This window comes from Pseudophryne corroboree, chromosome 4, assembly GCF_028390025.1.
Source record: "Pseudophryne corroboree isolate aPseCor3 chromosome 4, aPseCor3.hap2, whole genome shotgun sequence".
NCBI lineage: Eukaryota > Metazoa > Chordata > Amphibia > Anura > Myobatrachidae > Pseudophryne > Pseudophryne corroboree.
Window position 1 is genome coordinate 269,009,205 of NC_086447.1, and position 1,153,433 is coordinate 270,162,637.

The 1,153,433-nt window shown below is 46.0% G+C and overlaps 6 protein-coding genes, 2 long non-coding RNA genes and 3 pseudogenes across 9 annotated transcripts; 4 read left to right on the forward strand and 7 right to left on the reverse strand.

Moving 5' to 3' along the window:
- Positions 1-90,424: 90,424 nt before the first annotated feature.
- Positions 90,425-93,461, reverse strand: LOC134909338 (uncharacterized). The gene is made up of 2 exons (XR_010175891.1): positions 93,373-93,461; positions 90,425-90,804 (listed from the first exon to the last, which is right to left on the reverse strand). It is a non-coding gene; the product is annotated as an uncharacterized LOC134909338 (long non-coding RNA).
- Positions 90,585-789,161, forward strand: KCNAB1 (potassium voltage-gated channel subfamily A regulatory beta subunit 1). 2 transcript variants are annotated; one of them, XM_063916117.1, is made up of 14 exons: positions 90,585-90,826; positions 489,596-489,639; positions 576,698-576,735; positions 602,146-602,225; positions 618,089-618,133; positions 620,369-620,413; positions 623,497-623,540; positions 634,577-634,663; positions 750,379-750,464; positions 751,984-752,104; positions 767,378-767,472; positions 779,458-779,578; positions 782,166-782,254; positions 788,810-789,161. In XM_063916117.1, exons 1-14 carry the CDS (start codon positions 90,585-90,587, stop codon positions 788,897-788,899), a joined length of 1,227 nt encoding a protein of 408 aa, XP_063772187.1. In that variant the 3' UTR covers positions 788,900-789,161. The 2 variants fall into 2 exon arrangements, with proteins under 2 accessions (XP_063772187.1, XP_063772188.1); XM_063916118.1 differs by lacking the exon at positions 90,585-90,826 and adding an exon at positions 395,807-396,597.
- LOC134913177 (5S ribosomal RNA) lies at positions 757,536-757,654 on the forward strand (annotated as a pseudogene).
- Positions 789,162-842,952: 53,791 nt separating the features above from the next.
- Positions 842,953-871,569, reverse strand: SSR3 (signal sequence receptor subunit 3). The gene is made up of 5 exons (XM_063916120.1): positions 871,343-871,569; positions 869,577-869,703; positions 844,190-844,288; positions 843,600-843,731; positions 842,953-843,111 (listed from the first exon to the last, which is right to left on the reverse strand). Exons 1-5 carry the CDS (start codon positions 871,473-871,475, stop codon positions 843,045-843,047), a joined length of 558 nt encoding a protein of 185 aa, XP_063772190.1. The 5' UTR covers positions 871,476-871,569; the 3' UTR covers positions 842,953-843,044.
- A 57-nt stretch (positions 871,570-871,626) lies between these two features.
- Positions 871,627-881,781, forward strand: LOC134909339 (uncharacterized). Its single transcript, XM_063916119.1, has 3 exons — positions 871,627-871,760; positions 879,142-879,217; positions 880,917-881,781. The coding sequence occupies exons 2-3, from the start codon at positions 879,191-879,193 to the stop codon at positions 881,751-881,753; spliced, it is 864 nt and encodes a 287-aa protein (XP_063772189.1). The 5' UTR covers positions 871,627-871,760; positions 879,142-879,190; the 3' UTR covers positions 881,754-881,781.
- Positions 881,782-943,839: 62,058 nt separating this feature from the next.
- On the reverse strand, positions 943,840-943,958 carry LOC134911942 (5S ribosomal RNA; annotated as a pseudogene).
- Positions 943,959-948,217: 4,259 nt separating this feature from the next.
- On the forward strand, positions 948,218-948,336 carry LOC134911943 (5S ribosomal RNA; annotated as a pseudogene).
- Positions 948,337-985,068: 36,732 nt separating this feature from the next.
- On the reverse strand, positions 985,069-986,464 carry LOC134911331 (uncharacterized). The gene is made up of 2 exons (XR_010176487.1): positions 986,334-986,464; positions 985,069-985,607 (listed from the first exon to the last, which is right to left on the reverse strand). It is a non-coding gene; the product is annotated as an uncharacterized LOC134911331 (long non-coding RNA).
- An 89,117-nt stretch (positions 986,465-1,075,581) lies between these two features.
- Positions 1,075,582-1,076,388, reverse strand: LOC134910890 (transmembrane protein 81-like). Its single transcript, XM_063919278.1, has one exon. It carries the CDS (start codon positions 1,076,386-1,076,388, stop codon positions 1,075,582-1,075,584), a length of 807 nt encoding a protein of 268 aa, XP_063775348.1.
- Positions 1,076,389-1,081,093: 4,705 nt separating this feature from the next.
- Positions 1,081,094-1,081,900, reverse strand: LOC134910891 (transmembrane protein 81-like). The gene has a single exon (XM_063919279.1). It carries the CDS (start codon positions 1,081,898-1,081,900, stop codon positions 1,081,094-1,081,096), a length of 807 nt encoding a protein of 268 aa, XP_063775349.1.
- Positions 1,081,901-1,103,063: 21,163 nt separating this feature from the next.
- LOC134910892 (transmembrane protein 81-like) lies at positions 1,103,064-1,103,870 on the reverse strand. The gene has a single exon (XM_063919280.1). It carries the CDS (start codon positions 1,103,868-1,103,870, stop codon positions 1,103,064-1,103,066), a length of 807 nt encoding a protein of 268 aa, XP_063775350.1.
- Between the last annotated feature and the right edge of the window lie 49,563 nt (positions 1,103,871-1,153,433).

Sequence of the window (1,153,433 nt, forward strand, 5' to 3'; positions counted from 1 at the left end):
AAACTAGATAACACATTGCTGACCACACAGGAAGTTAGTTGCTGTTTTGGTACCAGAGGATGAAGGGGTTGCTGGCAGACTGGTTCCTGCATTTATGTACAGAAAGAGAGAGAGAGAGAGTGATATGGAAAGACGAATTTATATAACTTAAGGATAATGGTATTGTATGCTGGCCTGTAACTGTATGTAACTGTAACTGTATGTTTTAACTGCTTACTGTGTAAGTGTAACCATGTAACTATAGGTATACTGTACTTTGTAGTATATTGAATCCATATCCTTTTAATATCAAATATATACATCAATGAGCTTTGGAACTCAGATAATGTGTGGGTGTATTGTTTTCTCTTATGGGTGCAGTGTTTTGCGATGTACAGCGCACATACATGGCAAATGGTAATAAGATATGCAGGCGTTTACAATATATATTAGAGCGGGCATTTTAAATATTTGTGAGAAAGCAATTTGGCATTCACAGATGAGGGCTCTTACGGGATATCAGGGTCTTAATTATGCACTGTACATTACAAACGCAGCTGTAATTGACCGGCTCCGATGGACACATCGCGACGCTGATGAAAATAACATCCACGTGTATTGTTGTGATATCAGTAAGCCAATGATATGAAATTTCAAGGGACAATGCGTTTCTCATAAAATTTAAGATGCTAAAATGTATTTTTATTGTTGCAAAACAAAGTTCAAATAAGTCATATTGTGTTTGATTCAGATTGGATTGTTTATCTGTTAAGTAGGGTTAAAAATACATTTAAAAGTTGCTGCATAGCCTTGATATAGTTTTTTTTAACTCAGGCCTAAAATAACTTCTGGTGCTTGTATAATGTGTGATTTCTTTGTTGCAAAGGAAGCCGCGTGGTCTGTCCTCCATTTTGGACTAACCACATGGCCTGTCCACCATTTTGTGTAAACCTCATGCATGTGGAAGGGGGAGGAGCAGTGGCCATTTTAGGAAGGTCATTTTCTAAATAGCTGATTTTCAGTCTGCTCAGAATAATCAGTTTCCTTGGTCACATCAAACACCATTTATGAGTTACCAATGCATTTATTTAACCTATGCCATAGTCAATTACAAATAGTTTCAATTGGGCCTAGTGAGAGTAAATGGTAAGATAAATGCTTGGCTTGGGGTAAAAGAAATTGCACAGATAGAAAAAGGAAAGAAAGGGTTTTGTTTTTCCCCCCCTCTTTTTCCTTCCAAGACTTGTGGAATCTGCTTGCTATAAGATAGCCATTGAAATGCAAATTAACCTGTGTAACTGCTTTTTCTTAGCAGGGAAAAGCAAATAGCTTTGATATGCAAATAAGAGGTAAGGTGTCTCATAGGAGACCAGTGAATAGTACATATATATAATATTATTATAATTATTATGTGTATATTTATATCAGTGTATGTTCTGGAAGATAGCTATCCAATCTGAATCATATCATTTAAATTATTGATTATTGCTAGAGTAATTATAGATCTGTGTGAAATATGATACATTTGTTGCTATATAGGTAAATTTGAAATAACAGTATTTTAAGGAAGTAAGTATAAAGACACAAACGCAGGTCTGCATAAAAGTTTATACAGAACAAGTTGTGTCTAGTGGGCAATAGTAATTAGTATTGTTCACATTTATACTTAGAGCTGTGTGATTTGTTTTACTGCGGACGCAGGGTTTTGAACACATGTTTCGGACAAAGTAAAGGACTGTGCACGCAGCGTAAGAGACACGCACGGCCGCGTGTGTACGCAAAGTGCGTAAGAATGCGGGCGCTAAGTACAAATTACACAATAGTGTCGTTTAGTTCAAAGGTGGGATAGTAGACATTTAATACAATAGCACATAACTATCAGATTTCAAAAGCAGGTTACTCTAAATTTAGTTTAAAAACTGTATTGCCTCTTGGGTAAAGCTGATATCTGAATGAATTGAAATTTTCTGTACAGAAAAAAAACCCAAAGTGTATTTGAGTGAGCGAACGTAGGAGTGAGTGGATATTGAACCTAGGGAATTCGGGATCCCGTAGTGTGGTACATCAAGTAAGTACAGGCTTGGTAGCATGAGGCGGCTGACTCATGTTAATATAGATTGAAATATGCAAATCGTTAGGAGATTTGCAGAGGAGCATAATAGGGAATTGTACATTGTATAGTATTGAAGTATAAAGGTTTTTTGTTACGCTCCGAGCTGAAGGTCACAGTTTGTACATTGACCCGTGGTTGTACGGCAGATAGGTAACAAGTACCTATACGCTGTGCGATTGGACCGCGCGTTTGTGGGGGCGATACATAGCGCAACTTGATACCCCTTTTACGAGCTTTTGCATAAAATCGCGGTATCATTAGCGCTGTATAGAGCATACGCAAGCGTGATTTGTGTATAAAAAGTGTATAGGGAGTTTTCGCTGGTCTCTCTCAGGAAAATCTCCAGCGGCGGATATTTACTGGAAAAGGTAAGTCACTCCTAACACTTCCAGTAAATAGAAACTAGATAGGGCCTCACTGGGTACGCGGTGTTCACTATTGGAGTGAGTTGTGGTACTCAGCGGAGAAGGAGTGAGTGAAAGCGTTAGGTGTCTTTCACCGTCTATTTGCGGTGTGCATTGGGGATTGCGTTTATTGGCAAAAAGTCCGCGATGGGATCCAATTGCACAATCAGTGGGCGTTTGGTAGCTAGGGTTCAGGCTGAAGAAGAGTTGGGACCGAGAAGGTCAGTTTCTGGACCGAGAAGGTCATAATTGCGACCGCGAAGGTAAGCAAGGTTTATTATGTGTGAAAAGTATGGTTCAACACGGAGGCTTTTTGCAATGAATGGTTATGTATGACTGACAAAGATAGGGTACCATTCCCTAAGGTGAGCAGCTTTGAACCAGAGGTACTGCAGAACTTAAGGATAAGAATATGTCTGATAAAATCCCGAAAACAAAGGGTCAGACATACAAATTGTTTAAACCTGTGGCAGCAAGAGGGGTTGGTGAGTTTGATCCTAAGGTATTGCAGGTGGTATGTTTAACCAAAGTCATATAAGACAAGAATGGAAATATAAGAACTGTTTGAACTTGTAGCAACAATAAACAAGTAGGAAGAAAAAAAAAAAAGAGAATGCAAGTACACCGCCATATGTAGATGTGGAAGCAGTTACGGCCAGCATACAAACTATAGAAAATAATAAAAATATGAAAAATATGACTGTAACCTATATATGTACTAATGAATGTTGAAGTTTTATTTAGGAGGAGAAGGTGACCTGATTGTTTTCAGCCATTTCTCACTTACCCAGAGGAGTATCCAACCGGTAAAAGAAGAGCAGTAGCCTGTGGGGGAAGTGGCTGAGACCAGTGGAACAGGTAAGTATGGTATCATTTGTGTACATATATAGTAAAACCCAAAAATAAAACAAAAAAAAATCAAGAAAGTAACGTCAGAAATGGAGAAAAATCTGTCCGCACATTAGTATTTGCCAGTAGGAAAGCGGACAGAGACAAGGTAACCCCCGGGTATTTCTTTCAGTTACCATATAAGAAGTATTCATTCCTAGTAATGCCCCTAGTAAAGATGAGCTCGGAAATGTTTGTTGGACCATGTACAGACCCTTAATACGGGATGAGAAGGATTGAATTAAATACTTTGCATGACCTAGAAGCTTGTTAAACATTTTTTTTGTTTTTGTCTCTTGCAGTAATAGAAAACTCTCCATCTGGATAAGACCACTGGTAAACACTAATTTGGCAAATGGGAGGTGGCTGCAGTGGCGCACCCAGGGGGGGTTTCCGAGCACCCAGAAACCCTCCTCCACTAAAAAAAAAAAAAAAATTTTTTTTTTTTTTTTTAGATGCATGAGTATTGTTAATGGCTGTCTAGCGTCCTCAGCAGCCTGCTGTCTTCCTGGTGGCACTTGTAAGTTCAATAAAAGTTTACTTTATTTTAATTATAGTACATATATATCCATGTGCGTATATATATATATATATATATATATATACACATGTATATACATACATACATACATACATATAAACACACACACATGATATATATATACATGTGTATATATATATATATATATGTGTACTGTATGTGTGTGTACATATTATATATATATATATATATATTTATATGTATGCATGTTTAATTTGCTGTGTGTGTGTGTGTGTGTGTGTGTGTGTGTATATATGTGTAGATAGAGATTATATATATATATATATATATATATATATATACACACACACACACACACACACACACACTAGTTTTACGGACCCAACGTATACTGGGTCACCTCAGTCCCCACCCCCGTGATTGGCTCCGCCCAGTTCTGGAAACCCCCCCGTGCAAATCCTGCGTTTGCCACTGGGCTGTCTCTGTGCAAATGGACGGGCTCAATAAGGCATTGAGTGTCAGGGTGCAGACTTCTTTGCAAAATTGGAAAGGGGTCACAGTAGCTAATCTTAGATAGTGTGCTATTGAACATCACAAGAATAGTGCTAGGCGCAGAGAACAACAGGTGGAGAGGTTGAGGACGGTAAGTATACTAGCACATACAGCAAAGACCCATCAGTCCAAACCCCAGATCCCTAATGGTCAATAATATGTTACACTTGTAGGAAGGAAGGGCATTTTGCCAGAGATTGTAGGAGTAGTAGGACACATAGTCAATATAGATCCCCTAGACAGAAAAGACAAGCCACATTATTAAACACATAGACGGGACCAAGGGACATATAGTAAGGAATCATAAGCCATATAGAAAACACAGATTTGGCTAATGGGAAGAACAAAATAAATGCAACATTACCCTTTGACAAAACTTGCTGGGGTTAAGATGGGGCCTCTAAACTTTTGCTTCTTTTTCCTAGCAGAAATGGCCCCTGATTAACTTAATTTTGTTAGATATGATATACATAATCTATGCTCCCGCTCAGGAAGAACAAAGTATGTTAGACACCCACGAAGACTAATGTTGCATTCTACTGTTCTAGATGCATGTGCATCACAGGTAGAGGAAATTATCTCACAGATACCGGGTTCCCTATGAACTTAGGATGGACAGGACACTGGATTGATGGCTGGGATAGTCCCAATAGCGATATGATAAACACAGAATTTTTTTTAAGGGGAGTAGACCAAGTAGAGAATCACTTCCCCGTAGTGCCCAATCCAGTTGTCAAATTTTTATAAAATCTTCACCTCTACAAACTCATCTGTCACCAACCTCTGTTCTGTTTCTCTACAGTTTCCTCTTCGTCTTTTGCGTTCACACATGGTGGTACAATACATGGACCCAATTACAGTTCAAACTCCACATGCCTAGGTCCTTCAGAGTTCTGCCCGAACCCAGTATATCTCAACAGCACGATGACACCAGTATTACTGCAGTGTGCCTTGTCATGCACAAAGGGTGGAGAATGGGAATACTGGTGAAGGGAAATTTTGTATAGACACTGATATGCCTGTTGGTGAATGGCAAACCTGACATTTTCTTTTTCATTTTCTTTCTCTCCTCTAGAGATGTTTCTTTTTTTTTTTTTTTTTTGAGTTATGCTCATGGTACTCTACATTGCAAACACACGTTAGTAAATTAAAATGAAAAAAATTGTGTTCCCTACAGGAAAAGGCAGTCTGGAGGACAGAGGGGTATGGCCTGGAGTCCTCAGGACTGTGGGCAGGTGGACACGGTAAGCCAGTAGCCCCCAGAGCATACCTTCCAAGTCTAGCTGAGGTGGCACACGGTCTGACTCATCTAGGCAAAGAGGGAAGGTGCAGGCTGATGAGAGCCTACTGGTGTGCGCCAGGATTCTATTCTCATGCAGGTAAGAGAGCAATGACCTGTCTTGCTTGCTTGAGGAAGAATATTGGTAAAGCAAAACCAACAGAGCCATCCCATATCCCTCCTGCAGACGGATCTTTTCGCGAAATACAAATCGACTTTGTACAGTTAACACCCTTTAGGAATTATTATGTATTGGTGTGCACTGATGTTTTCTCAAACTGGGTAGAGGCATTTCCTGCCGCCACGGATGCTGCTGTGTTTACCGCAAAGGAAAATTGCGCAGAAATTTGTGTGTAGATAATGGTACCCCTAGAAGTAGGAGCAAAGCTTGAAATTGTACTATTGTGATCATAGATACTGCCACTAGTATTATGTAGCTTCGGAACCACTCCCAGATCTTCACTTAACGAATCACTCTCTTCGAAATTTGTTTTGGTTTTGGTATTTGTGGTTTTTTTTGGTTGTTTTTGGAAGACAACCTCATGTCATGATTGATCCGCACAATGATCAGAAATACACCAATGAGGTGACAGTACAGTACCTTATTGAGATGAGCCAGCATTTGAGAACTTGCCAAAAGAACTTGAAACTGTTGATTGCTGGTATGCCAAATACTAACTGTCTTGATTGTGAACCAAGAGACTGTGTGATTGTTCTTACGCTCAGGTTGCCTAATAGACAGGTGGGAAGGACCATACCAAGTTTTGTTGACAGCACTAAAGGTCGCCGAAAGAGAGACTTGGGTCCACTCGTCCCACTGCAAGAAGGTCGCTGACCCGGAGAGAACTCGTGACAAAGTAGTTTATTGCTCACATTCATCGAGTTTGTGTAGTTTGGTAACTGTGTGTTCGAAGTGAACTGTGTGTTCCAAGTGAACTGTGTGTTCAAAGAGCAAGGTGGAGAGCAAAGTGAACTGTGTGTTCCAAGTGAACTGTCTGTTCAAAGAGCAAGGCAAAAAGAACCTCGTATCACTAGAAACTCTGTTCTGTGAAGACTGAGAGGCGGCACTGTTGAACACTACCTGAGCGTACTAAAGGATTGCAGAAAGACCAGTCATTGTAATTGATTTGTTATGAACAAGAGTTGTTTTGTTCTATTTCTCTTTTCTCTCTTTCCCGCTGACAAACATTTTCTTTCAGGATATACTATTTTTGCGAAGTTTTTTTATGAGGAGTTGAGTGTGGGACTGGAACTGGTTCTGGAGGAAGGAGTGATTTCCTTATAGGATCCCAGGATTAGCCGATCAGTTTGTTAAAGTCAGAGAAAAATCAAAGTTCTAGTAGTTATGGAGTTCAGAGGTAATCAGGAACAATCAGACAATGGCTATTCACACATTGCAGATAAAGAGCTCATTAATATATGTGGAAGAAAGGTTTATGAGTGGCTCTCCCCGAACTCCGAAGGTGTATGTTATTTAGGAAGGACACTACTTATAACCCTTGTTCAATGATTAAACAGACCTAGCATACGTTCCAGAAATGGAAACAATGTTCAGAAAATGATAGGAATATGTAGATCATGAAAATTTTATATGTCACTGTCACGATTTGTTTGTGTCTTCTTCATCTACCCAGTAGAACCTCAATCGAATCCAAACATCAGTGTACAAAGACTTAGGTACATGTATGTGTGAAATGTTCGTCGCAAATTAGACATTATAGGCCAAAACACTGTCCCAGCATACTCTATAGGTTGAATGTTGTCCCACACCCAACCAGTGGTCCCGTGACCGCCGTGTGCATATAGAGGATGTCTCGTCCTCCTCCCTGTCTTCCCCAAATATAGTCAAGTGTCTGATTTGTGAAATGCATACATACTTGTGTCTAGGTCACAGATTATTGTCTGAAATATTTTTTCTTATGTTAATAATTGATGGCAGTTATTGTCTGCTGCCAAAGGGTGGACTGTTGAAGTAAAAAAAATATTACATAAAAAGAACATACAAACTACACACATATAAGTCGCTATACTTGCAAATACGCGCAGCGAGCACAGCAATACATGGTAACACACGCATTTACACGGACATGCCACAGAGATGGATTCGACACTTATTTCATACAGTACATAACTATAATAATATCAAGTGCCAGACATCATGATGATTTAAAATTATATATAATGAAGTAATGTCATGTATGTGTATTATTTGAACGAAACCAGAAAGACCGGTCATATTTACTATTAAAGCAACCAGATTAATGTGTAGATTTATTTGATACTTATAACAAGTTGTAGGACATTGCAACAAATAATTATGATTAAATGTATGTAAGCTAAAATCACTTTTATTAGAACAATAGATATTCCAAACAGGTAGTGGACAGGAAGCTCAGGCCAGCCCCTTTGGACGTCCCCAAGGCTGAACCTGTTCAGCATATACAAAGAGACTAGTGACTCATCATAAATGAGTGAGTCCCCTCCCCCAGAAACTAGATAACACATTGCTGACCAGACAGGAAGTTAGTTGCTGTTTTGGTACCAGAGGATGAAGGAGTTGCTGGCAGACCAGTTCCTGCATTTATATAACTTAAGGATAATGGTATTGTATGCTGATCTGTAACTGTATGTAACTGTATGTTTTAACTGCTTACTGTGTGAGTGTAACCATGTAACTATAGGTATACTGTTCTTTGTAATATATTGAATCCATATCCTTTTAATAACAAATATATACATCAATGAGCTTTGGAACTCAGATAATGTGTGGGTGTATTGTTTTATGGGATGCAGTGTTTTGCGATGTGCAGCGCACATTCATGGCAAATGGTAATAAGATGTGCAGGCGTTTACAATATATATTAGAGCGGGCATTTTCAATATTTGTGAGAAAGCAATTTGGCATTCACAATGGTCAGCCTGTCCCATATTAGACTGGTCCTGCAGGGCTAGAGATCACCAGTTCTTTTATTTCTGTTTTAGGGGATTATTTATGAAGCATCGGGTTCTAAAGTCCATTGCTTCCAATAGTGTTTATGCCCAAACTTTATAAGGATTATGCTGTTACTAGCAAACACGGCTAGTAAAAGCATTGCCCTGTTCAATTTTGGGTATAAACACTATCTGAAGTGCAGGGTTTTATAGCCTAATGCTTAGTAAATAATCCCTTTAGAGTCAATCGTGTGCACCTGCATGTTGGATTGTGCACTGTATTTTCAGTCACAGCCGTGATACATACAGTAGATCTCTTGTATTTCAGTGACACAGGGGTAAATTTACTGTTACGTTCATAGGGCCTGATTCAGGCTGGATTGCTAATTCTGCTAAGTAGTACAATTTGCAATCCATGAGATCGCATGCTGAGGGCCGCCTATCGCAGGGAAAGGCCGCCCTGCATGTTGACCGCCGCTAAACCCCCATGCCCCCCCCCCCCCCGCCGTTCACAAGCAGAAGTTGCTATCACATCGCAATTTCTGCTTGATAGGAGAAATTAGGGTTGCCTTCTGCCGGCGCTGCGCCCACAGGAGGCCCGCCACCATCTTTCCGATCACGGCGGCTGTGTGTGATGCAGCCACCATGATTACACTCACACCCCTGTTTTGATGTCACCGTCCCCATTTTACCGGCTCAGCCCCTGCAATGCTCCGTCTCCGCCTAGGAAACGGAGCCTTGCCGCCCCTCTGCCCTGCGAATGCCTTTGCCTGACTGACAGTTCGCATTTTCTGCGCCCCTCCCTGCAGAAAATGCGGGTGCATGCACAGGACGGACGCTGCGCATGCGCCCACATTCTTTTCGGAATATTTGCGGTTGGATAGCGTTTTGCGATCCAACCTGAATCACCCCCATAATACAAGAAAAGAGTAATCCCAAGAGTATAGTGTAGGTTTGCTGCTACAGGACTGAGGCCTGCTGGATGGACTTTAATCTGCCACCCGCTGCATTGGGAACATCGGTTCTGACCCACCGCCGCTGTGCAAAAGCGACGTCAGCAGACACAATATTGTGGACACGCCGCAACCCTGCTTATTCACGGAGGGGACACTGACCAGCTGCTTTGAGCCCATACGTCTGCACCATCGTTGACGGATCATTACTGCTTACCTTAGCAGCGGGTGAGGACCAATTCTATCTATCAGGGGTGAGCATAACGTTCCAGTTACACTGTTTCAAATCCGGGACCATATGGCTGCCGTTCATTCTGAGCATTACCAGCACTATATACTTTAAAAAAAACGGACCTCCACTCTGCTGAAACCAATCAATACTGTATGTGCAACATATCATTTTAAGATTGTCACATACTGTAGCTTATATTCTTACTGACAATTCCAGATTTTTTTTAATACTTGTATATTTGTATATGTATCAATTACTGATATTGTATATGTGTTTATAATAAATGGAAATGTATGTTATTTTATAAGCGCTACTTATTTGCTTAGTTTTTACTAACATTACCCTCTATCTTGGTACACATATGACTTACACTCTGGAAACAAACACTGTGGGGGTCAGACACCCATAGCACCCCTAGGGGTGGGACAGCAGCACAGAGTATGTCAGCAGACAGCATAACTGTGGAAGGCCTGGGGCACTTTACACCACACTTGATACACATCTGACTTACAATCTGGGAACACACTCTGTGGGGGTTAGACACCTCTAGCACCCCTAGGGGTGGGACAGCAGCACAGAGTCTTTCAGGAGACAGCATAACTCCAGAATGCCTGGACCTATTTAAAACAAACTTGGTACACATATAATTTACAAGCTGGGAACAAACACTGTGGGGGTAAGACACCCCTAGGGGTGAGGCAGCAGCACAGAGTTTTTCAACATAACTCTGTATTGCCTGGAGCAATTTACACCAAACTTGCTACACATATGACTTACACTCTGGGAACAAACACTGTGGGTGTAACACACCACTAGCACCCCTAGGGGTGGGCCAGCAGCACAGACTATATCAGGACATGCATGATATGTCAGTGATGACAGGGCTGCATGTGACAGGGCCAGTGACATAATGTGAGGAGGGGAATGCAGGTAGCACAAACCCACACAGTGAGAGTTATATAGTGAAAGTAGCACGGTTCCCCAGCAGCACAGAGAATATCAGGAGATACATAATGTGCTGTGCTATATAAGAAACAGTAAAAAAAAATCAATAATTTCACAGGGGCACTGGCATGATGTGAGGAGGGGAATGGAGGCAGCAGGAAGCCACAGACTGAGAGTTGTATGGTGGGAAGAGCAGGGTCCCTTGGGGGGCCAAAAGGGGTCTGGCCACTACACAAAGTGCGTCAGGGAAGCAAGATATGCCTATATACTAGAGATGAGCGGGTTCGGTTCCTCGGAATCCGAACCCCCCCGAACTTCAGCCATTTTACACGGGTCCGAGGCAGACTCGGATCTTCCCGCCTTGCTCGGTTAACCCGAGCGCGCCCGAACGTCATCATCCCGCTGTCGGATTCTCGCGAGGCTCGTATTCTATCGCGAGACTCGGATTCTATATAAGGAGCCGCGCGTCGCCGCCATTTTCACACGTGCATTGAGATTGATAGGGAGAGGACGTGGCTGGCGTCCTCTCCGTTAGAATAGATAGAGACACTTGAGTTGATTTACTACTAACTTAGTAATTTTGGGGAGCATTAGGAGTACTCAGAGTGCAGAGTTTTGCTGATAGTTACTAGTGACCACCACCAGTTTTATTTATTATTTAATATAATCCGTTCTCTGCCTGAAAAAAAAACGATACACAGTCACATACCATATCTGTGCTCAGCCTCAGTGTGCTGCATGATAATATCATCTATGTATATCTGACTGTGCTGAGTGCTCACTGCTCACACAGCTGAATTGTGGGGGAGACTGGGGTGCAGTTATAGCAGGAGTACAGTGCACACTTTTGCTGCCAGTGTGACTGACCAGTGACCACCAGTATATTGTCTGCCTGAAAAAGTTAAACACTCCTGTGGTGTTTTTTTTTTTAATTCTATAAACGCATTCTGCTGACAGTGTCCAGCAGGTCCGTCATTCATTATATTATATAAATATTTACCTGCAGTAGTGTTATATTTTTTTTTGTTCATCTCTATCATCTTTATCATCTCTATATTAGCAGACGCAGTACGGTAGTCCACGGCTGTGGCTACCTCTGTGTCGTCAGTGCTCGTCCATAATTGTATACCTACCTGTGGTGGGGTTTATTTTTCTATCTTCTTCATACTAGTAGTTTAGGAGTCTGCTGACAGTGTCCAGCAGGTCCGTCATTATATTATATATACCTGCAGTAGTGATATATATATATTTTTTATATCATTATCATCTCTATACTAGCAGACGCAGTACGGTAGTCCACGGCTGTAGCTACCTCTGTGTCGTCAGTGCTCGTCCATAATTGTATACCTACCTGTGGTGGGTTTTTTTTTTCTATCTTCTTCATACTAGTAGTTTAGGAGTCTGCTGACAGTGTCCAGCAGGTCCGTCATTATATTATATATACCTGCAGTAGTGATATATATATATTTTTTATATCATTATCATCTCTATACTAGCAGACGCAGTACGGTAGTCCACGGCTGTAGCTACCTCTGTGTCGTCAGTCACTCGTCATCCATAAGTATACTAGTATCCATCCATCTCCATTGTTTACCTGAGGTGCCTTTTAGTTGTGCCTATTAAAATATGGAGAACAAAAATGTTGAGGTTCCAAAAATAGGGAAAGATCAAGATCCACTTCCACCTCGTGCTGAAGCTGCTGCCACTAGTCATGGCCGAGACGATGAAATTCCATCAACTTCGTCTGCCAAGGCCGATGCCCAATGTCATAGTACAGAGCATGTAAAATCCAATACACAAAATATCAGTAAAAAAAGGACTCAAAAATCTAAAATAAAATCGTCGGAGGAGAAGCGTAAACTTGCCAATATGCCATTTACCACACGGAGTGGCAAGGAACGGCTGAGGCCCTGGCCTATGTTCATGGCTAGTGGTTCAGCTTCACATGAGGATGGAAGCACTCAGCCTCTCGCTAGAAAAATGAAAAGACTTAAGCTGGCAAAAGCACAGCAAAGAACTGTGCGTTCTTCAAAATCACAAATCCACAAGGAGAGTCCAATTGTGTCGGTTGCGATGCCTGACCTTCCCAACACTGGACGTGAAGAGCATGCGCCTTCCACCATTTGCACGCCCCCTGCAAGTGCTGGAAGGAGCACCCGCAGTCCAGTTCCTGATAGTCAGATTGAAGATGTCAGTGTTGAAGTACACCAGGATGAGGAGGATATGGGTGTTGCTGGCGCTGGGGAGGAAATTGACCAGGAGGATTCTGATGGTGAGGTGGTTTGTTTAAGTCAGGCACCCGGGGAGACACCTGTTGTCCGTGGGAGGAATATGGCCATTGACATGCCTGGTGAAAATACCAAAAAAAAATCAGCTCTTCGGTGTGGAAGTATTTCAACAGAAATGCGGACAACAGGTGTCAAGCCGTGTGTTGCCTTTGTCAAGCTGTAATAAGTAGGGGTAAGGACGTTAACCACCTCGGAACATCCTCCCTTATACGTCAACTGCAGCGCATTCATCATAAGTCAGTGACAAGTTCAAAAACTTTGGGCGACAGCGGAAGCAGTCCACTGACCAGTAAATCCCTTCCTCTTGTAACCAAGCTCACGCAAACCACCCCACCAACTCCCTCAGTGTCAATTTCCTCCTTCCCCAGGAATGCCAATAGTCCTGCAGGCCATGTCACTGGCAATTCTGACGAGTCCTCTCCTGCCTGGGATTCCTCCGATGCATCCTTGCGTGTAACGCCTACTGCTGCTGGCGCTGCTGTTGTTGCTGCTGGGAGTCGATGGTCATCCCAGAGGGGAAGTCGTAAGACGACTTTTACTACTTCCACCAAGCAATTGACTGTCCAACAGTCCTTTGCGAGGAAGATGAAATATCACAGCAGTCATCCTGCTGCAAAGCGGATAACTGAGGCCTTGGCATCCTGGGCGGTGAGAAACGTGGTTCCGGTATCCATCATTACTGCAGAGCCAACTATAGACTTGTTTGAGGTACTGTGTCCCCGGTACCAAATACCATCTAGGTTCCATTTCTCTAGGCAGGCGATACCGAAAATGTACACAGACCTCAGAAAAAGACTCACCAGTGTCCTAAAAAATGCAGTTGTACCCAATGTCCACTTAACCACGGACATGTGGACAAGTGGAGCAGGGCAGACTCAGGACTATATGACTGTGACAGCCCACTGGGTAGATGTATTGACTCCCGCCGCAAGAACAGCAGCGGCGGCACCAGTAGCAGCATCTCGCAAACGCCAACTCTTTCCTAGGCAGGCTACGCTTTGTATCACCGCTTTCCAGAATACGCACACAGCTGAAAACCTCTTACGGCAACTGAGGAAGATCATCGCAGAATGGCTTACCCCAATTGGACTCTCCTGTGGATTTGTGGCATCGGACAACGCCAGCAATATTGTGTGTGCATTAAATCTGGGCAAATTCCAGCACGTCCCATGTTTTGCACATACCTTGAATTTGGTGGTGCAGAATTATTTAAAAAACGACAGGGGCGTGCAAGAGATGCTGTCGGTGGCCAGAAGAATTGCGGGACACTTTCGGCGTACAGGCACCACGTACAGAAGACTGGAGCAACACCAAAAACGCCTGAACCTGCCCTGCCATCATCTGAAGCAAGAAGTGGTAACGAGGTGGAATTCAACCCTCTATATGCTTCAGAGGTTGGAGGAGCAGCAAAAGGCCATTCAAGCCTATACAACTGACCACGATATAGGAGGTGGAATGCACCTGTCTCAAGCGCAGTGGAGAATGATTTCAACGTTGTGCAAGGTTCTGCAACCTTTTGAACTTGCCACACGTGAAGTCAGTTCAGACACTGCCAGCCTGAGTCAGGTCATTCCCCTCATCAGGCTTTTGCAGAAGAAGCTGGAGACATTGAAGGAGGAGCTAACACTGAGCGATTCCGCTAGGCATGTGGGACTTGTGGATGGAGCCCTTAATTCGCTTAACAAGGATTCACGGGTGGTCAATCTGTTGAAATCAGAGCACTACATTTTGGCCACCGTGCTCGATCCTAGATTTAAAACCTACCTTGGATCTCTCTTTCCGGCAGACACAAGTCTGCAGGGGTTCAAAGAACTGCTGGTGAGAAAATTGTCAAGTCAAGCGGAACGCGACCTGTCAACATCTCCTCCTTCACATTCTCCCGCAACTGGGGGTGCAAGGAAAAGGCTCAGAATTCCGAGCCCACCCGCTGGCGGTGATGCAGGGCAGTCTGGAGCGACTGCTGATGCTGACATCTGGTCCGGACTGAAGGACCTCACAACGATTACGGACATGTCGTCTACTGTCACTGCATATGATTCTCTCACCATTGAAAGAATGGTGGAGGATTATATGAGTGACCGCATCCAAGTAGGCACGTCAGACAGTCCGTACGTATATTGGCAGGAAAAAGAGGCAATTTGGAGGCCCTTGCACAAACTGGCTTTATTCTACCTAAGTTGCCCTCCCACAAGTGTGTACTCCGAAAGAGTGTTTAGTGCCGCCGCTCACCTTGTCAGCAATCGGCGTACGAGGTTACTTCCAGAAAATGTGGAGAAGATGATGTTCATTAAAATGAATTATAATCAATTCCTCCATGGAGACATTCACCAGCAGCAATTGCCTCCACAAAGTACACAGGGAGCTGTGATGGTGGATTCCAGTGGGGACGAATTGATAATCTGTGAGGAGGGGGATGTACACGGTGATGAATCGGAGGATGATGATGAGGTGGACATCTTGCCTCTGTAGAGCCAGTTTGTGCAAGGAGAGATTAATTGCTTCTTTTTTGGTGGGGGTCCAAACCAACCCGTCATTTCAGTCACAGTCGTGTGGCAGACCCTGTCACTGAAATGATGGGTTGGTTAAAGTGTGCATGTCCTGTTTATACAACATAAGGGTGGGTGGGAGGGCCCAAGGACAATTCCATCTTGCACCTCTTTTTTCTTTCATTTTTCTTTGCGTCATGTGCTGTTTGGGGAGTGTTTTTTGGAAGGGCCATCCTGCGTGACACTGCAGTGCCACTCCTAGATGGGCCAGGTGTTTGTGTCGGCCACTTGGGTCGCTGAGCTTAGTCATCCAGCGACCTCGGTGCAAATTTTAGGACTAAAAATAATATTGTGAGGTGTGAGGTGTTCAGAATAGACTGAAAATGAGTGGAAATTATGGTTATTGAGGTTATTAATACTTTGGGATCAAAATGACGCCCAAATTCTATGATTTATGCTGTTTTTTAGGGTTTTTTGAAAAAAACACCCGAATCCAAAACACACCCGAATCCGACAAAAAAAATTCGGTGAGGTTTTTCCAAAACGCGTTCGAACCCAAAACACGGCCACGGAACCGAACCCAAAACCAAAACACAAAACCCGAAAAATTTCCGGTGCACATCTCCACTATATACTAGATCTCCAACCAACGTAAATTAACGAACAACTATCATTGTAATTTACCATCCTCATCCCATAGCACAGCACGGGTATTCAGCTATCTACAATGTTATTTATGCTGTGTGTTTAATATTTACATTTATTTTTGTAAACAGACATTCTTAAAATCTCGGACAACGCCAGGTACTCCAGCTAATGCTAAATAAAGCAACGCAGGGTACAGTACACAAATGTCTAAATGCCATTTATCTGTACCCTAAGAGTGTGCAAAATGTAATGTCACTTGCCAATGTCATTTACAAACATCAGTTTTCAATAGATGTATAGCGTAACTAACTTTTGGAATATAATAATGCTAAAATTAATATTTCATTATTTTGTTTACATTTACAATATAATATATTCTAAATGACATTGATCATACTTTAATTCTATTCTTCATATGCAGAGCATTAGCTCTATTGTGTTATTTTTAGTGATGTGCACCGGAAATTTTTCGGGGTTATGTGTTTGGTTTTGGATTCGGTTCCGCGGCCGTGTTTTGGATTCGGACGCATTTTGGCAAAACCTCCCTGAAAATTTTTTGTCGGATTCAGGTGTTTTTTTTACAAATAACCCTCAAAAACAGCTTAAATCATAGAATTTGGGGGTCATTTTGATCCCATAGTATTATTAACCTCAATAACCATAATTTCCACTCATTTCCAGTCTATTCTGAACACCTCACACCTCACACAATATTATTTTTAGTCCTAAAATTTGCACCGAGGTCGCTGGATGGCTAAGCTAAGCGACCCAAGTGGCCGACACAAACACCTGGCCCATCTAGGAGTGGCACTGCAGTGTCAGACAGGATGGCAGATTTAAAAAATAGTCCCCAAACAGCACATGATGCAAAGAAAAAAAGAGGTGCACCAAGGTCGCTGGATGGCTAAGCTAAGCGACCCAAGTGGCCGACACAAACACCTGGCCTATCTAGGAGTGGCACTGCAGTGTCAGACAGGATGGCAGATTTAAAAAAACAGTCCCCAAACAGCACATGATGCAAAGAAAAAAAGAGGTGCACCAAGGTCGCTGGATGGCTAAGCTAAGCGACCCAAGTGGCCGACACAAACACCTGGCCCATCTAGGAGTGGCACTGCAGTGTCAGATAGGATGGCAGATTTAAAAAATAGTCCCCAAACAGCACATGATGCAAAGAAAAAAAGAGGTGCAATGAGGTAGCTGTGTGACTAAGCTAAGCGACCCAAGTGGCCGACACAAACACCTGGCCCATCTAGGAGTGGCACTGCAGTTTTCTAGTGAGAGGATGAGTGCTTCCATCCTCATGTGAATCTGAACCACTAGCCATGAACATAGGCCAGGGCCTCAGCCGTTCCTTGCCACTCCGTGTCGTAAATGGCATATTGGCAAGTTTACGCTTCTCATCAGATGCTTTTAATTTTGATTTTTGGGTCATTTTACTTAACTTTTGAAGTATACTTGACGACACAGAGGTAGAGCAGTGGACTACTGTACCGTACTGCTATATATATACTGGTGGTCAGCAAAATTCTGTACTGTCCTCCTACTATATACTGCGCACAACTAAAATGCAGCACAGGTATGGATGCATAGTATACTTGATGACACAGAGGTAGAGCAGTGGACTACTGTACCGTACTGCTATATATATACTGGTGGTCAGCAAAATTCTGCACTGTCCTCCTACTATATACTACAATGCAGCACAGATATGGAGCGTTTTTCAGGCAGAGAACGTAGATATTTTCAGCACACTGAGCACAGATATTTGCAGCACACTGAGCACAGATATTTGCAGCACACTGAACACAGAAACTGAGAGAACGCAGCCACGTCCTCTCGCTATCATCTCCAAAGCACGAGTGAAAATGGCGGTGACGCTCAGCTCCTTATATAGAATACGAATCTTGCGAGAATCCGACAGCGGGATGATGACGTTCGGGCGCGCTCGGGTTAACCGAGCAAAGCAGGAAGATTCGAGTCTGCCTCGGAACCGTGTAAAATGGGTGAAATTCGGGGGGGGGGGGGGGGGGGGGGGGGGGGGGGGGGGGTTCGGATACCGAGGAACCGAACCCGCTCATCACTAGTTATTTTACATTTGCAATGTTACCTATTCAGTACACACACACTTCTTCCTTATGCCTCAACTAGCAGCTTTTACACTTAAATTTGAGGTTTCCCCTACACAGCCTGGTGCAAGCAGGCTGCAGCTTAATCCATGCACAGAACAGGAACGTAACAGAGATAGTAACTGCGGGATTAAACATCTGGGTTTTTATCCTTTCCATCAGGAAATCTTATTTTTATTTCTGTTGTAAAGATAAACCTTGCTGGGCTGCACGGAATTGCAGCCACAAACGTGACCACTAAGAGTACAAACAAAGATAATAATTAGAGATGAGCGGGTTCGGTTTCTCTGAATCCGAACCCGCCAGAACTTCATGTTTTTTTTCACGGGTCCGAGCGACTCGGATCTTCCGCCTTGCTCGGTTAACCCGAGCGCGCCCGAACGTCATCATGACGCTGTCGGATTCTCGCGAGGCTCGGATTCTATCGCGAGACTCGGATTCTATATAAGGAGCCGCGCGTCGCCGCCATTTTCACACGTGCATTGAGATTGATAGGGAGAGGACGTGGCTGGCGTCCTCTCCATTTAGATTATAAGAGACTGAGAGAGATTTACTGGAGCTGACTAGGAGGAGTACTGTTACTGTAGAAGTGTAGAGACTGAGTGGAGAGAGTTTACTAGTGAGGACAGTGCAGTTTACTTTATAATCCGTTCTCTGCCTGAAAAAAGCGATACACAGCACACAGTGACTCAGTCACATACCATATCTGTGTGCACTGCTCAGGCTCAGGCCAGTGTGCTGCATCATCTATTATCTATATATAATATTATATATATCTGTCTGACTGCTCAGCTCACACAGCTTATAATTGTGGGGGAGACTGGGGAGCACTACTGCAGTGCCAGTTATAGGTTATAGCAGGAGCCAGGAGTACATAATATATTATATAGTGAGTGACCACCAGACACACAGTGCAGTTTATTTAATATATCCGTTCTCTGCCTGAAAAAAGCGATACACACAGTGACTCAGTCAGTCACATACCATATCTGTGTGCACTGCTCAGGCTCAGGCCAGTGTGCTGCATCATCTATATATATTATATATCTGTCTGACTGCTCAGCTCACACAGCTTATAATTGTGGGGGAGACTGGGGAGCACTACTGCAGTGCCAGTTATAGGTTATAGCAGGAGCCAGGAGTACATAATATTATATTAAAATTAAACAGTGCACACTTTTGCTGCAGGAGTGCCACTGCCAGTGTGACTAGTGACCTGACCACCAGTATATATAATATTAGTAGTATACTATCTCTTTATCAACCAGTCTATATTAGCAGCAGACACAGTACAGTGCGGTAGTTCACGGCTGTGGCTACCTCTGTGTCGGCACTCGGCAGCCCGTCCATAATTGTATATACCACCTAACCGTGGTTTTTTTTTCTTTCTTTATAGTCATACTAGTTACGAGTATACTATCTCTTTATCAACCAGTCTATATTAGCAGCAGACACAGTACAGTGCGGTAGTTCACGGCTGTGGCTACCTCTGTGTCGGCACTCGGCAGCCCGTCCATAATTGTATATACCACCTAACCGTGGTTTTTTTTTCTTTCTTTATACATACATACTAGTTACGAGTATACTATCTCTTTATCAACCAGTCTATATTAGCAGCAGACACAGTACAGTGCGGTAGTTCACGGCTGTGGCTACCTCTGTGTCGGCACTCGGCAGCCCGTCCATAATTGTATATACCACCTAACCGTGGTTTTTTTTTCTTTCTTTATACATACATACTAGTTACGAGTATACTATCTCTTTATCAACCAGTCTATATATTAGCAGCAGACACAGTACAGTGCGGTAGTTCACGGCTGTGGCTACCTCTGTGTCGGCACTCGGCAGCCCGTCCATAATTGTATATACCACCTAACCGTGGTTTTTTTTTCTTTCTTTATACATACATACTAGTTACGAGTATACTATCTCTTTATCAACCAGTCTATATTAGCAGCAGACACAGTACAGTGCGGTAGTTCACGGCTGTGGCTACCTCTGTGTCGGCACTCGGCAGCCCGTCCATAATTGTATATACCACCTAACCGTGGTTTTTTTTTCTTTCTTTATACATACATACTAGTTACGAGTATACTATCTCTTTATCAACCAGTCTATATATTAGCAGCAGACACAGTACAGTGTGGTAGTTCACGGCTGTGGCTACCTCTGTGTCGGCACTCGGCAGCCCGTCCATAATTGTATATACCACCTAACCGTGGTTTTTTTTTCTTTCTTTATACATACATACTAGTTACGAGTATACTATCTCTTTATCAACCAGTCTATATATTAGCAGCAGACACAGTACAGTGCGGTAGTTCACGGCTGTGGCTACCTCTGTGTCGGCACTCGGCAGCCCGTCCATAATTGTATATACCACCTAACCGTGGTTTTTTTTTCTTTCTTTATACATACATACTAGTTACGAGTATACTATCTCTTTATCAACCAGTCTATATATTAGCAGCAGACACAGTACAGTGCGGTAGTTCACGGCTGTGGCTACCTCTGTGTCGGCACTCGGCAGCCCGTCCATAATTGTATATACCACCTAACCGTGGTTTTTTTTTCTTTCTTTATACATACATACTAGTTACGAGTATACTATCTCTTTATCAACCAGTCTATATATTAGCAGCAGACACAGTACAGTGCGGTAGTTCACGGCTGTGGCTACCTCTGTGTCGGCACTCGGCAGCCCGTCCATAATTGTATACTAGTATCCAATCCATCCATCTCCATTGTTTACCTGAGGTGCCTTTTAGTTGTGCCTATTAAAATATGGAGAACAAAAATGTTGAGGTTCCAAAATTAGGGAAAGATCAAGATCCACTTCCACCTCGTGCTGAAGCTGCTGCCACTAGTCATGGCCTAGACGATGAAATGCCAGCAACGTCGTCTGCCAAGGCCGATGCCCAATGTCATAGTACAGAGCATGTCAAATCCAAAACACCAAATATCAGTAAAAAAAGGACTCCAAAACCTAAAATAAAATTGTCGGAGGAGAAGCGTAAACTTGCCAATATGCCATTTACCACACGGAGTGGCAAGGAACGGCTGAGGCCCTGGCCTATGTTCATGGCTAGTGGTTCAGCTTCACATGAGGATGGAAGCACTCAGCCTCTCGCTAGAAAAATGAAAAGACTCAAGCTGGCAAAAGCAGCACAGCAAAGAACTGTGCATTCTTCGAAATCCCAAATCCACAAGGAGAGTCCAATTGTGTCGGTTGCGATGCCTGACCTTCCCAACACTGGACGTGAAGAGCATGCGCCTTCCACCATTTGCACGCCCCCTGCAAGTGCTGGAAGGAGCACCCGCAGTCCAGTTCCTGATAGTCAGATTGAAGATGTCAGTGTTGAAGTACACCAGGATGAGGAGGATATGGGTGTTGCTGGCGCTGGGGAGGAAATTGACCAGGAGGATTCTGATGGTGAGGTGGTTTGTTTAAGTCAGGCACCCGGGGAGACACCTGTTGTCCGTGGGAGGAATATGGCCGTTGACATGCCAGGTGAAAATACCAAAAAAAATCAGCTCTTCGGTGTGGAGGTATTTCACCAGAAATGCGGACAACAGGTGTCAAGCCGTGTGTTCCCTTTGTCAAGCTGTAATAAGTAGGGGTAAGGACGTTAACCACCTCGGAACATCCTCCCTTATACGTCACCTGCAGCGCATTCATAATAAGTCAGTGACAAGTTCAAAAACTTTGGGTGACAGCGGAAGCAGTCCACTGACCAGTAAATCCCTTCCTCTTGTAACCAAGCTCACGCAAACCACCCCACCAACTCCCTCAGTGTCAATTTCCTCCTTCCCCAGGAATGCCAATAGTCCTGCAGGCCATGTCACTGGCAATTCTGACGAGTCCTCTCCTGCCTGGGATTCCTCCGATGCATCCTTGCGTGTAACGCCTACTGCTGCTGGCGCTGCTGTTGTTGCCGCTGGGAGTCGATGGTCATCCCAGAGGGGAAGTCGTAAGCCCACTTGTACTACTTCCAGTAAGCAATTGACTGTTCAACAGTCCTTTGCGAGGAAGATGAAATATCACAGCAGTCATCCTACTGCAAAGCGGATAACTGAGGCCTTGGCATCCTGGGTGGTGAGAAACGTGGTTCCGGTATCCATCATTACTGCAGAGCCAACTAGAGACTTGTTGGAGGTACTGTGTCCCCGGTACCAAATACCATCTAGGTTCCATTTCTCTAGGCAGGCGATACCGAAAATGTACACAGACCTCAGAAAAAGAGTCACCAGTGTCCTAAAAAATGCAGCTGTACCCAATGTCCACTTAACCAGGGACATGTGGACAAGTGGAGCAGGGCAGGGTCAGGACTATATGACTGTGACAGCCCACTGGGTAGATGTATGGACTCCCGCCGCAAGAACAGCAGCGGCGGCACCAGTAGCAGCATCTCGCAAACGCCAACTCTTTCCTAGGCAGGCTACGCTTTGTATCACCGGTTTCCAGAATACGCACACAGCTGAAAACCTCTTACGGCAACTGAGGAAGATCATCGCGGAATGGCTTACCCCAATTGGACTCTCCTGTGGATTTGTGGCATCGGACAACGCCAGCAATATTGTGTGTGCATTAAATATGGGCAAATTCCAGCACGTCCCATGTTTTGCACATACCTTGAATTTGGTGGTGCAGAATTTTTTAAAAAACGACAGGGGCGTGCAAGAGATGCTGTCGGTGGCCAGAAAAATTGCGGGACACTTTCGGCGTACAGGCACCACGTACAGAAGACTGGAGCACCACCAAAAACTACTGAACCTGCCCTGCCATCATCTGAAGCAAGAAGTGGTAACGAGGTGGAATTCAACCCTCTATATGCTTCAGAGGTTGGAGGAGCAGCAAAAGGCCATTCAAGCCTATACAATTGAGCACGATATAGGAGGTGGAATGCACCTGTCTCAAGTGCAGTGGAGAATGATTTCAACGTTGTGCAAGGTTCTGATGCCCTTTGAACTTGCCACACGTGAAGTCAGTTCAGACACTGCCAGCCTGAGTCAGGTCATTCCCCTCATCAGGCTTTTGCAGAAGAAGCTGGAGGCATTGAAGAAGGAGCTAAAAGGGAGCGATTCCGCTAGGCATGTGGGACTTGTGGATGCAGCCCTTAATTCGCTTAACAAGGATTCACGGGTGGTCAATCTGTTGAAATCAGAGCACTACATTTTGGCCACCGTGCTCGATCCTAGATTTAAAGCCTACCTTGGATCTCTCTTTCCGGCAGACACAAGTCTGCTGGGGTGCAAAGACCTGCTGGTGACAAAATTGTCAAGTCAAGCGGAACGCGACCTGTCAACATCTCCTCCTTCACATTCTCCCGCAACTGGGGGTGCGAGGAAAAGGCTCAGAATTCCGAGCCCACCCGCTGGCGGTGATGCAGGGCAGTCTGGAGTGACTGCTGATGCTGACATCTGGTCCGGACTGAAGGACCTGACAACGATTACGGACATGTCGTCTACTGTCACTGCATATGATTCTCTCAACATTGATAGAATGGTGGAGGATTATATGAGTGACCGCATCCAAGTAGGCACGTCACACAGTCCGTACTTATACTGGCAGGAAAAAGAGGCAATTTGGAGGCCCTTGCACAAACTGGCTTTATTCTACCTAAGTTGCCCTCCCACAAGTGTGTACTCCGAAAGAGTGTTTAGTGCCGCCGCTCACCTTGTCAGCAATCGGCGTACGAGGTTACATCCAGAAAATGTGGAGAAGATGATGTTCATTAAAATGAATTATAATCAATTCCTCCGCGGAGACATTGACCAGCAGCAATTGCCTCCACAAAGTACACAGGGAGCTGAGATGGTGGATTCCAGTGGGGACGAATTGATAATCTGTGAGGAGGGGGATGTACACGGTGATATATCGGAGGGTGAAGATGAGGTGGACATCTTGCCTCTGTAGAGCCAGTTTGTGCAAGGAGAGATTAATTGCTTCTTTTTTGGGGGGGGTCCAAACCAACCCGTCATATCAGTCACAGTCGTGTGGCAGACCCTGTCACTGAAATGATGGGTTGGTTAAAGTGTGCATGTCCTGTTTTGTTTATACAACATAAGGGTGGGTGGGAGGGCCCAAGGACAATTCCATCTTGCACCTCTTTTTTCTTTTCTTTTTCTTTGCATCATGTGCTGATTGGGGAGGGTTTTTTGGAAGGGACATCCTGCGTGACACTGCAGTGCCACTCCTAGATGGGCCCGGTGTTTGTGTCGGCCACTAGGGTCGCTAATCTTACTCACACAGTCAGCTACCTCATTGCGCCTCTTTTTTTCTTTGCGTCATGTGCTGTTTGGGGAGGGTTTTTTGGAAGGGACATCCTGCGTGACACTGCAGTGCCACTCCTAGATGGGCCCGGTGTTTGTGTCGGCCACTAGGGTCGCTAATCTTACTCACACAGCTACCTCATTGCGCCTCTTTTTTTCTTTGCGTCATGTGCTGTTTGGGGAGGGTTTTTTGGAAGGGCCATCCTGCGTGACACTGCAGTGCCACTCCTAGATGGGCCCGGTGTTTGTGTCGGCCACTAGGGTCGCTAATCTTACTCACACAGCTACCTCATTGCGCCTCTTTTTTTCTTTGCGTCATGTGCTGTTTGGGGAGGGTTTTTTGGAAGGGACATCCTGCGTGACACTGCAGTGCCACTCCTAGATGGGCCCGGTGTTTGTGTCGGCCACTAGGGTCGCTTATCTTACTCACACAGCGACCTCGGTGCAAATTTTAGGACTAAAAATAATATTGTGAGGTGTGAGGTATTCAGAATAGACTGAAAATGAGTGTAAATTATGGTTTTTGAGGTTAATAATACTTTGGGATCAAAATGACCCCCAAATTCTATGATTTAAGCTGTTTTTTAGTGTTTTTTGAAAAAAACACCCGAATCCAAAACACACCCGAATCCGACAAAAAAAATTCGGTGAGGTTTTGCCAAAACGCGTTCGAACCCAAAACACGGCCGCGGAACCGAACCCAAAACCAAAACACAAAACCCGAAAAATTTCAGGCGCTCATCTCTAATAATAATACCCATGTTAGAATATAAAGCATGTTTCCTCTGTGTTGTCTTTCTATACAATGACCTCGCCTATACAAACAGCAGGTGCAGCTCTTGGTAAAGTAAACATGGGGGAGCTAGAACTAGGTTTTCCTAATGAGAGATAAGTACTTTAGGTTAAAAAAAACAAGGGTGTAGAGTCCACATTAATGTTTTAAGAGATCTTCTGGGAAGAAAACTATATCCTCTGTCCAGCTTGTACATTTTTCATAGCTTTGCTGATGTAACCTCATTAGGAAACTCAAAAAACAGCATTCATCGTGTTACTACAAGCTAAATGAAAATGTAAGACTTTAGTGGAACCCTGTATGTCAGACATCTCAGAAAGGGAAAAAACCTGTGGCTAGAGAACTAGGATCAGTCACATGACCACCCAATGCAAATGTATACAGCACAGCAATAGGGTTATTTGTGGAGGATGTGTCCTTTCTCTTACTACTAGGGAACAATGCTAAAACAAAATGCTGGATGAGTTCATTGCCCGTGCTATTAATATCCGGAAACAAAATTAGATTTGCAAGGCTATTTTTTAACTTATTTTCACATACTGATCTGTGAAATGATGATCATTTGTTTATTTCAGTCCAAGACACCCACAGTATTACTTCCGACATTAAAAAGCATGTGTGAAAGATAAGACTGCTCTCTTGCCATGTGTATTAAACTGGGGAAATGTTTAGTCCTATCAAAAACCTTTATTTACACTTTTACTTATAAATCATGTAATAACAGTTGTAATGTAAAACTTTGTTCATAATGATTTAGGACATAATATGTCTGATACCGCCAGATTACCATTGCAGTGTAGTGTGCATTACTTTTTTGTACTTACACATTAAACATTGTGCAAGGTCCCGAATGCCTGCTGTAGTGTACAGTGCAGAATCATGCTCCCATATGCCTCAAGAGTGTGCCTAGATTCCAGCCAAGTTACAGTATATAGGTTTATGTAGGAAGATGTCAGGGTTGTTTGCCCAACTTTGCAACAATCTTAGGAGGAGTTTGTTTTATTCTTCTAAGGCCGGGTACACACTACATGATGTGTGTACCCAGTGACTGCACGATCCATGTACCGATATACTGCGCCCAGGGCCGGTGCAAGGTTTATCGGCACCCTAGGCAAAATTTCTGCCTACTGCCCCTTCCCCCTATCCGCCCTTGAGGCATACTTACCTACTTTGCTGCCCCCTCCTCCAGGAGGAGGCAGCGTTGTAGGTGCATGGGGGTGTGGCCGGCAGCAGGATGGGCGGTCCAAGGGAATGGCCGACAGAAAGCATCGCTGCTGCTAGATTGGCCTGCATGCGGGCCAATCTAGCGGGTCGCTCACTTCACCCGCTGGGTGAAATGAGCGCCCCCCCCCCCTGTCTCCCCCCACACGCTCAGCAAAGATCGCGCTGTGCTGAGCGGCGGGAGAGATGTGTGCTGACTCTGCTGAGCGGTTCGCTCAGCACACATCTCTCCCCGCATCGGCCAGTCTATATGGGCCTTTAGTCTTTGAGTCTCACCCTGTACTTCTGCAGAGTAGAAAATATCTTGGAGAAATCCGAGTAATGTAATAACTTTACACACACACACAAACTTGCCATGTGCAATAGATAGCTGTTCACTAATACACATTTTAAATAAGGCTAAATGAGCAGTATTTTAGGAGAAAGGCTGACGTTTGTAGTGATTAAAGTTTTAAATAATAGGCTATATGCACTAATAATGTATGATTTATCTGCCCATCTGACTCTGAAGCACACCCACAGGGGATCCGGTCTGTAGATCGACAGTGTCTAGGTCGACGATGTTTAGGTCGACCACTATAGGTTGACAGTCACTAGGTCGACAGGGTCAGAAGGTCGAAATGTAGGTCGACAGGTCAAAAGGTCGACACGAGCTTTTAAAAAAAATCTTTTTTTTTACTTTTTCATACTTAACGATCCACGTGGACTACGATTGGAATGGTAATCTGTGCCGAGCGAAGCAAGGCACCTTGCCCGAAGCATGGAGAGCGAAGCGAGCCATGCGAGGGGACGCGGTGCACTAATTGGGGTTCCCGGTCACTCTACGAAGAAAACGACACCAAAAAAACACAAAAAACTCATGTCGACCTTTTGACCTGTCAACCTAGAACATGTCGACCTTCTGACCCTGTCGACCTAGTGACTGTCGACCTATAGTGGTCGACCTAAACATTGTCAACCTAGACACTGTCGATCTAATGATCCACACCCCAGTCACAGTGCGGTACTCTTCTAGTTTGTGTAATAATAACTATAAGCAATTGTCATAATGAAATATAACAACTCTAAAAGGAATAACATACCATTACTATAAATAGATGTAAGTAGGTGAAATCATTGAAAACTCTATCTATACTTCACTCCACATTTTATTGCAATAACATTAATTCAGTTGCGTTTCCATAATACAAAGCGGATGTAGGAACGGATCAGGCTTCTTTTTTTTTTATCACTGTTGATTTAAGTACATTTAATCCCACTCTAGCGCACACTCATGATTACAAACTAAAGACAGCTCTCCCTCTATCACAATAAAAAAGCAAAGGCATAACAGTTCATACACAGCAGTGGTGGAACAATCCCAGGATTAAAGAGTCTTACATGGAATTTTTATTTTATTTGTATTTTTTTAGCTTTGTTGCTACAGGGAGCAGTGAGACTCTATTGAAGGAAAGGGAACAAAAGGATTGCCTGCATGGCATGCTGAGCTGCGGCTTCACCAGATTTACAGGTTACCTGTCCTAGGTACAGTAGACGTCTCTTGCCAGCAGTATAGAGAAAAAGGAACTTACAGGCCTTCACGCTTTTTAACCCCTTCTCTGCTGAAGGGGCCTGCAACACATTTGCTTTGCAATGCGTTGCTGGCCCCTTCAGAACTGAAGGGGTTAAACTGAATCTAAAGGGATCTAGTTACCTTTCCATGACCAGTGTAAAGCTGTAAGGGAGGACCAAACCTTGGAAAAAACAAAAACAAAACACAACCACAGTTTCTCTGATGACTGTGACATAGTGTTACAATGCTGGCAGCACGTACCGGGACTGTTGGGGGCAAAATTGGGGATGAAAGCGCCAAGCTGAGGAAGTACTCTGTGGTTTCTCTGGGAAACAAGGCTCCAAAAAGTGTGGCAGAAAATGGAAAGGGCAAGCGGCACAGTGCAGCAGGACAGGTCCAGCCAAGGACTGGGAAGAGCACTCTTTTGTATGAGCTGGGAATGAATTGGTACCTCAGAGTCTGCGAATTATCCTATGAACACACTATTGCCTGCAGTACTGGGATGCCCTACAGGTAAGTAGAAATAACCCAGAAATGTTTTGTTTAGTCATTTGCTGTTGCCTCTCAATTACATTGTTTAATGCTGTTCACTTTTAATAGTTTTTTACAGAAATGACTTGTTAAATAAAACTTAATATCAGAGATGTACATCTAAATATATGAACAGTCATTTCCTATTTTACCGTTAGATGATAGCATTCAGTGCTGAGCACCTGTGTATTGTTTATGTACTGTTGAGTTGTTGTTCATTTTTATTCTTAATGTTGTATTTTGGTGAGTACAGGAGATTGCTCTAGTTCTTGGATGAGCACTGTAGAGCAGTGTTTCTCCAATTGGGATCTCAGGCACAACTAACAAGGCATGTCTTCCATATTTCCTATCTGGAGCACAGGTGTATTCATTTCTGACTGATACATCTTAAAAGAGCCGCAGTACTAATCATTTTTCTTGTGATTCTGTGAGGAGACCTGGAAAACATGTACTGTTAGAAGCTGGCGAAGTCAAGGTTTCACAAATACTGCTGTAGAGTGCTGTGCTAGTTTGGTGAGTGCTGTAGCATTGTGTGAGTACTGTAAAGCCTGTTAGGGGCTTGATGTGTACTCTAGAGCAGTGGTTTCCAAACTTTTTTGAATCACGGCGCTCTAGAATATCAGAATTTTTTTCACGGCACCCCTAGGCCAAAAATTTCTTATTGAGAAATTTAGAAAGAAATATTACATTAAGTAGATTGCGTTTATATGTCATCCTTAGGGTCAGTTGTGTGGTGAGGGACAAGATTTGCTTCTGTTTGTCCACATAATTTATGACTGGCAGCCACCAGCACTGGTTTTGCCTATTATATTGACCATGAATAATTTGAATTGGTCCTGGACCACCAACCCAGGGCACCCCTGCAAGTGTCCCGAGGCACCCCAGGGAGCCACGGCACACAGTTTGGGAACCTCTGCTCTAGAGTGCTGTTGTGTTGTAGGGATACTAGGACTAGTTATGGTTACTTCAATCACTATCACTAAACGTTTCCTTTATACTATAGGTGAATAATTAAAAATCTAAACCAATTATATAATTTCATATCATTGTCGGAATGAGAGAACAGTCTCAATATATTCTGTAGGTAATTAACAAAATATATGTTCTTACAATACTGATACTAATTCCTTATACATATGGTGTATACATTATTTAATTGTTTTTATCTATCTCTTTTTCTTAATTGAAATATGCTATGCGACTGCTGTACATAACAATGATTTTGAAATAAATAGAAATGTATATTTTATCCAGTATGAAGTTCACATACTTTAAACTATTCCTATAGATTATGTAAAAGTACTTCATTTATGTGCTATGCAGAGAGTCTTCTGAAAAGTTTTTGGGAATTTTTTTTTTTTGCAATACATATCTGAAAACTGTGACATAAGATATATACTGTTAAACACTTTATGACTGTTATTTAAACTCAGGTAAGCATTATTACATTCACTAAATTGTGTCAACACAATATGGCAACACATATGACATGTTTGTCGGGGAAAAAGTATAAATAAACCAAATATTTATCTATTAAGTAATGAGCTGGTAAGGAAATGTATTTATCTAACCTGCAGAGAAGAATGAAATGTACTGTTCCTTATGAAAGTCATCACTAGACCCAGGGTCACCGTAGTAGGGAGGGAGTCATAACAGAGCATGCAAGCTGTCACTCAGTACATGGCTCAGAGTGGGTGCTGCCAATACAGCATTCTGATTGCTGGATTAATCCCCATACAATGCCGCAGATCAGATTAACCTTTTTATTTCCAGAAGATATTTTAATTTCTACTTTAAAATTGTTTTGTAACAGGCATTTTAGCACTTTATTGTAAGGCAACTCTTTGTAAAGAGGCAAATAGCGAGTGTAAAGCGCTAAAATAATATTTAAAAAAAGTAATTTAAAGGTGATGCTTTTAATGGCTAAATAGATATTATTTAGAGACCCTGATGTATTGATATCTTGCAGCAGACACACACACACACACACACACACACACACACACACACACACACACACACACACACACACACACACACACACACACATCAACCAGAACATTAAGGGGTCTATTCATGAAGCAGTGAAAAGTGTGGAGAAGTGAGCCAGTGGAGAAGTTGCCCGTGGCGACCAATCAGCATTGAAGGAACATTTATAATTTGCATACTATACAATTGTATGGAGCAGCTGATTGGTTGCCATGGGCAACTTCTCCACAGGCTCCACTCTTTTCACTGCTTCATGCATAAACCCCATAATCCACCTGCGTAATATTGTGTAAGTCCCTTTCATGCATGGACTCCACAAGACCTCTGAAGGTGTCCTGTGGTATCCGACACAGAGACATTAGCAGCAAATTCTTTATGTCAGGAAAATTGCAAGGCAGGGCATCCATGGCTCAGATTTTTTTTATCCAGCACGTCCCACAGATGCTCGATTGGATTGAGATCTGGTGATTTTGGAGGCCAAGTCAACACCTTGAACTCCTTGTTATGTTCCCCAAACAGTTCCCGAGTTAATTTTGCAGTGTGGCAAGGTGTGATGCACTGTATGTTCTGACACCTTTCTATCATAGCCATTAACTTTTTCAATAATTTGCGCTACAGTAGTTTTTGTGGACCAGATGGGCTAGCCTTTGCACCCCACGTTGATCAATGAGCCTTGGGTGCCCATGACCCTGGTGCTACTTGTCTTTTCTTGGACCACATATGGTAGGTACTAACCACTGCAACCAGGGCCGTCTTTTCGTATGGGCTCAATGGGCTCTTACCCAAGGGCCCCAGGAGTATAAGGGCCCTAGGCTGATAGCTGAGGGTCCCCTCTTTCCAGGGGTACCAGATTTTTGAAAATCGGCCTTGGGGAACCGGAGATATCCAACGTGAAAGCAGTGGTCCCCATCCGAGCCTGTTATTTGCTCTTCCCAGCCAGATATCTCAGGTTCTGTCTTGCATAGAGTTTTTCTGAGGGTATAATCCAAAAGCTGAGACTCTCCCCTTTTGCTGGACACTGTCAGCTTGTCTTTACTGTGCCCAGAACCAGAGATATCAGCCTTCCAGCAGCTGGTCCCTGCTCCAGCTCCACACGCCTGGTATACAGTTTTATATATTCATTGGAGGATTGCTCTGGCTCCTGACCTCTGATCCCCAAGTCCCCAGAACCTTCTGAAAGGTGGGACTCTCTAGTTTTTTATCCCATTCAAAGCTAAGAAATATATTTTCAGGAACTTGAGATATCTGCAGTCAAGCAAGCTGCCCTCCCACCAGAAAATGATGAATATTAAGCCCACTCCATTAGCCACCCCTCCCCAGCGTATTAAACACCCCCTACCACCCCGGAAGTCATGTACCAGAGCGCCGTCATTCAGCCCAATGCCCCCTTCTACAGTTTAGTGTTCTCCCTCCCACCCCATCTGTGCAGTAAAGGAGCAATTAGCAGAAATTACTGCTCCAGGTCCTACATGCTGAGAGGAAGATAGAACACTCCCTACCGCCCGCGGGACATCAAAGCTGCCGCTGATAGCACACCCCACCCCTACCGCTGGAGGATGGGTAGGGGGCCCAATGCATTGCTGTGCCCAGGGGCCTACACTGCCGTTAAGACGGCCCTGACTGCAACTGGGGGAAATTTTGTAATTATGAACTATCTCTCGCCAAACGTTGATAAATCTCCCACAAAGTATGTAGTGGAAGAGGCAGCTTAATTTCAGAATGAAAACATCTAGAAATATTAGGACCAGCATTTAGTTGGCAATTGAGGATAATATTAACGATAAATTAGATAAATTATTGCTATTATTAACATGTCTCTTGACTTCTGGTAAAAATTTGCATAAATTAGTAATTTCCCACCTATCTAATTGTGAGCTAGTTGGGGGGGGGGGGGGGGGGGGGATATAAATGGGAGGATCACACCTCCATCATTACCATATCCTATAGACCCAGATTCCTGCCAAATGGTAAAATAAACAATTGAGCCCTGGAAAATGGGTGGTCTTCAGGTTGCTGGCTGTCGGGATCCCGGCGCACAGTATACCGGCTCCGGAATCCTGACAGACAGCATACCAACACTTTTTCTCTTTCCTGGGGGTCCACGACCCTCCTGGAGGGAGAATAAATAGCGTGGCGCGCGTAGCGTGCCACCGTGCCCGCAACGAGGCGAGCGTAGCAAGCCCACAAGGGGCTCATTTGCGTTCGCCACGCTGTCGGTATGCCGGCAGTCGGGCTTCCGGCGCCGGTATGCTGGTCACCGGGAGCCCGACCGCCGGCATACCATACTACACCCCTGGAAAACACAGCTGCGTAGAGCTCTGAGGAGAGGGAGTAGCTAAATAGCTAAAGGTATCAATTAAGAAACTATAGAATTCCCAATCTTTTTCCTCCTCCTTTCTTCATTTATTATTTTGAATTTGGAGGCAGCCATCACTAGTATGTTGATTTTTTATTTTTACATTGCTGGAACCATTGGCATATCTATAATGGGTGCAAGGTGTGCAGTGCACACAGGCCCCACACCTCTCACTCTGCACCCATATAAATATAGTTACCCCTCCAAAGTCATGTGAGAGCCGGAGCTACAGACTGAAATCACTGAGGTGTCCCCAGGAACAATGGGGGGTAATTCTGAGTTGATTGCAGCAGCAAGTTTGTTAGTAGTTGGGCAAAACCATGTGCACTGCAGGGGAGGCAGATATAACATTTGCAGAGAGAGTTAGATTTGGGTGGGTTATTTCGTTTCTGTGCAGGGTAAATACTGGCTGCTTTATTTTTACACTGCAATTTAGATTTCAGTTTGAACACACCCCACCCAAATCTAACTCTCTCTGCACATGTTATATCTGTCCCCCCTGCAGTGCACATGGGGGGTCATTCCGAGTTGTTCGCTCGCTAGCTGCTTTTAGCAGCATTCCAAACGCTAGGCCGCCGCCCTCTGGGAGTGTATCTTTGCTTAGCAGAAGTGCGAACGAAACATTAGCAAAATTGCTACTAAATAATTATTTGCAGTTTCTGAGTAGCTCCAGACCTACTCCTAGATTGCGATCAGCTCAGTCCGTTTAGTTCCTGGTTTGACGTCCCAAACACGCCCTGCGTTCGGCCAGCTACTCTCTCACGTTTCTCCAGACACTCCCGCGTTTTTCCCTGACACGCCTGCGTTTTTTAGCACACTCCTGGAAAACGCTCAGTTGCCACCCAGAAACGCCCCTTTCCTGTCAATCATTCACCGATCAGCAGAGCGACTGAAAAACGCAGCAGGATCCACAGCAAATCTGCTAAGTTTTTAGTTAAATAACTAAGCGCATGCGCCCTGCGTGCCATGCGCATGCGCAATTAGCAACAAATCGCAGCATAGCGAAAATCGTCAACGAGCGAACAACTCGGAATGACCGCCAATGTGCGGGGACCATGTTCCCAGGGATCTGTGAATGCATAGTAGACGTCTCCTGTGCTGCAATAAAGGAGAGGGCATGACCGGATCCTTCACACGGGCCCACTCCTCTCTTAGACCATCCCTGGCTGGAACAATGTTTCTGCAGTTGGCTGAACAGTTTCTTAGTACAGGTATAGAAAAGCTGACATTGCTGTTTTCAACTATATGGCAGAAGAAATATATTTCTATAAACTTTAGCATATTAATATAAACAAATGTTAGTGAGTTTTTCTATCGATTACTATGAAAAAATTGGTAAAATGAAGGAACTATTTTAGATTCTCCATGTCCTCAGTGTTGTACAGTTGTATACATACTATAGCAGGTGTGCATACAGGTTACATCTGTCCTTTGCATCTGTTTATACAAATATTATCCTGTCAGTTCTGACTAGCCAGAAAGCAAGGCCAGTCACCACCAGCAGCAGTGCTGGATATTATTGTTTACACTATGAGGACATTAGAGGCTCAGAAGAAAACACAACCCTTATACCACGGGTACAGTATAAACAAATGAGCATTATGCAAAACTGACAATCTGAATATCATGTCTAAGTACACACTGTGCTTTTGTTCTGGAAAATTTATGAATGTGATAAATGAATGTGAGTGTGTGTATGACGAGGAAAAGGTCTAAAACATACCAAATAATATAATATCGGAAAACACACAAGTTAAATGACAATTGAAACTTTAAATAATGTGGAACACCTAAATTTTTCATTTCTGCAATTGCACCTCTCTGTCCACCTTGTTCATATGTGTTTTTTTGCGCTCCTCCTCACTCTAGTCTCTATGGCTGCGCAGCGCCAGGAACAGCCGCTGAGCTGCGAGGCCAGTGCAGTACAAGGGAGCCTCCTCCTGACACCGGCCGGATCACATGAGCTCCCGAGCCCCACTGAGCAGTTTAAAGGTGCAGCTCCAGGGACACCAGCAGGGCAGAGAGTGAGGGTGGGGGTTGGGGGGTGCGCCCCTGTACAGTGTGGGGAGACAGTGTGCACCTGGACTCTTTACAATGTGTGTGTGTCAGTGTGCCCCTGGACCCTGTATAGTGTGTGTGTGTGTGTGTGTGTGTGTGTGTGTGTGTGTGTGTGTGTGTGTGTGTGTCAGCGTACTCCTGGACCCTGTACAGCGTGTGTGTATGTGTGTGTGTCAGTGTGCCCCTGGACCCTGTACAATGTGTGTGTGTCATTGTGCTCCTGGACCCTGTACAATGTGTTTGTGTGTGTGTCAGTGTGCCCCTGGACCCTGTACAATGTGTGTGTGTGTGTGTGTGTGTGTGTGTGTGTGTGTGTGTGTGTGTCAGTGTGCTCCTGGATCCTGTACAATGTGTGTGTGTGTGTGTGTGTGTGTGTGTGTCAGTGTGCTCCTGGATCCTGTACAATGAGTGTGTGTGTATCAGTGTGCCCCTGGACCCTGAATAATGTGTGTGCATGTACAATGTGTGTGTGTGTGTGTGTGTGTGTGTGTGTGTGTGTGTGTGTGCCTCTGGACCCTGTACAGTGTGTGTGTTTCAGTGAGTTCAGTGTGCTCCTGGACCTTGTACAGTGTGTGTGTGTGTGTGTGTGTATCAGTGTGCTCCTGGACCCTGTACAATGTGTGTGCGTGTACAATGTGTGTGGGTGTGTGTGTATCAGTGTGCCCCTGGACCCTGAACAATGTGTGTGCATGTATAATGTGTGTGTGTGCATCTGGACCCTGTACAGTGTGTGTGTGTGTGTGTGTGTGTGTGTGTGTGTGTGTGTGTGTGTGTTTCAGTGTGCTCCTGGACCTTCTACAGTGTGTGTGTGTGTGTGTGTGTGTGTGTGTTAGTGTGCTCCTGGACCCTGTACAGTGTGTGTGTGTGTGTGTGTGTGTGTGTGTGTGTGTGTGTGTGTCAGTGTGCTCCTGGACCCTGTACGATGTGTGTGTGTGTGTGCGTGTGTGTCAGTGTGCCCCTGGACCCTGAACAATGTGTGTATGTACAATGTGTGTGTGTGTGTGTGTGTGTTGTTGTGCTCCTGGACCCTGTACAATGTGTGTGTGTGTGTGCCTCTGGACCCCGAACAATGTGTGTGTGTGTGTGTGTGTGTGTGTGTGTGTGTGTGTGTGTTTCAGTGTGCTCCTGGACCCTGTACAGTGTGTGTGTGTGTCAGTGTGCTCCTGGACCCTGTACAGTGTGTGTGTGTGTGTGTGTGTGTGTGTGTGGCAGTGTGCTCCTGGACCCTGTATAATGTGTGTGCATGTACAATGTGTGTGTCAATGTGCTCCTGGATCCTGTACAATATGTATGTGTGTGTCAGTGTGCTCCTGGTACCTGTACAATGTGTGTGTGTGTGTGTGTGTGTGTGTGTGTGTGTGTGTATGTGTCAGTGTGCCACTGGACCCTGTACAATGTGTGTGTCAGTGTGCCCATGGACTCTGTACAATGTGTGTGTGTGTGTGTGTGTGTGTGTGTCAGCGTACTCCTGGACCCTGTACAGCGTGTGTGTGTGTGTGTGTGTGTATGTGTGTGTGTGTGTAAATGTGCCCCTGGACCCTGTACAATGTGTGTGTGTCACTGTGCTCCTGGACCCTGTACAATGTGTTTGTGTGTGTGTCAGTGTGCCCCTGGACCCTGTACAAGGTGTGTGTGTGTGTGTGTGTGTGTGTGTGAGAGTGTGTGTGTGTGTGTCAGTGTGCTCCTGGACCCTGTACAATGTGTGTGTGTGTGTGTGTGTGTGTGTGTGTGTGTCAGTGTGCTCCTGGGCCCTGTACAATGTGTGTGTGTGTCAGTATGCTCCTGGACCCTGTACAATGTGTGTGTGTGTCAGTGTGCCCCTGGACCCTGTACAATGTGTGTGTGTGTGTGTGTGTGTGCCAGTGTGTGTGTGCCAGTGTGTCACTATTCAAAGCTTTCTCAAGAGATTCAGTATGATTTACCGGTGGATGGGATGCCGGCTGTCAATATCCCAACAGCGGCATCCCGCCTGCCAGAATGCCGACAGCGCAGTGAGTGCAAAGAGTCCCCTTGCGGGTTTGCTGGGTATGTGTGTGTGTGTGTTAGTGTGCCCCTGGACCCTGTACAATGTGTGTGTGTGTGTGTGTGTGTGTATCAGTGTGCTCCTGGACCCTGTACAATGTGTGTGCGTGTACAATGTGTGTGGGTGTGTGTGTATCAGTGTGCTCCTGGACCCTGTACAATGTGTGTGCATGTACAATGTGTGCTGTGCTCACCACGCTGCGGGCTTCGTGGCTCGCTATGCTTGCGACAGTATCTATTGCCCAGTGCCGTAACTAGGCATTTTAGCGCTGTGTGCAAGAAACGGCATTGGCGCCCCCCCCCCCCCATGCAAGACAGGAGCAGTGCGTGCCGTAGGAGCGCAAAAAATACATAGGGGCGTGGTTTCATGGGGAAGGGGCTTGGCCACACAATAATACCAATTCATACTACGGTGCACAGTAGTCTCCATTCAAATTACGCTGCACGGTAGCGCCACTACACCAGATAGAGCCCCTTTTACACATTACAGCAGGCAGTACCCCTTTTTACACATTATGGCAGACAGCGTCCCATTTTTACACATTACAGCAGACAGCGTCCCCCTTTTTACTCATTCCGACAGACAGCGTCCCCTTTTTTACACATTACGGCAGACATCGTCCCCTTTTTACACATTACGGCAGACAGCGTCCCCTTTTTACACATTACGGCAGACAGCGTCCCCCTTTTTACACATTACGGCAGCCAGTCCCCCTTTTTACACATTGCGGCAGACAGCGTCCCACTTTTAACACATTACGGCAGCCAGTCCCCCTTTTTACACATTGTGGCAGACAGCGTCCCCCTTTTTACACATTGCGGCAGACAGGATAGAGAAATAGAGAGAAAAATAGAGAGAGAGAGAGAGAGAGAAAGAGAGATATACTTACCATCTCTCAGGCAGTCAGGCTCCTCGTGGCTCGTGCTGGCAGCTCCGGATGCAGGGGAGGAGGAGGGAGGGGGACTGGAGCCGCAGCAGCGCTATGTCATTGGTAGTAGCGCCGCTGCAGCTGTCCCCTCTCCTTCCATATTGGCTGCCCGGCGCTGCTGTGAATGCTGGGATGAAGGAACCGCATCCCAGCATTCATAGCAGCGCCGGGCAGCCAATGCGGAAGGAGAGGGGACTGCTGCAGCGGCGCTACTACCAATGACATAGCACTGCTGCGGCTCCAGTCCCACTCCCTCCTCCTCCTTCTCCGCTGCCTCCGGCGCTGTTCTCTCCTCAACAGCGTGGTGCATACAGCAGAGGCGGCATGTAATGAGTCAATTTGACTCATTACATGCCGCTGGCTGTTGCGCCCTCAGGGCAACTGCGCTGTGTGCCAGGCACACCTGGCACACACGTAGTTACGGCCCTGCTATTGCCACTCTCTCGGTATCGTCAGTGCCAGATTAAGGTCCACATGGGCCTGGAGCTGAAATTTATGAAGGGCCTATTGTGTGCCTCGGAAGTAGATGTGACGAGCGCTGCGGTGGTGTGACTAGCGATGTTACCAGTTTGGTATAAATAGAGGGTGTGGTCTGTGCCATGACAGAGAGCTGTATCAACATGCAAAGAAGATGGAAAGAGGAGCAAAGATGGGGCAATACAGAGCATATGTGGAAAGATTAGAAAAGATAGGGGCAATACAGAGTAGACCAGCAACTGAGGGCTCCTGGGACACACTTATTGACACAGACACCACTTACTGACAGACACACTGATACAGGCACACACACCACTTATTGACACATACCACTGTCAAAGACTTACTGACACATACACACTGGCACACCTTACTGACAAACACTTACTGATACACACATTTATAGATACAGACACCACTTACTGACAGATACCACTTATGGACACAGACATCACTTACTGGAACATACATACTTAACGACAAACACCCATTACTGACAAAGATACAATTTACTGACACAAACATACAGGCACAAACACCCCTTACTGTCAAATACCACTTACTGACACAGACACCCCTTACTAACACAGATTCCCCTTACTGAAACAAATGCACTGACGCAGGCAAACTTACTGACACAGACACACTTACTGATACAAACACACTGGCACAAACAGTCCTTATGGACACAGACACCCTTACTGACACAAACACCCTTACTGACACAGACACACTTACATAAACAGACACCCCTTACCGACAAAGACACCCCTTACTGACATAAAAACAATTACATAAACAGACACTCTTACTGACACAAACACCCCCTTATAGATGCCACTTACTAACACAGACACCCCTTCCTGACACAGATTCCACTTACTGACACACGCACTTACTGACAAAGGCAACACAGATAAACTTACTGATACAGACACTTACTGACAGACACACACACACACACACACACACACACACACACACACACACACACACACAGATAAACGTACTGACAGACACAACTTAAATATGGGAGAGGAGACCCCAGGGCCTGGTGTATGCTGCAACTCGCCGGGTTTTGCACCTGCTCTGCTCTGACATTCATGGAGGCAAGGGTGGATTGGATTGGGATGGAAAACCAGCCAAGGACATTTCTGAAGTAGCCCTAAATAGGGGGATGAGTCTATGAGCTCACACTCCAGCTCCCCCTCTCCTCCATCACTCATACTCCGGCACCTCCTCTTCTCCATCACCTGTTCCTTCTCTCACACTCCGGCTCCCCCTCTTCTCCATCACTTATACTCCGGCACCTTCTGTCCTTCATCCCTAATACTCCATCACCTGTTCCTTCTCTCACACTCCGGCTCCCCCTCTCCTCCATCACTTATACTCCGGCACCTCCTCTCCTTCATCCCTCATACTCCATCACCTCCTCTCCTCCATCACCCGTTCCTTCTTTCACACTCCGGCTCCCCCTCTCCTCCATCACTCATACTCCAGCACCTCCTCTCCTCCATCACCTATTCTTTCTCTCACACTCCGGCTCCCGCTCTCCTCCATCGCTTATACTCCAGCACCTCCTCTCCGCCATCCCTCATACTCCAGCACCTCCTCTTCTCCATCACCTGTTCCTTCTCTCACACTCCGGCTCCCCCTCTCCTCCATCACTCACACTCCGGCTCCTCCTCTCCTTCATCCCTCATACTCCGCCACTTCCTCTCCTCCATCATCTGTTCCTTCTCTCACACTCCGGCTCCCCCTCTCCTCCATCACTCTTACTCCGGCACCTCCTCACCTTCATCCCTCATGCTCCGGCACCTCCTCTTCTCCATCACCTGTTCCTTCTCTCACACTCCGGCTCCCCCTCTCCTCCATCACTCATACTCCGGCACCTCCTCTCCTTCATCCCTCATACTCCGCCACCTCCTCTCCTCCAACACCTGTTCCTTCTCTCACACTCCGGCTCCCCCTCTCCTCCATCACTTATACTCCGGCACCTCCTCTCCTTCATTCCTCATACTCCATCACCTCCTCTCCTCCATCACATGTTCCTTCTCTCACACTCCGGCTCCCCATCTCCTCCATCACTCATACTCTGGCACCTCCTCTCCTCCAGCACCTGTTCTTTCCCTCACACTCCGGCTCCCCCTCTCCTCCATCACTTATACTCCGGCACCTCCTCTCCTTCATTCCTCATACTCCATCACCTTCTCTCCTCCATCACCTGTTTCTTTTCTCACACTCCGGCTCCCCCTCTCCTCCATCACTCATACTCCGGCACCTCCTCTCCTCCATCACTCATACTCCGGCAACTCCTCTCTTCCATCACTCATACTCCGGCACCTCCTCTCCTCTATCACCTATTCGTTCCCTCACATTCTGGCTCTCCCTCTCCTCCATAACTCTGCTTCATCCCTCACATTCTGGCCCATCCTCTTCTCCATTACACTCCGTACTTTACATCCGCAGCGCTCAGTAAAAGCCAGACAGAGCTGTTCTACAGTATTGCAGCCACTCCTCCTCACGTTTCCATGCCTGACATTACATTAACATTGGTCTCTCTCTGGTAATTCACTTTTTCTATGCCCAGGCACCGTACAGGTGAGCAGTTTATGACTATTTGAGCTACAAGTGTGTGGGTAGGGGTGGGATAGCTATCAATCCCTATCCTGTGCTCCCCACCATCATACACGGCGCACACTCCTTGCATTGTGGTGTGTTTTCCTGCTCAATGCAGAGAAAGAGGAGACGAGAGAGTGGGTCTGGGGGAATCCCTGGCTGCCCCTGAGCTAGAAGATTCCAGCGCAGGCCGGAACAGATGTTCTGCCGACGGCTAAGGGCACAGGGCTGTGCCCTCCATACTATGGAGCTCTAGGCTTGGGATGGGGCAGGCCAATACCATAGGGTGAGAAGAAAATGTGACAAGCAGCAGTGTAAATTAAGGTGGGGCTATTGCTACCTATCACGCACTTCAACAATAACAATGGCTCTACATTGTATTATTAATATATGTCACATTCACCTTACTGTTATTACTTAGATCACAGAATAAAGTTATTTTAGTGTCTCACTGTATAAAATCACCACTGAACTGCATTTTCTGGGCAAGAAAAATTATCATTATTACTAGTTATTTATATAGCGCACACATATTCCGCTGCGCATTACAGAGAACATTTGGCCTTTCACATCAGTTCTGACCCCAGTGGAGCTTACAATCTATGGTGGTCATTCCAAGTTGATCGCTAGCTGCCGTTATTCGCAGCACAGCAATCAGGCTAAAAATCGGCATTTCTGCGCATGTGTATGCACCACAATGCGCATGCGTGACGTACGGGTACAAAGTCCTTTGTGGTTTTGCACAGGTTCCAGCGATGTTTTCATTCGCACTGGCAGCCGCAAGAAGATTGACAGGAAAGGGCCGTTTCTGGGTGTCAACTGGGTGTGCTTAGAAAAAACGCAGGCGTGCCAGGGAAAATGCAGGCGTGGCTGGGCGAACGCTGGGCGGGAGTGTGACGTCAAAAGCCAACCCTCCAACGTTAGAATCAACGCACACGAAGAGTAACTACAGGGCTGGTCTTGTTTTGCACAAAATGTTTTTGCAGGCGCTCTGCTGAACAGGCGTTCGCACACTTGCAAAGCGAAAATACACTCCCCGGTGGGCGGTGACAATGCGTTTGCACAGCTGCTAAAAACTGCTAGCGAGCGAACAACTCGGAATGACCACCTATGTTCCCTACCTCATGTACTGTACACACACACTTACACACTAAGGTTAATTTATGTCGGGAAACAACCTGTGGGAGGAAATCCACACAAGGGGAGAATATACAAACTCCACATATACCCAATGGTGGGAATCAAACCCACAACCTCATTGCTGTTAATAAATGTAGTCATCTAAAATTTTATGACACATAAATGACCTTTAATAGGAGAGAACTCCGCCCCCCTATAATACACTTTCAGATTATTGACACGAGATCCATTCTATGACATGAGAACCAGTGCCGTAACTAGACATTTTAGCGCTGTGTGCAAGAAACAGCATTGGCACACCCCCCCCCCCCCTTCCCACCACCTCCACCAAATACAAAACAGGGCTGATGCGTGTTGTAGGCATGTGCCAAAAATATAGGGGCATAGCTTCATGGGGCAGGGCGTGGCCACATAGCGCCCTTTTACACAGTACAGCACGTAGAGTCCCCTTTTACACATTAGGCACATAGAGTCCCCCTTTTACACAGTACGGCATGTAGAGTCCCCATTTTACACATTACGGCAGGCAGAGTCCCCTTTTATACATTAGGCAGGTAGAGTCCCCCTTTTACACATTACAGCAGCAGAGTCCGCCTTTTTTACACATTAGGCAGCAGAGTCCCCCTATGTTATATATTACAGCAACAGAGCCCCCTTTTTTCTACATATTAGGCAGGGAGAGTGTGTGTGTGTGTGTGTGTGTGTGTGTCACATTAGGCAGGGGGAGTGTGTGTGTCACATTAGGAAGGGAGAGTGTGTGTCACATTAAGCAGGGAGAGTGTGTGTGTGTCACATTAGGCAGGGAGAGTGTGTGTCACATTAGGCAGGGAGTGTGTGCGTGTGTGTGTTTTGTCACCTGTGGGGGCGATCCGGCATCCAGACCTGCTAGGCGCAGACACTGTTCTACAGACACTCCCACTCCTTCTCCATTCCTGATGCGGCGGTGGGTCTAACAGGTGGAATCAGCAGAGGCGGGTCATATACGGCAGCTGGCGGTTTCAGTACCGCTCCTTCTCCCTCTCCTTTGCAATGGCAGCAGGTCTCACTGGCAGAATTACCGCACGGGGGACTGTGCTGTGTAACACCAAATGATGCCTGCGCCACCGCTCCCCATCCCTTACCGAGGCAGCGGCGGGACACAGGCGCCGGCGGACAGCGTGACTTTCACTACGCCCTCACTCACTAAAATGCTCATACGTTGGGGTGTGCTGCCTGATGGTGTGCCTCCAGTGCAGTTGCGCTGTGGGCAAGGCACCATCGGCACACACCTGGTTACAGCCCTAATGAGAACAATACCAGGCACACCCTACATTAACCAACAACAAGCACCATAGAACTTGTGGAGGAAACACAGGGGGTGATTCAGAGCTGATTGTAGATGTGCTAAATTTAGCACATCTACGATCAGTTTCTCTGACATACAGGGGGATGCCCAGCACAGGACATGCCTGCGTTGTCCGTACCACGCCCCACCAACAGCGTTCTAACACTGTTTGCACGCCCCCTCCTGCCCCGCCTCAATCTGTCAATCAGGCAAAGGCAATCGCACCAGTGAGATGTATCTCACTGAGACTTACTGGGTGCGTGGGCGCACTCCTCAAAAGTCTTCAGAGTGCAGAGATCGCCCCTTAATCATCCCCACAGTCCATGAGGCTTACACATGCAGTAAGCCCCATAGACCCTCCCCCCCATAATATTGTCCTGCTACCTGCACCCCCATTTATATTTAAGTTGAGCATCCTGTCCCTCTTTATATATTAACTTGTGCCATCCCCCCTTATATATTAACTTAACTTGTACCTGCCCCCCTTATATATTTATTTACTATGTGCCCCTCCCTCCTTTATATATTAATTTAACTTGTATTCACCCCCCCTTATATATTACTTTACCTTGTGCTTGCCCCCCTTATGTATTTATTTAACTTACGCTGCTATCGCATGTTAAATAATATGTGCCACCAGATAGGGTAAAAGCAAAGGTGAATTGAGCTTACTGTTCACAGCCTGCCAGTCAGTTTCACATCAGATGAGGGGGCGGAGCTTCGGGCTGGTGGGGGCGGAGCCACGGACGGGTCCGGGGGCGTGGCCTCGGGAAGTTTCAGGCAGGGACAGTTTCGTGGTCGGAACTGTGATCTTCGCCCACCTGGTTCGGTGTGGAGGTAACTGAGTAGCCGGGAGATGAGGGGGCTGAGCTGCTAGTGATGACAGGAATATTTATTTTCCTGTCAACACTGGCTGCGTTTCATTGCAGCCTGTGGGCCTATTTTCAATGGGGGCCTGGAGCTGCAGCTCCATCCGACCCATTGTTAATCCGGCCCTGGGTATCGTGGACACCCACCAGTGGGAATAGCCCTATTGCGCTGGGATTCTGGCTGGTGGCATTGTTGGCTGTTGGGATTCCTGCATCGGTATCCGTGGCGTAAGTTCGTCACAGTCGCCTGGAGGCAAGATAAATATTGGTGCCCCCCTATTTCCTATATTAAGAAAAAAATATATATGTATGTGTACGTGTGTGTGTGTGTGTGTGTGTGTGTGTGTGTGTGTGTGTATGGAGTGTTCTGAAAAAAAATTATATACTGTATTTATACATTTAATTGTCTTTTATTTTAAATCACACATTTCTTAGCAGCCATACCCAGGATTAGAACCCATGACCTCTTACACTAACAGCAGACACTTTACTGATGGGGTTATTTGCTCCTGTAGAGGAAACATGAGAATTCTAACTATATGAAGATACTTCTCTGACAATTACACGTAACTTCATACAGGGGGTAATTCCAAGTTGATCGCAGCAGGAATTTTTTTAGCAGTTGGGCAAAACCATGGGGGAGGCAGATATAACATGTGCAGAGAGAGATAGATTTGGGTGTGGTATGTTCAATCTGCAATCTGATTTGCAGTGTAAAAATAAAGCAGCCAGTATTTACCCTGCACAGAAATAAAATAACCCACCCAAATCTAACTCTCTCTGCACATGTTATATCTGCCTCCCCTGCAGTGCACATGGTTTTGCCCAATTGCTATCAAAAATCCTGCTGCGATCAACTTGGAATTACCCCCATTGTGTTAAATCTACCTGCAGACGCAAGCTGCAAAGAGGGAGCAGCCAGGAGGGAACCCCTGGGGGCAGTAGTGTTGTTAGCTTCAAACTCCTTCTCAGCAGCAGCTACCATAAACTTGATACCCCATTTTTGGCCTTCACAGACTACAATCCCTTGGCCCATCAATCTACAGCTCTGTTAGGGGCACTGGAACAGCAGTGGTCCTTCTAGTTGGCTATCAGTGTTGGATACAAAATCGGAGTGGACATAGCAATGTGAACACTGATGCTCTGTCCAGCTTACCCAATGAAGGTAGAAGAGTCAGAGGGTACCCAAACAGAACACTGTGGGGTAAATTTACTAAAGCTTCTAAAACAGAGAATTGGTGATATTGCCCATAGCAATCAATCAGATGCTGTCTATCATTTCTCTTTTGCCTTTCAGAAAATTATAGACAACATCTGATTGGTTGTTATGGGCAACATTACCAATTCTCTGTTTTAGAAGCTTTAGTAAATTTACCCGTATGTCTTCCACAATGACAAAGACTCCTGATACACAAAGCAGAAGAACAAGTGGTTGCCCTGTTGAAGACTGACTTCAACCTTCAAGCTTACCATGGCAAGTGTGGTTGCTTTGGTTGCCAAAAGACAGAAGCCAGTCTATGAAGGAGGTTTTACTGGAGCAATATGTGTCAAGATGTGGAAACCTGGTGCAAGTCCTGTGGCGTCTGTACTATGCGTCTGCTGGTGCTGCCTCAGCAGAAGTGCCAGTACACCACATTGTAAGCAGGCAACCATTTGAAATCATGGCTATCAACAACATTGAGCTGTAATCAAGCATCATGGGATACCAGTATGCTGTGGCTATTATAGACCACTATACCAAATTTGCAGTCCGACCACTGTGGAAGTCTTCTGATGAGCATTCATCTGTCCTTACAGGTATCCAACCAGCATTCTAATGGACCAAGGTCCTGCTTTTCAATCTCAAATTTTCCAAGAACTGTGCATACTATGGGGTATATTCAATTAAAGTTGGATCCATTCCGACATGCATTAGTCGGAATGGATCCGACAAACCCTATTCAAATGAGTGGCGAAACCCGACTGTCAGGCAGCCGGGGGGACTCGTCAGCGGCAGCCAGGGGGAGGTATCTGTGGCAGCCGGGGGGACCTGTCCGCGGCAGCCGGAGTTATCAGCGGTGGCCAGGGGAGGTATCTGCGGTGGCTGGGGGCACCTGTCAGGTGGCTGGGGGGTACCCATCAGCTGCGGCCGAGGGAGGCATCTGTGGCAGCTGATGGGACCTGTCAGGTGCGGGGGGACCTGTCAGCTCTGAGGGGGGTAGCTATCTGCAGCAGCCAGGGGCGGTATCTACGGCAGCCAGGGGGACCTGTCAGGCGGTGGGGGAGCTGTCAGTGGCAGCCAGGGTGCGCTGCCGATAGTGAACTTGTCGGATTTGGCCCTGTTTCCGACAAAAGCACGCTATTCCGCTGATCCATGTGCTTTCTGACAACTCGAATTCCCCAACTTGTCGGAAAAAATCCAGGGTTTGAATAGGTCGGAACCCCTTCCGACCTAAAAAAGTTGAAAACTGCTGTCTTTCCGACAAGATGGCAGTTTCAACTTCAATTGAATATACCCCTATATGTGTAAAAAGTTGCACACTACTGCTTACCACCCACAGGGGAATGGACCCTGCGAAAGAATGAACCAGACCATGATAAATATTTTAAGGGCAAAACCACTTCCACAATGACTTGAATGACCTACCTTGATGGGAGAGTAAGTCTTTATGTATATCAACACAGTGCATAGCTTGACCGGTTACATGCCTTATTACCTACTCCTCAGATGACAAGGTAAACTACCAGCTAACATTCAACTGGGCCTGCCCTCAGATAGTTCAGTAGAGCCCTGCCTTCAAACAGAATGGGTGGTGGAGCATGTGTAGACTGAGGACCGCACAAGTCATGGTTGACCAACGTATGGATACCTTACAAGTATGACAAAAATAACACTAGGATTTGGATGCCCACACAATCCCATTGGCTGCACGGAACAAAGTATTGAAGAAAAACAACCAACAACACAGCAAACTAGATTCTCCACAGGCATCAGCTTCATATGTGGTGACTGGAGTACCCAAGACTGAGGTAGCTGTCTACCAGATTGAAAGTGAGGGTGGTAGTCACCAGAGACTGGTCCACAGAGATATACATAAGTTATACCCCATACCGTCCAACAAGTCTGACAGAACAAAGGACTGTTAGACAGGGAACCCAGACCAAGCCCCAGCAGGGATGCCCGATAACCCTCTGAGTCTTGTGATGAGTTTGTATTGGCCAGTTGTGTCCAGTTCTACCTTACAAGAGTAAAAGGGATCAATGGAAATGAGTGACATAGTTGAAGACGCCACTGCATATGGGGAATGGAGATGCTTACAACACAACAGTATCTCACAACACACCACCACATCCGATTGCACACGCAATATGGAGAACATCCTTGTAAGCACTATAAAATACAGAAACTTGCAACCACTATACAATACAGAAAGCATCACTGTGACCACTATACAATATGGAGTGAGCAGCCTTGTCACTGTCATAAACTGACAGTGCAGAAAGCATACTTGTGACCACCACACAATACAGATAGCATCCTTGTGACCACCACACAAAATAGAGAACATTCCTGTGACTGCCAAACATTATAGGAAGCATCCTTGTGATTACATAATATAGTTATCAAATACTTGCTGACCATGGCACAAACAATGGAAATTTCCTGCAGAGTAAGTAGGAAAACTTTAGTCCTTCAACATACTTGAACATACAGTGCCTTGCTAAAGTATTCACCCCCCTTGGCTTTTTACCTATTTTGTTACATTACAACCTGTAATTACATTTTTTTAATCTGAATTTTATGTGATGGATATGCACAAAATAGTCTAAGTGAAATAAGAAAAATGTAAATAATTTTTTTTTATTATAAATAAAAATTTTAAAATTGGCATGTGCGTATGTATTCACCCCCTTTGCTATGAAGCCCCTCAAAAGTTCTTGTGTAACCAATTACCTTCAGAAGTCACATAATTAGTGAAATGATGTCCCATTGTGTGCAATCTAAGTGTCACATGAGCTGTCATGTTAAACACACCTTTTCTGAAAGGCCCCAGAGGCTGCAACACCACTAAGAAAGAGGCATCACACCATGAAGACCAAGGAGCTCTCCAAACCAGTCAGGGACAAAGTTGTTGAGAAGTACAAGTCAGGGTTGGGTTATAAAAAAATATCCAAATCTTTGATGATCCCCTGTAGCACCATCAAATCCATCATCTTCAAATGGAGAGAACATGGTACCACAATAGAGGACTGGCAAGAGAGGACCGGCCACCAAAACTCACAGACCGGGAAAGGAGGGCATTAATCAGAGAGACAGCACAGGGACCAAAGGTAACCCTGAAGGAGCTGCAGAGTTCCACAGCAGAGACTGGTGTATCTGCGCATGTGACCACAATAAGCCATACCTCCATACAGCTGGGCTTTATGGAAGAGTGGCCAGAAAAAAACCATTACTTAGTATTGAAAATAAGAAGGCATGTTTTGAGTTGGCCAAAAGGCATGTGGACGACTCCCCAAATGTATGGGGGAAGGTGCTCTGGTCAGATGAGACTAAAACTTTTCGGCCACCAAGGAAAATGTCTCGCGCAAGCCCAACACATCCCATCACCCCAAGAACACCATCCCCCAGTGAAAACATTGTGGTGGCAGCATCATGCTGTGGGGATGTTTTTCAGCAGCAGGGACTGGGAAACTGTTTCGAGTCGAGGGAAAGATGGATGGTGCTAAATACAGGGATATTCTTGAGCAAAACCTGTTTCAGTCTGCCTGTGATTTGAGACTGGGATGGAGGTTCACCTTCCAGCAGGACAATGACCCGAAGCATACTGCTAAAGCAACACTTGAGTGTTTTAAGGGGAAACATTTAAATGTGTTGGAATGGCTTAGTCCAAGCCCAGATCTCAATCCAATTGAGAATCTGTGGTCAGACTTGAAGATTGCTGTTCACAAGCGGAAACCATCCAATATGAAGGAGCTGGAGCAGTTTTGCCTTGAGGAATGGGCAAAAATCCCAGTGGCAAGATGTGGCAAGCTCATACAGACTTATCCAAAGCGACTTGCAGCTGTAAATGCTGCAAAAGGTGCCTCTACAAAGTACTGACTTTAGGGGGGTGAATAGTTATTCACACTGAAGTTTTCTGTTATTTTGTCCTATTTGTTGTTTGCTTCACAATAAAAAAAAAAAATATTGAAAGTTGTAGCCATGTTCTGTGAATGAAATTATGCAAACCTTCAAACAATCCATTTTAATTCCAGGTTGTGAGGCAACAAAACATGAAAAATGCAAAGTGGGGTGAATACTTTAGCAATGCACTGTACACAGGGCTACCTCCCTCATGATTACGGGAGCTAAAATGCCAGAGAAACATCCCATTATGGGGGTCATTCCGACCCGATCGCGCGCTGCAGTTTGTAGCAGCGCAGCGATCGGGTCAGAACTGCACATGCGCCGGCGCCGCAATACACTGGCGCATGGCAGCCATCGTTACCTAGCGATCGCCTCTGAGACAGCGGCGGTCGCTAGGCAGGAGGGGCTGAACAGCGGTGTTAAGCCGCCGTTTAGGGGGAGCGGTCCGGCCAACGCAGGCGTAGCCGGAACATTCGGGGGGCGGGTCGCGGCGGCTGCGTGACGTCTCACGCAGCCGCTGCGTGACGTCTCACGCAGCCGCTGCGGCCAGCGGGAGCGACGAGTAACTCCCGGCCAGCCGCAGAAGCTGCGCTGGCTGGGAGTTACTCCTCAAATACAAAGGCATCGCCTCTGTGCGATGCTTTTGTATTTGTGCGGTGGGGCCGGCACTGACATGCGGGGCGGACTAGCCCTGTGCTGGGCATCCCCCTGCATGTCTGAGTTTATGATCCTAGCTGTGCTAAATTTAGCACAGCTACGATCAACTCGGAATGACCCCTTATACTACTTTCAATAAGCCTGCCAATTTTGTAAGGAAGGAAATACAGGGGCTTGTTTTCAAAATCGTACATTAGTTAATGGTTCTCTTTCCTGATCATACACACCAGCTGATTTTTATTTCATGTAGTTTTTTCTTGCATGATTTATGTTTACTAATGGGTTGTCAATGCAAAGCTCCATTAATGCTGAGGAGCACAATGATCATTCCTGACAGCAGTTGCAGCCCCCATAGGTTTCTATGGGGGATGCAATGCTGTCACATTTACCAAGCTAGAGACAATGACCCCTGCAGCTAATGCCATCTGAAGATGGTGTTAGCCTGTTGTTGCCTATGAGTGAAATCACGGGGAATGGGTTCCTCAATAACTTTCCCTGGCAATGGGTGTCCACACAGTGAAGTGAACAAATTGCACGGATAGGCTCCTTTTGAATCCCCTGTCCCTGTGACTAATCATTCAGACATCTGGGCATCCTGCAATGCGATTTTGGTCACTAATATCGCATCCAGATCACATTGCAAATGTGATTATTGATAAATGGGCATCTCAATCTTAGAAAGTGCATCAGCAATAGTGTTTTTCATAAATGAGACATGATGGATGTTCTCATACAAATTCAATTTTAAAGCAAAAACCTTAAAAAAAAATTGTAGCTGACATCACTTATGCTTTGTCCATTTAAAAAAAAACTAAATTACCATTTTCAAAGATGCTTACACCAAGGGGGAAATTTACTAAAGGTTGACTTTAGTTGATTTGCTGGGATTTTATTTGCAAATGCGAAAGCCACAAAATTGACACAAATCGCAAATGCCAAAAAGTAACAACATATACCATTAGAAGACAAAGACGCAAGTGAAAATGCTTGTTAGTACAGTAATTGTGCTATTTATGATATAACGATTATCGGCGATTAAGAGTGATTTCAGATCCCACCCAAAAATCAATTCTTAGTTAATTTGCCCCCAAGTGTCAATCACAAAGGCCAAGCAGTGAAGCCACATGGGACGTCATCATAACATGACGTCGTCGTAACATTGAGGGTTCATCCCAGCGATGCACTGAATCAATAGAACTCAGAGGCAGCCCAAGGCTCCCAGCAGTTCCACGCAGACATGAATATCAGCACCATCACAGATACTCACACAAAGTTTCAGTAGACATAGGCCGACCTTGCTCCACTCACACCAAAGCATATTCACATGGTTGAACTTTGGATTGTGGACAAGGGGGTTCATTCCGGGCCGATCGCACGCTGCACTTCTTCGCAGCCATGCGATCGGGTCGGAAATGCACCTGCGCGGCGGCCACATTGCGCAGGCGTGTCGTTGCCTGGTGACATCCATCGCCAGGCATCGACGCCGCAAATGAAGAAAGTGGTCGCAGCGGCGACCGCAAGAAGATTGACAGGAGGAAGGCATTCCGGGGCATCAACTGACCGTTTTCTGGAAGTGGTGCGGCGAACGCATGCATGTCCAGGCGTTTGGAGGGCTGATGTCTGACGTCAATTCTGGAACCTGCATCGCTGGATCGATCGCACAGGGTAAGTAACTCTTACCCTGGTCTACTTCTACACAAAACTTTTTTGCATAGCAGGGCTACACAAGTATTCGCAGCCTTGCTATGCAAAAAAGCCCTCCCCCATAGGCGGCGTCTAGTTGATCGCACAGACAGCAAAAAGTTGCTACGTGCGATCAACTCAGAATGACCCCCAAGATGCAGAAGCCTTCTCATTAAGGGGCTGCTTTATCAATTTCCATAGATTTTTCCAGTTAAATGTTTCTTTTAATTTAATTTATTAAAACGTACTAATTCTTGGACCCCGTTCTATAGGGCACTATTTATTAAAGTGCGCAAAGCACTAACTCTGGTAAAACCCCCGTTTTTGCAGGCAATAGTGCTTTGCTATATCTATTAAAATAGCAAGCAAGGGGAAGCATTTATACTGTAACAAGGTTTAAGTAAAGGGCAGTACATACGGGCAGAGATGTGTGCTGAGTGATCTAGCACAGACTGATCAGCACATGTCTCTCCCCCGCTCAGCACAGCCCCACAGCAGGTGAAATTAGCGATGTGCTAGATTATGCTTGCATGCGGGCCAAAATAGCATCGGCGATAGCGGCACGCGGGGCCGCGCATCGCTATCGCTGTGGAGCTTACGCACGGAGAGATTCGGCTTGAGTTCTAAACAAACTAGTCAGATTGCTTAGATTTTAAGCACGGATCTCTCCGCGTGTGTACCCCCCCTCACGGCAGCATGGAGATTAGCATTACTTGCTTTACAGTGCTGGGTGTGGGAGGTGAGGGGACATAGGTGAGATAAAGGAAGATGTAGGGGATAGAAAATAAGAATGTATTAGTGCAGTGCTGCAGCCAGTGTGCGGGGCCAAGCTTTGACAGGAGCAGCAACCCAAGGTCAGTGCTCTCTGCCCACTGTCCCCCACAATTACTGCCCCTCATCCCAGTGTCCCCCACCATTACTGCCCCCCATCCCAGTGTCTCCCACCCTGCCAAGTGTCCCCCACCATAACTTCCCCCCCATCCCAGTGTCTCCCATCCTGCACAGTGCCCCCCACCATTACTGCCCCCCCATCCCAGTGTCTCCCACCCTGTCCAGTGCCCCCCCACCATTACTGCCCCCCCATCCCAGTGTCTCCCACCCTGTCCAGTGTCCCCCACCATAACTGCCCCCCCATCCCAGTGACTCCCACCCTGCCAAGCCAGTGTCTCCTCCTTTCCCTCCCCAACCAGCCCACTGCACTCCTCTCACTGCTCCTGCACCTAGAAAGTCCACTGCCAGTATAGTCACAGTGTCCCCTTCTCATGCACATTAGTGTCCCCCCTCTCACCACCATCTCTCTCCCTCTCCTTCCCATAGAGCCTTATTTCCCCCCTACCCTTCCCAACCTGCCGACTGCCCGTCTTAACTGCTTACCTGCTAGAACCCCCAGCCTGTCCAATCACAGTGCCTCCCTCATTCAGCATAGTGTATTGCTGCCATCACCATTTCACTGCCCACCTTCCCATCCAGCCAAGTGTCTCCACATCGCACTGTCCACCCATCCAGCCCAGTGTCCCCACATCGCACTGTCCACCCATCCAGCCCAGTGTCCCCACATCGCACTGTCCACCCATCCAGCCCAGTGTCCCCACATCGCACAGCTCCCCCCATCAAGCCCAGTGTCTCCACATCGCACTGCTTCCCCCATCCAGCCCAGTGTCCCCACATCGCACTGTCCACCCATCCAGCCCAGTGTCCCCACATCGCACTGCTCCCCCCATCCAGCCCAGTGTCCCCACATTGCACTGCTCCCCCCATCCAGCCCAGTGTCCCCACATCGCACTGCTCCCCCCATCCAGCCCAGTGTCCCCACATCGCACTGTCCACCCATCCAGCCCATTGTCCACCTGTATTGTATTATACTCTCCCTGTCATATACAGTATATTAGTGTTTGTATTGGGATTGGGGCTGATATGCCGGTGGTCAGGATCCCAGAAGTCATCATATCAACCCTGAGATCCCGGACACCAGAATGCCAGCAGGGGAGGGGGGGCGCGAGTGCACTCGCCACACAGCGGGCTCGTTGACTCTCTGCACTCGCCGCAGGTTCATTTCACACTCAATGGGTGTCGTGGACACCCACAAGTGGGAATAGGCCCTGTTATCCGGCATTCCGGCGGTGGCATTGTCAGCGGTCGGGATTCCGGTGTCGGTATCCTGACTGCCGGGATCCCGACCACCGACATATCAACTGCATTCCTATGTATTCCTGTGTTGTGTGGGCCTTCTCCTCACTGCCGCCACCCTCCTCTGCACCGCAGATGCCCAGGGCCTTCTCCTCCTCACCACCACCGACTACAGCACCCTCCGCTGCTCATTAGGTACTGTTACCCTGCTTCCCTATGTCCCTCTTTCTGTCCCTCTGTCACTCTCTCTGTCACTGCTGTCACTCTTCCAGTCCCTATGCCCCTGCTGCCACTCCCTGTCATTCTCCCTATGTCCCTGCTGTCACTTTCTGTCACTCTCCCTGTCCCTGAATTTTGGCTCATACTGTGAGGCGTAATGTGAATTTCGGCTCATACTGTGTGGAGTAATGTGAATTTCGGCTCATACTGTGTGGCGTAATGTGAATTTTGGCTCATACGGTGTGGCGTAATGTGAATTTTGGCTCATACTGTGTGGCGTAATGTGAATTTTGGCTCATACTGTGTGGCATAATGTGAATCTTGGCACATTCCGTGTGGCATAATGTGAATTTCGGCTCATACTGTGTGGCATATTGTGAATTTTGGCTTATACTATGTGGCATATTGTGAATTTTGACTCATACTATGTGGCATAATGTGAATTGTGGATCATACTGTTTGTCATAATGTGCATTTTGGATCATACTGTGTAGCATAATGTGAATTGTGGATCATACTGTGTGGCATAACGTGAATATAGGATCATACTTTGTGGCATCGTGGGAATTTTGGCTCATTCAGTGGCATTATGTGTAAAGGGCACCAGTACTAGATAGTACAAGGGTAGAATAGGCTAGATAGTATAGACTAGATAGAATAGGCGGCACTCGGAGACTGAGAATTAATGAAAACCAAAACCCCGCAGGGGTTTATCCAAACAGTGACGTTTCGGGGAGAGTTTCCCCTTCTTTGGACTCTCCCCGAAACGTCACCAATTGAATAAACACACCTTGAGGGGTTTTTCATTAATTCTCAGTCTCCAAGTGCCGCCTATTCTATGGACTCTGCATATGTGGGATATCTTACCCACCAGGAGGGCACTGGAGCCAGTAACAAATAGGTCTGGAGTGCCGGGGATTATTGACGTTATATATATATATATATATATATATATATTAGTAAAACTAGTACAAAAAGGGTTCCTGTGTGGTGTGATACGGAAGGAGGTCCGTGGGGTGACACCATGAGTTACCATACCGAGTGACACCAACCCTAGTGACGCCTCTGCAGCAATGCAGTCTGAATTACCCCCATAGGGCCTTATTCAGATTTGTTAGCAAACCCAAAGAGATAGCAATCAAGCAAAATCAAAACCATGTTGCACTGCAGGTGGGGCAGATGTAACATGTGCAGAGAGAGTTAATTTGGGTGGGGTGTGTTCAAACTGAAATATAAGTTGCAGTGTATAAATTAAGCAGCGAGTATTTAGCATGCACAGGAACAATGGGGGTCATTCTGACTCGATCACACGCAGCAGTTTATCGCAGCAGCGCGATCGGGTCAGAACTGCACATGCGGCGGCAGGCAGAGGTGGTCGCTGGGCGGGGGGGGGGTCGCTGATTGACAGGCAGAGGCGGTCGCTGGGCAGGGTGGGCATTTCATGGGCGCGGTCTGGCCAACGCAGGCATGTGGGGGCGGGCCACAGCGGCTCTGTGACGTCACACGCAGCTGATGCAGGCCGGGGAGCGACGAGTAGCTCCTGGCCAGCACGCTAAAGTGATGCTTTTGCACTTTGTGGGGGGGGGGGGGGCGACACAGACATGCGGGGCAGGATAGCCTTGTGCTGGGTGTCCCCCCGCATGTCTATGGACATGTTCGTAGCCCTGCAAAATTTTGCAGGGCTACGATCAACTCGGAATGACCCCCAATATTACCCACCCAAATCTAAGTATCTCTGCACTTGTTACATCTGCCCCACCTGCAGTGCAACATGGTTTTGCCCAATTACTAACTTCTTGGGTTGCAAATAAACCTGAATAACCCCCATAAATTGTTAGCTCATCGGAGAAGGGATAGGTTTGATACAACTATGGAGGGGGGGGGGGGGGGGTTTATCCAGGTTTGTTAACAAACCAATAAAGCACACTAATGGGCAAAACCATGTTGCACTGCAGATGGGGCACATGTAACATGTGCAGAGAGATTTAGATTTGGGTGGGTTATATTGTTTCTGTGCAGGGTAAATACTGGCTGCTTTATTTTTACACTGCAATTTAGCTATTAGTTTGAACACACCCCACCAGAGCCGGCCATAGGCATAGGCAAACTAGGCAATTGCCTAGGGCATCTGGTATGACTAGGGGCACAAGCAGCTTCTGCTGATTAAAATGATATGCAACATGCCTATATTCTGTGTGTAGCATTTCGTATGCAGATATAGCTACAGTCGCACACAGTATATAGGCATGCCGCATATCCTTTTAGTCAGCATAAGCTGCTTATGCATCCTAGCCACATAGCAATGTAAATCAGATGCATTTTCATCAAAAATAGGCACCCGACGTTAGCAGAGCTGCCAGTTGACTCACGCCAGGAACTATATGTGTCATTATGTGTATAAGGGCATTAATAATGTGTAACATATGTGTAAGGGGCACTATGTGTGTCATTATGTTTATAAGGACATTAATAATGTGTGTCATGTGTAAGGGGCATTACTGTGTGGTATTATGTGTATAAATGCATTGCGAATGTGTGGCATTATGTGTATAAGGTGCTCTACTGTGTGGCGTAACGTATAGAAAGGGCACTACTGTGTGGCCTAATGTGAATAAAGAGCAATATGGTGTGGTGTAATGGGAATAAGGAGCAATATGGTGTGGTGTAATGAGAATAAAGAGCAATATGGTGTGGTGTAATGTGAATAAAGAGCAATTCAGTATGATGTTATGTGAATGAGGGGCACTACTGTGAGGAGTAACGTATATAAGGTAAAGTGGTACTACTGTGTGATATAATGTGAATAAGGGGCACTATCGCATGATAAATTGTGAATAAAGTTGCACTACTGTGAGGCATAATTTGAATTGGGGTACTATTGTGTGGCCATGCCCCTTGCCAGCAAAAATACATAAATTTTTGGGCTGTGCACAGAATGTGCACACTGTTCTTATTTAAATTACAGGGGGTAGGGAAAAAAAAAGGACTGCTATGGGTGGGGGGTGATGGTGCTGGGAAAGGGGTGCAGGGTCATAGGTGGAACTAACGGTGGTGCTAGGGGGCACCAGACAAAATCTTGCCTAGGGCATCATATTGGTTAGGGCCGGCTCTGCACCCCACCCAACTCTAACTCTCTGCACATGTTACATCTGCCTCACCTGCAGTGCAACATGGTTTTGCCCAGTTGCTAACAAACCTGAATAAGGTCCATGGTCTGTAATAATCAGTAATAGGCATGGTTTGTAAGGCATTTATTTTCAAAGAATCAGAAATCAATCTGAAATAAAGTTGTAACAATTACCTTAAACAGTATGAAATAAAACTAGAGTAATGGGAGACCTGCTTCCACGTGCTAATCTGTGATGTATGTTAATCATCTGCTTCCTGGGGATTTAGTAAAGCCTAGCATTTTGCTTTTAGCATAGTCTGAGAACAGCAATCCCCGCCAGTAAATGGGCAATGCAAAATATTCACCAACAGCTTTTCCCGAGTAATACTGATCTTTGGAATTGGAAATATAACTCGCAGGAACATGAATGTACAGATGACAGATTTTTGTAAGCAATCCTTTATCATTTTGCAGGTAACCTACATTTCAGTCAGATGCAGGAATCTGCACTGCACCCATCAGACAAACTACTTTTATTTCATAACTGGGTTTAGTATTTGTAGTGGTATGTGTTCCCTAAGACTATGACTTAATATTTGTAGTGGTATGTGTTCCCTAAGACTATGACAGTCATACTGATTTTGAAATCTAACTGAGAAGCACATTTGTTTAATTTCTATTTAAGATGCCTCTATAACAGTTTTTCCAGTTTAGAATAGGGATGCACATAGGGGGTAATTCAGATCTGATCGCAGCCGCAAATTTGTTAGCTAGTGTGCAAAACCATGGCCCTCATTCCGAGTTGATCACTAGCTGCCGTTGTGCGCAGCGATCAGGCTAAAAATCGGCATTTCTGCGCATGCGTACAGGCCGCAGTGCGCATGCGCTACGTAATTTCACACAAAACTATGCAGTTTCACACAAGGTCTAGCGACGCTTTTCAGTCGCTCTACTGATCGTAGAGTGATTGACAGGAAGTGGGTGTTTCTGGGTGGTAACTGGCCATTTTCCGTGAGTGTGCTAAAAAACGCAGGCGTGCCTGGGGAGACGGGGGAGTGGCTGGCCGAACGCAGGGCGTGTTTGTGACGTCAAACCAGGAACCAAACAGACTGAAGTGATCGCAAGGACGGAGTAGGTCTGCAGCTACTCAGAAACTGCTTGGAAACATTTCAGCACTGTTCTGCTAACCTTTCATTCGCACTTCTGCTAAGCTAAGATACACTCCCAGAGGGCGGCGGCTTAGCGTTTGCACTGCTGCTAAATCCGACAAAACACGTGGATCCGTGGCTAATCCACAGATCCACATGTTTTCCGTCAAGTCGGAATTGCCGAAAAGTCTGAAAAATGGCAGGACCATTAAAAGGACCATAAATAAGTTGGAAACTGCCGTCTTTCCGAATAGTCAGCAGTTCCGACTTCAATTGAATACTGCCCTAAATTGGTCTTGTTAATTACAATTGCCCTTTGAAATCCATCGGTTAAAGCCACCAATAATTGGAAGTTTGAAAATCTGATAAATAGTAAATCTGTTCCTAAGTGGCTTTTTGGAAGAAAAATGGAAATGTGAGAAGCAATGCTTGGTGTAAACTATAATGTACTGTACAGTGTCGGATTGGGGCATGAAGGGCCAACCAGGGAAATGCAATCACAGGGACCCACTAAGGGGCATTGCCGTATGCTGGAAGGGGCGTGGCCATGTGACCAGAGAGAAGTGGCAAGCCATTATAGGCGCCACCTTACATAGTATATAAAGAAAAAGAGCTCTACCTCGCTGCCCACTTCAAGCTGTTGTGTATGTGCCTGGGTTACACCGGGAGAGAACAGTAGTATATGCGCCTGGGTTACACCGGGAGAGAATAGTACTATATGCGCCTGGGTTATACCAGGAGAGAACAGAAGTATATGGGCCTTGGTTACACCAGGAGAGAGCAGTAGTATATGGCTTTAGTTAAACTGGGAGAGAACAGTAGTATATGTGCCTGGGTTACACCGGGAGAGAACAGTAGTATACGCATCTGGGTAACGCCGGGAGGGAACAGTAGTATACGCAACTGTGTTACAGCGGGAGAAAACAGTTGTATACGCGCCTGGATTACACCGGGAGACCACAATAGTATATGGGCCTGGGTTACACCGGGAGAGAACAGTTGTACACGTGCCTGGGTTACACCGGAAGAGAATAGTTGTATATGTGCCTGGGCAGTGGCGTAACTAGAAATTTTTCTCCCCCAAGCCAAAAAATTCTTCGGCGCCCCCCCCATCCCCCATAATTGGCACTAGTAAAGGGCTAAATATGCGTGCGCCAAAGCCGCGCGCGCTGCAAAAAAGGGGCATGGCTTCACATAAAGGGGCGTGGCATTGCAGGAAAAGACTACCTCATACCCCAGTCTTGCAACCTGCACACCCAGAAGTTAGCCACAAGAAAGAAACATAATCCTGATTCATGCCCCTTACATTATTTGTCATTTTTCCTCCTTATAGTAATGCCCAGTATACATTATGCCACATACTGCAATGGCCCTTAGACATTATGCCACACACAATAATGCACACACCGCAATGCCCCCGACACATTATGCCACACACCGTAATGCCTGTGACATATTATGACAGGAATCGCAATGCCCGTTATGCATTATGCTACACACTGCAATGCCCCTGATACATTATAGCCCATACAATGTCTGTGACACATTATGACACACACCGCAATGACCCCGAGACATTATACCATATACCACAATGCTCGTGATATAGTATACAACACATCGTAATGCCTGACACATTATGACACACACTGCAATGTCCGTGATACATTATGCCACACACTGCAATGACCCTGAGACATTATACCACGTATCACAATTCCCGTGATATAGTATACCATACACCGTAATGCCTGTGACACATACTGCAATGCCTGTTATACCCTATGCCACACACCGCAATGCCCGTTATACATTATGCCACACTGCAGTGCCCCTGAGACATTATACCACATACCACAATGCCCGTGATATAGTATGCCACACACCGTAATGCCTGTGACACATTATGACACACATTGCAATGTCCGTGATACATTATGCCACACACCGTAATGCCCATTACACATTAAGTCCTACAGTAAGGCTTCTAAATTACCTGCTCATTGCCAGGGGTTTCATGCTCTTGGTTCCATGCACGGTGCCAGGGGTTTTCATGCTCAGGGTGTCATGCTCGTTGCCAGGGGTTTCAAGCACTGGGTGTCATGCTCGTTGCCAGGGGTTTCATGCACTGAGTGTCATGCTCGTTGCCAGGGTGCTTGTTGCTAGGGCTGTGCTCTCCCAGTGACACATATGCCCCCAGTGCCAGATATTCCCCCACAGTGCCAGGTACTCACATGCCCCCAGTGCCAAATATAGCCCCCCGCTCCCATGTGTCAGGTACACATATACCCCCCCAATGCCACATATGCCCCCAGTGCCAGATATTCCCCCACAGTGCCAGGTACTCACATGCCCCCAGTGCCAAATACAGCCCCCTTCCCCCCCATTGTGCCAGGTACACATATACCCCCCAGTGCCACATATGCCCCCAGTGCCACATAATCCCCCCTCCCCCTGTGCCGCATATGCTCCCAGTGCCACATAATCCCCCCTCCCCCTGTGCCGCATATGCTCCCAGTGCCACATAATCCCCCCTCCCCCTGTGCCGCATATGCTCCCAGTGCCACATAATCCCCCCTCACCCTGTGCCGCATATGCTCCCCCAGTGCCCCCCATGCTCCCCCAGTGCCCCCCCCCCCCGCCCCCCCGCGTTGTGTTGGAGGGACACGGAGGGCACAGCGCGCGCCTCTCCTGTGTCCCTCCTGGGTCTCCGACGGGTCTGTTAAAGGAAGTGCTGGTTCGTGAGCCAATCAGAGCTCACGAACGGCACTTCCTTTATTAGACCCGCCGGAGACCCAGGAAGGACACAGGAGAGGCGTGTGCTGTGCCCTCCGTGTCCCTCCTTACAGCAGCGGAGGGAAGGAGGAGACCGCAGATTGACATGCGGACGCTCATCCGCATGTCAATCTGCGCTAAATCAGTGGCGCCCCCGCAGCGCCTCGCCCCCAAGCCACCGCGAGGGCTGCGGGGGCAGTAGTTACGCCACTGTGCCTGGGTTACACTGGAAGAGAACAGTAGTTTATGAGCATAGGTTACACCGGGAGAGTACAGTAGATACACATAAAGACCCCAGTAGAGTGCCAGATACATATAATGACCCAGTAGAGTGCAAGATATACATAATGACACTAGCAGAGTGCCAGATACACATATGCCCCCAGTAGTACAGTGCCAGATACACAGATGGCACCAGCAGTGCCAGATACACATATGCCCCTAATAGTGCCAGATACACATATACCCCAGCAGTGCAGTGCCAGATACACATATGCCCCTAGCAGTGCCAGATACCCATATGCACCCAGTAGTGCAGTGCCAGATACACATACTGCCCCCACAGTGCCATATATACATGCTGCCCCCACAGTGCCAGATACACAGATACTGCCCCCACAGTTCCAGATACACAGATATTGCCCCCACAGTATCATATACACAGATACTACCCCCATAGTGCCATATGCACAGATACTGCCCCCACAGTGCCAGAAACACAAACACTGCCCCACAGTGCCATATACACAGATACTGCCCCCACAGTGCCATATACACAGATACTGCCCCCACAGTGCCAGGTACACAGGTTCTGCCCCCACAGTGCCATATGCACAGATACTGCCCCCACAGTGCTGCTTACCACTGATGCCTGTGTACTGCTGCTGCTCCTGTGTCTGGAGCCTGGGGAGGAGGCACATATACACATATACCCCCCCAATGCCACATATGCCCCCAGTGCCAGATATTCCCCCACAGTGCCAGGTACTCACATGCCCCCAGTGCCAAATACAGCCCCCTTCCCCCCCATTGTGCCAGGTACACATATACCCCCCAGTGCCACATATGCCCCCAGTGCCACATAATCCCCCCTCCCCCTGTGCCGCATATGCTCCCAGTGCCACATAATCCCCCCTCCCCCTGTGCCGCATATGCTCCCAGTGCCACATAATCCCCCCTCCCCCTGTGCCGCATATGCTCCCAGTGCCACATAATCCCCCCTCCCCCTGTGCCGCATATGCTCCCCCAGTGCCCCCCATGCTCCCCCAGTGCCCCCCCCCCCCGCCCCCCCGCGTTGTGTTGGAGGGACACGGAGGGCACAGCGCGCGCCTCTCCTGTGTCCCTCCTGGGTCTCCGACGGGTCTGTTAAAGGAAGTGCTGGTTCGTGAGCCAATCAGAGCTCACGAACGGCACTTCCTTTATTAGACCCGCCGGAGACCCAGGAAGGACACAGGAGAGGCGTGTGCTGTGCCCTCCGTGTCCCTCCTTACAGCAGCGGAGGGAAGGAGGAGACCGCAGATTGACATGCGGACGCTCATCCGCATGTCAATCTGCGCTAAATCAGTGGCACCCCCGCAGCGCCTCGCCCCCAAGCCACCGCGAGGGCTGCGGGGGCAGTAGTTACGCCACTGTGCCTGGGTTACACTGGAAGAGAACAGTAGTTTATGAGCATAGGTTACACCGGGAGAGTACAGTAGATACACATAAAGACCCCAGTAGAGTGCCAGATACATATAATGACCCAGTAGAGTGCAAGATATACATAATGACACTAGCAGAGTGCCAGATACACATATGCCCCCAGTAGTACAGTGCCAGATACACAGATGGCACCAGCAGTGCCAGATACACATATGCCCCTAATAGTGCCAGATACACATATACCCCAGCAGTGCAGTGCCAGATACACATATGCCCCTAGCAGTGCCAGATACCCATATGCACCCAGTAGTGCAGTGCCAGATACACATACTGCCCCCACAGTGCCATATATACATGCTGCCCCCACAGTGCCAGATACACAGATACTGCCCCCACAGTTCCAGATACACAGATATTGCCCCCACAGTATCATATACACAGATACTACCCCCATAGTGCCATATGCACAGATACTGCCCCCACAGTGCCAGAAACACAAACACTGCCCCACAGTGCCATATACACAGATACTGCCCCCACAGTGCCATATACACAGATACTGCCCCCACAGTGCCAGGTACACAGGTTCTGCCCCCACAGTGCCATATGCACAGATACTGCCCCCACAGTGCTGCTTACCACTGATGCCTGTGTACTGCTGCTGCTCCTGTGTCTGGAGCCTGGGGAGGAGAGCGCAGTGCATGACTCTTCTCCCCTTAGTCCGACTCTGCGTCACCTACAGCTCCTGTGGCTGGGGAGAAGGGGAGGAGAGCGCAGCGCGCACCTCTCCTCCCCTCATTCTGATTCTTGTAGGCCCTGACCTCATACAAAAGAGGGCATGGCTAATACTCCGTAGGGCAGAATTCACCACCTACCTGGTGGCTCAGTCCGAGCCTGGTACTGTATAAGAACAGTATAACCAAACTATGGTTGCAGGAAGTAAAATGGGCCTACATTACTAAAATTCATATTGCTTGGACAAACTGAGTCTTTTCAGCCATATGCAGAGCAGGCCTGGAGTCAGTGGTGGATTTACTTATGGGCTGCAGGACCCCCCATCCCCTCCCCCCAGTAAAATCCACCACCTCAGCTCAGTGTCAGTAAGCCAGATGCAGTCTGTGACTGCACTAGCTGCACTGTGACTGGAAGCAACTTCCTATTGGAAGTTCTCAGACATTATAGGCAGCACCAGGAGGAGGTGTTTTTTTTTCCTTTGGGACTGTCAGACCAGGCTGCCCTTAGCAGGGGTGGTCTTCTGTATACCGGCGGTCGGGCTCCCGGCGCTCAGTATACCGGCGCCGGGAGCCCGACCGCCGGCATACCGACACTTATTTTCCCTCGTGGGGGTCCACGACCCCCATAGAGGGAGAATAAAATAGTGTGGCGCGCGTAGCGCGCCACCGTGCCCGTAGCGTGGCGAGCGCAGCGAGCCCGCAAGGGGCTCATTTGCGCTCGCCACACTGTCGGTCAGCCGGCGGTCGGGCTCCCGGCGCCGGTATGCTGGGCGCCGGGAGCCCGACGGCCGGCCAGCCGTAGTGAACCCCTTAGCAGAGAGCATGCTTCCAGTAGGAAGCCACCCCCTGTCTTTCATGCAGCCCAATCCAGTTTCTATGCAGACGATGCAGTCCATAGTCACCGGTGTTTTGCACATGCACAGTCCAGACACCGTTTGTGTGCATGCACTGGACTCAGCACCAGTCAGATCCATTGTGCAGGTTCCGGTACCTGGCTGACAGGGTGTGAATGTCTCCTCCTTTTCGGGCAGGCACGTGTAGCGGTAGAGTCGTTGGCTGTAATCATCACAAGATGCATATACCTACAGATGTGTCCATATACACCTTTCCCCATTGAAGCCATATGGCCAAATTAGCCATGCAAGGGAATCTGCGACATAGCCATGCCTTGTGATCTTTCTTAAGATATGCTACATTATACAAATTCTTTTGCGGCACAAAAATAGTTGGGAATTTAATTGCTACTCATTGTGGAGCGTTTTAGCCATCCTTAGCATTTTGTGCCAAATGATGCAAAAAGGGAAAGGTGTATGAGGATACATCTGTATATGTGTCAGCGTATATGCCTTCCTTACTACAAGTCATCACCATCAGTGTATATATGCAACAGCCCTATAGTAGGTGCAAAACACATGCTTAGAAGGTGTAAATATGCTTACATGCTGGTGTGCATGTGTATTTGCTCCAGTACTCCCTTACTGAACATGACTTGTGTGAGAACACCACCGTCACACCTCTGCTAAATTTATCACATCTACGATCAGTCACACAGACATGCGGGGTGACGCCCAGCACAAGGCTAGTCCACCCCACATGTCAGGCCCGACCCCCCCGCACAAGTACAAAAGCATTGCACAGTGGCGATGCTTTTGTACTTTAGGAGTAGCTCCCTGTCAGTGCAGCTCCTGCGTGCTGGCAGGAGCTACTTGTCGCTGTGAGGGTTGCAGCGGCTGCGTGTGTCGTCACGCAGCTTCCGTGATTCATCCCCCAATGGTCCAGATACGCCTGTGTTGCCTGGACCACGCCCCCTAAATTACTGCACTACATACCCTATATGGTACACTATATCACTACACTAATTCCAAGTGGCGTAACTACTGCCCCCGCAGCGCTCGCAGTGGCTTGGGGACGAGGGGCTGCGGGGGCGCCACTGATTTAGCGCTGATTGACATGCGGACGAGCGTCCGCATGTCAATCTGCGGTCTCCTCCTTCCCTCCGCTGCTGTAAGGAGGGACACAGAGGGCACAGCGCGCGCCTCTCCTGTGTCCCTCCTGGGTCTCCGGCGGGTCTAATAAAGGATGTGCCGTTCGTGAGCTCTGATTGGCTCACGAACCGGCACTTCCTTTAACAGACCCACCGGAGACCCAGGAGGGACACAGGAGAGGCGCGCGCTGTGCCCTCCGTGTCCCTCCAACACAAAACAGCGCGGGGGGCCACTGGGGGAGCATATGCGGCACAGGGGGAGCATATGCGGCACAGGGGGAGGGGGCCTTATGTGGCACTGGGGGCATATGTGGCACAGGGGGAGGGGGGCTTATGTGGCACTGGGGGCATATGTGGCACTGGGGGGGTATATGTGTACCTGACACATGGGAGCGGGGGGCTATATTTGGCACTGGGGGCATGTGAGTACCTGGCACTGTGGGGGAATATCTGGCACTTGGGGCATATGTGGCACTGGGGGGGTATATGTGTACCTGACACATGGGAGCGGGGGGCTATATTTGGCACTGGGGGCATGTGAGTACCTGGCACTGTGGGGGAATATTTGGCACTGGGGGCATATGTGGCACTGGGAGAGCACAGCCCTAGCAACAAGCACTACCCCCTGGCAACGAGCATGACACTCAGTGCATGAAACCCCTGGCAACGAGCATGACACCCAGTGCATGAAACCCCTGGCAACGAGCATGACACCCTGAGCATGAAAACCCCTGGCACCGTGCATGGAACCAAGAGCATGAAACCCCTGGCAACGAGCAGGTAATTTAAAAGTAATTAGAAGCCTTACTGTAGGACTTAATGTGTAATGGGCATTACGGTGTGTGGCATAATGCATCACGGACATTGCGGTGTGTGTCATAATGTGTCACAGGCATTACGGTGTGTGGCATACTATATCACGGGCATTGTGGTATGTGGTATAATGTCTCAAGGGCATTACAGTGTGGCATAATGTATAACGGGCATTGCGGCGTGTGGCATAAGGTATAACAGGCATTGCAGTATGTGTCACAGGCATTACGGTGTATGGTATACTATATCACGGGCATTGTGATATGTGGTATAATGTCTCAGGGTCATTGCAGTGTGTGGCATAATGTATCACGGACATTGTGGTGTGTGTCATAATGTGTCAGGCATTACGATGTGTTGTATACTATATCACGAGCATTGTGGAATATGGTATAATGTCTCAGGGTCATTGCAGTGTGTGTCATAATGTGTTACAGACATTGTATGTGCTATAATGTATCAGGGGCATTGCAGTGTGTAGCATAATGTATAACGGGCATTGCGATTCCTGTCATAATGTGTCACAGGCATTACTGTGTGTGGCATAATGTGGCGGGGGCATTACGGTGTGTGCATTATTGTGTGTGGCATAATGTATACTGGGCGAGTGGGGCATGTGCCCTGGGCACATTGGCAGGCCCAGGAGAGGGGGGCGCCGCCGGCGGCCAGGGCATCATGCCCCGCTCGCCCCCGTCAACCCTAAATGTGAGGGGAGGAGAGCGCAGCGTCTCTCCCTCCCCTCACCGCCGCAGCCAGCACTAGCAGCGCTGCCAGCAGCGCTGCTGTGTCCGGTCTCCGGTGTTAGCCAATCAGAGCGTGCGGACCGGCTCCTGATTGGCTGCCGGTCCGCGAGCTCTGATTGGCTAGCGAACCGGCGCCAGACACAGCCGCCGGAGACAGGACGGGAGACCTGGACGGAGTGGTGAGGGGAAGGAGAGGCGCTGCGCTGCGCTCTCCTCCCCTCACATAAGTGGCCGGTGAGTGAACGGGGGCACGGGCACAGTGGGCCATGTATCTGGCACCAAATGGGGCATGCTACTGGCATTGAGTGGGGCCTGGCACTGTGGGGCATGTATCTGGCACTGTGGGGCATGTAACTGGCACTGTGGGGCATGTAACTGGCACTGTGGGGCATGTAACTGGCACTGTGGGGCATGTATCTGACACAGTGGGGCAATGTAACTGGCACTGTGGGGCAATGTAACTGGCACTGTGGGGCATGTATCTGACACGGTGGGGCAATGTAACTGGCACTGTGGGGCATGTATCTGGCACAGTGGGGCAATGTAACTGGCACTGTGGGGCATGGAGCTGGCAGTGGGGCAATGTAACTGGCACTGTGGGGCATATATCTGGCACAGTGGGGCAATGTAACTGGCACTGTGGGGCAGAGCCGACCCTAGGCATAGGCAAACTAGGCAAATGCCTAGGGCATTTGGTATGCTTAGGGGCACCAGCAGCTTATGCTGATTAAAATGATATGCGGCATGCCTATATTCTGTGTGTAACTGAGGCTGTGGGGGTAATTCCAAGTTGATCGCAGCAGGAATTTTTTTTAGCAGTTGGGCAAAACCGTGTGCACTGCAGGGGAGGCAGATATAACATGTTCAGAGAGAGAGAGATTTGGGTGTGGTGAGTTCAATCTGCAATCTAAATTGCAGTGTAAAAATAAAGCAGCCAGTATTTACCCTGCACAGAAACAAAATAACCCAACCAAATCTAACTCTCTCTGCAAATGTTATATCTGCCCCCCCTGCAGTGCACATGGTTTTGGCCAACTGCTAAAAAATTTCCTGCTGCGATCAACTTGGAATTACCCCCTGTATCTGCATACAAAATGCTACGTTGCAGTGTATTCCTGGAAATCACTGTAATGTAGCATTTCATATGCAGATACAGCCGCAGTCGCACACAGAATATAGGCATGCTGCATATCATTTTAATCAGCAAAAGCTGTTTGTGCATCCTAGCCACATAGTAATGCAAATAAGACGCATGTTCATAAACAAAAGGCGCCCCAACGTTAGCAGAGCTGCCAGCTGACTCGTGCCAGGCATGTCCTGCAGAACTAGCGGTGGTGCTAGGGGGCACCAGCCAAAATCTTGCCTAGGGCATCATATTGGTTAGGGCCGGCTCTGCTGTGGGGCATGTATCTGGCACAGTGGGGCAATGTAACTGGCACTGTGGGGCATGTATCTGACACAGTGGGGCAATGTAACTGGCACTGTGGGGCATGTATCTGGCACAGTGGGTCAATGTAACTGGCACTGTGGGGCATGTATCTGGCACAGTGGGGCAATGTAACTGGCACTGTGCGGCATGTATCTGGCACAGTGGGGCAATGTAACTGGCACTGTGGGGCATGTATCCGGCACTGTGGGGCATTGTATCCGGCACTGTGGGGCAATGTAACTGGCACTGTGGGGCAATGTAACTGGCACTGTGGGGCATGTATCCGGCACTGTGGGGCATGTATCCGGCACTGTGGGGCATTGTATCTGGCACTGTGGGGCATTGTATCTGGCAATGTGGGGCAATGTCACTGGCACTGTGGGGCATACATGCCTACCTGTCCCTCTCCATGAGGGAGAAAATGCTCTGTTCCTGGACTTTCCTGGTAATGTAGGATTGCCATCACCTGTGGTGAAACACCTTTCTTATCAATTAACTAGCTCACCACAGGTGATGGCAATCATACATTACCAGGAAAGTCCAGGAACAGAGCATTTTCTCCCTCATGGAGAGGGTCAGGTAGGCAAGTATGCTGTGGGGCAATGTAACTGGCACTGTGGGGCATGTATCCGGCACTGTGGGGCATGTATCCGGCACTGTGGGGCATTGTATCTGGCACTGTGGGGCAATGTAACTGGCACTGTGGGGCAATGTAATTGGCACTGTGGGGCAATGTAACTGGCACTGTGGGGCATGTATTCGGCACTGTGGGGCAATGTAACTGGCACTGTGGGGCAATGTAACTGGCACTGTGGGGCAATGTAACAGGCACTGTGGGGCATGTATTCCTGGAAATCACTGTAATGTAGCATTTCATATGCAGATACAGCCGCAGGCGCACACAGAATATAGGTATGCTGCATATCATTTTAATCAGCAAAAGCTGTTTGTGCATCCTAGCCACATAGTAATGCAAATAAGACGCATGTTCATAAACAAAAGGCGCCCCAACGTTAGAAGAGCTGCCAGCTGACTCGTGCCAGGCATGTCCTGCAGAACTAGCGGTGGTGCTAGGGGGCACCAGCCAAAATCTTGCCTAGGGCATCATATTGGTTAGGGCCGGCTCTGCTGTGGAGCATGTATCTGGCACAGTGGGGCAATGTAACTGGCACTGTGGGGCATGTATCTGACACAGTGGGGCAATGTAACTGGCACTGTGGGGCATGTATCTGGCACAGTGGGGCAATGTAACTGGCACTGTGGGGCATGTACCGGCACAGTGGGACAATGTAACTGGCACTGTGCGGCATGTATCTGGCCCAGTGGGGCAATGTTACTTGCACTGTGGGGCATGTATCTGGCACAGTGGGGCAATGTACCTGGCACTGTGGGGCATGTATCTGACACCGTGGGGCAATGTAACTGGCACTGTGGGGCATGTATCTGACACAGTGGGGCAATGTAACTGGCACTGTGGGGCATGTATCCGGCACTGTGGGGCATTGTATCCGGCACTGTGGGGCAATGTAACTGGCACTGTGGGGCAATGTAACTGGCACTGTGGGGCATGTATCCGGCACTGTGGGGCATTGTATCTGGCACTGTGGGGCATTGTATCTGGCACTGTGGGGCAATGTCACTGGCACTGTGGGGCAATGTAACTGGCACTGTGGGGCATGTATCCGGCACTGTGGGGCATGTATCCGGCACTGTGGAGCATTGTATCTGGCACTGTGGGGCAATGTAACTGGCACTGTGGGGCAATGTAATTGGCACTGTGGGGCAATGTAACTGGCACTGTGGGGCATGTATTCGGCACTGTGGGGCAATGTAACTGGCACTGTGGGGCAATGTAACTGGCACTGTGGGGCAATGTAACAGGCACTGTGCGGCATGTATCCGGCACTGTGGGGCATGTATCCGGCACTGTGGGGCATTGTATCTGGCACTGTGGGGCAATGTAACTGGCACTGTGGGGCAATGTAATTGGCACTGTGGGGCAATGTAACTGGCACTGTGGTGCATGTATCCGGCACTGTGGGGCAATGTAACTGGCACTGTGGGGCAATGTAACTGGCACTGTGGGGCATGTATCCGGCACTGTGGGGCATGTATCCGGCACTGTGGGGCATTGTATCTGGCACTGTGGGGCAATGTAACTGGCACTGTGGGGCCATTTTCAGTGGCCACACCCCTTCTGGTGTGTGGCCACACCCATTGTTATGGGGCACATGCTTCTTTTTGTGTGGTTTTTTTTTGGGGGGGGGGGGCGCCATTTTACATCTTGCCCTGGGCTCCAAAAACCCTAGCTACGTCTCTGGCATTACTATAAGGAGGAAAAATGACAAATAATGTAAGGGGCATGAATCAGGATTATTTTTCTTTCTTGTGGTGGCTAACGTCTGGGCGTGCAGGTTGCAAAACTGGGGTATGAGGTAGTCTTTTCCTGCAATGCCACACCCCTGTATGCGAAGCCACGCCCCTTTTTGCAGCGCGCATATTTAGCCCTTTACTAGTGCCAATTATGGGGGGGGCGCCGAAGAATTTTTTGGCTTGGGGGAGAAAAATTTCTAGTTACGCCACTGCTAAATCCCCCCATCTGGGAGGCAAAGTGGAGGTTGACACTGCTAACTGGGAACATAGTGCCAATAATAAAGTCTGAAACCCACCACAAAGCTGCTCTAGTGTTACACGGTGAGATTTGGAGGTTGTCCAGACTCTTAGCTTCCACTGTCAAGTGGATAGCTAGCAAAGTGAGCCTTTGATTTCTGTAACATCGTTGACTGCACCTGTAAACAAGAAAAAGCCTGGGGCAGCATGTCCTCCCAATGGTGTGTAGCTGGCAGCTTGTTATCGACAGTAGCCGGCATAGGAGAGATCCCAGGTACTGGAGCTCACCCGCACAGCGTCGGACCCAACTGCGGACAGGTGGGTCAGAGACATTGACTCAGGAGCCATCTGTTGGCTCACTGTAGCAGCACAGCAGTGCCGGTAAAAAAAAAAAAACCTGCTCCTCTGTAACATGTGTTAAGGCCAGTACTCACGGCCCGATGTGGGGGGGAGATGTGTGCCGAGCGAACTGCTCAGCACACATCTCTCCCACCGCTCAGCACAGCGCGAAGTGTGCTGAGCGTGCAGGGGGAGACGGGGGGGGGGGGGCGCACTTATTTCACCCAGCGGGTGAAATGAGCGACCTGCTAGATTGGCCTGCATGGCAGGCCAATCTAGCACCAGCGATAGCGATGCACGGGGCTGCGCATCGCTATCGCTGTGAGGGTTACACACGGAGCGATCATGCTTAAAATCTAAGCAATCTAGTCAGATTGCTTAGATGTTAAGCAGTGATCGCTCCGTGAGTACCCCCCTTTACTGTATATACATTTTTCACCATTGGCTGGTAAATAGGGGCCCTTACAAACTTTTGCCTTGGGGTCTATAGTATATTTAGTTATGCATCTGCACCTGTTTATTGTAATGTGGTGTAAAATTACCTAGAGGGCATTATAATGTTACATAATATGAACTGGAGCACTGTAATGGGGCACAATATGAACTGGGAGCACTATCGTGTGGCATACTATGAACTGGGGCAGTAAAATGTGGCACAATATGAAGTGAAGGCACTATTGTGTAGCACACTATAAACTGGGGCACTGTAATGTGGCATAATATGAAGCGGAATGAACTGGGGGCACTGTAAAGTACTGTTTTCATAATATGTCCTAAATTGTGACATAACATGAACTAGGGCACTACTATGGTTCATAAAATAAACCAGGGCACTACTATGAGGCATAACATTAGGTAAGACACTATTATGATCCAGAAATGTAATAAGGAATTATTATGGGGCATAAAATTAACTACTGCTGTGGAGAGGTGTCTCTCTAGAAGTATTGACACAGGGGCCCCTTCAAAATGTTGATGTGGGGCCCGCAAAGTTCTGGCTATGCCTCTGCATAGTTACATATTTAAAATGCATTTAAAATGTTTGCAACTGGATCGCAATATTAATTTACTTAGATTTTACAACTGTGTAATAAATGCAGCAGTGACCTAATCCAGAATGTGTCAAGAAACATATGTCATGTAACCAGTATAATACCTAAAATCATTATAGATATATTATAATATGTGAAACCTACGGATGTAGCTGAATGTAAGGTAGTTCAGTTTAGGAAATGTGATATTTTTCTTTAAATGTTGACGTTTTTGGATGTGTTTCAATTTGTTTTATATATTTTATTAGACAATGTATATTTAATATTTTACTAGACAATGAAAAAGCTGGTCTGATGAATATGATTCAAAATCCAAAAATAGAAATACATATATTTCTCTGCTCAGACGCCCCATACGCTACAGTTTAAAATCAGAAAAATAATACTGCCTGTCACAAAAGTCTAAATAATTAAACTGATCAAAAGCATGCAGCTCGGATCAATGACATGTATCAGCGAATACTAGCGATGAGCTTTTCCGTACAGAGCTTGGCTTTATACAGGCTTTTCAGCATTGGATTTTAAGCCTGTTTCCATAAACCCTCCCTATGCTAATGTATCATGCTGATAAGAGTATTTAAATGGGAAAAAATATTACAGTGACGGCTGAATCAGCAAGTTATACACAGCCACTATGAACCAAACGGCTATTACGCTATCTACTAACAAATAAACATTGTGATGTTTAATCTGGTTCAAAAATAGTGTGATGGATTTCAAATGTAATAATTAATGCACTAGTTAGTGATGCGACAGTAAATTTATTCCTGACATGACTTTCAGTGTTTATATATATATATATATATATATATATATATATATATGATATTAACACAAAATAGTACAGGTTGAGTCAGTGGCGGAACTAGCGAGCGGTGGGCCCAGGTGCGACAAAATGCTTTGGGCCCCCCATCCCATCCAAGTCCACCCCCTCACGCCTGGAGAGGATCTGGTGAGGGGGACCTGCTCAGGGCCAGAGAAATGGATACCTAGCAACAGTGCCGTAACTAGACATTTTAGCACTGTGTGCAAGAAACGGCATCGGAGCCCCACCCCTGCATGTAAAACAGGGGCAGTGCGTGCCGTAGGCGCGCGCAAAAATACATAGTAGCGTGGCTTCGTGTGGCCACAAAATAATACCAATTCATAAAACGGTGCTCAGTAGTCTCCATTATTCAAATTACGTCGCACAGTAGCACCACTACACCAGGTAGAGACCCTTTTACACCTTACGGCGGACAGATTCCTCTTTTTACACATAACGGCAAACAGCGTGCCCTTGTTAAACATAGCGGCAGACAGCGTACACTTTTTGCACATAACGGCAGACAGCGTGCCCTTTTTACACATAACGGCAGACAGCGTGCCCTTGTTAAACATAGCGGCAGACAGCGTACCCTTTTACGCATAACAGCAGACAGCGTGCCCTTGTTAAACATAGCGGCAGACAGCGTACACTTTTTACACATAACGGCAGACAGCGTGTCCTTTTTACATATTACGGCAGACAGCGTCCCCTTTTTACACATTACGGCAGACAGCGTGCCCTTGTTACACATTACGGCAGACAGCGTGCCCTTGTTACACATTACGGCAGACAGCATGCCCTTGTTACACATTACGGCAGACAGCGTGCCCTTGTTACACATTACGGCAGACAGCGTGCCCTTGTTACACATTACGGCAGACAGCATCCCCCTTTTTACACATTGCGGCAAGCAGATTACCCCTTTTTACACATTGCGTCAGGCAGATTCCCCCTTTTTACACATTGCGTCAGGCAGATTCCCCCTTTTTACACATAGTGGCAGGCAGATTCCCCCTTTTTACACATTGCGTCAGGCAGATTCCCCCTTTTTACACATTGTGGCAGGCAGATTCCCCCTTTTTACACATTGCATCAGGCAGATTCCCCCTTTTTACACATTGCGGCAGGCAGATTACCCCTTTTTACACATTGTGGCAGACAGTCCCCCTTAAGAAAGAAAGAAAGAAAGAAAGAAAGAAAGAAAGAAAGAAAGAAAGAAAGAAAGAAAGAAAGAGAATGAATTATACTTACCCTCTCCGCTGGCTCAGGCTCCTCGGTGCAGCTTCTGGTCACGATTCTCGGGCAGGAGAGAAGGAGGAGGAGGGAGGTGGAGGAGGGAGCCGCAGCAGCGCTGTGTTATTGGTGGAGGCGCTGCTGCTGCTGTCCCTCTTCTTCACTATAGGCTGTTCTCGGAAGACAGCCTATAGTGAAGCAGAGGGACAGCAGCAGCAGCGCCTCAACCAGTAGTAAAGCGCTGCTGCGGCTCCCTCCTCCACCTCCCTCCTCCTCCTTCTCCCCCGTACCGCTGCTTCTCTTCTCTCCGGGCGGCTGTGTGCTGCGGGCAGCGGTTGCCCGCAGCACACAGCTGCATGTAATGAGTCAGTTTGACTCATTACATGCTTTGGGCCCCTGGACAGTGGCGGGCCCCAGTGCAACGCACTGGTTGCACTGGCGGTAGTTTCGCCTCTGGGTTGAGTATCCCTTATCCAAAATGCTTGGGACCAGAGGTATTTTGGATATCGGATTTTTCCGTATTTTGGAATAACTGCATACCATAATGAGATATCATGGTGATGGGACCTAAATTTAAGCACAGAATGCATTTATGTTACATATACACCTTATACACACAGCCTGAAGGTCATTTTAGACAGTATTTTTTATAACTTTGTGCATTAAACAAAGTGTGTCTACGTTCACACAATTCATTTATGTTTCATATACACCTTATACATACAGCCTAGAGGTCATTTAATACAATATTTTTAATAACTTTGTGTATTAAACAAAGTTTGTGTACATTGAGCCATCAAAAAACAAAGGTTTCACTTTCTCACTCTCACTCAAAAAAGTCTGTATTTTCGAATATTCCGTATATCGGAATATTTGGATATCGGATACTCAACCTGCAGTAGTAAAAAATTATATAGACGAGTCAGAGCAGTGACTAGACTTTTTGGTGCCCTGTGCTAAAAAGAGAATTGCCCCCCCCCCCCCTTCCTCCCCACACACACACACACACACACACACACACACACACACATTTTTCCAATAGGGAAATGTGCAAGAAAATGGATCTGGACACAAATCCTCTTTATACCACATTCATACACTCAACCCGAGAGCTTGACGCCATTCAGTCCCAATACCCCTCAATAAATAACACATTTCAATATACTGCCACCCAGAGCTCAAACCCATAAACTGCTACATCCCAGCCAAACACCCCACCCATCGAGCCACTTTGAGATTTCTAACTATATGAACTGAAGCTATCTGTGCGACTTAAAACAATAACCAGCACCATAATCGAGCAGATCCATGCAGTGTGCAGCCACACATCCAATCATTTGCAGCCACACACTACATAGATCTGTCCAGCTGCAACGCTGATCACACCTTCACAAAGTATGAGGTAAGCTTCAAATAGTTAAACCTCTCCAACTTGGAATTCTCTAGCTTTCTATGCAAGGGCAGATAGCTCAATTAATAGAGTGCGTGACTGCAGTGCCATAAGCAGTGTGTTCGAATCCCAGGCACATCAGCATCCTGAAATCTAATAAAGGACAATGCAACTGAACAACAAAATACTATCAAGTCAAGTCCATGAATGCTGTATAGGTATTAGCGACAGAAGGGATGGGGGTAGGAGACAGGGGCGGCCAGGAGATGCTGGGCTTCATGAAGGGGGGAAGCTGCAAGTGAAAATAGGATTTTAATTACCTACTGGTAAATCCTTTTCTCATAGTCTGTAGGGGATACAAGGAATCCATAAAGTACCGTGGGGTATAGATGGGTTCACTAGGAGCCATGGGCACTATAGAAGTTTGATTAGGTTTGCTGGCTCCTCCCTTTATGCCCCTCATACCAGACTCTGTCTAGGAAACTGTGCCTGAGGAGACGGACATACTTTGAGAGAAGGATATAGATAAGGAAAGTGGTGAGAATACGAACCAGCACACACAGAACAAGAGGATAGCCATGCTAACCAAACTTGAAAACAGGAACAGCAACAGCTGAACCAAACCAGAATACTTAACCAAGGAACAGTGCAGGAAGAACGAAGCACCGGGCAGGCGCCCAGTATTCCCTACGGTCTACGAGAAAAGGATTTACCGGTAGGTAATTCAAATCCTATTTTCTCTTACGTCCTAGGGGATACTGGGAATCCATTTAGTACTATGGGAAAGTACTAAAGCTCCCAAACCGGGTGGGAGAGTGCTGAGGTTCCTGCAGAACTGATTGACCAAACTGAAGGTCCTCAGAGGCCAAAGTGTCGAACTTATAGAACTTAGCAAATGTGTTCGAACCCGACCAAGTAGCTGCATGGCAGAGCTGTAAAGACGAGACACCCTACCCAGGCAGCCGCCCAGGAGGAACCCACCGACCTAGTATAGTGGGCTTGTACAGATTTTGGAATCGGCAAACCTGCCGTGGAATAAGCACAATGCTGGATAGTGAGCCTGATCCAGCGTGCAATTGACTACTTTGAAGCGGGACACCCAATCTTCTTGGGGTCATAAAGAATGAACAGCGAGTCCGATTTCCTGTGATGAGCTGTTCTCTTCACATACACCTTCAAAGCCCTTACAAAGTCCAAAGACTTTGAAGTAGCAGAGGTATCCATAACAACTGGAACCACAATAGGTCGGTTGAAGTGAAACGCGTACACCACCTTAGGAAGAAATTGCTGACGAGTCCTAAGTTAAGCTCTGTACTCATGAAAAATCAAGTAGGGGCTCTTGCAAGACAATGCCCCCAGCTCCGACACATGTTTTGCTGAAGCCAAGGCCAACAGTGTGACAGCCTTCCACGTAAGATACTTTACGTCAACCTCCTGTAATGGTTCAAGCCAGTATGATTGGAGAAACTGCAGCACCAAATTGAGATCCCAAGGTGCCATAGGAGGCACAAAGGGAGGTTGGATGTGCAAAACACGTTTCAAGAACATCTGAACCTTAGGGAGAGAAGCCAACTGTTTCTGAAAGAAAATAGACAAGGCCGAAATCTAAACTTTTAGTGAGCCTAGGCAAAGGCCCACATCCACTCCCGACTGCAGAAAAAGCAGGAAACATCCCAGATGAAATTCCACCATAGAATATTGTCTGCCCTCACACTAAGAGACAGATACGATGGTAATGTTTAGACATTACGCCCTTTCTGGCTTGGATCATAGTCGGGAAGACCTTGTCAGGAATCTCTCTTTTGGCTAGGATCAGCCGTTCAACTTCCATGCCATTAAACGTAGCCATGGTAAGACTTGATAGATGAACTGGCCCTGTTGCAGAAGATCCTCTTGCAGAGGCAGAGGCCACGGATCTTTGATCAGCATTTCGAGAAGATCCGCGTACCAGGCCCTTCGGGGCCAGTCCAGAGCAATGAGAATTGCTTGAACCTTTTCCCTTTTGGTTCTTTTCAGGATTCTTGGGATCAGAGGAATGGGAGGAAACAGGTACACCAGCTGGTAGACCCACTGAGCTGTCAGGGCACCCACCGCCACTTCCTGTGGGTCCCTCAACCTGGAACAATACCACTTGAGCTTCTTGTTGAGTCGAGATGCCATCATGTAAATTTGTGGGAAACGCCACCGATGCGTCAGCCACTGGAACACCTCCGGGTGGAGGCCCCATTCCCGGGAGTGCAGGTTGGGTCTGCTGAGGAAGTCTGCTTCCCAGTTGTCTACTCCCGGAATGAAGATTGCCGACAATGCCACAGCGTGTTTTTCTGCCCAGAGGAGAATTCTTGACACCTCTGAGATTGCGGCCCTGCTTTTCGTTCCGCTCTGTCGGTTGATGGAAGACACCGCTGTCACATTGTCTGACTGAACTTGAATGGCCTGATTCTGAAGAAGAGATGAGGCCGCAGAAGGGCATTGTAGATAGCCCTGAGTTCCAGGATGTTTATTGGAAGAACAATTTCCTGACTTGACCATCTTCCTTGAAATTGCACCCCCTGAGTGACTGCACCCCAACCTCTGAGGCTTGCGTCCGTGGTTAGCAGAATCCAATTCTGAATCCCGAACCTTCGACCCTCCACTAGGTGGGAAGTTTGTAGACACCACAGGAGGGAAATCCTTGTTTTCAGCGACAGACGAATCCGCTGATGCATGTGAAGATGTGATCTGGACCATTTGTCTAACAGATCCAGCTGTAAGGCCCTCGAATGTAACCTTCCGTACTGAATTGCTTCGTAAGAAGCCACCATTTTACCCAGAAGGCGGATGCACAGATGTACTGAGATTCGGGTGGACTTCAAGACAGCCCGAACCATCAACTGGATCACGATTGCTTTTTCCGAGGGAAGGAACACTCGCTGAGACTCTGGCCCTCATTCCGAGTTGTTCGCTCGTAAGCTGCTTTTAGCAGCTTTACACACGCTAAGCCGCCGCCTACTGGGAGTGAATCTTAGCTTCTTAAAATTGCGAACGAAAGATTCGCAATATTGCGAAAAGACATCTCTGTGCAGTTTCTGAGTAGCTCGAGACTTACTCTGCCAGTGCGATCAGTTCAGTGCTTGTCGTTCCTGGTTTGATGTCACAAACACACCCAGCGTTCGGCCAGACACTCCTCCGTTTCTCCAGCCACTCGCGCGTTTTTCCCAGAAACGGTAGCGGTTTTTCCCACACGCCCATAAAACGGCCTGTTTCCGCCCAGAAACACCCACTTCCTGTCAATCACATTACGATCACCAGAACGAAGAAAAAAACGTGAGTAAAATACCTAACTGCATAGCAAATTTACTTGGCGCAGTCGCACTGCGGACATTGCGCATGCGCACTAAGCGGAAAATCGCTGCGATGCGAAAAAATTTACTGAGCGAACAACTCGGAATGACCACCCCTGTGTCCGGTATCATACCCAGAAAATTAAGCTTCTGCGTTGGTTCCAGGTGAGATTTTGGGACGTTCAGAATCTACCCATGATCCAGGAGTACACTGGTCGTGAGACTGATGTTCTCCAACAACTGTTCCCTGGACGCAGCCTTTATCAGGAGATCGTCAAGGTAAGGAATTACGTTCACTCCCTGTCTACGGAGCAACATCATCATCTCTGCCATCACTTTGGTGAAAACCCTCGGTGCCGTGGAGAGACCAAATGGCAGGGCCTGAAACTGGTAATGACAGTCCTGCAGTGCAAATCGCAGATAAGCCTGAGGAGGCGGCCAGATGGGAATGTGCAGGTACACATCCTTGACATCCAGAGACGCTAGGAATTCCCCCTCCTCCAGACCTGAGATAACCACTGTCGAAGTTAGAAAATATTACAGTACACACATCACGTACAAACTCCACACAGATGGCCTGCGCATATTCGCAAGTTGCGTATGACCGCTCACGCGGTCCTGCGTATTAGCGTGTGGTATGAGTAATTACGGTAGCATTTGTATTCGCATGGAAAAACCATAAAGACATATCTCATATTTAATCCACATAGTGCACAATGTACACATAGGGGGTAATTCCAAGTTGATCGCAGCAGGATTTTTGATAGCAATTGGGCAAAACCATGTGCACTGCAGGGGAGGCAGATATAACATGTGCAGAAAGAGTTAGATTTTGGTGGGTTATTTTATTTCTGTGCAGGGTAAATACAGGCTGCTTTATTTTTACAGTGCACATGGTTTTGCCCAATTGCTAACAAAAATCCTGCTGCGATCAACTTGGAATTACCCCCCATGTGCACTGCAGGGGAGGCAGATTTAACATGTGCAGAGAGAGTTAGATTTGGGTGGGGTGTGTTCAATCTGGAATCGAATTTGCAGTGTAAAAATAAAGCAGCCAGTGTTTACCCTGCACAGAAACAAAATAACCCACCCAAATCTAACTCTCTCTGCACATGTTATATCTGCCTCCCCTGCAGTGCACATGGTTTTGCCCAACTGCTAACAAATATCCTGCTGCGATCAACTTGGAATTACCGCCATAGCCCACACGCACCACACCAGCAAGTTATACTTGTTTAAAAGGTACAACAACAAAGGGATTCACCTTTACAGGATATGAGAGGACAGCATTAGGTTATGAGGTGGTGTTTGGTATCCAACTGTAGGGTATTTTAAGGGCAACATTCCAGTAGCAGTTTGCAGAAGATAGCACGCTCCTGCGCATAATTATGCGCAGGAACCGGATATTAATATTATACTGTGTTTACTGTACTCTGATGTTCGGCGGGAACCCAGTGGAGGCCAACTGCAAGCACACCTGGACCAGACACCGCCCACCTATTCAAACCAACCTATGACCCCTCCTGTACTGTAAATGACCAGCCCTCTGACCTGTAGGTGAAGGGATTACAGTTTCTATTGTATTGTGTTTTGGCCAACTGTATAAAAGCCAAGCAGCCTAGCCGGTCATTCATCTCTCTCTGAAGGTCATCTTGCTTGATTGACTGAGCACCGGGACCGTGTGGCTCTGGCGAAACCAAACGTATGTACCATTGATTGTAGCCTCTTTTCTGTTATTGTGATTGTATATCTGTTGTAACCCGCTTTCAGCAATTATGTGTTGGTGGGTCAGATCCCAACATCTTAAATACAATTGGTGTCGTGTCTCCTTCCTGCTGAGGTTTAAAGTGTATTTCAGCCACACGTGCAGCTGCATTGTGCTCTCAGTGTGTCGGTGTGTGTGTGTATGCACTGCGTGTACTTTGTACATCCGTTGCGGCGTGTGTACGCAAAGTGTGTACACGGTACAGGCCTTTGTACGCTAACTGAGTAAAAGGTACGTAGGTTGGGGGCGTGGCCTGGCTGGAGAAGAGAGCAGACGTGTCTCTGCTTTTCTCCTCTCTCCAGTTTTATTAAAATCTCCCAACAAGTGTACTCACCGGCAGTATACCCTCTCTGGGGGCTCCCCCTGCCTCCCAGTAGACCCCCTGTTCCAAGCAGTGACTGACGCAGAGCCGGGGAGCAGCTTTTACTGTTCCCGCCGGCTGCGGCCTACGGACCTCCGGAAGCCGGGGACTCGCGTACTCCCGGTGCCCGCGTTTTGAGCTCCATAGCGGGGACGCGGCGCCGGGAAGCAGCGCGGACCTCAACAAGGCCACAGGAGTCATCAGCAGCCTTCCCCAGACCCCCCAGGGTGGACACCCCCTGGAGCAGCGGGTCGAGGAGACGCCTGGCAGCGGGGGACAGCAGGGAAACAGTCACCCAGGGAGACGCGGCGGCCATATTGGAGAGCACTGAAGTAGCTGCTCTGAAGTAGTGGTGAGCCTATGTGTGGTGGGGGACTCTAGATTAGGGCTACACCGAGACTGGTGGCCCTCTGGCATTTCTTTCTCTTTGTTCTTAGTCTGGGGCCTCTGTTGAAAGATTTGTGCTGTCTTCTCTATGTGGAGCAATGAACTGTCTCTCAGCAGTATTCTCTTCTACTACAATTACCCCATCTAGTGGCCACTGGGTGCAATTGCATCCAGTTCTCACACAGTGTGCTCGATATATAATACATATTGAACTGCAGTCTTCATAGGCCCGCAGATATCCCAGCTTCTCCCGAGACGTTCGGCTGCGATGTCCACATGGTTGAATGACCACGATACTATGATGTGACTGCCCTGAGTTAACTCTACCTCCACCTGAATACTCCTATGGCATGACATGACAACTTAAACTTTATGTGGATCCTTCCTTGAATGATAATACAGACGCCTCTTACCTCCAGTCCCTCTACTTCTGCCATTCAGCTTCATTATGCCTCCCAAGAATTATAAGGCCGCTAAAACTGTTTCACAGGTGTCATTCTTTAAACCTTCTCCTCAAACCGCTAAAACAAAAGATGCACGAAGTGGCGCCTCCAAGCCTGGTGTCCCTGTGTCCTCACCACATCGGGAAGCGTCCGCCGCTTCTTCCGCTACCTCCGTCACCATGCACACCAATTCTATCGAAGACAGTGACGCGCTCACGGTGGGCGCTATGAAGCATCTCCTAACGCAATTCAAGGATGAAGTTGCGGCAGAATTTAGAGCGACCATGAATGAATGCCAGAGATCTATTGACGAGATTGGTGGCCGCACTGATCACTTAGAAACAAAAATGGGTGAAGTGGTGTCTTCGCATAACGACCTGATCTCTTCTCATGAACTGCTTCAAAATGAGGTCACGGCGCTCAGGGACAAACTCTTTGATATAGAGGACAGATCGAGACGTAACAACATAAAGCTGCGAGGTGTCCCGGAAGCTGTCGCTAATAGTGCTTTAAACGATTTTGCAGTTGACCTCTTCAGCAAGCTCCTCCCTTCGTACCGCTCAATGGACTTTCTAATCGACCGCATTCATAGACTCCCTAAAGCCAAGAACGCTCCTGATGGTGTCCCTCGAGATGTCCTTATGAGGTTGCACTATTTCCACGTGAAGTAGGCAATCCTGAAAGCTGCTAGACCCTCGGATACTGCATTGGAGGCTCTGGGCTCACTCCAGATATTCGGAGACCTATCCCCTGCCACCCTAGCGAAAAGGCGCGCTCTTTTCCCCATCACGTCAGTGTTACGTCAAGAGAACATTCTTTACAGATGGGGATTTCCTACTAAACTGCTTATATCCCGAGAAGGATCTACTGTTGTCATAACTAACGTCGAGGAAGGTAAAAAAAATCCTAGCATCATGGATCTCTGCAAGCTCGTCTACACACACCTCCCCCGAACGGGGCCTTCAGCAGGACTGGGCCTCTTCGGCTGCAGACCTTTGAGTATCGTCCGCCTTACTACGTTTGCATTGATTTCATGTTTCTCTACTCTGTTTGTCATGTCATGGTTCCTATGTTGTAACAGTTCCTTGGCGGTTGTATAATATAGGTGTTAATGTGACACCTGAGTGCTATTAGATGGTTGTCTGCCTCTGCTGCCCCGACTGCCGCCCACACTTCTTTGTTAGCTGGGAATTTTACCTGAGTTTCTGTTAATTCCGACGGCTGGCGGTGCGGGAGATCAGAGATGGAGGACCGAGGAACTGTATCTGGTTTAATTTTAGTTTGGGTGCGGGTAGATTGACCACTACCCCACACAAGTTAACTCTGAGTCGCCATGGTTAGGCGTCCAAATGTGCCCCTGCGAGGGGTCAATGTTATGTTTTCTTCTCCTGTTACTCTCCTTTTTTCTATCCTTCTTCTCCCTTTTCCTCTCCTTCTGCCCGGAAAATTGCTACACACATTCTCTACATGCCAGTTGGTTGATGATAGGTATGCAACCCTCGTTACCTTTACAGTATGGTTAATATTGTCTCTATAAATGCAAAAGGTCTTAATTCCCCACAAAAGAGGAGGTTGGCACTAAATTATTTCCATAAACTTAAAGCTCAAATCATAGCCGTCCAAGAGACTCACTTTATTAAATCTGCCCCTCCACGGTTTACTAATGGGAGATTTCCCCATTGCTATTTGGCCAATGGACCAGCAAAGAAGGCAGGAGTGGCGATCTTGGTATCTCAGCATTGTGCGTTCTCTCTCACATCGCAATACTGCGAACCTGAGGGGAGATTCCTTGTTCTGGTTGGCACTCTCCAAGATAAAGAGGTGACATTAGTCTCTTGCTATGCTCCTAGCACCAAGCAATTAGCATTTTGCAGGAAACTCTGTGCCAAGGTGCAACAATTGGCCAAGGGTGCTCTACTCTTAATGGGTGACTTTAACTTGACCCTGGAGCCTGCAGTTGACAATTCTGGCAAGCGGCCCTCACTCTCCAGTCAGCTCCATAGAAATGCAAAGAACTTTAGTAAGTTATTGGCGGAATATGATCTATTAGACCTTTGGCGCGTTAAGCACCCAATGGACAGAGATTATACATTTTATTCCCCGGTACATGCCTCCTACTCTAGAATAGATCTAGCTCTAGCAGATAAGTGGACTCTACAGTCCATCCGTAAAATCTCCATTCTCCCCATGTCTTGGTAGGATCACTCCCCACTATTCATTGAATGGGATATCAATAGTAGAAAGATTACCCCGGCTCCATGGCGTTTGGGTAAACTAAGTCTTCTACAGCCGGAGACCACACAGGCTATCCAGACCACCATGGACTATTACCTTTCTGAGAACTCTCCTCGGGAGACATCAATTTTCACATTTTGGTGCGCCCTCAAAGCAGTAACACGAGGGACAGCGATTCAAATGGCGGCTAAACTTAAAAGGGCATATCGTAAAAAATTGGAACAAGCTGAGCTTGCAGTCGCTTCCCTGGAGAGTTCTCACAAAGCACATCCACACGATAAAGCCCTTCTCAATTCTTTGAAGGAAGCCAGAGAGGCGGTAAATGTTTTCTATCTAGCGGAAGTCCAACGCAATCTACATAGACTGAACCAAAAATTCTATGTTTATGGTAACCGGGCTGGTAGACTACTGGCAAGGAAGCTGAGGGGTAAGAAAGCTAAAGAAAAAATTCACATTGTCCACTCGGATAGAGGTAAGAGAGTCTACGACCCTGACGAGATTGCAAATGTTTTTGCATCTTACTACTCTAAACTAAATAATTTGAAGGGGGATTCCTCCATTTTTCAACCCACTGACATTGATGTCCAAAATTTCCTGAGCAAATTCACTCTCCCCTCGCTATCACCGGAGTCTTGTAACTCACTTAGCGAGCCTTGGACTTTAGCCAAAGTCGAAAAGGCTATTGACTCCCTTCCAGCAGATAAGGCCCCGGGACCTGATGGTTACCCTTCTGGTTTCTATAAAACCATTAGGAAGAGTTTGGCCCCGGCGCTCTTGTCAGTGTTTAATGAAGCTTCAGAAGTTGGACACTTTCCCAAAGAGATGCTGGAAGCTCAAATCATCACCATCCCCAAACCGGGAAAAAACCCCACCTCAGTCCAAAATTTTAGACCAATAGCTCTATTAAATACGGATCTAAAAATATATGCCAAATTAGTTGCCAACAGTATCAGTCCACTTCTCCCCTCGCTTATCAACCCTGACCAAGTGGGCTTCATATTAAACAGACAGGCCCCGGATAATAAGCGTAGGGTGATTAATGTTATTGAGCACTCTGCTTATAGAAAAGAACCCCTCCTAGTTTTGTCTCTGGATGCCGAAAAGGCATTCGATAGGTTGAATTGGGACTTTATGAGATTAACTCTGGACAAATTCGGCTTCTTTGGAAGAATCTTAGATTCTATCCTGGCTCTTTATTCCACACCCTGTGCGCGGGTCTTTGTTAACGGATGTCTTTTTTCTCCCTTCAATATCTCCAATGGCACCCGTCAGGGATGCCCGCTATCCCCTATTATATTCGCATTGGTGATAGAACCTTTGGCTGCTTACATTAGATCCCGGGATTCGATTAGTGGCCCTGTTATTGGGGGCATTTCTCATAAAATCAGCCTGTTTGCAGATGATATATTATTATGTCTTTCTGATCCTGAGTCTTCCTTGCCAGTTCTTCATGACGTCCTTCAAGACTATTCAGATGTTTCTTTTTATAAACTAAATACTAATAAAACTGAAGCCCTCCCACTTAATGTACCTCCGACTGTGGTCGCTAGGTTGAAAGATTCGTACAAATATGCCTGGAAGCCCTGCTCCTTGAGATATCTAGGGATTAACTTAACCAGAGAAGATAATTTAATTGAGAGTAATTATGCCCCGTTATTAAAAGCGTTCACGGAGCTGACTGGGGAGTGGATGTTACAGGAGGTGTCTTGGTTGGGTAGGATTGCTGCTGCCAAGATGGTCTTATTGCCGAAATTAATGTACCTATTTCGCGCCATACCAAGACCCCTTCCCAAACTCTTCTATAATAAATTTAACCAGGTCCTGATTAGATACGTATGGGGAGGCTCCAGACCAAAAATTGCTAAAAAAATTCTTATTATGCCCAAACATTCCGGTGGGGTAGCTTTTCCAGATTTAGAAAAGTACCATGCTGCTTGCCTGTTAAGTCAGTCTAGAGACTGGTTTGACACCTCGAGCCTGAAACCATGGGTTATTCTGGAAGCTTCTTATGTGAATCCGGTTACTCTCTCTGACTTGTTTCGGTTCCGACAGTCTGCTGCTCGAAGTAGGTCTGGATCCTGCAAATCTATCAAAACGACCCTAGATTCATGGCATACACTAGTATCCTCTTCGAAAGAGATTAAACTACCGTCCCCTCATTTGTCGATAATCGCTCTTATGTCATTGATTCCGAATATTTCCCTAGAGGATTGGATTCAGAAGGGGCTTTCCATTGTGGGCGATTTATTTATAGGAGAAGTCTTGATGTCCTTTTCCCAACTACAAGAGAAATTTGGGATTCGGACTCAAGACTTTTTCAAATACCTGCAGGTGAGAAGTTGGTTACACTCATTCACTCCTCCACATCTTCACAAACCTTCTCCTCCGGCCTATATTAAAAGCCATTTGGAGATGTCCTCGCATAAATATGGGATCACGTGGTGGTATCATTTTATAGTGACAAACAGCATACAGACTAAATTAAAAGCTCAGATTTTATGGGAAAGTGACTTGAATAGATCCTTTAGTGATGCAGAATGGGACAGTATATTTAGATCTTGCTTTAAAGTCTCCAAATGTGTTAACCACTCTGAAAAGTTCTACAAACTTATACAGAGGGCCTACTTCACCCCTGAAAGACAAAATAGAATCTGGCCTTCACAATCCAAATTATGTTGGAGGAAATGTGGTTTTATATTTTTTGGGCCTGCCCTCGTATACAAACACTGTGGAGAGAAGTCTTCAATATGGCTAGTATGGTTCTAGGATTCACCATCCCCCTGGACCCAGCTTTAGCGTTATTTCATTTTGTACGTAGACCACCTCTCTGTAGGTGACCGCTACGTCTTGGGGCATATCTTAATAGCCACTAAAGCTGCCATAGCACAAATGTGGAAATCTGAGAATATTCCTTCCTTAGCGGTTATTCAAAATAAGATTCATAAACATTTCATTTTTGAAACAGCGGAAGCTAAATACTCTTCCTCACCTAACTCTATCCACTTGAAATGGTTAAGTTGGTCCGACCACAGGAGTAGAGAAGGTAGGCTAACCGTCTACAGTTCTCCAATTGATTTATCTGTGCTTTGTCCCACCTAGACTGACCCTCTCAAGAATGTTGTGATATCAGATATTGTTTCTGCTTCTTTTTTTTTGCTTTTGTCTCTTCTCTGGGCTCTCTCACCTTACTGTTTCTGAACGACCAATGTAACCAATTGTTTATGCATCCGACTGTGTGTAATGTGTGCTTTGTTTAAGGCTACCATTCCGGACTACCCCTATGTTTCCCATACCTCTTTTTTCTGTTCCCCATTTATGTGTGAAAACTCTTCAATAAAAATTTAATGTTTAAAAAAAAAAAAAAAAGGTACGTAGGTTTAGAATTACATACAGCGGCCGCAGCTTGAATTTAAGTGTAATAAGGTATTGCTTTTAGTCCTGTAAGTAAATCAGCATTTAAACCACTCTCAGAGACTCCATCTTGAACTTGAACACTCGTAAGTATGGGTTCAAGGACTTGAGATTCAGAATCAGTCTTACCAAACCGTCTGGTTTCGGTACTACAAACAAGCTGGAATAGTATCCCTTGTTTTGTAGATGGGGAGGAACTGTAACAATTACTTGAGTCTGTAACATTTTTTGAATAGCTGCTTGTAAGGTTACTGTTGCTTCCTGTGAAACTGGTAAGCCTGATTTGAAGAATCTGTGAGGTGGTAGAACCTGGAACTCCAGCCTGTATCCCTGGGATATAAGGTCTATGATCCAGGGATCCTGGCAGGATCTTGTCCAGGTGTGACTAAAGAATTGTAGCCGACTTCCCACCTGCCTGTCTTCCAGGCCTCGCGATCCACCGTCATGCGGAAAGTTTTGAGGAGGCAGATCCTGAGATCTGTTCTTGTGAACCAGCAAGCGCTGGTTTAGTCTGTTTACCTCTAGCACCTCTGGTGGCGGTAGAAAAACCTCTGGCCTTGCCCCTAAATTTTGCAGTCCGATAGGACTGTAAGTTGGGTCCCGAGTAGGTCTTCCTGGCTGGTGGAGCTGCAGAAGGTAGATAAGTGGGCTTACCTGCAGTAGCTCATGAGATCCACTTGTCAAGTTCGTCACCAAAAAAGGCCTCACCTGTGAAATGTAGGCTTTGCACACCTGTTTTAGAATCCGCGTCAGCATTTCACTGACGTGGCCATAATCCTCTGCGTGCCGACATTGCCATAGCTGTAGTGCGTGCATCAAGCAAACCTATATCTTTAATGGCTTCCACCATAAAGTTTGCAGAGTCTTGGTTGTGCTGCAGGAGTAACACAATTTCTTCTTGAGGTAATATGTCTAACCCCTCTATTTAGCAATGGCTCGAGTAATCCACCCACATGCTATAGTTGGTCTCTGGGCCACCCCTGCAGCTGTATACAAAGATTTGAGTGTAGTCTCAATCATACGATCAGCTGTATCCTTTAGGAAGGCTGCACCAGGAACAGGTAGTACTATTTTACGTGAGATCCCGGAGACTGATGTATCCACAATTGGTTGATTTTCTCATTTTTTCCTATCCTCAGGAAGAAAAGGAAAAGATGATAATAACCGTCTAGGAATCTGACATTTCTTATCTGGATAAACCCACGGTTCCTCAAACAGGGTATTCAGTTCCTTAGATATAGGAAAAGTGGCTGAGGATTTTTTCTTTATATTAAAGTAAGATTCCTCACTTTCCTTTGTCACCTTATCAGGGGTATTTAGTACTTCTCTGATAGCATCTATAAGAGTCTCTACACCTTGCTACAGAGTACCCTCCCCTACCTCTGAGTCCACCTCACCCTCCTCCATTTCTGATCCTTCATTATCAGAGTCAGAATGCAGGATATGGGCTAAAGTACGTTTTTGCGGACAAATGTGATAGCACATTTCAAATATCCATGAAGATTAATGTAAAAGTGGGATCAGTATGGTATCTCAGCTCACTATACCAACAGCGGCCTCCTGTCTGCCAGAATGCCGGCAGCGGGGCAAGCGCATCGAGGTCCCTTGCGGGCTCGCTGCGGGCACGGTGGCTCGCTTTGCTTGACACAGGTTCTAATCTCCCTCTATGGGTGTTGTGGACACCCACAGAAGGAGAATCACCTACCTCGCCGGTATTCCGGTGGTGGCATTGTAACTCTGTTGGGATTCGGGCATCGGTATTGCGACTGCCGGGATCCCGATGGGCGATATGTTAAATGCATACCATAAAAGTTGTCCTATCAGGAGAGGACACACAGTATTTGACACTGTATTTATATAGGGATATTTGTACCATCAGGCATCTCTACTAGGTACAGTACACTTGCTTTTCCAATTGATCACTTCTTAACTGTTAGTTTGGAATGTAATTCTCTTCTAGGGACAAAGTCTCTTCGCTCTATGCTCTTGTATTTTATTACTGACACTCTTTCCGTTTGTAAAGACAGTCACGAGTGTAATCACAACCATCAAACCTTTTGTATTGCTGAAATGAAATACCACCAGCCAAGGACAGCAGTTTGTTTTCCACCTAACATGCAGACTGCCCTTCTAAGAGTTATCTGCCCTTTTAATGGCTTCTTTGAGTCAGTGCCTTAAATAGACACTCTGAGAACAAATATTTGGACTGTATCCCACAAAAATGTTTTTGCTTTACCTAAATATAAAGACGTGGGAAAACCAACATGCCCTGGGGGAATCAACTTTATCCCCATTGTCAAAACTAGACTAGGGATAATCTGAACACAGAAAATAAACTGTAGCTGGCTAGGGTCCATGACATGATTGCTTCAATAAAAATGTAACAGTGACATCCAACTCCATTGGGAAAGAAAGGTAGCAGTATAATCCCATGACATTTATTAAAAGCATTTTCATCCCTACATTTATGTCCCTTGTAGGAAATAACAGAACACTCTTATCTTCCTTGAAAGCTTAGACATACAGCGTTGAGCGAAGTACATAGTACACAGAGTTTCTTGAACAGAGTACGCAGAAGGAACATGCATCTTTACAAGGCAAGCTATGCTGACATCCCAAACCCTAAAATTGGGGGTCAGAAAGCTTCTGAAGTTGCAACAAAGGGCAAAAAGACAAATGCATCCCCTAAAGCCGGCCTTCCTCCTCGATGCTATGCAGTGACACTTAACGCAAGTGTGGAACAGAAGTACTTAGAGAGGTTCGTGAGTGTACATGGCCTGTCCATGAAGGAAACAGTCAAAGCTGAAACAGGAATGAGATACAGGTAGAGTTAATATTTTTTTATTTAAAGGTGTATTATCATAGCATGGCAGAAAGCGTCACAGAAAAGAAAACTGCAGAAATCTAATATAATGCATGTTCTGCTTAGTTCGTTTTCTTCTTCTTAATTCTCATTTCTATGGCTGTATGTATGAAAGCTATTAAATGGTTATGGGTTTTCCAGATACAGAATTGGAGCTCCATATTAATAAAAAAAATAACTGACTTATACAACAACAAAAATATAAAAAAAGAAAGAAAAGCAATATATTAATATTCAAAAAATAAACTATGGGGCAAAAAGTTGGTTTTTAGAACCAGGGTTGGTTTGATGGAGCCTCTGATATATTCTGTGCCCCGGGTCCTGCTTCTATGGTTTTATGGTTCATGCATAAAAAATAACTGTAATGCAGTAAAATTGTAAGCAAAGACATTGGGAAGCTTTCACTGGGCAAAGGTGTGGAAACTTGCCACAAGTGCGCAGGGCATAGGGGGTCATTCTGACCCGTTCGCATGCTGCTGTTTGTCGCAGCAGTGCTAATGGGTTGGTTCTGCGCATGTGCACCGGCCGCAATGCGCACGCGCGACAAGTATAACGAAGAAAGCGAATGCTACTGCGATCGCAAGAAGAGTGACAGGCGGAAGGCGTTCCAGGGCATCAACTGACCGTTTTCTGGGAGTGGAGCAGTGAGCGCAGGCGTGTCCAGGCATTTGGAGGGCGGATGTCTGATGTCAATTCCGGGACCTTCATCGCTGGATCCATCGCACAAGCGATCGCAGCCCTTCTATGCTAAAATACACTCCCTCATAGGCGGCATCTAGTTGATTGCACGAGCAGCAAAAAGTTGCTACGTGCAATCAACTCATAGTGTAGGAATCAGGAAGAAGTGAAAGCCATGAGTGAGTTGGAATGCATAGAATGACAATTAAAGAAGATGTTGTTGACGTGTTCATAATGTCGACAACCATAATTCAACATGAAAAGTGTCAATGTGGACAAGATGTCAACATGTTCACAATGTCGACAGGTACATACATACTGTTGACACCCTAATTTCAGCCTAACCCTATTATTCCCATTGTCGACATTTTGACTTTGTCGACAATTTGAAAGTGACAATATTTCGAGTGTCAACATTATGACACAACATGACAAAAGTAGGATAGATTTTTCAGTACTAGAAAAAAAATCTTCCAGCAGCAAACTATTTAGAAAATTGTTTCTCATACAATATACAGTGGTGACAAACCTTTTAGGGGGTATCAAATTACCCGCGGTCAATGACTGCAGGTAATTGTATCGCCAGGATCTATCCTATTAGCCCCGATGTGGCGGGCTCCTGCCCCTGATGCCGGCACTTATTGCGGATTATGCTTTGCATGCCTCAGACACCCGAGGCATAATCCGCGATAACTGGGCTTCCGGAGTTGCGATAACACATGGGATTCCCTATCCCGTGAGTTTTTGTGCGATCACGGGTCCGTTTTCGCCTGATGAAAATGGCCTGTAATAGCATGCTGCGATAATGACCATCGTTAATTAATCACGCTATCCAGCCATTTTCACCCAGTGAAAACGGATCTGCACTATTTGGATACCCCCTCCCCTCCTAAGTGGTTGAAGAGGAAATTCAAAAGTATAAAAAATATATGATAGTTGTACAATCAAAGCAGCCCGCTTGGACCAGCGTCGATGCTTGGATGGAAATGCAGGGTGACAAATAAGGAAAAAAGGTAAAAAAGAAGGAATTTTGATTAATGACACGGTGTCATTGTAAACAGATGTCAATATAAACAGCTGGCAGTCATGCAAATATGTCATTTTGCATATTTTCAAAATAGACGAATGAATCAGCAAACATTTTCTTATGAGTCTTTTGAAAAAGAGCATTTTAATTAGAAATTCCTATTAGAAAGAGAAACAAACACCCCAGCATGGGTAGGCAGGGAGCCTGCACTGGTGGAGGGGGAAGGGGAGGCTGTAGTAGTGTCCATATTAATTGTTCTAACTTTTAAAAAAGGAGAAAAATGCCTGTAGCATTAGTCTCAGAGGGCCTAAATCAGAAGACGCCACGCCCGCAAAACGGTTGTAACACTCCTGCATTTTAGTAGCCACCTCCCCCCTTTTACCACCCACAAGCGGCCACTGTCTGTCAGTCTGCGTCCTAATCGACACTACAATCGCTGTCACAAGATCATCGCCGCACACGCACAGCGCACTCAATAGTAAAAAACATTGGCCCACTGTACAAACATCTCCATTGCATCCACCTCCAAATCAGGCCTAGAGTCTGAAACTGATGAGTGAGTGGCGCAGAAGTCATTTTAGAGCTTTTTATTCCTCACTGTAGCTTTCTCACCCCTTGATAAATGCACTACGTAGTGTGGTTTTCTAATCTCTAGTAAACAACAAAGATGTACTGTGTTTAGTTACATCACTTTGTATTCAGCTTTCTGATGTAACAGAATTCTGGCTACAGCTATTGTTAGCTAGACACTAGTTTACTTGTATACCTGAATAAATCATTACAACAAACTGTAATCCCTTACCCATTGTAGAGCAGCAATGCATCGTGGGACTGCTGGCGGTATGCTAATCTCTAAGCCGAGTGTGTTTGCTGTTGAAGCTTTGTCACAGTATATTGTGGAATTTTTCCTGACTATAATTGGCTAATAAACAGCTGTAGCTAATATGAATCACACTTATCCCTCACTGACATTAGCCACTACAAATATACATATACATACCAGGTAATATACATTATACAAAGGCACTGCATTTTACAAAACCTAGGTAACTAATACTATACTGTACATCTAAAATATAATAGTTTTTCTTATTACATTAACTAAAAATACCCAGGATGTATGGGATACATAAAGACACTGGGGCATACTTGCCTACCTGACCCTCTCCATGAGGGAGAAAATGCTCTGTTCCAGGACTTTCCTGGTAATGTATGATTGCCATCACCTGTGGTGAAACACCTTTCTTATCAATTAACTAGCTCACCACAGGTGATGGCAATCATACATTACCAGGAAAGTCCTGGAACAGAGCATTTTCTCCCTCATGGAGAGGGTCAGGTAGGCAAGTATGCACTGGGGTATATTTATAAAGATTCGTGTTTTGGCCGTTTTGAAGGGTGTTTGAACTCGAATGGTATCGGGTGCATTTTACTGCAACTTTTTGAATCCTGATACGATCATTCACTAAGCTGCCGAGTTTTGCACAATCTTTTTTTCCGATGTCGATGTGATTCGTAATATCAGGCAGTGTTTTACGGGAGTGATGAGTAAAACACTGCCTGACAAAACACAAGGAATCCCGGCCGGATCTGTGAGATCCGTGCAGGGCTTCATTGTGTACCTTAAAAAGTTGATTAAAGTCTTAAAAAATCGGAAAAAAATTGCGTGGGGTCCCCCCTCCTAAGCACAACCAGCCTCGGGCTCTTTGAGCCGGTCCTGGTTGAAAAAATATGGGGGGAAAAATGACAGGGGTTCCCCCATATTTAATCAACCAGCATCGGGCTCTGCACCTGGTCCTGGTTCCAAAAATACGGGGGACAAAAAGCGTAGGGGTCCCCCGTATTTTTGAAACCAGCACCGGGCTCCACTAGTCAGGTACATAATGCCACAGCCGGGAGACACTTTTATACTGGTCCCTGCGGCCCTGGCATTACATACCCAACTAGTCACCCCTGGCCGGGGTACCCTGGAGGAGTGGGAACCCCTTAAATCAAGGGGTCCCCCCCCCTCCAGCCACCCAAGGGCCAGGGGTGAAGCCCGAGGCTGTCCCCCCCATCCAAGGGCGGCGGATGGGGGGCTGATAGCCTTTTGAAAAAATGTGAATATTGTTTTTAGTAGCAGTACTACAAGTCCCAGCAAGCCTCCCCCGCAAGCTGGTACTTGGAGAACCACAAGTACCAGCATGCGGTGGAAAACCGGGCCCACTGGTACCTGTAGTACTACTACTAAAAAAATACCCCCAAGAAAACAGGACACACACACCGTGAAAGTATAAGTTTATTACATACATGCACACCTCCATACACACATACTTACCTATGTTCCCACGAGGCTCGGTCCTCTTCTCCATGTAGAATCCTTGGGGTACCTGTGAAAAAAATTATACTCACATAATCCAGTGTAGAATCAGACCTTTGTATAATCCACGTACTTGGCAAAATAATAAAACGGAAACCCGACCACGCACTGAAAGGGGTCCCATGTTTACACATGGGACACCTTTCCCCGACTGCCAGGACCCCCCCTGACTCCTGTCAAAGAGGGTCCCTTCAGCCAATCGGGGAGCGCCACGTCGTGGCACTCTCCTAAATGGGCTGTGTGCTCCTGTAGTGTCTGTCAGGCAGCACACGGCACAGATACAATGTAGCGCCTAAGCGCTCCATTGTAGCCAATGGTGGGAACTTTGCGGTCAGCGGTTGACCGAAAGTAACCTCACCGCTGACCGCAAAGTTCCCACCATTGGCTACAATGGAGCGCATAGGCGCTACATTGTATCTGTGCCGTGTGCTGCCTGACAGACACTACAGGAGCACACAGCCAATCAGGAGAGTGCCACGACGTGGCGCTCCCTGATTGGCTGAAGGGACCCTCTTTGACAGGAGTCAACCTGGCAGTCGGGGAAAGGGGTCCCATGTGTAAACATGGGCCCCCTTTCAGTGCGTGGTCGGGTTTCCGTTTTATTATTTTGCCAAGTACGTGGATTATACAAAGGTCTGATTCTACGCTGGATTATGTGAGTATAATTTTTTTCACAGGTACCCCAAGGATTCTACATGGAGAAGAGGACCGAGCCTTGTGGGAACATAGGTAAGTATGTGTGTATGGAGGTGTGCATGTATGTAATAAACTTATACTTTCACGGTGTGTGTGTCCTGTTTTCTTGGGGGTATTTTTTTAGTAGTAGTACTACAGGTACCAGCGGACCCGGTTTTCCACCGCATGCTGGTACTTGTGGTTCTCCAAGTACCAGCTTGCGGGGGAGGCTTGCTGGGACTTGTAGTACTGCTACTAAAAACAATATTCACATTTTTTCAAAAGGCTATCAGCCCCCCATCCGCCGCCCTTGGATGGGGGGGGGACAGCCTCGGGCTTCACCCCTGGCCCTTGGGTGGCTGGAGGGGGGGACCCCTTGATTTAAGGGGTTCCCACTCCTCCAGGGTACCCCGGCAAGGGGTGACTAGTTGGGTATGTAATGCCAGGGCCGCAGGGACCAGTATAAAAGTGTCCCCCGGCTGTGGCATTATGTACCTGGCTAGTGGAGCCCGGTGCTGGTTTCAAAAATACGGGGGACCCCTACGCTTTTTGTCCCCCGTATTTTTGGAACCAGGACCAGGCGCAGAGCCCGGTGCTGGTTGATTAAATATGGGGGAACCCCTGTCATTTTCCCCCCATATTTTTTCAACCAGGACCGGCTCAAAGAGCCCAAGGCTGGTTATGCTTAGGAGGGGGAACCCCACGCAATTTTTTTTTCAGTTTTTACACTAAACAGACCCTTTCCCATAGATAACCATGCACAGATCTCACTGATCCGTGCATGGTTATCCAAACTCGACTGGAAAAAGCAGGTCTATTTTTTTGCTGCTTTTTTAACAAATCGAAAAAAAACAGACCCGCACTTGAGCACTCAGAAACTAACACCCAAATACGAATGAATAGTGAATGCCCATATTGTATGAAATAACAGCCGTGTTTGACCGATGGTCTATTCATTCGGATTTCGGAACTTTGCAAATCAAACCATTACGAATAGTCCAAACACTGCCGAGATTGGTGCTTAGTGAATTCCCGGATTGGGACTTAGAAAAAAAAAACACAAATCGGACAAACTCGAATTCTTAGTAAATATTGGCCACTGTGTGTTTTTTAACTAGGAAATGGAGAGGGGCTTATAAATTGGCAACCTGTGGAATATCAGTGAAAGCTGTTTTAGCAGCTAAGGTAACATTGATAAAAGTGTACTCACAACATCAGACAACAGTGTACTCACATTAAACCTAGAAGTAAGCCCTCATATTAACGGAGAAGTGCACACCATATATTGTAATGTTAAAAGAACTATGTCCCAAACCAGAGCCGGCCATAGGCATAGGCAAACTAGACAATTGCCTAGGGCATTTGATATGCCTAGGGGCATCAGCACCTTCTGCTGATTAAAATGATATGCAACATGCCTATATTCTGTGTGTAGCATTTCATATGCAGATACAGCCACAGTCTCACACAGTATATAGGCATGATGCATATCATTTTAATCAGCAGAAGCTGCTTGTGCATCCTAGCCACATAGCAATGCAAATAAGATGCATTTTCATCAAAAAAAGGTGCCAGATGTTAGCATTGAGGCAAGATTTATGAGGACACATCTGTATCTGTATCCAAGCAGAGGCAGAGGTCACAGTGTTAGAGGCAGTGTGAGTGCTGTGTGTGTGTGTGCGTGTGTGTGTGTGTGTGTGTGTGTGTGTGTGTGTTGGTTGTGCAGTATTGTTTGGAATATGTGTAAGGAGCATTATGTGTGTCATGTAAAAATGCATTAATAATGTGCAACATGTGTAAGGGGCACTATGTGTGTCATTATGTGTAAAAGGGCATTAATAATGTGCAGCATATGTGTAACAGGGTACTACTGTATGTGTGTCATTATGTGAATAGGGGCACTAATAATGTGCAGAAAATGTGTAGGGGGCACAATGTGTGTCATTATGTGTATAAGGGCATTAATAATGAGCGGCATATGTGTAGGGGACATTATGTGTAAAAGGGCATTAATAAAGGTTGTCATAATGTGTAAGGCGCATTATGTTTATAAGGACATTAATAATGTGTGTCATATGTGTAAGGGGCATTACGTGTGGAATCATGTGTATAAATGCATTACTAATGTGTGGCATTATGTGCATAAGGTGCTCTACTATGTGGCATTGCGTATAGAAAAGAAAGGGCACTACTGTGTCATCTAATGTGAATAAAGAGCAATAGGGTGTGGTGTAATTTGAATATGGAGCAATTCAGTGTGGTGTAATGTAAATAAGGGGCTCTACTGTGAGGAGTACTGTTTATAAGGTAAAGTGATACTACTGTGGGATGTAATGTGAGTTATGGACACAATCACATGATCAAATGTGAATAAAGTTCCAGTACTGTGTGGCGTAATTTGAAATGGGGGTACTATTGTATGGCCATGCCCCTTCCCAGCAAAAACACACCCCTTTTTGGGCTGTGTGTTAGGCGCCGAGGGTCCGCTCGTCAGTGCGGCCGGCGCCTAGCAACGGGGACGCCACTGTCGGATCGTGTTCCCCGTTGCTGGGTCTAAGTTTATATCATCACTGGTTTCTTGGCTGTGTAGCATGCAGCTGCACGGCATGTTGTAATTATCACTCATCTGTTTCCCTGGCCGTGCAGCTTGTCAGCTGCATGGCATTTAATCCAATCAGCCTCCAAACAGCTGATTGGAGGACTCTCTGTTAGAGGCACTCCCAGGACTCCTCACAGACGCCGGTGATAGCTTCCTGTTTGCCTGATTCTGCTGCAGAGAGAGTTCCCAGTCCCGGTCTGTTCGTTTGTTCCTGTTCTCAGTGATCCTGTACTCGGAAGTTACCATCTGTTCCTGGAGTCTGATCGAGCACCTTTAACATCTGGTGGCGTTCGTGAGTCGCGGCGCAGCCGTGTGTTGCGGCTTGTCCGCTACTATTTATTATTGTGTTTATTTTGAGTTCTGGAGCTTTGCGGAGGATTCCGCTTCCACAAGATCCACTCTGGTGTCCAGCGGTGCCGGATAGGAGTGTCGGATCCGTGGATCTTTGGTTGTCCTTTTCCCTGGCGGCTAGTCCGCACATACCTTTTGATTTAGTTTAGTTAGCTTGTAACCCCTGGCTTGGTTGCTTAGTCAGAGGGCCCCTTGTTATCACCCTGTCTCGGACTTCCCCTTGTCTCCCATTAAGACCTGCGGGGGCATCGGGGTTGGGCAGACATAATCCGCCCTTCGAACGCGGCTGCCATGGGCTCAAGCAACCATAGTCTCGCGGGGGATTTCTGATAACACGGGCGAGACAACGGAGTTAGGGCGCCAGGGGTTACTAGGATCTCCAGCTCCCACAACCTGTATTTCATTCCTGTACTCAGATCTCTGCCATAAGATCTTCTCCAGTCTGGAGTACAGGAATCGTAACATTATCACCGGCCAGACAAAAGAAAAATTTTTCAACAGGAGTTAATTTTTTCACTTATCCAGTTGGGAGAATTTTGTCGGCCTCATGAATCCCACCGGTGTTGGGCCAAATCCTGGCCAGTTTTTGGTTAGTCAGATTCAGGAACTTACCCAGATGGTTCAGGATCTGTCCCTCCGGGTAAGCTCACAGGAAGATCTGTTACGGACTTCCCCGAGGGTCATCCCTGAACCAAAAATGCATCTGCCTGACCGTTTTTCTGGGGATAGAAAACAGTTTTTTTTTATTTTAAAGAGTCTTGTAAACTGTATTTTCGTTTAAGACCAGTTTCCTCAGGTACGGAGGCTCAGCGGGTTGGAATTATAATTTCTCTGCTTCAGGGGGATCCTCAGACCTGGGCTTTTGGTTTAAAGACAGACGATCCGGCCTTATCGTCTGTAGACGCCTTTTTGAAATCTTTAGGGCTATTGTATGACGACCCTGATAGAGAGGCATCCGCAGAAAGTCAGTTGCGTGCTCTAAGACAGGGTAGGAATCCTGCAGAGAATTATTGTACAGAGTTTCGCCGTTGGTCGAACGACTGTGGCTGGAATGATCCTGCCCTGCGCAGTCAGTTTCGCCTCGGCTTATCTGAATCTATAAAAGACAGCCTCCTTCAGTATCCCGCTCCTGAGAACCTTGATAAACTCATGGAGCTCTCTATTAAAATAGATCGTAGGCTCAGAGAGCGGAGGACTGAGAAAGGGGCATCTGTAGTTTCTTTTCCCTGTGTTTCTTCCGTTCCGGTAGACATGGAGGAGCCTATGCAGATTGGTCTCTCCAAATTGTCTCCGGAAGAAAGAACCAGGAGGCAAAATTCTGGTCTGTGTTTGTACTGCGGAGGTAAGGGACATTTTGCCCGTAGTTGCCCAAACAAGTCGGGAAACTTCCTGACCAAGTGAATAGTGAGGGGGTTCACTTTGGTCTACAGCTCATCTCCTCAAATAATTCACTATTGGTTCCTGCTAAAGTTTCTTATGACAGCCTCTGTTCCTCGGTCTCTGCTTTTGTGGACAGTGGAGCTGCAGGAAACTTTATGGACTTAACATGGGCCAAGGCCTTAGGTATTCCTCAGTTAACCTTAAGTAGGTGTATCACCATGCATGGTTTAGATGGGAGTCCCTTATCCAATGGGGTTATTTCTCTATGTACACCTCCTGTTTTGCTCTCGGTGGGAGCTCTACATTCTGAAAAGATTGAGTTTTTTCTTACCCATTGTCCAGCAGTTCCTGTGGTTCTGGGTCACCCTTGGCTGGCCTTTCATAATCCCATCATAGATTGGCAGTCTGGGGAGATCCTACAATGGAGTACCATCTGTGATAAAGAATGTATTACACTTCCTATCCGAGTAGCTGCTGCCAGGTCCGCACATATTCCTGGAGAATACCAAGATTTTTTGGATGTGTTTTCCAAGGGCAATGCGGATATTTTGCCTCCCCATAGGCCTTATGATTGTACCATTGAGTTAATTCCTGGTGCCACGTTGCCTAAAGGAAGGTTATATGCATTGTCTGGTCCTGAAACTGTGGCCATGAATGAGTATGTGAAAGAAAGTCTTGAGAAAGGGTTTATCAGGCCATCTAAATCCCCTTTAAGTGCAGGTTTTTTCTTCGTAGAGAAGAAGGATGGTTCCCTCAGACCCTGCATTGACTTTCGAGCCCTGAATAAAATCTCAGTAAAGAATACTTACCCTCTGCCTCTGATCTCTGTCCTCTTTGATCAGCTACGTTCGGCTGTTATTTTTTCTAAGATTGACCTGAGAGGAGCATATAATCTCATTAGAATCAGATCAGGGGATGAGTGGAAAACGGCATTCAGTACTCAATCAGGTCACTATGAGTATCTGGTCATGCCATTCGGCCTATCTAACGCTCCGGCAGTCTTTCAGGATCTCATTAATGATGTGCTCCGTGAGTTTCTGGGAAGATTCGTTGTGGTCTATTTAGACGACATTTTGATTTATTCTGACTCTATAGAACAACATGTTACCCAGGTGCGTCAGGTACTTAAGAAATTACGTGAAAATCACTTGTATGCCAAACCGGAGAAGTGTGAATTTCACGTCACGGAGGTATCCTTTTTAGGGTACATTATTTCCCCTCGGGGATTCCGAATGGAACCTAAGAAGCTCCAAGCCATCCTGAGTTGGGCGCAACCCACCAACTTAAAAGCAATTCAGCGCTTTTTAGGGTTTGCAAACTACTATAGAAGGTTTATTCACTCTTTCTCTGACATAGTTGCTCCCATTGTGGCACTCACTAAGAAGGGAGCAGATCCTACCAATTGGTCATGTGAAGCTAAAGTATCTTTTCAGGCCTTGAAACAAGCCTTTGTCTCAGCCCCTGTCCTTAGACATCCCAACCCAGAATTGCCTTTCATCGTTGAGGTAGATGCCTCGGAGGTTGGTGTAGGGGCTATCCTTTCTCAGAAGGATCCAGATTCCCTTGAGTTACATCCTTGTGCCTTTATGTCCAGGAAATTCTCATCTGCTGAATCCAACTACGATGTTGGTAATCGGGAGTTGCTGGCTATTAAATGGGCTTTTGAGGAGTGGAGACATTGGCTTGAAGGAGCGACCCATACCATTTCTGTTTTGACGGATCACAAAAATCTTCAATACATTGAATCAGCTAAGCGACTGAATGCCCGACAGGCTCGTTGGGCTTTATTTTTCACTCGTTTCAAATTCATTATCACCTTCAGACCTGGTTCCAAGAATACCAAGGCAGATGCCCTCTCACGCAGTTTTCTTCCCGTTCAAGACAACAGTCCGGTTACTCTCATACTTCCGCCTTCAGTCATTCAGGCAGGTCTCACACAGGATGTTTTTTCTCAATTGAAGCTGCTTCAACATCAAGCTCCGGGAAATACTCCTGCTGGCCGTCTTTTTGTTCCTGAGTTTTTGAGAGCAACTGTTTTGGAGGAATTTCATGATAGCAAAGTTGCAGGGCATCTGGGAGTCGCTAAAACTTTTGAATTGGTATCCCGCTCAGTGTGGTGGCCTGGTCTTTCTAAAGACATTAAAGAGTTTGTTGTTTCGTGTCAGGTCTGTGCACAGCATAAAGTTCCCCGTTCTTTGCCTATTGGTCAACTTATGCCATTGAATGTTCCCCTTAGACCATGGTCGCATATCTCCATGGATTTTGTGGTGGATCTCCCTCTGTCAGCTGGATGCACAGTCATATGGGTGGTAGTGGACCGTTTTAGTAAGATGGCTCATTTTATTGGTCTTCCCCGATTGCCATCTGCCCAGGGATTGGCAGTCTTGTTCCTCCGTCATGTTTTCAGACTCCATGGGTTACCCACTGATATTGTTTCTGACAGGGGTCCACAATTCATTGCACAGTTTTGGAAGTCTTTTTGTGCTTCGTTAAAAATGAAATTATCATTAACCTCCGGTTATCATCCACAATCAAATGGACAGACTGAGCGAGTGAACCAATCCTTAAAACAATATTTGCGTTTGTACTCGGCCAAACTCCAAAATGACTGGTCTGAGTTTCTTCCATTGGCAGAGTTTGCTTATAATAATGCCTGTCATTCCTCCACCAATGTGTCTCCATTTTTTGCAGTTTTTGGTTTCCACCCCAGAGCTAATTCATTTTTCCAACATTCCTCTGTCTCCTCTCTGGCCCTGACCTCTCATCTTAAACTTATTTGGAAAAAAGTGCACATAGCTCTCAGAAAAGCAGCTTTCAGGGAAAAAGATTTTTCGGACAGGTTCCGGCGGCCGTGCACTTTTAGAGTAGGAGACAGGGTGTGGCTGTCGACTCGCAATATCAAACTTCGACAAACCGCAGCCAGATTGGGTCCTAGATTTATTGGACCATTTCTCATTATCAAAAAAGTCAATCCAGTTGCTTTCCGGTTACAGCTACCAAAAACGTTACGGATCGGAAATACCTTCCATTGCTCTTTGCTCAAACCATATGTTTCATCTAGCAGATTTCCTCGTAAAAAACCTCAGGGGAGATCACCAGTTAATGTACAGGGTCAGCAGGAGTTCGTGGTTGAGAAGGTTCTCGATTCCAAGTTGTCCCGGGGTCGGCCTTATTTTTTGGTGCATTGGAGAGGTTATGGTCCTGAGGAAAGGTCGTGGGTCCTAGATGAGGACCTTCATGCCCCAAGGCTCAAAAGGGCATTTTTTCAAGAATTTCCTCAGAAACCCGGATTTAGGGGTTCCTTGACCCCTCCTCAAGGGGGGGGTACTGTTAGGCGCCGAGGGTCCGCTCGTCAGTGCGGCCGGCGCCTAGCAACGGGGACGCCACTGTCGGATCGTGTTCCCCGTTGCTGGGTCTAAGTTTATATCATCACTGGTTTCTTGGCTGTGTAGCATGCAGCTGCACGGCATGTTGTAATTATCACTCATCTGTTTCCCTGGCCGTGCAGCTTGTCAGCTGCATGGCATTTAATCCAATCAGCCTCCAAACAGCTGATTGGAGGACTCTCTGTTAGAGGCACTCCCAGGACTCCTCACAGACGCCGGTGATAGCTTCCTGTTTGCCTGATTCTGCTGCAGAGAGAGTTCCCAGTCCCGGTCTGTTCGTTTGTTCCTGTTCTCAGTGATCCTGTACTCGGAAGTTACCATCTGTTCCTGGAGTCTGATCGAGCACCTTTAACATCTGGTGGCGTTCGTGAGTCGCGGCGCAGCCGTGTGTTGCGGCTTGTCCGCTACTATTTATTATTGTGTTTATTTTGAGTTCTGGAGCTTTGCGGAGGATTCCGCTTCCACAAGATCCACTCTGGTGTCCAGCGGTGCCGGATAGGAGTGTCGGATCCGTGGATCTTTGGTTGTCCTTTTCCCTGGCGGCTAGTCCGCACATACCTTTTGATTTAGTTTAGTTAGCTTGTAACCCCTGGCTTGGTTGCTTAGTCAGAGGGCCCCTTGTTATCACCCTGTCTCGGACTTCCCCTTGTCTCCCATTAAGACCTGCGGGGGCATCGGGGTTGGGCAGACATAATCCGCCCTTCGAACGCGGCTGCCATGGGCTCAAGCAACCATAGTCTCGCAGGGGATTTCTGATAACACGGGCGAGACAACGGAGTTAGGGCGCCAGGGGTTACTAGGCTCTCCAGCTCCCACAACCTGTATTTCATTCCTGTACTCAGATCTCTGCCATAAGATCTTCTCCAGTCTGGAGTACAGGAATCGTAACACTGTGCGCCTAATGTGTGAACTGTTCCTATTTAAAATATAGGGGATACAAATGCCAAAATAAGGACTGCTATGGGTGAGGGGTGATGGTGATGGGAAAGAGGTGCAAGGTCAGAGCCGGAACCAGCGGTGGTGCTGGGGGCACCAGCCAAAATCTTGCCTAGGGCATCATATTGGTTAGGACGGCTCTATCCCAAACAATACTCTAGAACCCTGTACACTGTCCCACACAACATGCCAGCACAGTGACCGTGATTGAAGCACATACCTCTGACAGGGATCTGGTCAGCATACCGGCATTCGGGATGCCAGCAGTCGGAATACTGACACTAGAATCCTGACACTGGTCAGAAGACCGATGCTGGGATCATAGGCGTGCACAGATGCTGACACGGGGAGCCACTCTGGACTTACCCTCTCAGCCGCATTATGGTTTACACAATGCAAGAGTCTACTGCACCGCTAGAGATAAAGGGGGCCCAATCAGAGCTGCCACACGGTCACCAGGAGAGGTTTTAGGTACGTGCTAGCAGGTCAGCAGGCTGGGTTGCTGCAACCGGAGGGCGCAGCTGCAGTCATCCCACAGGCATCCACCACACCCCACACACTAAAAACATCTGGTTGCTGCATGGGTACCCACTGCAGCCGACACCAAGGAGGGAGGGAGACAGACACTAGAGGTCCCACTTGACCTCTAGCATCTGATAGCTCCTGGAACGCTGGCAGCAGGAGAAGATGCAATTCTCCCATGTAAACCCCTGAAAATGAGCATGAACTCCCTGGCAATGAGCAGGAAACCCCTGGCAATGAGCATAAGACCCCTGGCGGTGATCAGGAAACCTCTGGAAACGAGCATGGAATCCAGAGCATGAAACCCCTGACAACGAGCATGAAACCCTTGGCATTGTTCATGAGAACCCTGGGAACGAGCAGGAAACCCCTGACAATGAGCGTGCAAACCAGAGCCGAAACCCTTGACAACAAGCATGAAACCCTTGGCAACGAGTATGAGACCACTGGAAATGAGCAGGAAACACCTGGCAACAAGCATGGGACCCAGAGCAGGAAACCCTTAGCAACAAGTATGAGACCCCTGGCAACGAGAATGAGACTCCTGACAATGAACAGGTAATTTAAAAGTAATTAGAAGCCTTACTGTGGGGCATCATTTGTAAGGGACATTATTGTGTGTGGAGCATAAAATGGTTTCAGGGGCAACAGTATGTGGTGTAATGTGTAATGGCCATTATAGTGTATGGCATAATGTGTAATGGGCATTATGCAGATGGAGCCACGCTAGTCGTGGCTCCATCGGTGACTAGGCACCATGTACACTGTGAGTGTCTCTGTTTGGATGGGCACACGAGCCCTGACAAAGACGCGCCCCATTCACTTGAATGGAGAGCGTCTCTGTCCGGCCGCGCGCGTGCGCCCAGACAGTGACGCTTACAATAGGAAGCAGCTCTGTGCACTCCTAGCGTGACTAGGCAGATGGATCGCCACCTTTCGGTTTAAGGGCCACAAGGTCTAGAACTGGCCCTGATGGCCTCCTTTTGGGTGCAGTATGATACAACGGCAGATGGGATGCTGGCTGTCAGTATACCGACAGTGGCATCCTGCCTACCGGTAAACCAGCAGCGAGTCACCTTGCGGGCTCGCTGTGGTCGCCACACTTCGGGCCCGCTTTTCACAGGTTCTATTCCCACTTGGTTGGTGATGGGGATTCCGGGGCGGGAGGGTGGAGAGAGCTGCCGGGATTCCGACCGCCTGTAATATGTCAGATGCCGGGATTCCAGCGTCAGCCTCCTGAAAGCTGGGATCTCGACTGTTGGCATTTTGAATACAACCGCTCCTCTCTTTTAGTGCCTCTGCATGGACATAACTATAGTGGGTGCAAGGGGTGCCATTGCTATGGGGTCCAGAGGCTTAGGGGGGCCTGGACCCGAGTTATAAAGTTGCCTATCAGTTTACCAGACTTGTAAAACAAGAGAAAAAAAGAAGACTCTTTTTTGGGTGCACTCTTTAGAACAAGATAGTATGACAGTGATAACAATAAAATGTAAGTTTTATTATAGCTAACATACTGATATATCTTAAAATACAAATGTGTCCATACGCAATGATTGTAGAAAAAAAGTGGGATCGATGTGAACAATTAAAGTTATATCAAAATATTATCAATTGCACTTGTTACCATATACAATGCACATAATTACAAAAATTGAAAGGTCTGTCACACAGACCTTGGGCCAGGTCCGTCTCCTAGTTGACCCCACTAAAGACTCCCATGTTGAATTATATGGTATCTAGGTAAAAAATAATAATGAATAGTGTGGATTCCAGCTAGGAAATAGTCACAGAGTGAAGGAAGTAAAAGGAGGTGGATCTGCTTTCAGTGTTAGGCACAGAGTAGATTAATGTCTCAATTCCTACAGCACTTGGTATTACCAGTAGGTCTCCCATCCAAGTACTACTTAAGGCCAACACTGCTTAACTTCCAAGATCTTAAGGTATTAGGCTTAGTAGTATAACCCGAGGAATAACTCTGGGATCACTAATGAGAGTTCACCTAGCACTTGAAGAAGTCTGTCCTGTGTGATAAACACTAAGTACACTAACTACATTGCTATTTTCTTATATTACCTCTTTATATTCTGAATATGACCTGCAAGGTGCCTGTAACGAAACCCTGCAACGAGTAGAGCTGCTGCAGTCTCTAACACTCCACACTGTGAGCCAGGCGGCTATACACTCTCTTTTGCCAGCACCCCACTTCTCATGTAATGTCATGTATTTGGGGGAGGGGCCAGCATTGAGCAGCAGTGAGCCCGGCTCGACGCTGCCTGGTGATAATGATGGTCCTGTTGGTAGTTTGACATACTATGGACTTGCTGTTTCAGATGATGGAGATATTATTATATTCTTGAAATGTGAAATATTCCTAGAATCCTTATAACAGCATGATTCTCATTTCTAGAAACAAGCATTGTTCCTTTCTGAGTCATGTTTTTATGCCATGTCTTTTATATGATAAGTACACAATTTCTTTCTTTCAAGCCAGAAACATTGTCAGTCGTTTCCTGCAAATTCTTTAGCTTTTAACTTTTTTTCTAGTCAGTTTTTCAAAGATGATTATCTCTATTTATGGCAGTAAAATTCATTTCCGACAGTGTGGAAGTGGGGACCTAATGATCTTTGAATAACTTTAGTCTGAGACATTACCTATGCCATAGACTGTGGCACTGGCCTACATTCACGAGACTTTACCATCTTAATCTATTTTCCTAAATTGCACATGGAACATCCAAAAAGCCAGTTAGCCTGTGGCCATGCTGGGGATATTTTGAGATGCTGAATTTTAATGTGCTTTATGAATTTGCTGAATTTTAATGTGCTTTATGAATTTGCTGAAATCACTTCTTTTAAATGTTAAATGCAGTATCAATTACTAACTTTCAAAACACAGAATGAATAACTATTATTTCTCTGAGAATGAAGGGGCCATAGTGTACAGTAAATTTGTTGTAATGTTATGAACTGATCCACAGTCACATTCCTCCTCTCTGAATTAGGAGTGAACTTGCTTCAAATCATTGGAATTAAGGCACTTTTTCGGTGCATATAAAGACTGCTGTTGACTGCAGATGTTGCTGCTCACCAGTAAGATAATCAAGAAATGAGTTATTGATTATGAGAGTCACTCATCATTGAGTATGCCTTACACTATAATCTGACAGTTTAGCAATACCAGGTCTATAGGTGTGTCATCATAGCATTGTCGTATATGTGCTGATTGTTTGGATTTTTTATTTCCAAAAAGAATCACATGGACTTGATGAGCAGTCTGAATTGGAATAAGCTCTCTTCCATATATGTCAAAAAAGTGACTGGCTTCTCTAGTATTTTTGGGTTTGTCCCAAAGTTTGAATTTTGTGCAGATCACTATCTGGAGAAAAAATGTGCCCCGGAAATTTATGTTTTCTTTGGAGAACTAGAGATTTTTCTTGATTTAATGTCAAATTTCTTTCCTTGAAGACACTGGGATACTGGTATGATGTTCACCTGTAACACAATTATCAGGCCTGCTTCTAAAATTGTTCATGTGTTTTACTTCAGCAGTATGTGTGTTATTGCAAACCTGAAACTTATAGATGTGTCGTCTTACATCCTTGCTGCAGTCACGCTAAAAAGGCCTTCAAGTCGCACCATGACGTAGCAGGACTCGTAGTACCAAGCGGCATTTTTTGCGTTTTTTATAGCGAAAATGTGTCTTAGTCACAATGCAAAAGGACACACGAGCAGATCCTGCTGATTAAAATGATATGCAGCATGCCTATATTCTGTGTGTAATTGCGGCTCTATCTGCATCCGAAATGCCGCATTACAATGTTTTCCAGGGAAACACTGTAACACAGCAGTTTGTATGCAAACACAGACGCAGTCACACTAAGAATATAGGCATGCTGCATATCATATTTAATCAGCAGAAGCTGCTTGTGCGTCCTATTGTATTGTACATTGCAACTAAGATGCATTTTCGTGGCAAAAACTGCAAAAAAAGATGCTCGGTGCTACCAAGCAACACAGCACTCACACGTTATGTGTAACGCAACTTGTAGTGCATGGAGCAAAGTTGTAAGGGCACACAACTCTACACATGTTTGTCTCCAGGTATTCAGCATACAGATGCAAGAAAAAGTGTGTGAACCCTTTGGAATTTCCTGGATTTGTGCATAAATTGGTCATAAAATGTGTTCTGATCTTCATCTAAGTCACAACAATAGACAAAGACAGTCTGCTGAAACTAATACCACACAAACAATTATATGTTCTCATGTTTTTATTGAACACACCATGTAAACATTCACAGTGCAGGGTGGACAAAGTATGTGAACCCTTGGATTTAATAACTGGTTGACCCTCCTTTGGCAGCAATAACCTCAACCAAACGTTTCCTATAGTTGCATATCAGACCTGCACAACGGTCAGGGGGAATTTTGGACCATTCCTCTTTACAGAACTGTTTCAGTTCAGCAATATTCTTGGGTTGTCTGGTGGAATAGGTCCAAGCCGACGATTAGTTTTTAATTGGATATGTCCCTTTTGGCATATCCAACTTAAGCACTATGGGGGTAATTCTGAGTTGATCGCTGCAGCAAGTTTGTTAGTAATTGGGCAAAACCATGTGCACTGCAGGGGATACAGATATAACATTTGCAGAGAGAGTTATAGGCCCTACACATTACGCGATGTGCCGCCGAGGTGCCGACGGCCGATACGGCCGACGGGCGACCGGGGGGCAGTGACGGGGGGAGTGAAGTTTCTTCACTCCCCCGTCACCCGGCTCCGTAGACGTGCAGGCAAATATGGACGATCAGATGGTGATCAAGCCCGTCGCAGGGTGAAACGTACGTCCTGTTCTTGAGCGTCACATGACGCTATTTCCGGAATCCCGAGATACGTCACTGGGCCCGGACCTTGGCACTGACGGAGACGCCAGCCGCAGCAGCTGCATATGGGGACACCTTATCCCCACTAGGTATTTCAGTGCACTCTCATCACCTGCTTGGCGGTTCCTGCTAACTCTGCGCTGACTACGGTTAACAGGGTTGCAGGGTGCCGCAGCGGGTGACAGACGAACCACTTCTTTCTTTCTTCAGCCCGTAACCGTCGGACCGGCTCTCTCACCTCTCATTCACTGTGTGCCTGCATACACATGGGAAGGCAGCAGAGGTTGGCCAGACATATGGTACGGGCTCCTTTACTATCTACAGCAGGAGACTGTTCAGAAATTTTACTATGTTAAAGAGAATGATTATTACTCTCCCCATCATGTACTTGGGAGCTTTATCTTGTTAGAAATTTATCCTTGTGAACCTATACCTGCATCTTACAATTAGTCACAGAAAGACTCAAATCATCGTTATTTCCCTTTGTTGAAACTAAACATTGTTACATCTCTTATCTAGAACAAACAGTCATAATTTGTGGAGTACCTAAACTCCTTATGTTGACTACATGACCATATTTCATGATCTTATTTACAGGGAGACCGTCATCATTCAGTTATTTTTTCTCTGTTTTCTGTAAAATCATTAACTGATATTTCCAATGAATTGGTCATTTATAGATAATAGCCTGTTGCTTTGATCCGCAAGGGCTGTTTACATGCCTCTTTTTTCCCATCAGTGATAATAATTAACTATATCTCTAGCGGATGCATGCTTTATTTATTTATTTACAGGTACTTGGGAATATTTCTTTGTCACAAACTATCTACAATGTTTGTGGTAATTTTTACTACAACAAGAGTGACATGTATAACTATTATGTGACTGTGCGAGATACTGTTTGATATTTTTCTTAATGAATTGTAAGCTGTTGGCTGGATGTCCCGCTATGAATTTTTGACGTGCCGTTGGGTCAGAATATGATTATTTCTCTGACCACTGTTTTTCAAAATTGAATTGTATCAAAAGAAATTGCTTCAATTATTTGATTGTTTTTCTCATAAGACATTATATTTTCACCTATGGGCGACCCACACTGTGTGGTCTGATTAGTTAGGACAAAGAACTCTCAACTTTGAGCATATTTAATGTGTTCTTGAACCTAATTATTTTACATATACTTAAAAATCATGTTTGGAAAAGGTTAAACACCATATCCATTTTTTATTTTTTGACTAAATAAAAGTTATGTTTTAAATTCAATTGTTGATTAAGAGTGCCCCCACAAAGAGGTTACTTCTTGGTTCCCTGATCCCTTTCAAGGAACAACTTTCTCTTGTACAAACTGTTATAGCTAGGTGCCATGGTGCCTGGAGCAAGGATTTGTTTCAGCACCCCCCCCCCCCCCCTCCTCTGTACTGAATTGAGGGCCTAGCCAAAATGTGGTGGCATGTTACATTTGAAAAGAAAAAATATTTAAAAATCCTACATTGGTGACATGGCCAGGGGTTACAGTGAGTCGGGATGGGGTGAAACTGCGTTCTGTCAGTTCCACTTGGAGACAGAACACAGTTCCACCTCCTCCGGCTCACCTAACCCGCTGATTGCCACTGCAGGGAGATGCTGGGCGCTCGCTGAGATTGTGTTACCAGTGGGCGCCCGGCTCTCTCTTCACAGCGGCAGCCGGAGGCAGGAGCTCACTACTGAGCTCTGGCTTCCGGCTCTGTCACTGCATGCTATGGGAGAGACATCATAACGTCTCTCTCATAGTGCTCAGCAGCGGACGCCGGAAAGGACCACAGCGGTCGGATGCGGGAGCGGGGCTTGGTGAGTATGGTGGGATATTTTTTTTTTACATGTTTGTGCATCTACTGGGGGCAAGCTACAGCTGGGCAAGCTACTGGGGGGCTAACTACTGGGGCAAACAAGGGGGAAGGCTACTGGGGCCAAGCTACTGAGGGAAAACTACCATGGGGCAAGCTACTGAGGGAGAACTACCATGGGGCAAGCTACTGGGGGCAAGCTACTGAGGGAGAACTACCATGGGGCAAGCTACTGGGGGCAAGCTACTGAGGGAAAACTACAAGGGGGCAAGCTACTGGGGGCAAACTACTGGGGGGCTAAATACAAGGGAGCAAGCTACTGGGGGCAAACTACAAGGGGCGAAGCTACTGGGGGCAAACTACAAGTGGGCAAACTACAAGGGGCAAGCTACTGGGGGCAAACTACAAGGGGGTAAGCTACTGGGGGCAAACTACAAGGGGCAAACTACTGGGGGGCTAAATACAAGGGGCAAGCTACTGGGGGCAAACTACAAGGGGGCAAGCTACAAGGGGGCAAACTACAAGGGGGCTAACTACTGGGGACAAACTACAAGGGGGCAAACTACTTGGGGGTAAATACAAGGGGACAAGCTACTGGGGGGGTAAATACAAGGGGGCTAACTACTGGGGAAAAACCACTGGGGGGGCTAAATACAAGGGGGCAAGCTACTAGGGGCAAACTACTGGGGGGCTAAATACATGGGGGCAAGCTACCGGTGGCAAACTAAAAAGGGGCAAGCTACTGGGGGGGCTAACTACTGGGGCAAACTAGAAGGGGGCAAACTACTGGGGGGTCTAAATACAAGGTTTCAAGCTACTGGGGCAAACTACAAGGGGGCAAGCTACAGGGGGGAATCTACAAGGGGGCTAACTACTGGGGGCAAACAACAAGGGGGTAAACTACTGGGGGGTAAATACAAGGGGGCAAGCTACTGGGGGCAAACTATAAAGGGACAAGCTACATAAATTACCAGTACTGAATAGATTGTAGGGTATTGCAGGGTTAAATACAGTTATTGTAACATAGTCTAAATTGTTATTGCAAGATTAGTAAAACACTATTAGCTAGAGAAATAGTAGCACCTAGTTTCAATGCAGATGGCACAGGAAAGCATGCAGAAGAGTTAAGGCAGCGTGCACAGGGAAGCAGTGGTCAGAGACAGTGAGAGGAGAGTTGGATTTGGTCTTATAAAATCCAAGGAAGTAGAAAGCAGAAATAGACAGAAATTACTCAAGTATAAACCAAAAAAATTATAAGAAAGCTTATTCAAGTAATGACGTTTATTTGTGACACAATTGGGAGTATCCAGCTAGCCGCGATAATGCTGCAGGGTTTTTCATGATTTTTATTTATTTTATCACTGATTTTTTTATCACCCCTTTCCAATGAAACCATGAGAAAATAGCTGTTTTTCTCACGAAAACACATAGGGTCCACGAAAAGCTGCGGACTTATGTATTTTCACAGCACTTATTGCAGAAATAGATGGAACAGTACAGGCACCAGGATTCCACCATTGTGGAACCTGTATAGGCTGCAATACAACCAGAGCAAATAACACAAGAATGGCCACACAGGACAGACACATACTGTAAGATCAAACTACAAATTACTGAAATTACATGCCACACAAAGGGGGTACTGTACCTAATTTCATGCCCATGCGGCCTTCACTATGGGGGCAGAACCATCAGACAACTGAAAGTTAGGGTTAATAAACAAGTCAGAAATATAAAAAGGCTATGACCAACACAGTTTATCATTACACTACAAAGAAGTACATCAGCAAGATCCATCATCCATGACTTTCACAACAATAACACATGTAGCACAAAACTTTTAGGAAGGCGTCTATCTAAAACAATCAATAAAGAGGAGCTGCGATGGATCAACACTCTAAAGGCTTTAGAGCCGAAGGGGTTAAACACTGATTTCAATATCAACTAATACCCATTTCAGACCGCAATTGGTGGGTCACACCCGGGAGCCATACATGGCTGCTTCCCATGTGTGACCCGCCTGAGGCCCCTTTTACAGTGGTGTCCCCAGCCCGGCATATTGCCTGGTTGGTGAAGTCAGCGGTGACGCGTGCGGAGGCGGCACTTGGAGATCCAATGATCTCCAAGCGCCGCCCGTCCATATAGTGAGAACGGGAAATGGGTCACATCGTGCCGGCATTCACACCGCACAGCGACCCGGGTTGAAGCCGCATTCAACCCCGGTCGCTACCAGGGTTGAAATACTGGGTCACTTGTCTCGGGATATTTCCCCTGAGCCCTTTCAGACGACACAGCAAACCGGGTTAGTGCGCGTCCTTGCGCAATAACCCGGGTTACAAGCTAGCGGTCTGAAAGGGGTATTAGTAACATAATGAAACAAGGCTAAATTCTTTAGCCTGATTTCAGACGACGCATCTTAACACATTATAATTATGTAGGGTTCTATTAACCAACACATTTAATATACACTTCATTCATGTAACAAATATCTTAGTATACATATATTTACATTCAGAGATATACTGCTCCATCATGGATCCAAAATAAAAGGGTGTAGTATGTTATGCCAGCGGTCGGGCTTCCGGCGTCCAGCATACCGGCACCGGAAACCCGACCGTTGGCATACCGACAGCTGGGTGAGCGCAAATGAGCCCCTGCACTCGCCACGCTGCGGGCACGGTGGCGCGCTACACGCGCCACGCTATCTATTCTCCCTCCAGGGGGGTCGTGGACCCCCAAGAGGGAGAAAAGCTGTCGGTATGCCGGCGGTCAAGATTCCGCGCCGGTATGCTGGTCGTCGGGAGCCCGGCCGCCGGCAAACTGAAGACCACCCAAATGGACAACTGGAGAATTTAGCTATACTGGAAAGGATCATCCTCCTTTCTGTCAGAAAGAGTATTTCAGTCATATTTACTGTACCATTTTAGCATATGAGGAGTTTTTTGTGCCTAGCTCAAACAGTAAAGTAAGTATGTATATAAAGCAGATATTTTCAAACAATTTAAGAGCTGGGCAAACTCCCAGAAAATAGTTTTGATGAAGTGAAAAGTGAAAGTTGTGCAAATTCTAAGTATTTTGAAGGTTTAATGTTATAATTGCACAATTTGCAACTAGCAAAGTGTAGGTGCAAGTGTGACTGATGATAATGATGACTAGTAACCGACTAAGTTTACACACTAGGGATGAACACATAGGGAACACATATTAAGACCAACATACGCCCAATTTACTTACAATTCTCCAGATTGGACTACTGTAATCTCCTGCTATCTGGCCTCCCTGACAAACGCCTCTCTCCACTCAAATCTATCCTCAGTGCTGCTGCCTGGCTCATCTTCCTCTCCAAACGTACTACGTCCACCTCTCCTCTCTTACAAGACCTACTTTGGCTCTCCTTCCAAATCCAGATCAAGCTTCTTACGCTCACATAAAAAGCCCTCACCCATTCCTCTCCCATTTATATATCTGACCTTATCTCCTTTTACACTTCCACCCGCCCTCTTTGCTTCACAAATATATACTGCCTCTCCTGCCAACAAATTATTTCCTCCTAATCCTTCCTCCAAGATTTTGACCTTGGTGCTCCCAACCTCTGGAATTCTCTACCTCACTCTATCAGACTCTCCACCTCTCTACAAAACTTCAAATGGGCTCTCAGGACCCACCTCATCAAACCCAGACATCTCCTCTTAACCCTCTGTTCCATGCACACTTCTACCCCATCTGTGTCACCCCATATGTCTGTCCCTCCCCATTAGAATGTGGAGCCATATAAATAAATGAGAATAAAAATAGTAACAACTCATCAAGAATTCTAGTTCCACCACTGACATGAAGATGACTATGGATACCATTGGAGCATTTGAGTAAGAAGTGGGAGTTTACACAGAACAATGGGAGAAGCAGGCCTTCTTGTTTTGAGAAAAAAAAAGTAAAAAAAATGTTGGTAATACACTATGTATTTTTCGGAACCAAAGAAAGTTTACCATATCTTTTTAAAGAGTAAGGGATAAATTAACTAAAGCATCTAACAATGAAAAGTGGTGATGTTGCTCATAGCAACAAATCAGATTCTGTCTTTAATTTCTGTCTATCATTTCAGAAACTATGGGGGCTGCCAAGAGCGGATTAAGAGAGTAGAGGCCCCGTCTGTAGGGTCCGTGCAGGCCCCCTCCTCTCTGGCAGCGGCTTTGTGCCAGTGTCTACTGTGCATGTGCAGGTCTCCGGGAACATGGCAGCTGCACCTTATTCCTGGGGACATCTCTACTGCACATTTGCAAATCACCGGGAAAATGGGCACCATTTTCCTGGTGATTTCTGTCTGCAACGTTGGTCACAGCAGGACTCCAGATGGGTAAGTATAATTATATGGGTGCAGGGTGTGCGGTGTGAGCCCAGGGGCCTGTGTGCACTCCCTGCACCCAATACAGATACGCCAAACAATCGAAAAAGCAGAGAATTCAGTGATTTCTCTGCACTTTTTTCTATACTAAATAAAGAGAAATTATTTGTTAGGCTTCCTCCAGCTATAATACTGCAGAACCCCCCCCCCCCCCCCAAATATTTTAGTTTACTAAAAAGACCATATACTTTCTTGGGCCCATTATGTTCACCAGGGCAGCCATCATGGGGGGACTGTGGGGACTGGTGTCCCGGGCCCTTACAGGGGGGTAAGGGCCCGGGCCCCCAGCTCCTACTACAAATACCTGTAGAGCTGTAGAGTGAAGACTCCTTAAAACAAGCCTTCAACTGCGCATCAGCTCTCTGTGAACCATTCCTGTAGGTCCACAACACTCCACCTATATGTAATACAGTATATGACATCACATAGGTGTGAAGTGGTGTTGCAGAATCTTGTTTTTTGTGGGGGAGGAGCCCTGTCTCTTTTGTTAGTCCCGGACCCCACAAGTTGTGATGGCAGCCCTGATGTTCACTATTTTCCAGTTTATATTCTAAACCTCTGTGACATGTTTTCGATGCTTGTAAAGAGACTTTGGGGCTGATTGAATTGTTCTGGGCATCTAAAAATACCATCTAAATTAGAGATGTGCACTTGAAATTTTTCGGGTTTTGTGTTTTGGTTTTGGGTTCGGTTCCGCGGCCGTGTTTTGGGTTCGACCGCGTTTTGGCAAAACCTCACCGAATTTTTTTTGTCGGATTCGGGTGTGTTTTGGATTCGGGTGTTTTTTTTTAAAAAACACTAAAAAACAGCTTAAATCATAGAATTTGGGGGTCATTTTGATCCCAAAGTATTATACCTCAAAAACCATAATTTCCACTCATTTTCAGTCTATTCTGAATACCTCACACCTCACAATATTATTTTTAGTCCTAAAATTTGCACCTAGGTCGCTGGATGACTAAGCTAAGCGACCCTAGTGGCCGACACAAACACCGTGCCCATCTAGGAGTGGCACTGCAGTGTCACGCAGGATGGCCCTTCCAAAAAACACTCCCCAAACAGCACATGACGCAAAGAAAAAAAGAGGCGCAATGAGGTAGCTGTGTGAGTAAGATAAGCGACCCTAGTGGCCGACACAAACACCGGGCCCATCTAGGAGTGGCACTGCAGTGTCACGCAGGATGGCCCTTCCAAAAAACCCTCCCCAAACAGCACATGACGCAAAGAAAAAAAGAGGCGCAATGAGGTAGCTGTGTGAGTAAGATAAGCGACCCTAGTGGCCGACACAAACACCGGGCCCATCTAGGAGTGGCACTGCAGTGTCACGCAGGATGGCCCTTCCAAAAAACCCTCCCCAAACAGCACATGACGCAAAGAAAAAAAGAGGCGCAATGAGGTAGCTGTGTGAGTAAGATAAGCGACCCTAGTGGCCGACACAAACACCGGGCCCATCTAGGAGTGGCACTGCAGTGTCACGCAGGATGGCCCTTCCAAAAAACCCTCCCCAAACACCACATGACGCAAAGAAAAAAAGAGGCGCAATGAGGTAGCTGTGTGAGTAAGATAAGCGACCCTAGTGGCCGACACAAACACCGGGCCCATCTAGGAGTGTCACTGCAGTGTCACGCAGGATGGCCCTTCCAAAAAACCCTCCCCAAACAGCACATGACGCAAAGAAAAAAAGAGGCGCAATGAGGTAGCTGTGTGAGTAAGAGAAGCGACCCTAGTGGCCGACACAAACACCGGGCCCATCTAGGAGTGGCACTGCAGTGTCACGCAGGATGGCCCTTCCAAAAAACCCTCCCCAAACAGCACATGACGCAAAGAAAAAAAGAGGCGCAATGAGGTAGCTGTGTGAGTAAGATAAGCGACCCTAGTGGCCGACACAAACACCGGGCCCATCTAGGAGTGGCACTGCAGTGTCACGCAGGATGGCCCTTCCAAAAAACCCTCCCCAAACAGCACATGACGCAAAGAAAAAAAGAGGCGCAATGAGGTAGCTGTGTGAGTAAGATAAGCGACCCGAGTGGCCGACACAAACACCGGGCCCATCTAGGAGTGGCACTGCAGTGTCACGCAGGATGGCCCTTCCAAAAAACCCTCCCCAAACAGCACATGACGCAAAGAAAAAAAGAGGCGCAATGAGGTAGCTGTGTGAGTAAGATAAGCGACCCTAGTGGCCGACACAAACACCGTGCCCATCTAGGAGTGGCACTGCAGTGTCACTCAGGATGGCCCTTCCAAAAAACCCTCCCCAAACAGCACATGACGCAAAGAAAAAAAGAGGCGCAATGAGGTAGCTGTGTGAGTAAGATAAGCGACCCTAGTGGCCGACACAAACACCGGGCCCATCTAGGAGTGGCACTGCAGTGTCACGCAGGATGGCCCTTCCAAAAAACCCTCCCCAAACAGCACATGACGCAAAGAAAAAAAGAGGCGCAATGAGGTAGCTGTGTGAGTAAGATAAGCGACCCTAGTGGCCGACACAAACACCGGGCCCATCTAGGAGTGGCACTGCAGTGTCACGCAGGATGGCCCTTCCAAAAAACATTCCACAAACAGCACATGACGCAAAGAAAAATTAAAGAAAAAAGAGGTGCAAGATGGAATTGTCCTTGGGCCCTCCCACCCACCCTTATGTTGTATAAACAGGACATGCACACTTTAACCAACCCATCATTTCAGTGACAGGGTCTGCCACACGACTGTGACTGAAATGACGGGTTGGTTTGGACCCCCACCAAAAAAGAAGCAATTAATCTCTCCTTGCACAAACTGGCTCTACAGAGGCAAGATGTCCACCTCATCATCATCCTCCGATATATCACCGTGTACATCCCCCTCCTCACAGATTATCAATTCGTCCCCACTGGAATCCACCATCTCAGCTCCCTGTGTACTTTGTGGAGGCAATTGCTGCTGGTCAATGTCTCCACGGAGGAATTGATTATAATTCATTTTAATGAACATCATCTTCTCCACATTTTCTGGATGTAACCTCGTACGCCGATTGCTGACAAGGTGAGCGGCGGCACTAAACACTCTTTCGGAGTACACACTTGTGGGAGGGCAACTTAGGTAGAATAAAGCCAGTTTGTGCAAGGGCCTCCAAATTGCCTCTTTTTCCTGCCAGTATAAGTACGGACTGTGTGACGTGCCTACTTGGATGCGGTCACTCATATAATCCTCCACCATTCTTTCAATGGTGAGAGAATCATATGCAGTGACAGTAGACGACATGTCCGTAATCGTTGTCAGGTCCTTCAGTCCGGACCAGATGTCAGCATCAGCAGTCGCTCCAGACTGCCCTGCATCACCGCCAGCGGGTGGGCTCGGAATTCTTAGCCTTTTCCTCGCACCCCCAGTTGCGGGAGAATGTGAAGGAGGAGATGTTGACAGGTCGCGTTCCGCTTGACTTGACAATTTTCTCACCAGCAGGTCTTTCAACCCCAGCAGACTTGTGTCTGCCGGAAAGAGAGATCCAAGGTAGGCTTTAAATCTAGGATCGAGCACGGTGGCCAAAATGTAGTGCTCTGATTTCAACAGATTGACCACCCGTGAATCCTGGTTAAGCGAATTAAGGGCTCCATCCACAAGTCCCACATGCCTAGCGGAATCGCTCCGTGTTAGCTCCTCCTTCAATGTCTCCAGCTTCTTCTGCAAAAGCCTGATGAGGGGAATGACCTGACTCAGGCTGGCAGTGTCTGAACTGACTTCACGTGTGGCAAGTTCAAAGGGCATCAGAACCTTGCACAACGTTGAAATCATTTTCCACTGCGCTTGAGACAGGTGCATTCCACCTCCTATATCGTGCTCAATTGTATAGGCTTGAATGGCCTTTTGCTGCTCCTCCAACCTCTGAAGCATATAGAGGGTTGAATTCCACCTCGTTACCACTTCTTGCTTCAGATGATGGCAGGGCAGGTTCAGTAGTTTTTGGTGGTGCTCCAGTCTTCTGTACGTGGTGCCTGTACGCCGAAAGTGTCCCGCAATTCTTCTGGCCACCGACAGCATCTCTTGCACGCCCCTGTCGTTTTTTTAAAAATTCTGCACCACCAAATTCAAGGTATGTGCAAAACATGGGACGTGCTGGAATTTGCCCATATTTAATGCACACACAATATTGCTGGCGTTGTCCGATGCCACAAATCCACAGGAGAGTCCAATTGGGGTAAGCCATTCCGCGATGATCTTCCTCAGTTGCCGTAAGAGGTTTTCAGCTGTGTGCGTATTCTGGAAAGCGGTGATACAAAGCGTAGCCTGCCTAGGAAAGAGTTGGCGTTTGCGAGATGCTGCTACTGGTGCCGCCGCTGCTGTTCTTGCGGCGGGAGTCCATACATCTACCCAGTGGGCTGTCACAGTCATATAGTCCTGACCCTGCCCTGCTCCACTTGTCCACATGTCCGTGGTTAAGTGGACATTGGGTACAGCTGCATTTTTTAGGACACTGGTGAGTCTTTTTCTGAGGTCTGTGTACATTTTCGGTATCGCCTGCCTAGAGAAGTGGAACCTAGATGGTATTTGGTAACGGGGGCACACTACCTCAAGAAATTGTGTAGTTCCCTGTGAACTAACGGCGGATACCGGACGCACGTCTAACACCAACATAGTTGTCAAGGCCTCAGTTATCCGCTTTGCAGCAGGATGACTGCTGTGATATTTCATCTTCCTCGCAAAGGACTGTTGGACAGTCAATTGCTTACTGGAAGTAGTACAAGTGGTCTTCCGACTTCCCCTCTGGGATGACCATCGACTCCCAGCAGCAACAACAGCAGCGCCAGCAGCAGTAGGCGTTACACGCAAGGATGCATCGGAGGAATCCCAGGCAGGAGAGGAATCGTCAGAATTGCCAGTGACATGGCCTGCAGGACTATTGGCATTCCTGGGGAAGGAGGAAATTGACACTGAGGGAGTTGGTGGGGTGGTTTGCGTGAGCTTGGTTACAAGAGGAAGGGATTTACTGGTCAGTGGACTGCTTCCGCTGTCACCCAAAGTTTTTGAACTTGTCACTGACTTATTATGAATGCGCTGCAGGTGACGTATAAGGGAGGATGTTCCGAGGTGGTTAACGTCCTTACCCCTACTTATTACAGCTTGACAAAGGCAACACACGGCTTGACACCTGTTGTCCGCTTTTCTGTTGAAATACCTCCACACTGAAGAGCTGATTTTTTTGGTATTTTCACCAGGCATGTCAACGGCCATATTCCTCCCACGGACAACAGGTGTCTCCCCGGGTGCCTGACTTAAACAAACCACCTCACCATCAGAATCCTCCTGGTCAATTTCCTCCCCAGCGCCAGCAACACCCATATCCTCCTCATCCTGGTGTACTTCAACACTGACATCTTCAATCTGACTATCAGGAACTGGACTGCGGGTGCTCCTTCCAGCACTTGCAGGGGGCGTGCAAATGGTGGAAGGCGCATGCTCTTCACGTCCAGTGTTGGGAAGGTCAGGCATCGCAACCGACACAATTGGACTCTCCTTGTGGATTTGGGATTTCGAAGAACGCACAGTTCTTTGCGGTGCTTTTGCCAGCTTGAGTCTTTTCAGTTTTCTAGCGAGAGGCTGAGTGCTTCCATCCTCATGTGAAGCTGAACCACTAGCCATGAACATAGGCCAGGGCCTCAGCCGTTCCTTGCCACTCCGTGTGGTAAATGGCATATTGGCAAGTTTACGCTTCTCCGACAATTTTATTTTAGGTTTTGGAGTCCTTTTTTTACTGATATTTGGTGTTTTGGATTTGACATGCTCTGTACTATGACATTGGGCATCGGCCTTGGCAGACGACGTTGCTGGCATTTCATCGTCTCGGCCATGACTAGTGGCAGCAGCTTCAGCACGAGGTGGAAGTGGATCTTGATCTTTCCCTAATTTTGGAACCTCAACATTTTTGTTCTCCATATTTTAATAGGCACAACTAAAAGGCACCTCAGGTAAACAATGGAGATGGATGGATACTAGTATACTTATGGATGGACTGCCGAGTGCCGACACAGAGGTAGCTACAGCCGTGGACTACCGTACTGTACTGTGTCTGCTGCTAATATAGACTGGATGATAATGAGATGAAATCAATATATATATATGTATGTATATATAATATCACTAGTACTGCAGCCAGACAGGTAGATAATATATTTATTAGGTAATGATGACTGATGACGGACCTGCTGGACACTGTCAGCTCAGCAGCACCGCAGACTGCTACAGTAAGCTACTATACTATAGTAGTATGTACAAAGAAGAAAGAAAAAAAAAAACCACGGGTAGGTGGTATACAATTATGGATGGACTGCCGAGTGCCGACACAGAGGTAGCTACAGCCATGGACTACCGTACTGTGTCTGCTGCTAATATAGACTGGATGATAATGAGATGAAATCAATATATATATATGTATGTATATATAATATCACTAGTACTGCAGCCGGACAGGTAGATAATATATTTATTAGGTAATGATGACTGATGACGGACCTGCTGGACACTGTCAGCTCAGCAGCACCGCAGACTGCTACAGTAAGCTACTATACTCTATAGTAGTATGTACAAAGAAGAAAGAAAAAAAAAACCACGGGTAGGTGGTATACAATTATGGATGGACTGCCGAGTGCCGACACAGAGGTAGCTACAGCCGTGGACTACCGTACTGTGTCTGCTGCTAATATAGACTGGATGATAATGAGATGAAATCAATATATATATGTGTATGTATATATAATATCACTAGTACTGCAGCCGGACAGGTAGATAATATATTTATTAGGTAATGATGACTGATGACGGACCTGCTGGACACTGTCAGCTCAGCAGCACCGCAGACTGCTACAGTAAGCTACTATACTATAGTAGTATGTACAAAGAAGAAAGAAAAAAAAAAAACACGGGTAGGTGGTATACAATTATGGATGGACTGCCGAGTGCCGACACAGAGGTAGCTACAGCCGTGGACTAACGTACTGTGTCTGCTGCTAATATAGACTGGATGATTGATAATGAGATGAAATCAATATATATATGTATGTATATATAATATCACTAGTACTGCAGCCGGACAGGTAGATAATATATTTATTAGGTAATGATGACTGATGACGGACCTGCTGGACACTGTCAGCTCAGCAGCACCGCAGACTGCTACAGTAAGCTACTATACTCTATAGTAGTATGTACAAAGAAGAAAGAAAAAAAAAAAACCACGGGTAGGTGGTATACAATTATGGATGGACTGCCGAGTGCCGACACAGAGGTAGCTACAGCCGTGGACTACCGTACTGTGTCTGCTGCTAATATAGACTGGATGATAATGAGATGAAATCAATATATATATATGTATGTATATATAATATCACTAGTACTGCAGCCGGACAGGTAGATAATATATTTATTAGGTAATGATGACTGATGATGGACCTGCTGGACACTGTCAGCTCAGCAGCACCGCAGACTGCTACAGTAAGCTACTATACTATAGTAGTATGTACAAAGAAGAAAGAAAAAAAAAAACCACGGGTAGGTGGTATACAATTATGGATGGACTGCCGAGTGCCGACACAGAGGTAGCTACAGCCGTGGACTAACGTACTGTGTCTGCTGCTAATATAGACTGGATGATAATGAGATGAAATCAATATATATATATGTATGTATATATAATATCACTAGTACTGCAGCCGGACAGGTAGATAATATATTTATTAGGTAATGATGACTGATGACGGACCTGCTGGACACTGTCAGCTCAGCAGCACCGCAGACTGCTACAGTAAGCTACTATACTATAGTAGTATGTACAAAGAAGAAAGAAAAAAAAAACCACGGGTAGGTGGTATACAATTATGGATGGACTGCCGAGTGCCGACACAGAGGTAGCTACAGCCGTGGACTAATGTACTGTGTCTGCTGCTAATATAGACTGGATGATTGATAATGAGATGAAATCAATATATATATGTATGTATATATAATATCACTGGTACTGCAGCCGGACAGGCAGATAATATATTTATTAGGTAATGATGACTGATGACGGACCTGCTGGACACTGTCAGCTCAGCAGCACCGCAGACTGCTACAGTAAGCTACTATACTATAGTAGTATGTACAAAGAAGAAAGAAAAAAAAAACCACGGGTAGGTGGTATACAATTATGGATGGACTGCCGAGTGCCGACACAGAGGTAGCTACAGCCGTGGACTAACGTACTGTGTCTGCTGCTAATATAGACTGGATGATTGATAATGAGATGAAATCAATATATATATGTATGTATATATAATATCACTAGTACTGCAGCCGGACAGGTAGATAATATATTTATTAGGTAATGATGACTGATGACGGACCTGCTGGACACTGTCAGCTCAGCAGCACCGCAGACTGCTACAGTAAGCTACTATACTATAGTAGTATGTACAAAGAAGAAAGAAAAAAAAAAAACCACGGGTAGGTGGTATACAATTATGGATGGACTGCCGAGTGCCGACACAGAGGTAGCTACAGCCGTGGACTAACGTACTGTGTCTGCTGCTAATATAGAGTCTAGACTGGATGATAAATTATTGATAATGAGATGAAATCAATATAATATCACTAGTACTGCAGCCGGACAGGTACTATATATATTTATTATGTAATGACTGATGACGGACCTGCTGGACACTGTCAGGTCAGCACAGCACCGCAGACTGCTACAGTAAGCTACTATAGTAGTATGTATAAAGAAGAATGAAAAAAAAAAAAAAACCACGGGTAGGTGGTATACAATATTATATATATATATTATATACAATTATATATATATATATATATATATATATTAAACTGGTGGTGATTGATTATTAAACTGGTGGTCACTTCAGGTCACGTTGCAACTTGCAACTAGTACTCCGAGGCCTAAGCAGACAATCACAAAATATATTATTATACTGGTGGTCAGTGTGGTCACAACAATGGCAGTGTGGCACTGACTCTGGCAGCAAAAGTGTGCACTGTACGTTATATGTACTCCTGAGTCCTGCTCTCAGACTCTAACTGCTCCCCACTGTCAGTGTCTCCCCCACAAGTCAGATAATACACTTACAGTCACACTATCTAATCTATAAATATCACTTCAGCAAGTAGTATAGTAGTATACAGTATAGTAGTACTCCTCCTAATAATGCTCCCCAAAATACTGTGTCTCTCTCTTCTCTAAACGGAGAGGACGCCAGCCACGTCCTCTCCCTATGACTCTCAATGCACGTGTGAAAATGGCGGCGACGCGCGGCTCCTTATATAGAATCCGAGTCTCGCGATAGAATCCGAGCCTCGCGAGAATCCGACAGCGTGATGATGACGTTCGGGCGCGCTCGGGTTTGCCGAGCAAGGCGGGAAGATCCGAGCCTGCTCGGACCCGTGTAAAAAAACCTGAAGTTCGGGCGGGTTCGGATTCAGAGGAACCGAACCCGCTCATCTCTAATCTAAATGGGACTTTTTAGACGCCCAAACAATTGAATAAATTCAAGTGGGTGTGGGCGACCATGCACATCGCGCATGTGGCGCCCAAACAGACCGGGTTTAGCCGTCTAAATGGCTAAACCCGTCTAAACTCCCTGCTTTGGTTTGAATGCCCAAAGTGCCCAATTTCAACACATTTTTCCTTGCACCTCAGGAAGCTTCTAGAAAAACCATATCCTATGCGGCCGATCAAACAGCAGAACAATTGAATTGATGTCATCGGGCGCCTTCTTGTGGCGGCTGTGATAATAATAATTGAATCAATCAATAATAATTTTAATAAAATTGACCTTTGAGTCCTGCTTAAGAAAAGCACTAAATACAAAATGTAGCAAACCTCAAGGACATTTTGGAAACACGGAGGAGGGAAAGGAGATGATCCAGGAAAGCTTATCTTCGGTATAAGAATTTCAGGTGTCTACATAGAGAGTAATCAAGAGCCTTAATTTATTGTATAGCACCTATGGTTACCAAATTTTCCTGAAGCACTTAGTAGAGGTTGTTGACAATGATTGTCATAAACGTGGTAGTTATGTCATAATTTATATTTGGTTGTATGAATCGTGGGGGACGGTGATGGTTCTAAGAGGCCACAATTTGACAGGTGGAGGTAGAGAGGATGTGACTCCTTAATCAGTTTTGGTGTCAAGTAGCGGTGGGAATAGTCAAAGTATTTGAGAAAAAGTGGGATATTCATTTTTAAAACTGCAAGCACCATGAATGTGATGTCCTGCCAAAGAGATAGGAAAGTTTAGGGCATGTTAACAGATTTGAAGAAAGGTTCCATCCACATGACAGCCTCTCCAACAATTGCTTGGGACATCTGGAGAGAATTTGTTTAGGTACACTGGAACATAATGCCAACAGTATAACACATTATAGCTTTTTTCTTTTATTTTAACAGAGATGGAGCTTGTGGCAGTATTCTCTCTTATTTCCTCCCAGTCTTCTCCATCTAGGATCTCACCCAGATCTCTCTCCCAGATGACTTCATGGAGATCTTTAATGGTGGATTCAGAGGAGGTAATCTTGTTACAACATGGGGATAAGGTCTTTTAGAAAAGATTGCTGGAGAGAGTGGGACTCAGTTGAGGGTAGAGGTCTGTTATTTACATGATCTATAGTACAAAAAATCCTGATTTGTAAAATGTATAAAACAATTTATTGGGCATATGAAATTTTGAATGAACGTTTGAGAAGGAAGAGAAGATTTGAGTATGGGTAAATATCATTTAAGTTATTTCATGTTGTCCATTAACCATAAAGAAAATTCTCAAGCCTTGCAGCCTGGAGTTAAGCTTTGATTATTGAAAATACGGATTGTGGGTCTCAGGAAAGGCAAAGCCCAAAATGTTTGATGGCATAGTCCCAGATACTGTAGTAAGGGAGTGCAATGTCACTGGGTGAGTACAGATTTGGGGCTTAGACAGTATGGGACCAAAGGAAGAAGGATGACGAGCCTAAACCCAGACCTTTAGCCTCCACAGGGGTACAGACATTGGTACCAATTGGGCTATTCTATATACAGTCAGTCAATTGTGCTATTCTATATACAGTCAGTCAATATAGTAAGCGTTGTTATTTGGTATGCACAAGATACCTCTATCATTTGTTCTTTGCAAAATGTTTACCCTTTATTCTTGTATGTGCTTTTGCGTATATGAACTGAGAGGAATTATGTTGCATAAAAAAAGACATTATGAATCTGAGTTAGTAATATCTGAAATTAATACATGGGTCTAGAGAGTTCATCTTAATAGCATCCAGGTGATAAATTTGTTGTGCTAATTATCAATGTACAGGATGGTCCTGTTAGGATTACTGACCTTCACAGTATGACCATGCAAAGAAGTGAATAGAGCTGAGGAATGGGACCTTAAGATCGCTCTTTAGACACAGGAGTCAGGAGCAAGCGCAGGATTTATGGGGGGGGGGGGGTGTTTCCATGTTGCACACATATACACATTGCAGACACATACATTGTACACGCATACATAGCACAACATATTTGCAGGCTTTCTAGCTGTCCCCACACTCACACATACATGGTATACCATACACACTGCTCACACACACACATATATATATATAGCACACTATACACACACGGTACATAGTACACCATACACACTGCACACACACACATATACATAGTACACTATACACACACAGTACATAGTACACCATACACACTGCTCACACACACATACATAACGCACTATACACGTACATAGTACACCATACACACTGCACACATATACATAGCACACTATACACATACATAGCACACCATACACACATACACATTGCACACACAGCACGCCACACACATAAATAGCACATCATACACACGCAAATATACATAGCACACTATACACATACATAGTATACTACACACACAGCACACCACACATACATAACACACACACACACACACACACACACACACACACACACACACACACACACACACACACACTACACCACACATTGTATACAGCATACAACACACACATACTGTACACATTGGGCACACTCATATACACAGCACACCACACACACATTACACACACAGCACATCACACATACATTGCATACAAATGCATTGCACACCACACAATCATTCACAATGCACACACATATAAATAGCACAGCATACACACATATGCTCATCATGCACATTGCACACACATATAGTACACCACACATACACATTGCACATCTAGTATGCATCATTTATTAAAGATCACAACCCCCCCCCCCCCCCCCCCCCTCCCGCCGCGAGACACACACCTGTCTCTCTTAAAGTGCCTCCGGGAAACACCAGCGACTCCAGTCCCGGCAGCAGGTCTCATGCAGTGCCCCATGGGAACTTCCTTAGAGGGGCTGCGCGCTGACGCTGCAGCTCCCTTAACAGTCACCCAGCCTCTCTGTCGGTGTGGAGAGCAGACAGCTGCCGCGTTACTAACACAGCTGCCTGCGCTCCGCACCATCACTCCCCACACCTGAAATGGAAGATAAAAATAAATAGGTGAGCTGAGTGATGGATCGGCGGGCAGGGGGGGTTTCCAGGTACTTGGAAACCCCCCCTTCGTGCGCGTATGGGAGTAGGAGGAGGAGACTGGGAAGTAGTGTTTGAGAGAGGCGGAAGATTGTTTTTCAGCAGCTGCTGTAGGGCGTATCTAACATGGTAGCATCAAATGCGGCTGTGTCAGGAAAAGTCCAGATTGGCACGGACACATCTGATGAGATCAATCCAGGCAAGTGGTTAAAGGGAAATTTCTCATGTCTTTAATTTAGAAATCTGGGGATTTTGGAGATTAATTTTGTGACCCGAATGAAGATCATATAGATTTATTGTTTCCAAAAGATATGGAAGAGATAAAGTAGGGTCAGCTAGTGCAGTGCAGTAGCGAGGGCAGTGCAGCCAATCTGATGTCCTGGGGTTGGCATGACCCATCCACTCACCTGCAGATATTGGCTGCAGATATCACCTGCCTATCCACTCACCTGCAGATATCGACTCACCCGCAGATATATCAGTGTTTGCACTTGGGTTCGCTCACATGGATGTCTGTTATTGATCAGCGAAACTAATTTTACAAAGACAGTAGTCGATCTAATATTGTGCTATATATTTTATATCTTACACATTGATCACAAAACCTTTGTAAACAATATTTGCAGTTATTCCTCAGGATTTAACACAAAAAGATGCTTGGGGCTACTAACTCATGAGCAAGCCCATGGGAGAAGCAGCTGGTCTTGGGATCTTTGCCTGCAGCCCTAAGCAGTTTGCCCTGTGACTTGTTGATTATCATAGCGAAGCAGAAGCTTATAGGAAACTGGTCAAGGGTCAAATGGTCAAGGGTCTGGTTTTTCCTTTATTGCTCCTCTCCCTGATGTCACATCGAGATCATACATAGGGACGTAACGAGGTGTGTGCGGAGGGGGCACCGCACATAGCGCTGCAGGATAAGGAGCGCTGTTGGCGGCACTTGTCAATGATCTGTTTTAATTACTTTTGCTTGCAGATTCCCTCCTTTTTCAAGACCAGCATCTCCTGACCGTTCCTTTCTCCTACCCTGACTGCATCTGCCGCTAATTCCTATACAGCATTCATGAACTCAACTTTGTTATTCAGTCATACTGTCCTTTATTACATTTCAAGATGGTGAAATACCCAAGATTGGAGCCCATTGCCTGTGGTATCGCAGTCAGACAACCTATTCATTGCCCTTGCATAGAAAGCTAGAGAATTCTAAGCTAAAGAATTCTAACTATTTGAAGCTTGTACTTTGTGGAAAAAATGATCAGCATTGCAGCTGAGCAGATCTGTGTAGTGTATGGCTGCAAGAGAGTGGATGTGTGGCTGCACACTACATAGATGTGCTCAGCCGCAATGCTGTTTTTTTTTTTTTTTTTTTTTTACAAAGTACCAGTAGCATCATATAGTGTTCATAGTTTTTATGCAGGATCAAATAGCTCAATGAGTAGGGTGTTTGATTAGAATTCAACAGGTTATGGGTGTGAATCCTGGGTATGGCAGTATATTGACATGTGTTATTTAATAAAGGGTATTGTAACTGAATAACAACAAGATCTCAAGTTAAGTGCATGAATGTGGCATAAAGAGGATTTGTGTCCAAATCCATTTTCTTGCAGTCGTCTATAAATGTGTGTGTATTATTCATATATTGTGTGTATTGAAGTCTCCACCAAGTATTATGTGGCCTTGTGCTACCTTCTTTTTGAAAATAAATTGTTTTGTAAAGCAGATACCCTGATTTGACTTGGTGCATAGAAAAAGAACAACCTGATATCTCTAAATGAAGGATGCTGAGAACTACAGTATAAGAAACTGACCTCAGGGTGTGAATGTGAACTTTCTTTTTTTTTTTCGTCAAAGACTGTTTATTAAAGAATCTTGACAACATACAATAGATATTGAACAGCCAGGGGGGGGGGGAGGAAAGACAGAAGGAAAAAAAGGGAGGAGTAAGAGAAGGGGGGGGGGGGGGGGAGTACAGCAATACACATAGGGAGTCATTCCGAGTTGATCGCATGCAAGCTGTTTTTAGCAGCCGTGCAAACGCATAGTCGCCGCCCACAGGGAAGTGTATTTTCGCTTTGCAAGTGTGCGATTGCATTTTGTGCAGTTTCAGAGTAGGTCTGAACTTACTCAGTCCTTGCAATCACTTCAGTCTTTTTGGTGCCAGAATTGACGTCACACACCCGCCCTCCAAACGCCCGGACACGCCTGCGTTTTCCCTACCACTCCCAGAAAACGGTCAGCTGCCACCCACAAACGCCCTCTTTCTGTCAATCTCCTTGCGATCGGCTGTGCGAATGGATTCTTCATTAAATCCATAGCTTAGCAACGATCTGCATTGTACCCGTACGACGCATGTGCGCATTGCGGTGCATACGCATGCGCAGTAGAGACCTGATCGCAGCACAGCGAAAATCGGCAGCGTGCGATCAACTCGGAATGACCCCCATAGGTTTAAATAAATACACATACAGGTTGGCACCCTGAGTATCAACATGAATAATATGAAATTAGTCATATCAAAAACCATAAGTCAAAGGTGCGGAGGGGGCTTTATAATAAGCTAACCAAGGTGACCATGTGTCAGTAAATAATAATGCATTGCTATCGACCACACTTGAGAGGAATTCCATATAGTAAGTATCCCATATGGCCACAGTAACAGCTGCGATAGGGGGAATTTTGTGAGATCGCCAATGACGAGAAATTTTACATTTCATTGTGGTCGTGATGTGCCAAATGAGCTTATGTATAGGCTTTGTTATCCCAGAAACAATCCGAGGAAAAAGAGGGGGAAAAGGGCATGTTTACCCTAGTAATTTGTAAAACCAACCTCCGAATAGTTTTACAAACCGAAAGTATTCAGGGACATTCCCAAAATATATGGAGCAAGGTACCCCGCAGCCCGCAGCCTTTCCAACAAATACCTGATGTGGAGGGGAATATTCTACTTAATTGTGTCGGAACTAAATACCATCAGATGTATATTTTAAATGAATTTTCCCTATGTTTAATAGAGGTTGCAGAGTTAACTAAGTCCTTTCTAACCGGTTCACAAGTTTCGGGACCCATGAGGTCTTGCAAATCATTTTCCCAGGTTGTCTCGTGTGGGGCCAATGTGGGTAAATTATAAGTAAGCATGAGACGATATATCATTGATAAAAGGCCCTTAGAGGGGGACCAGAGGAAGCACAATGATTCTATAGGGGACCTATTCAAAGTTCTATGAGATTGGAGAGTAGCTAGATGAAAACTTTGTAATTGAAGGTACTGGAAGAAGCACTGTGCTGGGAGTCCATACCTATTCTTCAAATCTGAAAAGGTTGGAAAAGAATGTAATAATGCTATATCATTGATAAAAAGGAGGCCATGAACTAACCAATGTTTAAAGGCGTGATTATCCAAACCTCTGGGAAAAAGCGGGTTATCCCATAAGGGAACAAGAGCCGGAGGGGAGGACAACAAAGAGATGGACTTACTAAGCCTCTCCCAGAGCGAGATGGTGAATGCTATGGATGGGAAAGTAGTACAAACTGGGTACCTGTGAGATTGAGGAATCCAAAGAAGAGTGGAGATTGAATGCATAAGAACCAATTCGGATTCCAAATGAACCCATCTATGAGTCGATACATCCGAATGTCAAAGGACAGCCTGGGAGAGATGGGCTGCATAAAAATATAATTCAATATTTGGAACTCCAAGTCCACCTTCCTTGGTCCCATCATAGAGAGTTTTAAGTCTTACACAAGGTCTTTTGCCCGACCATAAAAAGCGTGAAAATTTCTTCTGCAAATCTAAAAATATATGCAAGGAAATTTGTATTGGGAGGGCTTGAAAGAGATATAATAAACAAAGTAAGATGTCCATTTTCAGGGCATTAGCACGACCCGACCATGAAAAAAATTGTCCAGACCATTTAAGTAAATAATTAGTAATATTATGAATTAACTCAGGATAATTAGCCATATATAGCTAAGAATACTGTCAGGTTAGATATATGCCCAAGTATTTCAAGCGAAATTTCTTCTACTCCAATTTAAAGTTACATGCCAGGGAATCCTTCAACGGGGCTAAAAGATTGAAGTCTAAAACCTCCGTCTTAGTCTTGTTGATCTTAAAATTAGATATCACACCAAATTCCTGAATAATTTTAAAAAGATTAGGGAGAAATAAGGGAATTTGACAGGGAAAGTAAAAGATCCTCAGCATAGAGTGAAACTTTAAACTCAGAAGAGCCTATTTTGATCCCCGAGATATCCGGCAGCTTCGGATCCTAGAGGCCAGAGGTTCCACAATCAGAGCAAATATTAAGGGTGACAAAGGGCAATCCTGTCTTGTGCCGTTTTTAATTGACATAGAAGAGGTCATTAAGCCATTTACTAAGACACAGGCTGACGGGGAATCATAAAGTGAATTCACTCCAGTGAGGGAGCGATCTGTAAGGCCAAAGTGACGAAGGGTGCGATCCTTATAAAGCCAAGAAATGCAATCAACCGCTTTTTCAGCGTCAAACCCCATCACCAAAGAGGGGACTGTAGATGAATTAACAAAGTGTATAGAATCTATCGCCCATCTAATATTATCAAATGCCTGTCTGACAGGGATGAAGCCAACCTGGTCCAGGTGGACCAATGAGGGAATTAACCTAACAAGTCAGTTTGCCAATATTTTCGCAAATAATTTTAGATCAGAATTTAACTATGAAATTGGGCGACAGCTACCACACACCATAGGGTCACATCCAGATATAGGTATAACAACTATTTCTGCTCTAGTAGTGGAAAGGCGAGCCAGCTAATATTGCATCAAACAATACTTTCAGAACTGGGACCAGAATTCTACTAATTTTTTTATAATGTAGAGCTGGTAGGCCATCTGGACCAAGAGCTGATATATTCTTCAATTACTTGAATGTAAGTTCGATCTCAGCAGTGACTTGTGCATTAAGAGCACAGATTTTCTGGTCAGAGAGGACTGACCGGGAGAGGGAAGGTAGAGAGGAAGCTATCAATACAATCCTGCAGACTAACATTATTCTCTGAGGTGGGCAGATTATACAGAGATTGATAAAAATCTTTAAAACATTGGGCTATTTTCTAAGGGTCGTAAGTCAGCTTGTGTTGCAAGTCTTTTAGTGAAAGGATCCTATTCTCTTTCTGTGAGCACGTAGGCAAGAAGCTAAGAGAGAGTCGGCTTTGTCACTCTTAGAGTAGAATTTATGTTGCAACCGCCGCATAGTCTTAGCGGCTTTAGCAGATAAAATGTGATACAATTGGCCTTTGAGAGCCAAAAGTTTACTATATAATGAGCATTTAGGCATCTTTTGAGGTCGAATCGTTAACTCCTCAATCTGTCGCTCAAGATCCGTCACTGCCCAGCGATCCTGTAATGTTTGGGCTTTAGTTAGGGAAATAAAGTGACACTGAATGGAGGCCTTATGTGCTTCCCAAACTATAGTTGGTATTAAAAGCAAAAAATCCTCTAAGACTCTATCAGTCTGAGCAATATAATCTTTTTTCAGAAGGAGAGTGGAATTCAATCTCCAATGAAAAACTGTGGGGGGTTTAGGGGTAGAGGAGACAGAGAAACAGCTAAATGATTGGACCATACTACCGGGGAGACCCAAGCCTTGACCAGACTTTGCATTGAGGTAGAATCCACTAAAAAAAAGGTCAAGTCTAGAGTGGACATCATGGGGGATAGAGTAATGGGTGTACGTACGTTCACAAGGGTACAACAGCCTCCAAGCATCGTAGTAACCATAGGACGTTATAGAATCTGCTAATCACTTAGATTCCCTAACTGTTGAAGACCTAGGGGTACGAGACTGAGAACGCTTCATAAGCTTTTCAAGTTGAGAGTGAAAGTCGCAGTGAAAGGTACCCTGGTCCATATTAGGGGAATAAACTGAGGCACCAGTTAAGAAGGAATGACCCAACTTTAAAACAACAATATTAAAGCGGCTCTTGGGGTCCAAAAAAGGATTGTCAACAGTGTATGTAAGTGAAGTATGAAGTAAAATGGCAGTGCCCTTATCGTTTTTGGAGCTGTAGAGTAGAAAGCCGGAGGATAAGCCCTTTGAGCTAACAAAAGTTAAGTAGCCCTGAAATGTGTCTCTTGTAAAAGAATTATGTTGGCCTTCTGTTTTAAAAAAAAAATTGGATAGCCATGGTTCGTTTACAGGGGGAATTTAACCTGTTGACATTCAAAGTTAAAATGTGGAGTGTCATGGTGGATTCTAATAGAGGACCTGGCTTAGGGGAAACCTGATGATCCAGGGTATAGTGCAGAGCTGAACAGGGGGGAGATGAGGGGGGAATGGGAGATTAGGGATTAGAAACACAAAGAACAGAGGCTGAGAGGCCAACCGAGCAACTGAATAAAGGTTGCAGTCTCATGGACACGACAAACAACATCATTATGTAGGGGGAGTTCTAGATGTTGTTGGGATGAGGCTACCAGGAGAACAGAAACATGACAACTTTTTGTTAACCAAGCTAACAGTAAGATTGGGATCACTAACATGATCACGGGGAAGCCTGCAAGTCAGAGGGGAATACCCCAACTATAGGGAATTAGGGCACAAAATATTCTATCAGTGAAAAAGGGTCAATTCCAAGACTGGAAAAATCTGTGCAGGGGGACAAGATGTGCTCTATAATATTATGAAACATTATCACATTAAAGAGGGCAAAGACATAGGAACAAAGACATGTAATATACAGTATAATAGAGATAGGTCAATAAGAACAGTAATATCAATTATAACATCTCTGAACAGCTGCATGAGGACTCTGTAATAGTCACATAATTACATTACAATGTCAATAAACTAAACGCTTAGAGCAAACGACCTGTAATTCAGATAAGAGAGAGCCTAATGCCACTGTGCATAAAACACAAGCTGAAAAAGAAAAAGAGACATAAACATATAAGAAACAATAATACGTATGGTATCTCCATAACAGTTATCCTGGAAAAAAATAAAAATAAAGAGTATACAAGTCTTTGCAATGAACCTGAAAGTCCTGAGGACAAGTAGTGAAGCAATCAAGTGGTCAAACAGTCAGCATGCGGATGTGATTTTGACTTAGAACCCCCTAGAGAATCTGGAGATGATGCAATAGGAGAGGTCGTAAACAGCCCCAATCGTCTGAGAACTTCCAAGCTTTCACCGGGGTTCTTCACGGAATGATGCCGGCCATTGAAGGAGAATTGTAAAGCAAACGGGCAAGTTGGTCCTGCGTGAGTAATTCTCAAGATCCTCAACATGCTCACGTTTGAGGTCAACCTCCGAACGTAGTTCCGAAACCTCCTGAGTGATTACATCCTGCAGATATCATCAGTTTTTCATTCTAAAGTGTCAGTGCGAGATCCCAGAGAGAAAATTTCCATTTTAAGTTCCTGTATGGCCACACGTAATTAATCTCGAAACGTGGTCGCAATCCTTTGGATCAGCATCAGCAGGTAGAGTAGTATCGGATCTGGATGGGGAGGACCCCGAATCCTGTAAAACCCCTGGCGAAACTGGTTGTTGATTTGCATTTTTGCCCCGTTTAGGGCCAAAGAAGGAGGATGAGTCTCCAGGGGGAGCTTTACGATTCTTATTAGCCATGTCCAGAACAGTTCTAAAGAACAGTGTATTAATAAACAGAAATAACTGTGATGTAATTTAATGGGGATGAGTGATAATGTATTTGAGAGTGAGGGAAAGAAGGTGAGGTAGAACCAAGTGCCCCGCAGTAACACAGGTATATTTCACATGTATATCGCACATAGGTATCACAGGAAAAATCAAAGACCTGGCCAGCAGCGTCTCCAATTCCAAGAGGGCGAAAAACTTATCTGCATACAGGTGAAACTCAGAAAATTAGAATATCATGCAAAAGTTCATTTATTTCAGTAATTCAAATTAAAAGGTGAAACTAATATATTATTTAGACGCATTTCATGCAAAGTTAGATATTTCAAGCCTTTATTTGTTATAGTTTTGATGATTGTGGCTTATAGTTTAAGAAAACCCCAAATCCAAAATCTCAGAAAATTAGAATATTACATAAAATCAATAAAAAAAGGATTTTAAATACAGAAATGTTGGCCCTCTGAAAAGTATAATCATGCATATTGCCAAGAGAAAGATGAGAGACATGCTGCTCCGGACAGGGACCTCGTTCCGCGATGATTCCCAGAATCTGAACCCCCGGTAAACAGAGTCCAAGGCCGGTAGTTGTCACCCAGCACTCTCGACGGAAGTCACAGGACGGAGGGCAGAATTGTTTGCCTTGTAGACAGGTACAGTGGCCAGTCAGGAGAATTTCTTGGAGGGGCATGACCTTGAGGAAAGGAAACATGACATCAAGGCATGCCCCTATTTTTATCACTCCAAAGGCATGTCCAGCATTGCTCTTTTGTGCTCGCCCTGCTGCCGGCATTCTGGCGGTCAGGATCCCGGCGCCTGTATGATGGGCACCAGTATCACGAGCGCCGGTATATCGTAGTACACCCCCTTTATTTACCACTTTCTAAATCCAGTGGAAATCTTTTCTGCAGTAGTCCAAAGATAACTGACAAATAAGAAATCTGAATAAACCTGACATAATAAAGCTGCAATGTTAATTAATATCAGCTGGAGGGCTCAGTATGCAATCAGCCAATCAGAAGCCGTTAGTGTTACGATTCCTGTACTCCAGACTGGAGAAGATCTTATGGCAGAGATCTGAGTACAGGAATGAAATACAGGTTGTGGGAGCTGGAGAGCCTAGTAACCCCTGGCGCCCTAACTCCGTTGTCTCGCCCGTGTTATCAGAAATCCCCTGCGAGACTATGGTTGCTTGAGACCATGGCAGCCGCGTTCGAAGGGCGGATTATGTCTGCCCAACCCCGATGCCCCCGCAGGTCTTAATGGGAGACAAGGGGAAGTCCGAGACAGGGAGATAACAAGGGGCCCTCTGACTAAGCAACCAAGCCAGGGGTTACAAGCTAACTTAACTAAATCAAAAGGTATGTGCGGACTAGCCGCCAGGGAAAAGGACAACCAAGGATCCACGGATCCGACACTCCTATCCGGCTCCGCTGGACACCAGAGTGGATCTTGTGGAAGCGGAATCCTCCGCAAAGCTCCAGAACTCAAAATAAACACAATAATAAATAGTAGCGGACAAGCCGCAACACACGGCTGCGCCGCGACTCACGAACACCACCAGATGTTAAAGGTGCTCGGTCAGACTCCAGGAACAGATGGTAACTTCCGAGTACTGGATCACTGAGAACAGGAACAAACGAACAGACCGGGACTGGGAACTCTCTCTGCAGCAGAATCAGGCAAACAGGAAGCTATCACCGGCGTCTGTGAGGAGTCCTGGGAGTGCTTTTAACAGAGAGTCTTCCAATCAGCTGTTTGGAGGCTGATTGGATTAAATGCCATGCAGCTGACAAGCTGCATGGCCAGGGAAACAGATGAGTGATAATTACAACATGCCGTGCAGCTGCATGCTACACAGCCAGGAAACCAGTGATGATATAAACTTAGACCCAGCAACGGGGAACACGATCCAACAGTGGCGTCCCCGTTGCTAGGCGCCGGCCGCACTGACGAGCGGACCCTCGGCGCCTAACAGTACCCCCCCCTTGAGGAGGGGTCAAGGAACCCCTAAATCCGGGTTTCTGAGGAAATTCTTGAAAAAATGCCCTTTTGAGCCTTGGGGCATGAAGGTCCTCATCTAGGACCCACGACCTTTCCTCAGGACCATAACCTTTCCAATGCACCAAAAAATAAAGCCGACCCCGGGACAGCTTGGAATCGAGAACCTTCTCAACCACGAACTCCTGCTGACCCTGTACATTAACTGGTGATCTCCCCTGAGGTTTTTTACGAGGAAATCTGCTAGATGAAACATATGGTTTGAGCAAAGAGCAATGGAAGGTATTTCCGATTCGTAACGTTTTTGGTAGCTGTAACCGGAAAGCAACTGGATTGACTTTTTTGATAATGAGAAATGGTCCAATAAATCTAGGACCCAATCTGGCTGAGGTTTGTCGAAGTTTGATATTGCGAGTCGACAGCCACACCCTGTCTCCTACTCTAAAAGTGCACGGCCGCCGGAACCTGTCCGAAAAATCTTTTTCCTTGAAAGCTGCTTTTCTGAGAGCTATGTGCACTTTTTTCCAAATAAGTTTAAGATGAGAGGTCAGGGCCAGAGAGGAGACAGAGGAATGTTGGAAAAATGAATTAGCTCTGGGGTGGAAACCAAAAACTGCAAAAAATGGAGACACATTGGTGGAGGAATGACAGGCATTATTATAAGCAAACTCTGCCAATGGAAGAAACTCAGACCAGTCATTTTGGAGTTTGGCCGAGTACAAACGCAAATATTGTTTTAAGGATTGGTTCACTCGCTCAGTCTGTCCATTTGATTGTGGATGATAACCGGAGGTTAATGATAATTTCATTTTTAACGAAGCACAAAAAGACTTCCAAAACTGTGCAATGAATTGTGGACCCCTGTCAGAAACAATATCAGTGGGTAACCCATGGAGTCTGAAAACATGACGGAGGAACAAGACTGCCAATCCCTGGGCAGATGGCAATCGGGGAAGACCAATAAAATGAGCCATCTTACTAAAACGGTCCACTACCACCCATATGACTGTGCATCCAGCTGACAGAGGGAGATCCACCACAAAATCCATGGAGATATGCGACCATGGTCTAAGAGGAACATTCAATGGCATAAGTTGACCAATAGGCAAAGAACGGGGAACTTTATGCTGTGCACAGACCTGACACGAAAAAACAAACTCTTTAATGTCTTTAGAAAGACCAGGCCACCACACTGAGCGGGATACCAATTCAAAAGTTTTAGCGACTCCCAGATGCCCTGCAACTTTGCTATCATGAAATTCCTCCAAAACAGTTGCTCTCAAAAACTCAGGAACAAAAAGACGACCAGCAGGAGTATTTCCCGGAGCTTGATGTTGAAGCAGCTTCAATTGAGAAAAAACATCCTGTGTGAGACCTGCCTGAATGACTGAAGGCGGAAGTATGAGTGTAACAGGACTGTTGTCTTGAGCGGGAAGAAAACTGCGTGAGAGGGCATCTGCCTTGGTATTCTTGGAACCAGGTCTGAAGGTGATAATGAATTTGAAACGAGTGAAAAATAAAGCCCAACGAGCCTGTCGGGCATTCAGTCGCTTAGCTGATTCAATGTATTGAAGATTTTTGTGATCTGTCAAAACAGAAATGGTATGGGTCGCTCCTTCAAGCCAATGTCTCCACTCCTCAAAAGCCCATTTAATAGCCAGCAACTCCCGATTACCAACATCGTAGTTGGATTCAGCAGATGAGAATTTCCTGGACATAAAGGCACAAGGATGTAACTCAAGGGAATCTGGATCCTTCTGAGAAAGGATAGCCCCTACACCAACCTCCGAGGCATCTACCTCAACGATGAAAGGCAATTCTGGGTTGGGATGTCTAAGGACAGGGGCTGAGACAAAGGCTTGTTTCAAGGCCTGAAAAGATACTTTAGCTTCACATGACCAATTGGTAGGATCTGCTCCCTTCTTAGTGAGTGCCACAATGGGAGCAACTATGTCAGAGAAAGAGTGAATAAACCTTCTGTAGTAGTTCGCAAACCCTAAAAAGCGCTGAATTGCTTTTAAGTTGGTGGGTTGCGCCCAACTCAGGATGGCTTGGAGCTTCTTAGGTTCCATTCGGAATCCCCGAGGGGAAATAATGTACCCTAAAAAGGATACCTCCGTGACGTGAAATTCACACTTCTCCGGTTTGGCATACAAGTGATTTTCACGTAATTTCTTAAGTACCTGACGCACCTGGGTAACATGTTGTTCTATAGAGTCAGAATAAATCAAAATGTCGTCTAAATAGACCACAACGAATCTTCCCAGAAACTCACGGAGCACATCATTTATGAGATCCTGAAAGACTGCCGGAGCGTTAGATAGGCCGAAAGGCATGACCAGATACTCATAGTGACCTGATTGAGTACTGAATGCCGTTTTCCACTCATCCCCCGATCTGATTCTAATGAGATTATATGCTCCTCTCAGGTCAATCTTGGAAAAAATAACAGCCGAACGTAGCTGATCAAAGAGGACAGAGATCAGAGGCAGAGGGTAAGTATTCTTTACTGAGATTTTATTCAGGGCTCGAAAGTCAATGCAGGGTCTGAGGGAACCATCCTTCTTCTCTACGAAGAAAAAACCTGCACTTAAAGGGGATTTAGATGGCCTGATAAACCCTTTCTCAAGACTTTCTTTCACATACTCATTCATGGCCACAGTTTCAGGACCAGACAATGCATATAACCTTCCTTTAGGCAACGTGGCACCAGGAATTAACTCAATGGTACAATCATAAGGCCTATGGGGAGGCAAAATATCCGCATTGCCCTTGGAAAACACATCCAAAAAATCTTGGTACTCTCCAGGAATATGTGCGGACCTGGCAGCAGCTACTCGGATAGGAAGTGTAATACATTCTTTATCACAGATGGTACTCCATTGTAGAATCTCCCCAGACTGCCAATCTATGATGGGATTATGAAAGGCCAGCCAAGGGTGACCCAGAACCACAGGAACTGCTGGACAATGGGTAAGAAAAAACTCAATCTTTTCAGAATGTAGAGCTCCCACCGAGAGCAAAACAGGAGGTGTACATAGAGAAATAACCCCATTGGATAAGGGACTCCCATCTAAACCATGCATGGTGATACACCTACTTAAGGTTAACTGAGGAATACCTAAGGCCTTGGCCCATGTTAAGTCCATAAAGTTTCCTGCAGCTCCACTGTCCACAAAAGCAGAGACCGAGGAACAGAGGCTGTCATAAGAAACTTTAGCAGGAACCAATAGTGAATTATTTGAGGAGATGAGCTGTAGACCAAAGTGAACCCCCTCACTATTCACTTGGTCAGGAAGTTTCCCGACTTGTTTGGGCAACTACGGGCAAAATGTCCCTTACCTCCGCAGTACAAACACAGACCAGAATTTTGCCTCCTGGTTCTTTCTTCCGGAGACAATTTGGAGAGACCAATCTGCATAGGCTCCTCCATGTCTATCGGAACGGAAGAAACACAGGGAAAAGAAACTACAGATGCCCCTTTCTCAGTCCTCCGCTCTCTGAGCCGACGATCTATTTTAATAGAGAGCTCCATGAGTTTATCAAGGTTCTCAGGAGCGGGATACTGAAGGAGGCTGTCTTTTATAGATTCAGATAAGCCGAGGCGAAACTGACTGCGCAGGGCAGGATCATTCCAGCCACAGTCGTTCGACCAACGGCGAAACTCCGTACAATAATTCTCTGCAGGATTCCTACCCTGTCTTAGAGCACGCAACTGACTTTCTGCGGATGCCTCTCTATCAGGGTCATCATACAATAGCCCTAAAGATTTCAAAAAAGCGTCTACAGACGATAAGGCCGGATCGTCTGTCTTTAAACCAAAAGCCCAGGTCTGAGGATCCCCCTGAAGCAGAGAAATTATAATTCCAACCCGCTGAGCCTCCGTACCTGAGGAAACTGGTCTTAAACGAAAATACAGTTTACAAGACTCTTTAAAATTAAAAAACTGTTTTCTATCCCCAGAAAAACGGTCAGGCAGATGCATTTTTGGTTCAGGGATGACCCTCGGGGAAGTCCGTAACAGATCTTCCTGTGAGCTCACCCGGAGGGACAGATCCTGAACCATCTGGGTAAGTTCCTGAATCTGACTAACCAAAAACTGGCCAGGATTTGGCCCAACACCGGTGGGATTCATGAGGCCGACAAAATTCTCCCTACTGGATAAGTGAAAAAATTAACTCCTGTTGAAATTTTTTCTTTTGTCTGGCCGGTGATAATGTTACGATTCCTGTACTCCAGACTGGAGAAGATCTTATGGCAGAGATCTGAGTACAGGAATGAAATACAGGTTGTGGGAGCTGGAGAGCCTAGTAACCCCTGGCGCCCTAACTCCGTTGTCTCGCCCGTGTTATCAGAAATCCCCTGCGAGACTATGGTTGCTTGAGCCCATGGCAGCCGCGTTCGAAGGGCGGATTATGTCTGCCCAACCCCGATGCCCCCGCAGGTCTTAATGGGAGACAAGGGGAAGTCCGAGACAGGGAGATAACAAGGGGCCCTCTGACTAAGCAACCAAGCCAGGGGTTACAAGCTAACTTAACTAAATCAAAAGGTATGTGCGGACTAGCCGCCAGGGAAAAGGACAACCAAGGATCCACGGATCCGACACTCCTATCCGGCTCCGCTGGACACCAGAGTGGATCTTGTGGAAGCGGAATCCTCCGCAAAGCTCCAGAACTCAAAATAAACACAATAATAAATAGTAGCGGACAAGCCGCAACACACGGCTGCGCCGCGACTCACGAACACCACCAGATGTTAAAGGTGCTCGGTCAGACTCCAGGAACAGATGGTAACTTCCGAGTACTGGATCACTGAGAACAGGAACAAACGAACAGACCGGGACTGGGAACTCTCTCTGCAGCAGAATCAGGCAAACAGGAAGCTATCACCAGCGTCTGTGAGGAGTCCTGGGAGTGCTTTTAACAGAGAGTCTTCCAATCAGCTGTTTGGAGGCTGATTGGATTAAATGCCATGCAGCTGACAAGCTGCATGGCCAGGGAAACAGATGAGTGATAATTACAACATGCCGTGCAGCTGCATGCTACACAGCCAGGAAACCAGTGATGATATAAACTTAGACCCAGCAACGGGGAACACGATCCGACAGTGGCGTCCCCGTTGCTAGGCGCCGGCCGCACTGACGAGCGGACCCTCGGCGCCTAACAGTTAGTGCTTCTGGCATCATTGTGATCATCATCATCACCACCACCACCACGTATCTTTACAGCAGGTCTTCAGTACCTTAAAGAGATCTAGATATGGTTACATTTGGTATAGATAGAAATGTGACCATATGTGAAAAAGACATGTCCTTTCACATATTCCTCACCCCATGGACCAAAGCAGTGGCATATCTATGATGGGTGCAGGGTGTGCATTTCACAAGGGCCCATGTGTTAAGGGCTGCCGTGTGCCGCGCATCCTGCACCCAGAATAGATTCCACTGTATGCTGAGCAGAGGACACTCCCCCCTTATACCTGCAACTGGCGGCCTTCTGTGCCAGAAACCTTGTAATCTTCTGCACGTTTGGTAAATGGGGTTTTTATGAATTCTCCATTGAAATTTGTTGTTATTATTATTATTATTATTATTATTATTATTATTAATAATAATAATAATAATAATTATTATTAAAAAATCGTATAATAATAATAATAATAATAATAATAATAATAATACTACACTCATTAAGAACATATAAAGCTGATAACATTATTATTGTACATTCAGTATGCATAGACTTAAATTGACAAACATTGTATGATTATGATATAGTAAATTCAGATAACAATCAGTGTTATATATAATTTACTTTCTGTTTTCGTTTCCTAATAAAATATATTTACTGAATCCTTAAATAATTTTCTACACATAGTTACAATGAACTATGTAATCTCCTGAATTGAATATGGCATTTTAAATAATCATTGGCACAGGTATCTACAATAGTAGTATAAAATGACTTGGAAGTATGGCAGCAGATTTGTATCAGGTAGACTTACAGTACTGTAGTCATGTTGGATGGTGTGTAGCTGAAAGAGCAGTATCCGATGTAGGGAGAATCCCATTTTTATTATGTTGGGCTGTATATATGCTAATATACCTGTGTGGCAAAACACTAAGTTGAAGCCGTTCAGCTGTCTGAATGTTATGTATACCCAGTAGGGGGAGCTGTATATTTATATATTCTCAGAATGATTTTTTTCGCTCGCATGCCTGAGCTGTTGCAAACACTGATATAAATGCTTGTACTGACCATTTTATGCTGAAAAAAGCCATTGCATTGTGAAGCAATAGTGAAGTAGAAAAATGAGATAAATCTCTGGCCATGGACTATAAGTGGACCCCTGTTCATTTGTATCAGTGGTTCCTAATCTTCCTTAAATAATGGCACCCGACAGTGCCAGCATTGTTTTCACGGCACCCTTTGGCTGAAAGTTTCTGATTGGCAAATTCAGGAAATATTATTAAAATAAGAAAATGGTGTTTACTTATCATTCTTAGGGTCAGTTATGTGGTGGTGGACAGGGTTGCACGTCTGTTGGTCCACATATGTTAGCCACCAACCCTTGTTTTGCTTATCACACAGACCATAAATATTTTTACTTGCTCCTGCACCGCCAGCTGTGGCACCCCTGCAAGTGCCCTGCAACACACCAGGGTTCCACAGCACCCACTTTGGAAGCCACTGTGCTAGTAACTTGGGAAAGGTTTTAATCAAGGCAAGTGTTCCTCACCAAAATTTAGTTTAAAGACTTCAATGTTTCATATATCTAAAAAATAATAATGAGTGATTTACAAAAGTAGACCAGTATAAATTAGAGATGAGTGGGTTCGGATCCATGAGATCCGAACCTCCCTACCCGAGTCCGGATCAGAGTCAGACTCGGATTTTCCCGCCTTACTCGGAAACCAGAACAAGGCAAAACGTCATCATCCCGCTGTTGGATTCTCGCAGGGTTTGGAGTCCATATAAGGACCCGCGCGTCGCCACCATTTTCACTCCAGTCTCGAAGAGTGTATTGAGAGGACGTGTCTCTGTCCTTAGTGTCTGTGTGGGCGAGAAAGTGGGGTGGCGATTCCAGTGCTGTCTTGTGCTGCTCAGTCCAGTGTAGTGTCTTATGCTGCATCAGTCCAGCCAGTCACAGTGGTGGTGTCCTCTGCTGCTATATGTCCGGGGTAGCTGTATAAGTCCCTTGCAGTTTTGCTGTGTTGTCCTGCATCAGACCAGGGGTAGTGTCTTGTGCAGCATCAGTCCAGTGACCAGTCACAGTGGTGGTGTCCTCTGCTGCCATATATCCAGTGTTATTGCTGTATAATTCCCGTGATACTGGTGTATAATTCCAGTGATACTGGCGTATAATTCCTGTGATACTGGCGTATAATTCCAGTGACATTGCCGTATAATTCCCGTGATACTGGCGTATAATTCCAGTGATATTGCCGTATAATTCCTGTGATACTGGCGTATAATTCCTGTGATACTGGCGTATAATTCCTTGTGCAAGGTGGCTACGTGGTCCTCAGTGAACATGTTCATCAGGTTCTATGCCTTTGATACTTTCGCCTCCCAGGATGCTTCCTTTGGACGCTGGGTTCTTGTACCCGCTACAGTGCGTCACCTCCCATGAGGTACTGCTTTAGGATATCCCCGATGTTATTCCCTGTGGAATACCAGTGTACCCGGCTGAAGAAAAGGAGATTTATGGTAAGATTTACCATTGTTAAATCTTTTTCTGCGAGGTACACTGGTTTCCACAGGGCGCCCACGCTGACGCACTTAGCTTCTTTAGGTTTGTATGGCATTAGCCGCTAGTCCCTACTCCTGTCATGAGAATGTGGGTCTATGTGATTAACATATACCGTCTCTCTGACCTGCTACTGCATTGTACTGGTTAACAAAACTGAGCTCCAGTGCCTGGAGGCGGGGCTATAGAGGAGGCGGTGCAGTGCATCCTGGGAACAGTCAAAGCTTTAGCCTGTTGGTGCCTTGGATCAAGATCCAACTCTACACCCCGATATTATTCCCTGTGGAAACCAGTGTACCTCGCAGAAAGAGATTTAGCAATGGTAAGTCTTACCATAAATCTCCTTTTCTGGAGCGGGGTACACATCGGGGATATCCTAAAGCAGTTCCTCATGGGAGGGGATGCACTGTAGTGGGTACAAGAACCCGGCGTCCAAAGGAAGCATCCTGGGTGGCGGAAGTATCAAAGGCATAGAACCAGATGAACATGTTCACTGAGGACCATGTAGCCGCCTTGCACAATTGTTCAGCGGACGCGCCACGGCGGGCTGCCCAAGAAGGTCCAACAGGCCGAGTAGAATGCGCCTTGATAGCAGCAGGAGCTGGGAATCCAGCCTGCGCATAAGCTTGTGCAATCACCATTCTAATCCATCTGGCCAAGGTCTGCTTATTCGCAGGCCAGCAACGTTTGTGAAAACCAAAAAGTACAAAAAGAGAGTCTGATCTCCTGATAGAGGCAGTCCTTTCTACATACTGTATATACGGAGGGCCTGTACCACATCCAAAGACCGCTCTTTGGAGGACAAACCAGGAGAGATAAAGGCCGGAACCACAATTTCTTGGTTAAGGTGGAAAGATGACACCACCTTAGGTAGATAACCAGGGCGAGTTCTATGAACTGCTCGGTCACGGTGTAAACCCAGAATGGGTGGACGATAGGACAAAGCACTTAAGTCTGACACCCTCCTAACAGTGGCAATAGCTAACAGAAAAATTACTTTAAGCATAAGGCATTTAAGATCCATAGACTCAAGAGGTTCAAACAGAGACTCTTGAAGGGCAGTAAGAACAGACAGATCCCATGGAGGCACAGGAAGGACATAGGGAGGCTGAATCAATAGTACGCACTGAGTGAATGTATGAACATCAGGAATAGATACAATTTTTCGCTGAAACCACACCGACAAGGCAAAATGTGAACCTTGAGGGAGGCCAGGCGAAGTTCTAAATCCAGGGCTTGTTGCAATAAAGCCAGAAGTCTGGAAGTACTAAACTAGTATGCATCGTGATTCTTAGCAGCACACCAGGTGAAGTAAGAATTCCAGACCCTATAATAAATCCGAGCAGAAGCCGGTTTACGGGCCTTCAACATAGTTTGAATAACCGCCTCAGAAAATCCTTTAGCCCTCAGGAGTGAAGCTTCAAGAGCCACGCCGTCAAATCCAGCCTTGCCAGGTCCTGGTAAACACAAGGGCCCTGAACGAGGAGCTCTGGGCATTGAGGAAATAGAAGAGGATGCTCAATCGAGAGACCCTGCAGGTCTGTGAACCAATGCCGTCTGGGTCACACTGGAGCGACTAGAAGCAGTATTCCTCCTTCTTGCTTGAACTTCCGTAGTACACTGGGCAGGAGTGACACTGGAGGGAACACGTATAGCAGCCGAATGTTCCATGAAATTGCCAGTGCATCCACGAACGCTGCTTGAGGATCCCTTGTCCTTGCTCCGAAGACCAAAACCTTGTGATTGTGTCGAGACGCCATCAGGTCTACATCTGGTAGACCCCACTTGTCCACAAGGAGTTGGAAGACCTCCGGATGAAGACTCCACTCCCCGGCGTGTACGTCCTGATGACTGAGGAAGTCCGCTTTCTAGTTGAGGACCCCCAGAATGAACACTACCAATATTGCAGGCAGATGGTGTTCCGCCCATCAAAGAATTTTTGACACTTCCATCATTGCCATGCGGGTTCGAGTGCCGCCTTGATGATTTATGTACACCAACCTGTTCTGTACGAAAGGGAGGGCCAGTGTCAACGCATTGAACACTGCCCGCAATTCCAGAATGTTTATCGGGAGGAGAGATTCCTCCCTGGTCCACCGACCCTGGAGAGAGTGTTACGCCAACACCATGCCCCAACCCCGCAGACTGGCATCCGTCATTAGGAGGACCCAGTTGGAGATCCAGAAGGGATGACCCTTGCTCAATTGTTGGTCCTGTAGCCACTAACTCAGGGACAGACGAACCTCCGGAGTCAAGGAGATCATTTGAGACCTGATCCGGTGAGGCAGGCCATCCCACTTGGAAAGGATTAACCTCTGCAGAGGGCGGGAATAAAATTGAGCGTACTCTACCATGTCGAAAGCCTACACCATGAGGCCTAGTACTTGCATCGCTGAGTGTATCGACACTCTTTGGCGAGAGAGGAAGCATCTGATTCTGTCCTGAAGTTTCAGGACCTTCTCTGGAGCCAAGAACAAACATTGTTTTGTGTGTGTCCAGTAATGCTCCCAGGTGCACCATGCTCTGAGCAGGGACCAGTGAAGATTTCTTCCAGTTGATGAGCCACCTGTGGGCTTGTAGGAATTGGACCGTTAGTTCCAGATGACGTAAGAAAACCTCTTGGGAGTTCACCAGGATCAACAAGTCATCCAGATATGGCAGGATCCTGATACCCTGACGGTGGAGAAGGGCCGTCATGACCGCCATGACCTTGGTGAAGATCCAAGGAGCTGTGGTCAGTCCGAAAAGGCAAGGCTTGGAACTGATAATGAAGGTTGCCAATAGCAAACCATAGATATTGCTGATGTGACATGGCAATAGGTATGTGTAGGTAAGCATCCTGTATATCCAGGGATACCATATAGTCCTTGAGTTCCAAAGCCAGTACAATATAGCGCAGAGTTTCCATACGGAATTTGGACACCCTCACAAATTTGTTCTAGGATTTGAGGTTGAGAATAGGCCGGGAGGATCCATTTGGCTTCGGAACTAGAAACAGCGTCGAATAGTATCCCCTGCCTCTCTGAGACAGAGGCGTTGGCGCTATCACTCCTGTATCCAGGAGGGATTGGACAACCAAATGTAGAGTTTGTGCTTTTAACGGATCCAAAGGGATAACCGTTGAGCAAAACTGGCGAGGGGGACGTCTCTTGAATGAGATCGCGTACCCATGACAAACCACTTCCTGCACCCAGGCAACCGAAGTGGTCTTTAACCATACCTGGGTGAACTGCAGAAGTTGGCCTCTCACCCTGGGGTCCCCCAGGGGGGAGGCACGCCCCGTCATGCAGCAGGCTTGTCCGGTTTGGAAGCAGGCTGGCGGTCAGCCCAAGAACGTTTAGGTTTGGGCTTAGAGGACTTGGAAGTGCGAGCCTGTCTCGGGTACGCCTGACCCTTTGCTTTATATGGAGGTCGAAAGGAATGAAAAGTAGTACTCTTAGCCTTTGGAACCGAAGGATTAGTACTTGGGAGAAACGCAGTCTTGGCCGACGCCAAGTCGGTCACAATCGTGTTCAGATCATCTCCAAATAGTATATCTCTCTTAAAAGGGAGTACCTCCAAGGTCTTCTTAGAGTCCAGGTCCACCGACCAGGACCGTAACCACAGAATCCGGCGAGCCAGGATAGATGTAGTAGATGCCTTGGCCACCATAACGCCTGCATCAGAGGCCGCCTCCTGAATATAGTGGGAGGCTGTGGTAATATATGATAGATATTGTCTGGCAGTGTCAGAAAAATTCAGAGGTAGCTCTTCCTCAGTTTCTTCAACCCATGCTTCAATGCCTTTTGCAGCCCAAGAGGCTGCCATAGTGGGTCTATGTACAGCAGTTGTAAGAGTGTAAATAGACTTCAAGCATCCATCCACTCCCTGAAGTGCGGCCACGCGATGCAGGAGAGCAGCAGCGGTGATGTGTGCCTGATGACTGGAGTGCCTCCGCTGCAAGTACCCGGCAACCAGGGCGCGGGAGTATGCAGCGCCACTGGGGGAGGTGATGGAGCTGCAGCACAGAATGTCAGCATGCCATACACAGCATCTAGTGCCTGTGCTGCGGCCCTTGAAGTCTTCTTTCTTCTTAAAAAGCTCTTATTAGGGTTGCCTAGCGCATCCCCCCTGGTAGTGACCTGCACTGCAGGCACCAACTTACAAACTGAGCTCCAGTGCCTGGAGGCGGGGCTATAGAGGAGGCGGTGCAGTGCATCCTGGGAACAGTCAAAGCCTGTTGGTGCCAAGATCCAACTCTACACCCCAATGTTATTCCCTGTGGGATACCAGTGTACCCCGCTGCAGAAAAAATAGGATTTTGATACCTACCGGTAAATCCTTTTCTCCTGGTCCGTAGAGGATGCTGGGGACCACATCAAGACCATGGGGTATAGACGGGATCCGCAGGAGACATGGGCACTCTTAAGACTTTTCATTGGGTGCGAACTGGCTCCTCCCTCTATGCCCCTCCTCCAGACCTCAGTTATAGGAACTGTGCCCAGGGAGACGGACATTTCAAGGAAAGGACTTACTTTAATACTAGTGGTGAAATACATACCAACTCACACCCTCAACCATGCCGCACACATGGCATTCAACATAACACATGCCAACAGGCATGAAACAATTGCAGCAACATGCTGAACCTAAGATAACACAACTTGTGTAACCCGAATAACTAAACTGCAGGTAAAGTACGCACTGGGACGGGCACCCAGCATCCTCTACGGACTAGGAGAAAAGGATTTACCGGTAGGTATCAAAAGCCTATTTTCTCATACGTCCTAGAGGATGCTGGGGACCACATCAAGACCATGGGGTTTATACCAAAGCTCCAGTGCGGGCGGGAGAGTGCGGGCGACTCTGCAGCACCGATTGACCAAACTTTAGGTCTTCATCGGCCAAGGTGTCAAACTTGTAGAACTTAGCAAATGTGTTTGACCCCGACCAAGTAGCTGCTCGGCACAGTTGTAATGCCGAGACACCCCGGGCAGCCGCCCAGGATGAGCCCACCTTCCTAGTGGAATGGGCCTTCACCGACTTCGGTAACGGCAATCCAGCCGTAGTATGAGCTTGCTGAATCGTATTTCTGATCCACCGTGCAATAGTCTGCTTGGAAGCAGGACACCCAATCTAGTTGTGAGCATACAGGACAAACAGGGCCTCTGTTTTCCATATACGAGCCGTTCTAGCAACATAGATTTTCAAAGCTCTAACCACATCTAGAGATTTTGATTCAGTGAATGTGTCAGTAACTACTGGCACTACAATAGGTTGGTTTATGTGAAAAGATGAAACCACCTTAGGAAGAAAATGTTGTCGAGTTCTCAACTCTGCCCTATCTTCATGTAAGATCAGGTAAGGGCTCTTGTGAGACAAGGCCCCCAATTCAGACACCCGTCTTGCAGATGCCAAAGCCAAAAGCATCACCACTTTCCAAGTGAGAAACTTCAACTCTATCTTTTGTAGAGGCTCAAACCAATCCGATTGAAGGAACTGCAATACCACGTTAAGGTCCCATGGTGCCACTGGAGGCACGAATGGAGGCTGGATGTGCAGAACTCCTTTCACGAAGGTCTGAACCTCTGGATGAGAGGCCAATTGTTTTTGGAAGAACACTGACAAGGTCGAAATCTGAACCTCGATTGATCCCAATCGGAGGCCCGCCTCCACACCATCCTGCAAAAAATGGAGGAAACGCCCTAAGTGAAACTCTTCCATAGGAGCTTTCTTGGATTCACACCAAGACACATATTTTCTCCAGATACGGTGGTAATGTTTCGACGTTACTCCTTTTCTGGCCTGAATAAGGGTGGGGATGACTTCCTTGGGAATACCCTTCCTGGCTAGGATACGGCGCTCAACAGCCATGCCGTCAAACGTAGCCATGGTAAGTCCTGGTACACGCATGGCCCTGCTGCAGCAGGTCCTCTCGAGGAGGAAAAGGCAGAGGATCTTCTATGAGCAACTGCTGAAGATCTGGGTACCAAGCCCTCCTCGGCCAGTCTGGGGCAATGAAGATTGCTCGAACCCTTGTTTTTCTTATGATCCTGAGTACTTTTGGGATCAGCGGAAGTGGAGGGAAGACATACACTGACGGGAAAACCCACTGGGTCACCAGCGCATCCACCGATACTGCTTGAGGGTCTCTCAACCTGGAACAGTATCTCTGAAGCTTCTTGTTGAGGAGAGACGCCATCATGTCTACTTGAGGAACTCCCCAAAGACTTGTCACCTCTGCGAAAACTTCTTGGTGGAGGCCCCACTCTCCTGGATGGAGATCGTGTCTGCTGAGGAAGTCTGCTTCCCAGTTGTCCACTCCCGGAATGAATATTGCCGACAGAGCTTGTAGATGTTTTTCTGCCCAGCGGAGGATTTTTGTCGCCTCTGCCATTGCCGATCTGCTTTTCGTTTCGCCCTTTATGTACGCGACTGCTGTTACATTTTCCGCCTGGATCTGCACGGGACGGTCTTGAAGAAGATGTACCGCTTGTTGAAGGCCGTTGTAAATGGCTCTTAGCTCCAGCATGTTTATGTGAAGGCAGGCTTCCTGATGTGACCAACGTCCCTGGAAGTTTTCTCCCTGAGAGACTGCTCCCCAGCCTCGGAGACTTGCATCCGTGGTTACCAGGACCCAGTCCTGAATCCCGAACCTGCGTCCCTCTAGCAGGTGAGAGCTGTGTAACCACCACAGGAGCGAAATCCTGGTTTTTGACGACAGGATTATCTTTCGGTGCATGTGTAGGTGTGACCCTGAGCACTTGTCCAACAGGTCCCACTGGAATACTCCGATACTGCCATGGTAGCGGCTTGTGAACTCAAGAGTCCAATATCCTTCATTGCTTCCAGCATGTAGGCGGCAGCTTCCTTGATATTCCCTAACTTAAGGAGTATCTCATCTTTATCAATCGTGTCAATTTCTGATGACACGCATTCTGACCATTTTTCAATAGCGCGACTCACCCACGCGCAGGCAATAGTGGGCCTGAGCAGCGTACCATTGGTAACATAAATGGATTTCAATGTCGTTTCCATTTTGCGGTCTGCCAGCTCCTTAAGTGAAGCCGTGCCAGGTGCAGGGAGAATTACCTTTTTTGTCAACCTGGAAAGCGCACTGTCTAACACAGGGGGTGACTCCCATTTTTTCCTGTCCTCAGCCGGGAAAGGGTAAGCTATCTGAATCCTTTTGGGAATACGAAATTTCTTATCAGGATTCACGCACATTCCTTCAAAAAGAGCATTTAGTTTGTGTGAAGGAGGGAACGTGACTTTGGATTTCTTTTCCTTACATAAATAAGCCTTCTCCTGAGGTACAGGAGTGCTTTCTGTAACCTCCAACACGTCCCTTATAGCCACAATCATATATTGTATACTTTTTGCCAATGTATGATCTATCTCTCTGGAGTCACTATCGTCGACACAAGAATCAGAGTCCGTGTCGGTATCAGTGTTTACAACATTCGCAAATGGTCTCTTATGTGACCCAGAGGGGCCGCCTGCAAAAGGAATAACAGCATCCTGAAAAATCACATCTTCCACAGATTTTCTCCAGCATGCAGCCTTAGATTCAGACTTATCTAATCTTCGGTTAATCAGATGCATACTGTCACGTATCTCTTTCACCCATGCAGGCTCTTGGTGTGCCGGTAGCGCCACCACATTACAACTCTGTGTCCCTAAAATGGCTTCCTCCGGGGAGGAACTCCCTGCCTCAGACATGCCTCACACGTGTACAGCACACTCACAGACACACTGGGACTTATTTGGGGACAGACCCATAGTAAAATCTGTCAGAGGGACACAGTATAGGAGCAGCCAGTTCACAATCCCAGCGCCAGTATGCTATGCCTGTGAACACAGAATGCCCATAGCCAAACAGCGCTTTTAAACAGTAATTCACACTATTAATTGCACCACAATCGCTATTGTGCCCCCCCTTAATAGCACCCTGTACTTGTCAGAAGTGGAGGAGAGGACCAGCGTGTTCTCTGCAGCCTGAGGAGAGAGAGAAAATGGCACTGAGTAGTGTGCTGGCTGCCTGAGGAAGAAGCTCCGCTCCCGCAATGGCGCGTCCTTACACTCAGTATACATCATGATATTTATACTGGCAGGGGTAGGGCTGTGCCAGCGGCATCTTATGCCCCCTTTTAGCCAGTTTGAGGTAAATTTCTTGCTGCCCAGGGCGCCCCCCACGCCCCGCACCCTGCAATGCCTGTGTGTGTGGGCAACAGTGGCGCGCTGCGCTCCCACCAGCCGCGCCGTACCTCAGCCTTCACTTACTTGATAGAAGTTCATTCTTCTCATACCTGTCTTCTGACTTCTGGCTGTGCGAGGGGAGTGATGGCGTACTGTGGGAGTGAGCATCTAGGCACGGCTAGCGTTCAGTACCCTTCAGGAGCTAATGGTGTCCTGTCAGCCAGAAGCAGAGCCATGAAACTCTTTAGGAAGTTGGTTCTGGTTCTGCTTCAGTCTTAAGAGTGCCCATGTCTCCTGCGGATCCCGTCTATACCCCATGGTCTTGATGTGGTCCCCAGCATCCTCTAGGACATATGAGAAATTATTTGTGTTACTAAAGGGCCTATTCATCATCATGGGCTGTGTGGCTCCGATAATTAAGTATACAAATACCCGTGAGCTGCGGCAATGGATGCTTATGTACCAGAGCAATTCAATATTGCTCCGTTGTGGGGATAGTGGCTCCGGAAAGCAGCTGTCCCCACAGTCACTAACAGTGTTACTTATCCTTGCCAGGTCTTCTTAGTACGCATGCATGACCTGAGTTCATGCAGCAACACAGTCACTGGTCTGGCACTGTGGAGGCATGTGTAATAACAGCTGAGAAACAATTCTCTCTGTATATGGCAATTCATTGCTTTACTATATTGTGTACAAATACAGTATTTTTACTTTAACACTGTCAAGCTCCATCTCCATCTCTATGCTATCATATATTTAGGTGCAAGTATACACATTGGTATGCCTGTCATATACCTGGCATATATGTTACTGTTTTTAACTGGATGCATTATATGTGTACTGTATGTCACGTTGGGATGTAGGGGGTAATTCTGAGTTGATCGCAGCAGGAACTTTGTTAGCAGTTGGGCAAAACCATGTGCACTGCAGGGGAGGCAGATATAACATGTGCAGAGAGAGTTAGATTTGGGTGTGGTGAGTTCAATCTGCAATCTAAATTGCAGTGTAAAAATAAAGCAGCCAGTATTTACCCTGCACAGAAACAAAATAACCCACCCAAATCTAACTCTCTCTGCAAATGTTATATCTACCCCCCCTGCAGTGCACATGGTTTTGCCCAACTCCTAAAAAATTTCCTGCTGCGATCAACTTGGAATTACCCCCGTAGTCTCCAGGTTGACACCAAAAAGGTCGACACACCATAGGTCGACACCAATTGGTCAACACACCTTAGGTCGACATGGACAAAAGGTCAACATTGACAAAAGGTCAGCATGAACAATGTCGACATGGAAAAAGTTCGACATGAGTTTTTCACAATTTTTTCATTTTTTTAAACATTTTCATACTTTACGATCCACGCAGACTACGATTGGGAATGGTAATCTGTGGCGAGTGCTGCGGTACCGGTGCGAGGCACCTTGCTCGAAGCATGGCGAGTGAAACGAGCCATGCGAGGGGATGCGGTGCACTAATTGGGGTTCCCGGTCACTCATTTTTCCATGTCGACCTTGTTCATGTCGACCTTTTGTCCATATGGACCTTTTATCCACGTCGACATAAGGTGTGTCGACCAATAGGTGGCGACCTCAGGTGTGTCGACCTTTTTGTTGTCGACCTGGAGCCCCAGACCCACAATAACAATGTCAAATTCATAATGTTGACACCACAATGTTAACAGTTATGATATTTGCATTGTTAAAATGTCAACAGGCAATTTATCGACTGTTGAAATTCCGACAATGTCATTATGATGCCATGAGAGGTTAGGCTAAGGGCGGTGTTAGGAGTGGGCTGTGGGAGGTGAGGTCAGGGTTAGGCACTAGTGGGAGGGGTAAGGGTTAGGGATAGCAGAGAAATACCAGAACACCGGAGAATCGGAGATCTGACCTAGAAGCCCAGATACATGACCGCCGGGACCTGGAAGATTCCACTGGAGACACCACAGCTGCCAGGAGAAGGTAAGGCACCGATGGGCCACTAGAATCAATATGTTGACATTTTATCACTGTCTACATGATGAATGTCAACATTGACATTAAGGCCATAGCGGCATTCTCTGGTCGACATGATGAATGTTGACATTATGACTGTTGACATCATAACCAAACCCGATTATATATGCTCTATGTCAATTAACAAACACACATTAGTACTTTTTTTATTGCAACAATGCAAATGAAATAGTACTAAAAAGCATTCACTATACAGATTTATGTAGATGACCCTACCCAAAAGATGTATGGAAGCGACGTGTAAGCATGTGTCCGCGGACATACTAATCGCGGCATACGAGTCGCATTTACCATGACTTGTTTGCAAGCTGAGTGCACCATGGGGGTAATTCCAAGTTGATCTCAGCAGGACATTTTTTAGCAGTTGGGCAAAACCATGTGCACTGCAGGGGGGGCAAATGTAACATGTGCAGAGAGAGTTAGATTTGGGTGTGGTGTGTTCAATCTACAATCTAAATTGCAGTGTAAAAATAAAGCAGCCAGTATTTACCCTGCACAGAAACAAAATAATCCACCCAAATCTAACTCTCTCTGCACATGTTATATCTGCCTCCCCTGCAGTGCACATGGTTTTGCCCAACTGCTAAAAAAATTTCCTGCTGCGATCAACTTGGAATTACCCCCCATATCTGTATTAATTAACAATTATATTTTGGAAACTGTAAAACTATAAAACTTTAATGATTATGTAATTAGAAAAGTAATATTTCAGATGAAAAGTAACGTAAGATTATTCATACATATACATTTGTAAGAAGTGATTGGTTTGATGTGGGAATTGGTATAGTTAATATTCCCAGCATGTAAATCAACTGTGTCAGTCCTTTCATGTTGGTATGATTACACAGATCAAGAAAAATACATTTAAGAGACATATTTAATCAGAGATATTCTAATAAGGGTGAAAATATCAGTCACGCCAATACCTGAAACTACTGTACTGTTTTCATAATGAGATTGTCACAGGGAACAGGTTAGAATCTGCTCAGAGCAAAGAATTCCAAAGAAAATGGAAATTAAATCTACTTCCGAAACATTTCATGACACAGCGAGAATTAAATATGTGCCAATATCTTGATTGCCATCTATCTTTCTGACTATTGCATACATCTTAACATTTAAACATAGAAAGTCAGGACTAAGGGGGAGATGTACTAAGCAGTGAAAAGAGTAGAGAAGTGAGCCAGTGGAGAAGATGCCCATGGCATCCAATCAGCTGTTCTGTATAATTTTATAGTATGCAAATTATAAATGTTACTTCAGTGCTGATTGGTTGCCATGGACAACTTCTCCACTGGCTCACGTCTTCATTCTTTTCACTGCTTAGAACATCTCCCCCTTAAAAACCCAAACCCAGCCCAAATTCACCCAGAAAAGTACACTTATGAAGGAAAATCTGCCCATATTGAGGTCCGCAAAGCAGGATGTTGCAACAAATTCAGAACAGTTGGAAGGTATCTATGGCATTAATTGTACTAGTGTTTGTGATGTGTTGTGTTTCATTCACTGTGTGGTGGACACATTTGAAAATTCGAAATATGCATTGGCAATTTGCTCATAAACCCTTTTTGTCCTCTTTTATAACTCATGTTGGAAAAGTGCCCATGTAGTCTATTTTCCTATCTGCTTTACATCCAAATTCAAATGTTAGGTTCACTCCCACTGCTTTCATCACACTGCGATTATTTAGCAGTATATTTGCATACATAAAAAAGCTGTTAATATCTGCCACTATAGATATTCCAACTTCACAACCAAAATACACTGCTCAAAAAAATAAAGGGAACACTAAAATAACACATCCTAGATCTGAATGAATGAAATTTTCTTATTAAATACTTTGTTCTTTACATAGTTGAATGTGCTGACAAAAAAATCACACAAAAATGATCAATGGAAATCAAATTTATTAACCAATGGAGGTCTGGATTTGGAGTCACACTAAAAATTAAAGTGGAAAAACACACTACAGGCTGATCCAACTTTGATGTAATGTCCTTAAAACAAGTCAAAATGAGGCTCAGTAATGTGTGTGGCCTCCTCGTGTCTGTATGACCTCCCTACAACACCTGGGCATGCTCCTGATGAGGTGGCGGATGGTCTCCTGAGAGATCTCCTCCCAGACCTGGACTAAAGCATCCGCCAACTCCTGGACAGTCTGTGGTGGATGGAGCGAGACATGATGTCCCAGATGTGCTCAATTGGATTCAGGTCTGGGGAACGGGTGGGCCAGTCCATAGCATCAATGCCTTCGTCTTGCAGGAACTGCTGACACACTCCAGCCACATGAGGTCTAGCATTGTCTTGCATTAGGAGGAACCCAGGGCCAACCGCACCAGCATATGGTCTCACAAGGGGTCTGAGGATCTCATCTCGGTACCTAATGGCAGTCAGGCTACCTCTGGCGAGCACATGGAGGGCTGTGCGGCCCCCCAAAGAAATGCCACCCAACACCATTACTGACCCACTGCCAAACCGGTCATGGTGGAGGATGTTGCAGGCAGCAGATCGTTCTCCTTGGCGTCTCCAGACTCTGTCACGTCTGTCACATGTGCTCAGTGAGAACCTACTTTCATCTGTGAAGAGCACAGGGCGCCAGTGGCGAATTTGCCAATCTTGGTGTTCTCTGGCAAATGCCAAACGTCCTGCACGGTGTTGGGCTGTAAGCACAACCCCCACCTGTGGACGTCGAGCCCTCATACCACCCGCATGGAGTCTGTTTCTGATCGTTTGAGTAGACACATGCACATTTCTGGCTTGCTGGAGGTCATTTTGCAGGGCTCTGGCAGTGCTCCTCCTGTTCCTCCTTGCACAAAGGCGGAGGTAGCGGTCCTGCTGCTGGGTTGTTGCCCTCCTACGGCCTCCTCCACATCTCCTGATGTACTGGCCTGTCTCCTGGTAGCACCTCCATGCTCTGGACACTACGCTGACAGACACAGCAAACCTTCTTGCCGCAGCTCGCATTGATGTGCCATCCTGGATGAGCTGCACTACCTGAGCTACTTGTGTGGGTTGTAGACTCCGTCTCATGCTACCAGTAGAGTGAAAGCACCGCCAGCTTTCAAAAGTGACCAAAACATCAGCCAGAAAGCATAGGAGCTGAGAAGTGGTCTGTGGTCACCACCTGCAGAACAACTCCTTTATTGGGGGTGTCTTGCTTATTGCCTATAATTTCCACCTGTTGTCTATTCCATTTGCACAACAGCATGTGAAATTGATTGTCAATCAGTGTTGCTTCCTAAGTGGACAGTTTGATTTCACAGAAGTGTGATTGACTTGGAGTTACATTGTGTTGTTTAAGTGTTCCCTTTATTTTTTTGAGCAGTGTATATGTAGATATTTAGACATAATTACATGTAAAGGCATAACTAACATTTAAGGAGGTCTTGCCCTCCCTGTCAAAGGGGGTCATTCCGAGTTGATCGCACGCTGCAACTTTTTGCAGCCAGTGCGATCAACTAGACGCCGCCTATGGGGCAGCGTTTTTTTTGCATAGCAAGGCTGTGATCGCTTGTGCAGCCTTGCTATGCAAAAAAAGTTTTGTGTAGAACAAGGCAAGGGTAGGAGTTACTTACCCTGTGCGATCAATCCAGCGTTGCAGGTCTCGGAATTGACGTCAGACATCCGCCCTCCAAACGCCTGGACACGCCTGCGTTCGCCGCACCACTCCCATAAAACGGTCAGTTGATGCCCCGGAATACCTTCCTCCTGTCAATCTTCTTGCAATCCCTTTCTTCACTCTACTTGTCATTGCTGGGCAACGACGCACCTGCGCATTGCGGCAGCCGCACATGCGCAGAACCGACCCATTCGCAGCGCTGCGAAAAACAGCAGTGTGCGAATGGGTCGGAATGACCCCCAAAGTCCCATGTTTGTAGGTGTGTTTTCACTATTAGGCGTTACATGGGGGTCCTTCAAAATATTGCTATTGACCAAACATATACTGTATCTAGTTATACCCCTCAGACTGTTTTAGCACAACTGTCACCCAAAAGAAATGTGGTTGTTATTATTACAGCCTGAACAATCCCATTTCACGTGTCCCGGATTCTTGTGTGGGTATATAATACATTGTGAGCATTGTACATACAGCATGAAAAGATTTGGGGGTCTATTCATGAAGCAGTGAAAAGTGTGGAGAAGTGAGCCAGTGGGGAAGTTGCCCATGGCAACCAATCAGCATTGATGTAATATTTATAATTTTCATACTATACAATTGTAGGGAGCAGCTGATTGGTTGCCATAGGCAACTTCTCCACAGGCTCACTTCTCCACTCTTTACACTATTTCATGAATAGACCCCATTACCAGTATATGCTCTAAACAACGGATCAGTGTAAGAAAAGTGCATTTGTTTGCAGTGTGCGATATTTTTACTCTATGGGCAGACAAATAAGTAAAAACTATCTCTTTGCCAATGTCTTACCATTGGGGCATTAAAAGTAGAGATGAGCGCCTGAAATTTTTCGGGTTTTGTGTTTTGGTTTTGGGTTCGGTTCCGCGGCCGTGTTTTGGGTTCGACCGCGTTTTGGCAAAACCTCACCGAATTTTTTTTGTCGGATTCGGGTGTGTTTTGGATTCGGGTGTTTTTTTCAAAAAACACAAAAAAACAGCTTAAATCATTGAATTTGCGGTCATTTTGATCCCATAGTATTATTAACCTCAATAACCATAATTTATACTCATTTTCAGTCTATTCTGAACACCTCACACCTCACAATATTATTTTTAGTCCTAAAATTTGCACCGAGGTCGCTGTGTGACTAAGATAAGCGACCCAAGTGGCCGACACAAACACCTGGCCCATCTAGGAGTGGCACTGCAGTGTCACGCAGGATGGCCCTTCAAAAAAATACTCCCCAAACAGCACATGACGCAAAGAAAAAAAGAGGCGCAATGAGGTAGCTGACTGTGTGAGTAAGACTAGCGACCCTAGTGGCCGACACAAACACCGGGCCCATCTAGGAGTGGCACTGCAGTGTCACGCAGGATGTCCCTTCCAAAAAACCCTCCCCAAACAGCACATGACGCAAAGAAAAAAAGAGGCGCAATGAGGTAGCTGACTGTGTGAGTAAGACTAGCGACCCTAGTGGCCGACACAAACACCGGGCCCATCTAGGAGTGGCACTGCAGTGTCACGCAGGATGGCCCTTCCAAAAAACCCTCCCCAAACAGCACATGACGCAAAGAAAAAGAAAAGAAAAAAGAGGTGCAAGATGGAATTGTCCTTGGGCCCTCCCACCCTTATGTTGTATAAACAAAACAGGACATGCACACTTTAACCAACCCATCATTTCAGTGACAGGGTCTGCCACACGACTGTGACTGATATGACGGGTTGGTTTGGACCCCCCCCAAAAAAGAATCAATTAATCTCTCCTTGCACAAACTGGCTCTACAGAGGCAAGATGTCCACCTCATCATCACCCTCCGATATATCACCGTGTACATCCCCCTCCTCACAGATTATCAATTCGTCCCCACTGGAATCCACCATCTCAGCTCCCTGTGTACTTTGTGGAGGCAATTGCTGCTGGTCAATGTCTCCGCGGAGGAATTGATTATAATTCATTTTAATGAACATCATCTTCTCCACATTTTCTGGATGTAACCTCGTACGCCGATTGCCGACAAGGTGAGCGGCGGCACTAAACACTCTTTCGGAGTACACACTTGTGGGAGGGCAACTTAGGTAGAATAAAGCCAGTTTGTGCAAGGGCCTCCAAATTGCCTCTTTTTCCTGCCAGTATAAGTATGGACTGTGTGACGTGCCTACTTGGATGCGGTCACTCATATAATCCTCCACCATTCTATCAATGTTGAGAGAATCATATGCAGTGACAGTAGACGACATGTCCGTAATCGTTGTCAGGTCCTTCAGTCCGGACCAGATGTCAGCATCAGCAGTCGCTCCAGACTGCCCTGCATCACCGCCAGCGGGTGGGCTCGGAATTCTGAGCCTTTTCCTCGCACCCCCAGTTGCGGGAGAATGTGAAGGAGGAGATGTTGACAGGTCGCGTTCCGCTTGACTTGACAATTTTGTCACCAGCAGGTCTTTCAACCCCAGCAGACTTGTGTCTGCCGGAAAGAGAGATCCAAGGTAGGCTTTAAATCTAGGATCGAGCACGGTGGCCAAAATGTAGTGCTCTGATTTCAACAGATTGACTAGAGATGAGCGGGTTCGGTTTTACTCGGTTTTACTCGGTTCTCAAAACGGTTTTGAGAACCGAGTAAAACCGAGTAAAACCGAATCCGCTCATCTCTAAGATTGACCACCCGTGAATCCTTGTTAAGCGAATTAAGGGCTCCATCCACAAGTCCCACATGCCTAGCGGAATCGCTCCGTGTTAGCTCCTCCTTCAATGTCTCCAGCTTCTTCTGCAAAAGCCTGATGAGGGGAATGACCTGACTCAGGCTGGCAGTGTCTGAACTGACTTCACGTGTGGCAAGTTCAAAGGGTTGCAGAACCTTGCACAACGTTGAAATCATTCTCCACTGCGCTTGAGACAGGTGCATTCCACCTACTATATCGTGCTCAATTGTATAGGCTTGAATGGCCTTTTGCTGCTCCTCCAACCTCTGAAGCATATAGAGGGTTGAATTCCACCTCGTTACCACTTCTTGCTTCAGATGATGGCAGGGCAGGTTCAGTAGTTTTTGGTGGTGCTCCAGTCTTCTGTACGTGGTGCCTGTACGCCGAAAGTGTCCCGCAATTCTTCTGGCCACCGACAGCATCTCTTGCACGCCCCTGTCGTTTTTTAAAAAATTCTGCACCACCAAATTCAAGGTATGTGCAAAACATGGGACGTGCTGGAATTTGCCCATATTTAATGCACACACAATATTGCTGGCGTTGTCCGATGCCACAAATCCACAGGAGAGTCCAATTGGGGTAAGCCATTCCGCGATGATCTTCCTCAGTTGCCGTAAGAGGTTTTCAGCTGTGTGCGTATTCTGGAAAGCGGTGATACAAAGCGTAGCCTGCCTAGGAAAGAGTTGGCGTTTGCGAGATGCTGCTACTGGTGCCGCCGCTGCTGTTCTTGCGGCGGGAGTCCATACATCTACCCAGTGGGCTGTCACAGTCATATAGTCCTGACCCTGCCCTGCTCCACTTGTCCACATGTCCGTGGTTAAGTGGACATTGGGTACAACTGCATTTTTTAGGACACTGGTGAGTCTTTTTCTGACGTCCGTGTACATTCTCGGTATCGCCTGCCTAGAGAAGTGGAACCTAGATGGTATTTGGTAACGGGGGCACACTGCCTCAATAAATTGTCTAGTTCCCTGTGAACTAACGGCGGATACCGGACGCACGTCTAACACCAACATAGTTGTCAAGGCCTCAGTTATCCGCTTTGCAGCAGGATGACTGCTGTGATATTTCATCTTCCTCGCAAAGGACTGTTGAACAGTCAATTGCTTACTGGAAGTAGTACAAGTGGGCTTACGACTTCCCCTCTGGGATGACCATCGACTCCCAGCAGCAACAACAGCAGCGCCAGCAGCAGTAGGCGTTACACGCAAGGATGCATCGGAGGAATCCCAGGCAGGAGAGGACTCGTCAGAATTGCCAGTGACATTGCCTGCAGGACTATTGGCATTCCTGGGGAAGGAGGAAATTGACACTGAGGGAGTTGGTGGGGTGGTTTGCGTGAGCTTGGTTACAAGAGGAAGGGATTTACTGGTCAGTGGACTGCTTCCGCTGTCACCCAAAGTTTTTGAACTTGTCACTGACTTATTATGAATGCGCTGCAGGTGACGTATAAGGGAGGATGTTCCGAGGTGGTTAACGTCCTTACCCCTACTTATTACAGCTTGACAAAGGGAACACACGGCTTGACACCTGTTGTCCGCATTTCTGGTGAAATACTTCCACACCGAAGAGCTGATTTTTTTTGGTATTTTCACCAGGCATGTCAACGGCCATATTCCTACCACGGACAACAGGTGTCTCCCCGGGTGCCTGACTTAAACAAACCACCTCACCATCAGAATCCTCCTGGTCAATTTCCTCCCCAGCGCCAGCAACACCCATATCCTCCTCATCCTGGTGTACTTCAACACTGACATCTTCAATCTGACTATCAGGAACTGGACTGCGGGTGCTCCTTCCATCACTTGCAGGGGGCGTGCAAATGGTGGAAGGCGCATGCTCTTCACGTCCAGTGTTGGGAAGGTCAGGCATCGCAACCGACACAATTGGAGTCGGACTCTCCTTGTGGATTTGGGATTTCGAAGAACGCACAGTTCTTTGCGGTGCTACTGCTTTTGCCAGCTTTAGTCTTTTCATTTTTCTAGCGAGAGGCTGAGTGCTTCCATCCTCATGTGAAGCTGAACCACTAGTCATGAACATAGGCCAGGGCCTCAGCCGTTCCTTGCCACTCCGTGTGGTAAATGGCATATTGACAAGTTTACGCTTCTCCTCCGACAATTTTATTTTAGGTTTTGGAGTCCTTTTTTTACTGATATTTGGTGTTTTGGATTTGACATGCTCTGTACTATGACATTGGGCATCGGCCTTGGCAGACGACGTTGCTGGCATTTCATCGTCTCGGCCATGACTAGTGGCAGCAGCTTCAGCACGAGGTGGAAGTGGATCTTGATCTTTCCCTAATTTTGGAACCTCAACATTTTTGTTCTCCATATTTTAATAGGCACAACTAAAAGGCACCTCAGGTAAACAATGGAGATGGATGGATTGGATACTAGTATACAATTATGGACGGGCTGCCGAGTGCCGACACAGAGGTAGCCACAGCCGTGAACTACCGCACTGTACTGTGTCTGCTGCTAATATATAGACTGGTTGATAAAGAGATAGTATACTCGTAACTAGAGATGAGCGCCTGAAATTTTTCGGGTTTTGTGTTTTGGTTTTGGGTTCGGTTCCGCGGCCGTGTTTTGGGTTCGAACGCGTTTTGGCAAAACCTCACCGAATTTTTTTTGTCGGATTCGGGTGTGTTTTGGATTCGGGTGTTTTTTTCCAAAAACACTAAAAAACAGCTTAAATCATAGAATTTGGGGGTCATTTTGATCCCAAAGTATTATTAACCTCAAAAACCATAATTTACACTCATTTTCAGTCTATTCTGAATACCTCACAATATTATTTTTAGTCCTAAAATTTGCACCGAGGTCGCTGTGTGAGTAAGATAAGTGACCCTAGTGGCCGACACAAACACCGGGCCCATCTAGGAGTGGCACTGCAGTGTCACGCAGGATGTCCCTTCCAAAAAACCCTCCCCAAACAGCACATGACGCAAAGAAAAAAAGAGGCGCAATGAGGTAGCTGTGTGAGTAAGATTAGCGACCCTAGTGGCCGACACAAACACCGGGCCCATCTAGGAGTGGCACTGCAGTGTCACGCAGGATGGCCCTTCCAAAAAACCCTCCCCAAACAGCACATGACGCAAAGAAAAAAAGAGGCGCAATGAGGTAGCTGTGTGAGTAAGATTAGCGACCCTAGTGGCCGACACAAACACCGGGCCCATCTAGGAGTGGCACTGCAGTGTCACGCAGGATGGCCCTTCCAAAAAACCCTCCCCAAACAGCACATGACGCAAAGAAAAAAAGAGGCGCAATGAGGTAGCTGACTGTGTGAGTAAGATTAGCGACCCTAGTGGCCGACACAAACACCGGGCCCATCTAGGAGTGGCACTGCAGTGTCACGCAGGATGTCCCTTCCAAAAAACCCTCCCCAAACAGCACATGACGCAAAGAAAAAAAGAGGCGCAATGAGGTAGCTGTGTGAGTAAGATTAGCGACCCTAGTGGCCGACACAAACACCGGGCCCATCTAGGAGTGGCACTGCAGTGTCACGCAGGATGTCCCTTCCAAAAAACCCTCCCCAAACAGCACATGACGCAAAGAAAAAAAGAGGCGCAATGAGGTAGCTGACTGTGTGAGTAAGATTAGCGACCCTAGTGGCCGACACAAACACCGGGCCCATCTAGGAGTGGCACTGCAGTGTCACGCAGGATGTCCCTTCCAAAAAACCCTCCCCAAACAGCACATGACGCAAAGAAAAAAAGAGGCGCAATGAGGTAGCTGACTGTGTGAGTAAGATTAGCGACCCTAGTGGCCGACACAAACACCGGGCCCATCTAGGAGTAGCACTGCAGTGTCACGCAGGATGTCCCTTCCAAAAAACCCTCCCCAATCAGCACATGATGCAAAGAAAAAGAAAAGAAAAAAGAGGTGCAAGATGGAATTGTCCTTGGGCCCTCCCACCCACCCTTATGTTGTATAAACAAAACAGGACATGCACACTTTAACCAACCCATCATTTCAGTGACAGGGTCTGCCACACGACTGTGACTGATATGACGGGTTGGTTTGGACCCCCCCCAAAAAAGAAGCAATTAATCTCTCCTTGCACAAACTGGCTCTACAGAGGCAAGATGTCCACCTCATCTTCACCCTCCGATATATCACCGTGTACATCCCCCTCCTCACAGATTATCAATTCGTCCCCACTGGAATCCACCATCTCAGCTCCCTGTGTACTTTGTGGAGGCAATTGCTGCTGGTCAATGTCTCCGCGGAGGAATTGATTATAATTCATTTTAATGAACATCATCTTCTCCACATTTTCTGGATGTAACCTCGTACGCCGATTGCTGACAAGGTGAGCGGCGGCACTAAACACTCTTTCGGAGTACACAATTGTGGGAGGGCAACTTAGGTAGAATAAAGCCAGTTTGTGCAAGGGCCTCCAAATTGCCTCTATTTCCTGCCAGTATAAGTACGGACTGTGTGACGTGCCTACTTGGATGCGGTCACTCATATAATCCTCCACCATTCTATCAATGTTGAGAGAATCATATGCAGTGACAGTAGACGACATGTCCGTAATCGTTGTCAGGTCCTTCAGTCCGGACCAGATGTCAGCATCAGCAGTCGCTCCAGACTGCCCTGCATCACCGCCAGCGGGTGGGCTCGGAATTCTGAGCCTTTTCCTCGCACCCCCAGTTGCAGGAGAATGTGAAGGAGGAGATGTTGACAGGTCGCGTTCCGCTTGACTTGACAATTTTGTCACCAGCAGGTCTTTCAACCCCAGCAGACCTGTGTCTGCTGGAAAGAGAGATCCAAGGTAGGCTTTAAATCTAGGATCGAGCACGGTGGCCAAAATGTAGTGCTCTGATTTCAACAGATTGACCACCCGTGAATCCTTGTTAAGCGAATTAAGGGCTGCATCCACAAGTCCCACATGCCTAGCGGAATCGCTCCCTTTTAGCTCCTTCTTCAATGCCTCCAGCTTCTTCTGCAAAAGCCTGATGAGGGGAATGACCTGACTCAGGCTGGCAGTGTCTGAACTGACTTCACGTGTGGCAAGTTCAAAGGGCATCAGAACCTTGCACAACGTTGAAATCATTCTCCACTGCACTTGAGACAGGTGCATTCCACCTACTATATCGTGCTCAATTGTATAGGCTTGAATGGCCTTTTGCTGCTCCTCCAACCTCTGAAGCATATAGAGGGTTGAATTCCACCTCGTTACCACTTCTTGCTTCAGATGATGGCAGGGCAGGTTCAGTAGTTTTTGGTGGTGCTCCAGTCTTCTGTACGTGGTGCCTGTACGCCGAAAGTGTCCCGCAATTTTTCTGGCCACCGACAGCATCTCTTGCACGCCCCTGTCGTTTTTTAAAAAATTCTGCACCACCAAATTCAAGGTATGTGCAAAACATGGGACGTGCTGGAATTTGCCCATATTTAATGCACACACAATATTGCTGGCGTTGTCCGATGCCACAAATCCACAGGAGAGTCCAATTGGGGTAAGCCATTCCGCGATGATCTTCCTCAGTTGCCGTAAGAGGTTTTCAGCTGTGTGCGTATTCTGGAAAGCGGTGATACAAAGCGTAGCCTGCCTAGGAAAGAGTTGGCGTTTGCGAGATGCTGCTACTGGTGCCGCCGCTGCTGTTCTTGCGGCGGGAGTCCATACATCTACCCAGTGGGCTGTCACAGTCATATAGTCCTGACCCTGCCCTGCTCCACTTGTCCACATGTCCGTGGTTAAGTGGACATTGGGTACAACTGCATTTTTTAGGACACTGGTGAGTCTTTTTCTGACGTCCGTGTACATTCTCGGTATCGCCTGCCTAGAGAAGTGGAACCTAGATGGTATTTGGTAACGGGGGCACACTGCCTCAATAAATTGTCTAGTTCCCTGTGAACTAACGGCGGATACCGGACGCACGTCTAACACCAACATAGTTGTCAAGGACTCAGTTATCCGCTTTGCAGTAGGATGACTGCTGTGATATTTCATCTTCCTCGCAAAGTACTGTTGAACAGTCAATTGCTTACTGGAAGTAGTACAAGTGGGCTTACGACTTCCCCTCTGGGATGACCATCGACTCCCAGCGGCAACAACAGCAGCGCCAGCAGCAGTAGGCGTTACACGCAAGGATGCATCGGAGGAATCCCAGGCAGGAGAGGACTCGTCAGAATTGCCAGTGACATGGCCTGCAGGACTATTGGCATTCCTGGGGAAGGAGGAAATTGACACTGAGGGAGTTGGTGGGGTGGTTTGCGTGAGCTTGGTTACAAGAGGAAGGGATTTACTGGTCAGTGGACTGCTTCCGCTGTCACCCAAAGTTTTTGAACTTGTCACTGACTTATTATGAATGCGCTGCAGGTGAGGTATAAGGGAGGATGTTCCGAGGTGGTTAACGTCCTTACCCCTACTTATTACAGCTTGACAAAGGGAACACACGGCTTGACACCTGTTGTCCGCATTTCTGGTGAAATACCTCCACACCGAAGAGCTGATTTTTTTGGTATTTTCACCTGGCATGTCAACGGCCATATTCCTCGCACGGACAACAGGTGTCTCCCCGGGTGCCTGACTTAAACAAACCACCTCACCATCAGAATCCTCCTGGTCAATTTCCTCCCCAGCGCCAGCAACACCCATATCCTCCTCATCCTGGTGTACTTCAACACTGACATCTTCAATCTGACTATCAGGAACTGGACTGCGGGTGCTCCTTCCAGCACTTGCAGGGGGCGTGCAAATGGTGGAAGGCGCATGCTCTTCACGTCCAGTGTTGGGAAGGTCAGGCATCGCAACCGACACAATTGGACTCTCCTTGTGGATTTGGGATTTCAAAGAACGCACAGTTCTTTGCGGTGCTTTTGCCAGCTTGAGTCTTTTCAGTTTTCTAGCGAGAGGCTGAGTGCTTCCATCCTCATGTGAAGCTGAACCACTAGCCATGAACATAGGCCAGGGCCTCAGCCGTTCCTTGCCACTCCGTGTGGTAAATGGCATATTGGCAAGTTTACGCTTCTCCTCCGACAATTTTATTTTAGGTTTTGGAGTCCTTTTTTTACTGATATTTGGTGTTTTGGTTTTGACATGCTCTGTACTATGCCATTGGGCATCGGCCTTGGCAGACGACGTTGCTGGCATTTCATCGTCTCGGCCATGACTAGTGGCAGCAGCTTCAGCACGAGGTGGAAGTGGATCTTGATCTTTCCCTAATTTTGGAACCTCAACATTTTTGTTCTCCATATTTTAATAGGCACAACTAAAAGGCACCTCAGGTAAACAATGGAGATGGATGGATTGGATACTAGTATACAATTATGGACGGGCTGCCGAGTGCCGACACAGAGGTAGCCACAGCCGTGAACTACCGCACTGTACTGTGTCTGCTGCTAATATATAGACTGGTTGATAAAGAGATAGTATACTCGTAACTAGTATGTATGTATAAAGAAAGAAAAAAAAACCACGGTTAGGTGGTATATACAATTATGGACGGGCTGCCGAGTGCCGACACAGAGGTAGCCACAGCCGTGAACTACCGCACTGTACTGTGTCTGCTTTTAATATATAGACTGGTTGATAAAGAGATAGTATACTCGTAACTAGTATGTATGTATAAAGAAAGAAAAAAAAACCACGGTTAGGTGGTATATACAATTATGGACGGGCTGCCGAGTGCCGACACAGAGGTAGCCACAGCCGTGAACTACCGCACTGTACTGTGTCTGCTGCTAATATATAGACTGGTTGATAAAGAGATAGTATACTCTTAACTAGTATGTATGTATAAAGAAAGAAAAAAAAACCACGGTTAGGTGGTATATACAATTATGGACGGGCTGCCGAGTGCCGACACAGAGGTAGCCACAGCCGTGAACTACCGCACTGTACTGTGTCTGCTGCTAATATATAGACTGGTTGATAAAGAGATAGTATACTCGTAACTAGTATGTATGTATAAAGAAAGAAAAAAAAACCACGGTTAGGTGGTATATACAATTATGGACGGGCTGCCGAGTGCCGACACAGAGGTAGCCACAGCCGTGAACTACCGCACTGTACTGTGTCTGCTGCTAATATATAGACTGGTTGATAAAGAGATAGTATACTCGTAACTAGTATGTATGTATAAAGAAAGAAAAAAAAACCACGGTTAGGTGGTATATACAATTATGGACGGGCTGCCGAGTGCCGACACAGAGGTAGCCACAGCCGTGAACTACCGCACTGTACTGTGTCTGCTGCTAATATATAGACTGGTTGATAAAGAGATAGTATACTCGTAACTAGTATGTATGTATAAAGAAAGAAAAAAAAACCACGGTTAGGTGGTATATACAATTATGGACGGGCTGCCGAGTGCCGACACAGAGGTAACCACAGCCGTGAACTACCGCACTGTACTGTGTCTGCTGCTAATATATAGACTGGTTGATAAAGAGATAGTATACTCGTAACTAGTATGTATGTATAAAGAAAGAAAAAAAAACCACGGTTAGGTGGTATATACAATTATGGACGGGCTGCCGAGTGCCGACACAGAGGTAGCCACAGCCGTGAACTACCGCACTGTACTGTGTCTGCTGCTAATATATAGACTGGTTGATAAAGAGATAGTATACTCGTAACTAGTAAGTATGTATAAAGAAAGAAAAAAAAACCACGGTTAGGTGGTATATACAATTATGGACGGGCTGCCGAGTGCCGACACAGAGGTAGCCACAGCCATGAACTACCGCACTGTACTGTGTCTGCTGCTAATATATAGACTGGTTGATAAAGAGATAGTATACTCGTAACTAGTATGTATGTATAAAGAAAGAAAAAAAAACCACGGTTAGGTGGTATATACAATTATGGACGGGCTGCCGAGTGCCGACACAGAGGTAGCCACAGCCGTGAACTACCGCACTGTACTGTGTCTGCTGCTAATATATAGACTGGTTGATAAAGAGATAGTATACTCGTAACTAGTATGTATGTATAAAGAAAGAAAAAAAAACCACGGTTAGGTGGTATATACAATTATGGACGGGCTGCCGAGTGCCGACACAGAGGTAGCCACAGCCGTGAACTACCGCACTGTACTGTGTCTGCTGCTAATATAGACTGGTTGATAAAGAGATAGTATACTACTAATATTATATACTGGTGGTCAGGTCACTGGTCACTAGTCACACTGGCAGTGGCACTCCTGCAGCAAAAGTGTGCACTGTTTAATTTTAATATAATATTATGTACTCCTGGCTCCTGCTATAACCTATAACTGGCACTGCAGTAGTGCTCCCCAGTCTCCCCCACAATTATAAGCTGTGTGAGCTGAGCAGTCAGACAGATATATAATATATATAGATGATGCAGCACACTGGCCTGAGCCTGAGCAGTGCACACAGATATGGTATGTGACTGACTGTGACTGAGTCACTGTGTGTATCGCTTTTTTCAGGCAGAGAACGGATATATTAAATAAACTGCACTGTGTGTCTGGTGGTCACTCACTATATAATATATTATGTACTCCTGGCTCCTGCTATAACCTATAACTGGCACTGCAGTAGTGCTCCCCAGTCTCCCCCACAATTATAAGCTGTGTGAGCTGAGCAGTCAGACAGATATATATAATATTATATATAGATAATAGATGATGCAGCACACTGGCCTGAGCCTGAGCAGTGCACACAGATATGGTATGTGACTGAGTCACTGTGTGCTGTGTATCGCTTTTTTCAGGCAGAGAACGGATTATATTATGTACTCCTGGCTCCTGCTATAACCTATAACTGGCACTGCAGTAGTGCTCCCCAGTCTCCCCCACAATTATAAGCTGTGTGAGCTGAGCAGTCAGACAGATATATATAATATTATATATAGATAATAGATGATGCAGCACACTGGCCTGAGCCTGAGCAGTGCACACAGATATGGTATGTGACTGAGTCACTGTGTGCTGTGTATCGCTTTTTTCAGGCAGAGAACGGATTATAAATAAAAGTGGTGGTCACTGGTCACTATCAGCAAAACTCTGCACTGTACACTACTGAGTACTCCTAATGCTCCCCAAAATTAGTAAATCAAGTGTCTCTCTAATCTATTCTAATTCTAAACGGAGAGGACGCCAGCCACGTCCTCTCCCTATCAATCTCAATGCACGTGTGAAAATGGCGGCGACGCGCGGCTCCTTATATAGAATCCGAGTCTCGCGATAGAATCCGAGCCTCGCGAGAATCCGACAGCGTCATGATGACGTTCGGGCGCGCTCGGGTTAACCGAGCAAGGCGGGAAGATCCGAGTCGCTCGGACCCGTGAAAAAAAACATGAAGTTCTGGCGGGTTCGGATTCAGAGAAACCGAACCCGCTCATCTCTACTCGTAACTAGTATGTATGTATAAAGAAAGAAAAAAAAACCACGGTTAGGTGGTATATACAATTATGGACGGGCTGCCGAGTGCCGACACAGAGGTAGCCACAGCCGTGAACTACCGCACTGTACTGTGTCTGCTGCTAATATATAGACTGGTTGATAAAGAGATAGTATACTCGTAACTAGTATGTATGTATAAAGAAAGAAAAAAAACCCACGGTTAGGTGGTATATACAATTATGGACGGGCTGCCGAGTGCCGACACAGAGGTAGCCACAGCCGTGAACTACCGCACTGTACTGTGTCTGCTGCTAATATAGACTGGTTGATAAAGAGATAGTATACTCGTAACTAGTATGTATGTATAAAGAAAGAAAAAAAAACCACGGTTAGGTGGTATATACAATTATGGACGGGCTGCCGAGTGCCGACACAGAGGTAGCCACAGCCGTGAACTACCGCACTGTACTGTGTCTGCTGCTAATATAGACTTGTTGATAAAGAGATAGTATACTCGTAACTAGTATGACTATAAAGAAAGAAAAAAAAACCACGGTTAGGTGGTATATACAATTATGGACGGGCTGCCGAGTGCCGACACAGAGGTAGCCACAGCCGTGAACTACCGCACTGTACTGTGTCTGCTGCTAATATATAGACTGGTTGATAAAGAAATAGTATACTCGTAACTAGAGATGAGCGGGTTCGGTTTCTCTGAAACCGAACCCGCACGAACTTCATGTTTTTTTTACGGGTCCGAGCAGACTCGGATCCTCCCGCCTTGCTCGGTTAACCCGAGCGCGCCCGAACGTCATCATGACGCTGTCGGATTCTCGCGAGACTCGGATTCTATATAAGGAGCCGCGCGTCGCCGCCATTTTCACACGTGCATTGAGATTGATAGGGAGAGGACGTGGCTGGCGTCCTCTCCATTAGAAATTAGATTAGAAGAGAGAGAGAGATTGTGCAGAGTCAGACAGAGTTTACCACAGTGACCAGTGCAGTTGTTGTTAGTTAACTTTTATTTATTTTAATATAATATATCCGTTCTCTGCTATATCCGTTCTCTGCCTGAAAAAAAACGATACACAGCAGCAGCCAGTCACACAGTGTGACTCAGTCTGTGTGCACTCAGCTCAGCCCAGTGTGCTGCACATCAATGTATAAAAGGCAAAGCTTATAATAATTGTGGGGGAGACTGGGGAGCACTGCAGGTTGTTATAGCAGGAGCCCCCAGGAGTACATAATATTATATTAATTTAAAATTAAACAGTGCACACTTTTGCTGCAGGAGTGCCACTGCCAGTGTGACTAGTGGTGACCAGTGCCTGACCACCAGTATAGTAGTATATTGTTGTATGTATTGTATACTATCTCTTTATCAACCAGTCTATATTAGCAGCAGACACAGTACAGTGCGGTAGTTCACGGCTGTGGCTACCTCTGTGTCGGCAGTCGGAACTCGGCAGGCAGTCCGTCCATCCATAATTGTATTACAATATATACCACCTAACCGTGGTATTTTTTTTTCTTTCTTTATACCGTCGTCATAGTGTCATACTAGTTGTTACGAGTATACTACTATCTCTTTATCAACCAGTGTACAGTGCGGTAGTTCACGGCTGTGGCTACCTCTGTGTCGGCAGTCGGCAGGCAGTCCGTCCATCCATAATTGTATTATTATTATAATATATACCACCTAACCGTGGTTTTTTTTTCATTCTTTATACCGTCGTCATAGTGTCATACTAGTTGTTACGAGTATACTACTATCTCTTTATCAACCAGTGTACAGTGCGGTAGTTCACGGCTGTGGCTACCTCTGTGTCGGCAGTCGGCAGGCAGTCCGTCCATCCATAATTGTATTATTATTATAATATATACCACCTAACCGTGGTTTTTTTTTCATTCTTTATACCGTCGTCATAGTGTCATACTAGTTGTTACGAGTATACTACTATCTCTTTATCAACCAGTGTACAGTGCGGTAGTTCACGGCTGTGGCTACCTCTGTGTCGGCAGTCGGCAGGCAGTCCGTCCATCCATAATTGTATTATTATTATAATATATACCACCTAACTGTGGTATTTTTTTTTCTTTCTTTATACCGTCGTCATAGTGTCATACTAGTTGTTACGAGTATACTACTATCTCTTTATCAACCAGTGTACAGTGCGGTAGTTCACGGCTGTGGCTACCTCTGTGTCGGCAGTCGGCAGGCAGTCCGTCCATCCATAATTGTATTATTATTATAATATATACCACCTAACTGTGGTATTTTTTTTTCTTTCTTTATACCGTCGTCATAGTGTCATACTAGTTGTTACGAGTATACTACTATCTCTTTATCAACCAGTGTACAGTGCGGTAGTTCACGGCTGTGGCTACCTCTGTGTCGGCAGTCGGCAGGCAGTCCGTCCATCCATAATTGTATTATTATTATAATATATACCACCTAACCGTGGTTTTTTTTTCTTTCTTTATACCGTCGTCATAGTGTCATACTAGTTGTTACGAGTATACTACTATCTCTTTATCAACCAGTGTACAGTGCGGTAGTTCACGGCTGTGGCTACCTCTGTGTCGGCAGTCGGCAGGCAGTCCGTCCATCCATAATTGTATTATTATTATAATATATACCACCTAACCGTGGTTTTTTTTTCATTCTTTATACCGTCATAGTGTCATACTAGTTGTTACGAGTATACTACTATCTCTTTATCAACCAGTGTACAGTGCGGTAGTTCACGGCTGTGGCTACCTCTGTGTCGGCAGTCGGCAGGCAGTCCGTCCATCCATAATTGTATTATTATTATAATATATACCACCTAACTGTGGTATTTTTTTTTCTTTCTTTATACCGTCGTCATAGTGTCATACTAGTTGTTACGAGTATACTACTATCTCTTTATCAACCAGTGTACAGTGCGGTAGTTCACGGCTGTGGCTACCTCTGTGTCGGCAGTCGGCAGGCAGTCCGTCCATCCATAATTGTATTATTATTATAATATATACCACCTAACCGTGGTTTTTTTTTCATTCTTTATACCGTCATAGTGTCATACTAGTTGTTACGAGTATACTACTATCTCTTTATCAACCAGTGTACAGTGCGGTAGTTCACGGCTGTGGCTACCTCTGTGTCGGCACTCGGCAGGCAGTCCGTCCATCCATAATTGTATTATTATTATAATATATACCACCTAACCGTGGTTTTTTTTTCATTCTTTATACCGTCGTCATAGTGTCATACTAGTTGTTACGAGTATACTACTATCTCTTTATCAACCAGTGTACAGTGCGGTAGTTCACGGCTGTGGCTACCTCTGTGTCGGCAGTCGGCAGGCAGTCCGTCCATCCATAATTGTATTATTATTATAATATATACCACCTAACCGTGGTTTTTTTATACCACCTAACCGTGGCAGTCCGTCCATAATTGTATACTAGTATCCAATCCATCCATCTCCATTGTTTACCTGAGGTGCCTTTTAGTTCTGCCTATAAAATATGGAGAACAAAAAAGTTGAGGTTCCAAAATTAGGGAAAGATCAAGATCCACTTCCACCTCGTGCTGAAGCTGCTGCCACTAGTCATGGCCGAGACGATGAAATGCCAGCAACGTCGTCTGCCAAGGCCGATGCCCAATGTCATAGTACAGAGCATGTCAAATCCAAAACACCAAATATCAGAAAAAAAAGGACTCCAAAACCTAAAATAAAATTGTCGGAGGAGAAGCGTAAACTTGCCAATATGCCATTTACCACACGGAGTGGCAAGGAACGGCTGAGGCCCTGGCCTATGTTCATGGCTAGTGGTTCAGCTTCACATGAGGATGGAAGCACTCAGCCTCTCGCTAGAAAACTGAAAAGACTCAAGCTGGCAAAAGCACCGCAAAGAACTGTGCGTTCTTTGAAATCCCAAATCCACAAGGAGAGTCCAATTGTGTCGTTTGCGATGCCTGACCTTCCCAACACTGGACGTGAAGAGCATGCGCCTTCCACTATTTGCATGCCCCCTGCAAGTGCTGGAAGGAGCACCCGCAGTCCAGTTCCTGATAGTCAGATTGAAGATGTCAGTGTTGAAGTACACCAGGATGAGGAGGATATGGGTGTTGCTGGCGCTGGGGAGGAAATTGACCAGGAGGATTCTGATGGTGAGGTGGTTTGTTTAAGTCAGGCACCCGGGGAGACACCTGTTGTCCGTGGGAGGAATATGGCCGTTGACATGCCAGGTGAAAATACCAAAAAAATCAGCTCTTCGGTGTGGAGGTATTTCACCAGAAATGCGGACAACAGGTGTCAAGCCGTGTGTTCCCTTTGTCAAGCTGTAATAAGTAGGGGTAAGGACGTTAACCACCTCGGAACATCCTCCCTTATACGTCACCTGCAGCGCATTCATAATAAGTCAGTGACAAGTTCAAAAACTTTGGGTGACAGCGGAAGCAGTCCACTGACCAGTAAATCCCTTCCTCTTGTAACCAAGCTCACGCAAACCACCCCACCAACTCCCTCAGTGTCAATTTCCTCCTTCCCCAGGAATGCCAATAGTCCTGCAGGCCATGTCACTGGCAAGTCTGACGAGTCCTCTCCTGCCTGTGATTCCTCCGATGCATCCTTGCGTGTAACGCCTACTGCTGCTGGCGCTGCTGTTGTTGCCGCTGGGAGTCGATGGTCATCCCAGAGGGGAAGTCGTAAGCCCACTTGTACTACTTCCAGTAAGCAATTGACTGTTCAACAGTCCTTTGCGAGGAAGATGAAATATCACAGCAGTCATCCTACTGCAAAGCGGATAACTGAGTCCTTGACAACTATGTTGGTGTTAGACGTGCGTCCGGTATCCGCCGTTAGTTCACAGGGAACTAGACAATTTATTGAGGCAGTGTGCCCCCGTTACCAAATACCATCTAGGTTCCACTTCTCTAGGCAGGCGATACCGAGAATGTACACGGACGTCAGAAAAAGACTCACCAGTGTCCTAAAAAATGCAGTTGTACCCAATGTCCACTTAACCACGGACATGTGGACAAGTGGAGCAGGGCAGGGTCAGGACTATATGACTGTGACAGCCCACTGGGTAGATGTATGGACTCCCGCCGCAAGAACAGCAGCGGCGGCACCAGTAGCAGCATCTCGCAAACGCCAACTCTTTCCTAGGCAGGCTACGCTTTGTATCACCGCTTTCCAGAATACGCACACAGCTGAAAACCTCTTACGGCAACTGAGGAAGATCATCGCGGAATGGCTTACCCCAATTGGACTCTCCTGTGGATTTGTGGCATCGGACAACGCCAGCAATATTGTGTGTGCATTAAATATGGGCAAATTCCAGCACGTCCCATGTTTTGCACATACCTTGAATTTGGTGGTGCAGAATTTTTTAAAAAACGACAGGGGCGTGCAAGAGATGCTGTCGGTGGCTAGAAAAATTGCGGGACACTTTCGGCGTACAGGCACCACGTACAGAAGACTGGAGCACCACCAAAAACTACTGAACCTGCCCTGCCATCATCTGAAGCAAGAAGTGGTAACGAGGTGGAATTCAACCCTCTATATGCTTCAGAGGTTGGAGGAGCAGCAAAAGGCCATTCAAGCCTATACAATTGAGCACGATATAGGAGATGGAATGCACCTGTCTCAAGTGCAGTGGAGAATGATTTCAACGTTGTGCAAGGTTCTGATGCCCTTTGAACTTGCCACACGTGAAGTCAGTTCAGACACTGCCAGCCTGAGTCAGGTCATTCCCCTCATCAGGCTTTTGCAGAAGAAGCTGGAGGCATTGAAGAAGGAGCTAACACGGAGCGATTCCGCTAGGCATGTGGGACTTGTGGATGCAGCCCTTAATTCGCTTAACAAGGATTCACGGGTGGTCAATCTGTTGAAATCAGAGCACTACATTTTGGCCACCGTGCTCGATCCTAGATTTAAAGCCTACCTTGGATCTCTCTTTCCGGCAGACACAGGTCTGCTGGGGTTGAAAGACCTGCTGGTGACAAAATTGTCAAGTCAAGCGGAACGCGACCTGTCAACATCTCCTCCTTCACATTCTCCCGCAACTGGGGGTGCGAGGAAAAGGCTCAGAATTCCGAGCCCACCCGCTGGCGGTGATGCAGGGCAGTCTGGAGCGACTGCTGATGCTGACATCTGGTCCGGACTGAAGGACCTGACAACGATTACGGACATGTCGTCTACTGTCACTGCATATGATTCTCTCAACATTGATAGAATGGTGGAGGATTATATGAGTGACCGCATCCAAGTAGGCACGTCACACAGTCCGTACTTATACTGGCAGGAAAAAGAGGCAATTTGGAGGCCCTTGCACAAACTGGCTTTATTCTACCTAAGTTGCCCTCCCACAAGTGTGTACTCCGAAAGAGTGTTTAGTGCCGCCGCTCACCTTGTCAGCAATCGGCGTACGAGGTTACATCCAGAAAATGTGGAGAAGATGATGTTCATTAAAATGAATTATAATCAATTCCTCCGCGGAGACATTGACCAGCAGCAATTGCCTCCACAAAGTACACAGGGAGCTGAGATGGTGGATTCCAGTGGGGACGAATTGATAATCTGTGAGGAGGGGGATGTACACGGTGATATATCGGAGGGTGAAGATGAGGTGGACATCTTGCCTCTGTAGAGCCAGTTCGTGCAAGGAGAGATTAATTGCTTCTTTTTTGGGGGGGGTCCAAACCAACCCGTCATATCAGTCACAGTCGTGTGGCAGACCCTGTCACTGAAATGATGGGTTGGTTAAAGTGTGCATGTCCTGTTTTGTTTATACAACATAAGGGTGGGTGGGAGGGCCCAAGGATAATTCCATCTTGCACCTCTTTTTTCTTTTCTTTTTCTTTGCATCATGTGCTGATTGGGGAGGGTTTTTTGGAAGGGACATCCTGCGTGACACTGCAGTGCCACTCCTAGATGGGCCCGGTGTTTGTGTCGGCCACTAGGGTCGCTTATCTTTCTCACACAGTCAGCTACCTCATTGCGCCTCTTTTTTTCTTTGCGTCATGTGCTGTTTGGGGAGGGTTTTTTGGAAGGGACATCCTGCGTGACACTGCAGTGCCACTCCTAGATGGGCCCGGTGTTTGTGTCGGCCACTAGGGTCGCTTATCTTACTCACACAGCGACCTCGGTGCAAATTTTAGGACTAAAAATAATATTGTGAGGTGTGATGTGTTCAGAATAGGCTGAAAATGAGTGTAAATTATGTTTTTTGAGGTTAATAATACTTTGGGATCAAAATTACCCCCAAATTCTATGATTTAAGCTGTTTTTTAGGGTTTTTTGAAAAAAACACCCGAATCCAAAACACACCCGAATCCGACAAAAAAAATTCGGTGAGGTTTTGCCAAAACGCGGTCGAACCCAAAACACGGCCGCGGAACCGAACCCAAAACCAAAACACAAAACCCGAAAAATTTCAGGCGCTCATCTCTACTCGTAACTAGTATGTATGTATAAAGAAAGAAAAAAAAACCACGGTTAGGTGGTATATACAATTATGGACGGGCTGCCGAGTGCCGACACAGAGGTAGCCACAGCCGTGAACTACCGCACTGTACTGTGTCTGCTGCTAATATAGACTGGTTGATAAAGAGATAGTATACTCGTAACTAGTATGTATGTATAAAGAAAGAAAAAAAAACCACGGTTAGGTGGTATATACAATTATGGACGGGCTGCCGAGTGCCGACACAGAGGTAGCCACAGCCGTGAACTACCGCACTGTACTGTGTCTGCTGCTAATATATAGACTGGTTGATAAAGAGATAGTATACTCGTAACTAGTATGTATGTATAAAGAAAGAAAAAAAAACCACGGTTAGGTGGTATATACAATTATGGACGGGCTGCCGAGTGCCGACACAGAGGTAGCCACAGCCGTGAACTACCGCACTGTACTGTGTCTGCTGCTAATATAGACTGGTTGATAAAGAGATAGTATACTCGTAACTAGTATGTATGTATAAAGAAAGAAAAAAAAACCACGGTTAGGTGGTATATACAATTATGGACGGGCTGCCGAGTGCCGACACAGAGGTAGCCACAGCCGTGAACTACCGCACTGTACTGTGTCTGCTGCTAATATATAGACTGGTTGATAAAGAGATAGTATACTCGTAACTAGTATGTATGTATAAAGAAAGAAAAAAAAACCACGGTTAGGTGGTATATACAATTATGGACGGGCTGCCGAGTGCCGACACAGAGGTAGCCACAGCCGTGAACTACCGCACTGTACTGTGTCTGCTGCTAATATAGACTGGTTGATAAAGAGATAGTATACTCGTAACTAGTATGTATGTATAAAGAAAGAAAAAAAAACCACGGTTAGGTGGTATATACAATTATGGACGGGCTGCCGAGTGCCGACACAGAGGTAGCCACAGCCGTGAACTACCGCACTGTACTGTGTCTGCTGCTAATATAGACTGGTTGATAAAGAGATAGTATACTCGTAACTAGTATGACTATAAAGAAAGAAAAAAAAACCACGGTTAGGTGGTATATACAATTATGGACGGGCTGCCGAGTGCCGACACAGAGGTAGCCACAGCCGTGAACTACCGCACTGTACTGTGTCTGCTGCTAATATAGACTGGTTGATAAAGAGATAGTATACTACTAATATTATATATACTGGTGGTCAGGTCACTGGTCACTAGTCACACTGGCAGTGGCACTCCTGCAGCAAAAGTGTGCACTGTTTAATTTTAATATAATATTATGTACTCCTGGCTCCTGCTATAACCTATAACTGGCACTGCAGTGCTCCCCAGTCTCCCCCACAATTATAAGCTGTGTGAGCTGAGCACAGTCAGATATATATATACATTGATGCAGCACACTGGGCTGAGCAGTGCACACAGATATGGTATGTGACTGAGTCACTGTGTGTATCGGTTTTTTCAGGCAGAGAACGGATATATTAAATAAAACAAACAACTGCACTGTCTGGTGGTCACTGTGGTCGTCAGTCACTAAACTCTGCACTCTCTTCTACAGTATCACAGCCTCAGGTCAATCTCTCTCTCTCTCTCTCAACCCTAATCTAAATGGAGAGGACGCCAGCCACGTCCTCTCCCGATCAATCTCAATGCACGTGTGAAAATGGCGGCGACGCGCGGCTCCTTATATAGAATCCGAGTCTCGCGAGAATCCGACAGCGGGATGATGACGTTCGGGCGCGCTCGGGTTAACCGAGCAAGGCGGGAGGATCCGAGTCTGCTCGGATCCGTGAAAAAAACCATGAAGTTCTGGCGGGTTCGGATTCAGAGAAACCGAACCCGCTCATCTCTAATTAAAAGTACTTTCTAAAAATGATTCCAGATGATTTTTGGCAAAAACACGATCATTAGTGTGCAAACCACCTTCGGATATGAATGATTTAATTATAAAAACTGACAAATTATAGGAAGGTTAAATATAAATTATAGGGAGATTATATACAGTGTATCCGGAAAGTATTCACAGCGCTTCGCTTTTTCCACATTTTGTTACGTTACAGCCTTATTCCAAACTGGAATAAATTAATTTTTCCCCTCAAAATTCTACACACATTACCCCATAATGACAATGTGAAAAAAGTTTTTTTTAGATTTCTGCAAATTTATTAAAAATAAAAAAACTAAGAAATCAGTTGTACATAAGTATTCACAGCCTTTGCTCAATACTTTGTTGATGCACCTTTGGCAGCAATTACAGCCTTAAGTATTTTTGAATATGATGCCACAAGCTTGGCACACCTATCTTTGGGCAGTTTCGCCCATTCCTCTTTGCTGCACCTCTCAAGCTTCATCAGGTTGGATGGGATGCGTCGGTGCACAGCCATTTTCAGATCTCTCCAGAGATATTCAATCGAAGTCTGTTCTCTGGCTGGGCCACTCAAGGACAATCACAGCAGATGGCCGGCCAGCTCTAGAAAGAGTCCTGGTGGTTCCAAACTTCTTCCATTTACGGATGATGGAGGCCACTGTGCTCATTGGGACCTTCAAAGCAGCAGATATTTTTCTGTACCCTTTCCCAGATTTGTGCCTCGTGACAATCCTGTCTCGGAGGTCTACAGACAGTTGCTTTGACTTCATGCTCGGTTTGTGCCCAGACATGCACTGTCAAGTGTGGGACCTTATATAGACACTTGTGTGTGCCTTTCCAAATCATGTCCAATCAACTGAAATTACCACAGGTGGACTCCAATTAAGCTGTAGGAACATCTCAGGGATGATCAGTGGAAATAGGATGCACCTGAGCTCAATTTTGAGCTTCATGGCAAAGGCTGTGAATAGTTATGTACATGTGATTTCTTAGTTTTTTATTTTTAATAAATTTGCAAAAACCACAAAAAAACTGTTTTTTTACATTGTCATTATGGGGTATTGTGAGTAGAATTTTGAGGAAAAAATGAATTTATTCCATTTTGGAATAAGGCTGTAACATAACAAAATGTAGAAAAAGTGAAGCGCTGTGAATACTTTCCGGATGCACTGTGTGTGTATATATATATATATATATATATATATATATATATATGTGTGTGTGTGTGTGCGCGCGCATGCGTGTGTGTGCGCAAGTGAGCTTTTTTTGCTCTTTATTAGGTACTAGACAGTAAAGTTTATAAAGCTTAAATAAAGCTTAAATACAGATACCTGTATCTATGAAATCATCAGATAAGCTTTGAAAAACGTATTAATAATATATACAGCTTCATATTGCTGTTAATTTCAGTGTTGCATTAGCTCACTAGATAAATATAGCTGTTATGTGAAAAGCGTGACACTCAGGAGTGACAGAAGATTTCTTAGCTCTTCAGCTGAATTTATTCCCAGTGTCGGCAATTCACCTACAGGATAGAAAGCGACTGGATTTTATTTGTGTAATGGATAGTGCTGGCTGTGCAGTACAAAACTGTTGATCCATTACCTTCCTTACATATAATATTGGCACTGGAGTAATGCTAATTGTCTTAGCTTTTTGTTCTCTACATGTCTTAGATCAGAGGTTCTCAAACTCGGTCCTCGGGAGCCCACGCAGTGCATGTTTTGCAGGTAACCCAGCAGGTGCACAGGTGTATTAATTACTCACTGACACATTTTAAAAGATCCACAGGTGGAGCTAATTATTTCACTTGCGATTCTGTGAGGAGACCTGCAAAACATGCACTGTGTGGGCCCCCGAGGACCGAGTTTGAGAACCTCTGTCTTAGATGATGCCAACATACCTCCCAACATGACCCTCTCCAGGAGGGACAGAATGCTCTGCTCCTGCACTTCCCTCTTCATGTATGATTGCCATCACCTGTGCTGAAACACCTTTCTTATTCATTAACCTGTTCAACACAGGTGCTGGCAATCATAAATTAAGAGAAAAGTCCAGAAGCAGAGCATTGTGTCCCTCCTGGAGAGGGTCATGTTGGGAGGTATGCGCCAATGTTCCACTAACACATGAATCTGTCCTTGTATCTGGTAAACACTCCTCTAATGCTGAGAAATTAAGCCTTATGTATGGTAAAAACACCAAAAAGCTCAAATGACTTCTAAGTGTGGAAGATAGATTGAATTGGGTAGTTGTCATCTCATTGTTTCACAATAGTAATCACTCCGTCTGAGAACTATTCTGTATACTGGCCTTTAAATTAATATTGAGAAAAAGTCTTGTTCAGTTAAGAGTGAATTATTACACTTTGTGAAGGCATAATACCCTATACACCAATGAGTTTGCCTATTTCAAACTTCATACTTGCTGATGTTTTATTGACAGGTCATCAACTCACTTCTGATGCAATAACACACGGTTCTAGACCTTGTGGCACCCAAGGAGAACATTTCCTTTGGTGCCCCTCCCCCAGGGTTAGTGCGCGCCGAAGGCGTGTGCCAAAAAATAGGGGTGTGGCTTCATAGGAAAGGGGCGTGACCACATAATAGTACCGTGTGCCCCCAGTAGATTTGCCCCCAGTAGATTTGCCCCCAGCAGATTTGCCCCCAGCAGATGTGCCCCCAGTAGATATTCCCCCAGCAGTTGTGCCCCCAATAGATGTGCCCCCTGTAGATGTGCCCCCAGTAAATATGCCCCCAGCAGTTGTGCTCCAGTAGATTTGCCCCAAATAGATGTGCCCCCAGTAGTTATGCCCCCAGTAGATATTCCCCCAGCAGTTGTGCCCCCAATAGATGTGCCCCCTGTAGATGTGCCCCCAGTAAATATGCCCCCAGCAGTTGTGCTCCAGTAGATTTGCCCCAAATAGATGTGCCCCCAGTAGTTATGCCCCCAGTAGATATGCCTCCAGCAGTTGTGCCCCCAGTAGATTTGTCCCCAATAGATGTGCTCCCTGGTAGCGCCGCTTACACACACACACAAAAACAAACAAAAAAACACAATATTCACCAGCCCTGCTCCTGCTTGCCAACCGCTGCTGCTGCTGCTGCCCTCCGTCTCTAGCCGCCCTCTCCTCAGATCTATGGTATAGTAGAGACGTCATGACGTCTCTCCCATAGCGCCGCACAGACACTAGAGGTCAATTATGACCTCTAGCATCTAAGAATGGTGCCGGCTACAGCGGGCACCCACACAGCTCACAGCACCTGCTGCAGCCGGGGACTGAGATATGTGGGAGCGGGTGGGCGGCGGGCACCTGCAGGGTGACTGCGGCTACACCCGCAGGCCGCAGCGCCCCCGGCGCAGGCACTGCTTACCTGCACTAAGAACTGCTCCTGGTGTGTGTGTATTTGTGTGTACATGGGGTAACCCTGCTGCTTGGCCCAGCAATCATGTGTAAGATCCGTTTCAGTTTTGGCCACACATGTGGCTGGGCAAATCAGAGGCATCCAGGTGATCAACAGGTGATCTGCAGATTCTCGCATATTCAGTCATCGCACTGGCTGTTGGTCCCGGCTGTTGCTAAGCAGTCGGGATGCCTCTCTTTGCCACACCCCTGCTGCAGCTTTGTGGTCATGTGGTCGCGACCCCTAATCAGTATTCAGGGGCTTGGTACTCTGTGCAATGCGTAATTGGCTGCTGGGGAGGTAAAAGACAGGCAGGGCTGAGCTTTCTTGATGATTATAGCATCCCTGCCCATGGTAGTTACCATTTGTTTCGCCTGGATGTGGCAGAGTAATATAATAAAAATGTCTATAAATATGTTCCTTGTCTTTCCTCCCTTGCAAAAGTATTATCACTAGAGTTTAGAATACTACAGAATTCACTAACATTTTTTAATGGAAAGCTCTTGTTAATGAGGCTTAAAACTATGAATGTAATCTCTGTACTAGTGGAAATATTGGGGGTAATTCTGAGTTGATCGCAGCAGGAACTTTGTTAGCAGTTGGGCAAAACTATGTGCACTGCAGGGGAGGCAGATATAACATGTGCAGAGAGAGTTAGATTTGGGTGGGTTATTTTGTTACTGTGCAGGGTAAATACTGGCTGCATTATTTTTACACTGCAATTTACAGATTGCAGATTGAACACACCACACCCAAATCTAACTCTCTCTGCACATGTTATATCTGCCTCCCCTGCAGTGCACAGGGGCCCTCATTCCGAGTTGTTCGCTCGCTAGCTGCTTTTAGCAGCATTGCACACGCTATGCCGCCGCCCTCTGGGAGTGTATCTCAGCTTAGCAGAATAGCGAACGAAAGATTAGCAGAACTGCTACTAAATAATTCTTTGCAGTTTCTGAGTAGCTCCAGACCTACTCCTAGATTGCGATCACCTCGGTCCGTTTAGTTCCTGGTTTGACGTCACAAACACGCCCTGCGTTCGGCCAGCCACTCCCCCGTTTCTCCAGGCACTCCCGCGTTTTTCCCTGGCACGCCTGCGTTTTTTAGCACACTCCCGGAAAACGCTCAGTTACCACCCCGAAACGCCCCTTTCCTGTCAATCATTTACCGATCAGCAGTGCGACTGAAAAGCGCCGCACGAACAACAGCAAATCTGCTAAGTTTTGTGTTAAATAACTTAGCGCATGCACTCTGCGTACCATGCGCATTTACCAGCAAATCGCAGCATAGCGAAAATCGGCAATGAGCGAACAACTCGGAATGACCCCCATGGTTTTGCCCAACTGCTAACAAAGTTCCTGCTGCGATCAACTCAGAATTACCAACATTGGCCCTCATTCCGAGTTGTTCGCTCGGTATTTTTCATCGCATCGCAGTGAAAATCCGCTTAGTACGCATGCGCAATGTTCGCACTGCGACTGCGCCAAGTAACTTTACTATGAAGAAAGTATTTTTACTCACGGCTTTTTCTTCGCTCCGGCGATCGTAATGTGATTGACAGGAAATGGGTGTTACTGGGCGGAAACACGGCGTTTCAGGGGCGTGTGGCTGAAAACGCTACCGTTTCCGGAAAAAACGCAGGAGTGTCCGGAGAAACGGTGGGAGTGCCTGGGCGAACGCTGGGTGTGTTTGTGACGTCAACCAGGAACGACAAGCACTGAACTGATCGCACAGGCAGAGTAAGTCTGAAGCTACTCTGAAACTGCTAAGTAGTTAGTAATCGCAATATTGCGCATACATCGGTCGCAATTTTAAGAAGCTAAGATTCACTCCCAGTAGGCGGCGGCTTAGCGTGTGTAACTCTGCTAAATTCGCCTTGCGACCGATCAACTCGGAATGAGGGCCCTTGTTCCCAAACAAAACTTGCTCTGGGAGAGGTGTTGTCCTTTTTGGCTTGGTGTACACAGGGATAAGCAAGCCAATGGATAAATGATCCATCTAATCCTGGCCTAGCTCTATGCCTTGCCGCACACACCTCAGCACATTTATTTTGTGTATGTAATGATGCTAATGTGTTTAGGACACTTTGGTATAGGGAATCCACTTGTCTAGTGCCCCTACACTATTGATTGCAGATGTCTGTATTCTACTTTTGGTGTGCTCTGTATTGACAGCTCCTCCATGTTGTGCTTCTCTAACTTTCTTTTTTGTTTGATTATATTGTTATTTAAAAATCGATAAAAATGACCTGGTTCAAAAACTTTGGGTGGCAGGTAGTACAGCAACATTAACAATACTTGCTTACTCGCCTGGAATTACACGTAGTCTCACATTTATTAGGAAGTTTTCCAGACTCCTGGGAGAGCAATACCTTCTCCCCGATCCTGCCCACATCTCTACTGAAGTGGCCAGGATCTTGATGACATGTTTCTTGAATGGCCCTTCCCACAGTGCATAAATGTGCAGCAAGATGGGGCCATGAAAATTCAAATTGTGACACCACACCCCTTGCTATTGCCATCTGGATGATCCCTTCGGGTACTCCCAGAGGCAAGGATATAGCTATAGTAGGTGCAGGGGGTGCAGATACTATGGGGCCCGGGCCATCTCCAGGGCCACACTCTCCCCCTCTACCAAGTTATACTGCCTGTGGCTTCTCCTCTGCAAAATATTCTGCAGCTTAGCCTTCATGCCTGCACTGTCTGCCTGCTTAAACATATATGATCAGGGGCGTCTTAAGAGAGGAGGGGGCCCATTTGCAGACTCAGGATGGGCCCCCTCCTCTCCACAGCGCTGTAGGCTCCAGCATTGAGCTGGAGTCTACTGCGCATGCGCAGGTCTCCGGAAACATGGTGCCATGTTCTGGGGACAAAATTCATACTGTGCATGTGCCATTTTGGATAGTGATGTACACCGGCAGTTTTGGTGTTTTGGTTTTGGGTTCGGTTCCGCGGCCGTGTTTTGGGTTCGAACGCGTTTTGGCAAAACCTCACCGAAATTTTTTTGTCGGATTCGGGTGTGTTTTGGATTCGGGTGTTTTTTTCAAAAAACCCTAAAAAACAGCTTAAATCATAGAATTTGGGGGTCATTTTGATCCCATAGTATTATTAACCTCAATAACCATAATTTCCACTCATTTTCAGTCTATTCTGAACACCTCACAATATTATTTTTAGTCCTAAAATTTGCACAGAGGTCGCTGGATGACTAAGCTAAGCGACCCAAGTGGCCGACAAACACCTGGCCCATCTAGGAGTGGCACTGCAGTGTCACGCAGGATGGCCCTTCAAAAAAATACTCCCCAAACAGCACATGACGCAAAGAAAAAAAGAGGCGCAATGAGGTAGCTGTGTGACTAAGATAAGCGACCCAAGTGGCCGACACAAACACCTGGCCCATCTAGGAGTGTCACTGCAGTGTCACGCAGGATGGCCCTTCAAAAAAATACTCCCCAAACAGCACATGACGCAAAGAAAAAAAGAGGCGCAATGAGGTAGCTGTGTGACTAAGCTAAGCGACCCTAGTGGCCGACACAAACACCTGGCCCATCTAGGAGTGGCACTGCAGTGTCACGCAGGATGGCCCTTCAAAAAAATACCCCCCAAACAGCACATGACGCAAAAAAAAAAAAAAGAGGCGCAATGAGGTAGCTGTGTGACTAAGCTAAGCGACCCTAGTGGCCAACACAAACACCTGGCCCATCTAGGAGTGGCACTGCAGTGTCACGCAGGATGGCCCTTCAAAAAAATACTCCCCAAACAGCACATGACGCAAAGAAAAAAAGAGGCGCAATGAGGTAGCTGTGTGACTAAGCTAAGCGACCCTAGTGGCCGACACAAACACCTGGCCCATCTAGGAGTGTCACTGCAGTGTCACGCAGGATGGCCCTTCAAAAAAATACTCCCCAAACAGCACATGACGCAAAGAAAAAAAGAGGCGCAATGAGGTAGCTGTGTGACTAAGATAAGCGACCCAAGTGGACGACACAAACACCTGGCCCATCTAGGAGTGGCACTGCAGTGTCACGCAGGATGGCCCTTCAAAAAAACACTCCCCAAACAGCACATGACGCAAAGAAAAAAAGAGGCGCAATGAGGTAGCTGTGTGACTAAGCTAAGCGACCCTAGTGGCCGACACAAACACCTGGCCCATCTAGGAGTGTCACTGCAGTGTCACGCAAGATGGCCCTTCAAAAAAATACTCCCCAAACAGCACATGACGCAAAGAAAAATGAAAGAAAAAAGAGGTGCAAGATGGAATTGTCCTTGGGCCCTCCCACCCACCCTTATGTTGTATAAACAGGACATGCACACTTTAACGAACCCATCATTTCAGCGACAGGGTCTGCCACACGACTGTGACTGAAATGACTGGTTGGTTTGGGCCCCCACCAAAAAAGAAGCAATCAATCTCTCCTTGCACAAACTGGCTCTACGGAGGCAAGATGTCCACCTCATCATCATCGTCCGATTCATCACCCCTTTCACTGTGTACATCCCCCTAATCACAGATTATTAATTCGTCCCCACTGGAATCCACCATCTCAGGTCCCCGTGTACTTTCTGGAGGCAATTGCTGCTGGTGAATGTCTCCACGGAGGAATTGATTATAATTCATTATAATGAACATCATCTTCTCCACATTTTCTGGAAGTAACCTCGTACACCGATTGCTGACAAGGTGAGCGGCGGCACTAAACACTCTTTCGGAGTACACACTGTAGGGAGGGCAACTTAGGTAGAATAAAGCCAGTTTCTGCAAGGGCCTCCAAATTGCCTCTTTTTCCTGCCAGTATACGTACGGACTGTCTGACATGCCTACTTGGATGCGGTCACTCATATAATCCTCCACCATTCTTTCAATGGTGACAGAATCATATGCAGTGACAGTAGACGACATGTCAGTAATCGTTGGCAGGTCCTTCAGTCCGGACCAGATGTCAGCACTCGCTCCAGACTGCCCTGCATCACCGCCAGCGGGTGGGCTCGGAATTCTTAGCCTTTTCCTCGCACCCCCAGTTGCGGGAGAATGTGAAGGAGGAGATGGTGACGGGTCACGTTCCGCTTGACTTGACAATTTTCTCACCAGCAGGTCTTTAAACCTCTGCAGACTTGTGTCTGCCGGAAAGAGAGATACAACGTAGGTTTTAAATCTAGGATCGAGCACGGTGGCCAAAATGTAGTGCTCTGATTTCAACAGATTGACCACCCGTGAATCCTGGTTAAGCGAATGAAGGGCTCCATCCACAAGTCCCACATGCCTAGCGGAATCGCTCTGTTTTAGCTCCTCCTTCATTGCCTCCAGCTTCTTCTGCAAAAGCCTGATGAGGGGAATGACCTGACTCAGGCTGGCAGTGTCTGAACTGACTTCACGTGTGGCAAGTTCAAAAGGTTGCAGAACCTTGCACAACGTTGAAATCATTCTCCACTGCGCTTGAGACAGGTGCATTCCACCTCCTTTGCCTATATCGTGGGCAGATGTATAGGCTTGAATGGCCTTTTGCTGCTCCTCCATCCTCTGAAGCATATAGAGGGTTGAATTCCACCTCGTTACCACCTCTTGCTTCAGATGATGGCAGGGCAGGTTCAGGTGTTTTTGGTGGTGCTCCAGTCTTCTGTACGCGGTGCCTGTACGCCGAAAGTGGCCCGCAATTCTTCTGGCCACCGACAGCATCTCTTGCATGCCCCTGTCGTTTTTTAAATAATTCTGCACCACCAAATTCAAGGTATGTGCAAAACATGGGACGTGCTGGAATTTGCCCAGATGTAATGCACGCACAATATTGCTGGCGTTGTCCGATGCCACAAATCCCCAGGAGAGTCCAATTGGGGTAAGCCATTCTGCGATGATCTTCCTCAGTTGCCGTAAGAGGTTTTCAGCTGTGTGCATATTCTGGAAAGCGGTGATACAAAGCGTAGCCTGCCTAGGAACGAGTTGGCGTTTGCGAGATGCTGCTACTGGTGCCGCCGCTGCTGTTCTTGCTGCGGGAGGCAATACATCTACCCAGTGGGCTGTCACAGTCATGTAGTCCTGAGTCTGCCCTGCTCCACTTGTCCACATGTCCGTGGTTAAGTGGACATTGGGTACAACTGCATTTTTTAGGACACTGGTGAGTCTTTTTCTGACATCTGTGTACATTCTCGGTATCGCCTGCCTAGAGAAATGGAACCTAGATGGTATTTGGTACCGGGGACACAGTACCTCAATCAAGTCTATAGTTGGCTCTGAAGTAACGATGGATACCGGAACCACGTTTCTCAACGCCCAGGCTGCCAAGGCCTCAGTTATCCGCTTTGCAACAGGATGACTGCTGTGATTTTTCATCTTCCTTGCAAAGGACTGTTGGACAGTCAATTGCTTACTGGAAGTAGTACAAGTGGTCTTCCGACTTCCCCTCTGGGATGACCATCGACTCCCAGCAGCAACAACAGCAGCGCCAGCAGCAGTAGGCGTTACACTCAAGGATGCATCGGAGGAATCCCAGGCAGGAGAGGACTCATCAGACTTGCCAGTGACATGGCCTGCAGGACTATTGGCTTTCCTGGGTAAGGAGGAAATTGACACTGAGGGAGTTGGTGGTGTGGTTTGCGTGAGCTTGGTTACAAGAGGAAGGGATTTACTGGTCAGTGGACTGCTTCCGCTGTCGCCCAAAGTTTTTGAACTTGTCACTGACTTATGATGAATGTACTGCAGGTGACGTATAAGGGAGGATGTTCCGAGGTGGTTAACGTCCTTACCCCTACTTATTACAGCTTGACAAAGGCAACACACGGCTTGACACCTGTTGTCCGCATTTGTGTTGAAATAATTCCACACCGAAGAGCTGATTTTTTTTGTATTTTGACCAGGCATGTCAATGGCCATATTCCTCCCACGGACAACAGGTGTCTCCCCGGGTGCCTGACTTAAACAAACCACCTCACCATCAGAATCCTCCTTGTCAATTTCCTCCCCAGCGCCAGCAACACCCATATCCTCATCCTGGTGTACTTCAACACTGACATCTTCAATTTGACTATCAGGAACTGGACTGCGGGTGCTCCTTCCAGCACTTGCAGGGGGCGTGCAAATGGTGGAAGGCGCAAGCTCTTCCCGTCCAGTGTTGGGAAGGTCAGGCATCGCAACCGACACAATTGGACTCTCCTTGGGGATTTGTGATTTCGAAGAACGCACAGTTCTTTGCTGTGCTTTTGCCAGCTTAAGTCTTTTTATTTTTCTAGTGAGAGGCTGAGTGCTTCCATCCTCATGTGAAGCTGAACGACTAGCCATGAACATAGGCCAGGGCCTCAGCCGTTCCTTGCCACTCCGTGTCGTAAATGGCATATTGGCAAGTTTACGCTTCTCCTCAGACGCTTTTAATTTTGATTTTTGGGTCATTTTTTTACTGATCTTTTGTGTTTTGGATTTTACATGCTCTGTACTATGACATTGGGCATCGGCCTTGGCAGACGACGTTGATGGCATTTCATCGTCTCGGCCATGACTAGTGGCAGCAGCTTCAGCACGAGGTGGAAGTGGATCTTGATCTTTCCCTATTTTTTTAACCTCCACATTTTTGTTCTCCATATTTTAATGCGCACAACTAAAAGACACCACAGGTATACAATGTAGATGGATGGATATACTACTAGTATACTTTATGTATGACGACGAGTGACGACACAGAGGTAGGTACAGCAGTGGCCTACCGTACTGCTATATACAGTATAATGGACCTGGTGGACACTGTCAGCAGACTGCATTTATAGTATAAAGAAAAAAAGACACCACAGGTATACAATGTAGATGGATGGATATACTACTAGTATACTTTATGTATGACGACGAGTGACGACACAGAGGTAGGTACAGCAGTGGCCTACCGTACTGCTATATACAGTATTATGGACCTGGTGGACACTGTCAGCAGACTGCATTTATAGTATAAAGAAAAAAAGACACCACAGGTATACAATGTAGATGGATGGATATACTACTAGTATACTTTATGTATGACGACGAGTGACGATACAGAGGTAGGTACAGCAGTGGCCTACCGTACTGCTATATACAGTATAATGGACGTGGTGGACACTGTCAGCAGACTGCGTTTATAGTATAAAAAAAAAAAAGACACCACAGGTATACAATGTAGATGGATGGATATACTACTAGTATACTTTATGTATGACGACGAGTGACGACACAGAGGTAGGTACAGCAGTGGCCTACCGTACTGCTATATACAGTATAATGGACCTGGTGGACACTGTCAGCAGACTGCGTTTATAGTATAAAGAAAAAAAGACACCACAGGTATACAATGTAGATGGATGGATATACTACTAGTATACTTTATGTATGATGACGAGTGACGACACAGAGGTAGGTACAGCAGTGGCCTACCGTACTGCTATATACAGTATAATGGACCTGGTGGACACTGTCAGCAGACTGCGTTTATAGTATAAAGAAAAAAAGACACCACAGGAGTGTTTTTCAGGCAGACAAACGTATACTGGTGGTCACTGTCAGCAAAACTGTGCACTGTACTCCTGCTATAGCTGCTCCCCAGTCTCCCCCACAATTAAGCAGTGTGAGCACTCAGCACAGTCAGATATATCATGCAGCACACTAAGGCTGAGCACAGATATGGTATGGAGCGTTTTTTTCAGGCAGAGAACGGATAAAAAAAAACTAGCAAAACTCTGCATTGTACTCCTCCTGTCCTAACAGATGCTCCCCAATCCTCCCCACAATAAGTTAAGCAGTAGCAATCAATCAGATCAACTAACTCTAAGGCTCTATAACTAAACGGAGAGGACGCCAGCCACGTCCTCTCCCTATCAATCTCAATGCACGTGTGAAAATGGCGGCGACGCGCGGCTGCTTATATAGAATCCGAATCTCGCGAGAATCCGACAGCGGGATGATGACGTTCGGGCGCACTCGGGTTAGCCGAGCAAGGCGGGAGGATCCGAGTCTGCTCGGACCCGTGTAAAAAGAGTGAAGTTCGGGGGGGTTCGGTTTCCGAGAAACCGAACCCGCTCATCACTAATTTTGGAAGGGAGTTTCTTCCGTGATGGTTGCGGCCGCAGCGTCCGAAGCTCGACTCCGGAGAGGTGAGTATTAAAATATGGGTCCAATGTATGTGGTATGGGCTCCCTCTGGACCCAGGGGCCCATGTGCATCGCACACATTGCACCCATGACAGAAACGCCTATGTATATGATCAAGTGCATGGTGATTAACATATAGTATGTAGTATAAACTATTTCTTTTTTAATTATATAGTTTCCCTAATCCTTATAGTGTATGATATAAAGAAGTACCCAAGAAGGCAATGGGGGAAATTCAGTTGCCGACAAAAGGAGATTTATGGTAGACTTACCATAGTTAAATCTCTTTCTGCGAGGTACACTGGATTCCACGGGGAATAACATTGGGGTGTAGAGTTGGATCTTGATCCGAGGCACCAGCAGCCTAAAGCTTTGACTGTTCGCAGGATGCATTGCCCTGCCTCCTCTATAGCCCCGCCTCCAGGCACTGGAGCTCAGTTTCATTAACCAGTCCAATGCAGTAGCAGGTAAAAGAGACGGCAGATGTTAGTCACATAGACCCACATTCTCACGACACGAGAAGGGACTAGCGGCTAATGCCATACAAACCCAAAGAGGCTAAGTGCGTCAGGGTGGGCGCCCTGTGGAATCCAGTGTACCTCACAGAAAGAGATTTAACTATGGTAAGTCTACCATAAATCTCCTTTTCTGCAGCGGGGTACGCTGGTATTCCACAGGGAATAACATCGGGGATGTCCTAAAGCAGTTTCTCATGGGAGGGGACGCAGTATAGTTGGTACAAGAACCCGGCGTCTAAAGGAAGCATCCTGGGAAGCGGAAGTATCAAAGGCATAGAACCTGATGAACGTGTTCACAGAGGACCATGTAGCCGCCTTGCACAAGTGTTCAGCAGACGCGCCACGGCGGGCCGCCCAAGAAGGTCCAACAAACCGAGTAGAATGGGCTTTGATAGCAGCAGGAGCTGGGAAACCAGCCTACGCATAGGCTTGTGCAATCACCATTCTAATCCATCTGGCCAAGGTCTGCTTATTCGCAGGCCAGCCACGTTTGTGAAGACCAAAAAGTACAAAAAGGGTATCTGACCTCCTGAGGGAGGCAGTCCTCTCAACGTAAATACGGAGAGACTGTAGCACGTCCAAAGACCTTTGGAGGACAAACCAGAAGAGATAAAGGCCGGAAACCACAATGTCTTCGTTAAGATGAAAAGATGATACCACCTTAGGGAGATAACCAGGGCGAGTTCAAAGAACTGCTCGGTAACGGTGAAAAGTCAGAAAGGGTGGACGACAGGACAAGGTGCCTATGTCCAACACCCTCCTAGAAGAGGCAATAGCCAATAAAAACATGACCTTAAGTGTAAAACATTTAAGATCCACAGACTCAAGAGGTTTGAATGGAGACTCTTGCAGGGAATTTAAGACAACAGACAGATCCCATGGAGCCACAGGAGGGACATAGGGAGGCTGAATCCTTAAAACACCCTGAGTGAAAGTATGAACGTCAGGAATAAATGCAATTTTCCTCTGAAACCACACCGACAAGGCAGATATATGAACCTTGAGGGAGGCCAGACCAAGGCCTAAATCTAGGCCTTGTTGCAGAAAAGCCAAAAGCCTAGAAGTTCTGAACGAATAGGCATAATAATTCTTAGCAGCACACCACGTGAAATAAGAATTCCAGACCCTGTAATAAATCCGTGCAGAAACCAGTTTGCGGGCCTTCAACATAGTTTGAATAACCGCCTCAGAGAATCCTTTGGCCCTCAGGAGTGAAGCTTCAAGAGCCACGCCATCAAAGCCAGTCTGGCCAGGTCTGGATAGACACAAGGGCCCTGAACGAGGAGTTCTGGCTGTTGAGGAAGTAGAAGAGGATGCTCTATCGATAGACCCTGCAGGTCTGAGAACCAATGCCGTCTGGGCCACGCTGGAGCGACTAGAATTAGAATTCCTTTTTCTTGCTTGAACTTCCGAAGTACCCTGGGCAGGAGTGACACTGGAGGGAACATGTATGGCAGCCGAAAGTTCCATGGAATTACCAGTGTGTCCACAAACGCTGCTTAAGGATCCCTTGTCCTTGATCCGAAGACCGGAACCTTGTGATTGTGTCAGGTCTATGTATGGTAGGCCCCACTTGTCCCCTAGGAGTTGACAGACTTCCGGATGAAGACTCCACTCTCCGGTGTGAATGTCTTGACGACTGAGGAAATCCGCTTCCCAGTTGAGGGCTCCAAGGATGAACACTGACGATATTGCTGGCAGATGGCGTTCCGCCCAACGGAGGATTTTTGACACTTCCAGCATTGCCATGGGGTTTCGAGTGCCGCCTTGATTATTTATGTATGCCACCATGGTGGCGTTGTCTGATTGTACTTGAACAGGCCTGTTCTGTACTAGAGGCAGGGCCAGTGTCAATGCATTGAACACCGCCCGCAATTCCAGAATGTTTATTGGGAGGAGAGACTCCTCCCTGGTCCACCAACCCTGGAGAGAGTGTTGCTCCAACACCGCACCCCAACCTCGCAGACTGGCATCCGTTGTCAGGAGGACTCAGTTGGAGATCCAGAAGGGACGGCCCCTGCTCAAATGCTGGTCCTGTAGACACCAGCTCAATGACAGACGAACCTCTGGAGTCAAGGAGAACATTTGAGACCTAATCCGATTAGGCAGGCCGTCCCACTTGGAAAGGATTAACCTCTGTAGAGGGCGGGAATGAAATTACGCGTACTCTACCATGTCGAAAGCCGACACCATGAGGCCTAGTATTTACATCGCCGAGTGTATTGACCCTCCTGGGCGAGAGGAGAAATATCTGATCCAGTCCTGAAATTTCAGGACTTTCTCTGGAGACAAAAACATTCGTTGGTTGCGTGTGTCCAGTAGTGCCCCCAGGTGCACCATTATCCGAGCAGAGACCAGCGAGGACTTTTTTCCAGTTGATGAGCCACCTGTGGGCTTGTAGGAATTGGACTGTCAGTTCCAGATGACTGAGGAGAACCTCTTGGGAGTTCGCCAGGATCAGCAAGTCGGCCTGATACGGCAGGATCCTGATACTCTGACGGCGGAGAAGAGCCATCATCACGGCGATGACCTTGGTGAAGACCCGAGGGGCCGTGGCCAATCCAAAAGGCAGTGCTTGGAATTGATAATGTAGATTGCCAATAGCAAACTGCAGATATTGCTGATGCGACATGGCAATAGGTATGTGCAGGTAAGCATCCTGTATATCCAGGGATACCATATAGTCCTTGGGTTCCATGGCTAGCACTAAAGAGCTCAGAGTTTCCATACGGAATTTGGATACTCTCACAAACTTGTTCAATGATTTGAGGTCGAGTATAGGCCGGAAGGACCCATTTGGCCTCTCTGAGACAGGGGTACCGGCACTACCACTCCTGTATCCAGGAGGGATTGTACAACCAAGTGCAGAGCTTGCGCCTTAACAGATCCGCCGGGATAACCATTGTGCAAACCTGGCGAGGGGGACGTCTCTTGAAAGAGATTGCGTACCCGTGAGAGACAACTTCCTGCAGCCAGGCGTCCGAAGTGTTCCAGAACCAGGCCTGGGCGAACTGCAGAAGTCGGCCTCTTACCCTGGGATCCCCCAGGGGGAGGCCCACTCCATCATGCAGCAGTCTTGTCTTGTTTGGAAGCAGGCTGACGGGCGGCCCAGGATTGTTTCGATTTAGGCTTAGTGGTTTTGGAAGCATGAGCCTGTCGCGGATACGCCTGACCCTTTGCTTTTCCTGGAGGTCAAAAGGAATGAAAGGTAGTAGTCTTAGCCTTTGGAATAGAAGGATTAGTATTTGGGAGACATGCAGTCTTGGCAGTAGCCAAGTCAGTTACAGTCTTGTTTGGATCCTCCCCAAATAGGATGTCATCCTTAAAAGGGAGCACCTCCAAGGTCTTTTTGGAGTCCAGGTCCACCTTCCAGGACCTCAACCACATAATTCGACGAGCCAGGATAGACGTAGTAGATGCCTTGGCCGCCATTACACTTGCATCAGAGGCCGCCTCCTGAATATAGTGGGAGGCTGTGATAAGATAAGACAGATATTGTCTGGCAGTGTCAGAAAAATCCTGAGGCAGCTCATCCTCAATTGCTTGAACCCATGCTTCAATTTCTTTTGCAGCCCAGGAGGCTGCCATAGTGGGTCTATGTACAGCGCCAGTAAGGGAGTAAATAGACTTCAGGCATCCCTCCACACACTTATCTGTCGGTTCCTTCAGTGAGGTGGCAGTGGTGACAGGCAGAGTAGATGACACCACAAGACGGGCGAAATGAGAGTCCACCGGCGGTGGAGTTTCTCACTTGTTACTCAACTCCGCAGGGATAGGATAATGAGCTAGCATCTTTTTAGACAGGGAAAACTTCTTTCCTGGAGACGACCAGGATTCCTGACGTATGTCAATTAAATGGTCAGAATGTAGTAAGACTTTTTTTTAGCAACCTTCTGATGTTTGAAATTATCAGGTTTCTTAGACACAGTAGTAGGCTCATTGTCATCATCTATTTGAAAAATTAGCTTAATAGCCTCCAGTAGGTCAGGAACATCAACCTGTGTTGTAGATTCCTCTTCAGAAGCAACTGTATTAGTGTCTGACGGATCAGTATATTCCCATCCTCATCAGAAGAATTATCTGAAATATTAGTGGATTGTGAGGAAGAAATGGCAGGTTAAGATGACTCCTCGGTCCCAGAGGAGCGTGGGGTAGACTTTTGTCTAACCGAAGATTGATTTAATTGTTGTAATTGGGTAGACAGAGTATCCGCCCAGGGCGGATTAACTACAGGGACAATGTGTGGCTGCAATGGCAAAGGAGGTCCCACAGGCAGTGCCAGATTAAGGTCCACATGGGCCTGGAGCTGAAATTTAGGAAGGGCCTATTGTGTGCCTAGGCAGAAGGTGTGACAAGCGCTGTGGTGGTGTGATTAGTGATGTGGGGGGTAACCAGTGTGGTGTGGGTGTGGCCTTAATAGGGGGTGTAGCCTCTGCCATGTGTGTGGCTATCTCGATGGAGGACCTAGCTAGTGCCTACCTTAAACTTAATAGTGGCGCTATAACAAGAAAAAGTTTGTGAGCACCATATAATGCAGAGCATCAGTAACCACCATATGATACAGAAATCATTTCAGTGACCAGCATATAATACAGAGAGCATCACAGTGACCACCATATGATACAGAAGTCATCTCAGTGACCAGCATATAATCCAAAGAGCATCACAGTGACCATCATATGATACAGAAATCATCTCAGTGACCAGCATATAGGGGGTCATTCTGACCCGTTCGCACGCAGCAGTTGTTCGCTGCGGTGTGAACAGGTCAGAACTGAGCATGCGCGACGTGCGCATTGTGCACGTGTGCCGTTGCCCGGCGACAGACGTCGCCAGGCAATGGAGCGCCTAGCGTGAAGAAAAGATGCAGCGCTGGATGGAAAGAAGATTGACAGCGGAGAGGTGGTCCGGGGCGGATACTCACCGTTGGAGGCCGTTTTCGGGGAGTGGTAAGAAGAACGCGTGTCCAGGGGAACGGAGGGCGGATGTCTGATGTCAGGACCAGGACCTTCATCGCTGGATACGTCGCACTGGGTAAGTAGCTGTAGGGCTAGTCTTGTTTTGCAGGAAAATTTTTAAGCATAGCAGGGCTGCACAAGCGATCGCAGCCCTGCTATGCTAACATACACTAGGCGGGATTAGTTGATTGCAGCAGCAGCAGCAAAAAGTTGCTGGCTGCGATCAACTCGGAATGACCCCCATAATACAGAGAGCATCACAGTGACCACCATATGAAACAAAGGGGTATATTCAATTAGCAGCGATAACGAACTTTTCGCGTGAAAAGTCCGGTTTTTGCGCGAAAAAACTGACTTTTCCCGCGAAACGCAATTACAGCCTATTCAATTTTCCGGGAATATTTATCGGTGATCATTTTTTCACTAATTTCACTTCACCTACTCTGAAGCAGGTGAAAAGTTGGAAAAAGTCACTATTTTAAGGTAAAAATGTTTGGATATGGTACAGAACTCCTGGGACACCCCCCTTAATGACTAATTAGGCACGTTGAAGTTTTTAATTATTTTTAATTGGCCAATAATGACATGTCATTTTTGGGGTGAAAAAGTACAAAGTGATGGAAATTGGGATTCAGGGTATGGGACAGGTATATTGGGGTGCTTTATGAGTGGGGCAGATATTTTTAGGCTTGCAGATGGGAGTAATCGGTCTGTTTCCACTTTTTTTCAAAGTACCCTAAAATGACCCAAATATATACTTATACCCATTTTCATGTACCCCAAATTTTATGAGAGCATTTATTTTGCTCAAAAAAACTTGCTTTCTATCATTTTTTTGCATTTTTTAAAAAAATGCATATAACAGCCATTTCACACAATTTAAGTCCCCAAAAACTCTCTAATGTGATCTATAACACACTTCTCTTCTGTTTTCCTATGTTAGATTAGCATTTTTTGGGGTACAGGCTGATTTCCCCATTTTCACCTGCACTTTTCACTGCAAGAATTTTCACGTGAAACCCGTTTGGAATTAAATAGGTCGAAAAACGGAGCGTTTGCGGATAATTGAATACCCTAGACAAAGCTGTATCAACATGCAAATTAGGTGGGAAAGGGAGAAACAATGGGGCAAAACAGAGCAGGTGTGGAAAGATTAGAAATGATGGGGGCAATACAGAAACATTTCTGACACAGACACCACTTACTGACAGAAATCACTTATGGGCACAGGCACCCCTTAATTACATTTCTCATACGTCCTAGAGGATGCTGGGGTCCACTTCATGACCATGGGGTATAGACGGTTCCGCAGGAGCCATGGGCACTTTAAGAATTTTCAATGGGTGTGAACTGGCTCCTCCCTCTATGCCCCTCCTCCAGACCTCAGTTTTAGAAATGTGCCCAGGCAGACTGGATGCACTCTAGGGGAGCTCTACTGAGCTTCTCTGAAAAGACTTATGTTAGGTTTTTTGTTTTCAGGGAGAACTGCTGGCAACAGACTCCCTGCTTCGTGGGACTGAGGGGGCAGAAGTAGGAACCAACTTCCTGAAGAGTTTCATGGCTCTGCTTCTGGCTGACAGGACACCATTAGCTCCTGAAGGGTACTGAACGCTAGCCGTGTCGAGATGCTCACTCCCACAGCACGCTGTCACCCCCCTCACAGAGCCAGAAGTCAGAAGACAGGTGAGTAGAAGAAGACAGATCTTCTATCAAGAAAAGTGACGGCTGAGGTACAGCGCGGCTGGCGGGAGCGCAGCGCGCCATTGCTGCCCACACACACAGGCACTGCAGGGGGGGGGGGGGGGGCACCCTTGGCAGCAAAAACACTTCTATAAACTGGCAAAAAGGGGGCATAAGATGCCCAGGCACAGCCCTACCCCCGCCAGTATAAATATTATGAAAAGTTTCTGAGGTAAAAAGGGCGGAGCTTCTTCCTCAGGCAGCCAGCACACTACTCAGTGCCATTTTCTCTCTCTTCAGGCTGCAGAGACATCGCTGGTCCTCCTTCACTTCTGACTACAAGTATCAGGGTGCAAAACAGGAGGGGGCACAAGTGAATTTGGTGCTTTACAAGTGTGTTTTACTGTGTAAAAAGCGCTGCATGTCAGTAGGCATTCTGTGTTCACAGGCATTAGATACTGGCGCTGGGGTTGTGAACTGGCTGCTCCTAAACTGTGTCCCTCTGACAGATTATACTGTGGGTCTGTCCCCTATAAGTCCCAGTGTGTCTGTGTGTGTGTTGTACACATGTGTAAGACATGTCAGAGGTAGGGAGTTCCTCCCCGGAGGAAACCATTTTAGGGACACAGAAGTGTAATGTGGTGGCGCTGCCGGCACACCAAGAGCCTGCATGGGTGAAAGATATACGTGATAATATGCATCATATCAATAGGAGATTATATAAGTCTGAATCTCACGCTGAGTGCTGGAGAAAATCTGTGGAGGATGTGATTTTTCAGGGCTCTGTTCTTCCATCCGCAGGCGACCCCTCTGGGTCACATAAGAGACCATTTGCGAATATTATGAATACTGATACAGACACTGATTCTTGTGTCGACGGTAGTGACTCCAGAGAAATAGATCATAAATTGGCAAAAAATATACAATATATGATTGTGGCTATAAGGGAAGTTCTGGAAGTCACGAAGCCACTCCTGTACCTCAGGAGAAGGCTTATTTCTATAAAGAAAAGAAATCTAAGGTCACTTTCCCTCCTTCCCACGAGCTTAATACACTCTTTGAAGGGATGTGGGTGAATCCCAAAAATAAATTTCGTATTCCCAAGAGAATTCAGATCGCTTATCATTTCCCGGTCGAGGACAGGAAAAAATGGGAGTGACCCCCTGTGTTAGTGCACTGTCCAGGTTGACAAAGAAGGTAATTCTCCTTGCACCTGGCACGGCTTCACTAAAAGAGCCGGCAGACAGAAAGGGAAGCAGTAACAGCGGCAATACAAAAATTATGTCAGGATCAGGTCATAGTCCTGGTACCTTTGTCACAACAAGGGGAGGGGTTTTATTCAAGCCTTTTTGTAGTTCCGAAGCCGGATGGCTCGGTCGGACCGATCCTAAACCTGAAAAATCTGAATCTTTACTTGAAATGATTCAAGTTCAAAATGGAATCACTGAGGACAGTGATTTCCAGTCTGGAGGAGGGGGACTACATGGTGTCTGTAGACATAAAGGATGCTTACCTGCATGTTCCCATTTATCCTCACCAGGCTTATCTGAGATTCGCGGTTCAGGATTGCCATTAGCAATTCCAGACGTTACCTTTCGGTCTCTCCACGGCGCCGAGGGTATTCACCAAGGTGATGGCGGCGATGATGGTTCTCCTGCGTCAAAAATGAGTCAATATAATTCCTTATCTAGACGATCTCCTGATAAAGGCGAGATCCAGGGAGCAGTTTTTACAAAACATCACACTCTCCCTGTCAATACTCCAACAACACGGTTGGATCATAAATTATCCAAAGTCACAGTTGGAACCGACGACAAGATTGTCTTTTCTCTGGATGATTCTGGACACAGAAGTTCAGAGAGTATTTCTTCCGGTGGAAAAGGCTCTAGAAATCCAGAAAATGGTAAAACAGATATTGAAACCATTCAGTGTGTCGATCCATCAGTGCATTCGGTTGTTGGGGAAGATGGTGGCGGCCTACGAGGCCATACAGTTTGGCAGGTTCCATGCCAGGGTATTCCAGTGGGACCTGTTGGACAAGTGGTCGGGATCCCACCTACACATGCACCGGAAGATAATCCTGTCGTCAAAAGCCAGGATTTCGCTCCTGTGGTGGCTACACAGTTCTCACCTACTAGAGGGACACAGGTTCGGGATTCAGGACTGGGTCCTGGTAACCACGAATGCAAGTCTCTGAGGCTGGGGAGCTGTCACCCAGGGGGAAAGCTTCCAAGGAAAATGGTCAAGTCAGGAAGCCTGCCTTCACATAAACATGCTGGAATTGAGAGCCATTACAACGGCCTTCAACAAGCGATACATCTTCTTCAAGATCATTCCGTGCAGATCCAGTCGGACAATGTAACAGGAGTCACGTACATAAACAGGCAGGGCGGAACGAAAAGCAGAGCGGCAATGGCAGAGATGACGAAGATCCTCCTCTGGGCAGAAAGACATGTAAAGGCTCTGTCGGCAATTTTCATTCCGGGAGTAGACAACTGGGAAGCAGACTTCCTCAGCAGACACGATCTCCATCCAGGAGAGTGGGGCCTCCACCAAGAAGTCTTTGCAGAGCTGACAAGTCTTTGGGGAGTTCCTCAAGTAGACATGATGGCATCTCGTCTCAACAAGAAGCTTCAGAAATATTGTTCCAGGTCGAGAGACCCTCAAGCAATAGCAGTGGCCCAGTGGGTGTTCCGGTCGGTGTATGTCTTCCCTCCACTTCCGCTGATCCCAAAGGTGCTCAGGATCAAAAGGAGTACAAGAGTTCGAGCAATCTTCATTGCCCCAGACTGGCCAAGGAGGGCTTGGTGCCCAGATCTTCAGGAGTTGCTCATAGAAGATCCTCGTCCTCTTCCTCTTCGCGAGGACCTGCTGCAGCAGGGGCCGTGCGTGTATCAAGACTTACCGAGGCTACGTTTGACGGCATGGCTGTTGAGCCCAGGATCCTAGCCCGTAAGGGTATTACCAAGGAAGTCATCCCCACCCTTATTCAGGCCAGGAAAGGAGTAACGTCGAAACATTACCACCGTATTTGGAGAAAATATGTGTCTTGGTGTGAATCCAAGAAGGCTCCTACGGAAGAGTTTCAGTTGGGACGTTTTCTCCATTTTCTGCAGGCTGGTGTGGAGGCGGGCCTCCGATTGGGGTCAATCAAGGTCCAGATTTCGGCCTTGTCAGTGTTCTTCCAAAAACAATTGGCCTCTCTTCCAGAGGTTCAGACCTTCGTGAGAGGGGTTCTGCACATCCAGCCTCCATTTGTGCCTCCAGTGGCACCATGGGACCTTAATGTGGTGTTGCAGTTTCTTCAATCGGATTGGTTTGAGCCTCTACAGGAGATAGAGTTGAAGTTTCTCACTTGGAAAGTGGTGATGCTTTTGGCATTGGCATCCGCACGGCGGGTGTCTGAGTTGGGTGCCTTGTCTCACAAGAGCCCTTACCTGATCTTCCATGAAGATAGGGCAGAGTTGAAAACTCGTCAACATTTTCTTCCAAAGGTGGTTTCATCTTTCCACATAAACCAACCTATTGTGGTGCCAGTAGTTACTGACACATTCACTGAGTCAAAGTCTCTAGATGTGGTTAGAGCTTTGAAGATTTATGTAGCTAGAACAGCTCGAACACGGAGTCTTTGTTTGTCCTGTATGCTCCCAACAAGATTGGGTGTCCTGCTTTTAAGCAGACTATTGCATCTTGGATCAGAAGTACGATTCATACTATGGCTGGATTGCCGTTACCCGAAGTCGGTGAAGGCCCATTCCACTAGGAAGGTGGGCTCATCCTGGGCGGCTGCCCGGGGGGTCTCGGCATTGCAACTTTGCAGAGCAGCTACTTGGTCTGGGTCAAACACATTTGCAAAATTCTACAAGTTTGACACCTTGGCCGATGAAGACCTCAAGTTCGGTCAATCGGTGCTCTCTCCCGCCCGTACTGGAGCTTTGGTATAAACCCCATGGTCATGAAGTGGACCCCAGCATCCTCTAGGACATATGAGAAAACAGGATTTTGATACCTACCGGTAAACCCTTTTCTCCTAGTCCGTAGAGGATGCTGGGCGCCCGTCCCAGTGCGTACTTTACCTGCAGTTTTGTTTATTAGGGTTACACATGTTGTGTTTTATTAGTTTCAGCATGTTTGCTGTAATTGGTTCATGCCTGTTGGCATGTGTTATGTTGAATGCCATGTTGTGCGGCATGGTTGAGGTGTGAGCTGGTATGTATCTCACCATTAGTATTAAAGTAAATCCTTTCCTCGAAATGTCCATCTCCCTGGGCACAGTTCCTATAACTGAGGTCTGGAGGAGGGGCATAGAGGGAAGAGCCAGTTCACACCCATTGAAAAGTCTTAAGAGTGCCCATGGCTCCTGCGGTACCGTCTATACCCCATGGTCATGTGTGGACCCCAGCATCCTCTACTGACTAGGAGAAAAGGATTTACCGGTAGGTATCAAAATCCTGTTTTTCCACTTACTTAGTGTTCACGCTAGGCTGTTTTAGCAGGGCGCCACGCCCTGTCCGATTTTTTAAGGGCAAAATCCACCCTGCCCTTTCTATTGCGCCCTGCTAAAACAGCCGTCCCCTTCCTGCCCTCCCAGCATGTAAATAGGCCGTGCACATACATCCATTCACGCTACGGGAGACAGCTTGGGGAAAGCCCAGTACCTCCGTAGGTGTTGGACACACCCCCAACAGTGACGCCGCCGGCCACCCACGCCCCCTGTAGTAACGTCTGTGGGCCGCATCGCCCACTTAACTGACGTTTAATGACCACACCCCCTAATTTGCATGGTCATGCCCCCCTTTCCTGACGCGCGCGCACACATATGCCCCTGCAGTCCGGCGCCCTGCCCTCTACAATTTCTAGAGGGAGCACTATTACTGACACAGAAACACTGACGCACCTTACTGACACAAACATTTATTGACACAGACCACTTACTGACAGCTGGCACTTACGGACACAGACACCACTTATTGACACATACATACTTAATAACAGACACCCCTCACTGACATACCCCTCTGTTTCTCAGTGACCTCTGATAATGCTGATTTAGATTACCTTATAACCTTCACAATAATGGGTAAGAGACACAGTACGCAATTGGCGTATGGGGTACCGTAAGGGTACGTACTTAGCGTAGCATACGCTAGGCCGTGATCGAGACGCACATGCGGCACGCTCGCTCACAGCTTAATGCGTGGTGTCGAGCACGCTATAGGCGAGCGACTACCGTAATGCTACGCTACCAGCGTAGCGGACGCTCAAGACCACGAGGAGATCACGAGCGGCGCAGACGCTCACAAGATGACAATCAGTATACCTTGAATGTAACACACAGAAAGGATTCTCTTATACTGTAAACCTTGTACTGAGACACTGTAGCGATATAACGCTGCTTAACCTTGTTAACACTAAAGCTGTTAGAGCGATCGAGACGCTCCTATTACCCTCTGCAAGGTAATGAACACACGATACCGTGCTAAGGATCCAACACCTTTACTAACAAGCTTTTAGTTATATCGAATAGGGGTAAAACAGTTACAAGTCATACACTACATACTAACATATAATTCTAACAGAATATCTAGACAGAAATATACAATAACGTTACAATCTTATACTAAACAGAGAGAGAGAGAATGTGGCCAATACAAACAAAGAGCGAGATAATCACAGAGAATTACTTACACACACTGGGAACAATCGCAGCGCAGCCTGGTACCAGCTCCGAGTTAGTCAATACGAAAACCGTTTGTGGAGAGTGGGGGAACTGTTCAGGCTGGCTGATCTTATATACACTGAGTACAGTATACTACAAAGGGACCTACAATCTCATTGTTCATTGGACACAGGAATGTCTCCTCGCATCATATCAAAAGGTCATAGGTTAGTTTGAACAGGTGGGCTGTGACTATTTCAAACAGCTCAGGTGGGTGGGAATCTCCGGATTCCCGCCGCATGGATAATGAATTGCAAATATATGAAATGTCCAGAATCTACTAATGGCCATAACTATACGCAGGAGCGATTAATCTTTACCTAACCAGCACCGGATTGTTGCTATTAAAATACTCTTCAGTTAGGTACCAGACACAGCTGTTCAAACCCTGTCTGACCCTTCGTACCATACAAAGAGGGATTCCCAAGTCCGTGAACAAGTCACATTAAACAAACTTACAGTTATTACTAAGGGGAACATTATCTATAAAACATGCTATATGGATTTATTATCTAACAATTGAGTCGCCCGCTAGACGCACACAAACTCTACCGTAAATGCACATACCACGCGCTCGAGCGCATGGCCGAGGCGCCATCACGCGGCTGCGAGTATCCGCACGCACGGGAGAGAATGTGCACGTGCAGCTGGCACGCGCATGAGGTGAATATATGGCAACGTGCAGCGTGATATTTTTCTGACTTTGACAGTCCACCCTTTGGCAGTCATCAATAACTGCCACTTCCTAAAAACAGTTCAAAAAGAGAAACATATATGTCATATAAAAATACATTTCTATGATTGGGTAAGGGAGAAGAGAAGAAAGTGGGAAAAAGGTATGACCTAGTGAGATAGTAGAAGCATGTGTGTATGAGTCCATGTTTGAGGGGTCATGTATCATCGTGCCGTACGTGTTTTAAATCAAGCTTTGAGGTATTGCGAAGTATACATTTGAATTCCTTCTTATCCCGTATTACGGGTCTGTGGATGGGCTGTCAAACTTTACCGATCTCTTTTCGGCTTTTGGTTGCAACAAAATGGGGGAGCACATTTTAGTTGATGATACATGAATGGGGGGATATGTGAGTGCTGATATCTGTGCCTGTATTCCCTATCGACTATGTGTGTCATTACCTGAAGGTTGTAGAGGTGAAGATAAGAAGCAATTATGGTAAATGCAGTCATAAACTATGTGAGTTTAATGTACATTTGCCGATTGAGGTCTTGTCTGATGTCTTGTCTCGATGTACATGTTGCCTGTAGTCTCCCGATGCTTTTGCTATAATTGCTTGAGAAAAAAGCTTTCTCAATGTCCATAGACTTACAATCTTTGAAGTGTTGGGCTATCGTAAAATTTTAGAGTCACTAGGGAAAATGGGGGTCTATGGCATTGTCCATCAATGGTCTGTGTAAAAGGTTGTCAAATTCTTCTTCCAAGCGGATGTCTTTGTACCTTGGAGGAAAACAAAGGAGAAACGGGTGAAAGAAACGGACCGTGGAATCACATTTTCATCACAACATTGTCTCTATTGTTGGGTCATACATCAAATTAGTCGTTGTTAATACAGTGTCCTCGCTTCTTAAACTCATCACTCGGGCACTACGTTTACACTTCGTTAAAACCTGAACGCATCTAAATATCAGACCAACCAATATGGCGACTCCCAGAATACACAAAAGAAATTTCCCTACATCCATGATAATACCTTGGGCCCATTCTCCTAAACCAGAGAACCAATTTCGTGGGTTCAACCATGACACCCAACTGGTCAGCTCATTACCCACAGCCGCAAGGGTGAGATTGTGTTTCCTTCGGAACTCCCATTTTAAATGTAAAATGTCATCCATCTTTTGGTCTATGACCTCGGCTGGGTCCTCCGTGCTGTTTGTAATGTACGTGCAGCACTTGATTCCATATTGAGTTGCCAGGGTTACACAATACCCGCCTGTCACAGCTGTGAGGTAATTGAGATTCATCCTATGCTGAACCAGTTCCGTTTTGTAGGCTTGTAACTCTTTCCCAGTGTACCTGAATGTGTCGTCATACATTTCGGTGATATTGTCTAATAAATTTGCAAGCGCAGATATATATTTATAATTTATCACTCCTCTAGCGGTACGAGTGATATCTAACGCGAGTAGGAATTGAATCCCGGTGGATTCATGGATCAGGTCAGAGGCTGAATGCTCTGTTCTTTCTATCAGGTGCCGTTTAACGATGTGCTCGTAATGAGTGTGAGTATAAGGAGCTTGGGCACCATGGTGAATATCTTTCATTTTAGTGTGGGATACAGTCATTACCTCAGGCAGTACTTTTCCAATATAACATAACCCTTCTGAGTTTGGGGCAAGCCACTTATACGCCTTCCTCCCGCATATGAAGTATGCATCATCGGGGAGAACATATGGGACGGAGTGTGACATAACCATATTACAGATTTTCCATGTGAACTCTCCTAACCCTAATTCTTCCATCTGTTTAGTACACGTATCAGTTTGTACGATCTGTGCACAGTATCCTGGTGATACTTCTCCAACTCGCATAATCCTACTTCCTAAGGTGTACCTATACCGAAAGAATTTCCTATGGTCGGCTATCTGGCGTATAAGTTCTGTGTCTACGTGCAATCTGTCGGCTCTATGTGAGAATGTCAGGGTTTGATTACTCCATGACACTTCCCAATTTCCCGGCTTTCGGGGATTGGAAATGTTAAAGCACACTAAGGACCTATCCACATGATATTGGTGGAGCTTCAAACTAGGAGGACTAGAGATATTAAACCTCTTGTCCACCGGCCTCCCACCACTTAGCTCAAGTACCTCTCCTACCGTTAAAGGGAATGGTACTAGTCCTGATTTGCTATGGCCTTGAGGTACTTGAGAGCATACCCAACAGTCTGTCTGATTTAACACTTTACCCACTAGGGAGTGATAGTCACTCAATGGATGCCGGTCCATGTGGACATTAAAACTGGACTGACATTTCTTTATGCACCCATCCTCAACTATATTGTCACAATGCCTACAGATGCAGTTCTCTTCAGCTAACAATCCTTCACAATTCCTTCTATTGTCAATGCTACCAGATTGTTTTCTGATACTCGCCTTTACTCAGAGATTATGTTGTTCTTGGAAATCTACGCCTGCATCCTGGTCATCAGAACCCATTCCCGATCCTTTCTCGACCTCCATGGTACTCTCACCGAAACAGACTGCTCTGGTCAACATCATGGTCAACAGGAAAATCCGGATCACAGTCTCTTGGGGCAAGTCCATCTTTGAGGAGTAAAAGGGGAAAAATAAGAAGGGGGAAAGGAAATAGGAGGGAGGTGGGAACTGGAGAAAATAACAAATGGGAAAAAGAAATCTGGCTCGACAAGCTTCCGGTCTTGTTATTCTCAGCGCTCAGGTGTCGTCTCAATCCTCCCTGAACAGACACTCTAGTGATACAACCTCTACCGTCTGTTCTTTATCACGGGACCTCTCTGGGTCAGTGACCTTTTTACAATGAGACGAATGGACCCAAGTCTCTCTCTCGGCAACCTTCAATGCTGTTGTGCTGGTCAATAAGACTTGATATGGTCCTTCCCATCTGTCAATAAGGCAACCTGAGCGTAGAAAATTCCGTATCATTACATAATCCCCAGGTTCAATGTCATGACAATTACTGTCTGGCAAATCAGGAATCACCAACTTTAGATTATCATTCTGATTCCTCAATTGCTTACTCATCTTAACCAAGTACTTTACGGTTACTTCATTGTTACATTTCAAATCATCCTGGGGGTTAATCATAACATGGGGTTGTCGACCAAACAGAATTTCAAAAGGAGACAGATTAAGAGGGGACCTGGGAGTGGTTCTGATGCTGTATAGTACGATTGGCAAAGCTTCAGGCCATAACAGTCCTGTTTCAGTCATTACCTTGCTCAATTTATTTTTAATAGTGCTGTTTACTCTTTCCACCTTCGCGCTCGCCTGGGGGCGGTACGGAGTATGCAGCTTACTATTAATTCCCATCAACTTACACATTGTTTGAAAGACTTCACCTGTGAAATGGGTACCCCTATCACTTTCAATTATTCTAGGGATACCGTACCTACACACAAATTCCTGTACAATTTTCTTTGCAGTAAATACAGCGGTATTTGTGGCCGCAGGAAATGCTTCAACCCAATTTGAGAATACATCAATACAGACCAAAACATACTTTAAATTTCTACAAGGTGGCAATTGTATGAAATCAATTTGTATTACCTGGAAAGGGCCATCTGTCGGAGGGATATGGGATGGCTCTGTCGGTATTGCCTTTCCGATATTCTTCCTCAAGCAGGTGAGACATGTCATTGCTCTTTTACCCGTGTGGGAAGAAAATCCTGGGGCGCACCAATAAGCTCTTACTAGCTTGCACATCCCTTCTTTGCCTAGATGAGTCAGCCCATGTGCTGCTTCCGCTAGACTTGGAAGGTATGCTCTGGGTGCCACTGGTTTACCATGTCCATCTGTCCAGAGTCCTGAGGACTCCTGGTCATATCCTTTTGACTTCCAAACTGCCTTTTCCTGTGGGGAACACAAATTTTGCATTTCACACAATTTCTGTGTGTTTACAGTATTAAATACCATCAGTCGTGTACTATCTGTTTGTATGGGGTTACTAGCTGCTGATTTAGCAGCTTCGTCTGCTCGGCTGTTACCAAGTGATACCGGGTCTTGGCTATACGTGTGAGCTTTACACTTGATAACAGCCACTCTGTCGGGTTCCTGTATCGCTGTTAGAAGTCTTTTGATGTGGGCTGCATGCGCTACGGGTGTGCCAGCTGCCGTCATGAAATTTCTGAGGCGCCATAGGGCTCCGAAATCATGGACTACTCCGAATGCGTACCTAGAATCTGTGTAGATATTGGCTGACTTGCCCTTAGCCAATTCACATGCTCTGATTAGGGCAACCAGTTCAGCAACTTGTGCTGAGTGAGGTGGGCCTAGTGGTTCTGCTTCTATGGTACCTTGGTCATCTACGACTGCGTATCCAGTACACAAGTCTCCCAAGTCCGTCTGTCTGTGACAACTACCGTCAGTGTAGAAAGTAAAATCTACATCTTCCAGTGGGTTGTCACTGATGTCAGGCCTTGCCGTGAAATTTTAGGTCAAATATTCCATACAATCATGTGTGTCATCCCCTGTATTAAATCCTCCTTCACCATTATTCTCATCCTCCACCCTTTGTGCCTGTCCAGGCACACCTGGGAGATACGTTGCAGGATTTAATGCGCTGCATCTCCTTATGGTAATGTTTACGGGGCCATCAATGCCAATTCCCATCTTGTAAACCGCGCTGATGAGACGTGTCTGGTTTGGGCAGAATTTAGTAAGGCTGACACTGCATGTGGTGTATGAATTGTGAGGTTGTGTCCTAGCACTACATCTTCGCTTTTCGTGACTAGCAATGCTATTGCTGCAACGCTTCGCAAGCATGTGGGGAGGGATCGCGCTACCGTATCTAGCTGAGCGCTGTAGTAAGCTACCGGCCTGCTGGCATCACCATGCTTCTGGGTTAAAACACCTGCTGCGCAACCAGCACTCTCTGTTCCGTACAGCTCAAAGGGTTTCCCATAGTAAGGCATACCTAATGCCGGTGCCTGTGTTAGGCACTGTTTTAGTCTTTCAAATGCCATCTCAGATTCATCTGTGTGCGAGATCCGATCAGGTTTACTTGATGAGACCATCTCCTGCAAAGGTAGGGCTAGTATGGAAAAACCTGGGATCCAGTTACGGCAATACCCACACATTCCTAAAAACGTTCTAATCTGTTGCTGGGTTTGTGGCAGGGTCATGTCACGAATTGCTTGAATTCTATCAGCGGTAAGGTGTCTCAGTCCTTGTGTTAGACAGTGTCCCAAATACTTCACACGAGTCTGGCATAATTGTAACTTGTCTTTGGAAACGTTGTGTCCTGTGTCTGAAAGATGAAACAGGAGCTGTTTCGTATCTCTCAGGGACGCTTCCAATGAATCTGAACACAGTAGTAAATCGTCCACGTACTGTATCAATACTGATCCACTCACTGGTTGGAAAGACTGTAAACAATCATGCAGAGCTTGTGAGAAAATACTTGGACTGTCTATGAAACCTTGGGGTAACCGAGTCCATGTATATTGAACTCCTCTGTATGTAAATGCAAATAAGTATTGGCTGTCAGGGTGTAGAGGTACCGAGAAGAAAGCGGAGCAGAGGTCAATCACAGTGAAAAATTTGGCAGTGGGAGGGATTTGCATTAGGATGACAGCTGGATTTGGCACTACGGGGAATTGACTCTCAACTATTTTGTTGATCCCTCTTAGATCCTGCACTAATCTGTAACCCCTCCCCCCACTCTTTTTAACAGGGAAGATGGGACTATTTGCAGTGCTGGACGTCCTTACCAGAATGCCCTGTTGTAGCAAGCGCTCTATTACAGGGTAAACTCCTAACTCCACCTCTGGCTTCAGAGGATATTGTTGGATTTTTGGAGCTATCCTACCATCTTTTACTTGCACAACTACTGGCGCTACATTTGCCATCAATCCAGTGTCTTGTCCATCTTTGGTCCAAAGTGACTCCGGTATCTGGGAAATCATTTCTTCTACCTTGGACGGACTCCTATTTACAACAACAGTGTGTGACATTAATCTTGTTGGGGAGTCTAGCATATCTTGTGCTTCCTGAGCGTGGTTTTCGGGTATGTCCAAGAACACACCTTCAGGAGTACAGTATATGACGCATCCCATTTTGCACAGTAAATCTCTCCCTAAGAGATTAGTCGGAGCCGATGCAGCCAGCAGGAAAGAATGCTTGGTATGCAAAGGCCCTATCGTAATCTCTGCGGGTTTGGTTAAAGGGTAGTGCTGTACTACTCCTGTTACTCCCATGGCTGGAATTGTTTTACCAGTGGTTCTCATGCCCACGGTCGAATTTATCACTGACTTGGCCGCTACCGTATCTACAAGGAAATTTAGAGATTTACCAGCTACATCAATTGTGACCTCGGGTTCACTTCCAAGGTTCGCAATTAATTTCACTGGCTGCAGATTACAGGTGTGGCCTCACCCCTATGGTGCGTGGTGGCCTCCCTGTATTGCGCTGGCAGCTATTACCTGTGAAGGGGGTAAATGGGATCTATCAGTGACTTGCCAGTCTCTTTTTGGGGGATACCTTTTTGTTTCCCCTGCGTGTGGCTCATAACTCCGTGTCTGCGGTCCTTGATCCCAATTTCGTGTGTCATGTCGTTGTCTAGGGGGTTGGTATGATCTTTGTGCATTCTTTGATCTACAGTCTCGTGCAAAATATCCCTCTTTAGGACAGTAATAACAAGTTACCACATTTGACTTACCCACAGGGGTCGGAGATTTATACAGAGATGGCCTTGTGGTCAGGGCCTGTATACTTACGGCCATTAACTTATCACTTTGTGACTCCCTGTGTCTGGTGATATTCCGTTCATGATCAACAGCGGCCTCTCTCAAAGTAGCCACCGACAGACCTCGCCAACATGGTTGGGTGGTCTGTACCCTTGTCTTTAATACTTCTTTTAAACCTTCCATTAACACAGATACTGCTACTGCTCTATGATTTACATTTGTCGAAATGTCTTCTATGCCTGTATACTTAGCCATTTCCTGTAGTGCCCGATGAAAATAATCAGCAGCTGTTTCTCCCTCTTTTTGTTTGATGGAAAATTTTTTATTCCATTTGGCAACAGCTGGAAAATACTCTTTTAACTGTAAATTTATTCTTTTTACATTATCTTGGTTGTACACATCCGTAAGGGGTACATCTTCATCTAATTTACAGTCAGCTAAAAATCTTGCTGAGTCGACATTGGAGGGTAAACATGCCCTCAGCAATATCTGCCAGTCTTTGTTATTGGGCTCCACAGTATTTCCTAGATCTCTAATGTATTTCTGACTAGCAGCTAGATCTTACCTAGGATCATGGAATTCAGACACCATTGTTCTTAATTCCATTCGGGAAAAGGGGCAGTGCATGGCGATGTTTCTGACAGGAGTGATTCCTGAAGTGTCAGTTTTCCCATTTGGCACTGCTATTACCCTAACGGGATTAAGTCCAATAACATCCTTCTGAGTAGATTCTACAATATGTGGTGAAATGGTTTCAGCATAGTGTATGGTGCCGTACTTACCAGATGATACGACCTCACCTGTCCCTCCGCTAGGGGGCTTTGACGCTAATCTTACGGGTTGGGCCGTGCCCACTGTTGTTTCTGCTATGGTGGCTGCTAGAGAGAGTGCCGATATTGTTGTTGGCTCATCCTCTTGATCACACTCCTGGGGAAAGTTTAAAACAGGGTACAGCTTGCACGGGTTAGTATTTGCATCAATAATCTTAGTCACATTATTCTTAACATTTATACAGTTACTAAGTGCATGTTTATCATTCACCAGTGTGCCATTCTCTGTGACCACCTGCTCTCCCGTTATGTATGGTGGCGGTGGCGCCGTGGCTATCAGTTTCTTGATAGGGTTAGATCCAGCCGCCTGAGCCAATCCTCTCTGTATTTCACCCTCCTGCTGCCATAACTGTAAATAGTCATAATGTTTGATTCGGCTCTTTGCAGATTTAATGAGACATATCCTTCTCCTTAGATTTTGCAACACATCTGGGCTAAAACTGCCTACCCGTGGGAACTTTTCCCATCGTGCACAGTCATTCTTTCCCATTCATCGCACAAAACCTCTGTGTGTGATCCGTATTTCTCACACATTACATACCTTGCCGACCCGATTGGTCGGTTTACTAAGTCAACCCAAACCGAGGTTGATCGCCCCCTACCTGAACAACTGGCCCCCATCTTTGCAGGTGTTGCTTTCACTACCTCTGACCTTCAAATCAGGGTCTTCAGCGAACCCTTACAAAAACCAAGATGTCCTGGGCAGGCCGGCGGCGAAGTTTACCGAGTACTCCACTCACTCGCCCACGTCGACCAATACGCCCACACACTGCTTTAGCGCTGGCGTACTCAACCTAGGGCCCCTGCGACCTGAACCTCTATTTACTGGAACATGTGGGTGTGATCCGAAGAGCACTTAACCCTTTCCAGTAACTATTGGTTGTTGGATAGTTCTCAAGTGACTAGCGAACTTCCCTTAAAATAAAAAAATATTACACAAATCACGTTAGAATGTACAAATAGCGTTTATGACCCCTCTAGCGTACGCAAATGGTACTGGGTCAAGTTACTAACTAATGCACACAATTACGTGCGGTACAATCGTTCTGCACATAAGCAACTAATCTTATGTGCGGAGCGACCAGTGGAATCGAAAATTGTGGCTGCGAATTCCTTCAGCCTGAGCTTAATGGCCTATATGGGTATCGCACCAACCCTTTCTGGTGTTGTGCTACTCTTTATCTATAGCGGACTTCTTAGTCTGCTGTACCTGGACCTCCTGGTCTGTCTGGACCTCCTGGTCTGTGCTACAGTAGACCTCCTGGTCTGCTATACTCTAATGCTCTTTTTTAAATGTTTAACAAGGGATGCCTCCCAAGCCACCATGCAGTCACTTACACGTATGTATATACAATCTCCTAGCGCTTGTAAAGTCAATTGTTCTGCTCGTTTTTATATTATGATTATAGCTGCTCCCAAAAATGGTACTGCTGGAATACCAACACTTTTGTAAATATAAAGACAAGATATAATAAATATATCAGGAAGCGCTATAATCAAAGAAATATGTAATTTATTAAAAATCAATAATATACAATTTATATATTAAAAAAGTAGACATATAACTAAATAAATAACTCTCTCATCCGTGTCTCTAATAATGTATTCGTCCGTAGTGACAGTGTTCGTTTAATTCAGAATTATTATTACTTGCTGTGGGGTCTTGATGTAATTAGCCCGTACTGCACTTGTCTCCTTCTAATTTGTCAGTCTTGTGGTAACACGAGGATTATAGTGGCAAGCACGCCAACATGCAGTGTTTCCTCCGTGAGATGTTACTGTGAGCACACTTGTAGGAACAGCTGGAGGGAGGGCGCCGATATGATGATATCCCGGCGCTATGCTACACCCCCGTCCGTTCTCAGCTGACAATGTCCTGTACCGTGTTGTGCAGCAAAAAGAGGATCCCTCTTACCGGACTTGAATGTATCACTTATGCCGAGGAGTGTTTGGCAGCAGACTCCCGTATCAGCGGCGGCTTTGTGATGTCCGTGAACGGCTTTCTTTGAAGCACAGCCGTGGAGACACTTTGAATGAATGGGTTGTTTGGAAGGTCCTTACGCGTTTCTCCGCCCCTTTCTCACGGCGGTTTCGTCAGAGGATATGCTATCTGCCATTCTGGCTTTCTATTTAAACCCATATGAACCAATCATGATTGATTAATTAGTGCAAACACATGTGGTATGCATTTGAGAATAAAAAACAATATATGTCTACCTTCATAGCACAAGACATTTAAAAATATATTTTAAGAAAATATTTTAAGAAAAACGAGCAGAATAATGACTTATTATTAATTAATCTAATGACACAATACATTTTAATGATACAATTTATAAACATGTTTAAAAAAAAATTTCAATAATTAATTAGCAATAGAAGCACATGGAATCATCAATTGAATTCATAGCCTAATGGTTAGCAAACCCGGTTAGCACACATCAAGACCTTGGTTCGAATCCAAGCTCGATGCGCCACATAAAATATATCACTCATTGGACAATACAGATTGACATGATTAGAGGCCATATCATGCCTCAACAGTGAATTATATCTAAATTTATCAATCATAAGAGCTAATTCATTTTCTGTATTATACCAATAACTGTGTATCACTTTTTTCCTTTTTTATCTCCATATTATTAAAAACCAATTATCTGTAAGGTATAACAACTGTTTTTTTCTATATAGTTACAAAGACAAGTGCAGTACGGGCTAATTACATCAAGACCCCACAGCAAGTAATAATAATTCTGAATTAAACGAACACTGTCACTACGGACGAATACATTATTAGAGACACGGATGAGAGAGTTATTTATTTACTTACATGTATGTACCTTCACGAGAACTCGATGATTTCGATGATTTCCTTTGGTTCAAACCCCAAAAATTAGAAACTTATATATATGTATACACACTCTTTCACCTCATATACACTTTACTTTCGTTTCTGCGCAGAAATCCCTTTCATTCAGTAACACAATCTAGTCCAGATGGGTTGCAAATTAGAGAAGGATCTATTAGCTTAAAATTTTGGACACTGAAATTGACTTGCGCTATTATCGCGTTGCCTCCTTTTCGCCTATTTAAAATAATACTATCGTGTGATTTGTATTATCAATGTAAATGACCTTTAATTGTAATCATTTACTGAACACCACACAGAACTTCCTTGTATTTTAGGCAAGCCATGTGCGTGTTTTACAAATTACTTCCTTACGTATTAATATTACTTTTAACTACCAATAGCAACAAATCTTTCTCAGCACGTTATCAATTGTGAAATGGCAAACAGGAAGGTGATATGTGAAAATACACAAATGAAAAGAGATACAGTTGTGTGCGTGCGTGCGTGTGTACGCAAAACAGAAATAAACAGTTTTAAAAAAAACAATAGCGTATTGTTCTTACCTCCGGTTCCGGATCCCACCAGCACTCCTTCAATCTAGCGAAACAGACGCTTATCTAGTCAGCACTCCTGTATCCCGATACGAAGGGATACTGCCTTCCCGCCCTTGCTGACAGATAACGTTTGTTTTCGCTAGTGCGGATATGTGGAGGACGGACGAGCCGCCAATTGATAATGCTGATTTAGATTACCTTATAACCTTCACAATAATGGGTAAGAGACACAGTACGCAATTGGCGTATGGGGTACCGTAAGGGTACGTACTTAGCGTAGCATACGCTAGGCCGTGATCGAGACGCACATGCGGCACGCTCGCTCACAGCTTAATGCGTGGTGTCGAGCACGCTATAGGCGAGCGACTACCGTAATGCTACGCTACCAGCGTAGCGGACGCTCGAGACCACGAGGAGATCACGAGCGGCGCAGACGCTCACAAGATGACAATCAGTATACCTTGAATGTAACACACAGAAAGGATTCTCTTATACTGTAAACCTTGTACTGAGACATAACGCTGCTTAACCTTGTTAACACTAAAGCTGTTAGAGCGATCGAGACGCTCCTATTACCCTCTGCAAGGTAATGAACACACGATACCGTGCTAAGGATCCAACACCTTTACTAACAAGCTTTTAGTTATATCGAATAGGGGTAAAACAGTTACAAGTCATACACTACATACTAACATATAATTCTAACAGAATATCTAGACAGAAATATACAATAACGTTACAATCTTATACTAAACAGAGAGAGAGAGAATGTGGCCAATACAAACAAAGAGCGAGATAATCACAGAGAATTACTTACACACACTGGGAACGATCGCAGCGCAGCCTGGTACCAGCTCCGAGTTAGTCAATATGAAAACCGTTTGTGGAGAGTGGGGGAACTGTTCAGGCTGGCTGATCTTATATACACTGAGTACAGTATACTACAAAGGGACCTACAATCTCATTGTTCATTGGACACAGGAATGTCTCCTCGCATCATATCAAAAGGTCATAGGTTAGTTTGAACAGGTGGGCTGTGCCTATTTCAAACAGCTCAGGTGGGTGGGAATCTCCGGATTCCCGCCGCATGGATAATGAATCGCAAATATATGAAATGTCCAGAATCTACTAATGGCCATAACTATACGCAGGAGCGATTAATCTTTACCTAACCAGCACCGGATTGTTGCTATTAAAATACTCTTCAGTTAGGTACCAGACACAGCTGTTCAAACCCTGTCTGACCCTTCGTACCATACAAAGAGGGATTCCCAAGTCCGTGAACAAGTCACATTAAACAAACTTACAGTTATTACTAAGGGGAACATTATCTATAAAACATGCTATATGGATTTATTATCTAACGATTGAGTCGCCCGCTAGACGCACACAAACTCTACCGTAAATGCACATACCACGCGCTCGAGCGCATGGCCGAGGCGCCATCACGCGGCTGCGAGTATCCGCACGCACGGGAGAGAATGTGCACGTGCAGCTGCCATGCGCATGAGGTGAATATATGGCAACGTGCAGCGTGATATTTTTCTGACTTTGACACCTCCCGCCCACCACACACACACAAACACACACACACACACTCCCCTCTCAGCGGCAACATTAATACAAAGGTCCTCACCAGTGATATGATGCTGGCCACCAAGCACTCTACTGGCCCAGGGACATCTCAGGCATCCACAGACTGCAGATGGTGGTTACCGGGCCACATCCGAGCTGGAAGATGAGCCCTTTGCGGGCCAGCCAGAGCTTAAGTGCAGTGTCAGCCCCTACTATAGGAGCCAGAGGTGGCCCTCCTCTCTATCCAGGCCAGGTACTCCTGTCCCAGCAGCCCACTCCCCTGATGGCAGCCCTGGACGGGATCCGTTCTGAAGATCGACAGTGTCTAGGTCGACAATGTTTAGGTCGACCACTATAGGTTGACAGTCACTAGGTCGGCATGAACGGAAGGTCGACAGGGTTTCTAGGTCGACAGGTCTAAAGGTCGACATGAGTTTTTCACATTTTTTTCTTTATTTGAATTTTTTCATACTTAACGATCCACGTGGACTACGATTGGAACGGTAAAGTGTGCCGAGCGAAGCGGTAGCGGAGCGAAGGCACCATGCCCGAAGCATGGCAAGCGAAGCGAGCCATGCGAGGGGACGCGGTGCACTAATTTGGGATCCCGGTCACTCTACGAAGAAAACGACACAAAAAAAAAATCCTCATGTCGACCTTTAGACCTGTCGACCTAGCACATGTCGACCTAGAAACCCTGTCGACCTTCCATCCATGTCGACCTAGTGACTGTCGACCTATAGTGGTCGACCTAAACATTGTCGACCTAGACACTGTCGATTTGATGAACCACACCCCCCTGGACACGGACACCCCTTTCTGACAGACACCACTTACCCATACAGACACCTCTTATGGACACAGATAGCCCTTACGGACAAAGACCCCTCTTACTGACACTGACACACTTGCTGACACAGACACCTCTTAATGACAGACACACTTACTGACAGATACCACTTACTAACACAGATTCCACTTACTGACACAAACACACAGATATATACTTACTGACACACACACATTTACATACTGTACACAGACTCTCCTTACTGATACAAACACATTTACTGACAGATACCACTTACTAACACAGACAGCCCTTACTGACACAGGCACCACTTACTGACACAGATGCCCCTTATTGGGACATACAAACTTACTGACAGACACCCCTTACTGACACAGATACAACTTACTGACACAGACCACTTACTGAAACACTCCTTACTGACACAGACACACTTACTGACAAACCTTACTGACACAGACAATACTTACTGACAGATACCACTTATTGGCACATACATACTTACTAACACACACCCCTTACTGACACAGATACAACTTACTGATACAGATACTACTTACTGACACAGACACACAACACATATACCGCTTACTAACACAGATAAACTAACTGACACAGACACCAATTAATGACTGATACCCCTTACTGACACTGCCTCAGACACCACTTACTGACAGACACTACTGACACAAACACACACAAACTTACTGCCACAGTCACCACTTACTGACAGACATTACTTACTGGCAGATAAACTAACACAGAACCCACTTACTGACACACACACATACAACACAATATTACTGACACAGACAACACTTACTGAGAGAACACACTTACTGACACACAAACATACAATACAATACTTACTGACACAGACACTACTTACCGACACACACACATTGCAAAACTTACTAACACAGATATCACTTACTGACAGACTACTTACTGACACACACACAAAACTTACTGACACAGACACCACTTACTGACAGACACTACTTACTGACACACACACAATGCAAAACTTACTGACACAGACACCACTTACTGACAGACACTACTTACTGACACACAATGCAAAACTTACTGACACAGACACCACTTACTGACAGACACTACTTACTGACACACACACACACACACACACACACACACAATGCAAAACTTACTAACACAGACACTACTTACTGACACACAAACACACACACACAAAATGCCAAACTTACTGACACAGACACCACTTACTGACAGACACTACTTACTCTCACACACACACACACAATGCAAATCTTACTGACACAGACACTACTTACACACACACACACACACACACACACACACACACACACACAATGCAAAACTGAGGGTATGCACTTACATAGGAAGAGAGGAGACCTCAGGGCCTGGTGTGGGCTGCTACTCACATGGTTTTGCATGCCCCCTCAGCTCTGACATCCACGGACCCCGCTCTCCTGAAAGACAGCAGCCTCCTGCACAGACCCTTCTGGCGGGCCCTCGGGCTGCATGTGGGTGGAGCTTTGGATGGACCCGGGGGCAGAGCCTCAGATATGGAAAGGTAGTTTCAGGGTGATCAGGACAGCTAACCAGTTCCGGTGGGGGTGAATCAGAATGGGAAGTGTGAGCGGCTGTATATGGTGACAGGAAATATTTTTTTTCCTGTCAGCACTGTCTGCCTGCACTGTGGGGGACTCTGTGGGCCTATTTTCAATGGGGGGGCTTGGAGCTGCAGCTCCACCCGCCCCAATGTTAATCCGGCACAGGTGTTGAGAACGCTACCCAGGGTGGGTCCTGATTGGCCACAGGTGCTGTAGGTTGACTGGGTGTATGGCACTCAGCGCCTGAACCAGCAGCTAAAAACTTCCCCCTCAGGTAAATCCGTGGAGCCAGTACTGCAGAATGCAGAAGCGTCTGCGGATTTCCCGCCCTGTGTAGCAGACATTATAAGGAATGTAGCCTTAGGGCGTAACAGTACAATATAGCCAGACAAACACAATACCTGCAAATAACCCCCTATGTTATGTGACAGTAAACACAGTACACAAAATAGAGGATTTAAGCGGTATGAGGTAACTGAAACACACAGCAAAAATACCCAATCGTATGGTACAGAATATAGTGATAGCAATATGTGATATAGGAGAACGGAATCCCACACAACAGCTACAGGCACACTCAGTCACATGTACAATGCAGAAGTTATTACATATAAACAATAAAACTGCACTGGACTAGTAAAACTACATATAAATATGTATGAATATAGATATAACCATACTTGCCTACTCTCCTGGAATGACCGGGAGGCTCCCAAAAATCGGGTAATCCTCCCGGCTACCCGGAAGAGCAGGCAAGTCTCCCGATTTGAGGGGTCCCCGCTACCCGTCCGCCCACTTAGTGTGTAAAGTGGGCGATCCGGGCAGTCGATGACGCGATTCTTGCTGAATCGCGTCATTATAGCCACGCCTCCTGCAGTGTAATGCCGGTGATCGCGGCATTACAGAGCGGGGGCATGGCTTAAAGGAGGTGTCACTGTAACTCTGCCCCCGTCCTGCCCCTGCCCCACCCCCATCCCGCCTCCGGCCCACCCCTCCTCATGTCACAGCACTCCCCTGCCCCCCTGCTGAGCCGACCTGGCTGCTCTCTCCCGCAGAGAGCAGCCAGAATGTCGGTAAGTATGGATATAGCAATGCACAGTAGATACTGAATGTATATCACAGAATACTTGTACTAAATATTCAGATAGCAGTACACTTGTTTTTAACTAACACTGTCTAAAATGACATGTAGAATACTTAAGTGCCTGTAAATGCACAGCCCTGATGAGACAGGCAGCTTTACAGAGGAGACAGAGCCCTGCAGTCCCTGAGATCAGCCCAGCTAGTAGTAAAGATGGTGCCAAAATCTCTGTCAGGGAGTGAGGGAGAGAGAGAGAGAGAGAGATGCAGCTCCAGGGCGGGAACACCAACTGTAGATGGCGCCCAGAGCTGGGGGAGGGGCTACAGATCAGCGCCTTATCCCCTATGCTGGACTTCATCACCGGGTACTATGGAGCCTAACGTAAACGGATTTTAGTAAATTCGACCTGTGCTCCCTGCCCTGGTGGATATAGTGGGGTCCCTGTGCAGTACAGTGTCCACGCCAGTGGCGCGGTTCGTCTCCTGGGACTGCGACCGGACCGCGATTTACCAACGGGTCCCACCTGGAGGACCCTCTTACCTCCTCCCTGATGTGCAGCCATGTGATCCAGGAGAGTGTCAGCGGTGTGCCTGAAGTCCGGTGCGCCTCCGCTGCAAGTACCCGGGAACCAGGCCGCGGGAGTATGCAGCGCTGCTGGGGGAGGTGATGGAGCCGTAGCACAGCATGTCAGAATGACATCGAAAGTGCTGCGGCCCTTGAAGTCTTTTTAAAAAGCTCTTTTCAGGGCTGCCTAGCGCAGTTCCCCAGTTAGTGACCTGCTATGCAGGCACCAACTTACAAACTGAGCTCCAATGCCTGGAGGCAGGGCTATAGAGGAGGCTGTGCAGTGCATCCTGGGAACAGTGAAAGCTTTAGCCTGTTGGTGCCTCGGATCAAGATCCGATGTTATTCCCTGTGGAATACCAGTGTACCCCGCTGCAGAAAAGGGGTTAATTCCCGTGGCATTTAAATGGCGGCAATGGCAGTCCACTTGCTCAAAAGTGCTCACTAACCAGGGCCGGTTCTTGCCCTTGTGGCGCCCCGGGCAAAAATAGGGGCGCGGCTTCATATGGGGGCGTGGTCAGTTACGCCCCCATTTGTGCCCCTGTAGCGCAGCTGGAAGAAAAATAAAAATAAAATAAAAGTATACTTACAATCCCCGCTCCTGATTCCAGACCTCCTCCTCCGCCGGCGCCGCTCTTCTCCAGTCCTCGGATCTATGGGAGAGACGTCATTACGTCTCTCCCATAGCACAGCATAAACACTAGAGGTCAATTATGACCCCTAGTTTCTGTGCCACTATGGTGTGCGGTGCGCGATGACGTCATCGCGCATCGCACAGCAAAGGTCCTCTCCATGAAGAGAAACTAGACGCATAGCGCACCGCACAGCACAGGTCCTCTCCATGAAGGGAAACTAGACGCTATGCGTCTGGTTCCCTTCAAAGCGGGGGACCAGCGGGGGGCACAGTGGCGGATCTTGCCATGGTGCGGCGCCCTCTGGATGGTGCCGGCACCCTCCGGAAGGCGGCGCCCCGGGCAAAAGTACTGCTTGCCCGTGGCAAGATTCGCCACTGTCACTAACCTATGTGGTAGTAAACACTACTGAGCGAGATCCCGTCACCGTAAATGCGGCGGGTATTGTACGAATTCACCGGTCAAATCCCTTTGGCATTATTTGAATTTGCCCCTATGATTTTGAAGTAAATCAGCCTAATAATATGGCTGCTGGCTGACAGGTACTCACCCTGTAGCATAGCTGCAGGCCTCATTGCTGCCACTGGTGAACGCCTGCCTCACATTAGATCCAGGGCCCTGTTGAAAATTTGCTAAGGAGCCCTCATAGGGCTAGCTATGTGTCTTTTCATCTTCTATTACTTTCCCGGGTTTAACGCCCAAATTATTTAGTTCCTCGAAGAAAAAGGAAATTGGCGATTTACGTGTATTTATTAAATACTGTTGTTGAGGATATGACAAAAGATGTGAGCAAATTAGCTGCAGTAAAATGATCAGCACAATTTCCATGTAAGCTGCAAAATGACTTCTCTCACAATAGATGTCTGTAAATATACTTTGACACCGAATGCCGGAGTTTTGCAGTGCTTGCTTGTTTGATAATGTCCAAAGAGCTTGTGTTAGATTTTCAGCTCTGCAAATAGAAAAATACCCTCAAGCACATTTTTCATTTTATTAAACCTGCTGACGGTACTATAAGTTATGTCACTAAAATAGAATTTCTGTTCTAAGCATGTCTCATACGGCTTATTTTATAATTCTATTTATGCATTCAAGCCATAAAATGAAACTTTCACAATGACTGTCAACTCTATATAAACTATATCACTTATATTACTATGAATGTATTTATGTTCAACAGAAAAAAGAATATATACAGTACAGGGACGTGCAGTCAGGGGAGGCAGTTTTTCCCCTGTGATTAATTATTAAAATACAAAGAAAATACTTATGAGACATATTCTGTGTCATAAGTATCTTCTTTATTCTATTCTAATCATTTTAACTCCTCAAATTAGTTTGGAAGGCACCATTAGCAGTGCCTCCCGTAGACAATGGGAACGAGGATAGAGCGGGTGGCGGGGCCAAGCACTGGGCTGTAAAAGCCCATTAAAAAAAATGCTGAAAGCGGCACTTAAACTAGAGATGAGCGGGTTCGGTTTCTTTGAATCCGAACCCGCACGAACTTCACTTTTTTTTTCACGGGTCCGAGCGACTCGGATCTTCCCGCCTTGCTCGGTTAACCCGAGCGCGCCCGAACGTCATCATGACGCTGTCGGATTCTCGCGAGGCTCGGATTCTATCGCGAGACTCGGATTCTATATAAGGAGCCGCGCGTCGCCGCCATTTTCACACGTGCATTGAGATTGATAGGGAGAGGACGTGGCTGGCGTCCTCTCCATTTAGATTAGATTTAGAAGAGAGAGAGAGAGAGAGAGAGAGAGAGATTGCTGTGATACTGTAGATTAGAAGAGAGTGCAGACAGAGTTTAGTGACTGACGACCACAGTGACCAGTGACCACCAGAGACAGTGCAGTTGTTTGTTTTATTTAATATATCCGTTCTCTGCCTGAAAAAAACGATACACAGTCACACAGTGACTCAGTCTGTGTGCACTGCTCAGCCCAGTGTGCTGCACATCAATGTATTGTATATAAAGCTTATAATTGTGGGGGAGACTGGGGAGCACTGCAGGTTGTTATAGCAGGAGCCAGGAGTACATGATAAATAATATTATATTAAAATTAAACAGTGCACACTTTTGCTGCAGGAGTGCCACTGCCAGTGTGACTAGTGGTGACCAGTGCCTGACCACCAGTATATTAGTAGTATTGTATACTATCTCTTTATCAACCAGTCTATATTAGCAGCAGACACAGTACAGTGCGGTAGTTCACGGCTGTGGCTACCTCTGTGTCGGCACTCGGCAGGCAGTCCGTCCATCCATAATTGTATTATAATATATACCACCTAACCGTGTTTTTTTTTTCATTCTTTATACCGTCGTCATACTAGTTGTTACGAGTATACTACTATCTCTTTATCAACCAGTGTACAGTGCGGTAGTTCACGGCTGTGGCTACCTCTGTGTCGGCACTCGGCAGGCAGTCCGTCCATCCATAATTGTATTATAATATATACCACCTAACCGTGGTTTTTTTTTCATTCTTTATACCGTCGTCATACTAGTTGTTACGAGTATACTACTATCTCTTTATCAACCAGTGTACAGTGCGGTAGTTCACGGCTGTGGCTACCTCTGTGTCGGCACTCGGCAGGCAGTCCGTCCAACCATAATTGTATTATAATATATACCACCTAACCGTGGTTTTTTTTTCATTCTTTATACCGTCGTCATACTAGTTGTTACGAGTATACTACTATCTCTTTATCAACCAGTGTACAGTGCGGTAGTTCACGGCTGTGGCTACCTCTGTGTCGGCACTCGGCAGGCAGTCCGTCCAACCATAATTGTATTATATACCACCTAACCGTGGTTTTTTTTTCATTCTTTATACCGTCGTCATACTAGTTGTTACGAGTATACTACTATCTCTTTATCAACCAGTGTACAGTGCGGTAGTTCACGGCTGTGGCTACCTCTGTGTCGGCACTCGGCAGGCAGTCCGTCCAACCATAATTGTATTATAATATATACCACCTAACCGTGGTTTTTTTTTCATTCTTTATACCGTCGTCATACTAGTTGTTACGAGTATACTACTATCTCTTTATCAACCAGTGTACAGTGCGGTAGTTCACGGCTGTGGCTACCTCTGTGTCGGCACTCGGCAGGCAGTCCGTCCATCCATAATTGTATTATATACCACCTAACCGTGGTTTTTTTATACCACCTAACCGTGGCAGTCCGTCCATAATTGTATACTAGTATCCAATCCATCCATCTCCATTGTTTACCTGAGGTGCCTTTTAGTTCTGCCTATAAAATATGGAGAACAAAAAAAGTTGAGGTTCCAAAATTAGGGAAAGATCAAGATCCACTTCCACCTCGTGCTGAAGCTGCTGCCACTAGTCATGGCCGAGACGATGAAATGCCAGCAACGTCGTCTGCCAAGGCCGATGCCCAATGTCATAGTACAGAGCATGTCAAATCCAAAACACCAAATATCAGAAAAAAAAGGACTCCAAAACCTAAAATAAAATTGTCGGAGGAGAAGCGTAAACTTGCCAATATGCCATTTACCACACGGAGTGGCAAGGAACGGCTGAGGCCCTGGCCTATGTTCATGGCTAGTGGTTCAGCTTCACATGAGGATGGAAGCACTCAGCCTCTCGCTAGAAAACTGAAAAGACTCAAGCTGGCAAAAGCACCGCAAAGAACTGTGCGTTCTTTGAAATCCCAAATCCACAAGGAGAGTCCAATTGTGTCGGTTGCGATGCCTGACCTTCCCAACACTGGACGTGAAGAGCATGCGCCTTCCACCATTTGCACGCCCCCTGCAAGTGCTGGAAGGAGCACCCGCAGTCCAGTTCCTGATAGTCAGATTGAAGATGTCAGTGTTGAAGTACACCAGGATGAGGAGGATATGGGTGTTGCTGGCGCTGGGGAGGAAATTGACCAGGAGGATTCTGATGGTGAGGTGGTTTGTTTAAGTCAGGCACCCGGGGAGACACCTGTTGTCCGTGGGAGGAATATGGCCGTTGACATGCCAGGTGAAAATACCAAAAAAATCAGCTCTTCGGTGTGGAGGTATTTCACCAGAAATGCGGACAACAGGTGTCAAGCCGTGTGTTCCCTTTGTCAAGCTGTAATAAGAAGGGGTAAGGACGTTAACCACCTCGGAACATCCTCCCTTATACGTCACCTGCAGCGCATTCATAATAAGTCAGTGACAAGTTCAAAAACTTTGGGTGACAGCGGAAGCAGTCCACTGACCAGTAAATCCCTTCCTCTTGTAACCAAGCTCACGCAAACCACCCCACCAACTCCCTCAGTGTCAATTTCCTCCTTCCCCAGGAATGCCAATAGTCCTGCAGGCCATGTCACTGGCAAGTCTGACGAGTCCTCTCCTGCCTGGGATTCCTCCGATGCATCCTTGCGTGTAACGCCTACTGCTGCTGGCGCTGCTGTTGTTGCCGCTGGGAGTCGATGGTCATCCCAGAGGGGAAGTCGTAAGCCCACTTGTACTACTTCCAGTAAGCAATTGACTGTTCAACAGTCCTTTGCGAGGAAGATGAAATATCACAGCAGTCATCCTACTGCAAAGCGGATAACTGAGTCCTTGACAACTATGTTGGTGTTAGACGTGCGTCCGGTATCCGCCGTTAGTTCACAGGGAACTAGACAATTTATTGAGGCAGTGTGCCCCCGTTACCAAATACCATCTAGGTTCCACTTCTCTAGGCAGGCGATACCGAGAATGTACACGGACGTCAGAAAAAGACTCACCAGTGTCCTAAAAAATGCAGTTGTACCCAATGTCCACTTAACCACGGACATGTGGACAAGTGGAGCAGGGCAGGGTCAGGACTATATGACTGTGACAGCCCACTGGGTAGATGTATGGACTCCCGCCGCAAGAACAGCAGCGGCGGCACCAGTAGCAGCATCTCGCAAACGCCAACTCTTTCCTAGGCAGGCTACGCTTTGTATCACCGCTTTCCAGAATACGCACACAGCTGAAAACCTCTTACGGCAACTGAGGAAGATCATCGCGGAATGGCTTACCCCAATTGGACTCTCCTGTGGATTTGTGGCATCGGACAACGCCAGCAATATTGTGTGTGCATTAAATATGGGCAAATTCCAGCACGTCCCATGTTTTGCACATACCTTGAATTTGGTGGTGCAGAATTTTTTAAAAAACGACAGGGGCGTGCAAGAGATGCTGTCGGTGGCCAGAAAAATTGCGGGACACTTTCGGCGTACAGGCACCACGTACAGAAGACTGGAGCACCACCAAAAACTACTGAACCTGCCCTGCCATCATCTGAAGCAAGAAGTGGTAACGAGGTGGAATTCAACCCTCTATATGCTTCAGAGGTTGGAGGAGCAGCAAAAGGCCATTCAAGCCTATACAATTGAGCACGATATAGGAGATGGAATGCACCTGTCTCAAGTGCAGTGGAGAATGATTTCAACGTTGTGCAAGGTCCTGATGCCCTTTGAACTTGCCACACGTGAAGTCAGTTCAGACACTGCCAGCCTGAGTCAGGTCATTCCCCTCATCAGGCTTTTGCAGAAGAAGCTGGAGGCATTGAAGAAGGAGCTAACACGGAGCGATTCCGCTAGGCATGTGGGACTTGTGGATGCAGCCCTTAATTCGCTTAACAAGGATTCACGGGTGGTCAATCTGTTGAAATCAGAGCACTACATTTTGGCCACCGTGCTCGATCCTAGATTTAAAGCCTACCTTGGATCTCTCTTTCCGGCAGACACAGGTCTGCTGGGGTTGAAAGACCTGCTGGTGACAAAATTGTCAAGTCAAGCGGAACGCGACCTGTCAACATCTCCTCCTTCACATTCTCCCGCAACTGGGGGTGCGAGGAAAAGGCTCAGAATTCCGAGCCCACCCGCTGGCGGTGATGCAGGGCAGTCTGGAGCGACTGCTGATGCTGACATCTGGTCCGGACTGAAGGACCTGACAACGATTACGGACATGTCGTCTACTGTCACTGCATATGATTCTCTCAACATTGATAGAATGGTGGAGGATTATATGAGTGACCGCATCCAAGTAGGCACGTCACACAGTCCGTACTTATACTGGCAGGAAAAAGAGGCAATTTGGAGGCCCTTGCACAAACTGGCTTTATTCTACCTAAGTTGCCCTCCCACAAGTGTGTACTCCGAAAGAGTGTTTAGTGCCGCCGCTCACCTTGTCAGCAATCGGCGTACGAGGTTACATCCAGAAAATGTGGAGAAGATGATGTTCATTAAAATGAATTATAATCAATTCCTCCGCGGAGACATTGACCAGCAGCAATTGCCTCCACAAAGTACACAGGGAGCTGAGATGGTGGATTCCAGTGGGGACGAATTGATAATCTGTGAGGAGGGGGATGTACACGGTGATATATCGGAGGGTGAAGATGAGGTGGACATCTTGCCTCTGTAGAGCCAGTTTGTGCAAGGAGAGATTAATTGCTTCTTTTTTGGGGGGGGTCCAAACCAACCCGTCATATCAGTCACAGTCGTGTGGCAGACCCTGTCACTGAAATGATGGGTTGGTTAAAGTGTGCATGTCCTGTTTTGTTTATACAACATAAGGGTGGGTGGGAGGGCCCAAGGATAATTCCATCTTGCACCTCTTTTTTCTTTTCATCATGTGCTGATTGGGGAGGGTTTTTTGGAAGGGACATCCTGCGTGACACTGCAGTGCCACTCCTAGATGGGCCCGGTGTTTGTGTCGGCCACTAGGGTCGCTAATCTTACTCACACAGCTACCTCATTGCGCCTCTTTTTTTCTTTGCGTCATGTGCTGTTTGGGGAGGGTTTTTTGGAAGGGACATCCTGCGTGACACTGCAGTGCCACTCCTAGATGTGCCCGGTGTTTGTGTCGGCCACTAGGGTCGCTAATCTTACTCACACAGCTACCTCATTGCGCCTCTTTTTTTCTTTGCGTCATGTGCTGTTTGGGGAGGGTTTTTTGGAAGGGACATCCTGCGTGACACTGCAGTGCCACTCCTAGATGTGCCCGGTGTTTGTGTCGGCCACTAGGGTCGCTAATCTTACTCACACAGTCAGCTACCTCATTGCGCCTCTTTTTTTCTTTGCGTCATGTGCTGTTTGGGGAGGGTTTTTTGGAAGGGCCATCCTGCGTGACACTGCAGTGCCACTCCTAGATGGGCCCGGTGTTTGTGTCGGCCACTAGGGTCGCTAATCTTACTCACACAGCTACCTCATTGCGCCTCTTTTTTTCTTTGCGTCATGTGCTGTTTGGGGAGGGTTTTTTGGAAGGGACATCCTGCGTGACACTGCAGTGCCACTCCTAGATGGGCCCGGTGTTTGTGTCGGCCACTAGGGTCGCTTATCTTACTCACACAGCGACCTCGGTGCAAATTTTAGGACTAAAAATAATATTGTGAGGTGTGAGGTATTCAGAATAGACTGAAAATGAGTGTAAATTATGGTTTTTGAGGTTAATAATACTTTGGGATCAAAATGACCCCCAAATTCTATGATTTAAGCTGTTTTTTAGTGTTTTTGGAAAAAAACACCCGAATCCAAAACACACCCGAATCCGACAAAAATAATTCGGTGAGGTTTTGCCAAAACGCGTTCGAACCCAAAACACGGCCGCGGAACCGAACCCAAAACCAAAACACAAAACCCGAAAAATTTCAGGCGCTCATCTCTAACTTAAACAAGTGCCTCGCTGACAGGGACACCAATCCCATGTCAGCGAGGCAGCTGCGATTGGACAGCGGATCCAGTGTTGAATCCGCTGTCCAATCACCCATATGCGGCGCGGCGGGCAGAAGTGGCGCGGGTTCCTGGTGGGGAGCAGCGGTGGAGCGTGTCCTGGCGGTTAGTAGCGATGGAGTGGGTCCCGGCGGTGGAGCGGCGGCCCTGAAGGCGGTAGCGGTGGGAAGCCCAGTTTTGTGGTGCGTGCGGCGGTGGAGGCCAGCTCTCTTCCCTCTCCTTCCTCCGCCCTCCCAGCCAGTAGCAGTGCCTACACTGTCCCAGACACGCAGGTGAGAGGGGGGGGGAGGCTCTGGGCTGGGTATTGCATTGATTGAGATTTATATATATATATATATCCCCAGCCTATGACCTCACCGCTCGTCACTGATACAGTAATTTATTGAAACTTTTAATTACCTTTTTTTTTCCTAACAGCCTAGGGAAAAGCTGGGTGGACGTTACGTTAACTTTTTTGTCAATCGCTCCAGAGGTTCGCTGATAAAGCAACTGGGCCTAAAAGGTCAAGATCATGGAAAGGGTCAACAGTAGGAAAAAGGAGGGGGTAAATAGAACGGATCTTGGCGTCTCTTCCTTGTGGAAAGGCTGCATGTGTGCCCAACATCCTTGTATGAAGTAGGTAAGGTGATCATTTGTGATGGGAGATATGAGAGTAAATGGTACCCCAATTCATATATTGAACAAGGGACAACATAGCGTAGGTTCACCTCTGCCTTCATCCATGTCAGCGACTGGATAGACTGAAAATGTTCATCAAGGATTCATCAGATGACTGATGTCCTGGATAACCTGACATGTTGATAACTGAACTTTGTGACCGTGCCTGTACAAGAATGCAGTGAGAGACAAGTGATTTTCTTCAGCATCAGCAATGGCAGCCCATCTGCTTTAAACCATCAGACAGAAGTCACCAGGGCAGAGTTCCTTTAACACGAAACACAAGATGCAGTTCCCAGATGCAGAGATGATGACAAGAACAGGTGGTGCAGGAAGTGGGTCAGATAAGCTAATGTTTCTACCGCAATATCATTCAGTTACAGCATTTACTTAGGCTAGCGTCCCCATATATTTTAGGGAGAAAACAGCAGAGCTTATGCAGTTTAAGTTACTCAATACTGTCCTTGAACACCAAGTGCGAATGAGTTACACAGGATATTATTTCTCCTAATTATATTAATCTGTTGGATGAGGTGTCTGAATGCACACACAGGAGATCAGGAATAGAACATTGTAAAGAGTATCTGGTCTACAGGAAACGGGTGTCAAATACTCATGATTCTCCACAAAGTCAAAAGTGTCAGGCAATTATTTTTATCACTCTAATGTTCTGAAATAGCTTAATAAGCATCCTTGGTCAAGGGCAGAGAGCTTAGAATGCACTAAATAATCTAAGTAATAAACAGACATGCAAACATCAAGAACGCATAAAGGGGGTCCTTCCGAGTTGTTCGCTCGTTGACGATTTTCGTTATGCTGGGATTTGCTGCTAAATGCGCATGGTACGCAGGCAGCGCGCATGCGCTAAGTTATTTAACTAAAAACTTAGCAGTTTTGCTGGTGCTTGTACGACGTTTTTCAGTTGCACTGCTGATCGGTAAATGATTGACAGGAAAGGGGCGTTTCTGGGTGGTAACTGTACATTTTCCGGGAGTGTGCTAAAAAATGCAGGCGTGTCAGGGAAAAACGCGGTAGTGTCTGGAGAAACGGGGGAGTGGCTGGCCGAACGCAGGGCGTGTTTGTGACGTCAAACCAGGAACTAAACGGACTGAGCTGATCACAATCTGTGAGTAGGTCTGGAGCTACTCAGAAACTGCAAAGAATTATTTAGTAGCAGTTCTGCTAAGCTTTCGTTCGCAATTCTGCTAAGCCAAGATACACTCCCAGAGGGCGGCAGCTTAGCGTGTGCAATGCTGCTAAAAGCAGCTAGTGAGCGAACAACTCGGAATGAGGGCCAAAATACTTAACTCAGATTTAGGGGACTAATCAATGTGTGTCGGAGGGGCCAGCTCCAGGCCCACTAGCATCGTGAGCGAGAAATTTTGAAGCGCCCCCCCCCCCCCCACACACACACACAATCCCCCGCCGGAGGCACATGCGCTCTTGGGAAAGTGGGCGTGGCCTCAAATTTTAAAATACGATACGGAAATATAAATATATATACAGTGGTCGAAGTGGAAATTTTTAAGTGGGGGTATGGAAAAGGGGGCGTGCCCACTCAAGGGGGCATGTCCCTTATACACATTATTCACCACAATAGTAGGACACCCTTATACTATTTAGTATTGGTGCAACTTTCACATTATGCCACATGGAATGAGCCAAAATTCACATTACGCGACATAGTATGAGACAAAATTCACATATGTCACACGGTATGAGACAAAATTCACATCATATCACACAGTATGAGCCGAAATTCACATATGCCACATGATATGAGCCGAAAATTCACATTATATCACACAGTATGAGCCGAAATAAACATATGCCACACAGTATGAGCCAAAATTCACATTATATCACATGGTATTGTCACGATCCGGGTATCTGGACGCCATTACTTACCCTTCAGATGCCTCCTAAGGCTGGCTCAGCGTTCCAGGACCGGATCCCGCTGTTCCTGAGTTTCCACATGCAGAATGTCAGAGTGGTGATTTCATCAGCCGCGGCCTCCGCTGTGCCCGCGTGGTTAAATGTGCGCTTGTCAGTCTGGCGTCTCCTGTCTCCTGTGGCCGGCGTCGCCATTACTGTTTCAATTCTCACATGGATTACAAACCAAACTTCCCTCCAAGTGTCTGCATGGGCGCAGCCATCTTGGATTTTGTCATCTGATTATTTCCACCAATCTGCTGTCTGTATTGTTGATTTGCATAATTGCCTAGCCAACCCCTTCCTTGCTGCAGGTATAAGTATGCTGTGCCTGAGCAAGGAAGGCGTCAGTGCTTTGGTTGTCTAACCTAGTTCCAGTTTGTCTCTCTCCTGTGGTTGTCTTCCAGGTTCCAGCTCCTGTCTCCAGACTTCTGCTATAGAGACCCGCACCAGCATTCCATCTGCGGTGTAGCCTGACTCTCCGATCCATTCTGGACTCACCTGTTTCCAGTTACAACAATCACCTGCTTCCAGCCCAGCTTCCAGCAGTGTACAGCTTCTCTTAAAGGGCCGGTGTCCTTTCTGCAGTTTACCACTCTCCACCGGTATTATTATTTCACCGCTCTCAAACTCCAAACTTCATTATTATTTCATCGCTCTCAAGTTCGTTTATTATTTAACTGGTTCCAGCAAGTATCCACTCCGTACCAACAACAGTCTGGTTCCAGCCAGTATCCACAGCAGCCGTTTTATCTTCAGCAGCCCAGCCTTTCCTGGAACACCAGCTGGTACGATCCTGGGTTCTCTCCATTGCTACAGTCAGGCCTGGTAAGGACTTTCCAACTAGAAGATTATAAGAACTGTCTCACACTACCAGTGCCTGTGGCCCTTGCCACCCTGTAGTACCCAGGAATTGTATTTATCCTCTGTTGACTTTTATGTTTCCTTTACTGCTGCTGTGTTACGGAGTTTGTCATAATAAACATCATTGACTTTTATCCTGGTTGTCGTGGTCACGCCTTCGGGCAGTTATTCTACATGTTACTTACATGTCTAGGGGTCTGATACAACCTCCCAGGTTCCGTTACATCTCAGCCCCTACAACTGAGGCTGCCTCCCGTCAGCTCAGGCCCTCAGTTGTGACAGTAAGCACTGACCTAATGAATCCAGCCGGAGACCAGGATCAAGCGGCCAGGCCAATACAAGAACTGGCAGCCCGACTTGAACATCAGGAGGCTGCACAGGGCCACATCATCCGCTGTCTCCAGGATCTCTCTACACGGCTGGATGGGATTCAAACGACCCTCCGTGGACCTGGCACGTCCGGTGCGTCCACTACAGTGACACCAGCTGTAACCCCACCCACCTTACCCATTTCCAGTCCACATCTTCATCTTCCAACGCCAGCAAAATTTTGATGGATCTCCAAGGTTCTGCAGGGGATTTCTCAATCAATGTGAAATCCACTTTGAGCTTCTACCTGGCAATTTCTTCAGTGACCGTACCAAAATTGCCTATATCATCTCCCTTCTCAGTGGCTCAGCCCTTGACTGGGCATCACCTTTATGGGAGAAGTCTGATCCCCTGCTATCCTCCTATACTGACTTTGTAGCTACATTCAGGCGCATCTTCGACGAGCCAGGCCGGATAACATCTGCTTCATCTGAGATTCTCCGTTTACGCCAGGGAACACGTACTGTGGGACAGTATCTTATACAGTTTAAAATCCTGGCATCCGAACTGGCATGGAACGACGAGGCCCTGTATGCTGCATTCTGGCATGGCTTATCAGAACGCATCAAGGATGAGTTAGCTACCAGAGACTTGCCCTCTAAGTTGGATGAGCTAATTTCTCTTTGCACGAAGGTTGATCTACGTTTCAGAGAGAGAGAGCAACCGAGCGAGGAAGATCATCTACTCCTAAATCTTCTGCTCCTCCTCCTCCTCGTCAACCATCTCCATCCAAGGATGAGCCTATGCAAATTAGTCGTTCCCGTCTATCTCCCGCTGAGCGCCGAAGACGTCTCTCTGAGTCTCTCTGTCTCTACTGTGCAGCTCCGTCGCACACTATCAATGCCTGTCCCAAACGTCCGGGAAACTCCAGATCCTAGCTCGCCAAGGAGAGGGCCGGCTAGGAGTAATGATCTCCTCTCCATCTCCTCATGACTGTAACCTCCCAGTGTCGCTCCAAATTGCTCAACGTTACAGGAACGTCATTGCCCTCCTTGATTCCGGAGCAGCTGGGAATTTCATAACCGAAGCTTATGTTAAACGGTGGTCCCTACCCACCGAGAGACTGTCCTCGTCCATCTCTTTGACTGCCGTGGATGGCAGCAAGATTTTTGACGCAGTCATTTCCTTAAGGACTCTTCCAGTTCGTCTGAGAGTGGGAGTTCTTCATTCTGAGTATATTTCTTTTTTAGTGATTCCAAGAGCCACACATCCAGTGGTTTTAGGCCTTCCATGGCTCCGTCTCCACAACCCATCAATTGACTGGACGACTACGCAAATACTGGCATGGGGTCCCTCCTGTGCTGAGACTTGTTTAGCCAAAGTTCTTCCTGTTTGTTCTTCCTTCCCCAGGTCATCTGATGTTCCGCCTCCTCCATATCAAGACTTCACGGACGTGTTCAGTAAAGCCTCTGCTGATATCCTTCCTCCTCATAGAGAATGGGACTGCCCAATCGACCTTATTCCAGGGAAGGTTCCACCGCGAGGCCGAACTTATCCGTTGTCTCTGCCTGAGACACACTCCATGGAAGAGTACATCAAAGAGAACCTGGCGAAGGGTTTCATCCGACCATCTTCTTCTCCAGCCGGCGCAGGCTTCTTCTTCGTTAAGAAGAAAGACGGTGGTCTGCGTCCGTGCATCGACTACAGAGGTCTGAACGACATTACCGTCAAGAACCGATACCCTTTACCCCTGATTACCGAGCTCTTTGATAGAGTTAGTGGTGCAACTATTTTCACAAAGCTGGACTTGAGGGGTGCCTACAATCTCATCCGAATCCGTGAGGGTGACGAGTGGAAGACCGCCTTTAACACCCGTGACGGACATTATGAGTACCTCGTCATGCCCTTCAGATTGAGCAACGCTCCAGCAGTCTTCCAGCACTTCGTGAATGAGATTTTCAGGGACATCTTGTACCGCCATGTCGTGGTTTATCTAGACGACATCCTCATCTTTGCTAATAATCTCGAAGATCATCGTTTCTCGGTAAAAGAGGTTCTTTCCCGTATCCGTGTCAATCACCTCTATTGTAAATTGGAGAAGTGTGTGTTTGAAGTTAAAACCATTCCGTTTCTAGGTTACATTGTGTCCGGTTCCGGACTAGAGATGGATCCTGAGAAACTCCAAGCAATCCAGAATTGGCCTATACCCTTAAGCCTCAAAGGGGTCCAGAGGTTCTTAGGGTTCGCCAATTATTATAGAAAATTTATACGAGACTTTTCCACCATCGTGGCGCCTATCTCTGCATTAACCAAGAAAGGTGCTAATCCGTCCAAGTGGTCCGAGGAAGCTACACAGGCCTTTCACCTTCTGAAGCAACGGTTCATCTCTGCACCAGTTCTGAAACAGCCCGACACCGACTCTCCTTTTATCTTAGAGGTAGATGCCTCCTCCGTTGGAGTAGGAACAGTGTTATCCCAGAGGGCCAAAGATGGACATCTACATCCTTGCAGTTTCTTCTCCCGGAAGTTCTCCCCAGCTGAGCGCAACTATGCCATTGGCGATCAGGAGTTGCTAGCCATCAAGCTCGCTCTGGAGGAGTGGAGATACCTGTTGGAGGGAGCTTCCCACTCAATCACCATACTTACCGACCACAAAAATCTTTTATATCTCAAAGGCGCACAATGTCTGAATCCTCGTCAGGCCAGATGGGCACTTTTCTTCTCTAGGTTTGACTTTAAACTCCAGTTCTGTCCGGGTTCTCAGAATCGTAAGGCCGATGCCCTTTCCCGCTCATGGGAGCAAGAAAATGAGTCCGAGTCTGCAGACAAGCATCCTATTATTAATCCGTTGGCATTCTCCACGGTAGGGATGGACTCTACGCCTCCACCAGGGAAAAGTTTTGTTAAGCCAGTTCTAAGGAAGAAGCTCATGCATTGGGCCCATGCTTCCCGTTTTGCTGGACATATGGGCATTCAGAAAACCCTTGAATTTATTTCTAGGTCCTACTGGTGGCCAACTCTGAAGAAGGACGTTATGGAATTTATCGCCTCCTGCCCAAAGTGTGCCCAACACAAAGTCTCCCGCCAGTCGCCTGCGGGGCAACTGGTTCCATTATCTGTTCCCCGTCGACCTTGGACCCATTTGTCGATGGACTTTGTTTCCGATCTACCTATCTGCAACAAGTTTAATACCATCTGGGTGGTAGTTGACCGGTTCACCAAGATGGCACATTTCATCCCTCTCACCGGTCTTCCGTCAGCTTCCAAGTTGGCTCAAGTGTTTATACAAGAGATCTTCCGACTTCACGGTCTTCCTGAAGAGATCATCTCGGATCGTGGAGTACAATTTGTAGCCAAATTTTGGCGAAGTTTGTGTCAAGCCCTCCAAGTCAAGTTAAAGTTTTCCACGGCTTACCATCCTCAGACCAATGGTCAAACCGAGAGGGTGAATCAGGACTTGGAGGCCTTCCTCCGTATATATGTGTCTTCCTCTCAAGATGACTGGGTTCAACTCCTTCCTTGGGCCGAGTTCAGCCACAACAATCAATACCATTCCTCATCTTCTTCTACACCATTCTTCATTAATTATGGATTCCACCCTAAAGTCCCAGAATTCCAACCGCTTCCCGCAACTTCTGTTCCAGCAGTGGATGTCACCTTGCGTCAGTTTTCAAATAACTGGAGGAACGTCCGCGCAGCCCTGCTTAAAGCCTCATTCAGGTATAAGAAGTTTGCCGATAGGAAGCGTAGAGCGGTTCCTGCTCTCAAGGTGGGTGATCGTGTGTGGCTGTCCACGAAGAATTTGAGGTTGAGAGTTCCCAGCATGAAATTTGCACCTCGCTACATCGGACCCTTCAAGATTGAACAAGTCATCAATCCTGTTGCCTACAGGTTACAGTTACCATCCTTCTTGAAAATACCCAGGACATTTCATGTTTCTTTGTTGAAACCGCTGATCCTGAATCGGTTTCATTCCGCACTTCCTCCAGCTCCCAAAGTTCAGACTCAACGGGGAGTCGAGTACGAGGTGGCCAAGATTTTGGACTCACGTTTCCGTTACGGTCAGTTACAATACCTCATTGACTGGAAGGGCTATGGTCCTGAAGAACGCTCTTGGACCAATGCCTCAGATGTCCATGCTCCTGCCTTGGTCCGAAATTTCCACGCAAAGTTTCCTTTAAAGCCTAAGAAGTGTCCTGGGGCCACTCCTAAAGGGGGGGGTGCTGTCACGATCCGGGTATCTGGACGCCATTACTTACCCTTCAGATGCCTCCTAAGGCTGGCTCAGCGTTCCAGGACCGGATCCCGCTGTTCCTGAGTTTCCACATGCAGAATGTCAGAGTGGTGATTTCATCAGCCGCGGCCTCCGCTGTGCCCGTGTGGTTAAATGTGCGCTTGTCAGTCTGGCGTCTCCTGTCTCCTGTGGCCGGCGTCGCCATTACTGTTTCAATTCTCACATGGATTACAAACCAAACTTCCCTCCAAGTGTCTGCATGGGCGCAGCCATCTTGGATTTTGTCATCCGATTATTTCCACCAATCTGCTGTCTGTATTGTTGATTTGCATAATTGCCTAGCCAACCCCTTCCTTGCTGCAGGTATAAGTATGCTGTGCCTGAGCAAGGAAGGCGTCAGTGCTTTGGTTGTCTAACCTAGTTCCAGTTTGTCTCTCTCCTGTGGTTGTCTTCCAGGTTCCAGCTCCTGTCTCCAGACTTCTGCTATAGAGACCCGCACCAGCATTCCATCTGCGGTGTAGCCTGACTCTCCGATCCATTCTGGACTCACCTGTTTCCAGTTACAACAATCACCTGCTTCCAGCAGTGTACAGCTTCTCTTAAAGGGCCGGTGTCCTTTCTGCAGTTTACCACTCTCCACCGGTATTATTATTTCACCGCTCTCAAACTCCAAACTTCATTATCAATCACCTGCTTCCAGCCCAGCTTCCAGCAGTGTACAGCTTCTCTTAAAGGGCCGGTGTCCTTTCTGCAGTTTACCACTCTCCACCGGTATTATTATTTCACCGCTCTCAAACTCCAAACTTCATTATTATTTCATCGCTCTCAAGTTCGTTTATTATTTAACTGGTTCCAGCCAGTATCCACTCCGTACCAACAACAGTCTGGTTCCAGCCAGTATCCACAGCAGCCGTTTTATCTTCAGCAGCCCAGCCTTTCCTGGAACACCAGCTGGTACGATCCTGGGTTCTCTCCATTGCTACAGTCAGGCCTGGTAAGGACTTTCCAACTAGAAGATTATAAGAACTGTCTCACACTACCAGTGCCTGTGGCCCTTGCCACCCTGTAGTACCCAGGAATTGTATTTATCCTCTGTTGACTTTTATGTTTCCTTTACTGCTGCTGTGTTACGGAGTTTGTCATAATAAACATCATTGACTTTTATCCTGGTTGTCGTGGTCACGCCTTCGGGCAGTTATTCTACATGTTACTTACATGTCTAGGGGTCTGATACAACCTCCCAGGTTCCGTTACATCTCAGCCCCTACAACTGAGGCTGCCTCCCGTCAGCTCAGGCCCTCAGTTGTGACAGGTATGAGCCGAAATTCACATTATATCACACACTATGAACCGAAATTCACATATGCCACACAGTATGAGTAGAAATTCACATTAAGCCATACAGTATAAGCCTAAATTCACACTGAATGAGACAAAATTCACATTATGCCACACAGAATGAGCCACAAGTCACATTATGTCACACAGTATGATCCACAAGTCACATTATGCCACACAGTATGAGCCACAATTCACACTGAATGAGACAAAATTCACATTATGCCACACTGAATGAGAAAGTGTTTTCAGCTGTTTGTTTACCTTTTTTGAATCGCCGACCTGTCAGAAAAACGGCATTGTCGAAAAAGGGGCTAAAAGCTGTCGGATTTGGCCGCAAATCCGACAAAACACGTGGATCCGCGGCTAATCTGCCGATCCACGTGTTTTACGGCAAGTCGGAATCGCCGACCTGTCAGAAAAACGGCAGCCCAATTGAATAGGTCGGAACACTATTTGACCTAAAAAATTTGGAAACTGACGTATTTCCGACTAGACGGCAGTTCCAACTTGAATTGAATACACCCCTTAATTGCAAATTTAATTGCAAAATGCGCCCTGCATTTTGGGACCTATTCTGAGGTGGCCGTAGATGCAAAATGAGGCCAACTCTGCATAGTTAGCAAATTCAAATTCCCCTCCTTGCAAGTAACAGAGGAATAAAGATACTTTGGGGTCAATGCACCAAGCATTGGAGAGAGATGAAGTGGATGGAGACAGGGTCAGTGCAAGGTTTCTGGGCACCCTAGGCATACCAGCATCCGATGGCATAAAACATGTCATATTCACGGGCACATTAAATATAAATAAAATTGTACAAATTACATTCCAACTGTTTGACCAACTGGTCACTTCGTAGAGTTTGAGTTCTCAGAAATAGTACGAGTTGTTTGTATACTGTACAGCAGTAACCGTATACTGTACATTATCTGTGGTGATGGGAGGCAGCAGTAACCGTATACTGTACAATATCTGTGCTGATGGGACAGCAGGTACTGTACAAGAATGTACATTGTGGATGCAGTTCCCTATTGTGCACCCCCCAGCAGCAGTAATATATTGCAGAGCTCAAGCCCACAAATAACATACAAATAAGCTCTGTGCAGCAATATATATATATATACACACTAAACGTATAGCTCTGCTGTAGCAAGTCCAAGCAGAGGCGGATTGGCCATAGGGTTTACAGGGAAGATTCCCTGTGGGCCAACGCACCTGCAGGGCCTGTTTTGTTTGAGGACATGTGGTCCTTTTTATAGACATAATGAATAAGATGCAAAATAATTTGCATATATGAAAATTACTTTGCCACTTAGCCTGTGATTGCAGATGATCTAGTGTATGCTCTGTCTGCCTGCTTGGCTGACATATAAGATTGAGTGAATAGTGAGTGGGATACGGTTGGTGTAATAAGCAAGAAAATATATCTTTCTAAAGAATGATATAGTTTCCTAAATTCTGACGGTGTATCATATAATGTGCTCATAATATTTAATTTTATTTCCTTTTAACTTCCCCCTTGGTGCTGGACATGCCCACTATCTGGAAAGTCGTGGGGGGAGGGTGCTGCTGCCACGGCCCATGGCTAGACCTTACACCTCTGGTGCTGCCCATGTGGGGCCACTAGTACAAATTTTTTCAGGGCCGCTTTTTGTTCCCAATCCGCCCCTGAGTCCAAGGGTGCCCTAATTGACTGGTAGAGTATGGTGGAACGTATAGTTCTACTAAAGTCAATGAGGCACCATTCTGTAATGCAGTCCTCTCTCATTGCACGAACCCCCTAGAGTACCTGAGCTGTACTGGTGGACATTTCCCTGGAAGACGGTAGGTGCGACCCCCTTCCTGAGAGTGGAGTCCTGGTGATGCTGCCCTCTCACTTCCTCTGGTGGAGCCAGGTCTCTTCTTCCTCAAAACAAAAACGGCAGTTCAGGGTGGCTAGCATAGCACTGCCTTGTACAGTATGCAGCTCTGGGATCCAATTGTGTGATCTGAGACTAGCTGAGCTCCTTGTTATGTTTGTGAATCATGTTGTAGCCAGGCATGTTGTCTATATATATAAAAATGGAAGTATGTTGTGTGTGTGTGTGTGTGTGTGTGTGTGTGTGTGTGTGTGTGTGTGTGTGTGTGTGTGTGTGTGTATGTATGTATGTATGTATGTATGCTCCAGCATAACTCTGGAATGCCCTGAGCAATTTACACCAAACTTGGTACACATATGACTTACAACCTGAAAATAAATACTGTGAGGGTAAGACACCCCTAGGGGTGGGGGTGGGTAGGGGGTGACATGTAAAAAAAAATTTTTCCGGGCATAACTCTGGAATGCCTGGAGCAATTTACACCAAACTCTGTACACATTTGACTTACAATCTGGCAAAAAATACTGTGAGGGTAAGACTCCATTAGCACCCCTAGGGGTGGGGGTGGGAAGGGAGTGACATGTAAAAATCCATAGTTTTTGGCATAACTCTGGAATGCCAAGAGCAATTTACACCAAACTCGGTACACATATGACTTACACTCTGGAAAACAATACTGTGGTGGTCAGACATCCTGAGCATCCCTAGGGGTGGGGGCGGGAAGGGGGTGGCATGTAAAAATCCATAGATTTTGGCATGACTCTTGAATGTCTGGAGCAATTTACACAGAGGCACACATGGGTAGGGGCAGAGGCACCCACGTTTAAGGGCAGGAGCACCCACGGATAGGGGCAGAGGCACACATGGGTAGGGGCAGAGGCACCCACAGGTAGGGGCATAGGCATATGGGTAGGAACAGAGGCATCTACAATTAAGGGCAGATGCACACACGGGTAGGGGCAGAGGCACACACAGGTGGGGGCAGAGGCATACTTTTGTTTTAAAGCTAAGCAAGGAGACCTAGGGCCCTGTGACATAGAGTCAGCCTGCAAACCTGACATATTTAACATACAGCTGACGGAGCTTGACCTGTCGTCCCAGCATTTACAGCACTGAGCAGGGCAGCATCAGAGGTGGGACGGGGCAGAGAAGGAGGCGCATTATTCTCCTCAGCACCAGCATTTTGACAGCATCAATCCGGGGAAGCCCAGAGGTGCGGCCTGTGAAAGATTGGCATTATTCTTTCAATTCCGTAGCGAAGCACCGGTATTCAGCTAGTACATTATTAGAAGTAAGAGCAGGATAAAAGTGCAGCAGCTGTCTATATAATCCGCTTCTCCTGTCAGTATTAAGTAGCATAAGGACCTTAATTCTTGTGTTGGCGACCTCAATAGTGTCACCCTCACCCCACCCCCCAGGAGCCCGTGCACCTGGGCAATTACCTAATGGAAGCTCTGGTGAAGAAGAAGGAAATAAACACTTGTGCTTCTTTGAGGAAAGAAGATGATTAGCAGATGAAGAGGAATTGAATTAAGTAAACATTTAACAATGAGTAACAATTGTTAACCACTTAACTGACGAATTTCCCCCCAAAAAAAACGCTCCGAAATTGTCGGGGTTTTTTTATGAGTGAATTAGGTGAAGAACATGATTTTAACCCTATCCAAAATGATTTTAGTTAAAAAAAAATTTAAAAGAAAAAAAAATTGGGATTTTTTTTACTCCATCCTGTGCGACCAGGTCAGATAAAGCACTTGCAGGCATGGTTGCATCTGATGCGACCATGCCAGGCAAGTGGTTAAGCAAGAAGAGATAGCATATAATAGCCAACCTTTATATATGGAATTAACATCCAGAATTTAGCAGCAGATGAGTGTCCTGTTCCTATTACAACTTTGATATATCTAGTTGGATAAATGTTTGTAGGTGATGGGTCTTGCAAGGCGCCAACTCATGATAAATGGGTCCTGTAGCCCGCAGGTGGCAATGCCGCTTTAAAAGGAGTCCCCAGGAGTTGCAGACATTTTTTTGCAGAAAGTAAGGCGATAGATTTCACCATCCATATCCCACAATGTATTAGAAAGGCTGGGTTCAGGTCACAAGTTGCTGGAAAGTCTTAAGTGGAAGTACAAAATGTTGGGCTGCAGGTAGCCCCGAAGCAATTTTCCAATTCGCAGACGATTGTGCAAAAAAATCTGTTATGTATGGGGTTCACAGATCGCAGATTCAGACCAAAAATCGAATGGGATTGTTAAATCAGGTTGTCCAACATGTTGGATTTCACAGATCAGTTGGGGCTGTAGATTGCTAGTGTATGGTAATAATCAGCAGATTTTCAGACCATTTCTGTTAAACTGATGAGTCTTTCAAGATTGGCAGATCTCTATTTGCTGAAAATGATCTGCAAATCACAGAAACATATCTGTAATGTTTAGGCGCAGATTGGTGGATAGGGGAATATTTAAATCTGGTGAAAAATCTCAGAATCTGCAGATTGTTTCTTTGTGATTGCTGATGTATGGGGGCCATTAGATAGCTACCCGCATTGTGACTGACTACTGAAGTTTATTGGGAAACTATCACTAATTACGGTGAGAACTTATACAGCCCTAAGTTTTAAATATGGGTGCCAGCAACAACCGAGGCTGCTGCTAAACTAACATGTGTAAAAGAGGTATGAGTGATTAAAGAAAAGTGGCATGCAAAGCAATGTTTTCTAATGCTTCACATCCATGTAGCATAACATATAGTTCAGCAACCGTGGCCAGGATGTGTGAGGCTCATGCAGATTCTCTTTCAATCATAGCGATTTTAGATGCCTCTCGGCTAGCCTTGGCAGGACTGGAATAATGTGTCCCTGTTAATGATCAGCTTGTTAGACACCCCCAAGCCCATATAAATGAAAATGGTTTTGTTGCAAGTCAGTAATTGGTTGTAGAATTATATGACAAATTCTTTACAGAATTGTTGGCATTCCCGCCCCTGGAACAATACAGAGCCTAGAAATTACAGTGTAACCTTTAGAAAGAATGTAACAATTGCTTGATTTTACATTAAAAGCTGTAATTTCCTCCTCCTGGCTCACTGTGTGTAGGAGGAGAATCTAAACTGAGTAATATTAGAAGTTTTAATTACATTTTAGAGGCAAAAGATCTACACATCTTGTCAGTGATTTCATATGTTAAACTTTGAAGACTTTTGCCTCAAAGAACATTTCAAAAGTCTCTCTTTATTTCATTTGAAAATCTCTCTGGTGACTATAATTAACAACTGACTTGTTCTTCATGAACTGATGGAAAGAAGGAGGTGTATATAGACTAGGGCACAGGTTCTCAAACTCGGTCCTCAGGACCCCACACGGTGCATGTTTTGCAGGTCTCCTCACAGAATCACAAGTGAAATAATTAGCTCCACCTGTGGACCTTTTAAAATGTGTCAGTGAGTAATTAATACACCTGTGCACCTGCTGGGTTACCTGCAAAACATGCACTGTGTGGGGTCCTGAGGACCGAGTTTGAGAACCTATGGACTAGGGCATGCACTGACTTAATGAATGTAAACAATTTCTACACCAAACAGCAAATCCCCTGGTTGTTTGTTTCTTAGATAAAATGAAAGGGCTGAAATCCAAGTTAAAAAAAAAAGAAGAAAAAAAGGGAGTACTGGGTGCATGGATCCTATCAATCATGATATATGGGTTCATGTAGAGTTGGACAGAGGGGTGATTCAGACCTGATCTCTGGGCTGCTAAAATTGTTGTCCTGCGATCAGATAGTTGGCGCCAAAGGGGAGTTCATATTCGTCGTGCAAGTGTGCGATCCCATGTGTATGCCGAGCAGCTAAAAAAATCCCTCAATCAGCGGACAGCTGCAAATCCGTTCACACCTCACTCACCAGTGAATGATTTTTCCAGTGTGTGCAGTCTGTGCGCAGCCCAGGACTTACTCCTACAGTTCGAAGAGAAGAGGTTGATCGGGGCCATAGCTGACGTCACTCAACCCTCCCTGAAAACGCTTGGGTACGCCTGCGTTTTCCATGTCACTCCCAGAAAACAGTCAATTAATACCCACAAACGGCCTCTTCCTGTCAATCAGTATGTGAATGGCTGTGCGAGTAGAATTTTCACACTAGCCTGTCGCTGACCGGCAATGTCTGTTGTTGTTTGTCGACACGCATGTGCGCATTGCGGTGCATACGCATGCACAGTTAATCGCTGATCGCCCGCTGTGGAAAACGCACAGCAGCGATCAGATCTGAATCGGGCCCATTGTGATTTAAGTTGCAAGTGCAAAATGTGCCCCGAAGCATTTTGCTTGCTGAGCTGGGCATATACTATACACAAGATGTGGCCAGCTGACAAATGCAGCATATACTCCTGGGGACTACAGCAGAATATGCATCTGGTTTATGCCAGGAGGTGTGGCATCACAGTGATATTATTATATGTGTTCATACAGTCCATGGCTGTACAGTGTTATAGATAAATAATAAACTCACGTTGCCAATTCCCAAGGAAATTAGAACGGGTGTAGTATGGCTGACCGGCGGTCTCCTGACCGCCGGTCAGCTTACCGACGCCGGGATCCTGGCAGCATACCGACGCCGGGATCCCGGCGGGGAGGGGCGAGTGCAGCAAGCCCCTTGCGGGCTCGGTGGACACCCACGAGTGGAAATAGTCCCTGTTGGTCGGCATGCCAACCGTTGGGATACTGAGCAGGCGGGATGGTGGAGGAGGTCATGTGACTGTCGGTCAGTAGACCGGCGGCCAAATGAATACCACCCATTAGAACAATATGTAAAGACAGAGAGAGAGTTTCTATTAAGGTCACTTCCTGCTGTGCGGTGTTCGGGTCTGGATAATACTGGGGAGTGCAGCGCAAGTAACTATCTCCCTAGGGTAAGAGTGGATTGGTGAGGGGATACAGGGCTATGGGATGGGGTGAGGGATCTGGGAATACAGCATGGAGTAATTGGAAAGAGATAGATTGTGGGTTGTGTAAAAGAAGAGATATGCATATTTATGTATGTGTATAGATAAATATATATTTATTTATTAACAGTTTCTTATATATAGCAGCAAATTCCGTAGCACTCTTACATATGTGTATGTAAGAGGGTGGCGGTGCGGTTTAGTGCCTGCTGCCGTGCAGGTGTAGACTCACTACTTACCAGGCGCCACACTCTCTCACCTTCAGGTCACGGAACCTTCAAAGGACCTGGAACCTTCAGTCGGACCCGGACACGATGACCTAGGGGGAAGGAGATTGCTGAGTGCTGTTCCTCCTAACTGTGGACCGAAACGCCCTCCGAAACAGAAAAATAGAGCTTTCGGGCTAGGTGAAGGTCATCCTGGGCGCACGGCCTCAGAGCCCGAATTTCACCTATCGGTACTCTCGCACCAGGTGTAAATTCAACCTTGCACCTGCGTGAAAGGTTTACCATTCGCCCTGAAGGAAGGGAGACAGATAGGGACAAACACACATCGAAAGGGACACACGGACAGAGGTGTTACTCACCGCTGTCAGTCTTGCACTGCGATCTTCCTCTCCACTTACAGGTCCCTGTAAGGAGGCAACCGAACAACAGCCGTGCAGGGCCTAACTCTATCCTGATGTAACACCACTACACTAACTACAACGGTAGAGCCCTCAAACTAGCTCTGTGTGTGTGGTGCGACAAAACTAAACAAACTATAGACAACCTTGGCCCTGCACGGAAACAACATACATCACAAATATCACAATACAAGGTTAAACGGTGCTGTCCCTTTAAATCCCTACCTGCTCTCTGGGGGGTGGGCGCCGTACAGCCTACCCACCTCCTGTACACTTACTTATGGGGCTCAGGCCTTTGGGCCTGCCTACGTTAGTCACGTTGGGAGTGGCCTGGGCCTAGCGCCCAGTACCACCCTTATTCACCTGGAGGACCACTTATTTACTGGGCCTAGCGCCCCTAATTGCACACAGGCCAGAGGACTGACATTACCCACGGGCCTAGCATCCGCCTAACTTGGGGCCCGTTGGGTGACCTGGGCCTAGTGCCCAGGGCCACCTTATATCCCTAGCGGCCGCCTAACTGAACTAGGGCCTAATGCCCTCTAATATCCCAGCAGGCCTAATGCCTGATCTTGCCCACGGGCCTAGTGCCTGCCTACCTTGCGCCACAGGCCTGTGGCCTGACTGTGCCCACGGGCCTAATGCCCGAACACCCGGTGGTCTAGGGAGGAGAGAAGGGGGGGGGGTGACAGGTGCCCTCACCGAGGGCCTACCTGTCCATTGGGAGAGGCACCATGGGGGAGCTTCGTTATCTCTTTTGCTTTCCTCCCCTGGTGGCCTCTCTTGGTCCTCCGCCGCACTCTTCTGCCGCTGGCCCATCATGGCCAGCGCCGCCGCCGCTCTTCCGCGTCCAGCCGCTGCTGGACATTTTCTTTCTGGAACCCGGCATCTTCTGGCCTTTTCAGCGGCCACCGAATCTCTTCCTCAAACGGCCGCCGTCTTCTCCGCCGCAGTCTCTCCTCCTCGTCCCGCTCTTCACTGTTCTTTGGCGCGGCCTCCTGTCTTCTTCTGCTCCCGGCGGCGGCTTCTGTCTTCCTCCGCGCGGTCTTCACCTTTGGTTCCCGCCTGGCATCTGATGTCACACGCCGGGGGTGAAGCCTATGACGCGGCGAGCGCCGATTGGCTCGCCGCGCCCTCTTCTGATTGGCCGGCGCCCTGCGAGCCGTGATTGGCTCGCGGACAGCGCCAGATTTGAAATCCCGTGGGTGGCGCTTCTTATTGGCGGCCAAATTGGCTCCAAGTTTAAAGCGCCGCTGACATTCGGGTGCAGGGAAATGTCTGATCCCTGCACCGGACACCCGCCGCTGCCCTGATGTTCCCTGTGATACAGGGCACATCTCTACATGTATATAAAATATAATCTGAAGAGGCCCCAGAGATAGCACTGTACCAGGCACCAAGATTTCTGTTGCCGGCCTTGCATGGGTTAATGTTTAAACTATTCACAAGCTGAAATGCAATGACTGGGGTATTAATGAGGGACCATTCATCCACCATCTCTATCACGTAATCCTTTATCCCATTCCCCTTCCTTGTTCTAGTCCAGGCATTCCCAACCACGGTCCTCAAGGCACACCAACAGTGCAGGTTTCAGTGATATCCAGGCTGCAGCACAGATGGTTAAATCAAAATACAGTAACTGAGCTACTAATTAAGTGACCTGTACTGAAGGCTGGATATCACTAAAACCTGCACTGTTAGTTTGCCTTGAGGACCGTGGTTGGGAATGCCTGTTCTAGTCTATGATCACATTTTTGGAACGCTGATTTAGACATAAGGACTGGTGGGCACGATTAGTGGGAATTCTGTTGTGCTCAGTGATTGCTACAGTAAATAAGGGATGTTGCGTAGTCCTGCAATTTAATATTAATTTAAGTGTTTTATCTGGGACTACAACAATGGATGTTTTGACACAATCATCTTTGATTGCATTTATTATTACAGTCGCCAACGAGGAGAGTATAACTCCCCATTGGCGACTGTTTTCGAAGTTTATATAAATAGTTCCATCTTATTTTAGAATTAACGTTTCACTCATGCTGATTATTGGTTACATTTACTTATTTTTCATAGGACAGGTGTGCAGCGCTGTCTAGTTTCTGTTTACATTCATGCTGAATTGTACTCAGCTTGTGTAATTATTGTGTAATAACCGTCTACATTCAAATAGTAATAGATACATAAGAGAAGGTGCTTCACAGGTGTGTGCAGGTTAAGCAATGAGTGCAAGCGCCCAAGGGCCCTCATTCCGAGTTGTTCGCTCGCAAGCTGCTTTTAGCAGCATTGCACACGCTAAGCCGCCGCCTACTGGGAGTGAATCTTAGCTTATCAAAATTGCAAACGAAAGATTCTCAAAATTGCGAATAGAAATTTCTTAGCAGTTTCTGAGTAGCTCGGGACTTACTCTGCCACTGCGATCAGTTCAGTCAGTTTCGTTCCTGGTTTGACGTCACAAACACACCCAGCGTTCGCCCAGACACTCCCCCGTTTCTTCAGACACTCCCGCATTTTCCCCAGAAACGGTAGCGTTTTTTCACACACACCCATAAAATGTCCAGTTTCCGCCCAGAAACACCCACTTCCTGTCAATCACATTACAATCACCAGAACGAAGAAAAAACCTCGTAATGCCGTGAGTAAAATACCAAACTTCTTAGCAAATTCACTTGGCGCAGTCGCAGTGCGAACATTGCGCATGCACAATTAGCGGAAAATCGCTGCGATGCAAAGAAAATTACCGAGCGAACAACTTGGAATGAGGGCCAATGTTTTTCCTCTGCACGTGTATCCAAGATGCACTGTGCATGTTTACCACTGGGGGGTGCAGATGGAAATTGCATGGATATCTGTGCAATTTCAATGGGAGATTCTGGGCAGTAACTGGGGTGGGATGTCTGTGTTAACGACAGCGTCTAAAGACACAGTTGCACTGACACTGGTGGCCATGGTCACTGGACATTTTGCGCCTGCCATAGACGCAGAAACCCCCCACCCCTTAGAAACCCAATCCAGCCCTACCTACCTGCTACGTCTCCACTGATGCAGAGTGTCCGATACGCACATTGTTATCATTTATATTGTATGAGTCCATTTTTATTGTCTTTTTTTTAGTGTTGTAAATGACTGTTTTAAACTTTATTACACTATCAGAGTTTTTTCCCCTTGGTTGGAATGTGGGTGTAAGGTGGTGCCGTGAATCACCTGGAGAACCTCCCAAAGATGACTCAAATTATCACTGTGAGTTGTCATTTTTTTATGATAATTAAACCCCTCTTTTTCACACAGGTGTGTTACCATAAGTGTTGTGGCCCCTGTTGACTCTGAGCAAATACGAGCGCTATTGACAGTGCACTTTATTTTTACTGCATGTCAGCACCAGTCACTTTATATGTATGACAAAGTGAACTTTACTAATATACCCTTTTTTTCTGCTTATGCCAAACACTCTCTGCTGAGTACAGCTGTACTGAAGAGGAGAGAAGGGCCTGTTAGTAAAGACAAAGCTACAAGTCTGCACTCTACTGTACCTATGTTTCGTACTCATATATATGTGATCACTTAAAGAGTTTTGTGTTGAAAGCACTGAAGGCGCAGAGTTCTACCACTTTGTTACGTGTGTGTGTGTGTGTGTGTGTGTGTGTGTGTGTGTGTGTGTGTGTGTGTGTGTGTGTGTGTGTACAAATCATGCATTTGCCCCTGGATGCAATGTCCAATGGTGAGTTTGATGGTGCAACGATGGTGCATCTTTGTATGCACATTGGGGTGGATTTGAGCTGCAGCCAGTGGGCATCTCAATAGGACGCCCATGGGCCAACTACATTAGTATAGAGACACAGTAGTGGCTGCAACAAAAGTCGCAGCCACCTCTGAACCACCCCTAAATGCTGAGGCAGCCTAGTAAATGTGTAAGACGTGCCTATTAGACACATTCCTGAACAAGCAATATATATGTCCCATGGGTGAGCAGAGCTAGACATATACTATCTTCAGTGCTTTACAGTATTCTCCTTGTAATGATTTTTCAAAAGTGGGCAAATGAGCAGCATACATAGTGCAGGGGAAATAATGCAGCACCCAGTTTAATAGTATTCTGAAACCTTTGATCAGTAAGCAGCTTACATGACCTTTTGATCAGCATCCTTTCACTCCCCTCAGCACACACTGTAGCACCCTTTTACCAGGACCAACATACTTTCACTCATAACCAGCACACACTGTAGCACCCTTACACCAGGACAGCATCCTTTCACTCCCCCCACCAAACACTGTAGCACCCTTTTACCAGGACCAATATCCTTTCACTCATAACCAGCACACACTGTAGCACCCTTACACCAGGCCCAGCATCCTTTCACTCCCCCCACCACACACTGTAGCACCCTTTCACCAGGACCAGCATCCTTTCACTCCCCCCAGCACACACTGTAGCACCCTTTCACCAGAACCAGCATCCTTTCACTCCCCACAGCACACACTGTAGCACCCTTTCACCAGGACCAGCATCCTTTCACTCCCCACAGCACACACTGTAGCACCCTTTCAACAGGACCAGCATCCTTTCACTCCCCCCAGCACACACTGTAGCACCCTTTCACCAGGACCAGCATCCTTTCACTCCCCTCAGCACACACTGTAGCACCCTTTCACCAGAACCAGCATCCTTTCACTCCCCACAGCACACACTGTAGCACCCTTTTACCAGGACCAGCATCCTTTCACTCATAACCAGCACACACTGTAGCACCCTTACACCAGGACAGCATCCTTTCACTCCCCACAGCACACTGTAGCACCCTTTCACCAGGACCAGCATCCTTTCACTCCCCACAGCACACACTGTAGCACCCTTTCACCAGGACCAGCATCCTTTCACTCCCCTCAGCACACACTGTAGCACCCTTTTACCAGGACCAACATCCTTTCACTCATAACCAGCACACACTGTAGCACCCTTACACCAGGACAGCATCCTTTCACTCCCCACAGCACACACTGTAGCACCCTTACACCAGGCCCAGCATCATTTCACTCCCCCCACCACACACTGTAGCACCCTTTCACCAGGACCAGCATCCTTTCACTCCCCACAGCACACACTGTAGCACCCTTTTACCAGGACCAACATCCTTTCACTCATAACCAGCACACACTGTAGCACCCTTACACCAGGACAGCATCCTTTCACTCCCCCCACCAAACACTGTAGCACCCTTTTACCAGGACCAATATCCTTTCACTCATAACCAGCACACACTGTAGCACCCTTACACCAGGCCCAGCATCCTTTCACTCCCCCCACCACACACTGTAGCACCCTTTCACCAGGACCAGCATCCTTTCACTCCCCCCAGCACACACTGTAGCACCCTTTCACCAGGACCAGCATCCTTTCACTCCCCTCAGCACACACTGTAGCACCCTTTCACCAGAACCAGCATCCTTTCACTCCCCACAGCACACACTGTAGCACCCTTTCACCAGGACCAGCATCCTTTCACTCCCCTCAGCACACACTGTAGCACCCTTTCACCAGAACCAGCATCCTTTCACTCCCCACAGCACACACTGTAGCACCCTTTTACCAGGACCAGCATCCTTTCACTCATAACCAGCACACACTGTAGCACCCTTACACCAGAACCAGCATCCTTTCACTCCCCACAGCACACACTGTTGCACCCTTTTACCAGGACCAACATCCTTTCACTCATAACCAGCACACACTGTAGCACCCTTACACCAGAACCAGCATCCTTTCACTCCCCACAGCACACACTGTAGCACCCTTTCACCAGGACCAGCATCCTTTCACTCCCCACAGCACAAACTGTAGCACCCTTTCACCAGGACCAGCATCCTTTCACTCCCCACAGCACACACTGTAGCACCCTTTTACCAGGACCAACATCCTTTCACTCATAACCAGCACACACTGTAGCACCCTTACACCAGAACCAGCATCCTTTCACTCCCCACAGCACACACTGTAGCACCCTTTTACCAGGACCAACATCCTTTCACTCATAACCAGCACACACTGTAGCACCCTTACACCAGGACAGCATCCTTTCACTCCCCACAGCACACACTGTAGCACCCTTTCACCAGGACCAGCATCCTTTCACTCCCCACAGCACAAACTGTAGCACCCTTTCACCAGGACCAGCATCCTTTCACTCCCCACAGCACACACTGTAGCACCCTTTTACCAGGACCAACATCCTTTCACTCATAACCAGCACACACTGTAGCACCCTTACACCAGGACAGCATCCTTTCACTCCCCACAGCACACACTGTAGCACCCTTTCACCAGGACCAGCATCCTTTCACTCCCCCCAGCACACACTGTAGCACCCTTTCACCAGGACCAGCATCCTTTCACTCCCCTCAGCACACACTGTAGCACCCTTTCACCAGAACCAGCATCCTTTCACTCCCCACAGCACACACTGTAGCACCCTTTTACCAGGACCAACATCCTTTCACTCATAACCAGCACACACTGTAGCACCCTTACACCAGGACAGCATCCATTCACTCCCCACAGCACACACTGTAGCACCCTTTCACCAGGACCAGCATCCTTTCACTCCCCCCAGCACACACTGTAGCACCCTTTCACCAGGACCAGCATCATTTCACTCCCCTCAGCACACACTGTAGCACCCTTTCACCAGAACCAGCATCCTTTCACTCCCCACAGCACACACTGTAGCACCCTTTTACCAGGACCAACATCCTTTCACTCATAACCAGCACACACTGTAGCACCCTTACACCAGGACAGCATCCTTTCACTCCCCACAGCACACACTGTAGCACCCTTTCACCAGGACCAGCATCCTTTCACTCCCCCCAGCACACACTGTAGCACCCTTTCACCAGAACCAGCATCCTTTCACTCCCCACAGCACACACTGTAGCACCCTTTCACCAGGACCAGCATCCTTTCACTCCCCACAGCACACACTGTAGCACCCTTTCACCAGGACCAGCATCCTTTCACTCCCCTCAGCACACACTGTAGCACCCTTTCACCAGAACCAGCATCCTTTCACTCCCCACAGCACACACTGTAGCACCCTTTTACCAGGACCAGCATCCTTTCACTCATAACCAGCACACACTGTAGCACCCTTTCACCAGAACCAGCATCCATTCACTCCCCACAGCACACACTGTAGCACCCTTTCACCAGGACCAGCATCCTTTCACTCCCCCCAGCACACACTGTAGCACCCTTTCACCAGGACCAGCATCCTTTCACTCCCCTCAGCACACACTGTAGCACCCTTTCACCAGAACCAGCATCCTTTCACTCCCCACAGCACACACTGTAGCACCCTTTTACCAGGACCAACATCCTTTCACTCATAACCAGCACACACTGTAGCACCCTTACACCAGGACAGCATCCTTTCACTCCCCACAGCACACACTGTAGCACCCTTTCACCAGGACCAGCATCCTTTCACTCCCCACAGCACACACTGTAGCACCCTTTCAGCAGGACCAGCATCCTTTCACTCCCCCCAGCACAAACTGTAGCACCCTTTCACCAGAACCAGCATCCTTTCACTCCCCACAGCACACACTGTAGCACCCTTTTACCAGGACCAACATCCTTTCACTCATAACCAGCACACACTGTAGCACCCTTACACCAGGACAGCATCCTTTCACTCCCCCCACCAAACACTGTAGCACCCTATTACCAGGACCAATATCCTTTCACTCATAACCAGCACACACTGTAGCACCCTTACACCAGGCCCAGCATCCTTTCACTCCCCCCACCACACACTGTAGCACCCTTTCACCAGGACCAGCATCCTTTCACTCCCCTCAGCACACACTGTAGCACCCTTTCACCAGGACCAGCATCCTTTCACTCCCCACAGCACACACTGTAGCACCCTTTCACCAGGACCAGCATCCTTTCACTCCCCTCAGCACACACTGTAGCACCCTTTCACCAGGACTAGCATCCTTTCACTCATAACCAGCACACACTGTAGCACCCTTTCACCAGAACCAGCATCCATTCACTCCCCACAGCACACACTGTAGCACCCTTTCACCAGGACCAGCATCCTTTCACTCCCCCCAGCACACACTGTAGCACCCTTTCACCAGGACCAGCATCCTTTCACTCCCCTCAGCACACACTGTAGCACCCTTTCACCAGAACCAGCATCCTTTCACTCCCCACAGCACACACTGTAGCACCCTTTTACCAGGACCAATATCCTTTCACTCATAACCAGCACACACTGTAGCACCCTTACACCAGGCCCAGCATCCTTTCACTCCCCCACCACACACTGTAGCATCCTTTAACCAGGACCAGCATCCTTTCACTCCCCCAGCACTCACTATAGCACCCTCAGCATCCTTTCACTCCCCCCCAGCACTCACTGTAGCACCCTTTCACCAGGACCAGCATCCTTTCACTCCCCACAGCACTCACTATAGCACCCTTTCACCAGGACCAGCATCCTTTCACTCCCCCCAGTACACACTGTAGCACCCTTACACCAGGACCAGCATCCTTTCACTCCCCCCAGCACACACTGTAGCACCCTTTCACCAGGACCAGCATCCTTTCACTCATAACCAGCACTCTTTGTCCAATGTTCAGACCCTTTTCAGCAGCACTCTTTGATTAGCACATGTGACCTTTGACCAGCAACGAGCAATAATCTAGTGAAGGAAATTCTCACCGTCTTACCAATACACTGGTAATGCTGCAGAAGAATTATTTATGCTTCCCAGTTGTAGAACTATAGCTCACACATTATGTTCTCTTATCAGCCCACGCAAACAATCATTTGATAATGAAGGATCTGAGCTGCAAGTTGAAAGAATTACATTTCAATAGCAAACATCCACTTGCTCTGGGATGCCATGCCGAGTTAAGTGTTTATTTGCTCTTTAATGCTGTTATCCACATGCCCACCTTTCATAGATAAAAAGAGAGGATAACAGGTTTATAATTAAACAAAATATAACTGAACTAGAAATATTAAAATAAACATTAAACTACTATTTAATTGCTCCTTATAAGATGGATCTATTCGATTATGAATGCAGTACTGATAAATAGTCAGATCTCCACCCAATCTGTCCTCAGTTTTGCTGCCTGGCTCATCTCCCAATGCACTCAGGGGCGCCGACAGCTCTACCGAATCAGGTAATGGGAGGGGGTTTGTCCAATGGGAGAGGTGTGTCCAGGCCCCCTTCTTACAAAATACGACAAAATATGTCTAATGTGCATCCGACATGGGGGGAGGGGGTGGTGGGAGGGGGCACCTATGAGATTTGGTGGGCAGCAGGGGGCAGGTGCAACCAATGAAATATTCTCACCTTCACTTACAAAGCCCTCACCCAATCTTCTCTTATTTACATCTCTGATCTTATTTCCATTCACACTCTCGCCCCCACACTTCGCTCCACAAATGATTGCCATCTCTCCTGCCAATTGTTTACTTCCTTCCACTCCCACCTCTTAGATTTTACCCCTGCTGCTCCTTATCACTGGAATTCTCTCCCTCTCCCTATCAAACTCTCCACCTCTCTACAAACTTCAAACGGTCTCTTAAGACCCACTTATTATCAATTGTTTCCAGCTCTCATCCTAATCCATTGCCCCATGCTCCTGGCTCACTCTATCTCCCCTCTGTGTCACCCGTTTGTCTGCTCCTCCTCTTTAGGGTGTAAACTCTAAGCTCTCACGAGCAGAGTCCTCTTTCCTCATGTGCTTTTCCTTCTCTTAGTAATTTAATGTAGTCATACTAAGATTACTAAGCAACGTTAATCACAGACATATCAGATTGGCCCTGCAACACAGCCAATGCCGATATTCTAAACGAGATATTGGTGCATATACATGTGTGTATAATAGACCTGGTGACCGCCCATAAACTGACCGTACATGAACTGACGATGATGGCATGACAACTGAGCAGGCATATTGATAAGCCGATTGGTAAGTGTGTATACAGATGGGTCCATGTTTATCTTGGCCTTTAATAGGATTAACTGAGACTGGGCAGTTGGACTAGATGAAGGGTTTATGTAAATAAACCATGGTGTGCCTAGGCGCAGCAAAGAAGCCAAGATAACCGTGGATCTATCTGTAGCTTACCTAATCGGTCATCGCAATGGCTGGTCAGCCACTTTGTCTTTTATGTGTGTACCCAGTCTATGTCGCTGACTAACATTGAAGAGGTAACCACCCTGTTTTTAGGATACTTTAAGTGCATGTAAATCATACTTGCCTACTCTCCCGGAAGTCACGGGAGGCTCCCGATATTTTGGGTAGCCCCCACATCCCCAGAAGAGCAGGCAGATCTCCTGCATCCTGCTCGCACCTAAGTTAAGTGGGCAGGGTGGAGAGATAATCCCTGGCATTCGCCTGTCCCTGGGGTGGGACTAAAATGAAGCGAACGCATCAATTTAGCCCCGCTCCCTTCCTGCGGACCAGCGAATCGCAGCGTTTTCCTGTGGTGGGGGCGGGGCTTGATGATGTCAAAGCTCTGCCCCGCTCCCTGAAGAGCCCTGCAGTGTGTCCTCTCCGGGCTTCTCCCGGAGAGGATAAAAGAAAGGTAGGTAAGTATGATGTAAATGTTTTAGTATGTTGTGGATTTAAAAATGCCAACAAGACCAACAGTAGTATGAGAACTGATTTTCAATATAGTGATCAGAGATGAAGACACATAGGTTTACATTGATCTGCAGTATGACTGCTGTATCTCCTGTCTGAGAAAATACTGGCTGCTATCGCTGTAAGATCATTAATCCTAGCCTAAGGAATCGCCACGAGCAGCACATATCACTTTCTGATGCTTCTGTCTGAATTGGCTAAAACCTACTATAGTTGCTGCTATTTTGTTTTTGTTTTTTCTTTAAAGTAGAACAACAAGCTTTTGTCATTTTTTTCAGTTTCACATTTTATGATGGTTACAACCTGCATACTTATAAATAAATCTGTTCTGTGTGGATTGCTAAAGCCTTAACAGCTGTTGCTATGGAACCAGTGCTGTATATAAATAGCTAAGACTGATATTTGTAAATTAAAGTTTGAAGCTTAGTATTTACACCTGGACTTTGGTATATGACAAAATAAAGACAGAGATGAAACCAGTGCCCACAGACAGGGCCGGATTAACCACTTGCCTGTCATGGTCTCATCGGAAATGGAAAAAAAGCAGCTCCTCAACTTCCCTGAGGATCACATGCAAGGAAACTGAAGTCACAATCGTCATGATGTTACAATCATTGATGGTTGCGATGATTCGACCATTGACGTTTGTACCAATTTTTTTTTTTAAATACATTTTGATGTTTTTTGTTTGTTTTTTAAAGAAAATTGTATTGGACATACTTTGAATAAATGTTCTTAACCTAATTCAGTCATAAGTAAACCCAACAATTTCTGAGCAGTTTTTGGAAAAAATATTCATCAGTTAAGTGGTTGAAGGCCGCATGGGATGAAAATGTTCAAGTTCCTATTACTGAGAAGGAGAGGAGCTGTGAACAGTGCTGTGTGGGTGTGGCCAATGCTGTGTGGGTGTGGCCACTGCCTCCCTAAATACATTTAAAAAAGGTAATTTGCATAATTTAGTGAGAAAAATACCATTTATTTTTAATACTTATGATTTGTGGTGTCTGTTTGTGCTTAGCATTTAAACAGTGACCATGTCGACAGCTTCATGTCTACACAGAAGACATTTCAACGTGATAGAATAATATCCTAACGTCACTAGTGGCCCAGTGGTCACTTACCTGGTACTGACAGCTGCAGCAGTCATGTGAGCATGTAGAAAGAAGAAAAAGTAGATTCTTGCTGGGGCACTCTTTTAAATCATAATTATATTAAAATATTTAATTTTTATTGGTATACTGTACATTAAAAGTATTACTGCTTACCAGAAAGTAATACTCCATTTTTGTATATATATATTTATATACACACAAATAGATTTAGAAGTACAATGATGCAAATACTGTATTGCAACGATACGAAAGTACAGAAATAAAAAAAATGCAACAATGCAAATGTGAAAAGGGCGGATATATAGACGTGTAAAACTACAAGGTGCCTATCAGCCTATGTTGTAGGTGATTCTCAATAATGGATAGGGAACTATCCTGTTAATGACTTTTGTCATGGCTGTATTATTGGTTATATACAGAATACATATAGTTAAAATACACAACATGAACAAGAGAAGGTGAAAATATGGCACATGAGATTATTGGATAGCAAATATGAATATAATCAAACTGTAAAATACCAAGCGTGACATATAGTATCCAAGTAGCACATTCATTCTGACATGGTAGAATGAGTTTATTGTTACTATTTGAGTCTATATGCCTTCAAGGGATGATGAAACCTCAATAGATTGGGAAAGAGAACCCCAAATTTAGAAACATGAAGAATAGGCTCATATGATCCTAACCATGCTTCTCCTGTCCCTCTGTGTATTGCTTTGAACAGTGAACAGGTGGGTGAGAGTGCAGAGAGGTGGGGCATGGATGAGTGAGATATAGTACAAAGCAGGAGATCGTACAAGCAAGAGATCTGCTTTTGTGTGTATAATCGGGCCGTATTCCCTGTTCGAAATCCAGTCCAGGTGATACAACACAACCCCCCACAATGAGACTGCCTTAGAAATTTGAGGTGTGTATCTAGTGGTGCAAGGTATAAAGCACTGCTATCTGTTGCTATCAAGCTATATAGATTATTATCTGCAATTTAGCAAAATAGGTCTACACAACGTTTGGTAATTTTACTGCATATTTAAATATATACACCCAGACTATGTGGAAGATGTAGGGTATTTTGAATAACCTCAGGTAAATACGTGACTATCCCCCCATTTCAGATAGACATAAATCTATAAAGCCCCTCTTGAGGTAACCAGTAGTAAGTAAGAATGCTTAATAATTCAACCAAATACTTATTATAGCAGTTGTGCAGTGTGTCCTAGTCCTGTGCACAGGACCTGGAACTCCAAACTTGGATGCACATTTTACCATGGGTTGGCTTTTTCACCAAGTGTCACTTCTGGCACAGACCTCTGATGGGGCGATGGTTTCTGCCTATCACTACCCCTAATCCCTACCCCAACCCTATCTCTGGTACAACCCCTGCAGCTTAATCTTAACCTTCCCCACAGCCTCACTCTCCTGGAAGCGCCTAATCCTAACCATTGGCATTCCGAAAATGTTGACATTTCACATGGTGCCTGTTGACATGTTGAACAATGTCGACATTGTGGTGTTGAAATTTATGAATGTCAAAACGGTAACTGTCAACAGTGTGACTGGATTCTATGTACGTTAGTGTATATGAAGTTGTGTAACTCCCAATATTTCATATCCAGGAATCGGGACAGTTGGCTTTGCCAGATCCCGATCGGTGCAAGGCAGATTCATGGTGGCTGATTCAGAGTGGCACTAAAGTTGGTGTTGTGGACCTTTACTATTTTTTTCACACTGAGCACGCTCTGCAGAGGATCAGTACTAAATGCCGCCGGCCGGAATCCCGGCGGTCGAAATACCGACGCCGGAATCCCGACCACACAATCCCGACAGGGGTGGCGAGCGGAACGCAGCCCCTTGCGGGCTCGCTTCGCTCGCTACGCTGCGGGCATGGTGTCTCGCTACGCTGCGGGCACGGTGCCTCGCTGTGCTGCGGGCACGGTGCCTCGCTACGCTCGGCACACTATTATATTCTCCCTCTATGGGTGTCGTGGACACCCACGGAGGGAGAATATGTCGGGATTGTGGCGGTCGGGATTCCGACCGCCGGGACTCCGGCCGGCGGCATCTTAACCGCATCCCCTCCGCAGATGCACATATACAACTTTGTTTAACTAAGCTGTACCCACCACAGCTACAAGTGTGTGTGTGTGTGTGTGTGTGTGTGTGTGTGTGTAAATGGGTAGAAACGGTGCATGTGCACATAGGTAAGTGTTCCTTGAGCATGATAAGTTAATCAGAAGTGATTGTATGCAGAGATCCTGCTGATTTCAAAAGGGGTCTCTTGCACCTAGGACCTAGGAATAGACTGACACTGATGACGACTACTTTCAAAAGTGGATGGATAGTGGTGATGCAGCCTTTTCTGAATATAGATGAAGATCCACATTTATTTTGCAGCTTCAGAGAGCTGTGCAGGTCATCTGCGTATTACTACACCACATGGGAGCAGTTATGGATGGCTCAAGGTGACATGCCTTCCATTACGGAATATTTGCAAAACACAAGAGTAGATAGAAAATGTTCCTGGAGCGGAAATGGACATATTAATCAACCCAATAGCAATAACCAGCTGGTTACTGCTCCAATATGTACTATATATATATATATATATATATATATATATCAGTGACGTGCGGTGGGGTGAGGCAGGTGAGGCAGAGCCTTTCCTGTCATACTTGTGTTTTTAACTGAATAAAATATATGAAAAATACTAATAATTTGTTTGAAATATCTTCTTTGCATTATTCTAATAATTTTTATAGCCCAAACTCTGGAGTAAAAAGTCTATGGCAGGTGAGGCAGTGCCTTACCTGTGTATCCTTTACACACATCTCTAATCGAAACTCACCAGATTTAGGGTGTAGTATGGTATGCCGGCGGCCGGGCTCCCGGAGACCAGCATACTGGCGCCGGGAGCCCGACCACCGGCATACCGACAGCATGGCGAGCGCAAATTAGCCCCTTGCAGGCTCTCTGCTCTTGCCACGTTGCGGGCACGGTGGCGTGCTACACGCGCCACGCTATTTTATTCTCCCTCCAGGGGGGTCATGGACCCCCACGAAGGAGAAAAAGTGTAGGTATGCCGGCTGTCGGGATTCCAGCGCCGGCATACTGTGCGCCGAGATCCCGACAGTCGGCATACTGAAGACCACCCGTTTATAATGCTGTGCCGTGTATAATGCCCAGATGTACCCTTTGGCTCATATATTGCATGTAAATCTGGCTCTGGGGTTAGCTAGTGCCTCCTGAGCTACTTAGCTCACCGCACGTCCCTGATAGATATATATATATATATCTATCTATTATGCAGTCAGCATACCACTCGTCGGGATCCCAGTAGTCACAATACCGACGCCAGGATCCTGACTGGGTTACCATAATGCTGCCGGTATATCGGCAAGGTGGGTGATTCCCACTTCCCATAGAGGAAGAATAGAACCTGTGCTGAGCGTAGCTTCGTTGCGCTCGCCCCCCCAAACCCCCCCCCCGCGCTGGCATTCCACTGCTTGGGATGCATACCCATATATATTTAATTTTTTAAATGAAAAACGTACATACTCAGGTTTGTGCATGCATGCTGCTGGCTAATGGTTGCTCAATAGTATCAATGCTGAGCACAGAAAATCGTAGCAAGTTGTGGAGTGATGTTATTGTGTGTTTTAATGTGTTCAGTGATAAATGTGACATGTTCTTGGCCTTTCAAGAGGGAATGCATAGAATGCATTCCTTTGATTTAGAACATAACACAATAGAAATATTAATTTCAAAAGATTCATCTGGTTTGAGAGTGGGGACATGTCCAGCATCCTGTGGCCACTTACAGATATAAGGAATGGACGCATCCTTGAGCTTCAAGCATCTTTACCATGCGTCATAGACTATGAATACAAATGCATTTTCTTCATGCTATATGTCACATTGTCAGTGACTATTAGATATAGGCGATATTGTTTGATTTAGAGTGTTCACTGTTACTTTATTAGCTGTAAGGAGCAACATTTAGCTGTACCCTGTCTACTGTAGCTTGCAGTGATTTGTCATTTAATTGTGTACTCCATATACTGTACCATTAAAATTTACGTCAGCTACGATTAATCATGGTTACAAGGAATTTGAAAATGAATGTGCCTCTAGGGAAATGAAGCTGTAACAAGCATCCCACAACAGTAAGAAACAAATGACACGTTTGTGCTTATCACATTCTAATATGAATATTGATAACTTTTTATTTAGGACACTGTGGCAGTATCAGGGTAAATTACAATACTGACACATGTATTTTATAAGAAGCAGGAGGGGTCCACTTTCACAGGGGAGAAAAGGCAGGTGTAAGAACAGCTAATTGCTGCATTGGAGAGGCAGACTGAAAGGCTCTGCAGTCAGGACAGGCTGTGGCCTGTGTGAGCTGCCCTATTGAGACAAAGCCAGACAGAGATCATTGTACTATTGAGTCATTGAGGGCCAGGAGGCCTGAGCCTAAACCTGCAGGAGACAGGCCATGAAACTCTGGAAATGAGCTACACTTTATTGGGAAGAAGCCAGGCAGGGAGCCACAAGTGTGAGTAGGCTGCAGGACATACTTGCCTACTCTCCCAGAATGGCCGGGAGGCTCCCGAAAATCGGGTGACCCTCCCGGCCCCCCGGAAGCGCAGGCAAGTCTCCCGGAATCAGGGGTCCCCCTGCCCGTCCGCCCACTTAGTGTGTAAAGTGGGCGGTCCGGGCAGTTGATGACGCGATTCTTGCTGAATCACGTCATCATAGCCACGCCCCCTGCAGTGTAATGCCGGGGATCGCGGCATTACACAGCGGAAGCGTGGCTTAAAGGATGTGCCGCCAAAACTCCGCCCCCATCCCGCCCCTGCTCCACCCCCGTCCCACCTCCAGTCCACCTCCTCCCCACCTCCCCTGCCCCCTTGCTGAGCCGACCTGGCTGCTCTCTCCCGCAGAGAGCAGCCAGAATGTCGGCAAGTATGCTGCAGGAAGCAGGACTGAGGCTGTGCATGTGTATGGTACCTGTGAGAGACAGGAGGACTGAGAATTTTCATTTAAGAGACTTTGGGCTAGATGCATCATCGCTTGAAAAGTGATAAAATGGAGAGTGAAAAAGTACCAGCCAATCAGGTCCTAACTACCATGTCACAGGCTGTGTTTGAAAAATGGCAGTTATGAGCTGATTGGCTGGTACCTTTTCACTCCCCATTTTATCACTTTCCAAGCGATGATTCATCTGGCCCTTTATGTTTGCAGATTAGCTGGCCAAGGGTAGTCAGCGGCGAAGAAGTGAGTTAGTGCCCTGAATAGGTTATAGGCATTTGTTATTTTCTGTTCAGTTCTGTTCCATTTATGCTGAAAGTAAAGCACAATTCCATTCATTTACCTAAAAAGCTGTGTTGGATCCTGTTTGGGCACCTAGACACTGCACAAATTCACCCATCTACTAAGCTAATTACCCCATATCATCACAACACACACAAATTATATATTGTTTTTATCAAATACATTTCATTTTCTGAAAATACCATTAGCCTTTTTGATCGATCTAAAACAACAAATAAAATGTATGTTGTTTTTTTATTGAACTGTCAAGAAAGCAAACAAAACACCAATGTGTTAAAAAAAACACTTTGTAGTTCATGCTTCTGTGTTTATACCACTTTCTAAAACTTAAGAGTCAGTTTTAAAAAAAAATTGTTGTGTTTTTTTTCTATTATTTTCCGATTTTCAATAAAAACACAATATGTAGGATTATTATGGTAGCCTAACAGGCCTACCATTTTTGTAAACTAGATAACCTACAGTATGAATGTAGTCATTGTTTGGTGATAACCAGACCATAGCTTCTAAGGTGGCTCATTTTTTGAAAGTGGGGTCACCCCACTGTTTGGTAATCTGTGTGGACAGAACTTAATTAATATGGACATTAGACATTAATTTTGCTATGATTATTATTTAATTATGGGGGCCAAAACAATAAAAAATTATGTCTATGGGGACACAAGTACAGCATTTAATACAAAGAGACCAAATATTTTAAAATGAAATAATAGGGGCAATAATATTTCTAATGTTAATTGGATCTTAATAGTTATTTTATGACAGAGGCACCAAATGTGTTACGCATTATAGTGCCAGTATGCATGTGCCTCCACCATTAATATATTATTCAATTTAAAAATAATACTGACACCTAAATATTTATCAATATTAAATCGTCCTCTAAATAGATTAATTTTATTATTTTCCACCGATAAAAATTAATGTTTAGGTCATCTTAATTAACTAAAATAATTGCCATCATAATACATATTAATTATGTGCATTCCTATCAGATTTTGTCTGGACAGAGAGCTCAGGCTACAGGTCAGTGGAAACTCTTTTTCCTAGTGTTTCTTCTGCTAGTTTGGCAGCGGTTTGGGAAACCATATCTTAAAAAAATCTGATGATTTGTATTTAGAACATTTAAAGTAAACGAGCTGGCAGATAACTGCATGAAAATCAATTTTTGGGGGTGAGTTTCTGGTCTTGTGATAAATCCAGTGGCTTGTAACTCACCCAATAAAATCATAATAGAACCAAATTGTTGTTTGATAAATCTCCCCGACTTCTTCTCAACAGAGTCTATTATATTAACTGACACAGATATAGAAAACATTTATGGGCCCTACACACATACCGATCCGCCGCCGAGCTGCCCGAAGGCGGATACGGCCGACGGGCGACCCGGCGTTGGGGGGGGAGGTGACGGGGGAGTGAAGTTTTTTCACTTCCCCCGTCACCCGGCTCCATAGCACTGCACGCTAATATGGACAATCTCATCCATATTTAGTTGACCTGCATGCATAAGCGACGGGGCACCAACGATTAACGAGCACGGGGCTGCGCATTGCTAATCGTTGGTGCCTACACACAGAACGATATGAACGAGTTCTTGTTCATTTATGAACGAGAACGTTCATATCGTTTTGTTTTATCTGCCAGTGTATAGGGCCCATTACTGTAGCATGGCTCCTGTGTCTCACTTTGTCCTTTCTCCGCTCAGCTCTTTTGAATTTCTATGTCTTTGATGAATAGATTACTTGGATTCTGTAAGTTACTGTTTATGTACTATATTAGATCCTGATTTTACTATATTTTGAAGGCTTTATACACTTGATTGTGCTTACTTTGAAACCGATCTTGTATATTTTTATACATATTTACTATGCTCCATTTAACTATGTGAATTGCCTGATGTTCGCAGATGTTGCCAATGATTTTGACTCTGCTGTTTATACACTATTTTAGGGTTCTTTTTGGCTTGAAATTTTATATGCAATATGTTATAGAGGTGATTTTTTTTTAAATGAATCCTAAATATTTGTTTTTGTTCACTTATAAGATTTTTTTAATATCAAGTATCATTGAGCTCTGTAATTGTTATTTTTAATTAGTAACTGCTAGTCATTTATTACAGTTGTATATTTACCTGTGAGATATAATAAATATTCAAGAAAATTAAATTTATTAAAATTAGTTTATTTGTCATTTTGTCAATTTAAAAACAAACAAACAAACACATTTTCATTGTATTTTATATTTGAGGTTTGCAGTAGAGATGAGCGCCTGAAATTTTTCGGGTTTTGTGTTTTGGTTTTGGGTTCGGTTCCGCGGCCGTGTTTTGGGTTCGACCGCGTTTTGGCAAAACCTCACCGAATTTTTTTTGTCGGATTCGGGTGTGTTTTGGATTCGGGTGGTTTTTTCAAAAAACCCTAAAAAACATCTTAAAACATTGAATTTGGGGGTCATTTTGATCCCATAGTATTATTAACCTCAATAACCATAATTAACACTCATTTTCAGTCTATTCTGAACACCTTACACCTCACAATATTATTTTTAGTCCTAAAATTTGCACCGAGGTCGCTGGATGACTAAGCTCAGCGACCCTAGTGGCCGACACAAACACCGGGCCCATCTAGGAGTGGCACTGCAGTGTCACGCAGGATGTCCCTTCCAAAAAACCCTCCCCAAACAGCACATGACGCAAAGAAAAAAAGAGGCGCAATGAGGTAGCTGTGTGAGTAAGATTAGCGACCCTAGTGGCCGACACAAACACCGGGCCCATCTAGGAGTGGCACTGCAGTGTCACGCAGGATGTCCCTTCCAAAAAACCCTCCCCAAACAGCACATGACGCAAAGAAAAAAAGAGGCGCAATGAGGTAGCTGTGTGAGTAAGATTAGCGACCCTAGTGGCCGACACAAACACCTGGCCCATCTAGGAGTGGCACTGCAGTGTCACGCAGGATGTCCCTTCCAAAAAACCCTCCCCAAACAGCACATGACGCAAAGAAAAAAAGAGGCGCAATGAGGTAGCTGACTGTGTGAGAAAGATAAGCGACCCTAGTGGCCGACACAAACACCGGGCCCATCTAGGAGTGGCACTGCAGTGTCACGCAGGATGTCCCTTCCAAAAAACCCTCCCCAAACAGCACATGACGCAAAGAAAAAAAGAGGCGCAATGAGGTAGCTGTGTGAGTAAGATTAGCGACCCTAGTGGCCGACACAAACACCTGGCCCATCTAGGAGTGGCACTGCAGTGTCACGCAGGATGTCCCTTCCAAAAAACCCTCCCCAAACAGCACATGACGCAAAGAAAAAAAGAGGCGCAATGAGGTAGCTGACTGTGTGAGAAAGATAAGCGACCCTAGTGGCCGACACAAACACCGGGCCCATCTAGGAGTGGCACTGCAGTGTCACGCAGGATGTCCCTTCCAAAAAACCCTCCCCAAACAGCACATGACGCAAAGAAAAATAAAAGAAAAAAGAGGTGCAAGATGGAATTGTCCTTGGGCCCTTCCCACCCACCCTTATGTTGTATAAACAAAACAGGACATGCACACTTTAACCAACCCATCATTTCAGTGACAGGGTCTGCCACACGACTGTGACTGAAATGACGGGTTGGTTTGGACCCCCACCAAAAAAGAAGCAATTAATCTCTCCTTGCACAAACTGGCTCTACAGAGGCAAGATGTCCACCTCATCATCATCCTCCGATATATCACCGTGTACATCCCCCTCCTCACAGATTATCAATTCGTCCCCACTGGAATCCACCATGTCAGCTCCCTGTGTACTTTGTGGAGGCAATTGCTGCTGGTCAATGTCTCCGCGGAGGAATTGATTATAATTCATTTTAATGAACATCATCTTCTCCACATTTTCTGGATGTAACCTCGTACGCCGATTGCTGACAAGGTGAGCGGCGGCACTAAACACTCTTTCGGAGTACACACTTGTGGGAGGGCAACTTAGGTAGAATAAAGCCAGTTTGTGCAAGGGCCTCCAAATTGCCTCTTTTTCCTGCCAGTATAAGTACGGACTGTGTGACGTGCCTACTTGGATGCGGTCACTCATATAATCCTCCACCATTCTATCAATGGTGAGAGAATCATATGCAGTGACAGTAGACGACATGTCCGTAATGGTTGTCAGGTCCTTCAGTCCGGACCAGATGTCAGCATCAGCAGTCGCTCCAGACTGCCCTGCATCACCGCCAGCGGGTGGGCTCGGAATTCGGATTTGGGATTTCGAAGAATGCACAGTTCTTTGCTGTGCTGCTTTTGCCAGCTTGAGTCTTTTCATTTTTCTAGCGAGAGGCTGAGTGCTTCCATCCTCATGTGAAGCTGAACCACTAGCCATGAACATTGGCCCTCATTCCGAGTTGATCGGTCGCAAGGCGAATTTAGCAGAGTTACACACGCTAAGCCGCCGCCTACTGGGAGTGAATCTTAGCTTCTTAAAATTGCGACCGATGTATTCGCAATATTGCGATTACTAACTACTTAGCAGTTTCAGAGTAGCTTCAGACTTACTCTGCCTGTGCGATCAGTTCAGTGCTTGTCGTTCCTGGTTGACGTCACAAACACACCCAGCGTTCGCCCAGGCACTCCCACCGTTTCTCCGGCCACTCCTGCGTTTTTTCCGGAAACGGTAGCGTTTTCAGCCACACGCCCCTGAAACGCCGTGTTTCCGCCCAGTAACACCCATTTCCTGTCAATCACATTACGATCGCCGGAGCGATGAAAAAGCCGTGAGTAAAATTACTTTCTACATAGCAAAGTTACTTGGCGCAGTCGCAGTGCGAACATTGCGCATGCGTACTAAGCGGATTTTCATTGCGATGCGATGAAAAATACCGAGCGAACAACTCGGAATGAGGGCCATAGGCCAGGGCCTCAGCCGTTCCTTGCCACTCCGTGTGGTAAATGGCATATTGGCAAGTTTACGCTTCTCCTCCGACAATTTTATTTTAGGTTTTGGAGTCCTTTTTTTTCTGATATTTGGTGTTTTGGATTTGACATGCTCTGTACTATGACATTGGGCATCGGCCTTGGCAGACGACGTTGCTGGCATTTCATCGTCTCTGCCATGACTAGTGGCAGCAGCTTCAGCACGAGGTGGAAGTGGATCTTGATCTTTCCCTAATTTTGGAACCTCAACTTTTTTGTTCTCCATATTTTATAGGCAGAACTAAAAGGCACCTCAGGTAAACAATGGAGATGGATGGATTGGATACTAGTATACAATTATGGACGGACTGCCACGGTTAGGTGGTATAAAAAAACCACGGTTAGGTGGTATATAATACAATTATGGATGGACGGACTGCCTGCCGAGTTCCGACACAGAGGTAGCCACAGCCGTGAACTACCGCACTGTACACTGGTTGATAAAGAGATAGTAGTATACTCGTAACAACTAGTATGACACTATGACGACGGTATAAAGAATGAAAAAAAAACCACGGTTAGGTGGTATATATTATAATAATAATACAATTATGGATGGACGGACTGCCTGCCGACTGCCGACACAGAGGTAGCCACAGCCGTGAACTACCGCACTGTACACTGGTTGATAAAGAGATAGTAGTATACTCGTAACAACTAGTATGACACTATGACGACGGTATAAAGAATGAAAAAAAAACCACGGTTAGGTGGTATATATTATAATAATAATACAATTATGGATGGACGGACTGCCTGCCGACTGCCGACACAGAGGTAGCCACAGCCGTGAACTACCGCACTGTACACTGGTTGATAAAGAGATAGTAGTATACTCGTAACAACTAGTATGACACTATGACGACGGTATAAAGAAAGAAAAAAAAATACCACGGTTAGGTGGTATATATTATAATAATAATACAATTATGGATGGACGGACTGCCTGCCGACTGCCGACACAGAGGTAGCCACAGCCGTGAACTACCGCACTGTACACTGGTTGATAAAGAGATAGTAGTATACTCGTAACAACTAGTATGACACTATGACGGTATAAAGAATGAAAAAAAAAACCACGGTTAGGTGGTATATATTATAATAATAATACAATTATGGATGGACGGACTGCCTGCCGACACAGAGGTAGCCACAGCCGTGAACTACCGCACTGTACACTGGTTGATAAAGAGATAGTAGTATACTCGTAACAACTAGTATGACACTATGACGACGGTATAAAGAAAGAAAAAAAAATACCACGGTTAGGTGGTATATATTGTAATACAATTATGGATGGACGGACTGCCTGCCGAGTTCCGACTGCCGACACAGAGGTAGCCACAGCCGTGAACTACCGCACTGTACTGTGTCTGCTGCTAATATAGACTGGTTGATAAAGAGATAGTATACAATACATACAACAATATACTACTATACTGGTGGTCAGGCACTGGTCACCACTAGTCACACTGGCAGTGGCACTCCTGCAGCAAAAGTGTGCACTGTTTAATTTTAAATTAATATAATATTATGTACTCCTGGGGGCTCCTGCTATAACAACCTGCAGTGCTCCCCAGTCTCCCCCACAATTATTATAAGCTTTGCCTTTTATACATTGATGTGCAGCACACTGGGCTGAGCTGAGTGCACACAGACTGAGTCACACTGTGTGACTGGCTGCTGCTGTGTATCGTTTTTTTTCAGGCAGAGAACGGATATAGCAGAGAACGGATATATTATATTAAAATAAATAAAAGTTAACTAACAACAACTGCACTGGTCACTGTGGTAAACTCTGTCTGACTCTGCACAATCTCTCTCTCTCTTCTAATCTAATTTCTGATGGAGAGGACGCCAGCCACGTCCTCTCCCTATCAATCTCAATGCACGTGTGAAAATGGCGGCGACGCGCGGCTCCTTATATAGAATCCGAGTCTCGCGAGAATCCGACAGCGTCATGATGACGTTCGGGCGCGCTCGGGTTAACCGAGCAAGGCGGGAGGATCCGAGTCTGCTCGGACCCGTAAAAAAAACATGAAGTTCGTGCGGGTTCGGTTTCAGAGAAACCGAACCCGCTCATCTCTAGTTTGCAGGTATTCTTTTTAACAGCAGGTCCTTTAATAATTTAAATTGAGGTTACCTGTCATTTTGCCTATTTTTATATATTACCATTTTTTTTTATATTTGAAACTTGCAGATTTTCTTTTAACAGCAGGTCCATTAATAAGTTGCATTGATACTGTTTTTCTATATTTTATAATTTTTGGGCATTTATTCTATCTGTTATGTCCCAGTTTTAAGTATGCACTGTCCTGTACTGCATAGCACCATAACACCTTAGAAATAAAAAATAATAATAGTATCAGTGCTTTTTCCTAGAGAATAAAATACAAATTAATTTTAGTTTAGAATTACAAATGAACCAGCAAGGATTGCTGCTGTACAGACTTTCTATTATGTTTTTTTTTGTATAATACCAAGATAAATTTAATTCCTGATAACAAATATTTAATACATGCTCAGTCGATGTAATAATAAAGTGTATAAAATATGCATTACATTTAGCAAGAGTAATACATATACATGTGAAATGTACTTTCGCTTGTGCATAGCCTCTGTGCTCAATTCACAATAAATTGACAAGAAAACTAAGTAAGATTGTAATAGACATCACTGAACCCTATCTAATATGAATTATGCATACACATTGACTTTTTGGAAAACAAATAATGGATCTTAAGCACTAGATGCTCTTTTTTCTTTTTGGCAATCAAGACCTGAAATCAACTATACTGTAGAATTTTGACAACTCCAAACAGTAATTTAACCACCGAATTTAATTCCTAGAAGGCACACAGGTGCAGTCTAACTTTTCAGCTGAAACATTCCTCTTATATCGCACAGGTGCAGAATGAATTAAGTGGGACATTCAAACATCTGGAGTCTATCAAACAATCTCTATTCTTAGTTTCAAAATAGCCTCCTTTATCTAAATGATAGTTATTCATGCTGTTATGAAAACCATTTAAATTGTACAGCACACTCCTTAAACTTGAGAAAATAGAATTAATTTTGTTTTTCATAGAGTATTCACCCTGCATTTCCAGGAGTATTGTGAATGGTACTTTTCTTACAGCTCAATAATTTTAAGCTCCAATCTGTTATATTCAACATAAGTTGAACTAAGCACGGCTCAAGCAAAGGGCCAAAACAGGCTGAAATGCCATGTGCAGATGCTAATTATACTGAGCTGGTGCTGGCTCTGAGGGCACCCCATATAGTGCCAAGTGCTCCTGAAACACTCTACCCTGGGTGATGCACCCTCACACGCTACTGCTTACTTTAACATGCGGGAGATGTGGATGACATCTGTACATATCCTTATTGTGCTTTCCTGTGATATCTTAGCCAAGCACCACACACATACAGATGTATCCTCATACATATAGGCGTGTATTCAATTGCAGTCGGAAAGATGGCAGTTTCCAACTTTTTCTAGGTCGGTAACTGTTGCGACCTATTCATTCACCCTGCTTTTTTTCCGACTTGTCAGAAAACACGTGGATCGATGGATTAGCTGCGGATCCACGTGTTTTGTCGGATTCTGCGGCCAAATCTGACAGGTTTCAAACCCATTTCCGCCAATGTCAATCCGACGTTGAAAAAGTCAGATTGAGGCGATGAGAAGGGTGAGCGGGGACATGTTTTGAGGGGTGTGAAGATGGGGAGGATTAGGAGGAAGAGATGGTGGGTGGGTTAGGAGTACGTGAGAGGAGAGGGGCGGGGACACATCACGAGGGCAAGCGGGAACAGGTAGGAGGGGACAGGTACCATGTGAGGAGAGAAGGGGGGACGGGTGAGGAGAGTCAGCCAACCGCCTGTACACTTGCTGCAGATGCTGGCGGTGATTGACAGCTGAACTGGGCGGGCGCAGTTCGTGATGCCAGTCCCCACAGATCGGGCAGTGTGTATGGACAACACACTGCCCGGTCTGTCCATAGATATATCTGCAGATCAATTGATCTGCCGATATATCTACTAGTGTATACCCAGCATTAGACTGTAAAGTTTCCCACATCCCCTTAGTTAAATGGACCCACATCCACTAAGGGTACTACTGGGAAAACTGGCCTCCACATAGAATAAACCTGATTTGCATAGAAGGCTGCCCCAGAGAGGAATGTGCCATTCTCAACTATGCTGTTTCAACCCTCTGACAAAATTACAAAGCCCTGGTGTAGTAACCTTTGAAATGTAACTGTGGACAAGCCAAAGTGGAACAACAACATTAGGACACAGTTAAAATATTTGGCTACTGTGCATATTTGGTTCCCCTTTCTAGGTGCTTATTTTTAATCAGCGTATCACCCCCATGAATGCATTGCAACAAGGTCTTTTGTTTATTTGTGGAAATAGCTGGCTTGTCGCTGTCTGACAAACTTGTTACAGCCTCCTTTCTAAAAGAAGCTTCACAGCTTGTCATTTATACAATGTGCTCCATTTATACCTCTCTCCTTTATAGCATTATCCTCAATAAAGTGCTATGACATTTATTAATTCTATTATATGTCAAAAATAACAAATATGTGGCCTGTGATTTAACTGGTAAAAGAGAGAACTGTACAGGATAATGTAAGTTCTTGTTAATATAATAGTGTTAGTAGGGATGCCCAATATAGGTTATGACAGTCACGAGGAGGCTCAATGTACTCTATGGTGTTCACTAGGATGTTACCTGTGCTGTATAGCAGTCACTGGGATGCTGTTTGTATCATACTGCTGTCACTGGGATGCTCTCTGTACTGTATACCATCACACTGATGCTCTCTATAGTGTATGGCAATATGGTGGATACTTGGTATTGTATGTTTAACACTGGGATGGTCTTTGTATTGTAGCTAGAATTAATGGTTTTCTAACTCTGTCTACATTTGTGTAGGCCTCACATACAGCTGATTTGGTTCCTCCTACATAAAGTCACTTGCAGAATTGTTTTCCAGGGCCACTTTCGGTCCCTAATCTACCCATGTATATAATTTTAAATGCAAAAATGGAACTGGAAATATACATTAAATACTTTGTTTTTAAAGTAGACTAGTGCAGAATAGTGCTATACTGCCCCGTATCTGCCTTCTGCCCCCTTCCTATCACCCTTTAACTGCTATGCACATTAGTGACAGGTGTGCATGTCAGTTTTTCAGTGCTCTTCTGTGAATGGACATACATACCCAACTACCTGTTCATGACAGTGGGTCAGAGCCCCCAAATTGGGAGTGTCCCCCTGAAATTAAGACAGTCATTAGGTATGAAGACCGGAGGTTATTTACTAAGGGGGTAATTCCAAGTTGATCGCAGCAGGATTTTTGATAGCAATTGGGCAAAACCATGTGCACTGCAGGGGAGGCAGATATAACATGTGCAGAGAGAGAGAGATTTGGGTGTGGTGAGTTCAATCTGCAATCTAATTTGCAGTGTAAAAATAAAGCAGCCAGTATTTACCCTGCACAACAAAATAACCCACCCAAATCTAACTCTCTCTACAAATGTTATATCTGCCCCCCCCCCCCCCCCCCCCCCCAGTGCACATGGTTTTGCCCAACTGCTAAAAAAATTCCTACTGGGATCAACTTGGAATTACCCCCTCAAAGTGCACACTTGCATTAAACCATCAAGCAGTCATTTTCAACTAGTGCGCCGCAACCAGAGCACAAGTGTGCTGGGACGGGACCAAGGTGACCTGCTGAGGATACACTGACCCGGCCCCAGACATATACTGGCCTGCCTGGACAAATCAGCTCAGAAAAAAAACTGGTCCGGTACCAAACAAGCACTGAACGGGCAAGGCACAGAAAAATACAGCCCGTGGAGGCGCGCACACCACTTACAAAATGTGAATGGTGTAACTGTGTGAAGCAGTCCGAGTTTGCCCGATGAGAGTGGAGGAGGCGAGTGTGGCACTGAACTGGGGGCACCATGTGACATAATGTGATCTAAGGGGCACTAATATGTGGCATAATGTGATCTAAAGGGCACTACAATGTGGCATAATGTGATCTGATGGGCACTACAAATGGCGTAATATGAACTAAGGGGCACTACAAAGTGACATATTGGGCACTGTAAAGATAAACGCTCCTTAAAAAAAGTAGTGTGCCTTAAAAATGTAAGCACCCTGTTCAGTGTGGTGTGCCGCAAGTTGTCAAAGGTTGACAATCTCTGCCATAAAGCATTTGCTTCCTTTGTTTCAATTCCATTAGCTCTATCAAAACTAATTATGGTTGATAAATGTTACTGCACATTGGCACTATCCTTTATCCACATTTTTCTGATGATTTACTGACTGTAGCAGCCTGGGTTGAATTTAATAATTGATCAGCTATCAAATTCCCACCAGAGTGCTGTATTCCAAACTAAATTTATGATCTGTTGTCAAGAAGATACTTGTTTTTATTCCCTTATATATTATGCATTGGACAGTTTTACACATACTTTGTCCAATGATGTATCTGGGGGTGTTTTGATGCACTAATCTTGATATCTTGCCACAGGTGGTCAGAGCCTTTCTGTGGTTAATGACTGTTGCTAGATTATCCCCACCACAGCCTTTGTATTCTTCAGTACCTGTTGTATTTAATAGTACCACAGGACAGCTTTGCATTTTGCAGACTTTCTCTGCTTTAATTATCTCATTTATTAAAGTTTATTAATTTGTTGATCTGAGAAGACAGTCATTAGGTAGACACCATATGGTCGTCAGTGAAAAGTCCAGCTTGGTCAAAAGTACGACAGTCAAAAGGTCAACAGTGAAAAGTCCTACAGGGGCAAAAAGTCCAACAGGGTTAAAAGTCTGAAAGTCAAAAGGTCGACAGGGTAAAAATGTAGACACAAAAAATGTTGCTAAAATTCGGCTGCTTGCCACGTTTCGCGTTATTAAAGGTAATATTTTGTGAAATAGTAAATATAAAAAAAAGTTGTAAAAGTGTGAAAAATCCCTTAAAAACATGTGTCGATATTTTACCTGTCAGATTTGTGGCCCTGTTGGACTTTTGACTGTCGACCATAGTGTGTCGACCTAATGACTGTCTATCAACCGCATCCTGACAAGTAACGAAGTCTTCTAACACTACTTCTTCTGTTTTTGACTTTCTTCTGTCTGTATTCGCACATGCAATGGTGGTCATACTGTAAGCATGTTTTATGTACACCTTATATCAACCTGGCACATACAGTATGCGATAGTTCAGACATCACTGTACTTGAGTTACGTCAGATTAGCATTTTTACGAATACATGGGGCCCTTTGTCACTACACACTACAATTCAGCTGCACATCACATTTTTATTTCTTAAGGGGATCATGAACCTGCCTTTAACCATCTGGTTGCATGTATGATAGAATAATGTAGGATTTAGTATGTAGGCATTATTTATCATCATTTTAAAATATTATCCAAGGACATAGAGTATTAATGTATAATGCATAGGGATGAAGAATAGGAGATAAAGAATGTAGCTAATATGCAGAAAAATAGAAAATGTATTGTGCAGTTGCTCAATATTGAACAATTAGTGTATTTCCAGGAACAAAACTTGGAAATTAGTAGTAACTGTGTTATAATTGTATAACAGTGCAGACCACCCCCTATTACCGTGACTACAGCAGAGCAGTGATCCAATCTCTGCCACTAGTGCCTGGTGTATCTCAGGAACCTCTCTTAGAAATGGCTGCAACTTTCACACTTTTGTTGTTTTCGCCTTTGGCACAACAATTTGTAGACTTTAATAGAAATAGCAATGCTTCAACTAACTCGCCATATGAAGCTACTGTGCCGCTAAGTGAGCCATCACTTTATTTCCGGTAATCTGTCCTAACAAACAAAACCTCTTTGCACTGTAACTCATTCAAGCCTCTTCATACACGCAGCCATGTCAGTTGTATTCACTTCTAACTACTTTCCAACAATTTCTACATTTTGCTGTCATGATTTGGCAGTACCGCTGTGAAGATACGGGGTTCTTATAATCACTCAGACACAGAGCCGATGAAACCAAAGTGATGGTTTATTTTTCACTGCACACAGGAATAGATAATTCACAGGAAACAGACGTAAATATAGCCCAGAAACAGTATACAGGTAGCAGTCCAGATAGTAAGTCCCAGTAGAAGATTTAGGTCCACAGTAATTCCACACAGAAGTTCCAGATAAACAGGTCCACACAGCAGAACTATCACTGAGCCTACACAGCAGTGATAGCAGACTAGTCCATGCAGTAGTAAGTACATATGGTGATGCGTCCACAAGGTTCCCTGGCAGAGAATCACCCCTTAGCCAGAGTCCTGCGACTAACATGCAGAGCTGACCTGCGCAACCTCTTTTAAAACCTTCCAAATGCCCATCATGCAGCGCTCACCTGGGGAGGAGACGCAGGTTCCTGATTGGTGGTATCCCACCTCAGGTATTTCCCTACTCCCTCCCACAGCTGGCCTTCTCCTGCTGACCACATGCTGGGTCAGGCTCCGTGATGTCTGTCAGAGACCAGGATGGAACAGAGGACAGTAAACAGAAGGGACAATGACAGGGAAATTGGATTAAGTCCTGATTGTCCCCTGTGGAGGAGAAGCTTCAAAGAGACATTACCTGGTCCTCAAATGTATTTCCTGTGTGACCATATAAGGACCACAGGATGGACTCAATAGGCATAGCAAGCAAGCAATGATAACCTGTAATAACCTCCTACCAGACTGGCATCCTCCTACAATAACCTAACATGGCAGCACTAGGTGCCAGGTCACAGCACACCTGTATTTACCTGGGTAAGATTATAGTACAGAATATATAGGCTAATGGATGAACACACACATGGGGTAATAGTGACACAAGCCAGAGAGACATGGGAAAAGAAGGAATAAAAAGTACATTAAACGCTATAAAGATTGAAACACCACAAATACAGTATTAGCCCCTGCCTATATCTTTACATTTCCTTCCTCTACTTTTTGTTCCTCGTTCCGAAGTGTTGAGGAAACATTACCACCCAGGAGCAGTGAGTGCAGGGGAGAGAACATCATGCATGTCTGTACCACCTGAGTCCCACAGGGTGATGTCACACCAGACCCATGTGGTAAGAGGCAGTAGTGTTAAACAACCAGCAAGGACAATATTACAATATGACACATTCATTTTCACCAGCAGGGGATTTAGCAATTCAGATGTTGGGTATCCCCACTCCACAACATTGCAAACTTTTACACCCGGCCCACCTATTGGGTGTACTAATACCTGTGCCTCTGGCACAATGGGGCAGGGAGTACCTTCCACCTCCCCCCCTTGCACAAGGAACAGCTGCCTAAAGGCAGGCCAATGTTGGGGTTCTGCCCCCGGCACTTCCGCAACTCTGTCCAGTCCTTCCTTCTTCAAACCCCAACTAGGGGGCTGGCAAATTTCCGTACAGCACGTGGTCTCAATACCTAGTGCTGAGGATGGACCCTTCATCAGAAACAATTCAGCTGGTGGCTGCAGTGGAGTCACCAGCACAGGCTGGTCCTGTGCCAGCGCTCCCCCCTCAAAAGCCAGTCTCTCATCTGCAGCTCCTTCTGCGCACTCCTCCTCCTGGATAACCTCCTTCCCCCGCCAGTCCTGTGCGCTTGGTAGCTGGTGGGGTACCAGTCAGGATTTTAACAACTGAAGCTTCCACAATTATCTCCACAACTTTCTCTTGCTCTGCAGATGGAAGGGGAGCGGGTTGCACTGTGCCTTCACCCTGGTAAAGGAGACAAGGTAACAAGCGGCATCTCCCAACCTCCACTTGATCTTTAGTTGCTTGGGCCTGGCTTAAGGCAGGCACATCCCTCGGCACATAGTTATAGTCCACAACACTTTCACAGGTATTACGGTGGTGCAACACATCCTTTTCTGGTTCCTGCTCTGATATTATGTTAACAGTCTCTGAAACCAATGTCACTTTTGAATCACAGGGTACGTACCAGTATTCACATCGCAGCTCCTCATTCTCCAAATCGTTAAAATGGAATAATCCTTCATAATCTTCTTGTGGAGTTAGGGTAGCAGGAGATACACAGGGCATTTTCTCATCAGCCTTCCTCAGTGAAATGAATGGGGCTGCCGTTGCCAATCCATCGCGATGAGCCTCCCCCAGCTGAATAAGCTGGGCATCCTGGAGCAAAAGGCCATCCGTGACTGGTATGTTTGTAGTCGGGGAGTGGAACAATACTCCCCCATCCATGGTGATCTCTTGGGCACAGTCTTCATTGATTCCCTGGCAGCTGGTTACTAGGTCTACATCTTCCACCTCAGCAAAAGGGAAGGTGTAGCACAGCTCCTCCTGGGATGCCTGTATTGTGGGCATAGCCTTCACTTCAGCGCTAGCCTCTCCCAGCATAGTACACCGGGCAACTGCTTCCCTTGGGTGTGGGAGAAGCTGTTGCAGACGGTGCCTTTCTGCATCCACCCTGCAACACTGGTCTAGCCATGCTGGAGTATCCAGGAGCCCCTGATCCATTGCCTCTTCCTCTGCCACAATGAAGCACTCCTCCAGACACTCCAGCTGTTCCCACACACTCATCCCTGGGCCGAGATGAAGGATCCACGCCCGGTAATCGGTGAACGCTTTTGTTGGATCCCGCTGATCCTGGAGAATAAGCTGGAGGATTTCCCTGCGAGTGCAGAATTGGAAAGGGATGCCTCGCAGCTGGCATTCTGCTATCAGCTCCTCCATGCTCATTTCTTCCAATGTGGTTATGGGCCCCGTTGACAATGACTTTGCTCCCTTGGTACCAGGCACTTGCAAGGCGGACCCCTCAGTCATCTGCCCGGGTTGCAGCGGCGCCATTTTGGATATTTCCTCTGGCTCTAACCTAGAAGATAATTGATTCTGGACTTGCCCTTCAGCCTCAGAATATTGACTTCTCTGCATCATTTGGGTCACTGTAGCACTCACTTCCTCTGTGAATTCTACAAACTCTGGCTCCCCCAGCAGATTCCATGAGGCTGCCTCACTTTTACAATGCAGGAATGCATCCCCCAGGTAACACAACTTGTCCTGTATGCTGGATACTCTCCAGCCACTGATCATCCGCATAGCTTCATTCCAGTACTCCCAAATGTACTGCATCTTTATAGCACTCAATAACAGATCCGGCTTTCCAGCCTGCCGATACACCGACACACCTCCATCCACGAGCTCCACTGCCCTGGGAGACTTGAGGCGTTCATTTTCTTTCCTTGGAAACATTTTATTTTGCACAGGACTGACACCTGCTCACTTGTTACCACCTCACTGCAGATCCTCTTGCATTAAATATGGCCTGTTCCTCTGTTCTCTGCTGGGCCTTCACGCTTCCTGCGGTCGTTGTTTGGTGTCTGAATGATCCCACCGCTGCCGCCAAATGTGAAGATACGGGGTTCTTCTAATCACTCAGACACAGAGCCGATGAAACCAAAGTGATGGTTTATTTCTCACTGCACACAGGAATAGATAATTCACAGGAAACAGACGTAAATATAGCCCAGAAACAGTATACAGGTAGCAGTCCAGATAGTAAGTCCCAGTAGAGGATTTAGGTCCACAGTAATTCCACCCAGAAGTTCCAGATAAACAGGTCCACACAGCAGAACTATCACTGAGCCTACACAGCAGTGATAGCAGATTAGTCCATGCAGTAGTAAGTACATATGGTGATGCGTTCCACAAGGTTCCCTGGCAGAGAATCACCCCTTAGCCAGAGTCCTGCGAGTAACATGCAGAGCTGACCTGCGCAACCTCTTTTAAAACCTTCCAAATGACCATCATGCAGCGCTCACCTGGGGAGGAGACGCAGGTTCCTGATCGGTGGTATCCCATCTCAGGTATTTCCCTACTCCCTCCCACAGCTGGCCTTCTCCTGCTGACCACATGCTGGGTCAGGCTCCGTGATGTCTGTCAGAGACCAGGATGGAACAGAGGACAGTAAACAGAAGGGACAATGACAGGGAAATTGGATTAAGTCCTGATTGTCCCCTGTGGAGGAGAAGCTTCAAAGAGACATTACCTGGTCCTCAAATGTATTTCCTGTGTGACCATATAAGGACCACAGGATGGACTCAATAGGCATAGCAAGCAAGCAATGATAACCTGTAATAACCTCCTACCAGACTGGCATCCTCCTACAATAACCTAACATGGCAGCACTAGGTGCCAGGTCACAGCACACCTGTATTTACCTGGGTAAGATTATAGTACAGAATATATAGGCTAATGGATGAACACACACATGGGGTAATAGTGACACAAGCCAGAGAGACATGGGAACAGAAGGAATAAAAAGTACATTACACGCTATAAAGATTGAAACACCACAAATACAGTATTAGCCCCTGCCTATATCTTTACAACCGCATATAGGGTTGGACTAGCTCACAGGGGTGCAGGGTAAATCCTAATTAAAATTAGCGATTGGGTTAACAGAAATGAACAAATATACCAATCATTCCTCTCCGCTCAGGCCTCTAGCCCTGAATAAAGAAGTTTTTCTACCATATTCTGCTCTGAGAATGCCAAATTGCTTTCTCACAAATATTTAAAATGCCCACTCTAATATATACTTCAGATGCCAGGCGCATCTTATTACCATATACGATAAAAGTGTGCTGTACATCGCAAAACACTGCATCCCATAAGAGAATACAATACACCCACACATTATCTGAGTTCCAAAGCTCATTGATGTATATATTTGTAATTAAAAAGGATATGGATTCAATATATTACAATGTACAGTATACACATAATTACATGGTTACAACTCACACAGTAAGCAGTTAAAACATACAGTTACATACAGTTACATGCCAGCATACAATACCATTATCCTTAAGTTATATAAATTCGTCTTTCCATATCACTCTCTCTCTCGCTCTCTCTGTAATATCATGCAGGCACTGGTCTGCCAGCAACTCCATTTTTCCTCTGAGACAAAACAGCAACTGGCTTCCTGTGTGATCAGCAATGTGTTATCTAGTTTGGGGGAGGGAACTTTCTCACTCATGATGATTCACTAGTCTGTGTATATGCTTAAACAGGTTCAGCCTTGGGGACGTCCAAAGGGGCTGGCCTGAGCTTCCTGTCCACTACCTGTTTGGAATATCTATTGTTCTAATAAAAGTGATTTTAGCTTTTATACATGTAATCATAATTATTTGTTGCAATGTCCTACATCTTAATAACAAGTATCAAATGAATCTAAACATTAAAATGCTTGCTTTAATAGTAAATATGACAGGTCTATCTTGCTTCGTTCAAATAATACACATACATGACATTACTTCATTATATAATTTTAAATCATCACGATGTCTGGCGCTTGATATTATTATAATTATGTACTGTATGAAATAAATGTCGAATCCATCTCTGAGGCATGTCCGTGTAAATGCGTGTGTTACCATATATTGCTGTGCTTGCTGCGCGTATTTGCAAGTATAGCGACTCATAATGTGTGTAGTTTGGATGTTCTTTTTATGTAATATTTTTGACTTCGACAGCTCCTTAAGCTCTATTAAATATCCACTTGACCACATCCCCTCACAAATCATTTTGCTTTTTCATGAATTGTGATTTCATTAATATATATGGACGGATGTACTAAAAGCAGAAATGCGGGCAAAACTCAGAAAATGGAGTTTTCTGAGTTATGGCAAATTTCCCACTACAGAATGAAATACGTTCCTGAGCTTGGACCTTGTCGGTAACTCCATCTTTAGATGGCATAACCCAATAAAAACCTATGGGCTCTTTTTGTATTTCCCCCTGAGAGGAATCCAGTCAGTTTCCTCACAGCACTCCCCACGACGCAGAAGGACTCCGGGACCAAAACCCAGACGTCCCATGGTCACATACCGGCAAGGCTGTCTATTCATATGGGCTCAATGGGCAGTTGCTGAAGGGCCCCAGGAGTATAAGGGCCCTAGGCTGACAGCTGAGGGTCCCCTTTTTCAGATGTACCAAATTTTTGAAAATTGGCTGTGGGGAACTGGAGATATCTGACTTCAAAGCAGTGGTCCCCATCCAAGCCTGTTAATTGCTCTTCCCAGCCAGATATCTTGGGTTCTGTCTGACTTAGAGTTTGTCTGAGGGAACAATCCAAAAGCTGGGACTCTCCCCTTTTGTTGAACACTGGCAGCTTGTCTCTTCTGTGCCCAGAACCAGAGATATCAGCCTTCCAGCAGCTGGTCCCTGCTCAAGCTTCACACGATTAATATGCAGTGGAGGATGGGTAGGGTAGTGTGTCAGTCTGTGAGGTTCTAAGGTACAGAGATGTATGTAATAATAGGATTTTAATACCTACAGGTAAATCCTTTTCTCTTATTCCGTAGAGAATGCTGGAGACTCCAAAAGGACTATGGGGTATAGACGGGATCCACAGGAGACATGGGCACTTTAAGACTTTAAATGGGTGTGAACTGGCTCCTACCTCTATGCCCCTCCTCCAGACCTCAGTTATAGGACCTGTGCCCAGGGAGACGGACATTTCGAGGAAAAAGGATTTTTGTTAAACCAAGGGTGAGATACACACCAGCTCACACCACCACACACCGTACAACATGGCTTTTAACTAACACCAGTTAATGGCATGAACCAAAATCAGCAACAGGCTGATCTTAACCGAAACACAACCGTCGTGTAACCCAAGCAATAACTACTAACAAGTACTGCAGCCAGAGTCCGCACTGGGACGGGCGCCCAGCATCCTCTACGGACTAAGAGAAAAGGATTTACCGGTAGGTATTAAAATCCTATTTTCTCATACGTCCTAGAGGATGCTGGGGACTCCAAAAGGACCATGGGGTTTATACTAAAGTTCCAGACCGGACGGGAGAGTGCGGACGCCTCGGCAGCACCGATTGAGCAAACATGAGGTCCTCATAAGCCAGGGTATCAAACTTGTAGAACTTAACAAAAGTGTTTGAACCCGACCAAGTAGCTGTTCGGCAAAGTTGAACCGCCGAAACTCCTCGGGCAGCCGCCCAAGATGAGCCCACCTTCCTAGTAGAATGGGCCTTCACCGAATCCGGTAACGGCAATCCAGCCGTAGAATGAGCATGCTGAATCTTATCACAGATCCAGCGTGCAATAGTCTGCTTAGAAGCAGGAGCCAGAGACAGGATGGGGATTAACCCCTGGTGTCCCCCAGCACACCAAACTATATGGGTAACATGACTTGAAAACCTACATATAATAGAAATCCAGAGGTCTTCGTTACATATATCTGCAGAAATATGGCAAAGCCACCAGGCCTCGACAAGGCTCCTCTGATGCTGGTGGTCCTAAACCTAATACTATATCTGGGCCTGGGGTGCAGAACCCCACAAACCGGCATAGGCCAGCCACCCCAGGGCAGCACACATGTGAGAAGGTAAAGTGTTAGTATGTGTTAATTAAAGGGAACGCAAAATCTGTATACAAAAAAAGTGATACACTAGTGACGGTGTAATTAAAAGACCTAAAGGATTAATAACAGTGTTAAGGGGGGTGCTAAATAAATATAATAGTGTGCTACCCCACAGCAGCCCAGCCACTCCAATCAGGGGGAACCGCACCCCAGACCCATTTCCAGTACTAATAATAATAATAATAATAATAATAATAATAAATAATAATAGCCCTTCTGGGTCATACTAAATATAGTGCCACATGATAATGGCACCTAACAGATATACCCAAATTGAGAGCTAACTTACCTGGAGCCACCCCTGGGATCTCCATATGGCACTGTAGGAACCAGCATGCCCTCCAAACACTGGTCCCATCTATGCCTCTCATACTAGCAAAACAGAATGCAAGTTGCTCATATCAATTTGACAATATACTTCAGGTGCTTGAAAGGGAGGGGTAATTCTAAGCAAGAGACAGGATGGGGAGTAACCCCTGGTGTCCCCCAGCACACCAAACTATATGGGTAACATGACTTGAAAACCTACATATAATAGAAATCCAGAGGTCTTCGTTACATATATCTGCAGAAATATGGCAAAGCCACCAGGCCTCGACAAGGCTCCTCTGATGCTGGTGGTCCTAAACCTAATACTAAATCTGGGCCTGGGGTGCAGAACCCCACAAACCGGCATAGGCCAGCCACCCCAGGGCAGCACACATGTGAGAAGGTAAAGTGTTAGTATGTGTTAATTAAAGGGAACGCAAAATCTGTATACAAAAAAGTGATACACTAGTGACGGTGTAATTAAAAGACCTAAAGGATTAATAACAGTGTTAAGGGGGGTGCTAAATAAATATAATAGTGTGCTACCCCACAGCAGCCCAGCCACTCCAATCAGGGGGAACCGCACCCCAGACCCATTTCCAGTACTACTACTACTAATAATAATAATAATAATAATAATAATAATAATAATAATAAATAATAATAGCCCTTCTGGGTCATACTAAATATAGTGCCACATGATAATGGCACCTAACAGATATACCCAAATTGAGAGCTAACTTACCTGGAGCCACCCCTGGGATCTCCATATGGCACTGTAGGAACCAGCATGCCCTCCAAACACTGGTCCCATCTATGCCTCTCATACTAGCAAAACAGAATGCAAGTTGCTCATATCAATTTGACAATATACTTCAGGTGCTTGAAAGGGAGGGGTAATTCTAAGCAAGAGACAGGATGGGGATTAACCCCTGGTGTCCCCCAGCACACCAAACTATATGGGTAACATGACTTGAAAACCTACATATAATAGAAATCCAGAGGTCTTCGTTACATATATCTGCAGAAATATGGCAAAGCCACCAGGCCTCGACAAGGCTCCTCTGATGCTGGTGGTCCTAAACCTAAAGCAGGAGCCCCAATTTTGTTGGGAGCATACAGGATAAACAGCGCCTCTGTTTTCCTAATACGAGCCGTTCTGGCTACATAAATTTTCAAAGCTCTGACCACATCGAGAGACTTTGAATTAGCCAAGGCTTCAGTAGCCACAGGCACCACAATAGGTTGGTTCATGTGAAACGCAGAAACCACCTTTGGCAGAAATTGTTGACGAGTTCTCAATTCCGCTCTATCCACATGGAAAATCAAATAGGGGCTCTTGTGAGACAAAGCCGCTAATTCCGACACCCGCCTTGCGGACGCCAAGGCCAAAAGCATGACCACTTTCCAAGTGAGAAATTTTAACTCAACCTTTCATAAAGGTTCAAACCAGTGTGACATAAGAAACTGCAACACCACGTTAAGTAGAGATGAGCGCCTGAAATTTTTCGGGTTTTGTGTTTTGGTTTTGGGTTCGGTTCCGCGGCCGTGTTTTGGGTTCGAACGCGTTTTGGCAAAACCTCACCGAATTTTTTTTGTCGGATTCGGGTGTGTTTTGGATTCGGGTGTTTTTTTCAAAAAACACTAAAAAACAGCTTAAATCATAGAATTTGGGGGTCATTTTGATCCCAAAGTATTATTAACCTCAAAAACCATAATTTACACTCATTTTCAGTCTATTCTGAATACCTCACACCTCACAATATTATTTTTAGTCCTAAAATTTGCACCGAGGTCGCTGTGTGAGTAAGATAAGCGACCCTAGTGGCCGACACAAACACCGGGCCCATCTAGGAGTGGCACTGCAGTGTCACGCAGGATGTCCCTTCCAAAAAACCCTCCCCAAACAGCACATGACGCAAAGAAAAAAAGAGGCGCAATGAGGTAGCTGTGTGAGTAAGATTAGCGACCCTAGTGGCCGACACAAACACCGGGCCCATCTAGGAGTGGCACTGCAGTGTCACGCAGGATGGCCCTTCCAAAAAACCCTCCCCAAACAGCACATGACGCAAAGAAAAAAAGAGGCGCAATGAGGTAGCTGTGTGAGTAAGATTAGCGACCCTAGTGGCCGACACAAACACCGGGCCCATCTAGGAGTGGCACTGCAGTGTCACGCAGGATGTCCCTTCCAAAAAACCCTCCCCAAACAGCACATGACGCAAAGAAAAAAAGAGGCGCAATGAGGTAGCTGTGTGAGTAAGATTAGCGACCCTAGTGGCCGACACAAACACCGGGCCCATCTAGGAGTGGCACTGCAGTGTCACGCAGGATGGCCCTTCCAAAAAACCCTCCCCAAACAGCACATGACGCAAAGAAAAAAAGAGGCGCAATGAGGTAGCTGTGTGAGTAAGATTAGCGACCCTAGTGGCCGACACAAACACCGGGCCCATCTAGGAGTGGCACTGCAGTGTCACGCAGGATGTCCCTTCCAAAAAACCCTCCCCAAACAGCACATGACGCAAAGAAAAAAAGAGGCGCAATGAGGTAGCTGACTGTGTGAGTAAGATTAGCGACCCTAGTGGCCGACACAAACACCGGGCCCATCTAGGAGTGGCACTGCAGTGTCACGCAGGATGTCCCTTCCAAAAAACCCTCCCCAATCAGCACATGATGCAAAGAAAAAGAAAAGAAAAAAGAGGTGCAAGATGGAATTGTCCTTGGGCCCTCCCACCCACCCTTATGTTGTATAAACAAAACAGGACATGCACACTTTAACCAACCCATCATTTCAGTGACAGGGTCTGCCACACGACTGTGACTGATATGACGGGTTGGTTTGGACCCCCCCCCAAAAAAGAAGCAATTAATCTCTCCTTGCACAAACTGGCTCTACAGAGGCAAGATGTCCACCTCATCTTCACCCTCCGATATATCACCGTGTACATCCCCCTCCTCACAGATTATCAATTCGTCCCCACTGGAATCCACCATCTCAGCTCCCTGTGTACTTTGTGGAGGCAATTGCTGCTGGTCAATGTCTCCGCGGAGGAATTGATTATAATTCATTTTAATGAACATCATCTTCTCCACATTTTCTGGATGTAACCTCGTACGCCGATTGCTGACAAGGTGAGCGGCGGCACTAAACACTCTTTCGGAGAACACACTTGTGGGAGGGCAACTTAGGTAGAATAAAGCCAGTTTGTGCAAGGGCCTCCAAATTGCCTCTTTTTCCTGCCAGTATAAGTACGGACTGTGTGACGTGCCTACTTGGATGCGGTCACTCATATAATCCTCCACCATTCTATCAATGTTGAGAGAATCATATGCAGTGACAGTAGACGACATGTCCGTAATCGTTGTCAGGTCCTTCAGTCCGGACCAGATGTCAGCATCAGCAGTCGCTCCAGACTGCCCTGCATCACCGCCAGCGGGTGGGCTCGGAATTCTGAGCCTTTTCCTCGCACCCCCAGTTGCAGGAGAATGTGAAGGAGGAGATGTTGACAGGTCGCGTTCCGCTTGACTTGACAATTTTGTCACCAGCAGGTCTTTCAACCCCAGCAGACCTGTGTCTGCCGGAAAGAGAGATCCAAGGTAGGCTTTAAATCTAGGATCGAGCACGGTGGCCAAAATGTAGTGCTCTGATTTCAACAGATTGACCACCCGTGAATCCTTGTTAAGCGAATTAAGGGCTGCATCCACAAGTCCCACATGCCTAGCGGAATCGCTCCCTTTTAGCTCCTTCTTCAATGCCTCCAGCTTCTTCTGCAAAAGCCTGATGAGGGGAATGACCTGACTCAGGCTGGCAGTGTCTGAACTGACTTCACGTGTGGCAAGTTCAAAGGGCATCAGAACCTTGCACAACGTTGAAATCATTCTCCACTGCACTTGAGACAGGTGCATTCCACCTCCTATATCGTGCTCAATTGTATAGGCTTGAATGGCCTTTTGCTGCTCCTCCAACCTCTGAAGCATATAGAGGGTTGAATTCCACCTCGTTACCACTTCTTGCTTCAGATGATGGCAGGGCAGGTTCAGTAGTTTTTGGTGGTGCTCCAGTCTTCTGTACGTGGTGCTTGTACGCCGAAAGTGTCCCGCAATTTTTCTGGCCACCGACAGCATCTCTTGCACGCCCCTGTCGTTTTTAAAAAAATTCTGCACCACCAAATTCAAGGTATGTGCAAAACATGGGACGTGCTGGAATTTGCCCATATTTAATGCACACACAATATTGCTGGCGTTGTCCGATGCCACAAATCCACAGGAGAGTCCAATTGGGGTAAGCCATTCCGCGATGATCTTCCTCAGTTGCCGTAAGAGGTTTTCAGCTGTGTGCGTATTCTGGAAAGCGGTGATACAAAGCGTAGCCTGCCTAGGAAAGAGTTGGCGTTTGCGAGATGCTGCTACTGGTGCCGCCGCTGCTGTTCTTGCGGCGGGAGTCCATACATCTACCCAGTGGGCTGTCACAGTCATATAGTCCTGACCCTGCCCTGCTCCACTTGTCCACATGTCCGTGGTTAAGTGGACATTGGGTACAACTGCATTTTTTAGGACACTGGTGAGTCTTTTTCTGACGTCCGTGTACATTTTCGGTATCGCCTGCCTAGAGAAGTGGAACCTAGATGGTATTTGGTAACGGGGGCACACTGCCTCAATAAATTGTCTAGTTCCCTGTGAACTAACGGCGGATACCGGACGCACGTCTAACACCAACATAGTTGTCAAGGCCTCAGTTATCCGCTTTGCAGTAGGATGACTGCTGTGATATTTCATCTTCCTCGCAAAGGACTGTTGAACAGTCAATTGCTTACTGGAAGTAGTACAAGTGGGCTTACGACTTCCCCTCTGGGATGACCATCGACTCCCAGCGGCAACAACAGCAGCGCCAGCAGCAGTAGGCGTTACACGCAAGGATGCATCGGAGGAATCCCAGGCAGGAGAGGACTCGTCAGAATTGCCAGTGACATGGCCTGCAGGACTATTGGCATTCCTGGGGAAGGAGGAAATTGACACTGAGGGAGTTGGTGGGGTGGTTTGCGTGAGCTTGGTTACAAGAGGAAGGGATTTACTGGTCAGTGGACTGCTTCCGCTGTCACCCAAAGTTTTTGAACTTGTCACTGACTTATTATGAATGCGCTGCAGGTGACGTATAAGGGAGGATGTTCCGAGGTGGTTAACGTCCTTACCCCTACTTATTACAGCTTGACAAAGGGAACACACGGCTTGACACCTGTTGTCCGCATTTCTGGTGAAATACCTCCACACCGAAGAGCTGATTTTTTTGGTATTTTCACCTGGCATGTCAACGGCCATATTCCTCCCACGGACAACAGGTGTCTCCCCGGGTGCCTGACTTAAACAAACCACCTCACCATCAGAATCCTCCTGGTCAATTTCCTCCCCAGCGCCAGCAACACCCATATCCTCCTCATCCTGGTGTACTTCAACACTGACATCTTCAATCTGACTATCAGGAACTGGACTGCGGGTGCTCCTTCCAGCACTTGCAGGGGGCGTGCAAATGGTGGAAGGCGCATGCTCTTCACGTCCAGTGTTGGGAAGGTCAGGCATCGCAACCGACACAATTGGACTCTCCTTGTGGATTTGGGATTTCGAAGAATGCACAGTTCTTTGCTGTGCTGCTTTTGCCAGCTTGAGTCTTTTCATTTTTCTAGCGAGAGGCTGAGTGCTTCCATCCTCATGTGAAGCTGAACCACTAGCCATGAACATAGGCCAGGGCCTCAGCCGTTCCTTGCCACTCCGTGTCGTAAATGGCATATTGGCAAGTTTACGCTTCTCCTCCGACAATTTTATTTTAGGTTTTGGAGTCCTTTTTTTTCTGATATTTGGTGTTTTGGATTTGACATGCTCTGTACTATGACATTGGGCATCGGCCTTGGCAGACGACGTTGCTGGCATTTCATCGTCTCGGCCATGACTAGTGGCAGCAGCTTCAGCACGAGGTGGAAGTGGATCTTGATCTTTCCCTAATTTTGGAACCTCAACATTTTTGTTCTCCATATTTTAATAGGCACAACTAAAAGGCACCTCAGGTAAACAATGGAGATGGATACTAGTATACAATTATGGACTGCCTGCCGACTGCAGACACAGAGGTAGCCACAGCCGTGAACTACCGTACTGTACTGTGTCTGCAGCTAATATAGACTGGTTGATAAAGAGAAGATGTCTATGTAACTATGTATGTATAAAGAAGAATGAAAAAAATCCACGGTTAGGTGGTATTACAATTATGGACGGACTGCCTGCCGAGTGCAGAGACACAGAGGTAGCCACAGCCGTGAACTACCGTACTGTGTCTGCTGCGACTGGATGATAAATAATGATATAAAAAATATATATATATCACTACTGCAGCCGGACAGGTATATATTATATATTATATAATGACGGACCTGCTGGACACTGTCTGTCAGCAGAATGAGTTTTATTTTTATAGAATAAAAAAAAAAAAAACACACAAGTGAAGTCACACGACGAGTGTTTAACTTTTTCAGGCAATCACAATATAAGTATACTACTAACTATACTGGTGGTCAGTGTGGTCAGGTCACTGGTCAGTCACACTGGCAGTGGCACTCCTGCAGCAAAAGTGTGCACTGTTTAATTTTAATATAATATGTACTCCTGGCTCCTGCTATAACCTATAACTGGCACTGCAGTAGTGCTCCCCAGTCTCCCCCACAATTATAAGCTGTGTGAGCTGAGCAGTCAGACAGATATATAATATATATAGATGATGCAGCACACTGGCCTGAGCCTGAGCAGTGCACACAGATATGGTATGTGACTGACTGAGTCACTGTGTGTATCGCTTTTTTCAGGCAGAGAACGGATATATTAAATAAACTGCACTGTGTGTCTGGTGGTCACTCACTATATAATATATTATGTACTCCTGGCTCCTGCTATAACCTATAACTGGCACTGCAGTAGTGCTCCCCAGTCTCCCCCACAATTATAAGCTGTGTGAGCTGAGCAGTCAGACAGATATATATAATATTATATATAGATAATAGATGATGCAGCACACTGGCCTGAGCCTGAGCAGTGCACACAGATATGGTATGTGACTGACTGTGACTGAGTCACTGTGTGTATCGCTTTTTTCAGGCAGAGAACGGATATATTAAATAAACTGCACTGTGTGTCTGGTGGTCACTCACTATATAATATATTATGTACTCCTGGCTCCTGCTATAACCTATAACTGGCACTGCAGTAGTGCTCCCCAGTCTCCCCCACAATTATAAGCTGTGTGAGCTGAGCAGTCAGACAGATATATATAATATTATATATAGATAATAGATGATGCAGCACACTGGCCTGAGCCTGAGCAGTGCACACAGATATGGTATGTGACTGACTGAGTCACTGTGTGTATCGCTTTTTTCAGGCAGAGAACGGATATATTAAATAAACTGCACTGTGTGTCTGGTGGTCACTCACTATATAATATATTATGTACTCCTGGCTCCTGCTATAACCTATAACTGGCACTGCAGTAGTGCTCCCCAGTCTCCCCCACAATTATAAGCTGTGTGAGCTGAGCAGTCAGACAGATATATATAATATTATATATAGATAATAGATGATGCAGCACACTGGCCTGAGCCTGAGCAGTGCACACAGATATGGTATGTGACTGAGTCACTGTGTGCTGTGTATCGCTTTTTTCAGGCAGAGAACGGATTATAAAGTAAACTGCACTGTCCTCACTAGTAAACTCTCTCCACTCAGTCTCTACACTTCTACAGTAACAGTACTCCTCCTAGTCAGCTCCAGTAAATCTCTCTCAGTCTCTTATAATCTAAATGGAGAGGACGCCAGCCACGTCCTCTCCCTATCAATCTCAATGCACGTGTGAAAATGGCGGCGACGCGCGGCTCCTTATATAGAATCCGAGTCTCGCGATAGAATCCGAGCCTCGCGAGAATCCGACAGCGTCATGATGACGTTCGGGCGCGCTCGGGTTAACCGAGCAAGGCGGGAAGATCCGAGTCGCTCGGACCCGTGAAAAAAACCATGAAGTTCTGGCGGGTTCGGATTCAGAGAAACCGAACCCGCTCATCTCTAACGTTAAGGTCCAATGGTGCCACCGGTGGCATAAATGGAGGTTGGATGTGCAGCACTCCTTTCACGAAAGTCTGAACCTCTGGAAGGGCGGCCAATTCTTTTTGAAAGAAAATCGATAGGGCCGAAATCTGCACTTTAATGGAGCCTAACTTTAGGCCCACATCCACACCTGCTTGCAAATAATAGAGAAAACGACCCAGCTGAAATTCTTCCGTAGGAGCCTTCTTGGATTCACCCCAAGACACATTTTCTCCAAATACGGTGATAATGCTTCGCCGTTATTTCCTTTCTAGCTTTAAGTAGAGTGGGGATGACTTCACCGGGAATACCCTTCCGAGCTAGGATTTGGCGTTCAACTGCCACGCCGTCAAACTCAACCGCGGTAAGTCTTTGAACACGCATGGCCCTTGCTGTAACAGGTCCTCTCTTAGAGGAAGAGGCCAGGGATCTCCTATGAGTAATTCCTGAAGATCCGGATACCAGGCCCTCCATGGCCAATCTGGAACAATGAGTGTCGCCTGAACCCTTGTTCTTCTTATGATCCTTATCACCTTTGAAATGAGTGGAAGTGGAGGGAACACATATACCAACTGAAACACCCACGGTGTCACCAGGGCATCCACTGCACTGGCTTGAGGGTCCCTCGACCTGGAACAATATCTCTGAAGCTTCTTGTTGAGGCGAGACGCCATCATGTCTATTTGAGGAATTCCCCAATGACTTGTCACTTCTGCAAAGACCTCTTGATGAGGACCCCACTCTCCTGGATGAAGATTGTGTCTGCTGAGGAAGTCTGCTTCCCAGTTGTCCACGCCCGTAATGAAGACCGCTGACAGAGCGCTTGCGTGTTTTTCCGCCCAGCTGAGAACTTTTGTGGCCTCCGCCATCGCCGCTCTGCTCTTTGTTCCACCCTGGCGGTTTATGTACGCCACTGCTGTTATGTTGTCCGACTGAATCAGGACGGGCAGATCGCGAAGAAGATGTTCCGCTTGTAGAAGGCCGTTGTAGATGGCTCTTAATTCCAGAATGTTTATGTGCAGACTAGCTTCCTGGCTTGACCATTTTCCCTGGAAATTTTCCCCCTGTGTGACCGCTCCCCAGCCGACTTGCATCCGTAGTCACCAGGACCCAGTCCTGGATCCCGAACCTGCGTTCCTCTAGGAGGTGAGAACTTTGGAGCCACCACAGGAGAGATACTCTGGTCCTGGAAGATAGGCTTATTTTCTGGTGCATGTGCAGGTGAGACCTAAACCACTTGTCCAACAGGTCCCACTGAAACACCCTGGCATGGAACCTGCAAAACGGAATGGCTTCTTATGCTGCCACCATCTTCCCCAGCACCCGCGTGCATTGATGAATCGACACTCTTGCCGGTTTCAGAAGCTCCTTGACCATGTTCTGGATTTCCAGAGTTTTTTCTACTGGGAGAAACACTCTCTGCAGTTCCGCGTCTAGGATCATGCCCAAGAATGACAGCCATGTTGTCGGATCCAACTGTAACTTTGGCAAATTTAGGAGCCAACCATGTTGTTGCAGGACTGTCAGGGAGAGCGCAACGTTTCTTGCTCCTTTGATCTCGCCTTTATCTGGAGATCGTCCAAGTATGGGATAATTGTGACACCCTGTTTGCGCAGGATCACCATCATTTCTGCCATTACTTTGGTGAAAACCCTCGGAGCCGTGGAAAGACCAAATGGCAACGTCTGAAACTGGTAATGACAATCCTGAACAGCAAACCTCAGGAAAGCTTGATGTGGAGGATATATTGGGACATGCAAGTAGGCATCTTTATGTCGACTGACGCCATAAAATCCCCCCCTTCCAGACTGGAGATTACTGCTCGGAGAGATTCCATCTTGAATTTGAATTTTTTTAGAAAGAAATTGAGGGATTTTAGGTTCAGAATCGGTCTGACCGAGCCATCCGGCTTCGGGACAACGAACAGGCTTGAATAAAAACCTCCCCGTTGTGACGGGGGGACCGTGACAATAACTTGCTGTAGACACAGCTTTTGTATCGCAGAGCATATTACCTCCCTTTCCGGAAGAGAAGCTGGTAAGTCCGATTTGAAAAATCGGTAAGGGGGCACGTCTTGAAACTCCAGTTTGTATCCTTGGACCACTATTTCTAGCACCCAAGGATCCAGGGCCGAACGAGCCCAGACCTGACTGAAGAGTTGAAGACGTGCCTCCCCCGGTGCGGACTCCAGCAGTGGAGCCCCAGCGTCATGCGGTGGATTTGGCAGCGGCCGAGGAGGACTTCTGCTCTTGGGAGCTTGCCACAGCCGGCGACTTTTTTCCTCTTCCCCTACCTCTAGCAGCAAGGAAGGAGGACCCTCGTCCTCTTTTGAATTTATTAGACCGAAAGGACTGCACCTGATAAAGAGGCGTTTTCTTTTGTTGTGCAGGGACATACAGTAGAAAAGATGACTTACCCGCGGTAGCTGCAGATACCAGGTCCGCGAGGCCCTCACCAAACAAAACACCACCTTTATACGGCAGAGCCTCCATAGCCCTCTTAGAGTCCGCATCACCATTCCATTGATGAGTCCATAATGCTCTCCTAGCCGAGATTGCCATGGCATTGGCCCTTGATCCCAAGAGACCAATATCTCTCGCAGCCTCCCTTAGATAGACTGCAGCGTCCCTGATATGACCCAGTGTCAAAAGAATGCTATCCCTATCCAGGGTGTCCAAGTCAGATGATAAGTTATCTGCCCACTTTTCAATTGCACTACTCACCCATGCCGATGCTACGGCAGGTCTGAGCAGCGTACCCATAGTGGCGTAAATAGATTTCAAAGTAGTTTTCTGCTTACGATCCGCAGGATCCTATAGGGCCGCCGTGTCAGGGGACAGAAGCGCCACCTTCTTGGACAGCCGTGCTAGAGCCTTGTCCACATTGGGGGTTGCCTCCCACTTATTCCTATCCTTAGAGGGGAATGGGTATGCCATAATAATTCTCTTGGGAATCAGCAACTTTTTGTCAGGATTTTCCCAAGCCTTTTCAAAAGGAGTGTTCAGTTCATGAGAGGGAGGAAACGTTACCGGAGGTTTCTTTCCTTTAAACATACAGACCCATGTCTCAGGAACAGCAGGGTCTTCCGTGATATGTAACACTTCTTTTATTGCCACAATCATGTACTGAATGCTCTTAGCCAGTTTAGGATTCAACCTGGCATCACCATAGTCGACACTGGAATCCGAATCCGTGTCGGTATCTGTGTCTGCTATTTGGGTAAACGCCCGTTTCTGTGACCCTGAGGAAGACTGCGTTTGGGATAAAGCATCTTCCATGGATTGTCTCCATGTTTGGTTCTGAGCCTCAGATTTATCCAATCTCTTATTTAATAAAGCCACATTTGCATTCAAGGCACTCAACATATTTACCCAATCAGCAGTCGGCGGTGCCGACAGATTCACTCCCCCGCACTGTTCTGTCCCCACACCAGCCTCCTCCTGGGAAGAGCCTTTAGCCTCAGGCATGTCGACACTTGTACCGACACCACTATCACACCGGCTATAGGGGACAGACCCACAATAAGGCCTATCAGAGAAAACACAGAGGGAGTTTGCCAGCTCACACCTAGCGCCCAACCCGGTCTGAAAGCATATAATAATGCCCCAGACCTGTCAGCGCTGTTTAAAATAATAATCAACACCAAAATTTGCTGTGCCCCTCCCCCCCGTTTAGCACCCTGTTACTTGTGACAGAGGTGTAGGAGGCCAGGACCAGCGTCTCTGCAGCTCACAGTGGAGAGAAAATGGCGCTGATTAGAGCTGGAAGGACCAAGCACCGCCCCCTTCATGGCGCGCGTATGTTCCGCTATTTTTTAAAATACTGGCGGGGGTCTGTATACAGTGCCTATGCACTGTATACTACTTTTGCCAGGCTGAATTTGAGGTATTATTGCTGCCCAGGGCGCCCCCCCTGTGCCCTGCACCCATGTAGTGCCGCTTGTGTGTGGGAGCCCTGGCGCGCTGCGCGGTACCTCCGAGACTGAAGTCTTCTGCCGTCTGTAATGAAGTCTTCTTTGCTTCGGTTACTCACCCGGCTTCTTTCTTCTGGCTCTGTGAGGGGGACGACGGCGCGGCTCCGGGAACGAGCAGCTAGGCTATACCAAGTGATCAGACCCTCTGGAGCTAATGGTGTCCAGTAGCCTAAGAAGCAGAGCCTTTAACTCACAGAAGTAGGTCTGCTTCTCTCCCCTCAGTCCCACGAAGCAGGGAGCCTGTTGCCAGCAGTGCTCCCTGAAAACAATAAACCTAAAAAAAGTATTTTTTCAGAGAAACTCAGGAGAGCTCCCCTGGTGTCTGTCCAGTCTCTCTGGGCACATAATCTAACTGAGGTCTGGAGGAGGGGCATAGAGGGAGGAGCCAGTTCACACCCATTTAAAGTCTTAAAGTGCCCATGTCTCCTGCGGATCACGTCTATACCCCATGGTCCTTTTGGAGTCCCCAGCATCCTCTAGAACGTATATGAGAAATATGGGCTGGCTGCAACTCCATGTGGATCTGTAGCAATATATCTGTCACAGCCACCACTGCACCCGGGACACAGCATTCGGCTTCACTCTCCTAGTTCAAAACCTGCCTCCAGACTCCTGTGAAACCTAGCCAATGGGAGTCTGGGGCAGGCATAGGAAGAGAGTGATACCTAATGCTGGGACCCGGGTGCGCAAAGCGGCTGTTATAAACAGTGCTGCCGTCCTGGGATAAAACAAACCAGCACATGTATTACATACAGTACATATATGTTTGTATGTACTATGTATGTGCTACACCCCCCATGCACTATGGGGGTAATTCCAAGTTGATTGCAGCAGGAAATTTTTTAGCAGTTGGGCAAAACCATGTGCACTGCAGGGGAGGCAGATATAACATGTGCAGAGAGAGTTAGATTTGGGTGGGGTGTGTACAATCTGCAATCTAAATTGCAGTGTAAAAATAAAGCAGCCAGTATTTACCCTGCACAGAAACAATATAACCCACCCAAATCTAACTCTCTCTGCACATGTTATATCTGCCTCCCCTGCAGTGCACATGGTTTTGCCCAACTGCTAAAAAATTTCCTGCTGCAATCAACTTGGAATTACCCCCTATGTTGTCAGCACTGCAGCAACTGCTTGTAATTGTATACCCTTCCATGGGCTGGACAAGCACCTTAGGAGCAGTGTTATCATTCTTACAAAAGGATACTATTGGTCAATAAACTCATTTACCTGCCTATGATCTGGCGCAGATGGTCCAGAGCACAAATTTAAACCACAGTCAGGAGGCTCGGATATATTGTACCATTCCCAAAAACCTCCCGGCCCACAGAAAAATATTTTAAGGACTCTGCCATGGATTGTTAATGTTCTTTATATTTAGTGAGATCGCTTGAAATTCAGTTACACGTTTGAGCTGCAATATACTTGTTTTACAAAGCTCACATGCTTCACCCAGCTAAATGCCTCTAATTATCTTTTCTTTGTAACAGCTTGGGGAAAGTTTTCCACGTCAAAGATACAACATACCAGACAGATGATAAAATGCTATATAATTATGCTCAGCAGTAAGAAACTTCTTATTTTACAGATCTTTGCAGCAAAACAATCTCTTTGGAATTTGGACATCCTATATATATATATATATTTATGTGTGTGTGTGTGTATATGTATATATATATATATATATATATTTATTTATTTGCTTGCTTTCTGTCCCCATGGTAACGGTTCCTAGGTAAACATAACAGGTTTTGTTTAGTGGCAATTTGTTGCTAACCATCTTTAGACGTGTTGTGAAATAGCTTTGTTTTTGTCATGATCTACTGTGATATAAAAAGAAAATGACATAAGTTTTTTAAATTATTTTCAAATCTTACTTTGTCGCCATGGACGTAGCAATGAAGGTGCAAATGTTTTAGGATTGCAGGAAGTGAGTTCCTCTATTTAGCAGTGACTGCAGGTGAGGCAGAGTCTTTCCTGTTTCCTGTAATACTCCAGTATATGCCAGAGTTTTGACTGTATAAAGTACATGAAAAATACAAAGAATATATTATAAATATCCTCTATGTATTATTCAAATAATTTTTATAGTCAAAATTCTTGAGTAAAAAATCTATGACCGATGAGGCAATGCCTACATCTCTGATCAAACCTAACCAAATTTCCAACAGTATATACTGGGTTACCTGTGTATAATTCCCACATGAACCCTTTGTCTTATATCTTGTGTGTAAATCTGGCTCTGGTACTAGCCAGTGCCTCCTGAGCCATTATACGTCCCTGCTATTTAGATATTGATTTCTACAGAGCTATGGGTGCACTGTTAACCACTGGACACAGGGCTGTCATCAGAAATGATGGGGCATGGGACTGACAAATTTGTCAGGACCCCACCACCACACACACTGCCCCATAGCTCCCCACTGCATCCCCCAAAGCTTACCAATTTGAGGGGGCCCAGGTGGCAGCAGTCAGGATCAGGGGGCCAAGCCAGCTACCTGTGCACCAGCAGGCAGCCACAAAGGGAGAGAGCTGTGGCAGTATTCTTACTATAGAGCCAGCCATGAGCCAATCGGAGCTTGTGTAACGGCAGCCAATCAGGAGCTGCTGAGTGGCAGCTGCTGATTGGCTGCCAGTCTGTTAACTCTGATTGGCTCACGGCTGGCTCTAGAGTAATGATACCACCAAAGCTCTGTCCCTCCGTGGCTGCCTGCCCTGCCAGTGCACAGGCAGCTAGCCTGGCCCCAGTTGATCCTCACTGCTGCCACCTGGGCCCTATCACAGTCAGGGCCTGGGACTGGAGTCTCCACCGACCCCCTTGATGGCGGGCCTGTCTGGACAAATAACTTAAATGTCAACACATATATCACAAACACTAAGGTTTTAGCTGTCTATTGGTGTCCTGTCAGTCTCATGGATTAAGATGGCCACACACAGAATTTTTGTTTCTGAATTAAAAATTACTTTTCTGTACAGTGCTATCGCTGTACAATAGAGGCACTGATATTGCAATTCAACCGGTTTTAATAAGATTGTAATGATAAATAATATAATATTCTGCACATATTATAATGACCTATAAATGTTTCACCTAATCAGTTACATTTTCCAGGGGCTTTTTAATTCATAAGTAGACCTAGAGCAAAGATCATATTAGTTAGTCTCTAATTATCTTTACAAAATATGAAGGGGAACTTGCTATTGCTTTTGAAATGTAGGTCGTATTAAATTTTCCTCAAGCAAAAATATGTGAATTGGTAGAAAATAGCCTGTGATAGGGCTTATTATAGTTTTAGAATTATTAGAAATTTATCAGACTGAATGATTGAACATTAGTAATGTTCTTCTGCATAAGATCTTCCTTTCAGTATCACACTACCTAGGAAACATCTATTTGGATTCTTAGCAACGAGCTATGGGGGTAATTCCAAGTTGATCGCAGCAGGATTTTTGTTAGCAATTGGGCAAAACCATGTGCACTGCAGGGGGGCAGATATAACATGTGCAGAGAGAGTTAGATTTGGGTGGGGTGTGTTCAATCTGCAATCTAATTTAAAGTGTAAAATAAAGCAGCCAGTATTTACCCTGCACAGAAACAAAATAACCCACCCAAATCTAACTCTCTCTGCACATGTTATATCTGCCTCCCCTGCAGTGCACATGGTTTTGCCCAACTGCTAAAAAAAAATCCTGCTGCGATCAATTTGGGATTACCCCCTATATGTGCAGAAAAGATGGAAAAAAAATGTTGTTGTTTTTTGTCAAGTAAAAAAAAATCTGCTAAAAATTAGGTTCAAACACATTATAATGTCATCATATGTGATTAGTAACAGGAAATGAGCATGAGAACAGCTGCATAATGTCAGTATAATAAAGCCTCCTACACTATTGTGAAGTCCGAAATCAGACAGGTGGATAAAAATTAACATTTTATCCATTTATTTAACTCTAGTTGTTAGAATAAATCAATATTGTGTAGTCACATTTTGAGAAGAAGGTTGAAAGAAATATACAAAAATGAAGCAAAAACAATGTATATTCTTGTCTATAAATAGGGAGTATTTATGTTGTGGGCATTCTGTCTCTCTGTACCCTCTGTGTGAGCCCATAACCACACCCCAAAGATGGTGTGGTAATGCCCCTTCTGCTTCTACATAGGGCCTCCAGCACAGCTCTTGACAGCCATGATGGTCACATCCTCCGTCCTGTGCCAGCGATGCTGCTCTGCGCAGGAGCTGCACAGTTTGGTAAAATTAATGGGGGTGCTCTCAGTCAGGTGAAAATCACATTGGATGGATCTGGAGACTTAGGAGGCCAAGTGGGAGATTTATCAAAGCTTGGAGAGAGATGTAGTGGAGAGAGCGATACAGTACTTACCAATTAGCCCCCAACTGTCATTTTGCAAACACAGCCTGTAAACTGACAGTAAGAAGCTGATTGGGTAGTACTTTATCTCTCTCGACTTTACCCCCCCCCCCCCCCCCCCAGTTAGTACTTTATCTCTCTCAACTCTATTCCTCACCCCCCAGACCCTGTTTTCAGTACTAGGTAGGAGCTGGATAGAAGGGCTTTCTAAAGAAAAAATAGTCCGTTGCCAATCCTAAGCATGGTATTATAATGCAGTGTTCAACCTGAACCCCATATCTTTACCTAAAATGTCATTCAAATATGCTTTGCTCTTCATTGCACACAGCATAAGCCATGCCCTTTAGCCAGCAGTTGCCAACTAATAAATGAATGTTGAGACCTGATAAAATGCATGAATAGCAAATCAGAGAATTCCCAGTTCCTTGCTTTGATCACATTTGCTCATGTTAATACATATCAGGTCATGCTTTAGCTATGAATGCAGCAATTTTCTTTTATCCATAATGCTACATGCCAAGAAAATGAAGCTCTAGGTTTTATTTGCCTCTGTTTGGAGTAATGGAAGATAATGATGCTCCACTCAATAAACAAGTATTAATAGAATGGGAAAACAGTGCTGGACATACTTGGTTAGCTACAAACAAACACATTCTTTCTGACACATTATTTATGCTGATGTTATTTAGCACAGCTGTTGAAATTGACACTTGCTATTTGTGACACTGAAACAGGGCCAGATTTACAATGGGGCGAATGGGACTACAGCTCCAGGCCTCCACATAAAAATAGGTCCATCATAAAGACAGCATGGTGATGACCAGCTGCCCAGTTGGCCACACCATCAGCTATAAATCATAAATATTCAAATTGTATTTCTATTTTCATCACAAAATGATACAGGGGGTAATTCAGATCTAATCGCTGCTGTGTGTTTTCACACAGCGTGTGATCAGATCTGAACTGCGCATGCATCTGAGCCGCACTGCGCCGGCACGACGGATGGGGAACGGCGCCCTGCGACGGGATGGTGCAAAGGATCCAGTCGCACGGACGTTCGCAAGGAGATTGACAGGAAGAGGCCGTTTGTGGGTGGCAACTGACCGTTTTCCAGGAGTGTCCGGAAAAACGCAGACGGGCTCAGGCATTTTGAGGTGGGTGTCTGACGTCAGCTCCGGCCCCGAACAGGAGGATTCAATCGCAGCGGCTGAGTAAGTCCAGGGCTGCGCAGAGACTGCACAAACTGATTTTTGTGCAGCTCTGCTAACGAAGCGAACGCACCCCTGCACAGCGATTTTCCCCTCCCCATGTAGGCGGCGACTATCTGATCGCAGGGCAGCAAAAAACGCAGTCCAGCAATCAGATCTGAATTACCCCCAGAATTTTTCTACATTCACATATATAGGGAGACATCTGAGCTGATAGTGTAGGGGGTATACACACACACGTGGCCACACTGGCTGCATCCACATGGCCCTGATCACAGCGCTTCTGCTTCTCACAATAGACCATTGATCATTTCATCTCCAGGCCATTAATCCAGCCCTCTATTAAAATGTTAATATTGTTTTGCTTTAAAGAAACTAACAAAAATGGCTTAATGAGCTCTTATGGTGAACTTTAGTAAATGCATGGATCGCCTCCCACCTCACTCACAATTGCTTAGCTTTGCCATGCCTACTTTATATTCATCTTTTGTTCTATGACTAGTTACTGCATGACACTTATAATGGTTACTATGTGTAGGAGACTTTTTCTTGAGGGCGCAAACTACAGGTATCACCAACCATTCAGAGTGAATATGTGCAGACTGAACTGAGTCCGAGCTCCTTAATACAGTGAAAGGCAACCTGACATACTTCAAAGTACATCCCTGCAACTTCCAAAAAGACTGCACATTCCTCTGGAAACATATCCTGAAAAAGACCGTGGCCACAGCCACATTCCAAATTCCAAAATGCCTTTACATGTTCCACATATGCAATAAAATTCCTCCAAAAGTCACCTCCCAAACAGTGCACCAATATGTTCTCAGAGCTCCACAACCGCTCAGATACCACATACTCCACACCAGGTGTGGTATGCAAGGTCGACAGTAACTAGGTCGACAGGGTCTCTAGGTCGATATGGTGTAGGTCAAAAGGTCGACATGAGTTTTTTTCTATGTTTCTCTTACGTCCTAGTGGATACTGGGGTCTTGTACTTTAGTACCATGGGGTATAGATTTGGTCCACTGGAGCCTGGCACTTTAAAAACCTTTAGTGTGTTTATATGTGTGCTGGCTCCTCCCCTCTATGCCCCTCCTACCAGACTCAGTTTAGAAAAATGTGCCCGAGGAGCCGGGTGCACTTCTCTGGAGCTCCAGAAATTTTTCTTATAATTTAATTTAGTTTATTATTTTCAGTTAGCTCTGCTTGGCAGGCAGACTATCTGCTTTGTGGGACTTAGAGGGGGGACTGAACCAACCTCCTGAGAGTTAATGGTTCATAATCCCAGCTGCCAAGACACTGAGATCCTGAGGTACTAATCACACATCGTTAGTATGTGTGCCCACTCCAGCAGCTAGCCGCCACCCTCTAACAGATGCCGAAGATTCAGGTGCGGTGAGTGTTACACCGGGGTCCCAGTTAGCGGGTCCCTGGTGCAGTTTTTGCGGCAGGTCGTGCAGCTGTCACGGGACCTGAGCTGCGGTGCCCACCATGGATGAACTGTCAATGGACAGATGCCCCTCAGTGCTCACTGTCACAGAAAGGCTTAGGGAGTACTGTGTATATATATATATATATATATATATATATTTTTTTTTTTTTTTTGACATTGCCAGTATAATCTGTTAACAGGGACCGCGCACCATTACAGGGGGCGGGGCTTCCTGGAGCGGGACCTGAGGCGGGAAGGCGCAGTTTCCTGCTGCTGCGGATCAAGCTGCATACAACACTGCTCCTCCAGAGACCCACGCTACTTCACGACTCTGCACTGGTACCAGGGGGTCTTAGACAGGGGAGAGCACACTAGCGGTAGCGCCGCTGCACTCCTATCAGGTCATACACTTAGTTTCACTTGTTCTAGGGTCTATTTGGAGGTGTTTGGTCAGTGAGCTGTGCTGTTTTACATTGTGAAGGATGTGGACATGGTTGTGTACTGCCTGTAATTCATCCCCGTCTTCAGCGGGGTCATTCATGTGTGAACAATGTTCCTTGTCTCCACAAGGACATAGTTCACAAGCACCTGCCTGGCTGGACAGCTTTACTAGCATGATCCAGAATGTTAATTCAGAATTAGCTGCAGCTAAAAGGGAGAGACAGGTGTTGAAACATTCTATTGATTCTGTGGCCAAGGCAGCAGATTCCAAGAAGGCTTCTCAGCCCCATCTAGGGGTTTCACATAAACGCTCACTGCCACAGGTGCTCCAGTCTGATTCTGATTCTAATCAACATTATGTAGATAATGATGATATGGATGAGGACAGCTCTCTGTCCCCAGGGGTGAAGGCCCTCATCTTCACTGTGAGAGAGGCCCTTCACATACCGGATCAGGAGTCAGAGCCAGATGATGAGTTGTATTTTAACGTTAGACCAAAGGCCTCAGTGACTTTTCCTGTGTCTAAAGAGTTAAACTCCCTGGCCAGGGAGGCACGGTTAAATCCTGATAAAAAATGTAAATTTCCTCAAAGGTTTTTAACTACTTTTCCCTTCCCTGATGAAGACAGGAAGGTATGGGAAAAAACCCTGTCAGTCAATATGTCTGTGTCCAGACTGTCTAAGAAATTGGTACTGCCGGTGCCAGGGGATATAGGCCTAAAAGAGCCAGCTGACTGTAAGATTGAGACCACACTCAAGGCATTCTATACAGCGGCAGGTGCTGCACAACACCCCACAATTGTTTGTGGGTGGATTTCCAGGGCGGTAGTCAAGTGGTCTGATAATGTTATTGACGGTTTGGACACTTTGCCCCAGGATGAGGTAGTTACTCTACTGCAACATACACAGGATGCTTCAAATTTTATCAGTGAGGCTATTACAGAGTTGTGTAAGATTAACGGCCGCACTACGGCTATGGCTGTTTCGGCGCGCAGAGCTCTGTGGTTGCTTCAGTGGTCAGCAGACAATTCCAAGAAAGGTGTAGAAAATCTTCCTTTTACAGGTGATGCTTTGTTTGGAGACAAATTAAATAAATGGCTCTCCCAAGCAACGGCAGGTAAGAACCAGAGTTCTGCCGGGGTCTTTGGGTGAGGGACCTCATTTCCCAAGGATACCGGCAGGAATTTCAAACTCTCCCTCCTCACAGATTTTTCAGGTCGGGCTTGCCAGCTTTACCCGCAGCAAAAGTTACCTTGCAAGAGGCTATTCAAAAACTTTTGAATACGGGGGTGGTGGCTCCAGTACCCCCTCCGTTACGCAACAGGGGTTTTTACTCCAGTCTTTTTGTCGTTCCCAAGCGAGACAGTTCAGTGCGCCCCATCTTGAACCTGATGGAGTCCCTGCGAGCGGTGGTGTACGCTCTGGAAGAGGGGGAGTTCCTGGTGTCTCTGGACGTCAAGAATGCTTACCAGCACATTCCCATGTGGCCCCCACATCAGGCTTACCTTAGGTCCACCATATTGGAAGACCATTTCCAGTTTCAGGCCTTACCCTTCGGATTATCCACAGCTCCGAGGATCTTCACCAAGGTCGTGGCAGAAATGATGCTGCAACTGCGCATGATGGGAGTAAACATAGTCCCATACTTGAACGATCTCCTGATAAAGGCTGTGTCCAGGGAGAGTCTGCTGCACAGCATCGATCTGATGACTCGCCTACTTACGGATCATGGGTGGATCCTCAATATTCAGAAATCACACCTGGATCCGACCCAGCATCTTCAGATCCGGGGAATGATACTGGATACAGTGTCTCAGAAGGTGTTTCTCCCGATGGAAAAGGTGTTGACTATTCAGGCTATGGTTCGCTCGGTGCTCAGTCCTCGCAGGGTATCCATACATCTTTGCATCCGATTACTGGGCAAGATGACTGCTTACGAGGCAGTCCAATATGGCAGATTTCATGCCCGACCTTTTCAGCTGGATCTGCTGGACAAATGGTCGGGGTCTCACCTTCACATGCATCAAGAAGGGACCTTATCTCCATTGGCCTGGATTTCTCTATTATGGTGGCTACAAGTTCCTCATTTAGTAGAAGGCAGGAGTTTCAATATCCACTCGTAGAGTCTACTGACGACGGATGCCAGCCTTCGAGGTTGGGGGGCTCTGACACAAGGGGCCCAGTTCCAGGGGAAATGGTCGAGACAGGAAGCTACTCTGCCGGTAAATGTCCTGGAACTCAAGGCAATTTACAATGCTCTTCTGCAGGCTTCTCATCTCCTGGCGGATCAGGTGATCCAGGTTCAGTCAGACAATGCCACGGCGGTGGCGTACATAAACCAACAAGGGGGAACAAGGAGCAGAGCGGCGATTCGAGAAGTCTCAGAAATCCTCCTCTGGACTGAGGCCAACACAAGGGCCATCTCAGCCATATTCATTCCAGGACTGGACAACTGGGAAGCGGACTACCTCAGCAGGCACGACCTCCATCCAGGGGAATGGGTCCTGCATCCCCATGTGTTTCAACAGTTAATTCACCGGTGGGGCTGTCCGCAGATCGATCTGATGGCTTCTCGACTCATCAAGAAGCTATACCATTACTGTTCCAGAATGAGGGATCCACAGGCTGTAGAAGTGGACGCACTAACGACACCGTGGATGTACCAGTTTGTGTACCTCCTCTACCGCTGATCCCAAGGGTGCTAAAAAGGCTAAGAAGGGAAAGCATTCAGGCAATTCTAATTGCCCCGGATTGGCCTCGACGGACGTGGTACTCGGACCTCACGGCAATGTCTCTGATGGATCCCTGGCCTCTGCCGCTCTAAGATGATCTTCTTCAGCAAGGTCCGTTCGTCTATCAAGACTTTCAGCGGCTACTTTTGATGGCTTGGAAATTGAGAGGGAAATTCTAGCAAGAAAGGGTCTTCCCTCCCGGGTTCTTTCCACCATGGACCAGGCCAGGAAGATGGTTACGTCAAGGAATTATCATCGTATTTGGAAAAAGTATGTTTCCTGGTGTGAAAGTAGAAAGGTTTCTCCCGTGGAATTCAAAATTGGTCGCTTTCTACTTTTCCTGCAAGCTGGAGTGGATCTGGGCCTACGTTTAGGCTCCATAAAAAGTCCAGATTTTGGCGCTCTCTATTTTCTTCCAGAAACAACTTGCCATGTTACCAGAAGTACAGACTTTCCTTAAGGGTATTCCCCATATGCAACCTCTCTTCGTACCTCCCATGGCTCCGTGGGACCTCAATGTGGTTCTGTCCTTTCTCCAATTGGATTGGTTTGAACCCTTACATAGGGTGGAGTTTACATTTTTCACCTGGAAGACGGTGATGTTATTGGCATTGGCTTCTGCCAGGCGTGTTTCTGAATTAGGGGTCCTGTAAGAGCCCGTATTTGATTTTTTAATGCAACAGCACACCCATGAAGACAGGGCGGAACTGCCGAAAGTGGTGTCAGCTTTTCATGTGAATCAATCTATTGTGGTTCCAGTGTCTGACGCTTCCGTTGGTCCTGAGTCCTTGGATGTAGTCAGGGCTCTCAAGATTTATGTCAAAAAGATGGCCCGTCATCGGAAGTCTGACTCGCTGTTTGTCCTTTATGATGCCACCAAGATTGGTCGGCCAGCTTCTAAGCAATCTATTGCTCGTTGGCTCAGGTTGACCATTCAACAGGCCTATACTTCGGTGATGCTGCCTTTGCTGAAGTCTATTCAGGCCCACTCGACGAGGTTGGTGATGTCTTCCTGGATGGCTGCCCGGGGTATTTCGTCCCTACAGTTGTGCCAAGCTGCAACTTGGTCTGGTTCGAACAAGTTTGTTAAATTCTATAGGTTCGATACCTTGGCCAAGGACGACCTTCAGTTTGGTCAGGCGATTTTGCAGGGGTCTCAGCACTCTCCCACCCGTTTGGGAGCTTTGGGACTTCCCCATGGTACTAAAGTACAAGACCCCAGTATCCACTAGGGCGTTAGAGAAAATAAGATTTTACTCACCGGTAAATCTATTTCTCGTAGTCCGTATTGGATGCTGGGAACTCCGAAAGGACCATGGGGAATAGCGGCTCCGCAGGAGACTGGGCACAACTAAAGAAAGCTTTTAGGTCACCTGGTGTGCACTGGCTCCTCCCACTATGACCCTCCTCCAAGCCTCAGTTAGGACACTGTGCCCGGACGAGCTGACATAATAAGGAAGGATTTTGAATCCCGGGTAAGACTTTTACCAGCCACACCAATCACACCGTATAACTCGTGATACTATACCCAGTTTAACAGTATGAAAACAACTGAGCCTCTCAACAGATGGCTCAACAATAACCCTTTAGGTAACAATAACTATGTACAAGTATTGCAGACAATCCGAACTTGGGACGGGCGCCCAGCATCCACTACGGACTACGAGAAATAGATTTACCGGTGAGTAAAATCTTATTTTCTCTGACGTCCTAGTGGATGCTGGGAACTCCGAAAGGACCATGGGGATTATACCAAAGCTCCCAAACGGGCGGGAGAGTGCGGATGACTCTGCAGCACCGAATGAGAGAACTCAAGGTCCTCCTCAGCCAGGGTATCAAATTTGTAGAATTTTGCAAACGTGTTTGCCCCTGACCAAGTAGCAGCTCGGCAAAGTTGTAAAGCCGAGACCCCTCGGGCAGCCGCCCAAGATGAGCCCACCTTCCTTGTGGAATGGGCTTTTACTGATTTAGGATGCGGCAGTCCAGCCGCAGAATGCGCCAGCTGAATTGTGCTACAAATCCAGCGAGCAATAGTCTGCTTAGAAGCAGGAGCACCCAGCTTGTTGGGTGCATACAGGATAAATAGCGAGTCAGTTTTCCTGACTCTAGCCGTCCTGGAAACATAAATTTTCAAGGCCCTGACTACGTCCAGTAACTTGGAATCCTCCAAGTCGCTAGTAGCCGCAGGCACCACAATAGGTTGGTTCAAGTGAAAAGCTGATACCACCCTAGGGAGAAACTGGGGACGAGTCCTCAATTCCGCCCTATCCATATGGAAAATCAGATAAGGGCTTTTACATGACAAAGCTGCCAATTCTGACACACGCCTGGCTGAAGCCAAGGCCAGTAACATGACCACTTTCCACGTGAGATATTTTAGATCCACGGTTTTAAGTGGCTCAAACCAATGTGATTTTAAGAAACTCAACACCGCGTTGAGATCCCAAGGTGCCACTGGAGGCACAAACGGGGGCTGAATATGCAGCACTCCTTTCACAAACGTCTGAACTTCAGGTAGTGAAGCTAGTTCTTTCTGGAAGAAAATCGACAGAGCCGAGATCTGTACCTTAATAGAGCCTAATTTCAGGCCCATAGTCACTCCTGCTTGCAGGAAATGCAGAAATCGACCTAGTTGAAATTCCTCTGTTGGGGCCTTTTTGTCCTCACACCAAGCAACATATTTCCGCCATATGCGGTGATAATGCTGTACAGTCACATCTTTCCTGGCTTTAATCAGCGTAGGAATGACTTCCTCCGGAATGCCCTTTTCCTTCAGGATCCGGCGTTCAACCGCCATGCCGTCAAACGCAGCCGCGGTAAGTCTTGGAACAGACAGGGCCCCTGCTGCAGCAGGTCCTGTCTGAGCGGCAGAGGCCATGGGTCCTCTGAGATCATCTCTCGAAGTTCCGGGTACCACGCTCGTCTTGGCCAATCCGGAACCACGAGTATTGTTCTTACTCCTCGTTTTCTTATTATTCTCAGTACCCTTGGTATGAGAGGCAGAGGAGGGAACACATAAACTGACTGGTACACCCACGGTGTCATTAGAGCGTCCACAGCTATCGCCTGAGGGTCCCTTGACCTGGCGCAATATCTCTCTAGTTTTTTGTTTAGGCGGGACGCCATCATGTCCACCTGTGGCCGTTCCCATCGATTTACAATCAGCGTGAAGACTTTTGGATGAAGTCCCCACTCTCCCGGGTGGAGGTCGTGCCTGCTGAGAAAGTCTGCTTCCCAGTTGTCCACTCCCGGAATGAACACTGCTGACAGTGCTAGTACGTGATTTTCCGCCCATCGGAGAATCCTTGTGGCTTCTGCCATTGCCATCCTGCTTCTTGTGCCGCCCTGTCGATGTACATGGGCGACTGCCGTGATGTTGTCTGACTGGATCAGTACCGGCTGGTGTAGAAGCAGGGATTTTGCCTGACTTAGGGCATTTTAAATGGCCCTTAGTTCCAGAATATTTATGTGTAGGGAAGTCTCCTGACTCGACCATAGTCCTTGGAAGTTTCTTCCCTGTGTGACTGCCCCCCAGCCTCGAAGGCTGGCATCCGTGGTCACCAGGACCCAGTCCTGTATGCCGAATCTGCGGCCCTCTAGAAGATGAGCACTCTGCAGCCACCACAGCAGAGACACCCTGGTCCTTGGAGACAGGGTTATTAGGCGATGCATCTGAAGATGCGATCCGGACCATTGGTCCAATAGGTCCCACTGAAAGATTCTGGCATGGAACCTGCCGAAAGGAATTGCTTCGTAAGAAGCCACCATCTTTCCCAGGACCCGCGTGCAGTGATGCACCGATACCTGTTTCGGTTTCAGGAGGTCTCTGACTAGAGATGACAGCTCCTTGGCTTTCTCCTCCGGGAGAAACACTTTTTTCTGGACTGTATCCAGAATCATACCCAGGAACAGTAGACGTGTCGTCGGAACCAGCTGTGATTTTGGAATATTCAGAATCCAACCGTGCTGGTGCAGCACCTCCTGAGATAGTGCTACTCCCACCAACAACTGCTCCTTGGACCTCGCCTTTATTAGGAGATCGTCCAAGTACGGGATAATTAAAACTCCCTTTCTTCGAAGGAGTATCATCATTTCCGCCATTACCTTGGTAAACACCCTCGGTGCCGTGGAGAGTCCAAACGGCAGCGTCTGGAATTGGTAATGGCAATCCTGTACCACAAATCTGAGGTACTCCTGGTGAGGATAGTAAATGGGGACATGCAGGTAAGCATCCTTGATGTCCAGGGATACCATGTAATCCCCCTCGTCCAGGCTTGCAATAACCGCCCTGAGCGATTCCATCTTGAACTTGAATTTTTTTATGTATGTGTTCAAGGATTTCAAATTTAAAATGGGTCTCACCGAACCGTCCGGTTTCGGTACCACAAACAGTGTGGAATAGTAACCCCGTCCTTGTTGAAGTAGGGGCACCTTGACTATCACCTGCTGGGAATACAGCTTGTGAATTGCCTCTAGCACAGCCTCCCTGCCTGAGGGAGTTGTCGGCAAGGCAGATTTTAGGAACCGGTGGGGAGGAGACGCCTCGAATTCCAGTTTGTACCCTTGAGATACTATTTGCAGGATCCAGGGAACCACCTGTGAGCGAGCCCACTGATCGCTGAAATTTTTGAGGCGGCCCCCCACCGTTCCTGGCTCCGCCTGTGGAGCCCCACCGTCATGCGGCGGACTTGGAAGAAGCGGGGGAGGACTTTTGCTCCTGGGAACCTGCTGTTTGTTGCAGCCTTTTTCCCCTACCTCTGCCTCTGGACAGAAAGGACCCGCCTTTTCCACGCCTGTTTTTCTGAGTCCGAAAGGACTGTACCTGATAAAATGGCGCCTTTTTAGGCTGTGAGGGAACATGGGGTAAAAATGCTGACTTCCCAGCAGTTGCTGTGGAAACTAGGTCCGAGAGACCATCCCCGAATAACTCCTCACCCTTATAAGGCAAAACTTCCATGTGCCTTTTTGAATCTGCATCCCCTGTCCACTGGCGAGTCCATAAGCCTCTCCTAGCAGAGATGGACAATGCACTTATTTTAGATGCCAGCCGGCAGATCTCCCTCTGTGCATCTCTCATGTATAAGACTGAGTCTTTTATATGCTCTATTGTTAGCAGAATAGTGTCCCTGTCTAGGGTGTCAATATTTTCTGACAGGGAATCTGACCACGCAGCGGCAGCACTGCACATCCATGCTGACGCAATAGCTGGTCTAAGTATAATGCCTGAGTGTGTATATACAGACTTCAGGATCGCCTCCTGCTTTCTATCAGCAGGTTCCTTGAGGGCGGCCGTATCCGGAGACGGTAGTGCCACCTTTTTAGACAAACGTGTGAGCGCTTTATCCACCCTAGGGGGTGTCTCCCAACGTGACCTATCCTCTGGCGGGAAAGGGAACGCCATTAGTAACTTCTTAGAGATTACCAATCTTTTATCAGGGAAAGCCCACGCTTCTTCACACACTTCATTTAATTCTTCTGATGGGGGAAAAACTACGGGTAGTTTTTTTCTCCCCAAACATAATACCCTTTTTAGTGGTACCTGGGTTCATATCAGAAATTTGTAACACCTCTTTCATTGCTTCAATCATGCAACGAATGGCCTTAGTGGACATTAGACTAGACTCATCGTCGTCGACACTGGTGTCAGTATCCGTGTCGACATCTGCGTCTGCCATCTGAGGTAGCGGGCGTTTTAGAGCCCCCGATGGCCTTTGAGACACCTGGACAGGCACGAGCTGAGAAGCCGGCTGTCCCGCATTTGGTATGTCGTCAAATTTTTTGTGTAAGGAGTCGACACGTGCACGCAATTCCTTCCATAAGTCCATCCACTCAGGTGTCTGCCCCGCAGGGGGTGACATCCCTTCTATAGGCATCTGCTCCGCCTCCACATCATTATCCTCATCAAACATGTCGACACAGCCGTACCGACACACCACACACACACAGGGAATGCTCTAACAGAGGACAGGACCCACCAAAGCCCTTTGGGGAGACAGAGTGAGAGTATGCCAGCACACACCAGAGCGCTATATAATGCAGGGACTAACTGAATTATGTCCCCTATAGCTGCTGTTATATATACTGCGCCTAAATTTAGTGCCCCCCCCCCTCTCTTTTTTACCCTTTTCTGTAGTGTAGACTGCAGGGGAGAGCCAGGGAGCTTCCTTCCAGCGGAGCTGTGAGGGAGAAATGGCGCCAGTGTGCTGAAGGAGATAGCTCCGCCCCTTTTTCGCTGACTATTCTCCCGCTTTTTTATGGATTCTGGCATAGGTAATTATCACATATATAGCCTCTAGGGCTATATATTGTGGTATTTTTGCCAGCCAAGGTGTTTTTATTGCTGCTCAGGGCGCCCCCCCCTAGCGCCCTGCACCCTCAGTGACCAGAGTGTGAAGTGTGTATGAGGAGCAATGGCGCACAGCTGCAGTGCTGTGCGCTTCCTTGGTGAAGACTGATGTCTTCTGCCGCCGATTTTCCGGACCTCTTCTTGCTTCTGGCTCTGTAAGGGGGACGGCGGCGCGGCTCCGGGACCGAACACCAAGGCCAGTTCCATGCGGTCGGTCCCTCTGGAGCTAATGGTGTCCAGTAGCCTAAGAAGCCCAAGCTAGCTGCAAGCAGGTAGGTTCGCTTCTTCTCCCCTTAGTCCCTCGCTGCAGTGAGCCTGTTGCCAGCAGGTCTCACTGCAGTGGCGGATTTAGCGGGCGGCGATTAGGGCGAACGCCCCCCCTACATATACCGGCACCGGGATGGAGGCCGGGTCCCGGCGCGGTATTGGGAACGGGGTGGACAGCGGTGGACAGCGGTGCAGCGCGGCGGGGGACGAGGAGAGAGAGGAGCGTCCTGACTCGCGTACAGCGACCTCTGTTCTGACCACGCCCCCTCCTTCCTGTACGCGCGTCAGGACGCTCTCTCTCTGTCTTCGTCCTCCGCAGCGCTGCACCGCTCTGCACCCCGTTCCCAATATCCTGGCGGGCCCGGCCTCCATCTATGAGGTGTGAGTGTGTGTGTGAGTGAGTGTGTGTGAGTGTGTCTCCCATTTCTCTCCCCCCCCCCCCCTCTTCTCCCTGCATTATTTGGCTGAATTTTGCCTAGATTCTGTGTGCTATGTAATTTTTGCCTCATACAGTGTGCTACAATGTGATTTTTCCCTCATTCTGCGTGCTAGCATGTGAATTTTGCCTCATTCTGCGTGCTATAATGTCAATTTCGGCTCATTCTGCGTGCTATAACGTCATTTTTGTCTCATACAGTGTGCTATAATGTGATTTTTCCCTCATTCTGCGTGCTATCATGTGAATTTTGCCTCATTCTGCGTGCTATCATGTAATTTTTGCCTCATACAGTGTGCTATAATGTGATTTTTCCCTCATTCTGCGTGCTATCATGTGAATTTTGCCTCATTCTGCGTGCTATCATGTAATTTTTGCCTCATACAGTGTGCTATAATGTGATTTTTCCCTCATTCTGCGTGCTATCATGTGAATTTTGCCTCATTCTGCATGCTATAATGTCAATTTCGTCTCATTCTGCGTGCTATAACGTCATTTTTGCCTCATACAGTGTGCTATAATGTGATTTTTCCCTCATTCTGCGTGCTATCATGTGAATTTTGCCTCATTCTGCGTGCTATCATGTAATTTTTGCCTCATACAGTGTGCTATAATGTGATTTTTCCCTCATTCTGCGTGCTATCATGTGAATTTTGCCTCATTCTGCGTGCTATCATGTAATTTTTGCCTCATACAGTGTGCTATAATGTGATTTTTCCCTCATTCTGCGTGCTATCATGTGAATTTTGCCTCATTCTGCATGCTATAATGTCAATTTCGTCTCATTCTGCGTGCTATAACGTCATTTTTGCCTCATACAGTGTGCTATAATGTGATTTTTCCCTCATTCTGCGTGCTATCGTGAATTTTCCCTCATTCTGCGTGCTATCATGTGAATTTCGGCTCATTCAGTGTGCTACAATGTGAATTTCGGCTCATTCAGTGTGCTATAATGTGAATTTCGGCTCATTCAGTGTGCTATGATGTGAATTTCGGCTCATTCAGTGTGCTACAATGTAAATTTCGGCTCATTCAGTGTGCTATGATGTGAATTTCGGCTCATTCAGTGTGCTATAATGTGAATTTCGGCTCATTCCGTGTGCTATGATGTGAATTTCGGCTCATTCAGTGTGCTATGATGTGAATTTCGGCTCATTCAGTGTGCTATGATGTGAATTTCGGCTCATTCAGTGTGCTATGATGTGAATTTCGGCTCATTCAGTGTGCTATAATGTGAATTTCGGCTCATTCAGTGTGCTATGATGTGAATTTCGGCTCATTCAGTGTGCTATGATGTGAATTTCGGCTCATTCAGTGTGCTATGATGTGAATTTCGGCTCATTCAGTGTGCTATAATGTGAATTTCGGATCATACTGTACTATAATGTGAATTTTAGCTCATTCTGTGTGCTATAATGTGAATTTCGGCTCATACAGTGTGCTACAATGTGAATTTCGGCTCATTCAGTGTGCTATGATGTGAATTTCAGCTCATACAGTGTGCTATAATGTGAATGTCGGCTCATTCAGTGTGCTATAATGTGAATTTCGGCTCATTCTGTGTGCTGTAGAAACAGAATTTGTCGGCAGATAAGAACCACTTGGCCCATCTAGTCTGCCCCCTTTTTTTTTTTTTTTTTACATTATTTTTATCTCTAACCTTATCTGATCCTTATTTCTTTGTAAGAATATCCTTATGTCTATCCCATGCATGTTTAAATTGCCCTACTGTCTTATCCTCTACCACCCCTGATGGAAGGAATGGCGATTCGCCAGTCTGTATCACCAGTGCGCAGGGTTCTCTCCACTAACTGGCAACATTTTATTAGTAATGGCAACAATAGGAAATTTTAGAAGCGAACGGGAAAGGCATTACTAAGTGGGAGGGGCTATTATTAGGGGGAGGAGTCATCATTCTTAAACCGCCCCCCCTAAAAGTTAAGTCTAGATCCGCCACTGTCTCACTGTAAAATAAAAAACCTAATTATATACTTTCTTTCTAGAAGCTCAGGAGAGCCCCTAGTGTGCATCCAACCTCGGCCGGGCACAAAATCTAACTGAGGCTTGGAGGAGGGTCATAGTGGGAGGAGCCAGTGCACACCAGGTGACCTAAAAGCTTTCTTTAGTTGTGCCCAGTCTCCTGCGGAGCCGCTATTCCCCATGGTCCTTTCGGAGTTCCCAGCATCCACTAGGACGTCAGAGAAAATAGGAATTTAATACCTACCAGTAATTCCTTTTCTCCTAGTCCGTAGTGGATATTGGGCGCCTGCCTCAGTGCTTCGTTCCTGCTTACCTGTGTAAGTATTTGGTTGGACCGGCGTTGCGGTCCCAATATGTTGTTGGGATAGCTGTGCTATCCTGGTTAGGTTGGTGGTGCTATCCTCTGTTCTGGTTAGCGCCCTCCTTTCGTTTATGGTTGTGTGTTGGCTTGTTGCCTCACCGCTGTTGTATTGTTTCTTCTCTCAGATTATGTCCATCTCCTCGGGCACAGTTTTCCTAGACTGAGTCTGGTAGGAGGGACATAGAGGGGAGGAGCTGGCACACACATACACACACTAAAAGTTTTTAAAGTGCCAGGCTCCAGTGCACCCGATCTATACCCTATGGTACTAAAGTACAAGACCCCAGTATCCACCGGTAGATATTAAATTCCTATTTTTTTGGTGTTGTTTTCTCCGTACAGTAACCGGAAACCCCAATTAGTGCACTATGTCACATCGCATGAAAGGTGCTTTGCTCAGCTACCGCTGTGCTCGGCACAGTTTACTATTTCCAATCATAGTCCGCGTGGATCGTTAAGTATGAAAAAGGTCAAAAAGAGAAAAAAATTGCGAAAAACTCAGTAGTGGTCGACCTAGTTACTGTCGACCTAGAGACTGGATCCCCTCCACACCTACCCCCCATTGCCTGTCAGACCACTCCACATACCCTACATGCCATTCCGACCACCTCACGTGCCTCCCCATGCCTGTTAGATTGATATCACTATATACTGCTCAAACCTTCCAGACCTCACCACATGCTCCTCACATGTTCATCAGGCATATCATCAGGACTGTAACTAGGGGTGGGCATGCACTGCCGTTCCCCAGGATGCAGGGCCATGCATCCCTGCCACCATTTCCACACCATGTCACCTGTATTTAGCTTGCAGAGTGCATAGACCGGCACCCTGCGGCCAGTAGCACTGCCACAGAGCTGCCCTGACATCCCGTGTATGCTTCGTGTACACATCCTGCAGCCTGTAGAGCTGCCTAGTATTGATATAGCATCACTGGCATTTCTATAATGGGTGCAGTGTGTGCGGTGCACATGGGCCCCTGAGTCCAGAGGGGGCCCACAGCGCACACACTGCACCTATTTTTTTTAATACTCACCCCTCTGGAGTCCCGTGCCAACATCACCGACACTGTCAAAACCCCGTGAAAATGGCGCAGTTGGCGAGTTCTGCGCATGCGCAGTAGAAAAATCATTGGGAAAATGGCCGCCGCACCATTTTCCCGGAGATCTGCGCATGCGCAGTAGAGTCTGAGCCCTCTAGTGCTCAGACTCTACAGCGCTCCTGCAGAGAGGAGGGGGCCCATACGGAGGAGGCAGCACAAGGGCCTCCTCCTCTCTTAAAGCGCCTCTGCATAGCCTATTTGGATGGTGGTCACAATAGGTATACAGTAGAACATAAAAGTGTCTGTTAGTCCACATAGAGAATCATTAACCAGGTTGCCGATTCATTGGTATCAACAGGTACACAGGTAACAGCGGTAATGCAGGAGTTAATAATGGTATCCAGTAGTAGCTATAACAGTAGAGTACTGTGGCACTATACACAGGATGCATATGCTCAGTAGCCAAGCAGTGACATCATCAGGATAGAGGTCGGACCTCCCGAAGACTCCAGGGCTTAGAGCCCAGTTTGTATGCAGTGTAGGATAAAGTCATAGTGCGCACTACTCTCTAACACCCAGAATGTCCTAAGGACGCTCCTGGCAATACTTTACTTTGTATTGTCAATTACACCACTACCTTGGCCAAGTAGCAGATTTTTCGCTATGCTATCAAAGCTGCCGTTTATGGCTCAGGGGGACCGCCAACAGGGCTGACTCCATACTTTCCAACTCGGCCGGTACAGTACCATTTTTTTATGGTTAGAGGCAGTTCTTGTCACTGCTGCTGCTACCACCACCACCACCATCCCCAGCAGCAGCAGTTCCTTGCCCCAGGACCTCCTTGTTCCATGCAACGGCACACCCAGCAAGGTAAGCTGGCACTGTCCACTTTATCTCTCTCCAAGGCTTAGTAAATAGACCTCTTGTTAATCCGCAACTGCAGAAATTATTCTGTACTGGAAGAACAGTGAAACTGTGTTACACGCTCTCGCATGAAAAGGTATAGGCAGACACTGTAGATAAATGTAAGAAACGATTGGACATTCTCCTAATAAAGCACAGTATACCAGGCAACTTATTTAAATGATTCTTCTTCTTCTACTACATGACACAAAATCAGAGCCGGCCCTAGGCATAGGCTAACTAGGCAAATGCCTAGGGCATTTGGTATGTCTAGGGACGCAAGCAGCTTCTGCTGATTAAAATGATATGTGGCATGCCTATATTCTGTGTGTGGCAGCAGCTGTATCTGCATACAAAATGCTACGTTACAGTGTATTCCTGGAAATCACTGTAACGTAGCACTTTGTATGCAGATACAGTCACAGTTGCACACAGAATGTAGGCATGCCACATATCATTTTAATCAGCAGAAGCTGCTTGTGTATCCTAGTCACACAGCAATGCAAATAAGATGCATTTTCATAAAAAAAAGGCACCCAACCTTAATAGAGCTGCCAGCTGACTCATGCCAGGCATCTCCTGCTGCATGGTTTATTGAGGCAAGATGTATGTGGACACGTGTATCCAAGCAGAGGCAGAGGTCACAGTGTTATCGGCCGTGTGAGTGCTGTGTGTGAGTGGGTTGGTTGAGCAATAGTGTTTGGCATATGTGTAAAGGGTACTATGTGTGTCATAATGTGGTTAAGGGCATTAATAATGTAAGGCATATGTGTAAGGGACATTATGTGTCATTATGTGTATAAGGGCATTACTTATGTGTGACTTTTGTGAAAAGGACATTATGTGTGTCATAATGTGTATAATGGCATTAATAATGTGCAGCATATGTATAAGGGACATTATGTGTACAAGGGCATTAATAAAGGTTGGCATAATGTGTAAGGCGCATTATGTTTATCAGGACATTAATAAAGTGTGCCATATGTGTAAGGGGCATTACTGTGTGGTATGTGTATAAATGCATTACTAATGTGTGGCATTATGTGTGTAAGGTGCTCTACTGTGTGGAGTAAAGTATAGAAAGGGCACTACTGTGTGGTCTAATGTGAATAAAGAGCAATATGGTGTGGTGTAATGTGAATAAGGAGCAATTCAGTATGTTGTAATGTGAATAAGGGGCACTACTGTGATTAGTAATGTACATAAGGTAAAGTGGTACTACTGTGTGATGTAACATGAATAAGAGACACTATCGCATAATATAATGTGAATAAAGTTGCAGCACTGTGTGGCGTAATTTGAATTGGGGGTATTATTGTGTGGCCATGCCCCTCCCCAGCAAGAACACGCCTCTTTTTGGGCTGTGCGACGAATGTGCGCACTGTTTCTATTTAAAATATAGGGGGTAGGAACACCAAAATGAGAACTGCTGTGGGTGAGGGGTGATGGTAATGGGAAAGGGGTGCAGGGTCAGAGGTGGAACTAGCGGTGGTGCTAGGTGGCACCAGCAATATCTTGCCTAGGGCATCATATTGGTTAGGGCCGGCTCTGCACAAAATGTAACACAATATTGTACGTAGCTTCAGGGAGATGCTAGCTTGGGTTCAGGAAGGAATCCTTCAACTTTAATGCAAATTGGACTGGGCTTTATAAAGTTATCTCTTTCTTTGGAGCAAATGGGTTATTTCAGGCTAACACTTTTATCATCACTGACATATGTCTTTTTTCAATCAAAATAACTATGCACTAAGAAAGCAGCATACCCACTACATAAATCTGAACTTTCATTTGCCAGCTACAGACAAGCTTTGACAACCACTGTAGATACAGATAGAGCTACATAGGATTACAGTATTTGCCTGGATGAGGCATAGTGCAGCCGCCTTAGAGTTATAGGAATGACCAGGGGAAGAGAAAGAAGAAAGATGAGAAGACATACAGTAAGTAAGCAGTGAAACTATAGTGGTCTAATGTGTGTAGTGTGTAGTGGTCTCAGCTGTTTCTGAGAAGCAATTTTAGAAAATGACTGGAGTTTTTTTCTGAAGGAGTTAGGAGTTATAGCTAATGCCTGCATACTTTTCTATCTAGATTCACAAGTTTACAGTAAGAAGTTTTGAAAAAAGTTTAAAAAAAAATTCTGCCACCCGCATACAAACTTGCAGAAAGAGATCTCTGTGCCATTAAAGCAGCGATTTTCAACCGCTGTGCCGTGGATTACTAGTGTGCCGCGACCCGTCTCTAGGTATGCCGCCGCCAACCAGAGATGCTCACTGCTGCTATCCGCCAGCCAGAGAGACCTGCTGCCCGCCGCAATCAATAGACGGCTCAGGCAGCGCTGCGCACTTTCGCGAGCGGCCGTGACCTATGGTGACTCATAGGTCATGCACGCTACGTCGTATTCCTGCCTGCCCATCCATCCTCTGGCCACTGCTGCTCCTCCATCCATGCTGCCTTTTCAGTGTTACAGCTGCAGGTTATATATTAAAAATAAAAAAATTATTTATGCAAGCAATGTTTGGAATCACTGGGGATGATGTGTCTGTGTGTGTGTGTGGGGGGGGGGGGAGGAGAAGAGAGAGAGAGAGGAGAGATGTGGGTGGCAGGAATTATTATTGGGGGCAGGGAGTGGAATTATTATGGGGGGCAGTGTGTGGAATTACTGGGGGGACAGTGCGAGGTGGAATTACTGGGGGAAAAGTGTGTGGCATTATTGAGAAATAGATAAGTTTTACTGACAAACGGGATGCTGGCTGTAAGTATACCGACTGTGGCATCCCGTCTGTTTAATTACTGTTGGAGCCAATGTTTTTTTTTCCCTTGGTGCACTGATGGTGTGCCTTGGCAATTTTAAAGTCTTATCAGTGTGCCGCAAGTTGAAAAAGGTTGAAAATAACTGCATTAAAGTATAAAACTAACAGAAGAATTTCCAACTCCCAAGAAGAAAGGTGACAAAAATGAAAGCACATTGGTAAATGTAGTTTTCTTTCCATTCAATTACATTTTATAAAACATAAATGTAAAACTCTACTTACTGCAGATGCAAAGTTGCCCTAAGGGGAGCAGATCACAGTGGGAGGGGTATTAACATCACTGTTCAAAGTAGGCAGAGCATTGGGGAAAAGATATATACATATATATATATATATATATATATATATATATATATACACACATATATATATATATATATATATTATTATTTTTTTTCATTTAATTTTTTAAGTCCATCGAAACATTTTAGTTCTTGGTGGGGTTATCCTTTGAAAAATAACATTGTTATATTAATTATAGTTGAGCTAAATAACATACCAGAAATGTAATTGTTTTTGTGTATTTAAATCCAGTATACAGCCTTTCCCATACTCTTCATCCTTTAAATTGTCATATAAACCAAAACAAAAATCTTCAGGTGTGTTGGCCTGCATCAATTGTGTAATACCCCTTTCACACCGCAGCTTATACCCGGTATTTTGCCGTTTTAACTGGCTTCTTAAACGGGTCAAGCTGCGATGTGAAAGGGTCCCCTTCAATTTACCGTTTTCAAAATACCGGTATTTTGAAACGGTAAAAAAGAAGGGTCCTACCCGTTTCAGTCCCATTTCACTGTGCAGTGTGAAAGGGTCTAAAACGGTATTTGCAAGCCCCAGCAGGTCATAGGCTGTCTCCATGTGTGATGTCAGCAGCCACAACCAGGAAACAGCTTGGAAAACACAGGAGACACGTGAGAGTGGCTTTATAAACGTTTAAACGGGAAAAACACGGAAAAAAATGGCGTGGGGTCCCCCCTCCAAAGCATAACCAGCCTCGGGCTCTTCGAGCTGGTCCTGGTTCTAAAAATGCGGGGGGAAAATTGACAGGGGATCCCCCGTATGTTTAAAACCAGCACCGGGCTCTGCGCCTGGTGCTGGTGCAAAAAATACGGGGGACAAAAAGCGTAGGGGTCCCCCGTATTTTTTACACCAGCATCGGGCTCCACTAGCTGGACAGATAATGCCACAGCCGGGGGTCACTTTTATGCAGTGCCCTGCGGCCGTGGCATTAAATATCCAACTAGTCACCCCTGGCCGGGGTACCCTGGAGGAGTGGGGACCCCTTCAATCAAGGGGTCCCCCCCCCAGCCACCCAAGGGCCAGGGGTGAAGCCCGAGGCTGTCCCCCCCATCCATTGGCTGCGGATGGGAGGCTGATAGCCTTGAGTAAAATGACAGAATATTGTTTTTTCCAATAGTACCACAAGTCCCAGCAAGCCTCCCCCGCAAGCTGGTACTTGGAGAACCACAAGTACCAGCATGCGGGAGAAAACCGGGCCCGCTGGTACCTGTAGTACTACTGAAAAAAAAATACCCAAATAAAAACATAAGACACACACCGTGACAAGTACAACTTTATTACACACTGCCGACACACATACATACTTACCTATGTTGACACGCCGACTGCCACAGTCTCCGACAATCCGAGGGTACCTGTGAAAAAAATTAAACTCACCTGCCAGTGTCCAGAGATAAATCCACGTCCAGAGATAATCCTCGTACTTGGCAAAAAAAAAACACGAACACCGGTACAACGGACTGAAAGGGGTCCCATGTTGACATATGAGACCCCTTTCCCCGAATGCCGGGACATCACGTGACTCCTGTCACTGAGGTCCCTTCAGCCAATCAGGAAGCGCTACTCCGTGGCGCTCACCTGATTGGCTGTGCGCGTCTAAGCTCAGACAGCGCATCGCACAGCTGCCTCCATTACTTTCAATGGTGGGAACTTTGCCGTCAGTGGTGGGGTTACCCGCGGTCAGCCGCTGACCGGCGGGTGACCCCACCGCTAACCGCAAGGTTCCCACCATTGAATATAATGGAGGGAGCTGTGCGATGCGCTGACAGCTCAGACGTGCACAGAGCCAATCAGCAGAGTGCAAGGACGTTGCGCTCGCTGATTGGCTTACGAAACCTTTCAGTGACAGCAGTCACGGGGGGGGGGGGGGTCCCATGTGTCAACATGGGACCCCTTTCAGTTCGCTGGTCGGGTGTTCGTTTTCTTTTTTTGACAAGTACGTGGATTTATATCTGGACCATAGATCAGGTGAGTATAATTATCTTTTATTTTCAGGTGCCCGTGGATTCTACTTGGAGAAGAGGACCGACTGCTTCGTGTCAACATAGGTAAGTATGTGTGTGTCGGCAGTGTGTAATAAAGTTGTACTTGTCACGGTGTGTGTCTCCTGTTTTTATTTGGGTATTTTTTCCCCAGTAGTACTACAGGTACCAGCGTGCCCGGTTTTCCTCCGCATGCTGGTACTTGTGGTTCTCCAAGTACCAGCTTGCGGGGAGGCTTGCTGGGACTTGTAGTACTATTGGAAAAAACAATATTCTGTCATTTTACTTAAGGCTATCAGCCTCCCATCCGCAGCCAATGGATGGGGGGACAGCCTCAGGCTTCACCCCTGGCCCTTGGGTGGCTGGGGGGGGGACCCCTTGATTGAAGGGGTCCCCACTCCCCCAGGGTACCCCGGCCAGGGGTGACTAGTTGGATATTTAATGCCACGGCCGCAGGGCACTGTATAAAAGTGACCCCCGGCTGTGGCATTATCTGTCCAGCTAGTGGAGCCCGATGCTGGTGTAAAAAATACGGGGGACCCCTACTCTTTTTGTCCCCATATTTTTTGCACCAGCACCAGGCGCAGAGCCCGGTGCTGGTTTTAAAAATACGGGGGATCCCCTGTCAATTTTTTCCCCGCATTTTTAGAACCAGGACCAGCTCGAAGAGCCTGAGGCTGGTTATGCTTTGGAGGGGGGACCCCACGCCATTTTTTTTCTGAATTTTACCATTCCATCTAAAAAAAAAAAAAAATGATTTTAAAAAATATATAAATAATACTTGTGCCTTCAAAAAAGACAAACCAAGTACCTAATCCCTTCTAATATAAATAGATATGCTTCAAGCTGCTGGGTTCCATCGTACGACTATCCAAATTATTAATAATGAATTAATTAATAATTATTAATAATGTGTGGGCCAGAAAAGTCCATTTATAATGACAACCACTGTTTTCTATGGGTGAAACGGGTTCAGTGTGAAAGGTACCAAAACGGTAATGAAATGGTAATTTACTGGTTACAACATGAGATGTGAAAGGGGTTTAACTGCTCAGACCCGTTTTAAGAACCGTTTCAAATACCATTTCAAAAGCAGGTTTTGCGATGTGAAAGCAGCATAACTTGATCAAAGTGCAATCATCCTGATTTTGTCAGGCCAGCACCTAGGCTAAAAGCCACATTCATATTCGTGTGGTCATTGGGCAACTGCAGAGCAGGACTAAGCCTTTGGGGGCCGGGGCAAGACTGGGAGACCCTAGGGAGCAGCATTCAGGGATCGGGTTGTTGCACGCAAGCCTTCAGCGCATACATGAATAGGGGGCTTTCTCACACATGCCACCATTTCATGTCATGTAGGTGGCGTGTACGTCCCTTCCCCAGTTGCCCATACATACAGTCGCAAATACACATGCATACAGTGACACACACACATACATACATACATACATACATACATACATACAGTACATACATACAGTACATACATAGTCACTCACCTACACACACATATACATACATACATACATACATACTGTCATACGCATAGTCATTCACATACACAGTCAGACACTTATACACATGCATAGATACAGACAGTGCCCACTCCCTGCGTACCTCTTACCTTATAGGCTGGCTGCCATTCAGTCCTCATCACTTTGGGTCTGCAGAAGCTACTCCCCTCCTCACTAGTACCATGCTGCTGGCACTGACTGTACAGTGTCATGTAGCTCTGACCCCTGCTTTGACTCCACTTTCGCTTCTCTAGCTAGCAGTGCAGTCCTGCTCTGCACTGTAACTGTAATTAAAGGATGGTGGACCCTCAAAAAGGTGGCCAAACATATGCGGCAGTCCCGCCGCCGCTGGATCCAACCGCAGCATACTACATTTCAATGTATTTGTTCACACAGTGCAGCTGTGCTGCACTGTGTTCTATTGAAATCCTGTATGTCACTGGTCGGATCCTGTCCTGCGGCATCCCGCAGAACAGGATCTAGGTGCACACAAAACCCCCCTCACGGCCGCTATGTGTGGCCCTCACCTTAGTGATCACTTTGTATCTTACATATTGCAAAGACGTCCTCCTATTGGACCCTGTGTCCATAGATGTGAGTAATGGTAAATCCAGGCAACCCGTAATTTCTTTTTGTCTTGATTAGTGGTGATACGCACTGATTTATGTTTACAAGAGGTTCCATTCGGCATGCTCTGAAACAGAGAGTAAGAACGTTAAGACTAGAGATGTGCACCGGAATTTTTTCGTGTTTTGGTTTTGGATACGGTTCCGCGGACGCGTTTTGGCAAAATCTCCCTGAATTTTTTTTGCCGGATTCGGGTGTGTTTTGGATTCGGGTGTTTGTTTTTTTCAAAAACCCCTCAAAAACAGCTTAAATCATAGAATTTGGGGGTAATTTTGATCCTATAGAATTATTAACCTCAATAACCATAATTTCCACTCATTTCCAGTCTATTCTGAACACCTCACACCTCACACCTCACAATATTATTTTTAGTCCTAAAATTTGCACCAAGGTCGCTGGATGACTAAGCTAAGCGACCCAAGAGGGCGGCACAAACACCTGGCCCATCTAGGATTGGCAATGCAGTGGCAGACAGGATGGCACTTAAAAAAATTGGCCCCAAACAGCACATGATGCAAAGAAAAGAGAAAAAGAGGTGCACTGTGGTCGCTGGATGGCTAAGCTAAGCGACACAAACACCTCAATATCACAGGAATTATTCGTTCTAATCAATGGTTTTATTGGTCCAAATCACTGGAAGAAAATGACAAAATCACAGGAATTATTCGTTCTAATCAATGGTATTATTGGTCCAAATCACTGGAAGAAAATGACAAAATCATAGGAATTCTTTGTTCTAATCAATGGTATTATTGGTCCAAATCACTGGAAGAAAATGACAAAATCACAGGAATTATTTGTTCTAATTAATGGTATTATTGGTCCAAATCACTGGAAGAAAATGACAAAATCACTGGAATTAAATGGCAGTAATGTCGGGAATTATATCAAATGGCAGTACCACTGGACATATACGGAAGTGTCAGACAGGATGACACTTAAAAAAATAGTCCCCAAACAGCACATGATGCAAAGAAAAGAGAAAAAGAGGTGCACTGTGGTCGCTGGATGGCTAAGCTAAGCGACACAAACACCTCAATATCACAGGAATTATTCGTTCTAATCAATGGTTTTATTGGTCCAAATCACTGGAAGAAAATGACAAAATCACAGGAATTATTCGTTCTAATCAATGGTATTATTGGTCCAAATCACTGGAAGAAAATGACAAAATCATAGGAATTCTTTGTTCTAATCAATGGTATTATTGGTCCAAATCACTGGAAGAAAATGACAAAATCACAGGAATTATTTGTTCTAATTAATGGTATTATTGGTCCAAATCACTGGAAGAAAATGACAAAATCACTGGAATTAAATGGCAGTAATGTCGGGAATTATATCAAATGGCAGTACCACTGGACATATACGGAAGTGTCAGACAGGATGGCACTTAAAAAAATAGTCCCCAAACAGCACATGATGCAAAGAAAAGAGAAAAAGAGGTGCACTGTGGTCGCTGGATGGCTAAGCTAAGCGACACAAACACCTCAATATCACAGGAATTATTCGTTCTAATCAATGGTATTATTGGTCCAAATCACTGGAAGAAAATGACAAAATCACAGGAATTATTCGTTCTAATCAATGGTATTATTGGTCCAAATCACTGGAAGAAAATGACAAAATCACAGGAATTCTTCGTTCTAATCAATGGTATTATTGGTCCAAATCACTGGAAGAAAATGACAAAATCACTGGAATCATTTGGCAAGATCACTGTAATTAATAATTAATTATAAATCACTGATATTAATTGGTAAAATCTCACTATCGTCTGCCTAGTGAAGTGGAATCTAGATGGGATTTTGTACCGGGGACACAATAACTTCATCAATTGTCTAAATCCCAATGCACTAATGGCGGAAAACGGGCGCACGTCTAACAGCGCACTGATTATACTGAGAACTGATTATACTGATTACTGATTATACTGAGCACTGATTTTACTGAGCACTGATTATACTGATCACTGATGATACTACGGAGAACTGACACTGAGCAACGAGAACAGCACTGGACTATTGTACTGTAGTATACTGGTCACCACAATGCATCACTGACACTGAGCACAGATATTAAGCAATGATCAGGATACTAGAAATGACACAGAGCAGCAAGATACAGCAATGGCCTACTGTACTGTACTACTATATACTGGTGGTCACCAAAATGCTGCACGGTACTACTATATACTGCTCACAACAATGCAGCACAGATAGAGATACTTGAAGTGACATGGAGCTGCAAGGTACAGCAATGGCCTACTGTACTGTACTACTATATATACTGGGGGTCACCAAAATGCTGCACTGTACTACTATATACTGCTCACAACAATGCAGCACAGATATGGATACTTGAAGTGACACAGAGCTGTAAGGTACAGCAATGGCCTACTGTACTGTACTACTATATATACTGGTGGTCACCAAAATGCTACACTGTACTACTATACTGCTCACAACAATGCAGCACAGATATGGATACTTGAAGTGACAAAGAGCTGCAAGGTACAGCAATGGCCTACTGTACTGTACTACTATATATACTGGTGGTCACCGAAATGCTGCACTGTACTACTATATACTGCTCATAACAATGCAGCACAGATATGGATACTTGAAGTGACACGGAGCTGAAAGGTACAGCAATGGCCTACTGTACTGTACTACTATATATACTGGTGGTCACCGAAATGCTGCACTGTACTACTATATACTGCTCATAACAATGCAGCACAGATATGGATACTTGAAGTGACACGGAGCTGAAAGGTACAGCAATGGCCTACTGTACTGTACTACTATATATACTGGTGGTCACCAAAATGCTGCACTGTACTACTGTATACTGCTCACAACAATGCAGCACAGATATGGATACTTGAAGTGACACAGAGCTGCAAGGTACAGCAGTGGCCTACTGTACTGTACTACTATATATATACTGGTGGTCACCAAAATGCTGCACTGTATTACTATATACTGCTCACAACAATGCAGCACAGATATGGATACTTGAAGTGACACAGAGCTGCAAGGTACAGCAATGGCCTACTGTACTGTACTACTATATATACTGGTGGTCACCAAAATGCTGCACTGTACTACTATACTGCTCACAACAATGCAGCACAGATATGAATACTAGAAGTGACACACAGCTGCAAGGTACAGCAATGGCCTACAGTACTGTACTACTATATATATACTGGTGGTCACCAAAATGCTGCACTGTACTACTATACTGCTCACAACAATGCAGCACAGATATGGATACTTGAAGTGACACGGAGCTGCAAGATACAGCAATGGCCTACTGTACTGTACTACTATAATATACTGGTGGTCACCACAATGCAGCACACTGAGCACAGATATTTGCAGCACACAGAGCACAGATATTGAGCTTTTCAGGCAGAGAATGTAGCCACGTCCTCTCCGCTCAATCTCCAATGCACGAGTAAAAATGACAGCGACGCGCGGCTCTTTATATGGAATACGAATCTCGCGAGAATCCGACAGCGGGATGATTACGTTCGGCCTCGTTCGGGTTAACCGAGCAAGGCGGGAAGATCCGAGGCTGCCTCGGACCCGTGTAAAACACGTGAAGTTCGGGGGGTTCAGATCTCGACGAACCGAACCCGCTCATCTCTAGTTAAGACATGAATATTGAGCTGAATGCTATTACCATGACCTGCACATGAGGCAATTGGAGTATGGGTGACCATTCGGAGAGAGATGTATCAATCCTCAGAGAGAGATAAAGTGGAGTAGTTGCCCAAAGCAAACCACTCAGTGTTTAACTGTCATTTCAAAGACTGTGCTTGATAAATGACAGTTGAATCTGATTGGTTGCTTTGCACAAATTCTCCACTTTATATCTCTTCAAGGCTTGATACAGTTCATCGTTAGAAAGGTACCCCTAAATGCAGTAGTGTTGGAGACAAAGAAGAGTTGTAGACTGTTAGTTTGTGGACCATGGCAATGAATGCTACACTGCAGCAGAGCATGTAGCTAGAAAGATAGAGATAAAATACCCTTAGGACAATACTGCATGTACCAAATCTTTAAAAGAGATAAAGTGGAGAAGTTGCCCATAGCAGCCATTTAGCTGTCATTTTATAGACTGTGCTAGGTAAATGATGATTGGTTGCTATAGTCAACGTATCCACTTTATCTCTCTCGACGGTTTGATACATCTCCCCTTTACAGTGAATTAGCTGTTGAGTCATATCAACCTACAAGAGGATTTAGGGGCATATTTATTTATCAATTATGGGGAATTGGTCCGGATAATTATAATTTCTTATCACCACTAATCAAGACAAAAAGAAATTACGGGTTGCCTGGATTTACCATTACTCACATCTATGGACACAGGGTCCAATAGGAGGACGTCTTTGCAATATGTAAGATACAAAGTGATCACTAAGGTGAGGGCCACACATAGCGGCCGTGAGGGAGGTTTTGTGTGCACCTAGATCCTGTTCTGCGGGACGCCAGCAGGACAGGATCCGACCAGTGACACACAGGATTTCAATAGAACACAGTGCAGCACAGCCGCACTGTGTGAACACATACATTGAAATGTAGTATGCTGCGGTTGGATCCAGCGGCAGCGGGACTGCCGCATATGTTTGGGCACCTGCATAGGCGCCCATGTGCAGTCTTCTTACGGCCAAGCAGGTCCCGTTGAACGGGACCCGCTTGCCTGCTTTGTGTGGCCCTACCCTAATGCAATTGTAATACCCTGGTATGACCAGCGTGTACTCTATGTGCTACTGGTCAGAGTTAACTTGGTGAGGTATTAATCCTTCATCAGCAGCTCTTCCCTGTTCCGGGCAGAGAGGCAAGATTTCCCCAGGCAGACACAAAGGAACGCAGACAGAGCTTTGCCTAAAATAATAAAATGGTTTATTCCATAACCCAGAGAAGGAACTGGTTACATTAGGGAAGGGAACAAATTGATTTAAGCAACTTAAACACACAATCTAATAAAATCACAGACACTGTACTTACTTTAAGGTCATCACACAAATGGCAATATAACTACATTTGAGCTTAATACTATGTTACTCAACAATATAAATCTATGCAGACAAAATAAAAAAAAGAAGACTTTGGTGTAACTATAAGAGGTCTCTATGTGCATGTGGGTGAGGGGGAGGGGGGGGACTTAGTTCTCACCCTCCTTGGCAGGTCTATCATTAGCACCATTCGCAGTAGCTGCCTCCTGCTTCACACCGGTAGCAAACGAAGCAGGAGTGGCTTTTCCTCCCCATTAAGTGAAGTTTCAGTATATGTACCCAGGGGTGTATCTAGGAGCCTGAGCGCCCATGGCAAAATAAGGGACTAGCGCCCCCCCCCCCCCCCCCTCCTCGGGACACAGAGGGGGAGTTACAGGAGAGGGTGAGGGCAGGGACACTGAGGAGTAGTTATGGGGAGGGTGATGGCAGGGATACTGAGGGGGAGTTAGAGGCAGGGTGAGGGCAGTGACACTGAGGGGGAGTTACAGGAGAGGGTGAGGGCAGGGACACAGAAGCGTAGTTATGGGGAGGGTGAGGGCAGTGACACTGAGGGGGAGTTAGAGGGAGGGTGAGGGTAGTGACACTGAGGAGGAGTTAGAGGGAGGGTGAGGGCAGGGACGATGAGGGGGAGTTAGAGGGAGGGTGAGGGCAGTGATGCTGAGGGGGAGTTACAGGAGAGGGTGAGGGCAGGGACACTGAGGCGTAGTTATGGGGAGGGTGAGGGCAGTGACACTGAGGGGGAGTTAGAGGGAGGGTGAGGGTAGTGACACTGAGGAGGAGTTAGAGGGAGGGTGAGGGCAGGGACGATGAGGGGGAGTTAGAGGGAGGGTGAGGGTAGTGACACTGAGGAGGAGTTAGAGGGAGGGTGAGGGCAGGGACGATGAGGGGGAGTTAGAGGGAGGGTGAGGGCAGTGATGCTGAGGGGGAGTTACAGGAGAGGGTGAGGGCAGGGACGCTGAGGGGGAGTTAGATGGAGGGTGAGGGTAGTGACACTGAGGAGGAGTTAGAGGGAGGGTGAGGGCAGTGACACTGATGGGGAGTTAGAGGCAGGGTGAGGGCAGTGACACTGATGGGGAGTTAGAGGCAGGGTGAGGGCAGTGACACTGAGGGGGAGTTAGAGGCAGGGTGAGGGCAGTGACACTGAGGGGGAGTTACAGGAGAGGGTGAGGGCAGGGACGATGAGGGGGAGTTAGAGGGAGGGTGAGGGCAGTGATGCTGAGGGGGAGTTACAGGAGAGGGTGAGGGCAGGGACGCTGAGGGGGAGTTAGATGGAGGGTGAGGGTAGTGACACTGAGGAGGAGTTAGAGGGAGGGTGAGGGCAGTGACACTGATGGGGAGTTAGAGGCAGGGTGAGGGCAGTGACACTGATGGGGAGTTAGAGGCAGGGTGAGGGCAGTGACACTGAGGGGGAGTTAGAGGCAGGGTGAGGGCAGTGACACTGAGGGGGAGTTACAGGAGAGGGTGAGGGCAGGGACGCTGAGGGGGAGTTAGAGGGAGGGTGAGGGCAGTGATGCTGAGGGGGAGTTAGAGGGAGGGTGAGGGCAGTGACGCTGAGGGGGAGTTAGAGGAAGGGTGAGGGCAGGGACGCTGAGGGGGAGTTAGAGTTGTTGGGGCTCTCATAGTGTAAATAAGCGTTAAAGATGCTTTTTTTTATTACTACTGTCACCAGCTGAAAATCAAATGTTAGGCCCCTGAAAAAATGTACATTGTATGCCACACAATGCCCCCAATTCGAGTTATATGCCGCACCGTGCCCCCCACTGCATGTTATATGCCAGACAGTGCCCCCACTGCACGTTATATGCCACACGGTGCCCCCACTGCACATTATATGCCACACAGTGCCCCCACTGCACATTATATGCCACACGGTGCCCCCACTGCACATTATATGCCACACAGTGCCCCCACTGCACATTATATGCCACACAGTGCCCCCACTGCACATTATATGCCACACAGTGCCCCCAATGCACATGCATGTAAATGGCCTGTGTCTGCTGAACTGTGCGGAGACATGCCCTTCTTCCCTATCAATACCAGTGGTGGTGCCAGTAGAGGAAGATGCGTTGCTGGGCTGTGACAGATATTTGGCAGTAGGGGGAGAGAGAGAGAGAGATGGGGGAGGGAGAAAGGAGAGAGAGAGAGAGAGATGGGGGAGGGAGAAAGGAGAGAGAGAGAGAGAGATGGGGGGAGAAAGGAGAGAGAGAGAGGGTATCAGGAAGTAAGAGAGTAGTGAAAGATAGAGGGTGTCAGAGAGAGAGAGAGGAGCAAGAGAGGTGTTAGAGAGAGAGAGGAGCAAGAGAGGTGTTAGAGAGAGAGAAATCTGGAGGCAGATCTTCTTACCAACTCCAGCAGAAGCCTGGTCCTACAGCAGAAAAGAAAAAAGATGGCTGCGCTGCAAGGCGGAAAGAGCATTGATCCACTAAATGTGTACAATTTGATAAATTTATTAAAAACAAATTTATTAAAAGCGCTAGCTAATCTAATTAAAAAACAGCAATATTCTGTACATTTAAATGTGCCATGTGCATACAAAAAATATATATGAAGAGAGAATTTTTTTACCCAGAATATTGGTTCAGGACATGTATCATAAAGCTCTGTAGGATCCGTTCCAAATATTGCCCTGGAGTGCTAAAAAGTCCAGTTATATTCCACTGTGGAGAGTCCCTTTTATATGGTATTTAGAGAGTCCTTTACAAGTTCCATATGCCGCTAGAGGATTGAAGATGGAATACAGTGTCCCATGTGCAGTGGGTACCTCATGCAGTGCGGTAATTGGATGGTGCCTCTCTGGGACTCCTCTGGAAAGCTGGAAGGATTGGTAAGGGCTGGTCCGGATCTAATTGTGAAGAAGTCCTCCTCCAATGGGTAAAAAACTGACGCGTTTCGCTGCGTATGCCTTGCAGCTTTTTCAAAGGTATACTGTACTGTCTGGGTTTGGGCTTTATATACCCTAGACAAAATGGTGGCTTAATTGGCACTTGGATGTACATTTCCTGTTAGTCACATATATATCTCTTTCTAATAATAAAAACAACTAAAATGTGTACAGAAGACAGACCTACTTGTATATAAGAAGCATTAGTAATAACAAATTTGCATTTCAAGTAACAATAAATATTTTTTGTTTTTTATTTTGTTCATTAAACTCTTGCTATATAATATATTAATCCAATAGGAGCTTTTGTTTATTGCTCTGTAACCATGGAGACCATTCCTAAAGGGATTTCATAGGTCGAATTGGGAGTCATGTGATCAATAGTTATCATGTGCTTAGTGTCACATGATCAATATGAAAAAACCTTTATTTTATTTCTGGGCTATATAGTTATAAGCAGGCCCTATGTTCTGATATATAGAGGAAGCGGTTGCTAGTGACTTGTTGTAATTGATGTGCTTCTATCTATATATTTATTTGATTAGAAGGGGCCCAGCGTTTACTCCCGGACCGTTGCTATAGCAACGGGAACCGGAAGTGATGTGGGTCTTATGTGCGCCAATAGTCTCTCTCGGGCCATCGCCATAGTGACGCGGCCCGGAGTAGACTCGTCCTTCAATGCCGCGTCACACTTAATACGTCGGACGGAGGGAAAGTAACGTCCTCCGTCCGTCGTCACGTACGTCCCCATGGTAACGCGGCTTATTCTGGCCGTGAGCTCTTCGGCAAGGAACGTGATCACGTGTGCGGAGGCACACGCGTCACTCCTAGCCGGTTTCCATGGTGACCCTGCAGCACCATGTATTAAACATAGCGTGCTGCAGGTGCATATGCCACATAGTAGCACCATCTCTAGTGTCCTAATTCTATCATGTTTGGCTGTTGGAACATAAGGGCAACAAACTAGTATTTACAGTATATTAATTATACACTAAACCAATTATTATTCATGGAGATGCTATATTGTAAAATACTTGGTTAAACTGGATATCAGTGTCTCTCTGTTACTGATAGTATCGAACCAAAGAAATGAAAAATAAACAAAAGGGAAGGGGAAAAAAAAAAAAAAAAATGGGGGGAGGGGAACAATAGGACAAATTAAATATGAAAAATGAAGGTCACTAATTAGAGATTTTTTTGGGGTAGAGATGAAAGGGAGAATAGTGGGTAGGTGTTTAGATTAAATATTACAAGAAAGGTATATCCTAAATCCAAGAAACCATCAATTTATTATATTAAATGATCATGTTTAATTCTACTGCCTCATTGAGGCCATCCGGATAGATAGACCCCATCCTAAACATCCAGTAGACCTCCTGTTGGCACAGTTTTTTGAAGCGGTCCCCTCCCCTATTTGTAATAGGAATGTGTTCAATTCCTATTATTTTGAGGCTTTTTGGGTCCCCGTTGTGATGATCATTAAAGTGTTGGGAAACACTATGTGTAGAAACCCTATTCAGAATGTTTCTACGATGTTCAAGAAACCTGATCCTAAGTTTTCTAGTGGTGCGGCCTACATAATATAGGCCGCACCCGCATTGAAGTATATATATGACATATATCGAATTACAATTAATATGACTTCTGATTTTATATTGTTTCTCCCCCTTATCAGTGTTCACATATTGTGTTTTTTCTATATATTTGCACGTGATACACCTAGTGTTTCCACATTTATAGAATCCCATTATCGGCGGAAGCCAGGGTTCTCTAGTGATATTGATTTTCTTCTCAGGCCTTAGATGGCTTGGTGCAAGCGAGTTCTTTAGAGATCGCCCCTTCCGAAAAATGAAAGCTGGTTTAGTTGGGAGGACATCTCTTAATAAGTTGTCTTGTTTTAGAATACTATAATTTTTCTTTATAATGGATTTTATTTTAGGACAATAGTCATTATAAGTAGTGATAAAGGCCAAATGGTCCTACAGCAGAGTCGCATCGGTAAGCCAGGCAGAACGGAGGCAGCTGAGGGGAATTGCTGGTTTCAACTACCAGGCTGCTGTCCTGCCGTTGTCACGCGCTGGAAGAGGAGAGAGGAGGAAGCCACTGTGTTCGTCACTGCATTACAATAAAGAAAACTCTGCATAAACTACAGCTCCCAGCAGCCCTTGGATGTGAGCTCCGGCAGCAAGGGCTGCTGGGAGCTGTAGTTTATGCGTAGTTTCCTTTATTGTAATGTGGTGTGCGGCGCCGGAACCCGGCGCCAATTACCGTGGCTGCCGCTGCTGCCTGCCAGGGGAATGGGGACAAATATGCTGCTTCTTCAAAGTGTATCTACCCACTGGCCGCGGGTTGCACCGTCGGGTGGCGCCCCTCCTCGGCTGGCGCCCCTGGCGAGTGTCATCCTGGCCAATAGGTAGATACGCCTCTGCATGTACCTTAAAGTCCTTAAACTCTCCTGTCTCTGGCACTTGCTGTGTGCTCTCTTGACTGAGGGTGTCAGCAGGATCACGATTTGACACCATGCAATTCTTAATCTGACTCTGTGTTACTCCTGCTGCTCTCCCACTGTTTTGTCTTCCATCTGCTAACTCTCTCTGGGGTCTATTCATGAAGCAGTGAAAAGCGTGGATACTCTAAGGGGGACATTTACTAAGCAGTGATAAGAGCGGAGAAGTAACATCTATAATTTGCATACTATAAAATTATACAGAGCTGCTGATTGGTTGATGGGGCAACTTCCCCACTGGCTCACTTCTCCGCTCTTATCACTGCTTAGTAAATGTCCCCCTAAGTGAGCCAGTGGTGAAATTGCTCATGGCAACCAATCAGCTACTTTGCATAATTTTATAGAATGCATTTTATAAATGTTACCTCAACACTGATTGGTTGCCATGGGCAACTTCTCCACTGGCTCATTTCACACTTTTTACTGCTTCATAAATAGACCTATCTATCTGCTTATGTCAATTTCCAGCTCACTGTATGTGTCTCTCCTCTCTCAGCACCTCATCATTGCACAGTGGCATCACCAACTCTCCCTTCACAACGCTTCCAATGGTTACTCCTCAAACTGCTCTTTTGTTGTTTGTTTGTTTTTTAATGCATATAAAATGGCACTGGCCTATACAGTTTTTCAAAATGGCCTTATTTAATGCCAATTTGGGGTTATTTCCTGCAAAACCAGTATGGTATATATGGCCATTTGTGATTACTACTGTCATGCATTATTGTAATAATGCAACTGGTAACGTGATATAAAGTGATTATGAATTTAACTGCAACTACTCTGTGACTGGTGCTGAAATGGAGAAAGGTAAAAAGCTATCTTTGAGTTAGCTACATTGATTACTAATTCCATTATATAAAATGACCTGGAGCTCATATATTTAATCCCTGGTAATTGCACACTGTTACCTGCCACATCTGCACTACATATACATCACGTTAGAAGCCTGCAGGTGCAAAGGCGCAGATTTGCTGATTCAACCCATAGCACACTGTGCGGGAGAGAGCCTAAACTAGTGCTAGTTTGTTCACCCCAGCATACAAAAGGTAGAAGCTAGGGAATGTTCACCCCAGCATACACAAGGTAGAAACTAGGCAAACATTGGTCTGAGGACTCATCATCAAGTGTTTGCTGCCTTTGCCAGTCTGTGTAAACCCAAAGCTTCAGCCGAGTCCAGAAAGTCTACATCCGACAACACAGACCCTGCACTCGGCACGCCTACTAAAATGGCTACATGCATCTTAAATTAATACTAGCACTCTCTGTATATTGTAAATAAATATTAGTGCCCCCTGGTATAAAATAATAAATTAATATTGTCATCTTAATTAATAAATTATAATGGCCACCATAATTTATAAGTAAATAGCTTCTTCTTAACACTTACCAAAAATCTTCAGTTAATGTAATGATAGATAATCCCCATAGAATCTGGGAATTATTTTTAAACCCCATGGACCAAAGAAACCACTCCCATGGAGCACCCAATGCACAACAATGGGAGCGGAACAATTAGGAACAATGTGACTTCTGGAATGGCACACGGTGACCAACAACAGTATTAGTTTTTCCTCACACCCAAAGAGATGTGTGCAGGAAAATTACTGGTGCTGAACGACCGTAATGGGTGGAATGTGTGCACCCACACACTGATACACTTATATGATTGGTGTTTCTATAATTGGCGCAGTGTATGCAGCCCACACCGCTTACCCTGCACCCATATTTAATTACCTCTCCGGAGTCCCGATGCTGATGCGGGTCTGCCATTTTCCAGGTGATTCGCACATGTGCAGTAAAGATTTGTCTACTGGAACATTTGCCTCCTGGGACATGGTTTACACAATGTGATTTAAATAATACTAGACTCTGTATTATTTTGTTTTTACAATAAAATTGCAGTCATTTGGGAACATCCTATTAATATGGCGGTCGGGTGCTAAGTACTGCCTTTGTCCTCATGTAGAATGTCCATAGATGCTGCAAATCAACTTATATGGCAGAAAGTTCTAGACAAATGAAATCACATTGTGGGTCTTACCTTTGCATTCACAAGATGCCAAACTACTAAATGAAGGCGCTGTCTCATCTATTTTATTTCTCTATTGTGCATGCCTCCAACATGTTAGAAACATGCGCCCGCATTGCTAAATTGGAAACAATTTGGACGCAGACAAGCTAAACTAATTAACCAAGTTACATGGATGAACCTCCCAGGACAAGTTACTATTGCCATTTCCATAGGCCACCATTATATCACCAAATGATAAAATCTCCCTAAAGGCTGTTTAGGAATGATAGCAGTATCACCTCATCTGTAAAGCGACAACGATGGTCTAGAAGAGCATGGGTTTTCAACCTGCAGCCCTCCAGCTGCTGTGGAACTACACATCCCAGCATGCTCTGCCACAGTTTTGCTATTAAGGCATGCTAAAACTGAGGCAGGGCATGCTGGGACGTGTAGTTCCACAGCAGCTGGAGGTCTACAGGTTGAAGACCCATGGTCTAGAGGGTAGTTTAATTTAATCTTTCTGTAACTGTTAAAATATGATCAAGTATGAAAGTGAAATAGCTGTACTGAGAGTCTCTAGTGTACCCTAAGACATAACAGATTTCGGGCTTGTTAGTTACCATCCTATTATTGTAAGTGACACTAGGGGGCTGCAAATATAAAATGTTTTAAATTTGTTAAGCTCATTTTAAGTAATTTCTTATATCTATATTCATGAATTAAATATATGTTTAGTAAAGACACTCATGAAACTCCCCTGTCCATCTGCAATATTGGGTAGATTATATCTGAGCATCACAATTTGCCTGGAATGCCCTCTTCACCCAGGATCACCCCACTGCTGCCGAGAATCCCAGACAATACCTATAAATATGTTGTAAATGTAATCATAAATCTAACTGAGACACATGCATCCCCACAGAAATAATACATAGCGAAAAAGAGATTTTTGTTGTCAGGTTACACATTGTACTGCTCTGCAGTGAATTATGTTATATTTATCTGAAATTCCAAGCTCCTGCAAAGATAGATTTTCACGGTTGTAAATATAAATGAATGTTAAAAATTTGGTAAATCTATAGAGATGTAAATTTGAGACGTTTTAATGTAAGTAAATATTAATCTATGGTTCTTGGCGTTACCCGAGGAGCACCCGTAGCAGAAACAGTAAAAAGTAACAGAACCATTTTTGCAGTTTATTAAATTCTACCCACTGGAGGTGCAATCTAAATTTTGATCTGATTGTTCATTTGGGCATTCACGCAATGCAAGCCACGCATCGATAATGACGTCATTATGTCAACCCCCTTTTCATCCCCTTAGGGGAGGTTTATTAAAATTCTAACTACGTAGCTTCCCTATTTCCCACCTGAAAAATACCTATGTCAAGTTTCAGCTTCTAACATATCAGGAAGTGTTGAGTCAGTCAGTCAGTAAGAGAGTGAGTGAGTGAGTGAGTGAGTGTTTTCGCGCATATATATATATATATATAGATATATATATATAGATATATAGATATATGATTCACACTGCTGGCACTGGAGAGAGAGGATCACTGTAGGCACTCACAATTTTATGTGCCTCCTGATCCCTTGTGAAGTGCTAGATCAGTGGCTACAGAAATTTAAATAAGAGCTGTCATCCCGGTTAATTAAAACCATAACATTGGGATCACGAGATTCACAGTATTCTCCTGGCCAGTAAAGGTCATCAACTCTTTCATTATAATCAGGCAAATATTTATTCTGCCATACCTGAACCTACTTTGGAAGGAACTATATGCACCTACTCCAATATTTATTGGGGTTTTACACCTGAAGAAGTCAGGTTGTAGGACGAAACGCGTAGGGTTTTAAGGAGATTAGGATACCTTGATTGCATTTTGGAGTCCCCATCACTGAGCTCACATCCTATGGTGCAGTGGCGGAACTTGTGAGTGGTGGGCCCAGGTGCAAAACTATACTTTGGGCCCCCCTCCTCCATCCCACCCCAAGTTCACAATATGCCACAAGACAGTGGGTGAGGTAAAGGGTGACGGCGATGAGGCAGAGGATGATGGGAATGAGGCAGAGGACGACAGGTAGATGGAGAGTTGGTGAAAGGGAGAGGCAATGGGTGACAGGAAAAAGGTGAGAGGGAGAAGAAGTGGGTGCCAGGGTGAGGCATTGGAAGGTGAAGAGGGTGACAGGGATAGGGTGACTGGGAGAAGGTGTAGAGGAGAAGCAGAGGGTATGAGAGGTCTCTGTAGGAAGGATTAAAGGGAGTAAACTGGGTTGAAAGGGCTCACTGGGACATGAATGGAAAGTGTCAGTGGGGGAGATAGGCAGAAAAAAAATCAAGCGGCTTTAACATGAGAGCTGAGGACTGACAATGCTACTGTAGGTAAGAGGGTGTAGTATGGCTGCCAGGCGGTCAGGAGACTGCCGGTCAGCATAACGATGCCGGGATCCCGGCGGGGAGGGACGAGTGCAGAAAAGCCCCGAGTGGAAATAGTCCCTGTTGGTCAGCGTGCCGACCATCGGGATAGTGAGCGGGCGGGATTTTGGTGGAAGTCATGTGACCATTGGTCTCCCAACCGCCGGTCACATGAATACCACCCCTGTAAGAGTTTACTAAAGGGATAGAAGAAGAATTATGTTTGGGAAGAGGAGAGATAGTGAGGGAGAGGGAGGGAGGGAGAGACGGGGGAATAGAGAGAGGGGATGAAGAGGAAGGAAGAGGTGTTGTGGAACAGAGAGAGAGAGAGAAACAGGAAATGGAGGGAGAGACAGGAGAGGATACGGAGAGAGGGAGACAGAGAGAGATACAGAGAGAGACAGAAGGGGCGCGGAGAGAGAGGAGCAGAGACGGAGAGAGAGACTGAGAGGGGGAGATGGAGAGAGAGAAAGGGAAGATGGAGAGAAGGGGCGAGAGAGGTGCAGAGGAAGGAAGATAGGTGCAGGGGAACAGAGAGAGAGACGCAGGGAGAGAGTGGGGGTCGGAGATGGAGATAGAGAGGGATGGAGACGGAGAGAGGGAGGGGAAGACAAGTGCCAGATTAAGGTCCATGGGGGCCTGGAACTGAAATTTTTGAAGGGCCTACTGTATCACGATCACAGAGTGTATGACCAGCGCCAGGTGAGTGTGGCTATTGTAGATAAACAGGAATAGGCGGCACTCAAAGTACTTTTGATGACAGTTAATTAAAACCAAAACGTTAAGACTACACAAGATGGAGTGATCTCTGTTCTTGTTTATGCAAAAGTCCGTGAGTGCCGCCTATTTCTGTTTTTATATATATATATATATATATATATATACATACAGATGGGTCACTGCTCATCCTACCCATGAACGGGTCACTAGTGTGAATTTGCCACTATTGCGAATATTCATGGCAACCTGCAGCACGTTCATGGGAGCTTGGACATATTTGCGGGCACAGTATTTGCTGAAAACCAGTTGCTGATGCCACGAATATTGTTTAAGATGAGCAGGAACACATCTGTGAGTGTTTCCGCCCCTCAGCCCTAATGCAGGCCCTTGTCTAATTACCCCCTACCCCTAATGTATAATGACTGTCACCCTTTATGTAGATCCATAACTAATGACCCCCCCCCCTCCTCTAATGTAGACCTCTGTCTAATCACCTCCAACCTAATGCAAACATCTATCTAATGACCTTAACCTCTTATACAGACTATACTCTAATGACCTCCACCCCAATGCAATAATGACTCTCCAGCAATGCAGCTCAGCACTCAGGCACCAGTAACTAGCTATACCAGGTACCAGTGACCCGCTATTCAGACAGTCTCATAAACCCCTAGCTGGCACATATCTTAAGATGCAGTTAGTCTGCTGAGCCGGGGAGAGAGCAAACAGTATGCGGGGTGAGCGAGGTCCTGCAGCTACTATGTGTGCGGTTCAGGAGGAGGGGAGAGCACTGTAGTGTAACAGGTAGGTAGAGGTAGCGTAGATGATTCCCACAGACCCCATGCTTCAAGGGGGCAGAGCTGGGAATGTATGTGGACGTGGAGAGAAGGCTGGGCGCACAACTAGCGTAACATGCATCGTAGTAGGCGCCTGACATTAGGGATTATGATTGCTGGGGTCCACGGCAGGATACACAACCAGGGTGCACACCAGCTGCAGTACCCTCCTTACGGCCCTGCCTGGGACTACCTCCTTGGTGCCAGCAATGTGTGGGTATTGCATGGCCACAGGCTGCCTGTCAAAACTGTATTGGTCCGGGGGGGGGGGGGGGGGGAACGGCACTCTGACCGCCATGCTCAGCCCACCACTGCCTCTGACACAGTGCAGCTGATGAACTTCGCCCCGCTGGTCAGTGCAGAAGGATGAGAAGGGGCCGTGGCCTGTAGTGTAAATGGACGGAGCCTCAGATGGCTTTTGGTAGCTTGTGACAGGAAATAAACTATTTTTTCCTTGTCCATACACTCAATCTCCAGGGGAGCCTGTGGGCCTATTATCATGGGAGGGCCTGGAGCTGCAGCTCCACCTGCCCCATCGTTAATCCGGCCCTGGGTGAAGACAGACAGAAAGGGGCAGAGATGGAGAGAGAGGCAGACAGAGAGGGGGGAGAGAGGGGAGATGGAGAGAGAGAGGGATAGAAGAGGAATTATATTAGGGAACAGGAGAGCGTGAGGGAGAGATGGAGGGAGAGAGAGAGGGGGGTGAAGAGGACAGAAGAGAGGTGCAGGGGATCAGAGAGAGTGAGACGGTGACAGATTGGGGGCAGAGACAGAAAGAGGTGTGTGGAGACGGAGAGAGAGGGGGAGACAGAGAGAGGGGGGCAAAGATGTTGGGAGAGAGACAGAGGGAAGAGATGGGGAGAAGGGAGGAGACCGTGAGAGAGAGAGGGGGGGGGTGGAGAAAGATACAGGGAAGGGGGAGATGGAGAGGGGGTGGAGAGAGAGAGGGGTAGGTGGAGAAAGAGCCAGTTAGAGGGGGGCTGAGGGAGAGAGAGTGCGCAAGAGAGAGGGTAGAGGGAGGGAGATAGAAGGGGGCAAGAGGGAAAGGGTGCAGAGAGGAGAGAGAGAGAGAGAGAGGCTGAGCAGCACTTGCCACTTATAGAACTCTTAGATTGTGTTTCTACTACCTGGCCTCTGTGGCGTGGACAATCAGGTGCTGCTGCACTTGGAGATGGCCAGGCCCTTTGCTTTCCTCCCATGGATGGACTGTTGGCACTTGGGATGTCGGGGGACGGGGAGAAGTGCTATAAATGTGGAGAAGCTGAGAGAGGGCCCCTCCTCCCCCCTCCAATTGGTAGCTCCTCCCCCCTCCAGTTGGTAGCCCCTCCCCCCTCCAGTAGTGCAGTCCCACACAGGCAGGCAGCAGCATCACGGAGTATGGGGGGAGGAGCTGAGAGAGAGGGCCCCTCCTCCTCCTTCCAGTCGGCAGCTCCTCCCCCCTCCAATCAGGCAGTCCCACACAGGCAGGCAGCTGCATTACAGAGTATCGGGGGATAGGCTGAGAGTGGCCTCTCCTCCCCCTCTGGCCAGCCAGTTCCACACAGGAAGCATTAATGACTCTGGGGGGTAGGAGCTGAGACGCGGCTCCTCCTCACCCTCCAGGCCGAGACCCGAACACTGCAGTGGCCGCGCTACAGCAGACTCTGGTGCACTAGCAGCGGGCAGTGCAGCGCTGGCAGCAGCATAACATGAGTCAGTGTGACTCATTTTAATGCCGGCGCTGTGGGCCCCTTTACTACGGTGGGCCCCAGTGCAATGCACTGGCTGCACTGCTGCTAGTACCGACACTGCTAGGGTGGTCGGTGGCACTGGTTATTACATTTGCCTTGTTGTAAACTTGGGCCCTCATTCCGAGTTGATCGGTCGCAAGGCGATTTTAGCAGAGTTACACACGCTAAGCCGCCGCCTACTGGGAGTGAATCTTAGCTTCTTAAAATTGCGACCGATGTATTCGCAATATTGCGATTACTAACTACTTAGCAGTTTCAGAGTAGCTCCAGACTTACTCTGCCTGTGCGATCATTTCAGTGCTTGTCGTTCCTGGTTGACGTCACAAACACACCCAGCGTTCGCCCAGGCACTCCCACCGTTTCCCCGGCCACTCCTGCGTTTTTTCCGGAAACGGTAGCGTTTTCAGCCACACGCCCCTGAAACGCCGTGTTTCCGCCCAGTAACACCCATTTCCTGTCAATCACATTACGATCGCCGGAGCGAAGAAAAAGCCGTGAGTAAAAATACTTTCATCATAGTAAAGTTACTTGGCGCAGTCGCAGTGCGAACATTGCGCATGCGTACTAAGCGGATTTTCACTGCGATGCGATGAAAAATACCGAGCGAACAACTCGGAATGAGGGCCTTGGTTCCTTGAAAACACCTGAGTGTTAATGAGATAATGTGAAAATCTTTGGAAATGACTCAAATGGAAATCTTCCGTAGTAGCATTCCTGGTTTCACACCAAGAGACATATTTTCGCCATAGACGGTGATAATGTTTTGAGACTGGGCACTCTAAAAGAAAGATTAGGTACTATCTGGTGTGCACTGGCTCCTCCCTCTATGCCCCTCCTCCAGACCTCAGTTAGATTTCTGTGCCCGGCCGAGCTGGATGCACACTAGTGGCTCTCCTGAGCTCCTAGAAAGAAAGTATATGTTAGGTTTTTTATTTTACAGTGAGACCTGCTGGCAACAGGCTCACTGCAACGAGGGACTAAGGGGAGAAGAAGCGAACCTACCAGCTTGCAGCTAGCTTGGGCTTCTTAGACTACTGGACACCATTAGCTCCAGAGGGATCGACTGCAGGACCCGTCCTTGGTGTTCGTTCCCGGAGCCGCGCCGCCGTCCCCCTTACAGAGCCAGAAGCATGAAGATGGTCCGGAAAATCGGCGGCAGAAGACTTCAGTCTTCACCAAGGTAGCGCACAGCACTGCAGCTGTGCGCCATTGCTCCTCATACACACTTCACACTCCGGTCACTGAGGGTGCAGGGCGCTGGGGGGGGGCGCCCTGAGCAGCAATAAAAACACCTTGGCTGGCAAAATAATCACAATATATAGCCCCAGAGGCTATATATGTGATAATTACCCCTGCCAGAATCCATAAAAAAGCGGGAGAAAAGTCCGCGAAAAAGGGGCGGAGCTATCTCCCTCGGCACACTGGCGCCATTTTCTCTTCACAGTGTAGCTGGAAGACAGCTCCCCAGGCTCTCCCCTGTAGTTTTCAGGCTCAAAGGGTTAAAAAGAGAGGGGGGCACTAAATTTAGGCGCAATATTGTTTATACAAGCAGCTATTGGGGAAAATTCACTCAGTGATAGTGTTTATCCCTACATTATATAGCGCTCTGGTGTGTGCTGGCATACTCTCTCTCTGTCTCCCCAAAGGGCTGTGTGGGGTCCTGTCCTCAGTCAGAGCATTCCCTGTGTGTGTGCGGTATGTCGGTACGGCTGTGTCGACATGTTTGATGAGGAGGCTTATGTGGAGGCGGAGCAGATGCCGATAAATGGGATGTCGCCCCCTGTGGGCCGACACCAGAGTGGATGGATAGGTGGAAGGTATTAACCGACAGTGTCAACTCCTTACATAAAAGGCTGGATGACGTAACAGCTATGGGACAGCCGGCTTCTCAGCCCGCGCCTGCCCAGGCGTCTCAAAGGCCATCAGGGGCTCAAAAACGCCCGCTCCCTCAGATGGCAGACACAGATGTCGACACGGAGTCTGACTCCAGTGTCGACGAGGTTGAGAGATATACACAATCCACTAGGAACATCCGTTACATGATCCCGGCAATAAAAAATGTGTTACACATTTCTGACATTAACCCAAGTACCACTAAAAAAGGGTTTTATGCGTGGGGAGAAAAAGCAGGCAGTGTTTTGTTCCCCCATCAAATGAGTGAATGAAGTGTGAAAAAGCGTGGGTTCCTCCGATAAGAAACTGGTAATTTCTAAAAAGTTACTGATGGCGTATCCTTTCCCGCCAGAGGATAAGTTACGCTGGGAGATATCCCCTAGGATAAGGCGCTCACACGTTTGTCAAAAAAAGGTGGCACTGCCGTCTTAGGATACGGCCACTTTGAAGGTACCTGCTGATAAATAGCAGGAGGCTAGCCTGAAGTCTGTATTTACACACTCAGGTACTAGACTGAGACCTGCAGATAGTGCTGCTGCAGCGTGGTCTGTAACCCTGTCAAACAGGGATACTATTTTGCGAACATAAGACGTCGTCTTATATATGAGGGATGCACAGGGGGATATTTTGCCGGCTGGCATCCAGAATTAATGCAATGTCCATTCTGTCAGGAGGGTATTAGAGACCCGACACTGGACAGGTGATGCTGACTTTAAAAGGCACATAGAGCCTTATAAGGGTGAGGAATTGTTTGGGGATGGTCTCTGGGACCTCGTATCCACAGCAACAGCTGGTAAGAAAATTTTTTACCTCAGGTTTCCTCACAGCCTAAGAAAAGCACTGTATTATCAGGAACAGTCCTTTCGGCTTCAGAAAAGCAAGCGGGTCAAAGGCGCTTCCTTTCTGCACAGAGACGAGGGAAGAGGGAAAAAGCTGCACCAGTCAGCCAGTTCCCAGAATCAAAATTCTTCCCCCAGTTCCTCTGAGTCCACCGCATGACGCGGGGGCTCCACAGGCGTAGCCAGGTACGGTGGGGGGCCGCCTCAAAAATTTCAGCGATCAGTGGGCTCGCTCACAGGTGGATCCCTGGATCCTTCAATTAGTATCTCAGGGGTACAAGCTGGAATTTGAGGCGTCTCCCCCCCGCCGTTTCCTCAAATCTGCCTTGCCGACAACTCCCTCAGGCAGGGAGGCTGTGCTAGAGGCAATTCACAAGCTGTATTCCCAGTAGGTGATAGTCAAGGTGCCCCTACTTCAACAAGGACGGGGTTACTATTCCACACTGTTTGTGGTACCGAAACCGGACGGTTCGGTGAGACCCGTTTTAAATTTGAAATCCTTGAACACATACATAAAAAAATTCAAGTTCAAGATGGAATCGCTCAGGGCTGTTATTGCAAGCCTGGAAGAGGGGGATTACATGGTATCCCTGGACATCAAGGATGCTTACCTACATGTCCCCATTTACCATCCTCACCAGGAGTACCTCAGATTTGTGGTACAGGATTGCCATTACCAATTCCAAACACTGCCGTTTGGACTGTCCACGGCACCGAGGGTCTTTACCAAGGTAATGGCAGAAATGATGATACTCCTTCGAAAAAAGGGAGTTTTAATTATCCCGTACTTGGACGATCTCCTTATAAAGGCGAGGTCCAAGGAGCAGTTGTTGGTCGGAGTAGCACTATCTCGGGAAGTGCTACAACAGCACGGATGGATTCTATACATTCCAAAGTCACAGCTGGTTCCTACCACACGCCTACTGTTCCTGGGGATGGTTCTGGACACAGAACAGAAAAAAGTGTTTCTCCCGCAGGAGAAAGCCAAGGAGCTGTCATCTCTAGTCAGAGACCTCCTGAAACCAAAACAGGTATCGGTGCATCACTGCACACGAGTCCTGGGAAAAATGGTAGCTTCATACAAAGCAAAATTCCATTCGGCAGGTTCCATACAAGAACCTTTTAGTGGGACCTCTTGGACAAGTGGTCGGGATCGCATCTTCAGATGCATCAGCTGATAACCCTGTCTCCAAGGACAAGGGTATCTCTACTGTGGTGGCTGCAGAGTGCTCATCTTCAAGAGGGCCGCAGATTCGGCATACAGGACTGGGTCCTGGTAACCACGGATGCCAGCCTTCGAGGCTGGGGGGCAGTCATACAGGGAAGAAATTTCCAAGGACTTTGGTCAAGTCAGGAGTCGTCCCTACACATAAATATTCTGGAACTGAGGGCCATTTACAATGCCCTAAGTCTGGCAAGGCCTCTGCTTCAAAACCAGCCGGTACTGATCCAATCAGACAACATCACGGCAGTCGCCCATGTAAACCGACAGGGCGGCACAAGAAGCAGGATGGAGATGGCAGAAGCCACAAGGATTCTCCGATGGGCGGAAAATCACGTCTTAGCACTGTCAGCAGTGTTCATTCCGGGAGTGGACAACTGGGAAGCAGACTTCCTCAGCAGACACGACCGACACCCGGGAGAGTGGGGACTTCATCCAGAAGTCTTCCAACTGTTGGTAAACCGTTGGGAAAGGCCACAGGTGGACATGATGGCGTCCCGCCTAAACAAAAAACTAGTTATTGCGCCAGGTCAAGGGACCCTCAGGCAATAGCTGTGGACGCTCTAGTGACACCGTGGGTGTACCAGTCGGTTTATGTATTCCCTCCTCTGCCTCTCATACCAAAGGTACTGAGAATAATAAGAAAACGAGGAGTAAGAACGATACTTGTGGTTCCGGATGGGCCAAGAAGAGCTTGGTACCCAGAACTTACAGAAATAATATCAGAGGACCCATGGCCTCTACCGCTCAGACAGGATCTGCTACAGCAGGGGCCCTGTCTGTTCCAAGACTTACCGCGGCTGCGTTGGACGGCATGGCGGTTGAATTCCGGATCCTAAAGCAAAAGGGCATTCCGGAGGAAGTCATTCCTACGCTGATAAAAGCCAGGAAAGAAGTAACCGCAAACCATTATCACCATATTTGGCGAAAATATGTTGCGTGGTGTGAGGCCAGGAAGGCCCCAACAGTGGAATTTCAGCTGGGTCGTTTTCTGCACTTCCTACAGTCGGGAGTGACTATGGGCCTAAAATTGGGTTCCATTAAGGTCCAGATTTCGGCTCTGTCGATTTTCTTCCAGAAAGAACTGGCTTCACTGCCTGAAGTTCAGACTTTTGTAAAGGGAGTGCTACATATTCAGCCCCCTTTTGTGCCTTCTGTGGCACCGTGGGATCTCAACGTGGTGTTGAGCTTCCTGAAATCACATTGGTTTGAGCCACTTAAAACTGTGGATCTGAAATATCTCACGTGGAAAGTGGTCATGTTATTGGCCTTGGCTTCGGCCAGGCGTGTATCAGAATTGGCGGCTTTGTCATGTAAAAGCCCTTATCTGATTTTCCATATGGATAGGGCAGAATTGAGGACTCGTCCCCAGTTTCTCCCTAAGGTGGTATCAGCTTTTCACTTGAACCAACCTATTGTAGTGCCTGCGGCTACTAGGGACTTGGAAGATTCCAAGTTACTGGACGTAGTCAGGGCCTTAAAAAATTATATTTCCAGGACGGCTGGAGTCAGGAAAACTGACTCGTTTTTTATCCTGTATGCACCCAACAAAATAGGTGCCCCTGCTTCTAAGCAGACTATTGCTCGCTGGATTTGTAGCACTCTTCAGCTGGCGCATTCTGCGGCTGGATTGCCGCATCCTAAATCAGTAAAAGCCCATTCCACAAGGAAGGTGGGCTCATCTTGGGCGGCTGCCCGAGGGGTCTCGGCTTTACAACTTTGCCGAGCTGTAACTTGGTCAGGGGCAAACACGTTTGCGAAATTCTACAAATTTGATACCCTGGCTGAGGAGGACCTTGCGTTCTCTCATTCGGTGCTGCAGAGTCATCCGCACTCTCCCGCCCGTTTGGGAGCTTTGGTATAATCCCCATGGTCCTTTCGGAGTTCCCAGCATCCACTAGGACGTCAGAGAAAATAAGATTTTACTCACCGGTAAATCTATTTCTCGTAGTCCGTAGTGGATGCTGGGCGCCCATCCCAAGTGCGGATTGTCTGCAATACTTGTATATAGTTATTGCCTAACTAAAGGGTTATTGTTGAGCCATCTGTTGAGAGGCTCGGTTATATTTCATACTGTTAACTGGGTATAGTATCACGAGTTATACAGTGTGATTGGTGTGGCTGGTATGAGTCTTACCCGGGATTCAAAATCCTTCCTTATTGTGTCAGCTCTTCCGGGCACAGTATCCTAACTGAGGTCTGGAGGAGGGGCATAGAGGGAGGAGCCAGTGCACACCAGATAGTACCTAATCTTTCTTTTAGAGTGCCCAGTCTCCTGCGGAGCCCGTCTATTCCCCATGGTCCTTACGGAGTTCCCAGCATCCACTACGGACTACGAGAAATAGATTTACCGGTGAGTAAAATCTTATTTTTTGGGCAAAAAAGGTCACGTTAGGCTGCGGAGGCAGCAAATAGATGATCTCCCGCCATTTTATTAAAATTGAAGAGGGACGGAAGCCCGCCGCTGGAGGGGGCGGAGCTTGATCCCTCAGCACTAACCAGCGCCATTTTCTCCACAGAGGCTGCAGAGAACGCTGGCTCCCCGGACTCTCCCCTGCTGAACACTTCAGAGGGCTGAAAAAGAGGAGGGGGGCACATTGGAGCGCAGTGAGTGGGAAGATTGGCATTATATAATAATATAAAAGCGCTGTCTGGATTTTCCGGTGTCAGTTTGGCGCTGGGTGTGTGCTGGCATACTCTCTCTCTGTCTCTCCTAAGGGCCTGGTTGGGGATTTGTCCCCTTATAGGTATATCCCTGTGTGTGTGGGGTGTCGGTACGTGCGTGTCGGCATGTCTGAAGCGGAAGGCTTCTCCAAGGAGGAGGTGGAGCAGATGAGTGGTGTGTCCCCGTCGGTAGTGCCGACTCAGGAATGGATGGACATGTGGCATATGTTGAATGCAAGTGTGGCATCTTTACATAAGAGGCTAGATAAAGCTGAATCCAGGGAGGTATCAGGGGGTCAATCCTCGGATTGGACCGACTCACAGGGCCCGTCGGGGTCTCAAAAGCGTCCCTTGTCACTAATTGTGGACACTGATACTGACACGGACTCTGATTCCAGTGTCGACTATGATGAAGCTAGATTGCACCCTAAGGTGACAAAGAGTATTCAGTGTATGATTATTGCAATAAGAGATGTGTTGCATATTGCTTATGAACCCTCTGTTCCAGACACGAGGGTACACATGTTTAAGGGAAAGAAACAGATAATAAACTTTCCCCCATCTCATGAACTTAACGAGTTATTTGAAAAAGCTTGGGAGACTCCAGATAAGAGGCTGCAGATTCCCAAAAGAATTAATATGGCATACCCTTTCCCTACACAGGACAGGGTACGTTGGGAATCCTCTCCCACTGTGGACAAGGCTTTAACACGCCTGTCCAAGAAAGTGGCGCTGCCGTCTCCAGACACAGCGGCCCTCAAGGACCCTGCGGACCGCAGGCAGGAGACTACATTAAAGTCTATTTATTCACATACTGGTGCTTTGCTCAGACCGGCAATTGCGTCGGCATGGGTATGTAGCGCAGTTGCAGCTTGGACAGATACCCTGTCGGCTGACCTTGATACCCTAGATAGGGATGCTATTTTGTTAACTCTAGCCCATATTAAAGACGCAGTCTTGTATATGAGAGACGCTCAAAGGGACATTGGGTTGCTGGGTTCCAGAGCTAATGCCATGGCTATTTCAGCGAGACGATCCTTATGGACCCGCCAATGGACGGGTGATGCGGATTCGAAAAAGCATATGGAGGTTTTACCCTATAAGGGTGATGTGTTGTTTGGGGATGGGCTTGCGGACCTGGTTTCCACAGCTACCGCGGGTAAATCTACCTTTTTACCTTTTATTCCCCAACAGCAAAAGAAAACTCCACAATATCGCATGCAGTCCTTTCGGTCGCAAAAGTCCAGAAGAGATCGGGGATCCTCCTTCCTTGCCAGAGGTAAAGGTAGAGGAAAGAGAACACCTGCTTCGGCTGGTGCCCAGGAACAGAAGTCCTCCCCGGCTTCTACAAAACCCACTGCATGACGCTGGGGCTCCCCTGCGGGAGTCCGCACCAGTGGGGGCACGCCTTCGACTCTTCAGCCAGGTCTGGGTCAGGTCAGACGTGAATCCTTGGGCGTTGGAAATAGTTTCCCAAGGCTACAAACTGGAATTCGAAGCGGTGCCCCCACGCCGATTTTTCAAGTCGGCCTTACCAGCTTCTACCCCAGAGCGGGATGTAGTGTTAGCTGCAATTCAAACGCTGTGTCAACAGCAAGTAATTATCAGGGTTCCCCTGAACCAACAGGGAAAAGGGTACTATTCGACCCTTTTTGTGGTCCCGAAGCCGGATGGTTCGGTCAGACCCATTTTAAATCTAAAATCCCTAAACCTGTACTTGAAAAGATTCAAATTCAAGATGGAATCGCTCCGAGCGGCAATAGCCAGCCTGGAGGGGGGGATTTTATGGTGTCACTGGACATAAAGGATGCTTACCTTCATGTCCCCATATATCCCTCTCGTCATGAGTACCTGAGATTCGCTGTACAGGATTGTCATTACCAGTTTCAGACATTGCCGTTTGGGCTTTCCACGGCCCCGAGGATTTTCACCAAGGTAATGGCGGAAATGATGGTGGTCTTGCGCAAGGAAGGAGTCACAATTATCCCATACTTGGACGATCTCCTGATAAAGGCGAGATCAAAAGAGCAATTGCTGAGAAACGTGTCACTCTCTCTGAGAGTACTCCAGCAACACGGTTGGATTCTCAATCTACCGAAGTCACAGTTGGTTCCAACAACTCGACTAGCGTTCCTAGGTATGATACTGGACACGGAACAAAAGAAGGTTTTTCTCCCGTTGGAAAAAGCCCAGGACCTCCAGAACATGGTCAGAGATCTGCTAAAGCAAAAAGAGTGTCAGTTCATCAATACACTCGTGTTCTGGGGGAAATGGTGGCAGCCTACGAGGCCATCCCCTTCGGCAGGTTCCATGCGAGGACGTTTCAATGGGACCTTCTGGACAAATGGTCCGGGTCCCATCTTCAATTACATCAAAAGATAACACTGTCCCCCAGGGCCAGGGTGTCTCTTCTATGGTGGCTGCAAAGTGCTCACCTCCTAGAGGGTCGCAGATTCGGCATTCAGGACTGGGTTCTGGTAACCACGGACGCGAGCCTCCGAGGATGGGGAGCAGTCACCCAAGGAAGAAATTTTCAAGGACTATGGACAAGCCAGGAGTCCTGCCTGCACATCAACGTGTTGGAATTAAGCAGGGACGTGCAGTCAGGGGAGGCAGGGCCTCCCCTGTGATTAATTATTAAAATCATACAAAGAAGATACTTATGACACATAGTCTGTGTCATAAGTATCTTCTTTATTTAATTGTAATAATTTGATGCGTGTAAATGACTTTGGGAGGCACTGATAGCAGTGCCTCCCGTGGATAATGGGAATGGGGGCAGAGCGGGGGGCGGGGCCAAACACTGGGCTGTAAAAGCCCATTGAAACAGAGCAGGAAAGCGGCACTGAAACAAGTGCCTCGCTGACAGGGACACCACCCACATGTCAGCGAGGCACCTGTGAATGGGCAGCGGATCCAGTGCTGGATCCGCTGTCCAATCACCAACACGACGCTGGAGGGGGAAGAGGCGGCGGGACCCGGCGGCTGTGACTGGCGTTGGAGCGACGGGCCTGAAGCAGGAGTGAGGGGTGAGTTCTATGTTTGTATGTGTGTGTTGTCTTGCAGCAGTCCCCGTAGTGCTCACCTCTCCTCCTGGCCCTCCGCCTCCAGCCGCCTCCGCCTCCTTCCTGCCTGCGGCACTGTGACTTGTGTTGCCAGGCGCGTCCCGTTACTAAGCAACGGGCCGGGTGCTGTCTGTGAGTGAGAGTGAGGCCGGGTCTCTCTCTCTCTCTCTCTCTCGTAAGTATTTATTTGCATTCTTGTTCCAGGTGCCTGGTTCCTATTGGATTCTACTGGACAAGTAGACGTGACCGGCGTGGGATGTAGGTAAGTAATCTCTCTCTTATTTTTACAGGAACCACCTATTGGATTCTACTGGACAAGTGGACGTGACCGGCGTGGGATGTAGGTAAGTATGTGTGTGTGTGTGTAAGTGTGTTTTTAATAAACTTTTACTGTCACGGTGTGTGAGTTGTGTTTTTATTTGGGTATTTTTGTTGTTGTAGAACTACAGGTACCAGCGGGCCCGTTATTTCCCCGCATGCTGGTACTTGAGGTTCTCCAAGTACCAGCAAGCGGGGGAGGCTTGCTGGGCCTTGTAGTTCCACAACAAAAAACAATACTCTTTTTTTTACACACTTATGGCTATCAGCATGGCACCCACCGCCTAGGGGTGCTGGGGACAGCCTCGGGCTTCACCCCTGGCCCTTGGGTGCCTGGAGGGGGGGACCCCTTCATTTAAGGGGTCCCCACACCTCCAGGGAACCCCGGCCAGGGGTGACCAGTTGGGGGGGTAATGCCACAGCCGCAGGGACCTACGTAAATGTGTCCCCCGGCTGTGGCATTATGTCCCTGGCTAGTGGAGCCCGGTGCTGGTTTCAAAAATATGGGGGACCCCTACGTCTTTTGTCCCCCGTATTTTGTGGAACCAGGACCGGACTAAGAGCCCGGTGCTGGTTGTCTAAATACGGGGGATCCCCTGTCCAATTTTCCCCCAGTATTTAAACAACCAGGACCGGCTCAAAGAGCCCGAGGCTGGTTATACTAAGGAGGGGGGACCTCACACATTTTTTTTTTAACCCATTCAGACCCTTTTCCATGAAGTTAATGGAAGCCCTGGACAACAAAATTGCATTCATGTCCTCCCACTCCCTTCCCAGTCCCAAACACTATTTTTTTTCCTTTGAAAATGTACAATATATCACAAGTATGATGAGCAGGCAGGCAGCGGGCATTGGCGGCATCGGACTGAGATGCAAATTAGTGGCCGAGGGCTGGGTCAGTTGATGGTGGGTGAGTTTGAAAGCCATTGGCGGTGGCACAGGGCATCGACTCAGGGTCAGTAGCGGGCATTTACTCGGCGGCGGTAGGGGTCATCGGCAGATTCGGTGGACATTATGGCTGTAGTGCCTCACCAGCCACTGACCTCACCGCATGCCACTGGAATTAAGGGCCATATACAATGGCCTTCGACAAGCGGAGAGTCTTCTTCGCAACCTACCGGTGCTGATTCAATCGGACAATGTCACAGCAGTGGCTCATGTGAACCGCCAAGGTGGGACAAGGAGCAGAGTCGCGATGGCAGAAGCCACCAGAATTCTTCGCTGGGCGGAAAATCACGTAAGCGCTCTGTCAGCTGTCTTCATTCCGGTTGTGGACAACTGGGAGGCAGACTTCCTCAGCAGACACGATCTCCATCCAGGAGAGTGGGGACTTCATCAAGAAGTCTTTGCAGAGATAACGGGTCTTTGGGGAGTTCCTCAAATAGACATGATGGCGTCACGCCTCAACAAGAAGCTTCGGAGGTATTGTGCCAGGTCCCGGGACCCTCAGGCAATAGCAGTAGACGCTCTGGTAACGCCATGGGTGTTCCAATTGATCTACGTGTTTCCTCCTCTTCCTCTCATCACAAAGGTGTTGAGGATCATAAGGCGAAAAAGAGTACAGACAATACTCATAGTTCCAGACTGGCCTCGAAGGGCCTGGTACTCAGATCTTCAGGAGATGCTCACAGAAGATCCTTGGCCTCTTCCTCTAAGGGAGGACCTGTTGCAGCAGGGGCCCTGCATGTTCCAAGACTTACCGCGGTTACGTTTGACGGCATGGCGGTTGAACGCCGGATCCTAGCTGAGAAGGGTATTCCGGAAGAGGTCATACGTACTCTAATAAAGGCTAGGAAGGAGGTGACGGCAAAACATTATCACCGTATATGGCGAAAATATGTCTCTTGGTGTGAAACCAGGAATGCTACTACGGAAGATTTCCATTTGGGTCATTTTCTCCACTTCCTACAGACAGGAGTGGATATGGGCCTAAAATTAGGCTCTGTTAAGGTACAGATTTCGGCTCTGTCGATATTCTTTCAGAAGGAATTGGCTTCTCTTCCAGAAGTCCAGACTTTTGTAAAGGGAGTGCTACACATCCAGCCTCCTTTTGTGCCCCCAGTGGCACCATGGGACCTGAACGTGGTGTTGCAGTTCTTAAAATCACACTGGTTTGAACCCCTTAACACGGTTGAGTTGAAATTTCACCTGGAAGGTGGTCATGTTATTGGCTTTGGCATCTGCAAGGCGGGTGTCAGAATTAGCGGCCTTGTCTCACAAGAGCCCCTACTTGATTTTTCATGTTAATAGAGTGGAATTGAGGACTCGTCCTCAATTTTTACCTAAGGTGGTTTCTTCATTCCATATAAACCAACCTATTGTGGTGCCTCTGGCTACAAGTGACTTGGAGGATTCCAGGTCCCTGGATGTAGTCAGTGCCTTAAAGATTTATGTAGCCAGGACGGCTAGAATTAGAAAAACAGAGGCTCTGTTTGTTCTGTATGCAGCCAACAAGATTGGCGCGCCTGCTTCAAAGCAGACTATTGCTCGCTGGATCTGTAACACGATTCAGCAGGCGTATGTTACGGCTGGATTGCCGTTACCACATTCAGTAAAGGCCCATTCCACTAGAAAGGTGGGCTCTTCTTGGGCGGCTGCCCGGGGCGTCTCGGCATTACAGCTTTGCCGAGCAGCGACTTGGTCGGGGTCAAACACTTTTGCTAAATTCTACAAGTTTGATACCCTGGCTGATGAGGACCTAGCATTTGCTTAGTCGGTGTTGCAGAGTCATCCTCACTCTCCCGTCCGATTGGGAGCTTTGATATGAACCCCATGGTCCTTACGGAGTCTCCAGCATCCTCTAGGACGTAAGAGAAAATAAGATTTTAAACCTACCGGTAAATCTATTTCTCCTAGTCCGTAGAGAATGCTGGGCGCCCGTCCCAGTGCGGAAAATCTGCAAGACTTGTATATAGTTATTGCTTACATAAGGGTTATGTTACAGTTGGAATCGGTCTTGGACCGTTGCTGTTGTTTGTTCATACTGTTAACTGGTTATGTGTATTCCAGGTTATATGGTATGATTGGGGTGGGCTGGTATGAATCTTGCCCTTAGATTTACAAAATCCTTTCCTCGTATTGTCCATCTCCTTTGGGCACAGTTCTCTAGCTGAGGTCTGGAGGAGGGGCATAGAGGGAGGAGCCAGTGCACACCCATACTAAAAGTTCTTTATGTCCTGCGGAGCCCGTCTATACCCCATGGTCCTTACGGAGTCCCCAGCATCCTCTACGGACTAGGAGAAATAGAGTTACCGGCAGGTTTAAAATCTTATTTATTTATTTTTAGCAAATTCGGCCATATTGCATTTCCCATTATAAGTATGGGAAATGTGATGTGGGTTACTAAAAAAATGTCAATTAAAGGTTTTGGAGCTGTTTTTCATGAAAACTGCTCCAAAAGTCCTTTAATACATTTGAGTGATACTAAAATAATGTGAAAAGGGTGTGAAAAACCCTTTTTCACATTTTTTGGGTAAAAATATTGTTAATAAATATGCCCCTAAGTGCTTGATTCATGTTTAGAAGTAAGGCAAAAAAAAGTAACTGGGTAAATCCATGTTGCACTGCATGTGGGGCAGATGTAACACGTGCAGAGAGAGTTAGATTTGGGTGGGATGTGTTCAAACTGAAATCTAAATTGCAGTGTAAAAATAAAGCTGTCTAACATTTGTGGGCTACATATAAAAGCAGCCGGTATTTACCCTACACATAAAAAATATGTATTTGCTCCCCTTGCATGGCAACATGGTTTGTTCCAGACACTAAGGGCCAAATGTAATAGAATGAGAGTTTCAAAAAGAGAGAGTTTTGGTAAGGTTTTGCTGTTTTTTTTTAAAGTGGCAATCATTTACACAGCAAGATCAACCTAGTTTTGCAGTGTAAATGACTGCCACTGTAAGAAAAACTGTAAAGCCTCTTTCAGATACACTGCCGGGAATTTGCCATGTCTAAAAGTCGGCAAATGCCCAGGTCTCAGCCCTTACACTGGTAAAGAGCAGGGTCAGGGTTCCCGGGACTAAATTCGCATTCACACATGCAGAATCCCGGGTTGATGCGTGTCCACATGCAAAAACCTGGAATTTAACTCTTTATTAAATTTGTGTTTTTCTGAAAATTTGAGGTTTGGGTATTGATGAGGGATGGAGGGCCCACCACTGGACTTTGCACACAGGCCCACTAATTTCTAAAAATGCTCCTGCTTGGAGATTTATATCAAAGGCTAAGGTTTACTGATCTGAAAAATGTGCAAAAAAAAAAATTAATGGAGTGTTTACACTTAAAGTAGTAATCTTACGAAAATATGGGTTATTTTGTTTCTGTGCAAGGTAAATACTGGCTGATTTATTTTTACACTGCAATTTAGATTTCAGTTTGAATACACCCAACCCAAATCTAGCTCTCTCTGCACATGTTATATCTGTCCCCCCTGCACTGCACATGGGGGGTCATTCTGACCCGATCGCTCGCTGCAGTTTGTCGCAGCGCAGCAATCGGGTCAGTACTGCGCATGCACCGGCACCGCAGTGCGCCGGCGCATGGCAGTCATCAGTGCCCAGCGATCGCCTCTGAGACAGAGGCGGTCACTGGGCGGGAGGGGACTGGACGGTGGCGTTGGCCGGACCATTGGGGGAAGCGGCCCACAGTGGCTGCGTGACGTGTCACGCAGCCGCTGCGGCCAGCGGGAGCGCCGAGTAACTCCTGGCCAGCCGCAGGAGCTGCGCTGGCCGGGAGTTATTCCTCAAATACAAAGGCATCGCCGCTGTGCGATGCTTTTGTATTTGTGCGGGGGGGGGGCGGCACTGACATGCAGCGCGGTCTAGCCCTGTGCTGGGCGTCCCCCCGCATGTCTGAGTTTACGATCGTAGCTTTGCTTAACTTAGCACAGCTACGATCAACTCGGAATGACCCCCATGCTTTTGTCCAACTGCTAACAAATTTGCTGCTGCGATCAACTCTGAATTAGGCCCTATGTCATAATCACTTGGTATAAAGGAGCCTAATGTGTGCAAGGAAAACATTCTCAACATGAACATCCCCAGTTTCCTGTTCTTAGCGGACAGAATTGGGCACATCAAGATTTGACATAGCCTGCATTCAAAGATGCTCTTCTACATAGTACCATTGTAATCAATGGTCATTTGCGTTACTGTCATCTTCCGGCTACCTTGAATCAGTCTGGCCATTCTCCAATGATATCACCCATTAACAACATGATTTTCTCATGCAGATGTTTTCTGCTTTGCTCACCATCCTCTACAAACTTTAGAGCAGTGGTAGCCAACCCTTGTCCTCGAGAGCTACCAACAGTTCACATTTTCCAGCTCACCTAGCAGGTGTAGTCATTACCAACTGACACATTTTAAAAGATCCACAGTTGGAGCTAATTACTTCACTTGTGATTCTGTGAGGAGACCTGGAAAACGTGAACTGTTGGAATCTCTCGAGGACCAGGTTTGGCTACCACTGCTCTAGAGACTGATGTGTTTGATAATCCCAGGAAATCAGCAGTTTCTCATTTTTTCAAAGCACCCTATCAGCACCAACAATCAAAATCACTTAGGCCCTCATTCCGAGTTGATCGCTCGCAAGCGGATTTTAGCAGAGTTGCTCATGCTAAGCCGCCGCCTACTGGGAGTGAATCTTAGCATCTTAAAATTGCGAATGATGTATTCGCAATATTGCGATTACACACCTCGTAGCAGTTTCTGAGTAGCTTCAGACTTACTCGGCATCTGCGATCAGTTCAGTGCTTGTCGTTCCTGGTTTGACGTCATAAACACACCCAGCGTTCGCCCAGACACTCCCCCGTTTCTCCGGCCACTCCTGCGTTTTTTCCGGAAACGGTAGCGTTTTTATCCACACGCCCCGAAAACGCCGTGTTTCCGCCCAGTAACACCCATTTCCTGTCAATCACACTACGTTCGCCAGAGCGAAGAAAAAGCCGTGAGTAAAAATACTATCTTCATTGTAAAATTACTTGGCGCAGTCGCAGTGCGAATATTGCGCATGCGTACTAAGCGGAATTTCACTGCGATGCGAAGAAAATTACCGAGCGAACGACTCGGAATGAGGGCCTTAGATTGCATGTCTTCCCGTTTCTTTTGTTTGGTCTGGACAAAAAACAGAACTTCTTGACAATGGGGCTAATTCAGACCTGATCGCTGTGCTGCAAATTTGCAGAGGTCTGCGTTCAGATAGCCGCCGCCCATAGAGAGTGAAAACCTGCCCCGTGTAAGTGTGCGAATGCATGTGTACACTGTGCAAAAATTCCACCAGACAGCGGACATCTGCAAATTCGCTTGCAACTCACTAACCATCGAATGAGTCATCCAGTCTGTGCGTAGCCAAAGACTTACTCCTACAGTGCGATACAAACAGGCTGTTCGCGGCCGAAGCTGATGTCACACACCCTCCCTGAAAACGATTGGGAAGGCCTGCGTCTTTCCTGACACTCCCTGAAAACGGCCAGTTACCACCCACAAATGTCCTCTTCCTGTCAATCACCTTGCGATCGCCTTGCAATGCATATGCATGTGCAGTCATTCAGTAATCGGCTGCTGTGCGAATTCGCACAACGGCGATCAGGTCTGAATCGGCCCCTAGGTCTGTATGCTTTTGTGCATTAAGTTACTGCAATATAATTGATTGATCAGAGATTTGCGTTAACAACGGGTGTATAGGCATACCTAAAAAAAATGCCCATGGAACATTGCGATAACTAGTGATGTGTGAGTGGTGCCATGGCACAGAGCACAGAACTCTGGGGGTGGCACTGTCACTGCCCCATGGCCCTTGCTTTTGGCTAGCAGGGTGCCTGGACTCTCCGGGCATGCAGTCTGTACAGCCGCTCGGAGTGTCCTCAGTGCTGCACTCCCCAGTGCTGGAGGTAACACCCTCTCTGCACACCGTTATGTCCTTAGGGGCAGGGGCGTCATCGGGCGCACTGCTGCCTTGTTGTCCCACTGCCACAGAGTGTATTTTTACCTCACAGTTTATAGCCAGAATTATTATTTAAGGGTTTGATTGTTTTATTATGTCTGTATATACTGTTACTTCTACTGTAAATGAACTCCTATTTGTATAAGGATCTTCACAGAGAGTGTGTCATAATTGCTCGTCAGGCCAATAATTCTGGGCTAAATGTGAACATTTATTGAAAGGGCAAAAGTGCTAACCTAACCTCGCTCAGGATTCCCTTTTATTCAATCCATGACATACTGCATAAATGACTGCCTCATAGATAATGACACTTTTCAATTACAACAGATTGCTTTGACCTCTGTGCACTCAGCTGAGGCGTGCTGAACGTTTGCACTTCTGCAATTCTTCAGTTCCATTGCAAACAATCAGATACTGTACCTTTGCAGGGATAGAGTACAGAATCTACATTACTGTGCACTGGAAGCTTGTTTTAAAAATATAACCTTCACAATACTTTTTAGTGTAATAGACTCTGCACTGTTGGGCTGCACTCTTTAGAAAGTCAGTGGTATGATAAATTAATAAAGTAGTAGATACATTAACTTTGTAGTACAGAATATAATAATACATTGTTGTATTTTTTTTTTTAAGCTGCAAAGAGTAAAGATCAGCTTTGAAGAAACTAGATTCTGGTAATATGACAGTTATTTGGTTTATTAAACATATGGTTTTTGGTTTTGTTCTCTGCAGTGACATTATAAAGCCCTATAGACACCTCGTCCAGTGTGTACACTAAATATCGTTAACGATATGCGCTCCCGTGCATCGTTAACGACCCCGTCCCTCGTCCGAACATATACTGATGAGGGAGGGCCTCGTTAACGACAGCCATGCTGCAGATACAGCATGGCTGTCGTTCCCCCCGCCGCCCCTCCCCACCCCACCGTTGGTCCCTTCCTCGCCCCCCACCCGCTGGTCCCCGCCGCCGCCAATATCGGAGTCAGCCAGGATTGGGTAGTGTGTAGGGCCCTTAAGACTGGAGCTTGAGATGTTCTGTGCAGGGGCAGAGCTAAGGGTGTGTACACACGGTGAGATCCTTGCTATGCCCGATTTTCACTTGCGATTTCCCTTGAACTCCCTGGAGCCCAGATAGCACAGATTAACTTTTCTTGAGATATGGACTATGTGTGCTTACGATTTTGGCTTATGTGAGATTTTGGCTTATGTGAGATGTCATTGACATGTGAGATGAACTAGATAGTACACCGATCTAGCAAGGATTGACTTGCCTGCACAGTCTATCTTTTCTTGCGATGCTGAACTGGTGGGACAGCGCATCAGGATCCAATCGGGATCGCAAGGTAACTTTCACCTTGCGATCTGCACTAACTTTTCTTGCGATTTTGACTATATAGTCAAAATCGAAAGAACATATCTCACCGTGTGTACACACCCTAAGACTTCTGACAGATCGCTCATGTTTGGTATGCAGTCTAGAAACACATTATTTAGATTAAAAAAAATTGCATTATTTGACTTTTGTTTCCAAATTACATACAGTGTATGTGGATATAATTTTGCAAAATGAAGGATTCGATTTTTAACACGGGATAAATAAGGTTAAGGTGAGGAGAGGGCACAGGAAAGAGTTTTCCCCTGTCTTGTGAGAGGGCACGAACCTTTTTCTTTCCACAAATGGACTTGATAATTCTGTATCTCTGGGGGGCTTGAGATTGGGGCTAATTCGTATACATTTAATTATATTTTATTATTGCATATTCAATTTAGTTCTTTTTCTCATTCGCATAACATGCATTTGTAATTGTATCACACCATATTTGATTAATTGACAATCCTAAAACTAAATGAATTGTGACTCCAGTTCAAACTGTCTGGATAAGAGAAGCACTAGTACTGGGTGATGATATATGGTAGTTAGACCATTAAAGTAATACATTCATAAAAATAACATAGGAAAATAGCAAAACTTGTAGTCAATTGCCAATGTACTATGGGGCATATGTATTAACACATAACTGAGAGAAATCACCCTATAATAGCAGTTTTTGGATGATTACTGCAAAAAATTAAGTATTTACGGAATGTAAGAAGGAGTGACTGCTACAGATATGAAAGACACTCCCTGTTTTCCATCGTAATAGCAGCCCTCAAATCTACTCTTTCTGGAGCCTGTCGCTGAAATGCAATGCCATTTTTATATTGCCATTGCATCTTATGGCCTACATTTCCACATTTTTAATGGTCGCTCGAACAAGTGTGGTTTGGTGACCACGCATGTGCTGTAAGAATGCCTGTTCTTAATTCACAAATAAAGTGTTTGCATTAGTGATCACTTTACTTTTTACACATCGCATGTGTTTTTGATACATTGACCTGATAATTTCTTATTACTGCAATATGTGGCAAACATAAAAAAATTATACTTCTTGTCACTAACTTTGGAATGCAGATAAATATGGAGAGTGTAGTTCGGTAGTCAGTGACAGCCAGAGTGATGGATGTTATCCATCTCTGCATGACTCACTGTATACTGTGAATACTGTACATGCTGGAAAGTTTTAAAGTTCTAGTATAACAAATTAAAGGTCATTTACTTATTTTTAAGTAATAATCGGTTTTTCCATGTTATAAATAGCTGTTAGAAAATCCCCAAAACAAATTTTCCTATTTAATTAGCATATGACCTGCTATTATAAATGATCAAGGCTAAGAGCTCTTAAAGCCAACTGTTATCTTATTTCAGTACCTTGGAGAGCCTCTGTTCCATTTACCAGAGAAAAGCATTAGCGAATTAACATCCTCACTGCTAGAGAGTGAGTGCTCTGTTTGGCAATGATCTTATGTCCCCCATGGCATTTTTGGATTAAAGTACAATAGAACTCTTCAAAGACATTGGCACACCATCAGATTCCCCCTAAGCATGTTCTAAGTTAACAATTGCATTCTCTGATCCATTGACTAAGTGATTTGTTGGCTGCCATGTCGGTACACTCAAAGAAGCATTTATATGTAGAGAACAGTTTTTATATTGTTTTATAATTTATGATACGCTTAGCTGCATTGTAACAATGGACCATAAAAGCTTTTCACTTCATGCAATATATTGACAAGTAATCACACAGGAACCTTAATGTCAGTCTAATAAACTCATACCACTTTATATTGAAGGCTGATGGTGTTCTCCTTTCTTTTATCTGATAAGGAATGTGGTCTGTGCACCCTAATTTGTTTCTCACCTCTAGTTAAGAGCGCCTCATGCTTAGATTTCTGTGTATTTACGTACACTAAACAAAAGTATCACCCTTTGATACAGGTTTTGACACAGTGGGGGGAATTCAATTGTTTTAAAAGTCGGTTGGGTGTCTGTTTTTCCCCTGTATATTAGATAGGAAAAAACAGACACTAACTCACTTTTCAAACAATTGAATACCCCCCAATAAGTTTTAAGGATAATCTTTTTAGAGCTTTAGAGTGGTGAATCTACTACCACTGCAGGGGATGTGGCTCCTAAGGGCCCCAGAAGAGAAGGGTCCTGGCAATGCTGGTGCACCCGTCCAATGCCCCAGCTCTGTTTAGGCAGGCATGTACACAGACCGGTGATTAACCAGTGCATCTCCAAATAGAAGAAAAGCAGAGTGAGGGTCTCAGGCAGGTAGATCAGTTCTCCACCAAGTTTTTCCCACAATGGCATCATTGCAACTTGGAATTTGCAGAGGGAACATTTTTTATAACAATAATAGAGATGAGGATTAATGCTGGCTTTCCAATCTCTGCCACTTTATTGTTACTTTATTTAACATTATTATTATTTTTTTTATTGTTTTCTAGGGATATACAGAAAAAGTAAAGGCAATATAGTAATTGAAAAATTTTAAGGGTACATTGTTTTTCAAATATATAATATGAATACAACTAACTGAATATTAGCCTACACAGGCTGTACTGGCTGCATAAAATTGGGCCTTGATCCATCCTTTAGAAATCCATGCCAACTGGACCATTTTATCCCATGCGGCAGGGAGGATGTAGGTTAGAATCACCCAAACATCTCCAATAGGAAACTATCATTAATTTTAGGAAGAATGAAGGAAAGGAGCGAGTGTGCAAGGGGGTAGGGGTCATCCTGTTTCCTAAACTGGGCTGTGATGGCTTCTATAGCAATAAAGTGTACCCCATAACGTATATTTGATGATACAAGATTAATTGGGGGTATATGTGCAGTAACATTATTTCAGGAAACAGGGACATCTGAAGGCCCAAGATCTTTAAAAGAAGACATTCTATTTCCTTCCAAAGAGGCTGAGATGCTGGACAGCTCCTAAAAGTGTTCATAATATCCCCTACTAACTGTGAGGGCCAAGTGTTATGCAGTCTGTCTGGAGTCAGATAGATGTAATAAAACTATGTAGTTAATGCACTCAGGCATCTTTTAAATATTCCTAAATACTGTGTATTATGCCACTCCCCCAGTTCAAAATTTTAACCAAGGATAGTTTTACATTTTACTTATACCAGGGTTTTATCAGTCAAATGCTCACTCACTAAGAAACTATACCAGTGGGCTATCCTTCCTCTGTTTTACAGGGGAAAAAAGTAACCATAATTATTGGGAGGAAAACCTGAAGGTGGGAGAAAAGTACATGAAATGGTATCCGGACACGATCCCAACAGTTGGGATCCTCCTGGCAGTCGAATGCCAACACCAGAATCCCGACATATTCTCCAGAATGAGATCGCAATCCCAGCGCTGGCATTCCCACAGCCGGGATCACGAACAAGTGTGGGGGGGGGGGGGGGGGGTAGTTGGGTCTAAGATTAGGCTGCTGGGGGAGAGTTAAGATGCAGTAAGGGGGGTTATTATAATTTTTATTATTATCATCCTTTATTTATATGGCGCCACATGGGATCCACAGCGCCCAATTACAGAGTAAACAAATAAGCAAAACATGAAGACAGTGACTTACAGTTCAATACAATATAGCACAAGTACAGGGTATATAAACGTGGCTGATTAGTAAACAGCACTGATATAAGTATCAGGATAGCAGAAAGCTGAGGGATTTGGTGCCATCAAAGGGAGTATTTAAAAGAAGATAGGTTAAGTAAAAGATGTAAAAGCACATGAGGGCTTAGGTTGAAAGACGGCTGGGTTTGGTGAAAAAGTGTGTCTTGAGAGCCCGTTTGAATTTTGTAGAGAGGTGGAGAGTCTGAGGGGGAGAATTTCAGAAAAAGGAAGCAGCACGTGCAAAATCTTGGAGGTAGGAGAGGGAGGAGGTAATCAGTACGCAGGAGAGTCGGCATGCAATAGCAGAACGAAGAGGACAGGCAGGAGTGTAAAGGGATATAAGGTCAGAGATGTAACTGGGAGAGGAGTGGGTGAGGGCTTTGTAAGTAAATGTGAGAAGCTTGAAATGTATTCTGAAGGGGAAGGGGAGTCAGTGAAGGGCTAGTAAGAGAGGGGAGGTGGATGTAGTACATTTGGTGAGGAAGATGATCCGGGCAGCAGCATTGAGGATACATTGGAGTGGAGAGATGTATGTGTTAGGGATGCCAGTCAGGAGGAGATTACAGTAGTCCAGTCTGGAGATGACCAGTGAGTGGATAAGGGTCTAAGTGGCATCCTAGGTGAGAAAGGATCTCATCCTGGAAATATTTTGGGATGAAAATTACAGGTTTGTGAGAGGTGTTGAATGTGTGGTTTGAAGGAGAGGGAGGATTACTCCAAGACAACGCACTTGAGGGCTAGAAGAGATAGTAGTGCCATCTATAGATAATGAAATTGTGGGAGGTGAAGTTGTGCAGGACGGTGGGAAGATGATCAGCTCAGTCTTAGACATGTTAAGTTTAAGAAAGTGCTGGGACATCCAAGAAGAGATAGCAAAGAGTAAGGAGGGGAAACAAGGTGGGGGTGGGCAGAGGAGGGAGTAGACAGTGGCAAAGAGGCACCAGGGGTTGAAAGACTAGGAGGATATGAGGTTCTTGAAGTATGACAGTTTATCAAGGGAAAGGGCAGCACTGAATGAAGAGAACATACGTTTGAAATGGACAAAGTCCGCCTTAAAGCGTGATTTCCTCCACTGTTGCTCGGCAGTACGTAAGCATTTTTGCAAATATCTGGTGCATTTTCTGTGCCGTGGTTGAGGTGTTGATCTGCGAGGGTGAATATTGTTTGGTGGAGCGGCAGATTCAAGAGCAGAAGTAAGGGAAGCATTGTATGGGAAGTGGCTTTTTCAGGGTGTGAGAGAGACAGTATAGGAGAGAGAAGTGAGTGAAGTAGGGAGGATAGGGAAGTGGTGTTGATAGCCTCAATGTTGCATTTAGTGATGGTAGCCTTAGGAGGTAGAGATGGAGTAGCAGAGAGGGAGGGATAAGTTAAAGGAGAGCAGGTGGTGATCTGAGAGGGGAAATGGGGAGTTGGAGAAATCATAAATATCACAGTGGTGAGTGAAGACTAGATCCAGTGAGCTCCCATTCACATGGGAGGGGAAGAAGGTCCACTGCGAGAAACCAAGTGAAGATGTCAGATTAAGGAGTTTAGAGGCAGAGGATTTTGTGGGGATATCAATTGGAATGTTGAAGTCGCCTAAGATAATGGAGGGAATGTCAGAAGAGAGGATGTGAAGAAGCCAGGAAGCAAAGTTGTCAAGGAATTTGGAGGGCATGCCAGGAGGGCGGTAAATTACAGCTATTTATAGATGGACAGGCTGGAAGAGGCGTATAGCATGGACCTCAAATATAGAGAATGTAAGGGATAGTTCTGGGGGGATCAGTTGGTAGGAGTAGCTAGAGCAGGCCTGGCCAGCCTGTGGCTCACCAGCTGTTGTAAAACTACAAGTCCCATCATGCTTTTCCACAGTTTTGCTATTAGGGAATGCTAAAACTGTGACAGGGCATGCTGGGATGTGTAGTTTCACAACATCTGGAGAGCCACAGGTTGGCCAGGCCTGAGCTAGAGGGTAAAAGGATCCCAACACCACCGCCTTGGCGATCCCTGAGTTGGGGTGTATGTGAGAATGTGAGGGCCCCAGCAGAGAGAGCAGCAGGAGCAGTGGTGTTATAGGGAGTAATCCAGGTTTCTGTAATGGCCAGGAGATGCAGGGTGTTGGAGATGAAAAGGTCATGTGTGGTGACCAGTTACAAACAGATCTGGCATTCCATAGGTCACAGGATAGGGGGGGGGGTGTGAATTTGAGGGAGAGATGCAAATGAGATTATCAGGGTTGCAGTAGCATTGGGGTAATATCAATTTGGATGGAAGGGATAAAGCGGGCATAGTATTAGAGTGGGTTTCTGAGCTAGGAGGGGAAACTGCAGGAGGAGGACAGGGAGGGAATGCAGTGTGATGTAGATGGAGATGCGGTGACAGAGAATGGAGGGAGAGAACTGTGCTGAGTGGTGGGGTAGTAGGACCATGGTGGGGCAGAAGTGACTGAAAGTAACTGACAGGAAAGGAGGAGGGGAAGGGAGGGAGAGGGGGTGATGAGAAACAGAGGAGGGGAGAGAGTAGGAGATGTAGGAGACATCAGGGGGGAGGGATAGATATGGAAGGAAGGTACAGAAGAAAGAGGTGATGGGGAGGGTTGATGTAAACCTGGAGGGGTGAGGTAAATGGGTGTAAAAATTTAAAAAAAAATCATAAATAACTATATATTCTAAAAAGGAGTGGAGACTGTATAAAAGAGACAGAGCAGTAGAATTGCAGGAGTTCAGATAAAAGTACGGTGTTGGTAAATGTGTTGGTTAGTCGAAAGTAATTGAGTTACAAGTGAACCTTACAGTGAAGATTATAAGATTGCATAAAATTGAGAGTGGTTGTGAGAGTAGGGGAAAACTAATGGTAATTCAGACATGACTTACAAGAATATGTTAAACCAAAATGACATTGGTACATGTGAGAATTCAGTTGCTTTTGGTAAGCTATAAACATAAATTTGAGTAGTTGCAGAAGAAGTTGAAAGGTCTTGCAGCGTTCCTAACACAGATTTAAGTTATAAGTGTCCAGCTCATTCAGACTGGAGTAGTTTGAGGTATAGAGTAGGTGGACTCCCATTTGTATAGACTATGATCCCACGTTTCTAATTTTTTTTCTTTCTTATCTCTCATTCTCCATTTTCGTCCAGATTATACACGCTATAAATTCTCTGTATCTCATGTGTTCTGTTATATTTTGTCCTGACTTTCGTTTAGATGGTGATCTTTCAATCAAATATCTCGGGGGAAAAAAGAGAAAAAAAAAGACTTTGCAGTTTAACCAATTTTTTGTGAAATGTTCCAATGTGTGTAATAATGGCTTATAATAATTGCAATGTAACAAGTCTTACTGTAATTTTTCTTACTGTAAAATGTAAGGCAGAAGTTGATTGACTGGTACTTTGTCTCTCACAATTTTATCTATCTCCAAGCTTTGATAAATACTCCCTAAAGCAGTGATTTTCAACCTTTTTTTACTCACGGCACACCAAACAATATTTTAAAATTGCCAAGGCACACCATCAGTTCCCCACAGAAAGAAAAAAAAAACACATTGGCCCTCATAGTAAAAAATATCCACACATACATTGGACTACACAGGAAAAATAATCACATTGTTCCCCACATAAATCCTATTGCTCCCTACATAAATCCTATTGCTCCCCACATGAATTATTCACATTGTTCCCCCCATAAATCCTTATTCTTCCCACATAAATCCTATTGTTCCCAACAGGAGAACTGAAATAACAAATATTAGCCCTTACCGGTCAGCTGTCCTCCTTCCTGTCCCTCAGTGGTGGGGGTTGTTCATAGTGGAGTGCTGCGAATACTGAGCAGTGGGCAGGTGTGGATGTGGGTGGGCAAGGAAAGCTGTGTATGCAGGCAGGAACTGGAAGATGTATATGCAGGTGGGTGGGCTGGCTGGGTGGTGAGACGCGCCAGCTGTGACCTATGATTTCACACTGCCACGTCTTCAGGGCATACGTCACAGTCGGAGCACGACTGATCCTCTAGGAAAAGCCTGGGCCAACAGTTCACTCTGAAGGTGCAGGAAGCTGCTCTGGCTCCGCGGCACACCTTGCAACTGGTCACGGCACACTGGTTGAAAATGCCTGCCCTAAAGAATAATTGTCTAAAATAGAATGATAACAAGAAGTGAGGTCTTGGGGTGGGCAACAAACAGCGAAACATTGTCTGCAAGAAAGACATATCTTCTGCTGGACGCCCTTAATTATAGGACTCACAATCAGGTCCAAGTTGCTGATTTTTTCCGCTAAAGGCTCTATGTCGAGTACCAAAATAAGTAGGGAGGGATAAGGGACAGACCTGCCTGGTTCTATTTATGATATAGAAATAAGATGTTAAAAAAACATTGTAAAGGACCCCAGTCCTAGGAAAATAAGTACGTCTAAAAATATCTCACTAATACCACTTTTATGAGCATATTTATCACAATCTGCTAGTTGGCTGCAGATGAGATGTGATAAATGTGCCCAAATCCACAAAGTGATATTTGAATACATAGCAAGGATGTATCAAATATCGCAGGCAGGGACAGAGTTTGCAAGAAAGCTCTGTCCCTGCAAACCCTCTCACCACAATTATCAGGGTCTTTTTTGTGAAAAATACTCCGAGCATGTGACTGCGCATGTGCCACAGCCACAACCCTTCTCGACCTCCACTTCCACTTACTGTACCTGCAGCCAGGCCTGGTGATCGGTGACTGGGGAGGGCAGCTGGTCATCTGATCCTTTGCTCCATTGTGACCCCTGGTGCTGTAAAGTGAGATACCATACCAGCTTCACAGCATCAGTTTACTGCAGCAGGATCAAAGTGATTAGATGACCAGCTACCCTCCGGATCGGCAATCACCGGTTTATGGATGTAGGTAAATATTGATAAAAAAATTCTAGCCTTTTTTTATTTTTTTACATGGTGATCAGCCTGTGTGTCTATTAGACACACATGAATCATCACAGGGTCTGGATACAAGATCAGCCTTCACTGCCAGCAGATAGGGAAGGCTGTGCAGGAGTAGGGGAACAAGAGGGAATCTGGAATAACCCTGAAGTTGGTGTTATTGTCAAAGGGCTCCCTCAAGTATTTTTGAACAACTTAAATTTAGTACATTTGGGCAGATCGTATTTTCCATTCCAAGCATGAGAAATGCGATCTGGTTACTAAAGAAAATGCAAATTTAAGCGCTTGAAGGAGAATTTAGTGAATTCTCCTCCAATTACTCAGTACATTCAGGTGATACTATAATAGTTAACAGAGGTGGATATAGACTTCATGGGGCCATAAGTAAAGCAATGATTTGGGGCCCACCTTCCTCAAACAATCCTCTATCCCAGTCAGTAAGTGTATGCCAAGTCCCTTATTCACGTTACACTACACAGTAGTACCCCTTATACACATTACGCCACACAGTAGTTCCCCTTATACATAATGCCCACAGTAGTAGTGCCCCTTACACACATAATGCCGACAGTTGTAGTGCCGCTTAGACACATAATGCCCACAGTAGTAGTGCTGCTTACACACATAATTCCCATGGTGCTCCTTACACACATAATGCCCACAGTAGTAGTGCCCCTTACAAATATAGTTGTTCCCCTTATCCCTGCCCCTGGAGCCTGAAGCCGATGGCGGAAGCTGCCCACACAGAGAATGAGCCAGAAGGAAAGAAAGACTGCTGCTGCAGTCTGATTCATTGCTTATCATCGCCACCTGCCAGTGGGACAGGAGGCTCTGGGACCAGGAGACAGGATAGGAGGTGCCACCGCACTAGGACCGGGAGACAAGACAGGAGGTGCTGGCAGGCACCTCACCTCTGATACCCCCTTCCCCAACCACACACGCACTGTGGAGCTCTATCAGTCACAGGCAATTGCAATGTCAGCGCTGACAGACACCTCACCTCCCATAACCCCCCAAACCCCCACACACTTATTGTGGTGCTCTATTGCTCCAAGCTGCAGTGCCACTAACAGGCACCTTTTCCTCACCTCTCATACCCCCATCTTAAACTCACCCATACACTGAACCAGGAGCTCTGTAGCTCCAACTGTAGTGGCAGCAGCACTGGCAGTGGCATTGGCAGCAGGCCCCCCTTCCCCGGCTGACACCATCGACAAGCCCAATTGCCTGCTTGCGCACCCCTCTTCCCCGGCACAAACTGATTATGTGGCAGACTAAAGGCAGCAGCATGCCACTTCCATAAGCCACCGCTGTTGCTCGTTCCTGTCTGTGTTCTGTGTAACCAGCCTGTCTCCTGTATGTGTGGTCTGTGCAGTTTCACCTGTCAGATAATTAGACCATTGCCTTGTGTCTGGTTTTCCAGCTGCAGTTAATCAATGTTCAGGAGGCTTGTTCTTTTCTAGCCATCCTGATTGGGGCTTTCTCCCTTTATTACCCAGCTAGCCCTTCACCTGAGGCTGGTTATAGCTTCAAGTTCCTGTTTGTACCTGGTTCCTAGGTGGAGTCTACAATCTGTGCAGTTAGTGCTGTCTGTTCCAGTTGCCAAGCCTGCTATCACTGCACACAGTGTAATCCTGCTCTGAAGCCGGTCTCAGTCTAAGTGTCTCTGCATCTCTGCTCCCCTTCAGGGGCTTCTGTTCCAGTTCCAAATTCCGGGCTTCTTCAGAATCCACATCAGTTTAAACTAAGTCCTGGGATTTTGCATTGGTTATTTTCAGAGTTTCACCTCTTGTATTTGATTATTTATATCATCCTGTGCATTGTTGCATTTATACTGTATTTAGCTAAGTTGCTCATATCATCCTATGCATTGTTGCATTTATATATCATTAGTATTCATTACTGTACCACTCTGTGCATTGTTGCATTTCATATTCTTTGAGTGTTTGTTATATCACCCTGTGCATTGTTGCACCTGTGTACAAGTTGTTTATTATTACTGTCTGAGTATTGGGCAGGGTTATCAAGGTTGTCCTGTGATGTCTCACAGTACTGCATTTACTCTTGCCCAGCCTCCAATAGTCACCTTGTCCATACATAAAGCCTGGGGGCATCTGAGTACGGGGTGGACCTAATTCACCCTGGAAAGATGGCTGTTGTAGGAGAAGCCTAGCATCGCAGAAGGCTAAAAGATGGCTGGGCAAGGGGTAATTGCATGAGCATCACCTGGTCCCACCTGATAACCCAGATACTGAGTAGTCTCCATAACATTATAACCGGTCAAAAACAATATAATAAAAAAAAAAGATGGAGTGGTCCTTTGAGAGAATCCAATTTTTATTTTTTTGCCTTATTCAGTCTGACTACCTCTGCCTTTAGTCTGTCCAAGCTGACATCTTTCTGTGTCTGATTATGGAAGCCCTTGAAGAATCTCTGTCAGCCCTGAAGTCTGCTTTCAGTGCATTGAAACCAGAATGGTTGGAAGTTTTGCAGCGATCTTTAAAACAACTGCAAAACCTTCTGACCAAAATTCTTCTCATCCTTCCTGAGTTCATTGAGACTTCATCTAGCTCTAAAGAGACTCTTGCTCAAAATATAGTGATGAGAGAATCCTCTTATTTTGTAGGGGAGAAAAGGTATAGAAGTTTCCCACGGCCCAAGCTCTCAGAAAAGGAGCATCAGCGTCGCAGGAACTTCAACTTATGCCTATATTGCGGTGGCTCCGGCCACTTCATTCTGGACTGTGGATTGCGTAAGCCTAGAAGGGGTAACAAGTTTCTGCCTCCTGTCATGTGTCATATCGAATCAAGTGTTTAGTTCTGTCCCAGACTCTACTGTGGCAGAGGAACATATCATAGAACCTGCTCTGAAAAGAACTCCAATTCAGAATTGGGGTCCTGTGACTAGAAGACCATATTCTAGGTTTGGGAATCAGCAAAGGATGTTTACCCCTCTTAATACAGAAAAAGATGAATCCAATGTTTCAGCTTCTGAAAAAACATTTGATGTTCAAGTCCAAGGAGGGGTATTCTATGTTTTGATTCCAAAAGCAGAATCCTTGTGGAGCATCAGATCCTGCTGAGTACCCAGCAAAGGAGATTTCTGTCAAGACCCAAGGAGGGGTAGATCCTGTCAAGTCTCCAGAAGGAGAGTCCAGTCATGACCTCAGATGGAGTTGTTCATGCCATGTCTCCTAAAGTGACTTCTAGGCAATCAACTTCTAAAAGAATGTCTGACCCTGTAGAATCTGGGGAGCTATTCCAAAAAGTTACCTCAATGGGGAATTCACAATCTCTTTCTACACACCAAGAACCAGAGCTGGTTCTCTTCTGTGGGAAGATAGAACAATTTCATGAACTCGTGTTGAAGTCCGTAGATGCGGCTTCACTCTGTACTCAATCAGAGCTGGTGTTGCTTCTCCTCATGTCTTTTAGAGGGGAAGCTAGGAAATGGGCTGACCAGTTAATTGTATCCGGAGATTCTGTTCTGCAGGATTTGGAGGCCTTCTCCCAAGATCTGGTCAAGAGGTTGGGTGGACCAGAAGTTGTTCCTTCAGAGCCTCCTGTAAGTTTTGGCAAGAACTCAGTGTCCAACAAAAAGGATCAAGGTCGTAAGAACCAGGCATCTGAGGACTTTCTGTTGCAAGTTGATCACAACACAAGCTCATCTTCGTCAAGATCTCCAATCCAGAAGTTAACAGTTGGCTTTGCCTCACTGTCACACAACCCCTTTGAAGTCTATATCCAAAGGAAGGATCATGGAAAACCATGATACTTCCATTGGATATAGACTTCAACTCGGATTATGACTCTTAAGCTGGTGAAATTCCTTTGCTGGAAGGTACCATCAGCTCAGATAATGTTTGGGCAGTTACCTTGGACAGACCACTAGAGTCATGTAAAAAGAAGAAAAAGAAGACTCATTGGAGATCTTGGGTGTACTTGTTTTGTTCTCAGTTCCCTTTGGCCCAGATGGGGTGTCCGGAGTCCACACTCAAGGGAGGGGGCATACTGTTATGAGCCACCGCTGTTGCTCATTCCTGTCTGTGTTCTGTGTAACTGCAGCCTGTCTCCTATATGTGTGGTCTGTGTAGTTTCACCTGTCAGATAATTAGACCATTACCTTGTGTCTGATTTTCCAGCTGCAGTTAATCAGTGTTCAGGAGGCTTGCTCTTTTCCAGCCAACCTGATTGGGGCTTGCTCCTATTATTACTTAGCTAGCCCTTCACCTAAGGCTGGTTATAGCTTCAAGTTCCTGTTTGTACCTGGTCCTTGTTCCATGGTGGAATCTACAATCTGTGCAGTTAGTGCTGTCTGTTCCAGTTGCCAAGCCTGCTATCACTACACACAGTGTAATCCTGATCTGAAGCCGGTCTCAGTCTAAGTGTCTCTGGATCTCTGCTCCCCTTCAGGGGATTCTGTTCCAATTCCAAATTCTGGGCTTCTTCATAATCCACATCAGACAGTTTAAACTAAATCCTGGGATTTTGCATTGGTTATTTTCAGAGTTTGAGTTACCTCTTGTATTTGATTATTTATATAATCCTGTGCATTGTTGCATTTATACTGTATTTAGCTAACTTGCTCATATCATCCTGTGCATTGTTGCATTTACATATCATTAATATTCATTATTGTACCACCCTGTGCATTGTTGCATTTCATATTCTTTGAGTGTTTGTTATAATACAGTATCACCCTGTGCATTGTTGCACCTGTGTACAAGTTGTTTATTATTACTGTCTTAGTATTGGGAAGGGTTATCAAGGTTGTCCTGTGATGTCTCACAGTACTGCATTTACTCTTGCCCAGCCTCCAATAGTGACCTTGTCCATAGATAAAACCTGGGGGCATATGAGTACGTGGTGGAGCTAATTCACCCTGGAAAGGCGGCTGCTATAGCAGAAGCCTAGCATAGCAGAAGGACTAAAAGACTGCTGGGCAAGGGGTAATTGCGTGAGCATCACCTGGACCCACCTGATAACCCAGATACGAAGTAGTCTGTGTAACAGCCACTCAATATTAAGTTCTGATAGTGAGTCTCCGATCCTCGGTTCAGTGGACGTGCACCTCACAGTCCTTTCCTCTGGGCTCCTCTATCCACACTTTCTGTGCTGGTCACATGTGCCACTATGTGGGAGAGGAGGAGGGCTATGCTGTGTCTGACAGAGCAGACAGTGTGTGTGCGTGATCTGGTGACGGCTCCCAGCGGCAGCTATCCAATCAATGTGCACTGACAACCTGCTGGGGCCTGGTCGGCTCAAATGTATTTTGGAAAAAAGTCCTCAGCAGTGCTGCTCCATCAGTGGCGGTGGCTGCGGCCAGCCCCCCTGACACTTGCCAGGCCCTAAGCACTTGCCTGGGTTGCATAGTGGTAAATGCGCCCCTGATAGTTAAGGACATCCACCCTAATATTTCCCAGTGAAGCCGTTCACACTCTTTTTACATGTCTATTGAGAGGACAAGATGTGGGCCACCTCCCTGGAACAAATGTTCAACAATATTTAAGGCCCTATGTGTATTGTTTGATGTTTATCTTCCCTTAACAAATTCAACCTGATTTGGATTAATTAAGTGGGGGAGTAACATATTCAATCTATAAGAGATCAGTATGGCATAAATCTTAGTGTCTGTGTTCAACAGAGCAATAGTTCTGATCAATAGCTGTGCCTGTGCTAGGCTTAAGATTGAAAATTCCTGGGACTGCTGGTGGGTGAAGGGTGTTTTATCAGGAGCTCTAGATGTCCCCAATACATACTGTTCCCCCAATGCCTGTATTCTGGTGTGGAATGCACATGTGGGTGACCCAGATAGTCAGATGGGTAGAGAGACATGGAGTCAGAAGCGCCACAGCAGACAGGTATCTGGAGCAGGGCTGGAGAGGCACCATCAATGGTGGAATGGGGGGACACAGAGGAACACAGATGGCAGAAGGCTGTTTGTAACTGGAAGGCAGGAGGTGGAAACTGCAGGTCTGATTCAGCAGCAGTAGCCCAGGAGTGCAGGAAGCAGGATGAACGCCTGCAGCAAGATTCAAGCTGGTGAATGCCTGGAGTTGGAGCTCATCAGAAGATAATGATCTAATATTATCTAAACACTGAACAAAAAATTAATAAAAGTTTAAAAATGAGAACATCTTCTACTCTCCAGGATTCCACACCATTCCATTCTGTTTGTTGTTCTTCTTCTGCCACCTTTGTCAAGTAATCGACTTTCATCTGGAGCAGCTCAATCTCTCTCTCCATGGCATACCTCTCCTCTCGCATCCTCAGCATTTCTTTCTGTAGTTGTACCACCATCCGTCCTTCTGCCCAGACATTGGCCCTCATTCCGAGTTGTTCGCTCGCAAGCTGCTTTTAGCAGCTTTGCACACGCTAAGCCGCCGCCTACTGGGAGTGAATCTTAGTTTATCAAAATTGCAAACGAAAGATTAGCAAAATTGCGAATAGAAATTTCTTAGCAGTTTCTGAGTAGCTCCACACTTACTCGGCAACTGCGATCAGTTCAGTCAGTTTCGTACCTGGTTTGACGTCACAAACACTCCTAGCGTTTGGCCAGAAACTCCTCCGTTTCTCCAGCCACTCCCGCGTTTTTCCCAGAAACGGTAGCGTTTTTTCGCACACACCCATAAAACGGCCAGTTTCCGCCCAGAAACACCCACTTCCTGTCAATCACATTAAGATCACCAGAACGAAGAAAAAACCTCGTAATGCCGTGAGTAAAATACCTAACTGCATAGCAAATTTACTTGGCGCAGTCGCACTGCGGACATTGCGCATGCGCATTAGCGACTAATCGCTCCGTTGCGAGAAAAATATAACGAATGAACAACTCGGAATGACTCCCATTATACAGTGCCAAAATGCATATCAGTAGCACACAGAAAATTGCCAAAATAAACAGACGCTGCCTGTTCCTCTTCACATATCCAGTTGATGTAGCCCACCCGGAAGCAGGTCTTTCAGGTATTCCTGGGATCCTGGGATTGCATCTCAGGTAGAAATGGGAATCTCCAGCTCCAATATATCGCCCAGTTGTTATTCTTATCATGTTTGATCAGAAAACAAATTCACAACCAACTCTCTCTCTCTACTCGCACCAACAATGATTACTGACCAGTGGCAGGAGCAAATTTGTTGTGTCAGTGATGATGTCACAATGACAGTATGTGACCACTAACCATAGCTGTGTCAGTGACAGTATGTGAAGTGAATAATTAGCCATTTAACTGGCTAATATTTTTTTTTTAAAAATGTCCCAAAAATAATTGTTGTTTTTTAATATCAAATTATGTAAATAAGAGCCATATAAACTTAATCCAGTTTCTCATACGTCCTAGAGGATGCTGGGAACGACATCAAGACCATGGGGTATAGACAGGATCCGCAGGAGACATGGGCACTCTAAAGACTTTTCATTGGGTGTGAACTGGCTCCTCCCTCTATGCCCCTCTCCCAGAACTCAGTTTTAGAAATGTGCCAGGTCGACTGGATGCACTCTGAGGATCTCTACTGAGTTTCTCTGAAAAGACTTATGTTAGGTTTTTTATTTTCAGGGAGATCTGCTGGCATCAGACTCCCTGCTTCGTGGGATTGAGGGGGCAGAAGCAGAACCAACTTCCTCAGAGTTTCATGGCTCTGCTTCTGGCTGACAGGACACCATTAGATCCTGTCACCCCCCTCACAGAGCCATAAGTCAGAAGACAGGTGAGTATGAGAAGATTGATCTTCAATCAAATAAGTGACGGCTGAGGTGCGGCGCGGCTGGCGGGAGCGCAGCGCGCCATTGCTGCCCACACACACAGGCACTGCAGGGTGCAGGGTGCGGGGGGGGGGGGCGCCCTGGGCAGTAAGAAAAATACCTCAAACTGGCTAAAAGGTGCTGCTGGCACAGCCCTACTCCCGCCAGTATAAATAATAAGTCAATATACTGAGTGTAAGGACGCGCCATTGTGGGGGCGGAGCTTCTTCCCCAGGCAGCCAGCACACTAGTCAGCACCATTTTCTCTCTCCCCTCAGGCTGCAGAGAACACGCTGGTCCTCTCCTCCACTTCTGACAAGTACAGGGTGCTATAAAGGGTGGGCACAAAGCGATTGTGGTACATTTGATAGTGTATATTACTATTTAAAAGCGCTTTTGGGCTGTGGACATACTGTGCTCACAGGCAATATTGGTGCTGGGTTTGTGAACTGGCTGCTCATTTCCTGTGTCCCTCTGACAGATTTTACTGTGGGTCTGTCCCCAAAATAAGTCCCAGTGTGTCTGTGAGTGTGGTGTACATGTGTGAGGCATGTCTGAGGCAGGGAGTTCCTCCCCTGAGGAAGCCGTTTTAGGGACACAGAGTTGTAATGTGGTGGCGCTACCGGCACACCAAGAGCCTGCATGGGTGAAAGAGCTACGTGACAGTATGCATCTGATTAACCGTAGATTGGATAAGTCTGAATCTAAGGCTGCATGCTGGAGAAAATCTGTGGAAGATGTGATTTTTCAGGATGCTGTTATTCCTTATGCGGGCGGCCCCTCTGGGTCACATAAGAGACCATTTGCAAATGTTGTAAACACTGATACCGACACGGATTCTGATTCTTGTGTCGACAATAGTGAATCCAGAGAGATAGATCATAAATTGGCAAAAAGTATACAATATATGATTGTGGCTATAAGGGACGTGTTGGAGGTTACAGAAAGCACTTCTGTACCTCAGGAGAAAGCTTATTTATGTAAGGAAAAGAAATCCAAAGTCACGTTCCCTCCTTCACACGAACTAAATGCTCTGTTTAAAGGGATGTGGGTGAATCCTGATAAAAAATTTAGTATTCCCAAAAGGATTCACATAGCTTATCCTTTCCCGGTTGAAGATAGGAAAAAATGGGAGTCACCCCCTGTGTTAGACAGTGCACTTTCCAGGTTGACAAAGAAGGTAATTCTCCCTGCTCCTGGCACGGCTTCTCTTAAAGAGCCGGCAGACCGCAAAATGGAAACGACATTGAAATCCATTTATGTTAACAATGGTACACTGCTCAGGCCCACTATTGCCTGTGCATGGGTGAGTCGCGCTATTGAAAAATGGTTAGAAAGCGTGTCATCAGAAATTGACACGATTGATAAAGATGAGATACTCCTTAAGTTAGGGAATATCAAGGACGCTGCCGCCTACATGCTGGAAGCAATGAAGGATATTGGACTCTTGAGATCACAAGCCGCTACCATGGTAGTATCGGCTAGGCGGGCATTGTAGATTCGCCAGTGGAACGCGGATGCAGATTCCAAAAGAAACATGGAGGCTCTCCCATATAAAGGTGAGGCCTTATTTGGCGATGGCCTGTGGCGGCTACCACAGGTAAGTCAACATTTTTGCCCGCTGCGCCTGCACCGGCAAAAAAGACCTATCGCCCGCAAATGCAGTCCTTTTGGCCCAATAAATACAAAAAGGCAAGAGGTTCCCCCTTCTTTGCAGGTAGTGGAAGGGGAAGGGTAAAGAAGCCCACACTGGCTCCAGGTTCTCAAGAGCAGAAGTCTACCCCTAATTCTGCTAAATCCCCAGCATGACGCTGGAACTCCCTTGTGGGAGGCCGCACAGGTCGGGGCACGTCTCAAACTCTTCAGCCAGGATTGGATTCTGTCTGGCCTCAATCCCTGGGTGTTGCAAATAGTATCCCAGGGATACAAACTAGAGTTTCAAGACGTTCCCCCATGCCGATTTTTAAAATCGACCTTGCCAGCTTCTCTGCCAGGGAGAGAAGCAGTAACAGCGGCAATCCAAAAATTATGTCAAGACCAGGTTATAGTCCTGGTACCGTTGTCACAACAAGGGCGGGGTTTTTATTCAAGCCTCTTTGTTGTTTCTGAAGCCGGACGGCTCGGTCAGACCGATCCTAAATCTAAAAGATCTGAATTTCTTCCTGAAAAGGTTCAAGTTCAAGATGGAATCACTTCGGGCGGTGACTGCCAGTCTGGAGGAGGGGGACTACTTAGTGTCGGTGGACATAAAGAATGCTTACCTGCATGTTCTCATTTATCCTCCTCACCAGGCTTATCTGAGATTCGCGATTCAGGATTGCCATTACCAATTCCAGACGTTACCTTTCGGTCTCTCCACGGCGCCGAGGGTATTCACCAAGGTGATGGCGGAGATGATGGTCCTCCTTCGTCAGAAAGGAGTCAATATAATCCCTTATCTGGACGACCTCCTGATAAAGGCGAGATCCAGGGAGCAGTTATTACAAAACATATCCCTCTCCCTGTCAATACTCCAACAACACGGGTGGATCATAAATAACCCAAAATCACAGTTGGAACCGACAACAAGGTTGTCTTTCTTCGGGATGATTCTGGACACAGAAGTTCAGAGAGTATTTCTTCCGCTGGAAAAGGCTCTGGAAATCCAGAAAATGGTAAAATAGATATTGAAACCATCAAGTGTGTCGATCCATCAGTGCATTCGGTTGTTGGGGAAGATGGTGGCGGCCTACGAGGCCATACAGTTTGGCAGGTTCCATGCCAGAGTATTCCAGTGGGACCTGTTGGATAAGTGGTCTGGGTCACACCTACACATGCACAGAAAGATAATCCTGTCGTCAAAAAACAGGATTTCACTCCTGTGGTGGTTGCACAGCTCGCACCTGCTAGAGGGACGCAGGTTCGGGATTCAGGACTGGGTCCTAGTAAACACGGATGCAAGTCTCCGAGGCTGGTGAGCAGTTTCTCAGGGAGAAAACTTCCAGGGACGTTGGTCACAACAGGAAGCCTGCCTTCACATAAACATTCTGGAGCTAAGAGCCATTCACAACGGCCTTCAACAAGCGGTACAACTTCTTCAAGACCGTCCCGTGCAGATCCAGGCGGACAATGTAACAGCAGTCGCATACATAAACAGGCACGGCGGAACGAAAAGCAGAGCGGCAATGGCAGAGGCGACAAAAATACTCCACTGGGCAGAAAAACATCTACAAGCTCTGTCGGGAATATTCATTCCGGGAGTAGACAACTGGGAAGCAGACTTCCTCAGCAGACACGATCTCCATCCAGGAGAGTGGGGCCTCCACCAAGAAGTCTTCGCAGAGGTGACAAGTCTTTGGGGTGTTCCTCAAATAGACATGATGGCATCTCATCTCAACAAGAAGCTTCAGAGATACTGTTCCAGGTCGAGAGATCCTCAAGCAGTAGCAGTGGATGCACTGGTGACCCAGTGGGTGTTTCCGTCAGTGTATATTTTCCCTCCACTTCCGCTGATCCCAAAAGTACTCAGGATCATAAGGAAGACAAGGGTTCGAGCAATCTTCATTGCCCCAGACTAACCAAGAAGGGCTTGGTACTCAGATCTTCAGCAGTTACTCATAGGAGGTCCTCTGCCTCTTCCTCCTTGGGAGGACCTGCTGCATCAGGGGCCGTGTGTGTACCAAGACTTACCACGGCTACGTTTGATGGCATGGCTGTTGAGCGACGTATCCTAGCCAGGAAGGGCGTTCCTAAGGAGGTCATCCCCACCCTTATTCAGGCCAGAAAGGGAGTAACGTCAAAATATTACCACCGTATTTGGAGAAAATATGTGTCTTGGTGTGAATCCAAGAAAGCTCCTATGGAAGAGTTTCACTTAGGACGTTTTCTCCATTTTTTGCAGGATGGTGTGGAGACGGGCCTACGATTGGGATCAATCAAGGTCCAGGTTTCGGCCTTGTCAGTGTTCTTCCAAAAACAATTGGCCTCTCTTCCAGAGTTTCAGACCTTCGTGAAAGGGGTTCTGCACATCCAGCCTCCATTCGTGCCTCCAGTGGCACCATGGGACCTTAACGTGGTATTGCAGTTCCTTCAATCGGATTGGTTTGAGCCTCTACAAAAGATAGAGTTGAAGTTTCTCACTTGGAAAGTGGTGATGCTTTTGCAAGGCGGGTGTCGGAATTGGGGGCCTTGTCTCACAAGAGCCCGTACCTGATTTTCCATGAAGATAGGGCAGAGTTGTGAACTCGCCAACATTTTCTTCCAAAGGTTTCTGCTTTTCACATAAACCAACCTATTGTGGTGCCAGTAGTTACTGACACATTCACTGAATCAAAGTCTCTAGATGTGGTTAGAGCTTTGAAAATCTATGTTGCTAGAACAGCTTGTATACGGAAAACAGAGGCTCTGTTTGTCCTGTATGATCACAACAAGATTGGCTGTCCTACTTCCAAGCAGACTATTGCACGTTGGATTAGAAGTACGATTCAGCAAGCTCATACTACGGCTGGATTGCCCACTCCACTAGGAAGGTGGGCTCATCCTGTGCGGCTGCCCGGGGGGTCTCGGCATTACAACTTTGCAGAGCAGCTACTTGGTCAGGGTCAAACACATTTGCTAAGTTCTACAAGTTTGACACCTTGGCCGATGAGGACCTAAAGTTTGGTCAATCGGTACTGCAGGGTCATCCGCACTCTCCCGCCTGTACTGGAGCTTTGGTATAGACCCCATGGTCTTAATGTCGTCCCCAGCATCGTCTAGGACGTATGCTAAAATAGGATTTTGATAACCTACTGGTAAATCCTTTTCTCCTAGTCCGTAGAGGATGCTGGGCGCCCGTCCCAGTGCGTACTTTACCTGCAGTTTAGTTATTACAGTTACACAAGTTGTGTTATCTTGGTTTCAGCATGTTGCTGCAATTAGTTCATGCCTGTTGGCGTGTGTTATGTTGAATGCCATGTGTGCGGCATAGTTGAGGGTGTGAGTTGGTAGATATCTCACCACTAGTTAAGTAATTCCTTTCCTCGAAATGTCAGTCTCCCTGGGCACAGTTCCTACAACTGAGGTCTGGAGGAGGGGCATAGAGGGAGGAGCCAGTTCACACCCAATGAAAAGTCTTTAGAGTGCCCATGTCTCCTGCAGATCCTGTCTATATCCCATGGTCTTGATGTCGTCCCCAGCATCCTCTACGGACTAGGAGAAAAGGATTTACCGATAGGTTATCAAAATCCTATTTTTTTGTTTGTTTTTTTAACAAACATGAAGAGTTCCTAATAGAATCATACATACAATGTGATAAATAACTCCTATTTTTATTTGAGTAAATTTTTATTGATTTTTCACAAATACAAAAAAAATGCAGTGGGTGGAGCTAAGGGTCTAATGACCTAAGATTACATAAAACATAAAGGGAAACTGAAATATACGGTCTTAAGGCCTTATCAGAGATGGACGCAGCCGCTGTGTTTGCACAAGTGGGCGCTATTGACAGCGGCTGCAGTGTGCATACGCGATCAAGGCGATCCCTGAAGGATGCAATCGTATCATGATTGACAGGCAGTGGGCATCCAGGGGCGGCAATGTGGCGTTGGGGGGAGTGGCGCAAGAAATGCAGGCGTGTTATGGCTTTTTGTGGGGACAACCGATGACGTCACCTGCGATCAGAAACATGGCGGCGGTGCCCCTGCCTATGTAGCCACACAGGCAGAGGTCAAACTCTATTTGAGGTTCTTGTGATGCACCACACATGCTGGGCGGCCTGTGCTGGGCTACCCCCAGCATGTGATTTTAGTGGTCACAGATTTTGCTAAAATAACTAAATCTGGGACCAACTCTGAATAACCCCCTTAATTCAGATCAGTGAGTGCATTGCTGTATGTGTATATGTTACAGTGTCTGAGTGATAATAATGCTATAATATACAGTATATTACAGGCTGGTAATTGCATTGCTGTATGTATATCTATTGCAGTGTATTATGTATATTTTATATATATGGTAGAATTATGATTATTGATTGGTTTGCTGTGTGATATGGTATAATGCAGAGCAGTGATTGCATCGCTCTGTGTGTGTGTGTATGTATGTATGTATGTATGTATGTATCTATATATATATATATATATATATATATACACACACGAGTGTATGAGATATAATTGTGATGTTGTATACAGTTCCCCCAAAATATTCCTTCTCTGGCTATAATACCAGGGTGCTTGCAGTCAACATTGAGCAAGCCAGCAAATCTGCACCCTTGTAAAACTGGAACCTATTATATTTGCCCCATTGACCACTTTATTAGAATAACATGTAGAGAAGTGCAATTATATATTCAGACAATCATATAGCAGCAAGTTATAACATAAAATCTTGCAAACATGATCAGGAGATTCACAGGTTGTTCAGACAACAGAATGGGGTATAAATGTTCACAAATCTAGAATTTGGGGAGTGGAACATTTTAGTTAAACATTTTCTAGAAATATCCATCAAAAATCTTAACCAATATATATGATTGAGTAAAAACTAGAGATGAGCGGGTTCGGTTTCTCTGAATCCGAACCCGCCCGAACTTCATGGTTTTTTTCACGGGTCCGAGCAGACTCGGATCCTCCCGCCTTGCTCGGTTAACCCGAGCGCGCCCGAACGTCATCATGACGCTGTCGGATTCTCGCGAGACTCGGATTCTATATAAGGAGCCGCGCGTCGCCGCCATTTTCACACGTGCATTGAGATTGATAGTGAGAGGACGTGGCTGGCGTCCTCTCCATTTAGATTATAAGAGAGAGAGATTTACTGGAGCTTAGGACTAGGAGGAGTACTGTAGAAGTGTAGAGTGCAGAGAGTTTACTAGTGAGTGACCACCAGACAGTGCAGTTTATTTAATATATCCGTTCTCTGCCTGAAAAAAGCGATACACACAGTGACTCAGTCACATACCATATCTGTGTGCACTGCTCAGGCTCAGCCCAGTGTGCTGCATCATCTATATATATTATATATCTGTCTGACTGCTCAGCTCACACAGCTTATAATTGTGGGGGAGACTGGGGAGCACTGCAGTGCCAGTTATAGGTTATAGCAGGAGCCAGGAGTACATAATATTATATAGTGAGTGACCACCAGACAGTGCAGTTTATTTAATATATCCGTTCTCTGCCTGAAAAAAGCGATACACACAGTGACTCAGTCACATACCATATCTGTGTGCACTGCTCAGGCTCAGCCCAGTGTGCTGCATCATCTATATATATTATATATCTGTCTGACTGCTCAGCTCACACAGCTTATAATTGTGGGGGAGACTGGGGAGCACTGCAGTGCCAGTTATAGGTTATAGCAGGAGCCAGGAGTACATAATATTATATTAAAATTAAACAGTGCACACTTTTGCTGCAGGAGTGCCACTGCCAGTGTGACTGACCAGTGACCTGACCACACTGACCACCAGTATAGTTAGTAGTATACTTATATTGTGATTGCCTGAAAAAGTTAAACACTCGTCGTGTGACTTCACTTGTGTGTTGTTGTTTTTTTTATTCTATAAAAATAAAACTCATTCTGCTGACAGACAGTGTCCAGCAGGTCCGTCATTATATAATATATAATATATACCTGTCCGGCTGCAGTAGTGATATATATATATTTTTTATATCATTTATCATCCAGTCGCAGCAGACACAGTACGGTAGTTCACGGCTGTGGCTACCTCTGTGTCTGCACTCGGCAGGCAGTCCGTCCATAATTGTATACCACCTAACCGTGGTTTTTTTTTCTTCTTTATACATACATACTACTACGACATCTCTTTATCAACCAGTCTATATTAGCAGCAGACACAGTACAGTACGGTAGTTCACGGCTGTGGCTACCTCTGTGTCTGCACTCGGCAGGCAGTCCGTCCATAATTGTATACCACCTAACCGTGGTTTTTTTTTCTTTCTTCTTTATACATACATAGTTACATAGACATCTCTTTATCAACCAGTCTATATTAGCAGCAGACACAGTACAGTACGGTAGTTCACGGCTGTGGCTACCTCTGTGTCTGCACTCGGCAGGCAGTCCGTCCATAATTGTATACCACCTAACCGTGGTTTTTTTTTCTTTCTTCTTTATACATACATAGTTACATAGACATCTCTTTATCAACCAGTCTATATTAGCAGCAGACACAGTACAGTACGGTAGTTCACGGCTGTGGCTACCTCTGTGTCTGCACTCGGCAGGCAGTCCGTCCATAATTGTATACCACCTAACCGTGGTTTTTTTTTCTTTCTTCTTTATACATACATAGTTACATAGACATCTCTTTATCAACCAGTCTATATTAGCAGCAGACACAGTACAGTACGGTAGTTCACGGCTGTGGCTACCTCTGTGTCTGCACTCGGCAGGCAGTCCGTCCATAATTGTATACCACCTAACCGTGGTTTTTTTTTCTTTCTTCTTTATACATACATAGTTACATAGACTTCTCTTTATCAACCAGTCTATATTAGCAGCAGACACAGTACAGTACGGTAGTTCACGGCTGTGGCTACCTCTGTGTCTGCACTCGGCAGGCAGTCCGTCCATAATTGTATACCACCTAACCGTGGTTTTTTTTTCTTTCTTCTTTATACATACATAGTTACATAGACATCTCTTTATCAACCAGTCTATATTAGCAGCAGACACAGTACAGTACGGTAGTTCACGGCTGTGGCTACCTCTGTGTCTGCACTCGGCAGGCAGTCCGTCCATAATTGTATACCACCTAACCGTGGTTTTTTTTTCTTTCTTCTTTATACATACATACTACTACGACATCTCTTTATCAACCAGTCTATATTATTAGCAGCAGACACAGTACAGTACGGTAGTTCACGGCTGTGGCTACCTCTGTGTCTGCACTCGGCAGGCAGTCCGTCCATAATTGTATACCACCTAACCGTGGTTTTTTTTTCTTTCTTCTTTATACATACATAGTTACATAGACATCTCTTTATCAACCAGTCTATATTAGCAGCAGACACAGTACAGTACGGTAGTTCACGGCTGTGGCTACCTCTGTGTCTGCACTCAGCAGGCAGTCCATAATTGTATACTAGTATCCATCTCCATTGTTTACCTGAGGTGCCTTTTAGTTGTGCCTATTAAAATATGGAGAACAAAAATGTTGAGGTTCCAAAATTAGGGAAAGATCAAGATCCACTTCCACCTCGTGCTGAAGCTGCTGCCACTAGTCATGGCCGAGACGATGAAATGCCAGCAACGTCGTCTGCCAAGGCCGATGCCCAATGTCATAGTACAGAGCATGTCAAATCCAAAACACCAAATATCAGAAAAAAAAGGACTCCAAAACCTAAAATAAAATTGTCGGAGGAGAAGCGTAAACTTGCCAATATGCCATTTACGACACGGAGTGGCAAGGAACGGCTGAGGCCCTGGCCTATGTTCATGGCTAGTGGTTCAGCTTCACATGAGGATGGAAGCACTCAGCCTCTCGCTAGAAAAATGAAAAGACTCAAGCTGGCAAAAGCAGCACAGCAAAGAACTGTGCATTCTTCGAAATCCCAAATCCACAAGGAGAGTCCAATTGTGTCGGTTGCGATGCCTGACCTTCCCAACACTGGACGTGAAGAGCATGCGCCTTCCACCATTTGCACGCCCCCTGCAAGTGCTGGAAGGAGCACCCGCAGTCCAGTTCCTGATAGTCAGATTGAAGATGTCAGTGTTGAAGTACACCAGGATGAGGAGGATATGGGTGTTGCTGGCGCTGGGGAGGAAATTGACCAGGAGGATTCTGATGGTGAGGTGGTTTGTTTAAGTCAGGCACCCGGGGAGACACCTGTTGTCCGTGGGAGGAATATGGCCGTTGACATGCCAGGTGAAAATACCAAAAAAATCAGCTCTTCGGTGTGGAGGTATTTCACCAGAAATGCGGACAACAGGTGTCAAGCCGTGTGTTCCCTTTGTCAAGCTGTAATAAGTAGGGGTAAGGACGTTAACCACCTCGGAACATCCTCCCTTATACGTCACCTGCAGCGCATTCATAATAAGTCAGTGACAAGTTCAAAAACTTTGGGTGACAGCGGAAGCAGTCCACTGACCAGTAAATCCCTTCCTCTTGTAACCAAGCTCACGCAAACCACCCCACCAACTCCCTCAGTGTCAATTTCCTCCTTCCCCAGGAATGCCAATAGTCCTGCAGGCCATGTCACTGGCAATTCTGACGATTCCTCTCCTGCCTGGGATTCCTCCGATGCATCCTTGCGTGTAACGCCTACTGCTGCTGGCGCTGCTGTTGTTGCTGCTGGGAGTCGATGGTCATCCCAGAGGGGAAGTCGTAAGCCCACTTGTACTACTTCCAGTAAGCAATTGACTGTTCAACAGTCCTTTGCGAGGAAGATGAAATATCACAGCAGTCATCCTGCTGCAAAGCGGATAACTGAGGCCTTGACAACTATGTTGGTGTTAGACGTGCGTCCGGTATCCGCCGTTAGTTCACAGGGAACTAGACAATTTATTGAGGCAGTGTGCCCCCGTTACCAAATACCATCTAGGTTCCACTTCTCTAGGCAGACGATACCGAGAATGTACACGGACGTCAGAAAAAGACTCACCAGTGTCCTAAAAAATGCAGTTGTACCCAATGTCCACTTAACCACGGACATGTGGACAAGTGGAGCAGGGCAGGGTCAGGACTATATGACTGTGACAGCCCACTGGGTAGATGTATGGACTCCCGCCGCAAGAACAGCAGCGGCGGCACCAGTAGCAGCATCTCGCAAACGCCAACTCTTTCCTAGGCAGGCTACGCTTTGTATCACCGCTTTCCAGAATACGCACACAGCTGAAAACCTCTTACGGCAACTGAGGAAGATCATCGCGGAATGGCTTACCCCAATTGGACTCTCCTGTGGATTTGTGGCATCGGACAACGCCAGCAATATTGTGTGTGCATTAAATATGGGCAAATTCCAGCACGTCCCATGTTTTGCACATACCTTGAATTTGGTGGTGCAGAATTTTTAAAAAAACGACAGGGGCGTGCAAGAGATGCTGTCGGTGGCCAGAAGAATTGCGGGACACTTTCGGCGTACAGAAGACTGGAGCACCACCAAAAACTACTGAACCTGCCCTGCCATCATCTGAAGCAAGAAGTGGTAACGAGGTGGAATTCAACCCTCTATATGCTTCAGAGGTTGGAGGAGCAGCAAAAGGCCATTCAAGCCTATACAATTGAGCACGATATAGTAGGTGGAATGCACCTGTCTCAAGCGCAGTGGAGAATGATTTCAACGTTGTGCAAGGTTCTGATGCCCTTTGAACTTGCCACACGTGAAGTCAGTTCAGACACTGCCAGCCTGAGTCAGGTCATTCCCCTCATCAGGCTTTTGCAGAAGAAGCTGGAGACATTGAAGGAGGAGCTAACACGGAGCGATTCCGCTAGGCATGTGGGACTTGTGGATGGAGCCCTTAATTCGCTTAACAAGGATTCACGGGTGGTCAATCTGTTGAAATCAGAGCACTACATTTTGGCCACCGTGCTCGATCCTAGATTTAAAGCCTACCTTGGATCTCTCTTTCCGGCAGACACAAGTCTGCTGGGGTTGAAAGACCTGCTGGTGACAAAATTGTCAAGTCAAGCGGAACGCAACCTGTCAACATCTCCTCCTTCACATTCTCCCGCAACTGGGGGTGCGAGGAAAAGGCTCAGAATTCCGAGCCCACCCGCTGGCGGTGATGCAGGGCAGTCTGGAGCGACTGCTGATGCTGACATCTGGTCCGGACTGAAGGACCTGACAACGATTACGGACATGTCGTCTACTGTCACTGCATATGATTCTCTCAACATTGATAGAATGGTGGAGGATTATATGAGTGACCGCATCCAAGTAGGCACGTCACACAGTCCGTACTTATACTGGCAGGAAAAAGAGGCAATTTGGAGGCCCTTGCACAAACTGGCTTTATTCTACCTAAGTTGCCCTCCCACAAGTGTGTACTCCGAAAGAGTGTTTAGTGCCGCCGCTCACCTTGTCAGCAATCGGCGTACGAGGTTACATCCAGAAAATGTGGAGAAGATGATGTTCATTAAAATGAATTATAATCAATTCCTCCGCGGAGACATTGACCAGCAGCAATTGCCTCCACAAAGTACACAGGGAGCTGAGATGGTGGATTCCAGTGGGGACGAATTGATAATCTGTGAGGAGGGGGATGTACACGGTGATATATCGGAGGGTGATGATGAGGTGGACATCTTGCCTCTGTAGAGCCAGTTTGTGCAAGGAGAGATTAATTGCTTCTTTTTTGGGGGGGGTCCAAACCAACCCGTCATATCAGTCACAGTCGTGTGGCAGACCCTGTCACTGAAATGATGGGTTGGTTAAAGTGTGCATGTCCTGTTTTGTTTATACAACATAAGGGTGGGTGGGAGGGCCCAAGGACAATTCCATCTTGCACCTCTTTTTTCTTTTCTTTTTCTTTGCATCATGTGCTGATTGGGGAGGGTTTTTTGGAAGGGACATCCTGCGTGACACTGCAGTGCCACTCCTAAATGGGCCCGGTGTTTGTGTCGGCCACTAGGGTCGCTAATCTTACTCACACAGTCAGCTACCTCATTGCGCCTCTTTTTTTCTTTGCGTCATGTGCTGTTTGGGGAGGGTTTTTTGGAAGGGACATCCTGCGTGACACTGCAGTGCCACTCCTAGATGGGCCCGGTGTTTGTGTCGGCCACTAGGGTCGCTAATCTTACTCACACAGCTACCTCATTGCGCCTCTTTTTTTCTTTGCGTCATGTGCTGTTTGGGGAGGGTTTTTTGGAAGGGACATCCTGCGTGACACTGCAGTGCCACTCCTAGATTGGCCCGGTGTTTGTGTCGGCCACTAGGGTCGCTAATCTTACTCACACAGCTACCTCATTGCGCCTCTTTTTTTCTTTGCGTCATGTGCTGTTTGGGGAGGGTTTTTTGGAAGGGCCATCCTGCGTGACACTGCAGTGCCACTCCTAGATGGGCCCGGTGTTTGTGTCGGCCACTAGGGTCGCTAATCTTACTCACACAGCTACCTCATTGCGCCTCTTTTTTTCTTTGCGTCATGTGCTGTTTGGGGAGGGTTTTTTGGAAGGGACATCCTGCGTGACACTGCAGTGCCACTCCTAGATGGGCCCGGTGTTTGTGTCGGCCACTAGGGTCGCTTATCTTACTCACACAGCGACCTCGGTGCAAATTTTAGGACTAAAAATAATATTGTGAGGTGTGAGGTATTCAGAATAGACTGAAAATGAGTGTAAATTATGGTTTTTGAGGTTAATAATACTTTGGGATCAAAATGACCCCCAAATTCTATGATTTAAGCTGTTTTTTAGTGTTTTTTGAAAAAAACACCCGAATCCAAAACACACCCGAATCCGACAAAAAAAATTCGGTGAGGTTTTGCCAAAACGCGTTCGAACCCAAAACACGGCCGCGGAACCGAACCCAAAACCAAAACACAAAACCCGAAAAATCTCAGGCGCTCATCTCTATTAAAAACAATAAAACAGGAAATGAAGGATGGCGAACTGTTTAGCAATACAATGTAAATTCGGACAATGAGTTGTATAAGCTGTAACTGACATCACATTTAGCATGTTCCGTATTGTGGACAAATACAGTAAAGTGTGGATGTTGATTAAAAATGGATACATTTTTAAATAATAAAAAATACAAGACCCCCTAGTGTGTTTATTTAACAAATAAGATTGTAATATATATGACACTTCACCTCTCACTAAATATATACTTAGTTTGATTAATAATATTAGTGGTAAATTAACTTTTTCGATACTACAATTGCATAAATATTATCAAACTTGTTTAACCCTGTAACTTACAGGAATGAAGCCTTTCATTTCTGAACAATTCAATTACATCTCAGCCAGTCCCTGTGGGATTTGTACAGGCCAAGTGTTGTACAGTAACTGTTGTTTACAAAAGGACATACAAATTGAATTGAATGCATCAATTTTCCCAGCCTGAGCCGTATCGTGGCTAGAGAATTCCTGTCCAGATCCCCCTATTCACATCTAAATGGAGGGTTTATCATGTAAATAAATATCCATGGTGCTTTATAAAGATGACTAGGAATGTGTGGGTAGCCTTGCTGCAGTGCTGCCTGAAAGATGGTACATTTATCCAATAGAAAGTCCAAAAGTCATAATAGTACATTCCAACGACAGACAATGCTCGGAAGAAATTGTGTTTTTACATTATGCATTATGTTTGGATTTTGCAGTGTCATAAAAACCTACAGTGGCTGTTTGCTATTGTACAGACAATCTGACACAGTCCTGCATCCCCTTATAATGTGTACAATGAGCAGATGATCCTCTGCTTCTTATCACCTCGTCCTTCTGTGCACTGTAACCCTATTCCTGCCAGAAGATCAGCCACATGTGCTTACAATGATGCACATGGCATTTACCCTTTCATTGCTGGACTAATACAACCTGCTTTTTTAGATTGAGTCATGAAGAGCTAAAGAATAGGTAACAAATAGGGTGCCATTTAATTTTTGGTATATATAGAATAACAGTGTATTCATTTAATACCATACAGTGTACTGATAAATTGCTCCTTTAAGTTTAGCCCACCCCCCCTCCCTTATGTCTGTATATCATTAATAGTTCACTTAAATTAGCCTTGCTGCAAATGCTAGCAACGTGCCTGCTATAGGATGTGCTGCTAGGAAATACAGCATGATCCCAGCCAGTCTGTTCTTAAAGAGCCCTTCTCACCATCTGCCTGAGTGCAGCTGCATGCCGGAGCGTAGCAGTGCCAGGAGGCTCGCTATAGCCTACATTGCAGGAGAGGCTCCCAGTGCAGCCAGGCTGTCACATCATCATCTTCAGTACGCTGATATACTAGCTGGAGATTTACCGTTCCTCCAGTGCTATGGTGTTATTTGCCAATCCATCAGTGCATTCTCCCAGGAGGGTTGCAGTCACCACAGACGGGGATGTACCTGCACTGATTGCACAGTCGGCAGTAGAACTCCACTAGGATTAAGTAGTATTGTGCAGAGCATGTGCAGGTGATCAGGCATGGGGGAACAGCTCTGCTGCTACTAATCCTCCCACTGCCTGGGGCTGCTGCCCTGACTTCTCCACAGCTTCCTGGCATCCCAAGGACGCAGGACTTCACTGCCACCACCTCCCCTGACTCTGTAATCCTGTCACTTGCAGCACTCACTGATCTCTGGCACTTCCCAGAAAACCTGTCCTGCTCCCAGTATAATAGACCTGCTGTGCTCCATGAGCCACTGAGCATCCAGCTGCTGGGTCACTGAGCTAGGCTCTCCCTCTGAAGTCATGCAAGTCTCCATAGCCTGCACTGAGCACAACCTGAAGGGCCGAAATGGGGACGATAGGCACAGCAAGCAAAACTCCAGTGGCCCCAACGTAGTCAATGCTGCTAGGGCCAGGTTCCGCACCGTGGCCATCATTGCGCGGAGCCTGGGCACCTTCACCCCTCAGCATCACATCTCTCTAAAAGAGTCTACAGCAAAGCAGACTGGCATGAAATACAGGTATAAACAAACATGTGTGGCTCTATTTCTATATGTCTGCATGTGTGTGTGTGTGTATATATATATATATATATATATATATATAGGAAATATATGTGTGTGTGTGTGTGTGTGTGTGTGTGTGTGTGTGTGTGTGTGTGTGTGTGTGTGTGTGTGTGTTTTGGTGAATTTCTGCAAACTTTTGTATGTTATTTCAGATCTGGCAAATTGGCTGGATATATATTTCTTGGGACGAAGTTAGTGGAAAGCTTTATGTAGACTCTATTATTTAAATGATTATAACAGTGTTTTGTTATTGCATTATATGAGCAATATTTCAGTCTCTCCGGGAATCTGAGCCTTTAATATAGCATTATCCTAATCTGCATATTGAAGTTTGTCCAGCAAGTGCTCCTCTGACTCTCATTTACATAGAAAACAATTATTACCATAACGGGAAACCTCTCTATAGGCTGTAGGTTGTTCTTAGCAACCAGAGCAGTGCTATCTCTCAAAGAGAAAATTATTGTCATTGTGAAATAATAACTGTAATGAATAATGATGATCAGGAGTCCGGAACCTACAGCCATAAGTTTTATTGCAGCTTGGTAGAGTATTGTACTGGCGTTATATCCAATGCACATACTAATCATGGCATTATTGTTTGTTAATGTATTATACCCGGTAGTATTTCATAGGAGATTGCTGCTTTTATGAAAGGCTTAAGATTTGTTTCAAAAGAATTGTTTAGGGTAATGTAGAGGGGATTTGCTATGTAGATAACTGAAAATAATTGGATGAAACAAAAAGAAGCTACTGTGTTGGACATAAATCAGATTGTGAAGTTAATGATTAGTGCAGGGTGAATACCATAAATAATCTGTTCTGTAATGGAGAACTGCAATGATTTATCATGCACAGCTCAGCGGAGCAGAAAGTGATCCTGCATTAATGTAGGTAATCTGGGGGTGCTGGGGGAGGTGAATAATATACTGTATACTGTTACTTCTGCTCTGCATCATGATACTACAGTATTCTTTCTTCCTGGTACTTACAGTAAAGCATTACTTAAATGTGGCAAGTAGATCATATAAGATGGTAGTGATATCCTGTAAACTACAAATGTAGATGACTAGATCAGTGGTTCCCAAACTTTTTTGAATCATGGCGTCCCAAAGTATCAGAAATTTTTTCACGACACCTCTAGGCCAAAAGTTTCTTATTGAGAAATTTAGAAGAAAATAGTAAATTAAGTAAATTATGTTTATATGTCAACTTCAGGTTCAATTATGTGGTGAGGGACAAGATTTGCTTCTGTTTGTCAACATGTTATGATTGGCAGCCGCAAGCACCAGTTTTGCCTATTAAATTGACAATAAAAAGTTTGATTTGGTCCTGGACAACCAACCCGAGGAACCACCCTGGCACACAGTTTGAGAACCACTGAACTAGATGAATATCTATGGTAGAGTTATCACTCACAAAATGTTCCTAAAGGCTGTGCCACGTTGCTACATTTATATTTACAGTCTGTATGCTGTGCTATTAATGTGTATCACACACCATACTAACAGTTCAGATAAAATCTAACTTTGAGAAAATGCGTGGAAGAAGGCCACACCATACTTGTTTTCTTTAGAGCAACCATACTTGTTTTCATTAAGCATTGAACAAATCCCAAGATGCTAATAATACTGCTTCATTGAGAAGTATCATTTATATTTGGTTCAATTACAATGCCATATTGCACCATTTTGTGGAGCTGAATAATATGGAGTAAAGTTTCATAACTTAAAAAAGATATGCAAAACATTTCATAGTCAATAAACTGAATTCCGTGTGATTTTCATAATTATATATTTTTATTTTCCTAGCTAGTAGGAAGTATGGTCATTTCAGTAGTACAGTATATTTGTTTCCAATAAATCACTCATCATGGTTTCTTCTGCAGAACACATGCATTTCTTAGCATGCAGTCAGTCAAGCTATGAAATAATAATAAAAAACACTGTAAGGAAATATGAGTTGTTCATACTGTATACAGAAATACAATCAGTTGCCAGTAAAGATTATGTGTGAGCCATAAAAGTGTAAAGCTGTGACACAATGTTTTTTTTTAAAGTTGTATTTTTTATTACAATTTTACGTAAACAATACAAAAGAAACAACAATGTCTACCTCAGCAAAGTACACAACATTAAGTGCAAAAAGTGCATTGCAGTTAGAAACCAGTTACATGCACAAACAACACAAATACTGTAAATCATCTGTCAAGAATAATAACAAATGTGCAAATACAATTTAGAGAAAACTCAGGAACAGATGAGGTGTTAACAAGAGCCAGCAAGGAGACACACCACCACAACCTGAACACTGTAATAATACAGATAGTCTAGTAGTCCATCGATGAGTCCTCTCCCCTACTCAGCATTGAAAGACCCCATTTCTCCAACTTATTATGGAACTTAGACATAGAGTTGCGGCTTTTATATAGATGTCTTTCGTGTTTAGCCACATCACATACTAAGGCTCTCCATTTATAAGGTTCAGAAGGATTAGCATGCAAACCAAGACCTCACCACAATAACCTTAGCCACGGTGGTAAGGAATAAAGTATAGTGGTAGGGGCGTTTCAACAGAGGAGGGGGCCCGTGTGCACCTCCGGGTGGGCACCCTCCTCTGTTAGGCGCTGTAGACTCCAGCATTGTGCCGGAGTCTACTGCGCATGCGCAAGTCTCTGGTAACATGGCGCCCGCCATAATCCAGAGACCAATTTGGCTACTGCGCTTGTGCGGTGGCCATTTTGGTGGCGATTTCTGCCGTGACCGCAGCACCCGACGCTGGACTCCGGAAAGGTAAGTATTAAAATGGGTGCATTGTGTGTGGTGTGGGCCATCCCTGGACCCAGGGGCCTGTGTGCACTGCACACATTGCACCCATTATAGAAACGCCAATGTATAGCAGTATAGTGCGCAAAAGACAGGCCAGGGGCTCAATAGCAAAGAGGGCTGGGGACAGAAGACAACACAGACGGGTTCCTCTAGCAAGCAGAAATGGGTCCGAAGTAGAACCATTAACTGAGACTCTGGCCGCCGGGGAAAAGTACAGCAACTGAATCCATTACAAAAATCAAGGACCAACAGCAAATTTACAGACCACCTCCCAGAGGTAGCCCCATTTCACCGAGACGAATTTCTTAGCAGCATCGTAGGACATCACCACAGCCCCCTACCCAACCAAATCCCTCCTTTGTAAGTGATAAAACAATCCCCGAAGATTCTGAGCTGTAGACTTCTCCGGTATAAACCATGTCTGATCTGGATGGATAATAGACCTAATTACTGAATTCAGGCGCATTGCAAGAATTTTAGCTAGCACCCTTACATCCGTGGATAAGAGGGAAATAGGCCCATAATAGTCAGGGAGAGTGGGATCTTTCCCAGGATTGGCAAATACTATAATGAGAGCATCAGACATAGAGGGGGTATGCAGACCCATTCTTACAAATAATTAAATACTTCCAGTAAACAGCAGTTAATTATTTAAAATTCCTATACACCTTGACAGGAATCCCATCACAACCAGAAGCCTTAGAGACAGGGAATGAAGAGATCCTTCCAGCATGAAAGGAGCCTCTGGGAAGTCAATAGCTTCCTAGGATAGATGTGACAAGGTAACCTGTGCCAGATATTCTTGAAGCTGAGTGGCACTATAGGAGACACTAGAGGTGTGCCAAGAAGAAGGAGAATGGTAAAAAAACATCCATAATATCCAGCCCGGAATGACACGGTTAACTCTGGAATGCTACGTCTACTAGCATCTTCCTTAGCTAAAAATGCCAGATAACTACTCCCTATCTCGGCTTCAGAATATTGCATAAGTTGAAAAAACAGCAACCTACATTTGGGTTTATTAAAGAGGTAGTCTAACCACTCCTTCTGAGCCTCCAACCACAGATCACAGTCCATAGAAGCCTGAGTCGAAATATACTGTGCCTCCAATTGCTGACAGGACTGTTCAATCCTGACCTCCTCCCTCCTATTGAAGATCTAAATTTCAGACACTTTTTTAATAAAAGAGACTCTAATAAAAGCCTTAAGAGAGAGCATCATGTCGAATTTTAGGATTAGGACAAGAGGAATTGTCAGATTTAAAGCCTTCCCATGCAAAGCTGTAACACAATTGTCCATTTGTAAGGCTATACACCTTCTTTTGAGCAAACTTACCTAGTTATACGGGTGTAGTAGGGTATGTCGGCGGCCGGGCTCCCGGCGTCCAGCATACCGGTGCCGGAATCCTGACCGCCTGCATACCGACAGCTGGGCGAGCGCAAATGAGCTCCTTGCGGGCTCGCTGCGCTCGCCAGCGCGCCACTCTATCTATTCTCCCTCCAGGGGGGTCGTGGACCCCCAAGAGGAAGAAAAGGTGTCGGTATGCCGGCTGTCGGGATTCCGGCGCCGGTATACTGTGCGCCGGGATCCCGACAGATGGCAAACTGAAGACCACCCAGTTATACAGGAAGGTGATTGGTTTTTATGGGCAAAGATGGCAGCACCGTGAGGGTAACAAAAATGTACACCAGATAAGAGATTGGGAACTCAAGGGCATTCCATGCTACAGGATTTCTACTCTCTCTGTTACCTCTGAAATGCCAGAGTTCAAGTTATTGTTTATATAATCATAGGAGCGTAAACAAAAACTTGCTGAAGTTGTGACAGTGCTCTGGTTCTACATTTAACTGCATAACTACTGTATGTACTTATAAGGAGATTCACTTTGTACAATACAGTTGCACTTCTGCAGAACTATTATTCTAGGAGCATGTCCCAAAAATATTAAAAAGCTTAAAAACACATCAAAAAGTCACATACAGTAGTAAAGACAGAAATAATGTTCCCTCAATTTAACAATAAAATAATGATGTAAATATGGCTTAACCAAGTAGTCAAAATAAATAGTTCTCCTAATGTGGTTATCGATTGGAGGTAAAGGGATATTTTTACTATTTCCAACCAGCACATTTTTGTAAAGCATCAGCAAAACTAGGTTCAGATTACTCTTATGGGTGTGATTTCAGAGGCTGTGGAATGCACTTGGTGGGCAAGCCGACACCGATTCACAAACATTACGGATTACAGGTATAGGGGTCTGTGTTCTAATAAAAAATAATAATCCAGAAAGTATTGTTGTTATTAAATACTTCATATTTCATTGAGGGACATACTGTATCCTGAATTGTATTCATTAGGCAAGACCAAAATGGTATTGACTTGTATTGCATTATATTATACAGTTATACATTGTGCAGTGTTTGATATGAATGCAAATGTTCTGTGATTCATCTCTCGCCCAATGAGAAAGTGCATGTGAACAGAAGTAATGCTTGTCATATTACATAATCGATGCTTCTTTATAGATAGAGGGGCTTGTAAGACAAACTACTGTAGATTGATAATTGCAGGTGTTATCCTGAAACTAATTAAACATGAATGTAAATGAAAGATTCATGAATAAGCGCATTCATTGAAAACAGGTCCATCTGGTGCAGGGCTCATCGGAATTGTGATGCAACTCCTTCCCATACCAATACAGATGGCAAATCTTTTCCCTCGACTTGATTAACAAAAGAAAAAAGTCTGCTTCATTGTTATGCAGTGTTAGAATGTGTATGTTATCCCTTTCCCACCTGCATGAAAAACATGGATTTAATCTAAATCCATTTTCTAAATACGCACCAAAACACTTGGTTGTGTGTTAGATTATATCCATTTTTTATGAGCTTGTCGCTGACAGTTGCATGGTAGAGTGTGGACATTTGAGCCTAATTCAAGGTTCATCGCAACCTTGATTTTGCAATCAACCTTGAATTAGGTCCATTTATGTGTAGTTTAGTATTTTGGGCATCACGCTATTCAGCCACAGCTTGATCACTCACAGTTTCTCTTTAAAACCATCACATTTACCGAAGGTTTATACAGTATTACAACAAAATCTTATTAGGGGGATGTGTTTATCATCCCGACGGTTGGGATGCCAGTGGTCATGTGACGACACCTGAATCCCAACACCACTCGGGAGACTGGCTCCAGAACACTGACAGCCGACATCCCGAAGGTAAGTACTAGGGTACCTGTTAGGGTTAGGGCCCCTGCCCTGGGGGGTTAAGGTTAGGCACTAGGAGGGTTTGTGTTAGGTACTGGGGAACAGGATTTATCCCTAGCTGCCACCCCCTCAGGGTTAGACATCCTCCCTGGAAACGAAGCGTTGCCACCCACCCCCCGCCCGGCGACCACCTCTGCCTGATTGACAGGCAGAGGCGATCGCTTTTTCTGCGGCCCCACCGCAGAAAGTGCGGGCGCATGCGCAGGACGGGTGCTGCGCATGCGTCCTCGGGGTCATCGTAAAAATTCCGGTTGGATCGCGATTTGCTATCCAACCTGAATTAGCCCCATAGCCAGAGCTGCTGAGGGAAACTGACTGGCAGTGGTAAGAGTACTCTTCACCCCTGATCAGTCTTCATATACTCTAGCTGTGCACGGCTGGCCAAGCTTTGCTGGTCTTGATTTGTGCTTCCAGCTTTACTTATGAATTTTTTTTTTCCAAACACATAAAAAAAATTTTAACAAATATTTTTGTACTTAAAATTGAAGTAAAAAAAAAAATGCTCTATCTACTGCCGTGATCCATGTTATACAGTATAAGCTTTCTCGTGATTTGCATGGAGAATATCACTAGTTGCCCCTGAAGATATTTTTATATGAAATTGCTGAGATAAATTATATTCTATCACTGGAATAAATAGTCATAGACAGTCATTGTTATCACTGCATTTTAATAAACAGGGGCCATAAAGAGCCGTCTAGCGGTTTGGATCTCGCTAAGAACTTTCTCCATCCTACTTGAATAAGATGTCTGATTATTACCCATTGGATTAATTATCACTAATAACTTTTTATAAATATGGCAGAATGTCAAGTTAAAAAAACAACAACCAAGAAAGACGTTAATATAATTACATGTTACAGAGCTCCAGGGATCTCGGTTTGTGTGGGGGTAAGGATGCATTTATGGTAGTCATCTGTGGAAAACATTCTGTTACAATGATCTGCAAATAATGGGGGTCATTCTGAGATGTTCGCTCGTTGATGATTTTCGCTATATTGCGATTAGTCGCTTACTGCGCATGCGCAAGGTTCGCAGAGCGCATGCGGTTAGTTATTTTACACAAAAGTTAGGTATTTTACTCACGGCATAACGAGGATTTTCATCGTTCTGGTGATCGTAGTGTGATTGACAGGAAGTGGGTGTTTCTGGGCGGAAACTGGCCATTTTCTGGGAGTGTGCGAAAAAACGCTGGCGTTTCTGGGAAAAACGCGGGAGTGTCTGAAGAAACGGGGGAGTGTCTGGGCGAACGCTGGGTGTGTTTGTGATGTCAAACCAGGAACGAAACTGACTGAACTGATCGCTGTGTAGGAGTAAGTCTGGAGCTACTCAGAAACTGCTAAGAAATTTCTATTCGCAATTCTGCTAATCTGTTGTTCGCAATTCTGCTAAGCTAAGATACACTCCCAGAGGGCGGCGGCTTAGCGTGTGCAATGCTGCTAAAAGCAGCTAGCAAGCGAACAACTCGGAATGAGGGCCCATGTGCATTATTTCAGCACTATTCAGACATTACTAGCAACCTAATCCAGCAAAAGTTTGTTACTAACCCTCACAAACTAAATTGCTCTATCAGGCTCCCATTAGTTAAAGTTGCAATACAAGCAACTGAATTCCCCCCAGTTTCCTTCTTCAGTTTATTAGAGTGTATTTCTGTGTTTTCCATGTGGAAATAGAACTTTACACTACAGGACAAGTATCTATTTAGACAGCACGGTTGGTGTAGTGCAGATCTGGCCAAACCAGTCCTCGAGATCTACCAACAGTTCACATTTTCCAGACCACCTAGCTGGTGCACAGGTGTAGTCATTACTAATTAAGATGTGCTGCATTCATTCCTAACTGACAATTCTACAGATCTCCAGGAGGCCTGGAAAACATGAACTGTTGGTAGATCTCGAGGACCGGTTTGGCCAGCCCTGGTGTAGTGTTTAGCATTAGTGCCCCACAGCTTTAGTCTTCTGTTGACAGTTTTTTTTAGATAGCACACACATATTGCCCCCCCACCACACGCACGCACGCACGCACACCCACACACACACACTGTGGGGGAAAATGGGGGAAGCCCACACGGCCACTGTGAGCAAATATAAACTCCACACAGGAAATGCACTGTTGTGAATCCAGCCCAAGACCTCAGTGCTGTGAGTAAGCTAATCATTGTACCCCTATGCTGCCTTGAGGTCATGATTTAAATTTCTCCCCAAGACACTATAAGTGTACAGTTTGTATGTCCTTCCCGTGCTTGTGTGTGTTTTTCTAAATGCTTCTATAGCATACCCACACTCCAAAAATGGTACAGTAGGTGACTTGGCTTCTGAAAGAAAAAAAAAAAAGCCCTAGTGTATATGTAAGTATATGTGAAATGTACAGTCTCTGTAAAACACTGCATAATATGGGGACGATTCAAATGTTTATGCGGCACCAATCTCCCGTCTAAAGTGACGGGAGATCGGGGGGTGCAATTTTTTTTTTTTAATGTGTCATGTCCAGACAGTCTGGGTTTACCTGCGGAAAACGGCTAAATCCGACCAGTGCTAGGCGCAACCCAAAAAGTGACATTTGGGCACCCAAAACGGGTCACTTTTCCTGCATTTCTGCTCGCCATCTCGGGGGGCTGTGAGCAGAAATAACGGCACCACTGGCTGTTCAAGCAAGAATGGAGCAAAAATGTAATTGCTCCATTGGGTGCCTTGCACCGGCAACTGTTGGCACAATTGAATAATATGTACTGAATGCGATATATAAATAACTTATTAAATAATATATAAATACATGTACTGACAAATGTGAAAGATCTGCCCATGCAGCACTTGGGATAAAACAGCACACGCCTATATGGGGGTGGTTGTGGGCATCATCTGGCTGAATATACCATCCGACCCAAGTAACAGTAAATGTGATAGAGCATTATGTAGCTGGGGATCAGTAGTTTTGTTGCGTCCACACACAAAACTATTTGCAGCCATTCAGATGTTTTATTGCAGCAGGAAAATTCTTACCAGTAGGGAAGTTATATTCAGTGTTATGCCCTGCAGGGGTGGAAACAGAAGACCACCCGTCCTGCAGTGCTCATAGATGGCATAAGTGGTTTATCCCTAACAAACATGCAGAGTGTCACTGGCTGTCATTTCTCAATAGGGGCATTTTATCATTGTACCTCACTGCATTAATGTAAGACCACCAGGGTAAAGATTAATCAGCTGACAGGGTAAAGATTAATCAGAAACTTTATGAAACAACCCCCTCCCCCCACCTTCCCCCAACTTCATACAACATGTACTGTAGTGTGAATGTGAATATGCTGTACAGGGATGGGATTGTGCCTTGGGTGGGATGTACTATATGCTATACATCCCGCCCCTAGTTGCATACCAGTTATTATAATCACACTTGGAACAGCTCTTATTGGAAGAGCTGCCCCAAGTGTAATTATTCATGAATAATTAGGCTTGGGACAACCTTGCAATAAGCTGCGGGGTGCGGGGAAGGATTTTTCGGATCCTTTCTCAGAGATTTGTACATAAAGAAGCAATAGGTTTATATTGGTTAGTGTTGCCTATTGGCACAAGCTTTGGAAAGTTTGCTTTCTGGAGCATGATACATACCCATATCCAATATCCACTGTGGGCCACTTTAATACATATGGAGATTGCATCATACATCAGAAAAGTGTGGTTTTAGGAGGTTTGGTGCATTTTGGAGCTTAGTACATCCTGCCCTTTGAGTCCTACAATACTGCCAGATTGATCAGTGTTCTGCTGTTATAGGGTTTAAAATATGCATAACTCAGTTTCAATCATTATACATCCATGTTTCTGCCTAATTCCCATGGAAACGACTTCTTTCTTTAGAATTGCAACATTGTTTTCTGCTGCAGATTAAAATGACACACCAGACAATGGCCCTCATTCCGAGTTGATCGATCGCTGCCGTTTTTCGCAGCGATCAGGTTACTACTGCGCATGCGTATTCACCTCAATGTGCACGCGCATCGTACGGGTACAAACAGCATTGTTGCTGTGCAGTGCTTCTAACGACGAATCCATTCGCACAACCGATCGCAAGGAGATTGACACGAAGAGGGCGTTTATGGGTGTCATCTGACTGTTTTCTGGGAGTGGTAGGGAAAATGCAGGCATGTCCAAGCGTGTGCAGGGCGGGTGTCAGACGTCAATTCCGGGACCGGACAGGCTGAAGTCCAGAGCTACTCAGAAACTGCAAGAAACGTTTTCGTCCCGCGTTCATACACTTGCAAAGCGAAAATACACTCCCCTGGAGGCGGAGACTATCTGATTGCTGCTCTGCAAAAAATAGCTAGCGAGCGATCAACTCGGAATGAGGGTCAATATACACTTTCACGGAGATCTAGTTAAAAGTAGGGATGGCCATTGGTGAGTTAACCATCAATGGTCACCATAGGTGGTACCATTGATGGATAACAACAATGGTATAAAAAACATCTGCAAGGGAACCATCGACAGTTTCACCCACCGATGGTCAGCCCTGCTTGCTATTCACTGGGCTGCAGACCAATCAGAGACTGAGGGCATGGTTTCCCAATTGTGTTGGGGGGTGGAGCTATGCTCTGTATCCCAGCACCTTGAAGAAAAAAAACAACAAAACCATCAGGCTGTTTTGTACTATCGATGGCAGGGAACCATCTGGTAATCCCCCAGGGGCGGATCCAGAAGAAAATGAAAAGGGGGGCACCATGATAGGGGAACGGTAATAGTTATATTTACATGCACCTAAGGCATGCGTGCTCCCAGATAAGGGGAGTGGTATCACAGGCGGTGGGGCCTCACAGAATATGCCATCAGGTAATGATTGGCTGTAGGAGCGCATCCTGGTTTATTGCCAATGTTTCACCCTGATGAAAAGGCTGATTGGGCCTTGAAATGTTGGTCACCTGTTCTATCAGTTATGGGAGCCTGGAAGGCACCCCAGCACAATATAATTATTATAGTTTTTAGTTGGTGGTGGCAGGGCAGCATACCTTGTTTTGGGCACTGCACTGAGACTCAGACTGCAGGACACGAACTGCCCATCTTTGATTAGCAGAAGCAGCCAGCTGGATCTCCAACAAGCAGCATAAGACTTCTGCAGGATAGCCCTGTCACAATCACACTCGCCGCATTCTCAAAGCTGAGCTGAGTTTGACTGTGCGGTGCAGTGACGGCTAATGAAGCCTTCTGCGCCGTCATAAGTAACAGTCTTAATGCTGGCATTTGAACCCCGCACCTGGGCTGGACTCTGGCTGGCTGGCAGTGGGGGAGGTAGGTTGCAGTGTGAGCAGGGGGAGGCTGGAGCTGCAGCTCCAGCATCCCCATTGGTTACCACACGGACTTGCTGTTAGAGCAGCGGCGGGTCCTAGTGCCTGCCGGCTCTTTTATCAAATCTGACTGACGGAAATAGCAGTAGTGCTGCTGCTGTTCTCCTTTTGAAAAAAGAAGAAGTCAGAAACGACAGGCGGGACACCGGCCCGTGTGCCCCCCTGGATCCGCCTATGTACTACCCCATTAATGGTAAAAAGTATTAACCATTGTGTATGGACTAAGGACCAACGATGATGTTGAGTCATAGATGGTCGATGGCCATCCCTAATTGAAAAATCCCAAACTGTAATACGTATTTATCAGGACTGTCTGTGATACAGTATGTGTTATGAAGTTTACCTATTGGCAGACCATACTGAATTCTGGTTATTTATTTTGTAGAGTAGACGTAATGTAATGATTTGGGGTACTCTCAGCTTCACTTGTAGCAGAAGTGTTGTTTAAAATATAAATAAGGTTTAACTTAAGATTTGGAGTTATTGCATTAGAGATGGCTGATGTCACCTACAGTACTGTATTTCAGCTTGTAGCTGCTGCTGAACAGATGTAGACTAAACACATTTAGTTCCCACTCTGTTTACTATTACAGGTACTTGTTCTGAATGTATTGATTTGAAGGGTATTTCCAAAAACATCAGTTATTTCAGCCCACATAACTATGGGGCAGATCTATAAAGAGGTGGTAAGTGTCAAATGTGCTATAACAAGTGCTATTTGATACGAGCCCAGTATGTATGAAAGCAGTTAATGTAGAGAAAAATAGCTTTTTCTGTCATTTATATGCCAACATCTAATGTTTTTGCTGTCACCATACTATTGTATAGTGATGGAAACTCATCCAGATGTATTAAAAAATGATAAGTACACATTGGCTGCATATAATTTTTTCACATATCGGCAGGTATTACCTGCTGATATGTGTACCTACCTCCGGCATCTGCTGGGGTTCGAGCTGCTCTGGTGAGATCTCATAATGGTTGGGAGATCTGGCAGATGCCCAGTGGAGCCGGCCGGGAGGTGAGACACAGCACATCAGCACAAGACTGATGTACTGCGGGTTCTGGCATTGATCCTCAGAGGCAGTGGTGGATATCCCACTAGGCATGCGAGGCACACGGGAACTTGCTGGTGGGCAGCACACAAGGCTGATGAGGTCAGGTGATTCTTGAAGTGGGAGCATGCACCACAGGTGTCCCACCCCTGGCGGCTCCCAATGCAGAGATGGAACAGGCCACCAGGAGAAGAGAAAAATTCTGCCAGCAACAGGGGTAAGTACAGTGGCGAGGGGCGGTCAGAGGTGATCTGGCAGCCAGGCTTGCTTATCACACATGTACATGTTGGGAGACCAGACTTGGGCTTGCAGTTGCCAATGTGATTGTTAAATATGGGAAGCTCTATGTCCAGTGAATACAAGTTTCACAGGATTTAGACTTTATGTTCATGTGATAAATATACACCTAAGTTTATGATAAAGCCCTCGTGTTGTCCTTAAGCATTATAATAGAGTGTTAATGCTTTGAAATTTTTTTTAACATTTGTTATGAAAACTGCTTAACTAGACTGTTGCCTCTTATGTGGAACCACATAATGATGGCGATACAGTGACAGGTTAAGTATAGTCAGGAAAGATTCTGTGTGAAGCGCTGATTTCTACTTATTGGATAAATGTCTGTCATTATTTTTCATGAAGATGGCAGGCAGTTTGTCATATCTCAGAGTAATGTGGGAACATTGCCATGATGAATTTGAGATCCTATTGTTCGTGTTCTATCTATATACCTGCACCTACAGTATAAAGCTCTCAGCATATATATCCCTAATTCACATATCCGAAATAAAGTGACAATACCACTATTCATTTACATAAAGCAGCATGGTACATAGCAAGAGCTAGCCTAGCATATTAGACATTATGCAAAAGTATAATATTCTTTATAGACAGAAAATTGTACTTTAGTTTCCTGTACCTTTAGAAAACATTAGCTAATGAATTGTTCTTTGGAAAAAAGAGTGGTAAGAAAATGCAGAAATGCTTTCACATATTACCTAGTGTTTTACACTTGTCATTTGCCTTCAGTGTGTTAATATGCATCTATTCCATAATGAGTACTGTGTGCATGCATTCATTACTGCTTAAAACACCATCATAGTACATGTACAAATTCTACAAACTGAATCGAGGTTGCAATACAGCATTGCAGAGGTGAGTTTTAGTTTAAATCTCCTCATTTTGTGGAAGTTTCATAAACCCAAATGCAAACAAAAAAGAATCAGAAACTGTTGGCAGAACGGATAATTGTCTCGCAGGATGACAATGATAGTGTAAAATCACATTACTGTTCTGCTGGTGTAGGCAAGGTGCTGTGTACAGAAGCGTCTCAACACTACTCTTCTAGCCAGGGGAAGATTGCAGACTTATGAGTAAAGTTCTATAGCCCATGCCTTAGGCTTCTCGTCTGCTAATAATAGCTGTCATCTATTTGTTCTGTAAATTTCAGCTTTAAAAGGGCAAGAAAACATGAAATTAAAATTGATGCATTATGGAAACTCTTGCAGCGTACACAAATATGCACGTAAAAGGGCAAAAGTAGCATCACAAAACGTTTAAAATTAAAATATAGGGGGGATGGGGTAACATGCATGCAGTATTTCGTCTACGGTCCCACAGCAAAACGAAAGTGGATTGCAGTGATGGTACCAAATATCACAGCACAGCTGAATTGTGCTTTATTCTCAGTGATTACAAACATAGAATTACGGGACAGTACTATTCCGATCTGTGGGGAGATTCTGTGTTTCTTTAAGATTAGTTCTAGTAGTGTTGTTGAGCACTGGGGTCTGGCAAAACATCTGACTGAATCATGGATCCATGTTTTACGCCACGCACAAATCCCTGAGGGATCCTACTACCTCTGACTCACTGCGCAGTGCTAAAACTGCAGATATGGAGCTTGCAGAAGTGAGCTCATTATCAGCCTTATTCGTTAAACTGTGCCATAATGGCTGAGAGATTAACACCATAGCACTCAGATGTGTAAGACAGTCACACGTGCTCGTAGCAGCAGCAGCAGCATCTCTCTACTCGTCATATATACCTCTATATATAAATAAAGTAAGGGGAGTACAGTGTTGTTAATCTACATTTAACACATAATATGCTCAGTCAGGGTTCAGTTTTAGAGGCATGTTTATCAAATGTCCATAGCACAGGAAAATCTTGTCGTGCTGCAATTTATTAATAAAACTGTTTATGCCTTTAAAAAAAAAAAATGGTGCTTTAAATCCTGCTGAAAATCACATAAGAATTGGCACTTTTGGCAACTAGGAAACTATTATACTTGGCCCTCTGTCTCTCACAGTTTATAATCTCATCATAATAAGAAATGTAACCTATGGGTGCACATGTTGTGGTAGTGTGTCTGCAGGGGCACCATGAGAGGGGCTGAAATGGCAGATCCCAGCCACAACAGGGGGGCACCGGCACACAATAAGGTGTAGCCATGCCACCTTCTAGTACCAGGCTTTGCTGATCTCTTGGTGGCACTGTGTGTCTTTTCTGACACCTATTGTATCTGGGGATACCTTAAAATTCACCTGGCTGTAGGTCAGCATCTCACATGTCAGAGTTATTGCAGGTTAAGGTGGCAAGTGAGGTGGTGTACAACTACAAAGAAGGAAAATAATGAGGTACCTGGTCATCTTCTGGGGTAAATGCTTTATGAGACACTAGAGTATTTACAAGGTAACTAATCACAATGCCTGGCTAAGCAATGGGCTACAAGGTGCAGATGCAATCTTTAACCTTGGTAAAACAAGCAGCCCTGCGGTCAGGGAGGGGCAAATGTATTGTGTAGCCAGATTCAGAGGGGATTTAATTATCGACAATTACCACTGCATTGGTTGGCTGCCAACCTCTATGGGGAGCAAGAGAAAAATTAGCAATATTACTGGTCATGAAGTGCCGTTAATTGACAATCACCAAGAATTGATTTAGTTAAATGAGGCCCAATAGTTACAGTAATTCCCCACAGTAATTTTTGTCACATGGAATGGGAGACACATTGAAAGGGACTTCTGAGTTCTGGTTTTGCAGATCTTACACAAGTCTTTCAGATATGCACCTGCTCTCTAAACATCCTATTCTCATCTAGGCCAGGGTCAACTGCTCTTTTACCTCTGACTTTCTCAGAGTTTACACGTAGTCTACCATGATGCTGAATGTTCTCTACATTCCCTCTCTGTCTTAACCCGTCACACAAGGCCTGATTGTTTCTAACAACCCTAGGCTAATACCCTCGTAGAGACACCCCTCCTCCCCGCCCTCCCCCCATCTCACACTAAACTCTGGTTTGCTAAGCTCCTAATTCCTCCTAATGCAGACTGCACCTCTACGGATCCCCTAGAAAATTGCCAGTAGCCAGCTCCAGTGCAAAGTTTTCTGACTTCTTAGGTAAAGCTCCAGCCCAGCACCTCTGCTCTCTCTTATACCTTCTCTCTAGCCACTCACACATACTTGACTTTTTTTTTTTTTTCATTAATACAAATTCTGCAGTTATTATTTAGGGGCAAATGCAACATTTCTAGAGAGGTTTTTTCACGCCATGCCATCAAATTACATTAATTGATCAACCCCTATTACACATTATATAGCCCATTCCCTTGCCGCCATTACAGTACATAATTAACCCTACCCCATTATACTAAAAGCCTTTACTATGCTATCTCTGATTGGCCCAGCAGACTACCATAGAATGTATCTTTCAGCGTTTTGTGTGGTTGGAGGTGTGTCATGCTGCGTCCTGTCCTCCTTACTCATATGCTGTGGGGCAGCTGGCAGCTTGTGAAGTTATTTAATGAAGCTCCAATCCGCCACCACCAGCATGATATGTAGAAAGGTTTCACCACCTGACACTACCCCCAAGTAGTCCAGGCACCTATTAGCTCATTAGGTGCTGTCCTCACATGTTCTTCCTCATAACCTCTTTCCAGGAGGTCACCATACCCAGGAGGGGGCCATACAGAAATATCAACACTTTGTCTAATTTATAACCCTCCCTCACAAGGAGCATGTTAATAGTGATTATGTCTCCAATTTCAGAGGTGCCCCCTGTGCATGCCCATCCATTGGGCTAGTTGGAAATACTCATGGCGAAAAGAGTTAAAAATATCACCTCAAAGTCCATCCTACCACCACATTAGGCCTACCCCTTCCATTATTAACTGGATATTTTTTATTTTCTCTGTTTCTTTCACTGCTTTGTTTAGCACTTAATTATGGCTTAAACCTTGAGAATGAGGGAAAAGCAGGACTGTTTTTATTGCATGTCACTATGGTGTGTTTGAAATATAGGTTGACGTTTTCTTAAATACCTAATTTTCTATCTATGCATTATCTGTTGGATTGTTTCCGCAACCAAAACATATAATGGAATGCTCTGTGGCTATACTTTAAACATGGAATGTGAGCCTATATGCTTGTTTTGTACCCTTTAAGTATCATAAGCAGGAATATTCATGTGGCCAGCTGTCCTTGGCAAGGAACACCCCAATAGCCCCAGATTTTGTCATCAGAAGATAGACATCTTACATCACTGCAAGCAGTGTTTTGCAAAATCTAGAAGTGGACATTTTCTTTCACCATGAACCTGGACTTTGTCATTTTCAGGAAATTACCTCTACAATGTATGTATAGGAATATTACTGCATTATTCAGAAACAATTGTATATTTGTATGTATATATTTGTTTATTTAACACTGTCGAATTTAATTGTCATAAAATCTAATAATAAACAACATAAATACAAAGATGATTACACTGTACATAAATGTAAACGGAAGCACTGAGGACATTTAGGAACCTGTCTTTAATTGCTTATAATATAGTGTATGTTTTTCTGGGGTGGTTGATGAGTTTATTAGGTACTGAATGATCAGGGTTCCAATGTTTAGATAGACAATGTCTATATTAACAAGCAATAGGTCTTCCCCATACGGTCGACATGCATAGGTCGACACTGACAAAAGGTTGTCACAGCTTTTTAAGGGTTTTTGACTTTTTCACACCTTTTTCATACTTTACCATCCACGTGGACTATGATTGGGGATAGTAACCTGTCCACAGCTGCAATGGGACGTGGTACACTCATTGGAGTTCCCTGTGCTCTGACAGTAAAAACGACACACACACAAAAAGTGGTGTTTTTTTGTGTCGACCAGTTTCTGTGGTTGACCTTTTGTTGGTGTCGACCTAATGCATGTCAACCATATGGGGGCAACCTAATGACTGTTGACCTGGACATTGTAGATCTTCTATACTATACGCGAATGTTCACTGGGTTTATTTCATTCTTTTAACTGTAGACTATAAAGGAAAGACAGTGTAGCAGATTCCCTTACATCTAACCCAAAGACCTGTCTGATGATGATCACAGCTGCAATCTTTGTGAGAAACAAGTTCCCTGCAGACTTTTTTTAAGCTTATACTGATGTTCTTACAAAGACACTGAGCCTAGAAAATAGATGGAGCCTGCTGCTGTTTACCCCCCTTGGCTCTGCTGCAAACAGTAGGGAACTAATAGCAGGGCATGTGAGTGCCAACTCCCTATTGTGAACAGATTTATCAAGGGAATTAGAAAATATACTAATTCCTTTTCTACATGCTCCAGAGTCTCAGACTCCTCTCCTTTCTCCTGGGACGATTTTATATATAAGTGCTGAAGTGCGGTGTTTTATTATCTCTACCCACCTCGTTAACAATCCGACTCAAATGGGCATACGTTTCTCTGATACACAACTAAGTGATCTAATTCTAACGTAATGGGAGTCGCTTGTATGAGTTGGCAGCATAAGTTAACAATACTGGGAGCATTTCAAAGGTCATTATGAGACAGTAGCAGAGAGATTTCATGTAATAACTTTTCCAATTATTGGCAGGGAAAATGGATGAGTACCAGAATTGAGGTGGAATAGAAAATGGCAATTGTAAATGTATAAATACTTACAAAATTCAAAAAGAAAAAGAACAGTACAGTAGCTCCTGTATAATACAGAGGTGTATATCTGAACAGATTTATTTTAAAGCACAAACTCAGTGCCTAATTCAGGGATGTATGCACACCCGATGGTTTGCGTACATCTCCAATGGTGGCATGCCTGCGCAGGCCCAAATCTGTGCATGTGCAAAACAGGTCCTGCGTCATTGCGCATCGTGCACTTGAGGGCGAGATGGGACACGAGATGGGCACTTCGCCCCTGTTTTCTGGGAGTGGCGAGGCCAGGGTCTATATTTTCCAGTGCAGACTTCCTGAACTCGGCTACTCTGCTGCAAGGGCCATACCTTGTCACTGATGCTGCGTATTAGGATGCAGCACTCATATCTGTGATGCCGGCAGGAGGCGCCTTTTTCCCTCAGATGCCTCCTGCGACATTAGCATATTTTCACATTACTGCTGCATCCAAAGAAGCAGCAGCAATGTGACAAGCGTCCATCTCTGAATCAGGCCCTTTATTAAACGCTAATTAAAATAATAGCAACCTATTTCCACATAATGTCAAAATCAACAAAATAGGCAAAATTACAGAGAAATAAGGAGCTCTATTTATCAAGCGGTGAAGTGCTGCAAATGCCAGCAAAAGAGATACTGCTGGAGTTACAGCATATGAGATATCTCTGGTCTTACCCTACTTTACGCACTTTGCTGATGATCCCACAGACCTCTGTGGGGAAGGTGGTTTAGCTCAATTAATAAAGCAGTAAAGGCCTAGTATTTTTGCCATTACCTCTTCCCAGCAACGGGGGACTTGCAAAATCAGAGAAGCGTCACTGCCCTCTATCTGAGTGAAATCTCTATGCGCATGGTACTACTTCCATTATCCCCCATTCCAGTCCTCTTTTTACGTTGGACTTTCAGACATTCTGTTCTAATCCTATCATACTTCCATATATGTATTTCTGACTTGGGTGTTCTTGTTGAACCACCTCCTCCATAGTGACTTCCTGTAGTACAGAAACCGGCCGGTTTTTGCACACCATGCAAGGGTTACACACAGAACTGTTATACTCCAGAGAAAGCTTCACTAAAAAAGGAAAGCACCAAAAGCCAGGAGATGCAGTGGAAGAACCCACATGTGAGTGGCTTATTAATATTGGGGTTAATATCCCTCCACCTAATACACTATATTCCTAACCAGGAACGGGGGCACAGAACAATTTTACATTGCAAAGATCAGTTGTTTAAGGGCAGTTCTATATAAACGAACTTCACTACAGAGTGCCTTACAATAACGTGGTCTTTGATAGGGGTGAATTGTTTATAAATTTATCTAAAATATTTTATGTGTACAGACCGGTCTGGTGTCATTTTGAATTTTTAATATGTCAGAGTAAATTAAAATACCTCTTTTAGCCAAGCTCTGTTTTTAATTGTTTTTATCTATGTGTGGCATTAAGGGTGGAGTATTCCCCTTTAAGTAACGGCAGCTGGTGAGAGAGATTAGTGATCCCTATAAACGCTAAGTCATACACTATTTATTTGATTTCCAATAGTACAGGGCTAGTCTTTTGTGTATGTGGTCTTTCCATCTGTAGCCCCTACTCAGTAGCTTTTTCTACCCTCCTTCCTCCCAGATCTTCTCCTCCTTTCCTCTTCTTGAGTCTCTATTCTGTTCATCCTTATTCATTTATATGCCTTGACACTTTGGTTCTTTTGTGATTACAATTTTGCTCTCTTCCCACTATGATGTTTCATTCTATTTTTCCATTATGTTATATATAAACTTAGAAATAAAGAGGTACTGTAAGCGGAATTCTTGGCCAGCAGTTTTAGAAGCAGGATTGTGGAAAGCCGGATCCCAAGAGCTAGCCTAGATTGAAAAAGTAAACCTAACATAAAGTAGGGATATCCAATGCAATTGGTACTGTATTTCCTATAAACAAATATATATATATAAATGTCTAATTTTTTTGCCTATTAATTAGCTATAATTGCCACTATTTGCATGAATTCTAGATAAATTAGCAGTGCAATATTAAACAAACTTGCTGAGAAAGTAAAACTTGGTGAAAGTTAACAGGCTGTGCATAGAAACAGGATGGTAGGGAGGAGAGTCTAGCCTACTGGGGATGGATCAGAAGGTATTTCTTTCGACTGGTGTTTCACTATTGGAAAAACACAGTAAAACCAGATTCCTTTAGATAACAGAGACAGGTCCTGAAAAGTTAAGCTGATTGTTAAATACCACCATTTTTCTGTGATATCAAATGAGTAAAGCTCCTGCCAATCAGGAATGGTCTCTTACCCTGATTAGCCAAACACAGAAAGCAATCTTGTTGTGCCAGTTTGCAAACCACACACTAAACCACTATAGGCTATATGTCACCGCAAACCACGCCAAGAAGTAGCAGCTTACAAAAGTTATCACTCTCAGTGAAAGTATCTATACTTAATTTAAGTACTACAGATGTCCAAAAAATAGTTTTAAATGAATTAGTTGACCAATGACCTCCATTGGAGATTAAATTATGTTTTAATTAGTTAATAGATGTTGACTACAGCATATAAGTAGCAGATGTAGTATGCGTTGCCCCATCCTCCTTCTCCAAAAATTGTATTTAATTTTTAAATATTATTTTTATTGATTAAATTCCCCAAACGAAGCTGAATTCTGACAGACATTTTGCATGGTGCAGAAAGTGTAACTGCTTCTCTTAATCTTTGCTTCAAAGTAAATCTTATTTTTAAGTCAGACACCATATGGAGATCACTTTTTCCTCGCAGCTTGGATGCGCATTTGTCTGCTTGTTACAGGATTATGTACAGACAGGTGCAACAACTTGGGCAGCATCATCTCTTTATTCTTGGGTTGTTTTTCATGCACAGGGGCTGGCAGTGGTGTGAGGAAGATAGAAAAGATCCGGTGATGTGGGAAAAGAGATAGATGTTTTTAGTACGTTTTAGGTATTATTATCATTTATTAAGAAGGTGACACAAAACCCACAGCATCATACAAAGGAGGGGGAGTGAGGGTGGAGATCCTAGCAACGACACATAGGACAACAGACAAAGAAAGAACATCTTAGGAAAGTAAGGGGGATAAAGCATAATTTGTAGCAGGTGAAGAATATGCAGTAACTGAGTTCAAGGACGAGAGAGGGAGCAAGCTAGGAAACAATGGGGGGAGGGGTCCTGCTTGTGAGAGCTTGCAATCTAAAATGGAATAAAGAGTCAGAAACAAAGGAAGGAACATAGCAGGAGGAAGCTGTAGGAGGATTAGGGAGGGCCAGTGGGTGTGGGAGGATGACAGGGAAACTTTGATGTTTTTAAGGTCTGTTTAAAGCAAATAGAGGCTGGGGCACAATTCATTGGGATGGGAGTGTCTTCCAAAGAATTGCAATACAGGAGATGTCTTGGAGGTGGAAGTGAGAAAGACATATGGTTGTCAATGGGGAGTTGATGTGGTCATTGGCAGAATGAAGAGGCCTGGAAGGACATGTGGAATAGAAGATAAAGTGGTGTTGTCTGCATTGAGGAAAGATGGGGATATATTAAGCTGAATTTACTATGCAAGTGGTTTTCAAAGCCATAGGGGTAAATTTACTAAGATTCGTAATTTCCGAAAAAAGGTCAAAGTTCAATCACGAATGACATCGACAGTGTAAAACTGCAACTTTTTGAATTGATTACGATGGATTTACTAAGCTGTCGTATTCGGGTTTTTCTTTTCTTCCGATGTCGATGTCATTCGTTTTTTTTTACCTATTTTTACGGCAACAATGTAAAATCCCAAAAAAAAAATGCGTGGGGTCCCCCCTCCTAAGCATAACCAGCCTCGGGCTCTTTGAGCCGATCCTGGTTGCAGAAATATGGGGACAAAATTGACAGGGGTTCCCCCATATTTAAGCAACCAGCATCGGGCTCTGCGCCTGGTCCTGGTTCCAAAAATACGGGGGACAAAAAGAGTAGGGGTCCCCCGTATTTTTAAAACCAGCACCGGGCTCCACTAGCTGGACAGATAATGCCACAGCCGGGGGTCACTTTTATACAGTGCCCTGCGGCCGTGGCATCAAAAATCCAACTAGTCACCCCTGGCCGGGGTACCCTGGGGGAGTGGGGACCCCTTCAATCAAGGGGTCCCCCCCCCAGCCACCCAAGGGCCAGGGGTGAAGCCCGAGGCTGTCCCCCCCCATCCAATGGGCTGCGGATGGGGAGGCTGATAGCCATTTGTGATAATGAAAAGATATTGTTTTTAGTAGCAGTACTACAAGTCCCAGCAAGCCTCCCCCGCATGCTGGTACTTGGAGAACCACAAGTACCAGCATGCGGCGGAAAAACGGGCCCGCTGGTACCTGTAGTACTACCACTAAAAAAATACCCAAAAAAACACAAGACACACACACCGTGAAAGTATAATTTTATTACATACATACACACATACATACATACTTACCTTATGTTCTCACGCAGGTCGGTCCTCTTCTCCAGTAGAATCCAAGGGCTACCTGTTGAAGAAATTCTACTCACCAGATCCAGTGGTCCAGGCTCCTCGGCAAATCCAGGGATAATCCACGTACTTGAATAAAACAAAAAAACGGTTGCCCAACCTCGAACTGAAAGGTGACCCATGTTTGCACATGGGTCACCTTTCCACGAATGCCAGAAACCCACTTTGCCTTCTGACTAAGTGGGTTTCTTCAGCCAATCAGGGAGTGCCACGTTGTAGCACTCTCCTGATCAGCTGTGTGCTCCTGTCCTCACTGACAGGCAGCACACGGCAGTGTTACAATGTAGCGCCTATGCGCTACATTGTAACCAATGATGGGAACTTTCTGCCCTGCGGTTGACCTAAAGTGACGTCACCGCTGAGCAGAAAGTTCCCAGCATTGGTTACAATGGAGCGCATAGGCGCTACATTGTAACACTGCCGTGTGCCGCCTGTCAGTGAGGACAGCAGCACACAGCTGATCAGGAGAGTGCTACAACGTGGCACTCCCTGATTGGCTGAAGAAACCCACTTAGACAGAAGTCAAAGTGGGTTTCTGGCATTCGTGGGAAGGTGACCCATGTGCAAACATGGGTCCCCTTTCAGTTCGTGGTCGGGACACCGTTTTTTTTTATTTATTCAAGTACGTGGATTAACCCTGGATTTGCCGAGGAGCCTGGACCCATGGATCTGGTGAGTAGAATTTCTTCAACAGGTAGCCCTTGGATTCTACTGGAGAAGAGGACCGACCTGCGTGAGAACATAAGGTAAGTATGTATGTATGTATGTGTGTATGTATGTAATAAAATTATACTTTCACGGTGTGTGTGTCTTGTGTTTTTTTGGGTATTTTTTTAGTGGTAGTACTACAGGTACCAGCGGGCCCGTTTTTCCGCCGCATGCTGGTACTTGTGGTTCTCCAAGTACCAGCATGCGGGGGAGGCTTGCTGGGACTTGTAGTACTGCTACTAAAAACAATATCTTTTCATTATCACAAATGGCTATCAGCCTCCCCATCCGCAGCCCATTGGATGGGGGGGGGACAGCCTCGGGCTTCACCCCTGGCCCTTGGGTGGCTGGGGGGGGGGACCCCTTGATTGAAGGGGTCCCCACTCCCCCAGGGTACCCCGGCCAGGGGTGACTAGTTGGATTTTTGATGCCACGGCCGCAGGGCGCTGTATAAAAGTGACCCCCGGCTGTGGCATTATCTGTCCAGCTAGTGGAGCCCGGTGCTGGTTTTAAAAATACGGGGGACCCCTACTCTTTTTGTCCCCCGTATTTTTGGGACCAGGACCAGGCGCAGAGCCCGATGCTGGTTGCTTAAATATGGGGGAACCCCTGTCATTTTTTCCCCCATATTTCTGCAACCAGGATCGGCTCAAAGAGCCCGAGGCTGGTTATGCTTAGGAGGGGGGACCCCACGCAATTTTTTTGGCAAAAATAAGCACTTTCCCACCCCTTCCCACTGATATACATGCACGGATCTCATGGATCCCTGCATGCATCTCAAATCACGGAAAAAAAAAGCAGGTCTGTTTTTTTTAGGACTTTTTTACGAGTTGTAATTTTTCACGGCAGTGTTTTGTGTTTTTTTGCTTTGCACTTCTTAGTAAATGACCGAGATTCATATCTAAACAGGCGTAATTTGACCGATGGTGTATTCATTCGTAATTTTTTACCTGAACTAGCAAAAAATTACGAATGCCCTCATCACTGCCGTGATTAGTGTTTAGTAAATGACCGAGATTAACCGAGATGACACTTTGAAGAAAAAACGGCATCTCGGTCAAAATCGGGAGCTTAGTAAATATACCCCATAGTGTCACTTTTCGGTTGCTGGATTTAAAGGGGCTATATTATTAAATAAAAACTCAGGCATGTTTTCGATTTAATATTATTGTTCCTTCATATCCACCAGCTGAAACTGCTGAAGACACGGCTGTTTTGAAAAAAAAAAAAAAGTAACATTTACCCAGTTGAGATACAGAAGGGAGATGATGAGCTGAGTTTTGAACATGTTGAGTTTTAGATATCAATATCATATGGTAGCTGGGTCAGAGAGAATGGAAAGGAGAGATGTCAGGGGAGCAAACTAGGTTAAATTGCAGTGTGCACTGATGCAAGGATGTACAGATGTGTCCTCATACATCTTGCCTCAATGCGCCATGCAGTGGGAGATGCCCGATGTGAGTGAGCTGACAGGTCCCGTGCAACTCCATTAGGGCCAGGTGTATTTTTTTGCAGAAAACGCATGTTGTATGCATCACTATATGAATAAGATACACATGCAGAATCTGCTGATTAAAATTATATGTGGCATCAAGATAACCGACCTACCAAAGAGAGATGAGCTTGATAAGCACTGCTGCAATCCTCAGATGGATATGACTAGAGGTCAGGATGCTGATACTGAAAGCGGTCTTCTGTGTGCAACTGTTAAGTATCCAGAGGTTTGTAGAAACCATTGAAATGCCAACTCCACTCAACATTTTGGATTTTGATAAAACAACAAAGCTGGAAGCTCTAAATCCAGATATAGGAGTTTCTTGAATAATCCAAATAACCACAGCAGTTTCTGTGGGTAATAATTGAATAGGTCTGGCCATGGCAATTAACCCCATGGCTAGTTGAATATGCCCCTAAATGTCTACTGTCAGATCTCTGGATTTGTCTGTCCACGGCGGGGGCGCTAGTGGGTCAGTGTTGGTGCGATGTATAAAGCGGGGAGGCAATATAAAAGTCATGCGCATAAGCGCTGATATTTATTAATGTAAAGCAGATGGTACAATACTGAATATGATGGAAACCGGTAATGTAGAAAACTTATGACAGATAACCGAATCCAAATAACATAAAAGTCTTTTGCAGCAGAACGTAAATAACTTGATAATGAAATGCAGATGAGATAACAGAACTCCGGTAGTATTTGGAAATACACAGTCTCTGAATAACACAGGATAAACGGATAATGGTAATGAAAGCAGAACTCCGGTATATGAGTAACTCACAGTCTCTGTTAAAGCACAAGTCCATATAGCCACACTTAGGCTAAAGCAGGAGACAGTCTCTAAGCCAGTAGATGTTATGCGGCTGAGTTGCACAGATGGTATGCTGACAATTAGTGCACAGGTAAGTAATAAGAAAAAACACCTGAGGAGAGTCTCTTACTGCTGATGGGTTTTGAAGCTGGATGTAGCTGAAGTCCGGAGTAACAGGATAGCTGTGGAAACGGAATCTGGAACAAGTGAGATATCCACAAAGGATCGCTGGAAACAGGAACGCAGGAGCTGGGAGAACTAGACACAGGGTATGTGACTCGTTGTCCGAGGCGATGAGAGTGAGCCCCGGACAGGAACTTATACCCCTTGCTCTGCAGTGATTGGTCGCGGTGTTCTGGCTGGAAACTCAGGGCTGGATTGGAAGCCGGAATCACAGCAGCATCCACACGGACCGGATGCCGGCACACAGCAGAACACAAACGCAGGACCAGACTCAGGGGCACTCAGCGACACGGGAAATGACGCTCGCGGTCAGCGCATCCATACAGCCGCGACTGGGGCCATGACCTCCGGAGGCCTGCACACCAGCGCGCTGGTAAGTGAGACGCAGCTGACCGACGATTCCTAACAGTACCCCCTCCTTTATGGGTGGACTCCGAACACCCACGAGGCTTGGCAGGGAAGAGTCTGTGGAAGGCTTGCACCAACCGTGGAGCGTGCACATCCGTAGCGTTGAACCAACTCCTCTCTTCAGGACCATATCCAGACCAGTCAATTAGGTATTGCAAATGACCGTAGCGATGACGAGAGTCCAAGATCTTTTCCACCTCGTATTCCACGCCCCGATGAGTTTGTACCTTTGGGCCTACTGGAAGCGCTCTCTGGAAACGATTGAGAATTAGTGGTCTGAGGAGAGAAATATGGAATGAGTTGGGAATTTTCAAATAGGAAGGCAGTTTTAATTTATAAGCCACCGGATTAATAACACTTTCTACTGGGAATGGTCCAATAAACCGTGGGGCAAATTTCATCGAAGGAACTCTGAGACGCCTGGCTTTAAACTGGGAACTGCTCGTCTCTTTCGATCAGCAAACATTTTATACCGCTGAGAAACCTTTTTGAGAGACAGATGAATCTTCTTCCAAATTTGAGAGAACCACTGAAGAGCAGAAGCAGCTGCGGGCACGTCTATGACGGGTAAATCTTGGAAATCTGGTACTCTAGGATGTTGACCATAAACTGCGAAAAAAGGAGTTGTATCTGTGGAAGTATGATATCGGACATTATGAGCAAATTCCGCCCAAGGCAATAAATCTACCCAGTTATCCTGTGAAGAGGAAATATACAGTCTTAGATAGGTCTCAAGCTCTTGATTTACCCTCTCCGTCTGCCCATTTGTTTGAGGGTGATAGGCCGTAGAGAACTTAAGTTTGACCTGTAGCGCAGAACACAGAGCCCTCCAAAACTTTGCCACAAACTGTACACCACGGTCGGATATTATTTCTGTTGGAAGTCCATGTAACCTAAAGATTTCACAAAGAAATAACTGTGCCAGCTTTGGAGCAGAGGGAAATCCCATGAGTGGGATGAAATGTGCCATTTTTGAAAACCTATCAACCACTACCCAGATGGTATCATATCCATTAGAGGGAGGAAGATCCGAAATGAAGTCCATTGATAAATGAGACCAGGGGCGCTTGGGAATGGAATTTGGTAGCAATTGGCCTGCAGGAGCCTGACAAGGAACTTTGTGCTGAGCACATTTGGGACATGAAGCTATGAATTCCTGAACATCTACTTTCATATGAGGCCACCAATAAGTTTGTGACAGAAACTTGAAAGTTTTTAAGACTCCAGGGTGACCAGTAAATTTAGATGTATGAGCCCTGGACAGGAGATTTGAACGAAGCTCAGGAGAGACAAACATCTTGCCTGGAGGTGGAACTTGGGACACCCCTGTAGCTGCGAACGCCACAGGATTTAATATGGGTCGTGCAGCTTGTTTTGATGATTCCTCAGCTGAGCTCATAGAGCGAGATAATGCATCTGCCTTAACATTTTGTGAGCCAGGTCTAAACATCAACTTAAAATCAAAACGAGAAAAGAATAGGGCCCACCTTGCTTGTCGGGGATTCAGACACTGCGCTGCCTTCAAATATAGAAGGTTCTTGTGATCCGTGTAGATGGCAATAGGGAATCTTGCACCCTCCAGCAGATATCTCCATTCTTCAAGGGCCAATTTGATTGCCAACAGCTCCTGGTCACCGATGGTATAGTTCATTTCTGCAGGCAATAATCTACGAGAGAAAAACCCGCAAGGGTGAGTCTTACCATCAACGCCCACCTGTGACAGGACTGCGCCCACGCCAACCGTTGAGGCGTCTACTTCCAAGATGAAGGCCTTGTTGACATCTGGCTGTTGTAACACAGGAGCTGAAATAAAAGCCTGTTTTATTTTATGAAAAGCAGACAGTGCTTCATCAGACCATTGGGAAGGATTTCCTTCTTTTTGGGTTAGGCAGGTAATTGGGGCTATTAATGTGGAAAAGCCCTTAATAAACTTCCTGTAGTAGTTAGCGAAGCCAATAAAACGTTGAACTGACTTGAGTGTTGTTGGAAGAGACCAATTTTCTATGGCTTCTAGTTTAGCTGGGTCCATTTGAAGGTCTGTTCCGGAAATAATGTATCCCAGGAAGGCTATTGAAGAAGCTTCAAACGTACATTTAGATAGTTTGCCATACAGATGATTCTGCCGAAGACGTCGAAGAACCTCTTTTACCTTTTGGCGATGAGTAACTAAGTCACGGGAAAATATCAGGATGTCATCGAGGTAAACAACCACACACTTATACAGGAGATCTCTAAATACTTAGTTGACGAAGTTTTGGAACACAGCCGGGGCATTACTCAAGCCGAAGGGCATCACTAGATATTCGTAGTGGCCGTCACGAGTATTGAAGGCGGTTTTCCACTCATCACCACTTCGAATCCTGATTAAATAGTAAGCCCCGCGGAGATCCAGTTTTGTGAAGATGGAGGCACCTCTGACTCTGTCAAACAGCTCTGTGATGAGAGGTAACGGGTAGCTGTTTTTAATCGTGATGTCATTTAAACCCCGATAATCAATACAGGGGCGTAGACCTCCATCCTTTTTCTTAACAAAGAAGAATCCCGCACCGGCCGGAGAAGAAGAAGGACGGATAAACCCTTTTTGTAAATTCTCCTTAATATATTCGCTCATTGCTTGAGTCTCTGGAACTGAAAGAGGATATGTTCGCCCTCTAGGTGGCTTGCTCCCAGGGACCAAATCAATGGGACAGTCCCATTCTCGATGAGGCAGTAAGATATCAGCAGCTTTCTCACTGAAGACGTCAGTGAATTCCTGATAGGCCTCTGGAAGGCCAGACTGAGGCTTTACACTTGTGGATTTTATTGGACATACTTGAGCTAAGCATGAATGGAGACAGGAGGAACTCCACGCCGTCAACTGTAAGGTAGACCAGTCAAATTGTGGATTGTGCAATTGAAGCAAAGGCATACCCAGTACAATCTCATAGGTAGCTTTTGGTATGACCAGGAATTTGATGAGCTCAGAATGCAGGAAGCCCACTCCCAGAACTACCGACTTGGTCTGCTGAGTGATGGATCCTTCAGCAATATGGCTTCCGTCTACGGCAGTAAGATAAACCGGATGAGACAGCTTTGACACTGGGAGAGAAAGTCTATCCACTGCAGCTTGTGTGATGAAATTCCCAGCAGCACCACAATCCACTAAAGCGGACAAGGACTGGAGTCCATCTGGCATTTCCAAAGTGACAGGCAATATTAAATCTTGAGATGAAGGAGCTTTATTCAAGGTCCCTAACTTGACTCCTCCTTTGCAAGTTAGGACCTGGCGTTTCCCGACCGAGCAGGGCAGGAACCAATCAGATGACCATCCGCAGCACAGTAGAGACACAGTCTTCCCTTTAATCTTCTGGACCGCTCCTCAGGTGTTAAACGAAATTTGTTTACCTACATAGGTTCGTCAGCAATGATAGGTGGAGACTGTACAGGAAGCATAACTCGGTGCTTGCGAAGATCACCTCGAGAACGTTCACAGGCTCGCTCGCGTAAACGTAGATCTAACTTGACACATAGAGAGATCAGGGCCTCCAGTTGCTCTGGTAGATCTCGAGTAGTCAATTCATCCTTTATGCGGTCAGACAGACCATGCCAGAAGGCGGCAACCAATGCCTGGTTGTTCCACTTCACCTCTGATGCCAATGTCTGGAACTGGATGACGTACTGACCCACAGTACGTGTTCCCTGGCGGATCTGAAGGAGGTCTGAAGAAGCAGAAGTCGTACGCCCAGGCTCGTCAAAGATGCGTCGGAATGCGGCAACAAACTCTGTATAATTATTTAGTAGTGCATCTGCTCGCTCCCACAGCGGAGAGACCCAATTCAGAGCAGAACCAGCTAACAGAGAGACAATATAGGCAACCTTTGCTCTAGGTGTTGGAAAGTTCTGTGGTTGCAATTCAAAGTGGACTTCGCATTGATTCAAAAATCCACGACACATTTTAGGATTACCATCAAATTTACTTGGTGTAGGAAGATGGATGCGAGACATTGGAATAGGAGCAACTGGAGAGGTAGAAACTATGGAACTAGGAACAGGAGCAGAAACAGATGAGGACACTGGAGGAGCTGAGGTTGGAAATGACTGTTGCAGAGTGTCTAAACGAGAAGACATTTCCTGCAGGTATTGTATAATCTGCTGCTGCGCAGCCTCTTGACCATCTAGTCGTGACACTAAGCCTTGGAGTGTCCCTGACCCCACACTCTGACCACCGTCCGGGTCCATGGGCCTCGGACAAACTGTCAGATCTCTGGATTTGTCTGTCCCCGGCGGGGGCGCTAGTGGGTCAGTGTTGATGCGATGTATAAAGCGGGGAGGCAATATAAAAGTCCTGCGCATAAGCGCTGATATTTATTAATGTAAAGCAGATGGTACAATACTGAATATGATGGAAACCGGTAATGTAGAAAACTTATGACAGATAACCGAATCCAAATAACATAAAAGTCTTTTGCAGCAGAACGTAAATAACTTGATAATGAAATGCAGATGAGATAACAGAACTCCGGTAGTATTTGGAAATACACAGTCTCTGAATAACACAGGATAAACGGATAATGGTAATGAAAGCAGAACTCCGGTACATGAGTAACTCACAGTCTCTGTTAAAGCACAAGTCCATATAGCCACACTTAGGCTAAAGCAGGAGACAGTCTCTAAGCCAGTAGATGTTATGCGGCTGAGTTGCACAGATGGTATGCTGACAATTAGTACACAGGTAAGTAATAAGAAAAAACACCTGAGGAGAGTCTCTTACTGCTGATGGGTTTTGAAGCTGGATGTAGCTGAAGTCCGGAGCAACAGGAGAGCTGCGGAAACGGAATCTGGAACAAGTGAGATATCCACAAAGGATTGCTGGAAACAGGAACGCAGGAACTGGGAGAACTCGACACAGGGTATGTGACTCGTTGTCCGAGGCGATGAGAGTGAGCCCCGGACAGGAACTTATACCCCTTGCTCTGCAGTGATTGGTCACGGTGTTCTGGCTGGAAACTCAGGGCTGGATTGGAAGCCGGAATCACAGCAGCATCCACACGGACCGGATGCCGGCACACAGCAGAACACAAACGCAGGACCAGACTCAGGGGCCCTCAGGGACACGGGAAATGACGCTCGCGGTCAGCGCATCCATACAGCCGCGACTGGGGCCATGACCCCCAGAGGCTTGCACACCAGCGCGCTGGTAGGTGAGACGCAGCTGACCGCCGATTCCTGACATCTACATTTTTAGCCAACGTTCTTAAGTTAGTTAGTTAGTTGAAGTACTTGTGCTGTTTTATTTTAATAATCCGAGTATATAATGAATTGATACCAATTGATATTGTGTAACAAAAAGTTCATTCTATATTGTTTGTTGCTCCCATTTATAATATAATATATTTATAATAAATAAATATAAAGAATATGCTGCTGATATTCTCAAGTCTGCTGTATTTCTGTGTTCCTCTTTTTTGGATATAGATATAGTTGGATGGAGGGAAAGGCGCTCAAAAATTCTAACACAGGGTGCTAGTAGAACTGGAGCCGGCCATGTGCAACAGACTTACATTCATCTTTGCCTCAGCCCCAATGATTGTAATGTAAAGGAGATAAGGGAAATGCGACATCAAATAGAAAAGCTGGTTTTGTACAGTGCACTAGCTACGTGTGATCACAAAGAAAAACTTTGTGTTAGATAATGTTTTATAAAACTGTTGTTGTTGTTGTTATTATTATTATTTTAAAAAAATGTTTATATAGCGCATAATCATTGCAAAATAGTCCACCAGATTGCAAAGGTTCTTGGTGGGCTGTATGATATGGACACACACCAATGTTGGCATGGGGAAAGGAGAATGGGAAAGTGAAGAAAGACAAAATATGTGAGGATATGAGTGGACTCTACAGTGGGAATGCAATTGGATAGGAAGTTTATATAGATTATATGGGCGGTTCCAGTCTTTTTATAGTAAGACCAGAAAGAAGACAACTGCAGTAAATAATGCGGGAGATAATAAGAGCATGGAATAGAGTTTTTGCAGTTATATTGGTTGTATTTTTGTTATGTTTTTTTAAAATGCATGTAACATGATTTTGAGACAGATTGAATGATGGAAGTTCAGAATCAAGGATGATAGCTAGACAGCGAGCCTATATGGTAGGATTGATTGTCGAGTTCTCAACAGAGATATCAGGTGGGTAACTACTATTGGTTGGTGGAAATAAAATTAATTCTGTTTTGGGAATATTAAGTTTGAGGTGGCGAGATGACATCCTAAATGAAATGGCAGAAAGACATTCAGTAACATGGACCAATACAGATGGTGACAAATCTGGGGAAGATAGGTAGAATTGGGTATCATCCGCATACAGATAATGCTGACATCCTAAAGAGATGATTAGTTTGCCAAGAGATGTAGTATAGATAGAGAATGGCAAAGGACCTAAGACTGAGCCTTGCTGTACTCCAACCAATAGAGGTAGCGAAGAGGAGGTGGCTTCAGAGAAGCAGACACTGAAAGAGCGATAAGATAGGTAGGATAAGAACTAAGAAAGGGCTGTGACCTGAAGACCTAGGAATTTAGTGTATGAGAAGAGAGTGGTCAACAGTGTTAAAAGCAGCAGAGAAATCTAGAAGAAGAATAAATGAGTAATAGCCTTTAGACTTTGCAGTGACCAGATCATTCACTACTTTAGTCAGTGCTGTCTCCGTGGAGTGTTGGGAACAAAAGCGTGACTGAAGTAGGTCCAATAAATTGTGTGAGTTTATGGGGAGCTGAGAGATGGAACGGTAGCTTGAGAGTTAGGATCAGAATTTAATTTTTTTTTTTTTTTTAGAATGGGAGTAATCACTGCATGCTTGAAGAGTGAAGAAAAGTTAACAGTAAAGAGAGAGAGATTACAGATTTTAGTTTAAATTGGGATGAGCATGGGAGACAGAGCTTTACTTATTTGTGATAGAATCAAGAGGAGAGGTAGTCAAGTAGGAGGATGAGAAGAGCGTTGATACTTCATCTTCCTTTGTGGGATCAAACGAAGAGAAGGTGCAAGAGAGTTCAGTTAGGGAATAGAGCAGGTCACTGGCTGAGGAAGAACATACCATTAATCTCGAATTTTATCAATCTTGTCCTTGAAGTACAGTAGGAAGCAAGATCTTTTGCATTGATAGTGGCTGGTGGGTTGGATGAGGGAGATTTGAGCAGTGATTTAAATGTATTAAAAAGTCGCTTGGCTTCGCTCGCCATGCTGCGGGAAAGGTGCCTTGCTCCACTACCGCCTTGCTCACCACAGGTCACTATTCCCGATCGTAGTCCACGTGGATGGTAAAGTATGAAAATGTTACAAATCTAAATATTTTTTTTAATAAGGCATGTCAACCATTTTAATGTGTCAACCTTTTCCCTATATCGACCATGTATCAAAGGAAGTGTTGATTAAACATTGAAACACAGACATTAACGGCACTGGCGTAACTACTGCCCCCGCAGCCACTGCAATGGCTTGGAGGCGCAGGGCTGCGGGGGCGCCACCACTGCCACTGATTACTGCTATTTTGGGAAGGAGCCGGAGGGTACAGCGCGCGCCTCTCCTGTGTGTCCCTCCTGGGTCTCCGGCGGCAACGGTGTGTCTGTTAAATGAAGTGCCGGTTCGTGTGCTCTGATTTGCTCATGAACCGGCACTTCATTTGACAGACACGCCGCTGGAGACACAGGAGGGATACACAGGAGAGGCGCACGCTGTGCCCTCCCGTCCCTCCGGCTCCTTCCCAAAACTCACAGCAGCGGCAGCCCGAGCATCCCGGGGAGCCCGGGGAGGGTGTGTACCTGGCACTGTGGGGATGGGGGGGGGCATATTTGGCACTGGGGGTATATGTGTACCTGGCACTGGGGGGCATATTTGGCACTGGGGGTATATGTGTACTTGGCACCGGGGGTATATGTGTACCTGGCACTGGGGGGGCCTATTTGGCACTGTGGGTATATGTGTAACTGGCACTGGGGGTATATTTGTATTTGGCACTGGGGGTATATGTGTACCTGGCACTGGGGGGGCATATTTGGCACTGGAGGTATATGTGTACCTGGTACTGGGGGGCATATTTGGCACTGGGGTATATGTGTACCTGGCATTGGGAGAGCATATTTGGCACTGGGGGTATATGTGTACCTGGCACTGGGAGGGCATATTTGGCACTGGGGGCATATGTGTACTTGGTACTGGGGGTATATGTGTACCTGGCACTGGGGGGCATTTTTGGCACTGGGGTTATATGTGTACCTGGCACTGGGGGGGGCATATTTGGCACTGGCGGTATATGTGTATCTGGTACTGGGGGGGCATATTTGGCACTGGGGATACGTGTGTAGCTGGCACTGGGGGGCATTGGGGGCATATGTGTATCTGGCACTGTGGGGGAATATCTGGTACGGGAGGCATATGTGGCACTGGGAGCACAGCCCTAGCAATAAGCATTACCTCCTGGTTACATGCACAACACCCAGCTCATGAAATCCCTGGCAACAAGCATTACCCCCTAGCAACGAGCAAGACACCCAGTGCATGAAACCCCTGGCAACAAATATTACCCCGTGGCAACAAGCTTGAAACCCAGCACATGATACCTCTGGCAACAAGCATAACACCTAGCGCATGAAACCCCTGGCAACGAGCATGACACCCTGAGCATGAAAACCCCTGGCACCGTGCATGGAACCAAGAGCATGAAACCCCTGGCAACGAGCAGGTAATTTAAAAGTAATTAGAAGCCTTACTGTAGGGCTTAATGTGTACTGGACATTGCGGTGTGTGTCATAATGTGTCACAGGCATTGTATGTGCTATAATGTATCAGGGGCATTGCATTGTGTAGCATAATGTATAACGGGCATTACAGTGTGTGGCATAATGTGTCGGGGCATTATGGTGTGTGCATATTGTGTCATGGGCATTATTGTCTGTGGCATAATGTCTAAGGGCCATTGCAGTATGTGGCATAATGTATACTGGGCATTACTATAAGGAGGAAAAATGAATCGGGATTATTTTCTTTCCTGTGGTGGACAACGTCTGGGCGTGTAAGTTGCAATACTGGGGTATAAGGTAGTCTTTTCTTGCAATACCACGCTCCATTATGCAAAGCCACACCCATTTCAGCAAGACCACACCCCTTTTGTGGATTCATTACTTTACTAGTGGCAATTATGGGGGGGCGCCAGAGAACAACGGCAGCTAAGAACCACTCGTCTAGTCTGCCCCTTTTTTATCTTTAACCTCAAACTTCATTTGATCCTCCGTTCTTTTGTCTGTCACAAGCATGTTTAAATTGATTTACTGTATTAGGCTCTATCACCTCTTGTGTAGTGGCGTCACAATGGGGGTGTGAGGGGGTGGCCCGCACCCGGGTGTCACCCGCCGCGGGGTGACACCAAAGTGCCAGCTCTTCTTCAGTGACAGGAGCCAGGTGCTGTACTGTGACATTATGTGCAGAACCAGCTCCTGTCACTGTGCAGAAGCCAGCACCGCACACACACTGGTCCCCGAGTACAGCCTGCAACCCCCGGGACACCCAGAGCGACAAAACGGAGGCTCGGGTCGTGAGGCCACGCCCCCTACACGTGAGACCATGCCACTACATGCAAGGGCACTCACCCTTTTTGCCAAACGCACTGCATTAACACCCTCCCTCCCCTCTGCTCCGGGTGTCACCTGTGACAGTGATGCCTCTGCTCTGATGGGAAACTATTCTACTTATTCACTACACTTTCTGTGAATTCATTTTTCCTCAAAATTTCTTAAACCTAATTCCATCCAATTTCAGTGCATGCCTCATGTTCTAATACTGCTCTTGCTTTGAAGAATGTTTGCCTCCTGCATCTTGTTAAAACCCTTGGTATATCTGAAAGTTCCTAGCATGTATCCCCCTTTCTCATTCACTGTATTAGACACCCAATACAACCTTGTGTGGTAGGTAACTACCTACGTATGCCTAGTGGTGGCACCAGCCATCACTGGCAGCCAGCACACTTACCGTCAGGGAATAACAGCATTAAAAAATGAGTAGTAAGGAAAATCATCCTAGAGGCAAATAGATTGCAGCAGCTCCCATTATGCTTATGGAAATAAGGAGATACAGTAGTTGAGATAGGAAATGAGAGGATACATTAATGTTCCGGTGGTATCATTTGTGAAGTAAGAACCGTATGTAGTATATGTTCTTGTGGTTGAATATGTATTGAGACAATTATTTATTTCCTGCAATCATATTTCTGCCATCACTTTTTTTTTTTTTTTTTTTAACAAGGATAAGTACAGGTTGAGTATCCCATATCCAAATATTCCAAAATATGGAATATTCCGAAATACGGACTTTTTTGAGTGAGAGTGAGATAGTGAAACCTTTGTTTTCTCATGGCTCAATGTACACCAACTTTGTTTAATACAGAAAGTTGTTAAAAATATTGTATTAAATGACCTTCAGGCTGTGTGTATAAGGTGTATAAGAAACATAAATGAATTGTGTGAATGTACACACACTTTGTTTAATACACAAAGTTATTAAAAATATTGGCTAAAATGACCTTCAGGCTGTGTGAATAAGGTGTATATAAAACATAAATGTATTCTCTGCTTAGACTTGGGTCCCATCACCATGATATCTCATTATGGTATGCAATTATTCCAAACTATAGAAAAATCCGATATCCAAAATACTTCTGGTCCCAAGCATTTTGGATAAGGGATACTCAACCTGTATTACTATTTACAGCTTGATGTAAAACAAGTTTGTGATTTATAGATATTGAAAGCAATCCCCTCCAGTTATTCCAACAATCGCAATAAGTAATATTGGGGCAGATGTATTAACCTATAGAAGGCATAAGGAAGTGATAAACCAGTGATATGTGCAAGGTGACAAAGGCACCAGCCAATCAGCTCCAATATGTAAATTAACAGTTAGGATTTGATTGGCTGGTGCATTATCACCTTGCACATATCACTGGTTTATCACTTCCTTATGCCTTCTCCAGGTTAATACATCTGCCCCAATTGAACTATAACATAACCATTAAATGGGATAGTGATGGCTGGTTTAACTAGACAGCATTTAACATAAAGTTCTGAAATTAATATTTTATGAAACAAGTACAGAGATAGGTATTTTATCAAAGCAAGTATTGGCTGGCAGTGGGAATAAAATAGATATGGAACCATTGATTACTTCTGTACAATTCTAATCATTTAACAATTTCTGTAACATTTTTCTATATACATATGAAATGTAGTGTTTTTCTTGAATGTTGCAGATAATTAATTCTGGCATCATATAACTATATGTTATACCATAGGGTAAATAACTGTATTTGATTGCTTCCATGCTAATTGCGTCCTCTATTATAGTAAACAATTTGTCTTATTTCTGTTTGTTATTGAAAGTACTTGTTAAGGGATGAAGCCCATATTTGTAGTATAGTATCAGGTGTGTGCCGCCAGTGTCAAGGGGGTCTCAAATAGGTCGCACCCGGGAAGGACCTGTGTACAAGTCCAGGGTGCGATCCGCTTCAGCAATGTGAAAGCGGTATTAATAGCTTGTCTGTTATTATTACATCCAGTTTACACTGAAGTAGATTAACTTGGTTCAAAAAGGGTAAACATAAAACTGTAAAAGAGGAAAAATGTAAAAAATAATAATAACCTACCCTTATTTCTGACTCTTTCTATAGTTCTATTGGGGCAGATTCTGAGTCAGACATAAATAGCAATGCGGACAGATCTCGCTGATTTCAGCATATGGGCCCTCATTCCGAGTTGTTCGCTCGCTAGCTACTTTTAGCAGAAATGCAAACACAAAGCCGCCGCACTCTGGGAGTGTATCTTAGCATAGCAGAATTGCTAACGAAATATTAGCAATTCTGCTATTATTAGCAGAATTGCTAACGAAAGCAATTTCCTTGCAGTTTCTGAGTAGCTCCAGACCTACTCCTAGATTGCGATCACCTCAGTCTGTTTAGTTCCTGATTTGACATCACAAACACGCCCTGCGTTCAGCCAGCCACTCCCCCGTTTCTCCAGCCACTCCTGCGTTTTTACCTGGCACGCCTGCGTTTTTTAGCACACTCCAGTTTCCGCCCAGAAACACCAACTTCCTGTCAATCAGCAGAGCGATTGAAAAGCTTTGTTTGCCCGTGAGTAAAATAGCATAGCTTTGTGTAAATTTGCTTAGCGCGTGCGCCCTGCTGTGCATACGCATGCGCAGAACTGCCGGATTTTAGCCTATTAGCAATTCTGCTAAAATTAGCAGCGAGCAAACAACTCGGAATGAGGGCCAATGCCCCATAGACGGATTGAATTTGCTAGTACACGTGGATTGTTCTGTCCTTTGACAGATTACACTATCCATGAAATAATGTTTCTAGGAGGCGACTATGCGGATGCGAGCATGTGTTCTGCCTAGCAGGAGTGTCGTGGGAGTGTTGTGGGTGTCTTCGACAGCTTTTGCGCTCAGTCATAGCATATGGACAGAGGGGGTAATTCAGACGTGATTGTAGAAGCAAATTTGTTAGCAGTTGGGCAAAACCATGTGCACTGCAGGGTGTGTTCAAACTGAAATCTAAATTGCAGTGTAAAAATAAAGCAGCCAGTATTTACCCTGCACAGAAACAATATAACCCACCCAAATCTAACTCTCTCTGCAAATGTTTTATTTGACACACCTGCAGTGCACATGGGCCCTCATTCCGAGTTGATCGCTAGCTGCTTTCGGTCGCAGTGCGGCGATTAGTTGAAAAAGCGGCATTTCTGTGCATGCGTACGGGCCGCAGTACGCACGCGCAAAGTATTTTCACACAAAACTGCAGTTTTACACGAGGGCGAGCGACGCTTTTCTGTCGCTGTGCTGATCGGTGAGTGATTGACAGGAAGTGGGTGTTTCTGGGTGGTAACTGGCCGTTTTCATGGAGTGTGATAAAAAACGCAGGCGTGACAGGTAAAAACGCAGGCGTGCCTGGGGAAACGGGGGAGTGGCTGGCCGAACGCAGGGCGTGTTTGTGACGTCAAAGCAGGAACTAAACTGACTGAGGTGATCGCAAGGTAGGAGTAGGTTTTGAGCTGCTCAGAAACTGCATGAAAATTTTTACGAGCAGTTCTGCTAACCTTTCGTTTGCACTTCTGCTAAGCAAAGATACACTCCCAGAGGGCGGCGGCCTAGCGTGTGCACTGCTGCTAAAAGCAGCTAGCGAGCGATCAGCTCGGAATGAGGGCTATGGTTTTGACCAACTGCTAAAAGGTTTGCTGCTACGATCAGGTCTGAATTACCCCCAGAGGTGGGATGTCTGTGGTTGTAATTTCATATACTAATGATGATGGCTGTGGACTGAAAAATAGTGGATGGAATAGGCTTCCACATGCAGTCACACAGATTTTCTACATGCATAGGTGGATTCTTGCATCAGCATAAGCTAGTAAGTAGGCTGCAGTGGCCATGTGGAAAAGTGACGGCAGATGTGTCTGACTCATAATATCCCAGGCTCAGGAGAATAGAGCATTATACAAACCCCCCAACTCTGGATGTCTTGGCAGTAGGCAGGGGCATGGCCACTGCACACTGGGGATGTGGCCACGCCATTGTAGGTTTTCTGTATGCCACAAGATGTGGAGACTGGAGACACCTGCCATTATGGCATGTGGCAGTACAAACTCCCTCCTGACTCTCTCTGCACTAATGACCTCATTCTGATCCGCTTGTTACTGCGCTCTGATGCGCAGAGTACCAATGTTTGGTAGCCATGAGTCACGCAGTCAGACAATGGTGTCATGGATGATCTGATACTGTATCCTAGGATGCAGTTCTGATTGTGTGACGACTCCTGCTAACCTGCTATATAAGTGCTATTGCTGCTGTTTCTATGTAAGCAGCAGCAATAGCATCTCCAACCACATAAGAATAAAGGCTAAATGTATTTATGTATTTTATGCATTAACATTACCTTATGTGGCACCAGCATATTTTGCTGCCCTTTACAGTTGAGAACACAGTAACAAAGACCGATCATTAATTTACAGATAGAGAGGTTATAGGGTCATGCTCGAAAGTTTACAATCTATTTAAAAATTTATTCAAATTTACTTTGAAAAACCTTACAAAAGTGTTTGTTTATTTGTTTGTTTTTTTGGCTTATGTTTAAATGTATATTACACTTGTAAATGTATGGGATGAAAAAGACATGGACCTGACTATTATGTTTATGACCCTACTCCTAGCGTCAGGACGCTGCAGTCCACCTATTTTATGTCATCTCTTCTAGGAGGGACTTATTCCACCCAGGGTAATTCTACATAGTGTGCCCAACATGGCTGCCTCTTCTGGTGCCTTTTGTGGGTGGAATATATGAACTGTGGAAGTTTGGAACCAAAAATGTCTGCATAAACCCTGCTATATATTAGTTGTGCTCTCTAGGTTTGTGTTTTTTTTGTGTTGTTGTTTTGTTATTTTACAGTGTGGTTTTCTAGTTTTCTAATTTCTGTAATTACCAAATTCTTGTATAATGTATCATATTTCTGATGTCTGTAAAGCGACTTTGGACGTAATCCAATTAGAGGCGATCTGTTTTTGGCGCATTAAAATGGCTGGGTATTGTGATTTTTGACCAATGGTCGGACCCACGATCATGTGATAACACATGGGATCCGGGATAAACTTCTGATCCCATGTGTTATCCCGGCTCTGAAGCATAATCCCCGATAAGTGCTGGCATCAGGGAAGAAGCGCACTGAAACAAAGCTTATTGGGTAGCCCCCGGCGATACAGGGTAATTGGATAACCCCCTTTGAGCCCTATGGGAGAAAAGTACAATATAAATAACACTATTATTATTATTATTATTATTGTCCTACTATATGAAACACTATAAACTTTGGCTTGCAAGAGTAAAATAATAAGGTTTTCCTGTAAAACTGACACACAGTCAATTACTCCGCTTTTGCTTTGATAAATATGAACAAACTTTGGAAGTGTAACCATGAATCACTCTATAGTAACTTTCCAATTGTTTCCCTGCAGAAATGGATAAGATGAAAAGTCGCTATATTTCTGCTGACCACACAAAATAAGCAACATAAGCATTCATTGTGAATTGGGAATATTAAATGCTTATTTGCAGATTCCTTCAAAAGAAATCCCTACTGTAGCATATATCTGCACAGCCCTCTAGGTAATTTGGGATGTATCTGTTATAAATTGTCCCACCAATAGATTAATTGTCTGCAATTTTCAATAACAGCTCTCATTTATCAGACCAGTACAATTCATAAACACAGCTATGGCTTTCAGTCAGGAATAAAAGTATATTCTTAATTCCTTTTTCTACTCAAAATGATTACTACAACACAGTTTAGACTTAGCAGCTGGTGGTCACCAAACCTGCAATGGCCCTTCTAGCATGCTTGACGCAAACAAAACCAAACAGGCTAGTTGTGATTTAATTCCCTTAGTATGCATTGTATATCCTTATGTATTTAGACTATAAATGTGTGTACTACATATAATGTGGCCATTTCCATACCTTACAACTGTCCCAGTTTCAGCAGGCCAATCCTGATTTGAGAGCATTGTCCCTTTTTCCCGACACAGGCAGTTGAAGAGGTAAGTCTGTCCACTGTTATTCTGACACGTGCGGCAAACAGTTAACAACTTGCCTGGCATGGCAGTGCGTTATCTGACCTGGTCGCAAACAATGCGACTATTCAGAAACGCAGAGTGGGCGACTGACGAAGGATATTCTTCTAGCAGCCGCCAATCACAGAGAGACCACCCAGCCCTTCTGCATCCCTGCACCCTTTCCTAGTGTGTGCCGATCACTGCTGACTGGTCAGCACAGCAGGACCTCCCTCACCCAGCGGCTGCTCCTCTGTGCAGCCACTGGGAAAATGTAAGTTTAGTTAACGAGGGGCGGATTATGGGCCTGATGGGCCTGGAGCTGAAAATGTTAGGGGCCCAGGGCCGTTTCTAGCCAATTTGGCTCCCAGTGTGAGATTTAAAAATGCGCCCCCCCCATTCACATAAAAAAAATGCGCCCCCCCATAGATATAAAGAGGAAAAGCATGAACGCGCCGAAGGTGCGCGCTCCCGACAAGGGTGTGTGGCCTCATTAAAATGGGCGTGGCTTTGTTAAGGTGGGCGTGTCCTCATCTGATCTCATCATCACAGCCACCACAGGATAAAAAAAAAAGTCCTCATTTTACACATTACAGCAGGCACGCGACCCCATTTTACACAGCACGGCAGGCACGTGCCTCCATTTTACACATTGCGACAGGCACGTGCCCCCATTTTACACAGTACAACAGGCAAGTGTCCCCATTGTACACAGCACGGCAGGCACGTGCCCCCATTTTACACATTGCTGCAGGCACATGTCCCCATTTTACACATTGCGGCAGGCACATGTCCCCATTTTACACATTGCGACAGGCACGTGCCCCCATTTTACACATTGCGGCAGGCACGTGTCCCCATTTTACACATTGCGGCAGGCACGTGTCCCCATTTTACACATTGCGACAGGCACGTGCCCCCATTTTACACAGTACAACAGGCAAGTGTCCCCATTGTACACAGCACGGCAGGCACGTGCCCCCATTTTACACATTGCTGCAGGCACATGTCCCCATTTTACACATTGCGGCAGGCACGTGCCTCCATTTTACACATTGCGACAGGCACGTGCCCCCATTTTACACAGTACAACAGGCAAGTGTCCCCATTGTACACAGCACGGCAGGCACGTGCCCCCATTTTACACATTGCTGCAGGCACATGTCCCCATTTTACACATTGCGGCAGGCACATGTCCCCATTTTACACATTGCGACAGGCACGTGCCCCCATTTTACACATTGCGGCAGGCACGTGTCCCCATTTTACACATTGCGGCAGGCACGTGTCCCCATTTTACACATTGCGACAGGCACGTGCCCCCATTTTACACATTGCGGCAGGCACGTGTCCCCATTTTACACATTGCGGCAGGCACGTGTCCCCATTTTACACATTGCGGCAGGCACGTGTCCCCATTTTACACATTGCGGCAGGCACGTGTCCCCATTTTACACATTGCGGCAGGCACGTGTCCCCATTTTACACATTGCGGCAGGCACGTGTCCCCATTTTACACATTGCTGCAGGCACGTGTCCCCATTTTACACATTGCGGCAGGCACGTGTCCCCATTTTACACATTGCGGCGGGCACGTGTCCCCATTTTACACATTGCGGCAGGCACGTGTCCCCATTTTACACATTGCGGCAGGCACGTGTCCCCATTTTACACATTGCGGCAGGCACGTGTCCCCATTTTACACATTGCGGCAGGCACGTGTCCCCATTTTACACATTGCGGCAGGCACGTGTCCCCATTTTACACATTGCGGCAGGCACGTGTCCCCATTTTACACATTGCGACAGGCACGTGCCCCCATTTTAAACATTGCGGCAGGCACGGGTCCCCATTTTACACATTGCGGCAGGCACGTATCCCCATTTTACACATTGCGGCAGGCACGTGTCCCCATTTTACACATTGCGGCAGGCACGTGTCCCCATTTTACACATTGCGACAGGCACGTGTCCCCATTTTACACATTGCGGCAGACTGCATCCCCATTTTACACATTGCGGCAGGCACGTGTCCCCATTTTACACATTGCGGCAGGCACGTGTCCCCATTTTACACATTGCGGCAGGCACGTGTCCCCATTTTACACATTGCGGCAGGCACGTGTCCCCATTTTACACATTGCGGCAGGCACGTGTCCCCATTTTACACATTGCGGCAGGCACGTGTCCCCATTTTACACATTGCGACAGGCACGTGCCCCCATTTTAAACATTGCGGCAGGCACGGGTCCCCATTTTACACATTGCGGCAGGCACGTATCCCCATTTTACACATTGCGGCAGGCACGTGTCCCCATTTTACACATTGCGGCAGGCACGTGTCCCCATTTTACACATTGCGACAGGCACGTGTCCCCATTTTACACATTGCGGCAGACTGCATCCCCATTTTACACATTGCGGCAGGCACGTGTCCCCATTTTACACATTGCGGCAGGCACGTGTCCCCATTTTACACATTGCGGCAGGCACGTGTCCCCATTTTACACATTGCGGCAGGCACGTGTCCCCATTTTACACATTGCGGCAGGCACGTGTCCCCATTTTACACATTGCGGCAGGCACGTGTCCCCATTTTACACATTGCGGCAGGCACGTGTCCCCATTTTACACATTGCGGCAGGCAAGTGTCCCCATTTTACACATTGCGGCAGGCACGTGTCCCCATTTTACACATTGCGACAGGCACGTGCCCCCATTTTAAACATTGCGGCAGGCACGGGTCCCCATTTTACACATTGCGGCAGGCACGTATCCCCATTTTACACATTGCGGCAGGCACGTGTCCCCATTTTACACATTGCGACAGGCACGTGTCCCCATTTTACACATTGCGGCAGGCACGTGTCCCCATTTTACACATTGCGGCAGGCACGTGTCCCCATTTTACACATTGCGGCAGGCACGTGTCCCCATTTTACACATTGCGGCAGGCACGTGTCCCCATTTTACACATTGCTGCAGGCACGTGTCCCCATTTTACACATTGCGGCAGGCACGTGTCCCCATTTTACACATTGCGGCAGGCACGTGTCCCCATTTTACACATTGCGGCAGGCACGTGTCCCCATTTTACACATTGCGGCAGGCACGTGTCCCCATTTTACACATTGCGGCAGGCACGTGTCCCCATTTTACACATTGCGGCAGGCACGTGTCCCCATTTTACACATTGCGGCAGGCACGTGTCCCCATTTTACACATTGCGGCAGGCACGTGTCCCCATTTTACACATTGCGACAGGCACGTGCCCCCATTTTAAACATTGCGGCAGGCACGGGTCCCCATTTTACACATTGCGGCAGGCACGTATCCCCATTTTACACATTGCGGCAGGCACGTGTCCCCATTTTACACATTGCGGCAGGCACGTGTCCCCATTTTACACATTGCGACAGGCACGTGTCCCCATTTTACACATTGCGGCAGACTGCATCCCCATTTTACACATTGCGGCAGGCACGTGTCCCCATTTTACACATTGCGGCAGGCACGTGTCCCCATTTTACACATTGCGGCAGGCACGTGTCCCCATTTTACACATTGCGGCAGGCACGTGTCCCCATTTTACACATTGCGGCAGGCACGTGTCCCCATTTTACACATTGCGGCAGGCACGTGTCCCCATTTTACACATTGCGACAGGCACGTGCCCCCATTTTAAACATTGCGGCAGGCACGGGTCCCCATTTTACACATTGCGGCAGGCACGTATCCCCATTTTACACATTGCGGCAGGCACGTGTCCCCATTTTACACATTGCGGCAGGCACGTGTCCCCATTTTACACATTGCGACAGGCACGTGTCCCCATTTTACACATTGCGGCAGACTGCATCCCCATTTTACACATTGCGGCAGGCACGTGTCCCCATTTTACACATTGCGGCAGGCACGTGTCCCCATTTTACACATTGCGGCAGGCACGTGTCCCCATTTTACACATTGCGGCAGGCACGTGTCCCCATTTTACACATTGCGGCAGGCACGTGTCCCCATTTTACACATTGCGGCAGGCACGTGTCCCCATTTTACACATTGCGGCAGGCACGTGTCCCCATTTTACACATTGCGGCAGGCAAGTGTCCCCATTTTACACATTGCGGCAGGCACGTGTCCCCATTTTACACATTGCGACAGGCACGTGCCCCCATTTTAAACATTGCGGCAGGCACGGGTCCCCATTTTACACATTGCGGCAGGCACGTATCCCCATTTTACACATTGCGGCAGGCACGTGTCCCCATTTTACACATTGCGACAGGCACGTGTCCCCATTTTACACATTGCGGCAGGCACGTGTCCCCATTTTACACATTGCGACAGGCACGTGCCCCCATTTTAAACATTGCGGCAGGCACGGGTCCCCATTTTACACATTGCGGCAGGCACGTATCCCCATTTTACACATTGCGGCAGGCACGTGTCCCCATTTTACACATTGCGACAGGCACGTGCCCCCATTTTAAACATTGCGGCAGGCACGTGTCCCCATTTTACACATTGCGGCAGGCACGTATCCCCATTTTACACATTGCGGCAGGCACGTGTCCCCATTTTACACATTGCGACAGGCACGTGTCCCCATTTTACACATTGCGACAGGCACGTGTCCCCATTTTACACATTGCGGCAGGCACGGGTCCCCATTTTACACATTGCGGCAGGCACGTGTCCCCATTTTACACATTGCGACAGGCACGTGTCCCCATTTTACACATTGCGGCAGACTGCATCCCCATTTTACACATTGCGGCAGGCACGTGTCCCCATTTTACACATTGCGACAGGCACGTGTCCCCATTTTACACATTGCGGCAGACTGCATCCCCATTTTACACATTGCGGCAGGCACGTGTCCCCATTTTACACATTGCGACAGGCACGTGCCCCCATTTTACACATTGCGGCAGGCACGGGTCCCCATTTTACACATTGCGGCAGGCACGTGTCCCCATTTTACACATTGCGGCAGACACGGGTCCCCATTTTACACATTGCGACAAGCACGTATCCCCATTTTACACATTGCGGCAGGCACGTGTCCCCATTTTACACATTGCGGCAGGCACGGGTCCCCATTTTACACATTGCGACAAGCACGTATCCCCATTTTACACATTGCGGCAGGCACGTGTCCCCATTTTACACATTGCGACAGGCACGTGCCCCCATTTTACACATTGCGGCAGGCACGGGTCCCCATTTTACACATTGCGGCAGGCACGTATCCCCATTTTACACATTGCGGCAGGCACGTGTCCCCATTTTACACATTGCGGCAGGCACGTGTCCCCATTTTACACATTGCGGCAGGCAAGAGTCCCCATTTTACACATTGCGGCAGGAAAGTGTCCCTATTTTACACAGTACGGCAGGAAAGTGTCCCTATTTTACACTGTACGGCAGGAAAGTGTCCCTATTTTACACAGTAAGGCAGGAAAGTGTCCCTATTTTACACAGTAAGGCAGGAAAGTGTTCCTATTTTACACAGTACGGCAGGAAAGTGTCCCACTCCCTATTCTATGCAGTACGGCAGGCAAGTGTCAAGTGGGGGGGGGAAGGGAGAGGGTTGGGGGGAGAGAGATGAACAACTTACATGTGAAGATCTCCCCGCTCCTCGCGCCGGCCGCCGGCGCCTCCTCTTAACAGCTTGCTTGGCTCCTCCTCCTCCCTTTTCCTGTGTACTCCTGCTCGGGGGGCGGAGTTTCGCGGATTGACGCTGTTGCATCGTGACGTCATGACGCAACCGCGTCATACCGCGAAACTCCGCCCCTCGAGCAGGAGTACTCGGGAAAAGGAAGGAGGGGGGAATCTGAGACCCGTAAAGTGCCGCGGTGGGCGCCCCGTGCGGTTGCACGGCTCGCCCGCCGCAAGAAACGGCACTGTAGGGGCCTATTATGAGAAGTGGAGGAGGTGAGGCCAATGCCATGTAGGCATGTAGACCCCAGACACTATCAGCCCCAATGTCTCCCTAAATATATAAAAGTGCAAACATTGCATAATTTTGTGAGGGAAAATAGAAATACAATTTTAATACTTCTGATTTATGGCCGACCATGCGTCCAGCTGATGGCCAGTCATCACCATGCTCATGCTGTCATGGTGATGGGCCTATGTTTATGTGGAGGCCTGGAGGTGTAGCTCCATCTGCCCCATTGTTAATATGGCCCTGCTAATATTCACATTAGCCCGGCTATCAGGCTGCACACAGGAGTGGTTCTGGCTGATGGTAGATGGGATTATTTTGTCCCCATTTTCCCCATCTGCTCTAGAATGTGTAAGAGACTTTAGGGACATCTTACCTAACTAAGCGACAGTAAGAAAAACCCTTAGGTATTAGCTACTTTCTATGTCAATTACCAACCCTAAATAACATTGCTTATTTACTGTTCTAACAAAGGTGCCGCCATCACTGAGCGTGCTCTGCACACATAGAACTCATTATTTACTTAGCGCTGAATACTCAGTCCTGCTGTATGTGCAGATATCTGTAACGGCAGAACACTTTGCCGCAGCGCACTTTTAGAAGGGATGGATCTGTACTGGATGTCGCGCCACAACCCGAAGCCTATCATTAATAGGCCCAATACATAACCAATACTTTCTGCATGTATTTATTACTACTACGCCCATTCATTTTTAGGGGTCATATCAGGGTATTTACAGAAAATATATATGTGAAGGAAATAGGATTGTGTATTGCACTTGTTTGTTCTAACACACTTAAGGCATCCATTTATATGTGACATATGAGAACGCTACGGTAAGTCAGACTCAGGGGCACATGTAATAGGATCGGTGATTGCCGGAGGTGCGGGTTGCTGGACGATCTCGGGCATTTTTTAAAGCGGCAATCATTTACAAGGCATGGAGTAATATCTATTTAACCCTTTATGCATACAATGGAAATACAGCTGCACCTTGATAAATAGCATATAACATCTATCGATTTACCAATTCTGGATTGACTATTCTGAGATATACTATCCTTGGCTATTTACTAACATCAAGCATTTTATTCCTCAGTACCTGCCTACTAACGAGTATATTTATTACAGCAAGATTTATACAACAATGGTGTTCTAATAGAATAATTTTTAACTTTTAATTGTACCGACCGGTAACTCTCTGTTTTTTAATGTGATTATTGACATATGTATGTCTGTGTTTTATAAATATGTGTCATTTGTAAAGCAGAATTAAAATTGCTTAAATACCAGTGCTTTTCATTTCCCTGGAATTTTTTCCTCTCTGCAGTGACTGACTCACTGAGACTGCTGCTAAGGGTAAGGGAGGGCAAGCAAGGGAGCCTCTACTGCAAGTTCTGCAATATGTTCCATGAAAGCTCTGTCTTCATATCTGCTCAGTCTTCTGTGGGGGAATGTATCTGTGTTTTCTATTCCTGTGGGAAACAATGGCCGGGATGTAATGAAGTTTGAATTCGGCGGCCGTGCGGGATGCCAGCCGAACTCTGACTTTTTTAAAATGGGAAATCTTGTAAAAGGCTAAACCATGCCGTGTACATTATTGACTCTTTAAAAAAACGCCCGAGTTCGGCCGGTATCCTGCTCAGCCGCCGAACTCGGACTTCATTACATCTCACCCAATGAGTGTTTTTTTCTTACTGTGGGAGGGGATGCCGTTGGAATGGGGGGTTCCACAAAATCTTCTTACACTTTTGCTAGTAGACCTGAGGTCAGACCTGGGATTGATTATAACTTTGTGTATGACTGTAGCGGAATATCTACTCTCTACAGCAGTGTTTCTCACACTCAGCCCTCAGGAACCCCAACAGTTCTTGATTTCCAGACCACTTGTGGATCTCTATAATATGTCAGTTAGGAATGAATGCACCACATATTCTATAGTGTGTCCGTAATAAATGACACCTGTGCACCAGCTAGGCCATCAAGAAAACCTGCGCTGCTGGGGCTCTGAGGACAAAGTCTGAGAAACATGACTCTAGAGCAAAAGCTACTGACTAGTGTAAGTGTCATAGGTTACTGAGGAATGACCTGCATATAGGGGGTCATTCTGATCGGATTGCACGCTGCCGTTCATCGCAGCACATCGATCAGGTCAAGTGCGCATGCGCCGGAGCCGCAGTGCGCCGGTGCATGGCTGACAGCTGATGGCTGTCATTGTCTAGCAATCGCCTCTGTCACTGGGCGGGAGGGGGCAGCACGGCGGTGTTTGGCCGCCATTTTGTGGGCGCAATCCAACCAATGCAGGCATGGCCAGACCGTGCGGGGGGTGGGCCACAGCGGCTGCGTGACGTCACATGCAGCCGCTGCGACCCGGGCAGTGACGAGTAGCTCCTGGCCGGGAACTACTCCTGAAGTGCAAAAGCAAAGCTGCTGCGTCCCCCTACATGTCAGTGTGCCTGATCGTAGCCCTGCAAAATTTTGCAGGGCTATGATCAGGTTTGAATTAGACCATAGTTACCGACATTCTGGCTGCTCTCTGCGGGAGAGAGCAGCCAGGTCGGCTCAGAGGGCGGGCAGGGGAGGCTGTGATGAAGAGGAGGGGGTGGGCCGGAGGCGGGATGGGGTGGAGCAAGGGTGGGGCCACAATGATGCCTCCTTTAAGCCACACCCCCACTCTGTAATGCCGCGATCACCGGCATTACACTGCAGGGGGTGTGGCTATAATGATGCGATTCTGCAAGAATCGCGTCATCGACTGCCCGGACTGCCCACTTTACACACTAAGTGGGCGGACGGGCAGGGGGGACCCCGTGAATCGGGAGACTTGCCTGCTCTACCGTGGGGCCGGGAGGGTCACCCGATTTTCGGGAGCCTCCCGGCCATTCCGGGAGAGTAGGCAAGTATGAATTAGACCCAGAATGTGAGATACTATCTGGAATAATGCACACCCATCTATACATGATAGAGATATTAGCAGTGACCATGCAGCTGAGTGACCATCTAAATGTACAAGTCTGTAGGCCTAGTCTGTTATACAGGTCACAGATCCCTGGAGTGACTACTTATAGCCACAGTAATGTAATGTAGTAATGCATACCTCCCAACTTTTACCCTACCTGAAGAGGGACACATGCGCGGCTTTGCCGCGCCCCTGAGAAGGGGTGTGGCTTATGGAAAAGGGGCGTGGCTTCGAGGGAGGACCGCAATCGCGAGCCACGCCCCGTTTTTGTCACTGAGGGGGCATGCCCAGCGCTCTGTGAGCCGCTGGCATGCCTCCTCTCCCTCTGTCTGCACTGAATAGACGCTGTGCGCATGCGCACAGCGTCTATTCACCGCTGCTCTGCTAAGCAGAGCAGCGAGAGACGGAGCCTCCCAACTGCTCCCCCCACCGCGGGACACTGCGGCCCGCGGGTGGGACAGCGGGACTGTCCCCAAAAAACGGGACTGTCCCGCGAAAATCGGGGCAGTTGGGAGGTATGGTAATGTAATGTAATATTATACCTTATGTTACACAACATTTCATTACACTTGGGGGGTAATTCCAAGTTGATCGCAGCAGGAATTTTTTTAGCAGTTGGGCAAAACCATGTGCACTGCAGGGGGGGCAGATATAACATGTGCAGAGAGAGATATATTTGGGTGTGGTGAGTTCAATCTGCAATCTAAATTGCAGTGTAAAGATAAAGCAGCCAGTATTTACCCTGCACAGAAACAAAATAACCCACCCAAATATATCTCTCTCTGCACATGTTATATCTGCCCCCGCTGCAGTGCACATGGTTTTGCCCAACTGCTAAAAAATTTCCTGCTGCGATCAACTTGGAATTACCCCCTTTGTAAGCAATAGAATTTGTGTTCAGCGTTAGCAACGTCTTACGGCGTCATAGTCATCAGTACCAATACCTATATAACACTAAGGGGCTGATTCGGACTTGGAACACCTGTGCGTCATATTTTGCAGCTGTAAAATGCGTTATCTAAATCAACACAATTTCCTGTATATGCAAATTTGCAAGATGTATATAGGTGTGCCTCAGCGGCATGTGAGCCGGGATTGTGTCACACACACATCAGACACACTTACGTTCTGTCATTATTATAAAATGGTTTGATAGATAGATAGATAGATAGATAGATAGATAGATAGATAGATAGATAGATAGATAGATAGATAAAAATTAGTGATGTGCACCGTAAATTTTTCGGGTTTTGTGTTTTGGTTTTGGATTCGGTTCCGCGGCCGTGTTTTGGATTCGGACGCGTTTTGGCAAAACCTCCCTGAAAATTTTTTGTCGGATTCGGGTGTGTTTTGGATTCGGGTGTTTTTTTTTACAAAAAACCCTCAAAAACAGCTTAAATCATAGAATTTGGGGGTCATTTTGATCCCATAGTATTATTAACCTCAATAACCATAATTTCCACTCATTTTCAGTCTATTCTGAACACCTCACAATATTATTTTTAGTCCTAAAATTTGCACCGAGGTCGCTGGATGACTAAGCTAAGCGACCCAAGTGGCCGACACAAACACCTGGCCCATCTAGGAGTGGCACTGCAGTGTCAGACAGGATGGCACTTCAAAAAAATAGTCCCCAAACAGCACATGATGCAAAAAAAAAAAGAGGCGCAATGAGGTAGCTGTGTGACTAAGCTAAGCGACCCAAGTGGCCGACACAAACACCTGGCCCATCTAGGAGTGGCACTGCAGTGTCAGACAGGATGGCAGATTTAAAAAATAGTCCCCAAACAGCACATGATGCAAAGAAAAAAAGAGGTGCACCAAGGTCGCTGGATGGCTAAGCTAAGCGACACAAGTGGCCGACACAAACACCTGGCACATCTAGGAGTGGCACTGCAGTGTCAGGCAGGATGGCACTTCAAAAAAATAGTCCCCAAACAGCACATGATGCAAAGAAAAAAAGAGGCGCAATGAGGTAGCTGTGTGACTAACCTAAGCGACCCAAGTGGCCGACACAAACACCTGGCCCATCTAGGAGTGGCACTGCAGTGTCAGACAGGATGGCAGATTTAAAAAATAGTCCCCAAACAGCACATGATGCAAAGAAAAAAAGAGGTGCACCAAGGTCGCTGGATGGCTAAGCTAAGCAACACAAGTGGCCGACACAAACACCTGGCCCATCTAGGAGTGGCACTGCAGTGTCAGGCAGGATGGCACTTCAAAAAAATAGTCCCCAAACAGCACATGATGCAAAGAAAAAAAGAGGCGCAATGAGGTAGCTGTGTGACTAAGCTAAGTGACCCAAGTGGCCGACACAAACACCTGGCCCATCTAGGAGTGGCACTGCAGTTTTCTAGCGAGAGGATGAGTGCTTCCATCCTCATGTGAATCTGAACCACTAGCCATGAACATAGGCCAGGGCCTCAGCCGTTCCTTGCCACTCCGTGTCGTAAATGGCATATTGGCAAGTTTACGCTTCTCCTCAGACGCTTTTAATTTTGATTTTTGGGTCATTTTACTGAACTTTTGTTTTTGGGATTTTACATGCTCTCTACTATGACATTGGGCATCGGCCTTGGCAGACGACGTTGATGGCATTTCATCGTCTCGGCCATGACTAGTGGCAGCAGCTTCAGCACGAGGTGGAAGTGGATCTTGATCTTTCCCTATTTTACCCTCCACATTTTTGTTCTCCATTTTTTAATGTGTGGAATTATATGCCAGTATCAATAGCAATGGCCTACTACTATATATACTGCGCACAACTGAAATGCACCACAGGTATGGATGGATAGTATACTTGACGACACAGAGGTAGGTAGAGCAGTGGCCTACTGTACCGTAATGCTATATATTATATACTGGCGGTCAGCAGTCTGTGCAAAACTGAAATGCACCACAGGTATGGATGGATAGTATACTTGACGACACAGAGGTAGGAAGAGCAGTGGCCTACTGTACCGTACTGCTATATATTATATACTGGTGGTCAGCAAACTGTGCAAAACTGAAATGCACCACAGGTATGGATGGATAGTATACTTGATGACACAGAGGTATGTAGAGCAGTGGCCTACTGTACCATACTGCTATATACTATATATACTGGTGGTCAGCAAACTGTGCAAAACTGAAATGCACCACCGGTATGGATGGATAGTATACTTGACGACACAGAGGTAGGTAGAGCAGTGGGCTTCTGTACTGTACTGCTATATATTATATACTGGTGGTCAGCAAACTGTGCAAAACTGAAATGCACCACAGGTATGGATGGATAGTATACTTGATGACACAGAGGTAGGTAGAGCAGTGGCCTTCTGTACCGTACTGCTATATATTATATACTGGTGGTCAGCAAAATAATGCACTGTACTCCTACTATATACTACGATGCAGCACAGATATGGAGCGTTTTTCAGGCAGAGAACGTATAATACTGGTGGTCACTGGTCAGCAAAACTCTGCACTGTACTCCTCCTATATAATACTGCTGGTCCCCAGTCCCCACAATAAAGCAGTGTGAGCACAGATATATGCAGCACACTGAGCACAGATATGGAGCGTTTTTCAGGCAGAGAACGTATAATACTGGTGGTCACTGGTCAGCAAAACTGTGCACTGTACTCCTCCTATATAATACTGCTGGTCCCCAGTCCCCACAATAAAGCAGTGTGAGCACAGATATATGCAGCACACTGAGCACAGATATGGAGCGTTTTTCAGGCAGAGAACGTATAATACTGGTGGTCACTGGTCAGCAAAACTCAGCACTGTACTCCTCCTATATAATACTGCTGGTCCCCAGTCCCCACAATAAAGCAGTGTGAGCACAGATATTTGCAGCACACTGAGCACAGATATGGAGCGTTTTTCAGGCAGAGAACGTATAATACTGGTGGTCACTGGTCAGCAAAACTCTGCACTGTACTCCTCCTATATAATACTGCTGGTCCCCAGTCCCCACAATAAAGCAGTGAGCACAGATATTTGCAGCCACCTGAATAAAACTGAGAGGACGCCAGCCACGTCCTCTCACTATCATTTCCAATGCACGAGTGAAAAATGGCGGCGACGCGCGGCTCCTTATATAGAATCCGAATCTCGCGAGAATCCGACAGCGGGATGATGACGTTCGGGCGCGCTCGGGTTAACCGAGCAAGGCGGGAAGATTCAAATCTGCCTCGGAACCGTGTAAAATGGGTGAAGTTCGGGGGGGTTCGGATTCCGACGAACCGAACCCGCTCATCACTAATAAAAATATACTTATACAGTATACAACATATATACAAATATACAGAAATATACAAATATAAAATATACAGATATATACTCACCATGTCGGCAATGTGGGCCGCCGTTAGCTTTGCCCCATCCTTCTAGCTCTCTGCAGGGAGTCCATAGATAAATAAATCCTATATGCCAGTACTTTCATAGTCAGTAGTTTTCCTCACACTATTTGGCTACAGCAGTAAAGTAGTAAATATAGAGTCTGAGTAACCATGTTACAATGAGGATCAGCATAAGGACATCATCTGTGTCATAAAGTTCAGTTCCACGCACTTCACGTCACCCTCGGAGTCAGTGATGACCCCTGCTCCACTCTCACTGCCCTCCTCCACGTGCTCCTCAGCAGGTTCTTCCACTTCATCAATAGTGGACAGTGTTGGTGTAAACCTGTAGCCCTGGAATTGTTGTATCTTACTTCGCTGGTACATGGGCAGGAAGATGATAATTTTCGTCAGAATATAAGAATGATCCATGGAGTAGAATTCTGTCTGTGTCTCTTTGTAGATTTGGTAACAGGATCCTGCCCTTTGACAGGTACCGCAATCTCCACATCATAATCTGTCACATTATAACCGCAACACTTGCTACCGCAGCAGCCCATGATGCCTCTTGGCACTAGCTCCCAAAAAGGAGTGATCCCAAAGCCAAGTAGCTCAGAGAATGTGATCAGCCTGTGACATCATAGTGACCAGGATCAATAATGCATTGTGACATCATGCCTCTGTGACATCATCGGCAGCAGCATCTACCATGTGTGACCTGGCCTGATATCCAGGGATTGTAATGACAATTACTGTCCCCCAATAAGTTTCTACCAGCGCTGACCAGTGATAGGACCAGCACCATTACTCAGTCACTTACCAATCTGCCTCCCTTGGAGATATAAGTAACAAGCTGAGTTCCTCAGTGATGCTGAACCTACCCAAGTAGGACAATAAATACACCGGGAGATGCTGCCAAACTGACGCTAATCTGTTGCTTTTTTTTTACAACATAATTTTTTTATTGGAACAATAAATGTAACAAAGTTTCAGGCACAAATTCTGACAATGACAAAGTTTGCAGAGGTCTGTGATTTCGTCCGAGATTGCCCATAATGTTAAAGCGGTAATCATTTAAAAGGTAAAACCAACCTGGTTTTGCCTTGTAAATGATCGCCACTTTAAAAATATGGACAATCTCGGCCGAATTCCCGGACCTTAGCAAACTTGAGGTAGGAGTGTAGGAGGAAGGCTCTCACCAAAGCAGCTGCATTTCTAAATGTTTTATTAGCTTACTTGATGTCTTTGCAACATTTCAATCCATCCAGACCTTTGTCAAGCTTACAACTAAGAGGGGTATCCAATTACAGGTGAAGAAACATTGGGCATGAAGTACATCAGTTTTTCCAGATTTTTCCCGATGTTTCAACCGTATTTTTTTTTTTTTACAGGCTAACAATTTGGTCACCTGTAAAAAAACGACATTATCTCTCGATAACGCACAGCCTCAGTGAAACCTGTGTGTTTTCGGATGAAAATGGGGCTGTCTCGGGACATTTGGTTTAGCCTGCCTGAAGCAGGTGAAACAAATCGTCGAAAAGCCTGTGCGAGCCGCATCTTTACAGGATTAATTGGTTAACCCCCGTCGAGACAATTAACCGCGACTTATTAGATACCCCACTAAGTACGTACACAGTTACAGAGAACCAACGTAGGTCCAAAGGAGACGTAACTTACCTCTCCCCTTAGTGGCTCACAAAATGCACCAGAATGCACCAGCTTGAAACACAAAGTCGGAAGTGCCCAGTGTGACTGGAAGTACACACCAATGGTAGCATGCGTACAGGGCCGGTTCTGGCGCTCTGTGCGCCCCGGGCAGCAATAGGGGGCGTGGCTTCATAAGTCATTTACGCCCCCTGTACAGACTGAAATGATGTGCGGTGTGCGATGACGTCATCGCGCACCGCACAGTAAAGGACCTCTCCACGAAGGGAAACTAGACGCATCTAGTTTCCCTTCACAGCGGCAGCGGGGGGGGGGCAGCGGCCAGCGGCAGCAGGGGGCAGCGGGCTCCGGAAGGCGGCGCCCCGGGCAAAAGTCCTGCTTGCCCGTGGCAAGATCCGCTACTGCATGCGTACCACCGTGGAATACACGCACAGGAAAACATCTGACATGTGTATCACTATAGAAACAGCCAACAGCAGTGCGGTAAGTCACCAAAACACTATACATCTGCGTTCCACAGTGATACGCACATGACGCAAGTGGGCACATAAACACTCGCACATTTAATAATATACCAAATGTGTAACATACTGTATTGAGTTTCGTATTTCAGAAGCCACAAGGCTCACCATATCAAAATTATAATAAAAATGACGTACACATACAGTACATAAACTATATATATATATATATATATATATATATATATTTATAAATGTATAAAGGCAATAAAATCTTCTTAATGCCTCCCCTGCATGCCAGTGTCATTGTTATTATAATTAGCATTAGCAGCCAGACGCCTCACCTCAGGTGGATCAGATGCCACACCTTAGGTGGATAACACACTTCACCTCAGGTGGATCAGATACCTAACTTCAGGTGGATCAGACACCTCACCTCAGGTGTGAGAAAATAGGTTACCCTATGGTGCTCAGGCGCTATAAGTATGAGATGCTGTGCCCAGCAGCTGCCTCAAAGGTATAAGGGAAGTCACTCCCACAAGGTAAACAAAAAAAGCAGAATAGAGGCTGCGCTAGATTTGTTCAATATGATAACAAATTGTAATGTAACCAATAGCACATTTTAATTAAAAAAGTAAAATATATAAAATACATACACTAAGTTATTTGGGGTGGTTATACCATGAAAATGCATGCACCACTAGTATTAAAAAAGCACAAGTAGTACCATAAATAAATCGAGGGTTACCCAAAAGGCCAGGAGTTGAAAGGAGAATTGATAATAGGAAGTCCATTCCAAAGTTTTTCCCCAAGAAATAAAGTCCAGCATAGACAAATAATTTAGGAGGTAGGCAGTTGTCCGGTAAAGAATAAGTTACCGCTAGAGGGTATGGTGCTCCAAGATAATGACTGGTGAGCTCCTCATGCAGTGCGGTATGTAAACATCATCGGTTCAGCTTAAATGTAAAGTCCTCCACATGCAGATAAAGGTCTGGAATGCAGTAGGGGATGGTCCGGTCTTCCAACAATTGGTTCCTGGCGTGGGTCGCTGTAAACCTGACGCCTTTCGCTGCAATCAACTAGCAGCTTTTTCAAGGTTGCTCACCAGTCACCAATGTGCACCAATGTGCTATTGGTACATTACAATTTGTTATCATATTGAGCAAATCTAGCGCAGCCTCTATTCTGCTTTTTTTGTTTACCTCACCTCAGGTGAATCACACACCTCACATCCGGTGTATCAGATACCTCACCTCAGGTGGATCACACACCCTGCTGGACCGCCTGTAAGGAGCTGTGACTACTATAGTCATACATGGCTGTTGGGTTCGTACAGATAGCGGTGGTGACGGGGTGGGACCTTTGTGACATCACATGTCACGGGAGAAGTACCATCAGTATGCGACGCAAGGGGTTCTAGAGAAACCTACCACTGCGCCGTTATCATGTTAAGTCAAATTATCCTGGAGGCTATTTTTGATCACCGTCGCCACGGCCGGGAAAGGGTGGGTGTCACAGCCCGAGTCCAGGAAGGGGCAGGGCCTTGGACTGCCACTGGAGGCTGCAGGGCAGCTGTAGCAAGAAATAATGTTTTCCTTTCTACAGCAGCTTAGCAGCTTCAGGGCCTATTTTGATGGGGGGCCTAGAGCTGCAGCTCCCTCCGCCCCATTGTTAATCCGGCCCTGAAGTTAACCCCCTCAGCTTCCCCAGTGTGTACCTGGCTGCTGCCCAGATGAGTTGCAATGGCCCCGATGGTCCAATGGAGATGGTCGCGATGTACTGATGTTTGGAAAACCTCTATTTTACTAATTTCAATTTTTTTTTTTTTTTTTTGTAATATCGTTTTGTATAAGTTTTAAATAAATGTTGTTGACCTAATTGAATCATAAAAAATTATTTACTAATTTCAATTTTTTTATTTTATTTTTGTAATATCGTTTTGTATAAGTTTTAAATAAATGTTGTTGACCTAATTGAATCATAAAAAATTACAATTTTTGAGCCATTTTAAATCACCATCATGTGATTTCTTTATATACATATGTTACATTATACTGCATTCCTAGGACTATGGTGTATCCACTACAGTGCACAACCTGTGAGATTATACTCCATGAACTATCAGCATTTACAATATATTTATTAAAGGTCACAGACCATTCCCTGTAGTATCCATGGTGTCTGCAGGCCATGTCCTCTCTAATGGTTGGCCAAGCCTCTATGATGGCTAGCCACACCCCTACCACTCTGTTTTCCCCGGTGGGTCCTTCATGCCCCGGGCTGTCACTGGGCATGGCTATATCTTGTCAAGGCTTCTGTGATTACAGAGCTGAGGGCAGAGCCGGCCCTAAGCAATATGATGCCCTAGGCAAGATTTTGGTTGGTGCCCCCTAGCACCGCTGCTAGTTCTGCAGGAGATGCCTGGCATGAGTCAGCTGGCAGCTCTGCTAACGCCGGGCGCCTTTTGTTTATGAAAATACATCTTATTTGCATTACTATGTGGCTAGGATGCACAAGCAGCTTCTGCTGATTAAAATTATATGCAGCATGCCTATATTCTATGTGCGACTGCGGCTGTATCTGCATACGAAATGCTACATTACAGTGATTTGCAGGAATACACTGCAATGTAGCATTTCGTATGCTGATACAGCCGCAGTCACACACAGAATATAGGCATGACGCATATCATTTTAATCAGCAGAAGCTGCTGGTGCCCCTAAGCATACCAAATGCCCTAGGCATTTGCCTAGTTTGCCTATGCCCAAGTTCGGCTCTGGCTGAGGGGTATGTGAAGGTGGCATTATATAAAGTCATGCATACTGATGTTTTATTCAAGCCCCTTGTGAAATGCCAGAGAGGGTGAGGCTGAAGTGAGATGTGCATGGGGGCTGGTGCCATTTCTCTTTAATAATTACAATACAATGTGCACAGGGCCGGACCTGGGGCTCTGTGCGCCCCGGGCGGCAATAGGGGCATGGCTTCGTACAGGGGGCGTGGTCATTTACGCCCCCTGTACAGACTGAAATGATGTGCAGTGCGCGATGACGTCGTCGCGCACCGCACAGTAAAGGACCTCTCCACGAAGGGAAACTAGACGCGTACGCGTCTAGTTTCCCTTCACAGCAGCAGCGGGGGGGGCAGCGGCCAGCGGCAGCAGGGGGGCAGCGGGGGGCACACAGCAGCAGCGGATCTTGCCCTGTTGCGGCGCCCTCCGGATGGCGCCCTGCGCCCTCCGGAAGGCGGTGCTCCGGGAAAATGTCCTGCTTGCCCGTGGCAAGATCCGCTACTGAATGTGCAAGTGGTTCATTAGCTGCACTTAGTATTATCAACATCCTAATATATTCCAAATCATCTTGTCAGATTTTTTTTTTTCATATCACTGCCAGTATCGGTCTCTGTTGTATGGCAGTTGATGCCCTTGCTAAATTGCTGTTCAGCAAAATAAAATGGAAAACTAAAACTCTTGAAGGGGTTAAGCAAACTGCAATTGTTTTCTTGGTTGTTTATCACTGCAGTGTATTTTGGATTATTTTGCCAATCATTAGCTAGAAATAAACATGTTGTTCTATTTTTTTAGACATTCATTTAGAACGATCACAGTTAGGGCAATAAGCTGCATCTCATATTTAAGGTAATAAAATATTGTTAATTAGATCCCAGCGCTCTCTTCTGTGTTTTTCTGTACACAAATAGGCCCCGGGGAAACCCTTTCTTTGTAACTGTCATAACATTCTGAGAGCAGAAACAAGATCTCCCATTTCAGCCAGTGCTGTCTGCTACAGGATGAGCCTGTAAATTGAGTTTTCATTGAATTTGACCTGTAATGAAGAACAATAGATAAAATAGCCATTTGATTTCCACTGTACGGACTTCAGCATATCCCCAATCTTCTCAATAACTGAAGCTAGAATATTTCCTCATAACCTTCAATGCATATGAACATATTTCTATAGATATGAACACTTTGGTTGATTCTGCAGAACAATAAAGTAAATCCCTACGTCCTTTCACCAGACCGAGAGCCGTAACGAGGTGTATGCGCTGCAGAGTACGGGGCGCTGTTGGCTGCACTTGTCAATTATCTGTTTTAATTACTTTCACCTGCAGCTATCCCTCTTTTTGAAGCCCAGCATCTCCTGACCGCCCCGATCACCTACCCTGACCTCCTTCTGTCACTAATACCTATACAGCATTCGTGAACTTAACTTGAGATTTCTTTGTCATTAATACCCCTTCCACACTGCCAACGCCGGATCCCACCCGGGAATTGGAAGCAGGTCCTTCCCGGGTGGGATCCGGCATTGGCAGCTGCTGCAGGCTTTCCCGGCCTGGCAACAAGCCGGGCGGGTTGCCATAGCAGCGGTGGGGGGGGGGAGGCGGAGCCGGAGGCGGCGCTGGGAGATGAGCTTATCTCCACGCCGCCTCTCCCTATCTAGTAAACGTTTACGCAGCCACTGACCCGGTATTCAACCCGGGTATAACACTGCTCTATTCCCGGGTTGAATTGCCACGTCAGGCGCCCCGCGATTTCGGCAATGCCCCTTTCACGCCACACGTCAACCCGTGTTGACCCCTGCAATATGGTACTTCTTATTCCAAGATTTGATAAATTCCCCCCCTCTAATATGCTAACAATACCAAACAAATATACTTCTAATCTTTCCTCTCCCCTCATGCCTCTAACCCTGAATAAAGAAGACATTTCTGCTCCTCTAACTCTATTACATTTCCTCTCGACCTCATTCCGTCACAAATCACTTGTTCACTCTTGCAGGTGTTCTGATTTAACAAATATCTAATCTTTTCCTCTTTGCTTGATCTTTCCATCATGAGCAAAGCATGATGCAGATTACCCCTATTCTGAGAAAAACTAATCCTGACTCAAATTATCCTCATTATCTCCCATGCCCTTCCAGGTCTGTCCTCACCTTCTATGCTATCCTTCATACAAACCTCTGCATTCAGGCTTTTATCCCCAACAATCCACAGACTGCAGATACAGTATGATCATTGACTCGATCACTGCAAACTGTAAAGGCTATTATTCACTCTTAATTCTCCTTGGTCTTTCTGCAGTATTTCGCACTGTGGGTCACTCACTTCCTATATATGCTTCCAACTTGATATCCATCATAAAAATCCATCATTGTAGTCTTATTAATTGACTGAAAAGTCACATGTCTTCTCAAAGTAAGCAGAATTTTAGGAAGAGAAAAAGAGAGCCCTGTAGAGTTACCCTTTCCATGAGTACAGTATTTATTCCATTTTTAGACAACTAGTACATACTATTTTGTGAGACTACAGCATATGAGTTTCCGGTCAGTGAACAGGAATACAATTTTTAAGTTGGATATTAAATGTGAAGCGGTGGTCAGGAAATAGGAAAGCCGATAAAGTGATATATGAGCTATGAAACACCAATCTAATGACTGTAACCACATATGGGCTGTTGTGCAAAGATTAACTAGTTATGGGATACTTTTTCCAAAATGACTGGGACCAGAAGGATTTTGGATTTTGGAATTTTCCGTATTTTGGAATAATTGCATATCATAATGAGGTATCATGGTGATGGGACCTAAATATAAGCACAGAATGCATTTATGTTTCATATACACCTTATACACACAGCCTGAAGTTAATTTTACTGATATTTTTAATAACTTTGTATATTAAACAAAGTTTGTGTAGATACACACAATTCATTTATGTTTCATATACACCTTATACACACAGCCTGAAGGTCATTTAATACAATATTTTTAATAACTTTGTGTATTAAACAAAGTTTGTGTACATTGAGACATCAGAAAACAAAAGGTTTCACTATCTCAGTCTCACTCAAAAAATTCCGTATTTCGGAATATTCTGTATTTCAGAATATTTGGTTATGGGATACTCAACCTGTAATTGGAAATACTACAATAGATACATGAACTGTACTAGATAGTGGACATTATGCTGCTATAGCTGATGTACTATTTAAATATTAACCTTACTAGCAATCAAAGGTAAAATGAAAAAAAGAATTTCCAGGTTTCATATACAGTAAACAGACCATTTTTTAGAATCCCTATTGCTTAGTCACAAAAAAATTAGAGATGTGCACCGGACATTTTTCGGGTTTTGTGTTTTGGTTTTGGATTCGGTTCCGCGGCCGTGTTTTGGATTCGGACGCGTTTTGGCAAAACCTCCCTGAAATTTTTTTGTCGGATTCGGGTGTTTTTTTTCAAAAACCCCTCAAAAACAGCTTAAATCATAGAATTGGGGGGTCATTTTGATCCCATAGTATTATTAACCTCAATAACCATAATTTCCACTCATTTCCAGTCTATTCTGAACACCTCACAATATTATTTTTAGTCCTAAAATTTGCACCGAGGTCACTGGATGACTAAGCTAAGCGACCCAAGTGGCCGGCACAAACACCTGGCCCATCTAGGAGTGGCACTGCAGTGTCAGACAGGATGGCACTTAAAAAAAATTGGCCCCAAACATCACATGATGCAAAGATAAATTAAAGAAAAAAGAGGTGCAAGATGGAATTGTCCTTGGGCCCTCCACCCTTATGTTGTATAAACAGGGACACTTTAACAAACCCATCATTTCAACAACAGGGTCTGCCACACGACTGTGACTGAAATGACTGGTTGGTTTGGGCCCCCACCAAAAAACAAGCAATCAATCTCTCCTTGCACAAACTGGCTCTACAGAGGCAAGATGTCCACCTCCTCCTCATCGTCCGATTCCTCACCCCTTTCACTGTGTACATCCCCCTCCTCACAGATTATTAATTCGTCCTCACTGGAATCCACCATCTCAGGTCCCTGTGTACTTTCTGGAGGCAATTGCTGGTGAATGTCTCCACGGAGGAATTGATTATAATTAATTTTGATGAACATCATCTTCTCCATATTTTTTGGAAGTAACCTCGTACGCCGATTGCTGACAAGGTGAGCGGCTTCACTAAACACTCTTTCAGAGTATACACTGGAGAGGGGGGGGGGGGCAACTTAGGTAAAATAAAGCCAGTTTGTGCAAGGGCCTCCAAATTGCCTACTTGGATGCGGTCACTCATATAATCCTCCACCATTCTTTTAAAGGTGACAGAATCATATGCAGTGACAGTAGACGACATGTCAGTAATCGTTGGCAGGTCCTTCAGTCCAGACCAGATGTCAGCACTCGCTCCAGACTGCCCTGCATCACCGCCAGCGGGTGGGCTCGGAATTCTTAGCCTTTTCCTCGCAGCCCCAGTTGCAGGAGAATGTAAGGGAGGAGCTGTTGACGGGTCACGTTCCGCTTGACTTGACAAGTGTCTCACCAGCAGGTCTTTGCACCTCTGCAGACTTGTGTCTGCCGGAAAGAGAGATACAACGTAGGCTTTAAACCTAGGATCGAGCACGGTGGCCAAAATGTAGTGCTCTGATTTCAACAGATTGACCACCCGTGAATCCTGGTTAAGCAAATTAAGGGCTCCATCCACAAGTCCCACATGCCTAGCAGGATCGCTCCATTTTAGCTCCTCCTTCAATCTCTCCAGCTTCTTCTGCAAAAGCCTGATGAGGTGAATGACCTGACTCAGGCTGGCAGTGTCTGAACTGACTTCACGTGTGGCAAGTTCAAAGGGTTGCAGAACCTTGCACAACGTTGAAATCATTCTCCACTGCGCTTGAGTCAGGTGCATTCCCCCTCCTTTGCCTATATCGTAGGCAGATGTATAGGCTTGAATGGCCTTTTGCTGCTCCTTCATCCTCTGAAGCATATAGAGGGTTGAATTCCACCTCGTTACCACCTCTTGCTTCAGATGAAGGCGGGGCAGGTTCAGTAGTGTTTGCTGGTGCTCCAGTCTTCGGCACGCGGTGGCTGAATGCCGAAAGTGGCCCGCAATTCTTCGGGCCACCGACAACGTCTCTTGCACGCCCCTGTCGTTTTTTAAAAAATTCTGCACCACCAAACTCAATGTATGTGCAAAACATGGGACGTGCTGGAATTTGCCCAGATGTAATGCACGCACAATATTGCTGGCGTTGTCCGATGTCACAAATCCCAAGGAGAGTCCAATTGGGGTAAGCCATTCTGCGATGATGTTCCTCAGTTTCCGTAAGAGGTTGTCAGCTGTGTGCTTCTTATGGAAAGCGGTGATACAAAGCGTAGCCTGCCTAGGAACGAGTTGGCGTTTGCGAGATGCTGCTACTGGTGCCGCCACTGCTGTTCTTGCTGCGGGAGGCAATACATCTACCCAGTGGGCTGTCACAGTCATATAGTCCTTAGTCTGCCTGCTCCACTTGTCCCCATGTATGTGGTTAAGTGTACAGTGGGTACAACTGCATTTTTTAGGACACTGGTGACTCTTTTTCTGACGTCTGTGTACATTCTCGGTATCGCCTGCCTAGAGAGATGAAACCTAGATGGTATTTGGTACCGGGACACAGTACCTCAAGCAATTCTCTAATTCACTGTGAATTAACGGTGGATACCGGACACACGTTTAACACCACCGCAGCTGCCAAGACCTGAGTTATCCTCTTTGCAGCAGGATGACTGCTGTGATATTTCATCTTCCTTGCAAAGGACTGTTGGACAGTCAATTGCTTACTGGAAGTAGTACAAGTGGTCTTCCGACTTCCCCTCTGGGATGACGATCGACTCCCAGCAGCAACAACAGCAGCGCCAGCAGCAGTAGGCGTTACACTTAAGGATGCATCGGAGGAATCCCAGGCAGGAGAGGACTCGTCAGACTTGCCAGTGACATGGCCTGCAGGACTACTGGCTTTCCTGTCTAAGGAGGAAATTGACACTGAGGGAGTTGGTGGTGTGGTTTGCAGGAGCTTGGTTACAAGAGGAAGGGATTTAGTTGTCAGTGGACTGCTTCCGCTGTCACCCAAAGTTTTTGAACTTGTCAATGACTTCTGATGAATGCGCTCCAGGTGACGTATAAGGGAGGATGTTCCTAGGTGGTTAACCCTACTTATTACAGCTTGACAAAGGCAACACACGGCTTGACACCTGTTGTCCGCATTTCTGTTAAAATAATTCCACACCGAAGAGGTGATTTTTTTTGTAATTTGACCAGGCATGTCAATGGCCATATTCGTCCCACGGACAACAGGTGTCTCCCCGGGTGCCTGACTTAAACAAACCACCTCACCATCAGAATCCTCCTTGTCAATTTCCTCCTCAGCGCCAGCAACACCCATATCCTCATCCTGGTGTACTTCAGCAGTGACATCTTCAATTTGACTATCAGGAACTGGACTGCGGGTGCTCCTTCCAGCACTTGCAGGGGGCGTGCAAATGGTGGAAGGCACCACCTCTTCCCGTCCAGTGTTGGGAAGGTCAGGCATCGCAACCGACACAATTGGACTCTCCTTGGGGATTTGTGATTTAGAAGAACGTACAGTTCTTTGCTGTGCTTTTGCCAGTTTAAGTCTTTTCATTTTTTTAGCGGAGGATGAGTACTTCCATCCTCATGTGAAGCTGAACCACTAGCCATGAACATAGGCCAGGGCCTCAGCCGTTCCTTGTCACTCCGTGTCGTAAATGGCATATTGGCAAGTTTACACTTCTCATCAGACGCTTTTAATTTTGATTTTTGGGTCATTTTACTGAACTTTTGTTTTTGGGATTTTACATGCTCTCTACTATGACATTGCGCATCGGCCTTGGCAGACGATGTTGATGGCATTTCATCGCCTCGGCCATGACTAGTGGCAGCAGCTTCAGCACGAGGTGGAAGTGGATCTTGATCTTTCCCTATTTTACCCTCCACATTTTTGTTCTCCATTTTTTTATGTGTGGAATTATATTCCAGTAATATATCAATAGCAATGGCCTACTGTATCGTACTGCTATATATATATATATATATATATATATACTGGTGGTCAGCAAAATTCTGCACTGTCCTCCTACTATATACTGCGCACAACTACAATGCAGCACAGATATGGATAGTATACTTGACGACACAGAGGTAGAGCAATGGACTACTGTACCGTACTGCTATATATATACTGGTGGTCAGCAAAATTCTGCACTGTCCTCCTACTATATACTGTGTACAACTACAATGCAGCACAGATATGGATAGTATACTTGATGACACAGAGGTAGAGCAATGGACTACTGTACCGTACTGCTATATATATACTGGTGGTCAGCAAAATTCTGCACTGTCCTCCTACTATATACTGCACACAACTACAATGCAGCACAGATATGGATAGTATACTTGACGACACTGAGGTAGAGCAATGGACTACTGTACCATACTGCTATATATATACTGGTGGTCAGCAAAATTCTGTACTGTCCTCCTACTATATACTGCGCACAACTACAATGCAGCACAGATATGGATAGTATACTTGACGACACAGAGGTAGAGCAATGGACTACTGTACCGTACTGCTATACATATATATATATACTGGTGGTCAGCAAAATTCTGCACTGTTCTCCTACTATATACTGCGCCCAACTACAATGCAGCACAGATATGGATAGTATACTTGACGACACAGAGGTAGAGCAATGGACTACTGTACTATACTGCTATATATATATATATATATATATATATATACTGGTGGTCAGCAAAATTCTGCACTGTCCTATATACTGCACACAACTACAATGCAGCACAGATATGGATAGTATACTTGACGACACAGAGGTAGAGCAATGGACTACTGTACCGTACTGCTATATATATATATATATATATATATATATATATATATATAAATATATATATATACTGGTGGTCAGCAAAATTCTGCACTGTCCTCCTACTATATACTGCGCACAACTACAATGCAGCACAGTTATGGATAGTATACTTGACGACACAGAGGTAGAGCAATGGACTACTTTACCGTACTGCTATATTTATACTGGTGGTCAGCAAAATTCTGCACTGTCCTCCTACTATATACTGCGCACAACTACAATGCAGAACAGATATGGATAGTATACTTGACGACACAGAGGTAGAGCAATGGACTACTGTACCGTACTGCTATATATATATATATATACTGGTGGTCAGCAAAATTCTGCACTGTTCTCCTACTATATACTGCGCACAACTACAATGCAGCACAGATATGGATAGTATACTTGACGACACAGAGGTAGAGCAATGGACTACTGTACTGTACTGCTATATATATATATATATATATATATACTGGTGGTCAGCAAAATTCTGCACTGTCCTCCTATATACTGCACACAACTACAATGCAGCACAGATATGGATAGTATACTTGACGACACAGAGGTAGAGCAATGGACTACTGTACCGTACTGATATATATATATATATATATATATATATACTGGTGGTCAGCAAAATTCTGCACTGTCCTACTATATACTGCGCACAACTACAATGCAGCACAGATATGGATAGTATACTTGACGACACGGAGGTAGAGCAATGGACTACTGTACCGTACTGCTATATTTATACTGGTGGTCAGCAAAATTCTGCACTGTCCTCCTACTATATACTGCGCACAACTACAATGCAGCACAGATATGGATAGTATAGATATGGATAGTATACTTGACGACACAGAGGTAGAGCAATGGACTACTGTACCATACTGCTCTATATATATATATATATATATATATACTGGTGGTCATCAAAATTCTGCACTGTCCTTCTACTATATACTGCGCACAACTACAATGCAGCACAGATATGGATAGTATACTTGACGACACAGAGGTAGAGCAATAGACTACTGTACCGTACTGCTATATATATATACTGGTGGTCAGCAAAATTCTGCACTGTCCTCCTATTATATACTGTGCACAACTACAATGCAGCACAGATATGGAGCGTTTTCAGGCAGAGAACGTAGATATTTGCAGCACACTGAGCACAGATATTTGCAGCACACTTAGCACAGATATTTGCAGCACACTGAACATAGAAACTGAGAGAACGCAGCCACGTCCTCTCGCTATCATCTCCAATGCACGTGTGATAATGGCCGCGACGTGCGGCTCTTTATATGCAATACGAATCTCGCGAGAATACAACAGCGGTAGGATGACGTTCAGGCGCGTTCGTGTTAACCGAGCAAGGCGGGAAGATCCGAGGCTGCCTCGGAACCGTGTAAAATGGGTGAAGTTCGGGGGGGTTCGGATCTCGAGGAACCGAACCCACTCATCTCTAAAAAAAATAAAAGTGAAGGTGGAAGACCTAAGACCTCTTTTTAAGCGAACACACCTATGCGAACACAGAGCCATTTTTTTTATTCCCGACTGGTTATGCAATATCTCCAGAGTGTGTACACACCTTCAATTATGTTGTATCGGAAGAAAACTGGTCAAATTGAAAGACATAAATTGAAGTGCGTATGCACTGTCAACCGTTCCTTCTGGTGCTTCTCCAGCAACAACGCCACCTTTTGTCTTTTCAGCAGATATTTTAGACAGATGTTTTATGGATCATAAGTTGCGGCTTAGCGTGCAGTCATGGGAGCATGTGTATGCACACCCCTGCTAGCACCATACCAAACGAGCGGGGGCAGCTGAATGGAGCAGCGGGCATCGGTCCTCCCTCTGCCAGCTTGTTTAGGGAGATGGCGCAGCTTGTGCTCCTGCTACCCTTTGCCCTGCAACGGGAAGGTGCGTTACGCATCGCGGCAGCGCCACAATGCACAGCCTCCCACTGCAAGGACATAAGGACATATCTGTAGTTCATAACTTAAGCAAATTGTGCAATTAATGGGCTCCAGTCACCATTCTAAATAGGCAGCAAATTCCAAATACCTTGGTGTTTGAACATAAATCAGTTGTTCTTTGCATTATATGTATCATTCACGAGAAGAGATAGATTAGTTTGAGGTTATAAACTGGTCTCTGGGGTAATACTTTAAATCGACATTGATAGTATACTGCAATAAAAGGAAACATATTAACCTGATCAGGAAAAAAAACTTATGCTGCAGCAGCATCATTGCTGTATAAGACAATACTTCAAAACTAAAAAAAAACTGGTGAAGACTTAACTATAGGATCCCTATCCACAGAGATAAATAATCTATAATCCCTTCTTTCTGATCCACTGATCATTATTACATGAGCTACTACTGACGTAGCTGGTGCCATGACTGGTGCTGCCCAAGGTGGTGCCCACAGGGAATAGGTGCCCCCCACAAAATAACACATTAAAACATGTTGCAGAACATCTGCAGAAGCAGCCTAAAACTCGTTGGGCACTATCTGCTTCCACCCTACAGAAGAGGGGTATGTTCCCACAGGAAGGGAGTTGGCCAGCCCTGGGCTGCCTTACCCTGCTTCAGCAGCCACTCACCAGCACATGCCCCGGCGTTTTAGCTGTCTTGATCATCAGCTTCTCTGATGTTGGCAACTCTTAGTTGTGTGCGGGGGAACTTCCTGGATGGTCCATAAAAACCAACACAATTCTATATTACATTTTTATTGTGCAGTAAAGTATTTAATCAGTGTAGCATTTCTCAGTTCTTTCAAGTTATCTAACATCTTTTTCCATTTCTGTAGAAAAATCTTGTCATTTTTAGAAGCATACACAAGTTCATGAAATGTCAATATGAAAGTTAGAATAGATTTGCTGCATACTATATTATACTGGTGGCTTACTCTCTGACTGTAGTACATATTTAAGTACTGTGTATAGTTTAAGCATCACATACTGGAATTACAGTACTTTGCAGTGGGCTGATTTAGCGTGTTCCTGATGTCACTGGAGTTGCTTTTGCACCTGCATTTGTATGTCAGCCAGCTGTAACAAGGCTACAAAATAAAAGTCATTTATGACTCTGTGAACCTGGCCTCAGACCTAGATTCATATACACCACTGTCATGTACAATGGGGGTCATTCCGACCCGATCGCTCGCTGCAGTTTATCGTAGCACAGCGATCGGGTCGGATCTGCGCATGCGTCGGCACCGCAGTGCGCCGGTGCATGCTGGGCGGCCGAAGGCCATTGTATTGTAGTGATCGCCTCTGCCTGATTGACAAGCAGAGGCGGTCGCTGGACGGGAGGGGGCTGGACAGCATCGTTAATCCGCCATTTAGGGGGCGTGGTCCAGGCAACGCAGGCATGGCCGGACCGTTGGGGGGGGGCGGGCTGCGGCAGCTGTGTGACATCACACGCAGCTGCCGCGACCCGGGCAGCGAGGAGGTTCTCCTGGCCAGCCGCCATAGCTGCGCTGGACGGGAGTTACTCCTGAAATGCAAAAGCATCGCTGCGGGGGTAGGGGGGGGGGGGCGGCGGCACTGACATGCGGGGCGGACTAGCCCTGTGCTGGGCATCCCCCCGCATGTCTGAGTGCCTAATCATAGCTGTGCTAAATTTAGCACAGCTACGATCAACTCGGAATGACCCCCAATATGCATAATGGCTGCTGAAGAGCTGGTGCAACATCCATGCTGATGATCATAAGAATGGATAAAAAAAAAACTGTTCCCAACACCATTGGTCAGAGTCTAGATTGATCAGGGTAGATTCGGGAGGGCAACGGGTCAGAGCCTAGATTGATCAGGGTAGATTCGGGAGGGCAATGGGTCAGAGCCTAGATTGATCAGGGTAGATTCGGGAGGCCAACGGGTCAGAGCCTAGATTGATCAGGGTAGATTCGGGAGGCCAACGGGTCAGGGTCTATATTGATCAGGGTAGATTCGGGAGGCCAACGGGTCAGAGAATAGATTGATCAGGGTAGATTCGGGGGGCCTAAGGGTCAGAGCCTAGATTGATCAGGGTAGATTCGGGAAGCCAACAGGAAAATTACCCTAAACGCATTAGGCTGACAGATTGAGTTGGTGGCACTATAACAACATAAGATCCTCCTGCCATAATGGAGGAATCAGACCCACAAAAGCATGCACGTTTTCCCCCTAAAAATAAAACAGCCCTATGCTAAATGCATTGGCGCTCTCTCCAAGTCTCTTGTGCAGTGGGTGCAGGGACAATAACTTTGCAGAGGATAGATATTTTTTTGTTTCTGGTCCCATCAGGCTATGGCAGCCTTGAAATATGTGGGTACATTGGCTCTTGTAGAGCTACAAGTGTCAGCATAGCCATGCCTGCCAGAGCATGCTGTAATACACCTGCATAAAAGTACTGTAAAATAATGACACTGTGAAAGAGAACCACGGTGTTGCTGATATATATCCAGGAGAGTTTGCTTCTTTCTCCCAACTTGAAGAAAATGGAAATTAAACCCAAAACCCTGTAGAGCTTCTGAATACATGAAAAAGATGATGCTGACCAGTGTGATGATACGCTATAATTGCCATCCAAGGGACTCGTATGCTTACAGTATGTGCAGAATTACATGTTTGTGTTTGAACTTATTTCACATTTTTTAAGCAAAGGCGTCCAAGTCAGCATCAGGTCCATAATGTTCTGTATTGTGTATTGTGAAGTTCTTTATTTAAAACTTGGCCCATTACCCTGAATCACTAAAACAGCAATCCAAAACGGATTTACCACCTGGATACTAGCGTACAAAAGGCTTAAATTATAGATCTATAAAAGCAGCATGTGCATTTTATAATCTATGCTTTGAAGCATAATATGGGCACATTACATGGCGTACAGATGTAAATAGATTTCCAAACAGCAGCCCTCACAATGTGTCACTGCCAGTTTTCGTTTCTATGTGAACTACAGGAACCCCTTGGAAGCGAAGCACATATTATTCACTAAAAGCACATTCTAATCCCCATAATGTTTTCTCATGCCAGTATAAATTAATAGAAAAACCATGCAGTTTTCCAAATATCAGTTGTAAAACAAGAATAATTCCCTTGTTTGTTCAAAGTGTTTCATTTGATCACATCATTGGGTAATAGCAACATAAGTGAGATCCCTGCCTAAAAACCTCTCTGTTCACCTTGCTTGTCTGAATCATTATGCATCAGCATTTCACTGTACTGTACAGCTTTTACCTACGGCTATGAGTTTAGCTGGTCATGTATCACTAAGCTGAAAAAGAACACAGCAGATTGTTTTCAAACCATGTAGTTTCAGCAACAGTATTTGTAGGAACAGAGCCGGCCCTAACCAATATGATGCCCTAGACAAGATTTTGGAGGGTGTTCGCTAGCATTGCCGCTAGTTCCGCCTCTGACCCTGCACCCCTTTCTCAGCACCATCACCCCCCACCCATAGCAGTCCTCATTTTGGTGCTCCTACCCCCTATATTTTAAATAGGAACAGTGTGCACATTCGGCACACAGCCCACAAAGGGTGCGTGTTCTTGCTGGGAAGGGACATGGCCTCACAATAGTACACCCAATTTAAAATGACACCACATGGTAGTGCAACTTTATTCACATTTTATCATGCGATAGTGTCCCTTATTCATGTTACATCACACAGTAGTACCACTTTACCTTATATATGTTACTCCCCACAGTAGTGCCCCTTATTCACATTACATCACACTGAATTGCTGCTTATTCACATTACACCACACCATATTGCTCTTTATTCACCTTAGACCACACAGTAGAGCCCTTTCTATAAATTACGCCACATAGTAGAGCACCTTATACCCGTAATGCCACACATTAGTAGTGCATTTATACATACATAGTGCATTTATATATTTATACATATAATACCACACAGTAATGCCCCTTACACATATGACATACATTAATAATGTCCCGATAAACATAATGCACCTTACACATTATGCCAACATTTATTAATGCCCTTATACACATATTATTGGGGGTCATTTCGAGTTGTTCGCTCGCTAGCAGATTTTAGAAGCATTGCACACGCTAGGCCGCCGCCCTCTGGGAGTGTATCTTAGCTTAGCAGAATAGCAAACGAAAGATTAGCAGAATTGCAAATAGAAAATTCTTTGCAGTTTCTGAGTAGCTCCAGACCTACTCACAGATTGCGATCAGCTCAGGCCGTTTCGTTCCTGGTTTGACATCACACACACGCCCAGCGTTCGGCCAGCCACTCCCCCGTTTCTCCAGACACTCCTGCGTTTTTCCCTGACACGTCTGCTTTTTTCCGCACACTCCCAGAAAACATCCAGTTTCCGCCCAGAAACACCCACTTCCTGTCAATCACACTCCGATCACTTCAACTATGAAAATTCTTCGTTCGGACGTGAGTAAATCTACTAAGTTTTGTGTTAAAATACTTAGCGCATGCTCACTACGCACCATGCGCATGCGCATTTTAGCCTTAATCGCTCCGTTGCGAAAATCGGCAACGAGCGATCAACTCGGAATGACCCCCAATGTCTCTTAAACATATATCACACATTATTAATGCCCTTATACACATGATGACACACATAATGTCCCTTACACATATGCCGCACAATATTAGTGCCCTTATACACTTGATGACACACATATTGTCTCTTTCACATATGCGGCACATTATTTGTGTCCTTATACACATAATGACACATATAATGTCCTTTTCACATATGCTGCACATTACTAATGCATTTATACACATGACACACATAATGCCCCTTACACATATGCCAAACACTATTGCACAACAACCAACCACCTGCACACAGCACTCACATGGCCGCTAACACTGTGACCTCTACCTCTGCTTGGATATAGATGTGTTCTCCTACATCTTTCCTCAATACGCCATGCAGCAGGAGATGCCTGACGTGAGTCAGCTGGCAGCTCTGCTAACGCTGGGCGCCTATTTTTATGAAAATGCATCTCATTTGCATTACTATGTGGCTAGCAGCTTCTGCTGATTAAAATGATATGTGGCATGCCTATATTCTGTGTGTGAGACTGTGGCTATATTACAGTGATTTCCAGGAATACACTGTAACGTAGCATTTCGTATGCAGAAACAGCCGCTGTCACACACAGAATATAGGCATGCCGCATATCATTTTAATCAGCAAAAGCTGCTTGTGTCCCGAGGCATACCAAATGCCCTAGGCATTTGCCTAGTTTGCCTAAGCCTAGGGCCGGCTCGGTGTAGAAGACAAGCTCTGCGACATGGTGCAGCCAATGTCTAGCGTTACTGGACACTTGTTTTATGCAAACTAGATTTGCAATCACAAAGTTTTTCAGAGTTTTGAATCAAGTTTTGCTATTTTATAACAGTAACTACTGTTCGAATCTGCTACTTATAAACCACAAACAACCAGATAGGGTGCGTACACACTAGGCGATATTGTGTCCAATATCGGACAGATCATACAAGATATCATTCACATTTAGTGTGTATGCACTATATCATCTCAGACCTGCATGTAGGTCCGACAGGTGATGTCACATACGACCCGCGGGAGCGCGCATGAAATAGTGCTTACCCACTAGATGATGTGAACGATATCACATGCCATATCGCCTAGTGTGTACGCACCCTTAGGGTGGTCTCACACAGTGTGATGTGTGCGGCCGATGTGACAGAGCATCTGAGGGCCGACATATTGGGTGGTCCCTACACACGGGGCGATCTGGTCCCCAACCGCCCACTATGCCGGTCCTCATCCGCATAACGCTGCATGGGATCGTCCGGCTGCATCGCTGATCTTTTGAACATGCATAAAGATCAGCGATGGGCGGACGACCCCGCGGTTTGCGCGCAATGAACGACATCATGCCCACACACGGAACGATATAGCTGCTATATCGTTCCAATTCGTCGGATCGGCAGCTATATCGTGCTGTGTGTGGGGGCCTTTAGTGTGTACATAGCCATACTCAGAAAGCTGAAGATGATGGTAGAATCCCTGAAAGTTGACTATTTCATTATCGTAAACAAACAACACACAAAGAGGTTTTCATAGATTACTGCCGAGTATTACAACCAATTTGTGCACCACAAAACCACTCCTTTTGTGTTTTGTCGAAATCTGTCTGCGATTGGTTGCACCTCTCTGTATTGTATTATATTTGTTTTTATGAAACTTAGTGGAAGAAAATATGGGTTTCAGACCAGTGCGATAGGTCCTCCCACCACAAACTCAGTTTTTCCCCCAGGTCTTTTACAAAGCATTATCGTTTATTTGTAAGGTGAGACAAACTGTGCAGCTCCCTGCAGATAGATTTACAAATGATAAAAAATACAATCACACCTAAAAAGCAAACTGGTACAATGGCAAATGCAGAGGGGGTTTCTAGTTGCCTGGAACCCCCCTCCTCTTGGCAAGTGGCTCTATTTATGACAACAATAGCAATAGCATCATACAGTTTAAAGGGACAGAGCAGATCTGCTGCAATGCCCAGTGGTAGCAGCTTCTTCTACCAAGTTTGCTGTGCGTAGATCTGAGTACACCGGGCCAGAGAGTAGCTCCCAGGATGAAGAGACAGGAGCCTTACCATGAGGTGGAAGAATGTGTACTTAGAAAGTGCAGTACTGATTCTATGATGTTATGTATTTATTATGGAATATTTAACCTTTTCCTGACCATTTATTTATGTTATTTAAATGTTTTATGCTATAGACCATCTATAGTGTTAAATATTAATACTGTATTCCATACAGTATCCAGTGTATAAAAAGACCAATGTTTACATTATGTCCAGAGTCGTTACTAAATTTTTCTGCCGCTTCCCCAGGCTCCTGCACTTGCGTCAATGTTCCGCAGAGTGGGAGATTGTGGACTGCATTTGGAAACCCCTCTCTAGAATCCTTGAATTTGCCACTGAGATACAGATGAGGTTGACATAAGTAAGAACAGGCATGAGATAAAAGGGTAGAGAGAGCCCTACTCTATGAGAACTTACAGAATACAGGGAGAGGGAAATTTTGGGAAAGTAGAAATCATTGCAGCCACAGTCCCCGATGAGCTGAAACAGACATGGAAGAGATTCCCGCAGCCATGGAACCCAGGTCTTTCATGGATTCTACCATAAAACCTGCTGAATCGTGAATGTTGCGTAAATATAATTCAACATCACCCTTATCCATCGTATCCAAATCCTCTAGTAAGTTAGCCGACCACTGTACTATAGCCTTTGCAATCCATGCACTAGCAATAGTGGGACGTAATATGGCCCCTTAATTGATTGATTTAAGTGTGTTATCAATTTTTCGATCAGCCAGCTCCTTTAAGGCGGTAGATCCTGGAACAGGTAAAACCACCTTCTTTTAGAGTCTGGACCAGTGGCGTAAGTTCGTCACAGTTGCCCGGAGGCAAGATAAATATTGGTGCCCCCCTATTTCCTATATTAAGATAAGTGTGTGTGTGTGTGTGTGTGTGTGTGTGTGTGTGTGTGTGTGTGTGTGTGTGTGTGTGTGTGTGTGTGTGTGTGTGTGTGTGTGTGTGTGTTGGAAAAAAATGTACATACTGTATTTATACATTTAATTGTCTTTTATTTTAAATCACAAATTTCTTAGCAGTCATACCCAGGATTAGAACCAATGACCTGTTACACTGACAGCAGACACTTTACTGATGGAGCTATTTGCTCCTGTAGAGGAAACATGAGAATTCTAACTATATGAAATTATGTGTAATTGTCAGAGAAGTATCTTCATATAGTTAAAATTCTCATATTTCCTATACAGGAGGAAATATCTCCATTAGTAATGTGTCTGCTTCCAGTGTAATAGGTCGTGGTTTCTAATTCTGGGTGTGATACTTGTAAAATGTGTATATTCAGTATAATAAAGAGGGTGTGATTTGTAGGGTGCAGGTACCAGTGAGGAAGTCGGCCACTGAAGAGATAGTGACAGCTATCAATTAACTTAATTCAATGGTGCCCCAGAATGGGAGGAGAGGTGCCCCCCTTCAAAGCAGGAGCCTGGCGGCAGATGACTCCGTTGCCTCCCAGAGTTCTGCCTCTGGTCTGGACACAGATGCGTCAACAATCGGCGGGTTTTCCCATTTTTTCTATCCTCAGGGAAAGGAAACGCCACCTGTACCCATACCTGAAATTTTTTCTCAAGGTTTTCCCATGTTTTCTCAAATATAGCATTCAATTCCTTTGACGCAGGGAAGGTTAGCAAAGCTTTCTTTATTTTCAGTCAAAAAAACCTCAACCTGCTCAGGTGTGGTATCATTGATATGTAACACATCCCTGATAGCCTCTATCATCAATTGTACCCCCTTTGCAAGAGATGCAGACCCCCGCAACACATCCTCATCACCGTCTCTGGTGTCATAATCGGTATCCGTGTCATCCTGCGTGACATGCACAGGCGCACATTTGCGGGGGTATATAGCGGAGCGTCCCGAGGTACCAGAAATGGGCCATACTGCCATAGAGTTCTGTAATACCTGGGTTGCAGATTCATTACTTGCAACCCTGTCAGAAATCTGAGAAATCCAAGATTTGATAGAGGAAAAACCACTCAGGCTCCCTTGCTGGTATCTGTGCTAAACCAGTGCTATCCTGATTACATGGAATGGGATCATCCTGGAAGTACAAATGCTCTGCCGCATATGACACAGTATCCCTGTACATAGCTAAAGGAGACCACCAAACACTCCACACACACACACACACACACACACACACACACACACACACACACACACACACACACACACACACACACACACACACACACGGGATGGCAGACAGAGTTTCCCTCCCAAGAATGGCAAGAGAGACACAGAGATTGGAGCCAACCCACACACAGCGCTTTTATACCAAAGGGAGATCCCTTTTCAGCGCTGACTATATACCTTAATAGAATACACAGTCATATTGCAGCTTTCTCCCCCCCCCCCCCCTCTACTACCCCCTGGTAACATTTGTAGATAGTTGGAGTTGCTGTGGAGGGACCTGATTCTCCTTGTCAACGCTGTGCAGGCAGGAAAATGGCGCTGAACGCTGCTGGGTCCGCTCTGAGGAGAAGCTCCGCCCCCTTAATGGCGCTGTCTTCCCGCTCTTCATCAGATTATACTGGCCTGAGGAATTAGTGCTGGCTGAGATCCGGGGACCCCGACAGGCTTCTGGACCAGTGTAGGGTGTCGCGCTGGCTCAGGGCGCCCCTCATAGCTCCGCACCATGTACCGCTGAGCCATCCCCGGAGCGCAGTTAATACTGCGCTCCTACCCTGATGCCGCCATCTTCACACCAACCCCCTGCTTGCTAGGGGGGTCGGTGTCTCACTCGCCACCGATTCTTCAGCTCTGCAAGGGGGTGGCGGCATGCTGCTGGTGCGAGCGGTCCCCTGTGGCGGAGAACGATCAGACCCCTCTGGAGCTCAGTGTTCAGTCAGCGGAGACAGTGGCTCAGACCCCGCAGGGTGGACACTGCTCCCCCCCTCAGTCCCTCGCTGCAGAGAGGCTGTTGCCAGCAGCCTCCCTGTAAAATAATAAACTCTAAAGAAAACTTTTTTCCAGGAAAACTCAGGAGAGCTCCCCTAGCTGTGACTGGCTCCTCTGGGTATATTTACTAAACTGAGTCTGGTAGGAGGGGCATAGAGGGAGGAGCCAGCCCACACTCTCAAACTCTTAAAGTGCCAAGGGCTCCTGGTGGACCCATCTACACCCCATGGTACTAATGTGGACCCCAGCATCCTCTAGGACGTAAGAGAAATTGTAGAATTAATTTTTTTGCTATATTCATTTACACATAAGAAGAGAGATAATAAGTGCTGTTTTGTAGATTTTTTTCATTTAAATAAAACATATTACTGAATGAGTTTTTTTTGTTTTTTGCTATCAAAAGATATTTCATACTGTAAGCATACCTGGCGTAATCTTGTCACATAACCTGCTGCTGCAGAACTCAGTACTAGTTCTCAGCATATAGGCGCTAACAGAATACATACGAATTACCGGTAGTCGGGATGCCGGCGGTCACATGACCAACAGCGGCATTCCGACACTGAAGATCCCGATAGCGGATGGTGGAAGTATTTTTACCCTCCCCTGGCCCCTACCCTAACGCTAACCCTTGGGGCGGCGGATATGGCTAACCCTCCAGGGGTGTTGGTTGCGGCTAAACCTTGGGGGGCGGAAGCCATGGATAACCCCCCCTCCCCCCACCCCTGGACCCTAATGCTAACCCTGAACGCATCCCGCACTAACACTGTGTTTTTGCCTGCAGCTTTATAGAACTTTTTAGGGTGCATTAACATCCCAAAGGGTATTATGCTTCAGTGTTATTACTAATAGGGATGATTGCATTTGTTTCTCTTGTATTGGAGAATCAGACACAGCTGTTTTAAGAGGGCAATAGACTGATTTAAGTGTGTACATTTTAGAGATGAGCGGGTTCGGTTCGTCGAGATCCGTACCCCCTCGAACTTCACGTGGTTTACACAGGTCCGAGCAGCCTCGGTTCTTCCCGCCTTACATGCAAAACCTGAACGGAGGAAAACGTCATCATCCCCCTGTCGGATTCTCGCGAGATTCGGATTCCATATAAAGAGCCGCACGTCGCCTCCATTTTCACTCGTGCATTGTCGAGATAGCGAGAGGACGTGGCTACGTTCTCTGCCTGAATAGCCCAATATCAGCTAAATCTCAGCTCAATATCTGTGCGCAGTATCAGTGCTGCATTGTGGTGACCAGTATATATATAGTAGTACAGTACAGTAGTCCATTGCTGTATTTTGCTGCTCCGTGTCAGTTCTATTATCCAGAACAGTGCTCAGTATCTGTGCTCATTATTATCATTGCTGCATTGTGGTGACCACTGACCAGTATATAGTAGTACAGTACAGTAGTCCATTGCTGTATTTTGCTGCTCCGTGTCAGTTCTATTATCCTGAACAGTGCTCAGTATCTGTGCTCATTATTATCATTGCTGCATTGTGGTGACCACTGACCAGTATATAGTAGTACAGTAGTCCAGTGCTGTTCTCGCTGCCCAGTGTCAGTTCTATTATCCTGAACAGTGCTCGGTATCTGTGCTCATTATTATCATTGCTGCATTGTGGTGACCACTGACCAGTATATATTAGTACAGTACAGTACAGTAGTCCAGTGCTGTTCTCGCTGCCCAGAGTCAGTTCTATTATCCAGAACAGTGCTCAATATCTGTGCTCATTATTATCATTGCTGCATTGTGGTGACCAGTATATGGTAGTACAGTACAGTAGTCCATTGCTGTATTTTGCTGCTCTGTGTTCGTTCTATTATCCTGAACAGTGCTCAGTATCTATGCTCATTATTATCATTGCTGCATTGTGGTGACCAGTATATGGTAGTACAGTACAGTAGTTCAGTGCTGTTCTCGCTGCCCAGTGTCAGTTCTATTATTCTGAACAGTGCTCAGTATCTGTGCTCATTATTATCATTGCTGCATTGTGGTGACCACTGACCAGTATATAGTAGTACAGTACAGTAGTCCAGTGCTGTTCTCGCTGCCCAGTGTCAGTTCTATTATCCTGAACAGTGCTCAGTATCTGTGCTCATTATTATCATTGCTGCGTTGTGGTGTCCACTGACCAGGATATAGTAGTACAGTACAGTAGTCCAGGGCTGTTCTCACTGCACAGTGTCAGTTCTATTATCCTGAACAGTGCTCAATATATGTGCTCAGTATCATTGCTGCATTGTGGTGACTAAAAGTCCAGTGTCTTGTGCTGCATCTTGCTGCTGTAGGGTGCTGTGGTAGTGTCCTGTCACTGTGCATAGGTCATCATCATTCTAGTCACAGTGGTATCTGGTATTTATCTAGTGGTATCTAATTCCAGACATTACTGCCGTCTAATTCCAGATATATTACTGGCATATAATTCCACACATTAAAAAATGGAGAACAAAAATGTGGAGGGTAAAATAGGGAAAAATCAAGATCCACTTCCACCTAGTGCTGAAGCTGCTGCCACGAGTCATGGCAGAGATGATGAAATGCCATCAACGTCATCTGCCAAGGCCGATGCCCAATGTCATAGTAGAGAGCATGTAAAATCCCAAAAACAAAAGTTCAGTAAAATGACCCAAAAATCTAAATTAAAAGCGTCTGTGAAGAAGCGTAAACTTGCCAATATGCCTTTTTAAGACACGGAGTGGCAAGGAATGGCTGAGGCCCTGGCATATGTTCATGGCTAGTGGTTCAGCTTCACATGAGGAAGGAAGCACTCATCCTCCCGCTAGAAAAATGAAAAGAGTTAAGCTGGCAAAAGCACAGCAAAGAACTGTGTGTTCTTCTAAATCACAAATCCCCAAGGAGAGTCCAATTGTGTCGGTTGCGATGCCTGACCTTCCCAACACTGGACGGGAAGAGGTGGCTCCTTCCACCATTTGCACGCCACCTGCAAGTGCTGGAAGGAGCACCCACAGTCCAGTTCCTGATAGTCAAATTGAAGATGTCACTGTTGAAGTACACCAGGATGAGGATATGGGTGTTGCTGGCGCTGAGGAAATTGACAAGGAGGATTCTGACGGTGAGGTGGTTTGTTTAAGTCAGGCACCCGGGGAGACACCTGTTGTCCGTGGGATGAATGCCATTGACATGCCTGGTCAAAATACAAAAAAAATCACCTCTTCGTGTGGAATTATTTCAGTAGAAATGCGGACAACTGGTGTCAAGCCATGTGTTGCCTTTGTCAAGCTGTAATAAGTAGGGGTAAGGACGTTAACCACTTAGGAACATCCTCCCTTATACGTCACCTGGAGCGCATTCATCAGAAGTCATTGACAAGTTCAAAAACTTTGAGTGACAGCGGAAGCAGTCCACTGACAACTAAATCCCTTCTTCCTCTTGTACCCAAGCTCCTGCAAACCACACCACCAACTCCCTCAATGTCAATTTTCTCCTTAGAGAGGAACGCCAATAGTCTTGCAGGCCATGTCACTGGCAAGTCTGACGAGTCCTCTCCTAACTGGGATTCCTCCGATGGATCCTTGAGTGTAACGCCTACTGCTGCTGGCGCTGCTGTTGTTGCTGCTTGGAGTCGATCATCATCCCAGAGGGGAACTCGGAAGACCACTTGTACTACTTCCAGTAAGCAATTGACTGTCCAACAGTCCTTTGCAAGGAAGATTAAATATCACAGCAGTCATCCTGTTGCAAAGCGGATAACTCAGGCCTTGACAACTATGTTGGTGTTAGACTTGCATCAGGTATCCGCCGTTAGTTCACAGGGACTTAAAGAATTGCTTGAGGTAGTGTGTCCCCGATACCAAATACCATCTAGGTTCCACTTCTATAGGCAGGTGATACCGAGAATGTACACAGACGTCAGAAAAAGAGTCACCAGTGTCCTAAAAAATGCAGTTGTACCCACTGCCCACTTAACCACATACATGTGGACAAGTGGAGCAGGGCAGACTAAGGACTATATGACTGTGACAGCCCACTGGGTAGATGTATTGCCTCCCGCAGCAAGAACAGCAGCGGCGGCACCAGTAGCAGCATCTCGCAAATGCCAACTCATTCCTAGGCAGGCTACGCTTTGTATCACCGCTTTCCATAAGAGGCACACAGCTGACAACCTCTTACGGAAACTGAGGAACATCATCGGAGATTGGCTTACCCCAATTGGACTCTCCTTGGGATTTGTGACATCGGCCAACGCCACCAATATTGTGCGTGCATTACATGTGGGCAAATTCCAGCTCGTCCCATGTTTTGCACATACAATGAATTTGGTGGTGCAGACTTTTTAATAATGACAGGGGCGTGCAAGAGAAGCTGTTGGTGGCCCGAAGAATTGCGGGCCACTTTCGGCATTCAGCCACCGCGTGCCAAAGACTGGAGCACTAGCAAACACTCCTGAACATGCCCTGCCATCAGCTGAAGCAAGAGGTGGTAACGAGGTGGAATTCAACCATCTATATGCTTCAGAGGATGGAGGAGCAGCAAAAGGCCATTCAAGCCTATACATCTGCCTACAATATAGGCAAAGGAGGGGGAATGCACCTGACTCAAGAGCAGTGGAGAATGATTTCAACGTTGTGCAAGGTTCTGCAACCCTTTGAACTTGCCACACGTGAAGTCAGTTCAGACACTGCCAGCCTGAGTCAGGTCATTCCCTTCATCAGGCTTTTGCAGAAGCAGCTGGGGAGATTGAAGGAGGAGCTAAAATGGAGCAATTCCGCTAGGCATGTGGGACCCTTCATTAGCTTAACCAGGATTCACGGGTGGTCAATCTGTTAAAATCAGAGCACTACATTTTGGTCACCGTGCTCGATCCTAGGTTTAAAGCCCACATTGTATCTCTCTTTCCGGCAGACACAAGTCTGCAGATGTTCAAAGACCTGCTGGTGAGACAATTGTCAAGTCAAGTGGAAAGTGACCCCCCCCCCCTTCCTCCAGTGTGTACTCCGAAAGAGTGTTTATTGCAGCCGGTAACCTTCTCAGCGATCGGCGTAGGAGGTTACTTCCAGAAAATGTGGAGAAGATGATGTTCATCAAAATGAATTAGAATCAATTCCTCCGTGGAGACATTTACCAGAAATTGCCTCCAGAAAGTACACAGGGACCTGTGATGGTGGATTCCAGTGGGGACGAATTAATACTCTGTGAGGAGGGGGATGTACACAGTGAAAGGGGTGTGGAATCTGACGATGAGGATGAGGTGGACATCTTGCCTCTGTAGAGCCAGTTTGTGCAAGGAGAGATTGATTGCTTCTTTTTTGGTGGGGGCCCAAACCAACCAGTCATTTCAGCCACAGTCGTGTGGCAGAACCTGTCGCTGAAATGATGGGTTTGTTAAAGTGTGCATGTCCTGTTTATACAACATAAGGGTGGGTGGGAGGGTCCAAGGACAATTCCATCTTGCACCTCTTTTTTTTTTATTTATCTTTGCATCATGTGCTGTTTGGGGACTTTTTTTTAAGTGCCATCCTGTCTGACACTGCAGTGCCACTCCTAGATGGGCCAGGTGTTTGTGCCGCCCACTTGGGTCGCTTGGCTTAGTCAACCTTGGTGCAAATTTTAGGACTAAAAATATTATTGTGATGTGCGAGTTGTTCAGAATAGACTGGAAATGAGTGGAAATTTATGGTTATTGAGGTTAATAATACTATAGGATCAAAATTATCCCCAAATTCTATGATTTAAGCTGTTTTTGAGGGGTTTTTGAAAAAAAACAGCTGAATCCAAAACACACCCGAATCTGACAAAAAATTTTAAGGGAGGTTTTGCCAAAACGCGTCCGAATCCAAAACACGACCGCGGAACCGAATCCAAAACCAAAACACGAAAAATGTCCGGTGCACATCACTGGTACATTTTAGACTGGCAGATTCTGATTTCTAAAAGGACTAATGGGTTATGTGATGATGTGTTTGCTTTTGTCTACGACTCTCATGTCAAAATGCAATATAGAAGTATACTTATGAACTTTAACTATACTTGTCATACTTCCTAAATTACATTTGCGAGAAAAAAGGAGTGTAAAATTCAACTGATACTGCTGGAAAATAATATGGCTCTTCCTTTCTATATAAAAGAGAAACTGGAGCCCTGCTGTGAACATTTTGTGCACAAAACATAATAACATCTTAACGTCTTGCAATGCAGTCCTTGGCCTCGTCACTCCCTGAAAACAGGGGCAATGCTGGCCGAGGCGTTCACAATACTGCGATGCAATTGCAGGACCCATTCTGCTCCTGATCAGTTTGGGGAATAAACATATTTATTTATTTATTTATAAAAATCATTTTAACTACCCCCCCCCCCCCCCCCCCTTTGTAGAACATTATCGGGTGCCCTCCCCCTGCAGGATGTCAGGGGGAACTGCAAGTCTTCCAAAATTTGCCTGCAGTTGGATATGTCCCAGAAGCTTTACAGAGAGGCTGGGAGAGACAAGCAGGAACTATGGAGGGTTGAAACAAACATTCACGAGTGGTGCAGAGGGGTAAAGAGACATGCAGGAATCTGGTGGGGTAGTTAGGAGGTGTGCAGAGGGTCTGCAAGGTACAGATAGGAGGTAAAGTGGGGGGGCAGGTAGGAGTTGTGTAGAAGGGCTGCAAGGTACAGATAGGAGGTGTAGTGAGAGTAGTGCTGGTGGAAGGTGGGGGGGCTGGTAGAAGTTGTGTAGAGAGACTGGAAGGTACAGACAGGAGATGTAATCAGGGAGAAGAGAGAAAAGAGAAACGGGCTGTGGAGAAAGGATGGATACTACAAGGACGCATGTGCAGAAGCTCAGTAAAAGGGCCATGGGAGGGCTGCTGCACATGCCCAGCCTCAGCAGCTCCTCCCATGGGCCTTTGCAGAGCTCATGAATCACACATCACTGGCTCTGTCTCCAGCAAGCTGCAGCCACCGAGTCCAGCTGCGCTACACAGGAGCCAGGAAAAGCAGGGGTGGGGACGGCTGTAACTCTTAAGTCATGCACGTGTGGTGTGCCCCGCACAAGTTACAAACTGCAGGCAGCACAACACAGTAGTGAGCCTGCACTTAATGTCAGAGTGAGATTCAGACTCAGTCCTACACCAGGCCATACACAGTCAGTTTTCCAGTGCCTGTCCTGTGATGGGCGCTGAGGTGGACTGTGAGGGGTGCTGTACTGTGAGAGGTGTTGTACTGTGATGGGTGAGGGCCGAGGTGTTGTGCTGAGAAGGGTGCTGTTCTGTGAGGGGAGAGGTGTGCACAGAGCCGGCCATAGGCATAGGCAAACTAGGAAATTGCCTAGGGCATTTGATATGCCTGGGGGCATCAGCAGCTTCTGCTGATTAAAATGATATGCAGCATGCCTATATTCTGTGTGTAGCATTTCATATGCAGATACAGCCACAGTCTCACACAGTATATAGGCATGCTGCATATCATTTTAATCAGCAGAAGCTGCTTGTGCATCCTAGCCACATAGCAATGCAAATAAGATGCATTTTCATAAACAAAAGGTGCTTGACGTTAGCATTGAGGCAAGATTTATGAGGACACATCTGTATCCAAGCAGAGGCAGAGGTCGCAGTGTGGCACTACTGTGTTGTCTAATGTGAATAAAGAGCAATAGGGTGTGGTGTAATGTGAATAAGGAGCAATTCAGTGTGATGTAATGTGAATAAGGGCCTCTACTGTGAGGAGTAACGTTTATAAAGTAAAGTGATACTACTGTGGGATGTAATATGAATTATGGACACTATCGCATGATCAAATGTGAATAAAGTTGCAGTACTCTGTGGCGTAATTGGAATTGGAGTAACTATTGTGGGGCCATGCCCCTTGCCAGCAAAAACACACCCCTTTTTGGGCTGTGCGCAAAATGTGCAAACTGTTCCTATTTAAAATATAGGGGGTAGAAGGACTGCTATGGGTGAGGGGTGATGGTGCTGAGAAAGAGGTGCAAGGTCAGAGGCGGAACCAGTGGTGGTGCTAGGGGGCACCAGACAAAATCTTGCCTAGGGCATCATATTGGTTAGGGCCGGCTCTGGGTGTGCAGAGCTGTTAGGGGAGAGGGTTTCTGTAATGTAAGCAGAGGTGGAACTGCTGGAGATAACCACCAGACTGCTGCCGTGAAGGGGGCATCTCTCCTCCATTATCTCTGGCTCCGAGTGCTGACCTGTGACATGGGGCAGAGCGGAGCGCCATGAACATCAACAAAGCTCCCGCTCCATGACCCGGACTAGTTGGTGCTCAATAGTAACTGGTCTCGGGCATGATGTATCATCCGTCCTGTGACCCAGACTGAGGAGCCGAATCACAGTGCTGGCTGCGGGAATAGCAGATCACCTGAAGCCGTAGTGTGCAGCTGGAGAACGGAGCCAGGAATGAGACTGTGGTGCTATCCAGGAACATGGTGAGTCAGCCCCACACAAGATAAATGCAGGCAGGTATTGATGATCAGGAGAGCAGGGAGGAGATGATGGGAGACAGTGGTGGATTGGACAGCCGGAGTGGAGACAGAGAGCCACATGAAAGAGAGATGGAAGGGTCAGGGAGTTGAGAGGGAAAGAAGATGAAAGGAGAATAACAGAAAAAAAAGTGTGAGAGAGTAGTGAGGGTAATTTGCTACAGGAGAGTGAGGAATGGGTAGATAGGACAGGAGTGAACAGGAGGAAAATTAAGGTACAGTAGGAAAGAAGTCTGAAGAACGTATTGTTTAACCCTGTCTTTCAGACATCTACAGTATTTGTTCCATAGCCAATGTTATTGTATTGAGTTTGGAATTGGTTAGGCTTCCTCTATGTTTACATAATAAGATGGCAAGCTGATACCTGCACTGCGCATTATGGGGTCTACTCTAAACCTCTTCTGGGTGGTACTGATGTTTGAAACAATGAAACTAGAACTCAAAATTTGAATTTGGTAATAAGCCTCAATCTCAATATCATGTACTTGGGAATTAACGCTATGTTGTAGATATCTGAGCACTGTGTCTTTCTTTCTAATCCTGTACTCTTACTGCATCTACAGTATTGATGAGATGGATAAATCACTTTGCTAGTACATGTATAATGTTTGAATGTGCTCAAGCACTCCATATGGTGGTTTGCCTTACGTTTGTATGTGCACACAAATTTGTCATGCTAAATTTCTTTATACCATCCCTACTATGTTCTGTCATTCAGCTTCCTCACATCTGTCTGTCTGTCTGTCTGTCTGTCTGTCTATTTATCCATCTATCTCTCTAGGCACCAGCATTTATCTTGCCTCCGGGCGACTGGGACGAACTTACGCCGCTGGCTGTGAGGGGTGCTGTACTGTGATGGGTGAGGGGAATAGGGTGCTGTGCTGTGTTATTTCTGGTGTCCACATATAAACACTAAGCTTGGCGGTGGGATTAGCTGCAAGGGGGCACCAGAAAAATGTTGCCTATGGCACCAAACTGGTTAGTGCCAGCTCTGGGGTAAAGGACAACACTGAGGTCACATGATACAACAGACAGCAACTGACATCAGTAACTGTAATATCACAAACATCACAGCATGAGTGTAATTACAGTGCACAAATTGCCATTGTATTTACTCTGCATGAGTCTCTGTTTAGCCCCGAATGTAGCGCAACGCTGGCACTTATCCGGGATTTTTTTCTGGTGCTGAGGTCCTAAAAACAAATCCCCAACAAGTGCCATATTTTCACTATAGCATCAGCGAAAAAAAACACATAGGTCTCGGATCCTGTGTGTTTTTGAGCTTGATCGGATTGCCCCAAAAAATAATAAAGTGGTTAAGGGCCTAATTCAGCATGGGTTGTAGTTGTGCGAAAAAACACGCAACTACAACTCTTTACACTAGCATGCAGGGGGAAGCCCAGCACAGGGCGATTCCACCCCGCATGCCGGGTCCTGCCCCGCCCCCCTCCCTGCCCCCGTTAACATGCAAGCGCATCACTATACAGCAAAGCGCTCACATGATAAGGGCAACCCTCCACCTGCGCAGCCTAGCTGCAAAGGCAGATGGCTACCTGCCACCTTTTGGGTCGCAGCACCTGTGTTGTTCGGACCGCGCCCCCCCCCCCAACGCCACCCTCGAAACACCAATGTGACGCCCCCTCTCGCCACATGAACGCCTATGCCTGTCAATCAGGTAGAGGTGTTCGCATATGTGAGATGCTGTCGCACACTGTAAATGGGCTTCAGCATGCAAGCGCATCGCAGATGCATTCCATGCTGAATCGGGCCATAAATCTCTGTTTTTACTGCCCAAAAAATGACTGTGGGCAGTTGAATTCCTCCCTATATGTGCTATATAATTACATAATATAGATAAGAAATCCTGTAAGTGATGAAAGAAGTATTTGTATTATAGTTGGGAGATGAGTAAATTAGATACTGTATGTACTTTGTTTATACAGTACAATATGTCACTAAAGAAAAGTCTCTTTTCATAACAGCACTTACCTGTTATCAGCTAATTTAATCTGTAATTAACATTGGGGGACAGTGGATGTTGTAAACTATCATTATGAATCGCTGCATATCACAACAATAAATAATGATGTATAACTGTACTTTACCATGTCGGGCTCCTCTGCAAGGGATTTTGTCCAGCAAGCTAATGCTGCCAACTTGCGCATAATATTTTTACCCATCTTGTGTTCAGCATAGACTCTCTACACGATTCCCTATGCACAGGTATAGTTAACACCATCCTTAGGTAGCATTGGTTTGTGGTGAAAAACTTTTTGCTTAGTGTCAAATTGACTGAGGCCGCTGCCCTATAGAGATCTAAGGGGATGACCGCAATGGCATAAAATCAGCTACTACAAGGAAAATCTGCAACAGAGCCTGTTTCCAGCACTCTCACAGGAGATTATGCTCATCCTTGCTATATAAATAAACCCAAAAGTGACATATTATTTCTAATCTACCTCTGGTGACCTGCATAGGTTATGTATGTTTGCATTACTGCATTGTTTGTGTACAAGCAGCTCCCCAAGCCAGTATCAGTTAACTTGCACACAGTTGATGTAATTAATGCTATAGAAGCTATGCACAACATATGCTGCTTAGGGCAAATGCTGAAAGAGTTGAAAGGCAAACACCCTGCTTTGAGCATTGTCAGATTTGAACTTGTACTGTAGCTATGAATATGAATGTCTTGCAAGGCCCACAGGGCAGTGCCTACTAATCTAAATGCAGCATGCTGCTACTGCCTATAGAATGAAGGATGCTGAAATCCTTCCCAGGAGTTTGCCTCTGGAATAGTTATATGTCATTGCCCTATAACATCTCTTCTGTAATACTGTCAGGACAGGGCAGATTCAAATTGGAATAGAGTTTAATTTAAAGAGAAGAAGTATGGCATTCGTTGCTAGCTCCGAGCATCTTAGATCTAATATCAGCTTCAGTGTCTGTGCTATTACTTTATCATCTCATAGGAGAAGCATCAGTCAGTACCCCTGGTTCATTGACTTATCCAACATAACCTCAATGTCAATATCAATTATTGCATCCAACAAAATTTAATCATTTACAATTTACAAAGAATATGATTGTTTTCCAAATTCTCTATATCATTGATGGGAAATATGACAGACTTTAAAGTCTGCATATGTGGCCCTCCAAACTTCAGTATTCGAAAGAGCCCCAAAACAATTTTGGTACCCCCATTATTCATCTGAAAACGTGCTAAAATCCCATATCTACTCCAAAACTCTCCCAAATCTATTCAGATCATTCCAACAGCCCCTCAGATCTCTCCCAATAGCATTAGTTGGATAACTAGCCACCCACATGCCCCTTATACAACTGCACGTCACTCAGACCTCTACACTTGCCCGTCACATGCCACTCACTTTCAAGTTATACCTATGCAAATAACTCCACATGCCCTCCACTGTCCCTCAGACCTCCCTATATGCCACTAACATACCACTCAGAGCTACATACATGCCAGTCATATACCCCCCCGAGCAACCCACATACCAACCAGAGCTCCGTATATGTCACTCATATACTATTCAAAGCAACTCACATACTACTCAGAACTCCCTACATGTCACTCAGATACCCCTCAGAGCAACCCACATGCCACTCATACTTCCCTATATGCCAGTCATGTACCCCTCGGAGCAACCCACATACCACCCAGAACTCTGCATATGCCCATCATATGCCCTTCATAACTCTCAACATGCAACCCAATTTCTGAGGTGACCCTGCATAAGCCGGGTCCCTTTAAATGTTATATTTGGTGAGAATGCCTCATACAAGAAACTTGAATTGTTTCAATTTCAAACTTGTGTTTTATAAAAATCATTATGTGCACTATTGTACAATAATAAGTATATTAAAGGTTGCATCAGAGTCCCATTGCGTATACAAAGTCTTCAGCTTCATACTGGGGTGGGCAAAATCTTTTGATGATTATCAACCATTGATGGTCTGAAGGTAACTAGTTTTGCCAGCGGTGGGAGGCTACCGATGGTGAATATCAGTGGCGGAGTCCCAATGGTTAATGCGGTCTGCGCATGTGTGGCTGCTTCATGGTTTTCTATGATCACAGAGTTCTCTCAGAAACATTTAAATACCATATTCACAGATTAGGATACATTTTTCCTACTATTGTAAGTCAAGAAATAACACAAATGTGGATCTTTAAAACTATTATTTTGTATCAGTATATATCTATTTTATTAATTGTAGATATTTTATTTAAAACAACACAAAAAAATGTTTTGATAAATTGCAGAGGAATTTGGTTTACACACACATGAACAGTAAAGGCTTCATGTACTATTCGTCAGCTTGCAAAAGTTATTTTTGCCCCCCCAAAAATTAAACAGCAAAAAAAATAATTGCAAAACATGCTTGGTTTTGCATTCATTATTCCTGCTGTCAAAACCATTGACTATAGCTTAGTAAATTTAGCCTAAAAAGTAAAATCTACTCTGCAATATACAGTACTATATGTTGTAGAGTGTAAACTATACAAACAGCTATATTTCCCTCTTTTTTGTGTTATTATATGCATTCTGTAAGTTTTTACAAGAAATTTGCGTTAAAGTAAATAACTATTAGTTGTAAATCAATGTATGAATTGATATGAATGACTTGTGCAGTTGCATTTTAGATCCCTAGATAAGATTCACAATCTGTCATTTTTGTATTGGTATAAAAGCAGACAGGTAACATGGTTTGTTTCTTTTCTAGAAATCTTGGGAAATCTGGACTCCGTGTATCATGCCTCGGACTCGGTAAGTGTAGACTGGAATCATAGTTGTAAAGATTTTAATTAGCCATGTTCATCTTACTGCAATGAGACATGTTGCATCAAGGCAAGCTGCATGGTGTGCCAGGCTGCAACTATTCACAGCCGGCGCAGCGAATAGTCACAACCTTGCAGCCTGGCACACCATGCAGCAAGCTGTATTGCAGCATGCTGCATCAGAGCAAAGATGAGCCTGGCTACATCTGTAGTTAAAAATTTTACACCAATTTCCACATCAATTTACCTTTCCTTTTACTGTTTAGTTTCCCCTTGTACTTACAGTACCACACATCCAATGAAATGATCAATTAGCATTATGTAGTAAGCCAATAATAAGAATTTACTTACCGATAATTCTATTTCTCGGAGTCCGTAGTGGATGCTGGGGTTCCTGAAAGGACCATGGGGAATAGCGGCTCCGCAGGAGACAGGGCACAAAAAGTAAAGCTTTAGGATCAGGTGGTGTGCACTGGCTCCTCCCCCTATGACCCTCCTCCAAGCCTCAGTTAGGATACTGTGCCCGGACGAGCGTACACAATAAGGAAGGATTTATGAATCCCGGGTAAGACTCATACCAGCCACACCAATCACACTGTACAACCTGTGATCTGAACCCAGTTAACAGTATGATAACAGCGGAGCCTCTGAAAGATGGCTCACAACAATAATAACCCGATTTTTGTAACTATGTACAAGTATTGCAGATAATCCGCACTTGGGATGGGCGCCCAGCATCCACTACGGACTCCGAGAAATAGAATTATCGGTAAGTAAATTCTTATTTTCTCTATCGTCCTAGTGGATGCTGGGGTTCCTGAAAGGACCATGGGGATTATACCAAAGCTCCCAAACGGGCGGGAGAGTGCGGATGACTCTGCAGCACCGAATGAGAGAACTCCAGGTCCTCCTTAGCCAGGTTATCAAATTTGTAGGATTTTACAAACGTGTTTGCCCCTGACTAAATAGCCGCTCGGCAAAGTTGTAAAGCCGAGACCCCTCGGGCAGCCGCCCAAGATGAGCCCACCTTCCTTGTGGAATGGGCATTTACATATTTTGGCTGTGGCAGGCCTGCCACAGAATGTGCAAGCTGAATTGTATTACACATCCAACTAGCAAAAGTCTGCTTAGAAGCAAGAGCACCCAGTTTGTTGGGTGCATACAGGATAACAGCAAGTCAGTTTTCCTGACTCCAGCCGTCCTGGAACCTATATTTTCAGGGCCCTGACCACATCTAGCAACTTGGAGTCCTCCAAGTCCCTAGTAGGCGCAAGACACCACAATAAGCTGGTTCAGGTGAAACACTGACACCACCTTAGGGAGAGAACTGGGGACGAGTCCGCAGCTCTGCCCTGTCCGAATGGACAAACAGATATGGGCTTTTTTGAGAAAAAAACCACCAATTTGACACTCGCCTGGTCCAGGCCAGGTCCAAGAGCATGTTCACTTTTCATGTGAGATGCTTCAAATCCACAGATTTGACTGGTTTTAAACCAATGTGTTTTGAGGAATCCCAGAACTACGTTGAGATCCCACAGTGCCACTGGAGGCACAAAAGGGGGTTGTATATGCAATACTCCCTTGACAAACTTCTGGACTTCAGGAACTGAAGCCAATTCTTTCTGGAAGAAAAATCGACAGGGCCGAAATTTGAACCTTAATGGACCCCAATTTGAGGCCCATAGACACTCCTGTTTGCAGGAAATGCAGGAATCGACCGAGTTGAAATTTCTTCGTGGGGCCTTCCTGGCCTCACACCACGCAACATATTTTCGCCACATGTGGTGATAATGTTGTGCGGTCACCTCCTTTCTGGCTTTGACCAGGGTAGGAATGACCTCTTCCTGAATGCCTTTTCCCTTAGGATCCGGCGTTCCACCGCCATGCCGTCAAACGCAGCTGCGGTAAGTCTTGGAACAGACATGGTACTTGCTGAAACAAGTCCCTTCTTAGCGGCAGAGGCCATAAGTCCTCTGTGAGCATCTCTTGAAGTTCCGGTTACCAAGTCCTTCTTGGCCAATCCGGAGCCATGAGTATAGTTCTTACTCCTCTACGTCTTATAATTCTCAGTACCTTAGGTATGAAAAGCAGAGGATGGAACACATACACCGACTGGTACACCCACGGTGTTACCAGAACGTCCACAGCTATTGCCTGAGGGTCTCTTAACCTGGCGCAATACCTGTCCCGTTTTTTGTTCAGACGGGACGCCATCATGTCCACCTTTGGTAATTCCCAACGGTTTACAATCATGTGGAAAACTTCCCCATGAAGTTCCCACTCTGCCGGGTGGAGGTCGTGCCTACTGAGGAAGTCTGCTTCCCAGTTTCCATTCCCGGAATGAAACACTGCTGACAGTGCTATCACATGATTTTCCGCCCAGCGAAAAGTCCTTGCAGTTTTTGCCACTGCCCTCCTGCTTCTTGTGCCGCCCTGTCTATTTACGTGGGCGACTGCCGTGATGTTTTATCCCACTGGATCAATACCGGCTGACCTTGAAGCAGAGGTCTTGCTAAGCTTAGAGCATTATAAATTTACCCTTAGCTATATTTATGTGGAGAAAAGTCTCCAGACTTGATCACACTCCCTGGAAATTTTTTCCTTGTGTGACTGCTCCCCAGCCTCTCGGGCTGGCCTCCGTGGTCACCAACATCCAAAACTGAATGCCGAATCTGCGGCCCTCTAGAAGATGAGCACTCTGTAACCACCACAGGAGAGACACCCTTGTCCTTGGATATAGGGTTATCCGCTGATGCATCTGAAGATGCGATCCGGACCATTTGTCCAGCAGATCCCACTGAAAAGTTCTTGCATGAAATCTGCCGACTGGAATTGCTTCGAAGGAAGTCACCATTTTTTTACCATGACCCTTGTGCAATGATGCACTGATTTTAGGAGGTTCCTGACTAGCTCGGATAACTCCCTGGCTTTCTCTTCCGGGAGAAACACCTTTTTCTGGACTGTGTCCAGAATCATCCCTAAGCACAGGAGACTTGTTGTCGGGATCAGCTGCGATTTTGGAATATTTAGAATCCACCCCTGCTGTTGTAACAGTATCCGAGATAGTGCTACTCCGACCTCCAACTGTTCCCTGGACTTTGCCCTTATCAGGAGATCGTCCAAGTAAGGGATAATTAAGACGCCTTTTCTTCGAAGAAGAACCATCATTTCGGCCATTACCTTGGTAAAGACCCGGGGTGCCGTGGACAATCCAAACGGCAGCGTCTGAAACTGATAGTGACAGTTCTGTACCACGAACCTGAGGTACCCTTAGTGATAAGGGCAAATTTGGGACATGGAGGTAAGCATCCCTGATGTCTCGGGACACCATATAGTCCCCTTCTTCCCGGTTCGTTGTCACTGCTCTGAGTGACTCCATCTTGACTTGAACCTTTGTAAGTGTTCAAATTTTTTTAGATTTAGAATAGGTCTCACCTAGCCTTCTGGCTTCAGTACCACAATATAGTGTGGAATAATACCCCTTTTCTTGTTGTAGGAGGGGTAATTTAATTATCACCTGCTGGGAATACAGCTCGTGAATTTTTTCCCATACTGCCTCCTTGTCGGAGGGAGACCTTGGTAAAGCAGACTTCAGGAGCCTGCGCAGGGGAAACGTCTCGACATTCCAATCTGTACCCCTGGGATACTACTTGTAGGATCCAGGGGTCCTGTACGGTCTCAGCATCATGCTGAGAGCTTGTCAGAAGCGGTGGAACGCTTCTGTTCCTGGGAATGGGCTGCCTGCTGCAGTCTTCTTCCCTTTCCTCTATCCCTGGGCAGATATGACTCTTATAGGGACGAAAATACTGAAGCTGAAAAGACGGTGTCTTTTTCTGCAGAGATGTGACTTAGGGTAAAAAACGGTGGATTTTCCAGCAGTTGCCGTGGCCACCAGGTCCGATGGACCGACCCCAAATAACTCCTCTTCCTTTATACGGCAATACACCTTTGTGCCGTTTGGAATCTGCATCACCTGACCACTGTCGTGTCCATAAACATCTTCTGGCAGATATGGACATCGCACTTACTCTTGATGCCAGAGTGCAAATATCCCTCTGTGCATCTCGCATATATAGAAATGCATCCTTTAAATGCTCTATAGTCAATAAAATACTGTCCCTGTCAAGGGTATCAATATTTTTAGTCAGGGAATCCGACCAAGCCACCCCAGCTCTGCACATCCAGGCTGAGGCGATCGCTGGTCGCAGTATAACACCAGTATGTGTGTATATACTTTTTATGATATTTTCCAGCCTCCTGTCAGTTGGCTCCTTGAGGACGGCCCTATCTATAGACGGTACCGCCACTTGTTCTGATAAGCGTGTGAGCGCCTTATCCACCCTAAGGGGTGTTTCCCAACGCGCCCTAACTTCTGGCGGGAAAGGGTATACCGCCCATATTTTCTATTGGGGGGAACCCACGCATCATCACACACTTCATTTAATTTATCTGATTCAGGAAAAACTACGGTAGTTTTTTCACATCCCACATAATACCCTCTTTTGTGGTACTTGTAGTATCAGAAATATGTAACACCTCCTTCATTGCCCTTAACGTGTGGCCCTAATAAGGAATACGTTTGTTTATTCACCGTCGACACTGGATTCAGTGTCCCTGTCTGTGTCTGTGTCGACCGACTAAAGTAAACGGGCGTTTTAAAACCCCTGACGGTGTTTTTGAGACGTCTGGACCGGTACTAATTGTTTGTCGGCCGTCTCATGTCGTCAACCGACCTTGCCGCGTGTTGACATTATCACGTAATTCCCTAAATAAGCCATCCATTCCGGTGTCGACTCCCTAGAGAGTGACATCACCATTACAGGCAATTGCTCCGCCTCCTCACCAACATCGTCCTCATACATGTCGACACACACGTACCGACACACAGCACACACACAGGGAATGCTCTGATAGAGGACAGGACCTACTAGCCCTTTGGAGAGACAGAGGGAGAGTTTGCCAGCACACACCAAAAACGCTATAATTATATAGGGACAACCTTATATAAGTGTTTTCCCTTATAGCATCTTTTTTATATATTTCTAACGCCAAATTAGTGCCCCCCCCTCTCTGTTTTAACCCTGTTTCTGTAGTGCAGTGCAGGGGAGAGCCTGGGAGCCTTCCCTCCAGCCTTTCTGTGAGGGAAAATGGCGCTGTGTGCTGAGGAGATAGGCCCCGCCCCTTTTTCGGTGGCCTCGTCTCCCGCTCTTAACGGATTCTGGCAGGGGTTAAATATCTCCATATAGCCCCCGGAGGCTATATGTGAGGTATTTTTAGCCAAAAATAGGTTTTCATTGCCTCCCAGGGCGCCCCCCTTCCAGCGCCCTGCACCCTCAGTGACTGCCGTGTGAAGTGTGCTGAGAGGAAATGGCGCACAGCTGCAGTGCTGTGCGCTACCTTAAGAAGACTGAGGAGTCTTCATGCCGCCGATTCTGGACCTTCTTCTTGTTTCAGCATCTGCAAGGGGGCCGGCGGCGAGGCTCCGGTGACCATCCAGGCTGTACCTGTGATCGTCCCTCTGGAGCTAATGTCCAGTAGCCAAAGAAGCCAATCCATCCTGCACGCAGGTGAGTTCACTTCTTCTCCCCTAAGTCCCTCGTTGCAGTGATCCTGTTGCCAGCAGGACTCACTGTAAAATAAAAAAACCTAAGCTAAACTTTTCTAAGCAGCTCTTTAGGAGAGCCACCTAGATTGCACCCTTCTCGGCCGGGCACAAAAATCTAACTGAGGCTTGGAGGAGGGTCATAGGGGGAGGAGCCAGTGCACACCACCTGATCCTAAAGCTTTACTTTTTGTGCCCTGTCTCCTGCGGAGCCGCTATTCCCCATGGTCCTTTCAGGAACCCCAGCATCCACTAGGACGATAGAGAAAATAGAATTGTGTATTCACTTAATTAGCAATCATTAAGTCCAACATCATTTACTACGTGTACATAATACATTCTAACACTTTTGTGCCGCAAAAGGTATTTAACTGACTTTTGATAGAAAAACAGGCAATTTCTGCCCAGTTGTGCATTTAAATAGTTATGTGTTCTAAAACAGACATATAAATTGTTATCTGTTTAAATGAATTATTTAATTAGTTGGATTTAGTTTCCATTGCTTGAAACTGTACAGGTGAATATAAAAAAGAAAATTGAACCTCACAAGATAACATCCAATACACATTGTATTTGAAAACCTAATTTAAAAGTTATAAATTGCTACCAACAGATAATGTGGACAAAGGGCATCAACATTTATTTGTGTATTTACTAAGCATCGGGTTCTAAACCAGGTGCTTCCACTAGCGTTCATGACCGAAATTTAAAAGGGCAGTGCTTTACTAGCCATGTTTTACTGGTAAAATCATTGCCCTTTTAAAATTTGGGCATAAAAGATTGGTGCTTGTTTTTAAACCTCTTAGTCACAATTGAAATATAATACAAAATAGACTATGGTCTCAATCAGGGTCAGACTTGCCCACAGGGTTACAGGGGGAACCCATTGGTGGGCCCCACTGCATAGGGCCCTACTTTCTCCTCTTGGATTCTGGTTCCAGGTTGTGCACTAATTATACATAATACATATGTTACTTTATACTGCACAGGACTATGGTGCATTTTCTACAATGCATTGCTGTTATTAATCTGGTATATTATTATGCATGCATGCCCAGCCCATGTAATGTTAGCCAAAGCTCTGTGGTGACTAGCCACACCACCCTCTGGAGGCTGATAACACCCCTAAGCATGTGCCACTATCACTGCATTACCCTGGTGGGCCCTTCATGACCCAACCCGACACTGGTCTCGATATCTGTAAACTGTCCCAAAAGAAAATAATGAAAGAATTAAAATGGCATGTTTCAGAAGGGATTTGATTTAGATTTCATATCCACCTGATCATGGCCAGATCTAGAGTGGGGCAGATGGGACTACAACTCCAGGCCTCCCGATACAGAAAGGCCCATCGTTATGACAGCATGAGGATAACTAGCCACCATAGATTGTGTTTCTGTTTTCCTCACAAAATGATGTAATTTTTATACTTGTACATATTTAGGGGCCATTTTAAAAAAAAATTTTTTTATAAATAACAAATGTCAAATTCGTAGTTTTTACACTAACATCATATAATTTAAGTGGAAAAGCTACTGAAAGGACTGCCGCGCCCCAGAGAGCAGCAGTAGTGATATCTACAGGGGGTCACTCAGCACCCCTAAACATCAATACACAAAAGAAAAGAGAGAGATCACGTCTGCGCTCATCTAGGTTAAATACTAAGAGGATAAAGAAAAATTTTTATATGGTATATGATAAAAAGTTTTCAAAGTTGACTGGAGTAATGCGTAATGTCAATAAACCGTTAAGGAACCTGTCCTGGTGTCTCCTTAATTCTCCAAACTTGAATATGTCTATTCACTCGACCGTGCTTCGGGCTATGGGGTAGTTTCTCCTTGGCGAAGTCACTAAAATTCGTTCCCTGGATTTCCTCTTGCGTTTCCTTCCAAAGTACTGGGGTAGTTCTTATTCTCAATGGTTGGAGACAGAAAGACAAAAAGATGGCCGCTGATAGTGTAGTAGGTGTGTTACAAGTCGTGGGAGGATATTATAGAAGAAATCCTAAAAAAGGTGGTGGTTGCTAATTGCGTACCAGTACTCACGTGAAAGACGTGATGTACCCCATACATAAAGGTATCTTTAGTGTTCTTATAATTTCTCCTTTTCCTGCCGGCCGAACCTTTGGTAGTTCTTATCCTCGGGAAATAAAAGAGGAGATGGGGCAGATGATAGTGTAGTAGATTATATGAATGAATGAAAGGTATTTTACCCTTCCAAATTTATGGTCTATATTAGGGGAGTGCGTACCGTACTCACATCCATAAAGGAGGGTGTAAAACATATAAAGGTATCTTTTAGGTAGATGTGCTGTCGTACACGGTCACACTCATGCAGGTAAACCAAAATAAAGGAAGAAGGGGCGTACCCAACTCACACTGTGCATTGAGGAAACTTGTATATAAAGGTATCTTTATGGAAATCCTGCTGGTTCCGGGTACTCCTTATTTCAAGATCCGTCCCTCTCGTTTTATACATAAAGAGAGACGAAGCATAGTGTCATGTAGTGACACACAAAAATTTATTGTCTAAAATAACATTTAAAACTGCCAAGGTACTCCAGGTAAGAGCGGGGGATATACACAGGTGAAAAAAGATGTTAATGTCCGGATTATTCTCACCTTAGTGGGTACCGTCCCAATCAGTCCCTGGTAGTCCTGGCCCTCACACCGACGCGTTTCGACTGAAGAAGTCTTTTTCAAGGTGTGTTATGAGGGTACAGGTACCACTATTTATGTCCTCTAACAGGAAGTCATGTGATGGGGGTGTGGATACAAAACATCAATAATAAAAACATATATTGATATACATTACTACACTATGCACTAAAAAAGGTGCTGTGGAAACAATTTAAATGGTAAAAATGCATAAAATATGGTTAAAATAGTAAAATACCTTTAATATAGACAAAATATACTTATAAGGTGCCCGTTACGTCACTTCCGGTATTTGGAACGCATTATACTTCCGGAAGTGGCGCAAGTTAAACGGGACCCGTAAGTGTTATTTATATAAATGGAAATAAGTGTGGGGATGCGGTGGTGACCATAAGCAACTTAATGTTGCTGTCAAGTGATCGGGGTATTCCGAAGTGCTGCGCCGCTCGATCGAGCGGTGGAACGCATGTACCGGAAGTGACGGCCATGCGTTCCACCTGGTAGCGGAAAGTGTACTTCCGGCACACGACGTGCAGGGAATGTCAAGTACTTCAACCATATGTGCAGTGGAACGCACGCGTTCCCGGAAATGACGGGAAGGTGCGTTCCACCTGAAGGGAAACAACATGAGACCCCGGAAGTGGCGGGACGGTGCGTTCCACCCGGGAAGAAGAAGTGTCATAGAATATTATTATTAAATCATACAGAGGATAATAATAAGGATTTGGAAAGTGCACAGTTCAAAAACTCATATTGAGAGTTATTACAGTAATCAACATTTGAATAAAAATATAGATAAATATAGATATAAAAATAAAAAAATATAAAAATAAAATCAAAGAGTCACCTGGCCCATATATATAGTATTTGATGAGTACCAGGTGATAATAAATGAAATGAAATGAGTATCTCCTTTAGTAACTGGCTGCAAGATGTTAAACTACCTGTTAAAGAATTGGATAATAAATGTGGGTATCGTGGCTTTAGTTAAAGGGTACATTAGGAGGAAGAATATAGCTGGCATAGGAATGGGATTTAGTTGACGAGATGGTCCGTGGGTTCTAAAGAAACCATTTGGTTTCAAATTCCAAATTGAGGCCTTTAGGTTTCAGAGTTCCTAAATTGAAGATACTGCGCATTTCGGTTTGCGCAAGTCTTTCCTCGGTATTTCCTTTTCTCCAATTCCCTGCCACAGCCTGGATGCCGCAAAAAAATGTTATATCAGAGGGTTTGCAGTTATGCTCCTCTTTAAAGTGGGCCGAAATTCCATGAGTGAGAAGACCTTTCTTTATGTTTCTGAGGTGTTCACTCATCCTTTCCTTTAACTTCCTTGTTGTTCTTCCTACGTATTGTTTATTGCATTTGCATTGTACTAGGTATACCACGTTTTTGCTGTCGCATGTTATGAATTCCTTTATATCGAATTTTTTCTGATTACTTGTGGACGTATAACTGGTTACGATGGAGGTATTGTTTCTGCAATTGCGGCACATCTGGCACTGACCGCATCTATAGAAACCCTTGCTTTTGATGGTGGTAATTCTTTTGGGGATCTCCAATGCACTTTTAACAAGGTGTTTGCGGAGATTATCGGCCTTTCGGTAAATAAATCTTGGTCTATCAGGTATATATTGTTTGAGTATGGGATCCTGGAGTAGTAGTCCCCAATGTTTTCTTACTATATGTTCCATCCCCTTGTATTGACTGCTGTATTTAGTAATAAAAGTGACGGTATTTGTGTCACCTTTACGCCTTGGATCTTCTGTAGATGTGGTCGGTTGAATCATCTGTTCTCTATCTGCTTGTTGATATTTTTCATATGGCGCGTCTAGTAGTTTAGTTTGATATCCTTTTTTCCGGAATTGATTTTTCATTACGGAACCTTGGTGGTGATAGTCTTGTAGCTTTGAACAGTTCTTCCTGATCCTATGGAACTGACTTCCAGGTACTGATGATAGCCAATTGGAGTGGTGGTTGCTGTTAATAGGAATAAATGAATTACAGTCTGTAGGCTTTGTGTATGTTTTCGTATGTATTGCGCCATCCTCTATAAATATGGAAAGATCAAGAAAGTTAACGGACTCAGTGCTTTTTTGATATGTGAGCTGTATGTTTTGATCGTTGGTGTTCAGGAGGTCGCAAAAGGTATCAAGCAGGGTTGGATCCCCTTTCCAGATGAAGAAGATATCATCAATATAACGTTTCCATAACACCAGGTTCGCCCCATATTCATGGTCACTGAAAACTGTCTTTTCTTCCCAATGGGCCATGAAAAGATTGGCGTAACTAGGGGCGAACCTGGTGCCCATGGCTGTGCCATGTAGTTGAAGGTAGAATGAATTGTCGAACCAAAAAAAATTATTAGTTAGGATGAATTCGATGCTTTCCAGAACGAAGGTCATCCGATCATGGTCCATGGACTCAGCTTCTAGAAAATGTGACATAGCTTCCAAACCATGTTGGTGACTGATGGCCGTATAGAGAGATGTCACATCTGCTGTGACAAGAATGAATTCTGGTGACCAACTAATAAGTTGGAGTTCCTGTAAGACTGCTGTGGAGTCTTTGAGGTAAGATCTTGTATTTCGTACGAGTGGCTGTAAGATATAATCGATATACTGGGATAAGTTAGAAGTGATTGATTCTGTACCGGCTACTATTGGTCGACCTGGTGGATGTACATTGTCTTTGTGGATTTTAGGGAGAGTATAAATAACAGGTAACGATGGATATGGAATGATAATGTACTCTCGTTCTTTCTCAGTGATTACTTTCGTACGTTCATATTTGGTAAGTAGATCGAGCATTCTTTTAGAAGTCGTATCAGATGGATTCCCTCTGAGTTTCTTATAGGTTCTGCCATCATTTAGCTGTCTTTCGATTTCTTTCTTATATTCATCTACGTCCTGGATGACCACTGCGCCCCCTTTATCTGCCGGTTTGATCACAATGGTTTGGTTTTCTTGAAGGCTCCTTAGTGCCTCTCTTTCTGCTTTTGTCATATTGGGTTTGGTGGTACTTTTAAATGTGGTGTTCTCCAGTTCGTCTTTGACAATACGTTCAAAGCTCTCAATAAAGCATCCTTTCTTAAAAGTAGGAAAAAAAGTCGATTTCGGTCTGAATGTAGATGTACTCTGATCGTTAATTGTGATGGCAGTATCCTGGTCATGAAAGATTTTTTTTAGGGTTAGTTTTCTTATAAATCGTTGTAGATCAATATAAGCTTCAAACTTGTCTAGATTACTGGAAGGTGCGTATTTGAGTCCTTTCTTGAGAACATTTTCTTCCTCTTCAGTGAGGACATGATTGCTGAGATTGTAGATTTTAGTAAATGCAATATCTTGATTGATATTATCTGTCTCATTGATTTCTATAAGATTAGTTGAAATGGTGTTTTTAATTTTTTTACGGTAGGATAATTGGTGTTTGATGGAGGATTTCTTCCCTCGTCTCCCTCTTCTTGCTAACGTCTTCTGTTTTGACGACCCCTGTTTAACTCTAAAAAAACTTCATCGTTGTCCTCGTATCTTCTATATGAGTGGGATCTGTTGGATGGTCTTCTCGTAATTTCGGGAGTGTTGCGTCTTCTGGTATCTTCCAGGAATCTGTCGTCTCGGTAGTTTTTATTTCCAAAGGTTCGTTTATAGGGGCGTCTTGAGTTGTATCGATCCTGGTGGTGAAGTTCTTCCCGTGAGTGTCTCCTTCTCGGATAAGTACGTTGTTCATGGTATGACTGAATTTTTTGTCTAGGTGTCCAGGTTTGACTGTAAGAATTCTTTCGCGGGCTGATTCTGCGTTCAGTCTGCCTCCAATTTTGTCTCCATTCTGGGGTTCTCCAATCTTCGTTTCTCTCAAATCTTACTCTACTGTGCGTTTCCTTGTTTTTGAAGAAGTTTTTCTTCTTTCTTGTTAGTTGATGTTGTACTCCGTTCTTGAAGTCATTCATATCCCTGATATATTTCTTCTTCTTCTTTTCCATAAGCTCTCTTTCATTGGTGGCAATTTTTTCAATGATATCCTGTTCCATCTCTTTAAAGTCTGGTAGATCCGCCAATGGTTCTACAGTTTCTCTGAGTGTTTCAATTTCCGTTTCTAAATCCTTGAGGTCCTTACTCCTCTCTCGGACTATCAGTCTCATCAGGGACATGGAACAGGAGTCAATGATGCGAATCCATTCTTCTTCGAATGCAGGGGATTTATTGGTAAAGGTGGGTAATTTATCAATTCTGAGCCCTCTGGGTATGATCTCTTCAGCCAGATATCTTTCTAAAGATATGACCTCCCACCATATCTTACCCTCTTTGATCAATGCTTTTTCTAATTTGGACATAACATTCTCTAAATCTTCATCAGCTAATTCCACAGAATCGTGTTTGTTATTAAATATGTGATCAAATTTATCTTTCCTCACATTTCTGTGGGAAAACATGATGATATTATGGGGCAGCAGTGGTCCTGTTCAATGAGTGAGAAACTGGATATGGAAAAGCTACTGAAAGGACTGCCGCGCCCCAGAGAGCAGCAGTAGTGATATCTACAGGGGGTCACTCAGCACCCCTAAACATCAATACACAAAAGAAAAGAGAGAGATCACGTCTGCGCTCATCTAGGTTAAATACTAACTAAAATACTAAGTAAAGTAAAATACTAATTTAACCTAGATGAGCGCAGACGTGATCTCTCTCATATAATTTAAGTGTCTCCAGTATGTAATAAAGCTATATTGGAGAAAATTTTACAAAAATCTCCACCATGGGGCCGACTCAGACCCTGTCACAGAAGTGCTAAAATCACCATGAAGAGCCAGTACGCGCATGTGCAAGGTCCTAAACTGCGCTCTCTTCAGAAAGTAGTTTTAAGACCTGGAAGGAGGGGAGAATGGGGCGTCGACGCCGTGTTTTGTGGGCGTTGACGCTCCATTTTAGGGGAGCGGTCTGGATAACAGAGGCATGTCCGGACCGTTGAAGAGGCAGGCTGTGGCTGCTGCGTGACATCACACGCTGCCGCTGCAACCCTTAACATGGCGGGTTGCCGACTGCCTTCGCAGCTAGGCTGCACAAGCAGAGGGCTACTCTAAACATGCATAATGATCGCATGTGTGTGGGAAGGCAGGATCCGGTATGCAGGGCGGACTTGCCCTGTGCTGGGCGTCCCCCCGCATGTCAAAGAAATTGATCGTAGATGTGCGTTTTCTCGCACATCTACGATCAAGTCTGAATTAGGCCCCATGATTTCAAAATTGCAAATTCTTCGGATTGTTACTGCAACTCCCCTTAAGGGGGGTATACACAGGGAGATGTTTGCTGAGCAATCTAGCACAGACCACTCAGCACACACCTCTCCCCCGCTCAGCACTGCGAGAGATGTGCTGAGCGAGGGGCGGGGACGGGGGGATGCTCACTTCACACAGCAGTGAAGTGAGCGATGTATTAGATTGTGCCTGCATGCAGAATCTAGTACCGGCAATAGTTATCGCTATGGGCATACACAGGGAGAGATCCATGCTTAACCTCTAAGCAATTTAGTCAGATTGCTTCGAAATTAAGCACCTATCTCTCCGTGTGTACCCTCTTTACTGTTAGGGAACTGCAGCTGTATCAAGGTTTAACTTGTTTTGGAAATAGCATTACATCATCAAATGGCAATACCAGATAATTTCTTCTGAATGTGCTTGTGGGTGAGAGATCTTTTCAGCCCCCCTCCCCCCTCTTTGTTTAGACCCTGCCGTCCCCACAGCACAACAACGCAGACACCGACACCGTAGCCAGGAAGCTTATCCATTCACTGGAGGCTGCTGCCTGCACTAAATCAAGTACTGTCACAATATACACTTCTATATGAGAATATATATTTTTAAAACAAACAAAAACAATGTTGTTTTTATAGTTTAAACAAATTAATCCTATTTTTCAGCTCTCCGCAGCACATCCTGAAACTAACTTTTATTATACAACACAGAGAGAAAACTGAGAATGACAATGCCCAGTGCCGCTAATTGCATTCTGAAGTATAGAAGTTAATAGCACTACTAGCACCAAGAGGGGATGTTCAGTACTAATCACCCGTGTCCGAACTTGTTGGAGGGGCCCAGGTTAGCTGCCCCCCTAGTATACTTACCTTGTGGTAGCAAGCGGATCCTTTCTCCTCCGTGGTACCATCTCATACCATCTCATACCTCCCAACTGTCCCAATTTTCACAGGACAGTCCCGTTTTTTTGGTAAAGTACCGCTGACCCACCTGCGGGCTGCAGTGTCCAGCAGTGGGCGGAGGGTCAGTTGGGAGGCTGCTGTCACTTGCTGCCCTGCTTAGCAGAGCAGTGGTGAATAGATGATGTGCGTATGCGCACATAGAGCGCACCCTAACCAATTTGATGCCCCGACGCTAGTTCTGCCTCTGACCCAGCACCCCTCTCCCAGCACAGCAACCATCATCCAGCATTACAGCACCAGCTATCACCCCTCACCAAGTAATCCTCATTTTGGTGCCCTTGTCGGCAAGGGCACTGGTGCCCCTACCTCTGATATTTGAAACAGGGACAGTGTGCGCAGATGGTGCCTGGGCCAAAAAGGGGCATGTTTCATGCTGGGAGGGGGCGAGACCACACAATAGTTCCTCCAATCCAAATTCCACAACACACTAGTGTAACATTATTCACATTATATCCAGTGGTTCAAGTAGAAAAAAAATTCTTAGTGGTACTGTGTGCGCACACTGAAGGAAATTTCTTATCTGTATGCAGTACCACCCCGTACCGCCATACTTGCAGCACTGATTATATCACACAATAGTGTCCCTCATTCATATTACATCACACGGGGGCGCCGTGACAGCAGGGAGACAGTGTCTCTGCAAAGGCCTATGGGAGGAGGAGCTACAGCTGCCATCATGCGCGGCAGCACTCCTCCTGTGGCCATCTTTGATGCCCCCGCTGCCCTCACTGATTGCTCCCAGCCCATCAGCCTCTGCTACTGCCGGCTCCTGTCTGAGCTGCCCGATTGGAGCTGAGAGTTCTGATCACTGTAGCTAGCCCAAAGCAGGACCTTCGCCGGCCCTAGGCTGGCTTGAATGCCCCTAGGCATTCCAAATGCCCTAGGCATTGTCTAGCTTGCCTATGACTAGGGTCAGCTCTGTGCACAGCATCTATTCACGGGAGAAAAGAACAGGGCACATGGCCAGCAACTCCCAGAGTGCTGAGCGTGCCCCACAGTGAATGAAACATGAGGCGTGGCCACAGCCCATGAAGCCACATGCCTTTTACCTCCCCTGCTCACAGGACCATGAGGCTCTTAATCCAGTGATGGACTTAGCTGATCCGTGTGTGGTTCTTTGTATGTGTGCTGATCTCATGATGTCACCAGTGCGTTGACTTAAGAAGGAAAATTTATTTTGTAGATTAATTGTATAAAAACTAGAGATGAGCGGGTTCGGTTTCTCTGAATCCGAACCCGCCAGAACTTCATGTTTTTTTTCACGGGTCCGAGCGACTCGGATCTTCCCGCCTTGCTCGGTTAACCCGAGCGCGCCCGAACGTCATCATGACGCTGTCGGATTCTCGCGAGGCTCGGATTCTATCGCGAGACTCGGATTCTATATAAGGAGCCGCGCGTCGCCGCCATTTTCACACGTGCATTGAGATTGATAGGGAGAGGACGTGGCTGGCGTCCTCTCCGTTTAGAATAGATTAGAGAGACACTTGATTTACTAATTTTGGGGAGCATTAGGAGTACTCAGTACAGTGCAGAATTTTGCTGATAGTGACCAGTGACCACCAGTTTTATTTATAATCCGTTCTCTGCCTGAAAAAAGCGATACACAGCACACAGTGACTCAGTCACATACCATATCTGTGTGCACTGCTCAGGCTCAGGCCAGTGTGCTGCATCATCTATTATCTATATATAAATAATATTATATATATCTGTCTGACTGCTCAGCTCACACAGCTTATAATTGTGGGGGAGACTGGGGAGCACTACTGCAGTGCCAGTTATAGGTTATAGCAGGAGCCAGGAGTACATAATATATTATATAGTGAGTGACCACCAGACACACAGTGCAGTTTATTTAATATATCCGTTCTCTGCCTGAAAAAAGCGATACACACAGTGACTCAGTCAGTCACATACCATATCTGTGTGCACTGCTCAGGCTCAGGCCAGTGTGCTGCATCATCTATATATATTATATATCTGTCTGACTGCTCAGCTCACACAGCTTATAATTGTGGGGGAGACTGGGGAGCACTACTGCAGTGCCAGTTATAGGTTATAGCAGGAGCCAGGAGTACATAATATTATATTAAAATTAAACAGTGCACACTTTTGCTGCAGGAGTGCCACTGCCAGTGTGACTAGTGACCAGTGACCTGACCACCAGTATATAATATTAGTAGTATACTATCTCTTTATCAACCAGTCTATATTAGCAGTAGACACAGTACAGTGCGGTAGTTCACGGCTGTGGCTACCTCTGTGTCGGCACTCGGCAGCCCGTCCATAATTGTATATACCACCTAACCGTGGTTTTTTTTTCTTTCTTTATACATACATACTAGTTACGAGTATACTATCTCTTTATCAACCAGTCTATATATTAGCAGCAGACACAGTACAGTGCGGTAGTTCACGGCTGTGGCTACCTCTGTGTCGGCACTCGGCAGCCCGTCCATAATTGTATATACCACCTAACCGTGGTTTTTTTTTCTTTCTTTATACATACATACTAGTTACGAGTATACTATCTCTTTATCAACCAGTCTATATATTAGCAGCAGACACAGTACAGTGCGGTAGTTCACGGCTGTGGCTACCTCTGTGTCGGCACTCGGCAGCCCGTCCATAATTGTATATACCACCTAACCGTGGTTTTTTTTTCTTTCTTTATACATACATACTAGTTACGAGTATACTATCTCTTTATCAACCAGTCTATATATTAGCAGCAGACACAGTACAGTGCGGTAGTTCACGGCTGTGGCTACCTCTGTGTCGGCACTCGGCAGCCCGTCCATAATTGTATATACCACCTAACCGTGGTTTTTTTTTTCTTTCTTTATACATACATACTAGTTACGAGTATACTATCTCTTTATCAACCAGTCTATATATTAGCAGCAGACACAGTACAGTGCGGTAGTTCACGGCTGTGGCTACCTCTGTGTCGGCACTCGGCAGCCCGTCCATAATTGTATATACCACCTAACCGTGGTTTTTTTTTCTTTCTTTATACATACATACTAGTTACGAGTATACTATCTCTTTATCAACCAGTCTATATTAGCAGCAGACACAGTACAGTGCGGTAGTTCACGGCTGTGGCTACCTCTGTGTCGGCACTCGGCAGCCCGTCCATAATTGTATATACCACCTAACCGTGGTTTTTTTTTCTTTCTTTATACATACATACTAGTTACGAGTATACTATCTCTTTATCAACCAGTCTATATATTAGCAGCAGACACAGTACAGTGCGGTAGTTCACGGCTGTGGCTACCTCTGTGTCGGCACTCGGCAGCCCGTCCATAATTGTATATACCACCTAACCGTGGTTTTTTTTTCTTTCTTTATACATACATACTAGTTACGAGTATACTATCTCTTTATCAACCAGTCTATATATTAGCAGCAGACACAGTACAGTGCGGTAGTTCACGGCTGTGGCTACCTCTGTGTCGGCACTCGGCAGCCCGTCCATAATTGTATATACCACCTAACCGTGGTTTTTTTTTCTTTCTTTATACATACATACTAGTTACGAGTATACTATCTCTTTATCAACCAGTCTATATATTAGCAGCAGACACAGTACAGTGCGGTAGTTCACGGCTGTGGCTACCTCTGTGTCGGCACTCGGCAGCCCGTCCATAATTGTATATACCACCTAACCGTGGTTTTTTTTTCTTTCTTTATACATACATACTAGTTACGAGTATACTATCTCTTTATCAACCAGTCTATATATTAGCAGCAGACACAGTACAGTGCGGTAGTTCACGGCTGTGGCTACCTCTGTGTCGGCACTCGGCAGCCCGTCCATAATTGTATATACCACCTAACCGTGGTTTTTTTTTCTTTCTTTATACATACATACTAGTTACGAGTATACTATCTCTTTATCAACCAGTCTATATTAGCAGCAGACACAGTACAGTGCGGTAGTTCACGGCTGTGGCTACCTCTGTGTCGGCACTCGGCAGCCCGTCCATAATTGTATATACCACCTAACCGTGGTTTTTTTTTCTTTCTTTATACATACATACTAGTTACGAGTATACTATCTCTTTATCAACCAGTCTATATATTAGCAGCAGACACAGTACAGTGCGGTAGTTCACGGCTGTGGCTACCTCTGTGTCGGCACTCGGCAGCCCGTCCATAATTGTATATACCACCTAACCGTGGTTTTTTTTTCTTTCTTTATACATACATACTAGTTACGAGTATACTATCTCTTTATCAACCAGTCTATATATTAGCAGCAGACACAGTACAGTGCGGTAGTTCACGGCTGTGGCTACCTCTGTGTCGGCACTCGGCAGCCCGTCCATAATTGTATATACCACCTAACCGTGGTTTTTTTTTCTTTCTTTATACATACATACTAGTTACGAGTATACTATCTCTTTATCAACCAGTCTATATATTAGCAGCAGACACAGTACAGTGCGGTAGTTCACGGCTGTGGCTACCTCTGTGTCGGCACTCGGCAGCCCGTCCATAATTGTATATACCACCTAACCGTGGTTTTTTTTTTCTTTCTTTATACATACATACTAGTTACGAGTATACTATCTCTTTATCAACCAGTCTATATATTAGCAGCAGACACAGTACAGTGCGGTAGTTCACGGCTGTGGCTACCTCTGTGTCGGCACTCGGCAGCCCGTCCATAATTGTATACTAGTATCCAATCCATCCATCTCCATTGTTTACCTGAGGTGCCTTTTAGTTGTGCCTATTAAAATATGGAGAACAAAAATGTTGAGGTTCCAAAATTAGGGAAAGATCAAGATCCACTTCCACCTCGTGCTGAAGCTGCTGCCACTAGTCATGGCCGAGACGATGAAATGCCAGCAACGTCGTCTGCCAAGGCCGATGCCCAATGTCATAGTACAGAGCATGTCAAATCCAAAACACCAAATATCAGTAAAAAAAGGACTCCAAAACCTAAAATAAAATTGTCGGAGGAGAAGCGTAAACTTGCCAATATGCCATTTACCACACGGAGTGGCAAGGAACGGCTGAGGCCCTGGCCTATGTTCATGGCTAGTGGTTCAGCTTCACATGAGGATGGAAGCACTCAGCCTCTCGCTAGAAAAATGAAAAGACTCAAGCTGGCAAAAGCAGCACAGCAAAGAACTGTGCATTCTTCGAAATCCCAAATCCACAAGGAGAGTCCAATTGTGTCGGTTGCGATGCCTGACCTTCCCAACACTGGACGTGAAGAGCATGCGCCTTCCACCATTTGCACGCCCCCTGCAAGTGCTGGAAGGAGCACCCGCAGTCCAGTTCCTGATAGTCAGATTGAAGATGTCAGTGTTGAAGTACACCAGGATGAGGAGGATATGGGTGTTGCTGGCGCTGGGGAGGAAATTGACCAGGAGGATTCTGATGGTGAGGTGGTTTGTTTAAGTCAGGCACCCGGGGAGACACCTGTTGTCCGTGGGAGGAATATGGCCGTTGACATGCCAGGTGAAAATACCAAAAAAATCAGCTCTTCGGTGTGGAGGTATTTCACCAGAAATGCGGACAACAGGTGTCAAGCCGTGTGTTCCCTTTGTCAAGCTGTAATAAGTAGGGGTAAGGACGTTAACCACCTCGGAACATCCTCCCTTATACGTCACCTGCAGCGCATTCATAATAAGTCAGTGACAAGTTCAAAAACTTTGGGTGACAGCGGAAGCAGTCCACTGACCAGTAAATCCCTTCCTCTTGTAACCAAGCTCACGCAAACCACCCCACCAACTCCCTCAGTGTCAATTTCCTCCTTCCCCAGGAATGCCAATAGTCCTGCAGGCCATGTCACTGGCAATTCTGACGAGTCCTCTCCTGCCTGGGATTCCTCCGATGCATCCTTGCGTGTAACGCCTACTGCTGCTGGCGCTGCTGTTGTTGCCGCTGGGAGTCGATGGTCATCCCAGAGGGGAAGTCGTAAGCCCACTTGTACTACTTCCAGTAAGCAATTGACTGTTCAACAGTCCTTTGCGAGGAAGATGAAATATCACAGCAGTCATCCTACTGCAAAGCGGATAACTGAGTCCTTGACAACTATGTTGGTGTTAGACGTGCGTCCGGTATCCGCCGTTAGTTCACAGGGAACTAGACAATTTATTGAGGCAGTGTGCCCCCGTTACCAAATACCATCTAGGTTCCACTTCTCTAGGCAGGCGATACCGAGAATGTACACGGACGTCAGAAAAAGACTCACCAGTGTCCTAAAAAATGCAGTTGTACCCAATGTCCACTTAACCACGGACATGTGGACAAGTGGAGCAGGGCAGGGTCAGGACTATATGACTGTGACAGCCCACTGGGTAGATGTATGGACTCCCGCCGAAAGAACAGCAGCGGCGGCACCAGTAGCAGCATCTCGCAAACGCCAACTCTTTCCTAGGCAGGCTACGCTTTGTATCACCGCTTTCCAGAATACGCACACAGCTGAAAACCTCTTACGGCAACTGAGGAAGATCATCGCGGAATGGCTTACCCCAATTGGACTCTCCTGTGGATTTGTGGCATCGGACAACGCCAGCAATATTGTGTGTGCATTAAATATGGGCAAATTCCAGCACGTCCCATGTTTTGCACATACCTTGAATTTGGTGGTGCAGAATTTTTAAAAAAACGACAGGGGCGTGCAAGAGATGCTGTCGGTGGCCAGAAAAATTGCGGGACACTTTCGGCGTACAGGCACCACGTACAGAAGACTGGAGCACCACCAAAAACTACTGAACCTGCCCTGCCATCATCTGAAGCAAGAAGTGGTAACGAGGTGGAATTGAACCCTCTATATGCTTAAGAGGTTGGAGGAGCAGCAAAAGGCCATTCAAGCCTATACAATTGAGCACGATATAGTAGGTGGAATGCACCTGTCTCAAGTGCAGTGGAGAATGATTTCAACGTTGTGCAAGGTTCTGATGCCCTTTGAACTTGCCACACGTGAAGTCAGTTCAGACACTGCCAGCCTGAGTCAGGTCATTCCCCTCATCAGGCTTTTGCAGAAGAAGCTGGAGGCATTGAAGAAGGAGCTAAAAGGGAGCGATTCCGCTAGGCATGTGGGACTTGTGGATGCAGCCCTTAATTCGCTTAACAAGGATTCACGGGTGGTCAATCTGTTGAAATCAGAGCACTACATTTTGGCCACCGTGCTCGATCCTAGATTTAAAGCCTACCTTGGATCTCTCTTTCCGGCAGACACAGGTCTGCTGGGGTTGAAAGACCTGCTGGTGACAAAATTGTCAAGTCAAGCGGAACGCGACCTGTCAACATCTCCTCCTTCACATTCTCCCGCAACTGGGGGTGCGAGGAAAAGGCTCAGAATTCCGAGCCCACCCGCTGGCGGTGATGCAGGGCAGTCTGGAGCGACTGCTGATGCTGACATCTGGTCCGGACTGAAGGACCTGACAACGATTACGGACATGTCGTCTACTGTCACTGCATATGATTCTCTCAACATTGATAGAATGGTGGAGGATTATATGAGTGACCGCATCCAAGTAGGCACGTCACACAGTCCGTACTTATACTGGCAGGAAAAAGAGGCAATTTGGAGGCCCTTGCACAAACTGGCTTTATTCTACCTAAGTTGCCCTCCCACAAGTGTGTACTCCGAAAGAGTGTTTAGTGCCGCCGCTCACCTTGTCAGCAATCGGCGTACGAGGTTACATCCAGAAAATGTGGAGAAGATGATGTTCATTAAAATGAATTATAATCAATTCCTCCGCGGAGACATTGACCAGCAGCAATTGCCTCCACAAAGTACACAGGGAGCTGAGATGGTGGATTCCAGTGGGGACGAATTGATAATCTGTGAGGAGGGGGATGTACACGGTGATATATCGGAGGGTGAAGATGAGGTGGACATCTTGCCTCTGTAGAGCCAGTTTGTGCAAGGAGAGATTAATTGCTTCTTTTTTGGGGGGGGTCCAAACCAACCCGTCATATCAGTCACAGTCGTGTGGCAGACCCTGTCACTGAAATGATGGGTTGGTTAAAGTGTGCATGTCCTGTTTTGTTTATACAACATAAGGGTGGGTGGGAGGGCCCAAGGACAATTCCATCTTGCACCTCTTTTTTCTTTTCTTTTTCTTTGCATCATGTGCTGATTGGGGAGGGTTTTTTGGAAGGGACATCCTGCGTGACACTGCAGTGCCACTCCTAGATGGGCCCGGTGTTTGTGTCGGCCACTAGGGTCGCTAATCTTACTCACACAGTCAGCTACCTCATTGCGCCTCTTTTTTTCTTTGCGTCATGTGCTGTTTGGGGAGGGTTTTTTGGAAGGGACATCCTGCGTGACACTGCAGTGCCACTCCTAGATGGGCCCGGTGTTTGTGTCGGCCACTAGGGTCGCTAATCTTACTCACACAGCTACCTCATTGCGCCTCTTTTTTTCTTTGCGTCATGTGCTGTTTGGGGAGGGTTTTTTGGAAGGGACATCCTGCGTGACACTGCAGTGCCACTCCTAGATGGGCCCGGTGTTTGTGTCGGCCACTAGGGTCGCTAATCTTACTCACACAGCTACCTCATTGCGCCTCTTTTTTTCTTTGCGTCATGTGCTGTTTGGGGAGGGTTTTTTGGAAGGGCCATCCTGCGTGACACTGCAGTGCCACTCCTAGATGGGCCCGGTGTTTGTGTCGGCCACTAGGGTCGCTAATCTTACTCACACAGCTACCTCATTGCGCCTCTTTTTTTCTTTGCGTCATGTGCTGTTTGGGGAGGGTTTTTTGGAAGGGACATCCTGCGTGACACTGCAGTGCCACTCCTAGATGGGCCCGGTGTTTGTGTCGGCCACTAGGGTCGCTTATCTTACTCACACAGCGACCTCGGTGCAAATTTTAGGACTAAAAATAATATTGTGAGGTGTGAGGTATTCAGAATAGACTGAAAATGAGTGTAAATTATGGTTTTTGAGGTTAATAATACTTTGGGATCAAAATGACCCCCAAATTCTATGATTTAAGCTGTTTTTTAGTGTTTTTTGAAAAAAACACCCGAATCCAAAACACACCCGAATCCGACAAAAAAAATTCGGTGAGGTTTTGCCAAAACGCGTTCGAACCCAAAACACGGCCGCGGAACCGAACCCAAAACCAAAACACAAAACCCGAAAAATTTCAGGCGCTCATCTCTAATAAAAACGTGTTCAATAAAAATAAAACCACACTAAAAGAACATCCTCTTATGAGCACTTTTGGCTGCTCCAAACAACATTCACACGATTTTGGGTGGCCAGAATTCAGCACTGCATGTCCTGTGTGTTCTAGGGATAGGTTACCACTTCACCAGACTAATGTCACTGTGGAGCTTGTGCATGCTTTCACCTAATGCAATGACAGCGATGTGGAAAAATAAGCGCACCCCACTTATATGTCAAATGCAGAATTGTCAATGTCTATGCCTGGCTGTACTGTAGAATGGTTTCTGAAGAATATGGGAAGGAATGTTGAAATGCAAGGTGCTATTGGTAGTGTTTGTTGTGGAGTGTACAATGCAGAGAGACTGAGGACCGGACACCAAATTGATTGCTGATTGGGGTTAGCAATTGTCTAAAAATTCCATAGTTGCTGTGAGCGTTAGGGAGAAACATTAAGCATCGTCCCAGTAAGAGGGTTTTCAAGATTATAAAGGTGTATATGTTGAAATTGTGGTGAAAGTGTCTAAATTTGGCCGTAAAACTACAGGTCCCAGCATGCCCTGCCACAGTTTTAGCTTCCCTAATAGTGATACTGTGACAGGACATGCTAGGACTTGCAGTTTAAACAGCTGGAGAACCACAGGTTGGCCAGGCCTTGTCTAAACGAAAATAGGTCTATTGAGGGCTTTTATATACTGTATTGTATTTGCAATCACACAGAAGGAACTCTTACTGTATATTAGTTTGGAGTTGTTGGCTAGGAGAGAAAATAATTTGAAACTGATGATAGGAACATGTGTCCTGAAATTTTAGATATTGTCCTCGTCTTTATTTTAATTTGTAAACGCATTAATATATATGACAGTGGCAGGGGCAAGCTGACAGATTGAAGGCTACAGCAATGGACAGTTTAAAAAAGTGAGAGAGAACAAAAGATTCCCTTTTATAGCTAAAGCCGGGTACACACTAGCTGATGTGTGTACCCGGCGATATTGGCAGCGGCGGGGACCCAGCGGGGTGTTGGTATCGGCAAGTGCATACACACTTGCCAATGCTGGCAGGGAGGGAGCGACGGCGGGGGGATCGACGGGGGGGGGGGGGAATGGGGGCTGCTTAATTGCCCTCGTTAACGAGGTCCTCCCTCATCTGTACTGTTTAGACGAGGGAGGAATCAGTAACGATGCGCAGGAGTGCGTATCGTTAACGACATTGAATTTACACACTAGATGAGATTGCAAAAGCTCTTGCTCAAAATGGCCCTTCTGTGCGATATCTTTTATTTTCTCGTCTAGTGTGTATGGGCCTTTAGTAATATATCCCCCGCAATTGATTCAGCATCTTGTCCAGAAAGTATTTTGAGGACGAAGTGTCTATAGTTAGACTCCAGAAGCAGCCAGTCTACAGTAGATCTGATAGCATATCACAATGTTGTGTTTTTTAGTTACACAGCAAAACAAAACAAGTCTGAGATGTAAAATTATTTGATCGTGCCAATATGAATTTAATGGACTGCGCTGTACGCTTATTACATCTCCGTAGTCCATAATCAGAATTAGCATTTGTTGTGTGATGCACTTTCTGACTATAGGAATTAGACTGAATTTGTTTCTATAGAGGAAGTCCTGTTTGGATTGCATTTTGGATGTCAGTGTCTATATGCATATCTAATAAAAGTTAATTTTTTTAACAGTATTAAACAATGCATAAACAACAAAAAATAATAATACATATTTAAACTATACAAAATTATAGAATAACCAGTCGACATCAAATTGAATCGATAAATAGAACGCAGAGTAGCAGATCCAGCTATTGACAAGGCAGTGAGTATCTGGGATAAGGAGCACTTACGTGAAATAGACCAGTGCCCAGGAGCATGAACTCAAGAATTGTCTGGTGAGACAGGGGTGAAGTGTTAGGAAGAGAGCACTTCTAGAAGCTTACATTCTAGAGGGAAGGGACAGACACAAATAAGGTGGCACAGTTGGACTGATAGGCTTGAATTAAGTAGTGCGTTTTGGAGGCACATTTGAACTTTAGGAGAATAGTGAATAATCTAATGCTGGGTCCACGACGATATGCAACCCAAGTCTTTGTATTTCATCAGCATGTTTTCCATGATACACTTAAAGTTAGACTCCTTATTGTGAGGGCACAACAGCGTGAGGGCACAACTTCCTTCAGATGTGCTTAGCAGTATGGCAACATTTTTGTAGGTTGTGGGTAAATGAGGTGTGACAATGAGAGGGTGGGGACTGATATGGTAAGTATTGACATCCAGGTCAATGGAATAATGAAAGGTGGGTAAAGAACATACAGTATCAAGACCATATCAACTGAGTGGCTACCACTGTATGTAGGAGACATGGTTTATAGATAAAGACTAAGGGAGGAGGAAATGGAGAAAGGAAGTTGATATTGATGTCACATAGTATTGGAATTCACCATAATAAATTAATCTGATATAATACTCTTTATAAAGTTACATTATGTTCCAAATAACATGGATATTGTTTTAGCATTATTTAGAAACAGTTTTCATTGAGTTGTGCAATGTTCCATAATATTTATTTATTATTTATTTACAGTTTCTTATATAGCGCAGCATATTCCGTTGCGCTTTACAATTGGAAACAATAGTGATAAGACAAACTGGGTAATAACAAACACACATAGCGGTAGGAAGACCCTGCTCACAAGCTTACAATCTATAGGGAATGAGGAAGTATACAGAAGGATAGGCACTATCTATAGCATAGCCGTCCCACCAGATAGCAGAGACAGTCCTGATGGGATGTAATTAGATATGAATGTTTCTTAAGGTTATGTGGACAGTTCACGGAATTTGATAGACTTACCTGAAGAGGTGAGTTTTTAGGGAAAGCTTGAAAGTTTGGAGGCTGGAGGAGTGTTTTATTGTGCGTGGGAGGGTATTCCAGAGGGTGGGTGCTGCCCGAAGAAAGTCCTGCAATTGTGAATGGCATCGAGTAATCCGTGCAGATGAGAGATGCAGAGCAAAGGTAGAGTTGGGAGATACTTTGAGATAAGCGAAGAGATATATGTTGGTGTAGTTTGGTTAATAGCTTCATATGTGAGTAGAAGTATTTTATATTGAATGCGATAGAATATAGGCAACCAATGGAGGGACTGACAGAGAGGATCAACAGATGATGAACATCATGCTAGGAAGATTAACCTTACAGCTGCATTCAGAATGTATTGTAGTGGTGAGAGTCTCTTTTTGGTAAGACCAGTAAACAGACTATTGCAATAATCAATGCGGGAGATAATGAGAGCATGGATTCAAGTTTTTGCAGTGTCTTGTGTAAGATAGGGTTGTATTTTGGATATGTTTTTTAGATGCATGTAACATGATTTAGAGACAGATTGAATGTCTGGAGCAAAGGACAGTTCAGAGCGGGGTAATGTAGAATGTCGACTCGTCAACAATTATGGAGCTATGAGGTTGGTACGTACTCTTGGCTGGCAGGAATATATTTCATTCTGTTTTGAAGATGTTGAGTTTGAAGTGGCGAGATGACATCCAAGATGAAAGGGCAGAAAGGCATTCAGTAACACGGACCAATACAGATGGTGACAAATCTGGGGAGGATAGGTAGATTTGAGTATCATTAGCGTACAAATGATATTGAAATCCGAAGCAGCTGATTAGTTTACCAAGAGATGATGTATATATTGAGACAAGCAGAGGACCTAAGACTAAACTTTGCGGTACTCCGACTGATAGTGGTAGAAAAGAACAGGTGGAATCAGAGATGCGTACACTGAGAGAGCGATTAGATAGGTAGGATGAGAACCAAGATCCAACAATATGTTTTAGGTTCCGTATATCCTGTTCATGTCATTATACATGATGTCAGCATGGTCAACATGTTGATACACAACATGTGGACATGTTCAGCACGTCGTCAAGCACCAGCTTGATTAGCAGCATGTTGACATTCATAGGCTACTGTTATGCACACCAGTGCCAGCAGGAATGTACTGGTGTCTGAACGGAGAGGGATGCAAAACAAATGAACTCACAGACAGACTGGGGAATATGACATTACATACATAGAAGGTGATAGGGTAACAAAATAAACACAAAGTGAACAGAGAAGCCCAAAGGCTAAGAAACTGGGTGTCTCCCTAGTATTAGGAATGCTCAGATGGAAAGAAGCGAGATGTTGTGATTTAATACATAGAGAACCCGAAATGCTGTTGCTAAGGGCAACAGCAAAACCCTAAAGGGTTACCAACGGGTGTGGCAGTAAACTCCTTGGTCAGAGATGGAATAATAGACACAAGGAGAGTCTCCACAATCCTAGTCCTTACTTGCAGTGCACTGGTTCAGCTTACTGCCACTAAACTGACACCTGAACACCTTGCACAGTGAGAAAGGATTTTGGCAGGCAAGTCTGAGAATACAGCCGCAAACTTGCTAGGTTCACAGAGTAGCAAAAGAACCCCAGCAGGTTAAACGACTGACTCCAGTCTTACTGCTAGGTCTGGATTGGCAGAGTGTAATACCAAATCCCAAGGCCTATTTGCAGTAAGCAACAAACAAATACAAAGTTTACACAGTACTAGCTAGCTTTCAGGAACTGACTAACCAACAAAGATTCAGCAGCATCTGCCTAACCTGAGAAGAGGGTTTATATAGCAGGTGCTGTCCACGCCCCACTCAGACCTCACAGACTGTGAGCACAAAAACCAGCACCGGATCCCCTGCCGTGCACAGAGCCTGTAACCACTGCACAGCAAAAGACCCGAACCGGAGAATCAGCTACGCTCAGGTTACTCCGCTAGCACTTGTCTCCCGGTTGCCATGACGACGTGGCAGCACAGAGCAGGAGACCCTAACAGTACCCCCCCTCTGACGAGGGGTCAAAGAACCCCTACCACCGGGTTTATCGGGGAACTGCGAGAAGAAAGAGCGTAACAGTCTGGGGGCGTGAAGATCACAACTGCGCACCCACGACCGCTCCTCCGGGCCATACCCCTTCCAGTGCACCAAAAAGGACAGCCGACCCCGAACCATCTTGGAGTCAAGAATCCTTTCAACAACAAACTCCCTCTGGCCACGTATCAGAAGAGGGGAAGGTCTTCCACTGGAAGAAGGATTACTAATCACCCGTTTTAAAATGAAACAATGAAATGTTTTATTGATACCCAAAGAACGGGGTAGATCTAACTGAAATGCCACCGGATTGATAACCCTAGTGATCTTATAAGGACCAATGAACCGGGGGCCTAACTTATGAGATGGCTGTCTCAACTTCAAATTCTTGGTAGACAACCAGACGAAGTCTCCTAATTTGAAGCTGCAGGGTCTTTTCCGCTTATCAAAAACCCTTTTGGTCACTAATGACACAGACACAAGGGCTTTCTCCACTTTCCTCCAAATACCTCTAAGGACCGAAACCACAGAGGAACCACCAGGCGTGGAGTCCTGGGGGTCAAAAGAATTGGCCTTAGGATGATGCCCATACACACAAAGGAAGGGATAGATCCCTGTAGCAGAGTGAGCCGCGTTGTTATAGGCAAACTCCGCCATGGACAGATGAGCAACCCAGTCAGCCTGACACTTGGAGACATAACACCTGAGGAACTGCTCCAAGGACTGGTTCACCCTTTCAGTCTGCCCATTAGACTGCGTATGGTAGCCTGACGACAAGCTGACAGAAATCTGGAGATCGGAACAAAATGCCCTCCAGAATTTGGCCACAAACTGGGATCCGCGGTCAGAGACCACATCAAGTGGCAACCCGTGGAGGCGCACAACATGCAGCATAAATAATTCAGACAGGCGTCTGGCCGATGGCAGCCCAACCAATGGAACGAAATGCGCCATCTTCGAAAACCTGTCAACGACAACCCAGATGGCTGTCATCCCCGAGGATTTGGGCAAGTCCACCACAAAATCCATTGAAATGTGGGTCCATGGCTTAGATGGAATAGAGAGTGGATGTAATGGGCCAACAGGAACCCCTCTAGGAGTCTTATTTCGGGCACAGATGTCACATGCCCGAACCCACTGATCCACATCCCTAGCCACCGAGGGCCACCACACCGCCCTAGATAGCAACTCCCGAGTTCTGGCAATACCCGGGTGACCTGCCGACTTCTTGGCATGGAATTCCAGGAACACTCGCTGTCTTAACCTAGGAGGCACAAACAAAAGACCTACCGGATGGTCTGGAGGAGCCTGCTCCTGTGCTCTAAGGACTAATGACAAGAGGTCCTGGGTAATGCCCACTTTAATACATGATGGGGACACAATGGGCAATGGCTCCTCGGTGGTCTCCTGGATTGGAGCAAAACTCAGCGAGAGCGCATCAGCCTTGATGTTTTTTGACCCAGGGCGATATGTTATCAAAAAATTAAAGCGAGCAAAAAACAAAGCCCATCGTGCCTGCCTGGCATTGAGGCGCTTCGCTGACTCTAAATATGCCAAATTCTTATGGTCGGTGAGAATTGAGACCACAAACTTAGCCCCCTCAAGCCAGTGTCTCCACTCCTCGAGTGCATCCTTAATAGCCAACAATTCCCGGTTACCCACGTCATAATTCATCTCGGCAGGCGAAAATTTACGGGAAAATTAAGCACAGGGATGAAGGTGATTATCAGACACCCCCATCTGAGAGAGCACTGCCCCAATACCCATCTCAGAGGCATCCACCTCCACCACAAAAGGACGCTCTGGATCTGGGTGTCGCAGCACCTTGGCCGAGACAAATGCCCTTTTGAGACGGGCAAAAGCCGCTTTGGCCTCACAAGACCAGTGAGCAATATCCGCCCCTTTCTTAGTGAGTCCCACCAAGGGCGCCACTATAGACGAAAATCCAGCGATAAATTGTCTATAAAAATTTGCAAAGCCCAGAAAACGCTGAAGCGCCTTCAAACTAGTGGGCTGCACCCAATCCAGGACTGCCTGTACCTTGGAACCCTCCATTTGGAAACCTTCTGGGGAGATAATATATCCTAGAAATGCGATTTGCTGAACTTCAAATTCGCACTTCTCCAGCTTCGCCCCAAGCCGGTGGTCTCTGAGTTTCTGGAGGACTAAGCGTACATGCTTCCGATGTTCCTCCAGGGAATGGGAGAAGATTAGGATGTCATCTAAGTATACAACTAAGAATCTATACAAATATTCCCTGAGCACATCGTTCATGAAGTCCTGGAAGACTGCCGGGGCATTACAGAGCCCAAAAGGCATCACCAAATATTCATAATGCCCTGAGTGGGTATTAAAGGCAGTCTTCCATTCATCCCCCTCTCTTATTCGGATTAGATTGTACGCACCGCGTAGGTCAATCTTAGAAAAAATGGTGGCAGTACGAAGCTGGTCAAACAAGACCGAAATGAGAGGCAGTGGGTATGAGTTTTTAATCGTGATACGGTTCAATTCCCTGAAGTCGATGCAGGGTCGCAACGAACCGTCCTTTTTACCCACGAAGAAGAACCCCGACCCAACTGGAGACTGTGAAGGTCTGATAAATCCCTTAGCCAAGTTCTCCTGAATGTACTCTCCCATAGCCTGAGTCTCAGGACGTGACAGGGAGTACAACCTGCTCTTGGGAAGCTTAGCATTCGGCAACAAATCAATGGCACAGTCATAGGGGCGATGGGGAGGTAGTACCTCTGCAACTCTTTTGGAGAACACGTCCGCAAAATCTGCATAACATCCTGGCAATCCTGGCAAACTTAGCTGCGAAAGCCTGACTGGAAGGCTCAAGCAACTCCTGAAACAATCAGTACCCCAACTAAGAATCTCCCCAGAGACCCAGTCAAATTGAGGATTGTGGGCCCTTAACCAGGGTAACCCCAACACCAATGGGGCAAAAGTACAGACAGTCACATAAAAGGACAATTTTTCAGAGTGTGTGGCTCCAATAAACAAAGAAATCTGGCTAGTGCAAGAGGTAATTTTACCCTGGGATAATGGTTCCCCGTTTAACCCACAAATCTCAATTTCCGATGCCAAGGGTACTAAGGGAACAGAGTGTTTCAGGGCGAATTGGCGGTCCTTAAAAACCCCGTCGGCCCCACTGTCCACAAAGGCCTCAGTCTTGACAGTTTGACCGAGGATCTTCAAGGTCACCGGAATGATAAAAGTCTTCTTGGGAAATTCTGACTTCTGGCCTGACGGGATATTTCCCATCACCCTCAGGCCCTGAAGTTTTCCGGCTGTTCTGGGCATGATACTACCACATGACCTTTATTCCCACAGTACAAACATAACCCCTGCTGTCTCCTCCGCGTCTTCTCGCACGAGGAGAGGCGGGTAGCCCCAATCTGCATAGGATCCTCGGAAAATTCCTCAGAGTCTGAGGTTCCCTTGGGAAAGAAGGAAACCTCGGTCTCCCTTTCAAGCCTGCGCTCTCTCAGCCGTCTATCCACCCGAATGGATAACTGCATGAGCTGATCCAAGCTATCAGGCAAGGGATATTGTACCAGTTGGTCTTTTAACTGGTTAGAAAGACCTCTTCGGTACTGGTGTCTCAGGGCTGGGTCATTCCACTGGGTATCATGGGCCAACCTCCGAAACTCCGTACAATAAACCTCAACTGGCCTTCGCCCTTGCTTAAGGATCGAAATCTGAGCCTCGGCTGAGGCCGTCTTGTCAGGGTCATCATACAACATGCCCAGTGCCGTAAAAAAAGCATCAACACTTTTAAGCGACGGACAGTCAGGCTGCAACCCATATGCCCAGACCTGTGGGTCTCCTTGTAGCAAGGAAATCACTATGCCCACCCGCTGAATCTCCGACCCAGAAGACTGAAGCCTAAGCTGGAAATATAGCTTGCAGCTCTCCTTGAAACAAAAGAACTGCGAGCGATCTCCAGAAAAACGATCCGGGAGATTTACTTTCGGCTCCTTAACCCCTGAAGGCACTGCTGCTGCGGGAGCTCCGCCAGCGGCCTGCGAGGTGTGCATTTTAATGGACAAATCATTAAATTGTCGAGTCAGGACCTGCACCTGATCGACCACCTGTTGCAAAGTATTTTGAGGGGTATGCTCCATATTCCCACAAAATTTCAACAGGAGTATTAGGCTGCTGAATATGTTATGCACACCAGTGCCAGCAGGAATGTACTGGTGTCTGAACAGAGAGGGATGCAAAACAAATGAACTCACAGACAGACTGGGGAATATGACATTACATACATAGAAGGTGATAGGGTAACAAAATAAACACAAAGTGAATAGAGAAGCCCAAAGGCTAAGAAATTGGGTGTCTCCCTAGTATTAGGAATGCTCAGATGGAAAGAAGCGAGATGTTGTGATTTAATACGTAGAGAACCCGAAATGCTGTTGCTAAGGGCAACAGCAAAACCCTAAAGGGTTACCAACGGGTGTGGCAGTAAACTCCTTGGTCAGAGATGGAATAATAGACACAAGGAGAGTCTCCACAATCCTAGTCCTCACTTGCAGTGCACTGGTTCAGCTTACTGCCACTAAACTGACACCTGAACACCTTGCACAGTGAGACAGGATTTTGGCAGGCAAGTCTGAGAATACAGCCGCAAACTTGCTAGGTTCACAGAGTAGCAAAAGAACCCCAGCAGGTTAAACGACTGACTCCAGTCTTACTGCTAGGTCTGGATTGGCAGAGTGTAATACCAAATCCCAAGGCCTATTTGCAGTAAGCAACAAACAAATACAAAGTTTACACAGTACTAGCTAGCTTTCAGGAACTGACTAACCAACAAAGATTCAGCAGCATCTGCCTAACCTGAGAAGAGGGTTTATATAGCAGGTGCTGTCCACGCCCCACTCAGACCTCACAGACTGTGAGCACAAAAACCAGCACCAGATCCCCTGCCGTGCACAGAGCCTGTAACCACTGTACAGCAAAAGACCCGAACCGGAGTATCAGCTACGCTCAGGTTACTCCGCTAGCACTTGTCTCCCGGTTGCCATGACGACGTGGCAGCACAGAGCAGGAAACCCTAACAGCTACTCAACATGGATAGTCCTATACAGGGCTGCTATCAGACATTGTGTGGCCCAGTACAAATGAAAAAGGAAGGCCCTCCCATCTCCTCGGTTCCTCCCACCAAAGGCGGTGCGGACACAGATATGGTGGAGGGCAAAGACATAGACGTGGGAAGGGGGCAGACTCCCAGTGCACACTACACCAGCTAATGAGAGCAGGGGGCAAGGGGGGGGGGGGTGAGAGGAGAAGAACTGCAGGTGGAGCAGGATGTAGGATAATCTGTTACTGCTGAAGGTGCTTTTGATTCATAGTAACAAAGATCACTGTGCAGATGCTGCTGCTTGCGCTGGTTGACTTATTAATTAATGAATGACTCATCACACAGTTTAGCTGTGTGATGAATCAGTTATTAATATCACTTCCTGGCCAGTGCTAGCTGGTTGCGCAGTGCTGTGCGAGTGTAATGATTAACTCTGCTTGCAGCCGGGTTCCCTCAGCTGTCAGGACCCCAGTTCCAGCAGGTCCCCCCTGGTGAAAGCCCATGTCCTATAATTGCTCAACCTGAATATCCATGAATGACAATAGATGTTTTGGTAAGAAGTAACATAACGTCATACTTACATGACTGATTCTGAGTTGTGACCATGTTTTAATATATACTATGCAAAGCAGGCCCGCACACTGCAAAAGGGGAGAATCCTGAGGGGGATCAGTGCGACTGCTCTCCGCTCCCCATAACACTACTGCTGGCTGCTGTATAGCAGCACCGTGGCAGCAGCACATCTTGCAGGCAGAAAGAGGTGACTGCGGGTGCTCAGCAGCAGCAGCATCCCTGGACCTAATGCATGCAGTCCAGCACAGAGCATTGTGTGCTGGGCTGGTGAGAGGTGCTGCGCAGTCTCCTCTCTCTGCCTGCAAGATATTCCACAATATAGCAGCGCAGTGGCACATCTTGCAGGCAGAGAGAGAGAGAGAGAGATTTACTGCATCTGCTCAGCGGCAACAGCCTTTCTGGACCATCCTCAGTCCAGCACGCAGCATTATGTGCTGGGCTGGGGAGATGAGCTGTTGCTGCTGAATCTCTCTCTGCCTGCCAATGTGCAACTGACCTAAGTACTTCAACTAAGTATCTACGGGATGGAGAGTTGCCCACTCTCCCAGGGGCCAGGAAACTCTTCCCCAAGTTCCCAGTAATTCTGCGAGAGTTGGAAAGTGTGGCTCAGCAATATATGAGGGTTGTTCCATAAATAAGGTAACAAGACCTCTCATTGCATAAACTTATTCAACTCGTATATATATATATATATATATATATATATATATATACTTGTCTAAGCATCACATCCATCTGTACACTAAGGCATCTATCCCAAATACAGGTTGAACCCGTTGGGCATTTTGCCTCTTTTCAACCTCACTAACTATGTAACTATGTAACTATATGACATAGACAAAATCAGTGTCAAGCTCCTGAAGCCAGGACATGATGGCTTGCTGAACTTCACTGACGTTTGCGAATTGCCTTCCACCCAGGTGCTTCAATGGTCCAAAGAGATGGAAATCACTTGGTGCCAGGTCAGGGCTATAGGGAAGATGGTGGATGTGTTTGGCCGGCCGGATCACTGCTTATCTTGAATGTCTGTCCTGCTGTTATCAAAGGCAGTACACCAAATCCAAACCTGTTTCCGTGACATGACGTTATCACTGTACACCTAGACAAGTTGGCGATGAATTTCAGCTGCTGATGTGCCCTTTAGATGCAGATATCTGATCACACTGCACACCTCAGTGTTTGACTATGTTTCCCCCACCCCGCCATCTTACACCTGATGTTGGTACAGTATATGTTTGTTTTTGTCTATGACTCTCATGTCTAAATGCAATATATAAGTATACTTATGAACTTTAACTATACTTGTCATACTTCCTAATTGACAGCTGCGAGTAGAAAGTTTAAAATTCAAATAATACTGGTTGAAAATAATATTTCTCTTCCTTACTTTATAACTGGAGTCCTGCAGTGAACATTTTGTGCACATAACGTAATAACTTCTTAGTTTCTTCTTGTCAGTCTATTGGACGTGAGGGGAAGCAGTGGGCTACCTGCTCTGGCCTGGTGGGAAAATAGAATGAAATAGAGAATATTATACCTGTGAGAGTAAGGCTGGTGGGGGCCCAGGGGCAACAAGGTTGTGGGAGCCCCCACTACTAAATAGCTGACAGCCCCCCCCCCCAATCCCCCCTTTAAACTAGTGATGAGCGGGTTCGGTTCCTCGGAATCCGAACCCGCCCGAACTTCAGCTTTTTTTACACGGATCCGAGCGACTCGGATCTTCCCGCCTTGCTTGGTTAACCCGAGCGCGCCCGAACGTCATCATGACGCTGTCGGATTCTCGCGAGGCTCGGATTCTATCGCGAGACTCAGATTCTATATAAGGAGCCGCGCGTCGCCGCCATTTTACACGTGCATTGAGATTGATAGTGAGAGGACGTGGCTGGCGTCCTCTCCGTTTAGAGAAGAAATAGATAGGAGAGTGAGAGTGAGACAGTGACACTTCATTTACTGGAGCTTAGGAGGAGTACTCAGACAGAGAGTGCAGAATTTTGCTGATAGTATTAGTTAGTTATACTAGTGACAGAGTGAGACAGTGACACTTCATTTACTGGAGCTTAGGAGGAGTACTCAGACAGAGAGTGCAGAATTTTGCTGATAGTATTAGTTAGTTATACTAGTGACTGACCAGTGACCACCAGTGCAGTTTTATATTATTTAATATAATCCGTTCTCTGCCTGAAAAAACGATACACAGTGACTCAGTCACATACCATATCTGTGCTCAGCCCAGTGTGCTGCTGCATCATCTATGTATAATATCTGACTGTGCTCACACAGCTTAATTGTGGGGGAGACTGGGGAGCAGTTAGGTTATAGCAGGAGCCAGGAGTACATATTAAAATTAAACAGTGCACACTTTTTTTCTGCAGGAGTGCCACTGCCAGTGTGACTGACCAGTGACCTGACCACCAGTATATAGTATACTATATTGTATTGTGAATGTCTGCCTGTAAAAGTTAAACACACGTCGTGTGACTTGTGTGGTGTTTTTTTATTCTATAAAATAAAAAACTCATTCTGCTGACAGACAGTGTCCAGCAGGTCCGTCATTATATAATATATACCTGTCCGGCTGCAGTAGTGATATATATATATTTTTTATATCATTATTTATCATCCAGTCGCAGCAGACACAGTACGGTAGTTCACGGCTGTAGCTACCTCTGTGTCGGCACTCGGCAGTCCATCCATAATTGTATACCACCTACCCGTGGTTTTTTTTTTCTTTCTTCTTTATACATACTACATCTCATTATCATCCAGTCTATATTAGCAGCAGACACAGTACAGTACGGTAGTCCACGGCTGTAGCTACCTCTGTGTCGGCACTCGGCAGTCCGTCCATAATTGTATACCACCTACCCGTGGTTTTTTTTTTCTTTCTTCTTTATACATACTACATCTCATTATCAACCAGTCTATATTAGCAGCAGACACAGTACGGTAGTCCACGGCTGTAGCTACCTCTGTGTCGGCACTCGGCAGTCCATCCATAATTGTATACCACCTACCCGTGGTTTTTTTTTCTTTCTTCTTTATACATACATACTACATCTCTTTATCAACCAGTCTATATTAGCAGCAGACACAGTACGGTAGTCCACGGCTGTAGCTACCTCTGTGTCGGCACTCGGCAGTCCATCCATAATTGTATACCACCTACCCGTGGTTTTTTTTTCTTTCTTCTTTATACATACATACTACATCTCTTTATCAACCAGTCTATATTAGCAGCAGACACAGTACGGTAGTCCACGGCTGTAGCTACCTCTGTGTCGGCACTCGGCAGTCCATCCATAATTGTATACCACCTACCCGTGGTTTTTTTTTCTTTCTTCTTTATACATACATACTACATCTCATTATCATCCAGTCTATATTAGCAGCAGACACAGTACAGTACGGTAGTCCACGGCTGTAGCTACCTCTGTGTCGGCACTCGGCAGTCCGTCCATAATTGTATACCACCTACCCGTGGTTTTTTTTTCTTTCTTCTTTATACATACATACTACATCTCTTTATCAACCAGTCTATATTAGCAGCAGACACAGTACGGTAGTCCACGGCTGTAGCTACCTCTGTGTCGGCACTCGGCAGTCCGTCCATAATTGTATACCACCTACCCGTGGTTTTTTTTTCTTTCTTCTTTATACATACATACTACATCTCATTATCATCCAGTCTATATTAGCAGCAGACACAGTACAGTACAATAGTCCACGGCTGTAGCTACCTCTGTGTCGGCACTCGGCAGTCCATCCATAATTGTATACCACCTACCCGTGGTTTTTTTTTCTTTCTTCTTTATACATACATACTACATCTCATTATCATCCAGTCTATATTAGCAGCAGACACAGTACAGTACAATAGTCCACGGCTGTAGCTACCTCTGTGTCGGCACTCGGCAGTCCATCCATAATTGTATACTAGTATCCATCCATCTCCATTGTTTACCTGAGGTGCCTTTTAGTTGTGCCTATTAAAATATGGAGAACAAAAATGTTGAGGTTCCAAAATTAGGGAAAGATCAAGATCCACTTCCACCTCGTGCTGAAGCTGCTGCCACTAGTCATGGCCGAGACGATGAAATGCCAGCAACGTCGTCTGCCAAGGCCGATGCCCAATGTCATAGTACAGAGCATGTCAAATCCAAAACACCAAATATCAGTAAAAAAAGGACTCCAAAACCTAAAATAAAATTGTCGGAGGAGAAGCGTAAACTTGCCAATATGCCATTTACCCCACGGAGTGGCAAGGAACGGCTGAGGCCCTGGCCTATGTTCATGGCTAGTGGTTCAGCTTCACATGAGGATGGAGGCACTCAGCCTCTCGCTAGAAAAATGAAAAGACTCAAGCTGGCAAAAGCAGTAGCACCGCAAAGAACTGTGCGTTCTTCGAAATCCCAAATCCACAAGGAGAGTCCAATTGTGTCGGTTGCGATGCCTGACCTTCCCAACACTGGACGTGAAGAGCATGCGCCTTCCACCATTTGCACGCCCCCTGCAAGTGCTGGAAGGAGCACCCGCAGTCCAGTTCCTGATAGTCAGATTGAAGATGTCAGTGTTGAAGTACACCAGGATGAGGAGGATATGGGTGTTGCTGGCGCTGGGGAGGAAATTGACCAGGAGGATTCTGATGGTGAGGTGGTTTGTTTAAGTCAGGCACCCGGGGAGACACCTGTTGTCCGTGGGAGGAATATGGCCGTTGACATGCCTGGTGAAAATACCAAAAAAATCAGCTCTTCGGTGTGGAACTATTTCAACAGAAATGCGGACAACAGGTGTCAAGCCGTGTGTTCTCTTTGTCAAGCTGTAATAAGTAGGGGTAAGGACGTTAACCACCTCGGAACATCCTCCCTTATACGTCACCTGCAGCGCATTCATAATAAGTCAGTGACAAGTTCAAAAACTTTGGGTGACAGCGGAAGCAGTCCACTGACCAGTAAATCCCTTCCTCTTGTAACCAAGCTCACGCAAACCACCCCACCAACTCCCTCAGTGTCAATTTCCTCCTTCCCCAGGAATGCCAATAGTCCTGCAGGCCATGTCACTGGCAATTCTGACGATTCCTCTCCTGCCTGGGATTCCTCCGATGCATCCTTGCGTGTAACGCCTACTGCTGCTGGCGCTGCTGTTGTTGCTGCTGGGAGTCGATGGTCATCCCAGAGGGGAAGTCGTAAGACCACTTTTACTACTTCCACCAAGCAATTGACTGTCCAACAGTCCTTTGCGAGGAAGATGAAATATCACAGCAGTCATCCTACAGCAAAGCGGATAACTGAGGCCTTGGCATCCTGGGTGGTGAGAAACGTGGTTCCGGTATCCATCATTACTGCAGAGCCAACTAGAGACTTGTTGGAGGTACTGTGTCCCCGGTACCAAATACCATCTAGGTTCCATTTCTCTAGGCAGGCGATACCGAAAATGTACACAGACCTCAGAAAAAGAGTCACCAGTGTCCTAAAAAATGCAGCTGTACCCAATGTCCACTTAACCACGGACATGTGGACAAGTGGAGCAGGGCAGGGTCAGGACTATATGACTGTGACAGCCCACTGGGTAGATGTATGGACTCCCGCCGCAAGAACAGCAGCGGCGGCACCAGTAGCAGCATCTCGCAAACACCAACTCTTTCCTAGGCAGGCTACGCTTTGTATCACCGGTTTCCAGAATACGCACACAGCTGAAAACCTCTTACGGCAACTGAGGAAGATCATCGCGGAATGGCTTACCCCAATTGGACTCTCCTGTGGATTTGTGGCATCGGACAACGCCAGCAATATTGTGTGTGCATTAAATATGGGCAAATTCCAGCACGTCCCATGTTTTGCACATACCTTGAATTTGGTGGTGCAGAATTTTTTTAAAAACGACAGGGGCGTGCAAGAGATGCTGTCGGTGGCCAGAAGAATTGCGGGACACTTTCGGCGTACAGGCACCACGTACAGAAGACTGGAGCACCACCAAAAACTACTGAACCTGCCCTGCCATCATCTAAAGCAAGAAGTGGTAACGGGTTGGAATTCAACCCTCTATATGCTTCAGAGGTTGGAGGAGCAGCAAAAGGCCATTCAAGCCTATACAATTGAGCACGATATAGGAGGTGGAATGCACCTGTCTCAAGCGCAGTGGAGAATGATTTCAACGTTGTGCAAGGTTCTGATGCCCTTTGAACTTGCCACACGTGAAGTCAGTACAGACACTGCCAGCCTGAGTCAGGTCATTCCCCTCATCAGGCTTTTGCAGAAGAAGCTGGAGACATTGAAGGAGGAGCTAACACGGAGCGATTCCGCTAGGCATGTGGGACTTGTGGATGGAGCCCTTAATTCGCTTAACAAGGATTCACGGGTGGTCAATCTGTTGAAATCAGAGCACTACATTTTGGCCACCATGCTCGATCCTAGATTTAAAGCCTACCTTGGATCTCTCTTTCCGGCAGACACAAGTCTGCTGGGGTTGAAAGACCTGCTGGTGAGAAAATTGTCAAGTCAAGCGGAACGCGACCTGTCAACATCTCCTCCTTCACATTCTCCCGCAACTGGGGGTGCGAGGAAAAGGCTCAGAATTCCGAGCCCACCCGCTGGCGGTGATGCAGGGCAGTCTGGAGCGACTGCTGATGCTGACATCTGGTCCGGACTGAAGGACCTGACAACGATTACGGACATGTCGTCTACTGTCACTGCATATGATTCTCTCAACATTGAAAGAATGGTGGAGGATTATATGAGTGACCGCATCCAAGTAGGCACGTCACACAGTCCGTACTTATACTGGCAGGAAAAAGAGGCAATTTGGAGGCCCTTGCACAAACTGGCTTTATTCTACCTAAGTTGCCCTCCCACAAGTGTGTACTCCGAAAGAGTGTTTAGTGCCGCCGCTCACCTTGTCAGCAATCGGCGTACGAGGTTACATCCAGAAAATGTGGAGAAGATGATGTTCATTAAAATGAATTATAATCAATTCCTCCTCGGAGACATTGACCAGCAGCAATTGCCTCCACAAAGTACACAGGGAGCTGAGATGGTGGATTCCAGTGGGGACGAATTGATAATCTGTGAGGAGGGGGATGTACACGGTGATATATCGGAGGATGATGATGAGGTGGACATCTTGCCTCTGTAGAGCCAGTTTGTGCAAGGAGAGATTAATTGCTTCTTTTTTGGGGGGGGTCCAAACCAACCCGTCATATCAGTCACAGTCGTGTGGCAGACCCTGTCACTGAAATGATGGGTTGGTTAAAGTGTGCATGTCCTGTTTATACAACATAAGGGTGGGTGGGAGGGCCCAAGGACAATTCCATCTTGCACCTCTTTTTTCTTTTATTTTTCTTTGCGTCATGTGCTGTTTGGGGAGGGTTTTTTGGAAGGGCCATCCTGCGTGACACTGCAGTGCCACTCCTAGATGGGCCCGGTGTTTGTGTCGGCCACTAGGGTCGCTTATCTTACTCACACAGTCAGCTACCTCATTGCGCCTCTTTTTTTCTTTGCGTCATGTGCTGTTTGGGGAGGGTTTTTTGGAAGGGCCATCCTGCGTGACACTGCAGTGCCACTCCTAGATGGGCCCGGTGTTTGTGTCGGCCACTAGGGTCGCTTATCTTACTCACACAGTCAGCTACCTCATTGCGCCTCTTTTTTTCTTTGCGTCATGTGCTGTTTGGGGAGGGTTTTTTGGAAGGGACATCCTGCGTGACACTGCAGTGCCACTCCTAGATGGGCCCGGTGTTTGTGTCGGCCACTAGGGTCGCTTATCTTACTCACACAGTCAGCTACCTCATTGCGCCTCTTTTTTTCTTTGCGTCATGTGCTGTTTGGGGAGGGTTTTTTGGAAGGGCCATCCTGCGTGACACTGCAGTGCCACTCCTAGATGGGCCCGGTGTTTGTGTCGGCCACTAGGGTCGCTTATCTTACTCACACAGTCAGCTTCCTCATTGCGCCTCTTTTTTCTTTGCGTCATGTGCTGTTTGGGGAGGGTTTTTTGGAAGGGACATCCTGCGTGACACTGCAGTGCCACTCCTAGATGGGCCCGGTGTTTGTGTCGGCCACTAGGGTCGCTTATCTTACTCACACAGTCAGCTACCTCATTGCGCCTCTTTTTTTCTTTGCGTCATGTGCTGTTTGGGGAGGGTTTTTTGGAAGGGACATCCTGCGTGACACTGCAGTGCCACTCCTAGATGGGCCCGGTGTTTGTGTCGGCCACTAGGGTCGCTTATCTTACTCACACAGTCAGCTACCTCATTGCGCCTCTTTTTTTCTTTGCGTCATGTGCTGTTTGGGGAGGGTTTTTTGGAAGGGACATCCTGCGTGACACTGCAGTGCCACTCCTAGATGGGCCCGGTGTTTGTGTCGGCCACTAGGGTCGCTTATCTTACTCACACAGTCAGCTACCTCATTGCGCCTCTTTTTTTCTTTGCGTCATGTGCTGTTTGGGGAGGGTTTTTTGGAAGGGCCATCCTGCGTGACACTGCAGTGCCACTCCTAGATGGGCCCGGTGTTTGTGTCGGCCACTAGGGTCGCTTATCTTACTCACACAGTCAGCTACCTCATTGCGCCTCTTTTTTTCTTTGCGTCATGTGCTGTTTGGGGAGGGTTTTTTGGAAGGGACATCCTGCGTGACACTGCAGTGCCACTCCTAGATGGGCCCGGTGTTTGTGTCGGCCACTAGGGTCGCTTATCTTACTCACACAGCGACCTCGGTGCAAATTTTAGGACTAAAAATAATATTGTGAGGTGTGAGGTATTCAGAATAGACTGAAAATGAGTGTAAATTATGGTTTTTGAGGTTAATAATACTTTGGGATCAAAATGACCCCCAAATTCTATGATTTAAGCAGTTTTTTAGGGTTTTTTGAAAAAAACACCCGAATCCAAAACACACCCGAATCCGACAAAAAAAATTTGGTGAGGTTTTGCCAAAACGCGGTCGAACCCAAAACACGGCCGCGGAACCGAACCCAAAACCAAAACCCGAAAAATTTCCGGCGCTCATCTCTACTTTAAACGCACACACACACACACACACACACACACACACTGAAACACTTCCCCCCTCTACCTGGACAGGACAGCACAGCGCGGGTCCACTGTGTGTGGGGCCCCTGGGTCTGACCTCTTTTGCAGGGAGAGGTGATATGGGATCGGGCAGCAAAGCACAGGAGGAGGGAGAGGCTGCAGTTCTCTGCTGATGGGATCAGCTCTGTGGGAGCACACACAGCAGCAGGCGATGGCACCTGACACCCCCTCCTCCTGCTTACACTTCCACATATGAGCACTGCACCTGTGACCTGGCACACACGGCTACAGTGGAAGCTGCTCCCTGAGCAACCAGAGGACTACTCAGCTGCAAACAGCTGTGTGTGGGACCCCTATCTTAATCCGGCCATGAATATGGAGCACAAAATCCGTGCGGGTGACACCAAAATGGCGGCTCCTCTTCAGTTGCTAGGAGCTGGGCGCTGCACGGTAAAATTATTGTGTAGTGCCTGGCTTATGGTCACTGTGCAGGAGCTGGCAGTGAGGGGAGAGTCTCTGGGTGCAAGTATTTCCAGGCGTGGGCACGCCCACAGAGTGATAAAAATGGAGGAGTAGCATAAGCTCATGCACCACTCCCTGCACAGCCATGCTCACTTCTCAGTCATTATTTATTTCCAGTTATTTATAAAGCACACACACATATTCCGCAGCGCTTTACAGAGAATATTTGGCCATTCACATCAGTCCTTGCCCCAGTGGAGTTTACAATCTATATTCCCAACCATATGTACACGCAGACAGATTCATGCTAGGGTTAATTTTGTTGGGAGCCAATTAACCTACCAGTATATTTTGGGATTGTGGGAGAAAACCGGAGTTCCCGGAAGAAACCCACGCAACTATGGGGAGAATATACAAACTCTACACAGTTAGGGCCATGATGGGAATCAAACCCATGACCTCAGTGCTGTGAGGCTGTAATGTTAACCATTACTCCATCCATACTACCCACACCGCATTGCACATGAGGTATTTTTGGTATATCGGGTGACACCGACCCTAGTGACAACACTGACTACATCTGCAATTCAATATACTTTGTCATCACATTGCATTTATTAAGCTTGTGCCAATTAAACTTTAACGTTTACTTTTACTGCTGAAATACGTATATGTATATATGTGGAGATGAAGTCTGGACTAGAAACACTTGTTGTTTAAAATGACATAATTATGTTTAGATAGGCAGTCAGTTGTGTATGCCAAGCAGGTGTTCATAAATATGGTTATAAGCTAGCAAAAAACAGGATTCCTTCCGTTGGTAAAATAATAAGAGAACGAGAATGTTGTCATAGTAACAAAGTACAGTAAATACTGTATCTATTCAGCCATATACAAAATGATTCACCATGCAAATATACACATTTGGCAACTATTATCTATATATTTAAGATCAGTGCCATCACCAATAGCAACAAATTAAACATTAGTATTCTTTATCCTATTTGTAATTTGTAAACACACCTTAAAAAAAATCACTAAACAACACCAACCTCTTTCATTAATTTCATTACTTTAATTTTTTTATATGCCTCATGCATTGCACTCTTTATATTTGTTTAATTTCAGTATCTTATTGCAAAAGGTAGTAGTTCATACAGCAACCACATTAAACAAGTTCAGTATATTTTGTTGACATTCATAATGTTGACGCAAGAATGTTTATGTTGCAACTACAACTCTTGGATACATGGTGTTGATGCTGATCATATGTTTGGAGTTGGCGAATGCCCAGGACAGAGGCGTTGGAGTCTAATGTACCGGACACCTACACCAAGGATTTACGCTTTGCTGTGCCGGATATACAGGTCATGGCCTTCTGACTGGGTTCCAGCCTATGGGTGGTGGTAATAAGGAACTGAGAGTGACTGGTCACCGTGGGGTGAACTGTAGTGTAATTGTCAGGAATCAGGTCAAAAGATAGCCAAAGTCAGAACCAGGAGATCACTAGGAGTGGTACCAGCGAACAAGCAGATCCGATCACAGGAATATCCAAGGACAGAGCCAGAAAGTCACTTAGAGCAGTACCAGGGGAGCAGTCAATGAGAATAGTCAGACAAATGGACCAAACACTGGGAATCACTCTAGAGGCAGTGATACACATAAATAGGTTCAGCCGATTGAATGTGGCACCAGCATGACGTCAGCAGTCACATGACTGCAACTACAAGCATCGGAGAGAGCCAGCTGCCTAGTACTATACAAGATAAAGAAAAAATGCTGATGCACACTCTATACACTAAGAATACTGATAGTCAAAATCATTTTTATAAACTCTTACAATTAACATGGAGTATAAGAAAAGTTCTTAGTACAAATTTGGCCAAATATGTGGGCCCATCCACCGCGTCCAGGTGAGCTTCATTAAATGGGTTGCAATGACGACATGTAGTATATCGACTTGCTTGTCATGTGACATACATCATGTCAACACTATTGAAATGTGGTCCAGCAGTAACTTACCATATTTGGCGAGTCCGACGGCATATCAACAATGTCAACATCATAACTGTCAACATTGTGGTGTTGACATTCTGATTGGCATCATTGTGATGTCTGCATCCTCATTAAATTAATTTGTCTTTATTTTGCAAACCCTATTGCACATTTGCAATTTTGTTTTTACAAACTTAAATATAACATGCCTTTACCCAGGGGAAATTTTGTGTTTGCGTATATATGATGTACTCTGAGGTGCAAGGTTTCTCACCTACCGATCTTCTACCAGAGCCTTGACCCAAATCTAGACTCATGGTTTCTCTTCTGTGGAATGTTTGGGGTCACAAGCAACAGGAGGAGATTTAGGGAGCCCCTGCCCACAGCTTACTATAACCACAAACACTTGGGAATAAATTGCCATATACTGTATATTTGATACAAATAACCAACCAGTACATTTATTAAAAACACATATAGGTTAATCTGCTTTTTGGTATTTTAGATTGTACCAATTTTAAAACATTAATAAATTAAACTCCTATTCAGTTCATAAAGGTCAGATAAAAAGAATATAATCTATAAAACATTGCCAGGACACCAGGTTCGCCTCCAGACCACCATTGCACTAAATATAGTGGTCCTCCCAGTATGCCATAAATAAAATTAGCGTAACTGGGGGAAAACCTGATGTCCATGTCAGTGCCAACCTGTTGTAAATAAAAGGTCCTGGCAGCATTTTATAGACGATATTATTTTCATCTGGCACAGTAGTGAAGAATCTCTTTTAGCTTTTTGTACTAACTTAAATTCTGATACTTTTCCCATCAATTTGACTTTCTCATGAAGTAATGAGGAAGTATCTTTTTTTGGATCGGTGTATTATTTACATTAAGCAGGATATGGTTAACACCAAAACTTTCTGAAATCCTACTGATTCCAGTGGGTTTATAGATAAAACTAGCCACCAACATTCTAATTGGCTTGATTTAAGAGAGAGACCGTGTCAGGAAGAGAGTGAGGGAGAGAGTGTCATTGAGAGAGACACAGTGTCAGAGAGTGTTAGGGGGAGAGAGAGAGACAATGGGGGTCATTCCGAGGTGATCGCTCACTAGCAACTTTTTGCAGTGCTGCGATCAGGTTAAAACTCAGCAAAACTTAATGCGCAGGCGCGTCGTACAGATACAAAGAGGATCGGTGCTGGGCGATGGATTTAACGAAGAATCCATTCACACAGCCGATCGCAAGGTGATTGATAGAAAGAGGGTGTTTGTGGGTGTCAACTGACCATTTTCTGGGAGTGTTTGCAAAAACGCAGGCGTGTCCAAGCGTTTGCAGGGCGGGTGTTTGACCTCAATTCCGGGACCAAAAAGACTGAAGTGATCGCAGCGGCTGAGTAAGTCCAGAGCTACTCAGAAACTACAAAAAAACTTTTTTGTGCCGTCGCCTGCAACAGCGTTCGCACACTTGCAAAGTGAAAATACACTCCCCCATAGGCGGTGACTATCTGATCGCAGCGCTGCAAAAAGTTGCTAGGGAGCGATCAACTCGGAATGACCCCCAGTGTCAGGGAGAGAGAGTGGAAGAGAGAGACAGTGTCAGGGAGAGAGACAGTGTCAGGGAGAGAGAGAGAGAGAGTGGCGGGGAGAGAGAGAGACACACTGTCAGGAAAAGAGTGAGGGAGATAGAGACAGTGTCAGGGAGAGAGGTCTGTATGGCAGATGTGAGGTGAAGGGCTCTGGAAATAACCCGGGCCCCATAGCAGCTGCACCCCCTGCACCCACGGTAGTTACACCACTGCTATTGTCCTACAGAAAGCTAGAAGTACAGTTAATGTAATAGAAATATCAAGGATGTTAAACTAGATAATGATGAGAGATTCCAATGGGACTGTATTAGCCAATACAATATGTGCTTTAGAAAAACAGCAAGTGTTTAATAAAAAATAAGAATTTACTCACCGGTAATTCTATTTCTCGTAGTCCATAGTGGATGCTGGGGACTCCGTAAGGACCATGGGGAATATACGGCTCTGCAGGAGACTGGGCACATCTAAAGAAAGATTTAGGACTATCTGGTGTGCACTGGCTCCTCCCCCTATGACCCTCCTCCAAGCCTCAGTTAGGAACTGTGCCCGGAAGAGCTGACACAATAAGGAAGGATTTTTGAATCCCGGGTAAGACTCATACCAGCCACACCAATCACACCATATAACACGTGATAGGAACCCCGGTTAACAGTATGATAACAAATGGAGCCTCTGAAGAGATGGCTCACAACAAAACCCGATTTTTGTAACAATAACTATGTACAGTTATCACAGACAATCCGTACTTGGGATGGGCGCCCAGCATCCACTACGGACTACGAGAAATAGAATTACCGGTGAGTAAATTCTTATTTTCTCTGACGTCCTAGTGGATGCTGGGGACTCCGTAAGGACCATGGGGATTATACCAAAGCTCCCAAACGGGCGGGAGAGTGCGGATGACTCTGCAGCACCGAATGAGAGAATTCCAGGTCCTCCTCAGCCAGGGTATCAAATTTGTAGAATTTTGCAAACGTGTTTGCCCCCGACCAAGTAGCTGCTCGGCAAAGTTGTAAAGCCGAGACCCCTCGGGCAGCCGCCCAAGATGAGCCCACCTTCCGCGTGGAATGGGCTTTTACAGATTTAGGCTGCGGTAAGCCCACCGCAGAATGCGCCAGCTGAATAGTGCTACAAATCCAGCGCGCAATAGACTGCTTAGAAGCAGGAGCACCCAGCTTGGTGGGTGCATACAGGATAAACAGCGAGTCAGTCTTTCTGACTCCAGCCGTCCTGGAAATATAAATTTTAAGGGCCCTGACTACTTCCAGCAACTTGGAATCCTCCAAGTCCCCAGTAGCCGCAGGCACCACAATAGGTTGGTTCAAGTGAAAAGCTGAGACCACCTTTGGGAGAAACTGAGGACGAGTCCTCAATTCTGCCCTATCCATATGGAAAATCAGATAAGGGCTTTTACAAGACAAAGCCGCCAATTTTGAAACCCTCCTGGCCGACGCCAGGGCCAACAGCATGACCACTTTCCACGTGAGATATTTTAAATCCACAGTCTTAAGTGGTACGAACCAATGTGATTTCAGGAATGCCAAAACCACATTGAGATCCCAAGGTGCCACTGGGGGCACAAAAGGAGGCTGAATATGCAGTACTCCTTTGACAAAAGTCTGAACTTCAGGCAGTGAAGCCAGTTCTTTTTGGAAGAAAATCGACAGAGCCGAAATCTGGACCTTTATGGACCCCAATTTGAGGCCCAACGTCACCCCTGCTTGCAGGAAGTGCAGGAATCGACCCAGTTGAAATTCCTCCGTCGGGGCCTTCATGGCCTCACACCAAGCAACATATTTTCGCCAAATGCGGTGATAATGTCTTGCGGTGACATCCTTCCTGGCTTTGATCAGGGTAGGGATGACTTCCTCCGGAATACCCTTTTCCTTCAGGATCCGGTGTTCAACCGCCATGCCGTCAAACGCAGCCGCGGTAAGTCTTGGAACAGACAGGGTCCCTGCTGCAGCAGGTCTTGTCTGAGCGGCAGAGGCCAAGGGTATCTCTTGAAGTTCCGGGTACCAAGCTCTTCTTGGCCAATCCGGAACTACGAGTATGGTTTTCACTCCTCGCCTTCTTATTATTCTCAGTACCTTGGGTATGAGAGGTAGAGGAGGAAACACATAAACCGACTGATACACCCATGGTGTCACTAGAGCGTCCACCGCTATCGCCTGAGGGTCTCTTGACCGGGCGCAATATCTTGTCAACTTCTTGTTGAGGCGGGACGCCATCATGTCTACCTGTGGTTTTTCCCACCGGTTGACCAGCATTTGGAAGACTTCTGGATGAAGTCCCCATTCTCCCGGGTGGAGGTCGTTCCTGCTGAGGAAGTCTGCTTCCCAGTTGTCCACTCCCGGAATGAACACTGCCGTCAGTGCTGTGCTAACACATGATTCTCTGCCCATCTGAGAATCCTTGTGGCTTCTGCCATCGCCATCCTGCTTCTCGTGCCGCCCTGTCTGTTTACATGGGCGACCGCCGTGATGTTGTCTGACTGGATCAGTACCGGCTGGTTTTGAAGCAGGGGTCTTGCCTGGCTTAGGGCATTGTAAATGGCCCTTAGCTCCAGGATATTTATGTGAAGAGAAATCTCCTGATCTGACCACAGTCCTTGGAAATTTCTTCCCTTTGTGACTGCCCCCCAGCCCCGAAGGCTGGCATCCGTGGTCACCAGGACCCAGTCCTGTATTCCGAATCTGCGGCCCTCTAGTAGATGAGCCCTCTGCAGCCACCACAGCAGCGACACCCTGGTTCTGGCCGATAGGGTTATCCGCTGTTGCATCTGGAGATGGGACCCGGACCATTTGTCCAACAGGTCCCACTGGAACGTCCTTGCGTGGAACCTTCCGAATGGAATTGCTTCGTACGAAGCTACCATTTTTCCCAGGACTCGTGTGCATTGATGTACCGACACTTTTCCTGGTTTTAGGATGTCTCTGACCAGAGATGACAATTCCTCGGCTTTTTCCAGTGGAAGAAACACTTTTTTTTTCTGGTCTGTGTCCAGAATCATTCCCAGGAACAGAAGACGTGTCGTCGGGACCAGCTGTGACTTTGGAATGTTTAGAATCCAGCCGTGCTGTTGTAGCACTTCCTGAGAAAGTGCCAACCCCACTATCAACTGTTCTTTGGACCTCGCCTTTATCAGGAGATCGTCCAAGTACGGGATAATTAAAACTCCCTTCTTGCGAAGGAGTATCATCATTTCGGCCATTACCTTGGTAAATACCCTCGGTGCCGTGGATAACCCAAACGGCAGCGTCTGGAACTGATAGTGACAGTCCTGTACCACAAATCTGAGGTACTCCTGGTGCGGAGGGTAAATGGGGACATGCAGGTACGCATCCTTGATGTCCAGGGATACCATGTAATCCCCCTCCTCCAGGCTCGCAATAACCGCCCTGAGCGATTCCATCTTGAACTTGAACCTTTTGATATAAGTGTTCAAGGCTTTTAAATTTAAGATGGGTCTCACCGAACCGTCCGGTTTCGGTACCACAAACATTGTGGAGTAGTAACCCTTTCCTTGCTGAAGGAGGGGTACCTTGACAATCACTTTCTGTGAATACAGTTTTTGAATAGCCACCAACACTGCCTCCCTGGCAGAGGGAGTTGCCGGCAAGGCAGATTTTAGGAAACGGCGGGGGGGAGACGTCTCGAATTCCAGCCTGTACCCCTGAGATACCACTTGAAGGACCCAGGGATCCACTTGTGAGAGAGCCCACTGTGTGCTGAAAAACCTGAGACGTGCCCCCACCGTTCCCGATTCCGCCTGAACAGCCCCAGCGTCATGCTGTGGACTTACCGGACGCAGGGGAGGAACTAGCTGTGTGCTGCAGCTTTTTCCCCCTTCCTCTGCCCCTCGGCAGAAAGGATGAGCCTCTAGCCCGCTTATTTTTCTGGGGCCGAAAGGACTGTACCTGATAATACGGTGCTTTCTTTTGCTGTGGGGTAGCCTGTGGCAAAAAAGTCGATTTCCCAGCAGTAGCTGTGGAAACGAGGTCTGAAAGACCTTCCCCAAAAAGTTCCACCCCTTTATAGGGTAAAACTTCCATGTGCCGCTTGGAGTCGGCATCACCTGACCATTGCCTAGTCCATAACCCCCGTCTGGCGGCAATGGACATAGCGCTTATTTTTGATGCCTGCCGGCAAATATCCCTCTGTGCATCACGCATGTATAAGACCGCGTCTTTTATATGGTCAATCGTTAGCAAAATATTGTCCCTATCCATGGTATCAATGTTTTCCGACAGGGAGTCTGACCACGCAGCAGCAGCACTGCACATCCAAGCTGATGCAATAGCGGATCTCAATATAATGCCAGTGTGTGTGTATATAGCTTTTAGGGTACTTTCCTGCTTTCTATCAGCAGGTTCTTTTAGGGCGGCCGTATCCGGAGATGGTAGTGCCACCTTCTTTGATAAGCGTGTCAGCGCTTTATCTACCCTAGGGGGTGTTTCCCAGCGTGACCTATCCTCTGGCGGGAAAGGGTACGCAGCCATTAACCGTTTAGAAATGTTTCTTATCTGGGGAAGTCCACGCTTCCTCACACACCTCATTTAATTCGTCAGATGCAGGAAAAACTACTGGTAGTTTTTTCTCACCAAACATAATACCCTTTTTTGTGGTACCTGGGGTATCATCAGAAATGTGTAATACATTTTTCATAGCCTCAATCATATAACGGGTGGATCTATTGGAGGGTACACTCGTCTCATCATCGTCGACACTGGAGTCGGTATCCGTGTCGACATCTGTATCTGTCATCTGAGGTAGCGGGCGTTTTATAGCCCCTGATGACATTTGAGACGCTTGGACAGGCACAAGCTGAGTAGCCGGCTGTCCTATGTCGTCAAACCCTTTATGTAAGGAGCTGACACTGTCACGTAATTCCTTCCATAAGTCCATCCACACTGGTGTCGACCCCGCAGGGGGTGACATCACATTCACAGGCATTTGCTCCGCCTCCACATCATTATCCTCATCATACATGTCGACACAGCAGTACCGACACACAGCAGACACACAGGGAATGCTCTTACAGAGGACAGGACCCCACAAAGCCCTTTGGGGAGACAGAGGGAGAGTATGCCAGCACACACCAGGGCGCTATATAACACAGGGATATCACTATACAGAGTGTTTTCCCCTATAGCTGCCTATAATATATATATACTGCGCCTAAATTGTGCCCCCCCTCTCTTTTTTACCCTTTCTGTAGTGCAGGACTGCAGGGGAGAGCCAGGGAGCTTCCTTCCAGCGAAGCTGTGAGGGAATAATGGCGCCAGTGTGCTGAGGGAGTTGGCTCCGCCCCTTTTTCGGTGGGCTTTCTCCCGCTATTTTATCGTTTCTGGCAGGGGTTAATATACACCTATATAGCCTCTGGGGCTATATATGGTGTTAGTTTTGCCAGCCAAGGTGTTACTATTGCTGCTCAGGGCGCCCCCCCCCAGCGCCCTGCACCCATCAGTGACCGCAGTGTGTGGTGTGCATGAGGAGCAATGGCGCACAGCTGCAGTGCTGTGCGCTACCTTGGAGAAGACAGAAGTCTTCAGCCGCCGATTTTCCGGACCACCTTCTTGTTTCTGGCTCTGTAAGGGGGACGGCGGCGCGGCTCCGGGAACGGACGACGAGGTCGGGTCCTGTGTTCGATCCCTCTGGAGCTAATGGTGTCCAGTAGCCTAAGAAGCCCAAGCTACCACCACTTAGGTAGGTTCGCTTCTTCTCCCCTTAGTCCCTCGTTGCAGTGAGCCTGTTGCCAGCAGGTCTCACTGAAAATAAAAAACCTAAACTATACTTTCTTTCTAGGAGCTCAGGAGAGCCCCTAGTGTGCATCCAGCTCAGCCGGGAACAGAAATCTAACTGAGGCTTGGAGGAGGGTCATAGGGGGAGGAGCCAGTGCACACCAGATAGTCCTAAAGCTTTCTTTAGATGTGCCCAGTCTCCTGCGGAGCCGTCTATTCCCCATGGTCCTTACGGAGTCCCCAGCATCCACTAGGACGTCAGAGAAACTACAATTTAAAGAAGATCCAGTAATAGTGGAGACCATACCAGAGAAACTGGTATTAATTTTCAGGAAAGCCCCAGTATTAAAAGTTCAACTTGTTAGAAGTAGTATGGAGGGAAAAATTAGGCAGAGCGTGTGAACTAATGTCTTCCACCATTGTGTAAAGTTGTAATATAATATACTTTACTGTGAACAATAAAACATATTCCACCTGGGAATTAATCACATACAGCTCCAAGAACGTAGAATGTGGTTTGATTTATGTAGTAAAGAAAAGCAGATTAAGGTCAGGCTTGCAGATCACATCTATAACATAAGTCGGTGCTGTAATGCCAGCCAGGATTCCGACAGGGGGGCGAGCACAATGGAGCCCCTTGTGGGCTCGGTGGATCGCTGTGCTCTGCACAGGTTCTATTCCCACTCTGTGGGTGTCGTGGACACCCACGAGTGGGAATAGCCCCTGTTTACCGGCATTGTAAGAGGTCGGGATTTCAGCGTCGATACCCTGACCGCCAGGATCCCGACCGCCGGTAAAGCAATTACATCACCAATAACATGTGTAAGGGACTTGAGACACACACAGTATCCACACATTTGAAGAACTCATTATTCTAAAGAATGCTTCATTAAGAATTTTTGGGTCATGCAACAAATTCTCCCTAAATGTGGACAAGAGATATCGAGGAGACTCTCGCAGTCCAAAATTAGGTGGATTCATGAGCTGAGGACCCTTGTTCTCAAGGGGCTCAATGGTGAACTTGAAATTAAATGTTTTTTTTTTAATATGGTACACTCTTGAAATGTGTTTGTTTGTCTAATAAATATATTTTCATGCTATTTGCACACTTTTTGCCTATTTTTGCACATACTGTGTGCGGCTATTTTTGTGTCCCTATATGTTTATTATGATGATTTTATACATTTTTATCTATTTTGTTTTTTGTTTTTTTAATTAATTCTATATTCATTGAATGGATATTACCCTTAAGTACATTATGTAAGAATTGATTTTATGTACTATGGACCAACAAGCAGGACTGAAAGCAAGATGTTATTTCCCTTCCCCCATTTATATACAAAATAAGAATGCCAGAAATAGACACAAAATGGTTAACACTGTGGAATACACTGTAGAAAGCAAAACAGCGCTTTACATAGGATTTCCGGTGACCTGAGCTGCTTCCTGATGTATTGGAAGGCAAGTGGCTCTGGTGCTTCAGCGCAAGGCATCAGCTGTTTGTGCTGCTCTTAGGGTATTTAATGTGGGACATTGAGAGCCATTGCCACTCTTCTGATGAAGGACCCCATGTGGTCTGAAATGCGTGAAGTGTGGCTCTGTGTTTTGGACTCCAAGTGACTTGCTGACCTGAGGTATCGTGCTCCTGCAGTGGGCTGGGTATATGGAACCAAGTCCAACCTTGTTCTTACTTCCATCTGGAACTTTAGGGACAACCCAAGACTGCTGCTGTGTGTCACTTTGGAGTTTTGCTGAACGCTTTTAACTGTTGTCTTATTGTAAGCTCAATGTGTTATTAAATACCAATATTTTGAAAGGATTTCTGCATCTTGTCTATTTTTATGTCTTTCCAACCCATGGTGCTGTCAAGTACATAAGGGAAGGAGGACACGTATTGTTACAGATACAACAAGGAAGAGAGAGAGGATTATAATTACATGGAATGCTGATGGAAGGGATCTGATTTCAACTACATTTTATAACTAATTAACAGGAACTGCTTTCTGCATTATTAATCTTCAAAGAGAAAGAACTATATTTATGGTGATTATTCTGTGTTGTTTTTTATGTGAATGTTGGTCACCCTGGTGCTTTTTCTCCTACAAAAGTATGGACTTAGAGAGCGCTTTTCCATTTTGTGTAAATATTTTCTCATTTTGTATTGCTTCTTTGAGTATTTGTGTGGATGTACACACGATTGCACTTAATTCCAGCTGAACTCTTTGTTTTATTGTGCACTGATTCAAGGCTGTATTCATTATAATTCAGTACAGGAGGCTGTCAACAAAGGGGAGGGGTGGAAGTTGTTGAGGAAGCAGCAGAACAGACCAATTTTGTGCGTCTTTGAGTGTCTTCTCTATTTCATAAGGAGGTGCTAAGTACACAGCTCTGGGACAAATTCGGATTAGCGAATAGAGGTACAGGGGACCCATTGCCCCGTCTAATGTCAGGTTCCAGACTGTATACACAAATTATACACTTTTACTCTATTAGAGGATCAATTACCTGGTGAAGCAGGAACATGGATGAAAATGGGTGCTTTTTTGTTTCTATAGTATAGTATACAGTACTACACCAAGATTCGCCCTACTGAAATCAAAATTAGCGGTTATGTTGTTCTTATATGAAAATAAAATGTAAAACACAGCATATAACCAATACTTAAATCATCCCATTGGTAATAATTTAGATAATGGAACCTTTTTGACAATGATATGTGGTTTAGCCTATAGTAGACTAAGGGTGATATTTACTAAGCCTTGGACGGAGATAAAGTAGCTGGAGTTAAAGTACCAGACTATCAGCTCCTAACTGTCATTTTTCAAACACAGCCTGTGACATAGCAGTTAGAACCTGATTGGCTGGTACTTTATCTCCATCCAAGGCTTAGTAAATAGACCCCTTTGAAGTGAAATTATGGGCAAAGACACCCACCCAGCTGAATCGTTGTGGCAAAAGCCACACTTTTAGGGAGCCCAATCTTGAACAAATCTGTTCTATGCCCCATAGGCTAGCGAGCACTTTTGAGTGAATTCAGACGGGCGAAGGATGCAAGATGCGGTGCCGTTACTGGCGTTTACATGCTTCCGCAATGGCAATTCACACCCTTTGCCCAGAATTCAATTCCCCCCTTGATGCAGTTAGCTTTAGACACTGGCTGTTGTGTATAGGTGTCGCATATCATATGTAGAGTACATTAATGTGGTGTATATAGATAGATAGATAGATAGATAGATAGATAGATAGATAGATAGATAGATAGATAGATAGATAGATAGATAGATAGATAGATAGACAGGATCATCATCATATGCTACATATTACATTATACTGCATTCTCAGGAGAATTATGTATTTACTACTGTGCATATTCTGGTAGATTATACTGCATGAACTATCAGTGATTACTATATATTTTTTATATATATATATATATATATATATATATATATATATAGTCCCTCTATTGCTGAATAAGCAAATGGCACGTCACTCCAGGTTACTGGAAAAGGGGTTTTAATGGTCCATGACAAATTCCATGGTCAAGCAATAGTTAAATATGCAGCATGGCAAATTGAGAATTTGCCATGCTGCATATTTAACTATTGCTTGACATTGGAATTTGTCATGGACCGTTAAAACCCTTCTTCCAGTAACCTGGAGTGACGTGCCATTTGCTTATTCAGCAATAGAGGGACTATACAAACACAGCACGGGCACCCAGGTCACTGCTTTTCCTCATATCAGGAGTGCCGGATAATTTAAAGATATATATATATATATATATATATATATATATATATATAATATGCCCTGTGGCCAGTGTCGGACAGGGGCATGAAGGGCCCACCGGGGGAATGCAGTGATAGGGGCCCATATTTAGGGGTGTGGCCAGCCTACAAAGGTGATGTGGCCAGCCTCCACAGAGGCTTGATATACACAGCAGACTTGTGCAGTGTAATGCAACATATCTACCATGTATAATACAAGTGCACAATTTCGAACCTGATTCCTAGAGGAAGGAGTGGGCCCTCAGGCAGTGGGGCCAACCGGTGGTTTCCCCTGTACCCCTGTGGGCCAGTCCGACCCTGTCTGTGGCATACCTAGTGTCTGTGTCCTCATCTAATGGTTAACATAGCCCCAATTGACACTTTGAGAGTTTTTAAATGATGAGTGAGAACGAGGGATATATATCTGGAAAGGGAGATTTTCCACCCCAGGAAAAGAGTGGTCATGCTAAACATTTGTTTTTCTCCATTTGGCATGCCATCAGTTCCATCCGTCAAAATACGTATCTGGCACATCTCATGCACATGGAATATCTCATACTACTTATATGATAAAGAATGTAAATTTGATTTAGTTTTCACCCCTTTTTTTTTTAAAGAAATCATTTTTATTGCAAAGCTTGATACAAAGCCATACAAGGTTTGAATAATGGTACATAGATATCCAAAGGCATTGGAAAACATACAGCATGAATATCATAGAAAGTAGTGCAATTTTAATATGAAATAGAAATTTAGAAAAATAAAAAACCATATGAGGAAGTAAAAGCGAGAGTAAGAACAAGAGTGCGAGGAAAGGAAAGAGAAAGAGGAAAAAAGAAGAGGAAGATGAAGAAGATGAAGAAAAATGGGGCCATCAAGCTCAAAAGGTCCAAGAGATAAACCGAATCTAATCTGTAGGGTGAAGAAGAAAAACGCAACAAAACCAGGAGAAAGATAATGATAAAGTCCGTTATTTCGGAGGTACAACTTATTCTCTGGTCCCAGAGAATGGGGCAGCAGAATAAGCGCATCACAGGGACCACAGTTTCTTAAACTTATCAAGACTTTCTTGCAAAGCATTCTTTCCATAAAAATAATAAACCATATTTTGAATAACACCAGATGAATTGGAGGGTGAGAGTGTTGCTTCCAACACGAGACCAGGGCTTCCCTAGCAGCATGTAGAATATGAAGAGCCAGTTTATTCAGTGCAGGGCTAAAACCCAGGTCCAGATCCCACTTTACCTCATGAAAATCATTGGGAGGTAGACCTTGGTCCTCCACCAGACGATGAAGCATGGCAGATTATTAGACATGATGTACAGTAGCTCACTTTTCCATTTGCTCCTTAATTAAAGAAAATTTGTATAAAATCAATATGAGATGGTATGTAGTCCCCTCTAGGCTTAATAAAATATATCCAACTTCCTCACCATTATGCTGGCACAAAGGTGCCACATACAGTATGGTGGATTTGTCCTAATTTTCAGATGTTTTATTTATTTATTTATTTTATTTTATGTGATACTATCCTCTGAACATGGCATAATGTTTCTAAGGGGTACTATTGTGTGGTGTGATGTGACTGACGGACACTACTGTGCGGTGTAATGTGAATTGGTACTATTATGTGGCCATGCCCCTTCCCCATGAAGCACGCCTTTGGCGCGCACTATCCCTGTTTTCAATGGGGGGACGCCAAAGGAAACGTTCGCCCTTGGCACCGCAAGGTCTAGAACTGGCCCTGATTAAACTATTGGGTTTCAATGTTTACAATCGTATAATAAGTTAACTACAAATTCCTGTTTGAATCCATAAAAGAGTCAGGACTCAGAAAAGGTTCGTTGATAGTCTGATCTGGCCCTGGTAACTACAGTTCCAAAGATGAAGCTAAATGGTGCTTGGATCACCTTATGCATATAATACAGCACACAACAAAACACATATGAAACAGTACTGTACATGGTTACCAAACATAGACAAGCTGCTTATCATAGTTGTAGACACGGACATGTCAGCATAGTTATAAAAAAATGACATGTCGGCCAACCATAGGATTGTGTCACAAAACAGCTGCAGAGTATAGATAGAACAAGAATCACCAAACAACTGCTGAGAAATAAACACAGACCAAGAAACCACCTAATAACTCATTCCTATCTGACTAAATCAAGGTTAAATTGTGTGAATAATATAATTATAAATGTAGTTCATTAAATCAAGATACAAAACTAATTGCATGAACTTCTGCTTCTTTACAGTATTACTAAATTGCAGCATACGGTCTGCACACAGTCTGAGTGATGATGATGATCAGAAATCCCTTTAGAAATTTGTGAAAGTGAATTAATAAATGCACACAGCAGTGTGTTAGTCACTGTGGCAGGAAAAGTAATTACTAGTGTACTGTTTATATGAATTGTGATAAACAAAATCAAGATGAATTCAGTTGTATTATTTCAGATGGTATGTTTATTATGCTTTGCTGTGCTAGCTCTAGCTGTGCTACTTGTTTTATATCAGCCCATCCAATTACCTTTATTAGTTCACTAATACCACGGCCAGATTTACCGCTAGGAAACCTGGGCACCCATTTAGGGTCCGGTGAGTCCCAAGGGGCCTTTCGCCAGGCCCCCTAAATCTGGCCCTGATGCAGAGGGTATGCGACCAGTAATGCATCCGAAGATGCAAGGCCAATGGAGCATAATCACTGCTGCCCAGTGACACTTGTACCTATAGCTGGGCATACACTATACAATTATCTGGCAGATCATCTACCAGATCTGGCTGATTTGAACGAAAATCTGGTAATGGATGACAGCAAATGACATTCGACCATTTGCTCTTAAACATGGACAAAAACGGTTGTTTTTCATACAAATTCGTTAAACCAATTTGTCTGAACGACAGGTTTGTATGGTGTATGCCCAGCTTAAGTAGTGCCCATTGTCTGTAGGACTTAAACCCCCCTCATCAGCCGCGAGTCACGTGGACAGCTTAGGATGGTGCCACCGGCTAGGGGATTGTACCCACCCGACAGAGTGTCCTGAACATCTGGGTGTTTACTGATTGAATTTATGAGCTCCCACTGCCCACCTACTCTTTAGACCATCCAGGGGTGGGCATGGAAGTATGTTGGTAGCCACCGCTGGGCAAGGATGGGCCATGGAAGTAGCTGCTGGAGCAGCGTTATTGGGTGGGTGTGGTGTCCGGAGCGTCATAAGTTTGTGTTATATTTTAAAATGTTAACCAGCAGGCTCCGGCCTCCGGCTCCCCTGCATAGTGGGCAGAGCTGGCGCTAGAGCAGGGCTGATTAGCGGTGTGAGAAATGTGCCAAACGGGGCATCTGACTTCATCTGTGGAACGCAGTGAGGAGGACACAGAGAATGGGGCCGAGGATTAGGGCAAACCGGAGCTCTTATCTCATCTGCTTTGCCTGCGATTTTATTGTGCAGTATCTGTCTACTCTAAGAAGCCTGGCCCTGGAGGGCAGCTGGAAGCTAACTCTGTAGAGCACAGATGAGAATAATTGATTTAACTGTCTGTCTGTCTCCAGTCTCTGACTCAGCCATTTTAAGGACCTTAAAGTGGATGGTCCTCTGCACTTGTACTGTGTGGCTTAATATGTATATGGGGTACTACTATTGTGTGGCATACTGTCATAGGCAAAACTAGAGATTTGATAATGGGTGGTCCCAGTTGGGCCTCCCACTCCCAAAAAGACCTCGGCGAGAAAAAATGGTCCAGAAGATGCCTGATTGTGTAAGAAAATGAACAAGGTCAGCATCATACAACTGCGATTCCACCAGACTCACATCCTGCCCCCAGCGTCTCTCAGCCACACCATCACCTACCCCCTGTGAAGTCTCTCAGCACACCATCACCCACCCCCTGCATCGTATCTTAGCACACCATCACCTACCCCCTGCATCGTCTCTCAGCACACCATCACCTACCCCGTGTCATCTCTCAGCACACCATCACCTACCCCCTACAAAGTCTCTTAGCACACCATCACCTACCATGTGTCGCTTCTCTGCACACCATCACCTACCCCCTGTGTCGTCTCTCAGCACACCATCACCTACCCCGTGCCGTTTCTCAGTACACCATCACTTACCCCCTGCAAAGTCTCTCAGCACACCATCACCTACCCTGTGTCGTCTCTCACCACACCATCACCTACCCCGTGTCGTCTCTCAGTGTACCATCACCTACCCCCTGCAAAGTCTCTCAGCACACCATCACCTACCCCGTGTCGTCTCTCAGCACACCATCACCTACCCCCTGCAGAGTTTCTCAGCACACTATCACCTACCCCGTGTCGTCTCTCAGCACACTATCACCTACCCCCTGCAACGTCTCTCAGCACACCATCACATTCTATGTCTGTGTCTCCCTCCAATTCTCTGTGTGTCTCTCCCCTTCATTGTATATCTCTCAGTGTGTCGTACCCCCCCCCCCTTTCTATGCCTCTCAGCGTCTCTCTCTTCCCCTTCATAGTCTCTCAGGGTGTCCCACCCTTCTATGTCTCTCAACCCATGTCTCCCAAATGTGTCTCTCTCTCCCCTCCCCTCTGTCTCTCAGTGCCCCCCTTCAATGTCTCTCGATGTGTGTCTCTCTCCCCCCTTCTAATAATATTACAGCAGGGTCACCTCTCTTCCCCCCCTTCCTCCTGGGTACTGTGTATAATAAGCACTACTACTTTATGGCATAATGTGTCTGGAGTACTACTGCAGTGCAGTGTGTATATGGGGTACTTCTGCCGTGCAGTGTAAGGTGTCTGTGGGGTACTACTGTTGTGCGGTGTAAGGTGTCTGGGGGGTACTACTGCTCTGTGGTGTAAGGTGTCTGTGGAGTACTACTGCTGTGTTGCGTAAGGTGTCTGTGGGGTACTATTGTTGTGCGGTGTAAGGTGTCTATCGGGTACTACCGCTGTGTGGCGTAAGGTGTCTGTGGGGTTCTACTGTTGTGCGGTGTAAGGTGTCTGGGGGGTACTACTGCTCTGTGGTGTAAGGTGTCTGTGGAGTACTACTGCTGTGTAGCGTAAGGTGTCTGTGTGGTACTACTGTGGTGCGGTGTAAGGTGTCTATTGGGTACTACTGCTGTGTGGTGTAAGGTGTCTATCGGGTACTACTGCTGTGCGGTGTAAGGTGTCTATGGGGCACTACTGTTGTGCGGTGTAAGGTGTCTGTGGGGTACTACTGTTGTGCGGTGTAAGGTGTCTGTGTGGTACTACTGTGGTGCGGTGTAAGGTGTCTATCGGGTACTACTGCTGTGCGGTGTAAGGTGTCTATGGGGCACTACTGTTGTGCGGTGTAAGGTGTCTGTGGGGTACTACTGTTGTGCGGTGTAAGGTGTCTGTGTGGTACTACTGTGGTGCGGTGTAAGGTGTGTATCGGGTACTACTGCTGTGCGGTGTAAGGTGTCTATGGGGCACTACTGTTGTGCGGTGTAAGGTGTCTATGGGGCACTACTGCTGTGCGGCGTAAGGTGTCTATGGGATACTTTTGCTGTGCAGCGTAAGGTGTCTATGGTGTGCTACTGCTCTGCGATGTAAATGTGAATTTGGACATTTTATTACGGTATATATTTTAGACATGGATTTGGCTTTTTCGATGCAGATCATAAGACTGCAGTAACCTAACATACGTAGACCCGTAATATAACCTAAGAAAACTTTAATATATATTTGTGTATGTGTGTATACTGTACAGTAGTGAATTGTATCTTGCATAGGGCCCCATGGGGTATTAATATAGCTCTGCCTTATACAATAGACACCATTATACTGGGTGTGGTATGGCTGACCGATGGTCAGCATACCGACGCCGGGATCCCGGCAGTATACTGACGGTAGGATCCCGGTGTGTGGGGCGCATGCAGCAAGCTGCGGGCTCCCACGAGTGGAAATAGTCCCTGTTGGTTGGCATGCCAACCGTAGGGATAGTGAGGGGGCGGGATGTTGGTGGAGGTCATGTGACCGTCGGTCTCCTGACCGCCGTTTACATGAATACCACCCTATATACTTACAGGCATATTTATTAACAATTTTAATAAAAATAATGTTAAAAAAAAGGGAGTTTTCACACCCTTTTCACATTATTGGAGAATCACCTGAATGTATTAAAGAGCTTTTGGAGCAGTTTTCGTGAAAAACTGCTCCAAACCCTTTAATTCAAATTTTTTTTAGTAATCAGACCGCATTTCCCATACTTATAATGGGAAATGTGATCTGGACAAATTTACCCAAAAAACCCAGTAATAAAATACCACAATGAGTCCTGCGATAATTACGCCAGATTCAGCTCACTGCAGATCCTGTACCCCTGCACAGCTTTCTCTGCCCCTAAGCAGAGACAGCAGTGTGGGGAACCAGCTAATGTGATCAGACACAGAAACTGATCACAGTTTAAAAAAAAAAAATCATACTTACTCAGTGACCGATGATCAGTGCTCCAGTCAGGGCTCCCTGCTGCTCCTGTGACCCCAGTGCAGTAAAGTGATGCTGCAAAGTGGCAGCTCACTTTAGAGCACTGGAGGTCACAGCAGCATGGAGCCACAATGCCTGGCAGCCCTCCAGGAACTCCGATTACTGATCCCCAAGTGTTGGGGAGTATTATCAGGGTTGTGAGGATTTGCGACAGGGAGGGGGGTACCGGCGGTGGTGATAACGGCAGCGATGTCGGACGGCGACGCATGTGCAGCCCATAATCGGGGTATTTTTTGTGCAAAAAAAATACCCTGATTTGGCTGTGGAGTGGCATCACAGGGACAGAGCTTTATCGCAACCTCTGTCCATGCAAGTGATAATTAATACATCCATGCAATGTAATCAATGATCGCATTGCAGATTGCACTGATATTATCACAGCACATCCGCATCCTCAGATGGTGATATATTGGCCCCTTAGTCACTTATAATCTAATCATCAATGGACAGAATGTAAACTTATTTTTCTCTAACGTCCTAGTGGATGCTGGGGACTCCGTAAGGACCATGGGGAATAGACGGGCTTCGCAGGAGACATTGGGGGTCATTCCGAGTTGTTCGCTCGCAAGCTGCTTTTAGCAGCTTTGCACACGCTAAACCGCCGCCTACTGGGAGTGAATCTTAGCATATTAAAATTGCGAACGAAAGATTAGCAGAATTGCGAATAGACACTTCTTAGCAGTTTCTGAGTAGCTCCAGACTTACTCGGCATCTGCGATCAGTTCAGTGCTTGTCGTTCCTGGTTTGACGTCACAAACACACCCAGCGTTCGCCCAGACACTCCTCCGTTTCTCCAGCCACTCCCGCGTTTTTCCAAGAAACGGTAGCGTTTTTTCACACACACCCATAAAACGGCCTGTTTCCGCCCAGAAGCACCCACTTCCTGTCAATCACACTCCGATCTCCAGAACGAAGAAAAAACCTCGTAATGCCGTGAGTAAAATTCCTAACTGCATAGCAAATTTACTTGGCGCAGTCGCACTGCGGACATTGCGCATGCGCATTAGCGACTATTCGCTCCGTTGCGACAAAAAAATAACGAGCGAACAACTCGGAATGACCCCCATGGTCACTTTAAGAAAGAATTTAGATTCTGGTGTGCTCTGGCTCCTCCCTCTATGTCCCTCCTCCAGACCTCAGTTTGAATCTGTGCCCGGACGAGCTGAGTGCTGTTCAGTGAGCTCTCCTGAGCTTGCTGTAAGAAATTATTTTGTTAGGTTTTTTATTTTCAGGGAGCTCTGCTGGCAACAGACTCCCTGCATCGTGGGACAGAGAGGAGAGAAGCACCCCTACTCTATGATAGGTCCTGCTTCTTAGGCTACTGGACACCATTAGCTCCAGAGGGATCGTACACAGGATCTCACCCTCGTCGTCCGATCCCAGAGCCGCGCCGCCGTCCCCCTCGCAGAGCCGGAAGACAGAAGCCGGGTGAGTATGAGAAGCAAAGAAGACTTCGAAATCGGCGGCTGAAGACTCCGTTCTTCACATGAGGTAACGCACAGCACTGCAGCTGTGCGCCATTGCTCCATACACTCCTCACATACTCCGGTCACTGTAAGGGTGCAGGGCGCAGGGGGGGGGGGGCGCCCTGGGCAGCATATGGACCTCTGTTGGCAAAAGTAAACATATATACAGTTGGGCACTGTATATATGTATGAGCCCCCACCAAAAAGATATGTGTTTTAGCGGGACAGAAGCCCGCCGTCGAGGGGGCGAGGCTTCTCCCTCAGCACTCACCAGCGCCATTTTTTCTCCACAGCTCCGCTGAGAAGAAGCTCCCCAGGCTCTCCCCTGCAGATCACGGTAGAAAAAGGGTAAAAAGAGAGGGGGGGCACATAATTAGGCGCTAAAAACACAAATACAGCAGCTACTGGGTTAACATTAAGTTACTGTGTTATTCCTGGGTTATATAGCGCTGGGGTGTGTGCTGGCATACTCTCTCTGTCTCACCAAAGGGCCTTGTGGGGGAACTGTCTTCAAAAAGGGCATTCCCTGTGTGTGTGGTGTGTCGGTACGCTTGTGTCGACATGTCTGATGAGGAAGGCTATGTGGAAGCAGAGCGGGAGCAAATGAATGTGGTGTCTCTGCTGACGGCACCGACACCTGATTGGATGGATATGTGGAAGGTTTTAAATGATAATGTTAATTCCTTGCATAAAAGGTTAGACAAAGCTGAAACCTCAGGACAGTCAGGGTCCCAACCCATGCCTGATCCTATGTCGCAGAGACCGACAGGGTCTCAGAAGCGCCCACTATCCCAAACTATTGACACGGATACCGACATGGATTCTGACTCCAGTGTCGATTACGATGATGCAAAGTTACAGCCAAAATTGGCTAAATCCATCCGTTGTATGATTATAGCTATTAAGGATGTGTTGCACATCACAGAGGAAACCCCAGTCCCTGACAAGAGGGTTCATATGTATGGGGAAAATAAGCCGCAGGTAACTTTTCCCCCCTCACACGAGCTCAATGAGTTATGTGAAAAGGCTTCGGAATCTCCAGATAAAAAACTGCAGATTTCCAAAAAGATTCTTATGGCGTATCCTTTCCCGCTAACGGACAGGTTACGCTGGGAATCCTCCCCTAGGGTGGACAAAGCTTTGACACGCTTATCCAAGAAGGTAGCCCTGCCGTCACAGGATACGGCTACCCTCAAAGATGCTGCGGATCGCAAACAGGAGGTTACCCTGAAGTCCATTTATACACATTCAGGTACCTTACTGAGGCCGGCAATCACGTCGGCTTGGGTGTGTAGTGCTGTAGCAGCATGGACGGATACCTTATCTGAGGAACTTGATACCTTAGACAAGGATACTATATTAATGACCCTGGGGCATATTAAAGACGCTGTCCTTTATATGAGAGATGCTCAGAGAGACATTAGCCTACTAGGTTCTAGAATAAATGCTATGTCGATTTCTGCCAGAAGGGTCCTGTGGACTCAGCAATGGACAGGTGATGCCAACTCAAAAAGGCACATGGAGGTTTTACCTTACAAGGGTGAGGAATTGTTTGGGGAGGGTCTCTCGGACCTGGTCTCCACAGCTACAGCTGGGAAGTCAAATTTTTTGCCATATGTTTCCTCACAACCTAAGAAAGCACTGTATTACCAAATGCAGTCCTTTCGATCACAGAAAAACAAGAAAGTCCGAGGTGCGTCCTTTCTTGCCAGAGGCAGGGGCAGAGGAAAGAAGCTGCACAACACAGCTAGTTCCCAGGAACAGAAGTCCTCCCCGGCTTCCACTAAATCCACCGCATGACGCTGGGGCTCCACAGGTGGAGCTAGGCCCGGTGGGGGCGCGTCTCCGAAATTTCAGCCACAAGTGGGTTCGCTCACAGTTGGATCCCTGGGCAATAGATGTTGTGTCTCAGGAATACAAGCTGGAATTCGAAGAGATGCCCCCTCACCGATACCTCAAGTCGGCCCTGCCAGCTTCCCCCGTAGAGAGGGAAATAGTGTTAACTGCAATTCACAAATTGTATCTTCAACAGGTGGTGGTCAAGGTTCCCCTCCTTCAACAAGGAAAGGGTTATTATTCGACCATGTTTGTGGTACCGAAACCGGACGGTTCCGTCAGACCCATATTGAATTTAAAATCCCTGAACGTGTACTTAAAAAGGTTCCGGTTCAAGATGGAACCGCTGAGAGCGGTCATTGCAAGCCTGGAAGGGGAGGATTTTATGGTGTCTCTGGACATAAAGGATGCATACCTTCATGTCCCCATTTATCCACCTCATCAGGCGTACCTCAGATTTGTGGTACAGGATTGTCATTAAAAATTTCAGACGTTGCCGTTTGGTCTCTCCACGGCTCCGAGAATATTTACCAAGGTAATGGCGGAAATGATGGTACTCCTGCGGAAGCAAGGGGTCACAATTATCCCATACTTGGACGATCTCCTCATAAAAGCGAGGTCAAGAGAGCAGTTGCTGATCAGCGTAGCACGTTCTCTGGAAGTGTTACGGCAACATGGCTGGATTCTGAATATTCCAAAGTCGCAGCTGGTTCCTACGACTCGTCTGCCCTTCCTGGGCATGATTCTGGACACAGGCCAGAAAAGGGTTTATCTCCCGATAGAGAAGGTTCAGGAACTCATGACACTGGTCAGGGACCTATTAAAACCAAAACAGGTGTCAGTGCATCACTGCACTCGAGTCCTGGGAAAGATGGTGGCATCTTACGAGGCCATTCCCTTCAGCAGGTTCCATGCGAGGACCTTTCAATGGGACTTACTGGACAAATGGTCCGGATCACATCTTCAGATGCATCGGTTAATCAGCCTATCCCCCAGGGCCAGGGTGTCTCTCCTGTGGTGGCTGCAGAGTGCTCACCTTCTTGAGGGCCGCAGATTCTGCATTCAGGACTGGGTCCTGGTGACCACGGATGCAAGCCTCCGAGGGTGGGGAGCAGTCACACAGGGAAGAAATTTCCAAGGTCTGTGGTCAAGTCAGGAGACTTGCCTTCACATCAACATCCTGGAACTAAGGGCCATATACAACGCCCTACATCAAGCGGAGACCCTGCTTCGCGACCAACCGGTTCTGATTCAGTCAGACAACATCACCGCTGTGGCTCATGTAAACCGACAAGGCGGCACAAGGAGCAGGGTGGCGATGGCGGAAGCCACCAGAATTCTTCGCTGGGCGGAGAATCATGTAAGCGCACTGTCAGCAGTGTTCATCCCGGGGGTAGACAACTGGGAAGCAGACTTCCTCAGCAGGCACGACCTCCACCCGGGGGAGTGGGGACTTCATCAAGAAGTCTTTGCACAGCTTGCAAGTTGGTGGGAACTGCCACAGGTGGACATGATGGTATCCCGCCTCAACAAGAAAATACAGAGGTATTGCGCCAGGTCAAGAGACCCTCAGGCGATAGCTGTAGACGCCCTGGTGACACCGTGGGTGTTCCAATCAGTCTATGTATTTCCTCCTCTTCCTCTCATACCCAAGGTGTTGAGAATCATAAGAAAAAGAGGAGTGAGAACAATACTCATTGTTCCGGATTGGCCAAGAAGGACTTGGTATCCAGATCTGCAAGAAATGCTCACAGAGGACCCGTGACCTCTTCCTCTAAGACAGGACTTGTTGCAACAAGGGCCCTGTCTGTTCCAAGACTTACCGCGGCTGCGTTTGATGGCATGGCGGTTGAACGCCAGATCCTAGCGGAAAAAGGCATTCCAGATGAGGTCATTCCTACGCTGATAAAGGCTAGGAAGGACGTGACAGCTCAACATTATCACCGTATATGGCGAAAATATGTTGCTTGGTGTGAGGCCAGGAATGCCCCTACGGAATTCCAGCTGGGCCGTTTCCTTCACTTCCTACAGTCAGGAGTGACTTTGGGCCTAAAATTGGGTTCCATTAAGGTCCAGATTTCGGCCCTATCCATTTTCTTTCAAAAAGAGCTGGCTTCTCTACCTGAAGTTCAGACGTTTGTGAAGGGAGTGCTGCGTATTCAGCCCCCTTTTGTGCCCCCGGTGGCACCTTGGGATCTTAACGTGGTGTTGAGTTTCCTGAAATCCCACTGGTTTGAACCACTCAAAATGGTGGAATTGAAATATCTCACGTGGAAGGTGGTCATGCTACTAGCATTGGCTTCGGCTAGGCTTGTGTCAGAATTAGCGGCTTTGTCACATAAAAGCCCCTATCTGGTTTTCCATGCGGATAGAGTAGAATTGCGGACCCGTCCACAATTTCTGCCAAAAGTGGTTTCATCCTTTCATATAAACCAACCTATTGTGGTGCCTGTGGCTACTACTGACTTGGAGGATTCCGAGTTACTTGATGCTTCCATCAAGCTTGGTGCTCCGGCTTCAAAGCAAACTATTGCTCGCTGGATCTGTAATACGATTCAGCAGGCTCATTCTGCGGCTGGATTGCCGCTGCCAAAATCAGTTAAGGCCCATTCCACTAGGAAGGTGGGCTCTTCTTGGGCGACTGCCCGTGGGGTCTCGGCATTACAGCTGTGCCGAGCGGCTACTTGGTCAGGTTCAAACACTTTTGCAAAGTTCTACAAGTTTGATACCCTGGCTGAGGAGGACCTTGTGTTTGCTCATTCGGTGCTGCAGAGTCATCCGCACTCTCCCGCCCGTTTGGGAGCTTTGGTATAATCCCCATGGTCCTTACGTAGTCCCCAGCATCCACTAGGACGTTAGAGAAAATAAGATTTTACTTACCGGTAAATCTATTTCTCGTAGTCCGTAGTGGATGCTGGGCGCCCGTCCCAAGTGCGGACTTCTTCTGCAATACTTGTATATAGTTATTGCTGCAATAAGGGCTATGTTATTGTTGCATCAGGGTTGAACTGATGCTCTGTTGTAGTTCATACTGTTGACTGGGTATGTTTATCACGAGTTATACGGTGTGATTGGTGTGGCTGGTATGAGTCTTGCCCTGGATTTCCAAAATCCTTTCCTTGTACTGTCAGCTCTTCCGGGCACAGTTTCTCTAACTGAGGTCTGGAGGAGGGACATAGAGGGAGGAGCCAGAGCACACCAGAGTCTAAATTCTTTCTTAAAGTGCCCATGTCTCCTGCGGAGCCCGTCTATTCCCCATGGTCCTTACGGAGTCCCCAGCATCCACTACGGACTACGAGAAATAGATTTACCGGTAAGTAAAATCTTATTATTCATAATACATACTATTGTAATAAACATAGAAACATGGAATTTGACGGCATATAAGAACCACTTTGCCCATCTAGTCTCCTCCTTTTTTAACCTTATTAAAAAAGGGGCAGACTACTCCATTATATTATTTCTGTTATTTGCACTATTCCATCACCTCTACCATTTATCCTGATCTTAACAGGATATCCTATACAAACATAGGGGGTTATTCAGGGTTGTTAGCAAACCAAACAAGCAAGCAACTGGATAACCATGTTGCACTGCAGGAGGGGCAGATGTAACGTGCAGAGAGATTCAGATTTGGGTGGGTTATATTGTTTCTGTGCAGGGTAAATACTGGCTGCTTTATTTTTACACTGCAATTTCGAATTCAGTTTGCACACACCCCACCCAAATCTAAATCTCTCTGCACATGTTACATCTGCCCCACATGCAGTGCAGCATGGTTTTGCCCAGTTACTTGCTTTTTTGTTTGCGAAGAAACCTGAATAAGGCACATAATCCAGTGGTTCTCAAACTGTGTGCTGTGGCACCCTGGGGTGCCGCGGGACACTTGCAGGGGTGCCTCAGATTGGTAGTCCAGGACCAATTCAAACTATTTATTGTCATTGTAATAGGCAAAACCAGTGCTTGTGGCTGCCAATAATAAAATATGTGGACAAACAAGTAAATCTTGTTCCTCGCCACATAATTGAACCCTGATGACATATTATAAACATAATTTACTTCATGTAATATTTTCTTCTAAATTTCTCAATAAGAAACTTTTCCTCTAGGGGTGCGGTGAAAAAAATTCTGATACTCCAGGGCGCCGTGATTCAAAAAAGTTTGGGAACCACTGCCATAATTCATACTATACCTCCCAACATGACCCTCTCAAGCAGTGGCATAAGTTCGTCCCAGTTGCCCGGAGGCAAGATAAATATTGGTGCCCCCCTATTTCCTATATTAAGATAAAGATGTGTGTGTGTGTGTGTGTGTGTGTGTGTGTGTGTGTGTGTGTGTGTGTGTGTGTGTGTGTAGTGTTCTGAAAAAAATGCATATACTGTATTTATACATTTCATTGTCTTTTATTTTAAATCACACATTTCTTAGCAGTCATACCCAGGATTAGAACCCATGACCTGTTACACTAACAACAGACACTGATGGAGCTATTTGCTCCTGTGTAGAGGAATCATGAGAATTCTAACTATATGAAGTTACATGTAATTGTCAGAGAAGTATCTTCATATAGTTAAAATTCTCATATTTCCTATACAGGAGCAAACAGCTTCATCAGTAAGGTGTCTGCTTCCAGTGTAATAGGTTGTGGTTTCTAACCCTGGGTGTGATACTTGTAAAATGTATATATTAGAGATGAGCGGGTTCGGTTTCTCTGAATCCGAACCCGCCAGAACTTCATGTTTTTTTTCACGGGTCCGAGCGACTCGGATCTTCCCGCCTTGCTCGGTTAACCCGAGCGCGCCCGAACGTCATCATGACGCTGTCGGATTCTCGCGAGGCTCGGATTCTATCGCGAGACTCGGATTCTATATAAGGAGCCGCGCGTCGCCGCCATTTTCACACGTGCATTGAGATTGATAGGGAGAGGACGTGGCTGGCGTCCTCTCCGTTTAGAATAGATTAGAGAGACACTTGATTTACTAATTTTGGGGAGCATTAGGAGTACTCAGTACAGTGCAGAGTTTTGCTGATAGTGACCACCAGTTTTATTTATAATCCGTTCTCTGCCTGAAAAAAGCGATACACAGCACACAGTGACTCAGTCACATACCATATCTGTGTGCACTGCTCAGGCTCAGGCCAGTGTGCTGCATCATCTATTATCTATATATAATATTATATATATCTGTCTGACTGCTCAGCTCACACAGCTTATAATTGTGGGGGAGACTGGGGAGCACTACTGCAGTGCCAGTTATAGGTTATAGCAGGAGCCAGGAGTTCATAATATATTATATAGTGAGTGACCACCAGACACACAGTGCAGTTTATTTAATATATCCGTTCTCTGCCTGAAAAAAGCGATACACACAGTGACTCAGTCAGTCACATACCATATCTGTGTGCACTGCTCAGGCTCAGGCCAGTGTGCTGCATCATCTATATAATATATTATATATCTGTCTGACTGCTCAGCTCACACAGCTTATAATTGTGGGGGAGACTGGGGAGCACTACTGCAGTGCCAGTTATAGGTTATAGCAGGAGCCAGGAGTACATAATATTATATTAAAATTAAACAGTGCACACTTTTGCTGCAGGAGTGCCACTGCCAGTGTGACTAGTGACCAGTGACCTGACCACCAGTATATATAATATTAGTAGTATACTATCTCTTTATCAACCAGTCTATATTAGCAGCAGACACAGTACAGTGCGGTAGTTCACGGCTGTGGCTACCTCTGTGTCGGCACTCGGCAGCCCGTCCATAATTGTATATACCACCTAACCGTGGTTTTTTTTTCTTTCTTTATACATACATACTAGTTACGAGTATACTATCTCTTTATCAACCAGTCTATATATTAGCAGCAGACACAGTACAGTGCGGTAGTTCACGGCTGTGGCTACCTCTGTGTCGGCACTCGGCAGCCCGTCCATAATTGTATATACCACCTAACCGTGGTTTTTTTTTCTTTCTTTATACATACATACTAGTTACGAGTATACTATCTCTTTATCAACCAGTCTATATATTAGCAGCAGACACAGTACAGTGCGGTAGTTCACGGCTGTGGCTACCTCTGTGTCGGCACTCGGCAGCCCGTCCATAATTGTATATACCACCTAACCGTGGTTTTTTTTTCTTTCTTTATACATACATACTAGTTACGAGTATACTATCTCTTTATCAACCAGTCTATATATTAGCAGCAGACACAGTACAGTGCGGTAGTTCACGGCTGCGGCTACCTCTGTGTCGGCACTCGGCAGCCCGTCCATAATTGTATACTAGTATCCAATCCATCCATCTCCATTGTTTACCTGAGGTGCCTTTTAGTTGTGCCTATTAAAATATGGAGAACAAAAATGTTGAGGTTCCAAAATTAGGGAAAGATCAAGATCCACTTCCACCTCGTGCTGAAGCTGCTGCCACTAGTCATGGCCGAGACGATGAAATGCCAGCAACGTCGTCTGCCAAGGCCGATGCCCAATGGCATAGTACAGAGCATGTCAAAACCAAAACACCAAATATCAGTAAAAAAAGGACTCCAAAACCTAAAATAAAATTGTCGGAGGAGAAGCGTAAACTTGCCAATATGCCATTTACCACACGGAGTGGCAAGGAACGGCTGAGGCCCTGGCCTATGTTCATGGCTAGTGGTTCAGCTTCACATGAGGATGGAAGCACTCAGCCTCTCGCTAGAAAACTGAAAAGACTCAAGCTGGCAAAAGCACCGCAAAGAACTGTGCGTTCTTTGAAATCCCAAATCCACAAGGAGAGTCCAATTGTGTCGGTTGCGATGCCTGACCTTCCCAACACTGGACGTGAAGAGCATGCGCCTTCCACCATTTGCACGCCCCCTGCAAGTGCTGGAAGGAGCACCCGCAGTCCAGTTCCTGATAGTCAGATTGAAGATGTCAGTGTTGAAGTACACCAGGATGAGGAGGATATGGGTGTTGCTGGCGCTGGGGAGGAAATTGACCAGGAGGATTCTGATGGTGAGGTGGTTTGTTTAAGTCAGGCACCCGGGGAGACACCTGTTGTCCGTGGGAGGAATATGGCCGTTGACATGCCAGGTGAAAATACCAAAAAAATCAGCTCTTCGGTGTGGAGGTATTTCACCAGAAATGCGGACAACAGGTGTCAAGCCGTGTGTTCCCTTTGTCAAGCTGTAATAAGTAGGGGTAAGGACGTTAACCACCTCGGAACATCCTCCCTTATACGTCACCTGCAGCGCATTCATAATAAGTCAGTGACAAGTTCAAAAACTTTGGGTGACAGCGGAAGCAGTCCACTGACCAGTAAATCCCTTCCTCTTGTAACCAAGCTCACGCAAACCACCCCACCAACTCCCTCAGTGTCAATTTCCTCCTTCCCCAGGAATGCCAATAGTCCAGCAGGCCATGTCACTGGCAATTCTGACGAGTCCTCTCCTGCCTGGGATTCCTCCGATGCATCCTTGCGTGTAACGCCTACTGCTGCTGGCGCTGCTGTTGTTGCCGCTGGGAGTCGATGGTCATCCCAGAGGGGAAGTCGTAAGCCCACTTGTACTACTTCCAGTAAGCAATTGACTGTTCAACAGTCCTTTGCGAGGAAGATGAAATATCACAGCAGTCATCCTACTGCAAAGCAGATAACTGAGTCCTTGACAACTATGTTGGTGTTAGACGTGCGTCCGGTATCCGCCGTTAGTTCACAGGGAACTAGACAATTTATTGAGGCAGTGTGCCCCCGTTACCAAATACCATCTAGGTTCCACTTCTCTAGGCAGGCGATACCGAGAATGTACACGGACGTCAGAAAAAGACTCACCAGTGTCCTAAAAAATGCAGTTGTACCCAATGTCCACTTAACCACGGACATGTGGACAAGTGGAGCAGGGCAGGGTCAGGACTATATGACTGTGACAGCCCACTGGGTAGATGTATGGACTCCCGCCGCAAGAACAGCAGCGGCGGCACCAGTAGCAGCATCTCGCAAACGCCAACTCTTTCCTAGGCAGGCTACGCTTTGTATCACCGCTTTCCAGAATACGCACACAGCTGAAAACCTCTTACGGCAACTGAGGAAGATCATCGCGGAATGGCTTACCCCAATTGGACTCTCCTGTGGATTTGTGGCATCGGACAACGCCAGCAATATTGTGTGTGCATTAAATATGGGCAAATTCCAGCACGTCCCATGTTTTGCACATACCTTGAATTTGGTGGTGCAGAATTTTTTAAAAAACGACAGGGGCGTGCAAGAGATGCTGTCGGTGGCCAGAAAAATTGCGGGACACTTTCGGCGTACAGGCACCACGTACAGAAGACTGGAGCACCACCAAAAACTACTGAACCTGCCCTGCCATCATCTGAAGCAAGAAGTGGTAACGAGGTGGAATTCAACCCTCTATATGCTTCAGAGGTTGGAGGAGCAGCAAAAGGCCATTCAAGCCTATACAATTGAGCACGATATAGTAGGTGGAATGCACCTGTCTCAAGTGCAGTGGAGAATGATTTCAACGTTGTGCAAGGTTCTGATGCCCTTTGAACTTGCCACACGTGAAGTCAGTTCAGACACTGCCAGCCTGAGTCAGGTCATTCCCCTCATCAGGCTTTTGCAGAAGAAGCTGGAGGCATTGAAGAAGGAGCTAAAAGGGAGCGATTCCGCTAGGCATGTGGGACTTGTGGATGCAGCCCTTAATTCGCTTAACAAGGATTCACGGGTGGTCAATCTGTTGAAATCAGAGCACTACATTTTGGCCACCGTGCTCGATCCTAGATTTAAAGCCTACCTTGGATCTCTCTTTCCGGCAGACACAGGTCTGCTGGGGTTGAAAGACCTGCTGGTGACAAAATTGTCAAGTCAAGCGGAACGCGACCTGTCAACATCTCCTCCTTCACATTCTCCCGCAACTGGGGGTGCGAGGAAAAGGCTCAGAATTCCGAGCCCACCCGCTGGCGGTGATGCAGGGCAGTCTGGAGCGACTGCTGATGCTGACATCTGGTCCGGACTGAAGGACCTGACAACGATTACGGACATGTCGTCTACTGTCACTGCATATGATTCTCTCAACATTGATAGAATGGTGGAGGATTATATGAGTGACCGCATCCAAGTAGGCACGTCACACAGTCCGTACTTATACTGGCAGGAAAAAGAGGCAATTTGGAGGCCCTTGCACAAACTGGCTTTATTCTACCTAAGTTGCCCTCCCACAAGTGTGTACTCCGAAAGAGTGTTTAGTGCCGCCGCTCACCTTGTCAGCAATCGGCGTACGAGGTTACATCCAGAAAATGTGGAGAAGATGATGTTCATTAAAATGAATTATAATCAATTCCTCCGCGGAGACATTGACCAGCAGCAATTGCCTCCACAAAGTACACAGGGAGCTGAGATGGTGGATTCCAGTGGGGACGAATTGATAATCTGTGAGGAGGGGGATGTACACGGTGATATATCGGAGGGTGAAGATGAGGTGGACATCTTGCCTCTGTAGAGCCAGTTTGTGCAAGGAGAGATTAATTGCTTCTTTTTTGGGGGGGGGGTCCAAACCAACCCGTCATATCAGTCACAGTCGTGTGGCAGACCCTGTCACTGAAATGATGGGTTGGTTAAAGTGTGCATGTCCTGTTTTGTTTACACAACATAAGGGTGGGTGGGAGGGCCCAAGGACAATTCCATCTTGCACCTCTTTTTTCTTTTCTTTTTCTTTGCATCATGTGCTGATTGGGGAGGGTTTTTTGGAAGGGACATCCTGCGTGACACTGCAGTGCCACTCCTAGATGGGCCCGGTGTTTGTGTCGGCCACTAGGGTCGCTAATCTTACTCACACAGTCAGCTACCTCATTGCGCCTCTTTTTTTCTTTGCGTCATGTGCTGTTTGGGGAGGGTTTTTTGGAAGGGACATCCTGCGTGACACTGCAGTGCCACTCCTAGATGGGCCCGGTGTTTGTGTCGGCCACTAGGGTCGCTAATCTTACTCACACAGCTACCTCATTGCGCCTCTTTTTTTCTTTGCGTCATGTGCTGTTTGGGGAGGGTTTTTTGGAAGGGACATCCTGCGTGACACTGCAGTGCCACTCCTAGATGGGCCCGGTGTTTGTGTCGGCCACTAGGGTCGCTAATCTTACTCACACAGCTACCTCATTGCGCCTCTTTTTTTCTTTGCGTCATGTGCTGTTTGGGGAGGGTTTTTTGGAAGGGCCATCCTGCGTGACACTGCAGTGCCACTCCTAGATGGGCCCGGTGTTTGTGTCGGCCACTAGGGTCGCTAATCTTACTCACACAGCTACCTCATTGCGCCTCTTTTTTTCTTTGCGTCATGTGCTGTTTGGGGAGGGTTTTTTGGAAGGGACATCCTGCGTGACACTGCAGTGCCACTCCTAGATGGGCCCGGTGTTTGTGTCGGCCACTAGGGTCGCTTATCTTACTCACACAGCGACCTCGGTGCAAATTTTAGGACTAAAAATAATATTGTGAGGTGTGAGGTATTCAGAATAGACTGAAAATGAGTGTAAATTATGGTTTTTGAGGTTAATAATACTTTGGGATCAAAATGACCCCCAAATTCTATGATTTAAGCTGTTTTTTAGTGTTTTTTGAAAAAAACACCCGAATCCAAAACACACCCGAATCCGACAAAAAAAATTCGGTGAGGTTTTGCCAAAACGCGGTCGAACCCAAAACACGGCCGCGGAACCGAACCCAAAACCAAAACACAAAACCCGAAAAATTTCAGGCGCTCATCTCTAGTATATATTCAGTATAATAAAGAGGGTGTTCAATACAGGTGCCGACTATCTTAAATTAAGAGAAGTCCAGAAACAGAGCATTTTGTCCCTCCTGGAGAGGATCATGTTGGGAGGTAAGCATAATCCACTACTTCCCATTTACAACACTACATTCCTAGTATACTTTATGCAAATGCTATCAACATCTTTTAAATTATTTTCTGTACATTGTTTTCCTACTATTTTCTTATACTTCACTCATTTACCTACACTACTAGTGCATTTCTCCTAAATCTAACAATTCTACTCTTCACCATCGCATATTTTTGCATCTCTGCTACTTGCACACATGCCCCACACATCAAAATACATAACTAACAGGAGATTATAGTATTTAGGAGTATCAAAACACAGAACAATATTAAAATTTGTGGGGAGTGCACGGTGGACTGAACTGATGGAGACTAATCAAACGAGACAAAAGAGTTATACAGTACAGTATATGGGGGTATTCAATTAGTGCAGTTTTTTCAACCAGTCAAAAAAACTGCACTTTTTGCCCAATTTTAATTCGACCTATTCAGTGCCCGTGCCGTTTTTTCGACTGGTCAAAAAATCCACATGGGCGAAAACCACGTGGATCTGTGAATTCGCCACCAATTCATGTGTTCTGTCGAATTTGCGCCCATTTTCGTCACTTTTTGGGTCCATTTTCACCCATGCCAATTCAACAAAAACAAAAAAATTAAAAGCATGAGCGAAAATGGATTAAAAAACGTGCAAAAACGCCCGCTATTGAATACACTGACGCCAAATTGGTGCTGACTTTTCGACTATCTGAAAATTCGCCACTAATTGAATATACCCCATAGTCTCCATTGATAAGGCCAATAGTCCTTAAGATGGAATGGAGTGACGTGAATCACGTTGTCGCATTATAGACCTATCAGGAGCTGGATGTTTGGGTCTCTGCTGTTTAGGCAATGAAGCTGATACTCCAGTGGGTGTGTGATCTGGGAGAATGTTAGGTTTGGAGAGGACCTCCTGACCTTGATCCATGCTCTTGACCAAGTAGTTGGAGGTGGATGTGAAAATTTGGAGCTGGAAGGGTACCCATCAGTATCTGATGTTATCCTAATAAAGGATTCTAGCGATTGGCTGAAAGTCTCTCCAATTCTGAATGGTGAAGGAGCCAGGTCTTGAAAGACTTATAAGCGCAAATCCTGATATTCTACAAAATTCGTCTTTCTGGTTCCAGCCAGAGCTTTTTCCTTTACGTGGATGCAATGAAACTCTCTTATTATATCAGTTGGGGGTTGATCAATGGCTTACTTAGCATGAAGAGGATAGTTTGCCATATCCATAAAGAGGTCATCGGCTGAGAGGGAAGGGAGAAGATGCCAGAAGAAATTTGTAAGAAAGTACAGAATGGAAGGATGGAAGACAATCTCTGGAACATAACGAATTCTCAAATTATTCCTTCAAAATCTGCGGCGGGATGTAATGGAGTCCGAGATGATTGGAGGTGCGGGATACCAGCCAATCTCGGACGATTTTTAAAGGGGCAATCACTTACACAGCAGAATCATGCCTTGTAAGTGATTGCCCCTTTAAAAACAACGGACTTCATTACATCCCGTCGATGCTCTCCATGTCTTCTTGTTTGTCTTTCAGAGTGTTCAATTCGGAATAAAGAAGAACAAGTTCTGACCACATCGCCTCACTTCCTTCCTATATTCCTTATCTGGAAGTATAAGCAACAAACACAATATGTACAAATTAAAATGATTAAAAAAAACAAACAAACCACATAATCTCTCTGGATATGCAGTTCTGCGGCTTATTAACTTAATTGAGGAATTATGTAAGTGTGGATGTGTCTTTGTTGAATTCACTATAGAAAAATCTACAGAACACATTCATTATTAAAATAACAATAGTTGTTATTTTATTGCCCACTTAGCTATCACCATAGAGATAATAGGGTGGGCTATGCAGCTGTAGTTATAGCATGATTTTTAGATTAAAGACCTCAAACTGAATCCTAATGATACTGTAAATACATCAAAGGGAAGCCCCAAGGAAGGAGAAGTTAGAAGAAAATAAGAACATTTTCCATGAATTTATGGTGTGGTAACTATGGTTACAGAATCTGTGGGTGTCTTTCTCCCTGTGCTTATTAAAGTAGAAACACTTTAAATGCTTTCACAAATGCTTAGATACAAAACACATTGTAAGAAATGTTTCCATATGGGACAGTTTTATATAACCAGAGCTACTGTATCTTGTTAAATTGAGTATGAAATGATCACATACTGTATAAAGATAATAACTTCAGAATTAAAGTGGTCCACTTCAGCACAATATTGTGTTACTGCAAATGAGGTTAATGATTTATTCATATCTAATTTGCCCTGCAGATTCCCCTCTCATTTATTTAGCTGCACTGGCTGCATTTAGCAGCATAAGAAACATCTACAGTCTAAAACATTGAACCAGATCACATTTTTAGTTTATTTTGATATAATAACATGTTTGTATGTTATATGAACCGTGCCAGTACACACTAACTAAGGAGATCAGGGTGGCAAAGCGGCGCTTCGCTAATAAACTAATAAATAAGTTATCAGCTAATGATCCTGCATCTGTGTGGCGAGGCCTGCAGGTTTTTACCAACTACACGAAATCATCTACCGACGCTGTTGGGTATCCGGAAATTGGCGGACAAGCTGAATGCGTTTTATTGTAGGTTCGAAAAGTCTGATTCTATATCACTTATTACTCTTGATCATTCAATTGATGGAACCACCTGTTGTTTCCCCTCCTTGTTTCACGGGTATTTTACCTGAGTTGAAGGTTGAGGTGGATGAGGTGGCTGAACTGTTCAGAGGGCTGAGGCCCAGGAAGGCACCAGGTCTGGATGGTGTGTCACCATCTAGTCTAAAAATTTGTGCTGAACAGTTGGCCCCTGAACAGTTGGTCACAAAGTTTTTTAATGGATCCTTGTAACTGTGTGAGGTCCTTTCTAGTTTTAAGTGTTCTACAATCATTCTGGAACCTAAGAAATCTTCTATTATGTGGTTAAATGATTACAGTTAGGTTACTTTGAAGTATGTGGTCATGTGACGCCACGCAGCCCACCCCAAAAATGGTCCCAGCCTGCCCCCCCGTTTGAAGACAATACTATGGTTAGTGGCATTATCAAGGATGGTGAGGAGTTCGTTTATAGAAGAAAGGTTGAACAGTTGGCCCTTTGGTGCAGTCGGAATAACTTAGAGTTACATTTGTTTAAACTGTGGAAATTATAGTAGACTTCCGGAGGTATCCTTCTGCAGTGTCCCACCTTACTATGGCTTATAGTGTTGTGTCTGTGGTGGATACCTTCAAATTTTGGTGCTCTACGATTTCCAGGGATTTGAAGTAGAGGCCCAACATAGACACAATTGTAGATAAGGCGCAGCAGAGTTTGTATTTCTTGTGACTGCTTAGGAAGTTTAATTTACAGCAGGGATTGTTGATCCTTTTTTATTTAGCAATAATTAAGTCTGTCCTTTGTACGTCAATCACTGTGTGGTTTGGATCGGCTACAAAACTAGATAAGAACAGAGTTCAATTGGTAGTTAAGACCGCGGAAAAATGTATTGGTGCTGATCTTCCCCATATTCAGGAATTATATTTTGCTAGAGTTAGGAAGCAGGCGAGAAATATTGTTGCAGACCGATCGCATCTTGGTCATGACTTATTTCAATGACTTCCCTCCGACCGTCGTTATAGATCATGGAATACAAAAACTTCTAGACATATCTGTGACAGGCTATGATTTTGTTAAATATTTGAGTTAGTGAAATCGGTTTGGGAGGTATGTGGAATGGCAATGTCATTTTTTATATTAGTATTTATTTGGTGGGACTGAGTATTGTTGAAACTCTTTTATTAATGTTTTCTTTGTGATTGTAAGTGTATGTGTTTTATGTAAGTATTTTGGGAGTAGTGGATAACAGGAGATTAATTACTTGTATTTGTTGTATACTTGACCAATATAGCTGATTCTGCTTCTGATGAAATATTTTCACAAACTTACATATATCCTTTCATTATGTCCCCATTTCTTCATCAGAAACTGCTGAAATGATGTAATAACCGTAGGCTCTGGGAGGTGCCAGTACTGGGTTATAAAGCGCAGTGCGGCTGCTATCTACAGTTAATACAGTCAGTGTCAGGATGATAATCCAGTTTCTGGGTGCTCCACCCCCTCCCTCCACACTGCCCTTCTTTTCCACCTGCCTCCAAGGCACTACAGCTCCAACCCCTACAGTATGTGGCTAGTTATTGTGGGCAGGCATCTCTAATGGGACCATTACTGTGCCCTTCTCACTTCCAACTTCATATGTTCCTCACCTCTTCCCCCTCAGCTCCACTTTGTCCTCCCACCCCCTGACCTCCCCCTAGTTCCAACCAGGTTCAGCTGAAAATGTACCATGTAAAGCCCCATTACTTTCCATGCACAGCCTCAGCTATGAGTGGATTCTGTCTCTTTGTCTTCTACATAAAGTCACTCACATGTCACAGTTAAGTATTTTGGCCATTTTTATTATACACATTTTGTAGGACATCATCCAAAAAATCTGGATATCATTAAAATACAAGTATTTACCATTACTGGTATGGGTTCCTATCGGAGCATCTGTCCCTGGATGTAAATTATTATAAGAAATTTGAATAAATCATAACCTCAATAAACAGTAGTAATGGGGCCCCTTAATGTTGTATTTTTCTTCTAATACACTAATGTCTGCATTACCCAAAATGTCCTCTTTGCTGCGTTTTACATAAATGTGTGTGTGTGTGTGTGTGTGTGTGTGTGTGTGTGTGTGTGTGTGTGTGTATATACTGTACGTTTGTATGTCTATATATATATATATATATATATATATCTGTTATCAGGTGGTGTGTCAGGTAAATCCAGCTGCTCTGAATGGGGCGACATTCATTGATTTATTGGCACCAAAATGAGATTGTACCCTGCACCCCCACCAACCAAAAAGGTTGTGGCGCGCCTGGTTGGCACAGAAGTCCAGTGCTTCTTGTTGTATGATTGGTTCTAGTCTGGGTAAGCTTCCAATCTTTAGAAGACATAAGTATACAAACAGATACCATATATAAAGTGTAAATTACAGCATAACTCCTAAATATCGCTTATAGCTTGTTTATTTATTTTTTACAGCAATAAAGAAAACCTAACAATATAGTAATAATAAGAGGCAAATAGTGTGAACAATATACAAATAATTTCCAAACATGAGTTCCTTATACGCTTATGGACCCAGGTCCATATTGTACTCTTTTAAGTTGTGCTAAAAAAACCTGTTGTGATGCGCATTCGTTTTTGCCACAAATCCCCATCACTCCCCCATACCCTTCCCGGCTGTCACTCACTTTGAAATAAATCCTCTCTGTGATCGCCGTCACAAGACCATGGCAGCACTTGCGCAGTGAGACAGACCTATACACAGACCACTCAACTGCAGAAAAAACAGGGGTTTGCGTACAGCTCTGAATCTGGTCCATTCTGCAGTTCAGTGTGATAATAGTGTAAGCAGCAGCTACCTAACTACATTGATTGCAGGAGACTAAACTCCTATGTGGCCCAGTTTTCAGTCATTTACACTGTACAGTAATATAGTAATAGAGTAGCATAGTAATATATAGTAGCATTTAAAAAAACAACCTGTCAACATCCACTGTGTATAATGGAGAGATTAAGCCCCTTCTGTCATACATATATACCACAGATGTATAAAGCGGACACAGAACCAGGTAAAGGAATAGTAATGAAGTGGCAAATATTGCCTTTGATATTGTATTGTATTAACCATGTTGAATTTTATTAATGGAGAGATGTGTGAAGAGGTGATAAGTGTCAAATGTACTACATCGAGCATTAATTGACACTTAGGTTGAACAGCCACATGTACAGAATCCAAAATCACAAAAACGAGGGGGCGCTAGTAAGCTGGCTATGAGACAACAAATCGAAAATGATTGCTGCTTCACAAATTGAGGTGCTGAGCCTCAAAAAAACCAGAAACTGGATATCAAACACAATGAAGCGCTATCATTATCGATATAATTATTTATTTAAAAATTCAAAAACGTATTATTAAACATCCTGTGACTAAAAACATGTAAACCTTCTTAGTAACATGCACAAAACACTAACAATTTACTGTAACTCACTAGCAAAATGCTCCTAATAACAATGTATCCATTAATGTTTAGAATGACATAATGTGACACTCTGCAATAGACCAATCTATTTTGTATAAAACTCCACACGTGTAGGGTCCATGAGATGCTTCTAAAAGTGTACGTGAAAGTCCATCAATAATGAGGAAATTTGCAAAGTTCACGGTTAATAATTCCACTCCTCCAATGCTCCGGTAATGTTTGACACAACTTAAGAGGCTTAGCAGGGGGTAATTTATTTTGTATATTTGTTGTATGTGGCACAATAACAGTGTTAAGCAAGAACGCTATTTGGAAGTCTGTTAATTATGCTTACCCCAGCCTCAGACGATGCAATCGATCGTGTAGTAATTTGTGGGCGCCGGCTGCCCACTTGATGGCACTGAAGCCGAGAACGATCTAACCGGTGCTGTGGATGACTGAAAAGACTTTACTCCATAGTGTGGATAAAACCGACCGCTCCCTCTCTGTAATTGTTAGGCGGTTGGCCGAAGCAGCTTGTGTCTTGTGTCTCCGTGGCGGTCAGCAATGTGCCATGCAGAGTGCCAGGCGGTGAATTTGACGTTAAAAACCGTCCGGGCCGTACTGCTGGATGTGAGCCGTGTATATGCAAGTGGTAAGCATAATTAACAGACTGCCAAATAGCGTTCTTGCTTAATACTGTTATTGTGCCACATACAACAAATATACAAAATAAATTACCCCCTGCTAAGCCTCTTAAGTTGTGTCAAACATTACCGGAGCATTGGAGGAGTGGAATTATTAACCGTGAACTTTGCAAATGTCCTCATTATTGATGGACTTTCACGTACACTTTTAGAAGCATCTCATGGACCCTTCTGTCCAGTGAATACACGTGTGGAGTTTTATACAAAATAAATTGGTCTATTGCAGAGTGTCACATTATGTCATTCTAAACATTAATGGATACATTGTTATTAGGTGCATTTTGCTAGTGAGTTACAGTAAATTGTTACAGTGTTTTGTACATGTTACTAAGAAGGTTTACATGTTTTTAGTCACAGGATGTTTAATACAGGTTGAGTATCCCTTGTCCAAAATGCTTGGGACCAGAGGTATTTTGGATATCGGATTTTTCCGTATTTTGGAATAATTGCATACCATAATGAGATATCATGGTGATGGGACCTAAATCTAAGCACAGAATGCATTTATGTTATATATGCACCTTATACACAAAGCCTGAAGTTCATTTTAGCCAATATTTTTTATAACTTTGTGCATAAAACAAAGTGTGTGTACACTCACACAATTCATTTATGTTTCATATACACCTTATACACACAGCCTGAAGGTCATTTAATACAATATTTTTAATAACTTTGTGTATTAAACAAAGTTTGTGTAAATTGAGTCATCAAAAAACAAAGGTTTCACTATCTCACTCTCACTCAAAAAAGTCTGTATTTCGGAATATTTCGTATTTCGGAATATTTGGATATGGGATACTCAACCTGTAATACTTTTTTTAATTTTTAAATAAATAATTATATCGATAATGATAGCGCTTCATTTTGTTTGATATCCAGCCACATGTACAGTACAGTATAAAAGCAGATAATATAGGGGAAATCCCTTTTCTCTATGGTATCTACAAACATCTAACAATTTCACCGCACTTTTGTGGCTTATAATTTTTTCACATATCAACTGGATTACCTGATGTTATGTGTACTGTGCAGCAGCAGCATCCATGGTGGTTGATCTGCGCACAAGATCACATGATGGTTTTGAAATCTTACACATACGTATGGGCTGTTCCCATACCCATAGCATACAGTACAGCTTCCAAGCTCACAGCACAAGTGTTTCCTTACCCACAGCACACAGTATAACTCCCAAGCTCACAGTACAAGTGTTCCCATACCCACAGCATACAATAGAGCTCCCAAGCTCACAGTACAAGTGTCCACATACCCACAGCATAGAGTACAGATCCCAAGCTCACAGTACGCGTGTTCCTCTACCCACAGCATACAGTATAACTCCTAAGCTCACAGTACAAGTGTTCCCATACCTACAGCATACAATAGAGCTCCCAAGCTCACAGTACGAGTGTTCCCCTACCCACAACATACAGTACAGCTCCCAAGATCACAGTACAAGTGTTCCCATAACCACAGCATACAGCATACCTCCCAACATGACCCTCTCTCCAGGAGGGACAGAACGCTCTGCTCCTGGACTTCCCTCTTAATTTATGATTGCCCTCACCTGTGGTGAAACACCTTTCTTATCCATTAACTTGTTCAACACAGGTGCCAGCAATCATACATTAAGAGAAAAGTCCAGGAGCAGAGCATTGTGTCCTTCCTGGAGAGGGTCATGTTGGGAGGTATGCATACAGTACAGCTCCCAAACTCACAGTACAAGTGTTCCCCTACCCACAGCATACAGTACAGCTCCCAAGCTCACAGTACGAGTGTTCCCCTACCCACAGCATTCAGTATAGCTCACAAGCTCACAGTACAAGTGTTCCCCTACTCGCATAATACAGTACAGCACCCAATCTCACAGTACGAGTGTTCCCCTACCCACAGCATACAGTAAAGCTCCTAAGCTCACAGTATGAGTGTTCCCCTACCCACAGTATACAGTAAAGCTCCCAACCTCACAGTACGAGTGTTCCTCTACCCACAGTATACCGTATAGCTCCCAAGCGCACAGTACAAGTGTTCCCATACCCACAGCATACAATAGAGCTCCTAAGCTCACAGTACAAGTGTCCTCATACCCACAGCATAGAGTACAGAACCCAAGCTCACAGTACGAGTGTTCCCATGACCACAGCATACAGTACAGCTCCCAAGCTCACAGTACGAGTGTTTCCCTACACATAGCATACAGTACAGCTCCCAAGCTCACCGTACAAGTGTTCCCATAACCACGGCATACAGTACAGCTCCCAAGCTCACAGTACGAGTGTTCCCCTACCCATAGCATACAGTCAGTATAAACTATAAATATACAGTAATATGGGCCATGGAGGCATTTGACCCCTGCACTGCTGTGAGCCTTTTGCCCCTGCCCGTCACCATGGCACTCAATCTGTAACTAATATTAAAAACTGCTCATCATATAGATAATATCAATTATTATTGTGGAAACAACAGTAGGGTCTTTCCCTGCCTGCACTGTTCTCTTCTGTAGTTAAGCAATGTAAGAGTTGCTAGGGGAAGGAATAGGTCCTCTAGAGCTCTAGAATATTTACGTATATTACTGCAGGTTAGGGGCTTTGCTTGACTTTCTTAGTGTTGCTCACAATGTAGCTCTCCAGCTGTTGTAGAACTACGCATCTCAGCATTGCATGCCACAATTCTAGCATGCTCTTATAGCAAAACTATGGCAAGGCATGCTTTCATGTGTTGTTCCACAACAGCTGGATAAGTGATAATGGATCCACTCCAGTTTCAAGGCCTGTTTCACTGGGCTACTGCATAAAATGTGATATTACAGTAGATCAAAGTGTTTCATAATAATGTCTAACCTTAATTTAACCATTAGATTATCTGTTTGATTTCAGGAACTTGGGTCACGTTTGGAGGACAAATCTCTGATGAGGTAAGAGTTACTGACAGTACCCCAAAACTTATTTTGTCAAAAATATTCAAAACAGTTAACATTTATAATAGTTACCTGAAACATACAAAACTATTAATTTGGGCAGGGACAAGGTGCAGATAGGGTTAAAATATAAAAAACTAAAATAAAACTGATGGCAGCTCAGTTTGTAAAAACAAAAACACATACAGTCCCGTATGGCCCGTACACACTAGGTGATTTTGTAAGCGATATTGCTCATTTTAACCCTCCTGAGCGATATCGTTTACAGTATCACCCAGTGTGTATGCTGCTGACGATGGGCAATATGTGCTCCCAGGGGTTAACGGTCCCCTTTGTCATCTGTACATGCAGCTCAATCTGATGATATCGTTAGATGCTGCATGTTTGGGCCGGCCGCAGCGTGACGTCTCTGTGACATATAGCTAGCGATATTGCACAGTGTGTATGCACACTGTCGGTGGCCCATTGTATATATTACTGGCACCACTGCCCACCAATGCATGTTGATTTATGAGCCAGTAATATATACATTGCTGGCACAGTCCAGCAATGTATACGTTACTGGCGCCACTGCCCACCAATGTATATGAATAAGATGGTAACGTATACATTGCTGGCCCAGCCCATTATGTAAGTAGCCTTTCTAATGAAAGATTTTCAGCAGTCTTTTGCCTCCTGAAAATCTCTTGCTCTTTGGGATAATAGCTCAGGGTGTATGCACTACTTTGGTGAAAGATATATCTTTCAGAGATGTCGTCAAAGTCTTTTGAAACAAAAATCTCCTAGTGTGTATGGGCCTTTAGAGTGCTCAGGCTGGTCCTATAGTCTGTGTATGTGGTGAACCATAGGTACTGTGTAATGTTTCTTAAGGTGCATACACACTGGACGTTTTTGCCCAGCGTGTATGAACAGCAATGATCGCTGACATCGCTGGGCTGAATAGCGCTCAGTGCATACACACTGAGCGCTTTTCCCCGCTGCCCAGCGATGTCAGCGGGGGTGAGCGGCTTTCCATAGCAGGACGCCATGGAAAGCCGCTCACCCCGCCGTTCATCTACTGGTAATACCAGTAGATGAACGGCGGCCACTGGTGATGAAGCGGGAGCGCGCATCAGCGCTCACCGCTCATCGCTTGTCCATACACACTGGGCGGCTTTGAGCTGAAAGCAGCTCAACACACCAAAAGTGATCTGCTTTCAGCTCAAAATCTCCCAGTGTGTATGGGCCTTTATACTGGAGCTTACATACTATGAAGGATATTTATTAACAAACACTGATAACAATAATTTTTTAACACTACTTAACACAGTGAAAACAAATGTGCTGTTGCCATCATGTGTCGGTATAGCTGCCTCAGTGATACTGGTTTGGAATAGCATACTTTCCAACTTTGAGGATGCTGGAAATGGGGGTGTAGTACTGGTGACCGGCGGTCTCCTGACCGCCGGTCACCTTACCGACGCCGGGATCCCGGCAGCATACCGCTGCGCTCGCCACGCTGCGGGCTCGGTGGCGACCTGCGGGTTCCACGAGTGGAAATAGTCCCTGTTGGTCGGCATGCCGACCATCGGGATAGTGAGCCGTCGGGCTCACGGAGGAGGTCATGTGACTGTCGGTCAGCTGACCGGCGGTCACATGAATACCACCCGGAAATGGGACTCCTGCGCTGCCAAGCCTCGCCCGCCCGAAAAAGGAGTGTGGCTTTGGCAAAAGGGGTGTGGCTTTGACAAAAGGGGTGTGGCTTTGCTGTGTTCCACGATCGCGAGCCACCCCCACCCCCGGTTTCCGTCACTGTGGGGGCATGGCCAGCAATCAGTAAGATGCTGGCATGCCCTCAGTCCCTCTGTCTCCGTGAATAGAGACGCTGTATGGGTTAACTTACTGTTTTCCGAGTCAGTCTCAGATAACAACACACATGTGACCTGACTAGACGGTACATACATGCAAAGCTCAGACTTTCATTTATGCTAGTTTTTCCCAGTAATAGAGCTTCATGCCTTGTCATAAATACCCCTAAATTCCCTATCTAATACTAGAGTTAATTTTCACGAAAAGCCAATTAACTTACCAGTATGGGTTATCCGACTGTTGGAGGAAACAATGGCACTGAGAGGAAACCCACACAAAGATAAGGAAAACATACAAACTCTGCACAGATAGTGTGATGAGAATGAAACCTATGGTCCCAGCAATGTGAGATAGCAATGCTAACCACTGAGCAAATTTTACAATTATAGTTTTTAGAATTAGATTTAGTTATTTAAACATGGTAAAGTTACTGTATATGTTCTCTATGGCCCAGTAGAATACAGGGAGAAACTCTAGATCAGTCACAGTCCTATATGTCACTATATTACAATATAAACTTGTAAAAGAGCTATTTAAACAAGGACACTTCCATTGTTGTGTGTCTTAAATAGAGATGAGCGCCGGAAATTTTTCGGGTTTTGTGTTTTGGTTTTGGGTTCGGTTCCGCGGCCGTGTTTTGGGTTCGACCGCGTTTTGGCAAAACCTCACCGAATTTTTTTTGTCGGATTCGGGTGTGTTTTGGATTCGGGTGTTTTTTTCAAAAACCCTAAAAAACAGCTTAAATCATAGAATTTGGGGGTAATTTTGATCCCAAAGTATTATTAACCTCAAAAAACATAATTTACACTCATTTTCAGCCTATTCTGAACACATCACACCTCACAATATTATTTTTAGTCCTAAAATTTGCACCGAGGTCGCTGTGTGAGTAAGATAAGCGACCCTAGTGGCCGACACAAACACCGGGCCCATCTAGGAGTGGCACTGCAGTGTCACGCAGGATGGCCCTTCCAAAAAACCCTCCCCAAACAGCACATGACGCAAAGAAAAAAAGAGGCGCAATGAGGTAGCTGACTGTGTGAGTAAGATTAGCGACCCTAGTGGCCGACACAAACACCGGGCACATCTAGGAGTGGCACTGCAGTGTCACGCAGGATGTCCCTTCCAAAAAACCCTCCCCAAACAGCACATGACGCAAAGAAAAAAAGAGGCGCAATGAGGTAGCTGACTGTGTGAGTAAGATTAGCGACCCTAGTGGCCGACACAAACACCGGGCCCATCTAGGAGTGGCACTGCAGTGTCACGCAGGATGTCCCTTCCAAAAAACCCTCCCCAAACAGCACATGACGCAAAGAAAAAAAGAGGCGCAATGAGGTAGCTGACTGTGTGAGTAAGATTAGCGACCCTAGTGGCCGACACAAACACCGGGCCCATCTAGGAGTGGCACTGCAGTGTCACGCAGGATGTCCCTTCCAAAAAACCCTCCCCAATCAGCACATGATGCAAAGAAAAAGAAAAGAAAAAAGAGGTGCAAGATGGAATTATCCTTGGGCCCTCCCACCCACCCTTATGTTGTATAAACAAAACAGGACATGCACACTTTAACCAACCCATCATTTCAGTGACAGGGTCTGCCACACGACTGTGACTGATATGACGGGTTGGTTTGGACCCCCCCCAAAAAAGAAGCAATTAATCTCTCCTTGCACAAACTGGCTCTACAGAGGCAAGATGTCCACCTCATCTTCACCCTCCGATATATCACCGTGTACATCCCCCTCCTCACAGATTATCAATTCGTCCCCACTGGAATCCACCATCTCAGCTCCCTGTGTACTTTGTGGAGGCAATTGCTGCTGGTCAATGTCTCCGCGGAGGAATTGATTATAATTCATTTTAATGAACATCATCTTCTCCACATTTTCTGGATGTAACCTCGTACGCCGATTGCTGACAAGGTGAGCGGCGGCACTAAACACTCTTTCGGAGTACACACTTGTGGGAGGGCAACTTAGGTAGAATAAAGCCAGTTTGTGCAAGGGCCTCCAAATTGCCTCTTTTTCCTGCCAGTATAAGTACGGACTGTGTGACGTGCCTACTTGGATGCGGTCACTCATATAATCCTCCACCATTCTATCAATGTTGAGAGAATCATATGCAGTGACAGTAGACGACATGTCCGTAATCGTTGTCAGGTCCTTCAGTCCGGACCAGATGTCAGCATCAGCAGTCGCTCCAGACTGCCCTGCATCACCGCCAGCGGGTGGGCTCGGAATTCTGAGCCTTTTCCTCGCACCCCCAGTTGCGGGAGAATGTGAAGGAGGAGATGTTGACAGGTCGCGTTCCGCTTGACTTGACAATTTTGTCACCAGCAGGTCTTTCAACCCCAGCAGACCTGTGTCTGCCGGAAAGAGAGATCCAAGGTAGGCTTTAAATCTAGGATCGAGCACGGTGGCCAAAATGTAGTGCTCTGATTTCAACAGATTGACCACCCGTGAATCCTTGTTAAGCGAATTAAGGGCTGCATCCACAAGTCCCACATGCCTAGCGGAATCGCTCCGTGTTAGCTCCTTCTTCAATGCCTCCAGCTTCTTCTGCAAAAGCCTGATGAGGGGAATGACCTGACTCAGGCTGGCAGTGTCTGAACTGACTTCACGTGTGGCAAGTTCAAAGGGCATCAGAACCTTGCACAACGTTGAAATCATTCTCCACTGCACTTGAGACAGGTGCATTCCATCTCCTATATCGTGCTCAATTGTATAGGCTTGAATGGCCTTTTGCTGCTCCTCCAACCTCTGAAGCATATAGAGGGTTGAATTCCACCTCGTTACCACTTCTTGCTTCAGATGATGGCAGGGCAGGTTCAGTAGTTTTTGGTGGTGCTCCAGTCTTCTGTACGTGGTGCCTGTACGCCGAAAGTGTCCCGCAATTTTTCTGGCCACCGACAGCATCTCTTGCACGCCCCTGTCGTTTTTTAAAAAATTCTGCACCACCAAATTCAAGGTATGTGCAAAACATGGGACGTGCTGGAATTTGCCCATATTTAATGCACACACAATATTGCTGGCGTTGTCCGATGCCACAAATCCACAGGAGAGTCCAATTGGGGTAAGCCATTCCGCGATGATCTTCCTCAGTTGCCGTAAGAGGTTTTCAGCTGTGTGCGTATTCTGGAAAGCGGTGATACAAAGCGTAGCCTGCCTAGGAAAGAGTTGGCGTTTGCGAGATGCTGCTACTGGTGCCGCCGCTGCTGTTCTTGCGGCGGGAGTCCATACATCTACCCAGTGGGCTGTCACAGTCATATAGTCCTGACCCTGCCCTGCTCCACTTGTCCACATGTCCGTGGTTAAGTGGACATTGGGTACAACTGCATTTTTTAGGACACTGGTGAGTCTTTTTCTGACGTCCGTGTACATTCTCGGTATCGCCTGCCTAGAGAAGTGGAACCTAGATGGTATTTGGTAACGGGGGCACACTGCCTCAATAAATTGTCTAGTTCCCTGTGAACTAACGGCGGATACCGGACGCACGTCTAACACCAACATAGTTGTCAAGGACTCAGTTATCCGCTTTGCAGTAGGATGACTGCTGTGATATTTCATCTTCCTCGCAAAGGACTGTTGAACAGTCAATTGCTTACTGGAAGTAGTACAAGTGGGCTTACGACTTCCCCTCTGGGATGACCATCGACTCCCAGCGGCAACAACAGCAGCGCCAGCAGCAGTAGGCGTTACACGCAAGGATGCATCGGAGGAATCCCAGGCAGGAAAGGACTCGTCAGACTTGCCAGTGACATGGCCTGCAGGACTATTGGCATTCCTGGGGAAGGAGGAAATTGACACTGAGGGAGTTGGTGGGGTGGTTTGCGTGAGCTTGGTTACAAGAGGAAGGGATTTACTGGTCAGTGGACTGCTTCCGCTGTCACCCAAAGTTTTTGAACTTGTCACTGACTTATTATGAATGCGCTGCAGGTGACGTATAAGGGAGGATGTTCCGAGGTGGTTAACGTCCTTACCCCTACTTATTACAGCTTGACAAAGGGAACACACGGCTTGACACCTGTTGTCCGCATTTCTGGTGAAATACCTCCACACCGAAGAGCTGATTTTTTTGGTATTTTCACCTGGCATGTCAACGGCCATATTCCTCCCACGGACAACAGGTGTCTCCCCGGGTGCCTGACTTAAACAAACCACCTCACCATCAGAATCCTCCTGGTCAATTTCCTCCCCAGCGCCAGCAACACCCATATCCTCCTCATCCTGGTGTACTTCAACACTGACATCTTCAATCTGACTATCAGGAACTGGACTGCGGGTGCTCCTTCCAGCACTTGCAGGGGGCATGCAAATAGTGGAAGGCGCATGCTCTTCACGTCCAGTGTTGGGAAGGTCAGGCATCGCAAACGACACAATTGGACTCTCCTTGTGGATTTGGGATTTCAAAGAACGCACAGTTCTTTGCGGTGCTTTTGCCAGCTTGAGTCTTTTCAGTTTTCTAGCGAGAGGCTGAGTGCTTCCATCCTCATGTGAAGCTGAACCACTAGCCATGAACATAGGCCAGGGCCTCAGCCGTTCCTTGCCACTCCGTGTGGTAAATGGCATATTGGCAAGTTTACGCTTCTCCTCCGACAATTTTATTTTAGGTTTTGGAGTCCTTTTTTTTCTGATATTTGGTGTTTTGGATTTGACATGCTCTGTACTATGACATTGGGCATCGGCCTTGGCAGACGACGTTGCTGGCATTTCATCGTCTCGGCCATGACTAGTGGCAGCAGCTTCAGCACGAGGTGGAAGTGGATCTTGATCTTTCCCTAATTTTGGAACCTCAACTTTTTTGTTCTCCATATTTTATAGGCAGAACTAAAAGGCACCTCAGGTAAACAATGGAGATGGATGGATTGGATACTAGTATACAATTATGGACGGACTGCCACGGTTAGGTGGTATAAAAAAACCACGGTTAGGTGGTATATATTATAATAATAATACAATTATGGATGGACGGACTGCCTGCCGACTGCCGACACAGAGGTAGCCACAGCCGTGAACTACCGCACTGTACACTGGTTGATAAAGAGATAGTAGTATACTCGTAACAACTAGTATGACACTATGACGACGGTATAAAGAATGGAAAAAAAACCACGGTTAGGTGGTATATATTATAATAATAATACAATTATGGATGGACGGACTGCCTGCCGACTGCCGACACAGAGGTAGCCACAGCCGTGAACTACCGCACTGTACACTGGTTGATAAAGAGATAGTAGTATACTCGTAACAACTAGTATGACACTATGACGACGGTATAAAGAATGAAAAAAAAACCACGGTTAGGTGGTATATATTATAATAATAATACAATTATGGATGGACGGACTGCCTGCCGACTGCCGACACAGAGGTAGCCACAGCCGTGAACTACCGCACTGTACACTGGTTGATAAAGAGATAGTAGTATACTCGTAACAACTAGTATGACACTATGACGACGGTATAAAGAATGAAAAAAAAAACACGGTTAGGTGGTATATATTATAATAATAATACAATTATGGATGGACGGACTGCCTGCCGACTGCCGACACAGAGGTAGCCACAGCCGTGAACTACCGCACTGTACACTGGTTGATAAAGAGATAGTAGTATACTCGTAACAATTAGGATGACACTATGACGGTATAAAGAATGAAAAAAAAAACCACGGTTAGGTGGTAGGTATATAATAATAAATAATACAATTCTGGTCGGACGGACTGCCTGCCGTGTGCCGACACAGAGGTAGCCACAGCCGTGAACTACCGCACTGTACACTGGTTGATAAAGAGATAGTAGTATACTCGTAACAATTAGGATGACACTATGACGGTATAAAGAATGAAAAAAAAAAACCACGGTTAGGTGGTAGGTATATAATAATAAATAATACAATTCTGGTCGGACGGACTGCCTGCCGTGTGCCGACACAGAGGTAGCCACAGCCGTGAACTACCGCACTGTACACTGGTTGATAAAGAGATAGTAGTATACTCGTAACAATTAGGATGACACTATGACGGTATAAAGAATGAAAAAAAAAACCACGGTTAGGTGGTAGGTATATAATAATAAATAATACAATTCTGGTCGGACGGACTGCCTGCCGTGTGCCGACACAGAGGTAGCCACAGCCGTGAACTACCGCACTGTACACTGGTTGATAAAGAGATAGTAGTATACTCGTAACAATTAGGATGACACTATGACGGTATAAAGAATGAAAAAAAAAACCACGGTTAGGTGGTAGGTATATAATAATAAATAATACAATTCTGGTCGGACGGACTGCCTGCCGTGTGCCGACACAGAGGTAGCCACAGCCGTGAACTACCGCACTGTACACTGGTTGATAAAGAGATAGTAGTATACTCGTAACAATTAGGATGACACTATGACGGTATAAAGAATGAAAAAAAAACCACGGTTAGGTGGTAGGTATATAATAATAAATAATACAATTCTGGTCGGACGGACTGCCTGCCGTGTGCCGACACAGAGGTAGCCACAGCCGTGAACTACCGCACTGTACACTGGTTGATAAAGAGATAGTAGTATACTCGTAACAATTAGGATGACACTATGACGGTATAAAGAATGAAAAAAAAACCACGGTTAGGTGGTAGGTATATAATAATAAATAATACAATTCTGGTCGGACGGACTGCCTGCCGTGTGCCGACACAGAGGTAGCCACAGCCGTGAACTACCGCACTGTACACTGGTTGATAAAGAGATAGTAGTATACTCGTAACAATTAGGATGACACTATGACGGTATAAAGAATGAAAAAAAAAACCACGGTTAGGTGGTAGGTATATAATAATAAATAATACAATTCTGGTCGGACGGACTGCCTGCCGTGTGCCGACACAGAGGTAGCCACAGCCGTGAACTACCGCACTGTACACTGGTTGATAAAGAGATAGTAGTATACTCGTAACAATTAGGATGACACTATGACGGTATAAAGAATGAAAAAAAAAACCACGGTTAGGTGGTAGGTATATAATAATAAATAATACAATTCTGGTCGGACGGACTGCCTGCCGTGTGCCGACACAGAGGTAGCCACAGCCGTGAACTACCGCACTGTACACTGGTTGATAAAGAGATAGTAGTATACTCGTAACAATTAGGATGACACTATGACGGTATAAAGAATGAAAAAAAAACCACGGTTAGGTGGTAGGTATATAATAATAAATAATACAATTCTGGTCGGACGGACTGCCTGCCGTGTGCCGACACAGAGGTAGCCACAGCCGTGAACTACCGCACTGTACTGTGTCTGCTGCTAATATAGACTGGTTGATATTTAAAGAGATATTAGTAGTATACAACAATACTATACTGGTGGTCAGGCACTGGTCACCACTCCTGCAGCAAAAGTGTGCACTGTTAATTAATATAATTGTACTCCTGGCTCCTGCTAACAACCTGCAGTGCTCCCCAGTCTCCCCCACAATTAATTATAAGCTTTTAATTTATACATTGATGACTGTGCAGCACACTGGGCTGAGCTGAGTGCACACAGACTGAGTCACACTGTGTGACTGACTGTGCTGTGTATCGTTTTTTTTTTCAGGCAGAGAACGGATATAGCAGAGAGAAGTGAACGGATATATTATATTAAATAAAAGTTAACTAGCAACTGCACTGGTCACTGACTGTGGTAAACTAACTCTGTCTGCGACTCTGCACAATCTCTCTCTCTCTATCTAATCTATCTCTATTCTAATGGAGAGGACGCCAGACACGTCCTCTCCCTATCAATCTCAATGCACGAGTGAAAATGGCGGCGACGCGCGGCTCCTTATATAGAATCCGAGTCTCGCGATAGAATCCGAGCCTCGCGAGAATCCGACAGCGTCATGATGACGTTCGGGCGCGCTCGGGTTAACCGAGCAAGGCGGGAAGATCCGAGTCGCTCGGACCCGTGAAAAAAAACATGAAGTTCGGGCGGGTTCGGATTCCGAGGAACCGAACCCGCTCATCTCTAGTCTTAAACATCTTTACATCTGTAAAACATGTTTTTAATATTTTGAAGGCTGAGGGTGTCACAGTTTAATTGCGGTATATAATAATAATAATAATAATAATAATAATAATAATAATAGTAACAACTTTATTTCTCTAACGTCCTAAGTGGATGCTGGGGACTCCGTAAGGACCATGGGGAATAGCGGCTCCGCAGGAGACTGGGCACATCTAAAGAAAGCTTTAGGACTATCTGGTGTGCACTGGCTCCTCCCCCTATGACCCTCCTCCAAGCCTCAGTAAGATCTTTGTGCCCGAACGAGAAGGGTGCACACTAGGGGCTCTCCTGAGCTTCTTAGTGAAAGTTTTAGTTTAGGTTTTTTATTTTCAGTGAGACTTGCTGGCAACAGGCTCACTGCATCGAGGGACTAAGGGGAGAAGAAGCGAACTCACCTGCGTGCAGAGTGGATTGGGCTTCTTAGGCTACTGGACATTAGCTCCAGAGGGACGATCACAGGCCCAGCCTGGATGGGTCCCAGAGCCGCGCCGCCGGCCCCCTTACAGAGCCAGAAGGCAGAAGAGGTCCGGAAAATCGGCGGCAGAAGACGGCCTGTCTTCAACAAGGTAGTGCACAGCACTGCAGCTGTGCGCCATTGCTCTCAGCACACTTCACACTCCGGTCACTGAGGGTGCAGGGCGCTGGGGGGGAGTGCCCTGAGACGCAATAATAAACACCTTGGATGGCAAAAAAATGCATCACATATAGCTCCTGGGCTATATGGATGCATTTAACCCCTGCCAAAATACATAGAAAAACGGGAGATAAGGCCGCCGATAAGGGGGCGGAGCCTATCTCCTCAGCACACTGGCGCCATTTTCCCTCACAGCTCCGTTGGAGGGAAGCTCCCTGTCTCTCCCCTGCAGTCACTACACTACAGAAAGGGTTATAAAAGAGAGGGGGGGCACTAATTACGCGCAGTATTAAAGATACAGCAGCTATAAGGGGAAAAACACTTATATAAGGTTATCCCTGTATATATATAGCGCTCTGGTGTGTGCTGGCAAACTCTCCCTCTGTCTCCCCAAAGGGCTAGTGGGGTCCTGTCCTCTATCAGAGCATTCCCTGTGTGTGTGCTGTATGTCGGTACATTCGTGTCGACATGTATGAGGAGAAAAATGATGTGGAGACGGAGCAGATTGCCTGTAATAGTGATGTCACCCCCTAGGGGGTCGACACCTGAGTGGATGAACTGTTGGAAGGAATTACATGACAGTGTCAGCTCTGTGTAAAAGACAGCGGTTGACATGAGACAGCCGGCTACTCAGCTTGTGCCTGTCCAGACGTCTCATAGGCCGTCAGGGGCTCTAAAGCGCCCGTTACCTCAGATGGCAGATATAGACGCCGACACGGATACTGACTCCAGTGTCGACGGTGAAGAGACAAATGTGACTTCCAGTAGGGCCACACGTTACATGATTGAGGCAATGAAAAATGTTTTTACACATTTCTGATAATACGAGTACCACCAAAAAGGGGTATTATGTTCGGTGAGGAAAAACTACCTATAGTTTTCCTGAATCTGAGAAATTAAATGAGGTGTGTGATGATGCGTGGGTTTCCCCCGATAACTGATAATTTCTAAAATGTTATTGGCATTATATCCTTTCCCGCCAGAGGTTAGGGTGCGTTGGGAAACACCCCCTAGGGTGGATAAAGCGCTCACACGCTTGTAAGGGCTCTACCCTCTCCTGAGATGGCCGCCCTTAAGGATCCTGCTGATAGAAAGCAGGAGGGTATCCTAAAATGTATTTACACACATACTGGTGTTATACTGCGACCAGCAATCGCCTCAGCCTGGATGTGCAGTGCTGGGTTGGCGTGGTTGGATTCCCTGACTGAAAATATTGATACCCTAGATAGGGACAGTATATTTTTGCCTATAGAGCATTTAAAAGATGCATTTCTATATATGCGTGATGCACAGCGGAATATTTGCCGACTGGCATCAAGTCTAAGTGCGTTGTCCATTTCTACCAGTAGAGGGTTATGGACACGTCAGTGGTCAGGTGATGCGTATTCCAAACGGCATTTGGAAGTATTGCCTTATTAAAGGGAGGAGTTATTTGGGGTCGGTCTTTCAGACCTGGTGGCCACGGCAACAGCTGGGAAATCCACGTTTGTACCCCAGGTCGCCTCTCAACATGAGAAGACGCCGTATTATCAGGCGCAGTCTTTTCGTGGACAAGCGGGCAAAAGATTCCTCATTTCTGCCCCGTGACAGAGGGAGAGGAAAAAGGCTGCAGAAATCAGCCAGTTCCCAGGAACAGAAACCCTCTCCCGCCTCTGCCAAGCCCTCAGTACGCTAGGGCTTTACAAGCAGTATCAGGCACGGTGGGGGGCCCGTCTCAATGAATTTCAGCGCGCAGTGGGCTCACTCGCAAGTAGACCCCTGGATCCTTCAGGTGATATCTCAGGGGTACAAATTAGAATTCGAGACGTCTCCCCCTCGCCGTTTCCTAAAGTCGGCTTTACCGATGTCTCCTTCTGACAGGGAGACTGTTTTGGAAGCCATTCACAAGCTGTATTCCCAGCAGGTGATAACAAGGTACCCCTCCTGCAACAGGGAACGGGGTATTATTCCACACTGTTGTGGTACCGAAGCCGGACGGCTCGTTGAGACCGATTCTAAATCTAAAATCTTTGAACACTTACATACAGAGGTTCAAATTCAAGATTGAGTCACTCAGAGCAGTGATTGCAAACCTGGAAGAAGGGGACTACATGATGTCTCGAGACATCAAGGATGCTTACCTTCATGTCAAAATTTACCCTTCTCATCAAGGGTACCTCAGGTTTATGGTACAGAACTGTCACTATCAGTTCAGACGCTGCCGTATGGATGGTCCACGGCACCCCGGGTCTTTACCAAGGTAATGGCCGAAATTATGATATTCCTTCGAAGGAAGGGAATTTTAGTTATCCTTTACTTGGACGATTCCCTGATAAGGGTAAGATCCAGGGAACAGTTGGAGGTCGGTGTAGCACTATTTCAGGTAGTGTTGCGGCAGCACGATTGGATTCTCAATATTCCAAAATCGCAGCTGGTTCCGACGACTTGTCTTCTGTTCCTAGGGATGATCCTGGACACAGTCCAGAAAAAGGCTTTTCTCCCAGAGGAGAAAGCCAGGGAGTTATCCGAGCTAGTCAGGAACCTCCTAAAACCGAGCCAAGTCTCAGTGCATCAATGCACAAGGGTTCTGGGTAAAATGGTGGCTTCCTACGAAGCAATCCCATTTGGCAGATTCCACGCAATAACTTTCCAGTGGGACCTGCTGGACAAATGGTCCGGGTCGCATCTTCAGATGCATCAGCGGATAACCCTGTCACCAAGGACAAGGGTGTCCCTCCTGTGGTGGTTGCAGAGTGCTCATCTTCTAGAGGGCCGCAGATTCGGCATTCAGGACTGGGTCCTGGTGACCACGGATGCCAGCCTACGAGGCTGGGGAGCAGTCACACAGGGAAGGAATATCCAGGGCTTATGGTCAAGTCTGGAGATATCACTTCACATAAATATCCTGAAGCTAAGGGCCATTTACAATGCTCTAAGCTTAGCAAGACCTCTGATTCAAGGTCAGCCGGTGTTGATCCAGTCGGACAACATCACGGTAGTCACCCACGTAAACAGACAGGGTGGCACAAGAAGCAGGAGGGCAATGGCAGAAGCTGCAAGGATTCTTCGCTGGTCGGAAAATCATGTGATAGCACTGTCAGCAGTATTCATTCCGGGAGTGGACAACTGGGAAGCAGACTTCCTCAGCACGACCTCCACCCGGGAGAGTGGGGACTTCACCCAGAAGTCTTCCACATGATTATAAACCGTTGGGAAAAACTCGACAGGTATTGCACCAGGTCAAGGGACCCTCAGGCAATAGCTGTAGACGTTCTGGTAACACCGTGGGTGTACCAGTCAGTGTATGTGTTCCCTCCTCTGCCTCTCATACCCAAGGTACTGAGATTGATAAGATGGAGAGGAGTAAGCACTATATTCCTGGCTCCGGATTGGCCAAGAAGGACTTGGTAACCGGAACTTCAAGAGATGCTCACGGAGGATCCGTGGCCTCTACCTCTAAGAAGGGACCTGCTCCAGCAAGGACCCTGTCTGTTCCAAGACTTACCGCGGCTGCGTTTGACGGCATGGCGGTTGAACGCCGGATCCTGAAAAGGCATTCCGGATGAAGTCATCCCTATCCTGATCAAAGCCAGGAAGGATGTAACCGCAAAACATTATCACCGCATTTGGCGAAAATATGTTGCGTGGTGCGAGGCCAGTAAGGCCCGACGGAGGAAATTCAACTGGGTCGTTTCCTACATTTCCTGCAAACAGGAGTGTCTATGGGCCTGAAATTGGGGTCCATTAAGGTTCAAATTTCAGCCCTGTCAATTTTCTTCCAAAAAGAACTAGCTTCAGTCCCTGAAGTTCAGACGTTTGTAAAAGGGGTACTGCATATACAGCCTCCTTTTGTGCCATCAGTGGCACTTTGGGATCTCAATGTAGTTTTTGGGTTCCAAAAGTCACATTGATTTGAACCACTTAAATCTGTGGAGTTAAAATATCTCACTTGGAAAGTGGTCATGCTGTTGGCCCTGGCCTGGGCCAGGCGCGTGTCAGAATTGGCGGCTTTATCCTGTAAAAGCCCTTATCTGATTTTCCATTCGGACAGGGCGGAATTGAGGACTCGTCCTCAGTTTCTCCCTAAGGTGGTTTCAGCGTTTTCGGATTGATACCTTCATTGGAAATATATGTTACTGACTAACAACCCCCTTTTATTTTAGGAGTATTGATTAAAGGTTACGTTTTAACTCTTATAATCATATCAAATTGATTTGCATAAAAATTGTTAAAAAAGAGTGCTCCAAAAAGCAATCCATTCTCTTTGTTGCCTCTTTGCAACAAACACAATTTTTAAGGTTTCAGCGTTTTACCTGAACCAACCTATTGTGGTGCCTGCGGCTACTAGGGACTTGGAGGACTCCAAGTTGCTAGACGTTGTCAGGGCCCTGAAAATATATGTTTCCAGGACGGCTGGAGTCAGGAAAACTGACTCGCTGTTTATCCTGTTACTGTATGCACCCAACAAGCTGGGTGCTCCTGCTTCTAAGCAGACTATTGCTCGTTGGATTTGTAGTACAATTCAGCTTGCACATTCGGTGGCAGGCCTGCTACAGCCAAAAATCTGTAAATGCCCACTCCACAAGGAAGGTGGGCTCATCTTGGGCGGCTGCCCGAGGGGTCTCGGCTTTACAACTTTGCCGAGCAGCTACTTGGTCAGGAGCAAATACGTTTGTAAAATTCTACAAAATTGATACCCTGGCTGAGGAGGACCTGGAGTTCTCTCATTTGGTGCTGCAGAGTCATCCGCACTCTCCCGCCCGTTTGGGAGCTTTGGTATAATCCCCATGGTCCTTACGGAGTCCCCAGCATCCACTTAGGACGTTAGAGAAAATAAGAATTTACTTACCGATAATTCTATTTCTCGTAGTCCGTAGTGGATGCTGGGCGCCCATCCCAAGTGCGGATTGTCTGCAATACTGGTACATAGTTATTGTTACCAAAAAAATCGGGTTATTGCTGTAGTGAGCCATCTTTTCTAGAGGCTCCTCTGTTATCATGCTGTTAACTGGGTTCAGATCACAAGTTGTACGGTGTGATTGGTGTGGCTGGTATGAGTCTTACCCGGGATTCAAGATCCTTCCTTATTGTGTACGCTCGTCCGGGCACAGTATCCTAACTGAGGCTTGGAGGAGGGTCATAGGGGGAGGAGCCAGTGCACACCAGATAGTCCTAAAGCTTTCTTTAGATGTGCCCAGTCTCCTGCGGAGCCGCTATTCCCCATGGTCCTTACGGAGTCCCCAGCATCCACTATGGACTACGAGAAATAGAATTATCGGTAAGAAAATTCTTATTTTATAGAGCACTTTCCCCCTAGGCAGATAGATCTAGCCATCAGCCAAACACAGTCAGTAAACAGCATTGGCATCTACAGTTTGAAAGAAACATTGTTTCTCTTACGTCCTAGAGGATACTGGGAATCCATTTAGTACCATGGGGTATAGACGGGTCCACTAGGAGCCATGGGCAATTTAAGAATTTGATAGTGTGCGCTGGCTCCTACCTCCATGCTCCTCCTACCAGACTCAGTTTAGAAAAGGTGCCCGGAGGAGCCGGTCACATCGCTGGAAGCTCCTGAAGAGTTTTCTGCATTTATTTTGTATGTTTGTTATTTTCAGGCAGGTCTGAATGGCAGCAGCCTGCCTGCTTCGTGGGACTTTGCGGTGGAATGGCCCAACCTCTTGAAGGGTTAATGGTCATGTTCCCCGCTGACAGGACACTAGCTCCTGAATGAAATATTCACAAGCCCCACCATGGCGAGCGTACACTCCCGCAGCACGCCGCCACCCCTAACAGAGCCAGAAGATAGAAGAGTGGTGAGTACTAAGCCAGCGTCCCGGATAGTGGGTCAACGGCCATTATGGCGGCATGAGGGTACGGAGATGCACAGCTTCTACGTGGGGCGGCTGGGTCTCCAGACTCAGTACACAGTGCGGATGCACCACTTTTGAGGGAGCGAGCGATCAGGTCAGATTGACCCCCTGAGTTTAAGTATACTATGGGTGTACACAGTACCCAGACTGGCATTACAGACTTAAAAGGCGTCTGACTCCATTTTAAGCACTAAAATTACCTCAGCCAGTATAAAAAAGCGGGAAGACCGCGCCATTGAAGGGGCACGGATTCACTATGAGCGGATCCAGCAGCTCACCAGTGCCATATTCCCTCTGCAGTGGACACAGATGCTGACCTCAGTAGTACCAGGGGGTCATAGCAGGGGGGAGCGCTTACTAGTGTACTAAGTCCCCAATCTGGGTACTTAGTCTGCGACCCGGCTAAGCTTGGCATTATCAGTAAGGGCGCTGTGTGCTGGCTCCAGACTATCTCTGTGTCTCTCTTGAAGGGCTCTTTGTGGGTTAATTGTGCATTTAACCTTTTTGTGTGTGTGTGTGTGTGTGTGTGTGTGTGTGTGTGTGTGTGTTGTCAATGTCACAGTATGTCAGACAAAGAGTGTGTTTCATGTAAGGTACAGTGTTCCTCTTCTCCAGTGGGTTCACTGCAGTGTACTCAGTGCAGTACACTCTCCCAAGCTAGCAGAACAGAGCCAGCTTAGCTGGATTCCATTAGGGGAATGATTTCCAATATTTGTACTAAATTGTCCCGCAATGAGAAAGAGACGCAATACTTAAGAAAATCGATGACTGAGTTTATGAACAGAGACTTAGTACCAAAACCAGCGTCCCAGTCCCCTACCATTTGTCTGCAAAAGTGTCCTTTGGCCCATATCCTGCAGTCTGACTCTGATGATGAGGGATCAAACATGGAGGAAGGGGGGTAGGTGGACTCAGAGGTGGGGGAGGCTACTCTGTCACAGGGAATAGAAGCTCTCATAGAAGCTATCAGAGAAGTTCTACATATCCCTGATAAGGTAACAGAGGAGACTGAGGAATATTATTTTAATATAAAAAAAGAAATCCTCAGCCACTTTTCCTGTGTCAAAGGAACTAAATACCCTGTTTGAAGAACCGTGGGTTAATCCTGATAGGAAATTTCAAATCCCTAAAAGGTTGATATCATCTTTTCCCTTTCCTCCTGAGGATAGGAAAAAATGGGAAAATCCACCGATAGTGGATGCCTCAGTATCTAGGCTGTCACAGAAAATTGTATTGCCTGTCCAGGGTGCAGCCTCCCTAAAAGACACGGCTGATCGTAGAATTGAGAATACTCTCAAATCTTTGTATACAGCTGCTGGGGTGACCCAGAGACCAACTATAGCATGTGGGTGGATTACTAAGGCCATTGCCAAATGGTTGGGTAACCTAACTGAGGGGTTAGGTACCTCGCCTCAAGGGGAGATTATTTTACTCCTGCAACAGATACAGGACTCTGCGAATTTTATAGTGGAAGACATAAAAGAAATAGGATTGCTTAATGCATGCACCACTGCTATGGCAGTGTCAGCACGCAGAGGCTTATGGTTATGCCAGTGAACTGCTGACATGGACTCCAGGAAAGGCGTGGAAGGCCTACCCTTCACAGGAGAGGCCTTATTTGGAGATGAACTAGACAAATGGATCTCCAAAGCTACTTCGGGTAAGTCCACGTATCTTCCTTCTGCAGCTCCCCCAGCCAGGAAGGCCTACTCAGGGCCTAATCTACAGTCCTTTTGGACTGCCAAGTTTAAGGGCAAAACCAGAGGTTCTTCTACAGCCACCAGAGGTGCTAGAGGTAAACCACAAAAACAAGCAACTGCCGGTTCACAGGAGCAGAGCTCAAGCTCTGCTTCCTCAAAGCCTTCAGTATGACAGTGGACCGCGATGCCTGGAAGACAGGCAGGTGGGAGCCTGACATTTTTCAGTCACACATGGACAACATCATGCCAGGATCCCTGGGTCATAGATCTTATTTCCCAGGGCTAAAGACTGGAGTTGCAGGAGCTCCCGCCTCACAGATTCTTCAAATCAGGCTTACCAGTTTCACAGGAAGCAAGTATAACCTTACAGGGCCCCATTCAAAAACTGGTACAGACTCAGTTAATTGTTCCAGTTCCACCTCATCTGCAAAACAAGGGATATTATTCCAACTTGTTTGTAGTACCGAAACCGGATTGTCCGGTAAGACCGATTTTAAACCACAAGTTTACGAGTGTTGAAATTCAACATGGAGTCTCTGAGAGCGGTGATCTTAGGTCTAGAGGAGGAGTGTCTCTGGATATTAAGGATGCGTACCTTCACATTCCGATCTGGTCCCCTCATCAGGCTTATCTACGGTTTGCACTGCAGGACTGCCACTACCAGTTCCAGGCCCTGCCATTTGGTCTCTCCACGGCACCGAGAGTGTTCACCAAGGTGATCGCAGAGATGAGAGGCATTGCCTCTCAACCAGACTACTTCTGGATCACGGGTGGACTCTGAACTTACCAAAATCTCACCTGGAACCGACTCAGAGGCATTCTTTCTTGAGTCTCAGAGAGTGTTTCTTCCCTTGGAGAAGGCTATGGAAATCCAGTCGATGGTTCGGGCTGTCCTGAAGCCAACCCGGATCTCGGTGCATCTGTGCATTCACCTTCTGGGGAAAATGGTGGCCTTTTACGAGGTGCTTCAGTACGGAAGGTTTCATGCAAAGCCCTTCCAGCTGGATCTGTTGGACAAATGGTTCGGATCGCATCTTCACATGCACCAGAGGATCTGTCTGTCACCAAAAGCTAGAATCTCCCTTCTGTGGTGGCTACAGACTTCTCACCTCATCGAGGGTCGGAGGCTCAGGATTCAGAATTGGATTCTGCTAACCACAGACGCAAGACTCAGAGGTTGGGGAGCAGTCACCCAGGGGGTGCAGTTTCAAGGAAGATGGTCAAGTTGGGAAGTCATCATTCCAATAAACATCTTGGAACTCAGGGCAATCTACAACGCCCTTCTGCAGGCCTCCTCTCTACTTTGGAATCAGGCCATTCAAGTCCAGTCAGACAATGTAACGGCGGTAACATACATAAACCAACAGGGCGGAACGATAAGCAGAGCAGCAATGTCAGAGGTGTCAAGAATTCTTCATTCTGGGAGTAGACAACTGGGAAGCAGACTTCCTCAGCAGACACGACCTACACCCGGCGGAGTGGTACCTCCACCAGGAGGTGTTTCAGTAGTTGACACGTCGATGGGGATAGCCACAGATCGACATGATGGCCTCTTGACTCAACAAGAAGCTCAAGCGGTATTGTTCCAGGTCGAGAGACCCGCAAGTAGTGACGGTAGATGCTCTGACAACTCCGTGGGTTTACCAGGTGGTGTACGTGTTTCCTCCACTTCCTCTGATCCCAAGAATTCTAAAGAGAATAAAAAGGGAAAAGGTTCAAGCAATCCTCATTGCTCCAGACTAGCCTTGAAGGGCCTGGTACGTGGATCATCTTGAGATGCCGGTCAAAGATGCGTGGCCTCTACCTCTTCGCGAGGATCTTCTGCAACAGGGCCCATTTGTCTATCAAAACTTACCGCATTTCCGTTTAACGACATGGAAGTTGAAAGGCTCATTCTAGCCAGAAGAGGGATTCCTGACAAAGTCATCCCGACTATGATCCAAGCCAGGAAGGGGGTAATGTCTAAGCATTGCCACTGTATATGGAAGAAGTATGTCTCTTGGTGTGAAACCAGACAATATTCTGTGGTGGAATTTCATCTGGGACGTCTCCTGCTTTTTCTGCAGTCGGGAGTGGATGTGGGCCTACGCCTAGGCTCCATTAAAGTCCAAATTTTGGCCTTGTCTATTTACTTTCAGAAACAATTGGTGTCTCTCTCTGAGGGCCAGACGTTTTTGAAAGGTGTTCTGCACATCCAGCCTCCCTTTGTGCCTCCCACGGCACCTTGGGATTGCAATTTGGTGCTGCAATTCCTCCAATCGGACTGGTTTGAACCATTACAGGAGGTTGACGTAAAGTACCTTACACTGTTGGTCTTGGCCTCAGCAAGACGTGTGTCAGAGCAAGGGGCGTTGTGTCACAAGAGTCCCTACTTAATTTTTCATGAGGACAGAGCTGAACTCAGAACTCATCAGCTATTTCTTCCTAAGGTGGTGTCCGCTTTTCACATCAACCAACCTATTGTGGTTCCGGCAGTGACGGATACCTCTGCTATTTCAAAGTCTTTGGATGTTGTGAAGGCTTTGAAGGTGTATGTAAAGAGAACAGCTCGTCACAGGAAATCTGACTCGCTGTTTGTTCTATATGATCCCAATAAAATTGGGTGTCCTGCTTCAAAGCAGTCTATTGTACGCTTGATCAGGCTCACTATCCAGTATGCTTATTCCGCGGCAGGCTTGTCGGTTCCAAAATCTGTACAAGCCCACTCTACTAGGTTATTGGGTTCTTCTTGGGTGGCTGCCCATGGTGTCTCGGCTTTACAGCTCTGCCAAGCAGCTACTTGGTCAGGTTCGAACACGTTTGCAAAGTTCTACAAGTTTGATACTTTGGCCTCTGAGAACTTTCAGTTTGGTCAATCAGTTCTGCAGGAACCTCAGCACTCTCTCACCCGGTTTGGGGAGATTTGGTACTTCCCCATGGTACTAAATGGATTCCCAGTATCCTCTAGGATGTAAGAGAAAATAGGATTTTAATTACCTACCAGTAAATCCTTTTCTCGTAGTCCGTAAAGTATACTGGGCGCCCACCCGGTGCTTCGCTCTTCCTGCATTGTTACTTGGTTAAGTATTCTGGTTTGTTCAGCTGTTGCTGTTCATGTTTCAAAGTTAGGTTAGCATGGCTTTCCTATTGTTCTGTGTGCTGGTTCGTAATCTCACCACTTTCCTTATCTAGCCTTCTCTCAAAGTATGTCCGTCTCCTCGGGCACAGTTTCCTAGACTGAGTCTGGTAGGAGGGGCATAGAGGGAGGAGCCAGTGCACACTATCAAATTCTTAAAGTGCCCAAGGTTCCTAGTGGACCTGTCTATACCCCATGGTACTAAATGGATTCCCAGTATCCTCTACGGAGTACAAGAAAAGGATTTACCGGTAGGTAATTAAAATCCTATTTTTCACATGACATAAGTTGCTAATTACACTTCTATTTAATTTTACACAGCAACTGTATATCATATTTTGATGACAATGTTTATTTAAAATAGCTGTTTAATTCCAGTAACAATTCATCGCTATGATCACATCTTCACAACTTGATGTTGGCTTCAGGCAAACCCATCTGATGACTCTTGGAAACAAGTTTCCAGATGTTGTTTAGGTCAGTCAGATCTACAGAGAGAAGAACTAGAATGGTTTGTCTTGTCAGAGATTTGTTGCAAGCAAAAATGACAAGTGCTTTGCTGTCTCTGGGAAGTTATCATAATTCCTCAGCATCAATCAGTCATCCACTCATAAACATTTATTACTTGTGTCAGTCTCCAGGTCATCACTCATTTCTCCCAAGAGACCATATGCGAAACAACTTTAATATGAACTGTTTATATTTAGATGTATTAAAATAAGCATTATTTTCCAGTGTAATCTTATTGCATTAAATATGATAGTAAAACTGGTTTGTTTGTTTGTTTATTTAATCTGGTAATGATATTAATGATTTCTACGTAAAGGGGCTTATGCTCAGCTACAATATGTCTGTTTGAGAGAGTAACGTGCACGTTTCACACCACATGTGCTCTGGAACTCTGGAAGTACTGGTGTTGCGGAGTCATTAGCATTTTAATTGAATCTCCATTTACGAGTGAAGACGTGTACCAGGGCTAGCATAGGGTGTTTGCATGCAGGTAAAGTTCTGTGAGGCAGTAAACATATGCCTGATTACCTCCAACTCAGCACCAGGCCCTGAAGGTGCACTTTTGCTTATCTGGATAGAGCACAGGTTCTCAAACTCAGTCCTCAGGACCCCACACAGTGCATGTTTTGCAGATCTACTCACAGATTCACAAGTGAAATAAGTAGCACCACCTGTGGATCTTTTAAAATGGGTCAGAGAGTAAGGAATACACCTGTGCATCTGCTGGGTTACCTGCAAAACATGCACTGTGTGTGCTCCTGAGGACCGAGTTTGAGAACCTGTGGGATAGAGCAGTGGTTCTCAACCTCGGTCTTCAAGTACCTCCAACAGTTCATGTTTTCCAGGTCTCCTCACAGGATTTCAAGTGAAATAATTTGCTCCACCTGTGGGTCTTTTATAATGTGTCAGTGAGTAATGAATACACCTGTTCAACTGCTAGGTGACCTGGAAAACATAAACTGTTGGGGGTACTCGAGGTTGAGGACCACTGGGATAGAGGATGTTAGCATCAGTAAGTATTGCTCTAATGTTCTCTTTTACTAAAGATGCCCATACTGTAGTATCAAGCTGACCGATGCCATATTTGCCACTTAAGGCGCCCACACATCAGCAATCAATTGGGACAATCGGATGTTTTGCAGATGATTGTGTCAATACATCTACAATATATAGAGTTTACAGATCGCAGATTTTGGGCACAAATTGATTGGGATTGTAAAATGAGGTTTTTCAACATATTTAAATTCACAGATCAATTGGGACTGTAGATTGCTAGTTTATAGGTAACAATTAGTTGCTCTGCAGACCGTTTCTAGTAAACTGATGAGCAGGGGCGTTTTGAGAGAGGAGGGGAGCCGCGTACAGCATCCGCTGCAGGCCTCCTCCTCCCCGGGAGCTACTAGACTTTGGCATAATGCCAGAGTCTACTGTGCATGCGCAGGTCTCCGGGAACATGGCGCCCACGCCTTGTTCCCGGTGACAACTCTAGTGTGCATGCGCAAATCACTCGGAAATGGCCGCCGCAGGATTTTGGAGGGGTAAGTATATTATATGGACGCAGTGAGTGCGGTGTGGGCCTACCCTCCCCTGGACCTAGGGGCCCATGTGCACCACACACACTGCACTCATTTTAGAAATGCCTATGCTGATGAGTCTTTCAAGATTGGTAGATCTGTTTATTAACTGAAAATGATATGCAATTAAATGAAAATTAGGTATAATGTCAAATGGATTGGGGGAACAATATATCTGGGGAAAAATAAATCTCAGGGTCTGTGAAACAATAAATTGTGATTGCTGATGTATGGGCCCCTTTACTTCATTACTGAATTTACCTGGGCTTGGGTAATTGTTTTATTAATATGTATTATGTAATATGTATGCAGGGGCGCTTTAAGAGAGGAGGAGGCCCGGGTGCAGCCTCCTCCATTCGGGCCCCCTCCTCTCTGCCGGTAGCGCTCAGTCTCTAATGCGCATGCGCAGATATCCGGGAAAATGGCGCGGCGGCCATTTTCCCTGAGATTTCTCTACTAGGCATGCGCAGAACTCCGTGAAAATGGCCGCTGGGACATTTTCACAGAGTTTTAATACCGCCGTGGACGTCGTCACGGGACTCCGGAGGGGTGAGTATTTAGAAAATGGGTGCAGTGTGTGCGGTGGGGGCCCCCTCTGGACTCAGGGGACCCCTCTGGACTCAGGGGCCCGTGTGCACCGCACACACTGCACCCATTATAGAAACGCCAGTGTATGTATGCATTAAAGGGCCAATGTACCTAAAATTGCCTAATTATATTGAACAACACCAAAATTCACTATAAAAGGTTGTTTATATTAAACAGCTGCTAATAATATATGTATGCTACAGTCTGCCTATATCTGCAATACAGGCAGCCTATATGAATACATACAGTCTATACAACATGTATACATACAGCCTATATGTATAATACAGCCAGACAATATGTATAATGCATACAGACTATATGTATAATACAATCTGCCTATATGTACAGTATATACAGCCTATATGTGTATTATACAGCCAGCCTATATGTATAGTACATACAGCGTATGTATATTTATAATACAGCCAGACAATACAGTATGTATAATACATACAGCCTATATGTATATTAAAGCGAGGCAATTATATGTATAATACATACAGCCTATATGTATAATAAAGCCAGACAATTATATGTATAATACATGCAGCCTATATGTATAATAAAGACAGACAATTACATAATACATACAGCCTATGGGCCTAATTTAAGGTTGATCGCAAAAGCAGACTCTTCCTCTAATGGGCAAAACCATGTGCACTGCAGGGGGGGCAGATATAAGATTTGCAGAGAGAGTTAGATTTGGGTGGGGTGTGTTCAAACTGAAATCTAAATTGCAGTGTAAAAGTAAAGCAGCCAGTATTTACCCTGCACAGAAACAACATAACCCACCCAAATTGAACTCTCTCTGCACATGTTATATCTGGTGATCAGGTCTGAACTGCGCATGCGTATGCACCACAATGCGCAGGTGCGACGGTCAGCGACGGGATGGTGCTAAAAATCCGATTGCACCGGCAAATGCACGGAGATTGTCAGAAAGAGGCCGTTTGTGGGTGGCTACTGACCGTTTCTAGGGAGTGTCCGGAAAAACACAGGAGGGACCCGGCGTCCCTTTTGTCTAATGGACAAAACCATGTGCACTGCAGGGGAGGCAGATATAAGATGTGCAGAGAGAGAGTTAGATTTGGGTGGGGTGTGTTCAAACTGAAATCTAAATTGCAGTGTAAAAATAAAGCAGCCAGTATTTACCCTGCACAGAAACAACATAACCCACCCAAATCTAACTCTCTCTGCACATGTTATATCTGTCCCCCCCCCCCCCTCCCCCTGCAGTGCACATGGTTACGCCTATTAGAGAACAAATTTGCTGCTGCGATCAGGTCTGAATTAGGCCTAATGTTTGACCCATCTATGATGATATAGTGGCTAATGGCTATACATTTTGCCACACACGATACTTACAGATCCATATGCCCAGAAGCATCATACAGTACTTGTGACTTAGTGAGTTTGCCAACATGACTCCTAAATTACTGTGGTGCAAGACTCGAGAGAGTCCTAACACAACTTCAGTTTCCACAAGTTAGAAATACAGTGAAAATGTATACATGTTTTTATGTTCAGTTTTGTTGTTTGACAGGTGGCCGAGCAGCTAATGACCATTGCATATGAAAATGGAGTAAACCTCTTTGACACAGCAGAGGTCTATGCGGCTGGAAAGTGAGTGTGTGTTTTCAGATGCACAAAACACATAAACAGTTATGTTCTTTGTAACTGTCTTATTACACGGAAGAGGTTTGAGTTCTTATGTTATGTAATTATGGGACATAATGTAACACTTGTACTGCATTCTAATGTAGATCCTCCTACAACAACTGAATATTCTATGCAGTAAACTCTTAGGGGGATATTCAATTGTTTGAAAATTCAGTTGGTTGTCTGTTTTTCCATATCTAATAAACAGGAAAAAACAGACACCCAACCGACTTTTCAAACATTTGAATTCCTCCCTTAATGTGTGTGCAGCGTTCTAGTGTCAGGCAGTCACAGCCAGTATGCAGCATTGATTTTATCATGTAGATACTAACTTTAATTTAGAAGCACATTTTTGTAGCTTTTAAAAATTTGCCAAGCAAATAACAGAATAAAAGAAAGTAATTAAATGTAATTGACTTTTTACTGGTTTTAAGTATAAATAAAATAATAAGTGATACATTCATTTAATTTAATTTCAAAATGTATTATATAGATTACCGATAAATTATTATAATTACTGTATTGTTTTTGGTAACATGACATAACTGGAAAATATAAAGATTTGCAATAATTCTGTAATAAATGCATAGACAAGCATTTTATCCATGTTAAGGGGCCCATACAGACAAATTGGGACAATCTGACGTTTTACAGATGATTGTGCTAATAAATCTGCAATGTTTGGGGTTCACAGATCGCAGATGTCTGCCACAAATTGATTGGGATTGTTAAATCAGGTTTTTCATCATGTTTCATTTCACAGATCAATAGGGATTGCAGATTGCTAGTGTATGGGCAACCATCAACAGATCTGCAGACCGTTTCTAGTAAAATGATTGGCAGATCTCTTTAACTGAAAATTATCTGCAAATCATTAAAAAAATATCTGTAATGTATGGGCAAAGTCAGATGGGGCACGATTCAATTCTAAGAGAGTTGAATGGCGCCGGGAATTAGCTCCCGGGGCTATTCAATACAGTGCAATGTAACTTGGAGAATGCCGTTCTCCCGGATTAAACAGGGTCTTTGTCGGGAGAACCGGCATTCTCTTAAGTGCCCATTGCGATGCTGTTTCCACCACGCTATGGGCAGAAATCAGCATCGCATCGCCTCTTTTGGTGGATTTCTGCTCGCACCCCTCCGAGGGTGCGAGAAGAAATCCCGTCTTCAGGTGTCACAATGCGCTGTATTGAATAGCCCTGGGAGCTAATTCCCATCGCTATTTAACTCTGGGGGTAATTCTGAGTTGATCGCAGCAGGAACTTTGTTAGCAGTTGGGCAAAACCATGTGCACTGCAGGGGAGGCAGATATAACATGTGCAGAGAGAGATAGATTTGGGTGGGGTGTAAAAACAATAAATCTGGGGGGGGGGGAATCTGGGGTTTGTGAAACAATAAATTGCAATTGCAGATGTATGGGCCCCTTTAGAAAAAAGTGCTCAAGAGAATTCAACTAATGCAGAGTAAAGTATTATACATGCAAACAGACAAGTGATATTGTAAATTGCTAGTATATTTAATCATAAGATAACTATGGATTGCATCGATATATATTGTTATGAGCATAGTGATAAATGATAATAGTAAGATGAAATATAGTAAAGTTATGAGCATAAGAGAGATAACATAATTGTTTTAGAGTAAGCGATGGCATAGGTGAGACTGAGTTAGTGGATTAATGTGAACTAGTTAACCACGTTGCCCGAAATCAAGCAAACAAAAATTGATTGTGTGTTCTACAATGCGTTCATCGAAAGTTTATTGTATCACAACAGTTTACGGTATCTTGACAGTAAACTGTATCCAAAAATGTTGCTGTAACCCAAAGGTGTTCTTGTATAGTTTACTGTATCCTAACAGTTTACTGTATCCCAAAAGTGTCCATCTAAAGTTTACTGTATCCCGATAGTTTACTGTATCCCGATGGTGGGGGTAATTCAGAGTTGATCGCAGCAAAACATTTGTTAGCAGTTGGGCAAAACTATGTGCACTGCAGGTGGGGCAGATATAACATTTGCAGAGAGAGTTAGATTTGGGTGGGTTATTTTGTTGCTGTGCAGAGTAAATACTGGCTGCTTTATTTTTACACTGCAATTTAGATTTCAGTTTGAACACACCCCACCCAAATCTAACTCTCTCTGCACATGTTACATCTGCCCCTTCCCCTGCAGTGCACATGGTTTTGCCCAACTGCTAACAAATTTGCTGCTGCGATCAACTCTGAATTAGGCCCAGTGTTAGAAAGGATTTATTATATCAACTGAATACAGGGCAGGCAAAATTTGGCAAGGGGCATTGCTGGAATTTACAACCCAAAGGGAAAAAGCATGTGTCCCTACTTATTGCTTTTTGTATGGGAAAATATCACAAATTTGATGCGTTGTGCTTCAACAACTTGACCAATTTTCAAAGTTCTGCAACCTTATTGCACATATCACACGCCCTATCAAATGACACCTGAACCATCAAAATCAGTGTTGTTATTGTGGAGTAGTTGCTCTCACAAAAAAAAGTAAAATTGCTTAGCCGATTAAATATATAGATGGAGTTATGTCTGATGCCGCAGTTTTCACACACAGTACAGAGGAATTTGTGAGATATTAGATACAAATGAATAAATATGGGTAGTAATGGCTGGGAAGAGGGAAAGATGTGTTAGACGGTAGAAAGGAGTATGCTATAGAATGATATAACTGAATTGGTAAATTGGTGAATGGTTGTTATAATGCATTAGAATATAAAGTGCAGTAGTGAAGAGTGAGTACCAAAGTAAGTAACTAATCAGAGTACTAAAATATAGGGCCTTATTCAGACCTGAACGCATTGGCCACATTCAGAGGGTCGGCACACGTGCAGTAGCAACAGTACGCGCGCGACCCTTCACCGTGTGATTGCATCCCAGAAGGTCATGCCCCAGTGTGTAAGTACTACAGAGGCTGCTGCTGTTCTTGCAAATGACAAGATAAATTATAGATTTTATTTTTCTATGTTATTTTAAGGTTAAGTTGTCTGTGTACTGCTACATGAAAACTTTATAAAATAGTTGTTTCTCAATTAGGTGGACCTATAAAGAGTACCCAGGCATTATTAAACCATTAGTTTAAATTTAATATACACCAATGTCTTAGATTTAATATACACAATCCATACCTCCCAACATGACCCATTACAGGAGGGACAAAGGCTCTCTAGCTGGACCTCCCTCTTCAGTTATGTTTGCAATCATTATTGTTGAAATACCTTTCTTATCAATTAAATAGTTCAACACAGGTGATGCCAATCATATAGTAAGAGGGAAGTCCAGGAGCAGAGCATTTTGTCCCTCCTGGGGTCATATTGGGGGGTATGCACAATCAGTAGCGGATCTTGCCACGGGCAAGCAGGAATTTTGCCCGGGGCTCCGCCTTCCGGAGGGCGCCGCACCAGGGCAAGATCCGCTGCTGCTGTGCCCCCCGCTGCCCGCTGTGTCCCGCTGCCGCTGCTACGCGTCTAGTTTCCCTTCGTGGAGAGGACCTTTACTGTGCGGTGCGCGATGACGTAATCGCGCACCGCACATAATTTCAGCGGCGCTACTACTGTACAGGGGGCGTAACTGACCACGCCCCCTGTATGAAGCCACTCCCCTATTGCAGCCCAGGGCGCAAAAAGCCCCTGAACCAGCCCTGTGCACAATCTAATATACACCCCTTTCTTTCCCCAGACCCTGCTGTCTTAAGTCCCCCCCCCTCCCAAAAAAACAAAACAAAACTTAATTTGGCCCTGGCCGGAGTAGTATGGGCATGGCCTGTCCGGGATGTGGGAGGGGTGAGCAAAGGACCCCGCCCTCCGTCTGCGCACAGTATATATAAAGTAGTTTAGCCGGTTATCTGTCTCTTCCTCACCCGTATCAAAGTCTGAGGAGAAGTGCTGCAGAGGTGTGATAAAGAGATGCAAAGCTGTGATATAAAATCCTATAAGGAGAGGTGTAGGGGGAGAGTGATAATCAGCTCTGAGTAATACCTGAGTGTAGTAACTGCACATGAGCTGAGCTTGTGCATAGTGTCTGTAACTGTGAGGACAACTGAGAACCTGATGAAAGATGGGAAGTATATTTGGAATGACAGACACTAGCAAGAAGATGTATATATTTTTGTTTTCAATGTCATATCCCAAGTACAGTGCAGGAGGGGAGAAGGAGATATTTTTTCTTACTCATATATCATTTTGCAAGTAACGTGCTGGAGGAGTTATGTAATGAAGAGAACATAGTTTTGGAATAGAGATGGTCTGGCACCAAGCTTATTGTATTTATGTTGCACACACTTAACATCACCTGAGTCTACACAAGATATCACATTGGTGTAAAGCCTGCATGAGTGGGGATATCTTAGTCATTAATTGCCCACATCCATAAACTAGTCCAGATAGAGGAATGCATCAACGGGAATGTGAGCTGTCTACTAATACACCTCACACCAGCTACGTATATTATTACTAAGGGGTTACAATAGTAATGGAGCTTAGATGTAGTTGCAGCATTGTGGCTATAATAAAGGGGTGTGGTATTGAAAGTCGACAGTAACTAGGTCGACAATGTCTAGGTCGACCACTATTGGTCGACAGTAACTAGGTCGACAGGGTGTCTAGGTCGACAGTCTTTAGGTCGACATGTTCTAGGTCGACAGGTCAAAATGTCGACATGAGTTTTTAATGTTATTTTGGTGTTGTTTTCTTCGTAGAGTGACCGGGAACCCCAATTAGTGCACCGCGTTCGCTCGCCATGCTTCGGGCATGGTGCCTTCGCTCCGCTACCGCTTTGCTCGGCACAGATTACCGTTTCAATCGTAGTCGACGTGGATCCTTAAGTATGAAAAGGTTCAAAAAAAGAAAAAAATTGTGAAAAACTCATGTCGACCTTTTGACCTGTCGACCTAGAACATGTCGACCTAAAGACCCTGTCGACCTAGACACCCTGTTGACCTAGTTACTGTCGACCAATAGTGGTCGACATAGACATTGTCGACCTAGTTACTGTCGACTTTCAATCCGGATCCCATAATAAAGCAACCTGAAACAACTGTTTTAGGAACAGATGTAAGGAGACAGCAAAATGACGGAGTTTATAAAAATAAATACATAAATTATGCTTTTGCAATGTATACACTAATGATATTTCACTTTGTGGCATATATATATATATATATATACTGTATATATATATATATATATATAAAATCTAGAGCTGTCACAACTATATAGGTGTTGCTAATATATTCTTGCCATTTTATCCGTTTAATCCTGGGCACATATCTACCTGTATAAATCATATCTGTCCCAGATTAAAGGGATATTATGGCAAACATATTTTAGCAACACAAATATAGTTGTGACCGCTCTAGGGAGAATGAACATGAGACCAGGTGAATGGTGTCTTTTTAAGCCTATGTTTAGATCCCATTTCTTCCTTGGTGCATAGGCACCCTTACTGCAGATGTCCAGCAGAGGTCCCAGTTGATCACAAGTTCTGGGACCTTACTGAATGTTTAATAATGATGTGGTCCCATGAGTGAGGGTCCTTAAAAGTTCTAATATGGAAATAGAGATTGGGCTAAAAAATGAATCTTAAAACTTTTAAAGGTGTATTTTTTACAGCTCCACCAGCAGTCTATATATTACTGTACATGCATATGCTTAGCAGACACATTTTTGCAAAAAGTGAAAGTTAGGTAGGACAGCACAGGGATCTGTAAGCATAGCAAGCAATGCAGGCCAGGTTTACATCAGTACAAGTTCATAGTGATACAGTTTCACGTTTGTACAGGTCCAGTGGCCCTAACGTCCCCAGCAGCACCAGTATTCCTATGTCTCTCCCTCTGTACTCCAGTGTATATTCCTATGTCCAGAGCCATAACTAGACTTTTTGGTGTCCTGTGCCAGAAAGAGAACTGGTACCTTCCCCCTCCCCCCTATTTTTGTGATAGGGACATAAGGCGCATGCCCTCGTGGGTAAGGGGAACGACAACATTTGGACACAAATCTTCTTTATTATTATTTATTATTATTAACAGTTACTAATATAGCGCAGCATATTCCGTTGCGCTTTGCAATTAGAACAACAGTAATAGAACAAAACTGAACAGAAACAGACATAGAGGTAGGAAGGCCCTGCTCTCAAGTTTACAATCTATAGGGAAATAGGCATTGATACACAAGGATAGATGCTACCTATTGCATAATGGTCCACCAGATTGCTAGGTTCTTCTTAATGGGTTGTATGATATGCAATGCTGTAACTAGACATTTTGGAGCTGTGTGCAAGAAACACCATCGGCGCCCCCCCCCCCCCCCCCCCCCCCGCGCATATTGAAAATTGGGCCAGTGCGTGCGTAAAAAATGTAGGGGCGTGGCTTCATGGGGAAGGGGCATGGCCACAGAATAGCGCCAATTCGTATTATGCTGCACAGTAGCACCGCTTATAGGTTTTACACCAGGTAGAGCCCGCTTCTACACATTACGCCAGACAGAGTCCCCTTTTACGGCTCCTCTTCTGGATACATAGGCACCCAAATACATTTTAAAATATAACAAAATCATTTTTTTAATCTTACCTTTATCTTATTCTGTATAAGCTGGCTGGGGGCCGCCGTGCTCTGCCTGCAATTCATTATGGCTCCTCCCGTCGTCTTGATGTGCGGAAAGTGGAGCTGGGGACACACGAGGAGGACGCTGGGACTAGAGGAGGGGTGCTTGTTATTAGAGGTGAGCCAGGGACAGGAGGAGGTAGGAGACGGGGGACAAGAGAAGGAGCAGGGGTGCTGGGTATTAAAGGTGGAGGGGAGGTGGCAGCCAGAAGACAGGAGGAGTAGGCTGGCACTAGCACATGTAGGAGGGGAGGTTTGAATATAAAAAAAAACCCCTGAATGGACTGATCCCCCTGTAATACATAGTAGAAGGGGGTGGGGCACTATCATTAGCTCTGCACCTCCCGCATCCCCCAAATTTGCTCCATTATGTGGTGGCGGAGCATATGGATAAGAGTTGCTCAGCCCCATGAGTAAACTGGGTTTAACCTGTTCCTGAATGAAAATTAAGTGTGTGTGTATGTATGTGTTAAATATATAGCATACCTGTATACAGTATGTGCTTACTAGAGATATATGGTAAATATATTTATATAAAATATGTGTCCAGTATGTTATGATTAACACATATATACACACTTAATTTTTATTCAGAAGCAGGTTAAGCTCAGATATAGATATATATATATATATATATATATATATATATATATATATATACTTGCAGCATATTCATTTATGAGATAGATATATATATATATATATATATATATATCTCATAAATGAATATGCTGCAAGTGCCACACTATTGAATAAAATATGTTATTTACTGTTTTTTTCAAAGTGAGGGCATATATATCCCGCTGTATAACTACTGTGTTTTCTGAGGTGGGAGCCTGGGGACAAGTGGAGGCAGGTGCCGGGGACAGGAGGAGAGTAGTCTGGGACTACACAAGGAGGAGGGGTGCGGGGTATTAGAGGAGTAGGGGGAGCCGGCTGATTAAATTCAAAGAGCCGGGGACTGCTGGGGAGAGACGCGCCGCGGTGCTGTCAGGTCCTCATTCGCGGCAGGCACCTGGCCATTTCAGATCTTGAATGCGCCTGGACGAAATGATCTTAGAAAGCAGAGAGGGGGGGGGGGGGCACAGGTCTTCACTGACGGTACACGGACACTCACAGGCATGCCGCATTTCCTCTGCAGCTCTCAGCGCTGTTGAAAATGGGACCGGCCAGGGGGCATCTGTCATCCTGCCCAGTCCGCCTCTGCTTGTATGGTGAGAAGCTGAGCGCTTACCACTACATACAAGCGCTGCAGCAGCGGGAGGCAGGAAGTTAGGGAGAGAGAGTGCGAGCAGCTGGCCGTGCAGGTGGTGCTGCCATATGGGGCACCCACAGTGCAGTTGCGCTGTGTGCAATGCCCCTCTGGCACACACCTAGTTACGGCCCTGATGATATGATCACCCAGCAATGTTGGAAGACAAAATGTGAGGTTATGTTGACTGTATAGAGAGGATGTAATTAGATAGGGAAGCATTGAAGGTTATGTGGGTGGGTCTGGAATTTGATAGGCTTGTCTGAAGAGGTGAGTTTTCAGGGAATGTTTAAAGGTTTGGAGACTCGAGGAGAGTCTTATTGTGCGTGGGAGGGCATTCCACATTGTCGGTGAAGCCCGGATAAAGTCCTGTAATTTTGAGTGCAGAGCGGAGAGGTCTGTTAGGGAGATATTTTATGATGAGTGAAGAGATGTATGCCTTGTAAGTAAAAGTATTTTATATTTAACACGGTAGAATACCGGTAACCAATGGAGGGACTGACAGAGTGGATCAGCAGACGATGAACGTCTAGCGAGAAATATTAGCCTCGCAGCTGCATTTAAAATGGATTGTAGTGGTGAGAGTCGATGTTTGGGAAGACCAGTAAGGAGACTATTGCAATAATCAATGCAGGAGATGATGAGTGCATGGATTAGAGTTTTTGCAGTGTCTTGTGTAAGATAAGGATGTATTTTGGATATGTTTTTAAGGTACATGTAACATGATTCAGAGACAGATTGAATGTGTGGAACAAAGCACAGTCCAGAGTCAAGAATGACACCTAGGCAGCGAGCTTTGTGGAGTAGGGTGGATAGTATCATTGTCAACAGTTATAGAGATATCAGGTTGGTAACTACTCTTTATACAATTTTCATGCACTTAGTTTGAGAGCTCGTTGTTATTCAGTTACAATACCATTTATTAAATAACACATTTCAATATACTGCCATACCCAGGATTCAAACCCATAATCTGTTGCATTCCAGTCAAGCACCCTACTCATTAAACTATTTGATCCTGCATAAAATATGCGCTTTCTAATTATAAAAATAATCAACATTGCAATTGAGCAGATCTATGCAGTGTGCAGACACACATCCAATCCCTTGCAGCCACATACTACATAGATCTGCTCAGCTGCAATGCTGATCATTGTTTCACAAAGTACAAGGTAAGCTTCAAATAGTTTGCAACTTAGAATTCTCAAGCTTTCTATGCAAGGGCAGATAGCTCAATTAATAAAGTGACCAACTGCAATGTCATAAGCAACGGGTTTGAATCCTGGGCATATCAGCATCCCGAAATGTAGTAAAAGACAGTGTGACTTTAACACAAAGTGCTATAAAGTCAAGTCCATGAATGCTGATGAATGCTGTATAGGTATTAGTGACAAAACGGGCGGGGGTAAGAGACGGGGATGCTGGACTTCAAAAGGTGGGGAAGCACCATCATACATCTCCTCACTCATCTCAAAATATCTCCCTACCAGACCTCTCCGCTCTGCACAAGATCTGCGTCTCTCATCCACATGTATTACCTGTTCCCACTCAAAATTACAGGACTTTACCCGGACTTCACACACGCTGTGGAATGCCCTCCCACACACAATAAGACTCTCCTCTAGTCTCCAAACCTTTAAACGTTCCCTGAAAACTCATCTTTTCAGACAAGCCTCCCAAATTCCAGACCCACCCACATAACCTTCAATGCTTCCCTATCCAGTTACATCCTCTCTGTACAGTCCACATAACCTCACGTTTTGTCTTCCAGAATTGCATATCATATCATTAAGAACCTAGCAATCTGATGGACCATTATGTAACAGGTAGCATCTATCCTTGTGTATCAATGCCTATTTCCCTATAGATTGTAAGCTTGCGAGCAGGGCCTTCCTACCTCTATGTCTGTCTATTTTTTCCCAGTTTTGTTCTATTACTGTTGTTCTAATTGTAAAGCGCAACGGAATATGCTGCACTATATAAGAAACTGCTAATAAATACATAAATAATAAAGCTGCAATTGAAAGTAATTAGATAATTCATAATTGACAAGGGCTGCCAACAGTGCCCCCTACCCTACAGCGCTATGTGCGGAGCACACTCAGCACACACCTAGTTACGGCACTGCCACCAGCGAAAATTGCAGCGGTGGGGTGCACACTGGGGAGCAGTGGCTCCGTCATCCTAAAGATAGAGATGATGATAAACATAGGATACAAGAACAATAACAGTGCTATATATGAATTAGTAGAAGCTGTTTATGGCTTCCAAATAAGGCATAGGAAATGAAATGGTCAAGTATAATGCATAATCAACTAAGAACCCCTGGTCTAAGAAGTTGTCAGGATATGAATAACGCCGGAGTCAATGATGGCAAAATCTAAACAGAAAAACTCAAATAACAAAAAACATGAGGAAAGAGGGCCCGACCTCCCTCACCGTTGCAGGTGTTAGGAGCAGAATCAGAGGGAGCTACAGCATCAAAAACACCAGACTATCACAAGTTACAGACCAGTCATAGATCAAGTGGGATCAGACGCCTGTGAAGGTTCCTGTCCCCTGGGCTTCATTTTAGGACTGTGGAATTGCTGCCATCTTTCCCTCCTGAGTAAACCAGAAGACATAGCATTTGGTAGACTGAAGGTTATGTCTGCTATGTCTCCAAATGCCAGTCAGGAAGCACTATGTTCTCTAATCCAAGCATAGAGCAGAAATCAGGGAGGTTAGCAGGAACTTGGAGAGTCAGGAACTTGCCGGTATGAGACACTTGAAGAGATATTGGGAAGACCCATCCATACTTGATATCCCGTTTACAGAGTGCCTCGGTCAGAGGCTTCAACAATCTACACTGTTGGAGCGTGCACCATGAGAGGTCTTGGAAACTCTGAACATGTGCACCATTGAATTCCAATGATCCATGTTTTAAGTTTATTCATGCTTGGCCACAGATGACTTAGGGCCTAATTCAGACCTGATCGTTGTGCTGCAACTTTGCAGAGGTCTGCGATCAGATAGTCACCGACCAGGGGGAGTGAAAACCCCGCCCGTGCAAGTGTGCGAATGCATGTGTACGTCGTGCGAAAATTTAGCTAAACAGCGGACAGCTGTAAATCCGTTTGCAACTCACCATCTAATGATTTTTACTAATTTTTACTTACGTTACTTACTCCTACAGTGCGATGCAAACAGGCTGTTCGGGGCCGGAGTTGACATCACACACCCTCCCTGAAAAGCTTGGGAACGCCAGAGTTTTTCCTGACACTCCCTGAAAACGGCCAGTTACTACCCACAAACGTCCTTTTCCTGTCAGTCATCTTGCCAACGCCTCGACATCTAAATTTTTGCACCATCCTGTCGCTGTTTGGCGGCGCACCGGCGCATTGCTGTGCATACGCATGTGCAGTCATTCGATAATCAGTTGCTGTGCGATTTTGCACAACAATGATCAGGTCTGAATCGGGCCCCTAATTAGCACCTCAATCAATTTGATTTTAACAATCTGTGCTGAGCCATGGATATACCTAAAACCTGGACCATTGGGTGCCTTGAGGCCTTTTTCAGTCCATCAGATTTTAGCCTTACTATTCTACCCTCACTAATGATTCTAAAAAAAACATTTTGCTCTACTGACTGTGCAGCCTGTTTTTCTGTATATTCTACAGCAGGTTTTATTGTGTGCTTAGTTACTTTTAGAGACGTTTTATTACTGTATAAATGCTTTTTATATTCTCTTATTGGGTCTAGCTGTATTTCTTCTATGCAGCTTTCTTAGCACTTGTAATGAATAACACTTCCCATGAGACCCATATTGGCTTTATGTTGACTTCTGTTTTATTTTTACTAACATATCTGAAACAAAGTTGTGTTGCTTTTAATAATGCATTTTGTAGTTGAGAATTCCTCAGTTCCTGCACTCTGCATAACAAGTCCCACCTGGTCAGGTATTCATAGATATAAATTATCATGTGTCTAAAGGCCCAAAATCTAAAACCTTGGCTTTGGTGTGGTTTTCCTTCATGGCTGCTTGCAGGGGCAGATAGTAAACTTGAAGTGATCCTGGAAATAATTCTGAAAGTTGCCTCACTGTGGGGCAAACACAAAGGTAGGCAGGCCTACGTGTCACTATCTGTAGCCATAATGCTGTTAGGCAAGGCTAATGCAGCATGCAATAGCAGGCATTTTAGGGCCCTAATAAAGGCAGCATCCCAGTGATGACAATACAATGCTGATACCATCGCAGTAACCATCATACAGTACAGAAAACACTGCCAGGCTAGTAATTTAAGTACTGTCTACTGGGGAGGTCAATATGCAAATAGCCAACCAGGAGGTAAATTTACTAAGATGGGAGTTCTATTTCAGATGGGATGTTGCCCATAGCAACCAATCAGATACCAGGTATTATCTTCTAGAAGGTGCTAGATAAATGAGAAGTAGGATCTGATTGGTTGCTATGGGCAACATCCCATCTGAAATAGAACTCCCATCTTAGTAAATTTACCCCCAGTAGCCAACTTGTGTTGTTGGTGGTCATTATTGTCTTGTATACTTGCACCAGTCCTCCATTACCCACAATAGATATGAGTCCTAAGAGATGTATCTTTGGGGGTGCACTCATGGCTACATATCTTCAGTGAATGCTATGCTGGCAAGTCCTTGTTCCACTTCTCCGTATGTAATGGTTAGGCAGTAGGCATACAATATGCAAAATCTAGGTATGGACACCTTTTTTTTCATTCATGCACAGTAAAGAAATGTGTATCTTATGCAAATAAAACTGGCGTATAACATAATCTAAATAAGGCCTTATGATGACTTCAGAAATTCATTACTTCTGGATGATATACAGTACCAATTGGCAGATTACAGTTCACATCAGGCATATTGATATCTCCTGTATTTATCTCATATTTCATTGACATCTCAATTGTTTTCTCTATTAAATGGTTTCTGGAATAACTAATTTTACCATACATAGAGGCACAGATACTTTGTGCAGTGCCTTGCATCAGTGTAACCTTTATCTCCTCTATACATATAAAGTAACTCCGTCTCTCTGCTCTCCTATTCAGGCTTTACCAAACAGAGCATAACTGGGAATAACTCTACCCCAGTCATGCTTAACGCTGTAGCATGATCCAACAAATAAAATGTAAACTATTATGACTGAAATCAGGTTAGAGTTTTTATTTCTTAAACTACTAGTAATTGGACATATTAATTAACGTTCTCTATTACCAATAAACTTTTCATCATCTTTAGTGGGAAAGAGCTATCTACTGTTTCTTTTCAACATTTTTTTCCATAGCTAATTTAAATCACCACTAACTAAGGGGGTGATTGAGTCCTGATTGCTGCTGTGCATTTTTGCACAGCGGATGATCAGCAGTAGACTGCGCATGCGTATGCACCGCAATTCGCACGTGCGTCGGCAAACAACAGGCATCACCGGACAGAAACAGGATGTTGTGAAAATTTCGTTCGCATGGGCGTTCGCATGCTGAGTGACAGGAAGAGGCCATTTGTGGGTGGTAACTGACCATTTTCTTGGAGTGTCAGGGTAAGCCCCTGACACTCCCAAGTGTTTTAAGGGAGGGTATGTGATGTCAGCTCCGGACCCGATCAGCCTGTTCTCATCGTACGTCCTGGGCTACGCACAGACTGCACATACTGGAAAAATCATTCAATGGTGAGAGAGGTGCGAACGGATTTGCAGCTGTCCGCTGACTGACGTTTTTTTTGCAGCTCGTCGTACACATGGGATCGCACACTTGCACATCTAAAATACACTCCCCTTGGGCGGCGACTATCTGAATGCAGCACAACAAATTTAGCAGCCCAGCGATCGGGTCTGAAACCTCTCTGCTAAAACCAAGATGAGGGCAATCTTTTATTTTAATTTTTAACAGTGTTTCATCTTTCCAAGTTCTGCTATCATGACCGGCACATAACATCACAGGCAATGTGTCTTCCTCCCTCCCCATAGCCCTTCTCCGTCTGCCTCCTGGGCCGTCCACCACCCTATGCCTAACTCCAACCCCTATAATGTGTGGCAAGTTACTTTGGTCTAGGCTTCCCTCTTCCCCCTCAGCTCCCCCTTCATCCTTTCTCTCTCCCCACCTTGGACCCCAACCCCCACTCCCTCGCAGCACCTCTCAACCGCCTGCATGGCACCATCCCCCCATTTTCCACCAGGTTTGCCTGAAAATATACCCTGTAAGAGGGAAGAGCCAAGTCTCATTACCCTACATGCACATCTTCAGACAGGGTGGGAGCTATGAGTGGATCCTGCAGATCTCTCCCCGATAACAGCCACTCACGCATGTGCTGTCTAAGTACTGCTGATGTGATAACTTTACTTTATATATAGCAAGGGTGGGCTCATGTCAGAGTGCCTGTCACTGGATGTGATTCCTAATACATCTGAATGGAAATTAATATATAGGGGTAACAAAATAAAATTTTATCTTTCCTCACCCTCCCCCAACCTGAAAACATTTCTGGTGCCCCTGCCCTTCATAATATATTGTAACAGGCACAACTTCTGACAATGGCACTGGAAAGCTGCCTATCCTAGCCCCTTTCCTACCAGACAAGAGCTAGCTGCACTGTTCCGGTAACACCAGTAAGAGATTATTATGACAATAAGTACAGCAACAACTACAGTTGGGAATGTGGCTACGATGATGCAGTTCAGCATAATTAGCATCACCAGGCACCCAGACCTTGGTAAGCATGTCGATGTTGCAACCAGGAGACATGCCCACTCTTCTAGGTGACCAGGAGCCCCACACAATTCCGGGACAGCCTGGCGCTGGCTGCACACCTGCAGAAATAACTGTAAAAATGGCCACTGCAGCCATTATCCTGGTGATTTGTGCAGGCGCAGTAGAGATGTCCCTTGGGAACAAGGTGCTGGTACCATATTCCCGGAGAAGTGCGCATGCACAGTAGACTCTGGCACAAAGTCAGAGTCTACTGCACCACCACAGAGGAGGGAGCCCACACGGAATCTGCACACAGGTGCCTTCTTCTCTTAAACAACGATTGTACTCACCCTTGGAAATCCTAAATTTAGAAAGTATGACCCTTTAAAGTAAAATAGAGTCATTTCATAGTTATTGTCTGTAGCTCAGGATTTATAAGGAAAAATATTACTTTACTAACTGTATAACTAGTGCCTGAACCAAACACCCAACAAAGGCTATATGCAGTTATATGTATTCAGTATTCTGCATTCTGTGTGTCATATACAAAGAGAATTCATTTAGTATTGTTTCACTTGCTTATACATATTTGAAGACATGTAGCTAGTAACCTAGTCACATTGCTACCTGAGGCAATTAATAAAATAACATCTCTCTTATCTGTTATACATTGTAAATGAACAATTGTAGTGTATACTGTAGAAGACAAATAGTGCCACTTCAGTTATTGTTATGTCTACCATGAACGTACAAACTGCTAATTTAGAAGTTTATACTCTACTTCTATTATAAGTTTCCTTATGTGTCTTCTTCCTTCGTATTATATAGTTGAATTTACTTTTTAGCTTGTATAAAATGAACATTTTAACAATTGATTTCATTTTTGCTTTTTTATTTTATTTTACTGTTGTAATGAAATTAACACTACTTCACCTGTCATTGAAAGTAAATATCCTGCTATCTTGCCATAAAATATTCATTGTCTTTACCTTGCAAGCATTCCAGACATGGGGTCGGATGCCATTCAGTGGGAGACGGATGGAGCTCCGAGATTCCAGTTGAACTTGTACGTTTTTTCAAAGTGGCAATCATTTACAAAGCAAAACCAGGTTGGTTTTGCCTTGTAAATGATTGCAGCTTTAAAAAAACGTATGTGTTTGGCCGGAATCTCTGAGCTCCGGCCGTCTCGCACTGCATTACATCCAGCCCATATACTTTGCTTGCTAATCTTTGTCTTGTCTCTTCCAGGGCCGAAGTCATATTGGGGAATATCATCAGGAAGAAGAACTGGAGGTGAGATTACCTCACTTTGCTCCCCCCTTTTTTCTCTAGGTGATGTAGGTTACTTTGAAGTTCGAAAACATCATTTGGAGAGTTAGCCTGCAGTATATTCACCTCTTTAAACTTTTTGTACCTTTTTCACCTCTTTTTTGTACCGGTGGGTTTTTGTTGTTTGCCTTCCTAATTTTACTCACCTCAGCATGTTACTTTAGATTTGTCCTCAGTGGATTAGGTTTGTTCATTCCTTTTGTAGTTTCAGTCCGCTTCACACTATTCTTACTCCCTTTCGTATTTTTTATTATTTTTGAACTTTCTTTCCTATTTTCTTTAACTTCTATTTTATCTTAGTACTTCTTTTTGTCTTCCTTGCTTTGCCTCTCTCTTGCTAAGTTTCCCTATTCATAACTTTCTAACCTTTCTTCCTTGCTTTTCTGAGCTCTGTTTTTACTTCACCTCTTTGACACTTTTCCTATTTTCCACTTTTTCTTCCTCATCACTTCCTGAGCTCTGCTCTCTCAGAAGATGTTCTGAAGTGACCTTGTGAAAGATAGTCTGCTCTGTATCATGAAGATGTTGGCTTGGTGTGGCTGTGCAATGTAGTTCCATTAGTAGTGGAGGCTAAACATTGCCAGAGCACCAACGAGTACTTATCCAGGGCCATATTAATGTATGGGCTTAATGGGCAGGTGCCCAAGGCCCTACATATCTAGCGGCCTTTGAGCAGGTACAGGTTCGACTGTGGGCATCTGCTCCCTGGGCTGTAGCCTCCTGAGCTTCTTAAAGGAATGTAGAGAATGCTGCCTGGCTGCTCTGATTATGAATTACACAAAATCAAAACAGCCAGGCAGCATTATCTACCTGCCATCCAGCCTGCAGCCAGACAGTGAATGGCTGTCAGCAAGCTCATTGGTGGATGGCTGGAGCTTTCCACCATTCAGAGTGCTGTGCTGACAGCCATTTACTGTACGGAAGCATGTGGAGAGATGGCGCTTGACTGATGGAGGGGTAAATTATGGATCTTTATTTTATTTTTCCGATGAAAGAGTGTTTAGGTGCCCCGACGCTTTGCTTTGCCCAGGGCCTACAATGCTGTTAAAGATAGCCCTGTACTTACCCTGTCCCCCAATGATTAGTGCTATGCCTACCTACAGAAAACTGTTCACATAACAGAAAAATTCAATGTGGAAAATGCAAACATGAGGAAAGAGTAGGGAGGGAAACTTGGAAAGAGGAAATGTCCTTTTAAGGTCACAGAGGGCAGCATAGGACTGGTTGCAAGGATCTTGCCGGAAGTGACAATACTGACAGCAGAATCCCAACTGCCGTAATCCCGACAGATTTAAGCAACTAAACTAACCCATACCCTACCCCTAACTCTAACCTTCTCTTCCTGCAAGCTAACCCTAACCGTCCTCAGCATACGTACGTATCGGGATTCCGGCGTTGGCATGCTGCCTTCTATGGTACTGCTTTCAAATGCCTATTTGTACTTTCTACGCCTCCCTCAGATCACTGGTAATAAGAATTTAAGTGTACAATGCCTATACGTAATAAGTGATGTACATGTTTTACAGTTTGGGTACGTTACAATACTGCCACTTACTCTGAGCAGATTCTCTTTTGATCATAAGTCCAATAATAGTGACATAAACATTTTCATTTTTAGTTTTTATATTTACTGTATTGAGGTCATATTGAGCACTACAGATGGGTTCAGTATGATTTACCGACGATCGGGATGCCGGCCATCAGTATACCGTCTACGGCATCCCGGTTGTCAGCATGGCAGCAGCGGGGCAAACACAAAGAGTCCCCTTGTGGACTCGCTGCGCTCACCATAGGTTCTATTCCTACTTTATGGGTGTCGTAGACAGCCACGAGTGGGAATATCCCGTTAGCCGGGATTCCGTGTGTCGGTATTGTCAACAGTCGGGATTCCAGAGTCGGTATACTGAACGCTGGGATTCCGACTGCCGGCAAATTAACTGCATCCCCTACAGATACCATTATTATGTAACAATAGCTAGCATGCATACTGATCTAGCTATACTAATAACATTATTAATGTTAGTGGTAACTTCATACCATGCATACCTGGTAGAAGCTTGGTTGTTGGTAAACACAGTAATGTCACTTATGGTGTGTTTGATAATTTATATGTTATATTAATAACAATAATAGGACAGAGTTACTATAATAAACAGTAGTAAAACTGTTCTAATCAATGATTCATTTTGTTTCCCACAGGCGTTCAAGTCTAGTCATCACAACTAAATTATATTGGGGTGGAAAGTAAGTATAATTCATGTGCTTGTGGTGTTATAATAATGAGGAATGTAGTTCCCATAGCCAGGCACAGTCTAATACTTTGCTAAATAAAAATGAAAATCCTAAAGGTTATTTTTGTAATTAAGGGGCTTATTTCTCAATGAGTGATAAAACCCATTGCGTATGATAACTGGTGCTACAGCCAATCAGCTCCCGACTGTCATGTGTTCAGCTCCTAACTGTCATGTTTGAAAATGATAGTTGGAAGTTGATTGGCTGCAGCACCAGTTTTCATACGCAATAAGTTTTATCATTCACAACGAGTTTTATCGCTTGTTGAGAAATGGGCCCTTAGGTCTCTACCTAGCTCCTTTTGTGAAGCTCAGCAATTACAGTGCATCTAACGGTCACTGCACTACTTAAGGTGCATACACACGGAGAGATTTTGACTATGAGAGATTTTGACTAACTTTTCCCTTGAACTGGCAGTAGGAGATTTTGACTAACTTTACCAGAGATTTTGTCTAACTATGCAAGAGATTTTGGCTATGGGAGATTTTGACTATCTCATTTAAATAAGGGGATGAGTGTCATATATAGGACGATTTTACAGGGTGGCTGGTATTTAAATAGCTAAAAGTTAAAAAAATAATTTGCGTGGGGTCCCCCCCTCCTATGTAAAACCAGCCTCGGGCTCTTTGAGCCAGTCCTGGTTGTTAAAATACAGAGGAAAAAATGAGTAGGGTTCCCCCATATTTAGACAACCAGCACCGGGCTCTGCGTCCGGTCCTGGTTTAAAAAATACGGGGGACAAAAGACATAGCGGTCCCCTGTATTTCCCAAACCAGCACCGGGCTCCACTAGCCAGGGAGATAATGCCACAGCCGAGGGACACTTTTATATTGGTCCCTGCGGCAGTGCCATTACCCCCCCAACTAGTCACCCCTGGCCGGGGTACACTGGAGGAGTGAGGACCCCTTAAATCAAGGGGTCCCCCCCTCCAGCCACCCAAGGGCCAGGGGTGAAGCCCGAGGCTGTCCCCCCCATCCGTGGGCGGTGGATGGGAGGCTGATAGCCTTTCAATAGTAATATTGTTCTTTACAGGTGGCCTACAGGTCCCAGCAAGCCTGCCCCAGCATGCTGGCACTTGGAGAACCACAAGTACCAGCATGCCCGGACATAAAGGGCCCGCTGGTACCTGTAGTCCACCTGTAAAGAAAATATAAAAAAAAAAAACACAACACATTCTTTTAAAAATCCTTTATTAAACTGGGTCTTCACCTGGGGGCGGCGGCCTTTAAGCTCTTTTGCATGGCCGCCGCCTTCCCAGGGCTTCCGGCGTCTTCACCTGGGGGGGCGCCACCTCCCCAGGGCTTCTGGGGTCTTGCTCCGGCGTCTTCACCTGGTGGGCGGCGGCTGCTAAGCTCTTTTGCATAGCCGCCGCCCATCCAGGACTTCCACGGCGTCTTCAGGAGCTCTTCTCCGCTCCTCCTCCGCCGTCGGACTGAAAGCCGCTGCCTCGCGCTGACTTATATAAGTCAGCGGGAGGGGGCGGGGCGATGACGCGGCGAGCCGTGATTGGCTCGCGGCGGCCATCTTGAATTTCAAAAATGACGCTGAGGCGCCATTTTTGAAACTGGTACCGCTCCGCTGCCAAACTCTGCAAGAGAAAGGTAAATTTCCGCCGCCCGCACCGCTGCCGCAACCCGCCGCCGCCCACACCGCCACCCGCCGCTGCCCGCACCGCCGCCGCAACCCGCCGCCGCCCACACCGCCACCGCAACCCGCCGCCGCCCGCACCGCCGCCACAACCCGCCGCCGCCCGCACCAACGCCGCCTGCAACATCGCTATCGCTGGGAAAAATCGCTGGCCTCTAGCGATTTTAACTAACTTTACCAGCGACATAGCCAAAATTGACTTGCCGGCACTGACTATTTTTCCCAGCGATAGCGACTTAGCGGGGACGCGCATCGCTATCGCTGCCTGTATACACACGGAGCGATCTGCACTAACTTTCTGAGCGATTTTGACTATATAGTCAAAATCGCTCAGTTATATCGCTCCGTGTGTATGCACCTTTACACTCAGTGTACCAGACAACTATTTATGCTGTACAGTATAGGAAAACTGATGACATAACATTTAGTGGACATCACTCGTTGTGCTTGTACACCTAAGGAAGTTCGGTATCTGGATGATAGGTCGACCTTTATTAGGTCGACAGTCAATAGGGCGACCACTAATGGTTGATGTGCATTAGGTCCATATGGACAAAAGCTCGACATGGTCTTTAGGTCGACATGTAAAAGGTTGACAGTGCTTATGGTCGACAGGTGCAAATGGCCGACACACATATTGTCGACAGCGCTTTTTTTGGAGGGGGTCACATTATTTCCAACGTCTTCATAATTTACCATCCACGTGAACTACGATTGGGAATAGTACCCTGTGCCGAGCGCAGGAAAGGCACCTTGCCCGAAGCATGGCGAGCGAAGCGGTGCACTAATTAGGATTCCATGTTCTGTGATGGTGAAAATTACACCGAAAAATAAAAAAATGTTGCTTCAATCTTTTTTGTATCAACCATTTATCATGTCGACCTTTTCCAGTGTTGACCTTTCGTCCCTGTCAACCATTTCTAGTTTTGACCATTTCGACTTTTTCAACAGTCGACCTTTGCCATATCAACCAATAGTGGTCAACCTACTGACCGTCGACCTAATTAGGTTCGACCCTGTGATACATACCTAGGAAGTTTCATGTGTCCACACAGTTTGTGCCTCATAAATGCCCTTTATTGTCTTTAAATGCGGTTATACTACTGTCTTGAAATGCAATTACATAACGTGAATAGAATGAAAATAAATATTATGGCACTAATACAAATTTATAAGAATCTATTGTATTTCATGAAACAGCTCTAAGCATGCCCTGGAGCTATAGGAGATATTGAGACAATTAGGAAAGCATTATAATGAGCTTATACAAAATATTAATGTGTGCACTTCTGCTTGCCTGACTGTATAAAAATAGGAGCAAAAACTTAGATCAATGTGTTATCGATTAAGTATTATAACTTCTTATGCTTCATATATATATTTTGTAGAGCAGAAACAGAAAGAGGTCTATCAAGGAAACATATTATTGAAGGTAATTGTCTTTTGTGTGTCCTCTTATCCTTTTTAATGTCAAATTAATGTGTTCTAATTCATCTAAAGCATTTTATGAACTATAAGTGATGGCATATATAATTGTTATACTGTGATGCTTGGACAGAAAAAAATAATAATAATAATTAGTGCATGTATAATACCTAGGCTTGGAACACATTTTAGGCTATGATTTTAATGTAAAATGTTCCATATTTTAAATTATGTTCCCATTGCCTGTGAACATTGTCATGTCTATTTACTATAAAGCAGAGATAAAAAAAAGTTTTTCTGTCACCGCTTATCACAGATATAGATCACCAGCTTGTGGGATTTGCTAGATAAGTAGCGTCAACTTTGTGGTCAGCGGTTGACCGAAAGTAACCTCACCGCTGACCACAAAGTTCCCACCATTGGTTACAATGGAGCGCATAGGCGCTACATTGTAACACTGCCGGGTGCTGCCTGTCATACAGTACAGGAGCACACAGCCAATCAGGAGGATGCCACAACGTGGCGTTCCCTGATTGGCTGATGGAACCGTCTTAGACATAAGTCAGAGGGGGTTCCTGGCATTCGGGGAAAGGGGTCCCATGTGAAAACATGGGGCCCCTTTCAGTGCGAGGTCGGGTGTCCGTTTTGTTATTTTGCCAAGTACCTGGATTACAAATGGATTAAAAGCGGAGCCATCTACCCTGGATTTTGTGAGTATAATTTTTTCAACAGGTACACCATGGATTCTACATGGAGAAGAGGACCGACCCTCGTGTGAACATAGGTAAGTATGTGTATATGGAGGTGTGGATGTATGTATTAAAGTTATACTTTCAAGGTGTGTGTCTTATGTTTTTATTGGGGTATTTTTTTAGTAGTAGTACTACAGGTACCAGCGGGCCCGGTTTTCCTCTGCATGCTGGTACTTGTGGTTCTCCAAGTACCAGCTTGCGGGGGAGGCTTGCTGGGACTTGTAGTACTGCTACTAAAAACAATATTCATTTTTTTACAAAACGGCTATCAGCCTCCCATCCGCAGCCCTTGGATGGGGGGACAGCCTCGGGCTTCACCCCTGGTCCTTGGGTGGCTGGAGGGGGGGGGGCCCTTGATTGAAGGGGTCCCCACTCCTCCAGGGTACCCCGGCCAGGGGTGACTAGTTGGTTATGTAATGCCAGGGCAGCAGGGACCTAGATAAAAGTGTCCTCCGGCTGTGGCATTATGTATCTGGCTTGTGGAGCCCGGTGCTGGTTTCAGAAATACGGGGGACCCCTACGCTTTTTGTCCCCCGTATTTTTGGAACCAGGACCAGGTGCAGAGCCCGGTGCTGGTTGCTTAAATATGGGGGAACCCCTATCATTTTTTCCCCCCATATTTTTTCAACCAGGGCCGGCTCAAAGAGCCCGAGGCTGGTTTTGCTTAGGAAGGGGGACCCCACGCATTTTTTTTTTTTTATTAACACTTTCCCACCCCTTCCCACTGAAAAACATGCACGGATCTCATGGATCCGTGCATGCCTATCCAAACACGGGATAAAAAAGCAGGTCTGTTTTTTTTTAGCATTTTTTCACGATTTGTATTTCAGCACGGCAGCGTTTGGCTATTGTCGGCAGTGTTTGTGATTTGCACTTTTTAGTAAATGACCGATTTCTACCAAATTGCAGGCGTATTTGACCGATGGTGTATTGATTCGTAATTTTTTCCTAGGACTTCCAAAATATTACGAATGCCCTCATCACTGCCGAGATTTTTGCTTAGTAAATTCCCGAAATGACACTTTGAAGAAAAAACGTCATCTCGGTCAAAATCCTGACCTTAGTAAATATACCCCATTGTTTTTTAAAATGTATTTTATTTAATAAAGTTGAAAAAGTATTTTTTTTTTTTAATTCAATACATTTTTATTGGATTTTTCCCTTTTTTGTACAGTTAAACAGTTATATAAAAACAAAACAAAAAAACAAACAAAAATAAAATAAACAAAGAACAACAACACAACAGCAAGCTTACGGTTGTACATATAGAAGAGGTAAAACATAACATGCGGATGTGGATTTTAGTCAAAACCAGTAATCAGCAGAGTATCGGCAACATAGCAATACAGTAGGTATATCAGTATACGCCGGAAGATCCCAGTCACATTAACACAGCTGGCTACAGGCTACCCACCACATAAACCTCCCCCAGAAGGCTTGAGCACCACTTAATCAGACAGCTCTAAAACTCAACAGTATTTATCCCTGAAATAGCGAGAACCCATCCACCTTCCCCACATTCCAATAAACATTTTCTCTGCATTCCTGGCCAGGAACATACATTTTTTGTGTGTAATAGATGTGTTAACCAGAGAGATCCAGGATTGTAGGGTCGGGGCTTCACTAGTTAGCCACAGTCTGGCTATGCAGACCTTGGCCAGAGCACAGAGGTTTATAACGTAGCGTCTACTGGGCGGATCCAGAACCTCCTCATCTATAACTGCCAGTACACACGTTAGGGGTGTCTATAACTGCCAGTACACACGTTAGGGGTGTAAATATAGTAGAAGGAATACATGTATCAACTACAGCGCATCTAACCTCCTCCCAAAATGCCGACACCATGGGACACAAGCAAAGCATATGCCAAAAGTCTGCTCCCAGACTTCCACACTTAGGGCATTTCGAGCTATGAGTTCCCCCAATATGCGACAGCCCCACCGGGGTCATATATACCCTGTGCTATATGAACAATTGTATTTGCTGATATCGTACGGAGGAAGTAGAAAGCCGACAAGACACATAGCACCTTCCTATATGTCATCCAACAATGGACCTATATCAGATTCCCACTTAGTCTTAAGGGGGGCAAGGGGATCTATATGATGCATCTGAAGCATACGCCCATATATTTTAGAGACTAAATGTCCAGATCCCACTGTTTGCAGTAGCAATTTAACCGGGGAATCAGCAAGGGTTGGAGGGCCATCAGGGAATTGGGCAGTCATAGCATGTCGCAATTGGAGGAAATGGAAGAAATACACAGAGGGGACATTAAATTCTGGTTGAAGCTGCTGAAATAATCTAAATGCCCCACCAGTGTATAAATGTCCCAGAGACCACTGCCCATGTTCCCCAGACCCTCCTAACTTGAAGCCGACACAGTTCGGGCAATCCATATTTATTGTCCAATGGAGTGTCGGGGTCGATACCATGTCCCTGTAATACAGTATGCACTAGCCTCCAAATAGTAATATATTGCTTTATGATCGGTAAAGATGACATTCCGACATTTCCGCAGAGAAGTAGTTGCAGAGGGGAACCACCTGGATATTCCTGGAGCACCAGTTGTGAGTGCAGACTCGAACTGTCAAGGTCGTTAACCCATTCCCAAAGATGTTGTGCCGCGAAGTAATAAAAGCGAAAGTTGAGGAGAGCCAAACCCCCTAGAGCTTTAGTCCTGGTCAAGGTATCAAGTCTCAACTGTGCCCGCTTACTAGCCCAAATTAAAGAGGAAAGTAGACCATCTATTTGTTTAAAGACCTTCTGAGGAATGTAAATAGGGGATGGTTGTAGAATACATAGAAGTTTGGGCTGAAAAACCATTTTTATCATGTTAACCCTCCCCGTAACTGTCAGGGGCAGTTTCCCCCAGACCTTCACTTTACACCGAAGATACGCTATTTGTGGCGTGATATTAAGGGATGAGAATTTGTGAGGGTCATTAGACACCCAAATACCCAAATATTTGAAGGAGCTCACACATCGTAGTGGGAGAGTAACTAGTGGAGAGGCAGGGATCTCACCCAGAAGTGGGATGATGGAGGATTTCTCCCAATTAATCAGAAGCCCAGAGTAGTGCCCAAATTCATTGATAATTTCCAATATTTTAGGCATAGACTCAGCATAGCGATCCACGAACAGCAAAATATCGTCAGCATAAAGAGCTATCCTATCCTCCCTGGTGCCAATTTTAAAACCAAAAATCTCAGAATTCGCCCTCAAAAGGCACGCAAGGGGTTCAATGGCCATAGCAAATAGGGTAGGCGACAAAGGGCACCCCTGACGCGTACCTCTAGACAAAGGAAAGGATTGTGACACAAAGCCATTCACCGCCACTCTGGCCAGGGGAGAGGAATACATCAATTGCACATATTTAATAAAGTTAGGGCCTATACCAAATTTATGCATTAATTTCCATAAATAATCCCACTCCACGGAATCAAAAGCCTTAGCAGCATCCAATGATACAACTATGGAGGAGGAAAACTCCTCACGAGGGATCTGTAAGTGAGTAATTAACCGACTGAGATTAATGGATGTCGACTTATTAGGCATAAACCCTGCCTGATCAGGGTGTATAAGCTGCGTAATAACCTGATTCAGTCTAAATGCCAAGACTTTGGCCATAATTTTGATGTCGGTGGGTAAAAGGGAGATAGGGCGATAAGAATCAACCTTCCTATGATCCTTGTCAGGTTTAGGACGAACAACAATCAATGCCTCCGCCATGGACAAAGGAAGAGATTCCTGTGCAAATATCTGATTGTACAACTCAAGTAGCTGAGGGACAAAAAAATCTAAATGCCGCTTATAAAGCTCAGACGGTATACCATCCAGTCCCGAAGCTTTCCCATTGGGAGAAGCCATAATAGCAGCCACAATTTCTTCCGGCAAGACAGGTGCCTCAAGGAAATCATGCGCTTCGCAAGTTAATGAGGGAAATTGTACATTTTGTAAATAATCATCTAACTGCATCGGAGTGCAATCCAATCTAGAACTATATAACCGCCTATAATAAGATAAAAATTCCGTATCTGTAATGTGTCTGTAATAAAACGTGCCATCTGAGGCTTCAATTTCAGCCACAATATTAGAAGACCTCTCACCCCGTGCCAGGGAAGCTAAATAAGTGCTCGGTCTATCCCCAGAAGCATAAAAAGTATGGGACGAAAAAAGGAGTCTATGCGGAGTCTTTTCCATGAAATAATCTTTCCACTCCCCCTGGGCTGACAGCCATGCTGATTTGAAACTGTCTAAACAGTCCTGCAAATATTGTGTCTCTGCAGCAACACTCTGGGCCTCCAACTCTAACTCCCGTCGCTTAAAAAAGGACTTTAAATTAGACACCCTTTTAATTAAGGTTCCCATCAAAAAGGCTTTAAACGTATCCCAGAAAATAGAAATGGACTGTCCAGCCTTATTTATCTCAAAGAATTCCCGCCAAGCAGCCACCAAATCGGAGCCGTCCCCCATATGTACGAGCCAGAATGGATTAAACTTCCATACGGTCTGGCCTCTGGAACAGTTGAAATCCAAAACCAAGGTCAATGGGGAGTGATCCGATATACCTCTAGTCTCATATCTACTATCCCGGACCAGAGGGACCATGTCATTCGAGAGGAGGGCCAGGTCAATCCTAGAGAACGAGGAGTGAGAATGTAAGAAACAGGAATATTGTTTGAGAGACGGGTGTCTCAGTCTCCAACGATCGACCAGGCCCAACCCCGACACAACATCAGCAAAACCAGACCTCCCAGAATGCAGACCAGAGGAGGTGGGAGAGAATTTATCTATCGCCACATGTAACACATTATTGAAATCCCCCAAACAAATGACAGGTGTTCCCGGTGACGAGGCCATGAACCCAGCAACTTTTTTCAGAACATCGGAAGAGTAAGGAGGAAGTATATATACAGCCAATAGAAGTAAAGGGACAGAATATATTCTACATTTTAAAAACACATATCTGACCCAAGGATCTGATTGTAGAGTCTAACACAAAGGAGACAGTCTTTTTTATAAGGACAGACACCCCCCTAGAGGCAGATGTGTGCATAGAATGAAATGCCCATCCCACCCAAGGTATTTTAAGGGAAAGAAGCTTACTGCCCACTAAATGAGTTTCCATAAGACAGACTACGTCAGCGGCATACTGTTTAATTTGTCTAAGCACCAGGGATTCGCTTAATCTTATAATTGAGTCCCCGCACATTCCATGATAACATCTTAAGTCCAGACATAAGAAGTCATAATGATGATAATAGGGGCTACTGCCCGCAGCCAGCCATATCCATCCTTGCGAGGTGCAATCAGATAACACCAGTGCTCTATAAGTAAGTTAGCAAACCACATACAGACAAACCCAAAACATCCATATAAAAAACAACCGAAGCCTAAAACACCCCCACCCCCTCACCCTGTATACTACTCCCAACTTGCAGCATACTTGGATCCCAAAACAAAACACTAACAAACTATAATCTAGGCGGAGCCAAGAATATAATGGCCTTGAGAAAAGAGAAGAAAAAAAAAAAAAACACCTTTAGCCACTAAACCAGAACACCCCTTAAAAAAAAAAAAAAAAAAAAAAAAGAGGTGAAACTTATATAATCACCCCCAGGGCCTAAGAACATAATACAGTCGGATATAATAAAACCTAAGAAATCCCCCCCCCCACATATCAGCAGAAACAGCAGAAATGTAGTTGGCCGAAACAAGAAGAGGAAAGAACAAACAAAAAATTATCCTTACCCTCTCCCACACAGCCATAGAACAAATATGCATATAATCTTAACATACATAGCATAAGTCTCGTATCCATAACTCCAGGTAACTATCAAGGATCTGCGAGAGCCCATCTCGCCGGGAAGTGTATATCCATCCAGAGCGAGGCCTCACGTGGAGTAGCAAAAAATTTAGTCTCACCATCAGCCACCACCCGTAGTCTCGATGGAAAGAGCATAGCATACGACAAGTCAAGCTCACGAAGCCTCTGCTTAATAGGCAAAAATTGAGCCCTATCCTTTTGTACATCCACCGCAAAGTCTGGGAAGACAGATATTGGTGACCCATTCCACTTAAGAGGGCCCTTCGTATGAGCAAGTTTCAAAACAAGGTCCCGATCACGGAAATGAAGAAACTTGGCAATAAAGGTACGGGGCGGAGCCCCCGTTGGTAGCGGGCACAGAGGCACCCTAAGGGCTCGTTCCACCGAAAAGTAGGGTGAAAATTCCTCAGACCCAAATGCATCTCTAAGCCATTTTACAAGAAATTCTTCAGAAGACGAGCCCTCCTCCTTTTCAGGCAGGCCAACAAAACGAATGTTATTGCGCCGTAAGCGTCCCTCCAAATCCATCAGTTTTTTACGCACTTCAGTCATCTGAGATTCTAAGACATCAGTACGCCTCCCCAGCGGAGTAACAGAATCTTCAACAGTGGAGATACGGGTCTCAACTTCCCCCACCCGCTCCCTCTCTGAAGGTCATGGTGAATAACAGAAAGGTCAGCCAGCACCTGCCCAATCTTATCAGCCAAATGAGCCTCACTGGCATTAACGGCATCCAATACTCTCTGTAAAGCAGTATCAGGTGGTTCAGAGGAGGCAGAACTATTTGCGGGAGATGGGGGTGAAGCCTGAGACCGCCCATCCTCCCTCCTCTGTTGCAGAGGAGCAGGATTTCGAACAAACTTTTCTATCGTACCGGCCGCGGCACTCTGCTGGCGGCCCCGCACCATTTTGGATAACACAATGCCGCAGTATCAGGTCCAGTACCAGGTATCAAATCAAATGCAGGTTGTAGAGATAGCTGAAATCAGAATGTCAGCGTGATCCTCAAATTATGTCCTTCAGGAAAAGGGGGTCACACACAGTTAATCTCCTCTGTATATAGACCAGGACCTGGACAGGGACCCCAACCCCTATTGCAGAGTGGGCAGCAGAAGGTATTCCCATGCACAGTAAGAGGTGGGGGGGAGAAGGAGGTGTAAAGATCAGGAGGATCTCTGAACACAGGGCACCACCAACCTATTTCCCCACAACTGCAAGATATGCTTAGGTCCCCTCGGCACAGATTGCAGGGTCATCCAGGATCAGGCCGTACAGTGCAGGCAGCGTGGAGGACTGGTAGTGGGCGGCTACTAAGCAGTTGGAGAGGGGGGAGCACTCACCCACTGGCAGACCAGCAGAGAACAGCGGCAGTGTAGAGAGCGCTTACCCGTGTGGCTGAATCTCGGCTGGCGGCAGCGGGCGGCGGTAAGCCGGAGAACCCGAACTTCCGGGATAGAAGGAGAGCGCGCGGCTGCAGCGGCTCTGGGGTCCTCACAGAAAATGGCTCAGTGCCGCACAAATCCCAGCCTCACAGCGGTCAAACGGGGTCAGGAGGGGCACAAGCAAGGAAACCACCTGTAATCCAGCAGAGAGCCCCAGGGGGGACAACAGGATACAAATAAAGGATTTAGTGGCTGGAGAGCTGCACAATGTGTGTACTACTCCTTGCCCATCCTGGCCACGCCCCGAAAAAGTATTTTTTAAAATATTTAAACATTATATTATGCACATCTGCAGAACGGATCTCCTCGTCAAACAGGGTGGGACGGCGCAGTTGCATGAAATCTGACCATGCCAGTTAAGTGGTTAAGACACTTCTGTCACCTATGTAGACACAGGTCTAGAGTCTGTCTATGAGACATTAGGTGCCAAAGTCCTTTGTAGCTCACACATGGCCCCCTGCGGTGTATCGCACACACAATATTGGAATGTTAGGGGACATGGAAAAAGGGGTAAGTAAAAGCATTACATTTTTATATTGTTTTTATTTCTTCTCCATCCCTGTCTTCCCTAACACCGATCTTCCCCCTCCTGTCCTCTATGCCACCCACCCCCTCTCCCCTCCCCTCCAGGCCACTCTGCCATCCATCTCCCCCTCCAGGTCACTCTGCCATCCATCTCCCCCTCTAGGCCACTCTGCCATCCAACTCCTCTCTGTTAGTTCTCTCTCTCCATCTCCTCTCTGTACTCTCTCTCCCTCTCCCCCTCCAGGCCACTCTGCCATCCATCTCCCCCTCCAGGCCACTCTGCCATCCATCTCCCCCTCCAGGCCACTCTGCCATCCATCTCCCCCTCCAGGCCACTCTGCAATCCATCTCCCCCTCCAGGCCACTCTGCAATCCATATCCCCCTCCAGGCCACTCTGCCATTCATCTCCTCCTCCAGGCCACTCTGCCATTCATCTCCTCCTCCAGGCCACTCTGCAATCCATCTCCTCCTCCAGGCCACTCTGCAATCCATCTCCCCCATCCATCTCCCCCTCCAGGCCACTCTGCAATCCATCTCCCACTCCAGGCCACTCTGCAATCCATCTCCTCCTCCAGGCCACTCTGCAATCCATCTCCTCCTCCAGGCCACTCTGCAATCCATCTCCTCCTCCAGGCCACTCTGCAATCCATCTCCTCCTCCAGGCCACTCTGCCATTCATCTCCTCTCTGTAAAAATAAGGAATAGTACTGTGCTATTAATGAATGTTAGTTAGCAGCTCCTATTAAGTAGATGATAATAATAAATATTTGTAGGGAGTGCTTAAATAAATAAATAAATAAATAAATATAGATGTAGTAAGTGTAATACCAGCGGCGGGTCCCGTTTGAAGCAATTACCTTTGCGGCTACAGACGCTGGCAATTAACGGGACCCGCCGCTGTCTCACCCACACGGACTGCTATCTAATACAAAGCACTCCAAAAGGAGCTTAAACATTTTAAAAGTAAACCGATTTTTCTTTTACAGGTATTGCATTGTGTAAATTTTTATTATAGGTATTACACTTACTACATATATATTTATTTATATAAGCGCTCCCTACAAATATTTATTATTATTCATCTCCTCTCTGTTAGTTCTCTCTCTCCATCTCCCCCACTAGGCCACTCTGCCATCTATCTCCTCTCTGTTAGTTCTCTCTCCATCTCCCCCTCCAGGCCACTCTGCCATCCATCTCCCCCTCCAGGCCACTCTGCCATCCATCTCCCCCTCCAGGCCACTCTGCCATCCATCTCCCCCTCCAGGCCACTCTGCCATCCATCTCCCCCTCCAGGCCACTCTGCAATCCATCTCCCTCTCCAGGCCACTCTGCAATCCATATCCCCCTCCAGGCCACTCTGCAATCCATCTCCTCCTCCAGGCCACTCTGCAATCCATCTCCTCCTCCAGGCCACTCTGCAATCCATCTCCCCCATCCATCTCCCCCTCCAGGCCACTCTGCAATCCATCTCCCGCTCCAGGCCACTCTGCAATCCATCTCCTCCTCCAGGCCACTCTGCAATCCATCTCCTCCTCCAGGCCACTCTGCAATCCATCTCCTCCTCCAGGCCACTCTGCAATCCATCTCCTCCTCCAGGCCACTCTGCAATCCATCTCCTCCTCCAGGCCACTCTGCAATCCATCTCCTCCTCCAGGCCACTCTGCCATTCATCTCCTCTCTGTAAAAATAAGGAATAGTACTGTGCTATTAATGAATGTTAGTTAGCAGCTCCTATTAAGTAGATGATAATAATAAATATTTGTAGGGAGTGCTTAAATAAATAAATAAATAAATATAGATGTAGTAAGTGTAATACCAGCGGCGGGTCCCGTTTGAAGCAATTACCTTTGCGGCTACAGACGCTGGCAATTAACGGGACCCGCCGCTGTCTCACCCACACGGACTGCTATCTAATACAAAGCACTCCAAAAGGAGCTTAAACATTTTAAAAGTAAACCGATTTTTCTTTTACAGGTATTGCATTATGTAAATTTTTATTATAGGTATTACACTTACTACATATATATTTATTTATATAAGCGCTCCCTACAAATATTTATTATTATTCATCTCCTCTCTGTTAGTTCTCTCTCTCCATCTCCCCCACTAGGCCACTCTGCCATCCATCTCCACCCCCATGTCCTTTCTGACATCCATACCCCCTATCCTCTCTGTTATCCTTCCCTGTATTGTCCTTCTCTGCCCTCATATACCTGCCCCCCCCCCTCCTCTCTGCCATCTATCTTCCCCCCGTCCTCTCTGACATTATTCTCGCCCCTCTGTCCTCCATGCAATCCTTCTTCCCTCTGTGTATCTGATAATCTAACCCCCTGATATCATTAACTTACTATACTGTCACTGTCTTGCTACAGTTTAAGTATGTCTGAGGGAGCAATTCAGGACACAAAGCGATTTTCTGAAAGGTCGGGTAAAAGTCTAATTTGGGCTTTTCTCTTAGCATATGTTTTCATTTTTTTTTTGTTCTTCTTATAGGATTAAAGGGCTCACTACAGAGGATGCAGCTGGAATATGTGGATGTGGTATTTGCAAACCGGCCAGATAGTAATACCCCCATGGAAGGTTAGTATGGGATGATTGGTTTTGGCTGCTTCCCTTCACCTGTAGCTAGGAAATTAAATTCTACAAACACGTGGCAGGAGATTGCCATAAGCATACAGCATGGGCTTGTATCTCAAAGCCTCTCTTATTTCCAGATTTATCAAACCTAATAACACCAGACTAATACCGATTCCAGGATAAGCCATACCTATGTCAGGAAATCATTATCTCCATTTATTTCTTCTACTAATTAAAACTGAATATTAACGTACATGTGACCACTCTTCTTCTGTAATTAAAAGTATATTATTGTTAATATTAGTTGCAATGCAATACATAGAAAATTAAAGTCTAAAGTTCTGTCCTGGAATGACCCATTGTAACATGTCTTATGTTGCAGAATAGATGTTAATCAAAAACAGTTGGAGATTTAATAACACAAATTACATTTTATGTTATTTCAGGTTGTATTACAGGTGACACTCAGAAAATTAGAATATCATGCAAAAGTTCATTTGTTTCAGTAATTCAACTTAAAATGTGAAACTAATATATTCTATAGACTCATTACATGCAAAGTGAGATATTTAAAACCTTTATTAGTTATAATTTGATGATTGTGGTTTACAGTTTAAAAAAAACCCAGATCCCAAATCTCTGAAAATTAGAATATTACATAAAATCAATAAAAAAAAAGGATTTTAAATACAGAAATGTCGGCCCTCTGAAAAGTATAATCATGCATATGTACTCAGTACTTGGTTTGGGCCCCTTTTGCATGAATTACTGCCTCAATGCGGCATGGCATGGATTCTATCACCCTGTGGCACTGCTGAGGTGTTATGGAAGACCAGGATGCTTCAATAGCGGCCTTCAGCTCTTCTGCATTGTTCGGTCTCATGTCTCTCATCTTTCTCTTGGCAATGCCCCATAGATTCTCTATGGAGTTAAGGTCAGGTGAGTTTGCTGGCCAATCCAGTACAGTAATCCCATGATCATTGAACCAGGTTTTGGTACTTTTGGCAGTGTGGGCAGGTGCCAAGTCCTGCTGGAAAATGAAGTCAGCATCTCCATAAAGCTTGTCTGCTGAAGGAAGTATGAAGTGCTCTAAAATGTCCTGGTAGACGGCTGAGTTGACTCTGGATTTCATAAAGCACAGTGGACCAACACCAGCAGATGACATGGCTCCCCAAATCAACACAGACTGTGGAAACTTCACATTGGACTTCAAGCATTTTGGATTGTGTGCCTCTCCATTCTTTCTCCATACTCTGGGACCTTGGTTTCCAAATGAGATGCAAAATTTGCTCTCAACAGAGAAGAGGACTTTGGATCACTGAGCAACAGACCAGTTCTTTTTGTCTTTAGCCCAAGTAAGACGCTTCTGACGTTGTTTGTTGTTCAGGAGCGGCTTGACAAGAGATGGAGATGCTGACTTAATTTTCCAGCAGGACTTGGCACCTGCCCACACTGCCAAAAGTACCAAAACCTGGTTCAATGACCATGGGATTACTGTGCTGGATTGGCCAGCAAACTCACGTGACCTGAACCCCATGGAGAATCTATGGGGCATTACCAAGAGAAAGATGAGAGACATGAGACCGAACAATGCAGAAGAGCTGAAGGCCACTATTGAAACATCCTGGTCTTCCATAACACCTCAGCAGTGCCACAGGCTGATAGAATCCATGCCACGCCCCATAGAGGCAGTAATTCATGCATAAGGGGCCCAAACCAAGTACTGAGTACAAAAAGTAGAGTAGTACACAAGCGCTACTAATCCTAAAAATTCCTTAAAGAAAAATAAATAAATTAAAAGATAGTTTTCCTTTAATTTCTGAGGGATGATCCTCTATGTTAGATGTTCAGTATTCTCCCTAGGGTTCGCACCTCCAGACTGACCTCCTCTCAAGTGATGGTACACACATAAGGGTATCTTTTCACACTATTTCTGATTTTTTCTTTCTTCCTCTATGGTCCCTATGTTTCTCCTTAGAGACGCTCACCTCATACACGAGCCCTATATGCTCTGAAAGGTTTCTTTTATTCAGATCTTCATACAACACACCATATCCACCGTAATCTGAAGGCACCCTCCCCTTATCAGGACGGTCACCTTAGGGCGTAGCCCTATGTTCCTTAAAAGGTTTCTTTCCCTGCCTCCTTCACTGGGTAGATGTTACAGGTGATCTCGTCCCCAATCCAAGATGTTCAGTTTTCATGAACACAGGTAAGTATCACACGTCCAAAATGCAGGTAAAAGGCTTAATTTCCAGAAAAATTCACATACAGTAAAAAAATAATAAAACTAAAAACACACCCCACAGAAAAGGCCGTCTAGGTTTGTCCCTCTGTATTCCCCTCGGAAACCGATGGGGACAATTCTTCTCCCCAAAAAAAGTTTTTTGGCCCTTAAAGCCTCGGTCCTAAATTGGGATAATCAAAAATGGAAGACAAACCTTCTGACCAGGGGTTAAAATCATTGATTTTCTGTGGGGTGTGTTTTTAGTTTTATTATTTTTTTACTGTATGTGAATTTTTCTGGAAATTAAACCTTTTACCTGCATTTTGGACGTGTGATACTTACCTGTGTTCATGAAAACTGAACATCTTGGATTGGGGACGAGATCACCTGTAACATCTACCCAGTGAAGGAGGCAGCGAAAGAAACCTTTTAAGGAACATAGGGCTACGTTCTAAGGTGAGCGTCCTAATAAGGGGAGGGTGCCTTCAGATTACGGTGGATATGGTTTGTTGTATGAAGATCTGAATAAAAGAAACCTTTCAGAGCATATAGGGCTCGTGTATGAGGTGAGCGTCTCTAAGGAGAAACATAGGGACCATAGAGGAAGAAAGAAAAATCAGAAATAGTGTGAAAAGATACCCTTATGTGTGTACCATCACTTGAGAGGAGGTCAGTCTGGAGGTGCGAACCCTAGGGAGAATGCTGAACATCTAACATAGAGGATCATCCCTCAGAAATTAACGGAAAACTATCTTTTAATTTATTTATTTTTCTTTAAGGAATTTTTAGGATTAGTAGCGCTTGTGTACTACTCTACTTTTTGTGTCATATATGTATTTTGGGAGTGGTGTTCCCAAAGGGTTTTAGTGCAAAGCTGCTGTTAGGCGCAAGTCATAGCTCTCTTATTGTTTGAAGTACTGAGTACATATGCATGATTACACTTTTCAGAGGGCCGACATTTCTGTATTTAAAATCCTTTTTTTAATGATTTTATGTAATATTCTAATATTCTGAGATTTTGGATTTGGGGTTTTCTTAAACTGTAAGCCACAATCATCAAGATTATAACAAATAAAGGCTTGAAATATTTCACTTTGCATGTAATGAGTCTATATAATATATTAGTATCACCTTTTAAGTTGAATTACTGAAATAAATGAACTTTTGCACAATATTCTAATTTTCTGAGTTTCACCTGTATATAACACAGATAGGAAAAGGTTTAAGGAAAAAGTGATCATTAAAAAATGGAGAAGATGACAAGGTTCTTTTGTGATATTAGCTTAAAGCCCCTTATACAGTACATTTTCTTTGTGTCCCTGATGAAACTATACCTGCCTGTCAGTATGGGGACCACTGCAACAAAGGGGGTCATTCCGAGTTGATCGTAACTGTGCTAAATTTAGCACAGCTACGATCAGGCACTCAGACATGCGGGGGGATGCCCAGCACAGGGCTAGTCCGCCCCACATGTCAGTGCCGGCCCCCTTCCCCCCTCGCAGAAGTGCAAAAGCATCACACAGCGGCCAGCGCAGCTCCTGTGGCTGGCCGGGAGAACCTCTTTCCTGTCCGGGTCGCAGTGGCTGCATGCGCAGTTCTGACCCGATTGCACCGCTGCGAACAAATGCAGCGTGCGATCGGGTCAGAATGACCCCCAAAGTTGGAGTGATTGATTTCCTCATCTTAGTGGGTTGTTCAGAATTGCTACCCGGCTGCAGATGTGTATACATTGGATTCTCATAAATAAATGTGGTTCTTAGTCTGTGTTAGTGTTAGCCATGTCTTTGTGACTGTAATGCCTCTATACATCTGCTTGTAAAAGTAGCCACTTCATGGTACATTTGCACCAGCCCTACCTGAAATCTCTGCAGGAACTCTCCTCTGAACAGCCTGCAGTTCTATCTACAGACCCACATCACAACGGGTGTGGGATGGGGGGTCGACAGTAACTAGGTCGACAATGTCTAGGTCGACCACTATTGGTCGACAGTAATTAGGTCGACAGTGTTTCTAGGTTGACAGGGTTTCTAGGTCGACATGGTCTATGTCGACAAGTCAAAAGGTCGACGTGAGGTTTTTTTTTGGTGTCGTTTTCTCCGTACAGTGACCGGGAACCCCATTTAGTGCACCGTGTCCCCTCGCATGGCTCGCTTCAATCGCCATGCTTCAGGCAAGGTGCCTCGCTCTGCTACCAATGCACTCGGCACAGGTTACTATTCCCAATCGTGGTCCGCATGGATCGTCAAGTATGAAAAAGTAAAAAAAAAGAAAAATGTCGACCTTTTGACCTGTCAACCTAGAACATGTCAACATAGAAACCCTGTCGACCTAGTAACTGTTGACCAGTAGTGGTCGACCTAGACACTGTCGACCTAGTTACTGTCGACCTAGAGACCGGATACCAACACAACACCCATGGAACACCTTCACTACATGTGAACACCTTGTGCCTGCCCAGTTATGCCATTCAGCTGCAAGTTAGATGCAACTGAGATGTGAATAATTCACTGGTAGATGTGTGCGTACTGCTACAACACATGTGCAGTTAGACTTTGAATCAGCCCCATACTGTGTAAGAGTCTGAGGAATAGGCGTATTACCCAGACACTGATTGTGTTGGTATTTCTTTTCTTGCTTGTTCTCTTTACTGAGGTGAAGCAGGAAGCACTAGCGACGAGATGTATTACCCTCTTGTTTGCTGGAGTTGGGGAGTGAAAACTCTCCTCTCCGACGATCCCTGTAAGACCCCCACACTAGGCTGATGCGTTGTACCTCACCACCCTGTTGGTTCACTGGCCATGAGCGAGATCTCCCATGCAGCCCGGAGACAGCAGCTGCCATAGCCAGGGACAGAGCTGCCCCTGCTGTGGTGAATGGACAATGGCCCTCATTCCGAGTTGATCGGTCGCAAGGCGAATTTAGCAGAGTTGCTCACGCTAAGCCGCCGCCTACTGGGAGTGAATCTTAGCTTCTTAAAATTGCGACCGATGTATTCGCAATATTGCGATTACTAACTACTTAGCAGTTTCTGAGTAGCTCCAGACTTACTCTGCCTGTGCGATCATTTCAGTGCTTGTCGTTCCTGGTTGACGTCACAAACACACCCAGCGTTCGCCCAGGCACTCCCACCGTTTCCCCGGCCACTCCTGCGTTTTTTCCGGAAACGGTAGCGTTTTCAGCCACACGCCCCTGAAACGCCGTGTTTCCGCCCAGTAACACCCATTTCCTGTCAATCACATTACGATCGCCGGAGCGAAGAAAAAGCCGTGAGTAAAAATACTTTCATCATAGTAAAGTTACTTGGCGCAGTCGCAGTGCGAACATTGCGCATGCGTACTAAGTGGATTTTCACTGCGATGCGATGAAAAAGAACGAGCGAACAACTCGGAATGAGGGCCAATGTTTCAAGACGTGGGTGCTTAGCACCCCTGTCATCAGGGGCATTTCTAGAGAGGAGGAGGCCCGTGTGCAGGATCCATCTGGGCCCCCTCCTCTCTAGCCAGCTGCACCCATTATAAATACACCAGTGCCTGTCACTGAGCACACACCGCCACAGTCATACATGGGGGAGAAGCGGTATCAGTGCACACAACATGAGCGGATACCATTATTCCACATACCGAGTAACCATACAGCTACCCCTGGGTGAAGTCAGTGACGTCACAAGGGGGGGTGCCGCCCGGCGAGGGGTGACACCAAACGGTGCTGTACATTAAATTATATGCAGCACTCGGCCCCTGTCACTGTATAGGAGCTGGCACTGCAGCCACAGCACTCCCTGGGGGCAGCCCGCATCTTCCGAACACCCCGGAGTGATGCAAAGATTCCTTTCTATCTTTAGCCCTGACAGGATTTAGGAACTGTAACACATACTATACAGCTATATTCGTGAATGCTTATCAAGAGTCCTAAAAATCAAAGATTACTTTTTTGCCTTACTTTTTCTGTAAATGGTCCTGATTGTGTGTCGCACACAGGTCCGAATGCGGCCGTTATTATGAATGAGGATGTATTGCATATGGAATGCTATTGTGTATGTTCTATGCAGTCACACTACCTCCTCTTTTTTCTGCATGCTGGAGCAGTCATCATCGGTACCATTAGTACTTACATATACCCCAAGCCAGGTGCAGGAGGTCAGTCTGAATAAGACTGTTCTCTTACGTGCATTGTTGTGACTAAGTTGCCACCTAGAAATGCCTATTCAGTGTCTGTAGAAAAACAGATGTGATCTGTGCAACTCTGAATTCTGAGTATATTCACAAAGATGCATTTGCAGGACGCATGTGCAGTAAGCGAGAAAAGTCACTAGATGCAGCTGTGTACATTAATCAGGCGCAGTGTACTAAATTTAATAAAAGGGATTTTGGGGGTTATTCAGGTTGCATAGCTACAGGCAGAGGTGTTTGCGGGGCGGGGGGCAGCTGCAAGGGGTCTTCCACAGTTGCTGTGACCGCAATTAAATTGCAGTTGCAGCCACTGGGCAGTCCATTTAGCATGCTGGCGGCCTTGCCCTGCGATGGGCGGCCCCCAGCATACGAAAAAATGGATTGCAAATGTTGCTTTTTAGAAGAATTTGCAATCCGTACTGAATAACCCCTTGTCACTGCTTTTTGCTGCTTACACATATGCATATAGGCCCTCATTCCGAGTTGATCGCTTGCTGCCGTTTTTCGCAGTGCAGTGATCAAGTGAAAAAGCGGCAATTCTGCGCATGTGCATGGCACGCAGCGCGCATGCGCTAAGTACTTTCACACAAAACTTTGTAGTTTTACCCAAGCTCGAGCGACGTTTTTCAGTCGCTCGAGTGTTCGTAGTATGATTGACAGGAAGTGGGTGTTTCTGGGCGGCAACTCTGCGTTTTCAGGGAGTGTGCTAAAAAACGCAGGCGTGCCAGGCAAAAACGCAAAACTGGCTGGAGAAACGGGGGAGTGACTGGCCGAACGCAGGGCGTGTTTGTGACGTCAAACCAGGAACTTAACAGACTGCATTCATCGCAAGATAGGAGTAGGTCTGGAGCTACTCAGAAACTGCATGAAATTTTTCCTGTGCGGTTCTGCTAATCTTTCGTTTGCACTTCTGCTAAGCTAAGACATACCTCCCAACTGTCCCGATTTTCGCGGGACAGTCCCGTTTTTTGGGGACTGTCTCGCTGTCCCACCCGCGGGCCGCAGTATCCCGCGGTGGGGGGGGCAGTTGGGAGGCTCTGTCTCTCGCTGCCCTGCTTAGCAGAGCAGCGGTGAATAGACGCTGTGCGCATGCGCACAGCGTCTATTCACTGGAGTCAGAGGGAGAGGGGACATGCCAGCGGCTCACAGAGCGCTGAGCACGCCCCCTCAGTGACGAAAATGGGGGCGGGACTCGTGATCGCAGGTCCTCCCACGAAGCCACACCCCCTTTTATTAGGCCACGCGTGTGTCCCTCTTTAGAGAAGGGAAAAGTTGGGAGGTATGAGCTAAGATACACTCCCAGAGGGTGGCGGCTTAGTGTTTGCACTGCTGCTAAAAGCAGCTAGCGAGCGATTAACTCGGAATGTGGGCCATAGCCAGTACAATTTTTCTGGAAAAAGAGGTTCAAAACTACGGGTCTAGAGTTGGAGCTATTAAAAAAGTGATTGATAGATAGATAGATAGATAGATAGATAGATAGATAGAGATAGATAGATAGTTTTTAGAAAAGAAGTCACTCAAAATGGACTTTAAAATAAAACATATCTTATGGAACATACATTTTGGCCCAGGACAGGTTGAGGAACCCAGTTCCTGATTATGTCATATTTAATTATAAGTTCAGGAAACGAGTTCCTGCTGAAAAATAACCCTTCATATGCATAGCACAGGAAGGTATTGGGGCTGATGCAGCGTTGCGTGCAAGTCTGATTTACGGGCGGATCTTGCATTTTTGTAAGCCTGTGTTTTGCTGCCACTCCCCGTTTCCTCTCCCAAATGGCCCCTTCCTGCCAATCACGCTATAATAAAATCTCAGTGCGAGCGGGATCACAAAGACACCTTTGCACAAATGTTCTAAGCCTTGAAAATTGAAAAAGTGGAGAGTGATAAAGGAAGTCATTCAGACCTGATCGCACGCTAGGATTTTTTGCTGCTCTGCGATCAGGTCAGAACTGCGCATGCATATGCACCGCAATGCTCAGGCGCGTTGCACGGGAACAAAGCGGATCGTTGCTGTGCAATGGGTTTTACGAAGAATCCATTCGCACAGCAGATCGCAAGGAGATTGACAGGAAGAAGGCGTTTGTGGGTGGCAACTGACCGTTTTCAGGGAGTGGTTGGGTAAAACGCAGGCGTATCCATGCGTTTGCAGGGCGGGTGTTTGACCTCCATTTCCGGTCCTGGACAGGCTGAAGTGATCGCAGCCACTAAGCAAGTCCTGGGCTACTCAGAAACTACAAAAGATCTTTTTGTACTGCTCGGCTGCACATGCGATTGCACACTTGCACAGCTAAAATACACTCCCCTGTAGGCGGCGACTATCTGATCGCAGTGCTGCAAAAAACTGCTAGCTAGCGATCAGGTCTAAATTAGGCTCAAAGTACCAGCCAATCAGCTCTTGTTACAGGCTGTGTTTGAAAAATGACAGGAGTTGGTTGGTTGGTACTTTATCTCTTTCCACTTTATCACTTTTCAAGGCTTAGTACATCTGGCCTCTTCACACATGCACAGTGTAATCGCTGCGCATGCACAGTCTGCACATAGTAACATAGTATCTGAGGTTGAAAAAAGACAATTGTCCATCGAGTTCAACCTATTAGTGGTCTCCTATGCATGATGATTTGTCTAAAATTTTGACTGATGCTGATGTCAGCCGTTGCATTTTATCCCTTTTTATAGTAACTATAGTGCGTGACTATGCACCATAACCCTGGATATCCTTATCCATTGGGAATTTATCTAACCCATTCTTAAAGGTGTTGACAGAGTCCGCCATTACAACTCCCTCAGGTAGGGAATTCCAAACACGTATTGTCCTTACCATGAAAAAGCCTTTACGACGTATTGTGTGGAATCTCCTCTCCTTTAACCTGAGCGGGTGTCCACGAGTCCTATGTGTTGATCTGGCCAAAAACAGGTCCCCCACAAGCTCTGTATATTGTCCCCTTATATATTTGTAGATGTTGATCATATCCCCTCTTAGTCTTCTCTTTTCCAATGTAAACATGCCTAGTCTTTCAAGCCTTTCCTTGTATTCCATAGTCTCCATGCCCTTAATTAGTTTGGTTGCCCTCCTCTGAACCTTTTCTAGCTCCAGGATATCCTTTTTGTAGTACGGTGCCCAGAATTGTACACAGTATTCAAGGTGTGGTCTCACTAGTGATTTATATAACGGGAGTATAACACCCTCGTCCCTTGCATCAATTCCCCGTTTTATGCATGCTAATATCTTATTAGCCTTCTTTGCTGCCATCCTACTTTGGGAACTGCTGCTTAGTTTTTTATCTATGAGAACACCTAAGTCTTTTTCCAGTACAGTATCCCCTAATTTTACCCCATTCAGTATGTAGGTGTAATTTTTATAATCGCTCACATGTGTGAACATCGGTTTTTGCATACAAACATAAATTAGACCCTATATGTGATTCTGAGCATGCATTCATAAAAGGGTATCATTGTGTGGCAACCATCGTAGGCTAAGTTTAGTGAGGGCATGTATATGGAATGACAGGCTATGCGGAGTTATGCATATGCAGAAATCCATCTGATTAGGGCTAGTGTAAGTGCATGCTGGCTACAGAACCAAGTATACGGGGAGCGGTGGTGTGGTCACATGCATACAACTCAACATAAGGTGAAACATCCACATTTAGTTGAGTGCACACAATGTGAGTTTAATTGAGGTTGACTTTCGTACAACTCTGCATCAACTCCGAGTCAGTAAAAAAAGTACTGTATATGATTACTGCATGCCAAGAGATTTGTTTTCTTGTACTTCAGATTTTTTGGCTAACAGCATCTATTGGACCATCTGCTATGTCATAGCTGGCATCTACTAGACATTTTATATCTTCTTGAAAAAAAGCCCACTAGTGATACTATGCCTGTATTTCCTGCGAGCCGAAATGTAGTGATTTCTGCAGTGTCTAACTGTTGGTGTGGAAACAGTAAACACATAATGAAATAAAAACAAAAGATAATAATAATAATAATAAAAATAATAATATGTAGCAAACACACTAAAGGGACGGGTATTCGTTCCGACATCGGGACGAATGCCCGTCACTGGGGATTGCCAGTACACACTGGCACGATGTTAATGAAGAACGGAACAAATGTGTTTCGTCCTTCATTAGCATAAACAAGGGCACTAGCGGCAGGGCAGCCATCAGGGGGGGGGGGACTGCGTGGACTGGTGTCCCAGGCCCTTACAAAGAGGAGGGACCACCACTGGCTTCTCCCGTCAATACCTGCAGAATTGCACCAAGCCCCGCAACAACAGTGGGCTGATGCGCAGGGAGGACTACTTACAACAAGCCTTCCCTTTGCATCAGCTCTCCGTGAATTATTCCACAACGCTCCACCTGTATGTATCGTCACAATGTGTGACATCACATAGGAGTGAAGGGGTTCAGCAGAATCTTTTTTTTAGGGGGATGGCTGTCTATTTTTCAGTCCTGGGCCCCACAATTTCTGATGGCAGCCCTGGCTAGCGGGTGCACATTGAGCGATGTGATATGTCGTTCCAAAACAGCATTTTGGAACAACATCGCTCCAGTGTGTACCCAGCTTAAGACACCTTGTTGTACAGTACATTATTCCAGAGCCGGCCCTAACCAATATGATGCCCTAGGCAAAATTTTGGCTGGTGCCCCCTAGCACCACCGCTGGTTCCGCCTCTGACCTTGCACCTCTTTCCCACCACCATCACCCCTCACCCATAGCAGTCCTTATTTTGGTGTTTGTACCCCCTATATTTTAAATAGGAACAGTTCGCACATTTGGCACACAGCCCAAAAAGGGGGGTGTTTTTGTTGGCAAGGGGCATGGCCACACAATAACCCCAATTCCAATTACGCCACACAGTACTGTAACTTTATTCACATTTGATCATGCGATAGTGTCCATAATTCATATTACATCCCACAGTAGTACCACTTTACCTTATAAACAGTATTTCTCACAGTAGAGCCCCTTATTCACATTACATCACACTGAATTGCTCCTTATGCACATTACACCACACCCTATTGCTCTTTATTCATATTAGACGACACCGTAGTGCCCTTTCTATATGCAACACCACATAGGAGAGCACCTTATACACATAATGCCACACAGTAATGCATTTATACACATAATTCCACACAGTAATGCCCCTTTATTTATTAATGCTCTTTTACACATAATGTCCCTTACATATATGCTGCACATTATTAATTCCCTTATACACATAATGACACACACAGTGCCCCCTACACATTTTCTGCACATTATTAGTGCCCCTATACACATAATGACACACATACAGTAGTACCCGGTTACACATATGCCGCACATTATTAATACCCTTATACACATAATGACACACATAGTGCCCCTTACACATATGTTGCACATTATTAATGCATTTTTACATGACACACATAATGCTCCTTACACATATTCTGAACACTACTGCACAACCAACCCACTCACATGCACACAGCAATCACACTGCCACTAACACTGTGACCTCTGCCTCTGCTTGGATACAGATGTGTCCTCATAAATCTTGCCTCAATGCTAACGTCGGGCATCTTTTTTTATGAAAATGCATCTTATTTGCATTGCTATGTGGCTAGGATGCACAAGCAACTTCTGCTGATTAAAATGATATGTAGCATGCCTATATACTGTGTGAGACTGTGGCTGTATCTGCATAAGAAATGCTACACACAGAATATAGGTATGCCGCATATCATTTTAATCAGCAGAAGCTGCTGATGCCCCTGGGCATATCAAATGCCCTAGGCAATTGCCTAGTTTGCCTATACCTATGGCCGGCTCTGCATTATTCATTATTAATAATGAGAAGAAAGGAAGGACTTCCACTATAACTTCCTCATGTTTATTATATCACTATGTATTGGTAAATAAGTAAACAATGAACACCAGGAAAAGAATTGGGAAACCCCCTGCCCACCATTTAATATCCTGCCCAGGCACTTTTATTCGGGAAACTAAATGCAGATTTTGTGGAATTATATATGAAAATAGACATTAGACATAAAGAGCATGATAATTCAAATGCCAAATGAATACCAAAGTGTGAAGAAGCAGATAGGTAGTGACATCTAGGCAGAACCTGTGAATGCACTTAATTAGCAGGATCAATATAGACAAATCAATGCACACAAAATCAATGTGTGCGGATATGGACAATTCAAAAGACAAACAATTTACCACCTTGTAATATATCAGGTTTACAATTTACGGATATCTAAAGGACTGAACTGGTTCAATATTAACTTAACCTGCTGTCTGAGCGTGAGCAGAGGGAAGATTAGATATAATTTGCAACAGAAATAAATACAATCAACGGATGAACATCAGAAGCCGATGGTTAGCAACATGTTCCTGGCTTAACGGAAATAGTATTATATGCCACTTTCCGATGACAACGTTGCATGTATTTTGCATCTGCGGACACCCAAAAGAGATGTCTGCAGTACAGCACCTTTTGTGCATGTGTGTATTCCTATAATCGTCTCTGCATGCGCACCAAATAACCATCGATGGTTACCTTGCAGTGACTACATGCTATTATAAGGGATGCTGTGATAGTGGCATTGCAACAACTATTTGTAGCCCTGGTGCTGGCCATCGGCAATCTGATGTTAAGAAGTATCCGTCTACTAGGAGACAGTCTTTTGAGGTTTTAGAAAGGTATGACTTCAGGAACAGCAGGTCAGCATTTCTTGAAAAATGTACCGTATATGTTTTTCTGAGCTACTAACGGGGCTTCAATTATAGACTGAAATCCAAACACTGGTATTTCATGGGGTGGGACACCCCTCATCTGCAATGCAGCATTTATTGCAATGCAGCCGGGGTTATTAAATCATAGCTATGTGCAAATAATGGGGGTAATTCAGAGTTGATCGCAGCAGCAAATTTGTTAGCAGTTGGGCAAAACCATTTGCACTGCAGGTGTGGCAGATATAACATTTGCAGAGAGAGTTAGATTTGGGTGGGGTGTGTTCAAACTGAAATCTAAAGTGCAGTGTAAAAATAAAGCAGCCAGTATTTACCCTGCACAGAAACAAAATATCCCATCCAATGCTAACTCTCTCTGCAAATGTTATATCTGCCTCCTCTGCAGTGCACATGGGGGGTCATTCCGAGTTGTTCGCTCGTTATTTTTTCCCCGCAATGGAGCGATTAGTCGCGAATGCGCATGCGCAATGTCCGCAGTGCGACTGCGCCAAGTAAATTTGCTATGCAGTTAGGAATTTTACTCACGGTTTTTTCTTCGTTCTGGTGATCGTAATGTGATTGACAGGAAGTGGGTGTTTCTGGGCGGAAACAGGCCGTTTTATGGGTGTGTGCGAAAAAAGGCTACCGTTTCTGGGAAAAACGCGGGAGTGGCTGAAGAAACGGAGGAGTGTCTGGGCGAACGCTGGGTGTGTTTGTGACGTCAAACCAGGAACGACAAGCACTGAACTGATCGCAGATGCCGAGTAAGTTTGAAGCTACTCAGAAACTGCTAAGAGGTGTGTAATCGCAATTTTGAGAATCTTTCGTTCGCAATTTTACTATGCTAAGATTCACTCCCAGTAGGCGGCGGCTTAGCATGTGCAAAGCTGCTAAAAGCAGCTTGCGAGCGAACAACTCGGAATGAGGGCTCTGGTTTTACCCAACTGCTAACAAATTTGATGCTGCGATCAACTTGGAATTACCCCCAATATGTTGTTCACATCCAGCCCTAAGACAATCTCTTGAGCTAGGTACACTTTGCTGCTGCCCAATCCCTTCGTTATATAAAAGTAAAAGTAGCAATATGGCTGGGGTTTCTTCCCTCTGACTACCTTTTCAGAGTAAAAAATGGATTTCTTCTCTTGTGCTGTCAGAAATGTGATACACAGGTAGACATACTGTATGCCCATCACAGGTGCATGTAAGGGAGGGGTTAATCTAGACATGAAAGAAGCAATGCTAGGCTGCAAAAGAGATTCACCGGGAACATACTTTGGTGGGGCCCGTGTTTATGGGTATGGCCAGCTAACACAGAGGCTTGACTAACCATTACAGAGTGCATGGTCTGAGCCCCTTAACAAATATATATGGTAAATACCTGTAGTGCATGCATGATAATTTATCAGATTAATAACAGCAATGCACTGTAGAAATACACCATAGTCCTGTGCAGTATAAGGTAACATATGTATAATGTATAACTCAAGTGCATAGTCTGGAACCTGATCTCTAGTGGAGGAAGTGGGCCCTCAAGTAGTGGGGCCTACCGGGGGTTTCCCCCTGTACCCCTGCGGGCCAGTCCAACCCTGATCCCACCCATATTCCCACCCATATTATGCATGATGTAAATCTCTTTTGCTGGCCTGTTGCAGTATGCTGGGGGAATTTAGTTACTTGGCTAAAGACATCATTAAGTAAGGATTGCAGTTTATGCTAAAAAGCAGTTGCTGTGATCAAATAGTTGTCACCCAGAAATAGAGAAAAAACGCCCATTGCAGAAATTGCGACTGCATCGCAATATGCGGGCTAATCGTAAAACCATACACACAATTACCAGAACATCGAAGATTTTTTCCATCTGCGCCAGGCAAGGTTGTCCACAATTTTGGCGACGCAAGAGGCTGGAAGTGGTCATCGCTGATGTCAGGGGACCACCTTTAAAAATGCTTGGGCACGCCTGTGTTTTTTCAGACACACCCAGAAAACGTCAGGTTTCCGCCCAGAAACGCAGTCTTCCTGTCAGTCAAACAGCGGCTGCATTGCGATTACGATCTGTACGCATTTTCTATCACTATTTCTCCTCACGCATGCGCAATGCGAACGCTATGCTTGCTCAGTAGTTTAATAATCGGCCTGATTGTGATTAGCAAATTTTGCAATCCAACCTGAATAAGGGGTACATTTACTAAGCAGTGATAACAGCGGAGAAGTGAGCCAGTGGAGAAGTTGCCCATGGCAAGCAATCAGCACTGAAGTAACATCTATAATTTGCATACTATAAAATTATACAGAGCTGCTGAATGGTTGATGGGGAAATTTCTCCACTGGCTCACTTCTCCGTTCTTAGCACTGCTTAGTAAATGTACCTACCTATGTTAGAAATGCAATATAGTTCCATGAGGGATACGGTTAACATCACAGCTGTCGGGATCCCGTCGGTTAGGATACCGATGCTGGAATCCTGACACCCGAAGAAATGCCGGCAGTCAGAATACCAACACAAGCCCAGTATTCACCCTTGGGTGGTGGTCCACACCACCACCCAAGGGAGACTATAATAGTGTCGGTCGCCACTGGACCCGATGCATGGCGAGTGCAGAGAGCCCACGAGGAGACGCGCTGCGCTTGCTGCCAGGATTCCGGCTGTCAGGATCCCGGTGTCGGTCTCAGAACCACCGGTATCCCATACCGCTCCCATTCCATGGTAGATGTCCTGAGCTTAGAATGAAATCAGCAGTGGTTCTCAAGGGATAGGTGTCAGTTTCCTAATGGGAAACTGAACAACAAACTGACCCATGCTAAATAAATTAGGATCAGTAAACCTGTATAAATTATCTGCATTGATATCTCAAAGCTGATTTCATTGAAGCATAGTATACTGTATTTTAATAAAAATCTAAAAATTAAAATGACTAATTAATAACATGTTACGGCATAAAATAGATAAAATTAATTAAAATCAATGCAGCTGTACTTAATTTGAACTCTACAGTATATTCAGAATGCAAGTCCATTAAGGGGAATACATCACCCAATCCAGTGTTATATCATCAACGTTCAGATGGTAAAAATGAATACTTGGTTTTGTTAATATAAATATTTCACACTAACAACCTCTTGTGTTTAGAGATTTCTCCAAGCATGCGGCATAATACTAATAGTCTCATAATCACTATAAGCAGTGCATTTGCCTTTCAAGTGAGCTCAGGGAATGCCCATTCGGGCTATGCCAGTCAGCATAATCAATGCTTAGCATGGCAAGTAGATAAGTAGCTAAGAGGATCACACTTATATAGACCATGGTGTCAAATGGCTGGTACCTGACAAAGTAGTTACCCTTTGGTGCCCACCTCCTCATGGCTAAAAGACCTGCTCAGATGTAGCTGTACTCACATGCAATTAAAAGGGATGTAGTTGGCATCCCGGCGGACAGGACGCCGATGTCGGGATTATTGTGGTCGGGATACCGCTTCCGGTGTTCTGACCGCCAGCATCCCATACCCAACCCAAACATCCCCACCAGACCCCATATACAGTATATATAAAAAAAAAAAAAAGTGAACTTGGCTTACGTGTCATATATGATTCCTAACATGCCGCTAGCGTGTATACATAAAGAATAGACAGACTTTTAAAGTAAAAGTATATTGTGAGCAAAGTCACAAAATGTTGTGACTTTGTTTGTTTGCCCTTGAGTGTTGTTCCTTCTCTCTGTATATGTATAATGATGCAATCCACCCCATCCCACCTAGTGGCCCTCTGCATCTCCCCTCTGGTAGGCGGTGTGGGGGAGAAGGGCAGAGGTTTTGCAGGTCACGGGGCGCTAAGCTGAAGCTTTGCCTCGGGTGCAGAGATCTTGCACCGGCCCTGTCTGTACTGTACATGCCGTGCAGTTAGTGAGTAGAAATTTACCAAGTCCTGTTACTTATTTTTCTTTTCTCTAACGTCCTAAGTGGATGCTGGGGACTCCGTAAGGACCATGGGGAATAGCGGCTCCGCAGGAGACTGGGCACAAAAGTAAAGCTTTAGAACTACCTGGTGTGCACTGGCTCCTCCCCCTATGACCCTCCTCCAAGCCTCAGTTAGATTTTTGTGCCCGAACGAGAAGGGTGCACACTAGGTGGCTGTCCTGAGCTGCTTAGTGAAAAGTTTAGTTTTAGGTTTTTTATTTTCAGTGAGACCTGCTGGCAACAGGCTCACTGCATCGAGGGACTAAGGGGAGAAGAAGCGAACTCACCTGCGTGCAGAGTGGATTGGGCTTCTTAGGCTACTGGACATTAGCTACAGAGGGACGATCACAGGCCCAGCCATGGATGGGTCCCAGAGCCGCGCCGCCGGCCCCCTTACAGAGCCAGAAGACAGAAGAGGTCCGGAAAATCGGCGGCAGAAGACGTCCTGTCTTCACCAAGGTAGCGCACAGCACTGCAGCTGTGCGCCATTGCTCCTCAGCACACTTCACACTTCGGTCACTGAGGGTGCAGGGCGCTAGGGGGGGGCGCCCTGAGCAGCAATAAAAACACCTTGGCTGGCGAAAATACATCACATATAGCCCCCAGGGCTATATGGATGAATTTTAACCCCTGCCAGAATCCATAAAAAAGCAGGAGAAAAGTCCGCGAAAAAGGGGTGGAGCCTATCTCCTCAGCACACTGGCGCCATTTTCCCTCACAGCTCAGTTGGAGGGAAGCTCCCCTGGCTCTCCCCTGCAGTCACTACACTACAGAAAGGGTTAAAAAAAGAGAGGGGGGCACTAATTAGGCGCAGTATTAACAATACAGCAGCTATAAGGGGAAAAACACTTATATAAGGTTATCCCTGTGTATATATATATAGCGCTCTGGTGTGTGCTGGCAAACTCTCCCTCTGTCTCCCCAAAGGGCTAGTGGGGTCCTGTCCTCTATCAGAGCATTCCCTGTGTGTGTGCTGTGTGTCGGTACATTTGTGTCGACATGTATGAGGAGAAAAATTATGTGGAGACGGAGCAGATTGCCTGTAATAGTGATGTCACCCCCTAGGGGGTCGACACCTGAGTGGATGAACTGTTGGAAGGAATTACGTGACAGTGTCAGCTCTGTATAAAAGACAGTGGTTGACATGAGACAGCCGGCTACTCAGCTTGTGCCTGTCCAGACGTCTCATAGGCCGTCAGGGGCTCTAAAGCGCCCGTTACCTCAGATGGCAGATATAGACGCCGACACGGATACTGACTCCAGTGTCGACGGTGAAGAGACAAATGTGACTTCCAGTAGGGCCACACGTTACATGATTGAGGCAATGAAAAATGTTTTACACATTTCTGATAATACGAGTACCACCAAAAAGGGGTATTATGTTCGGTGAGGAAAAACTACCTGTAGTTTTCCTGAATCTGAGAAATTAAATGAGGTGTGTGATGATGCGTGGGTTTCCCCCGATTACAACTGATAATTTCTAAAATGTTATTGGCATTATATCCTTTCCCGCCAGAGGTTAGGGTGCGTTGGGAAACACCCCCTAGGGTGGATAAAGCGCTCACACGCTTGTAAGAACAAGGGCTCTACCCTCTCCTGAGATGGCCGCCCTTAAGGATCCTGCTGATAGAAAGCAGGAGGGTATCCTAAAATGTATTTACACACATACTGGTGTTATACTGCGACCAGCAATCGCCTCAGCCTGGATGTGCAGTGCTGGGTTGGCGTGGTCGGATTCCCTGACTGAAAATATTGATACCCTAGATAGGGACAGTATATTATTGCCTATAGAGCATTTGAAAGATGCATTTCTATATATGCGTGATGCACAGCGGAATATTTGCCGACTGGCATCAAGTCTAAGTGCGTTGTCCATTTCTACCAGTAGGGGATTATGGACACGACAGTGGTCAGGTGATGCGGATTCCAAACGGCATTTGGAAGTATTGCCTTATTAAGGGGAGGAGTTATTTGGGGTCGGTCTTTCAGACCTGGTGGCCACGGCAACAGCTGGGAAATCCACGTTTGTACCCCAGGTCGCCTCTCAACATGAGAAGACGCCGTATTATCAGGCGCAGTCTTTTCGTGGACAAGCGGGCAAAAGGTTCCTCATTTCTGCCCCGTGACAGAGGGAGAGGAAAAAGGCTGCAGAAATCAGCCAGTTCCCAGGAACAGAAACCCTCTCCCGCCTCTGCCAAGCCCTCAGTATGACGCTGGGGCTTTACAAGCAGAATCAGGCACGGTGGGGGGCCCGTCTCAATGAATTTCAGCGCGCAGTGGGCTCACTCGCAAGTAGACCCCTGGATCCTTCAGGTGATATCTCAGGGGTACAAATTGGAATTCGAGACGTCTCCCCCTCGCCGTTTCCTAAAGTCGGCTTTACCGATGTCTCCTTCTGACAGGGAGACAGTTTTGGAAGCCATTCACAAGCTGTATTCCCAGCAGGTGATAATCAAGGTACCCCTCCTGCAACAGGGAACGGGGTATTATTCCACACTGTTGTGGTACCGAAGCCGGACGGCTCGGTGAGACCGATTCTAAATCTAAAATCTTTGAACACTTACATACAGAGGTTCAAATTCAAGATTGAGTCACTCAGAGCAGTGATTGCGAACCTGGAAGAAGGGGACTACATGATGTCTCGGGACATCAAGGATGCTTACCTTCATGTCCCAATTTACCCTTCTCACCAAGGGTACCTCAGGTTTATGGTACAGAACTGTCACTATCAGTTCAGACGCTGCCGCATGGATGGTCCACGGCACCCCGGGTCTTTACCAAGGTAATGGCCGAAATTATGATATTCCTTCGAAGGAAGGGAATTTTAGTTATCCCTTACTTGGACGATTCCCTGATAAGGGTAAGATCCAGGGAACAGTTGGAGGTCGGTGTAGCACTCTCTCAGGTAGTGTTGCAGCAGCACGATTGAATTCTCAATATTCCAAAATCGCAGCTGGTTCCGACGACTCGTCTTCTGTTCCTAGGGATGATCCTGGACACAGTCCAGAAAAAGGTGTTTCTCCCAGAGGAGAAAGCCAGGGAGTTATCCGAGCTAGTCAGGAACCTCCTAAAACGGAGCCAACTCTCAGTGCATCAATGCACAAGGGTTCTGGGTAAAATGGTGGCTTCCTACGAAGCAATCCCATTCGGCAGATTCCACACAAGAACTTTCCAGTGGGACCTGCTGGACAAATGGTCCGGGTCGCATCTTCAGATGCATCAGCGGATAACCCTGTCACCAAGGACAAGGGTGTCCCTCCTGTGGTGGTTGCAGAGTGCTCATCTTCTAGAGGGCCGCAGATTCGGCATTCAGGACTGGGTCCTGGTGACCACGGATGCCAGCCTGCGAGGCTGGGGAGCAGTCACACAGGGAAGGAATTTCCAGGGCTTATGGTCAAGCCTGGAGACATCACTTCACATAAATATCCTGAAGCTAAGGGCCATTTACAATGCTCTAAGCTTAGCAAGACCTCTGCTTCAAGGTCAGCCGGTGTTGATCCAGTCGGACAACATCACGGCAGTCACCCACGTAAACAGACAGGGTGGCACAAGAAGCAGGAGGGCAATGGCAGAAGCTGCAAGGATTCTTCGCTGGGCGGAAAATCATGTGATAGCACTGTCAGCAGTATTCATTCCGGGAGTGGACAACTGGGAAGCAGACTTCCTCAGCAGACACGACCTCCACCCGGGAGAGTGGAGACTTCACCCAGAAGTCTTCCACATGATTATAAACCGTTGGGAAAAACTCGACAGGTATTGCGCCAGGTCAAGGGACCCTCAGGCAATAGCTGTAGACGCTCTGGTAACACCGTGGGTGTAGCAGTCAGTGTATGTGTTCCCTCCTCTGCCTCTCATACCCAAGGTACTGAGATTGATAAGATGGAGAGGAGTAAGCACTATATTCGTGGCTCCGGATTGGCCAAGAAGGACTTGGTAACCGGAACTTCAAGAGATGCTCACGGAGGATCCGTGGCCTCTACCTCTAAGAAGGGACCTGCTCCAACAAGGACCCTGTCTGTTCCAAGACTTACCGCGGCTGCGTTTGACGGCATGGCGGTTGAACGCCGGATCCTGAAGGAAAAAAGGCATTCCGGATGAAGTCATCCCTATCCTGATCAAAGCCAGGAAGGATGTAACCGCAAAACATTATCACCGCATTTGGCGAAAATATGTTGCGTGGTGCGAGGCCAGTAATGCCCGACGGAGGAAATTCAACTGGGTCGATTCCTACATTTCCTGCAAACAGGAGTGTCTATGGGCCTGAAATTGGGGTCCATTAAGGTTCAAATTTCGTCCCTGTCAATTTTCTTCCAAAAAGAACTAGCTTCAGTCCCTGAAGTTCAGACGTTTGTAAAAGGGGTTCTGCATATACAGCCTCCTTTTGTGCCTCCAGTGGCACTTTGGGATCTCAATGTAGTTTTTGGGTTCCAAAAGTCACATTGGTTTGAACCACTTAAATCTGTGGAGTTAAAATATCTCACATGGAAAGTGGTCATGCTGTTGGCCCTGGCCTGGGCCAGGCGCGTGTCAGAATTGGCGGCTTTATCCTGTAAAAGCCCTTATCTGATTTTCCATTCGGACAGGGCGGAATTGAGGACTCGTCCTCAGTTTCTCCCTAAGGTGGTTTCAGCGTTTCACATGAACCAACCTATTGTGGTGCCTGCGGCTACTAGGGACTTGGAGGACTCCAAGTTGCTAGACCTTGTCAGGGCCCTGAAAATATATGTTTCCAGGACGGCTGGAGTCAGAAAATCTGACTTGCTGTTTATCCTGTATGCACCCAACAAGCTGGGTGCTCCTGCTTCTAAGCAGACTATTGCTCGTTGGATTTGTAGTACAATTCAGCTTGCACATTCTGTGGCAGGCCTGCCACAGCCAAAAATCTGTAAATGCCCACTCCACAAGGAAGGTGGGCTCATCTTGGGCGGCTGCCTGAGGGGTCTCGGCTTTACAACTTTGCAGAGCAGCTACTTGGTCAGGAGCAAATACGTTTGTAAAATTCTACAAAATTGATACCCTGGCTGAGGAGGACCTGGAGTTCTCTCATTTGGTGCTGCAGAGTCATCCGCACTCTCCCGCCCGTTTGGGAGCTTTGGTATAATCCCCATGGTCCTTACGGAGTCCCCAGCATCCACTTAGGACGTTAGAGAAAATAAGAATTTACTTACCGATAATTCTATTTCTCGTAGTCCGTAGTGGATGCTGGGCGCCCATCCCAAGTGCGGATTGTCTGCAATACTGGTACATAGTTATTGTTACCAAAAAATCGGGTTATTGCTGTAGTGAGCCATCTTTTCTAGAGGCTCCTCTGTTATCATGCTGTTAACTGGGTTTAGATCACGAGTTATACGGTGTGATTGGTGTGGCTGGTATGAGTCTTACCCGGGATTCAAAATCCTTCCTTATTGTGTACGCTCGTCCGGGCACAGTATCCTAACTGAGGCTTGGAGGAGGGTCATAGGGGGAGGAGCCAGTGCACACCAGGTAGTTCTAAAGCTTTACTTTTGTGCCCAGTCTCCTGCGGAGCCGCTATTCCCCATGGTCCTTACGGAGTCCCCAGCATCCACTACGGACTACGAGAAATAGAATTATCGGTAAGTAAATTCTTATTTTTTTGCACACATAATGATGTGTGTAACTCGCATCCATAAGAATAAAGTTCATATATATTCAACGTCTTATTTTCGTGTAATAAATAATATATAGCAGATAGCATGCATTCGATATTTTCTCGTTGTCTCTTGGGTGAAAATAAATCTTCATATACAAAGTTTTTTTTTCCATTTTGTTTTGTTCACGTGTACATGACCTTTTGCCATGCAGTTGCTTCAATTTGCTGATGCTGCAGCTGATATGCAGGCAGGCAGTGACCGTGAAGACAGCACAAAGCATACATCTAAGACAAACCAGAGCGATGATGAGTTCTGGAAATAAAATAATGTAAAGATACAGCTCTCTTTGGATCTGGATCCCCACTCGTCTTTTGGATCTGGATTGCTTTTGCCAAAACAACCCTTTCGGGTTTTGGTTTCGGATCTGGGTGATTTTTAAAAAAACCCATAAAAACAGCTAAAATCACAGAATTTGGGGGTCATTTTGATCCTACAGTATTACTAACCTCAATAACATTCATCTCCACTCATTTCCAGTCTATTCTGAACACCTCACACCTAACAATATTGTTTTTAGGCCAAAAGGTTGCACCAAGGTCGCTGGATGACTAGCAACACAAGTGTGCGGCACAAACACCTGGCCCATCTAGGAGTGGCACTGCAGTGGCAGACAGGATGGCAGTTTTAAAAACTAGGCCCCAAAGAGCACATAATGCAAAGAAAAAAAAGAGGTGCAAGTGGAATTGTCTTGGGCCATCCACCCATCCGTATGTTGTTTAATCAGGACATGCACAGTTTAAAGCTTGCCAAGTTCTCCAATCAAAGCTAGCTACAAACATACCACCTCAATATTTGATGACTTTTCACATTATGAGAAGAGGCAAGAGGAAGAGGACAGTGTCAAGAAGGTGATTAAAAATTAGAGAGGCACATGCAATCAGGAACAACACACAGGCTTTCACCTCCACTCCTATATTGGTATGGTACAGAAAGGACTTAAGCCAAGCAAATATATAATTATTAATTACCACATTACTGGACAAACTGAAAAACTAGGGGCCAAAGCCTCCAAAATTGTATTCCCTTCTCCATTTTCAGAGATTAAGATAATCTTGAATGTAATGCTGGGATGCAAATAAGCTGGTGTATACCACAGTATTAAGATTGGATATTTTCCCCTCCATGGAGTCTGGAGAGTTATTTTGTGAAAATCTCATGGGTTTCTTTTTTCCCCACTTTTATTGCATTGTTATTTACATATTTTGTGGCAGATTCCTTATTTTTGTAAGCATACCTGTGTGTCCCAGTTACACGCATGTGAGCATACCTGTGTGTCTGATTTTATTCATATTTTATTTTTAAATAAAGAAGCCCCTTAGATATTTTAGCAGCCCTTCCTGAGCCCCCACAGCAGCCACGGATGGGGCAAGTTGAGTTCGGGTGGGTTCGGTAAAGTACTAAGCACGACTGTGCAGTAATTTTTTTGGTTATTGAGCCCCTGCCCTAGTGGAGCTTACCACTCTACAGTCCAAACTCATTTCAAACTATAAATAGGACTGTGGGAGGAAGCAATGCTAACCTCTGTGCCCACAGCATGCCTCATCCTGGCAAGCCAGACATCTTCCTGACTGTAAAAAGGAGGATATATACCAGCGCTGGCTGAACAAATTAATAGAAAGATGGTTTGCTTCATATAAAATTAAAAACAATTTATTAACATATTTTATGTAAGACAGTTAAAAAGAAAGGAATTCCTATTACCACTAGGTGGCAGTATAGATTGAGATTGTCTTATCTGGATAAACTGATTAGATAAATTGTCACTCTCATGTATTAACAATGTCCATTCCTTAGGGCTAGGACAGCCTCCCAATATGCATTCACTGTATTATGTAGATAATTGTAGATAATGTAGATAAACCTAGTGGATGACAAAATAAAACTAATAAAGCATAACGAAGAATATCAATCGACAATCACTCGTAAGAAATCACAGTTCCTGTCAAATGAGATCACAGCAGCAAACAATAGGCCAGCTCAACTTTTCTGCACAGTGGAGATGCTTTGCAAGCCAGCATGCCTGCAGACTGATGAGACCCTTTCCCAGGCAAGATGCAACGAGTTTGCAAACTTCTTTGCAGATAAAATATCCACCATCCGGGCTGGAATCTCCACAGTGCCATCAAAGGAGTGCCAAACTACAAAGCCTGCCAATATAAGCTACCTGCCTTCATGGACCAGCTTTGACCCAGTGGATGTAAAGGACACTGCTGAAATTGCTCGGATTTTGCGTCCCACCACCTGTGGTCTGGACCCAGCCTCAACAAAGCTTCTAATAGGTTGTATGGATATAATTGGTCCTGTCTTTGCAAAAATTGTTCAATGCTCTTTGCAGACAGGCATTTTTCCTGGACCCCTAAAGGAAGCAATTGTTAGACCGCTTCTTAAAAAACCTAATTTAGATCCCGACTGCATGACCAACTACAGACCGGTATCAAACCTTCCTTTCCTAGGAAAGGTTATTGAGAAAGTGGTGGCAAATCAACTGGAAACCCGCCTGACAACCCATGATATTTATGATCCATTTCAATCAGGATTCAGGAGAAGACATAGCACTGAAACAGCCCTGGTGTGTGTGTTAAATGATCTTCTGATGGCAAAAGACAGAGGTGACTGTTCAATATTAATCCTTCTGGATCTCTCGGCAGCATTTGATACCGTGGACCATGGGCTTCTGATTGAGCGACTGATACATTTCTGTGGTTTGGATGGCACAGTCCTAAGCTGGTTCAAATCATTTCTCACAGGCAGGTCACAGAGAGTATCATCTGGATTATACTCATCACCACCAGTGCCATTGCCATGTGGTGTCCCACAAGGTTCTATACTATCCCCCATGCTTTTTGCAGTATACATGCTCCCACTGGGCGAAATAATCAGGCGCCATGGCCTGGTCTACCACTGCTATGCAGATGATACACAATTGTACTTGTCCTTTGCTCCGGGCACTGATAACCCAATAGCAACCCTAAATGGCTGTCTAGCTGAACTACAGGAGTGGATGAGCGCCAGCTGGCTACGACTGAACCCGGATAAAACAGAGGTCCTTATAATACGACCGCAACATCAAAGGACAGGACTGCAGCATAGCCAACCAACTGGACTTACACTCGGGGATTCAGAATTACAGACCAGTGATCGTGTGCGGAATCTTGGCGTTGTCCTGGATGGTGGCTTGACACTTAAACATCAGATATCAGCCACAATCAAATCCTCATTCTTTCACCTGAGAAACATAGCCAGAATCAAGCACTTAATTCCCTCAGATGATCTGCCAAAAGTCATTCATGCATTTGTATCATCTCGATTAGACTACTGTAATGCCCTCTACCTTGGTCTACCAGCAAAAGAATTGCAACGCTTACAGCTGGTGCAAAACACAGCTGCCAGGCTGTTAACCAACCAGCCCCGTTCTAGCCACATAACACCCATCCTCTACTCCCTTCACTGGCTGCCTGTAAGATGGCGAATCATCTTCAAGATTGGCTTACTGAGTTTCAAAGCATTACATGACCAAGGCCCAAGGTACCTGAAACAGCTTCTGACCCCATACTGCCCCACTCGATTACTGCGATCTGTAGATGAAGGACTTTTAGCTGTACCTAGAATCTACCGTAATTCATCTGGGGGTCGAGCTTTTAGTCATGCGGCTCCGACTCTATGGAACTCACTTCCCCGCACAGTGCGAGAGGCCCCAACTATAGAATCCTTCAAAAGTAGACTCAAGACTTTCCTGTTTACTCAAGCATTTCCATAATGTCCCTTTTAGCATCTTCATGCTTCTGTATTTTATGAAAATGTACTTCATTATTTTCTGTATTATATTATGCTATATATCTGTTAAGCGCCTTGAGTCCTATTGGAGAAAGAGCGCTATATAAATAAAATTATTATTATTATTATTATTATTATTATTATAATAATTACCGGATCCACATAACAATGGGCATCAGCATTAGGATAAGTCCATTTAAAGCTGCAGATGTGGATCAGACCGGTTTGGTGGAAATTGTCCAGTGATGGGAGAAAAGTCCAATTAATGCCGGAGGATGACAGGAATCTCGTAGGTTAGCTCAGAGAGTGAAGTCCAGATAAATATGGAATAGGCTCAACGCGTTTCACTGGTATAATCCAGCTTCTTCAGGAGCATGAGACTTTCCTGACTGTAAGCCACCATAAGACTCCATACTGGGCCTTATTCAGTAGCTGTTTGGGGTGGTCTTCAGTTTGCCGACTGACGGGATCCCGGCGCACAGTATACCGGCGCCGGAATCCCGACAGCCGGCATACCGACACTTATTCTCCCTCGTGGGGGACCTCGACCCCCCTGGAGGGAGAATAAAATAGCGTGGGGCTCATTTGCGCTCGCCACACTGTCGGTAAGCCGGCGGTCGGGCTCCCGGCGTCGGTATGCTGGTCACCGGGAGGCCGACCGCCGGCATACCATAGTGAACCCACTGTTTGTTCCTCACAGGAACTCCTGGCCCATCTAGTGCTGCAGTGCAATGGAAAGCTGATGCAATCAAGATCACTGAAACTCTGTTCTACTAACACCGCAAGGTCTTGTGATAACCCTACACAGCCCTAAGAAAAAGAAGATCCCTGTACAACAAATGTGCATCTTCTAAATAAATAATCCCAAAATGTGGAACATCAATAAAAAAACAAAATCAAGGTTGACTAATTGGAGCCATTCATTTGAGTGAGTCCCTAACATGAAATAATTGAGAAGAACCTCTCTCTAATGCTCCGGCAAAAACTATCACTTTTACCTCTCCGGCAGTTGCGCTGGATTATGATTCAGTCTCTTCTGAGTCACACTGACTTTGGCCACAAATGTGGTCTCTCTACTTTATTTAAAAACACTTCGTCAATTTCCATTTCCACCTTTGCAGCTAGTTTTCACAAATCTGTTTGTGATGTTGAAGCTTGTTTCATATCTGCTCTAGGCTTTCATTTAAACCTAGGATCAAGTACAGCAGCACCCCTGGGAGTATTACACAGCACAGTAGACAGGCAACAGCACCCCTGGACTGATAAGGCAGAGGGGCAGCACCCCTGGACTGATAAGGCAGAGGGGCAGCACCCCATATAGGGCAGCATCCCTGGAATGATGTGGCAAACAAAAGACGTGCAAGATGGAATTGTCCCTGGGCCCTCCCACCCACCCTTATGTTGTATAAACAGGACATGCACACTTTAACAAACTAGTCATTTCAGCGACAGGTGATGTATAAGGGAGGATGTTCCTAGGTGGTTAACGTCCTTACCCCTACTTATTATTAGTGATGAGCGGGTTTGGTTTGTCTGTATCCGAACCCCCTCGAACTTCACCCATTTTACACGGTTCCGAGGCAGATTCGAATCTTCCCGCCTTGCTCGGTTAACCCGAGCGCGCCCGAACGTCATCATCCCGCTGTCGGATTCTCGCGAGATTCGGATTCTATATAAGGAGCCGCGCGTCGCCGCCATTTTTCACTCGTGCATTGGAAATGATAGTGAGAGGACGTGGCTGGCGTCCTCTCAGTTTTATTCAGGTGGCTGCAGATATCTGTGCTCACTGCTCTGTGGGGACTGGGGACCAGCAATATTATATAGGAGGAGTACGTTGGCACCAATGACAAAGTTAGCGGAAGGTGGGATGTCCTTAAGAAAGACTATAGGGACTTAGGAAAGAAACTGAAGGCAAGGACATCTAAGGTAATATTCTCGGAATTATTACCCGTGCCACGCGCTAGTCCAGGGAGGCAGAGGGAGATTAGGGAGGTAAATGTGTGGCTTAGGGATTGGTGCAGGAAAGAGGGGTTTGTGTTCCTGGAACACTGGGGCGGACTTCTCAGTCAGGCGCCATCTCTTTTGTCGTGACGGATTGCACCTGACTGAGGAGGGGGCAGCGGTGCTGGGGGGGAAGGATGGTTAGAAGGTTGGAGGAGATTTTAAACTAGGAGCCTGGGGGGAGGGTTTAGCTAGAAACTACGGGTCATGCAGTGAGAATAGTGGGGATGGCGGTAGTAAACGAAATGGGGGAGAAGTTGGGGGGAGGGTAAGAGCAGGCAGTAAGGTTACTAACATGGGTACTAAAAGGGATTTTACCAAAGCACTTACCAATGACGATTACAGGTCATCCTTGCCACATAAGGTGAAAGATGTCCCTAACGCAAGGGAAAATACTTATCTTAGTTGTATGTATGTAAACGCCAGAAGCATTACTGGTAAAAAGGGTGAACTAGAAATACTTGCAGCAAGCAAACAGTATGATATTATAGGCATTACTGAAACTTGGTGGGATGAATCTCATGATTGGACAGTCAACCTAGAGGGCTATACACTGTTTAGGAGAGACAGACTAAATAAAAAGGGTGGAGGGGTGTGTCTGTACGTAAAGCCGTTTTTTAAACCTAATATATGGGAAGATATTCAGGAGGGGACTGTAGACACTGTTGAGACATTATGGGTAGAAATTGCATGCGGGGAAAAAGGAACAAAAAAGTTAGTATTGGGTGTATGCTATAGGCCGCCTGGTATCAACGCATCTGATGATGAATTGTTACTAAAGCAAATTGAAAAAGCAGCAGGAGTAGGAGACATAGTAGTGATGGGAGATTTTAACTATCCAGAGATAAACTGGAAAAACGATTCATGTGATACTGCTAGGGGCAGTATGTTTTTAAACACACTAAATGATAACTACCTAGTCCAACTAATTGAGGAACCAACTAGGTACAATGCAATCTTAGACCTGGTATTAACAAACAATCAGGATTTGATATCGGGTATTATAGTAGGGGAACCCATAGGAAACAGCGACCACAATATGGTCACATTCAATATCAGTTTCTACAAACAGCCCTATACTGGCTCAACTAGGACTTTAAACTTTAGCAAAGCAAATTTTGAAAAAATTAGGGTATTTTTCAGGGATATTGAATGGGAAGGTTTGTTTTTAGGAAAAAATACTACGGAGAAATGTGAGGTACTAAAATTCCTGCTAGCTAAAAATACACTCAAATATATTCCTATGAGTAGCAAAAAAAGGAATAAAAATCATAAACCGATGTGGCTTAACAAAAAGATTAAGGAATTTATGGGCAAGAAAAGGCGAGCATTTAAAAAATACAAATCTGACGGGGAAGCAGAGTCATTTCAGCACTATAAGGAATGTAACAAAAATTGCAAAAAGGAAATAAGAGCGGCTAAAGTAGAAACTGAAAAACTAGTAGCAAAGGAAAGCAAAGTGAATCCCAAAAAATTATTTAAATACATTAATAGCAAGAGATTAAAAAAGGAGAGTATAGGCCCTTTGAAAGACAAGTTGGGAGTCTTAAGCAAAAATGATAATGACATAGCGGACACACTAAATGAGTTTTTTTCAACAGTATTCACTAGAGAGGACCCAATTCAGGGACTGACACACAATCTCAATAATGACAATATCACACTGATAGGTACTTATTTAAGCGAGGAAGTAGTCTGTGACCGATTAAAACATTTAAAGATTAATAAATCACCAGGGCCCGATGGTATTCATCCAAGGGTTCTAATGGAGCTTCACTCTGAACTGGCAAAACCGCTATCTTTGATCTTTGAGGATTCAGTTATATCAGGTATGGTTCCCAAAGACTGGCGTATAGCGGAAGTAGTGCCTATATTCAAAAAGGGAAGTAAATCTGAACCAGGTAATTATAGACCAGTTAGTCTTACATCTATAGTGGGGAAAGTATTGGAAGGTATTCTAAGAGATAGTATTCAGAAGTTCCTTGAAACCAATAAGGTCATTAAAAGGAATCAACATGGGTTTATGAAGGACAGATCCTGTCAAACCAACTTACTTGGCTTTTATGAAACAGTAAGCGCAAACCTAGATCAGGGTAAAGACGTGGATGTAATCTTTTTAGACTTTGCCAAAGCGTTCGATACTGTACCACACATGAGACTTATCTACAAGCTACAAGAATCAGGGCTAGGAAGCACAATATGCACTTGGGTCAAAAACTGGTTAGATAATAGGAAGCAGCGCGTTGTGGTTAATGGATCTTTTTCAACTTGGACTGAAGTGCTAAGTGGTGTGCCGCAAGGCTCAGTATTAGGACCGCTATTGTTCAATATTTTCATTAACGACCTAACAGAAGGTCTAGAGAGCATGGTGTCAATTTTTGCAGATGATACCAAATTGTGTAAGGCTATAAATACAGAGGAGGATGCAGAGTCTCTTCAGAACGACTTAGTTAAATTAGAAGCATGGGCAGCCAAATGGAGAATGCGCTTCAACACAGACAAGTGTAAGGTAATGCACTGTGGTAACAAGAACAAAAATTACACCTACCTACTAAATGGGGTAAAATTAGGGGATTCTGTACTGGAAAAGGACTTAGGTGTCCTCATAGATAGCAAGCTAAGCAGTAGTACCCAAAGTAGGACTGCAGCAAAGAAGGCTAATAAGATATTAGCATGCATAAAACGGGGTATTGATGCTAGGGACGAGTATTATACTCCCGTTATATAAATCACTAGTGAGGCCACACCTTGAATACTGTGTACAGTTCTGGGCACCGTACTACAAAAAGGATATCCTGGAGCTTGAAAAGGTACAGAGGAGGGCGACCAAACTAATTAAGGGCATGGACACGATGGAATACAAGGAAAGGCTTGAAAGACTAGGCATGTTTACATTGGAAAAGCGGAGACTAAGAGGGGATATGATCAACATCTACAAATATATAAGGGGACAATACACAGAGCTTGCGCGGGACCTGTTTTTGGTTAGATCAACACAGAGGACTCGTGGACACTCGCTCAGGTTAGAGGAAAGGAGATTCCGCACAATACGGCGTAAAGGCTTTTTCACGGTAAGGACAATACGTGTTTGGAATTCCCTGCCCGAGGGAGTTGTAATGGCGGAATCTGTCAACACCTTTAAGAATGGGTTAGATAAATTCCTATTGGATAAGGATATCCAGGGGTATGGTGCATAGTCATGCATTATAGTTACTATAAATAGGGATAAAATGCAATGGCTGACAGCAGCATCAGTCAGAAATTTTAGTCAAATCATCATGCATAGGACACCACAAATAGGTTGAACTCGATGGACAATTGTCTTTTTCCACCTCAGATACTATGTTACAGTGCAGAGTTTTGCTGACCAGTGACCACCAGTATTATACGTTCTCTGCCTGAAAAACACTCCATATCTGTGCTCAGTGTGCTGCATATATCTGTGCTCACACTGCTTTATTGTGGGGACTGGGGAGCAGCAGTATTATATAGGAGGAGTACAGTGCAGAGTTTTGCTGACCAGTGACCACCAGTATTATACGTTCTCTGCCTGAAAAACACTCCATATCTGTGCTCAGTGTGCTGCATATATCTGTGCTCACACTGCTTTATTGTGGGGACTGGGGACCAGCAGTATTATATAGGAGGAGTACAGTGCAGAGTTTTGCTGACCAGTGACCACCAGTATTATACGTTCTCTGCCTGAAAAACGCTCCATATCTGTGCTCAGTGTGCTGCATATATCTGTGCTCACACTGCTTTATTGTGGGGACTGGGGACCAGCAGTATTATATACAGTGGGGATCGAAAGTTTGGGCACCCCAGGCAAAAATTCATTTTAATGTGCAAAAAGAAGCCAAGGAAAGATGGAAAAATCTCCAAAAGGCATCAAATTACAGATTAGACATTCTTATAACTTGTCAAAAAAAGTTTGATTTTATTTCCATTATTTACACTATCAAAAGAACAGAAAACAAATAATGGCGTCTGCAAAAGTTTGGGCAACCTGCAGAGTTAATACCTTGTACTGCCCCCTTTGGACAGCTGAGACCTGGCAGTGTCATGGATTGTTCTCAATCATCGTCTGGAAAGACCAGGTGATGTCAATCTCAAAGATTTTAAAAGCCCAGACTCATCTGATCTTGCTCCAACAATCAGCACCATGGGTTCCTCTAAGCAGTTGTGTAGAACACTGAAACTGAGAATAGTTGACGCTCACAAAGCAGGAGTAGGCTATAAGAAGATAGCAAAGCGTTATCAGATGCCCATATCCTCTGATCGGAATGTAATTAAGAAATGGCAGTCATCAGGAACAGTGGAAGTTAAAGGATCTGGAAGACCAAGAAAAATATCAGACAGAACAGCTCACAGGATTGTGAGAAAAGCAAGTCAAAATCCACGTTTGACTGCACAATCCCTCCAGGAAGATCTGGCAGACACTGGAGTTGTGGTACACTATTCCACTATAAAGAGATACATGTACAAATATGGTCTTCATGGAACAGTCATCAGAAGAAAACCTCTTCTACGTCCTCACCACAAAAATCAGCATTTGAAGTTTGCAAATAAACATATAGACAAGCCTGATGCATTTTGGAATAAAGTTCTGTGGACCAATGAGGTTAAAAACTAACTTTTTGGCCGGAATGAGCAAAGGTACGTTTGGAGAAGGAAGGGCACAGAATTTAATAAAAAGAACCTCTGTCCAACTGTTAAGCATGGGGGTGGATCAATCATGCTTTGGGGTTGTCTTGCAGCCAGTGGCACAGTGAACATTTCATGAGTCGAAGGAAAAATGGATTCAATAAGATTCCAGCAAATTTTGGACGCTAACTTGATGCCATCTGTGAAAAAGCTGAAGTTAAAGAGAGGCTGGCTTCTACAAATGGATAATGATCCTAAACACACCTAAAAATCCACGGTGGATTACATCAAGAGGCGTAAACTGAAGGTTTTGCCATGGCCTTCACAATCTCCTGACCTCAACATAATTGAAAATCTATGGATAGACCTTAAAAGAGCAGTGCGTCACAGACAGCCCAGGAATCTCAATGAACTGGAAGACTTTTGTAAGGAAGAATGGGCGGATACCTCAAACAAGAATTGAAAGACTCTTGGCTGGCTACAAAAAGCATTTACAAGCTGTGATACTTGCCAAAGGGGGCAGTACAAGGTATTAACTCTGCAGGGTGCCCAAACTTTTGCAGACGCCATTTTTTGTTTTCTGTTCCTTTGAAAGTGTAAAATGATTGAAATAAAATCAAACTTTTTTTGACATGTTATAAGAATGTCTAATCTGTAATTTGATGTCTTTTGGAGTTTTTTCCATCTTTCCTTGGCTTCTTTTTGCACATTAAAATGAATTTTTGCCTGGGGTGCCCAAACTTTCGATCCCCACTGTAGGAGGAGTACAGTGCAGAGTTTTGCTGACCAGTGACCACCAGTATACGTTCTCTGCCTGAAAAACGCTCCATATCTGTCCTCAGTGTGCTGCATATATATGTGCTCACACTGCTTTATTGTGGGGACTGGGGACCAGCAGTATTATATAGCAGGAGTACAGTGCAGAGTTTTGCTGACCAGTGACCACCAGTATTATACGTTCCCTGCCTGAAAAACGCTCCATATCTGTGCTCAGTGTGCTGCATATATCTGTGCTCACACTGCTTTATTGTGGGGACTGGGGACCAGCAGTATTATATGGAGTACAGTGCAGAGTTTTGCTGACCAGTGACCACCAGTATTATACGTTCTCTGCCTGAAAAACGCTCCATATCTGTGCTGCATTGTAGTATATAGTAGGAGTACAGTGCATAATTTTGCTGACCACCAGTATATAATATATAGCAGTACGGTACAGAAGGCCACTGCTCTACCTACCTCTGTGTCGTCAAGTATACTATCCATCCATACCTGTGGTGCATTTCAGTTTTGCACAGTTTGCTGACCACCAGTATATAGTATATAGCAGTACGGTACAGTAGGCCACTGCTCTACCTACCTCTGTGTCGTCAAGTATACTATCCATCCATACATACCTGTGGTGCATTTCAGTTTTGCACAGTTTGCTGACCACCAGTATATAGCAGTACGGTACAGTAGGCCACTGCTCTACCTACCTCTGTGTCGTCAAGTATACTATCCATCCATACCTGTGGTGCATTTCAGTTGTGCACAGTATATATAGTAGTAGGCCATTGCTATTGATACTGGCATATTATTCCACACATTAAAAAATGGAGAACAAAAATGTGAAGGGTAAAATAGTGAAAGATCAAGATCCACTTCCACCTCGTGCTGAAGCTGCTGCCACTAGTCATGGCCGAGACGATGAAATGCCATCAACGTCGTCTGCCAAGGCCTATGCCCAATGTCATAGTAGAGAGCATGTAAAATCCAAAAAACAAAAGTTCAGTAAAATGACCCAAAAATCTAAATTAAAAGCGTCTGAGGAGAAGCGTAAACTTGCCATTATGCCATTTACGACACGGAGTGGCAAGGAACGGCTGAGGCCCTGGCCTATGTTCATGGCTAGTGGTTCAGATTCACATGAGGATGGAAGCACTCATCCTCTCGCTAGAAAACTGCAGTGCCACTCCTAGATGGGCCAGGTGTTTGTGTCGGCCACTTGGGTCGCTTAGCTTAGTCACACAGCTACCTCATTGCGCCTCTTTTTTTCTTTGCATCATGTGCTGTTTGGGGACTATTTTTTAAATCTGCCATCCTGTCTGACACTGCAGTGCCACTCCTAGATGGGCCAGGTGTTTGTGTCGGCCACTTGTGTCGCTTAGCTTAGCCATCCAGCGACCTTGGTGCACCTCTTTTTTTCTTTGCATCATGTGCTGTTTGGGGACTATTTTTTTGAAGTGCCATCCTGCGTGACACTGCAGTGCCACTCCTAGATGGGCCAGGTGTTTGTGTCGGCCACTTGTGTCGCTTAGCTTAGCCATCCAGCAACCTTGGTGCACCTCTTTTTTTCTTTGCATCATGTGCTGTTTGGGGACTATTTTTTAAATCTGCCATCCTGTCTGACACTGCAGTGCCACTCCTAGATGGGCCAGGTGTTTGTGTCGGCCACTTGGGTCGCTTAGCTTAGTCATCCAGCGACCTTGGTGCAAATTTTAGGACTAAAAATAATATTGTGAGGTGTTCAGTGTTCAGAATAGACTGAAAATGAGTGGAAATTATGGTTATTGAGGTAAATAATACTATGGGATCAAAATGACCCCCAAATTCTATGATTTAAGCTGTTTTTGAGGGTCCAACAAAAAATTTTCAGGGAGGTTTTGCCAAAACGCGTCTGAATTCAAAACACGGACGCGGAACCGAATCCAAAACCCGAAAAATTTCCGGTGCACATCACTACTTATTATGGATTGACAAAGGCAACAGATGGCTTGACACATGTTGTCTGGATTTGTGGAGAAATAATTCCACACCAAAGAGTCACCGAAGTGGCTTATTTGGTTATTTGCCGAGGCATGACAATGGGCTTTTTCATCCCATGGGCAACAACTGTCTCCACTGGTGCCTTATTCAAACAAACCACATCACCATCAGAATCCTCATTGTCAACGTCCTCTGCAGCGCCACCTACACCCATATCCTCCTCATTCTGGGGTACTTCTACAGTGACATCATCAATCTCTTTATCAGCAACTGGACTGGTGGTGCTCCTCCCAGCACTTGCAGGGGGTGTGCAAATTGTGGTAGGAGCCGCCTCCTTCCCATACAGTGTTATGAAGGTCAGGCATAGACATCACAACCGCGGAAAGTGCCAGCATCCCTGTATTTTCACAACACCCCTGTAATTTTACAGCATACAAGACAAGGGCAGTGTACATTTCTTTTCACTGCACCCCTGTATTTTTACAGAATACAAGACCAGTGTACTTTCATTTTAACAACAGCAACCCTGCATTTTTACAGCATACAGGGCCAGTGTACATTTATTTTCACTGCACCCCTGAATTTTTCCAGCATTCAAGACAGAGCCAGTGTACATAGATTTTACTGCACCCCTGAATTTTTACAGCATACAGGGCCAGTGTAATGTTATTTTAACAGCAGTACCCCTATATTTTTACAACATACAGGACCAGTTTGCTTTTCATTTTAAATAACTGCACCCCTGAATTTTTACAGCATACAGGGCCAGTGTAATGTTATTTTAACAGCAGTACCCCTATATTTTTACAACATACAGGACCAGTTTGCTTTTCATTTTAAATAACTGCACCCCTGAATTTTTACAGCATACATGGCCAGTGTAATGTTATTTTAACAGCAGCACCCCTATATTTGTACAGCATACAGGACCAGTGTGCTTTTAATTTTCAACAACTGCACCCCTGAATTTTTACAGCATACAGGGCCAGTGCAATTTTATTTTAACAGCAGCACCCCTATATTTTTACAGCATACAGGAGTAGTGTGCTTTTAATTTTTAACAACTGAATCCCTGAATTTTTACAGCATACAGGGCCAGTGCAATGTTATTTTAACAGCAGCACCCCTATATTTTTACAGCTTACAGGACCAGTGTGCTTTTAATTTTTAACAGCTGCACCCCTGAATTTTTACAGCATACAGGGCCAGTTTAACGTTATTTTAACAGGAGCACCCCTATATTTTTATAGCATACAGGAGCAGTGTGCTTTTAATTTTTAACAACTGCACCCCTGAATTTTTACAGCATACAGGGCCAGTGTAATGTTATTTTAACAGCAGCACCCCTATATTTTACAGCATACAGGAGGAAGTGCCCCTGCCACCTGTACAACACAGTGACAGCCAGGACAGCAACACCCATGTATAACAGCTGCAGCACCCGTAACAGAACATGAAACATCAGTGACAGCCAGGACAGCACCCCTAACACAGCACAGGTACACCACAGTGACTGCAGCAGCACCCCTACAGAGCACACACTAACCCCATCCGACGCCACCTCCCACAGCAAGATAGAGGTCTGTCTCCCTCACTCTCCAAGTCCAGAGTGAAAATGGCGGTGACGCGCGGCTGTTTATATGGAATCCAAAACCCGCGAGAATCCGACTGCGGGATGATGACGTTTTGCCTTGCTCTTTTTTCCGAGTCTGGCAGGAAGTTCCGTGCTGGGCTCGGATACCGTCTCGGAGCGTGAAGTTCGGGGGGTTTGATTCTCAGAGAACCGAACCCGCTCATCTCTAGTAATGCTGCATAATAGTGAGTGGAAAATAAGATTTTAAACCTACTGGTAAATCTTTTTCTCCTAGTCCGTAGAGGATGCTGGGGACTCCGTAAGGACCATGGGGTATAGACGGGCTCCGCAGGAGACATGGGCACTATAAAGAACTTTAGATGGGTGTGCACTGGCTCCTCCCTCTATGCCCCTCCTCCAGACCTCAGTTAGAGAACTGTGCTCAGGGGAGACGGACAGTACGAGGAAAGGATTTTTATTAATCTAAGGGCAAGATTCATACCAGCCCACACCATCCACACAGTATAACCTGGAATATACGCAACCAGTCAACAGTATGAACTAAAACAGCATCAGCCAAAGACTGATCTCAACTGTAACATAACCCTTATGTAAGCAATAACTATATACAAGCCTTGCAGAAAAATGTCCGCACTGGGACGGGTGCCCAGCATCCTCTACGGACTAGGAGAAAAAGACTTACTGGTAGGTTTAAAATCGTATTTTCTCTTACGTCCTAGAGGATGCTGGGGACTCCGTAAGGACCATGGGGATTATACCAAAGCTCCAGACCGGGCGTGAGAGTGCGGATGACTCTGCAGCACCGATTGAGCAAACATGAGGTCCTCATCAGCCAGGGTATCAAACTTGTAGAATTTTGCAAAAGTGTTTGAACCCGACCAAGTCGCCACTCGGCAAAGCTGTAATGCCGAGACGCCTCGGGCAGCCGCCCAAGGTGGGCGCCCAAGAAGCGCCCACCTTCCTAGTGGAATGGGCCTTTACCGAATTTGGTAACGGCAATCCAGCCATATAATGAGCCTGCTGAATCGTGTTACAGATCCAGCGAGCAATAGTCTGCTTAGAAGCAGAAGCGCCAACCATGTTGGCTGCATACAGGATAAACAGTGCCTCTGTGTTCCTAACCCGAGCCGTCCTGGCTACATAAATTTTTAAGGCCCTGACTACATCAAGGGACTTGGAATCCTCCAAGTCATCTATAGCCACAGGTACCACAATAGGTTGGTTCATATGAAACGATGAAACCACTTTAGGCAAAAATTGAGGACGAGTCCTTAATTCCGCTCTATCCACATGGAAAATCAGATAGGGGCTTTTGTGAGACAAAAGCCGCCAATTCGGACACCCGCCTTGCAGATGCCAAGGCCAACAACATGACCACCTTCCAAGTGAGAAATTTTAATTTAACCGTTTGAAGAGGTTCAAACCAGTGAGATTTTAGGAACTGTAACACCACGTTAAGGTCCCATGGTGCCACTGGAGGCACAAAAGGAGGCTGTATGTGCAGCACTCCCTTTACAAAAGTCTGGACTTCTGGGAGAGAAGCCAATTCCTTCTGAAAGAAAATTGATAGGGCCGAAATCTGTACATTAATGGAGCCCAATTTTAGGCCCATATCCACTCCTACACACACCAATATCAGCGCTTATTAAAAAGATATGTACCTTTATTAATTTAAAAGAAAAAATTATTTCAATAGTAATTAATAACAAATCTCATCGTACGTGCCGGTCAGTCCTGCAAAGCATGTAATAAAGTGCAATTTTAATTCCAAGCCGCATTATTAATGGTTAATACGCAAGCTTTTCCAGTTCAACTAATTAGTTAGTCTCTTGACTTTTTATAATTAGAAAGAGTTAGCAGAGCAGTGATTAATGTCACTATTAGTGGCTGACTATTTGCAACAGCCGTCAGAGGTAATGTTAGTGGTTAGTACAGCATGCTGTTTCTAATATTTTGGTTTAAAAAACAGTAACAGTGATCCTCACTGATATATAGATGAAAAAACCTGCTTATTCCTTTAGTCCCATGTAATGGTGTCTCCCGGCTCCTGGTGCTTTAATTATCCCATTATAGGTGCCATATCTGGAGTGTCCAAACAGAGGAGAAGGTGCTTGCAGGAAGTTGGAAATTCAGACCGGTACCGGACGAGTGGTGATAGCCTCTTACGCGTTTCTCCGTCTTTAGCAAGTTCAGCGGCTTCCTCAGAGAAGCAACCAGCGCCGAGACATCCTGTTTGTTCACGTTTTTTCCATATCCACTCCTGTCTGTAGAAAGTGGAGAAAACGGCCCAGATGGAATTCCTCAGTAGGAGCATTCTTGGCTTCACACCAAGATACATACTTTCTCCAGATACGGTGATAATGTTTCGCCGTCACCTCCTTCCTAGCCTTTATCAGAGTAGGGATGACTTCTTCTGGAATGCCTTTCCCGGCTAGGAATCGGTGTTCAACCGCCATGCCGTCAAACGTAACCGCGGTAAGTCTTGGAACATGCAGGGCCCCTGTTGCAACAGGTCCTCTCTGAGAGGAAGCGGCCACGGATCTTCTGTGAGCATTTCCTGAAGATCTGAATACCAGGCCCTTCGAGGCCAATCTGGAACAATGAGTATTATCAGCACGCTTTTTCGTCTTATGATTCTCAATATCTTTGAGATGAGTGGAAGAGGAGGGAACACATAGACCGACTGAAACACCCACGGTGTCACCAGGGCATCTACTGCTACTGCCTGAGGGTCCCTTGACCTGGCACAATACCTCTGAAGCTTCTTGTTGAGGCAGGACGCCATCATGTCTATTTGAGGAAGTCCCCAATGACTTGTTATCTCTGCAAAAACTTCTTAATAAAGTCCCCACTCTCCTGGATGGAGATCGTGTCTGCTGAGGAAGTCTGCCTCCCAGTTGTCCACTCCCGGAATGAAGACTGCTGCCAAAGCGCTTATGTGATTTTCCGCCCAGCAAAGAATCCTGGTGGCTTCCTCCATTGCCGCTCTGCTCCTTGTCCCGCCTTGGCGGTATACATGATCCACGGCTGTGACGTTGTCTGATTGAATCAGAACCGGTAGGTCGCGAAGAAGATTCTCCGCTTGACGTAGGCCGTTGTATATGGCCCTCAATTCCAGTACGTTGATGTGTAGACAAGCCTCCTAGCTTGACCATAGTCCCTGAAAGTTTCTTCCTTGTGTGACTGCTCCCCATCCTCGGAGGCTCACGTCCGTGGTCACCAGAACCCAGTCTTGAATGCCGAACCTGCGACCCTCTAGAAGGTGAGCACTGCGTAGCCACCACAGGAGAGACACTCTGGCCCTGGGGGACAGGCTTATTTTCTGATGAATTTGAAGATGGGACCCGGACCACTTGTCCAGAAGGTCCCACTGAAACGTCCTCGCATGAAACCTGCCGAAGGGGATGGCCTCGTAGGTCGCCACCATTTTCCCCAGTATTCGAGTGCATTGATGGACTGACACTCTTTTTGGTTTTAACAGGTCTCTGACCATGTTCTGGAGTTCCTGGGCTTTCCATTGGGAGAAAAACCCTCTTTTGTTCCGTGTCCAGAATCATGCCTAAGAAATATAGCCGAGTTGTTGGAACCAACTGTGACTTTGGTAGATTCAGAATCCAGCCATGTTGCTGCAGCACTCTCAGGGAGAGCGCCACGCTTTTCAGCAACTGATCTCTCGATCTCGCTTTTATCAGGAGATTGTCCAAGTACGGGATAATTGTGACTGCCTGCCGGCGCAGGAGCACCATCATTTCCGCCATTACCTTGGTGAAAATCCTCGGGGCCGTGGAAAGCCCAAACGGCAACGTCTGAAACTGGTAATGAGTCATGACAGTCCTGTACAGCGAATCTCAGGTACGCCTGATGAGGGGGATATATGGGGACATGAAGGTATGTGTCCTTTATGTCCAGTGACACCATAAAATCCTCCCCTTCCAGGCTGGAGATAACTGCCCGGAGCGATTCCATCTTGAATTTGAACTTTTTCAAGTACAGGTTTAGGGATTTTAAATTTAGAATGAGTCTGACCGAGCCATCCGGTTTCGGGACCACAAATAGGATTGAATAGTACCCCTTCCCCTGTTGAACTAGGGGAACCTCGACAACCACTTGTTGTTGACACAGTTTTTGAATTGCAGCTAAAACTATCTCACTTTCTGGGGAAGAAGCTGGTAAAGCCGATTTGAAAAACCGGCGAGGAGGCACGTCTTCGAATTCCAGCTTGTAACCTTGGGATACAATTTCCATTGCCCAAGGATCCACGTCTGACTGAACCCAGACGTGGCTGAAGAGTCGAAGACGTGCCCCCACCGGCGCGGTCTCCCTCAGTGGAGCCCCAGCGTCATGCGGTGGATTTAGTAGAAGCCGCGGAGGACTACTGCTCCTGGGAACTAGCCGTAGCAGGCAGTCTTTTCCCTCTACCCTTACCTCTGGCGAGGAAGGAAGAGCCCCGACCCCTTCTGGACTTATGCGACCGAAAGGACTGCATCTGATATTGCGGCGTTTTCTTTTGCTGTGGGGAAACATAAGGTAAAAAAGTAGATTTACCCGCGGTAGCTGTGGAAACCAGGTCCGCGAGACCTTCCCCAAATAAATCCTCACCTTTGTAAGGCAAAACTTCCATATGTTTCTTTGAGTCGGCATCATCCGTCCATTGGCGGGTACACAGGGCTCGCCTAGCAGAAATCACCATGGCGTTGGCTCTCGAACCTAGCAGACCAACGTCTCTCTGAGCGTCTCTCATATATAAGACTGCATCTTTAATGTGACCTAAGGTCAATAAAATGGTATCCCTATCCAGGGTATCAATGTCAGCTGACAAAGTATCCGTCCAAGCCGCTACAGCGCTACAAACCCAAGCCGACGCTATTGCCGGTCTGAGCAAGGCACCCATATGTGTATAAATTGATTTTAAGGTAGTTTCCTGTCTGCAATCAGCAGGATCCTTGAGGGCTGCCGTGTCTGGAGACGGTAGCGCCACCTTTTTGGACAAGCGCGTTAACGCCTTGTCCACCCTGGGTGAGGATTCCCACCGTAACCTGTCCTGCGCAGGGAAAGGATACGCCATAAGAATTCTCTTGGGAATCTGAGGTTTCTTGTCTGGAGTTTCCCAAGCCTTTTCAAATAACTCGTTCAGCTCATGAGATGGGGAAAAGGCTACCTCAGGTTTCTTTTCCTTAAACATGTGTACCCTCTTGTCAGGGACAGAGGGGTCATCTGTGATATGTAAAACATCCTTTATTGCAATAAACATATAATGAATACTTTTGGCCACAATTGGGTGTAATCTCGCATCATCGTAGTCGACATTGGAGTCAGAATCCGTGTCGGTATCAGTGTCTGCTACTTGGGACAGGGGACGTTTCTGAGACCCTGAAGAGCCCTGTGACACAGTCAAAGCCATGGATTGACTCCCTGTTCTATCCCTGGACTCTGCTTTGTCTAATCTCAGATGTAATAAAGACACATTTGCATTTAAAACATTCAACATATCCAACCAATCAGGTGTCGGCGGTGCCGACGGAGACACCACAATCATCTGCTCCACCTCCTCCTTAGATGAGCCTTCCACTTCAGATATGCCGACACTCGCGTACCGACACCCCCACACACTCAGGGATATATCTATATGGAGACAGTTCCCCAATAAGGCCCTTTGGAGAGACAGAGAGAGAGTATGCCAGCACACACCCAGCGCCACCTGACACTGGAAACAAAATTCCCAGTTAAAACAGCGCTTTTAAATATATATATATATATATTTTACACACTCACTGCGCCAATTAAATGTGCCCCCCCCCCCCCCTCTTTTTTGCCCTCTGTCACCGTGTTCAGCAGGGGAGAGTCCGGGGAGCCAGCTTCTCTGCAGTGTGCTGTGGAGAAAATGGCGCTGGTTAGTGCTGGAGGATCAAGCTCCGCCCCCTCAGCGGCGGGCTTCGGTCCCGCTCGGATTTACAATACTGGCGGGGGATTATGTTATATACTGCCTCCGCAGCATATATATATGTTAGCTAGTCCCTAGAGGTTTATTATTGCTGCCCAGGGCGTTCCGACCCTCTGGAGCTAATGGTGTCCAGTAGCCTAAGAAGCAGAGCCTATCATTTAAGTAGGTCTGCTTCTCTCCCCTCAGTCCCACGATGCAGGGAGCCTGTTGCCAGCAGTGCTCCCTGAAAATAAAAAACCTAACAAAAGTCTTATTCAGAGACACTCAGGAGAGCTCCCCATGGTCCTTACGGAGTCCCCAGCATCCTCTAGGACGTAAGAGAAATAGTCACTATTTGTTTTTTTTTTGTTTTTTTGTACAGTGTACTGGACAGGTAGGAGATTGTGTCCTACATTTTCCTCATCCAACACATACTCTTCCCTTGTGAGGGCCTGATTCAGTAATGTGCGCAAATGTATTCGCAGCTGTGAATGTGTACGCAGCGGCAGTAGGAAAAGATGCAAATGCCGCTGCCACCAGGTTTGTATCGAGACACCCACCTGCGGCATTGCAAATCCCGGTCGATGCGTACAGTGATGCAGCATCAGTTGCAGATTAGTCCCGGACACTCACTATCCCAACAGGGACTATGCCCACTCGTGGGTGTCCACGACACCCATAGATTGGAACTATAAGATGTATCAAGCGCAGACCGCCACTGATCCCGCCGCATGGCAGGCACAGCTTCGACGTGCTCAACCCCCCCCCCCCCCCCGGCCATCTACATGCTGGGATCCCGCCGTCGATATTGTGACCGCCGATCACACAAACCCAACCCATACAGGCAGTACTACTTTTCTGGTAAAATAGGTTCAGGATTTCGGAACAGGGGTGGAGCCATTAAAAAAGTTATAGCTAGACAGATAGATAATGCCGACCTGGCTGCCAGGAGGTGGCAGACAGAAAATCGGCAAGTATGCCATATACATTTTTTGTTTAGTTCTCAGCATAAGATGACAAGATTTATTTAGGGAATATGTACAATCCGGAGGCTATCACATTGCCGGCTGTCGGGATCCCAGCGGTCAAGATACCAAAGCCGGAATCCCGACCGCCGTGCCAACACCCAAAGGGGAATAGATTAGTGTGGTGATCTAAGGTCGCCACCAGGCCCGAAGCGCGGCAAGCACAGTGAGCCCACGAGGGGACACACTGCGCTCGCCGCCGGATGACATACTGATTCCGTACTATCAATTACTGAACCGTAATGCATTTTCCATATAACCAATCAAGATCAAGGGCCTGATTCATGTTTGAAAATAAAGCAAAAATGGAAGCAACTGAGCAAAACCATTCACATTGCAGGTGGGGTAGATGCAATGTGCAGGGAGATTTAGATTTGGGAGGGGAGTGTTCAAATGGAAATCTAATTTGCTGTGTAAATATAAATCTGTCTAAAGCCCCCTACACACTCGGCGACCTGCGGTCTAGGGGGGTAATTCTGAGTTGATCGCAGCAGGAACTTTGTTAGCAGTTGAGCAAAACCATGGCCCTCATTCCGAGTTGTACGCTCGCTAGCTGCTTTTAGCAGCATTGCACACGCTAAGCCGCCGCCTACTGGGAGTGAATCTTAGCTTAGCAGAATTGCGAACGAAAGATTCTCAAAATTGCGAATAGAATTTTCTTTGCAGTTTCTGAGTAGCTCGGGACTTACTCTGCCACTGCGATCAGTTCAGTCAGTTTCGTTCCTGGTTTGACGTCACAAACACACCCAGCGTTCGCCCAGGCACTCCCCCGTTTCTCCAGCCACTCCCGCGTTTTTTCCAGAAACGGTAGCGTTTTTTCACACACTCCCATAAAACGGCCAGTTTCCGCCCAGAAACACCCACTTCCTGTCAATCACACAACGATCAGCAGAACGAAGAAAAAAACCTCGTAATGCCGTGAGTAAAATACCAAACTTCTTAGCAAATTTACTTGGCGCAGTCGCAGTGCGAACATTGCGCATGCGCAATTAGCGGAAAATCACTGCGATGTGAAGAAAATTACCGAGCGAACAACTCGGAATGACCACCCATGTGCACTGCAGGGGGGGCAGATATAACATTTGCAGAGAGAGTTAGATTTGGGATGGTTATTTTGTTTCTGTGCAGGGTAAATACTGGCTGCTTTATTTTTACACTGCAATTTAGATTGCAGATTGAACACACCCCACCCTAATCTAACTCTCTCTGCACATGTTATATCTGCCTCCCCTGCAGTGCACATGGTTTTGCCCAACTGCTAACAACGTTCCTGCTGCGATCAACTCAGAATTACCCCCTAGGTGCTGTGCGGGTGACGATGGGAGTGAAAGTTTTTTTACTCCCCACGTCACCCGGCAGCATTCCCGAACATGCAGGTTGTCCATATCGACCTGCATGTTCAAACAACGGGAGACCAATGATCATCGTTGGTGGCTCCACACTGAACGATATGAACGATGTAGTGTTAAAAAAATTAACGATATCTTCCATATCGCTCACTATATCGTCCAGTGTGTAGGGGGCTTTACATTTCTGGGCTGCATGCAAGAGCAGCCAATATTTACCCTGCACAGAAAAAATATAAATATATTGCTCTCCTTGCATGGCAACATGGTTTGTTCTAGACACAAAGGGGGTCATTCCGAGTTGAACGCACGTAGCAACTTTTTGCTGCCCGTGCGATCAACTAGATGCCGCCTATGGGGGAGTGTATTTCTGCATAGCAGGGCTGCGAACGCTTGTGCAGCCCTGCTATGCAAAAAAAGTTTCCTGAAAAAGAAGACCAGGGTAAGCGTTACTTATCCTGTGCGTTCGATCCAGCGATGCATGTCACGGAATTGATGTCAGACATCCGCCCTCCAAACGCCTGGACACGCCTGCGTCGGACTCATCACTCCCCAAAAACGGCGAGTTGCCGCCCGGATCCGCCCTCCTCCTGTCAATCTTCTTGCGGTCACCGCTGTGACCGCTTTCTGAGGTAGCGGCGTTGCTACCTGGCGATGGCCATCGCTGGGCAACGACGTGCCTGCGCAATGCGGCACTGCATGTGCAGTTCCGACCTGATCGCACGGCTGTGAAGAAGCACAGCATGCGATCGGGTTGGAATGACCCCCAAAGGGGGTAATTCAGAGTTGATCGCAGCAGCAAATTTGTTAGTAGTTGGGCAAAACCATGTGCATTGCAGAGGGGGCTGGGGGGGGGGGGGGGCAGATATAACATGTGCAGAGAGAGTTAGATTTGGGTAGGGTGTGTTCAAACTGAAAACTAAATTCCAGTGTAAAAATAAATCAGCCAGTATTTACCCTGCACAGAAACAAAATAACCCACCCAAATCCAACTATCTGCACGTTATATCTGCCCCCACCCCCTGCAGTGCACATGGTTTTGGCCAACTGCTAACAAATTTGCTGCTGAGATCAAGGGGGTCATTCCGAGTTGTTCGCTCGTTATTTTTTTCTCGCAACGGAGCGATTAGTCGCTAATGCGCATGCGCAATGTCCGCAGTGCGACTGCACCAAGTAAATTTGCTATGCAGTTAGGTATTTTACTCACGGCATTACGAGGTTTTTTCTTCGTTCTGGTGATAGTAATGTGATTGACAGGAAGTGGGTGTTTCTGGGCGGAAACTGCCCGTTTTATGGGTGTGTGCGAAAAAACGCTACCATTTCTGGGAAAAACGCGGGAGTGGCTGGAGAAACGGAGGAGTGTCTGGGCGAACGCTGGGTGTGTTTGTGACGTCAAACCAGGAACGACAAGCAGGGCCGTTTCTAGACAATTTGGCTCCCAGTACGAGATTTCAAAATGCGCCCCCCCCCCCCCCCATATAGCCGTAAAAAGAAAAAGCATGCGAGCGCCTTCGGCGCGCGCGCTCCCGACAAGGGTGTGTGGCCTGATTAAAATGGGTGTGGTCTCATTAAAGTGCGCGCAGCCTCGTCTGATATCATCACACCCACCACAGGGGAAAAAAAATAAAAATAAAAAAAGTCCCCTTTTTACACATTACAGCAGGCAAGTGTCCCCATATTACACAGCTCGGCAGGCAAGTGTCCCCATATTACACAGCGCGACAGGCAGGTGTCCCCATTTTACACAGCGCGGCAGGCAGGTGTCCCCATTTTACAAAGTGCGGTAGGCAGGTATCCCCATTTTACACAGTACGGTAGGCAGGTATCCCCATTTTACACAGTACGGTAGGCAGGTATCCCCATTTTACACAGTGCAGCAGGCAGGTGTCCCCATTTTACACAGTCCGGCAGGCAGGTGTCCCCATTTTACACAGTGCGGCAGGCAGGTGTCCCCATTTTACACAGTGCGGCAGGCAACCCCATAGGCAGGTGTCCCCATTTTATACAGTGCGGCAGGCAACCCCATAGGCAGGTGTCCCCATTTTATACAGTGCGGCAGGCATCCCCATAGGCAGGTGTCCCCATTTTATACAGTGCGGCAGGCAACCCCATATGCAGGTGTCCCCATTTTTACAGTGCAGCAGGCAACCCCATATGCAGGTGTCCCCATTTTATACAGTGCGGCAGGCAACCCCATAGGCAGGTGTCCCCATTTTATACAGTGCAGCAGGCAACCCCATATGCAGGTGTCCCCATTTTATACAGTGCGGCAGGCAACCCCATAGGCAGGTGTCCCCATTTTATACAGTGCAGCAGGCAACCCCATATGCAGGTGTCCCCATTTTATACAGTGCGGCAGGCAACCCCATAGGCAGGTGTCCCCATTTTATACAGTGCAGCAGGCAACCCCATATGCAGGTGTCCCCATTTTATACAGTGCGGCAGGCAACCCCATATGCAGGTGTCCCCATTTTATACAGTGCAGCAGGCAACCCCATATGCAGGTGTCCCCATTTTATACAGTGCGGCAGGCAGGTATCCCCATAGGCAGGTGTCCCCATTTTACACAGTGCGGCAGGCAGGTTTCAAGTGAGGGGGAAGGAAGAGGGAGAAAGAGAGAGAGGATACTTACATCTTCCCGCTCTTCGGTCCCGCCGCCTCACGTCCATCGCGCCGGCCGCCTCCTCCTTCCATGCGTATCTCCTTATCTCCTCTCCCCGAGCGCTCCTGCTCGGGGGGCGGAGTTTCGCGGAATGACGCGTTTGCGTCGTGACGTCACGACGCAAACGCGTCATTCCGCGAAACTCCGCCCGCAGGAGCGCTCGGGGAGAGAAGATAAGGAGTCACAAAGTGCCGCGGCGGGCGCCCCGTGCGGTTGCACGGCTCGCCCGCCGCTAGAAACGGTACTGACGACAAGCACTGAACTGATCGCAGTTGCCGAGTAAGTCTGGAGCTACTCAGAAACTGCTAAGAAGTGTCTATTTGCAATTCTGCTAATCTTTCGTTCGCAATTTTACTATGCTAAGATTCACTCCCAGTAGGCGGCGGCTTAGCGTGTGCAAAGCTGCTAAAAGTAGCTTGCGAGCGAACAACTCGGAATGACCCCCCAACTCTGAATTACCCCCAAAGTTACTTGCTTTTTCTTGCTTTACTTACAAACATGAATCAGGCACCAAGTACAGCTGCCAGGGATTAAAACAGTGTGCCCCAGGATAGCAGGAATCATCTGAAATGTTCATTCCATTGGCTTAAAGAGTAATGCAGATCATTATTATAGATAGAAGTAAAAATAACCAGAAAGTAGATAATGGATTTATTTAAAACATCACCTCCTCGCTGCTGCTGCTGCATGCAGATTGGTGTTTACAAACTGAAGTTGCTTTATTTCCCATAATCCATAAAACCTAAGTATTCTGCTGTCAGACAGAACTCACTAAGCGAGAAAATGCCAAGAGATGAGCAGCGTTCCAAGCCTTTTTGTGCATGTGCGCTGAAGGGGACAAATTGAAACTGATAACTTGTGTCATACTCCCCAAATGCTTACACATTAATCTTTTGGCTGAAGGGATGACGGATGATTGCATTAGTATTTTTACATGCTCCAGGACGACTCAGCCGGGGGATGCTAAATAAGGACTGTTCTGTTTCTTAAGCAACAAATAAAAATGATCCTGACATGTAATCTAGGAAAGGATCGCTAAGTATAAAAATGGATGTTCTAGCACAGTAGATATGCATTAAGTGTACTGCAGGATGTGAGGTGTAAGCATAGCTTGATCCAACACTCTGGTAGTATATCTCGGATGGTGGAGGGTATATATTTAAGTCATAAGTTTTCCTAAATTCATTTATTGGGATATACTATATCAATGCCCTGTTAGGAGGGGAGATAAGTGCAGCAGCCTGTATGGTAACAGTTATAACGCCTGCGCGCCCCTTGTCCTGCTATGACGTGTACAGCTGAGTGGAGGTATGTATGGAAGTCACTGGGAATGCACCGCTATTTCCTCCATACTTGCCTTAGTACATAGGTGTGATGTATTAGTTCTTCCAATATTTTTTATAAATACTGTACTGCTTGGACCTATTGACTTGCTTTTTATTTGGAAGGATAAAGTAAACTTCTGCTGTAGTAAATATATTGGTTCAGTACCGTAGTGCATATCCTTCTACAGTGGGTGGTTGTAAAATATTTCCTGTAGGTTAATAAAACACATATTGCTATTATAAAAACATAGAATGTGATGGCAGATAAGAACCACTTTGCCCATCTAGTCTGCCCCTTTTTCACCATATTTTTACTAGAGATGAGCGGGTTCGGTTACTCGGAATCCGAACCCGCCCGAACTTCATGTTTTTTTTCACGGGTCCGAGCGACTCGGATCTTCCCGCCTTGCTCGGTTAACCCGAGCGCGCCCGAACGTCATCATGACGCTGTCGGATTCTCGCGAGGCTCGGATTCTATCGCGAGACTCGGATTCTATATAAGGAGCCGCGCGTCGCCGCCATTTTCACTCGTGCATTGAGATTGATAGGGAGAGGACGTGTCTGGCGTCCTCTCCATTAGAATAGAGATAGATTAGATAGAGAGAGAGAGATTGTGCAGAGTCGCAGACAGAGTTAGTTTACCACAGTCAGTGACCAGTGCAGTTGCTAGTTAACTTTTATTTAATATAATATATCCGTTCACTTCTCTCTGCTATATCCGTTCTCTGCCTGAAAAAAAAAACGATACACAGCACAGTCAGTCACACAGTGTGACTCAGTCTGTGTGCACTCAGCTCAGCCCAGTGTGCTGCACAGTCATCAATGTATAAATTAAAAGCTTATAATTAATTGTGGGGGAGACTGGGGAGCACTGCAGGTTGTTAGCAGGAGCCAGGAGTACAATTATATTAATTAACAGTGCACACTTTTGCTGCAGGAGTGGTGACCAGTGCCTGACCACCAGTATAGTATTGTTGTATACTACTAATATCTCTTTAAATATCAACCAGTCTATATTAGCAGCAGACACAGTACAGTGCGGTAGTTCACGGCTGTGGCTACCTCTGTGTCGGCACACGGCAGGCAGTCCGTCCGACCAGAATTGTATTATTTATTATTATATACCTACCACCTAACCGTGGTTTTTTTTTCATTCTTTATACCGTCATAGTGTCATCCTAATTGTTACGAGTATACTACTATCTCTTTATCAACCAGTGTACAGTGCGGTAGTTCACGGCTGTGGCTACCTCTGTGTCGGCACACGGCAGGCAGTCCGTCCGACCAGAATTGTATTATTTATTATTATATACCTACCACCTAACCGTGGTTTTTTTTTCATTCTTTATACCGTCATAGTGTCATCCTAATTGTTACGAGTATACTACTATCTCTTTATCAACCAGTGTACAGTGCGGTAGTTCACGGCTGTGGCTACCTCTGTGTCGGCACACGGCAGGCAGTCCGTCCGACCAGAATTGTATTATTTATTATTATATACCTACCACCTAACCGTGGTTTTTTTTTTCATTCTTTATACCGTCATAGTGTCATCCTAATTGTTACGAGTATACTACTATCTCTTTATCAACCAGTGTACAGTGCGGTAGTTCACGGCTGTGGCTACCTCTGTGTCGGCACACGGCAGGCAGTCCGTCCGACCAGAATTGTATTATTTATTATTATATACCTACCACCTAACCGTGGTTTTTTTTTTCATTCTTTATACCGTCATAGTGTCATCCTAATTGTTACGAGTATACTACTATCTCTTTATCAACCAGTGTACAGTGCGGTAGTTCACGGCTGTGGCTACCTCTGTGTCGGCACACGGCAGGCAGTCCGTCCGACCAGAATTGTATTATTTATTATTATATACCTACCACCTAACCGTGGTTTTTTTTTCATTCTTTATACCGTCATAGTGTCATCCTAATTGTTACGAGTATACTACTATCTCTTTATCAACCAGTGTACAGTGCGGTAGTTCACGGCTGTGGCTACCTCTGTGTCGTCACACGGCAGGCAGTCCGTCCGACCAGAATTGTATTATTTATTATTATATACCTACCACCTAACCGTGGTTTTTTTTTCATTCTTTATACCGTCATAGTGTCATCCTAATTGTTACGAGTATACTACTATCTCTTTATCAACCAGTGTACAGTGCGGTAGTTCACGGCTGTGGCTACCTCTGTGTCGGCACACGGCAGGCAGTCCGTCCGACCAGAATTGTATTATTTATTATTATATACCTACCACCTAACCGTGGTTTTTTTTTCATTCTTTATACCGTCATAGTGTCATCCTAATTGTTACGAGTATACTACTATCTCTTTATCAACCAGTGTACAGTGCGGTAGTTCACGGCTGTGGCTACCTCTGTGTCGGCACACGGCAGGCAGTCCGTCCGACCAGAATTGTATTATTTATTATTATATACCTACCACCTAACCGTGGTTTTTTTTTTCATTCTTTATACCGTCATAGTGTCATCCTAATTGTTACGAGTATACTACTATCTCTTTATCAACCAGTGTACAGTGCGGTAGTTCACGGCTGTGGCTACCTCTGTGTCGGCACACGGCAGGCAGTCCGTCCGACCAGAATTGTATTATTTATTATTATATACCTACCACCTAACCGTGGTTTTTTTTTCATTCTTTATACCGTCATAGTGTCATCCTAATTGTTACGAGTATACTACTATCTCTTTATCAACCAGTGTACAGTGCGGTAGTTCACGGCTGTGGCTACCTCTGTGTCGGCAGTCGGCAGGCAGTCCGTCCATCCATAATTGTATTATTATTATAATATATACCACCTAACCGTGGTTTTTTTATACCACCTAACCGTGGCAGTCCGTCCATAATTGTATACTAGTATCCAATCCATCCATCTCCATTGTTTACCTGAGGTGCCTTTTAGTTCTGCCTATAAAATATGGAGAACAAAAAAGTTGAGGTTCCAAAATTAGGGAAAGATCAAGATCCACTTCCACCTCGTGCTGAAGCTGCTGCCACTAGTCATGGCCGAGACGATGAAATGCCAGCAACGTCGTCTGCCAAGGCCGATGCCCAATGTCATAGTACAGAGCATGTCAAATCCAAAACACCAAATATCAGAAAAAAAAGGACTCCAAAACCTAAAATAAAATTGTCGGAGGAGAAGCGTAAACTTGCCAATATGCCATTTACCACACGGAGTGGCAAGGAACGGCTGAGGCCCTGGCCTATGTTCATGGCTAGTGGTTCAGCTTCACATGAGGATGGAAGCACTCAGCCTCTCGCTAGAAAACTGAAAAGACTCAAGCTGGCAAAAGCACCGCAAAGAACTGTGCGTTCTTTGAAATCCCAAATCCACAAGGAGAGTCCAATTGTGTCGTTTGCGATGCCTGACCTTCCCAACACTGGACGTGAAGAGCATGCGCCTTCCACTATTTGCATGCCCCCTGCAAGTGCTGGAAGGAGCACCCGCAGTCCAGTTCCTGATAGTCAGATTGAAGATGTCAGTGTTGAAGTACACCAGGATGAGGAGGATATGGGTGTTGCTGGCGCTGGGGAGGAAATTGACCAGGAGGATTCTGATGGTGAGGTGGTTTGTTTAAGTCAGGCACCCGGGGAGACACCTGTTGTCCGTGGGAGGAATATGGCCGTTGACATGCCAGGTGAAAATACCAAAAAAATCAGCTCTTCGGTGTGGAGGTATTTCACCACAAATGCGGACAACAGGTGTCAAGCCGTGTGTTCCCTTTGTCAAGCTGTAATAAGTAGGGGTAAGGACGTTAACCACCTCGGAACATCCTCCCTTATACGTCACCTGCAGCGCATTCATAATAAGTCAGTGACAAGTTCAAAAACTTTGGGTGACAGCGGAAGCAGTCCACTGACCAGTAAATCCCTTCCTCTTGTAACCAAGCTCACGCAAACCACCCCACCAACTCCCTCAGTGTCAATTTCCTCCTTCCCCAGGAATGCCAATAGTCCTGCAGGCCATGTCACTGGCAAGTCTGACGAGTCCTCTCCTGCCTGGGATTCCTCCGATGCATCCTTGCGTGTAACGCCTACTGCTGCTGGCGCTGCTGTTGTTGCCGCTGGGAGTCGATGGTCATCCCAGAGGGGAAGTCGTAAGCCCACTTGTACTACTTCCAGTAAGCAATTGACTGTTCAACAGTCCTTTGCGAGGAAGATGAAATATCACAGCAGTCATCCTACTGCAAAGCGGATAACTGAGGCCTTGGCATCCTGGGTGGTGAGAAACGTGGTTCCGGTATCCATCATTACTGCAGAGCCAACTAGAGACTTGTTGGAGGTACTGTGTCCCCGGTACCAAATACCATCTAGGTTCCATTTCTCTAGGCAGGCGATACCGAAAATGTACACAGACCTCAGAAAAAGAGTCACCAGTGTCCTAAAAAATGCAGCTGTACCCAATGTCCACTTAACCACGGACATGTGGACAAGTGGAGCAGGGCAGGGTCAGGACTATATGACTGTGACAGCCCACTGGGTAGATGTATGGACTCCCGCCGCAAGAACAGCAGCGGCGGCACCAGTAGCAGCATCTCGCAAACGCCAACTCTTTCCTAGGCAGGCTACGCTTTGTATCACCGCTTTCCAGAATACGCACACAGCTGAAAACCTCTTACGGCAACTGAGGAAGATCATCGCGGAATGGCTTACCCCAATTGGACTCTCCTGTGGATTTGTGGCATCGGACAACGCCAGCAATATTGTGTGTGCATTAAATCTGGGCCAATTCCAGCACGTCCCATGTTTTGCACATACCTTGAATTTGGTGGTGCAGAATTTTTTAAAAAACGACAGGGCCGTGCAAGAGATGCTGTCGGTGGCCAGAAGAATTGCGGGACACTTTCGGCGTACAGGCACCACGTACAGAAAACTGGAGCACCACCAAAAACTACTGAACCTGCCCTGCCATCATCTGAAGCAAGAAGTGGTAACGAGGTGGAATTCAACCCTCTATATGCTTCAGAGGTTGGAGGAGCAGCAAAAGGCCATTCAAGCCTATACAATTGAGCACGATATAGTAGGTGGAATGCACCTGTCTCAAGTGCAGTGGAGAATGATTTCAACGTTGTGCAAGGTTCTGATGCCCTTTGAACTTGCCACACGTGAAGTCAGTTCAGACACTGCCAGCCTGAGTCAGGTCATTCCCCTCATCAGGCTTTTGCAGAAGAAGCTGGAGGCATTGAAGGAGGAGCTAACACGGAGCGATTCCGCTAGGCATGTGGGACTTGTGGATGCAGCCCTTAATTCGCTTAACAAGGATTCACGGGTGGTCAATCTGTTGAAATCAGAGCACTACATTTTGGCCACCGTGCTCGATCCTAGATTTAAAGCCTACCTTGGATCTCTCTTTCCGGCAGACACAGGTCTGCTGGGGTTGAAAGACCTGCTGGTGACAAAATTGTCAAGTCAAGCGGAACGCGACCTGTCAACATCTCCTCCTTCACATTCTCCCGCAACTGGGGGTGCGAGGAAAAGGCTCAGAATTCCGAGCCCACCCGCTGGCGGTGATGCAGGGCAGTCTGGAGCGACTGCTGATGCTGACATCTGGTCCGGACTGAAGGACCTGACAACGATTACGGACATGTCGTCTACTGTCACTGCATATGATTCTCTCAACATTGATAGAATGGTGGAGGATTATATGAGTGACCGCATCCAAGTAGGCACGTCACACAGTCCGTACTTATACTGGCAGGAAAAAGAGGCAATTTGGAGGCCCTTGCACAAACTGGCTTTATTCTACCTAAGTTGCCCTCCCACAAGTGTGTACTCCGAAAGAGTGTTTAGTGCCGCCGCTCACCTTGTCAGCAATCGGCGTACGAGGTTACATCCAGAAAATGTGGAGAAGATGATGTTCATTAAAATGAATTATAATCAATTCCTCCGCGGAGACATTGACCAGCAGCAATTGCCTCCACAAAGTACACAGGGAGCTGAGATGGTGGATTCCAGTGGGGACGAATTGATAATCTGTGAGGAGGGGGATGTACACGGTGATATATCGGAGGGTGAAGATGAGGTGGACATCTTGCCTCTGTAGAGCCAGTTTGTGCAAGGAGAGATTAATTGCTTCTTTTTTGGGGGGGGTCCAAACCAACCCGTCATATCAGTCACAGTCGTGTGGCAGACCCTGTCACTGAAATGATGGGTTGGTTAAAGTGTGCATGTCCTGTTTTGTTTATACAACATAAGGGTGGGTGGGAGGGCCCAAGGATAATTCCATCTTGCACCTCTTTTTTCTTTTCTTTTTCTTTGCATCATGTGCTGATTGGGGTGGGTTTTTTGGAAGGGACACCCTGCGTGACACTGCAGTGCCACTCCTAGATGGGCCCGGTGTTTGTGTCGGCCACTAGGGTCGCTAATCTTACTCACACAGCTACCTCATTGCGCCTCTTTTTTTCTTTGCGTCATGTGCTGTTTGGGGAGGGTTTTTTGGAAGGGACATCCTGCGTGACACTGCAGTGCCACTCCTAGATGTGCCCGGTGTTTGTGTCGGCCACTAGGGTCGCTAATCTTACTCACACAGTCAGCTACCTCATTGCGCCTCTTTTTTTCTTTGCGTCATGTGCTGTTTGGGGAGGGTTTTTTGGAAGGGCCATCCTGCGTGACACTGCAGTGCCACTCCTAGATGGGCCCGGTGTTTGTGTCGGCCACTAGGGTCGCTAATCTTACTCACACAGCTACCTCATTGCGCCTCTTTTTTTCTTTGCGTCATGTGCTGTTTGGGGAGGGTTTTTTGGAAGGGACATCCTGCGTGACACTGCAGTGCCACTCCTAGATGGGCCCGGTGTTTGTGTCGGCCACTAGGGTCGCTTATCTTACTCACACAGCGACCTCGGTGCAAATTTTAGGACTAAAAATAATATTGTGAGGTGTGAGGTATTCAGAATAGACTGAAAATGAGTGTAAATTATGGTTTTTGAGGTTAATAATACTTTGGGATCAAAATGACCCCCAAATTCTATGATTTAAGCTGTTTTTTAGTGTTTTTTGAAAAAAACACCCGAATCCAAAACACACCCGAATCCGACAAAAAAAATTCGGTGAGGTTTTGCCAAAACGCGTTCGAACCCAAAACACGGCCGCGGAACCGAACCCAAAACCAAAACACAAAACCCGAAAAATTTCAGGCGCTCATCTCTAATTTTTACCTCAAACCTTATATGATCCTTATTTCTTTGTAAGGATATCCTTATGTCTATCCCATGCATGTTTAAATTTGCTCTACTGTCTTAGCCTCTACCACCTCTGATGGGAGGCTATTCCAATTGTCCACTACTCTTTCTGTGAAGTAATTTTTCTTCTAATACTCCCTCCAGTTTCATTGTATGTCCTCGTGTTCTAATACTTCTCTTCATTATGAAGAATGCTTCCCTCCTGGACTTTGTTAAAACCCTTGATATATTTGAAAGTTTATATCATGTCTTCTGTGAAGAAATGAGGTCTGTGACAATTAATATAGCTATGCCTCATTTCCTGTGTCAAATATGTACTTTTTATATCCATATACATCCAATTCGTCTGTCCATTGCTGCTCACCCAATACTGTGTTTAAATCAACCTTAATATTGTTAATATATGCAATTGTGCTATGTTGTCTGTTACCCTTTAGATAATGTATTTATGTTAGACCTAGTTTCCTATTGTTTTCTTTTCATACACCACAGTGGACACTCAAAGGTTGAATCATATAAGGTACCATTGTCTCTTTTTGTTTACTCCCTATTGTCCAAAAGTGAGCTGACCAGACAGGGTGGCTCTCTGGCTGATGTAATCACCTAGAATATGTATTGTATTCCAATGTTGTAAGATCCTAAGACAAATAGGTCACACACACCCCCTGCAATATGAAGCTTCTGAGGGTATAAGTAGAGCTACCCAGAGAGCTGAAGAGAGATTCTTTGTCCATAGGCTAAGAAGTAATATTCTGCCAGGGATCTGCTGTGAAATACATTATGGCCCTCATTCCGAGTTGTTCGCTCGGTAATTTTCTTTGCATCGCAGCGATTTTCTGCTAATTGCGCATGCGCAATGTTCGCACTGCGACTGCGCCAAGTAAATTTGCTAAGAAGTTTGGTATTTTACTCATGGCATTACAAGGTTTTTTCTTCGTTCTGGTGATCGGAGTGTGATTGACAGGAAGTGGGTGTTTCTGGGCGGAAACTGGCCGTTTTATGGGAGTGTGTGAAAAAACGCTGCCGTTTCTGGGGAAAACGCGGGAGTGGCTGAAGAAATGGGGGAGTGTCTGGGCGAACGCTGGGTGTGTTTGTGACGTCAAACCAGGAACGACAAGCACTGAACTGATCGCACTGGAAGAGTAAGTCTCGAGCTACTCAGAAACTGCACAGAAAAATCTTTTCGCAATATTGCAAATACTTCGTTCGCAATTCTGTTAAGCTAAGATACACTCCCAGAGGGCGGCGGCTTAGCGTGTGTAATGCTGCGAAAAGCGGCTAGCGAGCGAACAACTCGGAATGAGGGCCCATATTGGATTTATGTGGGATTCTGTGTTGCTGGAAAAGATTCTCTACTACAAGACTAAGAAGTAATGTTCTGTCAGGAGTTTGTTGTGGGAATTGTGTGGAATTTGATTACAGAAGTGTGCTGAGTTGTTTATAACCCATTCTGTTTAATAAACCACTGTTGGGTTTCCATCTACCACCGTGCCTGACTGATTTGGAACCTGGTATCTTCACATCTCCCCTTTCCCTTCTCTGCTCCAAACTATACAGATTTAGATTTTTTAGTCTTTCTGGGTATGTTTTGTGATGTAGGCCATGCACCATTTTAATTGCCTTTCTTTGTACAATCTCTAATGTATTAATAGCCTTCTAAAGATATGGCCTCCAGAATTGAACACAGTATTCTAGATGAGGCCGTACCAATGACCTATACACAGAGGTGTAGCAAGGTGTCATGGTGCCTGGAGCAAGGTATGTTTCAGCGCTCCCCTCCCCTGTACTGAATTGGGGGCGTGGCCACCAGGGCCAGTTTTAGACCTTGTTGCATCCAGGGTGAAAGTTTCCTTTGACGCCCCTCCCCCACACACCCATAGGTTAAACATAGTGCGCGCCAAAAGCGCACAGCAAAAAATAGGAGCGTGGCTTCATAGGGAAGAGGCATGGCCACACTTATGCCCCCTGTAGTTATGGACCCAGTAGTTGTGCCCCCTGTAGATTTGCCCCCAGTAGTTGTTCCCCGTAGATTTGCCCCAAGTAGATGTGCCCCCTGTAGATATGCCACCAGTAGTTGTGCCCCCTGTCGCTGTACCCGGAGTAGTTGTGCCCCCAGTAGATGTGCCCCCTGTAGCTATGCCCAGAGTAGTTGTGCCCCTTGTAGCTGTGCCCAGAGTAGTTGTGCCCCCAGTAGGTGTGCCCCCTGTAGCTGTGCCCAGAGTAATGATGCCCTCTGTAGCTGTGCCCCCTGGTAGCGCCACAAACACACACAAAAAAATACTCACCTGACCCCTCCTGCTTCCCAACTGCTGCTGGACGCGTCTCCGCCCATCCGTGCGTGTGACGCGTGACGTCACACGCAAGTCACGGACCGGCGGGGAGCGGAGGGGAGGAGAGGGGAGGAGGGAGGGGAGCGGAGGGGTGGGAGAGACCTGATGCAGCGCGGGTTTCCAGCTGTCAGTGACTGACAGCTGCGGCTGCGAGCTGCTTGCGGCCAGGCGGAGGTTCCGGAGGAGATGAGCTGCGGCGCCCTGTACTGTCTTGGGCGCCTGGAGCTCGAGCTCCACCGGAACCGCCCTCCCTATGCCCCTGCCTATACAGTGACATTATTACTTTTTTCTTTCTGCTGCTGACTCCTCTCCCTATGCAACCAAGCATCTGACTAGCCTTCCTCATTGCTTTGTTACATTGCTTACCTGCCTTTAAGTCACCTGAAGTAGTGACTTTTAGGTCCCTTTCCTCCTCAGTAGTTTCCAGTATAGTGCCATTAACCACTTGCCTGGCATGGTCGCGTCAGATGCGACCATACCAACAAGTGTCTTATTCTATCCTGCAACCAAGATCTTATCCATTCAACCATCATAGTATCCAATCCCAATCTTTTGAGTTTATTTAGCAGTCTTTGATGTGAGACAGTGTGGAAAGCCTTACTAAAGTCTAGATAAGATATATTTACGGCTCTACCTTTATCTATTACTTTAGTCACACAGTCAAAAAAGTCAGTAAGGTTTGTTTGACATGATCTCCCCCCAGTGAATCCATACTGTTTAAGATCCATAAATTGCTGGATTTGAGATAATTTACAACCCTTTATTTTAACAGTGTTTTCCATCAATTTCCCTACTACTGATGTAAGGTTTACTGGTCGGTAGTTGCTTGTCTCTTCCTTGCTTCCACTTTTGTGCAGTGGTACTAAATTTGCTCTTTTCCAGTCCTCTGGAATTACTCCTGTAGCTAGTGACTGATTGAATAATTTTGTTAATGGTGCTACCAGCACCCCTTTAAGCCCTTTTAGTATCCTTGGATGTATCCCATCTGGCCCCATTGATTTATACACTTTCAGCTTTGAGAGTTCTGTTAGAATCTTCTCCTCTGTAAATGTACTTGTTTAATTTTTCTTACTATCCCTACAACTTAACTGTGGCCCCTTCCCCTCTCTTTCAGTGGTGAATACTGAGCAAAAATAATTACTACGATGATCTGCTATTACATTGTCTGCCTCAACAAGACTCCCAGTCTCTGTCTTTAGTCTTATTTTTCTGCCTTTAGTTTTTCTCCTTTCGCTTATATACCTAAAAAAGTGTTGCCTCTTTTACACACTGAATGGGCCATTTTGCCTCTTTTACACACTGAATGGGCCATTTTCTCCTCAATTTGTGCAGTTGCACATCTGATTACCTTCTTAGTCTCCTTCTGTCTAACAAGATACATCTCTTTATCTTCATTATTTTGTGTCTGCTTATATTTCCTAAAACAATGTAGAAAACAAAGCATCATCTATATGTATTACATGAAACTCCCTGAGAGAAACCGCCCATTTACATTGCAAGACAATTAGTCATATTAAAGCTAATATTTATAGCTGTCAGGAACTGATGTAAGTGATTCAATATGGTGTGCGCATGGTAAGCTGTGATGTCATGTTGTGAGCAGACATGATAATAACAGGAATGTCCAGAACAATCATTTGGCCTGGGCTCGGGCACAGGATGCACTGCAGCGCTCAGCTCCTCAGCCACAGATCTCAGTAATACATGAGTGACAGATACAAAGCTTTGCTCTCACAAGGACATCTTCCCTTCCCTTACTGTGTGCGAGGGACGTCTGCTGTTACTCTCTCTAAAATCAGTGGGAAGTGTATGGCGATAAAGAAAGCAGTAACGGTGGGGAACAACGCAGCGTGTTTACTCTCACCAAACAGCAGGAGGGTGATTTGGGCCATATGTGTGGAACTCATTTGCATTTTGCCCTGTTTGCCGGAATAGTACAAGCATGTAAAACTGAGGGATTACTACTTATTTTTTTATAGTCAAATAAAATATAACATTGTTTATAAATTCTCGCCTGTACCTCTATGCCCTCTTATTTGTGTCATATTATGAGTCCTATCATTATTGTCTGAATTTAAAACAAGTTATTATGGGGCAGATTTAACCATGAGTGATATTCTTGTTATCACTCGTAACAAATGATACTCCAGCTAATCAGCTCATAACAGTCATGCAATTAAAAATGACAGCTATGAGCTGATTGTCGGGAGCACCATTTATCATTCATAATGAGTGATAACAAGAATATCACTTGTTGTTAAATATGCCCCTATATTACTGAACCAACAAGTTACAGGAGCTCACATGGACAGTGTTACAGTACATTTATGGTATTAAACTTTTGCATGTTGACCACTTAGGTTAGACCTATTTTTAGTGTAGATCTATCAACTGGATACCCCTACCCACACTGCAAATCTGGTCCTGACAAGTGTCTTGCCCTAAGCAAGATTGTTAGCTGGTGCTACTTAAATTGCTGTAGTCATGCTGCTGGGAGAGGTCATGTAGTCTGTTGGCGAATGACCTCTCCCAATAGCAGTGCCCCAATCAGTGCTGTTTTCAACATTTTCACAAAAAACACTGAGCATAGCATGGTCATTGAGAGGTCACATCTACTGACAACTCCTCCTGTCAGTGTGTTGGATGACGTGGAAGCAGGCCGAAGTGCCTGGTAGATGACCTACTGGAGCACTGACACCCTGGGTATTGTCCTATATGGTCTATGGTCAAAGCCGGATATGTGGAACTGTGTTGAACAGCAATCCACTCATACTGTACCTCTTTAATAAAACTCCATCAATAAAGAATGAATGAAGAGCTATATATGGCTTATAGGTTCCCATGACAAGTTTCATGAATGTTGGGGGGGCTTATAAGTTTTCATAACAGGTTTCAGGAATGTGTGGGGGGGGGGGTTATAGTTTCTCAGGACAGAAGGCAATCACGAGACCATCTGTCGGGATCCTGGCGGTCACAATACAGACGGGACAGGTTTCAGGAATGTGTGGGGGGCTTATAGGTTCTCAGGACAGATTTCAGGAATGTGTGGGGGGTTTATAGGTTCTCAGGGCAGGTTTCAGGAATGTGTGGGGGACTTATAGGTTCTCGGGACAGGTTTCAGGAATGTGTGGGGGGCTTATAGGTTCTCGGGACAGGTTTCAGGAATGTGTGGGGGGCTTAAAGGCTTTCAGAACAGGTTTCAGGAATGGGTGGGGGGCTTATAGGTTCTCAGGACAGGTTTCAGGAATGTGTGGGGGGCTTATAGGTTCTCAGGACAGGTTTCAGGAATCGGAGGGAGGGGTGTTACAGGTTCTTAGGACAGGTTTTAGGAATGGGAGTGGGGAGGGGTGGAGTCTGGGGGGGGGGGGGGGTTATAGGCTCTTAGAACAGATTTCAGAAATGGTGGGGAGGAGTTTCAGGAATGTACCCAATAAATGGAACAAACAACTCCTTGGAACTTTCCAAATAATTTCATATCAATATTTTAGACATACTTGCCTACTTTTGAAAATGCATTTCAGGGAGATTGTAAAAGTAGCACTTATCAGCACGGGCGTGTACTGCTACATCTGAGAGACGTGTCATGAAAAAAACTTACATCCAAATGTAAATGAGCCCCAAAGTTAGTAAGATCTACTTGTTGAAGAAAACACACTGATATTTTGAAGGATTTTTCTGTGTATTGTGTTTTACAAGAGGTTCCATATACTGTAAGTGGCCACAAGAAACCTTTAAAATGCATGTAGCCATGGGGGTCATTGTGCCTTATAACCAATACAGAGAAATTATACCCCAAAGCAAAAGATCTTTTCCTAAGCGCTTTTAACGATTCTAACTGTGCTTTCCAAAATAAAACTGATCAGCTAATCAGCAAATACAAACTCCACACAAAAAAAATATTTAGAAATCTTCACAGCGCCGTTAAAATCAGCTCCACATTATAACAACAGGAAACTTTCCATATGCCACACTGCTTTAAATTCCCACACTGTTCTCCAAGGGAAACTCCCGTGGGGAAAGTCTCACAGTCTAAAACACAATTTCAAATTCCCAAAAAAGCACAGTCTGGTCTCTCCGGATCGAAATAAAAATAAAAATTTATTTATAATCCACTGATTAAGAACATCTAAAAACTCTCTCCGGTTTGCAGGCGGTAATATGCAATTACAGTTCGGTAATATACTTTTTTGATCTCACCGGACCTCCAGGACACCAGCGTTTTTCCGTGCAGATACTCCCCTTCTATCTGGATTTAGCTGCCAGACATGCTTTGCAATCACGGGTTACCTTCCCTGCTTGCCGTCCCACCGAGCTCCGTCCTGACGTGAGAATGTTTAACCGTTGTAATCGTCTTTATCTCCGCGACTCCTGTTCCCGGCTCGCTCCTCTCATAAAATAATGACCGAAATCACCTATCCGGCGGAATTCCAGCACGTCCCATGTTTTGCACATACAATTAATTTGGTGGTGCAGAATTTTTGAAAAATGACAGGGGTGTACAGGAGATGTTGTCTGTGGTCTGAAAAATTGCGGGCTACTTGCGACATTCTGCCACAGCGTGCCGAAGACTGGAAAGACAGCAAACACTCCTGAACCTGCCCTGCCATCAACTGAAGCAAGAGGTGTAACGAGGTGGAATTCAACACTCTATATGCTTCAGAGGATTGAGGAGCAGCAAAAGGCCATTAAAGCCTATACATCCACCCTTGATATAGGCAAAGGAGGGGGAATGCACCTGACTTAAGCGCAGTGGAGAATGATTTCTGTCTTGTGCAAGGTTCTCCAACCCTTCGAACTTGCCACACGTGAAGTCAGTTCAGACACTGCCAGCTTGAGTCAGGTCATCCCCCTCATCAGGCTTTTGCAGAAGCAGCTGGAGAAATTGAAGGAGGAGCTAAGACGGAGCGATTCTGCAAAGTATGTGGGACTTGTGGATGGAGCCCTTCATTCGCTTTGCCAGGATTCAAGGGTGGTCAATCTGTTGAAATCAGAGCACTACATGCCACCGTGCTCGATCCTAGGTTTAAAGCCTACATTGTATCTCTCTTTTCGGCAGACACAAGTCTGCAGAGGTGCAAAGACCTGCTGGTGAGTAAATTGTCAACTCAAGTGGAACTTGACCCGTCAACAGCTCCTCCTTCAGTTTCTCCCACCACTGGGGCTGCAAGGAAAAGGATATGATTTCCTAGCCCACCCGCTAGCGGGGATGCAGGGCAGTCAGGAGCGAAAGCGGACATCTGGTCCGGACTAAAGGACCTGTCAACGATTACTGACATGTCTAATGTCACTGCATGTGATTCTGTCACCATTGAAAGAATGGTGGAGGATTATATGAGTGAAAGCATCCAAGTAGGCACGTATACTGGCAGGAAAAAGAGGCAATTTGGATGCCCTTGCAAAAACTGGCTTTATTTTACCTAAGTTGCCCCCCCCCCCCCCCCCCTTCCAGTGTGTACTCCGAAAGAGTGTTTAGTGCAGCTGGTAACCTTGTCAGCGATCGGCGTAGGAGGTTACTTCCACAAAATGTGGAGAAGATGATGTTCATCAAAATTAATTATAAATTCCTCTGGGAAGACCTTTACCAGCAATTGCCTCCAGAAAGTACACAGGGACCTGTGATGGTGGATTCCAGTGGGGACGAATTAATACTCTGTGTGTATGTACACAGTGAAAGGGGTGAGGAATCAGAGGATGAGGATGAGGTCGACATCTTGCCTCTGCAGAGCCAGTTTGTGCAAGGAGAGATTGATTGCTTCTTTTTTTGGTGGGGGCCCAAACAAACCAGTCATTTCAGCCACAGTCGTGTGGTAGACCCTGTTGCTGAAATTATTGGTTTGTTAAAGTGTGCATGTCCTGTTTATACAACATAAGGGTGGGTTGGAGTGCCCAAGGACTGTTCCATCTTGCACCTCTTTTTCTTCTTATCATCATGTGCTGTATGGGGACTATTTTTTTAAAGTGCCATCCTGTCTGATACTTCCGTATACAGTATGTCCATTTAATTCCAGTGATTTGGACGTATAATTCCAGTGATTTTGCCATTTAATTCCAGTGATTTGGACGTATAATTTCAGTGATTTTGCCATTTAATTCCAGTGATTTGGACGTATAATTCCAGTGGGATTTGTTTGTGTCGCTTGGCTTAGTCATACAGCTACCTCATTGTACCTCTTCGACATCTTTGCATGAGGTGCTGTTTGGGGCCTAGTTTTTGAAAAGTGCCATCCTGTCTGACACTGCTGTATGAGTCTAGGGGCACTGCTGTATTAGTCCTGGGGTACTGCCGTATAAGTCCACCAATTGCAAAATTTTAACAAAATGACAGGGCCGTGCTGGAGATGCTGTCAGTGGACCAAACAATTGCGTCCCACTCTCAACATTCAGCTACTGCGTGACACTACTAGATGGGCCAGGTGGTTGTGTCGCTTAGCTTAGTCATACAGCAACCTCGGTGCACGTTTTTTCTTATTTTCATCATGTGCTGTTTGGGGACTAGTTTTTGAATAGTGCCATCTTTTCTGCAACTGTAGTGCCACTCCTAGATGGGCCAGGTGTTTGTGCCGCACACTTGTGTCGCTTAGCTTAGTCATACAGCCACCTCGGTGCAACTTTTAGGCCTAAAAACAATATTGTGAGGTGTTCAGAATAGACTGGAAATGAGTGGAAATTAATGTTATTGAGGTTAATAATACCGTATGAGCAAAATTACCCCCAAATTCTGTGGTTTTAGCCGTTTTTATGTGTTTTTTTTTTCCAAAAATCATCCAGATTAAAAACCAAAATCAAAACACGAAAGGGTGGTTTTGGCAAAACCAAGTCAAAACCAAAACACGAAAGTGGAATTAGAACCAAAACATAAAACACAAAAAGTGCCCGCCGCATATCTCTAATTTAAAGACTCACCGTGGCTAAAGATGTTACAAAATTGTTGTTGTCCGATGCGCGTGCGCATTGCGGTGCATACACATATGCTGTTATGACCTGATCGCCTGCGGTGCGAAAACACACATCTGAATGACCCCGTCGGTACACTACATTGTCCCCATTCTGTTATTCCATCTCTGCAGTACAGTAACTCTGACATCCAGTGATGCTGCCATGGCTACACGGAATGTTATACCTCTTGTGCTGCCCATGTCAGACCACTTCTACAAAATTTTACAGGGACACTTTTAGTTCCCAATCCGCCCCAGGTCTCAGACACAACTGCAGCAAAAGATGCAAGGAAGGCCACAATTGTGTACAGTCAGACCCTACCCCTTCATCAAACCACACCCCCATTAGGGCTGCTTCCATAAATTTCCCGGGCTGATTTTCCATCCCAATCCTCCCCTGAGCACAGATCAAGACGGTATATATATCATCATATTGTTCCATAGTTTGAAGAGAACTATATATAAGTAAGCTTGCACAGTTTTGGTAACAGTCCCTAATAATAATAATAATATGTGTGTAGGGCTGTTTGGGCAAGATAGAGAAAGAGGTACAGGTTCAGTCCGTGCCAACTCCTGCTATTTCCCCATGTGAAAAACAGTGAATGGGGGAGTGAGGCCAGGGGATTTACTGCTGTAGAAGAAAGTGTATAACATTTCTACTGCACTTTTCCACACTCAATCTCCCTGCACTGGTGTCTTAATATAAAATTGCAGTGACGTTGGGATAGAGAGGTCAGCGTGAGAGAGTGTTTGTAGGGAGAAATAAGAGGAAACGGTAGATTCAAATGTACCTTTGCGGGCAGGTTATAGTGCAGCCTTGCCCGGGTGTCTCTGGGAATGAAACAGAGTCCTGCCGTGCACAGCAGGACTCTTAGAACTGAACGTACGTTTCATATTTGCTTTCTCAACAGTAGGCTATTCCACTTATCCACTACACCAGGCATGTGTGCGGAGGCTGCACAGCCAGCCTCAGTGTGGAACAGAGAACAGAAGCTTCGGGCAGAGACCTGCCTACTGCCACAACTTTAGCAGGTGCAGTTTAGTCACTGGGAGCAGAAACTGTGTGAGACCGGAAGGGGGTGGGGGTGCGTGGTTAACAATGCAGCGAAGCGCTGTGTTGGAGCACTGCACTGCAATTTCAAGGCCCTTCAGTACCCTAGCCGGGTCTCCCCTCCTTACACCCCAATCAAAGATAGAGAGATTTATTTTACCTGGCTGGTACAGCTGAGGTTCCGCCCCTTGCACAGGCTCCGCCCCTTCCTGCAATCCCCCTTGTCCCCTCAGAGATAGAAAAACATTTTCTTCCTGGTATAGTAGCAGTTAGAAGCATAGGCCCCGCCCCTCTCACAGGCCCCACCCACTCCACGGCCCGCAATTTCCTCCCCTCCACCCGCAACTATGAGGATCCAGCACAGAGCTCCTACAGGTAAGAACTGTCTGTGCTCACCATTTGCAAACCTCTTCACCAATATATTAGCATGAAAAGCCAACAAAACATCATTGTTACTATGGACTCAGTAGTTTTCCTTTAAAATCACACTGTGGGGTGTATCTAATCAGGCGAGATCTCTGTTCGTCGAATCGAATGACCGATGGTCAAAATCGCGGTATCCGCGATTGCGCAAAAACACATTGGTTTTGGGAATAAGTCACCAATCCCATATGTTATTGCAGCTCTGGCGGCCGCTTATCGCAGATCTTGCTTCAGGTGCCTGTGGCATACGAAACATAATCAGCGATAAGTGCCGGCATCAGGGGGAGGAGCGCAATACAATTACCTGCAGTCATTGACCGCGTGTAATTGGATACTCCCCCTATGTGTTAGGTCTGAAATCTACTCAGCTCCCTGATTGTGTCTTTGAAGTCTGACATCCCTGACACAGGATGGGGCACAGTAATACCCCTTTCACATCGCACAAATAACCCGGTATCGACACGGCATACTGCCGTGTCGATACGGATCAGTGTGCGATGTGAATGCACTTTGCCCGAATTAGCGGGTCGCCTGACCCGGTAATTCAACCCGGCATATAAGAAGTGTTATTCCCGGGTTGAATACCAGGTCAGGCGCAGTGTGAATGGGAGCCGTGTCGATGCGACACGGCTCCCATTCACAGCATAGGGATAGGCGGCGCAGGAGATGAGCTCATCTCCCGGTGCCGCCACCACCCCCGCCCCTGCTGCACCCCCCGCTGCTATGGCAACCAACCCGGTATATTGCCGGGTCGGAAAGCCAGCAAAGCAGAGCAAATGCCGGATCCCACCTGGTAGGGACACGTTTCTCTTCCCGGGTGGGATCCGGCATTTGCGATCTGAAAGCGGTATAACTCACATAGCACATACAGGAGAGTGTTTCATTTACAGACCCTGCTATCCCAGGCTTGCCAACCCTCCAGCATTAAGCGGGAGGCCCCCAGTTTTTAATATAGCCTCCCGCTGCCCCGCAAAGTCCTGAAATGCGGGAGACATCATGACAAATGACGTCATGTCACTTATAAGCTGGTCACCACGGGATTGTGGCTGGCAGTGGCAGCCTAGCAGTGCACATTCAGAAAGGCACAACTCACAATCAGTGCCATTGCCGGTTTTAACTCTGCTCTCAGCCGCACTGCGGCAGCCTCATCAATCAGTGCCACTCTGCCAGTCTCAGATGCCGCTGAGCTACCTGCGCTGTCCCTGAGCTTGTGACACTACCAGCTTAGGACCTTACTACTGTCCAAGTGCAGCATCCGGTCACTCTCTCTGCTCTCTCCTGCCAACCACTATACTGTAAGTGCTGGGAAAATAGCAGTAGAAGCAGGGTTAGGTCAAAATCCTACCAGGCTAAAGGACCGCTGATGTCACAAGCATGTTACATGCAACAACAGGGGGAGGAGCAAGGTCCGAACATGGGAGCCCAGATGCCGTGGCTGGTTCCAGTTCGCTACCTGGTCACTAAAGGCAATGGCAACCTTGCTCCTCCCCCTGCTGGTGCATGCCAGAGGTACTTTGGCCTACTAGGATTTCACAAAAACTGTAGCAGCAGCTTGTATTAGTACATACAGCTAATAGATAGAGATATTATTACACTAGCTTCCTGGGTCTACAGGCCTGCATGCACCACTTTCAGTCACGCTTTGTGGGACTCCACAATGCCATATAACCAGCCCTGGCAAAGTATATCATCTGGTCATTAACAGCATCAGCACTTGGGTCTGCAGGTGAGCAGCTTGTTTGGGTCCCATGGCTAAACAGGGAGACTTGTCACACTGACCAGAGGGGATGTAGTCCTCATCCCAACAGTGAGGATGCCAACGGTCACAATACCGACAGTGGCATCCCGACACATTCTGCCAGTAAGCATTAGGGTGAGACTGTAGGGAAGGGGGAGAGGGGTGGAATAGGTTAGGCTGTAGGTGGGGGCGGTTAGGTTTAGGCTGTGGGAAGGCGAAGTTACAGTTATGCTGTTAGGGGTTAAACTGAAGGACGGGTGGATAGGAGGGTATGGCGGGGGAGGTTAAGGGTTACAGTACCAAAATGTGTATTGATTATGACTGTCTGGATCCCGTACCCAACCTGGCCACAGCTTTTTAGACTATTGAAATGAATGTGCAGTGCTTTTGGCTAATTACTATTTTTAAGGAGAACTCTTCATTGGATAAGGGTCACAGCTCTCTTCTCTAATTGTTTACTGCACTCTTTCTTATATAGTCCTAGTTATCCGGACTATTGGTTGGACTTTCAAAGAAACTTTTTTTATTCAAGTGAACCTGATTAGACATTCTATATTTGTACAACTTGCAGTGGTCACAAATGTGTTAATTGGTTGCAACTATGTAGCATACAACTATTTTGATGGATGGGAATATGTTACATGTTGCGTTGTAACTTTTTCTATTTTTTAATAGCTTAATCTTGTTCAGGTGCCTGTATTTTACATCCGTTTAATACATTTATGTTGTTTTTTGTGTAAATGAATTGCTAAATCTACTTAAATAATAGAGCTGAATTTAATTTTACTTGGTTTTTATGCGAATGTCAGCGCTGCTTAAATTCTGTTTTGTTGTTGTTGTTGTTGTTAACATTTATTAGGGCAGGCACCCTTTTAACCCTCTGCTATATAAGCTTATATTTCTATGCGCCTGGAATTATTTTATTTCTTCTAGTGTGTAGCCTAAGCGAAGGTTAGAGTGCTTGGCGGCAGTGTCAGTGTCAGATGCAGTGATGGCCTCTTCTCCCCGCACGGTGGCCTGTTAAAATGTAAGGGATTTAAGTAAACCAGAACTGCATCTTAAGGTCCGTGGTGGCTGGGCTGGGCAGGAGAAAGGAAAGAGACTGGGTGTCGAGTGTCACAGGTATTATTTATTATTATTATTTATTATCTATTAAGTGCACTCTGAAAGGGAACTCACTGACAGTCATCCATGTCTATCAGTGAGTGCTCTCTCTCTGAGGGCAGGCAATGCCTGTGACACTCAGCACCCAGTTTATTCCCTTTCATCTGTCAGTATTTGGATCTTGGGTTTGTCCACTGGTTGCCAACCTTTTTTTGAATCACAGCGCCCTAGAGTAATAGAATATTTCTCTATCGTCCTAGTGGATGCTGGGGTTCCTGAAAGGACCATGGGGAATAGCGGCTCCGCAGGAGACAGGGCACAAAAAGTAAAGCTTTAGGATCAGGTGGTGTGCACTGGCTCCTCCCCCTATGACCCTCCTCCAAGCCTCAGTTAGGTTTTTGTGCCCGGCCGAGAAGGGTGCAATCTAGGTGGCTCTCCTAAAGAGCTGCTTAGAAAAGTTTAGCTTAGGTTTTTTATTTTACAGTGAGTCCTGCTGGCAACAGGATCACTGCATCGAGGGACTTAGGGGAGAAGAAGTGAACTCACCTGCGTGCAGGATGGATTGGCTTCTTTGGCTACTGGACATTAGCTCCAGAGGGACGATCACAGGTACAGCCTGGATGGTCACCGGAGCCTCGCCGCCGGCCCCCTTGCAGATGCTGAAAAGAGAAGAAGGTCCAGAATCGGCGGCAGAATACTCCTCAGTCTTCTTAAGGTAGCGCACAGCACTGCAGCTGTGCGCCATTGCTCTCAGCACACTTCACACGGCAGTCACTGAGGGTGCAGGGCGCTGGGGGGGGGCGCCCTGGGCAGCAATGAAAATCCTTTTTTTGGCAAAAAATACCTCACATATAGCCTCCGGGGCTATATGGAGATATTTAACCCCTGCCAGAATCCATTTTTAAGCGGGAGACGAGCCCGCCGAAAAGGGGGCGGGGCCTATCTCCTCAGCACACAGCGCCATTTCCTCACACAGTTCCGCTGGTCAGGAAGGCTCCCAGGCTCTCCCCTGCACTGCACTACAGAAACAGGGTTAAATCAAGAGAGGGGGGGCAAAATTTGGCGAAATTGTGATTTTATAAAAGCAGCTATAAGGGAGCACTTATTATAAGGCTATCCCTGTAAAATATAGCGCTTTGGTGTGTGCTGGCAAACTCTCCCTCTGTCTCCCCAAGGGGCTAGTGGGGTCCTGTCCTCTATCAGAGCATTCCCTGTGTGTGTGTGCTATATTTCGGTACGTGTGTGTCGACACGTATGAGGACGATGTTGGTGAGGAGGCGGAGCAAATTGCCTGTAATGGTGATGTCACTCTCTAGGGAGTCGACACCGGAATGGATGGCTTATTTATGGAATTACGTGATAATGTCAACACGCTGCAAGGTCGGTTGGCGACATGAGACGGCTGGCAAACAAATTAGTACCTGTCCAGGCGTCTCAAACACCGTCAGGGGCGTTAAAACGTCCTTTTACCTCAGTCGGTCGACAGACACAGACACGGACACTGATTTCAGTGTCGACGGTGAAGAAACAAACGTATTTCCCTTTAGGGCCACACGTTACTTGTTAAGGGCAATGAAGGAGGTGTTACATATTTCTGATACTACAAGTACCACAAAAGAGGGTATTATGTGGGATGTGAAAAAACTACCTGTAGTTTTTCCTGAATCAGATAAATTAAATGAAGTGTGTGATGATGCGTGGGTTCCCCCCGATAGAAAATTATTGGCGGTATACCCTTTCCCGCCAGAAGTTAGGGCGCGGTGGGAAACACCCCTTAGGGTGGATAAGGCGCTCACACGCTTATCAAAACAAGTGGCGGTACCGTCTATAGATAGGGCCGTCCTCAAGGAGCCAGCTGACAGGAGGCTGGAAAATATCATAAAAAGTATATACACACATACTGGTGTTATACTGCGACCAGCGATCGCCTCAGCCTGGATGTGCAGAGCTGGGGTGGCTTGGTCGGATTCCCTGACTAAAAATATTGATACCCTTGACAGGGACAGTATTTTATTGACTATAGAGCATTTAAAGGATGCATTTCTATATATACGAGATGCACAGAGGGATATTTGCACTCTGGTATCAAGAGTAAGTGCGATGTCCATATCTGCCAGAAGATGTTTATGGACACGACAGTGGTCAGGTGATGCAGATTCCAAACGGCACAAAGGTGTATTGCCGTATAAAGGAAGAGGAGTTATTTGGGGTCGGTCCATCGGACCTGGTGGCCACGGCAACTGCTGGAAAATCCACCGTTTTTACCCTAAGTCACATCTCTGCAGAAAAAGACACCGTCTTTTCAGCCTCAGTCCTTTCGTCCCTATAAGAGTCATATCTGCCCAGGGATAGAGGAAAGGGAAGAAGACTGCAGCAGGCAGCCCATTCCCAGGAACAGAAGCCTTCCACCGCTTCTGCCAAGCTCTCAGCATGACGCTGGGACCGTACAGGACCCCTGGATCCTACAAGTAGTATCCCAGGGGTACAGATTGGAATGTCGAGACGTTTCCCCCTCGCAGGCTCCTGAAGTCTGCTTTACCAAGGTCTCCCTCCGACAAGGAGGCAGTATGGGAAACAATTCACAAGCTGTATTCCCAGCAGGTGATAATTAAATTACCCCTCCTACAACAAGGAAAGGGGTATTATTCCACACTATATTGTGGTACTGAAGCCAGAAGGCTAGGTGAGACCTATTCTAAATCTAAAAAATTTGAACACTTACAAAGGTTCAAATCAAGATGGAGTCACTCAGAGCAGTGATAACGAACCAGGAAGAAGGGGACTATATAGTGTCCCGGGACATCAGGGATGCTTACCTCCATGTCCCAAATTTGCCCTTCTCACTAAGGGTACTTCAGGTTCGTGGTACAGAACTGTCACTATCAGTTTCAGACGCTGCCGTTTGGATTGTCCACGGCACCCCGGGTCTTTACCAAGGTAATGGCCGAAATGATGATTCTTCTTCGAAGAAAAGGCGTCTTAATTATCCCTTACTTGGACGATCTCCTGATAAGGGCAAAGTCCAGGGAACAGTTGGAGGTCGGAGTAGCACTATCTCGGATACTGCTACAACAGCACGGGTGGATTCTAAATATTCCAAAATCGCAGCTGATCCCGACGACACGTCTGCTGTGCCTAGGGATGATTCTGGACACAGTCCAGAAAAAGGTGTTTCTCCCGGAAGAGAAAGCCAGGGAGTTATCCGAGCTAGTCAGGAACCTCCTAAAACCAGGAAAAGTGTCAGTGCATCATTGCACAAGGGTCCTGGTAAAAATGGTGGCTTCCTACGAAGCAATTCCATTCGGCAGATTTCACGCAAGAACTTTTCAGTGGGATCTGCTGGACAAATGGCCCGGATCGCATCTTCAGATGCATCAGCGGATAACCCTATATCCAAGGATAAGGGTGTTTCTCCTGTGGTGGTTACAGAGTGCTCATCTTCTAGAGGGCCGCAGATTCGGCATTCAGGATTGGATGCTGGTGACCACGGAGGCCAGCCCGAGAGGCTGGGGAGCAGTCACACAAGGAAAAAATTTCCAGGAAGTGTGATCAAGTCTGGAGACTTTTCTCCACATAAATATACTGGAGCTAAGGGTAATTTTATAATGCTCTAAGCTTAGCAAGACCTCTGCTTCAAGGTCAGCCGGTATTGATCCAGTGGGAAAAACATCACGGCAGTCGCCCACGTAAACAGACAGGGCGGCATAAGAAGCAGGAGGGCAATGGCAAAAACTGCAAGGACTTTTCGCTGGGCGGAAAATCATGTGATAGCACTGTCAGCAGTGTTTCATTCCGGGAATGGAAACTGGGAAGCAGACTTCCTCAGCAGGCACGACCTCCACCCGGGAGAGTGGAAACTTCATCGGGAAGTTTTTCCACATGATTGTGAACCGTTGGGAAATACCAAAGGTGGACATGATGGCGTCCCGTCTGAACAAAAAACGGGACAGGTATTGCGCCAGGTCAAGAGACCCTCAGGCAATAGCTGTGGACGTTCTGGTAACACCGTGGGTGTACCAGTCGGTGTATGTGTTCCCTCCTCTGCTTCTCATACCTAAGGTACTGAGAATTATAAGACGTAGAGGAGTAAGAACTATACTCATGGCTCCGGATTGGCCAAGAAGGACTTGGTACCCGGAACTTCAAGAGATGCTCACAGAGGACTTATGGCCTCTGCCGCTAAGAAGGGACTTGCTTCAGCAAGTACCATGTCTGTTCCAAGACTTACCGCAGCTGCGTTTGACGGCATGGCGGTGGAACGCCGGATCCTAAGGGAAAAAGGCATTCCGGAAGAGGTCATTCCTACCCTGGTCAAAGCCAGGAAGGAGGTGACCGCACAACATTATCACCACATGTGGCGAAAATATGTTGCGTGGTGTGAGGCCAGGAAGGCCCCACGAAGAAATTTCAACTCGGTCGATTCCTGCATTTCCTGCAAACAGGAGTGTCTATGGGCCTCAAATTGGGGTCCATTAAGGTTCAAATTTCGGCCCTGTCGATTTTCTTCCAGAAAGAATTGGCTTCAGTTCCTGAAGTCCAGAAGTTTGTCAAGGGAGTATTGCATATACAACCCCCTTTTGTGCCTCCAGTGGCACTGTGGGATCTCAACGTAGTTCTGGGATTCCTCAAATCACATTGGTTTAAAACCAGTCAAATCTGTGGATTTGAAGCATCTCACATGAAAAGTGACCATGCTCTTGGCCCTGGCCTGGGCCAGGCGAGTGTCAAATTGGTGGTTTTTTTTCTCAAAAAAGCCCATATCTGTTTGTCCATTCGGACAGGGCAGAGCTGCGGACTCGTCCCCAGTTCTCTCCCTAAGGTGGTGTCAGTGTTTCACCTGAACCAGCTTATTGTGGTGCCTTGCGCCTACTAGGGACTTGGAGGACTCCAAGTTGCTAGATGTTGTCAGGGCCCTGAAAATATAGGTTCCAGAACGGCTGGAGTCAGGAAAACTGACTTGCTGTTATCCTGTATGCACCCAACAAACTGGGTGCTCTTGCTTCTAAGCAGACTATTGCTAGTTGGATGTGTAATACAATTCAGCTTGCACATTCTGTGGCAGGCCTGCCACAGCCAAAATATGTAAATGCCCATTCCACAAGGAAGGTGGGCTCATCTTGGGCGGCTGCCCGAGGGGTCTCGGCTTTACAACTTTGCCGAGCGGCTACTTAGTCAGGGGCAAACACGTTTGTAAAATCCTACAAATTTGATACCCTGGCTAAGGAGGACCTGGAGTTCTCTCATTCGGTGCTGCAGAGTCATCCGCACTCTCCCGCCCGTTTGGGAGCTTTGGTATAATCGCCATGGTCCTTTCAGGAACCCCAGCATCCACTAGGACGATAGAGAAAATAAGAATTTACTTACCGATAATTCTATTTCTCGGAGTCCGTAGTGGATGCTGGGCGCCCATCCCAAGTGCGGATTATCTGCAATACTTGTACATAGTTACAAAAATCGGGTTATTATTGTTGTGAGCCATCTTTTCAGAGGCTCCGCTGTTATCATACTGTTAACTGGGTTCAGATCACAGGTTGTACAGTGTGATTGGTGTGGCTGGTATGAGTCTTACCCGGGATTCAAAATCCTTCCATTATTGTGTACGCTCGTCCGGGCACAGTATCCTAACTGAGGCTTGGAGGAGGGTCATAGGGGGAGGAGCCAGTGCACACCACCTGATCCTAAAGCTTTACTTTTTGTGCCCTGTCTCCTGCGGAGCCGCTATTCCCCATGGTCCTTTCAGGAACCCCAGCATCCACTACGGACTCCGAGAAATAGAATTATCGGTAAGTAAATTCTTATTTTTTCACTGCACCCCTAGGCCAAAAGTTTCTTTTTGAGAAATTTAGGAAGTAAATTGTGTTTATATGTCATCCTTTGGTTAACTTGTGTGGTGAGGGACAAGATTTGCTTCTGTTTGTCCACATATTTTATGATTGGCAGCCACCACCACTAGTTTTGCCTATTACATTGACCATAAATAATTTTAATTGGTCCTGGACCACCAACCCAGGGCACCCCTGCAAGTGTCCCGAGGCACCCCAGCAGAACCACTAGGTTAGTGTAAAGAAGCCAATCACACAGTGGCCTAACTTAAAATGATTAAATGTTATTTGTACAGTTGTAAATGCAAGTTCTCATTTGTTTTGTTTAAGTTAACAGGGTCATTAAATGAGGGAGCAAAGGGTGATTTTTAAATTAAATTAAGTGACCTCACCTTGCCCACAAACCTTCCATATTGCTAGTACCCCTGCACTGGGAACCACACAGATACTAAACCCAGCAACCCTGCTGCATGATACACCCGAGTGGTAATATATACGCCCATAGGCGGAGCCAAATATGCCCTTTGGGTGGTACATGACACGCCCCTTCAACGGCACGTTGCACATTCTGCTAGGACTTGCAATCTCCCTGAAACTAGTTTTCAAAAGTAGGCAAGTATGATGTGGTGAGATTGAATGAGATATGTTAGAAAAGGGTGTGGTTCAATAGATCGACAATGTTATTGTCAACAGTCGTTAGCAGAGGCGGAACTACCGCCAGTGCAACCAGTACGTTGCACTGGGGCCCGCCTCTGTCCAGGGGCCCAAAGCATGTAATGAGTCAAACTGACTCATTACATGCCGCTGTGTGCTGCGGGCAACCGCTGCCCGCAGCACACAGCTGCACGGACAGAGAGGAGAGGAGCAGCGGTACGGGGGAGAAGGAGGAGGAGGGAGATGGAGGAGGGAGCCGCAGCAGCGCTTTGTTACTGGTGGAGGCACTGCTGCTGCTGTCCCTCTGCTTCACTATAGGCTGTCTTCCGAGAACAGCCTATAGTGAAGCAGAGGGGCAGCAGCAGCAGCGCCTCCATCAATAACACAGCGCTGCTGCGGCTCCCTCCTCCACCTCCCTCCTCCTCCTTCTCTCCTGCCCCGGAATCATGACCAGAAGCTGCACCGAGGAGCCCGAGCCAGCGGAGAGGGTAAGAATAATTCTTTCTTTCTTTCTTTCTTTCTTTCTTTCTTTCTTTCGTCTGCCGAAATGTGTAAAAATGGGGAATCTGCCTGCCGCAATGTGTAAAAATGGGGAATCTGCCTGCCGCAATGTGTAAAAATGGGGGACTGCCTGCCGCAATGTGTAAAAAGGGGGAATCTGCCTGCCGCAATGTGTAAAAAGGGGGAATCTGCCTATAGGGAAGCAGAGGGGCAGCAGCAGCAGCGCCTCCATCAATAACACAGCGCTGCTGCGGCTCCCTCCTCCTCCTTCTCTCCTGCCCGGGAATCGTGACCAGAAGCTGCACCGAGGAGCCCGAGCCAGCGGAGAGGGTAAGTATAATTTTTCTCTCTTTCTTTCTTTCTTTCTTTCTTTCTTTCTTTCTTTCTTTCTTTCTTTCTTTCTTTCTTTCTTTCTTGTCTTTCTTTCTTTCTTTCTTTCTTTCTTTCTTTCTTTCTTTCTTTCTTTCTTTCTTTCTTTCTTTCTTGTCTTTCTTTCTTTCCTGTCTTTCTTTCTTTCTTTCCTGTCTTTCTTGGGACTGTCTGCCGAAATGTGTAAAAATGGGTAATCTGCCTGCCGAAATGTGTAAAAATGGGTAATCTGCCTGCCGCAATGTGTAAAAATGGGGGACTGCCTGCCGCAATGTGTAAAAAGGGGGAATCTGCCTGCCGCAATGTGTAAAAGTGGGGGACCGCCTGCCGCAATGTGTAAAAAGGGGGAATCTGCTTGCCGCAATGTGTAAAAAGGAGGAATCTGCCTGATGTAATGTGTAAAAAGGGGGAATCTGCCTGCCGCAATGTGTAAAAAGGGGGAATCTGCTTGCCGCAATGTGTAAAAAGGGGGAATCTGCCTGCCGCAATGTGTAAAAAGGGGGAATCTGCTTGCCGCAATGTGTAAAAAGGGGGAATCTGCTTGCCGCAATGTGTAAAAAGGGGGAATCTGCTTGCCGCAATGTGTAAAAAGGAGGAATCTGCCTGATGTAATGTGTAAAAAGGGGGAATCTGTCTGCCGTAATGTGTAAAAAGGGAGAATCTTTGCCGCGATGTGTAAAAAGGGGGAATCTGCCTGACGTGATGTGTAAAAAGGGGGAATCTGTCTGCCGCAATGTGTAAAAAGGGGGAATCTGCCTGCCGCAATGTGTAAAAAGGGGGACGCTGTCTGCCGTAATGTGTAAAAAGGGGACGCTGTCTGCCGTTATGTGTAAAAAGGGCACGCTGTCTGCCGTTATGTGTAAAAAGTGTACGCTGTCTGCAGCTATGTTTAACAAGGGCACAATGTCTTCCGTTATGTGTAAAAAGGACACGCTGTCTGCCGTTATGTGTAAAAAGTGTACGCTGTCTGCCGCTATGTTTAACAAGGGCACGCTGTCTGCCGTTATGTGTAAAAAGGGGAGGCTGTCTGCCGTTATGTGTAAAAAGGGGGACGCTGTCTGCCGTAATGTGTAAAAAAAGGGGACGCTGTCTGCCGTAATGTGTAAAAAGAGGAATCTGTCCGCCGTAAGGTGTAAAAGGGTCTCTACCTGGTGTAGTGGTGCTACTGTGCGGTGTAATTTGAATAATGGAGACTACTGTGCACCGTTTTATGAATTGGTATTATTTTTGGCCACACCCCTTCCCCACGAAGCCACGCCACTATGTATTTTTGCGTGCGCCTACGGTGAGCACTGCCCCTGTTTTGCATGCAGGGGTGGGGCTCCGTTGCCGTTTCTTGCACACAGTGCTAAAATGTCTAGTTACGGCACTGTTGCTAGGTATCCATTTCTCTGGCCCTGAGCAGGTCCCCCTCACCAGATCCTCTCCAGGGGTGAGGGGGTGGACATGGGGGGGGGCCCAAAGCATTTTGTCGCACCTGGGCCCACCGCTCGCTAGTTCCGCCACTGGTCGTTAGGTTAACACCAAATGGTCGACATACATTAGGTTGACAGGTACAAAAGGTCGAGGTGTCAATCAGGGCCGGATTAATCCTCGGTTGTGCCTGGGGCACTTTAAACAAGGGGGCCCCAGTGGAAGGGGGTGGGGGGTGTATATAAGATTGTGCATATCTCCCAACATGACCCATTCCAGGAGGGACAAAATGCTCTTTCAAGGACCTGCCTCTTAATATACAGCATGATTGTAGTCACCTGTGTTGAACTATTTCATTTGATAATAAGGGTGTTTCAACACAGGTGATTGCAATCATAACTTAAGAAGGAATTCCAGGTAGAGAGCATTTTGTCCCTACTGGAATGGGTCATGTTGGGATGTATGGATTGTGTATATTAAATTTATCCCAATGGTGTATATTATATTTAAAATAATAGTTTAATAATGCCTGGGTACTGTTTATAGCGCCATGTAATTGAAAGACAACTATTTTATAAAATGTCCTTGTAGTGGAACAAAAGACAACTTAAACAACCTTAAAATACACATAGAAAACTAAAATCTATAATTTATCTTGTCACATGCAAAAATAGCAGCCTCTGTACTACTTACACACTGAGACAGGACTCAGGAGGACTGTGTGTGTGTGTGTGTGTGTGTGTGTGTGTGTGTCTATACCCTCATTAAATAACAAGTTACACAGGACTCAGACACCACAGTGATTCCACCCTGTGTCACTTGCAGCTATCTCCACCCTCCTATCTCTCCTGTGGTAGGGAAGCTCTGTCGATAGTTAATGAAATTTGATACTGTTGTTGCTCACATTCTGGCAGTGTGGTTCTGCTGCTGCACAAGAGGGAGTGATGTCAGTGTGCTTTGGCCGGGCGCCCCCTGAGAGAGAGGGGCCTGGGGTACAGTATGCACTGCATCCCCCCCTTAATCTGGCTATGGCGGAAATGGTCGGCACGTTGGGCAAAATCTTGTATATTTATTGTTATGTGACCACCATCAGTACAAAGGTGTATGGTTGCAGGCTTGCTTTGCTCACCACAGATTACTATTCCCAATAGATGTCCATGTGGATAGTAAATTGAGTAAATGTTGAAAAATCATATGGACAAACCCCCAAAAATGTAACAACCATTTATGTGTCGACTACTGTCATGTCGACATTGTGTACCTGTCGACCTCAAGCACTGTTGCCTTTTCATCTGTCGACGTATTGCATGTTGACCAATACATTAACGATCTATCAGCCGGATACCAAAATGTACAGGGAGAGTGCCGGTGACAAAGAGAAGGCATTTGAGGCAGCAGACAGGTGTGTAGTGTTATGTTATGGAATGTGTGGGGCACAGATAGAATGAATATGGATGGAGTGAGGAGAATCACATGAGTGACATGTCAGACAGAATACTTTGTGCAGTGTTTGTCTGATACTTGTATGTTTAGTGCCCAGTACAGATTCTCTCTCTTCTTAATATCCATGTTCCATATATTCAAGATTATGCAGGCTGACAGAAGTACGCACAAAGATTCAGCAGCTGCGGCACCAATGGAGTAGTTTCACAATTAACTGAACAGTCAAGCTAAGAGAACAAAGCTCTGCAAGGGTTTACAACTCAAGTGCACACAAACGTGTCCAAAGTGAGGAAAAATAAGCTATACAAACAGAACTAATAGCAATAATGCAGTTCAGATATATGATACAAGCATCAATATCTACACAAATCTAACAAGATCTTTTCAATGTTCCCTCAGTCCCATAAACTAATTTTACTGCACCTGGCTTTGTGTTTTACTTTTGCATATCCAGTATACAGTAAGTCAGGGATTTACATTTTTTTTTTAAAGTATATATTTTTAGCACCCATTCTGACAGCGTCCTAGCTCAAACAGCGTGTGGTTTCATCTTACCTGTCAGAACCATGTTGAACATATCTGACTTTCTCCAGCTATTTAATGTTTGAGATATTGCACGATTTGTATTCTTTCCATTGGGATGGCAGTGTGCAGATCTGAAGGTTTGAAATACTGTGGTTTGACATGTGGTTATGATGAGTCTATTAAACTGCACGTTTGTTGGAAAAAACAACAACATATAAAACCACCCAATACAATGCAGTTTGGGGAAAAAAAGCACTTTAGTAATTTGCACTCTGAGGGGTACATTTACTAAGCAGTGATAAGAGTGGAGAAATGAGCCAGTGGAGATATTTTCCCATCAACCAATAAGCAGCTCTGTGTCATTTTATAGTATGCAAATTACAGATGTTACTTCAGTGCTGATTGGTTGATGGGGCAACTTCTCCACTGGCTCACTTCTCTGCTCTTATCACTGCTTATTAAATGTACCCCTGAGATTGTTATAGCCTTGCCAACATGCCATAGTGCTATACTCCATCATTTAGCTCCTAAGCTCACAATAAAGCAGAGACATATAAAGTAGAATATGCTGCTTCAGTGAGTGGGCCCGATTCGGATCTGGTTTTAGTACCGGCGCATGCTGCAAAGTACTGATGTTCGGTACCTTGTGCATATGCCAGACCCATTTTTGGAATGTGCAGTACAGGTATGAGATAGTTTGGAGCAGAGAAGGGAAAGGGTGGACATGATAAAAACTTTCATATACACCAAGTTTTTTAACAAAGAACAGGAGGAGACATTCTTCAAAGGAAGATTAGTATTAGAAGACAAGGACATGCACTAAAACTGGAGGGAGGCAGGTTTAGGGGGAATGTGGGAAAAATTACCTCACAGAAAGGGTAGTGGACGGGATCCGGTCAGGATTCTAGCGGTCGGGATCCCGGCAGTTGAAATACTGATGCCGTAAATCCTGACACTACACAGAATGCCGACACCGGCATCCAGACCAGGGTCACAAGCCCGGTGCGCGTGTGCTAGCCCGTCTGAGATGTAAGCTGCAGGGGTAGAAGGTTATGTTTGCGCTGCAGAGGGAAGGTTAGGGTTAGGCTGCAGAAAGAGGGTTAGGGTTTGCCTGTGGGGAGGGGGGTTAGGGTTAGGCTGCAGAGGGAGGGTTAGGGTTAGCCTGCAGGGAGGGGGGGTTAGACACCCCCCAGGAGAGTCAGGGATAGGCTGCCCGGGAGAGTGGGTTAGGTTTAGGTTGGCGGGGGGGGGGGTTTAGGTTAAGGCACCACTGGGGAGGGTTAAGGTTAGGCTGTGGGAGAGGGAGTTAGGTTTATGCAACCCCCTGGAGGATTAGGGTTAGGCTGCCGCTGACAGGGGTAGGTTTAGGTTGCCGAGAGGGGGTTAGGTTTGGGCACCACTGGGGAGGGTTAGGGTTAGACTGTGTGGGTGGGGGAGGTTAGGTTTAGGCTGCCTGATGTGAGGGCTAGGGGAACCCCTATCTGGATTTTCAACATGGGGATACCGTGGTTGGTATCCCGACCACCGGCATATCAATCCGGATCCGCAGTGGATAAGTGGAATAGCCTCCCAGCAGGGGTGGTAGAGGCTTGGGGTCTATTTAGTAAGGCTTGGATGGAGATGAAGTGGATGGAGATAATGTACCGGCCAATGAGCTCCTAACTGCCATGTTACAGGCTGTGGGGCACATGTATTAACCTGGAGAAGGCATAAGGAAGTGATAAACCAGTGATAAATGCAAGGTGACACACGCACCAGCCAATCAGCTCCAATACGTAAAATAAAAGTTAGGAGGTGATTGGCTGGTGTGTTTATCACCTTGCATTTATCACTGGTTTATCACTTCCTTATGCCATCTCCAGGTTAATACATCTGCCCCTGTGTTTGATAAATGACAGTTAGAAGCTGGTTGGCTGGTACTTTATCTCCATCCACTTTATCTCCGTCCAAGGCTTAGTAAATAGACCCCTAAGACAGTAGAGAAATTTAAACATGCTTGGGATAGACATAAGGAACATGCTTGGGAGAGACATAAGGATATCCTTACAAATAAATAAGGATCAAATAGGGATTGAGGTAACAATATGGTTAAAAAAGGGGCAGAATAGATGGGCCAAGTGGTTCGTATCTGCCGTCAAATTCTGTTTCTGTATAATTCCCATAACCACTGAAAGCATTGCTGACCCATATCTCCTAGGAAACTCATCTGTCTATTGTCAGGACTCTGTTAAACAGAGGCTTTGAGTGTAACTGTAAGGCACATTGAACAAGGTTGTTAAGTACCTACTGCATTAAACTGTACGTTCTACATTCATTTATTTAAATTGAATTATACTGGTTAGCTGTGTCTGAAACGCAGGTCAGAAGTATTGTAATTATTATTCCTCTTCATACAGCTAATAATAAGGAGACACATTAATTGTTCAATTCTTCCTGCAGTTTTATACTATTCTGGTGTGTAGGATTTTACTAACATTGCCTGGAAAGAGTCAGTAAAAAAATATTAACATATTTCGGTCTGCACTCATTTCCCAGAGATCACATGAAGTTTGGCTGGTACATGGCCCCTGCTGGTAGCACTGATGCCACTCAGAGGCTTACTCTGTAAAATGTTAGTGCAAGATGAAGGTGATACATCCTTGGGTGAGAGAGAGATGAGATAACTGGAAGGTAACCTAAAGGTACTAATAGGCAGGATTAAGTCCCTCACCTACACCTCTACTCATGCACGGGTTACATAAATGGGCCTTTTGTGAAAGAATCAATTTAAAAAACAAAAAGGTCAGCAATGACCCATTTGACATTCTGTGCTCAATGCATTATGGGCTATTATGTATCGTTGTCTTCTACATAACATGAGCTATACTTTATTCTTCCGAAAACAATGCAATGACACATACTTAAGCTGAGTGCACACTAGACGACGTGTGTACCCAGCCGATCTGATGGGCCCCTGCCTCATCAAGTGCATACACACTTGCCGATGCAGGGGGCGACAGAGCGACACGGGATGCCATAATACATTTTGCAGCATGGCATCACTAATGATGGTGGGGGTGTGCATATCGGACATATACATTTCCCAATATGCGCTGATGTGAACTGCCGGTTCGGACGCCATACCACATAATCAGGGTCATTGAAGTGCGGTTGTTCTTTTTACTCCTGTTGCAATGATTTGCCATATGCAGTTGCGATTATATGCTAATATTGCGGAAACATCGGTAACATCGTTGCACATGGGGTCGCCACACAGAGCCTGAGTGCCTCTGAAGACGTGTATGCTGAGATGCTCTCCCAGGACGAACCTATATATGCATACCCAGAAAACGCTGTCCAAACGGCTGTGACATGCCTGCGTTCGCAGGACCACTCCCAGTAACCACGCCGAAATGCTGACTTCCAGTCACTCACTTTGTGCCTAAAATCTTGCTGCAAGCACACTCGCTACGCATGTGCACTGCGGCTCATACAAATGTACAGTGAGAAAACATTGATCGATATGCGTACAACCGCCGCTTTGCGTCCCCACCTGAATGCCCCACAGTGTGTACCCAGATTTATATTTGGCAGCAACATATTTGCTACAAAAAAGCCTTGTGCTATTAAGGTGAATCAAGAGAAATGAAATTTCCATCCAGTCCAAATACTTGATAGTAAAAGTAAAACCTGATTATTATTAACCTTTTCTAAAAAACAAAATAGTATAATTAAGCTATAGTTTCTATTGTATAAAATGTCTCTTGAAGACTTTAGACAGGATGTAGGTTGCATTGCATTTTACATGTGATGCATCCTGCCACTCATCGCAAGGATAACGGCGTTTATTAATGCTGTATGCTTGAAAAAAAATCACACAGGACAGCTCTCTGGTAAGACCTGTCCTCTGCAATGGACGGACTTCTAAGTTTAGGACCTGGGAGTTCTTCTAAACATGCGTCCAGTGACACGAACACTGCAACGGGTGCGGGGATGGATCCGATTAGATCCCTCCCAGGGGGAAACATGAAATGAAGCTCCTAGGATTCTGTAGGGTGACGCCATCTAAAGATGGTGTTGCCCACCGCATCCAAGTTCTGGAATGTATTGCATTCCAGAGCTTGGTGTATATGAGAAAAGCAGCCAAACTTCTGACATTTTTTGCATTTTCAGAGATTTGGCCTCAGTTTTAGCATTGCTGCATCTCACTCCTTGTCACATTTAAAAGTAGTACAGTACAGTGAGCTCCTCCTTTGGGGAAGATGTACTAAGCCTTGGAAAGAAATAAAATGAAGAGAGATCTAGCCAGTTAGCTCCTAACTGCCAATGTTACAGACTGTGGACCTTGGAGGTCATTCAGATCTGATCACTGCTTTACGTTTTCGCACAGCGGCAATCAGGTCTTTACAGCGCATGCATATGCACCGCAATGCGCACGTGTGTCAGACAACAACGGGCATCGCCGGTCAGCGACAAGATGGTGCGAGAAATCAGTTCGAACAGGCGTTCGCAAGGTGATTGACAGGAGGAAGCCGTTTGTGGGTGGTAACTGACCGTTTACTGCGAGTGTCTGGAAAAATGCAGGCGTGGCCAAGCGTTTTCAGGGAGTGTGTCTGATGTCAGCTCCGGCTCCGATCAGCCTAATTCTATTGCACTGGAAGAGTAAGTCCTGGGCTGCGCAGAGACTACACACACAGAATTTTAGCAGCTTGGCGTACACATAGCATCGCACACCTGCATGGCGAAAATACACTCCCACTGTAGGCGGTGATTATATGAACGCGGGACAGCTAAAAACACAGCCCATCAATCAGATCTGAATGACCTCTCTTATTCAGAGATCTGCTTCTATCTCTTTACATGCTGGGGGTCGCCCAGCACAGGGTAAGACTGCCCAGCATGTGTGGCGCCGCCTCACAATGTGTCCGCAATTAAATTGCGGATGCATCAAATGAAGGTTGACCCCTGGCAGCGCAGCCTCGGAGCGCCTACGTGCAAAGTCATGTAACTGCCCCAAAAATTTTCCTGAAACTCCCCTGTTTGGCCTGACACGCCCCCACACCCCAACAGCGCGTTGCTGCACTGCGAACGCCTGCCGATGTCAATCACACTAGCAGCAGCGAGTGTGTAAGTTCACGCAGGTGCAAACTGCGCTGTGGGCTGCTAATGCAGCCAAGTATGAATAAGGCCCTGCGTTCAAAAAATGACAGTAAGGAGCTGATTGGTTGGTAGTTTATCTCCACTTTATCACTTTCCAAGGCATAGTACATCTGCCCCAAAACACTATAGAACTTTACAGCCAGCAAGCACTACTGCGCCTCATTATGACTTGTTTTAAGGACATTACATCAAAGTTGGATCAGCCTGTAGTGTGTTTTTCCACTTTAATTTTGAGTGTGACTCCAAATCCAGACCTCCATGGGTTAATAAATTTGATTTCCATTGATAATTTTTGTGTGATTTTGTTGTCAGCACATGCAACTATCTAAAGAACAAAGTATTTAAAAAGAATATTTCATTCATTCAGATCTAGGATGTGTTATTTTAGTGTTCCCTTTATTTTTTTTAGCAGTGTATATATATATATATATATATATATATACATCTTTCTTTCTTTCTTTCTTTCTTTCTTTCTTTCTTTCTTTCTTTCTTTCTTTCTTTCTTTCTTTCTTTCTTTCTTTCTTCAGTAATGCTATACTGTATGTATATATATATATATATATATATATACTTCTTTCTTTCTTTCTTTCTTTTTGTAGTAATGCTATACTGTAGCAGCATTGCTTTGTCCTGATGGCGGGACCGAATGAGGTCCGGAAATGAGCCATCAAGAGCAGACTGGCTGCATAATAAAGCACCTTATCATGATTGTTACCATTTTAATCAATAAAAGAACTTTTGTTTTAAAACGTACCCTGCGTTAAAAGGAGACAGGACCATTTTTGTAGTTTATTAAATTCTACACACTGGAGGTGCAATCCAAATTTTGTCAAAAGCCTTTTCATCCCCTTAGGGGAGGTTTATAAAAATTCTAATTACACAGTTTTCCTATTTCCCACCTGCAGAATAATAAGATTTTACTTACCGGTAAATCTATTTCTCGTAGTCCGTAGAGGATGCTGGGACTCTGTAAGGACCATGGGGAATAGACGGGCTCCGCAGGAGATAGGGCACTTTAAGAAAGCTTTGGACTCTGGGTGTGCACTGGCTCCTCCCTCTATGCCCCTCCTCCAGACCTCAGTTGGGGAAACTGTGCCCAGAGGAGATGGACAGTACGAGGAAGGATTTTTGTAAATCTAAGGGCGAGATCCATACCAGCCACACCAATCACACCGTATAACTTGTGATACACTACCCAGTCAACAGTATGAACAACAACATAGCCTCGGTTCAACCGATAAACTATAACATAACCCTTATGTAAGCAACAACTATATACAAGTCTTGCAGAAGAAGTCCGCACTTGGGACGGGCGCCCAGCATCCTCTACGGACTACGAGAAATAGATTTACCGGTAAGTAAAATCTTATTTTCTCTAACGTCCTTGAGGATGCTGGGACTCCGAAAGGACCATGGGGATTATACCAAAGCTCCCAAACGGGCGGGAGAGTGCGGATGACTCTGCAGCACCGATTGAACAAACATGAGGTCCTCCTCAGCCAGGGTATCAAACTTGTAGAACTTTGCAAAGGTGTTTGAACCTGACCAAGTAGCAGCTCGGCACAATTGCAATGCCGAGACCCCTCGGGCAGCCGCCCAAGAATCGCCCACTTTCCTAGTGGAATGGGCCTTAACCGATTTAGGCAATGGCAAACCTGCCGTAGAATGCGCCTGCTGAATCGTATTACAGATCCAGCGAGCAATAGTCTGCTTTGAAGCAGGAGCGCCAACCTTGTTGGCCGCATACAGAACAAACAGAGCTTCAGTCTTCCCGATTCTAGCCGTTCTGGTCGCGTAAATCTTCAAAGCCCTGACCACATCCAGGGACTCGGAATCCTCCAAGTCCTGTGTAGCCACAGGCACGACAATAGGTTGGTTCACATGAAAAGATGAGACCACTTTTGGCAGAAAGTGAGGACGAGTCCTCAACTCTGCCCTATCCACGTGAAAAAACAAGTATGGGCTTTTATGTGATAAAGCCGCCAATTCTGAAACACGTCTTGCCGAAGCCAATGCCAACAACATGACCACTTTCCACGTGAGGTATTTCAACTCCACAGTTTTGAGTGGTTCAAACCACGGTGACTTGAGGAAACGTAACAACACGTTAAGATCCCAAGGCGCCACCGGAGGCACAAAGGGAGGCTGAATATGCAGCACACCCTTCACAAAAGTCTGTACTTCAGGAAGAGAGGCTAATTCTCTTTGAAAGAAAATGGATAAGCCCGAAATTTGGACCTTTATGGACCCTAATTTTAGGCCCAAAGTCACTCCTGTTTGAAGGAAGTGAAGTAGACGGCCCAAATGGAACTCCTCCGTAGGAGCAGCTCTGGCCTCACACCAAGAAACATATTTTCACCATATACGGTGATAATGTTTTAACGTCACGTCTTTCCTAGCCTTGATCAGGGTAGGAATGACCTCCTACGGAATCCCTTTTTCCGCTAGGATCCGGCGTTCAACCACCATGCCGTCAAACGCAGCCACGGTAAGTCTTGGAACAGACAGGGCCCCTGCCGCAGCAGGTCCTGCCTTAGAGGAAGAGGCCACGGATCTTCTGTGAGCAACTCTTGCAGCTCCGGATACCAAGTCCTCCGTGGCCAATCTGGAACAATGAGGATTGTTCTGACCCTTCTTATTCTTACAATTCTCAACACCTTTGGTATGAGAGGAAGAGGAGGAAACACATAGACCGATCTGAACACCCAAGGTGTCACCAGAGTGTCCACCGCTACCGCCTGAGGGTACCTTGACCTGGCGCAATACCGCTTTAGCTTTTTGTTGAGACGGGATGCCATCATGTCTATTTGAGGCAGTCCCCACCGACCCGTGATCTGTGCGAAGACTTCTTGATGAAGTCCACACTCTCCCGGATGCAGGTCGTGCCTGCTGAGGAAGTCCGCCTCCCAGTTGTCCACCCCCGGGATGAACACTGCTGATAGTGTGCTTATATGGCCTTCCGCCCAGCGTAGAATCCTGGTCGCTTCTGCCATGACCACTCTGCTCCTCGTTCCGCCTTGGCGGTTTATATGAGCCACTGCCGTGACATTGTCTGACTGAATCAGAACCGGTTTTTCCCGAAGCAATTCCTCCGCTTGACGCAGGGCGTTGTATATGGCCCTCAACTCCAGGACGTTGATGTGGAGACAAGTCTCTAGATTTGACCAGAGACCTTGGAAATTTCTTCCCAGTGTGACTATTCCCCAGCATCGGAGGCTTGCGTCCGTGGTCACCAGGACCCAGTCCTGAATGCCGAACCTGCGACCCTCTAGTAGGTGAGCACTGTGCAGCCACCACAGGAGAGATACCCTGGTCCTGGGAGACAGGGTGATCCTTCGATGCATTTGTAAATGGGACCCGGACCACTTGTCCAAGAGGTCCCATTGAAAAGTCCTCGCATGGAACCTGCCGAAAGGGATGGCCTCGTATGAAGCCACCATCTTCCCCAGGACCCGCGTGCAATGATACACTGAAACCTGTTTTGGTTTTAATAGGTTCCTGACCAGGGCTATGACCTTTTTCTGGTCTGTGTCTAGAATCAGGCCCAAAAAAGTTAGACGCGTTGTAGGGACTAGCTGGGACTTCGGTATATTGAGAATCCAGCCGTGTAACTGCAACGTCTTCATGGACAGAGACACGCTGTCCAGCAACTTCTCCCGAGATCTCGCCTTTATGAGGAGATCATCCAAGTATGGGATAATTGTGACCCCCTGCCTGCGCAGGAGCACCATCATTTCCGCCATTACCTTGGTGAAAATTCTCGGGGCCGTGGAAAGCACAAACGGCAACGTCTGAAATTGGTAGTGACAGTCCTGCACTGCAAATCTCAGGAAAGCCTGATGAGGGTGGAATACCGGAACATGAAGGTAAGCATCCTTTATGTCCAGGGACACCATCCAATCCCCCCCCCTCCAGGCTGGCGATGACCGCCCTGAGTGAACTTGAACCTCTTCAAGTACAGGTTTAGGGATTTTAGGTTTAAAATGGGTCTGACCGAACTGTCCGGTTTCGGGACCACAAACAGGGTTGAGTAATATCCCTCTCCTTGCTGGAGATGAGGAACTGTGACAATCACCTGTTGAATATACAATTTTTGGATTGCTGCCAACACTAGCTCCCTCTCTGACGGGGAAGCCGGCAGAGCCGACTTGAAAAACCGGCGAGGAGGCAAGTCTTCGAATTCCAGCCTGTATCCTTGAGAAACAATCTCTAATGCCCAGGGATCCACCTGCGAGTGAACCCAGACGTGGCTGAAAAACCGAAGACGAGCCCCCACTAGATCTGCCTCCCCCCAGGAAGCCCCAGCGTCATGCGGTGGACTTTGCAGACGCAGGGGAGGACTACTGCTCTTGGGAACTAGTTGTGTGCAGCTTCTTTCCCCTGCCTTTCCCTCTGGCAACAAAGGACGATCCCCGTACCTTTTTGTTTTTATTGGAACGAAAGGACTGCATTTGATAATGAGGTGCCTTTTTTGTATGCTGCGGGGGGACATAAGGTAAGAAATTCGACTTACCAGCCGTAGCAGTAGAGACAAGGTCCGAGAGGCCGTCTCCAAACAACTCCTCCCCTTTGTAAGGCAAGGACTCCATATGCCGCTTTGAATCGGCGTCTCCCGTCCACTGTCGGGTCCACAAGAGCCGCCTAGCAGAAATAGACATAGCATTTATTCTGGAGCTTAATAAACAAATGTCTCTCTGAGCATCTCTCATATACAAGGCAGCATCTCTGATATGCTCTATGGTCATTTGAATGGCATCCCTATCTAAGGTGTCAATCTCCGTAGATAAGGAATCTGTCCATGCCACAACCGCACTACAAACCCAGGCCGACGCCATAGCCGGTCTAACAATAGTACCTGAATGAGTGTAAATGTGCTTCATGGTAATTTCCTGCCTGCGATCAGCAGGATCCTCGAGGGAAGCCGTATCCTGAGAAGGCAGTGCCACCTTTTTGGACAAGCGTGTCAGCGCCTTGTCTACTTTAGGCGAAGATTCCCATCGTATCCTATCCGTTTGTGGAAAAGGATACGCCATAAGAATCCTTTTGGGAACTTGTGGTCTCCTATCTGGGGATTCCCAAGCCTTTTCGCACAATTCACTCAGTTCAAATGAGGACGGAAAGGTGACTTCAGGCTTTTTCCCTTTATACATGTGTACCCTCGTGTCAGGGACAGGGGGTTCCTCAGTAATATGCAAAACCTCTTTAATGGCAATAATCATGTACCGAATACCTTTTGCCACCCTCGGCTGTAATTTTGCATCTTCATAGTCGACACTAGAGTCAGTATCCGTGTCGGTATCTATGTCATTGATCTGGGATATGGTGCGCTTCTGAGACCCCGAAGGGCCTGGCGCCACAGGGACAGGCATGGACTGGCTACCTGACTGATCCCTAGCTTAAGCCTTGTCTAACCTTTTATGCAATAGATTGACATTTACATTCAAGACATCTAGCATATCCACCCATTCCGGTGTCGGTGTTGCCGACGGCGACCTGACATTCAAGCACTCCCCCTCCACATTAAGCGAGCCTTCCTCGTCAAACATGTCGACACACGCGTACCGAGTCGACACACTTCACACACAGGGAACCTCTTTTCTGAAGACAGTATCCCCTTCAAGGCCCTTTGGAGAGACAGAGAGAGAGTATGCCAGCACACACCCCAGCGCAATGACACTGGAGACCAACACAAAATGTTTTTCCCCCAGCCGCGCTGTATAATATGTTATCCGCCAATTATGTGCCCCCCCTCTCTTTTAAACACCCCTTCACCGTGTGTAAGCAGGGGAGATTCCGGGGAGCTTCCTCTCAGCGGTGCTGTGGAGAGAAAATGGCGCTGGTGAGTGCTGAGGGAGAAGCCCCGCCCCCTCGGCGGCGGGCTTCTGTCCCGCTCATACTTACTAAAATATGGCGGGGGCTCTTTTATATACATGTACAGTGCCCACCTGTACATGTATATTGTCTTTTGCCATAATAGAGGTGTTATATTGCTGCCCAGGGCGCCGCCCCCCCCCCCCCCCCCCCGCGCGCCCTGCACCCTTACAGTGACCGGAGTATGTAAGGTGTATGGGAGCAATGACGCACAGCTGCAGTGCTGTGCGTTACCTCAGTGAAGCTGTAGGCTTCTGCCGCCTGACGTCTTCTGACTTCGGTTCTTCTGGCTCTGTGAGGAGAACGGCGGCGCGGCTCTGGGGGTGGACGCCCGGTAACAACCTGTGTTCACCCCCTCTGGAGCTAATGGTGTCCAGTAGCCGAGGAAGCAGAGCCTATCTTAGACAAGAAGGTCTGCCCCTCTCTCCTCAGTCCCTCGATGCAGGGAGCCTGTTGCCAGCAGTGCTCCCTGTAAAAAAGTAGAAAAAAATCCACACAAAAATGCTTCTAGGCAGAGAACTCAGGAGAGCTCTCTGCAGTGCACCCATCCTGCTTTGGGCACAGTGTAAAAATGAGGTCTGGAGGAGGGGCATAGAGGGAGGAGCCAGTGCACACCCAGAGTCCAAAGCTTTCTTAAAGTGCCCTATCTCCTGCGGAGCCCGTCTATTCCCCATGGTCCTTACGGAGTCCCAGCATCCTCAAGGACGTTAGAGAAATATATGTTAAATTTCATCTTCCTAACATATCGGGAAGAAAGAGAATTAGTGATGGGTCAGTGAGTGAGTGAGTGAGTGAGTGAGTGAGTGAGTGAGTGAGGGCTTTCGTGTATATACATATATATATATATATATATATATATATATATATAATACATATATACTACACTACAACAAAAGCTTGGCACTCCGGATAACATGAGCATAAGGTGGTGCCTTCCCCACATGCATAGACAGTCACAGGGTTCTTATAGAATAAGAATTCAGGGCGGCACTCCAGTATTTCGTATGAATAAATTTTAGTGCAAATTCATAGAAAAAGTCGTCACTGCTCAAAAAAATAAAGAGAACACTAAAATAACACATCCTAGATCTGAATGAATTAAATATTCTTATTAAATACTTTGTTCTTTACATACAGTTGTGCTCATAAGTTTACATACCCTAGCAGAATTTGTGATTTTCTGGCCATTTGTCAGAGAATATGAATGATAACTCACAAACTTTTCTTTCACTCACGGTTAGTGGTTGGGTGAAGCCATTTATTTCAAACAACTGTATTTACTCTTTTTAAATCATAATGACAACAGAAACTACCCAAATGACCCTGACCAAAAGTTTACATACCCTGGAGATCATGCTACCACTAGAGTGAAAGCACCGCCAGCTTTCAAAAGTGACCAAAACATCAGCCAGAAAGCATAGGAGCTGAGAAGGGGTCTGTGGTCACCACCTGCAGAACAACTCCTTTATTGGGGGTGTCTTGCTAATTGCCTATAATTTCCACCTGTTGTCTATTCCATTTGCACAACAGCATGTGAAATTGATTGTCAATCAGTGTTGCTTCCTAAGTGGACAGTTTGATTTCACAGAAGTGTGATTGACTTGGAGTTACATTGTGTTGTTTAAGTGTTCCCTTTTTTTTTGAGCAGTGTATATATATGTATATATATATATATATATATATATATATATATACAGTGCTTAAAGTGGTCCTAGAGAGGTGGTGGAACTCACCTCCCCCTGGCGCCCATGTAACAAAGGGATTGCGCTCAAAGTAGGCCCGCAGCCCAAAAAAGGGGCTTGGTCTCAAAAATAAAGTTACGTGGTCATGCAATAGTATCCCCAATTAATATGATGCCACACAGTAGCACAATCTTATTCACATTACACCACACAGTAGTGTCCCTTATTCATGTTATAACACACATTAGTGCCACCTATACACAAAGCCCACAGTAGTAGCACCCCTAATATACATAATGCCCACAGTAGTAGCACCCCTATTACACATAATGCCCGCAGCAGTAGCGCCCCTTATATAATGCCCACAGTAGTAGTGCCCCTTATGCAATGTCCACTGTAGTGGTAGTGCCCTCAGTGGTAGTGCCCTTTATGTAGAGCCCATAGTAGTGGTGCCCCTTATGCAGTGCCCCCAGTAGTAGTGCCCCTTATGTCCGTAGGAGTGATGCCCCTTATGAAGTGCCCCCAGTAGTAATGCCCTTAGTGGTAAAGCTCCAGTGTAGTATTGCCCCCAGTCGTTTAGTCCCCTGTAGTTTATCCCCAGTGGTAATGCCCCAGTAGTTATATCTCCAGTGGTAATGCCCCCCCTGTAGTTTAGGCCCTGTAGTCATAGCCCCCAGTAGTTTAGCCCCACCCCCTGTAGGTTAGCCACCCAGTGGAAATGCCCCCAGTAGTTTAGCCAGGGTCGTCCCAAGCCTAATTTTTTTGGTAAGCGAAAATATATTTTGGCGCCCCTTAGTGGAATATATAGGGGCGTGGTTTCATGTGGAAGAGGCATGGCCACATAATAGTACCAATTCACATTACACCTCACAGTAGCGTGTTACTGTAGCCACATAATAGTACCAATTCACATTACACCTCACAGTAGCGTGTTACTGTAGCCACATAATAGTACCAATTCACATTACACCTCACAGTAGCGTGTTACTCACATTACACCTCACAGTAGCGTGTTACTCACATTACACCGCACAGTAGAGTGTTGCACACATTACACCGCACAGTAGCGTGTTACTCACATTACACCTCACAGTAGTGTCCGCCGTCCGCATGAAGCAGGGCAGGGAGTACATACTGCTTGACATACAGACTAGAGAGTGTGTGGTGTGAGAGGGGACAGAATCAACTGCTGTTGCTGCTGGCTGTTATTACATGACTCTGTGCAAACTGCAGGTCAGCCTCTTCCGCTCCATGAGCTGAACGTTCAGCAGCCCTCACCCCTGCCTTGGTCTGGCTTGTGCAGGAGCTTATCCCAGTTCTATGCTGGGAGCTGGCTGCACAGGAATCCCTCTCTGGACACCACAGCCCTCCCCCACGACCTCGGAGCTCCGTTCACAGCACACCCTAATAAATCACACATAGAGGCTACCACTGCTCCGTCTCCGTAACAGTACAGAAGATCTTAACCTGGCCAGTGCAGAACTGCATAGAGATTATTACAGACGGACTTTGCTAGTGGTTGGGAGGGGGTTCAGGTTTTTTCGCCCCCCTTCCTCCTCCCTGTATCCACTACTGAGAGCCGCCTGTGGCGCTGTGCAGTGAGTGACGGTGACTCACTCACTGACAGCAGCAGCGCCCTCCACTGTCCGGCGCTTAACGCAGCTGCGTAGCCCGCGTATGCGTCGGACCAGCACTGAGTTTAGCCCCTGTAGCTATACCCCCAGTAGTTTAGCCCCTATGCAGTTTGCCCCCAGTAGTTAGCCCCTATATAGTTGGCCCCCAGTAGTTAACCCCTATGTAGTTAGCCCCCAGTAGAAGAGCCGCTTACACTCAAACATATAAAAAAAACTCACATACACACCAAGCCCCGCCCCTGCGTCCGACACGTGCAGTCCTCCTGGCGTCCGCTCCTCAGCACTATGGGAGAGACGTCATGACGTCTCTCCCATAGCGCACACTGACAGACCCAGAAACCGGAACTCAGCAGTGAGCTCCTGCCTCCGGCTTCCACTGTGGAGAGAGAGCCGGGCGCTCGTTGGTAACACAATCTCAGTGGGCGCCCGTCATCTCCCCTGCGGTGCCGGGCACACATCGGGTTAGGTGAGCCGGAGGAGGCGGAATTGCGTTCCTTCTCCAAATAGAACCGAAGGACTGCAGTTCCACCCCGTTCTGGCTCACATTAACTCCTGTATATATATATATATAGACAACAAATGGGACCCCGGGGGTGCAAGAAAGAGTGCGACCACAAAAATTTTATATAAACAATAGGCAAGAACCCACAGCACTCATACATCCGCGGTGCCAGTGGTATTGTGACCACACTATTTAAATAAAAAAATCATACAAATTCAGCACTCACCTAATAGTGTGGTCACAATACCACTGGCACCGCGGATGTATGAGTGCTGTGGGTTTTTGCCTATTGTTTATATATATATATATATATATATATATATATATATATATATATTGCAATATTTTGGAACTAACATTCCCTGAATTCAGATGAATTACAGTTTGAAGTGTTAATATTAGGTGAGTGCTGAATTTGTATGATTTTTTAATTTAAATAGTGTGGTCACAATACCACTGGCACCGCGGATGTATGAGTGCTGTGGGTTCTTGCCTATTGTTTATATACATATATATATATATATATATACACGCTGGGTGGACCGGCACTCTGCCCCTCATGCAATCACCTACCCTGGTGCCCTCTGGAAAACATGTTGTAGCTGTCCAAAATCAAACAGCAGCGGCACTCATGGCATTTGTAAACAAATTGAAGTGTATTTCACACTTCAATTTGTTTACGAATCCCATGAGTGCCACTGCTGTTTGATTTTGGACGTCTATATATATATATATATATATATATATATAGATAGATAGATAGATAGAGATATATATATATATATATATATATATAACAACCAGTCAGGTGGCACTCCATAAACCTCCAAATACTTCGAATAAGCTGCCGGTGCCTTCCAATAGGGAGAGGAATAAACCTCCCTCAAAAATACCACGTCTGTGCGGGCGGCACTCTCGGCGAATAAAACAAGACACAACTCCAAGGATACTGTCAACGTTTCAATGTAAATAATTACATTTTCATATATATATAGATGGATATCCTATATATTAGCCCTGTGACTCTGTGCCTGGCCCTCTAACGCTGGGTGGAGTCACAGACCTGGGGGGTGTTAGCAGCTCCTGCCCTGTGCCAGCACACCACTTAGCAGTAGCTGCAACGGGAGCAGCAGCCACAGAATCCGCCCACCATCCCCAGACAGAAGCCGACAGGGGACAGACGCAGCACACTGCCCGGTAAGCATGGACCCCTCCCTTGGTTTCCCCACAAACACAGCCACCTACACCCCAATTGCACCCGCACCACACACCCCCAAACCCACCCTCCACAAAACCCCTGCACCAGCTCCCACATGCAGCCACTGACGGCCCAGCCACCCCCAGACCCGACATCCGCATAACGGACCAGCACACACTGGCCACCCTAATCCCACAGCACCGATCCCACCCTCTGCACAACCCCAGAATCTCCTACATCCATCCGCGGCACGGACACGGTGGCCGGGCCCCGCTGGCCACACCACGGACGACCAGACAGCCGCAGCCCACAACACCCCTCCCGCCCTCCGCACAACACCAGCACCACCTCGCGCATTGCTGCCGCGGCTGTGACAGACTGTAGCGGGACCCACCAACCGCACCACGCCAGACCACACAGCCGCAGCCCACACCGCCACTAACCCATCCTTCGCACACCCCCAGCACCAGCTCGCGCATTGCAGCCGCGCCTTGAACCCACTGTCCTGCCAGATGCCGCCCGCACAACGGACGAAGACAGTGCACTTATGGCGCAGCATCACCCGCGCCTGTAACTGCTGCCGCTGGCATACATATTAGGAGGGACGGGTGGCGCAGGAGAAGGCTTCATAGCCCTCCCTGCTACGTGTACAGAGACCCCGCGCCTTCTCCGCACACCTAACACAACGCTTCTTCCCACCATCCCCAAAGGCCCGGACTGCACACCACAGGGCCTGAGCTGCCGGCTCCACAGGCCAGAGACGGGGCACAGCGCGCGTGGTACTGTGGACGCTGCACCAACTTCACAGGTGAGAGAGAGTGCATAGCTGTGAGTGTCAGGTGCGAGCTGGGGGCCAGCAGAGAGCTCCGCCACCCCAGTGATGTGTGTGGGGTCACACTGTCACCACTTCCACCACTGCCCACATCCACTAGGACCCCCCATACTTTACCTGTATCCCCGGGATCAGGAGCAGACTCAGCTCACTGCCCTATCTACCGGTGTCCACCCCCTCCACTACTTTTCCTCCTCTCCATCAGCTTCCTCACTGGTGACTCCCCCACGCCCCGCGTCTCTGCATCCCCTCCCTGCCGCCCCGCGTCTCTGCATCCCCTCCCTGCTGCCCCGCGTCTCTGCCTCCCCTCCATGCCGCCCCGCGTCTTTGCATCCCCTCCTTACCGCCCCGCGTCTCTGTATCCCCTACCTACCACCCTGCGTCTGTGTCCCCTCCCTACCGCCCCGTGTCTCTGTATCCCCCACCACTTCCCCGCGTCTCTGTATCCCCACGACTGCCCCGCGTCTCTGTATCCCCTCCACCGCCCCGCGTCTGTGTCCCTTCCCTACTGCCCTGCGTCTCTGTATCGCCGCCCTGCGTCTCTGTGTCCCCTCCCTGACGCCCTGCGTCTGTGTCCCCTCCCTACCGCCCTGTGTCTCTGTATCCCCCACCACTGCCCCGCGTCTCTGTATCCCCACGACTGCCCCGCGTCTCTGTATCCCCTCCACCGCCCCGCGTCTGTGTCCCTTCCCTACTGCCCTGCGTCTCTGTATCCCCTCCCTGCCGCCCTGCATCTGTGTCCCCTCCCTGACGCCCTGTGTCTGTGTCCCCTCCCTGACGCCCTGTGTCTGTGTCCCCCTCCCTGCGTCTGTGTCCCCTCCCTGCTGCCCTGCCTCTGTGTTCCCTCCCTGCCGCCCTGTGTCTGTGTCCCCTCCCTGCCGCCCCGCGTCTCTGTATCCTCTCCCTGCCGCTCCGTGTCTTTGTATCCCCTCCCTGCCGCCCCGCGTCTCTGTATCCCCTCCCTGCCGCTCCGCATCTCTGTATCCCCTCCCTGCCGCCCCGCGTCTCTGTATCCCCTCCCTGCCGCCCCACGTCTCTGTATCCCCTCCCTGACACCCCGCGTCTTTGTATCCCCTCCCTGCCGCCCCGCGTCTTTGTATCCCTGCCGCCCCGCGTCTCTGTATCCTCTCCCTGACGCCCCGTGTCTATGTATCCCCTCCATGCCGCCTCACGTCTCTGTATCCCCTCCCTGCCGCCCTGCGTCTTTGTATCCCCTTCCTGCCGCCCGCGTCTCTGTATCCTCTCCCTTACGCCCCGTGTCTATGTATCCCCTCCATGCCGCCTCATGTCTCTGTATCCCCTCCCTGCCGCCCCGCGTCTCTGCAGGCGTTAAGGGGGCGCTGCCCCTTCTGACGGTGTGAAGAGCCGTAGGATTAAGGCTTGGGCGAAGGGGGGGGGGGGGCGTGCTGGGGCACTTAAGACAGGGAACCCTGGGGAGAGGGGGGGATTGGGGCTTGTATATTAGTTTGTGAATACTTCCCTGCATGACCCATTCCAGGAGGGAAAAAATGCTCTCTACCTTGACATACCTCTTAATCTATGATTGGTGTCGCCTGTGTTGAACTATTTCATTGTATTTAATTAATTAACAACTATTTGTTGTTTTCAACAGATGTGATTGAAATTCTAAATTAAGAGGGTAGTCCAGGTAGACAGTATTTTGTCCCTCCTGGAATGGGTCAGGTTGGGAGGTAAGGATTGTGGGGCTAATTCAGACCTGATCGCTGCTGTGCGATGCTTTTGTACTTGTACGACGGGGTAGGGCCTGACATGCGGGGCGGACTAGCCCTGTGCTGGGCATCCCCCCGCATGTCAGAGAAGCTGATCGTAGATGTGCTAAATTTAGCACATCTACGATCAAGTCTGAATCACCCCTGTGTGTATTAAATTTAAACCAACAGTGTATATTAGATTTAAACTAATAGTTTAATAATGACTGGGTATTGTTTATAGCTCCATTTAATTGAGAGACAACTATTTTAGAGTTTTCCTGTAGTGGAACATAGACAACTTAAACAACCTTGAAATAGAAAAATAAAATGTATAATTTATCTTGCAAGAATGCAATAGCAGCAGTCTCTGTGCTACTTATACACTGGGACAGGACTCAGGAGGACTCTGTGTGTGTGTGTGTGTGTGTGTGTGTGTGTGTGTGTGTGTGTGTGTGTGTGTGTGTGTGTGTGTGTGTACGTCTCTCTAGACCCGAATGCTCTCATTAGATAACAGGTTACACAGGACTCAGACAATCAGGCGGAAAGGAAAAGAAGCTGTTATCTCTGGGTCACTTACAGCTCAATCCTCTGGTCGATAAGCTTTGTCTGTGTCTAATGAAACCTAATGCTCCTGTGTTTCTGACTGTACTGCATACTATCCTGCTCACATTCTGGCTGCCTGGTTCTACTGCTGTACAAGAGAGAGAGAGCTATTAATATCAGTGTGCTCTGACATAGGGGGGCCCGGGGGACAGTATGCCCTGCGCCCCTTCCTTAATCTGGCTATGCCTGAGTGTCATACTGCTGTAGAAGACAGCTTCTGCCCAACTCCATGCAGCCGTCCTTTCCAGTGAGGGAGGTGTGAGAATAATAAAATGCAATTCATATTGGTCCTCTCACTCAGGCCACTCTGCACCCCTTTTCATACTGGTGCCCTACAGGGCCCCCAGAAAATAACAGGTAAATACGCAGTTAAATGTGAGGTTCCATCTGGATTTTTCGTGATGTACCACTGCGCCCATAACGTGCAATTACACGAGGAAAACCTCGCCTTCTACACACATCTACTGGATATGGGGTGCGTACAAAACGTATAAGGTTGCTCTGCACAGATATACATCATAAGGGCCCTACACATTGGCCGATCCGCCCCCGAGCTGCCCGACGGCGGATACGGGCGACCCGGCGGCGGGGGGGCAGTGACGGGGGGAGTGAAGTTACTTCACTCCCCCCGTCACACGGCTCCATAGAACTGCAGGCAAATATGGACGAGATCATCCATATTGGCCTGCATGCACAGCCGACAGGGCCGCGCATCATTCATCGCTGGTGCCTCTTCACTGCACGATATGAACGTTATCTCGTTCATTAATGAACGAGATAGTTCATATCGTGCAGTGATGTCAGACAGTGGGCAGGGCCTATTACTTTTATTGAGTGAGGTTCCAACAGAACTTTGAGGCTACTTGAAGAATGTATTGAGTAGGAGAACGAATTGACAGAATAGGAGAGGAGTGGGTTAAACCACAGCTAGTCTGGGGGGCAGGACGGTAAGGCATTATGGGAGTTTCTGGTTAACCTATGGAAATGAACGTTGGGGGTAGGTGGAAAGGGTTTTTAAGCCTGGTAAAGGGGCTGGGTCAGCCTATTTTGTTGTAATCGTGGTAGGGGTGAGTGCTCTTCACCCCATTCTCCTGTGTTTGTGCTGCTTGCCCCTTATTACTTTATAGTGTGTGCTGCTTGGCTGGTTGCATTTTATATTGTGCCCACATTATAGGCCCCATCTGTTGCCCATTACCTCCTGGTGAATTTCGTGTGGCCGCCATGTCCCGTCCCCGCCGCTCCTCTGGTGCCCCTGCACGCTATGCTGATGCTGCCCCCTCTCTGTCCGGTGCCCCGGGCCTGAGCGCTGCGCTCACGGCCGAGGCTCCGTCTCCTGGCGCTGCTGCGGGTGCCCGTCCCCGGACGCACACAGCGGCGCGTGCGTACGCTCCCTCTCTGGCTGTGCCGCGGGCGCCAGGGGATTCCTCCGGTGCAGCGGCAGCTGGTGAGGGGCAGAGTGCTGACCGGCAGCGGACCAGATCGGGCGGTCAGCGGGGGGAGCCAGCAGCGGTGCCCGCTGGTGGGAATCCCCCTCCGGCTGCGGTGGCGCGGTCCCCGCGCCCTCCACCGCTGAGAGTCACTGGCGGCTCCCCGGATGATGAGGGGATTTTGTTTAGGGATGCGGCCAGTGGCTCTTCTACTGGCCGCCCCTTCCAGGCGGCTCCTGTTTCGTGCGCGCTCGGCTGGCTTTTGTACTTCCTGGGAGCTCTCTCCGCTCCAGCTTCGGCTCCCGTGGTGGCTTTCCCTTTTTCAGATTCTGATGCGGGTGACGATCGGGAGGAGGAGCCGGTCGTGGCGGGCGTTTCGCCTTCGGGAAGCAGGCCCACAGGTGAGTGGGGCGATGATACAGTTGCTGCGTCATGTGGGTCTTCTTCTTCCTCTTCCGGCAGGAGGTCCAGTAGGTCTTCTTCCTCTTCTTCTTCGTTGCAGTCGGCAGCTAGTAGCGCCACAAAGGCTAAGAAGAGGGCTTGCAAATACGTGCGGCGTGAGGCGCAGCACAGGGATAAGCGGTATAGGAAGAGTAGTAGTGGTTCCCGTAGGGAAAGGAGGCGGCGTAATTTGCCGGGTGTGGTTCGCTGCGATTACACGGCGGTGTTGCGGGGTTTGCGAGAGAGTTGCAGAAAAAAGATTCGGCGGGGGGAATACGTCGACCTTTTCACTTTGACGGAGGACACAAAGAGGGAAGGTAAGGAAGTGCTTGCGAAGGGCGGTATTGGGGCGGAGGCCTTTCGCTCGTATGACAATTGGTTGGCGGGTTTCTGCGTGTTCGCGGCGTACTACTTGGAGGATCGCCCTTATGAGCACCTCAACATCATCAGGTACATTCACCTCGTGCATGACATGCAGCGCCAGTCTAAGGACGATACGTGGCTGCATTATGATAAGCAGTTCCGTCAGAAGCACGATTGCCTGCACTTCATTGACTTCGGGTGCAAGGATGTGGAGGTATGGCTTCGGGTCACATGGGCGCAGGATATGAAGCAGGTTGCTAAAGGGGGGTCCGTGGCTCAGACCGCAGTGGCAAATCAGTCGCGGCCCACCTTTGAGGCTGCGCCGCCATTGGGGCACGGCCCATTCTGCGCAGCAGGCGCCGGCGAAGGGGAAGTGCTTCGCGTTCAACAATTCCGCGTGCCCCCTCGGTCAACGTTGTCGTTTTCGACACCTTTGCTTGCGATGTAATGGATCCCACCCCGCTTCCAATTGCTTTCGTACTTGTTGACAGAGAGCTAAGGCGGCCGGGGGCGCGGCCGGTAAAACAGCAGGGGGGGTTGCCGCTAGTTTGGGCACCGACCCCGGTTCGTTTGGAGGCCATGCTCAAATGGTTGGGGTGGTATCCAAACAGAGACGACGCTAAATTTTTGCTTGATGGTTTTGCGTCGGGTTTTCGATTGCTGGTGGAGGGGGAGATTTTAGTTCGGGCCGCCAGGAACCTGCAGTCTGCTCGGGATTTCCCGAAGAGAGAGCCCAGGCACTCCCCCGTTTCTCCAGCCACTCCCGCGTTTTTCCCAGAAACGGCAGCGTTTTTTCACACACACCCATAAAACATCCAGTTTCCGCCCAGAAACACCCACTTCCTGTCAATCACACTCCGATCACCAGAACGAAGAAAAATCCTCGTAATGCCGTGAGTAAAATATCAAACTTCTTAGCAAATTTACTTGACGCAGCCGCAGTGCGAACATTGCGCATGCGCAGTTAGCTGAAAATCGCACCGATGCGAAGGAAAATAACGAGCGAACAACTCGGAATGAGGGCCATGGTACGGGGTTGCGACCCTGGGGCCCTCATGGCTAAGCTTGATGTTGAATCAGCCTTTCGCTTGCTTCCTTTGCACCCAGAGTCGCTTCGATTCATGGGTTTCCGCGTCGGGGACGAATACTTTGTAGACAAGTGTCTGCCTATGGGGTGTTCCGTTTCGTGTGCCTTTTTCGAGAAGTTCAGCACTTTTTTACATCGGTGTATGGAGTTTTCTTGCGGAGGTAGCGGGATCTCGCATTACCTTGACGACTTTTTGTGTATGGGGCCCGCGCATTCTCCTCACTGTGGTTTCCTGTTGTTGTCGCTGCGTGCCTTGTTGGGGCATTTTGGCGTTCCTGTGGCCGAGGACAAGACGGAGGGGCCTCTCTCCTGTTTGTCCTTTTTGGGTATCGAGGTCGATACTGTCGCGGGGGCTTGCCGGCTGCCTCAGGACAAGGTTGCGAAGCTTCAGGAGTCCATAGCACGGTGCTTGGAGCGGCGTAAGGTGACGTTGTGGGAGGCTCAATCCCTCCTTGGGCTGTTGAACGTTGCCTGTCGGGTGATTCCCATGGGCAGGGTTTTTTGTCGGAAGTTGGAGCGGTCCACGGCTGGGGTGTCCAGGCCGCACCATTTTGTCCGTTTATCGGCTGAGATTAGGAGAGACTTCTCTGTGTGGGTTTCGTTCCTGGCGGACTTCAATGGTGTGCTGATCTGGATGGCCCCGCTCATTGACAATTTTGACCTACAGTTGTTTACGGACGTGGGCGGGATCGTCGGGGTTCGGTTGTTAGCTGAATTGGGCTTGGTGCGCGGCTTCGTGGCCCGAGTCTTGGTCGCGGGAGGGGGTGACCAGCGACCTGTTGTTGCTGGAGCTCTTTCCCATCATGGTGGCCTTGGAAGTTTGGGGGGAGCGTCTTCGCGATCGCAGTATTATTTTTCGCTGCGATAACTTGGGGGTCGTGCATGCTGTTAACAACCAGAGGGCTAAGGCCCTGCGGGTCCTACGGGTATTGTCGCGGCTCGTACTGACTTGCATGCACTGTAATATTCTGTTTCGGGCCCAGCACGTCCACGGGGTTGATAATGGGATCGCCGATGCATTGTCCAGGGAGCAGTGGGATAGGTTCTGTTTATTGGCCCCGGAGGCTGATTCAGCAGGTTTGCCCTGCCCTCCTTATGTTTGGCAGGTCATCATTGCGGATTGGAAGGGCTAGCCGAGCTATCTTTGGCTCAATCCACTCTCACGGGATACCGTTAGGCCTGGAAGGAATGGGAAGACTTTTCCCGTGACCAAGGGCCTAGAGGTAAGAGGGGCAGAGGTTGTTTCTGGACTTCATCTGGCAACTCTTCGTTACGGGTAGATCGAGAGCCGTGGAGACGAGAGAGGCTAAAGAGAGAGAGATCAAAAAATAAAAATAAAATCATTACAAACAATATCTTTAATTTATCATCCAAACAACTAACTGAGACAGAGATGACTGTACTAAGTCGAGGTTTAAAATTTGCCCCCACATCCACACCAAATATTTTTTCTTTATTTGTAGAACTAAATAGATTTGTCAGGACGTTGTGTCGAAAACGCCACTTTGCTAAACAAAAACTTATTAAAAATAAAGAGGAAGCATATCCCATAGTACTAGATGTAAATGATCACTCAGCAATAGAAACTCTTAATGAGCTATGGGAAGAAAATAATTTAAACTTCACCCAAAAACCAGAAAAATTATTTGATGTCTCAAGAGAGAGGTTCAAAAATAAATCGGATTTCTTTCCGATCAAATCTAAAGGCTCTAATATTGAAAGCTTTTATAAAACTACTCTTAGCGACTTTAAAAATCTCTGTTCAAACTCAGACACTAAAATTAGAAAGACTAAACATTCTAATTTAACCAGACAAGAGAAAAAAGCCCTTAAAGACCTCACCCAAGACACATCCATAGTGATCAAAGAGGCGGATAAAGGAGGGGGTTTAGTTATACAAGACAGAGCAGACTATATTCTTGAAGCAAGACGTCAATTGGATGATCCAACTTTTTATAAAAAACTTACAGGTGATCCCACCCAGACCTTCAAAATCCAATTATTGGAACTTTTGGATACAGCACAAATGGAAGGGGTCATCTCCAAAGAAGAATTCCAATTCCTTTACACTGTTCACCCAGTTGTCCCCATCTATTATCACTTATCAAAAATTCACAAATCCCTCACTTCACCCCCGGGGCGTCCCATAATCTCAGGTATAGGGTCCCTCACTTCCAATTTATCATTTTACGTGGATTCTTATTTACAGCCACGTGTATCCACTCTCAGATCACATATTAAAGACACCTCTCATTTTTTAAAACTCATCGATGGATTTAAATGGAAAGATTCTTATAATTTTTTTACTCTGGATGTCCAGAGTCTCTATTCTAACATACCACATGACTTGGGCATCCAAGTCATCTCTAGACGTCTATGTCTTGATGATGATCTGACAGAGGACCACCGTAAATTCATACTAAATTCAATAGCATTCATACTTCGTCACAATCACTTTGTATTTTTGGAAACCCACTATTTACAAGTCATGGGGACTGCCATGGGGACCAGGTTTGCGCCGAGCTATGCCAACCTATATATGGGGGAGGTCGAGGACACCCTCATTTGGGGGGGGGGTTCGGCGCGAACCTGGTCCTCTATGGACGTTATATTGACGACTTATTCATCATTTGGGATGGAGATATTCAATCAGCACTCCTTTTCCTCAATCACTTAAATCACAATCCATATAATTTACAGTTCACTTACACTTTTCACCCCTCCACAATTCACTTCTTGGATGTGACCCTGACAATACAAAACGGTACCATCATAACTACCAATTATACTAAAGATGTGGGTGCTAACGCCTATCTGCACTATCGAAGTGCCCATTATCCTCCATGGAAACAAAATATCCCAAAAGGACAACTAATCAGGTTGAGACGAAATTGCACAAAGAAAAAAGATTTTGTGATACAAGCAGAAGTCATGCTGGACTCCTTTAAACAAAGAGATTATCCAACTAGGACCCTCCAGATAGCCTTTAAAGAAGTTTTGGCAATGGAGAGAGAAGACTTATTGGTCCAAAAAAATAAACCCCCAGAACAGCTAAATAGACAGATAGCTTTTATATCTACCTTTAATGACCAATGTTCTGAAATTAAACGGATCATAAAGAAAAATTATAATATTTTACGGCAGGATCATCTATTAATAGAAGATCTACCAATAAAACCCCAATTTATCTTCAAAAAGAGTACATCTTTAAAAACTCTATTAGCACCGAGTTTCCTTAAAAGTGAGAATAAAAACACAACACGGGAAGCCAAACTATCCTGGCTCCCACCTAAACCGAAAGGTTTTTATAAATGTGGGGGAGATAGATGTATTACATGTAAACATACACAAGCATCTAAATCTAACTATAACCCTCATGAGTCCTGGGACATTAGAAGCTTTATTAACTGTAATAGCTTTTATGTCATCTATATACTCATCTGTGGGTGCAATCAGAGATATGTAGGTCGAACAACGAGAAAATTACGGATAAGATTTTTAGAACACCGTAGGAATATCCTAAACCGAGTATTAACACACAGTGTATCCAAACATTTTTTTGACGTTCATAATAGCGACCCAGCTAGCCTAAAAGTGATAGGAGTAGAACATATACCCATCACGAGTAGAGGTGGAGACCGCTTTAGCAAATTATGTAGACAAGAAGTTTACTGGATGCACAAAATAGGTTCCATCTACCCTGATGGATTGAATGAAGCGGTAGAACTGAATGTGCTATTATGATGTATAGTATGACTATGTCACTATATCCAATATATACACAAGTGAAAATCTCTTAATGTACGTGAATAAACCACCACTACTAAATAGGTGATACAGTGAAATCTTCTATATATATAGCAATGTGCTTTGTGTGCTCTAATTGGAGCAATTTTTCTAATAAGTGTATTTAAAAATTGTGTATATTATGATTAACAATCATCTATACCTGTTACATCAGTACCCAGCTGAATATTTCCCATAGGAACTGAGTCTCCACTTCTACTATAGAACCTAATATTGCAAGATAGATATATGAGGAATGTATGTAACATCTCCCACTCTGGCCACATGATAGAACTATTGTGAACCCTGTGAAATCGCACACGTTTGTTAAGAGAACACTTTCTCTGTTTCTCCCATTGCTGTATTGTCACCTTTGTTAAATCTAACTCATAGAGATTTATTCAAGTGAAGTTTTCCAACTAATTATACAGATAAGTCCGGGCTCCTTAGTCACGTGGCGGCGCCGAGACACATGACCCGGCCGTGTGTCCGACACGCGTCACGTGACTCGGAACGAGGACAATATTTCATCAGTTTATAATATAAGACCCGACTGAGTGGGCAATATCATGCTCGAAATAGAACTATCCAGCAAAGAAATACATCGGCAGACATACCCATCTGCCCACACTTAGATTGCCAGTAGATGTCTCGTCATGTAACCAACCTAAGGTCCGCCGGGTCACGGGACGTGTCACGTGACTTGCCGCAGGAACGTGGGGTCACGTGACGCGTCACGACCTAAAGTAAATAAAAAGGGCGGAAGTAACTGTGGGAGTGACTGCACGTCATCGTGTAGCCATTGGCAATATACAATCAGCCAAATACTTAGCTGTGAGCGTCACGTGACTATGAAGGGAAAGCCACGTGTGTAAGCTATTAACTCTCATTAAATGTACCTCCGTGGACAACGGAGAACACTGCGATCACATGACTGCTCTAGACCAATTAAAGGGTCAGATGATCTAATTGGCTGAAATTCTTGTCAATCTAACTGAGCCACCAATAGAATATATATACGACAGAATCACCATAACAACCAGGTGTAAACACATAGGATTATTGGTTAAAAATCGTTTAACCTGCACTTCCTGGAATAAGCCTAGTGAAATTAATAAAAATTGTAAAATCGTAATGAGTTTTAATAATAATAGAATATGGATTTAATAAATAGATCAGGTCTGCCTTCCTAATACCATATTCATTTTTTAGACATATTTTGAAGTGATTGAAGTAATTTCCTGTTACATGTGTCACCAATCCTCCTCATTAAGAAGGGTATATAAACCCCCACTTCCTACTGCATGGTATCCTTTGACAAAGCTGCAAATCTTTTGGGGAAGCAGTGAAACGCGTTAGGACCCCCCACCTGCACCACTTCAGCTCTTCATCTTGTGTCTGAACCAGCCCGGAATCCACCATCAAACTTCCGTCCACCCTAATGAGGATAATCACAGCAATCACCATCTAAATGAGGACATTCACTTCCAGCATGGAAGCACCTTCATGGAAGCCTTTCCACCTCTAATACGGTGATCGGTAACTATCAAATAACCGAACTGTGTCAATCTGTGAACAAACCTCTGAGGGACTTGTGGCTATACCAGGGCATCCATTTAGGAACAGACACATATGGTCTAATATATAGATGGAGATGAATTTATCTAGGTGCACAATTGTATTTTCATCAGTTAATTCTGAGGAGTGAATAATATTCACATTTTATTTGTTTTTTAATAAATTGACAAAGAATTTTAATATATATTGTTAAAAACTGTTTATTTCAATCACTTCAATCATAGCGCTGCCCACCCTACACACATTTTTCCTGTTACCCTCAGGAGTGACTCTCCTGTCCATCGGCAGCAGCTTGGTGCAGTAACTCTTACTGAGCGCCTGTTCTTCTTTTTAGAAGGTACCGTGGTGTCTCGGTACCTCGCTGGGATATCCTTTTATTCGAAGTTGAAGGGTGTTCCGGATTTTACGAAGAGTTTCCTGCTGATGAAGGCGCTTAAATGTTGGGCGCGCTCGGCGCCGGTGCCTCCTGATAGTCGGCGCCCTATTGATGCGTCCCTGCTTCCTTCCCTCATGGGGGCAGTGGCGGCGGTGGCGGACTCCCATTTTGAAGCGCTTTTATTTCAGTTGGCTTTTTCCATGGATTTCCATGGAGCGTTTAGGGTCTCAGAGTTGGTTGCGGCTTCTAAAAAGTCGGATGCCATTATGCGGCGCGCAGATGTTGTCGTGGGTGTGGGGTCCGTGCTTTGCAGCCTGCGCCGCTCCAAAACTGATCAGATGGGTAGAGGTCATTGGATCACTTTGGCACCATCAGGTAATGGGGACTGTTGTGCGGTGGCATTGGCTAATCGGTATGCGGAGGTCAGGCCCTTGTTAGAAGGGTCTTGGCTTCTGCACTATGATGGGTTGCCATTGACGAAATACCAATTTACTTGGATGATGCGGGGCTGCCTGTCCAGTTTGGGCCTCTCCCCTCGGGACTTTGGTTCGCATTCATTTAGAATTGGGGCCGCCACTTCCGCAGCATCTGCTGGGCGCGCCGTGGATGAAATTAAGGCTTTGGGCTGCTGGAAGTCGGCGGCTTATAATCGTTACATTCGGCCCGTTGTTGCGTAAGCGAGTTGTTGTTTCTACTAACATTTTGTTAGTTTACTGTTTATACGTTTCAGTTCAGTTTGTTCATTTTGTATTGTTTGTCTCCCCTGTCCTCCCTACTCGGATGGCTAGCTACTCGCCACTGCTGGCAGTGGGGGTCTGGAGTGCTTTGCGATTCTTTGCCTGAACTGACGAACTGATTTGGCTTAATTCATTCAATTCGGCTAATTGACATCTAATTACAGGTTCCTCAGCAGGTTTTTACGTTTCACCTCCAGCTGAGTTATTCTGTGTGACCCCAACCCCCCCCCCCCCTCCATTCCCTAACACCCCCCCATTCCCCTTTTTCTTATTTTGATTTTTGTTTCCGTTTCTGTTTGTTGCTTCGATTGGCCTGAAGCTTGTCCGAGTGGAAATTCATAGTCCTCTATTCAATTTTTCTTTTTGGCAGATCCTCGTTCTAGTAGTTGGTTCCTGTTCTGGTCTGGGTTTTTTGCTTTACTTTGTATATTCACGATTGTTTGTCTTTTCCTTTATAGGTTGGCGGGAGGATGAGTTTAGTGTTTGGGTGATTGGTCACTCCTATGTTTTTTGGGCAGCCGAGTTGGTGGCTTCGGAGGGGGCTCCTGGCTTTGTTGGGTCGGATAACGTGCGGTGGATAGGAGTTAGGGGGATGCTGTGGCAAGATCTGAAAGCTAACCTTTTGGAACAGGTTAGGCGTTTTGGGCTGCCCAAATTGTTGGTGATTCACTTAGGTGGCAACGACCTGGGTAAGAGGAAGGCAGTGAATCTTAGATTGGCCATTGTTCATGACTTACAGGTGATTGTGGGTGCTTGGCCGGGCTGTAGACTTATCTGGTCCTGTATAGTGCCGTGGTTGTGTTGGCGTGGAGTGGCGGACTGTAGGGCGATCGATGCCTCTTGGCGGAAGGTCAATTCCGCGGTTGCTAAGTTTGTGGTGGCTCTTGGCGGTGCTGTGGTGTGGCACCAGCGGATCGAGTTCTGGTGCTTCTACTTGTTTAGACCGGATGGGGTTCATTTGACTAGGCAGGGACTATGTATTTTCCTTGAGGATCTGTTTTCGGTGGTTGGTTCTTTGGGTTAGGAGTATGGTGGCGGAGCGTAGTGTTACGCACACCAGTGCTAACAGGAGTATACCGGTGTATGAACAGAGAGGGAAGCAAAGCAAACGAACTCACAGACAGTATAACATAACATACACAGGAGGTGATGGAATAACTAATAAACACAAAGTGAACGGGGAAGCCCAAAGGCTCAGGAATTGGGTGTCTCCCTAGTGTCAGGAATGCTCAGATGGAATAGAGCGGACAATGAAGCGATGTGTAGTGATTTCACATGTGGAGCACCTGAAAATGATGTTGCTAAGAGCAACAGAAAAAACCCCAAAGGGTTACCAACGGGTGTGGGAATAAACTCCTTGGTCAGAGATAGAAATATAGACACAAGGAGAGTATCCACAATCCTAACCCCCACTTGCAGGGCACAGGTTCAGCTTACTGCCACTAAACTGACACCTGGATGCCCTGCACAGTGAGGGAGGATTAAGCAAGCAGGTCTGAGAGTACAGCCGCAAACCTGCTGGGTTCACAGAATAGCAAAAGAACCCCAGCAGGTTAAACAACTGACTCCAGTCTTACTGCTAGGTCCGGATTGGCAGAATGAAGTACCGAATCCCAAGGCCTATTCGCAGTAAGCAACAAGTAAATACAAAGTCACACAGTACTAGCTAACTCTCTGGAACTGACTAACAAACAAAGATTCAGCAGCATTTGCCTAGCCTGAGAGGATGGTTTATATAGCAGGTGCTGTCCACGCCCCACTCAGACCTCACAGACTGTGAGCACAAAACCAGCGCCGGATTCCCTGCCGTGCACAGAGCCTGTAACCACTACACAGTAAAAACCCGGACCGGAGTATCAGCTGCGCTCAGGTTACTTCGCTAACACTTGCCTCCCGGTTGCCATGGCGACGTGGCAGCACAGAGCAGGAGATCCTAACACGTAGTTGCTGTTGAGCAGAACTTCGCTGTTGGTGGGAAAGAACGGCAAGTTAACTTTTGTTGTATTAAAGAAGTTGATTGGAGGTCGTTTGGTGGTTGGTTGTAGGTGCGCTCACCTTCGTTGACTGGTATTACATCTGCTGGACCACCTTCACGGGGGCAGCCTCATCACCTTTATGGGTGGGTAGTCAAGATGGAGGTTGAGCGCATACCTATTGTTTGTTGGAAGGTTTACGGCAGTTTTTATAAGATAGATTTTTTGTTCATGGGATAGGGTTGTTTTAGCCGTTCTTTCTGGCCACCATACTTTAGTTTAATTATTCATCAGTTAATGGTTCATTTAAATAAATAGCTAACATTTTCTGCCAAATTCAAGTCTCTGTGTCTTTATTTATTATAGTGAAGTGTTAAGATGTTATGGTTTAAGGTTATGGACAATCCTCAGACTATATGAGGTTTAATATTTATATATGACATATTTTTGTGTATGTAATGTAAAGGTCTCTGTATTGTACACATAGGATGTTTAGGATTCATTCCATGGGAAGCAAAAAACCCAGTGCAGAATAGTTGTTAATTGTGGTAAAAAAAAGATAAAAATACCAAACAGAACTTTTAACTATTTAAATGTCTACATGTACTTATGATAGCAGTGTTTAAATGAAACTCCAATTTTATTGGCATATACATTAAAGTCCTCCAAATTTCTATTTTAATTGTCTTAAACAAAAAATTAAGGTGTCCTGAAATAAAATATACATCAAGGTGACATAAACTGATGCCTGAAATACAGCAGAACTGTGAATGAGTATAAGTGCAAAAACTCTGCCCTCTTGTGTTTAAAATAGAAACTAATGTTTATCAAAGTTGCAGATGAATTGCTCATTCTTCTTGTGACCCTGTTGGGTGCAAGTCAGCAGATACTGTATAGGGCCAAGAAAAAATAGATTTTTTTCAACAGAACTAATAAATAAATACAGACAGACTACAGAGGCAGATATGTTGTACAGCAGTACAGTTCTCTGAATGTCTTGTTCTTTAATATAACCATACTTGCTGACATCCTGGCTGCTCTCTTCGGGAGAGAGCAGCCAGGTCGGCTCAGCAGGGGGGCGGGGCAGGGTTATGATGCATAGAGGGGGCGGGAAGGAGGCGGAACAGGGATGTGGTTACCACGACTGCGTCATTGAAGCCACGCCCCCGGCTCTGTAATGCTGAAATTACTGGCATTATACTGCAGAGGGCGTGGCTATGATGACACGAGTATCACGTCATCGACTGCCTGGACCGCCCACTTTACTCACTAAGTGGGTGGCCGGGCAGGGGGCCACATTAAAAATCAGGAGACATGCCTGCTCTGCCGGGGAGCCTGGAGGGCCACCCGATTTTCAGGAGCCTCCCTGCCATTCACGAGAGAGTAGGCAAGTATGAATATAGCTAGGATTTCTCACAGCATAATGGGGGTCATTCCGAGTTGATCGCTAGCTGAATTTGTTCACAGCGCAGCGATCAGGCTAAAAAAGGCAGTTCTGCGCATGCGTATGCGGCGCAATGCGCACGCGCGACGTACAGTCACAACGAACGATGTCGTTTTGCACAGGGTCAAGCGATGCATTTCAGTCGCACAGCTTGCTGCAGAGTGATTGACATGAAATGGGCATATCTGGGTGGCAACTGACCGTTTTCAGGGAGTGTGCGGAAAAATGCAGGCGCGCCAGGAAAAACGCAGGCGTGGCTGGGTGAACGCTGGGCGGGTTTGTGATGTCAAATCCAGAATTGAATAGTCTGAAGTGATCGCAAGCGCTGAGTAGGTTTTGAGCTACTCTGGAACTACACAAAAATTTTTTGCAGGCGCTCTGCGATAAAAACGTTCGCACTTCTGCTAAGCTAAAATACACTCCCAGTGGGCGGCGGCATAGCATGTGCACGGCTGCTAAAAACTGCTAGCGAGCGATCAACTCGGAATGACCACCAATATGCAGTCTATAGTTCAAGCACTACGATTTACTCTTATAGCACTTTTATACCAAAATCCCAGATCTGACCTGGGATTTGGAATACTGTTCCATCCAGGACGGACCCGGGGTTCACCTCGTTTACACTGCGGTGCTGACCCAGTATATTCCCAGGTCAGCACAGTTCACACTTTTACACAGTTGCAATGTCTTTAAGGCTGGAAATTCACTGAGCGGGATCCCCGGGACGCATACATTATGCTGGGGGCTGCATCCATCACTCCGGCAGCTGCTGGGCTGCACCCAGCCTCCGTCTGTGCAGTGAATGGATGTCACACTCATGTGCACGGCATCCATAGGTGTTTCTATCATTTTAATACCTTTCCGGAGCTGCAGCTGCGGCAAATTGTAACATCAAAAATGGCTGCCGTGCATTCGCAGTAGATAATTAGTCTCCGGAGCATGGCAGGCGCCATGTTTTCGGAGACCTGCACATGCGCAGAAGACTCCGGCACACTGCCGGAGCCTGCGGCACCATGGAGAGGAGGGGGCCCACCTACAGAGATAGCTATATAATTCATATTAACAATTAATTTGTTTTCGTGCTGCTCTGCTGTCACAATACAAGTGTGTGGGGCTTAGATAAGTTCATTTGTGCACTTTGACGATCAATTAACTACACTCTATAGTCTCTATGGTCAGAAAAACCACACACATTACAATGTTTACTTTACACACAGGAGCAATACATTACTGTGGAATTAATGTCACTGTGGTATGAGTGCCTTGTAAATTTGCATTACTCAACTATGTACAATCACCCTGCTGATCGTGTAACGCTCCCAATCCGCAGAGCTGTGTGTCCCTGGCATGACCTGCTGCTGACACATACACACATATACAATAATGACGTGAATTGTATATGTGTGTACGAGCTTCCATGGGTTCGTGAGGTCGGCCTGACAAATATTAAACTGTACATAAGATGCGACCTCCCGACCCTGACCATTGCAGGAGAGCCATGCTGCATGGCATACCAGGCTGCAACTATTCGCATCCAGAATAGGAATTAATGGAGCGATCACCGGCTGCGAGTAGTCGCAGCCTGGCATGCCATGCAGCAAGCCATATTGCAGCAAAGTTGAGCATGGCTACATCTGTACCATCACTTCCAGAACTCCTTGTTCTTCTTTACGCTGAAAATAATTCTTAATGACAGTAGCGGTATGTTTGGGGTCGTCCTGCTGTAGAATAAATGTGGAAACAGACGCCTCCCTGATGGTATTGAATGATGGAAAAGTACCTGTCTGTACTTCTTAGTATTACGCCCAGATTTATCAAGCCTTGGAGAGTGATAAATTGCACAGTGATAAAGTGCCAGCCAATCAGCTCCTAGCTATCATTTTTCAAACACAGCCTGTGACATGGTAGTTAGAGACTGGTATTTTATCACCATGCAATTTATCACTCTCCAAGGTTTGATAAATCTGGGCCTTGTTCTTAAATAGTATATGGTCTAATGTTAGCTTTTCTGCTTTTTTTTACCTAGAAATTGTCAGGGCAATGTCGTATGTAATTAACCAAGGAATGGCAATGTACTGGGGAACATCGCGCTGGAGTGCAATGGAGATTATGGTAGAGTATACACAAACCCCATACTTTATACTATGTAACACTGCGATAACCACGCAGAGACAAACAGAATGTCCTAACTTCTTTGTAGTTCCAGAATATAACAGAACAATATATAGTGGCAGAATATATGAGAACAGTATATAGTAGCAGAATAAAACTGCATATGATAATATAACAGAACAGTATATAGTGGCAGAATATATGAGAAAGTATAAAGTAGCAGAATAAACCTGCATATGATAATATAACAGAACAGTATATAGTGGCAGAATATATGAGAACAGTATATGGTAGCACACAGGTTCTCACACTCGGTCCTCAGGACCCCACACAGTGCATGTTTTGCAGGTAACCCAGCAGGTGCACAGGTGTATTAATTACTCACTGACAGATTTTAAAAGGTCCACAGGTGGAGCTAATTATTTCACTTGCGATTCTGTGAGGAGACCTGCAAAACATGCACTGTGTGAGGTAATGAGGACCGAGTTTGAGAACCTGTATAGTAGCAGAATAAAACTGCATATGATAATATAACAGAACAGTATATAGTGGCAGAATAAAACTGCAGAGCAGAATCTAGCAGAACAGTATATAGTGGCAGAATAAAACTGTAGAGCAGAATATAACAGAACAGTATATAGTGGCAGAATATATGAGAACAGTATATAGTAGCAGAATAAAACTGCAGATGATAATATAACAGAACAGTACAGCTTATAGTGGCAGAAAAAAACTGCAGAGCAGAATCTAGCAGAACAGTACTGTATATAGTGGTTGAATAAAACTGTAGAGCAGAATATAATAGAACAGTATATAGTGGCAGAATAAAACTGCAGAGTAGAATATAGCAGAACATTATATAGTGGCAGAATAAAACTGCAGAGCAGTATATATACTGTCCTACTATATTCTGTTCTACAGTTTTTTTATGCCACTATATATACTGCCACTATATTGTGCACTTGGTACCCAGGATCAAACTGTCAACCAAAGTTTTTATTTGGAAGTTTTGCATCACGATTTGATGAAAAAACGTAATCAGGTGACTGGTTCTTCCTTCATGACAACACACCTGCCCACACAGTGCTGAGTGCAAAAGCAATTTTGAAAGCAATCTTTAACCAAAAACAAATGTCCCCTTTGCCTCACCCACCGCATTCACCCAATCTCGCCGTGTGCGATTTTTTTATTTCCTTGGATGAAAAAGGACCTTAAAGGAAAACATTTTGCTGATACTGAAGAGGTGAAACAAAAAATAGTTCAAGTACTAAAAGGCATCAATGAAGATGAGTTTAAAAAATGTTTTGAGCAATGGAAAATACATTTGGACAAATGTATTGATTCAAGTGGAGAGTACTTTGAGGGTGACTGAAGTTTCAAAATGTACAAATAGATCATTAATAAATAAATAAATAAATAATCCTGTTTTTTTGGGGTACCCCCCCCTTTGTGTATAATGTATATTTACTGCATATAGTAAACAGTGAGGCTCTTATGCTATCTTATTGCTTGTTTTTAGGAAGCTTACTCTGTAGCGAGGCAGTTCAACCTAATCCCTCCAGTGTGTGAGCAAGCAGAATATCATCTTTTTCAAAGAGAGAAGGTAGAAGTCCAACTGCCTGAGCTGTACCATAAGATAGGTAAGTCTCAAAAGATTCATCCACACTGGTAATTTATTTCCTCACCTAAGGACAAGTGAGGAACCCTTGTATAATGGCCTTGCTATGGTGCTGACTGCTACCACTAAATTCACTGTGCTGTAAGCTGTTATTGTTGGTGCACCTGACACGGGTGATCATTCCGAGTTGTTCGCTCGTTGCCGTTTTTCGCAGCGGAGCGATTAGCTGGAAAATGCGCATGCGCATGGTGCGCAGCGCGCATAAGTTCAGTAATTTAACACAAAGCTTTGGAGATTTGCACAAGCTCGAGCAACGTTTTTTCATCGCTCGAGTGATCGTAGTGTGAGTGACAGGAAGTGAGTGTTTCTGGGCGGAAACTGGCCGTTTTCAGGCAGTGTGCTAAAAAAACGCAGGCGTGCCAGGTAAAAACGCAGGAGTGGCTGGAGAAACGGGGGAGTGGCTGGCCGAACGCAGGGCGTGTTTGTGACATCAAACCAGGAACTAAACGGACTGAGGTGATCGCAATCTATTATTATTATTATTATTATTATTATCCTTTATTTATATGGCGCCACAAGGGTTCCGCAGCGCCCAATTACAGAGTACATAAGCACATAATCAAAACAGGAAAACAGTGACTTACAGTTGAAGACAATATAGGACAAGTACAGGGTAACTAAGCATAACTACACCAGTGAATTACAGAGATAAGTTCCAGATGGCCAAAAACTGTGAGATTTGGGCAGTTGAGAATTATTAAAGTAAGAAAAGGATAAGCACATGAGGGAAGAGGAGTAGGTCTGGAGCTACTCAGAAACTGCAAGGAATTATTTAGTAGCAGTTCTGCTAACCTTTGGTTCGCAATTCTGCTAAGCTAAGATACACTCCCAGAGGGCGGCAGCCTAGCATGTGCTAAAAGCAGCTAGCGAGCGAACAACTCGGAATGACCACCACTGTTCCCAGCTTTCTTGACATCCATAGAAGATAACGGTATCCGGATGATAGATACATAGACAGTGTCTAGTTAGACAGTCAATAGATAGACACCACATGTTAGACAGTCATAAGGTCGACAGGGTCAAAAGGTCGACATGAAAAAGGTCAACAGTACAAAATGTCGATAGGGTCAAAAGGTAAACATGAAAATGGTCGAAATAAAAAAGGTACAGTAGACACGGTTTTGTTTTTGTTTGTTTTTTACATGTTTTTAAACTTTTTCATACCTTCTCCATCCATGTCGGCATAGAGTTGGTTATAAACCTTGTGGCGAGCCACCGAGTCCAAAGCATAGCGAGCCCCGCAAGGGTATGCCTTTCTACAATTGGGGGTCCCAGATGACAAAACTATCCACACAAATCCGAAAAATGCAAAAAAAATGTTGTCTACCCTTTTTATGTCGACCTTTTGACCCTGTCTACCACGTATGCTAACCTCTTCCTGGGTTGGTGGGAGCAGGAAGTCGTCTTTCATGAAGACCAAGACCATTTTACTCAACATATCATCCTTTGGACACGATATATCGATGACATCCTCATGATTTGGGAGGGGTCACAAGAAGAACTGTCACAATTTTTATCATTTCTGAACAATAACAACCTAAATCTCAGATTCACCCATGAACAAAGTATGGAAAGTAGCTCCTTCCTGGACCTCAGGATTTACAGGGGAAACGACAACTTACTAGCCACAGAACTATACAGGAAGAAGACTGCCACCAACACCCTTTTACACCAACAAAGCTCCCATTTTCCGCCCACCATACAAAATATCCCCAAAGGGGAATTCCTTCGACTAAAAAGGAACTGTTCAAGCAAAGAAGTTTACCATGAGAGATGCAAAGACCTCACTAAGAGACTCAAGGAACGTGGATACAGTTCTAGACTCATTAAAAAATCAAGGAAATCTGTTCAAGAAATCCCGAGAGAGTCATTGATATTCCATCAAAAGCCCCCTGACAAAGAGGACAAAGTCCTCAGATTTGTAGGTACATTTTGCGAGGAATGGAGAGACATTAAAGGGATCCTTCATCAACACTGGCCTGTATTACTGTCAGATAGTGACTTAGCGATGAGACTCAACAATACAATTGATATGAGCTGGAAACGTTCGCCCAATCTGGCAGATCAACTGGTCCAGAGTCACTATACATCACAACTGGCGAGAAACCCTACCATCTTAGGCACTTACCCTTGTGGAGAATGCAAGGCCTGTTCCTATATCTCCAGAACCCCAGAAATAGTTGACAAATTCAATAATAAGATACAAATTTTGAATTACTATAATTGCAAAAGTACCAATTTGGTCTACTGTCTCACTTGTCCCTGTGACAAAAAATATGTAGGCATGACTACCCGCATGCTCAAACAAAGGGCTCTTGAACATATTGGATCCGTTAGAAACGCTAAAACAGACCAACAAAAATTCAAACAATTGACCACAGTGGCGAAACATTTTCTCCAACATCATGCAGGCTCACCCAAGGAACTCAAAATATTTGGCCTTCAACAGATCAAATTAGGCATTAGGGGCGGTAATATAACAAGAGCCCTTTTGAAGAAAGAGAGTGAGTGGACATTCAAACTGGGAACAGTAGCCCCTAATGGCCTCAACGAACACATTAATTACAGTGTTTTTCTTGAATAATTCTAATTAATTGTATGCAACTTTTTAGGAAACTTTTTTGCAAACCCCAAACCCCCCCCTCCCTTTCCCCTTTCTCCCCCCCTCCCCCCCTTCACTCCTAATCCTTCCTTCACCACAAGTCCCACCCTTTTTCCGAACATCAACCTCCTATTCACACCCCTTATCCCCCATTCCTTATTCACACTTCACACTCATCCACACTCATTCACCTAACTTATTTCCCCACACTTACTCCTCCACATAATCCAACCCCCCCCCCTCCCCATCCAACATCACAGCACCTTACTTCCCCCCATCCAACACCACAGCACCTTACATCTCCCCACAGGTAACTCTGTGTGTTTTCACGCAGACATCAAATAATCTTCAGCCACAATCCCTCCCCCTCCATTTTTTCCCCCCTTCCCCTTCCCCCCTTTCCCCCCCCTCCCCCCCTTCCCCCCCCCTCTTCCCCCCTTCCCCCCCCCCCCTCCTTCTCTTTCCCTCATCCTTCATTTACACACACATGGTCTTCTACTCAGTCCTTGGCCTCTTTCTTCTTCACAATCTTGTCCACACTTTACATTTCCCACTTAACAATCAACTATGCTAATTAATTATTTCAATCACATCCATTTCAACATACATCAATATATAAATCTTTTTCCCACCCCCACACACATTTATTATATTTTTTCACACACCCCTTTGTTTCTCACTTTCTCCTTTCCCCCAATTTCAGTCACCCAGGATCTTTCCACCAGCACAATTATGTTTTTAATTAATTTCTGTTATTTAATTAATTATTTTCTTTTTATATATCCATATCATTTCTCATTATTAACACCTCGTATTCAGCTACCATGATATTTGATCTGCGTCATTACCATCCTGTATTTGTTATGTTATTATGTTCTTTTGTTAATTAGTTTTGCCATCATCTAATATTACAGTGGACTAACCTAGAGCCCAGTTATGAGAAGTTATATCAATATGCCCTATTCCAACAATGTTTTCTATTTATTTAAAACAAGCTTCTTAGCAGTTCCTATTTCACTATGCAGATACTTAGTGTCTCCCGCCCATTGGTCCCTGGACCTGTCAATCACACTTCCCAGGCCTCTCCCACCCATTGGTCATAGCACCTGCCAATCCCGCCCATTGGTCCCTGGACCTGTCAATCACACTTCCCAGGCCTCTCCCACCCATTGGTCTTAGCACCTGCCAATCACGCATTTCTACAAAGCGATTGGCTCAAGCAATACTTATCAGGCACACATGGAGGGCTCACTGATCAGACGATCAGGTGAACAAGCTCCTCCCAGCGAAACGCGCGTCACTTCCGGTCCGGCGCCCGACTTCCGGGATCTCCGTAACGGAGCTCCGGCGGGCGGACTCCTCTCCAGCACACGGCAGGTACCTTACACCCTTCCCTGCTGCCTCTGTCCAGCTCTCCGTACAGGCACCATATTTCCCTGTATTCTCTAACGCTACAGGGGAGTCATACTCTCCACTCTGTGCACACAGCACGGACAGGACAGGTTGCCTAGCAACAAGGTCAGACCAAACAGCATTAGCTGGCGGTCTCCACAGATCTATTCCATGCAGATAAGGTAATCTACCAACATAAAGAGACTATTTACCAGTTGGTAATTTATGCATCAATCCTTATACTACCTTGATTACCAGCCCAGTCAGACTATTGCTAAGGAGAACTTGGTTAAATTATCCACAGAGGTTCAGTACACATAGCGTGGCTTTAATAAATGATGACAAATATTGCTCTTAATGTGTACTCTCTCCGCAATTAACAGTCTACTGCTTATACTGTTTTTTGTGTGTTTTATGCTGGATTATATGTGAAACATTATGTTCTTTATGAGTCATCATATGGTACTGCTGCATTTGTCTAATTCAGACTGACATACTCTCTAATCTCAGTTACTTCAATACTATTCCCACCTGGCAATCTGCTTGGATGGTGGAAATATAAATATTGACATACTCTGTCTTTTGCTTAGTTCAGTGGTTCCCAAACTTTTTGGAATCATGGCACCCTAGAGTATCAGAATTTTATTCACGGCACCCCTAGGCCAAAAATTTCTTAGCGAGAAATTTTGAAAGAAATATTAAATCAAAAATTGTGTTTATATGTCCTCTATAGGTTCCATTATGTGGTGAGGAACAAGATTTGCTTCTGTTTGTCCACATATTTTATGATTGGCAGCCACCAGCACTGGTTTTGCCTATTTCATTGACCAGAAATAATTTTGATTGGTCCTGGACCACCATCCAAGGCACCCCTGCAAGTGTTCTGAGGCACCCCAGGGAGCCACGGCACACAGTTTGGGAACCACTGGCTTAGTTGATAGATAGAAGTAATTTTTTGTGCTTTATTTTCAATTGTATGATATTCTACAGCTAAAAGGCTACATTCCTGCAGTTTTGTTACACTTTATTTGTGTCAGTAGGGCAATGCTCACATGCTCACTGGTATCACCACAATTTAGTTGTGGGAATTTGTGAAAACATACATGATATGTATGGCCCCATGTGAGGTCCCCGTTATTATTATTATTATTATTCTGTTTACAAACTGTCCCAGTATCAACACCAAGATACTGGCCCTCCAATGTTTATTCTTGGCACTGTATTAATGTGAAAAACTTCCTTTCTTTTGACTTCATTTTCACATCAAAAGTAACGGGACATACTGTCCAGACACTCTGAAGTAATTAGGAATACTTTTTCCCTACCCCATTTTTTCTTGACCGGCTCAAACCTATCAAGCAACTGGTTTTTCCACACGCAGATAGGTACCTACTTGACTATCTACAGTCATACCATGCTGGACATGCCCGATCTCGTCTGATCTTGGAAGCCAAGCAGCTTTGGGCCTGGTCAGTACCAGAAAGGGTGACCCTCTGGGAATACTGGGTACTGTAGTATCAAGGAACATACCTTCCGTGTATACACCCTTTATTTACCAGTATTTTCCACCACAATTTCTTAATGCAGTAATTTACCTATGTTTACCTTCCGAGAAGGAGTCCGGAGTCGTTTAAGCCGGTTTTTCTTGTCTCTCTCATATGAATATACTTACGTATAAAAATTCATAAATCAATAGAGAAAACAAGATTCACCAAATTTTCGCTCTGATTAATTTCAAATATCAATACTCGCTTAATCCTAGTGGGTGTGCATACAAATTATCTGCCACCTACTTCATACCAAGTGAGTCACAATCATCTTATCACCATTTAATACTTTTTTAACCACTCTGCTGATATATACAGCATTATTTGTGTATTTGTCTTTTTTCGTCTGATATCTAATAAAAGTTACGTTTTATCTTTATATTTACATTTTCAAATATTCAACTTTCATTAATGAATCAATTCATATAAAGTGTGCCCCAGAGAGACATATAAAAACAGTCTTTCTTTTGCGTCTCTGCAAAAAAAAACATTCAATACCTTTTGTACTGTCTACTTTTTTCATGTCTACCTTTTTACTGTCTAACATGTGTCTATCCATTGACTGTCTAACTAGACACTGTCTATCTGTTATACCACACCCGAAGATAACACTGTGCTGTGATATGTCATATTATGATCAGCTAGGTTATCTGTCACATGCTTTAATTATTACACTTTAATATGACATATAACCTTGTTACAATTATAACTAAGTAATATTTTTGTACAAGGTTTATGTTTTCAATCTTTTCGGATTTGTGGATAGTGCTAGGGAGCGCCGATGATGCATCAAAAGGTGCATGCCAATGGAAATGCACTGTCTTTAGACGCTGCAAGTGGGCATGTCATTTGTTTGGAAATTTATTTTAGTTAATTGAATCATGGTTATTTCTGTCAGTAATTACAGTTCATTAAAGTTTTCATACAAATCCATCCAGTGGCAGGCCCAGAACAGGCTCCCTGTGTCACAGTTCTGCCCAGTGTACACCAACGGGTAGTCCGACCGACCCCGACCCCCTAGTATGTCTTCTGGGATCCAGTGTTACCACTCTGAAGTTTTCTTCCAAATCCATCCAGTGACAAGCCCAGAACAGGCTCCCCGGGTCAAAGTTCTGGCCAGCGTACACCAACAGGAGATCTGACTGGGACCTCAACCCCTAGTATGTCTTCTTGAATCCAGTGTTACGGGGAGCCTGTTCTGGGCCTTCCAGATCCATCCCGGGTACTTCTGCTGGCGCATTCTGGAGTGAGTTCCAACTGGGATCCCAACCCCCCTATAACCTGGCCAGGATCCAACTGGACCACTTCACATTTGTTTTATTCCAATCTGTGAAGGGGTGTCTGAATGCATAACCAGACAGACAGACAAATGCACCAATTCATTTTATACTGTATATAAAATTAAGTAACCCCTGCTGTTGCCATCCTAACTTGATCTGGATGTAATTTAAAAGGGATTTTAATATTATCAACGGTTACGTAATTTCTATTACCAAAATCTCTTTCAGGCTTTATTAACAATTAAAAGTTGCTAGGGCCTCTGTGCAATGCTCCGTGATCCTTGCAGATGCATACGTAGTCCCGCCGGGCGGGATACCAGCTGTCAGTATCCCGACAGCGGCATCCCCCCTGGAAGAATGCCAGCAGCGGGGCGAGTGGTGGGCTCGGAGGTGAGCTGAGCTTCCCACAGGTTCTATTCCCACTTTATTGGTGTCGTGGACACCCACGAGTGGAAATAGGCCCAGTGCGCCAGTATACCGGCTGGCGGGATTCCGGCGTCAGCATCCTGACCGCCGGGATCCTGACAGTCGGCCATTTAATCAGATCCCATCCTGGCTGGGTGCACCAACCTACTGCATTGTGGCCAGTGGTGGACCCATTGGAGCATGTGCAACCTAGTCTTTGGTTTCTGATGAACACTTTATACACTGCTCAAAAAAATAAAGGGAACACTTAAACAACACATCTTAGTTCTGAATGAATGAAATATTCTTATTAAATACTTTGTTCTTTACATAGTTGAATGTGCTGACAACAAAATCACACAAAACTTATCAATGGAAATCAAATTTATTAACCCATGGAGGTCTGGATTTGGAGTCACACTCAAAATTACAGTGGAAAAACACACTACAGGCTGATCCAACTTTGATGTAATGTCCTTAAAACAAGTCAAAATGAGGCTCAGTAGTGTGTGTAGCCTCCACGTGCCTGTATGACCACCCTACAAAGCCTGGGCATGCTCCTGATGAGGTGGCGGATGGTCTCCTGAGGGATCTCCTCCCAGACCTGGACTAAAGCATCCGCCAACTCCTGGACAGTCTGTGGTGGTTGGAGCGAGACATGATGTCCCAGATGTGCTCAATTGGATTCAGGTCTGGGGAACGGGCGGGCCAGTCCATAGCATCAATGCCTTCGACTTGCAGGAACTGCTGACACACTCCAGCCACATGAGGTCTAGCATTGTCTTGCATTAGGAGGAACCCAGGGCCAACCGCACCAGCATATGGTCTCACAAGGGGTCTGAGGATCTCATCTCGGTACCTAATGGCAGTCAGGCTACCTCTGGCGAGCACATGGAGGGCTGTGCGGCCCCCCAAAGAAATGCCACTCCACACCATTACTGACCCACTGCCAAACCGGTCATGCTGGAGGATGTTGCAGGCAGCAGAACGTTCTCCTTGGCGTCTCCAGACTCTCTCACATGTGCTCAGTGAGTACCTGCTTTTATCTGTGAAGAGCACAGGGCGCCAGTGGCGAATTTGCCAATCTTGGTGTTCTCTGGCAAATGCCAAACGTCCTGCACGGTGTTGGGCTGTAAGCACAACCCCCACCTGTGGACGTCCGGCCCTCATACCACCCTCATGGAGTCTGTTTCTGATCATTTGAATAGACACATGCACATTTGTGGCTTGCTGGAGGTCATTTTGCAGGGCTCTGGCAGTGCTCCTCCTGTTCCTCCTTGCACAAAGGCGGAGGTAGCGGTCCTGCTGCTGGGTTGTTGCCCTCCTACGGCCTCCTTCACATCTCCTGATGTCCTGGCCTGTCTCCTGGTAGTGCCTCCATGCTCTAATCACTACACTGACAGACACAGCAAACCTTCTTGCCACAGCTCGCATTGATGTGCCATCCTGGATGAGCTGCACTACCTGAGCCACTTGTGTGGGTTGTAGACTCCGTCTCATGCTACCACTAGAGTGAAAGCACCGCCAGCTTTCAAAAGTGACCAAAACATCAGCCAGAAAGCATAGGAGCTGAGAAGTGGTCTGTGGTCACCACCTGCAGAACAACTCCTTTTATTGGGGGTGTCTTGCTAATTGCCTATAATTTCCACCTGTTGTCTATTCCATTTGCACAACAGCATGTGAAATTGATTGTCAATCAGTGTTGCTTCCTAAGTGGACAGTTTGATTTCACAGAAGTGTGATTGACTTGGAGTTACATTGTGTTGTTTAAGTGTTCCCTTTATTATTTTGAGCAGTGTATTAGAAAATAGAAAAATACATTTAATTTTTTTTTACAGAAAGTAACATTTTATTTATCACTGTAATGTATTTTAAATATGTATTATTATTATTATTATTAATCAATCCAAGTAATTTGCCTTCAGTCTATATGCAGCTCTATTAATTTTCAGTACTGTTCAGAGACATTAATTTTAGTGTTTGACGACTTCAGCAGCGCCCCTAAGGTCCTAGGCAGCTGCCTAAAGGTAGCTCCAGTCCTGTGTACATGTGGACAATAGCGGTGGGATGTAATAGCGTCTGAGTTTGTTGGAGTTGCAAAATGCTGTCCGAACTCTGAGGTTTTGGGGTTTTTTAAAGGCAGTCATTGCCAAAACAAAACCATGGCTTGTAAAGTTCTGCCGGCAACCCGCACCTCCGGCATACTCGGATACCATTACATCCCGCTGCATATGTTCATGTTTTGTAGTAGCATGTATTTTCCACTAGCCTCCCCTTGTGCTTGGAAATGGGGGTCAAGGATAGCAATGAAAGTGCAATATAATAAGGTGGCAGACACAAGTTGCTCCTTAACATCCACCGTATTTTGTGCTACACAGATGTTAAGTCTGCTATGCTTACCTATGCATGTATTTTTGTATTTCTTTTAATTATGGAAAACTTGAAATAAATGTGTTTAAAAAAAATATATGTTAGATATGAGTCATAAAGCACCTGATACGGAGTGGAATCGAGGAGGCCGCAGGTGCTCAGAAATAAATGCAGAACCGTGCCTGTATTGAGCTGGTCACATCTATGCCTGGCACCACCACTATCCATCTCTGTGAAATTAGCCATAACTCGCTATCAGCACACATTTACACCAGCTCTATACCTGGTGCAACATATCTGTTTAAAATCAGATGGACCTCTGCATACACTAAACTCTGAATAGCCCATAATTCCACCTGTACATCTATGACATGCCCTCAGAACACTTAGCTCACATGCGAACACCCAGTTACAGCCCAGTTACACACACACTGCCACAAGTGGAGATATACAGTAAGTGCGGGTTGTACTATGAAGTGCGCATAGTTGGTCAGAGTTGCATATGTTCGGCTACAGAGCATGCACATTGCAAAAAATGGTAAGATCCATCTACAAAAGTACTTGAGTGCAGCTCTGAAGCAGCCCCAAGATGTGCACCCACATTCACTGGCTACAAGTTTTACAGTTCATGACATAAATATTTTGATCGAGGGGCATGGCCAGAATAGTGAGGGCCCCATAGCAACATTTTGAAGGGGCCCCTGTCCCAATGCTTCTAGAGAGACACCTCTCCGCAGCAGCTATTAGTGTTATGCCCCCTTGCAGTTCCCTAGTTCATTTTCTGAACCATAGTAATGCCTTAGTTAATAGTGTACAACATTGTAGTGCCTACTTTATTTTTTGAACTATAGTAGTGCCCTAGTTCACATTATGTCACATTGTAGAGCTGCCATTACACAGTATGCAACATAGTACCCCCATGCACATTATGGCATACAGTGTCCCCCGTCCTTATTATGTCACATTACAGTGGCCCCAGTTCATATTATGCTACACTATAGTGCCTCCACTTCATATTTGCCACATTACAGCAGGGACGTGCGGTGAGCTAAATGTCTCAGGAGGCACTGGCTTTCCCCAGAGCCAGATTTACAATCAATATATAAGCCAAAGGGTACATCTGGTCATTATACACAGCAGGGACGTGCAGTCAGGGGAGGCAGTGTCATTAAAGGGATTACAAGAATACAGAGAAGATACTTATGACATGTTCTGTGTATCTTCTCATAGTAACCTAATCTTTTTTAGCATAAAAAAAAAGATTTCGGAGGCACCTTGAATGGTGCCTCTCGCTGCTAACTGTAAATGGCCGGAAGCAGGGGGCGGGCAGGGGCCGTGGCCGTGCAGAGGGCTGGAAAAGCCCATTAAAAAAAGCATTGAAAGCGGCACCTATAGAGGTGCCTCAGTGCAGCAGGGACGTGCTTTCAGCCCATGAAAGCACGCCCCTGTGACATGCACACAAGTGCCTCCCACCACCATGCAGAACCGCAGCAGCCATCAGTGGACTTGCCTGCTGGGATGACGAGTAACTCCGGCTGTCCTATCCTGTGACCCCCCTGCCTGCCAGCCGCCTTGTTCGGTGCTTGCTGCTGAATGGTAGGAGGATGGGGTGGGTGTTTCTCAAAGGGGGCGTGGCCACGGGTCCGTGATTAGGCCACGCCCCCGACTTCTCCTGGTCTTGTATGTGTCCCTGCCTACTCCTGCTGTGTCCGGAAGGCTTAGTGACTGACTGGGGGAAACGGGGGAGAGTGGAAGGGCAGAGGAGAACAGGTATGTGTGTTGCTAAGTACAGCTGGGTGTGTGTGTAGGGACTGGGGTAAACAGGGTGTGTGTGTGGTGTGGCTGGAGGGGACAGGGTGTGTGTCAGTGTATATAGGGACTGGGGAAACTGGCTGTGTGTGTAGGGCGTTGAGGGGGGGGGGGGGGGGGGGGCTGGTGTGTGTGGTGATATGGGCGCATACCCTCCAACATGACCCGCCCCACTAGGTACAAAACGTTCTGTTTCTGGACTTCCCTCTTAATTTATTATTGCCATCACCTGTGAAGAAACAGCTTTCTTATCATTTAACTAGTTCAACACAGGTGATGGAAATCATAAATTAAGAGGGAAGTCCAGGAACAGACCATTTTGTACCTAGTGGGGCGGGTCATGTTGGAGGGTCTGTGGGCATGTTGCTGGGGTGGGTTGCTCACTTGGAAGCTATGCTCAGGTGGGTGATCTTCACGTCTGTGGATGCTCGGTCCTTTTGCATTTGGCTGCACTATGTGCACTAAGAGGGGCTTTGTTGGCTGCGTTGTTGGCTGTGGGGGAGGGTCTCTGCTCGTCCGGCTCAGGGGATCCCGCCAGTGGCGGTTCTATGTGCGGGTGGGCGTTCCAGTCACCTCACCAGCGTCATCAGCACCCATCTGCTGCCCGCATCACAATGCTTCCTGCTGCCGGGCGGCCGCCCCCAGTCCTGGCCACTTCCTCCTGACGGCCACCCCACCGTCCTCTTTTGGCCGATTCCTGCTGCCTGTCGCCCCCTGGACACTTACCACTGCCGGTCGCCTCCTGCCACTTCTCACTCACGCTCAGCTTCACGCTGGGTGGAAGTATGAGAACATAGAGCCAAGGGACCACAGGCGCCGGATGTGAGTGACGGCTAGCTGGTGCAGTGTGTATAAGGGGCTAGGTGGTGCAATTTGTTTAATGGGCTACCTGGTGCAATGTGTATAATGGGCTACCTGGCGCAATGTGTATAATGGGCTACCTGGCATAATGTGTATAAGGAGCTACCTGGTGCAATGTGTATAAGGGGCTACTTGGTGCAATGTGAATAATGGGAAACCTGGTGAATTGTGTATAAGGGGCTACCTGTGTATAATAGGCTCTACCTCATGCAGTGTGTAAAATGGGCTACCTGGTGCAATGTGTATAAGAGCTACCTAGTGCAATGTGCCCCTGAGGCAAATAGGTTGTGGGGAGCGCCACCAGCAAATTTGATCCTGCGCCTTGGCTTACCTGCTACAGAAAGCAGACACTAGGGGGTATATTTACTAAAGGTTCTAAAAATGAAAAGTGGTGATGTTGCCCATAGCAACTAATCAGATTATGTCTATCATTTTCCTGGATGCAATAGAGAAACGATAGAGAGAATTTGATTTGTTGCTGTGGGTAACCACCACTTTTCATTTTTAGAACCTTTAGTAAATTTACACCTAAGACCCAGAGCAGCTTTGACTCAGGCAAGGAACAATGTGTGGTGGGTCCTGCATGACACAACCCCTAGTCACAACCCCCTCTGTTGCTGGTCACATCCCCTGCGACGGTACACAATTGGCCCTTCATAAATTTCAGCTCCAGGCCCATGTGGTCCTTAATCTGGCACTGGTGATTATGCAGCAGCAGCACTGACAGTGACCTGCATGCGGCTGTCACTGTCAGTGCTGCTGTTACAGGTAGAGACGAGAGAGATAGTGCCAGCCATTGTCTTCTGCAGTCAGTGGCAGTGCATGTAAGTGTTTAGTTTACACACACTGTCACACCACTGCTTTATTCTTGTTGTCCACTGTCCAGGTTTTTCAGTAACTTAATAGCGCCACAACCGCGGCGCTGCTAAGTTAATGAAAGCCCTGAACATTGAACAACAATTATACATTAATGTCCCCCCCCACCCCTGCCTTCCCCACTCCAATTCCAACTTGTTTTTTTTTTATTCATTAAAATTCCCTACACAACACATACACAAATACTACATTTGCCTGCTCAGCACGTTTGATGAGCAGGCACTTTGCGGTGCGGAACCCGGTGTTGGGCGGTAGCGGGCAGCGTGACTTGACTTGTGCGGCAGAGGCGGGCAGAGGGACTTATGCGGCGTTGGGAGTTATGCAGTGGCGGCGGGGCTTGTGCGGCGGAGGTAGGCAGCGGGACTTCTGCGGCGGCAGGACTTCAGCGGCGGCGGGATTTCTGCTGCGGGACTCAGCGGGCATTTTGGCTGCAGGTCTGGATCATGGATCTAGTCCCTGCAGCCATTAGGGCACCATAGTTGAGGGCTTTGCCACTTTCAAAAATGGCGCTGAAGTGCAGAGCCATTTTTGAAATACAAGATGGCCGCCGTGAGCCAATCACCCCGGCCAGTGCCTCACCAACAACTAACCTCACCGCACGCCACTGATACACAGGTGCAGCAGTATAAACTCCTGGAAATTTTGTGAGTTTTGAACAGAGATGTGTGGAAAGGATAGGCACTGCCTCACCTGCCATAGACTTTTTACTCCAGAGTTTTGGCTATAAAAATGATTAGAATAATGCAAAGAAGATATACAGTAAAAACTCTGGCACAAACGATAGTATGACAGGAATGATTCTGCCTCACCCCACCGCACGTCACTGCATTAGAGTGCCCCAGATCCTATTATGTAATATTATAATGCACATTACAATGATCAGGTCCAGGAGCATACCTAGATATATTATAGGCTCCAAGACAAATCTTTGTAAGGGCCCCTGTGGACCACCCAATGGTGAAAAATGTATATAGCACATGTAACTTTGACAGGGAAGATGGGCCCGTCTCAGTTCTGGGCCCCATAGCAGCTGCACCTATGGTATCTAATCTATACCCTTGATTTTGATGCATATTTGCTTCAGAGTTATCTGTACACTAGAGTTACTAAATGTATAATAAGATTTATGTAACTCAATACGCAGATGTGGAAATGCCAGTGCAGACTCCTCTTTGCTTACAGTATATGCAAACAGATGTTCAAATCTGTAAGGGGGGTTTCCAATCATTGCCGAAAAATCATTGGATGTTTTTTGGGATGTTTACCAATTTTTCATCCTATTCTTGCGTAAAAACACTCAGGTTCAATGAAACTTGTGTTGCCACTTATTGGGGCTTTCATTTCAACTGCCTGAGGCAGGTGAAACAAAATCCCCTATAAGCCGCACCTTATGCCATCTTTTTGGGGACAACAGACGAATCCAGTAGCTGCGGATAATGTGATACCTTACTCTGTGTCTATTGTGTTTTCCTCAAATAATTTGGCCTGCAGACGTGGGCTTCATGAACCTCATGAGCATCAATAAGGGCATATTTAATAATGAGTGATATTCTAGTTATCACTCATTACTAATCTTAAATGGTGCTCCATCCAATTAGATCCTAAAGCTGGGTACACACTAGACCATATAGTGGACGATGTGCTCAGTTCCGACACATCGTCCACGATATCATCTAGTGTGTATGCACTGTGTGTCGTCAGCGACATCGTCCGTCGGGCATGCATGTCCAACAGGTGATATCGCCAGTAAGGGCCATGCTGCCGAATGAAGCAATGCCCCCGCTGTCCCCCTACGCCTGCATCATTCGTGGCATCGGCACTGTGTATGCACTTGCCGATGCTTGCCTCGCCACTGGGTCTCGTCGCTGACAACATCGCTGGGTAAACACTTTGTCTAGTGTGTAACCAAATTAACTGTCTGTTTTCAAACACATGGCAATTAGAAGCTGATTGGTTGGAGCACCATTTAAAATTAGTAACGAGTAATAAAAATATCACTCGTTATTGCATATGCCCATTATCATGTTTTACATCATTGCATTAACATGTCACAGAAATAGACAGTTGCTAAATATAGATTCTTTGTTCCCCAGGAGTTGGAGCAGTAACTTGGTCTCCTCTAGCTTGTGGAATCATCTCTGGAAAATATGAGAATGGAGTTCCGGAAAGCACGCGGGCATCCCTAAAGGTAGGAATTTCAAAAAAAGACAAATAGCTTTACTGAATTACAGTAAGCAATGAATAAACCAAGTGCAATCATTTTCATATTTTCACTGCTTCTTTTTGAATTGTCTATAATGTTAATCACATTGGCTGTTTATATCAGGATGTAGTAGAAAGTCTACAATACCAATGTCAACAGGCAACTTGTTGACATTATCAGAATATTGACAGGTGAAATTTCAACATTGTCTGAATGTCGATGTTAGGGCTGGGCTGCTGGAGGAGGTTAAGGTTAAGCTGCGGGGAGTGGAGATTAGGGTTAGAGGGAGGGTTAGGGATAGCCGAGAACTACTGGAATGTCAGAGGATTGGAGATCTGACCCGGAAGTGACGGTCACATGACCGCTGGGACCCAGAAGACAGTGCTGTAGCCGCTGTAATCGCAAAGTCACCGCTGGCCCACCACATGTCGACACGACATTATGATTGATCATACCCAACCCTTTATAACATGTTTACAACTTTTGTAAAAATCCTAACCAAAGTCTGGAAGTGACGAAACCTTACACATGGATTAGTCTTTACAAAGTCTTAATTACTTTCCAAATGGTGGGCCTAATTCAGACCTGATTGTAGCAGCAGATTTGTTAGCAGATGGGCAAAACCATGTGCACTGAAGGGGGAGGGCAGATATAACATGTGTAGAGAGAGTTAGACTTGGGTGGGGTGTGTTTAAACTGAAATCTAAATTGCAGTGTTTACCCTACACAGAAACAATATAACCCACCCAAATCTAACTCTCTCTGCACATGTTATATCTGCCCCTTCCCCCTGCAGTGCACATGGTTTTGCCCAACTGCTAACAAATTTGCTGCTACGATCAGGTCTGAATTGGGGCCTCTGTACAAACGGTCTAAAGAGCCAAGTATATGCAGCTTGTAGTCCAATGGATTTTGCCAACAATGGCCATCCTGCGGCTTACAATGACTAGGCAGGGCATATGGGATGGTACACATCTCAAGGGTGCAACAATAAACTTGCCCAAATGCTGAAAATGATATACAGGTATTGGTGGTCATTCTGAGTTGTTCGCTCGCTGCCGATTTTCACAGTGCAGCGATCAAGTGAAAAAACGGCAAAAATGCGCATGCGCATGGTACGCAGCGCGCATGCACTAAGTACTTTCACACAAAACTTTGTAGATTTACACAAGCTCGAGCGACGTTTCTTTATCGCTCGAGTGATCGTAGTGTGATTGACAGGAAGTGGGTGTTTCTGGGCGGAAACTGTCCGTTTTCAGGGAGTGTGCTAAAAAAACGCAGGCGTGCCAGGTAAAAACGCAGGAGTCTAGATTGAAAAAAGAACTCAGCTGCACAATGAAATTGGAAACATGAACAAAAGCTGACGTATGCTGAGATAAATTAGAAAGAAAATTTAATATAACAATAAAAGAAATTTCATACAATAAAACATATAGGGGGTAATTCAAAGTTGATCGCAGCTGGATTTTTTTTAGCAGTTGGGCAAAACCATGTGCACTGCAGGGGAGGCAGATTTAACATGTGCAGAGAGAGTTAGATTTGGGTGTGGTGTGTTCAATCTGCAATCTAAATTGCAGTGTAAAAATAAAGCAGCCAGTATTTACCCTGCACAGAAATAAAATAACTCACCCAAATCTAACTCTTTCTGCACATGTTATATCTGCCACACCTGCAGTGCACATGGTTTTGCCCAACTGCTAACAAAATTCCTACTGCGATCAACTTGGAATTACCCCCATAGTCTGGACTTAAACCTTATAAGGAAAATAGTAAAATACCCTGTACTGGATAGCAGATAAAACTAGAGATGAGCGGGTTCGGTTCCTCGGAATCCGAACCCGCCCGAACTTCATGTTTTTTTACACGGGTCCGAGCGACTCGGATCTTCCCGCCTTGCTCGGTTAACCCGAGCGCGCCCGAACGTCATCATCACGCTGTCGGATTCTCGCGAGGCTCGGATTCTATCGCGAGACTCGGATTCTATATAAGGAGCCGCGCGTCGCCGCCATTTTTCACACGTGCATTGAGATTCATAGGGAGAGGACGTGTCTGGCGTCCTCTCCGTTTATAGAGATTCGAGAAGAGAGTGAGACAGAGAGAGACACAGTAGTAATTTGGGGAGCATTAGGAGGAGTACTACTACTACTAGTACTTGCTGAAGTGATAGAGAGAGATAGTGTGACTGTATTATCTGACTTGTGGGGGAGACACTGACAGTGGGGAGCAGTTAGAGTCTGAGAGCAGGACTCAGGAGTACATATAACGTACAGTGCACACTTTTGCTGCCAGAGTGCCAGCCACACTGCCATTGTTTGTGACCACACTGACCACCAGTATAATATATATTGTGATTGTCTGCTTAGGACTCAGGAGTACTACTTGCAAGTTGCTGATAGTGTGACCAGTGACCTGACCACCAGTTTAATAAATCACCACCAGTTTATGAGTTTAATATATATTATATATATATATATATATATATATATATATAATTGTATATAATATATATATATAATATTGTATACCACCTAGCACCTACCCGTGTTTTTTTTTTTTTTCTTTCTTCTTTATAGATACTACTATAGTAGCTTACTGTAGCAGTCTGCGGTGCTGCTGAGCTGACAGTGTCCAGCAGGTCCGTCATCAGTCATTACATAATAAATATATAATATATACCTGTCCGGCTGCAGTACTAGTGATATTATATATACATATATATTGATTTCATCTCATTATCATCCAGTCTATATTAGCAGCAGACACAGTACGTTAGTCCACGGCTGTAGCTACCTCTGTGTCGGCACTCGGCAGTCCATCCATAATTGTATACCACCTACCCGTGGTTGTTGTTTTTTTCTTTCTTCTTTATACATACTACTATAGTAGCTTACTGTAGCAGTCTGCGGTGCTGCTGAGCTGACAGTGTCCAGTAGGTTCGTCATCAGTCATTACATAATAAATATATAATATATACCTGTCCGGCTGCAGTACTAGTGATATTATATATACATATATATTGATTTAATCTCATTATCATCCAGTCTATATTAGCAGCAGACACAGTACGTTAGTCCACGGCTGTAGCTACCTCTGTGTCGGCACTCGGCAGTCCATCCATAATTGTATACCACCTACCCGTGGTTGTTGTTTTTTTCTTTCTTCTTTATACATACTACTATAGTAGCTTACTGTAGCAGTCTGCGGTGCTGCTGAGCTGACAGTGTCCAGCAGGTCCGTCATCAGTCATTACATAATAAATATATAATATATACCTGTCCGGCTGCAGTACTAGTGATATTATATATACATATATATTGATTTCATCTCATTATCATCCAGTCTATATTAGCAGCAGACACAGTACGTTAGTCCACGGCTGTAGCTACCTCTGTGTCGGCACTCGGCAGTCCATCCATAATTGTATACCACCTACCCGTGGTTGTTGTTTTTTTCTTTCTTCTTTATACATACTACTATAGTAGCTTACTGTAGCAGTCTGCGGTGCTGCTGAGCTGACAGTGTCCAGCAGGTCCGTCATCAGTCATTACATAATAAATATATAATATATACCTGTCCGGCTGCAGTACTAGTGATATTATATATACATATATATTGATTTCATCTCATTATCATCCAGTCTATATTAGCAGCAGACACAGTACGTTAGTCCACGGCTGTAGCTACCTCTGTGTCGGCACTCGGCAGTCCATCCATAATTGTATACCACCTACCCGTGGTTGTTGTTTTTTTCTTTCTTCTTTATACATACTACTATAGTAGCTTACTGTAGCAGTCTGCGGTGCTGCTGAGCTGACAGTGTCCAGCAGGTCCGTCATCAGTCATTACATAATAAATATATAATATATACCTGTCCGGCTGCAGTACTAGTGATATTATATATACATATATATTGATTTCATCTCATTATCATCCAGTCTATATTAGCAGCAGACACAGTACGTTAGTCCACGGCTGTAGCTACCTCTGTGTCGGCACTCGGCAGTCCATCCATAAGTATACTAGTATCCATCCATCTCCATTGTTTACCTGAGGTGCCTTTTAGTTGTCCCTATTAAAATATGGAGAACAAAAATGTTGAGGTTCCAAAATTAGGGAAAGATCAAGATCCACTTCCACCTCGTGCTGAAGCTGCTGCCACTAGTCATGGCCGAGACGATGAAATGCCAGCAACGTCGTCTGCCAAGGCCGATGCCCAATGTCATAGTACAGAGCATGTAAAATCCAAAACACCAAATATCAGTAAAAAAAGGACTCCAAAACCTAAAATAAAATTGTCGGAGGAGAAGCGTAAACTTGCCAATATGCCATTTACCACACGGAGTGGCAAGGAACGGCTGAGGCCCTGGCCTATGTTCATGGCTAGTGGTTCAGCTTCACATGAGGATGGAAGCACTCAGCCTCTCGCTAGAAAAATGAAAAGACTCAAGCTGGCAAAAGCACCGCAAAGAACTGTGCGTTCTTCGAAATCCCAAATCCACAAGGAGAGTCCAATTGTGTCGGTTGCGATGCCTGACCTTCCCAACACTGGACGTGAAGAGCATGCGCCTTCCACCATTTGCACGCCCCCTGCAAGTGCTGGAAGGAGCACCCGCAGTCCAGTTCCTGATAGTCAGATTGAAGATGTCAGTGTTGAAGTACACCAGGATGAGGAGGATATGGGTGTTGCTGGCGCTGGGGAGGAAATTGACCAGGAGGATTCTGATGGTGAGGTGGTTTGTTTAAGTCAGGCACCCGGGGAGACACCTGTTGTCCGTGGGAGGAATATGGCCATTGACATGCCTGGTGAAAATACCAAAAAAATCAGCTCTTCGGTGTGGAAGTATTTCAACAGAAATGCGGACAACAGGTGTCAAGCCGTGTGTTGCCTTTGTCAAGCTGTAATAAGTAGGGGTAAGGACGTTAACCACCTCGGAACATCCTCCCTTATACGTCACCTGCAGCGCATTCATAATAAGTCAGTGACAAGTTCAAAAACTTTGGGTGACAGCGGAAGCAGTCCACTGACCAGTAAATCCCTTCCTCTTGTAACCAAGCTCACGCAAACCACCCCACCAACTCCCTCAGTGTCAATTTCCTCCTTACCCAGGAATGCCAATAGTCCTGCAGGCCATGTCACTGGCAATTCTGACGAGTCCTCTCCTGCCTGGGATTCCTCCGATGCATCCTTGAGTGTAATGCCTACTGCTGCTGGCGCTGCTGTTGTTGCTGCTGGGAGTCGATCGTCATCCCAGAGGGGAAGTCGGAAGACCACTTGTACTACTTCCAGTAAGCAATTGACTGTCCAACAGTCCTTTGCGAGGAAGATGAAATATCACAGCAGTCATCCTGCTGCAAAGCGGATAACTGAGGCCTTGACAACTATGTTGGTGTTAGACGTGCGTCCGGTATCCGCCGTTAGTTCACAGGGAACTAGACAATTTATTGAGGCAGTGTGCCCCCGTTACCAAATACCATCTAGGTTCCACTTCTCTAGGCAGGCGATACCGAGAATGTACACGGACGTCAGAAAAAGACTCACCAGTGTCCTAAAAAATGCAGTTGTACCCAATGTCCACTTAACCACGGACATGTGGACAAGTGGAGCAGGGCAGGGTCAGGACTATATGACTGTGACAGCCCACTGGGTAGATGTATGGACTCCCGCCGCAAGAACAGCAGCGGCGGCACCAGTAGCAGCATCTCGCAAACGCCAACTCTTTCCTAGGCAGGCTACGCTTTGTATCACCGCTTTCCAGAATACGCACACAGCTGAAAACCTCTTACGGCAACTGAGGAAGATCATCGCGGAATGGCTTACCCCAATTGGACTCTCCTGTGGATTTGTGGCATCGGACAACGCCAGCAATATTGTGTGTGCATTAAATATGGGCACATTCCAGCACGTCCCATGTTTTGCACATACCTTGAATTTGGTGGTGCAGAATTTTTTAAAAAACGACAGGGCCGTGCAAGAGATGCTGTCGGTGGCCAGAAGAATTGCGGGACACTTTCGGCGTACAGGCACCACGTACTGAAGACTGGAGCACCACCAAAAACAACTGAACCTGCCCTGCCATCATCTGAAGCAAGAAGTGGTAACGAGGTGGAATTCAACCCTCTATATGCTTCAGAGGTTGGAGGAGCAGCAAAAGGCCATTCAAGCCTATACAATTCAGCACGATATAGGAGGTGGAATGCACCTGTCTCAAGCGCAGTGGAGAATGATTTCAACGTTGTGCAAGGTTCTGATGCCCTTTGAACTTGCCACACGTGAAGTCAGTTCAGACACTGCCAGCCTGAGTCAGGTCATTCCCCTCATCAGGCTTTTGCAGAAGAAGCTGGAGACATTGAAGGAGGAGCTAACACAGAGCGATTCCGCTAGGCATGTGGGACTTGTGGATGGAGCCCTTAATTCGCTTAACAAGGATTCACGGGTGGTCAATCTGTTGAAATCAGAGCACTACATTTTGGCCACCATGCTCGATCCTAGATTTAAAGCCTACCTTGGATCTCTCTTTCCGGCAGACACAAGTCTGCTGGGGTTCAAAGACCTGCTGGTGAGAAAATTGTCAAGTCAAGCGGAACGCGACCTGTCAACATCTCCTCCTTCACATTCTCCCGCAACTGGGGGTGCGAGGAAAAGGCTCAGAATTCCGATCCTACCCGCTGGCGGTGATGCAGGGCAGTCTGGAGCGACTGCTGATGCTGACATCTGGTCCGGACTGAAGGACCTGACAACGATTACGGACATGTCGTCTACTGTCACTGCATATGATTCTCTCACCATTGAAAGAATGGTGGAGGATTATATGAGTGACCGCATCCAAGTAGGCACGTCACACAGTCCGTACTTATACTGGCAGGAAAAAGAGGCAATTTGGAGGCCCTTGCACAAACTGGCTTTATTCTACCTAAGTTGCCCTCCCACAAGTGTGTACTCCGAAAGAGTGTTTAGTGCCGCCGCTCACCTTGTCAGCAATCGGCGTACGAGGTTACATCCAGAAAATGTGGAGAAGATGATGTTCATTAAAATGAATTATAATCAATTCCTCCGTGGAGACATTGACCAGCAGCAATTGCCTCCACAAAGTACACAGGGAGCTGAGATGGTGGATTCCAGTGGGGACGAATTGATAATCTGTGAGGAGGGGGATGTACACGGTGATATATCGGAGGATGATGACGAGGTGGACATCTTGCCTCTGTAGAGCCAGTTTGTGCAAGGAGAGATTAATTGCTTCTTTTTAGGTGGGGGTCCAAACCAACCCGTCATTTCAGTCACAGTCGTGTGGCAGACCCTGTCACTGAAATGATGGGTTGGTTAAAGTGTGCATGTCCTGTTTATACAACATAAGGGTGGGTGGGAGGGCCCAAGGACAATTCCATCTTGCACCTCTTTTTTCTTTCATTTTTATTTGCGTCATGTGCTGTTTGGGGAGTGTTTTTTGGAAGGGCCATCCTGCGTGACACTGCAGTGCCACTCCTAGATGGGCCCGGTGTTTGTGTCGGCCACTAGGGTCGCTAAGCTTAGTCACACAGCTACCTCATTGCGCCTCTTTTTTTCTTTGCGTCATGTGCTGTTTGGGGAGGGTTTTTTGGAAGGGACATCCTGCGTGACACTGCAGTGCCACTCCTAGATGGGCCAGGTGTTTGTGTCGGCCACTAGGGTCGCTGAGCTTAGTCGCACAGCTACCTCATTGCGCCTCTTTTTTTTCTTCTTTGCGTCGTGCTGTTTGGGGAGTATTTTTTGGAAGGGCCATCCTGCCTGACACTGCAGTGCCACTCCTAGATGGGCCAGGTGTTTGTGTCGGCCACTTGGGTCGCTGAGCTTAGTCACACAGCTACCTCATTGCGCCTCTTTTTTTCTTTGCGTCATGTGCTGTTTGGGGAGGGTTTTTTGGAAGGGACATCCTGCGTGACACTGCAGTGCCACTCCTAGATGGGCCAGGTGTTTGTGTCGGCCACTAGGGTCGCTTATCTTACTCACACAGCTACCTCATTGCGCCTCTTTTTTTCTCTGCGTCATGTGCTGTTTGGGGAGGGTTTTTTGGAAGGGACATCCTGCGTGAGACACTGCAGTGCCACTCCTAGATGGGCCCGGTGTTTGTGTCGGCCACTAGGGTCGCTTATCTTACTCACACAGCTACCTCATTGCGCCTCTTTTTTTCTTTGCGTCATGTGCTGTTTGGGGAGGGTTTTTTGGAAGGGACATCCTGCGTGACACTGCAGTGCCACTCCTAGATGGGCCAGGTGTTTGTGTCGGCCACTAGGGTCGCTTAGCTTACTCACACAGCTACCTCATTGCGCCTCTTTTTTTCTTCTTTGCGTCATGTGCTGTTTGGGGAGTGTTTTTTGGAAGGGACATCCTGCGTGACACTGCAGTGCCACTCCTAGATGGGCCAGGTGTTTGTGTCGGCCACTAGGGTCGCTTAGCTTACTCACACAGCTACCTCATTGCGCCTCTTTTTTTCTTTGCGTCATGTGCTGTTTGGGGAGTGTTTTTTGGAAGGGACATCCTGCGTGACACTGCAGTGCCACTCCTAGATGGGCCAGGTGTTTGTGTCGGCCACTAGGGTCGCTTAGCTTAGTCATCCAGCGACCTCGGTGCAAATTTTAGGACTAAAGATAATATTGTGAGGTGTGAGGTATTCAGAATAGACTGAAAATGAGTGGAAATTATGGTTTTTGAGGTTAATAATACTTTGGGATCAAAATGACCCCCAAATTCTATGATTTAAGCTGTTTTTTAGTGTTTTTTTGAAAAAAACACCCGAATCCAAAACACACCCGAATCCGACAAAAAAAATTCGGTGAGGTTTTGCCAAAACGCGGTCGAACCCAAAACACGGCCGTGGAACCGAACCCAAAACCAAAACACAAAACCCGAAAAATTTCAAGTGCACATCTCTAGATAAAACAAGCACTTGTGGTGTGAGCAGTAACAATATGCAACATTTGTATCCAACAAGTAGAAACAGTATCGTATCCTGGATATGAATGAATTGTTAGAATGTGGAGTAATTCATAAGTTTTAAACTGGTAACTGCAGTCCCATGAATGTATTAATGGAGCTCCTTTATGTAGAAATGCTCCGATGTCAGATAAAGTCAAAATTACCTCTCCCGTGGGCTGGTTTCTAACCGAGCGTCCTCGGTTAGATTATCCTGCGTTGCCCACCACGTAGCTGTCACTGGGAGGGAGGGTACAAAGCTTGCACCGGGCGGAGTCCTACACGGAGACGCTGCTGGAGGTATAAAGGAGCCGCTATGGAGACTGAGCAGGCCTCGATGTCAGCTGCGGCGTGCAGAGAATAATATGCCACTGCAGGGGCTGCAAGGCCAATATCGGTCTCTTAGTATAGATGAAAGTGCTTGTCATGCAAAATGCTTGTTAGGCAGAATGTAGAAGTCCAGTAGGTAAAAAAGAATTGCCCTGCAGTGGCATATTATTCTCTGCACGCCGCAGCTGACATCAAGGCCTGCCGAGCGGCATTGGCAACTCAGTCTCCATAGCGGCTCCTTTATACCTCCAGCAGCGTCTCCGTGTAGGACTCCGCCCGGTGCAAGCTTTGTACCCTCCCTCCCAGTGACAGCTACGTGGTGGGCAACGCAGGATAATCTAACCGAGGACGCTCGGTTAGAAACCAGCACACGGGAGAGGTAATTTTTACTTTATCTGACATCGGAGCATTTCTACATAAAGGAGCTCCATTAATACATTCATGGGACTGCAGTTACCAGTTTAAAACTTATGAATTACTCCACATTCTAACAATTCATTCATATCCAGGATACGATACTGTTTCTACTTGTTGGATACAAATGTTGCATATTGTTACTGCTCACACCACAAGTGCTTGTTTTATCTGCTATCCAGTACAGGGTATTTTACTATTTTCCTTATAAGGTTTAAGTCCAGACTATAAGTTTTATTGTATGAAATTTTTTTTATTGTCATATTAAATTTTCTTTATAATTTATCTCAGCATACGTCAGCTTTTGTTCATGTTTCCAATTTCATTGCGCAGCTGAGTTCTTTTTTCAATCTAGTTTCCTTCAATTAGGCAAATACACAGTGCCTACACAGCAGCGCATTGAAATTGGGGAATTTTTTTATATAGAACAATTTATTACGAGGCGCTTTCAGCAGTTTTTGATTGTTTTAGTCAAATACGCAGGAGTGGCTGGAGAAACAGGGGAGTGGCTGGCCGAACGCAGGGCGTGTTTGTGACGTCAAACCAGGAACTGAACGTAATGAGGTGATCGCAGTCTAGGAGTAGGTCTGGAGCTACTCAGAAACTGCAGGGAATTATTTAGTAGCAGTTCTGCTAATCTTTCGTTCGCTATTCTGCTAAGCTAAGATACACTACCAGAGGGCGGCGGCCTAGCGTGTGCAATGCTGCTAAAAGCAACTAGCGAGCGAACAACTCGGAATGAGGGCCATTATTGGGTAACTATACATTTCATTGCAAATGGGCACTCTGCAACTGAATTAACACAAGTGGGATGATAAATCTGTTACAATGTTTTCCACTGCTTACTGCAAAATATGTAATGTTTGAGGCTTGTTATTATAACTATATAGCATTGCAGACCCTCCAACATGACCCGCCCCACTAGGTACAAAATGCTCTGTTTCTGGACTTCCCTTTTAATTTATGATTTCCATCACCTGTCTTGAACTAGTTAAATGATAACAAAGCTGTTTCTTCACAGGTGATTGCAATAATAAATTAAGAGGGAAGTCCAGAAACAGAGCATTTTGTACCTAGGGGGGCGGGTCATGTTGGAGGGTATGGCATTGGCGTGTACTGTACGTAATAAAGTTGGTCTGAACTCTGACCCCCACGGACCAGTGTAACTGATGTTCCTCTGTTCCACCTGCATGTTGCTATAATAGGAACAAGCGCTTCCAGCTCCTAAATATCCAAGACACTGGCTCAGTCACTATACAGCACGTCACAGCAGTTGTAGTGAACTGAACTTTTGCAGATCATCCTTTTTCTATATATGTCTAAAAAGAATAATGAGCTCTTCATTTAGCAGATCCAGATCCATCAGTCTGAACATACTGTATGTACACAATAATCTGTTTGAACTTGTGAAAGCCGAACATAGATGTGTGATGAGACAAGCATCCTGTTAGCATGGAAACGGCCTTACCATTGCTATACGGGATGCAGTTAATTTACTGGCTGTCGGGATCCCGACGGTCAGGAGACCGACGCCAGAATCCCGCCAACCGGCAAAATGCCACCAGTCGGAATTCTGAGCAGAGCCCCAAATTCCAACTCTGTGGTGGTCCATTCCACCAGCCGTCCCGTGAGGGGAATATAATAGTGTCCCGCAAGGGGACTCGCTGCGATTGCTGCCGGTATTCCGGCATCGATCTCCTGACCTCCGGGATCCCAACCACCGGTATTACATACCGTACCCTTACTATACTCTCAGGAGAGGAGTGATCTGAAGGGGGAGCTGTGACTAAGAGGCAGGAGCAGATTTGACGGAGTAAAATTAAAGGCATTGGAAAAAAAATAGAAAAGCAAATTTTAAATGTAGTAGTTTTTACCTTGCTGTCTGCTCTAACTATGACAATGAATATTTTTACAGTGTACTCGTATGCATTAGATAGTTTGGTAAAGTTGCCCCATTCTTAAATCAACAGTCTGTGTTCTGTACTGTGTTACTGTACATCAGCTACAGGGTCTGCTGTACTCATTCTGTTATAGTGTTGAGGAACTGATGATGGATGTGATAACATTATTCGTCAAAGCATGAATACATCTAACGTTTACATGATTTTATGTATCACCTCCATTCACAGGGGGGTATTTAAGCGCATAAACATTTTTAATACACACACGCATTGCTTGATCTAACCAATCACATTTTACAGATTCCTTTGACTTTGTTATTGTCATTCCTTGCATTATTTGGCAATTCCTGATTCTGTCACGTCATGATTTGTCAGTGCTACCAGTGGCTAAAGGACAAAATACTGAGTGAGGAGGGCCGCAAACAGCAAGCTAAGCTGAAAGATTTGGTACCAATTGCAGAACGTCTGGGATGCACTCTGCCGCAGCTTGCCGTAGGTAAGAATATATGTGCACAGACACATTGCCTTTCCTTAGAATGGTATAAGCTGCTTTGTTGAGCTGTGTTTTTATTTCGGGCTGGTGTCTAATTAATCACAAGAACATATTCTATTATACATTGGTGCTTGCCAGCACATTAAACTTAAAAGGGAATACTGCCCATATTTTAATTCCTGTTACTCAACTGAAAATAAATTACTGGCAAATCTAATTTTTTTTAATTGCCTCTTCTTGGTAGAAATAAAGAATGTGCGACTATCTATTTAACAAGTTTATTTATTTGCTGGAAAATTCCAGTCAACTTGCAACAAGTAATTACTGAATGAACACACAGGGGGGTATCCTATTAGGCCCTGTAAACCATCGGGTGCGGAAAAGCGATTTTTCCCGATGTTTCACCAATTTTTTTTTTAGGCTATCCAGATTGATCGCCTGTAAAAAAAAAAAAATGCCAGTGAAACCTGTGTGTTTTCGGTAGAAACAGCCCCGTTTTCGCACGGAATCGGGGTTGTTTCTGGGGATTTGGTTTCGCCTACCTGAGGCAGGCGAAACAAAATCCCAGATGAGCGGGACAACCTGCAGCGTCCCATGCCCGCTGCAGCAGCAGCAGGCTGGGACTGCAGGCATCCGGAAGCTGTCCTTGGCGTGGTGACCCCTGGCGGAGAAGCCGGGTCAGCGTCGTGACGGCATCCCCCCTCTCCCCCACCCCCGGCAGCGGTCACATGACGGGGGAGCGGCCATGTGACCGGGTGAGCCGTAGAAGCAGCACTGCACCGAGGGCTGTCAGGAGCCGGCACCCGGTGCAGCTTCAGGTAACCCCCGATAAGCCACAGCTCGTGCTGGCTTATCGGGGGTAATAGGATAGCCCCCGGCGGGACAATTAGCCCTGGTAAATTACCAGGGCTAATTGGCTATCCCCACAGTATACTAATCTGGTTCTAACATCACCCTTCAGACCCTAGTTTGGAGTCATCGATAACCATAGAACTTAGAGGGAAACTTACTAGGGTATTCAATTATCTGCAAATTTGCGGCAATTTTTCACCCGAAAACGCTCCGTTTTTCGACCTATTTAATTCCAAACGGGTTTCACGTGAAAATTCTTGCAGTGAAAAGTGCAGGTGAAAATGGGGAAATCAGCTTGTACCCCAAAAAATGCTAAACTAACATAGGAAAACAGAAGAGAAGTGTGTTAGAGATCACATTAGAGAGTTTTTGGGGACTTAAATTGTATGAAATGGCTGTTATATGCATTTTTTTTTTAAATGCAAAAAAATGATAGAAAGCAAGTTTTTTTGAGCAAAATAAATGCTCTCATTAAATTTGGGATACATGAAAATGGGTATAAGTACATATTTGGGTCATTTTAGGGTACTTTAAAAAAAGTGGAAACAGACCGATTACTCCCATCTGCAAGCCTAAAAACACCTGTCTCACTCATAAAGCACCCCAATATACCTGTCCCATACCTTGAACCCCAATTTCCATCACTTTGTACTTTTTCACCCCAAAAATGACATGTCATTATTGGCCAATTAAAAATAATTAAAAACTTCAACGTGCCTAATTAGTCATTAAGGGGGGGTGTCCCAGGAGTTCTGTACCATATCCAAGCATTTTTACCTTAAAATAGTGACTTTTCCCAACTTTTCACCTGCTTCAGAGTAGGTGAAGTGAAATTAGTGAAAAAATTATCACCGATAAATTTTCCCTGCAAATTGAATAGGCTGCAATTGTGTTTCGCGGGAAAAGTCCGGATTTTCGCGCGAAAATGGGACTTTCCGTGCGAAAAGTATGTTATCGCTGCTAATTGAATATACCCCTTAGTCTAATGATTGATATGCTAATAAAATGTAATACATTTCAGAACATTTTAGTCTTTAGGGCAAAAGAGAAGGTGATATAGTTATGCTGTTTTTCCTGAATAGTAAAGTTGAAAAAATAATAATAATAATAACAATTTATTACTTTTCAGCATATTATTGCAGGAATGAAAAAAAAAAACTTTTAAAATTAAATGTCTTATTAATGATGGAAAAGCGCAGAGAATGCTGGGAGGAATGTTGCATGATGCATCTGCTTCCAGAGAATGCACCAGCTAGCATTGTCGGTGTACAATCCACTTCATTTCACATGAGGTCTATGGTCTGGATACTTAGGGGCTGAGTTATTAAAGGGCTAAAAGCCCTATTTCCAGCATACATGGTTGTATTCACTGGTGGTAGGACTACTTCTGGCTTCAAAAGGATACCGCCCTTTACAATGGAAAAGCCACCTCAGTACTTTTTCTGGTATCTATGTATGGCAATAGCCATTAAAATCATTAAAAAATAGTGCCTTTAGGTTTTACATTTTTTTTAAATTCTTTATCTATTTTCTGTGCCTTTACCTACAGAGACTGTCCCATCTAAGTTCTCAGTTAACCCTTACTGCCTTACTACGCCTGGCCAGCATTGCTGGGGAAGCTCAGTATTGCCCATGCGCCCCGTCTTTACACACACAAATCATGTCAGTGGCCTTTTGCACATGTAATATGCTATTTACATACTGTCTTACTGAGATTGGTGACATCTGCTTTTTGTAGCTTGGTGTCTTCGGAATGAGGGAGTGAGTTCTGTCTTATTGGGGTCCTCTAATCCAGAACAACTGGTAGAAAACCTAGGAGCCATACAGGTAAGGTTACTTTTATTGTACAGAGTCATATTCATATTCTAAGGAATTTTCTGAAGGAATGTTCATTATAAATTTACTATAGGCCAACAAATGGTTATATATTCACGACACTGAACATCAAGGTTAGATTTTTTGTTTTTTAACTCTCTATATAGATGTGTCCTCTTGTGTTGTTGCCACAATGCTTCTCCCGAGATTTGCAGATGCATGCGTACGATCGCACCCGTGTTCCATTAATTTTAGATGGGAGACCCGCAGAAATGACTTAGTGCTGCATGCCGTGGCATACGTGAACATGGATTTTCTGTACACAGACTACAATATGTGAGAACACGCCATCCCGATGCCTCTCTAGTCACAAAGATTTGTAAATGCTAGATGTGTGCAAGTCTCAGTCTGCAAGACTCATTTGCGTGCGATTCTCTTCTGTGTATACCCAAGGCTTAATAATGCAAGATGCGCAATACAAACTGGCATTGTGTGTGTGTGTGTGTGTGTGTGTGTGTGTATACACATGAACTCCACAAAGGCTTTATATCATTACTAATCTTGAGGGGATATTTGTAAATGTATGTTTAGTGTGCATTAAAGTTCATTAAAGAACAGTACAGTGATCATCTATAAATATTCCCTTTGTTCTAGCTAGCGTTCTCTAGCTCACCAGCTGTGTCTCATACTGTTTGTTTTCCAATTAATCTTTGTTAGTCAGTGTATAACAATCCCAGGCTTTAATCTGCCATACAAAACATTTTTAGCAAAAGCTGCTTCGCTATCAAATGAAAACACCTTCAGAAGAAATTATAAAACAAGATAGTTTAAACCGTAGTGTAGGTAAATAAAAAATGTTTGTATTGAACTCTCTTGATGACATGAAACACTACAATGTGTAATTACTAATAAAACTGGCCTTCGTTTTTCAATAAATTAATAGTAAAATTCTGGAAATAGATTATTGTGAGCAGAAATAATATGCTATGAAGCTATCCAGATTGGTTGTAGTTTCAGTGATAAAATGAGGCAGAAGAGAACTGAAGACGATCTGCCCCTGGTACTGTTTCCATTTTACAAATCCCCAAAATTGATGACACACTACTACACAACATTCAAAGTCACTATCTAAACCAGTACCACAAGGCATCACCCAGAGCCGTAACTAGACTATTTGGTGCCCTGTGCCATAAAGAGGATTGGAGGAACCCCCCTTCATTTTTCCAATAGGGAGATAAGATGAATGACTTGTGGGGAAGGGGCAAGACAAAATTTATATTAGATACACACATTTATAGATGACTGCAAGAAAATGGATTTGGACACAAATCCTCTTTATACCACATACATGCACTTTACTTGAGAGCTCGCTGTTATTTAGTTACAATACCCTTTATAGCACATTTCAATATACTGCCATAAACAGGGTATGAACCTATAACCTGTTGCATTCCAGTCAAACACTCTACTCATTGGTCTATTTGATCCTGCATAGAAACTATGAGATTCCTAACAATATGAACCTACATGAACTTTGTAAAAAAAAATAATAATCAGCATTGCAGTTGTGCAGCCACACATCCAATCCCTTGCGGCCACACATTAGATAGAGCTGCTCAGCTGTAATGCTGATCATTTTTTCACAAAATGTTGTACTTGTAAAAGTTTTACAGAGGCTCAATAACAAAGCTCAGATTAGTAATATCACTAATACTGGCACTGGGCTCCATTACTGTGCCTCTGCAAACCATGTTCCAGAGTCCCATTACAGTCTGACAGTGATCTGCTCAAACCAGCACAGAGCGGCACCCACTAAGCAGTGGATGGCTCCTGGCGCTGCCCGTCGGAGGAGGACATCTGCATGAAGCTGTGTTCACACTGGAAGGCAGATAAGTGGTGACAGTGATGATGTGTAAGGTCTGTGTGCCGGTGATCTGGGGCTATGGTGACTCCCTCCCAGCTGCATCTCCAGCCCTGGCTATATATATATATATATATATATATATATAGCCTCCTGCAGCAGCTCTCCGGGTGATGTGGAAATATTCTGTGCTGAGAGGTAGCTCAGAGCATTGTGTGACCCTGTGACATAACTCAGACATGCTATAATATTGTGTCCTGCCCCAAGGAAGGTGGGGAGGGGGAGCACAACATGTCCCAAACACTGACTAATATTCCACACCCCTCCCTCATTTTGCTCTGTCTCTCCCCCACACAGCATTCCCTCTTTCTCCAACTGCCCCTCTTTCTGTGCGACTGTTGCACTCTCATTGTCATGTCAGGGACCAAACTAGGACTTTTGTCACCCGAGGCAAGACAGTAATTTGCACACACCCCTCTCTCCCCCACCCCGTTCAATTCAAACTACGCCACACAGAAATAATGCCCTTTATAGCACATTATGCCACAGTAGTACCCATTATACATGTTACACCACACAGTAGTGATGCCCTGTATAGCTCATTATGCCACACAGTAGTACCCCTTATACACGTTATACTACACAGTAGTAATACACCTTAGACACATAATGCCACAAAGTAGTAGTACCCTTTATATACACAATGTCACACAGTAATGTCCCTTACACATTATGCCACACATTAGTAGTGCCCTTAAACATTGTACTACACATTAGTAGTGCTCTTACAAACTATGCCACACTTTGGGGGGGGGTTTGTCAGTGTCCTGTAAGGTGAAGGCAAGGAGGCGCTACCAATAGGATGCAGCAAGAATGCTACTCTGGCAATAGAGGGGTAGATGGTAGGAACCTTGCTGTAGGCTTGCAGTGCAAGGAGAAAGAAGTGCACACCACTTGGTTGGTTCAGAGTAGATTGGAGGTGCAGGACATGGTCAGCAGTGACTGACACAGCAGATGTCCCTTGCATAAGGGTTAGTCTCAGGGGAAACAGCACAAGTGGCCAGTGGGCACTGCAGGGAATCCAGTCAGGGAAGCAGGGAGCCAAACGGTAACACCACAGTGTCCTCCACCAGCTGGGCAGCCCAGTCAGGATCCATGCTGACAGCCGGAGCTCCTGCTCCACACCACATGCCTCCCAAAGCTCTGAGGCAGACACAGCAGGCAGAGCAGCACAGGAACAGGCACACAACGGTAGGTAAATAAGCCGATCCCTCGTCTTTCATTTGAAGGATCCAGCCACCAATCTCAGATGTCTCCTTCTTCCAGCACGCAGGACTCTACAGCACTAAAGCAGTGGGGGAGGTGGCAGAGCAGACTGACCTTTGGCACAGAACTGTCCACATTGCAACTGAGGACGTGATGCCGTGACCGTCTCGCTGCCCCCTCAACTGCTGCACCCGGGTTACGTGCCCCCCTAGTTGAGGCCATGGTTGTGTCTCTGACACTCTCTATTACCCCACAGCTCACTTCTGTGTCCCCACCTGCCCCTCTCTCTACCCCTCTCCCGGAGTGACTGTTGTACTATCATTGTCATGTTTCTAATACTATTAACCCACAGAGACAGCCCCCTTCTGTCTCTCTACCTGTCCCTCTCTCTGCGTGTCTGCACTGTCATGGCCCTGTCTCTAACATCCTCATTTAACCCCCAGCTATGGTTTCTGGGATTGGAGCTTCCAATTCTGGGGATTTTGGGATTAGTCAACCCCTTGGGCAGCGGTGAGCATCTTCCACAGGCTCAGATGCTGCCTGGCTCCTCCTGCCTAGTTCCCCATGCCCCTGGCTGTGCACAATGCGCAGCGTGACATGATGTCAGAGGTAACGTTGTGCAGTCTGACGCCAGCTGCCCAGACCCCCCTCCCGTCTAGAGAATGTTGAGATGTGTGGGCTGGGCATTGACAAATTTTAATTTAAACACAACAAGCCAATCCAGGGTATCCCGCAAATCCAGGGATTGATCATTTGTCAATCCTGATTCCCGGGATTGAAAAAATGTCCCAGGATTGGTCTCCCTACACCCAGTCCCCTCTCTCTGCCACTGACCCGCTCCCTATGTGACTGCACTCTCATTGTCCTGTCTTGAACACTCTCTAACCTCCAGCCACCTCTCTCTCTGGCTGCCCCTGCCCCTCTGTGTTTTTGCACTCTCATTCTCCACTGTCTTTTACCCCAATGCCCCATACTGTATCTCTATCTGCCACTCATTCTGCCTGTGACTATTCTGGATAGGCTATTAGGGTTGGTATAGAGGTTTGGGTATTAGGGATAGTTTGGGGGTTTGGGGGCCCCCAAACTGATATCTTGCCTAGGGCCCCATGAGGTCTAAATCCGCTTTGCAAGAACTATCTAATTGTAAGTAACGGTTTAAACAAAAGGCTGTACTAAACCAAGAAAAAGCTAAACAATTACTGTCATAACAGTTCTGGTGAAATAAAGTTTGAATAACTTTTTGAAACCATCGCAATGCAATTTCCATTTGGAAAAATAAATTACCAAATTGTTCTAGAGCTATATGTCTCACATGTAATAAGATATTAGCGATAAACAATAAGCTTCTTTTTAGAGTTAAAAAATGAGTATTCTTTTTCCTTATCTGCAAGTATCAGTTCTAGGAAGTTTACTTTTGATGAAATGCAGTGAAAATCAGTTTACTTGCCTGCATGATCCAGCCAGTATGATAAAATTGGGACGAGTATGAGATTTCCATGCTGTGTTGAGCTTCTTTTGACATGCACTTGAGCTCACCCATAAAATTATGCGGGCAGAAAAGATTCTGTACTCAGGACTCAAAGTTGCTTTACAAGCATCAAAAATATAGCACAGAGATTTAGTGTTACAGGATGAGGAAAACAAATTGAGAAACAGTGAACATAACAGACACAATGAGCTCTTAATGCAAGGTTGGTGCAGCTATTTTGATTAATAAATTCTACAGGTTACATAACCCACCCATGGTACGAGGTGCAGCAGCAATTTTGTTTGCACTACATAGGTCAGTGATTTTCAAACTTTTTCAACTCGCGGAACACTGAAAAGTTTATAAAATTGCCAAGGCACACCATTGTCCCCCACGGGATGGAAAAACACACACATTGGCCCCCACAGGAAAAAAAAACAATTATATTGACTGGCCCCCCCAGTAAAAAAAAAACCAATCACATTGCTCCCCATAGTAAAAAATTACATTGGCTAGCTCCCACAGAAAAAATAATTGCATTGCTCTCTATAGAAAAAAAATAACACACATTGGTCCCATTGGTCTGTAGCGGGAGCTCATTGTTGTCCCTGTCCCTCATCAGCTGGGGTTGTACAGTCACACTCGCGCTGCAAAGCATTGAGCAGTGTGTGGGGGCATGCTGGCTGGTTGGGGGATGGGCGAGCTGGTGGGCTTGTGTGACATATGATGTCATGCTGCTGCGTCTCCATAGGTCACGGCTGCGGCATGCCTGAGCCGCCGGACTCCCGGGGTGCGGGTGACACAATAACCCCGGAACCCACCTGTACACAGTGTGTGACTAGTGTGATGGCAGGCGGTGACAGAGCCCAGCCGTTGTCAAGGTGACCGGGCTGATTGGAAGCCGTGTGGATCCTCAGCCGGGCTGGAATGCAGGAAGTCAGTCATGTGGTGCGGCGGCCGCCTGTGTGTGTTGCACAATGCCGGCACTTCCTGTCATCTAAGGCAGCACATGACTCCTGTGTGTGCACTTGTCAGGCCAGGACTGCTGCAGAACGCGCTGCTGCGTCTCCATTGGTAACAGGCGTGGAGTGCCTGAGCCGCCTAGGAGAGCTCAGCGCTGCCCGGCCATTCTGTTGAACTGAAGGCAGCTCTGGCTCTGCTGACTCCACGGCGCACTTGACAACCGCTGGCAGCACACTAGTGTGCCGCGGAACAGCGGTTGAAAAATGCTGACATAGGTCATCATGGGCGGAATACGCAACGCCTAGTAGATATTACATAAAGTGTGGAAGTTGCAGTGTACTAAAGCTAGATGCAGAGTCCTTACATAACCATCAGTTCCAAATATTTGTCATCCTACCCACGGGCGTACAAAGCGAGGCAGCCATCTTTGGCGCACTACAAATGGTAAAGTGTGAGATAAGCCACATATCCAGTTGACCAAAATGTGTGTAATATGATATGCACTGAATGAATAGATTCACTTGTTGTTAACCCCACCCAGGAAAGAACCATCCGAGGCAGCCACCAGGGGCACACTGCATAGGTTACATCAGGCAGGATGTGCAATTAGCGAAACTATATCATCCAGGTGGTGGGGGGAGAAGATGAATACAAAGGCATAAAATATCAGTATTAAAACAATGGTGCAATGTTGCAGGCAAGCCTGTGTGCAGGGCTTTCAAATAATTCACTTTTCTAAGAGGTTCTGGGTCAGCGGGTAAAATGGAGGGGGGGGGGGAGAGTGTTTTGGCAATTTGTTCAACAAGCTATTTAATGGTGGGTGAAGATGCAGTCTCACATTTGCAAAACAAATTTGCAGTACAGAATATTTTTTAAATGAGAAGCATGAGGTATGGAAGACTGAATAAATGTGAAGAGATAAAATTCCAGTCCGGTTCTAACTTCATGCTTCAGATGACGTGCTTAAGATGCATGATATGATATTTATCCTTTTTTAAATTTTCTATAGGTCCTTCCAAAGATGACATCCCATATCGTGACTGAGGTTGACAACATTTTGGGTAACAAGCCATACAGCAAAAAGGACTATAGATCGTAACATACTACTTGAACAGCGGACTGCATGGTTATAGTAGTGCCCTGTATATAGTACAGGTTCACTATGTATAATGGATCCCCACACACCTACTCCAGTACTTATCCTGACTGGGTATTGCTGCCACTCGGCTCCTACACCTAGAAGCACATAAAGGAACTGTAAACTTTAAATATTCTTTGTACCTGTTTCTTACCACTTGATTTCACGCGTACTGCTTACACTGCTATCCAATGAATGCTCTTATAAAATTATACTACAAATACTTGGACTTTTGACGTCTGAAACAATTTTAGGAGAGAGTTATAATATGCAATATGTTTTATTACTGCATTATTGTATTATGGGGTCAACGGGAAACCTGTTTTATGTATTATACTGTGTGATGGTCAAGTCTGAAAACTATGCATTGGCCTCAAATTTTATTACAGCTCTATTTAAAATATGTTTACTACATAAAAAATTTACAAAATTGTTCATATATATATATATATAGAAAGTTAAAGTTATGTTTTATTTCTTTATTTATCATGTTTGATGGTTAATGGGGCAAATGAGTCATTAGCATAAAGCCACCTGGGGCTCTTCTTTGGGGATCTTAGTAGCAGTCAGTGAAAGGATCCATCATTTAGAGCAGTGGTTCTCAACCTCTGTCCTCAAGTACCCCCAACAGTTCATGTTTTCCAGGTCACCTAGCTGGTGCACAGGTGTATTCATTACCCACTGACACATTTTAAAAGACCCACAGGTGGAGCAAATTATTTCACTTGCAATCCTGTGAGGAAACCTGGAAAACATGAACTGTTGGGGGTACTTGAGGACCACGGTTTAGAGCCACTGATTTAGAGGTCATATTTCTCTTTTTTTAAATTGGTTTAAACAGTTGAAAGACTGAGGAGTTTTAAAAGAAACAAAACACATATTGCACCATTTATTTCTCGTCATCTAAAAAGGAAATTTTATTGAACGTCTTGCAAGTTTTATTGCATGAGGTTATAATCATAAACTGCTTACAAAATGCACACAATAAAGGCCAAGGGAGATCCTTGAGAAGCTTAGTGTCACAGTAATGCATGCCTTGCTAACCCATGGCTTTTTACATGGACGGACTTGAATCAAACAATAGTGATGTGAAAACCAGGATGAGCATTTACTGCTTTGTCCCTGGTGTTTGCATTTGGTATCTGTTCCATGGGGGTCATTCCGAGTTGATCGCTCGCTAGCAGTTTTTAGCAGCCGTGCAAACACTATGTCGCCCCCCACTGGGGAGTGTATTTTAGCTTAGCAGAAGTACGAACGCATGTGCAGCCGAGCTCTGCAAAAACAGTTTGTGCAGTTTCTGAGTAGTTCTGAACCTACTCAGCGCTTGCGATCACTTCAGCCTATTCGTGTCCGGATTTGACGTCATACACCCGCCCAGTGAACGCCCAGCCACGCCTGCCTTTTTGCAAATACTCCATGAAAACGGTCAGTTGACACCCAGAAACGCCCCCTTTCTGTCAATCTTCTTGCGGCCGTCAGTGTGAAGGAAAACTTCGCTAGAACCTGAGCAAAACCACAAAGAGCTTTGTACCTGTACGTAGCGCGTGCGCATTGCGGCCCATACGCATGCGCATAAATGCCATTTTTTTCACCTGATCGCTGCGAAAATCGGCAGCAAGCGATCAACTCGGAATCACCCCCCATGATCTATAGTATCTGTATTATTCTGTCTCTTTGCTACTTTATGAATTTGAATGTTTAGTAAATTGCATCATTTACATACTTTATTTTGTAGCAACCTTCCTGTTACCTAAGCAGGACTGTAAAGTATATAGCCTACCAAGGTTCAAAGGGAACTAACTGCACAATAGCAATCTGTTTTTAAAAATTCATATGCCACTTGAAATTGAGCCAATTTGCATTATATTCTGATGACTTCATATAGAAAACCAGGTATATGTATATGGTAAAGTTGTTTCCAACTTACATACTTGGGAACTAGACATTTTAAGAGAATCTCTCACTTTCGGATACATTCACATACTACCGTGAAATATGTGGAGCCAATATATGGTTTCTAAAAGGATCCATGTGTAGAACAATGCTGCTATATTTAGAGTTGGCTGTAACTTGCATTTGCGTTACGTTGCGCCTGGAGATGTGGCTCAGGGGCACACAACTATGTAAATGTAGTACTGTAAGGGCGTTGGGGTTGCAAATCATCCTCGCTCCTTAGATACACAATTTGGGAAACATATTTTAGCGCACCCCATAGACCTGGGGTATGTTTTCCAAGTAGATGATGCCATCAGCCAGATTTTTATCCAGCCTGCGACACGGCCGCACAGGCAAACGCCACGGGTGCGACTTAGTAAGCCAAGCTGCGACTAGTTGCATCTGCAGTTGCCTGCATAGAGACAATACAAAAGTTTGAAAGATTAGCGCTTCAATCAATAGTGCGGCTAAAAACACTTAGGTGGTTACCCTCACCCAAAAGAGGATAGTTCACAAAGTCTGATATTAGTGATTCAGCGCACCACTTGGGAACATCAAACCAAAAACCGTCTCTTTAACAGGCAATGTCTTATCCAGTCTCCAGAGAATTTCACTACAGGATCGAGAAATGTCTCTATATTCCAAACACGTTTCAGTCTTCCTTCCTGGCGGTGTGTCTCACTTTGCACATATGGGGGTAAATTTACTAAGGTGGGAGTTCTATTTAAGATGGGATGTTGCCCATGGCAACCAATCAGATTCTACTTCTCATTTATCTAGCACCTTCTAGAAGATAATACCTGAAATCTGATTGGTTGCTAATGGCAACATCCCATCTTAAATAGAACTCCCATTTTAGTAAATTTACCCCATGGAGTCCACACTCATTCCAAAAATGAAAGAAAGGATATAATAGTGAAGTACGTTTTAATCCATAAGCAACAATTTTAAAAACAAGTTGATACACTTGGCAACATGAAACTCCACCACTATTAATACAGCATCCGTACCAGATTATGTGGGGTGTCAATAGTGCCCACCCTAAAACAGCATGAGATATTCCACTACCCACCCGGGTTAAATTGGGTACCGGATCAAATGCTGGGCTGGATACTCCTGAATCCCCTACATGAATGCTGACAGGCAGTCTGGTCACCGACGCATTTCTGCTCCCCTTGGAGCCTTTTTCAAGGTGTGTGGTGCTATACAAACTAATGGGTTTATATACCCTTAGATGTCTCCTGATTGGTGTACCTCAGACTCCACCTTTTTTAGATTGCTATTGGTGCTAAAACTTAAAGTGTCTTAAGTGTATTCATATATAATTAATTTTCTTTTCTATTTTTAATTTCATATATAAAAAAATTTGTTTCAAATCCCAATATTGCATTCCCATAATATTCCCATATATTAAAGACACTATGGATTTTTTACACAAATTATCAGAGGTGAATTGGGAAGAACACTTTATTATGGGAACAGCGGATGCAACCAGTTTATATACGGTTATTGATCACTCTAAAGGCATACAAGCCATTCGTCACCATTTAGAAAAAGGAGATATGGACACAGAGAAAAGATCATTTATTTTAGACATGATTGAATTTATTTTAAATAATAATTTTTTCTGGTTTAATGGAAAATGTTATCATCAAATTAAAGGAATGGCCATGGGCACACGTTTTGCCCCGTCATATGCAAATATGTTCATGGGTTTATGGGAGGAAGAAAATATTTGGGCCAACAATAGATTTTTAAGTAACATTATTATGTGGTTTCGTTTTATCGACGATATTTTTTTCATATGGAGTGGCACTAAAGAAGATCTTTTTACTTTTTGCGATGCATTAAATATTAATGATTTTAACATCCAATTAATTTTTAATACCAGTAAAATCAACATTAATTTCTTAGACTTGACTATTTATATCAAAAATGGCAAACTGGAAACTAAATCATTTCATAAACCAACGGATAGCAATCACCATCCCACATGGATAAGAAATATTCCTAAAGGACAAATTAAAAGAATGCGGTGGAACTGCACCGAAATAGAAACATTTAAGGAGCAGGCAGGAGATTTAAGGAGAAAATTTGTGGCAAAAGGATACAAAGAAAGTACTATCAACACACAAATTGAAGAAATTGGATCTGTTGAAAGAAAGGATTTGTTGCAATCAACAAAAGTGGATGGCCAAAATCCCATAAATCTTCCCTTCATTACTACTTATAATGGTCAATATAAAGAAGTTGAAAAAATAGTGAAACGTCACTGGCATTTATTAGCACGTGACCCGGTTTTAAAAACTGTAGTTCCCAATTACCCGAAATTCATCTATAGAAAAGCCCCTAACTTGAAAAATAAATTGGTAAAAAGTGCAATAGCACCTAAAAGATCAAATAGAATAAAAACACAGGGGTTTCATAGGTGTGGAGTTTGTAAGATGTGCAGAAACCACACTACCCAACCTAGCAAAATGGAGAATTCTGTTCAGTTGTTAGTGGTAAAACATATTCAATCACTGAATTCATAACATGCAACACGAAAAATTGCATTTATTTAATTGAGTGTAGGTGTGGTTTACAGTACATTGGACGTACATCGAGGGCATTGAAGGCTAGATGGGCGGAGCATGTATGAAATATTGAAAAGGGTTTTGAGAAACACTCTGTGTCTAATCATTTTAAGGATACTCATAACAAAAAATGTACAGGTATCAAATATGTAATAGGTATTAACACTGTACAAAGCCATTGGCGTAAGGAAAATCAGGAAGAAAGACTAGCCTAGATCGAAATGAAATGGATATACGAGATGGGCAGTCTGGCGCCAAAAGGTCTTAATTTGGACTTTGAATTAAAATGGTTTTTATAGCTTTTTAGAAGTATTTTTTACACTATTGCTCTTATCTTATGTACTTTGTTTTTTTGCTCATCAAACTCTTCATCATCCATGTTCCTTGAAAGTGGTCCCCTCCTTGATGTTCAGTCATATGGGGTCATATCTGGATCCCTTTTTCCTTTGTATTTTTAACCGTGTATCACTAAGAATGTCTCTGTGATTTTAGAGAATTTTTTTTATCATGAAGCAAGTTCATGCATTTTAAGGATTTTTATTGTTGTATCAGGAATATAATTTGGTTCCTAGATTCCATTTGTTTACAATCCTATTTGTGTCATTATGTGGACTGTCTCCTGGGGAACTATGGAACACCAGAGATGTGATATATTGTATGATCCGGAGGTAATGCTGCGGGTCACTTGTCATTGTAATTAAATCTTAAGATAACGGGGGAATACTGCATGGGGTTAAATATCACCTTTGAAGGTCATGAAATAGGAAATATAGGATTTGTTTTTTCCCCCCTTCTCCTTGGTACTGTGGAACGCAGTGAGTAGAGTGCGTTCCACGGACCAGAGAGACAAGCTAAAATTAACGGAAGTGACATGGTCACCGTGGAACGCAGTGAGTGTAGTGCGTTCCATGGATCGGAAAGAAGTAAGCTGGAATCAACGGAAGTGACGGGGCGAGCACAGCACACAGCTTCGCATTGAGGAAGTGCTGAGTGTCGTCACTTCCGGAAACCGTGGAGCGCAGGGTTGGTCATGCGTTCCACGGACCGGAAGTGGCGTTACGGACCCGGAATACAGATCACGCTGCGGGCGCATTACCGGGGAGAATAGTATACTCTTCGATGGGGGGAGTTTGCGGCATTGATCTGTGTTGTGGAACGCATAACAACACAGATAAATCCGCAAACAATTAACTATAAACACACGTCACTTCTAGTCAATATACTCGGAAGTAATGGATGATCCAATTTTATGGGAATGCAATATTGGGATTTTAAACAAAATTTTTTATATATCAAATTAAAAATAGAAAAGAAAATTAATTATATATGAATACATTTAGACACTAAGTTTTAGCACCAATAGCAATCTAAAAAAGGCGGAGTCTGAGGTACACCAGTCAGGAGACATCTAAGGGTATATAAACCCATTAGTTTGTATAGCACCACACACCTTGAAAAAGGCTCCAAGGGGAGCAGAAATGCGTCGGTGACCAGACTGCCTGTCAGCATTCATGTAGGGGATTCAGGAGTATCCAGCCCAGCATTTGATCCGGTACCCAATTTAGCCCGGGTGGGTAGTGGAATATCTCATGCGGTTTGTTTTAGGGTGGGCACTATTGACACCCCACATAATCTGGTACGGATGCTGTATTAATAGTGGTGGATTTTCATGTTGCCAGGTGTATCAACTTGTTTTTAAAATTGTTGCTTATGGATTAAAACGTACTTCACTATTATATCCTTTCTTTCATTTTTGGGATGAGTGTGGACTCCATATGTGCAAAGTGAGACACACCGCCAGGAAGGAAGACTGAAACGTGTTTGGAATATAGAGATATTTCTTGATCCTGTAGTGAAATTCTCTGGAGACTGGATAAGACATTGCCTGTTAAAGAGACGGTTTTTGGTTTGATGTTCCCCAGTGGTGCGCTGAATCACTAATATCAGACTTTGTGGCTGCATAGAGAGCCTATGGTTGCGGGTGTGAATGAGACACACACACACGTTGGTGTGCATGCGCATCATGCCAGATGAGTCGCAATCGGCGACTAGGTGCAGGTTGGATGAGGCTTGCTACATCTATAGTGTTGGAAGGCAGTTGTGTCATATTCTCTACATTACTTTATGATGGACTTGACAGTGCAGTGGGAGAAATGAAGAGTGATTCAGTGTCACACACAGCTGTGATCGCTTTAGCGCCTTTTTCTGTAGCGGTGTCTGTGATTTTATTCTAATGCCAGTATAAGTTCACCCCTAGTGTGCAAGCATGCGTCTGACTGTGCAAGGACTGAGATGCCCACTTTGTGTGTAACAGCCTCACTTGGGGCATCGGTCGCAGCATCATAACTTGCACCGGGCCCATTCTAGATGCAGAATCTCCATCAGGGTATGGCCTCCATGCGCCTGAATAGCCCTCTCCCAGTCATCACGTAGGAATGTCCAACACAGGCATCCAGCACTGCATCAGCCGCTATATGCATATAAGTTGATTATTCTAAATTTCGCTACGTATAGAACTTGCTATGTGTACAAGGACAAGGGGGCGTAGTTGAGGCTAATGAGCATGGCTCCCTGCACCCACAATATTATCTGCCACTACAGCCAGCATGAAAGCACTGCAAATATGTAAAGACAGCAGAATATTATCATTGTTTATATATCACTATCATATTACACCATGCTTTACAGGGGATATTTGACCACTCATGTCATTCCATGCCACATTGGAGCTTACAGCCCTATTTTCTACCAGACAATCACACTAGGTTTCATCTTGTCTGCAGAGAATTAACCTACCAGTATGTTTTGGACTATAGGAAGAAGCCAGAGTACTCAGAGGAAACCATTGCAAAAACAGGGAAAGAATACACTGTGATGAAGTGACGCTAACCACTGGACACTGTGTCAGCCATTTGCTGGAAATGCTGAAAATCAAGTTGCCTACCTCAATTCTGGTCCACTTCTCTCTCCTACTGAATTTGTCCAAACACTGAACACACTGCTAAAATCTGCTGCCACTTTGGAGGAGAAACATCTAAGAGTGAGGTACACCCTGAGGGCACAGTATGGGACTATGGGGGTGATTCAGATCTGATCGTAGATGTGCAAAATTGAGCACATCTAAATCAGTTACTTAAACATGCGGGGGGACGCCCAGCACAGGGCTAGTCCGCCCTGCATGTCAGGCCCTACCTCCACCGCACGGGTGCGAAAGCAGCGCACGGCGGCCATGCTTTTGCACCCACCAAGTAGCTCCCTGTATGCGCAGCCTACCTGTGCTGGCAGGTGGCTACTCACAGCGTTGCGGCCCACAGTGGTTGTGTGTGATGTCACGCAGCCACCGCAGCCCGTCCCCGCAATAGTCCGGACATGCCTGCATTGTTAGAACACCAATGGCGTTCTAACGCCGTTGGCACGCCCCCTTCCACTCCGCGACCGCCTCTACCTGTCAATCAGGCAGAGGCGAACACAGCCCTGAGATGCTTTTAGCATCTCACTGGGCTCCCGGGTTGCGCACGTGCAGGGCTTCAGACTGCGATTGCTGCCGCTGCAACAATCCAGTCTGAATTAGGCCTATATAAAAGACCACCGTTGCAATACTCATTTAACAAGTGAAGACAGTTGTTAAACAAGTTCCGAAGTGAAATAAGACATAGTGCCACATACACAGCATTTTAGAAGAAACTGTACAATCCTCTGTCTTCTTCCTACAATCAGTGCAGGAGCAAGCTGCAACATTAACTTCAGTTATACAACGGTGTCCTAGAACAGCAAAATAGAGTTAATAATCTGCATAATCTGGTTTGGAAGAGATGGAGGATTTAGAACACACTCTGAACATTTTCCACATACTTCTAAAAGTTAAAAACCCAGAGATGTTTTTTGTCACCTATGGTCTTCAAATAACAGAAAATAATGCTGGCTATGACTCAAGGGCCCATACATAAATCAATGGGGGAAATTCTGTGTATTGCAGATGATTGTGTAAAAAAATCGGCAATGTATGAGGTTCACCGATCGCCAATTGCAACCAAAAAGCGAAAGGAATCGGTAAATCTTGTTGTCCGATATGTTGGTTTGTCTCAGACAAGTTGCCCTCACAGACATAGTTGTCCTTTCATGCTTCCAACAGAATTTGATACTTACAGCCATTACTCTGCCGGATTTGGGCTAGATTAATTGTCTGTCTCCTTCAGTTATGACACACCCTCATACGAGTAGAGACAAAAAGACACCTGCGATTCACCAAACAAATGTCAGCTGACTCATTACCTTCAAATGGCAAAAATCCAACCTGATATCTATGGACTTTTTCAAAGTCTTGCCTTAAGGCATGCCTAGCGTGACTGAAATACAACTCCCTACACCTGCTAGATAATGCAGTTTACATGCTTATGCTGTGGAATGATAAATATCTTATTTTCTTAATAACTTAACTCACCTAGAAATATTTAAGTGCTAATTTTCACATTTTATTTTTCTTTTTACTTAAAAAATTATGTTATATTTCAAATAATACACATATGGCTGTTAGGGCTGACAGACTTATCTCTGCAACAGTCTCCAAACACAGTTTACCCTGGAGCACCCCATTTCATTAAGGATGAGTTATATATTCTGTGTTATGTTTAGTAATGGTTTCTTTGTTTCCTCTAACATCTCTTTTCTGTAAGGTAGCCTGTTAGCTCTCAATCTCTTAGCATTCTAGATGTTGCTCTCTGTGAACAAAATTTTCAATTCTTTTGGTAAACTAAATACATCAAATACTGAGAAAAAAGATCGCCTAACCTGGGAGAAACTATCCTTTGTTGACAGAACTGAGAAAAAATGGATCTCATCTGTCCTGCTATAGAAGGATACGTATGAGCAAAATGAATGCCTTGCCAAAGGTTCCCTACCTTCTACAGACTGTCCTATTATCCTTTCTGGTTCGTTCTATAAACCACATTCATATGTTTTTCTGATAGGCAAATAAGAAACCCAGATGAAAATATGGCAACTATATGAGAGCTGTATTATTGACTTGCCCATGTACTGTAGGTAGACTTTTTATTTCTCAACTGTGTTTACAGGTAGAGGGATCCGTATTGGGCAGGTCCATCTCATCTTGCTATGGACACCTTTTAAATGAATATATTTTAAAACTTTTACTCCTGAGTAATCTGTGTTTTACATTTGGGCCCTCATTCAGCATGAGTTGCAGTTTTGCTAAAATAGCACAACGGCAACTGCTGATGATCGCATGATGAGGGTCACAAGGCCGCCCAGCATGCAAATGCCCACCAGAGATGCGACTGCACATCGATTGCATCGCTGAACTAGGGATGCCCTTCTGCCTGCACAGCGTGGCTGTGAAGGCAGGGACAGGACACCCATGTGTTCAGTCACAGTGGCCGCATGTGGCGTCCATGCTGCGTTGCCACCCCAGACCGCCCCGCGACCGCCTCTGCCTGTTAATTAGCCAGAGGCGTTCGTATTAGTGAGATGCAATTACATCTCACTGTGTGCACATGCGCAGTGTGGCTCCTGTTCGTGCGCACTGTGCACAAAATCTTCAGTATGCGATCGCATCGCTGATATGATCCAAACTGAAATAAGGCCCTTGGTCTTGAGTTTTAAAACATAACATCCTCACTGCAGTCTGATCTCCATTGATGCCTATCCTCTTTGTTTCTTTAATGTTTAATAGATGAGGCCCCATCTTTCCTTTCTGTGTTCATGGTGCCCTTTTTCAGATTAATGAGCATGGTAAACCACCTTTGTCTCAGTCCTCTGCCAATATCTTCCCAACTCATTTATGGTCTATTGTAGTCATGTTCATCTGGTTGTTAGTCATTATAAGAAAAACCTCATGCACCAGATTTGATATTTTTTTCATATACAGTATGTCTATAAGAAATTTGGTAACATTTAAAATGAAGAATTTTAAAAATAAACTTTTTTTTATCTTCACTTTTAAGATTGCGTACAGACGTTGTTTTATACTTATAACCTGTTAATATTATTATGGCGGCACAGTGGTTAGAATTGCTGCCACAGTGCGTTGAGGTGAGTTCTGACAGGGCCTTATCAGTGTGGCCTTTCTTGTCCTTGCATTGGTGTGGGGTTTCTCCAGGTGCTTCTGCTGCCTCCCATATTCCAAAGTTGTGATACAGAGCAAGGCAGGACAGGGCAGCAGTCAGAGCAGGGGAGGATCAGTGGACAGAGAGCTGCATAACATCTATGCACTAACAAATAATAGCAGAGGATATGAATTTAGAAAAACAAATAGGTGGACATGTCCTGTAAGTTAAATGAGTACATTAGATTTTGTATTTACAAATTATATCTATACATCTGGAAATATGCACAATACAAGAAGTGAGCAAGTCCATTTACCAGACTGTACTTAGACTGGGTCCTGTAAGACATGAGTAGGTTAGGTAGATAATAGAGGAAAAGAATACTAAACTTATAATATCTGTAATTAGAGTTTGCATCATACAAACTTTTTTCCTTAAATATACAATTTATTTTGCATAAATGTATGTAAATACGACAATGGAAAGTGTGATGTGTTTTTTATATATATATATATATATATATATATATATATATCCATCCAGTGAATACCGGCACTCACAAACATAAAAGCAGCTTCCTCCGGTGCATGTCCATATCACAAGTAGATTTCCAGCAATGACAGCACTCAGAGATTTTTTCAGCAAAAAAAGTGTATTAAAGCAATTGACGTTTCGGAGCTGCAAGCTCCGTCCTCAGAATACACACCACAATTGTGCTTTTTGCTGAAAAAATCTCTGAGTGCTGTCATTGCTGGAAATATATATATATATATATATATATATATATATATACACACACACACACACACACACACACACAAACACACAGTATATATATATATATATTTATTATGTACTTGTAATATAGATTAACTGTAGCTGTAAAATACAAGAGAAGTTGGATGTACTAAAAGTAAACATGTAAAGACAATATTTTCACATGTGTATATTTTCTAACAGAAGGATGTAGGTATAGTTTCTGATTAAATGTAATAACCATGAAGAATGCAGGGAGATCTTTTTTTATGTAAAAAGTAACATATAAATGATATAGTTTGTACCTAAATTTGTATATAGTAGCATAAAGGTGGATCCTAGTAATTGCTAAAATCAGTGTAATATCTTAGGGGCCAATTCTTGCTGCAAAGCAATTTTGTGAGATCAGCCCTGAATACAGGAAAGTGTCCTAGAGACACTGGGGTAAATGTAATAGCCTACAGCAGTCGTTCTCAAACTGTGTGCCGTGGCACCGTGGGGGACACCCGCAGGACACTTGCAGAGGTGCCTTGGATTGGTAGTCCAGGACCAATTCAAACTATTTATTGTCAACGTAACAGACAAAATCAGTGCTTGTGGCTGCCACTAATAAAATATGTGGACAAACAGAAGCAAATCTTGTTCCTCACTACATAATTGAACCTAAAAATGGCATATAAACATAATTTACTTAAATTTATATTTTTTTCAAAATTTCTCAATAAGAAACTTTTGGCCTAGGGGTGCAGTAAAAAAAAAAATTCTGATTCTCTAGGGTGCCATGATTCAAAAAAGATTGGGAACCACTAGTCTACAGGTTGCAGGCTTCATTGAGATCCCAGCAAGTCTGGCCGATGTTTTAAATGGCAATTATTTAAAAAGAAAAAACATTCTGGTTTTGTATTTTAAATGATCTCCTCTTTAAAATATTGGGGCAGACATGCCAGGATCACGCCGATGCTTTAAAGTCTCAGTTTATTACATTTACCCCACAGAGTGTGTATAGTTGAAATGATTATTCAATGTTAAAGATGATTGTTCCCCAAATTTTCCCTACAAACCTTCATACATGGTTTTATATATATATATATATATATATATATATATACCAAAAAATAAGCTCTGTTACATATAACAAAATTTGTGCATGTTACCTCATATATGTACTGTATTCGCCTAGTAGTGAATGAGTTTGCATGGCGGTCCTTTGAATCAATGCTTTACCCTCTGGGTATCTATTCAGAGCATGTTGGTGCTAATGTAGAATCCCCTTCCCCTTATTAAGACATGGACACAAACCTGCAACATTTGCAAAATGAATAATAATAATGATAATGATCGATAACCATTTCAAACGCAGCTTACATTTGCAATGGTCTTGCAGAAATTGTTACTATCCCACCAAAATCTATAACTTAATGGAAACAAGACAAAGTAGAAACTTATCTAGTGCCTTCTTAAATAACTTTCCTTTAACACTATAATTTTTTTCTGTCATCAAGATATAATAGTGGGAGATTCAATTACAGGCAAAGAGTCCAAATTGCCGCCATCAATGGCATTGCATCACTCACCCTTCGTCCGCCTGGCCGAATCCTGAATTTGCTTAAAAGTGCACACTACCCTATGAGGTAGTAAACACTTTTGTGCAAGATCAGGCTGCAATAAAGCGCAGCTATTCCTGTGCTGATGCGGCACGGCGGGTGTATTCACCTGGAATTGAATTCCTCCCATAATGTTAAAATTTGCAAATTATTTTGAGAAAATTCATTTTTTGCGCTGTCTATTGCTAGATGTAGATTAGGAGGTGACATTACCTACTATATACCAAAAAAAGATGAAGTGCACATAAAGAGAAAAGTAACTAATTATCTTACATCATTTTGCTAATGAACATTAGAGAAAGTCAGTGTATATTTTATACAGAATATTAAGACATAAAATATTTTCTATAGCTAAAAAACTTTTAATATTGATATATTTAATAGAAGACACTGCCTTTAGCTCAAAAAATGTAAACCATAGCTTATATGACGTACACCCTTCAACCACCAGAGCATCATTTACTGATGTCACTGAATCACAAACTCCTATTGCCAATGCTATTATAGCACATCCACCTGTATTAGGAAGGGTTTTCCTCAGCAATGTTGGCTATACCAATGGCTGGGCGATTGGTGCCACCGCCCAGCATACACCTATCTCCAGCTTGTGGCGTGGACAACTTCCTGCTCCCTGTCTTATAGTCTGTGAGGTCCTGATGTCACATGTGCTATACTCAGGGGGCGCAGAGGCTGCCCAGGGTGCAGACGTGTCCTGGTATGGCACTGACGCCAACCAGTAGATACGTTGATAAGAGAAGCCAGAGTTAGTAGGGTCAAAGCAAAAGCTTCTAAGGTAGGGCTTTCTATAAAGTAATGTGTCTCTCTTATTTATTTATATATTAAAATGGTTTGTTAAGGTCTACTCAAATTGACACACATATTGACTGATTTTGCTCATATTAAAATCTTGCAGCTATATTATATAATTGAATTGTTATCAGAAATGTCTATCCCTATTGAAGATTACCTGATGCTTTTGAGCTATGTTTTTGACCTACTGTATTAGCCTAAAATCGGCAGGTCTTCTTTAAACACTGTGACAATATTCCCAGAAAATATGTCCATACTGTGTTTATTCAAGTGAGACCTTGCATGGCTGCCTCTTGGCGACAAGTGATGTGATAACCGAAGTTCCTTTTAGCGGAATGTACAGTAAGCTATTAATGTGCATAGTGCATACAACAAGTGATGCCACCCAATGAGCTTCCTGTGTGCTGCTTCCCACATTAGAAAGTCCAGATATCAATACAGGTGTGCATTTTACTTTTATTTCACATGATATAAATGTAACATTATCTTTATTAAAAAAAAAAAAAAATACTGTGGATTCCATTGCTGATTTTTTAATTATTATTATTATTATTGTATTTGGCACTTTTTGAACATGCTGCATAATGTAAATTTGTCAGACTTCTCACGTACCGGTTTTATACCAGTGCAAGGCGGTTAGACATGAGATGCAGTATACACTTTAATAAAGCTTTCTGTTATAAAACATCTGATGAGATAATTCATTTTTTGATGCAGAAATTACAGTATAATGATGTATGAGTGTATGACTATGGTGGAATCATTTGACTGTCAGCTCTATGGGTTCTCCATAAAGAAGACAACAGATTATTTATGGCCTGTACTGAAGTGTATAGCGAAATATAAAGGACCAGATTTATCAAGCCTTGGAGAGTGTTAAAGTGCGCGGTGATAAAGTATTAACCAATCAGCTCCTAACTATAATTTTTCAAACACTGCCTGTAACATGACAGGAGCTGGTTGGTTGGTACTTTAAATGTATCACTCTCCAAGACTTGATAAATCTGGGCCATGGTGTGCACATGGTCACCACATAACTATGCCAGAGTATAAGATTATGGATCATATATGTGCTAAATCTCAGAATAAATTGATTACTTATTTTATTACTGCACAGTCTGTAACTTTCGTTCGTTAGTGGATGAACAGCCGTTAAGCAGTAATAAGTTTATTCCATAGTTTAGAAAGTGCACATTAAATGGTTAAATTGGAATACAGCATCAATCATATTTTGAATCCGCAAGATGAAAGAATTAATAAAATATAACAAAGTTCTGCTTCGGAACATCTTCAGTTTTTATACCAGAACTATAAAACTATTCCCTTTTGCACATATGGCACTGAATGGGATTGCGTTCTGTTTTTTAACAATTATCATTATAAATGTGTTACATCTGTCACTGTAGTGTTTATTGCTTATATACTATGCCAGATGGTGACATTTCAGAGATTCCATGTTGAATAAAGCTGCAATACAGTATGCAGATTTATAGGAAGCAAAATGCTGTAATCACAGCCTCAAAAGTATGGTAGTTTGATCTCAAACAAACAATTTCCTCAACTGAAAGTTGACAGAAATACAGCCGACACAAAAAATGGCTTTGAATTATAATAAAACAGGTCATCTCTGAACTAGAAAAAATATACGTTATGGTAAGAACTTACCGTTGATAACGGTATTTCTCCTAAGTCCACAGGATCCACAGGATAACATTGGGATATGATAAAGCGACAGCGGATTTGCACCAATCGGTCAAAGCTTTTCGGACTCCCAGCATGCAATGGGCCCGTCCATATATCCCCGCCTCCTGGCTCAGACAAATCAGTTGTTTTCCCAAAGCTTAAGGCAAGAGCATCATAAATAACCCTAATCAGGCGAGAAGAACACACATGCACACTCTTCCGTACAAGAAGGAAGAGGTTAGTAAATAATTATCAGGCCAAAATCTCCAGGGTATGTAAACTTTTGATCAGGGTCATTTGGGTAGTTTCTGTTGTCATTATGATTTAAAAAGAGTAAACACAGTTGTTTGACAATAAATGGCATCACCCAACCACTATCCATGAGTGAAAGAAAAGTTTGTGAGTTATCATTCATATTCTCTGACAGAAGGCTAGATAATCACAAATTCTGCTAGGGTATGTAAACTTATGAGCACAACTGTATATATGCAAAAGCCGTCACTCACTATTATTCTCTTACTTCCCGATAAATCAGGAGTCTGAAATTTAACCTAGGTATTCTTCAGGTGGGATATAGGAAAACTACGTAATTAGAATTTTAATAAACCTCCCCTAAGGAAGTGAAAAGGTGGTTGAAATAGTCCTGTCACTTTTTACAGTATCTGCTACGGGTGCTTCTCAGGTAATGCCAAGAACCATGAATTAAGATTTGCTTACATTAAGATGTCTCAAATTTACATCTCTATTGATTTACAGGATTTTTAACACTCATTTATATTTGCAACCGTGAAAATCAGAATCTTCCGTGTGAAGAAAGGGTAGAACAGTTAGTACAGTATATAACAAAGGCCAGTGCTAGGTTCATATGCTACTGCCCAAGGCTCCCGGACTTGGTGCAATGCTCTGCAGAGGTGGGGAATTGGATTGTAGAATGGTGGCCATACCTGGAAAAAAGAAACATTCAGCCCATGTGGGCTGGCCTTACGGGCTCATCTGATGGCTTACTGTGATTGTTGACCCTGCATATGTCTGATGCATACACTGCACCTTAAGGCAGGCTACAGAAATTATGTCTCTTAATGGGTTGACCACACACTTTAAAATAAAGCCTTTGAAAACCCTGCTGTCTATGCAAATGTTACATTTGCTCTGATAACAATGTATAAAAGGCTTAGACAAAATGAAAGTTAAATGAGCTATAAGAACATTTGCATAAAATAAATACAAGAAACAGAATATAGATCCCTAGCCTTTTCTGCAGGTTAGTCTATTTTACTCTGCTCACATCATAAGTTGGGTATGTACACTTTTGTGTGATTACCTACTGGCATATTTGCCTACCTTTATTTTGTTGGAACGAGGAGGACTCTTTGCTGCCTCCATTCACAGTGCAAGGTAAATGAGCTGGTGGTCTCTTGGACCTGCCGAAGCTCAGCAGAAGGCCTGACTTCCGTTATGCTCTACTGCACATGTGCATCCTGTTAGCACATCTTTCCTCCATAGCGGTTAGCGTTAATGGACGCTGACTGAGACTCCTGATAAAAGCCTGCAGATTAGTGAGTTACGAGTACTCCATGTGGTGAATGTATGAAGCAGTGATAAGAGAGGAGAAGTGAGCCAGTGGAGAAGTTGCCCATGGCAACCAATCAGCATTGAAGTGACATTTATAATTTGCATTCTATAAAATTATATAGGGTGACGATATTATCCCTTTTACCTGGGACGCTCATGGATGGAATGCGGGCAAGATCCCGCTGGACAGGATCCCGATGGTTGGAATACCGACACCGGGATCCCGACCGGCACAATCCTGACATATTCTACCTCAGTGGGTGTCCACGACACCCACAGAGGGAGAATAAATTAGTGTGGCGAGCGTAGCGAGGCACCGTGCCTGCAGTGTGGCGAGCGCAGCGAGCCTGCAAGGGGCTGCGTTGTGCTCGCCCCCCTGTCGGGACTGTGGTGGTCGGGATCCCAGTGTCGGTATTCCGACCGGCGGGATCTCATACTGATCCCTCATGGATTACACAGGTTCTGTGGCTGATTAAATGAAGGTTTGAAATGTAGGTTTGAAGTCAGCCAGCCACAAAACCTGTGTAATCCATGAGCGTCCCAGGTAAAAAGGATAATATGAATTTAATACCTTCCGGTAATTCCTTTTCTCGTAGTTCGTAGTTGATACTGGGGTTCTGTACTTTAGTACCATAGGGATATAGATCGGGTCCACTGGAGCCTGGCACTTTAAAAACCTTTAGTGTGTGAATGTGTGTGCTGGCTCCTCCCCTCTATGCCCCTCCTACCAGACTCAGTATAGGAAACTGTGCCCGAGGAGACGGACATACCACGAGAAAATGAATAATACAACAGCGGTGAGGAAACAAGCCAACATACAACCATAACCGAAAGAAGGGTGCTAACCAGAACACAGGATAGCAACACCAACCGAACCAGGATAGCAAGGCTACCTCAACAACCAACCGGGACCGCAACAGCAGGCCCAGTTTCCACTACGGACTACGAGAAAAGGAATTACCGGTAGGTATTAAATTCCTATTTTCTCTAATGTCCTAGTGGATACTGGGGTTCTGTACTTTAGTACCATGGGGAAGTCCCAAAGCTCGCAAACGGGTGGGAGAGAGCTGAGACCCCTGTAAAACCGCCTGCCCAAATTGAAGGTCATCCTTGGCCAAGGTGTCGAACCTATAGAATTTAACAAACGTGTTTGAACCCGACCAAGTTGCGGCTTGGCACAATTGTAAGGCCGAGACTCCCTGGGCAGCCACCCAGGAAGAACCCACAGACCTCGTCGAGTGGGCCTGAATAGACGTCAACAAAGGCAGAGCAATAGTTTGCGTAGAAGCCGGCCGACCAATCTTTGGAGGCGTCATAAAGAACAAACAGCGAGTCAGATTTCCGATGATGGGCCATACATTTGACATAAATCTTCAAAGCCCTGACCACATCCAAGGACTCTTACAAAATAATGAAATTAAAGACCTGTACTCTAAAGGGCCTGCTGCGGTCAGTCCCCATACTGCCTGCAGTGCTCCCGGGATACATATGATATCCTGGAAGACTGGATGCTGGCTGTCACTATACAGTCAGCGGCATTCCATCTGCCGGAATCCCAGCAGCGAGTCCCCTCGCAGGCTCGCTTCGCTTGCCATAGGTTCTATTCCTACTCGGTTGGTGGCTTGGACCCATTATCCGAGTGGGAATACCGAGCGCGTGTCGGGATTCTGGGCGTCAGTATATCACTGGCTGTCAGGATTGCAACAGCCGGTATATTGACTGCATCCCCACTGTACTATATGCTGAAGGGAAGCTTTGTTATGAGACTTATTTCTAGCACAGTTTTAAGAAGTGTTCTGCTTGTTTATTTCCTATAAGAGAATTATATTTACAAGGCGATTTATGCCCACTAAATGTTCCCAAAATGATACTAGCCTGCAACCTCTAAGGCTTGTAAACATTGATTTAATGCTAGAAATATTCATGTCTGCAGACAGGCACTTCCATCAGTTATCTGTGAATTAAACAGGACTTCATTTCAATATCGCTGTGCCAGCTGTAATCTTATCTAGATTCATTATGCGTCTCTTATCCCCAAGCGCATAGCGCTGAAAATGCAAATAAATAGCAGAAAGCAATAAATTCCTGCATTGTTCTGCAGCATGCGTCATTGGCTGACAAGGGGGGAAACAGACCCATAACTTAGGCATTAGCCTCACAGGTCCTAAACTACCTGCATATAAAATATGTACAGAACAGCTGCAGTGTAACTTACCCTGCAATGCACAGATCACAATGTTAACATTAAAATATATTTTTTACTTTCCAGTTTTAAATATAGGACAGTGCCCTGTAAGGCGTCAAGAAGAGTTAAGGGGTACATTTACTAAGCAGTGATAAGAACGGAGAAGTGAGCCAGTGAAGAAGTTGCCCCATCAACCAATCAGCAGCTCTGTATTACTTTATAGTATGCAAATTATAGATGTTACTTCAGTGCTGATTGGTTGCCATGGGCAACTTCTCCACTGGCTTACTTCTCCGGTCTTATCACTGCTTAGTAAATGTACCCCTAAGTGTCATGTCATACCGCTTTCATATCATAAATGCCGGGTTGTACCCAGGAATTGGAAACAGGTCCTTCCGAGGTGCGACCCAGCATTGGACCCCAAAACTAGCTTCCCTGACCCAGCCATATGCCAGTTCGGGTTGCTATCGGGGGCGGCGACACCTCTCCCTATGCAGTGAACGTGCCCCGGGTAGCATCGACCCAGGTAACCCGTTCACACTGCACCTAACCCGGTAATAGCCCGGGTATAACCCTTGTTTATTCCCGGGTTGAATTATCGCGTCAGGCGACCCAGGATTTCTGGAGAGACCCTTTGACACCGCACAGCGACCCGTGTTGACCTGGCAACATACCGGGTCAGTACCAGGTTATTTGTGCAGTGTGAACGGGACATTAGTGTAGCTGCATATTCCCAGCCATTATGTGGCAGATCAGTCAGGTCTCACCAGTCGTATGTTCTGTGCATTACAAAGCATATCAAACCCAAGAACACGCATGTACTGAAATCTATGCACAATTTGTCACAAACAACAGGTGTGAACAATGTTTAAAAAATATATATTTTTTACATGTAGTTAGATGATGTAATGCTATCATTAAACAATTAGCATTTAGAAAATGGCAGATAATATTTCAGTCTTAGAAAAGAAAAACAGAAGGTACCAGGCTAATATATAGGATATGTCGTTGAGCTGGAATATCAGTAGCCTTTTTTAACAAATGTAATAGGAATCAGCTAATCTGGTAAACGCAGGTTACCTTGTGTAAAACAGAGTTGTTTCCTTTAGGATAAGAGCCTTTCATACATATATTATATATCAGTCTGATAAACGGAGTCTCATAAACGGAGTACTCAAATAATATCAATGTAAATCTGTCCGGAATGATAACACTCTTACCCCTATCAGGTGAGTTCTCTGTTGTTGAATTGAAGCCCTTACGTGTGGCTAACCTGCTGTCTGCTGCATTTAACCACCATGCAATTGCTGAGTAATGCTGAGCCGCTAATTACTGGGTTAAAGTTCCTCAGGGGCAGATGTATTAACCTGGAGAAGGCATAAGGAAGTGATAAACCAGTGATATGTGCAAGGTGATAAACGAACCAGCCAATCGGCTCCAATATGTAAATTAACAGTTAGGAGCTGATTGGCTGGTGAATTTATCACCTTGCACATTTCACTGGTTTATCACTTCCTTATGCCTTCTCCAGGTTAATACATCTGCCCCTCAGTTCTTAAATACCTTGTTTATGATCTCTAAGGTAGACGGTCATACGTCTCAAATGGATACAGACTGTAGGCAGTGACAATGTAATTATCCCACTTGCCGATTCCCATCTATGCCAAGGCTCAGCTCAGCTGCCTGGTGTACCGCCAATGTGTAGCACACATATGTAACCATCACCACATGTATGCAAAACTACTATACTGTGCACTACGAAAGGCCCCGCACATACTGCAGGTAAATTAGCAGAACCAATGCTTTAGAGTGGTTTATTAACAAAGGTCACCATTTACAAGTAAGTGAAGTATATAGTCTATAGTGAAATCTAGAAAGTAGAAGAGATTTGCTACATTTAAGCCAATACAGCTTTTATTACAACAGATCGTGAGAAGTCACCTCCAAATTGCATGTTGCATTCATTCATAAGAGCCCTCAATGGGGGTGATTCCGAGTTGTTCGCTCGTTATTTTTGTTCGCTACGGAGCGATTAGTCGCAAACTGCTCATGCGCATTGTATGCAGCGCGCCTGCGCCAAGTAAATTAGCACAAAAGTTTGGTATTTTACTCACGGCGTAACTAAGTTTTTTCATCGCTCTGCTGATCGTAGTGTGATTGACAGGAAGTGGGTGTTTCTGGGCGGAAACTGGCCGTTTTATGGGAGTGTGCGGAAAAACGCAGGCGTGCTAGCTGAAAACGCAGGAGTGTCTGCAGAAACGGGGAGTGGCTGGGCGAATGCTGGGTGTGTTTGTGACGTCAAACCAGGAACGAAAAGGACTGAGCTCGTCGCACTGGCAGAGTAAGTGTTATGAACCACAGGTAGTGGTTCATTCCTATTTTATGTTTATAGTTCTCTTGCAGGCCAGGATTTCCCTTTTCTTTGGTTTAGAAGATTCTTGTTTGCTGCCGGTGGTGAGTCTGTGTAATTGCAGCCTGTTTCCATGTGTTTGGCCTCACCTGTCTGCTAATTGCATCTTGTCAGTTTGGAGTCGTGCAGCAGGGCAGCTGCACGACATAATTAATTAGGGCTCTCTGTTATATTCTGGCTCAGTGCAATACACAGACGCCGGTGATAGTTCTTGAGTTCTGAGCTAGTTCCTGCCAGTTCCTGAGTGTCTGATCCAGTGTCGGATCCAGTGTCTGATACCATGCCCTGCCGTGAAGCGTTCCTGTCCAGAAGTCCTGTGGCTTTGTCTGTTCCTGGTCGAGTATCTGGCTTCTTGGTGTCCACCGGTCTGTCATTTGGGATTCTGCCTGTCCTCCGGTTCTGAGAGCCTGTGTCGGCTACATTGGGGGTTCCTGTCCGTTTGCCAGTATTTGTACCGGTTCCGTGAGTAGCGGCTTTGCCGCGTCCGTCGGCCTAGGCCGCTGTATTCCTTGGTTATATCTGTTACTGGTGTTTTGCAGAGGGTTCTGCATATGCTGTCACCGCCGGTACACAACAGTATAGTGTCGGTGTGTGGACAGCATTTCCTTTGTTGTTCTTTTCCTTTGGCGGCGTGCCGCACATGTATTTAGTTTTAGGGTTGTTAGTAGCCCCTAGCCTTCTGTTTGCTTTAGTTAGAGGTCCCCTTGTTATTATCCTGTCTCGGTTCACGCCTTGTCTCACTCTAAGACCTGGGGGCATCGGAGTTGGGCAGACCTAATCCGCCCTTCAAACGCGGCTGCCGTGGGCCCAAGAAACCATAGTCACGCAGGCGTGAACTGACCACACGGGTGAAACAATGGAGGTAGGCTGCTAGGGACTATTTCCACACCACACCTTATTTCAGCGTCACGTTCTGGTGCTCTGGGCTCACTACGCAACATCTCTCTTGTTCTGAGCACCAGGAACGTAACAGTAAGTCTGGAGCTACTCAGAAACTGCGGGGTAATCGTTACGAGAAAATTAGCGAACCCTTCGTTAGCAAATCTGCTATGCTAAGATACAGTCCCAGTAGGCGTAGGCTTAGCGTGTGCAATGCTGCTAAAAGCAGCTAACGAGCGAACAACTCGGAATCACCCCCAATGTTATTTTGCAATAATTAGTTAGCTTGGTTGAGACTACATATGATGGAACAAGTATTGATAATATAGCTACCTAATGTTTTGTTGCAGCATAACAGTATGCATGGCATTCAGAGAACATACAACATAAGGAAACCCCCAATACCTTCCACATTCACGGCAATGGATAGGTAACTCAGGAGGACATAGGGGATGTATAATTTATCACGCTAGTTTATCTGTGCCACCACAGGTGTTATGGCTGATGGAGCACGGAATCCCTAATATGTTATGTGAAATGGGAACGCACCACAAGTACCCGCGTGGAAGCATTCATATGGAAGAGTGCTAAAACCATAAAAAGCTACATTTTAAGCACAGTGGGGTATATCCAATTAGGTGCGATGAAACATAGGGACCAGAAAATGGGAGTTTCTCGCAATATTTCAGCAATATTTTTTTTTTTAACCAGCTAGCCAATTAGATATCCTGTTAAAAAAAAATTTCCTGCGTAAACACACAGGTTCAGTGAAACCAGTGTGTTCTCACTGGCGCTTATCAAGAAGTTTGTTTCCCTGCCTGAGGTAGGTGAAACAAAATACCAGATAAGCCGTGCCAACCCCTCTAGTTAGTGCCCCACACTCACCACAGCAGCAGCAGCCAGGGATTGCAGGGAAGGCGTCCGGAAGCCAGCGCTCAGCCCATGACCCACATCCGCCCCTCTTTCCATGCCCTTGTACCCCAGCCAGGCGGGGGTCATATGACAGAGCCGAAGCGATCAGGCAGCCGGCGCTGTTAGGGGAGTCGGTGGACTGGTGTTGAGGCAGGTGCCACAATCCCTAATAGGATAGCCCCAGGAGATATCATTACCCGCAGTAATGTACAGCGGGTAATTGGCTATCCCCCAATATATTTATAGCCAAGTTAGAATATATCACACAAAAATGAAAGAGGATGTTAATTACCTACCGGCAAATCCTTTTCTCGTACTCCGTAGAGGATACCGGGGTCCACATTAGTACCATGGGGTGTAGATGGGTCCACTAGGAGCCTTGGGCACTTTAAGAAATCAATAGTGTGCACTGGCTCCTCCGTCTATGCCCCTCCTACCAGACTCAGTCTAGAAACTGTACCCGAGGAGACGGACATACCGTGAAAGAAGGATAGGTAAGGATAGTGGTGAGATTCCAAACCAGTACACACAACAAGAGGAAAGCCATGCTAACCAAACATGAAACTGGGACAGCAACAGCTGAACCAACATTACTTAACCAAGTAACAGTGCAGAAACGAAGCACCGGGTGGGCGCCCTGTATCCTCTACGGACTACGAGAAAAGGATTTACTGATAGGTAATTAAAATCCTATTTTCTCTTACATCCTAGAGGATACTGGGGTCCACATTAGTACCATGGGGATGTACCAAAGCTCCCAAACTGGGTGGGAGAGTGCTGAGGGTCCTGCAGAACTGATTGACCAAACTGAAGGTCCTCAGAGGCCAAAGTATCGAACTTGTAGAACTTAGCAAACGTGTTCGAACCAGACCAAGTAGCTGCTTGGCAGAGCTGTAAGGCTGAGATACCCCGGGCAGCCACCCAGGAAGAACCTACCGACCTAGTAGAGTGGGCATGTACAGATATAGGAACCGGCAAACCTGCCGTAGAGTAAGTATGCTGGATAGTAAGCTTGATCCAGCGAGCAATAGACAGCTTGGAAGCAATACAGCCAATTTTATTGGGATCATAGAGTACAAACAGCGAGTCCGATATTCTGTGATGAGCTGTCCGTTTGACATAGATTTTCAAAGCACGCCAGCCAAGCCCCACAATATTCAGAGACTTTGAAGTGGAAGAGGTCTCAGTAAGCACCGGAACCACAATAGGCTGGTTGATATGAAACGCAGACACCGCCTTTGGAAAAAATTGCTGATGAGTTCTGAGTTCAGCTCTATCTTCATGAAAAATCAATTAGGGACTCTTGTGAGACAACACCCCCAATTCCGACACATGTCTTGCCGAAGCCAAGCCCAGCAATGTAATGGTCTTCCACGTAACAAACTTTACATAAACCTCCTGTAAAGGCTCAAACCATTAAGACTCTAGAAACTGCAATACCACGTTGAGATCCCAAGGTGCCGTGGGAGGCACAAAGGGCAGATTAATGTGCAGAACCCCTTTCAAGAACATCTGAACCTCAGGGAGGGATGCCAACTGTCTTTGGAAGAAAATGGACAAGGCCGAGATCTTGACCTTTAAGGAACCAAGGCGTAGGCCCACATCCACTCCCAACTGCAGAAAAAGCAGAAAACTACCCATCTGAAATTACACCGTAGGGAATGTCCTATTTTCACACCAAGACACATACGTCCTCCAAATCCGGTGGTAATGTTTAGACGTTACCATTTTTCTGGCTTGGATCAGGGTAGGAATTATCCTGTCCGGATGCCTTTCCGGGCTAAAATTTGACGCTCAACCGCCATGCCGTCAAACGTAGCCGCGGTAAGTCTTGATAGATGAACGGCCCCTGTTGCAGAAGATCCTCTCAAAGAAGTAGAAGTCACAGATCCTTCAGCAGCATGTCCAGGAGATCTGCGTACCAAGCCCTTCTTGGCCAATCTGGAGCAATGAGAATTGCTTGAACCTTTTCTCTTTTTATTCATTTGAGAATTCTTGGGATCAGTGGAAGTGGTGGAAACACATACACCATCTGGTAAACCCATAGAGTCACCAGAGCATCCACCGCCACTGCCTGTGGGTCTCGCGACCTGGAACAATACCGCCTGAGTTTCTTGTTGAGACGAGAGGCCATCATGTCGATTTGTGGAATTCCCCACCGATGTGTCATGCACCCGAACAATTCCGGGTGAAGGCCCCACTCTCCTGGGTGGAGGTCGTGTCTGCTGAGGAAGTCTGCTTCCCAGTTGTCTACTCCTGGAATGAAGACCGCCGACAATGCCACAGTGTGTCTTTCTGCCCAGAGGAGAATCCATGTTACCTCTGACTGCTCTGCTCTTCGTTCCGCCCCATCAGTTTATGTACGTTGCTGCCGTCACATTGTCCGACTGAACCTGGACTGCCTGATCTTGAAGAAGATGGGCTGCCTGCAGAAGGGCGTTGTATATGGCCCTTAGTTCCAGAATGTTGATTGGAAGAATGGTTTCCTGATTGGACCATTTTCCTTGGATGTGTGCCTCCTGGGTGACTGCTCCCCAACCTCTGAGGCTTGCATCTGTGGATAGCAGAATCCAATTTTGAATCCCAAACCTTCAGTCCTTGGTCAGGTGAGAAGTCTGGAGCCACCACAGAAGAGAAATCCTGGCTTTTGGTGACAGACGAATCCTCTGGTGCATGTGTAAATGCGATCCGGACCATTTGTCCAACAGGTCCAGCAGGAAGGGTCTTCGTGAAACCTTCCATACTGCAGTGCCTCGTAAGCGGCTACCATCTTTCTCAGAAGGCGAATGCAGACTATCACTGACCTGGTTTGGGAGTGTTGTGGACTCGGGGTTTCTTCCGGTGACCGGGAAGAGGAACCGCAACTGGGCCGCAACAGAGATGGCCGAATGTAAGTTTTCCTCATGCAGGATCGGGTCGGCAGACAGGAGGCACGCGTGGATGCTGAAGGTCTCCTGAAAGACAGAATTTGAAAGGTGCTGATGAATCAGTGAGGAATACCAGGTGCTGGAGGCACAAACTGCGCTAAAGTGCACTGGGGCTTGGAGAGACTAAGTGCTTGTAGGCGCTGAAGTGCTTGGAGGCACTGAGGTGCGGGGAGGTGCTGAAGGGCTTGGAAGCGCTTGGAGGCACTGAGGTGCTTGGAGGCACTGAGGTGCTTGGAGGCGCTTGGAGACACTGAGGTGCTTGGAGGCGCTGAGGCGCTTGGAGGAACTGAGATGCTTGGAGGCGCTGAGGCGCTTGAAGGCACTAAGGTGCTTGGAGGCGCTGAGGCGCTTGGAGACACTGTGGTGCTTGGAGGCGCTGAGGCGCTTGGAGGCACTGTGGTGCTTGGAGGCACTGTGGTGCTTGGAGGCACGGAGGTGCTTGAAGGCACGGAGGTGCTTGAAGGCATGGAGGTGCTTGGAGGCACGGAGGTGCTTGGAGGCACGGAGATCACAACTTCTGTAGGCAGAATAGATGATACTCAGGCACTGATGCAGTGCCTGACGCCTGAATTTATACTTCCCACCACCATCTGGTTGGTGGGAAGTGCCTGATGACGTCACCCGCCCAGACGCCGGGCCGAGCAACGGAAGCCGCCAGCGAGAACGGCCGCAGGGAGGACCAGCGCGCCCGGAGAGTTAAGTAAGGCGGACGGGGCGGCGGCGTGACAGTACCCCCTCCTCTAGGGGTGGCCCCTGGACACTTCCCAGGTTTCGTAGGGTGCTTGGCATGGAAGATTCGGATTAGTCGAGGAGCTGAGACCTCAGAAGCTCCTATCCAACTTCTCTCCTCAGGACCATAACCTTTCCATTCTACCAGATATTGCAGGTTCTTATGAAGATAACGAGAGTCCAGAATAGTTTTGATCTCGAAGTCTGTCCCAGTTTCAGTTTCTACCGAAGTGGGGCTTGAGGGTTTAGAATGAAAACGATTAAGGATGAGAGGACGAAGGAGAGAAACATGAAAGGCATTTGGTATGCGTAGATGAGAAGGTAATCCCAACTTGCAGACCACAGGATTCAGGATTTGTAGCACAGGGTAAGGACCGATGAACCTTGGGGCAAACTTCATGGTGGGTACCTTTAGCCGGAGGTTACGTGTGGAGAGCCATACCCTGTCACCAACCTTGTATTGAGGAGCGGCTCGCCGTTTCTTGTCCGCGAAGAACTTGTATCGGACAGAAACCTTTTTAAGACTAGCATGAACCTTACTCCAAATTTGTCTGAAGTGTAGTAGAGTGGAAGTCACAGCTGGAACCTCTCCTGTTGGAAGAATTGGTAATTCCGGAACTTGTGGGTGGAAGCCATAGTTGATGAAGAACGGAGATTCACCAATGGAGGAATGAAATGAATGGTTATGTGCAAACTCTGCCCAAGGCAATAACTCTACCCAGTTGTCCTGTGAAGGGGAGAGATACAGACGGAGGAAAGTCTCCAAGTCTTGATTGACTCGTTCCGTTTGTCCATTAGTTTGTGGGTGATAAGCGGACGAAAACTTAAGTTTAATTTGTAAGGCCGAGCAAAGAGCTTTCCAAAACCTTGCGGTGAACTGTACCCCTCGATCAGAGACTATTTCTTGAGGTAACCCATGCAACCGAAAATGTCCTCGGACAAATATTAGAGCTAATTTAGGAGCTGTCGGCAGACCAGTCAATGGAACGAAGTGCGCCATCTTCGAAAAAACGGTCGACGATCACCCAGACAGTGTTGAAACCTTTGGAACAGGGCAAGTCGGTGACGAAGTCCATGGAAATGTGAGTCCAGGGTTTCATAGGAATGGACAGAGGACGAAGAAACCCAGCAGGAGGTAGGCGAGGAGATTTATGCTGTGTACACTGTGGACAAGAATTAACGTAATCCTGTACATCCTTCCTCATGGAATCCCACCAGTAGGATCTTTGCAGAAACTTGTACATCTTCTTGGCGCAGGCATGACCGGAAAACTTGGAGATATGGGCCCACTGTAGTATCCTTGAGCGGAATTTAGCTGGTACGGACATTCTTCCAGGGGGAGGACCTGGAGTAGTTGAGGCAGCGGAGACCGAAATTGGATTCAGAATTAAACTCCGCTCAAAAGAATCCTCTTCATCTGTGGGAGTTTGTGAACGGGACAGTGCATCCGCTTTAGTATTGAAAGTCCCAGCTCGGTACTTGATAACAAAAGAGAATCGAGTGAAGAAGAGTGCCCATCTAGCTTGGCGAGGATTCAAGCACTGTGCGGTTTTGATTTACAACAAATTTTTGTGATCAGTGTAAATGGTAATCACGTTTGGCCCCTTCTAAGAGATATCTCCACTCTTCCAAGGCAGATTTAATTGCCAAGAGTTCCTGGTCTCCAGTAGTGTAATTTCGTTCAGCCGGAGAGAATTTACGAGAGTGGAAACCACACGGATGTAATCTCTTATCTGAGGCGTACTGAGAAAGAACGGCCCCAACTCCGACCGAGGATGCGTCAACTTCTAGGAAGAAAGGTTCCTCGAAATTTGGTTGTTGGAGTACTGGAGCGGACATAAAAAAAGATTTCAAGTGGGAAAAAGCCTATATGGCTTCAGGAGGCCACAAACCCGGGTTGGAACCCTTTCTCGTCAAGGCGGTAATGGGTGCAACAATGGTGGAGAAACTTCTAATGAACTTTCTGTAATAGTTCGCAAAACCCAGGAATCTTTGTATTGCTTTCAAGGAGAGTGGCTGTGCCCAGTCCCGAATGGCGGAAAGTTTCTCCGGGTCCATGCGAAGCTCCATCCCCGAGATGATATAACCGAGGAACGGTATTGATGTTACTTCGAAGGTACACTTGGACATCTTGGCATAGAGATGATTCTCACGTAGACGGCGGAGTACCTCTTTGACCTGTATCCTGTGTTCAGCAAGGTCTTTGGAAAAAATCAGTATGTCATCCAAATATACCACGACACTTAGGTATAACATGTCTCGGAAGATTTCGTTGACGAGTCCCTGGAAGACAGCAGGAGCATTGCTAAGACCGAATGGCATCACCAGATACTCATAATGCCCATCCCGGGTATTGAAGGCGGTCTTCCATTCATCTCCCTCTCTGATGCGTATAAGGTTATAGGCCCCCGTTAAATCGAGCTTGGAAAAAACGTGGGCACCACGAACTCTATCAAATAGCTCTGTGATTAGAGGCAAGGGGTATTTATTTTTGATGGTAATATCATTTAGACCACGGTAGTCGATACATCGTCTTAACCCCCCGTCCTTCTTTTTCACGAAGAAGAAGCCCGCTCCAGCCGGGGAGATAGAGGGGCGAATGAATCCCTTGTGAAGATTGGACTTGATATAGTCTGACATAGCTTGTGTCTCTGGAAGGGACAAAGGATAAATGCGACCCCGGGGCGGCATTTTCCCTGGGATGAGGTCAATGGGGCAGTCCCAAGACCTATGGGGTGGTAACTGGTCAGCCGCCTGTTCCGAGAACACATCCTTGAACTCTTGGTACGCCTCCGGGATAAGTTCTTCCTCGCCTTAGTAGAAACACGAAGCGGACAGACAGGGGTGAGACAGTTAGCATGACAAAAAGAACTCCAAGACCGAATCTGTGCGGTCTTCCATTCGATATGGGGATTGTGAATTTTGAGCCAAGGCATTCCGAGAACCAGATCGTGATGCATTTCCGGAATCACCAGGAACTCCAAATATTCTTGATGTAGAGCCCCGACCTGTAATTTAACTGGAACCGTGTGCTCTGTTATGATACCCTTGGATATCCTAGTACCATTGATAGCTGTCAAGGAAATAGGCCGTTCGATGGACCGTACTTCCAAATTCAGGCTTTGGATACAGAGAGAAGAAATGAAATTCCCCGCAGCCCCGGAGTCCAACAGGGCTTCAAAAGACTTGGAAGTAACCTTGGTGGTTAACGTTACAGGAAGCAAACAGTCCGAAGTCGGAGAAGATTTGGTCGTAACCCTCAACTTGACTCCTCCGGAACAAGCTAGGCCTGCCCGTTTCCCGGACGGGATTTGCAGGACTTGATGAAGTGACCCGCAGCTCCGCAGTACAGACAGAGTTTACCTTCATGACGACGCTGTCGCTCCTCCGGGGACAATCGGGATCGGTTAATCTGCATGGGTTCGTCCGGACTTGGGACCACCGCTTGCCTTTCAGGGGGAAACCGGAACCTAGAACGATCCGATCGACTACGTTCACCTCCACGTTCCTGCATCCGGAGATCTACCTTGACACAGAGAGAGATCAATTCCTCTAAAGAATCCGGAAGCTCCCGAGTGACCAACTCATCCTTCAGGCGATCAGAGAGACCGTTCCAGAAAGCAGCTCTCAGAGCCTCATTATTCCAGCGAAGTTCAGAGGCAATGGTTTGAAAATGAACCGCATACTGACCCACGGATCGGAAGCCTTGACGGATGCGGAGCAAGTCAGAAGAGGCCGAAGTCATCCTGCTGGGCTCGTCAAAAATTTGTCGAAAAGACGTGATGAATTCGGAGTAATTGGAAACCAGTGAATCAGAACGTTCCCATAATGGAGACACCCAATCCAAGGCAGATCCTTCCAGCAGAGAAATAATATATGCCACCTTGGACCGGTCTGTAGGAAAGTTATGTGCAAGTAGCTCGAAATGTACCTCGCATTGGTTTAAAAAACCACGACAATTTTTAGGATTCCCATTATAACGGGACGGAGTAGGCAGCTGAAGGCGCGGAGTGGCACCGGCCGATGGCTGAACATTGCTGGAAGCGGCAACTGGTGCGGCTACTGGAACTGGTGCTGGAATTACCGAGGCTAGGGACACCTGAATCTTATCCAGACGCCCGGACAACTCCTGGAGGTACTGCATCACCTGACCTTGTGCCGCTTCCAGACTTTGTACTCGGGAAGCCAGATTCTGGATGGCACTTGAGTCCGTGTTCCGATCCCCCGGGTCCATGAGGCCTGAGTATACTATCACTGACCTGGTTTAAGAGTGTTGTGGACTCGGGGTTTCTTCCGGTGACCGGGAAGAGGAACCGCAACTGGGCCGCAGCAGAGATGGCCGAATGTAAGTTTTCCTCATGCAGGATCAGGTCGGCAGACAGGAGGCACGCGTGGACGCTGAAGGTCTCCTGAAAGACAGAACTTGAAAGGTGCTGATGAATCAGTGAGGAATACCAGGTGCTGGAGGCACAAACTGCGCTAAAGTGCACTGGGGCTTGTAGAGACTAAGTGCTTGTAGGCGCTGAAGTGCTTGGAGGCACTGGGGTGCGGGGAGGCGCTGAAGTGCTTGGAGGCGCTGAAGCGCTTGGAGGCACTGAGGTGCTTGGAGGCACTGAGGTGCTTGGAGGCACGGAGATGCTTGGAGACACTGAGGTGCTTGGAGACACTGAGGTGCTTGGAGGCGCTGAGGTGCTTGGAGGCGCTGAGGCGCTTGGAGGCACTGCGGCGCTTGGAGGCACGGAGATGCTTGAGGGCACGGAGGTGCTTGGAGGCACGGAGATCACAACTTCTGTAGGCAGAATAGATGATACTCAGGCACTGATGCAGTGCCTGACGCCTGAATTTATACTTCCCACCATCTGGTTGGTGGGAAGTGCCTGATGACGTCACCCGCCCAGACGCCGGGCCGAGCGACGGAAGCCGGGAGCCGCCAGCGAGAACGGCCGCAGGGAGGACCAGCACGCCCGGAGAGGTATGTAAGGCGGACGGGGCGGCGGCGTGACACAGAGATACACTGATATCGGTGTTTGTTTTAGAACATCCTGCACCATTGACTGGATCACCACTGCCTTTTCCAATGGAAGGAACACTTTCTGTACCACCGTATCCAGTATCATCCCCATAAACAGAAGCCTCCGAGTTGGTTCCAGGTGAGATTTTGGTAGGTTCAGAATCCACCCCTGACCCTGGAGTAGTCGAGTTGAGAGGGCAATGTTGTCCAATAACCGCTCCCTGGATGGTTCTTTTATCAGCAGATCGGCCAGGTACGGAATAATGTTCACTCCCCATTTGCGGAGGAGAAACATCATCTCCGCCATTACCTTGGTGAACACCCTCGGAGCCGTGGAGAGGCCAAAGGGCAGAGCCTGGAACTGGTAGTGACAGTCCTGTAAGGCAAACCTGAGATAAACCCGATGAGGTGGCCAGATCGGGATATAAAGGTATGCATCCTTGATATCCAGAGACACCAAGAATTCCCCTTCCTCCAGACTCGAGATCTCCGCTCTCAGAGACTCCATCTTGAATTTGAACACCCGTAAATATGGGTTCAACGACTTGAGGTTTAAAATGGGTCTCACCGAACCGTCCAGTTTCGGTACCACAAACAGGTTGGAATGATGGGGGTCATTCTGACCCGTTCGCTCACTGCTTTTTATCGCAGCCGAGCGAATGGGTAACCACAGCGCATGCGCCGGTGCATGCCAGATGGCCAAAGGCCGTAGCGGGGCTGCGATCGCCTTTGCCTGATTGACAGGCAGAGGCGGTCGCTGGGCGGGAGGGGTTGGTACGGTGGCATTTGGCCGCCGTTTCATGGGCACGGTCCGGCCAATGCAGGCGTGGCCGGACCGTACGGGGAGTGGCCCACAGCGGCTGCATGACGTCATACGCAGCCGCTGCGGGCCGGGAAGCGACGAGAAGCCCCGGGCCAGCACGCTAAAGCTGCACTGGTCGGGAGCTACTCTGGAAGTGCAAAGGCATTGCCGCTGTGCGATGCCTTTGCACTTCTGCGGGGGGGGGGGGGGTCAGCACAGACATGCGGGGCGGACTAACCCTTTGCTGGGCGTCCCCCCGCATGTCAGTGTGAATGATCGTAGCTGTGCTAAATTTAGCACAGCTACGTTCATCTCGGAATGAGGGCCAATGACCCCTGGTCCGTAGCCGAGGTGGTACTGAAACAATGACCTGAGTCTGTACCAGTTTTTGAATTGCATACTGTAAATTTATACTTGCCTCCTGAGAAGCTGGTAAGCCTGACTTGAAGAATCTGTGAGGTAGGAGTACCTGAAATTCCTGTCTGTACCATGGGCGATGATTTCTTTGACCCAGGGATCCTGGCATGACGTTGCCCATATGTGACTGAAATTTCTTAATCGGGCTCCCACCTGCCTGTCTCCCAGGCAGAGAGGTCCACCGTCATGCTGAAGGCTTTGAGGAAGCAGAACCGGAGATCTATTCCTGTGAACTTGCAGTTGCTTGTTTTCTGGATTTACCTCTATTGCCTTTGAAGGCAGTAGAAGAACCCTTGGCTTTATGTTTGAATTTTGCTGTCCGAAAGGACTGCAGAGTCGAAGCAGAGTAGGTCTTCCTAGCTGGTGGGGCTGCGGAAGGAAGATATGTAGACTTACCTGCCGTAGCCTTGGATATCCACGTATGCAGTTCGTCACCAAACAGGGCCTCGCCTGTGAAAGGTAGGCTTTCCACACCCTTTCTGGAATACGCATCCGCCTTCCACTGATGTAGCCATAGGCCCCTGTGTGCTGACACTGCCAGGGCCGTGGAGCGTGTATTGAGCAATCCAATTTCTTTTTTGGCTTTCACCATGAAAGTTGCAGAGTCCTGTATATATTGCAGGAGTAAAATTATCTCACTTCTTGGTAAGGAATCTAACCCCTCAATAAGGTTACCTGACCATTTTGCAATGGCCCTAGTGATCCAAGCACAAGCAATAGTGGGTCTCTGGGACACCTCCCGCAGCTGTGTACAGAGACGTGAGAGGGGTCTCAATCTTGCGGTCTGCCACAACTTTTAAGGAGGCTGCCCCTGGGACCGGTAAAACTATCTTACGTAATAATCTAGATACTGATGCGTCAACAATCGGTGGGTTTTCCCATTTTTTTCTATCATCCTGAGGAAAAGGGAAAGATGTGAGTAACCTTTTCTTTTACGGATCTGAAACTTCTTGTCAGGATTAGACCAAGTTTCTTAAAATAAGGAATTTAATTCCTTAGATGCAGGGAAAGTAGCAGATAATTGCTTTTTTTTTTTACATTAAAATAAGATTCCTCATTGTCCTCTGTCGCTTTGTCAGGAATGTGCAGGACATCTCTAATAGCCTCTATAAGGGCTTGTATTCCCTGTGACAAAGCTGCATCCCCCCCTCTCGAGTCCACCTCACCCTCCTCAATATCCAATACATCATCATCATCAATATCAGTCTGCATGATATTGGCCAGTGTACGCTTTTGTGGACAAATGGCAGGGGTCTGAGATGCTGGAATAGCCACTGAATCTCTATTCATCAGGTCATCCACAGATTGTCTTAAGTATTGTGTCTCCTTCTCATTTTGGGATAATTAATGTGAAATATTTGAGATCATCCCTTTTAATTAATCCAACCATACTGGTTCTGACCCACTAGCCTCAGAATGTGTACTATCCTGAGTACACTGTAGGGATCCCTGAGAGAGAAAAACACTGTTGTGCATGAATCACACTCCTTTGACATAGTAAAATGTAAAAGAACACACACACATACAGGATGAATAAGTTAAAAGCACAGTTAACCCACACAGAGCCCCCTAGGGAGACACAGAGTATGATGGAGCCAGTCACACAGCACCCCTATAGCTAATTATAAGGTTAGCTAGGTCGCAAACTAAGCACTCTTAATAAAGGCTCAGTATTCTAATACTGTCCCCCCCCCCCCCCCCCTTTGCTTTGACCCCCTGGTACCGCTGAGGCAAGCTGGAGTCCTTGTGGAGGGGCTGCGCTTCCCTGCCAGTCTGTCTGTGTAGAGCTGCAGAGGGAAAATGGCACTGGTGAGCTGCTGGGTCCGCTCATAGTGAACCCCCTCCCCTTAATGGCGCACAGTCTTCCTGTTTTTTTTTTATACTGGCTGAGGCATGCATGGTGCTTAACAGTGGGTTAGAACCCCTGTAAGCTAGTTTGCCAGTGTGGGTAATGTAAGTAGTGGCTCAGCGTGCCCTTCACACCGGAACACACACACACAGCATGTCATCCTGACCCCTGGATCGCAGCCTACCTGTCAGCGCTGCACTCCAGACCCTTATGCCGCCATTTCAGCCGGTGACCTGCTAACCCGGGACACCGGCCACCTACTCACCACTCTTCTTACTTCTGGCTCTGTTAGGGGTGACAGCGTGCTGCGGGCCCATATGCTCGCCGTGGTGGGGCTTGCAAATAGGACCCTCAGGAGCTCAGTGTCCTGTCAGCGGGGAACGGGACCATTAACCCTGGAGGAGGTTGGCACGTCCCCCCCCCCCCCCCCCCCCAAGTCCCAAGAAGCAGACAGGCTGTTGCCAAACAGCACTGTCTGAAAATAACAAACAAAAAATAAATGTAGAAAACTCTTCAGGAGCTTCCCTAAGTTTTGCCGGCTCCTCCGGGCACATTTTCTAAACAGAGTCTGGTAGGAAGGGCATAGAGGGAGGAGCCAGTGCACACTATTGATTTCTTAAAGTGCCCAAGGCTCCTAGTGGACCCGTCTATACCCCATGGTACTTATGTGGACCCCAGTATCCTCTAGGACGTAAGAGAAAGTGTAGTTAAATTTACGGGGGAAGGGGGGGGGGAATGAAACATGCCACGTATACCCCTTTTCCACTGACTTGAAAATCCCAGGTTATCGCACATGAAAGCGCAACAACCGAGGATTTTTGTCTGTGCCAGTCACCTAGCAGGGTTTTTCCACCGGAAGGACCCGGATGAGTGGCAGTAGAAATGGTAACCCATTCACAGCATGGGGAGAGATACTTTCCTGGTGCAAGGAAATATCCTCTCCAAACGCAGGCACTGCACCTGTGTGCAGTGTGAACACAGCAGATACGGGAATAACACAGATCGGCACCACGGTGGAAAGGGATCTGACCTGGTTTGGAACATTGTTTCAAATCCTGGGTCAGAATCAGGACTTTAAAAGTGGCATTAGGTTATTTAATTTTAAGTGAGACCACAGCACAATGATCTTGTGTTGATGCATCTTCAGTCACCAAATACCCACCTGCTGGGTTTGTTTATAGAACAAACAAACTCATCCTCGGAAGAAGTGCGGAAAGCAAGTGCTACTTCACCTGTTAGTAAATAGGGAGTTTTAGGGGTATATTTACTAAAAATCAATCTTGGACAATTTTGTATTTCAGGGTCTACATTTTACATTTACTAAAGGATGATTTTTTACTTTTTTTCTTTAAACGATGTCAAAAATCATCTGTTGGTAAATGTGTGATTAACGGGGACATTTACTAAGCAGTGATAAGAGCAGAGAAGTTGCCCATGGCAACCAATCAGCACTGAAGTAACATCTATAATTTGCATACTACAAAATGATACAGAGCTGCTGACTGGTTGATGAGGCAACTTCTCTACTGGCTCACTTCTCCGCTCTTTTCACTGCTTAGTAAATGTTCCCCTTAGACCTTTAAACACAAAATTGATAAAAAAATAGATGTTTAGTCAATATAGTCCATTGTCCACTATTACCAAAACACAGATCTATAGCAGTCTGCAGCAAACTAGTTGTCATCACCAAAAGGTTCTGACTCAAGATTTGCCCCATCAATGATATTTCATTTCAGTGATTATCAGATGGGTGATCTCCTCCCATGCCCATCATTTATACTTTTGCATTTACTATTATTTTTATTTACCCTTTTATTGTTAATCTGAGCTTCTCTTTGCGAGTTATTGTAATTATTTGTGCACAGTTCTCTATGGCATTATTTGCTACTGTTGTTTGAATGTATCATCTGCACTCTTCAAATTGATTTTCTCATACGTCCTAGAGGATGCTTCAAGAACCATGGGGTATAGACGGGATCCTCAGGAGACATGGGCACACTATAAGACTTTGAATGGGTGTGAACTGGCTCCTCCCTCTATGCCCCTCCTCCAGACTCCAGTTAGATTATGTGCCCAGTGAGACTGGATGCACACTGAGGAGCTCTCCAGAGTTTCTCTGAAAAATACTTTATTAGGTTTGTTATTTTCAGGGAGACCTGCTGGCTACAGGCTCCCTGCATCATGGGAGTGAGGGGAGAGAAGCAGACCTACCTCTTAAAAGTTCAAGGGCTCTGCTTCTTAGGCTACTGGACAACATTAGCTCCAGAGGGTTCGATCACTACGGTACTCCTAGCTGCTTGTTCCCGGAGCCGCGCCGTCACCCCCCTCACAAAGCCAGAAGATAGAAGCCGGGTGAGTATTAGAAGATCAGAAGACTTCAGTGACGGCAGAAGAGGTGCCGCGCTGCGCGCCATGCTCCCACACAGCACTGCAGGGTGCAGGAGGGGCTCCCTGGGCTGCATGAACACCTCAAATCAGACTGGCATGAGTTATAACAGTGCCCCAGGCACTAGTTAAGGGACCCCCGCCAGTATAAGCATATTTTTAAGCGGGACTGAAGCGCGCCATGTAGTGGGCGGGGCTTATCCCACACAGCTCTGACCAAGCGCCATTTTCTCTCCTCAGAAGCTGCAGAGACACTAGCCCTGTCCTCCACTCTGCTGTACAAGTGACAGGGTGCAAAACGGGGGGGGAGGGGGGGGGGCACAAATAACTTGGTGCTGATTTTATATATATATATATATATATATATATATATATATATATATATATATATATATAATGCGCTAACAGGTCTGGGCAGTCATTTTACTGGCCTCAGTACCGGGATAGGTGCTGGGTGTGAGCTGGCAGAACTCTCTCTGTGTCTCTCTTGCAGGCTTTATTGTGGGTCTGTCTCCTATAGCCCCAGTGTGGTTGTGGGTGTCGGTACGGGTGTGTCGACATGTCTGAGGCTGAATGCTCTTCCCAGGAGGAGGCTGGAGTGGGGACAGAAAATAAGATTTTAAACCCACCGGTAAATCTTTTTCTCGTAGTCCGTAGAGGATGCTGGGGACTCCGTAAGGACCATGGGGATAGACTGGCTCCGCAGGAGACATGTGCACTTTAAGAAAGACTTTAGGTATGGGTGTGCACTGGCTCCTCCCTCTATGCCCCTCCTCCAGACCTCAGTTAGAGAAACTGTGCCCAGAGGAGACGGACAGTACGAGGAAAGGATTTTTGTTAAACCAAGGGCAAGATTCATACCAGCCCACACCATTCACACCGTATAACTTGTGATAAACTAACCAGTTAACAGTATGAAAAAACAACATAGCATCAGTCGGACACCGATGAAAACAATAACATAACCCTTATGTAAGCAAAACTATATGCAAGTCTTGCAGAAGTAGTCCGCACTTGGGACGGACGCCCAGCATCCTCTATGGACTACGAGAAAAAGATTTACCGGTAGGTTTAAAATCTTATTTTCTCTTACGTCCTAGAGGATGCTGGGGACTCCGTAAGGACCATGGGGATTATACCAAAGCTCCCAAACGGGCGGGAGAGTGCGGATGACTCTGCAGCACCGATTGAGCAAACAGGAGGTCCTCCTCAGCCAGGGTATCAAACTTATAGAACTTTGCAAAGGTGTTTGAACCCGACCAAGTAGCAGCTCGGCACAGCTGTAGTGCCGAGACCCCTCGGGCAGCCGCCCAAGACGAGCCCACCTTCCTAGTGGAATGGGCCTTGACCGATTTTGGTAATGGCAAGCCAGCCGTCGCATGCGCCTGCTGAATCGTGTTACAGATCCAGCGAGCAATAGTCTGCTTTGAAGCAGGAGCGCCAACCTTGTTGGCTGCATACAGGACAAACAGTGCTTCTGTTTTTCTGACTCTAGCCGTTCTGACCACGTAAATTTTCAAAGCCCTGACCACATCAAGGGACTCGGAATCCTCCAAGTCTCGTGTAGCCACAGGCACCACAATAGGTTGGTTCATATGAAAAGATGACACCACCTTAGGCAAAAATTGAGGACGGGTCCGCAATTCCGCTCTATCCATATGGAAAACTAGATAGGGGCTTTTATGAGACAAAGCCGCCAACTCCGAAACTCGCCTAGCCGAAGCCAAGGCTAACAACATGACTACCTTCCATAGTGAGATATTTTAACTCCACCGTTTTAAGTGGTTCAAACCAGTACAGAGGTACAAAAGGAGGCTGAATATGCAGCACTCCCTTCACAAAAGTCTGTACTTCTGGGAGAGAAGCCAATTATTTTTGAAAGAAAATGGATTAGGCCGAAATCTGAACCTTAATGGAGCCTAATTTTAGGCCCAAATTCACTCCAGTTTGTAGGAAGTGAAGGAAACGGCCCAGATGGAATTCTTCCGTAGGAGCATTCCTGGCCTCACACCAAGAAACATATTTTCTCCATATACAGTGATAATGTTTAGCTGTCACGTCCTTCCTAGCCTTTAGCAGAGTAGGACCTCATCCGGAATGCCCTTTTCCGCTAGGATCCGGCGTTCAACCGCCATGCCGTCAAACGCAGCCGCGGTAAGTCTTGGAACAGACAGGGCCCCTGTTGCAACAGGTCCTGTCTTAGAGGAAGAGGCCACGGATCTTCTGTGAGCATCTCCTGCAGATCCGGATACCAGGCCCTTCGTGGCCAATCTGGAACAATGAGAGTTGTCTGTACTCCTCTTTTTTTTATTATTCTCAACACCTTTGGGATGAGAGGAAGAGGAGGAAACACATAGACCGACTGGAACACCCACGGTGTCACTAGGGCGTCCACAGCTACCGCCTGAGGGTCTCTTGACCTGGCGCAATACCTCTGCAGCTTTTTGTTGAGGCGGGACGCCATCATGTCTATCTGGGGCAGTCCCTACTGGCTTGCAATCTGTGCGAAGACTTCCTGATGAAGTCCCCACTCTCCTGGATGCAAGTCGTGTCTGCTGAGGAAGTCTGCTTCCCAGTTGTCCACTCCCGGAATGAACACTGCTGACAATGCGCTTACATGATTTTCCACCCAGCGAAGAATCCTGGTGGCTTCCGCCATTGCCACTCTGCTCCTTGTGCCGCCCTGGCGGTTTACATGAGCCACTGCGGTGATGTTGTCTGACTGGATCAGAACTGGTAAGTCGCGAAGCAAGGTCTCTGCTTGACGAAGGGCGTTGTATATGGCCCTCAGCTCCAGGACGTTGATGTGAAGACAAGTCTCTTGACTTGACCAAAGGCCTTGGAAATTTCTTCCTTGTGTGACTGCTCCCCAACCTCGGAGGCTCGCGTCCGTGGTCACCAGGATCCAGTCCTGAATGCCGAACCTGCGGCCCTCTAGAAGGTGAGCACTCTGCAGCCACCACAGGAGAGATAGCCTCGCCCTGGGAGACAGGGTGATCCGCTGATGCATTTGCAGATGTGACCCGGACCATTTGTCCAATAGGTCTCATTGGAAGGTCCGTGCATGCAACCTGCCGAAGGGAATGGCTTCGTATGTCGCCACCATTTTTCCCAGGACTTGAGTGCAATGATGTACTGACACTTGTTTTGGCTTCAACAGGTTCTTGACTAGAGTCATGAGTTCCTGCGCTTTTTCTATCGGAAGAAAAACCCTTTTCTGGTCTGTGTCCAGAATCATGCCCAAGAACGGCAGACGAGTCGTAGGATTCAGCTGCGACTTTGGAATATTGAGAATCCAGCCGTGTCGCTGTAACACCTTCAGTGAAAGTGATACGCTGCTCAGCAACTTCTGCCGTGATCTCGCTTTTATGAGGAGATTGTCCAAGTACGGGATAATTGTGACACCTTGCTTGTGCAGGAGCACCATCATTTCCGCCATTACCTTGGTGAAAATTCTCGGGGCTGTGGAAAGCCCAAACAGCAACGTCTGAAATTGGTAATGACAATCCTTTACCGCAAATCTCAGGTACGCCTGATGAGGTGGATATATAGGAACATGAAGGTATGCATCCTTTATGTCCAGAGATACCATAAATTCCCCCCCTTCCAGGCTGGCGATGACCGCCCTGAGCGATTCCTTCTTGAACTTGAACCTTTTCAAGTATAGGTTCAGGTATTTTAAATTTAGAATGGGTCTGACCGAACCGTCCGGTTTCGGGACTACAAACCGGGTTGAGTAATATCCCCTCCCTTGTTGAAGTAGGGGAACCTTGACCACCACCTGTTGAATATACAATTTGTGAATTGCATTTAACACTATCTCCCGTTCTGGGGGAGAAGTCGGCAGGGCCGATTTGAAAAACCGGCGAGGAGGCACCTCTTCGAATTCCAGCTTGTAACCCTGAGAAACAATTTCTATTGCCCAGGAATCCACCTGTGAGTGAACCCAGATGTGGCTGAAAACTCGAAGACGTGCCCCCACTGGGGCGGACTCCCTTAGCGGAGCCCCAGCGTCATGCGGTGGATTTTGTAGAGGCCGGGGAGGACTTCTGTTCCTGGGAACTAGCTGTGTTGTGCAGCTTTTTCCCTCTGCCCTTACCTCTGGCAAGAAAGGACTCACCTCGTACTCTCTTGTTTCTCTGTGACCGAAAGGACTGCATTTGATAATGTGGTGCTTTCTTAGGCTGTGAGGGAATATAAGGCAAAAAATTTGATTTACCAGCTGTAGCTGTGGAGACCAGGTCCGAGAGACCTTCCCCAAACAATTCCTCACCCTTGAAAGGTAAAACCTCCATATGCCTCTTTGAGTCGGCATCACCTGTCCACTGCCGGGTCCATAGGACTCGTCTAGCAGAAATCGACATAGCGTTGATTCTAGAACCCAGTAGACCAATGTCTCTTTGAGCATCTCTCATATATGACGGCATCTTTTATATGTCCTAGGGTCAATAAGATGGTATCCTTACCCAGGGTTTCAATTTCCACTGATAAGGCATCTGTCCATGCTGCTACAGCGCTACACACCCAAGCCGACGCAATAGCCGGTCTGAGTAAGGTACCCGAATGTGTGTATATGGACTTCAAGGTAACCTCCTGCTTGCGATCAGCAGGATCCCTGAGGGCAGCCGTATCTTGGGATGGCAGCGCTACCTTTTTGGATAAGCGTGTCAACGCTTTGTCCACCCTAGGGGAGGATTCCCACCGTATCCTGTCCGTTGGCGGGAAAGGATACGCCATAAGAATCCTTTTGGGAATCTGCAGTTTTTTGTCTGGAGATTTCCAAGCTTTTTCACATAACTCGTTCAGCTCATGTGAGGGAGGAAAGGTTACCTCAGGTTTCTTTCCCTTATACATGTGTACCCTCGTGTCAGGGACAGGGGGTTTCTCTGTGATATGCAAAACATCTTTTATTGCAATAATCATATATCGAATACATTTAGCCACTTTTGGCTGTAACTTTGCATCATCGTAGTCGACACTGGAGTCAGAATCCGTGTCTGGGATAGTGGGCGCTTTTGAGACCCCGAAGGCCCCTGCGACATAGGGACAGACATGGGTTGACTCCCTGGCTGTTCCCTAGCTTCCGCTTTGTCTAATCTTTTGTGCAATAAATTTACATTAGCACTTAAAACATTCCACATATCCATCCAGTCAGGTGTCGGCGTTGTCGACGGAGACACCACATTCATTTGCTCCTCCTCCCTAGGAAAGCCTTCTACCTCAGACATGTCGACACACGCGTACCGACACACCACACTCAGGGAATCCTCTTATCTGAAGACAGTTCCCCCACAAGGCCCTTTGGAGAGACAGAGTATGCCAGCACACACCCAGCGCTATATGACCCAGGAAAAAACACACACAATATGTTTACCTAGATAGCGCTGTATTTTGCATACCCCCTTATTTGTGCCCCCCCCTTCTTTAAAACCCTCTTTCACCGTGGATAAGCAGGGGAGAGTCCGGGGAGCTTCCTCTCAGCGCTGTGCTGTGGAGAAAAATGGCGCTGGTGAGTGCTGAGGAAGAAGCCCCGTCCCCTCAGCGGCGGGCTTCTGTCCCGCTCAAATATCTAAAAACCTGGCTGGGGCTCTTTATATATACAGTGCCCAGCTGTATATATATACTTTTGCCAGAAAACAAGGTTTATTGCTGCCCAGGGCGCCCCCCCTGCGCCCTGCACCCTTACAGTGACTGCCGTTTGTGTGTGCTGTGTGGGAGCAATGGCGCACAGCGTTACTGCTGTGCGTTACCTCAGTGAAGATCTGAAGTCTTCTGCCGCCTCTGAAGTCTTCTTTCTTCTCATACTCACCCGGTTTCCATCTTCCGGCTCTGCGAGGAGGACGGCGGCGCGGCTCTGGGACGGACGGCGAGGGTGAGACCTGCGTACCGATCCCTCTGGAGCTAATGGTGTCCAGTAGCCTAAGAAACAGAGCCTAACATTAAAGTAGGTCTGTTTCTCTCCCCTCAGTCCCTCGATGCAGGGAGTCTGTTGCCAGCAGGCTCCCTGAAAATAAAAAACCTAACAAATATACTTTTATCAGGAAACTCAGGAGAGCTCCCTGTAATGCACCCAGTCTCCTCTGGGCACAGTAGTAAACTGAGGTCTGGAGGAGGGGCATAGAGGGAGGAGCCAGTGCACACCCATACCTAAAGTCTTTCTTAAAGTGCCCATGTCTTCTGCGGAGCCCATCTATCCCCATGGTCCTTACAGAGTCCCCAGCATCCTCTAGGACGTAAGAGAAAATACTGTGAGAGTGACTGTGTCGGCACCACCGATGGATGATTGGGTGAATATGTTGAGTGTTTTAAACGCAAATGTGACTAAGTTGGCTAAGAGATTTGATCAATCTGAGTCTAAGAACCAGACATGGAGGAAATCCATGGAAGATGCTTTGTCACAGGCCCAGACCCCTTCGGGGTCACAGAAACGTGCATTTACCCAGATAGCAGATACCGACACGGACTCTGATTCCAGTGTCGACTATAGTGATGCCAGATTACATCCAAAACTGGCTAAGAGTATTCAGTACGATTGTGGCGATAAAAGACGTATTACATATCACTGAGGACCCTGCTGTCCCTGATACTAGGGTCTGTATGTATAAAGGAAAGAAACCTGAGGTAACGTTTCCTCCCTCATGAACTGAACGCACTTTTTGAAAAGGCTTGGGAAAATCCTGACAAAAAGATACATGTTCCCAAAAGAATTCCAGTGGCATATCCGTTCCCCTCTGGGGACAGGGAAAGGTGGGAGTCAATCCCCACGGTAGACAAAGCTTGTCTGGTTCTAACAACAGATGCAAGTGCAATAGGATGAGGGGCACATTTGTTACTACAAAATTTCCATTGTCGGTGGGCCTAAAAGGAAAGAAGGCTGTCTTCAAATCACAAAGAGATTAGAGCGGTATGGAATGTGCTAAAATATTTTCAAGATCAGTTGCGGGGGAGTCATCCCAAGATATTTTCGAACAATGTAGCAGTGGTAGCCTATCTGAATCGGCAAGGTGGCGCTAGAAGTCAGATGATAATGAGAGAAGTATCAAAGATACCAGAATGGGCCGAAAGTAATCTCAAAACTGTCAGCTTTCCATGTTCCAAGAGTAAACAATGTGGTAGCAGATTTCATCAGCAGACAAAAAGTGCTAGGAGGAGAGTGGGAATTGAACGACCTAGTGTTCCAAGAAGTTATACAGAGATTTGGACCGCCTCAGGTGGACCTAAAGGCCACGCATATCATTGCAAAGGTTCTTTATTTTTCTCCCGTTATCATCTCCCAGGAACAGGAGGGGTAGATGTCTTCTCCCTACCATGGACATTCAAGCTGGCATATGTATTCCCTCTGTTTCCAATGATTACCCGTATTCTAAAGAAAATCAGGGAAGAGAAGGCACAAGTCATAATAGTTCTTCCTTATTGGCCAAAAAGAATCTGGTTTCATTCAGTACTGAGGATGGCGGTACAGGAACCTTGGATGTTGCCTCTGAGGGATCTGTTACATCAGGGGCCAGTGTTGCATCCGAATCTGCAGCAGCTTCATTTGACAGCATGGAGATTGAACGGCAGCTACTGAGGGAAAAGGGCCTGTCAGATCAAGTCAAGTCTATTGATTCAGGCAAGAAAGTATCCTCTAATATTTATTTGAGGATCTGGAGAACCTTTTGTCTTGGTCTAATTCAAGGTTCGACGCTCAAAAAGTGGATATGTCTTAAGTCTTGCAATTCTTGTTGGATGGCTTTGAAAAGGGACTGGCAGTATTCACTATCAGAGATCAGCTCTTAAGGGCCCTAGACATTGAGCGATCCGCCGCAGAGCTGCCCAACGGCGGCGGGGGTGTGAAGTTTCTTCACTCCCCCCGTCACACGGCTCCATAGAAGTGCAGGCAAATATGGACGAGATTGTCCATATTGGCCTGCATGCACAGGCGACGGGGCACCAGCGATGAAGGAGCGCGGGGCCGCGCATCGTTCATCGCTGGTGCCTCCACACTCAAAGATATGAACGGGTTCTCGTTCATTAACAAACGAGATCATTCATATCTTTGCGTATTATCGCCCAGTGTGTAGGGCCTATTAGTGTCTTGTTGGAGCGGAGATTGTCACGAGAATTGGTGAAAAAAAATAAATAAATAGGATACGACCTTGAATTAGATCAGTTCTTGCACCATGGGACCTGAATTCGTTGTTAAATGCTTTAATGTTGCTTCCTTTTGAACAATTACATGAAATTTCGGTGAAATTATTAACATGGAAAGTAGTTTTTCTGGTAGCCATCCAGAAGAATTGGTGAATTACAGGCTCTGTGGTCAGAGGAACCTTACCTAAATTTCTTCCCTGACAGAGTTGTTTTAAGAACCAATCCGAATCAATGCCCATGGGTGTATGCTTTTTGGTAGGGTGTCACAATATCTATAGCCCGTACGGGTATTCGGATCCCGTTGTTGACTCCGCGTATCTGTATATTTGGTCTTGATTTGAGGGACTGCCTCCCACTTCACTCCTGCCTTTATGTGAATATTGTTCTAGCATTGGCCCGGGTGTGTATCGCTCGCACTTGGATGGCTAGTGCTCCTCCATCATCTGCTGAATGGGTTGCCCTTGTAAATTCTACTCTTTCCCATGAACGATTTATGTACACTAAATGTAATTCTCTATTGAAATTTGATAAGATTTGGGCTCTTTGGAGGAACTCTCCGTACTCTCTTGACCCCCTGCTTTAAATAATGAGTCTGTGTGTCGATTGCAGTGGTGCACTGCTTCTGGTACGGCCCGGCTCGCCTCCCTTCATTTTCTTCTCATGTATTCTAGCACGAAATTTGATTCTTTTGTTTACTCTTCTATATCTGTTTAAATGTGTTTTGATGAGTGGATTTGACTGTGTCCTATATCCACATATGCAATTAATATGTAGAAGAACTACTTGCAAAGCACTAATTTGATTTTGTAAATGTTTATTACACTTGTTTGTTATGTTCTTTTTTTTCTTTTGCAAAACAATAAAAAAAAATACCCGATTTAAAAAAATAAAAGAACCAATCCGAATTTTCTACCCAAAGTAGTGTCCGAGTTTCATTTGAATCAGGACATTGTGTTACCATCTTTTTATCCACAACCACAGAAAGAGGAGGAAGAAAAGATGCATAACGTAGATTTAACCAGTGCTATCTTGATTTACTTGGAAAGAGTTAAAGAGTTTCGGAAGACTAAGTATTGCCCACTAAGCAAACAATTTATAATAAGAATTTACTTACCGATAATTCTATTTCTCATAGTCCGTAGTGGATGCTGGGGACTCCGAAAGGACCATGGGGAATAGCGGCTCCGCAGGAGACTGGGCACAAAGTAAAAGCTTTAGGACTAGCTGGTGTGCACTGGCTCCTCCCCCTATGACCCTCCTCCAAGCCTCAGTTAGGATACTGTGCCCGGACGAGCGTACACAATAAGGAAGGATTTTGAATCCCGGGTAAGACTCATACCAGCCACACCAATCACACCGTACAACTTGTGATCTGAACCCAGTTAACAGTATGATAACAGAGGAGCCTCTGAAAAGATGGCTCACAACAACAATAACCCGATTTTTGTAACAATAACTATGTACAAGTAATGCAGACAATCCGCACTTGGGATGGGCGCCCAGCATCCACTACGGACTATGAGAAATAGAATTATCGGTAAGTAAATTCTTATTTTCTCTAACGTCCTAGTGGATGCTGGGGACTCCGAAAGGACCATGGGGATTATACCAAAGCTCCCAAACGGGAGGGAGAGTGCGGATGACTCTGCAGCACCGAATGAGAGAACTCCAGGTCCTCCTCAGCCAGGGTATCAAATTTGTAGAATTTAGCAAACGTGTTTGCCCCTGACCAAGTAGCTGCTCGGCAAAGTTGTAAAGCCGAGACCCCTCGGGCAGCCGCCCAAGATGAGCCCACTTTCCGTGTGGAATGGGCTTTTACAGATTTTGGCTGTGGCAGGCCTGCCACAGAATGTGCAAGCTGAATTGTACTACAAATCCAACGAGCAATCGTCTGCTTAGAAGCAGGAGCACCCAGCTTGTTGGGTGCATACAGGATAAACAGCGAATCAGATTTTCTGACTCCAGCCGTCCTGGAAACATATATTTTCAGGGCCCTGACCACGTCCAGCAACTTGGAATCCTCCAAGTCCCTAGTAGCCGCAGGCACCACAATAGGCTGGTTTAAGTGAAATGCCGAAACCACCTTAGGAAGAAATTGAGGACGAGTCCTCAATTCTGCCCTGTCCGTATGAAAAATTAGGTAAGGGCTTTTATAGGATAAAGCCGCCAATTCTGAGACACGCCTGGCTGAAGCCAGGGCTAACAGCACTACCACTTTCCATGTGAGATATTTTAAGTCCACAGTGGTGAGTGGTTCAAACCAATGTGATTTTAGGAATCCCAAAACTACATTGAGATCCCAAAGGTGCCACTGGAGGCACAAAAGGAGGCTGTATATGCAGTACTCCCTTGACAAACGTCTGAACTTCAGGAACAGAAGCCAGTTCTTTTTGGAAGAATATTGACAGGGCCGAAATTTGAACCTTAATGGACCCTAATTTGAGGCCCATAGACAGTCCTGTTTGCAGGAAATGCAGGAAAAGACCCAGTTGAAATTCCTCTGTAGGGGCCTTCCTGGCCTCGCACCACGCAACATATTTACGCCAAATACGGTGATAATGTTGTATGGTTACATCCTTCCTGGCTTTGATCAGGGTAGGGATGACTTCATCCGGAATGCCTTTTTCCTTCAGGATCCGGCGTTCAACCGCCATGCCGTCAAACGCAGCAGCGGTAAGTCTTGGAACAGACATGGTCCCTGCTGGAGCAGGTCCTTTCTTAGAGGTAGAGGCCACGGGTCTTCCGTGAGCATCTCTTGAATTTCCGGGTACCAAGTCCTTCTTGGCCAATCCGGAGGCACGAGTATAGTCTTTACTCCTCTCCTTCTTATGATTCTCAGTACTTTTGGTATGAGAGGAAGAGGAGGGAACACATACACTGACTGGTACACCCACGGTGTTACCAGAGCGTCCACAGCTATTGCCTGAGGGTCCCTTGACCTGGCGCAATATCTGTCCAGTTTTTTGTTGAGGCGGGACGCCATCATGTCCACCTTTGGTTTTTCCCAACGGTTCACAATCATGTAGAAGACTTCTGGGTGAAGTCCCCACTCCCCCGGGTGAAGATCGTGTCTGCTGAGGAAGTCTGCTTCCCAGTTGTCCACTCCCGGAATGAACACTGCTGACAGTGCTATCACATGATTCTCCGCCCAGCGAAGAATCCTTGCCACTTCCATCATTGCCCTCCTGCTTCTTGTGCCGCCCTGTCTGTTTACGTGGGCGACTGCCGTGATGTTGTCCGACTGGATCAACACCGGCTGACCCTGAAGCAGAGGTCTTGCCTGACTTAGGGCATTGTAAATGGCCCTTAGTTCCAGGATATTTATGTGAAGTGACGTTTCCATGCTTAAACACAAGCCCTGGAAATTTCTTCCCTGTGTGACTGCTCCCCAGCCTCTCAGGCTGGCATCCGTGGTCACCAGGACCCAATCCTGAATGCCGAATCTGCGGCCCTCTAGGAGATGAGCACTCTGTAACCACCACAGGAGAGACACCCTTGTCCTTGGAGACAGGGTTATCCGCTGATGCATTTGAAGATGCGATCCGGACCATTTGTCCAGCAGATCCCACTGAAAAGTTCTTGCGTGGAATCTGCCGAATGGAATGGCTTCGTAAGAAGCCACCATCTTTCCCAGGACCCTTGTGCATTGATGTACTGACACTTGGCCTGGTCTTAGGAGGTTCCTGACTAGGTCGGATAACTCCTTGGCTTTCTCCTCCGGGAGAAACACCTTTTTCTGGACTGTGTCCAGAATCATCCCTAGGAACAGCAGACGTGTCGTCGGAATCAGCTGCGATTTTGGAATATTTAGAATCCATCCGTGCGGTCGTAGTACTACTTGAGATAGTGCTACTCCGACCTCTAACTGTTCTCTGGACCTTGCCCTTATCAGGAGATCGTCCAAGTAAGGGATAATTAAGACGCCTTTTCTTCGAAGAAGAATCATCATTTCGGCCATTACCTTGGTAAAGACCCGGGGTGCCGTGGACAATCCAAACGGCAGCGTCTGAAACTGATAGTGACAGTTCTGTACCACAAACCTGAGGTACCCTTGGTGAGAAGGGCAAATTGGGACATGGAGGTAAGCATCCTTGATGTCCAGAGACACCATATAGTCCCCTTCTTCCAGGTTCGCTATCACTGCTCTGAGTGACTCCATCTTGAACTTGAACCTTTTTATGTAAGTGTTCAAGGATTTCAGATTTAAAATGGGTCTCACCGAGCCGTCCGGCTTCGGTACCACAAACAGCGTGGAATAATACCCCTTTCCCTGTTGTAGGAGGGGTACCTTGATTATCACCTGCTGGGAATACAGCTTGTGAATGGCTTCCAATACCGCCTCCCTGTCGGGGGGAGACGTTGGTAAAGCAGACTTCAGGAACCGGCGAGGGGGAGACGTCTCGAATTCCAATTTGTACCCCTGAGATACTACCTGCAGGATCCAGGGGTCCTACTTGCGAGTGTGCCCACTGCGCGCTGAAATTCTTGAGACGGGCCCCCACCGTGCCCGAGTCCGCTTGTAAGGCCCCAGCGTCATGCTGAGGACTTGGCAGAAGCGGGGGAGGGCTTCTGTTCGTGGGAAGAGGCTGTTTGCTGCAGTCTTTTTCCCCTTCCTCTGCCCCGGGGCAGATATGAGTGGCCTTTTGCCCGCTTGCCCTTATGGGGACGAAAGGACTGAGCCTGAAAAGACGGTATCTTTTTCTGCTGCGAGGTGACTTGGGGTAAAAAGGTGGATTTTCCAGCCGTTGTCGTGGCTACCAGGTCCGATAGACCGACCCCAAATAACTCCTCCCCTTTATACGGCAATACTTCCATATGCCGTTTGGAATCCGCATCCCCTGACCACTGTCGCGTCCATAATCCTCTTCTGGCAGAAATGGACATCGCACTTACTCTTGATGCCAGAGTGCAAATATCCCTCTGTGCATCTCGCATATATAGAAATGCATCCTTTAAATGCTCTATAGTCAATAATATATTGTCCCTGTCCAGGGTATCAATATTTTCAGTCTGGGAATCCGACCAAGCCACCCCAGCACTGCACATCCAGGCTGAGGCGATTGCTGGTCGCAGTATAATACCAGTATGTGTGTATATACTTTTAAGGATATTTTCCAGCTTCCTATCAGCTGGTTCCTTGAGGGCGGCCGTATCAGGGGACGGTAACGCCACTTGTTTTGATAAGCGTGTGAGCGCCTTATCTACGCTAGGGGGTGTTTCCCAACGCGCCCTAACCTCTGGCGGGAAAGGGTATAATGCCAATAATTTTTTAGAAATTAGCAGTTTTTTATCGGGGGAAACCCACGCTTCATCACACACCTCATTTAATTCATCTGATTCAGGAAAAACTACGGGTAGTTTTTTCACACCCCACATAATACCCTTTTTTGTGGTACTTGTAGTATCAGAAATGTTCAAAACCTCCTTCATTGCCGTGATCATGTAACGTGTGGCCCTACTGGAAAATACGTTTGTTTCCTCACCGTCGACACTGGAGTCAGTGTCCGTGTCAGTGTCTGTATCGACCTGAGGTAACGGGCGTTTTATAGCCCCTGACGGTGTTTGAGACGCCTGTACAGGTATTAACTGATTTGCCGGCTGTCTCATGTCGTCAACAGTCTTTTGTAAAGTGCCGACACTATCACGTAATTCTTTCCATAAGACCATCCAGTCAGGTGTCGACTCCCTAGGGGGTGACATCACTAACACAGGCAATTGCTCCGCCTCCACACCATTTTCCTCCTCATACATGTCGACACAGCGTACCGACACACAGCACACACACAGGGAATGCTCTGATAGAGGACAGGACCCCACTAGCCCTTTGGGGAGACAGAGGGAGAGTTTGCCAGCACACACCAGAGCGCTATATATATATATACAGGGATAACCTTATACAAGTGTTTTTCCCTAATATAGCTGCTGTATGCAGGACTGCAGGGGAGAGTCAGGGAGCCTTCCTACAACGGAGCTGTGAGGAAAAAATGGCGCTTGTGTGCTGAGGAGATAGGCTCCGCCCCTTTTTCGGCTGCCTTTCTCCCGCTTTTTTGTGGAAAACTGGCAGGGGTTAAATACATCCATATAGCCCAGGATGTGATGTATTTTTAGCCATTTAAGGTATTTTCATTGCGTCCCAGGGCGCCCCCCCCCCCAGCGCCCTGCACTCTCAGTGACCGGAGTGTGAAGTGTGCTGAGAGCAATGGCGCACAGCTGCGGTGCTGTGCGCTACCTTATTGAAGACAGGACGTCTTCTGCTGCCGCCGATTTTCCGGACCTCTTCACTCTTCTGGCTCTGTAAGGGGGCCGGCGGCGCGGCTCCGGGACCCATCCATGGCTGGGCCTGTGATCGTCCCTCTGGAGCTAATGTCCAGTAGCCTAAGAAGCCCAATCCACTCTGCACGCAGGTGAGTTCGCTTCTTCTCCCCTTAGTCCCTCGATGCAGTGAGCCTGTTGCCAGCAGGTCTCACTGAAAATAAAAAAACCTATTTAAACTTTTACTCTAAGCAGCTCAGGAGAGCCACCTAGATTGCACCCTTCTCGTTCGGGCACAAAATCTTAACTGAGGCTTGGAGGAGGGTCATAGGGGGAGGAGCCAGTGCACACCAGCTAGTCCTAAAGCTTTTACTTTGTGCCCAGTCTCCTGCGGAGCCGCTATTCCCCATGGTCCTTTCGGAGTCCCCAGCATCCACTAGGACGTTAGAGAAAGATGGATTAGAGAATTTTTTAATGTTTGTATATGAGGAAAGTGGTCGTAGAATTCCGGAAGAACTGGAGGCACACTCTACCAGGGCTATAGCAACTTCGTGGGTTAAGAAGACTCGAGTGTCAGCGAAGAACATATGTGCAGCAGCTACCTGGTCATCGATACATACGTTCTCTAGTCATTATGAATTGGATGTTGTAGACGGCCACTTTGGGAAACATGTCCCTGAGGGGGCATTTTAATAAATAATTATTAGTATTCAGCATTTGGACCAAGGTCTCTTGTGTGTTCTGTTACCCTCCCTTTATTGAGCGTTGGTACAGTATATCCCAGAGTAATGGCTGCCATGAAGTAGCGCAGGAGAAAAAAGCAAATTATACTTACCGATAACTTCGTCTCTTCAAGATACTTCATGGCAGCCTACAATATACCCTTCCTTAGTAAGTTTTTTTTTCATAGGAACCAGTGGTAAGGAGACACTCAAAAGACTAAGGAGGAAGGGGAGGAGCGGTATTATATACCCAGAGTGGGCGGTCCCTAACCATTGAAAAAACTACCTGTCTAGTATTAGGAGGATGGGATACAATCCCCAGAGTAATGTCTGCCATGAAGTATCTTGAAGAAACAAAATTATCGGTAAGTATAATTTGCTTTTATTATATATTTACTGATACACTAAAAAGAATATTGTATCCTGTATTACAAAATTATCTATTTAGAAAACAATGCCTCCAGTGTCTCTACTTACTTAAACATAAATGGCTGTGCCTCTCCTCTGCTGTCACACTGGGATAGACGTATGAAGTAGGGAGGCCAATCCCGGCATTGGTGGGATCCCAGGATTTAGGCCAAAAAACGCCTGGGATTCAATGCTCTAATCCCAGGGATTGCTGGACAGCATTGAGCACCCTCAGGAGGCTCAGACGCTGCAGGGGTTCCCATTGCAGCCGGAAGTGTATACTGCACAGCGTGACATGATGTCTGAGGTCACACTGCACAGTCCGACTCCAGCCGCCTGGACCTCGCCGCCTGCGAGCCCTCCCATCCCCGATGGAGAGTCTGTCGCCAGCTGCCCGTGGCACCCAGACCTCACCTCGTCACCCACGGCCTGTGAGTCTGGATATTTGTGTGGGCTGGACGGGTCTTCAACCCAATCCCGGGACTTACCTTTTTTCAATCCCGATACACGGTATTGAAAAAAGCCCAGGGATTGGCCTCCCTAGTATGAAGCAGCGATAAGAGTAGAGAAGTCTGTGAGTGAAGAAGTGTGCCAGGCAACCAGTCAGCTGCTACGTATGTTATAGAATGCGCTTGATAAATGGTTCCTTCAAAGCTGATTGGTTGCCATGGCACACTTCTCCAATCTCATCACTGCTTCATACATCTACACCAATGTCTGTTACTGCATTGACGTGATTATAGCTATGCTTGCTCTGTCTATGCTCCAGGACCACAGGATACAGCCACACCCTTTTTTTTTTAACAATGTTAATTAAACATTTGGCCCTTATCTAAGATTTCCTAATTGACCATCAAATGACAGACGCATGAGAACAAAAGCACTACATATAATGAAAGAACATATGGTTCCTTTCCCGAGTGAAATCTCATAAGATGTTAACAGCTGCAGTATAAATACTAAATTTTCAGGAATAGCAAATAAGAACACGAAGGGAAAACCAACCCGATGTTTATTGTACACGTTTCTGAAAAAAAGAAAAAAAAAAACCCACTTTGTTGCACCATATTATTAATGCTCAGGGCATTTACTTTGATCCTGTAGAAAGCAGTGCGATAAGGCCAGACGATGCGCTTATGGACAAAATGTAGTTTCTGAGCAGTACAGCTAAGGAAATAATTTCCAGAAGCCATGGAAGCTAAACTAAACATTTATGCAACAATTGTTTCTGAAATAAAAGGCAAAGAATGGATGAAGGCACAGTACTGGGATTACTGGTAAAGAATTAACAGATGAATTAGTGAGAAAAACAAATAGATAAAACTAGGCCCAGACATTGGTTTTGCTTATTCTCCATTACCTCATGACTAGAGGCTTGTACTGTAGTCAGATGTCCTGCACCAGATACTCAGTGTTATGGCACAGGTAACAAGACCTGCCTATCTCAATTTCACTGCAATCTTTTGGTCAGGTACCAAGGACATCTGACTACAGTGCAATTTTTAAAAGCCAGCTGACCTCTCAAGACACATTCTGGGGTAGATGCACTCCTCTTTTCACAGCTCTAAAAAACACAACTAAAACCCATGTTATTGACCATGCTGCAGATGTTTAGCAGACAGCACTGTGACACAAAGGATACACTGTAGGGTTGAAGCTCTTCAGCAGGAAGAATGAGGCAACAATAACCAGCACTAGGAATAGTGTGTTGTTGTAGAAAATGGAGAAGGTGGTAGCCTCATAGTCGGCGACTTCATTTTTCTTCCAAAGAATCCTTACACCACGTAAATAAAAAACGTAAAGTTATTAATGGTTATAACACCGCAAATAACTTTCCTGAAATTAGAAACATATAGGGCGGTATCCAATTAGGTGCAATGAAACATCAGGAGCAGAAAATGGGAGTCTTGTGATTCTTCACCAATATTTTCTTACGGGAATCCAATTTGATCTTCCATAAAAAATTAAATAAAAATTGTGCGCGAAAACACAAAAGGTTCAGTGAAACCTCAGTGCTATCGGCCCCACAGCCCTGAAAAGCTGGCACTTCGCAGGGATTTTGTTTTGCCTGCCTGAGGACCTAATAGGATAACCACAGGCTATATCATTACTTGCAGTAATGTACCATGGGTGATTGGATATCCCCCTTAGAAAAAGGTATTTTAATAAAATGACGGAACTGACATACTCCCTAATGGAACATAAGCTGACTGACCAGGTGAGGCCTTTTACCTCTCATCCTTTTCCTTACGAGACATCTTCCTGCTGTCGGCTTCAGATAGCTTGCGGGTTACTTCTCTGGAGACAGCATCTTCACGCTTCTGGGCCACCCTGCAAAGACAATCCAAAGTAAAACCTCCATAAAAGCAAACTAATAGTTGTAAGGAATTTCCTTACAGACCTCAAACTTGTTCTGTGCTGAATAGTGTTAAAAATAAAAAATAAAATGTTTGCATGCAAGACTTTATATAAAACAGGAATGTTTGTGGCGTACAATGGACAGTCATGGATGATACCTAAGCACAGAGCTTGAAGGGTTTATATTTGTGTTAACAGAATAGAGATGTCAGGTAGCTACCCGATGAGGATACATTTGGATACCATCTGTATATAGATACTGATATCTAAATGAATTAGGTTTGACAAGAGACAATATAGATAGAGAAGTGCAAAAGATCTAGGACTGAACACTTTATGTTAATCCAGCTGTTAGAGGAAGGTGGATACAGAAGAACCAAGATAGGACAGTGTTCTAGACCTAGCGAATGCAATGTTTGAATGACCACACACAATACAGGGCAGTATGTACTAAAAGCAAAATGTGACCAAAACTCAGAAAGAGTAAAGAGTGTTTGCAGGATTTCACATATGTACCAAGCTCCAGGATAAGATAGTTTCCAGAGCTTGGACCCAATATGCAATGTCATCTTAAGATGGTTTTGCCCAATAGAAGCTGATGGGCTTCCATTTGAATGGTGCACCGCGAGGGATCCAGTAGGATCCCTCTCAGTGTCCCCAAATGCTTGCGCATGTGCAAATGTACAACCCGGAAGACCTAGAATTGTAAAGTACAGCTCTTTTTCGGAAGCGTTGTCCGTTGTGAATTTCATCGAAATTGTAAATACATTTATTGATACTGCTATGCATGTGATAAGAGGCAGGTTGTATTGCATCCAAAATGTGGTGATTGATACATCCCACCCACAATGTGGCAACATAGAATGATAACCAAGTGATATATATCTGTTCATTTGGTGCTCAAGTGAAATGGACAGTTTATAGAACCCTGTAAGCGGAAGTCAGAAGATGAAAATACACAAAGATGGAAAGTTGGTAATGCATACAGAGAACATAAAAGTGACCTATAAGCTTATATAATAGGGACTCGTTTACAGAACATGAAGGATGAGAAGACTCAGGTGTAAATGGTAAATAATACAGAAATGGGAGATTGCTCAATTCATAAGCTCTCAGGCAATACTAGAAAGGGAGGTATTATCTAGAAAAGAGAAGAACAGAAAAATATCTCGTCTGCTATTCTACCTGTATATAAAATGTAGGCGTCTCAGTTAGGGTGTGGTATGATGTGTTAGCAGTTATAATGCCAACATTTACCATGTTGGTAATCATCAAGTAATGTCGACATATCCCTGGTGGCCTACTGGTCACTTACCTGCTACTGACGGGTGCAGCAGCTGTAGTTCAGTTTCTAACTTCCAGCACAGCAATGTGACCGTCACTTCTGGGTCAGACCTCTGATCCTCCCTTGCGTGCCTAAACCTATCCCAACCCTGAAGTAAGCATTCGGACATTGTCGGCATCGGAAATGCTGACCTAATGACTACATACCCTCATTTACAAATGCATGCAAATATATGACAAACCACCTGCGCAATCAAAGGGCTACTGTTCATAGTGCAGGCCTAACTCTAGGTATTCAGAGTCCACGTACGGTTTCTCCTATTTTTGTGTTTTAAACGGAGATCTATTTATACCCCTTTCACACCGCAACCTCTGAACACAGGTTTTTGGCACATGAACACGCATAACACGTGTTCATGTGCGGTGTGAAAGGTGCCAGGGTTGAAATACCAGGTTGAGTGACCCTGTATTTCAACCCTGTTCGTGAGCAGGGTTGAACACGTGTTCAACCCAGCTCATCGTGTGGCGTGAACGGGAGCTGGGTCGATGTGACCCGTTTCCCATTCACTCTATATGTACGGGCGGCGCTTGGAAATAATGTGATCTCCAAGCTCCACCCCCACTGACATCAGCAACCTGGCAATATGCCGGGCTGCCGACTACGGTGTGAAAGGTGTCTGAGGCAAGTCGCACCCTGGGAGCTCCCGAGTGCGACCCGCCTCAGGCAGTGTGAAAATAAGATTTTAAACCTACCGGTAAATCTTTTTCTCGTAGTCCATAGAGGATGCTGGGACTCCGTAAGGACCATGGAGATAGACGGGCTCCGCAGGAAACATGGGCACTTTAAGAAAGACTTTGGATCTGGGTGTGCACTGGCTCCTCCCTCTATGCCCCTCCTCCAGACCTCAGTTAGAGAAACTGTGCCCAGAGGAGACGGACAGTACGAGGAAAGGATTTTTGTTAATCTAAGGGCAAGATTCATACCAGCCACACCGTATAACTTGTGATATACTATCTAGTTAACAGTATGAAAAAACAACATATCATTGGTCTAAAACCGACGAAACTATAACATAACCCTTATGAAAGCAATAACTATATACAAGTCTTGCAGAAGTAGTCCGCACTTGGGACGGGCGCCCAGCATCCTCTACGGACTACGAGAAAAAGATTTACCGGTAGGTTTAAAATCTTATTTTCTCTAACGTCCTAGAGGATGCTGGGACTCCATAAGGACCATGGGGATTATACCAAAGCTCCCAAACGGGCGGGAGAGTGCGGATGACTCTGCAGCACCGATTGAGCAAACAGGAGGTCCTCCTCAGCCAGGGTATCAAACTTACAGAACTTTGCAAAGGTGTTTGACCCCAACCAAGTAGCAGCTCGGCACAGCTGTAGTGCCGAGACCCCTCGGGCAGCCGCCCAAGACGAGCCCACCTTCCTAGTGGAAGGAGCCTTAACCGATTTTGGTAACTGCAATCCTGCCGTAGAATGCGCCTGCTGAATCGTGTTACAGATCCAGCGAGCAATAGTCTGTTGGCTGCATACAGGACAAACAGTGCTTCTGTTTTTCTGATCCTAGCCGTTCTGGATACGTAAATCTTCAAAGCCCTGACCACATCAAGGGACTCGGAATCCTCCAAGCCACGTGTAGGCACAGGCACGACAATAGGTTGGTTCATATGAAAGGATGAGACCACCTTAGGTAGGAATTGAGGACAGGTCCGCAATTCCGCTCTATCCATATGGAAAACCAGATAGGGGCTTTTATGTGATAAAGCCACTAATTCCGAAACTCGCCTAGCCGAAGCCAAGGCTAACATGACCACCTTCCAAGTGAGATATTTCAACTCCACTGTTGTAAGTGGTTCAAACCAACGTGACTTAAGAAAACTTAACACCACGTTAAGGTCCCAAGGCGCCACCGGAGGTACAAAAAGGAGGCTGAATATGCAGTACTCCCTTCACAAAAGTCTGTACTTCAGGCATAGAGGCCAATTCCTTTTGAAAGAAAATGGATAAGGCCGAAATCTGAACTTTAATGGAGCCTAATTTTAGGCCCAAATTCACTCCAGTTTGTAGGAAGTGAAGAAAATGGCCTAGATGGAATTCTTCCGTAGGAGCATTCCTGGCCTCACACCAAGAAACATTTTCTCCATATTCGGTGATAATGTTTAGATGTCACATCCTTCCTAGCCTTTAATAGCGTAGGAATGACCTCATCCGGAATACCTTTTTCCGCTAGGATCTGGCGTTCAACCGCCATGCCGTCAAACACAGCCGCGGTAAGTCTTGGAACAGACAGGGACCCTGTTGGAACAGGTCCTGTCTTAGAGTAAGAGGCCACGGATCTTCTGTGAGCATTTCCTGCAGATCCGGATACCAGGTCTTTCGTGGCCAATCCGGAACAATGAGTATTGTTCTCACTCCTCTTTTTCTTATTATTCTCAACACCTTGGGCAGGCCTGGCCAACCTGTGGCTCTCCAGCTGTTGTAAAACTACAATTCCCAGCATGCTTTGCCACAGTTTTGCTATTAGGGAATGCTAAAACTGTGGTAGAGCAAGCTGGGATGTGTAGTTTCACAACAGCTGGAGAGCCACAGGTTGGCCAGGCCTGACCTTGGGTATGAGAGGAAGAGGAGGAAATACATAGACCGACTGGAACACCCACGGAGTCACTAGGGCGTCCACAGCTATCGCCTGAGGGTCTCTTGACCTGGCGCAATACCTTCGTAGCTTTTTGTTGAGACGGGACGCCATCATGTCTATTTGGGGCAGTCCCCACCGACTTGCAATCTGTGCAAAGACTTCCTGATGAAGTCCCCACTCTCCCGGATGCAAGTCGTGTCTGCTGGGGAAGTCTGCTTCCCAATTGTCCACTCCCGGAATGAACACTGCTGACAGTGCGCTTACATGATTCTACGACCAGCGAAGAATTCTGGTGGCTTCCGCCATTGCCACTCTGCTCCTTGTGCCGCCTTGGCGGTTTACATGAGCTACTGCGGTGACGTTGTCTGACTGGATCAGAACTGGTCGGTCGCGAAGTAAGGTCTCCGCTTGACGTAGGGCGTTGTATATGGCCCTTAGTTCCAGGATGTTGATGTGAAGACAAGTCTCTTGACTTGACCAAAGGCCTTGGAAATTTCTTCCCTGTGTGACTGCTCCCCAACCTCGAAGGCTCGCGTCCGTGGTCACCAGGATCCAGTCCTGAATGCCGAACCAGCGGCCCTCTAGAAGGTGAGCACTCTGCAGCCACCACAGGAGAGATAGCCTGGCCCTGGGAGACGGGGTGATCCGCTGATGCATTTGCAGATGTGACCCGGACCATTTGTCCAATAGGTCCCATTGGAAGGTCCTTGCATGGAACCTGCCGAAGGGAATGGCTTCGTATGTAGCCACCATTTTTCCCAAGACTTGAGTGCAATGATGTACTGACACTTGTTTTGGCTTTAACAGGTTCTTGACTAGAGTCATGAGTTCCTGCACTTTTTCTATCGGAAGAAAAACCCTTTTCTGGTCTGTGTCCAGAATCATGCCCAAGAAGGGCAGACGAGTCGTATGATTCAGCTGCGACTTTGGAATATTGAGAATCCAGCCGTGTCGCTGTAACACCTTCAGTGAAAGTGATACGCTGCTCAGCAACTTCTGCCGTGATCTCGCTTTTATGAGGAGATCGTCCAAGTACGGGATAATTGTGACACCTTGCTTGCGCAGGAGCACCATCATTTACGCCATTACCTTGGTGAAAATTCTCAGGGCCGTGGAAAGCCCAAACGGCAACGTCTGAAATTGGTAATGACAATCCTGTACCGCAAATCTCAGGTACGACTGATGAGGAGGATATATGGAAACATGCAGGTATGCATCCTTTATGTCCAGAGATACCATAAAATCCCCCCCTTCCAGGCTGGCGATGACCGCTCTGAGCGATTCCATCTTGAACTTGAACCGTTTTAAGTAAAGGTTCAGGGATTTTAAATTCAAAATGGGTCTGACCGAACCGTCCGGTTTCGGGACCACAAACAGAGTTGAGTAGTACCCCTTCCCGCTTTGAAGCAGGGGAACCTCGACCACCACCTGTTGAAGACACAATTTGTGAATCACATGTAACACTATCTCCCTTTCCAGGGGAGAAGTCTGTAGCGCCGATTTTGAAAAACCGGCGAGGAGGCACCTCTTCGAATTCCAGCTTGTATCCCTGGGAAACAATTTCTATTGCCCAGGGATCCACCTGTGAGTGAACCCAGATGTGGTTGAAAAGTCAAGACGTGCCCCCACTGGAGGGGACTCCCTCAGGGGAGCCCCAGCGTCATGCGGTGGATTTTGCAGAGGCCGGGGAGGACTTCTGTTCCTGGGAACTAGCTGTGTTGTGCAGCTTTTTCCCTCTGCCCTTACCTCTGGCAAGAAAGGACGATTCACGTACTCTCTTGCTTTTATTTGTACGAAAGGACTGCATTTGATAATGAGGCGCTTTCTTAGATTGTGAGGGAATAAAAGGCAAAAAATTCGATTTACCTGCCGTAGCTGTGGAAACTAGGTCCGAGAGGCCTTCTCCAAACAATTCCTCACCCTTGTAAGGCAAAACCTCCATATGCCTCTTTGAGTCTGCATCACCTGTCCACTGTCGGGTCCATAAGACTCGCCTAGCAGAAATAGACATAGCGTTTATCCTGGAACCCAGTAAACTAATGTCTCTTTGAGCATCCCTCATATATAAGACAGCATCTTTTATATGCCCTAGGGTCATTAAAATGGTATCCTTATCAAGGGTCTCAATATACGCTGATAAGGAATCCGTCCCATGCTGCTACAGCACTACAAACCCAGGCCGACGCAATTGCCGGTCTGAGTAACGTACCAGAATGTGTGTAAATGGACTTCAAGCTAACCTCCTGCTTGCGGTCAGCAGGATCCTTGAGGGTAGCCGTATCTTGGGATGGGAGCGCTATCTTTTTTGATAAGCGTGTCAAAACCTTGTCTACCCTAGGGGAGGATTCCCACCGTATTCTGTCCTTTGGCGGGAAAGGATACGCTATAAGAATCCTTTTGGGAATCTGCAGTTTTTTGTCTGGAGTTTCCCACGCTTTTTCGCATAATTCGTTTAGCTCATGTGAGGGGGGAAAGGTTACCTCAGGTTTCTTTCCTTTATACATGTGTGCCCTCGTGTCAGGGACAGGGGGTTCCTCTGTGATATGCAAAACATCTTTTATTGCAATAATCATATATCGAATACATTTAGCCAATTTTGGCTGTAATTTTGCATCATCGTAGTCGATACTGGAGTCTGAAACCGTGTCGGTATCTGTGTCAACTATTTGGGATAGTGGGCGCTTCTGAGACCCCGAAGGTCTCGGCGACAGTGGGACAGACATGGGTTGACTCCCTGACTGTACCCTAGCTTCAGCTTTGTCTAATCTTTTTTGCAATAAATTTACATTAGCACTTAAAACATTCCACATATCCATCCAGTCAGGTGTCGGGGCTGCCGACGGAGACCTTACATTCATACTCTCCCCCTCCTCCTTAGGTGAGCCTTCAACCTCAGACATGTCAACACACGCGTACCGACACACCACACACATACAGGGAAGCTCTTTACTGAAGACAGGTTCCCCACCAGGCCCTTTGGAGAGACAGACTGAGAGTATGCCAGCACACACCCCAGCGCTATATGACCCAGGAAAAAACACAGAATGTTCACCCAGTAGCGCTTTTTAAGTATGTATATGCACCCCCCCCCCTTTACTTTAACACCCTCTTTCACCGTGTATCAAGCAGGGGAGAGTCCGGGGAGCTTCCTCTCAGCGGTGATGTGGAGAAAAATGGCGCTGGTGCGTGCTGAGAGAGAAGCCCCGCCCCCTCGGTGGCGGGCTTCTGTCCCGCTCAAAATTCTTAACATGGCGGGGGCTCTTTATATACATGTACAGTGCCCAACTGTACATGTATATATGTACCTTTTGCCACAGGAGAGGTTTATATTGCTGCCCCAGGGCGCCCCCCCTGCGCCCTGCACCCTTACAGTGACCGATGTGTGTGAGGTGAATGGGAGCAATGGCGCATAGCTTCACTGCTGTGCGTTACCTCTATGAAGATCAAGCTGTCTTCTGCCGCCTTTGAAGTCTTTTCCTCACATACTCACCCGGCTTCTTTCTTCCGGCTCTGCGAGGAGGACGGAGGCGCGGCTCTGGGACGGACGGCGAGGGTGAGACCTGCGTACCGATCCCTCTGGAACTAATGGTGTCCAGTAGCCTATGAAACAGAGCCCTGAAACTCAGAGAAGTGGGTCTGTTTCTCTCTCCTCAGTCCCTCGATGCAGGGAGTCTGTTGCCAGCAGGCTCCCTGAAAATAAAAAACCTAACTAAAATACTTTCTTTGACAGGAAACTCAGGAGAGCTCCCTGAAAGCACCCAGTCTCCACTGGGCACAGTATCAAACTGAGGTCTGGAGGAGGGGCATAGAGGGAGGAGCCAGTGCACACCCAGATCCAAAGTCTTTCTTAAAGTGCCCATGTCTCCTGCGGAGCCCGTCTATCCCCATGGTCCTTACGGAGTCCCAGCATCCTCTAGGACGTTAGAGAAAGGGGTATTACTTAGAGCATAGGTCTTTAACCTGTGGCCCTCCAGCTGATGTGGAACTACACATCCCAACATGCTCTGCCACAGTTTTAGCATGCCTTAATAGGAAAACTGTGGTAGGACATGATGGGATGTGTAGTTCAACAGCAGCTGGAGGGCCGCAAAACTTATACAGGTACGCTCATTGTCTAGAGCTATTCTCACTATTAGCAGGAAGGCCTTGACGTGGGAAATGTGTGGAACGGAGACTCCTGCATTCTATGTACAAACTGAATAGCAGCTCCTACGGATTCACAGAGATGAGTTCAGTATTTTCAGTATTTCTTTTTTGTAAATGGTAAACAGCAATGATCAGAGCTAATCAAAACGAGACTATAAAAGCTAATACCAACCTGTATATACTACTGGTATACATTATAAAAAATTGCCATATGATATACAAGTATGGCCCCCAAAATATAAAAAATAATAAGATTTTAAACCTACCGGTAAATCTTTTTCTCGTAGTCCGTAGAGGATGCTGGGGACTCCGTAAGGACCATGGGGATAGACGGGCTCCGCAGGAGACATGGGCACTTTAAGAAAGACTTTAGGTATCGGTGTGCACTGGCTCCTCCCTCTATGCCCCTCCTCCAGACCTCAGTTAGAGAAACTGTGCCCAGAGGAGACGGACAGTACGAGGAAAGGATTTTTGTTAATCCAAGGGCAAGATTCATACCAGCCACACCAATCACACCGTATAACTTGTGATATACTAACCAGTTAACAGTATGAAAACAACATAGCATCAGTCCAAGACCGATGAAAACTATAACATACCCTTATGTAAGCAAAACTATATACAAGTCTTGCAGAAGTAGTCCACACTAGGGACGGGCGCCCAGCATCCTCTACGGACTACGAGAAAAAGATTTACCGGTAGGTTTAAAATCTTATTTTCTCTTATGTCCTAGAAGATGCTGGGGATTCCGTAAGGACCATGGGGATTATACCAAAGCTCCCAAACGGGCTGGAGAGTGCGGATGACTCTGCAGCACCGATTGAGCAAACAGGAGGTCCTCCTCAGCCAGGGTCTCAAATTTATAGAACTTTGCAAAGATGTTTGAACCCGACCAAGTAGCAGCTCGGCACAGCTGTACTGCCGAGACCCCTCGGGCAGCCGCCCAAGACGAGCCCACCTTCCTAGTGGAATGGGCCTTGATTTTGGTAACGGCAATCCTGCCGTAGAATGTGCCTGCTGAATAGTGTTACAGATCCAGCGAGCAATAGTCTGCTTTGAAGCAGGGCACCAACCTTGTCGGTTGCATACAGGACAAACAGTGCTTCTGTTTTTCTGACTCTAACCGTTCTGGCCACGTAAATTTTCAAAGCCCTGACCACATCAAGGGACTCGGAATCCTCCAAGTCACGCGTAGCCACAGGCACCACAATAGGTTGGTTCATCTGAAAAGATGAGACCACTTTTGGCAGGAATTGAGGACGAGTCCCCAATTCTGCTCTATCCATATGGAAAACCAGATAGGGGCTTTTATGTGATAAAGCCGCTAATTCCGACACTTGCCTAGCCGAAGCCAAGGCTAATAACATGACCACCTTCCAAGTGAGATATTTCAACTCCACCGTTTTAAGTGGTTCAAACCAGTGTGACTTAAGGAAACTTAACACCATGTTAAGGTCCCAAGGTGCCACCGGAGGTACAAAAGGAGGCTGAATATGCAGTACTCCCTTCACAAAAGTTTGTACTTCAGGGAGAGGCCAATTCCTTTTGAAAGAAAAATGGATAAAGCGGAAATCTGAACCTTAATAGAGCCTAATTTTAGGCCCAAATTCACTCCAGTTTGTAGGAAGTGAAGGAAGCGGCCCAGATGGAATTCTTCCGTAGGAGCATTCTTGGCCTCACACCAAGAAACATATTTTCGCTGTATACGGTGATAAAGTTTAGATGTCACGTCCTTCCTAGCCTTTATTAGCGTAGGAATGACCTCATCCGGAATACCCTTTTCCGCTAGGATCCGGCGTTCAACCGCCATGCCGTCAAACGCAGCCGCGGTAAGTCTTGGAACAGACAGGGCCCCTGTTGCAACAGGTCCCGTCTTAGAGGAAGAGGCCACGGATCTTCTGTGAGCATTTCCTGCAGATCCAGATACCAGGTCCTTCGTGGCCAATCTGGAACAATGAGGATTGTTCTCACTCCTCTTTTTCTTACTATTCTCAACACCTTGGGTATGAGAGGAAGAGGAGGAAATACATAAACCGACCGGAACACCCACGGTGTCACTAGGGCGTCTACAGCTACTGCCTGAGGGTCTCTTGACCTGGCAAATACCTCTGTAGCTTTCTGTTGAGGCGGGACGCCATCATGTCTATCTGGGGCAGTCCCCACCGACTTGTAATCTGTGCGAAGACTTCCTGATGAAGTCCCCACTCTCCTGGATGCAAGTCGTGTCTGCTGAGGAAGTCTGCTTCCCAGTTGTCCACTCCCAGAATGAACACTGCTGACAATGCGCTTACATGATTCTCCGCCCAGCGAAGAATTCTGGTGGCTTCCGACATCGCCACTCTGCTCCTTGTTTCGCCTTGGCGGTTTACAGGAGCTACTGCGGTGACGTTGTCTGACTGGATCAGAACCGGTTGGTCGCGAAGTAAGGTCTCCGCTTGACGTAGGGCGTTGTATATGGCCCTCAGTTCAAGGATGTTGATGTGAAGACAAGTCTCTTGACTTGACCAAAGACCTTGGAAATTTCTTCATTGTGTGACTGCTCCCCAACCTCGGAGGCTCGCGTCCGTGGTCACCAGGATCCAGTCCTGAATGCCGAACCTGCGGCCCTCTAGAAGGTGAGCACTCTGCAGCCACCACAGGAGAGATACCCTGGCCCTGGGGGACAGGGTGATCAACTGATGAATCTGTAGATGAGACCCGGACCACTTGTCCAGTAGGTCCAATTGGAAGATCCTTGCATGGAACCTGCCGAAGGGAATGGCCTTGTATGATGCCACCATATTTCCCAGGACTCGAGTGCAGTGATGCACTAACACCTGTTTTGGTTTCAATAGGTTCCTGATCAGAGTCATAAGTTCCTGGGCCTTTTCTATCGGAAGATAAACTCTTTTCTGGTCCGTATCCAGAATCATGCCCAAGAAAGTCAGACGAGTCGTAGGAACCAACTGGGACTTCGGGATATTGAGAATCCAGCCTTGTTGCTGTAACACCTTCAGTGAAAGTGATACGTTGTTCAGCAACTGCTCTCTTGATCTCGCTTTTATGAGGAGATCGTCCAAGTATGGGATAATTGTGACACCTTGCTTTCGCAGGAGCACCATCATTTCCGCCATTACCTTGGTGAAAATTCTCGGGCCGTGGAGAGACCAAACGGCAACGTCTGAAATTGGTAATGACAATCCTGTACCGCAAATCTTAGGTACGCCTGATGAGGTGGATAAATGGGAACATGAAGGTATGCATCCTTTATGTCCAGAGATACCATAAATCCCCCCCCTTCCAGGCTGGCGATGACCGCTCTCAGCGATTCCATCTTCAACTTGAACCTTTTCAAGTATAGGTTCAGGGATTTTAAATTTAATATGGGTCTGACCGAACCGTCCAGTTTCGGGACTACAAACAGGGTCGAGTAATATCCCCTTCCTTGTTGAAGCAGGGGAACCTTGACCATCACCTGTTGAAGATACAATTTGTGAATTGCATTTAACACTATATCCCTTTCCTGGGGAGAAGATGGTAGAGCCGATTTGAAAAACCGGCGAGGAGGCACCTCTTCGAATTCCAGCTCGTAACCCTGGGAAACAATTTCTATTGCCCAGGGATCCACCTGTGAGTGAACCCAGATGTGGCTGAAAATTCAAAGACGTGCCCCCACTGGGGCGGACTCCCTTAGCGGAGCCCCAGCGTCATGCGGTGGATTTTGTAGAGGCCGGGGAGGACTTCTGTTCCTGGGAACTAGCTGTGTTGTGCAGCTTTTTCCCTCTGCCAAGAAAGGACGCACCTCGTACTTTCTTGTTTCTCTGTGATCGAAAGGACTGCATTTGATAATGTGGTGCTTTCTTAGGCTGTGAGGGAATATAAGGCAAAAAATTAGATTTACCAGCTGTGGAGACCAGGGCCGAGAGACCTTCTCCAAACAATTCCTCACCCTTGTAAGGTAAAACCTCCATATGCCTCTTTGAGTCGGCATCACCTGTCCATTGCCGGGTCCATAGGACTCGCCTAGCAGAAATTGACATAGCGTTGATTCTAGAACCCAGTAGACTAATGTCTCTTTGAGCATCTCTCATATATAGGACAGCATCTTTTATATGCCCTAGGGTCAATAAAATGGTATCCTTATCTAGGGTCTCAATCTCCGCTGATAAGGTATCTGTCCATGCTGCTACAGCGCTACAAACCCAGGCCGACGCAACTGCCGGTCTGAGTAAGGTACCAGAATGTGTGTAAATTGACTTCAGCTTAACCTCCTGCTTGCGGTCAGCAGGATCCCTGAGGGTAGCCGTATCCTGGGATGGCAGCGCTACCTTCTTGGATAAGCGTGTCAATGCTTTGTCCACCTTAGGGGAGGATTCCCACCGTATCCTGTCCGTTGGCGGGAAAGGATACGCCATAAGAATCCTTTTGGGAATCTGCAGTTTTTTGTCTGGAGATTCCCAAGCTTTTTCACATAATTCGTTCAACTCATGTGAGGGGGGAAAGGTTACCTCAAGTTTCTTTCCCTTATACATGTGTACCCTCGTGTCAGGGACAGGGGGTTCCTCTGTGATATGCAAAACATCTTTTATTGCAATAATCATATACATTTAGCCAATTTTGGCTGTAATTTTGCATCATCGTAGACGACACTGGAGTCAGAATCCGTGTCGGTATCTGTATCTATTATTTGGGATAGTGGGCGCTTTTTCTTCTCATACTCACCCGGCTTCTATCTTCCGGCTCTGTGAGGAGGACGGCGGCGCGGCTGCGGGACAAACTCCAGGGTGAGACCTGTGTTCAGACTCCCTCTGGAGCTAAAGGTGTCCAGTAGCCTAAGAAACAGAGCCCTGAAACTCACAGAAGTAGGTCTGCTTCTCTCTCCTCAGTCCCTCGATGCAGGGAGTCTGTTGCCAGCAGCCTCCCTGAAAATAAAAAACCTAACAAATATACTTTCTGACAGGAAGCTCAGGAGAGCTCCCTGTAGTGCACCCATCTCCTCTGGGCACAGTATCAAACTGAGGTCTGGAGGAGGGGCATAGAGGGAGGAGCCGGTGCACACCCAGACCTAAAGTCTTTCTTAAAGTGCCCATGTCTCCAGCAGAGCCCGTCTATCCCCATGGTCCTTACGGAGTCCCCAGCATCCTCTAGGACGTAAGAGAAATAATAAGAATTTACTCACCGGTAATTCTATTTCTCGTAGTCCGTAGTGGATGCTGGGAACTCCGTAAGGACCATGGGGATAGACGGCTCCGCAGGAGACTGGGCACATCTAAAGAAAGAATTAGGACTATCTGGTGTGCACTGGCTCCTCCCCCTATGACCCTCCTCCAAGCCTCAGTTAGGACACTGTGCCCGGAAGAGCTGACACAATAAGGAAGGATTTTTGAATCCCGGGTAAGACTCATACCAGCCACACCGTATAACTCGTGATAGGAACCCCGGTTAACAGTATGATAACAAAAGGAGCCTCTGAACAGATGGCTCGCAATAATAACCCGATTTTTGTAACAATAACTATTTACAAGTATTGCAGACAATCCGCACTTGGGATGGGCGCCCAGCATCCACTACGGACTACGAGAAATAGAATTACCGGTGAGTAAATTCTTATTTTCTCTGACGTCCTAGTGGATGCTGGGAACTCCATAAGGACCATGGGGATTATACCAAAGCTCCCAAACGGGCGGGAGAGTGCGGACGACTCTGCAACACCGAATGAGAGAACTCCAGGTCCTCCTCAGCCAGGGTATCAAATTTGTAGAATTTTGCAAACGTGTTTGCCCCTGACCAAGTAGCAGCTCGGCAAAGTTGTAAAGCCGAGACCCCTCGGGCAGCCGCCCAAGATGAGCCCACCTTCCTTGTGGAATGGGCTTTTACAGATTTAGGCTGCGGTAGTCCTACCGCAGAATGCGCCAGCTGAATAGTGCTACAAATCCAGCGCGCAATAGTCTGCTTAGAAGCAGGAGCACCCAGTTTGTTGGGTGCATACAGGATAAAAAGCGAGTCAGTTTTCCTGACTCCAGCCGTCCTGGAAACATAAATTTTCAGGGCCCTGACTACGTCCAGTAACTTGGAATCCTCCAAGTTCCCAGTAGCCGCAGGCACCACAATAGGCTGGTTCAAGTGAAACGCTGATACCACCTTCGGGAGAAACTGAGGACGAGTCCTCAATTCTGCCCTATCCATATGGAAAATCAGATAAGGGCTTTTATAGGACAAAGCCGCCAATTCTGACACATGCCTGGCCGAAGCCAGGGCCAACAGCATGACCACTTTCCACGTGAGATATTTCAAATCCACAGTCTTAAGTGGTTCAAACCAATGTGATTTTAGGAACTCCAAAACCACATTGAGATCCCAAGGTGCCACTGGGGGCACAAAAGGAGGCTGAATATGCAGAACTCCCTTGACCAAAGTCTGAACTTCAGGCAGGGAAGCCAGTTCTTTCTGGAAGAAAATCGACAGGGCCGAAATCTGGACCTTAATGGACCCCAATTTGAGGCCCAACGTCACCCCTGTTTGCAGGAAATGCAGGAATCAACCCAGTTGAAATTCCTCTGTTGGGGCCTTCCTGGCCTCACACCAAGCAACATATTTTCGCCAAATGCGGTGATAAAGGTTTGCGGTGACATCCTTCCTGGCTTTGATCAGGGTAGGAATGACTTCCTCTGGAATACTCCTTTCCTTCAGGATCCGGTGTTCAACCGCCATGCCGTCAAACGCAGCCGCGGTAAGTCTTGGAACAGACAGGGCCCCTGCTGCAGCAGGTCCTGTCTGAGCGGCAGAGGCCAAGGGTCCTCTGAAAGCATCTCTTGAAGTTCCGGGCACCAAGCTCTTCTTGGCCAATCCGGAACCACGAGTATAGTTTTCACTCCTCGCCTTCGTATTATTCTCAGTACCTTGGGAATGAGAGGCAGAGGAGGAAACACATAAACCAACTGGTACACCCACGGTGTTACTAGAGCGTCCACAGCGATCGCCTGAGGGTCCCTTGACCTGGCGCAATATCTTTTTAGCTTTTTGTTGAGGCGGGACGCCATCATGTCCACCTGTGGTCTTTCCCACCGGTTTACCAGCATTTGGAAGACTTCTGGATGAAGTCCCCATTCTCCCGGGTGGAGGTCGTGCCTGCTGAGGAAGTCTGCTTCCCAGTTGTCCACTCCTGGAATGAACACTGCTGTCAGTGCTAACACATGATTTTCCGCCCATCGGAGAATCCTTGTGGCTTCTGCCATTGCCCTCCTGCTTCTTGTGCCGCCCTGTCTGTTTACATGGGCGACCGCCGTGATGTTGTCTGATTGGATCAGTACCGGCTGGTTCTGAAGCAGGGGCCTTGCTTGGCTTAGGGCATTGTAAATGGCCCTTAGCTCCAGAATATTTATGTGAAGCGAAATCTCCTGATTTGACCACAGTCCTTGGAAATTTCTTCCCTGTGTGACTGCCCCCCAGCCCCGAAGGCTGGCATCCGTGGTCACCAGGACCCAGTCCTGTATTCCGAATCTGCGGCCCTCTAGTAGATGAGCCCTCTGCAGCGACACCCTGGTCCTTGCCGACAGGGTTATCCGCTGTTGCATCTGGAGATGGGACCCGGACCATTTGTCCAACAGGTCCCACTGGAAAGTCCTTGCGTGGAACCTTCCGAATGGAATTGCTTCGTACGAAGCTACCATTTTTCCCAGGACTCGTGTGCATTGATGTACCGACACCTGTCCCGGTTTTAGGAGGTCTCTGACTAGAGATGACAACTACTCGGCTTTTTCCACTGGAAGAAACACTTTTTTCTGGTCTGTGTCCAGAATCATTCCCAGGAACAGAAGACGTGTCGTCGGGACCAGCTGTGACTTTGGAATATTGAGAATCCAGCCGTGCTGTTGTAGCACTTCCCGAGAAAGTGCTACCCCCACTACCAACTGTTCCTTGGACCTCGCCTTTATCAGGAGATCGTCCAAGTACGGGATAATTAAAACTCCCTTCTTGCGAAGGAGTATCATCATTTCGGCCATTACCTTGGTAAAGACCCTCGGTGCCGTGGATAACCCAAACGGCAGCGTCTGGAACAGATAGTGACAGTCCTGTACCACAAATCTGAGGTACTCCTGGTGAGGGGGGTAAATGGGGACATGTAGGTACGCATCCTTGATGTCCAGGGAGACCATGTAATCCCCCTCGTCCAGGCTCGCAATAACCGCCCTGAGCGATTCCATCTTGAACTTGAACCTTTTGATATAAGTGTTCAAGGCTTTTAAATTTAAGATGGGTCTCACCGAACCGTCCGGTTTCGGTACCACAAACATTGTGGAACAGTAACCCTTTCCTTGGATAGCCACCAACACTGCCTCCCTGGCAGAGGGAGTTGTTGGTAAGGCAGATTTTAGAAAACGGCAGGGGGGGGGGGGGGACACACACGTCTTGAATTGCAGCCTGTACCCCTGGGATACTACTTGAAGGGTCCAGGGATCCACCTGTGAGAGAGCCCACTGTGTGCTGAAATTTCTGAGACGGGCCCCCACCGTACCCGGGTCCGCCTGTGAAGCCCCAGCGTCATGCTGTGGACTTACCGGACGCGGGGGAGGACTTTTGCTCTTGGGAACTGGCTGTATGCTGCAGCTTTTTCCCTCTACCTTTGCCTCTCGGCAGAAAGGACGCGCCTCGAGCCCTCTTGTGTTTTTGGGGCCGAAAGGACTGTACTTGATTATACGGTGCTTTCTTTTGCTGTGGGGTAGCTTGTGGCAAAAATGTCGATTTCCCAGCCGTAGCTGTGGAAACGAGGTCTGAAAGACCATCCCCAAACAGTTCCACCCCCTTATAAGGCAAAACTTCCATGTGCCTTTTTGAATCGGCATCACCTGACCACTGCCGAGTCCATAACCCCCTTCTGGCGGCAATGGACATTGCACTTATTTTTGATGCCAGCCGGCAAATATCCCTCTGTGCATCACGCATGTATAAGACAGCGTCTTTTATATGCTCTACTGTCAGCAAAATATTGTCCCTATCCAGGGTATCAATATTATCCAACAGGGAATCTGACCACGCAGCAGCAGCACTGCATATCCATGCTGATGCAATCGCTGGTCGCAATATAATGCCCGTGTGTGTATATATATAGCTTTTAGGGTAGCTTCCTGCTTTCTATCGGCAGGATCCTTTAGGGCGGCCGTATCCGGAGACGGTAGTGCCACCTGTTTTGATAAACGTGTAAGCGCTTTATCTACCCTAGGGGATGTTTCCCAACGTGACCTATCCTCTGGCGGGAAAGGGTACGCTGCCAATAACCGTTTAGAAATTATCAATTTCTTATCGGGGGAAGTCCAGGCTTCCGCACACACCTCATTTAATTCCTCAGATGCAGGAAAAACTACTGGGAGTTTTTTCTCACCGAACATAATACCCTTTTTTGTGGTACCTGGGGTACCATCAGAAATGTGTAATACATTTTTTATTGCCTCAATCATGTAACGGGTGGACCTATTGGAGGGTACACTAGTCTCATCGTCGTCGACACTGGAGTCGGTATCCGTGTCGACATCTGTGTCTGCCATCTGAGGTAGCGGGCGTTTTAAAGCCCCTGATGACATTTGAGACGCTGGAACAGTCACAAGCTGAGTAGCCGGCTGTCCTATGTCGTCAAACCTTTTATGTAAGGAGCTGACACTGTCACGTAATTCCTTCCATAAGTCCATCCACACAGGTGTCGACCCTTCAGGGGGTGACAACACACTTACAGGCATTTGCTCTGCCTTCACATCATTTTCCTCCTCATACATGTCGACACAGCGGTACCGACACACAGCACACACACAGGGAATGCTCTGACAGAGGACAGGACCCCACAAAGCCCTTTGGGGAGACAGAGGGAGAGTATGCCAGCACACACCAGAGCGCTATATACCACAGGGATATCACCTATAAAGTGTGTTTTCCCCTTATAGCTGCATATATATTATACTGCGCCTAAATTTGTGCCCCCCCTCTCTTTTTTACCCTTTCTGTAGTGCAGGACTGCAGGGGAGAGCCAGGGAGCGATCCTTCCAGCGGAGCTGTGAGGGAAAATGGCGCCAGTGTGCTGAGGGAGATGGCTCCGCCCCTTTTTCGGCGGGCTTTCTCACGCTATTTTAAGATTTCTGGCAGGGGTTAATATACACCTATATAGCCTCTGGGGCTATATATGGTGTCAGTTTGCCAGCCAAGGTGTTATTTATTGCTGCTCAGGGCGCCTCCCCCCCAGCGCCCTGCACCCATCAGTGACCGCAGTGTGTGGTGTGCATGAGGAGCAATGGCGCACAGCTGCAGTGCTGTGCGCTACCTTGGAGAAGACAGAAGTCTTCAGCCGCCGATTTTCCGGACCTTCTTGCTTCTGGCTCTGTAAGGGGGACGGCGGCGCGGCTCCGGGAACGGACGACGAGGTCGGGTCCTGTGTGCGATCCCTCTGGAGCTAATGGTGTCCAGTAGCCTAAGAAGCCCAAGCTACCACCACTTAGGTAGGTTCGCTTCTTCTCCCCTTAGTCCCTCGGTGCAGTGAGCCTGTTGCCAGCAGGTCTCACTGTAAAATAAAAAACCTAAATTATACTTTCTTTCTAGGAGCTCAGGAGAGCCCCTAGTGTGCATCCAGCTCAGCCGGACACAGAAATCTGAGGCTTGGAGGAGGGTCATAGGGGGAGGAGCCAGTGCACACCAGATAGTCCTAATTCTTTCTTTAGATGTGCCCAGTCTCCTGCGGAGCCGTCTATCCCCATGGTCCTTACGGAGTTCCCAGCATCCACTAGGACGTCAGAGAAATATATTTTATTATATGTAAAGGGCCATACACACTAGACGATTTTTTTTTTTTTTTTTTTTAACAGATATGGACGATAAACGATTTTGAACAATATACAGTTCAAGTCGTCTAGTGTGTATGGCCCCCCCCCGACGGCCGATGCACGCACCCGTGCTCGTTAAGAGCAGGTCGCGGGTCGTCCGCGCATGCAGCTCAATGTGAGCAATGTCACTTGTGACATTGCTCATCACGGCATGTGTGTACGGAGCCGCGAAGAGCGATGTCCACAAAGTGACATTGCTCACCCTCCTACAGGCGGCTCCCTCCCCTCCAGCGGCTTCATATCTGACCCGCTGACAGCTCAGCGTGTCTCCCCTCCAGCAGCTTCATTGTAGCTGAGCCGCTGAAGGGGAGATGCTGACCGCTCAGCATCTCCGTTCACTGCCCCACCTATGAGGTTATAAACCCACTCTGCCACCAACGTAATTAAAAATAAGAATTTACTTACCGATAATTCTATTTCTCATAGTCCGTAGTGGATGCTGGGAACTCCGTAAGGACCATGGGGAATAGCGGCTCCGCAGGAGACTGGGCACAAAAAGTAAAAGCTTTAGACTAGCTGGTGTGCACTGGCTCCTCCCCCTATGACCCTCCTCCAAGCCTCAGTTAATATACTGTGCCCGGACGAGCGTACATAATAAGGAAGGATCTTGAATCCCGGGTAAGACTCATACCAGCCACACCAATCACACCGTACAACTCGTGATCTGAACCCAGTTAACAGTATGATAACCGTAGGAGCCTCTGAAAAGATGGCTTCCAACAATAAACAACCCGATTTGTTTGTAACAATAACTATATACAAGTATTGCAGACAATCCGCACTTGGGATGGGCGCCCAGCATCCACTACGGACTATGAGAAATAGAATTATCGGTAAGTAAATTCTTATTTTCTCTGACGTCCTAGTGGATGCTGGGAACTCCGTAAGGACCATGGGGATTATACCAAAGCTCCCAAACGGGCGGGAGAGTGCGGATGACTCTGCAGCACCGAATGAGAGAACTCCAGGTCCTCCTCAGCCAGGGTATCAAATTTGTAGAATTTAGCAAACGTGTTTGCCCCTGACCAAGTAGCTGCTCGGCAAAGTTGTAAAGCCGAGACCCCTCGGGCAGCCGCCCAAGATGAGCCCACCTTCCTTGTGGAATGGGCTTTAACAGATTTTGGCTGTGGCAGGCCTGCCACAGAATGTGCAAGTTGAATTGTACTACAAATCCAACGAGCAATCGTCTGCTTAGAAGCAGGAGCACCCAGCTTGTTGGGTGCATACAGTATAAACAGCGAGTCAGATTTTCTGACTCCAGCCGTCCTGGAAAAATATATTTTCAGGGCCCTGACTACGTCCAGCAACTTGGAGTCCTCCAAGTCCCTAGTAGCCACAGGTACCACAATAGGTTGATTCATGTGAAACGCTGAAACCACCTTAGGGAGAAATTGAGGACGAGTCCTCAATTCCGCCCTATCCGAATGAAATATCAGGTAAGGGCTTTTATAGGATAAAGCCGCCAATTCTGATACGCGCCTGGCTGAAGCCAGGGCCAACAGCATTACCACTTTCCATGTGAGATATTTCAAATCCACTGTGGCAAGTGGTTCAAACCAATGTGATTTTAGGAACCCTAAAACTACATTGAGATCCCAAGGTGCCACTGGGGGCACAAAAGGAGGCTGTATATGCAGTACCCCTTTGACAAACGTCTGAACTTCAGGCAGTGAAGCCAGTTCTTTCTGGAAGAAGATCGACAGGGCCGAAATTTGAACCTTAATGGATCCTAATTTTAGGCCCATAGACAATCCTGCTTGCAGGAAATGTAGGAAACGACCCAGTTGAAATTCCTCCGTAGGGGCCTTCTTGGCCTCACACCACGCAACATATTTTCGCCAAATGCGATGATAATGTTTTGCAGTTACATCCTTCCTGGCCTTGATCAGGGTAGGGATGACTTCATCTGGAATGCCTTTTTCCTTCAGGATCCGGCGTTCAACCGCCATGCCGTCAAACGCAGCCGCGGTAAGTCTTGGAACAGACAAGGTCCCTGCTGGAGCAGGTCCTTCCTTAGAGGTAGAGGCCACGGGTCCTCCGTGAGCATCTCTTGCAGTTCCGGGTACCAAGTCCTTCTTGGCCAATCCGGAGCCACGAGTATCGTTCTTACTCCCCTTTGCCGTATAATTCTCAGTACCTTGGGTATGAGAGGCAGAGGAGGGAACACATACACTGACTGGTACACCCATGGTGTTACCAGAGCGTCCACAGCTATTGCCTGAGGGTCTCTTGACCTGGCGCAATACCTGTCCAGTTTTTTGTTGAGGCGGGACGCCATCATGTCCACCATTGGTCTTTCCCAACGGACCACAATCATGTGGAAGACTTCTGGATGAAGTCCCCACTCTCCCGGGTGAAGATCGTGTCTGCTGAGGAAATCTGCTTCCCAGTTGTCCACTCCCGGGATGAACACTGCTGACAGTGCTATCACATGATTTTCCGCCCAGCGAAGAATCCTTGCAGCTTCTGCCATTGCCCTCCTGCTTCTTGTGCCGCCCTGTCTGTTTACGTGGGCGACTGCCGTGATGTTGTCCGACTGGATCAACACCGGCTGACCCTGAAGCAGAGGTTTTGCCAGGCTTAGAGCATTGTGGATTGCTCTTAGTTCCAGTATATTTATTGTGAAGAGACGTCTCCAGGCTTGACCACACGCCCTGGAAGTTTCTTCCCTGTGTGACCGCTCCCCAGCCTCTCAGGCTGGCATCCGTGGTCACTAGGACCCAGTTCTGTATGCCGAATCTGCGGCCCTCTAACAGATGAGCACTCTGCAACCACCATAGCAGAGACACCCTTGTCCTTGGCGACAGGTTTATCCGCTGATGCATCTGCAGATGCGATCCGGACCACTTGTCCAGCAGATCCCACTGAAAAATTCGTGCATGGAATCTGCCGAATGGAATCGCTTCGTAAGAAGCCACCATTTTTCCCAGGACTCTTGTGCATTGATGCACAGACACTTTTCCTGGTTTTAGGAGGTTCCTGACGAGTTCGGATAACTCCCTGGCTTTCTCCTCCGGAAGAAACACCTTTTTCTGAACAGTGTCCAGAATCATCCCTAGGAACAGCAAACGTGTCGTCGGGATCAGTTGGGATTTTGGAAAATTCAGAATCCACCCGTGCTGTTGGAGCACTACTTGAGTTAGTGCTACTCCGACCTCCAGCTGTTCTCTGGACCTTGCCCTTATCAGGAGATCGTCCAAGTAAGGGATAATTAATACGCCTTTTCTTCGAAGAAGGATCATCATTTCGGCCATTACCTTGGTAAAGACCCGGGGTGCCGTGGACAATCCAAACGGCAGCGTCTGAAACTGATAATGACAGTTTTGTACCACGAACCTGAGGTACCCTTGGTGTGAAGGGCAAATTGGGACATGGAGGTAAGCATCCTTGATGTCCAAGGACACCATAAAGTCCCCTTCTTCCAGATTCGCTATCACTGCTCTGAGTGACTCCATCTTGAACTTGAATTTTTGTATGTACAGGTTCAGAGATTTCAGATTTAGAATAGGTCTTACCGAGCCGTCCGGCTTCGGTACCACAAATAGCGTGGAGTAATACCCCTTTCCCTGTTGTAAAAGGGGTACCTTGACTATCACCTGCTGAGAATACAGCTTGTGAATGGCTTCCAATACCGTCGCCCTGTCGGAGGGAGACGTTGGCAAAGCAGACTTTAGGAACCGGCGAGGGGGAGACGTCTCGAATTCCAACCTGTAACCCTGAGATACTACCTGCCAGGGGTCCACCTGCGAGTGAGCCCACTGTGCGCTGAAATTCTTGAGGCGACCCCCCACCGCCCCTGAGTCCGCTTGTAAGGTCCCAGCGTCATGCTGAGGCCTTTGCAGAAGCCGGGGAGGGCTTCTGCTCCTGGGAGGGAGCTGCTTGCTGCAGTCTCTTACCCTTTCCTTTGCCTCGGGGCAGATATGAATGTCCTTTTGCCCGCTTGTTCTTATAGGAACGAAAGGACTGCGGCTGAAAAGACTGCGTCTTTTTCTGCTGGGAGGTGACCTGAGGTAAAAAGGTGGATTTCCCGGCTGTTGCCGTGGCCACCAAATCCGATAAACCGACCCCAAATAATTCCTCCCCTTTATACGGCAATACTTCCATATGCCGTTTGGAATCCGCATCACCTGACCACTGTCGCGTCCATAAACTCAATAAAATATTGTCCCTATCCAGGGTATCAATATTTTCAGTCAGTGATTCCGACCAAGCCACCCCAGCACTGCACATCCAGGCTGAGGCGATTGCTGGTCGCAGTATAACACCAGTATGTGTGTATATACTTTTTAGTGTATTCTCCAGCCTCCTATCAGCTGGGTCCTTGAGGGCGGCCGTTTCTGGAGACGGTAACGCCACTTGTTTTGATAAGCGTGTGAGCGCCTTATCTACCCTAGGGGGTGTTTCCCAGCGCGCCCTAACCTCTGGCGGGAAAGGGTATAACGCCAATAACTTCTTTGAAATTAGCAGTTTTCTATCGGGGGTAACCCACGCTTCATCACACACTTCATTCAATTCCTCTGATTCAGGAAAAACTACAGGTAGTTTTTTCACACCCCACATAATACCCCTTTTTGTGGTACTTGCAGTATCAGAGATATGCAAAGCCTCCTTCATTGCCGTGATCATATAACGTGTGGCCCTACTGGAAAATAAGTTTGTTTATTCACCGTCGACACTAGATTCGGTGTCCGTGTCGGTGTCTGTGTCGACCGACTGAGGTAAAGGGCGTTTTACAGCCCCTGACGGTGTTTGAGACGCCTGGACAGGTACTAACTGGTTTGCCGGCCGTCTCATGTCGTCAACCGACTTTTGCAGCGTGCTGACACTATCACGTAATTCCATAAACAAAGCCATCCATTCCGGTGTCGACTCCCTAGTGGGTGACATCACCATTACAGGCAATTGCTCCGCCTCCACGCCAACATCGTCCTCATACATGTCGACACACACGTACCGACACATAGCAGACACACAGGGAATGCTCTGATAGAAGACAGGACCCCACTAGCCCTTTGGGGAGACAGAGGGAGAGTTTGCCAGCACACACCCAAGCGCTATAATTATATAGGGACAACCTTAAATAAGTGTGTTCCCCTTATAGCAGCTTAAATATTATTAATATCGCCAAATAAGTGCCCCCCCTCTCTGTTTTTACCCTGTTTCTGTAGTGCAGTGCAGGGGAGAGTCTGGGAGCCTTCCTAGCAGCGGAGCTGTGTAGGAAAATGGCGCTGTGTGCTGAGGAGAATAGGCCCCGCCCCCTTTTCGGCGGGCTTCTTCTCCCGTTTTTCTGACAACCTGGCAGGGGTTAAATACATCCATATAGCCCCAGGGGCTATATGTGATGTATTTTTAGCCAGAATAGGTACTTTCATTGCTGCCCAGGGCGCCCCCCCCAGCGCCCTGCACCCTCAGTGACCGTTGGTGTGAAGTGTGCCGAGAGCAATGGCGCACAGCTGCAGTGCTGTGCGCTACCTCATGAAGACTGAGAAGTCTTCAGCCGCCGGTTTCTGGACCTCTTCTCTCTTCGGCATCTGCAAGGGGGTCGGCGGCGCGGCTCCGGTGACCCATCCAGGCTGTACCTGTGATCGTCCCTCTGGAGCTAGTGTCCAGTAGCCTAAGAAGCCAATCCATCCTGCACGCAGGTGAGTTCACTTCTTCTCCCCTAAGTCCCTCGTTGCAGTGAGCCTGTTGCCAGCAGGACTCACTGAAAATAAAAAACCTAACAAACTTTTTCTAAGCAGCTCTTTAGGAGAGCCACCTAGATTGCACCCTGCTCGGACGGGCACAAAAACCTAACTGAGGCTTGGAGGAGGGTCATAGGGGGAGGAGCCAGTACACACCACCTAGTGATCAAACTTTTAATTTTGTGCCCTGTCTCCTGCGGAGCCGCTATTCCCCATGGTCCTGACGGAGTCCCCAGCATCCACTTAGGACGTCAGAGAAATATATAATAGAACCCATCATAATTAATTTTTAATTACGTTGGTGGCACAGTGGAAATATAATTGGTGGGGCAGTAGGTGATAAAAAACTTAATTGGTTCCCCCTTCTACAGCCCTGCCCACACACCCAGAAATGCCTCCCCAATATTAAAATATGTACATAAGGTGCCAATTCCAAAGATATCGTTCAAATTGTTTGAAAAATTGCTTAGTGTGTACACTCAATTTTGTTTGTCAGGGTTCTGTTCTGGGAAGTTCAAGGGAAATTGCTCATCTTCCACATTGGTCATGTCTTCTAGTGTGTAGGGCCCTTAAGAGAATACTGAAGAAACAAGCTAAAGCGAAGTTACCAGCAGACTTTTAAATTGCCACCAATAACTTTCCAGCAAATTACTTACTTGTGTTTAAGGACGAATTTTACATTTTTGTAAGCGAAGGCCACAAGGTAAGTGCTGACCAGAGTCATCACACTGTACAGAACAGCGGACTGCACCAGATCCATGTGCCATATTCTCCAGAATAGCCCTGCATAGGGAAAAAAAGGTAAATAAATATGCACGTTGCTACATATTAGATAATGTATGATGTGTAAATTAACATTATAAATTCTGATGCTAAAGCGCTCATATATTGGAGTTCTGTACAAAATTCATCAAAAGTTAATAGCTGTAAATGTTCTGAGGGGGATGCGGTTCCGCCGGTCACAATATCGATTCCGGGATCCCAAACACTGAATAGCCCGCCAGTTGGCATGCCAACCAATCAGGGACTATTCCCAACCTGTGGCGAAGGGGCTTCGTTGAGCTCGCCCACCCCACCAGCCATCAAAAAGCCAGCATCGGTATGGTGACCAGCGGACACCAACCCATCCCTTCCAAGGAACAATCATAAGTGGACAAGGTCTAATAGCAAAAACTATTTTACACAGCCCAAACGCATACAGAGTATACACCGTATATAATGCTGCTATGCCTGCCCAATATAACGGAGGAAGAAATAATGACTTGTACCAATGTTTAAGGGTTGGACTCACAGGGTGCCGATAAGCTTCTACTGCATGTATACTCTGGAAATACAAGGTATTCCAGCGCAGGGTATCAACTATACCCAGGTGTCAAATGGGGATACCAGCTCACTGTGTTTCCTACAGACTGTACATTAGCTTTCATTATGTGTCAGCTACGAGTATGGTGACCAGTATTAAAACTGCCCCAATATGTTGGATGCTGCAAGCCTTACATTTTACTTGGTGTTTAATATGCCTGTATAGGGGAGCTTTTATACAGATCACAGAAGTACACATTTTGTAGTATTAGGGAGACATATCAGCATTTCAAGTGTCAGTATTCTGATGATGTCTGCATTTTGAACATGTCAGCATAGTGAATGTCTGTATTTTGACTGCAGGCCAATGGGATTATGACAGTCAGTAAATCATACTGAACCCGGCAATAGCACAGTTATGTGCTGACATCAGCAAACAACACATGCAAGGACATACTTCGTAGGAGCAACTACTATGCAAAACACAGAGAGAAATACACCTTTACCGTAAGCCACTAAGCAGGTCACTCATTGTGTGTGTATATACAGATGTAGCCTTGCTCCTGCTTGATGCATACACAATGTGGCATTGCTGTCGTGACTAGTATGCACGTGTGTACACGCGCACATCTATTGGAATTAATGGAGCGATCGCCAACTGCAAATAGTCACAGCTACATCTGTATACACACTGTACATACATAGCCACACTACAAGTATTGAGGGCTAACGAGTCCTGTACTGCTCGGATCACAGGAACAGCTAAACACACAGTAGCAGTTCCATGACCTGTATAATAAAAGGACTTTCTATGGCCACAGACCTCCTCCTCCACGGCTCTTTGTACTGTACCAGTTTCCCCCTGCATAGCAATGCCACAAGCAGCAGCAGTGTGAGAGGCGCTACAGACACTGTCAGGGTATGACTCCCGATGCCCCTATGGGCATACTACCGCATAATAATGACAGCACACATTAGGGGAGCCATAGGAGTGTAGTGAGTATGTGCTGCATTACTCTCTCTGTATGTGATGGAGGTGTATAGGACTCTGCCTGTACGTACAGGGACTCTGTGTGCCACGTCTACGAAATGAATGGGCTGCCGCCCGGGACACACTTACAGATGGGGATAGCTGACACGATGAAGGCGTTGCCGAAGAAGAGTGCGGAGGACTTGGCGGAGAGGTTGCGGCTGAAGTCCTGCAGAAGGAGATCCTCCTCTGACTGCTGCTTGCTGCCGCCTTTAGGAGCCATGATTGTGAAGAGGGAGAGAGGAAGCGACACGTCTCACACTGACTGACCCTCCGCGGCTTCCGTCTCCGCACTGCTACTACTGATTCGTCAGCACTAGGAGACCGGAAACTGATGGGCGGGCCACGTGATAGACACACACATACTGTGCACGATCCAGCAAGTGGATGAAACGGGCAACGGAAAGCGCCGCCCAGGCTGAGTGCACGGCTGATAGGAGGGGTCTGTGCACCTAACCACGCCCCCGCAATATGATCGTTTCACTGTGATTACTGTGTCTCCTATAAGGTTAGTTAAGCCACGCCCCCTGTGGTATTAACTCCACCTATCACTGGTTCAAGCAATGGGGGTCATTCCGAGTTGTTCGCTCGCAAGCTGCTTTTAGCAGCTTTGCACACGCTAAGCCGCCGCCTACTGGGAGTGAATTTTAGCTTATCAAAATTGCGAACGAAAGATTAGCAAAATTGCGAATAGACACTTCTTAGCAGTTTCTGAGTAGCTCCACACTTACTCGGCATCTGCGATCAGTTCAGTGCTTGTCGTTCCTGGTTTGACGTCACAAACACACCCAGCGTTCGCCCAAACACTCCTCCGTTTCTCCAGCCACTCCCGCGTTTTTCCCAGAAACGGTAGCGTTTTTTCGCACACACCCATAAAACGGCCTGTTTCCGCCCAGAAACACCCACTTCCTGTCAATCACATTACGATCACCAGAACGAAGAAAAAACCTCGTAATGCCGTGAGTAAAATACCTAACTGCATAGCAAATTTACTTGGCGCAGTCGCACTGCGGACATTGCGCATGCGCATTAGCGACTAATCGCTCCGTTGCGAGAAAAAAATAACGAGCGAACAACTCGGAATGACCCCCCATGTTTCCCAAGGGAATATACTCTGTATGTAGATTCTAACAATTCGGTAGATGCTAAATCCAAGTGGCTTTAGGGAACTTTTTACGTCAGGGGGAGGAGCCACGACACCAGGGGGAGGAGCTAGGCCAGCAGGATAGTTCTTCTACTATCCACGCCACCAACTATTGCTCCTCCGACTCCCCCGGTCACATGGCCACTCCCCCGTCATGTGACCACTGCTGGCAACGGAGGAGAGGGGGGATGCAGTCACAGTGATGGCCCCGCCTTTTCTACAGGGGGTCACCACGCCGACGACAGCTTCCGGATGCCTGCAGTCCCAGCCTACTGCTACTGCAGCGGGCAAGGGACGCTGCAGGTTGTCCCGCTCTTCAGGGATTTTGTTTCACCTGCCTCAGGCAGGCGAAACCAAATCCCCAGAAGCAGCCCCGTTTCCGTGCGAAAACGGGGCTGTTTCTACCGAAAACACACAGGTTTCACTGAACTTGTGTGTTTTCGGGAGAAAGGACATTATTTTACAGGCGATCAATCTGGATCGCCTGCAAAAAAATATTGGTGAAACATCCGGAAAAATCAGGAAAAACATACGTTTTTTCGCACCCGATGTTTTACCGGGCCTAATAGGATATCCCCCAATGTGTGGATCATCTAAAAAAAAATAAGATTTTACTTACCGGTAAATCTATTTCTCGTAGTCCGTAGTGGATGCTGGGGACTCCGTAAGGACCATGGGGAATAGACGGGCTCCGCAGGAGACATGGGCACTTCAAGAAAGAATTTGGATTCTGGTGTGCTCTGGCTCCTCCCTCTATGTCCCTCCCCCAGACCTCAGTTAAAGAAACCGTGCCCGGAAGAGTTGACAGCACAAGGAAAGGATTTTGGGAATCCAGGGTAAGACTCATACCAGCCACACCAATCACACCGTATAACTTGTGATAACTTTACCCAGTTAACAGTATGAACAATAACAGAGCATCAGATAAACCCTGATGCAACTATAACATAACCCTTATTTAAGCAATAACTATATACAAGCATTGCAGAAGAAGTCCGCACTTTGGACGGGCGCCCAGCATCCACTACGGACTACGAGAAATAGATTTACCGGTAAGTAAATTCTTATTTTCTCTAACGTCCTAGTGGATGCTGGGGACTCTGTAAGGACCATGGGATTAAACCAAAGCTCCCAAACGGGCGGGAGAGTGCGGATGACTCTGCAGCACCGATTGAGCAAACGATAGGTCCTCCTCAGCCAGGGTATCAAACTTGTAGAACTTTGCAAACGTGTTTGAACCTGACCAAGTAGCAGCTCGGCATAGTTGTAATGCCGAGACCCCTCGGGCAGCCGCCCAAGAAGAGCCCACCTTCCTAGTGGAATGGGCTTTCACTGATTTTGGCTGCGGCAATCCAGCCACAGAATGAGCTTGCTGAATCGTGTTACAGATCCAGCGAGCAATAGTCTGCTTTGAAGCAGGAGCACCAAGCTTGTTGGATGCATACAGGATAAACAGTGACTCCGTTTTCCTGACTCTAGCCGTTCTGGCTACATAAACTTTCAAAGCCCTGACTACATCTAGTAACTCGGAATCCTCCAAGTTACGAGTAGCCACAGGCACCACAATAGGTTGGTTCATATGAAAGGATGCGACCACTTTTGGCAGAAATTTTGGACGTGTCCTCAATTCCGCTCTATCCATATGGAAAACCAGATATGGGCTTTTATGAGACAAAGCCGCTAATTCTGACACGCGCTTAGCCGAAGCCAAGGCTAATAGCATGACCACCTTCCACGTGAGATATTTCAACTCCATTGTTTTAAGTGATTCAAACCAGTATGATTTCAGGAAACTTAACACCCCGTTAAGATCCCAAGGTGCCACTGGAGGCACAAAAGGAGGATAAATATGCAGCACTCCTTTCACAAACGTCTGAACTTCTGGCAGAGAAGCCAACTCCTTTTGAAAGAAAATGGAAAGGGCCGAAATCTGGACCTTAATTGAGCCTAACTTCAGGCCCAAATCCACTCCTGACTGAAGGAAGTGAAGGAAACAGCCCAGCTGAAACTCCTCTGTAGGAGCATTGCTGGCCTCACACCAAGAAACATATTTTCGCCATATCCGGTGATAATGTTTAGCTGTTACGTCCTTCCAAGCCTTTATCAGCGTAGGAATGACCTCCTCCAGAATACCCTTTTCTGCTAGGATCCGGCGTTCAACCGCCATGCCGTCAAACGCAGCTGCGGTAAGTCTTGGAAGAGACAGGGTCCCTGTTGCAACAGGTCCTGTCTTAGAGGAAGAGGCCACGGATGCTCTGTGAGCAATTCTTGCAGATCTGGATACCAAGTCCTTCGTGGCCAATCTGGAACAATGAGAATTGTTCTTACTCCTCTTTTTCTTATTATCCTCAGTACCTTGGGTATGAGAGGAAGAGGAGGAAATACATAGACCGACTGGAACACCCACGGTGTCACCAGGGCGTCTACAGCTACCGCCTGAGGGTCCCTTGACCTGGCGCAATAGCTCTGTAGCTTTTTGTTGAGGTGTGACGCCATCATGTCTATCTGTGGTAGTTCCCACCGACTTGTAATCTGTGTGAAGACTTCTTGATGAAGTCCCCACTCTCCCGGGTGTAGGTCGTGTCTGCTGAGGAAGTCTGCTTCCCAGTTGTCCACTGCCGGGATAAACACTGCTGACAGTGCGCTTACTTGATTCTCCGCCCAGCGAAGAATCCTGGTGGCTTCCGCCATCGCCACTCTGCTCCTTGTGCCGCCTTGGCGGTTTACATGAGCCACCGCGGTTATGTTGTCTGACTGAATCAGAACCGGTTGGTCGCGAAGTAGGGGCTCCGCTTGACGTAGGGCGTTGTATATGGCCCTTAGTTCCAGGATGTTGATGTGAAGGCAAGTCTCCTGTCTTGACCACAGGCCTTGGAAATTTCTTCCCTGTGTGACTGCCCCCCACCCCCGGAGGCTTGCATCCGTGGTCACCAGGACCCAGTCCTGAATGCTGAATCTGCGGCTCTCTAGAAGGTGAGCACTCTGCAGCCACCACAGGAGAGACACCCTGGCCCTGGGGGATAGGGTGATTAACCGATGCATCTGAAGATGTGATCCGGACCATTTGTCCAGGAGATCCCATTGGAAGGTCCTCGCATGGAACCTGCCGAAGGGTATGGCCTCGTATGATGCCACCATCTTTCCCAGGACTCTTGTGCAGTGATGCACCGACACCTTTTTTGGTTTTAATAGGTCTCTGACCAGTGTCATGAGTTCCTGAGCCTTCTCCATCGGGAGATAAACCCTCTTCTGGTCTGTGTCCAGAATCATGCCCAGGAAAGGCAGACGAGTCGTAGGAATCAACTGCGACTTTGGAATATTTAGAATCCAGCCGTGCTGTCCTAACACTTCCAGAGAGCGTGCTACGCTGATCAGTAACTGCTCTCTTGACCTCGCTTTTATGAGGAGATCGTCCAAGTATGGAATAATTGTGACCCCTTGCTTCCGCAGGAGTACCATCATTTCTGCCATCACCTTGGTAAATATTCTCGGTGCCGTGGAGAGACCAAACGGCAACGTCTGAAATTGGTAATGACAATCCTGTACCACAAATCTGAGGTACGCCTGATGAGGTGGATAAATGGGGACATGAAGGTATGCATCCTTTATGTCCAGAGACACCATAAAATCCCCCTCTTCCAGGCTTGCAATGACCGCTCTGAGCGATTCCATCTTGAACTTGAACCTTTTCAGGTATATATTCAAGGATTTTAAATTCAATATGGGTCTGACCGAACCGTCCGGTTTCGGTACTACAAACATGGTCGAATAATAACCCTTTCCTTGTTGAAGGAGGGGAACTTTGACCACCACCTGTTGAAGATACAATTTGTGAATTGCAGTTAACACTATCTCCCTTTCTAAGGGGGAAGCTGGTAGGGCCAACTTGAGGTATCGGTGAGTGGGCATCTCTTCGAATTCCAGCTTGAGACACAATTTCTATTGCCCAGGGATCCAACTGGGAGTGAACCCACTTGTGGCTGAAATTTCGGAGACGCGCCCCCACCGGGCCTAGCTCCGCCTGTGGAGCCCCAGCGTCATGCGGTGGATTTAGTGGAAGCCGGGGAGGACTTCTGTCCTTGGGAACTAGCTGCGTTGTGCAGTTTTCTTCCTCTGCCCCTGCCCCTGGCAAGAAAGGACGCACCTCGGACTTTCTTGCCTCTTTGTGATCGAAAGGACTGCATTTGGTAATACGGTGCTTTCTTAGGTTGTGAGGAAACATATGGCAAAAAATTTGACTTTCCAGCAGTAGCTGTGGAGACCAGGTCCGAGAGACCCTCCCCAAACAATTCCTCACCCTTGTAAGGTAAAACCTCCATGTGCCTTTTTGAGTCGGCATCACCTGTCCATTGCCGAGTCCACAGGACCCTTCTGGCAGAAATCGACATAGCATTTATTCTAGAACCCAAGAGACTAATATCCCTTTGAGCATCTCTCATATATAGGACAGCGTCTTTTATATGCCCCAGGGTCATTAATATAGTATCCTTGTCTAAGGTATCAATTTCCTCAGACAAGGTGTCAGTCCATGCTGCTACAGCACTACATACCCAGGCCGACGCTATCGCTGGCCTCAGTAAGGTACCTGAATGTGTATAAATGGACTTCAGGGTACCCTCCTGCTTTCTATCCGCAGCATCTTTGAGGGTGGCCGTATCCTGTGACGGCAGGGCTACCCTCTTGGATAAGCGTGTTAAAGCTTTGTCCACCCTAGGGACGGATTCCCAGCGTAACCTGTCCGTAGGCGGGAAAGGATACGCCATAAGCATCCGTTTGGAAATCTGCAGTTTTTTATCTGGAGATTCCCAAGCCTTTTCACATAACTCATTTAGCTTGTGTGAAGGGGGAAAGGTCACCACTTGCCTTTTTTCCCCGTACATATGAACCCTCTTGTCAGGGACTGGGGTTTCCTCTGTGATGTGCAACACATCCTTAATTGCTATAATCATATAACGGATGGCTTTAGCCAATTTAGGCTGTAACTTTGCATCATCGTAATCGACACTGGAGTCAGAATCCATGTCGGTATCTGTGTCAACAATTTGGGATAGTGGGCGCTTTTGAGACCCTGACGGCCTCTGCGACATAGGATCAGGCACGGGTTGAGACCCTGACTGTCCTGAGGCTTCTGCTTTGTATAACCTTTTATGCAAGGAATTAACATTATCATTTAAAACCTTCCACATATCCATCCAATCAGGTGTCTGCGCCGTCGGCGGAGACACCACATTCATTTGCTCCCGCTCTGTTTCCACATAGCCTTCCTCGTCAAACATGCCGACACAAGCGTACCGACACACCACACACTCAGGGGATGCTCTTTTTGAAGACAGTTCCCCCACAAGGCCCTTTGGAGAGACAGAGAGAGAGTATGCCAGCACACACCCCAGCGCTATATAACCCAGGAATCACACAGTAACTTAGTGTTAACCCAGTAGCCGCTGTAATAATGATTTTTTTTGCGCCTAATTATGTGCCCCACCTCTCTTTTTCACCCTCTTCTACCGTGTATCTGCAGGGGAGAGCCTGGGGAGCTTCCTCTCAGCGGAGCTGTGGAGAAAAAATGGCGCTGGTGAGTGCTGAGGAAGAAGCCCCGCCCCCTCAGCGGCGGGCTTCTATCCCGCGTTTCTGTACAATATTATGGCGGGGGCTCATACATATATACAGTGCCCAACTGTATATATGCCCAACTTTTGCCAAGAGGTTCTAATTGCTGCCCAGGGCGCCCCCCCCCCCTGCGCCCTGCACCCTTACAGTGACTGGAGTATGTGGGTGTAGTGTGGGAGCAATGGCGCACAGCTGCAGTGCTGTGCGCTACCTCAGTGAAGACTGGAGTCTTCTTCCGCCGATTTCGAAGTCTTCTTGCTTCTTTCACCCGGCTTCTGTCTTCCGGCTCTCCGAGGGGGACGGCGGCGCGGCTCCGGGATCGGACGACAAAGGGTGAGATCCTGTGTACGATCCCTCTGGAGCTAATGGTGTCCAGTAGCCTAAGAAGCAGGACCTATCTGCAGAGAGTAGGGCTGCTTCTCTCCCCTCAGTCCCACGATGCAGGGAGTCTGTTGCCAGCAGAGCTCCCTGAAAATAAAAAACCTAACAAAATACTTTCTTATAGCAAGCTCAGGAGAGCTCACTAATCAGCACCCAGCTCGTCCGGGCACAGATTCAAACTGAGGTCTGGGGGAGGGACATAGAGGGAGGAGCCAGAGCACACCAGAATCTAAATTATTTCTTAAAGTGCCCATGTCTCTTGCGGAGCCCGTCTATTCCCCATGGTCCTTACGGAGTCCCCAGCATCCACTAGGACGTTAGAGAAAAGTAGTTTTTAAACTACAAGCATCATTTGACTTTAGAATGGAGACTTCACACATGCGCAGTGGTGATTTTTCAAAAGTGACACCAGTATTGCACCCAACGGAGACTCAATTCATTAAACTGTGACTGAATACGCCGACTAGGCACAGGGAAATGTGATGTGACTAGTTTTTCGCACTACACGCCACTCGGAGGATAGATGAGCGCGGCTACATCTGTACCACTGTTCTTTCTAACTTGCCATTTATATTCTAAATTAGAATGGTAGTTGAGGTAATAATGTTACAGCAGATTCCTACAGCAGGGTATGTAATATCTGCTTGAGTGAGTTCTGTGTTGTATCCAAAGCAAAAAGTAGAGGGCTTTGCTGTCTTGTACACCATCCATACTCACAGGAGTAACTACTATATTTCTTGTGCATATTCTCATCTAGTGAATGCAACCCTAAGCGAGGATACAGAGACACAGCGGCTTTTACCCTAATGTGCGCCAAAGAGATGGAGAATTCGGTAAGTCAGTTATCTCGCTGATTATGTTGTATAAATCATGGTGTTGTCAGCCTTTATCACCTCATCATGTATGTACATAGTAGTGTAGCCCCTGAGTATCTGGCACACCAGCACCGGTATGCTATATGCACACTGCCAGCATCATTCATTAATCCTACCTGTGCTAGTGTCCCAGTAACAAGGATTTACACTGCCTGCTATGTGAGTGTGTAAGTGCTGTGCCCCTGGGTCTGGCTATATGTAGGCACACAAAGCTTCCATGTCGCACCAGCCTAAATGTGATCTAGCTGCTGATCTGCAGCTTGATAATAATATCCATGGGGCAGTTGTCAGATCCACAAGTGCTCTCCCAGATGACAGCCAATCACAACAGCTGGACCATGGAAACAGATGCAGCAGGGCAGCTTAGTTGGAAGCCAAGTAAGACATGCAATGTAATATATTGTGTAAGAATGTATGTGTAATTATGTACTTCTAGTTTGACAACAGGTATTTTGGGCTTATTAAAACTGTAGAGATGATGGGATATAGACCAACAACCTTGAGGCACCAAACTGAATTGCTGCACTTTCATAGCTCATACAGTATATATATCTGTAGGTATGTGTGTGTTTGCTGCTTATCTGTCACTTGAAAATGATGCTAGGCTAGGGTTAGGCACTAGGGGGGTGGTTAGCCATAGCCATCACTCTCCAAGGGTTAGCCATAGCCACCACCACCAGAGGGTTAGGGTAGGGTAAAAATACTTACCCCATCCATTTTCAGTTACAAAATGCCGCTGTTGGTCATGTGACCGCCGCCATCCCAACCGCCGGTATAACATGCCGAACCCTTCTGTACAACATAGAATACTTGGTTGTGTGACTTCCAATTCTGTACTCTAGGGCCATATTATTAACTGTGGTACTTCAATAAATTATGAATTCATCATTATTTTACAATGATAAGACTCTTTGGTAGTGTGGTTTTGATCGCAGGGGGTATGCTTGAAGAAGAAGATACTTTATCATAGAGTCATCATTAACAAGGTTACCTTACAAATATGTTATTTTACATTCATAATAAAAGTAATAATACTAAATGCTGCTAGAAATACTCATCTGAACAATATTACATTAGACCAATTTACATACATAAAACACTAAGGGCCTAATTTAGCATGGAAGACAGGTACGAATGCATTTGCATGCTAAATTCCGCCGCGGCGTGCGCATGCGCAGAAGCCACACTGCGAGTGTGCACACAGTGAGATGCGACGGTATCTCACATGTGCATACGCCTCTGCCTGATTGACATGCATTTGCGGGGTGGGAGGGGGTGTCGCGTCTGCAATTCGTGGGGCGGCGTTGTGGACCTTTTGTGGGGCAGGTCGCACAGCTGCGTGACATCACACATAGCCGCTGCGACCCTAAAGATGGCGGGTTGCCGTCTGCCTTTGCAGCTAGGTTGCATAGCAGAGGGCAATCCTAAACATGCGAGAGCATTGCCGTCATGCAATGTGCTCGCATGTTTGCAGGGAGGGGTGGGACCCGGCATATAGGAAGACTTGCCCTGTGCTGGGCGCCCCCCCGCATGTCAGTGTAATGGATTGTAGATGTGCGCTTTTCTGCACATCTTTGACCCATTCTGAATTAGGCCCTAAATATCCAATGGCTTTTGTATCTAAAAATGATTTATTTTGTCTATAATTCCTCCGCAGAGGGAGGACGCCACTAGCAGTCTTCTGGAGTCGCCTCACGTATTGCCTGATGTTAGTGCCACATCAGCTGCAGATGCCCAGGATGCTCAAAAAGTTGAAAAGCCTGTGAATGCCCCCAGCCAACCAGTAAGTGAGGAACAGCAAGGACTTACTGCAGTGCAGAGCTACTGGTATTACAGAAAAGCCTATGAACAGCAAAACTACATGATGCACTTCCATCTATCCCAAACCCTGGAGAGAGGCTTTGCTGCAATCACCTCTGAGATGCAGAGGATGAATAGAACAGTGTCACATGTAGCTGACAACATAGAGGACTGTTCATGCACCATTAACTTCTTTGCAACAAAACAGCTGGCAATGCAGGAAGCAATGCTGTGCAAACTTAGTAATACCAACACTTTACTGAAAACTGCAGCTCACCACCTAGCGCAGATCTCAGTAAAACAAAAGCATTGTCATCTAGACCCCTGTAATGCCACCCAGGACCACGACAAGTCATGTGAGGCATGTAATAAGTACCAGGGCCTGGAACTGCATAGAAAGCATAACAATACGCCCCAAGATGACAAAGCCATGCCCACCCAACAAGAGAGCACCAGCGCAGCACACGCTTCCATCCAACAGCACCTGAGGGGGCATGACCACACCCCCAATGGGTCACACCCACCAACAACTGGGCTGGCTGGATCTCTCAGCTGCCCTGATGCCAGCAAGGATTTTGATGTGGTAATCAAATCAGACCATCCTGATACAGAGAGCAGAAAGAGGCATCATAGTGACATCCTGCACAATCCTGATGATTATAGCTCAAATCAATGTAAAAAACAGAAAAGCTAAATAAACCATGGGTTTATGTGTTTTATAATGTGCATTGTCTGATTTAATAAGAAGATAAATAACAGTATACAAAAATGTAGAAATGTGTTACAGAGGATGTGTTACTATTTGCTAGAGAAAGGTGGTAGATTTCTGGTGATATAAGCACTGATTCAGCATCATTCGTAGAAGTGCTGAAATCGCTATTTGCAGATTTTAGCACTTCTGCACATATGCAAGGTCTTAAACTGCAATCACAGTCTAAGTCCTGTTGGGGGCGGTGACAGGGCATCGATACCGCTGAGTGAAGTGCTTGCACGTTAGTGGGGGTGGGGGAGCATCTCCTTTACATTTTATAGAATGTACTTGATAAAGGCTTCCTTCAAAGCTATTGGTTGCCATGGGCAACTTCTCTACTAATACTTTTCTATATTCTTTTCACTGCTTCATGAATAGACCCCATAGAACTTCATAGCTCCAGTCTCTGATGTACTTCTTTCAATGTCCCTCATGGGTCAAATCAAAACCAGAAGAAAAGGAAAAATATTTTTGTAATTGAGCGATTATCATCAGTCTGCGCATGTGTCTAAAGGCCACCATACATTACAGCGATATGTCTGAGGCTGAAGTTGGAGGCGATTTCCCTTGAACTCTCTCGGGATTGGTTCCATACGATTCCATACGATTTGGTACATTTTGCATGCGATATATCTTATGCGATCCCATCCATGCCTGTGGGAACCGACATATCACGAGTGCAGCACTAACGATCTAGGGGAGCCGATCCGACCCTCACGGGAACGCGCATCGGATCAGAAACACCTCCAAAATGCCCGATTTCATCCGATATATCGGCCTGAATGCCCGAAATTGGATGAAATCGAGCATTATCGTTCCAGTGTATGGGGCCCTTTAGCCACATTGCCCATGTGCTGCTATGGTCTTACGACGGTGGTCACAGAGAATTTATTCACAAAGTGACTGACAGTGCGGGACCGTCTGTGGGAGGCAATGGGGAGTGATGGCAAAACCTTAAGTGTGTGGCGACTGCATCCCCTATGTAGCTGCAATGTCTCTGGGGTTTTACTGCCTATGGCCATGCTTCGCGATTATAGGACTATGATTGATGATGAGCTCTTACGCCTTGGTTAGGACATCCTGTGCACAATGAATAGTCTGCGCTTCACACAAGTCATTCCGTCTGCCACACATAGAAGTGATCTCACTCTTGAGCTTGTCTTTCCTGTTTACTCAGCATATCCAAAATTGTCCCTTTAATAGCTCCATGCTCTATGTATTTTATGAAAAGCTTTTCTGTCCTTCATTGATTCTGTAATGTATTATGTTAAGTCTGGTACGTGCCTTGAGTCCTATTGGAGAAAGAGCACTATATAAATAAAATTATTATTATAATCGAGTGATTTGCCACAGACGCTGCGTCTTTGTACATAGGAGGTCATTCCGAGTTGATCGCTAGCTGCCGTTGTTCGCAGCGCAGCGATCAGGCTAAAAATTGGCATTTCTGCGCATGCATATGCACCGCATTGTGCACGTGCGACGTACGGCTACAAAGCCCTTTGTGGTTTTGCACAGGTTCTAGCGACGTTTTCATTCGCACTAGCGGCCGCAAGAAGATTGACAGGAAAGGGGCGTTTCTGGGTGTCAACTGACCGTTTTCAGGGAGTGCTTAGAAAAAGGCAGGCGTGCCAGGGAAAACGCAAGCATGGCTGGGCGTTCGCTGGGCGGGTGTGTGACGTCAAAAGCCATCCCTCCAACATTAGAATCAACGCACACGAAGAGTAAGTACAGGGCTGGTCTTGTTTTGCACAAAATGTGTGTTGCAGGCGCTCTGCTGCACAGGTGTTCGCACTTCTGCAAAGCGAAAATACACTCCCCGGTGGGCGGCAACAATGCATTTGCACGGCTGCTAAAAACTGCTAGCGAGCGATCAACTCAGAATGACCACCTTAGCCGCTGGGATTTGTAAAGTCCGCAGTGAGTGTTGAAATACAAACCCAGGCTGCTGCGATGTTTGCATATTTTCGCACAGCTGCTATGTACAAATTTGCAGCTGTGAATGCATTTGTGTACTTCTCTGAATCAGGCCCACTGTATAAAATAGTTATGGTTCAGGTAATAGCACTCACTAGGTAATAGCGATGTACATGCTTTGAGCCATCTCACACTGTAGTCCATCAGTGGTTACCAAGTACAACTAAGTGGTCATCTTTATGCTAGGCTTATGATGATCTTACTGAGATGCCCATTCGCTGCGACATTAATCCGCTGCTGTGCGTATTATGATGCACCATTGGAGATTGCACCATTTTATGGTGGAGCAGAATCTCCATCTGAACATGGCCGCCTGTCTCAGTGCAATTGTGTCTTTAGACACAGCCGCTAACCGTGACAGAAATACCCTCCCAATTGTTTTCATGATAAAAGTTCCTTTTAATTGATACGTGTCAGTCATTTTTTGAGATGGTACCAAAACAATTTCAAAATGAATAGAAATTAAAGATAAATGTCTAAAATATATATGAAAATGGAAGTGGAAGAAAATAATTAAATTAGAGATATGATGAAATGGATTCAGTATGGTATCCTGGTTGTCCGGATCCCGGCGGTCAGGAGACCGATGCCGGCATCCCGACAGACAGAATACCAGTGGCAAGCGCAGCGTGTACCCTTTGGTCGCCCATGGGAAATCTGAGCTAGTATTAAGCTGAGTTAAGTCTGGTGTGAGGCAGAACAAGAGAAAGGTGTTCTGAGGTGTGAGAGAGCTGAGGTCAGGGTGGAGGATAGAGTTACAAGGCTATGGAGCAGGTGTAGACCATGACAAGAGAGATTAGCGTGGAGCTGATCCCGGAAACTGTGAGAATCGGACTCAGAGACCATAGCTATACACTAGCGTAAGGTGTTTGTTGAAAATATAGTGCATAGCGCACCATGTGGACACTCCCTGCGATGCTGATGCACGGTCCCGCGGGGTTGGCATTGCAAGGAAAAATAGACTGTGCAGGCAGCCAAACATTGACTATATCGGTGGTGCTGGGCTCCGACAACATCGAATAGTCGATGTCAGGCATTTCCTGCATCGCGCCGTGTGTACTCGGCATTACTCTTACAGGAGTTTGTGGGTGTTTAGGAGTCCCACAGATATTTCAGAAAAGTATTCAGCATACTGTATATGGAACCATCCAAACTAACTAGGAGTTCTGCAAGTGGAGCTATTAGGAAGTTGACTAAAGAGTTACCATACCAATGTGTTATACAGAAAAATAAATGCAAGTAAGCGTTGTACACATCTATGCAGCTGCCCTTCCCCATCCACATGTGATCCACAAGCTGTGATCACTATCAGTGCACATTTACACCAGACCTGTCCTTGGTGTAAAGAAGGGTACAGACTGGCCGATATATCGGCCGTTCTATTGAACGACCGATATATCGCTGGCCCGTCGGCCAGTGTGTACCAATGATATGTCTGTGACATATCGCGTCGGCCATGCTGCACACACAATGACCAATATATCTACAGATTTATTGGTGCATCATTGTGTGTGTACGGGCGGTGATTGACGGCTCAACTAGGCAGGTGCATGTTAGTCACAACAGATCGGGCAGTGTGTATGCACAACTCACTGCCCGATCTGTGTCATTGATCTGCAGATATATCGATCAGTGTGTACCCACCATTACAGATCTGTCAGAAATAAGATGTATATGTCCAACAGCACCTGACTCAGGCCCACTGAGGGGTAGATGTAAGAAAAGTGGGTAAGTGCCAAACACGCTGTAATCAGTACTATTTGACACTCAAATTGATCCTCATTATGGATTAAGGCAAATAATGTGGCGAAAATTACTTTTCTCTGACGTCCTAAGTGGATGCTGGGACTCCGTAAGGACCATGGGGAATAGCGGCTCCGCAGGAGACTGGGCACAACTAAAAGAAAGCTTTTGGTCTACCTGGTGTGCACTGGCTCCTCCCTCTATGACCCTCCTCCAGACCTCAGTTAGAATCTTGTGCCCGGCTGAGCTGGATGCACACTAGGGGCTCTCCTGAGCTTCTAGAAAAGAAAGTATATTTTAGGTTTTTTCATTTTCAGTGAGATCTGCTGGCAACAGACTCACTGCTACGAGGGACTAAGGGGAGAAGAAGCGAACCTACCTGCTTGCAGCTAGCTTGGGCTTCTTAGGCTACTGGACACCATTAGCTCCAGAGGGATCGAACACAGGGCCCGACCTCGATCGTCCGGTCACGGAGCCGCGCCGCCGTCCCCCTTACAGAGCCAGAAGCAAGAAGATGGTCCTGAAAATCGGCGGCAGAAGACTTCGGTCTTCAACAAGGTAGCGCACAGCACTGCAGCTGTGCGCCATTGCTCCTCATGCACACCTCACACTCCGGTCACTGATGGGTGCAGGGCGCTGGGGGGGGGGGCGCCCTGAGCAGCAATATTAACACCTTGGCTGGCAAATAATCACAATATATAGTCCTAGAGGCTATATATGTGAAAAATACCCCTGCCAGGATCCATAAAAAAGCGGGAGAAGCCCGCCGAAAAAGGGGCGGGGCTATCTCCCTCAGCACACTGGCGCCATTTTTCCCTCACAGCTCCGCTGGAAGGATCGCTCCCAGGCTCTCCCCTGCAGTTTCAAGACTACATAGGGTAAAAAAGAGAGGGGGGGCACTAAATTTAGGCGCAGCAGTATATATATAAGCAGCTATAAGGGAAAATCACTCAGTTATAGTGTTCATCCCTGTATTATATAGCGCTCTGGTGTGTGCTGGCATACTCTCTCTCTGTCTCCCCAAAGGGCCTTGTGGGGTCCTGTCCTCTGTCAGGGCATTCCCTGTGTGTGTGTGGTGTGTCGGTACGGCTGTGTCGACATGTTTGATGAGGAGGCTTATGTGGAGGCGGAGCAGATGCCGATAAATGTGATGTCACCCCCTGCGGGGTCGACACCTGAGTGGATGGTTATGTGGAAGGAATTACGCGACAGTGTCGACTCCTTACATAAAAGGTTTGACGACATACCAAATATGGGACATCCGACTTCTCAGCCTGTGCCTGCCCAGGCGTCTCAAAAGCCATCAGGGGCTCTAAAACGCCCGCTACCTCAGATGGCAGACACAGATGTCGACACGGATACTGACTCCAGTGTCGACGACGATGAGACTAATGTAACTTCCAATAGGGCCACACGTTACATGATTGAGGCAATGAAAAATGTGTTGCACATTTCTGATGTTACCCCAGGAACCACAAAAAAGGGTATTATGTTTGGAGAGAAAAAACTACCAGTAGTTTTTCCTCCATCTGAGGAATTAAATGAAGTGTGTGAAGAAGCGTGGGCTTCCCCCGATAAGAAACTGGTAATTTCTAAAAGGTTACTAATGACGTACCCTTTCCCGCCAGAGGATAGGTCACGTTGGGAAACATCCCCTAGGGTGGATAAAGCGCTCACACGCTTGTCAAAGAAGGTGGCACTACCGTCTCCGGACGCCCTAAAGGAGCCTGCTGATAGGAAGCAGGAGGCTATCCTGAAGTCTGTATATACACACACAGGTATTATACTGAGACCAGCTATTGCTTCAGCATGGATGTGCAGTGCTGCAGCTGCGTGGTCAGATTCCCTGTCAGAAAATATTGATACCCTAGACAGGGACACTATATTGCTAACCGTAGAGCATATTAAAGACGCAGTCTTATACATGAGAGATGCACAGAGGGATATTTGCCGGCTGGCATCTAAAATAAGTGCAATGTCCATTTCTGCCAGGAGAGGGTTATGGACTCGGCAGTGGACAGGTGATGCAGATTCTAAAAGGCACATGGAAGTTTTGCCTTATAAGGGTGAGGAGTTGTTCGGGGATGGTCTCTCGGACCTCGTTTCCACAGCAACAGCTGGGAAGTCAGCATTTTTACCCCATGTTCCCTCACAGCCAAAGAAAGCACCGTATTATCAGGTACAGTCCTTTCGGCCCCATAAGGGCAAGCGGGTTAAAGGTGCGTCCTTTCTGCCCAGAGGCAGAGGTAGAGGGAAAAAGCTGCAGCATACAGCCAGTTCCCAGGAGCAAAAGTCCTCCCCCGCTTCCTCCAAGTCCACCGCATGACGCTGGGGCTCCACAGGCGGAGCCAGGTACGGTGGGGGCCCGTCTCAAAAACTTCAGCAATCAGTGGGCTCGCTCACGGGTGGATCCCTGGATCCTTCAAATAGTATCTCAGGGGTACAAGCTGGAATTCGAGACGTCTCCCCCCCGCCGTTTCCTCAAATCAGCCTTGCCAACAACTCCCTCAGGCAGGGAGGCAGTGCTAGAGGCAATTCACAAGCTGTATTCCCAGCAGGTGATAGTCAAGGTGCCCCTCCTTCAACAAGGACGGGGTTACTATTCCACAATGTTTGTGGTACCGAAACCGGACGGTTCGGTGAGACCCATTTGAAATTTGAAATCCTTGAACACATATATAAAAAAATTCAAGTTCAAGATGGAATTGCTCAGGGCGGTTATTGCAAGCCTGGACGAGGGGGATTACATGGTATCACTGGACATCAAGGATGCTTACCTGCATGTCCCCATTTACCATCCTCACCAGGAGTACCTCAGATTTGTGGTACAGGATTGTCATTACCAATTCCAGACGTTGCCATTTGGTCTATCCACGGCACCGAGGGTATTTACCAAGGTAATGGCCGAAATGATGATACTCCTTCGAAAAAAGGGAGTTTTAATTATCCCGTACTTGGACGATCTCCTGATAAAGGCGAGGTCCAGGGAGCAGTTGTTGGTCGGGGTAGCACTATCTCGGGAGGTGCTACAACAGCACGGTTGGATTCTAAATATTCCAAAGTCACAGCTGGTCCCTACGACACGTCTACTGTTCCTGGGGATGGTTCTGGACACAGAACAGAAAAAAGTGTTTCTCCCGGAGGAGAAGGCCAAGGAGCTGTCATCTCTAGTCAGAGGCCTCCTAAAACCAAAACAGGTGTCGGTGCATCACTGCACGCGAGTCCTGGGAAAAATGGTAGCTTCCTACGAAGCAATTCCATTCGGCAGGTTCCATGCAAGAACTTTTCAGTGGGACCTGTTGGACAAGTGGTCCGGATCGCATCTTCAGATGCATCGGCTGATAACCCTGTCTCCAAGGACCAGGGTGTCTCTGCTGTGGTGGCTGCAAAGTGCTCATCATCAAGAGGGCCGCAGATTCGGCATACAGGACTGGGTCCTGGTGACCACGGATGCCAGCCTTCGAGGCTGGGGGGCAGTCACACAGGGAAGAAACTTCCAAGGACTATGGTCAAGTCAGGAGACTTCCCTACACATAAATATTCTGGAACTGAGGGCCATTTTCAATGCCCTAAGTCAGGCAAAACCCCTGCTTCAAAACCAGCCGGTACTGATCCAGTCAGACAACATCACGGCAGTCGCCCATGTAAACCGACAGGGCGGCACAAGAAGCAGGACGGCGATGGCAGAAGCCACAAGGATTCTCCGATGGGCGGAAATTCACGTGTTAGCACTGTCAGCAGTGTTCATTCCGGGAGTGGACAACTGGGAAGCAGACTTCCTCAGCAGGCACGACCTCCACTCGGGAGAGTGGGGACTTCATCCAGAAGTCTTCCAACTGATTGTAAACCATTGGGAAAGGCCACAGGTGGACATGATGGCGTCCCGCCTAAACAAAAAGCTAGAAAGGTATTGCACCAGGTCAAGAGACCCTCAGGCGATAGCTGTGGACGCTCTAGTGACACCGTGGGTGTACCGGTCGGTTTATGTGTTCCCTCCTCTTCCTCTCATACCCAAGGTACTGAGGATAATAAGGAGAAGAGGAGTAAGAACTATACTCATTGTTCCGGCTTGGCCAAGAAGAGCTTGGTACCCGGAACTTCAAGAAATGATCTCAGAGGACCCATGGCCTCTGCCGCTCAGACAGGACCTGCTGCAGCAGGGGCCCTGTCTGTTCCAAGACTTACCGCGGCTGCGTTTGACAGCATGGCGGTTGAACACCGGATCCTGAAGGAAAAGGGCATTCCGGAGGAAGTCATTCCTACGCTGATTAAAGCTAGGAAAGAAGTGACCGCAAACCATTATCACCGCATTTGGCGAAAATATGTTGCGTGGTGTGAGGCCAGGAAGGCCCCAACAGAGGAATTTCAGCTGGGCCGTTTTCTGCACTTCCTACAGTCAGGGGTGACTATGGGCCTAAAATTGGGTTCCATTAAGGTCCAAATTTCGGCTCTATCGATTTTCTTCCAGAGAGAACTGGCTTCACTACCTGAAGTTCAGACTTTTGTTAAGGGAGTGCTGCATATTCAGCCCCCTTTTGTGCCTCCAGTGGCACCTTGGGATCTCAACGTGGTGTTGGATTTCCTAAAGTCACATTGGTTTGAGCCACTTAAAACCGTGGAATTAAAATATCTCACGTGGAAAGTGGTCATGCTGTTGGCCTTGGCTTCGGCCAGGCGTGTGTCAGAATTGGCGGCTTTGTCATGTAAAAGCCCTTATCTGATTTTCCATATGGATAGGGCAGAATTGAGGACTCGTCCCCAGTTTCTCCCTAAGGTGGTATCAGCTTTTCATTTGAACCAACCTATCGTGGTGCCTGCGGCTACTAAAGACTTGGAGGCTTCCAAGTTGTTGGACGTAGTCAGGGCCCTGAAAATTTATGTTTCTAGGACAGCTAGTGTCAGGAAAACTGACTCGTTGTTTATCCTGTATGCACCCAACAAGCTGGGTGCTCCTGCTTCTAAGCAGACTATTGCTCGCTGGATTTGTAGTACGATTCAGCTTGCACATTCTGCGGCTGGACTGCCGCATCCTAAATCAGTGAAAGCCCATTCCACGAGGAAGGTGGGCTCTTCTTGGGCGGCTGCAACTTTGCCGAGCAGCTACTTGGTCGGGGTCAAACACATTTGCTAAATTCTACAAGTTTGACACCCTGGCTGAGGAGGACCTAGAGTTTGCCCATTCGGTGCTGCAGAGTCATCCGCACTCTCCCGCCCGTTTGGGAGCTTTGGTATAATCCCCATGGTCCTTACGGAGTCCCAGCATCCACTTAGGACATCAGAGAAAATAAGATTTTACTCACCGGTAAATCTATTTCTCGTAGTCCGTAGTGGATGCTGGGCGCCCATCCCAAGTGCGGATTGTCTACAATACTTGTATATAGTTATTGTTTAACTAAAGGGTTATTGTTGAGCCATCTGTTGAGAGGCTCAGTTATTGTTCATACTGTTAACTGGGTATAGTATCACGAGTTATACGGTGTGATTGGTGTGGCTGGTATGAGTCTTACCCGGGATTCAAAATCCTTCCTTATTGTGTCAGCTCTTCCGGGCACAGTATCCTAACTGAGGTCTGGAGGAGGGTCATAGAGGGAGGAGCCAGTGCACACCAGGTAGACCAAAAGCTTTCTTTTAGTTGTGCCCAGTCTCCTGCGGAGCTGCTATTCCCCATGGTCCTTACGGAGTCCCAGCATCCACTACGGACTACGAGAAATAGATTTACCGGTGAGTAAAATCTTATTTTCTATTTATCTGCAAACATCTAACAATTTTGTCTTTACCTTATGAAAATCATTGAGATGTTTTAAAAAAAAAAAACAATAAGCACACTTTTATGGCTAATCATATTCTCACATATCGGCAGGATGACCTGTCTGTATGCATGCTAACCTGCGGCAGCTTCCATTGTTTTGGATGCACATGACATATCTTGCAATGTGCAGCTTTGAGGAAGCATTTATCAAATGCATTCTAGAAAATAATAGGTAGAAACTTGTAGCCATGTGCAACTTCTCCACTGGTCTCCTTTTTTAATGCTTGATACATCTGCCCAAGAGTACCAGAGGCTGGGCTCACATTGCACACCCAAATACCTAGGTTTACAAACACAGCTAGGATCTAGAAAAAGTAAACATTTGATGGACGTATCTTTCTTTTTAAACATCTTAAAAAATATTATGAATTTACTTCATACCATAGGCATTTCTATCATGGGTGCAATATGTGCGGTGCCCCTGGGTCCAGGGGGGCCCACACCGCACATATTGCACCCATAATGTTTTAATACTCACCTTTCCGGAGTCCCGCGATGGGTTTTGCAGCTGCACCAGCTGTGGCAAGAAATCGCTCCCAAAATGGCCGCCACGCATGCACAGTAGATAATTTGTCTCCGGACCATGGTGGGCTCCATTTTTCCAGAGACAACGTAGAGAGGAGGGGGCCCACCTGGAGTCAGCACACGGGCCCCCTCCTCTCTTTAAACGCCCCTGCTTCATACTTACCTACTTTTTAGGACTTCCCCATGGCCTACAGTGAGTTCTTCCCCTGCCCCTGAATTGGAGATCTATGAATTATGGCAGTGGCTATTGTTTGAATTTAAAATTATGTGAATAAAGACCAACGTTGGAAAAGGGAGCATAGCAAGAAATAAAGTATTGGATAAATTGGATAAATACTATGTAAAAATGTAGAAAACCAGGTGAGAATTGCTTTTATCTAGGGAAGATATTTGCCAATATAGAAAGATCATCATTTCTTATGGTTACTGATTTTGGTGGGGGAGTTTTTGTGTGGTGGTGTTAGTGGCAGTGTGGGCGGTGGTGAGTGTCAAACTTATTTATGAAATAAAATGCAGCAAGTCAGAAAATAACCAATTATATCAATGTTAAAAGTTAGATTACTTTTTATATTTCAACCTGGAATACAAAAATACTTTAATCAGCTTCCACTGAGCTGGGACCTGCGACAGGTCTGTCAGTGCCCACCAGTGGCATAACTCTGGGAGACAATGGAACCATTTGCCTCTGGGCACCAGTTGTCAGGGGGGCACCAAGGAGCTGGAGGGCCAGTGCGTTGGTGGTGCTGGTGGCAACTGCAGTGTAAATTCTCTGAAGCGTCAATGCATGGCGATAAGAAATTCTTTATTTGCCTGGACGCACCATAAATGAGTTTCAGGGGCAAGGGTGTTGATAGAAGCCCGTCTGACAATCACTGAGAAGTATTGTGATCACAATACTCATACCTCCCAACTGTCCCGATTTTTGCGGGACAGTCCCGTTTTTTGGGGACTGTCCCGCTGTCCCACCCGCGGGCCGCAGTGTCCCGCGGTGGGGGGGCAGTTGGGAGGCTCCTGCACGCGCTGCTCTGCTTAGCAGAGCATCGATGAATAGACGCTGTGCGCATGCGCACAGCGTCTATTCAGTTTAGACAGAGGGAGAGAGGGCATGCCACCAGCTCACATAGCGCTGGGCATGCCCCCTCAATGACGAAATCGGGGGCGTGGCTCGTGATCGTGGGTCCTCCCGCGAGGCCACACCCACTTTCCCATAGGACACGCCCCCTTTTCGGGAGTGCGCGGCTTCGCCGCGTGTGTGTCCCTCTTTACAAGCGGCTAAAGTTGGGAGGTATGCAATACAATCATATCACTTCCTCCTTTGCCCCCTCAGCTGTGCTACTGTGTATGCGCCTCTGGATACAGTGGACAGAGGGGTGGTTCACCACTGCTTATTTAAACTTATTTAAAGGCCATTGGTGCCTACAGAGATGCATTGCTCCTCCACAGCCTACCTATAGGAAATGTATCAAACCTTGGAGAGAAATAAAGTGGAGAGAGATAAAGTCGGCATGCACAGAGACGCACTAAACCTCTGCCGCCCATCTACATAGCAACCTACATCTCTTTTCAAGCCTCTTGGTTGTGCCGGACAAAGGCAGCCGTCTCCCACAATCCACATGCAGGTCAGGTACAGCACACTGCAGAGATTTAGGGGCCTATTATGCGGATGACAGGTGATAAAATCGCCCCAACTCGCACTGCGATAATTGATTACATCGCAGGGATGTATCAATTATCGCATGCAGAAACAGAGCTTGCGGTCAAGCTCTGTCCCTGCGATGCCTCTTCTCAGCATCATCGGGATATTTTTCATAAAAAATACCCCGATTGTCCTGCTGCGCATGTGCATCGCCGCTACCGCCGCCGCCCGGTTGACCCCCCCCCCCCCGTCGCGACTAACCCCGCGCGCCGCAGACCCCCTCCTCCCAGAAGATCAGTATACTCACCTGTCCAGGGAGCCGGTCCGCGCTGCTTCAGGAAGCTGCCGGGTGCCAGGTTCTTCTCCTGCGCTGTGACCCTGGTGCTGTAAAGTGCACTGCTGTTTTGCAGCGTCACTTTACTGCACCAGGGTCACAGCGCAGCATATGGGGGACCCGGCGCCCGGCAGCGCTCACTGGAGCAGCGGACACCGGCTCCCTGGACACGTGAGTATGTTTTTTTGTTTGTTTTTACTTTTTTTTTTCTTTTTATACTGTGATCAGCTTGTGTGTCCATCGGACACACATAGCTGATCACTCTGCTGGGTCCCCGCTCAGCTTTCTCTTCCAGGGGCAGAGAAAGCTGGGCAAAAGGGTGCTTATCGCAGTGCTGCCCTGTGAACTCGCCAGCCTGAGCTGGCGAGATTATCACAGGGCCCACTGCGATATTTTTTCACTTTTTTTTTTTAGTAAATTTGGCCACATCACATTTCCCATTATAAGTATGGGGAATGCGTTGTGGGTTACTAAAAAAAAGTGAATTAAAGGGTTTGAAGCAGTTTTTCATGAATGCCCTCTAATACATTCAGGTGATGCTACAATAATGTGAAAAGGGTGTGAAAACACCCTTTTTCACATTATTTTAGTAAAAATAATGATAATAAATAGACCCCCTAAGACACAGACGGAGCTGCATCGCATTTCTTCATTGTCTCCTTACAGGCAGTGTGTGTAAGCATCACTTGAACCATGCTGACTTCTGATTTGCTTTTCCAGTTTTGAGCAGCTGGATGTGTGCTTGTTGTAACATACAATGAGCGGGATGCATCAAGCATTGCTGCATCCCGACACTCGTTGCATGCATATAAGCGTTTATTAACGCCATATGCATGAAGATTTCAGGAAAGGACAGCTCTCCCGTTAAGAGCCGTCATTTGCAATAACTGCCTTCCTGTTTAAAAGTACCGCCATTCTCAGTCAAACTCCCAGACTTCTGGCAACATGGAGCCTATTACATTTACCTCGTGGGGCTGGATGTAATGACGCGAGTGTTTGGAGGTGCCGGTTCCCGGCCAAAGGCATGGTTTTGCCTTGTAAATGTTGCTGCTTTAAAAAAATGTCTGAATTCGTCCGGGAACCCGCACCTCTGGCCAACTCGGGTGTCATTACATCTGGCCCATGGTCTCTATTTACATTAACATTTATTATTGATTATATTCATGCTGATTGCAGTTTATTTGATCATTTACAGTAGCAGATGTTTACTGCTATTGGTATTTCCGGTCTCTTTAGACAAAATTAATTTATGTGTCAATATTTGTGTTATTTGCGCTAATTTATTTATTTTCTTGCATTTTGTGTGTTCATTTTATATTGTCCATACATGGTTAATTTAATCCCAAATTTTCCAGTTTTTGTTTTCATAACTTACGTTTTTCTTTGCACAGTTCATTGGTATTTATCATACATTTGTATTCCTGTAGCGCAGTTTTTCTTCCTAGACCAAACTGTTAGTCCAACATCGCAGATCTCCTCTGATGTCCATTTAGAGATTCAAATATATTTACTTCTTTGAAGCAATTTTACGCAAAACAGAAACTGGTGAGAATGTGTATGTCAGAGATAATAAGATTTTACTTACCGGTAAATCTATTTCTCGTAGTCCGTAGAGGATGCTGGGGACTCCGTAAGGACCATGGGGAATAGACGGGCTCCGCAGGAGATAGGGCACTTTAAGAAAGCTTTGGACTCTGTGTGTGCACTGGCTCCTCCCTCTATGCCCCTCCTCCAGACCTCAGTCAGGGAAACTGTGCCCAGAGGAGATGGACAGTACGAGGAAGGATTTTTGTAAATCTAAGGGCGAGATTCATACCAGCCACACCAATCACACCGTATAACTTGTGATAAACTTACCCAGTTAACAGTATGAACAGTATGAACAACAACAAGGCCATGGTACCACCGAAAACTATAACATAACCCTTATGTAAGCAATAACTATATACAAGTCTTGCAGAAGAAGTCCGCACTTGGGACGGGCGCCCAGCATCCTCTACGGACTACGAGAAATAGATTTACCGGTAAGTAAAATCTTATTTTCTCTAACGTCCTAGAGGATGCTGGGGACTCCGTAAGGACCATGGGGATTTTACCAAAGCTCCCAAACGGGCGGGAGAGTGCGGATGACTCTGTAGCACCGATTGAGCAAACAGGAGGTCCTCCTCAGCCAGGGTATCAAACTTATAGAACTTTGCAAAGGTGTTTGTCCCCGACCAAGTAGCTGCTCGGCACAACTGTAATGCCGAGACCCCGCGGGCAGCCGCCCAAGAAGAGCCCACTTTCCTAGTGGAGTGGGCCTTAACCGATTTCGGTAACGGCAATCCTGCCGTAGAATGCGCCTGCTGAATCGTGTTACAGATCCAGCGAGCAATAGTCTGCTTTGAAGCAGGAGCGCCAACCTTGTTGGCCGCATACAGAACGAACAAAGCTTCAGTCTTCCTGATTCTAGCCGTTCTGGTCGCATAAATCTTCAAAGCCCTGACTACATCCAGGGACTCGGAATCCTCCAAGTCCCGTGTAGCCACAGGCACGACAATAGGTTGGTTCACATGAAAAGAGGAGACCACTTTTGGCAGAAAGTGAGGGCGAGTCCTCAACTCTGCCCTATCCACGTGAAAAACCAAGTATAGGCTTTTATGTGATAAAGCCGCCAATTCGGAAACACGTCTTGCCGAAGCTAACGCCAACAACATGACCACTTTCCACGTGAGGTATTTCAACTCCACAGTTTTGAGTGGTTCAAACCAAGGTGACTTGAGGAACCGTAACACCACGTTACGATCCCAAGGCGCCACCGGAGGCACAAAAGGAGGCTGAATATGCAGCACTCCCTTCACAAACGTCTGTACTTCAGGAATAGAGGCCAATTCTCTTTGAAAGAAAATGGATAAGGCCGAAATCTGGACCTTTATGGACACTAATTTTAGGCCCAAAGTCACTCCTGTTTGAAGGAAGTGGAGTAGATGGCCCAAATGGAACTCCTCCGTAGGAGCGGCTCTGGCCTCACACCAAGAAACATATTTCCGCCATATACGGTGATAATGTTTTAATGTCACGTCTTTCCTAGCCTTGATCAGGGTAGGAATGACCTCCTCCGGAATCCCTTTTTCTCTTGGAACAGACAGGGCCGCTGCCGCAGTAGGTCCTGCCTTAGAGGAAGAGGCCACGGATCCCCTGCGAGCAACTCTTGCAGCTCCGGAATACCAAGTCCTCCGTGGCGAATCTGGAACAATGAGTAATGGGGGTCATTCTGAGTTGTTCGCTCGCAAGCTGCTTTTAGCAGCTTTGCACACGCTAAGCCGCCGCCTACTGGGAGTGAATCTTAGCATATTAAAATTGCGAACGAAAGATTAGCAGAATTGCGAATAGACACTTCTTAGCAGTTTCTGAGTAGCTCCAGACTTACTCGGCATCTGCGATCAGTTCAGTGCTTGTCGTTCCTGGTTTATCGTCACAAACACACCCAGCGTTCGCCCAGACACTCCTCCGTTTCTCCAGCCACTCCCGCGTTTTTCCCAGAAACGGTAGCGTTTTTTCACACACTCCCATAAAACGGCCAGTTTCCGCCCAGAAACACCCACTTCCTGTCAATCACATTACGATCACCAGAACGAAGAAAAAACCTCATAATGCCGTGAGTTAAATTCCTAACTGCATAGCAAATTTACTTGGCGCAGTCGCACTGCGGACATTGCGCATGCGCATTAGCGACTATTCGCTCCGTTGCGACAAAAAAATAACGAGCGAACAACTCGGAATGACCCCCATTGTTCTGACGCTGCTTCTTCGTATTATTCTCAACACCTTCGGTATGAGAGGAAGAGGAGGAAACACATAGACCGATCTGAACACCCAAGGTGTCACCAGAGCGGCTACCACTACCGCCTGAGGGTCCCTTGACCTGGCGCAATACCGCTTTAGCTTTTTGTTGAGACGGGATGCCATCATGTCAATTTGAGGCAGTCCCCAACGATCCGTGATCTGTGCGAAGTCTTCTTGAAGAAGTCCCCACTTTCCCGGATGCAGGTCGTGCCTGCTGAGGAAGTCCGCCTCCCAGTTGTCCACCCCCGGGATGAACACCGCTGACAGCGCGCTTACATGGCCTTCCGCCCAGCGTAGAATCCTGGTCGCTTCTGCCATGGCCATTCTGCTCCTTGTTCCGCCTTGGCGGTTTATATGAGCCACTGCCGTGACATTGTCTGACTGAATCAGAACCGTTTTTCTCCGAAGCAATCCCTCCGCTTGACGCAGGGCGTTGTATATGGCCCTCAACTCCAGGACGTTGATGTGGAGACAAGACTCTAGGCTTGACCAGAGACCTAGGAAATTTCTTCCCAGTGTCACTGCTCCCCAGCCTCGGAGGCTTGCGTCCGTGGTCACCAGGACCCAGTCCTGAATGCCGAACCTGCGACCTTCTAGTAGGTGAGCACTGTTCAGCCACCACAGGAGAGATACCCTGGTCCTGGGAGACAGTGTGATCTTTTGATGCATTTGTAGATGGGACCCGGACCACTTGTCCAAAAGGTCCCATTGAAAGGTCCTCGCATGGAATCTGCCGAAAGGGATGGCCTCGTAGGAAGCCACCATCTTCCCCAGGACCCGCGTGCAATGATGCACTGAAACCTTTTTTGGTTTTAATAGGTTCCTTACCATGGCTATGAGTTGTGTCTAGAATCAGCCCCAAAAAGGTCAGACGCATTGTAGGGACTAGCTGGGACTTCGGTATATTGAGAATCCAGCCGTGTAACTGCAACGTCTTCATGGACAGAGACACGCTGTCCAGCAACCTCTCCCGAGATCTCGCCTTTATGAGAAGATCGTCCAAGTATGGGATAATTGAGAACCCCTGCCTGCGCAGTAGCACCATCATTTCCGCCATTACCTTGGTGAAAATTCTCGGGGCCGTGGAAAGCCCAAACGGCAACGTCTGAAATTGGTAGTGACAGTCCTGCACTGCACATCTCAGGAACGCCTGATGCGGGGGGAATATCGGAACATGAAGGTAAGCATCCTTTATGTCCAGGGACACCATTCAATCCCCCCCCCTCCAGGCTGGTGATGACCGCCCTGAGTGATTCCATTTTGAACTTGAACCTCTTCAAGTACAGGTTCAGAGATTTCAGGTTTAAAATGGGTCTGACCGAACCGTCCGGTTTCGGGACCACAAACAGGGTTGAGTAATATCCCTCTCCTTGCTGGAGATGAGGAACTGTGACAATCACCTGTAGAGTATACAATTTTTGGATTGCTGTCAACACTAGCTCCCTCTCTGACGGGGAAGCCGGCAGAGCCGATTTGAAAAATCGGCGAGGAGGCAAGTCTTCGAATTCCAGCCTGTATCCCTGGGAAACAATCTCTAATGCCCAGGGATCCACCTGCGAGTGAACCCAGATGTGGCTGAAAAATCGAAGACGAGCCCCCACCAGATCTGCCCCCCCCCCGGAAAGCCCCAGCGTCATGCAGTGGACTTTGCCGACGCGGGGGAGGACTTCTGCTCTTGGGAACTAGCTGTGTGCAGCTTTTTTCCCCTGCCTTTCCCTCTGGCAACAAGGGATGATCCACGTACCTTCTTGTTTTTATTGGAACGAAAGGACTGCATTTGATAATGAGGTGCCTTTTTTATATGTTGCGGGGGGACATAAGGTAAGAAATTTGACTTACCAGCCGTAGCCGTAGAGACAAGATCCGAGAGGCCGTCTCCAAACAACTCCACCCCCTTGTAAGGCAATGACTCCATCCACTGTCGGGTCCACAAGAGCCGCCTAGCAGAAATAGACATAGCATTTATTCTGGAGCTTAATAAACAAATGTATCTCTGAGCATCCCTCATATACAAGGCAGCATCTCTGATATGCTTTATGGTCATTTGAATGGCATCCCTATCTAAGGTGTCAATTTCCGTAGATAAGGAATCCGCCCATGCTACAACCGCACTAAAAACCCAGGCCGACGCCATAGCCGGTCGAGCAATAGTACCGGAACGATTGTAAATGTGCTTTAAGGTAATTTCCTGCCTGCGATCAGCAGGTTCCTTGAGGGAAGCCGTATCCTGAGAAGGCAGTGCCACCTTTTTGGACAAACGTGTCAGCGCCTTGTCAACTTTTGGCGAAGATTCCCAGCGTATCCTATCAGTTTGTGGAAAAGGATACGCCATGAGAATCCTTTTGGGAACCTGTGGTCTCCTATCCGGAGATTCCCAAGCCTTTTCGCACAAGTCACTTAATTCAAATGAGGATGGGAAAGTGACTTCAGGCTTTTTCCCTTTATACATGTGTACCCTCGTGTCAGGGACAGGGGGATCCTCAGTAATATGCAAAACCTCTTTAATGGCCATAATCATGTACCGTATACCCTTAGCCACCTTTGGCTGTAATTTTGCATCTTCATAGTCGACACTAGAGTCAGTATCTGTGTCGGTATCTGTGTCATCGATCTGGGATATGGTGCGATTCTGAGACCCCGAAGGACCTGGCGCCCCAGGGACAGGCATGGACTGGCTACCTGACTGATCCCTAGCTTCTGCTTTGTCTAATCTTTTATGCAATAGATTGACATTTGCATTCAAGACATTCAGTATATCCACCCATTCCGGTGTCGGCGTTGCCGATGGCGACCTGACATTCAAGCACTCCCCCTCCACATTAAGCGAGCCTTCCTCGTCAAACATGTAGACACACGCGTACCGACACACTTCACACACACACACACACACACACACACACACACACACACACACACACACACACACACACACACATACACACACAGGGAACCCCTTTCCTGAAGACAGTATCCCCGTCAAGGCCCTTTGGAGAGACAGAGAGAGAGTAAGCCAGCACACACCCCAGCGCAATAACCCTGGAGACCAACACAAATTGTTTTTCCCCAGCAGCGCTGTTAATATGTAAACCGCCAATTATGTGCCCCCCCCTCTCTTTTAAGCACCCTTTCACCGTGTGTAAGCAGGGGAGAGTCCGGGGAGCTTCCTCTCAGCAGTGCTGTGGAGAGAAAATGGCGCTGGTGAGTGCTGAGGGAGAAGCCCCGCCCCCTCGGCGGCGGGCTTCTGTCCCGCTCAAACTTAGTGAAATATGGCGGGGGCTCTTTTATATACATGTACAGAGCCCACCTGTACATGTATATATTCTTTATGCCATGCAGAGGTTTATATTGCCGCCAAGGGCGCCTGCGCCCTGCACCCTTACAGTGACCGGAGTATGTGAGGTGTATTGGAGCAATGACGCACATCTGCAGTGCTGTGCGTTACCTCAAGGAAGCTGAAGGCTTCTGCCGCCTGACGACTTCTGTACTTCTAGCTCTGCGAGGAGAACGGCGGTGCGGCTCCGGGGGTGGACGCCCAGTAAGAACCTGCGTTCACCCCCTCTGGAGCTAATGGTGTCCAGTAGCCGAGGAAGCAGAGCCTATCTTTGACAAGAAGGTCTGCTCCTCTCTCCTCAGTCCCACGATGCAGGGAGCCTGTTGCTAGCAGTGCTCCCTGTGAAAAAGTAAAATGTAGAAAGAAAAAATCCAAACAAAAATGCTTCTAGGCAGAGAACTCTGGAGAGCCCTCTGCAGTGCACCCATCTTGCTCTGGGCACAATGTAAAACTGAGGTCTGGAGGAGGGGCATAGAGGGAGGAGCCAGTGCACACCCAGAGTCCAAAGCTTTCTTAAAGTGCCCTATCTCCTGCGGAGCCCGTCTATTCCCCATGGTCCTTACGGAGTCCCCAGCATCCTCTATGACGTTAGAGAAACTAGATAAAACTGATATTAGCTGTACAGACATGAGATGGGTTCAGTATGCAGTGTCGGACTGGGGCAAGAAGGGCCCATCGGGGAAAATGCTGTGGTAGGGGCCCATGCTTAAGGATGTGGCCAGGCAATAGTGGAGGTGTGGCCAGCCACCACAGAGACCCACCTAACCATAAGAGAGTGCATAGGCTGGGTCCATAGTCCTGTGTGGTATAAAGTAATGTATAATTAAAGTACACTAGGATACCGCCTGGAACCTAACCCCTAGAGGAGGAGGTGGGCCCACAGGCAGTGGGGCCCACCGGTGGTTTCCCCTGTTCCCCTGTGGGCCAGTCCGACCCTGTCAGTATGTTTGACCGGAGGTCACAACATCGACGCTGGCATTCCGATCTTTGAAAACCCAACAGGGGCGAAATATGTTATGTATGTATCACGCTCATGTCTAGTCTACAGGAGAGACAAGTTATGTCACAAACGCTTACATGGAATAATGTAAAGTGTAAAATGAATAATGTAAAGTGTAATTCATCTTCCCGTTGTGTGAGACGTTGTACACCTAGCCCACATTTATACCCTCCAGGACACTTGTCTGTTCAGCTTTAATTGTTCAAGAACCCTGTGTGATGTTCAGATACAGGTGCAGAAAATGACATGAATTTTCCTGTCAGTTCTGATTATGTGCGACATGTGCGATCTTCCTACCGGAGAGATTTGCTCGCCACATTAGACAGAAGGAACAGAGATCGGCACACTGTTATAGATTCACAAACACTATGCACAGGACGTATTAGTGTGATGTGTGCATATACATTTACAAACCCATGATTAGACCTCATATGATTCCGGTAACATAATTATTGTTAAACTACACTTAGCCTATAACTCCTTTGAAGGTAAACGTGTTTTAATATATTCATTATGTATTACACCATAGATGGGTTACACAGAGTATAAGGTATAAAAGTCAGCTTTCATAGTATTGGAATGATTAATATAAAACTGGTCCAAAAATAGAAAAATAGAAAGAGGATAGAGGCAAAATGTACCTTCCACCTGAGCGTGTGAGCCTCTTATAAGATCGAGTGATGGAGAATCCTTTAGAATCAATTTAAAAGTTGTAGTATCTGTGATTTGGACCCAAACTGCAAGTAGATCTACATTTCTCAGAGGTGATCTTATGCTGATAAATTCACTTCATCCATTGTCATACAGAAATTCTAGTATTAAAAACTAATATTGAGGGTGGGCAAATTTAATTAGAAGCAAAAATCAATCCACTCCCAGGTCCTCTGCTTATGGTGGTGGCAGACACTGCATTGTATCTCTTTTTGCGGCTGATGCGGATTTGGCATCCAAATTTGCAGGCCTTAAATGTGGCCACTAAAAACTGCAGTTGCGTGTATATACAACGTTGCAAAAATCACAAGCTACCATCCAAAGAATATGCGCCACATTTATGTCACGTAAATGTCAGATACATACACGCCCATGTTTAAAATATACAGTCAGGTCCAGAAATATTGGGACATTGACACAATTCTCATATTTTGGGCTCTAAACACCACAACAATGGAAATGAAACAAACAAGATGTGCTTTAACTGCAGACTTTTTGCTTTCATTTGAGGGTATTTACATCCAAATCAGGTAAACGGTGTAGGAATTACAACGGTTTCTATATGTGCCTCCCACTTTTTAAGGGACCAAAAGTAATGGGACAATCGATTCAAAAGCTATTTCATGGACAGGAGTGGGCTATTCCCTCATTATTTCATTATCAATTAAGCAGGTAAAAGGTCTGGAGTAGATTCCAGGTGTGACATTTGCATTTGGAATCTGTTGCTGTTGACTCTCAATATGAGATCCAAAGAGCTGCCACTATCAGTGTAGCAAGCCATCATTAGGCTGAAAAATCAAAACAAACCCATCAGAGAGATAGCAAAAACATTAGGTGTGGCCAAATCAACTGTTTGGAACATTCTTAAAAAGAAAGAACGCACCGGAGAGCTCAGCAACACCAAAAGACTCGGAAGACCACGGAAAACAACTGTGGTGGATGACAGAAAAATTATTTCCCTGGTGAAGAAAAACCCCTCCACAACAGTTGCTCAGATCAAGAACACTCTCCAGGAGGTAGGTGTATATGTGTCAAAGTCAACAACCAAGAGAAGACTTCACAAGAGTGAATATAGAGTGTTCACCACAAGATGTAAACCATTGGTGAGCCACAAAAATAGGAAGTCCAGATTAGAGTTTGCCAAACAACATCTAAAAAAGCCTTTACAGTTCTGGAACAACATCCTATGGACAGATGAGACAAAGATCAACTTGTACCAGAGTGATGGGAAGAGAAGAGTATGGAGAAGGAAAGGAACTGCTCATGATCCAAAACATACCACCTCATCAGTGAATCATGGTGGTGGTAGTGTCATGGCGTGGGCATGTATGGCTGCCAATGGTACCTTGTATTTATTGATAATGTGACTGCTGACAAAAGCAGCAGGATGAATTCTGAAGTCTTTCGGGCAATATTATCTGCTCATATTCAGTCAAATGCTTCAGAACTCATTGGACGGCACTTCACAGTGCAGATGGACAATGACCCGAAGCATACTGTGAAAGCAGCCAAAGAGTTTTTTAAGGCAAATAAGTGGAATGTTATGCAATGGCCAAGTCAATCACCTCACCTGAATCCGATTGAGCATGCATTCACTTGATGAAGACAAAACTGAAGGGAAAATGCCCCAAGAACAAGCAGGAACTGAAGACATTTGCAGTAGAGGCCTGGCAGAGCATCACCAGGGATGAAACCCAGCGTCTGGTGATGTCTATGCGTTCCAGACTTCAGGCTGTAATTGACTGCAAAGGATTTGCAACAAAGTATTAAAAAGTGAAAGTTTGATTTAGGATTGTTTAGTTTGTCCCATTACTTTTGGTCCCTTAAAAAGTGGGAGGCACATATAGAAACTGTTGTAATTCCTACACCGTTCACCTGATTTGGATGTAAATACCCTCAAAATAAAGTGGAAAGTCTGCAGTTAAAGCACATCTTGTTTGTTTCATTTAAAATCCATTGTGGTGGTGTATAGAGCCCAAAATATGAGAATTGTGTTAATGTCCCAATATTTCTGGACCTGACTGTATGTTTTTCAGCTCTTCTCAATCAGACTTACAACCAACACAAAGTTGTTACTATATACCCACAAAATTATATAATTTATGCAAAAAAAAAAAAAAGTGCCCATATGCTTCGGTGGTGATTCTGCAATCAGAGGCTGCAGGTGACATTGCCATCATCATCATCATCAGCGTGTATTTTCATTTATGCTTCATGCAAACATATACATGTACACAGGGTTGGCCGGTTGGAATAGCGAGTGGTATTCCGGTGGTATCCCAGACCTCGCCTCCCACCACCCAAAACCTGGACAGAAAGCACTAATTTTATATACTGGCAGCAAGCAGCCGACTGCCAGTGCACTTCAAATCCATGGTCAGGAGCAATGGATCAGAGAATCCAGCAGTGGAGCAGAGAATCCAGCAGTGGAGCAGAGAATCCAAGGTGGAGCAGTGGATCAGAGAATCCAGCAGTGGATCCGAGAAGCCTGCATTATCCTGAATTAAACTATTATCACACAGTATAAAGGCGCAGCGGCTGTTGCAAAATGTCCATCTCTGAATTAAGCCTATAGGACATGTCGACATGTGCAGAATGTCGACATGTTCACAATGTCCATGTGAAATGTTGACAATTGAAATTATGACATTCTACATGACGGCCGGACACAAAAATCACTGCAGGAGCCTCCAGAGATGTGCAACCAGGCAAGTGATCGCTGTACCAGGACACATCATGTCATAATAATGTCAACATTTCATCAGTATTATTGAGATGATGACTGTCGATAGAATATACCAAATCCATATAGACATGTCAGCAGAAACTACTGTATATTAGTATATTTGGGCAAATCAGGTATCGACCACTAGATGGAACTAAAGAGCTGTAGTATAGAAAATAGAAATTCTCAAATCTATCCACAGCAGGATTCCGTACTGTTCCATGTTTTATTAGTTTCATCACAGCAGTCCTCAGATTTCCTTTTAAACAATAGCAGGCAAATTTGTGGACCCCATGCCCAATTATAAAGCATTACAGATATCAGTCGTACCCTAAAAGTTAAGTTTATTAAAGTTTTCTCCCAACAACTGTATAGCAAAGTAAATTTTCAGAATTTGGCAGATCAGGGTCAGAACGATGTTATGTTTAAGGATTGTTTTACAGTTTGAGAATGGCACAAGACCTTGAATGATTTTTACTCCATTTGTCCCAATAAAGTCCTCATTTTGCCAAGATTTCTGAGCATCCATAATAGTCAGGGTTTTTGGAGAGCAGGTGCAGGCCTATGGCTTCATCAGAATGTGGGTGTTGCTATTCTTAGTTTGTGGTCTTCCCAGCATTTTTATAAATTGTCCTATTGATCCCTACCCACTGACCTTGCAATTGCATCAACTTTATACCCTCCGGGGTGGGATCAGATATAGGGAAAACCGGGCTAATACTATCTAAAGATGACGTCAGCTATCACTCTCAAGTTCCAATTTTTTTTATTTTGGAGCTTGATAAATTGCACTACTGCAATGCTATGCATTGTATTGGGATGGTGGTATACTGCGATTTTGTGTCAAATACTGGAATTATCTGTGATATCTCCCATCTGGGGCATTTGCTACATAAGTACATCACTTAAATCATGCAGAAATAGTTCTCATATTATTTATCAAGGTAAAAAATTATGATAAAGAGGCCCCTTAATGTGCGGTTTACATGCAGAAACTTCATTGAAATCAAGGGAAAAAACAATATACATGAAATAAATAAATATAATTGGGTAGAGTAGCGCCCTCATATACTTAATTCAGCTTTAGCACTAGATCGCCTGGCCAGGTACCCACTAATAATAGTTTAAGCATGAAACAAGGGGTCTAATTCAGGTTCCTACACAAGTGGCGCATTAGACACAGGGTACCGATATTTGGTACTTTGTGCATGCGGCAGTGGCGCACGCAGGGGGGGTTTCCGAGTACCCAGAAACCCCCCTCACATCCCTTTGTTTTTTTTTTTTGTTTTTTTTCTGCATGACTATTATTATGCCTGCTGTCTTCCTGGTGGTACTTATAAGTGCTTAATAAAAGTTTACTTTATTTTAATTATAGTACATATATATCCATGTGCATACATTATATACACATGTATATACATACATATAAACACACACACACACACACACACACATATGATATATATATACATGGGTGTATATATATGTGTACTGTATATACAGTACGTATATGCATGTTCAATATGCTATGTATATATATATATATATGTGTGCGTGTGTGTGTATATATATATATATATATATATATATAGAGGTATATATACGGTATATATATGTGTGTAGATAAGTATATATATATATATATATATAGGCATATATATATATATACACACACACAGACACACTAGTTTTACGGACCCATCATATACTGGGTCACCTCAATCCCCACCCCCGTGCTTGGCTCCACCCAGTTCTGGAAACCCCCGATGCAAATCCTGCTTTTGCCACTGTGCGCCATACCCATACTGCATCAAGAGACTTTATGCAGCCGCTTGGGGGCAGGGAGGAAGGCAACGGCAGCTGCTTCACAAAATGGAGGCATATCAACTCTGTTTTGTGGGACTGCCAAGGCCAGGATCTCTGTTTTCAGACTGAGATTTCATAGCCTTATGGACAGAGCTGCGGCAGCTGGCTTGTGCGACCTCATGGGTCAGTCAGCTGGCCAAAGGTGTAGCAAGTGATCCAATGCTTCATCCTTGGATGCAGCACTGAATCACACATGCATGCAGGAGGCTACTGCTTAGGGCCATCTTAATGTATATGCACACTGGGCAGATGCCTTGGGCCCCCACGATTCTAGAGGCCTTCTAGTAGGCATTTGTCTCCCAGGCTGGATGCCTGACCACTCTGATTGAAATTACACCCAATCAGAGCGGCCAGGCAGCATTCTCTATCTGCCTCCCAGGCTGCAGCAAGACTCTGAATAGCTGTAAGCTTGATGATTAGTGGAGCAATCCAGCAATCAGAGTGCAACATTCTCTACCTGCCTCCAACTTGCAGCCAGACAGTGAATGGCTGTCAGCTTGCTCATTGGTGGATGGTTGGAGCTATCCAGCACTCAGAGTGCTGACAATCATTCACTGTATGGAACCAAGTGAAGAGATGGTGTGGGACCACAGGAGGGGTAAATTCTGATTTTAGGGGATACTGGAAATCCATTTAGTACCATGGGTTATAGACGGGTCCACTTGGAGCCATGGGCTCTATAGAAGTTTGATTACGTGTGCTGGCTCCTCCCTCTATGCCCCTCCTACCAGACTCAGTTTAGAAAATGTGCCCAAAGGAGCCGGTCACATCTCTGGAAGCTCCTGAAGAGTTTTCTGCATTTGTTATTAAAGTTTGATATTTTCAGGCAGGACTGGATGGCACCAGCCTGCCTGCTTCGTGGGACTTTGGGGGGATGGAAGGGGGCGGATCCACTCAGGCTAGTGGGGCAGAGCCAGCATGGCTGGACTCCATTAGGGGACTGATTTCCACTATCTCTACTAAGCTATCTCATAATGAGAAAGAGACGCAATACTTAAGACAGTCTATGGCTGAGTTTATGCAAAAGGACTCAGTACTCAGACCAGCGTCTCAGTCCTCTACCATTTGTCTGCAAAAACGTACTTTGGCCCATATCCTGCATTCTGACTCTGATAATGAAGGGTCAGAGATGAAGGAAGGTGAAGTGGACTTAGAGGTAGGGGAGGGTGCTCTGTCGCAGGGTGTAGAGGCTCTCAGAGAGTCTATCAGAGACATCCTAAATATGCCTGATAAGGTGACAGAGGAATGTGAGGAATCTTTCTTTAATGTAAAGAAAAAATCTTCAGCCACTTTTCCTGTGTCAAAGGAACTGAATACCCGGTTTGATTAACCTTGGGTTACTCCAGATAAGAAATGTCAAATTCCCAGACAGTTATTATCATCTTTTCCTTTTCCTCCTGAGGATAGGAAAAAATGGGAAAATCCACCGATAGTGGATATGTCAGTCTCCAGGCTCTCACGTAAAATAGTATTACCTGTGCCTGGTGCAGCCTCCCTAAAGGATACAGTTGATCATAAGATTGAGACTATACTCAAATCTTTGTATACAGCTGCAGAAGTGGCCCAGAGACCCACTATAGCATGTGGGTGGATTACACGGGCCATTGCCAAATGGTCTGGTAATTTAATTGAGGGGTTAGACACCTTACCTCAGGAGGAAATTATTTTACTCCTGCAACATATACAAGGCTCTGCGAACTTTATGGTGGAAGCCATAAAAGAGATTGGTTTGCTTAATGCACGCACTACAGCTATGGCAGTGTCGGCACGCAGGGGATTATGTCTACATCAGTGGACTGCTGACACGGACTCCAAGAAAGGCGTGGAAGGCCTGCCTTTCACAGGTGATGCCTTATTTGGAGATGAACTCGACAAATGGATCTCCTGAGCTACTGCAGCTCCGCCAGCTAGAAAGGCCTATTCAGGACCCAATTTACAGTCCTTTCGGACTGCCAAATTTAGGTGCAAGGCCAGAGGTTCTTCTACCGCCGCCAGAGGTGCTAGAGGTAAACCACACAAGCCAGCGACTGGCGGTTCACAGGAACAGGGCTCAGGCTCTGCTTACTCAAAACCTTCTGCATGATGGTGGACGGTGATGCCTGAAAGACAGGCAGGTGGGAGCCCAGCTAAAATTCTTCAGTCACATCTGGACAAGATTGTGCCAGGATCCTTGGGTCATAGACCTTATATCCCAGCGCTACAGACTGGAGTTCCAGGAGCTCCCACCTCACAGATTCTTCAAATCAGGCTTTCCAGTTTCACAAGAGGCAAACATAACCTTACAGGACGGTATTCAGACACTGTTACAGACCCAGGTCATTGTCCCAGTTCCACCTCATCTACAAAACAAGGGTTATTATTCCAGCTTGTTTGTAGTACCAAAACTGGACGGTTCGGTAAGACCGATTCTAAACCTCAGGTCATTGAACCAGTACTTATGAGTGTTCAAATTCAAGATGGAGTCCACGAGAGTGATGATCTCTGGTCTTGAGGAGGGGGAATTCCTAGTGTCTCTGGATATCAAGAATGCGTACCTTCATATTCCGAATTTCCGATCTGGCTGCCTCATCAGGCTTATCTATGGTTTGCACTGTAGGACTGTCACTACCAGTTCCAAGCCCTGCCATTTGGTCTCTCCACGGCACCAAGGGTGTTCACCAAAGTGATGGCAGAGATGATGATACTACTCCGCAAACAAGGAGTGAACATAGGTGGTCATTCTGAGTTGATTGCTAGCTGCATTTGTTCGCAGCGCAGCGATCAGGCTAAAAAATGGCAGTTCTGTGCATGCGTATGCGGCGCAATGCGCACGCGCGTTGTACGGGCACAGCGAATGATGTAGTTTTGCACAGGGTCTAGCGAAGCATTTCAGGTGCACTGGTGGCCGCAGTGTGATTGACATGAAGTGGGCGTTTCTGGGTGTCAACTGACTGTTTTCAGGGAGTGTTTGCCAAAACGCAGGCGTGCCAGGAAAAACGCAGGCGTAGCTGGGTGAATGCAGGGCGAGTTTGTGACGTCAAAACAGGAACTAAACAGTCTGAAGTGATCGCAAGCGCTGAGTAGGTTTTGAGCTGCTCTGAAACTGCACAAAAAAAAATTGTAGCCAGTCTGCGATACATTCGTTCGCACTTCTGCAAAGCTAAAATACACTCCCAGTGGGCGGCAGCATAGTGTTTGCATGGCTGCTAAAAACTGCTAGCGAGCGATCAACTCGGAATAACCCCCATAATTCCATACCTGGACAATCTTCTGATAAAGGCTGTGTCCATGGAGCAGTTGTTGGAGAACATTGGTCTCTCAACCAGACTACTCCTGGATCATGGGTGGATTCTGAACCTACCAAAATCTCACCTAGAACCAATGCAGAGGATTCATTTCCTGGGAATGATACAGGAAAAGGCAATGGTAATCCAGTCGATAGTATGGGCCGTCTTGAAGCCTACCTGGATCTCAGTACACCTCTACATCCACCTTCTGCGGAAAATGGTGGCTATCTACAACGCCCTTCTGCAGTCCTCATCTCTTCTTCAGAATCAGGCCATTCAGGTCCAGTTGGACAATGTGACAGCGGTAATGTAGATAAACCATCAGAGCGGAAAGAAAAGCAGAGTCGCAGTGTCAAGGTGTCAAGAATTCTCCTCTGGGTGGGAAAACATGCCATGGCGTTGTCGGCGATCTTCATTCTGGGAGTAGACAACTGGGAATCAGACTTCCTCAGCAGACACGACCTGCACCTGGGGGAATGGGGCCTCCACCCAGAGGTATTCCGGTGGTTAACACGTCGCTGGGGGTATCCACAAATCGACATGATGCCTCTCAACTCAACAAGAAGCTCAAGCGGTATTGTTACAGGTCAACTGACCCACAGGTAGTAGCAGTAGAAGCCCTGACAACTCCATGGGTCTACCAGCTGGTGTACTTGTTTCTGCCCATTCCTCTGATTCCAAGAATTCTAAAAAGAATAAAAATGGGAAAGGTTCACGCAATCCTCGTTGCTCCGGATTGGCCACAAAGGGCCTGGTATGCGGATCTTCTCGAGATGCTGATCGAAGATCCGTGGCCTCTGCCTCTTTGAGGGGATCTTCTGCAACAGGGCCCATTTGTCTATAAAGACTTACCGCGGCTAACGGCATGGAAGTTGAATGGCTGATTCAATCCAGGAGAGGGATTCCTGACAAGGTCATCCCGACTATTATCCAAGCCAGGAAGGGGGTAACGGCTAAACATTACCATCGTATCTGGAAGAAATATGTCTCTTGGTGTGAGAGCAGACAATATTCTAAGGTGGACTTTCATCTGGGACGTTTCCTGCTTTTTCTGCAGTCAGGAGTGGATGTGGGCCTATGCCTAGGCTCCATAAAAGTTCAGATTTCGGCCTTGTCTATTTTAATTCAGATACAATTGACTTCTCTCCCTGAGGTCCAGATGTTCTTGAAAGGTGTTTTGCACATCCAACCTCCCTTTGTGCCTCCCACAGCACCTTGGGATCTCAATTTGGTTCTGAAATTCCTCCAGTCGAACTGGTTAGAACCATTACAGGAGGTAGACGTAAAGCATCTTACATGGAATACCATCGCGCTGTTGGCCTTGGCTTCGGCAAGGCACGTGTCAGAGCTGGGGTCGTTGTCTCATTAAAACCCCTACTTGATTTTCCATGAAGACAGAGCTGAACTCAGGACTCGTCAGCAATTCCTTCCTAAGATGGTGTCGGCGTTCCACATTAACCAGCCAATTGTGGTCCCGGTTGTTACTGACACCTCTGCTACTTCAAAGTCCTTGGATGTTGTAAGAGCTCTGAAGGTCTATGTAAAGCGAACTGCTCATCATAGGAAATCGGACTCGCTTTACGTTCTTTATGATCCCAATAAGATTGGGTGTCCTGCTTCAAAGCAGTCAATTGCATGCTGGATCAGGCTCACTATCCAGCATGCTTAGTCCACGGCAGGGATGCCAATTCCAAAATCTGTACAAGCCCACTCTACTAGGTCTTCCTCTTGGACGGCTGCCCGGGGTGTCTCGGCTTTACAGCTCTGCCAAGCAGCTACTTGGTCAGGGTCGAATACGTTTGCTAAGTTTTACAAGTTCGATACTTTGGCCTCTGATGACCTTCAGTTTAGTCAATCTGTTCTGCAGGAACCTCAGCACTCTTCCACCCAGTTTGGGAGCTTTGGTACTTCCCCATGGGAAATATCACCAACTTCTATAGTGCCCATGGCTCCAAGTGGACCTGTCTATACCCCATGGTACTAAATGGATTCCCAGTATCCCCTATGGACTACGAGAAAAGGATTTACCGGTAGGTAATTAAAATCCTATATTTTTTTTATTTATTCCCATAAATGGGTGGGTAGGGCCCCCAGTACTTTGTTTTGCCCAGGATCTTCAGTGTTGTTAAGGTGGCCCTGTTTCTACTTATACTAGACACCCCCTGCTGCATAAATATATCAGAGTTGCTGCTCCCTCCAACAACTTCTGATTCAGGCCCAAGAGCCTCTATGAGGGTTTCCAACTGAATGTAATCCCCTTTTCCATAGACTACCATATAAAAACGTAATGGTTCCTCACAATCCCTGTGTTATGGGGGTCAGTATAATGTAGAATAATAGGACCGTAAAGTGGCAATAATAGGACAATGAAGTTGGACTGTACAACATAATACATTTTATGTTCTACAATGGTATATTATTCTTGTAATTAGAGATGAGCGCCTGAAATTTTTCGGGTTTTGTGTTTTGGTTTTGGGTTCGGTTCCGCGGCCGTGTTTTGGGTTCGAACGCGTTTTGGCAAAACCTCACCGAATTTTTTTTGTCGGATTCGGGTGTGTTTTGGATTCGGGTGTTTTTTTCAAAAAACACTAAAAAACAGCTTAAATCATAGAATTTGGGGGTCATTTTGATCCCAAAGTATTATTAACCTCAAAAACCATAATTTACACTCATTTTCAGTCTATTCTGAATACCTCACACCTCACAATAGTATTTTTAGTCCTAAAATTTGCACCGAGGTCGCTGTGTGAGTAAGATAAGCGACCCTAGTGGCCGACACAAACACCGGGCCCATCTAGGAGTGGCACTGCAGTGTCACGCAGGATGTCCCTTCCAAAAAACCCTCCCCAAACAGCACATGACGCAAAGAAAAAAAGAGGCGCAATGAGGTAGCTGTGTGAGTAAGATTAGCGACCCTAGTGGCCGACACAAACACCGGGCCCATCTAGGAGTGGCACTGCAGTGTCACGCAGGATGTCCCTTCCAAAAAACCCTCCCCAAACAGCACATGACGCAAAGAAAAAAAGAGGCGCAATGAGGTAGCTGTGTGAGTAAGATTAGCGACCCTAGTGGCCGACACAAACACCGGGCCCATCTAGGAGTGGCACTGCAGTGTCACGCAGGATGTCCCTTCCAAAAAACCCTCCCCAAACAGCACATGACGCAAAGAAAAAAAGAGGCGCAATGAGGTAGCTGACTGTGTGAGTAAGATTAGCGACCCTAGTGGCCGACACAAACACCGGGCCCATCTAGGAGTGGCACTGCAGTGTCACGCAGGATGTCCCTTCCAAAAAAAACCTCCCCAATCAGCACATGATGCAAAGAAAAAGAAAAGAAAAAAGAGGTGCAAGATGGAATTGTCCTTGGGCCCTCCCACCCACCCTTATGTTGTATAAACAAAACAGGACATGCACACTTTAACCAACCCATCATTTCAGTGACAGGGTCTGCCACACGACTGTGACTGATATGACGGGTTGGTTTGGACCCCCCCCAAAAAAGAAGCAATTAATCTCTCCTTGCACAAACTGGCTCTACAGAGGCAAGATGTCCACCTCATCTTCACCCTCCGATATATCACCGTGTACATCCCCCTCCTCACAGATTATCAATTCGTCCCCACTGGAATCCACCATCTCAGCTCCCTGTGTACTTTGTGGAGGCAATTGCTGCTGGTCAATGTCTCCGCGGAGGAATTGATTATAATTCATTTTAATGAACATCATCTTCTCCACATTTTCTGGATGTAACCTCGTACGCCGATTGCTGACAAGGTGAGCGGCGGCACTAAACACTCTTTCGGAGTACACACTTGTGGGAGGGCAACTTAGGTAGAATAAAGCCAGTTTGTGCAAGGGCCTCCAAATTGCCTCTTTTTCCTGCCAGTATAAGTACGGACTGTGTGACGTGCCTACTTGGATGCGGTCACTCATATAATCCTCCACCATTCTATCAATGTTGAGAGAATCATATGCAGTGACAGTAGACGACATGTCCGTAATCGTTGTCAGGTCCTTCAGTCCGGACCAGATGTCAGCATCAGCAGTCGCTCCAGACTGCCCTGCATCACCGCCAGCGGGTGGGCTCGGAATTCTGAGCCTTTTCCTCGCACCCCCAGTTGCGGGAGAATGTGAAGGAGGAGATGTTGACAGGTCACGTTCCGCTTGACTTGACAATTTTGTCACCAGCAGGTCTTTCAACCCCAGCAGACCTGTGTCTGCCGGAAAGAGAGATCCAAGGTAGGCTTTAAATCTAGGATCGAGCACGGTGGCCAAAATGTAGTGCTCTGATTTCAACAGATTGACCACCCGTGAATCCTTGTTAAGCGAATTAAGGGCTGCATCCACAAGTCCCACATGCCTAGCGGAATCGCTCCCTTTTAGCTCCTTCTTCAATGCCTCCAGCTTCTTCTGCAAAAGCCTGATGAGGGGAATGACCTGACTCAGGCTGGCAGTGTCTGAACTGACTTCACGTGTGGCAAGTTCAAAGGGCATCAGAACCTTGCACAACGTTGAAATCATTCTCCACTGCACTTGAGACAGGTGCATTCCACCTACTATATCGTGCTCAATTGTATAGGCTTGAATGGCCTTTTGCTGCTCCTCCAACCTCTGAAGCATATAGAGGGTTGAATTCCACCTCGTTACCACTTCTTGCTTCAGATGATGGCAGGGCAGGTTCAGTAGTTTTTGGTGGTGCTCCAGTTTTCTGTACGTGGTGCCTGTACGCCGAAAGTGTCCCGCAATTCTTCTGGCCACCTACAGCATCTCTTGCACGCCCCTGTCGTTTTTTAAAAAATTCTGCACCACCAAATTCAAGGTATGTGCAAAACATGGGACGTGCTGGAATTGGCCCAGATTTAATGCACACACAATATTGCTGGCGTTGTCCGATGCCACAAATCCACAGGAGAGTCCAATTGGGGTAAGCCATTCCGCGATGATCTTCCTCAGTTGCCGTAAGAGGTTTTCAGCTGTGTGCGTATTCTGGAAAGCGGTGATACAAAGCGTAGCCTGCCTAGGAAAGAGTTGGCGTTTGCGAGATGCTGCTACTGGTGCCGCCGCTGCTGTTCTTGCGGCGGGAGTCCATACATCTACCCAGTGGGCTGTCACAGTCATATAGTCCTGACCCTGCCCTGCTCCACTTGTCCACATGTCCGTGGTTAAGTGGACATTGGGTACAACTGCATTTTTTAGGACACTGGTGAGTCTTTTTCTGACGTCCGTGTACATTCTCGGTATCGCCTGCCTAGAGAAGTGGAACCTAGATGGTATTTGGTAACGGGGGCACACTGCCTCAATAAATTGTCTAGTTCCCTGTGAACTAACGGCGGATACCGGACGCACGTCTAACACCAACATAGTTGTCAAGGACTCAGTTATCCGCTTTGCAGTAGGATGACTGCTGTGATATTTCATCTTCCTCGCAAAGGACTGTTGAACAGTCAATTGCTTACTGGAAGTAGTACAAGTGGGCTTACGACTTCCCCTCTGGGATGACCATCGACTCCCAGCGGCAACAACAGCAGCGCCAGCAGCAGTAGGCGTTACACGCAAGGATGCATCGGAGGAATCCCAGGCAGGAGAGGACTCGTCAGAATTGCCAGTGACATGGCCTGCAGGACTATTGGCATTCCTGGGGAAGGAGGAAATTGACACTGAGGGAGTTGGTGGGGTGGTTTGCGTGAGCTTGGTTACAAGAGGAAGGGATTTACTGGTCAGTGGACTGCTTCCGCTGTCACCCAAAGTTTTTGAACTTGTCACTGACTTATTATGAATGCGCTGCAGGTGACGTATAAGGGAGGATGTTCCGAGGTGGTTAACGTCCTTACCCCTACTTATTACAGCTTGACAAAGGGAACACACGGCTTGACACCTGTTGTCCGCATTTCTGGTGAAATACCTCCACACCGAAGAGCTGATTTTTTTGGTATTTTCACCTGGCATGTCAACGGCCATATTCCTCCCACGGACAACAGGTGTCTCCCCGGGTGCCTGACTTAAACAAACCACCTCACCATCAGAATCCTCCTGGTCAATTTCCTCCCCAGCGCCAGCAACACCCATATCCTCCTCATCCTGGTGTACTTCAACACTGACATCTTCAATCTGACTATCAGGAACTGGACTGCGGGTGCTCCTTCCAGCACTTGCAGGGGGCGTGCAAATGGTGGAAGGCGCATGCTCTTCACGTCCAGTGTTGGGAAGGTCAGGCATCGCAACCGACACAATTGGACTCTCCTTGTGGATTTGGGATTTCAAAGAACGCACAGTTCTTTGCGGTGCTTTTGCCAGCTTGAGTCTTTTCAGTTTTCTAGCGAGAGGCTGAGTGCTTCCATCCTCATGTGAAGCTGAACCACTAGCCATGAACATAGGCCAGGGCCTCAGCCGTTCCTTGCCACTCCGTGTGGTAAATGGCATATTGGCAAGTTTACGCTTCTCCTCCGACAATTTTATTTTAGGTTTTGGAGTCCTTTTTTTACTGATATTTGGTGTTTTGGTTTTGACATGCTCTGTACTATGCCATTGGGCATCGGCCTTGGCAGACGACGTTGCTGGCATTTCATCGTCTCGGCCATGACTAGTGGCAGCAGCTTCAGCACGAGGTGGAAGTGGATCTTGATCTTTCCCTAATTTTGGAACCTCAACATTTTTGTTCTCCATATTTTAATAGGCACAACTAAAAGGCACCTCAGGTAAACAATGGAGATGGATGGATTGGATACTAGTATACAATTATGGACGGGCTGCCGAGTGCCGACACAGAGGTAGCCACAGCCGTGAACTACCGCACTGTACTGTGTCTGCTGCTAATATAGACTGGTTGATAAAGAGATAGTATACTCGTAACTAGTATGTATGTATAAAGAAAGAAAAAAAAACCACGGTTAGGTGGTATATACAATTATGGACGGGCTGCCGAGTGCCGACACAGAGGTAGCCACAGCCGTGAACTACCGCACTGTACTGTGTCTGCTGCTAATATATAGACTGGTTGATAAAGAGATAGTATACTCGTAACTAGTATGTATGTATAAAGAAAGAAAAAAAAACCACGGTTAGGTGGTATATACAATTATGGACGGGCTGCCGAGTGCCGACACAGAGGTAGCCACAGCCGTGAACTACCGCACTGTACTGTGTCTGCTGCTAATATATAGACTGGTTGATAAAGAGATAGTATACTCGTAACTAGTATGTATGTATAAAGAAAGAAAAAAAAACCACGGTTAGGTGGTATATACAATTATGGACGGGCTGCCGAGTGCCGACACAGAGGTAGCCACAGCCGTGAACTACCGCACTGTACTGTGTCTGCTGCTAATATATAGACTGGTTGATAAAGAGATAGTATACTCGTAACTAGTATGTATGTATAAAGAAAGAAAAAAAAACCACGGTTAGGTGGTATATACAATTATGGACGGGCTGCCGAGTGCCGACACAGAGGTAGCCACAGCCGTGAACTACCGCACTGTACTGTGTCTGCTGCTAATATATAGACTGGTTGATAAAGAGATAGTATACTCGTAACTAGTATGTATGTATAAAGAAAGAAAAAAAAACCACGGTTAGGTGGTATATACAATTATGGACGGGCTGCCGAGTGCCGACACAGAGGTAGCCACAGCCGTGAACTACCGCACTGTACTGTGTCTGCTGCTAATATAGACTGGTTGATAAAGAGATAGTATACTACTAATATTATATACTGGTGGTCAGGTCACTGGTCACTAGTCACACTGGCAGTGGCACTCCTGCAGCAAAAGTGTGCACTGTTTAATTTTAATATAATATTATGTACTCCTGGCTCCTGCTATAACCTATAACTGGCACTGCAGTAGTGCTCCCCAGTCTCCCCCACAATTATAAGCTGTGTGAGCTGAGCAGTCAGACAGATATATAATATATATAGATGATGCAGCACACTGGCCTGAGCCTGAGCAGTGCACACAGATATGGTATGTGACTGACTGAGTCACTGTGTGTATCGCTTTTTTCAGGCAGAGAACGGATATATTAAATAAACTGCACTGTGTGTCTGGTGGTCACTCACTATATAATATATTATGTACTCCTGGCTCCTGCTATAACCTATAACTGGCACTGCAGTAGTGCTCCCCAGTCTCCCCCACAATTATAAGCTGTGTGAGCTGAGCAGTCAGACAGATATATATAATATTATATATAGATAATAGATGATGCAGCACACTGGCCTGAGCCTGAGCAGTGCACACAGATATGGTATGTGACTGAGTCACTGTGTGCTGTGTATCGCTTTTTTCAGGCAGAGAACGGATTATAAATAAAAGTGGTGGTCACTGGTCACTATCAGCAAAACTCTGCACTGTACACTACTGAGTACTCCTAATGCTCCCCAAAATTAGTAAATCAAGTGTCTCTCTAATCTATTCTAATTCTAAACGGAGAGGACGCCAGCCACGTCCTCTCCCTATCAATCTCAATGCACGTGTGAAAATGGCGGCGACGCGCGGCTCCTTATATAGAATCCGAGTCTCGCGATAGAATCCGAGCCTCGCGAGAATCCGACAGCGTCATGATGACGTTCGGGCGCGCTCGGGTTAACCGAGCAAGGCGGGAAGATCCGAGTCGCTCGGACCCGTGAAAAAAAACATGAAGTTCTGGCGGGTTCGGATTCAGAGAAACCGAACCCTCTCATCTCTACTTGTAATGCAATGGGAACCTTCTTAATTTGTAGTCCGTGGGAAAAACGTGATCAAATGGAACTTGTCTTGTAATCCACTTAATAAATTTCATGGGTTCAATTCTTCTTCAGTATCAAGTGATGTGCTGATCCAGAACAGCATATCGCACCACTGGTATCGCAAGGTTTCCCTAACACCTCTATGGGGGATATTTGCATTGTAGGCACTACCATAACTTGACAATATGTGCTCAGTCGGACATCATGGTCATGCCTGGCAGCATATCACAAAGAATTGAATTTCCACCTTAAATTATATTCAAAACATTTTTTTTATTATTCTATAGCGGTAATCCAAGGCATCGTCTTCTTAAACACCCCAGGAAATGTCATTTATTTGTAGTCCATGGGAATTCACCTTCCTGCAATCCACAGCAAGATCTATTCAAGCAAAATTGAAACATAACACACAACAGTAACTGCCCACTGCAGAATGACTGTAAACTGATTTGACCAGGAACCCCTTTAGCTACTTGCAGAACAGAAGAGATGCTACATTTATTTGCATTACAAATGCCAGTCAGACACAGCGTGTAGATGCCAGTCGGTAAATCCCTAAATAACTAAGTAGGTTAACTGCTTAATTGCCTGAAGGATCCTACTTGTGCAAGAGTAGCCTCAGAATAATAATGCTATTTATGCATAGTGGAAAACCACTTTAATGTCATCCTGTATGCCAGACAACTGTACTTATCCCTATAAACTTAATTCCAAGTGTAATTGTTATTTCAGCTGTGGTCTTAACAAGTATGAGTGATAGTGATCCTATGGACATAGTTTCCAGTCCCAATCCAGCAATGTTGTGTCATGTGTAATCTAATCTGAGCACATGACGATAATATAAATTCTGCCATGTCCAGTGAGATGCACTAAGAAACATTAGCATTTACAACTATGAGGTAAGTGGCATTGCATGATCTGCTAGCAACAGAAGAGCCGCACAGCCACATTTTACAGCCATGTATGTAGTCTTCTCCAGCCATGGTATCATATCTAACCCAGACAGTGTGGTCTCCATAATAAACATAAACAGAGCACTCTCATATAGCAGGAAAGGTACTAAGAAAAACACATGCTGGATGGATCTGTGTACCAATGCAGCAAGCAATAAGTAGAGGGCTACAAAATTGACATATCACGCATTATGCTTACTGCCTTATATAAGAGATAATAGCATATAAAGGTATTGCCAGGCAATGGGCCAGCACTTTTCTCCCTTTGAGTGTATGGCAAATATTTAATTTAACAAAAAGGAGATGAAAGGAAATATGAAAATAATACCCCTTTCACATCGCACAAATAACCCGGTATCGACACGGCATATTGCCGTGTCGACACGGGTCAGTGTGCGATGTGAAAGCACTTTCCGAGAATTAGCGGGTCGTCTGACCCGTTAATTCAACCCGGTATAAAAGAAGGATTATACCCGGGTTGAATACCGGGTCAGGTGCAGTGTGAATGGGAGCCGCGTCGATGCGACACGGTTCCCATTCACAGCAGAGGGAGAGGCGGCGCAGGAGATGAGCTCATCTCCCAGCGCCACCTCCACCCCTGCTGCTGCTGCGCCCCCCCCCCCCCCTGCTGCTATGGCAACCGACCCGGTATATTATCGGGTCGGAAAGCCAGCAAAGGAGCGCAAATGCTGATCCCACCCGGTAAGGACACGTTTCTTTTACCGGGTGGGATCCGGCATTTGGATCTGAATGCGGTATAAGTGTTACCCTGTGTTGCTCCATTCATCCCTATTGTGTGTGTTGTTTTAATGTTTATGATTTCCCACCTTCACTTCTCACTACTTTGCCTGTCACTACTTTATTTCTCCCCTCGTTACCTCTCACTAATTTAGCACTGCTGTTTTTCAGCAGCCTCTCTCACAAACCTATCTTCACTTTTTCAATACATATTTTTTAATTCTAGTGTTGCCCTGGGGTCACTCAGCTGCTTGGGTTTGCGGTGTCCTGTGCCCTAGACTGGTACCCCCTAAGGACTTGCCCAATTAATGAGGTCACCTGGACATGGTGGACGCAAGCCGTTGTTTATGGCCATAACTATGCGAAGAACCTCGCTCAAAATGCTAAATTGTATTGGAATGATTATTATTAATCAATTATTAATCAATTTGTTGATGTCTGAAGCAAAAAGATGGCGCAAAACTGACGCAGGAATATATGCTTGCTGTTTAACACCCATCTCTCAAGAGAGAAGCCCCACATTTTTTGCATTTTTCTGCAATTATTAACTACACTCTGGTAAAGAGTATATCTAACTAAGTAATCAAGTTATGTAAAAGCCGACAAGGCTGTATAAAAGGCACTTCTGGCAGATCACAAGCTTCACCGAAATTGTCTGAGAGCTGAGCTGGCTGAATACTCCCAGCAGACTGTCAGTGATTAGACAGCTGTTGGGTGCCAGCTCCAGCGCATGCCTGTGTCTCCAGTCCTGCAGTACTGTGCGCGTGACCAGGGCCGGATTAAGGGGGTCATTCCGACCTGATCGTAGCTGTGCTAAATTTAGCACAGCTACGATCACTGACACAGACATGCGGGGGGGATGCCCAGCACAGGGCTAGTCTGCCCCGCATGTCTGGCCTGGCCCTACCGCACAAATACAAAAGAATCGCCGCTTTTGTACTTGTAGAGTAACTCCCAGCCAGCGCAGTTCCTGCGGCTGGCCGGGAGTTACTTGTCGCTGCCAGGGTCACAGCGGCTGCATGTGCCGTCACACAGCAGGTGCGGCCCGCCACCCCCCTTCCACGCACGGTCCGGTCACGCCTGCATTGGCCGGACTGCGTCCCTAAAAAGGGTGGGCAAACGCCGCCGTGCCGCCCCCAACCGCCCAGCAACCGCCTCTGCCTGTCAATCAGGCAGAGGCGATCGCTAGGCAATGGCGGCCGCCGATCGCACTGCTGCGAAAAACTGCAGCGTGCGATCGGGTATGTATGACCCCCAAAGGGCCTAATTCAGACCTGAACGTAGCAGCAAATTTGTTAGCAGATGGACTCACTGTCTTCCCCAGGGCCGTAACTAGGCTGCCTGGGAAAGACAGTGAGTGGTGACCTGGCCAGCATGTTATTAAATATGCACTCTGCATGATCTGCAAAACACCCCCCACCCCGCATGTGGGACACTAACCTAGTGCAGTCAGAGGAGACCAGCCTAGCCTCTCCGTGTAAAGTACGGCTGCAGCTGCTGCATTCCAGTCAGTGGGGTCACTGCATAAAAAGGGGACTTTGCTGCCTAATGTGTAGAAAGGGTGACTCAGCCTATCTAATGTGTAAAAAGGGGACTCTCCTGCTGTAATGTGAAAAAAGGGGGACTCTCCTGCTGTAATGTGCAAAAAAGGGGAACTCTGCATGCCTTAATGTATAAAAAAGGGGAGACTGTGCCTGCCGTTATGTGTAAAAAGGGGACTCTACCAGCCATAATGTGTAAAAAGGTGGACTCTCCTGCTGTAATGTGTAAAAAAGGGGGACTCTCCTGCGGTAATGTGTAAAAAAGGGGGACTCTCCTGCGGTAATGTGTAAAAAAGGGGAACTGTCTACCTAATTGTAAAAAGGGGCACCCTACCTGCCGTAATGTGTAAAAAGGGGGACACTGCCTGCCATAATGTGTGATAGGGACTCTACCTGCTGTACTGTGTAAAAGGGTCTCTACCTGGCGTAATGTGTGTAAGTGGCGCTACTGTGCGGCGTAATTTGAATAATGGGGACTTTTGCACAGCGTAATATGAATTGGTATTATTTTGTGTTCATGCCCCTTCCCCATGAAGTCATGCCCCTATATTTTTGATGCACTGGCCCTGTTTTGTATATGTAGGGAGGAGGAGGGGGGGGGGGGGGGGGGCAATGCTGTTTCTTGCACACAGCACTAGAATGTCTAGTTATGACACTGTATCAGTACACCCCCCTCCCCCACACTGATTGTATCTTGTCCCCCATCCCCTATTAGCAGGTCCCCCATCCCTTATAATATTAATTATTGGACCCTTCAGTGACTGTATTGACTATAGGGTAATTCAAAAGTCGCAGTACACCCTTTTGTTTCAAAAACTGTGCAGGAAAGAGGAAAACTGAATACTCCAGTAAGGTATGGGTGAAGTAGGCTATCTTTTAGGGTACGTACGGAACATTGGCGCCGTCTTGAAATCAGCTATGATGAATCTAAGTCAGTTTTTTTCAAATGGAAAGGGGGTCATGTAACATATCAAACAACATCAGAATTTGTTGAAAAGTGTATTGCTGCAAACATATTTGAAATATCAGGTATGGTTCAAAAGTTACAACACTTTTTTGTTGCAGGTAACTGAAGATGGCTTTGACAAAAGAAGAGAGAATTTAGGTCATTTTGATGTCTGGAGAATGAAGTTTCCATGTCATAGTTGCAGATTTTAACAACCGGCACCCAGAAAGACCTCCAATTTCACATAACACTGTCACATAACACTTACACTTGCCTAATTTCCAAAGAAACTGGGACTGTGGCTGATACGTCGCGGAGTGGTCATCCAAAAAGTGCTACTGATGACACAAACTCAACAATAGTTTTGGCATCCTTTATGAAGATCCCACAACGCATCAGAATGCCCACACATTAAATGACTGTCCTTTATGGAGAACAGTTCAGCCTGAAATTCAAACAAAAAAGTGTTGTAACTTTTGAACCATAACTGCTATTTCAAATCTGTTTGCAGCAGTAAACGTTTCAGCAAATTCTGTTGTTGTCTAACATGTTACATGACCCCCTTTCCATTTGAAAAAACTGATTTAGATTCAAGATGGCCGATTTGAAGATGGCGCCCATGTTCGGTACATACCCTCAAAGATAGCCCACCTTAACCATACCTTACTGGAGTATTCAGTTTTCCCATTTCCTGCACAGTTTTTGAAACAAAAGGGCATACTGCTACTTTTGAATCACCCTGTATATATCAGTGCCTTTAGTGTGACTCCATTATACAAGGTTTTACAATAAAGTTAGCGAACTCGCCACTGTGCAGTAGCAGATTTATCAATATGCAATCAAAGCAGCCGCAAGGGCCTGGTGAGTCCCAGGGTGCTCGCCCAAAGATCATGGAGAAAGGGGGGGCATTTTTGATTTGCGCCAAAAATGTCCGAGTGCTGGACTGGCTGAATACTCCTGGCAGGCTGTCAGTACTCCTGCTGCACCTGCCTGTGCGCCTGCACCTGCTCCTGCCTGTGCGCAGTGCCTGCAGTGTGATTTTAAGGGCAGCACGGACGGTTTACTGGTTAGCATTACTGCCTCGCAAACACTCAGCTTATGGGTTCAATTCCCACCATGGCCGTAACTGTGGGAAGTTTGTATATTCTCCCCGTACTTGCATGGCTTTTCTTCGGGTACTCCGGTTTCCTCTAACAATTTAAAAATATACTGATAGGTTAATTGGTTCCCAACAAAATTAACCCTAGCGTGAATGTGTGTGCGTGTACATGTGGTAGGGAATATAGATTGTAATCTCCACTGGGACAGGGACTGATGTGAATGACCATATGTTCTATGTAAAGTGCTGCAGAATATGTGTGCGCTATTTAAATAACTGGTAATAAATAATAATAAATACACTAGTACAACTACCATCCGTCTGCTATAATCGGCGGGGGGCAGACTGGGGAGCATACACTGACTGGGGGAGTCATAATGATCAGGTACCTGTCTGCTACAATTGGTGGTGTGGGGGGGAGGGGCACATTGAGATTGTTTGAGGAAGGGGGCCCCAAATCGGTGTATTGCTTAGGGCCCCATGAGGTCTAAATCCACATTTGGTAAAAGCTAATACTAATATAATACACTTATTTATTTGACTGCCTCATTGAAATCAACAAAAGACAATATAAAAAATATGGTAGATTTAATGATCATACTCGCACACCATATGTACATTATGACACTTTCTAACAACTTTACATGTAATTATGTACAGCTGGAGAATTTAATTAGCGTTTACAAATAGTGTCCTTGATTACTAGCTATAAAAATGATTTAACGTCTCACACTGGACCAGTTAAGCATTTTACCATTATTGCAGTGTTCTCAGAAGTATTATTATATGTATTCATTCTGATATAGTGTATATGTACGCGGTTCATGGCAATCAGCAATCAGTATGTGTGTGGGCAGCAGGAAGACTGTTGAAGTATTGTTATTACATATTTCCATCTACAATGTAGTATATAATTGATTGTCAGCTTGTTTTATCATCATCACATACTTGCCAAGATGCTAAAATCTGTTTGAGGTATGTACTGCTGTAGATCCTGTGCATCTAAGAACAACATACAATTCAGGCTTGTGCGCATGGGAGAACACAGTGGCATGTACAATGCATGCCACATCCAGTGGCTGGTCGGCATAACAATAACTGAAAGACCAGAATATGAGTCGGAGGTGGAGATATTAAAGACTATAAAAGAGAGAGGGGAGAGAAGAGCAATAAACAGAGAGACAGTAGAGAAACAGGTACAGACACAGAGAGGCAGGTATGTAAGAGTGTCAAAAACAGGAGCAGGAGAGAGAGACAGAAAAAGGGAAGAGAAAGTGGAGGAAACGTGCCAGAGGGAAAAAAAAAAAGAATGAGAAAGAATGACAATAGCTTTATAATTATGGTCATGTTTGATATGGTTATCTTAGTAATTTGATGGATTGTAGGTAATATTATATAGCTAGAAGGGTTCAAAAGAGATTCAGCTTATACCCCTTTTACACCAAATTCTCGGGTCTGACCTAGGACTTGGAACATGTATCCAAGCCGGGTCAGATCCGGGACTCCCCCCTTTTATGCCGCACTATTTAAACTGCATCCGGGTGCAGTGTCTTGTGGGCTGGCGCTTAGAGATGACGTCATCTCCAAGCGCAGGAAACCCTGCAGAATGGTGCTCTAGAGCATCATGCTGGGGGCCAGCCCAGCAATCTGGAAGCTGCTGTGCTGCCCCCAGCCTCCGGCGCTTCCAGGTACCAGACACGGCGCTGCTGTCTGCATAAACAGCATGTGCCGTGTCCCCAGCCTCAGCCGCGCATGGCAACCAGCATGGCGCTGCTGTCTGCATAGACAGCGTGCGCTGTGACTCCCAGCCTCCCGACCGCCCACTGGACACTGCGGTACGGGAGGTCTGACATGCTGTAAGTGGGTGCTGGGTCGAATGACCCGGCTTACTCATTTACACCGCCTCCTACCCTGGGTCTTACCTGTGTACAACCCTTCAAGCCGGGTTGGATTCCTGGGAAAATGGACCCGGGATGTAGGAGAAGGACCCTTTTACACCACCTGCAGTCTCTGGATTTTTTCAGGCGGTGTAAAAGGGGTGTTACTTTCAAGAATTCTGTTTTAAAAAATAACTTTGGAGTGGGAGTTATTAGAACTTGCCGTATACTCAGCCAGTCAGTCACAGGAGTGCAGTACATGATACCACTAATACCCCTTTCAGACCGCCAGCTATGGACACGGGTTATTGGCACATGAATGCGCATAACCCATCTACATGTGCGGTCCGAAAGGTGCAAGGGTTGAAATACCGGGTCGTTCCAACTCAGGTAGCGAGCAGGGTTGAACACGTGTTCAACCTGGCTCGCTGTGCGGTGTGAACAGGAGCCAGTTCGCTAAGACCCATTTCCCATTCACTGTGTGTGGACGAGCAGCGCTTGGAGATCATGTGATCTCCAAGCCCCGCCCCTGCCACGTCACCACTATTACTATTTACCTTGGACAAGTCCTGATGAAGGGGCCTAGCAAGGGCAAAAGTCGTCTCCCCTTACCTAGCAACAGCAACTATAGCTCTTCTCCTCAGCCCAGAATACGCTACCATCTGCTGGACTGCACTGTGGCCAGGAAGGTGCTTTAAGTACTTTTTTTTTCTATTTTTTTGCTAAGGGTGCAGGGACACACCTCCTGTGGTTAGGCCACGCCCCCTCAAAAGTACCTGGGCCTTGCCAGGCTCTCTACTGCCCTGTGTATATGTACTTTTAGGTTCTTTTTGGCCTCAAATACAGTGAGCTGTGGCAGCCTGAGTAGTGAGAAAAGGATATGAGAATATTATTAGCTAATTTGTACCTTAGTGATAGGTGACTGAGAGATTGAGCACTGAAACATGGGCCGGTATGTAATGAAGTTCGTGTTCGGCGGCCGTGCGGAATGCCAGACGAACTCTTACTTTTTTTTAAAGGGGCAATCATTTACAAGGCATGGTTTAGCCTTGTAAATGATTGACCTTTTAAAAAAAGTCCAAGTCCAAAAAAGTCCAAGTCCAAGTTCGGCCGGAATCCCAGAGTGCTTGTGTTTATGACTTTATACGTCTAGCAATAACTGATTGCCATACAGAAATCTTGTTTTTCTATTTCAGTACAAAGTTAGACACGCTTAAATGCCTAATCCACACTAAACATTGATCAGAGAAAAACAGACGGCTGCGCTGAATGTCAGGAAGGTATGTATAAATGTGAAGAGAGCCAACGTAGATAAATGCAATATTTATTAATAATAAAAATAAGTATAAGACATGTATACCGGTATGTGAATAATATTAAAAAGAGTCACATTATAGTTTACTCATAATGTCTGACAATAGCTCGTGGTTAATACTGAAATGGCGGATGTATCATTGATGGTGAAAGTCCGTATTCCACTTAATATAGTTGATTTCTATTAGACAGACAGAAGATGAACAAGGTGCACGGATACTTTCTCAATTGGATATGTGTCCCTCGGTTGAAACAAGTCACGTGGAGCATGACGAAACGCGTCAGGACCCGCCCCCCACACACACTTTGCTCTGGTGTAACTACAAGGTGCACATCGATCTCTATCTACATTGGACCCTCCGTCTACATCTCCCGTCGCCAGCGGCTTTAACATGCACGCCGCTACAGTCAGCTTGTGAATAGACGGCTATCTCCCCTCCGCTGCACAGCTCATGTGGGTAATGCAGGACACTTATGCCGAGGACGCTCGGCTTTGACCAGCCCACCGGAGAGGTATTGAGATTTGTTTCTCTTGTCTTTGCCCCAATACCACACATAGTATTCCGGCAAGCGCAGCATTTCAGGAATTGTGATTTGCACAAGATATTACATTTTTGCTATATTTTTATATGTAACTTGATGTTAAGGCGCTTTTTTAGCAGTTTTGTTTGGTTTCACTAAACATTGATCGCCTTCATCCAACCTTGGGGGTCATTCCGACCCAATCACACGCTGCACTTCTTCGCAGCCGTGCGATCGGGTCGGAACTGCGCATGCGCGGCGGCCGCATTGCACACGTGCGTCATTGCCCAGCGACGGCCATCGGTGGGCAACGACAGGGACAGCGATGAAAGCAATCGCAGCAGCGATCGCAAGAAGATTGACAAGCGGAAGGCATTCCGGGGCGGATACTCACCATTTTCTGGGAGTGGTGAGTTCAATGCAGGCATGTCCAGGCGTTTGCAGGGCGGGTGTCTGACGTCAACTCCGGGACCAGTCACGCTGAAGACATCACAGCCGGTGAGTATGTCAGGACCTACTTAGAAATTGCAAAAAAAATCTTCTTGCATAGCAGGGCTGCACAAACGATCGCAGCCTTGCTATGCAAAACATCCCTCCCCCATAAGCGGCGACTAGTTGATCACACGGGCCGCAAAACGCAGCTTTGTGCAATCAACTCAGAATGAGGGCCCTTGTCTTTACAATAGACAGTGTACAATTTTGAACCACTGTAGATGTCAGTTTCTTAGCCCAAAAAATTATGCATTTTCTTGTAAGGCTTAGTGTAATTGTTCAAAATTAGGCATTTACAATGTGATTTTGCACTATAGGTTTGTTAATGATCACGAGCAGGACATATCAAAGTTAATAATGCTGTAAAACCTGCAGTATTCTGATCCTATAGATTGTAAGCTTGTGAGCAGGGCCTTCCTACTTCTATGTCTGTCTGTTTTTACCCAGTTTTGTTCTATTACTGTTGTTTTAATTGTAAAGCGCAACGGAATATGCCGCGCTATATAAGAAACTGTTATAAATAAATAATGCTAACCACAATACATATAGATCTCCACATGTATTAAAAACAAGGTCCACAGTGGATATTAGAGATATGTGCTGCATACCTACAACAGCCATCAGTCCCCATAGCATTCTAGATCTGAAGGATTCCTTTCAGTGCCCCCTGACGATTGCTAATAAGCAGTCTAATCACTGCGCATGCACAATGGAACTCCTGGGTCGTAACTCTGAAAGTCCTCTCTTCGCAAGTGACAGCTCATCCGATACAAAAAAGCTGTCCCTGCAGATACGTGCTATCCCAGCAGGTAAGTGTATCTGTATTCCGGCAATCACACATGCCGGTATTCAGACGAAAGAGGGTGGGATGTATCACAGTTTTAATGCAAAAACTCATAGGGGGGTATTCAATTGTTTGAAAAGTCAGTTGGGTGTCTGTTTTTTCCTATCTAATAGACAGGAAATAAAAGACACCCATCCGACTTTTCAAACAATTGAATTCCCCCCATAGTGTGTTCAATAACATATGTTCCAAAAATAAGTCAGTGTAAAAAGTATGTGTGAAATGAATGGACCTTGAGTAAACTCTCTGACATCTGATAAAAATAGCACAGACGGACGGACCTATGTCAAGGCTGACACTATTGTACAGCTGGCATTCAGTGGTTCATTTACAAAAAACTAATCTTTCAATGACATTGTAACAAGCTGCTTTCTACTCTCCATGAATCCTTGACTGAAGTTTACAATGGTTTATTTGTCAAAATCTGTGATTTGCAACATTGCCCTTTAAATTACAAACTCCTGTCTTTTTTCAATGTGGATTCATTTCAGCTAGCTAGATAAGGGTCAGGGGGTGCCAAATGAAACATGGGATCCAACAAGCTTATATGCAGAGGTGTAGTGTGGCGTCAAGCTTCTGCTATAGCGCTCCCCAGTATTGAAGTGAGCCAGCATGCTTGGGCAAGGTGAAGTAAAAATATGTGCTGGACGGGGTCCGCCGCACATTAAGGGCGAGTCAGCCTAGTTCAGGCACATAGCCACTAGCGATGCATTATCAAGAATCACCACCATGAAATTATTACAGAAGTGTAAAGTCATATGAGGCATATGATTGCCACTTTAAAAAAAAACAGGAGAACTCTCACAAAATCTCTCACTTTCCGATTCTCACACCATATTACATTCCCCCCTATAACTCCAGGTCAGCGTTCTTCACCATTAGCACCCTCCCCGACATAGATCCACAGATGACTGTGACCTAGCAACTACCCTTTCACATTAAGCTGACTGAATTGTTTCCTGTATACAATGAGTCTTCACTAATGATACCAACTTCTACTTGACCAGGATTCTGGACACCCTAGGCTAACAGACTTGCCGCCCCCCTGTAATGCTGCTGAACACATAGCACAGTGCGTGACATGTTTGAGCTTGGCTTCTACTGATCTAACAATTTGGCCAGGATGCCACTGACTGCACGCATAGTTGCATTTAGTAACAACGTATGCATGAAAATGTAAGCAAAGGACATCTTTCCCGATAAGAGCTGTCCTTTGTGGTGTGGGGACTTTTGGGTTTGTAACCCGGGAGTATTTCTGCACAATCGATGGATGGTGCACACACCGCAGGGAACACAGGGAGGAATCCAATTAGATCCCTCTCAATGCCCATGGGCTTCTGTGATACCTAACAGCTGCAGACACTGCCGGGCTTTAGGATCCTGTGGTCACCATACGGAGCAACAGGGAAGAATATGGGAGGCAGGAGGACCCAGTGGGAACCTTTTGCAAGGTGTCCCACTGAACTGATCACACCCTTTCCAGTGTGTTGGGGACAGAGCTTCTAAGCCTAGAAGAGTGCTGCCTGAGATGCTGGAAGGGGAGGCATGCTGGTATGGCTGTGTGAGGCACCACGTACAAAGCCACAGATGCCACTGAGAGAGCGGCGCAGGAGAAGCCAGGAATGCCATGGCTGCAGGGAGCGAAGAATTTCCACCCTTGCTGGATTTTACAGGATCGTCCTGTAATTTTCATGGACATGTAGCTTCCGTTATTGAGTCACTATGGGACACAGTTTGTCCCGTTTTGCTGGGCTGCGGTAGAGGCAGGGCTTTCCGGAGTAAGTGGACAAGGCAGCGAGTGACTGACAGGTGCTTCAGCCTATGGCTATACTCCCTAATTAGGCTGACTTGACCCATAGTGTGCGGTGGCCCACTGTGTAGCATCCTCCTCAGCGTGCAGTGTTACAGAGTTAGACTAGGAATGGCCGTCGGTGGGTTATCTATCAATGGTCACCATCGATAGATAACCTCGATGGTGTAAAACCGTCTGTAAAGGAACCATCAATGGTTTTACCCATCGATGGTCACCCCTGAATTACTGTTAACTAAACTGCAGACCAATCAGAGCCTGGGGGCGTGGCTTAGCTCCGTGCACTGACACTATGAGGGACAAAAAAAATTTTGGTAGCACTGAACCATCGATGGTGGGAAACCATTTAATTCTCCCCCACTGATGGTAAAAGTATTCTACATCGGTCATAGACCATTGATGATTTTGCATTATCAATGGTTGATGACCGTCCCTAAGTTTGACCCAGCGGCGCGCAGGCAGAAGCTGAGCGGCAGAGCAAGTTTTGTGTTTACCAAATGGCATTGGCTGCCTACAGGACGGAGACCACCACCACCACCGTTTGTCAATGCCGGTGACTACTGACCTGTCATCCTCATGCTGCCCCTGACCTGGCCTGGCCCGCCGCTGCCTGCGAATGAGAGTAGGCTTGCCCTGCGCCATTATTGTGTGTGTGTCAGTTCAGTCAGTGTCACATTTACTGTCTCTATTTAACAATTCCTGCCCTAGTGACTGGCTGCCTCTTGCCTGTGTGCAGCTCAATTAAGTCATCTTCCAGGCCCAGCTGGCTCCTTCCTAGGCAACTTGGCAACTTCTTTAAGAGTCACTTGGATAGACAGTCACTCCTCCTCAGTCCTGAATCCTGATCTGATCTGATCTGATCTGATCCATCCATCCATCCATCCATCCATTCCTTCCTGGGAAATCCTGTCCCTTTCCTGGTCCTGCAGACATCCAGGCAGCAGGTGAGGGAAGCCTTATACGAATGTGATGCAAATTACGGAGTATAAAAAAAAAAGTGACACACACTGTGTCCGCCAGGCCTGCCTTGTTATAATGGCATTGGTTAATGATTATAATTATGTCTGTAAATACAATCTTTTGTGCACTGGACGATGGGAATATTGCAGAATTTGTTGTGCTGCACCTGTCATCCTTATATAATAATAATAATAATAATAATAATAATAATAATAATAATAATGACCACATGATGACAGACATACTGATGATCCTAATGTACTGGCCGTGGATCTGTAAACCACTTTAGAACATGTGTGTGATTATAACGGTTTGTTTTGAGGTCATTTCAGAATCGTGTGCTTACAAATATTTGCATCCAGCATGACCATGCCACACCTCTTGTACTAAGCCACGCCTCCACTCTGTATTTGTCAGAACAAAAGTGGCAGCCTAGTGGCACCATCTTGTTCACTGTATATGCAGAGGTGGAACTGTGGGAGGCAACAGAGTCAGCTGCTCCTGCTCTGAAGGGGGCACTTCTCCCGTTCCGTGACAACTGCCGATATTTCTTCTGTGGCCGACTCCCAAATTAGTCCCTGCACCATACACCCTCTTTATTATTATAGTGTTATGCACACCAGTGCCTGCAGGAATGTACTGGTGTTTGAACTGTTATGCAAAACAAATGGACTCACAGACAGACTGGGGAATATGACATAACGTACACAGAAGGTGATAGGGTAATAAAATACACACAAAGTGAACAGAGAAGCCCAGAGGCTAAGGAACTGGGTGTCTCCCTTGTATTAGTAATGCTCAGATGAGAAAAGCAAGATGTTGTGTTTTAATACGTAGAGAACCCGAAATGCTGTTGCTAAGGGCAACAGCAAAACCCTAAAGGGTTACCAACGGGTGTGGCAGTAAACTCCTTGGTCAGAGATGGAATGATAGACACAAGGAGAGTCTCCACAATCCTAATTCTCACTTGCAGTGCACAGGTTCAGCTTACTGCCACTAAACTGACCCCTGACACCTAGCACAGTGAGACAGGATTAGACAGGCAAGTCTTAGAATACAGCCGCAAACTTGCTAAGTTCACAGAGTAGTAACAGAACCCCAGCAAGCTAAACGACTGACTCCAGTCTTACTGCTAGGTCTGGATTGGCAGAGTGTAATACCAAATCCCCAGGCCTATTTGCAGTAAGCAACAAACAAATACAAAGCTACACAGTACTGGCTAACTTTCAGGAACTGACTAACCAACAAAGATTCAGCAGCATCTGCTTACCCTAAGAAGAGGCCTTATAAAGCAGGTGCTGTCCACGCCCCACTCAGACCTCACAGACTGTGAGCACAAAAACCAGCACCGGATCCCCTACCGTGCACAGAGCCTGTAACCACTGCACAGCAAAAGACCCGAACCGGAGTATCAGCTGCGCTCAGGTTACTCTGCTAGCACTTGTCTCCCGGTTGCCATGACGACGTGGCAGCACAGGGCAGGAGACCCTAACAGTACCCCCCCTCTGACGAGGGGTCAAAGAACCCCTACCACCGGGTTTATCGGGGAACTGCGAGAAGAAAGAGCGTATCAGTCTGGGGGCATGAAGATCACAACTGCGCACCCACGACCGCTCCTCCGGGCCATACCCCTTCCAGTGCACCAAAAATGACAGCCGACCCCGAACCACCTTGGAGTCAAGAATCCTTTCAACAACAAACTCCCTCTGGCCACGTATCAGAAGAGGGGAAGGTCTTCCACTGGAAGAAGGATTACTAATCGCCCGTTTTAAAAGGGAACAATGAAATGTTTTATTGATACCCAAAGAACGGGGCAGATCTAACTGAAATGCCACCGGATTGATAACCCTGGTGATCTTATAAGGGCCGATGAACTGGGGGCCTAACTTATGAGATGGCTGTCTCAACTTCAAATTCTTGGTAGACAACCAGACGAAGTCTCCTAATTTGAAGCTGCAGGGTCTTTTCCGCTTATCAAAAACCCTTTTGGTCACTAATGACACAGACACAAGGGCTTTCTTCACTTTCCGCCAAATACCTCTAAGGACCGAAACCACAGAGGAACCACCAGGCGTGGAGTCCAGGGGGTCAAAAGAATTGGCCTTAGGATGATGCCCATACACACAAAGGAAGGGAGAGATCCCTGTAGCAGAGTGAGCCGCGTTGTTATAGGCAAACTCCGCCATGGACAGATGAGCAACCCAGTCAGTCTGACACTTGGAGACATAACACCTGAGGAACTGCTCCAAGGACTGGTTCACCCTTTCAGTCTGCCCATTAGACTGCGGATGGTAGCCTGACGACAAGCTGACAGAAATCTGGAGATCGGAACAAAATGCCCTCCAGAATTTGGCCACAAACTGGGATCTGCGGTCAGAGACCACATCAAGTGGCAACCCGTGGAGACGCACAACATGCAGCATAAATAATTCAGACAGGCGTCTGGCCGATGGCAGCCCAACCAGTGGAACGAAGTGCGCCATCTTCGAAAACCTGTCAACGACAACCCAGATGGCTGTCATCCCCGAGGATTTGGGCAAGTCCACCACAAAATCCATTGAAATGTGGGTCCATGGCTTAGATGGGATAGAGAGTGGATGTAATGGGCCAACAGGAACCCCTCTAGGAGTCTTATTTCGGGCACAGATGTCACATGCCCGAACCCACTGATCCACATCCTTAGCCACCGAGGGCCACCACACCGCCCTAGATAGCAACTCCCGAGTTCTGGCAATACCCGGGTGACCTGCCGACTTCTTGGCATGGAATTCCAGGAACACTCGCTGTCTTAACCTAGGAGGCACAAACAAAAGACCTACCGGAAGGTCTGGAGGAGCCTGCTCCTGTGCTCTAAGGACTAATGATAAGAGGTCCTGGGTAATGCCCACTTTAATACATGATGGGGAAACAATGGGCAACGGCTCCTCGGTGGTCTCCTGGATTGGAGCAAAACTCCGCGAGAGCGCATCAGCCTTGATGTTTTTTGACCCAGGGCGATATGTTATCAAAAAATTAAAGCGAGCAAAAAACAAAGCCCATCGTGCCTGCCTGGCATTGAGACGCTTCGCTGACTCTAAATATGCCAGATTCTTATGGTCAGTGAGAATTGAGACCACAAACTTAGCCCCCTCAAGCCAGTGTCTCCACTCCTCGAGTGCATCCTTAATAGCCAACAATTCCCGGTTACCCACGTCATAATTCATCTCGGCAGGCGAAAATTTACGGGAAAAGTAAGCACAGGGATGAAGGCGATTATCAGACACTCCCATCTGAGAAAGCACTGCCCCAATACCCATCTCAGAGGCATCCACCTCCACCACAAAAGGACGCTCTGGATCTGGGTGTCGCAGCACCTTGGCCGAAACAAATGCCCTTTTGAGACGGGCAAAAGCCGCTTTAGCCTCACAAGACCAGTGAGCAACATCCGCCCCTTTCTTAGTGAGTGCCACCAAGGGCGCCACTATAGACGAAAATCCAGCGATAAATCGTCTATAAAAATTCGCAAAGCCCAGGAAACGCTGAAGCGCCTTCAAACTAGTGGGCTGCACCCAATCCAGGACTGCCTGTACCTTGGAACCCTCCATTTGGAAACCTTCTGGGGAGATAATATATCCTAGAAATGCGATTTGCTGAACTTCAAATTCGCACTTCTCCAGCTTCGCCCCAAGCCGGTGGTCTCTGAGTTTCTGGAGGACTAAGCGTACATGCTTCCGATGTTCCTCCAGGGAATGGGAGAAGATTAGGATGTCATCTAAGTATACAACTAAGAATCTATCCAAATATTCCCTGAGCACATCATTCATGAAATCCTGGAAGACTGCCGGGGCATTACAGAGCCCAAAAGGCATCACCAAATATTCATAATGCCCTAAGTGGGTATTAAAGGCAGTCTTCCATTCATCCCCCTCTCTTATTCGGATTAGATTGTACGCACCGCGTAGGTCAATCTTAGAAAAAATGGTGGCAGTACGAAGCTGGTCAAACAAGACCGAAATGAGAGGCAGTGGGTATGAGTTTTTAATCGTGATACGGTTCAATTCCCTGAAGTCGATGCAGGGTCGCAACGAACCGTCCTTTTTACCCACGAAGAAGAACCCCGACCCAACTGGAGACTGTGAAGGTCTGATAAATCCCTTAGCCAAGTTCTCCTGAATGTACTCTGCCATAGCCTGAGTCTCAGGACGTGACAGGGAGTACAACCTGCTCTTGGGAAGCTTAGCATTTGGCAACAAATCAATGGCACAGTCATAGGGGCGATGGGGAGGTAGTACCTCTGCAACTTTTTTGGAGAACACGTCCGCAAAATCTGCATAACACCCTGGCAATCCTGGCAAACTTAGCTGCGAGAGCCTGACTGGAAGGCTCAAGCAACTCCTGAAACAATCAGTACCCCAACTAAGAATCTCCCCAGAGACCCAGTCAAATTGAGGATTGTGGGCCCTTAACCAGGGTAACCCCAACACCAATGGGGCAAAAGTACAGACAGTCACATAAAAGGACAATTTTTCAGAGTGTGTGGCTCCAATAAACAAAGAAATCTGGCTAGTGCAAGAGGTAATTTTACCTTGGGATAATGGTTCCCTGTTTAACCCACAAATCTCAATTTCCGATGCCAAGGGTACTAAGGGAACAGAGTGTTTCAGGGCGAATTGGCAGTCCATAAAAACCCCGTCGGCCCCACTGTCCACAAAGGCCTCAGTCTTGACAGTTTGACCGAGGATCTTCAAGGTCACCGGAATGATAAAAGTCTTCTTGGGAAATTCTGACTTCTGGCCTGACAGGATATTTCCCATCACCCTCAGGCCCTGAAGTTTTCCGGCTTTTCTGGGCATGATACTACCACATGACCTTTATTCCCACAGTACAAACACAACCCCTGCTGTCTCCTCCGCGTCTTCTCACGCGAGGAGAGGCGGGTAGCCCCAATCTGCATAGGCTCCTCGGAAAATTCCTCAGAGTCTGAAGTTCCCTTGGGAAGGAAGGAAATCTCAGTCTCCCTTTCAAGCCTACGCTCTCTCAGCCGTCTATCCACCCGGATGGATAACTGCATGAGCTGATCCAAGCTATCAGGCAAGGGATATTGTACCAGTTGGTCCTTTATCTGGTTAGAAAGACCTCTTCGGTACTGGTGTCTCAGGGCTGGGTCATTCCACTGGGTATCATGGGCCAACCTCCGAAACTCCGTACAGTAAACCTCAACTGGCCTTCGCCCTTGCTTAAGGATCGAAATCTGAGCCTCGGCTGAGGCCGTCTTGTCAGGGTCATCATGCAACATGCCCAGTGCCGTAAAAAAAGCATCAACACTTTTAAGCGACGGACAGTCAGGCTGCAACCCATATGCCCAGACCTGTGGGTCTCCTTGTAGCAAGGAAATCACTATGCCCACCCGCTGAATCTCCGACCCAGAAGACTGAGGCCTAAGCCGGAAGTATAGCTTGCAGCTCTCCTTGAAACAAAAGAACTGAGAGCGATCTCCAGAAAAACGATCCGGGAGATTTACTTTCGGCTCCTTAACCCCTGCAGGTGCTGCTGCTGCGGGAGCTCCGCCAGCAGCCTGGGAGGTGTGCATTTTAATGGACAAATCATTAAATTGTCGAGTCAGGACCTGCACCTGATCGACCACCTGTTGCAACGTATTTTGAGGGGTATGCTCCATATTCCCACAAAATTTCAACAGGAGTATTAGGCTGCTGAATATGTTATGCACACCAGTGCCTGCAGGAATGTACTGGTGTTTGAACTGTTATGCAAAACAAATGGACTCACATACAGACTGGGGAATATGACATAACGTACACAGAAGGTGATAGGGTAACAAAATACACACAAAGTGAACAGAGAAGCCCAGAGGCTAAGGAACTGGGTGTCTCCCTTGTATTAGTAATGCTCAGATGAGAAAAGCAAGATGTTGTGTTTTAATACGTAGAGAACCCGAAATGCTGTTGCTAAGAGCAACAGCAAAACCCTAAAGGGTTACCAACGGGTGTGGCAGTAAACTCCTTGGTCAGAGATGGAATGATAGACACAAGGAGAGTCTCCACAATCCTAATTCTCACTTGCAGTGCACAGGTTCAGCTTACTGCCACTAAACTGACCCCTGACACCTAGCACAGTGAGACAGGATTAGACAGGCAAGTCTTAGAATACAGAAAGATATAGGATTTGGGTGGACTGCGCACAGAAATGTGCTAGCGTTACGGGGAGTGCTGCTGGTGTTTAACAAGTTGGTCCTACTTGTTAGAATAATGATGCAAAAGTAGAGATTTTTCACACTGCGCTCACCCCCGGTTTTAGATTTGCATGTATCTACACTGGTGTAATGAATGGTGAAATGCTTAATTGAGTTTCAAAGTGATGTTTATTTTAAATAACAAAAATGATAGTCCCGAATTAATATGATTGCAATCTATTTGGCTGTGTAATGTCTTCTTGCTAGTTGTGCATGAGCACGCTTGATTCTAAGTATATTTTGATGAAGTCCATATACAGTGAATTTATGAATGAAGAAAAGAAAAAATGGAAAAATGAAAAAAATGAATGAATGAATAAACGAAGAAAAATGAAAATGGGAAAAAATGTCTATTTGATATATTTCAGGCCGCGGCGTCCCGCTGGTATGAACTGAGTGCACTTGTTTAAAATGACATTCTGCTACTGACAATAAAGCAGCAGTGGAGGGTGCGTGAGAAAGAAAGGGGACTCCGGACTGGTCTGCCTCCCCCTGCTTCTGCCGCCGTCACTGTGACTGTGTTCTGTCACATGTCGGAGGCTTGTCAGCCCGGGTTCGGTGCCTGTCTTGGAGGGGGAGATGCACGCACTGCGACCACTCTCAGAGTGGTTCGTTGCCGCACTTCCCCCGCCTACAGAGACTCACCTTAGATCTCCTTCTCCACTGCTGGATGTGTCAGCGACAGGCTGTCTCCTCGATGCTTGGCCGTCGTTCGTGATCTGCAGACACTTCCTGGTCTTCAGTCACGTGACCGGGTTCTGTCTCTTGTTCCGCTCCTTCTGTTCGATCGTGCAGCTGTTGTGGATGGTGTAAGGGAAATGCTCCAACGCGTTTCGGCCCTTGGGGGCCTTCCTCTGGGAGAAAAAGTGTATGTAATTTCTCCTGATGTACCTTAAAGCTTCTTTTCGTTCCTTGTTTTCCAAGAACAAGCGGAACAAGAGACAGAACCCGGTCACGTGACTGAAGACCAGGAAGTGTCTGCAGATCACGAACGACGGCCAAGCATCGAGGAGACAGCCTGTCGCTGACACATCCAGCAGTGGAGAAGGAGATCTAAGGTGAGTCTCTGTAGGCGGGGGAAGTGCGGCAACGAACCACTCTGAGAGTGGTCGCAGTGCGTGCATCTCCCCCTCCAAGACAGGCACCGAACCCGGGCTGACAAGCCTCCGACATGTGACAGAACACAGTCACAGTGACGGCGGCAGAAGCAGGGGGAGGCAGACCAGTCCGGAGTCCCCTTTCTTTCTCACGCACCCTCCACTGCTGCTTTATTGTCAGTAGCAGAATGTCATTTTAAACAAGTGCACTCAGTTCATACCAGCGGGACGCTGCGGCCTGAAATATATCAAATAGACATTTTTTCCCATTTTCATTTTTCTTCGTTTATTCATTCATTCATTTTTTCATTTTTTTCATTTTTCCATTTTTTCTTTTCTTCATTCATAAATTCACTGTATATGGACTTCATCAAAATATACTTAGAATCAAGCGTGCTCATGCACAACTAGCAAGAAGGCTTTACACAGCCAAATAGATTGCAATCATATTAATTCGGGACTATCATTTTTGTTATTTAAAATAAACATCACTTTGAAACTCAATTAAGCATCTCACCATTCATTACACCAGTGTAGATACATGCAAATCTAAAACCGGGGGTGAGCGCAGTGTGAAAAATCTCTACTTTTGCAAGTCTTAGAATACAGCCGCAAACTTGCTAAGTTCACAGAGTAGTAACAGAACCCCAGCAAGCTAAACGACTGACTCCAGTCTTACTGCTAGGTCTGGATTGGCAGAGTGTAATACCAAATCCCCAGGCCTATTTGCAGTAAGCAACAAACAAATACAAAGCTACACAGTACTGGCTAACTTTCAGGAACTGACTAACCAACAAAGATTCAGCAGCATCTGCTTACCCTAAGAAGAGGCCTTATAAAGCAGGTGCTGTCCACGCCCCACTCAGACCTCACAGACTGTGAGCACAAAAACCAGCACCGGATCCCCTACCGTGCACAGAGCCTGTAACCACTGCACAGCAAAAGACCCGAACCGGAGTATCAGCTGCGCTCAGGTTACTCTGCTAGCACTTGTCTCCCGGTTGCCATGACGACGTGGCAGCACAGGGCAGGAGACCCTAACATATAGTTAGAATTCTCATGCTTCCTATGCAGGAGCAAATATCTCTATCAGTAAGGTGCCTGCTTTCAGCCTAATAGGTCGTGGGTTCTAATCCTTCATGCGACACTTGCAAAATGATTGTTACAGAAATAACCAGCATTGTGAGAGACTGCACAGATCTATATAGTGTGTGGCTGCACACTATATAGATCTGCCTAGTTGCAATGGTTTTGAACTGACAATTTTAAGTAGATTCATATAGTTAGAATCTGCACACTTGATAGGCAATAGTAAATAGCTCTATCAGTAAGGTGTCTGCCTTCAGTGTAACAGGTTAGGGGTTGTTATCATGGGTATAACTACTAAGAAATGTGTGACTTAAAATAAATGACAATGAAATGGATATTTATAAAAAAAAATCCAAAACACTCCATACACACCCACACCCACCCACATACATACATATATTTATCTATAGATAGGGGTGGGGAGTAGGGCACCAATATTTATCTTACCTTCGGGCAACTGGGACAAACTTACGCCACTGTGTATATGAGTGACATAGCGGAGGATGGCTGTTCTCCCCTTAGCTCCAGAGACCCACGATACCACTGTTCCAGAACCCTGCACCACTACCTGATACTGAAACTGATACTGGCTGGTGAGCTGTCCTGTCTGCGCCCTGCTCCACAAGTGAAAAAAAAACAAAAAACAAAAAACATGGCACTGCTCTGGTGACTCTGGCTCACCAGAGTGGCCACCAAAGCAATTCTGGCTGTCCTGTGTTGTCCGTCTCCCCCAGCAGTTTGTCAGGCCGTAGCTGTGCTGCTTGGCTGCTCTCTTTCTCCTGGACAGTTGCTGAGCCTGTGTTCCTCAAAGGAGAATACGTTGGACGCCACAGCAGTAGGCATGGAAGGGCAGTGCATAGCGACGTTCCGGACGTCGAGGGTCAGAGACTCAGGGCAGGACTGCCGGGAGCTGGGGATTACATTACTGCTGCCGCTGGACTACTCCATGTGCGGGCTGGAGGCGCGGCGGCAGCCTACACAATACAATTTAAAGTGTAAATAATTAAAAGCATTATGCTGCTACTGGCTGCTGGTGCCCTCCACACCTTGGGGCCCTTTAAAGCCTTGGGGTACGTTACGGGGGTAACCTTTGTACCCTCTTGGCGCCAGGCCTGCATGTGCTAATAAACCACACTGCCTAGTGAAGTAACTGACCTAGTTCTTACCTAAATGACATATCTGTTGTGTGCGGTACTCTGCTAAACCACCAAACTGCATACACATTTCAACACCAACTGCATGACCCCCACCCATATGTAATGATAATGAGTTGAAGTTGAGTTTCTTGCCATGGGTTTGAGCTGTGAAATTCCAGCAATATAATATCACTGTTTAGTATAGGAACATTTACTTGCAGAGATGCGGAACTATGGGGGCATTCCGAGGTGATCGCTAGCTGCCGTTGTTTTCAGCACAGCGATCAGGCTAAAAATCGGCATTTCTGCGCATACATATGCACTGCAATGCGCACGCACGACGTACGGGCACAAAGGCATTTGTTGTTTTGCACAGGTTCTAGCAAAGTTTTCAGTCGCACTGATGGCCGCAAGAAGATTGACAGGAAAGGGGCGTTTCTGGGTGTCAACTGACCGTTTTCAGGGAATGTTTGCAAAAACGCAGGCGTGTCTGAAAAAACGCAGGCGTGGCTGGGCGTTCGGTGGGCGGGTGTATGACGTCAAATCCGGACACGAATAGGCTGAAGTGATCGCAAGTGCTGAGTAGGTTCAGAGCTACTCAGAAACTGCACAAACTGTTTTTGCAGAGCTCGGCTGCACATGCGTTCGCACTTCTGCTAAGCTAAAATACACTCCCCAGTGGGCGGCGGCATTGCGTTTGCACGGCTGCTAAAACTAGCCAGCGAGCGATCAACTCGGAATGAGGGCCATTATCAGCACTTTTTGAGCTGATATTAAACTGAATCACAGCTTCTTAAGAGTACACCAGGATTCTACAAAATGAAATGTGATAGTCACCCAGGGCCGGAGCTTCCACTAGGCAGCTTTAGGCAGCTGCCTAGGGGCGTCGGGACCAGAAGGGGCGGTCTGCTACAGCTGCATGAAAAAGGTAGTGTGGTCCTACATCTCATAGCTGCCTCAATCTCCCTGGCACTCGTATCTACAGTAGCCGCGACTGCCAAGCTCCTGTATTGCAGCATCCAGCTCCACCTGTCACAGGCAGTGACTTTGACAGCTCCTGGAGTCTTGGCTGGGGGTGACACGATGCTGCTCTTCATTCCAGGCTCTTTCACAGACTACTCAGTCCCAACTCCTCATCGCATCCTGCAGGTAAGGTGGCTGCACAGTGCACTGTCTGCAGTTAATAAGAAATGAGGGGGAGAGCAGCAGTCGGGGGGGAGGGGGGGGGGGGCGGAGATGAGCAGCTTGCATGCACACAGATGTTTGGGGAGATACCACACTGGTGTGTATAATAGATATAAAGTATCAATTTGATTACCAAAATAAGAGATAACAAGAAAACGTGGTTTTCTAACTCTAATTTGGTGGTGCACCCTGAGTCAATGAAAACTACTCGAGACAGAATATGGAGAAGAAGAAAAAAAAAAGACTCTTTTGTGGGCGCACTCTGAAATAATGTATGAGATATTGAAAGTAATTATAAAATAAGATTTAACTTTTATTTATATCGTAAGATAAAATTAGTCAGTGGTCACTAGGATAGAGTAACATTCAATTATTACAATAAAGTGAATAGCAAGTAAGATACTAATACTAACATGAAATGAACTGAGTAACAGTACAATCAATCACAATTGAATGCTAATATTAGCAAAATAAATTCCGGCTGCCAGGGTCTAATCAGAGTCCTAAGGAAATTACCCTGGAAAATTTTTGAGTAAAAATAAGCTGCCAATGTGTGTTAGCCCCGCAACAATGAGTAATTTAAATATCTTGTGAAACTTTGAAATTCAAATGGTAAAATTGACAATACATCCAGCTTCCATGAGAAAAAGAGGGGGAGCAGTAGGAAATAAGATAGCAGGGTGAATCTGCTGTCAGTGTTAGACTCTGAGCGTAATAAACCAGTCTGTGCTCTACTATACCAAGTCTTCCTCAATGGTCGCCCACTTGAGTACTGACCCAGCCCAACACTGATTAGCTTCCAAGATCGGACGGTTTTGGGCGTTTCCAGTGCGGTATGATAGTAGAGAAAAATGAACGATAGCGGAAACTCTGGAATCACTGATGAGAGTTCACGAAACTGATAGTGCAAAGAGTTAGATGGATCTGCTGCCAATGTTAGACAGGGGTAACCCTGAATCAGTGGTGAGAGTCCACGAAAGATAGATAAAGATTGAAAGAAAATTAGAAAAAAGAAAAGGACAATGTAAAGGCCCTATCAGACAATCAGGATTTAATGGGCAATAAGCACTTTGAATTGCTGATAACAATCACTGGAGTAAACTAGGCTGAACACACAGCTATACTGTTCATGACTAAATAGATCGCGGTGAAATACCTTGTAATATCTACAACAGTGGATGTCAAGTACAATGATCTAGAGTATCTATACTTCAAAATCATGAGCCCACAAATGAATATCAGAATAACAGAATAATGATACTATAATTCGAGTGCCAGATACAAAGAGTATCAATAATTGAGCTGCAGAGAAAGAGAAAAATAACAATGTATCCAGTACCCTGTCAGTATCTAATAGACTGTGAGTACATGTGAGCGGTATGAGAGAATGGCTGCAAAATAAACACAATTAAACTGCAAAGGTGACCTTAAACATATTATAAGTTGATAAGTGAATACTGATTAACATAAATAATGCGTATTGTATTAGTAATTGAAACTAATAATGACTGCAGGAGACAGTAAATGCAAATAAATCAGTGCAGATGCCAATAAATTGAATAAATCCGTGCATTGCAGATAATGTTAAATAATTTTACCTAACAAGGTAGAAAACAATAAGTGAACAAATAGTGAAAGAATATTAATTCTTATGAAATGCTGGGCGTAAGTGAGCAGGTACCCACAACTATTCATTCAGCGCAGATGACAGTTGAATTATACGAGAAGAGGATTGCAATGCTGGGGATGACTAAACGAATAAACAAATACACTGATATTACCAACAACAGAAGACAAGTGGAAAGTTCTGTTCCTTGTGCATGAATTCGTCGTCACTGAGGGGGATGAACAGGGCGACCGTGCTGGCAAAGTGCCAAGCTCAGATGGGTGACGACGTCCGTGCTACAATCGATCGGAGCAGCAATAGGGATGAGTCCTATGGTGTGCCACAATGAATCTCCGTCAGTAGAGGATGGAGCGTGCGGCCGAGCTTGAGAGGACCTACGGTGCAGGTTGCTGTTGATTGCCCGTGCAGGGATACGTCTCTAACGTTGGAGATGGGCAGCGACGGGTATGCAGCACTCCGGGTATGAAAAACGGCAAGGTGGTCAGGAAGCTGGAAACATTCTCGAACTCGGTGAAGGGCGCAGGGCAGCGGCAGGTGTCAGTGGGTATGCGGTACTCTGGAGAGCCGGAAAAGAGAGGCGGTCGGAAGACGCGTTTCACCCGTCAGCCGGGCTTGATCACTTCCTGGTGCGGGCTGTAACCCTGCAGGTTTTAAACGTGGTCTGGATCACTTCATGTCCAATCATTGGACAGATGTATTTCATCAGAGCCGGCCCTAACCAATATGATGCCCTAGGCAAGATTTTGGCTGGTGCCCCCTAGCACCACCGCTGGTTCTGCCTCTGACCTTGCACCTCTTTCCCAGCACCATCACCCCTCACCCATAGCAGTCCTTATTTTGGTGTTTGTGTTTATTTTTGTGTTTGTGTTTTGGTATTTTAAACAGGAACAGTTTGCACATTTGGCGCACAGCCCAAAAATGGGTGTGTTTTTGCTGGCAAGAGGCATGGCCACACAATAGTAACCCCAATTCCAATTATGCCACACAGTACTGCAACTTTATTCACATTTGATCATGTGATAGTGTCCATAATTCATATCACATCCCACAGTAGTATCACTTTACCTTATAAACATTACTCCTCACAGTAGAGCCCCTTATTCACATTACATCACACTGAATTGCTCCTTATTCACATTACACCACACCCTATTGCTCTTTATTCACATTAGATGACACAGTAGTGCCCTTTCTATACACAACGCCACATAGTAGAGCACCTTATACACATAATGCCACACATTAGTAATGCATTTATACACATAATTCCACACAGTAATGCACCTTACACATACTGTATGAGACACATTATTAATGTCCTTATAAACATAATGCCCCTTACGCATTATGACAACCTTTATTAATGCCCTTTTACACATAATGTCCCTTACACATATGCCGTACATTATTAATGCCCTTATACACGGGTTCACTACGGCTGGCCGGCGGTCGGGCTCCCGGCGACCAGCATCCCGGCGCCGGGAGCCCGACCGCCGGCTTACCGACAGCGTGGCGAGCGCAAATGAGCCCCTTGCGGGCTCGCTGCGCTCGCCACGCGCGCCACACTATTTTATTCTCCCTCTATGGGGGTCGTGGACCCCCACAAGGGAAAATAAGTGTCGGTATGCCGGCTGTCGGGCTCCCGGCGCCGGTATACTGAGCGCCGGGAGCCCGACCGCCGGCATACAGAAGACCACCCCTTATACACATATTCTGAACACTACTGCGCAACCAACCCACTCACATGCACACAGCACTCACACTGCCACTAACACTGTGACCTCTGCCTCTGCTTGGATACAGATGTGTCCTCATAAATCTTGCCTCAATGCTAACGTTGGGCACCTTTTTTTTTATGAAAATGCACCTTATTTGCATTGCTATGTGGCTAGGATGCACAAGCAGCTTCTGCTGATTAAAATGATATGCAGCATGCCTATATACTGTGTGAGACTGTAGCTGTATCTGCATATAAAATGCTACACACAGAATATAGGCATGCCGCATATCATTTTAATCAGCAGAAGCTGCTGATGCCCTAGGCATATCAAATGCCCTAGGCAATTGCCTAGTTTGCCTATGCCTATGATCGGCTCTGTATTTCATGACAGCTGAGGTGAACTCTTTTCCGGCTCTCCAGAGTACCGCATACCCACTGACACCTGCCGCTGCCCTGCGCCCTTCACCGAGTTCGAGAATGTTTCCAGCTTCCTGACCACCTTGCCGTTTTTCATACCCGGAGTGCTGCATACCCGTCGCTGCCCATCTCCAACGTTAGAGACGTATCCCTGCACGGGCAATCAACAGCAACCTGCGCCGTAGGTCCTCTCAAGCTCGGCCGCACGCTCCATCCTCTACTGACGGAGATTCATTGTGGCACACCATAGGACTCATCCCTATTGCTGCTCCGATCGATTGTAGCACGGACGTCGTCACCCATCTGAGCTTGGCACTTTGCCAGCACGGTCGCCCCGTTCATCCCCCTCAGTGACGACGAATTCATGCACAAGGAACAGAACTTTCCACTTGTCTTCTGTTGTTGGTAATATCAGTGTATTTGTTTATTCGTTTAGTCATCCCCAGCATTGCAATCCTCTTCTCGTATAATTCAACTGTCATCTGCGCTGAATGAATAGTTGTGGGTACCTGCTCACTTACGCCCAGCATTTCATAAGAATTAATATTCTTTCACTATTTGTTCACTAATTGTTTTCTACCTTGTTAGGTAAAATTATTTAATATTATCTGCAATGCACGGATTTATTCAATTTATTGGCATCTGCACTGATTTATTTGCATTTACTGTCTCCTGCAGTCATTATTAGTTTAAATTACTAATACAATACGCATTATTTATGTTAATCAGTATTCAGTTATCAACTTATTATAATATGTTTAAGGTCACCTTTGCAGTTTAATTGTGTTTATTTTGCAGCCATTCTCTCATACTGCTCACATGTACTCACAGTCTATTAGATACTGACAGGGTACTGGATACATTGTTATTTTTCTCTTTCTCTGCAGCTCAATTATTGATACTCTTTGTATCTGGCACTCGAATTATAGTATCATTATTCTGTTATTCTGATATTCATTTGTGGGCTCATGATTTTGAAGTATAGATACTCTAGATCATTGTACTTGACATCCACTGTTGTAGATATTACAAGGTATTTCACCGCGATCTATTTAGTCATGAACAGTATAGCTGTGTGTTCAGCCTAGTTTACTCCAGTGATTGTTATCAGCAATTCAAAGTGCTTATTGCCCATTAAATCCTGATTGTCTGATAGGGCCTTTACATTGTCCTTTTCTTTTTTCTAATTTTCTTTCAATCTTTATCTATCTTTCGTGGACTCTCACCACTGATTCAGGGTTATCCCTGTCTAACATTGGCAGCAGATCCATCTAACTCTTTGCACTATCAGTTTCGTGAACTCTCATCAGTGATTCCAGAGTTTCCGCTATCGTTCATTTCTCTCTACTATCATACCGCACTGGAAACGCCCAAAACCGTCCGATCTTGGAAGCTAATCAGTGTTGGGCTGGGTCAGTACTCAAGTGGGCGACCATTGAGGAAGACTTGGTATAGTAGAGCACAGACTGGTTTATTACGCTCAGAGTCTAACACTGACAGCAGATTCACCCTGCTATCTTATTTCCTACTGCTCCCCCTCTTTTTCTCATGGAAGCTGGATGTATTGTCAATTTTACCATTTGAATTTCAAAGTTTCACAAGATATTTAAATTACTCATTGTTGCGGGGCTAACACACATTGGCAGCTTATTTTTACTCAAAAACTTTTCCAGGGTCATTTCCTTAGGACCCTGGCAGCCGGAATTTATTATGCTAATATTAGCATTCAATTGTGATTGATTGTACTGTTACTCAGTTCATTTCATGTTAGTATTAGTATCTTACTTGCTATTCACTTTATTGTAATAATTGAATGTTACTCTATCCTAGTGACCACTGACTAAATTTATTTTACGATATAAATAAAAGTTAAATCTTATTTTATAATTACTTTCAATATCTCATACATTATTTCAAGTTAAGAGTGCGCCCACAAAAGAGTCTTTTTTTTTTCTTTTTCTCCTCCATATTATGCACACAGATGGTGGAGGGGATAGAACAGAAGAAATTTAAGAGTGGGGTTGGGGGAGGGGGGGGGGGGGGGGCAGCAGGAGACCACACAGACTGGCGAAATGAGAAGAGAGCAGCCATACAACAGACGTGGTGGGGGAGAGCAGCAGTATGCCTTTCTCCTGAAGATCAGGTAGGGGGAAGGGGCAGTAGGCAGAAGTTTTGCCTAGGGTGTCGAGAAACCTTGCATCGGCCCTGTAGTCACCCCTTGCATTAGTTGCACATTGCACTAGTCTGAACTAATCCCATGTACAAATAGTTATTTGGTCACCACCCCATGAAGGTGATTCTTGACAAGAAAGTTGTTTTCCTTCCTACCAATTCTATTCAGTGTATGCAATGACCTGAAATTAATGTAGCAAAACATATCTTGTATACTTTCTTATCAACCAAATGCAATGAACTCAAGTATACTTCATAATGTGTTTATTCAAGCAAAGGGGTAAATAGACAGGATTAGAGTAGACTTTAGTCCAGATGATAATTAGAACTTCTAATAGCTTTTCACACACTGCACGCTGTTTTATTTTTTTATAATCCCCCTTAGGCTTAAAATCATTACTTTATTTTGAAAATACTGTCAGATCGTTTTGTTCCTTATACACAAAATGCTCATTATAAGTGCAGGAGCGATGCATTGCTCGCACGGAACAGCCAGCTACAGAGAAACTGCTATTGGTTAGAAAAAATACCACAGTTTGTGGAGAACAAAATGTAATAAAGTCATAAGCCCAGTAGACTATAATAGTGGCCTGATTCCGATTTGTACGCAGTGCCGCTGTTCACACAGCTGAGTGCTCACCAGCAGACTGCGCATGCGCCACAATCGCACATAGGGAGTATTTATTGCACAGTGATTGGCAGGAAGATATCGTTTGATGTAATAATGGAGAGTGGCAGGCGTGTCACGACTGTTTTGAGGGCATGTTTCTGCCTTCAGCTTTGATCATGTATGCAGAGAAACATGGCACCTGCGTCACCACTGCCACGGCCAGTCTGCCAGACTCACTCAGGAAGTTGATGTTTCATGTGTGGATGATGTGTATGTGTACGCAGTTGCTGAACACTTTGTGATGGCTCCAGTGGGCGTCTACTTTCTTTTCTGGATGGCAGCTTCACTTGTGAATAGGGATGGCCGTCGACCATCGATCAATTGAAATCATCAATGGTCTTTGACTGATGGTAACTACTTTTACTATTGATGGGGGAGAACCAGATGGTTTCCCACCATCGATGTTAAAGAGCAACCAAATATACATAATTTTTCCTTTTCCAAGGTGTCGGGATATGGAGCCTATCTCCGCCCACAACACCCATGAAGCCCCGCCCCCAAGCTCTGATTGATCTACAGTTCATGGTAAACTAAAGCAGGGGGTGACCATCTTCCAGATGGTTTCACACTATTGAGGGTATCCATCAATGGTAACCATCAATGGCCATCGAGTGTGCGAATGCATGAGTACGCCGTGCGAAAACTTTGCCAGACTGCGGACATCTGCAAATCCATTCGCATCACACTCACCATCGAATGTTTTTTCCATTCTGTTAGCCTGTGCAGTATGTGCATAGCCCAGGGCTTACTCCTACAGTGCGATAGAGTCAGGCTAATCAGAACCAGAGTTAATGTCACACACCCTCCCTGAAAATGCTTGGGAATGCCTGCGTTTTTCCTGACACTCCCAGAAAACAGACAGTTACCAGCCCCAAACGTCTGCTTCCTATTAACCAAAATTTCCGTGCAATTCTTTCACAGTTTGGCCTTGCGCTTGCACATTGTGATCCATATGCATACGCAGTCGTTCAATAATCGCCCGTCATGCGAAATCGCACAACGGCGATCAGGTCTGAATTAGGCCCATAAACATAAGTATATAGGTGCTGAAGTATGGCAGGCTTAGTGATTCTCCTCTGGTTAGTATCTCATTTCCTGTGGTCTACCACAGTAGAAAACTACTAAGTTTATTCTCACAAGTGATTAAGGGCTGGATTTAATTAGTCGCTTATTCACGTTAACCCTAAAGGTGTGTACACACGGTGAGATCCTTGCTATGCCCGATTTTCACTATGTAATTTTCCTTGAACTCCCCAAGAGCCCAGATAGCAAAGAGGGGCTAATTCAGACTTCATCGTAGATGTGCTAAATTTAACACAGCTACGATCAGTCACACTGACATGCGGGGGGGGGGACGCCCAGCACAGGGCTAGTCCGCCCCGCATATCAGTCCCTACCCCGTCGCACTAGTACAAAAGCATTGCACAGCGGTGATGCTTTTGTACTTCAGGAGTAGCTTCCAGCCAGCACAGCTCCTGCACGCTGGCAGGGAGCTACGCGTCGCTGCCCATGTCTGGGCACGCCTGCGGCGCTGGCGCATGCGCAGTTCAGACCTGATCGTTGCTGTGTGAAAACGCACAGCACCGATCAGGTCTGAATCAGGCACAGATTTTGATATTGGTATATTCTATTTTGTCTATGTACGATTTTGACTTAGTGATTATACTTTGTACTAGATAGTACAATACTTGCCTGCACAGTCTATCTAGCCTTGCGATACCGACCCCATGGGAGCGTGCATCGGGATCGAATCTGTATCGCAAGCTGCCTAACACCTTCCTTAACATTTTGACTATATACAGGCTCGGACTGGCCCACAGGGGTACAGGGGAAACCACCGGTAGGCCCCTCTACCTGGGGGGCCCTCCTCCTCAAGGGATCAGGTTCTAAACTGTGAACTTGAAATATATATTATACATATGTTACCTTATACTGCACAGGATTATGATGTATTCTCTACAGTACATTGCTGTCATTAATCTTGCACATTATCATGCATGTACTAATATTAATTACTATACAAATTATCAAGGAATCCAGACCAGGTACTCTATAATGGTTAGCCAAACCTCTGTGGTGGCTGGCCACACCCCCTTTGGAGGCTGGCCACACCTCTAATCATGGGCCCCTACCACTGCATACCCCCGGTGGGCCCTTCATGCTCCAGTCCGACACTGACTATATAGTAGTTTTATCTCACCGTGTGTACACACCTGTAGATTTCCAGAAAACTACACAGAGGGATATGAGTTTGAGTGATAAGTGCACTTATCATGGATTTCTGTTTGAGTCTCCCTCAGGATATCTGCATTAAGTTCTGCCTGAAAGTTTAGCGCAAGCTGTAATTGAATTGCCCCGGCAGACCAATTAACCTGCAATTAATTACCACAGCTAATTGAGGCCAGCCCTAAGTTATTTATTTTTCATGTTTCAGGTGTCCCTGAAGATACATGTAATGCTTAGTATGATTAGCAGTACATGGTTGGTTGGTTGTTGATCGTAAATCACTAGTGAAAAATTCCTAGTGTAACAACTATGAATCGCATTTAATGGCTATGGACCCGATGCAGTAAGTATTGCAAATTCTCTTCTAAGTAGCAGAATTTGTAATCCTTGTGTTCGCATGTTGACCCCCCCATCAAGAAGAAATTGTGATCGCACCGAATCTTTCTGATTGCGGCGGCTGCCGCGATCACGTCCACGCCAAGCCCCCATTTTAATAACGCCTTCTCCGTTTCCTCGCCCCCCGCAACGCTCCGTCTCTGCTAAGAAATGGAGTTTTGCTGCCCCCCCCCGCCCCGTGAACGCCTCTGACTGATTGACAGGCAGAGGCGTTCGCAGTTTCTGCGGGTGCCTGCAGAAAATGCAGGCGCATGCGCAGGATGAGCGCTGCACATCCGTCCACATCTTTTTTGTAATTTTTGCGGTTGGATCGCTTATTGCGATCCAACCTGAATCAGCCCCTATATTTACATTTTTCTCAGTTTCCTTTAAACATTTAATCACAGCATATAATCAAAGATGTCAGAAAGTAAAAGCAGTGATGGTTTGGTCATTGCAGCTGACTTGTTTTCCGTCAACAGGAGGGCAAAGAGGCTGAGCTCACTTATGATTATAACGTTGAATGTTTATGACATAACAAAAAACTTACAATTTGGTGTGGTTATGAAATGGTGAAAGCACCAGATTAATTATCACATTTAACTGAAAGCTTTTTACAGGTAAATACCTACGATACAATATGTTGACATTAATTGTCACCAAGTGCTTGGGAACTTTAGCCTGCTGTTACATGCATCTAGGCCAGCGGTTCTCAAACTTTCTCGGTTCATGCCAGCCTTATTATCTCAGAGGTTTATCGCGGCACCCCTAGACCAAGGGGTACTGTAGATTTAATTAGCACTGATGCTCTGTTGGAACATGCTAATGTAGCACTGGCAAAAATAAGCAAGGTTCTCTTACAAAAATAAAGTTTTATGGGTGCAGCAAATTAATAGACTCTTCCCCTAAAGATTTCCTATTGAGATACTCAGCAATATCTGTTAATATTCTGCTAATATTTTATTAACAGAAAAATTTATAATTTTATGCCTACACGCACTCAAAAAAATACCCAACATGGGCTCCATAGTGTAATGCCACATAGATATGCCCACACTATAGAGCCCCACATAAATAACCTACAGTGGCATAATAGTACTCCAGCTGTAGAATGTGAAGGTGACTGCTGCAACTCAGTCCCCAGGCAACCTAACTGCTGATGGGGGTGGTCTTTTTATGCAGGTGCACTGTCGTCTAGCCTCAACATAGGAGAGGAGGATATTAGAGCAGGAACAGGAGGCTACTACACACCTGGTTAGGCGGTGTTGCTGCAATGGTGCCTAATGACAGCTGTTCAGGGTTCAGACAGTGTGATCCCCCCACATTACCCCAGGGCCCGCATAGCGATGCAGCAGCTCCCATCTTCCATGCTGGCTACAGTCAGCACTCACATGACTGGGGGAGGCTCACTCAATTGGTGCCTTGTCCCTTTGGTCGCCAGCACCAGGAGGAGAATGAAGGGGGCGGAGCCGGAGCTTGCATTCTCTCTGTGTGAATAGCAGCAAGCTGTAGCTATGGATAATGCAGCATGTGGCCAGCACAATATTTTGTGTTAGCGATAGATGTGGTCCTCTAGTCTTATACACACTTGTTTTGTAAAATAGTTACAATACTGGTGGTTAAGTGATTTCCTCCCTCTTTCTGCAGTTCCAAAGAAAATCTACAGAAGGTACTTCCTACATGTTGTTTGCATTGGAAATGCTCGGAAACTTTATGTACGGGCTAATAGGCCCTACACACTGGGCGATAATACTCAAAGATATGAACGTTCTCGTTCATTAATGAACGAGATACCGTTCATATCTCTGAATGTGGAGGCACCAGCAATGAACGATGCGCAGCCCCGTGATCGTTCATTGCTGGTGCCCCGTCGCCTGTGCATGCAGGCCAATATGGACGATCTCGTCCATATTTTCCTGCACTTCTATGGAGCCGGGTGACGGGGGAGTGAAGAAACTTCACTCCCCCTGTCACTGCCCCCCTGCCGCCGGGTCGCCTGTCGGCCGTATCCGCCGTCGGGCAGCTCAGCGGCGGATCGCTCAATGTGTAGGGCCCTTAAGCCTTGTTCTCAAGTTACCTGCATAGAGGGCCCTACACACTAGAAGACATGACCAATGTGAAAGATGAACAATTTGAAAGATGAACAATTTCCCTTGAACTTCCAGTCCTGACAAACGAAATTGAGTGTACACACTAAGCAATTTTTCAAACAATTTGAAAGACGAAAGATATCTTTGGAATTGGCACCTTATTTACATATTTTAATATTGGAGAGTTATTTCTGGATGTGTGGGCAGGGCTGTAGAAGGGGGAACCAATGGAGCTTTTATCACCCACTGCCACACCAATTATATTTCCACTGTGCCACCAACGTAATTAAAAATGAATTACAATGGGTTCCAATATAATATAATATACCGTATATACTCGAGTATAAGTCGACCCGAATATAAGCCGAGGCACCTAATTTTACCACAAAAACCTGGGAAAACTTATTGACTCGAGTATAAGCCTAGGGTGGGAAATGCAGCTCTAGCCGTACACAGCCCTCAGTGCCAGATATGCCCTCATACTGCCAGATATGCCCCCACAGTGCCAGGTATGCCCTCATACTGCCAGATATGCCCCCACAGTGCCAGATATGCCCTCATACTGCCAGATATGCCCCCACAGTGCCAGATATGCCCCCACAGTGCCAGGTATGCCCCACAGTGCCTGATGTGCAAGATATGCCCTCATGCTGCCAAATATGCCTCACAGTGCCAGATGTGCAAGATATGCCCTCATGCTGCCAGATATGCCCCTCATGCTGCTGCCAGATGTGCCCCTCATGCTGCTGCCAGATGTGCCCCTCATGCTGCTGCCAGATATGCCCCTCATGCTGCTGCCAGATATGACCCTCATGCTGCTGCCAGATATGACCCTCATGCTGCTGCCAGATATGCCCCTCATGCTGCTGCCAGATATGCCCCTCATGCTGCTGCCAGATATGCCCCTCATAGTGCCAGATATGCCCCTCATAGTGCCAGATATGCCCCCTCCCCAAGTGCCAAATATGCTCCCCCAGTGCTGCTACTTACCCCTCCGTCGATCCCGCGCTGTCTTCTGAAGGAGGGACACGGAGCGCACGGAGCGCACAGCGCGCGGCTCTCCTGTGTCCCTCCTGCATCTCCGGCAGCCGCGGCGGGTCTATTAAAGGAAGTGCCGGTTCGTGATCAGAGGTCACGAACGGGTACTTCCTTTAATAGACCCGCCGCTGCCACTGGAGATGCAGGAGGGACACAGGAGAGCCGCGCGCTGTGCCCTCCGTGTCCCTCCTTCACACTGCACTCCCTGTCACTGTGCACTGACTCGAGTATAAGCCGAGGTGGCCTTTTCAGCACAAAAAAAAGTGCTGAAAAAGTCGGCTTATACTCGAGTATATACGGTAATATAATAAATGTGTCTGTGTGTATATATATATTAGTGCTGGGCAACGATTAAAATTTTTAATCGCAATTAATCGCAGGATTTCATGCGATTAATAGCGATTAATCGTATTGTTAGCCGACTAAAGACAATAATGAATTCAAAAGTAGTGTATTGCACACTTTTAGTACTTCTATATGAACTACACAGCAAAAACATTTGGTTTGCAGTTTTCCCTTAACACAGTAGCATTTAAAAAACTTTAAAAATTAAAATTAAAAAATAAAATATGTTTTCTGAGAATCTAAATCTGTTTTCTTACCCAGATTTTTTTTCCCACCAGATTGGACAGATATATTTTAGGTGTGTAACCTATTTACTGCTCTGCACCAAGCCAGTTGCTAAGACACACAAGGTTATTTACATTTTCAGATGATAAAGAAACTCTCTTCTTCTGTACAATATGACCAGCAAGAGAAAACAACCTTTCACAGGGTACTGATGTTGCAGGTGTGGCCAAGTACTTCTGTGCAATGGAGGCCAGCCTGCTGTGTGAGCCTGCATGTTTGGACCACCACTCTAATGGACAGGACTCTGTACTGATGGTGGGCTCCGCTCTGAATCGACGCACACTGTTCTCAACTGAATCTTCCTCCTGTTCAGAATCAGACTCTGATGAAGCAGCCAATAGGGCTAACTTTTTATTTGGTGGCTCTGATGTTGTTGCTTCCACAGGTTTCTCTGCAACAAACCTCTGTTCCTTTAGTAAGTTGGTGACTAAGGCCCACACCTCACCCCTCTCAGCTCTGGGTATACACTTGAGGTCCTTGAATCTAGGGTCCAATGCAGTAGCAATCTTCAGATATGCAATGTTGGCATTTTCTTTGCGTGTCTCCAGGTCTGTTCTGAATGTAGACTTAAATTTGACCACGTAGGCTGGGTCATCATCTGAACTCTCCATGACCCGAGAGAGATGGCAAAAAGCAGGCAGAACCACAGAGCATGAAACATACATTTCTCTTCCCAGAAGTTCAGTCACATACCTGCAACAGTAAAAAAAAATCAAACCCCTTTCTTTGGGTACGGGAGAATGCTGGTGGTCAGAAGACCGACAGCGGCATCCTGGAATCCAGATACCCAAAAGTCCCCGGTAAGTATACTAACCCTCCCTACCCTTAACCCTCCCTGCTCCCTACTAACCCTAACCCTCCCTGCTCCCTACTAACCCTAACCATCCCTGCTCCCTACTAACCCTAACCCTCCCTGCTTCCTACCCACCACCAGTAAGTGCCTAAACCTACCTAACTACATCCCATTCATGCTATATTTTTTACAGACAGGACAGTGGAAAAATTAAATATATGAAGTATGTAAAATATACCTGCAGGGCTCCAGTAGCGTTTCCAACCTCTGCAGTTTGTCCATTTCAGCTGTAGTTGGCATGGGAATCTTGGTGTTGTGTGTGGTGAGGACATCCCTCAGTGCCTGTTCATTTCTACAGACACTTTTTATCATGTCCAGAGTCGAATTCCATCTGGTTGGAATATTTTGTATAAGCGACTCCTTATTTTGTCTATGTTGAAATTGTTGTTTTTGTAATTCTGCAGCACTTGCTGGACTGTGTTTAAAGTGGCCTTCAACTTTTCTGCATTTGGCCAGGACATTGTCAAACGCACTGTTCTGCAGTGATACTGTGACAGAACGCTGGAGACTGTGCGCAGTGCAGGGGACATGTTCAAAAGGCAGGTGTCTTGCAGCAGCAATCATATTTCTTGCACTATCTGTGCTAAGTGTGTTGACTTTATCTGAAATGTTCCACTCCTGTGCAACATGAATAAAATGTTCAGCGCACGTTTCAGCAAAATGTCTCTCTTCTGTTTTCATTACAGTCAGAGCATGTGAATGTAGCTCCCAATGTTCATCAATATAATGCACTGTAACTCTGAGGTAATTATGGTTACCCAGCGATGTCCAGTAATCTCCAGTGAGAGCAACATGTGGTACACATTGTAACGCCATCGCTTTTGTAGTACTCTCCTTTTCATACAAGTCATGTATTCTTCTTGTGATGGTGCGTCTTGAGGGAGGCTCATACGTGCTGTCATTCGTTGCGATCCTAAGAACATTCCTCAGACCGACATCTTCGACAATACTAATTGGCCTGCAGTTTGTAGCTATCCACTTCGCTATGTTATTTGTTAGCTTTTCTTGCTTTTGTTTATCTATACTTCTCCCATACGCTGTATCCAATGTAGTCTGCCGAAGCCTCCCTCCACTGTTTGTTTGAGTGGGTGAGTTGCTGGCATCAACGGTGTGTATTGCATTTAAGTGATACTTCAGACTCGAAGTACTCCGGTGATAAGAAAATTCAGCTTTGCAGTGTTTACAAATAACTTTGGTTTTATCAACTGTGCCATCTGGTAGAGATTTAAAATGAAAATGTCCATGTAAGATTTCGGTTCCTTTCTCCATTTTCTGTGAAAACATTTTTAAATAAATAAAATAAAATTTATTAAAAAAAAGTAAAACAAACTGTATTTTTTGTTTATAGCAGATTAGGCACCCCAGCAATAAAAGGGAGTATAATAGCTCAGCAGGGAGACCTTAATGAACGAAGGAGGCCCAAACTTCCACTAACTCTCCTGTTAATATAAGCAATATCAGCCCCAATGTACATAAACCCGTCACATCCAGTCCCACAGCGGCGTTGATAGAACTTGCGCGAGCGCTGCGGAACCATTCTCATCCAGTCCCACAGCGGCACCTGCCAGAGAAGAGAAGGGCTGCCCTGCTCGCTGCAACCCACGCCACTGAGGTTTCTCCTCAGCCGCGTAACTAAGTTACCCAGTTCCGGCCAGCGCTCGCTACGGGATCCCACTCACCCAGTCCCACTGCTTGTGTTCTAGCTTAGAACTCTTAGAGCTTAGGCTCTGTATAAAAACCAGTACTCACAGAGATATTGTGAAGATGTCTCGGTCTCAAGAGGTTATGGCGGCTGGCGGCTTCCTCCTCTCCCCGGTGGCTTCCTCTTCTCCGGCGGCATCCAGCGGCTTCTCCATCAAGGGGGTCAGATGGATAACTGCTTCCGGCAGCTTCTTCCGGCGCAGCAGCATTAACGGCGTTAACAATATTATCGCCGTTATTGCCTTATGGCGTTAACGCGTTAATAACGCGTTATCTTGCCCAGCACTAATATATATATATTTTGTATGTATTTGGGTAGGTGGCCATGGGCTGCATGCACCCCACCCTATGAGTGGTGAGTGCAGACACTGCACCCCGCTTCTGGGGTGGCGAGTGCTGTGGTTTTCTATATTTGTTTGTATATTTTGGGGTTAATCTTTGGTTAACTCTCATTAACCATGGTCACAGGCCTTTTCATGCACCCTGTGTAATCTTAATTGTTCTAAACCTGTGTCAGCTGCTTCTTAGTAATTTATCGGCTGTGTCAGGTGACTAGTATGCCTTTAAAAGCCACTAGATATGTGGCAGGCATACATTAAACCTAGTGGGCATATTTGCAGTTATATTATATGTGATACAGTTGCCAGGTTTTAATTCTTTAGGCTTTGTGATAGTGTAGGACCTGCATGAAGGTGGGGTACCTTGAAAATCGGTATGCAGGCTTCCGTGCATTGGCCAATCCACCAACTAAACCCCCATCATTTATTTATTTATTGATGTTGTGAGGACAAGTGAGCTTGCTATGGTGAGTGCTGAATTCTCTATTTTGTATGTATTTGGGTAGGTGGCCATGGGCTGCATGCACCCCACCCTATGAGTGGTGAGTGCAGACACTGCACCCCGCTTCTGGGGTGGCGAGTGCTGTGGTTTTCTATATTTGTTTGTATATATATATATATATATATATATATATATTAGTGATGAGCGGGTTCGGTTCCTCGGAATCCGAACACCCCCGAACTTCACCCATTTTACACGGGTCCGAGGCATACTCAGATTCTCCCGTATGGCTCGGTTAACCAGAGCGCGCCCGAACGTCATCATCCCGCTGTCGGATTCTCGCGAGATTCGGATTCTATATAAGCAGCCGTGCGTCGCCGCCATTTTCACTCGTGCATTGGAAATGTTAGGGAGAGGACGTGGCTGGCGTCCTCTCCGTTTATTAATAATATTTGTGCTTATTGCTTAATTGTGGGGACTCGGGAGCAGCTGTATTATATAGGAGGAGTACAGTGCAGAGTTTTGCTGACAGTGACCACCAGTATACGTTGTCTGCCTGAAAAACACTCCATATCTGTGCTCAGTGTGCTGCATATATCTGTGCTCACACTGCTTTATTGTGGCACTGGGGACCACCGGTACAATATATAGGAGGAGTACAGTGCAGAGTTTTGCTGACCAGTGACCACCAGTATACGTTGTCTGCCTGAAAAACACTCCATATCTGTGCTCAGTGTGCTGCATATATCTGTGCTCACACTGCTTAATTGTGGGGACTGGGGAGCAGCTGTATTATATAGGAGGAGTACAGTGCAGAGTTTTGCTGACAGTGACCACCAGTATACGTTGTCTGCCTGAAAAACACTCCATATCTGTGCTCAGTGTGCTGCATATATCTGTGCTCACACTGCTTTATTGTGGGCACTGGGGACCACCAGTATATTATATAGGAGGAGTACAGTGCAGAGTTTTGCTGACCAGTGACCACCAGTATACGTTGTCTGCCTGAAAAACACTCCATATCTGTGCTCAGTGTGCTGCATATATCTGTGCTCACACTGCTTAATTGTGGGGACTGGGGAGCAGCTGTATTATATAGGAGGAGTACAGTGCAGAGTTTTGCTGACAGTGACCACCAGTATACATTGTCTGCCTGAAAAACACTCCATATCTGTGCTCAGTGTGCTGCATATATCTGTGCTCACACTGCTTTATTGTGGGCACTGGGGACCACCAGTATATTATATAGGAGGAGTACAGTGCAGAGTTTTGCTGACCAGTGACCACCAGTATACGTTGTCTGCCTGAAAAACACTCCATATCTGTGCTCAGTGGGCTGCATATATCTGTGCTCACACTGCTTAATTGTGGGGACTGGGGAGCAGCTGTATTATATAGGAGTACAGTGCAGAGTTTTGCTGACAGTGACCACCAGTATACGTTGTCTGCCTGAAAAACACTCCATATCTGTGCTCAGTGTGCTGCATATATCTGTGCTCACACTGCTTAATTGTGGGGACTGGGGAGCAGCTGTATTATATAGGAGGAGTACAGTGCAGAGTTTTGCTGACAGAGACCACCAGTATACGATGTCTGCCTGAAAAACACTCCATATCTGTGCTCAGTGTGCTGCATATATCTGTGCTCACACTGCTTTATTGTGGGCACTGGGGACCAGCAGTATTATATAGGAGGAGAACAGTGCAGAGTTTTGCTGACCAGTGACCACCAGTATACGTTGTCTGCCTGAAAAACACTCCATATCTGTGCTCAGTGTGCTGCATATATCTGTGCTCACACTGCTTAATTGTGGGGACTGGGGAGCAGCAGTATTATATAGGAGGAGTACAGTGCAGAGTTTTGCTGACAGTGACCACCAGTATACGTTGTCTGCCTGAAAAACACTCCATATCTGTGCTCAGTGTGCTGCATATATCTGTGCTCACACTGCTTAATTGTGGGGACTGGGGAGCAGCTGTATTATATAGGAGGAGTACAGTGCAGAGTTTTGCTGACAGTGACCACCAGTATACGTTGTCTGCCTGAAAAACACTCCATATCTGTGCTCAGTGTGCTGCATATATCTGTGCTCACACTGCTTTATTGTGGGGACTGGGGACCAGCAGTATTATATAGGAGGAGTACAGTGCAGAGTTTTGCTGACAGTGACCACCAGTATATATAGCAGTACGATACGGAAGGCCACTGCTCTACCTACCTCTGTGTCATCAAGTATACTATCCATCTAGATTCTATACCTGTGGTGCATTTTAGTTTTGCAGTTTGCTGACAGTGATCACCAGCAGGGCTGTTTCTAGCCAATTTGGCTCCCAGTGCGAGATTTAAAAATGCGCCCCCCCCCCATGACATAAAAAAATGTGCCCCCCCCACACCTAGATGAAAAAAAAAAAACTTGCGCGCGCACCCGGAAAGGGGGCGTGGCCTAATCTAAATGGGTGTGGCCTCATTTAAATGGGCATGACCTCGTCTGAAAAGACTACCTCACAATCCAGTTTTTGACCCTGCTCCAACAGATCACGACCACCACAGGAAAAAAAAATCTACCATATTAATCCTCACACTGTAATGCCCCCTGCACCATATTATGCCACATACCGCAATGCCCTTGATACATTAAATCCCCACACTACGGCAGGCAAGAGTCCCCATTTCACACATTACGGCAGGTGTCCCCATTTTACACATTGAGAGAGAAAGAGAGAGAATACTTACAGAGGCGATTACCGCTCTTCGGCCTGCCTCACCAGTCGCTCCTCGCACCGGCCTTTCCCTCTTCCTAACTTGGATCCCCCTCTGTACTCCGCTCGGGGGGGGGGGGGAGCTTCGCGGAGTGACGGTGTTGCGTCGTGACGTAACGATGCAACCGCGTCATTCCGTGAAACTCCGCCGCCCCGAATGGGTTACTCGGGGAGAAATAGGAGGGGGAAGCAGGGAGCCACAGTTAGTGCCGCGGCGGGCGCCCAGTGCGGTTGCACTGCTCGCCTGCCCCAAGAAACGGCCCTGACCACCAGTATATATAGCAGTACGGTACGGAAGGCCACTGCTCTACCTACCTCTGTGTCGTCAAGTATACTATCCATCCATATCTGTGGTGCATTTCAGTTGTGCGCAGTATATATAGTAGTAGGCCATTGCTATTGATACTGGCATATAATTCCACACATTAAAAAAATGGAGAACAAAAATGTGGAGGTTAAAATAGGGAAAGATCAAGATCCACTTCCACCTCGTGCTGAAGCTGCTGCCACTAGTCATGGTCGAGACGATGAAATGCCATCAACGTCGTCTGCCAAGGCTGATGCCCAATGTCATAGTAGAGAGCATGTAAAATCCAAAAAACAAAAGTTCAGTAAAATGACCCAAAAATCAAAATTGAAAGCATCTGATGAGAAGCGTAAACTTGCCAATATGCCATTTACGACATGGAGTGGCAAGAACGGCTGAGGCCCTGGCCTATGTTCATGGCTAGTGGTTCAAATTCACATGAGGATGGAAGCACTCATCCTCTCGCTAGAAAAATGAAAAGACTTAAGCTGGCAAAAGCAAAGCAAAGAACTGTGCGTTCTTCTAAATCACAAATCCCCAAGGAGAGTCCAATTGTGTCGGTTGCGATGCCTGACCTTCCCAACACTGGATGGGAAGAGCTTGCGCCTTCCACCATTTGCACGCCCCCTGCAAGTGCTGGAAGGAGCACCCGCAGTCCAGTTCCTGATAGTCAAATTGAAGATGTGTTATGCACACCAGTGCCTGCAGGAAAGTACTGGTGTCAGGACTGTTATGCACTCCAGTGCCTGCAGGAATGTACTGGTGTTTGAACTGTTATGCAAAACAAATGGACTCACAGACAGACTGGGGAATATGACATAACGTACACAGAAGGTGATAGGGTAACAAAATACACACAAAGTGAACAGAGAAGCCCAGAGGCTAAGGAACTGGGTATCTCCCTTGTATTAGAACTGCTCAGATGGGAAAAGCAAGATGTTGTGTTTTAATACGTAGAGAACACGAAATGCTGTTGCTAAGGGCAACAGCAAAACCCTAAAGGGTTACCAACGGGTGTGGCAGTAAACTCCTTGGTCAGAGATGGAATGATAGACACAAGGAGAGTCTCCACAATCCTAATTCTCACTTGCAGTGCACAGGTTCAGCTTACTGCCACTAAACTGACCCCTGACACCTAGCACAGTGAGACAGGATTAGACAGGCAAGTCTTAGAATACAGCCGCAAACTTGCTAAGTTCACAGAGTAGTAACAGAACCCCAGCAAGCTAAACGACTGACTCCAGTCTTACTGCTAGGTCTGGATTGGCAGAGTGTAATACCAAATCCCCAGGCCTATTTGCAGTAAGCAACAAACAAATACAAAGCTACACAGTACTGGCTAACTTTCAGAAACTGACTAACCAACAAAGATTCAGCAGCATCTGCTTACCCTGAAAAGAGGCCTTATAAAGCAGGTGCTGTCCACGCCCCACTCAGACCTCACAGACTGTGAGCACAAAAACCAGCACCGGATCCCCTGCCATGCACAGAGCCTATAACCACTGCACAGCAAAAGACCCGAACCGGAGTATCAGCTGCGCTCAGGTTACTCCGCTAGCACTTGTCTCCCGGTTGCCATGACGACGTGGCAGCACAGGGCAGGAGACCCTAACAGTACCCCCCCTCTGACGAGGGGTCAAAGAACCCCTACCACCGGGTTTATCGGGGAACTGCGAGAAGAAAGAGCGTATCAGTCTGGGGGCATGAAGATCACAACTGCGCACCCACGACCGCTCCTCCGGGCCATACCCCTTCCAGTGCACCAAAAATGACAGCCGACCCCGAACCACCTTGGAGTCAAGAATCCTTTCAACAACAAACTCCCTCTGGCCACGTATCAGAAGAGGGGAAGGTCTTCCACTGGAAGAAGGATTACTAATCGCCCGTTTTAAAAGAGAACAATGAAATGTTTTATTGATACCCAAAGAACGGGGCAGATCTAACTGAAATGCCACCGGATTGATAACCCTGGTGATCTTATAAGGGCCGATGAACCGGGGGCCTAACTTATGAGATGGCTGTCTCAACTTCAAATTCTTGGTAGACAACCAGACGAAGTCTCCTAATTTGAAGCTGCAGGGTCTTTTCCGCTTATCAAAAACCCTTTTGGTCACTAATGACACAGACACAAGGGCTTTCTTCACTTTCCGCCAAATACCTCTAAGGACCGAAACCACAGAGGAACCACCAGGCGTGGAGTCCAGGGGGTCAAAAGAATTGGCCTTAGGATGATGCCCATACACACAAAGGAAGGGAGAGATCCCTGTAGCAGAGTGAGCCGCGTTGTTATAGGCAAACTCCGCCATGGACAGATGAGCAACCCAGTCAGTCTGACACTTGGAGACATAACACCTGAGGAACTGCTCCAAGGACTGGTTCACCCTTTCAGTCTGCCCATTAGACTGCGGATGGTAGCCCGACGACAAGCTGACAGAAATCTGGAGATCGGAACAAAATGCCCTCCAGAATTTGGCCACAAACTGGGATCCGCGGTCAGAGACCACATCAAGTGGCAACCCGTGGACACGCACAACATGCAGCATAAATAATTCAGACAGGCGTCTGGCCGATGGCAGCCCAACCAGTGGAACGAAGTGCGCCATCTTCGAAAACCTGTCAACGACAACCCAGATGGCTGTCATCCCCGAGGATTTGGGCAAGTCCACCACAAAATCCATTGAAATGTGGGTCCATGGCTTAGATGGGATAGAGAGTGGATGTAATGGGCCAACAGGAACCCCTCTAGGAGTCTTATTTCGGGCACAGATGTCACATGCTCGAACCCACTGATCCACATCCTTAGCCACCGAGGGCCACCACACCGCCCTAGATAGCAACTCCCGAGTTCTGGCAATACCCGGGTGACCTGCAGACTTCTTGGCATGGAATTCCAGGAACACTCGCTGTCTTAACCTAGGAGGCACAAACAAAAGGCCTACCGGAAGGTCTGGAGGAGCCTGCTCCTGTGCTCTAAGTACTAATGATAAGAGGTCCTGGGTAATGCCCACTTTAAGACATGATGGGGAAACAATGGGCAACGGCTCCTCGGTGGTCTCCTGGATTGGAGCAAAACTCCGCGAGAGCGCATCAGCCTTGATGTTTTTTGACCCAGGGCGATATGTTATCAAAAAATTAAAGCGAGCAAAAAACAAAGCCCATCGTGCCTGCCTGGCATTGAGACGCTTCGCTGACTCTAAATATGCCAGATTCTTATGGTCAGTGAGAATTGAGACCACAAACTTAGCCCCCTCAAGCCAGTGTCTCCACTCCTCGAGTGCATCCTTAATAGCCAACAATTCCCGGTTACCCACGTCATAATTCATCTCGGCAGGCGAAAATTTACGGGAAAAGTAAGCACAGGGATGAAGGCGATTATCAGACACTCCCATCTGAGAAAGCACTGCCCCAATACCCATCTCAGAGGCATCCACCTCCACCACAAAAGGACGCTCTGGATCTGGGTGTCGCAGCACCTTGGCCGAAACAAATGCCCTTTTGAGACGGGCAAAAGCCGCTTTAGCCTCACAAGACCAGTGAGCAACATCCGCCCCTTTCTTAGTGAGTGCCACCAAGGGCGCCACTATAGACGAAAATCCAGCGATAAATCGTCTATAAAAATTCGCAAAGCCCAGGAAACGCTGAAGCGCCTTCAAACTAGTGGGCTGCACCCAATCCAGGACTGCCTGTACCTTGGAACCCTCCATTTGGAAACCTTCTGGGGAGATAATATATCCTAGAAAAGCGATTTGCTGAACTTCAAATTCGCACTTCTCCAGCTTCGCCCCAAGCCGGTGGTCTCTGAGTTTCTGGAGGACTAAGCGTACATGCTTCCGATGTTCCTCCAGGGAATGGGAGAAGATTAGGATGTCATCTAAGTATACAACTAAGAATCTATCCAAATATTCCCTGAGCACATCATTCATGAAATCCTGGAAGACTGTGGGGCATTACAGAGCCCAAAAGGCATCACCAAATATTCATAATGCCCTGAGTGGGTATTAAAGGTAGTCTTCCATTCATCTCCCTCTCTTATTCGGATTAGATTGTACGCACCGCGTAGGTCAATCTTAGAAAAAATGGTGGCAGTACGAAGCTGGTCAAACAAGACCGAAATGAGAGGCAGTGGGTATGAGTTTTTAATCGTGATACGGTTCAATTCCCTGAAGTCGATGCAGGGTCGCAACGAACCGTCCTTTTTACCCACGAAGAAGAACCCCGACCCAACTGGAGACTGTGAAGGTCTGATAAATCCCTTAGCCAAGTTCTCCTGAATGTACTCTGCCATAGCCTGAGTCTCAGGACGTGACAGGGAGTACAACCTGCTCTTGGGAAGCTTAGCATTTGGCAACAAATCAATGGCACAGTCATAGGGACGATGGGGAGGTAGTACCTCTGCAACTTTTTTGGAGAACACGTCCGCAAAATCTGCATAACACCCTGGCAATCCTGGCAAATTTAGCTGCGAGAGCCTGACTGGAAGGCTCAAGCAACTCCTGAAACAATCAGTACCCCAACTAAGAATCTCCCCAGAGACCCAGTCAAATTGAGGATTGTGGGCCCTTAACCAGGGTAACCCCAACACCAATGGGGCAAAAGTACAGACAGTCACATAAAAGGACAATTTTTCAGAGTGTGTGGCTCCAATAAACAAAGAAATCTGGCTAGTGCAAGAGGTAATTTTACCTTGGGATAATGGTTCCCCGTTTAACCCACAAATCTCAATTTCCGATGCCAAGGGTACTAAGGGAACAGAGTGTTTCAGGGCGAATTGGCGGTCCATAAAAACCCCGTCAGCCCCACTGTCCACAAAGGCCTCAGTCTTGACAGTTTGACCGAGGATCTTCAAGGTCACCGGAATGATAAAAGTCTTCTTGGGAAATTCTGACTTCTGGCCTGACAGGATATTTCCCATCACCCTCAGGCCCTGAAGTTTTCCGGCTTTTCTGGGCATGATACTACCACATGACCTTTATTCCCACAGTACAAACACAACCCCTGCTGTCTCCTCCGCGTCTTCTCACGCGAGGAGAGGCGGGTAGCCCCAATCTGCATAGGCTCCTCGGAAAATTCCTCAGAGTCTGAGGTTCCCTTGGGAAGGAAGGAAATCTCAGTCTCCCTTTCAAGCCTACGCTCTCTCAGCCGTCTATCCACCCGGATGGATAACTGCATGAGCTGATCCAAGCTATCAGGCAAGGGATATTGTACCAGTTGGTCCTTTATCTGGTTAGAAAGACCTCTTCGGTACTGGTGTCTCAGGGCTGGGTCATTCCACTGGGTATCATGGGCCAACCTCCGAAACTCCGTACAGTAAACCTCAACTGGCCTTCGCCCTTGCTTAAGGATCGAAATCTGAGCCTCGGCTGAGGCCGTCTTGTCAGGGTCATCATACAACATGCCCAGTGCCGTAAAAAAAGCATCAACACTTTTAAGCGACGGACAGTCGGGCTGCAACCCATATGCCCAGACCTGTGGGTCTCCTTGTAGCAAGGAAATCACTATGCCCACCCGCTGAATCTCCGACCCAGAAGACTGAGGCCTAAGCCGGAAGTATAGCTTGCAGCTCTCCTTGAAACAAAAGAACTGCGAGCGATCTCCAGAAAAACGATCCGGGAGATTTACTTTCGGCTCCTTAACCCCTGCAGGTGCTGCTGCTGCGGGAGCTCCGCCAGCAGCCTGGGAGGTGTGCATTTTAATGGACAAATCATTAAATTGTCGAGTCAGGACCTGCACCTGATCGACCACCTGTTGCAACGTATTTTGAGGGGTATGCTCCATATTCCCACAAAATTTCAACAGGAGTATTAGGCTGCTGAATATGTTATGCACACCAGTGCCTGCAGGAAAGTACTGGTGTCAGGACTGTTATGCACTCCAGTGCCTGCAGGAATGTACTGGTGTTTGAACTGTTATGCAAAACAAATGGACTCACAGACAGACTGGGGAATATGACATAACGTACACAGAAGGTGATAGGGTAACAAAATACACACAAAGTGAACAGAGAAGCCCAGAGGCTAAGGAACTGGGTATCTCCCTTGTATTAGAACTGCTCAGATGGGAAAAGCAAGATGTTGTGTTTTAATACGTAGAGAACACGAAATGCTGTTGCTAAGGGCAACAGCAAAACCCTAAAGGGTTACCAACGGGTGTGGCAGTAAACTCCTTGGTCAGAGATGGAATGATAGACACAAGGAGAGTCTCCACAATCCTAATTCTCACTTGCAGTGCACAGGTTCAGCTTACTGCCACTAAACTGACCCCTGACACCTAGCACAGTGAGACAGGATTAGACAGGCAAGTCTTAGAATACAGCCGCAAACTTGCTAAGTTCACAGAGTAGTAACAGAACCCCAGCAAGCTAAACGACTGACTCCAGTCTTACTGCTAGGTCTGGATTGGCAGAGTGTAATACCAAATCCCCAGGCCTATTTGCAGTAAGCAACAAACAAATACAAAGCTACACAGTACTGGCTAACTTTCAGAAACTGACTAACCAACAAAGATTCAGCAGCATCTGCTTACCCTGAAAAGAGGCCTTATAAAGCAGGTGCTGTCCACGCCCCACTCAGACCTCACAGACTGTGAGCACAAAAACCAGCACCGGATCCCCTGCCATGCACAGAGCCTATAACCACTGCACAGCAGAAGACCCGAACCGGAGTATCAGCTGCGCTCAGGTTACTCCGCTAGCACTTGTCTCCCGGTTGCCATGACGACGTGGCAGCACAGGGCAGGAGACCCTAACAAGATGTCACTGTTTGAAGTACACCAGGATGAGGATATGGGTGTTGCTGGCGCTGGGGAGGAAATTGACAAGGAGGATTCTGATGGTGAGGTGGTTTGCTTAAGTCAGGCACCCGGGGAGACACCTGTGGTCTGTGGGACGAATATGGCCATTGACATGCCTGGTCAAAATACCCAAAAAATCACCTCTTCGGTGTGGAATTATTTCAACACAAATGCGGACAACAGGTGTCAAGCCGTGTGTTGCCTTTGTCAAGCTGTAATAAGTAGGGGTAAGGACGTTAACCACCTAGGAACATCCTCCCTTATACGTCACCTGGTCCGCATTCATCAGAAGTCAGTGACAAGTTCAAAAACTTTGGATGACAGCGGAAGCAGTCCACTGACCACTAAATCCCTTCCTCTTGTAACCAAGCTCCTGCAAACCACACCACCAACTCCCTCAGTGTCAATTTCCACCTTACACAGGAAAGCCAATAGTCCTGCAGGCCATGTCACTGGCAAGTCTGACGAGTCCTCTCCTGCCTGGGATTCCTCCGATGCATCCTTGAGTGTAACGCCTACTGCTGCTGGCGCTGCTGTTGTTGCTGCTGGGAGTCGATCGTCATCCCAGAGGGGAAGTCGGAAGACCACTTGTACTACTTCCAGTGAGCAATTGACTGTGCAACATTCCTTTGCAAGGAAGATGAAATATCACAGCAGTCATCCTGCTGCAAAGCGGATAACTCAGGTCTTGTCAGCCTGGGTGGTGAGAAACGTGGTTCCGGTATCCACCGTTAATTCAGAGGCAACTAGAGACTTGATTGAGGTACTGTGTCCCCGGTACCAAATACCATCTAGGTTCCATTTCTCTAGGCAGGCGATACCAAAAATGTACACAGACCTCAGAAAAAGAGTCACCAGTGTCCTAAAAAATGCAGTTGTACCCAATGTCCACTTAACCACGGACATGTGGACAAGTGGAGCAGGGCAGACTCAGGACTATATGACTGTGACAGCCCACTGGGTAGATGTTTTGCCTCCCGCAGCAAGAACAGCAGCGGCGGCACCAGTAGCAGCATCTCGCAAATGCCAACTCGTTCCTAGGCAGGCTACGCTTTGTATCACCGCTTTCCATAAGAGGCACACAGCTGACAACCTCTTACGGAAACTGAGGAACATCATCGCAGAATGGCTTACCCCAATTGGACTCTCCTGGGGATTTGTGACATCGGACAACGCCACCAATATTGTGCGTGCATTACATCTGGGCAAATTCCAGCACGTCCCATGTTTTGCACATACATTGAATTTGGTGGTGCAGAATTATTTAAAAACGACAGGGGCGTGCAAGAGATGCTGTCGGTGGCCCGAAGAATTGCGGGCCACTTTCGGCATTCAGCCACCGCGTGCCGAAGACTGGAGCACCACCAAACACTCCTGAACCTGCCCTGCCATCATCTGAAGCAAGAGGTGGTAACGAGGTGGAATTCAACCCTCTATATGCTTCAGAGGATGGAGGAGCAGCAAAAGGCCATTCAAGCCTATACATCTGCCCACGATATAGGCAAAGGAGGGGGAATGCACCTGACTCAAGCGCAGTGGAGAATGATTTCAACGTTTTGCAAGGTTCTGCAACCCTTTGAACTTGCCACACGTGAAGTCAGTTCAGACACTGCCAGCCTGAGTCAGGTCATTCCCCTCATCAGGCTTTTGCAGAAGAAGCTGGAGACATTGAAGGAGGAGCTAAAACAGAGCGATTCCGCTAGGCATGTGGGACTTGTGGATGGAGCCCTTAATTCGCTTAACCAGGATTCACGGGTGGTCAATCTGTTGAAATCAGAGCACTACATTTTGGCCACCGTGCTCGATCCTAGATTTAAAACTTACGTTGTATCTCTCTTTCCGGCAGACACAAGTCTGCAGAGGTTCAAAGACCTGCTGGTGAGAAAATTGTCAAGTCAAGCGGAACGTGACCCGTCAACAGCTCCTCCTTCACATTCTCCCGCAACTGGGAGTGCGAGGAAAAGGCTAAGAATTCCGAGCCCACCTGCTGGCGGTGATGCAGGGCAGTCTGGAGCGAGTGCTGACATCTGGTCCGGACTGAAGGACCTGCCAACGATTACTGACATGTCATCTACTGTCACTGCATATGATTCTGTCACCATTGAAAGAATGGTGGAGGATTATATGAGTGACCGCATCCAAGTAGGCACGTCAGACAGTCCGTACGTATACTGGCAGGAAAAAGAGGCAATTTGGAGGCCCTTGCACAAACTGGCTGTATTTTACCTAAGTTGCCCACCCTCCAGTGTGTACTCCGAAAGAGTGTTTAGTGCAGCCGCTCACCTTGTCAGCAATCGGCGTACGAGGTTACTTCCAGAAAATGTGGAGAAGATGATGTTCATTAAAATGAATTATAATCAATTCCTCCGTGGAGACATTCACCAGCAATTGCCTCCAGAAAGTACACAGGGAGCTGAGATGGTGGATTCCAGTGGGGACGAATTAATAATCTATGAGGAGGGGGATGTACACAGTGAAAGGGGTGAGGAATCGGAGGATGATGATGAGGTGGACATCTTGCCTCTGTAGAGTTTGTGCAAGGAGAGATTGATTGCTTCTTTTTTGGTGGGGGCCCAAACCAACCAGTCATTTCAGTCACAGTCGTGTGGCAGACCCTGTCGCTGAAATGATGGGTTCATTAAAGTGTGCATGTCCTGTTTATACAACATAAGGGTGGGTGGGAGGGCCCAAGGACAATTCCATCTTGCACCTCTTTTTTCTTTCATTTTTCTTTGCATCATGTGCTGTTTGGGGACAATTTTTTTGAAGTGCCATCCTGCCTGACACTGCAGTGCCACTCCTAGATGGGCCAGGTGTTTGTGTCGGCCACTTGTGTCGCTTAGCTTAGTCACACAGCGACCTTGGTGCGCCTCTTTTTTTCTTTGCATCATGTGCTGTTTGGGGACAATTTTTTGTAAGTGCCATCCTGTCTGACACTGCAGTGCCACTCCTAGATGGGCCAGGTGTTTGTGTCGGCCACTTGTGTCGCTTAGCTTAGTCACACAGCGACCTTGGTGCGCCTCTTTTTTTCTTTGCATCATGTGCTGTTTGGGGGCTATTTTTTTGAAGTGTCATCCTGCCTGACACTGCAGTGCCACTCCTAGATGGGCCAGGTGTTTGTGTCGGCCACTTGTGTCGCTTAGCTTACCATTTAGCGACCTTGGTGCACCTCTTTTTTTTCTTTGCATCATGTGCTGTTTGGGGACTATTTTCTTGAAGTGCCATCCTGTCTGACACTGCAGTGCCACTCCTAGATGGGCCAGGTGTTTGTGTCGGCCACTTGTGTCGCTTAGCTTAGCCATCCAGCGACCTCGGTGCAAATTTTAGGACTAAAAATAATATTGTGAGGTGTGAAGTGTTCAGAATAGACTGAAAATGAATGGAAATTATGGTTATTGAGGTTAATAATACTATGGGATCAAAATGACCCCCAAATTCTATGATTTAAGCTGTTTTTGAGGGTTTTTTGTAAAAAAACACCCGAATCCAAAACACACCCGAATCCGACAAAAAAATTTCAGGGAGGTTTTGCCAAAACGCGTCCGAATCCAAAACACGGCCGCGGAACCGAATCCAAAACCAAAACACAAAACCCGAAAAATTTCCGGTGCACATCACTATATATATATATGCAAATGAAAAAAGAATGGAGGGCGCAGGTGTCAGTAAAATATTACAATTCCATTTATTATAAAACAAAGCTCACATACATCTTAGCTTCAGAAGATCAGCGCAATCAACCATATAGCAGCAAAGCCTCAGGAAAACTCCGTCCCGCACAGCCCCGTCAGTCGCACCGGGACCAGACTCGGAGACGTTCACACAAGACGTTCACGTTCAGACGCTCCACAAGCCACGCCCAACGCGTTTCGTCGATGGACTTTGTCAGGGGGTGTGGCTATGATCGTTCATGAGGTAACTTTATACCTCTCAGCACACCTGTGCTCAGTTTACAAATCAAATGCTTTCCCATGGTTAACATAAACTAAAAACACACATTGCATAAAACAGCACATCTCAGTACTATTCTCTCTATGAGATATAACTACAATTTAGCAAACAGTTCATACATAAAAAGATTTTATACATAAAAATATCACTCATCAGTAATAACTTTAAAATAATTCTTATCCAGAATTCATCTGCTAATAGACACACGATAATCTTAATTGGTCTATAGACAAGCCAAACGTATCCCATTAAAAAACACACCATATTAAGTCATTACCATCTAAACGGTAGCTATTGCATTTGCAACCACTAACTACAGCAAATCTGCACCACATATTCATGAAATAGAACCTGTAAAGATGAATAATTATGCGCTGTGAAATACAGACATATAGTAAATAGCACCTTCGGAAAATAGGAATCAGAACATATACAACAATCATACCATCTTACCCAATGGTTTAGCCTTTAACAATCCTATGACCATGATATTAATAACTGCACCCTAGTTTCCCATTAAGTACCCGCACTCTGGTGTGGTAAAGGGATCAATGATCCAACAACAATGTCACACAGTGCGGTCACCATGGGTCACCATTAATGCAGAAACGGAGTAATATCATAGTTTTCATTCAAACCTAAAGGGTTGATCATTTCCAAGGCATGAATCCAATAGACCTCACGTTTACTTAATTGTTTAAGAATATCTCCACCCCCCTCATCTAATTTAATGTACTCTAGAGCTTTAAAACTAAATTTATTCAGATCACCATTGTTACACTTCAAGAAATGCCTTGGAACACTATGTTCATCACTCTTCTTAGCTATACTACGTGTGTGCTCTAACATCCGGATTTTTAGAGGCCGCTTGGTTTTTCCTACAGATTCAGTGGCTCTGGTCCTAAAGCGGAGGAGGCGGCAGCATACATCTGACAATATTCAAAAACCGGACACAGACTGCTAATTATGGACTAACATATAAGTCTAAGGTGGACTGTAATGCGCGGCTTTATTTTATACTATATATATATATATATATATGAAGGTGTGGCACTCCTGGCGTCTGAGAAACTTAAATGGAGACATGCATGTTGCATGACATTCAACATGCATGTCTCCACTTAAGTTTCTCAGACGCCAAGAGTGCCACACCTGCCTATCATACATCCTTTTATGTGTGGGCACCCAGCGCAGCATATTTATTACAGGGAGAGCCAGACCTGCCTTATATATATATATATATATATATTTATATTTATTTAATTATATAGATATATTTATTTAAATATATATATATATATATATATACCGCAACTACCACCTAAGTGGAAGGTGCACTCGCGCCGGAATCAGTCTCTGAAGTCACTTGTAGAATCAGCTTATTTTAATCAGGTTCAATGGTGATGCCGTTTTTCATCGACGTTTCGGTCCATATAAGGACCTTTATCAAGACAGGCACTTTAAAACACCTAAACAATCAGAAACAATTAAAATCAATATGTATAAAGGGCCAGATTATCAAATATCATATAAAAATATATATATATACAGTGAAGCCGCTGGCGGGTAGGGAGCCGCTGGAGGGGAGACGCGCTGAGTGGTCAGTGGCTCCCATCAGCGGCCTCAGATATTAAGCCGCTGGTGGGGAGCCGCTGGAGGGGAGGTAGCCGCTGCGGGGACGGAGCCGCTGGAAGGGATGTGAGCCATGTCACATTGTGCACATCGCTCATCGCGGCTCCGTACACACATGCAGTGATGAGCGATGTCACAAGTGACATTGCTCACATTGAGCATGCAGCAGGGATGACCGCCAACTTGTAATCAACGAGCGCGGGTGCGTGATTGCAGGACCATACACACTAGACGATGTGAACGATATATCTTTCACAATCATCTGTACTGGCCATATTGGTTAAAAAAATCGTCTAGTGTGTATGACCCTTAATTCAACTCGCATCGTTAATCGATGCCCTGCGATGGGCGGCCCCAAGCATGTGACAGAAAGGATTGCAAATTCTGCTAAAAAAGCAGAATCTTCAATCCTTACTGAACCCCCATAATAAGAACCAAAACAACCTGCCCCATTTACCATGGCATACTGGAAGCTTTGGTGTTCTTGTGCTTAACTTCTTTGTATCCTTTTTATGTTCAAGTAATACCTGTTTAAGATATTCGGCTGACTGTAACAGCCTCCGAGTTCTAGAGGTGCGGGAATTTTGTGTGAGTCTGCCTGTTTTTTTTAAGCAGCAATCATTTACAAGGCAAAACCAACCCCTCAAAGCGGGTTATTCAATTAGCATCGAAATTTACCGTGATCTTCGCCATGCAAACTGACTTTTCATGGGTATGTGCGCTCCCGCGATTTGCCCTATTCAAATGCTAATTAGTGAAAATGTGATTGCCACAAAAATTGGTGCCAAAAGTGAAAAATAGGAAAATCTGTCCGTACCCCCCAAAAAGCTAAACTAACATCGGATAACGGTATACAAGTTTATTATTGGTTATAATAAATATATTTCTGGTACTTAAATTGGGTCAAATGGCTATCATATGCATTTTTTTTAAATGTAAAAAATTTAGAGAACTATATTTTATCCAGCAAAATAAGTGCTAAAATTAATCTTGGGGTACATAAAAATTGGTATAAGTATATATTTGGGTCATTTTAGGGGACTTTAAAAAAAAAAGTGGAAACAGACCATTTACTCTCACCTGCAATATACCTGTCTCATACCTTGTACCCCAATTTCCATCAATTTGCACCTTTTTCACCCCAAAAATTACATGTCATTTTTGGCCAATTAAAAAGAATTAAAACTTAAAAAGTGCCAAACGAGTCATTCAGGGTGTTATCTCAGGGGTTCAGAAACAAATCCCAACATTTTTACCTTAAAATAGGTATTTCCCATCTGCTCAGAGTTGGTGAATTGACATTTGGGGTAAAATTACCACAAAACCATTTTTTTTATTGAATAGGTGCTTTGGCGAATTTGCCACGATTCACGTTAATTTTGCATCTTTTTACAGTGAAAATGCGTTTTTGCTGGTAATTGAATTCCTCCCAAAGTCTCCTCCTTGTCAGCTCGTTTCAATACCCTGGTGGTATCTTTTTTTAAGGCAGGAGAAGACCTTGAGGGGCTTTTGGACCTGATCCATTTGGTGGTTATCTGTTTCCAGGGACGCCTTATGTGACATTGTATACTGCCTTGTTTGTCTACTGGCTATTGTAGACATACTTAAATGGTGAGAGTTCATTCTAACCCCGTTTTTATGAATGTACTGTATGTGATTTTGGATTAAATAGTTTACTGTTTGGAGCATTTTTATCTCCTTTTATGTATCATACATTGGGGAGCAATGTATGATTGTGTTATTTAAATACACACTATGTTGATGACTATCAGCAGCACTATTAAGCAGCTTCTGATCATCTGTTTGTATATACAACACTCCAGCAGGGCCGTCTTTTCGTATGGGCTCAATGGGCTCTTGTCCAAGGGTCCTAGGCATTAAAGGGCCTATGCTGATAGCTGAGGGTCCCCTCTTTCCAGGGGTACCAGATTTTTGAAAATTGGCCCTGGGGAACCAGAGATATCCGACTTCAAGGCAGTGGTCCCCATCCAAGCCTGTTAATTGTTCTTCCCAGCCAGATATCTCGGGTTCTGTATGACTTAAAGTTTTTCTGAGGGTATACTCCAAAAGCTGGAACTCTCCCCTTTCAGGGTACACTGGCAGCTTGTCTCTATTTTGCCCAGAACCAGAGATATCAGCCTTCAAGCAGCTGGTCCCTGCTCCAGCTCCACACGTTTAATATGCAGTTTTATATTTTTGTTGATGGATTGCTCTGGCTCCTGAAGTCTGATCCCCAAGTCCCCAGTACCTCCTGAAAGGTGGCACTCTCTAGTTTTTTTTATCCCATTAAAGGTAAGAAATCTATTTCCAGGAACCGGAGATATCTGCAGTAAAGCAAGCTGCCCTGACCCCCAGAAAATGATGAATATTAAGCCCACTCCACTATCCACCCCTCCCCTGTGTATTAAACACCCCCTACCACCCTGGAAGTCATGTACCAGGGCCCCTTCATTCAGCCCAGTGCCCCCTTCTACAGTTTACTGTTCTTCTTCCCGTCCCATTTGTGCAGTAAAGGAGTAATTAGCAGAAATTACTGCTCCAGGTCCTACATCTGGAATACTGTGTCCAGTGTCAAAGTCGAAAAATATTGCATAACACACAGCACGTATAAACTGCACACACATGCCCACTGCGCGTGCACTTGTTCTGCAGTGCGTGCACATGTACGCACTTTGCGTATGGTCGCTCCCGCGGTCCTGCGCATCGGCGCGTGGTATGGGTATTTATGGCAGGGTTTGTGTACGCATGGAGGGCCATCAGAACACATTACATATTTAATCCAAATAGTGCACAATGTACACATAGGCCCTCATTCCGAGTTGTTCGCTCGCAAGCTGCTTTTAGCAGCTTTGCACACGCTAAGTCGCCGCCTACAGGGATTGAATCTTAGCTTATCAAAATTGCAAACGAAAGATTAGCAAAATTGCGAATAGACACTTCTTAGCAGTTTCTGAGTAGCTCGAGACTTACTCTGCCACTGCGATCAGTTCAGTCAGTTTCGTTCCTGGTTTGACGTCACAAACACTCCCAGCGTTCGCCCAGACACTCCTCCGTTTCTCCAGCCACTCCCGCGTTTTCCCCAGAAACGGTAGCGTTTTTTCGCACACACCCATAAAACGTCCAGTTTCCGCCCAGAAACACCCACTTCCTGTCAATCACATTACGATCACCAGAACGAAGAAAAAACCTTGTAATGCCGTGAGTAAAATACCTAACTGCATAGCAAATTTACTTGGCGCAGTCGCACTGCGGACATTGCGCATGCGCATTAGCGACTAATCGCTCCGTTGCGAGAAAAATATAACGAACGAACAACTCGGAATGACCCCCATAGTCTCCTTGCACCACATCAGAAAGTTATAGCTGTTTAAATGGTTGCAGAACAAAGGGATTCACCTTTACAGGATAAGAGGGGACAGACTAAGGTTATAAGGTAGTATTTGGTATCCAGCTGTAGGGTATTTTAAGGGTAACATTCCGGTGTTGGTCTGCGGAAGATCGCATGTTCCTGCGGATAGTTATGTGCAGAAGCAGAATATAGATATAAACTGTATTTACTGTATATTATGTATGAGGCGGGAATCCAGAGGAGACCACCCACAAGAGCAGTTGAGAAAGACATCGCCTACCTTTTCAAATCAACCTATGACCTCTCCTGTACTGTAAAAGTGCATCCCTGTGTCCAATGGACAAAGGGATTACAGTATCCATTGTATTGCTTTTGGAAGACTTGTATAAATAAAGCCTGCTGCAGGCCGGCCAGCCACAAGACTCACAACGTTATCTATTTGATTACGGAGGACTGGACCAGGAAGCGCACGCGAATATTCTCACGTATGTACATTGACTGTAGCCATTATTCTGTTATACATATTGTCTTGTATTGTAGTGTATAATTTGTATTGTAAACCCCCTTTCAGAAATAATCCACTGTGGTGTCGGAACCCAGCGGTAAACTCACAATTGGTGTCGAGTGCTCATTGCCCTGCTAAGGTTTAAAGTGTATTATTACTATTATTACATAGCATTGCTGTAGAAGGTTTAAAGTGTATCTCTGGGTGTGTATGCGCTGCGAGTACTTTGTACCGTCAGCACGTCGTGTGTACGCAAAGTCCGTACACTACAGAACCCTTTTACGCTAATAGCGTAAAAGGTGCGTAGTGTGAATTAAGTATAGCGGCCACAGCGGCTAAAGGTTAAAAGTGTATTTAAGGTGTGTTTAAGGTATAGCTTTCATTCCTGTAAAAATTATCAGCTTTATCACCAGTTCTGGAGACCATATCTCCAGAAGGATATAAATACATTAGAGAGTGTACAAAGAAGGGCAACTAAAATGGTGCATGGCCTACATCACAAAACTTACCTGGAAAGGCTAAAAGATCTTAACATGTATAGTATGGAGGAGAGAAGGGAAAGGGGAGACATGATAGAAACTTTCAAATATATCAAAGGTTTTAACAAAGTTCAGGAGGGAAACATTTTTCAAGGGAAGAGAAGTATTAGAACTCGAGGACATACACTGAAACTGGAGGGAGACAGGTTCATGGGAAATTTAAGGAAAAAATATTTCACAGAAAGGGTAGTGGATAAGTGGAATAGTATCCCATCAGAGGTGGCAGAGGCTAAGACTGTGGAATAGTTTAAACATGCTTGGGATAGGCATGTGAATATCCTTACAAGGAATTAAGGTTCAAAGAGGGTTGCGATTACCTAAAGGATAAAAAAATGGGCAGACTAGATGGGCCAAGTGGTTCTTATCTGCCGTCAAATTCTATGTTTCTATGTTACATGCTGAGTAAAAGATAGAACACCCCCTACCCCCGCGGGACATCAAAGCTGCCGCTGATAGCACCCCCACCTCTACCGCTGATGGGTGGATAGGGGCCCCAGTACATTGCTGTGCCCAGGGGCCTACACTGCTGTTAAGATGGCTCTGCACTCCAGCTGATACTACTTCAGTCATAACTATATCAACTTATGTATGTGGATTATATAAATATTACCTGTGTAGTGTTTGAACGCATTGTCCACTTTAAATACAAACTTTTTTCCTTTGGATATCACACCAGATTTAATTTATAGTTTGTTTTTGAGTCATAAAATCGAAAAAGCTATGCCAGCTCCGCTGGATGAGATATTTGTGTATTTTTCAAGCACACTTGACACTTGTCACAAAACAACACAGTAAAGTTATGGTACAATTTTTCTTATCTGTACAAGTAAAGTTATGTACAATGCTGATGCCGGAAATCCAAGCAGTGTTTTCATCCACAGCTGTCATCTAAACTGCCGATGTCATACTTATAATGCTCAACGGTCTATATAAACGTGCACAACACAACAATAACTATGCCATGCAGTTTCCATAGATATTCATTTTGTTTTTCACAAATGTATAAGGGGCCTATGTGAGGTGATAAAATTAGCCATATTCTCACTGCGATAACTGATTACATCGCACGGATGTATCAATTATTGCATGCAGGGACAGAGCTTGCTCGCTTTGCAGCATCACTTTACTGCACCGGGGGTCACAGTGCCGCACATGAAGGACCCGGCGCCCGGCAGCCCGCAGCGGGGGGCACCGATCACTGGCTCCTGTACTGTATGGATTTTTTATTTTATTTTACTTTTTTGTTTTTTTTTAAGCAGTGATCAGCTTGTGTGTCCATCGGACACACAGAGCTGATCACTGGAGCCCGGACCACGCACAACTTTCTCTGCCAGAGGGCAGAGAAAGCTGGGCAAAGGCTGCATATCGCAGTGCTGCCTTGTGATTTCACCAGCCCGAGCGCGAGAGTACTTTGGCCGGCGGAGGGGGAGCAGAATATCAACGTTGATGGGTGCTTGACAATGAGCATTACCCTTGGCAACAAGCATTGCCTATACACCCTTGACAATGAGCATTACCCTTGGCAATGAGCATTACCCTTGGCAATGAGCATGGATCCCAGAGCATGAAACCCCTGGCAACGAGCATGATACCCAGCGCATGAAACCATTGGCAACGAGCATGACACCCAGCGCATGAAACCCTTGGCAATGAGCATGACACCCAGCGCATGAAACCACTGGCAATGAGCAGGTAACTTAAAAGTAATTAGAAACTTTATGGCATTGCGGTGTGTGGCATAATATGATGCAGGGGGCATAATGTGGTGCAAGGAGCATTACTGTGTGGGGCTTAATATGGTGGAGCTTTTTTTTTTCTGTGGTGGCCAGGTCTGTTGTTGCAGGGCAAAACTGGGGTGTAAGGTAGTCTTTTACTGCGAGGTCATGCCCATTTTACCAAGACCACGCACTTTTTAGCGAATCCATGCCTATGTCTATGGGGCGTTGCATTTTTAAAAGTATGGCGGAGAGCATTTTTTTAATGCTTGTAGTGGGAATCAAATTGTCTAGAAACAGCACTGGCCAAAAGTAAGCATCACTGGGATACCTGACTGACATTGAGGTGTGAGGTGAGAGGCTGTTTCAAGCTACCACCTCAGGTTGTCATGGAAACTGGATTGTACAGTCACCTTGAATCTCTGATAGCTACCAGCACAGCAATACCACCGCTAACAAAATAATTAGTTGTATTACATTTTTATGAAACTGGGTCATTTCATGTTACTGTCCCTTTAATTATAAATAAAGGTGTCTGCTCCAATCAACCAACAACTCACACGGAACTTGCTAGTAAACAAATTTAATGAGCACATAAAAATGAAAATAAAAAGACAATAATAAAAACAGATACTGAAATGAGCTCAAGCACACTGAAACATTTGCTGAGTGGATCACTTAGATAAAAGTTAGTAGATAGTGTCACTTTAGTGTTGCCACAATAGACCAAATTGTGGTCTCTTTGTATCAATTGGAGATAAAAAGTAGCAATAAATACAGCCTGTTGGAGAATGAATAGAACAATAGTCTTGTGCCTCTGAACTACTGGCGTCCCAGTGCAGAGGAGAAGCCGCCGGTTATAATTACCCGTCCTGCGGGAAATGCAATGGCGCGGCACAAGAGATACCGGAGCAGCTGCCGTGCGTCCGCCGATGGCACTAGCAAAGTGCAGAGAATCTTGGCGAGCCGGTCGTGATGCTGCAGTGACACGCTGGGCTGGCGTTCCGGATAAATGTTCTCCACAGCTGATCAAGCAGATTGTAAAAACACCGCTGCGGGTGACGGTAACTGGCAACACTCAGTGCGTCCGTGAGCAATGTGAAGGAGTGACGTCAACGCGTTTCGTCCCGTATCCCGGGACTTCCTCAAGACGATCGTCTTGAGGAAGTCCCGGGATGCGGGACGAAACGCGTTGACGTCACTCCTTCACATTGCTCACGGACGCACTGAGTGTTGCCAGTTACCGTCACCCGCAGCGGTGTTTTTACAATCTGCTTGATCAGCTGTGGAGAACATTTATCCGGAACGCCAGCCCAGCGTGTCACTGCAGCATCACGACCGGCTCGCCAAGATTCTCTGCACTTTGCTAGTGCCATCGGCGGACGCACGGCAGCTGCTCCGGTATCTCTTGTGCCGCGCCATTGCATTTCCCGCAGGACGGGTAATTATAACCGGCGGCTTCTCCTCTGCACTGGGACGCCAGTAGTTCAGAGGCACAAGACTATTGTTCTATTCATTCTCCAACAGGCTGTATTTATTGCTACTTTTTATCTCCAATTGATACAAAGAGACCACAATTTGGTCTATTGTGGCAACACTAAAGTGACACTATCTACTAACTTTTATCTAAGTGATCCACTCAGCAAATGTTTCAGTGTGCTTGAGCTCATTTCAGTATCTGTTTTTATTATTGTCTTTTTATTTTCATTTTTATGTGCTCATTAAATTTGTTTACTAGCAAGTTCCGTGTGAGTTGTTGGTTGATTGGAGCAGACACCTTTATTTATATTTAAATTTTTTAAAAATTTTTTAGTATCTATTCACTAAGCTCACTTCAAGCGCAGCACTTGTATATATTTTCTATCTCTGCTTTTTGGGGGAATCAGCAGTCCCCCAGTGCGTGCAGCCGTTGTGTAGCCTTTTAATTTGTTCAATCAAGGTGCGCCAGGAGTGGGAGTGTTTCTACACCCCCAAACAATTCCACTGTCCCTTTAATGTCAGGGATGACCCAGCCTACATTTAGTCAGGAACTAAAGAAAGTCCTACTGACGTTCCTGATAAACCAATGAATCTGCCATTGGATGGGAATTCTCTTTGCCGGCAAAAGAATAATTTTATAGCATTGCTCATTTTCAAACACATGCAGCCTTCCTGTATAAAAGGATCCATGTACTAGAACAGACAACATTAATATTATGCTAATGCACAGGATATGTGTGATGCATCTGTCTCCGTCTGTAGCTTGGTTTCCAAATTCCCAGGGAGAACCCATGACTCATTGGTAAGAGACAACCAGGCATATGGCAAACACTATAAGAGAAGTAAGGTGATGATGAATGGATATTAGCACATTTTATTTAATTCCTGTAATCCTAAACTTTTCCTTGAATTGCAAACAAATTCAAGAATTTATATTCAAAAAGCTAGGTACTTTTGCAGTTGTATCACCCCTTCACGTTATGTTCATTGCAAAATCTGTCACACAATGATCCATGTTTCTATTACTTTAAAAACACTGTGTTTCTTACAAAAGCTAAAAATTATAGATATCCAACATTTATACATTTAGGATAGAATGTATCCACACATTACATAGTAACATAGTTTCTGAGGTTGAAAAAAAAACAATTTTTCCTTCGAGTTCAACCTGTTAGTGATCTCCTACACTGAACAATTTTTAAGACTAATTTTAACTGTGGTGAGTGTTTAGCGGTAAACTAAAATACTCCGTTTTATTACTATAGTACATGATTTACCCACCATAACCCTGTATATCCATATCCATTAGGAATTTATCAAGCCCATTTTTAAAAATAGTGATCGAGTCCGCCATCACTACTCTCTCAGGCAAGGAATTCCATATACGTATTGTCCTTACTGTGAAGAAACCTTTCCGTCTCTTTGTGCAAAATCTGTTCTCCTCCAACCTAAGCGGGTGTCCACGTGTCCTACCAAAAACAAATCCCCCGCTAGCTCTGTGTATTGACCCCTTATATATTTGTAAATGTTAATCATGTCCCCTCTTAATCTCCTTTTTTCCAATGTAAACATGCCTAGCCTAGCAAAGCATTCCTCGTATTCTAGAGTCTCCATCCCCTTTATCAATTTGGTCACTCGTCTCTGAACCTTTTCTGGTTCCTGGATATCCTTTTTCTAGTATGGTGCCCATAATTGTACACAGTATGCAATATGTGGCCTCACTAGTGATTTATATAGTGGGAGTATAACACTGTCATCCCTTGCATCAAATCCCCACTTAATGCATGCTAATACCTTGTTTGACATTTTTGCTGCATTCCAACTTTGGGTATTACTGTTAAGTTTGTTAACTATGTGAACACCTAGATCTTTTTCCAGTACAGAATCCCATAGTTTATCCCCCTTTAGTATGTAGGTAGTGTTCATATTCTTGCATAAACATTATTTTGTGCTTCTTGCAGGAGACAGCGCTCACCCTGCAAATCCATAAATTCTCATTCTTCAATAAACAGCGGTGCTCAAACTCAGTCCACAGGACCCCACACAGGTCACATTTTCCAGGTCACCAGGCAGGTGCACTGAGTGTCACCAGTTACCACATTTTACAAATCCACAAGTGACCTGGAAACATGAACTGTGTGAGGTCCTGAGGATCAAGTATGAGAACAAATGCTATATAATATCACCCTATGCCTCTACCAGATCAAATAGTTAACGTTTAGAGTCAATAAGGTCTATTTCCAATGTATTGAAATTCTTCAACTGTAATTACACCATAAAATGACAATATAATTAATGTGCATCCAATATAGGTATGCTTACCCCTTTACAGTAAAGACATATTTCTGCTTAAGCCATGTTGACATATGTAGCAATGCAAGGCTTATCAATTTAATATGTCATACATGCAGCCCATAAAATGCATATACTAATGAGAGTTGAATACAAATACTGGAAAGCTTTTCGTTGTGACTTAATAGATTGCTTCTTTTACAAAACCACATCCTTCAATGTCTTATATGAACCCACATGTTGGCCACCTGCAAAAATTATTAACTTTGAAAATCATACCACAAGGTTTACAGAAATACATAGTGTAAGGTTATTGAATGTATGGAAGTAGACATATGAAATTATGTAACAATCATGTCTTATTAATTATTAAAAGAAAACAAAACTCAGAACTCCTTCTGAAATGTTTGCCACCAGGCCCTTGAGTATGCCTCTGATTATGGATCTGCTGAGGAGAATCTTCTCCCTGTGCTTGTGGCTCCTCATTGGCAGGTGTGTCACTCTGGGCAACTTGTGGTTGGGATGTTGAGCTCTAGTTATTTCTTCCAAGATGAATAGCATACCTTTAGCATTGGTGTTCATTAATGCAGCTTTGTCAAAAGTCATTTTGATGCTTTAGTAGACCAACATGCTCATTCTGCGTGTTTACAAGATATTTAAGCCATCAGTCTGATACATGTAAGCCATCTTATTGAGGATGTCAAGCCGTTCAGCTGCAGCTACATTTGGGTTTCCAGTGTGCCATGGTTGCAGTTTTGTCTTTCACAATTTGGTAAAGCTATTATGGTAACTCACAGGGAGGTGAAGGATTGGGTAGAGCAGGAGGGTTCTAACTTGCCTTGGAGGGTAGGCTCTGCACTCTTGTATGTTGGTGGTTCTTCTATGTCATGACAAACAATAACATAGTGTTAAAACCATAACATGTGTTACTTTGATGTGTTATTTGCCTAATGTGTGACACCTGTACATTATCTGCTATTGCCATATGCTTTATTTGCTACTTGTTTTGTGGTAACTATGATGACCATGATGTCATCCTTATATTCATTGTAAGCAATATCTATGGTATATAAGTCTGATAAAACATTACATATGTTAGGAGATGTTCCGCAGGCTTTTTTTTTTTTTTAAATAAATATGGACAATGAAACAAAGGGGAGTTGTGCCATTGCAATTCAGTATATTTTCTTTATTAACTGTACACAAGACTATCTTTGTATACAGGGAATGGAGGTGGGTACTTAACGCTGGGCAACTACAGGCAGGACTGGTTTCATAGGCAACCTGTTAACTTCTTGAAATATTTTATTAATTTCCAGTGGCGGTCTCAAAGCTCAGTGCCAGTGGAATAAGAGAAACTCCATCAGCAATGATAGCCATCGATTTCCATCACTTGGTGTCAGGCAATAGCTGCAAAACACACCAGGTTTTGCACTTAATATTAGTGTCATTTTCAGCATTGAGGGTAAATCCACCAAGAAGTGGCAGCTTGGAAAACCCTCTGTTTAGTACATATACCCTGTAGTCTCCTTTCTACACTAGTGCCAATTCTGGCATGCACTTTTTACACTAGCAACGAGGACTAGCATGTACTTTTTCCACTCACCTCTACGGGTTGGGTCTGTATTCTATAGCAGGAAGCAGGGCCGGTGCCACTATTACTGGTATATTTTCTACACTAGCCACCAGGTCTGTAGTCTGATTTCTATACCAGCAATCTGGATTCAGATTTGCTTTATACACTAGGAAAAATTATTGATTGATTGATTGATTGATTCATTCATTCATTAAACAGGAGGTTTGTATTAGCTATTGTGCATGGGAGTGATGTGCAAAACAAATTACACAAACAGCAGGAACCATCAAGGATGTCATCCATCTACAGCATAAAAAATAACATTTCAGCTTACTGTAATTGTGGCACTGCTTATTATGTGACACGGGATCAGTATGATATCCCGGCTGTCGGGATCCCGGCAATCAGGAGACCAACACTGGGATCCCGACAGCCGTGATACCAGCAGTTAACGTAGCATGTGCCCTTGCTGGCTCGCTGAGTTTGCCATGCTTTGGGCCCGGCGGTTATATTCTCATTCGGGTGGTTGCGTTGACCATCACCCAAGTGGTGATTCCAGCCGGCGGCCAGAATTCAGACCGCCGTTATTTCACCGGGTGTTGGGATTCTGGTGTCAGTATCCTAACAGCTGGGATCCCAACAGGTGATTAATTGACTACCTCCCTGTGACACATTGGCTACACCTCATAGCTCCCTATCTCCATAGCTCCCTATATCACCTACCATTACATAACTTATGCAATTCTTTCTCTCTGTGTGTGGCAGTAAGTTTTAGCAAGTTAGCACCCTCATTACATGTAGTTAGGATGTGCAGTCTAGGGCCCTCCTCCTATGTATCCGATAGTGTATTTGTATGTACAGGTGTAGTACTGGTGACCGGCGGTCTCCTGACCGCCGGTCACCTTACCGACGCCGGGATCCCGGCAGCATACCGACGCCGGGATCCCGGCGGGGAGGGGCGAGTGCAGCAAGCCCCTTGCGGGCTCGCTGCGCTCGCCACGCTGCGGGCTCGGTGGCGACCTGCGGTCGCCACGGGTTCTATTCCCACTCTATGGGTGTCGTGGACACCCACGAGTGGAAATAGTCCCTGTTGGTCGGCATGCCGACCATCGGGATAGTGAGCCGTCGGGCTCACGGAGGAGGTCATGTGACTGTCGGTCAGCTGACCGGCGGTCACATGAATACCACCCGTATGTACACTTGAAGGCAAGAGACCCCTTCAGCCTGGAGTAACACCCCTCTCACCTGTCCCTGATTGTTTCTAAGTAGAAATCCTTGCATTTTCTCTGACTGCACATTGAACAAGTCACTAATATAGGTAAGACCCGTATAAATTTATATTGCACAGATGTGTCCTTATAGATTTTTGCTGCGTATAGCAGCGTGGTGTGGCGTTGCGCATCACGGCATATTGTATTGTCCCATACAGTGCTGCGGCCACCGACTCCCCCATTGTGGTCAATGTATGTGCTGTAGCTTGTGTACGCACATGGCCACACACCATGATACAATATGCTGCTCGCGGTGCGCACGCATTGTGAGCAACTATCTATAAGGACACATCTATATGTCAGTTGTGGGGTTAGTTTTGGGATGTGGGCCCCCCTGAATTGCTTTGACTGGGCTGCTTCAAGGCATCACAATGTAACACGTATTTTAGCACTTTATAGCCATGTAACATTGTTCACACATTTATCATTCACCCCTATAACACTGACACATAGTGGGTGCTCTCACTTATCTTACACTATTTAACACTTCACTTGCTCTCTCTCACTAGTGTGCTGCCTTGGGTGGTTTGGTTAGAGTGGCTTGGGGGTATCACACGCCCCAGACTGGAGCTCTTAGAATATTAGGGACTTACCTGATGATGAGGTTACCTGGACATAACTTTGGTCAAGATTATGTAAAAAATCTATTTAATTTCAAAATGTATTACAATTCTAATTAGCGATGTTTGAATAGTGCACCTGCATTACAGTATTTCTCTTTGTGTGTGGAACTAAAAGTCTCAGCAAGGTAGCACCTCTCATTACATGTAGTTAGGGAGTGCAGTCTAGGGTCCTCCCCCCATTTAATGTAACAACTGCACTGCCATAGGGCTGGCTTCAATGGTGCGACTGATGGTGCGTCTAAAGACGTACCAATGGATATTACAGAATGTACAGACACCTGAAGTGGGCATCTCGGTCCTTGCACATTACACTGCATTGGTTGTGCACAAGGGAAGGACTTTGTATCGGCGGCACTTGCATAAAGCCACAGACCGCCAATAGATGCGCTTCTCTGTCCACCTGTGACTCACCCCCTTTATGAAGTATTAGCTGATATGGCCGTATTACTGAGCTGTGATTTAGGCTGGAGCTCATAGCATCACAACACCTAACAACAGCTAGAGCTTGCTGAAACATTTGTTAACGGGCAGAGGCAATGAGTAATGACAGGAAAAAGATAAGGATTGGAAGCAACTACAAACAACATAATGGTTCAAACAGGGGCAAAACTAACTATTACAGCAACACTATAGCAGAGTGTGCACTCTGTATGCTCAACTCTCACACTAAAAATCACCTGCCCCATGCATCAGGGTTTATGCCACCCTCCTATGGCTGGCTAACTCGGATGCAATCCTACCTGACACTAAGCAGCCTACACTAAACAAACATTGCTTTCAGTACTGAGCTTGTTGGATACTGACTGTGTTGGCATGCTTATGCTGGTGACCCAGGCCACATACTTGTATTGATGTAGTCAGGTGTTGTTGTGTACAATGATTGAAGAGTCTGACAAAGTTTAAGCGAAGTGCAGGTTCTAGCAAACAGTGTCTTGACTGAATATGGTACATACTTTAAATTTGCTAGATGAAGAGTGTGCTACTGCTGGGTCATGGTTTTACATTATTGCCACTGAAAGTAAGGAAGGCACCACTGCTATCAGGGGTTCACTACGGCTGGCCGGCGGTCGGGCTCCCGGCGACCAGCATCCCGGCGCCGGGAGCCCGACCGCCGGCTTACCGACAGCTTGGCGAGCGCAAATGAGCCCCTTGCGGGCTCGCTGCGCTCGCCACGCTACGGGCACGGTGGCGCGCTACGCGCGCCACACTATTTTATTCTCTCTCTATGGGGGTCGTGGACCCCCATGAGGGAAAATAAGTGTCGGTATGCCGGCTGTCGGGCTCCCGGCGCCGGTATACTGAGCGCCGGGAGCCCGACCGCCGGCAAACAGAAGACCACCCGCTATCAGATGTTTGCTGGAATTTCCATGGTAACCATAGACACAAGTGGAATCACTGGCTGAACAAAAGCGGAATTCTCCTTTCAGATGGGCACAAAACTCTGTCTGTTAATAGTTACCTGCTATTGTGTGTGTTTTTTTTTCCCCTTCAATAGCTTGCTTCCACCCCACCATGTGTTTTTCCTGTAATGTTTACCTCCACTGATTGCACACCTTTCCATTGTGCCCTACATGCAGGGTACATCATACTACTACATAGCATCAGTTTTCCCATATATGAACTTGGCCCTTGTATGGCTCACCTCCCACAGTGTAACCTTCAAAGTGCGCCCAACATGGCTGCCCCATATGGTACACTTGTGGATGGGATGAAAAATATATGGACCTTGTGGTTCTGTTGGAACCCTACTCTAAACTGTAGGACTCTGAAATCACCCCCATTTTGTGTCATCTCTTCTAGGGGTAATCCTACGCTGAGCGCCCAAGATGGCTGCCGCACTTGGTACCTGTGAGGGTGGAATACACAACCCTTGGAAGTTATTACCCAAAATGCCTACACCAATCCTGCATTATGCTTTCTGTGTGCTTAAGGTTTTCTTTTATGTCTGTGTGGCTTATCTATTGTTGTATTACTTAAATCCTCTGTATCATGTGTATTGTTTTTGATGTCTGTAAAGCGCCTTGAGTCCTGTTGGAGAAAGAGCGCTATATAAATAAAATTATTATTATTATTATTATTATTATTATTCCTCCAGAAAGCTGAACCTGTTTTCACCGAACACTAGTTTGCTCCTGAACACTGAAGTCCAGTCACTCAATGGGCTAAGAGCCTAATTCAGAGATGAATGCAAAGCCAATGGGTGTAGACCTGTGCATGTGTAGGATCTGTACTGCTCATGTGAAGCTCTGTGTCTTCAATGATGGTCGCAGTGCCCCCTTAGCCACAGCATGATTGATATGATGCTTCCTTTAAGGGATGAAGACGGGGCAGACACAGCCAATGATTCAGAACACAGGGACGTGACGGACCATTTATCTGGAGGGGCCAAGGTCGCAGCTTCACTGGCCCCAGCAGTGTGAAACACTAGCCAATGGGGGTTACTCAGATCCTATGCGGACACAGAAGCATATCAGAGAAGCCAACAGAGGGCACCTATTGTATACAAGACATCTCCTGTTTCATTAACATATTTTTATACTACCGCTGCATCCAATGTTGTAGCTGCTATTTGAACTGTGGCCACCTCTGATTCAGGCCCTAATTCAGTGCCTTATAAACACATTTGGTCTCAGAGATGGGCCTTCAGATTTTCCTTTCATTAGATCCAACTATAGCACTGGCATCCATGGTCTCACGGGGGCAGGTGTACTAAGCCTTGGAGAGAGATAAAGTGGAGAGAGATAAAGTACCAGCCAATAAGCTCCTAAGGGGGACATGTACTAAGCAGTGATAAAAGTAGAGAAGTGAGCCAGTGGAGAAGTGGCCCATGGAAACCAATCAGCTGCTCTGTATATGTTTATAGTATGCAAATTATAAATGTTACTTCAGTGCTGATTGGTTGCCATGGGCAACTTCTCCACTGGCTCACTTCTCCACTTTTATCAATGCTTAGTACATGTCCCCCTTAATGCCATGTTACAGGCTGTGTTTGAAAAATGACAGGAGCTGACTAGCTGGTACTTTATCTCTCGCTAAGGCTTAGTACATCTCCCCCACAGTATGTACTGGACCATGCACTCTCTCCACAGGCCCCATTTCACATCATCACGGCCTATATAATAATTTATAAAAGTATTAACAGACCTTTTACTATATTTTAGAGATGAGCGGATTCGGTTCCTCGGAATCCGAACCCGCCCGAACTTCAGGTTTTTTTTACACGGGGCCAAGCGACTCGGATCTTCCCGCCTTGCTCGGTTAACCCGAGCGCGCCCGAACGTCATCATCCCGCTGTCGGATTCTCGCGAGGCTCGTATTCTATCGCGAGACTCGGATTCTATATAAGGAGCCGCGCGTCGCCGCCATTTTCACACGTGCATTGAGATTGATAGGGAGAGGACGTGGCTGGCGTCCTCTCCGTTTAGACTAGAGTACTAGAGAGAGACACAAATTTGGGGGAGCATATTATTAGGAGGAGTACTACTTGCTGCTGATAGTGTGACCAGTGACCACCAGTTTAATTAATACGTTCTCTGCCTGAAAAAAAACGATACACAGTGTGACACAGTCACATACCATATCTGTGCTCAGCCCAGTGTGCTGCATCATATGTAATACTGTATATCATTATCTGACTGTGCTGAGTGCTCACTGCTCACACAGCTTAATTGTGGGGGAGACTGGGGAGCAGTTATAGCAGGAGTACATATTTTAAGTACAGTGCACACTTTTGCTGCCAGAGTGCCACTGCCAGTGTGACTGACCAGTGACCACTGACCACCAGTATTGTGATTGTCTGCTGACCACCAGTATATTGTGATTGTCTGCCTGAAAAAGTTAAACACTCGTCGTGTGGTGTTTTTATAAACGCATTCTGCAGACAGAGTCCAGCAGGTCCGTCATTACATAATATATACCTGTCCGGCTGCAGTACTAGTGTGATATATATATATTTTAATTTTATCCCATTATCATCCAGTCTATATTAGCAGCAGACACAGTACGGTAGTCCACGGCTGTAGCTACCTCTGTGTCGGCAGTCGCTCGTCCATCCATAATTGTATACCACCTACCCGTGGTTTTTTTTTTCTATCTTCTTGATACTAGTAGCTTACTTTAGGAGTCTGCAGTGCTGAGTCTGACAGACAGTGTCCAGCAGGTCCGTCATTACATAATATATACCTGTCCGGCTGCAGTACTAGTGTGATATATATATATATATTTTAATTTTATCTCATTATCATCCAGTCTATATTAGCAGCAGACACAGTACGGTAGTCCACGGCTGTAGCTACCTCTATGTCGGCAGTCGCTCGTCCATCCATAATTGTATACCACCTACCCGTGGGTTTTTTTTTCTATCTTCTTGATACTAGTAGCTTACTTTAGGAGTCTGCAGTGCTGACAGACAGTGTCCAGCAGGTCCGTCATTACATAATATATACCTGTCCGGCTGCAGTACTAGTGTGATATATATATATATATATTTTAATTTTATCTCATTATCATCCAGTCTATATTAGCAGCAGACACAGTACGGTAGTCCACGGCTGTAGCTACCTCTGTGTCGGCAGTCGCTCGTCCATCCATAATTGTATACCACCTACCCGTGGTTTTTTTTTCTTTCTATCTTCTTGATACTAGTAGCTTACTTTAGGAGTCTGCAGTGCTGAGTCTGACAGACAGTGTCCAGCAGGTCCGTCATTACATAATATATACCTGTCCGGCTGCAGTACTAGTGTGATATATATATATATTTTAATTTTATCTCATTATCATCCAGTCTATATTAGCAGCAGACACAGTACGGTAGTCCACGGCTGTAGCTACCTCTGTGTCGGCAGTCGCTCGTCCATCCATAATTGTATACCACCTACCCGTGGTTTTTTTTTTTTCTATCTTCTTGATACTAGTAGCTTACTTTAGGAGTCTGCAGTGCTGACAGACAGTGTCCAGCAGGTCCGTCATTACATAATATATACCTGTCCGGCTGCAGTACTAGTGTGATATATATATATATATTTTAATTTTATCTCATTATCATCCAGTCTATATTAGCAGCAGACACAGTACGGTAGTCCACGGCTGTAGCTACCTCTGTGTCGGCAGTCGCTCGTCATCCATAAGTATACTAGTATCCATCCATCTCCATTGTTTACCTGAGGTGCCTTTTAGTTGTGCCTATTAAAATATGGAGAACAAAAATGTTGAGGTTCCAAAAATAGGGAAAGATCAAGATCGACTTCCACCTCGTGCTGAAGCTGCTGCCACTAGTCATGGCCGAGACGATGAAATGCCAGCAACGTCGTCTGCCAAGGCCGATGCCCAATGTCATAGTACAGAGCATGTAAAATCCAAAACACCAAATATCAGTAAAAAAAGGACTCAAAAATCTAAAATAAAATTGTCGGAGGAGAAGCGTAAACTTGCCAATATGCCATTTACCACACGGAGTGGCAAGGAACGGCTGAGGCCCTGGCCTATGTTCATGGCTAGTGGTTCAGCTTCACATGAGGATGGAAGCACTCAGCCTCTCGCTAGAAAAATGAAAAGACTCAAGCTGGCAAAAGCACAGCAAAGAACTGTGCGTTCTTCGAAATCCCAAATCCACAAGGAGAGTCCAATTGTGTCGGTTGCGATGCCTGACCTTCCCAACACTGGACATGAAGAGCATGCGCCTTCCACCATTTGCACGCCCCCTGCAAGTGCTGGAAGGAGCACCCGCAGTCCAGTTCCTGATAGTCAGATTGAAGATGTCAGTGTTGAAGTACACCAGGATGAGGAGGATATGGGTGTTGCTGGCGCTGGGGAGGAAATTGACAAGGAGGATTCTGATGGTGAGGTGGTTTGTTTAAGTCAGGCACCCGGGGAGACACCTGTTGTCCGTGGGAGGAATATGGCCATTGACATGCCTGGTGAAAATACCAAAAAAAATCAGCTCTTCGGTGTGGAAGTATTTCAACAGAAATGCGGACAACATTTGTCAAGCCGTGTGTTGCCTTTGTCAAGCTGTAATAAGTAGGGGTAAGGACGTTAACCACCTCGGAACATCCTCCCTTATACGTCACCTGCAGCGCATTCATAATAAGTCAGTGACAAGTTCAAAAACTTTGGGCGACAGCGGAAGCAGTCCACTGACCAGTAAATCCCTTCCTCTTGTAACCAAGCTCACGCAAACCACCCCACCAACTCCCTCAGTGTCAATTTCCTCCTTCCCCAGGAATGCCAATAGTCCTGCAGGCCATGTCACTGGCAATTCTGACGAGTCCTCTCCTGCCTGGGATTCCTCCGATGCATCCTTGCGTGTAACGCCTACTGCTGCTGGCGCTGCTGTTGTTGCTGCTGGGAGTCGATGGTCATCCCAGAGGGGAAGTCGTAAGCCCACTTTTACTACTTCCACCAAGCAATTGACTGTCCAACAGTCCTTTGCGAGGAAGATGAAATATCACAGCAGTCATCCTGTTGCAAAGCGGATAACTGAGGCCTTGACAACTATGTTGGTGTTAGACGTGCGTCCGGTATCCGCCGTTAGTTCACAGGGAACTCGACAATTTCTTGAGGTAGTGTGCCCCCGTTACCAAATACCATCTAGGTTCCACTTCTCTAGGCAGGCGATACCGAGAATGTACACGGACGTCAGAAAAAGACTCACCAGTGTCCTAAAAAATGCAGTTGTACCCAATGTCCACTTAACCACGGACATGTGGACAAGTGGAGCAGGACAGGGTCAGGACTATATGACTGTGACAGCCCACTGGGTAGATGTATGGACTCCCGCCGCAAGAACAGCAGCGGCGGCACCAGTAGCAGCATCTCGCAAACGCCAACTCTTTCCTAGGCAGGCTACGCTTTGTATCACCGGTTTCCAGAATACGCACACAGCTGAAAACCTCTTACGGCAACTGAGGAAGATCATCGCGGAATGGCTTACCCCAATTGGACTCTCCTGTGGATTTGTGGCATCGGACAACGCCAGCAATATTGTGTGTGCATTAAATATGGGCAAATTCCAGCACGTCCCATGTTTTGCACATACCTTGAATTTGGTGGTGCAGAATTATTTAAAAAACGAGAGGGGCGTGCAAGAGATGCTGTCGGTGGCCAGAAGAATTGCGGGACACTTTCGGCGTACAGGCACCACGTACAGAAGACTGGAGCAACACCAAAAACGCCTGAACCTGCCCTGCCATCATCTGAAGCAAGAAGTGGTAACGAGGTGGAATTCAACCCTATATATGCTTCAGAGGTTGGAGGAGCAGCAAAAGGCCATTCAAGCCTATACAATTGAGCACGATATAGGAGGTGGAATGCACCTGTCTCAAGCGCAGTGGAGAATGATTTCAACGTTGTGCAAGGTTCTGCTGCCCTTTGAACTTGCCACACGTGAAGTCAGTTCAGACACTGCCAGCCTGAGTCAGGTCATTCCCCTCATCAGGCTTTTGCAGAAGAAGCTGGAGACATTGAAGGAGGAGCTAACACAGAGCGATTCCGCTAGGCATGTGGGACTTGTGGATGGAGCCCTTAATTCGCTTAACAAGGATTCACGGGTGGTCAATCTGTTGAAATCAGAGCACTACATTTTGGCCACCGTGCTCGATCCTAGATTTAAAACCTACCTTGGATCTCTCTTTCCGGCAGACACAAGTCTGCTGGGGTTCAAAGACCTGCTGGTGAGAAAATTGTCAAGTCAAGTGGAACGCGACCTGTCAACATCTCCTCCTTCACATTCTCCCGCAACTGGGGGTGCGAGGAAAAGGCTCAGAATTCCGAGCCCACCCGCTGGCGGTGATGCAGGGCAATCTGGAGCGACTGCTGATGCTGACATCTGGTACACGGTGATATATCGGAGGATGATGATGAGGTGGACATCTTGCCTCTGTAGAGCCAGTTTGTGCAAGGAGAGATTAATTGCTTCTTTTTTGGTGGGGGTCCAAACCAACCCGTCATTTCAGTCACAGTCGTGTGGCAGACCCTGTCACTGAAATGATGGGTTGGTTAAAGTGTGCATGTCCTGTTTTTACAACATAAGGGTGGGTGGGAGGGCCCAAGGACAATTCCATCTTGCACCTCTTTTTTCTTTCATTTTTCTTTGCGTCATGTGCTGTTTGGGGAGTATTTTTTTGAAGGGCCATCCTGCGTGACACTGCAGTGCCACTCCTAGATGGGCCAGGTGTTTGTGTCGGCCACTAGGGTCGCTTATCTTACTCACACAGCTACCTCATTGCGCCTCTTTTTTTCTTTGCGTAATGTGCTGTTTGGGGAGTGTTTTTTGGAAGGGCCATCCTGCGTGACACTGCAGTGCCACTCCTAGATGGGCCAGGTGTTTGTGTCGGCCACTAGGGTCGCTTATCTTACTCACACAGCTACCTCATTGCGCCTCTTTTTTTCTTTGCGTCATGTGCTGTTTGGGGAGTGTTTTTTGGAAGGGCCATCCTGCGTGACACTGCAGTGCCACTCCTAGATGGGCCAGGTGTTTGTGTCGGCCACTAGGGTCGCTTAGCTTACTCACACAGCTACCTCATTGCGCCTCTTTTTTTCTTTGCGTCATGTGCTGTTTGGGGAGTGTTTTTTGGAAGGGCCATCCTGCGTGACACTGCAGTGCCACTCCTAGATGGGCCAGGTGTTTGTGTCGGCCACTAGGGTCGCTTAGCTTAGTCATCCAGCGACCTCGGTGCAAATTTTAGGACTAAAAATAATATTGTGAGGTGTGAGGTGTTCAGAATAGACTGAAAATGAGTGGAAATTATGGTTTTTGAGGTTAATAATACTTTGGGATCAAAATGACCCCCAAATTCTATGATTTAAGCTGTTTTTTAGTGTTTTTTGAAAAAAACACCCGAATCCAAAACACACCCGAATCCGACAAAAAAAATTAGGTGAGGTTTTGCCAAAACGCGGTCGAACCCAAAACACGGCCGCGGAACCCAACCCAAAACCAAAACACAAAACCCGAAAAATTTCAAGTGCACATCTCTACTATATTTACCATCCAATCCAACCAAACCTTACCCATGCCTGCCTCTCTGCCCACGTTTATGTGTCAGGAACACTTTAGCTCAATAACCAGTCTAATTAACTTTTGAAACTATCCTGTATCATATTATATTGTTTCAGCTAAAAATGCCATGTACTGTAACAGACATATAATTAAGTTAATGGCCTTAAACTATTTTTTTTAAATACTTTATAATCAGTAATTTCACACTGTTTGTCACAGATACACAAGTTAATCCCAGAAACCAGATACTGTACAATGGTAAACTATAGTAGTGAAATTTGGCAGCACATGTGCGGTTTGCAGTAGATGCTTAAATCAGATTGCATTCTACTCCTAGTGTAACACAGCTCTGAATGTGGACTGATTTCAGTGTCCCAGCTTCTGCTGCCAGGCACATCATCTCTGCAGGGGGCTGCTTACCCTGGAGACTCTAACATACAGAAGGATTACCGCTTTCTGCCAGCATGCCATTAGTACTAATCCTTTAAAGCAACCCTGACCCTTTGCAAGGGTAAAAGAAAAATGGCCTGAAAACAGTTAGTGACAAATATATATATTGTATTCAGTGTAGAAAGATCTGTGAGGAATTCTGTTTTATTTTTAAATTGTTTTAGAAGACTAAAAGGAAGGGAAAATATCCAGCAAAATTCCTTTGTAATGAATGCATAATGATTTATGTGTAATTTGCAGTTAGTAACAGGGTGTAAATATTTTATCAGCAGATCTAGTTCCACTATAAATCAGCCAGTAATGGGGCTGGTGCAGAGCCGTTTTCCAGTTACTATAGCATATTCCGGAGGGGAAGCATTCGATATCCCGGCTGTTGGGATCCCGGCGCTCAGCATACCGGCGGCAGTATACCGACAACTATTCTCCCTCTTAGGGTGTCCACGACCCCCCTGGAGCTAGAATAAATAGCATGCATAGCATGCATAGTGCACCACCATGCCCGCAGCGTGGTGATCACAGCGAGCCCGCAAGGGGCTCTTTTGCGCTAGCCCCACTGCCGGCATTCTAGCGGTCGGGATCCCGGTGCCGGTATGCTGGGCGCCGGGATCCCGACAGCCGGGATATCGTAGTAGACCCATTCCGGAGACCTAACCTATTTCATCTTGATCACATCTCCAGGTATGCCTCTGATAATCACATCAGCACATATCTTCAGTGTAGAAAATATAAAGTCAATAAAAATGGCCTGCTTCAGTGGTGGACACAACTGTAAACTGCGCATGCATCACTGCCACAATGCGCACACACAGCAATTGATTTCTAATGACACTCGCATTATGGATTCATTTGTAAGCGAATGACACAAAGCGGCCATTTTGTAGGAGGTAACAGGGAGCGGCGGGTGTGTCAGGACTGTTTCTGTTCGCAGGAATCACGTCTCCGGTGTCTCAGTTGTGTCAGCCATTCTGAGTGGCCTTGAGGAGTCAATGTTTACTAGATCAGCATTGATGATGCGAGTGTGTATGCAGTAGCAGGCTCTGGTGGGTGTCCCCAGAGGTTAAAGTGTGTGTGTGTGTGTGTGTGTGTGTGTGTGTGTGTGTGTGTGTGTGTGGGGGGGGGACACGAGGTGGAACTGAGTTCCACCACCTATAATGGCAGGGGGAACTAGTTCCACCACCTCTATATCCCTGCACAGTAATTCCAACAGAAAAGCCCACCCCTTCATTTACGTTAATCGATGATGCAGGCGGCGCTAGTGTTACTGATAAGCTGCAGCCATCTCCCCCTTCCCTAGTTCCTGATGGCTCCATGGTCCTTCTCCATCTACAGCCCACCTCTCTTGGTACTCACACTCGGTGTGTCTGTTGGACAGCATTCATCCCCTCCCCCCACCCCATTGTAGGCATTATGTCTAAGGGGCACTACTACTGTGGGAATTCTGTATATAAGCAGCACTAGCATTTCTGTGGGCATTATGTGTATAAGAAGCACTACTGTGGGCATTATGTGTAAGGGGCACTACTACTGTATGAGTTGTGTATAAGGGGTACTACTGTAGGCATTGTATATAAGGGGCACTACTGTGTGGCATAACTTGTATAAAGGGTACCATTGTGTAGCGCAATGCAAATAAAGGACACTACTGAGTGACGTAACCATTATAAAGTTTGGTAACAAGAGAAAACGGCTGCGCTGAATGTCAGAAGTACAATGAGAAGACAGCCAACATATGAAAAATGTAAAAATTTAATGTATAATAAAGGAGATGTTATAATATAACAATACCGATATAACAATGAACAATAAAATAACCCACAGAACTTGTCTCAAAGTGTCTGCACAGCTGGAGGACTTCTAATATATTGCAGCTATAGTATAAAGCTAAAGTCCATGTTCCACAGCTGCCGGTGAACACTGCTGGAAGTGCACAAACAATGAACAGAAGGTGCAATAGTGAGACTCCAATAATAAATGACTTTATGTCGCCAGTTAAAGTTCAGTTGTTAATACCTCTCGGGTGGGCTGGTCCGTGTGCCGGGCGTCCCCGGTCGGATGTCCTGCGTTGCCCACAAAAGCTATGCAGCAGAGAGGGGATAAAGTGCTGTGTGCTATAGAACTGGCTGGGGCGGCTTGAGTGGCAACAGACGTTGGAGACGGAAGAGCAGTGGAAAACGTGTCCGTCTGTGTATGCTGGAGTTGCACCCAAGTGCGACACCTGAGCAAGGTGTGTGGAGGGGCGGGTTCATGGACTTTAGCTTTATACTATAGCTGCAATATATTATAAGTCCTCCAGTTGTGCAGACACTTTAAGACAAGTTCTGTGGGTTATTTTTTTGTTCATTGTTATATCGGTATTATTATATTATAACATCTCCTTTATTATACATAAAATGTTTAAATTTTTCATATGTTGGCTTTCTTCTCATTGTACTTCTGACATTCAGCGCAGCCGTTTTCTCTTGTTAGCTCTCTTGTTACATATCTACACATAGTTGTTCGGCTAGCTTAGAATCTCAGAATTCTGTTTTTAGTACATATTTTAAATTATGTGATATATTCTCTGCTGAGGCGCTTTTGCAGCAGTTAATCTACCTCTATTATAAAGTTTGGGCATGAAATAGGGAACTAATTTATACAGATGTAGCCACCTTTATCTTGACTGTTTCTCCGCCGAGACGGGCGTTTAGTCACGCTAATGCGATAGCTGAGTTTAATCACAGGCAGGCGCGTTGAGGCGATCTAGATACTCATCATGCATTACACATCTCCACCACTGTGTGGCTAATGCTCCACTAATCCAGTACTTTCGATCGTACAGTATAGCGGCGGATTGATCTACAGCTCTGGCAATACTGTAGGCATAACGGGAGGCGGTGGAAAAAGTATGGAGTACTGTACTGTATGTGTATGGAGACGCAACTACAGTAATTGTGTAAAAGGAAGAATGTACAGTACAATGTATAAACACCGTGCTTTTAAAATATATGAGCGTCTGAGTTCGCTAATGCATAATGGGAATGGAGGACTAGCAGGAGGCGGAGGAAAACACCGTGCTTTACAAATGCGAGCGTCCGAGTCCTCTAAGGCATAAACCAACAGCAATGGGGCGGGGGCCGGCCGCTGTTTGCAGTACTTTCACACATGAAATTGGAAATCTCTCATGAGGCGTCGTGGGCTAGGGGTGAAGGCTCCCACCTCCCTCGCTGGGGGTCCAGGGTTCGAGACCTGATGTGCTTTCTTTCTTTCTTTCTTTCTTTTTTTTTTTCTGTAATAATGCACTGTATTATTTTATTTACATTGTAAGACAGTCAATGGAAGGATGCACACAGGTTTCACATAAATCAAAGTACATCTGCAGGAGCGATTCTTTACGCTAAATGCACCTAAACAGCGGGAATGAAATGAGTGTATTCTGACGCTACCAACTGAGCAAAACAGTACTGTAGATCTTCAGCGTTTGTGTATTGCACAGGACCTGAATTTCCTCCCTGTGCAGGCCCCCAGGGGGGAAGGGCGATGGGGGTAGGGGGGAGACGATGGAAAATACTGTGCCTTTGAAATGCAATTACATGAGCGTCCGAGTACACTACGGCATACTGTAAACCAACACCAATGGGAAGGAAGTGCCAACCTTATTTTTAATGTGTTCCCGTGACATTCACTGTAACATTTTTTTTTTCTCTCCAATACAGTACATCCAATGGAAGGATGCACACAGGTTTCACATAAATCAAAGTACATCTGCAGGAGCGATTCTTTACGCTAAATGCAACCTACAGTACAGTACTGTAAGTGAGCAAAACAGTACTACAGTGGGCGTTTGTGTATTGCACATGACCTGCATTTGCATTCCCTCCCTGTCTACTGCATGATCTGTGCAGGCTCCCATGGGGGAAGGGCAACAGGCTAGCAGGAGGCGGAGGAAAACACCGTGCTTTACAAATGCGAGCGTCCGAGTCCTCTAAGGCATAAACCAACAGCAATGGGGCGGGGGCCGGCCGCTGTTTGCAGTACTTTCACACATGAAATTGGAAATCTCTCATGAGGCGTCGTGGGCTAGGGGTGAAGGCTCCCACCTCCCTCGCTGGGGGTCCAGGGTTCGAGACCTGATGTGCTTTCTTTCTTTATTTTTTTTTTCTGTAATAATGCACTGTATTATTTTATTTACATTGTAAGACAGTCAATGGAAGGATGCACACAGGTTTCACATAAATCAAAGTACATCTGCAGGAGCGATTCTTTACGCTAAATGCACCTAAACAGCGGGAATGAAATGAGTGTATTCTGACGCTACCAACTGAGCAAAACAGTACTGTAGATCTTCAGCGTTTGTGTATTGCACAGGACCTGAATTTCCTCCCTGTGCAGGCCCCCAGGGGGGAAGGGCGATGGGGGTAGGGGGGAGACGATGGAAAATACTGTGCCTTTGAAATGCAATTACATGAGCGTCCGAGTACACTACGGCATACTGTAAACCAACACCAATGGGAAGGAAGTGCCAACCTTATTTTTAATGTGTTCCCGTGACATTCACTGTAACATTTTTTTTTTCTCTCCAATACAGTACATCCAATGGAAGGATGCACACAGGTTTCACATAAATCAAAGTACATCTGTAGGAGCGATTCTTTACGCTAAATGCAACCTACAGTACAGTACTGTAAGTGAGCAAAACAGTACTACAATGGGCGTTTGTGTATTGCACATGACCTGCATTTGCATTCCCTCCCTGTCTACTGCATGATCTGTGCAGGCTCCCATGGGGGAAGGGCAACAGGCTAGCAGGAGGCGGAGGAAAACACCGTGCTTTACAAATGCGAGCGTCCGAGTCCTCTAAGGCATAAACCAACAGCAATGGGGCGGGGGCCGGCCGCTGTTTGCAGTACTTTCACACATGAAATTGGAAATCTCTCATGAGGCGTCGTGGGCTAGGGGTGAAGGCTCCCACCTCCCTCGCTGGGGGTCCAGGGTTCGAGACCTGATGTGCTTTCTTTCTTTCTTTTTTTTTTTTTTTTTTCTGTAATAATGCACTGTATTATTTTATTTACATTGTAAGACAGTCAATGGAAGGATGCACACAGGTTTCACATAAATCAAAGTACATCTGCAGGAGCGATTCTTTACGCTAAATGCACCTAAACAGCGGGAATGAAATGAGTGTATTCTGACGCTACCAACTGAGCAAAACAGTACTGTAGATCTTCAGCGTTTGTGTATTGCACAGGACCTGAATTTCCTCCCTGTGCAGGCCCCCAGGGGGGAAGGGCGATGGGGGTAGGGGGGAGACGATGGAAAATACTGTGCCTTTGAAATGCAATTACATGAGCATCCGAGTACACTACGGCATACTGTAAACCAACACCAATGGGAAGGAAGTGCCAACCTTATTTTTAATGTGTTCCCGTGACATTCACTGTAACATTTTTTTTTTCTCTCCAATACAGTACATCCAATGGAAGGATGCACACAGGTTTCACATAAATCAAAGTACATCTGCAGGAGCGATTCTTTACGCTAAATGCAACCTACAGTACAGTACTGTAAGTGAGCAAAACAGTACTACAGTGGGCGTTTGTGTATTGCACATGACCTGCATTTGCATTCCCTCCCTGTCTACTGCATGATCTGTGCAGGCTCCCATGGGGGAAGGGCAACAGGCTAGCAGGAGGCGGAGGAAAACACCGTGCTTTACAAATGCGAGCGTCCGAGTCCTCTAAGGCATAAACCAACAGCAATGGGGCGGGGGCCGGCCGCTGTTTGCAGTACTTTCACACATGAAATTGGAAATCTCTCATGAGGCGTCGTGGGCTAGGGGTGAAGGCTCCCACCTCCCTCGCTGGGGGTCCAGGGTTCGAGACCTGATGTGTTTTCTTTCTTTCTTTTTTTTTTTTTTCTGTAATAATGCACTGTATTATTTTATTTACATTGTAAGACAGTCAATGGAAGGATGCACACAGGTTTCACATAAATCAAAGTACATCTGCAGGAGCGATTCTTTACGCTAAATGCACCTAAACAGCGGGAATGAGGTCTATGCACATTACGGTATACCGAGCTGGATCGCTTAGCAACCTGACAAAATGGACGCCGACCGTGAACTCCCAGCACGTGGCAGCGCTCGGATATGTAGTGAGATACAGTATGGCATACATTTCACAGTCCAGGGGGCAATGCTGAAGGAGCGTCACAATCCCCTAGCTCAATTACATTGGGATAAGCGAGGTCTATGCACATTACGGTATACCGAGCTGGATCGCTTAGCAACCTGACAAAATGGCCGCCGACCGTGAACTCCCAGCACGTGGCAGCGCTCGGATATGTAGTGAGATACAGTATGGCATACATTTCACAGTCCAGGGGGCAATGCTGAAGGAGCGTCACAATCCCCTAGCTCAATTACATTGCATTGGGATAAGCGAGGTCTATGCACATTACGGTATACCAAGCTGGATCGCTTAGCAACCTGACAAAATGGCGGGCGGTGACTGAGACGCTCTTTTATTCACATTCAAAAGTACAGTATGCTCTGTGATTGGTGTAAGGATGAATGCGCCTATATTGGCACCAATCACAGTGGTAAGAATTCCTTTTGTGTGAATGTGAATAAAAGAGCGTCTCAGTCACCGCCCCGCTACCCACTTTGCAAAGCTGTTTCCTCGTAAGCAGACTTGCTGTGTGGATCTTCTCCGACCTTTCAGAAATCTCCTCATAATTTGCTCTCTGTTTCTGCCTTCGAAAACTTCTGCTAGGCTCACGTGTTCCAGCTCATTGACACAGTTTCGTCATACAGTATTTGACCGGTAATTCTTTCATTTACGGTTTACAATTATTTATATACGTAAATGATGAATGTCCCTGTGCATTGCTCCATGGCCTGTACAACTTATCCCGGTGTATTTTAAAATGTATACCATCTCTCACTCCATATTTGAGCGCTGCCACGTGCTGGGAGTTCACGGTCGGCGGCCATTTTGTCAGGTTGCTAAGCGATCCAGCTCGGTATACCGTAATGTGCATAGACCTCGCTTATCCCAGTGTAATTGAGCTAGGGGATTGTGACGCTCCTTCAGCATTGCCCCCTGGACTGTGAAATGTATGCCATACTGTATCTCACTACATATCCGAGCGCTGCCACGTGCTGGGAGTTCACGGTCGGCGGCCATTTTGTCAGGTTGCTAAGCGATCCAGCTTGGTATACCGTAATGTGCATAGACCTCGCTTATCCCAATGTAATTGAGCTAGGGGATTGTGACGCTCCTTCAGCATTGCCCCCTGGACTGTGAAATGTATGCCATACTGTATCTCACTACATATCCGAGCGCTGCCACGTGCTGGGGGTTCACGGTCGGTGGCCATTTTTAGTGTGCATAGAACTCGCTTATCCACATAGGCCCCTGTGTTTTTAACTACTACATAGAGATGCACATTTCTAGGCCTACAGTATTTAATATACAGTAAGCAGCATTGTTGTTAGGCAATAATTGAAGAATTTACATACAGTACTGACATGTACTGTATGTAATGCTTGTACATCATGTCAGTCGACCCTTATGCTGTACACTACTGTAAGTCTCACAGGGCCCATGCACTTCCAAGGAGGGTTATTTACTGTACTGTATCTGTTTCATACAGGAAACTAATTGCAGTCCATAACACTGAAGTGGTATTTTCAGTACTGTACAGTATACAATACTTAAATTTGAACATCAGGTACTGGATAGTAAACATGTACAGTATTAACTTCTATCATAAAACTCTTATGCATTTTCAGATGTGTAAATTTTAGACTACAGTATTCACAAATGTTTTCTCTCCATACAGGAATTATAGTTGGACAACATGCCAGTAACTATCAACAAAACGATGAGCAAGATAATCGCCAACATGAAAAAAGAAAATAAAACCATCAAAGAGATCCATGCATGGCTCAAGGAAAGTGGCATTATAGTCACTTTAGAAACGGTGCGCTATCATGCATTCGAGAGAACAACGCCCAGATTTGTATTTCCTACAAAATGCACATGGTACGTACTGTACACTACTGTAATGTTTAAATGACTTGCTTTATACCATAAACAATTTTTTTGAAATAAAATAAAAACTTCATCAATTGTAACTGTGATTGTGCTGTTCATGAATTCATATTTTTCATACTGTATTGTACTGTAGGAGAGTGCAACAAATTGTGGAGGAACTAACTCGTGAGGATGATGAGCGTACTGCTCTGCAAATAAAACAAATTCTCCATTCCAAGTATGACCTGGACATATCGGCCACCAGCATCAGAAGGATGCGACGGAAAATGGGATGGACCTTTGGCGCAACAAGGTAAAATACTGAAAGCAGTATAAACCATACAGTAAATGCACTGTTAATAATCCCTTGATACGTGATATAATAATGCCATAAATCATTATACAGAGTGTGTACTTTATACTATATACAGTATGTGTGTGTGTATATACTGTATATATTCTATCCCAAAAGAGATACCTACTGTATAGGCACTCAGAGACAGCAATGAAGCATTGCCGGCTTATTGTGATGATTACATACTGTATACTGTGTGTGTGTGTTTGTGTGTATGTACAGTATGTATATATATATATTACTCTGTATGTACCTTAATGTACTGTATGTACAGTTTAATGTATACAGTAGGTATATAATACAGTATACTGCACATACAGTCTACTGTATATACAGTAATCTGTAAATCTGTAATTTCATAACTGTATCTGATTTCATTATTTTTGGCTCTTCACAGGATATCTCCAATGATAAGAGATGTGAATAAAGAAAAGAGAGTGGAACAGGCACGGCGATGGATTGAGAGTGGTGAAACATTTGATGATGTCATTTTCACAGATGAATCGTCTGTTGCCCTTGAGCGGTTCTCCAGAATGTCATTCAGGAAACTTAACCATATCTCTTTAAAACCACGCCCAAAGCATCCATTGAAAGTCCATGTATGGGGAGGCATATCACGATTAGGAGCTGGTCCCCTATTATTTTTCGAAGGTACAGTACTATACTTTATTCTGTGCCTGTGTTCTGTAAAAATACATGCTGTACTGTAGAGTACGTGTAACTGCACAATAAAAGGAGTTGCTTATTAATTAACAACATTTTTTGATTTCTGTAGGAATCATGGATAAGAAATTTTTCCAAGAAACAATAGTAGAGGAATGTATGGTACCATTTGTGAATAAATATTACCCAACTCACCATAGGATATTCCAAGACAATGATCCTAAACACTCCGCCTCAGCCAAATTTATGGAAGAGAAAGGTATGAATTGGGAACGCACACCACCAGAGTGAGTATTCTTTCAACAGTGTACAAGTAAAATTTTGGATAGCACTCTAGTACTGTAAAAAAAATTTTTGTTTAATAAACAGTACAATATTGTATGTTTAATTTTCTCTATTTACTGTAATGTAATTAATTTTTTCTATACGCTTTTTTTTTTTTTTTATATAGATCACCAGACATGAACCCAATCGAATTAGTGTGGGCTCAATTGAAGAGGTACGTTAGGAGTGTTGCAAAGCCAACAACAAAACAGCAACTGATGGATGGGATAAAGAAATTTTGGCTAGAAGTACTCACACCTGAACATTGTAATAATTATATAAATCACCTGTATAAAGTATTACCTGTTGTAGTCGAAAGAAATGGTCAAGCCACAAAAATGTAGTTCTGTACTGTATTTTCTGTTTAAAATTTCAAATTGGTGCATTATTAAAAAAAATTATAAAATAGCCTTTGTCTGATTATTGCATAAACTAATGTAGAATATTATACAGTAGTAATGTTATTGATGTGTATGAACAGTTATTTTCAGTTTTATAAGTCCTGAATAAGAGTACTGTACATTTTGATCAGTGCAGTACATGGAATCGGATGTTGTAATACTTTTTTTTTACATTAATATTGATGTTTTTCCAATAAATATTCAATTTTACAGTATGGTACGGTACAGTACATGAGGGTACCTGTACAGTATGATACGTCATTATGGGGGAGAAATACTGTATCCACTAAATGTACAGTAAAATGTTTTTTTCTTATTACAAACACACAAATGCATCTCAGATGGAAATATGCTATACACAGCAGACAGCTTATGGTGACAGAACTTCCCTACTGTATCCCCACCCATAGTCGTGGTATATTTTAGATTGCCTAATGAGACACTCCTGCAGCATTGCCAATGATTCATGTAAAACCTGTGTGCAAACAGTATCTGTATTGAATGCAAAGTACAGTAAGAGTACAGTATACAGTATTATCAGAGCCAAACCTGACCAACATGATGCCCTAGGCTAGATTTTGGCTGATGCCCTCTTGCACAGATGCTACGTAGTTCCGCCTCTAACCCTGCACCCCTTTCCCAGCACCATCACCCATTTTGGCGCTCCTACCCCCTATAATCTAAATAAGAACAATGTGCACATTTAGTGCCAGCCCAAAACAGTGTACTTGCTGGGAAGGGGCATGGTAACACAATAATACCCGAAGATGAAATGACACAACACAGTACTGCAACTTTATTCACATTATATCATGCAGTGGTGTCTCTTATTCTCATGACATCATATCATAGTACCACATTACTCCTAACAGTAATGCCCCTTATTCACATTACACCCCACCACATTCATCTTTATTTACATTAGACCACAGGTTCTCAAACTCAGTCCTCAGGACCCCACACAGTGCAGGTTTTGCAGGTCTCACAGAATCACAAGTGAAAAAATTAGCTCCACCTACTGTATGGACCTTCTAAAATGTGTCAGTTAGTAATGAATACATCTGTGCACTTGCTGGTTTACCTGCAAAACATGCACTGTGTGGGGTCCTGAGGACCAAGTTTGAGAACCACTGCATTAGACCATGCAGTAGTGCCCTTTCCTTATGTTACACCAGAAAATATTGTAGTACACCTTATACACATACAGTACAGTAATGCCACACATTAGTAATGCATTTCATATTTAAATTTTCTGATTTAATTTCATAGAGCCGCAGTCACTCACAGAATATAGGCATGTACTGTAGCATCTCATTTTATTCTGCAGAAGCTGATTATTCCCGTTTGGCTAGTTTGCCGCCTCTGTACAGTATATTACAATAGAAAAAAGTTATAGTGTCAGTGAAAAAAGCACCTCATGACAGATACTGTACACAAGCTCATGTCTAAATACTGTATACTGTAAGCAGTGACATTAAGGGGTACAGTACTGTATATGCAATTGCAGTCGAATTCCGGCAGGAATACGGAAAAAATGGACACGGGATCCCCCATCTTTTTAGAACCAGCACCGGGCTCTGCGCCTGGTCCTGGTGCAAAAAATAAGGGGGACAAAAAAGCGTAGGGGTTCCCCATATTTTTTGAATCAGCACTGGGCTCCACTAGCTGGACAGATAATGCACAGCCGGGGGAGACTTTTATACCGGTCCCTGCGGCCATGGAATTAAATACCCAACTAGTCACACCTGGCCGGAGTACCCTGGAGGAGTGGGGGCCCCTTAAATCAAGGGGACCCCCCCTCCAGCCACTCGATTATCTCTATCACCCCTGTGTATTGTAGCTAGGGGATTGTGACGCTCCTTCAGCATTGCCCCGTAGCCTGCAAAATCTGTGCTGTTATTTGCTCCATAGCTGAGTGCCTCCTAGGAGCTAGGAGTCACAGGCGGTAGCCATTTCAATTGAGTCTGCCCTGCTATAGAATTGTATGTGTACATTACCGTACGGTGCATAGAACCTTTACAGTAGAAACTCTCCTGCAGCTTTGGCCTGCTTTACTGTATGTACTGTAAAACTTGTGTTTTGTCAGTTTGCTATGCGACCGAGCCCGGTGTAACGTACTGTAATGTGCATAGACTTCGCTTACAGTATCTCTGTGTATTTTGGCTAGGGGATTGTGACGCTCCTTCAGCATCGCCCCGTAGCCTGCACAGCTTATGCCATTTCTCATTCCATACCCAACTGCTGCCTGCCACGAGGTGGGGGTTCAGGAGGTGGGGGTTCATGGGTAGTGGTCGTTTTGACAGTGTGCTATGCGATTGAGTCCGGTGTACCGTAATACTGTATGCAATCCTACAGTAGCTTATCCCTATCTCCCCTGTGTATTTTGGTTAGGGGATTGTGACGCTCCTTCAGCATTGCCCCATAACCTGCACAAGGGTTCAGGGGCGGCGGCCATTTTGCCAGTGTGCTACAGTATGTGATCGAGTCCGGTGTACCATAATGTGCATACTGTGTATTTTAGCTAGGGGATTGTGACGCTCCTTCAGCATTGCCCCATAGTCTGTACAATCTGGACTATTACTTGCTCCGTAGCCTAGGGCCTCTGTGGGGCAAGGAGTCATAGGTGGTAGCCATTTCTATTCAGTCTGCCCAGCTACAGAATTGTATGTGTACTGTACGGAGCATAGAACCTTAACCTGCATAGAACCTGCACATTATGGTACACCGGACTCGATCGCATAGAACCGCTCATGCAGCTATGCCCTGGTTTACAGTATGTGAATAAAAAAAATAATAAAGTGTCTGAAAAAAACTAACATGCATTCGTACTTAAGGAATCGAACCCTGGACTCTGAGTATAGGAAGCGAAACACTTCACCACTTCGCCGCAGACAAATGTATAAATCCGTTGGTTTTGATTATGCTGTAATGGCTACGGGATTAGGACGATAACATACTGTACAAAATTCCTAATCTTGAGAGGCAATAGTGAACTTGTAACACACATCCATTTGCGACAGTGTACACTACTGGTTTTACAGTACTGTATGTTTTGTCTGCGGGACTTGGACGCTCACATACAGTATTCATAAAGTATTGTAGATGGATCATATACTGTATGCTGTACTATTTGCGTCGGTGTCGTATATACAGTACTGTATTAAATAATGCAGCGTAATGAGTACAGTATTTACTGTATGCAGCGTAATGAGACGCCTTAGTAAAGTAGTCCTTATTATGTATTTCAGTATTGTATTTTACGGGAGACCACACGCATGCGCAGTGGTGATTGTAAAAAGCGACATCTGGTGGCTGATCGCAGGTATTACACGTAAAGGTAACGCCAAACGTCAAATGTCTGTCTCCGTGCGATTAGATAGCGTCTCTGTGACTAGGCGCGCCTCGCTACGCCCCAGTACGCTGCGTATGGTCGAACGGGACAAACGCCGCAGCCACTCAAGATAAAGGTGGCTACATCTGTAGTTTACAGGGGAAGGGGGGGGGGGGTATTTGCCGAAACCACTAGCACTGGCCCTGACTTTACTTAATGTGAGGAGGAGGGGGGTGTAGGTAGCGGAGTAAATGAGTTCCACCACCTCTCCAGGACCACTTTAAGCCCTGGGTGTCTCTATAGAAATCCCAGCAGGTGTATAGTTAGCATATTTTGCCCATCCTCCCAGTCAAATTCGGCATCTGTGGCAGCATTAGAGTACACATCTGAGTCATGCCCGTTTCTGTAGATGACGTTAGCACATTGTAACCTATGGGCTGCATCTTATCAGTGTGTATTTTCAGAGAGAGATCTGGGATAGACACGCCAAGATGTGCTCTTTACCCAGCACTTGTCCTGGATTGTCTGCAGTGATAAATTACAAAGTAAGATATTCCGAATCGCGGTGATATATGGTGATAAGGAATGGTAATCATCAGGGTTTTACACCAAAAAATAATAAAGACTAGTAAAAGTGCCTCCAAAATAGCTTCTATTATTCTCTGCAGACTGACATAGTGATTTTGTGGGGCACGCATGTTACTTTTGTATGCATAGAAAATAGTTAACAGCTGTTACCACTGTAAGAGCTTTGCTGAGCTATACTTGTCACTTTGGTTCAATGTGGGATGGGTATTATTATGTTTTTACAGCTTAATAAAACCAATTATTTCCGGAGTGATGTTAACACAACTGGAAGAGCATAGCGCTGCATGCGTTTGGGTCAGTATGTCAGTGTTCAGACATAATTTCTCTTTTATTTCCTCTTTTCAGATACCACTGTAGCATGCCTTTATTACTACTGAGAGATATTCTGGCATCAGGGTTAGAGGTGACATTATTTAGAACACTGGATGGATTTTCCCAGCAGGAGACTGCTTCAGGGTTTGTTTCTGGTGTCACTGTATGAGGCTTACTATTGGTATTACTACTATCATTTTTATGAAATGTTGTACAAGGACAGGGCTCCCTTGTAACCTTATCGTGCAACCTCGGCCACTATTATTTATCACAACATATTTATGTATGAAAGCGCTTTGTATTCTTTTTCATATATTGTATCTTTTTCATATATTATATCTGTCATCTGTATTTCATTGACACGGGCTAATCACATGCATATAAAATAGTTACACCTGTGTATAGACTTAACTCAAAGCTACGCCTCAGGGTTTCACTCGTGTTTTTTTGTGCATAGATAGAAAGATATATTGTAAGCCCTCCCTATAACTCATTACATTACCCCTCTCCCCCCCACACCCCTCCCCCACCTACTCTCTTTCTCCGTACACCCTCTTGCAGATGACACCCAGGGTAAAAAAAAAAAAAAAAATTGGAATCATTCTGTCTGTATTCTTTTGATGGTGATGAAACAAACACACACTGGGAACACAAATGAGGGAAACGTGAGTGCAGTGATGTGTGTTCAGGGTAGGCAGGGGAGGCTGAGCTTCTTCTGTCATACTCCAGTATGTTCCAGAGTTTTCACTATAAAAAAATATTAGAATACAAATAAGATATTTGTAACTTATAATACCATCTTGTATTATTCTTATAATTTTTATGGTCATTATTGTATTATTCTATTCATTCTTCTCTTTTTTATCCACACCTATAGCATGTGTGAGTGGAGGAATCCAGAAGGAACTCCTATATGGAGAAAGATAGGATGATGGAAAATATTTAGAAACATTTCGGTATACAAGGACGATGGGAATGTCTTACAGGAAAACCTTCAGTGCAGCTAGCAAATCTTTAGCTGAAAGTGAGGTACACTGTGCTGACCATTGTATCATCCCTCTGGAAGAATTGGAATGATCCGTGTCCTCTTGGAAATACATGTAATAATAACAAATAGCTATTTTATGGATAGGAGGGTCTGCGAAAAGTGTATCCACAGGGTTTTGCCAGTCATTAACTGAAAACCTCTATATTCTAATCATTTTTATGTGTGTAAATCTGTCTGTGATACAAGCCAGTACCTCCCCAGCTATTGACCTCACCACACGTCACTGTGCAAGACCAAGGCCAAACATCAATATGACAGCAATAAATAGCACGTGCACACACACTTTGTGGTATGTACTATATATATCTAAAGTGACTGGCTGGGGGCTGCCTAACCCCAAGTGATGTAACTAGGGAGGGGTGAGCAGGGCACATGCTCTGGGGCTGTTGCAGACCCACCAGAGGGGAACACCGCCAGCCAGGGCAGCATACCCTACCACCTTCCACAGACTCGCCACTGCGCCACCAACCATGATAGCACTTTTCAGGAGCACGCCGCCAGCGTCACGTGACGTCACCCTCACCGTCCTACCGGTAAGAAGATCACTGGCACTGCATCTACCCTACCTTGCCTCACTGTCTGCCAGCTCATCTACACAGAAGCCAGATGACAGTCTGAAGGTGAGGGAGGCTGACAGTTAACGGGGAGAAAATGAAGGGAGGGGGGACACAGATAGACACAGAATGAAGAAGGGCACAGAGAGACACAGAATGAGGGAGGGCACACAGAGACACAGAATGAAGGGGGGCTGTTTGACACAGAGTGAAGGTGGGGAGACAGAGATACAGAGTGAAAGGGGGAGGCTGAGAGACGCAAGCGAAACATGATGGTGTGACTGAGAGACACAGGGGAGAGATGATGCAGTGGGGAGATGATGGTGTGGTTGAGAGACGCAGGGAGGAGATAATGGTGTGGTTGAGAGACAGCGCAAGCGGGAGATGATGGTTTGGCTGAGAGACGATTGAGGGGGGGAGATGATAGTGTGGCTGAGAGATGACACAGTGGGTGGTGATGACGTGCTGAGAGACGATGCGGTGGGGGAGATGATGGCATGCTCAGAGACGACATGGGGGAGATGATGGTGTAGCTGAGAGATGCAGGAAGGAGAGGATTGTATGCTGAGAGATGCAGGGGGAAGATGATGGTGTGCTGAGAAACAACGCAGGGGGAGGTGATGCTGTGCTGAGAGTTAATACAGGGGGAAGATTATGGCATGCTGAGAGGAGATGGGAGGAGATGATGGTGTGCTGAGAGAAGGCACAGGGAGGAGATAATAGCATGCTGAGAGACAACGTAGGGAGGAGATGATGGCGTGCTGAGAGACAACACAAGATGGAGATGATGACGTGCTGAAAGATGTTGGGAGGAGATAATGGCATGCTGAGATGAAGCAGGGAGGAGATGATGGTGTGTTAAGAGATGCAGGGGGAGAATATAGTGTGGCTGAGAGATGCAGGGGAGGATATAGTGTGGTTGAGAGTCGCAGGGGAGATTATAGTGTGGCTGAAAGATGCAGGGGGAAGATGATGTGTGCTGAGAGACACAGGGAGGAGATGAGGGCGTGCTAAGGAACAATGCAGGGAAGAGATGATGGTGTGCTGAGAGACGATGCAGGGAGATGATGGCGTGCTGAGAGATGAAGCAGGGAGGAGATGATGCAGTGCTGAGAGATGCAGGGGGAAGATGGTGTGACTGAGAGATGCAGGGAGGAGATAATGGTGTGGCTGAGAGACACCAGGAGATGATGGTGTGGCTGAGAGATGCAGGGGGGGATGGTGTGGTTGAGAAATACAGGGAGGAGATGATATTTTGGCTAAGAGATGCAGGGGGAGATGATGTGGGTGAGAGATGCAAGGGGGAGATGATAATGTGCTGAGATACGATGCAGGGGGCAGGAAGTAACAGGTGGCACGAGTCTGGTTGAACCTCTGTTGTATGATGATGACTTTGTTAATATTCCTACACAAAAAGGCATCTTCCAGATGATGTGATATCCTACATGAATAGTGAATACTGACTGAAAATGTCATCTTTCCTTTCCAGGGAGGATACATTTCTTCAGAGGTTCCCCATTGTGAGAAATCATCATATAGGTAAGGTGCTTATGGAGCAGAAAGGAATGTTCCCAGAGTGATGAGAAACGGGTCATGCAGACATACCACATTTTCAGTGGCCCACCCCTTCTTGCATGTGGCCACACCCTTTTTTGGTGCATGCATATAGTTTCAACGGGGGTTTTGTGTGTGTGTGTGTGTGTGTGTGTGTGTGTCTGTGGGGGAGAGATGGTGAGATTCTTCATCTTGTCCTGGGCACCAAAGACCCTAGTCACGCCTCTGCTAACCCCAAAAGCTTTAGGGATTTCATAGTCTGAAATAAATTTTAGATGCTTTTTTTTTTAACACTCCTGCCACCATCTGAGACTCAAATGTTGGGGCATGGATAAAGAAAATAGTTATCTGCTTTTATTAGTCTGTTCATATCTTCAAAGGATAAAGGGCTTTATGTACCAATACTCCACTTACTGTGGCGATAAAGCAGCTCCTGCTTCACTTGCTATCAATGTGAAGCAGGAGGTGGCTACCGTGATTTTTACTAAAACTAGCCTCACAGAGGAAGAGAGCCCAAAGTCTGCCCTCCCGGCAGTGACAGTAAGTGACATGTCGCCTTAGTAATAACATAGTCACTTAGCACTGCCATAGGTGCTAATGACAGCACTATTTTCTAGCCTACTGTTAGCGCTAACTGGCAGAATACAGAGAAAAATCATTTAATACATATTGAGAAACTATATGTACAAGGATTTTCTCTGCCATTTCTATCTCCACTTAGTACATGGACCTCAAAAAGCTAGCCTTACAATTGTTATGAGTCGCTGCTGCGGATCTTTCCTGTTTGTATTTTTGGCTGTCTCCTAGCAACTAGTATGCTGGCCTGTTTGGAATGCCTCGTTACCTGACTCCAGCCTGATGACTCCTGTGATTGATCTCTCTCCCTTCCAATAGTGATTCTGCCCAGTTCCTGTTGCCGGTGATATTCCCTAGTTCCTGCACCTAGTGACTTGTCACATGGTTGCTGTACCCTGTACAGTTCCCAGTCTGTCTGTTCTTGAGTCCTGGTTCCCTGCCTCTGTGTACCTGCATTCCTGTATCCTGCCTCAGTCCTCTGTGTGTTGTCCTTGCTAGTCCTGCACCCATACCCTGTTGGATCCTGCCTTGTACCTGCCATCATGTGTCCATACCGGGATGCGGTTATGTGATTGGCTGTCAGGACACTGCCAGTCACAATACCGGCACCGGCATCCCAAACACTGACTAGCCCTCCGGTCGGCATGCCAACCAACAGGGACTATTCCCACTCGTGGGTGTCCACAACACCCATAGAATGGGAATAGAACCTGTCGAAAGCTAGAGATGAGCGGGTTCGGTTTCTCTGAATCCGAACCCGCAAGAACTTCATGGTTTTTTTCACGGGTCCGAGCAGACTCGGATCTTCCCGCCTTGCTCGGTTAATCATGACGCTGTCGGATTCTCGCGAGACTCGGATTCTATATAAGGAGCCGCGCGTCGCCGCCATTTTCACACGTGCATTGAGATTGATAGGGAGAGGACGTGGCTGGCGTCCTCTCCATTTAGATTATAAGAGACTGAGAGAGATTTACTGGAGCTGACTAGGAGGAGTACTGTTACTGTAGAAGTGTAGAGACTGAGTGGAGAGAGTTTACTAGTGAGGACAGTGCAGTTTACTTTATAATCCGTTCTCTGCCTGAAAAAAGCGATACACAGCACACAGTGACTCAGTCACATACCATATCTGTGTGCACTGCTCAGGCTCAGGCCAGTGTGCTGCATCATCTATTATCTATATATAATATTATATATATCTGTCTGACTGCTCAGCTCACACAGCTTATAATTGTGGGGGAGACTGGGGAGCACTACTGCAGTGCCAGTTATAGGTTATAGCAGGAGCCAGGAGTACATAATATATTATATAGTGAGTGACCACCAGACACACAGTGCAGTTTATTTAATATATCCGTTCTCTGCCTGAAAAAAGCGATACACACAGTGACTCAGTCAGTCACATACCATATCTGTGTGCACTGCTCAGGCTCAGGCCAGTGTGCTGCATCATCTATTATCTATATATAATATTATATATATCTGTCTGACTGCTCAGCTCACACAGCTTATAATTGTGGGGGAGACTGGGGAGCACTACTGCAGTGCCAGTTATAGGTTATAGCAGGAGCCAGGAGTACATAATATATTATATAGTGAGTGACCACCAGACACACAGTGCAGTTTATTTAATATATCCGTTCTCTGCCTGAAAAAAGCGATACACACAGTGACTCAGTCAGTCACATACCATATCTGTGTGCACTGTGCAGTGCACTGCTCAGGCTCAGGCCAGTGTGCTGCATCATCTATATATATTATATATCTGTCTGACTGCTCAGCTCACACAGCTTATAATTGTGGGGGAGACTGGGGAGCACTACTGCAGTGCCAGTTATAGGTTATAGCAGGAGCCAGGAGTACATATTATATTAAAATTAAACAGTGCACACTTTTGCTGCAGGAGTGCCACTGCCAGTGTGACTGACCAGTGACCTGACCACACTGACCACCAGTATAGTTAGTAGTATACTTATATTGTGATTGCCTGAAAAAGTTAAACACTCGTCGTGTGACTTCACTTGTGTGTTTTTTTTTTTTTTATTCTATAAAAATAAAACTCATTCTGCTGACAGACAGTGTCCAGCAGGTCCGTCATTATATAATATATAATATATACCTGTCCGGCTGCAGTAGTGATATATATATATTTTTTATATCATTTATCATCCAGTCGCAGCAGACACAGTATGGTAGTTCACGGCTGTGGCTACCTCTGTGTCTCTGCACTCGGCAGGCAGTCCGTCCATAATTGTAATACCACCTAACCGTGGATTTTTTTCATTCTTCTTTATACATACATAGTTACATAGACATCTTCTCTTTATCAACCAGTCTATATTAGCTGCAGACACAGTACAGTACGGTAGTTCACGGCTGTGGCTACCTCTGTGTCTGCACTCGGCAGGCAGTCCGTCCATAATTGTATACCACCTAACCGTGGATTTTTTTCAGTCTTCTTTATACATACATAGTTACATAGACATCTTCTCTTTATCAACCAGTCTATATTAGCTGCAGACACAGTACAGTACGGTAGTTCACGGCTGTGGCTACCTCTGTGTCTGCACTCGGCAGGCAGTCCGTCCATAATTGTATACCACCTAACCGTGGATTTTTTTCATTCTTCTTTATACATACATAGTTACATAGACATCTTCTCTTTATCAACCAGTCTATATTAGCTGCAGACACAGTACAGTACGGTAGTTCACGGCTGTGGCTACCTCTGTGTCTGCACTCGGCAGGCAGTCCGTCCATAATTGTATACCACCTAACCGTGGATTTTTTTCATTCTTCTTTATACATACATAGTTACATAGACATCTTCTCTTTATCAACCAGTCTATATTAGCTGCAGACACAGTACAGTACGGTAGTTCACGGCTGTGGCTACCTCTGTGTCTGCACTCGGCAGGCAGTCCGTCCATAATTGTATACCACCTAACCGTGGATTTTTTTCATTCTTCTTTATACATACATAGTTACATAGACATCTTCTCTTTATCAACCAGTCTATATTAGCTGCAGACACAGTACAGTACGGTAGTTCACGGCTGTGGCTACCTCTGTGTCTGCACTCGGCAGGCAGTCCGTCCATAATTGTATACCACCTAACCGTGGATTTTTTTCAGTCTTCTTTATACATACATAGTTACATAGACATCTTCTCTTTATCAACCAGTCTATATTAGCTGCAGACACAGTACAGTACGGTAGTTCACGGCTGTGGCTACCTCTGTGTCTGCAGTCGGCAGGCAGTCCATAATTGTATACTAGTATCCATCTCCATTGTTTACCTGAGGTGCCTTTTAGTTGTGCCTATTAAAATATGGAGAACAAAAATGTTGAGGTTCCAAAATTACGGAAAGATCAAGATCCACTTCCACCTCGTGCTGAAGCTGCTGCCACTAGTCATGGCCGAGACGATGAAATGCCAGCAACGTCGTCTGCCAAGGCCGATGCCCAATGTCATAGTACAGAGCATGTCAAATCCAAAACACCAAATATCAGAAAAAAAAGGACTCCAAAACCTAAAATAAAATTGTCGGAGGAGAAGCGTAAACTTGCCAATATGCCATTTACCACACGGAGTGGCAAGGAACGGCTGAGGCCCTGGCCTATGTTCATGGCTAGTGGTTCAGCTTCACATGAGGATGGAAGCACTCAGCCTCTCGCTAGAAAAATGAAAAGACTCAAGCTGGCAAAAGCAGCACAGCAAAGAACTGTGCATTCTTCGAAATCACAAATCCACAAGGAGAGTCCAATTGTGTCGGTTGCGATTCCTGACCTTCCCAACACTGGACGTGAAGAGCTTGCGCCTTCCACCATTTGCACGCCCCCTGCAAGTGCTGGAAGGAGCACCCGCAGTCCAGTTCCTGATAGTCAGATTGAAGATGTCAGTGTTGAAGTACACCAGGATGAGGAGGATATGGGTGTTGCTGGCGCTGGGGAGGAAATTGACCAGGAGGATTCTGATGGTGAGGTGGTTTGTTTAAGTCAGGCACCCGGGGAGACACCTGTTGTCCGTGGGAGGAATATGGCCGTTGACATGCCAGGTGAAAATACCAAAAAAATCAGCTCTTCGGTGTGGAAGTATTTCAACAGAAATGCGGACAACAGGTGTCAAGCCGTGTGTTCCCTTTGTCAAGCTGTAATAAGTAGGGGTAAGGACGTTGACCACCTCGGAACATCCTCCCTTATACGTCACCTGCAGCGCATTCATAATAAGTCAGTGACAAGTTCAAAAACTTTGGGTGACAGCGGAAGCAGTCCACTGACCAGTAAATCCCTTCCTCTTGTAACCAAGCTCACGCAAACCACCCCACCAACTCCCTCAGTGTCAATTTCCTCCTTCCCCAGGAATGCCAATAGTCCTGCAGGCCATGTCACTGGCAATTCTGACGATTCCTCTCCTGCCTGGGATTCCTCCGATGCATCCTTGCGTGTAACGCCTACTGCTGCTGGCGCTGCTGTTGTTGCTGCTGGGAGTCGATGGTCATCCCAGAGGGGAAGTCGTAAGACCACTTTTACTACTTCCACCAAGCAATTGACTGTCCAACAGTCCTTTGCGAGGAAGATGAAATATCACAGCAGTCATCCTACTGCAAAGCGGATAACTGAGGCCTTGGCATCCTGGGTGGTGAGAACCGTGGTTCCGGTATCCATCATTACTGCAGAGCCAACTAGAGACTTGTTGGAGGTACTGTGTCCCCGGTACCAAATACCATCTAGGTTCCATTTCTCTAGGCAGGCGATACCGAAAATTTACACAGACCTCAGAAAAAGAGTCACCAGTGTCCTAAAAAATGCAGCTGTACCCAATGTCCACTTAACCACGGACATGTGGACAAGTGGAGCAGGGCAGGGTCAGGACTATATGACTGTGACAGCCCACTGGGTAGATGTATGGACTCCCGCCGCAAGAACAGCAGCGGCGGCACCAGTAGCAGCATCTCGCAAACGCCAACTCTTTCCTAGGCAGGCTACGCTTTGTATCACCGGTTTCCAGAATACGCACACAGCTGAAAACCTCTTACGGCAACTGAGGAAGATCATCGCGGAATGGCTTACCCCAATTGGACTCTCCTGTGGATTTGTGGCATCGGACAACGCCAGCAATATTGTGTGTGCATTAAATATGGGCAAATTCCAGCACGTCCCATGTTTTGCACATACCTTGAATTTGGTGGTGCAGAATTATTTAAAAAACGACAGGGGCGTGCAAGAGATGCTGTCGGTGGCCAGAAGAATTGCGGGACACTTTCGGCGTACAGGCACCACGTACAGAAGACTGGAGCACCACCAAAAACTACTGAACCTGCCCTGCCATCATCTGAAGCAAGAAGTGGTAACGAGGTGGAATTCAACCCTCTATATGCTTCAGAGGTTGGAGGAGCAGCAAAAGGCCATTCAAGCCTATACAATTGAGCACGATATAGGAGGTGGAATGCACCTGTCTCAAGCGCAGTGGAGAATGATTTCAACGTTGTGCAAGGTTCTGATGCCCTTTGAACTTGCCACACGTGAAGTCAGTTCAGACACTGCCAGCCTGAGTCAGGTCATTCCCCTCATCAGGCTTTTGCAGAAGAAGCTGGAGACATTGAAGGAGGAGCTAACACGGAGCGATTCCGCTAGGCATGTGGGACTTGTGGATGGAGCCCTTAATTCGCTTAACAAGGATTCACGGGTGGTCAATCTGTTGAAATCAGAGCACTACATTTTGGCCACCGTGCTCGATCCTAGATTTAAAGCCTACCTTGGATCTCTCTTTCCGGCAGACACAAGTCTGCTGGGGTTGAAAGACCTGCTGGTGAGAAAATTGTCAAGTCAAGCGGAACGCGACCTGTCAACAACATCTCCTCCTTCACATTCTCCCGCAACTGGGGGTGCGAGGAAAAGGCTCAGAATTCCGAGCCCACCCGCTGGCGGTGATGCAGGGCAGTCTGGAGCGACTGCTGATGCTGACATCTGGTCCGGACTGAAGGACCTGACAACGATTACGGACATGTCGTCTACTGTCACTGCATATGATTCTCTCACCATTGAAAGAATGGTGGAGGATTATATGAGTGACCGCATCCAAGTAGGCACGTCACACAGTCCGTACTTATACTGGCAGGAAAAAGAGGCAATTTGGAGGCCCTTGCACAAACTGGCTTTATTCTACCTAAGTTGCCCTCCCACAAGTGTGTACTCCGAAAGAGTGTTTAGTGCCGCCGCTCACCTTGTCAGCAATCGGCGTACGAGGTTACATCCAGAAAATGTGGAGAAGATGATGTTCATTAAAATGAATTATAATCAATTCCTCCGCGGAGACATTGACCAGCAGCAATTGCCTCCACAAAGTACACAGGGAGCTGAGATGGTGGATTCCAGTGGGGACGAATTGATAATCTGTGAGGAGGGGGATGTACACGGTGATATATCGGAGGATGATGATGAGGTGGACATCTTGCCTCTGTAGAGCCAGTTTGTGCAAGGAGAGATTAATTGCTTCTTTTTTGGTGGGGGTCCAAACCAACCCGTCATTTCAGTCACAGTCGTGTGGCAGACCCTGTCACTGAAATGATGGGTTGGTTAAAGTGTGCATGTCCTGTTTATACAACATAAGGGTGGGTGGGAGGGCCCAAGGACAATTCCATCTTGCACCTCTTTTTTCTTTTCTTTTTCTTTGCGTCATGTGCTGTTTGGGGAGGGTTTTTTGGAAGGGACATCCTGCGTGACACTGCAGTGCCACTCCTAGATGGGCCCGGTGTTTGGGTCGGCCACTAGGGTCGCTAATCTTACTCACACAGCTACCTCATTGCGCCTCTTTTTTTCTTTGCATCATGTGCTGTTTGGGGAGGGTTTTTTGGAAGGGACATCCTGCGTGACACTGCAGTGCCACTCCTAGATGGGCCCGGTGTTTGGGTCGGCCACTAGGGTCGCTAATCTTACTCACACAGCTACCTCATTGCACCTCTTTTTTTCTTTGCGTCATGTGCTGTTTGGGGAGGGTTTTTTGGAAGGGACATCCTGCGTGACACTGCAGTGCCACTCCTAGATGGGCCCGGTGTTTGGGTCGGCCACTAGGGTCGCTAATCTTACTCACACAGCTACCTCATTGCGCCTCTTTTTTTCTTTGCGTCATGTGCTGTTTGGGGAGGGTTTTTTGGAAGGGACATCCTGCGTGACACTGCAGTGCCACTCCTAGATGGGCCCGGTGTTTGGGTCGGCCACTAGGGTCGCTAATCTTACTCACACAGCTACCTCATTGCGCCTCTTTTTTTCTTTGCGTCATGTGCTGTTTGGGGAGGGTTTTTTGGAAGGGACATCCTGCGTGACACTGCAGTGCCACTCCTAGATGGGCCCGGTGTTTGGGTCGGCCACTAGGGTCGCTAATCTTACTCACACAGCTACCTCATTGCGCCTCTTTTTTTCTTTGCGTCATGTGCTGTTTGGGGAGGGTTTTTTGGAAGGGACATCCTGCGTGACACTGCAGTGCCACTCCTAGATGGGCCCGGTGTTTGGGTCGGGCACTAGGGTCGCTAATCTTACTCACACAGCTACCTCATTGCGCCTCTTTTTTTCTTTGCGTCATGTGCTGTTTGGGGAGGGTTTTTTGGAAGGGACATCCTGCGTGACACTGCAGTGCCACTCCTAGATGGGCCCGGTGTTTGGGTCGGCCACTAGGGTCGCTAATCTTACTCACACAGCTACCTCATTGCGCCTCTTTTTTTCTTTGTGTCATGTGCTGTTTGGGGAGGGTTTTTTGGAAGGGACATCCTGCGTGACACTGCAGTGCCACTCCTAGATGGGCCCGGTGTTTGTGTCGGCCACTAGGGTCGCTTATCTTACTCACACAGCGACCTCGGTGCAAATTTTAGGACTAAAAATAATATTGTGAGGTGTGAGGTATTCAGAATAGACTGAAAATGAGTGTAAATTATGGTTTTTGAGGTTAATAATACTTTGGGATCAAAATGACCCCCAAATTCTATGATTTAAGCTGTTTTTTAGTGTTTTTTGAAAAAAATACCCGAATCCAAAACACACCCGAATCCGACAAAAAAAATTCGGTGAGGTTTTGCCAAAACGCGGTCGAACCCAAAACACGTCCGCGGAACCGAACCCAAAACCAAAACACAAAACCCGAAAAATTTCAGGCGCTCATCTCTATCGAAAGCGCATCAAGCCTGCAAGGGTCTTTGTTGCACTCACCTCCCGGCTGGCCATCTGACAGATGGGATCCCGCTGTCGGTATGGTGACCAGCAGTCTCCCAACTGCCGGGCCCCCGATGCCAACCCCAAACCTGCTCTGTGTCATAGTTTTTCCTCTCATGTCTGGTACAGCCAAGAACAGGCTTTGCCAAGTTTCTGTGATTATATCCTGCCAGCGCTGGTTTCTGAGAATATTCACTCCAGCTGTGCCTGTAGTCACAAGTCTGCAGCAAACTACAGTGTCTCCGAAATACCTGAACCTGCACTCCAGCCACAGTCCAGCCACTAAGTTTTCATCCTGTCTTTTATTGCAGACTGCAGCGAAGTCACCCTATTCATTCAGCTAATTTCGCTGCAACTAGGTTCATGCTGGCAGCACTCTGCTTTCAATCACAGTACACACCCAGCACCTCTCTGCTTCCCAGCAGTTTACTTCAGTTATCATTCTTCAGTTACCAGCACATATTCAGTCTAGAGATGTGCACCGGAAATTTTTCGGGTTTTGTGTTTTGGTTTTGGGTTCGGTTCCGTGGCCGTGTTTTGGGATCGAACGCGTTTTGGCAAAACCTCACCGAATTTTTTTTGTCGGATTCGGGTGTGTTTTGGATTCGGGTGTTTTTTTTCAAAAAACCCTAAAAAACAGCTTAAATCATAGAATTTGGGGGTCATTTTGATCCCAAAGTATTATTAACCTCAATAACCATAATTTCCACTCATTTTCAGTCTATTCTGAACACCTCACAATATTATTTTTAGTCCTAAAATTCGCACCGAGGTCGCTGGATGACTAAGCTCAGCAACCCCCACCAAAAAAGAAGCAATTAATCTCTCCTTGCACAAACTGGCTCTACAGAGGCAAGATGTCCACCTCATCATCATCCTCCGATTCATCACCGTGTACATCCCCCTCCTTACAGATTATCAATTCGTCCCCACTGGAATCCACCATCACAGCTCCCTGTGTACTTTGTGGAGGCAATTGCTGCTGGTGAATGTCTCCATGGAGGAATTGATTATAATTCATTTTAATGAACATCATCTTCTCCACATTTTCTGGAAGTAACCTCGTACGCCGATTGCTGACAAGGTGAGCGGCGGCACTAAACACTCTTTCGGAGTACACACTTGTGGGAGGGCAACTTAGGTAGAATAAAGCCAGTTTGTGCAAGGGCCTCCAAATTGCCTCTTTTTCCTGCCAGTATACGTACGGACTGTCTGACGTGCCTACTTGGATGCGGTCACTCATATAATCCTCCACCATTCTTTCAATGGAGAGAGAATCATATGCAGTGCCAGTAGACGACATGTCCGTAATCGTTGGCAGGTCCTTCAGTCCGGACCAGATGTCAGCATCAGCAGTCGATCCAGACTGCCCTGCATCACCGCTAGCGGGAGGGCTCGGAATTCTGAGCCTTTTCCTCGCACCCCCAGTTGCGGGAGAATGTGAAGGAGGAGATGTTGACAGGTCGCGTTCCGCTTGACTTGACAATTTTCTCACCAGCAGTTCTTTGAACCCCTGCAGACTTGTGTCTGCCGGAAAGAGAGATCCAAGGTAGGTTTTAAATCTAGGATCGAGCACGGTGGCCAAAATGTAGTGCTCTGATTTCAACTGATTGACCACCCGTGAATCCTTGTTAAGCGAATTAAGGGCTCCATCCACAAGTCCCACATGCCTAGCGGAATCGCTCAGTGTTAGCTCCTCCTTCAATGTCTCCAGCTTCTTCTGCAAAAGCCTGATGAGGGGAATGACCTGACTCAGGCTGGCAGTGTCTGAACTGACTTCACGTGTGGCAAGTTCAAAAGGTTGCAGAACCTTGCACAACGTTGAAATCATTCTCCACTGCGCTTGAGACAGGTGCATTCCACCTCCTATATCGTGGTCAGTTGTATAGGCTTGAATGGCCTTTTGCTGCTCCTCCAACCTCTGAAGCATATAGAGGGTTGAATTCCACCTCGTTACCACTTCTTGCTTCAGATGATGGCAGGGCAGGTTCAGGCGTTTTTGGTGTTGCTCCAGTCTTCTGTACGTGGTGCCTGTACGCCGAAAGTGTCCCGCAATTCTTCTGGCCACCGACAGCATCTCTTGCACGCCCCTGTCGTTTTTTAAATAATTCTGCACCACCAAATTCAAGGTATGTGCAAAACATGGGACGTGCTGGAATTTGCCCAGATTTAATGCACACACAATATTGCTGGCGTTGTCCGATGCCACAAATCCACAGGAGAGTCCAATTGGGGTAAGCCATTCTGCGATGATCTTCCTCAGTTGCCGTAAGAGGTTTTCAGCTGTGTGCGTATTCTGGAAAGCGGTGATACAAAGCGTAGCCTGCCTAGGAAAGAGTTGGCGTTTGCGAGATGCTGCTACTGGTGCCGCCGCTGCTGTTCTTGCGGCGGGAGTCAATACATCTACCCAGTGGGCTGTCACAGTCATATAGTCCTGAGTCTGCCCTGCTCCACTTGTCCACATGTCCGTGGTTAAGTGGACATTGGGTACAACTGCATTTTTTAGGACACTGGTGAGTCTTTTTCTGAGGTCTGTGTACATTTTCGGTATCGCCTGCCTAGAGAAATGGAACCTAGATGGTATTTGGTACCGGGGACACAGTACCTCCAACAAGTCTATAGTTGGCTCTGCAGTAATGATGGATACCGGAACCACGTTTCTCACCGCCCAGGATGCCAAGGCCTCAGTTATCTGCTTTGCAGCAGGATGACTGCTGTGATATTTCATCTTCCTCGCAAAGGACTGTTGGACAGTCAATTGCTTGGTGGAAGTAGTAAAAGTCGTCTTACGACTTCCCCTCTGGGATGTCCATCGACTCCCAGCAGCAACAACAGCAGCGCCAGCAGCAGTAGGCGTTACACGCAAGGATGCATCGGAGGAATCCCAGGCAGGAGAGGACTCGTCAGAATTGCCAGTGACATGGCCTACAGGACTATTGGCATTCCTGGGGAAGGAGGAAATTGACACTGAGGGAGTTGGTGGGGTGGTTTGCGTGAGCTTGGTTACAAGAGGAAGGGATTTACTGGTCAGTGGACTGCTTCCGCTGTCGCCCAAAGTTTTTGAACTTGTCACTGACTTATGATGAATGCGCTGCAGGTGACGTATAAGGGAGGATGTTCCGAGGTGGTTAACGTCCTTACCCCTACTTATTACAGCTTGACAAAGGCAACACACGGCTTGACACCTGTTGTCCGCATTTCTGTTGAAATACTTCCACATCGAAGAGCTGATTTTTTTGGTATTTTCACCAGGCATGTCAATGGCCATATGCCTCCCACGGACAACAGGTGTCTCCCCAGGTGCCTGACTTAAACAAACCACCTCACCATCAGAATCCTCCTTGTCAATTACCTCCCCAGCGCCAGCAACACCCATATCCTCCTCATCCTGGTGTACTTCAACACTGACATCTTCAATCTGACTAACAGGAACTGGACTGCGGGTGCTCCTTCCAGCACTTGCAGGGGGCGTGCAAATGGTGGAAGGCGCATGCTCTTCACGTCCAGTGTTGGGAAGGTCAGGCATCGCAACCGACACAATTGGACTCTCCTTGTGGATTTGTGATTTCGAAGAACGCACAGTTCTTTGCTGTGCTTTTGCCAGCTTAAGTCTTTTCATTTTTCTAGCGAGAGGCTGAGTGCTTCCATCCTCATGTGAAGCTGAACCATTAGCCATGAACATAGGCCAGGGCCTCAGCCGTTCCTTGCCACTCCGTGTGGTAAATGGCATATTGGCAAGTTTACGCTTCTCCTCCGACGATTTTATTTTAGATTTTTGAGTCCTTTTTTTACTGATATTTTGTGTTTTGGATTTTACATGCTCTGTACTATGACATTGGGCATCGACCTTGGCAGACGACGTTGATGGAATTTCATCGTCTCGGCCATGACTAGTGGCAGCAGCTTCAGCACGAGGTGGAAGTGGATCTTGATCTTTCCCTATTTTTGGAACCTCAACATTTTTGTTCTCCATTTTTAATAGGCACAACTAAAAGGCACCTCAGGTAAACAATGGAGATGGATGGATACTAGTATACTTATGGATGACGAGTGACTGACGACACAGAGGTAGCTACAGCCGTGGACTACCGTACTGCGTCTGCTAGTATAGAGATGATAATGATATAAAAAATATATATATATCACTACTGCAGGTATATATAATATAATGACGGACCTGCTGGACACTGTCAGCAGACTCCTAAACTACTAGTATTAAGAAGATAGAAAAAAAAAACCCACCACAGGTAGGTATACAATTATGGACGAGCACTGACGACACAGAGGTAGCTACAGCCGTGGACTACCGTACTGCTTCTGCTAATATAGAGATGATAAAGATGATAGAGATGAACAAAAAAAATATAACACTACTGCAGGTAAATATTTATATAATATAATGAATGACGGACCTGCTGGACACTGTCAGCAGAATGCGTTTATAGAATAAAAAAAAAAAAAAACCACAGGAGTGTTTAACTTTTTCAGGCAGACAATATACTGGTGGTCACTGGTCAGTCACACTGGCAGCAAAAGTATGCACTGTACTCCTGCTATAACTGCACCCCAGTCTCCCCCACAATTCAGCTGTGTGAGCAGTGAGCACTCAGCACAGTCAGATATACATAGATGATATTATCATGCAGCATACTGAGGCTGAGCACAGATATGGTATGTGACTGTGTATCGTTTTTTTTCAGGCAGAGAACGGATTATATTAAATAATAAATAAAACTGGTGGTGGTTGAAGAAGATAGAAAAAAAAACTCCACCACAGGTAGGTATACAATTATGGACGAGCACTGACGACACAGAGGTAGCTACAGCCGTGGACTACCGTACTGCGTCTGCTAGTATAGAGATGATAATGATATAAAAAATATATATATATCACTACTGCAGGTATATATAATAAAATGACGGACCTGCTGGACACTGTCAGCAGACTCCTAAACTACTAGTATGAAGAAGATAGAAAAATAAACCCCACCACAGGTAGGTATACAATTATGGACGAGCACTGACGACACAGAGGTAGCTACAGCCGTGGACTACCGTACTGCGTCTGCTAGTATAGAGATGATAATGATATAAAAAATATATATATATCACTACTGCAGGTATATATAATATAATGACGGACCTGCTGGACACTGTCAGCAGACTCCTAAACTACTAGTATGAAGAAGATAGAAAAAAAAACCCCACCACAGGTAGGTATACAATTATGGACGAGCACTGACGACACAGAGGTAGCTACAGCCGTGGACTACCGTACTGCGTCTGCTAGTATAGAGATGATAATGATATAAAAAATATATATATATCACTACTGCAGGTATATATAATATAATGACGGACCTGCTGGACAATGTCAGCAGACTCCTAAACTACTAGTATGAAGAAGATAGAAAAAAAAAAACCACCACAGGTAGGTATACAATTATGGACGAGCACTGACGACACAGAGGTAGCTACAGCCGTGGACTACCGTACTGCGTCTGCTAGTATAGAGATGATAATGATATAAAAAAAATATATATATATATCACTACTGCAGGTATATATAATATAATGACGGACCTGCTGGACACTGTCAGCAGACTCCTAAACTACTAGTATGAAGAAGATAGAAAAAAAAAACCCACCACAGGTAGGTATACAATTATGGACGAGCACTGACGACACAGAGGTAGCTACAGCCGTGGACTACCGATATAACACTACTGCAGGTAAATATTTATATAATATAATGAATGACGGACCTGCTGGACACTGTCAGCAGAATGCGTTTATAGAATAAAAAAAAAAAAACCACAGGAGTGTTTAACTTTTTCAGGCAGACAATATACTGGTGGTCACTGGTCAGTCACACTGGCAGCAAAAGTGTGCACTGTACTCCTGCTATAACTGCACCCCAGTCTCCCCCACAATTCAGCTTTGTGAGCAGTGAGCACTCAGCACAGTCAGATATACATAGATGATATTATCATGCAGCACACTGAGGCTGAGCACAGATATGGTATGTGACTGTGTATCGTTTTTTTTCAGGCAGAGAACGGATTATATTAAATAATAAATAAAACTGGTGGTGGTTGAAGAAGATAGAAAAAAAAACCCACCACAGGTAGGTATACAATTATGGACGAGCACTGACGACACAGAGGTAGCTACAGCCGTGGACTACCGTACTGCGTCTGCTAGTATAGAGATGATAATGATATAAAAAATATATATATATCACTACTGCAGGTATATATAATATAATGACGGACCTGCTGGACACTGTCAGCAGACTCCTAAACTACTAGTATGAAGAAGATAGAAAAATAAACCCCACCACAGGTAGGTATACAATTATGGACGAGCACTGACGACACAGAGGTAGCCACAGCCGTGGACTACCGTACTGCGTCTGCTAATATAGAGATGATAAAGATGAACAAAAAAAATATAACACTACTGCAGGTAAATATTTATATAATATAATGAATGACGGACCTGCTGGACACTATCAGCAGAATGCGTTTATAGAATAAAAAAAAAAAACACCACAGGAGTGTTTAATTTTTTCAGGCAGACAATATACTGGTGGTCACTGGTCAGTCACACTGGCAGCAAAAGTGTGCACTGTACTCCTGCTATAACTGCACCCCAGTCTCCCCCACAATTCAGCTGTGTGAGCAGTGAGCACTCAGCACAGTCAGATATACATAGATGATATTATCATGCAGCACACTGAGGCTGAGCACAGATATGGTATGTGACTGTGTATCGTTTTTTTTCAGGCAGAGAACGGATTATATTAAATAATAAATAAAACTGGTGGTGGTCACTAGTAACTATCAGCAAAACTCTGCACTCTGAGTACTCCTAATGCTCCCCAAAATTACTAAGTTAGTAGTAAATCAACTCAAGTGTCTCTATCTATTCTAACGGAGAGGACGCCAGCCACGTCCTCTCCCTATCAATCTCAATGCACGTGTGAAAATGGCGGCGACGCGCGGCTCCTTATATAGAATCCGAGTCTCGCGATAGAATACGAGCCTCGCGAGAATCCGACAGCGGGATGATGACGTTCGGGCGCGCTCGGGTTAACCGAGCAAGGCGGGAAGATCCGAGTCTGCCTCGGACCCGTGTAAAAAGGCTGAAGTTCGGGGGGGGTTCGGATTCCGAGGAACCGAACCCGCTCATCTCTAATTCAGTCCTGCAGTCTTCAGTCACCATATCTTGTCAAGCCTGTCTGCAGTTACCATTCCAGTATCCAGTCTGTCTGCTGTTAACCCTTCCCTCTCCAGTCATCCTACAGCTACACTCCAGGTTTATTACCTTGTGGTCTCCAGCCTATTATGTGAGCCCCTACTGCTAGAGGTTTAAGACAAGGCGGCATCTCAAGTACCGGTAAGCGCATACAGCTCTATGGGATCAAGAGTGGCTGTTACTGGCAGAAGACCCTCTCACTGGCTCCAGGGGTCTCACACACATAGGCCCTCATTCCGAGTTGTTCGCTCGCAAGCTGCTTTTAGCAGCATTGAACACGCTAAGCTGCCGCCTACTGGGAGTGAATCTTAGCTTAGCAGAATTGCGAACGAAAGATTCTCAAAATTGCAAATAGAAATTTCTTAGCAGTTTCTGAGTAGCTCGACACTTACTCTGCCACTGCGATCAGTTCAGTCAGTTTCGTTCCTGGTTTGACGTCACAAACACACCCAGCGTTCGCCCAGACACTCCCCCGTTTCTCCAGCCACTCCCGCGTTTTCCCCCGAAACGGCAGCGTTTTTTCACACACACCCATAAAACGGTCAGTTTCCGCCCAGAAACACCCACTTCCTGTCAATCACACTCCAATCACCAGAACGAAGAAAAAACCTCGTAATGCCGTGAGTAAAATACCAAACTTCTTAGCAAATTTACTTGATGCAGCCGCAGTGCGAACATTGCGCATGCGCAGTTAGCGGAAAATCGCACCGATGCGAAGAAAAATAACGAGCGAACAACTCGGAATGAGGGCCATAGTGCTGAGTTCCCTAACAACAATGGAGTAATGGTACAGCATCCTATTCCAAGTGCCAGGCTGTGTTACAAGCAGTTGACCCAAAGCTGGAGGCAGCTGTGCCAATTGGATGCTAGGCTAGCAGGAGTAGGCAGGCGTGTGACAAGGTACAATCCCTGGCCTATGGAAAAAGCAAACCAAAGTAGAGCATTCAATTCAATGGGGAGCAGAATCCAGTCAGAGCAGTGATGTTTGGGCAGCAGAATTTGAAAGCTAAGGAAGCAAATTCAGACAGTTTGTCATGTCCCGGAGCCTTACCGTATGATCGGAGCCACGGTGGTTACCGCTCAGGTGTCTGGCGGGCAGCGGCGGTGCTGGGCTGCTACAACAGGTCCGTGTGCGGCGGTGAGGGGATGCTGTGGCGGGTCCGCTCGCAGTAGCCGGAGGCTGCTGCAGCGGGCTTGCTGGCACTAGGGAGCAGCTTCCGGAGAGGCCAGGGGGAGTTCTGGTGGTAAACACTAAAATGTGTCTGCTGCACAGGGGCGGCCATGTTGGAGACCAAAGCTTGAACCTATTGCACAGGCTCATTCTGTCCAGCCAATCCAGGGAGATCTCTCCTCTTAAAAGGGAGCTGGTTCAGGTTATGAGTGCCAGTACTTCAAGTTACTACTTAGGTGTAGGATCTCCAGCCCTGTGCTCCCAGGTTACTTCGGTACCTTGGTTACTCTCCAGCTTTTCTCTGCCTCGGTCTTTCTGATTGCAGCAGTCCCACCGTCCCTAACCTGATACCATCTGAGAGGGGCGTACTCGGTAATCTTGATTCTTCAAGGATCTTGGTCGTCGACAGTTACCGTGCTCTTCAGCCTCGTTATCCAAGCCACAGCTCACCGTTCACAGTTCATCTTCAGTGTTCTTCAACCTCGTCTTTCAAACCACAGTTCATTATCTTCAAGTGTACTTCAGCCTCGTTATCCAAGCCACAGCTCAACGTTCACAGTCCTTCATCTTCAGTGTTCTTCAACCTCATCTTTCAAACCACAGTTCATTATCTTCAAGTGTTGTTCAGCCTCGTTATCCAAGCCACAGCTCACCGTTCACAATCCTTCATCTTCAGTGCTCCTCAGCCTCGTTATTCAAGCCACAGCTCACAGTCTCTTCAGTTTTCCAAGTCACAGATTACCACCCGCAGTTCATTATTTACAGTGACAATACCATCTCGGTAGTCTCCACTTCTCTTGCTCCTGACCCATAAGTAGGAATTACATCCAGCCACCTCGTCTTCTTCCCTCGCAAGTGTCCACTTCCTCAGGCAAACCTCAGTCACCGGATCCTCATTTCCAGCCGAGCGTGACACAGTTATGTTGGCTCAGGCTACGTGCTAGTATGGTGTTAGCAGGCTGAGAGGTGCCTGGAGTGGGATAAGCTGGCTACAGTGCATGCACTGAATCAGGCACCAGAATCCTTGAACTAACAGTTCACAGGGTCCCTCAATTCAGGTGGTGATGCCCAGGCCCTGCTCCTTTGTCCTCCTCTCTACTACTATATGTGACCTCTCTACTACTATATGTGACCAGTGATCTTCCAAACGGGCAAATGACTCTGCCTGCACTGAGTGGGCAGAGTCATTTGCCCATTTGGAAGATCACTGGTCACATATAGTAGTAGACTAGAGAGGGACCCTGTGAACTGTTGTCTGGGCCATAATGGAGAGCTGACCAGTCATATCTACTCTGTCCTAGATCTGTACTGTGTTATGCAGAGAGGCTGCTGAGCTAGCAATAATAAACAATGCTGCTCTCACAGGCATGCAATTACTGGCTTCTGAGGATATGTCCCCTTAATATGCCCTAAGTTAAGGTTAAATAAAGTAGATGATGGAGATGTAATGCAAATAGAGGGGTCGTGTAGCTAGAATAGGATAAGAGAGGCCTTTTAACTTTTAAGTCTAAATTTGCACCCACGTATTGTATGAGATGGTGCTCATGTGATTTATACGAGAGACATTCTGCTTTACCTGGTAATTGAATTCACCCACCCAGTTCAGGTTCTTGGGAATGGTTTAGAGAGGTAAGGAAGATGGGACCACACAAAGAGTGATTCAAACAGGTGCCTCCTTGGAGCAGAGGTGTCACCACACCCGCTGCGGAAAAGGTGGTGTGGCCTCATGTGAGGGTGTGACCTTGTGGGAGGGGGAGTGACTTCAGGAGATGTAGACTGCCACCGGAGACTGCTGTGGTTTCAGTGCCGGCTTCTATACTATGGCAGGAGCCAAGTACTGCATGCATTGTTACAGTGCAGCACCCCGGCTCCTGTCACTGAGCAGGAGCCGGCATCTTAGTGTCACCCCTGGGCAAGTGACACCAGGATGTGGCCCGCATGTCCTTTGTGACCTCAATGCTGCAGAGAACTTGTTTATTGAAGAGGACAGTAAACTCCGGATATTGGCAACTGTGTACGCTAACAAGCTGGTTATCTATACACTCCTTTTGTCAATAACAAGTTTCACTTCCATTTCTCTAACCAGGGAACATATAAATACATCCATGCATCAATTATAAATACTGTAGAGCAAATAATGCTCAGGTCTTTATACCTCAAAAAATACAATGGATACTCAAAAAGTACATAAGCGCACAAATAACAGTTATAAGATCAGTCAATATTTTGTTACACAATATACATGCATCAGCAATTACAAATTAATGGTTCAATATAACTACTGTGTCTTCCAATAATTGTCAGTAAACCGCAAGTGTCCCTGCTTCGTGTGTCCAGGTACAGTGTCTCTTCAACAACATATACTGTAAGTGGGCTTGTAATCCCAGTTCCCAAATGCCAGGTGGCAGGGTTGTAGTAAGAACAGTATATAATAGCTATAAAACTTAAAGTCATCTTTTCTTCCATGAATATATACACTCAAAAGCAGGGCCGGTGCTAGGGTGTTTGGCGCCCCCCTGCAAACTATAAATTTGAGCCCTCCTATACACAAAGGGTCAGCGTATACTGCCCCCCCAGTAGTAGCATCCTTATACATAATGCCCACAGAAGTTCTGCTTATACATAATGCCCACAGTAGTAGCATCCTTATACATAATGCCCATAGAAGTGCCGCTTATACATAATGCCTCCCAGTTGTAGCGTCATTATACATAATGCCCACAGACTTGCCACTTATACATAATGCCCCCCAGTAGTACCGTCCTTATACATAATGTCCCCCATTGGTAGCATCCTTATACGTAATGCCCACAGAAGTGCCGCTTTATACATAATGCCCCCCTGTAGTAGCATCCTTATACATAATGCCCCCATTGGTAGCGTCCTTAAACATAATGCCCACAGATGTGCCGCTTTTACATAATGCCTCCCAGTAATAGCGTCCTTATACATAATGCCCACAGAAGTGTTGTTTTTACATAATGCCCCCAGTAATAGCGTCCTTATATATAATGCCCGCAGAAGTGCCGCTTTTACATACTGCCCTCCCAGTAGTAGCATTCTTTTACATAAAGCCCCCCAGTGGTAGCGTCATTATACATAATGCCCACAGACATGCCACTTATATATAATGCCCCCCAGTAGTACCGTCCTTATACATAATACAGAAGTGCCGCTTATACATAATGCCCTCCTGAAGTAGCGTCCTTATACATAATGCCCCCCAGTGATAGTGTCATTATACACAATGTCCACAGATGTGCCACTTATACATAATGCCCCACAGTGGTACCGTCCTTATACATAATGGCCCCATTTGTAGTGTCCTTATACATAATGCCCACAGAAGTTCCACTTATACATAATGCCCACAGTAGTAGCATTCTTATACATAATGCCCACAGAAGTGTCGCTTATACATAATGCCCCCCCAGTAATAGCATCCTTATACATAAAGCCCCCCAGTTGTAGCGTCATTATACATAATGCCCACAGACTTGCCACTTATACATAATGCCCCCGTACATAATCCCCACAGAAGTGTCGTTTTTACATAATGCCCCCAGTAACAGCATCCCGTTCTTATACATAATGCCCACAGCAGTGCCGCTTTTACATAATGCCCCCCAGCAGTAGCATCCTTATACATTATGCCCCCTGTTGTAGTGTCGTTATACGTAATGCCCCCCAGTAGCAACTTCCTTGTATGCAATGCCCCCCAATAGTAGCATCCTTATACGTAATGCCCGTCAGTAGTAGCATCTTTATATGTAATGCCCACCAGTAGTAGCGTCCTTATATGTAATGCCCGCCAGTAGTAGCGTCCATAATGCAGGCACACATACACACCTCACACATGCACACCCCCACCATACACACACACACAACACATATACACACTCCACACACGCACACACACACATTTCTCTCTCACCCTCCACTTACCAAGTCTGGCCAGCCGTCACGGTTTTACTCTCCCCCTGTTCAGCTGCCTGGTCCCATGTAGCTCTGCCCCTCCATCCTGTGTAGCTCCACCCCCTCGTGCAGGCATAGCTATGCCCCTCTTCAGGACCCACACTGCACAGAGCCGCTGTTACAGGTGTGGGGGAGCAGGCTTTTCATGCTGCCGGCGCCGCTGCCTGTCAGTGTGACTGACAGGCACAGCAGCCAGCAGCAGCAGCAGGGGGAACAGGCGCAGCATCGGGGAAGAGCGCCTCTCCAGCCTGGAGTCTCTCTGCTTTGCATCCCTTCGCTGAGCGGATAGCGTCAGGCCTGCTCAAAAGTTTACAAGTTGTCTCAATGTCTGTAAGTGATTTTAGAGATGCACAATAGCAAAAGTTCAGGGCTCACCACACTGCTGTAGTATTTGATCAGGGCTCACTGCTGTACCTGTGCAAGCATAGTTGTACTCACTGCTATAGTGGGTCTTTACTGTTGCTGGTCACTGGAGTGATGTGGCTCTTTGCACTAACTGGTCACTGGAGTGATGTGACTTTTTACTGTAGCTGGTCACTGGCTTCTGCTGCTGTCCATTTGTAGCCCTTCACAACACTGATCACAACCAATATTGCCAAAGTGGTGTATGACCTCCACAACTGCCCTCTGTGCCTGATTTCCACCCTCCCGGCTGCAGTTCTCTCCATACTGCCGCCTGAGTCTCTCTCTCTAGCACACACTGCTGCCTGTACCCAGTACCCACTTTTACTAGACCTCGTGGGTCCTACCGTGGGTTAACAAAATGGCTACAGACAATGAACCAGGGCCTCGTGGAAGCCCACATCTATGGGGTGAGCGACAGCATAGTTTATGCATGTATAAGGGCAATGCTCCTTCTTTCAGAGGATAGTTCAGACATGCTATTCACGTGAAAGGGCTGCCAGGGAGTTAACTCTAGCTGTGTCTGTTAACCCCTGCGGTCCCTAGGGGATTTTCAGGGGAGCCACACTAACACCTTATTCCTAATCCATGCAGTAGGGGTCCTGGCGCGCCCACTACCCCACCACCATGGCACAAGCCCCCTCATGGCTCATCCTGGTTATTCCACTGCCCCCCTTGCTACATCCGTTCCTCTTAGGCAGTATTACCTAAGAGACATGGCCCTCTTTCATTATTGTATTCCTCTTTCAATATCTCCATTACAATCCCTAGCACCAGTGCGTTTCTGTACCCCAGTCTCCCATCCACCATCAGCAACTCTGATCCCATATGTCTGCCACCATGTGTCTGGTCAGTGAATGCTGATTTACCCCCACGGCACACAGATATTATCATTACTTGCTTTTACAAGATACAATGCCCCTTACTTTACCTATACCCTCTGCCCGCAGTTGTCTTGTTTTGTTAATAGTTATCCTATATTTCCTGTGCATTGGTGTACGGTTCTGTTGTTAATCCTTCTGTGCTTGAGCCATATAAACTATATTACTACAACAACAACAACAACAACAACAACAACAACAATAATAATAATAATAATAATAATAATAATAATAATAATAACAATGGATAACCTCTGGTGGAGAGAGAGGGAATGATTGAATTGAATATCTCTCCTCCAGTTCATACATCCTGCTCACGAGTTGTAAATGAGAAAATACGTCAGTGGCTGTATGGATTTAGCTGCTAGAAGGGATGGGATAATAACAATTCATGGCAGGGGTCATAAATGCTCAAGTCTTATATCGATATCCCTCAATAATACCAATTCAGACCCCTCAAATTCTTTTAGTGTTTATGATATCTCAGAAAAATTCAACTGCATGACAAGAAACTTACAATCTGAGCTAATGTTGAAAACAAGGAAAACAGGAAAATGTAACATTTACTAAAACTTTACCCTTACCAGAGACATCTCAGATAAGACATTGTAGGGTGAAGGATGGGGGCCTTGGGGAACCGCCCCAGTTTCCCTATTGTTAGTCCAGCTCTGTTCTTATAAGACAATATAAATGTAATAAGCTCTGATTTGTTGTCCTTGATGCAATTACGGTGATTAATAGTCTCTAGAGTTAAAGCGGCAATTCGTTTTAAGGCAACATCAGGCTGCCACCCTGGTAGTGGTGGCAAATTCAGCCCCTTTTAAATTGGCATTGAAAAAAAAAAATAGGATGAAACATAATGGTCTGGGCAAAGAGGTAAATGTAACATGGTGCAAGTCTTAAACCAGCTGGAAGACATGACAAGATTTTGTCGAGTTTGCCCCTTCTCACATTCTATTACATATGGGGACTTCAATCCCATCAGAAACGCTGGAAACACACCAGTTTTCCAAACTTACATTTAGCTGTAGAGGGGGTCAGTCAGGTGCAGTCAGCATTGCAATCACTACTGCTTCCTTGCACTGTGTGATAATGCAGCAGGAGGCATTAGTGGTGTTCCGAACTGTGTCCTAGGATGCAGCACCCATGGTGGCACACAAGCCGCCCATCGCAGAAGTCAGGAAATCTCCATCCTATGATGGAGATCCCTGGCCACTTCCCACCCCCTAAATGATGACAACACGCCTCCGTTTTTCCAAATGGAACTTGTCGCCACCCCTGAAAAGGGCATCAGACTGTCAATTAATGATAGTCTGATGCTGGCCTGCCTCCAATGCTGCAGGACCCATTCACGCATGGGTCATGCACATGTGCAAAGTAATGAAAATCTGTACTTTGCAACGATGGCCGCAGGTGCAACCACACCTGAATGACGCCCGCCCCCCCGACTCCAGAAATTGTTCTGCCCTCCCATCCTGGGAGATTGTGCACATGGGATGGCAGATTATTACGTTTTAAATTGAAGCCCTGGAAACTCTTCACTATATTTTGGGAATTGTAAGTTAGTTGACTTAAATCTCTATGGGATAGAAGTCTATTAAGTAAAACAAAGATTGTCTGTTGGTAGTTTCCAATTCCCGGGTGGGATCCGACATTGGCGCTGTGAAAGGGGTATAACATATCTGCCTTGTCTCCTTTTTCATAAAGCTGTTGCCACAATCATCTAATGCAAGCCATACATCAGACCAACTTTCCACTAACTATCTAACTGACCAACTGTCCAACTTTTTTCCCAACTAAAACTCTGCCCCACACACCTAACCAACTTTTTCATCTGACCAGCCAACCTGGCAACTTTTTCATCAGGCCAGCCAACTTCTCTCCAACTTGTGATGTCACAGAAGTAGGCGGACAGTGTCTGCCTACTTCTGCATGTAATACTCCTTTTCCACTAGCTTTTAAAACATGGGTAAATGCGCGCGGGGTGGGGGGAGGGGTGCATTTACCCGAGTTTTTCCCTAGTGGAAAAGGGTCCCCCTGCAAATTCCCGGATCAAGTGATCCGGGAAACCTACTCGGGTAGCTAGCCGGGTTGAACACGTGTTCAACCCGGTAAGCTGTGTAGTGTGAACGGGAGCCATGTTGAGGCGACACGGCTCCCGTTCACAGTGTATGGGAGGGCGGCGCTGGGAGATCATATGATCTCCAAGCGCCGTCCCTGCCGCGTCACTAGCAGCGTTACCAACACGGCAATATGCCGGGTTGGTGAGCGCTGTGGGAAAGGGGGCTGTAGCACGGGCCACAGCCGTGGCGTGGAAAAGGGGTATTTTTTTTTTTTTTTTTTTTAAACTTGCATGTCTATTTATTCCAGTAAAAGCTTTATTTTTTCTTCTTCCACACCATACATTAATTGGTAAACAAAAATATATTTTATTATGTTAAAAAAGGAAGTTGCATCCACATCAAGTAATTCAATAAAGAATGTCTGCCTAGCAGACTAAAATACTAATTATATGGCAATATATGTCAGATAATAGAATACAATTTAAATGTTGCAAATGATTGAAACATTTATATGCTGTGCAATAATGAAACTAAAGGTGGGTACACACTAGTAGATATATCTGCAGATCAATTGATCTGCAGATATATCTATGGACGGATTGGGCAGTGTGTTGAGCATACACACTGCCCGATCCATCGGGGACTGACGTCATGAACTAAGCGGGCGTGTACACACGCCCGCCCAGTTCAGCTGTCAATCACCGCCGGCCATCGCAGCATGTGTACGGGCGGTCGTCCGACCGCCCCGTACACAAACAGCTACGCGCCAACATATCGGTAGATATATTGGCCGCCGGCTGTGCTGCGCGGTTGACACGATACGTCTGTGAACGACGGAGTTCACAGACGTATCGGCCGTACACACTGGCCGACGGTCCCGCGATATATCGGCTGTTCAAGAGAACGGCCGATATATCGACCAGTGTGTACGGGCCTTAAGATGTCATATACTAAAAGAGATTTATTGCACATAGGATAGAAATATATATCATCCTATAAGGGAATGAGTGCACTTAAAATCTGAGTATTTTTGACATATGCTGGGGGGAGGGGGATTGGAGGTGCCAGCTGTGGTAGGGGGGAATCGGAAGTGTCCATGACAGGTGGGGAAGATTGGAGGTGAAACTTGCAGGGAGGAGCTAGTGCTGATCGGGGGTGCCGGCCGCATGTGTTCCTGTTGCAGGAGGAGCTGGTGTCGATTGCAGGTGGGAAGGGGCGGGGTTGAGGTGCCGGATGATTGGAGCCTTTTGACAGTGGGGGCTCCACAGCTGGCGCTGATGACGGGGGGGCCCACAGCCTGTGCTGATGATGGAGGGGGGGCCCACAGCCGGCGATGATGACAGTGGGGGCCCACAGCCAGCGCTGATGACAGGGGGGGCCACAGCCGGCGCTGATGACAGGGGGGGGGGGGCCACAGCCGGCGCGGATGACAGGGGGGGGCCACAGCTGGCGCTGATAACAGGGGGGGCACAGCCGGCGCTGATGACAGGGGGGACCCTACCTTACTGTAATGTGATACAAAGTTGCAGGCACTGTATGTGGAGGATGGCTGCCAGGTTAGACAGAGTGAGGAGGTCATTGCAGCCGGAGGGATCTCCTGCAAAGACCGCGCTGCTGCACCCACGTCTTCCTGTAACTAGACGGAAGATACTTTGGTGGCACTATGTCCTCACACTCCAGCCCGCATCTGTGATGCTCCCTCCACTTCCCCGACCCCTACCAATGAGCACAGCCTCCCCCAAACCAGGTAGTGAAAGTGCTGGTGGTGATCACGGGTGGGCAGGGGAGGATTCAGGTGCTGGATGTCCTCTGGTGATGGGGTGCGGACATGGGGACACATGCTGTGGGTGGTGCTCACGTGGAAAGGGGGAGGGAGGGTAGGTGCTTGCTTGTGACTTCTAATCGGGTATATGCTGCAGCCTGGTGGGAAGGCTGACCGCGGATGCTGACAGGAGAGGGGGCGAGAGAGGTGACAGGGAGACTGGCATGCAGCAGCGTCAGGTGTCCGCTGCTGATGGGGTGCGGACAGCGGATCACTGCGGGCGGGGTGACAGGTGCTGGGTGTTCGCTGCTGATGGGGTCCGGGTAGGGGAACACTGCTGCTGGGTGTGGTAGTGTGGGGGTTTGTAGGGTAGGTGCCGGGTGACCTCTAACAGGGGTGCAGGCAGGGCCGTTTCTAGCCAATTTGGCTCCCAGTGAGAGATTTAAAAATGCGCCGCCCCCCCCCCCCCTCCCCCCCATTCACATAATAAAAAATGTCCCCCCCCCCCATAGATATAAAGAGGGGGGAAAAAGCGCGTGCTCCCGGCAAGGGGGCGTGACCCAAACCCTCCAACATAACCCGCCCCACTAGGTACAAAATGCTCTGTTTCTGGACTTCCCTCTTAATTTATCATCACCTGTGTTGAACTAGTTAAATGATAACAAAGCTGTTTCTTCACAGGTGATGGCAATAATAAATTAAGAGGGAAGTCCAGAAACAGAGCATTTTGTACCTAGTGGGGCGGGTCATGTTGGAGGGTATGCGTGACCTCGTTAAAATGGGCGTGGCTTTGTTAAGATGGTTGTGGCCTCATCTGATCTCATCATCACGTCCACCACACGATAAAAAAAAAAAGTCCTCATTTTACACATTACAGCAGGCACGCGACCCCATTTTACACAGCATGGCAGGCAAGTGTCCCCATTTTACACATTGCCGCAGGCACGTGCCCCCTTTTTACACATTCCGGCAGGCAAGTGTCCCCATTTTACACATTCCGGCAGGCAAGTGTCCCCATTTTACACATTACGGCAGGCAAGTGTCCCCATTTTACACATTCAGGCAGACAGGTGTCCCCATTTTACACATTCCGGCAGACAAGTGTCCCTATTTTACACATTACGGCAGGCAAGTGTCCCCATTTTACACATTCCGGCAGACAGGTGTCCCCATTTTACACATTCGGGCAGACAAGTGTCCCTATTTTCACATTCCGGCAGACAAGTGTCCCCATTTTACACAGTACGGCAGGTGGTGGTGGGGGGAGGGAGAGAGAGAGAGAGAGGGAGAGGGGCTGACTTACATTTGAAGCGGTTCTTCCCGCTCTTCAGCTGCCTCTCCCTCGTCTGCGCAGCGCTGGCCGGCTTGGCTCCCCCTTCTCCCTCCTCCCGAGTGCCCAGCTCGGGGGGTGGGGTTTCGCGGAATGACGCGATTGCATCGTGGCATCACGACGCAATCGCATCATTCCGCGAAATCCCGCCCCCGAGCTGGGCACTCGGGAGGAGAGGGGAGGGAGGTTTGAAAGTGCTCAGGAAGTGCCGCGGCGGGCGCCCCGTGCTCACCCGCCGCAACAAACGGCACTGGGCAGGCAGTGGGACACAGCTGCTGCAGGCGGTGAACACTGTTGGGGTGCGCCAGTGCAGCAGGGGCACTGAATTCTCTCCTCCCGCTCAGCCGCTGCGTCTGACAGGGATTCCGATGAAGAAATGGGTGGACACTCACGCTCAAAGTTTCCGCCTACTTATCGTTCAGGTCCCCCTACACTAGAACGATTAGTTGGGAAAATCAAAATCTGGACGTTTTTTAGAGTGTGGGTGCAAACGGCTGATAATCGTTTGCTCCCACACACTGCCAGATTATCTTTCCAACCAGTCAACTAGTTGGCTGGTTGGAAAGATATCGTCCTGATGTATGGCTAGCATAAGGGTTGCTGCAGGTGTCATTGATAAGATCTGATTGAATCACCAACTGTGAGTATTGTAATTACATCCTTGTTTCTTTATGGGTTTTATTAGCATGAGAAATACCGTCGTCCTGGCAAGGCTTTGTGTGTGTTGCGGAATTGTGGCACTGCACAACACTAGAAAGAATGAGGAGTAGTTTACAACAGCACAATAGATACAGTATTCAGTTTGTATATGTTTGAAGCTTTTATTAATAAAACTACAGTGAATTAGTATTACACATGCCTATGGCTTGTCCTACTCGTTACATCACAAGTAATACAAGTAGAAAGCATTCATTAATGATGTTCTGTAGAACACAAATCGTTGTGTTATTATGGCCTTCACTTTGTTCCTTTGAACATGTTACCCATTTCATTTCAATGTGAAATATCTCAAACCAGAGGAAATAAAATCAAAGCTTTCTAATGAATACCTATTTATACAATATATATAATAATATAATTTCAATGTAGTGAACACATCAGCTGCAGCCCCGTCCCACACAGCACCACACTGTTCTGACAGTTACTTGTCATAATACTGCTCTGTGCTGAAAGAAAGAGAATGCTTCCAGGTCATCAAAAGTGTATTCCATTAAAATACATAAATAAATCTGTGTTTACACTTACAAACAAGTTTCAACACAAGACAAACAGAGACACGCAAGGTCCATACACACGGTGAGATTCGGACTATGGGGGTAATTCCAAGTTGATTGCAGCAGGAAATTTTTTAGCAGTTGGGCAAAACCATGTGCACTGCAGGGGAGGCAGATATAACATTTGCAGAGAGAGTTAGATTTGGGTGGGTTATTTTGTTTCTGTGCAAGGTAAATACTGGCTACCTTTATTTTTAAACTGCAATTTAGATTGCAGATTGAACTCACCACACTCAAATCTATCTCTCTCTGCACATGTTACATCTGCCTCCCCTGCAGTGCACATGGTTTTGCCCAACTGCTAAAAAATTTCCTGCTGCGATCAACTTGGAATTACCCCCTTTGCCCTACTCTCATTATGCGACGTGGACTGTGGTCAGTATCACAAGCAAAGATGACTGTGCTTGCGATACCGATTTTGGCTAAGTGACAGTTTTGACTATCTTTTACACGAGATAGTCACAATGTACTTGCCTGCACAGTGGGACCGCGCATCGGTATCACATAGGGATCGCAAAGTGACTTTCACCTTGCGATCTGCACTAACTTTCTTTGCGATTTTGACTATATAGTCAAATTCGCAAATAAAAATCTCACTGTGTGCCTTTAGGGGCATATTCAAACTCGACTGGTAATTACTGCACCTGCCTGATGCAATTGGATTAACCCGTGCGTTAAGGTATACTTTTCCTCGCAGCTTCAGGAGCTGCAAGGAATAGTCAGTGATAAAAAGGCACAATCTGGGGTTAACGCATGGTGTAAAACCATTATTTACGCTCGTTAAACCCTGATTTTCAGCATGGGAAAAAGGCTATTTAAATGAATAGCCTGCCTCCCGCGCCTGGTGTACTGTGTGCACCTGTGGCTCCACAGAGGGGCATTTGGCCCTCTTAACAGCTGACCAAGTCCCGTGCCCCTCCAGCAAGCCCAGGCCTGGTTAATTAGTACCCGCTCTCACCCTCTTTTTACATCATGAGAACAGCAAGGTGCATGGGTGTTGTTTACCTGAGGAAGATATGGCCGAAGCACGCACTATGGGAAAAAGGCAAGCCGGCGGAGGCAATGTGATGCTCTGGGCAATGTTCTGCTGGGAAACCTGCCATTCATGTGGATGTTACTATGGCAGGAACCACTTATCAAAACATTGCTAGCGACCAAGTGCATCCTCTCAAGGCAACGGTATTCCCTGATGGCAGTGCCTATTACAGCACTACCCCCACGCTGTGGCTTGCACGGGATCCGGTCTCTAGGTCGACAAGACTTAGGTCGACAATGTCTAGGTCGACCACTATTGGTCGACAGTAAGTGGGTCGACATGGTTTCTAGGTCGACAGGGACTCTAGGTCGACATATACTAGGTCGACAGGGACTCTAGGTTAACATGTACTAGGTCGACATGACAAAAGGTCGACATGAGTTTTTTTTTATTACTATTTGTAACTTTTTCATACTTTAAGATCCACGTGGACTACAATTGAGAACGGTAACCTGTGCTGTGCGAGCCATAAGAGGGGACACGGTGCATTAATTTTTTCATGTCGACCTAGAGTCCCTGTTGACCTAGAACCCATGTCGATCTACTTACTGTTGACCAATAGTGGTCGACCTAGACACTGTCGACCTAAGTCTAGTTTATCTATCATACCACACCCGGCTTGCACAGGCCAACAGCCGTGCATCATGCATGTGCAGTAGGAATCCTGGGTCATAAACTCTGAAGTTCTTATAAAGAAAAGGACAGCTTTTACCAAAAGAGCTGTCCTTTGTGTTCAGTTATTTATGCAAAGCGAGATATATTGCATGTAATATCAAATGCATGATACATCCCACCCTAAATACCTCATTGAGGAGCTTGGACGCTATTGTCACCTCGCTCACCATGCTGCAGGTTACTATTCCCAATCATAGTCCACGTGGATGGTAAAGTTTGAAAAAGGTAAAAATAAAAATAAAAATTATTTTTTACCCGTACACCTGCTTGCACCCGAGGATGAGGACCAGGTACCAGAGTCCACTCCACTACTGAGGCTACCCACACTCTCCCTGGACCAGTCCAGATCCTAAGAGGACTCACCATCCTGCGCTGCCATGGCCGCAGATGCTGTTCCACATTGCCCACGTAGGGACTCTACCCCTCTGTCCATGGCGATTTGCGACCTGTGCTCTGTGGAAACAAAAGAGACATCGTTCCCGGACGCAGACGCCCCGCTCAGGCCGGAAACCAGGCCCAGGCAACCAGATAAACGTATTGATGGCAACACCGGGTATACCCTGTCGGCATCAAGGACCCCAATGAGCCCACGCAGTCCACTGCCAAAGGGCCCTAAGACAAGCTAATCCTGGCCTGTGTGCGCCACCTAATCCGCCTATTACTGGCATTACCGCACGCGCCTAAGCCCTGCGTGCTCCCATCCCCAGAAGTGGTCTGGCATCTGTCTCAGTAGCGTAATTGGCGGGGTCCCCGGCACAAACTGCTAAAGGAGCTCGACTACCTCGCGCAGACCTCCTGTCAGCACTACCCTGAGTTCCCTTGAGATGAGTACGGCCTGTTCTGCAAGCCAGGAGTGCACGCGCTCCCCAGCCCGGCCAGGCGCCGCACTTCCCCGGACCCTGCGGCTCGGCAGCCCCCACCGGCAACGGAGCACTCGTCCGAGCACCCCAGCCTGCTGGCCGTCGCCTCGTGCAACTACTGAGCCGTCTGCAGCACCCACCACCGCAGCGGCCGGCGCCGGAGACACTCCCCGCGGCTGCACACGCGCCGGAGGGCGAGCCCGCCCCCCGGACGCCTGAGTCACCTCTGTCCCCCACGCTTCAGGCCTGACTCAGCCTGCCCGGAATGAAACAACAGCTGCCAAACGCGCAAGCAAACCCGCGCCGCGTCTGCCGGCACTAACAGCCTGCTAGACATATTCAGTACAACAATTATAGGAAAAGAAGGTAAAGAAATAGAAAGTAAGAGAAGCAAGAGAATAAGTATGAGAGAGAGAGAGAGAGAGAGAGAGAGAGAGAGAGAGAGAGAAATGGAGCAGAAAATAAATAGAAAACACAGAGTAAACCAGTTAATAATAATACAGTACAGAATCACACTACTTATCAGTCCAACGATAAAACTGGAAAGAGGCAGAAACTTCTAGGCAGCCCCCACCGGCAACGGAGCACTCGTCCGAGCACCCCAGCCTGCTGGCCGTCGCCTCGTGCAACTGTCGGCATCAAGGACCCCAATGAGCCCACGCAGTCCACTGCCAAAGGGCCCTAAGACAAGCTAATCCTGGCCTGTGTGCGCCACCTAATCCGCCTATTACTGGCATTACCGCACGCGCCTAAGCCCTGCGTGCTCCCATCCCCAGAAGTGGTCTGGCATCTGTCTCAGTAGCGTAATTGGCGGGGTCCCCGGCACAAACTGCTAAAGGAGCTCGACTACCTCGCGCAGACCTCCTGTCAGCACTACCCTGAGTTCCCTTGAGATGAGTACGGCCTGTTCTGCAAGCCAGGAGTGCACGCGCTCCCCAGCCCGGCCAGGCGCCGCACTTCCCCGGACCCTGCGGCTCGGCAGCCCCCACCGGCAACGGAGCACTCGTCCGAGCACCCCAGCCTGCTGGCCGTCGCCTCGTGCAACTACTGAGCCGTCTGCAGCACCCACCACCGGAGTGGCCAGTGCCGGAGACGCTCCCTGCGGCTGCACACGCGCCGGAGGGCGAGCCCGCCCCCCGGACGCCAGAGTCACCTCTGTCCCCCGCGCCTCAGGCCTGACTCAGCCTGTTAAACAACAGCTGCCAAACGTGTGAGCAAACCCGCGCCGCGTCTGCCGGCAGTAACAGCCTGCTAGACATATTCAGTACAACAATTATAGGAAAAGAAGGTAAAGAAATAGAAAGTAAGAGAAGCAAGAGAATAAGTATGAGAGAGAGAGAGAGAGAAATGGAGCAGAAAATAAATAGAAAACACAGAGTAAACCAGTTAATAATAATACAGTACAGAATCATACTACTTATCAGTCCAATGATAAAACTGGAAAGAGGCAGAAACTTTTAGGCTGAATTCCTACATCCCTAGCAGCACCACCCCTGACTCTATCACCACCAATCAAATCCAAACAGCACATACACAATGTTCCACCCCCAAAAGCCTTAACCCCTGACAAGCCACAGTGATGCTTTGGCTGACATGCTAAAATGCCCAGTCCGGTGAGTTTATGCTGTTCTGGCACACAGGATGCCCTACACAGTCTTTAATGACAATGGCACTAACACAAACTAATTTCCTATCCATAAGGATGTTTCCACACTTATTATTACTAAGTTTTGTGCTAAAATACACCTTTCCTTTTTTTTTTTGCTTCCCTACTCATTCAGTGCACTCTAGTATCCTGTTTATTATTATTACTTCAACTGGATTTCAATCAGGAGATTCTGGTGATGTTCTTGCCAGTGCATGCCGTGCTGTTACATGAATGTGTGGGGTCATTGTCTTCAGTGCCGTTTCTAGCGGCGGGCGAGCCGTGCAACCGCACGGGGCGCCCGCCGCGGCACTTTGTGACTACTCCTCTCCTCCCTCTCTCTTCCCCCGAGCGCTCCTGCTCGGGGGGCGGGGCTTCGCGGAATGACGCGTTTGCGTCGTGACGTCACGACGCAAACGCGTCATTCCGCGAAGCCCCGCCCCCCGAGCAGGAGCGCTCGGGTGGAAGAGAGAGGGAGGAGAGGACTGGAGATAACCATCGACGGAGGAGGCGGCCGGCGCGCGGGACCCGAAGAGCGGCAAGTTGTAAGTACTCTCTCTCTCTCTCTCTCTCTCTCTCTCTCTCTCTCCCCCCCCCCTACCCCTCACTTGACACCTGCCGCACTGTGTAAAATGGGGATATCTGCCGCACTGTGTAAAATGGGGATACCTGCCGCACTGTGTAAAATGGGGATACCTGCCGCACTGTGTAAAATGGGGACACCTGCCGCACTGTGTAAAATGGGGGCACCTGCCGCACTGAAAATGGGGATACCTGCCGCACTGTGTAAAATGGGGGCACCTGCCGCACTGTGTAAAATGGGGATACCTGCCGCACTGTGTAAAATGGGGGCACCTGCCGCACTGAAAATGGGGATACCTGCCGCACTGTGTAAAATTGGGGCACCTGCCGCACTGTGTAAAATGGGGATACCTGCCGCACTGTGTAAAATGGGGACACCTGCCGCACTGTGTAAAATGGGGGCACCTGCCGCACTGAAAATGGGGATACCTGCCGCACTGTGTAAAATGGGGGCACCTGCCGCACTGTGTAAAATGGGGACACCTGCCGCACTGTGTAAAATGGGGGCACCTGCCGCACTGTGTAAAATGGGGGCACCTGCCGCACTGAAAATGGGGATACCTGCCGCACTGTGTAAAATGGGGGCACCTGCCGCACTGTGTAAAATGGGGGCACCTGCCGCACTGTGTAAAATGGGGACACCTGCCGCACTGTGTAAAATGGGGGCACCTGCCGCACTGAAAATGGGGATACCTGCCGCACTGTGTAAAATGGGGATACCTGCCGCACTGTGTAAAATTGGGGCACCTGCCGCACTGTGTAAAATGGGGGCACCTGCCGCACTGTGTAAAATGGGGATACCTGCCGCACTGTGTAAAATGGGGACACCTGCCTGCGTACTGTGTAAAATGGGGATATCTGCCTGCGTACTGTGTAAAATGGGGACACCTGCCTGCCGCACTTTGTTAAATGGGGACACCTGCCTGCGTACTGTGTAAAATGGGGATATCTGCCTGCGTACTGTGCAAAATGGGGACACCTGCCTGCCGCACTTTGTTAAATGGGTACACCTGCCTGCCGCACTTTGTTAAATGGGTACACCTGCCTGCCACACTTTGTAAAATGGGGACACCTGCCTGCCGCACTTTGTAAATGGGGACACCTGCCTGCCGCACTTTGTTAAATGGGTACACCTGCCTGCCACACTTTGTAAAATGGGGACACCTGCCTGCCGCACTTTGTAAATGGGGACACCTGCCTGCCGCGCTGTGTAATATGGGGACACTTGCCTGGTGTAATGTGTAAAAAGGGGACTTTTTTATTTTTATTTTTTCCCCCTGTGGTGGGTGTGATATCAGACGAGGCCACGCCCACTGTAATGAGACCACGCCCATTTTTAGTCAGGCCACACAGCCCTGTCGGGAGCGCGCGCGCCTTCGGCGCGCGCATGCTTTTTTTCTGGCTATATGGGGGGGCACGCATTTTTTTTTTATAGCAATGGGGGGGGGGGGGGCGCATTTTGAAATCTCGCACTGGGAGCCAAATTGTCTAGAAACGGCCCTGGTTGTCTTAGATTAGTTTGTGCCCTGGGGCCAATGTTTTCAGCTCTATAGCAACAGTGGGGGTCATAACGAGTTGATCGCTAGCTGCCGTTGTTCGCAGCGCAGCGATCATGCTAAAAATTGGCATTTCTGTGCATGCATATGCACCGCAATGCGCAGGCGCGTTGTACGGGTACAATAAGCATCGTGGGTTTGCACAGAGTGTAACGAACATTCCAGTCGCACGGCCGAACGAAGGATTGACATGAAGTGGGCGTTTCTGGGTGTCAACTGTTTTCAGGGAGTGCTTAGAAAAACGCAGGCGTGGCAGAAAAAACGCAGGCGTGGCTAGGCGTTAGCTGGGCAGGTGTGTGACATCAAAAGCCGTCACTCCATCGTTAGAATCAACGCACATGGGGGGTAATTCTGAGTTGATCGCAGCAGGATTTTTTTTAGCAGTTGGGCAAAACCATGGGGGTCATTCCGAGTTGTTCGCTCGGTAAATTTCTTCGCATCGCAGCGATTTTCCGCTTAGTGCGCATGCGCAATGTTCGCACTGCGACTGCGACAAGTAAATTTGCTATGCAGTTAGGAATTTTACTCACGGCTTTTTCTTCGTTCTGGTGATCGTACTGTGATTGACAGGAAATGGGTGTTACTGGGCGGAAACTGGCCGTTTTATGGGTGTGTGTGAAAAAACGCTACCGTTTCTGGGAAAAACGCGGGAGTGGCTGGAGAAACGGAGGAGTGTCTGGGCGAACGCTGGGTGTGTTTGTGACGTCAAACCAGGAACGACAAGCACTGAACAGATCGCAAATGCCGAGTAAGTTTCGAGTTACTCAGAAACTGCACAGAGATGTCTTATCGCAACATTGCGAATCTTTCGTTTGCAATTTTAAGAAGCTAAGATTCACTCCCAGTCAGGGGCGTCGGAACTGGGGGGGCAAGGGGGCAGCTCGCCCCCCCCCCCCCAAATATAGAGAGGCGCCGACAATGCTCCTGCAGGCGCCTACATTCACTGCACGGAGCGGAGGTGCGGTCTTTCTCCTGACCGCACATTGCTTCTCCGCTCCTCCTGTACATTCACTGCACGGAGCGGAGGTGCTGGTGCGGTCTTTCTCCTGACTGCACACTGCTCACCCGTGCCTCCTCCTGTACATTAGCGCTCGGTGAGAACTTCTGCGCATGCGCAAAAACACCGTAAAGACCAGCAAGACATGGCCGCCGGGGGGAGCTGCTGCGCATGCTAGTCACTGCTTGCAGAGCCCGGCCCGCGGTTTCTACCGGCGCGTATTTGATTGCCGCTGGCCAGCCTGTCACTCAATACTGTGCTGCCCCACATCATAGCACAGTAGGAGGGAGAAGGGAGGCTGCTGAGAGACACAGAATGAGGGGCACAGAGTGAGGGGGTAACAGAGTGAAGGAGTGGCCACACACACATATTATATATATAATTATATATATATATATATATATATATATATATATATATATATAATATGTGTGTGTGGCCACTCCTTCACTCTGTTACCCCCTCACTCTGTGCCCCTCATTCTGTGTAACACACACACACAGCCTTCGCCGACCACAGCCTCCTCTGCACCGCTGCTGCTGATCACAGCCTCCTCCGCCGACCTCAGTCTCCTCTGCACTGCCGCTGCCGACCACAGCCTCCTCTGCACCACTGCTGCTGATCACAGCCTCCTCCGCCGACCACAGCCTTCTCTGCGCCACTGAAGCCGATCACAGCCTCCTCCGCCAACCACAGTCTTCTCTGCACTGCCGCTGCCGACCACTGCCTTCTCTGCACCGCTGAAGCCGATCACAGCCTCCTCCGCCGACCACAGTCTTCTCTGCACTGCCGCTGCCGACCACTGCCTTCTCTGCACCGCTGAAGCAGATCACAGCCTCCTCCGCCGACCACAGTCTTTTCTGCACTGCCGCTGCCGACCACAGCCTCCTCCGCACCGCTGCCGCCGACCACAGCCCCCTCCTCCTCACCGCTGCTCATTAGGTAATCTAACCCTGCTGCCTTTCTCTTTCTCTACTGTATGTCCTTGCTGTCTCTCTGTCACTCTCCCTGTCCCTATGTCCCAGCTGTCACTGTACCTGAATTTTGGATCATACTGTGTGGCATAATGTAAATTTCGGCTCATACTGTGTGGTGTAATATGAATTTCGGCTCATACTGTGTGGTGTAATGTGAATTTCGGCTCATACTGTGTGGTGTAATGTGAATTTCGGCTCATACTGTGTGGGGTAATGTGAATATCGGCTCATACTGTGTGGTGTAATGTGAATTTTGGCTCATACTGTGTGGTGTAATGTGAATTTCGGCTCATACTGTGTGGTGTAATGTGAATTTCAGCTCATACTGTGGTGTAATGTGAATTTTGGCTCATACTGTGTGGTGTAATGTGAATTTCGGCTCATACTGTGTGGTGTAATGTGAATTTCAGCTCATACTGTGGTGTAATGTGAATTTTGGCTCATACTGTATGGCGTAATGTGAATTTCAGCTCATACTGTGTGGCGTAATATGAATTTCGGCTCATACTGTGTGGTGTAATGTGATTTTTCACTTTGATCTACAGTATGGTGTCCAATCATGTTAGTTATTATTATTATTATTATCCCTTTTGGCTATTGTGCCTATATATAGGTATATACAGATAGATATAGTGTTTGTGACATATATTTGGGTTGGGGTCACATTACCGGCGGCCGGGATCACATAGCTACATTCCATATATTTTCCGTACAGTATGCTGCAGTATGTGTGGTGAGATGGTCACTATAATGTCACGCCAGCTTCTGAGGGGGTTAACCATTAGCCCTCCCTAATCCTTTAATTGAATGAATATATTAACCCCCTCATTACCTCCCTCACTACAATCAAAATAAGTATTTCATCTTCATCTAGTTAATATCCCGGCTATCAGGATCCCAGCGTTCAGGATTTTGACAGCCAGGAATGCTGACAGCACTCGCCAAGGCTATTCCCACTTGTGGGTGTCCTCAACACCCATAGAGTGTGAATAAAACCTGGCGCATGACGAGAACAGCAAGCCCGCAAGGAGACTCTTTTCGTTCACCCCGCTGACGGTTTCTGGCAGCTGGGATGCCGCTGTCAGTATATTGACAGCCGGCATCCTGTCCGCTGGGAGATCATTACGATCCCATAAGGATATACAGATATAGCCATGCTCATTGTTGCCGCAATGCGTACGCACGGCGTATGCATCGCGGCAGTGCGCATATGCACTGCACTGTGACTAAGTGCAGTCAGCGATGACACCATAGTAGTCAATTGCATGTGCGTGCGTACGCTACATGCGCCATAGACGTGGGCACACTAGTCGCACCACGCATCATGGCAACAATGAGCTTGGCTACATGTGTAGGGTAATGAGTGCCAAGGTTCTGTAAAAAAAATGTAGTGTCAAATATATGTTTATGTAAATGCTGTGATGGCACCTGCAGGAAAGGAAAAAAGTGCAGCAACTTAGTTGATCAGTGCCACTCGTTTTCCCCACCAGTCATACCAGCAGAAGCAGGTGGTGACACTAGCTCTAGCTGACCCTACCTCATGTGGCAGTTTGAGATCATTAAGGGGGGTACTCACGGAGCGATATTCTAAGCAATCTGACTAGATTGCTTCGAATATCAGCCTGATCGCTCCGTGAGTACCCCTTACAGCGATAGTGATGCGCAGCTCCACGCATCGCTATCGCTGCTGCTAGATTGGTCTGCATGCAGGCCAATCTAGCGGGTCGCTCACTTCACCCAGAGGGTGAAGTGAGCGACCCGCTAGATTGGCCTGCATGCAGCGGCCCCCCGTCTCCCCCCGCACGCTCAGCACACATCGCACTGTGCTGAGCGGTGGGAGAGATGTGTGCTGAGCGGTTCGCTCAGCACACATCTCTCATGCATCGGCCCGTGGGTACTGGGCTTTAGCCCCATCTAAGGTGACCGGTAGCCAATTCAAGTGTTTCCCTTCTACGTGGGGCACATGGTGGGAAAATTTAAATTGCACGAGCGTTCGCAAGCTGATTGACAGGAAGAGGGCATTTGTGGGTGGTAACTGACCGTTTTCTGGGAATGTCAGGGAAAACGCTCCAGACCCGATCGCCCTGATTCCTTCGCACTGGAGAAGTAAGTATTGAGCTACGCACAGACTGCACACACTGCACAGAATGGGAAAAACATTCGATGGTGAGTGTGATGTGAACGGATTTGCAGCTGTCCGCTGCCTGAGGGGAATTTTCGCACAGCGTACACATGGAATCGCACACTTGCACGTGATGAATTTTCACTCCCCTTGGGCGGAGACAATCTGATCGCAGGACAGTGTAATTTGCAGCACAGCAATCAGGCCCTGTATTCGGCTTTTCTGGGTGTGGTAATTCAGTGTGGATTCAGCCTTTTCAATGCATTTCATAAGCGATTCAGCAATTTAGGGGTGCCAAAATGAGATTATATCTTGCCCCCCCCCAACCTAAAAACGTTCTGACGCCCCTGCTCCCAGTAGGCGGCGGCTTAGCGTGTGCAAAAGCTACTAAAAGCAGCTTGCGAGCGAACAACTCGGAATGACCCCCCATGTGCACTGCAGGGGAGGCAGATATAACATGTGCAGAGAGAGTTAGATTTGGGTGGGGTGTGTTCAATCTGCAATCTAAATTGCAGTGTAAAAATAAAGCAGCCAGTATTTACCCTGCACAGAAACAAAATAACCCACCCAAATCTAACTCTCTCTACACATGTTATATCTGCCTCCCCTGCAGTGCACATGGTTTTGCCCAACTGCTAAAAAAAATCCTGCTGTGATCAACTTGGAATTACCCCCATGGAGAGTAACTACAGGGCTGGTCTAGTTTTGCAGAAAATTATTTTGCAGGCGCTCTGCTGCACAAACATTCGCACTTCTGCAAAGCGAAAATACACTCCCCGGTGGGCTGCAACACTGCGTTTGCACGGCTGCTAAAAGTAGCCAGCGTGCAATCAACACGGAATGACCCCCAGTGTACTGTGTATTACACATTACACTTGAACTTTTGGGTATATTTTACTATGTTTGTTAATAACAAATAGTTTTCAATTCAATAGAAAATTAGTAGAAAGTAAAGAGAAAGGAACTCAACTATTAACATGACTATTGTGGACTTTGTCATTGCTCTAACCCAGTGGTTCTCAAACTATGGGGGTCATTCCGACCCGATCGCTCGCTGCAGTTTGTCGCAGCACAGCGATCGGGTTGGAACAGCGCCGGCGCCGCAGTGCGCCAGCGCATGGCAGTCGTTGGTGCCCAGCGATCGCCTCTGAGACAGAGGCAGTCGCTGGGCGGAAGGGGGCTAAATTGCGGCATTAAGCCGCCGTTTAGGGGGAGTGGTCCGGCCAACGCAGGTGTGGCTGGACCATTGGGGGGGGGGGGGGGGGCACGGCGGCTGTGTGACACCGGGAGTTACTCCTCAAATACAAAGGCATCACCACTGTGTGATGCTTTTGTATATGTGCGGGGGGAGGGGTGGGGGGCGGCACTGACATGCCGGACGTGCTAGCCCTGTGCTGGGCGTCCCCCCGCATGTCTGAGTTTACGATCGTAGCTGTGCTAAATTTAGCACAGCTACGATCAACTTGGAATGACCCCCTATGTGCCGTGGCACCATGGGATGCCTCAGTGCACGTGCAGGGCTGCCTTGGATTGTTGGTTCAGGACCAATTCAAATCCTTTATGGTCAATGTAATAAGCAAAACCAGTGCTGGTGTCTTCCAAACATAATATATATGGGCAAACAGAAGCAAATCTTGTCCCTCACCACACAACTGACCCTAAGGATGACATATACACACAATTTACTTAATTTAATATTTCTTTCTAAACTTCTCAATATGAAACTTTTTGCCTAGGGGTGCCGTGAAAAACATTTTGATGCTCTAGGATGGCAACCACTGCTCTAACCCTATACCCAATAGGAGACATTTTTTACCTGTGCTTAGGTTTTCCCAATCTCCTTTGAATCTAAAACATCTGGGAAATTGTCAGTGCAATGAAGGATTCATCACATGAAGACTACATATTAGAAAGAAACAGCGGTCTCACTGACAATTTCACTTTATTTAGTGATCTCTAAAATGATGCTTGCAAACAGCAATCATTATCGGTAAAAACAGACTTAGGCGCTCATTCAGCATAGCACCTCCTTCCTGTATTTGCAGTAGCTGTGATCGATTCGATGGTCATGATGTTCATCTGCGACGGCTGTCTGAGAAAAGCTTGCCGCCGCGGGGCGGCTTGTGAGGTCAAGGAAACTGCTACTCACGATGCAGTTCTTTGCCTCTCCACTCCTGGAAAATGAATGCCTCTGCCTGTCAATCTGGCAGGAGGTGATCGCACTACTGATGTGCGACTGCAGGACCTGTTCTACACATAGGTCCTGCACATGCGCAGTTTCCCGAACATCGGAAAACTACACATTGGATCACATAAGCGATCCAACCTCAATCAAGCCCTTCATCAGTAGTAGATGAGTAGTAGTAAAGTGATAGTATTACAATAAACAGTACAGTGCAATTATTTTCCTAGTTTTTCACTCTTAGGAACATTCCATTGCCGCCACAACTCCACTACATTACTATAGAATTGCCTGAGTTTCCAGGTAACAGTTGTTCATACAGTAGGTTGCAGTACGTAGCCAATATGCCTCCAAACACCACTGTTCATGTGGTTTGGCTTCCCGACACTGAAGATTCCAATGTTGAGGGGGTATTTTTATCCCCCACTCAACTACTGTAACCCTCAGAGGGTGCCGGCTAGGGCTATCCCTCGGGGCTGGGGGCTAGGGCTAACCCCTCCCCTACTGCCTAACCCTAATCCTCTCCTAGTAGCTAACCCTAAGCACACCCCCAGCCCCCCAGGCCCTAACCCAAAACAGTGTCTCCGATACTGACCTTCGGGAAGGTAGGCTGACCTCTAAATCTGCCCCTGTCTCTGGCCCCTACAGTGGCCTTACCCCTATCAGCGCCCCTAAACACAATACACATCAAATCTGCAGTAGCCTGCTCTTGTCTATTTGTACCCTTTTTATTACAGTAGTAGTAGTAGTAACTCAGTATTAAGACAGGACAGGTGGATGTGCTCAACACACCTCCAAAAACACATATATACTAGATTTGAGCGGGTTCGGTTCCCTGAGAACCGAACCCTACCAGACTTATCTACCCGAGCCCGGCTCGGGTTTTCCCGCTTGACTCGGAATCCATAACGAGGCAAAACGTCATCATCCCGCTGTCGGGTTCTCGCAGGGTTTGGATTCCATATAAGGAGACGCGCGTTGCAGCCATTTTCACTCCAGCATTGGAGAGTGTAGTGAGAGGACCTCAGTGTCTGTGCGGAGGGGAAAGTGGGGTGGCGATTCCAGTGCTGTCTTGTGCTGCTCAGTCCAGTGTAGTGTCTTATGCTGCATCAGTCCAGTCACAGTGGTGGTGTCCTCTGCTGCCATATGTCCATTGTACCTGTATAAGTCCAGTGCAGTGGTGCTGTGTTGTGCTGCATCAGTCCAGTGGTGGTGTCTTGTGCTGCATCAGTCCAGTCACATTGGTGGTGTCCTCTGCTGCTATATGTCCAGTGCTGCTGTATAAGTCCAGTCCATTGCAGTGGTGCTGTGTTGTCCTGCATCAGTCCAGTGGTGGTATCCCTGTGCTGCTGTATATGTCCAGTGATACTGCCATATATGTCCAGTGATACTGCCGTATATGTCCAGCGGTGCTGCCTTATAATTCCAGTGGTACTGGTGCATAAGTCCAGTCCAGTGATACTGCCGTATATGTCCAGTGGTACTGCCATATAATTCCAGTGATACTGCAGTATATGTCCAGTGGTACTGCCGTATAAATCCAGTGATATTGCCGTATATGTCCAGTGATACTGCCGTATATGTCCAGTGGTACTGCCATATAATTCCAGTGATACTGACGTATATGTCCAGTGGTACTGCCATATAAATCTAGTGGTACTGGCATATAAATCCAGTCCAGTGATACTGCCATATAAGTCCAGTGATACTGCCGTATAAATCCAGTCCAGTGGTACTGCCATATAATTCCAGTGATACTGCCGTATATGTCCAGTGGTACTGCCGTATAAATCAAGTGGTACTGGCGTATAAATCCAGTCCAGTAATACTGCCATATATATCCAGTGATACTGCCATTTAAATCCAGTGGTACTGGCGTATAAATCCAGTCCAGTGATACTGCCGTATAAGTACAGTGATACTGTCGTATAAATCCGGTGGTACTGGCGTATAAGTCCAGTCCAGTGATGCTGCCATATAAGTTCAGTGATGATGTCTTGTGCTGTATATTATTTACTCCAAATAAAGGGGTTATTAATATTTAATCCAAATAATTTTTACAGGGTTTGCCCTGTGTGGTGTAGAGGTATGCTCTCCTGCGCTGCATTTTGTTATATAATTCCAGAAAAATAATGGAGAACAAAAATTTGGAGGATAAAATAGGGAAAGATCAAGACCCACTTCCTCCTACTGCTGCTGCTGCTGCCGCAGCTGTTGTTGCTGCTGGGAGTCGAGAGGGGAAGTCGGAAGACCACTTGTCCTACTTCAACTAAGCAATTGACTGTCCAACAGTCCTTTGGGAGGAAGATGAAATATGACAGCAGTCACCCTGTTGCAAAGCAGATTACTGAGGCCATAACAACAATGCTGGTGTTAGACGTCCGTCCGATATCCGCCATTAGTACAGTGGGACTGCCGTGCCACTCCTAGATGGGCCAGGTGTTTGTGCTGCACACTTGTGTCGCTTAGCTTAGTCATACAGCTACCTCATTGCACCTCTTTTACTTCTTTGTATGATGTGCTGCTTGGGGCGTAGTCTTTTTAAGTGCCATCCTGTCTGCAACTGCAGAGCCACTCCTAGATGGGCCAGGTGTTTGTGTCACACACTTCTGTCGCTTAGCTTAGTCATACAGCTACCTCATTGCATATCTTTTTCTTCTTTGCATCATGTGCTGTTTGGGGATTATTTTTTTAAGTGCCATCCTGTCTGCCAATGCAGTGCCACTCCTAGATGGGCCAGGTGTTTGTGCCGCACACTTGTGTCGCTTAGCTTAGTCATATAGCCACCTTGGTGCAACCTTTTGGCCTAAAAACAATATTGTGAGGTGTTCAGAATAGACTGGAAATTAGTGGAAATGAATGTTATTGAGGTTAATAATACCATAGGATCAAAATTACCCCCAAATTCTGTGATTTTAGCTGTTTTTATGTTTTTTTTCACAAATCATCCAAATCCATAACCAAAACCAAAACAGTAAAGGGTGGTTTTGTCAAAACCAATCCAGATCCAAAACACGAGCATGGAACCAGAACCAAAACGATAACACAAAACATGAAAAAGTGCCCGCCGCACATCTCTAATATATACAGAGTACTGCATATGAATTTCAGCAGTAATATTATATTACATCACAGTATTCATTGAATGCATATAAATAAGCATTTATTTCACTTTCCTTTGTAGCTCATGTCCTATGGAAATAGCACATGACTATACTAGTCTTGAATGAGACACAATACGTCACTAGACGTGTGATCCCATGATGCTCAAAAACACACTTAAATGTGTGACAATTGGCCATTCATTTCTATTATAGCAGAAGCACAACTTTGCATAAGTATCAATGATTCTGCTCCCTACCATGCCTTCACAGCCAGAATAACATTTTCCACTCAATCAGTTCTTCTGACATTGCTTTCCAGAGGTTTGATTAAATTATTACTCTGTTATTACTGATAAGCTCTATATCCTTTATAACTGTATTGGTTGCATGCATTGAAGCATTATTATGTTTAGGACTTCCTTGTTTTATTCAGTGTTAGATGTTGGCAATGGTATCCGGACTCCAGGTCGACAACAAAAAGGTCGACACACCTTAGGTCGCCGCCAATTGGTCGACACACCTTAGGTCGACATGGACAAAAGGTCGACAGGAACAAGGTCGACATGGAACAAGGTCGACATGAGTTTTTCACAATTTTTTTCTTTTGTGGAACCTTTTCATACTTAATGATCCACGTGGACTACGATTGGAACGGTAATCTGTGCCGAGCGAAGCGAAGGCACCATGCCCGAAGCATGGGAAGCGAGCGAGCCATGCTAGGGGACGCGGTGCACTAATTGGGGTTCCCGGTAACTCTACGAAGAAAACGACACCAAAAAAACATAAAAAACTCATGTCGACCTTTTTCCATGTCGACCTTGTTCCTGACTACCTTTTGTCCATGTCGACCTAAGGCGTGTCGACCAATTGGCATCGACCTAAGGTGTGTCGACCTTTTTGTTGTCGACCTGGAGTCCCAGACCCGTTGGCAATATATAAAAAAGAGTTTGGTATATTAGGTCTACAGTGACCATGGTAACATTCATAATGTTTACATAAGAATGCCAACATGGTCACTATGTCGGCAGAGAACATGTCGAAACTAAAGAAATGTCAATATGGCCACAATGGGCCTGATTCAGCATGGATCGCAAAAGCAAAATCAGTCAAATATAATGTGCAGAGAGAGTTAGATTTGGGTGTGTTAGATTGTTTCTGTGCAGGGTAAATAATGGCTGCTTTAGTTTTACACTGCAATTTAGATTTCAGTTTGAACACACCACACCCAAATCTAAAGGTGCATACACACTGAGCGCTTTTTCCCCCTGCCCAGCGATGTCAGCGGGGGTGAACGGCTTTTCATAGCAGGAAGCTATGGAAAGCCGTTCACCCCGTCGCTCATCTGCTGGTAATACTAGCAGATAAACGGCGGCCGCCGGCGATATAGCGGGAGCACACATCAGCGCTCATCGCCGGGGCATACACACTGGGCGGTTTTGAGCTGAAAGCAGCTCAAAACACTAAAAGTGATCTGCTTTCAGCTCAAAATCGCCCAGTGTGTATGGGCCATAACTCTCTATGGCCCTCATTCCGTGTTGATCGCTCGCTAGCTACTTTTTGCAGCCGTGCAAACGCATAGTCACCGCCCACAGGGGAGTGTATTTTCGCTTTGCAAGTGTGCGAACATGTGTGCAGTTGAGCATCCCGAAAGCGTTTTTTTTTTGCAGTTTCTGAGTAGCTCTGGACTTACTCAGCCGCTGCGATCACTTCAGTGTTTTTGGTCCCAGAATTGACGTCAGACACCCGCCCTGCAAACGCCTGGACACGACTGCGTTTTTCCAAACACACCCAGAAAACTGTCAGTTGCAACCCACAAACGCCCTCTTTCTGTCAATCTCCTTGCGATCGGCTGTGCGAATGGATTCTTCGTTAAATCCATCACCCAGCTATGATCCACGTTGTACCCGTACGACGTGCGTGCGCATTTCGGTGCATACGCATGCGCAGTAGTAACCTGATCGCTGCGCTGCGAAAAATGGCAGAGAGCGATCAACTCGGAATGACCCCCTATGCACATGTTATATCTGCTCCTCCTGCACTGCACATGGTTTTGCCCATTAAAGAAAGATTTTGCTTTTGCGATCCATGTTGAATCAGGCACTAAATCAACATTTCTAATCCTAACGCTAAACCCTTATGCTAACCTTACCGCAGTCCTAAACCTAAACCTAAGTCTAATGCTGGGTACACACTTGTACATCAATTGTTCTGCAGATATATCTACAGACGGACCAAGCAGTATGTTGTGCACATACACTTCTCAATCCATCCGGACTGACGTCACGAACTGGGCGGGCATTTACATGCACCCGCCCAGTTGTGCTGTCAATCACTGCCGGCGTCTGCAGCAAGTATATGGGCGGTCGGCTGACTGCCCGTACACACAGCACGATGCGCCAATATATTGTTAGACAACGCAATATGTCTGTAAACGACGGCGTTCACATATATATCGCTCATACACATTGGCCGACGGACCTGCGATAGAACAGCCGATATATATGCCAGTGTACGCACTTTAACCCTAATGTCAACATTTTCATTATGTTGACAATTAATATATGGACAAAAGAATGTTATGCCATTTCAGATTGTTATGCTATATCAGAAGTGACATTAATTAGCCCTCAGCTTCCATGTTCTGTCGAATGCCCTTTGTGCAAGCTAGCCAGAAGAAAAGCATTAATGTAATTAGTAACATGCATGCATGGAGCTAAATGTGTATATACTTGCCCGTTTGCATACCTCCCAACTTTACAGTTCCCTAAAGAGGGACACACGCGCGGTGAAGGGGCGTGGTCTATGAAAAGGGGGCGTGGCTTCGCGGGAGGACCCGCGATCGCGAGCCACGCCCCCATTTTCATCACTGAGGGGGCATGCCCAGCTCTCTGTGAGCTGCTGGCATGCCCCCTCGCCCTCTGAATCCAGTGAATAGATGCTGTGCGCATGCGCACAGCGTCTATTCACCGCTGCTAAGCAGGGCAGCGAGACACAGAGACTCCCAACTGCCCCCCCCCCCACCGTGGGACACTGCGGCCCGCGGGTGGGACAGCGGGACAGTCCCCAAAAAACGGGACTGTCCCGCGAAAATCGGGACAGTTGGGAGGTATGGGTTTGCAGAGATGCCCCTATTCATGCATCTAGTTTAATAGCTTATTTGCAGCAGACCTATTGTTGGTGCATCCTTGGTGTATATATGTTGTATCATACTTACCTACATTTTATTTTTCCTCTCCGGAGAAGCCTGGAGAGGAGACGCTGCAGTGTCTTCGGGGGGCGGGCTGTGACATCACTAAGCCCCGCCCCCGCATCGGGAAATGCCGCGATTCGTGGGTCCGCAGGAAGGGGGCGGGGCTAAAATTATGCGATTTGCGTCATTTTAACCCCTTCTCCACCCGACGGACCCACGAATGCGGGAGGTTATCTCTCCATACTGCTCACATCACTAGGGTGCGAGTAGGATGCGGGAGACCTGCCCACTCTTCCGGGGGTGCGGGGGGCTACCCCGAAAAACGGGAGCCACCCGCAGCTTCCGGGAGAGTAGGTAAGTATGTGTTGTATAATGCATATATGTGTCTACAATCAGGTGTATGTATGCTCCTGTCCATATGAGTAAGATGCCCCATTTCTTGTACTGCAGTAGGCATGGTTCCAGCACATGCACATTGCGAACATCCACAGTCACGTTCTGTAAGTGGGCATATGTTCCACTGTTTACCATCTCCCTTGTTTTCACAATACCAGTCCTATCTTTCCTGTATATATTGAAATTGACATAGTTTAATGTCTCAATGTACTCTAAAATTAAATCATAGAACAGATACACAGGGGTAAATTTACTAAGGTGGGAGGTTTTTTTTTAGAACTGGTGATGTTGCTCATAGCAACCAATCAGATTCTATTTAACATTTATCTAGTTGCTCTTAGAAGATAATAGATGGATCTGATTGGTTTATATGGGAAACATCACCAAACTCAAACTCCCACCTTAGTAAATTGACCTCACTATTGGAGATAAGAAATATATTTTAGAATAATTTTTTTTAACAAAACTTAGGGGTACATTTACTAAGCAGTGATAAGAGCGGAGAAGTGAGCCAGTGGAGAAGTTGCCCATGGCAACCAATCAACACTGAAGTAACATCTATAATTTGCATACTATAAAATGATACAGAGCTGCTGATTGGTTGATGGGGAAATATCTCCACTGGCTCACTTCTCCGCTCTTATCACTGCTTAGTAAATGTTCCCCTTAATCTAAATTTTTAACTCACAGTGGCCACCTTTAGTAGATATAACAGCCGAACACACTTATGCCACCCTTTCCGCAATGGAAAGCACATATTGATTGGGAAGTTCTTCCAAACACTGCTGCAGAAGTTCCTACAAAGGGGTTACACATGTAGGATACTTTGCCTCACCATTCTCTCCAGTTCATCCCACATCAGTTCCATGGGGTTTAAGTTTGCAGACTGTGGTGCTGATTTTGAGTCAGACAGATCTCACTGTATGGATGCAAATAGCAAGTTTTAGCAGAAGGGAATATATGCGATTATTGTGTATCTCTGTCGGATTCTGAAGACGTATCTTTGCTAGATCCCACTCTGTGTGAAATTGACATTCTGGGGTGGAAATAGACAGTGACAAGGCAGCTCGGACCTGTTCTGTCTTGTTGGAATCTCATGCGAGTGTAGCTATAGGACTGTGCTATCCTGCATATGGAGTAGTTGTGTATATGGAGGAGGGCAGCCAGTTTCAGGCAGAACTCTTGCACCTAGCATGGGGCTAGGGCAAGTGCTGATACTAATTATGGTTGCGGCTGTAGAAGGAAAAACAGTGGAAGGCGTGCCTACCTGCTTGAAGCCACATGGATCCTGACAACAGACCTATGGAAACTCACAATAGCATAAGGTAGTACTATATGAGGCTTCCAGGGCATCATCATCTTTGTATCCAACTACCCTTTGCTCACTATTCCATCATTTAAAGCCTATTGTGTTGTTCTTTTCCTCAAAGGTAGTTCTAACATAGCTTGACGGTATGCTTTGGTCATTATCTAAGACATTCTTCCAGTCTTCAGTAGTCCACAGGCCGTGCTTCATGGCTCAGGCTAGACTCCAGTCTTCAGTAGTCCACAGGCCATGCTTCATAGCTCAGGCTAGCCTCCAGCCTTCTGTAGTCCACAGGCCACGCTTCATAGCTCAGGCTAGCCTCCAGCTTTCAGTAGTGCACTGGCCACACTTCATGGCTCAGGCTAGCCTCCAGTCTTCAGTAGTCCACATAACACACTTCATGGATCAGGCTACACTCCAGGCTTCAGTAGTCCAGAGGCCGCACTTCATGGCTCAGACTAGCCTCCAGTCCTTAGTAGCCCACAGGCCATGCTTGATGGCTCAGGCTAGCCTCCATTCTTCAATAGTCTACAGGCCACATTTCATGGCTCAGGCTAGCTTCCAGTCTTCAATAGTCAACAGGCCATGCTTATTGGCTCAGGCTAGCCTCTATTTCATTTCTGCTGTAGGTCCTTAAGACATTTCTTTTTCCCTGAAAAAGCTTTTACATTATTTTTGTTTAACCTCTGAAGTTTACAGCTTACCTTTGTACCATTTCATGTCATTAACTGGACTTGAACTGCTTAAATTTCAGTCAAAACTGGAAAAATGTGGGTGTTCTAAAATTTTTCACCATAAGCGCATATATCATGTCCTTTTAGTTTCTTTTTGGTGTTTTAGTAGTTGTAAATATGTCTGCTATGTAATAGTAACATGTCCAGGTTGAGTATGATTTGCCAGTGACTAACCCTAACCCCCCCTTCCTGCAGCCTAACCATAACTCCCTCCCCGGGTGGCGCCTAAACCTTTTGTTCTGCTAAACAGGAGTCTTGTCTGTGCTATAACACAATATATCACGAATATAGTGGTTCAGTAATTGGGTTGAGCTACCAAATAATTACAATTCTGGCCACCATTCATGAGAAAACACAGTTTAAAAATATTTTTGGAGTTTGGTTATTCTTTAATATTACCATGTTATCCCAGTTTACATTTTTGTTTCCATGTTATGTTTTACAATTGGCAACCATTTTTATCATATAGCTCTTTCTTAGTTACAAAGAACATCCTAACTGTATATTTGCACAACTAACCAGGAACTACCTTGTAAATATTATTATTTGCAAGAGAATTAAAACCTTGAAACAAGACTAATGACAATGATATACTGTCAGCCAGGGGCATTGCCTGGAGGGTGCCCTGAGAGCAACCACACACCCTGCTGAAAAACTGTTGAAAATGGCACCTATCAGAGAAGGCCACCAATCTGTGCAGGGCCACCCCGAGGATGCCTGATATGTTTTTGTTTTCTATTACTGGGCGCCTGTTTGAGAATGGAGGAGCCCAGGAGAGTCAGTCAGATAGACAGGTGTGCAGATGGACCATGGCTGCCACCAAGATGGAGTACATTGCTGCTCCTCCCATTTAATAGAGTTCATTTAGATGAAGAGGTTAATACTTTTATTAGGGTTAATTAAGGTTATGTTTTTTAATTAGACTTAGTGATATATAATGAGGGTGTTCTTGAATATGAATTAAATTAATTGATGATGCAGGGAGTAATTAATGATTAGGAAGAGGGCGTTAACAATTTAAGGGGCTAATTATGTTGAATGGGGTTGTTACATTGATGCTGAAAAAGTTAATGATTACTAAGTGATGATGGGATGATTTGCATGGCAAAAATATGCTATCCATAATGTATAGCTGTCTCCAAACTTCTCTTTGTATTGCATCGCAGTTTCAAAACTGCTCTTTTAGGGTATCCAAAATGCTCTCTGTATTGTGTGGTGGTCACAGAAATATGTTTCGGATTGTATGGCAGTCATTGCGATGCTGTGTGAACTGGATGGAAGTCGTTAGAGTCTCTGTTTACTCTATGGCAATTACTGAGTTTGGCTGTGTATACTGTTTTTGTAGAGCGTATTTTTGTGGGAAGATATTAATGTAATGTCAGGATTAATTATTGAAGTCATTTGGATAATGTATTAGATGTTGATATTTCAGTATTGAAATGCCTGGTTCTGGTGCGTCTATGTTTCCAACTTTTCCCTATAGATTGTAAGCTTGCGAGCAGGGCCTTCCTACCTCTATGACTGTTTGTTAAGCCCCTTTTTTTCTATCACTGTTGTTTCCAATTGTAAAGCGTGACAGAATTTGCTGCGCTATAAAAGAAGCTGTTAATAAATAAATAATAAATACCGTCACGTCATAAATTAGCTACGTCAATGCTGACAGCCGCGCAACTGCTGAGTGTTTAGTGGGGACCTTGTGTACAACAAGAACGGGCCATTGCCACGAGAATATCAGTTATTTTCCTTCTGGTCAGCATTTGCCATTAAACTCAGAATTAGGAGGACAGGGAGTTGTGGAAAAAATATTTATTAAGGGTTTACTGGTCTCTATATTGGTGAATGTTGCAGGTTGCCTTTTAATATTAGAGCATTTTACTTTCTTTTTATATGCCTTAGAAAGTATAGTATCAAATTCAGTCCAAGTGACTGTTTTCATCAATTTAACAGCATAAGGACTATAGTAGGTTACAAAGATAGGATTGTCCTTTACAAATTAGTAACACCATATACAATGTAATCTTGAAAATCAAATATGTAATTAACAAGTGCTGTATCTGTTAAATAGAAACTGACGAATGTACCATATTAAAAGACAGGCTTTTTCGTTAATCCATTTAAGATTGTTTCGTTCAGTATAATCCCATTTCCAGTTCAGAATATAAAAGACTGCTACATAATTGCAATTTTATGATAACATTACAAATCCCAGGGCAGACAGCTGTCTTCTCTCCAGCGCTGTAGGTTTACACTCATGTTCCTTTTATTACCTTTGCAACTCCATCTTCCAGAGATGTTTTGACAGTGACCTATAAAATACATGAAATGTTTTATAAGCCATGTTCTGTTGAGGGCTCTGGGTATAAAATGTCAGTTTGAACCAGCTAAAAGAGCAGATTTGACCTCAAACCAAAAGAATGCATTGTAATATCACCACTGCCCAGAGACCTGTCACATTTGACGAGATTTAACCATTTATACATAGAATTATGTTTGTTCTTATCTGTCGGTGAGTTGTGCAGTTGTGGTTTATGTGTGTAAGTAAAATAATAGACTAGATGATATTATTATTATTATTATTATTAATAATAATTTATTATTTATTTGATTATTTATGTATTTATTTATTTATTTATTTTATCCTGAAGCCATGCTTTGGACCATTTTCTCAGTAATAATGAGGGTACAGGGCCTCACTAAGGATGCTGGCCATCCTATGCTAACACACTCATTGATCCCCTAAATCCAATAATCAGTCTGCCTGAGGACTCCACAAAATGATAGGTCAGCTGTCTGAAGATAAAGTTATTTTCAGCCAAAAAAAACGGGCTTTAATATGATAGCCCAATACTCTCCATCAGACTAAAAGTGGCTAATACCCCCCATAACTGGTAATAGTAATAATACTAATAGTATTTTATTTATATGATAGCACTTTAAGAGAATATGTCATCATTTATGTTCTGCCCTTGCCTCGGCGGAGCTTACAATCTATATCAGAGGCGTCACAAGGCTTGGTGACACTCGGTGCGGGTGGAAGACTCCACGCTCAAAAATGGGATATGGCTTTATGGGAGTGGACGTGGCTTTGTGGGAAGAGGGCATGGCATAGCAGCGCGACCTCCATTTTGGGCTGCCGCCGGAGACTGTCTGTCTGCATTGCCAGCTCCTACACTGTGACAGGAACCGAGTGTTACATGTAATGCTACAGTGCAACACCCGGCTCCTGTCATTGAGGAGGAGGAGTCATTTTGGTGTCACTCTTTGATGGGTGACACCCGGGAATGGCCCGCACCCCCCATAGTGATACCACTAATCTATACATGAGGTTTAATATGCTCACTAATCAATTAACCTACCAGACTGATCTTGTAATGTGGGAGAAAGCCAGAGCACTCATAGTAGGAAAAATGGACAGAACATATAAATTACACACAGATACATCACTGGTTGGAATGTACCCTGGCCCCAATGCTTTACGGTGTAATGTTAACTATTGTGTAACCATGCTACGCATGGGGGATGCATACAGCACCAATATACAGTTGCTCTGCAGACCAGCAGTTAGTGCACATACCTTGCAACTGCACATAGATAGAGACAGCACACTCCGATTGGGAACGAGCCTTCATATAGGGACTCTGAAATTGGGATGGTTGATGGGTGTGCCATGCCACATATGGGGGTAGAGTTAATGTGTAACTTACAGCAGCCAGTCAAGCAAGTTTACATTTTTTTTTCTTTATTTCTGTTTAAACAATGAAGTCAATGTTTTGTATACATATATCACATTAACACTGCCATTTTAATATTTTATGGGTAAAATCAAACATGGGCATATTTATTTTATGTTTTGTTTCAAAATAATGCTGACGCAGTATTGTCATGGGGGATCCAGTCAGGATCCCGATGCCGGAATCCCGACACTGCTCGGAATACCGAGGTCAGGATACAGATATGGATCTAAATGCCGGCACTAAGATCCCGAACGCCGGAATCCTGAACGAAGGTCTGCCAGGACTCAAGACTGGTAAGCTGTGGGGGAGGGGCGGAGGTTACGTTTAGGCTGCAGGGGGAGAGTTAAAGTTAGGTTACAGGGGGGAGGGTTAGGGTCAGGCTGCAGGTAATGAGGGTTAGGGTTAGGGAGGTTAGGAATTAGGGATAGTATACTTACCAATTAGGTATTCCAACTGCCTGCATCCCAAGCGCCGGGATACCAATACCAACCTTTTGACATGGCTGCTTTCTGTCCAGGTTATATACGGCCTAGTTAGGTGTTGCCCACAAGACTGTCCTTGTCTAGATGTAAGTGAGAGGTAAGGGCAGTAGTTGGATGTTATCATGTGTTTGTCATATATGCTAGTATAGGAACTTGAAGAGTTTTGGGGTGCCTTGACGATGGGCTGCAAGTGTGATTTATTAAATTTACTAAAATGTGAGTTTTTAGAAGTGGAGATTTTGCCCATAGCAACTAATCCAATTCTACTTATCATTCATCTAGCACCTTCTAGAAGATAATAGCTAGAATCTGATTGGTTGCTATGGGCAACATCTCCACTTCTTAAAACTCACACTTAAGTAAATTTACCCCTAAATGTTTTAATCAAAGTGTGAACAACAGTCTGATGCTTTTATTTGCAAGATACTGTACACACAGGTTGCAGTGATAATGCCAACTACAAATGTCTTTTAGAATTGACAAGATGCCTAAGAGCACAGTGATGCCCTTGTCTGCAGACTTCTGAATAGAGAGCTGTCACTAACGTGCGTGTCTTTCTGGGAGACTCGATCTGTAAAGTGTCCAGAGCTTATTTATTAACATTGCAGTTGAGTGTAAAGTTTGCACCAAACCATAGCAACAAAACACACATTTTTATTGCTAGTTTGCACCAGACAAATAACCCTTCTCCCAAATATTGTGCAAATATCTTGAATATAAATTACTGTAAGTACTTTAATTCACAGATCCTTTTATAGTTTAATATGTTTGGTGTGTGGTTTAGAATATTTATGCTGTCCATGACCTATGTACAAGCTAAGAATTTGCTTCACGTTCTTCTGTAAGAATGCAATACTAATCCGAGTGACATCAGAGTGGGTATATTTGCCCGTATACATTTCCAATAACTGCAGCATGTACATATAATAATTTTTTTCTAGTAATAATAGTTTTCAATGTTCTTAAATTATTCCATTGACATACTGAGTGTGATTCTGAGTTGCATGGTGTGGGCCGCATAAGTGTCTTTTCTAATAGTCCTGTCTGCAACTGAATGTTAATTACAGTGGCGTCCTGAGGGGAGTGCGGGGGGTGCGGCCCGCACCCGGGTGTAACCCTTCAATGGGGTGACACCAAATAAATAGAGCCCTGCACTCCCAGCTGCACCCTAATCCCATCCAAAGACCTGACAGAGACATGTCAGCAGCGACGTCCACACCTCCTCCTCCCCGGCACTAAGTGCTGCAGGCGCCAGGCTCAATAGGAGCTCACCCCGAGCTCCGCTGCTTTCTTCGCCTGTCAACAGCTGACAGGCAGCGGCAAGCTAGGTGACAGCACAGGACGGAGCACTGACTGTCAGCACGATCCCACTGGCCGGGTCTTCAGACTCTTCACTCCGAGTCCCCTCCCCTCAGAGGCACGGCTCCCATCAGCGCTATGTGGGGCAAGGCGGATGGCAGCTATTTACAAGCTGGCGAATGCTGGCATTGCTGAGGGGCAGGACTGATTGAAGTGGCAGGCGGCAGGTACAGCTGAGAAGTGTGGGGGTTACAGGAAGTACAGTGTCACTGTGTACAGGGGCCATGCTGGTGCTGATGATCGCGGCTACAGGCAGATGTCTGTGAGGAGGAAGCAGCCCAGGGCTGGGATCATCAGTGCCAGTGGCCCCCACTGGCAGCATTTTATCTTTACATCCAGGTAGTAGAGAGGTACTGTAGCAGAGACCCATTATTACATCATCATGACAGCTAACAGAGGTACTGTAGCAGAGAGCCATTATTACATCACAATGGTAGCTTACAGGGGTAGCTCCTGTGCATGGGACAGAGTCAGGTGATTACACCCAGTAATAACACAAAGAAAAAAGGGGTTGTGTCTGTAAGGTGCACTCTTTAATATAAAATTTTACTTTTATTAGTTCTCATTTTAAAATGTACTATGACAAATGTAAATACAGTAGCGAAATAATATTAAAACCGATTAGTTGTTACAGAATGTGCTCCAAGATAGAAAAAGTAAAAGAAATAATTAAAAAAAGACAAAATGACGGCTCCGATCCCAGATATCAGAAAGTCACAAATTTGTATAAATATCTTTTATTCCCTTGATATCATCGATTTATGATTGCTCTTTATATAATGATTTGTTATTTTATGTTCTTAAATAAATTGTCTTCCATAAGCTTGTGTCCGTGTGTGTATTATTATAAACCAGCAGTACTAAGGCAGGTTATAAATATATATCTAATTCCTTCCTATGAATCGGGTATTTAATAAGACTTTATTTGTCAGGTCTAGGAACCATTTTGCAATCTATGTCGCTATCTCAGTTTTTATTAGTAACCATTAATCCAGTATAGACAATTTGATACATTCTGTTTATACTCAGTTTTTAGTGTAACAGATAGTACAGTGTATACAATTCGATACATTGTAATTATGCTCCCATGTTGCCAATGCCAGTTATTTCGCTGTGCATGTACACTCAATAGTTTGTGAATTTTATTTTTTATCCACACCATATATAAAATTACCAGTGGAATAACTTGATAATCCTTATGCGCATCCACAAATAATGCTGTATTGGTATCTGGATGCCTGTAAAGGGGGGTATCCATGGAGAGATCCATGCTTAAAATCTAAGCAGTCTGACTAGATTGCTTAGATTTTAAGGACAGATCACTCGTGTGTACCCACCTCAGCGATAGCGATGCGCGGCCCCGCACATCGCTATCACCGGTGCTAGATTGAGCCTGCCTGCAGGCCAATCTAGCACGTCGCTCATTTCACCCGCTGCGTGAAATGAGCGGCCCCCCGTCCTCCCCCGCATCGCTCAGCACACATCTCTCCCGTGTATAGGGCCCTTAAGTATATGTATATGCAGCAATCTTTATAGGCAAGAGGAGAGTCCCTTATCTCTCACAATAAGAAGTAAATACATCTTCATAACGCTTTCCATTTATACGGAACTATCAAAATACTGTTAATCAGCTGTATCGTGTATAAACTTTTATTTTTGGCAGGAACAGTACCTTCTTTTAATGGTCTGTACCGATTTTTGGCTCTCCAAACTTCTATTGAAAGTATAGGAAAAGGGGCGTAGCCATGCCCCCTTTACCTGTGGCCACGCCCCTTTCCTAATTTTGTACCGGTTTTTATGTGTAAAATGTTGGAGGGTATGCAATTGCATATGCTATCTTTTCTAAATGGGCCCCTTAGTCTTTCTGTACAAACTCCCCTCTGGATTAACTAATAAAAGAAGGTTATTTCTTAACTGATTCACTGAAAATGGTGACCAGGTTCCATATACTTATTAGAAGCGTTGTGGCATAGGGTCCTCACCCGATTTCTAGGGATGAAGGGTGACATTTATATCCCTTTTCCATCTGTAGCACAGGTCGCAGCCTGGAGCCTGACACAGCTGCGACCCGTGCTACAGCCCCCTTTCCCACAGTGCTCTCCAACCCGGCAAATTGCCGGGTTGGTGACGCAGCTGCTGACGTGGCAGGGGCGCTGCTTGGAGATCACATGATCTCCCAGCGCCACCCTACCATACACTGTGAACGGGAGCCGTGTCGCCTTGACACGGCTCCCATTCACACTACACAGCTTACCGGGTTGAACACGTGTTCAACCCGGCAAGATACCCAGGTAGGATTCCCAGATCACTTGATCTGGGAATTTGCTGGGGGAGCCATTTCCACTAGGAAAAAAACACGGATATATGCAAGCCCCCGCGCATTTACCCCTGTTTTTAATGGTAGAGGAAAAGGGGTATTACTAAGCTATGTTAAGAGTGGAGAAGTGAGCCAGTGGAGAAGTTGCCCCATCAACCAATCAGCAGATCTGTATCATGTTATAGTATGCAAATTATAGATGTTACCAACTTCTCCACTGGCTCACTTCTCCGCCCGTATCACTGCTTAGTAAATGTCCCCTGTAGTTGGCAACTCGATAATCAAGATGTTGGCAGTCAGAAAACCGGTGCCAGAATTCCGAAACCGCTCAGAATTCTGACGCAAGAATCCCGACAGTCAGCTTTCTGATGTAAGTAAGGGGGTAGGGGGATTAGGCACTGGGAGGAGGATTAGGTTTAGGCTATGGGAGGGGAGGGAGAGGCTGCGATAGGGGAGGGTTAGTGTTAGGATGCGGGACAGCAGGGTAGGGTAAGGCACTAGGGGGAGGGTTAGTGTTAGTCTGCGGGACGGGAGGGTTAGAGTAACAGCCGATATAACGGTAGTGTGTACCAACGATATGTCTGTGAATGCCTTCGTTCACAGACATATCATGTTGACCCTGCAGCATAGTCGATGACCAATATATCTACAGATATACTGATGCATTGTTTTGTGTGTACGGTTGGTCAGCCAATCACTGTACACTTCCTGCAGCAGCCAGCGGGGATTGACAACGCAACTGGGTGGCGCATGTAACTGCCCTCCCAGTTCGTGATGTCACTCAAAATGGATCAGGCAGTGTGTATGCACAACACACTGCCTGATCTGTCTGTAGATATCTGCCAGTGTGTACCCACATGTAAGCACTAGGGGGAGGGTTAGGGTTAGTTGGCAGGATGTGAGGGTTAAGGTTAGGCACTGGCGGGAGGGTTAGGGGAAGGCTGTGGATGGGGGAGTTAGGCACTAGGCAGAGAGTTAGAGTTAGGCCTCGGGACAGAAGGGTTAAGGTTAGGCACTGGTTGGAGGGTTAAGGATAGGTAGTGGGACGGGAGGGTTGGCACTAGGGGGAGGGTTATGGCTAGGCTATGGGATGGGGGTCAGGGTTAGTTTTATGTCTCTATAAATTAATATGATGACTGCAACTTGTATAAGTACTGATGGGTTCTCCAGAGATATATGTGAAAAGTGGCAAGACTCTACAGACCTGTTTCCAGTCTAGTCCAGCTCTGCAGTCTCTCATGAATGTATTTCAGACACAGCAGGAAGGTGGTGAGCTCACTTTTCTGCCTCTTGCTGACAGCATTTGATCTGGCTTCTCCTTGGGTCTGGGCACTACCCGCTGGGAAGATCACCGGCCAATCCGCCCGACTCCTAATCGGGACCCCGGCGCCACACAGTAAACTTTAGTGTCAGTGGCGCGAAGGCTGCTTTCAGGGACTGGGATTTCCCACGCTATGAAGCGCTCTGAGATTTCACATACTGTAGTGAAGACTGCTATCTAAACAGAGACTCCTGCAACTACGGCTTGTAACTAATTGGCATTTGTCCAATAGACGGGTATTCCCGTAAGAGCCGTATGGCAGTGAGTATCGTCTGCTCCAATTACACACACCATGGATTACTATATGAAAAAACACTCCTGCAACTACGGCTTGTAACTGATTGGCATTTGTCCAATAGACGGGTAGTAATCCATGGTGTGTGTGTGTGTAATTGGAGCAGACGATACTCACTGCCATACTGGTTTTACGGGAATACTGAGGTGCAGGAAGTCTCCGGAAGCAGCCTAGCTTGTCCGTGAATGTCAGGCACGCCCCCAGAGTTATGAAAACAGGATGTCCCATGAGGCCACACTTATTCTCCCTGAGGTCATGCCCCTCCCCCTTATGTCACGCCCTCTTTTTGGGCCTGCACATGGATTATATTCAGTGCACCAGGTGTCACGACCTTAGTGATGCCACAGGGTACCCCTATAGCTACAATGCCACCCCTACTTACCTCCCAGTGCTTTCCACTACCACCACTGCACATATCTGTAGGTGCGATCTCCAACACATAGCACCTGCATTAACCCACTCCTTGCTGGATGTGTATTATACTGCATGTTCATGCATTGTGCTGCTTTAACCCTCTCACATCTTACTGTTTTACCTGGTTCATAAACAAATCCCTGGTTAAAATTTTAATTGTGTGGACTAAACTCCATCACACATGGCTGATACCTATGGGTCTGGAAATAACAATACCAATATTGCAGCTGTAACAACACGGAATAAAAGAATCTGAGTAGGTGCATAAAAGATCTTTATTCATACCATGGGAGAAAATGTACAAATGCCTCTGGAGCTGTCTCTGGGGTGGGCTGGAGGCCGGCCAGTGGTATCTGTAGTTCTTGCTTGAGCGTCCTGGAGGCAGACCCATGGTCTCTGGAGCACCTATAGGGTGGCCAGCAGTATCTGGTGGGGCTGAAAGCTGGCTAACATTCTCTGGAGCGCGCTAAAGCTTGACCAGTGGTTTCTGAAGAGGGATGGAGGCAGGAATGTGGTCTCAAGCAGGCCTGAGGCTGGCCAGCGATCTCTGGAGCTCCATGGAGACCAGGCAGTAAAGTTTGCATGTTTTGCCTCTCCGGTGTAATGGGCTCCTAAACATCAAATTCCCCATTCTCCAGGTCCCTCTCACGATCCAGGTTTTTCCATTTGTTCACACACCAACGTATTAAAGCATAAAAGCAACCTGCCAATAGCCCAGTAATGATGCCAACTACCAGGATGATCAGAAGTCGTTCTTTTAGCGTGAGTGTTTCACGCACTAGAGTAAGTGGTCTTTTGCGTCCCTGTGTTATTGCCGCTTTCACCATTTGGCTCCTTGCGACAAGCTGCTCGGTGTTGAGACTGGCAGCCTTAGGGTTCCGCACCTTTAAGCCAAAATCCAGGCGTTGAACTAGCTTCCTTTCTTTCTTGCTGTAGATGTCACAGCGATACGTCCCAGCATGACTCTCGAGGACGTAAGGAAACTCCACCATGTAACCCCCTAACTTTATAGGGTTGAAGGCCTCATCCTCAGTTGTCATTCTTCCCCTGGCTACTCTCCAATAAAAGTCCAAGGTCTCTGGGTCTGTTTTAGATTCCACTGGATCGAAACAGGTCATATTAAAGGAATCCCCAACAGTCCTGGTGTATGTTCTCAGGCCGCACATCCAGCTGATCACGCACTCAATGGCCACCTTTTCACAGTCAATATGCATGCCATCCTTGTCAACTATGCATCTGCTCTCAATCCTTGTGCCTATTCCGCAGCTTGTACTACATATGGTACTCTCCACTATCATCTTTGCAGAGATTCCTTTCAGTATCGCTGGGATAGTCACATACCTTATCTTTTCCAAAGGTCTCTCCTCAGGCCGGCACAGCCCAAATATGATAAATAAGAGAGGTAGCAATGCTAACATCTCTGTAAACGCACACAACGATCAGTACAGTTATAGCCTGTAATGAGCCAAACTTGTGTCTGAGTGAGAGATGGTAAGTCCCCAGCATTTACTGTACGGAGACCCATTATTACATCATCATGACAGCTAACAGAGGTACTGTATCAGAGAGCCATTATTACATCACAATGGTAGCTTACAGGGGTAGCTCCTGTGCATGGGACAGAGCCAGGTGATTACACCCAGTAATAACACAAAGAAAAAAGGGGTTGTGTCTGTAAGGTGCACTCTTTAATATAAAATTTTACTTTTATTAGTTCTCATTTTAAAATGTACTATGACAAATGTAAATACAGTAGCGAAATAATATTAAAACCGATTAGTTGTTACAGAATGTGCTCCAAGATAGAAAAAGTAAAAGAAATAATTAAAAAAAGAAAAAATGACGGCTCCGATCCCAGATATCAGAAAGTCACAAATTTGTATAAATATCTATTATTCCCTTGATATCATCGATTTATGATTGCTCTTTATATAATGATTTGTTATTTTATGTTCTTAAATAAATTGTCTTCCAAAAGCTTGTGTCCGTGTGTGTATTATTATAAACCAGCAGTACTAAGGCAGGTTATACATATATATCCAATGATTACTTCAGATTCCTTCCTATGAATCGGGTATTTAATAAGACTTTATTTGTCAGGTCTAGGAACCATTTTGCAATCTATGTCGCTATCTCAGTTTTTATTAGTAACCATTAATCCAGTATAGACAATTTGATACATTCGGTTTATACTCAGTTTTTAGTGTAACAGATAGTACAGTGTATACAGTTCGATACATTGTAATTATGCTCCCTTGTTGCCAATGCCAGTTATTTCGCTGTGCATGTACACTCAATAGTTTGTGAATTTTATTTTTTATCCACACCATATATAAAATTACCAGTGGAATAACTTGATAATCCTTATGCGCATCCACAAATAACGCTGTATTGGTATCTGGATGCCTGTAAAGGGGGGTATCCATGGAGAGATCCATGCTTAAAATCTAAGCAGTCTGACTAGATTGCTTAGATTTTAAGCACAGATCACTCGTGTGTACCCACCTCAGCGATAGCGATGCGCGGCCCCGCACATCGCTATCACCGGTGCTAGATTGAGCCTGCATGCAGGCCAATCTAGCACGTCGCTCATTTCACCCGCTGCGTGAAATGAGCGGCCCCCCGTCCTCCCCCGCATCGCTCAGCACACATCTCTCCCGTGTATAGGGCCCTTAAGTATATGTATATGCAGCAATCTTTATAGGCAAGAGGAGAGTCCCTTATCTCTCACAATAAGAAGTAAATACATCTTCATAACGCTTTCCATTTATACGGAACTATCAAAATACTGTTAATCAGCTGTATCGTGTATAAACTTTTATTTTTGGCAGGAACAGTACCTTCTTTTAATGGTCTGTACCGATTTTTGGCTCTCCAAACTTCTATTGAAAGTATAGGAAAAGGGGCGTAGCCATGCCCCCTTTACCCGTGGCCTCGCCCCTTTCCTAATTTTGTACCGGTTTTTATGTGTAAAATGTTGGAGGGTATGCAATTGCATATGCTATCTTTGATAAATGGGCCCCTTAGTCTTTCTGTACAAACTCCCCTCTGGATTAACTAATAAAAGAAGGTTAGTTTTTAACTGATTCACTGAAAATGGTGACCAGTTTCCATATACTTATTAGAAGCGTTGTGGCATAGGGTCCTCACCCGATTTCTAGGGATGAAGGGGACATTTATATCCCTTTTCCATCTGTAGCACGGGGCGCAGCCTGGAGCCTGACACAGCTGCGACCCGTGCTACAGCCCCCTTTCCCACAGTGCTCTCCAACCTGGCAAATTGCCGGGTTGGTGACGCTGCTGCTGACGTGGCAGGGGCGGTGCTTGGAGATCACATGATCTCCTAGCGCCACTCTTCCATACACTGTGAACGGGAGCCGTGTCGCCTTGACGCGGCTCCCATTCACACTACACAGCTTACCGGGTTGAACACGTGTTCAACCCGGCAAGATACAAAGGTAGGATTCCCAGATCACTTGATCCGGGAATTTGCTGGGGGAGCCATTTCCACTAGGAAAAAACATGGGTATATGCAAGCCCCCGCGCATTTACCCCTGTTTTTAATGGTAGTGGAAAAGGGGTATTACTAAGCTATGTTAAGAGCGGAGAAGTGAGCCAGTGGAGAAGTTGCCCCATCAACCAATCAGCAGATCTGTATCATGTTATAGTAGGCAAATTATAGATGTTACCAACTTCTCCACTGGCTCACTTCTCCGCCCTTATCACTGCTTAGTAAATGTCCCCTGTAGTTGGCAACTCGATAATCAAGATGTTGGCAGTCAGAAAACCGGTGCCAGAATTCCGAAACCGCTCAGAATTCTGACGCAAGAATCCCGACATTCAGCTTTCTGATGTAAGTAAGGGGGTAGGGGGATTAGGCACTGGGAGGAGGATTAGGTTTAGGCTATGGGAGGGGAGGGAGAGGCTGCGATAGGGGAGGGTTAGTGTTAGGATGCGGGACAGCAGGTTTAGGGTAAGGCACTAGGGGGAGGGTTAGTGTTAGTCTGCGGGACGGGAGGGTTAGAGTAACAGCCGATATAACGGTAGTGTGTACCAACGATATGTCTGTGAATGCCTTCGTTCACAGACATATCATGTTGACCCTGCAGCACAGTTGATGACCAATATATCTACAGATATACTGATGCATTGTTTTGTGTGTACGGTTGGTCAGCCAATCACTGTACACTTCCTGCAGCAGCCAGCGGGGATTGACAACGCAACTGGGTGGCGCATGTAACTGCCCACCCAGTTCGTGATGTCACTCAAAATGGATCAGGCAGTGTGTATGCACAACACACTGCCTGATCTGTCTGTAGATATCTGCCAGTGTGTACCCACATGTAAGCACTAGGGGGAGGGTTAGGGTTAGTCGGCAGGATGTGAGGGTTAAGGTTAGGCACTGGCGGGAGGGTTAGGGGAAGGCTGTGGATGGGGGAGTTAGGCACTAGGCAGAGAGTTAGAGTTAGGCCTCGGGACAGAAGGGTTAAGGTTAGACACTGGTTGGAGGGTTAAGGATAGGTAGTGGGACGGGAGGGTTGGCACTAGGGGGAGGGTTATGGCTAGGCTATGGGATGGGGGTCAGGGTTAGTTTTATGTCTCTATAAATTAATATGATGACTGCAACTTGTATAAGTACTGATGGGTTCTCCAGAGATATATGTGAAAAGTGGCAAGACTCTACAGACCTGTTTCCAGTCTAGTCCAGCTCTGCAGTCTCTCATGAATGTATTTCAGACACAGCAGGAAGGTGGTGAGCTCACTTTTCTGCCTCTTGCTGACAGCATTTGATCTGGCTTCTCCTTGGGTCTGGGCACTACCTGCTGGGAAGATCACCGGCCAATCCGCCAGACTCCTAATCGGGACCCCGGCGCCACACAGTAAACTTTAGTGTCAGTGGCGCGAAGGCTGCTTTCAGGGACTGGGATCTCCCACGCTATGAAGCGCTCTGAGATTTCACATACTGTAGTGAAGACTGCTATCTAAACAGAGACTCCTGCAGCAACGGCTTGTAACTAATTGGCATTTGTCCAATAGACGGGTATTCCCGTAAGAGCCGTATGGCAGTGAGTATTGTCTGCTCCAATTACACACACCATGGATTACTATATGAAAAAACACTCCTGCAACTACGGCTTGTAACTGATTGGCATTTGTCCAATAGACGGGTAGTAATCCATGGTGTGTGTGTGTAATTGGAGCAGACGATACTCACTGCCATACTGGTCTTACGGGAATACTGAGGTGCAGGAAGTCTCCGGAAGCAGCCTAGCTTGTCCGTGAATGTCAGGCACGCCCCCAGAGTTATGAAAACAGGATGTCCCATGAGGCCACACTTATTCTCCCTGAGGTCTCGCCCCTCCCCCTTATGTCACGCTCTCTTTTTGGGCCTGCACATGGATTATATTCAGTGCACCAGGTGTCACGACCTTAGTGATGCCACAGGGTACCCCTTTAGCTACAATGCCACCTCTACTTACCTCCCAGTGCTTTCCACTACCACCACTGCACATATCTGTAGGTGCGATCTCCAACACATAGCACCTGCATTAACTCACTCCTTGCTGGATGTGTATTATACTGTATGTTCATGCATTGTGCTGCTTTAATCCTCTCACATCTTACTGTTTTACCTGGTTAATAAACAAATCCCTGGTTAAAATTTTAATTGTGTGGACTAAACTCCATCACACATGGCTGACACCTATGGGTCTGGAAATAACAATACCAATATTGCAGCTGTAACAACACGGAATAAAAGGATCTGAGTAGGTGCATAAAAGATCTTTATTCATACCATGGGAGAAAATGTGCAAATGCCTCTGGAGCTGTCTCTGGGGTGGGCTGGAGGCCGGCCAGTGGTATCTGTAGTTCTTGCTTGAGCATCCTGGAGGCAGACCCATGGTCTCTGGAGCACCTATAGGATGGCCAGCAGTATCTGGTGGGGCTGAAGGCTGGCTAACATTCTCTGGAGCACGCTAAAGCTTGACCAGTGGTTTCTGAAGAGGGATGGAGGCAGGAATGTGGTCTCAAGCAGGCCTGAGGCTGGCCAGCGATCTCTGGAGCTCCATGGAGACCAGGCAGTAATGTTTGCATGTTTTGCCTCTCCGGTGTAATGGGCTCCTAAACATCAAATTCCCCATTCTCCAGGTCCCTCTCACGATCCAGGTTTTTCCATTTGTTCACACACCAACGTATTAAAGCATAAAAGCAACCTGCCAATAGCCCAGTAATGATGCCAACTACCAGGATGATCAGAAGTCGTTCTTTTAGAGTGAGTGTTTCACGCACTAGAGTAAGTGGTCTTTTGCGTCCCTGTGTTATTGCCGCTTTCACCATTTGGCTCCTTGCGACAAGCTGCTCGGTGTTGAGACTGGCAGCCTTAGGGTTCCGCACCTTTAAGCCAAAATCCAGGCGTTGAACTAGCTTCCTTTCTTTCTTGCTGTAGATGTCACAGCGATACGTCCCAGCATGACTCTCGAGGACGTAAGGAAACTCCACCATGTAACCCCCTAACTTTATAGGGTTGAAGGCCTCATCCTCAGTTGTCATTCTTCCCCTGGCTACTCTCCAATAAAAGTCCAAGGTCTCTGGGTCTGTTTTAGATTCCACTGGATCGAAACAGGTCATATTAAAGGAATCCCCAACAGTCCTGGTGTATGTTCTCAGACCGCACATCCAACTGATCACGCACTCAACGGCCACCTTTTCACAGTCAATATGCATGCCATCCTTGTCTACTATGCATCTGCTCTCAATCCTTGTGCCTATTCCGCAGCTTGTACTACATATGGTGCTCTCCACTATCATCTTTGCAGAGATACCTTTCAGTATTGCAGGGATAGTCACATACCTTATCTTTTCCAAAGGTCTCTCCTCAGGCCGGCACAGCCCAAATATGATAAATAAGAGAGGTAGCAATGCTAACATCTCTGTAAACGCACACAACGATCAGTACAGTTATAGCCTGTAATGAGCCAAACTTGTGTCTGAGTGAGAGATGGTAAGTGCCCAGCATTTACTGTACGGAGACCCATTATTACATCATCATGACAGCTAAGGTACAGAGGTACTGTAGCAGAGAGCCATTATTACATCACAATGGTAGCTTACAGGGGTAGCTCCTGTGCATGGGACAGAGTCAGGTGATTACACCCAGTAATAACACAAAGAAAAAAGGGGTTGTGTCTGTAAGGTGCACTCTTTAATATAAAATTTTACTTTTATTAGTTCTCATTTTAAAATGTACTATGACAAATGTAAATACAGTAGCGAAATAATATTAAAACCGATTAGTTGTTACAGAATGTGCTCCAAGATAGAAAAAGTTAAAGAAATAATTAAAAAAAGAAAAAATGACGGCTCCGATCCCAGATATCAGAAAGTCACAAATTTGTATAAATATCTATTATTCCCTTGATATCATCGATTTATGATTGCTCTTTATATAATGATTTGTTATTTTATGTTCTTAAATAAATTGTCTTCCATAAGCTTGTGTCCGTGTGTGTATTATTATAAACCAGCAGTACTAAGGCAGGTTATAAATATATATCTAATGATTACTTCAGATTCCTTCCTATGAATCGGGTATTTAATAAGACTTTATTTGTCAGTTCTAGGAACCATTTTGCAATCTATGGGGTATATTTACTAAGGTCCCGATTTTGACCGAGATGGTGTTTTTTCTTCAAAGTGTCATCTCGGGAATTTACTAAACTCAAATCACGGCAGTGATGAGGGCATTCGTATTTTTTTGGAAGTCCAAGAAAAAAAATACGAATGAATACACCATCGGTCAAATACACCTGCAATTTGGTAGAACTCGGTCATTTACTAAAAAGTGTAATTCACAAACACTGCCTGCAATAGCCAAACACTGCCGTGAAAAAATACAAATCGTAAGAAAGTGCTAAAATAAAACAGACCTGCTTTTTTTTACCGTGTTCTGATATGCATACACGGATCCATGAGATCCGTGCATGTTTATCAGTTGGAAGGGGTGGCAAAGTGTTAATTTTTTAGAAAAAAAATGCGTGGGGTCCCCCCTCCTAAGCAAAACCAGCCTCGGGCTCTTTGAGCCGGTCCTGGTTGAAAAAATATGGGGAATAAAGTGACAGGGGTTCCCCCATATTTAATCAACCAGCACCAGGCTCTGCCCCTGGTCCTGGTTCCAAAAATACGGGGGACAAAAAGCGTAGGGGTCCCCCGTATTTTTAAAACCAGCACCGGGCTCCACTAGCCAGGTACATAATGCCACAGCCGGGGGACACTTTTATATAGGTCCCTGCGGCCCTGGCATTACATACCCAACTAGTCACCCCTGGCCGGGGTACCCTGGAGGAGTAGGGACCCCTTCAATCAAGGGGTCCCCCCCCCTCCAGCCACCCAAGGGCCAGGGGTGAAGCCCGAGGCTGTCCCCCCATCCAAGGGCGGCGGATGGGGGGCTGATAGCCTTTTTGAGAAGTGTTGAAAATTGTTTTTTTGTAGCAGTACTACAAGTCCCAGCAAGCCTCCCCCGCAAGCTGGTAATTGGAGAACCACAAGTACCAGCATGCGGTGGAAAACCGGGCCCGCTGCTACCTGTAGTACTACTACTAAAAAAATACCCCAATAAAAACAGGACACACACACCTTGAAAGTAAAAGTTTATTACATACATCCACACCTCCATACATACATACTTACCTATGTTCACACGTGGGTCGGTCCTCTTCTCCATGTAGAATCCATGGGGTACCTGTTGGTTAAATTATACTCACATAATCCAGTGTAGATCGGTCCTCTTCTGTTCTATTTGTAATCCACGACCTTGGCAAAATAAAAAAACGAACACCCGACCACGCACTGAAAGGGGCCCCATGTTTTCACATGGGACCCCTTTCCCCGACTGCCAGGAACCCCCCCTGACTTCTGTCTAAGAGGGTTCCTTCAGCCAATCAGGGAGCGCCACGTCGTGGCACCCTCCTGATTGGCTGTGTGCTCCTGAAGTGTCTGTCAAGCAGCACACGGCAGTGATACAACGTAGCGCCTATGCGCTCCATTGTAACCAATGGTGGGAACTTTGTGGACAGCGGTTGACCGAAAGTAACCTCACCGCTGACCGCAAAATTCCCACCATTGGTTGCAATGGAGCGCATAGGCGCTACATTGTATCACTGCCGTGTGCTGCCTGACAGACACTTCAGGAGCACACAGCCAATCAGGAGGGTGCCACGACTTGGCGCTCCCTGATTGGCTGAAGGAACCCTCTTAGACAGAAGTCAGGGGGGTTCCAGGCAGTCGGGGAAAGGGGTCCCATGTGAAAACATGGGGCCCCTTTCAGTGCGTGGTTGGGTGTTCGTTTTTTTATTTTGCCAAGGTCGTGGATTACAAATAGAACAGAAGAGGACCGATCTACACAGGATTATGTAGGTATAATTTATCCAACAGGTACCCCATGGATTCTACATGGAGAAGAGGACCGACTCACGTATGAACATAGGTAAGTATGTATGTATGGAGGTGTGGATGTATGTAATAAACTTTTACTTTCAAGGTGTGTGTGTCCTGTTTTTATTGGGGTATTTTTTTAGTAGTAGTACTACAGGTAGCAGCGGGCCCGGTTTTCCACCGCATGCTGGTACTTGTGGTTCTCCAAGCACCAGCTTGCGGGGGAGGCTTGCTGGGACTTGTAGTACTGCTACTAAAAACAATATTCAACACTTCTCAAAAAGGCTATCAGCCCCCCATCCGCCGCCCTTGGATGGGGGGGACAGCCTCGGGCTTCACCCCTGGCCCTTGGGTGGCTGGAGGGGGGGACCCCTTGATTGAAGGGGTCCCCACTCCTCCAGGGTACCCCGGCCAGGGGTGACTAGTTGGGTACGTAATGCCAGGGCCGCAGGGACCTATATAAAAGTGTCCCCCGGCTGTGGCATTATGTACCTGGCTAGTGGAGCCCGGTGCTGGTTTTAAAAATACGACAGCTTAGTAAATTAGTCGTAATAAATTCAAAAAGTTGCAAATTTACACTTTCGATGTCATTCGTGTTTGAACTTTAACCTCAGTCGGGAAAATACAAATTTTAGTAAATATACCCCTATGTCGCTATCTCAGTTTTTATTAGTAACCATTAATCCAGTATAGACAATTTGATACATTCTGTTTATACTCAGTTTTTAGTGTAATAGATAGTACAGTGTATACAATTCGATACATTGTAATTATGCTCCCATGTTGCCAATGCCAGTTATTTCGCTGTGCATGTACACTCAATAGTTTGTGAATTTTATTTTTTATCCACACCATATATAAAATTACCAGTGGAATAACTTGATAATCCTTATGCGCATCCACAAATAATGCTGTATTGGTATCTGGATGCCTGTAAAGGGGGGTATCCATGGAGAGATCCATGCTTAAAATCTAAGCAGTCTGACTAGATTGCTTAGATTTTAAGCACAGATCACTCGTGTGTACCCACCTCAGCGATAGCGATGCGCGGCCCCGCACATCGCTATCACCGGTGCTAGATTGAGCCTGCATGCAGGCCAATCTAGCACGTCGCTCATTTCACCCGCTGCGTGAAATGAGCGGCCCCCCGTCCTCCCCCGCATCGCTCAGCACACATCTCTCCCGTGTATAGGGCCCTTAAGTATATGTATATGCAGCAATCTTTATAGGCAAGAGGAGAGTCCCTTATCTCTCACAATAAGAAGTAAATACATCTTCATAACGCTTTCCATTTATACGGAACTATCAAAATACTGTTAATCAGCTGTATCGTGTATAAACTTTTATTTTTGGCAGGAACAGTACCTTCTTTTAATGGTCTGTACCGATTTTTGGCTCTCCAAACTTCTATTGAAAGTATAGGAAAAGGGGCGTAGCCGGCATTGCCCCCTTTACCCGTGGCCACGCCCCTTTCCTAATTTTGTACCGGTTTTTATATGTAAAATGTTGGAGGGTATGCAATTGCATATGCTATCTTTGATAAATGGGCCCCTTAGTCTTTCTGTACAAACTCCCCTCTGGATTAACTAATAAAAGAAGGTTAGTTTTTAACTGATTCACTGAAAATGGTGACCAGGTTCCATATACTTATTAGAAGCGTTGTGGTGTAGGGTCCTCATCCGATTTCTAGGGATGAAGGGGGACATTTATATCCCTTTTCCATCTGTAGCACGGGTCGCAGCCTGGAGCCTGACACAGCTGCGACCCGTGCTACAGCCCCCTTTCCCACAGTGCTCACCAACCCGGCAAATTGCTGGGTTGGTGACGCTGCTGCTGACGTGGCAGGGGCGGTGCTTGGAGATCACATGATCTCCCAGCGCCACCCTTCCATACACTGTGAACGGGAGCCGTGTCGCCTTGACACGGCTCCCATTCACACTACACAGCTTACCGGGTTGAACACGTGTTCAACCCGGCAAGATACCCAGGTAGGATTCCCAGATCACTTGATCCGGGAATTTGCTGGGGGAGCCATTTCCACTAGGAAAAAACACGGGTATATGCAAGCCCCCGCGCATTTACCCCTGTTTTTAATGGTAGTGGAAAAGGGGTATTACTAAGCTATGTTAAGAGCGGAGAAGTGAGCCACTGTATCATGTTATAGTATGCAAATTATAGATGTTACCAACTTCTCCACTGGCTCACTTCTCCGCCCGTATCACTGCTTAGTAAATGTCCCCTGTAGTTGGCAACTCGATAATCAAGATGTTGGCAGTCAGAAAACCGGTGCCAGAATCCCGACAGTCAGCTTTCTGATGTAAGTAAGGGGGTAGGGGGATTAGGCACTGGGAGGAGGATTAGGTTTAGGCTATGGGAGGGGAGGGAGAGGCTGCGATAGGGGAGGGTTAGTGTTAGGATGCGGGACAGCAGGTTTAGGGTAAGGTACTAGGGGGAGGGTTAGTGTTAGTCTGCGGGACGGGAGGGTTAGAGTAACAGCCGATATAACGGTAGTGTGTACCAACGATATGTCTGTGAATGCCTTCGTTCACAGACATATCATGTTGACCCTGCAGCACAGTCGATGACCAATATAACTACAGATATACTGATGCATTGTTTTGTGTGTACGGTTGGTCAGCCAATCACTGTACACTTCCTGCAGCAGCCAGCGGGGATTGACAACGCAACTGGGTGGCGCATGTAACTGCCCACCCAGTTCGTGATGTCACTCAAAATGGATCAGGCAGTGTGTATGCACAACACACTGCCTGATCTGTCTGTAGATATCTGCCAGTGTGTACCCACATGTAAGCACTAGGGGGAGGGTTAGGGTTAGTCGGCAGGATGTGAGGGTTAAGGTTAGGCACTGGCGGGAGGGTTAGGGGAAGGCTGTGGATGGGGGAGTTAGGCACTAGGCAGAGAGTTAGAGTTAGGCCTCGGGACAGAAGGGTTAAGGTTAGGCACTGGTTGGAGGGTTAAGGATAGGTAGTGGGACGGGAGGGTTGGCACTAGGGGGAGGGTTATGGCTAGGCTATGGGATGGGGGTCAGGGTTAGTTTTATGTCTCTATAAATTAATATGATGACTGCAACTTGTATAAGTACTGATGGGTTCTCCAGAGATATATGTGAAAAGTGGCAAGACTCTACAGACCTGTTTCCAGTCTAGTCCAGCTCTGCAGTCTCTCATGAATGTATTTCAGACACAGCAGGAAGGTGGTGAGCTCACTTTTCTGCCTCTTGCTGACAGCATTTGATCTGGCTTCTCCTTGGGTCTGGGCACTACCCGCTGGGAAGATCACCGGCCAATCCGCCCGACTCCTAATCGGGACCCCGGCGCCACACAGTAAACTTTAGTGTCAGTGGCGCGAAGGCTGCTTTCAGGGACTGGGATCTCCCACGCTATGAAGCGCTCTGAGATTTCACATACGGTAGTGAAGACTGCTATCTAAACAGAGACTCCTGCAACTACGGCTTGTAACTGATTGGCATTTGTCCAATAGACGGGTAGTAATCCATGGTGTGTGTGTGTAATTGGAGCAGACGATACTCACTGCCATACTGGTCTTACGGGAATACTGAGGTGCAGGAAGTCTCCGGAAGCAGCCTAGCTTGTCCGTGAATGTCCGTGAATGTCAGGCACGCCCCCAGAGTTATGAAAACAGGATGTCCCATGAGGCCACACTTCTTCTCCCTGAGGTCATGCCCCTCCCCCTTATGTCACGCCCTCTGTTTGGGCCTGCACATGGATTATATTCAGTGCACCAGGTGTCACGACCTTAGTGATGCCACAGGGTACCCCTATAGCTGCAATTCCACCTCTACTTACCTCCCAGTGCTTTCCACTACCACCACTGCACATATCTGTAGGTGCGATCTCCAACACATAGCACCTGCATTAACCCACTCCTTGCTGGATGTGTATTATTCTGCATGTTCATGCATTGTGCTGCTTTAACCCTCTCACATCTTACTGTTTTACCTGGTTAATAAACAAATCCCTGGTTAAAATTTTAATTGTGTGGACTAAACTCCATCACACATGGCTGACACCTATGGGTCTGGAAATAACAATACCAATATTGCAGCTGTAACAACACGGAATAAAAGGATCTGAGTAGGTGCATAAAAGATCTTTATTCATACCATGGGAGAAAATGTACAAATGCCTCTGGAGCTGTCTCTGGAGTGGGCTGGAGGCCGGCCAGTGGTATCTGTAGTTCTTGCTTGAGCGTCCTGGAGGCAGACCCATGGTCTCTGGAGCACCTATAGGATGGCCAGCAGTATCTGGTGGGGCTGAAGGCTGGCTAACATTCTCTGGAGCGCGCAAAAGCTTGACCAGTGGTTTCTGAAGAGGGATGGAGGCAGGAATGTGGTCTCAAGCAGGCCTGAGGCTGGCCAGCGATCTCTGGAGCTCCATGGAGACCAGGCAGTAATGTTTGCATGTTTTGCCTCTCCGGTGTAATGGGCTCCTAAACATCAAATTCCCCATTCTCCAGGTCCCTCTCACGATCCAGGTTTTTCCATTTGTTCACACACCAACGTATTAAAGCATAAAAGCAACCTGCCAATAGCCCAGTAATGATGCCAACTACCAGGATGATCAGAAGTCGTTCTTTTAGCGTGAGTGTTTCACGCACTAGAGTAAGTGGTCTTTTGCGTCCCTGTGTTATTGCCGCTTTCACCATTTGGCTCCTTGCGACAAGCTGCTCGGTGTTGAGACTGGCAGCCTTAGGGTTCCGCACCTTTAAGCCAAAATCCAGGCGTTGAACTAGCTTCCTTTCTTTCTTGCTGTAGATGTCACAGCGATACGTCCCAGCATGACTCTCGAGGACGTAAGGAAACTCCACCATGTAACCCCCTAACTTTATAGGGTTGAAGGCCTCATCCTCAGTTGTCATTCTTCCCCTGGCTACTCTCCAATAAAAGTCCAAGGTCTCTGGGTCTGTTTTAGATTCCACTGGATCGAAACAGGTCATATTAAAGGAATCCCCAACAGTCCTGGTGTATGTTCTCAGGCCGCACATCCAGCTGATCACGCACTCAACGGCCACCTTTTCACAGTCAATATGCATGCCATCCTTGTCGACTATGCATCTGCTCTCAATCCTTGTGCCTATTCTGCAGCTTGTACTACATATGGTACTGTTAGGCGCCGGGGTCCGCTCGTCGCTGCGGCCCGGCGCCTAGCAACCAGGGACGCCGTGCGCGTACAGCCGCCGGCTCCCTGGCAACGCTAGACGCCGGGCGCACGGAGCCGCACGGACCCTAGCAATGGGGACGCCACTTACGGACTGCGTTCCCCGTTGCTGGGTTCAATTTAAATAATGAGATGTCTGTTTTCCTGGCCATGCAGCTTGGCAGCTGTATGGCATTTAATCCAATCAGCCTCCAAACAGCTGATTGGAGGACTCCCTGTTAAATACACTTCCTGGGCTTCTCACAGACGCCGGTAATAGCTTCCTGAATGCTGAATCTGTTTGCTGAAAGTGTTTCCAGTCCTGCTGTATCCGGTCGTTCCTGTTCTCAGTTGTCCTGTACTCGGAAGTCGTCATCTGTTCCTGGAGTCCTGACTGAGCACCTTTGAACATCCAGTGGTGTTCGTGAGTCACGGCGTAGCCGTGTGTTGCGGCTTGGGCCGCTTAATTATTTATCATTTATTATTTGTGTTCCGGAGCTTTTGCGGAGGATTCCGCTCCCACAGATCCACTCTGGTATCCAGCGGTGCTGGGTAGGAGTACGGACTAGTGGATTTTGGTTGTCCTTTTCCCTGGCGGGTTACCGCACATACCTCAGGTTTAGTCAGTTAGCTTGTAGCCCCTGGCCTGGTTGTTTAGTCAGAGGGCCCCTTGTTATCACCCTGTCTCGGATTTCCCTTTGTCTCCCATTAAGACCTGAGGGGGCATCGGAGTTGGGCAGACATAATCCGCCCTTCAAACGCGGCTGCCATGGGCTCAAGCAACCATAGTCTCGCAGGGGATTTCTGACCACACGGGTGAGACAACGGAGTTAGGGCGCCAGGGGCTACTTTCTATTCCCGCTCCCTTCCCCAGCATTCTGTTCCAGTGCTCCGGTCCTTGCAATAGGACCACCTCAGACCAGAGTGCTGGAATCATAACATTATTACCGGCCACACCAAAACTTAAAATTAAACAGGGTTTGATTTTTTCCCTTATTCAGTTTTGTAAGGTTTGTCGGCCTCATGAATCCCACTGGTTTAAGGCCAAATCCTGGCCAGCTTCTAGTTAGCCAGATTCAAGAACTTACTCAAATGGTTCAGGATCTTTCCCTTCGGGTGAAGTCGCAGGAAGATCTTTTACGAACTTCCCCGAGGGTAGTTCCTGAACCGAAAATGCACTTGCCTGACCGTTTTTCTGGTGATAGGAAGCAGTTTTTTAATTTTAAAGAGTCCTGTAAACTTTATTTTCGTTTAAGACCTATCTCCTCAGGTACTGAATCTCAGCGGGTCGGAATTATTATTTCTTTGCTCCAGGGGGATCCCCAGACCTGGGCTTTTGGTTTAAAAGCAGAGGATCCGGCATTGTTGTCTGTAGACGCCTTTCTGGGGTCTTTAGGGCTTTTGTATGATGACCCTGATAGAGAGGCATCCGCCGAGAGTCAGTTACGCGCTCTCAGACAAGGTAGAAATCCTGCAGAGGTTTATTGTACAGAGTTTCGCCGTTGGTCGAACGACTGTGGCTGGAATGACCCAGCCCTGCGCAGTCAGTTTCGCCTCAGCTTATCTGAGTCTATAAAAGACAGTCTCCTTCAGTATCCCGCTCCTGAGACTCTCGATAAACTCATGGAGCTTTCTATTAAGATTGATCGTCGTCTCAGAGAGCAGAGGGCTGAAAAAGGAGCACCTGTCAGATCTACTCCGTGTGTATTTTCCATTCCTGAGGACATAGAGGAGCCCATGCAGATGGGTCTCTCCAGGCTGTCTCCAGAAGAAAGAGCCAGAAGGCAAAACTCTGGTCTTTGTTTGTACTGTGGGGGTAAGGGACATTTTGCCCGTAATTGTCCGAACAAGTTGGGAAACGCCTCGACCAAGTGAATTGTGAGGGGGTTCACTTTGGTCTGCAGCTTATCTCCTCGAATAACTCCCTGTTAGTCCCAGCTAAAGTTTCCTTTGGCAGCCTCAGTTCTTCGGTGTCGGCTTTTGTTGACAGTGGAGCTGCAGGGAACTTTATGGACTTAACGTGGGCCAAGGCCTTAGGTATTCCTCAGTTAAACTTGGGTAGGTGTGTCACCATGCATGGTTTAGACGGGAGTCCCTTGTCCAATGGGGTTATTTCCCTCTGTACACCCCCTGTACTACTTACGGTAGGAGCTCTTCATTCCGAAAAGATTGAGTTTTTCCTTACCCATTGCCCAGCAGTTCCAGTGGTTCTGGGTCACCCTTGGCTGGCCTTTCATAATCCCATCATTGATTGGCAGTCGGGGGAGATCTCACAATGGGGTACCATCTGTAATAAGGAATGTATTACGTTTCCCGTCAGAATAGCTGCTGCCATTCCCGAACCCATTCCCGTGGAATACCAGGACTTTGTTGATGTATTTTCCAAGGGCAATGCGGACATTCTGCCTCCCCATCGGCCTTATGATTGTGCTATTGAGCTAATTCCTGGTGCCACATTGCCAAAGGGAAGGTTATATGCATTGTCCGGACCAGAAACTGCGGCCATGAATGAGTATGTTAAGGAGAGCCTAGGGAAAGGATTTATTAGGCCATCTAAATCCCCTTTAAGTGCAGGCTTCTTCTTTGTGGAGAAGAAAGATGGATCACTCAGACCTTGCATCGACTTTAGAGCCCTGAATAAGATCTCAGTTAAAAATACTTACCCTCTGCCGCTGATTTCTGTCCTCTTTGATCAGCTGCGTTCGGCTGTGATTTTTTTCTAAGATTGACCTGAGGGGAGCGTATAACCTCATCCGAATCAAGTCGGGAGATGAGTGGAAAACGGCGTTCAGTACTCAGTCGGGTCACTACGAGTATCTGGTGATGCCGTTCGGCTTGTCTAACGCTCCGGCAGTTTTCCAGGATCTCATTAACGATGTGCTCCGTGATTTTCTTGGAAGATTCGTGGTCGTTTACTTAGACGATATCCTGATCTATTCTGACTCTAGTGAACAACATGTTACCCAGGTGCGTCAGGTTCTTCAAAAATTACGTGAAAATCACCTATATGCCAAGCTGGAGAAGTGTGAGTTTCATGTCACGGAGGTATCCTTTTTAGGGTACATTATTTCCCCTCGGGGATTCTGTATGGAACCAAAGAAGCTCCAAGCCATCCTTAGTTGGGCGCAACCCACCAACTTAAAAGCAATTCAGCGCTTTTTAGGGTTTGCGAATTATTATAGAAGATTTATTCATTCTTTTTCCGACCTGGTTGCTCCCATTGTGGCACTGACTAAGAAGGGAGCGGATCCTACCAACTGGTCACGTGAAGCTGAGTTATCCTTTCAGGCCTTGAAACAAGCTTTCGTCTCAGCCCCAGTCCTCAGACATTCCAACCCAGAATTGCCCTTCATTGTTGAGGTTGATGCCTCGGAGGTTGGAGTGGGGGCTATCCTATCCCAGAAGGATCCGGACTCTCTAGAATTACATCCTTGTGCCTTTATGTCCAGGAAATTCTCATCCGCTGAATCCAACTACGATGTTGGTAACCGGGAGTTACTGGCTATTAAATGGGCTTTCGAGGAGTGGAGGCATTGGCTTGAGGGAGCAACACATACCATTTCAGTATTGACTGACCACAAAAATCTTCAGTACATCGAATCAGCTAAGCGGCTGAATGCCCGGCAGGCTCGTTGGGCTTTATTTTTTACTCGTTTCAAGTTTATTATCACCTTCAGGCCAGGTTCCAAGAATACCAAGGCGGATGCCCTGTCACGCAGTTTTCTTCCAGTTCATAATAACAGTCCTGTTACTCCCATACTTCCGTCTTCAGCCATTTGGGCAGGCCTCACACAAGATTTATTTACCCAGTTAAAGCAGCTTCAACATCAAGCTCCTGGGAATACTCCTGCTGGTCGTCTTTATGTCCCTGAGTTTTTGAGAGCTACTGTTTTGACTGAGTTTCACGATAGCAAAGTTGCCGGGCATCCGGGGATCTCTAAGACTTTGGAATTAGTCTCCCGCTCAGTATGGTGGCCTGGTCTTTCTAAAGACATTAAGGAGTTTGTTTTTTCTTGTCAGGTCTGTGCACAGCATAAAGTTCCCCGTTCCTTGCCTATCGGGCAACTTATGCCCTTAAATGTTCCTCTCAGGCCATGGTCTCATATTTCCATGGATTTTGTGGTAGACCTCCCTCTGTCAGCCGGATTCCGAGTCATATGGGTGGTAGTGGACCGTTTTAGCAAGATGGCCCATTTCATTGCTCTTCCCCGACTGCCATCTGCCCAGGGATTGGCAGTTTTGTTTCTCCGCCATGTTTTCAGACTTCATGGGTTACCCACTGATATTGTTTCTGATCGGGGTCCACAATTCATTGCACAATTTTGGAAGTCTTTTTGTGCCTCATTAAAGATGAAATTGTCTTTAACGTCCGGCTACCATCCCCAATCCAACGGGCAGACCGAGCGAGTTAATCAATCATTAAAACAGTATTTGCGTTTGTACTCAGCCAAACTCCAGAATGATTGGTCCGAGTTTCTTCCTTTGGCGGAGTTTGCGTACAACAATTCTTGTCATTCCTCCACTAATGTGTCTCCATTCTTTTCAGTTTTTGGTTTTCACCCCAGAGCTAATTCTTTTTTTCAACATTCCTCTGTCTCCTCGCTAACCTTAACCTCTCATCTCAGACTCATTTGGAGAAAAGTGCACCTTGCTCTCAGAAAAGCGGCATTTCGAGAGAAAAAAATTTCTGACAGGCTCCGGCGGCCTTGCACTTTTAAGGTGGGAGATAGGGTATGGTTGTCGACTCGTAACATTAAACTTCGACAAACCTCAGCTAGATTGGGCCCCAAATTTATTGGACCATTTCATATTATTAAAAAAATCAATCCAGTTGCTTTCCGGTTACGTTTACCAAGAGCTCTCCGGATCGGAAATACGTTCCATTGCTCCCTGTTGAAACCATACGTTTCATCCAGTAGATTTCCTAGGAAGATCTCTCAGGGGAAATCACCAGTAGATGTACAGGGTCATCAGGAGTTCTTGGTAGAGAAGGTTCTCGATTCCAAATTGTCCCGGGGTCGGCTTTATTTTCTGGTGCACTGGAGAGGCTATGGTCCAGAAGAAAGGTCTTGGGTCCTGGATAAGGATCTCCATGCCCCGAGGCTCAAGAGGGCATTTTTTCGGGAATTTCCTCGGAAACCTGGCTTTAGGGGTTCCTTGACCCCTCCTCAAGGGGGGGGTACTGTTAGGCGCCGGGGTCCGCTCGTCGCTGCGGCCCGGCGCCTAGCAACCAGGGACGCCGTGCGCGTACAGCCGCCGGCTCCCTGGCAACGCTAGACGCCGGGCGCACGGAGCCGCACGGACCCTAGCAACGGGGACGCCACTTACGGACTGCGTTCCCCGTTGCTGGGTTCAATTTAAATAATGAGATGTCTGTTTTCCTGGCCATGCAGCTTGGCAGCTGTATGGCATTTAATCCAATCAGCCTCCAAACAGCTGATTGGAGGACTCCCTGTTAAATACACTTCCTGGGCTTCTCACAGACGCCGGTAATAGCTTCCTGAATGCTGAATCTGTTTGCTGAAAGTGTTTCCAGTCCTGCTGTATCCGGTCGTTCCTGTTCTCAGTTGTCCTGTACTCGGAAGTCGTCATCTGTTCCTGGAGTCCTGACTGAGCACCTTTGAACATCCAGTGGTGTTCGTGAGTCACGGTGTAGCCGTGTGTTGCGGCTTGGGCCGCTTAATTATTTATCATTTATTATTTGTGTTCCGGAGCTTTTGCGGAGGATTCCGCTCCCACAGATCCACTCTGGTATCCAGCGGTGCTGGGTAGGAGTACGGACTAGTGGATTTTGGTTGTCCTTTTCCCTGGCGGGTTACCGCACATACCTCAGGTTTAGTCAGTTAGCTTGTAGCCCCTGGCCTGGTTGTTTAGTCAGAGGGCCCCTTGTTATCACCCTGTCTCGGATTTCCCTTTGTCTCCCATTAAGATCTGAGGGGGCATCGGAGTTGGGCAGACATAATCCGCCCTTCAAACGCGGCTGCCATGGGCTCAAGCAACCATAGTCTCGCAGGGGATTTCTGACCACACGGGTGAGACAACGGAGTTAGGGCGCCAGGGGCTACTTTCTATTCCCGCTCCCTTCCCCAGCATTCTGTTCCAGTGCTCCGGTCCTTGCAATAGGACCACCTCAGACCAGAGTGCTGGAATCATAACAGGTACTCTCCACTATCATCTTTGCAGAGATTCCTTTCAGTATCGCTGGGATAGTCACATACCTTATCTTTTCCAAAGGTCTCTCCTCAGGCCGGCACAGCCCAAATATGATAAATAAGAGAGGTAGCAATGCTAACATCTCTGTAAACGCACACAACGATCAGTACAGTTATAGCCTGTAATGAGCCAAACTTGTGTCTGAGTGAGAGATGGTAAGTCCCCAGCATTTACTGTACGGAGACCCATTATTACATCATCATGACAGCTAACAGAGGTACTGTAGCAGAGAGCCATTATTACATCACAATGGTAGCTTACAGGGGTAGCTCCTGTGCATGGGACAGAGTCAGGTGATTACACCCAGTAACACCACAAAGAAAAAAGGGGTTGTGTCACTCTTTAATATAAAATTTTACTTTTATTAGTTCTCATTTTAAAATATACTATGACAAATGTAAATACAGTAGCGAAATAATATTAAAACCGATTAGTTGTTACAGAATGTGCTCCAAGATAGAAAAAGTAAAAGAAATAATTAAAAAAAGAAAAAATGACGGCTCCGATCCCAGATATCAGAAAGTCACAAATTTGTATAAATATCTATTATTCCCTTGATATCATCGATTTATGATTGCTCTTTATATAATGATTTGTTATTTTATGTTCTTAAATAAATTGTCTTCCATAAGCTTGTGTCCGTGTGTGTATTATTATAAACCAGCAGTACTAAGGCAGGTTATAAATATATATCTAATGATTACTTCAGATTCCTTCCTATGAATCGGGTATTTAATAAGACTTTATTTGTCAGGTCGAGGAACCATTTTGCAATCTAGGGGGTATATTTACTAAGGTCCCGATTTTGACCGAGATGGTGTTTTTTCTTTAAAGTGTCATCTCGGGAATTTACTAAACTCAAATCACGGCAGTTATGAGGGCATTCGTATTTTTTTGGAAGTCCAAGAAAAAAAATACGAATGAATACACCATCGGTCAAATACACCTGCAATTTGGTAGAACTCGGTCATTTACTAAAAAGTGTAATTCACAAACACTGCCGGCAATAGCCAAACACTGCCGTAAAAAAATACAAATCGTAAGAAAGTGCTAAAATAAAACAGACCTGCTTTTTTTACCGTGTTCTGATATGCATTCACGGATCCATGAGATCCGTGCATGTTTATCAGTGGGAAGGGGTGGGATAGTGTTAATTTTTAAAAAAAAAAATGCGTGGGGTCCCCCCTCCTAAGCAAAACCAGCCTCGGGCTCTTTGAGCCGGTCCTGGTTGAAAAAATATGGGGAAAAAGTGACAGGGGTTCCCCCATATTTAATCAACCAGCACCGGGCTCTGCGCCTGGTCCTGGTTCCAAAAATACGGGGGACAAAAAGCGTAGCGGTCCCCCGTATTTTTAAAACCAGCACCGGGCTCCACTAGCCAGGTACATAATGCCACAGCCGGGGGACACTTTTATATAGGTCCCTGCGGCCCTGGCATTACATACCCAACTAGTCACCCCTGGCCGGGGTACCCTGGAGGAGTGGGGACCCCTTAAATCAAAGGGTCCCCCCCTCCAGCCACCCAAGGGCCAGGGGTGAAGCCCGAGGCTGTCCCCCCCATCCAAGGGCTGCGGATGGGGGGCTGATAGCCTTTTTGAGAAGTGTTGAATATTGTTTTTAGTAGCAGTACTACAAGTCCCAGCAAGCCTCCCCCGCAAGCTGGTGCTTGGAGAACCACAAGTACCAGCATGCGGTGGAAAACCGGGCCCGCTGGTACCTGTAGTACTACTATTAAAAAAATACCCCAATAAAAACAGGACACACACACCTTGAAAGTAAAAGTTTATTACATACATCCACACCTCCATACATACATACTTACCTATGTTCACACGTGGGTCGGTCCTCTTCTCCATGTAGAATCCATGGGGTACCTGTTGGATAAATTATACTCACATAATCCAGTGTAGATCGGTCCTCTTCTGTTCAATTTGTAATCCACGACCTTGGCAAAATAAAAAAACGAACACCTGACCACGCACTGAAAGGGGCCCCATGTTTTCACATGGGACCCCTTTCCCCGACTGCCAGGAACCCCCCCTGCTTCTGTCTAAGAGGGTTCCTTCAGCCAATCAGGGAGCGCCACGTTGTGGCACCCTCCTGATTGGCTGTGTGCTCCTGAAGTGTCTGTCAGGCAGCACACGGCAGTGATACAATGTAGCGCCTATGCGCTCCATTGTAACCAATGGTGGGAATTTTGCGGTCAGCGGTGAGGTTACTTTCGGTCAACCGCTGTCCACAAAGTTCCCACCATTGGTTACAATGGAGCGCATAGGCGCTACATCGTATCACTACCGTGTGCTGCCTGACAGACACTTCAGGAGCACACAGCCAATCAGGAGGGTGCCACGACGTGGCGCTTCCTGATTGGCTGAAGGAACCCTCTTAGACGGAAGTCAGGGGGGGTTCCTGGCAGTCAGGGAAAGGGGTCCCATGTGAAAACATGGGGCCCCTTTCAGTGCGTGGTCAGGTGTTCATTTTTTTATTTTGCCAAGGTCGTGGATTACAAATAGAAAAGAAGAGGACCGATCTACACTGGATTATGTGAGTATAATTTATCCAACAGGTACCCCATGGATTCTACATGGAGAAGAGGACCGACCCACGTGTGAACATAGGTAAGTATGTATGTATGGAGGTGTGGATGTATGTAATAAACTTTTACTTTCAAGGTGTGTGTGTCCTGTTTTTATTGGGGTATTTTTTTAGTAGTAGTACTACAGGTACCAGCGGGCCCGGTTTTCCACCGTATGCAGGTACTTGTGGTTCTCCAAGTACCAGCTTGCGGGGGAGGCTTGCTGGGACTTGTAGTACTGCTACTAAAAACAATATTCAACACTTCTCAAAAAGGCTATCAGCCCCCCATCCGCCGCCCTTGGATGGGGGGGACAGCCTCGGGCTTCACCCCTGGCCCTTGGGTGGCTGGAGGGGGGGACCCCTTGATTGAAGGGGTCCCCACTCCTCCAGGGTACCCCGGCCAGGGGTGACTAGTTGGGTACGTAATGCCAGGGCCGCAGGGACCTATATAAAAGTGTCCCCCGGCTGTGGCATTATGTACCTGGCTAGTGGAGCCCGGTGCTGGTTTTAAAAATTTGGGGGACCCCTACGCTTTTTGTCCCCCGTATTTTTGGAACCAGGACCAGGCGCAGAGCCCGGTGCTGGTTGATTAAATATGGGGGAACCCTTGTCACTTTTCCCCCCATATTTTTTCAACCAGGACCGGCTCAAAGAGCCCGAGGCTGGTTTTGCTTAGGAGGGGGGACCCCACGCATTTTTTTTAACATTTTAACAAAGTTTTACTTTTTACGAAAGGTGCACAATGAAGCCCAGCACGGATAGCACAGATCCGGCCGAGATTCATTGTGTTAAAGTCGGCAGTGTTTTACAATTCACTCCCGTAAAACACTGCCAAAAAATACGAATGACATCGAAATCGGTAAATACGAAAATGCAGAATACGACAGCTTAGTAAATTAGTCGTAATAAATTCAAAAAGTTGCAAATTTACACTTTCGATGTCATTCGTGTTTGAACTTTAACCTCAGTCGGGAAAATACGAATTTTAGTAAATATACCCCTATGTCGCTATCTCCGTTTTTATTAGTAACCATTAATCCAGTATAGACAATTTGATACATTCGGTTTATACTTAGTTTTTAGTGTAACAGATAGTACAGTGTATACAATTCGATACATTGTAATTATGCTCCCATGTTGCCAATGCCAGTTATTTCGCTGTGCATGTACACTCAATAGTTTGTGAATTTTATTTTTTATCCACACCATATATAAAATTACCAGTGGAATAACTTGATAATCCTTATGCGCATCCACAAATAACGCTGGCCAATCTAGCACGTCGCTCATTTCACCCGCTGCGTGAAATGAGCGGCCCCCCGTCCTCCCCCGCATCGCTCAGCACACATCTCTCCCGTGTATAGGGCCCTTAAGTATATGTATATGCAGCAATCTTTATAGGCAAGAGGAGAGTCCCTTATCTCTCACAATAAGAAGTAAATACATCTTCATAACGCTTTCCATTTATACGGAACTATCAAAATACTGTTAATCAGCTGTATCGTGTATAAACTTTTATTTTTGGAAGGAACAGTACCTTCTTTTAATGGTCTGTACCGATTTTTGGCTCTCCAAACTTCTATTGAAAGTATAGGAAAAGGGGCGTAGCCATGCCCCCTTTACCCGTGGCCACGCCCCTTTCCTAATTTTGTACCGGTTTTTATGTGTAAAATGTTGGAGGGTATGCAATTGCATATGCTATCTTTGATAAATGGGCCCCTTAGTCTTTCTGTACAAACTCCCCTCTGGATTAACTAATAAAAGAAGGTTAGTTTTTAACTGATTCACTGAAAATGGTGACCAGTTTCCATATACTTATTAGAAGCGTTGTGGCATAGGGTCCTCACCCGATTTCTAGGGATGAAGGGGGATATTTATATCCCTTTTCCATCTGTAGCATGGGTCGCAGCCTGGAGCCTGACACAGCTGCGACCCGTGCTACAGCCCCCTTTCCCACAGTGCTCACCAACCCGGCAAATTGCCGGGTTGGTGACGCAGCTGCTGACGTGGCAGGGGCGGTGCTTGGAGATCACATGATCTCCCAGCGCCACCCTTCCATACACTGTGAACGGGAGCCGTGTCGCCTTGACACGGCTCCCATTCACACTACACAGTTTACCGGGTTGAACACGTGTTCAACCCGGCAAGATACCCAGGTAGGATTCCCAGATCACTTGATCCGGGAATTTGCTGGGGGAGCCATTTCCACTAGGAAAAAACACGGGTATATGCAAGCCCCCGCGCATTTACCCCTGTTTTTAATGGTAGTGGAAAAGGGGTATTACTAAGCTATGTTAAGAGCGGAGAAGTGAGCCAGTGGAGAAGTTGCCCAATCAACCAATCAGCAGATCTGTATCATGTTATAGTATGCAAATTATAGATGTTACCAACTTCTCCACTGGCTCACTTCTCCGCCCTTATCACTGCTTAGTAAATGTCCCCTGTAGTTGGCAACTCGATAATCAAGATGTTGGCAGTCAGAAAACCGGTGCCAGAATTCCGAAACCGCTCAGAATTCTGACGCAAGAATCCAGACAGTCAGCTTTCTGATGTAAGTAAGGGGGTAGGGGGATTAGGCACTGGGAGGAGGATTAGGTTTAGGCTATGGGAGGGGAGGGAGAGGCTGCGATAGGGGAGGGTTAGTGTTAGGATGCGGGACAGCAGGGTTAGGGTAAGGCACTAGGGGGAGGGTTAGTGTTAGTCTGCGGGACGGGAGGGTTAGAGTAACAGCCGATATAACGGTAGTGTGTACCAACGATATGTCTGTGAATGCCTTCGTTCACAGACATATCATGTTGACCCTGCAGCACAGCCGATGACTAATATATCTACAGATATACTGATGCATTGTTTTGTGTGTACGGTTGGTCAGCCAATCACTGTACACTTCCTGCAGCAGCCAGCGGGGATTGACAACGCAACTGGGTGGCACATGTAACTGCCCACCCAGTTCGTGATGTCACTCAAAATGGATCAGGCAGTGTGTATGCACAACACACTGCCTGATCTGTCTGTAGATATCTGCCAGTGTGTACCCACATGTAAGCACTAGGGGGAGGGTTAGGGTTAGTCGGCAGGATGTGAGGGTTAAGGTTAGGCACTGGCGGGAGGGTTAGGGGAAGGCTGTGGATGGGGGAGTTAGGCACTAGGCAGAGAGTTAGAGTTAGGCCTCGGGACAGAAGGGTTAAGGTTAGGCACTGGTTGGAGGGTTAAGGATAGGTAGTGGGACGGGAGGGTTGGCACTAGGGGGAGGGTTATGGCTAGGCTATGGGATGGGGGTCAGGGTTAGTTTTATGTCTCTATAAATTAATATGATGACTGCAACTTGTATAAGTACTGATGGGTTCTCCAGAGATATATGTGAAAAGTGGCAAGACTCTACAGACCTGTTTCCAGTCTAGTCCAGCTCTGCAGTCTCTCATGAATGTATTTCAGACACAGCAGGAAGGTGGTGAGCTCACTTTTCTGCCTCTTGCTGACAGCATTTGATCTGGCTTCTCCTTGGGTCTGGGCACTACCCGCTGGGAAGATCACCGGCCAATCCGCCCGACTCCTAATCGGGACCCCGGCGCCACACAGTAAACTTTAGTGTCAGTGGCGCGAAGGCTGCTTTCAGGGACTGGGATCTCCCACGCTATGAAGCGCTCTGAGATTTCACATACGGTAGTGAAGACTGCTATCTAAACAGAGACTCCTGCAACTACGGCTTGTAACTGATTGGCATTTGTCCAATAGACGGGTAGTAATCCATGGTGTGTGTGTGTAATTGGAGCAGACGATACTCACTGCCATACTGGTCTTACGGGAATACTGAGGTGCAGGAAGTCTCCGGAAGCAGCCTAGCTTGTCCGTGAATGTCAGGCACGCCCCCAGAGTTATGAAAACAGGATGTCCCATGAGGCCACACTTATTCTCCCTGAGGTCATGCCCCTCCCCCTTATGTCACGCCCTCTTTTGGGGCCTGCACATGGATTATATTCAGTGCACCAGGTGTCACGACCTTAGTGATGCCACAGGGTACCCCTATAGCTACAATGCCACCTCTACTTACCTCCCAGTGCTTTCCACTACCACCACTGCACATATTTGTAGGTGCGATCTCCAACACATAGCCCCTGCATTAACCCACTCCTTGCTGGATGTGTATTATACTGCATGTTCATGCATTGTGCTGCTTTAACCCTCTCACATCTTACTGTTTTACCTGGTTAATAAACAAATCCCTGGTTAAAATTTTAATTGTGTGGACTAAACTCCATCACACATGGCTGACACCTATGGGTCTGGAAATAACAATACCAATATTGCAGCTGTAACAACACAGAATAAAAAGATCTGAGTAGGTGCATAAAAGATCTTTATTCATACCATGGGAGAAAATGTACAAACGCCTCTGGAGCTGTCTCTGGGGTGGGCTGGAGGCCGGCCAGTGGTATCTGTAGATCTTGCATGAGCGTCCTGGAGGCAGACCCATGGTCTCTGGAGCACCTATAGGATGGCCAGCAGTATCTGGTGGGGCTGAAGGCTGGCTAACATTCTCTGGAGCGCGCTAAAGCTTGACCAGTGGTTTCTGAAGAGGGATGGAGGCAGGAATGTGGTCTCAAGCAGGCCTGAGGTTGGCCAGCGATCTCTGGAGCTCCATGGAGACCAGGCAGTAATGTTTGCATGTTTTGCCTCTCCGGTGTAATGGGCTCCTAAACATCAAATTCCCCATTCTCCAGGTCCCTCTCGCGATCCAGGTTTTTCCATTTGTTCACACACCAACGTATTAAAGCATAAAAGCAACCTGCCAATAGCCCAGTAATGATGCCAACTACCAGGATGATCAGAAGTCGTTCTTTTAGCGTGAGTGTTTCACGCACTAGAGTAAGTGGTCTTTTGCGTCCCTGTGTTATTGCCGCTTTCACCATTTGGCTCCTTGCGACAAGTTGCTCGGTGTTGAGACTGGCAGCCTTAGGGTTCCGCACCTTTAAGCCAAAATCCAGGCGTTGAACTAGCTTCCTTTCTTTCTTGCTGTAGATGTCACAGCGATACGTCCCAGCATGACTCTCGAGGACGTAAGGAAACTCCACCATGTAACCCCCTAACTTTATAGGGTTGAAGGCCTCATCCTCAGTTGTCATTCTTCCCCTGGCTACTCTCCAATAAAAGTCCAAGGTCTCTGGGTCTGTTTTAGATTCCACTGGATCGAAACAGGTCATATTAAAGGAATCCCCAACAGTCCTGGTGTATGTTCTCAGGCCGCACATCCAGCTGATCACGCACTCAACGGCCACCTTTTCACAGTCAATATGCATGCCATCCTTGTCGACTATGCATCTGCTCTCAATCCTTGTGCCTATTCCGCAGCTTGTACTACATATGGTGCTCTCCACTATCATCTTTGCAGAGATTCCTTTCAGTATTGCTGGGATAGTCACATACCTTATCTTTTCCAAAGGTCTCTCCTCAGGCCGGCACAGCCCAAATATGATAAATAAGAGAGGTAGCAATGCTAACATCTCTGTAAACGCACACAACGATCAGTACAGTTATAGCCTGTAATGAGCCAAACTTGTGTCTGAGTGAGAGATGGTAAGTCCCCAGCATTTACTGTACGGAGACCCATTATTACATCATCATGACAGCTAACAGAGCTAGTTACCAGCATGGGGGTTGTGTGCCCCCCTCCCCCGCTCTCCAGTCACAGCAGCCTCACAGGGCATTCACTTCAACCTCTCCCGACTAGTTTAGTAGTTTCCTCTCTTCAGTATTTACTGCACTGCATGTTGCCCCGCCCCCAGGTCTCCTGATGCTCCTCTGTTCTCCTTCTCCTGCTTCTTCTAGCTCCTACAAGTTTCCCAGGTATGCTTCATTCCCCTATATCCCCAGGTGTGCCTCTTTCCCCTGTATCCCCAGGTGTGCCTCTTTCCCCTGTATCCCTATGTGTGCTTCTTTCCCCTGTATCCATGTGTGCCTCTTTCCCCTGTATCCATGTGTGCCTCTTTCCCCTGTATCCCCAGGTGTGCCTCTTTCCCCTATATCCCCAGGTGTGCCTCTTTCCCCTTTATCCACATATGTGCCTCTTTCCCCTGTATCCCTATGTGTGCTTCTTTCCCCTGTATCCATGTGTGCCTCTTTCCCCTGTATCCCCAGGTGTGCCTCTTTCTCCTGTATCCCCAAGGGTGCCTCTTTCCCCTATATCCCCAGGTGTGCCTCTTTCCCCTGAAACCCCAGGTGTTCCCCTGTATCCCCAGGCGTGCCTCTTTACCCTATATCCCCAGGCGTGCCTCTTTCCCCTGTATCCCCAAGTGTGCCTCTTTCCCCTGTATCTCCATGTGTGCCTCTTTCCCCTGTATCCCCAGGTGTGCCTCTTTCCCCTGTATCCCCAGGTGTGCCTCTTTCCCCTGTATCCACATGTGTACCTCTTTCCCCTGTATCCATGTGTGCCTCTTTCCCCTGTATCCCCAGGTGTGCGTCTCTCCCCTGTATCCCCAGGTGTGCCTCTTTCTCCTGTATCCCCAAGGGTGCTTCTTTCCCCTGTATCGCCAGGTGTGCCTCTTTCCCCTGTATCCCCAGGTGTGCGTCTCTCCCCTGTATCCCCAGGTGTGCCTCTTTCCCCTGTATCCCTATGTGTGCTTCTTTCCCCTGTATCCATGTGTGCCTCTTTCCCCTGTATCCCCAGGTATGCCTCTTTCCCCTATATCCCCAGGTGTGCCTCTTTCCCCTTTATCCACATGTGTGCCTCTTTCCCCTGTATCCATGTGTGCGCCTCTTTCCCCTGTATCCCCAGGTGTGCCTCTTTCTCCTGTATCCCCAAGGGTGCCTCTTTCCCCTATATCCCCAGGTGTGCCTCTTTCCCCTGAAACCCCAGGTGTTCCCCTGTATCCCCAGGCGTGCCTCTTTCCCCTATATCCCCAGGCGTGCCTCTTTCCCCTGTATCCCCAGGTGTGCCTCTTTCCCCTGTATCCCCAGGTGTGCCTCTTTCCCCTGTATCCCCAGGTGTGCCTCTTTCCCCTGTATCCACATGTGTGCCTCTTTCCCCTGTATCCATGTGTGCCTCTTTCCCCTGTATTCATGTGTGCCTCTTTCCCCTGTATCCCCAGGTGTGCCTCGTTCCCCTGTATCCCCAAGGGTGCCTCTTTCCCCCATATCCCCATGTGTGCCTCTTTCCCCTGTATCCCCATGTGTGCCTCTTTCCCCTGTATCCATGTGTGCCTCCTTCCCCAGTATACCCATGTGTTACTCTTTCCCTATATCCCAATGTGTGCCTCTGCTCCTACTCACCCAAGTGAACCTTTCACCTATATCAGCTGTGTGTTTGTCACCCCTCCGTCTGTGCCTCTGCCCCTCAACCCTTCTATGCCTCATTCCCCTTTCCCATAAGTTCCTCGCTCACTTTCCTATATACTGTACAGTCTGTATATCTTTGGTATTTTCCCCATCTGTGTCTCTGATACGGCGAGGGTGCGATCGTAACTGCACTGCTCTATTTGCCTTACGATCGCACCCCCGCCAACTCAAAATCATATACCCCCGCCTGCAACAAGAAGACTACGCCGCGGCTCAGTTTTGATCGCATCCCCCCCCCCCCCATCCCCGCTGGAAGAGGAGGACTCCGCCACGTCCGGGTCTGAACGTCATCACGCCGCCGGGACTCTAGGAGGGAGAAGCGTGAAGATGCTCTTGCGGCTTGCTATTCTCCTCACCCACGCCAGCCACATTCTGCACACTGCCGCTGCCCACGTCCTCCGCTGCCCAGGGCCTTCAACTCCGCACCGCCGCCAACTACACCCCCTTCCACTGCTCATCTCAGGTACTCTTACCCTGCTTCCCTATGTCCCTGTCCCTCTCTCTGTCACTGTCCCTGTCCCTGCTGTCAATCTCCCTGGCCCTGAGTTGTGGATCATACTGTGTGGCATATGTGAATTTTGTCTTTATCTACTGTATGTTGCGTAATGTGATTTTCGGCTCATTCTGTGTGCTATAATGTGATTTTCAGCTCATTCTGTGTGCAATAATGTGATTTTCAGCTCATTCTGTGTGCTATAATTTGAATTTCGTGTCATACCGTGTGCTACAATGTGAATTTCGGCTCATACCGTGTGCTACAATGTGATTTTCGGCTCATTCTGTGTGCTATAATGTGATTTTTGGCTCATTCTGAGTGCTATAATGTGAATTTTCGGCTCTTTCTGTATGCTATAATGTGAGTTTCGGCTCATACTGTGTGCTATAATGTGATTTTTGGCTCATTCTGTGTGCTATAATGTGAATTTCGTGTCATACCGTGTGCTACAATGTGATTTTCGGCTCATTATGTGTGCTATAATGTGATTTTCGGCTCATTCTGTGTGCTGTAATGTGATTTTCGGCTCATTCTGTGTGCTATAATGTGAATTTCGTGTCATACCGTGTGCTACAATGTGATTTTCGGCTCATTATGTGTGCTATAATGTGATTTTCGGCTCATTCTGTGTGCTGTAATGTGATTTTCGGTTCATTCTGTGTGCTATAATGTGAATTTCGGCTCATACTGTGTGGTATAATGTCACCCGGCTCCATAGCAGTGCATGCTAATATGGATGAGATTGTCCATATTGGCCTGCATGCATAAGTGACCCAGCACCAATGATGAACGAGTGCGGGGCCGCACATCATTCATCGCTGGTGCCTACATACTGAACGATATGAACTAGTTCTCGTTCATTAATGAACAAGAACGTTCATATCGTGCAGTTATATCGCCTATTGTGTAGGGCCCATTAGCTGTTTATGGACCTAATTCTGGTCGCATTTATTTTTAGCAATAATCGCAATCGAGCAATTTTTGCAAAAATATGCCACGGTAACTGTGCATGCACTCAAAGTGCGTTTGCATCCCTGAAGGATGCACTTTCATTGACAGCGGCGGGCAGTGCCGTAACTATGTGTGTGTCAGGTGTGTCTGGCACACAGCGCAGTCGCCCTGAGGACGCAATGGCCCCCATTCCCTAAAGTCAGCAGCTTGTAATGAGTTAAATTGACTCATTACAAGCCGCCTGTGCCGGAGGAGGAGAGGAGCAGCAGCGGGAGCAGCGGAGAAGGAAGAGGAGGGAGGGGGTGGAGGGAAGGAGCCGCAGCACCGCTATGTAATTGGTGGCAGCGCCGCTGCAGCTGTCCCTCTCATTCCACATAGGCTGGCCGCCACTGCTGTGAATGCTGGGATGCGCTTCCCTCATCCCAGCACACACAGCAGCGGCGGCCAGCCAATGCGGAAGGATAGGGACAGCTGCAGCGGCACTGCCAGCAATTACAGAGCACTGCTGCGGTTCCCTCCCTACTCCCCCTCCCTCCTCTTCCTTCTCCCCTGCACCTGGAGCTGCCAGCACAGAGGAGCCTGACTGACTGAGCCAGCAGAGAAATGGTAAATATAATCTATTCTGTCTGCTGTAATGTGTAAAAAGGGGGATGCTGTCTGCCGTAATGTGTAAAAAGGGGGACGCTGTTTGCCGTAATGTGTAAAAAGGGGGATGCTGTCTGCCGTAATGTGTAAAAAGGGGGACGCTGTCTGCCGTAATGTGTAAAAAAGGGGACGCTGTCTGCCATAATGTGTAAAAAGGGGGACGCTGTCTGCCGTAATGTGTAAAAAGGGGGACGCTGTCTGCCGTAATGTGTAAAAAGGGGCTCTACCTGGTGTAGTGGCGCTACTGTGCGGCGTAATTTGAATAATGGAGACTACTGTGCACCGTAATATGAATCGTTATTATTTGTGGCCACACCCCTTCCCCATGAAGCCATGCCCCTATATTTTTTGTGCGCGCTGCCCCTATTTTGCATACAGGTTGGCGCCAATGCTCTATCTTGCACACAGCACTAAAATGTCTAGTTACGCCACTGGCGGCAGGCATTGGGGGCCGGCGTAGCTGCGAAAGGGTGTCAGAGCTTTTTTTGGGCGGCTACGTGACATCACACGCGCCCACTGCAACCCAAAAATTGGCGGTGCATCGCCTGCATACGCAGCCTAGCTACGTCTGCAGGGGGTCATCCTTAGTTTCTGCTTCAGCGATGGGATCTCAGTTATTTTGCGATCGCATCGCTGGATGCCAATTAGCATGCTGGACGGACCCCAGCATGCTACAGAAACGATTGCAGATACTGCTTTTTAGCAGAATATGCAAACCAACCTGATTAGGGTCCTATGTCACTACTATTGCCATCGCATTCAGTGATATACAGGAATTCTGATTTACAAGTAAAACTAGTACAAAAACATTACTAAGGATGTGTGTGGTGTGATATGGGAGGAAGTCCATGGGGGGTGACACCATGAGTTACCACACCGGGAGACACCAACCCTAGTGACGCCTCTGATGCTAGTAACAGCTATTCCCCTGGTGTACATCCGTGCATGGACTGAGATGCCCACTTTCAGCATTTTTAGATGCTGTAATATCGCTTGGTATGCCACCATCGGTTGCACGATGGAAACTTACACCAGTCCTATGGAGCAGAAGATGCAGATTTTACGTCTGACTATGGCCTCCAATGTTAGTGATTAAACCCCTGTGTAGGCAACCACTTCAGCGATAGTCCCATAACAAGCCCATACAATGGGCCATTCTCCTGCATCTGAATAGCCTCCTCCCCGCTGAGGAATGCCCAGCAAATTTTCATTACATTTCTGATACCTACAGATGTGTCCTCTTACATCCTTGCTGCAGTCACGCTAAACAGCCTTTCAAGTCATGCCATGATGTGGCGGTACTCGGTAGAGAAGAGCATCTTTTTTTGCCATTTTTTCCATGTGATATGACGCACGAGCTGCTTCTGCTGATTAAAATGATATGCAGCATGCCTATATTCTGTGTGTAATTGCGGCTGTATCTGCATCCAAAATGCCACATTACAGTGTTTTCCGGAAAAACACTGTATCATAAGATTTTGTATGCAAATCAAACAGTCATACAGAGAATATGCTTCATATCATTTTGACCAGTAGTAGCTGTTTGTGCGTCTTATTGCATTACATTGCATCTAAGACGCATTTTTGTGGAAAAAATTGCAAAAAAAGACAATCGCCGCTACCGAGTCATACGGCACTCACGTGTTATGTGTAACACGACTTACAGCGCACAGAGCAAAGATGTAAGATGACATATCTTTATCTCAATTGCAGCTGTGCCTCTCTGTGTGATGTAGGTGTTTTTAGGGATTTTTGCTCTTGTGTAGTAGCAGAAAAATCCTCCACTCCCTGAACATTAGCATTGCGATGTCAGCAGGGCCGGATTAAGCCTTGGGGGTGGCACTTAAGACAGGGGGCCTGGGGTATATTTAAGATAGTCATGGATATTCAATTTAAACCAATGGTGTATATTAGATTTAAACTTTAGTTTAATTATGCCTGGGTACTAAAGCTAAACCTATTTGAGAGACAAGTATTTTATATAGTTTTCTTGTAGTGGAACAAAGACAACTTAAACAAACTTAAAATACACATAGAAAAATCAAATCTTGCAAAAATTCAATAGCAGCAGCATCTGTACTACTTACACACTGGGACAGAACTCAGGAGGACTCTCTGTCTCTCTCTCTAGACCCAAAATCTCTCATTAAATAATAGGTTACACAGGACCCAGACACTCAGGAAGGGAGAAGAACTTGGAATCCCTGGGTCACTTACAGCTCTATCCCCCTTTCTATCGCTCCTCTGGTCGGGAAGTTCCATTGTTAGCTCATGAAACCTGATACTCCTGTGTCTCTGCCTGTGCTGCATACTGTCCGACTCACATTCTTGCTGCCTGGTTCTACTGCTGCACAAGAGGGAGAGCTAGTGATGTCAGTATGCTCTGACTGGGGTGCCCCTGGACAGTGGGGGGCCTGGGGTACAGTAACCCCTGCGCCACCCTTTTAATCTGGCTATGGATGTCAGGAAGGTAACTACTGTAGACTGATGACAACATTATTAATTTTTGTTTTAGATTGATTGATTTTGAGGTGTCAAGATGGCATATGTGACAAAATGGCAGAAAGACATTCAGCAACATAAACAGATAAATTTGAGTATAATTCACATACAGATGATACTGAAATCTGAAAGAACTTATTAGTTTTGCAAAAGCAGTGGTGCATCTAAAGAAAAGCATAGTACCTAGACGGAGGCATGTGGCTCTCTAACTTATAAAAGGAAGCCCTACAGGAGGAGGATCCAGGAAAGTGATCAAGAATTTGATGTGAGTATTGAACTACTGTATGGGTGGCATTCAACTGTGACTGATCAATTTTTCAGCGAAACAAAACAGGCTTTAGCGTGGTTTTTGCCCAAATGGTTTTAATGGGGTACTTAATTGCAGCCCACTTTTTGGGGGCAAAAAAAATCCAGTTTTGGGCGAAAACACACAGGATCCAGATAAGTTCCTGGATACATGTGTTTTCATGATCACGAAAAAGTGTCACTTAGCAGGGATTTTGTTTCGCCTGCCTCCGGTCAGGTGAAAAAAATCTGGTAATTTATCGTGGCTAACAGAATACTCCCCTATAAATTTAGCAGAAACCAAATCATTCACTATCTGAGTCAGTGCAGTCTCCCTGGAGTGTTGGAAACAAAATTCATACAGAAGAATGGGTTATTTGAGGCAAGAAAGTGTGTTAGGGGGTTGTAGGCAACTCTCTCCGGCAGCTTGGAGTGACAAGGAAGCTGAGAGATGGGACAGTAATTTGAAAGAGTTTGGGTCATGGTTGGTTTAAACAATTATGAATTTGTCAAAGTCGAAAAATATCATAATACATATGCCTTGTACTAACCACATGCACATGCCCGCTGCTCGTGCACTCAGTCCGCCGTACGTGCACATATCCGCAATTTGCGTAAGATCGCTCCGGCGATCGTGCGCATGATATGGGTATTTACGGCGGAGTTTGTGAGCGTGTAGCGTGTTATTAGAACATAGCATATTTAACCCAAATAGCATATATTGTAGATATAGTTCCCCTAGACCATGTCAGCGAGTATTATTAGTTTAAACAGTTCCTGGACAGAGAGATTCGCCTTTGCATGATAGGAAGGGTCAGATAAAGGTTGGAAGGTGATGTCTAGTATCCAGCTGTAGGGTATTTTGAGGGTAACATTCCGGTGTTAGATAGAGATAGATCGCTTGCTCCTGCGTATAGTTATGTACAAAAGTAGATTATGAACATTAACTGTATTTACTGTAAATTACATATGCGGCGGGAATCCGGAGGATACCACCCACAAGAGCAGTTGGAAGGGACATCGCCCACCTTTTCAAATCCACCTATGACCTTTGCTGTAATATGGAGACATATCTCTGTGTCCAATGAACAATGAGATTACAGTGACCATTGTATTGTGTATGCATGTTGTGTATATAAGGACCATTGTTGCCTGGCCGGTCAGAAGACTCTAAACGCTATCTGTATGACCAGCGGAGGACCGGATTCGGGTTGCGCTTGCGAATATTCTCGCGTACGTACTGTCGAAGTCAGAAAAATGTCTCAATGCACACTGCCATATTTGCACCGCACACTGGTCCGTGCTGCGCATGCGTACGCTCTCCCGTGGAAGCGCATACCCGCAATAGCGTGCACTCGCACGCGCAGTATGCGCATTTACGGTAGAGTTTATGTGATCGTAGCGTGCGACTCATTCGTTACAAAAGTTCACAATTAATGTCGTTTATAGATCATGTTCCCCTCAATAGTTTCTGTAAGTTTGGTTTAGATAGAATGTCCCTGAGCGGAGGAATCCCTCTTTGTATTGTACGAAGGGTCTAACAGGAGTCATACAGCAGTATTTGGTACCCATCGGAAGAGTATTTAATTAGCAATATTCCGGTGTTGGTTTGGAGCGTATTAATCGCTCGTGCGAATAGTTATGAACATAAGAAGTTTATGTCCATTTCTATTATTTACCCATACTCAGGTATGCGGCGGGAAACCCAGTTTCCCACCCACCTGAGCCGTTTAAACTCAGCACAGCCCACCTGTATGAATCAACCTATGACCTTTGGTTACAGTACAGGGCCGAATTCCTGTGTCCAATAAACTGAAGGATTGTAGGACCAGGAGATTGCATTGTGTGTGGGGCATAAATAGGCAGGCCGACCACATCCAGCTCTCACTCTCTCATCAACGGTTATCTGCTGATAATCGGGAGCTGGATATCGAGGCGCAGGCGATCATACCCTTTGTGCGTAAGTTCTCTCCGTAATCATTGTCTTTCTGTGAGCCAATTCCTCTCTCCCTCTGTGTCTATCTCTCTCTCTCTATTTTCTCTTTTCTCTCGTAACTCCCCTAGACTAAACTTTATAGTATTGTATTGTATTGTGTTAGGCCAGGATAGTATTGTAGTTTATCCCTTAGTTAGGTGTTTGGTTAGGAAGTCTTTGTTATATTGTAGTGTATCATTTGTACTGTGTTACTCTTTTACAAGTATACTAGATATAATACAGATAATAGGCTTCGGAACCCTAAAACAGTATCTGTGTATTTACTATAGTGTTAAGTGTTCACTTGAGCGTCGGTGACGCTCAAACAGCTTTGTAGGTAGTCAGGCTACACAAAGTTGCATTTACACCCTGTACTCACATTAAAGGTATTCTGTGTGTTTCGTCGGTATAAGGTTTAATATCAAGGTATAGTGTTGTGAGCGTCTGCATCGCTGGTGACCTCCTCGTGGTCTCGAGTGTATGCTACGCCATAGCGAATCTTTCCCCTAGACATAACCATTAACGTGTCCTGTGATCGCTGGGCCGTGAGCGAACGTGACGCTTGAGCGTCTCGCCTACGGCTGAGCGATCGTTACGCAAATAGCGTACCATTACGGTATTTCTTAAGTAAACAGCGTACAGTGTTCTTAGCTTCATAAGGGTTGTTTATACGACATAGGAATTTAGCATTGTCAATTGCGGGCTCGCCCGGTCCTTTTCACATCTGCACTAGGTAGATCAGCAGACTTTATCCCCCAGCAAAAGGGTGGGAGGTTGTCTCACAGTTGCTGACGGGATAAGCGTCTGCTTCGCTTAGGTAAAGAGTGCTGAAGGAACCCGGTAACCGGAAGTAAGAACAAAACGCTTGTGTCTTTTAAAACTGTTTATTTTTCTTTTGTCTTGCGTACGCACGCATATACCTGCATTTCTTTCCACTTGTATATTTCATTTTTCGTATATCACTATTCCTGTTTGCCAATTTTATAGTTGATAGAAAGTGCAAAAAGAGATTTGCTGTTATTTAATAGTAAAAGTAATAATTAAAGTATAGAACACGGTTTTGTCTTAGAGACGAGGCAGCCAGTGTGCAGTGTGGATTGCGGTGGATGATCAGGGATCATCTACATTGATAAATATTGTGTTACGGTGGATCCTCTGCATTGCGTACACGTGTCGCTAACAAAGACTAGCGTACGCAATCCGAAAGGCAGACGCACGCAGCGTACATTACGCAACGTAGCGTCTGGTTACGCCCACGTAGCTCAAGTTGTGATAAAGTTGAATTAGCGCAAAAGCGATAAGTAGCGCAAAAGCGATAAGTGGCGCAAAGGCGATAAGTAACGCACAGCGGTAGATAACGCGACGCGGTAAATAACGCAAATCTATTTTTGGAAAATCTGAAATTTAGTTTAACAGATCCTGCTCCTAATTGGTAACACTCTTGGCCTGAAGACAATTTCTGCGCAGAAATAGAGGTAGAAACAAAAGTGTACATGTGTTGAGTGAGTGTGTTTATACAATTTTAAAGGGGGAACCAAAAGGAAAGCCGAGTACTCGTCAAGGAACATACGTGTAAGTGACATATACGGTGGCTAGGGAGGCATCTCTGGTTAAATAAATATTTGAGCATTAGAGTATAGCGGACCATAAGGTGTAACAAGACCAGGAGGTCATAAGGTAACAAGACCAGGAGGTCATAAGGTAAAAAGGTCCGCTATAAAAGTCCAGTGGCACAACGCCTGGGGTGTTGGTGCAGAACCCATATAGGCCATTAAGCTCTGGCTGAAGGAATTCGCAGCCGAAATTTTCGATTCCACTGGTCGCTCCGCACATAAGATTAGTTGCTTATGTGCTGAACGATTGTACCGCACGTAATTGTGTGCATTAGTAAACCTGACCGGTACTATTTGTGTACGAAGGTCATAAACGCTATTTGTACATTCTGACGTGATTTGTGTAATTTTTTATTTTTGGAAGGGAAGTTCGCTGGTCACTCAGGAACTATCTAACAACCCCAACGTTTACTGGAAAGAGTAAGTGTCCTGCGGGTATCCCTCATATGTTCCAGTAAACTGAAGGTTCCATAGGGGCCCTGTATCGAGTACGCCAGCACCATATCGGTGTGATCAGGTCGTATTGGTCGAGGTGGGCGAGTGAGTGGGGTACTCGGTAAACCGCCACCGCCGGCCTACTGCGGAGTAATTTGGTTGTCTGTAAAGGCTTGCTGAAAACCTTGATACAGAAAATCCAAGGAGGACTAAGCAACACCTACAGACGATGGGGGCCAGTTGCTCAGGTAGGGGGCGATCAACCCTGGTTCAGGTTGATTCTGTGAACCGACCAGTTGGGTCGGCAAGATACATTATGTGTGAAAAATACGGTAGTCACACAGAGGTTTTATGTGATGAATGGGAACGAATGACTGTACAAGACAGGGACAAATTCCCAAGAATAGGTAGTTTCAGCCCGGAAGTGTTACAAAATTTAAGGAGGAGGATATGTCTCGTAAAACCAACAAAGAGACGAATTCAGCATTATGATTATTTACAGTTGTGGCACCAGGAAGGTGAGATACAGAGAGGTTTGGCTCTGGCGGCAGGATCTGGGGCAGTAAGGAAACTGATAGCCACAGCTCCTCCTCCACCATATATATCAGGAGAGAAGTTGATTACGGAGAAAGACGCACTGGGTTGTAAAACTAAAACTCTTAGTAACCATGTTAATGTTAATGATGTTAACCAAATAACCCATGCAAGTATTAACCCGTGCAAGTTGTACCCTGTTTTGAACCTTCCCCAGGAGTGTGATCAAGAAGACGATCCATCAACAATTTCAGCTCTCTCTCTTGCAGCCACCATTTCAGAGACTACAGTAGGCACATCAACAGCCACGAGATTAGTGAAGGCCCCTAGCGGAGGGATAGGTGAGGTCGTGTCATCAGGTAAGTACGGCACCATGCATTACACTGAAACACTTACACCCCAAGCTGTAGAATCTACACAGAGTGAAGTTATAAGAGTTAATCCAGTTAAGGTGATAGTAGTTCCCAATGGGAAAACAGATGCATCAGGAGTCACACCCATCAGGAACATCGCCATGTATTGCCCGTTCACTAGAATGGAATTAAGGACCATAGTGTCTGAATTCCCAGACCCCAGAAAGGATTTAGTGGCAAGCCAAAAATATATCAGGGATCTAGGAAACACTTTAGAGCCCAATAATAAGGATTGGCAGGTAGTGCTAAGAGCTTGCTTACCCCCCAGTGTCGACCCAGTTAAATTCTTGGCTGATTGTGGACTAGACAAAGAGGTACCACTTACAGATGTGTACGACCAGGATAATGTAAAAAGGATAAATTTGCAGCTAAAAGAATATTTCCCAGCCGTTGCTAAATGGAATAAACTATTCTCCATTAAACAAAAGGAGTCTGAAACGGCAGCAGAATATTTCCACCGGGCATTATCAGAAATGGCAAAATACACTGGTATAGAAGACATAAAGACCAACCCAAACCATCGAGAAGTAGCAGTATCTGTACTGATGGATGGTTTGAAAGAAACATTAAAGGCTAGGGTACAGACCACGCAGCCATGCTGGCGAGGTCTGTCAGTGTCCACTTTGAGAGAGGCTGCTGTTGATCACGACAAAAACATCACTAGGCACAGGGAGTCGCAAAGTGATAAGTTGATGTCCGTAAGTATACAGGCGCTGACCACAAGGCAGCCTGCGTATGTACCACCGAATCCTGTGGGTAAGGCAAGTGGAATAACATGTTTTTCTTGTAACAGACCAGGACATTTTGCACGAGAATGTAGATCAAAGAATGTACAAAGATCTTTTCAACCCCCCAGACAACAACACCACACACGACATTGGGAGCAGGGTCCACAGAGGCGGAGTTTTGAGCCACATACAGGGGAAACAAAAAGATACCCCCCGAACAGAGATTGGCACGCCTCTGGTAGTTCCCAGCTAACTCCCCCACAAGTAGTTGCTGCCACTGGGATTCAGGGAGGTCACCATACCCAATAGGGGTGTGGCCATACCTGTAATCTGCAACCAGTTAAATTGATTGCCAGTCTTGGAAGCGAACCAGAGATTGCAATCAATGTGGCTGGTAAAACTTTAAACTTTCTTGTAGACACAGGGGCGGCCAAGTCAGTGATAAATTCGACAGTGGGCATGAGAACCACTGGTAGGACAGTTCCAGCCATAGGAGTAACAGGAGTAGTCCAGCACTACCCTGTTAGCAAACCAGCCGAGATTACAATAGGGCCTCTGCACACCAAGCATTCCTTTTTGCTGGCTGTATCGGCACCGACCAATCTCCTGGGAAGAGACTTACTATGTAAAATGGGTTGCGTCATTTATTGTACTCCTGAAGGTGTATTCTTGGACATACCTGAGAATCACGCTCAAGAAGTACGAGATATGTTAGACTCCCCATCAAAATTAATGTCACATTCCATTATGACAAATAGGAATCCATCCCAGGTAGAAGAGATGACATCTCAGATACCAGATTCACTTTGGACAAAAGATGGACAAGACACTGGATTAATGGCAAACGTAGCTCCAGTAGTAGTGCAAGTAAAAGATGGTAGGATAGCTCCAAAAATCCCACAGTATCCTCTGAAGCCAGAGGTGGAGTTAGGAGTTTTTCCCGTAATAGAGCGCTTGCTACAACAGGGCATTCTAGTAAGAACGTCCAGCACAGCAAATAGTCCCATCTTCCCTGTTAAAAAGAGTGGGGGGAGGGGTTACAGGCTAGTGCAGGATCTAAGGGGGATTAACAAAATAGTCGAGAGTCAGTTCCCCGTAGTGCCTAATCCAGCTGTCATCCTAATGCAAATTCCTCCCACTGCCAAATTTTTCACTGTTATTGACCTCTGCTCCGCTTTCTTTTCGGTACCTCTGCACCCTGACAGTCAATATTTGTTTGCATTCACATACAGAGGAGTCCAATACACGTGGACTCGATTACCCCAAGGTTTCATAGATAGTCCAAGTATATTTTCTCAGGCTTTGCATGATTGTTTACAGTCTTTCCAACCGGAAAGTGGATCAGTGTTGATACAGTATGTGGATGATCTACTACTGTGTTCTGATTCATTGGAGGCATCCCTGAAAGATACGAAACAGCTCCTGTTTCACCTTTCAGACACAGGTCACAAGGTCTCCAAAGACAAGTTGCAATTATGCCAAGCTAAGGTAAAATATTTGGGACACTGTCTAACACAAGGACTGAGACACCTGACCGCTGATAGAATCCAAGCCATTAGAGACATGACACTACCACAAACCCAGCAACAGATCAGAACGTTTTTAGGAATGTGTGGGTATTGCCGTAATTGGATCCCAGGGTTTTCCATATTGGCACTACCTCTGCAGGAAATGGTCTCCTCAAACAAACCTGATCGGATTTCGCATACAGACGAATCTGAAACGGCATTTGAGAGACTCAAACAGTGTCTAACACAGGCACCTGCACTAGGTATGCCAGACTATGGGAAACCCTTTGAACTATACGGAACAGAAAGTGCTGGGTGCGCAGCAGGTGTACTAACACAAAAACACGGTGACGCCAGCAGGCCAGTTGCATACTACAGCGCTCAGCTAGATACGGTAGCGCGGTCCCTCCCCACATGATTGCGTAGCGTTGCGGCGATAGCATTGCTAGTGACGAAAAGCGAAGATGTCGTGCTAGGCCACAACCTCACAATCCATACACCACATGCAGTATCTGCCTTATTAAATTCTGCCCAAACCAGACATGTCTCATCAGCAAGGTTTACGAGATGGGAATTGGCATTAATGGCCCCAGTAAACATCACCATAAGGAGATGCAGCGCATTAAACCCTGCAACATTTCTCCCAGGTGTGCCTGGACAGGCACAAAGGGTGGGAGGTGAGAGTGATGGGGAAGGAGGATTTTATACAAAGGAGGATGCACATGATTGTATGGAATATTTGACCCAAAATTTTACCGCAAGGCCTGACATCAGTGACAATCCACTAGAAGATGCAGAACTCACGTTCTACACGGACGGTAGTTGTCACAGACAGTCAGACTCGGGAGACTTGTGTACTGGATACGCAGTCGTAGATGACCAAGACACCATAGAAGCGGAACCGCTAGGCCCACCTCACTCAGCCCAGGTTGCTGAACTGGTCGCCCTAACCAGAGCATGTGAATTGGCTAAGGGTAAGTCTGCCAATATCTACACCGATTCTAGATACGCGTTCGGGGTAGTCCATGATTTCGGAGCCCTATGGCGGCTCAGAAATTTCATGACGGCAGCTGGCACACCGATAGCGCATGCAGCGTATATAAAAAGGCTTCTAACAGCGATACAAGAACCCGACAGAGTGGCTGTTATCAAATGTAAAGCACATACGTATAGCCAAGACCCAGTATCCCTTGGTAACAGCCGAGCAGACGAAGCTGCAAAGCTTGCAGCTGCTACCCCCATACGGACAGACACCACACAGTTGATGGTATTTAATACCATCAACACACAGAAGTTGTGTGAGATGCAGAATTTGTGTTCCACTCAAGAGAGAGCAGTCTGGAAGGCAAAGGGATATGGCCAGGAGCCCTCAGGGCTCTGGACGGATGGACATGGTAAACCAGTGGCCCCCAGGGCATACCTTCCATGTCTGGCTGAAGCAGCTCACGGGCTGACTCATCTAGGCAAGGAGGGGATGTGCAAATTGGTAAGAGCATACTGGTGCGCCCCAGGATTCTCCTCTCATGCTGGTAAAAGAGCAATGTCATGCCTTACCTGTCTGAGAAAGAATATTGGAAAGGCAATACCTACAGAACCCTCCCATATCCCACCTGCCGGCGGCCCTTTCCAAGTAATACAAATTGACTTCATCCAATTGCCCCCATGTAGAAACTTAAAGTATGTACTTGTCTGTATAGATGTTTTCTCGAATTGGGTCGAAGCTTTTCCAGCAGCTACAAATACCGCCATGTTTACAGCTAAGAAAATTGTGCAGGAATTTGTATGTAGATATGGTATCCCTAGAATCATTGAAAGTGATAGGGGTACCCATTTTACAGGTGATGTCTTTCAAGGAATGTGTAAGTTGATGGGAATTGATAGCAAGCTGCACACTCCGTACCGTCCACAGGCGAGTGCGAAGGTCGAAAGAGTGAACAGCACTATTAAAAATAAATTGAGTAAAGTAATGGCAGAGACAGGATTGACGTGGCCAGAAGCTTTACCCATTGTTTTATATAGCATCAGAACCACTCCCAGGTCCCCTCTTAATCTGTCTCCTTTTGAAATTCTGTTTGGTCGACAACCGCATGTCATGATTAACCCTCAGGATGATTTGAAATGTAACAATGAAGTAACTGTAAAGTACTTGATTAACATGAGTAAGCAGTTGAGGAGTCAAAATGATAATCTGAAGTTGGTGATTCCTGATTTACCAGATAGTAATTGTCATGACATTGAACCTGGGGATTATGTAATGATACGAAATTTTCTACGCTCAGGTTGTCTTATTGATAGATGGGAAGGACCATACCAGGTCTTATTGACTAGCACCACAGCATTGAAGGTTGCTGAGAGAGAGACTTGGGTCCATTCATCCCACTGCAAGAAGGTTGCTGACCCAGAGAAGTCCCGTGATAAGGAACAGACGGTAGAGGTTGTATCACTGGAGTGTCTGTTCCAGGAGGACTGAGGCGGCACCTGAGCCTTGAAGATCGAAAGCAGTTGTCGACTCCCTTCTCCCTTTTATTGTTTTTCTCCACTTCCCATCCCTTCTCCCTTGATATTTCTTTTTCCCCTTTCTCATTCTTCTCCATTTCCTCCTCAAAGATGGACTTGCCCAAAGAGACTGTGATCCGGATTTTGATGTTAACCATGATGTTGACCAGAGCAGTCTGTTCCGGCGAGAGTACCATAGAGGTCGAGAGAGGTTCTGGAATGGGTTCCGATTATGATGATGGAGGCGTAGTTTTCCAAGATCAACCAATCCAACAAGCAAAGGCGAGTATCAGAAAACGATCCGATAGAAGAAATTGTGATGGATTGTTAGCTGAGGAAAATTGTATCTGTAGGCTCTGTGGTAATCTGGTTGAAGATGGATGCATAAAGCAATGCCAATCTAGTTTTAATATCCATATGGACCGGCATCCATTGAGTGACTATCACTCTCTAGTGGGTAACGTGTTGAACCAAACAGATTGTTGGGTATGCTCTCAAGTACCTCAGGGTCACAGCAAATCAGGGCTAGTACCATTTCCTTTAACGTTAGGGGAAGTACTTGAGCTAAGTGGTGGGAGACCGGTGGACCGGAGGTTTAACATCTCCAGCCCTCCTAGTTTGAAGCTCCACCAATACCATGTGGATAGGTCCCTCTTATGTTTTAACATCTCCAATCCTAGAAAACCGGGAAATTGGGAAGTGTCATGGAGCAACCTTACCATGACCTTTTCACACAGAGCAGATAGAATGCCTACAGATACAGAGCTTGTACGCCACATAGCCAGTAGAGGAAAATCTTTCCGGTATAGGTATACCTTAGGAAATAGAATTACTAAAGTGGGAGAGGTATCACCAGGATACTGTGCACATATCATACAGACTGATACGTGTATTAGACAGATGGAAGAATTAGGGTCAGGAGATTTCACCTGGAAGGTTTGTAACATGGTCATGTCCTTCTCCGTCCCTTATGTTCTCCCCGATGATGCATATTTCATATGCGGGAGAAAGGCGTACAAGTGGCTTGCCCCAAACTCTGAAGGATTGTGTTATATTGGAAAAGTATTGCCTGAAGTGATGACTGTAACACATGACAAAATGAAGGACATACACCGTGGTGCCCAAGCTCCTTATACTCACACTCACTACGAACACCGAGTTAAAAGACAACTGTCAGAAAGGTTAGAGCATCCGGCCTCTGATCTTATCCATGAATCCACCGGGATTCAGGTTCTGGTAGCGTTAGATTTCACTCGTACCGCTCGAGGAGTGATGAATTATAAATACATTTCCGCACTCGCCAATTTGTTAGATAATATCACTGAAATGTATGATGACACGTTTAGATACACTGGAAGAGAACTTCAAGCTTACAAAACAGAACTAGTTCAGCATAGGATGGTTCTTAATTACCTTACAGCAGTAACAGGCGGATATTGTGTTACATTGGCAACACAGTACGGTATAAAGTGTTGCACGTATATCACAAATAACACCGAGGATCCGGTAGAGGTCATAGACCAAAAGATGGACGATATTCTGCAATTAAAGTGGGAATTTCGTCGGAAACACAATCTCACCCTTGCTGCTGTAGGTAATGAGCTGACTGGTTGGGTGTCATGGTTGAACCCGCGAAATTGGTTCTCCGGTTTAGGAGACTGGGCTCAAGGAGTCATAATGGATGTTGGAAAGTTTCTCCTATGTATTTTGGGTGTCGTTATATCTATTGGATTGATATTTAGATGCGGGCAGGCTTTAATGAGGTGCAAACAAAGTACGAAAGTGATGAGCTTGAGGAGTGAGGAAACTGTAATTAACCTGGATTTGATTTATGACCCAATGCTAGAAACCATGACGTAATGATGTAATGAGTATACGGTCCGTCTTTCACCCATTTCTATGTTTTCCTCCGAGGTACAAAGACCCACGTAGACGAAGGACCTGATGAGCCAAGGGGCCGACAACGGAAAGATGGAAAGAAGAAGAGCAGACGACCTGATATACAAGATTTTATGGACAATGCCATGGGTACCCCAGTTTCCCTAGGAACTTTAAAATCACGCTAGCCCAACATTTTTTTGTAAATCCATGGACGTTGTTTGCTTTACTCACGATTTATGAGCAAAAGCACAAAGAAGAAGACTGCAATCAAACGACACCAATCAAGACCTCAATCGACGAACGTACATTAACCTGACATAGAATATCATTGCATTTTTCGTAAGTGTTCTTTATCTTCATCTCTGCAACCCTCAGGTAATAACACACATAGTCGATAGGGAATACAGGCACAGATAGCAGCAACCACATACCCCCCCAATTCATGTATCATCAACTAAAATGTGCATCCCCATTGTGTTACAACCACAGCCGAAATGAGCTCGGTAGAGTTTGACAGCCCATCCACAGACCTGTACCACAGGATAAGAAGGAATTCAAATGTATACTTCGCAATACCTCGAAGCTTGATTTACCACACGTACGGCACGATGATACATGACCCCCCCAAACATGGACTCATACACACATGCTCCTGCTTTCTCACTAGGTCATACTCTCTTCACACCTACTCCATTCTTCCTCCTTTCCCCACCATGGAAATCAATTAACCCCTGACTTACATTTTTCTCCTTAAATATTTTGTGGCAGTTATTATTGACTGCCAAAGGGTGGACTGTCGAAGTCAGAAAAATGTCTCAATGCACACTGCCATATTTGCACCGCACACTGGTCCGTGCTGCGCATGCGTACGCTCTCCCGTGGAAGCGCATACCCGCAATAGCGTGCACTCGCACGCGCAGTATGCGCATTTACGGTAGAGTTTATGTGATCGTAGCGTGCGACTCATTCGTTACAAAAGTTCACAATTAATGTCGTTTATAGATCATGTTCCCCTCAATAGTTTCTGTAAGTTTGGTTTAGATAGAATGTCCCTGAGCGGAGGAATCCCTCTTTGTATTGTACGAAGGGTCTAACAGGAGTCATACAGCAGTATTTGGTACCCATCGGAAGAGTATTTAATTAGCAATATTCCGGTGTTGGTTTGGAGCGTATTAATCGCTCGTGCGAATAGTTATGAACATAAGAAGTTTATGTCCATTTCTATTATTTACCCATACTCAGGTATGCGGCGGGAAACCCAGTTTCCCACCCACCTGAGCCGTTTAAACTCAGCACAGCCCACCTGTATGAATCAACCTATGACCTTTGGTTACAGTACAGGGCCGAATTCCTGTGTCCAATAAACTGAAGGATTGTAGGACCAGGAGATTGCATTGTGTGTGGGGCATAAATAGGCAGGCCGACCACATCCAGCTCTCACTCTCTCATCAACGGTTATCTGCTGATAATCGGGAGCTGGATATCGAGGCGCAGGCGATCATACCCTTTGTGCGTAAGTTCTCTCCGTAATCATTGTCTTTCTGTGAGCCAATTCCTCTCTCCCTCTGTGTCTATCTCTCTCTCTCTATTTTCTCTTTTCTCTCGTAACTCCCCTAGACTAAACTTTATAGTATTGTATTGTATTGTGTTAGGCCAGGATAGTATTGTAGTTTATCCCTTAGTTAGGTGTTTGGTTAGGAAGTCTTTGTTATATTGTAGTGTATCATTTGTACTGTGTTACTCTTTTACAAGTATACTAGATATAATACAGATAATAGGCTTCGGAACCCTAAAACAGTATCTGTGTATTTACTATAGTGTTAAGTGTTCACTTGAGCGTCGGTGACGCTCAAACAGCTTTGTAGGTAGTCAGGCTACACAAAGTTGCATTTACACCCTGTACTCACATTAAAGGTATTCTGTGTGTTTCGTCGGTATAAGGTTTAATATCAAGGTATAGTGTTGTGAGCGTCTGCATCGCTGGTGACCTCCTCGTGGTCTCGAGTGTATGCTACGCCATAGCGAATCTTTCCCCTAGACATAACCATTAACGTGTCCTGTGATCGCTGGGCCGTGAGCGAACGTGACGCTTGAGCGTCTCGCCTACGGCTGAGCGATCGTTACGCAAATAGCGTACCATTACGGTATTTCTTAAGTAAACAGCGTACAGTGTTCTTAGCTTCATAAGGGTTGTTTATACGACATAGGAATTTAGCATTGTCAGTACATTCTCTGTAGCCATTATTCTGTTTAGATTTACTTGTTAGTCTGTAGTGTATAACTTGTATTGTTTTACCTTTTTGGAATCAATCCACGGAGGCCTTAGAACCCTGTGGTTTCAACTACAAATGGTGTTGTGTTTTCACTTTCCTGCCTGGGCTTTAAAGTAGTTTAACCTGTTTAAGGTGTATAAGCATTGTTAAGGTGCACGCACTGTGAGTACTTTGTATCGCTAGTGCTACTTAAGGTTTAAAGGTATTACATCGTTGCAGTACTTTGCTGCTAAGGTTTAAAGTATAAGCATATCATTACATTGTATCATTAACAAGGTTTAAAGGTTATCAATTGTGTGTGCGCTCGCTGTGTGTACTCCGTACACTCAGCGCAGCGTGCGTACGCCAAGTGTGTACCACGTGCAAAGTGCGTAGCACGTGCACGTAGTCTAGTGGCCATAGCGGCTCAACGGTAATAGTGTACAAAGGGGTATAGCTTTGCGGTCTAAGATAATACCGACATTATCAATTGAGGGCTCGTCCGGTTCCTTCTCATACCCGCAGCCTAGCAGAGTTTTCGCAGACTTTATCTATCAGCAAAGGGCGGAGTATCCCCTGTGAACCTTCTCTTGGTCAGGGGATATAATAAGTGCTTATTAGATAAGCGTCTGCCCTGCACGGTTTGAAGGGATGCTGGAGGGATCCGTAAGGTAAGAACGCAAAAGCTATTTTTCTTTTTAAAATCTGTAAATTTCTGTTTTGGCGCCAATTGCGCATGCATCACACGCACACACCTGTATTTTGTACTTTGCATATCTGCTCACACAGTTGCCATAATCACTGATTACTAGGTTTATTTTGACCTGTACTGGAAAATTTGTTGCTATTTAGTTAACATATAGAGTTAATATTTAAGGGAGTAAATGTAAAATGCACACACAGCCTGGCCTACTTGTAAAGGTTTATACAGTAGAAACTGTGTGTGTGTGAAGTAAGTGATTATAGTTAAATATCGCTTACATTTATAGAAGTGTGGGATTTGTAGTACTGCGGACGTACGGCCTGTGTACACGTGTCTCGAACAGCGTTCGGGACTGCGTACGCAACGTAAAGGTGTACACACGTGGCGTGTTTACGCAACGTGCGTACAGGTACGCCCACTAAATACAAATCACACAATAGCATTGTTTTAGCTTAGGCGATACGGTAGCCACGCGATAATAGCACAAATTTGTTCAGTTTCCAATATTTAGTTTAAAAGAACCTTCTCTTACTGTGTCACCTCTGGGACTAGGCTGTTTTATCTGAATGAAAGTTAATTTTCTGTACAGAAAAATCAAAGTGTATATGAGTGAACGAGCGTGAGTGTGCAAATAAAGGTTTTGTGAACCCAGAATTCGGGATCCCGTAGGAGACCACATCAGGTGAGTGGACACTTGGTGGCGTGGGAGTGGCTTTCTCACGTTAACATTGATTAAGGTATAAAGGAGCAATTAGTATAACAGCAGACCAAGAGGTCAGCGAAGTCAGAAATCCGCTGATTAAGTCAAGCGAAGCTCTGAATACCGTGGCCTGAAAAAGGTCAGCGGTGAGAGCGCAGCCCCGGGGGTTAGCGTAGTACCCATATAGGCCTGTTCTGAAAAGCTCCGGCTGAGGTTTCGCAGCCTGAAAAACGATTCCATTGGTCGTATAGCGGATAAGTAACAGTTACTTATATGCCGTGCGATTGTACCGCGCGTTAGTTTGTGCAATAGTTCAACTTGATACCCATTACGCCATTTGTGTAAAATCGCGGGATCATAGACGCTAATTGTACACGCAACGTGATTTGTGTAACAGTTTTTTATTTTAAGGGAGTTTCGCTGGTCACTCAGGAAATCTCCAACGACCAATATTTACTGGGAAGGGTAAGTCACTCCCACACACTCTCAGTAAATAGAGGTTACGTAGAGCCCTAGGTTGGGTACGACCAGCGCTGAGGACAGTGTGTAGGTGTATTGGCCAACGTGGGCGTGAGTGGGTGAGATCGCTCTGAGAACTTTCACCGTCGCCTTACCTCTGAGTAATTTGGTTTTTGTAGGAATTAGCTGAGATGGCAATACCTGCAAAGAATGGGGGCCAGTTGCTCAAGTAAGGGACGATCAACCAGGTTTCAGGTTGATATTCCGCGGCCCAAAGGGTCGGCGAGGTACATAATGTGTGAGAAATATGGATCACACGCAGAGGTCTTATGCAATGAATGGGAACGTATGACTGCGGAAGATAGGGAACCGTTCCCTAGGGTAGGCAGTTTTAGTCCTGAGGTGTTGCAAAATTTAAGGAGAAGGATATGTCTAATAAGATCCAGAAAACAAAGGATTAGACATTATGATTGTTTACATTTATGGCAACAGGAGGGTGATATGCAAAGGGGATTAGCTCAAGCGGCTGGTTCCAACCCTAGCAGGAAACTGATAGCAACTGCACCACCACCACCGTACATTACAGGAGAGAAAGTGGCTACAGAGAATGGCATACTAATATATGATAAGAGTGCACTTAATAAATGTATTAATATTAACCCGTGCAAGTTGTATCCAATCTTAAACTTCCCTCAGGACTGCGACCAAGAAGATGAACCCAGCACTATATCGGCACTCTCTCTAGCAGCCACCATACAAGACACACAAGTGGGCATGGCCCAACCAGTAAGAGCAGAAGCAAAGGCCCCTAGCGGAGGGACAGGTGAGGTCGTGTCCACAGGTAAGTACGGTACAGTACATTATGCAGAGTCAATTGTACCTCACATTGTAGAAGCAACCCAGAATGATGTAATTGAACTGAATCCTGTCAGGGTGATCGCAGTCCCCAATGGGAAGACTGACGCTCTGGGAATCACTCCCGTCAGGAACATTGCTATGCATTGCCCCTGGTCCCGGACAGAATTGAGGACAATTATGTCTGAATTTCCCGATCCGAGAAAAGATCTAGCCGCATGTCAGAGGTTTATTAGAGAACTAGGTTATGCCACCGAACCCAATAACAAAGATTGGCGGACAGTGCTACGGGCATGCTTGCCCTCTAATATTGACCCTGTGAAATTCATTGCTGACTGTAAATTAGATGCAGAGGTACCTCTCACTGATGAATACAATCAGGAGAATGTAAAACAGATCAATCTGCAGTTAGGAGTTTATTTCCCAACTGTTGTCAAGTGGAATAAAATCTTCTCCATTAGACAAAAAGAAGGTGAAACTGCTTCTGATTATTTCCATCGAGCACTGCAGGAAATGGCTAGATACACTGGGGTCGCGGATATTAAGGAAAATGTGCATCATAGGGAGGTAGCGGTGTCCGTATTAATGGACGACTTGAAAGAAACATTGAGAACAAGGGTACAGACCACTCAACCAAGTTGGAGAGGTATCTCGGTGGCTGCATTAAGAGAGTCCGCTATTGAGCATGATCAGAACATCATTAGGCACAGGGAGTCACAGGGGGATAAGCTGATGACAGTAAGTATAAAAGCCCCGACAACGAAGCCACATCAGCCTAAACCCCAGACCCCTGATGGTAAGTCATATGTGGTAAAATGTTATAACTGTCAAAGGGAAGGACATTACACACAAAACTGTAATTATAAAAGCAACGTAGATAGACCCCCTAGACAAGAACACGAGCAAAGTTATGACACACGTAATTGGGATCAGGGATAACATATGAAAAATTTTGGGCCGCTCCTGTAGTCTGCAGCCAGTGAAGTTAATTGCTAGCCTAGGTAGTAAACCTGAGGTCACAATTGATGTAGTTGGTAGATCATATCTTGTAGATACAGGGGCGGCCAGGTAAACTCTGTGATTTATCTTTTAAAGCTTCCTCTTCATTTCTGACATTCACCGACAGACTTACAGCTCAAACAACACATATCTACTCGGTCTTTTCAGAGGTCTGCCCAACCCCAGTATATCTCACCAGCATCATTGTGCCTGGCCATGCACAGAGGGTGGAGAGTGGAAATACTGGTGGAGGGAGACTGTGCAGAGATACCGATAGACATGATGGTGTGACAGGATGATGGTGAACGCAAATCTGACAAATTTTCTTTTTATTATTCTCTCTCTCTCTTTTTTTCATTTTCTATGGATGGTTTATTTCACACAACAGTTAAACACATGGTAATGCAAGATTTATGTTCCCTACAGAAAGGTCGCTGACTCGGAGAGAACATCGTATCACTGGAGTGTCTGTTCCAGGAAGGTTGAGAGGCAGCACTGTTGAGACGGCACCTGAGCACGGAGAACAACCAGACTAGAGGCGGTTGTCGTACCAGTTTTCTTTTTCCTTTTTATTATTTTCTCCATCTCCCATTGCCCTCCTTTCCCCCTTCCTGGCTCCTTTTTCTCTCCCCTTAGCAAGATGGACTTACCCCAAGAGACTGCATTCCGGGTTTTCCTGTTGACCCTGTTGTTGACCAGAGCAGTCTGTTTCGGTGAGAGTACCAGAGAGGTCGATAGAGGATCTGGAATGGGTTCTGATGGCAAGGACGGATTTGTAGAATTCCAAGAGCAACACATTCATTGAGCAAAGGCGAGTATCAGAAAACGATCTGGTAGTCATGAAACTAGGAGGCACTGTGAAGGGTTATTGGCTGAGGAGAATTGTATTTGTAGAAACTGTGAAAACATAGTTGAGGACGGGTGCATCCAGAGATGTCAGTCCAGCCTTAATATCAACATGGACCGTCATCCATTGAGTGACTATCACTCATTAGTGGGTAAGGTTTTAAACCAAACAGAATGCTGGGTGTGCTCACAAGTACCTCAAGGTCAGAGCAAGTCAGGACTAGTACCGTATCCCTTAACAATAGATGAAGTACTTGAATTAAGGGGTCGGAGACCGGTGGACAAGAAATTTAATATTTCTAGGCCCCCTAGTTTGAAGCTCCACCAATATCATGTGGATAGATCCTTAATATGTTTCAACATTTCCTATCCCCGAAAGCCGGGAAATTGGGAAGTGACATGGAATAACCAAACCATGGCATTTTCACACAGAGCTGATAGAATGCCCGTAGACCCAGAACTTATACGCCAAATAGCCGACGGTGGAAGATATTTTCAGTACAGGATTACTCTAGGAAGTAGGACCATGCGGGTTGGAGAAGTATCACCAGGGTACTGTGCGCATATCATACGGCCTGATACGTGTACTGAACAGATGAGAGAGTTAGGGATAGGATTTTTCACCTGGAAGGTTTGCAATATGGTAATGTCATATTCTGTCCCATATGTTCTCCCCGATGATGCATATTTCATATGTGGGAGGAAGGTGTATAAGTGGCTTGCCCCAAACTCAGAGGGATTGTGTTACATTGGAAGAGTGTTGCCCGAAGTTATGACCATAACCCATAACCATAACCATAATAAGATGTTCACCGCAATGCTCAAGCTCCTTACACTCACACTCATTATGAACACATCGTTAAGAGACACCTTATAGATAGGACAGAGCACGCAGCCTCTGATTTGATCCACAAATCCACCGGGTTTCAATTCCTACTCGCGTTAGATATCACCCATACCGCCAGAGGAATTATAAATTTTAGGTATATTCATGCGCTAGCGAACCTGATAGATAATATCACCGAGATGTATGATGACACCTTTAGGTATACTGGGAGGGAATTGCAAGCTTACAAAACGGAACTGATCAAGCACAGGATGGTTTTCAATTACATCACAGCGGTGACAGGCGGGTACTGTGTCACCCTAGCAACTCAGTATGGTGTGAAGTGCTGCATGTACATTACAAACAGCACTGATGACCCGACCGAGGTCATAGATCAAAAGATGGACGATATCTTGCAATTAAAATGGGAGTTCCGAAGGAGACACAACCTTACCCTTATTAGACATATCCTTCTCCTTAAATTTTGCCTTCACCGACAGACTTACAGCTCAAACAACACATATCTACTCGGTCTTTTCAGAGGTCTGCCCAACCCCAGTATATCTCACCAGCATCATTGTGCCTGGCCATGCACAGACGGTGGAGAGTGGAAATACTTGTGGAGGGAGACTGTGCAGAGATACCGATAGACATGATGGTGTGACAGCCTGATGGTGAACGCAAATCTGACAAATTTTCTTTTTATTATTCTCTCTCTCTCTTTTTTTCATTTTCTATGGATGGTTTATTTCACACAACAGTTAAACACATGGTAATGCAAGATTTATGTTCCCTACAGAAAGGTCGCTGACTCGGAGAGAACATCGTATCACTGGAGTGTCTGTTCCAGGAAGGTTGAGAGGCAGCACTGTTGAGACGGCACCTGAGCACGGAGAACAACCAGACTAGAGGCGGTTGTCGTACCAGTTTTCTTTTTCCTTTTTATTATTTTCTCCATCTCCCATTGCCCTCCTTTCCCCCTTCCTGGCTCCTTTTTCTCTCCCCTTAGCAAGATGGACTTACCCCAAGAGACTGCATTCCGGGTTTTCCTGTTGACCCTGTTGTTGACCAGAGCAGTCTGTTTCGGTGAGAGTACCAGAGAGGTCGATAGAGGATCTGGAATGGGTTCTGATGGCAAGGACAGATTTGTAGAATTCCAAGAGCAACACATTCACCGAGCAAAGGCGAGTATCAGAAAACGATCTGGTAGTCATGAAACTAGGAGGCACTGTGAAGGGTTATTGGCTGAGGAGAATTGTATTTGTAGAAACTGTGAAAACATAGTTGCGGACGGGTGCATCCAGAGATGTCAGTCCAGCCTTAATATCAACATGGACCGTCATCCATTGAGTGACTATCACTCATTAGTGGGTAAGGTTTTAGACCAAACAGAATGCTGGGTGTGCTCACAAGTACCTCAAGGTCAGAGCAAGTCAGGACTAGTACCGTATCCCTTAACAATAGATGAAGTACTTGAATTAAGGGGTCGGAGACCGGTGGACAAGAAATTTAATATTTCTAGGCCCCCTAGTTTGAAGCTCCACCAATATCATGTGGATAGATCCTTAATATGTTTCTACATTTCCTATCCCCGAAAGCCGGGAAATTGGGAAGTGACATGGAATAACCAAACCATGGCATTTTCACACAGAGCTGATAGAATGCCCGTAGACCCAGAACTTATACGCCAAATAGCCGACGGTGGAAGATATTTTCAGTACAGGTATACTCTAGGAAGTAGGACCATGCGGGTTGGAGAAGTATCACCAGGGTACTGTGCGCATATCATACGGCCTGATACGTGTACTGAACAGATGAGAGAGTTAGGGATAGGATTTTTCACCTGGAAGGTTTGCAATATGGTAATGTCATATTCTGTCCCATATGTTCTTCCCGATGATGCATATTTCATATGTGGGAGGAAGGCGTATAAGTGGCTTGCCCCAAACTCAGAGGGATTGTGTTACATTGGAAGAGTGTTGCCCGAAGTTATGACCATAACCATAATAAGATGAAAGATGTTCACCGCAATGCTCAAGCTCCTTACACTCACACTCATTATGAACACATCGTTAAGAGACACCTTATAGATAGGACAGAGCACGCAGCCTCTGATTTGATCCACAAATCCACCGGGTTTCAATTCCTACTCGCGTTAGATATCACCCGTACCGCCAGAGGAATTATAATTTTTAGGTATATTCATGCGCTAGCGAACCTGATAGATAATATCACCGAGATGTATGATGACACCTTTAGGTATACTGGGAGGGAATTGCAAGCTTACAAAACGGAACTGATCAAGCACAGGATGGTTCTCAATTACATCACAGCGGTGACAGGCGGGTACTGTGTCACCCTAGCAACTCAGTATGGTGTGAAGTGCTGCACGTACATTACAAACAGCACTGATGACCCCACCAAGGTCATAGATCAAAATATGGACGATATCTTGCAATTAAAATGGGAGTTCCGAAGGAGACACAACCTTACCCTTACTGCTGTGAGTAATGAACTGACCGGCTGGGTCTCATGGTTGAACCCACGCAATTGGTTCTCTGGTTTAGGAGAATGGGCTCAAAATGTTATTGTGAGTGTAGGAAAGTTTCTCCTTTGTATCCTGGGAGTCGTCGTTATGATTGGTTTGATATTTAGATTTGTTCGATTCTTAACGCGGCGCAAGCACAGTACCAAAGTGATGAGTTTGAGGAGCAGGGGCATTGTTACACAAACTGATTTAATTTATGACCCATCAATTGAGACAATGTTGTGATAAAATGTGATTCCACGGTCCGTTTCTTTCACCCGTTTCTCCTTTGTTTTTCTCCCAAGCAAAGATACCCTTTTCGGAAGAAGACTTTGATGGACATTCTACAGACTTTGATGGACATTCTAAAGACTTTGATAGACACTCTAAAGACTTTTTAAGACTTTTTATGGACACTTGAAAGACTTTGATTACCACCCACAGCAAGGATACATCCATCCGGACAAGACTTCAATCAACACCCAAGGACGATTGCACACATTATTATGTGAATGTATTTGTGATATGTTTCTTATCTTCATCTCTACAACCTTCAGATAGTGACACACATAGTCGACAGGTGATATATATATCCACATATTAGCATTCACATGTTTTTCCCCCTCCATGTATCATCAACTAAATGTGCACCCCATTTGTTGGAACAAGAAGCCGAAAAGAGCTCGGTAGTGTTTGTTGGCCCACTTACAGACCCTTAATACGGGATAAGAAGGATTTAATGTATACTTCGCAATACCTCGAAGCTTATCTAGAACACGTACGGCACGATGATACATGCCCCTCAGACATGAAGTTCATACATACATGCTTTTACTATCCCACTAGGTCATACATTTCCTGCCTACTCCTCTCCTCCCACCACCCAATCATTTTTAGGTATTGTATTGTATATTTTTCTGTTTAATGTTTAGATAGTGGCAGTTATTGTTGACTGCCAAAGGGTGGACTGTCAAAGTCGAAAATATCATAATACATATGCCTTGTACTAACCCCATGCACGTGCCCGCTACTCGTGCACTCAGTCCGCCGTACATGCACATATCCGCAATTTGCTTAAGATCGCTCCGGCGATCGTGCGCATGATATGGGTATTTACGGCGGAGTTTGTGAGCATGTAGCGTGTTATTAGAACATAGCATATTTAACCCAAATAGCATATATTGTAGATATAGTTCCCCTAGACCATGTCAGCGAGTATTATTAGTTTAAACAGTTCCTGGACAGAGAGATTCGCCTTTGCATGATAGGAAGGGTCAGATAAAGGTTGGAAGGTGATGTCTAGTATCCAGCTGTAGGGTATTTTGAGGGTAACATTCCGGTGTTAGTTAGAGAAAGATCGCTTGCTCCTGCATATAGTTATGTACAAAAGTAGATTATGAACATTAACTGTATTTACTGTAAATTACATATGCGGCAGGAATCCGGAGGATACCACCCATAAGAGCAGTTGGAAGGAACATCGCCCACCTTTTCAAATCCACCTATGACCTTTGCTGTAATATGGAGACATATCTCTGTGTCCAATGAACAATGAGATTACAGTGACCATTGTATTGTGTATGCATGTTGTGTATATAAGGACCATTGTTGCCTGGCCGGTCAGAAGACTCTAAACGCTATCTGTATGACCAGCAGAGGACCGGATTCGGGTTACGCTTGCGAATATTCTCACGTACGTACATTCTCTGTAGCCATTATTCTGTTTAGATTTACTTGTTAGTCTGTAGTGTATAACTTGTATTGTTTTACCTTTTTGGAATCAATCCACGGAGGCCTTAGAACCCTGTGGTTTCAACTACAAATGGTGTTGTGTTTTCACTTTCCTGCCTGGGCTTTAAAGTAGTTTAACCTGTTTAAGGTGTATAAGCATTGTTAAGGTGTACGCACTGTGAGTACTTTGTATCGCTAGTGCTACTTAAGGTTTAAAGGTATTACATCGTTGCAGTACTTTGCTGCTAAGGTTTAAAGTATAGGCATATCATTACATTGTATCATTAACAAGGTTTAAAGGTTATCAATTGTGTGTGCGCTCGCTGTGTGTACTCCGTACACTCAGCGCAGTGTGCGTACGCCAAGTGTGTACCACGTGCAGGACTCTGTACGCAAATAGCGTACAAAGTGCGTAGCACGTGCACGTAGTCTAGCGGCCATAGCGGCTCAACGGTAATAGTGTACAAAGGGGTATAGCTTTGCGGTCTAAGATAATACCGACATTATCAAATTATACCAGTAGAGAGCGAGAGAGACAGAGAGAGAGAGGTGCATATTCACCTCCTTTAATTTTCACAATTTCTTCACTCCCCAGGGGGTCATATTCATCATCCTTTAAATGTCACAATTTCTACATTCTCCAGGGAATGTAGAAATTGTGACATTCATCAAACTCCGAAAAAGCATTTTTTCGAAGTTTGAAAGGGAAACTTCCCGAATGTGTTCACAAGCTGTTTGCAGCTTGTGTAACTGCAAGTGTTAGCGGTGATGCCTCACCGCTGTGTGCAGGTTTTTCTGCAGCTTACCTCTGTTCCACCAGCCTGCTCGCTTAGCTTCCCCTTGCTCTTCTCTGGCTGGGGGGGGGACACGGCCGCGGCGGTGGGGGAAGCACCAAAGGGGGAGCAGTGGGGGGAGTCACAGCAGGGGGAGCCAGGACACCGAAATAAGGTGCCGGCGGGTGGGGTCAGCAGCCACGGCTGGGTCGCAGATGGAATCTGCTGGCAGTGGAGGGAGCACCGAATGAAGTAGCTGGCGGTGAGGGGAGCGGCCGTGGCCAGGACACTGTTGGAAGTTGCCGGTGGTCGGGGGAGCGGTAGGGTTACAGATTGAAGCTGCCGGCAGCGGGGGGAGCGGCTGCTGCCGGGTCACAGATTGAAGATGCCGGCGGTATATTGAACAGTGAAAATATTGTAAGAGAATACATTGAGAATTGAAAACTAAAAATTCTCATTACACAATTTTTTCATGATGAATATTACCCAGGGAATGTAGAAAGTGACATTCATCAAATTCTGAAAAAGCATTTTTTTCAGAGTTTGAATGTGAAACTGGTTGACATCCTGAGATTGCATAAAGTTTCCCGAATGTGCACAAGCTGCTGGCAACGGGCAATTGGTGTGTGTTAAGCACAGCGGGATCTGTGCTGTGTCCTGCTGCAGGGCTGCAGTTTCACCTCCTCATTCCTGTCGGCTGCAAAGTACTCCCCAGCAACGGTAGCAGCGCCAGGTAAGGCAGCTCAGACGAGTCCACCTCTGGCTTCCATTATGGGGCTCCGGTCAGTAGGGACTCCTGTCTCTTTCTCCTTTCAGCAGTGGCTCGGTCCGCCTCAGTGTGAGGCTTCTGTAGCCGCTCTGCAGCTAGGGGCAGCGAGGGGGGCGGGAGTCCATGCTGCTACAGCAGCGTGTCGAGAGCATCAGCTTGGGGCAATGGGGAGAGGGGGGAGGGAGCCCGTCTAACTACAGCAGAATACAGGTGGCTGCAGTTAGGAAGTGTGAGGAAGTCCCTATGGATGCCTTAGCTGCATGGAGAAAAAAATATCTTTTCCGAAAATCTGCTTCTCAAAAATGGCAGTTTTTCAGAAGTGATATTTTTATTAGACTGGCATGATGAATACTGAAAAAATTGGTGAAATGAAAGGGTGAGAGCTGAAAACTAAAAATTCTCATTTCACAATTTTTTCATGATGAGTATGCCCTCCTATGAGCATATTCATTATCCTTTAAATGTCACAATTTCTACACTCCCCAGGGGATGTAGAAATTGTGACATTCATCAAACTCCAAAAATACTTGCTTTTCAGAGTTTGAACGTGAAACTGTTGGCGAATAGCCCCCAAAACTCATCACAAGCTCCTGTTTACAATATGGCTACAGTGCGACCCCCAACAATAAGGTTCTGACAGGGAGGGGGGTGGCTACAGCACTACCCCCTACAATAAGGTGTCAGTGGAGGGGGAAGGGGGGCGGTGGCTACAGCATGACCCCCGACAATAAGGTACCATCGGGGGAAGGCAAGCAGTGGCAATTTTGCGACCCCCTACAATAAGGTGTCGGCAGGGGGTGTGACTACAGCGCAAACTTCGACAATAAGGTACCGATGCGGGGGGGGAAGGGGGCGGCAACTATAAGGCGACCCCCAATGATAAGGTTCAGTGGGAGGGGTGGCTACAGCGCAACCCCTGACAATAAGGTTCTGGCGGGGAAAGTGGGCCACAGCTACAGGGTGGCCCCAACAACAGTAGCCAGGAGGGGGCGTGGCTACAGTGCGACCCCTGGCAATAAGGTCTGGGGGGGTTCTGGCTACAGTGCCACCCCCGACAATAAGGTGTTGGCAGGGGGTGTGGCTACAGCGCAACCCCCGACAATAAGGTGCCAGCGTAGGGGGGAGGGGGGGGCATGGCTACAGGACAACCCCCGACAATAAGGTGTTGGTGGGGGGTGAGGAGAGGCTGCAGAGAGACCTCTGCAGCCGGAGGGACCCGCCAATAAGCCGCCAGCACGGGAAGTGAGTGGGGGGGGAGGCTGCAGCGCTCCATTCTTCAGCAGGGCAGCCAGAGTGATAAAAATATAACTTTTCCGAAAATCTGCTTCTCAAAAATGGCAGTTTTTCAGAAATTATATTTTTATTAGACTGGCATGATGAATACTGAAAAAATTGTGAAATGAAAGGGTGAGAATTGAAAACTAAAAATTATCATTTCACATTTTTTTTATGATGAATATTCCCTAGTGCAGCCAGAGCGGAAAATTATCTCTTCCAGAAAAACTACATTAGCTAAATGTCCAGTTTCCCGGGAGTGATAATTTTGTGATGGAGCAATGATGAATCATGAAAAAATTGTAAGAGAATGCAATGAGAATTTAAAACTACAAATTGTCATTGCACATTTTTTTTTCATGATGACAATGCCCCTTAGTATCTTTACTTCTGATTCTCTATTACCTAGATATACATAAATTATATCTCTTTCCCCACTGAGGTACTCTCATTGTGTGCAGGGCCGGTTCTAGACCTTGCGGCGCCCAGGGCGAAAGTTTCCTGTGCCCCCCCCCCCCTTCCAGGTAAAATACAGTTGGTGCACGCCCCAAAACAGGGGCGTGGCTTCTTCATAGGGAGGGGGCGTGGCTTCTTCATAGGGAAGGGGCGTGCCCACAGTTATCCCCCTGTATTTGTGCCCCGCTGTAGTTGTGCCCCCAGCAGCTGTGCCCCTAGTTAAATTCCCCCAGTAGCTGTTCCCCCTGTAGCAGTGCCCCCAGTAGCAGTGCCCCTTATAGTAGTGCCCCCAGTAGCTGTGCCCCTTGTAGCTGTGCCCCCAGTTGATTTGCACCCTGTAGCAGTGCCCCCAGTATGTGCCCCCTGTAGTTGTGTCCCCAGTAGTTGTGCCCCCTGTACTTGTGCCCCCCTGTAGCTGTGCCCCCAGTAGCTGTGCCCCCAGTAGTTGTGCCCCCCTGTACTTGTGCCCCCAGTAGCTGTGCCCCCTGTACTTGTGCCCCCCTGTAGATTTGCCCTCAGTAGCTGTGCCCCCTGTACTTGTACCCCTGTAGATTTGCCCCAGTAGCTGTGCCCAGTAGTTGTGCCCCCTGTAGCTGTTCCCCCTGTAGCAGTGCCCCCTGTCGTTGTGCCCCTTGTAGCAGTGCCCCTTGTAGCTGTGCCCCCAGTTGCTATTCCCCCTGTAGCATTGCCCCCAGTAGGTGCCCCCTGTAGATCTGCCCCAGTAGCTGTGCCCCTTGTAGCTGTGCCCCCTGTAGTAGTGCCCCCAGTATGATGCCCCCTATAGTAGTGCCCCCAGTATGTGCCCCCTTTAGTAGCGCTGCTTTGAAACCTTAAAAAAAACAACACACAATACTTACCAGCCTCACTCCTGTTTCCGGACCCCTGCTGCTGCTGTCTCCGGGCGCCGGCTCTTCTCTATGGGAGGGACGTCATGACGTCTCTCCCATAGCAGCGCTGCACTGACACTAGGGGTCAATTTTGACCTCTAGTGTCTGTCAGCGACGCCGGCTGCAGCGGGCGCACACGGCGCTCGCTGCAGCCGGGGAGCGGGGAGGGAGTGAAGGTAGATTAGTAGCGGCTCTTGCCACGGCGGCAGCGGCGCCCTCAGGGTAGCGGCGCCCTGGGCAAAAGGCCTGCTTGCCCGTGGCAAGAGCTGCCACTGATTGTATAGGGCCCTGCCGCACCCCATGCACTGAAAAAATATATTTTTTCAACAAGGGGAGCAACTCGATCACACACTGAGTGTTTTTACAAACAATCTAAATGACGAACAATCTGCGGGGAATCGTTTGTGAACCTGGTTTTGGCGCCTTATTTATGGTGACCAGTGCACACATCAGTTCCAAATCTTTCAAATTTGTAGAATAGCTTATATTGGACAACATTTGTTGCGTAAACACATTCCAAAATGAACAATTTCACCAGCGACATAGTGACGATTGGGCTGCATGCATAGATGTCTGATGTCCCGCCTCAAGCGAGCGTGGGTGCGCGCATCATTCATCGTTCACTGTGTACACACTAAACGATTTGAACAATAGATCATTCAAAACTGTCGTTATCGCTCAAATCGCTGGAAAAAATCTTCTAGTGTGTATTAGCCTTTACTGATATGTGGAAAGTATTTCCACATGACACTGCACAGACAAGTTAATTATCCCATTCTTGATTGAAGAGAAAGAGCAAAACATAACTGTACTTAAAATTAGTGATGAGCGGGTTCGGTTCCTCGGAATCCGTACCCCCCCGAACTTCAGCCTTTTTACACGGATCCGAGACAGACTCGGATCTTCCCGCCTTGCTCGGCTAGCCCGAGCGCGCCCGAACGTCATCATCCCGCTGTCGGATTCTCGCGAGGCTCGTATTCTATCGCGGGACTCGGATTCTATATAAGGAGCCGCGCGTCGCCGCCATTTTCACACGTGCATTGAGATTCATAGGGAGAGGACGTGGCTGGCGTCCTCTCCATTTAGATTAGAAGAGAGAGAGTGAGAGTGAGACACTTGATTTACTGGAGCTTAGGAGTACTCAGAGAGTGCAGAGTTTACTAGTGACTGACCAGTGACCACCAGTGCAGTTTTTTTATTATATTACTATTTAATATAATCCGTTCTCTGCCTGAAAAAAAACGATACACAGTGACACAGTAACAGTATACCATATCTGTGCTCAGCCTCAGTGTGCTGCATCATCTATGTATATCTGACTGTGCTGAGTGCTCAGTGCTCACACAGCTTAATTGTGGGGGAGACTGGGGAGCAGTAGCAGGAGTACATATTATTTAACAGTGCACACTTTTGCTGCCAGAGTGCCACTGCCAGTGTGACTGACCAGTGACCACTGTCTGACCACCAGTATATTGTGATTGTCTGCCTGAAAAAGTTAAACACTCGTCGTGTGGTGTTTTTATTTTATAAACGCATTCTGCTGACAGTGTCCAGCAGGTCCGTCATTAATTATATAATATATACCTGTCCGGCTGCAGTAGTGATATATATATATTTTTTATATCATTATCAGCCAGTCTATATTAGCAGCAGACGCAGTACGGTAGTCCACGGCTGTAGCTACCTCTGTGTCGGCAGTCGCTCGTCCATCCATAATTGTATACCACCTACCTGTGGTGGGTTTTTTTTTCTATCTTCTTGATACTACTAGTAGCTTACTTTAGGAGTCTGCAGTGCTGCTGACAGTGTCCAGCAGGTCCGTCATTATATAATATATACCTGTCAGGCTGCAGTAGTGATATATATATATTTTTATATCATTATCATCCAGTCTATATTAGCAGCAGACGCAGTACGGTAGTCCACGGCTGTAGCTACCTCTGTGTCGGCAGTCGCTCGTCCATCCATAATTGTATACCACCTACCTGTGGTGTTTTTTTTTTTCTATCTTCTTGATACTACTAGTAGCTTACTTTAGGAGTCTGCAGTGCTGCTGACAGTGTCCAGCAGGTCCGTCATTATATAATATATACCTGTCCGGCTGCAGTAGTGATATATATATATTTTTTATATCATTATCATCCAGTCTATATTAGCAGCAGACGCAGTACGGTAGTCCACGGCTGTAGCTACCTCTGTGTCGGCAGTCGCTCGTCCATCCATAAGTATACTAGTATCCATCCATCTCCATTGTTTACCTGAGGTGCCTTTTAGTTGTGCCTATTAAAATATGGAGAACAAAAATGTTGAGGTTCCAAAAATAGGGAAAGATCAAGATCGACTTCCACCTCGTGCTGAAGCTGCTGCCACTAGTCATGGCCGAGACGATGAAATGCCAGCAACGTCGTCTGCCAAGGCCGATGCCCAATGTCATAGTACAGAGCATGTAAAATCCAAAACACCAAATATCAGTAAAAAAAGGACTCAAAAATCTAAAATAAAATTGTCAGAGGAGAAGCGTAAACTTGCCAATATGCCATTTACCACACGGAGTGGCAAGGAACGGCTGAGGCCCTGGCCTATGTTCATGGCTAGTGGTTCAGCTTCACATGAGGATGGAAGCACTCAGCCTCTCGCTAGAAAAATGAAAAGACTCAAGCTGGCAAAAGCACAGCAAAGAACTGTGCGTTCTTCAAAATCACAAATCCACAAGGAGAGTCCAATTGTGTCGTTTGCGATGCCTGACCTTCCCAACACTGGACGGGAAGAGCATGCGCCTTCCACCATTTGCACGCCCCCTGCAAGTGCTGGAAGGAGCACCCGCAGTCCAGTTCCTGATAGTCAGATTGAAGATGTCAGTGTTGAAGTACACCAGGATGAGGAGGATATGGGTGTTGCTGGCGCTGGGGAGGAAATTGACCAGGAGGATTCTGATGGTGAGGTGGTTTGTTTAAGTCAGGCACCCGGGGAGACACCTGTTGTCCGTGGGAGGAATAGGGCCATTGACATGCCTGGTGAAAATACCAAAAAAATCAGCTCTTCGGTGTGGAAGTATTTCAACAGAAATGCGGACAACATTTGTCAAGCCGTGTGTTGCCTTTGTCAAGCTGTAATAAGTAGGGGTAAGGACGTTAACCACCTCGGAACATCCTCCCTTATACGTCACCTGCAGCGCATTCATCATAAGTCAGTGACAAGTTCAAAAACTTTGGGCGACAGCGGAAGCAGTCCACTGACCAGTAAATCCCTTCCTCTTGTAACCAAGCTCACGCAAACCACCCCACCAACTCCCTCAGTGTCAATTTCCTCCTTCCCCAGGAATGCCAATAGTCCTGCAGGCCATGTCACTGGCAATTCTGACGAGTCCTCTCCTGCCTGGGATTCCTCCGATGCATCCTTGCGTGTAACGCCTACTGCTGCTGGCGCTGCTGTTGTTGCTGCTGGGAGTCGATGGTCATCCCAGAGGGGAAGTCGTACTCGTAAGACCACTTTTACTACTTCCACCAAGCAATTGACTGTCCAACAGTCCTTTGCGAGGAAGATGAAATATCACAGCAGTCATCCTGCTGCAAAGCGGATAACTGAGGCCTTGGCATCCTGGGCGGTGAGAAACGTGGTTCCGGTATCCATCATTACTGCAGAGGCAACTAGAGACTTGTTGGAGGTACTGTGTCCCCGGTACCAAATACCATCTAGGTTCCATTTCTCTAGGCAGGCGATACCGAAAATGTACACAGACCTCAGAAAAAGACTCACCAGTGTCCTAAAAAATGCAGTTGTACCCAATGTCCACTTAACCACGGACATGTGGACAAGTGGAGCAGGGCAGGCTCAGGACTATATGACTGTGACAGCCCACTGGGTAGATGTATGGACTCCCGCCGCAAGAACAGCAGCGGCGGCACCAGTAGCAGCATCTCGCAAACGCCAACTCTTTCCTAGGCAGGCTACGCTTTGTATCACCGCTTTCCAGAATACGCACACAGCTAAAAACCTCTTACGGCAACTGAGGAAGATCATCGCAGAATGGCTTACCCCAATTGGACTCTCCTGTGGATTTGTGGCATCGGACAACGCCAGCAATATTGTGTGTGCATTAAATATGGGCAAATTCCAGCACGTCCCATGTTTTGCACATACCTTGAATTTGGTGGTGCAGAATTATTTAAAAAACGAGAGGGGCGTGCAAGAGATGCTGTCGGTGGCCAGAAGAATTGCGGGACACTTTCGGCGTACAGGCACCACGTACAGAAGACTGGAGCACCACCAAAAACGCCTGAACCTGCCCTGCCATCATCTGAAGCAAGAAGTGGTAACGAGGTGGAATTCAACCCTCTATATGCTTCAGAGGTTGGAGGAGCAGCAAAAGGCCATTCAAGCCTATACAACTGAGCACGATATAGGAGGTGGAATGCACCTGTCTCAAGCGCAGTGGAGAATGATTTCAACGTTGTGCAAGGTTCTGCAACCTTTTGAACTTGCCACACGTGAAGTCAATTCAGACACTGCCAGCCTGAGTCAGGTCATTCCCCTCATCAGGCTTTTGCAGAAGAAGCTGGAGACATTGAAGGAGGAGCTAGCACAGAGCGATTCCGCTAGGCATGTGGGACTTGTGGATGGAGCCCTTAATTCGCTTAACAAGGATTCACGGGTGGTCAATCTGTTGAAATCAGAGCACTACATTTTGGCCACCGTGCTCGATCCTAGATTTAAAACCTACCTTGGATCTCTCTTTCCGGCAGACACAAGTCTGCTGGGGTTCAATGAACTGCTGGTGACAAAATTGTCAAGTCAAGCAGAACGCGACCTGTCAACATCTCCTCCTTCACATTCTCCCGCAACTGTGGGTGCGAGGAAAAGGCTCAGAATTCCGAGCCCACCCGCTGGCGGTGATGCAGGGCAGTCTGGAGCGACTGCTGATGCTGACATCTGGTCCGGACTGAAGGACCTGACAACGATTACGGACATGTCGTCTACTGTCACTGCATATGATTCTCTCCCCATTGAAAGAATGGTGGAGGATTATATGAGTGACCGCATCCAAGTAGGCACGTCAGACAGTCCGTACTTATACTGGCAGGAAAAAGAGGCAATTTGGAGGCCCTTGCACAAACTGGCTTTATTCTACCTAAGTTGCCCTCCCACAAGTGTGTACTCCGAAAGAGTGTTTAGTGCCACCGCTCACCTTGTCAGCAATCGGCGTACGAGGTTACATCCAAAAAATGTGGAGAAGATGATGTTCATTAAAATGAATTATAATCAATTCCTCCGTGGAGACATTGACCAGCAGCAATTGCCTCCACAAAGTACACAGGGAGCTGAGATGGTGGATTCAAGTGGGGACGAATTGATAATCTGTGAGGAGGGGGATGTACACGGTGATATATCGGAGGATGATGATGAGGTGGACATCTTGCCTCTGTAGAGCCAGTTTGTGCAAGGAGAGATTAATTGCTTCTTTTTTGGTGGGGGTCCAAACCAACCCGTCATTTCAGTCACAGTCGTGTGGCAGACCCTGTCACTGAAATGATGGGTTGGTTAAAGTGTGCATGTCCTGTTTATACAACATAAGGGTGGGTGGGAGGGCCCAAGGACAATTCCATCTTGCACCTCTTTTTTCTTTCATTTTTCTTTGCGTCATGTGCTGTTTGGGGGGTGTTTTTTGGAAGGGCCATCCTGCGTGACACTGCAGTGCCACTCCTAGATGGGCCAGGTGTTTGTGTCGGCCACTAGGGTCGCTTAGCTTACTCACACAGCTACATCATTGCGCCTCTTTTTTTTCTTCTTTGCGTCATGTGCTGCTGTTTGGGGAGTGTTTTTTGGAAGGGCCATCCTGCGTGACACTGCAGTGCCACTCCTAGATGGGCCAGGTGTTTGTGTCGGCCACTAGGGTCGCTTAGCTTACTCACACAGCTACCTCATTGCGCCTCTTTTTTTCTTTGCGTCATGTGCTGTTTGGGGAGTGTTTTTTGGAAGGGCCATCCTGCGTGACACTGCAGTGCCACTCCTAGATGGGCCAGGTGTTTGTGTCGGCCACTAGGGTCGCTTAGCTTACTCACACAGCTACCTCATTGCGCCTCTTTTTTTCTTTGCGTCATGTGCTGTTTGGGGAGTGTTTTTTGGAAGGGCCATCCTGCGTGACACTGCAGTGCCACTCCTAGATGGGCCAGGTGTTTGTGTCGGCCACTAGGGTCGCTTAGCTTACTCACACAGCTACCTCATTGCGCCTCTTTTTTTCTTTGCGTCATGTGCTGTTTGGGGAGTGTTTTTTGGAAGGGCCATCCTGCGTGACACTGCAGTGACACTCCTAGATGGGCCAGGTGTTTGTGTCGGCCACTTGGGTCGCTTAGCTTAGCCATCCAGCGACCTCGGTGCAAATTTTAGGACTAAAAATAATATTGTGAGGTGTGAGGTGTTCAGAATAGACTGAAAATGAGTGGAAATTATGGTTATTGAGGTTAATAATACTTTGGGATCAAAATGAACCCCAAATTCTATGATTTAAGCTGTTTTTTAGGGTTTTTTGAAAAAAACACCCGAATCCAAAACACACCCGAATCCGACAAAAAAAATTCGGTGAGGTTTTGCCAAAACGCGTTCGAACCCAAAACACGGCCGCGGAACCGAACCCAAAACCAAAACACAAGACCCGAAAAATTTCCGGTGCTCATCACTACTTAAAATACATGGATCTCAGCTACAACAAAAAAAAGGCTGTGTTAGCTAAACATTAATGCAAACAGTATGAATATATTGCAATTATTCGTGCCACTATCACAGTCATGAGGTGACTACTGTGTGTGTGACTGACTGACTGACTGACTGACTGACTGTATGCATAACATGTTGTGCTACACAACAGGGTAGCCTTCCCTTCAATACTGAGTTCACATTGTTACTGATTACTGAAGATAAAGACTGGAAAATATAACCAGTAACCATATTCAAAACTTGGATCTCTACAACTAAATGCTTTGGCATTGACATTTTTATACAGACATCATGGATATATTGTAATTAGTCATGCATAATAATTTATATATAAGGAGTGACCCCTTTGTGACTGCATATGTACAAAGCTGTGTTACGCATGCATAGAACAGTATAGAGTTCTGTCACTAAAGCACTGCATACATTTTGTGACGTCTTTCTTATATATAAAAGTTAATAATAATAATACTAATAATAATTAATAATGATTATTACAGGCATTTCAAGAAATATATACAGGAAAAAAATCTCTGTTGTCTAATTGTATTTGGGAGCTTGAAGGATATCTCCCCTGGAGATGATATAGTTGCCAGGATTCATGTAAATTGGAGCGAGCTGACCTTTTTGACTATGTGTCAGCCCTGCAGCTGAGTGCTAATCAGTGACCTTGCACAGCACAGCAGAGCTGCTGAGGCAAAATGGATAGAAGAAAAGGATATGACTCCTGCAGTTCTCACACAAAGTACTAACCACTGCAGGAAAACATCAGCACTGAGCACTTTCTACTGTTAGGAAATGGTTTGCCCAATGCCAGTATTCCTCTGAGTCACGATTTTAAGTGACTTCACAGGAGGAAAGTACAGCTACAGTACTATTTCAGGGGAGCAGAAATGGGACTGTAGGGTGTTCAAGTCAGGATGCTCACCTTTTTTTCTGAAGTTGCATACAGTGCATTTTGTCATTTTAAATGACTGAATTATAAAGCTTGGATTTGCTAAATTTTCATCTGACGTCCAGCGGAGGAAGCTGCTCAGGGGTGAAGGGATCTGAAAGGATTGCTATTTGCAACCCAGGACTAGAAGCGGGGAATCAGCACCATCTTTATATAGCAAATTTCCTGCTGTCAAGCTCTGGAGATTTTGTATTTTCGGAGCTTGATGAGTTTAGGTCCCCATTCTAGTATAAGGGGACAGCGGGCCAGATCAGGACTAAGTAGAAGATATCTGTGATATTTCCTGCATTACCTTCATACAGAATGGCCCCAATACTTAAATTCTACAAAAGTAGCTGAAAATGTTAATTATCAGCTACTTTTGTAGAAATGAAGGGATGACCTTTCTGCAAATGTGCTCCTGACAATGAGAACACTTTTTATTGCATCCCATCTTCGTATAACGCACGTCACATATCCCCAACAAAGTGTGTGACCTAGAAATGCAATTACAATTTACCCATGTAGACACAGCTGCTTCCTCTTTTATTTGTTCCCCTGCCCAGCTTGTTCCTTCCATCTATAACATAAAGCCATATGTATACTGCAGACGCGAGCACCACACACGATGATCCAGCATTGGCTAATAATTTTTAATTCACTGTTTTCTATGAATGGCCACCCACAGACACTTCTATCAGTGAAGTGGTCAGGAATAGTCATTCCCTTTTTCTTGCCCACCCACACGCTGCCTACTCTATTGAAACAAGAGGAATTGCTAATACGGTTTTCTTTTTCTGAAGCTAACTCAGCCTTAGCCTTGGGGGCCTGCTTGAAAAAGCCCCAAAGCTTCTAATCATGTCACAATGCCCAATTAAACAGGATTACTCCCTGCCCTCACTTTGCTGTGTGTGCCACTGCTTACAACTCTCAGATGCCATAGAGATACTGACTATTCACTAGCTCCTATTTTCCATCATTTAAAATAGCTTCCAGGACACTTTGGAACAAGACATGGACATGCATCAAAGCACATCACATACTGTAGTGTACTGTGGGGACCTTCATGTACTGTATGCTCAGTCATGACAGATTTACTGAACTTTATTTTCATTTCATAATTTTGCATTCTGAAGACTACATGTCATCAAAAATTAACTTATAAAGACCCGAAAATTAGAGTATAAAATATGACTGACATGCATTTGTATTGTACAAATGATCACCAATGACATATAGGGACATTTGTATATGTGTATGTAATGTATATGTCAACTGTTTTAGGGTGGGATGTCTCATGCATCACATTTTGACTTACCACATGCATAGTGGCCGTATGCATGTAGAGTTGTGAATATAAACACAAAGGACAGCTCTTCCAATATAAACATATATATTATATATAAGTTAACATATGCATACATTATGTATACCACACACGCATATACACACATTTACATATACTGTATATATTATGTATATATTATACATACATATACTAAGGGGCGCTTCTAAAGAGGAGGAGGCCCATATGCAGACTCTGTCTGGGCCCCCTCTTCTCTAGCCAGCAGCGATGTATACTCTTGGCACTAGGGTATCCTAGAGCTGTCCCTGAGTCTACTGCATATGCCCATGTCTCCGGGATAATAGTGCAGTGGCCATTTTCCCAGTGATTTTTTTCATGCGCAAAACACCAGGAAAATGGTCACAGTGCTATTTTCCTGGCGATTTCTGCTGCGCTGCTGCTGTCAATGCAGGACTCCAGTGGGTATGAGTCCGCGTGCACCCATTATAAATACGGCAGTGCATATACTTCTATCTGATGTGGCTCAGCAGCTGCTGCAGGTTGCTGACAATGGCAGACACATTGCATACTTAGGCCTTGCCGCTCACAGCCTATTTCCGTGACTCGCGGGGAAGTGGGAGAGGGGCTGTCCTAAATTTAAATAAGTTGAAGGCTTGGGATTGGATTCTAAGGTGGTTCAATGGATAAGATCTTGGCTGCAGGATAGAAAACAGAAAGTTGTAGTAAATGGAGTGCATTCACAGGAGGAAAAGGTTGCCAGTAGAGTACTCCGGGGATCTGTACTTGGACTAGTGCTTTTTAATGTGTTTATTGGTGACAATGTAAATGGTATTAAAGGGAAAGTATGGCTTTTTTTTTTTACAGATGTCACAAAAGTATGCAACAGGGTAGACACACCAGGAGGGGTAAACAAATGATTGATGATCTAGATAGACTAGAGGAATGGTCAAGAGCATGGCAACTACTGCCTAATGCCAAAAAATGCTAAATTATGAACTTGGGTATATATAGTAGTATATGCAATTGCGGTCGAATTCCGGCTGGAATTTGACCGTTTTTAAATTAGACACAATTCGACAGTCAGATACCCTCCCGCCGGGACCCGAATTCGACATATTCAATAAAAACCAGATTCGACAGTCCCGCTGTCGAAAAACGGACCAATTGACGATAGTGTGCGTCCTGGAATTGACTTCATGGACTGCACAAAAGTTTTTAAAAAAGCAAGAAAAAAAAATGCGTGGGGTCCCCCCTCCTAAGCATAACCAGCCTCGGGCTCTTTGAGCCGGTCCTGGTTGTAAAAATACGGGGGAAAAATTGACAGGGGATCCCCCGTATTTGAACAACCAGCACCGGGCTCTGCGTCTGGTCCTGGTGCTAAAAATACGGGGGACAAAAGACGTAGGGGTCCCCTGTATTTTTCACACTAGCACCGGGCTCCACTAGCTGGAGAGATAATGCCACATCCGGGAGACACTTTTATACCGGTCCCTGCGGCCATGGCATTAAATCCCCAACTAGTCACCACTGGCCGGGGTACCCTGGAGGAGTGGGGACCCCTTAAATCAAGGGGTCCCCCCCTCCAGCCACCCAAGGGCCAGGGGTGAAGCCCGAGGCTGTCCCGCCCATCCAAGGGCGGCGGATGGGAGGCTGATAGCCAAGTGAAAAAATAAAGAATATTGTTTTTTGTAGCAGAACTACAAGTCCCAGCAAGCCTCCCCCGCAAGCTGGTACATGGAGAACCACAAGTACCAGCATGCGGGGAGAAAACTTTGCCAATGAGGCTCTTTTGTGTACAAGGAGAAGAGAGTGTACATTTTAACAGTGATTTATAACAGAGGCACTTTTCATCAGTCTCCTTCCTATAAATATTTCAGCTCGTGGACGCACGGCTGATTTTTATGAAGCACCAGTGCAGCCCTTAATTAACGTTTATTAAAGGTTTTCTTATTCATATTGGTTCAGGAGATATGGCAGTCTTGTATATATTTATACATTATTAATTGTTTATCATCTTTAGGCCAGTTTATGTACTGTATTTTTATGTGGTTGATATAACTATATTTTAATAAAAAATATATATTAGATTCATCCAGCGCTCCCATTTTTTCTTTTTTTCACATCCATTTTGATCTATTGTTGGGGCAGCCCGCCCACAACTGGTGAGCAGCTGTCTGAATCCAATTGGATATAGTGTGTGTACTGTAGAGCGCCAATCTTTTGTACATTTTTTTGGCTGCCAGTACAGACTGCAATTAGTAGAGACAGCGCTTCCAATGGAAAGCCACTCCCTTGCTATGCGATGCAGCCCCTAAAAAGCCTGCTTGTTGATTTTGCGCATGTTCAGGATCGCGATACCATGCATGTGTACATTTTAGACTGGCAGGGTGGTCCACTCAGAGCATAGAATGTAGGAGTTATTGGTGCCGCCTATCACATAAAACATTGATACTTTCCAGAACAGTTTAAAACAAGGTATATCAGAGCATCTTAGGCTGCACAGTCTGGATACATGATTACCACAGACACAAACTTCTCAGGAACCAGTACAATCTGCACATGCACATAAAATATAGAGTCTACCGCTCAAACATAAGCTTATGATACTCAGAAATTTATGTATGGATCTAATTTATTTTTTATGTTCATCTTATGCAGACACTTATTCATACCAGATCATCACATGCTGCTACGCATCTTTATGTCAGCACTTTCCAGAGACAAGATTTAGTATAACACTTTACACAAAGACAATAACATCCATTTGCTAATTGCTGGATGGAATTATATATACGTAGAGAATATACATACATAAGTACAGGAATGAAAAAGGAGAGGGAAAAAATGAGTATATAGGGGGTCATTCCGAGTTGATCGCTCGCTGACGTTTTTCACTGAGCAGCAAACAGGTTACTACTGCGCATGCGTATGCACCGCAATGCGCAGGTGCGTCGTACGGGTACAAAGTGAATCGTTGCTGGGCAAGAATCCATTCGCACAGCCGATCCTAAGGAAATTAACAAGAAGGCGGCGTTTGTGGGTGGCAACTGACCGTTTTCTGGGTGTGTTTGGAAAAACGCAGGGCGGGTGTCTGACGTCAATTCCAGGACCAAAAAGACTGAAGTGATCACAAGGGCTGAGTAAGTCCAGAGCTACTCAGAAACTGCAAAAAACTTTTTTGTCCCGCTTGGCTGCACAGGCGTTCACACACTTGCAAAGCGAAAATACACTCCCCTATAGGCTGCGACCATCTGATTGCTGCGCTGCAAAAAATAGCTAGCGAGCGATCAACTCGGAATGAGGGCCATAGATGGATAGACAACAGTAAATGGAAAGTCTGAAATTAGACGTAAGTAAGGAGCTGATTGATTATGGCATTAGAAGCAAAGGAAAGTGAAAAAGAAAATAGAGCAATGATCTAGAGGAGGGAGGGAACTTAGGCCCTCATTCCGAGTTGATTACAGCAGTTCTTCGCATCGCAAATGGTAAAAAATCGCACACTGTGCATGCGCGAATGCAGTAATGCGGGTGCGCAAAGGGAGCGATACGACGCTTGTGCAAAATTACTAACTGAAATTCAGCTTGTACTACATCACCGAAATCAGGGAGTGACGGAGGCGTGGCAGAGGCACGGCTTCGCTATCTTACGAAATGGGCGTGAAAGTGGGCGGCTAGTGTGGGAGTATGCAACCGGCAGTAGGCGTGTTAGCAGCAGAAATGCGTAGCTGATAGTAAAAAGTACACAACAAATGTTCGCTATCTACACGCAGCCGAGGAGTAAGTCTGCAGCTACTCAGCACTTGCAAAGTATTGTTACAAGTGTGTCTGCCCTATTTTGCAATTAATTAGCAAATGAATTCACCTGTTCAGCAATTACTTGCCAAACACTGCAGTTACAAATGACTGCAAACAGCAATTGTATGCCCACATAATAAATATACATTTACCAAGTCTAAATCTGACATACAAATAAAGTTTATTAATTATGTGGTAAAATACTTTGATGTTAACTGCATGTTTAAATTATTTGCTGAATACTTTGCAATTTAATCAAGTGTGACTAAACCAACTAATAAACTACATCAGCTAAATGTTCTCGCCATAGACATATTCCTTTGTACATACCAAATAACATGAGCAACATAATGCAGCCTGCACTTGATGTTACTTACTAACATTTTTTTATTTTTTTATTTTGGAGTGTGTCCATATCTAATACTATGCCATGTTGCCCCTAGTAACCCAAGTTCATATCCAAGTTTTTTGAAAATTAATATGCCCAGTTAAGTGTTGTGCAAGGCATACATTTTTAACATTATAATATTCAGTGTTTGTAAGAATATTCTGTTTGTTCCATTGTTCCACAAAAGTAAATATGCCATGTTCCATTTTACAGGGCACAGTTTTCAAGAGTGCATAACCTTTAATAAAACACACAAACAAGTGTTTGCTTATTTTTTTTTTACTCCAATAAATAAATTAAAGCAGCAACACAACATGGCTACAAATGAGCATCACATACAAAGATGGACATGGCAACAAGCAGCTGCCAGTGGGGAATTTGACATAGCAGAACCCAGTACTATGGTAACCCCATCTACTGGCAAAATATTAAGTATACTATTTCCAAAGTATATGTTGTGAACCCCCAGCCAGACGATACTTTTAGGGGAACTGAGGTCGATTCTGGACCCAAAACACCAACCCTAACATACACAGCACGCTAGGAAGAGGAAGATAGCTCAAGTGTCCAGGAAAATAACTCACAGGCTACAAATCAAAAAACAACACAACCCCCTTTCACCTTGAGGGAGTTGTACATTCTGGCCACACAAGCCAAAAAAAAAACATAGAGGCAACATGTCAAACATGGGTGCTGGGCATCTGGAGAGACATCACTTTCTCTTCTTTTTTCCCGCCTGATGTTCTTCACGACTCGGTCTGCGAAGTGACCTTCGAGGGCCCTGCCCAGTGGGATGTTCTACCTGGGCAGAGGGAGGGGGGGGAGCAGATGTGGCTGGCTCTCTGCCACTGTGGGCAAGGCAGCTGGCCATGTCCTGGAGCCCTTGCAGAATGGAATTGGCTATTTCTTTGAACGAGGAGGCGAGTTGCTCTTGGCCCTGCCTGATCTCTGTCAGACCTTGGCAGAGTTGAGCTACACCTTGCTCCACACTGGTTCTGTGCTCAGTGAGCTGGACAGGTATCTGGATTACCTCCCGGATCATCCTGTCCTAAAAAGCATTTAGGCTCTCACCATACCTTGCTATTTGAGACAGGATGTCCGGGATAGCAGAGGGTTGGGTGGGGGGGCCAGTTGGAATCTGGATAGATGGAATATGTGGTCCAGCACTGCCAGAGACACTGGGTCCCCCCACCTCAGCCTCAGCCACATAACCCTCCTCTGACTCTACCTGCTCACCCACCTTTGCTGTGTTATGTTAAAAGCAAACAGAAGAATGTGTGGAAAAACGGAAAAAAAACAACATTAGACTTTTTGAACCACTAAATTAGATTTTTAGGAATATGTGTGTAAACTTACCTGGCAAGTCATGTGCCATCAGTATTTCAGGCAGGTCCGTGTCCATATGAGACACCCCAACCCCCTCCTCGTAACTCACACACTCCATCGCCATCTCCTCAAGATCTGTGTACTCCACAGTGGCAGCTGGACCTCCCCCTGTTACCCTCGAGGCATTCCACTCCGCAGACCTCTTGCCCTTCAGGCAGGATTTGAAGTCGGCCCAACTACATATGTGAGTAGAATTAGGGGTAAAGGACATATAAGTTAAGAATACCTGTTTATATTGATAGTACACATGTTATGTATTTGGTTGCTATAGGCAACATCACATCTACCTAAGTTGGTAACAATAATTAGGGCAGAAAATGGTGTGTCAATATACACTTACTGTCTTCGAACTTCCTGTGAGGTGCGGACTATTGAGCCGACTTCATTAACAGAATCAGTGATGTCCCTCCAGATTCGATCTTTGGTTGCAGCACCCATGTTTTTGCTGCCTCTATGAATTTTTTCCATGGCCTGTGTGACCAAAACACGTAACTCCCTCTTAGTGAAGGCGGGCTGTCTTTTATGTTTTTTGGATGTAGCCTGTGAGCTATCATCCTGACCCTCCTCACCATCTTCCTCTTCACTAGCTGCTTGTGTACTTTGGGTTTGATATGGGAGTCCAGAATCGTCCTCAGTTTCCCCAGTATCTATGTCTGGCAGGGGATTCACAACTAACTCCTGGGTCTCAGAAGATG

Coding starts and splice junctions, on each gene's coding strand:
- KCNAB1 (XM_063916117.1), top strand. CDS start 90,585: ATGCATCTTTACAAGGCAAGCTATGCTGACATCCCAAACCCTAAAATT. Junction 489,640..576,697: donor TGTATCATGCCTCGGACTCG/GTAAGTGTAGAC, acceptor GTTTGATTTCAG/GAACTTGGGTCACGTTTGGA. Junction 750,465..751,983: donor GGAGTGCAATGGAGATTATG/GTAGAGTATACA, acceptor GCTTGTTTTTAG/GAAGCTTACTCTGTAGCGAG.
- SSR3 (XM_063916120.1), bottom strand. CDS start 871,475: ATGGCTCCTAAAGGCGGCAGCAAGCAGCAGTCAGAGGAGGATCTCCTT. Junction 869,704..871,342: donor CGTGTCAGCTATCCCCATCT/GTAAGTGTGTCC, acceptor TTCCCTATGCAG/GGCTATTCTGGAGAATATGG. Junction 844,289..869,576: donor AAATTCGTCCTTAAACACAA/GTAAGTAATTTG, acceptor TTGTCTTTGCAG/GGTGGCCCAGAAGCGTGAAG.
- LOC134909339 (XM_063916119.1), top strand. CDS start 879,191: ATGTGCGCCAAAGAGATGGAGAATTCG. Junction 879,218..880,916: donor CCAAAGAGATGGAGAATTCG/GTAAGTCAGTTA, acceptor ATTCCTCCGCAG/AGGGAGGACGCCACTAGCAG.
- LOC134910890 (XM_063919278.1), bottom strand. CDS start 1,076,388: ATGTTAGCATTGCTACCTCTCTTATTTATCATATTTGGGCTGTGCCGG.
- LOC134910891 (XM_063919279.1), bottom strand. CDS start 1,081,900: ATGTTAGCATTGCTACCTCTCTTATTTATCATATTTGGGCTGTGCCGG.
- LOC134910892 (XM_063919280.1), bottom strand. CDS start 1,103,870: ATGTTAGCATTGCTACCTCTCTTATTTATCATATTTGGGCTGTGCCGG.